At 38.5% G+C, this 1132424-nt stretch overlaps 12 protein-coding genes and 5 long non-coding RNA genes across 81 annotated transcripts; 12 read left to right on the forward strand and 5 right to left on the reverse strand.

Moving 5' to 3' along the window:
* Nucleotides 1–11188: 11188 nt before the first annotated feature.
* On the reverse strand, nucleotides 11189–596109 carry GRID1 (glutamate ionotropic receptor delta type subunit 1). Of its 11 annotated transcripts, XM_038181269.2 has the most exons (19): nucleotides 595485–596109; nucleotides 593486–593584; nucleotides 530587–530742; nucleotides 315335–315619; nucleotides 240936–241141; nucleotides 134106–134159; nucleotides 120705–120758; nucleotides 120290–120463; nucleotides 109336–109497; nucleotides 107921–108040; nucleotides 64676–64777; nucleotides 62982–63179; nucleotides 60590–60914; nucleotides 59708–59846; nucleotides 39181–39376; nucleotides 30612–30778; nucleotides 29038–29278; nucleotides 28690–28776; nucleotides 11189–11877 (listed from the first exon to the last, which is right to left on the reverse strand). In XM_038181269.2, exons 4-19 carry the CDS (start codon nucleotides 315606–315608, stop codon nucleotides 11449–11451), a joined length of 2928 nt encoding a protein of 975 aa, XP_038037197.1. In that variant the 5' UTR covers nucleotides 315609–315619; nucleotides 530587–530742; nucleotides 593486–593584; nucleotides 595485–596109; the 3' UTR covers nucleotides 11189–11448. The 11 variants fall into 11 exon arrangements, with proteins under 11 accessions (XP_038037197.1, XP_038037195.1, XP_038037196.1 ...); XM_038181267.2 differs by lacking the exons at nucleotides 593486–593584; nucleotides 595485–596109 and adding an exon at nucleotides 592898–593027; XM_038181268.2 differs by lacking the exons at nucleotides 593486–593584; nucleotides 595485–596109 and adding an exon at nucleotides 569545–569680.
* On the forward strand, nucleotides 464649–475582 carry LOC106019177 (uncharacterized). Its single transcript, XR_001193806.4, has 3 exons — nucleotides 464649–464682; nucleotides 464826–464928; nucleotides 474627–475582. It is a non-coding gene; the product is annotated as an uncharacterized lncRNA (long non-coding RNA).
* On the forward strand, nucleotides 533017–534100 carry LOC119717330 (uncharacterized). Its single transcript, XR_005266663.2, has 2 exons — nucleotides 533017–533225; nucleotides 533368–534100. It is a non-coding gene; the product is annotated as an uncharacterized lncRNA (long non-coding RNA).
* A 10345-nt stretch (nucleotides 596110–606454) lies between the features above and the next one.
* On the reverse strand, nucleotides 606455–755084 carry WAPL (WAPL cohesin release factor). Of its 4 annotated transcripts, XM_038181038.2 has the most exons (22): nucleotides 754930–755084; nucleotides 748106–748236; nucleotides 700845–701000; nucleotides 684343–684533; nucleotides 674248–674771; nucleotides 654841–655890; nucleotides 647703–647821; nucleotides 633600–633695; nucleotides 630798–630950; nucleotides 630409–630545; nucleotides 628310–628421; nucleotides 622879–623106; nucleotides 617923–618034; nucleotides 617299–617396; nucleotides 615728–615804; nucleotides 614371–614546; nucleotides 613930–614045; nucleotides 613093–613254; nucleotides 611672–611879; nucleotides 610494–610582; nucleotides 609357–609452; nucleotides 606455–608927 (listed from the first exon to the last, which is right to left on the reverse strand). In XM_038181038.2, the coding sequence occupies exons 5-22, from the start codon at nucleotides 674747–674749 to the stop codon at nucleotides 608862–608864; spliced, it is 3597 nt and encodes a 1198-aa protein (XP_038036966.1). In that variant the 5' UTR covers nucleotides 674750–674771; nucleotides 684343–684533; nucleotides 700845–701000; nucleotides 748106–748236; nucleotides 754930–755084; the 3' UTR covers nucleotides 606455–608861. The 4 variants fall into 4 exon arrangements, with proteins under 4 accessions (XP_038036966.1, XP_038036964.1, XP_071896172.1 ...); XM_038181036.2 differs by lacking the exons at nucleotides 684343–684533; nucleotides 700845–701000; nucleotides 748106–748236; nucleotides 754930–755084 and adding an exon at nucleotides 677747–678045; XM_072040071.1 differs by lacking the exons at nucleotides 684343–684533; nucleotides 700845–701000; nucleotides 748106–748236; nucleotides 754930–755084 and adding an exon at nucleotides 677418–677480.
* Nucleotides 693309–706235, forward strand: LOC106019176 (uncharacterized). Of its 12 annotated transcripts, none has more exons than XR_003497883.3 (11): nucleotides 693309–693824; nucleotides 695761–695821; nucleotides 696276–696298; nucleotides 697374–697465; nucleotides 697761–697894; nucleotides 698493–698953; nucleotides 699847–699894; nucleotides 699982–700148; nucleotides 703081–703184; nucleotides 703370–703599; nucleotides 705755–706235. It is a non-coding gene; the product is annotated as an uncharacterized lncRNA (long non-coding RNA). The 12 variants fall into 12 exon arrangements; XR_003497882.3 differs by lacking the exon at nucleotides 699847–699894 and adding an exon at nucleotides 705428–705565 and having other exon boundaries at nucleotides 693310–693824; XR_003497884.3 differs by lacking the exon at nucleotides 699847–699894 and having other exon boundaries at nucleotides 693311–693824; nucleotides 703370–703503.
* On the forward strand, nucleotides 717342–745471 carry OPN4 (opsin 4). 3 transcript variants are annotated; one of them, XM_072040102.1, is made up of 11 exons: nucleotides 717342–717729; nucleotides 725141–725280; nucleotides 727144–727277; nucleotides 729041–729244; nucleotides 731125–731296; nucleotides 732215–732379; nucleotides 735067–735174; nucleotides 736344–736524; nucleotides 737921–738073; nucleotides 738639–738707; nucleotides 740116–745471. In XM_072040102.1, the coding sequence occupies exons 1-11, from the start codon at nucleotides 717586–717588 to the stop codon at nucleotides 740305–740307; spliced, it is 1662 nt and encodes a 553-aa protein (XP_071896203.1). In that variant the 5' UTR covers nucleotides 717342–717585; the 3' UTR covers nucleotides 740308–745471. The 3 variants fall into 3 exon arrangements, with proteins under 3 accessions (XP_071896203.1, XP_071896205.1, XP_021132450.1); XM_021276775.4 differs by having other exon boundaries at nucleotides 717352–717729; nucleotides 725138–725280; nucleotides 740116–745073; XM_072040104.1 differs by lacking the exon at nucleotides 729041–729244 and having other exon boundaries at nucleotides 717346–717729; nucleotides 725138–725280.
* A 65-nt stretch (nucleotides 755085–755149) lies between the features above and the next one.
* On the forward strand, nucleotides 755150–876580 carry LDB3 (LIM domain binding 3). Of its 23 annotated transcripts, XM_038181049.2 has the most exons (20): nucleotides 761002–761142; nucleotides 761242–761364; nucleotides 771734–771837; nucleotides 790832–790983; nucleotides 804930–805005; nucleotides 817862–817884; nucleotides 821530–821733; nucleotides 827114–827283; nucleotides 828236–828272; nucleotides 843085–843120; nucleotides 844809–845015; nucleotides 848563–848733; nucleotides 850315–850422; nucleotides 855128–855175; nucleotides 857930–858057; nucleotides 864008–864308; nucleotides 865517–865697; nucleotides 868374–868494; nucleotides 869927–870042; nucleotides 872080–876580. In XM_038181049.2, the coding sequence occupies exons 2-20, from the start codon at nucleotides 761307–761309 to the stop codon at nucleotides 872167–872169; spliced, it is 2331 nt and encodes a 776-aa protein (XP_038036977.1). In that variant the 5' UTR covers nucleotides 761002–761142; nucleotides 761242–761306; the 3' UTR covers nucleotides 872170–876580. The 23 variants fall into 23 exon arrangements, 22 of the variants coding, with proteins under 22 accessions (XP_038036972.1, XP_038036968.1, XP_038036973.1 ...); XM_038181040.2 differs by lacking the exons at nucleotides 761002–761142; nucleotides 817862–817884; nucleotides 821530–821733 and adding exons at nucleotides 760000–760204; nucleotides 812839–813245; XM_038181039.2 differs by lacking the exons at nucleotides 817862–817884; nucleotides 821530–821733 and adding an exon at nucleotides 812839–813245.
* LOC106019172 (uncharacterized) lies at nucleotides 795157–885996 on the reverse strand. 2 transcript variants are annotated; one of them, XR_011810348.1, is made up of 4 exons: nucleotides 885496–885996; nucleotides 879801–879866; nucleotides 796835–796991; nucleotides 795157–796526 (listed from the first exon to the last, which is right to left on the reverse strand). It is a non-coding gene; the product is annotated as an uncharacterized lncRNA (long non-coding RNA). The 2 variants fall into 2 exon arrangements; XR_011810349.1 differs by having other exon boundaries at nucleotides 796886–796991; nucleotides 885496–885991.
* Nucleotides 885997–886077: 81 nt separating this feature from the next.
* On the forward strand, nucleotides 886078–967519 carry BMPR1A (bone morphogenetic protein receptor type 1A). 4 transcript variants are annotated; one of them, XM_038181670.2, is made up of 14 exons: nucleotides 886078–886245; nucleotides 923309–923435; nucleotides 924460–924548; nucleotides 943602–943808; nucleotides 952686–952848; nucleotides 954763–954865; nucleotides 955704–955803; nucleotides 957139–957238; nucleotides 958125–958269; nucleotides 958985–959177; nucleotides 959570–959867; nucleotides 960700–960875; nucleotides 961626–961756; nucleotides 962834–967519. In XM_038181670.2, the coding sequence occupies exons 4-14, from the start codon at nucleotides 943742–943744 to the stop codon at nucleotides 962957–962959; spliced, it is 1602 nt and encodes a 533-aa protein (XP_038037598.1). In that variant the 5' UTR covers nucleotides 886078–886245; nucleotides 923309–923435; nucleotides 924460–924548; nucleotides 943602–943741; the 3' UTR covers nucleotides 962960–967519. The 4 variants fall into 4 exon arrangements, with proteins under 4 accessions (XP_038037598.1, XP_038037597.1, XP_038037599.1 ...); XM_038181669.2 differs by lacking the exon at nucleotides 924460–924548; XM_005026248.6 differs by lacking the exons at nucleotides 886078–886245; nucleotides 924460–924548 and adding an exon at nucleotides 902134–902381.
* A 1647-nt stretch (nucleotides 967520–969166) lies between these two features.
* Nucleotides 969167–994002, reverse strand: MMRN2 (multimerin 2). 5 transcript variants are annotated; one of them, XM_072040074.1, is made up of 7 exons: nucleotides 993418–994001; nucleotides 981624–981746; nucleotides 980461–980567; nucleotides 979141–979188; nucleotides 977662–977835; nucleotides 974660–976567; nucleotides 969167–972921 (listed from the first exon to the last, which is right to left on the reverse strand). In XM_072040074.1, the coding sequence occupies exons 1-7, from the start codon at nucleotides 993699–993701 to the stop codon at nucleotides 972533–972535; spliced, it is 3033 nt and encodes a 1010-aa protein (XP_071896175.1). In that variant the 5' UTR covers nucleotides 993702–994001; the 3' UTR covers nucleotides 969167–972532. The 5 variants fall into 5 exon arrangements, with proteins under 5 accessions (XP_071896175.1, XP_005026303.1, XP_071896176.1 ...); XM_005026246.6 differs by having other exon boundaries at nucleotides 979141–979206; nucleotides 993418–994000; XM_072040075.1 differs by lacking the exon at nucleotides 977662–977835 and having other exon boundaries at nucleotides 993418–994002.
* A 6823-nt stretch (nucleotides 994003–1000825) lies between these two features.
* SNCG (synuclein gamma) lies at nucleotides 1000826–1013736 on the forward strand. The gene is made up of 5 exons (XM_027460012.3): nucleotides 1000826–1001196; nucleotides 1005296–1005337; nucleotides 1006252–1006379; nucleotides 1012640–1012717; nucleotides 1013320–1013736. Exons 1-5 carry the CDS (start codon nucleotides 1001076–1001078, stop codon nucleotides 1013338–1013340), a joined length of 390 nt encoding a protein of 129 aa, XP_027315813.1. The 5' UTR covers nucleotides 1000826–1001075; the 3' UTR covers nucleotides 1013341–1013736.
* A 2781-nt stretch (nucleotides 1013737–1016517) lies between these two features.
* Nucleotides 1016518–1020322, forward strand: LOC140002802 (uncharacterized). The gene is made up of 3 exons (XR_011810350.1): nucleotides 1016518–1016753; nucleotides 1016855–1016953; nucleotides 1019004–1020322. It is a non-coding gene; the product is annotated as an uncharacterized lncRNA (long non-coding RNA).
* A 519-nt stretch (nucleotides 1020323–1020841) lies between these two features.
* Nucleotides 1020842–1023999, forward strand: LOC101796188 (uncharacterized). The gene is made up of 3 exons (XM_038181675.2): nucleotides 1020842–1020943; nucleotides 1022702–1022764; nucleotides 1023418–1023999. Exons 1-3 carry the CDS (start codon nucleotides 1020883–1020885, stop codon nucleotides 1023522–1023524), a joined length of 231 nt encoding a protein of 76 aa, XP_038037603.2. The 5' UTR covers nucleotides 1020842–1020882; the 3' UTR covers nucleotides 1023525–1023999.
* Nucleotides 1024000–1030006: 6007 nt separating this feature from the next.
* Nucleotides 1030007–1033515, forward strand: LOC113843953 (uncharacterized). Its single transcript, XM_027460010.3, has 3 exons — nucleotides 1030007–1030556; nucleotides 1032844–1032906; nucleotides 1033337–1033515. Exons 1-3 carry the CDS (start codon nucleotides 1030487–1030489, stop codon nucleotides 1033432–1033434), a joined length of 231 nt encoding a protein of 76 aa, XP_027315811.1. The 5' UTR covers nucleotides 1030007–1030486; the 3' UTR covers nucleotides 1033435–1033515.
* Nucleotides 1033516–1036353: 2838 nt separating this feature from the next.
* On the reverse strand, nucleotides 1036354–1063249 carry GLUD1 (glutamate dehydrogenase 1). Its single transcript, XM_027460009.3, has 13 exons — nucleotides 1062791–1063249; nucleotides 1053101–1053181; nucleotides 1052205–1052260; nucleotides 1051263–1051326; nucleotides 1049972–1050066; nucleotides 1045398–1045577; nucleotides 1043608–1043745; nucleotides 1042886–1043023; nucleotides 1042699–1042779; nucleotides 1041744–1041867; nucleotides 1040662–1040753; nucleotides 1038317–1038379; nucleotides 1036354–1037747 (listed from the first exon to the last, which is right to left on the reverse strand). The coding sequence occupies exons 1-13, from the start codon at nucleotides 1063200–1063202 to the stop codon at nucleotides 1037628–1037630; spliced, it is 1644 nt and encodes a 547-aa protein (XP_027315810.1). The 5' UTR covers nucleotides 1063203–1063249; the 3' UTR covers nucleotides 1036354–1037627.
* Nucleotides 1062424–1107971, forward strand: SHLD2 (shieldin complex subunit 2). 8 transcript variants are annotated; one of them, XR_011810345.1, is made up of 14 exons: nucleotides 1063354–1063700; nucleotides 1065182–1065252; nucleotides 1081181–1081238; nucleotides 1082268–1084758; nucleotides 1086959–1087066; nucleotides 1087875–1088069; nucleotides 1090135–1090269; nucleotides 1092683–1092889; nucleotides 1094247–1094481; nucleotides 1096371–1096486; nucleotides 1096897–1097220; nucleotides 1099159–1099236; nucleotides 1099564–1099645; nucleotides 1107846–1107971. XR_011810345.1 is itself a non-coding variant. In XM_072040081.1 (12 exons), the coding sequence occupies exons 5-12, from the start codon at nucleotides 1083285–1083287 to the stop codon at nucleotides 1097067–1097069; spliced, it is 2643 nt and encodes an 880-aa protein (XP_071896182.1). In that variant the 5' UTR covers nucleotides 1063354–1063700; nucleotides 1064749–1064793; nucleotides 1065182–1065252; nucleotides 1081181–1081238; nucleotides 1082268–1083284; the 3' UTR covers nucleotides 1097070–1097333. The 8 variants fall into 8 exon arrangements, 7 of the variants coding, with proteins under 7 accessions (XP_071896184.1, XP_071896182.1, XP_027315802.2 ...); XM_072040081.1 differs by lacking the exons at nucleotides 1099159–1099236; nucleotides 1099564–1099645; nucleotides 1107846–1107971 and adding an exon at nucleotides 1064749–1064793 and having other exon boundaries at nucleotides 1096897–1097333; XM_072040083.1 differs by lacking the exons at nucleotides 1063354–1063700; nucleotides 1099159–1099236; nucleotides 1099564–1099645; nucleotides 1107846–1107971 and adding an exon at nucleotides 1062424–1062723 and having other exon boundaries at nucleotides 1096897–1097333.
* Nucleotides 1107972–1108865: 894 nt separating this feature from the next.
* GPRIN2 (G protein regulated inducer of neurite outgrowth 2) lies at nucleotides 1108866–1126291 on the forward strand. Of its 2 annotated transcripts, none has more exons than XM_021276788.4 (2): nucleotides 1108866–1109282; nucleotides 1123608–1126291. In XM_021276788.4, exon 2 carries the CDS (start codon nucleotides 1123624–1123626, stop codon nucleotides 1125442–1125444), a length of 1821 nt encoding a protein of 606 aa, XP_021132463.2. In that variant the 5' UTR covers nucleotides 1108866–1109282; nucleotides 1123608–1123623; the 3' UTR covers nucleotides 1125445–1126291. The 2 variants fall into 2 exon arrangements, with proteins under 2 accessions (XP_021132463.2, XP_021132464.2); XM_021276789.4 differs by lacking the exon at nucleotides 1108866–1109282 and adding an exon at nucleotides 1109291–1109429.
* Nucleotides 1126292–1132424: the final 6133 nt, after the last annotated feature.

Raw genomic sequence — 1132424 nt, forward strand, 5'->3', positions numbered from 1 at the left:
AGATTCATCTCAAATGAGCTTTTTTTTTTTTGAGAGGGAAATTTATATCAAATATACCATCAAGCCATTTGGTTTTGATCATTTTTTGTGAAAAGAAGAGAGTTAGGCTGCCATATAGGAGTAAACATTTCAATTAAACTCCACCAAGATGTGTCAGAACACTTTCAAATACATCTATATTTTAATAATGGTTCAGTGATAGATCAATTATTATGTACCAATAATCCAATTAAAAATACACTGTGGATAAACAATCTGGCCCAACTCCAAACCTGCATACTATTTAAACAAACTAATGGAAACATTAGGTGCCAGGCTGCATATTTTGTTTTCTAATGAAGGTAATATTTAGCTGACACAGAACCAATTTAAATGTAAAAGCCAAACAATTAAAAAGGTCGAAACTAAAACTCAAGCATTTCACACATGCCAATTGAGCTACCCAGTATGAAACAAATTGACTCATGCAAAAAAAGATGGCGTTTTACCACACATGTACTTGCTAACAGAGGCCTGTACCAGATTCGTGCCTTCATTCACATTTCATAACTGCATACAATGAGTTCTTAAAATAAATAACCAAAATTAGAGTAGTTAGGTTATGAATGGTAGATGAAGATTCACCTCATCCTTCTCTCCTCCTCAAAAGACGACGGAGGCACCACATCCATGAATGCTTCAGTACTCGGCCTGTTGCAGAAAACGCGCAGTTTCCGGTACCCCAGGACAATTGTCTCCTGTAATCTACAGGGACAAAGAGGGGTTCACAGTGCCTAAACCAGAGAGGTTGCTTAGCGTCAGGCTGTGAAAAACATGAGGTGTAGAGGCAGGAGATAGGAGTTAGACCACAAATACACCTCCGATGGGCGCAGGCCCAAGCTGAAACCAAGGAGGCCCAGGCCTCCGCTCAGGCACTCCCAAGGTTCCAGCCCCATGCTCAGTTTGCCAGTGCTGTTTTAAAATAAAGGGTACCACATGGTGGCTGAGAAGATGACTTCAAGACAGCAGCTGCTGCTTCATTTTCTTCTCCCCATCCCTATGGAGCCTGACAACTTAATTTACCACTTCATCCAGCCCCATCGCCACACAGTATACAAGGGCAAGCACATACCTTGCTGCTGGAGCGGGCTGTGGTGAGAGGCACGAGAGGGAAATACAGAAGAGTGGCCAGTGCAGCAACTAAGACCAACAGTCACAAGGATAAAATAAGTTGAGCTGAGAAATAGAGCCTTTATCTTCTTGCTGGTGATTATTTTAATGTGAAATTTAATACATTGCATCCAAGAGAGAAAGCTCCAAATTCTTACTAAATTCCCAGGCACAGTAATCTGGAATTTTATAGAGTTTTTACTTCTCATTGTCAGATGACTTTTTTCCTCAATTTCTCTCAACTTTGGCTGCATGAGCGTATATCAGCTAGCAAGCAAATAGCCTGAGTTAGCCCATAACATACAGACGAGTCCAGTGGAGGAAATATCCTTTAACATGAGCAACACCAAATACAGAGAGACATACTCCTTTAGGAAAAGCTTTCATGCACACAATCCCAAAAGAAGAAGCAAGGAGTAATTAAAAAATAGTGTTAAAACTCGTATCTGCAAGTGGGACTGTTTAAACATATAAGAAGGACAAGAGGAAAAAAATAAAAATCTCATATTTCTGAGATTAGCTGCAGTAATTTGCAGCTCCAGAAGTCTTCCACACAATAATGTCATTATCACCTGCAACCTCCGTAAGGCTTCCTACAAGTCAGAAGCAAACACAGTACATCACTACATTAGAATGAGTAAAATGCTTCTTCACTACTGCTTTTTTCCTTTAAAAAAAAAAAAAAAAAACAAACAAAAAAAAAAAAAACAAAAAAACAAAAAAACAAAAAAACCTTCTTTTTCAGAAACCTGATAAAATTACTACCTGTGATGCACATCAAAGATTAGTTGAGCCTTAGGATGACATAACTAGCTACCATGTGTTATATCGGATTTTGTGGAAGTTATCCTTATTTATGCCAGCCACAGAAATAGGACAGTTTTTAGTTCTCTGAGAAGCGCGTGGATAAATCATAGTCTATTCCAACTCATGGATGACACTAGGAAATAAAAGATTCTGCTATACAGCAAGAATTAAGGCTGGATATTAAGGCTGAGACCTCGGGACCACCTCTTTTGGAGCACTGTTACTATTCATCTTACCAAAAGCACATCCCCACCAAGAAAATAAAAGACTACCACAACAACAACAACAACAAAAAAAACACACAAGAACATACACACCCCAAACCCCACACACAGCATGTAGCATTGCAGCCTTAAAGATAAAGATGCAAAGATAAGGGAGAAACATTGCACATTTTTTCTTTCTTTCTAAGAAAATAGATGATTTGAAAATGTTACAGCAAAAATGAAAACCCAGCTGGAGAGAACCAAAAAATTTAATTTCAAGGTTTCCAGACACGAAGAAGGGCCATGTTTTGTGCTCAATTCCTCAAAAGTGCTTTCAGTTTCTCAGTCATTCACCTAGCCATGATAATTGTGTTTTTAAAATCATTGCACTTCGTATATCTGATAGTTGAATACTCCTTCCTACTCCCACTGCAAGAGTTAACATTGCTTTTGTGTTTACACGCTAAGAAATATAATCTCATTTAAAATGCATATTTATTCAGACAGTGAATACTGTATGAATTATTTAACCAAATTAACCAAAGAAAAAAATTCAAATATAATCAGCATTAATAGAATATAAGCAGTATTTGCTTGCAGTTTATTTAATGGTATCTACATTGATAGCCCTTGAAATGTTCTTTCTCTATATATTTATACACACAACATTAATAGTGAAGTAATATCTTATTTACAGTGCTGAACAACTTCCTTTTAGTTTTTTTTTTTTTTTGAACACTTGAACTTTTCGTAGGACTTAGAGTTTGAGCCCTATGAGAACAGGTGTCTAGTAAAAGGCCAGCATAAGTAAACATTAAGAATTTGAAGATTTTTTTCTTATGGGATCAAGTTAAACTTTCTTATACACGTCAAGACCTTGACCAGGTTACCAAGTATAGAATGGCCTTGCTCTAGCAGGCAATTACTTAAGGTATATTTTGATGGTATGCAATAGATGCTTCAATGAACATGGAAAGCCAAACATTTCACCCTTATGTGCCTTTGTAAACAGCACTTTTATTCCTTATGTAAGACAATAGCAGCCTAAGACAAAGTGGAAAGCCAAAACACCAGTTTCCAAACTGATCGAAGTTGTTTTTTGTTTTTTGTTTTTTTTTTTTGTTTTTTTTTTTTTTTAAAAAAAGCCTTCCACAAATATTAGGGTATGGACTTGAATTAATCATCCAAAATCCAGAAACAGCTTTGAAATCTCAATCCATACATCTGAAGCGACATGCACAAAATAACGGTGAGCTGACTTGACTTTAATCAGGGACTATTAAAGGGTTTCAGTGGAGTTAAGCCTATAAGACCCATTGAAACTGAAGAGCTGGGAGAATTCAAATGTTTCAGGCCCAATCATGGCATCAGTTTTACTTCTCTACCCTCCCACCCCTCCTTCTAGCCTGTCAGAATAGTTCAAGTATTTTTTTCCAGTCCTTGAAAAAACAAAGGGTGACATCTAAACATAATCAACATGTGCCATTGCTCACTCAGTAAAGACTTAATAAGCCTATCAAAAGTAAAGCCAGGTGAGTAATGGTAATTATTTCCAATTAATTACTTCAAATCAAAAGCAAAATTAAATTTTAATGTTTGTTTCTAAGTGTGAATACCTTCAATTTGCCACTCACCGACTAGTCATCTCAACTTCTACTAGGATAATAGTGACCATCCACATTAAACACAATCTTAAGCATTTCCCAACAAAATGAACTACTTATCCTCATTTCTAATGCAAGTTTTGATGAAAAATCAAGTAAAAAAAAAAATAAAAAAATAAATCAATCTGATCACTATATTTATATGGGTAGGAAGGAAAGGAAGAAGCCTCCAGAAACATCAGAAACTTTAGAGGAAGATTTTTTTCTCAATACATTGTTCTGCTACCTGTTCATCAAGTGCCACATATACAGAAGCTTCGTCTTTGAGAAAATAAACACTTTCTGTGAGAAAAAAAAAAAAGCTGTTTTTCCCCCTTTACAGTGATATAAAAGGGTTGTTTCTTTTGTCTAACTTCTACTCTTAACAACAGCTTAAGGTCATCAGAAAGCCCAAGCTGCCCCTGCTGTCCCAGTGGGTGCCAGGGCACAGCCTGCTGCTGTAACACTGCATCTTGCCACACACCTGGTACAACAAAAACCTGAGATCTTAGCTCAAAATTCAGCTGTGCAATTTTGGCCAGGGGAACCATGCCTTGGAGCTTGCTCTATGCACACCGGGTTTGCGAGCTAGGGTCAGCGCGCAACAGTCAAGGTTTGTATCCTCCATCGGGGCCACCTCCTTCCCCTTGCTGTTCATGCACTTGTCCTGCTGATGCTCAAGCCTGCCTCTTGCAAACAGAAGCTGGCTCCACCCAGGCCTGGCGGCTTTTGCTGCTCTCCCTGCCTTCAGGAGGAGAGCATTCTGCTTCCACAGTCCTCCCCAAATGGGGAGGAGGGTTTCCTCTGAAGAGCCACACAAGTAGAGGGATTAAGAGGTAAAGAATAATTCAATTGATAGCTTAATTTAACACTTTACATTTCACATGCTTTCACTATCTGCTGTTTGAGTCCTTGCTATAAGATTTAATATACTTTTTGTGGCACTTAATACTGTGGAACTAAGCAGGCTTTATAACCAAGGGCCTGGGACTTGCTGAGCTGTTTAACATCCAGGTTAGTGCTGGAGGATCTGTCTGTTTACAGCCTCGTAGTTATGTACCTACACCACTCCAGAGTACCATCTCCCCGTTTGAGATTTCTGTCCTGCCTTAGCACACCACCGCCACCACCATTTTCTGGCTGTGCCAGGATTAGCCTGACCCAAGCATCCCACCTAGTATCACGTGGATTTTAAGACACTTTTATGAGAATAAGGGTAACTGCATGCAGCAGCCTCCACGTAAAACCAGCTCCATACCATGCCGTGGCCTCATTTCAGCCCCTGCCCCACTTTATTTCCAGGCTCCCCAATCCTTGCTGAGGGGCACCTCCCACCCAGGGCCAAGCTCACTCCTCTGGGATCCTTGTTAAGAGTCCCAAGACAAAAAACAGGTCTGCAGGTGAGAACCGCCTGCAGCTAAAGAAAACTCCCAAACCAAACCTTGCCCCCATTTCCCCACATGGTCACTGATGTTCGGGGGGCACAACAGCAAGCTGGGGCACAAGACTGCAGCACTGGGTGCACTAGTTACATCCTTTGTATCCTCAACCTCATTAATTTTTATGGGTTTGGTCCAATATAAGTCATTAGTAATACATTAAGCAGAATTGTTTTCCTGCTGAAATACATATAAGCCTGTGATCTCTCTTCCTTGCAGATTCACCTACACATTTGTATGCTCTTTTGTTCTTATAGTTGCAATCCTTACCTGAAATTCTCCTGTAATCTAATGAGCCACTTGGAAAATAATTCCATCAGAAAACAAATGCCTTTTTTGAGGGGGAAAAAAAAAATAAAGAAAGAAAAGACAAAGTTGTAATACAGAAAATCTCGAAGTTACTTCCTTTTATGAAAAATCAGCACAGTGGACTTCAGAAGCAGACTGATAATCAGCTAAAACTGTTTTAAAATCCCTGGTTCCATAACTCTTCGCATACAGCTTCATCTACAGCACTATAATAAAAAAACAAAAAGAAAAGGCATATTCTTCACCTTGAGAACAACTGGGGACCTTGTTGTGCAAGAAGCTGTGGCTTCACACTTGGAAACTATTCAGATTATTTCTGCAAAATAGCCAGTTATAGTGTATTATTAATCAGAAACTACTGTCTATCCTAGCCAGGCATCCAAGCAGTTGAACCTTTGATAGAGTATACAAATATTTTTTTTGCTCTTTTTTGTTTGAATTTCTTCCCTGTCCTACAGATTCCCATATCTGTGCCTATCTATGATTGTGAGAACTTATTCCCCCCAACACACGAAATTACACAGAGACAAAAACAGTTAGAAATCTTGATAAACTCTTAAAACTACAGAGCTTTGTAACTGGAGCAACAACAAAACTGAACAGCTACCGAAATACTACAGATCTTCCAATAAGACTTAAAAGAAAAACAAAAAGAGACAAGACACCTTTTTTATGTTCGCACCCCTTTGCAACATCAGATGAAGTTATTACCATTAATTGAGCCCCAAACAAGCCAAGTGATAAGCTTTTAAAGAGAAGAGGAGACATTTAAGTCGTATGTTGTAACTGTACAGTTTAAAAAAGGAATTAAAAATCCATCCACGAACCTTGACATTCAACTTGGAAAAGAATAAGTAAAAAACAGAAAGAAAGAAGAGAACAAAGCCCCACAGATTACTTGCATCTGCATTAGTTACCTCATGAGCTTGGAGAGGCCACGTTGCTGCACTCGCTGCTCCCCTCCAACGCAAGACTTAGCAAAGCAGCCCCCTTCTGCCAAGGAGCACATACACCTGGCACACAACCCACACCCCAAACCCGGAGAACTAGAGCACTGTGGGTAGCCTGGCGGGGCTGATTTCCCCCAGCTGCAGCCAAAGCTGGGGCCAACCAGCAACCAGCCCACGCCTGGCTCAGGTGTGCACTGCTCATCAAAGCTGATCCTCCCCACCTGAGTAAAAGCCAAGCCGAAAAACCTGGTACCACCAAGCAAATAATTCCAGCTCTTAAATAATATAACAACTGTTTCTGGTAGAACAAATGCTGCTTTTATTCGTTTCCTAAAAGTTAAGAAAATAATAGTTATCTGAGGCAACTGCTTGTATGATGGAGTCTCTGCTTCTGATACAGCAATATAGCTTTGCTAGACATTTAAGATAAATGAGTTGTAACCACCTTTTCCTCCCTCCCCCTTCACCACATGGTTGTTGTTACCTTATATTTTCTTCTCTTCACAGTTTTCTTCTACCTTTCTCCTTGCATTTCCCAGGGTTGCAAAAGGACGTAGATTCTCTGGGAAATTTCCAACAGGGTCCCCCAAACGTGTTGCATTTAGGTCTATGTCATTATCTAGCTGTTCACAACATAAGTTCCAGTCAGCAAAGCAAAATAAAACAAAATATAAAGGTCTGAGCACTGTGGTTGTTGTAACCATCTTGGTAACCTGATTTCCTTTGAAAGGGAGGCTCTGTTTGCCACCAAGCCAACAATTTTTAACCTTTCTTAGAGGAGATGTATACCTCAACTTGAACAGGTTTTAAGAAAAAAAATGTTCTATAAGCTATTTTGGCTTACAATTCAAGTTCAAAATTAATTCCTCAAAGTCAAAATTAATTCCTCTTTTGGTTTCATTTTTGAGACTCAAAAAAAGGTCCCACAGCTGGCACTGAATACAAGATTATGGGAAGCAGTGCTTGCAAACCCAATATTAAGAGCCAAATCCTTGTCTATTGAGATCCAGCCTGGTTGGTCCTTTCACTGGTTCTTACACATGAAAGAACCCAGGTTTACATGCTTTATTCTATCAGCAGACTAAGAGAAAGCGAGTTGTTTTGCTGAGCCCTCATCGACAGCACAGCAGTGGCAGGTTACCAAAGCACGGCAGGTGTTGGGAGTTTCACTTTGCAAGACAAGTATCGCACACGTGTAGTTGTAACTCAGCATTAAAATGTTCTATCAGGCTTCAACTCTGAAATTAAAAAAGTACAGTTACTATTTTTCCATTGCAATAGAATAAACATGGTGTACTACTATGAAATAAAGCAATGCATCCTTCAGATTGCAAGCAGATTGCAAGCAAATAGAAGAAACCGAGTCACATTTTTGTATGAAAATAAAGTCATTTCTAAACTAATGGATAAATAGAACAAGACGCACTACAAGTGCTCTGCCACAGATGTCACTTTCACAGAAGTTCATCAGCAATAAAAGGAAGGTATAGGCACTCAATTTTCATTTCATATACAGCCACCTTTGCAATGTAAACATCCTTGAGGATCTGGGATATTTGGGATTAGGCATTATTCCTCTGTTTACGCGTGCACCCTCAGAAGGAAGTTCTGCTCAAAACTAAGGGCACAGCTTGGGCTTCAGAGTTTTCAGGAATTTCTGCAATTATTCTGCTTGCCAGCTATTAACAGTGAAGGGTCAGAACTGCAGGTGGTGTAAGCAAGCACAGCTCTGTGAGGGCTCTGAGCTTATGCTCATTTACATCACATGGAAATTATATTTCTCACTTCATCTGTGAATAACTGCGCATGTATATATATATGCGAGAGTGTGTGGTGAATACATATTATATAGAAAGTGAATGCTTTGATCTGTCAAAATAAAGATATAAATATAAAACAGGAGACAGAATATGGAAATCATACATTCTGCATTTACTTTGAAAACTGAAAATTATGGGAAAGAAACACTGTTTATGTTCAAGAAGAACCTGGTGATTTGCTTAAACAATCTAAAACCAAACCACCGTCACATGAAAGATTTAACAGCTTTCTGCCATGGTTGACAGGCCCAAGCTATGACTTGCTAACTTTTATATAAACAAATAATTGCTAGGCAGTGTCAGAGCCATCGTGAATTGTGACTTTTACAGTATAGAGCCTGGTGCAGCAAAGCACTTTAAACAGTTAACTTTAAGCAACTGAATAGTCCCAGGGAGATTGGTGAGCTCACTCATCTGCTTAAAATTAGCCATATATTTAGTATGAGACCTGCATTTAACTCCATCAGTAATCGGCAAAGCACTACAGCCTTCGCATAAAGCAGCCATGTTCTGTAGGGCTGGCTTACACTCATACTTAAATACTTTTCTAAGTGAGGACCACGTGGTTTGGTGGTGCAAGATTCTGATTGTCTTAGATGTAATCCTGCAGAGCATTTAAACAGGCGATTCATAGTCTATGCATAAAAAACAGTAGGATCCAGCATCATTTTAAAAAGTTAAACCACACTTCCAAACTTTACAGCACATGGTAAGACTGAGCTGGGAGGAGAATGAATATGGAGAATGTTAAAGTTAATCCCCCAAATATACTGTGTTCACAATTTATTCCACAAATGCAGTTCAGTTTTTCAGCTCTGTGGTTTAGACTATAACATGAAAAGGACCTAATGTATTTTGTGGAAGTGATGACTCCTCAGCAAAGCAGTTTCAGCCCCCGCTCTGTGCTTTGCGTGCTTTCCAGGGAAATCGTAAGGGATCAGCTTGGGCAGCCCCAGACGAGCTTGTTTCCTACAACATGGGCACAGAGGCAGCAGCACTGGCCACACTGCTGTGCACCAGCAACTCACCGTGGATCCTCACTGTCCAGAAGGGAGGATGTTTCTGGGTGGTCACTCTGGTGGCTGAGCAAGCTGCTCACCCCTCCGCACCCTGTGGCCAGAGGGTTATAAGGATAATAAGAGGGAAAAGTATGACAAAAGAGGAAGGAAAAAAATCCCAAGCTTGTGCAGGCCAAGTGTCTGAATAAGATAAACCTAGTCAGCTGACTAAAGCATTACTCATTTTTAATTAGTTTGAAGCAAATTGTGCAATTTGTGCCAGGCTGCAAAATCGTGCTGTCTTCACGAGGAACCGACTTGACAAATAAATCCCTGCAAGAGTCCTCTTTCTGGAAGCTCACCATCAATAGTCCTTATTTAAACAGTATGCTGAGTATGCTCTTCCATTAGGCTGCTTTTATATCCCACTTTGATTTTTCTTCCCTACTGCTTGAACTATAAATGTAAAAATTTGTGGACTTTTATCATCTCATAAATATACCTGTTGAGTAATTATGCAAATCAAATTAGGAGCAATCAATGGAATGTTTACTTATCCAAAAGCCTGACCTAGATTGCCTACTGACTTTCTGGGGATGTAAATGCATTTTTTACCTCTGTTCAAACACGATCTTTCACCTTAATGTAGGCAGTGATTTTGCTGCACCGAGATCTACAGCCTTTTCCAAATAGCAGTGTTCTAATAAAGTGGAGAAATCCAGCTACAGAGGGAAATTGCAACATAGCTATAGGGATATTTTTGAGAAGATACCGAATTATCCCAGTTCTGAATGAAAAGCAACTGATGGCCCATTAGCAACAGTGGGTGAGGAGGGGACACATTAGAACTACTATTCAGGAAGGAAACAATGTGTTTTGGTTTTGATTTTTTTTTTCATATGAAATTGCACTAGTAATATTTGCAGAATGAGACATTAAATTAGCTATATATGTTGCTTTATCTCTGTCCTTTGATTTGACAAAAAAAAAAAAAGCATTTTAGAGCCATTTCTACCAACATTATAGACATGGCCACTAGAATGTTTCTCTATATAAAATCAACAGAAAAAAAAAAAAACAAAAAACAAAAACAAAAAACAGAGCTGTGCTTGTAGTCATGAGGATAGCCTTATAATTCAGGGATATGACTTCAACAGTGAGCATCACATCCATTTTGCAGCAAATTCCTTAAAAATCTCAAAGAAAGGAACGGCACCAGAGGGCACAGTCGCTGCGGTGCCATTATCTCCTGCCTGTTCAAGCTCCCCCTTCTCTCAATCTTGTCAACCACTGGTTACTCCCCTTTTTCATTTGTGTATATAAGACACACACATACATGCACACAAAAAAAAATAAAAAAAAAATCAGCTTTTTCATTGCAGCTTTACCCATAACCTGAAACCTGCTATTTATCAAAGCATTTATATATATAATATACATATGCTATATGACATATATATTATATATATATATAAAACACAGAAGATCAAATAAAAACAGCCCCACAGCACAGTAAACATATAAATACACAACTCAATAATCTGTGCTTAAACTTAGGAACCATGTGGAAGTTTAAATCCTTGTTAGAAGGCAAAAGTTCATCTTTTGTTGGGTTTTAGTTATAATTCAGGTTTAAAATATTTGTTTCTGTTATGCTAGTACCAGCTGTTAAACTCTGCGAATGAATTGCCATCAAGAGGGTTTTGGGGAAAGGAGAGGCCTGAGCACAGTGAACTTTTCTGGCAAGAAATGGATTTTTTTTTTTTTTTCTCTGAAAACAAAAAGAACAGGAAGGATATGCTGAAATCCTCAGGGAAAAAAAAATATGGCCCTCAGTCCCAGTAACTGGTCTTCTTTGGCACTTGAGAACGATCACAAGTAGTTTGCCTTTTTATTCATATAGAACAAAATTTACAAAGTCATTCATACATTTTTGTTTGTTTTTTTTTTTTCTTTTGTTTTTTACTGACTTCGAAAATTGGGAATATTCAAAATACACTTTTACCCCACTTCATTCTTTCATTATTTACACGTATATACAAGAAAAATGTAAGAGTTTCTTTTTTGTTTGTTTGTTTTAAATTTTGTATTAAAAAGCTCTGCTGGTTGTGTTACTGTTTGTTTTCATCAAATGGATGTTCCATGAGAGGGCTCCATTGCTTCTGGAATGACTCCCCCTGGCACAGACTGAAATGACATTGGGATCGGGGTTTTCACGGGACTCTGACGAAATAGTCCTCCATTTGGCGACCTGTGTTTACACTGTATGGAGGGCATGGTGGCTGAGCTGCTCAGGGGCAGCGGCAGGTTGCTGCCAGAGGCAGCTGTGAGTGTCCTGCTGGCACCATGAGTTGTCTGTTCTGGTAAAAAGGTGGTGACAGAAAGTTGTGTGTTCTGGTATTCGCGTACCGGCTCCAGGGTCTGAGCTGGCTGCATGCCACCGATCTCCAGGGCTGAGATTTCAATGGACGCCGGAGAGATCTGCTTGTGGGCTATGTCCTCATCGATTAAACTGTTCATGCGTCTGTGGACCTGCTCCAGGTTCACTTCTTTATCCTAGTGAGGAAGAGACCAGAACAATCAGTTCAGACACAAGTACCTTTCACGTCCGCCCCCCTATCCACCCCGTGTGTGATAGGAGCTGCTGGTTACTCATTAGATCGCTTCGATTTCATCTGTGCCTGTGCAAAACCTCAAAGTCTGCCCAACGTCTCCAGCTGAGAAACACTTGCTGAAGAAAACACCAGCTCAATCTCAACCTGCAAAACCCACTGATGTTCTCAATGCCATCCTCCTTGGAGGTAAAACGACATCTCTGGTTCAGCCAACAGGAGCTGGCAGCAGGGACCAGCACATCCCACAAGCCCTTAGCTCACTTTGCACAAGCCCAGGATAAAAGCTTCTGGGAGGCAAATAAGCGAGCCAGAGAGCAGCCTGCTGCCTTGTAACCCCAGGGCAGCTCAACACTCCTCTAGATGCAGTGCACTTTGTAAGGATTACAGCAGTGTGACACCGTGCACAGCCTAGCTGGCTCCCGGGTATTTGCTTCTTGTGCCAAAATCTACTGACCAGGGGTTGTGGTGGTGGTGAAGTCCTCCCTTCCCAGCAGGGAGCCCTGTGTCACCTACCTGGCAAGGACCATGGACCTCCTGCAAGGGCACTGAGACGGAGACCTGCTCTGGGAGCCCTGAGGAGGGGAGTGCTTAGCTGTGTTTTGGACAGCTGTGTGACTGACAACAAGCTGTCAGTCTGACACCTCATCTGGTACAAGTTTAGGTCTATGGTCAGTGCTTGGGAAAGCAATGCTGGTCTTTAGGAAATGCATTGCTATCCTCAGAGAATGAGTCACCTGACGCTCCCAGAGAGGTCTCCTCAAGGACTTTCGGCACCATTTGCCAACATTTTAGCTTCCAGAAGGAAATATGGCCAAAGAAATTATCTTTAAAACTTGAAGCAACAAAGACCTACAGCTGCTGTTTATCTCTTCAGTGTGGTATGCAGGAAGCCCAGAATGGAAAGCAACAAAACTGGCAGGGTAAAGTCACCCACCTGGGATGCTGTTATGACTGAATTTTAATGGCTAGCAGTGCATTGCAAATAAAAAGGTATTATATCATTTCTCTATATTTCATAAAGCACAGCTGTGATCTGCAGTTGTAGTTATTTGATGCAACATACGGCAGAATAGCAGCAAAGCATCCATAAAAGCCCAACAGGCCTGGAACTGGAGGCATCCCTTGCTCTGACAAACTGCAGTGGGCAGCCAGCAAAATCCCAGGCTAGGAAATGGGACTACCCAAAACTTTTCTGTTCCAGTAATCCCCGATTGCCAACAGGTCTACACAGTCCTAGCTGCTTAAACCCAATACTAGTAGCCTTGAAGATGCTCCTGTTCATGCCAGAAGCTAGGCTCTGGGAACAAAGCAGTCTGCTGTATCAGTGCCAGCCACTCCTCGTGATCTTTTACTGCTACCTTTCAGGTGGGGCACAGCAAATTACACTGTTATTCCAGTGTCATCCACTGCTTTGCAACTTTGCCTTCACCCTTAAATTGACAATTGAATCAGGTCCAAAGCCCTTGATTCCAGCCAATAACAAATACAACAAATACAGATTTGATTCTCGCCTTGTGGTTTAAAACCACTTCTATGTTACTCAGGAACCATTGGATTTGTTGATCTCTGCACGGATTTAGAAATGAATTAGCATTACATGATGATGAACCCAAACCTCTGTCCTCAGCTTTGGCTAAATCCCCATTGATTTCAAGTGGAGTACAATTGTTCAACAATTACAAGGCTGAGCAGCAGTTTTCACTTCCCTTCTTAATCAGTGGAATGAGGGTTCCTGTTTCATTTCCATAAAAAAATCACTAAACTCCCTGTGTGGGTCCCCAGAACGTTGGCGATATTATCTGCCTCACCAGAGGAACACATACAGACTGTATTTTTTTAATGCCGCTTTTTCAGCAAAATCCTCTAATCACATAATTTTGAATTAGGGAAAATCAATGGCAAATAAATAAATAAATAACTTTTGTGGCAGAAAGGGCCTAGACAATACTTGATTGGAGAGATGGTATGGCTGTGTTAAGTCCTTTTTACCAACCTGGCATGTCAGGCTCCTTATTCGATAAGTTAGACAATGCACTAAGCTGACAGTAATGCAGAAGCTCCTTCATAAACTCCATAGCTAGGTAAATTAAGGGTTTGTGATATACTGGCCAGAGCATTACATGGATTTCATTATAGACTTGATGCATCTCTTCTTCTTGAAGTAAACCTGGACTGGGGGCAAGAGTAGGAAGTGTTCTTACATTATCCCCAGCTGGGACTAAGGGCTCGACCTCCGTGGCAGGTTCAGTTTTGTGCAGCATCTCGCCAGGTACTTCTGTGTTTTCTTTATCTGTCTGTCAACAAAAGCCTGCGGCAAAGTCCTGCCTATCTGCAAAGTTTGGCTGTCGCAGTGTCTGATGACATCTGTGTCTACGGAAGCTAACTCCCAGAAGCCCATCATATGGTGCTTCTTCAGGTCCTCTGTACTACACTTCCTTTTCTCAGAAATGCTGCTCGCTTTGATTTAGACTCCTAGGTTTGCACTCCAGTTATCTGGGACCCATTTTCTTGCCAATCTGCCACTACAAGAAAAGAAAAAGTAGAGAATTCAGGTTGGAACTGCACAAATACTAGAGGAACAAATTTTCCTAAATAAGACTTTGGAGAAATGTTCATGACTCATTTGCATTTTTATGAGCTTTTACCAAATACTAATGCTTTCTTCAGATCATTTTGAGTGAAAATATACATCAACATTTTATTGGTATTTGTATTTTTTGATGGGAAGGATATCCTCAGTGCATTCCATCCTGCTTTGCTATGGGAACAGAAGTAATGTGACTGGGATAACTCGCCAAGCCAGGGGGAATGGTGCAGCTCCAGTACTTGCAACACGCAGTTATCAACTGTTTGCCGAGGAAAAACACGTTAGTGAATGAAGTGCACTCCTCTTTTGGAGCATCTGTGCACAATATCTCATAAAATTCAAATAATTAATCCTTGTTATATATTTAGCTTAGCTCTTTTGAGATATAAACATAAAGAGCCACAGATGAGATCCTCTTTATTGACATCTCCTGCTTCAGACCAGAGGGGTTATTAATTTTCACACCATTTGGAAGTGTCCCTCTGTTAGCCTAACAGTGTAATCATCCCTTCCTCTCTACGCAGTCCAGCCCAGAAATGGAATTGCTCAGAAATGGTGCATTTGCATTTTTGCAGTTGCATAGCATTTCACAATATAAACATAAGTTTATACAAGTGAAACACAGACATCACTTTTGATCTACTACAGAACACTTCATAAATTAAGTAGAGAAGTAAATGCTGGAGCTTATTTTTTAGGAGGTAGGTAGGGGTAGAGATTTCATTTGCCTACTTCTAACTCTATTCAGCACGAAGGACAACTTTCTGGCCTTATTAAGATCAGTGAAAAAAAAAATACAAAGGCTTCCAAGAGCCCAGAAGTTCACATTATTCCTTCTTTCTGTTACTAAAATAAAATGTTTGTAAAGGTTAAGGAAAACAACTCTGTCTCTGAGGAATAATAAAAACACATTTTAAAGGTTCTTCCATTTTTCTTTGTCTTATTAGATGAAGAGCAGCTAAATAACAAAATGTCAAGCTTGGTATGAAACTGTCTTAATGTTGAGAGAATGATTTTTCAAAAAGTAAAGACTAGAAACACCTGAAAAGATTAGTTTGTCCTTGCATAATTGAAGACTGCCTTGAATCCTAGGATTTCCAGAATGGAACGTGTTCTGATAGCTTAATTTGACAAGTGAAGCTTGCAGAATTTTTAAATTCTGTAAATCTCATCTTTTTCCTTTATTGGTCTCCTGGAAAATTCAATAATAAAACATATGCTACAGAAAAGTAACAAGATAAACAAAAAAGGTTAAGAGTTAATAACGCCAAACAAATAAATCTAAAAAGTTATGACATTCTGCTCCCTTGTCAATTCAGTATTCCCCCTTACTTTTAGTTCTATAATTCTTATTAAAAATGAGCCATTTGTTATAACCTTAAAACCCTTAGTTAGCTGGCATTTTTCTTCCTGAAGCTTTGTCATCTTACTTGTGAAATGGTAATGTAGCATTGCAAAAGATCCCAAACTTTCTGATGCTGCAACTATTCTCATCAACTGTTGCATCTCTGTGGCAAAATTAAGGAATTGCAATTATTAAATCAGTATAAATTAGCACAATGAGGCTTCGAGCTAGGGAATGGCAGAGGTACCAGATCTGGCAGCTGGAAGGGAAAAGCTGGAGCCAACGAGGAGGTTTGTGTGCTGGTTTTCCAGCGCAGAGCCTTCCCTGTATCTGGGGCCCTTCACTTCAGTGTCTGGGGCAGGCACATTACTGAATGTTTCTTTTTTTTTTCTCTCTCTCTCTTTTTTATACTTAATATGCAAAACTTAGTTAATATTATAAATGTGTCACCTCTCTGATGTTTCATGCCAATTTATTGTCACTTTTCATATATAGTTATTGGATAAATGTATATGGTTCTGTTGCCAAAAGGAGATCAAATATTATTTCTTTGCTGCCTTCATAATTCTATTTTCAATATTAATGTTATGCTACAAATAGAACAGCTGAAGAAGTTAATCAGTGAAAGGAAGAAAAAAATATCACGTGTAAGGAAAATGAATTATAAACACAGGCTTATCCTTCTCCAGCTTAAGGAAAACAGCTACCCAAACATTGCTTCTGGTCAGGAAATTATCTTATTCATAAATACCAATTTAAATGTCATTCTTCCCCAATGAGTCTGAGTTCCGTAAGGGTAAATGAAGGGCATGTTTCTGATACATCCTAAGCACTTGATCCTGAGCGACAGGTTCAATGGTCTATGACTGACAGCAGGAGCATGCTGTGGCAAGTGTCTGCATGGATTTGAAGGATGCTTACCTGAATTATCTAAAAACGACTAGCTCTGCACAACAGTGACTGCAAGAAACTGTGACTCCCTATCAGAGCTAACTAAGTTTGGCTTTATCGTGCAGAGAGAAATTATGGTGAGATAAAAAAGCTGATAGGATGACTTAAAGTGTAATCACTGTATTTTCTGTTTTATTTTCTGTGACTTCTGACAGTGGGCTCCGAGAAAAGCGTGTGGGCAGTCACATTAAAAGAACGTGAAACTACTTGGGAGTTTTGGAGTCAGTTAACCTCAGATTCTAGAGATTACAAGCAGATGAAGTAGTTCTGGCAGGGCCAAATGCACAGAGTGGATAGCTGGAGAAACTCAATGCTAGAACTATTCCAAAACTGTAATGAACCATGTCTGCACCCCACACATGCAAATTAAACCACAGCACACTAGAGGATAAGTATAAGACCGATGATCCTGACTCTAAATATCAAGCACAGATGTACACACACAAAAATAAAAATAAAAAAAATTAGCCAATATGGGCAGGCAGGCACATACATGGAGGGACTACCATGAATGTGCAGATACCTCCCGGTCAGACGCACAAAACTGTGCCAAATATTAAAAAAGCCTGTTAATGCAGTTCTTAATAAGGCTCAGGAGATATGCTGAAAATAATGCTTGAGATCTTTCAGAGCAATATAGTCTTAATCACCAATTACAGAACATTTCTGTTTTGTTTGGTTGTTTCTGTCCTGGGTGACAATATGAAGGATAATCTTTCAGTGAGTGGATGAAACCAAAGCAAGAGAGAAATGTTAACAATGAGTTTCCATTCAGTGAAAGAACTATTTTAGAAAATTAGGCAATTTTGTAAGTAGGACTGGGGTTCAAAAGTTGAGTCAAGCCCCAGCCTCAGACAGACATCCCCTCTTGTGACCTTGGCCAGGTCAGAGGCCAGTCCCCTTCCCATCCATGTAGCAACACCTCTTAACCCATATGCATACGTGGAAGACACAAGCATCAGTGGTCATGAGAGACAGAATGATGGAAGGCACACATGTACCCAGCTACGCAGGAAGGAAGTTTCTGGGACACTTCCATGAACAGACAGGCAAACTGCATAACTGAAAAACAAAGCAGAGAAATAAAAGCAAAACAGGGAGGTTTCCCCTGTTCTCTCAGCTCAGAATGGAAACTGACAGCTCCACCCAGCTCCCAGCCTCTGTCTGGTGTGGTTCAGACATCATTGACTCAAACATTTAGCTTGTTAAAGAGAAATGAAGAGGCAGCAGATCCCCATTTGTTTAAGAAAAGACTTATTTTTAAATGCTGTATTCATAGAGGGTCATTATCACTGCTTTCAGCTGCAACTACTGCATATGTAGAACTGCAATTTTTTTTTTTTTCTGTGAGATTGCGACAAAGTGGCAAAACCAGACATAACTGGCTTGCTCAGGAAGAAAAAGCAGTGAAGATATAAGTAATAGATGTGCTGCAAAACAATGAAAACACAGTATGGTGTTATATAACACAAATAGCCCCTTTTTAATACAAATCTCTTTGCCATAGTCATTATTTTTCGAGATTCTGCAGTCGACAATGCAGTGAAACACAGACAGATGTGTAAACAGATGCAGCGATGATGTATGTTTGCTGTCATTAATTTAACACAGGCAACTGACCTAGTCAAACAGCACTTAATGTTACATAAAATTTGCAGAGTGGTTTCTGAGTGTACTCTGCTAGATGCTGGTTTGACCATAACAATATCTTACGAGAAATAAGTACAGATGCACCTCAAGAGCCTACTTGAAAGCCTACTTTTATAAATAGGCCCAATTCTGCAATCAAGCTTCTGGTGGAAACAATACCATGTATTTTAAATAAGCAATTAAGTAAGCTATCATCCATAAAACAGCTGTTAGAAGAATGTATTGAGACCAACATTGGTTAAGGTCCAGTAGACTGTTACCCAATTGAAAGAAGAAAATAAATGAGTTTTGCAAAATATTAATTTCAATTGATGTGTAATCATCTTCAATGAAATAAAACTTCATTAAAAACTATGTAGAAGAGGTGCTCCTCCACCAGAGAGCAGAAATTCTGTTATGAAGAGACAGCAATATTCATTCCCTGTGTGAAACCTGAAAAAAATAAATTAAGGAATACTACAAAGATGATGTAAATGTGATGGAAAAATCCTTCAGATACACCGCCAAATTTCACTCACACCTTCCCACAGCCAAAAAAATACCTATAATTGGTAAAATTAAGAATCTATTAACAAAAAGCCAAAGACCAACAAAGCGGCAGTGACTCGCTACAGAACTGCTGTTGCAGCAAGGAGTTTCATGAAGTAGCCCACATCTTCCCACACTCACCTTGTCCCCCTTGCTCAGGGCAGCTTCATTTAACCTGCAGCCACATCTAGCCAGGGAACTAATTCTGAAGATGGTTACGACTGTCCCATAGTCTGGGCCTGTAAGCTTTAGCCAGGAGGGCAGTAAGTTCCCCACCAAAGCACATGATGCACACCAATTTAAACTAGCTGAACATCTTTTTTTTTCTTTTCTTTTCCTTTTCTTCCCCTTCAACTGCAACCTCATTATACATCACAGTGTGAATAAATATGGAGGAAAGAGTAACAATGGCACATCTGTTACAAATTAGGTAGTGGCAGGTAGACCCCTAGTCTCTTTCAATGACCTGCTCCCACATTCGGTGTAATCCACGAGCTAAGTGCAATTACACAGAAATAGTGGCTAGTCCTCACAACCAGCAGTAGACTCAAACCCAGAAGGTAAGAGGCTGTGATATCATCCTCAATTGTTAATACAGAAGGGGACATTTAACATCATGCTGAAGTATTCAAGCTTTAAAGTCCTTACCAAACTTGGTTCACAAGCATTAGAAGCTGGTAACTACAAAGAAAATGAATGACTCGTTCACATTATACAGATGTTTCCACAGTTTTCATGAGGTTAAAAATAAATGGATATAAGAGAATGCACAGAAACATTTTTCAACACAAGCAGCAAAATGCAGTAGTGAATGAATGCTGTAAGCATGCCAATGTCTCTGCAAAGGAACTCTTTAGGAGAATGGACATGGGGAAACCTTTACTGTGTACACTCTGCATATATTATAGTTACAGGCATTTACAACAACACAAAGATCAGGTTCAAGGGGACTTCCAGGGACAGGTAATGATGAGGAGAAAACTAGCAAGGATTCATCTGTGCAAGCATTTTCAACAACAAACCAATTATCTGTATGTTTATTATAAATTCTCACCATACTTCTGAGGCCCAGCCTCACATCATTGGCCATCTCCAGATAGAAAGGGAAAGGAAGATGTGGGGAGAAAAAGAAGGATCAAAACAGTGAGGCTAACAGTATATTTAATATTTCACTCTTTTTAGCAAACATATACTTATTACTTGTTATACTTCTGGTTTGGAATAGCAAATTCTAGTCACTGCAACCAAACAGGATTGTCCTTGAAGATGGTGGTGGTTTCAGAATTCAACTATGACATCAGAAAATCACCTCACGAGATGACAAATTATTCTTTTACAAAGCAAAGATTAAGTTCACCAACATTCTGTTCCAAAACTCACTGAAAATAAGGCGATTCTTTACATTCTTTTACACAACTTTTAAATTACTATCTACTTCATAAAGGAAGTAATTTTTCACTCCACTGAGCCCAGAACAAAGCAGCGCTACCCTTTACCAGTCTAATTTATGCTACTGGAGCATCAGACATAACAGATTGGTCACCATCCTTCTTCACCATTCTAGCCTAGTCAAATCCAAATCTCAAAAATTCCCATTTTTCCTATCATGCCACAGTACCAGAGAGATGTGGCACAGGAGACACAAGAAGTTGCTTCTGCAACCCCATTGGTGCCCAGCAACAGTTGCCTTACAAAGCCTCTCCTCCTCCGCTTCAGCTACATAAAAGTCTTAGAAAACTATTACTCCTGACTATTGGTCATGTGTATTTTACTTTAAAACTATTTTTTTTAAAGGTTTCTGCATCCCCATGGAGGGCAACTGCCCAAGCTCCTATTTCAATATGAGAAAATAAATGGACAAATCATTAGATAGCTCAGCATATTGAAAATCTGTCCAACGGTGTTCCAAAAGAGAACCCTCAGATAATGAATACTTCTGAAAAAAAAAAAAATACCACTTGTTATGTCGAGCAAAAAGATCTATTCTCCACAATAGTAGCACTTGGGTTTCTTTAATATTTTTCTAATATTGAGAACAGGAAACAGGCTATTTCGGGTATTATAAGAATGATTAATTTCAATGGACAAATAGATTTATAAATTGCCTGTTATTACTGTACAGTAAGTTACTAGCACTAATATTTTTCTTCTTCAAGAAGAAGCCAATAGCTTTTAAAATAATCTGACCAAGTTTAAAATATGCTACCTGTCTGTCCTAAACAGATTTTGCTGCACAAAAACTATAGATATCTCCAAAAGATCACTTCAGAACACATGTAAATTCCAGTTTATGCTTTAGACATGCTGGTTCCAAAGAAACTTAAGTTTAATCTTAACATCTAAGGTGAATGGAAATTTAAGCTGGGTGAGATCTTATTTAATTTATGTACACATTTAAAACAATTAGTTGCATCAATATCCAGGTCCCTTTACAAACAAACAAACAAACAAATCTTGAGGAAGCAGTCATATTTTATGTTTATTATTATTATTATTTTGATCTTTAACTGACTTTATTATTATTGAACATTCAAACCTCCTCAAGAAGCCAACTCTCCAATACCACTTCAGGCTGAGATAAAATATCAAACATTAGCTCTGTAAACATTGTGTGAAGAATCTAAAAGAATCTGACACATTAAGGCTCTGATTCAGTAAAACACATAAGCTCATGAGTAACCACAGAAGTTCTCTGGGACAGGTCATATAAGTACTTGCTTAAGTTGCATTAAATTCATTACCAAACTGGGACTTTAAACAGGTTGTTTCTTTCTGAGTTCTCTGTATAGCAACATGCATTTTTTAAACTTATTTCTCTTCAGTTTTTCCTTTTATTTTTTTCCTTAGGGTTTATACTAAGTAAGTCTAGATCATATCCTTAAGAATCCAATTTTTCTTATATGACTGACAGAAAAATTAAACAAAACACAAAAATCCCTTCCTTGCGCCTAGGGACATATGCTGGAACCAAACAAATGCTTGAATACTGCTGTGGGTGTTGGGAACCTGGGCCCAATGTCCTTAGTCATGGGGTAGACACATCACTTTTAATCCACTATGACCTTCACATAGATCTATGGTGATCAATAGCAAGACTTTATCGATTGCGTTGGATTCTGGATGAACACACTGCTTGTGTATTACAGAATATCTGCATCACCATTAGGGACCTCTAAGGAGAAAATCTTGTTTCTTCATTCATGTAAAAAGACAACACTGAATTGGTTAAGGTACACTTGAGTTCTTGTACAAGGCAATATAAATATCCTCTTTTTTTGGACTCTAACTGATACTTTGAGCTTGTACTTTGTCATCAAATAACATTAAATTTTGCATTCTGGAATGACTGATTCCTAATGCTACTTTGCTGATTTTAAAATGCCAGCTGAAGCTTTTCATTTTATTATATTCAAAGTTAGTTTGAAACTGAATTTATAGATGGCATTAAAATGCATTATTTTGCCAGTGTTTGCATTATTTATTTCCCCAAAAACACTTTATTTTTTTTTCTTAGAAAAGTAGAATACAATACAGTGGTACAAACAAATGATCACTTATATGCAACTGAGCAAAAAATGTACAAAGATTTCAGACATGTCATAAAAATACAGAAAAAATAATTTAAAAAAAGATAAAATATAGAAGACATGCAATGAATGGAAAATAAAACATCAGCTTGATGATCTCATGTTTCCTTTCACTCACAAAAGGAACCATCCCAGGGGAAATCAAATTGTCAGATAAAAAGATAACAAAGGAGACAATGTAAATGATGTGACAAAGAGAAAGACGAGGGTAGTGAAAATAGTGGTGAAGGCATAAGACTTTAATAATCAAAACCAACATTGCTGACACCATGCTGAAGGTATGGAAGCCTCAATTGCCATGGAATAATAGTAGGAGAATATAGTGCAGATCACAATTCTATGCTGTGACAAATTTTGATCCACTGGACTCATATCTGTTAGCTCATATTTCCATTTCTGAGGTACACTGGGTTTCATATTCTTCTAATGCCAGAGGAAAGTCCTAGTGAGTAACATTCATGACTGCTAAAGCTGGAAGTATGGATTTTTGAGGTAGGCTGGAATTTGTGTATCATCAAACATGGGAGCAGGGGAATTTAAGGCAGACCATGTAAAGCTGCCATGGAAAGAGATAAAGTCTTTCTTTCATTCATCCTGAACACTGGCAGTATACTTGTGGTAATCTTCAGAGTAATTTTGCTACGCCTCCCGCTATACTACAGAGCTAGAAAATATTGTGGAGTCTAAGCTTTTTGAGATTCAAAAATATTTAAAATAAATAGTCTTGGGAGTAGCCAATGTAATAGTAATGATAAGATGCCGTTACTAGTACACAAGTTTGTTCCCACTCCAGACAGTATTTGAATTGCTGCTCCCTTTTAATAATGTGAAAATAAAAAGTGAGAACAAAAGCAAAAAGATTATGTCAAACAAAATGATTTTGCAGAAGCAACAGCAGGTTAGGAAACGAAGCTGCAAAGATCACGATTGTTAATGAATTATAAACAGGACACAAGATATGAGGCAGTGGCTAGTAGCAAATGAGTACATGGAAAATGTTGTTATTCCTTATTCACTAAAAAAATAATAGTCTTCATGCACTACAAAATCACAAACACACTGGGTACAGCTGATGAAACACTCGCATTGCTAGGAGTAGCACAGTCTGGAGAAAATACATTTCTGATTTATAATATATATTTTCAGAGCTGAGAAAGAATCAAACCAAGAATTTCTTGAGATCATTCTAACATCATCTTTCAAGATCTGTATTAACAATATGTAAATCAATCTCATCCTTTATGAAAGATGCAACAAGTATCAATTCCCAGCAAAGATATTATCTTGTATAATATCCTAAAGTGACTAATTTTCTTTGATATGAGGTTGTCTGTTAATTTGTTTTTAGTGAATACATCTTGTGAAAAGTGAAAAATTCAACTTTTATTTCCATGAATAATATGATATATAATCTTTGCTTCTAAGTCTTTATTGTTTTGGAGTACAGTATGTGGGTGAACAAGGAGTGATTTCTTAATAGTTCTGAAGAGATCTCAGAGGTAATAAACTTCAAGGGGAACTGTACATTGCAATAAGACATAGCTGATAAATCACAAAGGATGCTTCTGAGTCCATTGCTGTAAGCAGCTATACTGGATCAAAACAACAATGAACGTTTGAAAACCGTCCATCAAATGAAATAAAAGATAGGAACAACGTGATGATGTGGTGAAGGTTTTGGCAGTTAAATGATGCAAATTACATCAGAGTTTACTGAGATCATGAAATAAATGCATGGGACTAAAAGATATAGAAATACAGAGATAATTAAAGCTTGACATTTCTATGCTACTGGGTTTCAATAACTGTGTGATTGTTCAGCTATCCAGAAGGGGCGTAGAGCAGAGTGACTGAACAGATATTCCAATGTTAATTTTCAATTTTCATTTTACAATTCTCCAGATCTCTCAAGTCTATCAGAGTCTAAAGATTAGGTATTGCAGACTGTGAAAACTTGAGATTTTAACAATAAATATATGAGCTGACTAAATTTCACAGTGAGTATAGGATGGCTGAGCATTAACAGTAATTATGAAAAGGTGATAATAATTTCTATAAAATCTAATTTGAAAAAGATAACCAAATGTAGATCTTCCTGAATGAGAAAGTAATAAGGGCACTTAAATACTACCAAATATCTTTCCAAATTTAATAGATGACAAACTTGAACCTTAAAAGATGAACTTGGCATGGTCTTGCAGCCATACAATTTTCCTGATATTGTTGGAGCTAATCTTTCTGTTGTTAATCTGATTTGATAAGGAAGCATTAGAAAGGATCACATTATGATTTTCACATAAGAAATCATTAGAAGCGTTTTTACAAATCGACTTCAAATAGAATCAGAATATCCTGTATCTACATCCTGAAAGGAAAAACAAAAACAAACTAACAAAAATACCAACCCAGTCTTCACTCTTGAAGCAAGAAATTTCACTATTGATTGCATGACAGAATTGTGAACCAAATGCAATTGAGTGCTTTGGGAAAATAAAGTCCATCTTTTCTAGAAGTTCATCTTAATGAACAGACTTAATGGGTTGAAACTATACTTAACTTATTTAATTTTGAGGAGAGCTAAAAAAAAATATATATATATAACGCCAATACAATCTATATTTGTAAAGTCCAAGATAGGCTGTCAGGATTCAAAAGAAAACTCCCCCAGTTACATAGTTGACACTGCATTTTTTACACTCACTGTAATTAAGAGTTGAGATTTATACCACACAGACCTCTGAGTCCTTGAACATCTCAGTGTATTGGCTCAGGATCATCTCTACAAAAGCCATAGGAATACAAAGAGGAACAGAAAACCCTAGGAGCTGGCAAATATCATCACCTTAATGTCAGCTGAAAACATTTGTCCAATGATAACGAAAGTTTTGCACATTCTTTTGGCTACAGGCTTCATGCTGACCCTCAACAGACAAAATTATAGTCTCTAAAATGCTCTCTTTCACTCCAGCAAGCTGCATAGCCACGCAACCCTGCCATGAATCTGTCAGAGTGGTTGAATATTCATCTTCCCAATATCTCTGTTTTTTTGAATTGGCCCCAGCTGGCATGATAGAACCAACGTGTGGGTCAAGCCAAAAGCAGGAACTTATAAAATGGCTCTGCAAGTTATGATGACCCCTCATTCAAACCTGAATCCAATTTTCTACAGTTGATTTACAAAGCTCCTAACAGCATAAGGGTCACAGTAGTCTCTGACTGCTTCCTTTTCTTTATGATGGCTATTGCAGAGAATGCTATTCTTTTTCTGCATGAGGTGACTACCAAAGCCAAAGTACAATTTTGGTCTGCAAAAGTATTGGCCCCTTCTGTGACCTTCAGAGGCTCTGCTCTTCACAGAAGAAAATGGTCAGGAGAAATTCTAATTTCCACAATTTTTAGGTGATATAACAATACTTATTTTTTTTCCACAGCCTTACCAAAAGAAGCAGAAGAAAAATAAAGTCAGCAGCATGGCTTAAGTTGGCAGCTGTTACTGAACTAACGACTTGGATGGAGTATCAGATGCTGAAAACAGGCAGATTTTAATGATATGTATGTGCTATTCATGTTGTAGCTTTGTTCTTATGGCCACCACTGTAGAAATGTTGGATAATACATGTATGTAGTTAGAGAAAAGAGATATCCCTAAATACAGTACTCCTTGAAATAAAATCCTCTTTTTCCTTTTAGTCCCCACAGCTCAGTTACTGTTCCTGACTTGTAGCTTGAGCAGAGGAGTTCCTGGACCCATCCTTTCCAAAGTTTTGAAACTTATTTCCCTTAAATAAATTGAAAATCTTCATCCAATCTGCATATTGTCATCTCTTCTAAAACTTGGTTCCTATCTTGATTACAGTAGCTATCAGGAATCCCACTTCAGTCCCTCCTCATGACTAACTAAATATCTCTGCTAACTAATCTACTAAGAAATGTTTGCTACATCCTTTCACTAATTTATTAAAATGTATTTTAAGGTCACCATTCTCTCCAGCTAGTCTGACCTATTCCAGAGATGCTTTTAGCCTCCTGCATTTCTCTGCACCAGCCTGTCCTCTTTCAGGACCACTCATGATGTACAACCCTGTCTGCCCCTTAAGCCATCCTTATGCTTTCTCCTCCATCTGCTTGAACTTGTGAACCCTCATCCCTGGTGCCCTTTTGTCTGGAACGCTTACTTTCTCTTTCAGCTTTAACACCTACTTGTCCCGGGACTCCCACCGACTTTGTTCCCTCTCTCTCAGCAGCACCCACAAGACCAGCCTTTCCTGAGCCTGTTCACTTGTGTTGTGCCTGACTTCAACTTGTCCTGCTTAACCCTAGACCAGCTATGCTCTATGGGCAGGCTCATTCCCACACACATGATCTTCCTGAGTACAGCTTTACCATATGGGTAACTGTAGTACACTTTACAAGAGGGAAACTTGAAAATATTTTACCGTTCATCATGAAAACTGCAAAAGAGGATGTGAGGAGCAGCCTCCAGCACACTGTAGGGAAGGGGAAAGCGGAGGGGAGTGGGGAGGGGAGAAAAGACAGTATTTTAGGTGATAAGAGGGGTGGGGAAGGCATACAGGGATCTGTAATAATCTCTGTAACAGATTAAAAAAAAAAAAAAAAGAGAGAGAGAGAGAAAAAAAGAGAAATGAAGGAGATGGGAATAAAGAAAACATTTAAAGTCAGGAAGACAGATCCTTCCTTAGAGATGGAAATTAAGTATTTAAAACTCCTTACAATAAAAATGGCTGATTTTTTTTTTCACCCTACCTGTATGAAATCCTGCCTCTGGGGCATATCCTCATCTCACTCCACAAAAATGTGCAAAGGTGTGTCCCTGAGTGCTGAAAGGAGAATGCACTCCAGACTGTGGCAAGACAAATACTTGTGTACATGTAACGTTAGGACACTTTAGACAAGGTCCCTGCCCCTTTCCCTGCTGGGCTTTCGCAGTGGTAACTAAATAGTCTACTGCTAAGGTTTAGGCCTTAGTAATGCTAATGTGGAGTGAATTCTACAAAGCAGCAGGGCAAATGCTACAGTATTTAACCAAAGAACAATTAAATGTGCACTTACGTTCATTTGAAAGCTTGTTTACAAGCAAGACTGCCTACTTGTGCTCTCTCTGTGGCTGCTTTTGGAGAGCTACATTGTGCAACATGGTGACATGCTTCCTTTTAATCAAAATTTCTCTTTTGCTATTATACGCTGTGGAGCCACAGGCGAGTGACTTTGCAGCTTTGTCCCACAAACACGATATAGATGTTTATCACTGACACTTGATGGATGAATTCAAATGGGAGAAGCAGGAACTCGGAGGAATGAAATCTTACTGATAAATATTTCACAACATTACAGACTGCAACATATATCTTCAGATCCCATTTGGCAGAATTGCTTACAGGTGATAGGTACGTCAATTATTGTAATACTCCTGGCAATCTGAGAAACATAGATTGGAATTGATGGGCTATGTACTATTTTCCAGCTGTAGTGCAGCTCACTGCTATTATTAAGTTGTAACAAACATCTGTTCCAAGATGAAAGCACCTACAAATGCCTCTGTTTCAGAAATTACAAAAGGTTAGTTTGTTAAACATTTAATCTATGTAAACAAATACAGGCTTCATGCAAAACAGATCTGAGTATGGACTGATTATTCTATCATAGCATTGCTAACTATTACTTGCTACCATGGCAAAACATGTCAAAAACAAGAAATTCTCAGATGTATATTCCTACATAAAATGTCATATGAAAATCAGTTTACTCAGAGGCCCCTAGGTTTAGAAATAAAATTGATTTCAAAAGAAAGGAAGCATTTAAACTGTGTCATGGCAATATGGCTTATTCAGTAATAACTAGATGGTTTATTTTTAATTGCTTATGTACTTCTTCAAACTTAGCCTAGGTCAGCCATGAAGGAAAATGAATACCAGCTGCTGGCAGCTGTATAGCCTGTGCAAGCTGGACACAGTTCTCACAGCCAGTGGATGGGGTCTTAGATCAGAGAAAACATCACCACAGTTGGCACGACTGGGTGCCCATGACTGGCCTCCCTGTCACTCACAGCAGAGAGGCCGAGGGCATGTTTCTGAACTACTCTCTTACCCCTAAAGGTGGTCTCTCCAGGTCAGGGTTGAGGCACATTGGTGAGGCAATGTGGGGAAGTTTGCACTGCTGCTGCCCATGCTGTATCTGCTCTATAAATAAATAGAGGACTTTAGTCTCCAGGGCTGTCAGTTTGGCACCTTCCATGTGCACAAAAGACATGTTGTGGTTTCTTGTTTGTTTAGAAACAACCACCCAAAAAGTTATATGCAAAGCTTAGTATGGCGAATCAAAATAAATCAGATTTATTGTATGAGAGCACCTAAAATCCCATGCCTTCCACTTGCTCTCTCTTTTGTGTTTTCTACTTTTAATCTTTTAATTGTGGTAAGAATAAAAGTTATGGACCTCTTTCGGAGTTTCTTGATGACAACGGTTGCTGTTCCACCACAACTCCAATGCTGCCACCAAGCAGGCAAGAAGAAGGCCTATTGCTAAAATGCAGAAAACGCCTGCAAAACTGTGCAGCTTGAGTGCCTTCCCATCTGTCTGTGCATTGGTGTGGCTATTCAGATCACAACGCCCCATACGTGGCCACCATTTCTGTTTAAGAACATCCAAATCTCCACTTTCTTGCAACTCCAAGATCCTGCAGAAATTTGAAAACACAAGCATTAAATTCAATGACAATTTTTCTACATCTTTCCATTATTTTCCTCTTACATGTACTTCCCCACAGTTCAGAAGTTTCTTGCCATCCACCACCCCCACGTAGGATTCATCTGAAACTCTGCCATATAGAGTATCTTTCTAGTCACAGCAGCAGGTAAACTTTACTAGGTAACTAGAAAAGGGATTTTCAGAAATTCCATTGCAGTGCAAGAAGCATTCCCAAGGGAAACCACCATATTCCAGTTAGTCATGGCTGATCTGTTTACATTCAGCTGCAACAGCTGGTCCCACTAGTGAAATATGCAGCCCACTCCACTGCTGCTCTCCCACAATAATTTCAAAATCATATGAGACTAAACATGCTACTATTTGTGCACCACTTAATACAAATCTGTTTAAGCACCAACCAACTCATTTACTTCAGCAAATGTGGCTTATTCAAAAGGATTTTACTCCAATGCTGTTACTTCATGCTAGAATTACTGTGTTAACAGTTGCTAATTAATCATTGTTTTGCCTCTTGTGAAGTGTCCCTTCTCTCCATGAATGATTCATTTTGGATTTGGTTTGATAACTGTTTTTACTGTTTACTAACAACCATTTCTCTTGAGGCAGCTTTCTTTTTTGTTACACAGCTGGAGCTGTACTCCTTCTAAAGAATGAGCAAGATGGGGAAATCTTGTGCCAGTTTCCCACCTGGAGAAGTGCTCACCTTCTGCTAAGACCACGTGAAACTGCACAACGGCATGTCTTCCTTTCAGTGTACATGCTGACATGAAAAAGACACTCACAACTGATAGCTCAGAGATCACTGAAATGCCACAGGTATCGTAAGTCCTGGCAGTCCCATGCAATACTCAACAATTCTTGTTTTCCTGTACTATTGTGAGGCTGCAACCTGCCTCTCCACCCTGAAGGATAAACTGAGACATTATTACTTGCTTGCTGCATGAAATACATTGCTTCATAGCCTGAAAACATAGTAGGAATCCAAAATCTCTCTTTTATCTTTCCCCTAGATCATACAGAGCTCTAGGGACATCGGTCCTTTTTCTGCCAGGGCCAGTGCTGCCTGGAGGTGTGAGGTCACACACACCATCTCCAGTCCTTTCCTCTCTAAGCAGATTCACATGGAGCAGAAGTAGCAGCTTTGCTGAAGCCTGAATTCATAACCTTTCTGCTGTCACAGAAGGAAGAGAATTAGGTTTATTCAATAAATGGTCAATGCCAACACTGAAGTGAACCGCCAATGGGATTGCCACGCTGGCAGTAGAAAAGAATCATATAAAACAAGCTTTGTTTTGGTTTACCTCTGGGAAAAAAGATCTCTGTAGGGGCTTCCATGCTGGAGTGCAATTCCGTATCCTTTGCTGCTGATGCTGTTTCCAATGACCGTCACAGAGCATTCATCATCTGTCAGTGCAGCATATTCCACCACTGTAACATCCCACAGAAAAGCATAGTTTCCTTTCTTTGCCTGTAAACACATCATGAACACAACAAGATATAAACTAAACTACATTTCTAGGTATGAAAAAAAAAAAAAGGCAAATACATAAACCCTTAGCTTGTAATTACTCTGTGCAGTATTTCATTAAGATCACAGTTTATCTGTAGACCTCCAACATCTTATTATGTTTCTAACACTCTTCCATCCCAGCCTTACTTCACCTATGCTTTTCCCAGCAGTACCTCCTCTGCTTCAAAACTGCCTAATATGTCTTCCATTTTTAATAGAGAGAGCGCATGGGATGACGTAGGCAACTGTAAGTGTAGGAAAGGCTTACATAACAGATAATTAATTATAAATCAAAGCCATTGCTGTAACTGATGAGATCTGATGTATGTTTTGTAGGAAACATGGATTAGCAAGAGTGGGACCAGTTCCATACATTTATGTAACTAGACAGGTACAGGATGAGCATGAAGTGGTGTCTCCTAATCATCCCAGTCACCAAAACAAGAATTTTACAGATTCTCTCAAGTAAATGTGTAAGTAAAAGAAGTGCCCTCCAAGAGCTATGTCAGTCCTGGAACAAAAAAGCATGCTCTGAGCTTAAAAATAAAGTTCCCTCTTTTCTTCACAAGAAGAATCACCAGCATCTTCTATTAGCTCACTTTTGGGACAAATCTTGTTCTATTTTAGCACACACCCATGCAGATGTCCTTAAAGTTAGCCTTAATTGGGATTCATGCCAATGCCTGCACGTAGTGCATATAATGAATGTAAATCACCTTGCTTAACATAAGATGTAAGAAAAGTCTCTAGATAGGGATTCAGTAAGAGAAAAAAATCATCATTTTGTTTGGTTAAAGTAATCATTGGTTTCCTAATAAATTTAACTGTTATGTTTTTAAGTCTCTAGTGAACCTGTAGAGCACAACGGAGCAGATGGGCTGGAGTGTCTAATGCAAATACATGAATAATCACAAGTGCAGACTTCCAAGATATTAAAAAAAGCACTAACACGCACATATACACACACACACATACACGCAAAACACCTTTGGGTAATTTCAGATTTTTCTTTCTTTAGGTCAAATCAAAGCAAGATGGGAAGCTGTAAACCTTCCTATATTTTTTCATGGAAACTGAATCGCCAAGTTTCCCTAGCCAATGGCGGCAGTGCTGACATTCTTCCATGTATTTTCCATTTTGTGTAAGCTCAGTTTTGAATCATACCTGTAAGCCTATAAGACTCCCTTAGATCTTTTATTATGCCAAATTCCTCAGTTAAGCAATTAAGCTAATTTTATTTCACCATCCTTTAATATAAACCATAGCTTTCTCAAGTCCTTGACAGTTGTTTAAACATGACAATAAATCAGATGGGTGAATTATCCTCTAATAGATAGAATCCAGGGAAATAAAACTGAAAACTATGCTTTTGCCTGGATTTTCTGTAAGCTACTTGCCACAATCCACCTCCTTTCCCCCATTACATTCTGTCTGCATCCAGGCACTCAAAGATCCCCAAGTTCTTTGGTTCTGAGTTAAGCCAGAGAAAAAATATATTATAGCTTTCCTTTTTGGTGTGATTTAAATGATCCTGTACTGACCACTTTGAAAATACATTTTTTTAAGTGTATGTCAACAGTGTGGTTTGCTTTCTCCTCTGCTACCTACCTGGTCAGTTCAGAGTAACAGTAATTAATGTATATAGCTTGAGACAACAATTGCTACACTACTTCAAAACATCATTGAAGTCTAAAACACAGCATGGGGATTACACAATTAAAAAAAAAAAAAAAAAAAAAAAAGAGCTTACTTTTAAATTCATACATTTATTTAACTGACACAACTTACTAAAAAGCATGCTCAAAAAAATCTCTCTCACTTAAATGGTACTGTTTGAAACCAGACCAGAGTAAGACTTCCACACCAGTATCCCTGGCTGTCTACATGAACTAATAATGGTGGTGGAACTGAGGAAAGAACAAATACATCTCTGTTTACTGTATGTGACAGCCAGAAAAGTTTTCATAACCTATCAACACAAGGATGCGTAAAAAATAAAGGATGGCGAGGGAGGGATTCCTCAAGGCATTTAGCCTATATTCAGCTGGCAACGTATACTCTTGAAAGCCTAAAATGTGTTTTTCAAAGGTATTTTCTGAATGATCATGTACCCATAACTAACTGGGTTGTTATCAGCAAACCTCTGCATCTTGCCCTCTGCTCTTCCTGTGATGGGCTTTAACATTTCTCATTTCATGCTTTCAAATCTGTGATTGTGCTGATAGGCCTCCTACTTGGTCAGGGATGGGCGTTAATCCCACAGGCGTTCCTGGCAGGGAAGGACCATCACAAGCCCTGTTTGTGCACATCTCAGGTTGCGTTCTATGGTAAAGAGTACACAGGTTTTTATTACCTATGATAGAAAACAGTGTGCAAGCTCTGCTGCATTAAAAGGCACATAGTCACGGGACCAAAGACAATAGCATTTGTTACTCTGCACAGAATTTATTCAAAATCTGTGTTGCTAGAGAACAAAAAATAGCCTGATATATGTACAGAAAGAGAAAAAAAAAAGATTTTGTCTAAGTCACTGTGCTAAAATGTTTTGATTTTTTTAAAATGGCTGTCTTTTAGTTGTTTCAGAATTGTTCCATAAATCATATTTTCAAATTAACAGTTTACAAAAAAAGAACATTGACAACATGTCCTATATTCATCATCTTTTTCTTACTAATACTTGAGGAACACAGTCTTCCTCAAATATTCGATTTCAATTATAAGGCAATGTCTAGAGAAAAATCACATTATTGATTCTACCATTCAAGCCCCCAGTTTTCTGCACTTTATTTTATGCAGAAGAGCTTCGTACACTGACTTTCAAGGTTAGACAGATCTTTTAACAAGGTCTACTCCTCTTGCAATATTGCTATCCTATGACCTACCAATGTAAGTATTAATAAACAGTCTACCAGGTCTATCTTGTATCAATTTTATATTTTTATGACAAATAATCCTACACAGTGTCGTCACAACTGTAGAGCACTATTTCTCTGACATCTTGACCATTTTAAAATAAGTAGGAATCTGAGCTTTAAACTCTTAATTAGGTATACTTCTTATCTTCCAGCAATACTGAATGTGAGACTGCTTCCCCTCTCTGATTATCAAAAAATGACTCTCCAAAGATTCCTCTTCCCTCAGGGAAGATTTTTCCCTTCCAAAACTTCTTCCACTTGTGGCATTTTTTTCTCTGAAGAGTAGAGATCTCATACTATCAAGAGTGCTCATTGCATAGAAAGCTTCCTTATGACCAAACATTTAGTTGCTGTCTAAATTCAGCATGCTTCCCATTCCCCTAATAGCTGTTGTGACAGCTAGGAGGAGGTAGAAGGACTAAGAATTATAGGCCATACCAGGGGCTGACCTGGATGTATGGGCAGGAAACATAGCTATGCTATTTTCATATGACACTGTACTGAGGTGTACCTATCCATGGAACTCATCATGACCGCAGTGCAGCAAAGCTCCATATCCTTGTGCTCTTGCATTCACAGCTTAGCCATCTAAAGCCTGAATTATATGTTTTAGGGCCCAAAATAGAATCAAAATGTTCTAGTGATCAGACATCATTGCAAAGAAAATATAGAGAAAGAGAGGGTAAAAGGGAATGTGGCAAATATCAGCTGAGAATAGGTAAGATAACTTGAATAAAGAATGACTGAAATGAAACAGAATAATAAGATACAATTTATACTTCAGACTTCAAATTGGATTTGATATTCTCCTCCTTTTCTATGGCCTTTTTGTGACTCTCAGCATGCAGACATATTGCAGAACAAAACAGAAATAACTCAGAGTTAAACTTTCAAAAACATCTTTAACAGAAATTCAGCCAAAGAAGCACTCGTTTCTTCCACCCAGCTGGAACTACTGTAGTGGTTAACACCAAAGACACCAGATTTATCTTTGATTCAAGAGGTTTAAGAAAACAGATTTCAGAGAAAAAGAAACTTGCATTAAAAATTTTTCTTCACAATCATGAAAAATGAAAAGGCCAATAAAGATTGCCTTCTAGACAGAAGGACAAGAAAGAGAATAGTAATACTTCTGAAAAGCAGTAGCCAATCTCATAATGTTGTGCTTCAACATGGAGGGAGACAGAAGAATATTTTTCCAAGGACCCTGGTTTATTGACTGCAAAATTATGTTTTTTCAAGAAAACTTGGTAAGAAATAATAAAACTTGAAACAAGATGAACTTCAAATTCATCACTGATATGTCTGTGATTCATCTGAAACTTTACAGGAAGCTACCACACTGAAGAAAAAAGTGGAATAACGCTACATTCATCATTAATCTACAGCCAAAAATGAAGTGTCATGATAGCTGATCCCATTAAGTGGCACAGAAATATCAGAAAGTGACCTTTACATTGTTACTAGAGGAACGGTTCAAAACCAGGCTCAGATAACATTTATTTTGTGTTTAAAAATGATATAAGAAAAGCAACAGTTTTACTAAAGAGAGAACATGTCATTTAATCTTGTTGAAATTCTGTAAAAAATAATATAATTAGGAGCCACTACAGGATGTAATATAGTTGGGCTTTAAGATGTAATATATTTGGGCATTTGCTTTTACTCCAAAGGCTGGTGGGTCAAGAAATGAAGAAATTTACGAGGACCCATGAAAACACACTGATGAGCCACAACAATTCACAATGCAAAATTCAGCATGGACAATATTGGAAAAAAGACTTCAGAAAATCCTATTCATTGAACTTTTAAATTACTTGTACTCTCAAAATAAAAATGGAGAGGTGCTTGTTCAAGAAGAAAAGATCTCACAATGTTTATTGTTCATTAAAGAAGAGAAACTTTTTGAATGAAGCAAAAAGGGAAGGAATAAACTCTTACTGTGTTGTTGCATAAATCAATGATACATTCGCATTTTGTACTGTACTTGGTTTTGATCACTTCATCAAAAGCAATACACAGGAGGAAAAGAACGGATTCAGAGCAATTTTGGCACCAAATTGATTGGACAGGGGAACAAACCGTCTCCATCAAAGGAAAGCTTTTGAAAAACACAACAATAACAATTTAATTTTTTCATATATATATATATATATATATATATATATATATATATATATATATATAAAGATGTATGTGGGAGATGTGGGAGTATATAGGGACCATATCACTTCATTCTTTCAAAGCAAAAATGGCTGCTCACAATGGAAAGAGCTACAGGTTATTCGGAAAGTCATGATAGCAAATAATTATCCTAAAGAACCAATTGCCACGGGGTATTTCGCAAACACCTTATTCAGATTTGCAATTGGATTAGGAACGTATGCTGCTCCCAAACCAACATTGATAAGGCTGCGGGAGCTACCCACAGCACACATCTGGGGGATCCTGGCTATAGCTTGACCCAGAAAGAAACTTTCCACGCAACAGCATTAGTCAATCTCCTTCTGTAGTACCAGAAAATTCAAGTGGCAAAATAACATTTTGTGTGGACTTGTGATTTGTCTGGCAACCACCTCTTACTTTATGCAGAGACATTTATAAAAAGGAGGACATTTTACATGTACAATGACCACTTTCAATTGCCTTGGGAGTACAACAAAAGCAACTTGTGCCCTCAGCTCTGAAATGTATTTCTGTTGCTTACATGACTTTGCAGCACATTAATGCCCTCTCCGTGGCTGTATTTGTGTTGAAAAAGCTGTGTCTTGACAATAGGAGATGGCCACTGTGGCTACAGGGACTGTGCTATGTCTGAAAAAGCAACCTCTTCCATGGCAACCAAATGCCACAAAAGCTTTCAGGACTTTCTTCTACTATTGTTCTTTTGTTTTTAGACAGTCAAGGGGAGCAGGAACATCTCTGGGAAATGAAGAGAAGTAAATCGAACTGAGACAAACAACTGAAATACCTGCCTGTACCATAAATAAGCAATACTCTCCAATTTTGCATCAAAGCAGCATTCTTTTTGTAACTGCAGCTGCACTGTGTTGCTGTATGAAGAAAATGTAAAGGGGGAGGAGAGGAGAAAGGGTAATATAGTTGTGATTTTTTTTTTTCATTGTGTCAGGCAAGTCCTCATTCAGAGAAATGACTAAGGTATCTTTATATGCTAGAGGGATTTAGACTTCCCTTTTCCGATACAATACATTTTTTAAGGTACATTTACATCCCTTTCATGCAGCAGTATGTGTTTACGGATGGAAAGTCCAATTTCCCTTGCTGACATCATTTCTTCTTTAGAAAGACAGAATTTCTAACCATAATATTTGATACAGATAACTTGTCTCTTTATTCAAAAAGCTCAATGAGCTAGCAGGAGTGACATTTAAACTATAAACATGAGTGTTCAGCTGACAATGTTATTAAATATTAAGCCCAATTTATGTGTCTAATCAAATAGCAGCTTTGGTCAGCTTTGGGGACTGAAGTAAATTTGGTTGTCATTGACATTAATTGAATGAGCTGATCAAGCTATATAAAAATCACCCTACAACATTAAAATCAAACTTAATATAAAAAAGTTATTATCACTTACATGAGACAGAGAAGCCAGCTCCCTAAAGACAATGCAGTTGGTAGTCTAAACAGCTTGCTAGTCTACAGCTGCATTTAAGGCTTAGCCAAATCTAGCTATAATAAATGGCAGCATACAACTGGCTTACAGAATGAGAGTATTTATAGTCTCACTGGTAGAGACTATCCGCTGACATAAGAACAGTAACAAAATAAAATAAAATAAAATGAAACATAAAAAGAAGTAAAATAATGTACCTTTTCCTGAGGTAATTTGTTTTATTATTGTTTTTAATGCCATGTTAGCTAGGTAAGTACTTAATAGCACTATTTGCACTATTTCTACTTTCTTATAAATGTTTAGAAAGTCTCAAAATAGAAGCTTAATTTTCACAAAATGATGAACAGATTAAAAAAACAAAAACAAAAACAAAAAACACAGACTTGACTATAGCCAGGTTTCTGCCTTGTACAAAGGAAGAAAGGGTATTTAAGTCAAGTTCATAGAGCTTTAGGAAGCTCAGCTAGGAGGTGGGAGAACAGGGAGGGTGAACCAAAATTGTTAACTAAATATTCCTTTACTGGGAGAGGCAAGTCTTTCTCCCATAAAATAAGGATTTTATGCAGAAACCACACAAACAATTGGAAATTTTATGATAAAGGACTTTGATTTGCAAATGGAATGACCTGTGCCACTGTGTTCATCCCTGTAATTACATTGTAAAACCCAGTAAATAGGGGATGCTTTCCCTATGACTGTTGAGAAAAAATTCTAAAGAATAAAATAACTGAAGCCCTAAAACGTTCTTATTTCTCACTTACAAAAGCATGAGGAACTAATAAGATATTTGTTCCAAATCTGTGTTTCATTGACAACAGAATAAATCTGATCAAATAATCAAGACTTTAATAACAACTGTTTTCTTGTTTCATGAAAAAAGGTCAATTGACAAATAAAGGAGACACTTTTCTTTAAAGGAGAAGCACATTAAACTTTGACTACTTCTGTGTACCTTCTGCCATAAAGCACTCCCAGAAACATGTGGTTTGGTGTTATTTATTACCTGTATTTCCTGAGCTACAAGATGGAAAGCAGACAGGAAGAGTGGCAAACTAAGGGTGCCAGAAAAAGTGTGGACATTTGTATTTTCCTAATCTCACCCAGGGCTGTTCGTCACAGGACTAAGCACAAGCATATAGAATCCCAAGCTATTATGTGTATATCAGATCTTGATTCCAACATCAATGCTCAGTTTCACCAAAACAATTGCACAGTCATATATGAGAGAAGTTAAAGCTAGGTGAAAGCATGCTGACAGGTAAAAGAGTATATGCATATATATATATTTTTTTAATTATTATTATTATTATTATTTTAAGCCTGGAATAAACAACACTTTGCATGAAATTCCCGTTCTACGAAAAATTAGTACATTTTCAGTGAATCTCTTAATTTTTGCTCATGTTTCTAATACCTACTTTAATCCTCAGGTAAAAACAAAACAAAATTTACAAACACACACATAAAGTGAGCAAAGGACAAGTGTCAATACCTGGATAATACAAAGCATGATATTGAAGAGGAGTATTTCCAGAGAGCCCAAGAAAGCTAGAAACCTTATGGCCAGAGCCAAAGAACGACCTTAATAATGGAAATTTAGGCAGAGCTAAAGTACTTAAATTCAAATCCATGACTCCAGAATATGCTACTTATTTGCTATTAAGTTACTAAAAGAAACTTTAGATAAGGATATTTTTGTTTGAAGTTCCAGTGTAATTGCATTAATGGGACTTAACATTATTAACTTCATGCAAACAGCATTGATGCAGCACAAAAATTAAATAAAGAACCCTGTAATCCAGTCTTACCTTTCTGATGCCTTCAGAAGGGTTCGATACACAATTATCTGCCCCATTATTCTTACTGATTGTCCTCCACAGTTCAGCAAATGTGTTATCCTGCTCCAGAGGGTTTGTCCCTTTTGCTTTAAAGTATTCATACACTGCTGAATCCCTGACTGTACCATAAGAAATATCCATTTGTTTGGACAGATCCTGAAATGTTCTGAAATTCAAGCAATATTGAGATATTAGTGTTACATAACACGCGACTGAAATTTAATTCATTAAATGGTTTATATGTCTATCTTTAGTCAAAATGAACCATACCAAGTAGAATTTGCATATCTCTTGCCTTCATCATAAAGGAAAACCAAAGAGTAATTTAATTAAAATGAAATCATATGACATTAATCATACCTGACCTCTTTTTTACCTCAGTAAAGATTTATTTATTTATTTTTGGTTAAATAATATCCACACTAAACATTATTGTGCCAAGTTTGCACAAGAAGGGAATGTAATACAGACCTCCTCAAGCACAGGATGAAACTAAGAATGCAAATATAAACACCTAGCATCACTAGCAAAATGTCACAGAACTCAGTGGGACTGGTTTATAGTACCACCAATATTCTATCCAACTCCAAACCAATACCACCGTTTTAAACAAACAAATAAAAGTCTCGGTTCTGATTTCCAGTAAGTACTAGTCACCATCTCTTTCTCTCTTTTCACAGCCTCTGGTAAAACAGACATTTTTCATTCACACACAGGGCTAGCTTTCATTTACTCATCATCATACCACTCTGGAAGTGTAAATGGGCCTCAACCTGAGTGACTGTGAATGCATCATTTATTTTCAAATTGTACAGAATGTAATTCACTCCTGTTTTACAGCCTTTTCTGCACAGAAAGGTGTAAATCACTGCCTCTGTCACTGAAAAACAAACCAAGTTTCAAAACATTTAAAGGGGCATCACTACCATCAAAAGAAGCATCCGATCAGTTTTCCACGAGCCACTGATTTCCATTCGTGTGCCCCCCTCCTTTGTCCCCAAGTCTCACTTGCTGCAATGGTACAGTATTTTCCATCTGCGCATACACACACAAACGCACATGATGCTTCTCATATGAGCTACCAACTAAGTCTGGGTGAGACTAAACTAAAACAACCCCTCATGCCTCTGTCACCCAATTCCTTTTTCCCCAAACAACCTTTCATTAAAGAAAAAAAAATCCTCTTCAAAGCATCTGAAAGGCCCACTCATGCCACCTCCCACTCAATGCCAACTCTTGGAACTGTAAAAGCAAAGCATTTTGTCTGGCAGCTCCTGCAGAAGATCTCTTCAAAATGCTCCCAGGCAGTCTTCCTTTGGCCCATGATCTGAAGCTGTTTTCCACAGCTGAAGACTTGCCACAGACAATATTTTTCTGTCACCCTCTTCCTTTTTTCACTGGGGCTATCCCACTAGTTACACCTTACACCACTGCAACGTTCCACACAACACTGTTGAAAGCACAGCAATCTAGGCACATAGACATAAACCCACATAGAACCCACATAGAAATATTTAGAGAACTCTTCCATCTTCTCCACCATGTCACCTCCAGGCCTCCCAGGCTTGGTCCCGAAGTGCCCCTTTACCTGCATGCCCTGTGAGAGTCTGCCAGCTCCGTCGCCAAAGAAAAACCTTTCCAACTCACAAGCTGTTTCTAACATTTTAAGTGGTTTAAATTCTTAAATTGTGTTAAGGACTTTTTATCATTTTAAGCTGTTAAGCAGCTTTAAGTAAGACTGTGAACAGGTCTTCTCTCTGTATGCTGCACACTTGCAGATTTGGGCTAACTCTGGGAGCTGCATCAAAACCCAGACCTGTTATTTCTTTCACTCTGTATATACCCCTTTGGGAAAATACAAATGAAAGTCCTGGAAGTTGCTGGATATTAAAAATTCGAATGAAAATGAGAGAATTCATGCCGATCCTTTCTCTCTCTGTTTAACAGTACTGAAACATATTCTGATCTCCTAAACGTTTCCGGTACATTTCACTGAACAGGACCATTTTTCCTGCAGTCTTGATCTAAATGATGACATGCTACATTTAGTTCCTTTTTATTTTTTAAAATAAATTTCATCATATCACAGGGAATTGCTTATGTCCTGGGAATGGATGATCTGACTGTTAAAAGACACATTTCTGTCTATTTTATGTACAAATGACTAAGAAAGGTACTCGATACACACAGGCGGGTTTCTGTGGCAACCCTTTTCAGAGTTTGATGTACACATTTCAGTACCTGTAGAAGCACATATACAGAAGCACACTAGCAGAAGCATTTTTAATTAATGTTCTTTAACACAACTTTCAGCTGCTAACAACTTTACAAATGTCTACTATTCATGCTGCCATTCTGTTTGAAAATTTGCACATGAGAGTTTGAACGTTAAAAAAACAACTCTAGTTTTCATAATGTTTCGTAATGTGAATATCTAGACCACTTCTATTGCCTCTATTACAGCGGAAGCTTTTTGACAGAAATGTGCCTTTTGTTTTAGCTAAATTATACTTTATTGACAATCACTACTTTTGTTTTAGCTAAATTACATTTTATTGACAATCAGTGCTGTACAAAAGCACAGTACATCTTGCTTTTTGAACAGCACATTTTCTTCAATTCTCTAAACATTGCAGTGCACAGCGAGTAAATTCTGAGTGTAAATCAAGTGCTTTGCTGGCCCAGTAAGCAGGTAATCAGCGCAGGTGGCAGGGAGGGAAGCACAGACTTTGCTTGGGTGCTGTGGAGAAGACAACTACCATCCCTTCAGCTGGCAGAGTTTTCCTAGAAGAGATAATTTGGAATGCTGCACGTCTTAAGGATTGCATGCACCTTCCTTGCAGTGCCCCATTTGATGTATTATAAGAACAGCTCCTGACAGAGGAAATTCTCTGTACTATGGCCAACATTGGAAATGTCTTCTGAGAGACACAAGATCACTAAAGGACACGGCTAGGGTTGCAGCAGGTAACCAAGTTTGTGAGTTGTTCCTGTAGCATAAATTCAGAAGGATGGTGGCTGAGTGAGAAAATAACCTTATATCTTTACCAAATGGACCACTTAACCGAAATTATCTCAGAAATTATCCTGACAGGGAATGCTCTAGACAATGGCTCTTATTCTGCATAAAAGATTTCTTTGTCTCTATGTAAATTTTATTTCTGCACTGAAGTGGAAACAATGCTCAGCATCTCCAAAGCTGGAGAAGTGATCAAAAGATCTGGGTATGGTGGGTAAGGTCACATACATAAAAGACATGGAATGGATATTAGTATCTCCTGTCTTTTACAGGATTAATTAAGATAATCACAAGTGCAGGTTCTAAACATTGTTATTTTAACTTCCTCAGATCTTCCATCACTAGACAAAATCATTCACTGTCAGCTTTCAGAGTGGTTATATCTTAGCATTGCATCATTCTCTAAAGACAGCTGCTTTCTTTGTTCTTTGACTTCTTTCATTTATGTTACCAGCCATCAGCTGAAACCACCTTTGTTAGCAATTCAAATTCTTGGCTCACTTTCCTATGGCAAAGATTTCACGTATTTAATATATAAAATTATTTGCAACAAAAATATGTAGCATAACAAGATGCCCCATTAACCTTACCACCTCAATTATTGGATCTCAGAACCCATTAAGGACTCTCTGTAAGTGTGATTAAAGATAAAACTAGTAAAGCAGAAAAAGCCAATGTACCTCACTTACAGTTATAGGAGCTGACCTTCAATTTGTAGATAAATACATCCACTGCGCGATTACTATAATTGGCAAGTACATGTAAACCAATTGATTTAAGTAAATGTACCTGTGGTCTATCTAAACAAAAATGTTGTCCTTCAGAACTGTATTACCAGCTGAAATATTTAACCAGTGCAATAATGCCTGCAAGATAAATGCTACAATAGATAAATAATTTCTAGCAGAGTTGAAATTGCTTCACGTAGAGTCAACTGAAAACCATTTGTTTTATTTTTTAGAAACACATTGACATAAACCATATGCTGTGGAACAAACATTCAGGCTATAGTTGCACTAACATTTATAATTAGACCACTAGAAATAATTGCCACAATAAAAATACTGGCTAAGTTACACTTTTTGGAGATTCTTTCTTACTATTAAAAGAGTTGTGCAGCTGTAGATGCATAGCCTAAAAAGGTTTTGCTAGTATAGCTTTATATTACTCTAGAACTGCTATAAATAAAATAATTTCTGGATGAACAGTATGAACAAATCCTGTCTAAGTGACAGACTAAACCTGTCACCAGGTGCCTTTAAGTAACTGCTGATCAATTAACTCAATTTATAAAACTGCAGCCTAGTAGTAAGGCTGCAGGGCTGTTTCACCCAAAACTGTTACTCAGAATCATCAGATATGATCAAGGTATAAAAAAATAAACACACAAACAAACAAAACTGCAAAGAAACAAAACAAAAACAAAACAAAGAACAACAACAAAACAACACAGAAAGACAACCAAACAGGTGCCTTTCATTTCAAAACCTTTTTTTTTTAATATTTAAAAAACATATGTATTCATAGTAACGACGATTTTTATTTATTTACTTACTTTGAGTCAAGAAATACTTACCTATTGAATTTTCCCCCAACCTTACCATTCTCTTCTTAAAAAAAAAGTTTGGAGAATGTTGCACATCTGTAACCCTATGTGTAAAGTCCATTACTTTAAACAAGTTAATTAACTGGCAGAGTTATGTCATGATTTAATCCTCTTCTATACCACAGTAATAAATGTAATATTTTATCTTGACTACAGCCTTAAAGAAACCATAATGGGCAGAGTGGCAGCTCCTTGATTCTGAGGTAGTTTCTCATTAGCATTCACCACCACCAATGTTCTGACACTGTAACACCAGGGATTTTTCCAGTCTGATATTACTTAAGGAACGTTAGTATTTCAGCAGTTTCTGAATCCACAGTATTATTTTAAAATGATGCAATATTTTTCATGCTTAGCCTCTGTTTGTTCATCTACACATAGACCAGCAGAAATAACATAGCTTGAGGTTAGACATAAAAGTAGTAATCAGCACTCTGCCCTTGCTTTTCCAGGTTGTGAGAAGACTTTAGAATAACTGCTCCCTTCATATCACTACATACATTTTGAAAACAATGCAATATAAATAATTCCTCTCCACTAAACTAATTGTTTTTCTTCATCAATATTAATGCCTAAATCATACAGAAATGTTTAAAAAAAACGGTGCTTTGCCATATTTGGCAGGGAAAGCTATGTTCTTATTTTACCTAGGGAAGCCACTACTCTAAGATTATTGCTCAATATAGCATAATATTTTAGGTGATGGCTGCCATTAAGATAAAGCAACCCGGAGAAGATGAGTTTTAAGCTGCTTTACGTAAATGAAGCCTTAGAAATAGATACAAAAAATGTACACCACAAGTCCTAAATTTCTGCTTTTTAAATACCTTAAAATTATTTTTTTTTCAAACTTTTTTCAAAACTTGGAAATTGATGACATTTACAGAATTAAATACTCCTGCAGTTCCTAACTATAAGTTTTGTCAACAGCATGAATTGGAGGGAAATTTGTGTTTTGCACATTGGGGAAAAGTGTAAATCCACTACACTTTTAAGTATAAATGACAGTAGCTGAATTGATTTGACCACCTTATACTGACAGTGTAAACCCAAGAACTACCTATGAGCTGAAATCTAGCAAATAAAATCCTATCTGAAAATAGATTTATTTGATAAATTATCAATAGTGGAAAGCAAGGGCTTGAAAGAGAATGCTCTGTAAACTGCAGAAGTGTTCACATTTTGAGATACAAAACTGCTCAGCACTAGACCATCCAAGGGTATGTTTGCCAAGACAGTAAGAACAAATGAGAAAATGGTGTTTGTTGCTGATGACCACACAGCCTAACCACCAAGAGACAGACTCTGAAGCCAGGCAAGCTTTGCAGTATCAGCTGCTTCTTTGCACATGTCTCCAATGCGAAAACAGCTGACATTTGAGGCAAGCAAGAGCAATCTGCAAAACTGGAAAATCTTTGGAAGTAAAACTGAACCAAGGTTGTGGGCTGCAGTGTGCTGGCATGGCTAATTTATGGTTTTAAACACATACAAACAGAAGATCACTCAGTTCAGAACCTGAGACCTCTTTAATTTTAATATCCATTTATGGAGTACCAAGGAAAAGAACCTGGGCCCTAGTCCATTATGCACAGATAACCAAACATTGGTCTTTGGACTCTAGTTTTAAGGAAGATTTATGGGTGGAATGAAAATGTCTTAAGACATCTGAACCTGAGTTCAAACTTCCATGTAAAAACATTCCCTAGAGCTGGTCTACCCAAGTTGAAGTTTAGCTGGCTGAAGACAAAAAAAATATATATATAAATCTGTTACAGATAGAATTTCCCACTAGTTTATAATAATCTCAATTAATCAGAGGCTTGTGTGAAAACTTTTGTTGTCTTACTAAATCCAAGTTATAAAAGCACAAGCCCACTTAAAAATTAAAAAAAAAATAAAAAATAGCAGGTAATCCTCCTAAGCACCAGTGCAGCCAATAATCAGTAAGCCTTCAGTAACATTTCTATGAGTTTCAAGCATTTGTTGGCAGTGCATATAGGACTGTTACTAGCATCTGTTAAACTGGATGTAAAATACATAAATTAAAAATACAGGCCACTTTTAAGATTACCTCTAGGAGTGAGGCCAATAAGACTGTTCACAGTATTGCTGGAATGGCAGTAGCCTCAGGACAGAGAGCATTTAAAGGAAAGCAGGTTTAGTTCCATGTCTAATATCTTCAGACTTCAGAAGAATTTGGTCCATGGTTATAATTTGTGCATCTCTTTGACTTTCTTCAAAATTATGAAAAATCAAACTGAGCTCTTAAATCAATCACTGAATTGCCAACTTCTCTACAGTGACGTGACCAAATTCTGCATTGTTCCATTTCACTGCCACGCAAGTCACTTCAACCACCCTTAATTCTGCCTCAGCGTGGTGATGTGCACAGCAATGGCTTTCTTCAGAAAATGCACTAAGAAAAAATCTTAACTTCACTGCAAGAGACAGTCCAGTAGAAATCAGCAGCAGTACTTGCATGCTTAATAGACACTTTGCAGGATCAAGTCCTTCACCAGCAAATATATCACTCTAGATTTCACATAGAGCTCATTTCATCAGCTGTCCATGAAAAATACCATCCACTTTATTTTAAACAACAAAAGCTTTAGCAGAAAAAGCCTCGTGGGAGTTTCTGCGAGGGAAGCCATAAGCACTGGTAGATTAAACTACACTGAATCAATGGAGTTGCAGCCCTTCACACCAGGGCTAAACATTTCCTGATCACTAAAGGAGACAAACAATGCTGGCATTTATGGCTATATATGCACTTGTAATCATCAGCGGAGCAGAACAGCTGCTACATATGATTTCAAAGACGCAGGGACTTTCCTCCTGTGGAAAAACCAATCAATTGGCATGTGTCACAAACCACGTTGCCATGTCAACTACATACTTTTACTACAGTGAAAACAAATAGTGATTGAACCCCCAGCAGGTAACGGCACTGCAGCAGCTGCTTATTACAGCAGCTGTTTTCATGATGATAATGGTCATGGCTGCCAGTGTGGTGGCATCCATGAGCCCCTGTCTGGACTGGGACTCACTGCCCTGTACTAGACACAACCAAAAGCAAAGGATAATATTCAGTTGTGGATTTAGTGGGGGATGGAAACTACAGCCAGCTTTATTTCTGCCACAGGGGAAGGGGCTTATGTGTGTCCCTGTGCCACTTGTGATGGCAACAGTCCTATCACCCTTCCAGCATGGGGCTGAGACTGTTTCTCTCCTGCTGCCCTAAAGAAGTTTATTAGGGTTCCTAGCATAACTAACAGGGACCAGTACTGCTGAAGATCGGTGAAACCATTCATGTACACCAAAGCACATACTCAAGGGCTAGCAGAAAAAGTAGAAAAAAGAAAGGCAAATCAAAATTGGCAAATAGCATGTACACAATGTACTAAAGAACTTGTCCACAAGACACAGAACTTGTCCAGTGTCTCCAATTATTTAATGTCTTTGAAACAATTTCCATCAGCTGTAGTTCCTAAGTGCAAAGGGAAAGACAAGAAAACTAAACCAAGTTGTCTTCTAAAATCCCAACACAGCAAACAGAATCATTTCAATGCAGATTGAGGGTTTTCACTGGGACTGTGCTCCTGCACAGCTACTGCACGATTAATTCCTAAAAGAATGGAGCAAACAGCATGTATAACCAGTGATGAAATGCAAAGCCATAGTTAAAGCTATTAATAAATGATACACTGCCACATTTATGATTTTATTTGTAATTAATCATTGCCTACAAACACTGTATCGGCAAAACATTTGTAGGCTTTGATTACTTTCTAAGAGTCTGAGATGCAACAGAAATGTTCTATACCATCATATGAAACCTCACTTTTTCTTTACTGATCTCAGAATAATTTGCATTTTTGGTGAAGTCAAAGAAATATGGGAAATGTAGGAAAAAAATCCAGACGACTAATCCGTGTCCCATGGCTCATAGAACTTGTTAATACCTTCCAGCAGTTTATTTGGGAAGAGTGCCCATTCAAAATTAAATAATAAGAAGGAAAGACTTTATAATTTTTTCTGGCTATGAGACTCAACCCTGGATCCAAAAATCAAACTAGATTATCATCATCATCAGTAAAACAGTTTCTCCTCTAAACAAAATTAGACCTTTGTTTTTTCACACCTATTGCTATTTCTAAATTATTTCTTTGGGACCACCTTAGCAATTCCAGTCATCTGGAACGATCTGCGTAAGTCTGACTTGACTTGTTACCGGATCATAGAAGTTATTTGCTCAGAGCTGACATTCTGTCTCTGCTCGAGCAACACACATAAAGAAATCTGTCAAGGAGCTCAAAATAAGCTAAACATCTCTCAATTGCAAGTCCAACATGTCTAACTATACTTATAACTTGCCTTTTATCCAAAACTTCTCCAGGCACTAAGAACAAAAGTCACTTAGATTGCCGATTATTTCATTAACTATGTTTTGTTTTTTAGTTGCGAATCTGTATGTTCCCTACAGAAGAATTTATGTTTACTTTGCTTGAAAATGTTTTTAACAACTATCAAACAATAGCATCATGGGTAGGTTTCTTAAACGGTAGTACCCATGAAGTCTAATTTCTGAGGATTTGTATCTGAATCCACTGGTGCCCTACAGTTCATGATCTCTGAAGGAAGTTTCTGTCATGATCACAAATAAGTTTATCTGCTGTCTGATTGAGGGAGTGATTACAAGGGGAAGTCTTTCCTTTAAATTTACAGGGGACATTTACAGGATTTCTTGTCACCACCCTATTTTGCCATATTTCTAACAGATTAATACATTTGAGATATCACCCATCCAAGTCTGGCCTACATATTTGCAAGTTAACAATGGTAGGAAGTAGTCAGACAAAGAGATGTTAGGAATAATCACATTAGAATCTTCTGAAGATGCAAGCCCAGGCTTTCAAAAGCTTGGAGCTTTAGTTTGTATGCTTAGATCCACATTTAAACTACTAAATCACTGGGCAGATTTTCAAAACCGGTCAAGGAAAACTTGCACAACAGCACATCTATAAGACACTCATAGATCCATTTCAAAGACTGGAAGGGGACTCAGAGAAGCTATGAGCTGCTCATTCTGCAAATACAGAATAATTGATTCTGCTAAAAAAGCTGGGTTAGCTTGTATCCTTTAACTACACCCCATAATTCATTTAACAGTGAGGAGGAAATAAAAATGCATACAACACAGGAAAAAGGAAAGGTTGAAAACATCTCAAGAGCTCGTAGCATGTTTTGGAGAAATAAATATCATTTGGACTACCTTTGAATATTTTATTGTTTTCCTCTTAAACCACTTTGTCATTGTGACCTTTCTGAGTACCATGAAGGGTTAACATGTTAATTAAAGCAAGGTATTCTACTCCTCACAATATTAATTAAAATAAAAGCTGCAGCTGGTGTTTAACAGCAATTCAGTCCCAACAGCAGGTTTTAGTCACTTCACCTAAATCAAACATATCATAAAGTTGGCATGAAAATCATATTGTCTGAATCAAACACATCTGGCGACTGACACACGCTTTTACCTATAATGAAAACAACAAACTACCTCTATTATTTATTCAGATGCACTTTAAATTGTTCACTATGCTGATGTCTTCTATCACTCATTTTCGGAAGCTAAAAATCCTAATGAAGATTAATGATTAAGATCGAGAGGGAAGAAATTACTTTCTTCCTCCACAACTGATGTTATAAGTACCGATACTGCTGCCAGTCTGTTTTGCACTCAGACGACAAAGAGTAGCTTTTTAATTAAATAGAGTGGGGAACAGGTAAGCTTGGCAGCTTGGTGCTGGCTTGCAAAGCCCTTACTCAGGGTGAGTGGTACTTTATACCATGACTGTTAGAATATCATTATACTGTAAGTAGTTCCATTAAAGACCATGAAATCCCAGTGTAGGGTAAGGTCCTGCTCAGTTCTTTATTAATTTTTGATTTATCAGGAGTTGTCTCATCGTTTGGGATGAGGACTGCGGCACAGAAAGCTCTGGGCTGTTGCCTGCAGTCTCACAGCTGGGATGGAGGGGCCGGATAGATTCAAGCTGCTCAGATCTCTCGGAGGTACAAAGTGATGCTGGAAAACAGCTTCACACCCTTCCCTTACCACAGGGAATAAAGCAGAAGCTATCAATGTTGACAGAAAGAAGAGAAGAAAATAGAAAGGCTCTGAAGAGGCATCTTGATTGCTAGAACATGTGCTGGGTACTCTTGGGAAATCAAAACATAGGGCTCTTCATTAATACTGAAAGCACATATAGCATTCAGCAATTATTATTGATGTCTAAAGTGCATGCATTACATATGCATATTTAAAGGCTGGAGGCCCACTTGCCTGTTTCTCAGAGGACCCGAAAGGCAAGTGCTCGGTATGTGGCATACTTCCCACCTCAGCCTGACGTACACTGAAGTGAAGAGAAAGAGAGAACTTGCTGTTCTGCCTGCTCCTCCTCACCCCACACACAAGTCTCACCTGAATACCAAACCTCACACTAGAAACACTGACAGCACCACATCAAAATCAACTAGCTGTTCCTTATATTGAGATTAATTAGTTTATTGGGCAGCCTAATTTCACATCTTGAAATATTACCCTGGAAATTGCATTACTGCCATATAAAAGAAACATAGTAGTTAACATCCACCCCGTTCTGACTGATGGTTTTCTGTTCTTTTTCAGATAGATATGACTATTCATAAATCAATTGAATTAAATCAGTAGCTTATTCTCCTGTGCTGGTTTTAATGGTTTAGAAGGCAAACAACTTCAGCACACATGATTACATTTCTTTTAATGGAACCTTGGCAGCTGCATCAAAATAGTTTTTCCAAGGCAACACCATTCTCTTCCTCATCACCAGATGAGTTTGGAAACACGCTGCATTACATTATATGGGGGCACGTGTGCAGCAGAAGAGAACATTGCTCAGTAAGGCAATAAGCCCAGCAAGTGGAAAGAACATATGCAATACTTCTCTTAGCAACAGAGTATTATTTTCAGAAAACTTTTCTTACCTTCTAGAAAAACTTCTGCAACACAATAATTAGCAGGAAATAACTCATGCAAATGAACAGCAGCATTTCAGTTTCCAGGGAGAGTAAGAACCCCTAGCTCCTTTCCCCCCCAAAGAAGGGGGAAACTTGTGTCTATTAAAAGTGTTTTGTTGTTGCAGGGTTTTTTATTTGTTTTGCTTGTTTTTAGATATCATCGGGAATTGTTTCTAAATCTCCTTATGAGGATATTCATTTTTAAAAGCCTTTTCTTTAAATGGAAAGATTGGTTTTCCACGTCATGACAAGACAGAGCATTTTTATCTAACTAAAAAGGAGTAGTACAATCATTTGACTCAGCTGAATGCAACAGTTGTTTAAACACAGAGAAGAAAAATCAGACAGTCAAAACTAAATCTCCTTTACAACACTAATGAATCTAGCTTACATGAGTTAAGATGTTACTACACAAAGTTGTTTGCTTCATCCCTTGTCTGGTTTCTGTTTCCACAACAGAACGGGCAAAAAGACACGTCTATACCCCTGCCATCCCAAACAAAATTTTATCTCTTAGTTTATGGCTGACTTCCTCAGCAAAACATGCAATAAGAGATTGCACTGAGCTCACCAAAACCAAAGCTGTAATCCTGCAACCTTCAGCATAGGCAGAAAGCTGCCAGACAGAGTGATGTGTGAACAATGCTACTCAGTTCTTAATGCCAAAAGGTAGCTGTGAGGAAGATACTTTGTGCAAGAGAAGGGGTGCAACAGAATCATGGTACTGCTGTGCATGTTGGCTGTAGGGTGGATCATCTCTAGCAGGCCTTTTTGCCCCCACTGAGTTCCCACTGACATGCTCAATTTTTAATCGCTGAAGGAAAAGCTGCAGAGCCTTGCTTGAAGAAATCAGCTTTTGCAGTGACTGTACGAACTAAGCTTTTAGACTATAGGATTGTTACTTAACTTTAATTGCAGTCTATTCATTCAAACCTCACAACATGAAAGACAGATCATCTAATGGAGCACAGGACTGGCCATAGCACAGTGACACTGGTTGGTGTTACCACCCAACCCCTACTCTGGGAAGGTAGCTGCACAAGCGGTCTGCCAGTGCTCCTGCTGGAGACTCCTCCCTCCATCTAAAAAATAAATGGTTCGGTACAAGTCTTTATGCTCACAGTTATCTTGCTGACACAGAATATATGGTAGCAAATAGAAGGAGGGAAAACTACTTTTGCTGTAAGGTAGGCCAGGAATTCTGGTGCTGAATGCGCATGGTATGAAAATGGCAGCACCACTGCTCACATGGAAATGTCGCTGAAGAACTGTGCAAGAAGAGAAAACTTTTTTCTGGCACAAGCGAATGAAGCGTTTCCCAAAACATACAGCAGATTATCAGAGCTGGAAGCTCATGCATGTCCTGTCTGAGCTGAGAGCAAGTAAGAAACCAGGTACAACTTTCCCTTCTTACAAGTTAGGTAGAACTACTTTTTACCTTTATGTGCTTGTTTCACAGGGAGCAGGGTACAGGAAGTAACTTTACTGTGATATAGTGCTTACTAATTATTGGTCATTTTGCAAATGCAATTAACTTGGTTGTTCTGTCTGCAGAGATGCTTTCAGAGACATCACCTGACTCCAGAGGACTTTGAAGCCTATGCAAGAACATGCGCTATCTTACCACATAATAGAACAACCTGTGTGACTTTTATAATAGGACTCACTGTTACACTAATGACTCTGACCAGCACAGATAAAAGGTATAAAATACAAGTCACTGTACCATGAAGGTACCTTTTTTTTTTTTTTTTTTCCCCTCCCAGGATCTACCTGGCTTCCCACTTTGAGGGCCTTTAAATATTTAAAAAATGTTTAAATATTCTTCCGACAAAGACATATACTGTGGGGCCTTGTAACAATGTTTTTCTGTCCAAAATAAGAGCAAATATAGCCAACAGGCAAACACATTGAATTGTATATTCACATGAAAAAAGCAGCAAAGTAATTTTACTTTTTAAGAAAATGTGAAAAAATAAAATTATTTTTGCAATTTTAACGCTTGTTCCTCACCAAGACTGCATTTCCAAACCAGAATTCACTATGAAATTTTTCTTATTATTCCTGTTTTTATCCTTAAAAATAACGGCCTGAGGTAGTTTTACAACTAGGAGATATTTAGAGCTTTAAGGCTATCTCTGTCTGAATTGCTGTAGTAATCATTTTTTTTCCTTCTTAATATCCTGTTATATTAGATTTTATTATCAGTTCATAGAAGACATTATATCAACTTCTTTAGAGAAAAACAATAGAAATATAAATAACCTATTGGGCAAAATTCTGTTACTGTATTTTGTATTGTTTATCCCTTAGGTGTCAAATAGGGGGGAAAAAAAGCACACACAACAAAATAAGCCAAAGGTATTATCGTTGTAATAAAAAGAAGCCACACACTTTAACGAAGGCTGAAATCAGGGGCCAATTTAATGTATGCAGAAAGCATACACTCACTACTCTATGGACAGCCAGTGAATAATCAACATTAACATGAGAAAATCTGACATCAAAATCAATCTGAGCTGAGAAGAAGAGATTGCATATCAAATCTTGAGTTTGAAACAATCTATGCAAGTTTTGATGGGCTTTCGTGAAGGTTACTGCTCTTGCTAGATTTTCACCCCTCCAAAGCAAAAAAAAAAAACAAAAAAACAAAAAAACAAAAAAACAACAACCAACAAATCAACAAAATCAACAACAAATTTTAAAAATGATGTTATTACCTGTGCAGATGCTAGATTTTGCTAACGTCATATCCAAATAATTTATTTCCCTGAACTATATGTGCATCAAAAGTTAATGCCTCAATCCACATAAGACACAGAACTTCCCAGTAAAAAGAATAAATGAAGAGATGCTCTAATACAGGTGCTGTAAAGGCAGAGATGAAAAGGGTGTGGAATCTCAAGGCTCTTGGCTTTCCATCGATCTCCAATGTATGCCATCTTTTTATAATGGCAACTGGAGGGGTGGAATGCAAGTTTGATTTTCAGCTGTTTATTTTTCCCAGAAAAAAATATCCCTGGGAAATATTTACACTTCCATGCTTGCCTGCTTGCTCAGTTACAGGAATTATTAGGATCCATTTTAAACCACGGTTGAACAGCATATGCCAACATGCAGAGAGACTTTTAAGAAGCTCCAGACTTTGTGAAGCCCTGGACTTTCCAAAAGCATCCAATGGGACACACCATTTCTTCCCAGCAGAAGGGAAACGAAAAGATAAATGATGGAGATCCAGCACTGCCCACAACATGGTGTCTTGTTCTGAACTGTGCCTGGAGGCATGCTGCTGAGTGCTGCTGCCCTGCTGCACAGGTTGCAAAGCATTTCCCATGGCATTTCTTCCACATGCACTAAAAAGGGAATATTCTGGAAATTAAGAAATATTTTTAATTTTTGTCCTTGCTCACTTGCTTGCATCTTTTACTATATTCTACCCTTAATTTTTACGGATGAACTTTCTTAATCCAGTTATTTAATGATTGAAGCTTTTGCTCACAGGCCTTAAATAATAACCACGATAATTATTTTTTATCATGCCCATTCATACGTGCCTCCTGTCAATGTGCCCGAGGTGCTGCACAGACACTACAAACCACAGTACAAATTAAACATAGGAAAATTAAGAAAAAAGAAAATTCAATGAAATATGTAGAAAGCCATGTGTGGTATTAAGAACAGAAAGGCTGCTTTCAAACAAGGAATTTCAAGGCAAAATAACTGCAAATACAGGGAGATTTCTGTGAGCTCCTTGCTACTAGTCCTATATGAAATCCATTTAAATAAAGCAGATGAAGCCTTTGTTTATTTCCTTCTAGCTGGCATCTTCAAAATACTTTCCTCATTTTCTTTTAAAACATTTTGAGACTTTTTTTTTAATGCAACCCAGAACATTTATCTTTTTTGATACCTGCAGAGCTATAATAATATGGTCATTTCTGGCCAAGATTTTTAAAGTAGCTAAACTGACAACATGCCATATAAGATATGAAAAAATGTTACTCTGTTATACAGAAAGGGATCCGAAATAGAGAGGAGGCTAAGCTTGCCAAGATCAAACAAAGCCCGTGGTAGAAAAAGAAATTGCACCCAAGTCTTCCAACTGCCAGACTTATCACCCCTACTAGGCTGCAGTAAATTTTCCACTGTCACCAAAACACATGGAATTTGGGGATTAAAATCCAAATAAGGAAATGCTAGATCATGAAGCAACAACTGTGACTATAAAAGCATATATAACACTTTTCTATGCAAACCATGAAAGCATATATACAGATGCCTTTAAGAACCTCCACAGCAGCCCCAAATACTAAGTATCAATTTGATAAAATCTTAAATTTAAACTCTTCAGTTTGCAAATAGCTTACTTTTCATGTCCTATTTTTTCCTGCATGATTCATACCTCTTATCAGACAAGCTCTCCTAAACCTGAGTTTAAGAATATCTCCTTACTACTGAACTGTATGTAGTCTGCTTGTTAACAAGAAATGAAGCTGGAAGTTCAGTCACTGCTAATTAAACTCATAATTACAAATGGAAGGTCAGACAGCAGATCCAAGGGCTGTTTGAAAATGTAATATGACAAAAGAAAGAACAAACTAATATAGTAGTTTAGCCCTTATTTGTCAAACTGAGCCATTAGAAGGGTTCTCAGCTGCACACAGGTCTGATTGCAAATATAAGAATAAATATAAATCATTTCAGTTTAAGCAAGTTAGTCAAGGATTAGCACAGGCTACAAACACTGCCTAGATTTATACTTGAAAACAAAAATTAAGAATTGCTCGTTACCAAGTCAGAAAGTGGATCACAGACCTGCAGTCCGAGCTCCAAAGTGGTTGCACCAGCAATTTCTTTCACAGAAATGCAATCTCCTTTGGAGCAGAGTAGTATCTCACTCCTCTGCCCATACATAATCAGGAAATCTGCTAAAGCATACACTGCCCTGTCTGTGAATCTCCATGAATGCAAAAACCCTACTAGCAACTTGAGAATGGAGGGCAGTCTGGGAAGGTCCATGGTGTTTTCTCCTATCCCTGATCTCTGAAAGGACCTAAGGTTTTAAGGTGGGTCTCAGACTCTGCATTCTGACTGTCCTTACTGTCCTGTCACAGTGCAGCAAGTGGTGGCCACCCGGGACGTGCAAAGAGCAGGGCAGCACCTGCTGACATGCCAGGAGGAGGGCCAGCACCTCTCCTTGTTATCATACTATGAAGTCTCTGAGGTTTTTGGAAAAAACAAGGAGGAGGTCTTTGTTCTATCCAAGATAAGTAAATTTCTGACATGCGATCTGGGCACCCGGACAGCACAACACTTGGGAACCCCTTTGGGATGTAGGAAATCTCTCAGGAAATACAGAAATACAGGTAGCACATCAGAGCTGCTTTCCACCATGCCTCCTTAGCCAGGTATTTCACCTTTCTGTGAACCACAGACAGATTCTAAAATTCGTGGTAGGGTTGAAAAGCCTTGTGAGAATTTTTTTTTTTTTTTTTTTAATTTTAAAAGCCTTCTTTATCAGCAGGCTTTCATGACATGCTAATTTAAAAAATCTGCCTTCCAACAGTTCAACACTGCTTCAGTGAATGTCTCGCCAAGCCCTTTCTAATAAATACCATTTATGATTTCTATGACACACTTGTTTTGCAGTGAAATTGTGGAGGTAGGTATCACTGGGTTGATTGACACCTAGTTATTCAATAAAATGTACTTCTATTCTGCTAGTCACAGACTGCACATGCCAAAATTGATGCTGAAACACTTATTAGCTATTTTGGAGGGGGCTTGGGAACAAAATCAGTCTTGTAATGAAAATCTTAACTATGTTGCAGCTTCTGCAGCACCATAAAACTCTTTTCTCCCCTGCTGGCAATTTAACAGCAGCAATTCTGAACACCAGAGGACTTTCCTATGGAGGGACAGACAACAGTACACACTGAGCGGACAGGGGGTTGGTTTCTTAACCATGGGAATAATCTCAGATGTATTTGGTACTTCTCAGCTGGTGAGCAAATTTTCAACTATAATTCACTGCACTTCTTTGGGTGGGAGCAAATGCATTTCAAGAAACTATCCCTTTCTGAGTCCACAAAAGATAAAATATAGGCAAGCGCAAAGGCAAATTTACAAAGGTAAAAATACTCATTCCACATCATACCACACTGAAGCTATGTGCTACTGGATCTGAAAGACTGGGCCATGATGCATTCATGTAAGGGAATAATTTACTTTCTCGGGAAACATATTTGTTTTAAACCTGAGACTACAAAAATGAGCAAGATGTTTCTCCTAATGACTGATGACATGAAAATATTTTCATCATGGCTTAGAAACAGATAGAGTTTCCACATTTAGAGAACCTACTTCTTTAACGCATCGCCTGTCTCCTGGGGCACTAGCAGTTTTTGATGGGTGGGTTTAGACCAAATCTCTTAGAGTAGCAGGATCTCAGGAAGATTCTGCCAACTTTGTAAAAAAGCCATAAAGACACTAAGACAAGCAAATCTCTTAACTAGCTTAGTTATGCCAACTAATCATCAACCCAGAGTATTCTGACAGCTACCATTTCAGATTACCTGGGGAAGGATTTGGGTGCCTAAGCATCTGGGACCACTTTAAATATCCCAGACAGTATGAATAATCCATATTATGGCTGAAAATAAATAATAATAGAGACCCCTGCTCTTAGAGCCAAGTAACTGGACACACGGTGGGCCTTGCAGCAATTCAAATAACAAAAAACCTTTCTGGTTTGGCACATGAATTTATCTCTGGTGTTTGCAGACCACAGTAGTGTTTCCTACTTTCTGTATCCTCTCCTTGTAAAGTGGATGCGACACTGGGAACTTGGAAAGTGGCAGCCACCACTGGGTATAGAAAGGCACATAATCATAATTCTTCAGTTGTAATCTCTAATAGTAGAGGGCAAAATGGGCTCTGAAGTCCTGTGACAATGTCAAGCAGCCCCATTACCCAAATAACTTATCCTTATTAAAATTTTTAATAAGAAGAGGAATCAAAACCACCTGTAGATATTGTAATAGGTCAGCCTCTAAGGTCTGATTTACTCATCAAGCAGCTCAGTTCTTAAATCCAATTACTTTTTTTTTTCTTTTTTTTTTTTTTTTTCTCTTTTTTCTCCAGATTCCTCATTGCATTTCATCACACTTCTGTCCTCTAAAATCTGCTGAGTTCTGGGAGGTGCTCAGTAAACCTGACAATTTCTTCCACCATGAAGGAACAAGAACTTTCAGAAATCATTCAGAAGGTCATTATTCAAACCTTCCAGACAACTATTTCTGTCCTGGGTTTCAAGAACAATTTATTCATTGAGCTGAACCTTGGTGCTAAAATGTAGGATGAGATCTTACAGACGGGTTTCAGAGATACTGTGCACTAGTTTTATTCTCTTTAGTTTCTCATGTCATTTCCAGAAATTACTTGAAGTTCTTATTTCTATTACTGTTAAAATTTACTTATTTCAACCCAACTAATAGAAAATTAATTAAAAAACAGAACTTTTCATTATTTTGGGCTCTTTTTGTAATAATTTTAACAGTATATATATACAAAGCATTGTATTACCTGCATGAATGTAATGGCAATTATTTCTGTCGTTCTGTGCAGATAACATAGAGAAAGCAAAAGCATTTTTGTTGTTGTTGTTGTTTTCCTCTAAGAGACAGTCTCATGTAAGTGCCAACAGCTCTGTTTTAGGTGCTGTGCACAGATTCCAGTCCCAGTTTTCCAGTGAAACCCCAAATGAGATTGACAGAGTAACTGTGTCACTCAGCAGCACCTAAAATCTTTGCCTCAGCATTTTCTAGGAAAGCCTGTGTTGCACTGCCTGTCCTCTAGCCACCTCTCCACTCAATTGCTGTCAGATCAAACATGAGATACCAGACTAATTCTGTCAGCAGTGAATGAGGACAATAAATGGTCCTCTCAGTACTCCATGCCAGGGTGAAGCTGGAAATTTTGCCCATGTTTTGAGAGAAAAAGGGGAAATGTTTAACTGTTACATTTTCTAAAGAAAAACAAACAAACATTAAACATGCCAACAAACAACCAGCAGCCCTCAGGAGCTGCTCAGAGGCCTGGCTTATTGAAAATATTCTTGTAGGATATGGATTAGTAGGCAGGCAGTGGGGGAAAAAGTCAAAGGTGCAAGATAAATTGAGTTTGTTACAGAAGCTGTAATTTATCATCACAATATTGCCAACACAAATGTAGCAAATTATATATAAATTTAATCAAATGAATGCTATATTACATCTATTATCCTGGAGTCAGATTTGGTTATCTTTTCCTCTGTGAGAAGAAGTCTTTTCTGCAAATAACGCCACGGAATCAGGCCATCTATACTTTAAAAAGTCCATTTGTATCATCTTACATGCAAACAATAGCATAAGCAGCAATGCATATCAAAATATCAAGAGCATGAAATCACACATTAAAGGTGAGAAGTGAAAAAATATATAGTTCCCTAGAGTAGTAGTTCCCCTCTGATGTTCAACAAAGAGACACGGATAGCTGAAGTACTTAGATCTCTAGTTAAGCAAAATAAAAATAAACATGAAAGACAACTCTTCTTCAAAAACACACAATTAAAATACCATTGTCCTTTCCACACTTGAGGGTTGTAGGAGTGAAGGAGAAGGGGAGAGGAAGGGAAAAGAGAAAAGCAGTCACTGAAAATAAGAAGAGTATTTTATTAGAGAGTTATCTCCTTCTTGCAAGAATGAGTGCTCAAATGCGTAATACATTTCTGTGAAAGCCAGGTTTCCAGCTCCATGTTAAGAAAAGGCTCTTACCTTATAGGATTATCCATCCTTGATACTGTGAGAAATGCTGCTAAGTTTGCTGTGTAGGATGAGCACACGATAAGGGTGAAGAGCCACCAACTTCCCATTACAATGCGCATAGCCACAGAATTGACAGTAGATTCACCCCCTGCAAGTAAACAGGGAAAATGAGGACGTTTCAGGAACTTCTCCCCTGCATGCTCTGATATGTAGAACTGTGTTGGGGTAACCCTCTGTATTTGTGCATCCCTTTTGCTGTGAGCTAAGCACTACTTCCATTACAACATGTAGTCAACCTCTTGCCCTGGGTACTGTTCTAGAAAATAGTCTTTCAAAATGTTTCCCTCAGGCATTATTCAGGATCAGACATACAGAACATGAATAATATTCTAAATAAGGAAAGTTTAATGGTGAAGTACCACTAATATCCTGGAATTAAATCATTACACAGCGTTCAGAACATTTTCCTATTCGTTTCAAAGAACAGAAAGATAAACTGTATCATATTAGTTCAAAACTTTTTTTTTTTTTTTTTTAATCACATTTAAATGATTAGAAAAGGTGCCAGTTTCTCAGTTGGAGAAGTATTGTAATGTTGAGCCAAGCAGCTCTGCCATTTATTTACCAAGTGATCATTTTCACAGTGAAAAAGTCTGTCAGGAATGGTTTCACTACACTTTCTGAGGAACAGAACAGCGTAACGTAATCCCCCAAATTTACCTACTTCCCACTGTTCATTACCTGGGATAATAAAACATATTACCTCCTTGTACAAAACTTCTCTTTCATCTTTAGAAATACTCTGGCCAAGACTAACATGTCCTGAAATGCTCTAAACAAGATAGAACACTTCTGAACATCCATGAGTGTTGTCTGTAACAGACTATGTACCTTGCTGAACGAAGGCGCCGTACACAACCCAGATGGCACTGTGCAGGGTGGAGGAAGCAGAAGGGCTCGGCTGGGAAGCATTCTGTGCCCTGACTGCCTGGATCCGGTTCAAGACAAATATTAAGACACCAACTATAGGGATGGCTGCAGCAATACAAGCCCACACCGCAAAGTCAAAAGGAGCAAAGAGAGAGAAGATGTTGATTTTCTCTTCGGGCTTCTTGATCAGGATCCCCACCGAATAGTCCATGTACCGCTTGCTGAAATCCACTACACTCTCTCTTTCAGGTGTTATAGTGATGGCTGAGATTGCTAGATCTGCTCTCTGCAAGACAAAGGCAAAATGTCAGATCTCCTTCTTTCACCATGAATTCTGCTAGCATAAGTCTTCAAGAGAAGCTTTTTTAAAAAGCAAGTGGCTCTGTGCATATCTTTTTAAAATCTAATATTTAGACAAAGTAAAATAAATTGTCTAAAAGTAAAATCAGATTCAGTTTTATCAATCAAACATTAATTAATTGCATTGGTTTAAAGCATAACAGTGAAACGTAACCTGTCAAAGTATTACAGAACAAAAAGAGTCACCGTGACTCGTCTGGAATGAAATGCAGTTTATTTAATCTTTATGCCTCACTTCTTTTCCAAATGAAGCCTAAAACTCTAAACCATATTAACCCAATGCATTGCAAGCAGTAAGCAAGAAGCACCATCCATGCACATCTTGCAGTTCTATCAATGCTTCTTTTACTCTACTGTCATCACAAGATTACTGAGAAATAAAATCCTTACTTCTTCCCCATGCAAAATTTATTTAGTTTGTGTTTTTAGTATTTGTGTGTTGTGACGAGCTAGTGTTTGCTGTTCTACCTGCCAACTTCCCATATTAATAAATGGATTTCATATGACAACTGGGGAGAAGATTTTTGCTTTTACAACAAATAAAGTGCCTGCAAAAACTAATAACTGTAAGAATGCCCCAAAGGAAACTTACCTCCTGGAACTGCTTTGACCTCAACATTTAAAGTGAACAGGTCTTACATATACAAAGTCCTTTAAGAGTATGCAAACTCAATGAAAGATAAAAGTATTTAATAAATAAGATTCCCAAAGCTTTTAAGAGCTGCAATTGGTTTTTGATTATTTTCCCATCTTAATCAAAACAGTTCGCTACAAAAAATAAAATGTACTTTTTGTTTCTTATCTCTGTGTTTTGTTGTGAAAGTAGGCCAAATATTAGGTTAGGGAGATCTGCTTTGAAATTCTTTGGAGGCAGTGGAAAAGCTAGTAACAGAAATACTATTATAAATATTTTGTTACTTCAAAGAATTCAATTTCCAAAGAAATTTCACAGGATTTCTTACCAGATTTTTAAGTCAATTAAATTCAAATAGCTTATGTCAATGCAAAATAAGTAAAAAATCCTTTATATTTCCTAATACCAACCAAGTATATCCCATTATCATACACATGTTTTCTACTGCTTTAATTGCATCTATTTCTTCCTAAACATCTACTTCCCAGACACTGAGATGCCTACTTACTACATAATGAGAAAGCTTTCACTTTCAGTAATAACTGCACTGTAGAAGAGTAACCTTTTCTACAAAGGGCATAGACATGGAATATTAATTCCTTTGATTCTCTGTCTTGAATAGCATTTGTCCCGTGTCAGATAGCAAGACCATGAACAAAATACATTTTAATCTTTCTCCTGGAGATTCTAAACTACAGACTTTCCCCATTTACTTCAACAGAGTTGAATTAACTCACTCCTGATTTGCAAGACTTTAATTAACAACGAAATTTGGTCCTCTTTGTATTAACCGAATGAGTAATCCTGAGCTCAGTTTAAAATTCCGGTCCTCCAAAACACTTCTTTATGGCGTATGTTATTAGTGATACTTTTCCTATTTTGGAATTATCGGTTGATCCTTATGAAACATACTGCCACACAGTGATCCAGAGAAAGTCATACCTACAAGTCATGTATCAAATATATAATGACAAAAAAATAATAATTAATCGTTTAAGAAAACATACTTTCTGTACTCACTCACACATACGCCCTCTCTTTATATACTCATTTCTGACATCTATATAAACAGATTTACATTGACATAATATATGTTGATAACAGGTGGGAGTAAACAGACCAACACACTCTATAGTTCCGACCCTACATAAAAGGTCTTAAATAGCACGGTTTAGACTACACTCAAGCCACCCACAGTTCAGAAGAGTTCTGTACTGGCTCTTTGATTCTAATTCAATCTCCTGTAATTTCCAGTGGAGGAAGGGAAGAATTTCAAAAATGTCCTTAACTTAGCTTAAATATCCTACTCTGAAGAATCTTTATTGTTTGTTTTTCAAATGCAGCTTCTTCTCTGTGTACCTTGTTAATAAGTTCTCCAATCATGCCATTCCAGGAGCTGTTTTGGAGCTGATGTCCGTATTTGCCATCAGGAGCTTGATATATCTCATATTTGAAACCCAGATTCTTGGCAAGTGCATCCAGGACATCAATGGAGAATCCTTTATAACGTTTTGGTTGCCCAAGTATGTTCTCTGCCACCATCACAAAAGGTTCTTCCTGAGAACAAAACAATATCTTAGCTGATACTTGAAACAAGGTGTTTTTGTTTTTAAGCAAAATGGATGTTTCTTGAGTCAATTCTGGACAACTCAGCGCAGATTTCAAGACCCTCATAACCCTCTCAGCAAAAAGCCCAGATCAGGTGGAACACTCCAAGGCATCCCCACCAGGCACCAATGTTTCAGCAGCTGAGTTACATCCATGGTCCTGGGTTTTACACAGTTCATGAGAGGAAGCAGAGACTCCACAGAACAATTCAGCCCTCTCTGTCAGCTTCCTGGCATTTGCAGGATGAATACTCTCTGGAATACCCACCTCTTCTCACTGAATATAAAGAGGGCAATGACACCTACCTTAGTGTCATAACTAACTGTCTAGAATATAGATAATAAGTTAAGCAGATAAGCCTTAGATAGGAGCACTACTGCTTTCCAGCTCTGAGCATATCAGATTTAGAAAGCCATCTTTTACTGACAATGATTAATCTTTCAAAACAACTGCTAAAAACGTTGCATTTTTTGAATTTTTGAAATTTTGAAAATTCCAGCAATAAGTTTAACGTGTATTAGTTTCTAGAGTATTTTATAGTAAAGCATATATTGTGATAAAGGAATACAGCATTTTTTGTATGTTTTCAGTCAGACATAGGCATCATTCCCTGCTGTGTGTGTCAGCTGCACAGCCTCTGCAGTTGTCTGCATTTGTGCTGTGGTGCTGACATCCTTCTGGAAGGAATTTGCTCACCTCTCTCATGAACTATACCATAATCTCACACGATACCTGATCCTGATAGAGGAAAGAAAGCTGGTGAGACCGCTTTAATCATCTCGTGCATTACTTCCTATTTGTACCATGATTCAGAAAAAGAACAATAAACAACACAAAGACATCACGTTCTTCAGTCTGGGAACTACAATACCTTAGGCAGGAATGCATTCAAACCTTAATTTGCCCTTAATTTAGCACTTAGCTAACAGGAGCTCTGCTACCACTCAGAATAGTAACAAACTGCAGTCCCAAAAACACAGTCTATATCTTTCTAAAAGACGTAGTTTATCTCAACAGGAAGTTACGAACTCAATGGAAGAAACACTTGGTTACATTATACAGCCTGCAGTGTACAAGAGCCAATATTAGATTATCATAATTGGCCCATCTGATCTTAAAATCCATTAAATACTAGCAACTGCATGTCTGAGTTAGAGTACTGTATCTGAAATGTAGTCCTGTGCACACAGACTTTGTGCTGGTTCTATGCCCAGTATGAATTAAAATGCAGGAAAAAAAGCACAAGCAATGTTCTACATCTCTGACATTGCACAGATATACATAAAATAATATAAGGCCATCATCTATCTTCCTTGCTTATGTAACTGATCATCCAAAAATACAGAATTGAAAATGATAGGGAAAAATTCTGAAGGAAGCACCCAAAATAGTCAGATCCTTTCTATTTTGAGCATTTTGTTTCCTGAACTCAAATAGCATCATACCAAGACAGTCACCACTTTGAGTGTCAATCCTTGTAAGTCACTGCCCAGACGTCGTTCTTGCAGGCTACCGTTCAGTCCTTTCTCAGAGTCCCACGTGGCCAACTAGAACAGAAAGTACAGTAAGTCTGAAGGACTGGTAGGCAGAAACCCTTCAATACTTTCATGAACATTTTGCAGCAGATTGACTGAGTCCAGAGTTGATATAGAGAGGATAAGAGAAGTGTTTTTTTTGTTGTTGTTGTTGTTTTTGTTTTGTTTTGTTTTTTAAACACATAATCAGAATTAGCGAGATTCAGAGCACAGATAAACTAATATTTTGTGTGAATGCATTTTCTCAATGCCTGTAATATAACCGATCTGTTATTTGTATTATTTGCATTCTTACTTCATACAAATCACTATACGACCTTTCTCTCTAATAAGTTTATATTGCTTGACAGTCCTTGGGATTATCTGTAGTCTTACCATCCCATATTTTCCTCTTTGATCAAATTCCCTCCTACTTTCCAAGTCATTCTCTACTGCTTATCAAAGACCAACGATTTTGCCTGCTGCACAATGCTCTTGCTTGCTGGTGGTTATAAATTCTTGACACAGATTCTATGGTGTAAAACTGCCTCCTCTTCCATCTACGATCCTTCAGATCCTATATTAAGTCCTATTTTCTCTCTTCTTGCCCTACTTCTACCTCATCAGTAAAATAATGACAGCCGCTCAGCTTCCCCGGCTTCCATGATCAAATATCTCATAAATTCTAAGAGCGCTATAGGCATCTGCTAGATGCTAGATACATATTTTCATGATAACTCCACAAAACATTACATCTAAATATTTTATTTTTTAATTAAATTTAGCACTTCAAAATCAATTTTATTGCTTTTTCTGAAAAGAGGTTCAATACAAAAGTCAATCTTAAGTGACCTTTGGATTATTCAACCTGAATATGTTCTGCAGCAGCAGCAGACACTCCTTTTACTTTCAAACAGAACTCATGGTGTCATTTTGTTTGGAAGAGTCATAAATAGTATTGAGTAGAAACAGGGTTTTTTTTGTTTGTTTTTAGCTGTACTCTTAAACACCAATACTACGCTCACATATACGGAGGCAGTGTTGTTAGTTGAAGGCATGCCCCGCAGAAATTAAACTCAGTCCAAGATACGTGAAATGTGGCTTCCTCCTGCCAGAAGCTAAGCTTCATGTAGCAAGTCAAAATCTTCTTGGAAATAACTTATTCTACTGAAAATGCCTATGGCTAGATGTCCTACATGATTTATCTCTATGACTTTAGTTGTATCCTAAAGCCTCAAAAGTCAAACCAACAAATATATTGCGTGAGGGAGATCTGTATAGTTTTGTGTTTTGTTGCAGAAGAAAAACAGGGAACTAAAAAGAACAGGACATTTAGTGACTACTCAGCCATCATATCCATCACACAGGTACAACTGATGAAAATTATTCTATAATGACTAAATCTTCAACCTGAGAGATAGGTAAGAAAAGAATTAAGCTATACCTCCTTTAACCCAACTGACCTGAAGGATGAAAAAGGAGAATGACTGAGTAGTAGTATTAAGCTTTCTAACGACACTCCTGAAAGCTGAAGTATCAGGTTGAAAACTCTCCACCTGTAATGTCAGTTTGGAGTGACAAACTATGTTTTTTACATAAAAGCATCAATAGCAATATGGGTAGATACCTATAGCTATGATATCTTAAATTCAAATTCAGATGCTTGCTCTGAAATATGTTCAAATGTTAGCTTTTGCTATTGCTAAGCAAAATTAACCTATTTGTCAGCTGACATAAGTCAGTACGGTTCAACAGATTTCAAAGATGCGTATTAATACGTGGGGTATATATATATTCTCTTGAATCTGTAAATAATGTTGCTCTGACTAAGCTTCCTTCAGCTGTCCTATACAGTAAATTTATGGTAAAGGAACAGGGAAGTTTTCTGCCAGAATGGTTTACACAGTATACAGATGATAATCACTATTTATTCAAAAATAAGTAATGAAACACTCATTTGTTTCTCTACCACTGATGGGCTGACATTTCAATTCCTTCTCTTGCTCCTTTTCCCTTCAAAAACCCTATCTGATTTCACCTCAAGAGATCAAACTTTTTGAATACCCTCTATTTTGCATTCTGTATTAACAATAGGAATTCCTAAAATAGCTGGAAACATGCCAGTGCAAAACCAAAGCCTATTCCTTTTTTTCAAAAGGAGAGACAAAGATTTCTCTTTTATGCAGCAGGGCTAAGTGCAAGGAGGAGAAGCATATTTCACATCTGCACAGAACTCCATGGCATTCTGTATGGAGAGACAAATTTTCCAGTCTCTAAAAGGCAAATGATGCAGATAAAGTTCATAAATGGAACATGAGGAAAACCTTTTCCAAAAGGGATTTTTCCTTTACATTTCTGTGCTTCAGAGCATTTCACTTGTTCAGAAGTGTGCCAATTTTGGCTTCCACTTCTTGCAGACAGAATTTTGTTTATAGGACTGATACATTTACAGATACATACACCAATTTGTGACAGCTGACCTGTCAAGATCAGTGCCCGAGAAACTAATTTCCAGCACTGTTAAACACAATGAGTACTGCTGTTACTTGATAAGACTGTTAGAGTTTCATTCTTTGTAGAAATATGTACCATGATCCTACCAGAAGTCTTGAGTCAAAGGTTACAGAACAACCATCAACTGATGGAGATCTAGGGCTTTTAGATCCAATCATGACAAACAACTACTTGCAGAATCAGCACTTATTGGATGAAAAAATTCAAAATTACTAATCAAAAATCAGTGGTCTCTGGAAAATATATTTAATGACAATGTGTTTGTTATTGTTTGGTTTGCTTGTGTTTGATTCTTGAGTTTCTGGGTTATGGGAGTTAAGGTTTTGAAAACAGCTACTTTAATAAAGCTTTTTAGATTAAACCTTCTACCTAGCTTCTCTTTCTTAAACAGTCATATTGCTGGCTATTATCCTATAGTTCCAGACATACATCAGAAGCTCAATGACCCACTAAAGACAAACCAGAGGAAATAAATGCAAAATTCAGACAAAGAGGTAACTTCTCGCAAAATTGTGACTCAATAAACATTTCTGATATTTATCAATAATTACTGCATATTCAATCAGAACTGCAAGGAAAAGCTTGGAGAGAGAAATTCAAATTTTTAATATGGTTTTCAACCCCCACAAACAATATATAGCTCCAAACACACATACTCAACACACTATCAAAACAATTACACAACTAGACAGCCTGGGAATGTCAAATGAAATGGGAATGAAATGAAATGAGAATGTATGTTATCCGCAGTATGCCTCATGAACATGCTGGGATTTTTTCCTAAAAAGCACTGATACCCATCGTTACATCCAAAGAATATTTGACAACAATGTAACTCTGGGATTCCCGTGTTTCCATCAATAAATTAGAAGGCATACTCTAACAAAGGAGTTTCATGACTTTGTCAGTTACGCAGCTCATGGCTGCCCAAGGCTTACTTGAACTTAGTTCCTCAGGGGATATCGTACTGAAATGTCATGGCAACTGGACAATATCAGAAACAGCTCCACAGAAGTGTGAAGACCCTCATCAGCATAATGAGGTAGACGATCCACTTGCTCAAATAAATCAAGGCTGCATGCACTTAACATAGATTTGCAAGATTTACAGCCTCCTTTGAACTTGATCAATGAGATTGAGAGCCTGCGTGCCTCCTCATTTAGGAGCTGAAACTGATTATCAACTCAGTTGTTTGTAACACAGCTGTTTGTCTGCAAAGTCTATATTTTCATGCTGCTGTACTACACAATAATTACATACTCCTTGAATAAGGAACTTGAAATTAGTTTTCCTAACTCTGCTGTGAATGCTCAAACCACTGGACTATGGAAAATGTCTGTCTTGGGCCCAAACAAATGGAGATGAAAATGTCCCAAACTACTAGTAAATAACTGGCATTAGCATAAAAAGTGAGTATGTAATGTTTTTCTCACAATAGTGAATAAGACCATTTACATTATGTAAGTTTTTGATGCAGTAGTTACTGTCAACATAGTGCATGCCACTGCTATCTAACTCTATTTTAAATATGAAAACACCCTAAATATTATCCCTAATTTTCATTGAAAATGGGATTCCCTTAAGAAATATAAACCCATAATTTTTAGCAGATGCATAGTAGCATCTTAAAAGGCTACAATTAAGACAGAGCATGCTATTCTACCTTACCAAAACTGAAAACTTCTGTCTGGTAACAAATTTGGAGCCAGGGTTACACTATCCAAACCAATTAAATTCGGGAACCCCTGCCTTGAAACCTGTAGACTTCTAACAAAGAGGAAATAGGAGAGAGAGGCAGTCAGTTCTCATGCCCTGAGACAGTGACACCTGTATCAACCCACTTACTGAAATATTTAATGTTATAAAAGCAGGCTTTAAACAAACACAGTAATTAAAATAATACTAATTAAAAAAAAAGAAACAAGATAAATAAAGTTTACAGGAGGCAAATGTAAAATAAGGTAGTGGTCCATTAAGCAAATGGAGCAAACTGGACACTCCTATGTTGTAATCCTAAGCAATACAAAGGAATCAATTTAAATAGTAAGTAAAGCAAATATTTACATCGACTCCCAGGATTGTTTTTAAATGCAATGTATCAGTAATCTAGAGATTTGTTGTTCAATATTATTCACAGCATGGTATTAATAGGATTCACACATTGGACTTTGAGTTCTTCTTAAGGAACCAACAGGACTCCCTGAAACATCTGTTCCTTTTCTTATTACTGGAATTGTTTTGTGGGTACCAAAAGCTTTTCATGTAAAACATGGGATCATAATTAAAAAAAAAAAAAAAATCCTTTTGAACTGTGCATTCCTATAATCTGCAATTACGTAAAATAGGATTAACAAGATATAAAGGTATTAATTTTCATACGTGTATGCAAATCTGATACAATTATTTTCTGTAACCACTACAAAATTATTAGAAATATTCTAACATCTCTACTCTAAAGCACAAGCATTTTTAACGATAAGAACCTGGACAAGATCATCAACCAAACTGATTTAGGGTAGTACTCTGTGTTCCAGCATAACCCTACCTTGTTTGCAGCAGAACAACTGCAAGCCGTCTAGGTCTGATGTTTATTCTAATCTATTCTGATATTCTGCATTTTGTTTGTATTAAAGACATAGCCTGCTTCCAAACATTGACAGGGACAGAAACTTAGTCTTTCGGATGAAAATTTTATCACATCCTTTATAACACCAAAAACACTCAGTTTGTCATTACGAGGCCACCCAAGGATTGCAGCTGCATGGTAAAAGTTCAGAGCAGTGCAGGGAGGTGATGGAAAGCTGCTTTCTCCCATTCCCAATACTTCAAAAAACAGCACCATCCATCTAATGAGACAGTAAGCCCTTTAAAGGTAAAGCCTAGCCAATATAAAGCATGAAAAAATGCTGGATTAGGAAAAGGCCGACTCCTCTGGGGCTACCATCTCACTACTGTTCATCCAACAGGACCCTATGTGAGACAGTGAAGCACATTGATGTAACTTGATGCTTTAATGGGTTTTTAGGAATGTCATGTCTTTAGGGAGAAGTATACAGCTTATTCTAGTTTCACTGTTTGGTAAATATGTGGTGCTGTATAAATTGTAATAAAACATCTATAGAAAATAATAGGAAGATAAGCATTAGGCAGCAAGATGTTATGAAGAACAAGCCATTCTGGGCAAAATTTACCTTTTTTTTTTTTAATAACAAAATTAATAGGTAACAGAAATGAAGGTGATATAACTGAATTTCAATTTTGTTTCATACAGGTTATTGTGGAAACACATCTAGGACAATTTGAATTCATTTCCTGAATAAGGACAATATCACATAATTTATGAACTCCTTCTAAGCAACATCAAAGAATGATATATGAAGATGAAGAGAGAAGTTCTGAGGTAATTTAGGACAAGTCATTATTACTATCTTATTTACTTAATAGCTTTATTAATGATTTGGAACAGGAAATAGCAAATTACTTAAAACAAAATGTCTAAAATGCAAAGATATCTCAAGACTGGAAAGCACTGTAAATATGTCAGACTAGAACAGAGAGAAAAATAAATGGGAGTAGGGAGTAATAAAAAACAGACATGAAATAGTAATATGAATCTGGCATAACTAGAAATAAACATTAATGAAAAGGAAAGAAGTGAGAAGTATATATACATCAGTTGAAGAAAAAAATGGAAATTGATGTTAAAAAATTGTGCAGGGTGATAGTGTACTGCAAATGGATCACAAGCTTGTAATTCAGTATGGCTGCAGAAGTGACAGTGTGATTTTGGACTCCACACATCTCATGGCACAGGCTGCACCGAAAGCAGTCACAACACAGCTCGGAAGAGCACACAGTCTTAATAATGTGCTCAACATCTGTCTGAACGAGATTTAGGCAAGCTGGAAGAAAATCACAGGGAGAACAGAACAATACCACTGGGGTAGAGGAGTCAACACAAGAACAGTAAAAGAAGCAACTGTGATTATCTAATCTAATGATGACTAAGAAACTGGAAAATCAGACACAACACTGGATATAAGACAACAGAACTGCTGCTGAGTTCAAATAATCTACAGAGACCCTTTCACATGAAATCCAAACCATTTACTGAAAACATTCTTTCTTACTCAATGCATACTGTGAAAAGAGAAACATAAATATATATACACATATATACAGACAAGCTCTGCCCTTTTAACAAAACATTTTTTCATGGGAAGGGTTTAGCACATCCTGGATATGAGTAAGTGCATGCTTGAAAGAAATCAAAGAACAGCCTGACAGCTTGGTGACTGCTGAATTCACCAGAGATATCAGAACTGAACCCATGTTTCACAGAATTCTGAGCCTCTCAGATCCAAGCCATTAGTGATTAGGATACTTAAACGTGGAACAACTTGATTTGAGTCCTATATTGCAAAGTTTACTCTTGCATATCAGTTTATCTCAAATGACTGGACTGTTCATCATCCTAAAGGCTAGTACGGACATATAATTATTGACAAAGGTATTGGTTTAGTCTATTTGAGGAGTGGCATAATTCCTAAGCATTTGAAAATCTCAGCTTTCATCTCCAGTATAAATCCATTCACCATGGCTGAAATGAAATCATTCCTACAACTCAGAGAGGGAGCAACTATCAAAAAGTGCACAGGAGCAATTTCAGGTTCCATCCAACAATCACTCAGAGATGTGCTTTAGCTTAGCTAATGTACATAATACCATTGAAGCCTGAGAGTTACACTTACATAAAGTTAATTGGGCATAGACCTAGAAGAGAAAATAAAGAAACTTCAAGAACACTGAAGGAGGGATTTGAGTAGGAAATAGCAATTGACCTGAACTGACATGTGTAAGGAAAAAGACATACACCACTGCTCTTCTGAGAAGCACTGTGAGATAAATGGCAAATGTCTAGGATTAAGACGCCACATGAAGACTGCCCTTGCAGCAGCATAATGCCCTTCAAACCATGTAAAGGAACAGGTTCATGTTTAAGAGGGAAGAGTAGCATTAATTGAATCACTGTCACATGGACTGTCCCCATGGCAATCTTATTCAAGATTTGAGAGAAGACAAACCTCCAGTTGTGCAAACAAAAAGTACTTCAGCAAGAGGCTGCATAATGACAAGTTGAAAAGTTGTTGAAGTTGGAATGAAAATTTCAAAGAAATTCAAAGGGCTTAAACCCAATGAAAAGTGAAAAGATTACATTAAAAACAGAAACTTTTTTGTTTACATGCAAGAACAAATATAGTATTAAACCGCTATTACCCAGAGATTAGTCAGTCTTTAATACAGAGTCCATATCATTTACAATAATTGATGCATAACAGATAACAGATATGGAAAACCTAGAGGGAAAGACCACAACACCTAAGCCAGAACTGTGAGGGTAGTTCAGGAGGACAGAAAACTACAAATTTAGTCTTTGGTAGAGGTATTTCAGCATTAATACTCTACATTCTCTAGAAGCATATGTGAAAGTATTGATTCAGCTCTTACTCTACAAATTCAACTATCCATTTCAATCAACAATTTTGACTTTACCTAGCATAACTCAGAAGCACCTTGCTCAACTATTTTTTATGGTTCTTCATTGCAGAGAACATAAAATATTTTGAAGTGAGAGGAAGCGGTTCTCTTAATGTTTTTATTAGCCAAAGCTCAGTTCAATTAAATGCAATGGCCATATTATTAAAAGCCAACTATTTTCCATATAACAGCTCTGACATAAATGAAGATTAGACACATTATGCATTATACCAATACTATCAAAAAATCCAAGATATTCTTGTTCATGCATTTATGTATATAGTAGCTATTTGCAGTTCTGTGACTGAGGAGTTTTATGCAGAATTGAAATAACAGTTTTCTGTAATTCTAAAGCTTTTATCAACCCAGTATAAGACTTCTCATAATCCTTGGGAAGGGGTCAGATTCACATTCTTTATAGTTTATATTGCCTATACGTCATATTTAATGGTATGGTGAAAAATTATTATCTTTTTGTAAAAATAAGATCTTGCTCCATTAATAGGGAGAGTGAGACATTTTTGTGCCAGGAGGTCAGTGAAAGAGCAACATCACCAATTCAGGATTGTTCCTCTTTCCATAGCCATGTACTCCTGTGCCAAGCCTGAACAAAAGTGTATGGGATAGAAGATCTGCATGAAGTGGAGAAAAAGGAGCTGACAGAACATGACAAGATAAATGTAACCTGTTAGCATTCATTATATAAAAGTACAAATAGGCCATCTTCATCTCTGGTAGAGTAAATTGCTTCAATTAATACTAGTCTTTGAAAGAGCAGTGACAGCAACGTGCTGACTGTAAACAGAAAGAAATAGTGGAGGGACATTGTAGCAACACAGGTACTGGAAAAGATGTAGTAATATATGAAGCGATCATAAGAGTGATGAAAACAATATGAAAAAGAATATTATCCTCAGATAGCGTCTCTATAAAGTGCTGACAAGTATTGCTCTGTCCCCAGATTTTTGCATTTCATTTCCTGAACACAAAATCAAAATGCAGGGAAAGTGGTTCTGAAAATAAATTGGAACTATTTTCTTGTAGGATCTTGCAGGCTTTTCTTTTGTAAAGAAGGTAGATAACTTCCACCTCTGTCCACCTGCACTCTTCCCACTCCTCGAGGCTTTGAGATATAACACCACCATAACACAGCAATATTGTTGAATCAGATAGAAGCATTGCTATAGCGCAAGATATATGTGTAGCATCACAATTCTAAGGGTTGAATAAACTAATTGTGAGTGCCTGAGATACTGCTGAATCAGGCACTTCCCATGGGCACTGTAAATTACCAGTTGATATGAACAACCATGCCTCTAAGCATAAAATTAAAACTGGTAAGTAATCATAAAAGTTAGACTAATCCAGTAAAAAGTCCACAACCAATGCCGTAAGTGACAGGCTGAAAAACTGCAGCAGGAGCTTCTTGCTACTGGTTAGCTATTTGGAAGACAAACAACCGAGTCTCATCTTCCTTCTCCGTTTTAAAAACAAACAAAAAAATGCTGCCCAGTGAGAGCTGGTGGGTGCTGGACCCACAGATATGCCAAATACTGTCATTAAATGTTAAATACAGAAAGAAAAGGCAGGGTGTTGAAGAGTAGAGAGTTGCAGACAAAACTGAACAAATTCCATCTGCCATTACTAATTACATGTGGGTAAAAAGGAAACAAATTCACTTCACACAGACAGCAGATTCTTTTCAAAGCTTCCAAATGCTTTTTGGTGGGAGATTACTAGCTTCTGAGAGCAGAACCACCCTTGTTATATATGCAATAGTGAGCTCAGCAGACTGTTTCATAAACAAAAAGATCATTGAAAAGTTGAATCTAACAACAAATAAAAATTCCTGTTGATTTTATACATGTTCTGCTGCTGCTCTCTGCAGCATAATATCCAGCTGTAGCGATGTGTTGAAAATTTTACTGGGGAGTGAGAACAAGAGATTACAGAGTAGTTGGAGAACTGTCAGAGCCTGGTATCTTTTCCAGTCTTTCTACATGTATGTGATTAATTGACACACTACTATTGGCTACACCAAAACATCTGCTGGGTTTTTGTTGTTGTTGTTTGTTTTGGGGGGCGAGTTCACTCTTGGATTTCTTGAATATTACCTGAGCTGACTGCTTTTGAATTTGACTACACATTCAAGAAGCCCTATGTATCCGCAGTTCTCCAGTTAGAACAACTGAACTTTTCACAGTGTGCCCCTTTCTTTTGTGATATGACTAAGAGACCATGGTGTGATTCCACCAGCTGCAGACCTTCTGAAGTTCGGCCATCATGAGTTCACTTTCAGATCCTGGTTGATGGTACTGAGTCACCTAAGAATGAAAGCAAAGTTCAGCGCTTTCTTTGATATCACCTGTCGAGCTAGCTTGTCAATTCTGTATTGAAAAGTTCTCTTCTCTCAAACTCTGTGTGCTTTTGAAAAGCTCCACAACTTCAAGAATATTTTTGTAGAAAAATATTTCAAATTTTTTTTTTTTTACTAAAATTTACAGTTTGAGATTTGTTGTCTTTTTATGTTTTCCCTTAAATGTTCATATAAATGTGTATTTTTTTTTAATTTTGTTTCATTTTCTATCTTTGTTATCAACTAATTCCTTAATGATATTTTGGCAACAGCTTTGAAATAATAAGGACAGCATTCAAGAGGAAAGTATTTCTTATTCACATTTTCATCAAAAGTTGTGGATTCATAAATTTAATCTATAAAATAAATTGAAAACCTTGCCACACAGAGGTCAACAGCTTAGATGGATTTTCTTTCTTTTTTTTTTTTTTGTGTGTGTGTGTGTGTGTTTTTTTGTTTTGTAAATTAAAATTTTAAAAAGCAATATTTTATAAGAACTGTTAACCACGAGAAACTAGTCTTCTCTTGTGACTTAGGTAACCACCATAAATGCCAAAGTTTACCTGGCAAAGAGTTTAAGTGAATTTTGACCAGATCTTGTTATAGGCACTGGAATATAGACAATTATCTAGGGAACACTGACAATTCCTGTATTTAATTGAAAAGTTCAGTTTTTACTGAACTTGATATTGATCTTTTCAACATGACTGTTTTCCCTTGTTCCTCATAGAACATGGCACAGAATGGCTTCAATAATTCATAGACATTTTTGTCCTAAAACAACAAAGAAAATAACTGAGTAAAATGACATAGCTAGGTATTTGTTGACATAATTATCTTTCCAAGAAACAGAAGAAATGGAGATAGGATTAAGTAAAATATGAATTTCTCTCCGATAATGATGGTTAATGGTTTTCATTAAAATCAAGCTATATCGAGAAAGCTTTCAAATACACGTATTTATTCCACTGGCTTCATTACATATAATTTGCTTACAAAGTTTTTGCCCTTGTTTATTTTTCCCCACTTTAAATCAACACTGGGAAGTGTCTTTAGTTTTTAGAAAATGCTGGAAGTCCAGAATTTCTGAGCAATTTTATACTGACAGACAGCACACATAAGGTATATAAGAAAGATTATAGTAATATATACCTGTGCCCATCTGCACACGGTAACATGTACCAGCAAAACTCCATCTCTAGAAAGGATGTGGTGAATTCAACAAAATAATCAAAGGTAAGAAATGAAAGCATGTAAGAAGGACAGATTGTACTATCTGTCATACTAAAAGACTTGCCTTTCAGATTACTTATAATAGCTTTACAATCAAACACCTATATCCAAGAAGCTTTATAAGGAGAGCTCTACATTACTGTGCTTGGAAGGACTCACTGATTTTGTAAGTTTATGCAAGTATTCCAAAGCTCATTTAATATTACACCTGATGCTTTGACTTACGACCTCATTTAATATAACACCTGACACTTTGAGTTATGATGTTCCCAAAGTGCCAAGAAAAGCTCTTCAACAGGTGAAAAATGATCAAAACAAGAAATGATTTGCGCTTTGGCCTAACTTCTCAGTGGGAGCAGACAAATTCTGCAGCCTCGTGGTGGACCACAGATGAGTAGCGACAGCCCCAGCTCTGACTGCCCAGCTGGGCTCTGGCCTGGCCTTGCAGTCACAATGCCCAGCCCTGACCTTGCAGGACTAGACAGCAGGGCTCTTGGAGCTCCCAACAGGTTGGATCTCATTTGAAAACTACTGGCTGAACGTGTGAGAAGATTTTTTCCTGCAGTGTAAATGGCTCCTTGTCACTATGAGGTAAACATTTTTTCAGCAACGAACAGCAGAGTATTTGTACACAGCACTGGGGCTACAATGGGCAATGCCCTCTAAGAAATATGGATGCAGAAATATGGCAAAGAACTGCCGCAAACAGATCTGAGGGGGAAAAAAATACATGCATTACATTCGTTAAATCCCTTCCTTACTGAGTTAACCTGATATTCTTTTCGTTGCCATGGTGATTGTTATCCAGCCATTTATACATTTAAGGAAAAAATCAGTATTCCCTCTCATGAAATTCTAAGTGTGAGAAATCTTTCCTTAATGCAATATAAAGACTATTACCTCAATAGACCTATCAGGCATTCATTTTCTTAAGGTCTTCTGAGTCCATTTAAACTTCTCTCTTCCACACATTCTGTGGCAATGAATTCCAAAATATAAGCATACACTCTGTGAAAATGTACTTTCATTTATTAGTTGTAAGCTGGCTGCCTGTTCATTTTAATAAGTATCCTCTAGGTTTCTATTATGAGAAAAAATGAATAATTGTTCCCATTTCGTCTTTTCATCTCTTTGTTTCATAAACACCTAGCCACAGTCCCATTTTTTTGTCTGTTTCCTGAGCTAAAGAGTTACAGTTTCTATAGTCTGCTCATATAGAGGTAATCCGCTATCTCTGATCACTCTTCTTCCTCCTTTGCATCTCTCCTAGTTCTTCCAAATACATCTTAGTTGGGGATGTGAGAAGACACACACACACACAAACCCCTAACCAAACAATAAAGAGTGGCCAAGGTCAGCCCATAAAAAACTGGAAAACAGGTGTTAGAAATCCAACTTTCTGATACAGTAAATATTTACTTTAAAATAAGCTGAGAAGAGTTTTGACTCAAAAATCTGCTTTTTCTTCAAACAGCATTTCAGCTTTAAAATGCAGACACAGCTGAACAAGGCAAGTGGAAAGCAAATGTCACTTGCCAATATAAATTGAATATGTTTAGATAAGATATACTTAGGAATTGGAAAATAAATGCTTACCCACTGTATGCACAGTAAGATGCAGAATTACTTAATGCTTCTTGGAAAAATAAACTTTAGTTCAGCAGAAAAAAAGTGATAAATTCTTCCATTATATTAGCTGGGACTCTTCCTAAAACCCTTCCCTTGCATAAGCAAAAGGTGGCATACATGAAGTAGAAAGCTGCAAGCTAACAGTCTCCTTCCTTTCACAGAGTAAAATAAATTGTTTGTTGGTGTTTGGCTGCTGGCATCTCTTCATAAAACTGGGGAATTTGCAGCAGTTGCTGAACTTTCAGCATTTCTGTAGACTGTTTTTCTGTCTGCATAAAGCTCATCCAGCATCTACAAATGTTCTAGCCAACATGGATTTTTTTTGTAATTCACAGAGTTGCCTTGCAGAATTTCTGAAAGCTACAGGCTTTGCTCACAAATCAAATAAATCAAAGAAAACAAAATTAACAGCATGTTAATAATTATGGGTTGTTGTCCACATCTCCATGGTACAATATTCCCAGCTACTTTGGAACTAGTATCTCCTGATAGCTGAGTGAAAACTTGCCTGTTACTGAGCTAGAAGGGCCTGCATTAAACAGATGAGAAACTAACTCCCTGACAGATTTCAAACTGTAGCAACTATCAGCAGGAGATGAATGAATGTTTTATGATAAATACCAACATCATCCACCCAAATGATGCTAATAAAAAGCTGCTAAATAGTGCTCCTATAGCCACAGTTAGTCGACAACCTGTGCTCAGACGGACATACAAAATGGACAGTCAAGGATGGAGAAGAAACTCCGACAGCCAAGGTCCTTCCAGAACTGACAGCTCAGACCATGAAAGCTACGTCTGTTCACTGCCCAAAGGCAGAAGGAGGGCTCCCACGCTGCAGGCTGTCAGTCTGATACCTGCACAGGCACTCTCACTCTTGGAGTGCAGGAAGGGAAAATGATTTTAGTATTTTCCTTCCAAAACATAGTGAAAAACCTGGCTGCCCATCTAAATTGAATATGCAGGTCACAGGCCCTGCATCTCAAAAGTTACAAGATGCAGTTCTTCAGGTGGTCCTCCAAAAGGCAAATCCTGATTAGAGACAGTTCCTCCAGCAGAGGACTTTGTCTTCACCCTGCACAGTAACATAATCATCCAAGATCATAACTGAATGATCTACAATGCTCTCCTTCAAAAATAATTATTTTTACACACCTAGGATTGTCATGTATAACAACTTCTGTCCATCTCCTCTTTAGGGAGCAGGCAACTGGCATTATGGCTCTATGTATACACATGTAATACATGTAGGCATATGTATGTATTCATGTATGCATAACAGCCTGTGCAGTTTACACTAGTAAGAATGTGGCTAAGTTTAAATTCCTTTCCAGCACCAAATGTCATAGTCACTGTGGATGGAGAGCTACCATTAAATAAATAAAAAAGTAAACAAATAAAAAATCTGCATATTCTTAATTAGTGTTCATAGATTTTTAACCTAGTTAACTCCTTCTCCCTTGGAAAAATTCACTCTATTTTTACTTATACCAAATTCTCCAGGGCTTGAAGTTGTATTATGTCATCTAGGGGAAATAATATTGGACCTAGGGGAAATAATATCGGACCTCTCAACAAACAGGAGTTTGCTGTTAGTATGAATAAATCTGATGTAAATGACTTCCACCAGGACTTCAGTCTGCATTAGACTAGCAATATTACAGAAGCTACATGTATACACAGAAATTCTCAAAGAGAACTTGGTTTATTTGTATAATGGACTGCATATGAATATGTCACAAACTTTTGTGTAAAGAGATTCACAAAACTAAAAGACCAGCTGTCATATAAGACAATGCCAGTCACCAGCACATCATTCCTATCCTCACAAGCAGCCCACCACATCAACACAGATTTCTTCACAGACCTGAAAATTGCTGGCCTTACAATTCATGCCAGATTTCACATTCAATATTCTTCAATAAAACAAACTGATACTCTTCCCATCTATGACAGGTATGGCTTAGGATCTGAAAACATATCAATGATGATGCAACTTACTGCAGAAAGCTGGCTATTAACATGCTTCACATGAATATATCACACTGTGAAGCAAAATAAACAAATAACAGAGTCTTTGATATTTTTTAAACACCCTTTTTTCTACACTTTCCATGAAAATACCATACTTCTGCAAAGATGACCTGGAAAACAAAATGTTCTACACTGGAGAAAAACAGAGAAGACAGCTGTTTCTTGTTTGTTGTTTCAGTAGTTCCACTAGTCCTACTGAACAACTATTTTCAACTGTGGTATTTTGGGACAATGAAGAAAGGGAGAGGGAAAATGCAATGTATGTGCTGGCACCATCCCCTGCATACACTAGAACTTATGCAATGTAACTCAGGGTGTTGGTAGCCTCAGTGTTAGATACGTAGAAAGACTAACCAGACTTAAATTTTGACCAGATTTTCAATCTGGTCAAACACAGTGGATGCATACACAAAAAATACAAAATAAATAAGGTAAAAGAAGGAAAAAAAAGAAGGCATATTAGGTCAGACTAGCTTTCCTGGTCTTCACAGATACCTATTTTTAACTTTTCCCATTGAGATGTAAAGCCAAATTGAACCCTGCTACGAGTGCAAACCTGGTAACCTCAGCACAACTGCGTTCATTTCAGTAGTGCTGACCTATGATCCTAAACATCTTTATTGCTTTATAGTAAATACCCTGTGTTGCAATACAAACCAAAGGTGTGTATACTTCTCACTGCCACCGTTCCTACTTCATTACTCCTGACATCCATACTTTAGATCTTGTTAGCTTTCTCCCAAGATATTTGCCCTGGCATAACATAAGCACAAATGTGCCATAAACTTCAGCTCAGGCTCACTGCACTGTGTCATTCCAGCTATGGAACAATTTCCCCAACTTACATCACATTCTCATTATTGTATTCATTTTGCTTATATATGTCTCACACAAGTTTCGTTTTACCCAATAAAAGGTTCTGGCCAAACATCTTAATGTTAGCCTAAATTCAGAAAGGCTCTATTAAGGCTCTGATCCTGTTTGCTCCCTCCGTTCAGCGAGGAATAGAACTGTAAACAGGATCAGCGCTTGATTTTCTAATTAATAGTATTTCCATAATTAGTCCAAATCCAACATGGAGTTGGATGTAAAACTAAAGAGAGAATCCCAAAATGGTGAAGTAGGATCCTTAGTTTTGCATGGATAAAAATACTTCAAAGGTGGATGATACTGAAAGCTATGTGCAGATGATAGTGCAGTGCCTACAACTGAAGTACCTGAAAGAGGGACAGTAATTTTTCCATCCTTGTAAAAACTTGGGTACTCCTGGTTTTACCACCACAAAGATAATCCAGTTGATATAAACACATTAACGCTACTGGAAGTCTTAAAGGTTTTTGGCAGAAGCTATAAAATGGGGAAGCAAAAGTTCGTTTGTTCCATTATGCTGATGATATTGAAAAGCCAAGTGTGCCAGCCAGAATCCACACCACACAACCCCAAACCTTTAATTAACAAAGCCTGATATTAAGTTGTACTCAATTACAACACGCGTAATTTGCCACTGCGCTCCCAGAGCTAGTCCATATGCTTGTGAGGCACCTTTTCAAATTCTCTTTTGGGCATGCTATGACTATCACACAATGTGCTTGTATTATAATTAAATTTGGCATAATTACTTTACAGAGTGATCAGTGACAGTCTATTGTTGAGGAAGAATTAATCCTCTGAGCCTTCCAACATCATTTTAGTTCTTGGTTCTAAATGAAATTTCAAAGAATCTAATTTATAATAACCAAAATCCCAAATGCACACTTTAATACCACTTTCCTTTGTTATAGTCACTCACTAGTGAAATGCTCCTGAACTAGAACATTCCTGGCATAACAAGTTACCTGTGCTACATAGGACCACTTGAATGGGAACAGAAACCCAACAGGAATGCTTAACCAGATTCACTTTTGATGCCTTCTTCTGCATCCCTCTACAAACATGGATGCTGCAGAAACCTCCTAGAAATGATTCTACTATGTAAGTACTGTCCTTCCTTTAAGAAACCGTTTCTCTCTCAAGGAGCAACCCAAGAATTCCTCTCACACGAAATATCACACTAATTCAGGTACATATTTCAATTCATTATGATTAGGGTTGAGCAAAACACGGAACTACTATTGCAGGAGAAACCACGCATTTTGATTTCCCCCTGAAATGGGATGTGGAGCTGAGATTTTCTGCAGAGGAAAATCTGCAGCTGAGTGGCATCAAAACGCTTTGTTTAGACAGTTTCAATTCAAACAAAATGTCCTGACAGTGTAAACCTTAGAAAAACCCTTTGCAGATCTCATCCATTACAGTACTAAACCACATTTTCCTACTGTTTTCTATTCATTGCAATTCTAGTCTCAATTTCCTTCTACAGACAAGTAGCTAAACCATAGTATATAACCCATCGAATAAATTCCTACAACGTACTGCACTCCCTCAGGATCACCATATACAGGAAACGTGTCAGCAAACCTAACCCATGATGCAAGACAGAAGATATTAGAACTGTATAATAATGTTTTGTTTTGCTTTTTTGATGGTGATGATGATGATCTTGTCAAAGTTAAACCCTTCAGGTCAGTTAAATGATAATAAATTTAACTTTAATATTTTTTATTGAAATAAATGCTTTCCTATGCAAGTTTCTCCACCAGAAAACCATTCCAATGAAAAACTGCCAACCAGCTAGCACTACAGCTGATTTTATATTGGTATGATTTTTTCATATATTATGTGAAAAGCTTTAACTCAGTATCCATGATTAATTTGGTTCTCTGAACTATCAAATCTCAGTCCTTTTCAACATCAGCAAGGTTCATCTATGCAACTGAAAATGCTGGACACAGAGCTTCTGCAGGGGAGATTCCAAGGAAACTGTTAGGATGATCAGCGCTTAATGTATAACACTGAATTTGAATCAAAAGTCATGGCAGAACACATTTTCGACAGTCTGAGCTAATCTGCATAACACGTGCTTGCCATCTATTAGGTAAAGCCTGAATTTGTTCAGAAAGCATATCTTCTCTATTTTTTAATTGGTCGAACTAACGTAGCAAAATAAAGTGGAAGACAATAGATTTGGTGCCAAGCACTGGCTGTCATTCTGCTCATGTATCACGTATAAGGTTAGCTGGTTTATGAATTAGGTTGCTAACATTAACTTCAATGTTGCCAGCAAGTCTGATTAAAAGCTTTGAAGTCTCCAGATGCTGGAGTAATATAGGACTATTACATCTCTAATTTTAAAGAGGAAATCTCTAGCCTCTGTGGCTAAAGAAAAAAGCCTGACAGTGCTGAAATACTCACACCTGCACAGACTAAAACACACTTATAATTTTGCTTAAATAAAACAAGCAGATCAAAAATTATCTTCCCGTCTGTCTCTCTCTGGACAGAGCTTTTAAAGAGAAATATTTGCTGGAGAACATAAGTACGACATATTTTTTGCTGGAAGAAAAAGAATGTTTCAAGTAACAGCATGCAGAACAAGGTTTTTGTGCAGAGTTCAACTTACCTTTTTTTCTAATCTGAGGTATATGATAATGTAGAGAACAAAAAGATCTTTCTACCACTGCCCTTGTTTTTGAAACCCACAAAAACTGCAAGCCCGGTGATTGCAGATTCCTCAGGTCATTTTTCAGCTACTTTTATTTTCACGTTAACCAATGATTTAAGGTTAGGAACCATACATACCCTGTCATTCAGATCAGTAAGACTGGAGCTGGTCACCTATCTATTATTACAGCACAGAGCTTACTGTTTCTAACATATACAGCATAAGTCTTCTACAAAATGCATTGAATGTAAAGTCTACAAAGAGGCAATTTGATATCCTTACTATTTCTCACCTCACCATTTGATGAATAGGGAACCATTTGGAAAGGGTTTTTCCTATTTTATTTTGAGACAGAAAAAGACAGCTAGAGTTCCTTTCTGGCCTGCAGGATCACCTGTAGAGGATGCACGCCATACAGACCCTCACTTTCTTTTCAGACTTGATTCTTATCTCTATCACATTAATGTCAAACGGCAGGTTGCAAAGAAGAGAAAACCTCCTTTAGGAGGGAGTGCCTGAAAGTAGCTAACAGCCTCCTAAGAGCTAGAATAAATATCCCCTTATAAATTTGATAGAAAGAACTGGGGACAGAATGGAAAAACAAACAAACAAACAAAAAGTAAGTGTATGGAATGAACAAAGTGTCAGAGGAAGAAAGAGTGAAAGAGAAAGAAACTGCATGTTGATAAAAACAAAAGCTTCCGAACAGAAGAACAAGCAGTTGTGAGAAGGGAGTACTGAGGTGGGATGTCAGCTGCAAAATCTGTGGGGTCTTACCTGAATTCTGACTGAACTTAAACAATAATACTATCTGGCTGTCCAAAACTTTTTTTTTTTTTTTTTTCAACTTTTCTCTCAATAAAGATCTGGTTACAACAATATATGCTTCAGAAAACGGACTAATACACAAGGCTAACTGCTGAGAATGACAAGATAAGAAAACTTCAGGTGGTACAAAAGCTATCTAGTCTTCAGGTTAAATCTCAATTGCACACTATATACCACCTTCCTCCAGCAGGTCTCTGCCAATATTCCATGATAATTTGAAAGCCAGAGCCTTCATGTTCTAATCAATCGCTATGTAGAATTTTAACTGCATTTTGATCTATAAACCAAGCCAATTGAGGCATTCTTCTGAGAAGTAAAGTCACAAAACTTGGGCCACTTCTCAGGTGAGGAGTAAAATTAAAAATATGTATTTAGAAAGTAAGAAAAAAGTTTATTTGAAAAGGACACTAGCAATCTTAATACTACTTTACTAGAGAAACAACAATGGAAAATAACAATAATGGGAAAGAAAAGTGGTGAGGTCTTCAGGAACTGCATATGATAGTACATAGGTTGATGGACATAGAAGAGAATATGCATGTTTGCATGGACACAGTTTAAATCTCAAAAAGCAGTGGGACACAGAGTTGAGAGGAGGAGAACAGAATGCTGAGACAAAACACAAAAGGGAAGGACAGAAGGTGGGAGGCAAAGAGGGAGAGAAAAGGAAGGGCACTAAGGACTGAGGAGAGGGAATGCCACAGATCAGAAGAGATGGCAGCAAGCAGGGACATGCAGCTTTTCGTCTTGATTGCATTCACCAGAAACATCACTTAATGCTAATGCACCTGACAGACTGATCAGTGTGTTAGCCAAATAGCATACTTTAAAGAGATGAACATTTGTTTGTTTCTCCCAGAACACCCTCAAACGTCGTGGCAAAATATTATTGGATGTGTCTCTGATGAGCTATCTAATAAAAACCCCTTCAAGTCTTCTTCCACCGTTCTGCAGATATTATAATCTAACCAGTCTCAAATTACTTTATAGAAATGCTGTATTTTAATATAATTACTTCTCTATAGCATAGTAAGCAGAATTCTAAATGCTATGATACCAAACACTAACATCTGCAAGTATACTTATAATTTATGTTATGCAATCTCAGTTTATTATTGCAGAATAAATATATAAAAGAAAATGGCAGATACATTAGAGTTGTGCTAGTTCTGCTAATTTTCTGTCTTTCATAATTTCTTGGAATTTGGAAGTCTTAGTTTCAAATACATCCATCATATTAACTACAACATTAGTAGTGATGTTATAATTTAATCACGGTACAATAAACAAGTGCAGTAAATTCTTTCCTGTTCATACCCAAACAGCATTATCTTTTCATTTTGAGAGATGCCAATACATGATAAAGGGAGCTTCCAGGATAATTACAACGTTGTACAGTGACACAGTCACCACATTCAATCCAGATTTCTTCCATGGAATTTATGCATCACCAGCCAACCTGCCCTTGGATGCAAGTATGAAGCTCCCACTGCAGTCAGAAAAGACTGTATATTAGCAATGGGCAAAGTTTCAGCCTCAATTCAGAAAAGAACGTAAACATGCCAACAGTCACACTGAATTTTGGAATACACTCAGGTTAAAGGCATTTGTATCAGGAACCTTTCCTTGAAATTTAAAGCATCATAACAAATAAATATGATTATTAGCTTCTCCCATGAGCTGTCCAGATAATTCCTCTAGTGCTTAGAGAAATCTGTCAGGAACAAACAGCACAAAACAAAACTCCAGCAGGAGCACACTCTGTGGTACTCCACTGCTTTCTAATCATGATCTGTAAAATATGAACGTGAGATCTGGCAAAATAATGCCAGATCAGAATTCTCTGGTCTTCCAAGTGCCTGCAGCCTTGAATTTACCGTAAGAGATGAGCCAGATCCCACCGCTCCATGCTATTGTACCGGCTACATAGGTATGCAGATGCAGCTGCCCTGAAGCTGCCCTCACCTCCAGCAGGACCTCCCATCCACTCAAGATTCACTTTATTGTATGCAAATGCTAAGATAAAGTGAAACGAAACAGACACATTTCAAAAACATCCCTTTCAAGATAGTCTGTAAAATCATCCATTATTCAACAAGCCATTAATCATCTTTTACACCTGGACATGTGAGAGAAAGATTCTGATCCTGAAATCCATATGCAGGAACCCCAGAGGAACTAATTCAGCAGAGCCAGCCACTCATTTTAAGTAAAGGCTAGCAGACAAGTTTTCAGACTTGGTTGGGTTCTCATATGTTATAGGGTTAAGTCCTTTTTGAGAAAAGGAGCAGGACAGCAAACCAGTCTTTTTTACACCAAAGTAATTCCAATTTATTCTTGATTTCAGATGAAAATAACCTATCCAGAAGACACATACTGAGTAGAGGTGCTCTGTTCTAACACATCAAAAGACAATTGTAGGATAACAGCAGTGTTCCACCTTACATCAATGGACCCTTCAAGACAGTGTGGATCCAGATTTGAGAAATCCCTTGTTAAGAAACTATGACAAGTTTTTCAGAGGGAGCAAAATGTAATAAAAGGCAATGAATTATGTCAGTAGAACACTGATATTGCCCTGCTCTTCCCCATTTTTATTAGCATAATAGCAGAAGTAACATGTAATTCCATGAATATAAGGAGTTAATACAGTGTTCTGTTTACAGTAAGATTAGAAATTACATTCCAATCAAGATCCTTAACTGGCAAAATCTGGTCAAGATCTGCCTTTTCTGCATTTATACCACTGTATGCCAACTGAGGTTTCAGCTGACTCTACTAGTAATGTCTTTGTAAGTGCAATTTGTTGTCTGCATTTCAGGAACATACACTCCAGAACACTTTGCCTTAAATTGTTGTTTTCTATACTACACTGTTGTGGACACACACATCATAAACTATCTATATCACTGAACTATCATAGGGAAATCTCTAATGAAGCGATATCTTGGAGATAAATTATCTTATTTACAGCTTTATATTTTTGCCAACTTTTTATTGGCTTCATTTGGTCATTCTTAATTTATGATTGAAACAAATGAATGGCAAATCAGCCTTTTCACATCTCCTAAAATACAGCAGAAGCCTTAAACTGTTTTAATGTAATTAAGTGGTCCACATGCCATTCTGTTTACATGAAAACTACGCTTTGGAACTGTAGTGCAAAATAGAACTGTCTAACTTTACAAAACCAGAGTTTTTCCAATGATATACAAATAAAAGTACATAAATGTGAGAAGATTTTTTATATATATATAAATATGGTTTTACGTACAATATTCTTTTGCTCTGTATATTGCTCAAGACATGCAGTAGGGTCAGAAGAAAATAAGAACAGTTAGTGGTCTTCTTTCCCTTCCTTTCTATACTGATAGCCTTTCTCTTCTCAGTTAATTAAAACATGTTGAATTCAGAAAGAGCTTCAAAAACATCTGACAGCATTATCCACTATACCAGCAGAAATATGACAAGGTTAATCACCTGGTTTAAAAGGAATATAACTTCCCCTTGCAGGTGATTGCTGCTATCAGTTTCCTGTGGAAGGACAGTCAATAATGTCTCCTAATCTCTTATAGCAGACATGGGACAAACATTCTATTACAAACTAAATAAACAAGATTAACTTTAATTTTAAACCTGTCTATCAGAAAAATATTTCAGTAATTACAGCTGTGGCTGACATCGTTTTTTCTCTAGTTTTTTTTTTTTTTTTTTTTTTTTTTTAATCCACTGCTTCACTAAGCTACCATAATGGTTAAAAACAATAGCTTAATTTTGATATAAAAATACAATTATTTGCCACTTACCCATTCTTGTCTAACTTTTAGTATTCCCAATTCTGTTTGCCCCATCTCAGTCTCCTCTGTATCCTCCTCCACACTGTTCCCATTATTCCCCAAGTTAATTTAGCAGGCTATTTACTTCATATTTAATACAACTTCTTTTGTGCCCCTGGAGTCAATTAAGCTGACTTTTTCAAGTTACATGTAAACTGCATATTACTATGCATGTTACGACCCACCCTCTGTATCTATCCTCAGAAAGCAAAATAGTCAGAAGAGATACAGCCCAGAGAAAAACGACTGTGGCTCAAAACTGTGAAAAACAACGTGAAATTTTGAAGGAGGATATAAAACACCAAAGTTATTCACCAGATTTTCACTTCTTTGAGAACAGTGTATGAACACCAGCAGCTTACAACAAATGGGATACTCAAAAACTTGTGGGGTTTTTATTCATCACAATGCTGCATTAAGCTGGCACAGTTAGATGCCACCAGCAGGACATAGTTCAGCAAAAGAGCCAACAGGAGACGTTGGTAATTAGGACCAAGGTGCTTTGAAGGCTTATAGTGCTTCTGCACTCTAATTCAGGATTTATCAATCCTCTTTAAAAAAGTTAGTCATCTTCCCTTGTTTCAAGGAGCTGCCACAGCAGCTGAGAATGTATAAGGTACATCCAAGATTTCACTGGAATGGGAGGGAAGAGAGAACAGGATATTATTTCTCAGTATAGGTCTCTAAAAACCTAGCATAGTTGCCTAGCTACCAGATAATGGATATGTAATTTTATGTAGAAATTGGATTTTGAAATTACATATACATTCTAAAATGTAGAATTAGAAAGATGTATCAAGACTGACGGGTAAGAATTTCTCACAAACTTGTATTTTGTTTTCATTATTTATGTACCGATATTAGGCACTATCACTGTTTTGGTCTAGATTGCTCTGCCACAATGAAAAGAAAAATTGAAACGAATATGAATCCAAAGTTCTGAATAAAAAGCAAAAACAAACAAAATTTCTACTAAGCTGTAATTGTATTTCTAAGTAGCCCTCTTCAGAAATCCATCCATTGTGGGATTTCAGTCTCACATTAGTATAAACAATACCTATTTTTGAAAGAAGGATTTTTTTAGTAAAGTGAAAAGCATCAGATCAATAAGTGCACTCTTCTTTGCATTTGGATACTAATGGACATTTCCTTGTATGAAAAAAATTTGAACCTGACTCTTAGAGGAAAAATAAGAATCGCAAACAGAGGTAATCAAAATCCAACGCATTGATTTTTCCCCATGATGGAGACAAACTGTGAAAGCCAGTTCTATTATCAGATTTTGGAGCAATTAGACAGTCTTGATTTTAAGCCCAGAACGGACCACTACAAGCAGCCTAATTTGTATTACTGTACTAAAAGGACCAAACATAAACACTTAGACGTGTATTCATTTGAATTCATGTATATTAGACATCTTTGACCTGAAAAATGAACCAGAGGATATTCCACCTCTGTAAATAAGTTATTCAACTGTTAGTTATCCTCATAACGAAAAGCATACAAGGAGACTCATTGACTTTGTTCCTCTCTGAAAGTGGAAGAAAAACAAATGACAACTTAAAAAATAAAAATAGACAAAAGCCAGAAGAGGTTTCAGGCTTTAGTTAGAAACAATAGAAAACCCCATAAGAGACTCTTCAGATACCAAACAGGATTCTAACCAGATTAAACACTAACAGAACTATCACTTTTTTTATTGGTCTACAGAGTAAGTGAGATGAGAGTGTTCTGCAGGGTTTTCAAAACTTGTTTGAAAACATGACAAACATGTTGATTTCAGTATGTTTTGTCCCAAGATTCATATCCAAAAGGGATCTCCAAAGTACAGAAATAATTAAATAAAAGAAAGACATGAAGGTCATCTATCAAAGCTAGTTGAAAGCTTGATAGCGTGGATCAGACTTTCAGCTACCTCGATTCTCTTTCAGGTCATAGAGAAGACTAAAAATGCACTGACGCTCAAACCCACAGTAGTCACATGCAGTAGTAACTAACCACATAACTCATATGATCTTATCTTTCCAGATTTGGAAGTGCCACTGTTCTGGGCTCACACATAAATTCTAAAACATTGAATAATTAGCATGTCTGCAGATAATATTCATCAAATTACCTTACATTAACAAAAATGTAAAAAACCAGGAACATTAACAAAAATATATGCATTTACTGGTTATTAAACTGACCCCATGATACGTTTTCACTGTCATTAAAGTTAACAGGTGACGAGAACAATGATGAGAAAACATAGATCCTTTAATTTAACCATAAAACTTCCAACAGCATGAATGAGTTATTCTTGTGCAGTGAAAGAAAAACTCTTATTAATAAATTCAATCTTTTCATCTTCAACCTACTAATTTGCAACGCATTTCCTAAGAACATATTTCTCCTTTATTACAGTTCTTGATTAAACTCAAAGTTAGTGTCTTGTGTCAAAGATGTGGGACCATTCTACTTCATACCGGCAAAAAGCTTTTAAACAATCATCAATTCACTGTAACATCTACTGTGCTATTACCATAGAAAAGTGCTACTATTTGAGAATATTTCCTTTGGATCATAATTATAATAAGAATAGGTTCCTGAGGGCATAACATAACCAAGTCATGAAGTTGAAAGATTGTTTAAAACCTTACAAAGGTAGACGTCTGCTGTTATATTTAAAAAAAAAAAAAAAAGTCTGGAGTTTTTAACATGTCTGAATGCTTTAATGGTTTTTATTTTTTGTTGTTTAGAAGAAAAAAGAACCACATGCAGTTTAGAATTTTACCAGTCAAGATAATCATTGTGGTATAGCGATTTTCATCCTAAAGGGCCCTTCATCTTTTTTTCAGATATATGCAGTCATTTCTGGGGTGAACTTTAACAGCTGTTTCATAAAGTAAACAGTTTAAAACATGCTAGGTAAATAATTTCAAAGGACGTGACTGTAAGATTCAGAGAAGGGGAGAAGTCGAGGGAGTTGTCAGGGGGGTGGATTTCAGCAGCTTATATTCATCTCAATAGAAGTCAATTTACTTCATGCTTTAACTAACACAGCTAAGAATCTGCATCAAATACAGAGAAACAGCACAGTTAAAAATGAGCTTCAGGGAAAAACTAGCTAGGCACAAGTGGGCTAATTTGCACTGTAATACAAGCAGTAAGTTAAGCAAAAGATTACAGCCAAAAGTTTTATACATGTAGAGGAAACAAAGGTTATCTGATAGGAAAAGGACAGTGCAGAAAGGACAATGCCATGCACATGCACAGAGCACAGAAGTGAGCCCTAGCCTTGGAACAAGTTCAATACCTTAACAATTCAGCAACCTGGCACAGTCTGCAGGTGCCAACCACCAGGTTGGGCACATGAGAACCTCTCCCTGTCAGGTTGTGATCAGATGCAAATTCACCTGGACTTCATTTGTTTGACTTTGGTCACCTCAAAGGCATCTGATTTTCACATGAAGTCAGGCAGACACTCTTCTTCTATGTCCTATTCCTCCTTCCCCATCTGCAGATACAGCCCTTAAAACAATTATATAAAACCAATATGCACTGCTGACACCAGTTGGGTGCTTTTTGATAAATAAGGCAGTTTCTGTGCACTTGTATCCTGCTCCACCAAACTGAATTAATAATTTAGTTGAAGAAATACATAAGACACTTTTCTGAAGGCACATAGTAAGAAAAACTATCTATCTGGGAGCTTTTCAAGCAGACCACAATCTTCTGTAACTACAAATAACTGGATTCTTCTTAGCAAATTAATACAAAACAGTAAGAGATTATTATTATTTTTTTTTTAGAAGAGATAATTTGATACAGAAGGCAATTATACCAAACACAGATTGCCATTTTGAGATATTTGAAGTTTTTTGTGTTGAAGCACACTTGAAATCAGTGTGACTATGCACCTTGTTCTCCAGCTTGGTCTTCAGGCAGGATATTCACATTCACTCTGTATACAAGACGAGTTCAGAAAATGAACCTTCATATTATTAATGAATTTTGTTTGAACTATTTCACATAACTGTTTATTGCTTCTCTGCAGCCACCAGTCAATCACCGCTGTCCTCCCCAGTTATGTTAGCTAATAGTCACAGCTTTGTCACAGCCTGAGTAATTGTGTCTGTACCTTGAAGAACATCCTACCTCACTAACTTTAATGCCACTACTTGTGCAGCATCAGAGTACTGCACACAAACAATAACTTTATAAGTAAGACTACTCTCCCACAGTTCAGGATGTCTGTGATAAGAACCTTAAACATGTATCTTTTCAAAGTTGTGAATGGCTGTAAATAAATTGTAGAGTCGTATCGCATGCTGCAACTAACAGAACATAACAGTGTTGAAAAACCTTGTACAAACCTCTTACCATTATATATTCTTCATGTCATTGCAAATCAAGTGGTTTTCTTTGATCATAAGAGAATTAAAAAATCCAATCAAACCCATTTCAAAGACAGTCTAATTTCCTCCAGAAAATAAATAAATAAAGAACTGCAGATATACAAAGGTCTTCACATGAAGATAAAGTTAGGGAGACAGTATTCCTATAGTCAGACAGCCAAAGCTGAAGCAAGAAAAACAACAAAATACACCTAGCTAGCAATCAGCAGAGTTTGAGCATTCTGTTTCAGTTAATTAAAAGAAATCTCAAGCGAAAGTAAATAAAGTCAGTTTTATCAATTTAGACGTAGATACACATTCATGAAAAGAAAACGCATGCCTTCAATAACCTTTCAGCTCTGGCATTTATATGCTTCATAATGACACACAGCCAAATGAAAGGTGTTTAAAATAATAACAAAATGAGGCAGCTGGAAAAGAAAAACAAGAAGAGGACTATGATATGCTTCGCATGTTTAGCTAGATTACATGTGACCTTTTCTATATACAAAACTCTTGCTTGCACTGGTTGTACTCACTGCCTGCCAGTATCAGTGGAAGGAATAATTACTTATTATATCTGATACGAGTGTAATGTTTAGTTAGGTTTTCAAGACTGAATTCCTCATCTTTTACATGACAACAGCTAATGTATGTGTGTGAGTGTGTGCGTGTATATTTAAATCTCTGCATGGAATTAACTGAAAATCAAAACATTTAAAAAAATAGCAAAATTTTGTAGTAGTCCAGAGCACTAGAAAGGAGGTCACAGGGCTGTCTTAAAAATATTATGTAGAGCAAATAAGGAAAGACTCTTCCTTACAACAATATTAATGCATGACCTAACGTACAGTCTGGAAAGTATACCCGTATTTCCAGTTTGTAATCAGCTAAAAAAAAAAAAGCTGATTATTACCTGTCAGGTTTATTGAGGATTATTACCCATAAATTCTTTCTATTTTTCTCACATCCCTGCATTTCTACTGGGCACATTGTTTCTCCAAGTCTGTATTTTACACAGCATTAGCCACAGCACACGAAAGTAAAAGAACAAATCTTAATACTATGTTTTTTCAATCTTCATGTGTGTCCATACGGAGCTCTCAGAACGACTGTTTTTTGTTGACTTTTATTAAATGTATTTTTTAAGTGGCTGACAGGAAAAGCAGATTCTAATATGCCAGAAAGGAAATTAAGATACAGTGAAATCTATATATGCATGCATATATATGAGTTTGCATATCTTATAATCATTCCCACAATTTAAAGACTCAGCATTTCGATGTAAACGGTTTACAGCAACAAACAAAAGAAGAAAATCTGAATTGCAGTTCAGCATACAGAGACATAAGAAGTCTGAGGTACCCAAGACAAGGCACACTTTAGAATAAATATATTTCAGAAAGACAATAGAACCGGTCCTGATTTGGATTTCAGCAGAGTGGCTGTCAGTCAAACCAGTACTTAATTAAACAGACTTTGTCAGCTTGCTGAAGTTACAGATCAGCTGGAAGTCTCTTCCTCATTAATGATTGCATTCACTGGTCTCTGGGATCACTGAAATGAGCTGCCTGGGCTCCTGGTTCACTCCCCCCAAGAGGACTGTTCTGTTGCTTAGGTTTATGCCCCACTTATTTTGTCATTGGGCATCTTGAGATGCCTACAAGAATGAAAGAAACTGGAAATAAGACAGGTTAAACTAACAGACATCCTGATTTCTGTCCCAGAATCTGGCGTTAAGCCTAATTTTGGTGATAGGGAGGAAGCATGGAGAACCCTGTAGGATCTGAAGCAGTGAGTGTTTCCAGGATCATGTCTTTACACAGACACAAATGGCTTCATGTTTAAGCTGTGTTTATTTCTCAAGGATAAAGGAAAACAATCACCTCCTTTGCTCATTGATCTGGATCAGTATTAACCTATATGGACTGGACCATGAAATACTGACTGAATCAGGGCAGAACAAGAGAAGTGAAATGTCCTAGACATTTCAAAATCAGAATTATAACACCTCTCTTCAGCAGGAAAGTCTTCCTCCACAGAGCCTTGCTACTGTTCTGATTCTGAACACCCAAATCTTGGAAATACTCGTGGTTATTATGAATTCAGAACAGACAGGATTTCTGAAATAATTAAAACCAAAGAAGCAGTAGGTGCAACACTGTAACTCATTTTATGCCACCTACATCTAAGAAAGTTAATTCAACTACAGGAAAGGATATTTAATCATTGCTACAGCCTGATTAACTACCATGGAACAATAGAGCATTATTAATGTGGGCAGGATATATTGGGAGAGACAGGAGGGGAGAGGGCTGAGAAGATCCTTGCTGCTCCAATTCCTCCTGACCTTCCAGGAGTTCCAGCTGACTTTTTTACTTCCCTTCATCAAGTCCCTCCACTGGTGAGAAAATAGGTGACATCTTCAAAATCCACTATCAGTACTCAAAACACCTACCATAAATACTGTACAGAGACACCAGCAAAACGAGTATAGGCCATTAAATTGTATTTTGCTCAGTACCTGTGAGAACAGAAAATACAGAATGGCAGGCAACAGGAACAGCAAGACTTTCTTTCAAGTGTTGTAAATGCTCAATAAATAGGCTGTACTGTTCTCCTCAACTGAAGCCAGAGGATAATGTGTGTAAGGGCAAATGATGTATTTTAAGTAAGAAAATTTGTTTCACAGTTTTATTAGGATAAAATAAGGGCAGCTATAGCTTAGCCTATAAATGAGGTAAACTTCCTATGACATTTGATAATTAAGTGGCATTATAAAGAATATATAGAAGAAACAAAATTTGCAGACAACCCACTGGTTCTTGAACAAAATAAAGTAATTAGAGAACAACACAACAACATTAATGCAAATAAGAATGCTGCTTTATGCTAGGCAGTGCCAGCAGACTCCAATTTAATGTGTTTCACATATGTCAGAGAGAGAGTATAATGTCCACCTTTATTCCCTCTACTAGCAGATACCCTTTCCTACTAGAAAGCTTCTCTTAAGATGATAGTTATTAATTTTCCAAAGTGGAGTCTCCCTGTGGCGGAGACAAAGGTGTTAGTGGCAGCAGCTCTGACTCTTCACAGATGAGTCAGTTGTCAGATAATAATTATTCTCATATCCTCATCAGACTGTCCAATTTGAACTATGTTACACTTGACAAATCTACCTCAATGATCACAACCAGTCAGCAATGGGGAAACCACGTGATTTGCTGGGATGTTGAGCATCCCTGCCATCTTGGCTGGTTCAGTAATGTACCACCTTGTAGCACAAAGGACACTGCTATGGAGATGTTTTGCCTGCAGCATGCTTGCTAAAACACCAACTAGCACTAGGGTAAGCTCTCTCTTGTGAAACTGAAAAATCGGAGTAAATTACACAGAAAAAAAAATCTAATCACAGTAATTATTCTAAAGCCGATTCTATTTAATGCCCTACATGTTTAGTTAATTCTGAAAAATGCCTCTTCAGTCTAATCTGAACTCTTCTCCTTATGCAATCTGACTCTCACCAAAAGCTCAATATATTAACAAAAGGCAATACAATCCATACTTTCCATTTATCTTTCTTTACTGGCTATGATAAATGACTGCTTTGCACTGCGTCTTGGGAGTGGAAGAAATAGAGAAAGATCATGGTATATGGATGATTAAAAAGACTCAAACAGGAGTCATCTTGGATAAAGTGTTATGAAGGTGGTAAGTCATGGCTGACATAGTAGAACTGATAATGCACAGAAGTCTTGCAATACCACTCACGGGCAAAATCTACAGAAATACATCACATAAATAATGAAAACATATATGAAAACTTCTCACTTTATTCCTCTTAGATTTACCACTAGGCATTTCTTTACATTTTTTTCCTCACTTTTTCTTAAATCAAACTATAGTTAAAATAACACAGTTATAGATCTTGGAACAATTTATCAGTCTTTGCCCCAACCCTCTATCAAGATTCAAAATAGAAACAGAGAAGAAACCAATATTGATTTGAATTCTGTTCTGTCGTATCGATTTGTGGAATAGATGCAGCATCTATTTGATCTCTCAGTCCACTGTATGACTATATGTTATGTTCTATTAAAAGGTTGTGGTTAGGCAGTGCAGAGAAAGGCACCTGTTTTTCAGAGCCAGATTGCACATGGGGTTGCAAAAAATTGCCTGGTGAAATACAGGAGATTTTGGCTTCCCTGGGGACATCTGACTATCAACACAGAGGTGCTTCTAAGGTGCAGGAGGCAATATACAATTAAGGACCTTGTAGCAAGGAATGAAACTGGGTGATGCATGATAGGAAGAGAATCAAACCCAGAGAGACAAGACCCTGAGATAAGAGATTTGTCTTGGGATGCAGAGAAGATTGGACATAGTCTAACTAAGAAAGACAGTGAAATATCCTGTAATGAGTAGCAGGCTCTGGGCAGTACCCAAGCTTCAGATTCACACTTTAATTTTAAACTAGCTCATACAGAAAATCTGTTTTCTGCTTCATTGGTTACTGTGTTCCCTGTGTTCAAATAACAGAAGCTCTAGACTATCCTTTCAGTAAGTCTATAGACGAGGAGTCCTCCAAATCTAATCAGTTAATGAAAAATAGTAACAAAAGCTCAGTGCACTTCCTGCATGCTCATGAAGTAAACATTTTGTGCTCTCATTTGCCCTTACTTAGCCTAATAAAAACATAAAGTAGCAACACTTATTTCTCTCTAAAATTTCTAGTGAAATTACCTTGTGATATCATTGAACAAGTTCAGAAAACTTACCAAGAAATGCCTGACTCCCAATTATTTTAAAACGTAGGAGAGAAGAGAGGAGAAAAAAAAAGCAAACAGAACTTCAGATTCAGCTCCAGAAGTGAGCTGGTCCCTTCTCATTCTTCAAATTATTTTAATCACAAGTTTGAACAATGAACAGCAGTGCTTGTTATACTTAGCCTGGAAAAATTTGAAGCCCAAAAAACACATGTTGCACCTGACCCACAAAGCTATTCATCCCTATCTTAACAAACACCCTGTAGGAGTTCCAATACTGAATGTTCTCAAAATCTACTTTTTGATTGCATTTTTCTGCCAGTGCGGCAAAACGACAATAGCATTTTTCTGAATACATAACCACATGGTTTATGTATTACATAATAATAATATAGTTAACTATCTGTGTAGCTCTTTGTATAACAAAACCATAGCCCCCAGGTGCTGCTGAAATGTAAATAGCTCCACTGCCCTTGTAGATTGGTATTGAATGGGATCTTGAATGAGAGTACAGAGGGTGACAGAGAGTGCAGCTTAGATTCAATACAGCTCAGACACCAATCTTGCAAAGCATCTACTAACTTATGTCTTACTGTATTATTAATCTTACAGCAGAATAAATTGAACATAAAGCTTTAAGAAAATTATAGATGGTGTTGGAACTACTTGAACTGAAATGTTCTCCTAGTATTAAATATCACCCATGCTGCTAGTTGCTGGGTATTGGATTATTTTTTTCTCTTCCACATAAGCAATTGCCAATTCTTGTACTTGTTTAGGACTAGTTTCTGGTAAGGCTCCAGGGACTGAATGCTGCAGTCTCTTACTCACTTACGTGCCCAAGCACTGTACTTGGAAAGTTTTAGCCTGCTTTGTAAAAGAATATCTATTTTTGTACTCTATCAACTTCCTGTATTCCTTGAATGGTTATTACATGGTTATTAATGGTTATTATATTACAATATAATGCTTATTATATTACAATGGTTATTAATGGTTATTACGTTATCAGTCCTTACTTAGAAAAACAAAAACCAACCAACCAAACAAACAAAAAAAAAAAAAAAAAAAAAAAGAACTGGTATCAGCCTCATACCATTCCTAGATGCTATAATCTCAACTATCTACTTTATCAATTAATATAATTTCAAGAATTTAAGACTTTAAGACAAACAACATGGGGAGAAATTCTGGGTTGACCCACTGGCACCAAAGATTCAATTGACAGGTCAGTAAAATCACCAGACTCTTAGTTAACTACATAATGCAACAGCTGTCACTGCCAGACACATTACCCCAGAAAAAAAGCACACATGGGATACAGGATGTGCCTCACCAATTGTTTTCTCAAAGTTTTTTGACAGTGGAAGACTAGACAAAAGAGCACTGAAACTTCAGACAGAGCTGGAAAAAGTGTAAGCACCTGTCCTGAAGCAAAGCACTATGAAGGGACTGTTTGGTGGTATTCTGACTGAGCAGATTTCACTGATATAACTAAGCAAGCTCTTTCTTCTCATTAGTTATGATATTCAGTGAAACCGAGCTTGGCAACTCAATTTTAAGCAAATCACTTAAGTCAGATGTAACTGATTCTATACAGTTCCTTTTCCTAAGAGAAAGCCTCTATCTGGCTACCTGCTTGGCTCAATAATGATCAGCAGCATATTTCTCTTTGACTCCTTTGCTATAACAGAGACTCCCTGGATTTTTCTTTCCCATTACATCTGCTTTCCAACAAAGCCCAACACCTGAGTTCTTCAAACCTCATCAATGCACTCCATGGGACTTTGCAACTTATCTTTTCATAGAGAAGATATTGTTGCAAGTGAAGTAGATAGTGGCAGGCTGGGGCTGTCCTATTACACTAAAGAAGTACTGTTTCAAAGAGATTTCCTTCATTCATTTGAAGAAGAATTATATCAAGATAGACAGCATCCTTCATCCACTGGTTTCAAAGCATGATACAAAAGTTAATAATGAATAGGGAGAGTTGCACTCTGGTTCTTCAGGGAATCTTTAATTCATAGACAGAATACTCTCCCAGTATCCTCCATTCTCTGTGCAATTCTGTTTATAAATAAATAAAAAAAAATCAACAAACAACAACAAAACACAACCCATGGGCTTAAGGCATGCAATCAGATATTTTTACAACTTCCAACGTGATTTCAGGACAGGTGCATAATTGTTCATGAGAGAAATTTGACTGCAAAGTGATTTGGCCTTCGCAGATACAAGGCTTCAGCTCTTCTACATGACATTTCTGTCTGGTCCACGCTGTTCTAACAGGATGCTTTATGAGCATGTGCCCTGCCTTCATGAAATAACAGCTGTGTGCATGTGATCACTGCAAATGAAGCAACCCCCTTCTTTGTGATACTCTAGTCACCATTTCAGATCCAGGTGTCATTTCAGGTTTTAATGATCTTTTAAGTTCAGATTGAGCTGGAATCCAGCCACCTAAGAAAATCACCTTTATCCCATTTTCCATCCAGGCTAGTGGTAATTATATTTTTCACTTAAAATAGCTAGGGCACGGCTTCCTTCCTAGGATAAACTGCAGATTCATCTGGCAGATTCAGCCTCTTGTAATTGTTCCCAATAATCTCCACTAACAGTGTATTTTGGTGAGCTTTGTTAGTCAAGGGGTTTGTTCATTTTTGTTTGGTTTTGACCCTTGGAAGGGGTCTAATTATAAGTGGAATTCAAATGCGTTGTTCTATTTAATAGCCATTCCAGTCTGCAGCAAAATATTGAGAATTGACTTTTCAAGTACCGTCAATATTTTTAATTATTATTGTCTTCTGCCTATGTATCTACTTCATGCTGGAAAACAGCAAAAATACACACACACATTACTTAAATATATTTTGGTGCCAACATATAACTTCAAAATGTTTCCTGTTAGCAGTTATATGGTTGGAGAGCTCTATTTATATTTTTGTCCATTGCAGTCATTAACGTATTAAAAATACAGACATGCAATAATCTGATAGCATGCCACATAGACATCATGCTCACAAAGAATCTTCCATTGTAAGAGTTATTACCTATGTCTGATACTGTCTCCATTCCAGTAAAAGGACACTGTCCCCAAATGAAAAATAAGTTTTGTTTTGTATATATTTTACCCAAATACATCATTTCATTCACTCACACAGCAAAAGATATGGTACTGGAGCAGGTGTATTCAAGAATTCTTTCCTTGGCACCGGCTCGCACTGATTATAGACTGTACCTTATTTAAATACCCATTTAACTGTTTCCCATGTGGTCTAAAAACAAAGTCCTGAATTTAAAAGCATTTCTGCCAGGAACTGGAACACCAACAGGCAATTTCTGCCAGGTATTTTTATTTCAGTGAATTAGCGAGCTTGGACAAAGAGGTTTAATCAGAACTCTGATGCCCTTTTGCATGTATCTTTCCAAAAGAATAAGCTGAGGAATTAAGGTTATCTTTTTTTAATTTTTTTAAATTTTATTTTTTTTTTTTTTACTATTATTATGTATAATGAAGTTAAGGAACTAAGCCAAACCAAGTCAGATAGCTCATGGCACTGTGACCTACAAGTACTTCATGACCCACATTTGAGCTGACCACTAAGAAATCTTGCCATTAAATTTGCTTTTGATAATATGAAAGGCAAGTATTTATTGGTATATAGTAATATACTCTGGAATGAAATAGCAGAAGCAAAAGCAAAACCAGAGTTATTTAAAATTCTATTTCTATTTCCATTGTTTATTTTAATATGACTAAATAAAAGCCATGCCATTTTTCTTAAATCTACAGTTTTGTAGCATGACTAAATAGCTTAACTACCTACATTTAAATGTCCACCTTTCGACACACTGAATATAAGCAGAGCAAAACACAGATGAAGGCATCATAGTTACCCTGGATTTGAAAATTACTGCTCAAATAATAAATTCCTTCATGCACCCACATGCATTTGAAGTTTATCAAATGATATAAAGCAACACTAATGATTAGAGGAATTAAATGCATTTCAAACACTGCTGAAACTGCAGAGTTTCCATTAATGTACAGCCCTTGCAACTGTCCCTGATACTGAAATCAGACTAAAAATGAAGAGATACTAGATATCCTTTGTTCATATATTTATGAAAGCCAAGATGACATCTATTTGATTTATTAGTCAAAATAATTGAGCATGTATTTTGGCATTAATATTAGTATATTTCAATGGGATTTTGCTAAGCAGATATGGTGCTGAAATGCAAGTCTAACACCTTGCAACAAATTCTTCCCATTTTGCTCTGATTTTCAAACATCATGATTGAAAGATATTCCTTAGGGTGGGAAAGACAGTCAGACTGACGCTTTTTCTCTGGATTAGTGGGCTTACTGCCTTTGCTCCATATTGATGTTGTGCAAGAAGGAATAGCAAATTATCTCAATCTTTAGATTTCCAAAATAGTAAGAAAAATTTCAGAAGGTGCTTTTTTTGTTGTTGTTTTTGTTTGTTTGCTTGTTTTCAAGTACATCGCACTTGGTCTTAAGCTCAGAAAATCTTGACCTGCTTCAGTATAGAAATAACTTTTCTTCATAAAATGCACAGGAGCACAGAATTCTACATTCATCACTAAATTATAGGAGCTTTGATGAAAACTCCATAAATAAAGAACCACTGACAGTATTTACCCAAACATTAAACAAAACAAAGAAGTTAAAGAAAAATGTATCACACGTTTGCAACAACAACAAAAAAAAGCATTTCTAAGTTTGCTTACTTTTCAGTTATTGAGTAAAATAATTCAGTTATAGTTTTCCAATGGAAGCATACAGAACAAAATATTTCAATTCCCAAAGCAAAGAGCTAATTTGCAGAACTTGGGCAAACAGGGTTCCCACTTCATTTCAGAAAAAAACACCACTTGGGTTTGGTTCTTCATATTTCTTCTATTGTACTTCTCTATGGTTTAAGAATTGATTATAGCCATTTCCTATAAGTTCAGCTACGTTTTTCACCATTAATAATGCAGCTTGTAGAATTTGAAATAAATGCATTTATTTTCACTCTTGATATCCATCTTGGACTGAAAATTACAACTAAAAATGAAATAGATTTATTATTTTGAGGAAAATACCCAGATTTTTCTTCAGTTTGATGCAATGTATTTATAGGATGAATAATAATACTCTTTTCCAAATTATTCTACCATGACACTCAATCCAGTCAAGCAGCAAGAGAAAGTTAAACCAAATGTAAATACGCAAAAATTGCATTCTACCCAGAATAAGATAACTATTACCCCTTCACTTTGGCAGGTAACAAAAAATCTTTAGTGATCATCAGTCTTACATTTCAGCTGAAAGATACCTTGGCAACACAGATTATTCTGAGTTACTATACCCAAGTGCATGTTTATGAAGTACTCTGACAGGAGGCAGGCATCTGTTTTATGTCTAAACCAAGGCAATTTAGTTAGGTATTTTTCCATACGAGTAAAACTGATTCAATTACAGTAGTAACCACCTAAGATCATTCTCTTCAGTACATAACTTTTACTGGCATATCATACAACTTGGCAATATTCTTACAGGTAAAAGCAGTAAACACTGAAGACCTCTAAAATGCAGTTTCTTTTTGCAATGAACAAGAAGTATATGATTTCTCATCATGATAATGATGAGATTTCATCTAAAAGTAACAATCACAATTCAAGCATTTTATCCAACTTCAAAAAAGGGGTTTCAACAACTTTGAAACATATCACAAAACTACTTACAGTGACTTCTACAATCTGCTTCAGAAGTACTGGAAGAAACAAGTATGACTCTTTACGAAACAGATGATAATTCAAGAAAATCTAATTTTAAAAGAATGAAAACATAGCAACTGACATAAATGAATAACCAATGTTAAATGTTATCATTTTGAACAGAATGTTTCTTGTGAAATACAGCATGAGTGTAAACCATTAATTCTGCCTTCATTCCAGCTAGTTTGGAAAAGAATTGCATATTGCTCTAAAAAATATGATCCCTGTCATAACAGATGCTAAATAACAATATCATTCTACATTTACATAAGATCTTCCTGCCAGGGATGAAGATGAAGATAATCTCAAAGCTATTTCTAAGTATTATCTAAACTAAGCCTGATCACAGCCCTGCAAGGGCAGTTGTAGGGTTATTGTATTCTCTGTATTCATGAACAGACAAGAACAAGCAGGTTTATGTCCCAAGAGATCAACGTGAGTTAGTGAGTTGCCAGGAATACCACTCTAGAGCCCTAACTCTTATTTTTGCTCTCACAGCTGGATAATTAAACTATTATATTGTGGTGAATTCATCCAATTGCAGAAATACAAGAATTATGAACCAGCACAGATGTTCAGAAAGTTACAGAAAGGCTTTCATTAATAACAATTAATAATGTAGATGATGAGTAGAGAGGAAATTAATGTAGACCTGACCTCCTTTCCCACTTCATGTCCCTTCTACTGTGATAAGCATAGTTTGCCACTGACAATTACAAACTAGCTCTGAAGAGATGGTCTCTCCAATGCTTAGGAATATATGATTTTTAATACTAGGATTCATTCAATTTCTTGATGTTAGCAGCTAAATAATTTTGTTATGATCCTTTTCTATCAGAGTTCAAAACATTAAACAAAGCAGATAAGTACCCTCAGTTTCATGCTACACTTGGGGACAATGAGCCAATGAAGCAAAATGACTTGATCACTCCCAGCCACTGCTGGGAATGAACCAAAGGAAACTTAAGATGAAGACAAAAATGTGAACAAACTTTACTCATCCATGTCCCTTGTGGCACAAATGGCCTTCTCTAACCAAGATAATTCTATGATTCTATGTGGGTAAAAAAAAAAAAAAAAAAAAATGAATAAAGGAAAAATAAATAAAATTTAAATGAGAAAAGAGCCATGTTGGTAAGCTCTGCATTCAGAGGAAGAGCATTCACTGCAATTAACAGCAACCAGGGCTAGTGTTGGACTTGATGCACACACCCTTAGCACAGGGAGCAGGCGTGAGAGGTGAAATGAGAAGAAAGGATCTTGTATCACCTACTAATTACAACCTAAAAGAGCTTTGAATATAATAGGCTATTAGCCTCATTCCAGCTTTCACAGGCTGTACCTGCACATGTTATACCAATTTTTCTAGATAGTTCCACAACCCTCCACCCCTCTCCATGTTATGTTTGTGTTTCACTCATTCATTCTTTCAAATTTCATTCAATTTAAAACAATAGCATGGCATCAGCTATTAAATTTCCTTACTTTTTGTCTTTTCAGATAATTCTGTTCTATTTTATACTTTTTACAATTCCTTTATGTCTGTATCTCCAAGGCTTTTGGTATTTTTGTTTCCTTTTGTATTTATTTTTTTAAACATACAGATGCTCAGGTTGCTATTTTAGAAAGTGTTTATATGCACTAGGAACATAAATCACACAGCAATCATCAAGTACTAGGTATTTAAGCTTTTTTTTTTTTTTTTTTTTTTCTGACAATCTTACCCCTTCAACCTTCAAACACCCTGATTGGTCATCACACCAGTCTCTTTTTTTAAGTATGAATACATCATATTTTCTTAAATTCCACATGCACACAGTGAATAGAAGGCAATCACCTCAGCCTTTTTAAAACAAGTTGGTAGACCTTAAGTGACTTTCTCTGTTCTTTTATGTTTAAACCAAATAAATAAGAGCATTTTCTGATGTTTCCCTTTCATTAAAGTCTGTCCAAACAAAGGAAAAGAGAGCACATACAACAACAACAGCAAAATACATGAAAGCCACTATAAGGTTTTGCCACAAAAATATGATGTTGCAGTTGTGGAAGAAAGGAGAACGTGTACCAAGAGAGGAAATACAGATATTTACTTGCATGCATAACTCAGTCACACTCAGGGGAAATTAAAAACAATTGTGGCTGCAGAAAGACCAGATCTGAGGGCAACTGCGAAGAGTCAAGATGCCTCTGCAAAAAGGCCCTACAAAAGACCTTCTAATTAACGTTGAGTCTTAGGGTACATTACACCTTTTGACTGGATTCTCTTTAAGCCTCAACACTCATTGTTACATTCCTTTGCACTACCCTGTCACAGATTGTAAGTGCAAAGGCTTTTTGTAGGTTCAGGGCAGGAATGAACAGATACAGATGTTCTTCACACAGAGGAAATGAAAACCACGCAGAAAAGTACCTCCATTTTGCACCAAAACAGTGTCCCTCCACAGCTAATCTGAGGAAAGGCTGATATGGAAACAACTGGTAATAAATCAGAATTGATCTCTCACTCCAGTAACATAAAGACAAACATGACTTTTAGAGCTTTTAAAAGTACTTCTGAGCTGTAACATATTTTTGCTGCAATAATAAAAAGTCAGGCTGTCAAAATAATTGAATACCAGTAGTTCCATGGTAGTTTTGCTCTGAGAAATATTGTCATTTCTAAGTTCTTCTATGGACTGCTGGGCTCTTGCATATTGCAGACTTTTTGCTCTCCCTCTGTTAGGCTAAGAGGATCATTTTCAGAACTTCATTTTAACTCAGAGTAGTATTACACAGCCAGTAGCTTTTTATCCATTTAGAATTATGCTACTTTTCATTTTTGGAACTGTGTAATATTCTGCATTTAACATCCAAAGAAAGAGTTAAGCCTTCCTACATTAACCACCTAATCCCAAATTAGCAAATTAGGGATCAAAAGTGATCTGTACTATACCAATTTGGTCATTTTAGCCATCTTCTAATTTAGTCATTTTTCCCATTTCTTTGCCTTGTGGTGTCTTTTGCGTGATATGGTAGCTATCTCCACACATGTGGATTACACCCCAATTTGGTCAGTGTGCTGAACATATTGAAGTGAAAGCTTTTGCATATATATGAAATGTACATTTTAAAAGAAAAAAAAAAGTAGTAATGTATACTAACAATCATAATTTCCATGTAAGGTCTCAAACATGTTCTGAGTGATAATTATGCCGATTTTACTGAAAGGAAAATCAAGGCACAAAGCAGTTATATGATTTATTCAAAGTCACTTGGGAAATGTGTATCAAAATGGAACTGAACTTGAGTTGCCTGATGGCACCCAAGATATCTGCTGGCAATAACACAGCACTGACAGGAGACTCATGCTTTTCTGTAGTGGCAGGTGGAAACACAGCAGGATACTCCTAAGCATCTAACATGGCACTGGATACTTCCGTTTTGCATACTTGTACATAAACCTAAGTATGTACTTCTATTTATAAACCAAAATTGCTTTCTAGGCCTTCCATGCCAACTCTGATTTATTACATAGGAAACACTATTTCCAATATGATCTTAATTTTTCATCACTCGGCTAGTATTCAGAACTTAAGAGTTCCTCACTTGCAGTACAAAACTTCTAGAAATCAAGTAAAGTGGACTGAGAAACAACCTTTTCTGGTCATGTCAATATACGAGGGTGCCTAACAAATATGAAGTCTTCAGAGACATTTTCTGGCAACAGAGGTTTTTCAATTATATCTCCTGGAGTTCTATGCATTGCAAATGCTTCTCTTCCTTCTTTTGAATTTCTAACAGCACAAGCTTTTGGCTCCATTTCCAGAGTAGTCGTGCCAAATTACACTCTGAGAGAACCTCAGGTTAAGCTATTCAAGATGATAATGTAAACACAAGATCTTAACTCGTTTTTCCATTTAGGCTGGTATAATTCAGGTAAATCTAAATGAAACACATGAAACAGTAGCCAAACAAATTACAGAAAATAGCATAACAGTTAATTTTGCATGGAATTTGGCTTACTCAGCTCTGCTTAATATGGGAACCACTGACCCTATAGTATTAGTATCAGTATTTCAAACAGATGACCAGTATAGGGACATATTTTAGATTGGGTTCCAATCAAAACCTCACTGTTCAAGTCACAGTTTCACCTATTTTTGAAACATCCCCTCTGCAGGAACATGTTCTTGGTAGCCTTCTCCGCCCATGACAGTTCATGTCAGTGGCCTCATGGAACCACCCTACTCCCAGTCTGTCCTTGCTCCACCAGTCACAGCTGACAGGTAATACTTTACTTTGTACAATATAGCATCAGCCATTTCTCAAATTATCTTCTCTAGAGCTTTCTAATTTATTTATTTCAGATTCTTACAGCAGTTACACCTTACACCTTTTTCTATTTGGGTAACTTATAATCTCAGTTAGCTTTCTTAGTAAGACAAATGTCAAATAATTTTAGAAATAAAATACATGAGTAGAATTGTGCAGCCTTCACTATCATGTTCATAAGCACTGTCATGTCACCATATCATTACTGTACATTGGAAAACAAGTTGAAGGACTCCTCCACACCAGTATAAAATTAGCTTTCAACATTTAAGTATATGAGAAATTAGAAAATATTTCTTTTATAGTAAATATCTTCTGTAGCATAGCTCCTATTTATTCTTAGAAAATAACATTTTCTCCTGTGAAACAGAATGTATATTATTTAGAGAAAAACAAAAGAGAGAAATAAGCAGCATATCCTTACCCTCCGGACATCTTTGCCAAATGTTTCACTGTAGCTAGTGCCCAGTATTTCAAATTGAACATAGGGGTTGGCGCCATCTTCTCTAAACTCCATAACACCAGTAAGCCCGGTTATATGGCCCTAGGGAAACAATTTGCAAAAACTTTAGAATAGAACAAATTTGCCTTTATAAACACTCCTTTCTACTAAAGATATGCCAAATCTGCTTTGAAAAATTTTACAGTGAAATCTAAATGTAGCAATTACATGTTCTTCCATAGTTCCAACAGTGCCAGACAAACTTACACGTATTTTCTGAGGAAATATCTCTTCACTAACATATCCACTGTACATCTTGTCAAAAAGTCGTCAGGTCTTTTTCTCCAATAGTGACAGACACCAAAGAAAAGGAGGACCTTGGTGGAACATGAAACAATGGCCTTTCAGTGTAACTGATGGCGGTGGGTTGAGTCTGGTGTTGAATTTAAAGGCATGAAAATGCAAGCCCAGCAGAAAGAGTAATGCCTTCTGTGCTTCCAAAAGAGGCATGAGGAAAAGGTCAAATTTTAAGTACTATTTTGAGTACTCTCTGTAAAAGTATCACGAAGGGCTTTTGGGGGTTTGTAGCAGTAAAGCTTGAAATGACACTAAACTTTGAGTTAATTTATCAACAAAAGATGGTGTCATTAAGATTGGTCAGAGCATAACACAACACTTTAATGAAATTGCATCATTTTGTTAGAGCAAAAATATTTCATCGATATATATGAGTAAACAGGTTGTTTCTTTTCACAAATAATTGCTAAAGTTATCATAGGATAAAATTAGTACTTTTTTCCACTAGTATTTGTGATCAAATATCTTCTGTATAAGAGGCTACCATGCATATATAAAGCCATAGTACTGTCCGTATCTGAGTAATTCAACATGCTGCAAGACAGCGTAATTGCTAGTGACAACTTAGCTAAATCACATTGCATTTGCTCTGGGCTACAGCGCATAAATGGATAGTTACCAATGCTCAACTAACTTACGAAGCTAGTTGAGCTGCAGTAAATTGAACCTAAATCTTAAACCTTATCATTGGCTGGCCCCTCAAGCTCCTTAAGTTCTTTTGAGGAAATTATTCCGACAAATGCACACATCCATCTGTATGACTGCTTCTAATCACATTACCTCCACAGAAGGTAGCTATGATAGCAACAGAAGTAAAACACATATCACTGGAACAACACTGCAGTGTGTGTAATTTGTTTGTAATAAATCATTGGCTTGTTTAATAACAGTAGATCATTTCTAGTAGTTGTAAATCACTTGCTTCTAATAAATCAAAGAGAAGTTAAATAGAGGTCAAAAACCTCTTAAACAGTTAATCTCAAGTAGAACTGGAACAATTCTTTCAATTGCTCAAACAACTGTGGTTTGTCTATTCTCACCTTCTTAATAGTCTCTAGCATGGATCGTCCTCCATTCCAAGGTTTGGTGGATTTCCTCATGCAATTCAAACTTGCCATGCTGTGCCATTTCCTGTCCTCCAGTTTTCTGTGGAAAGCATTGGCTAGCATGAGCACACTGTCATACAGGTACAGGTTGGAAACCTGCAAACAATAATAAGAATGAGCCTCTCTGTTTATTTAAGCATTGTTTAAAAGAAACTGTAAAAACAAGCAAACAAACAAAAATAAAAGCAAAAAGACAAAAATTACTATCTAGGCATGTTTGAGATCTTCAACAGTTAAGACAATTCAGATAAACACCAGTGCTTACTCCCACCTTCTCTTTTCAGCTTGGCTCTTCTGGCCAAGGGACTCTGGTGTACTTGCTTTACCTGTGCATTACCTACCCTACTGCAATGCAGTGCTGTAAAGATGTAAAAGATTGAAGCTCAAACATAAACTGAAGCTCTAGAAGAAGTACAGCTATCTATCAATAAAAGACAAAGATTACTACTTTGTCAGTCATTTCAGCAAGGAGAAAATTATGGAACTGAATTAAGCTCTTAGTCTTTTTCTCATTTGTGCAATCTTGGTAATTTCTGGCACAGCAAAATATAATACTAATGCATCAGTTTTGTACGGAGGGAAGAGAAAGAGCAGCATTATTTTGGTATCATCATCTCTCCACCAAATCTAAAGGAGACTGGTCACTGTTCTACTTTCTCAGGAAGGATTTATTTCAGCCTCCCTATTCTCCTTATGTGAGAGATAACAGCAGCAATAATTGACAACAAAGTTTCTAGTAAGAACAACGTACTAGTAACATCCAAGCATTCCTTTTCCAGAATTTTCCAAACCAAGAAACAGCCATGGATACAAAATCAGATCTTTGACACGTGGCAGTATCCACTGTAGGTGGTAAAAATTTAGCAGTGGAAGTTGTCAAGGAGATGGTGTTTGAAAAAAAAAAAAAAATAAATGAATAGGTGCTCTCCACCTGTTTGCAGCATTTACAGACACTCTTCAAACCAATGCACAGATTCAGGGGTCTCGATTTACTCTTTACTAAACTCAAACTACCAGGTAGCATTATGTGCCAGACATGTTTTTTGTTCTTTGTTTTTTTTTGATATGCATCTAGCTTTAGCCCTGGCGATCCATGAATTTGCCACTAAGCATTTGGATTTCTCTAATTCACCACAGATGATGGTGCCTGTTGAACTTAATGCAGATGGATACTTCCTATAAAACATCACTCAGCTGTAAAGCTTAAACACATAATACTGTTGCATCAGTATCTAAAAGTAAACTTCTGATACTGTGTTAAGATCATAATGTTAAGACATAAAATGTTCCATGTAATCTGGAGATCAACATAAATTGAGAACTTTGGGAAGTTTTCTGGCATAAATTAATCTGACCTAAATATCTTAACAAATTTGTAAACAAAAATTCATTTTGGAACAATTGCAACAGGAAGAAAATACACACAAAAATATTGAGGATACCCACGTATTTAAGTGACTATACACAAACAGGGATCTTAATGCAAAACCCATGAAATACTATCACTGAGAATCTCACCCGCTTGGTATAGCTACTTTTAATGTCATCATCTTGCCTTCCTTTTCTCTCTAGACTTAATGGGAAAAAAAAAAAAGGAAAAAAAAAAAAAAAAGCCCACATTCCTTATATTCACCACTTGCTCTTGTTAGTCCTTTTCCTTTTCAAAGAGTTTCCAAAGCAGCTAATTTCCAGATCTCCTCTTTTTAAGAAAAGTATGTACTTAAAGAGTTAATATGAGCTCCAGCAAGTAAGCTGCTAGTTTTGTTAAGTCTCTTTTGCTCTACTGCATTTGTCTCCCTACTCCACAGATATTTTCCAAACAACTTTCAAATAAAGCAACCAAGCACATCCTTATTATTCAATAGGGCACTTTTCTAGTCTCCATTAAACAATCAAAAACAACAACAATAACAAAAAAAAAACTTGCTTAGAAGTACATTTTACATATAAGGAAAAATGAGGTTTCTTACATGCTATTAGAAACAGGATCCTCTTCACTCCCACTGAATTTGATTAAACCCACCCTTTTAACTGACAACTTATTGTCAATTTGCTGTGGAACAGCCACAAAGCAGAAATGCTTTGTATTTTCACAGTTTGACACTGTCCTTTTCCAGCTCTCGGAAAATGGAGCCTCATTCCTGAAAACAGTTTGCTAGTAGAGAGTTTTAAGGTAAAATACAAGATGAACTTGGGTGCAGTGCTTTCCTTTTCTTATCTACTTTTTATGATGCAATTATCCATGTATAATGTACTAAAAGCTTGAGAGATATTTTTGACATATTTTTGACTATTTTAGCGACCTTGCATGCAACTCAAATACTCCATGCTGTATAGCAAAACAAAACAATCACTTCACACAGAATCACACACAGAATTATAGGGGTTGGAAGGGACCTCAAGAGCTCATTGGGTCCAAGCCCCATCAGCCCTGAGATACTATACCACCTACCACAAGCAACACCACACTTGTGTGATCCCTATTGGTCTCTTGGTGGGGACTTTTGGGGTGAGTTTCCTGCTTTTGAGGAGGGGAACAAGGATGACATGGGTGCCAACCTACTTGTTTACCAACCTAGCCCGTATATTTTAGTTAGTCCCATAATGGATTTTGTTTCACTACTGTTTTCTTTTCTTCATCTGAACGAATGATATATAAGTGACAGCACGAAAGGGTCTGCACAAGAGGAGTTTCACACTACCTCCTTCCTTCTGTCATGAATCTATGCAGCAAGGAAGAAATAAATTTTGCAGGGGACACAGCAAGTTACTATTTTTTGTCATGGAAAGACTACTCTGCGCATCATGCTGTGCACACTGATCCACTGGTATTTTGCCACTCCAGTTCCACTGCAAAAATTAGTATACGGTACTATTTAGTATCAACAAAGTACTTTTTCTCATATAATCATACTCTAAGTATTAGTCAATACTGACATGCATGCATTTGTAAGTTTTAATTTTTATTTTACCCATTGCTCACTGATGGGTCAATGTCCAATGGAAAAGTTGAATTTTATTCACATAATTAAGAATTCTTTTTAGAATACAAACAGAATTATGGTTCCAGTTCTAATCTGATGCCTGAGTAGTTTTGTAAGAGCACAGCTGAACAGGAGCATCCTTCAAATCTACTTTCTGCCTGAATTCATTACTATGTATATATTTTTGTGTAGAAAAATGTTACTGAATTCAAGACACAGATTCTGGCCTGATCTCACATTAAATCCAGTGCTACAATAATTTCCTTTATTTTCTATGATATTCTATTTAATACAGCAACAATTCCACAGGCTTTCACTGCTTCTTCAAAGCAAGGTAGTCATAATAACCTTGCTCACAACATGCTCCTACTAAGTTGAACACTTAAATCTCTTTCAATAGCACCATCAGTCACTGTATTTTAGAACAGACTAGACTAAAATAGTTCAGTTGGAAGGGATTGTCAAAGATTACCAAGTCCAACTGCCTGACCACTTGGAGGCTCACCAAAAGTTACAGCATGTTACTGAGGCATTGTCCAAATACCTGTTAACATTTACAGGAACAGGGCACCATCCATCTTGCTGGGAAGCCTGTACCACTGTTTAACCACCTTCGTGGTAAAGAAATTTTTCCTAATGTTCAGTCTGAGCCTCCCTTGCTTCAGGTTTGCCATCGGTGACCAGGGAGTAGAGACCAGCACCTCCCTCTGTGCTTCCCTTCCTCAGGGAGTTGCAGAGAGCAGTGAGGTTGCCTCCCAGCCTTCTCTTCTCCAGACTAGAAGACTACTGTAGAAGAAAAATGTTTTCCACAAAGTCTCTCCACAATATCACAAGTTTGCTACAATTTCCTGAATACTCATTTTGCAAAATGAAAAAGGGTTGATTGGACAAAGCCTGTATGCACTTGTTACTGCCAGTGCACACATATTTCAATTTCCGGCTTTCAAACCCTACCTGCATATAAAAATGACCCATGAAGGAATTTGTGAAACAACCAAGGGATCAGCTATGCCCTGTTTCCACCAGTGCTGTCTCTGACATAAGAAAACAGTAAATTTGAAAATCAGTCTTCAAGCAGCTATTCAGAATTGATAGCAAAGCAAGGGAGAAGAAAAAATAAGTCCATGGATTTGACTCCTTTGGGTTTTCCAAGCTCTGTAGCATTTCTTATTTCCCTTACTTACATATTCTCAGGGGGAGCAGAGGAGGAACAGACATGTATCTGCCTGCAGGGATGCCCCTTGATATAACAAAAATTCCTAGAGTAGAACAAAGTGTTTCATTTCTGTCCTGTTTGGAGAAAGAAACTATAATTTTCAGTTCCTCCTTCACTTGATTGCTGAGAGTTGTAAGAGCTAGAAGTAATATTACTAAATGCTTTCTGACCTATCTGCTATAAGAATGATGTTGACTGCTTTACAAACATATGAAAGAGTTTGCTCTGTACGTGAGTAACTTTAGGTATGTTCTGCTATATATTCTAGAAATTACTTCAGGAACATTTTGGATCCTATTGGGAACCTTTATTTCACGATGAAGAAAAGAGCTGCCATGAACTAGTCAAACAGAGCAGAAATTTTCAGTATGAGAATGGAAATCTTTCCCTATTTACATTACTAAATGTGATTTTAAAGAGGTTTCCATGTGAGTTCTGCAAGATTTTCCAGAGTGAATTTAAAGTTAAATATGAAGATTGCTTTTAGCTCCTTCAAAAGCCCTAATCACAGGCAAGTGCTCTTCGGGGAAGAACAGCAAGCCACAAAGACTGACCCCAACTTCTGAGTTACCAGCAGAGACAGAAGTCCAGCCAGACAAGACCACTGAAGAAATCAGCTGGGAAGACAAGCAGGCACCCAGATGTCACTGCTTCAAAAACTTACTCCCAAACTCTGCATCTGTATCCTGCTGCTGCCAAAATCACCCTGTGAGTGGCCACAGCAGTCAGTTCCAAGGATGAAGCAGATGGAAGATGAGCTCAGACTGAGCACAGCCTGCCAGCAGCAGAAATGCTCACCGCCTGGGGAGTGATATCATTGTGTTTGCGTATGCACACATCAGCACGCACTAAAACTGTGTTTCAGCTTTCAGAGTTCAAGTACTGACAAACATAGTTAGGCACTCATGTCTCTAATGACAGGATGCATCTTGCTACGAGTAGTAAAGATCAACAGTTTGATTACTTATGGTATAACAGCACACTCACAAGGATATTGTTAGGACAGAGACACTAACAACTTGACCCATTTCGTTTTCTTAAATTAGTTTGCAGAGCCCATTGTAGACTTTGTGTGAATGCCTGTTTTAAATCCATGCTTTGCTGCTCATGGAGAACAAAATCACAGCCGGCAGTCTGGCATTCATGAGAAAACCAGAGTCAAAAAGCAAACTTTCATTAAAGACTCAAATGTCAGCTTTAAACTTCCAAAGGGCTATTTATTATCATTGAGGCAAACAGAAGCCTGAATAAAATTTTCATGAAACGACAGAAAAACAGACCACAGTAGTATATTTAGTCAAGCCCTCCAATGTTAAGGAAATTAACTGGCATACTATTTAGTGATTTGTCCAGTTTTGTTTAGTTTTAAGTGTCAAACAATGGGGCTTTTGAAGATTCCTTTGGAAGCCTACACTATTAGAATTTTTCTTTTCTTTTTTTTTTTTTTTTAAATAAATAATAAACATTCTTTACTTCTTTTTTAATTTTCTCCTTTTTACTGAGTTATCTATCTCACACCACTCTTCTCCTTACATACAGTTTCTGTTCTTGGAATGTTCACTGTCCTTCAGCTAGCTACTATGAGTATTTCTCTTAATCATATGTGTTTTCATACTCAATATGTTTTCTAACAACATGTTAGCACTAAGGCCTGGATTACAGTGTAAAACTCAAACTTGTCAGCTGAAGGACATTGGCTTTGTTCCCCAGACATCTCAAGAATTTGGCACAGCCAACACTCACTGTCCAGGGAGACATTTGATAAGGCATACTGAGAACAACAGAATAAGACAGCAGGACAGGAGGTAATACTAGAATTGGAAAAATAGAGTGTAAGATGATAATTTTACCCTCCATTATATATAAACAAATATGGGTTCCTTGTGTTGCTCAGGGGGAGGAGGTAGAAGAGAGTGGATGGGGGGGAAGGTGTTCCTAGTTTGCTTTTAATTTCTTACTGTTCTAGTCTGCCAGCAATAGTCAATAAATTAGATTAATCACCCTACATTGAGTTTGTTCTGCCCATGACAGTAATTGGTGAGTGATCTCCTTGTCCTTATCTCAACCCTTGAGCTTGGAAAACAGTAATTTCTTTCTTCCCCTCATCCTTTGAGGACAGAGAGTGAGGGAGTGGCTATGTGGAGTTTAGCTGCCCAGCAGGGCAAAACCACCACACCTTCAAACCTTCAGGCTGTCACAAAATTGCACTTGGTCAGAGGGAGGGTGTCCTTTTCTTTAAAAAATATTATTTTTTTAAGCCCATACTTCTGCTAACACACCTAAAGACATGCTATAGGGTTTGAGAGAAAGATATCCCATGCAATGGGTGCTGAAGTCAGTTCAAGACTAATTTTCATTCATGCAGTGCTAAGAAAACAGCTTCTACTGTGATTGAACATCTGGCCAATAGTCCAAACTAAGCTTTGCTAAAGAGACATGCAAATATATGTTTATAATGAAAAGAAAAATGTGGCTCATTAATCCTTTATGACAGAAAGTATATTTTTTAATAGGGCTCAATCAATATTTATTGCTCCCAGTAGCACTTAACAGTTGTGTGATAACAGCAGTATAAATAGGTCAAACGACAGTCAGGCTATTTTGTCGGATAAAATTGCAGGATCAGGCCCTTAAGTTTATGAAGCCAAACACTGGGAAACAAACAAACAAACACCTCCAATGCATAGTGGCTAAATTGCAGCAATTCCTGAAAGGAAAACAGTTCAAAAACAAAAATGTAGCTCTGAAGAAGCAACTGCTAAGAGATGCCTACAAAGTTGTCTGATGGTCTAGTCTTCAGCGGATGAAGTTTTTACATGGAAAGAAGAGCTGATGTTTCAAGGAATACCCTCTCACACTTCTTAACATCTTCTCTTTAAATACGTCAAAGCAATGCCTGGAATAGTTCTTCAGTAGAGAGGCGGGACTCTGAATCCTTTGAGGAATAACTTATTTTTGTGACACAGTTTGCTGGAGTTTTCTTCTTTTTGCTTTTCTAATCTTACTATATATATTCAGACCATGCTAAATAACTCCAGATATCCTGCATTCCTGTAATGTGTTTTACATCCTTACAACCTATGTGGCTCTCACATAGATTGAATTTATCAACTGTCTAAATAGTAAATAAGGGAAGAAGGAAACTGTAAAGGAAATCACTTTTCTAAAGAGAAATATTTCCTTAAAAACGTAACCATAAAACAAAACAAAACAAACAAACAACAACAACAACAAAAAACAACCATAAAAACGTAACCATAAAAAACACAAAACGTAAACGTATCTTTGTCAAAAATTAAGTCTGTAGACAAGCTCCAAAGCTAATGTTCAAAAAGAAAGAGTTTGAAAAGAAGATTCTGCATTCAAATTCTTAAAATTGAATGTATAAAAACTATGTCTGAAATCATCTTAACAGTTTAATAGTAGTTATCTTGCCAAACACATTCAAATGCCGCATAGGAATACATACATACAAGGCATAGAGGATTAACTGGATTAGTCTTTAAATCCCAACATGCCTCAGTATTCTTTCTCCAGACAAGGCAATACTGACAATGCTGATGGCCCAAACCACACGATACTCATCATCAGTGGAAGACAACAAGTGCTACACTTAATAAAAAGTAGAAGAGATGGACACAGAAAATCATTTATGAAGAATAAGACCAAGATTAATATAGTCCTGTGAATTCAAATAAAATGACCCAGACAGAAAACCTTATAAATACTTTTCTCCAGTTGAAGCAGAAACTCAGCTGGGCATATTATATGTGCAAGAAATAAGGGTATGAGCAAAATTTTGACAAGTGGGTTGATGGAGTAAGATTGGATTTCCACAAAACATTCAGAACAGATGAGTTTTTGGATGAGCTTGCAGAACAGGCTGATCTTTAAAAGCCTTGTCAGAATGCCAAACTGGGATGATCACCCACTGAAAAACAACTTTCCAGGATGTGGTAGTAAAGACACTGAGAACAAAACCATGCCAACAAGATTTTCATTAATTTAGCCAGAACAAAGTTAATAATCCATGATGTAAATGTTTCTTTCTTTACTAGCTTGTTAAAAAAAGCTGAATTCTCCCCTATAAAATGTTACAGCTAGAGGCTGACAGAGATCAGCTTATTCTTCTTCAAAGTCATTAAATAAATAATTAACCAACAATAGCTGGTAAGTAACCTTGACAACAAAGAATTATTAATATGAAATTGCCCAAGGGAGCATGAGCCAGGGATTTCCAAACTGTGGTGTTAATCAAACTACTTCAAAGCAATGCAAGGACTCAGTGCCAGCAGGCGGTCAGTGCCTCTGGTGGATTCATACAGCCCGACACAGAGCTAGGAGCTACTGCAGCCTCTGGTAACAGGGGTAATTTAGTGATGTACTTCTTTACAGTAAAAGGTCAAAACAATTTTTTAAGCAAGAAAAGGGAAACAGAAGATTGGAAGTACCTGAATTGCAGGACCATTAATAATAGGCCAGTCATACTTAGAAATGAATATGAGCTCTATACCCACAAGGTGTTACATAAGATGTTTTGGCAAAGTCTATGAAAAAATGCAGATATGCTTTAGATATAGCAGTATATGATAAAAACATCCTATATTCAACTTGTAGAAACTTAAAAATAACATAAGATTACTGAGTGTGGTTAATCTGAGAGACTGGTAATAGTGAATACTGTCCTTCATTTTTCTTAGTATTCCTTTTCAGTGTAGCTGGATGTGAAAGTTATGGAATCAAGTTCCACAATATTAACTATATACCTCTGCACCTTTCTTGTTTCTAAGTTCCTTGAGAAGGAACTAATGGGTAAAGAATAACATTACTGTTCCATTCTCTTAATAACTGTTTCTAAGGCAGTATAATATTTCCGAAGGACAGAAAATCTGAATGCTGAAGATGTTTTGCTTCTCAAAACGCACACTTGTGAAGCAGTAGGAAGAGTATTTAGATTCCTAAAGAGTCCTTTGTCAGTGAACTTCAGTAATAGGGCGTGAGGCTATTCATGCTAGCAAACCAATTACTGGTTTAGCAAATAACTTCCTCAGAGAGGTGTCTGCCAGCCCTTCAGATGAGTCTCTGAATTACATTATGCATAAACCAGCATAGACAGAAATACTCAGAATCCTGTCATAATGCAAGATTGTTCCCCAATGAGTGATTTGTTGGTGCAGGATAGATAATTTTTTCAACATGCTAGAAATTGCTTTGATCCTCTGAAACGAGTGGCCTTTGTTCTCATTACAGTATACCTCAAAGTTGCTAACAAAGATCAAACGTGTCTTTTTCTTTCAAATACCAAGATAAGCAGAGACTTTCCCTACACAGAAAGAGCAGACCAGTGCTCAGAGAGACAGTGCATGTTATGGGCATTTCCTAAAGTCTGCTCCCAAACCCACTCTGACCTGAGTCAGGCAGAGGTTCTCTTTAAGGAGGAAATGCCCTTCCTTAAAGGTTTCAGTTCCTACAGCTAAAACCTTTTTTAGTAGGGCCTAAACAAGTACAACATACATCTGCATCCATGTTACTTAAAAAAAAAAAAGAAAAAAAAAAAAAAAAAACACTTCTCCCTATGCATCTCTCTCCCTTCCTCTCCTGATTTCCTGTAAGCCTCACACCTTGCTCTGCAGAAGCTCTTCCAAACCAGAGAGTGAGTTAACCCCTGGGAAGAGCCCTTTTCCTGACCATGCTGCAGAAGCCCAGACTGCAGACAGCCTCTTCCCCACAGCCTAACCAAGCCCTAAATAGACTCACCCTCACACACAGTACCCATTCTTCCCAACTCACAAGTTTGACATTTGTGTACGCACACCATCTTGGGTTGAGATCAAACTTAAAATAAAAAGGCTGTCACCAAGCTTGTACGCTCAATCTTACTAAAGTTTTCAGTTATATCCAGCAGCTTAAAAAAGTACTACAGACAAAATTCTTAGCCATAACTAAAGTAAACTAGAAACACAGAGAGTCCTATCAAAAGCCTAAGACCCTATTAAAAATTCTTGCATTATCATTGGAAATAGCTACTAAAACTAGGCTAAAGCTGAAATTAATACGAGAAAAATTCTAATAACTGGGACAAATTACCAAGAAATCTTGACATAGTGCCTGCACCAAAGTCAAACCTATTACCAAAATCTGGAACTCAAACTAGCAGTGTCTGTTTCACATGCTCAAACAATCATCACCTGTGAGAGACTTCTGAGACTACTGAAACGGGACAGATTGAGCACATCAGGTGGATTCAGTCCATTTAACTAAATACGAAATGCTCCGCAGTCTAATACTGAACAAAGTTGTTATCCTCCCAGATTAACTCTTTCACATCAGATGTCTAATAGGCATAAATATGATTGTGATACCACAATACTATAATGGCACAGCACAACCTTTTCTTTCTTTCTTTTTTTTTTTTTTTTTCCACATATAAAGAGAATTGTTAAAGCATGACATATCCAAAACCACCTCTGAGTTAGTGCAGCTGCTTTCTAGTACTTAATGGATATAAGATCGTATCTAAGGCACTCATTTCTGGGAAATAAAGAATTAAGTCAGGAAAAGCTGATTAGAAGTTATATGCAGATTTGTCTGCATTAATTTTATTCTTCCTCTGAGGTAATTCAGTCATAGAAAACTATCTCATGTCAAACTCCTAAAACAGACTTCTCTGCTGGGCACAGCTACTGACCTGCAGCATTTGAAGATAGCCTTCTTGGGGATCGCACAGCAGTGAGGATATCCGGTGATTGTTCCTCATGCACCTCTGATTGTTGTCTCTTGAGAGCGGGAAAATTTGCCGGATAACTGTCATCCTCCCCAGAGCACTATGTACCAACTCTAATATTTCATTATCAGTGATTTCCTGTGAATGGAGAAAACAGTCTTTTAAAAATATATACCTGCCTAGACATTTTATATTTATCTTTTATTATTTGATAAATGTTTTTAAATGAACAGTGGAAGAAAAAAAAAGTTACAGATGTGTGTGTTTTGTTTAGGACAAATGTTCATATTTTTTGTTTAATAACAGCATTTTTTAAATGAATCATCTGAAACAAAAGAAAACAGCTTAACACAGTACCATCTATTTTGGCAATACTAACATATTGTGGAGGTAGTTCCTCACAGAGAAGCACCAAGATGGTCTCAATAGGTTTCTAAGTAAAAAACAAGAAAAGTCTTCAAACAAAATGTATACAGAAAGAATGTTGGTTTAACAAAATAGAACCTTACTACATACTCAGACCAAAACAACAAATAGAAAACATTACCATCTTTAGGAAATAGGGCCCCTACATCTGAGAATGTTGCAAGATAATACTTTTCCCATAAAAACAATAAATTATTCAGACTAATCCTTATAATAATGACTCAGGGAAGACTTCTGAGGTTATGAAATCAAAAATATGTGAAAGTTTACGGTAGGGATTGACACATACGAATGTGAATTTCTGCGTACAGAATAATATAGGATAAATAGAATCTTAGAATACCCTGAGTTGGAAGGGACCCAACAAGGACCATCAAGTCCAACTCCTGGTTCACACAGGACCACCCAAAATCAGACCATACATGTGCGAGCCTCGCCCAAATGCTTCTTGAACTCTGACAGGCTTGGTGCAGTGATGGCTTCCCTCGGGAGCCTGTTCCAGTGCCTGACCACCCTCTCTGTGAAGAACCTTTTCCTGACACCCAGCCTCCTCTCAGAGGGACCTTTTCCTGACACCCTCCCCTATCCCAGCTCCGTGCCATTCCCTCGGGTCCTGTCACTGTCCCCAGAGAGCAGAGCTCAGCGCCTGCCCCTCCGCTCCCCTTGTGAGGGAGCTGCAGGCCGCCATCAGGCCTCCCCTCAGCCTGCTCTGTTCCGGACTGAACAAACCAAGGGCCCTCAGCTGCTCCTCATACATCTTGCTCTCTAGACCTTTCACCATCTTCACAGCCCTCCTTTTGTATGATCTGTAGTATTTTTTGTCTGCAGAATCATAGAAAGATATAAGGAAACCTCAAGGTCATGGACAGAGCGTGCATCTACTTACTGCCCTTACATTGCAATTGAAGCCAACTCAACCACATGCTTTTATGTATTCTGTATCTAAACAAACCCTGTAATTTTACCCTAGGAACAAATAGTTTGAAAATCATGGTCTTAGCTGATCTTGAAATCATAACAGTGGTACAGCTTGTGATGGCTATTTCCTACCAGGAGCTCACCATGGGAAATGACAGGCGGTTGCACCAGACTGCATTTGTTCCCTCAGGTGCACCCTTCTTGAGGAACTGCTTGACATCCAAGCTCCATACCACTGCCACCAGCAGCTTTGCAAGTCACATCAGCCCATCTCAAGCACAGGTTGTCTGCAATCTGCAGATCTGGGCCACCCCACTGCCAAGGTCACACAGGGCCTCTCTCAGAAGGCTGCCAACAATTCGTATTACTGTACTTCTCCGTTTTGTCACCACAGCCCACACCTTGTGATGTGTCATCAGCAAAAGTGAACTTGACTCTGTACTTTTAACATTCAAGAAAAAATATTTTATTTTATTGCCATTTGCTCTGTCAAGCTGTGAGTGAAATGACCGTGGGGTTGTTATAATTACTTGTTACGGTTGACTAGTATTGTAACTTTGGCTCAATTTAGTTTTTCTTTGCTGATTTTCCCATCATTTTTTGGGAACATGAATTTTTAACTTCATAGAGGGTAACATTCGTTGTATTAATGATAGACCAACTGGTGCTGAAAAACAGAAATAAATATATTCCAAAAGAAGCCAAAGATTTTGAGTCTTAATAGAAAATTCAGGGCTTTGCCTGTTGCCTTGCAGGGGGTCACTGCAGGAGACCCCTGAGCTCTAGAAGAGTCCTTCAGAGAGCGGCCTTCGATTCTCCTTCTCTGGGGCTGAGGGTGTTAATGCCACAAAAGATGTCAAAGTTTCTGCCACCGCGGTCTGAGGGGGAAAGAGGTTTGCGGGATACCTTAAACTCATAACCCTCTAGGTTGCATCCCTTGACTGGCAAACTGAGACTGACTGGAATCAGAAGATAGCTTTTGAGAAAAAGTCCATGAATCATCCAAAACTTCAGTTCAACATGTGCCACATGTCTGGGAGAGCCTAGTCACTGTACAGTCAAAGAAGGAAACAGGTAGGCCTTTCTAGGCCTACCACAGGCTGACTCCAGCCAGGGTGGTGGTACAGCCACGTGGCTGTAGGGGCACCTACAAAGCAATTGTGGGGCACCTGGGGTGGCTTCATGAGTGGGACAGTGAGGCTGAGTGCCTGAAATGTGGAGGGGAGCAGGTGACTACCATCCTTCACCAGAGCGGCCCAGCTGTGCTTCCCTGGCCTAGTGGCATGGCTGCAGCCCTTCACCTTGCATGGTGTCAGTAGGCCCCAAGGAGTCATTTATAGGAAAACCATAGTTCTGGCTTAGCAGCACGTGAAATTTTAAATGTCACATGTAGAAAGGTCACCTGTGTGTTGACTGTGATAAATACAGAGAAAACAAACAAACAAGAAAACTGAAATCCAAGAAAGAAGAAATAAATATATGTGAAGTTGGTTCTTACATTTATATCCATTAGGGTAACAGCATGTATTTAATAAATAGTTTTAAGTCACAGAGGAAAAAACATTTCTCACTGATCTTATAATTAAACTCTACTCATCTAGTTATTTGTTTAAAAATTACATTTTTTTCTTTCTTGTGCATCATAGGAAAATTCTCTTCACAATGTGAAACAGAAAACTAAGAAAATCATTTAAAACCATCCTACCATCCTAGAGCTTTTTTTTTTTTTTTTTCCAAACAAATGTACCCCAATTTTCCAATCTTAGTCATGGATCGTTGCACATCACAAGACAGCACACTAATTACTTTCTGTACTAGGTGTGAACACTGCCTTCTAAATAGTACTTATGAATTGGTTTGGCCATGCAAGCTCTCCTCACCAAATTCCATACTAAATGCCCACTTTCAGACTTTAGCGAACCCATGATGTTATTACTTCAACAGGGGTAAATCCTTACTTAATAGTGTCGTTTGCTTGGTTCTGGGATGTTTTAAGGAAGAAAAATTGCCCTTCATCTCAAATAGCAATTTGCAGTCAGGCCTGTAAATACTGAATTTCTTGAATGAGGATGAAGAGAGAGCACTTTTCCCAGGAATAAAAGATGTTCTTATATGTGTGTCCTTATGCTGTATTTCCCCTTCATTAAGGGAAAGACTTTGGATAGACCAAATATTTTAGGGAACACTTCAATAGTTTGGTAGGCATACATAAGTGTAAATCTGACTATTAGTTCTCACCACCCAACTCAACATTGAAAAGGTATTCCTTTAAATATTATTTTCTGTTAACGTGACATATTAATGGCAAAGTTCACTCTTCAAGAATTTGTAGCATTAATTTATCTATTTGCTAACCTATATTGGTCACTTGGGGGAATTCATTTATCTATTTATTTATCTGCACAAAAAGAACTTCAGTTAGTTCTTAATACCTATCTATATTGCTCAGGGGAATATTTAAATCTGCCCTAGTTGTGCCCAACTATCATAACACAAATTGCAAAATGAGACAATTATGTTTCACATTACAATCTCTATTTTCTTAGAGGTAATGACAGAATAATATAAATTTTAATGGCATTAATAATTTAAAGAACAAAAAGAGAATTCCAGAAAGAATATCCCTGAGAAAGCTGGAGGATTAAACTGAATGGCAATGAGAACAAGCATGCTCATGGAGACAAAGCTGCAGATACATGCAGAATTTTTGCATTAGGATCAACACTATTTAATAGATTATTCTTGCTCCTCTCAATGCATTACATACATCTATAAATGGATGCTTGTTCAGTAGTTGAAAATTCAGAAAATATCCTTCACAATAAACAGTTTTCAAGACATTTGTGACAGCTCACTCTGTAGATAGATTTATTCAACCTTAACATTATTCTGCGTTCCCTGCATCCTGCATGAACAGACATACACACACACATATATATAGGTTAATCCTTTAAGTCGTGGACATTTTTCATATCACAGAAAACATTCTAATACAAACCTGCCCAACTGCCATCCTTGTCCTCCCACACATCTGACATTGGCTCACTTCTTTTCCTTTAACCCAATGCCCCTAAAAATCCCTACAGGATTATAATTTCATTGAATTAGCTTTATTTTTTGTTAGACTCTTCAGTGGGTGCCCAGAAGTCTGTCTCAAATCATAGTGAGTGCCTATACAGTAAAAGATCCTCTGATTTAAGAAAACATCATTCCATAATAAAAAGTAATTATCTCAGGGAAAAAAAAAAAAAAAAAGCATGCAAAATGACAGCTATTAAAAACTAGACAAAACATAAATTGCCATTGATTTTAATGTGTATTTCACTGACAAAAGAACTCATAACAACATGCTCATCTAACCTTGCTTCTGACTAAACTGTTTCAATGTAATTCAGTAGCAAGAGAATTAGGTAAATTCTGAACCCTACAAATTACTTTGAGCAGGATGCAGGTGCATATGCAGTCAAGTTTCGTACACACACATCTATATTTCAGGCATATAAGAAAATTATACATTTTTGGGGAAAAAAGTCTGTAGTACCATAGCATTCAAAAGATTTCTATGGGCAAGTAGTAAATATACATTACTGGAATAAAACTGGAATAAATTTAGACATGTAAATTATTAAGTCTTGCAAAGAAATGTGTAATTTGCTAGATCTTTAAAAAATCCAGTTTTCTAGTATTCTAATTCTTTTTTTTAAACTGTGCATTTTTGTATCATTTTAAAAGATTATGCGTATCTTAGAATGCTTGCCCTACTTTCATTTTGAAGTATTGTTAAAAATTCTGCCTTATTCAAACAAAGTAAGGCACAGGAATGCATAAAAGATTTATCTTCTTATTATCAGAATAAATACCAGAATCATCACATACAGAGATTCTCTAAAAGAATATGTGGAACTTCCTTCCATATAGACAGAAAGATTGAGTAGAATTTCAGACAGTCCTGGTTCTACCTAAGTAAAAGTGAAACCATAACTATTTTCAATTATGACTATAATTAGTTGTAGTTATAAAGTTAAAAAAATAAAAGTTATTATATAATTATATGCAGTATATTTGCAGTCAGACTGTGGGTCTGAATGTTGGTTACTCATAGGGCATGACATAGGCATTTCTAGCCAATTTAAAAAAAAAAAAAAAATCCAAAGAAAAGTGAAGAACACTGCATTCATAAGGGATTTTTCTTCTGAAGTCAAAAGTTTCCCCAAGATTACTCTACAAGCCCTGCACTAGGAAGGCACTCTTCATCACACACAACCTAACATCTTTCTACATGCTACCCTTGGGGAAAAAAGAGAGATAAAGTAGCTTGCTGAGACACACTTTATTTGATAATTGCTATGCTATTTTCTGCTTATTTTTCTCAATCTTTGAAAAATATTTTATAGAGATCTTGACATCATTATTTTCTTCTAGAAGTGCCCGGATGATGACCAAGAAGCCATTTGATTCTGAAAGAAAAGGGATGACTAACTGCAGAAATACTAGGTATGTCGTATGTGGTAAAAGGAGAGAGAACTATTGGCAGAAGCAATGGAGCTGCAGGGTAGAAATGGAAAGCAAGAAATACGTCACACCAGGACAGAGACAATGGAACACTTTCTCAACCCTCATATAACAAACTGCCTCTTACAGACAGGGTGGTGAAAACAGACCTATAAAACAGCAGACATGAGAAAATTGAGCAAAAGTCCAGTGAAGGATTAGAAGAAGCACATTTTGAGCAAATGCTCTGAAAGTGGAGGGGGAAAAGCATTAATAAAACAGAAACTTTATCTGTACTTCATTGTCTTATCACCTGGGTTGAGTTTGGGAAAGCTTTATTTAATTGTTGAAGCTCTAGAATACAGGTGCTAGCAGAACCACCACCATCATTCAGAATGTGTCAACGGCCCAGAAAGGAAGAATAAGGTGAACTGTTTTCTGAACTTTGACTCATGTTCAAGTGAATGTGGTTACCCAAACCTTTTGGATAACATTATCTTAACACAGGTTGGATTTCCTAAAGTCCTTTTAACACTCTAAGTTCCTACAATTTCTTGCCACAAATGAAACCTGTGATCTTATGTTTTCAAATCATTTTATTACTACTCCTGCAGAAATTACAAGGCATTTTCTTCCTATTTCTTTTCTCCCTTCTCATCCTCAACTCTGAGTACTTCTGACAAGTAGGAGTGCAGTTCTTCACCACAGTTGTGAAGAATTTATCCAAATAATTTACAGTTGCAATTGCTATAGTAGTTTGCCAGTGCTCACTGCCTCCAACTTTTCCATTCCAATGTTTTTCATGGATTGAAAAATAGAAAATATCCAGATGCATCTATTTTTTCTGGATGTTATTTAGACTTCAGTTTTATTTTGGAGTTGAAGCTTACATGAATTTAATTAATCTTCTAACTACTGAATACTTTGCTTTCCTATGATTTAGAATCTGTAGATTACTTTATTCCTTTAGTCTTATGCTATATATTTCAGATTTTCATCAACAACAAACTGGTCCCCAATGCTTAAATATCTGTATTTATGGTTAGCACTGTATATAAGCGGCAAAATAAAGATATAAAGAAAATAAAGACATTTGAAAAGCCCTAGTTATTACGCTCAGGTTAGCACAATAAGATGGGCTGGCTTAGAATATTCTTACTATAAAAAAGCGTCTTTGATTTTGCAAGAGCAATTACAAATACAACTTACCTTTCTGCTATCCATGTGCTGTAGCATAGGTTGTTGGGTTGGTTTTTGTTTGTTTTTAAATATGAAAAACAACAGAACATGTTTTTTCTTAGCGATAAAGAAATAAGCCTTACTGAGCCTTAATGTCAAGCTACCCTGCACAGCATTAAACTCTATCTTGAATTGTATTGAATCATCCACCCTGTAGTCCCCAGGAACACACACAAATGTTGCAAACCGTGTGCTAGTGCAGGGCAATCAGGGCTACCTGGGCAATCAAGACTATCATTCCTTTCTCCTTTACAAAGCTTAATTCTGGCAACTTTACAGTGGTTCACAGAAAAATGCAGTGAAAGAATGCACGATACAATTTTTGCAAAGTAACAAAGCTTTGCTTTATTAGAAAGAACTCCTCCCTTCTTTCTCTAAGTGTCTTGCCATGACAACTACCCACATGGGTAGTTAATTGATTATTAGGAGTATTTTTTCCACCCAGTACATACTTTTTCTATGGAGTTCCATGTAATAAGTTGATAATTTACACAGTAAGGAACTGATGTCATGAAATTTCCACCAGTTCTCCCCACAATCCCTGAAGTTCCAGATGAGAATTTAGAAGTGAATATTGTTTGAATTTCAGCATTTGCTATTCGATGTGATAGAGGATGTGCTAATTCTAACACTGAAAAATCAGCATGATAATAGGTTATTTTGTGTTAATAACAAAGGCCCCTTTGCATCTGATCTGATGAGGGCTAATCTGAACCAACAAGAATCAGTTCAATGGAAAAGCAACAAATGAAAACTGTAGTCAAGTAGAAGCTCAAGTAGAACCTTTGGTTTTCTGACTTATTTTTTACACCTTATAACTAAATTTATTTTTATGTAAATTACAGTGTCATTTATATTAATGACACTGACAGCATCAGCAATTCATTACTATGTATATTTCTATCAAAAGTATGTACAATCACAATATACATTTCAAATAACTGATATCTAGAAATACAATGGTACATTCATCCCTGGCTTAGTCAAATCTCTGGAGCTACCCCGGAGGTGGATTTGGCTAACAAAAAGTAATCAAACAATCGCTCTGGCTTGCTCAACAGCAGACTTGAGATAGAGTTTCATGCTGATTGAAAAATGAACATGAGACACAATTCCCATAAATTTCATGTCTGTCAGCAAAGTTATCAAATAAATTATTTGATCAGAAGCATATACGGCGACTATTTGTATAAACTGTCATTGTCATACACATACTGAAAAAAAAGGTACGTAAAATAACCTAGAACAGAAGGTGCAGATCTGAAAAGTAATACCAAGTGGTGTTCATAATACACTTGTCTTTGTCTTTCCAAACTGAGATCTGAAAATATTTAGCACGCTTAGATAATGTGAGTAGGATGCTGAAAAATGAAGAAGAACAACAACAAAAATAGAACATGTTATGAAGATAGAGATGATGAGATGGAAGAAGGTAATGGAGAAAGTTGCTCCTATTCATTACAACATTTAGATTATAAATCATTTCCCAATACCCTATCTAATTTTTACTGCTGAAGATTAAATTGCATTTCCCTTATCTTTGCAGAATGAACACGTGATCACATTCTTCTTTTAATTATATCTGTTCTGCTATACACTTGTTTCATCTTCTGAGTTTCATAGGAAAAAAAAATAATTATTTCAGCCTTTCCTCGTGGGTCATATTTTACCAAGCTTTCATCACGCTAGGTGCTCTCTCTGGATTTTCAAAATTGTTCTGCATCCTCTTGTTTTGTTTTAGTGTCTTGCCCAGAACTTGCAATATGGTTCCAACAAGTCCATGTTGATGTCAAGCAGAGCAAAATAATTGCCTTCCTTATCTTACAAAAGATTTTTCCAGTAATATATCTAAGAACTAGATTTGATTGTTTTGCAAGACCACAACAGTATTGATTCATATTCTGTTTATTAACCATGATGATTCCATGTTGCTCCTGCAGCAGATGCTTACTAGTTATTTTGTAGCCACAGCCAATGTACTCAGGACAATATTAGATTTCATCTGGTGGACTGCCTCAGATTTATCTAAATAAATTGGTACTACTAAAACATGTGTTTGTTTTTTGTTTGTTTGTTTGCTTTTTAGCAGACTGGTTACAATTAATACTTTCTATAAAGCCAGAATCAGGTATGTCAATAAAAACATTAAAGTCTCACTTGCTCTTTTCCCCAGTAATCGCATTACACTTTACCTCTACTACATACAACCTTTCCTTGTTGCTTTTTTGACCTCTGGTATGAGTCACTTTGCTTCTCAATCTGATTTTGTAATAATTTTCTTCATTATGCCTTTACATTCCTCCTCAGTTATCCACCTTTCTTCCCACTCTTTTTTGTAGAATACCTCTTGGATTTCAAGATCTGTAAAAATATCCTTACTGAACCAAAATATCTTATTATGTCTTCTCTTCACAGAACTCCACAGTTCTTCTGACATCCCATACTCATCATATTACCTTTCTAAAAGCCCTAGTACTTCCCTAAATTTGTCAAGTGGAAGAACCTCTTAACCGAAGTCCATTATTCCTATTCTCGATAGCCTTAATGAAATCTGAACTGACTATTGTCCTTAACTTTTTAAATATGAAGGGATAACACTGTCGATCACAAGAAATTGTGAAGTCTTGTCTGTGCCCCAACATTACTTTTTCAGCTACCTGGGAAATTAAAATCTACCATTACTACTATTTCTCATCCCTTGGGCATTTCTGTCAGAGATGCACAAAAGTCATCTCCAGTGCATCTGTTTGTATTTCCACACAGATATTCAACAAGTCTGACTCTCACCGCTCCTTAGCTTCAGAGCAAGTATATGTGGTTAGGACACGCAACACTACACATCCTCTCTTCACACCTACCTATCCTTCAGGAGAAATTCTCTCCAATCTCAACTAGTAATGTGCTCTGTCCTGTCATGTCTAATATGTTTCAAGTAAAATTTTGAATAGTGATGAAAAAGATGAAAGAAAGGATCTGATAATGGCAAAACAGCTCATCTGAGTGAACAGTTATATTCAGTAGCCACTTCATTTCCATGAAGAATGGTTGATTTTTTTGTGTATTTAACTGGTGTATACATAAAAAGAATGAATTCATATACATATATATATGAATGAACAAACCTGTTTAATTTATATATGTGTGTGTATATATATTTGTCCAAAGTTCAGTTTTGCAGAATGATTTCCTTTGTCTTCTCTCTCCCCCTTGCAACACAGAAAAGTTCTAAACCATGAAATGTATGACAGAATGGAATCATGGTTTCTAGTGATGTTTATACCTCCAGACCTACTACTGCTGCTAACAAAAAAAAAAAAAGGAGATGCAGACTCCTAGGGAATTGTTCCTTATACAACCACATACAAATTCAGTTTCAAGTATTGCTGCTGTGCTTCTCCCAGAGACATATGCCCTGGGCAGTGCACAGCATCTTCTCTGAACATGCGGGAAAAAAGAAAAAACAAAAAAGAGAAGAGAAGGGGAGAACAAGAAATGTCAGAAACAACAAAAACAGGAAAAAAAAAAAAAAAAAAAAAAGTAGTGGGGGAAGGTAGTGTTGTAGAGCACTTAGAAATATCCCGTGTCATGCCACAAGAAGAAACAACACGCATCTATGAAAGCCAATAGGTCACTTCAACCAACACATCAAGGCATAAACAGCACAGAGGTAAGCAGAACACTACATAGGTTCTAAAATATTTTCCTGAGAGTCAAAATTGCTGGCTATTGGCAACTCCCAATAAGCATGGACTAGCCATTGTTCTCAAGAGTTGTTTGCTTTTGTGAGAGTGTTTTAAAAATCACATGTATTTTGGCTTCTGAAAAGCTACTTGGCATGATTAACTCAGAATTCACATACAGACACTACCTAAATGAATGCAAGGAATCATTTGGTATTTCTAGTTAAATAAAAATGAAGAAGAAAAATCTAAAATAGGAAGGGTGATTAGAAGTACATTTCTTTTTTCCCCTTGTATCTTCACTACTTTCAACAGCTCTGCAAGTTTGAAATATAAAATGTTTGAAATGAGAAAAGTAGACATGCTTGCAAGTTTATTTTTAAAACAGTATGGTTGTTATGACATATTGGAAGATGAGGAGAAAGGCAAATAATGACTTCAAAGAGGACATAGGAGAGCATGATGTTCCCTGAAAAGGCCTGTCTCTATGTATTCTTTTATCCAGAAAAACTTGCCATGTAATGTTTCAGCCTTCCAACCCTTTTTCCAAAGATGACTGACTTGTTTTGCACCACCAGCAGCATCCAAACTGAATGGATACCTCAGCAGAGACTCAGGTTATTAAATACTAACAAATGCAGGGCTCTTGACAGCAAAGCATTGCAATTTGAATACAAGTCTAATAGCCCACATTTGTTCATTTGCACTGTAATAAGCTTACCAGACATACAGTTTTAAGTTAGCTTGGTAGTGTTGCTTATATAACAAAATTAAAGTGATAAAATAAGTTGAAACTCTGAAATTTAACTCCTGTTCTGGCATATGGGACAGAGACACAATTAAAAAAAATAATAAAAGTTTATTTGGTTATCAGTGCAGAGACACTAAAGTATGATTAACTCAAGTAAGATTTAATAATAAAATTCTTGTAGGAATAATACTGTACTAAAAAGCTGTTCTTACTATAGCCAACTAAGTTTGAAGTTATGGCCTTGATGAGAGGTGGGAGACAGAGCAGATAGTGAGAGGGTGTTCAAGATCAGCATTCATCACATGTATTTGGCATTATTTTACAGAATGCACTACACCTGGCAGGCTAGGTACGGAACTGCATCAGAAGAGCTGATTTGGCTGTTGGGAATTAAAGTCAATTCCATTCTGCAAATCACGCTGCCTAACCACACCCAGTCAAGGAATAGCATATTTTCCAACAAGTAACAATGCAGTCCTCATTGATACTAGCTGGAAACGTTTGTGGACAACATACTCAGTTTGACTTCTTGGTAGTATAGGGAAATGCACGCTATTAAATAAAAAGCAAGCCCTAAGGAATCTAACCTTCTACAGATACACCCCTGTGGATGTGTCAAGTGTTTTCTTTTCACAATAGCTCTAAGCATACAAAGACCTAAAACAAACAAACAAAAAACAACAGGGGGAAGGGTAATCTACATTTCCTTCTCTTTTAGTAAAGATTTATTTTCTGTAGTTTCAGGAAGCTGAAAAAGTTTATGCACCTATTTGAATTTAATTGCATGTTGACATACTTATAAGTATGTGTATTAATATTTGTCAATACATTTCATTTATATTGCACGTTGTGCCTGTAGTATTAAGTTCCCTATACTTTGTTGGCTTGCATGGAAATTGAGATCTTTTTCTTGTGAAAAATTAATTTGTACTTCAGATTTGAATTTTGCCTCCCTATCCAGTCTGTAGTCATAACAGAGAAAAATTGAAGTTCTCAAAATAAGAGCAGACACCTTTTGTGTCTGTGTGTGTATGTATGCATGCACATGTTTGTGCCTGAGTGCTGAAGGTTTTTATTTGTGATGTTACACGTTCAGGTTTCATGAAGTGAGTTTTAACATCAAAACAATAACAGCAGCAATAACAAATTCACAAGCACTCCCTCCCAATAAATGTTTAAGGAAATATGCACTATGTTATCTTTATGTGAATATAAACATTGACTCTCAGGGCATCTTGCTGACATTTTGTAATGGGCCATTACTGCAGCTGACAAATCAGGAGGTACATAAACGTAACAAGGCCTAAAAAAAAATTGTAAAGCCTTTACAAACAGATATTTTAGTCTCTCCCCACTCCACCCCCTTAATTATGGAGCTTTTCTAATGCCACACAGTACAATTTACCGTTACTATTAGAAGTAATCTATCCTAAATTATTAGCTAGGTGCAAAGAAAGGAATGAGAAATTAACAAAGGAATTGGTTATTAAATTGGAGATTATGCATTTAAATTATAAAACTAAAGCAGTGAATACTGCTCTTTTAAAATTAGATATCATGCTATCCTTTAATGAATCAATATTAAAAACAAAACTATATAAAATTGTGCCATTTATCTTTAACAATCGCTGATTTATAAATGATTATACATGGTACAACATTTCAAGCTTTCCACAGCTTTATAAATATGAGTTTGCACTGATTCCCATTAGGGCATCATGGTACTAAGGTAAAATAAATCACCATAGTAGCAGGACAGGATACCATTTGCTGCAAAGAGGAAATCTCGCATTTTACATCTATGCTATCCTGGATCTTAGCCAAAACACCAACACAGTTCTGCACTAGAGAAAACCCGCATATTTTGTAACTGCATATTCTTAACAAGCTAAACTTGCAACTCTTTTGTCTCATGGTATGTGAGTACAGGCTTTCATAGCAATGAAGAGTGAGATTCTGATAGATACATATATTTTTATTTGAGATTTGAGACATTCTCTGCTTAGAAAATAGACATCAGGGTGAGGTCAACATGAAGGAAAAAAAGTCTCCCAGATTCTACAATGTATATTGGAAGCTTTATTTTTACCTTCGGTATTCAACGTATACCAACTCAATTGAGACAGTCAAGCTACAGCACCACAGTTTGCCTTTTGTACCATTCAAAAAGCAAAAATGGTAAAAGGGTATGCTCAGTTTGGTGTATCAAAACACATGAAACAGAAGATGGTGACGAATGAATGTAACAAGCTATGTTGTCTCTTGACTTTCTTACCTCATTTACATAGACCCAGTGACTATCCTTTGATGCAAGGTTGGTTTCCACAGCCTACAAAAATAAAAAGAAATATAATAAAAATAAATAAAACATGTGAAACATATTCCAGAGAGAACTTACATTAAAGGTACTGTAACAGCTCATTTTGATTGCTTTCATTGCCATTGGCATTGTTTCAGTACAGTTTTTTCCATCTCTTTCACTGCTACTTGATCAAAAGGTACATTATGGGTGGCAGTCACATTTCTCTGACTTCTATATCTAAACCAAAGTACTGTGTATCACGAAGATATTCTGTAGATGTACCAGGAAAGCCTATTGCAGCAGTGTGGTACATCGATATGATAAGAGGTCCTGTGATGAACAACTGCATGCAGAGCGTATGTGGTACACGAGTTTTAGCTTCCTTACAACATTTATAATGGATCCTAGTAGGTTCTCTTTTCAACATGCCTCCCAAAATATATTACCTCTGCTTTATTACAATTCTGACGGATTAACTGCTAGTTTACCTAGTTAGTTATAAACACTACTCTGAGACACTCAAGAGAAGCTCATATGAGTCAGCCTCTCTTCAGGTTTACATAAGGCTCAAGAGAAAGTTATAATTTGCATGGATACTTTTTCTGGTTTCCTGGTATGGACTTGGATAATCGTTACATGTAAATTAAAACAGCCCATCTCATCAGACAACATCCTTATCAGTACACAGATAACCCTCATAGTTCACTAGGAAGGTAAAACTGGAAAAGACCCCTAGCACAATAAGCACTACTGGTAATGAGGACCTCAGTGGAAGGATTGGGCCATACACATGGAAGATTCTAATTTGTTTCTAATGTCTAACAGAGAAAATCTCACTTTGAGTTATTCTGCAGTCTAATAAAGCTATACCAACCATCAAGAGGTGTACACTACAGTGATAATGATACCACTAATGTCCTGCTTAACACATAGTTAAACAACTATTGTGGATTCATCTCACCTAATAAAACCGGACAGTCCCAGCGCAGGCATGTATTTCAGGAGGCAGTTCATTACACAAAGCCAGTTTTTCACGTCACTGCCTTCCTTGTTTTGTGACAATAGTACCCCATTTATCGGGCAGATATTCTTACAGCCATGTTATAAATGGCCCTATGAATCACTGAAATGAACCTAGTTAAAAACAAACACAAATGACCAAAATCCTTCCAGTTACCGTTTTTTAACCTGGATAATTTCCCTGTTCACTGTGTGTGGCCTCAAAAACAACTTCACTGATATAAAGAGGCTCCATAGACTGCGGCACTGGGCTGGGAAGGAACATCATCAACCACCATCCTCTCCAGAATACATTTGCATAATAAGACTCTCGGATACTTAGCATCAGATGGGATGAATCACCTTCTCTCATGACACTGACTACAGATGACTGGCTCAGAATAAACGCCCACAACTTACAAGGCTTAAGTGCAATGACAAGACACCCATCCTTAATACGGGCAAAGGGAGTACTGTTACCTGATCCTAGCAAGAAAACAAAACAAAAATTGGCTACATAGCCAACATCTACAGCTTTAACGTCACTCTTCATTTATACTCCATTAAAAAATAACTGTATATTACTTGCCTAAGTAATGGTGTTTTACAATTTTACTCATTTGTTCAGACTACACTAACCAGAGAGAAAATTGTGGGTGTTACACATGCCTCAATCTATTTCTCATCTCCACAGGGTGATATACTCCTTTAAAGAGACAAAAATCCCCAAAGACAAACCAAAAAGAAGTCAAAGGAGAAAAATCATCACAGACAGAATGCAGTATTTCTCATCATTATTGTAAACAGCATTATGGCAAGTGCAACTCTCCCTGGTGTCAGAGTAGATGAGAACCACTAAAGATGACACCTCTGACAAGATAATCCTCCTCTAAGCATGCAGTGAAAAATTGTCTCCCTTGGTTAAATGTCTACCTTGTGTTTCTTTTAAACTGTCTCCAAAATTAAACTGACCACCTAATTGAGGGACTGCAGCTCCTAGGAAAGTGAATAGTGATGAAAACTTGCAGATTTTTTCCCTGTTCCCTGTCTAACACATTCTTCAGACAAAGCCAAAATAGCCAGGTGCTGTAAACGTATAGAAGAAAAGCAAAGCGCTGCCAACATTAGCAAAGCAGAACGAAATAACACTCAGGTGCAGAGTTATTGCATTGGCTACATTTTGTGATTTATCTGCAACAGTGAGCAATTTGTATGAATAAACGTTATGTCTGGGGTGCTAAAATAGCCAAGGAATTTCAAATGAATTATTGCAACTCATTCTTCTGGGTTCACATATCTGGGTCAAGGTTTTTAAAACAAGGTGCCTATATTTAGGATGCTAAAAGTTTATCTCCAGTCATCAGAATGCTAAACCATTCAGCACCTCCTACAGAAGTCAATGGCTCTGCACTCAAGAAGCCTGAAATGGATTTAGAAACATAACTACAGGTAGGCAAGTTTAAATGTCTATAAATATCCTTTGTTTAGAACTGCAACACATAGCATGAAGCACTATTCCAAACCCAGGCGTTCTGAGAGGAGGAAGAAACTTGGGTTTGCATTTTGTGCTTCAGGCTTTCAACCATATTTACTGACTTGTTGCCCCAAAGAACCCTAAAATATCCTAAAAGGAACTGTTGAAAGAGATTTCTTGGAGACTTCAACCCTTCGATAACACCAGTGTATCAGAAGTGTATTGCCAGAGGCCCAAGGAAATTAAATAGTGTGAAGAGCAAGGTCCTGGAGACATGGGATATTGTAAACAAATTCCTTCAGAATTCTCAGAAAATAAATAAATGTTTGCAATTTATATAGTTTCTTGTTCATTAAAAAATAAAAAGTATCAGCACTTAGGAGATTATGGTCACCCTTTTTTTTTTTTTATTATTATTGTTTAATTATTCAAGCTGTTCAAGATATTAATGTTTTAAGCTTGTGACTCCAGCCATTCAAAAAAAAAAAAAAAAAAAAAGTCTACCAAACATCCTGAAAGATCTTTTACAGCCTGTTTCATAAATGCATCCTTTATTAAAAAAAGCAGGTTAGAAATCTCTGTGATCACCACAGCCAAGGAAAAGTTCTGCAATATATTTGAGCAGAATTCACACACTAAAATGAATTTTTGATGAAAAAAAATTATGTACAAAATATCCTATTTTTTAATATATTCTATATGCATAGAGAGTCTATCTGAGACTTTGAGAGTAATGTCTCACAACATTTCTATCAAATAGAAAATCTGCTGTTGAGATAAACAGCACACTGGAAATTAAAGAGAATCCATCTTTCCTTTCTTTTTACCTTAGCATAGCAAGTAGTTTCCACAAATTTGGAAAAAACAGGTGCTGTGCGACCGTATCCCCTTCTTCCTCTCCAATTACATTTCAACAACTGGACATTAAAATACAATGATAAAAGAAAAGAATGAAATACTTCACGAAAAGCAATCAGATATTTTCATGTAGATGGTTTTGTTTACTTTTATGTATAACTTACAATAATTTACTGCCAATAGTCCATGACAACAATATTTTATTGGAATCCCGTGGAGAACAAACATTTACGTCGCCGTTCTGAGTAACTAACTCTGCTCATTATTTTACCTAATGGCAGCTGCAGAATTAAAGGGAGAAGTCAGGAAGGTAAGCAACAAACACCACTATGTTCACAAACAAAGCAATTCTGCAGAAAACAAACAAGCCAACCAGAAGCAGTCCCTTCCTGCCCTTTTCCAAAAATCTGAAACTAAAAAAAAAATTCCAAGCACATAATGACTGGGTAATAGAGAGAAGGCTATTTTCTACACTACCTGGATGCTTTGCAAGGGACAGCACCTTAGCATTAACAGTAAAAAGCCGACTGCATAGAAGGGCATGTAGCAGCCAGACACAACTTAGAGGACGAGATGCTGATGAGTGTCCCAACAGAGACGGGCAAACGGTGTTCCAGGGACAGCAGCGTGTGCTGAGGAGTTTAGGTTCCCGTGCATCTGTGTTATAGTTAACCCTGCTGTCTCCTTACTGCATGTCGAGGGAAATAGGTAGTAGGAATATCTGGAAGCCCTGTAACCAGCCCCAGGATCTAAGAAAGAAGTGTCTTACAGATGGAAAACACAGATGGTCCTGTTGTGTCTACAGTTTTGGAAACAAGGGCTGCCACCCTGAAATACGTTATACAAAAGAAAAACCAGCGTGTTTTGCTAAAAGGGATATCAAAATAGTAAACGATGTTACTTGTGAATTTTTTCCACTTTAACGGAGGGGAGATATAGAGCATCATAGCTTTCCAGAAAAATAAAATAAATAAAATAAAATAAAAATAAAAATAAAAATAAAAATAAAAATAAAAATAAAAATAAAAATAAAAATAAAAATAAAATAAAAGGTGAACTGGTGAGTTCACAGTTACAAAATCATTCAGAAAGTGTCCTAAGAGATACTGAAAGAAAAAAGCGGAGTTTTTGCCAACCAATGACTAGTGACAGCTGGCAGCAGAGAGCAGATACACCTGCAACATGGCGAGTACTCCTGGGGGCACTGACAGCTACACCCGGCCACCTCAAGAAGGCAGCCCCAGGACCCAGACCCCACCCCACTGCTCCTCCTGTGCAGCTGTCTTCCAGCTTCCAACCCCACTGAGAAACAGCTTCATCGCTGGCAAATATCACAAAGTACTGGTTCATCTCAGGGCCTTTGTCAACTTTTCCTTATTCATGTTTCTAATACAGCCAGTATGTTAATGACAGAAACTTTTTTAATAACATATTTATTACTCACAATGAAAGGATAAGTAAAGAAGGGCTTGAGGAAATAATCACGTCTAATTCTCACCTCTTTGCAAATGTGATAAAAGATACTATCAACCCTTACAATTCATTACTTGCTTGCTCATTTTATATTTGCCACTGAACAGGTTTACAAAAAAAAAAAAATAAAAAAGTTGCTCTTGTCCAAAGCATTTTTTTTTTCCCCTTCACATCCTTTGGGAAAGGATTTAACCAAACTCTTTTTTTATTCTTTGTCTCATATTCCAAAAACAAAATAGATATTATATTTATGTAATTTTCCAAGTCTGACCCAAACATACCTCCAGCTTCAGACTTTCATTAGCAGGAGATGGATTTGTAGATTTAAAAATGGCTCTATATTTGGTTTGGATGTCCAGGAAAAAACAAACAAGCAAAAAACCAAACAAACAAACCATACAAAGAATCAGGGAACTGGTTTATATTCCCCAGAAAACACACAGACCAGGTTTGTAATGCAACACATCCGACAGTAATTAATTGCATACTATCAAAGAGCAACCTATATGTCTAAGAAGCTGTGTATACGTCCTGGATACAAATAAGTTAAGATAGAAGATATGGGAAAGTCCATTCTGATAGAGCAGGTGGGTTCAGTCTATATCACTATATCACCATATCACTTAGAGGCTTGATTTATATTTAGAAACTCCTTCGGATAAGACAGTGTGGTTCGTGTTCACTGACTTGCATGGGTAACAAAACTTCACAGAAAAACAATTTCTCTGAGAATTACTGAGATTCTCACAATTCTTTAGAACCTTTCTTTCTTTTCCATTTTAAATAAATAACTCTTGGTATTTCCAGTGAAGCATAATTCCTATAATGTTTAATAGATCAAAAATAAATAAATAAAATAAGCATTACTAGCTGTAATAAATAAAGTATTGCTAAAAATTCAAAGAGAAATGTCAGTGAAGTCTAACGTTACAACATTTATAATGTGAAGAATACTCCAAACTGATATTGTTTCTAAAGCTGAATTGGTAATGCTACCATTAGTATAGGGACTAAAATAAAGCTCCCCAGGTCACAATACCACATCCAAACTCTAAAGGAAATCTTGAAGAGAAAAGAACTCAGTTCTAGGAAGCTGAATCAGGAGTGTATATTTACTTTTCCCTTTTAATACAGCAAAATTAAAATTTCTAAATGTCATTTCAAAATAAAAAGAAATTCTCCCTTCTCTAAATGTTAAAATAGTAATTTAAAATGGTTCTATGATATACTTTTTCAAATAAGAAAATCCACTGAACCTGACCCTTTATTATGGAAATGCTTTATTAAGAACTTGTACTTTCAGTAAAACAAAGTTTTGCCAGAAATCCAATATTCTCCCTTTACTGAATATCTTCCTAGAAATGTGCATGCCCACGCTGACAAAAAAAAAACACTTAGCAGGCTGAGTACATATCTTCCAGTGATCATCACCTTGTGTCAATGGTGCAGTTATTTTCCCGACATTTACAACAGAAGCTGTCAGCTCACAACCTCAGTACATATTAGCTTCGTAGAAGTGATTAAAGAACCTACAAGCACAATGTGCTTTCAACATCCACATTTCTTGATCATTCACAGTGCATATTACTGCACTCTTGGTCTACACTCCAACTGAAGCAGTACCATTTTCAGTTACTAATAAGACATTTCATGCAAACAGGAGTAAATATGACCCAAACCTTCCTCACCTCTTTACATACGCTCCTACAGTTTTTGAATGCTAATTATTATCTTTGTACAATATGACTTGATAATGACACAAACTGAAAGGTAATAATAACATAATTTAAAATTGTACTGCATTAGTTTCCTGTTACTAACGCCATAAGTGATCAGCAAAAAATAAATATACTGAAGACAGCTACCAGTTTAACCTTACTCAAGAAAACCACTGAAGATGAAGAATATTATAAGAAAAAGAGGAAGAGGAACCATGCTCTGCAACAGTGGCCTGGCTTAAACATTTTCCAGAGTTTAAAATGCCCATTAGTCAAGTAGATCAGGTTCATTTGAAGCTTTTCATTTCTAGTTTCCTTAATTCTAAATTAGCATCTCTTCCAAAACAAAAAGGATTTTCTACTTCATCAAAAGGAACTGTGTTTAGCAATGACATAATATCCCACTCTTTTAATTTGGGTATTTTTCAAAAGAGAACTTTTTGTAAATGACTCAGTGGCTCTTTCCATAAGTAGCTTATCTTAACAATTTTTTTTTTATTTTTTTTTGAGAAATGTGTCTTTGCTATTCCTACACAATTTTCATTAAAAATTATGCTCCACAGGAATTGATATGCTATGGTTTGCCTTCTCAGTAATTTTTTAATGCTTTCAGCAAAGCAAAATGTGTGTTGAACCAGACATGCCTGGAGCATCCAGTGGCATGTGAAGGTTTCTGTGGTGTATACTCATAACTTCTATTTTATTGTTGTTGTTGTAGGCATTTCAGCATGCTTTGGCACTGTGCATTTCTGGACTGAAGGCCAAAAGATAGCTCGGTGTAACTTGAAATTCAGAAGGTTTGGGGATGTTTGTCTACCCGTCTTCCAAGGCAGGCCATTTTTGCCACCTAACCTTACCCATAAAAGTGGCCTAGGAGACAGCTGGAGAGGGCCTCTCTCAGGGAGTGTAGCCGTGGAACCAGGAATAACGGCTTTGAACAAATGGAGGGGAGACTTAGATGAGATGTGGCGTTAGGAATAGATTCTTCACTCGGAGCACAAAGCACACGTGGGAATTAGGGCTGGAGATGCACCTTGCTTCTGTTCTTTTCCGTAAAGAATAGAATGAAATTACCTAAAAACCAGTGTTAAAAATAAACCCAGGGCACAGGATGGGAGGTGCACCATGGACATCCCACAGGCTTGCCTGCAAGATGTTCCTCTTGCCGATTCTCAAAGGTTGTGTGAATGCTTTTTTTTTTTTTTTTTTTTTTTTTTTTTTTTTTTGTGGAGAATGGTCTAAAGTTGCCCCAGGGGAGGTTTAGGTTGGATATTAGGAGAAAGGTAAAAGGATATGGTTTAGTGGAGGATTTCTTAGTGTTAGGTCAGAGGTGGGACTAGGTGATCTTGGAGATCTCTTCCAACCTAGGTGATTCTGTGATCCTTACATGGCTCTAACACCGCTGATTACTACAGTGATACATATGACACTGCTTATTATTTTTACCTTAGTCATTTAAATCTACTACCTTGGGGGTTCTGTTCAATCTTATTCTCTCTTCTATAGGTAAGCTTATTATATTAGATCTCTGTTGCCATTCCATTTACAGTACATAAAAGCACAAGTACTGTACTGAGCAGTACATACAAGCAAAGTACTGTATATGGAGTTCCTCCAAAAACATTCACTAAGAATTTACTTTTCAAAGCTCAAGTGTCACATACTGTTTATAAACATGCTAACTGTTGACCATTTAACTACATGGTACAGTGGTGACACCAGATAATTGCACAGCTGTCAGGAAGCAACATTTCTGTAAAGACATAAATCTACTGTTAACTAAAGGACATAACTTCTCAGAAACCTTGTACTTCAAATTTCACCATCAGACACATACTGAGCTGACTTTGAAGACCCAATGGAGTCTTTGAAAAGACTAGCTAAATTTTGCTCACTTAGACGCTGAATTACATTTAAAGATAACAGGTTAGGTACATTTATATTCTATAAAAAAAAGCCTCACCTTTTTAGAGACAATTTTCAACGCTTTGTTAAGAAATGTACTCCCGAAGAGCCAGACTAAAGAGCACACACTAAAATTTGTTGGGACTAGGCAGCATTTGGCGGTTGTGTCTTTTTGTTTGTTTGTTTGCTTTGGTTCTCCCCTTCCCACATGAGCAGAAAAAAAAAAATAATCACCTAAAACATTTGAGCAGTTTAAGCTTTGTGCTTGTTCGGAATGCCTGCATGGGGTTGACTAGATGTAGGTATGAAGGTTGAAGACAGCTTGTCAGGCCATTTACCCTTTGTAAATCAACCTACTTTTAGCACAGATAATTGCTCACTACTCTGAAAACAAGCAGCCATTCCACAGCCAGGGGTGCTGCATTTCAGTGCATACAACCCATCCCATACACTGCGCCTCCTCAGCTCTGTTCAGAAATAGCTAAGCTCCAACTTCAGCTTACACGGGAAGTTCAGTACAGTTTTAGAGAGTTTGTGCAGACTTTCAGAGAGCATGATTATTTGTAGGTTCAAAAAGCAGCTGATAACCATATCATTAAAGGGAGATGCCAACTTTCTAACACAAACACAACACAAAACAGTGAAGAAAAAAAAAGTACATTGCTAATTTCCTCTTTTAAAAGAAGTGTACTTCATCTTGACAGCAAGGTAGCTGAAGCTCCCAGACCCATGTATCACGGAACAAGTTCTGAAACCTGAAGGACCAACTACAATGTCAAGAGACCTGTGATTTTCATGAATTTTCAGTTTTAATAATGATTCACAGTCTCTTGCACAAATTTGATGATCATAATGCAAGGCTGTTACTTTACATCCGTAACACTTTTTTTTAAACCCCATAAAACTGGAAAGATACATCCACATCAAAGGTTACCTACCTATTATACACCTTTTTATCTGTTCAGATACATGCCATCCTTTCTCTGCAAATTCCTTAAGAATGCTGCCTGGTTTTAAAGGAGAGAAGATGACACTAGTTTTGCCTCAGCTTCAAACATAATCACTTTCAAACCAGTCCTTTTTTGCCTGCAGCACTCCCACTTTAAATCACAAAATAAATACATGAATAAAGTAAAACCCTCACAGATCTGAGGGCCTTCTTGTCAGTCACAGTACATTTTACATGCATAAACTGTGCCACAGGCTGTGTGAGCACTAAAAACCAGAAAGATCACCTTAACCATCTCAAACCAGAAGACTCTTCCTGAGCAGGTCTGCCAGGAGGAAAGAATATTTGCCTTTCTTTATCCTGCATGAGGCTTCCATATACTGGGCAAGTGACAGCTCTTTCAGGCTGCCCTAGGAGGATAGAAACCCTTGGGGAGCAGCAATGGAAGGGACAACTCTCCCTTTACACAACCTTAATGACTTTTTGCAACGCTTTGCAAACAGGTAGGCAAAGACAGCAGTCTGCTAGCACTGTGTACATGTACAGCACATACCAATGAGAAGCAGGCACAGGTAAGCTCATATTTTGTTCACAAATTTTTCTTCCTAGTAGCTGTACAAATATTCACTATTTGAGTCAAAACCCTTTATATTTTGCATCCACACTTTCTCAAAGCTTGCAGAGATGCGTTGGAGCCCACGTGGTTGCTACCTCATTGTTGCCAGTCTTCATCAGCTGGCAAATGTCTGGCAGCAAGAATTACACATACATGTGTATATATACTTATATATATATATGTGTGTGTGTCACAGTAGCATGGCTTGAGCAGATTTGGCTGAAAAACATACTTTTCTTGAATGCTTGCATGCAGTTATTCAGGAGAGTATAGCAAAGTTATTAATTTAGGAATACATATTCCACTCTTAGAAGCAATTTCCATTTCATCTAACACAAGGTTGCCTACTGTTTGCAAAGTTATAGACAATTTTTTTTTTTGAGAATGAACTTTTCTACATTGTCTGGAGCAACAAGTTATCTTCCAGCTCCAGGGGAAACAGCATTCATAACAGATTATTCCTTGATTCTGTTACTGAAAATGAACAATTTTAGTGTGTTAACAATTGTAAGTTTCCTCCCATTGTTTCTGAGGTAAAGTTTAGAAAAAACACAGATTTGTGTTCAAATTTCCGTGTTGCTTAGCTTCTGTATAAATGCAGAGAAAGAAAAATGTGAAACTAATAGTTTCTCATTTTAAAATCTGAGCACATTTTACTTGTGATATAGCATCTTTAGCACTGATTTCTATTACCCCATCCATACACATCTGAAAGGACTCACAAGTGAACTTCCCTTATGGCTAATGAAAGCAGCCTACACCTCACTTACAAAACAATAAAGTACATTATACAGTTCAGTGTTTTCAAAGCCAGAGGAAAAAACATTCATAATCATTGATCATATTAGGTAGCGTGATCATGATTTAAACAAGGCTAAGCACAGCCAAGACTGACAGCTTCATAATGGAGAACCTTAAAGTAATTTAACATTTCCTCAACCATCCTCAGATTCTGAGCTTTATAGTTAGCCTATTTTCTCAGCAGTTACTCATTTTCAACCCAAGAACTTTAGTTGCTTATTTAACATTATCATTAATGACTCCGGAAAATACTAGTAAAGGAAACTTTTCCTAGGAAAACTGGGAATTATGATAAATAAAGAAGTATCTAGAGAATATTTAAAAAAATGATGAATTCTGAAACCAAATAACATAGTTACAGTGAAATTCAGTAGCATGAAAAATAAAGTCATGCACTCACAGAACAGAAAACAAAACAAAACAAAACAACCCACTTTGCTATTATTTGAGACTTCATCAGTTTGAAAAAATATCAGGGGCTTGTTAGAGGTACACTGTTGGTGATCTGCCCTTTTGTGCTCCCAAAGTTAGCCTGTAAGATGTATCAGATGAAATATCAATTGAGTAAGGAAGTATTAGCAACACCAGACAGACTCCTGTAGTAACTAGCAGGTGAGAGTAGAATTTAAGATTGTATAGTTTACTTAGCAACGAAACTGTAAAAAAATAAAAATAAAAATACACTTCCTGTATTTCAAGTACTATATTAAGTACCTCAGGAAGATAACCACCAAAGAATCCTCATTGCCAAACTTCATATGACAATGCTGGTACAAAGGCAAATGGGTACAAATAGGATCATAGATACATTTTGGCTGAAAATACAAAGGTTTCTGAGTATGGTGAGCTCCTGAATTCAATTCAAGAACAGCAGTGGCAGGACAAAATACATCCAGCGAAATTTCAATAGTACATGATCATAGATAAAAGCACTTATGGAATACGTATTTATGTATTATGGCGGCCTCTGTTCTCAAGGGACATAAGCAACTAAGCCAGGAGCTCACTTCTCATTCTACAGCTCTAAGGCAGTACAGAAACGAACCAGCAACATTCTGAGTTTTATGACAAAGACACAAAATCTACACTTTATCTATTACATGCTACACCAGAGCTAGAAGAGTTAATTTTGAGCTCATGTTCCTATTAGGAACTCAGACATTTGAGATTTAATATCTCACATGTTCCAAATTGCGTCTCCTGGCACTTGGCAAGCAGCTTGTCAGCTTCAATGCAATTTGTTTCTCCAAACCCAAATTGTTTTTAAAAGATTAAGGTGTTCTAAATTTTTAAAGCAGTAAGTACAAAAGCAGTAATCCTTTACCGTTCTGATAAGGTTTGTCTGCCATAATCTTTATTATTTACTAAAGCATGACTGTCAGAGAAAAGGAAGTATTTTTTTTTCAAAGCCTATTTAGATAGCTGAGTTGGTATTTTCTGAATTTAGGGCTGAGAAAAGACAACTGATTATTTCAGCTCTGAAGAACTCGGGAAAATAAAATAAACATAAAAAATAAAAATAAAAATAAAAATAAAAATAAAATTAAAATAAAATAAAATAAAATAAAATAAAATAAAATAAAATAAAATAAAATAAAATAAAATAAAATAAAAAAGATTTTCTTCCTTGTTAGGCAGACACATGCATCTATGCCCCCATTTTAGTGATGTCCCCTGCCTTTATGGATACGCACACAGCTGGCTGGGGAGGGGAGGAGCACACAAACAGGAAAAGGAAACTGCAGGGTAAGAAAGAGGTGGCCATATTCTGACAGAGAAGGCAAGGAGTGACAGGCTGCAACATGTCCAGCTCTGAGCATAAAGAAGATTTTAAACAGAACTGTGCTGTTACCATACTGGACAGCGACTCTGAAAAACAGACTGATGGATTTGCCATAGACTTGTTGGAAAACAGCTGGCAAATGTTCTCAGATTTGACATCCATTAACAACCACCTCTATACTATATGGGTGTGCTTATATACGTACATATACACAAACAGGTATAAGATAAGTGCATAAGATTATGTAGATATGAAATAGAGAAGTAGTACATACAAAGCAAATGCAAGGTGGAACATCCTAATACAGGCAAAATGTTCCAGGTGTTCATAGACATAAAATGAATGTGAGTACATGTGGAGGAAGATGTGTGGCTCCCCCTAGACCCCTCAGGGCTTTAACCCTGGCAGCTGCCGGTCATTCCCTGCAAGGAGACCTCTCCCAGGTTACAAATGCCAGTGGCACCGCAGCTGTGGCACTGGGCTCGATGGAGGATCTGGGCCCGGCCGTGCTCCCACAGCAGCCCTGTGGGGCTGTGGCCCAGCTACCTTTGTGCCATAAAACCCAGTAATTTGGCCTCATGTGTTGCTGGAAATACCTGTGAGGAGTGCTCTCATTTGGGCTGTCGGAAATACCTGTGGGGAGGGCACAGCAGGAGGGCCGGAGCAGGCCAGGGGAGTGGAGGCCTCGGCCTGTGTGCAGTGGTGGCCTGCAGGGCTGGGGCCTGGCTGTGCGCTGGCAGCCGCTGACACCGAGGGTGACTGGGTCTGAGGACCTTCCTTTTGAAGGAATTCTTCACAGGAAACAAACCCAAAGGAATTTAAAAAAAAAAAAAAAAAAAAAAGGAAAAACATCTGTGGACAACTCCCTGCTTAAGCCCCATTTCTCACAGGAGACAGGGGTCATACAACCACTGATGTAGAGTACACACGAAATAAGGGAGTGAAGTAAAGAGGAGGACATGCCCCAGCCCCAGTCAGTGTTTGTGGCAAAGTGATGGCTGGCCTGGCCATGCCGAATGCCATGTCACACAGACAGCCTGCTGCGCCCTGGCCCTGCAGAGGTGACAGAGCACCACAGGCTGCAGACACAGGGTGCTGCAGTGTAGCGCCCAGCTGCACTGCTCCTCCAGCCCAGACCATGAAGCAGCAGGTGTCTAATAAGAGCAGCTTACTTCATTGCTGTTCTATGACACTGCCAGTTTTCCCTCGTGCTCTCACCCAAACACGTGCGCAGAAGTTAAATCCTTCAGCACGTCCATCCGCTGAAGCAGTCACTAAATGGAAACAGGCACCAACAAGAGTGATGTTCAGGCAGCTACCTCTGACATAGCTGATGGAAGCTTGCATCAGGGAAGCTTTGAAATGCCTTTGGCTCTGCTGCTGAGCAGGTGACAAGACAAAAGACAAAAAGTTTACGAAGACATTTTTCAGAAACAAAATACCAAGCTGAAAAGCACTTTCTACACAATGAGTTGACACTGAGCACAAAAGCAGCAGTCAGAATTAGACGCATTCAGCTAATTGTATCTATCCTGTTTCTAAGCAAACAGCAAACTGCCATTATTCTCCTGTAGGCCCAGTCTTCCTTACACAGCAGACAGAATAGTCTGTGGGAATCACAGCCCAATGTGGGATCTCAAACAAGATTTTGCTTGAGAAGAACAAGACTAACACAGATAGGCAGGCCACTGTCGTAACTATTCAAGGACCCTTGTGATCTAGAACACCAGATCTGTGTTAAAAGCTATGCTAACAAGAAAAAAGTTTGCATTTATTTTGGACAGAGATTTTTAAGATGGACTCTAAGATGGACTCATTTGTGTGTGTGTGGGGGGGGGGGGGTTGTTTTTTTGTTTTTTTTTTTTGGTGGGGGGCAATGGGTCAAAATAGACATTTACTTGGTAAATAATAAAAAATGTTGGATCACACAGTTTGATTCTCTTCTTCCTGTATATCATGTAATCACTCCCTTCTGTGGCTTTAAGAACAAGAGAGCAGTCCTTTGAAGAGGTTTGAATATGTACATTTTACTGTAATTATCTGTCTGCTTCTGGGAGAACAATAACTTTCCCACTGAGGGCAACACTTCTGGGACAAGTGGCAAGAAGCCATTTCTCCCACTAGATTTACTCTTGCCTTTGAAAGCACATTTCACCACTTCAGTTAACTGTGTCAAATGAGATACCACATGACTGAGCTCTGTGCAAATTGCCTCTCACAGCAGTCTACGTACCATGCTCAAACATCACCTTCCCTAACCTCCAGTTGTTCTCTGTTTCTTTTCATTAAGTCTATACAGCTCTTCTCTCTAAAATCTGTCTTGGCTGACTATCAGCTGACTTCTTCCTGCCCCTCAACAAGCACAAGACATTACTTAACTACCTGTGCTGCACAACTGAAACAGAAAAACTGTCAGTCCAGTGAAAAGACCTGTGCTGTAGTTTTGCTTTCCCTTAGATACTCCAAGCTCCGTATTCCAGAGGAATATATATTTCCCAAATTAATTACAACTACGCGACCAGTCTTTACTCTCAAATCCTCACTAGCTTCTTCCTCCATTCTAAACCTGGAGACAGATGGAACCATTTGCCCCTAGCTGTAGATAAACTCGACAAACAAAAAACTTTTCCTCTCTCCATATACCATATAACGCTTATTTCTTCCTGACTCCCCAAACACATTGAAGAGTCTAAAGCAGCTGTACAAAAACCTACACCATTGATTTTCCTTCTCGTTCTACAATGAAAGACAAAGCTGGTATTTTGAGCCACATATGTTTCTGTTGTTTTCTGTGTTGGCTTACTAAGGTATATTAAAAAAGACTAATTTCCAACCCAAGCTTTTTTCCTCAGTTTCAGTTACTCCAAAGCCATTTTGTCTTTATAGTCTCTGAGCCTTCTTGCTCAGAGAGCTCTGCCTTTATGCTGGGGTTGGAGGCACAGGACTCACCAGCTCTCACCTTCCATATTGTCAAGGGTTGTGACCTTATGCCACCTGAAATTGTGTTGTGAGAAATGAGCATGCAAAATAAGTCTTCACCAACTTTCAAAAGCCAAGACAATCAGCCTGCAAAAATGATTTTCTACCCCATCTGTCCATATAGTTATAATATGAAGAGGATGCCTTTTCTTGGCATCAGTAAACAGGAGTGAATAGCCTTTGCAATCCTCAATTTTCATTTAGCATAACTGCTGATACATAGTCTTATTTAACTAAAAGTTATGCATATGTGCGTACATACCCTCCAAATAACCTCTAACACAAGGTACAGCTGCTGTATAAGCCAAGTGCTATAAAGTCATTAGAAAAATTATTCTTGCTTTAAAAAAAAAAAAAAAAAAAAAAAAAAAAAAAAACACAAAACCCTATCTGGCATTCTCACACTGTTCTCATTTGAAATTCCAGTACTACATCCCATGATGGATTAAAAGCAACTAAAAAAGCATAACCCCAGGATGGATTTTAAATAGTTTTATTCATGCAACTAAAAAACAACTAGGATGTCATACAGCTTTGTCAGGCTTCACAAAGGCCTGAATCTCTCTCCATGACTAGTAAGCATAATTTACACAACTTGAACTTTCATTTAATAACTGATGATTAATTGCTCAATATACTGACTGATTCGCAAGTCCTGCTCTGAGTTACATGCCCATGTAGCTTGGGAAACTGCTATAAAACTCCTAGGCTTTGTTATTCCATCCTGTTGCCATGAAAGTCTCAAAACCTGTCTCAGATGAATAATTGTGGTAATAACTGAAATAAACTGAGATGTCTTCTATTTATCATTGTTGAACTATTACCACAGAAAATGAAGGGCTTGAGGGAAAAAAAAAAAAAAAAAAAAAAAAAGTTAGAAACAGCCTTCTGACAAAAAACTCAAAGTTCCTTCCATGTTTTAAGTAAAGTGACAAAGACAGGGTTCAAATTTTCAGTACCATACTTTTTATATAAGTAGCACTTAAAATGTTTGAGTAATCGATCTCCTCAAAATCAGTCTTTGGAATTTACATATGCATTTGTATAATTACTTAGGTAAAGAATTCTGTCAGCCTAAGCTACATGACATGTATCATATATAGCAGGGATAAGTTTGAAAGAATGATAAATTACCGATTAATCTTCACAACAGGATTTTCACCTTGAGTAATCTCATGACAAGCATGGTTACAAGGAGAAATTAGGAACAACAAATCAACACGCCTTCCGTGTCAGGGTAGCAAAGGCTGATATCATGTTAGTGTTTGCTTTTGCAAAGCAAGCCCTGTCACCTTCTGCCCTGCCTTCACCCTCTAACAGAACTGAGGGTGTGTTGCCAGCACCAAAGGGCTTCCAGAAGCCCCCATTGTAGGCATACACCTTCCCTTTCTCTTTCAGCCAGGTCTGTGACTCTGAAACTCTGTGGGCCACATACACGTCAAAGCAGAGGAAGCAGAGTCAATACTAATTTTGCTCTCTTTGGTCGGGGGGAGGGGGGGTGGGGGTGGGAAAGAAATTTACTCTCTGTGCTAAACAAGAGAGGCACTGTGCCCTCTGCAATGTTTCAGAGCAAGCACTAGAGAAGTATCCACCACAATTCACAGAGCTCTGGGTGCTGGCTATTTTTTTTTTTTTTTTTTGCAGCTGCACTACTTTCTGTGCAGCTTCTCTCACCATGTAGTTTCCAATTTGTTCCTCAAAGGGTAGTTTTACAGCCTTCTGTGACACCTGAATTAAGGATGCTTTTGAGTGACTTTTATGCTACTTCATTCTTTCTACTCAGTATAAGGAGAGGTGGATCTTGGCTAAACGACTCCCTTCAGCTGCCTTCAGGGTTTACTGCTTTAGTTAGAAATCCACTGAAATTAGAAGAACACTTTTCTCTTGTTTTAAATAAGCAGTAGGCCAGGCCTAGAATAAAGAATATGAAATAAACACAAGTTATCAGTTCTCATTAAAACGTTTCAATTAGGTCTTATGATTTCTTTCCTCTGGGAGAAACGTACTACAACAGCTTTAATGAATATATTGGCAGAAGAAATAATAATTTACATGAGAGGACAAATTAATATTTAAATAATCAACTCTCCATTCTTTGGAGTCTTCTCCTCATAATTGAGCTCTATATGTGTAATGTACCACTGCTGAATGGATGACTTGGAATAATCACAAGTGACCTGCTACAACAGCAAAGTAATACAGAAAGCTGAATCTTTACTATCATGTCACAGTCTCCCATAGGGTCTAGAATCCATTGTTCCACACTGTAAAATATTGTTCGTGTTGATAATAATTTTATCTCGTCTAACTTAAAAGTTCACATTCGTAGGGTTTTTTTTGATTAATGAAATGGCTCTGACAGCCAGCAGCTTCTTTCCAATATTAGAGAGCAAGCGGGTGGGTGCCAATTTACCATTATTCAAACCAGTAATCTCCTGTGTCTCTGACTGCTATTATTCCTTTGCCTGTGACCCAACCACTTAATGAAGTGAAATTAATTTACAGTAATAGGAAATTCTCGGAACTACATGAAAGCACAAGCTTTAATATGGGAAGAACAAATGGCCTTTTCATGCAAGGCCGACCACAAGCATTGTAAAGAAATTCGAAAGGACTTTATACCTTTTTAAGTAGGTATGGTATTAGCTGAAACAATATAATGCAGTAAGTATGAAAAATCATCAAACACCTCTTTGAAGCAGAAAACACCAACACAATTTTCTCCTTTTATCACACAGCAGAATTTTCTCATTTGCATATAAATGTATGACACACATGTATTTTCTGAAGATAAAGGCAAGATCTCATCATCCTTCAAATCCCTTCTACCACTTCTATCACAATACCCATGACAAACTGCCAACAGAAAGCCAGGAACAGGGAGGTTCTGACATTTATTTTGCCTATTCGTCCTTTGTAAATGAATGCATCAGCACGCATTAGAATTGAAATGAATATTGTTATCTTAAATGGCAAAATATACCTCACATTTATTCTCCAAATATATTATCTAAAAAATCTGTAAAAGGTTGAAATTTTAACTCAAATACACCATATTCTAATATTTGTTTTCATGTAGAGAAAATACCACTTCCCAAACCTTGCTTTAGCATCCCTTCCCCACCTCTGCCGTACGATGCAAACAGCGAGGAAGGAGAGAGGAAGAGGAAGGCAAGAGTCACAATAGACACGGAATGATCTTTTTCAAAATAATTTGCTTTATTTGAAGCATTAAACAAGTATAATTATTTATTTCTAACTAGCACTAACATTTCCTTTATTGTACCTCATACATTCTGCATTTTCATCCTCATTTTTCAAACCGTCTTAGATCTCTTGGGGGAGAGAATGGTTATCAACATTGAACATAAAATAATGATACTCCAGCTAGCTTGGGTGCTGTATAAAGACAAAAGCTATCTCACAGGCATTTGTCACATACTCTTGTTGCACATACATGGTGGTGATATTCTAGCAACAAATCAAGAATATTCTGTGACATTCCTCATCACCATCTCCCCAAAACAACATTAAGATAATCTGAAGATTTCTGGTGCATTGGCACAAGCTGTAGCTTTTCCTCTTCCTGTATTGCTTTCCCCTCCTCCCAGACACTGATTGGGAGAAAAGATAAATCTTTTCACCACCAGAAAACCTCAGCTGGAAAACAGGAAGCTGGTGCAACACTTCTACTTCAAGTAGATCCTTTCCTGTCTCACCCAGAGTTGCACATTATCTCCAGCTAAGCTCAACTCATCACTACAAAAGTTTTGCCTTTGCAAATAATGATTTGTTAGAAAATAATTTGTTTTCCTTTGTTAGCAAAAACCTGGACCTACAGCTACACTGGACAGATATTTTTTCCCCCAAGAGACTGTTAACAGTTCTTTGAATTATCTCATACAAACCAGGTTTGCTTCCTAGCAGCCTTACAGATCCTTATGCAAGGTCTGGGCTACCACCCAAGGCATTAGCAAGCTGTAGCAGCTTTGAACATTACACATTGTTTCCTCTGTACTTGCACACCTTTGCTAAGGAATGTATACAGTCTGAATCTATAGAACAATCTTTCGCCTTTGTCACGTAAGATGACTATTCAAGACACGTGCAAATTATGTAGGACAACTGGTTTGGCAGCAAGGCCATCATGTACTCCTTGGGAAACACAATGCAAACTCAACCCTCTTTCAGGTCCTCAAGCAAAAGGACTGATTGACAAAGAGAAAGAGGGAGATACAGGAAGAAAAGTCTCTACAAGATACCAAATGATGCCTAGAGAAGTGTAATTCACAGAACTCCCTCTTCCCCCAGTATTCACTTGCTTCCTCGAATAAATTGAAAATCTCCTCAGTCTACTTGATACTACAAATTCATTCTTCCAAAAACTTTTCGGGACTACTGTTTTGTTTCTTTTCTGGCAGTACTTGCAAAACTTTAGTAACTCAAGTACAGTATAGACATACTACCTCAGAAAAGCTAAACAATATGCCTAATTTTGGCACTTTGTTCAAAGTAACTTTTCTCTGAAAAATGTATTTTCTCTGAATGCATTTTCTCTGAAAAATACTTCAGTATTATGAATAAATAACAAAAGCCAACAGAATCCCAAAGGACTTAATGACAGGTAGTTTAAACCAGTAAATTTAATTATTAACAAATCTCAAAAAGCCCAGGAAAATACAAAGTATTAATTGTTATAAAACATAACAAAAATAAAGGGGTGATGCATAGAATTACATACCTTGAATCCATATGCTCATCTCAGGTAATAAAATAAAACAATAAATCCATGACTGGTCAACCACTGGCCAACCAAGAATACAATGAATGATAGCTTTGATTCATTTGCAGAATATAGGGACAGTTTGGGCTTGTATTTCTTTAACAAGCTTACTGTTAAGATTCATCGAGACAAATTCTTGATACAAATTCTTCAAGTAGTTCTACTTAATAAGTAATTCCACGTAAAACTATACAACGTTTGATTTTTTTAATAAAAACTTTATATGTACTTGGGTGAAAAAAACTGAATAGATTAGTGAAAGTTTAACTCCCCTTGCCTTACCCTTACGCTAAATGTGATAAGAACTGTGAAATAAATTAAATGGCACATGTTAACCAAAAAGGCTAAATTATCTACTGGTGCCTTTTAGTAATACACACTGTGAAATTATAAAGTATTGAGGCAAGCTCAGAGGATAGTCAAAGATACTTTATCCCACACAACCTTTAGCATTAGCCTGTCCAACCTAAGGGTCTTACTGAATTCACACCAGTTGCAACAATCTCTTAAAGCAGCATTTGCTAAGATACTTCTCACTATTTGCACATTCAAATAAAATAAAATAAAATTGCTCACCAGAGCAATCTATATCTGTGACACCCTGTAAGACATGTGAAGGCTACAGTTTACAGGGGTGAAACATAAATCTGCACATTCAGAAATATGCTTAGAAATACCACTTCCAAACTGAAGTTCCTTTTCAAAGCACATTGCAGAAAATAAATAAATAATAATAATATTTAAAAAGAAAAAAAAATCAGTAGCTTGAAGTACTTCCACTGGGTGCATGTGTATTTAAGCAAAATATATGCTGAAATTAATACATACAATTTTAATCTCCTTGACCTTTCCATATTTCATTTTTAACCTTGAGCAGGTGATTCAATATCCAAATATTTGATTGCCCAAAATAAAAGATGTTATTAATGCTTCCTTAGATCATAAAGCTGCTGTGTGGATGAAATTTATTAATGTTTCTATGGCTCAGAAACTACCAAGGCAAAACCCAGAAAAGTACACAAGATGCAGGTACATTTTCACATTTTTAGGGGTACAAAATTCTCATTTAAAATATAAAGCTAGAAACCTTAAAAAAGACTTAACACACATACACACACACACACAAAAAAAAAAAAAAAAAAAAGATAAAAAGGATTAAAAAAGCTTTGTCTTTGGCAACTGAAACAGTCAGGAAATTTTTATGTATAAAAGTTAAGAGTGTATGACTCATGTTATGATTTGCCCAATAAATTCTCCATGAAATTGTACCTTTGTATAACGTGGGAACTATCCATCACTAACAGAAAATGATCACCTGGTAGCATCTGAAGGTTGTTCAGAAAGGGTCATGATACACAGAAGACTGGAAAGCCACAGCCACTTTTGCTACAAGAAAAAAGTAAGACCAGACAGAAGAAAGGAGGAACCTGAACCGTGAAAACAGCTGCATGAAGCTGAACTGCTTGTGGATAGAAATCATCTGAAGGGAGTTGCAACTCACTGCACATGATTTCTAATGGGTAAAGGATAATGCATTTAGAATACCTGAATACCAGTGAGTCTGGGCCTCAATTAAATTCAGAGGTATGACTTAGTTATACAGGGAAGCTGATGCTAACTTCAGATCCTGCATAGTGAAAGTGAGTGTCAGGGTATGAACAAGAGGCAAGTATAGATAAGGTCTGTCTCTGAAGCTTATATGTGTGGGGATGAAAATGTTGTGTTTAAATGTTGCCTAAACCAAACAAAAACATCTAGGTACAAATTAAGAATGAAAATCATCAAAATTGATGTCTGGATTGGTGCAGAACAGCTCCTACTAACAAAGGAAGATACGCCTCAAAATTTGTTTCATGTTGAAAATGAGAAATTAAACTTCTCTAACTTATTTGCATGGAGGATACATCCCCAGGACCTCAGAATAACCAACTCCAGAAAGACAACTCCACCTCTCCCCATGGGCCTGGAGCGACCAGCTCTGACTGGAAGGAAATGGCTGCTCTCACTTTCACAGATCACAACTTCCACCCGGGACCTGGAGCACATGGCTAATAATGGCTTTGTCAAAACTGGTACATTTCTCACAATATCTCACTTCTAACAAAACAACCAGCTCAACCTATCATCTTTCCAACAGCTAGTAACAACAGGTGAAAGCAACTGTTAAGGACTAGAAGTATTGTCTCTTTGTCCCCTTCTTCCTGCTTCCAAACGTCTCCTCAGCATTTACCCAACTGCAATACTTCATTTTGAAAGGACACCTTACGGAGCAGACTGTCAGAATGAACACTTGTGAGCTTCCTCAGCTATGAAGCTTGTATTCAGAAATGGGTTTGCAGTCTTTTTTTTTTTTTCAGTGGTATTTGGGATTCTGGATGTTCCATTAACAGCCATTCATTTAAAGCTATATGTGTGCAAAGAGATTTTTAGAAGGATGAAAGCTGAAAAATGTAATAAAGGATCTCTCAAAAATCCAGGAAATTCAAAATGTACATCCTCCAACACTGTGCTAAAATATTCGCATGAAAAGGTTGCTCATAAGGATTACCAAAAAAGAAAGTGTTCACAGAAAACTTAAGAACACTTGAAAAATCTTCTAGAGATGAACTGATACATATTGAACTAGAATCTGAACAAGTTGTTCTCTGACAATCGGAATGCGCAAATATCCTAAGAATTTATTCATGGCAGGAAATGAAAACAGATCTTTTGTATTCCCCTACAAACTTGGCAGCATGTATCCATAGCCAGTTCACACTTGACTGACTCCAGAGCCTATCCAAAGCTCAGATTCCTTGCAGCACTTGCTAATGTGCTTTAAAGAAAAATTTAATATCCCACAATTAAGCTTGTACACAGACGTAATGTCTGAGATCTGAAAATGACGTGACAAACAGATTTTTTTGAGATGTCATATAATGGCAGCTCATTAGGATCACTTACAGGTTAATTTTGAAAAAAAATAATAATCATCTGCAAACCACCTGGTTTGCATTAAAAGCATGTAGAGAACATACAGAGTCCTAGATTCAGGATGCCTCAGCATTCTGGCATCAAGCAAGCAAAAAAAAAATAAAAAAAATCTGTCAATCAAAAAAAAAATCTGTCAATCTCTAAAACTTACGTTTGGATGCATTATCTTGAAGTGGAGAAAAATTGTGTGACTTCAAAAAAAAAAAAAAAAAAAGGACTCAAACTCAGCACAGTGGCTGGTGGCTGAGCACTTTTTGAATAAGGCCTATGAGTATTTATACTGTATGAGAGTTTTAGTATTTGCTACCCTTCTGATTGCTACTCAGAAACAGATGCATTATTGCAATTGCAAGACCAGGGAAAACTTCATGCTTGATTGCTCAGATGTATAAATGAATACAGGTATTACCTGTTTATTTATGCATATATATCAATGTATTTCTCCACATACATACACTCTTGCGTTGTAAAAGCTTTGGTGGGGAACAACACAGAACTAATTACAGTGAATATTTTGCCTTCAAGAGAGAAACTACGCCCCAAATTACGTTCTAGTATTAAGTCATTTGTTTATTTGTTTATTTTTATTGTTTTCATTATTCTCTGAACTCTTTAGTTCTTCTTTATTTGAATATCCCTAATTTTGGCTTTTACTCCTTTACACCATTCTAACAAATTTCCAAGTAAATGCAAACACTCTAGGGTAATATTTGGAAATCTCTATTAATGGCAGGCATGAACATCAACACTGACATCACCATACTATAGCGTTCTATAGCAAGCGCCCTGTTCAACATTTTAGAGCTCTATTACTTTCTGTTAATTGGTGTTGCAGGAGACCTTCCTCTTTATTCGCTTTAAGTATGGAAAGAAAAATCAAAACTCAAACTGAAAAGCTGTTCCTTCAGCATAGACTTGTTCCAAACCATAGAGGAAGATAAAAAAGGTGCTAGCTACAGAGGGGTATAACAGTATCTCACTCACATTATCAGACGGAAGGGGAAAAAATTACCTTGATTTTGACATACAAAAATGAAAATTATCAGTATTACCCCCATAAACAACAAAAGCTGTTTTTTGTTGTTTTTGTTTTTTACTAGAGCAGAAAGTGTTTCTCCAGTATAACATTCGTAATTTTATACAAAAATCTTCCTCTAAGTGTGAGCTCTCACTCTTCTTCAAATCTACAACTTATTTGTGTTTATCATTAACAAAAGGAATAATCCAGCCAGATTTTTTGGCAGAAAATCCTTCCAAGAAATTAATGCATCTCACAGAGTACAAATTTTGAATTAAAAAAAAAAAAAAAAAAAAAAAAGGAAGAACAGATAAATTACATGGATATACATTATGCCTTTAATATTTTGACAAAATGTAACTTCATTTCACTCATGAAAATAGGCTTAGGGAAGTAGCATGATAAAATTCATGTAACATATGGACTTTCTCACATCTGACACCAGATCAAATTCAGTCTAGGTTTCTACTGATCACTTATTACACATCCAGTATGATGGGATTTTCATTGTCTGAAATTATACAAAGTCAGATTCTGAGGATAAATGTCCACAGTTTAACATATTCGTAAGTCATATACAAGGAGCAGCTGAATAGAGTCTGGGTATGAAGGCTCACTGCAAGACTAGATAGGAACTGCGGGTTGTTTTACAGGGAAAAAAAATGAAATCCAATCTATAACAATATTCGTACAGCATTTTCTGTGAACCTCCAGCACTGTATCTCAGTGCAGTGGTACTTGGGACCATTTCAGCTCACAAATACAGCTGGACCTAACTCACTGATTTCAATGGGCGCAATGTATGTTTTAATGGATTGAAGCAATACCTCTCCCAGTTACTCTTCTCTGTACAGTCAATGCTGAAGAAGTAAAAGGCAATGCCAAATCTGAATATGAATATCCTTCTAGTTCCACTGCCATGTGGTAGCCAGAGGTCCTCGCTCATTAACATCATCCTACCAGGATAACCAAACTCTGTTGGTGGCTGTGGAGCATTTTTAAAAATTGAATTCTTCGAGATGAAACAGAATTTTATGCTATTGGGTGACACAGCTTCCAAACTCTTGTGCTGTCTCATTATGAAGCAATATTGCCAGTTTTCTGATGGACACTGAGAGTTTTGTGGGCATCCTGGAAGGGCTCTGCATTTCTATGGACTTATGGAAATTCAGAATAGTAACAATAGAGCCAGGCAAAAATGCAAAGAGGGAAGAGATGGAATATGTTTCCAAGTTTGAATGCAGCCAGTGCTGGACACATGAAGAAGAGTAATATTTTCTAATTGAGAGTATTGGTGGTTTTGTTTGTTAAGTTTTGTTTGTTTTCACCACATCCTTCCTAAGGTCTTAAAAATAGTCACTTCAAAGTGCCAATTTCTGACCCATACAACATTTGTTTTAAAAAAGGAATAACATTCAGTTGGAATGGCAGTGTAAATGCCTTTTGGTCTTAACTGCCCAGTTCTTTATTGAGCAGAAAAGGATGTTCTTTCACTTAAACAGCAAGGGGGAACTTTTCAAAAGACTATTCAGGAAAATATCACTAATGACTCATGATATTAAACCTCTTGCAAAACCAAGGAGATTTTTGTGAAATGCAATTAGCTTTTTGATGCATTTCATGCAGTCCTATGATACTACGATTCCAATACTTTCTTTTTTTTTTTCTTTTTTTTAAGTAATTTTCATAAAATGGTCATTACTGTCGACCTGAACATCCCGTGTCATCAGGTGAATAAGGCACAGTCTCTTACAGATATTTCTACTGCACACAACACCACTTAATGACTCTTTGTTTAGGTAATAAAGCTAAATATGGTAATGAGCAACGTTTTATTTCCAACAACATTTTTTTCTATCTTTAGAAACATTTAAGTATTTCTTTCTTGTGCACTTCTGAGAGATTTATCTCAGCTAACTTTAGGTGTATAAAATTACGTGCCTAATCCAAGCAGCTCACTAGAATACCAAATCAGTAGAAATAGATACGCAGCTCCAGAGTAATACATCCTATTCAAGATAGGTTTAGTGAATCATACTTTGAAGGCATCTTTCGATTACAGAAGTAACCTAGATGATGAGCTTAGAGAAGTCCACCCTATTACAGATTGTTCCTTGTTTGTCCAGGCCTGTAGCTCTGAGATGCTCCAACCAAGAGCGGCAGGTTGGCATGCCGTGATGCTGTGACTGGCCCACCAATGAAGGGATGGGGTTGTGCTGGGAGTTCAGAGCCTCAGCCATGTCCGTCAGCACTGGCAATGAAAACATTAGGTTAGCCACAGCAGCAAAGCAGTAGTGATGCCAAAGCCTGCTTTATGCCAAATCCACCTTTCACAGTGCGTGTAGTCACAGAGGGGCAACAGAAGGGCATGAAGGGAATATGCTGCTCTCAGAAACAGCATCTGACATCACTCCCATTTTGCTTTTCTGATAGCAATAGAAGCAATAAGCATAGTTCTCCAAAACTCATTACATTTTGGCTCATTTCCCTTTTTCCACTTTTAATCGCAGGACCGCCTGGCTCCGTGTCCCAGCCCCTAGGTCACAGAATCAGTAAAAAAAACAAAAGAGCAGTGTTAACAGGAGGCAAGAATCCCAACACCAGGGACTTTCTAGACGGGCTCGCAATGTAGAGGCCAAATAGTCTCTTAAAAATAGCAACAAAATATGAAGACCATTTAGAAGAGTTATTTGTGTACTTCCATAAGACACAGTAGAAAAATCTGTGACTCATCTTCAAATACTGAGAATTAGTTATTGTTGAAGTGAAGATATGATTAAAAAATAATAATAAAAAAACCTGCCCATTTTGTGATTTCACAAAGTGGACAGCTTTTCATTACACAATGTTTTCCTGGGTGTGAATCACACTATCAAGAAACAACTGCGGTATGAGTCATACAATGGAGATCTCAGTGTAACTCATTTTTTTGTGACTGCACTATAAAACATACCATAAGAAATACAGGCCCGTCTGCCTGAACCATACAGAAGTGCCAGCCATGCCCCTGACCCAGCAAAGCTCTTAAGCACATGATTAATTCTGAGTTAGTTGTCTCTCACTCCTGTCTGGAAATGTCTCCCCTCTTCAGCTAAACACATACTCGAGTATTTTCCTGAACAAGAATCCACATTTTGATTTAAATTCCTGATTTTATATAATTGTGTGTTAATATAGCACCAAGTAAATATTTATATATAATCTGAAAAGATGATTTTTAAATCTTATAAACCATAAATGCTTATTAAACACTGACTTAAATTTAACACTACCGTATTGTATAATTCAAAGGCTCTATACTTACTGACATAAAATACATCCACTTATGAATATAAAATTAAACAGCTATTAAAACGAAACAGCCTAGGGAAAAATAAATAATATTGTAAATAAAGCAAAACATATTAATCAAAACTAGGGAACAAGGAATCTTAGAGGTATTTTAAAAAGTTCCAACATTAAAATGACACTAAATGCAACAAAGCAAGCAGTAGTTGGAAGGGTACTGTGAAAGTTCATTACTTCTTGTCCCTCAGGATCAACATATTCTTCAGTTTCCCTCATTTCCTCAACCATCTCTGCAAATTCAGAAGGGTCTCAAAATAGATGCTTCCAAAGTTTTATTTGGATGAGGTGTTATTTATTTATTTATTTATTTTCACTACAACGCAACAAATAAAAGTGAATCATATATGTAAGGTAATGTCGATATTAACATCAAAATTCGATGTGGTAATACAGTTTAGAGTCCCGAAAGAAAACGGTATCATCTTGCAAAACTGGATTAAAGCTGCTATATGACACTATAATTTCTCTCCATAAACAGCTCCTTACAGTATCTTTTTCTGCCAGCAAGAAAGTAGATAGTTTGGGATTTCATAACCTATATGCTACTGACTAAAAGGAAACTTCTGATATAAAAGAGAACAACTTTGACTGTGACTCGTGACATAGCTGTAATACAATGCTCCTTTTTTTTTTTCCTGCCATATAATATGCTCATAAAATAGAAAATATACCAGCTAGTATACCATTTAAATTTATTGACACTTCTCCTGCAGGACACCTCATTTAGGAAATTTTAATAAATAATAAATCTCCGAATTTATTTTTCCTTTTCCCACAATTCTCTCATATTTTGAGAAAAACTCTAGAAGGCAAAGGCTACCTGATTTACTCCTAGTATAATAGTGGTAGAACTCTTGCTTCACACAAGTTAAAAAACACCTTACTTTCCAGAAAAAAATTGCTGAAGATGACAGAAGATGGTTGTGTTATATATTATAACAAATATAAAATGTTTCCTTTATATACCACTTTAAAATGCTTAGCCATTTCTACAATGTCATACAGTACATGCTTTTTGTGACTGAGAAAGTCTGTTCTTTATACATGAACATATATATCTTTTACATCTACTGGCAAGGCAAATTATATACCACTATAATTTCCTGTGTTTAAATGCTTTTGGTTAGAGTTCAATGAATAATAGCTTTTTTGGTTTGGTAGAGAAGTTGAAAAATGCATAAAGCCTTTCAATTTTCAAGTTTCAATTGGATTTAAACAGACTTTTTTTTTTCCTCACAAAATTATTTCTTACAAAAATTAAAAATACAATTTGGTGTCAACCGAAAAAAAAAAAAAAAGTCATTCAAACCAAACTTTGTGTCCTAAAATATACCTTCATTTAACAAGGTGCTGGTTTGAAATCAGATAGAAGCCAAAATACTGCATTTAGAAAACGTCAAAACATTTCCTTTCCTCTGAAACAGTGTTTTATTCTGAAATGACCAATAATGCCTGTGTTATATGCAGGGGGGCAGACTGGGAAATGGCTGGAGCTAGTGCTTCAGTAGAGTTTTGTCTTTGGCTTAGCTACAGCTAACGCATAAATTAAAATCACCATAAGGGTTCGCCAAGCAGCTTACAACAGGGCTTTGGAAAGTGAGATAAATCCCTTCTGTTCCTTTCCCATCTCTGTTTGGGCTGAATGTAGTGCCAGAGCATAATATTGAGTATAGACTGCATTAGGAAAGAGTGAAGGCATCATTGTAAATGTATTTTATATTTCTTCATTATAGTAGACTTGGTCAACTTCTCATAACTCCTAAGTGATTTTTTTGTTCAAATTTGATCACTAAACAAGGGATTTCTGGCACAACATTTTAGCCCCCAGCAAAACTACAAGTTATGCCCACAGCCAAGGACCTCCTATAGTGGTGTCATTTTTCAGTGCACTGACCAAAATACCACTAAGTAGTAACTTTTCCAAGGGTAGAGCTTATTAGCATGCAGTTTTGCCTCTGAAGTTGCTTTTAATTGATGCCAATGTTACTGGGCTCAGCATCTTTATTCAGTAGTTGTATGCATTGTGTGTTTGTTGTCCAGTGGGTTTGGTCACATCTGGAACCACTCCACCAAAGCAAAGAGAGTTTCACCATGGCAAGCTCGGGGGTCTCTCTGAGTCAGATGGGACACCACAGCAGTGTGGAAATTTCAAGGCTTAATAACCTACATTTTATTAGATGGTATGAAAAAAAGCATTTGAAAAACACCTTGTATTAAGTTTCATATGCAGCATTCAGCTCTTGAAACTTTGGAGAAAATGAGAATTAATAGAAATTTTCTATGATTAATTTTTTGGAGTTCATACCTGTATAAATTCTCATCCGAGAGGCTGAAAACTAAAAATGTGATAACACAAGGCATAGGAATTAGATGTCAAGGCCCATACAGGCCACAGTAGGATAAAGAGGGACAAGAAACCTTGAATTGGGTGAGGATTTCACCGCTGTATCCCCCCCCCCTTCCCAATATTCCAGTTGTACATTTTGGTGCAAATTAGTTAATTGCTAAACAAGAAAATTTGCTAAAAGTAGCCAGAATGTAGCTATTTTTAATGGCCAGCTTTCATTTTCTCCTCATTGTTTATTTAGCATCTCTTACCAGTTTTTGAATTTCCAGTGCTGATACCTCATTAGACTAAGAACTTCAAGGAGAAAAAGCAAATTGCAGTACAAAAACATAAAAATGACCCATCTATTATTACAGTTTTCAGTCATAAACATCAATGATCTGGAAGAGAAGAAAACAGGTTCCACTACTGTTGGCTCTGCACTAGAAGTAATTGCTTCTTTTGGAGAAAAACTTACCAGGAACTTTCTCTTTATTACTGCCATAGATCTTCTCTCCTATACAACTCTTTAATGAAGGCATAATATAATGCACACTTCTAAAACTCCGCATAAGGGCTTCTCACCTGCTGGGTTTCATTTGAGAACCCTAGACTAACTGTTAATAAGCAATAGCAAGTAAATATTTGCTCTTGTGCACGTTTGCCTTATGTTCCACTTGCATTCGTGCAAAGCCTTTAATAATTGCCAGGGATCAAATGTCACTATTCAATCCCCAACTTACTTAAAACTGGCGGTCTTAGATATCTTCATTATCTTTCTTCAAGCAAAGCTTTAAAATGCTGTGAATCTTTTTCCTTCCCAAGAGTTGCTGTAACTCAACATTCTGCCTCAAGCATGAAAGAAAAGAAACCAAACCTTTAAAAATGTAGATCCTCTAAAGAAAGCATTTTGTCTAGGAACAAACAAACAAACAAAACTGTTCATCTGTGACAAAGAATAATTTTGTGGTATCATTGAACATATACAAATTAGAAATTAATATTTAGCACTTTTATTGCACCTGAAGTGTGAGACTCAAGAAGATTTACAAAATTTCATAACTAAAGCTGAAGCCATGACTTTTAAACTTATATTAAAAATATGATTTACTTTAATACCTTTTCCTCCCGGTAATGTATTCCTAGCATTATTTCTGTAGTAGATGAAACACTAACATTTCTGCAATGTTGGAAGCTTTCTTTTGCTGCCCAGAACAGACAGAGTTACAATTCCTGTCTATGTAAAAACAATGACTAGTAGTATTTAAGAGCTTCTGAATCTATTTGGATTTCTTTGCTCAAAGATATGATAGCTAAGGCAGTAGCTGTCAAAAGTAAAAGAAAGCAAGAAGAATAAATGAAGGTATAATAAAAGAGCAAGGCAATGATTCTTTCTACTCAGTTGTGTCTTGGGATGCTCTCTTATAAACATCAGGTATATTAAAAAAAGGAAAACTTGTTCTAAACAGGTCATGCAGGACACCAGCAGAAAGAAGAGATACGCTCTTTAACTTAAAGCTAAGTTCTACTCTGCTGTAAGTTTAAAAATTACTGCTTTTGCTGCTGGACACTCTACCAGTTGCCAAGATCCTTGCCAAATTCTTACAAGCAAAGATTCCCACTGATATATAACTGCTAGCAAAATTTTACTACCCATATTTTCAATGAGGAGTTCAAAAAGTTATATATATCTAAAATTATCCTTCACATAGCTGAGTGATATGTCTTAATGCTTTACTACTTTACTGCAGCAAATATAAAATTAAGTATTCATTGAGTAATTTTTAAGAGGCTATGTTAGTAGGACTTTGTCACTGTGCATCACACACAAATCAAACTACAGTCCTGAATTTGTGGGTTTTAGTTCTGCTTAAACACCAGATCAGAAAATGAAAAACAATTCTTTACTAGAAAAAATAATTGTGTAGTTACATTTTATATATATACTCAGTATGATTACAAAATACATGTTCCACACATTACTTTTAAATCACAAGGAACTAGCTATTTTCCAAATGCATATGGCCAAATAATTGAATAATTACATACTTTTGAGAGGCTACTGGAAGATGCAAAAAGTAAAAAAGTTCTAGACATTGGAGACAAAACTTTTGTTGGGACTACATTGTATTTCTACAATCCGATCACCTTAATTACCTCCCTTGATACAATGAGACTTGTTATATTACTTTCCTATCTGACATGGAAATTGAATTTAAACTTATTTTTCCCATTTCTTAAGTTTTGTGTATTTATAATTTTTCTAAAAAAATAACAACTAGTTTTAAGAGGGATTATTTAGCAAATGTTAAAACAAGTAGTTTGATTATTTTTCCAGCAAGACATTATTCAAGAAGAACAACCTAAGAGTTTCAGCTTTAATTTAATGACAGCTTGATGAAAAAAATTCACATCAGAATGTTGTCCTCCATCTCTAGCATTGCACTCAGTGCTGCTAATTCCCACTAGGTTGCTCTTGAAATTGTTTAATGCTTGAATTCTTTGAGATTCAAAGCCTTGAGATGTTTTGTTGAAAACCTCTGCATAAGTGCCAAGTTCATTATTTTGCACACAGTATGGGATGAATTACTTGTCTTAGCAGGTATGAGCAAATACAGGCACATAAAGGAAGATCAGCAAAGGCACACATCAAGAAATTTTTGTCCTAAGCAGAAGATTCATGCAGATTTGTAAGGTCCTATTTGTGATAAGAACAAATAGACACTCAAATTGTCTAGTTTCCTTCAAACCCTATGAAAAGTACTTCATGCCAGTTCTGAGCAGCCGTAGCCCGCTCCTCATGAAGGATGCTGAGCAACACCCTCTTGAAAGGAAAAGTCTAAGTTCCAGAATTTCCTTCATATTACTTTTCCAGGAGATCACTTTTAACTCCAGATGAATATTCATCTGGGTCACAGCCCAAATGAGACAATTCTTCAAGTTATAAAAGCAACCACCTTAAGAGGGACAAGAGTTATTTTGTAGTGCTTCTGCTCTCATCCAAATGGAGGTAATTCAATTTAACTACACAGGGAGGGTGTGACTTATGGTGGTGACAGATACGATAGCTACTGAGTCCCATGTGAACTGATCAAATAACAAAAATAAAGAACATATATTCTTTTTTCAATCTGGAGAGATTACAGCACTGCAGCATCAGTATCGATGAAGTTGCTGATAAAGAAGCATCTCCTCTCCTGTCAGAAGAGGTTCCTTTTTCTGTTCTGTTTGCTGTGAGAAACGTCATGTCACCAAATGAAAAATATGAAAGATTATCTCCTAAGCTTACCAAAATGACAGATCCGTCTGACAGTCAGGCAGTCCTGATTTATCTGATCAGGGGGAAAAAAAAAAAAAAGAAAAGAAAAAAAGGAAAAAAAAAGAGAGAGAGAGAAGAAAAAAGGAAGTTTTTTTGAAAGGGCATTATTTTATCTGCACATCACCTATATGCATCTATGAAGTTTGGGATGTTTCTAGTTACACATACCTTTCTGAACTGCAAAGAGAATGAGGTTAAAAAAAATCCTCTGTCTGAGAAAGATGTTTCTTTTACAGTTGACTCTAGACTCTAGAGAACAGCATTTGAAATGGAGATGCTGGGAAAGCCACGCTGTCAGGAACAGCATGATGCAACAAACTTGTGTGAATGGAATCTCTAGAGGATAAAAACAACCACCACCTACTAATTCCCTTCTCTCTGCCTCTCCTCCCCCTTCATACACACACTAATTTGAGATTCTTTTATGATAAAACAAGTCAGAGTAATTCCAAGATAGTGAAACATGACTCCAGACTGAACATCATCATGTTAAACACAAAAAACAAGCATAAGCATAACAAATTAGAAAATACACAGAGGAAGAAAAATGCCACTGCAGGGATCTAGCAGTTGTAATACTAAACTGAAGAACCTAGATTCCTGCTAGAAAGGGAATCACTCTTCAACATTATCTGCTAATTTTGCAGCTACAGATGAGAGATTATTAAAAAGCTGCCTGGCTGATGGCCTGACTAACACAGCATCCAAAACACAAGCAAATGTATCAGCCGCACCACAAACCATACATCTTCACATCTACCACTCTAAAAATGCCCTAATATAGTTAAATCACATTCAGCAAAGAAAACGTCTACAAACAGGCTGAAAATATGACTCTGGTAAATGGAAATATACTGGCCTTATATTGTGCAGAGGGTGTAGATTTTTTTTTTTTTAAGTTTATTAAAGTGAAATAGGACAGTCATTCACTCAAATTCTGCAGTGTCTAGCCTAGTGAAGAGCCCAATCTTGCAAGTGATTCTAAGTGCTTTTGCAAAGTAAATATTAAATAACATTTACTTTACTTTGGAGACTTATGACTCATACTCCACCTCCAACAATCCTTGGTTTCTGTTACAATTAGAAAATACTGTTTGTTTTCATGGTAGTGCCTAGAGACCCTATTCTCTGGCACAAGGCACCACAGGAGTACATAGATGACCTTTTTAGTGTAGGCTCAGTGAAAGTGCTCTAAAAATAGAAATAGCAATTTTTCTCTCTACCACTTCTCAGATGGAACATAAGTAGCACAATAAGAGTCTCTGAATGTATTAATAATTTTATAAATGCACTCAGTTCTCAAAATGCTGAGCACTTCAGTGCAAGAACAACACCATAACATATGGCAGTCCCGGTGAAAATCCTGTTTATAATGACCACAAGCCTCTTTGGGCTGGGAAGAGCTGCTGGTCCAGGACTGAAAAGGCAGCCCAAAGCCATAAACTGCAGATGTGCTCTATGCAATTCATTTCATCCAAGTCATTTACCGTCTCTCTTGCCTATTTCCTCATTAGCAAGGCTGGAATCTCTGTCAGGCAGTGAAGTTAGGAACATAAAAAGTTGTCAGGAACTTAGACCCCGTGGCAATGGGGTGCACAGAATTGCTTTAATGGACTGGTACTTTCAGTAGAGAATATAGAATTCTTCAGCAGTAATACCTGAGATGTTATTTCATACTAAGCCACTTCCAGTGTGCACCATCTCCTATTTTAAAGGCGTAAAAAGTATTTCCTCCTGGTGTCTAAGTAACCATTTTTGCAAAATATCACCCCAGGACTACTACTCAGCCACTCAGAGCAATGCGAAGTCAGTCCTCAGCAAGGCAGCTAGCAGTCTTCAACAAATCAGTGCAGTGGATGCTATCAGATCAGAGCAATGAGATAACCATAGCAACAGGTTATCTTAATTGGGACACCGTAATTAATTGTAATAGCCAACCTTACTTGTTAGGTAGCTAACACATCAAAGAGTAAAATATTTGGCTTCACCACTGGTTTATGTATACTGCATTACAAGAGTCTGGAAATCCTTAAGAACACTTTCAAACTCTTAAAATTAAGATTCACAAAAGTAGAATTGAAGAAGGGAAAAAGAAAGTAAAATACCAGGAGTAGTAAGTATAAATAACACTAGGCAACAATGCACTGCTTCAGTAAAATGTCCGTTATACACAGCTTTTTGGAAATCCACAGTTCAAACTGCATCTCGTTATTTTGGTGAACAAGAAAACACATCCCTTAACAATATTTAAGTCACTTATAAAACTCTCTGCTGGACCAAGGACTAATCAACTGCTAAAGACATGTAAATGTCATTTTTCTCTCAAGCCCTGACAACTATGTATTTTCTAAAACAACATGTAATGGCATTCTGAGGCTCTGTATGAAAAATTCTTCTCCACTGATTTCATAGCCATTATGTGGAAACTTGGTTTCAAGTTAACCAAGAGGGTATCTATCAACAAATCAAAACTGGTAGTGTTACGTTAGCATAAGAATTTTAATAAAATCATTTTGTTGGAAATGTCATACTGAACAAATAAAAATAAAGGTTAATGGCGTCTTTCTAATGTGATAATAACTATTTTCTAAACATTTTGTTTCCTCATAAACAGTGTTAATAAAGTAACAAAAAAACATTGTTGTGAAGACTCCTGAAAGAAACTGAAAACTTTCTAGATGTAAGGGTACAATATTTCACCCATGCAGACAATTTACAAAACTGTCTGACATATTTAGTTCCATTTTGAATGGAATCTTTTTTTCATAAAATTTCATCTTCTCCTGCTACTTATCCCCTTGACAATGCTCATTTATGCTCTCACCATAATGGGATTTAGTAGCACAAGTGGATAAATTCTTACAGAATAAAATCTCATTTCATGGAAATTTTCCTGGTAATCACAGCAAGAATAAGGGGGAACACAGAAAATACATTGTATGTGGCATACAAAGGGAACTGTGTCTGCCTGGAATGTTTTACAGTCTGAACAGCTCTAATGTAATTCAGAGAGTGAGGAACAGGGGGAACTGAGAGAATAAACAACCCATAAATTCTCATAGCTTAATGCAAAAATAATAATGAAAAAGTAAACTTGATTCTTTGCTTTCAACTGAATTTAAGAGAATAGTGACATTTAGAAGTCACACTGTAAAGAAATAAATGCCATTCTATGAACTATTGCTAGTTTACCTTGTATCTCTCTCTTGTATCTGACAAAGAAAATTAATTACATTAGGCATGTTTATGCTCTGTTTGGTTTTCTCTAATGTGCTGGATTGCAGAGAATTCAGTGATATTGATTTGTTTTAAAACAAACTGTTTCAATTTAAAATTAAGTAAAAACAGAATAGAACATTTCTATGCACCTTTGATTTTTCAAGAAGTTTGATCTACCCAAAATATACACCATTGGGCACATTTAAATTTACACGTTATTTGTTATGATGATTGTCTCCAGTTTTATTAGCCAAAAGACTATTCTGCACTTATGGAAACACGACTCTCTGGGGAATGATGTCACATTGAATGAGCTGAAGCCTACTTATGCTGTATCTCTGGAATGGTAGCAGTCCATGTCTTACTTCCATGTCATAAAAAAGAATGCAATCAAGTTCTTGAAATTTTGCTTAGCTGAATATTTTGTCTGAATGTTGCATTATTAAAGCCTATAACATCTGACTTAAACACTAAACACTTGACTGTCACTGCAGTATCAGAAGTATTCCAGCACAATACCATTCATGGTAGTGCTAGTTAGGAATGAAAAAGTCAATTTATATATGATGAGAAATGATCTTTCTTCTTCTACCAGTGAACTTTCTTCTACCAGTGTTCAGGGGAAAATAACTATAATGCCTGTGTAATCAGTCTGGACATGTGTTAGAAAGATTCAGTGTTCCAGTATGTACAAAAAAGCCTGAATTCCTCTGTGAAGCATTGTCATGGTGCATCTGTTATTTTGCAGGTGAGTTCTGTTCCATAAACAGGCTTAACAAAATAGTTACTTATGAAGGAATCAAAGTTAATGAATTCAAGAAACTCCCTTGTCCAAATTTTCTTATAATCTGACAGCAAAGCCAATTTATCAAAATAGGGAAAGAAAAAAAGAAAAGTAGGCTATATAAGCTTCTAAGTAGCATTTAGTGTAAGTGTCTCAAATACAGCTGGTCCTTTTGGTGCAAGGGTTCTGGCATCTTTATAAGCCATTATTAACCATGAGCATTTAATATCAGTAGAATTTCAGCTTCCAAAGGAACATGACTAACAGCCAGTCTGCACAGAAAGCCTATTTTACAAAACCCTTAGAAGCTTTGTGAAACCAGATCATAAAAATTATTAATCAGAAACCATGTTCACTTTAGTGTTTTTCCAATGAGCAATTTAAACTATATTATAGTTGGCCATATTCCGTACTGTAACAGAATTGCATTTATTTTAAGTGAAAAACAGTAGCAAAAGACAACTCACTCCTCTGTCTTTCATCTACAGAATATGCACTTTGGACCCTTTGTCTACTGTAGTTAATGTGGGTCTAAGGACCTTTTCCCATGTGGGATGTTGGGGAAATCCAGTCTCTACAGAAACAATTGTAAAAAAATAAAGAGAATTTCTTCTGCCATAGTGCTCAGCCCAACAGAAAACTATTTGAAATGGTATTTCACCTGTCTCATGCATGCACAAGAGAAATAAACTGTCAAGGTCGTAAAAACAGATACACCAAACAAAAAATGCATGTTATTGTGTTATTGTACTCAAAATCTTGCTACAAACACAAGGAAACAAGCACTGCAGTGATCGGCTCTAGGAGAGCATGTCAGAGACTTTGAGCCAGACCCAACAGGACTTCATCATAACAGAAAGAGAGCATAAAACCCCTTTGACTTCTTAGCTCAGGGAAAACAGTAAAGCTGGGTTTTCTTTTCCTCACAGCAATACTAGAAACCAATACAGGAAACCGGAGCAGCGGAGTTACCGGTTTTAAGTCACACAGAACTTCTCCCCAGTGTATACAGTAAAGGTACAGCAGAAATGAACCTATCTAAAAGGTCTTTGTCAAGAAGACTCATACAGTAAATCCCAAAGGTGCCTATAAACTCAGATATATGACGACTGTGTTGCAGCTCTCAAAGTTTGAACTAACAGTTATGAGGATTCTGGGTATCAAAAGAAAAAAATATATGTTAAGGGGCTTTTGTTTGTTTAAAGTCAAGAATTGAATTTAAATTATTCCTTTGGGCACTGATGTATGTAAATGCACTTAAAAGAAAACACAGACCACAGTAAATGTTAATTATCCAAGCAAACAAAAGAAGACAACAACATCACAATCATAAAATACAGCAAATTACTGTCAATGCATCAGTGCCATGAGAAAGCTAATCCAGCTTTGAAGTTCAGCAGTGACTTCAATGTCAGCCCTGCTCTGAGCACTGGACGAGATGACCTCGATATATCCCTCCCTGAAACACTATGTGATGTAAAGTAATTGATGTTTTAGTGGCCCTATTCTGGTAGATGATAGAATACATTAACTTTTCTTCAGCCATAAACAGTTTTCTTTATCATGAAACTGTGATGTCCTATTCTGCCTCAACCTGCAGAAACAAATTCTTCTAAATGCCAGTATGTGTTACATGAATTTATCCTGGAAGGAACGGACATCCTCACAGTGAATTACTAGGTGTAGGACTTCCTTTTGAATTAATGTACGTAGGCTACTCTGTGTTTGGTTGGTTGGTTGGTTTGTTGTTTTTTTTTGGAGGGGGTTGAGAGGGGCAACAGGGGCATTTCAAGATTTTAAAGTTTTTGCAACCTTTTTGGTAGTACAGTACAAGATTTTAAGTCTTTTCAAGTAAAACATGGCTCTTTATTAATTCCATAATGACCTGAAATGGTTCAACCACAAGGGCTCTTCTGTGAAGAAAATTGAAACAAGTTGGCCATGTCAGTCAAATGGCCCCTCCACATGAGAAGAGATGAAATAAACTACAGTTTTTCAGCTGGAAAAGGATATGACTGAGGAGAGAGAGAATAGCAGCTCTAAAATTTTAAATAGCCTGGAGAAGTTGAATAGAAAATGATTATTCACAGATTATTCAAGACCTAGACAGAGCCAAATGATATTACCAGATTGCAGTTTATAAAAAGCACTTCTCCACACAAAGAACATTAAAGTAACTCACCTCCAAAGAATGAGTACAAATCAAAAGAAGACCTTCCTTCAGGAGAGGAGTAGGCACATTCACAGAGGTTAAGTCCACTTCTCATGCAGCTCCTGGCGCTAGGACTGTTGAGACAGCAATGCTGGAAGCATCTCTTTTACATGCCCACTGCCTTTGCTGTTAAGCCCCTGTTACTGGCTGATTTCAGACAGAAGTCAAGATGAGCCACTGCTCTGACTCAAAATAGCAGCTGTTAAGTTTCTAAGGATGTGTCCACCTTTGTAAGGTTACTTGGGCCAGACAGAGAGGGGGAAACAGCCCAGTGTGCTCCAGCAGGGACAACCTGAGGGAGCACCTTCAGCTGACAGTTACAGGACTGAAGAACAGACAGGAATTTCAGGAATTTCGCTTATAGATATTTCTTTAGTCTATGGTAAAGTGGGACACTGAAGGGAAACCTGTTCTTCTGTTGTCTGAAATAAGCTCACTGTGAGGGTAAAGAAAGGGCATCTCATTCCATATCTCCGAATCATGTGAGTATTCTCATGGCAAAGCAAGTAAAGAAAGCACACCTAGCGCCAGCTTCACTCAGCTCAGAGCCCGGGGAGTTCGCAGCACTGATCAACAGATGGCATCCCTGATTTGCATGTCGTCAAGATTCACAGCCACGGTTTTTAATGATTAAACTATCAGAAAGATGTAACAAGCTCTTTAATTGGGAAAGAGAAAGGGGAGAAAAAGTGATCATGCTTGGCCTCCTTGTTTTTGACAGCCCAAATGACATGCTTGCACGACACTTGTTTAACAGGATCATTACTTCAGGATACAGCCGCTGCTGGCTGAATGCTTGGGGCCAGATGCAGGAACACCCAATGCATACAGAGTACAGCAGGGATGCGAGACAGACCCTGCAGTCTGAAGGCACAGTCCTGTCAGCCGCTGCCCTGACAGTCATACCACAGTCCTCCTTTTCCTCCAGACTTCCTGTGCTGAGTCTAACTAACCCTACTGAGTCAGCCCTTCCCTAGAGGTGGTGTGCACCAGCATGCAGTGCCCAGGCAGCAGGGTACCCCCGAGCCCCAGCCGAGGTGTGACTGGTGCTAAGCAGCACCGAGGGGATGCTTGCCATGTCTTACAAGAGATGCTGTTGCCTGTAATCCCCAGCATAACACCTGATGCTCTTGCAACTGCATGATACTTTGACTGCTTCAGCTTGTAACACAATATCAGCTTCAGATCCCTTCCTGCTGACTGTTATCTATCAAGCCTGTTGGTCTCTCTCTCTCTTTCTCTCTCTCTCTCTCTCTCTATATATATATATACATTTCCGCTTTGTAAATAACAGCATAGGCTGGTTGAGAGATCACAGCCCTACATACCCCAGTCCTATATACCCCAGCATCCTCCAAGATCAAAACAAAAACAAAAACACACAACAAATACACTGATGGTTGGGGCGTTCGTCAGCCTGAAATTAAGTGTCCAGGAGAAGTTTAAAGAGGCAGCTTTTGTAAATTTTCTGCGCTCTTCTTTTTCTTGGCAGAAAGTTATGTTTTGTCAATGGTTTCACTCGTGTCAGCCATCTGCTTACACTTGTTCATTTTATCAAGGACAAAAGGACTGAAATTCTTACTCAGCTAAGTTGTTTTTAGTTTCATTAACAAGTAGATGATAGATCACAAAACAGAGAAGTGTTATTAGCATAAAGGACTCACCACACTTAGGGATGAAAGTCTATATCTGAAGTGTATTTCTAATTCTATTCAAATTGCAGGCTTCATTTTGAGGGTTTTCCTCCCCCTGTTTTTAAGCATGAGCTTAAAGCAAAAGCAGAAAGGTAGTGAGAGCAGCTCAAAATAAATTGAAAGACTTTAATGTATGAGTCATGGGGGCATGTGAAGATGTGATATATTAGATTTGAAGAATGAGAAGAATTTTTAACTACACAACTACACAAATTAAAAAAAAAAGTTCATTAATAAAGTATCTCTGTAATTAAAAAAAAAAAGAATAATGTCCTATACATACATTTCATATACATGTTATACATTATGTATATTTAAAGTATACATAATGCATATACACTGTGTATGTAATGCCATATACATTATGTATATTATATAATAGCTGATTCTAAAAAATACTATCAATTGATTAGTTAATTCCCATTAACACAGAACTTATCCTTTTCAATATATAACATTTCATGCTATAAGCATTTCCAAACCAGTATGTATTTTACACCAAATAAGCAATCCTGGAGTATTGCATCTCACCAAACTTAGTCCAGCGTATCAAGGGAGGCCTACAGGCATACAGACTTGAATTTAAATCTTAATCTAGATTTCACCAGTTGTCTTTATCTCTGCTCATCTGCTCTGCTTCATCTCAGCTAACAATTCATTGCTTCAGTGAAGCTCCCTTGGAAATTAAGTTTAGTTACTCCAAATCTGATAAATGAGGAAGGAAAGGACTATCTTGATAGACATGGCAATTAACTGTTACTCAAGAGATTTTAACTTCAGTACCTCTAACTGAAAAATATTTTATTTTAGAAAAAATCCTTCATTTGCATTAGTACCTTACCTTCCTCACTGTAACATGAACATGTTACATGCAACATGTATTAACGATACGTTAAAAAAAATCACATTGTAAGTTCTTTGACCAGTCTTCTTAACTCACCCATCATGGTATCAACCTGTAGGGTAATTTGCATGATGTTGTATTATAAAGCGGTACTTCTACCTTTTCCTAATGCACATCCTGGATTACAACACAAGTTTAGATGAGTAAGTCTCCAGCTGCTCATTAACCTGATAGGTAAGAGACATAATTGCCTTTTCCTGTATTGCAAACAAAGCATACAAAAATAATATGTGCAAAGAGACTACTTTCATGGAATGTTTAAACCTATGCCATATTTACAGATGAGAAGAAAACGGCACTAACATTTTGCAAGACCAAAATTCACATAGTTCAACACCCTAAACAAGAAATGCCTACTTCTATCAGAAAAGTATTTGAACTCCTGACAGCACATCAGTTCTGGAGATTCAGCTCTGTGTGCATGGTCACCATTACCATCCCTCATTTTCAGCTTCTGAAAAAAAGCAGAGGCCACTAGACCAATTTTTCCCTTCCAATATTCTGATGCTGCCTTTGTCAGGAGAACTAAATGTTTATTGCAAAAGAGGATATAAACTGCCTGCCCTCCCTGACATTTATTGAACCAATACTCAACATTAAATTTCCTCTCTGGCATCCTAGAGTGAGATAAATAGGGATTTAAATGGCAGAAGAGCAGCAGAGGAACAGTGGATTTTTATTTATGCATTCATTCTCCTAGAGCTAAGAATAAAGATGTACCAGAAAACAACATGCACAATGAAAAGTTAACATTACCGTCAACTATAGGATTTCTAAAAGAAAGGGGGTAAATCAGTCTTTTCTCTTAAAAGCTGAACTCACTTGACAATCTGGAATACAAGTTGCCTAGTACAGAATTGCTAAATAACAGGATTTTATTGAACAAATTAAATCAAACAATGTTGTTTGAAGCAGAGAAATACAATGAAACAAATCAGAAGTCTTAATGTTATATAGAAATAATCCCAATTGTGTTCATCAGGGTCTTTCTCCCCCTCAATAATCAAGCCCATTTTTCTCAACTCCTGTCTTTTTATCAGCAAAGTCAGAGCTTTCATCCATAGAAACCTTTGCTGACAAAAGCATGTCTGACCAGGACTTATGACCTTCTCCTCTTGAAAACCACTCACAGAGAACAGGTTCCTCAGGAGTTTCTGCTTCCTATAGAGCTATACATCCAAGGTCCATGTCTTCCTCAGTCCCTTCATCACATTCCTCTTTTTTCTGCCATGTAATAATTAGATATTTTCACTGGAGTTGAGTTCAGCTTAGTTATTTTAAACAAATTCAAAACTTTATAAAGTACTCATGAAAATGACTTTAAATTGAAGTGTAAAGAGAATCAATCAACATGTTTATGCAATAATTGATTGACAATAAAGCATAGTGCACAATACGAAAACATATACATAAATAAAACATTTGTTGAAATGTATCATAGGATCTGAGTCTATCATTTACAGCAAGAAATAACTGAGCAACTAAATAAACAGTTCTTTCTGATGGGTACCTGAGTTCAAGATACGAATATTTTAATCTACCTGCCATACATACTGAAATGAAAAATTTACGCTTTGGTTTCACATCTCTGGAAAATAATCATTTTATACTTGTTTTCCATTTATAAGTTTGCCAAAAGATACTTCTCTTTCAGTTTCTGACACAAATATGTGATGATAGGCATTGCTCTCCAATCAGCAGGTTGATTGTAAAAAAAAAAAATAAATAAAAATGCAGCTCTGGGAAAAATAATGTTTTAGGAGTTGATGTTATACTAAGAATCTTGACTATCATCATAATGTGCTATTTTACAGAATGTTTCTAAGCCTTAAATCTTTAGAAAAGAACACCAGGGGAAGTTACAATTTCAGCTGTCTCAGTTACCCACAAACTACCCCAATTAGACCTCTCCCATGGACTGGCCACGAGGCAAACCCACTTCTACCACCAGCCACACTACAGATCCCACCGTTCTGTCACTGCATGCCACACCTCCTGCACTGCCTTGGAAAGCTGGGCACATCTGCCTTACTGTTTTCTTCTATGATTATGCTTAGTTAAAATGTAATGACACAAGCATTATCCAGATTATTTTCTATGAAACTGGCTTTTCCCAGTGCACAACAATAGTCAATGATCATTTCAGAACACTGCTTATTATATTTTTATTATATTTTTCTTGTATTATTTGTCATTTAAAGATGAAAGCTAATTTTAAAATGTTATTCTGAGAGCCCTGCGTTCCTGGATGGCCATTGGCTTGGAATTAGCATCCCTGCTGCAGTGGTATACTTTATCCCATGTAGAACAACATTTTGTTTGTTTGTTTCTTTGTTTAATGTATACATTCAGAACACAATAGGGTTACAGCCTAATTCCTTATCTTGGCATAATGGAACCGTTTTCAGTATTTCCTGCATATTCTGTACCTAACCTACATCTTGCTAAAGCTAACAGAAAAGTATTTTCTATTGACATTAATGATTTTTCATCAAATATTTTGAAAATATTGGCAGGTAAGGGCTCTTTAAAACATCACAGCTAAAGCCAATTAATAATGTTTCTCCAGTGAAATCAAATCTTGACAAAAATTTAAGAAATAAAAGTACTTAGCAAAACCCCAGCTAGTCTTATTTACCTATGCACATTTTATATTTTCAGCGTGCAGTGTGCTGGCATAATGAACACCAGCTAATTAGTGTATTGGAAAAAGCAAGTTTACCTAAGGAGAAATAGTTCTTCTCTTGCTACCATTTGTGTCAAGAAATAAATCAGGAAAAAACAGCATCTAGCTTTGTAAATATTAGGATGGGATTGAAAAAGCACAGATATTGTCATTCCACGCATGATGACGAATGAAGCTATTAACGATGATTTTGTCTAAATACAAGATGCTTTCTAATGGGCATTCCAATTTGTTGCTCATAATATAAGCAAACATGCTCTATTTTCCAACAGCCAAGTAATAACCAGAATCTACAAACTTGTACTTAAAACAATGAGTGTTATTTGTTTAAATGCCTACTGCCTAAAAGATTTGCCAGATGACTTCTGTGAAAAAACAACAGCACACACACCAAAAAAAAAAAACACAAAACAAAACAAAACCAAAAAAAAAAAAACAACCACAACCTGAGGTACTGTTCCTCAGTTAAAGAGTAGGTCTCTGAGTCAATCTGGAAAAGTGGAAATATTTTCTCCATAATGAAAAGGCAAAGACAAACCTAACGGTGTAGTATGTGTGCCTGTCAATATTTTTTACCAGAAAGTGCCCTGAGTTGGAACTAGGCTCAGACTGGAAGAAAAACGAAACAAAAAGCAACAACAACAACAAAAAACGCCCACAGATATGGGATCAAATTCAAAATTACAACGTGAAAGTAAAAAGCTTTCCATGTCACTCTTAGTCAGCGAAGTTAATAGTACCGGGTGCTTCTATTTTGAGATCAATTTCACATATTTATAATCTTCATAATGGAGTAATAAGAGGAGGCACAGGGTGAAAAAAAAGACAACCTATTGAAAAATGTGGTGCATGCGACAGAAATATGACAGCCAGTGCTCAAAGAGAAAAGTATGAGCAGATAGGGGAATCAGTCACATTTTCTGCAGTGTGTTAAAAATAGCCAGGTGGAACAAGCCAGATTTTTAATATATACTTTCTCATCTGATGCATGTTCCCTCAGCAGCAACTGCAAACCGCCCTCCGCTAGTTATTTACAGGTGTTGATTTTCTCCAGGACTTTTCTGTTATTAATATTCCCAATCCTCAGAAAAATCCTAAACCAAAAAAAAAAATGCTTTAAAAATTGAGAGAGGCAAGCCCAGCACTGCATTATGCTGCTCAGGCTCTCAGTGAAAAACCCAGAAGATTTACTGGCTTTCAAAACTGTTATTTCCAGGCTTCTCCTAGTCCTTTAAAAGCCTCATGTCATTATCCTGTAGTTCCTTTCAAAACTCTCTTTAAAATTTCCCTGATTTTTTTTATAGTGCAACATTTTCCCTGTGTGCCTTTGCTGGTCTATAAAATCCAACACATACAAACACCGTACCTATGGCCGTCTGCCATGCTTCAGGTCTTGTGCTGCACTTTAGGGTTACGCCAGGAGAGTCTATCTCTATGCACAAATGTATTTTAGACAACTGGCACTGAGCTGGAGAAAGAGGCACCTCCCTTACCTACACTGTACAATTATGCAACACCCATAAATATTGTCCTATAATAAAAGCAAGTTTTATGCATTTATTTTTAAGCTCTTGCATTTGTCTGTGATATAAATCTTAACTTGTAAGTCATATTTTCCTGCACGTGAATGATTCTGTAGAATTATAACAGAAACTCTGTAAATCCTTATCTCTTGGAAGACATTCCTAACAAATTTCTTATATTTTAACATAGCCTGCCATGCCCCTCTTCAGCTCTCAATCTGTTTATTTCTTCCCTAACCTACTATGAATTCCTTTAGCAATCAAATTTATGAAAAAAGAATCCATATTGGTCACAATATCCACATATATTTTGCCACAGGCAGGCTGTGTATGCATCATTTTCCAAAACATTTGCATCTAAATGAAATTTTTGAAGATACAGTCTTATATGCGGTTGTTGGAATTTAAAAGGTGTCTTGCCTCTGCTAAGTCACAGCGATCATACCCCGCCACTGCTGTAACCGTGCCGATCATTTAACAGTTTGTTAATTTTTAAAATCTTCATCTCCGAATGTTCTTTCATTAAAATGCAGGCAATTAAAATAGTTTATTGGAGAAATCTACTGTATATCCCAGTGGGAAGTTGCTGACTTTTTACATTTGTTTACTCTGCAAAAATTAAGTACTTAGCACTAAAATCTCACAGAAGACCTGGAGACCTAACCATACCTTCGGCTGCTAAGGTCTGCCACCTAGTAATGCCAGTGCCCACAAATCCCTGTCACCAGAAAACTCTGGAGTCTTTCCTGGATTACCAAAATTGGAAATATAAGCTGCTGGAGAAACTTTCAGCTAAGAACCACAACATGTATTTTATTGGCCTTATTTGTTATTATGGAGAAATTGTTTCTGTGTGCTTCCCAGCTGCACAGGTACCACAGCAACCTTACACTATCACAAGCAGAATGCTTTCAAAGTTGCTACCTGTGATGAGACATGAGGTCAAACAGGCAGTGATCACAACTGCTTTGAGTGATGCTGAAGGGAGAACACATCCCAGCAAGAAGTGCAGGAGGGAGGGACAAAAAATAGGAGGAGGAACACTAATTGAGCGGAGCCTCAGATCACTCAAAACAGAGGACAGACCACACGTTACTGTATTGATGCTGAAGGAGAGAAGACTCAAGAGGAGCTCACTGAGGTGCAGCAGAGCTGCCGTGGGCAGCCAGCCCCTCTGCCCCGGCCAGGCAGTGCTCTCCTCACCACCATGCAGTATTTCACCAGCCTCACAACCAACACCACAAGGCACAGGACTAGCAAGGCAGCTTGTACCTGCAGTTTGCTCCCAGTCAACATGAGTGTTATGTGAAGAAACGCCACATAATTTGACTCACAACATCTTGTACATGTCCTGATCCAGGTTAATAGATAATAGCGAGCATGCATTGACCCTCTTTTTATGCAGTTGGTGACTACAGATGGCACATTTAACTGCTGCTTTAAACAGCTGTAAATGGGTGCAAAATGCTGCCAGTGCAGTATTACCTCTTTTGTCCAAATTTACAAATACCCAAATTCTTATCAACGGGGTGCTTGTTCTCAAAAGGTACTTGATACCTGCCAGAAATTCACATAAGCAATTAAATAAATCCATTTTCAGCTTCCTCCAGTTTAATATCAACTACATTATACATCATTGTGCTTTACGACTAACAATGAAGACAATAAACCACGTAGGAATCCCAAAGATATCCTTTTGTTTCACTGCTTCAGTAAAGCCACATAAATTTCTTAACTTCAGAGGAACCATGCAAGCATCTTAACAGGAGAAAAAATTTCCAGCTTCAAAATCTCCTGCACAACCACTTCTGGAAAAACATTCTGGACATGACTGAAACAAGGGCAACGTTTGAACCATTTATACCTGACAGTCTAAATTTCAAGGCCATCAGTTCCATGTTATAACTGTAAGATTTAGAGTCTCTGATGGTGAAAAGATCAATATGAAATTACAAACTGTCACTACTTGTATGTACACACACGCGCCCCTACACGTAAACCCCTGTTCTGACAGCAGGAGAGCAGTCCTTTACAAATCACTTCCCATTAACCATGGTGCTCACAAGGCACCGTTACTTTAGCATGGCATTCAGAAAAAGAGACCATATTTTTATGCACAGTCTTTTATACCCAAATGCAGGTAATATTACATCCTACAATTAACCACGATGAAGTAATTCCCAATACCTTCTGAAAAACAGCACCTAAAATATTTGGCACTGACAGAGTGTTTTCCCTATGACAAGCACTCCTCAAGTAAAAAATACAGAGAAAAAGTTATTTCAACACACGTACATCCAATGTGCTAAAGAATTATGGGTATTTTTTTTTCTTTATATATTTATATATCACTTTCAATAGCAAATTAAATTCATGAAGAAAATAAGACATTGTTTTACTAAAAGTATATCCATCTGAATAATCCATGTGGATAAATGAATCAAGTAAAAAACAGTTCTCCCATTCTGGGAAAATGTTTAAATTTCACAATGTATCCAGTCCTGGATAAATTTAGATAAATAAATAAATTCAGACTCACAGACACAGATTCTTTCATTGGTATTGATTCTACATGTCAAATTAAAACTACTAAAAGGAAAACAGATTTAAATAAAATGTTTTTCTTCATTTGGGAAATTTTAAACTAGAGATGTTAACATGCCAAAGTGAGTTTGCTTCAAAATCTCTCTTGGTTAAAGACCACAAAAAGTCAAATGCAGCAAATTGAAGTTCTACTCAAGAAAAGTCCATAGAGATCAAAAGAATACATAAGTATAGCAAATAGTCAAATGAGCTCTTTTTAAAATTTTGTAACTTAAGGCAAAAATCCATGGCTTTTGTACTAAAATATCATCAGCACACAAATGTTCTAAATTAGATTTTTTTAATTAGATTTTCATTAAAGTGACCTTAAAGATTACAGCACAACAGTTTCTTCCAGGACTTTCCTTTTAAAGGCTTTTAAAGACAAATGACATTTATATTGCATGTCAAATTTGCTTTAAGTGCTTTAAGAGCATTTATATATCAAGCTTTAGCTTAAGAAAACTTCACAACTTTTGAAACTGTTTCCTAAAACTTTCCTAAACGTAAATTAAGGAGCAAAACTATAGAATTCATGCAGATAGTGATGAATTCTGGTCACCACAGCGGTGCCTCTTAAGAGAAATGAAATTGCAAGAGTTTCTGAACAATCAAAATTACTTCTTTTCAGGGGAAAAAATAATAATATATAAAAAAAGAGAAATAATATTAATATTAAAAATAATAATAAAAATCACTGCAAGATTAAGCATTCGTTATTATTATTATTAATTATTATTATTTTTAACTTATAGCCATGCTGTTTTGCCATGCTGTTTTGTTTTTCTAGGAATGAAATAACTTGGGAAATTCAGCTGATGAAAGGTTGTTAAGGAACAATCAAAACAATTTGATTGTTGTCAACAATCAAATGGGATAACACCAAGTTGTAAAGGAAATAAAACTCCAAAGCTCTGTACTTCATCAGGGTTGTGGCTTTCTAGCTACCAACAATTAATAGGTTTTTATATTTGGACACAAAAAACAGACAAAGAAAAAAAAAAAAAGAAGACAATAAAAGCCAAACTCTTTCTTTACTGGGATTGTTTTAAGGATACTTTTCACACGTCGTTCTTTAATGCACCATCCCATGAATGGTGCATTTCATGTGTTGTAAGTGGAGTAGGCTGCCATTACCCAAACAATATCTTTTAAGCTAGTTATCAAGGGAGAACAAGAAAAGCCAGTTGCATATTCATTGTCTAAATGGACCAATTTTTAGATATGTATTCATAACACAAGGAAGTCTTGTGAAGTATATATCACAGCAGTGATTTAGCTCAGTATCCCAAAATCATTGAATTTCAAGATTGAAAAGCTCTATTATCCTATTTCATCTAGCTCTGCATTGCACAACTTTTCCTCTACAGACCATTTTCTAGTGTTTTGTCAATTCTAGTTATAAAAGTCTCAAGTGAATGGGTTTCTAATATTTCCCTAAAACGACTATTTTACAACCTAATGTATCTCTGCCATAAAGTTTTCTTGCCATGCAGTTTAATTTCTCCCTTGCTTATTTTCGTCCTATGGGAATAGCTCTCTGACCTCAACATAGCTCTGCATGTGCTTACATTTAAACACTAGATTAAGATCCTGGCACAAAATACCTCTGTATATGCAACAAAATGAGGTAATGGAACAAAGCTAGCTGGGGGAAAAAAAAGATTGCACTGTAAAGGATCATTTCACCAGCACAGATATAGTTCCAGTATATAAAGAGAAAAAATACTTCTCCAATTAACCTGGGAGAGTAAACCCTGTTTTTTGTTTGTTTGTTTTTTAACATCTAAAAAGAGTAATGAATTTACTTAATTCCAGCAATACAGCAAAATCCATAAAAAATGCTGGTCAAATGACTTAATTTCTGATTTGGTTCCCCTCTCAAAAGGCATAACACTTCTTTAACCAGAGATTACTATTTGCTTAGGCTCACTAACTACATATAAAGATAAAAATAATATAATCTCTGCATCTCTTTGAGAAGTTGTATAGAATATTCATATTCACACTTATTCAGAAATACACCTAAATATGGATTTCAGTTTTGCAAATTTTAGTTGTTCATTTCTGCACTCATGCAGTGATAAATTGTGCTCACACAAAACGATGCCTTTATTTATTCCTTTTTGTAACAAAACTGTTTTTAACTTCTTTTAATTATTTTTTATTTCCTGTAGCAGGCCTTACAGAGTACCTTGATTACAGGAAAGAGAATGCTGCTATTTAATCAATATTGGAAGTTGAGCAGCAGATGGGAAGAAAGAGCAGAAGGCATTAGTAAAAGCCATAAAAATGCCCTGCAAGTGACAGACTTTCATATTCACATTGCACGGAGGGAGTCTGTAAAACACTCAGACTGCATTTACACAGGTGCTTGGATTGAAAGGCAACAGGCTGATTAATGAACTTTCTTTAAAATGGTTTAGATGCAAATAATCATAAACAAGTTTTTATGCAAAAGTCTACCTTCTTTACACAAGCTTCTTTTAGGATATTCAGAACTTTATTTTTTGTTTCTGGAAAAACAGCTCCAAGATTTGTGTGACAACAAATTAGCCACACTTAACCTTAGGCTGAGCGCTGGGGCTCAGAGCAGTGCTCTGGCTGCAGGACCAGCAGCAGCCACTCTCAGGAAAGCCTACAGTCACAACAACTTCAATTCCGAATCCAAATCCTTCCACATCAGAACAAAACTCTGCAGCTGCTTATTCTCAACGCCAACTCATCTTCGTGAAATACACAGGAACATTCTCCACTGGCCCAGAAACATGCCAAATTAATTTATCAAATAAAGAATTTTCCTGGATGCAGATAACCACAGTGAAATGCTTGAGAAGCTCTGGAAAATGCATAACTGCCATCACCGTACCTAGGCACGTTGTAATTAGCATATCTAAATCAGCACACGGATGCAATAATAAACAAACGTACAGGGGTAAACGAAGTGGAAGGTTCATATTCAGTGAGCTGAGCACAGATCATAAAAACACAAGATTGAAATCACTTACGCTGCATTATGATGATTAATTATTTTGGCCCTTTGCTACAGTATTGCAGCAGCCCTGAGAAACGGCGCAATTACTTCTTTTGAAGAATGAAGTTAAAAAGACTCGGTACTAAAGGACAGTGCACACAATTCGGAGATTAATTAAGACTCTTAGTGAACGGTTTCATTACATTTCTAAACACCATCCCTGTCAGCTGGAGGACTCATCAGTTTTCCAACATTCTTATTGTTACAAGGTAAATTACAATTAATAAATTGACTAACTCACGTTAATTAAAAGTTGTCATTGAAACAATTTTAGCCACCTCAAACCAACCCTCCCAATCTACAAACACTCAAGGAAATTATGAAAATTAAATAGAAAACAGGAAAAAGAAAAAAAAAATATAAAAAAAGGCAGGTCTTTCAGTTCTCCCTGTGTCAGTGACTACAGGCTTGTCTAGTTTCTCCGGCATGAATTCCATAATTTATTTTTTAGCCCTGTAGCCCTCACTGTTTATTTTATAGTCTGATAGCTCGCACTCTTCAAAAGGTTTCCCCATCATCTCTTCTAACTACCACTTCCAAATGCTGTTTTAAGTCTCAGGAAGGGGGAAATATCACTTTAAACTTTATTTGAAGTTCAAAAATCTGCAAATAAATCTGTAAGTGAATTACAATAATTCTACAAGCCCATTGGAAACACACAATGTAGCAAGAAAAAGGAACGTCTTCTGTATCAAAGTAAAATTACTTGAACATAGAAAATATTTGCTTTTTTAATAACCATTGATGCTCTGTGCAGACAGACCTATTAACCAGCAACTTGTTGCATTCTGACTTAGTCTTTGGCACCATAATTTTACTTTAGTAATATGCTAGAGATTACTTAGTGGCACCACTTAGGCTTACAAAAAGGAAGTTTGGATCAATTGTTATTAATGAAAGGCACCACTCCAGTCAACCACTGGCTCAGCGATTGTGCAGAACTGGATGACGGCACAACAGAGAAGTATGTCTTTGAAAGCATATAAACCCAGTATGGGAAAAGGCAGAGGAAGATATTCAAATATGAGAATATCTCAGAATCTGCTTACCCTTGTAATTTTTTTTTAACTGTCTTCATCAAGATACCAGCCCTCGTACAGTTTCTGACCAGTGTGAAGCGCACAAGATAAAGACATGAGTCCACATTATTAACAAGCTAAATGCTCCTTTATTTCTTGTAAGATAAAAATATACACACAAAATTTTAAAAGCAGTAATAAGCAAAAGGTTATTTAACCATGTGGGAAAAAAAAAAAAAAAAAAACAAAAAAAAACACTTAATTTTATTGAACTCCTAAAAGTTAATCGCAATATTATAACAACGGTTGGAAAATCATTTTCATCAGAGAAGCCTATATCTGGAAATGTATTATGGTATTTTATTCTCCAAATAGAATTTATGGTTCATATATTTTTGATTGGTTACTTAGGCTGCTTACATGTAAAATTTGTTTTAAAAGATTAAAGAAAATCCATTCAGTCACTTACAATCATCAAAAGCACAGACAAATTTGATTTTACTTCAGAGGAAAGGAGAAGAGGGAATGGAAGAGGATTTCATTCTCTTCTGTTCTCTTCTTGTCAGAATTATTTTAGATTATTTTAACAGTAATTGGAGAGTGAAAAAGGAGAATGCACCATATACCCAAATCCAGCAATTCCCAAAGGATATAAAACAGCGGGGAAAAAAACAAGCTCAGAGCCATTCATAACAGGAGAGGTTGCATCCCTCAACTGTCCAGTCCATTTGAAATCACTTTCATCGCACTAAACAAGTGCAATGGAACAGACACAACTTTTTGGGTGCCTGTTGTTTGGGCGCAGGTTGTGTCTTAGCTCTGACAAAATGCTGATGCTGCATGTCAGGTTTGGTGAGTTCATCAAGAGCTACTCAAAGCTAGTCTCCTCCAGCTATTGTGAGGAAATGTGCATACCTTTCCACAAGTGGAAGCCATTCCATCCCTAATAAATCCCCAAATAAGTTCTTCTGGCATATAAATAATGATTGAATTCATTTATTCTTTTGATTTATTCTTGTTCAGTCAAGCCCGTCAAATACCCCTGAAACCTTCTAGAAAGTGTTATTCAAACTACGTATATTGTCCTGCAGTTCTGATTAGTAAAATTCAATCTAAACAATTCAAGATAATTTAATTTCTTTAGCTTAAATTCCTCTAATGCTGGAGAAGTAATGTTGAATTATTATTTTATTTTTTTTATGAGCAATCATTTCAACTGACAAGCATTTTCTGATTGACAGAATATTTTAAAAAGATAGATTAAAAATAATATAAATTATGCAATTCCTTCTCCTAGCATGAGATAAAATTGAATAAAATTTAAGACTACAAGTATTAACACACAAAGGAATGGGGCACTGCCTCACGCAGCAGGCTCACTTGTCAGGAGAATCATATGGCCTGGATGAACAGACTGTTTGGTAGGCTGGAAGTGTCCTGAGCTACTGAATTCAACGGGCTGGGGGTCACCACCAGTTGTTGACAGTGGTGTGTAGTGGGCACAGTATCCCAGAGGTTGGTTGCAGGACCATTAACATTATCTTCATCAACTACCTGAATGGGGACACAGAGGCACCCTCAGCAGGTTTGCAGGAGGCACTAATAAAGGGCCAGCAATCACAAGAAAAAGGCACTTGTGGAATTACGGTTACCTACTTAGGAAGGATCCAAGTTCAGATGCAAGACAGCACCTCTGAAAAAGGATTAAATCTGTTGTATTTTATGAAGTAGACCAAGGTATCTGCTTCTGCTGTGTCTCCTCTATCACATGCTCTGCACAGCACTGAATGTGCTGCTGTGTCACCCAGCTCACCTGTAGCCACGCAGCTCTGCAAACCTAATGAAGCCAGACTATCTGCTCCTGCTGAAGTCAATGCAGTTTATTAAATTTAATATCAAATTTCACTTCACTATGGAAACGTGATTTTGGAAAACTATCATGCTTTAAAATTAAAAGCTACAAGACTGGAAGGCAGAGAGCAATTATGATTTGACTATCAATGATTGTAGTTAGTATCAATATTTCAGTATTTCAGACTTAATCCCTGCCCACTGGTTTGATAGTAGAAAGTCATTTGTACTGATATTCCTCTCTCAAGACTGGCTGCAGATGAGCTACGCTGTCAGCACTGCATTCAAATAAGGTAAATGTCTGTTCTTGCTTTCAGCTTTAATGCACAACTGAAGGCATTGTCAGGCCTCCCAAAATCACCGTGGCAGTTCTTACAGGACTTAGGTAATGTCATAGGGTAAAATCAGGATATTATGAGAAATGCAGGCCGAGCACCTGCCTTGGAGTGACGAGACAGAACCATGTTATAGCCACACAATCAGGAGTCACTCAGGGGTAAGAGCAAAGGGTAAATAAAAGGCTACATACCCTACTGATCAAACCAGACTTCCAGAGAAACATGCTACAGAGGCTAAAAAGGTAGCCTGGAAATACACACTAGAAGGTGGGTATATATATACTGAAAAGTATACAACCCATGTCTTCAACCAAAGCCTCAGGTTTTCTCTGATAGGAAGGAAAAGTTGACTACTGGGGAATAACACAAGAAAGGAAAAAACTTTACAGAAGGCAACAGGGATGCTGCAAGTCCTGGAGAAGCCAATTCTGAATCAATAGTGAAGAGTACAACTTAAAGTGAAGGGTTATAACTTAGAGCAGGCCTGAACATATTTAATGTAGTTACTACAGCTGCACAGGGCAGTTTCACAGTGTGAAAGACAAGAGCTGGATGACAAGATACAAGTTGGGTGTCTGCATTCATCAAAGACTGACAAAGCTCCAAACAAGACACCTGTGAATTGTGTAAGGACAGATGTGTAGACAGGGCAATATCTGAAGATGATACTCAAAAGTAGCACGGATGCAGCACTTGTTCTTCTGTGTGCACTTAGGGCATGGCAAAAGTAATACAAAGCACCTGAAGAATGGGTAATTGAGATTGATACATGGTACAAATCCATGGAGATCAAAGAGAAATTGCAGGTTGGTTTCTTTGGATTTGGGCAGCTACAGGGTGGGACAGCACTGGGAACTGGCTAACCATCGTACCCAGTGCAGACCCCACTGCCTTAAACAAAGAACCCTGTATGACAAAACCAGGACTGATCCTGGTTCCTGGGTGGCATTGACTGATCCGTCTTCCTGAGAAAGCAAAGTTTAGAAGCAGATTGCAAAGCAGTCGGCAATGGCTGAGGGGTGAGCAGGGGTCACCCTGCAGCACTAAAAGTTCTGGTAACTCTGGTCAGTTACTGCTTCCCTGCAGGCATGTGAAGGAACTATGAAAATACAGAACCCTTGTATTAGGGCAAATTGATATATATATATTTTTTTCAACAGATGAAAATCACTGGGATGTTTCTGTGATGTGTTTAATACTGTGTGTGAGTCCCAGATTCCAAGAAGGGAACCAAGGGCAATTCTGTGCTACACGTGGACAGCAGAGCAGGGAGCTCCGAGCTAATATAGCCACAGACCCCAGCTCAGTGACAGGAGGCTAATCCAACCTGAGAGCACAACTGCAATCCTTCCAGCACACAGCTGTCCCAGAAAGCCACTTAGGACCACCTGTGGTGCCTTTCACTATACAGTAGGCATGCACCAAGATAAGGTAGAGAGAATGACTAGATGCTATGTCCAAAATGATTTATATACAGAAATTTAGTTACCCAGAAATGCAATCAAGTCAGCATGTGAAAGTAGGCCCAGCCTGGCTTGAGAATCTAATCTGAAAACAAATAATTAAAACAGTTTAATTTTAAGAAATCCAAACCTAAATCCACTCTTCCCACTCACCCCAATTTCAAGCAGGTAAAAATTCATTGCCTGCGATACCCAAATGACACACTCAACCTCTGAAATGATGGTGTTTCCCTCAGAAACACACTCATTCTACCTGACATAGCCCAAGAAGGTAATGTAAGACTATCCTGCCTCACGGCATTAACTCATTTGTTCTTTCCTTTTTTTTTGTACGCACCAGAATTTTCTGTAGTCTTTTAAGAACCACAATTCAGACAGCGGCTAACAGATCATTCAGTCTCAATTACTGCCACAAAGCAATACATGGCATTTTGGTTTTTCATAGTTTGGATTCACCAGAAAAAAAAATAGCACTTCAACTCTGCACAGTCTTTGTCATTACCTAAGGATAATTCTGCAAACATAGTATGCCCCTGCAGCCACAACACACAACTCCATAATTAAAAACTAAATCTCAAATATAAATAACATTCATCAAGCTCTCTTTTTTTTTTTTTTTTTTTTTTTTTTTTTTTTAGCATTACATGTGGTTGATTTATCCAACCAATGCCCCTCTGTCAAAGCTCTGAGGATCTAATGAGCCATGGAGAACACCTTAGCTTAGGCTGTTTTCAAATTTCATGAAGTGAGATAATGCAAATGAAAAGTGCATATGTGCTGAGCCTTCCAAAGTCCTGATAAGGTGTTAATAAACCTTAGCAAATTCCGATTACGGCTGTCTCATTATGTACATTGTTGCATTTTCTACAGATAGCAGTGTTGGTAAATTAAACTCCAGAAGTGCAATGCTTGAATCTGCTCACCTGAGTGAACAATGATAAGTAATAAAGGGCAAAAGACAAAATCTCCCTATTTTTTCCAGAGTTCACTGGGCCAAAGCAAATCTGTAGTTGTTTAAGATCTCTGCTCTGTTTCTAATGCACGTATGTCATTTTTAGGAGGCAAAAGTACGCAAAACACAGTATTTTATTATCTAAATTCTTCAAACACTTTACCTGAAAGCCCAGGTGCCATCCCTAATCATAAAACAGCATACACTAAGCAATTTTTTTGCCAAAATCTCTTACATTCTTTATTATTATATCATATCGGAAAATTGCTGATTCAACAACAGCTATTTTGCTGCAGAAGGGATACATTCCTAAATAGGCACAGATGTGACAGGCAGAAAATATGAGAGAAATGCTTTCAGTGCTGATAAACTTGCAAAGACAGAAGTAAATGGGTTCCTATTAAATAGAGTCTTGTTCATCCCAGTGAACTTGAGCCATGTCACACATCAAGATACTTTTTTTTTTTTTTTTTTCCCCACAGGCAGGACTGCTTCTAGCATTTTATTCAACCCTTAACTTGGCCAAAGGGTCCTGGGAAGTCAGCCTGTGTCCTTAGTAATGACACTGTAAAGTGGAGATGCCAAGTGTTAAGCTACTGTAGATCTACACATAAAAAGGATTTATATTTAGCTCTTTCTGCACAGGAACTGAATATTGGGTGACAGCAGTGTGGCAGAGCCAAGGCAGTTGGTTCTCCACTGATGAGTGAGAAGTGGCAACCTGGTGATTGACAGCAGTATGTGGGAGATGTGAAAGCCATTGCAGAAGTTAACACAGGATGTCATGTAAAACAAACACTGTGGCCTGTAACAAAGCAAGGAAGAAAACAATGATGTATGGACTTATTGAAACTCAGCAAGGTTCTCATTAAAAATAAAGTATTACTACTAAAAGTATAAGCTAGACTATTTAGTTAGTCTCTAAACCAAACAGTTCTGGGAGCTGCATATTCACAAAGCAAAGGCAGGATTGCAGATCTTTGGAGCAGAATCTAAGAAAGAAGCAAAAATGGATTGGAGATTAAATCCATGAAGAAAAATAAGATTATTTGTCCAACATCGCACAGCAAGTAATAGAAATAGAGCCTAGACCTTTTGGATCCAGAACAGAAGGCTATTAGAGTAGCCTCATCCTTTCCCCAGAAGTTCATCAGGTTTGACAAAGATGCTGAATACAAATATTTTAAAGCAACAGAGATATACATATGTAAATAAAATTTCCCCTTTAAGAATTAAGAAGTGTTTTATGAACCACCAAGAACTAAGGTATAAGGAAAAAAAAAAAAAAAAAAAAGAGAAAGATGTCTCACATTTTTATGTGGTTTGTCTCTCAAAAAAATCTCAAAAACCTCACTGGTTTCTTCCACAAAGATGCAAACATTTTCCAGCAAGAGGGAAAAAGCCCTCAGATATGTCGGGTCTCTGTTGCTTCTGTTCTAGCACCTCCGACACTTATCTATAACACTTAGGTTTAATTAAAGTGTGAGGCTTAATGAATGTTCAGGGGAATGTAATACTTAGTGTCATTCAAGGACAACTGTGTTTTCCAAGGCAGCAATCAGTCTTACACCAATCAAACTAAAATCAATAAAGTGGAACTCAGCAAATCAGACACAACAATAAGTGCAACACTACTGATCCTGTCTTAATCATGAAAAACAGTTAGCAATTGTCACCTGTTTTTATGCAGATGAATCTGGAAAAAGCCCCCTTTCATGCCAGCCCTATATAGCAAATTATTACCTGCTACACTTTTGGAACACAGAGAGCACCACGGTCACTTATCCTTCATTCCAAAGAGCACAAGAACAGAAAGGTAAATGTTGTCACAGCCCACATCCCTCTGCTTCCACCTGTTCTTGATTTGCAATGAGAATTCCCAGCACAAGGGGCTGGAAACCTGCCAGGAATATTTATTTGTTGGGGAGATATTTTGGGGGATCATGAGCACTCTTTCTCAATTGTTTTGGCAAACAGCTGCCATCTCCCAAGTCAGTCATGGTGCTGCTCCATTCTGGTACTGCTTGCAGTCGCTCCTGCCTCTGCAGATAATGCGATGGCTGCAGAATGTGGCAGAGGAATGTGAACTGAATCCTAAGCAGGATGGGGCTGTTTCTAAAGCTTATGAACAATATGGATTATGGGCACTGAGAGGAATACAATTAGCACCAATATACCCTTGTCTTCCAGCTGTCCATACACCTCTTTCTTTTATGAGGTACTGATTTTTTTAAATTATCATTACTACTGTAGGAATACTGGAAGAATTACTCCACATGACACAAGTTTCATAGTATTAACTTTCTCCATTCAATAGCAACTTAATTCATGATCTAGTTAAATCTCTGACAGCATTTCTAGCAGAAACTTTTTTTTTTTTTTTTTTTAAGACTTCTAACAATCATAAAATGTGCTCTGGGCAGATCCTCAGCACATAAAGGCCCAGCTAAGAAACATTCACATCACTTAAGGTGAATTCAGTGTTTTTAAAAGGCAGCATGAACTAAAAAAAATCAGTAATTTTACAGTACAGGTAACACATACAAAATGTCTCCTCTTGCTTTTCCCTCACCTCATTCCCTTTTTACTTTCTTCTCAGTATCCCTCCACAATGATAAAGCACAGCCTCTTCCCAGAGGTGGAAGATAATGGTTCATCACCTGTTTTTTTTTGCTCAACCTCACACTGTGGAAGGAAGCTTCTCCACACCAAAGGGACTCGACCACAAGCAGCAAAGAGGTGTGCTGGCTGATTCGGTACCAGATATGTGAGACTCTTGAGGCCAGTCACATCACAGGAGAGGCAGCCTGGAATATTCTATTCCAAGGCTCTCTTCCTCTCAATTTTTTAAAAAAATCAATTCCATCTCTACACACAATCCAAAAAAAAAAACAACAAACCAAACCAAAAACAAAAAAAAATAAAAAAATTATAAAACCAATTTGTTATATACTTTCAAATTTCTTTCCTCCACAGAAAGATAAAAAGGACCAGTTTCCAGCTTGAAGTCAACTGGTTAGAACTATGTGCAAATAGACACACTGGAATTGACAAATATAAGAAGTAACATAATATAAGAAGTCAGAGATTCCTCATGCCATGAATTACACATGAATCTCCTTTGAATGTTGTACCAACAATTCGGTTAAACAGATTGTCCCATTTAAAGAATAAGGAGAAATTTAAAGATAGAAGAATAGTATTGAAAATATTTAGTATGTGCAAAACTAGACACAATTCCTAGGATCATGTATTTCTAACTAAATTGTGCAAATGCATTGGAAAAAATATGCTTGGATTGTAATGATTATATATCAATTTGAGACAGTTTCCTCTTTCAGTAGTCAAAGTTGGGACATTGTAATTTGCCAAGCAAATGGTCCATAGCACCTTGGTATCTATCAGGTTTGCATCAGAAAAAAAGGCAATGCGTGACATGAATTTATAATTATATAATACCCTGAGTTGGAAGAGACCATCAAAAGTCCAGCTCCTGGGTCTGCACAGGACCACCCAAAAATAAGCCCATACATCTGGGAGCATTGTCCGTACACTTCTTGAACATCAGTAGGCTCAGTGCCATGTCCAGTTCCCCACAGAGCCTGTCACAGTACCCAACCACTATCAGTGAAGAATCTTTACCTGATATCCAGCCTGACCCTCCTCTGTCTCAGCTCCATGCCGTTCCCTCGGGTCCTGTCGCTGTCCCCAGAGAGCAGAGCTCAGCGCCTGCCCCTCCGCTCCCCTCGTGAGGGAGCTGCAGGCCGCCATCAGGCCTCCCCTTGGCCTGCTCTGCTCGGGGCTGAACAAACCAAGGGACTTCAGCCGCTCCTCATATGTCTTGCTCTCTAGACTCTCCACCATCTTTGCAGCCCTCCTTTGAACGCTAATAGTTTTATTTCATTCTCATACTGTGGCACCTAAACCTGTACACAGCCCTCAAGGTGAGGCCGCAGCAGTGCAGAGCAGAGCGGGACAATCGCCCCCTCAACCCGCTGGCAGTGCCGTGCCTGATGCGCCCCGGGGTACGACTGGCCCTTGGGGCTGCCGGGGTAGTATGTCATGTAGTATTTCATGCAGAATAGTAGGAAATCTTTCTGTGACCTTAGATGTGAGCTTTCTTCCCCCTCCTCCATTTTTATCTTACTTTTTTAAGCTCATGTGAAGATTACAATGGTGTGACAGATGAAAATAAATTTGCCAGACCCCTATTACTTGTTCAGGCAGACCATAAAAACATGAAATAAAGGAAAATAACATTTAAAAAACAATTTCTTGAAAATAAGAAACATTTTTAGGTCAATGCTGAGCTGTCTTAAGTAGCTGTATACACAGAATAAATTAGTATGTTTCTTTACCAGCATGCCCCTGTGAATTAACATTACTGTCCCTTGACTGGTAGACTGGCAATCTGCCACCTTAGCCCCTTTGAAATAACTTCAGAAGTGAATGGAAAAACAAACAAACAAACAAAAGTTTGCTTAAAACCCAGAATTGAAATGTTTTGCTGAACATATGCTGTATATCAGCATATTTTTTTTAACTTCTTTACTGAAAGGGTTGTTAGGCACTGGAACAGGCTGCCCAGGGAGGTGGTGGAGTCACCATCCCTGGAAGTCTTTAAAAGACGTTTAGATGTAGAGCTTAGGGATATGGTTTAGTGGGGACTGTTAGCGTTAGGTCAGAGGTTGGACTCAATGATCTTGAGGTCTCTTCCAACCTAGAAATTCTGTGATTCTGTGAAATATAAAATATATTTTTAATTTTCATTTTTTACAAATTCAAAAACTTCCAGGAAAGTTGAACTCTCTTCAATTATTCAGCCCTGTTTAATAGCATTTAATAGTAATTGTAGAAACATATATTTGCCCAGTCATCTCCCAGAAGTGATGTGAGAAATAAGTGATTTAAAAAATGCTTAGAATATTAACATTATTAATTTATCACATAAGATGTACTATTAATGATTTCTTTCTGCAGAGGTCAGTATGGGCAAAACCCTGTATTTTACTGGAAAATATTAAATAAGTTAGGAGTATTGCAATCATTATGATTAGATGAAAAAAAAATAGGAGTTACAACCATTTGGGCTCAAAGAATTTATTGCATTAATTTCATCTGTTATATTTGTTGCAATGCATGAAAAATGTTGTCTTTGAAGAACTAAGTATTTGTGTTGTTTTGCATCACAACTTTGTTATCCTCTCATGGCCCTAAAAGAAGATAACTAGGATCAGACATCAGATTACATAGAAATAAAAAGTAAATAATGAATGGCTATAAATCAGACCATTAGGGTATAAATCAAGGGAGCAGTTCATAGTATAAACCTCAAATAAAAAACTACTTTACGCTTTCAAAGCATTCTATATATTTTCATTATATTTTACAGAGTGTTTTATAAAGAAACTGTTTGTTTGTTTTTATTTTATATATGTTTGTCAGCAAAATAACTAGAAGGACAGTAGGCCATACATCCATCACCCCTCACAGTTTTAAGTATGATGCTAAAGCACCTCATTTCTTTTTTCCTGCACTGTATCAGGCCCAGGAAGGGAATGAGTGAAATAATCAGATATGACCACTACAGACTCTCCAGGCTTGCAAAGCTCTTCAGACAACCCAAGACTTGTGTTTGGTTGCTCAGGGACTGGCATGGCACCTGCTCTTTAATTACACATCCCATTTGCTGCCAGAGACAGGCAGGCTGATCCCTGTAAGCCTCCGGTGTGATCTGGCACAACCATTTTCATGCTCTTGTGTGAGCCAGGACCCACGTTTTACTACTGCTCTGCTCTCCAGGTGCTGCTACAGGAGCACCTGACTGCCAAACAGCCACCTCCAGACGTTTTTACAGGAGTCAACAAATTCCACAGAACGAAGCAGAACACACACAAAAAAACTTTAATTTCACCCTAAAAGCATGTCAGAGGAAGTAAAAGAATGAGGAAAGTGAAAATTCAAAACCAGAGGGGGCAATGAAGACCTCCATGCTGCTTCAGATATATGTCATTTTGTTTCCTTCACAGCATCTTTCCACCAGCCTACAATCCTCAGCATAGCAGGTCACTACTGCACTAGCAATACTTCTAACAACTGCCCAGTGCCATGCACAGCTTCCCCTGCCAACCATGCCACCCCATACCAGACAGCCTTACAACCTGTTACAAGAGCAGCACTTGCTGCATGGACAGCAGTGCATGCAGGTGTTCCAACAGGCTCTGAAAACGTTAAGAGAAAGTCAACAGGAGAAGGATGAGACCACTTTGCAATCAGGAAGGGAAAAGAATTGTTATGCCACGTCATCTTTAGATCTTTATATAGAAAAAAAAAAAGCCACACAGATTCTTGAGGCAGCTAAGAGAAATCAAGGGATTGCCTGGGAGATCCAAGTAGATCCAGCTCCTGGCATATGACCTAGCAGCACGTTAGCATTATATGTCTTCGAGGCCAGAGCAGGCTGCTGGGCCCGTCCTCCAAAAGGGAAGATGCTGTGTAGGTGGGAAGAGCAGATGCCTATGGGAGAAGGGAGGAGTGGTGTGATAAACAGGCAGAGAGCATCATCTGATGAACGATTGTAAGCAACTTCCTCATTTTTCTCCCTGCAGAGTCCAACTCACAGCAGATACCATTAGTACAATAATGTTATACTTTTCATTTTCAAGTACATTCATTTTAACATATTTGAAGTTCTTCTGTTTCATACAAGAAAAGCACAATACATTGTGATCAACCACTACAGACAAGATAACGAAGTGACCAAATTTGCAGTGCTGGATATTTTGGTAAGTTTTTTTTTTTGTTTGTTTGTTTTTTTCTTGTCAGACCTCAACAAAGGTCTGCACAATCAATTTAATCACTGCCCTGTAACAGGACTGAACAAGGAAATACAGATGATGGGAAAAAACACTGCCAGAAGAACAACATAAATCTGTTAATGATGCAAGGAAGCCTTTTGGACTTCTAGTTATTTAGTACATATTTTTCCAAAGATACAACTTCCCACTTACAAAACATCCATTAAAACAACTGAAGTAGTCTCCTGGTTTCAGAGGATTCCTCCCTCTCCCCTCTTCACCAAGAATGCTTATTTTGTGAGATCTTCTGAAACATAGAAATACCTATGTGATGTTCCACAATTTACCAGAAAATACTCAAGTCTTTATTTTAATGTGTTGCTTCCATGCAGCTAAAAACCTGTGCTTTTATTGAAGGGCTGACAGACAATACTGGGTAACTTCATAATGCATATTCCTCTAGTTACTGCAGCACAAAATTGCACTTTATCTTCCAACAGGGTAAACAAATCAAAAAGAAGCAGATTAAAAGTATTTCTATCATAATAATGGCTATACAGGGGAGAGAGCTGATGTGGAAAAAAATGACAGTGCCCTAAAAGAGTCCACTCCCATTAGAAGCTGAAGGTTGGTAGCAATAGATGACCCAGAACAGCCAAGATTAGTTTTACGTGCACTTCAAATGTTCTTCACTGAGACAAGTTCTAACTTTCTGACTGCCAGGTTGAGTAAAATAGCTGGAATTTTAAGCAGTATATTATTTGTCCCTGTAATTAGATGGAAAAAGGCTTGCAATTGGACAGAGTTTTTCAATTGCCTGTAAGGTCCATCAGCGACAGGCACTGAGATAGATGAGGGGACCTGTGATTGAACAATCTCAAGCATATATGGAGGAAAAATATGCACGTAGCACCCACAGAGAGGAGACTTCACATCTTTAGGCAACGTCCTGTACAAAAGCAGCACTGTTCTGAAACCAAGCATTTTCTTTGGGGTTTCTGGGTTGAGCATCTATGCTGCTCAGTTTCTGGACCTCACACTGCATCAAGCCTAACACTTTAAGATGGCAAGATTTCCTGTGAGCTAAAAGCTGATGGGCACTAGTCTGCTATACTATGTTCCTTATATCTTCACACAGTACATTTTAAAGTTCAGCTTTGCCTTAAATCAGGAGACAGGTTTGCTTTTCTTTCAGTTCATGTGCAATGCTATCACGATGCAGAAGAAGAAGGAGGAATTACAGATGAGCCTGTTTTTTTGCAGAAGTGCAGAGCACAAGTGAATTATTGAGAATTGAAATTTCTCTTCATCTTTGAAGTTCAAGCTATAACTTTTGCTATCTCAGGCAGAGAGTATTAAGTTTATAAATACATCAGGAAAAGGCAAAAGGGAGGGTCAGTATGATTCAGTGACTGAATTACAAGATCACTGAAAAGGCCAGTTGTACGGTTCACTACACAAGGTGCTCAGTAATTAGATAGCAAGTGGCTGAGGCCAAATGGAAAGAAGAAAAAACACAGCTCCCTCACCCATTTGCAGCTTTGTCAGACAGACTGCTTAGTGCCATCCTTCCAGGCCAGTCTCTGCCGTGCTGCCCCGTGACGGGTGCACATGATTTACAAAGAGATACAAGAACAAGTTTTCCTCTAGAGACAGCAGAGGTCAGCAACAGTCAAACGCACAAGGTGAACCTTGTGGGACAGAATAAATATTGGGAAATATGGAAAGTGGCATGGAGTGAGACAAAGGCAGGGAAAACACAAAGGACAAATGAGGCCACGCTCTGTCTTGCAGAGCAGATCCGTCACGCGTCACACATCCCGTCCCACTGCAACCTCCAGTGCCCCACGGAGAGAGCACCCAGACCATCCATGTGCGATCTGTTTCTCCTTTCCCTGCTCCCTGTAACTGGGCCTGCGCTGACCCTTCATTTCTCACTGCTATCAGCCAGCCTTCCTTCAAAAAGGGATTTTTTTAAATGCCCCTTAACAGGGGCCACAGCTGCTTGCCTGTAGCAAGGCCTCAGTGTCTTCTTTCAATCCTCTCCATCTTCTCTTTGCCATTCCCCAACTATTTGTCTTTCAGTCTGGAAGTATGCGCAGAGAGAACAAACAATTGTTATGATGAAGGAGATTACCTTATTCCTCGAGAACCATCTTTGATCTACAGACAAATGCAAATGTACTCAAATTCTGCTATACGACAGGGTCCAATTTTCCCTAGGCTGATGTTCTGACACTTCCCCAAAGCAAAACAATTCTGGCCAGAGATGCCAAGAAAACACTGATATTTTAGAACTGATCAGTGTAACCTTCAAAGGTAGAAATTAAAGACAGATAAATAGGTGAGCACGCTCATGCATGAAATTAGGAGAGAGAAGAACTGGAAAAGAAAAAGCAGTTGCAGTGAACAAAATCCTATGTCTATAACTCCATACCCTTAACCTTGAGGCAAATGTATCTTAACCCTCAACTTTTCTAAGAGATGCTTTTCATTAAGTGAACAATAAAAGCTACAAGGCATAAACCTAACTGAAATCAAAGTTTAATGGAGAGCTTGGTAAGACATACTAGAAATATGCAAGTAATGTATTACAGTTCTTGAAGGATGGGTGATTCAAATGTTACTGAACTCCATGCAAAGTCTATCCCTCCAGTAATGGGAAGGCTCTTGAATCACACCACAAACATTTATCAATACTACTTGAAAACTCTTACTGAACTCCAAAATTTAAATACTTTGGGAGAACAACATAGCAAAGACAGGACAGAAATTTCAAAGCTCATTCCCACACTGTAGAAAACCCTTTACAGCCCCTTGATTATTTTCTAAGAGCAGAACACAAACGCTAGCAGTGATGCTAAATACTAGCACCCTCTAGCGTGCACCTCTGCTTACAAATGTCCTGCTCGAGTTCCTTTTACTGCTCAGGTCACACAAAACTGCAGCTCTCATATTCATTCACTGCAATACTTGCCCTCCTATAACTCACACAAAAAGAAATCCCTTTTATATCCCAGAGAGTTGATGCAAGTTCACATCAGTTAAAAACAATTCTTTTTCAGGAGAACTGACATTTCTGTTTTTCCTTTTTTTTGTTGTTGTTTTGTTTTCCAGTTGACATGATAATATTTCCAGGCAGCCAATTAGCAAAGAAAGTACTTGCCAAAGAGCAAGTACTTGCCTAAGCCTTCCCCAGAGCTAAAATTAAAACGTACATAATTACTCAGCTAAAGGTTTGCAATACTATTGTTTACATCTTAAATTATTCTTACTGAAATGATAGTCAATTAAAGAGTGGCTTAATTAAAATAAAAAACATAAAATAAACTGATATAAAAGTTTCATTTGGCTTTTCATTATGGAATACTTAACTTTCATCTGGAATGTTTTATATTTTTTATATTTTGTTCCAGGTATGTTTTTTAATCATGAAAATTAATTTATTCATTAACAAGGCTTGAAAGAACAGTATTTTGCATTTTTATAGAGCTTCCTTTTTTTTTTTTTTTTTTTTTTTTTTTTTAAGAGACTAACACTCTACAAAGAAGTCTTTTAAAACCTTTTATTAAATTAATCTTTTTTCCATTTATAAATACAGCAGTCACCACTTCGAGGTCAGCATTTTCTAATGCTTATGCAAAATGATCAGATTAAGAGGGGATCATCTAAGTAGAAGCTATATGTTATAGCTGTGAGGCAGTGACTGACAAAATTTGCTTTTTGAAATAAATATACATATATATACATATATTTAAATGGAGGAATCAGACATACAAAAAAGACATAGAATTGTTTTGTCAAAAAGTGTGCTTCTGCATGCAAAGAAAATGTACAGAAGAGAAGCCTGGAAATGCATCTTTAAAAGATAAGGCAAAACACTGTCAGGTTTGGAAGGAAATCCTCTTCGTGCTGTTATCCTTCTATTACTGCACTGCTTAAAATACAGGGCCTTGGAAGGAATGAAAATTTCTATGGCAGAAGGTAAGCATGGCCTAGCAGCACTGAATAAATGTTGTGATGATGCTGAAATACGTGATATAGAGTAAACAAATCCCAGCTTCCACACAGCTCTTGTATTGGCAGCACAGTCTGCCTCCAGATCACATCACAGGGACTTCATACCATTAGACGTGCGTTCTTGCACACTCAACTCTTTAACTCTTTCTATTGTTTGCCTCCTACCTGAAGCCACTGTTCTCAAGCACATCACAGTTAAAATTTTTGGGAATACCTCACAAATGAAAGTAAAATATAGGCAAATAATAATAAGAGAAGAAGATTTGAAAGATATTCTTTACCAAACAGGAGTTCTTAAAATAAATAACGAGTCAGGAAAAACAAAATATGTTCAGTTAGCTGAATTGTTTCTATATAGACTGCTCTAAAGCTCTCCATATGGGATAAACAGATGTTAGCGTGTACCGAGCAACAACAGATATCCCTTGCATGACATCATGCACATTATTCCATTGGATTGTATTTTTATCAAACAAAAATAGCACTTGCTAATATATTGTGGAGGAGGACGAGAGTCTATATGTATTAAGGAACCAGCTTCAGACTCTTTTAGAACTACTCAGAGCATCCCACCTCATGCTGGGCATTTCATATTGTCTGTGCCTACTTGCAGCCCAGGCATTCCCTCCTGCCTGTCTGGGTGAGCACAGCAGACCCACTCCTTTGTAGGCCCACCCACCAGCCCCTCTAACACTCAGAGCACCCAAACTGCTGGCTCATTTACTCTTGCATTTGAGTCACTTCTTGCAAACACTGTAAAAGGATACCCAGTGCTATGCGTCAGATACCTTTGCAATAAGCTGGTGATAAAATCAGACAGGAAGTCTGACCTGACAGCTGCTCTCACCCTCCCCAGCCAACAAGGAGAAAACCAGAAACTAAATCAAAATCTAATCGATATCCTCCATGAAGATCAATTCCTGAGCTGTCCTGAAGTCAGTAGAGGACAAAGTAAATATTAGATTTCTTTATTTTTGAACAGGGCAATGACTAGATTTCACTGCTGACCAGTAGCTTCATGCTCTCCTGGGAATACACAAACAAATGAGTCAGTTATTTTACCACCCTGCTGTTCATTTCTCTTTGCTCACTTTTGTGGTGTTCAACACACTGTCACAGTACTAGACTGAGATGTCTGAAACAGGCATTGCTTTGTGTCTTTGGTCTGTGTCTTTCTCTCCCTCAGACGAGGGGAGAGCAGAGCATGTCAAGATGCACTGGTCCTTTCCCCCAAATCCCCACATGATGGAGGACACGGCTTCACTGCAAGCTGCCAGCAGGCGCTGCAGGGCTCTGCCTCCGCAAGTCACCCACCTCTCTGAAGGCAGATTCTCAGTTTACATGAAACATTACTTCAGTAAATGACCCAGCCTCTCTCAGTGGTAAAATAAAGCAGAAAATGCAGTATGCATTATTTGCTGCCCCAAAGCAAATGGTAGTAAAATCTGTTTCACTGTACTGATGCTATAAAAAAAAAAAGGGGGGGGGGGGTTGAGGTATGGCAGTAATGGGGAAGGGTATTTAGTCTCTGTCACATTGTGGTAGAAACAATTAGCAATGTGGTTTCATAATGCACTGGAAAGTGTTTTGAGTGAACATCAAAAGAAAAGAAACTCATTTCAGTTTCAAAATATTTAGATCCCCAAGTGAGTTAAACCCAACTTTTTTCTTTTGAAACAGCTTTACCTGATTTTATTAAGAAAAAAAAAAAAAGAAAAAAAGAATTCTGTCCCCCTTTGCATCCTCGTTTTCTTAGAGCTCCAAGTTCTACTAGATAGCAGCACCATTGTGAAAACTTCTGTTCTCTTACGTTCTGATGCACATAACCGTGCATCATTTTGCTGCAGTTGCTATTTGTATAACACAACCATCTGATCTTAACAACTATATTCATTGAAGTTAAAAAAGATAAATTGGAATTACTGTTTCAGTAATGCTACTATATACAAAATAGCTTCCATTTTATTCATTTCCCACAATTACGTTTTTGAAAAATCTTTTATTCTTGGCAGTTTTTGAGAGGAGTGGTGCTGTATTCCTCCTCTGCACACTGCTCCTGCCCCCACCGCAGTCACACCTGCCACTCTCCTAAGACTTCCTTCAGTGACTTCTGAGATTTGGACAGTTTATATATATAAATACATATAAAAGAAGTGTGTATATATATATATATATATATATATCTTTTTTTTATTGCAAAATAGTTGGACCCCAGAAGAAAATACTCATTCCAGCCTCTCATATTTCAAATCCACATTTTTCTCCTCATGAACACACATGCATACACACATTCATTCTATTATTGGGGAAAACAGGGCAAATGTGATTGTTGTTTACAACATAGTAGCAAGTGTCTGCAATCAAGAACTCAACATGGACAAACTTTACTTTGAGAGAAACTGATTTTGAGATAAAACTGCTTGAGATTATACACTAAGAAGCCACAGCACAATGGTGTGAAAAAACTGCAAGGTCTTACAGGCAGCAACTCTTCTACAGCTGTTGCCAAAAACAGCATACAGACAACTCAAATGTTCAGACAGCTTCACCTGTTCAAGCTGGATCAACAAATATGGCTTGCACATGTGGACATTAACAACAGACTTTGTGGGTATATTAAGATAAGTTACGTAAGCAGAAGGTTAACATGTAAATAATAACTGGAAATCACATAAAACACAGATAAGTCTGTTTCTGAGCAGCATAACAGGAATATCGGTGTTATTCCCAGAGTCTGAATTCCTGGAAACTATGAGGTTACAACAACTGAACAATTTATATTTTTAAGGCAATATAATGTGATTCATCCTAGATGAAGTTTTTGATTAATTTTATTCCATGCTCTATGTAGAGGAAGTGCATTATGTTGCTATAGTCTCATCACTGTGTTGATCTGTTCACTTATTCTAAAAGATAAATATTTTATTATTATTATTATTATCATATATATATATATATATTTTTTTTAGGTACACATCCCTTCTGGCTTTAACATTGGAAGATAAGGGCCAGGTCTAGCAACATGGCTGTGCCCCCTAAGCCCTTAGAACTGAGTTGTGGCTTCCTGCTGGCTCCACAATCTCAGCTGATTCTGTATCTGACTTTTTCAAGCTCCAGATCAAGAATTCCCCTCCAATTTGTTCAACTGTTTGCAAGACCACACATATGAAAGGGTTCTGGCTGAACAGCAAAGCCCTATACGCACTGCTATAGAGGACTTTGAAAAGCAAGATGTATATCTCCTTAGCACTGTTGTCTTGGAAAGGTGCTTTATTGTCAAGAGTGTAATTGCAGGAGCATGTGTCTTTTACCAATTACATATATTCCTGCTTTTTCTCCTCAAAATAAAATTTAGTTTGGCATAACAGCTCTCACATGTAACCTGAAACAAAGCTTCAAACAAGTGTTTTTAGGTGAAGTGTGGCATTTTTTAAAATCTACTAATGACTAATTTCAGAGTAAAGAAAGAAGCAAGAAGCTTTGGCCATGATGTCCTCTTCAACAGTTGTCAGCAGTCTCTGCAATGCTATAAGGGTCTGAATTTCCTTCAGTACTTATTTCAGCAAGAGTTTTTCCAACATGTCACTTTGGATGTTTAGAGTTTTACCGTCTACTTTGAGAGCAGCATAGGGGAAAGCAAGGAAGAGAGAAAAAGAATAGAACAATGAAGCAGTTGTCCTCCCCAGTAGGTAACAGCTTTCTGACAAATAAGGTGTCAGCCCATGCTCATACAGATCATGTTGAGATTCATTTACCTGACAAATTACTCCCCCAAACTTCTAGCTTCATTATTTCCTTAGATAATTATGCCTGCATTTTTTTCTTCTGGTGTGATTTGTGATGGTAGCGAACATCTGGCACCATGTTATACACAAGTTTCTTTCCAATTAATATGAAGAAACAAATGTCATTTTAGGAACATTTTGTTTTGCAAAAAGGTTATGCCCTAGGTAAGCTTCAAATAAACATGTAAATACACATACTTTATCACACACTCAAATACAGTTCAAAAAAATCAGTTGTATAACAATACATATAACCTTTTTACCCCACATTATTGTAGTGAGTATGGTATGATCTGTTCAGAAAGAGCAATGGAAAAAGATTTATTGGAGATTGACCTTCAATAAAAGCCAATAGTTACTAGTCTCTGTACTTCTAACCACCTGGGGACATCCCAAACCCACCATGGTAGCACTGGAAGTATCTGTTGCCTTTAGTATCTGTTGCCTTTTCAATGCATAAATTCTGGTGCATCTAGGAGCATCTTCAAATCCTTGAGATTTTCAAACCCTTTGTGGAAATGTGAATATCAAGTCCACCTAACATCTGCACCTTGCACAAGGCTCAGACTAGATGGATTAAGCAGAGAGATCAGTCAAATTTCTCTAGGCAGGTGACAGTTGCAATGAGCCTCTTCTTTCTTGTCTCCTGGCACAGAATTCATTTTAGTGATGGTCTCACTTTCCTCTCAGTTTTTAATTGAATTTATTATTCATCTCCCTTTCAACTGCACTTTTTTTTTTGGGGGGGGGTGGGGGGGAGTTGTTTGTTTCAGTTCATTTTTCAGACTAAAACTGCTTCATGCCACTAGTCACATATTTCTACTGTTATTTCCCCAGGTAGAAGAAAAAAAAAGTCTTCTGTGTAGACCACATGCAATCTGCTACTCTATCAAAAATACAAACATTCCCATATCTGACAAGGGAGGACAAAAACAATTTCAGACAGTCTGAGAAAACAGTGTTACAGTTTTTCCTTGGGGGTCTTAACTACTCCCTAATGTGTGTGCTGTTTGTTCTGCAACCATCCCCCACACTACACAGAAAATAAATCCCTATGCCCTGAGCTCACTGAGTGGTGGGCCTGCAGACACTCCTGAGCAGGTATTTTTCCAGGGTCAGGATAAAAACCTACAAAAGTTGAGGACATAGCAGCAAAACACTTTGCATGGGATGTGAAACACTACATATGAGGACAGGACATATTGCCCTTTGGAGTGTCTCAGCTACACCACATCATACAATATTCACAGTGCCCTCACTGGCATCTGCACTGTTCTTCAGTCTTCGTTGGTGAGTGCATGGGCCTGCCAGGAGACCTTCAAAGAACTGAGCAGTGGCTGAAGAGAGAAACCTAAAAAACAGGAACCTGAATTAATGCTAGAAGGGATATTGCTAGGGCTGAAGTTCCTCCCTGGAACTTAGCCAACCTGTCTGTGTTTGAAGTCTAAACATTTGTAGGAAGTGCCACATGGAAAATCTCATTTAAACACCAACACGTCAGCACAGCAGGTCTCCTTTCAGTCCCATTGACATCCATTGAATACAGCTACTTGATGGTACCTCAGTTCTCTCTGGTGAAGTTCTATCCAAATAAAAATCAAAATTTGCTATCTGTAGGGCTGCAGACTAACTCCTTATTAAAGTACACCCTAAGCAATGGAGCCAGTCAGCTTCCACATCACTGCTTGTAACTGATGCAGCTGTGGCATCAAAACAATTTTACTGTCACCACAACCTCAACTCAACCTTGGAGGAAGAAAAGGATCTATAAAAACAGAACAAGTATTTCAAAAAAGATATGTAGTTTCAAGCCTGAGGCTAATAAATTGGCCATTAAAAAATATCTTCAGCTAAACTCTCCCATAATCCAACTTTTGCAGTGATGGGCACTGCACATAAAAGTCTGCAAATAACAGCAAACTCAACTGAACCAGGTGGAAAGAACTGAAAAGAGGTTTTAAATGAACTAGACAGCTGTTCTTCCAATGTCTTGCTCCTGACAGACTCAGTCAGGCACTGTCTGAGCTCCTAAAGATGTCCAGATGTTGAGTTATCAAGTTTATTTTCCATTTTCAACATTCCAAAGTGCAACATATGAATTTTGTGTGACAAGGCTGTCAACTTTTAAATAGCAAATGGGATTAATACCCCATTGTCCACTCACTAGTTTGTGCTTTTCCACTACAAACCTAAGATATAAATTAAATGCCATGAAACTGCTTATTATCTTTTTTCCATCCAGTTCCTCTGGATGTGCTATTTGCAGCTAATTTTATTTCCCTTACTATTGTCTGAAAGAATGGGAAGCAATTACATGTAAATTTACTAAACCTACATATCATGGAGAATTAAAGGATAGCACATTTTTTTTTCCACATTTAGCTTTGCAAGTTTGTATTCTGGTCTTTCTTATCACAAGAAACATATCTATATATATTTACAGTGACATACTGATAAAAAATTAGTATGGGGGGGGGTGGGTCACTCGCTGCCTGTGGCTACCTCATTACAAAGCTGAAATCGCATCTATTTGCAATACTGTTTTTGGACAACATATGGCACCAATGTCAGCATTCTTCAACGTGTGTCAACATAGATTTATTACCCAGAAAACTTTAATGGTGATAAATATTTAATTTATAGCTTCATGTAAAATTATTAATCTAATAGCAGGGCAGATAGACGGAAACTAGCTTCCATTTCCTCGTGTAGGGTTTTGTGCCACGTCCCAAATGTTACTGTCTTCTCTTAGGAATACTCATCTACTGAGGTCAAAGCAAAATGCAAATTTACCTCAAAGCTACAAAATCAATTCTTAAAATCTGTGAGGCCTCCAAACTTTTCAAGTTAGTTTATTAATATCTGTTGATGAAGCCTCATAATTCTGCTGCTGGGTAGCTAAATGTAAAGAGTAGACTAAACCAAGGTGAAAGAGTCAAGAGATCACAAAAGGAAGAAAGAAATGCAAATGCATTCAGCTTTCTTGTGGTGTTGTTCTTGTAAGACAAATGACCATATGCAGAGGGATAACAAAAATCAATAGAAACATAATGAACCTAAATGGGATTTTGTCCGTGTTTTCACAACTGATGTGGTCTGGCCATGAAGAAGCATCAAGGGTCACACTAGACAAAGCTACCACTGAACATCAAAGACAGTCTCTCGAAAGCCCATCAAACAAATAATTGATGTTAAAAGCAAGGATCCACACATTATATTTCACAGGAGGAAAGGACATTCAGCAGAATCCCCATGGCAATTTTACATTAAAAAGAAAAAAACACTATGTTACTATTTTACCTGTTTATTCATTTCAGTCTTTGATCCATCTACACGGAACTTTAAGCCTTGCATTAAAGTCAAAAATCTAATCTAAACAAGTGAGTTTCCTTAATGAAAAATATCCTCCCATATATTGCTTGGTAAGACAATGCCCTGTCACACTGAAGTACCATAAAAGTTCCCATACCTGTACACAGCCCGCAGGAAAGCACAGTATTTAACTACTGGAGTTTTCCCCAATGCATAAAACTCAATTTTACGTGAGCTGAAATGACTGAAGTATTTAATGTTTTCTAGGTTTCCATCTCTTTTACTCCTGCCTGTATGCTTTGTTTATTTTCCAGCAGAAAAATGCAGCACTCCATTGACAAGAGTCTCCAGGGAACAGGATGGTTTTTCAGAGGATAGTAGTAACAGAGATGATTATTCAGTTATCAACATCAACAACGGGACTTAAAAGAACACACATTGGTGCCTGCAGAATTGTGTCTTACTAGCAGCTTTCATGACCTGTCAGGGAAAGAAACAAACCCACTGAAAGCCATGGTAACCACTTCGAGGAAAGAGTCAACAGATCCTTGTTGTCAAATCCTTGAAGTCTGCCAAGAGCTCTAATATAATTAGCAAGGGTTTCTTTGACAAGGCAAGGCAATCTAGCAGTTACTGCACTAGGCTGAGATGAAACAGCTGAGAGCTGATTCTTTGACTCTGCCACTGATCAAGTGAACGGCCTTGGGCAACTCGCTGCATTCCCCTATAATTTCTCTGGAATAGAGGAAATGCAGCTAATGATGAGAGTTTGAGGAACAGGCCTGTGGCTGCCCATTAATTCATGTGGCTTTTGAACAGCATTTATCCTCACATCCTTTCAGACAGGCTAAAAGTTCCATTCTGGAGCAGAAATGTAACCCCAAGGAGAAAAGCCTTGTCCAGAAAACTAGAACACGCTCAACCTGAGGCTGCTGACTTCAAACAGTTCATTCAAAAGAAGATCAAATCGAGTAGGAAATTATCGTATCTGTATGGTGATGTAAACACACATACTACTTTGTAATTTTACTGCACACACCCCAAAACATGCACATGCTCAAAAGGTCAATGAGCATTCTGCAGGTCCATCTGAAGCAAATTGCTAACACAACTAGATGACCACCCGCACCCAAGACAGCCCACTTACAGCTAACTGAACAGAACCTATACCTCACAGAAACACAGCACCCATGTGTTGCAATCCAAGTTTGAAATACCATGACAAGACTATGCAAAGACTACACTGAGCAAAGAAGTTTCTAATTTTCCATGAGATTTGGGATGCAAAAATGCTCAAGTGTTCCTGTTAATAATGCTCAGTGGAGAGCCTGCAACTGAAATGTAGAAACAGCAATAAAAGGACATACGGCTTAAAATAATAATTGCCTTTTTATTTTATAGCTGCTGTAGATAAACTTCCAAACAATGCCCCCTTATTGATGAAGACCCCCATCCTTCTGCTTTATAAAAAAAAAATAAAATAATTCATCCCAGTATTTTAGTGAATTGTTAGCCCCTTTACAATTTATTCTACAAAAAGCAAAAATGATGAATCATTGTTAATCTGGAAGTAGGAAGAGCTCTAGACATTCTCTGCATTGGATGCCATCAACTTGATGTATTTCCAGAATAATTCTACAATTTTACACAGAAATAACAGGTGGAATAGAAGAAAGCACTTAATTCCATTTTAATTACTACAGCATACAATTTCACCTGTAAGTCATTTTTGCTACAGGACAGTACTTGAAATATCCCAGCAAAGTAAATCTTAGTCCATTACTTAAACAGAAGAAGATGGAAGTTTTTCTTTTCCATATAGCCAATCCTATTTAAGGTGTCTAAACAGACTTTACAGAACAATCAGTTAAATATCAGCAAACAGTTACAGCTGGAACAGCAGGGTCCCAATCCTGAAATGTGTTTATCTGTAAAACGTATGAAGGTTGTCAACCACTGTACACTTACTTGTTCGTATTTCACAATTGTGCTGGAGGGAACATGAATTTATAAAGACAATCTTGTATTGAAAAAAAAATAAATCCACATTTCCTAATTCTAGGCCTTGTGTATAAAAATGAATAGATCATCTAAATGCTTTACTAATGCAGGGAGATGCACTTGCATATAATGAAATTATTGCCTTTATTTCAGAAGATAAACCTATTCTTTATTGCTTCATATTAATTTGACCAAATACTATGCCCACTATAAAACTGAATTCAAAACATTTGATTTTTTTCCTCCAAAATACTTACATGAAAATGTTTTCCTCCAAGATTCTTAATAGCAAAGAAAATAGTCTCCATCTAAACTCCTGTTTTCCTTTTTCTTCATTGGGGTATTAGGTATCAGCCTAATTAGCTGGCATGCGTCATCCTATTTGACAAACACTGCATGCCTCAAAAGTGTCAACTATTAAGAAAATAACAACAAAGTATTAAACTACAGAGGAAGTACCACTGTAAAAAGGCTAGTAATCACAAATCAAGGATCAAAACAGGAATACCCTACAGTTTACTCATGACAGAAGGCTGAGCAGTACAAAAAGGATTATTTACTTGTATAACATGACAAAAGATGTACATGCTGCGAATCTCTCTTTCCTAAAGACTGCCTTTTAAACTAACAGACAAAGCTGATTGAAACAGACTAATTCTGGGCAATCTGCTTTCTTCCTATAAATCAATAATACAGTTGTTTGGAGATTGGTCATGTAATCAGTGATTTGGGGGGCACTATTTTCTCAAAGATGTATTTTGTTAATTATCTTAGATGGGAACGCATCTTTTAATCAAAAATGGCAACTCAAAATCTTCTTACAGAAAGCAAAATCCCAAAAGCCAACCCCTTCACATAGCTGTCAGTCCCTGTAGGTTTTATCATGTTGAGTAAGCTTTACTCAACAGCTTTACTCAGCTGTAGCTGAGCAGAGACAGGAGCATGAAACTTCATTTTCACAAAGCACACACTGAGTTTTATTCCAAAATACAGGCAAACTCATTTAATCTTTGCAGCTGAACATGCCATTATTCATTGTTCAGCAGTAAACTATTTTTTTGGCTAAAACCATTCTACCTTTGCATCACTATGTTATGCCAAGACTCTTCATTTTCTGAATCCACTTCCTCTGAAAACCCAAACGACTTTGTCCTTGTGAGATAACAGCCCCTTTAATATTACCGTTTCATTTGTGTCTAGAAAAAATGACAGGTTATTCTGCTAGGTATTATGCCACCACAACCAGACAGCTAAGATCACATATCCACGTATTTTTATCATATCCTTTCTTGCCCATAAAAGCTTTGCATCTTGGGTCATGAACTAGAATTTGTTGCCACGGGAGGCTGTGGAGTCTAGCATTTCCACTAAGTCCGAAATAATATATAACAGGTCAAAAACAGATACCAGAGGATACCTCTCTTTAATATTCTTAGTTCAACAGATGTGGCTGCTGGGGAGAGGATGGGCAGCAGAGGGTGGCCAGGCTTGCACACACTCCCTAACTAGCACCACCCGCTACCACCCTCAGAGGCAGATTGCTGGGAAGATTGGTCAGACCCAGCAGGGAGTTTAAGTTACTCTCATTGTCCTGAAAACCTGTTTTTGAGCTCAGTCATTTATTTTACCCTGATTTTATCACTATCTGCTGCTTTTCTTCTCAGCTATAGTAAAACTTTCCTTTCCAGTCTATAAAATACCTTTTTGCTTAATTACAAATACTTCAGATTCATTATGCTGTTCTATCTTATCTCAATGAGCCATTTCAGCTTTTCCATCTAAAGGTCATGTTCACAGTACAATAAAGCAGCACTTCTACCTGAGCTTACGGTGGTGTGACAAATTGTGTGCAGGAACACAGATAAAAGGAAACTGAAGTATGCAAAATTTAGGAATGGTCCTACTTCATCGCACATGAAATAAACACATACCATCATTACTCCTCAATTTCTACCCCTAGGCAAAATCTGGAAAAGAGATCCACATTAGCTCATATTTTACTTGTACATTTTACATGTTCCAGAACATAAGTAATTAGCGTGTTTCTGAACACACTGCAGCAGTCTCATTGCAAGGAGCAAATATTAAGCAAGGCATGATTCCATGGGTTTAAGAACAGTTGAATTATCTACATACCACAGGCAGCACTAGGTAGTCAAGGTCTGAACCATAGCTGAAGTAAGCAAGTCAACAGTTAATGCAGCAAAAAGTAGCCTAGCTCTTAGTTGGTCAAGAGATTAGTATCTTCAAAACAGACTGATTTGTATTCACCCTCACATGACAGACCAAGACACACAAACAAGATCAATGAACCAGTTAACAACGACAGAAAATGAAGACATCATCATATGTTCTATTTTACAATTTAGGAAGATCTTATGAATTGCTAGGAAGACGCCAGAATGAATTCCTGAATTCAAATTTGAAGATCTACTTAAGGCAAAGAAAATCTCTCTTCATCCTTAGTCAGAAGGTACACTTGTCTGATAAATACAGTGACTCAGGGATGCATCTGTGTCTTTTCATCATGTCTTAAGATCTCATTCTGTTAAATTATAGTCTATTTAAATACAAGGAAAAAAGATCTCAGAATAATTACCATGAATGTAATGCATAGGTATGTCTGCTAATCTTTACATATTTCTGTTATAAAACTCTGAAGTCTACATGATTAGTGAGCATCTTTAAGATTGTTTTAAAAATAATTCAATAAATATATAAACTAATACACATTATTTAGATACATTATATCCTACATAACGGGCACTATATGTATTTAATATGAAAACACATTTAAGTGTATTATACATTAAAAAGCATTTTTCAAATACATATATCAGTCTTCATGCATAAAAATATTATGTTCAGATATCCATAAGGAAGCATCTAAGATGATATCCAAATGTATAAAAACACATTTTTACTAAAGATAAATCATTCTGAAACTGTTCTGAATCCTATTCAATGTTGCCAAAAAGCATATTTACAATAATAAGATAAGTTTAAGACATGAAACTAAATGGAAATCATTAAGTGGAAATCCACACTTCTCACTCTGAAGCTATTGCACTGGAAGTATTAATGATGGATTGGAAGCATAACTGAGGGATGATTTTGAAACTTACTACTATACAGTGGCAAAAAATAAATAAAATATAATAAAATAAAATAAAATAAAATAAAATAAAATAAAATAAAATAAAATAAAATAAAATAAAATAAAATAAAATAAAATAAAATAAAATAAAATAAATAAAATAAAATAAAATGGAAAATGGTGTAAGAGAAGTTTGTTTAATCGTTAAGAAATATTTATATCCAATTACTTCTTTACAAATGAAAACCTGAATGAAGCCTCTCCAGATGTTGGTATACTAAGGACATTTAGGGTGTGAAGGTTGAAACACAGTATGAGTAAATTGTATAGCGCTCATCTCTTGTAAAGTATTTCTTTCCATAGATTCAAAAACACTATACAAAGGTGATGATTCCTATTTGACAGATGGGAATAGAAGAAACAGAAGCAAGACAAAGTAATTTCCTGAAGTTACACCTTCTGTCACAGACTGGAAAAGAAAGCACTGATTTCTGTATCAGTGACCAACCAGAAAACTTCTCATGTGAGGATGAATAGATTTATTCTCCTTTTAAACAGAGGTGAAAAGACCAACCATTGCTTATGCTTGTTCATAGCTATGTGTTGTTTGATTTTAAATACTTTTTAAAGAGGAGATCAGCATCATTAAGCTTATTCTCACACTGTGGAAACTAAGGCATAGCACAGTAACAGCCTGTCAAGGTCCAAGGTCAGCCAGCAAGTGCATGACAGGGCTGGAAGCTGAAACCAAGTCAGCTCAGTGTAGCCATGTGCCTATCGTCTAAGCCAGGAAACACTTACCAAGGACATGTAGTACTTAAATACAATTCCAGATCAGCTATGTGTACCATCTTCAACTTTTTTTTTTTTTATATATATATATTGTTTTTATTTTTCAGGTCTTATACTCAAGGAACAGTAGCATTTCTTCCCTCAAAACAATATAAGAAGGGGAAGATTTCTATTTAACAAGATACAGAATTCACAATGAAGTTTTAAACTGCAGATGAAGTACAAGTTTTAATTACCTGAAACCCATGTACTACCATTGTATTATATATAGCGTAATAGATTATTTGTTTTAATCATTTCCAATTTCCAATGTACTGCCAATCTTTTCATAAGCAAAAAATATCATTCCCTTAATAACCAGTTTTAAAATATATATTTTATTATGTTAACTAATGTCTACTCATCAATAACTCATTCAAATGTGCTGAATAACCTTGTTCTCTTCTACTTCTGCTTAGGTCTAACTGGCAGATAATATGAAAGGAAAGATCAATGATGGACAGAAGTAAACTGTTCCATACTACAGGTTGCCTGTATCTTTAATCATCAGTGCTGTCAACAGCAATGTAACTAAGAAAATCTTTAATCATTATTAGTAAACTTGATGAGTAAAAAAAAAAAACAAAAACAAAACAACAAAAAAAAAATGAATTGTAACAGGCAGAATTTGAATGATGGTAACTATCAGTCATTAATGTTTCAAACTGAAAGGCATTTTCAATGTATCATATATTACACAAAATTAAATAAGTGTCAGCCAGTCAAATAAAGGACATTGATTCATTGACAGATGCCCCAAAGACAAATAGTACATCTGAGTGAAGCCATCGGTCTTGCAGAGTTATTTAAAACAAAGCCACATTATTTATTAAAAGTTTAAATTTGTCTTTGGTCGGTTAATGAATTCTGCTCCCTGTTTAAATCTGACAACATCTTAAGAAAGTTGATCTGAGGTCATATCTGTGCTACATCATCTTCCATCTGAGCATTTGCATCCAATATTATTTTGTATTGTTGCCAATTTAGTTTTATCATGTAACAATTAGATAAACTGTATGCATACAATTACCTCCTTCATTCTGTTTTTTTGACCTATTTAAAAAATACCTTTTTCTGGAGCTCACTGATGGCATCAGTTTGCAAGACAACACACATGGAAACCCATGGTACTTCTATATTAGGGGAAAGAACTTGAACTCAAAGGGATAATGATGCTCAAAAGTCAAGGAGAATTAGTAGTAAGATGAATTTAAATGATCAACTTATTTTTAGCAAGGAGATGAAGAAGAGGGGATGTAATAAAAATACACCGAGCAACAAATGTTCTGGAGAAAGTAGCCTTTGAGCTGTTATTTCTTTTGTCTCATAGCACAGTAAAACAAAGTACATTTTTCTTACATTAAGTAAACTGAAATTTTATTACAGAAATCACCGAGATTAAGAATCCAGCAAGCTTTCAAAATGAGTTACTATAAAAAGGACATAATATATATGTAGAAAAAAGATGATTAATGATAAACATTTTGGAACTGATTTCAAGTCTTATGAGACCTCTCTCTGTCAAAGAGCATCCATCTCTCTAGTACGTGGGTTTACCTGCTCCAGAGGTCTGTTTTCCTTCAGCACACACGATGCTGGGATCAGTTATATATTAAAAAGCTCCAAGATCTAGTCCAGGCAGGATATTGCTACATCGTGACGACTTCAGAGCCCAAAGTGTCAATCTGCCCACTCCAGGATGTCTGAGGCCATCAGGAAGGGATGGCTGAGATCATAATGATTCATTTCTTGGGTCTTAGCAATTGTTGTATGCTCTCCAGGGAACATGAGGGTGATTTCAGACATATGAGCACAGCCTGCCACACTGAACATCTCTCAGGAGGTAATTATTTTTGGTCAATACCAACTTACTTGTAGCAGCTTGGTGAGTATTTGCCTAAAAGCAGTACAATGCTAAAAAATGATTACCTTCTTTGCTCATTGTTAGGGATGGGAAGCTGCTGCTGCCACAGTGCTGATAGGAATTTGCTTTCTGAGGGAACCAAGGCTGCCAAGAAGGAAGCCTGGGAGCAGTCACAAGAGGGGAAGAGTTAGAGAACTTCCACTGCCTCTAATGTGACCCACATTTCTTAGGAGGGAAGACGACTCTGGGAAACGAATGCAGTCTGACCTAGAAAAAAATGTGAATGTTGACTCAGATTTGAGCTGATATAGATAGGAAGACATGGACCTGATTTGGAGGAGCAGAATTAAATTACCTATGGCCTGATAGAGGCAGAACCCACTAAGTCTTGAGATGTCCAGGGACAGGAAGCCAAAGGGAATCTAACTTTTTATTACAGCTGAAGTACTATATCTTTTCTTCTTTTAAGCTCTACTGGTTGTAACAAAATCCAGGCTTTTAATATGTGAGCTCAGAGATGGTACAGCGTTCCCCTCAATCTACAGTCAACCTGAAACAGTAATTGAGAACAGGGAATTCCTCCAGCACCCTCTCTGGACACATTTTCAGAACTCACAATCCTGGATACATTGACATTGGCACAGGAAAATATTTTATCAAAGAAATTAGTAGCAGCACTCAAGCACATACACCAAAATAAGTGCTAGGAGTCCAACCATACACCCCCTCATAACCATTCTCTCTCTTCACAACAGCCTTCTTTTTGTCATGTGTAGATGTTACTCTGAGGCCAAGGGCCCAGTGCCATCCTAGGTCTGAATTCCACTCCCCTTTAAAATTTTCTTGAGTGTTATTCTCGTAGTGTTAATGCTGACAAACTGAATTGATTTCAAATTCCATGTGCTTAGCTCTCTAACCAATCTGCCAACTGATAGCCTAGGGCTGTGCTAGAATTATTATTTTTATTTTTTTTAAATTACACTTTAACATGAGAAGGTAGTGAAACTGAAATAGCTCAATTACATTTTTCTGTTTTAATAGAAGCGGGCCCTGTTTCACCTGATGTCACGTATAGGATAGCTACACGGCTTTGCATTACAAAACAAGATTTCTAGTTGCTAGTTCCAACAGGGATGCTGGTTGTAAACCAGTCAGTCTTCTTGACTTAAGTCAACAGTACAGCTCTGTGATTTCTCACAGTGCTAAACCTGAGACAGGCACTGACAAACAGATAAAATATCTGAATTTCACTTTATGGTTGAAAGAATATGAAATGATAGCTCTTCTACAAACCATGCAAGTGACAGAAAGGCCTCAGAGACCCCCATGTTCAAAATTGCATGTATGTGAGACAGCCGCATCTGTAAACAATTTTCTACTCATCTGCTTCTCCTGAGACCCAACAAGCTACCAAGAACAGGCAGGACAACTAATGAGTCATGGAGGAAGCTGAAGTAATGAGACATAATGTTAAATCAGAAATTAATTTAGTATAATCTAGCTATCGACTTTTTCATCAAGAAAAAAACAAAATAGTGCCATTACCAAGAGGACAGAAAACTGGCTGCATTTATTGAAAACTCAAAGATTTTTGTAAAACTACATGGTTGCATATAAAATCAAAATACACTTAAGAAAATGTAATCAGGGAGAGATGGGCTGAAGAGTCCCCAGATTGGATACTGCATAGAAAATAAAATAAAAATTAAAGAAAAAATCTATATCCCTAGGGGAAAAAAAAAAAAAAAGGGATCTGGAACCACTGCAGATTTGTAACAGACAACATTACCTTTTTCAGCCACTGGACTTAAATTTGATTGCAACATCTACTCCCTTCTTCCACCTGACCTTCTGCAGTCCTAGATTTTGGCAAAGAAATGAAGACAGACCGTATCTTTTCAACTTCACATGCAAGATGTCATTCACTGAGGACGTCTGGAAATGTGGCTTATTTGCTATTAGATTGCTTTTACCAAGCATGTGTTAACCAAAAGACAAACATACAGTCTTTCTTAGAAATTGCATTAAAAATCATATGTATGACTGTATAACTTTCTAGCAATGGTAACGAGCTGCCTAAAAGCACAGTAAAGTATTTGGGTATAAAGATGGTAGTTACATCTCCGACAACTGATTTGAGTCCATCTGTAATTATAAGTTCCAAACATATAATTATAGTCAATTATAGTCTATGCCTTTAAATTCATACTATATACCTATACTCATACTATTTAACTGAAGTCAATATATGTTATGTTCAGAATATCAAGATACACACATATATAAAAAGAGAAATTCAGTGCTATATCCACATCTATATAGAACTTGCCTATGTATTTGAAGAAACTCATTTACATCCTTAGCAATATAGCTAATGAATTAGATTTCTATTGGTGGTATTTCTAATAGCTTAGATCATACTTCACTTGGTAATCTTAAACACAATTTACTATTTGCTGGCAGAACTAGCAGCTATCTCAAAGCCATCTCCCTAAATTCCATTTAAAATTCATTATTTGTTCATAGATATTTAAATTAAATACAAACAGGATTCTTGCAAGGCAAGCCAAAAGACTCCCCCACAAAAACAAATACAAGTCCTTGTATGTTCTTCTGCAAACATATATTTCCCGTTCATCTTAAATGTGCCTCCTAGTGCTTTAGATTAAGAATAAATAAAGAGCAGACAATAGTGCAAGCAGCATTCAAATAAACGGGACAAGCAGAGGCAAGGAAAATTCATTGTTTATGTTGAAACCGCTCCCCCAACACACACACACACTCCATGACACGGCATTAATGCATGTCACCAAACATTCCTTTATTTGTGCTCCTGCTAATGTTGACTACATAAGAAAGGTATCACTCAACTGTCTCTCTCAACATTTTAGGACTTTTACTGCGTGTTAGGGTCTCGATGAAATTCATCCTTGTTTAGGCAGTTAGCCTCTCATTTTATCCTGTTGGCCTCCTGAACAGTCCTGAGATATAACATGGGTATTAGCCCTCATGAATTTTCACACTGTTACTTGATCCCAAAAGGCATTTCCCCTGATTCCAACAAAATTGCATGAGCATGCAGCCTTTCTCAATGCTCTTCAGACTGCTTTTGACTTCAAGAACCATCCAACACCCTTAGCAGAATCACAGTCTGAATTCTTATCTTCATTCTACACTTTCTATTTTGATAGCCTCCCAAGAGGTCTGATTTTCTTTGATGAACAATTTTTTTTCAACCATTTTTGGTTGCTCCCAAATGTTTAGGAATTGTATCAAGAGAGTAAAAGGAGAAGCAGTTCCTTTCTTGCTTTCAGAAGAAAAGCCGCACTTGTTTTAAAGGAAAATGAAATAAATTCAGAATCAAAAGGTTCTTTATAAGTGTGTCTAAAAGTTGCTTTTGCCTAGATTTTCTTCTAAATTAAGAAGGAAAAGATGAAGACAGATCTTACATCCAAGTCTATGGAAATCTTATGTTATTAAGTAACAGTGATGTACTCAGGAAGCAGTGATGGAGAGCACTTCAGAAGCCTAATACCAAACAGGTGGAAAAGCAACAAATTCTACTTTCCATAGATACTTTGATAAATTCACTGCCATTCTAAGACTTGCTTAGCTTACCCGGGGTACTTAACTCCAAGAGCCTGGTGACATGCTATACCTTGGAATGTTGTGTATTTCAAAGAGGCATGCCAGGTGGTGTTTTTTTTCTTTTCTAAATCGTTTTTATTATTATTATTATTGAATAGGTGCCTATATTCATTCAGCAATTATAAAATCACACCTTTAAAAGGGTTATCTGTAAAATGAAAAACTCACTTTCACTGGGACTAGGGAAATGGATTGCATACACTACATTATGAAACTGGGAGACAGTATTGTATCTTTGGGACAGGCACCTGTAGGCTCCTGTATGCATGCAAAGAATTCAAGCAGGAAGATCTGTAATCTAAGCGCTAAGACGGGAAGAGTTCAACAGAGCTCGGGCACCCCTAGAGACTTAAAACTCCCGTGGAGAAAATGGGTGGCAATTCAGGAAAAAAAAAAAAAAAAAAAGCAATTGTCCCTTGAATTGTCCCTTGTCTGGCCATGTCCAGGTCACTGTTTTCATTCAAAAGAATCAAATATTACTGGTTTAAAATAATGATTTGTTTTAAAACATATATATATATACATGTCATTACTGAGATAGAAAAGACAAAAAGCACTAGAGCAAGGCTCTCAGAATGCTGTTACAAACAGTCCACCTTACCACCAAAATTTACTTTTCAAAGGCATTTCTGCCAGTGTCAATGTCTGACACACCTGACCCTTGATTGTCAATAGCATGTTGCACCCAAGGATCAGGTAGGGAAGCAAATTATTTGAAGCTTCAAGCGAAAGCAAGAATTCATAAGAGCTTCTCAAATGGTGGCAAAGACTATTACATCACACAGGAGAAAGTATACTCAATGGTAATCTGGCTGACCCACGCTGACATGTAAAATCAAATTAATCTGAAAGCCATGATCACTCAGTACAAAGCAATCAAAAGGATTGTCTATATAGTAATATACGACAACATTTCATCATATATTGAACAATTACTATATGTGGGGAAAAACCGAACATTTCTCATTCTAAAAATCAATAAAGCTACCTTACAACAAAAGAGTAAGGATCATTATTTAAATTTGTGAATTCCAATAAATGAATTCATTTGGACTTATGCCATTATGACATGACTCAAAAATCAGACAAAGAACAACTGAAGCTCTTCCAGATTTTCACAGAAAATCTGCAAATAGTTTTGCCTGTTTGACAATTACTGTGAAATAGTAATAGTCTGTGTTACTCTGTTGCATATTCACAATAAATGGCTTTTGAGACTGATTAGTGAAAACAAAGTGGAACCATTTCATTTTTCTCATGAGCTATTCATTGCTTAACAATCAAGAAAGCATAAGAGATTATACTTTAAGTAATCTATAAACTCAATGTATTTGAAAATCAAAACTTAATTCCAGACTGAAGCACCACCTTTTCTAGAACCTTTCCCTCCACCAGGGAGGAAAAGAAATCATGTATTTCTCCTCTGGAATTATAAAAGCTCAGAACTGCACAAGTGACCAAGCTCTCTCACGAACTCAACTGAACCCAAGTTTCTCACCAGAAATATTGGTAGCACTGAAACAGAGGAGTTTTACAGAGGTACCATAAGCAGGGAGCACCATGAGGAAAAGCAAGGTCAGGCTCAAATAAGGGGACTGGCACCAAATCTTTGGCTACCTTCGCTGCCAGAATTCTAGATGAATAGATTACTTTAACATTTCCAGAAGTCATTCTGCCAATAAAAAGCAGCAGGAAATGCACAAAACCAACCGTTTTGATGCAGTTCTCTTGTACACAAGAGGACATGATGTACTCTTGTCAAAAGCAACAAAGAGCTAGAGGGAGTTTGCATGGGGTTTTCTTCAATAACATTTTGACATCCTTAGAAGATTCGGCTGATGAACGGAAATGTCACTGCTAGAATGAGGGCAAAAGAAATGCTGCACTCCACTACTCCATTCTTTCTTTCTTGTCTCAGATACAGATGATGCTAGCTTGCCCAGCTTTTTAAAAGACAAGACCTATTCCCTTGTTCTTGTGCAAGACCAAAGCAAAGCAGGACAAGTTTCAGGGAAAACAGACACAACAAGCAGGTAGCTTCAGGAAAATGACACTTCTTCAGAATTGTTAACTGTTCTGAAGTGAATATGATATATGAAAATTGGTCATTCTTGATAACCAAAGAATATGTTGATGAACATAAAAGTTTATCAAAACTTTCTCAAATATTCATTATATATATAGTTCAAATCCAAATCCAAGACACTGATGTGACAATCTTCCACCAAATATCTGTGTTGGCCCATTGTCTAGACTATCTCTATTCATTGACTTAGCTTGTTCTGCTCTGATTACTTTGCTGTCTGATGTCTTGAGACACATATAAAATCTGACTGGATTTTATCCTCAAAACAGTAATATCAAAGAGTTATCTCTGAAATATCCATATATTTGTATCTATTACAAACAGAGCCTACAACTCCTTAGTCTTGATCTAGAATATAACCATCCATTTTAAGAGTGCTTAGATTAACAAGTACATAATGAGCAAAAGTAGTGGTATACAAGCTATGGTTTCCCCATAGTACATCGTCTTTATTTTTATTTAAGCACAGCTGGAGCATTGCTGCATTCTTATTCTTTAAGCTTCATTTAGTTGCTTTATCAACTTCAGTACCAAAGTACTTTTGTAACTTTTTTATTATTATTATTTTTAAAGTTATTACAAGCACCCACTGCTAGTTTTCCTGATCTTTCCACAAGCAAGTGACAGTGATAAACAATGAAATCCAGGGCCCTTGGAAAGCTGCTGCATCTTGGCTGGAACACTTTGCTGAAGTAATGACGCGATTCCAATAAACAAACAGGCAGATTCATTTGCAAATCAATATCAATGAACTGAGTGGGAAACTGGGGGGAGTCATTATGCTCTAGAGCATCCCACTAGCCTCTTGATTTATCTGTTCGCCCACGGCCACTGACAGTGTTCATAACTCCAGTGATTCGGTAAAACAGATGGGACATAAGTGTTCACTTCTAATTACAGCAGTCAACATAGGAGCTTCAGTAGCTTGGGGAAAATTTTTTTTTTTTTTTTTTTTGGATAAATTTTTGGTTAAAGTGAAAAGAATTTATTTCAGCTTTATACATAAGCAAAGCGCTTTGATATGGCAATTCTTTAACTGGGTTATTACCTCCCTGAAAAGATTTATAGGTATTCTTAATTCTAATTTTAGGCTAGCAATTGCAACATTGCAAATGTATCTCATTAAGTGCTTATGTCACTCATTATAACATCATCACTATTATTTGCTGTTAAGATCTCTTAAACTCAGTCTATTTATTGAGTGAAGTTAGATGTGAGTTAACGCAAATTTATCACAAAGAGAAATGTTTGAAAGGAGAGTAAAATAAAGAGAACAAGGGAAATACACAAATCCTCTGGTTAGAAAAGCTGGATTTCATTTTTCAAAGTAGTGAAAACCAACACAGAGACAAAGATTATGTACAACTTGTTGTGGGAACATTAATGTGACAATTATGTCGTAAGGCAGCCACTATCAGCAATGCAGGCTGTCCAATAAACTTGGTGATGGCTTTTCTACTTTAAAGAATATAGAGCTTGTGACTAACTTTCACCTACTTATTAACTAGTTTATACAAGTTGCCAACTGGAGCTTTCTTGTGCTGATGCAAGAGGGTGAACAACAACATCAGCTAACAATAGTTTCATGCTAAGATATTAAGAACAGAGTTTAAAAAAAAACAAAGGAAACCCTGTGGTATATGCAGACTTGCACGCTGCTTTAAACAACGAAAGATTTGCTAATCAGATTCAGACAAGTGATTATAAGCATTTGATTTTTATAATGGTTTACAATTGCTTGATACTGTACTTCTGCCAGGTGGCATTTAATTTCTGTTCTTGAAAGCTTCTGACAAAAGTTTACAAACAGATGGAAATTACAAATTGTGCTTCTTTATCATACAGCTGACCTACAGTCCTCTTGTCCCCAGCCCTGCTGTGAGCAACGAACTGCTGGCTTTCTCTCAGTGGAGTTCTTCTGTTCAAGGAAGTTTTAGCAAAGTTGATCACTTGCATAGGTTTGATCTTGAAAGTGGCAATGGATACAGAAGTACTGTCAAGCTCGTACTCTCAAATACATCAGAAAGTGATCCTGAACATAAGATGGAGCATTGCAAGATCTGCTTTTAAAATAAGCGATGGGGAAATTACCACATGTGCAGTCTCTCCATCCTGCCTGTAGAGAGGAGGAGCACGATGGGGAAGACCCTGCTACCAAGATCTCTTGCTTGGGCAACCCTGGCAGCCCAGGTCCATAGCAGCAGACTGCTTAGCACTGGCTAATATGTACTCTATAGGCATTAAGGCATTTCATGCTTTCAAGAGCACTGTGGAGTTGAGTGAGGCCAAACATCCCCAAAAGTGATCTGCATGACCATGCTGCCTGAGAACATGCACATATACAATGCTTTTACTAAGGTACATGCAGGAAAACTGTGATGAGAAAACGTAGAATTTTCTTTTTTACATCAGCCCCTTCTTCCTAACGAGAGTTAGGAAAATAAAATAAATAAATAAATCTTTTTACATATCACATACTCTGCTATTTTGAAATTCTCTAGAAGTAAAAAGTTTATGCCTTTTCCCAAGCAATGCTGACCAGGAGTTAAACTTGCTCATTTTTCTGTTCAAGTTATGCTCCTCAAATGATTATTCAAAATATCATTTAGGTTCTTCCACTCTCCAGAAGCGTGGATCTGAGCTCTGAATGTTTTGGTCCCTAATTAACAGCCTCAAAATGTCAAAACTGACTCTTCAGCCTCAGTTTATTCACAAGTGTGTTGAGGTTTTGACACTTCCACTCAGAGGTTTCATTCAGGTTTGTTTTCCATTTCTATTGGGGTTTGCAGCATTCAACAAATGTTATTTAGAAATCACAAATAATGGCTTCCACACAAATTACCATTAAATTGTGGAGGGCTTGGGGTCCAGCTCCTGGATGACTTTGACTCACACTGAAGCACTCCTCGCACGTTCCCCAAGAGGCCTCAGTACTTTGAGTGACTGCCAGCACCACAGTGACTTTTCCCTCCTCACTCATATTCAGGCTTTGACCTTTTTTCATTTTACTCCTTGTGTCTTTACCATTCACAAAAAATTTGGTGGCAATGAGCCCGATTGAGGCAGGCTTTCTATATTCTATACTGTCTCTGATCAGCACAGCAAGTTCCCTGTGTGAAACAATAATTAACACCTACAGTCTTTTAAAGACACCATTTTCCACCTACTTAAACCTAGAGACTTCGACAGTATTTGAAAAAATCAGTAGAGCACATCAGAAATGCAAGCTGAAACAGAACAACTCTGAGGAGTTTGCACTCTCTGGGTTTCATTTGTGTTCCACTATCTTTATTTTCATTTCCCAGCTGCACTGAACACACACATCTACTCTCTGCTTTTCTGTATTTCTACACACTTAAATACCTCCTTAAGTGACTTGTAGTATGGTTTCTATGTAGGCTGTATACAAGCACCTACATTTTAGTCATACATGTATGCTGTTATGTATGCTTGGTATTATCATTATTAACAACTGATTATTTTAATGTACATATGTATATTATTTTAAAAAATACTTGGGTAAAAAGTTGAATGATCTTCAGATAAACATTTCTTTTTAAAAATCTGTATGGGTATTACTATTTTAAAGGCTTTTAATCCCTGTCCACAGACATTTAAAAAACAATTATAAACATGCTTAAATGCAAGACAGAAAAAGTTGAAGATGGAAACAAACTAAATGTATGAGTTTCCAAATCAGGAACCTAAACGTGAGTTACTTGGTTCTCTGATGGCTTGGGCTGTCTGAACCCTTCTGAAGAATTCTATACAAATTCTTTTATTTAATTCTTTAGGGAAACACCAAAAAATATGAAGCTCCATTCTATGCAAATTACATTACACACAACAATCCCAAAGGAAAGGTCCTGATGTGCAGGACCCTATGTGCCCTTACAAGTAACAGCCACCCAGGGCTGACTTGTGCTCACAGCAGTGCAAGCAGCACTTTGGGGTCTTAATGGAGGAAGCAAGCAGTGAGAATCCCATCCATACGTTTCCAAAGATTTAAGAAGGCTTGACATCAGGTCTCTTAGGTCAACTCTATCACAATTTTCTCTCTAATGTTTTTTTCAGTACTCACACGCCACACACTTTCTGATTTGGACACTTTGAATGCATTTTTAGCCTGGATACTGTAACCATGTTATTTACACAGAGACACTTCCAGCACTAGGGTTCCTCTTTATGCAAACTATCAGGTCTGACTTGAACTGCACAGGTTTATTAGCAATTCATAACTGCATCCTTGCTCAAGTGCTGTATTTGCTAGATTGTTCTGACTTTAAATCAAGACACATTCAGAACTGACATTGATTTTTAAAATATCTTGAATGCTAATACAGTTTAGAAAATGAACACTAAAAGGTAGGGATATTCATTTATTTATTTGTTATCTTTAGTTATTGCTGTTGTTTTTTTTAATGGGGCAATACACATCTCAAAAGATGCTCTATAATAATTTTACTGGAAAACATGTCAGGGAATTTGTTGTATTTTCAAATCAAGATTCTTGCATTAATCACATATAGTCATTGTCATACTTCAAGGTTTTGTTGTTGTTGTTTTCTGTTTTCAATATGATTTTAAAATATTTTTAACTAGTTTTTCTCCCCTCTGGAAAGTTGGAAGCAAATATTAATTGCATATCAATACCAATCACTCAAGGTGCTTTCCTAAAGACTGTCCTTGGAATCCAATCACTATTTGCACACACATTAATAAAAGTGCAACGCTTTTAAATCTGATTGCTTCAAGTTGAATGGATGGGTCAGTGCCAAACAAATTCATCTCATTCACTGAGCATGGTCTATAGCAAACTATAACTCCATTACAGTGAAAGGACTTGATATAATAAAATACAAATTTTAAAAGTTACCTGACCAGCTCTTAAAATGTTCTGAAGGAGTTTATGTGCAAGCTGCATTATTTATCTGAAACTAAAGCCAACCTGCTATTTGAAGAGAGCCATAATATTTGACACAGTGTGTATGGGTTAAAGGCTGCTTGTCTGACACAAGAATCACTGGAGTGACAGGACTATCAGTTCTATCAAATGAAACAATTGGAGGTCAATGGTAGCAAAGACATACCTGGTAGTATCAAATGAAAGGATGACCTTTTGGGCAAGTTCTTGGTTTGATATTTAGAAGTTCAATCCCCATTTCAACTGAACTCAGTAAATTGCCTTCTTTATCTGTACCCCATGCCCCAGATGGAAAAAGAAGGGGACTAACAATCCTTTACCTCCATGTTTGACGTGCTTTGGGATGAACAAGTAACTGTCTCAACAGAAAGAGATCAACCTTGTAAAGTGATCTTTGAAAAAAATTAATATGTTTTAATAAAACCCTAAAATGCAATGAACAAAAACAATGACAAAAAAAAAAAGCCACGTGCCAACAGTAAATCCATGTGCACAAATATGATTTTATTTCCTTCAATGAAAATTTCAGCATGAAGATTTTTTCAGTAAAAAGTACTTAAAAATAAAACGCTTGGAAATTACCCTTATGTGGTGTAAATGCCTGAAGTAACTAGGAAAATAAAACTAACACTCACACTTTTAAGGAAAAGGTACAGCATTGAAGAGGCTTTCAGGGTAGGGCATAACTGCATTACCTGAGCGTTCCCTAGGCTCCCAACCTTAGATACTATCGCGCTGGGGAAACTTGGTGTGCTAGCTCTAAGGAACACCACGGAGCGTAGAGTGGAGTGGAGACACCACGGCTAGGCTCTGTAATCAGGTGGGGCCTCGATTGTTCTTGTGCACAAAGCTGCACTTTTTGCCACCCTAAGCCAAAGACCTGTCATGTTTTGACAAATGCTGTACCCTAGTGTTCTTTTTGCTCATTATAATATCATTATAATACCAAAACACACCTCCATCCCAAAAGCTACCCGCCTCCAAGGTGCGACCACCCCTCACTGAGCATGCGCTCTGAATTTCTCGGAGCCTATTACTTTAAACGGAGACGGGAAAACTTTACAGCAGTCATAACTAAGATATGCTTGACTAGAGCCACTCAAGCTCCACCTAAAAGATAGAAAATAATATAAATTGGCCCAAGAGAGAGGGGATGTTAGGGAAGATACCATCGTCAGGGGAGATACCATCCCGAGGACATACAACATCCTTAGGACCTCCTGACTCCTGGGATCAGTCGACGGGCTGAGCCTCTCTTCCCCCCCATTGGGACGCCTTTGGGTGAGATCTGAATATTTGCTTATAAATCTCTATAGAGTCTTTGATCCTTTTAACGCGTTTATTTCTAGGCTGCGCACCTGTAACACCTGTAACACCTGTAACACCTGTAACACCTGTAACACCGAGAACACCTAGAACCCACACCTAGAACCCACACCTAGAACCCACACCTAGAACCCACACCTAGAACCCACACCTAGAACCCACACCTAGAACCCACACCTAGAACCCACACCTAGAACCCACACCTAGAACCCACACCTAGAACACCTGTAACACCTGTGTATTTCATGCATACTAGCTTGCTTTTGCAGATAGTCACTATCACCGGCAATCCAAAAGAACCTGATTATCTGTTGCTGTAATAAACCATACTTGATTGCATTGTGATAGCTCTCATTAATGCAACTAGGGTGAGGGTGGTTATCCGTGATAGTTCAGTGTTCTGAATCTAACCAGACCCCCAGACGGTTAATGCATTGTTGGTGAATGTCTGAACGGACCCCCAGGTGGTTAATACGTTTTTGGTGAATGTCTGAGCGGACCCCCAGGTGGTTACTGCGTTTTTGGTGAATGTCCGAACGGACCCCCAGTTTTGGTGAATGTCCGACTGGTTCAGTACTCTGAATCCAACCGGGCCCGTAACGGTTAATCAGCTACACCCCTTTAACGCGACACCTTACGACAGAGTTTATACACTGCCCCACAGAAGACACTGTCAGAGACAACATGGAAAATGCTCTCCTTTCCCAATAAGACTAAAATGAAGGAATTCTGTACACTGCTGTTCTGTTCATTGTGGAAAGAAAAGGGAGAAAAATCTCTACTACCTACTGTTTTTTAGCTTTCCAGTGGCTGAAGGAGAGCACACAAAGCAAACATCATTTCCAATAAGAACTATAGGGACAAACAGGGCCAACCCCTAATTTGTGACTCTGGAGAACACACACTGGCCTTCCAAAAAGATGATGCAAGCCTCAACCTACACCAAACTGCTGCCATCGCCAGCCTGTCTCTTTGTTCCACACATGCAATGCCTTCCAGCCCCAACTACCTCTGAGGACATCTTCCACACAGCTGCTATTATAGGCATCAGAGGATATACCCTTATATATATATATATATCTTGACAGTAAATTCTTATTGTATTTCTCTTCCCTGAGGCCAGAAAGCATTTAAGACATCCTCCTTCTTCACAGCCTTCCCCCATCCTCCTTTCTGCATTTCATGTGCAGCACGTTTAACACGCAGTTCATTGCCTTGAATCCCTCTCCTCTATCTCAGTCTAGAACTTCTTCTTTCTGGTTTGTGCCTTCTGCACTTAACTGAAACTGTTCCTACTGGCATAATTCATTCACTTTTCTTAGCCTAACTCTAAAATTGTTATCATTTGACTTGCCAGCTGTTTTTAATGCTGGTGATCACCTTTCTTCTTGATAAATCTCATCTTCCTAGCACTTCTCCCTTGTATTTCCTTCCACACCACTTCTTCAACACAGCCTCTTCAGGGGAAACTTTGTGACATTCAGCAAGCTCCTGAAGAAGGTCCCTTATCCGTCCACTCTGAAAACTCCTCTCTTTAACTCCATCTAGCAAGCAAGAAAGCAAAATGATCCACTGCTTTCCACATGCTGATGAGTCTTGATCTACTACCATGACACATCTTCCATGTTTTGCTCAGTCTAAATTGTTAGCCTGGTTTCTGGATACAGTCATAAGCTTTTTGGGGATAATGAGATTTCTCAATCCACTCCCTTCAGGGAGAAGTAAGTCCTTTTTCTCAGTCAAAATAGACGAGCAGAGAATAAGACCTGCCAATTTAGACTACAATCCAAGTACCATCTTTGACTCTCACTTTTTCAAAGCCTCTCATCCAGGATAAGCTCAAAATCTCACAGTTTCTTTAGACATAACCTTTCTAATAAACAATTCTTTTTACCCTTCTGTAATGCTAAAACTCCTTTCCCAGCTCTGATGACATTACATATTGATTACTACAAAGTTCATTTTTCTGACCTTAAGAACTGCAAGTTCCTCTCATATCTTACAGAAACTTCTGCTGCAAAGAGGATATCTAACCTCTTGCTTTGATCATTTCACCCATCCCTTCACATTGCTTCAAGAGCTCCCCTACTATCTGTTACATCAAAGATATGCTATCTATCTTATCTTCCAACACCATATACATTTTTATTCAATTTTTCAGGTTACTTCTATATCATCATCAAGATTTTGGCCTTGCTGTCAACCTTCTTCCCCTGCCACTATTTTTAAAAATTTTCCACAAATATTTTAAAACTCCATGCGTCTTTTCAAAATGCTAATTTGTAGGGTCCTGGTATACGGACACTATTTTTGTCATTGAATAACTTCCATAATAATTCCTCCCCTGATGTCTCTGTCTGTCACCTCTTGTATGCTACAAATTCTTTGGGAACACATGTTCATAGTGAAATAATATCCTAGCTCATAATTAGACACAAATAATATAAGCATAGCAGTTATTAATAGCACTAGTGGTACTAACAGCAGCAGTAGGAAAATAATTATTCATGGGACTATATTCCCATTAAAAAATCTTAAATCTTTGCTAATTTTTAATGTATTTGCCATCCTCCAAGGTACGAGATAAATGAAGTGACATGAAATGACATGGCACATCATGCTTTATGCTGATATACTGTTCTATTCATCTGACACAAAACACTCTTGGCCCGAGGAAAAGACAACCTTATTGCACTGTTACCAGACAGTCTCAAGTTATAAGCTTAATTTAATCAGTTCTAACTGCTTTTCCGTGATGCACAAGGATATCCTGGATATTTTTTCTCTTAGAAGAACATTTCTCCCTTACAAGCCTCTGTTTTGGATTCTTTAGGAGATCGGACACTGTGAACAAGCAGGCATAACAATTTGTGTTGTCTCCTACATGCCAGGCAGTGCTGCATCAGTGAAGGCTAACCCTTGCACCTATGCCACATGCTGTCTGCCCAACATGGCAAGAACTTTAAGAGAAACATACCCTCAGTCCTAGACCTTGCTTGGGATGCACATTATCAAACCAACGTAAATCTTGCCCGAGCTTTTATCTCACACACAAACAGTGCTATACAATTAGTGCAAGCAATTAGTGAAGGCTTAAATCATTTTTCAAATTAGTTTGAACCTAAAAGTAGGTCTTGGGTAAATATCGTATTATTTCACCTACTAAAGGTGCTTAAAAACTGCCTCTGAAAAAGATGCAAAGCAGGTGCAAATTACTGTTAACAATTATTACTCATCCTTTCTCAGGATAAATGGCCTTCCTCTATAACCTCTGAAACAAGTAATGAAATGAGTCAGTGATTTTCTTAATCAAGAACACCAGGTCTACAAGTGCATCTTAAGGGAGAGATGACTGACTGACTGACTGAAGATCTGTGCTCCAAGTCAGTCCTTGTGCTTAGAGACATTTGTAGGTGTGTCCATGGGAAAAGTCAACCTGTAACTACGGTGCGTATGCACTGGCATTGAAAGTTCAAAAATGGATTATATTATAATTGCAGTATGTATTTTGTAATCTTCAAAGTCAAACTACACTAACACTATAAACTGAACAATTCACCAGATGTACAGGAAAAGCTAAAACTGGAAAACAGCAAATAGCTTGTATCCATTACATTCGTCTGATTTTAATAGAGAAAACACATTTTCTCGTGTAGCTGTACTGCTTTTGCTAAAGTCTTATAATAGACAAACATTGGTATAGTGACAAAATGCAAATGCAGGAACATATTTTAAAATTAATCATCCATAATTAATTAGCAATCTCTGCTTTCTGGTAAATGATACCTAAATTGCAGAAAATTATCCTTGCTATGAATGATAAAGTCATCTACAGATTTACACTATTTTAGAGAAACGTTTTGCATATATTTATGTATTATAATAACCACAGGTATGTCAGAGTATTGAATTTAACTTTCCACTACATTAAAAATACATACACACAAACATACACTTGTGTGTATATATATATAAACACACACATACACAAAATCTATCTTTAAATTACCCTGTGTTCCAGGAGTCAGCTGGACAACCTGAAGTAAAATAATTTGATAAAGACAGCCTTTGGATACAAAGGATTTGGGGGGTGGGATAGTTTTTAGTAGCTTTGTTTTTTTAGTTCTCACTAGAGAGTTGTCCTGGGTCAGATCTTGCAAAAAGCTAATACTGGATGCCATTAAAACAGTTCTAAAGAAGGTGAATTGCGTGTGGCCCAACATGGCATTTCTGTGTTTCCAAGTCATTAACAGCTTCTCTTCTTTCAAAAGAAAACTATAAGTACAGTTCCTCCAGACAGCTAGAATCCCCCAGTCATTAGGTTAAATTTGTGCAGAGAGCTACTTCTGGAACTGACCATGTTAACTCAAGGAAGGAGAAATTCATTAACCCAGAATCAGTGCTTAGCTACCACCAGCTCCTTCTCCCTGGACATAAACAACAATCTCCACATCCACCAGCTGTAGGGCCATGTCAGCTTTTCCATGGCCCTCCCATATGAACAGGCTACCTTGCAGCATGCTACTCAGCTCCCATATTTAAGGGTGACATTCAAGAGAGATAAAAATATAATGGATGAGAAATTCAACAAAGAGAACAAAATTCTCTTGAATGAAAGTGTATGCCTTACACTATTATCTCACTACAGTAATCTAAGATGATTAGCTTTGGTAAACCTAAACTGCATTTCCATCATATGACCATACGACCTGTATTTTCACATACTTTCATCATGTTAATTATTGATTTTTTTAAATGCTAAAAAAAAAATTTTAGAATGTCCACTCCATCCCATAATCATATGATCCATTCTTTTCCAAATTCCTGAGCTTATTGTCCTCTTCTTCCACTCTTACAACCATGATTTCTATTCAATCGTCTTCCCTTTCACTAGCCAGCCTACCATTTACCCTGTGTTCTACACCAACAACCTTTCCACCACAGCAATACTTACTACAACTTTACCTGAAGTCTCTGCCTTGCTCCCTCTGCTTTGTGAGGAGACTATTCCAGTTGGACTTCTTAACTATTTCTCCCAAGGCAAATTTGAGCTAAACTTGCTTGTTCAGATCACATCTATTTTTATTTCCAAATGGGCTAAGTCATTATTGAATACATTTTCCTTGCGTTTCTTTCCAGAATGAGGTTTCAGGTAAACCAACAAGTTTATATAAGATGCTAGAGACATCTCAGCATTAGTATTACTGAAAAGGAAGGCTCAGACCTTCATGAAGTTTTGCTCCTCAGGTCCCAAACACCTTCTTGGAGTACACTGGAATGTGACAATGATGACCCTCCCAGGAAAGCAAGAACACCCAGTTCCTGTATATACAGATTTAATGACAAAAGCAAACAAACAAAAACGCAAAGCGATCCCCTAGGTATAAATGCCCAGTTATCAAAATAAAAACATGAGCTGAAATCTAGTTTCTTCAGAGCAGACATATTACACTGAGGGATTTAGTAAAACTGCTGGGAAAGCACTTTTTAGACTCGTAAAAACTTTCTGTAACTCTTGCCAATGTACTTGATTACCATAATTTTTTCTCCTGCAATGTTCCCCAGACCTCACAAAACTGTTGTCTTTTATTGTTAGAGATGTACAAAGTGGGATGCAAGCCTCATGTTTCTCACAAATGGAACAAGGTTCAAGATCTGATTCAACATTATTATTTGAGTCAAACAAAAAGAATTTCAAGTATAACCAATAAGCCTACCTGTACTACTAAAAGGAATGTCATTTACATGAAGCTGTGTAAGCAGTTTAAAAAGTCATTTATTCACCAAAGTCTGACTTTTTTTTCCTCTACACTGTGCCCACATTATCTATAATGTAAGTAAATGATTGCTCCAAACATGTTCTCACAGCAATCCCATACCTTGGATTACTCATTGCAATAAAATGTGGAGGTGTATTTTTGTTGCTGTTGTCTTTGTTGTTGCTGTTTGGCCAAATGAAAAGAAATCTGCTTCTAAGTCGATTTATTCCAAAATGGGAGGATTTGTTTTCAGTCAGGTTTTACCAGTTTAATGAGGTTTGTTTGGTTTTTAATTGTAATTATTATTCTCTTTAAGCAGAAAGCATCTTACTGTATTGCAGATGTCAACAATAGCAGACAATTTTAATTCTGAGGAAGAAACAGAAAATCAGAAGATTTAGGAAAAATCAGGCGGGTGTAATTTACCTCAAAATATTGAGAGAATTATTTCTGCAGTTCTGTTACCAGCACTCACAAATCACTACTCGCTCTTTAAGCAAAGAAATTACCTTCTAAAAACAGAAGAGGCATAATATTTTTCCCTGAAGTTATTCACCAATATTTCAAGATGTTTATATACTGTATATAAAACAGACATACAGACTAATACGCTGAACATTTGCAACATAAATAAAAAAGAGATGTATGCCAATATGAAATACCAAGTGCCAGAAAATCAGTATTAAACTTTTTTTTTCCTGTTAAATTCTGAGAAACAAAGGTCTTTGCTTCTTATGAAAAAAGATTTCTTACATTTACTTGTGGGTACAGTGTTCAAGATGCCATAAATAATTCCTACAGCTCTGGTGAAGTAAGAGCAAGTCACCGACTGCAGAAGGGAAAGAGAACTCTGGAGCATTGGTCGCAGACAAGTGCCAAGTGGGAGCACTCCAGGAGCAAGGTGCTCAGCAGCTTCAATGACCAGAGAAGAAGGAAGGCCACAAATCATTGTGAAATGATCCCAAAAGCCTAGAGAAAAAAACAATTTCTCTTTTTTTTTTTCTTCCCCTCTTTAAACCAGTCAGACATCTGACAAGTACCAGTGTAAAAAGAGAAATACAGCAATCCTTGCTTTCCAGTGATGACAGCAAGGTGACTACATAAACAGGGCAGAGAGAAATTATAATTATTTAACAAAATTCATATTGCTCTGAATGTTGATATCTTCAGCTGTTGTTGGAATTGCAGTGATTAAAGTAATCCTGCCTCAACAATACATAGTTTTGGCATTAATTTTTAATGCAATTAATCTGCTCTCCATTTTTTATATATATATTTTTTCTTGTTTACAGTACTAGGCATATGAGATATGCCTAGTACTGTAGATAGCTGAAAGTTTTCCTTTCAGCTGGCATGCTGCAGTGATATGCATATATACTAGCCACCTTATTGCAGTAAGCTTACTAGTTTACAGGCAAGACAGACTTGGAAGTAATAATATTCTCAAAGACATATCCAAACAGAAATATTTTGCACTTCAGTGAAGCTGCCAAAAAAACAAGTCATGCTGAGTTAAAGGTTTTGTAAAGCCAAGAATTCCTTCTCTTTTCCAATCAATAACCACATGCATCTCTGTTACAGCTTCCATTTTATTGGTTTACAAAAGTAAAAGTGATAATACTGGAAAGCAGGATGATTGAAATCTATAAAGCAACTGATATCACCTACAGTTTTAAGGGAAAATCTCATTAAAATACACATCCCAAACAAACCACGAGTTCTGTGAAGAAGAAAAAAAAAGGCAAAAAAAAGCTTCATCAACTGTTACTACAAATATGCAATAGGAAACTTAAGAAACACTAACATACAGCATCTCTTCCATAGCTTTCTCCTCTTCAAGCATGCTTTATACAAAACATACAAAGTCAGAATTTATTCACACAACAACTGTTTCCTGATAAGTCTTCAGAAAGACCCCTGGGTCATCTAGCACATCCTTCAAACTAGTTCAGGAATGATGGCTATGCTGAGTTACCCAAGTGTTTTATTTAGAGCACTCTTGAACACCTTGAAGGACAATGCCTCACTGACCTCTCTTGCCAAGCAGTCACATTGTCTAATTGACCTCTCCGGGGGAAAAATTTCCTTGTTTAGCTTCAGGTCAAAACTTCCTGCTAGACTACCCATCATCACCTCGAACAACTCCTCCTCCTGGTCTCCAGTTTATTCTCAAGTATGTCAGTAATATTCCCTTAGGCGGGCTGTTTAGTGCATTCCTGAGACCTGTCTTCACAGGTCATGCTCTCCTATCTTATCATTCTCAGCACTACTCCTGGAACTGTTTTCATGTCACCATGAAATACAGAGCGCTTAATGACAGAAACAATCCATAAAAATTTCCCTCTACTTGCAACCCCCCAAAATTATTCATTGGCAAGTGGAAGAGGCAGGTGAAATCCGGCTGCCTCTACAGGCAGGTCATACAAAAGGGAAGCCTTCTGAGTCTCCAATCCTGGTGTCTGAGCCAAAGAGTAACTGGAAGTAATATATCCCCCTTCCATTTCTCAGTTACTTACAGTGAGGTCACATACTCTGGCCTTAAAGAAATAAAATAATACTAAAAAAAACAACAACAACAACAAAAAAAAACAATCACTTTTGCTGTTACATACTTGTAACAAAGTGAGACTGGGCTTGCATATAAAATAAACAATGGCACTACGCCAAGAATATCAAGGATTTTTGCAGGTGTTGAAGAGAGCAATTTTCTCCAAATGATTAAGGAGGAACACACTCTCCATAGATTAGGTTTACTTTAATCCCAAAGTGACCTTTTAATGCAAAACCAGGGATAGCTAACATTTTATAAATGTATTTACCTTCCACTTTCCTAATAAAGGCCGATTCCATGTTTATACCTATACCGTTGAAATTATTAGTTGTTCTCTCTTACAGTTAAAGCAATTCTACAGCACAATAATAAACCTTGAAAACTTCTGGAAAAGTCGTTAATCTAAGACGCAGTGAGCCTGACGCATCACAGAACCTAGCATTGAGAATACAAAGTAAAAATGATGCCTAAACAAACAACAAAAAAACCACACACACACAAAAACAAACAAACAAAAAAAAAACAAAAACAAACAAACAAAAAAAGAAAACACAGACAAGCAAAAAACACCTAAAGTTGAATCCTTCTAGGCTTTATAAAGTTTTTCATATATTAGATTTTAGAGTCCCCTAACTGTGGGCATCCCAAATTCAAACAGGATCTCTTGCCCCCTCAAGAGATGAGGACTGAAATTTGGATCCATATTTCTAGAGGGAAAAATGTATCACTTCCACTATCAAAAAGGCAAATTAAATCTCATGCCAGCTTCAAATGGCTGATGGCTATGACTTATGGTTAGAAAAAATTGTTATAACCATTTACATCAGGGTTCATAATCCAGATACTGTCTAAGAAAGTCTTTTATTCTTCTCCTGCATTATACAGGAGGGTCTGTGTACAACACTTTTTTTTTTTTTTTTAATCAAGATATATTATTAGCCAACAGACTTTAATTAGAATCGTTTGAAGTTTTTCAGAGATTATCAGCACTGCATCCACAAGCTTTTGAAGATCTCCTAACTGAGCAATGTCACAGCCTCCATGGTGAACCTATTCTAGTGCTCTGTGACCTATACAGTAAAGAAGAGCTTATGGAAGCAAAACTTCTTATGGAAGTAAAAATTTGAAACCCAATTTATTTTTCTAAATTCTTATTTTATTTTGAGTTAAAACAGGAAAAAGTAAAGTACACCCAAAATTTAAAAATGAAGACTTTGTTTTTTCTGAAGTTGCTATTTACCTCTTTTAGAGATTTATTTTTTCCCCAAAATATGGAAAGAAGTGTCAAAAAAAAAAAAAAAGAAATAAAAACAACTTCCAAGCTGCATTATTGATAGTGAACCAGTTTTAGTCATTATTTGACCTATAGTATGAAATATTTACTAACTGTAGAAATACATAAATCTAAAGGAATTTTCCTTCTACTGCTGCATCTTGTGAGTGATGTATTCATGTAAATTATATAAAAATATGTATTTCACTTAAGCAGAAATTTGTTACTGCAGACCACATGAAACCACACTGTAGATCATCAGCTGCACTTACTGCCTGTGATACTGAGGAACCATAGTTATCATTAACCCTTCAAGAAATGTTCACCCAGTCTCCACTAGTGAAGAATTCTTCCCTACGTCGCACACCACATGTCTCAAGCCTTTTGAGAGCTCCTTTCAAAGATTTGAATTTTCCTTTATAAAGCTTTTCTGAATCAATCAAGATTCAATATAGGAAGATTGCCAAATAAATTACTTTTCATTTCTGCCCACAGTTAAACTCCTGCAGGGATCTGGAAATATATCAAGATCATTAGCCTTAATGCCTATAATACACACTTCACTTTAAGGTGAAGTGAGTACTAAAACAGTTTAATGCATTAGCCCCTACGCCCTGGAGACCTGGGGGTCTTGACCAGGCTTGTGTGTAATTCTTGCTAACATTTCTGGGAGTCTTGGACACTGAAAAGCAACAGACTTTCTAGCCTGTGTGGGTCATAATAAAACATACCTGACAGCTTCTGATCAATACCTGATTTGGAAACCTTGTTAGTACTCACTGGAAAACTAACTCATGCATTTTTGCTTGAGGTCCTCTATGAAGAAAATAACAATACTGACTGAGCTGCATAAACTGGTTATGCTTATAAGGCAAGTACTCCCTCATTCCTTGTTCATGCACAAACAGGAGTGAAGTATGTCACTATGCTTAGTCCTGCCCATACTAAATCTTTGCCTCATTTATCCGTGATAAAATTGACACTATTAATTTTTTCAAGGTCACCATTGAACATAAATGTGGAGGATTTCTTTATGCTGATAGAAAAAAAATCTTAATCAGATTAACTCTTTTTATTATTATTATTTTGGTAATATATTTAATTTAGCAAGATCTGGTGCAGCTGAACTGATGATTGGAAAGAGGTCTCATGCATATTTTAATTTCTTGGTTCAGCCTTATCCCTGGTTAGTTAAACAAACAAGACAATGATAAAAAAACAAACTATGTCAATGCTAAGTTATTAACTAATGAATATACGTGAGGTTATACAAGGGATACAACACATTCTCAACTCTGACATATAAAGCACTGTAAAATAATTCATTATTTAATATTTTAAAAGCTGGATAAAACAAATTAATGCCAAAAATTAGCCCTTAGCACAACTTTAATTACAAGTTTGCCCAACAGTCACATCTCTGTCCTAATTACCCTTGATGATTTCAAGAAATCATCATGAAAAAAAGACAAACGTATCATTCCTACTTCGTATTTGATAAAAACACAGATTCAGCTGCCAAACATCAGTAACACAACCTTTTATCATGAGTCTGGAGATTTCCACAGTAAAGACAACACTCCCAGACACATTGAGTTTAATTTCTAATAGAGCATAATAGACTTTCGTATCACTTGTAGACAAGACCTGGGTGGTTGTCAAGAGTAATGGTATGGAAAGACAACCAGAAAAAAAGACTTGCCCCCATAGAACTGTTTTGATATCGAAAGTGCCCATCTGGTCCATGCTGTCCACTTGCACTTACTGTTGTTTGCATTACATGAAGTATATGTTATTTTAATTTTCTGATATTAACACCTGGCAGAATATTTGATGTTTACCAACCAGCATTGTCAAAATCCACCACTTCTGAAAACTTGGAAAGGTATCACATAAGTCATCATATATGTTCCTGAAACATAGATAAAAACAACTGTTCACTGACCTCATTAATAAAAGTCTGGGCTCCCCGTGGGCTTAGGAGTAAGATAGCCCTTCGCAATGTGTCTCGATAGCGGTTCAGCTCTTCTGTTTTCATGGTAGTGAAAAGGTTGGCAAAGACTCTGCTGATGTTTCTGTCCACTTTTTGTAATGACACATCAAGTCCCAGTCTGGAGGCCTGATCGAGAAATCCCTGTAGTCCGCGTATATCTGTAACATAGGAGGGAGGAAAAAAAAAAAAAAAGAAAAAAAAAAGAAAAAACCACTGCATCAACCTTCGCCAATTAGGCAAGCATCACTAATTAGGTGGAAAAATACTTTTTTTTTTTTTTTTCTCCTGCAGTGCTGTCAGAAGAGTATTCCACAGAGCCTCACAGGTATAAGACAGTTGTTTTCCACAGCTATTTCATAGTCAAATGCCAACAGGGAAACTCCACTGATTACCTTTCCCTGAAGGTCTCCGTGCAACTCTTTGGAACAGAGGTACACGTATCTGTGTGGCTGTGGATAGCTCCCCCAGCAGCTCAAGCCCACAGGGCTGAACATGACACAAGACAGTCCCACCCCAACCAAATCACAGTTAAAATGCAGGAATCCAGCTGGAGATGGAGAAGCATGGGTGATAAATCACTCACACCTAAACTTTTCCTACTACAACCTGACTTATTTAAGATCAGTCCTACTTTTCCCATTAAAAACAAACAAACAAACAAAAAAGATATCCATAGCCCTCCTTTTGACCCCCTTGCTTTATTCTTCCCCTCCTACAAATCCCTACCTAGACAGAGGTTTGCTGTTCACTGGTAAACTTATGAAACAGTACCCAAACTCTTATGATATATTACTGTGTAAAAACATTGGTTTTCAATAGGGGAAAACATTTCAAAACCTGATCATTTGAGTTCTGCCCTTCAACTTCAAGCTGATTGAGCCAAATAGGTTTTTCTAACCCAATTTGTGAGGACATTAACATAAAGCAACACACATTTCATTACATTTTCTTGCTTGAACCTTCTGGTTCAAACTGTACTTTACCTTCATGACTATTATCATTTTTCTGTAATAAGTGTTGGAGTTTTTAGTATTTACTTTGTAGTGAAATTTAGAGCAACGAGAAGGTCAAAGTATATATTAAACTAGGTTGCTCTCAAAAATAACAGTGACCTGATCACCATATCATTAGGACCTGTACCATATCATTAGAAGCCCTTAATTTAATTTGAAATATGCATAACTTGTCTTGATAAGAATGTATTACTTAATCCTCTTTTCTCACATTCACTTCTTGTACTTGTATTATTAAATTTAAAGCTCCTCGATGAGGCAGAACGGTGTAAGTTAGAATAGCCATCTAAATAAACAGCCTTTCAAAACAACAACAAAAACCAAAGCCTTTGGGACAAAATGTTTTATGGGATGTAGCACATTGAATTCCCCCAATAAGTTCCTACATCTTCATAAGAAAAGTTGCTTGAATCTTTCTGGATCTTTTTTCTCTGCAGCGTAACACTGATTCTCAAACTCTTGTGAATAGTGACAGAAACTGAACAGCAGGTCTTACTGCGGAAAAGAATGAGAATATATCTGATAAATTGGGAATGATTTTCTCCTTCTCAGTCTGCATGGTGACCCAGCTATAGGACAACACGCATTACAGAGATGTAAATGTAAATGTAACTGCACTGAGATGTCTCTTCAGAAATGTTGTGTAAAATGGCACTATGCACTGAACATCCAAAGTCAATCACAGCTCATCATTGCTGCTTTGTTAAACTGCAGGGGTTGCCCACAGTAACTCTAACAATTTCTTATTTCAAATACATGAGGAAACTGGAAATGTGCTGGCTGATGAGGCTCACAGGACCTCTGGAACAATCTCAACCACAGCCTGTGTAGCCCAGTGACAGTGCTGCCTCCATCAGGACATCCTTGCCCCAAGTCCTTCATTCACAATGAAGAACCCTGTCCCCCATGACCAACCCTTGACAGCAGAGCCAAGGGGCTGCAAGGAGGTGCAGGAACTGCCTTTTTTCTTCATGCTCAGGCCCAGCCTTTCCACAGAGTAGAAATGGGAGACAGGCAGATTCTGTTCTTTCCTTCATGACAAATTCAAGCAGAGTTTCATTAGCCCATTACAACATCATCCTCAGCACATCAGAGAGATATTTATTGTTCCCTTAATAAAACAGGCTCTTCAGAAAACTTTCAGAAAAACTCGTTTTTTATTTTTATTTTTTTTTAAACCTGGAAAAAACTTCTACCTGATGGAATTTTAAGAATTGATACCACAAACATCACTGAAGTTCAGGGACCAAAAAACAACCTTATTCAATTCAGTAGCATTCCTTGCTACCCCATCTGGATAGGCTCTTAGATCACCACCAGTCTTGGTGTTACGTTGCCATAAAATATATATGTGAACATCTTTCACCTTGCCCAAGAAGTGTTGTATGAAACATGACAAGCAATATCTTGCAGGCTACACCAGCTGAAGTTCTTACTTCAAGTGCAGTACAACAGGGTCGATTAAGATAACTAGTAAGATAACATTAAAACTAAACCAAAAACACAAAGTCACCTTGAGTATATTCATACTTCTATCCAAACATGGAAATGGTTGTTAATATGATTAACTCAGGTTCAGAAAGCAGTTGTAATTACAGAGAAATATCAGAAAGGAATGAAAATGAAGCTAGTGCTGTGACAACCACAGCGGACTTTATTGCCTTCCTAACTCAGGCTTATTTGTTTAATTTGGCCTCCAGCCAAGTCCCCCATCAGGAAAGGTGCACTCATGGCTTTTTTGGTGGTGGTGAATGAGTCTACAGCAGTTCTAACACACTATCAAGTAACTGCCAGATGTGCTTTGTCTCCAAAATCCTGAGTCATCAAGGAAAATACAGGGTTTAGTGTCATGCCAGCATTTCTGGAATATGTTAGTAGAATTCAGCACTCACAGAAGTGCTAAATATTGCAGGTGTGCTGAAATAACGACAGTGACAAACAGCTACTGTCTACAGGTTAAAGAGCTTTATTAAAGTTGTCAAGGTAAGTTTGGATTTTGCTAATTTAAATTCAGTAAACTAGTATTCATTACTGTACTTATACTGATTTTATGGATCTGTGATACTAGAAAAAGGTTTTTCTTCTAATGCAGTTTTATCCTTCAAAATTACTGCATTGTTTGAAAAACAGTAAGAAAATAGCTTATATATGTAGTTTACTAACAACTTGTCTTTTGTGCAAGCATCTCAAGCTATCACTGCACAACGGAAAGCTGTTTACCGAAGATTAACCATGCTGATACTGCTCTAGGTTTTTTGCCTTATGTTTTCAGCTGACCTGGTGAACTACTGGTTAGAAATACTGCTATAGACCAGCATATAATATCTGATGCACATGGTAAGACTATTTGGACGGAGAAGAGCATTTTGTATTCCCTCACAAATTTTTCCCCCAAGGAAAACAGCTTATTTCCCAATTAAAAAATAAAAATAAATGGAAAGGACTCATACTTTTTCCAGCTTGACAAGAAAGCAAAATCTGAGATTGAAGAAACTGTCCAAGCTCAAGTGTACAAGCACAATCTGTCAGTTTTTAACAGATAAAAATGAATGTGAATTTATTCAGTGTTGGCAATTAGAAAGAACTGCATGGCTGTATCTTCCTGAACACTGACATGTCTGTTCCTACATAGCACTGGGGAGCAGGAGAAGGCTTGGTGGGAACTCAGAAGTGGAAGCAGGAACTGAAGAGCAGTGTTTTCAGTGACTAACCAATTTAGTTGCTTACTTAATGGGACCTTTTTACTCAAATAATTATTTGCCATTGTTACCAAGAGGGCAATCATTTCTTAAAATGTATGTGTACATAAACACATGCGCATATGCAGGAGCATCTGGTTATAAATAACAATGAATTAGGCTCAGTTTTATTTTATCTGACATGTCACATAAGAAAATAATTTGGTGCCCTTGTTTTCTCCTACATTTAGTAGATCACAAATCCAAGCAACATAAAAGAAAACCTGCTTTTTGTTCCATGCTAATTCAAAGAGATATTCCAAAAATTCAGTCATGATTTTCTATTTCTCATCATTTATGACTGTTAATCCTTCATTTTCTTCACAATTGAAATGATCCATATAAAATTCACATGGAATTTAATGCAAATAAAGGATTCCATAAATGCATTGTTAAAATATGTGTTGCCTTCTGTAGTCTTAACAGTGACTTTTTTCCTTTTTATTAATGTTCAGATTCTAACATAAGAGAGTTTTTTGAACATTTACTAATAAAATAATTCCTCATACCCATTTATTTCATACTTCATAGGAAAAGTATAACAATCCAAAGTCAAATACTTCTGTCTAGAGTATCTGACAAACGAAACAGCAGTTTGCTGTAACTGCACAACTTATAGCCAACTGTCCCCTTCAGCTTTGCAAATAGTTATTTTTGCTCAGGATGTAACCTACACTCAACCACAAAAATTATAGTAGTGTTTTAATTATCTAACTCCCCGCGTACACCCAATTTGTACATGTTTAACATACCAAGCAAGATTTCAGCAACAACATTGAACATTTTCTGTTTAGGGAACAGCGAAGTTCTTGATGATGCAACACCTGCACTCCAGAAAGAAAATGATGCTACACAAAATGCACTTGGGTGAATCTCTCTGTAAAATTGTACAGTAATTGGATTTGTAGACGATACTCTAGTCTTAACTACAATCATGTGAAATTGGCTAGTTGGGATTAGAATTATGTCATTAGAGATCCATAAGAGCAAAAAACATCTTATAAACTTTGCATCCTTCTTGTTAAATCTGGCTTGAGAAAGAATTTCTGTGGCTGAGAGCCCTCTTCCTAATTCTGACAGATATACCACACATTCAGGTCTGACAACAGAAGAATGAAATGATTTCAGGAATAACTGTTAACAAGGAAGTAAGGAAAGCCTTGATGCACTGCTAAGATAAGAATTTTTCCACTGTGACTGCAAAACAAATGCTTGCTATAAAAGTGGTTTTATTGGACTATAAGAAATAATGAAATGTATCATTTGCTGCTTGAGGTTATGTTGGTCACTGAGCTGGCTGACTAGAAAACAACTATAACGTTGTAATACTAAATGTGGCATTAGCTTCCTCTAGGTAAAGTTTGTTGTCATCTACAAAGCAATCCATTTTTATTATATTATCTATGATCTTATTTATATTTAAAAAATAACTTTGTAGAGTCTACAATAACATTTGTTGTTATAAAAGTATAGGTTGTGATTCTTGGCCCTGACATGAGCAGCTTAAAAGATAACATTTTTGTGTGAACCAGCTGTACAGTTGGGCACAGCTAGCCTTTAAGGAGGGCTTGTTGTAGAAGGGAATTTACAGAGGTAGAGAGCAGTATAGTGTCTTTTCAACACCAGTTCCTAACACCAGATGACAGAAATAGAAGCAGCACATGGCCTTTCTACTTTGTATATTAAACTGAAGTATCAAGCTGGGGCTGAAGGCGAGGCTAGAGAAACTCCAAGAAAAAAATTCACACCTCTCATTCTTATCCATCAACAAGAAAACTTTAGGAGGACTCAAGTATCATCACCAGGCTCTATTTTCAAATAACCCACATCTATATTTTCATTTGCACTTTTGTATAAGGAAAAAGTAAATAAGTGTGAAAAATAATGAGATCAGACAGGAAAAGCTGATCTTCTGAGTTTTTTTTCATTTGCTTGATTACAGGTGCTACACTTCACACTTTTTTTTGGTATTAGTTTTACTTGAGTATAATATTGGTGATATGTTTAAGCAGTGCCAAGTGTATCAAGAAGACTCAGATAGTTTAATTAATTTAGTATTTATACACTTCTAAAAATATATTCACCCTTTCCAATGTTTTAGGAACAATATCAAGGCATTTCTTCCTTACACTTAAGCTCCAAGAGAAGACAAAAAAGTGTTTTCATTTTCCTAACGGATATTTCTTACTTTTAATACAAGGATACTCTGCTTTAATGTAGGTTTGTCTCTTTTGACTGCAAATTGGGTAGAATACTTCCCACACACAATTTAATTTCTTAAAATGAACAAAGTACATATTTTAGGATTCAGTGATTTGGAAGCTAATCTATAAACACTCTGGAACAGGTCTCCTAAATCACATAGTTTTCATGTGTTTCATTCACTTGATTTTACAGCAGCTGTTGTTCCTTTTTCATAACTGCAAGATATTTACCTAAGAAATAAGGAAAAAGACCAATACGAGAAACAGATGCACATCCTGAAGATCAGACTTGTGCTGCATTTTAAGCTGTTGGAATGAATATAATGAATTTAATACCATCTTTGGGTCCTTGCTAGAGATATTAACCTTTCTTTAAACAACAGACTACTACTTACGCTTCCAGAAGGGAATTATTTTGTGCAGATCATCTAGAATAGTTTGACTTTAGAAAAGCACTGAAATTTTCAACCTAAAAGACTCACAATTCTAACTGCGCAAATAGAGTGATTAAACCAGAAAGTATAATAGCAAAGTGTGTACAAGAGATAAGACTATATTAATATTTGTATGTAAATGTTTATTAGAGCCCAGCAGAAATGTGAAGTGATACTGGTAAGGCATATTTTCTACTTTTATGAAGAGTTGATTCCCTTGTATTCTTACAATCTCTCTGTGCATGCAGCCTCTCCCTCCACCTATAACATTTCCACGTGTTTGACTGGGCATTTCAACAGTCAGTGATGAGATAATTGTTATCAGCCAGATAACTTTTGTACAGGGGAATTCTCAATTTCTAAACAGTCTGTGATTTAGTTTCCTCTTTCTTCAGTTTCTCTTCAGAATCCTTCTGCTAAAAAAAATAAAAAAATACACCGACTTTCTTGCATGGTTTTAGATATGTCAGAACTCAAAGCCAATTTTTACCTTTTCCACTTTTACCAATTCATCTTTTTTTTTTTTTCTTAAAGAAATGAAGGAACTCAGTAACTAATAGTCATGCAAGTACAATAAATCTAAGAAGCAATAGCTCTATTCCAACAGTTGTTCCAAAAAAAAAAATCTTAAAATAAAACCAAGCAAACAAATTAAATAGTTTTTACTAGTAGTTTTCAGCTTACATAAGAACAGCTGTACCAGAGGAGACCAGTTCTGTCTACCTGTCTCTGACAAAGTGTAAAACAGAAGCAATTGTGCAGTGATGCTTCCCTCTAACATTCTCCCAGCAATTCAGTTTCCAGCACAGGGAATTGTTCAGGCAGATCTGGTTTCTGTGTATTTCTATGTGCTCCACTAGTATATTTCTGCATTGTAACTGTCAATGCCTTTGTCCTCCATAGACCATCACAGTTTCCCCCTAAACCAATATAAATTATGAGCATCCAGATCAGTGCATCTTCAGCAGTTTTAACCTGGGAATTTTCAGGAACCTATGGGACTCTCCTTTCCCTTTTTTTCACCTTTCTTTCCTAGATAGTTCTACTAGCATCGATCGAACACAAAATGACAAAATGTGCCAGTGTCGGCTCTCCCAGACAAAAAAAAAAAAAAAAAAAAAAAAAAAATCTGGAAAGAAGAGAGAAGACTATCAGAAACGATGTAACGATGTAAGTTTTGAAAATTACATGGAACACTGATTTGCCATTTAAATCTACATCACAGGCTAACATGTGACCACCTCTCAGAAGAAACTGAAAATTTATCATGTTTAAATCAGAGCTAATCAAGTGCAAAGGTCTACTCAGAACCCCTTTGTGATATCAAATGCTGAAACCTGAGCAATGGACACAATTGTTTTTATTGAGCAGTTGTACTGCATGCATAGATTGTTATTACGTTTTTAAATAATGAAAGGGACTATGAATACAGACAAATCATAGATATTGGTAGTTTCCACTCCTGAACGAATGAGAAAGAGACAGAACACAATATAAAGCCAGATGTGTTGCATGTACAAGCAAATGTTTCCAGATTTGACTTTAATAGGAGGAAGACATAACTATTAAAAACATTCAAAATTACTCTGCAGAACTGATGCTTCATACCTGAAACAGCTGATCCAGTCTGAAGGTAACTAGAGCTTCCCAGGAGGCCTGGGAGCACAAAAGCCTTTTAAAGGCAACCATGGCCCTTTCACATTTAGCATGAAAGGTCAACCACAGGTCTCTCCTGCTGGATTTTAACACTTAACATTCAAAAGCAAAAGGGAAACCACCTCAGGAAATTCATTACCATTGGAAAAATTGTGGACATATGCTACAATTGTCATAAAAAGGGAATTCACTGGAGAACCAGTATTTCTGTTCAAATCATCCATTTAGTTCTTCCAAGTGCAATAATTGCCAACTGTTTGCCCAATGGTAAACCACTTGAATGAGCTGTAATAGCCTCTCATCTCATTACTGCTGTTAACGCTTTTAAGACTTTTTTTTTTAATACTTTTAAAGACACTATTTAGTGTTCCTGCCATATCTTCTTATGAGCCAAAAAATAGATATATTGACAGAAGCTATGTTTTTGCTGATATATATCCTAAGTTTAATCACAAGATTCTTTTTTTTTTCACCACTTAAATTATCCTAATGTAATGAAGATAAATTACTGAGCCTAATATTTGCTATGGCTGAGTATAAGTAATTCTAAGCCTCTATCTGCCAGTACATTGGGAAAATGCATTTTTTTTTTTATCTTTTGAAGGTCTGAGATGCACCTTCTTAAAGCCCTATGATTCTATAAGAAAATCTGAACAAAAAGCAAGTTTAGGTTTGTGCTATTATAAGCCCATTTGTCATTGATACTGTTAAATTGTTGTCATATTTTAAGTTTGGTTACATACTTTGACACATGAAGCATGTCTTTTCTAAATAAGATGAATTACCCTGAGCTAGGGACAAGCAAATGCAAAGAAGTGCATCCCAAAACAATTTGAATAGACAGACAAAATGCCTTAAATTGAGAAACAAGAGGAGGTATCTCTTCAACTTGACAGAAAACCTGAAGTCACCTGAGAATTTGAAGGGTTCATTCATTCTGTCTAGATACATGAAGACAAGTATGTGTAGCCAAATGTCCAGCAAAGAAAAGGAAGAATCATCCCTTTCACTAGATTGCAGAGAGTCTCCCTCTTGTTTAAATCAACTTTAAAAACTACACATTCCAATCTCAAGAGAGACTTCAATAAAATTACTACAGATAATTAAATTCCCCCTTGAGGAAAGCCTACTGGCAGGAAGACTTCACTCTTTTATATGTGCAACAGTAATTATTGCTTGCATTTATGTAACACCTTTCAGCTAAGGACCTCAATGTACTTTATAAATGCCTGTACTGTATAATAAAGTATACACTATAAATACACATTACAGGAGCTAGTTGCTGTTATACCTACTTAACCACATGTCAGCAAATAATAACTCAACTCTGTGTTGAGGAAGCTTTCTCCCACTGTAGTATTTCTATACGTTCTAGTAAAAGTCAGGTGCCCTGGGCACACAAGCAGCAGAAAGGCTGTCAGAACTGCAGGCTCTCAGCTTGGCAGGACCATCTGTGTGTTGAGTTGTCTCCACTGAGAAACCAGGAATTCTTTCTAAGAGTACTACTTCTCAACCAGCCTCAGATTTTGGAAAACCATGTCCTTCCTTATGTGAGTTTCATAATATCTCCAATTATTTATGCTAAGAAATCTAGATGCCACTTGGGTAGGTGCTACAGTTCTGCTCCATTCCTCACTTTTCAGAGCATTCAGTGCAAGGTGGTACAGTGGCATTGCATCCAAACCTCATCCTGAGCCTGACCACCACAAGCAGAGCGCTCTGTCTACCTAAGCACAGGCAGCACATTCCCGCAAGGCCCCACATCACCCTGCTGCACGACCACGCAGACACTAACTCGTGTGGATCAAGCCTGGGCAGGCCTGCCCTGAACTATTTGGCCAGCATTTGGTGACTTGCTGGCAAGCTGAGTGCAACAGTGAGCATATTTTAACTCAGAATCCAGGAATAAGGACCCTCGGCCACTATTTTACTCAAATGTTGTTCATCAGGCTGTAATTAGGATGGTGGTAACTGAATAAGTGTCATTCCTTTGGCTGGCCATTTGACCTGGAAAGTGTATTTTACTTTAGACATTATATATATATATATATATATACATATATATATATATATATATATATATAACCTTCTTTGCTTTCCTACTCTTTTAAAGCCTTTTTTTTTTTTTTTTTTTTTGCAATGCAGCCTGCAAAAAAACCATACACAGTACACAGAAACATAAAAGGATACAAAATTAGACTCTGTTCTGCAGTATTTTCTGTTAAAAACAAGATAAGAAGGATCCCTACTGAGATAACAAATCTCTTGTGCTGGTGGGAGGGAACTGAAAACAAAAACTAAGTTCAAATCACATATAATGACCATCAATTAGTCCATCTTCTAGCGACAACCAGTAACAAATAAACAAACAAACAAACAAAATCAATTGCTGATTATTCATTTGTGTTACAACTACTTTAATTATGATGGTAAATACACATACTTCATTCTCTAGCAACACATCTGATCCCAGAGGAAGAAAAACACGCTAGAGAATTAAAACATGAATCTGCTTATAGTTTGCCATCAGCTAAAATCTCCTCAGGCATCCCTCTGTTAGCTCCATGCTTTTAGAAAATAACGAGTAATGATTACTGAAAAGACAACTGGTAACACTGAGGTGGTACACTGTACCAAGTGCCAAAATATTCTCCACTCATCATATTGTAAACAAAAGTAACACATTTGAACAGACTGAAAAATGAGATGTTTTAGGCCTCAGTCCTACCAACATTCAGTGCTTATTTAGTTTTGTGTGAGGCATCTCTTTGCCAAGTCTCCTCCTACGTAGGATATCTCTCGACATACAAATAAGTGTTCACATAGCTACTGCATGCTGAGATTTATTCCTGTGGTAATAATCAAGATAAACACTTCAAACGTGTAGAATGCACTTCTATCTTTCAGGATGTAAAGCCCTTCTTTCTTAAATCAGCAGTGAAAAAACAGCAAAAAAAAAATGCACACCTTTCTAATCAGCTCCCCTCTACAAACAGGCCAGGTTTTTATCAGCTCATGGCTGTGATGGAGAACTCAGCTTTTGTGAAGGCACAGTTAACTTGCTCTTGAAAAGCATGCTTATGATTGGTTTCATACATGCCCAGACAACAGCGATTTCCCACATTTTGCTGAAGAACTCCATTTCAAAATTAACAGCCATCTTAAAAACACAGCTTTTCTTCTCTTCACTGTATAGAGCAGCAGCCAAGAAACATTTACAAGTTGGGAAAATACTGCCACCTCATAGAAAATAATAATAATAATAATAAAATAAAATTCAGCTGTAGGAAAGGATAAGAGAGAAAATGGGAGCATAACACTACCCAGACATGTCCTACCCAAGTTTAATTAGGATAACTTCATTTAAATAAGAGCAGTCAAGCACAACAGGAGAGCCCTTGGTTTACTAGTCAAAACCATCCCGGTTTGTCAACAGTATAAATCCCCAGAAAAATTTCAATTGCAAGGTACTATAAAGCTATTTGTAAACCTGCACACAGAGATACTTCAATGCTTATCCAGGAAAAACAGAACTGCCTAACTGCATTCAAAAGCAAGAAGTACTCAGGGTTCTCTCTCAGGTTACTTCGGTGACATTATGTTTTATTTGTGTACTTTAACTTCAGTATTACTACAGCATAGTCCATATGTATTTATGAACAAATGAAACAAGAGCTACACACCTCACTAAATTTAAGTAGAGATTCAACTGTAGGACTCATTAAGACAAAGTTTCAGTGCAACTCCTGCAAAATCTGACAAGCTTTTATCTCCTGATTGGAGACATTAATATGAAGGCCAGTTAGGAAGTTCAATATACCCTAAGGTTAACATGAAGAGATCTACTTTTTCTCTCCAATCAACTTAAGTCCTTCATTAATGTCCTGTAATTTACTGGAAAGGCATTAGCCAATTCTGAATGTCACTGGGAAAAAATTGACATTAGAAAAGGCTGTGAGGCACATTGCTGGCTGAGCAGCACTGCGTAGGTGCTGATATCTTTGGTGGGTGCTGGCAGACCTGCACACCTTGACATAGTTTGCCTAAGCAGACTGCTAATTTCAGTTACTTCAAATAAAGCAACAGCCTGGAAAAGGACAAGATGTCATGCCAGAAAGGACAGGATAGTGTGTTACTGCCAGGCATCTGAAAGTCCATAGATAAAGAAAGGACAAGATTTAATGTAATTACTGACTTCTCATTTTCCCTGTCTTGCAGGAGAGAGGAAAACAGAGCCATCTCCTTAAGAAACAATGCAGTGAAAGGAAATTATAAAAGATTACAAATATAACTAATAAATTCACATTACTTTTACATACTTCAATGCCGGGGGGAACAGACGCTAAATCTGCTGAGTTCATGAGAATAATTTAGCATGTGATGTTTTACTACAGAAGCACAGGAAGCCTGTTTGAACTCTAGATGAACCAGCTACAGTTTTTCACATTAATACCCAAGTTCTTATCTTTATGTTTTATTTTGCTCTTCACTCCAGGTGGAATCAATCCCAGCTTTTCTTCCTGAGACACAACACATCAAGCTCTGCCTCTTTATAGCTGCAAGATAATTTCCACTTACGGTGCGCAATCATAAATGCAATGATCAGATAAGGGCTCTAATGCACATTCTCTGAGCTCATTCGTGCTCTGAGCATAGCGGATGCCTTTCAGTTGTCTTCAGGTTTGACTATAAACATCGTGATAATCATAGTGCTTTGATGCTACATAATACACTCTAGCACTTCTGGTGTCTTTGAAGTGTGTTTGATTATTATGTTAAATTTCTGGGAGGTGTTGGACAAGAGACTTCTTGCCAGGAGAACATAACCCAGATCACTGAAAGACCGTTTCTTATTAAAGCCAGCTGGATCTCTTTGGAAAGCAAATTAACACTGAGCAATGTTCTCTCAGACATCTTTGTAATTTTATAGCCTTAATCTCTTCAAGTTTTTAGCAAAAATAATGTTCATTCCAGTTCAGGTATTTCTTCCAAATCTCTTCATTCATACAATCATTCATTCATACAATTATTCTTCACACTACCACGATGTTGCTCTTGGTCACTGGGTACTTTAATAGTTTTCATCTGTGGCTTCTTTCTTCTCACCCTCAATATTTATCTCAATGTGTCTCCTGACATAAAACTACAATGACTTATGCAGCAGTACCGACAATATAGCTGTAACTTCAGGGAACAAGACAGCCTTGCAAGCTGCTGGAAACACCCTTATTTCAAAACCTCCTGGCAAGAGGTTGCAGATACAGTTTCACACTTCATTTCTTTTGACATGTCCCCAGAACCACTGCTGTGCGTATCTAGTGACAGTATTTGAAGCCTCACATCCCAGGCACCTCCAAGGCTCTAGTACACTATCTACTGTTTGCATGAAAAAAAATCATTTTTTCCCCTGGAAACAAGCACTCAGTGTTTGTATGAACATAGTGCTTTTGCTCAGAAGAGTAGAATGAACAACCAGAAAAATGTGCTTTAACGCCAGAGAGAGGGCTGGAAGTTAAGCTCCTGAGAGTTACTGGGTCACTGATTAAATTCTTTATACAGTAGGATCTATTTTTCATCTGGAAAGTGTCTAACGCTAGGAAGCTCAGATGCTAGGTATACTATAATAGGATCCAATCTACACTTTCTTTCAACTGCCATTACCACATATTTCAAGTTCAATAAATAAATAAATAAATAAATAATAAATCCTGCCCTTTCTGCTCATGTATTTCTAATTTGTGCACGTGCATTTTTCTCCAATATGTTAACTCCCAACTCCTCTTTTCTCCTGTACTGGCTGCTGATACAGCTGGCACCCAAGGAACGAGGGGTGAGATGAGGCAGGCTTTCTCTTTGTGTAACTGGCCTCCAGCTGCTGTGGTAGCTCAAATTGTAGCAACAATCATAAAACAAATGAGCTGGGCTATTTTCTACAGAGCCTCTTCAGCACCCCACCTCATTCCATGACATACAACTTGGTGAAAACAATGTAATGAGTTAGAGGTAATTAAACTGAATTGTTCAGTGCAGAGAGAGTCACCCTTAGCTTTATTAGAAGAAGTTACCGTGGCGTGCTGACATTCAGAGAGGTTTAGCCATGTGTAAATAAGTACCCTTTTCCAGCCACTTCTAGAAAAAGTCCTACTGAAAACATGAACATCTGCTTAAATCTCTGCAGTGCAAGAGATGGGAACAGGGAATAGGACTCCATTGCTATATCAATAAATAACAAGTAATAAAGTATTTCCGTTGAGCAAACAGGGTACAATCTAAGTGCTGAAACCAAAGAAAGAATATTAGAATTAATATAGACTAGTTAATTGAAGATAAACACATCAGGAAAAAAAAAAAAAAGACCTCTAGAACTTTGCAGTTCACTGACAACAATTTGAAGAGACAGTGAGTAAAAAATCTACTTAAAGAGAAGAGAATGAATGATCTGAAATTTGCAGGGGATTTAGTGAAGTGCATAGTCCCATGGGCTAAAGAGATGTGAAGAGAGATAGCAATGTTGACTGTGAAAATGAAACAACTGGACACTGCAGAATGCCATAGGAATATTGAGGCAAATTATTTTAGCAACTACTGAAGAACAGAAAGTAAGAACACAACACAAACTGAGGTGTATTGTCAAGCCTCTTACTTCATTTACATTTTGACCTCATACTGGAAAAAAGTGACATTGGCAATAATTCAAATGAACAGCAAAACCATCACAGAATCTTTTTCAGGTCTGGATTCCAGAAAAGTTGAAATGATCTTTCCATTACCAAAGGCAGAAAAATAATAATAACAACAACAACGTCATTATCTAAGGGAGATAATGCCCCTCCATAACAATGTCAATTTTTCCTCAAACAGCTAGACTCCTTTTCTCAGAGGCAAAGATATTTATTGCTTTAAACTCTTATTCAGAAACCAAGCATCAGATTCACTGTGTAAGATTTCAGACAATGTGTAATTATGCAGGACAAGGATCCATCAACATGGAAGATCTTGTTCATAAAACCTGTTAAATTCCACTTCTAGAAAAACTCAGCTCTCTGTGCTGCCATCTTGGGTTGTTCCCACATGGATGCAGCTCCTCATCTTCCTCCTCCTCTCTCCCACCACAAAGCCAGAGGTCCCCTTCCCACTACACCCATCTGCTGTCTATAAGGGGAGAATTCCCCATACCCTCACCCTGCTCCTATCCCTCTTATGCCTAACTCCTTCCTGGAAATGCATTCAGAAACACTTGTTAATGGTGACCTAAAAAACAAAGACTTAGCAAGATTGCAACAGGCTGAATCAAATGATGTCAATGAGCAGAATACACAGAGTCATACCAGAAGTAATCTGTCCAGGCTTAATCTGGCTTCTAATTGTGGGAAGTTTGATAGAAATCTCCATGGTAGCAAATCTTCCTATATCTCCCTGGTGAAGTTGCCTTCAAGCTTCTAAGAGCCTCCAAGTGCTGCATGTGTGAATCAGTGCATTCACTCTTAAAGAGGAGCAAGTTCACTCTCAAACAAAACTGAGCGCAACTCACCCCCTGTGAATGTCACTGCTCTCTTATGCCCAGATATCCAGTTTTCTTAGTCTTCCAAAAGAAAAGACGACTTGTCTATAGAGGGTGTTTCCAGTAAATCATAACTTTGTTAAATACTTAGAAGTAAATAAATATTTCTGGATCACGCTTGAAAACTTCTACAGGCTTTAAGTGGCTAGTCATTTGGCCAGTCTTTACTGGATTATACAACTTCTGAATAAGAAAAAATCCTGCACTTCTGAGGAGTTAAATCCTTTATTGGGAGTATAAGCAGGAAATATCAAGCAGGACCACAGATACAGGGTCACTTCAGTCAGTGGCATAAGGAAAGCAGCTACTTCAACTCTGCTGTGCCTGTCCAGTGTCCACTCTTCAAGAGAGATGTTAAAAACCTAGAACAGATCTATTGAAGTTATTGAGAAGTTATTGAGCATGGGAAGTATGCTTTAGAGCAAGAGAGTGAAGAGCTTTAATTTACTTGGACTACTGAAGAGAAGTTTAAGTCTAATGAAAATTTAAACAAGGATAAAATTTCTGATAGACTACTTCCAATGAGCAGAAAAACAGTAGAGAAAAGTCTGCTAGCCAGAATCTAAAACAAACCAATCAAATAACATGTAAAACATTTTTTTTTAGACTAGCAAAAGCCATTGAGCTTATTAGAACAGCTTCCTTTGGGATGTGGTGGTTCAAATTAAGTGTTTACAAGTCCCCACTTGAGGCTTATAAAAAAACATATGCAATAGCTGGAAAAAAACATAAGCCTAATTTGAAAGTAAAATTATTATATTCTTGTGATACGTAATAAGTCAAAATTTTCTGGTATTAAATCTTTGAGATTATGAATTTAATGAACATTTTTGTTTGCTTGAAAAACTATTTGTGAAAGTAGCAAAGCAATAACATAAACTTGAAATAAAAAAAAAAAAGCACACACAAAAACCCAAGTACATTCTCAGTAGTGCTGCATCGTTACAAGGAAGTGACTGCATGAGGATGGGGATGTATACGGAAGAATTCATGGATATTTCCATCTAATCATCATGAGGGCTTCATACACCGTGACCTCAGAAGTCAAAAATGAAAAGGTATATGCTGAACAGCCAAAAGAGAGAAGAAAGCAAATGCAGCTATCTGTAGTTTCTGTATCACAACCTGGACAATTGGACAATGCCAAGATTCCAGAAAGGATCTATCCTAAGAAAAGAAAAACATGTAGAGTTACTATCTTAATATCTCTCACTCGAAAGTAGATAAATCTGCCTTTTCTAATATTTAAAACAGTGTATTTTATTTTTTATTTTTTTTTTTAGAAAAATAACCAGTAGAGAAACTCAGATACTCTGAAAATTTCAGGTTAAAAATATGTAAAATAAATATCTACATTAGTATCCAGACAATATCCCACAAATGATGTATTGTATCATTTGAACTGCATAAATCATACAAACATTTACATAATCATCAGAATTTGCATTTTACACATTATGACAAAAATAAGTTTGCAGAGTTACAGTTCAAAAACTTTTCCTTGTTTCTGATTTTGTAATTCACTACTGCAAATGAATTTGTGATGTTTATCTGACAGTCTTTGATGTTTCATGTCTTAGTTTCTTTTCTGCCTTTTTTATTTTTCATCCAACCTATCCCTTATTCCCATTGCAATAAATAGTCACTTTGATTTACAATTCCCTTCAGAAAACTGTACAGAATTTTACATATATATAATCAAAAATAAAGAAACCCTAAATGGTAAGTTCATATTTTGTAGACTTTTTGTAAGACAAGAGTTTGAACTTTCCATTTATTTTTTTTTATATATATATATATATATATAAACGTGTTTACATTTCATGTGACATTGGCAATGGAAAGATGAAAACAAGCTGCAAATATAGCCTTTAAAGATACAAGCATCTGTTAGTTGCAGCTTTCTACATAAATAATAGGATAGGAGAGTTAAGAAGAGAAGTTGTATTACAGAATGAGGCTCAGTCTTGTTTTTAAAATCTTTGTCTTTAGACAGATACTTCTTTCTCCTTCTGTAAAGACTTTCCAAAGGTCTATATACACACACTCAGACGTCTCATGTCTCAGATTCATCAGATATCCAGTGTCTATTTTTGTTGCAGCTTGCATTCAATTAGTCTCTAATTGACACTAATCAATCTCTAACTGATAGATTTCATATTAACTGATTTCTGTTACAAACAAAAGGGTCACAAGATCCCAATCCCAAAGTTGCCCAATTTCTTTTTAGCCTCTACTAACGGCACCTGAATATCATATTAGACTGAAAATTAGAGTATCCATAACCAGCAGGTTCATTACATTTATCTGATATCGTTTTTATGGATTACACTACATTAAGAATGATAAATGTGTAATTTTGCTTTTAATACATGCATATAACAAATGGAAGTTCAATAAAATTAAAATTTATCACTCTTCATAGCAGTGTTATCAAATCTTCAAAGTTGTTTCTTCCTTTGGAGCAATTCTATCTCCATCTACTCACACCTCTACACCAGAGCACCCTCACCTCTCAGTTCCTCCTCCCATGTAATCAACCACATATCACTTTCTCCCCTACCCCCAAATGACTGCACACCACATTAAATTGTCTCTAACGCAGAGTGCAGTCCCCACACTCAGAAAAATAAAATGTCAGGCAAAGCGCTCCCAGGCACTGCAAGTCAGCCAGAGTCGCCACTGCCCTGTAAGGGACATGGCCAGGTGGTGTGGTGGCACATCCCAAAAGTCCTTCCTAATTCTCATGTGCTCTTGTGGACCAGCTTACCCCAAATATTCCTTTGCTACAGATGACACTTTTCCACATCTCCCCATGATGCCTCCTGCAGTTCCCATCACCTCCACATGAACACTGCCTTTCCCACAGCTCCCAGAGCTGCTGCAGCAAGGGATGGCAGTTGTGGAGGAGAGGGCAAGAGGAGAGGAATCAGGGCTGGCTGAAGCATTTTGTTCTGCAGAGAAGCAGGAGACCACTGCGCTGCAAGGTAGGCTACTGCCTGGCTGTGGTTGAGAAGGTGAACAATCAGCCCCTGAAGAACCATTGCAGAAGAACCATATCAAACTCATGAAAAGGGTTAGGAACTTGTTATGATCAGGCCAGGATGAATTCCTACAAAAAGGAAGTAATTCTAAACATTTTTATTTATGTATCTATTTATTTATTTGGGGGGAAGGGGGGGGTTAACAGTGTGTTTTCTTTTAACATATTGCTGTAGAATTAGGAAGGTAACTAACAGCACACCCCCAGCTTTCCCCATCACACACAAGAGAAATGCCAGCTCTACATACAAGAGGTTTATTTTGTTTTTTTAATGGTTTCCTGCTGCCTTGATCCTGAATAATCTGTAGCCAACTGTGTTCAGCAGGCTGTGCTCGTCAGGCTGACATGCCCTTCTCTGCAGGTGGCCATTCCAGCAAACATCATCCAACTATTTTGGAAAGGCAATAATATTAAGAAAACACTGGCAAGGAGTTTTTTGGTACTCACAGATTTTGATCATGATAACGCTTATTAAATCTCATACACTGAATGAATACACACATTTTTATTACTCATCCAGGGAATTGCATCATCATTTATAATATTGAAGCTCTGATATTAACCTTTACCAAGTGTTTGAGCCATGGTGAAAAAGATAATACAATACTAGTTAAAAACTTTGAAAGGACACAAATGAATAGACCCCCGATTTCATTAGAGGAACACTGGGTTTGTTCATCACATCCAGGTAAGTTATAGGCATCTAGAGATTAATATTTCAGTCAGCCAGCTACAGCATGTCTGCTGATGCAACAATATAAACTGTATTAATATATAACGTATATCATTGGCAGTGATTAACTTTTAATCAGTTTTAATAACCGTAGCATTACAAAGTTAAATTCCATGTTACCAGTGTAAATGGGTGATTGTTACATTCTCTAAAATAAAATAAAATAAAAAAGCTCCTGAAGGACATGAGCAAGAAAACAGGAGTGAATACACCCAGACTATATTTAGACACTCCCCATTTACACCCTCAAAAAAGTCCTAAGAGGTGATGAATTTCAACATAGGACTATCTATGACTGCAGAAATGCAATTCCCAACTATCATTACAAGAAAAAATAATATTTTCAACAATATAGCATTTAGTTTTATCTAAAAAATATCCTAATACACAAGGCACGTTTGAATAAATACCTAGCCATTGTTCTTTATGCTCCTTTGTTATCAAGTCATCATGCACTTGTTTTGTTGCAAAATAACAGCATGTGGGAGGCCCAGCCTCCACATCAGCCACCCAGCGATAGGTGCTACCAGCACTTCATGAGAAGGTTCCTTCTCAGAGGAAATACAAGTCTGAACAGAGAAAAGACAGGTGAGGAAAGAAAATTAAGAGTAAAATTGTTTGCTCTTCAGAGTCACATTGGAAGCAAGCTGCAGGAGATCTTAGATCCTTCCAACAGTTCGGTTCTGTCCTACCTCTGGCTTTTGGCAAGTCACAGCAGGTCTGATGTCGTGCTGAGATGTCTTGGGGCAATTTCAGAACTTCCTAGTACAAACCCCAATAAAACTGTGAAGTCCATACATAAGGGGAAAACAAGAATAGTGTTCGAAAAGCTGTTTGACTTCTCATTTGGAAGTGAGAAAGAGTCATTTATGGACATTACCTGAACAGCTTGATTGAGAAGTAAGTTTTCCAGGCTACTGGACAGGAACTTGACACTTACTAGTCAAGCCTAGAAATACAAGACCTACCCAATGCCATTAAAGACATGAAGGGGATGTTACATGTATATCCACTTCTGGATATCAAAAGGAGCATCCACGGTCTATCTGTGCAAGTAGCTCTGGCAGGAGGACAGGCAGTTGCTCTCCTTTGGGATTCAGAACAGAGGAGGCACAAAAGAATAAAAATCTCAGTGGATGCTGCTGCAGTCTTCCACAACACAAGACAACCACATAAGGAGAAAAGTTTACGTAGCTTTGTCTTGTTTTGCCTTGTCCATCAACTATGTCTCCATGTAACCCATGTCAAAGATGGGTATGTTTCTTTTGTACGATGGTGCGCTTCTGAAAAATGTTTCAGCTCTGCCTATGTTGTTCTTGGGCTGGGCAAATGTGCTACAGATGGAGATGTTTTAAAAATGAGTATGAGAAGAAATATTTTCCTTTACAAAAAACTTCCTTACTCTGGATATAATTTGGAGCACCAGCAAGTGTTGCCTAAACTTTAAAAAAACAATACTAGATAATTTTACTTAAGTTAAACTCAAACAATATCAGAATCTTTAATATCCAGGGTCTGGATAGATGAAAACTATCTCCACCATGAGACAAAATCCATCCCCTTAGATTGCTTACTGCCAGCATGAAGGAATTTAGTCGGTGACTTTTAAAAATAATACCAGTGATTCATTCTAAAAATCAATTCTTACAGATAATTTAAAAAAGAAAAAAACAAACAAAGAAAAACTAATTAAAAGTTGTACTGGCAAAATAATGCCGGACTAATAGGATCTTTAGAGAACCAATCACTAGTCACCTGCTGCCATAAACACTACTGGAGGATTACAGATGTGTTGCTTCAAAGGAGGGAAAATTATTTTAAAATATAATTTGAACTTTACTTCTGAAATACCATGACCATCATGATCCATCACCCACAATCACTGCCCAGAGTTACAATAAATCAAAGCTGTGATCTAATGATTAGTCAATCATGTGAGAGCAGACTGTGAGAAGAGCACTGTCATGTTCACTACATGCATTTCAGATTATAAAATACACCATTTCTGTATTTGGTAAACAGAAAGCTGAGAATTAATGAATAGGACTAATAAAACCTTACACAGCAACTAATTAAAGCAAACAAACCAAAAAAGGTAGAAAACCACTACAGAGGTTCAATCGAAACAAAGCTACACAGCCTAAGGTGCATGAGAGATAGTGATTATTTACACATTGGAAATTAAAAGCTTACTCAGAGATGTTACATGCCACTCTATCAGAGGCGGTAAATGACCTTGGAAGAGGTTTAAGCTGTGAAGGATTTATCGACTAGAAAAATGACCAATTACCAGAACATAATCATGGGTGGTTTTGCAGGAGGCGCAAACAGAGAGGGTTACAGGCACAGAATTTAGTTCATTTTCCAACTTGTAAGATCTACTCCAGTCTACTTACACTTATAAACAAGAATTCAGTTAAAAATCAGTCCATGTCAGGTCTACAATACAGATACAGGTCTATTTGGAAAAAAAAAAAAAAAATAAAAATGAAAAAGCCTATCCAAGAAGCCTCACCATGGATGATGAAAAAATCCAGAAGTACAGGTAACAACATTTGATATTTTGTTAAGCTGTTCCACACAGAGGTTTAATTAAAATTCTTGTCTACGATCATGTATTTTGCTATTGGAAAGCGTTTTGACAGTCCTAGTTGCAGTAAGAAATCATAGGAAACCTTTCATTTTGTATTGGATAGCTACCACAGACAAGTTGCATAGACTTAAGTCAAATACTTTATGAGAAGACTTTACCAGGATGGATGATACTACACTTGCAGTTTAAAAAATAAATCCAGACTGAATAATTAGCCTAAATTTTCTTCAGTCTGTTCATATAGTTTATGCAATATATCTGAAATCTTATAATTTCATGCAATCAATTTAAGAAACAAATCATGCAGCGCCATTTTAGAACAAAGTGGTGTGTAGGCTAACCTTCATTCACCATACAGACTGAAATTTTAACACAGAAATTACTTTCATTTCCTGTGAGGAATTAGAATGGCTTTTCTCCAGTAAACTGTAGATGTCTATTAAACAAACTTATGATGAGAAACAGAAGATGAACATTTAAATTCACTGTCAAGAGTTTTCATTTTGATTATAGCAATTTCCAGTTTAAAAGGAAATGAATATCCAGGAAAGCATTTAAAATTAATCCTTCTCTTCTGAAGTAGCAATAAAATTCAGTTAGGAGTGAAATATGATTATTTCATTTCAAATCTTGTCATCTAGAATAAAAAAAGATTCAATTGTGTATTTATTTGGCAGTAGCTCACTAAGCAGAGTAAGGTGTCAAAGTCTTTAACTGAGTTCTAAAATTCCAATTTCAGCTTTGCTGCTTTCCTTCATAAACTACTGATCAGTGATAATTATCGTGCCAGCCAAGTAGTTCTACGTTTTCCTTCTTCAAATTCCAAGTATACATCTCAGTGAGGTGCACTAGTATATTTTAAGGTAGGAAGGAATTACAAATCCTCTGTCTGCATAAAGGTCATCCTACCTCTTCATTTTCTAATACAAAAGGAGACATTTGAACACACACACACAAAATAGTTGCAGAGTTAAACATAATTAGAAGGTTAAAATGTCATTTCAAGTCTGTCACCAATTACCGCACACAATAAACATTAATAATAAAATGAGTTTGGGGAATCTAACAAAACAAGGGCTTAAGCCTAGGCCTCCCATCATTTTGGTTGAGAAGGACTGACCTGGGGAAGTTGTGTTGTCATTTTGACTCGAATATGACTGTAGGAAGACAAGTTATCCAGATACAGAGTTTAAAAAAAAAAAAAAGTTTGCATGTTCTAATAAGACATTTTACTCAGACAAGCCCTAACATTTCTGACCTGCCCTAATGCTGATCTGTCCTCCAGCATCTTTCCCTTGTCTTTCCTTCCTTCATCCCATCTTCTCTGACTGACCTGCAAAGGCAAAGCCCCATTCCCAAATACTTTAATATCTACGTACTGGGTCAGTCAGAAGGTTGTTGCTCTTTTCTTCATAACATTATTAATTTCTTCTATTTCTTTTCTGTATTATTGACATTGTGATATGGGTCTATGTTATTTTTAACATCAAGTGTGCACTCTTTGGAGCTTTTCCAACAGCCCCAGCACCTTTTCCAGTTCACACAAAGTGCTAGTTATCTTCCTGCTCTATTGTTCAGACTATATCACCCTGTGAGAAAACTTCATGACTGATAGGCTGCTAGTTCAAGCCTTCCAAGAGCAGTGTTCTTCTTCTTGTTATTCCCTCCTTATTTCCCCTCTACTGTTGTACAGACTACATGTTACCCTGAGCATCCTTCACCAAAAGCTTCAGTTTTATCCACCAACTGCCAAGTTCCTAACATCTACCTACCTGTATCCTTTGCTGCATTTTCAGACACTTCAGCTGGATTTTTATCCTGTCAGACCACTCAAGTTGTCTGATATCAGCCTTGCTTAAGAAAAAGCCAGCCTCTCCTACACAGCCTATGACAAATGCTATCATTAATTAAACTAAGAGGCAGATGCACGTAAAAGGAGAATATGTTCTTGTATATTTCATTTATTTATATCTACACACAAGGCACATGCTGTCTGTCCCCACATTTTTATGTTACTTTATAAAGTTCAACTGAGACTACTCAAAACCAAGTGATAACAGTTGTAATAGTTAACAGCTATCAAATGTCTGGGATCTTGGCAGAAATTTGAGATAAACAGCTATTGTCATAGTGCATAGAGTCAGTTTTCAGGTGATATCAGAGGGTACCATTTCCCTTCCTAAAAGTAGCATTATTTAGAGATGGTGGTAGGACTAGATAATCTTAATGGTCTTTCCCAACTTAAATGATTCTATGAACCCATACCAGAACTATCCTGGGCCTTAGAAATAAACCCTCCTCCTCCCCCACTTTTTGTTGTTGTTGTTGTTATTATCATTCTTGGCAGTGTAAAGTTCCCACAGTTTGCATCTTGGTGTTTATGCCTCAGAAACTGTAAACTCAGTAATGATGCACCAAAGACTGCATCCTATTTTAAGACTCAGTAAAGTTTATGGGGAGATGGCAAAAAACTTATTTAACTAATCAAGGCTGCCCAAAAACCACAGGGTGAGGCAATTCTTTAAGATCCTAGCTTTGCTGAGCTTGTATATACCTTATATCTCCTTCAAAAATAGCACAGCAATATAAAAATTCAAGTTCGCATTTTTGAAAACTATAGTACACAGTATCAAAAACATTTCTCTTATAAGGAAAAAAAGTAAAGATATTTCATCTCCCCTTAGCCAACTGTCATGGTTCTTGTGCTCCATTTCCTATTTCAGAAGAAACAGGAAAAAATAAAGGGTAAACTAGAACACCTGGAAGACATAACTGTTGTCTGCTTTTCACCTTACTGACTTCAGTTCAGTGTAAAATTTCAAGTGAATTGGTCCTGGAAATGGCCCTATGTTGACACACTACTGGAAGGAAATCTTCCCCCTAACAGCAGTATAATCAGCATAGACACAGCACAAGCCCACTGGGCTGCTCTGTAGGCATCCACAGTACACCATGATACCAAACTCCAAGTAATGAACTCCCTTCCTGCGGGATCAGGTACAAGTCTGCTGGCAACCCTAGTCCATGCAGGTTGTTACTGACACGCTATTCCATATTTAATTTATATTTTTAATTATTTAAGAACAATTGTATGGAGTAACACTCAGAGCTCACTAGTAATGTAACTTTGTTTAAAGGCAACAGCAATCATAAAGATTAAAAGGTTTTTTAAATCTATCTAACTAAAAGTTTCTTAAAGCTATCCTTAAAAACATTATAATACAAAAAAGCTTTGCACAGTATGGATACTTAGCTAATGATTTGAATTGAAGCATTTATGCCATCCTTGTCACCATGGTATCTAGTGTAGACTATTTGATGATTCCTTCCCACTTCGCTTATTTCAAGCATGCTGGTCCAGCGTCCACAGAGCACGTTCCCCTTTGCTGGCTAAAATTTATAATCCTGAAGACTTCACACTGGCTTGCAAACTCAGCTCTACAGTTTCTGTTGATTTTAATTAAAGTTGTGCATTCAAAAATACAGAGAGAGGTTTGAAAATTTAGGGTTACCACACATCTGACCACACCAGCTCTTAATGCTGGCTGCAAAACAGCCCCTAACCACGCAACATCAACTCCATAGTTCTAGAGAGACCCACTCTAAAGTATGTCCATGGTCATAAAGATGACCATCCCGAAGGGTTCACTAAACAACAGGAACACAGATAAAACTATGTTAACCATTCAGTACAACGTGGTGCATGGGCTTCCTAAAGAAATTATTTCACAGCCTCCACCTATTCCTCACCCTCACTCTACCAGCTCAGGCACCACCATCCTCCAACCTCTGCTACTCCACAGAGGCAGACTAATGCTCCCTTCAGCACACTAAATTAATCTTCTTTCCCTTTCTCTAAAATCAGGCCAGACCTAACAGGAAAAAAGTCCAGGTTTGCACTACTGACAGCACTGGATTACTTTGCAATGCCTTTGGATGGGGTAATATCATTTCAAGAGAAGGGAAGCAGCGGTAGAAAGCCACATGTCCCAGCACACCTACACACACAACTGCACACTCAGGTTCCTGCCTCGGTGAGCTCTGTCTCCCTGTGCAGGACCAACATGCTACTGGTGTGCAGAGTAGCAGCTCAGAGGTATTTCTTCACCTCTAGTATTTTTATGCCCTGTCAAAGTAATGAGGGAAGGCAGAAACCTGTGAGGGGAAAAAAAAAAAAAAAAAAAAAAAAGAAAGGCTATACACACTTATGCCAGATTAATTTCTTTTTAGGCTAGTGGAGAGGTTAAAAAAAATTAAACAAGCATGATTCATTTCCTATTATTCACTGTGAGATCCATTCAATTACTGCTCTAGCAGTACTTTGGAGCAAGGATAGCTCTCAGACACAGAGAAAGGTCAGTCTGACCTGTGCTTCTAAGCTCTGCCTAAAAGTTGCCTCTAGATTGTTCCATTCTGAGTGTGACAGCAGAGAACAGAGATGCAAGCCCATGATGCCACCTCACACCTGAGGACCCAACCAGAGTAAGTGAGGAGATGTGAATCTCAAAAAATGAGAGCAGAAGGAATGCATTATATTTAATATTGAAAATTAACTTGAGCTGAGGAGCTCAGCTCCTAAAGGAAAACAAACTTTGCAATTTCCTAGCTTGCTTAAATACAATAATTTGTTCTGGTTCTGTATTGTTTACAGGCTAATTATGCCTATGGGTAAACACTAGCCTCCCTAACATGCAATGGGAGTTGCAGTGTGGAGAACAGAAGATAAACTAGAAAAATACACTATAAAAGAGCAAAAAAGCAACTTTATTTCCTAGTTCCCTCGATCCTAGAAGAAGCATGCCTTTGGTGGATCCTCACAGTCAAAAGACTAGCGTGTGTATGGCAGGGAGAAAGCCTCTTACAGGGGGGTCTTTCATATCAAACAGCTGAGGTCAGAGGCTCAGGTGTCTTAAAGAACCACAAAGACCATCTCTCACAGGGAACCAGAGGTCAGATGAATCAAAGCAGCAAAAAATGCACTTGCAATATTCTCATAAGTGCTCATCTTCCCTTCCAATAGGGATGTGCTACAAAAAGAAAGGTGAAGTTCTTCCTCAGCGATAAGCCAGCACAGAAATCTGTGGATAAGGACTACACCATTGAGACAATGCGAACTTCAAGCAGGAGGAAGAGAAGACAAGCATACACCATTTGACAGCTACAAATGATGTACGTAGTTTTTGTAAGCTTTGTCCTGATGTCTCATGCAAGTGTGCCGATTCTCCTTTGAAGTTAACAGACAGCCCCCTACAGAATACACTGCCAGTAATCAGAGCAAAAGCTCCCGTGTTTTGACAAGGTCACGTGTATGTGTTGTTTAAAAAGTCTTAAGCAAGTGTATGCAAAGTACCTTGTCTATAATGTTATGCAAGTCACCCACTTTGTAGAGCACAACACAGTGGCTTTTCAGTGTGTACTTGGACTAAAAAATTGAAAATCCTTTTCGTGCTGTACCAAATGGGAGTATCTGTTGCATGACGCAGCGCTCCAGCTCAGATGATGGCAGGTGGTGATTGACTGCGTATTTAACTGGAAGTGGCATTGACTGTCTGGTCCGAAGGGCTTCAGCATGAAGCAGACAAAACTGTTCCCTCAGAAGACAAAACCCATCAACTCCATTGCACAGCATTCTCCTCCAGCTCAAAGGTCCAAAGCCTAACTGAGTTTACAAAAGCAACTCATCTGCTTGCCAGGCTGGGACACAAACCACCACACGTATATTAGAGGCTACTGGCAGTTCAAGTGAAACATAAATAACAAACAATTCAACCTAAAATGATATTTAAGGGCTCTAGCATTCCCCAAGCATTTAACCACTCTTCGGTTCTTAAATTATTAATACTGCAAAGGACATTTGCACAACAATTTTACCTGATTTAAGAGGCAACCTGCAATCATCATCTGCTGCTGATTTCCTTCCCTGTCATTATACTCCTGTATTTTGCCACAGCCAGTATTTCAGCTCTAACCAAGGATGCCACAAAGTGAAGTCTAGGATTCCAGGTGATTATAGAAAAGCAGCCACTCATTACATCAGCACAGAACTTTGGAAAAGGGTTAGAGAAATTACTTTATTTCATATTTTAACTCACTTTAATGCTTCAACCCATTTAGTTTGATCTTGATCCTGAGTTTCTCATTAACCCCCTGTATCAAAGTGAAACTGTTACATCCTGCTCCTCCACAGCCCAAGATGAGAGGAAACAATTTCAAGTGAGGGTTTTAGAAGTCATGACTTCGATCAATGCTCCTCAAACCTCAGCTAGGAAACACCAAGGTTTTGCAGATTAAAGATTTCCATTTACCCCCTGAATAAATACAGCATAAAAATCCTCTAACATGAGCTGCTACTGTGCTGCCCTCCATGCCTCAAGTTTGACCCACAAGGATCATTTTGTAGGTAAGTACAGAGTTCACTTATTCAACTCAGTTAAGGGTCAAACATATACTTAGTTCCAGGTTAATTTCAGGTATAACCATTCCTACAGAAAGCCAAAGGAAAAATCACAGAAGAAAAATTAAGGCTGTCAAGCATTTCAAGTATTAGAGGTAATCACTGTCACAAGAGGAAACAAAACTCACCAACGCATAGTAGTATGCTTAGTGCTGCAAAGGAAAATTTTAAAAAATATATAAAAATATTTATAAAAATAAAAATTTATGATCTAAGAGTCTAAATCTTATTTCAAAAAATAATACAAGTATTCAGATCAGATACTTGATCATTTGTAGACAAGGGAGTTTTCTAATTCACATCAGCTGTTTGAAGAGTTAGAGCTAGCAGAGTCATCAATCCACTTCAGCTATATACAATGTTACAAACAGTGGTATAAACTGTTCTAAACTTGCCTAATTATCAGAAGATTCCTGTACACTGTTTGTATGAAGCCCAGATAAAACAAATGCTTAACTCAAGGATTTCATAAGACAGTAAAGCAATCAGTATGTATTAATAAGTTGAATGTAAACTGAAATCAGTGAAAACGAGAAAAGGAAAGAAAAGAAAAAAAAAAAAACAACAATGAACCACTTAGAGAGCATCAGTAAAAATTTAAACGCAACTATGTATTTACAGACCCTCAGGTATTTTCAATATTAAAACAAAACAGTGCTAAAAGTAAATTGAAAAGGGTTTTAACTTAGACACAAGCAAAATATAATAACATTTCATTGCATTACTTGCACAGTACTGCATCATGGACTAGATCTCTGTATGTTACTGACTTGTTTACTTTAATTACTTAAAAGACAAAGCAATCCTAAGAATTTGGGCCCAACTGTGAGATGTTGACAAGCAGCTCAACAAATAAATAAAATCACTGTGTTTGGAACAGTGTCATAATATGAAACAACGTATTTTGGTATACACATTTCACATTAGTAGATAACTCAACATAATCCTTATATTTACTATTACATGTTTTAGAAAAAGTATATAAAAATCTAGCAAGTTTGAACAGCACATGAAAGCTTAAACAATAGTGGTCAAAATTCATTTTTCTTTATTCAAGCTATTGCTTCCCTCCATATCCTACTACATATACATCAATTTGATTATCTGGTTTTGCACACATACACATTTCCATACTTGAATGCTGAATATAGCACAAGCTTCCATTTAAATGGTCTGTGATTTTCACAACAACTGCTTCTAATCACAGTTATTCCCAGTATTTGTTACTCAGATCATAGCTCAGGTGTGCACGGTGTCTTACAGGCAAGCACGAGAGATGTCAGAGCTAGGGAATTGACTGGATTGGACTTCACACAGCTGAGGAAATAGCAAACACTAGGACAGCAACTACTGACAGTGCAAAGATGTCCACGGTGTTCACAGAAATATGCATGTAAAATTGAGCAATTTAAACAAACTAGCCTTATCTCACAGTACACTTTCTTCCTTGTTTAGATATGACAAACACCTGCTATGTGCTAGGGCAATGGGTAGCAGTGGCTGGTTGAGGTAGGGCTTTTACCTTCCTCACTGCTATACCTACACTTCAGAATTCCTGCTTTCCTGTCACACACACACACACACACAAAAAAAGGTTTCTATCACATTAACTGCAATGGAACCATTCAAATTGCAGACAGACTCAAACAACTGAGGAGTACTACTGCTCTATTCTTCACAGGTGTCAGAACTGAATATCTGGTTTAACGGTTTCCATAAGATTTAAAAAAAAAAAAATTTCACCAATGAACAGGGCATGGCAGAAAGCAGTGCACTGTTTCCTTATGTGGTATCTGATTTTGGAAGCATCCATGGGTGGCCTGTAAAAGTAACTTCTATCTTCTTTTTATCTGATCTGTTCAGTCTCAAAGGTAGAGAAGAGGCACAGATCTCAGCAAACATAAAGCTCTCTTTCTGGAAAAACTACCACACCATCTGAAGACACCCCAGAGCCCTGGAAAACAGTGGGTGGGTTTTGGCTCATAGCTCTTCACCAAGTCAGCCAGTCTCTACAATCCGCTTGGAAAATTCTCAAGTGTAAAACATGAAGAGAAAAGAGATTTGAACAAAGACTGTTTCACTGTAAAAAACATACACAAAACTCACATGCTATCTTGCTTTAATGTGCTCTGCATAGCACTGAGTTTTCCTCTAATGCATGAGATAAAGAAACATCTCCAAAGGCCTTCACTTTTTATGTCTCTTCAGTTACGGGAATGTACATCTTCCGTCACATTGCAAGGAACAAAAATATTCCCAATCTTGCCACCCAGGCAAGCATATGCCAATTTTCAGTGCAGTTATTTATACTCATGTCCATTTTACACACAACGTTGCTGCAGATAAAGTGAAGACAACTTAAAGCTCTAACAGCCTGCTTCCACTGTGAAAAAGGATGCATGGAATAACACTGACTATAATGAAATTTCTGATTGAAAACAGAATAGAGAACATCTCACTCTCACTTTCACTTAACATGGGAAAACAAATTAGGATTATTTTTTTTTTATGCCTCTATTAGCGTATTTTTTCAGTACAAATTTCTCTCTTGTGATTATTGGAAAATCGGTACTTGGTTGTGTCATCTCCTCCTTCTTTGTTTCATACCCTCCATACCTTCATATCTTGTTTACAATAAGGATTCCAAATAAAAATAAAATTTTATTGGGATGTACTGTAAAAATTTTGCAATAAAATGTCCTTGCCCGGGGATAAGCATTTTGCCTGGCTTTTATTTCCCTCCAGATTTTTACAAGATACCTGTTCAGCCTATTCAAAATCGTGCCAGTGAATACAAAACAGTTGATGGTCAAGTTAAATTATTTTGTTTCTAGTAGAAGGACATCATTTTGATTTAAGCAAATTATGGTGTGCAACTGATCTATAAAATGACTCACTTTGTAGCCGTCTCTTTAAGGTGGAAAAGTTTCAAAAGCCAAGGTCCTATTTTCCATGCCTTTCTAGTTTGAAGTGTGTGATGCAGGACTTAGATCTTACAGGGGACACTGTCCTGCAATAGCTGAGAGAAAACCAAAGTATCAGAAGTTGTACACTTAAAATAACTCACTTATGACTGTGACCATTAGAACTTGATTTAATGAAAACAATTATTGCACGCTGTCAGGATTAGCCTTCTCCCCATGCCTTTCTTCAGTATTGCAGCAGGATAGCTAGCTTCCATTTACACAGCAGTCACCAGAAGACACAGAAAAACCCATGGCTTATCTCTGAAGAAAACACCACCAGTTTTCTCAGGAGTAAAGCCACAAAACCTGGGTTCACTTGGAGTATGGAATTTAAACTATGTTCTGAAGCAATTTAGACATTCATTCAAATGTTTTGGAAAAATGCAGAGCACCTCCAAGAGCAAAGAAATTATACCTCTCTAGTTCATTTAAGAACCAAATAGGATCATTACTCAGACCTTTTAACTTCTGCATTTAATTCAGTATTTTCTGTAGTCTTCAAAATGAATGTCCACACATATAAAAAAAACAAACAAACAAACAAAAAAAATCTACTAATTAAATATCCCCATCTGTTATGTATCTTTAACTGAAGCTTTTGTCATCAGACACATTGGGAACAATCCAAACATCTACAGACAGGCATCTCATGACATTTCTGATACCACTCCAGGCTGTCTCAAACCATTCAGGCTCATAAGTGACCCCTGCCTGTCCTACAGTGGCCTAATGTATGATAACATAGATGGCCTAATCTACACAACCCCAAGCATCTACAATGGCACCAACCAACTATTTTTAGGTACAGTCACTACCTCCATATTTTCATTATACAAAACCACATTATTATGTTATACAAAATCACATAATATTTCTTTCTGCCAAAGTACATGCACTACTTGCTATGTTAAATGGGTTTACACATGTGCAACAAGGGTAACGAGTGATACTATAGTCTTGCTCATGGCCAGAGGCAGTGACAGAACATGAAAGCCGGACAGTCATAAGACTTCTGACATCTTCAAAATATGGGAAAGAAATCACCTCGATGTGATGACATGAAAGCAGTTACTATGAATCGTCGCAAAACTAATTCATTATTCAGAGGCTAAACTTTACATATATGAATAAGTCATGGCAAAATCATGGCCACGCATTCAAACTTAGAAGCTGCTTTTGGTACAATCATGTCAGTGTTTCTCTTCATTTTACATGATAAAAACATTTGAAGAGTGAAATAATCAGAGAAAAATACTGTAAATATTTCATATATATTTTTAAATTAATATTATGACTGGATATTCAAAAATACTAGTAAGCTTAATAACCAACAGGAAGTAATCTTTAATTTGGGTGAGTAAAAGTACAAGCATCTTGAAGAAAGACTAGCTGTGAGCCCTCCAGAAAGGTGCAACGCATTTTTTAAAGTAGTATAAAAAATGTTGTTTTTGTTTTTCCCCACACTGGATAGATGGCGAGGAAGTTGTAATCAATAAAGTTGTTATTTCTTTGTCATGCTATAATGTTAGTAACAATGGGATGACAATATTAAGTGCATTGCCTTACCTAATATTTCACCAACAGGTTTCAGCAGCCGGTAGAAGATAGCACTTTGCAGTGCAGACATGGGACTATGCAATACTTGGACCTGGCGTACTAGATTCTAGTTCTGGAAGAGGAGATTTTTGTGAACTCATGTTCATATCATGAATACTTTTACTGTACTCTTATGTCAAAATCACTCTTCAGGAACTACAACCATTCTTGCTAAGGCTGACTGAGATACTTGGCAGTGACTTAATGAGAACTGAATTACAAGGAGCGCTTGCTGAAATGAAACCACATCCAAATTGCCACATATAGGTCATACCTTCAGTTCAAGATGTGCATTTTATGTCAAACGTCATAACAGATTAAGAATTCAAAGTTTAACAGAACCTCAGTTCCCAGAGGCACAAATTGCAAAATCTACTCTACACATTATAGGTTGATTAAACAGTAGTATTAATCATGCATTCAAAGTAATCACTAATTGAAGGGCAGGTAGAAATCAAGATTAAGACGGGGATGGGAAGACAAACTGCCAATTAAGAATTACTTCCAGAACAGCAGAATATTTCTAAAATACTCTCAGAAAATAAATTATTGGAAAAATATGAAATTACTTTTTGTCTCAAAATTACTGTGTGAAACTTCTAAATTCTGAAGAGCCCATTCCCAGTTGCTCCCTCATTGAAAAAGAACAAATTTCTCAAACATTCAAACTTTCAGGGTTTCATTAGATTCTATCTAAACCTGAAGGTATTTCTACCACGGTGCAGGGAAGCACAAGCATAGTTGCCATTCTAAGCTGTTCTTTAATGACTTGACTGGAAGTTGAAGAAAAAGAATTGGAAAACAAGTAGTAGTAGTATAACTGGTATGTATCATGCAGTTTCCACCTACACAGACTTGCCTTTTCTCTCATTTTTGTATTACATAACAGAGACCTAAAGACCTGTTTCTTCCCAAAGATGACCATGATCTTTTTATTGCTCAGGGAAGGAGATAAAAAGAGCATATTCTACATTGGACAATAACCAAACTAAAAGACAAACAAACAAACAAACAAAAAAAGTGTTAAATTTTCTTGAATCTTCTGAATTCCCGGTCTCTGAACAGTCAGAACTTAATCCATCACTACCTATAAAGACTTTAGCTAATCTTTTTATTTTTATTGAAAACTGCCTCTTGGAACAACAACAAAAAAGTTAGTCATGTTTCCCCCCTGCCTCCTAGCAGAGTAATTTCTCATTTGTACACTTGGATGACTCCTTTCTTAATGATTCAAAGCTGACCTGAAAAACACAACTGTTGTTCTGTTTACTTCCTTCTGTTACTACCTTTGTAAAACTAATTTTTGCCAGAAAGGTAACTGCTGCAATACCTTCATCTGCATATCTGAACACTATGAGGGCACTTAAGACATGAAAATAATAATGCACAGTCCTGATCTAGGTGTTTTAATCCTTCTAGTCAGAGACCAAAGAGGTCATAGAGACAAAAAAAAAAAAGTTCAAGTTTTTGATACTCTGAGCAGATAGTTGTATTTTAGAACAATTCAAACACACTAAACATTAGTCATTATTCCTTTGTGATTATTTTCAGCTGGGTCATTTTCCTAATCTAATAAACTAAACTTTGTCTCCTGAAATGGTTTTCAGAACCAGAAATACAAAATTCCCAGCATTCGTTCCACTAGACAAGTCATGTGTCAGCTCAGAAAGTCTATGGGTAACACAGGATGAATTGCAAATAGCCTCAGAGCTAGTGGCAATATATTGAAAAAAGGTCCCCCTACACAGTATTGCAAGGATAGATGCAAAATGTCAGATTGACAGCAATGTCAATTTTTACAAAAGACCTGTAGGGGACACTGGTAGGGCAATTGCAGCTGAAACAGCATGAAAACTCTCATTTTTTTCAGATAAGCTTATTTCTGGGACAAAAGATTAGTTTCCAGTAAAGCCACATACTGGTTTCTCTAAACTAGGATTTGGAAGGTATTAGCTGGTATGTAAATAGCCCAGCAGATTTTAACTCAATGTGTTAGTGGAAATGGAAGGCACTCTGCCCTACCTACATTCAAACAGCAATGTGCTAGTAATTCACATTAACTTCTATTTTCCAAATCCTAGACAACCAAAGTCCTTCTGACTTTTCATGCCTATGCCAGCAGACAGTTGTTCACCAGAAAACTTTTCAGGCAGCCATTTTGCACCTATGACAGCATCAATTTAATTATTACCACTGCATTTTAGTATGAAGTGAGTACATAAAGAAAAATCCATGACATTAGCAAATCCTCCCTAATTTGCAATTTAAAATGTATACATTCTGAATATATATACATACAGATCATCATAAATCAGATGATGAAATTAGATGCAGACTAAAACATGATTAATAATGGCAGCACCTCTTCTTGTGATGTTTAAAATTCAACATCCTGCTCAATCCATTTGTCTTCAAAGTCAATGTAACTGGATTTTCTCTCCATACACTTCAAGAGAGAAATTCCTTTCCTTCTAATGAAAAGAAAGCTACTCTAAAAACTGTTAAAAACTTCTCAGCAAATGCATTAATAGCAATACCTGCTTCTTAAAGCATGACTTTCAATTCAGTGGTCTGCATCTACCACTGATTTTGTCCTTTAAAATGCAGCAATTTTTTCTCCTTTTTTCTTTTACAGTGTAAATGTCGTCGTTAGATAAAATAATTGAACCCAGCAATCTAGTCAGACAGGAGAAAATCTTTCACTGATTTCACATATTTCACAGTCTAATAAGAATCTAACTACATTTCATTAGGAGACAAGTTTCTTTCCCTTAGTCTGATTCACCCGGTATACGAAACACAAAGCTTATATTGGGGAAATATTCCAGTCGTGAAACTGGTTGGTAGTTGCCATGGCAACGATAAATTATTAACTTGGTAAACGGTGCCCTCTCTTTGGCGACCAGGTAACTGCATGCAGCACTCCCATTCAGGAGGCAGGCTGTAGAGGAGGGCAGCAGCGCCTTGGCATGCACCACCCACCTCCCAGCACTCTGCAGCATCCACACACAGGTTGTATTTATGTCATTTTTACAGAGATGATTACTGAGAGAAATTGAAGTCCATCAGCCAGAATCAAAAATCTGTGTTATTTTTTGTACATGTCTCTATATATAATACCTGTCTAATGCCATTCCTATAACCCACCTCATTATCCCTCACAGAGGAAGCCACAAGCTCTTCCTCCTCCTTTGGCTGCCAAACAGCACAGGGCTGGATCACACTGCCAGCTGTGAAGTACTATCCATTGTATTTACCTTGAAACATCTTATTGCCCTCAACAGGTATTAGATTAGGCCCTTAAATCATGAGATTGTTGTACATAAGTCTTATTTCCTGTAAAGGACAGTGACCAATGCTATACGCTAGTAATAAATTTGTCTCCTTCACTGCATGTTCACTGAGACACCCACACATCTCAGCAGGGGAGCAAGCAACTAACAGTCTTCTCAGGCTCTGTTCAGAAGCTTCATTTTTTTCTGCTTTAGGTCAACCCTCCTCATCCCCTCTGCCAAAGCAGCAAGAAGGCAGCAAATGCAGTGATCTGAAGAGACAAAACACTAATATTACTTTTAACCCATTAGGAGGCTAAATTCTCTTTTGAGGAGACTCAAACAGCTACAATTACAAAAACAACAACAACAAAAACCTTCTATGTTTCTTCCTCCCCAGGGCAGGACACTAGCCACAAGACTGTTGCATGGCCCGTTTCTTTGGGTGATGGGGAACGCTGCAGTGCCTGAAGTCTACTTTTTGCTGGCTACAACAAGCAGGCCTGCAAGGTTCTGTCGGTCAGAAAGCCTTGGTTCAGGATCCCAAAATGTGCACAAGTGGATAAGGACCCAAGATGCCCTGTTCCGTGGAAGATGGGAGCACTTCTGGGCATACGGAAGTGAACACTGTGTGCCTGCAGAACCGGTGAAAACACTGGGAGCCTTTGGCTGTGCATTTCTGATGCAAAAACTATTATGCCATGTTGACTCTGTCCTCTCAAGAGGTTTCTACTCGGGCTTTAAAAATATTCAAAACCCACTGGAAGTTAAGGCTGGAACCTTATTTATCTGCTTCAGTAGCTCTGTTATGAGCTTAACTGGAGCTTTGTGAATGATGTCAGTCCTTCCTGGAGAAGACAGAGAGGTTGTACAGGGTGTTCAGTTGGAGCAGCTGCTTTTTCAATCAAGAGATACTTAATTAAGCAGAAAGGAAGAATACATAATGTACAGAAACAGGCTAGATAGAATTTTTAGCCAGGCAATAAAAAAGCGAGCTTGCAAGCAAAATATGCCTGCCTAACTCCTTTGTACTATGCTGGCTTTCTAAAGAAAACCTATGAGTGCTATGATGCATGTTAGAAACCCAACATTCAAGAAATGAGAAAAGAGACATCTGGGGAAAGCAGTCCATAGACCGCTATGACCAGGGATGTCTGCTCCCTGAAATTTCAGGGCAACAATTAGTGTTTGCTTCCAAAAATATATAGTTCTTTAAAGCAAATGAAGCATGAAGGAAACCCAATTACTGTAAGTACTGAGATGATCTGAACATAAAACAAAAATGTCAGTGGTCTTGCTGTGCAATAGTGTCATGCTCTGTGCCTTCTCCAAGATTATGGGATTGTTTAATTCTATTATCACATTTTAAACACTCCTCTCTAAATTTAATTTCACTGATACGTAAGAACTCTTCTTCCTCATTCTTAATGAATTCAGCAGTTTTACTACTACTTTGTGAAATATTGGCAGACTCTTAGAGTCCAGGCAACCAAGAAATGAAATAATTACAGTAGGCGTAGCAGGCTTTCATCTGCCTTTGGGGATTCACAAACCTGTTATCACCTGAAATGCCTCCTTGAGACTGCACCAGTGTATAGTTACAGATTGCATGTTCATCACAAACCCACCTAATCTGGTCTTGCATGTGCTACATGTTTCTTCCTTCATCCAGGTGGCTTAGGTGGGCTTTTTGGGATATATGCTAACTGCAAACACAGATGGAGATTTTGCCTTATACCCACAAACTGCTCACACTTGCTTATTTTGATGGGGAGCTCAGCTCCACTCAGATTTTACCACCTGGCCCATTGTAACCCGTGTTACAACTATTTCACAACAAGAAGAAAAGGAGCAATTTCTGTAGCTTTAGTCTGCCATGTAGCAAAACAGAATCACAATTAGGCAAAGAAAACAAAATGGTAGTGCCATAATTATATCAATGCAGAAAAACTTTAAAACCTGCAGCACACCATCCTTGCCATGACCTTTCCATATCTTCAACCTAACAGAACATATTATACTGGACTGTCATGCTCTTTACAGAGAGAAAATAAAAAGGCTGTCTGTGGCTTTCCATAACGTTTTTGTGCTTCATAGACTTGAATCACATTACATCAAATTTTCTACACATATTAACATCTGAGCTGTCTGTGCCTGTATAATAAATCTTCATTCAGTAGCACAGCTATTAAAATTTCTCTCTACTGTAAAAAAAAAAAAAAAAAAAAAAAAAAAGAGAAAAATCCCTAAGAAAATAGAAACAGCATTTGTTTAGTTTTTAATATCTGCTTTGAAGACCACCAGTGAGCTAGCCAGTTTAAACTGTTTTCACATTTTATCCTAAGTTTACCACAATAACATTGCCTACACACAATTATTTCATATTCATTCCTCTGAGCCGACTGCTACATGAATAATCTCATGTATTGCTATGTCTATTCCACATCTCCTGTTCAGATGACTCAGTTTCAGTGCCAATCAATGGCATCAATTGTGCAGATTATAAACAGAATTGTAAAATTAACACTAACAACTGAGCAACCGTGGAACTGATAAAATCATTTTGACGTAATGGTGAGTAATCACTGCTGAAGCTCTCCATAGGAACTTGGCAGGGAGGCATGGGTTAAGCACGAGAGTTTCCACTGGGTATTATGGATCAAATATGCATTGACCTTAGCAAGTAGCAGTTTCCAGTGCAGTTGGTTGTCTTGGAGAAATCTGCAGAGGCTCATAATGCAAGATGATCATAGGTGTTTGTTAACCCAAACAGTCAGCACCTCATCTCTACTGTGGACTGCAATGAGTCCTTGGTTAGCCAAGATGTGAAAACTCAGCTACAAGGTGCATCACTAGTATTATCTGCAGGCTGGCCTAGCAAAAGACCGGTGCCAGTACCTCCGAGTTAGGTACTGTTGTGGTTCATGAAGAAATTAGGAGCTAACAGTACTAGACCAAACCATGGTTAAGGGCCATGTGAGCAGGACTGGCATCTTCTCCTCCTCTTTCCTACACATCTCCTGTGAGTGCATTTTCAATGTGGCCAGCAAAACTACTCATGCTTCAGAGTTTGTCAAAATGAGGAGAATGAAGAGCTGTCCAGTAGGTTTTGCAGAACCTAAGGGGTACACTGGCTACTAACAAGGAAAAATATTGAGGTAAATATAAAAACTGAGGAGTGTTCAAAATCATACAGACTTACGGAATCCTTACAAAGCTATCCGAGATCCACTGGTTCTCTGACACAGCCCTGCCTGCTGCTTCTAAACGTGGGTACAGCAAGGTGTTTCCTGATTACTCCTCTCCTTCTCATTGAACAGCTGGAACTGAGATGTGCTTCCATTACCTCAGGCTATGTAGTCACACCACCTTGGGGTTACTGGCAGACATGGGAGATCCCTGAGGAGGAGGGTTCACATTTATTATGTTTCCTAGTATTAATATCCTTTACAGCTTTACTGACTTCAAAGTCAGTACTGCCAGTTTCAGGTATCCAGAATCAAGGGAGACTCCAAAACCAGTAATGCTTGCTAAAAAAAGTGCAGGTAGATCAGATGGAAATGCAAACAATTTTATTTATTTATTTATTTATTTATTTATTTTTAACTTTACCTTGCACCATAGCTGGATTTTCCAGGGTTAAATTTCTGCCTCCCTAAAATCAGGCACAGGAGAAACTCTTGTTAAATAAACAAATAAGCAAACAGGAGTTACAGTAATTACATTGTCATAGCTCCTGGAGCTAGGATGGGAATAGAAAAAAACAAATAGCACAATACTCCTGATGAATTCACAGAACTTGACAATACACTGCTGATAAGACGGGGAACTTTGAAAAGACCAAAACAATCCCTTTGATGATAACTACCTGAGTTTTACTGAGTCCTCAACACTCCATCCCAAATAACCACTTTTTAAAACGTGTTAGAAGTTTCAAGTTATTGCAATAACAATTTGCTGTCCATCCCTCTACTTAAAAAGCACAGAGCAGTCATTTAAATCTCCCATGATAACATGATAACTTTGTCAAGACAGGAACTTATCAGCAGACAAGAGAAGGAAAAAAAAAATCTATGGGTTGGGATTACACTTCTGATTATAAACTTCCTGAGAGAAAGATAAAGCAGTCTTTTGCACTAATATCTGTCAGGCTGTGTACAAGCAGTATCTGCAGCATTTCTCCTGTGTGTAAAAGGAAGACTTCCTCATTAGATACAACCCCTCAAAAGACAGACAGTAGTCAGTCAGGCTTTTTTTTTTTTTTTTTTAAATGAAGTCCTGTTTATTTTTATCTTTCCATTATCATCAGCTGTTATATACCCCTTTAAGGAAAATTAGAGATTAATAGCCCTGGTTTCAAAACATAGTTGAGTACCTACTGCATTACTCTGCCAAATGTACACCCCAACACAGGAAACAATGGAAGGCCTATTTCCTGACTTCCCAAAAAGATGACTGACAAAGACAATTTCATCAGGCTTCTCCTGTGTGCTTTCTTGAGAAATGTCAGCTCCACACTCACCATCCTCACCCCTGTTCTGCTCTCCTGTAGAGAGCGACACCCAAGATCACAGAGAGTGCACGTGACTCAGAGCAGGATGAAGCCCAGAGGCCCTGGAAGGAAGGGAACTGCGTGTTTCGATACCTCTCAGGACAAGGCCAGTAATGAAAAATGAATCCTTAACTCTCACTATCCCCCTTGACCTGATATATCACTTGCAGCACAACAGGTCACCCCTTTCTTTTTAGGCATTACTGCCATTTTTAGATCAGCCACCACTGAAACCAACAATTTTCCATATGGTATTGCATGGAACAATTTGCTAAAACCCCAGTGTGTAAGAACCACTACATTTATTATACCTCAGGAATTAGCAGGCTTAGCAAGGAAAGATATCACATTAGCTTTGCATATTTTGCCTTTAGAAACCTGATCTGCTTTTATCCCATTTTCATGTATGTATCTTCACCCATTTAAAAAATTAAAATAAACTTCTCTCCCTCTCCTAAATTCCTAGTCACTACTTGAAATAGACAAAGTCTGTTTAAATTACTATTTCTCTTCTCCTCTGTCCATCCACTACATGCAATTCTTAAGCATAATTCCTAAATATACCATTGTGGTTGCTATTCATCAGTCCCACAGTAATTGTATTCTACACTGAGTATAAAAACTGGAAATACATTTGTGTTACCTTAAGCCAGTCCTTTACAACTCCAGATGAGATGTTAGCAGACCTCTGCTGTAAAGCCATATCACACTCTTCAGATTGTATTTCAGCTTTACTTATGGCACTCTGCTCTCTTAACCTTGCTGTGATTAGCCATCCTACAATTGCCAGCGTTCAATGATTACTCTTAGTGAAATCAAAACACAAATGTATTTACAGAGCTTTGCAAGCCTATGTTATCTTTTTTCTTTATTGTATTTCTCATTGTGTTTTTTGTCGTTGTTGTTATTACAGAAATATCATTTGTTTCTAAGAATTAACTCCATTTGAATTTGCCATTTCCCATCCAACTCTAGAATACTTGGGCTCTAAGATGTAATATACCTCAGTCATAATCCTTTTCTTCTCTGCTTGTTCCCAAAGTTACTTTTTTTTGTTTAGATTTTTTTTATTTTTAATAAATACTACACTTCTTGTGTTCAAGTTCTTGAGTTCCTTGATTCAGCAGATTTGAATAATTTCCTTCACTTTCTCAGAATTTTACCTTTAGAAATCAGGAGGTTTAGAAAAAGATTAGGTTTGCTCAAACTCAATTAATTTATTTTCTTGTTATTCACGTTTCTTACTTTGTCCAGCTCCTTTGTAATATATTTACTGCTTCCCAGAAGAAAATCTCAGATATTGTTGGTCCAGTAAACCTGGATAATAATGTCACCCTTCTTGGAACAAAGTATCTCATGTACTTGGAACTACTGCATTCTCCCAGGTTGGATGAGCCTCAGAGATCTGAATGCTCTATCCTCTTGATCTTAGTACAGACAAAAGAAAAAAAAAAAAAAAAAGACAAATATGAACAAACAAGATGGAGAGACTGTGTCTTGCTTTAAAGCACGAAAATGTGAAGATTGGAGAACGTAGGAGGAGACTGGTGATTGTAATACATTGTGTAAGCTCTAGGCTCAGGGCTAATCGCCAGTTCAATCTGTGCCCTGAGCTTCAGCCGGCCTTGCCAGAAATAGGGATGCTATTCTAAGGAGGGTGCAGCTGGCTTCTCTTCTCTGACTGGCCACTAGCAGACTGCATAAAGGGGAGAACACAATTAGTGTGATAGGCCAGGCAGTGATGCTCAGCATAAGATACACCTCAATTTCTGTGCTTTACAGGGGACCTCGGACTCTCAATGTCCTTTCAGTAATCTTTAGACAGTGATGCTTTCAGAGTTACTTCAAACTAAAGCTTTGTGCTGAATCAAAACACAGTTAAAGCCAATTTTGTACTTCTTCCTTGGATACTTTGAGTATATGGAATCATATTAAAATGATTACATATGAGTATATGGAATCACATATCACTGCCATGAGGAATGAAATTACTCTGAATCAATTAACTGCAAAAGCATCCAAAGAAAGTCCTGGTACCTGTATAACTGTATGGTCTGTATTTGGGATAACAAGTGAAAGACAGTAATCTAGACCCAATTCACCCCTGTTTTGATAATGGAAGCATAGAAACACATTCTGAAAATCAGTATACAGCCCTGGCAGAAGAATGCTTAATATCCAACTAAGCGACTTTTGACTCATGCTTTACCTTCTGCAGACATAAATGATAAGATATTTAGGAAAAGGAAATAGCCATTCATCCTTTCAAAAGCATAGTTTCTTCATTCTGTACAGTTCAGTGCACAGCAACATAACTTATGAGTGCAACATGTCTTTTTCTCAGCTAAATCAGTACATCAGCAGTCTGGGAGATCAACATTGACAGTTATCAGGCGTCTACATGACAATCACATTTCATAGAGGTGCTCGAAATTTAGCCCACGCATTTTCAACTCCACTCATATTTTCCAGCATGCAGACTGGAACAATATCTTTTCTCTACTACTACACCTCTTAGCAAGCTAGGGAGGTTTGCAAAGTTGAAACTAAGCAATTTGCAGAAGGCATCAGGACATAAAATACCGTTTGCCAAATACTAGGAGCATTACTGCTGTAAAGTGGAATGCTCTCAGAGGAAAACTCTAATACAGCAGATCTCTGACGCAGCAGTCAGCTAGAATTAGAGACTATAGCTGTGGCACCGCAATGTGCATTTTACAGGTCTGTCTAAGAGCAAGACACCTTGGAACAAGAATACGCTCAGTGAACAAAGCAACTTCATTATCCCTGTTAAACTCAGAAACTCATACCCAGATTGGGCTTTTATTCTCAAGCAGCAAAGCTGCACTGGTTTTTCAAAAAAAAAAATTGCTGATGAGCAGCATATCCATCACACCTTTTTTCCCCACACACACTTATAGTCACTAGATCTCTATGAGCAGCCTTCCATGTAGTGTAGTGCTTTGGAACATCAGGAAGGGAAAACATCAGTGGAAGAATTATTGAGAGAAAGAAGCATTTCAAATAAAAAGCCAGCTGCAGAGTAGCTGGAGTAACCCCTACACTATAGCACTTGTGCACACAACAGACGTTTCTCTTGCAATTCTTTAGCATCTGCTACGTTTGACCTGGTGCAAGAGAAAAGTGAAATCAGGACAGGAAAAAGCAAAACAAAACAAATAAAAAACAGAAAGAGAGCAGACAGAAGGAAAAATAAAAGGGTTAAAGATGTGAGAAAAGATAGAAAGACAGTAGTAATATCTCACCAGAGTGATATAAAGTACTAAAGTCACCTAGTTTTGGGGTGCTAGGTCCTATGCCATCACAATATTTACATTTATATTTTATACTTGTTTTCCTCCTAGTGCAGCTATATTAGAAGATTTCCTGATACATTTTGTTTTTTTCTCTAAATTAAGCTTCATCTCTACAAATGTATGAAATCAGCTATAGACCCTGCTATTAAATCTTTGTGCATATGATCCTCTCTCAAAAAACTGTGCAACATGAGAGAAGATTTCAGGAGTTTCATTAAAAAAAAAAAAAGTATGTCATCATAAAAGCACCATGAAAGGAACAGTGCACAACAAGACAAGAATGGCTGCCCAGAGTGATTTATAATAGCACACAAATTCCAAATACCAAGATGAAGACAACTATTAAACACTGGATTTTCAGTAATAATGTCAGCCATGAGCATAAGAACCAAGAAAATTCTGGTGACCTTTGCATAATTCATTTGCTTTTACATGCGGTAAAAGAAGAACCATTAGTAGTTCTTGTAGAACGTTTCCAAGCTCATTTTTGAAGCCTGTCACATTGTGATGGGTTTTATGATGATGTTCCTGCCAATTCCACTTTCATTTCAGTTTAGCTACAAGCTTCTGCCATACACTAACCTGTTCCTGTTTGTGCAGTGCTCCTAGACTCAGATCAAAACAGATGATGAGAGAAATGATTGACTGAAAATAGTGTTTTCAACAATGCCTTCCTGGAAGCCTTAAAAGACATGCAGCTGCCCTGCATTGGCCAGCACACACAGATCCAAACTTCAAAGAACCAGAGGTGGCCAGGAAGGAGTGGTCAGAGAATAAGAACATCCATCAACTCTTCCTCCTTGTTGGATTGTTGGAACAGGGAAGCTAAAAGATGCATTGGTCATCAAATAAGGATGAAAAGATCTATGAAAAGATGGACAGATGAGAAGACTTTTTTTTTTTTCTTTTTTAATTAAAAGAGGACCAAATATAAAGAAGTATAAACCCAAGACAGAAAAAGGAAGCATGAGAACAGGACTACTGGCACCACGAGAACTATCTACTCCTGGCAAACAGCAAATTTGCCTCTTTGCCTCCATTTAAGATCCTTGTTCAAGGTGAACAGCTCTCCAGGCCACACACTATAACTCAATCAGTCTGCTGCATAAGTGATATTCAGGATAGATCAGATAAACCTCTCTGGCCTTAAAACACATGAATTTGTAAAAGGCTCAGATAAGGAAGGAAGCGAGCAGAGGTTACAGGATAGGAAGGGCACATGATGTAATCTTACCCTGCAGAGAGCAGAAACAACTCCAGTCTAGTATGGCTTCCTAAAAGATTCTGACTTTTGTGTTCTCCAAATTGGCAGGTATCACTATGATAGTAGATTCTTCCAGTCTAAATTTGCAATTACACAGCTGTTTTGCTCAGAATTTCATTGCATGTAATGTTACAGTTTTCATGACAGAAAAACTATATATAAGATGCAAAGAGAATTCAGTGGCCAAAACCCCAAACACACAAAATAGCAATAAAATAGTTATTACAAACATTGAGAGTTGTCCTAGAACATTTCACATTTTACAGTTTGAGTTTAAACTTATGCCTCAAAACACATATCTTGTGAAGTTGCATTACAGCTATCATGGGCATCATGTTAATTTTTCCTCCCTTTTTGACACTGGAATTCCTTCCATGATTGTTCCTTTAATAAAGCAAGGAGACAAAACAAAACTAGAAAAATAATGTACTGGCAGGAATACAGGCATTCTGATAAACACTGAATATGCAACTGAGATCCAAAGAAATGCATATTTACTTAAATGTTCACCACTCAAACATAAGACAAAGAATGAAGTCTTAGAACAAGTTAGTACACAATAATATTCTTACATTTTTCAGTATAAAGCTGCAAACACCGAGTTCACTTCAACATACAGAACTACCAAGACAGCCATGAATGATGATGATCCTCATCTTTTGGTTGTCATTTATATCTAGAGCTCCACAGCTGCACATTGCCACACTGAAAATTAGGCACTAACCATACTAACTAAATATCAGAGCTCAAGTCTTCTTATTCCCTACAGAAACTTTCTTCATTAAATATTATGGGCACAGTGTGATAGAAATTTCTAAATATTTTCTGTTGTTGAACAACTTAGCAAAAAGATCTACGGCAAATAGTGTCCGCAGTCCGGTAAAGTACATCCAGTAAGACAAAAACTCAATATAAATGCATTTTGTCTCAAAGCTATTATGCTACTACAGCTCAAATGATGGTGAGACAGTAGCACCAAACTGAAATATGCTCATTCTCTAAACAATTTACCATAATGATAAGAGTACTATATAAGGAAAAAAAAAAAAAAGTCAGCTCAATAAATAATACATTTGGAAAGTTATGCATGATAAAACAGATGTTTAGAAACTGTCTTGTCAGGAAATTTAAATTTTCTTGCAAAAGCTGTACCTGTTAAAAGCCAACTCCTGTTACTATCCAGGTCCTAACAGGAGCCTGAAACCTCTGACGGCCCACTCAGAAAGCTCCAAATAGCATTAACTACTGGCTGGCAAGTCAGAAGCCAGGCATTGCCGTGAGGATTAGTGAGGGCAGACTGAAATGGAAGGTGAAAATTGTACAAAGAACATTTAACATTTTCTAACTATCTTTTTGGAGTTCCACACAAATTAACTAATACACTGATTAGCATCTAATCCCCACATAACACCTCTTTATTGGAGAGACTGATTATAAAAGCACTAAATAGGGCCTTCATGGTAGCATGAAAAACTCACCAAATCTGTTACCATCCAAGCACGTTAAAAAATCAGCATATCAGACTTCACTGCAGCTACTCGCTTTGGCTTTGAGGCCAAAGATTCAAGCCTAAGGCACTTTGCGCTCTGCTTGGGATAGGTCTGCTCTGTTGCATTGACTGGGCTGAAGGAAGTTTCAAATTTCGTTTGCATCAGTGCAGTAAAGATACAAACAAATCCTATGCTGGTTCAATGCCTACATATTGTCTTTAAAGTCACTCCTGTGATCTTTGCAGTCATTTAACTAAGCCAGCACATGATTCATCTGGCTCCTCTTTTCACTAAGACACTTCTCTAAATCTATCATTATCTATCATCCTTCTAATAATGCTAGAGAAAAGCATTCACTTGAAGAGAGAGAAAAAAGATGTTAAGTAAATATATACAAAGAATTTGTAGGAAACAAAGCAGAGCAGACTCATAAAAATGAATACTGACAAAATGATTAAAGGTCCAACAAGTACTACTGGTAGCATGGTAACTCCACACAATGATTTTAGTATCAGACTTTGAAGGAGGTGTGCTGCTTTCACACACACACACACACAAAAAGAGAAAAACAGACTTACTAAGATTGTCTTCAAAACACAGTTCATGAGCCTATAAACAGTAGTATATTTGAAAGCCCATCCTATATGTGCAACAGACACTGAGGAAGAGTAAAAGGTCGAGTGTGCTTAGTGAACTGTAAGATGAGGTAGAAAATATTAAGAGCTAACATGATGCACCTAACACATGCAACACCTTTAAGAGTACGATGGAATATGTGGGGAGAATTGGGGGAAGGGTCATTGATCAAAATGAAGGTAGCAAATCTGGAATTCAAGCAGCTAGTGCTACTAAAGCTATCTAAATCACGTGCACTTTCAACAACAAAACAAAACTACAAAAACCCACAAAGCTATCATTTCCACACTTACACAAGACATACTGAAAAACTGATTCTTACAGATGATGAAGAATACAACAACAACACAAAAAGGAGGATCTTTGTACTGAAGCGCTTGAACTTCTTTCACATATCATATTCATTTTCTTCTCAAATAAAGAACATGGAAAAAAAACAGAGATATCAAACATGAAATGTAGATTAAGTTACACAAACATTTCTATTTCACAAATACTGACACCAAGGTCTTCCCTCAACAGATCTCAAAATACTTAACAAAAGAATGATGTCCCAGTCTGCTGGTAGAAAATCTGAAATATAAAAATCTGAAACATGAGAAGACAGAGAGGTCAGCAACAGGCCAATAGAGGGCCCACTAATAAAAGCCCAAATCATTGCTTTATCAAATCACTCCTACTTCCTGATCAGACAAATATTTTTAATCCAATGTCTTCATCAACATAGCTTCACAAATATATCAGTTTCTTTCTCACATTAGAGAAATTTCTTCTCTCATCTTACAAAGGAATAATAATTCTGACTTACAGGATTTTTCTTCAGTTGCAGTTAATGACAGCAATGGAGGAGAGGAATAAAACCCTACAAATATTTTCAGTCCCTGTTCTGGGAATCCATCCATGAAAGGATGTTATCTACTTGCACATGCCATCCTTCAAGGTTTGGCTCAGAAATTATACTTTAATACAGTCTCTGCTTGAAAGCAGTGTTCTAGATGGGGCTGCTTTAGGAGCTCAAGATTGCATTCATCTCCAGAGAAATTAGTGTAAATTCTAATCTAAATCAGAAGTGGAAAGGAACAGGATGGGTTTCATCTGCCCCATGTTTCTATGCAATGAAAGCTCTCAGCGTGGTTGTTTCCAAAGAATAGTAAGGATAAAATACAAGATGGACTGGTGCTAACACACATGAGAAAGGCTGCAAGTTCAAGCACTAGTTCCTACTAAGTATGAACACCGGATGTGCAGTTAACATATTTTGCAGATATTATGTGCAATATCCTCCAAATGAAATTATATTATATTCTAACACTAGTAACCTCTGCAGCTAAAAAAAATTACAAGCAAAAAAATAAATAAAAAATAGATAGCTACAACTCCTCGGCACTTTCCACAGATTTTGCATGTCTGTAATTCATCACTGTAATTGTATCACTGTTATGCCAATGACACTCAAGCCTACTTTTCTATTTGTGGCAATCTATCTTGCAAGACAGAATGCGAACTACTGCCTTTTGGCTGTGAAGCTGCAGTTGTCAGATAATTTTTAAAACCAGATACTGATAACCACAAATACCGCTTTCTGCTCCAATGATCTGATTTGATTCTTTCTGCTAGTTTTGCACCTTGACTACCATCCCATCACTTTAGAGTAATAATTAGATTACTACGCGTCTTTTGAAAATAATTTTAAAAAATCCATGAACTGTCTTTGGATGCCGTCAGAGAATCTCTTCTCCATCAAACCCATCATGTGAATTTGTAAAAACATAAAATTCAGCTAATCAAGCTATTACAAAAAGTACAAATAACAAACTTGCATAATAGTTTTACACACTAAAACAATATGTTAAATCTTATAAAAATAAAGGTAATTATTTGCTCTTTTCCATAACCATAACTTTAGGGACAATAGACATTTACCATTCATGTCCCTAAAAGTAGCATGCTTTAACTGTTGAAACAGCATTCTACATTCAAAATTCACTTCCAAGAAAACCAGCACAAATACTGAAGAAATGAATAGATTATATTCTGGTAAAACTGAATTTCTTCATCTTCTGCTAGAAGCAAAGCCCTGTTTTACGGAAATTAAATGTAAAGAATTCCATAGGTTAACTGCATTCCCATGAAAGCTGATCTTGGTTTGCAAACTTGTCTTTTTCCTTTTGGGCTCTGTGAGCTATGCACCAAAAACAGACCAAAGCCTTATTCACAGCACAGTCCTTTATTGACAAGACTCTTCTTTGCACAACACCTCTGCTGTGCTGCTTAATTTGTCATTCAATATTACCTCTTCAGTTTAGTCTTTATGTTTAGAACAGACGTTTCTATTTCTTGCACTACAATCATTTTAAACAATAGCAAAGTTTGTTTGTTTTATTTGTTTCCAAGTTTTACAGGACAAAGACTTTCTTTTTGGAATGCTTTATAGGATTTTGAGATGGTGGCTCTGTTCTCACTTGAAGACTAAGAGCTATAAAAGTAATATTTATAAATCTAGATTAAGGAAAACTTATTGTGATATGCTTTAATAATACATACCACTTACCTCTGCACCAGGCAATGCACAACACTGTTTTTGCATATGGGCTAAAATCTAGCAGAGCTAACTAGCCAGGTTAAAATCAAAAGTTACAAATTCAATTAAAATGAAATACCTTGAGACTATAATAGTCCATGGTGAACATTACCCAACCCTTTGTGACAAAATCCCCAGAAACAAAAAGAAATGGAGATGCTGATTTTATCAGTATTATATCAATTAAACACATTTATGGAAAAAAGTGAGGAGAGTGGGTTGTCATCAGCAAATAAGATATTTACTGTCCATCTGTCTGCTGTTTTTAAAGAAAAAATATAATAAAAGCAAGACTAAAGTTATTTTCCCTGGAAGAAAAATAGTGAAACTGTGTCCCAGGGACTTTGGGGACAAAGAAGGAAAGGAAAGCTATAAGGAAATGCTACCATGAGGTATTTCTGTGGTTTTGTTTCGTTTGTCTCCCCTCCTTAAATATAAGTCTGTGGGAGTTTTTCTTTCTGGCAGTAACAAAGTAGAATCAGTTTGTTAGCTGGTTGTCCTCGCACCAGGAGAGAACTTTCCTGACTCCTTGCTGGAGCTGTGCTTAGAAGAGAAGAGCAGCAATTTGTGGGAGAAAACAAATCACAGTGCAGGCAGCTGTCATAACTGTCCAGAAAAATCTTTTCTTGCTTTTTGTATGAGATTCTTTAGAAAGCAAAATCAGTGGAGGTTTTCATTTGCCCACAACTCCGATACTGCTCTTTCCCATAAAGTACCCCCTGTAGTGGGAGGCCAGAGATGTAGAACCCCTTTACAGTGTCAACACTTTATTCCCAGCTAGAATTTAAAACAACAGAATCCTGCAAAGGCCTCCAAATAGTTGCTCTGATAGTCCTGAGCAGCAAAACTGCACGTGAGCTTGTTCTGTTCAGCGAGTCACTGCACATGAACCTTTCCATCAGTTTTCTGAATACGAAGGAAACCACTGAAAAATCCTTATGATCTTAGGTATAATTTCAGCCAAATGCCTTATGCATTCTTTCCTGCTTCACGGGGTCTGCCCCCTGTCTGCCTGTGCTTGTCTCCTTGGGGGCATAAGCATGACAATAACGTGAAGACAACAGGCATGTGAGTCTAGCTGTGCAGGACGTTTTATTTTACAGCAATATAATTGGGATTTGATCTCCTACCTGCACTATCTCTTGTAAGCCTTCCTCGCAGGGATGGCTTCTCAACTCCATTAGTATCTAACGCATTTTTCTACAAACAGAGAAGAGAAACCAACCACAATTAAATGATGTGAACAAGCAAGGAAAGGAAGAGCTAATGTTGTAAAGCAGAGGTGAGAAAATGAACCCACTTTCAAAAGTTTACACATCTCCATCATACAAACAAAACACAAATTTAAGAAAAAAACAGGCAACAGATGAAACAAAGTATTCGATAAGGAGCAATATCTTTAGCAACTGACTCGTTACAACAACCTCTCTTAATTTCCACCTCATTACACAGGAGAGGTAGCAGAGAAGTTAGGCACATATTAATAGTCTGAAGTACATTTGAAATGTTTTGTATGCAATTATAAAGCATTCTACTTGAAGCTATTACATTAGCTCTTTGTTACATACATCTAAAAGCCCTCTCACTGTATATGAGTCCCTACATGCTACTCCCAGATAGTTACTGATCCAACAGGAATGGAAGGTTAATGTTCACAAGGACCTGTGATACTCACCAACTGTGTGATACTCACCAAAACTGTGTGTTTTCTGTTTCAGGCATGAAACAGAAAACACACAGTTTTTTCAGCTGCTTGTTAAACTGCTTCACAGACTTAGAGTTGTGCTGAAGGCAATAAAACATCCAGTCTGGCCAAAACAACAAGACTTCACCATGAAAGAACAAACTTTTGTTTCATCCATGTCTGGCTAAAATTAACTCTCATTATTCCATCATACAACACATGGAAGTTACTTTGAGAGTTTCCAGTCTCTTCACAGTTTGACTTGGTTATCGTGCTTTGATTAGATCAACATTGGCTTAAAATTCCATCAATAATTGTACTGGGAATTGCTGTCAGGGCATCCACTAATTTTAAAAAATGGACGAATAGGAATAGTTTTCCTTAGAGAGAATTAAAGGGATTGTCAGAAAGTATTCATCTTAAAAAGATTATAAGATAAGTTTTTGGGTTTGTTTGTTTGAGAGAGTAACAATTTCTCATCGGAGAGAAAGACTGAAAGATGAGCAAAAAAAATAAAAAATAGGTTCACCATGGGGAGCAAGTCCAAAAAACTGAACTTACGATTTAAAAAATAAAATAAAAAGCAGTGCAGGTCAGCAACAGTTGTTTCCACCCTCACAAAACTTAAGCTTCCACGTTCATCTGAGAAGCAGCTCTGTCTGATTAAAAACACAAAGGTGCTCCCATTGTTAGAGCAGCAGAATAGTCAACAGAAACAGCGGACTTGGTGGATGAGATAGTTACATATTGCAGATTCACATAGCATTCAAAACAATATGAGCAGCTAACACAGACTGTATCTAAACACACTTCAGAAACCAAAGAGGAGGAATTGCAAGGAAAGAGTAATGTGGTGAGGCAGATGACGTCCCAGGTTCCATTATTGCCTTGCTGTTTGCCCATGGCTCACACTTTCAGCAGTGAAAGTTGCAACCATATTAATTCATGCACATGAACATTTTTAAGTCCTTTGGCTGGAAGGATTCCTCTAAAGGCTAGAATTTTATGGATATCAGATTGCAATCCACTCCAGTTTATGGGAGTTGGACTTGCAAAGCTAAATCAGTGTCCCTATTTCTATGATGTGTGCTACAAAGAAAGTAGCTCTGAAATTGTCTGTACTCTCACCAGGAACAAGGAGGTGATGGTTAGAAAGTAGCAAATGCCTTTCTGGTAATGAATCTTTTCATGAGAAAGCTGTTCACAATACAAAGTCCTCAAGTGGACTATAAGAAGCCCTTCACAGAGCAACTAGAGCTGCTCATTAGCATTCTGTCCAAGTTTTCCAAACTGTAAATCTGGTACTTAATCTTTGAAGTTGAAAATACAAATCTGAGCCACTGTGGATAAAAGAGTTCCATAAACATGGCCAATAATCTTTTTAACGTGACAGTTAAAAGGCAAACAGAGTACAGGTGATGTAGAAAGTTTGGCTTTGAGTTCTTCATATTTGAAAACACTTCAGGCTTGTGTCATATTCAGGTTTGCTGAAAAGGGCATGGTTAAACCCATGTTTTATTCACAGTAAATTTTGCAGAACATCAGACTTAAAATTCTTCAGTGTTCAAGCATCTATTGATGCTTACAGACTCTCTCCATTCTCCAGACTGCAACACAGAACAATCCAGAATCATCATCTTTTTGGAAAGTCGGTTTTATATTTTTCATATATTTTTTAAATCCCTTTTTTCCTTTAAAGATCTTGGTAGAAATTGGCACAATAACATCTCCTCCATGGCAAGGAACAAAGGCATTCTGGTGCCTTCCTGTGAACCTTTTTCTCCTTAGTAAAGGATTGTAGATCTGCCAGCCCTAGGTCCTTGCCCCAATGCGAGGCCCATTGCCCTGCCATCCAAGAGCAGGTGGCCAGTTGCAGGCAGAGCACAAAGCATGCAGCTCGCTATCACGAGTGCCAACAAAGACGTAGGACCTCTTCAAGAAGGTAATGCTGGCACAAAAACTAGAGAGCTTTTCAAACCTGGATGTTAGCTTTTAATTGTTAGGAATACCATGGTTGGGCACAACAGTTAAGAAAATGTGAAAACCAAACAAACCAAAAGCTTAGGTCTGAGCTACTGTATTATCCCATCAGCTCTTTTTCCTAAATTAGGAGAACTATCTTGCAAAGATACAGTGAATAGTTGCAAGAAATGTCACAATTTCATACAAAACACCCAGATCAGAACTCCCCAGCTGCTGAGGTGATCTAAATTGGCAGAAAGCAATTCTAGCAAGTGGAAATTGGCTAGAAGAAACTTAACAGATATTCTTTCCCCTTGCAGGAATGCTATGTGATAGTTAATGACAAGCAGCTAGCTTTGTAGTGGCTGTATCTTAGGCTGCTTCCACTGCAGTCAATGGTGTGGGTGCAGGAAGCAAAAATGCATGCAAACCAGCTTCCAGGTAACAAGCTCAGTTACTGATAAAGTTGTGACCAAGACTGATCAGACTGATCGGTGTAAGGAGAAACTGCACTTAGGAGACAGGGCACTTACACCCAGTAGGCTTTTTGTTCTCGTTAGTATCTGAATTAACCACATAACAATTAGGTCCCTTCAAAAGCTGTGGTACAAAAAAAAAAAAAAATGCTAATCCAGATTTTATTTTCAGAAACATAGGGTGCTCCCCAGCCATGACAGAAACGATATTACAGCTATTACAATTACCAGATCAAAGTAGTACTTCCAGTGACTGCTCAGAGAAAAATAAATAAATAAATAAAGCAATGCAAGCATCAAACAATTTTAATTCTGACTTCTGAAGGGGTCTTGAGCTGATCCATGTGCTTAAGTTAGAGAGAGACAGACTGACTCCCTGCGAGTAGCTCCTCATGGCATGCTTTTATGCTGCCTTTCAGGCTGACAGTTCTTTGGCTTCTAACTTCTTGCCCTGCCATTTTATTCGTTACTGTGAAAATATTTTCTGGCAGTTGCATGAGTGGCTGGTAACATTTTTCTATTATTTTTTTTTTTTTTTTTTTCCAATTTATACATTTCTCCATGGACTTTCAAACTGCTTCTTCACAGTATGTTCAATCTCACCGAGTACGAGTAACCATCATGTTAAAAACATACATATTTTCCAGTGACTTTTTCAACTGCAGACTCCCCCCTCCACACCAAAAACAAACAAACAAACAAAAAAACTTAGGTTTTCTAAAACCCGAAGTTTATTTTATTTTCTCCTGCACCTTAACAAATAAGCATGAAAAAGGAGCATACCCTCCCACACACACTCCTCCTACCCCTCACTTTGGGCTCTTCTCTGAAAGGCCAAAATGTTTCAGTGATTCCACATGCCCTTGCTTTTACAGTATGAAAAAAAAAAAAAAAAAAACAACTAACCACACCTCTTGGAGAGGAAAGTCAGTTATCAAAAACATTCTTCAGCAAAAAATGACTGTCATTCATTTCATAACTAAGTTTTCTTGCAGGTCGTCTCTCAAAATCTATTGATATGTAGGGAAGAAAATCAAAGGATGCTATTAGTGTCATGTCACCCCAAAAGAATACCACTTCAGCACATCATCTCAGCAGTGCCCAGAGTCTCATTTGAAAATGAATACATAGATACAAACAGAGCAAAAACATGCAATTTCCTGTCTTCTCCCAGATAGTGTGGCTGATAAGGCACTTCACAACCTCAGCACAGGCATCACACACACTCCACAGAATCATTAAAACTATTTGTACTGCATTATTGCTAGAAAGCTCAACTTTGATTTGATTCAGCTATCACAGTACTGATGCCAATGTCAGCTAACACCAGTACTGAAAAGCATACAGGTGAGATAGCTAATTTGTAGATCACATGGCAGGTGGCGCAGTCAAGAAATAGTCTATTTACGTGGATTTTTATTATGTTCTACAGACCAAGTTAATTTTACATTTTATTCACTATGTTTCCCTCTGTTACCTAGTAATTACACGTAGAATTCAGCTTCAAGCACTTTTAAGGAAATACGGACTTTAAAGAATGCAACCCTATTGTTATGGCCATAATAATTCTATCTGGTAGCACAGGCAGCATCCACAAGTAGCTCTTTGAACCACTCTTTTCAAAAACCCCCCATGCTTAACTCTAGGTTGCTTTGTGGTTGTGTGTTTTGTATTCAAAGGATAAAACATTATTGAAGTTTAATATGCCATTACTGAGTTCTTGCTGAATGTACTTGATTAGTTTTGCAGAGGCGAGTGGAAACAGTTGGCAACCATTTTCAAATCCAACAGGTAACTCACATTAAAATAATTGTATTTTCATATCTTGGTAAATTATTGTATTGGATGCAACCAGAAAGAAGAGCACCTGTTTTCCAACCATACTTACAGGGTGCACTTTGTGAGCAAAGCAGTCTATGAAACCAATAACTTATTGGCCTATTGAATCTCCCCATAAATGCTGCAGCAGGCTCTAAGTTAATGTGAATTTCAGGTATGTCAGATCGTGTTAAGTCCCATAATGCTGCATCCTGTCAGCTTGAAGCGGAGTATGGCGCACATGATATGGTAAAAAACAACCCCACAAATCTGATCTAAAATGGTGCAGAGGATAATAGACTGAAACACTTGTTGGTTTCAAAACCAAATGCACTAACACACCGACACTCTAGAAGTGACCTTCTAAAGAGAAAATATTAGGTGATGTTCCATTCTCTCTGTGGCAATATGTTATGTCTCCTTACACTATAATTTAAGAACTGGCAAGTAATCCATTGCTCAATGACCTTATTGACAGCAGGTTAACTCTGAAGACTGATGGGAAGATGAGTACTAGCCTCAATAGTGTGCTTTATTATTGGCCTAAGCACACATGTCAAAAGACTCAGTCCAAAACTTTGGATACTGTTTTGTGGGTAGGGATAGATAAACACTGTACACTGTAGATGTTTTCTTATCCACCCTCACTTGTGCGAGATCAGTAACAGGAAGCAGAGAGCTGTCCCATCCGGAGACCAGAACCCAGGCCCTCCTGGCTCGTGCTGTGAAACTGGAAACAGACTGTATTCATCAGCTTGGTCAATTGGCTTCAAAGCTACATAACTCATAACGTCCTGTGTCAAGGGAGGGGTGAGCTGTAGAAACGATGCCTTTTCACCATGAAGGAGGCATTTGTCAATGATCTGTTCTCTAACACTGGGGTTAGCTGGCACCCTTTCTGGAGCTACACAAGACCAAGCACCTCCTAAAGCCAAACCTTCTTTCTCCCAAGTCACAACTCAAGGCAGAGTGCTGTCAGCAATAGCATGCTCTTAAGGGAACAACGTCAATGACACTTGGGATTACAAACAGCAAGTAATGACTCACATCCCCCACTGTCCAAGCATAATGCTGTTCAAAAGATTCTGATACACAAATTATCCCTCAAAGCATAATGAAATAATTCCTAGCTTGATACACTCATAATATATATATAAAAAAAAAATAAGAACCTCTGCTGTTCTGCTGTCCCTTCTTTCCCCCAGTTTTACTGCCATACATCTTCAGTTAAAAAAGCCATCAATAATGAGAAGAAAATAGAAACATTCTTCCATCTAAACAAGTTCCACTCTTGAAAGAAAACATGATCACTTCTATACAGGAAATCTGGGTAAACATATCAAACTTTCAATAACAAGCATACAAGGACATCAGAGAAAAAAAATAATATCTGAAGCTCAATTACCATCCAGTCATAATGTTTGTCACAGACGTGTCTGAGTACAATGAAACAGAGACCAATACAGTGTGAGCAGAAAATTAATACAGCATGATAGGACTGAGATTCCCTAATTACTGTCCTTTTAATGCATATTGGGTAGCAGGAACAAGTAGTCAATTATCAAAACGTCTTGGGGGCCAAGAGAAAAGTAGCTTTGCCATCTTTATTCTCCTGTATTACAGTTATTTCCCTGCTGGCCTGCATATCTTTTGTCAACTGCCTTAATATCAATATGAAACCCTCCACACACATACTACAGAAAGAAAATTTTAGGGTTTGTTACCATTCTTAAGCTTCCTGACAATAAACAAAATTGTTTAGAAGGGAAGACCGGCAAAACAAGGTACTGTTTCTTCATAGGTGGATTGCCTCCAAGCACTTGTTCTTCTGATATCTGGACATTCAGGTGGTAGTCCTTCAAAGTGTGATTAAATACACATTAAATTATTCTACTATGTGAACTTGCAAGTATCTTAACATCACATTCAATTTTTATCTTTCAATTTAACTTAGGACATACACTAATCTCTGAAAAGAAGCTGAATTTGACCTTGAGACAAGTTCTTTGGTTAATTTTACTTCAGTGTTGTTACTGAAGTAGGTTACAACATATTTTACCTTGACTATCATCAGGATTTACAGCCAACCATTTTCAATATTTATCAGCTTGTCTGACTTTAATTATAATAAGCATGGAGCTAACTTCAAAAACCACATCTATCAGATTACATCCTCAGAAGTCAGCAAAGCCTGAGCACGAATGTTAACTGCGGTAACACGGCCTTCCACACACTACCCGTAGTGTGTTGTGCATCGACAACAGCATACAAGCTGCACTAGACAAAGTCCAGGAGAAAAACTTGATACACTCTTCATATGGTGAAAGCAGCAACACCAGGGTTGATTTATCTTGGAAAGGCTTGGCATATGCTATGTTATATGATGGAAGTCAGAATTTCCATTTGATATATGAGGGGAGAGAAGAAAAATGCAAGAATAGAGGAAAAAAAACACCCTAGGGATGGTCAGCACACAGCACTTGAAATGTCTTCACAGTCCTCCAGCTTGCCAGATATGTTATCTTCAGCACAACAATATTACATTACCTGGATAGCCTGACCTTTCCAAAATAACTCACTCTCCATGACAGACCAAAGACAAGCAATTTTAATCCAGAAAGCAGAATGGAAAAGGAAACTTGCAGGGCTATATGGAAATAAAATTATAGCAAAAAGTTATAATGCTAATAAAAACTCATAGCCTCCGAGGTTTTTTTTTGTTTGTTTGTTTGGTGGTAGTAGGTTTTTTGTTGTTTTAAATTAATGTATACCTGCAAAGATTGTACGTGCAGCTAACAGACATGCTGTGTGCACACCAGATAAAGAGCACAGGGAGCTGTAAGCAGTTTCAAAGAAAATATGCCTATGATACCTACCCTTCAACTTCAGCAACTCTGGTTTATTTGGCATCTGAGCTTGGTGTTGATTGTCCAAAAATGTGTTTTCATTTTATCCCTTTCCTTAATGTGCCTAAATATTACCAAGCCAAACTTTTATTTCTGTAAGGTGTTTGTTTTTCTACAGTACCTACATATTTAAAGCTGAATTCCTAACAACAAACTCTAGGTAACTGAGGTTCCTCAATATAAACACAAACTGCCTTGGTCTGTTCACATGTACAAGGTTTTTGAGTACATATGGATTTATCCCATTTTTCTCCTATCCTTTACTGATCCTCAGATATTGCCAATTATTTTCAGCAACAGGCAGTTAGTTATAAGGACAGACAGACAATATAAATCCCACATTCCCAAAAAGCTGGCTTTGCTTTTTTAGTTGCTGTGTCAAAGATGCATGTCCCTAACTGTGAAGGCTGCAGGAAAACGAAGACGACCAGCCCCTGATTAGCCCCTTGGTTACCCAAATGACTCTGCAGCTTTTTGCATTGGAAGGGAAATTCACAAAACTCACAAGTGAAAGGAGGACAAGGATGTAATACAGTCCACTAGATTTACATTTGAGTGAAGTCTTTAAAGCAATGTGTGATCACAAAGGGCAAAAGGCAGAACATATTGAAGACTCTGACGTGCAGCCTCAGCAACTAAGGTGAGATATAAGCCTCTCTGCCTAGTGCGACACCAGTCATGGCTTCTCACCAATTATTTCTAATAGGAGCAGCTCCACATTCCCTTTGCTGCACAAAATGAGTAGAGGGACAGAGAAGACTGTACTTTTAATAGACACGCTAACTGCCAAGCACATTGCTGTCAGAGGAACCAGAAATGAACACAGAAGCCACTACTAACCTAATAAATACTGATATATCTTAAAACAAAGGGAACAAAACTGCCTGTAAGTACATCTGGGCCCCCCTCCAGAAGCTTGTGCTTTGGGAAAAACAACTGGTTCAATAATCTCTGGCCTTACTCAGCCATTTGGGTCAATGTGTCAAAAAGAGGAAGAGCCTTCTGAGTACAGGAATGCTAATGAATACAACTTCTATTACAAAGTGATGGCTACAGTTTCTTTTCAAAACTAGGGATGAAATAGGGTCATGCCACTCTCTAAGAGTGATTTTCTCTAAGAGTTCACAAGCGGTTTGTTGGACATGCATGAACATCCAGATTTTAGTAGGCTTCTCTTACTACAAGTTAAATAAGAAGCATTAGGGGCTGGACTTCAGTTGAATACTCACCATAGCCATCAACATCCTTTGTGATAAGTATCACAGAGTTTTAGATTTGTTTCTTCTTTCCCCCCGCCAGCCCTCAAACGGAATTGGTCATCTCCCTGCCACTGGACCTTCAAAAACTCCTTGGGAATGAAAAGTTCCAGGAGTAGAAACAAAGCATCTTATCTTCTGTGCACATTAAGATTCACTGTTCTAGCTTCATTTCATTTTAAACGTATGATATTTCATATCAACAGGTCACCTTCTGTAAAAAACACTCCACACTAAAACAGGTTGGAGGGAAATTCTTGTGTCTGACAAAATAGCTACATCCTACACAAGATTTTCTAATGAAAACCTTGCTTGCAGATGTATTTACATGTTTCAAATAAATAAACCAGGCATTAACATCACACATTGCCAGTTCTATACAATTACCACAGTAATTAACAATGGTAAACATTAAATGTTCTAAAACCCTCTTTCAGATCATTATCAGTGCCTTTCCTTAAAATAAAAAAAGTATCTTTTCTCCTAACAAAACATCTCTTTAGCAGATAAAGAATTAGCTAAAAAAGCAGCCATCCTCCTACCCATGACATATGGGAAAACAAAGCTATTTACATATATCCCCACAGGTCTCCTTCTGCTTGCCAATTTCCAGTCTTTAAATCATTAAAGAAAAAAACATTTAGTTGTTAATTTTTATTAGCTTGTTTTGCTAAAGAGAATGCTCAAATCAATATCAATTTCTCCTAGCAGCATTGCAACCAAGGTATTTTTTTCAGTTAGGTGGGTAACAAATAACATTCAGGAACACAGAGCTACACTTCTCCAAAATCACTCACATTTATGCACAGAAAGCATAGGTATTCTTATACCCTATTTTTTTTTTTTTAATAAATCCATGACAAATGAGTGTCCCTATAGATCATACTGGAGTAATATGTTAAAAAAAAAAAAAAAAAAAAAAAAAAAAAAAAACAATGACCAAAAATAAGAGGAAATTCGACTAGGCTGTTTGTTTTCTAAACAATCATTAAGAATCCCCAGATGTTCCTCCTGATGTTTTAACACTTAAGCATTCATCGTTATTAAGAAACAAAGATCTAATTAGCTACTGCTTTGCTAGATAACAAGAGTAATCTTTCTTCTACATTAATAATAAAGACTCACAACAAAACTGCACTCCTCTTGTGCAGAGGCAGAGCTTTTCAAACACCCCCCTGCCTCAGGGTCCTCATTACTTTTGTAAGGACTTTCCTCTCCCTCAGGTGGCACAGCCAACCCTTCTGCTGCAGAAGGGTCTCAAATTTGTCTGTTTTCACCAAGAAGTCATTTTTCACAGAAGAATACATTTCATCAAGTCCCAAGCAATGGAAAAGGCCAAAAAGTAGATGTTAGTGCCTAAAGCTTTATTATTATTATTTTTTATTTGTTTAACTTATTTTGCAGATCCTAGGCAGCACAGTGACTGCTATGGAGTGTTTTAGAAACATTTTAGACATGGTTCACTCTCTCTCAATCCATTATTTAATAAAACAACAATGAGTTTTCCTGACATCAGCTAGGGAAATGAAACAAAAGGTTAATTAACACAAGAGGGATTAAACACTGCAACATTAGAAACATATTGTTTTCTGAGCAATGGCAGTGGTGAGTCCTATGACTGTGTTTTGGGATTGGTTACATCACGTTCAGTAATATCTGACAAAAGCTTTTAATAACCTTGAGTCTTATAAAACACCCTTTTCTTTTGGGATTCCTCAAGTTCTTGCTGCTGCTGTGTTGATTCTTTGATTCTTGCCTGATGGTCTGCAGTTGAGCCCACACTGCAACCTTTTACACAGTAGGAATTCAGAGCTCTGCTATATTGACCAGCTAATTTGCAAAATGTATGGAAAAAGTTTGAGGCCTCTGCCATATCAAATTGGCTTGAAATTGGTTAACAAGATCAAAATTAAACAGGTCACACACAGACTGACAGATAATCTCACACATGCAGAATGTATTCACAGATTTATATTTTTTTTTTCAGGAACCAAATCAACACAAACTGAACAACTCACTACGCACATACATGTAGACAGTCCCACTTGGCAAACAGTTATATATATTTTAATCTGAAGTTATATTTAGCCCTTGCAGTTCCTCTAATCCAGTCTAAAATTAGATCAGTTAGCATATGCATATGTTTTGTAGGATAGGAGGTGACACCATTTTCATGGGCCTCCTGGCATGGTATCAGGCTCTGTTACTTAAAAATGTCTCATGCAGATGTTTCCCTATATTAAGCAGACTTTTCTGATGCAGGATTAAAATTCAGGAGTAAATCTGAGTATTTTAGATAGGTTATAAACTCTCCAATTCCCTTCCTGTGATTACTCATTTAAATCTGGATTTCAAGGAGACTACTCACTCATTTAAGGTTACACTGGTACATCTGTTCTTACATAATTAGATAACCATACACAAGTCCTTTCACTGAAAAAGAAGGTAAAGTTTTCATGCTTTATTCTTTAAACAAACCAATTTAGATTCTTTAATTTATAATTGGATACATGCAAGTAGATCTCAGTCCAGAAGCAAAACTTTCATTTTAAGGGGGAAGGATAGAAGAAAGGTTTTTTTTTTTTTTTTTTTTTTTTAGTTTTTAAACACACACACACTTTAAAAAAAAAAAACACAAAACTGCAAATTGCTGACTTCGTGAAATTAAGCCTTATGTTATCTTAACTACTTGTGCTAAGCAGGCAAATCTCACTGCTAACTTTGTAGTAGTTCTTTCTCACTTAATACTAAAGAGAATTTTTTTTCCAACCTCATATTATAAACCATCAAACAATTTTCTGATGCAACTGTTCTGAAGAGGCACTGAATGTCTTGTTCACTGACAATCAAAGACATTCCCTATTTCTATTATTGTTAATTAATTAGTTTTTGTTGTTGTTGTTGTTTTCTCCCAATGTTGCAGAGCAGCTATTACTGAAACAGATCCAAAGTAAACTGGTTAAATTATAGTAATCCACACTGGTACAGTATTGCTGGATGTAAGAGAAAATCCTACAAATACAAGGGCCACTTTCATTCTACATACAGAGTTGAACAGAGTGCACAGAATTGCTGAAGAAAGGGTGAGTGGTACCAGAAAAGGCACTGTGGTTCCAACCCCTCCTCCTGCTACTACATGTTGTATTATTCCCCCCTTTCTAATGGTGTAAGGAGAATTTGAGAAAGAAAACTTGAATACTTCCACCATCAGTGCTCACTCAACCCTGTTAATTAGCCAATAATCCAACATTTAAAGTGACCCTTTTTCCTTGCCTCCCACCCTTCCCACTGCAAGGCTGCTCTTGTTATTCCTCTTAATACCATAACAGATCATTTCACTTTATTACAGCTTGTCCAAATTTATGTGGCTGCACAAGCTGGGAGAGAAAAAAAAAAGCAGACCACCACAGACACTAGCTTGTCCAGTAGAGGCACAGGACAGGACCAGATACTACGTGATGAAGACAGAGTGGACCTTGGGCACTAGAACTGAAATTTGAAGTCAAATATCTGCAGTCCAAGCTGTTGTTTTATTTGTTAAGCTCCTACTTCCATACAAGGTAACCTAACAGTATCCTTAATGCAGAGCAGCGGGGAAGATCTTCACTCAAAATTAAAACACACCGCTGTTCCTTCAGCCAACAGGGTTTCTATTAGACCACAAGTGCCTGGTAGGATACCCAGGTAAATGTTGGTGCTCAGGCTGTGCCAACTTATGAATACAATGTCAGAATTTGGCCTTTAATTATTCTTCCACAGCAAGGGGGATTCATATCCTTACTTCCAAAAATAAATGGAAAAGGGACAGTTTCTTTCTGTAAAGATTCTATTATTTGAAGGATAAAGGTGATTACAAGGAAGCATTGGTTCTAGTTAATATATTATTCTTATCTTAAAGTTCTCGATATTATAATGTCTTTTGGAAGATAAGACATATCTTAGCTTCTGTTAACAGCAAGTATTAATATCAGTGGGCCAAAGCAAAATGACTTTCAAAATCAGTAAGGAATTGTGTCAGGACAAATGAGAACTTTGGGTTACAGTCCAGTATGCAAAGAAGGTGTGCTTTGTATTTCAGGAACTGAGTATCTCTGGGTCTTTTGGTGTAAATATAACTGTTCCTTCTAGGGCATAATTTCCCTATACCCCTCATGCTATAAATATATATATTGCCAGGAAGACATTTTGGTGATGATACAAGCAAATAGGCGCCAGAGGCAGACCAGAAACAATTGCTGTCACATTGGAAATCAAATTCAAGCTGGTCATAACATGCACCAGAGCTGAACTACCGTTCCAAGTTCCCTTGCAACTCTGCTACGCATCAACTGAAGAATTTACCCAGCCGAGAGTTCAATTCTTACTGATAGATGAGATAGGCGTCTGGGAAATGGGGACTGTCAATAGTTTCTGACCCTGTAGGTCTTCCAAATTGATAAACTAAACTGCAGGCTCCAAGTAGCATTACAGTAGCTGCTCTACTTCCATTCAGAGCTCTCCTGTAACAGGGAATTATCAATGAAATTGAGGGATATCCTTATTCAATTTTCCACTCTTTCTTAAAGCCCTCTGTGATTCTCCCATCTGTTTTTGTTAGAAACAGCTTATTTGGGGGTGTTGATTACCAAAGAGAGATACAAAAACAAAACATCCAGTATTAAAAGGATCTCTGTAGGACTCAATGTTCCCCAGTAATGAGACTAATCCTATTTACTCAATTTGTACACAAAAATAATGCATTATTTCCATTTAAACAAATGCTATAATAACATGATGAATATTAAATCACTCTCCAATGGAATTTAGACATTGAGATTACATTCCTAATGGGCTCTGACTCTGAATAATACAAATTGTGAAGCATTTTTTCCTCCACTTTTTGTTTAATTCTTCACAGTCTAATGATGCATTTGCTTCTACAATGATTGAAATAACTCTTAAAATAACTCCCAAAGCAACAGATCTAAGCATTAAATACACCAGAACAGAAACAAAGACTGTGCAAAAGGCCTGCACAGCACAATTAAAGGAACAGTAAGCCTCTGCCACCTTTGAACTGCTCTGGCCAAGAAGAAAAGCTTGCATATCTGTGGACAGCTAGCTAAACATTAACAACCACCTTCATAACCTTACTGAAATCAAGCGGAGTAAGATGCCTACTTTGTAGTCATACAAATCCAAGAGGTCCAACACTCCTCACATCTATGCAATTTTTATACAACTGAATAAGCACAGTTCTCTTGTCTTGCAGGATGATTCATTTAACTATAAATTGCTCAGATGCTATGATAAAAAGAACCTCACTGAATGGATAGTTTAATATAAAGCCATAAATGTAGAATATAACAAATTACTCCAATATTGACTAAGCGTACAACTTGGTGTTGTGCCCTGAGCCCAGGTAACTCCAAATGCGTTGAGACTCACATGGCTGAGGGAGTTACCACAGTTTCATAGATCACTTTCTGAAGTGACCATAGAGATGGAAATTTGTGCAGTTTGAATTGAGAATGTTTGACAAGAATTTACTTCTTTATTACATTAGCATGTTCTGTAATAATAACCTCATAGAAAGAGTAGCTTTTGTTTGCATTCACCTCCATCTGAAAAGCAATCAAGCTTTGCTTACTCTTCATCATCCCCTCAAATCCCTCCCCCTTTTTTTTTTTCCTCCTGCTAAGGAAAAGCATTCTCTCCTTCCTTGCTTCCTGACAAAATAAATCTTCAATTTCTTTGGGGGCTACGTGAATAGCCTTTGTGTTTATTTTAATTCACAATACTGACAACTCTTATGTCATGTTCTACAAAGATCACTGCAGTGCAGATTATTTACAATCCTAACTTATATTTTCAGAAGAGAAAATTAACTGTGGCTTTACTTTTAAATGCAGGCTTGGATTGCATGGATCAGATCTTTCCAGTTCCTGAACGTTGAACAAAAAGCTGGAGCTAATAATTTTGCTCTCATATATATATACAAATGCTGTAGCCTGTTTTAAAAGTATATGAACGTATCACAAGCATATGAGTGCAGTGTAGGCATGGTAACAGCACATACTTGTTGATAGCCACACTAAGCAGGAAAAACATTTTGACCCTCAGGGCTCAATCAAAATTACATTCCCTCCAATACTTATGTTCCACAAAGATTTCAGGAGCTTTATGTTCATTGGGGCACCCAAGATCTCCATTCTATGAAGACAATGACTAATAGTATTATCTGTTCTCTAACATACTCAGTCACCATGCTTTACTAACAGAGAAGAAACAAAAAGAATCCTTCAGAGTACATTTATTCACAGTTTATCATTGATCAGAAGAAAAAAAGGAATAGCCCTGGTCAAAGTGCTAGCTCCAACCTATCACAAAGGGTGCTGAAGAAACCCACATAAAGGTGTACAACAGGAAAAACAAATAAAAATCAGTATCTAAATACAGAAAATACGAGAAGGAGGACTAGAATTTCTGTCTCAGTAAAGACAGCACAGAGCAGTGATGAGAAGCCATACCAAATCTTAATTGGGTAAAATGAAAAAGAAACCTTTCCCATCTAGGAAGAATGCCAAAAAATCCTGTCCAGTGTGGCATCAGAAAGCTTACAGGAGGAAGTGGACAATGGCAGAAAGGGAGCAGAGGGAGCATTTCCTTCATTCCATATTTGAACCCCTGCACATATGTATATCTACATATGTGTATACTTACATACACACACACTTGCCATGAAAGACAATAGAGAGAGGAAAATTACTCACCAAAGTTAACTGTATGTTGAGATAATGTGCAGAAAAATATTTTCTCAGAATAACAGTATTCTTGCCTGAAGGCCTGCAAACATCCTCCAGGACAGACTTTATCCTTCTAATATTCAATTTTCAGCTATGCATTTATTGAACAGTTTCTAAATGGATGTTCTAAATGGATCTGGTAACAAATGTGGACTAAGCATACTCCCCTCCCGGAATTAGTTCCTCAGATTCCCTGCTCAAATACACCAAATCATCCTTAAATTTCTCCTTGTCGTTCACACATGCCTGAACAGTTTAGCCTTATGCCATGACTTGAAAAGTAAGGAGACTCAAACTACCATCAGTCAGGGAAAGAAAGTCTGAGAACTTAGGACCTTCTGCAAATGCCATCTACAATTTTCAAAGACCTCTGTGTTCAAAATGAATTAATTAGCACCCTCCAGTTCCAGGCTGCTGAACTTTGCTCTTTCTTTAGACGCTATGCTGTGTTATGAAACATCTTTCTGTTTCATAGCATAAAGGAAAAAAAATAAAAAAAATAAATGAAAGAAACAGAATCACCAACAGCCACTGGTTTTAGGAAAGCCAAGCCTGGAGACTGTTAGCTAAAATGTTACAAGGATTTGCAAAAAGTAAAGAATGCACAGTGATGCCTTCAGGACTAGACTAATAATTACTTTTGACTGGATGACTGAGCTGAAAAACCAATGAAAGACTGTTTCTAATAAAGCTTTCATTTAATTTTTCCATGAGCTTCCCCCCACACACACACTTTTGAAGTTTTTTTTTTTAAGGTACAAACAGATTTTAAATATAATTATTTTAAATTGAGGAGGCAAGCCTCCTGTTCTGAACATGCCGAACCACACAAAGCATATTGATTTTTCAGAACTTTCATCCACTCTTTACAAAGCATTTTTGAAACTCTTTGGAAGATGAAAATTATTTCCGTAACTTGCCTCAAATTTGAGTAGCACAATTTGCCTGAAACTGCCCAAACTGTTTGCCTGAAGATCTCTGAGTGGCGTCTGCTACTAGTGAGCTTCTGGCGAGGCTGTGATAGCATGCTCTCAGAATAAAGGCTGTGCAGTCATTTTAAGACCATCTGAGTATCATAACAGGCACTGCCCTGAAAGTATTTAGTGAATAGCTTTTATGGGAAGCAACCTCTGGCCACTGCTCACATACTCTGCTAGGAATTACGGGGGAAGAAGGGGGAGTCTTACTTTTGCTATTTGCTCCTGTTAGCACACTTACTCGTATACCTTAAAAATCAACGTACTAAAATTAATTTATAAGTAATAATTTCAAGTGATATTGACTTCCTTTAATTACATTTAGTGTTATATACAGTGATGCATTATTAAATAAAAAAATACTATCACAAATGACAAAAATCCATGTTCAATTTAAGTAGGCCAATTACTTTAAGTGCCGTTACAGTCAGAAAAGTGATTCAAGGATAAATATAGGAACACACAATACCATTTCTTCAAGAGCTTCCAGATCAAATTCAATGTAAAATCCAAAAGGTCAATTTTTTTTTTTCCTTTTACCCCACGACATCATAAACTTCCCATGGGACTCTCAGAACTTGGCTGGATTTTTTCTTTCATAGCATTCTCTGCAGCAGTAATTGTGATTATACATTATGTCTTTTTTTTTTTTCTTTTTTCTTTTTTTTTCCCCCCAGGAAAACCTTAATCCCATCCAGGTAAAAGTTGAAGATTTTTGTATTTGTCTGCAGTCCAGACATCCAGTAGTGCTGTTACACAAGAATAACCAGGCAGTACAGAATTTGCATGTAAAAATGTTCAGAGGATCCTGCTTCTTGTTGGAAGGAACAGAGCTACAGTCCAGTCTATACCTCCCTTTCTATTTTTATTCAGCACCAACAATGACAGAGGTGTCCAAGAACTCCCTCCCTGCATCACTGCTGTTGGGGATTGATGAGCATAATGAAGACTGTAGCTGGTTGCTTCAATTCAATATACAAAAACAAGAATCCCAACTCAAGCTTCTCTGCACCAGTTCCAGCTGGGATGCTCCAACTGACCAAAGCCAGGTGTTATTAATAACACATATAAACTCAACCATATAGCACATGCAGAAAAAGCCTAACACTTTCTGGTAGTGTCAGCTATGCTGAACTGGCACATACCAACACATGCGCAGTTGGTCCAGAACTCAAGTGCCATATTCCCTGTATTTGTGTTAAACAAATGGTCACAGCAAAAGCCTGCAGAGAAATATGGCAGCCTTAGTGATGTAGAAATGGCTGTCCAACAACTGAGCTAATGATACAAGAAGCAGAAGACAACTAATGTTATACGGACAAGAATAAAGTATATTTTTATGATAAAGCACATAAGATGGAGGTAACATATGCAAATGTCCTACTTTGCTTTTGATGCGACAGCCAATGCTGATTCGCAGCATTACATACAGGAATTGTGTAAAAATAAGTATATCTCAAATTTCATTGCTAGTTTCCTTAGCAGATCAAATAATTGCATGTAGTACTTTTTGTGTAATTGAGTAATGACCTACACAAAAGCCCTTGTAGACCATCTCATGATCAATTGCTAGTTGTAAAACTACTGATAGAATAATGTTTGCAACTTTAAATCAAGGGCCCTTGACAGTTAGGACTTGGAAATAAAACTACCATGTAACTACTGTAGGGAAAATTAACAAACAAACAAAAAAACAGGAAAGCACACTGTAAACCAAGTACTTTCTACATAACAGGATTCATCCAGAAGCATTCAAATGGAAGTGGCCTCCATGAGTATAATGAAAAAAATCTTTACTCTCAAAAAAATGAAATTAAATTAAAAAAATCTTTTTTTTTTTTTTAGTAGTAGCAGCAGCAGGGTTTTTTCCCTCCCTGTAGGAACAGAGCTCCATAGAGTCTTGAAAGGTACAAAGTTCTTCAAAAGTTTCTTTTGTAAAGCTTCTGTACAACACTTTTCTTAACTAAACAACACTGTGAGTTATCAATAACAAAAATTAAAAATAAAATACTGCGGCTCCCTTTCACAGTTCTATTATCATTTCTCTGTGTCATTTCTGTAGTGTCATAAAAAATGCTGTTTTGTCTTACATTGTAAAATATGCACGTGCAGGGAAGCAGAGAGACATGATATAACCACAGAGACAAAGCGCTTCCAACAGTAAAATTAATCTGGTGAAAACATAGCTATTACTCACATTCTCTTCAAAACTATGACTTGATATTCCTCATTGCTTTTGTTTTCACATCCAGGTCTCATAATCCTTCTCAAATCCTTCCTCTAACCATAGAGCTATTTGCTTACCCCAAAAGTATATTTTCAACTGTTTATTACCCAATCTTGTCTTACTGTGGGCAGCACCCACTGCTTTTAACCTATAGTCAGTTTAGAGCTTGGTAAAAATATATGTGAAACTTGCCACACTACCAATTTTTGTGTCAGAAAATTTCATTACTGATGTTTCTACATTCAGGAGGTCAGTACACTTCTCATAGGCCTTTGCACACCACTGATGCAATCTATGCTGCTGCACAAAACATACTCCTGCCCATGAAAAAGCAATTCAAAGCATGAGCACACCTGAAGCTTTTTAGGATGACAACCTATCTGGCTGATATTTCAGGGTCTTTGACAGGTAGATAGACCTAATGCCACAGAGCACTGTATGACAGCCATTGCCAACCTTGGGTCAATTCATTTTTTCCCCAGAAAATCAACATCTAATACCCTGATTTAGCATGGGATTTTCATACAGACGTTTAAAGTAAAACAATGCATTTAACATGACCCTGATTACCTTTGAGTTCTTACTGGAATTGCTTTGTTCCTGAACATAACCACTTAATTCTGTTACTTAAAGAATTCTTAAGGAAATTCTGAACACCAATTCAGTCACACGGGGAGGAAGGTTTTTCTTTCCTTTTCACACATGGGAAAGCAAAGAATTGGAGAGCCTTGAGAGCATTCTCAAAATGATATGGCAGAGAATAGCATGTCAAAGATAGGTTTCAGTCTCCTTCATTCCGGCCTTGAGCTCCAACAGCCCTACAGCACAACAGCAAGAAAGGAGATTTGTCTCATCTTATCTTAGCTGTGGCTTACATGGATTACTGTATAGTTCCTCACCATCATTTTCCCATCAGGCAGCAGTCTCATCAGGAGAAAACTCCCATATTGATCAACAGGAAGTAGATTTCTGTACCTCGCCTGAAATTATGCATGAACCATCAAAGAGAGAAGTGAAAAAACAAGGGTTGAGTCATAAAGATGCATTATTTATATGAAATCTCTCTGTAATTGTACAAAAGCTCATTTTTCCTTATACAAATACAAGAGACCTGTATGGGTATGTATTAACTGACCTTTCTTCCACTCAGTAGATCTTGTGTCATTGAGAAGAGTTCGAATGCTACAGCTTTCAAGTCTGAGGTCTTTGGAAGGTCGCTTTTCCAGAACCAAGCTATTATACAATTCTTCAGCACAAAAGTGACAAAACCTAAAAGCTGGTTTCAGGTAAGGTGCAATGACACAGTCTGAACCCTTCTGCATTATGCAATTCTCTTTAAAATGCCTGCATCTTTCCTGTGACCTCCCTCCATTTCTTGTTACAGGTTCAGAAACAGAATTTTAGGCATGTTACTGTGAAGGACCACATTCTTTCAATGAAGTTATGCATACAGATTTGTATCTGTAGCTTCAGTGAAAAAATGTCAAATAAAGCATATCTTATCACAACTACAAATCTATTAAGGTATTTTTTCTTCAGGCTGTTCAGTGATTCAGTGACTACTCTGTATTTCTGTCTGCGAAGTCTGTTACTTTCCCTTAATTTAGCAAGTGCAGAAATTATAATACAAAACGTATGTCTGTTAAGGGACAAGTAATTCATGAGGTAAATATTTTTCAGCTCTGGTATAGTGCAGAATTACTGTAAACACGGGAGTTCTTTAAATTGGGCAATGTTATTTTGTCTTTAGAAAACCTGACAGTTTCCACAAGGAGGACACCAAGGGATTGGCTCGTTTTTAGAGATCAGCAGATGGACAAATTAAAACATTACTCCAGGGAATAGTATAACTTCCACGGAGTAGGTAGAGAAGGACTATTTGTTAAACTACAAGCGCCCAATGCTGGAAACCCTCCATAATGACAAAAGCATGTTCTTCAAGTGACCTCCCTCCTCAGAGCCAGCAGTCAACTCCTGCATTTTGAGCGGGCAAGTGTCGCTGAACATGCATAAGCACAGCTCTGCTAAAGCAAACTAATGAGGGCAATGGGCATGCCCTGAGAGCCAGGTGCTGTTCTTGAGCTCAGCATGCTATTTCCTGGGCACTAGGTTATTTATCCTGTATTCACCAATGCCCACCCTGAGCTGGCAAGGTTCAATTTCCAAGTGCTTCTTTACAGAAACTCCTCCAACCAAACTCTTATGAAAACATCCTTCTGATGGAATTCTTGTGTCCCTTTCACAACAAAGAGGAAATAGTGCATGGGCAGCTGCAGTATGCAATATGTTCTCAACTGGAAGGAGCATAATACCTGCAGCAATCCTCCATTCCCTTTTAGTGTTTTTTTGTTTTGTTTTGTTTTTTTGTTGTTGTTTTTTTTTTTTGTTTTTTTTTAATGGGTGACAGGTGAAGGACAGTCTGCTATAAATGGAAAAGATTAATTTGATATCTAAATTTAAGACCATGTAAATTAAAGGCTTCAGGATTTGACATAGAGATGTTAACCCTTTGCAGAGAAGGGCAAAGAAACCTATATTAGTAGAAAAAGGGACAGGATAATATATAAAACCAGGTTTGCTACAGGGGAATATGGGTGACAACAGTTTCTACATAAGGCATCTGCAATGTTACCAAGGCCAGGAATCTCAGGGGTTTAAACTGTTCCCTTTGAAATTACTTTCTTGAAAGTAACTGTTTGAATAATTTAATCTTTTTAAGTCCAACCCTAATGTTATATAGCAACATTACCATCACCACAGGAAGGCTACACCAAAAGAGCACCTACCATGTACATTGCGTTTTTTGCTTTCAAAGCATTCAGTAGTGGAGCATGATATAGGACAGTAATAATTGACAGCTTATTTGCTAGGTTGCTACATTTTTGAGCCTACAGTTTACTTCTAATGCAAGTTATCATGGCAACTTCTCATGCTTAAAATAATTTTATATAATTAAAAGCATGTTAGAGACTCAATTGATTTCCCACTTAAAATCATCCTCCTCATCTTCTGCCTGGTCATTTGCTCTTCTTCAATAGCATATCTAACAAGTCAACCCTTTGCACAGCCCATTTTTCAAATAAATAAATAAATAAATGAGTGGCCCAAATTCAAAACCAAAGATGTTATCTCTGATTCACCAATGAAAATCCTCCATAATATAGTAAGAATACAAATAAAGAGCTACATTGTAATTGGTGAAGTCTGTATAAAATCTAAACTATATACAGAAATACACGAGATTATCTTTCCAACTACAATCTAACCTCAATTTCCTTTCCCTATATTCTGTTCATACTAAGTCACCACACCAAAAACATGCACATCACATCTTAAACCCAAAGTGTTTACATGGTTTTAAAACATTCCATAGGAAATTTATTTCCCCCATTACAGATGCTATATACTAAGATGAGAGTACTGAAAATACTGTAAGTTAATCATATGGAACAATGTTCCTATCCTTTGAGCAGATTAACAAAAAATATGCACTCACTTCCCTTCACTCAGATCTTGGCACAATGCAAGGTTTATTTTTTATTGCTTCTTTACACCCATTACAGGGCAGTAAATTTCTTTGGACATAGACTTCTTTTCCCTAAGTTTCAGATCAAAGGAAAAAAATTGCTGAAGGAGATGCATCAGATGTAGTAAAAAAGCTAACTCTACCTCTTGGTTTAATGCCAAGAAGTATAACACTGAAAGTTACTCCTAATGGAGAATAGTGAGAGGAAGCATGTGCAAAAAGATATGGTAATAGTTATTTTGAAAATTAATTTTTAAAGAGAACAGTACTCAGCTTTGATAGAAAGTGTTTTCAGGGAATGGGTAGAGGCCATGTTGAACTTCCTTGCACAGCTACATGACCTCTGCCAATCAATGTCAACACTTTATTAATATTTTACTGAAAAAGTGTGAGATGATTCAAACTTCGGCTGTCTTGGTAGATGTTGCTAAGCAACTTTCCTGCTTGTCTGAGAATTAGTTTTCACTGCAACCTTTCCTTCAAATCAAAGACCTGTGTCACTTAAAACACTTCGCCTTTTGCCGAGGAAGAGCCCAGAAAGTTCTACCCCCTCCCCTTTTATATTTTCCTCTCCTTTCCCTAGTTGAAAGAAATCAATTTCATAACATCTGAAATCCTCTGCTTTACTCACCGTAATCACTGTCATAAAAGACTATGAATTTCTGCCATCGCAACTCAGTGACCAGTTTCAGCATAACGTCGTTGAGGCGGACTGGTGGTCGGGCAGCCAGTGTGTACTCCTCTTCCTCCAGGCTTGGGTTCAGGTGGCAGGCCGTGCGCGGGGAGCCTCCCGTGTTACGCTGCACAAAGAGGTGTGGGATGTGCATGGCATCCGTCAAGGACTGCAGGGCGTTGGCCGAGGCACAGCCAGTGGACGTCACTAAGGCTAAGATCCCTAGGGTCATCAGGTCACAGGCTGGAGAAGAAAAGAAAGAAAGTAGAGTTGAAGCAGGCTCAAAAACTCCTTGACTGATCTGCATGCTATGAACGGTACAAGACAGGCTTTACCCTTGCCATTTACACAGAGCTGAAGAGATTTCTGTTACAGTATCAGCTGAAGCTTTTCAGAGATAGGTCCTGTACCTTTACAGTAGGAGACAGTATCTGCAATCTGTACAGATAAGACCAAGTTGAGAACAGATACCATTACTGTCCTCATTTCTTCAGACTGAAGCCAATGCAAATGGAGATTACAGCCCTCACTGCGAGGGCTGTAAGTGCACCACCCACCTCTAACGTGGTCATGCACATTGGATGTGGGCTTTGGACAACGAAGAGTGATTTCAGTTTCAAGGAAGTTTCTTATACAACAAAGTTTTGAAGGATTTTTAAATTGATGAAGAAACATTCACTGCTTGCCTCTCAGAGCAACAAGGAAACAACACAAGTGCTCATTAGAATGAAGGCAAGTCATGAATGACTAAACACTTATTAATAACACTGTAGTTGTCTGTAAAAAGATCTGGGAAAGCACGTACCACTTAAAAACACAGCATACACATTTGAACCCACCTGCTTCAAAGAATGAAGCGTTACCAAGCTGGAAGCGCAGGGAGGGCAGTGATGGTGGCAGAGGCCTGTGTGGCCTGGATGTTGGCTGCCGCCCTCACAGCTCACTCCTTCTGGTCAGTCACCCTGATGTCCAGCTGGCGCTGGAAAGGGTTTCCACTCAAAGCCCCTAGCTACACCTCAGCAGCTATTTAGTCAGTAGTTGTGGTACAGTTTTTCCCCGGGAGCTCCTCAGACAGCACAGTGAACTCTCACCTGCCTTGCAGCTCGCTCCCCGGGGCAGCCCGTGAGGAGGGCTAGGGGATCGCTCAGGGTTTCACACACACAGAATTTCTAGGTTGGAAGAGACCTCAAGATCATTGAGTCCAACCTCTGACCTAACGCTAACAGTCCCCACTAAACCATATCCCTAAGCTCTACAAGTTACAAGTTTCAGCAGCGTTGGTCCCCGTGTGACCACCTGCACAAGCACAGCCTGCCCGAAGGAAACCACCCCGTTTCCCTGGGTGCTGCTTTGGCACAGAAGAGCAGGCTGCCCACGCATGGCACATGCTATGGGGCTGCCAGGGCGTGTGCCGGGCAGGGGGGCATATGCGTCCCCCCAGTCATGGAGCAGCTCCGCCGGTCTCTGGTGGAAACAGACTGAGCAGAGTGGTAGGAAAATGAACACAGTGTGCTAGAAGGATTTCTTTGTCTTCCTGTGAACACTTCCTTTTTTATCTCCACATTCAGAGGCCAAAGAGCCAAAGGAGTGGGACAGGTTATGAATAATTATTAATAATTAACTGTTAATTATCAAATAATTATATAAAGCCAATATAATTAAATACATAAAGCTGTGCCTAATGCAACCAATGAATCATTTCACCAAAGATCTTCTTAGAACAGACAGAAAATAAATACTTTTCACTTTTATATGAATAACAAAAAATGTTTGATCCTCTCTCCATACAGAGCATTCAACATGTATCCTAATGCAAAAGAGAAAAATGAAGTGCTTCTTGATGGTCTTTACAATAAACATATGTCAGCTGTGTTATCTAAATTTACTCTGTGTTAATTATAGTTATATGAAATTGTTCTTTGTTTTTCTTGAGAGCTGACCTGATTTAGCAGTGGGGAGTCATTACATTTGCCAAATGGGAGACCCAGGTTCAGGAACAGATTTGATTTCCCAGGCTTTTTGCCAGAGAAAACGGAACATGCCATACAGGTAATTTATTTAGTCACAGTAGGGGAGGGAACAGGAAACAGAGAAGTGGGAACAGAGGGAGAGAACAGCAGAGCTGAGCTATAGACCCCTGCAGAGAGCACCAGCCAGCGAGCTTTGCCACCACCAAGGGCGAGAGAAGCAAAGCCACACAGATCCACAGAAGGAACAATTTACTTGCACAAGCAGACGGGAGAGAAGAAACAAAGCCCTTTCTGACAGGAGGCTGCATTCAGACACTTATTCATGGAATATAGAACTGATCGTCAGTTGCGTGACAAGAGATAACTTCATTCAGCAGTTGACACTAATAAAAAGCTGCTCACATACTAGCCGCAAAGAGACCAGAGACATGACAGACCACAAACAGCCCGCATTTCTCCCCACACAGCCCAAAGAACACAAGCTGAAATACCTCAGCAATGTCTGTTTTGGTTGAGGGACTTTCACTGTTTCACAGTTTGTACCAATGGGTTAAAATGAAGAATTAGTCAATCAGCTTCTACATTCTGATATTTTGTCAATTGACTGTGTTCTGCCTGAAAGTATATGCTACAAAGTGTTTTCTTCTCTTGCCTTTGTTTTGCGATAGTACAACAGGAAATATAAACTGGAATGACTAAGGAAAAAGGTTTCGTATATTCTGAATCACGTTTAGTCAAATCACGGAATGTGAAACAGTGCATGTTATTTTCAATAGAAGACTTTCGCTGAATAAAATGTGACTGATTCCAAGAAGTTCAACCTCTCCACCCTTATTGTTCTGAATGCTGAGAAGCTTTTAGCACATTAAGAAAAGTTTTTTTTTCTACATGAGTAACACAATAAGGAACACAATTACAAAGTACATCAGACTCCAATTCATTAAAAAAAAAAAAAATCTCAAACTCTTAAGACATCTTGAAATTACTTACCAAGATAATGTTGAAAGGATTACAGAATCCCAGAATAACACTGGTGAGAATGTTTAGGATTTTCTCTTTGTTGTCATCCCCCCCTATTCCCCATGTCCCCAATGTATTCTTATGCTTTATTGAACACAATTTTTTGTGGCATGAGAAAATATTTGTAATTTTGTTTTACTTTATACTAGCTATGGATTTTGAGCATCCCTGACCACATGACTGAATAAATAAGTAATTCTATACCTCAGCTATAGTTTCATAGGCACTCAAAAGAACCTGAACTTTTTGTACACTAATTTCATAATCCCCATCCTTATTTCCTTAAAACTGAAATACAGAAATTTGAAGCACTGTGGTTCATATAAACTTAGTAACAAGGGAGAGATGAATCCAAACACATTGACCTTAAGCAATCTTTCTTATTTACTAGAGATGTACCACACTTTCATCTAGTGAAGATGTTTTCCTATTTATTTACCCTGAAGGTAATAATCTCAAATTTCAAGAAATAATGCTTTTAAGTCTGAGTCCTACCGATAAAAGACACAACGTTCTAGCAATCTTACCTCCAGATTATTGCTATTCATATAGCAGTGAAATTATTAATTTACTGTATCAAATGTCTTCATTGTCAGGATACATTTTAAGAGGATACCAACATCCCACAAGCCATACTGCAAGAAATGTGCACGTTAACCTGGTGAAAACAAGATCACCATACTTAGAGAATAAATTGGCATTCAAACTATTTTAGCAGATAAAGTTATTTCATGGTAGGTTTTGGTCAATATTTTCTTCTAACAGCAGACCATCTCTCAAGTTTATCCTTGACTGTTTCCTAAATTATCAATTAATCTAATTTATAATCATCTCAGTGAAGCATCTCTCCTAACCTATTCTGAAAATGACTTTCAGCAACTCCCTTTTTCAAATCTGCTTGACATGTTGTCTTAAACTGTTATTTCGATGACAGAAGAATTGATGAATTCCCCATCTATTGCATGATTTTCTAACATTTACCTCCTCTGTAGGCAGTATCTTTTTCTAGGTTTTGTGTTGGATGTTATCTCTGTCATGATATTGGCAGAAGTAACACAGGTTTACATTTTTGGGTAATCTTCTAACACCCATTTTTCTAACTTGACTCTAACATCATAACTATACATAGTGAACTTTTTCACATTCTTGGACCACACCTTGATCTCCTTTAACACCACAAGCATGCCTCAAAGACCGCTTATGATTTTTTCATACTGCACCTTATCTCTACTGCCTTTATTAACATATGGGACTCTGTGGCATATAACACTAGAATTCTGCTTTTCTAGAATCACATTTAAGATCTTGCTGTTATACAGTTGCTTCCTGTGTTGCCATCCTGTTGCTCAAGACGTGTGGACAACAAAGTTTGTCACCATGTTCATAAGGATATTTGTATTAAGGGCTTTAGCTCAGATCCCCCTATAATTAAATCCCTCTCTCCAAACTACATATAATCAAAATACTCCAAAATAAACTGTTATCTTGCTTCTGGCAACATTACAATATGACTATCTTTCAGCCTCCCCTTTCAGTGGTTTCCTATTATTCAATATAGGATATGAACTTGTTCCTTTGTTTCCACAGTTATCAATAGACCAGCTGCCACTAATTTCTGATCTAGTAATATATCCACCTACTGGCATTCACACAGCCTCTTCAAACTTCAAAGCCTTGATGTCTCTCACTTCTGTGTATCGTTACAGCTGGTCCTACCCACTTTGAACCCCATCAGATAAATCCTCTCTCTTTTCCTCGACATTTTTTCTTCCTTTTCCAGTTTGACTACCCCTTAAGAGCTCTTCACTGCACAGCAAATGGAAGATCATCCTAATAAAACAACTTGTGCTTTAAAAAATTTCTACTGTTTGAAAATTGAGAGGTTGCTGCCTTTTTGCTTAGAAAGATTTTCAAATGAAGAGAACATCAGATGCAGCAAGGGAATAGAAACACAGTCACACTGCACATACCTGGTGTTTCTGATGTAGTAGCCTGCAATGAAATGATTAACAAAGTTGGCACTTAAGTGTTTGTAATTAGGTTTCAAAGCTACCATCCCGCTGAGATGAGGGACTTCACATTTGCCTTAGTATTATCGTCTCAGTCAATTTGGCTGATAAGTTATTTTTCACAAAGCTTATCTTTGAAAAACAGAAGGAAAAAGAGTATTATCAGAACATCAATTTCAAGAAAACATAGAAAATTCTGGGAAGAATATCTTTTGGGAAACTAGATCACCGTATTTCCTGAAATTATCAAGGCCTCTAATTTATTCTGCTGAAGGTGCACAGTTGGCAACTCTACCAAATAGCCTAGCAAGCAGATGCAAAATATGTGCTATACACAAACAATAAATTAGCTATTGTATTATTCCTCTATACAAAACTTAACCAGCAATTTGATTCATTTGTCAATTTGTAAGTGAGCAGATGCACCTAAAGGTTTTGAGTAAAACATTGGAATAGACAAGAATTAGGAGATAAAAACATACCCATTCAGAAAGCTGATAAACTATAACTTTAATCAAGACATAAGGTCTTCATGAAACTCATCCATGAAGGTATTTTTAAAGTTAAATGAAAAAAGTCCTTCTGGGAGATTGTCTGGAGCACTAAGATGAGATAAAAAGGATGATGGCAGAAGAAAAAAGACAGCAGCCCTCCCAGCAGTAGTTCAAAACAAGAGGGATGATGATACAGTCCCTTCAGGAGAAAGAAAAAAAAAAAAAAAGCATTCTCATGCACATCTAAACAAAAAAAACAAATGTCTCTAAAGTAGTACAAGAAACTTCTATGAAGTCAGGGGCATAAACTTACAACAAATACAATCATGTAGAAAAGTGGCAAGACTTTTAGCTACCTACATTTGCATTCTGTTTAGGTCTTTAAAAGATCTTTAAAATTAAAATGCTTTTGTGCAAAACCACTCCCATCAGGCATACAAAATTAAAGTAATCTTAATGTCATTGAAAATATTTCTATTAAAAATATTGATCTATAGAAAGATTCGTTCCTACTATTGATGAATTGAGGGCAATATCAAAATCAGGATCATTTAAACACTCTCTCAACTTTATGATTCACTAAGTGGGGTTTCCAAAATAATGTTTTCTTCCTTACTTTACATTTGGATTATGTTTGCTTACTCTTTGATTCCTTTCATTAACTGAGAAGGGCAATTTATTATAAATGTGTATTATTAGTACCTAGTGTCAAGTTTTGCAGTTTCCCTTTCTTTGAATGCTCTGCAATAAGAATCTTTTTTCTTTGTCCCATTTCTATAAGCTTTTACTTACTTTACATTCTGCATTTACAACCTCCTCTTTTCAGGTAACTAAGGAATTATTGTATTGTTAGAAATACACAAACTTCTCACAACAGAATAACTGTTAATAGAGAAAAAGATAACAGATGTCAACCACATAGATATTATATGTAGCACTTTTATTGCTGCATCACCTTTATGCAGTGAAGATGATTATTTCTCATTCTACTACACAGACCTTCAATCAAAACAAAATGAATTTTAAAAGAATGAAGCAAATTTGAAATTAATCATGGTTTGTTGTAAAAATCAAACCAAACAAACCTCCTAACTATCCCAACTTGGATCGTTTTTTAGATACAGCATTTAAGAACAGTAAGTATTCCCTCCTGTTTATTTAAGCATCTGTTATTCTGTATTTGGGACCAGAAACCAGGCATTCTTAGATCCCACAGTCCTTGATGTGATTATCTTGGAAGCTACAGGAAAGTCTGACATAGCCTCACCAATAGCTCCCGGTGTCCTGTGTTCCCCTGCTTGCTAGCATTCAGAACCCCAATGTGATACCAAGTCTTTCACTTTATGATTTCAAATGATGGAAGTATTCCACATGTACAACAGTGTGTTGTGAGAAGGGCCTTGGAGAGCATCAGTGACTAGCCTATCATTCAAAAGGGCAATACAAACCCTAACAAATACTATGGACTCTCTTGCAATTAGAGCAAACAGCGAGACCCAAAGAGAACAGAGCATAGCTGGTGTTTGTCAGATGGGTAAATCTTATCCAGACTTCCCCAAAACTTGGTATTTATTTACCAGCAGTGAAATGGCCATTTTGACCCTCCACAGGATATTTTTTGCTACTTATTTTTGTAATAACTTCCAACTAACAACACAACACAAGATAACACATTGGAAAAAAAAGAACTATTGCTTAAACTGTTTCTGATTTTTTTCCCCTCCATACTTAATTATCTCCTTGGTCTTAGAATCCATAAGATATTTAGAAATTTAGGTGGTTTTCTTAGCAACTGCAACAAAACTTCTAAGTCAGTTGAAAATATTTTTTTCCTTTTTTTTTTTTTGAAAAATCTACCCTAAATTGTATGCGTATATGCAGTCCTATAGCCAGATGTTTTAGTCTCCACTTCAAGTAAAATTCTTAGTAGTCCAGCTCAAAGCACTAATTGATCCAAAACCCAGCTATGCATCATTGCTTATATTTTCTAAGATAATGCTGATTATTTCAGTAGGCCATCAGTTAAAATGAAAAGATTCAAGAAAATTAGTATATGCATATACATGTATTGGAGTGCATGCTTAAGTGTACACGTAGTCAGCATGTCAGAATATCCCTGACAAAGCAGTGTCTAAAAATAGCATCTTGAAAGCTAAGGAAAGCATGAGAATTTGAAATGTTTACAAGAAATAAGTTTCAAAAATAATATTAAAGAACTGTCCCATTTTTGAGTGGCTCTTTTTATTACATTTCTTTTATTACATTTCAATCATTCAATAGCCTAACCTGAACAGAAAGGGAGAGAGTGGAAGAAAAGGGACTTACATATACATAGATACATATATATATATTCCTCCCCCACACCCCTCAAAAAAGATATTGCTAGCCATTACTCACAAAACAGACACACACAATGGCAACATTACCTTCCTTGTGCTGCTTCGCCCAGAGGGGAAGCAGTATTTAGAAAAAACGTGTTTTCTACTATATGCCTTACTACCCAATACCTTGTGGGCCCACTGTCAGCATATACAAACTGTCAGAGCTCTCCTGACATTACCAGAACTGTCCTTTACCTCTACATAACAGGGACTATACCTTGCTGCCTCCTTTACAACCATGTCTCATAATTTTCAGTAAATTTTTATTGTTGGTTTATACACAAATGGAAATACAACCTAGTTTTAGCATGAAGGCTACAAAACGCTTTTGGTTTATATCAACTATTTACCATTAGTGAAATCACAGAATTGCATAGCACCTTTCCCTAGAATACATATTGACTGCTGCAAATGGAGGTTAAAAGTAATTTCCCAGGAAAAGCAAATTAAAAAGAAATATAAAAAATGATGCTATACATTTATATCACTATCAACCTGATAAAACACCAGCTCCCATCCTTGAAAAGTTATCAAAGAGGGCAGGAAGAAGAGATATCTAGACCAGCCTTCTGTTGACTTTTATGCAGATAAAGGAAAGATTCAAAATGGTAAGTAACACACCACAGAGAAGGAATACAGTTATCAAAACTAGAGTTGTAGCTTTCATTTAACGTCCTGAAGCATATTAATAGCTCTCTTCAGTCTTTAATAGGCTAAAATAAAACAAAGTCCTTTAACACCAAGCAGCGTGGCGAGGCTGCTCTACTGGCAAAGCATTTCAGTTTCCATACAACTGAGTGATGCCACCAAGTGGTCAACAAATGCACCAGTTGCTTTCCAAGTAAAAATTCTGGATTAATCTTCATTGAACACAGTACTTCCTGTATAGTAAAGCTATCAGCATGAAATCAGGGCCTATGCCCCTGAAAAAAAAAAAAAAAAAAAAGTGCATTAATTGAGAGCAATAGTGAAAGATAAAGAGGCGACCTTATTTTACACAGGACGGATCAGATACTGCCCTCTAGCTCCTCCAAAGAGGGGAAGAATCTCAGAGCAAATGCAGCCTTATAGCCAATACTCCACTCTCTAGCTGAGTATTGCTTGGCTTTGCAATTGGGTGGATTGGGAAGACTGACCCAGTAAAGACTGCATAATTGATTTTAAAAAGTTGTTACTTGTTTGTTTTGAGCTTTTTGTTTTTAAGACAGTAATTTAGAAATTCAAGTAAGGATGTGAAACATCACAAAATTTTAACATTTTCTAGTTTTTTGTTTGTTTTTAATACTAAAAAATCAATTAAGTAATACCTGACAGTAATCCACCAGAATAACTGTACTTTTGATAACAAAATGTAATTCAATTAGTAATGTTTTTCCTCGAAGAATCAGAGCTTGGCATGATGTTTAAAACTGAATAAGCATTTCTGGTAGTTTTGAATTGCACCTGGTTGTACAGAACTACACATTACTCACAGTGGCATCAATACTATTTTAAGGCACTAGGTAGAAGTGAACCCCTTCCACCCCAATATCTGAGGTAGAATTAACCACAAATCATCTCAATTATTTGAGGGGCATAACAACTATGTTCTTTATTGAATACTGCATATTTGACTTCCACTCCTAGCAAGTTCTTCAATAACTGTTTTCTTTTGAAGACTAAACTCCATTTTCTCACCCTCTGCTTCTTTCACCTGCCTTTCATTACAAATCATAATGATATAAAAATATTTTTTCCACACCTTCATTAGCATTCAGCAGGGATGCCCAACTTTGCCGCCTCCTTTGGGACTGTTTTGCATGTACATGCTGAGTATTACTTTAACGTCAGCGTGGTTCAGCCTCAGTTCCGGCATGCACAAAAGAGAAACACTCTCCCGCCATTTACAAAAAGCAGTCAAACATAGCAGCTCCAGACAAGCTGATAAAACCTCCCAGTTCTTCGGTACTGAGAAACTCATTTGGATTCCAAGCAGTATTGACAAGCAAGGAACATGCTAGCCCTGCTTGCCTGTCTAATTAACAGCAATGATACATATGCACAAAAAGCACCATGAGAAAGCTGATTTAAAATAAGACTTTTTTTTCAGTTCCCCCTTTAAATGGTTCTCCCTTGTATCCCACCTTATGCTGAAAGCAGGAGGAAGGAACATCCATCTAAGCATCACAACTCTGTTTCTGAACCAGCAGCAAAATATTTCCATTCCCTTGTTTCCCCAGCATGCTGGAAACACATGCCATTCGTGGCACATCCTTAGAACTTATCATTCCCGTTCGTGATTCCCCCCCCCAACAGGTATTAGTTCTACCAGCAAAACAGACAGCAACAGCACGTAAGCCATTCAAGACACCAGGAAGCAATTTGTGTGGCTGGGGAAGGGCGCTCACGGTGAGGCAGGCAGCTTTGCCAAACAACATGCATCTATTTATGCCAACTGCTGCCAAAAGACTTGCAGTGTTTGTAGGTCTAGCTGTGACTCAGTATATATTTATAGCATATATTTATTGACAGGGTTTAGTGGTTGATCTATTGAAAGATCTCTGCAGCGTATCGCATCCTTACAACTGCATTCAAGGATTATGCAAATATTCCAAGCCTAGCAACAGTCTAAAGCTGCTATTCCATTTTTCTGAACTCAGCTTTAAAAGGAACACTTCCTTCTTTCCTCATACATGAAACACAATGAATGCCAAAATTATTTTTGCTCAATACTCAGGAAAAGAACAGCTCCTCACTCAGCACCACTATTACAAAACAAAACAAAAATCTCTGCTTACAGTGCTACAAAATCAGTGCCATTAAAATAATCCAAATTTATGTTCTCCATGCTAAAAGTTTGCCTTTTAGCAGTTGCCCTAGAATAACTTCAGAAACCACCCATGAATTTTTAACATCTAATAAAACTATGCTAAATTATTAGAGCATCAGTCTGAATTTCTGTCCATCTTTGCTGTAAGGAATCAGCAGAATCAGCAGTCAAATCAGGGAAAAACATCAAAACGTATACATTTTCAAGAGTTCTCATTTAAATACATGAAGCGAGCCAGTTGTTCAAACAAGTTTCGCACCTAATAGCTCTCAATATGAAGCTTAGGACAGATTTTCAAAACATCTCAACATTTATGCACCTTTTACCCAGAAGCTGCTTAAAGAACAGGCCACTTCTTTTGATACTTAAATGAGATATGACCTCTCGAATGTTGCATTTGGGACTGCCTTTTTTTTTTTTTGTAATTAAAAACAAAAACAAAAAAAAGTCTCAACCTGTGGATAAACAGATTTATGTTATACTGTGATGCAACAGAACAGGCTTACCTCATGTCTGCACAGAAGCAGTTATTTCTTTTATCTCATATTATTCAAAATTGTTTAAAATTGGCCTAATTATATCTTACACTAACATTTCTCTAGATATGAAAAATCACTATATGGAAAACACCACTTTGAAAAACTAATAAAGGAACCTGGAGTGGTGCACAGGTTTGGCAGAGGTGAGTGTCAGTCCAAGACACATCTACCGCAAAAGTATAAAGTTCAAAGAAAAGCCACACTGAAAGGCAAATCAAGAATCATCCAGAAGCGGTCAAACCTCACTCTTTATGGAACAGTAAGGACGCTGATGTACACAAGAGACAATGAAAACAGCAAAACAGGGCAAAAAGGGGCACACCCCAAGTATGACCTTCACTTCAAACTTTCTTTGTAATAAAGTTGAAGTAGAAAGAACTAGAGACAATTGTATACACACACTATAACTTATTATACAGGTTTCTATGGCTAAAATGTCATACTAACAACATTTTAATAACAGTAAGACAAGTGATGCCCATACCACATTATTCTAAAGCATCCTAAGAATTTTCAAAAACCCGTGATTAATTACAACGCTCACACATTTTATTGAATACTTTGAGGCAAATGAAATATGATGTTGTGTTTATCAAGCTAATCATTTAAATATATATATTAAAAAAAAGAAAAAAAGAAAAAAAAAACACTACAAGATGCACAGTAGAAAACAGACCCAGAAAAAAACAGTATTTCCCTTGTATTCAAGCCTGAACTGACTAATCCAGAAGGAACCATATACAGAGGATCCACTATTAAAAGACCTCAACTTCCACTGAAAGAGCCTGTTTCATGTATAGGCTCTGCCATTAGCTGGTATGCAATTCCTTCAACCTAATCTAATTTTGATAACTGTATAACATGAAGTTATTCAATTAGATAATAGAGGATAACTTGAGCCTCACGATATCTATCCATAGATGTTACTACACTTCTGATTATGTGCTACTTAGAGTATATTTTACTAATAAAGCTTAACTGGCTGTTATGTTTGCGTTCATAAAATCTCATTATAAAAACCTCCAGGTAACTTTTAGTCACACACCAGAAGCAAAATAATTCTGTCCCCGTTCTCCTACCACATGCTTAGGATAAATCCTACATGAAACCAAGGGAACTATCAGTGCTCTGCAGCGAGAGGAACACATCCTAAGGAGCAAGCACACAGTCACTAAAACATCTCATGTGGTGGGACAAGTAATGATTGGTAAGAAATTCTGATCACACCATCTTCAGTCTGTTTCTATAGGGCGCTGCAACAACCTTAACCATTGTTTGCATGAAGAACTGAATTCTTCAACACAATTAAAAATAAAATGCTTAAACTCTCAAGATAGGTCTCATGCCAGAAAAGCCAATGCCAAATATCAACTCCTTCCCTGGGCATACAGAGATTGGTTTAAGAAAAAGAAAAGGTACATTTCATATACAGAAAATGAAAGAGCAGGTCAGAGAGGGATCCTGCTTTTAAATATAAAATTTCTTTTTGCCAGTTACAACATAAGAAATAATTTATTAAAAAAGGGAATTTGTAAACAGAAATACCACTACAAACAAGGATTATTTATTTATTCATGTTACCAGCTTCTCACACAAGGCTTTTATTATATCTCTTAATATGCCTTAATTATTGGTTTATACAGATTTTCTGAGACTATGTCTTAGATCCTATATTAGATCTACATGTTCAGTACACAGGCCAAGGGGGAAAAAAGTAAGAAACCAAATGTTAAAAAGCTATAGCACCTACAGAAGCTATAGCACCTAAAGTTGTAACGTTTCTTATAGTTCTCACACTGTCTGAAGCATTAGGGGCATCTACTGTGCAAGAAGCACCCAAATTCTAAGATCACTACAAATCAAGTTAGAGTGAAATGCCATAGATGAATAAACACCACTTCTAGAGCCTAGATGTGCTGACCATAACTATGATATATTTCCTGTGTTGGTTACCCTCTCCACTCCCAGTTATCACTGTATAATTGCTATGCTTGCTCTGATTTATTTATTTTCTTATCTTTATAAAAGTCATTGTCCTATTCATGAGAATTTAAAAAAGCCACATGCTATATATACCATCTAAACTGCCACATTCTCCCCTCCCTCCCCCCATTTTTCAGTAATTACTGAATGGCTTTCATAAAAATAACTTGACTGCAAGAGAAAAAAAAATATCAGTACTCAGGCTTGGAGGTGTTTTCCCCTCTAGGATCTTATCTGATTTCTAGTAGCCTACAGAACTGGCACTGTGGGCTTCTAAACTTTCCCTAGTCTCTCCAGAAGTGAGGAATTGTCTCTCTAAGGTTACTTCTTCAGACACACCATCAAGGTATAGATCCTGAGAGCTCAGACATAGCAGCCTGGTTCTGCAGGCTCGGTGGTTACTACTAGCTCTCCAAGCTTCCCAATTTACTTAAAATAACCCTTTCCCTGAAATCCAATTTCGTAAGCTCTAGACTACTGTATAATTTTTCATTCAAGGATCTCTAACAGTTGAAGTATGTACTAGAGATTCTGAAGTAGTTCCTGACAGTCCTTGAGTTAGGACAGAAAAAAAAAAATTATAAAAAATACTAATATATTTCCCAGTTGTCAGTCTCCTCAGCAGCTTCATTTGGATGGTTCTTCCATGTTTATATATCTTCAGACTGAAGATTCACCTTTCCCGCTTTTCTTCCCCTCTTTCTTGTCTGCACCATAGAGTCTCTTCCCACATGTAACCTTTTCTCTCTCCTTCTTTAAAATGAGTGGTGAGAGACCATTGGGAAGAGCTCTGGTCATCAGCTGACTGAAGACTCCTCTAAGAACAGAGTTTCCTGCTTTAATTTCAATTTGGTCTTTAAAAACTGTGTTGCGTTTTTTTACTAAACGATAATCATCACTTCCACCAAGGGCCTTCCACATTCACAGGAGTTTTGTGGATCTTTCCATTGCTACTCTACTATCACTAAAAAGCTTGTTAAAAATAAAAGACAAAAGGAAGGGAGAATACCCATTTTTAATGGACTTTTCCAGCAGCTGCAGGCATATCTTTGTATAGAGTCCACAATCTTGGAAAGAAATCATGCATTGTAAATAAGCCAATTCTGAAGAAAGTTTCAAAATAAAATGACTCACAAATTACTAAGCCTTTTTCATAGGAACTTCACAGCAGAGCAGATGCGTTTTCCCCTTAAGGTAAATCATTTACTACTGCAGAGTTCCTACACCTTCAGGAGAGAGAGACATTTTGTTTTGCCCCTTTCTTTTCTCTTATCAAGTACATGTTTGAGTACATCTCTCTTGGTTTTTGGAGGAAAAAATAAAGGTTTACACTGGTCTATGCAACCGGAAGTCTCTTTCTCATACCAGAAATGATACTTTCAGATTCTTCTCGTTACAAATTCAAATCAACAAGATAGGCCACTAATGTGCAAGCCTATATAAAAGCCTTTTATTATTATTGTCTCTTTCAACCTTAGTCACAGCTCATTTATCTTAAAACACATTTTAAAGCTAGGACTATGACAACAGAAATTTTCCTGAGGTCTGTCCAGCACCTTGGCTTAGAAAGTTGTTGAAGTCAACAGGCAGGCTCTTCAACAACACAGCTGCACTCTTGCACTGAAATGCACTTTAGAATGCACATACTTAGACACACCCCACACATGCTCTAAAATAAGTTTCATAGTTCTGATCTTGAGCATTTTCTATGTTATTATTAATATATTATTATAAAACTGTACTTTGAACCACTTGCATTTTGGACCTGATTCATCTGAATAAGCAACTTCTTTGAAATCAATTGCTATTTATTCCCTCACCAGGCTGAAACTATTTTATGCAACCAGGAAAAACTACCTCCTGGATGAGCCATGTCAGCTGATTTCTCAGAGGGGCCTTTTGTCAGAATGGCTGTCCCTTTTTACATGATAAGAATATTTTTATATAGTTCAAATCTGTATCTTGAGACTGCCTGTCTGGCGATGACCTTGTACATTTATTGCCTTCTGATATTCCACAGGGATCAGTCTTATTTTACACATATATTTAGACTGACATGTATTTCTCAGTTTTACAAGAGAAAAGTGTTTTTTTTTCCACTGATAACATGGTTCCTTAGCTGTACAGCCCAAGGCATAATACATTATCCTCAACCACAGTACCAATGGAGGGTGGTGGTAATGCCCCAGCTTGAAGCAAGCTTTAAGTTTTGGGGAAAATCTAGCCTGTTCTTGAGTGCTTTACTCCTTAGGTCTAGACATGCCAGACGCAGCCCAAACTCTCTGGAGACCAAGGCCAACACTTACTGTAAAGACACATTATATTATCTGTGCAATGTAATGAAATGCATTTCTTTTTCCTCCTTACTTTAGATTTTCCCAACCTGTTGGACTTCTATGCATGCAGGAGAGCAGGAAGTGATGTACTTCTTTAACAGAGTTAAAAAATGATTCCATGCTGGATGTTAGGAGTACTCATCTTTTTTTCCAAATTAAATATTGTCCTGGTTTCAGTTAGAACAGAGTTAATTTTCTTCCTAGTAGCTGGTAGAATGCTATGTTTTGGCTTAGGATGAGAAGAGTGCTGATAACACCCCGATGTTTTAATTGTTGCAGAGCAGTGCTTATACCAAGCCAAGGACATCTCAGCCTTTTGCTCTGTCCTGCCAACGGGCAGGCTGGGGGTGCAGCAAGAGCTGGGAGGGGACAGACCCAGGACAGGTGACCCAAACTAGCCAAAGGGGTATTCCATACCATCTGACATCATGCTAAACAATATATAGGGGTGGCTAGCCAGGGGAGGGGGCCGGACTGCTCGGTGTTAGGCTGGGCATCGGTCAGCGGGTGGTGAGCAATTGCATTGTGCATCACTTGTTTTTACGTATTATTAGTAGTAGTACTATTATCATCATTGTATTATTATTATTATTTTCCTGTCTTAATAAACTGTCTTTATCTCAACTCACGGGCTTCACTTTCCATTTCTCTCCCCCGTCCCAGAAAGGGAGGGGGGAGGGTGAGCGAACGGCTGTGTGGTGTTTAGCTGCCAGCCGGGTTAAACCACGACAAATATATGCTTAAGAAGCTGCAAGTGATCACAACTTCACAGGTAACTCTTCGGAATTGAGCTTCTTTGAACATCAAAATGAGATGGAAAAGTTTTTGTGAGCAATGACCAAGTGTATCAGCTAAACAGTCAGACTGCAAAAGAAAGATTACATGAATTAGATAAAAGGATGTGTGGAGTTGTAATATGAGTATCTTCATTAGATCTCTCGAGAAAGAAAATTACATAATAGGCAAAACATTTCTCAACATCTGTTGGTCATTTATTTGTGCTTGGTTTGGCAGGGGAGCAGGGAGTTGACAGTAGTTGAATTAAGCTCTCAAAAAAACTTTGTGTCCAACAAGTTTGAAGATTAAAATCTCACTAGCCAGGTCACTGGTAATTCAGAAAAACACTTTTTTTTTTTCTTTTTTTTAAAACCTTACAACACTGTTTATATGGAGTGGGAGATACTATCACAATCTCATTCTTGATATCTCTATCATGCAAGATTGTCAGCCAAATTTGGATCTCCTAAACAGAAAGCCTATCCAGCCATCAATTTGCCATTCCCAATGTCATTAAAATTATCTAACGCAAAATACAACATATCACATACAACCAGCATCATAAGCATCTTTTCTGTGAGAAGTTGCACTCTGAATAAAGATGACTTGTTAACCTAACACTATAACAACATTTCAGGTACACGGACAGTTGATAAGCTATGTATATAGGTAACATTCAGTCTATAAACTGATTTTATAATGCACAGAAATGCATAACAAAAAGAACAGTGGTGTTTTCTATCAACACTCCCAGCTAGCTTTGTCTCTGTGTTAATTAGAAGAAAACTTCCATGCTGTGTGGATAACCCCTTTTTAATATTCAGGACAAGGTGTTCAGAGACCAAGCAACTGGATTACACCAAGCCCCAGAAGCCAGCCATCCAATGCAGCCTCCTGGCAGCTGCAGGCATCACAAGAGCACGCAGAGCCCCACGGAGATAAGCGAGCAACCCCAAGAGGCATTAGTGCACTGGAAAGCAGACACAATCCCAAGAGAATAATCGTTTTGAAATGGCACTTTCTTGTCTGCTGACCCTTGCTGAAGGTGTTTAAATATAAAGCTCTGCAAAACAAAGATCACCCATGGGGAGTTTCATATGAAAACCACATCAAGCTTTTAAAACAACATCTAAATTTATTTTGAATCTAACCTTGAAACCTAAATACTTCCACAAAAAAAAAAAAAAAAAAAAAAAGAAAGAAAAAAAAGGCTAAATTTATTTCTGAATCTTAAAACTAGAGGGGTTTGGCTGACCTATACCATGCTAGCTAGTACTTCCATTCTCAGCTGACAGCAGTCCTTTCCTGTGGATCATCGCTGAGCAGCACAAACAAACAAGAAGACAAAACACAGAAGGGTACCAGTGCTTTGGGGGCTTATGTTCTGCTAGAAGCCCTCAAGGAAAGGAGTTCACGCAAATGTGATGTTGATTTGCAGTGATGCCTGTGTATGGATCCATCCACAATGCACTTCACAGAATCACAGAATTTCTAGGTTGGAAGAGACCTCAAGATCATCGAGTCCAACCTCTGACCTAACGCTAACAGTCCCCACTAAACCATATCCCTAAGCTCTACATCTAAACGTCTTTTGAAGACTTCCAGGGATGGTGACTCCACCACCACCCTTGGCAGCCTGTTCCAGTGCCTAACAAACCTTTCAGTAAAGAAGTTCTTCCTAACATCTAACCTAAAACTCCCAGAAACTCCACTTCTGTCTTCCCTAAGCAAATCAGTATTGCCAAATGCCTCTCTAAAACTCACCTACAAGCTTCTTCTTTCTCTTACATGTACTTGGGCAACACTTCATCTCACAAGTGCAGACTTGTTTTCTAACATATGCATTTAGCATCTGTTGATGCAATAAAGAGGTAAATGCCTTATGTACCAGGTTTTAGCATACCCATAAAGTAGACTCAACTCTACCGTAAATCCCAGAAGAGGCACACATCTCACACAACTTTTTGTATTCCTCGGGGGCTGATGTTCAGGTTGACTGCATCTCTGGGGGTGTCTTGGACAGGGATGCAGATGCTCAGAGCATCAGTCAGGGGCCATCACAGGCTCCAACAACACTCGCAACAATCGCTAGATGAGTTGACCAGGCCAGAAGACTTTGGTCCCTTCTCCAATCACCACTGAGCTTTTCCATTCCTTCGTGACCTGAGCAGAACTCAGGTTGAGCCCTCAGGTTACCAACCACACTGGGCATCACTCCTGAGCCTCAGGGTAGCCTGGAGATCCTGTGGGTCTCCCAGATAAATAACAGTCCCCACATCCAACGCTTCATGCAGTCTGTGCACTACTTGAACACACAGTCACTTTTCTCAAGGGTCTGCAAGCTAAAGAAATGTTGGCAACTGAACAGCTTCTATAAACTCAGTTTGGGGTGAGCATCAGCTGGCAACCACTTGCTTCAGTTCTTCGCTATGAAGAGCCTGAGATCTCAAGGGCAAGTTACACAAAGCCTCCAGCATAAAGCATTGCTTGGCCTCCTTCTATGCTTTGGGTATGTGCCAGCTAAAATGGTGAGTGAATCTGTCAAACAGTTCCCAGTCTCTGTAGTTCAGAAACAGTACCCAAAAATGACAGGCTTTCTACTGCACCAAGAATGCCAATGTTTGTTCAGTGTGCAGTAAATGCCACAATAAGCACAATACTTTAAGCCAGTTACGCAAATCAGGAAATTTGCGTAATCTAACAATCAGGAAAAATATATATATATATATATTTATAAATTATATATATAAATATATATATATATTTTTTTTTCAATTTTATTTTATTTTTATTTTATTCCTCTTTCCAGAAATAGTTTCTTAGTTAAATCCAATTGACCCTGGAGGTAACAAAAGTTTTGTCTGTCCTGATTTGCGTAACTGGCTTAAAGTATTGTGCTTATTGTGGCATTTACTGCACACTGAACAAACATTGGCATTGGAAAAAAAAAATATATATATATATTTATAAATTATATATATATAAATATATATATATATTTTTTTTTTTAAAGGGAAAAATAAAGGAGTCACACAGATAATTTATGCAGGCTAACATTAGCAATGCCTAATTTCATATGAGTAGTCATTCCTGTTTCTTTCTTTTCTTTGTATTTTCCTGGAGTACTTGCATGAAACGCGCAATAATGTTCTGTTCAAATGGTTAATATAGCATGAAGAGAAATCTGTACTTGTCATGATATTTCAGGCCCTGCACAACAGAATCACATGTAATATTATTTTGGGATACTGAAAGCAGAACAGTGCAGATACTATAAAAAGCAAGTGACCAGAAATCTGAATTCCTATAAACTGTTTTTCATGTAAATAAATGTCCTTGTATTTCTTCTGCAGTCCAGGATCAAATCTATTTTAAAATATGATGCATTTTTGCAGTCAGTCACTGTTATACTGAACAACAGCTTAAGAATACAGTTTCTTTTGGTGCAAAACTTGAGGAGCTTTTGGCAACTTCTGTTATTCTGATTGTTCCTCTGTCAGCATTTGATTTGGCACCCTGTGTAAGCAACACCTTCACTGAAGGTAAATATGTTGAATATAACACTGGATAGGTTTGTATAGGTCAGTTTCTTTTCCATATCAGTTGCCAATACCACATGAGTCTCCATAAAGCTTATGAAACCTTACTCTAGCATATACAAAAACCATATTCCCTTAAGAGAATGTTCTTAGATATATTGCCATGGTTTTTGTGCTGAAGCATAAGTATTTAAATTATTTATAATGTCTTTATCCTATCAAATACAGTTGTGGATTTTCTAGTTATCTGTACAGGAGACTCATCCTTAAAAAAATACAAAAAATAAAAGTCCTACTAAGCTCCTGAGCATTCAACATGTTAATTTGGGGAATTTAAAAAATATAAATTCTTCCTGGTTTTAAGTCTTGACTCTGCATCCTGTGAAGTTGCAGTGACAAGATCTCAACTGCTTTCTCAGTCACCATTATTCCTTCTCTGATTATAAATCCTTTTTCATACAACAGTTCCAAGATTCTGCTCTTATTCACATGATTAATCAGCATTTACTTCTGTCTGAACACAGAAGTCTGTTTCACGTATATATTCACAAAATACGGTCATGAGAAAGGAACGAGGAAAAACATGACAGTCTGAATGAGTTTGCATTGACCTTTCTCCAGTGACACTTGGGCTGTTTTTCATAAACCGCAATACAGTTGTGTAACTCATTATTTCTCCATGGGCACAGCTTTGGAAGTCTCAGCGCTGCATTTCACCTGCCATTATGCTACCCACCCACCTGCTTTTGCTGGGAGTCACTAAATTGGTGTCACCCATAAGTTTTTGCCACCTAATTGCATTTCCCTATTCCAGATTAGAGATGAGACTATTAAACACTGTTTATAGTACAGAACTTCTGGGGATCTCAGCATTAGGTTTTTGCTGTGCTGATCATTCCATGCTTTGCATACCTTTGCAGACAGCTCCCTAATTACAACCTCTGCTCACCTCCGTTCCCCCTTTCTCCAGGACTGCTTAGATTTTGCTCCTGGCTTCTGAGAGAATTTAACAGAGAATGGTTTCTTCCCATTTACCTACAGTAGCACTGTAGGAAGACTGTGAAAAATATCTGTACCTTAGAGCCAATGTTTCTCCAGGTGAAGTTCACATTGTTTTGTAAAGCCATGTGTTTAATCGGGTATTGCATTGGAAAATTATATTGTGATTTCAATAAAAGCCACAAGCTCTCTAGTAAGATTTAAGAGGCACCGCAGCACTCTTGCTTTAATGCAATTTCATTCTCAGTATTACAGCAAGATATCTCATAGCAGTTCCTTGAAAAGGTAACCAACAAAAGAATAGTGAGATGGTTATAAAGCTAATTCTGCATCTTTAAACATTTAGTAGCACCAATTCTTGCTACCTCTAGAAAGAGGGGAAAAAGCAGAACAAATGTATACCTGTCTATGGACTTCACATTTCATCCATACAGAGCAGCTTACAGCTGCATCAGCTCCTGGAATGTAAGCTAGGTCATTCTGAAGTCACTTGGGTCTTCCTGTACTACACCACACTAAGCAATGCAGGCAAGCTCATAAGCAGCACGTATTTCATGACTGTGAGGCAGAGCAGGAGGTCTGATGTTCTGGTTAAGTCTCATGTGTTTCTGATGCAGAGTCAATGCAGTAGTTATGCCTGCATAAGGTCTTCCCTTTATAGACAAATGTGATGGAATTCAAGATTCACCAGAGCCACAGAATTCATCCTACAAGCCCGTCTCATTTCCTAGAAAAATGATATCACACACACATACACAAAAAAAAAAAAAAAAAAACAGTATTGAACTGAATCAAGTTTGCCATTTCCCAGGCTATGGAACTCATGGGTTAAAAATGCCCTAGGAATATTTCATAATTCCGTACAAAACCCTGTACAGAACCTTTCAACAGGATTTTCAACCCCATTATTCACCTGAGAAACAAGGAGATGCAACTTCCCCCGGCAGTATGTCTCCACCTTTATGTATGCCACATCAGGATTTAACACCTAAAACTGTAAATGAAGGCCCTTTCCCATGACTGAAGCAAGAGCATACCATGCACTGCTTAGTGCTGCAATCAGAAGCCTTGTGACTCATTTCTTATACCCTCATAAGAGGCTTTAAATGGAAACAAGAGTTCAGGACATGCAGATAACCTTTTTAAATGGTGAGCGATTTATTAAACCATAATGAATTTTTACAGTGCTGCTACTGGTTTCAGAGGAAGTTTTATATTTCAGTTGGATCATGATAGTACTGATTATTTTTATTTTTTTTTTATTTGAAGTATTTGTCGTGGTTCAGGAAAGCATAAGGCAATATATGCATGTCACAGACCTCAGTATTTTATCCCAACACATTAAGGAAGAGCATTAACTACTTAAATCATACTTTTATGAATTAATTTTGAAGAGATTGAAAACAAAAACCAAACTTGGTTTTCTGATCCAAAGAGCAGAACCATAGTCCTTATTTTTCTGAGTTCTTATTTTACCACCTAAGTATCCGTATGAAATAAAACCACTGGGTTTACATACACCACCAGATAAAACAACCTGCAAATAGTGAAAACTAAGCCTTGCCACAGCATCAGGTTCCTACCTTTGAAGGAAGCACCTCGGAGTTTGTGCTTTTGATTTTGCTGTTTGATATACCAATTATAGCTTGCACGAAAGTATTCACTTACCCCCTCACAAAGCACTGTCCTGTTTGCATTATATACATAATATTTTTATACTACATACTTGAAAATACACGTGTGTATATGTATTTCCAAGTCAACTGACTTGCATAATTCTGTCCTGTGAATATTAGTAATTCACTATTTGCGGCCTGTGCACTCAGTCATAATCCAGCTACAAAAATCCACACGTTTTTCTATCTTTGTTCAGGACAGACAACTCTCAAGACACCCTTGGAAAATAGGAATTGTATTCTTCAGTGAGCTACAGCTTGTATTACATTTAGTTTGTTGTGAGGATGCCAAAACCAGAAACAAAAAAAAAAAACAAAAAACACAACAAACCCACTGTGTTGCTGACTACTGCTATAGATTCTTGTGATCAGTAAGACCCCTTACTTCAAAAATTCAGAACACTAAACCTGAATTTCAAAGGCTCCAAAAATCACTGAAAATTATGGTGTTTGACTTAGGAAGAAGACACCGAATATTTCAAATATTTTATCTGCTACACAGATAAATTCAGATGATCTGAATTTATCGACTCTTAAAAAAAAAAAAAAAAAAAAAGATAAAACCAAGCTCTCGTTCCCCAAAAATTATTTGCTACCTTCTTCCTCCCTCAGCTTCCCATGACTATTTCAGCATAGTTTAAAATTTGTCTTCAGCAAAATGGATCAAGTCCTGGGTTTAAACACATCAGCAAAAGAAGGAAGAGCTAATGGAAAGTATGCATTCTTTATGGCTTAACATTTTGAACTAGCTCAGATGGTGTTAGATACCTGAGTGTAAAGTACTTTCTTCTCATTACGTGCTTTTGAAGCTGGATGAAAATACAGGTTGTAGAATTTTACGCAGCATTTGAGAAAAAAAAAATTAGAATTACACCTAGCTGCAGGATAACATTCATCCCCCATTCAACCTTCAAAATTTTACTTATATACAAAAAATTCAATTCAATTTTATTTTCAATTTAGATTAAAACCAGAAAAAAAAACACTATCCTGAGATGCTTATTTGAAACAGGAACAACACTTGTCTACCAATAGACAGTAGATATGTATAAAATATCTGGCTATAACAGAGAAATGAGGAATCTGACCTAATATGCCAGTCACAGCAACTATATCTCATATACATTGCTTTACTTATACCATAAACCAGAAAACAGACTACCTGGCAATGTTTTGTCCCTCCCCCTCACCTCCCCAAAGCTGAGGGTTGCTTTGCTGTTTATTAGGTGCCCTGCCATCACTTTGAAAACTGTTTCTCAGCGTTAGTACCAGAACAGTTAATTCATATCAAAGGAAGCCTTCTGTTCTCTTAGCCTGAAACTCTACACCAAGGATTTGCAAAAAAAAAAAAAAAAAAAAAAAAAACACAACACATATTGGATGGTAGCAGTTTAGAAAGTGACATCTAAATGGTGCAACTTTTACAGCCTTTTTTAAACCTAGAAATTCATACTAAATAAAAATACATACACAGAAAGTTCAGATTCTACCTTATGTCAGATGGGTGAACAGCTTCCTGCAGCTAAGATATGGAATTACCAAAAAGGAAAAAAAAAAAAGCTTCTCTTAGATCTTATGACAACTGAAGACAAAGCTGAGCACCACAAAAAAGCCCCACTTGGAACATTGAAAAGACTCTGCTGAAAGGGATTGAGGAGTTACCTAGACCAGTACTAATATCCTCCCAACCCATTTTCTTTTTAAATAAACAGTGAGCAGCAGCTGGCACTTAAAGATAGGCTCTCTGAAGCAGAGCATACGTCTTGTGATCCTCCTATATGTACACTCAGAGGTTCCAGTGGTTTTATGCAATTAATCTGAGTTACAACTGGCTTCTGAGGCATCTTATTTAGTAGCCTACTAAAGAAATTTTTCATAACAATTAGTGAATTTTAAGTCCTTAATATTTCTTACTTTAAGTCTGTAGTAATATGGATCATCTTTTCCAAAGTGGATTTTGTGGTAACGAACTCTGCAATTTTAAAGTGCTTTCCATGGAAAACTACTTTTGCTCATTGTAAATCCTGTCCTGCTTCTATTGGACACCTTAGTCCCCATGCTACAAAAACAGGTAACTCATTCCCTATTCATATTTCTGCTCCATCCATGATTTTATATACCATTATCATATCTTTTGATGCAGCAGTCCTAATCTATTGTGTTTCTGCTCCCTTACAGGATGCTCCACACCTTTAACCATTCTTCTTGTACTTCGCTGAGATTTTATCAGTTTTACTGTGACCTTTGCAAGACAGGGTCACCAAATCTGCATACAGAATTTGAAATGCAGATGTACACTTGAAAAATTAGGTTTTCTATTTTGTTCTCCATTCCCTTTCCTAACAATCCCTAAAATTTATTTGCTATTTCTTACTGCCACTAAGCATTCAACTGGTGTTTCCAGAGAAATGCCCACAACAGATCCCTGCTCTCTTTCCTGAGCAGTAATAGCAGTTCTGGAATTTATTACCATGTACATGAATGCATATGTATTCTGTGCAGGAACACATACACAGTATATTGCAGCAGGAAATGTTTCTTGACAGCCTTGCAATGCTATGAAAATAAAACGCCCAGAAAAGCACAATCTGTCATTCCAGATCAAAATAGCAACTGAACTGCATGCATCTACCCATCCCTACGTCCAATCCCCCAAATGATGATTATCCATAAAAGCACACATAGGGAACTCCTTTCTGTTTTTAACAGCCCCAAATCAGGAGGACAGGCATTTGCAGATTGGCTAGCATTCAAAAAGCCACCATCAAACATAACAGAGGTATGTCCTCAACAGCTAATAGGCGAGTCACCATCAAACGCCCTTCCTACTGCATAGAGCTTGTTGTGGGTTCTCATTTGCAGAGCCAGGCATCTCACACTGAGCTCAGCTCAAACAGAAACTGCATCTGAGCTCAAAGAGAGAAATAATGTGCTGTCATCTATATGAAGGCTACAGTGTGGGGGTATTACAAGGCTAATTTCCAGCCTTATCCAGAGTATGCTAAAAATCACTAGAAGCCTCCACACATAGCACAAGAATTTGAGCTTCAGTCACTTCCAGGGTATCTTAAGAAAAAGCTGTGTGAAGGTTATCACACAGATGTTCTCTTGGCCTGCACAGGGTGTGGGAATAGCACACCCAAGCTCTGACAAGACACTTCTGCATCCATGCTTCAGGAATACTTTTCTGTTTCCTTCACGTACATCTTTATTAAATACCTCAAAACCCAGGAGGACACTACTGACACGTGACAATGGGCACAACTATGCCTGGTAACAAACACTTGATGCTTACACCAGAAAGAGCAGACATGAATATATTTCTTAGGAACACAGGAAGATATAATATATTCTGGAGAAATGCAAGACCATGAAATTCTTTTAAACCCTAATAACTACAAACACACACAAGTGTGTTCCTTTAGACAAAAATAAAAAATAAAAATCTGAGCTACATTTAAATTCATCTTCTTCAGAAAACATGGTGAACATCTTTACCTCAGTGAAATCAAACAGCATATTATGAAGCACCAGAAGTTATTTCCTTGCCGGGTTTTTCTATTTGTGTTTTCTGATTGTCTAGGTGCTTTTTCATTTGCACCCAATTGAGCACTGCTACATCACCAGTTCCTTTGCACTGACCTGCTCATCTGCTGCAATAACTTTTTTGTTTTCCAGTCGGTGATTCCATCTCAAAGCATCTTTCATCCTGTTTTGCTTCTTTATTCAATTTTACAAACTTGCCACTGCAAATTATTTGCACAAATAGAGAGTGATTTCTCTTTACATTAGCTCTCCTCTCCATCACTGACTTGCTCCAACAAGGCGCTCAGCGATGCTGGGGCAAACAGTGGAAAGCAACGGCATAGCTGCAAACGGGAAGTAATGAACTTGAGAGCTCAAAGAGAACTGCATGCTGACAAAAGTAATACTCATTTTACAAGCCATAGACATTAGGACTACAGTAAGCTTTCTTGGTCTATCTCAGAAAAATCTTTCTTTAACATATTTTATAATCTGTACTTACAGCATAAATCCCCTGTTCTTCACAGATAATTTAAAGAAGAGAAAAGAATCAAGTGGGACATTTTGTGTTATTTGAAATGAATGAAAAATACCACTGCAGTGGGAAAGAACTACAGAATTTGTTCTAAACATTAGAAAGATGTACAACCCTAGCAGGATCTAAAGAATAGGCTATACGTAATCTTGTTGTCTTCAGCTTCTGTTTATCTGTTGAAGCATCCCTATTTAATGGCCACTATATACTCTCTAATTCAGAAAATGCCAGGAAGTTAAATTAATCCTTAAATTGATACTATCAGAAAAAATGTCCTATGCTGTAAACAGCTAATGGAAAAATGTTTTAGGTTCAAGGACATAAGATTTCAGACTTGCTCCATAGCGTTAATTTCTTGCACCTCCCTACATCTGTTTTGTGCATCCTGTGCACTTCCCAAGCAGTAAAAAAAAAAATAATTCATACTCTAGCAAACCAAACTGGAGGCCTAGCAGATACTTTCTATCATCTCCAACCAGTCTTCTAATCCTAACTGTGCGTTGCCCTTCTTTCCAGGAGCTTAAAATACTGTACTTTTTGAAACACTTCATTTGTTTATGTCAACCTGAGTTGCTCCATATTCAAAATTCAGGAAGGCCAAATTATGTCTCTGTGCAACGCGGTATTTGTGTGTTTTTCCTTATTGAAATAGCATCTGGAGAGCACTTGGTTTAACTTGTATTACCCATCAGGGTCAGCTAGGTTCATATCAGAATCACCAATAATGTCCTCTACTTAGCTTGGCACTACTTCAAAATTAAAAGATGGCAAACAAAAGGAGCACATGCTTTGTCTTTCAGGAGCTTCATTTGTTAAAGACATCAACAGGCTGAACGTTTATTAAGGTTGTATAATTATGTTGCTCATAGCGGACACATGCTGCACATACAGCTTACGGGGTTGCAGACAGCTGTATAAGCAGCACTATGTGGAAGAGCTGGAGTGAGACAGACAAACAACAACTCCCACCCAGTGAAGGACAAAGGCTGTCTAGGTGATGTCCCAAGGGCATGGGGTTTATGCAGGTACCAGATGCTGTGAAATAAACTCATCCGTAGCTGTGTGATGCATCGTTAAAAGAAAACTGACACAGCTACATTTTTAACTAATAGTGTGTGTCTTTGGACACTTGTAGCCATCTGTTTCACATCAACATTATAAGGCTTATTCATAAAAATCATTCATTTTTGAAGTCTTCATCATGGTAACACATTCCAGTATGGGGCTAGGACATTGGAAATTCCTCATGCTGTCGCATAGCAAACATCAATTTTGTCCTTGTATCTGCCTTTCCTGAAAGGCTCAGAGTCACCCAGAGGCCCCCAAAATGCTGTGGACAGTCAACTGAAAATTATGGCTGTAAGTTTATCTAGTTTAGGGAAATGATAGGGAAATAGCAGCTACAACTGTAAGATGGATGTACTGTTCAGCCTCCAGTAATCAGGAGAAAAACAAGGTAGATAGGAATTACAAGAACTACTCTGAAAAATCAGATTTAGTTTATTTAGCTTAGGAGAATCTTGTATTTTAGCATCAAAAAAGGCTGCAATATTTGGATTAAGAGCTGTATGAACAAGATTAAGTATGTATTTTTGAATAGGCTTCATTATTACACATCATAAGTGGTTTAATAACAGTATTAAATATTTAAAATTACTGCTTTAAAATATTTAAGATAAAAGGCTTTCTGTATTATTTTTTTTTTCTTTTTTAGGGGGGTAGTTCCTCCACTGTCCATAACAGAGCAGACAGCACCTAATTATCAAAGCAAAAGCAGCAAAACCCACAAATGCATACCTATGTAAATATAAATTTAGGGCAACAATTCCAGAACTCAAACTTTCAGAAACTTGTGGCTTTAGGAGTGCAATCAGAGACACCATACAAAGCAGCTAATATTCAGGCAGGAGGTGATCTACAGTTCTAAAATGAGATTTTACATAAATGTCTGGAAACATCTGTCAAGGATTTCTGGTGACCAGCCCTTATCTCACCACAGCTTGCAGTGGTGCTGGAGGATTTTGGAGGGCAGCAGCAGCTACCCAGGCCCACCACACAGCACCAAGGACCAGGTGGGCTTTTATCAGTGCAAATGCAGCACAATCATGTTCTTGCTTCCTGCAGTGATAGCACAGCTGTGTTCTGCCCAACTCTTTTCTAAGCAGAAATTCAACTTTTATTCTCTTCTGGCCTTTGCAATAGGCATCTGGAACTCAGTAACACTTAGATACTCCACAATAACCTACGTAAGGTTTACAATCCTTTGCACATAAGCTGTCAATGACCGCTTGGTAAAATCTAATAGAAAGATATTTAAAAACAACAATAATTCCTTCTGTAAAAACCTCATGCCTTCATTTCACTTTTTGGAAAAAGAGTACAATAAGTTTAAATATTAATATTCTTAAGGTTAGAAGTATATAATTATAGTCACCTTGTTTATTTGCTACATCACATTGCTATGAAATGTTATCAAATGTCTCTTGCATAAAGTTTAGGTTTCTAGGATTCACCCTGTGCTCAATTGCACAGATCCAATGTTTTGTCCCTTTTTCTGTTTCAGAAAGTCTCTTCTGTTTTAGTCTCATTTTTTTCCTAATTTCAGTTTCCATTTTGTGGAGGTTTTTTCCTGCAAGAGCTCTTCGCTACTAGAAATATTTTCTTAACATCATTACAGAAAAACTATGATAAACTTTTTTTTTTTCCTGAATCAAGTGAGTCTTTTTAGTTTCTTAGAAAAAGAGAAACAGATGTCAAAGTTATCCTTGTAGTTTTTGATTGAACACTGAGACTTGCCCACATCCTTTATGAAGCCCACACAACCGAGCAGCACGTTGTATTTCAAGGCGATTTACAGTAACACCCTGGGACTAGTACTGATTCTCAATGCACTTATCATAGAATCATAGAATCACTTCTCTCATAGAATCACTTCTCTCATAGCTGCTGTGAATCTCTAGGAGCTTATATTTAGAAGTCATAGAAGATAATGACCCATATTGTTTACTAAATTACAACTCCTTAAAAATACTCTCGTCGTGCTAGTACGATACACAACCTAGTTTCCTAGAAACATGAGCTCACATCACTTAATACAAATGCTGAACAGAAATTTTTTTTTGCAACATCAGTAAGGTACAGCTAACTATCATCCTGAGCTCCCAAACTTGAGTTTGTATATCTGTAGAAATTTCCCATGGGATTTAGCTTCTCTGTAGATGAAGTTCCAGATATAATATAGAACAGCCAGTAATAGGAAACATATAAGTTAACTACTTCTTAGTAAAGGTTAAAGTTAGTAAATTTCTGTTTTCAGATCCTGTTTACTCCTTTTATCTTATCATCCATGCCAAGCTAAGCAGAACTTATTACCAGGCACACACGTAGTCACCCTGACATCAGACACAGCTCCATTTAGGTGAGCACAGAAAATAAGACCATAGCCAACCCAGCCATTTCTAACCAATTGGTTATTATTTTTCTCAATGATTCCCTCCCTTCTTTGCTGCTGTATTACAATTATTCATGTTCAATGAAGCTGTGGGCTGTCTGTACTCTCCCAGATTAAGAATGCCAAGCAGGGCGTAATGTACAGGAAACCATCTCAATTCCTGAAGTCAGTATTTTCCCACTGTTCATCAGGATCTATGCACATCTGAACTCCAAATACCAATTAGCTTTGTCTTTCAATAATACCAGCATCCATCAGTCAGAGAAAAACTATGTGAGAGAAATGCCAAACTCATTTTGTCCATAATTAATGTGAATAGCAAGTCTTGTCTATCAGATGACCAAAGAAATCCAAAACCTGAGAAAAAAAGTTGCACGTTCCCAGAATGGATAGTCACAGCTCTGCAGGTCTGCATACACTAATTAGGATGCAGCACAGGAAAAGGTCAACTTCAGAAATTATAAAGAGAATTAATACACAGTGACCTTGCCATTTCTTTTGATTTGATTACATGCACACTGCCAGGGGAAGATTTAACGTACTGCATTTCATTCATATTTGTCAAAACATCTATTACAGAAGAAACATTAATCCTAGGATGCATTTATTCAGAGAGAAAACTTAAGAACTCATTTGTATGTTAAAGGCAAGGATGGAGGTTTTTGCCCTTTTTTGTTTTATTAATTCTTTTTGTTACTGACTATATTTATCAATGCTGTTCAACCATGATATAACAAAAAAAAATAATCCATGGAAACAGCAGTCTTCGTGCTTTTATTCCTCACGACTGTACAGCCTACTAAGTGCTGTTTGAAACTTCTCTGCACTGCTTGAGCTCCTGGTGCCATGGGGCTGGGACAGCAAAAAACCTGCTCATCTGCCCCAGTGGGCAGATCCCTGGGGTACCAAAGGGAGGTCCGAGGGGGGATAATTATTGGTAGAGGGAATGAGAAGACAGGTTTGTGGGATTTCTTGTCTTGGGGTTTGTTTTTGTTTGGGGGTTAAGAGGATGTCTGATTTTGAGATTTTCTTTTTTCTTTTTTTTTTTGTGAATCTATCACAAAAGCCCCAAAGCAAGCCTTTTTCAATTTTCAATTAATCTGAGTTAATTAGAAGAGGAAAAAAATCTATTTCCTAAGTTTCACTATAAGCATCCGAATTTTCTGTTATTTATTATTGTTCCCTCCAGCCAGGATTCAGATTATGTTTTTCAACATCCATTTTCTGATCCTATTTTTTATCCACATTTCTAATAATTTTCAATACTCCTTTGTGTTATTTAACTATTTTCCTCTGTATTGGAGTTATCATGGTTCGCTACCTCCACATATTTCAGTTTATATTCTTCATTTTCTATGTTATTAAACATCATAACATATATAGCATTATTCCCTGTTTAGACATTTCCCAGAGCTACAGCCATACCCACTTAGCATTATTCTTTATTTACCGTTGCTCTGCCAACTCTTAGATCATATGGCAGCATCTCCATCACAGTCAATTTGAATCAATTTTTTGAGTAAGATTTTATGAAACAGCATCAAATGCTTTACTAAAACCCAAATATATGACATTTACTCCATTCCTTTCATTCACCAAATCTGCAATTCTATCAGAAAGGTAATCAAGTCTGATATGCTTTTCATGCCATACTTTAAACTTCCACGTTCTCTAGCCAAAACATATTCATCACACTGTCCTTGCAAAATGCAGAATCACCGTGCTACATGCAAACCTAATGACAAACAGGTTTTGGTCCCAAAAGTAGAGCAAACTTAGCTGCGTGAGCACAGACAGGACTTGTTCAGTTCTCATCTCCCACATAAGACAGCTGACATCTCACTGTGATCTAGCATATATACAAACAAACACAGGGTAATTAAGCTGCCATTGATACAATTTGTACAACATTATATAGTTCCAAAATCCAAAGCACAGAGCTGTATGCAGTCAGCTTCAATACCCACTTGGCTCTGCACTCTGTTAATTCTATACAGCAACTGGGTCCTTTAATGAGCAAACACCAACTACATTTTTTCCTCCCAAAGCCAGACACCATGGCTGCTTCTGAGGTCAGGCTGTGAAAACAGTGGAAGCAAGACGAATTATGGATGTCTGTTCTCATCTGCTGGCCTCTCTCATTCTTGGCTCTGAAACACATGTTATGATGGCTAGGGAATCACCCTCACTCAGCTTGCACCTGGAGGCTCCTTATTTGATTCAAATTTCAAATATAATTAGAGATGCACGCTTATTTTCCAGCATGTATTTGGCACTGCAAAAATGACAGGCTACAACCACTGGACAACAGGCACAGATTGGCTGCTGCCATGCAGGGCTTTAATCCATACTTCCCCGCTCCCCAGTTACACCAGTATAAACCATCTTATTTGAAAAGAATAAAGGGCTTCCAAGAAGGAACCACCTTTCTGCATAAGCAGAATAAATCAGGCCTCAAGTCCCGTTAACTGAGGCAGATCCTCAGGGGGATGGATGGGTAGATTGTTAGGCATAGAGTACTGGCTTTTCATACCATAGGTTTAAATAAAAATAAATAAGCAAAATGAGTTCTCAAAAATGAGAACAGAGTTCCATCCATTCCTCTAGAGCTCTCTGGCTCCTCTGTCTCACTCTGCTCTGGCAGCTTTCTTTGTGATCACTATATTCAAGGGTGTTATGGAGACAACCACCCCAGCCCACCCTAGGACACACCTCCCTTGTGAGAACTACAAGCTCATGTTAAGATGTGTGAAATCATGGTGTGCTACCTGCAGCAGAACTAGAATTGTATGTAAAGAACAAAAACAGCATAAAAGCACTCACCGGGCTTGAGTTTAATAAAGATTCCTCCCCTAAACCCTAGAAAATAAGCCTTGCTCAACCACAGTGCAACCAGGATGCAAAGACACCCAGGTAATAACTTTCTACAGTAATTTTCTTTTGCTTGTTGTACTGTGAATTTTTCAGTGACAATTTTCCCTGCCTCACTGCTAGGCTGTAATCTCTCTGAAGAGAGAACCGCACCGGTGTTACTATGCAGACACAGAAGAGACAGTCCCCTCTTAACAACACACCCCTCTAGATCAGCTGTGGCCAGAGCATGGCATGGTGACAATCTCATGCAGCAAGTGCTGGTGCTCCTCATTGCTCCTGTTGCTTCTCCCTAGACAGCATGCTTCAGTTGACACCAGTGTTCATGCAGAGAATCTTCCACATGCACACAGGTGGCAGATCCGAACCACGATGTCAGACTCCTTTGCTCTGAGGCAATGGGCTGAATTTGGCATCACTGCTAGAGATTTTCTGAGAGCCCACACAGCACACGTTGCCTTCTGTGCCACTCGCAAGCCACGGTGCAGCACCAGGCGGCCTGTGCCTGCCATTCCAAGGGGCTTTAACCGGCTGCTGCTAAACAAACACACACAGGCTTCCTAAACCAGAAACATTCCCATCTGTCTGAAGGTTGTAATTGTTTCTTCTGCTTTTAAAACACTCACTGATGATACCTTTAAGTTGTTTACATACAAAAGATTAAGAAAGGAAACAAAATGGATTTCATAGTGTTTGGCATTGGTATCAGGGTTGAATAGAGATAGATCTAGGAGCAGAAAATCTTTGTAAACATACTGCCAGTCACGGAAAAACACTTTCACAAGCAATACCCTGGCTGTGTTCAGCAGGATTAGTAATATTACAATTAAGGGACTTATATTGAATACTGTTTAAATCAGAATGAGAATCCCTATTAAACATAAACTGAAAGCAATTATTTTTAAAAGGCTTTAGCTCTCAATTGCCAAAAAAAAATAAAGTCTTTTTGCTACTCTCATTTTTGAGATACCTCCTTTAATCCTCAGATAGTAGGAAATGAACTACAGAAAAAGCATTTCAGGTTTTACGTCTGTTGTTCACACAAAGCACACAAGACATAGCAAGCAGGATCAGCACGGGAATAAAGCATCCTGACAAAGTCAGACTAGACAGTAAATACAGATTAATGACTTTTGTGCAGTCCAAGAGTACACAACTACACAGTCTGTGCATTAACCCTTTGCTTACACATTTGTCTTATGTATTCATAAGCTAGAAGTTTGCAATGCACCAGCATCAGGTGTAATTTGGGTCAGTGCTCCATGGATACTCCTGTATTATCTGCCAACATCCCCCAGAGCCCTTAGCTGCCCAGCCCTTGCACCCTGTAGTGTCTCATACTGAACTGCTTCCCAGCCTTCACTTCTGCACATCTCATCCCATTTTAGTTCTGGATATTGGAACACAGATTTCACTCAGTTATTCACTGGGTTAGACTATTAAAACATTGTTACTCCTCACACTAATCCTAACCCGGACTTCACAGGAGTAAGTCGTAAGGAGTAAAGCCTCTTCCAAAAACTAAGGATGGCACTAAAACTACTGAACTGCTGCTAGAGGGATTAAAAAAAATAATAATAAAAAAAAAAAATCCATACAACTCTTCCCCCCAGTTTCATCAGTACCAAAGTCTTGGAAGACAGACTACAGGAAAATCCTCCCCTTTGTTCTAGAAGCTCCCCAGCTTCATACAGCACAATAGCTCCCAATTATTCACCACTGTGCACTGCAGTGGGCTCTGTACTTATTCATTGCATTGCAGACATCACTTGTATTCTCCTTTGTCATCTCAGCTCTCATTTCAGTATCAGGGGTTATCCTAATGCCAACACTTCTGAACTTAACACTTTTATTACTTTTCCTGTTCTGATCTGCAACACCCCTTTACAGCACAACATTTGTTTTATGCGTATGGCATCTGAAGTGATGGAGCTAACAAAAAACTGTTATCCACAGAAATAACTTTAAAATGTACTGTGCAAATGCAAACAAAGTCCTCACATGTAGGTGGGCCACACAACAGCATCTAATATGGTGCATGGGAACTGAAGTAACGATATGAACATGAAGAGACAGAAGGAACAAAACACATGCGCCGCTGATGGCAAAAAGCAGAAGCATGTCCTGACCAAAACACAGAAGGAGAAGGAGGGCAGCACCATGCCAGGACTCAGTGGATGGATTTATGTTCCTTCTGTGCCTGTTCTCCCACAAACACATGCTCATTTGCCCCTTGTGCAGTGCCACAGTTATCACTGCGAGCACAGCCAGAAACATCACAGGAAGTAACACCTTGCAGATGACAAAAGCGAGAAGTGAGAGGAGTCTATAGCATAACATGAACCCAGACAAATGCAAGGTTTAGGAACTGTTTCAATTAGAGATATGATTGCGTGTGTGTTTTTTTCCTCATTTGTTTTAAACAATGCTCTACATGGGGTACCCTCACACTGCTGTCCAAGATGGAAGTGACATATGGCCACAGAGTAGCGCCTTATGATAATGTGGCAGTTTCCAAACCTTGGTTCTAATGTGGAAAAAATGCAAGTTGTTTTCCTAAGCAGTAGCAGCACTTGGGATCCTAACTAATATTGAAGGGTTCTTCTGTCTTTCATGTCTGTCTCCTTAGACATGTGTAAGGTACAGCATCTCTGTCATCAGTTACCACCATGTGGGAAGCCAAATATTCTTGTTTTCATTTCTCCCACTGAACAAATCAGCAGAGGATGACCACTGATGTTTAATTACTGTAGCTCTATGATCAATTCTAAATGCACTCATCTTAGGATAAGTCTTACTTTCTACCATACTCATTTGCTGTCATCCTGTTAAATTAAGGATAATGGGGTCTAGCTAAAATATCTTTAATTCCGTATATCCCTGAAAAATACTGGAGGTTAAGCCAATTAAAAGTGGCCTATGATTGAAACCTCTTTCTTCTCCTAGTAATATGTGGGATATTCCTCCTACAGTACAGCAAAACACTCACTGCTGTTCTTATTTCTTGCATAGACACCGTCTTAAAATATTTCTACAGTAAGGACAAAATAGCAGCTAAGCCTCATTTTTACCCATATGCTTTTATTCTTTAGATAATGCTGTTTTTCCTGGTACCATACTGATATGTTTACCCTAGATTCAGTAGAAGCCACATTTCTTCATAGATGCCCTGCTTATTTGCGATTGTATCCTTTCATCCTCTGCTTCTAAAAGGAATACTTTTGAGCTCACCACCTTTTCATCTGGACATATTTATTGGTTCGTGCAAATTCATGTTACACACTGCAATTTTTCCTCCTTCTCCAAATGCCAGGCTGACACTTGACTGGAATTTCAGCTACAAATGCCTCTCTACTTTAAGTATTTACAATTTTCTATTCTATCCCCAGGATCAGAACACTGCCCATCCTTCATTCTGGACTGGGCACGTGTCTCTGCTTGGCTAAGTTTTAGCATTATCAAACAGTAATTGTGGGTTTTCCACAAACCCGGTACTATGTTGTTGCATATATCAACTTCAATTCATTTTCTTCTCAAAGATGCATTGTTAGAGAATCTCAGGGTTTTTTTTTTATTTTTTATTTTATTTTTTAATTTTATTAGTTTTTGCCTTGAATTCTCACATCTTACTTTTGAACCTTTTGTAATAGAACAGTCCAGTGGGAAGGTACCTTCAAAGGTCATCGAGTCCAGCTGTCTGACTACTTCAGGGTCAACAAAAGTTACCAAGGGCAGTGTCCTTGAACACTGGCAGGCACGGGGCACCAGCCACCTCTCCAGGCAGACAGCTCCAGTTTTTAAGTCATCTCATGGGAAAGCAATACCCGCACCTGACCAGCCTGAGCTCCCCCAGCGCAGCTCAGTGCCATTGGTACCCATGGAACAGAGCCTGGCACTTGTTTCTACTCTCCCCTCCTCGGGGAATCACAATGAGAAATGGGATTACCTCTAAACATCCTTTTGTTCTTTTCTCCCAACTAGTTTTCTTTGCTCAAGTTAGCCTAAAATAACTAAAAATATTCATATTTTCAAAAGCTGTTCCTATTCACATTAAAGCTTGTCTTCTACTGTCTTGCTGTGCACCTGTTGCTTCAGATAGAACAAAATTCCTTCTAACACTTTTCCAGTTGTTTTATACATTCCCAAAGAGTTTCAATTGCAATAAGACAGTTCCTCACACACACACACACCCCATCATCAGAAAGACTCATGAATCAGAAAGATTTGTTTAGCCTCACGTCACAGTTTCTAACAGATCAGTATAACCAGCATCAGGGCAATCCATGCTAGCTGGCTATTGCCAAGCAATTTTGAAAGGTTCAGTACTCAACAGGGGATGAGCTGAACATAGTTTAAGCCAGAATCACCAGGAGCTAGAGATATTGAGGAAGTTTCCAAAACAAAGTTTTCTAGCTTGCTTATATACAGAAGTTGCATTTAAAAAATAAAAAATAAGCAAATAAAAAACCTTATCCATTGAATGACTTATTTTTCCTGCAGACATATGGCACAAAAAGTTAAAAGACAAGAGCAATGGGAATTAAATCAATTCTGTAGCCCCCGAACAGTGCAATTACAAAGAAGTACAAGCCTCCTTCAACTCCGTCTTGATGAGAGTATAGTAGAAGCTGGACTGAACCACCTGACAACTCCAACAGCTCTATTCACAGGAGTGTCAAGGTGATCTCATTACAATTTCTAGTAAATGATAGACACGTCAGTAGTTATCAGCACTACCATGGAACTTGGAAAGGAAGTTTTGAGCTGGAAAGCTTGGCCTCCAATCAGCCCCTTCTCCCACTGAAGAGTTCCCGTCACATCAAAGCTGGCAAATAGTGCTGGACATGGCAACAGCAACACAGACACTGACAGATTCAATTCTGTTTTGATGGCAATCCAAAATCTCTATCAGGAAATTAAATCATGCTAAAGAAATAGATCTACTCTTTTAAGAAGTCACTTTATAATTAATTATACTCCAGCTTTCAAACCATTTTGCACAGTTAAGCTCTCTAATATAATTACCTCACAGGCTGCATTTAATGGCAAACATATATTGAGAAGTCACATCTGGAATGCCAACAGTGAGCATACTTTTAATATGAAGCTTCAGTAGGTAGGTATAGTAAGCATTAGGAAAAATAGGTAATATAATACTATACTCCTTTAATGTTTGCTCCCTGATTCAGTTGGCCAGATCTTTACTTTTTTCTTCCCCTCAAAAAAGATGATTCTACTCCCTTTTTCCTCAGAAAATGCAGTTCAAACTACTAGCTGTAGCCCAGAACTTCAATAAGAGATCAAATTAAACCTTTAAAAAATTCTAGTCTTCCACAGGAATTCTGTCCTTCCTCCACCTTATGCCAAGAGATGCTTCCCCTATTTTGCAGTAACAAGCAAATTTGAAATAATGAGACTGAAAATAGATTTTTAGTTCTACAGGAAATTCTGACATTTCAGATTATTTTTTCTAAATCAGAACAAAAGACTAGGACTCTAAGACTACTAAATCATATTCATTTCATATCATTACACAATGGTAAGGTAAAATAGTATATCAAGATCTCAGCGATGAAGTATTAACTAAATTAGTTTAGAAAAAAAGCATGTTGTGGTGAAAATAAAACTGCATTACATTGATCAAAAAGTATTAGATATGATCAGGACAAAAATTAAGATTTTTTTCTCACCACAATACAAAGATTCCTCACAATGGATTCTTAACATTGTATCATAAAACTGCATTTATCTTCTACCACTGTTTTCAGGCAGAGAGGCACCATACAGTTTTTAAAACCTCATGGTAATACCCAGATTTCATGGTACTTTAAGTCCACATAACTTAGGGTAGTCTCCACTCATTCAGCTTGGCCTAATTCAATCTTAACATGATACACAAAACCATTTAAACTAGAACTCTGCACATGCAAACACTGATTTTCACTTCCAGTGTATACGTCTTACTCCTCCCCATTTAAAGCATTGAGCCCAATATTTATAAGTATTCCATAATTATTGCAACTTGTAATCCACAATTCTCCATTTGTGTCCCATATTTCCTGTCTGCTGATTTAAGCAACGAGTTACACAGGAAATTTGTAGACACAACTTTCTCCACAACTAAAACCAAAATAAAATACTTCCCAGACATTTATTTTATGTGAAAACTCTTGAATTTTACTACTTAATTACAGAAGTCAACTTTTAATACTGCTTCTACCGACATCAAACACTGCATTTCTGAGAAAACCATCAGTAAAAAACAACATTTAAGGCTCTCTTTAGAGATATTATTTGTTCATGACTATCATCTACATTTGAGCGAGAGATACATCAGAATTAATTCCCATACTTAAAATGACCAGGCAGCCATGAACATCTTCAAATTCCCTAAACATTCTCAGGCATGAAGATACTCTCTCCATATGCTGCAATATGTACCTATACACAGAGAAGTTTGCAGTTTGGACAACAAATGACCCTTGAGTTAGAGTCAGAAAAACGTATCAGGCAACACAATATGCTTCATGACTCACTGAAGCCTCATGACTTCCTTCACACAGACTACAGATTTCTCACAATCTTCAAGCCTAACAAACTAAAGGTGAAAATGACCTAACTCATCTCTAAGCTCTGGTAACAACAAAAGAACCACATGGATTTCCAGTTAACGGAGAAAGCCTGGAAGATTTTGGAAACTCGTCTGTTTCATGGTACATTAATTAGATTGTTCTGAACTTGAGGTCATGCAAGAAGTCTCTGGAACAAGATGGTATACAGTTATAATCTTTTTGGTCATTTTGGTCCTAATAATATACCTCATCATCTCTTGCAGATGTGATTGAGTTGTTAGCCGGAATATTGATTTATTAAAAGGCTTTTTTAAAAAAAGTTGTGAAGTTATTCACAATGAAGACGAAAAATTTATCATTAAAGGTTGTAGCAACCTATGCAAACATCTTATTCATGGCAAACCTGCAAGGCACATACATACATTTTTTTTAATACTACAATTAATACACAGTGCTTTCCGTTCAGTATTAATTCACACCAAACTACCGTCATCTGAATGGCCCAATAAAACAGCTAGCATATAGCCTGTAAACACAAACAGCAGTCTTTTGGGATGGCCAACTGTCCTTGGCCAGGTCAAAGCTCCAATTCCATCAATCTGCATTAAGGCAGTAATGCTTATTCAGTGAAGATGCAGAGTGCACATGCTGGCAGTTAACATCTAAAGGATCAGACCCCAGAATTATTTCTGTGAGAAGTACTGGGCACATATGTATCTAATCATAGGAATAAAAATGGCACTCAGATTTTAAATGATGAACCAGAAGTACAAGGCAACAGCAGTTAAAAAAAGCATTTTAGAATAACTGGGATTATCATGTAAATTCCACTGATTCTGAATAAAACTGTAGTACTGCTGTAGTATGTTTTCAAAATGCAATTTCAGAAAAATACTACCTAAAATCTAATTTTATTTTCTATATTCAGATTTGCTTGAATACCTACTGTCACTATTGTTTATTAAAAAGCACATACAACAATTTTCTAAATATCTCATTTGCAAATTTGCTCTGACATTGAAAAATTCTAGTACTGCAGCTGCAAAGGCTGCTAAAATCTGCCTGGTTTTCTGATCATTTTCAGTTGCACAAAAAATATTTGAGTTGCTGAATTCTTTCAGCCATATTTCTGTTAGATTAAAGACACTTCCTGCTCACTCCCCCACCCCCTTTCTCATTGTTGGGGCTTTAGGTTATGTAATAGGCTGTGATATAACACAGTAATATGTAATATAAGCAAATGCAACATGAATAAGGTCTTATCATAGGTATACAGCACTGCAAAGGATATTCGCTGGATGCTCTCTGTTCTGTCATCATACGTCCACAGATTACACTAGCCATTTGATAAAGATGCATAGAATTTAAAATAAAGAATGCTTCACTAACAACAGCTATAATCTCTCCTGCTCTGCTTCTTTAATCCCCCAAGATCTTTTTAATAAGCCTCTCCCACAGAAACCGATTAAAATCCACATCTTTCATATCTTTTGATTACAAGAAATAGCACAAAGTACTCCATATAAAAGTTGATTATGCATTTTAACAAAGAGTTTCCTTTGATTTATTTATTTGTAGATGTCCATGAAAGAAGACCAGTAGGCCGATATATTACAAAATTTCAGTCTCAACAGGAAATTACAGTCCATTATGATTTACTGTATGACAATTCTAGTATAGGAACTAAACAAGAAAACAACTATATCAATGTTATTAATTACAAACAAGTGAAATTACCTTGGAACAACCTGAAATTCACTTAAGAGCACCAATATTTATTTCCTATGATAGGTAAAGCCATAATTCTTCCCATTTCAGGGCTTCGGTTAAAAAAAAAAAAAAAAAAAAAAAAAAAAAAACACACAACTCAAAGAATTCTACTTGTCTGTATTTAGGAGTAGAATAAACCACTCCATGATAGGACATGTCAGCCTTCTCTTAAATAATCTACTACACACCACTGCATCTATTTTGTTATACAAGTTAATTTTTTACTACATGCTTTTGCATTCCCTGCTTCACTTTACAGGGGTAGTAAAAGCAACTCAGAAAGCAAACAGTCCTCTAGGTGAAAATTCCACCTGTGAGTCAATCCCACTGCTCTACAAAATCTCCCTACCTTTGGGCTGAGCAGCAGCAAGCCCATTTCTTCAGAGCAGCAGTTTCTTCATAGAGATGCCTGCACGTGCCCTTCCATCCCAAAGGAAATTCCATTTCGGGGAAACATGGTGTAAGAGATTAGAAAAGGTGGGCAAACACTCAGTCACCACGCAGTCCCTGCTGCACCCAGCTCCTGCAGTCACACTGGCTGCGGAACAGAAGCTGCCAGGCAGCAGCACAGCCAGAGGGAATGGAGCAAGGGCTTCACACTGGTGCTCTCCTGAGTTTTGGTAAGAGACTGTTTGTAAATTAAAAGGATGAGTCCACGCTACAGGGTCCAACAACAAAGAAAAACCTAGCCCTTTGCTACATCTATTATTTCTCAAGGCCTTCTGAAATCAATCTCCAAATACAAGCTACACATATAGAGGAAAGTTATTGAAGTCCATACTTGTGTTTCTTTTGCAGTGCAAAACCACTGCCCTCTTCCAGAGAAAGATGTATACCACAGCAGACACTTCACCCTGAATGGATGTGCTACTGAAATATCAGGGAGGCATGTCAGAACTAAAAACATCCACTCATAATCAATCCATTGTGCAAAAACAGTTCTTCTGTGTAAACAACTACGGAAACAGTACAAGGAAAGCAAGTTAACATCAGCAGCCTTCCCCTCTATGGCCTTCTCCTTTATTCCTTAAGCAGATCCAATCTAGCTACTCCTAGTACTCCAGAAAAATGTTGCCTGGATGTGAAACATGCTGCAGCAAAACAAACTTCAAACAGGGTCAACTTGGTATTAAGCAGAGGAAAAACTGAAAGCTGTAAGCTGTAAATACATAGAAATTAAAGCAATATCATAAAACAAACCTAGGACTGTTAACTTTTAAACTTCCTTGGTTCAACAACTCAAGAATCAATCTCATAATGGAACCTGCTGCTAATTAGCTGAAACAAATCAGAAGCTTAACATGGTCCAGGCTGCTTAAGCTTGTATTGCCTAGGACTGCATGTACCCCACCATAAATTAGTCTAATCCAGTCTGCAGAGTGGGGACTTGTTTCCATTCTCTGGTTCCAATATAAACCCTTCAGCATCATTAGGTAGGCAGTAGAGAGCAGTATTAACATAATTATACATACACAGGGTTATCTGGAAAAAAAAAAAAAAAAAAAAAAAAGAAGAAAAACATCCCTTGCAAATGAAACCAGGTTTTAGATTATGTAGTGGCTCTACACACATAAAAGGCATCACAAGAAGAGTCCATCTCATGGTTACTTCACTAACAGTTTCCCAGCCTCCCCCTTTGCCAGCCTTCCCACTGTCAGGGAAAAAAAATCTGTTGCCTTCTGATTCTGTGCAGGTTATCTGACAATATCAAAAAAAGGACTTTTAGAAAGATGTTCAACTCATGCACATGAAACTGTCACTTCTTACCGTGGTTTACAACTCCATTTTTGATGAAAGAACAGGATTGTGAATAATTCTATCAGCTCTGAATCCACACATTAATAACTCATGTACGTGGCTGACTGACCAACCATGTCTGTCTGCAAAAAGAAGCTCTGCAGCACACAGCACAAGTGTGATTAGACATTTCTTAAAACACAAGTAAAATGGGCAAAGTGACCCTCTGTCTTCTTGACTTCACCTCAAAATTAAGAGGAGGGTAAACTCCATCAGACTTCTTGTAAGCCCTTGGACAAAAAAAAAAAAAAAAAACAAAAACAAAAAAAAAAAAAACACATTCAAGTGGTCTGACATTAGATAATTGTAAAAAATGTGGGTTTTTTTATGCATAATCAAAACTTGCATATACAAAGTGAATTCATTTGCTAATCATTGATTTAAATGTGAATGAGCTCTCAAATTTAGCACAAGTGATGGGAGGCATATTTGTGTTTTGTTCCAAATTGCTGACCCAGTTTACGAAGTGTTCATGAAGAGTTATCCACGTGACTGTTCCTACCTATGTAATTCTTGACTTCTCTTCTAAGACTACCAACAAAGTTGTCAGAGTGGCAAGGTTTGTTCAGCTGTCCTGTAAAAAGCTACCAAGCAGTACAAAACACTTAGTGTATTTCTTACAGGCCAATGATCTTATCAAGTGGATAAAATTTGACTGATTTGATCAAATGAAAACCAATGACCTACTGTGGCAAAGGTTCTCTACCTCATTAGCTGTCCCCTGAAGCAGCTTCTAAGTAGACAAACAGTTTGTTTAGTGCCCTGTTCCTCAAATATTTTGTCACCAACCAGGGTATTTCCATCAGCATTATGAGAAGCTGAAATAACTCAGCAAAAAAGAAATCCAAAAGAGAACAAGATGTGCCCTGCAAAACAGGCTGCACACTTACTATGAATAAAATTGAGTAGTAATGAGTTTCAAAATCTCTATAAAATTCTAATATTTGGCAAACAGTGTTCCATTTCACATTTTAACATCCTCTGGCATGAACTGTCATGCTTTAATTAAACACAGAGTGCAAATCAAAGCCCCAGGAGATGATGCCTCTAGCTGCTTCTCCTTCAGTAAGGCAGCATGGAAATCAACCACCACAGTGACGTAGAGGAGACCAGAGCAATCACTCCTCATGGGGCTGAGCTTCTCAACCACCACTTCGAGGGCAACTCCTGAATAGTTTTTGGAGAAGTCATTGCTTATGGCTGTGCTCCCTGTTGGCAGACAGGAAGCCATCCATCTCTGCTGAGATGTCTTCCGGATCGATAGGCTGCATTGACCAGCAAGCACAAGACAGCTTGATTAGCTAGGCTATCCATACATATATTTCATTGCCATCAGCTCCTAGGGGGAAAACATCCTTACTTGGAGGCCTTATCCATACTGCAGTTTTCCATGGGACAGCTCCACCAGCCTTGGGAATCTACAGAAGCTAACCTGCATAGTGCAAACGGCAACATTTCACTCATGTGCTGCTTAAAGCTACCCTTAGTAGACAACACCATACAAAAATGGCAATTCCATGAAAAAATTTTTTGTCCAGCAACCAACTGCCTCTCTACTGGGACAAGAATGAAACAGGCACAATAAGAAAGCCAAAATCATGCTGGTAGAGAAAGATGATGTACTTCGAAGTACTCTAGTAAGATATTCAATCTTCACACTATCGTTCCTCAAATCTACCAGTTCAGGAGAGTCAGACATGTTTTCACAATAAATGATACCCAAGGATGGAAATGGAACCAAAATGTGATGTTTAGGTCAATACATTAACAGAGTGATTCTCAAGTTTTGACTGTGTCCCCTTAAATTCCAAAGGTGATGCAAGATCATATAATTCTAAAAAAAGAAAAAAAAAATCCAAAGCTTGCCTTCAACAGACAGACTCCAAGCTGAAAACAGCACTATTATTTTCATCACATTTAGTTTATTGGACATAAAACCAACAAGAATTCTACCAAGGCTGCTTCAAAAAGAAAAAAAAAATCTTACCAAAACCTTACTAAGATGTACAAATCTTGGCTGTTTAGTATCTGTATCTCTTCTGACAACAGTTAGTTCAAATATCAGAGCATAAGCACATAATACACGACCCACAGTACTGGGAAAGCAGTGCTGCAGAGTCCCTTTTGACTTCACAAGCAATTTCTAGGACCCAGGAGCTCTGTACAAAAGAAGAAGTCCTCAGGAGTCTTTCATATGAAGAGTTTCTCCGAGAAGCCTGACAGAGGTGTGAGAGGTACAGGTCATCCTACAGCCTGCACCCATGGGAAATGGAGAGGCAAACAGAGAACATGCAGACATTTTTAAATACCTGAAGCACTGTATTCTAGTGTGTGTTTACTCTTCTATGCAACATACCTCTACACCTCTCAGGGTAGTCAGCATCACAAGGTAATTCCATGTGACTCCCTGCAGCCATACTTCAGACCTAGCTATAGCTGCTGTACAACTTGATCTTGCAGTGAAACATTTCAATGATGCTAGTAGCACCTCCTTAGTTAAGAGAGACATGCAGTACTGCAGCTGGTAAACAGAGAGAAAGGGAAAGACAAGCTCTGTAGGAAGTATCAATTTCATAGGAAAAACTAATTCCTCTAACCAAAATAAATAGCCATGAAATATTAGATGCCTTTCAACTTGGGTAGCACAAACAAATTTTCAATTAGATATTGCACAGGGTTCAAAAGTTGAAGAAACCAGATATCACACGCTTAGTCTTTAATAAAAAAATCATAAACATTAATTATTAATGATCCTTAGTAATAAATATCTTCATCTAAAATTCTTAATTGATAGGGACTTATTCACAGAGTAACAGGAGGAATATTTCACTTGGGCATCTGTGGCTGTGTGCGCCTTCTCACTGGGGAAAAGATTATACTGTTTAAGGAAAATACAGAAGATACAGAAGAAAGACTCTATGTTTAGACAGGCACGTCTTTGAATACTAAATAAGGGGGGATGTTCTGAGGCTGGTGAAGTCCTTGCAATTTCCACACTAGCCATACAGCATACATAACATCAGACCAATATTAATGAGCCAGAATAACGAGACTGGAGTGCCTACGTATCAGAGCTTTCTTTAATGACTAGGCAATAGAACTATTCTTCAGGTCACATGCTGGTTTGTTTCTTTGTTTTAGGACAAAAATGCAGTAAAAGTTGAATCCAGTTAGCAATGCTGGAAAATACGCAAAGTAACTTCCCTGATTTGCAGCCTTGCTGCTGATGTGATTTTGGGCTATGGTGAGCCTAAAGCTCTTGAGGATTTTAGTAAACTGCAGATACTTTGCTCCTCAGTGCAGTGGGTTGGAGGAAGATCAAACAAGACAAAGAAATCAGTATTATCATGAGAGAGTAAATTTTGGGTCCTTGCTGTGAATCCTTTGGCTTCATATAATAATAATTAAAAACTCTTTATGTCCCTTCTAGGTGTCTATTCTCTTTCACCTTCATTGTTTATGGTTTTATTTCCCTTGAAAGCAAAAGAACTCTAAGTTACCTGCAAACAAAAATATTTGCTAATGTTAATGTTCAGGCACTCCACTAGTGGAAACAAACATGTATCTCCTCCAAGCATACCAAAAATCCCTTCTGGGTGATTATCAACACAGCTCTGCTCCAGTGAGTCATCAGGAGGGACCAGTTTCATTTGCAAAACACAAATGCTGATTCCAAACAACACAGCCATACTGACATTAGCAAACATGCACTAATTAGGGCAAATAATTGCTACTTCTATATCTAACCAGAAGATTACACACTTGGTCTTACAGGTCCTGCCTTAGAGTTTTCCTAACCAAACCGAAGGGTGTCCAATACATGCACATGAAATTTTTACACTAATTTCTTCAGACTATTTTTTCAATTGATGATCATTTTACTGAAATTAAATATCCCACTTTCTTCCATTTAGATACTCAGCACTACATTGCAAGAAAGCTAGAAAATTGCTAGAAAATGCATTAACATGAAGTCAGTTCTTGGGGTTTTCTTTTATGGAATCCTTAGCTAGAATCCAAAAGAAAGAAGGCCTGCTTCTAATTAAAGCCACTTAAAGTTCAGACTGTTTTCTATGTGTGATGTATGTATACATTCACATTGTGCTGTGGAGGTCTCTCCTTATGGAGACCTCTTTGGAGAATTACCTGAATTTATCTTTGAACAACAAGCAGCTTTACTCTGGTTTTCAAAATTTTACACACTTGTCCCAAGGAAACAAAAAGACATTCTGAAGATCAAAAAAATATGATAAAAAATGATTTCTTTGGCTTTTTTTCTACCTGCTCGCTATTGCAAAACACCTAGTTTCTAATCAAAATAATGAAGGCAGAGCTTCCGTGCTCAGAGGTTTCTATTTCAATAAGCAAGACAATTTCCATTCAAAATATATGTTGTGTCATGCTTCCACATAACAGAAGAAAGCCACTTTTCATTTAATACAAATGCCAGGTTATCCAGGTTCTTATATCCTTCCAGAAAACAGGAAAATATTCTCAGCTTGCTCACTGCTCAGCACAGTGAGCTTCCTTATCCAGCCTAAGGTTTGACTGCAAAGTTTAAATGCAAAGTCTGCCCATCTCCTGGTTTCTATTCCTAATTATGACCTGGCATATCAGTTTTATGAGGTTGCTGCATCATAATCTCTCTTCACATTACTTTCCTCACACAAGGTATTTATGACCCTTAAGCGTGTAAAAGCCTGATATATTCAGACAAAAGATGTGGAACACTGTTCTTATGAAATCAAGCTATGCAACAGCCAGCTTTGTCAGTTGTGCAATGCCTTTCCCACCCACTCCTCTTGGAAGAAATAATGCAGATATTGAAGCAAAGATTAAAATTTCACGCTGAAATTCATAAAAAAGTATCTTCTTAGAAAATCTCTTCTTTAAACAGCATACACAACTTGGCCAACTTGGTGATTGATAAGTCAGTTTGTTTCATGGTGTAAATCTTTAATTTCATTTGCTGCCCTTGTTACTCTGACCCTAGCAATATTCCATAAATATTTAGGTAGCTTTCCACCAGCATGCTTTCAGCTTTTGAATACTAATGCCAGCTGTAGTGAAGAAGAAAAGGAATTGCTGTAACGGACCACGGAACTAGCTGTGAATATGTAACCTGCTGTTTGTCAGGGATCCTGTTTGCTGGAATTAAAGCAGTCATTACTAGCACATGGGAACCCATCACATTCTTAATGAATTGTGAAGCTGTGTTGGGAAAATAACAAATATCTTTACCTGAATAAGCATTAATGTTGTAACAACTTGAAAAAAAAAAATCAATAGCTGTATAAAGCCTAAGGGCTAAGAACAGGAAGACAAGACTGGCATGCATACAGATAACCTTACCAGTGAAGAAATCAAAGAGTTTCTGGTTTACTCTGCATCTCATCATGGTGCCTGACAGATTATCAACAACTTTAAAAGTATCCTTTGATATAAGCACAGTCAAGGCCCAGGGACATGACCTTCTACTACCTGTATTCCTTCATTCTGCAACACCCCAAGCTCATTAGAGTTCAAAGAAAGGACTTTATGAGACCATTCTTGGCAAAGCAGCAGTGTGCAATTGCATGGTGGGCCTTCCCGCTGCTCCAGCCAGAAGGAACACATGCTGTGGAGGAGAGTTACAGAACATCCCTTGTTTCCTTGGTCAGCGGATGCAGCATCCACTTTCAGTCTCCAAGGGGACAGAGTCATTCAGTCCATGAAGAGGTGCTTCCCTGCCAGATCCCTCAGACACACCGGATGCAGAAGCAATTCTTTGCCATTCCCACTGAAGAGAAGTGTTGAGCATAAGAAACCATTACCAGCAGAAAAGAGATCAGCAGTAGAAAAAATGCCAAAATTCATCTCAACCTTGTTCCCCACTTCCACTATAGCCTTGTCTAGACTTTAGTCACTTCTCATCTATGCTACTGAAACTGCTTGTAAAATTACCTTATTGTACTGCTGTGCTTTCAGAACTGTAGCAAGGAGTTGTGAACTGCAACGCAACTCCCCTCACTGCAGAAAGCTCATATGACCATCTGTAAAGTCACAACTAACCTCCTAATTTTAGAGGCCATCTTTTAATTTTTCCCATAAATCCAAACCTCTCTCTTTATGTCTTTCTATCAAGGACCATCCAGACTGGAGAATCAAGTACCAGAAAGAGTTACCTTTGATACCCACCACAATTTGGTAAAAATGTCCACTCTTCCCACACAAACACACATCCCCCATTTCTTTTCAGGTAACACTCTTGAAAATATATTATAAGGTTGAATAAGGCAGACTAATTTCTTGATTTTAGGGAAAAAAGAAAAAAAACATGAACAAGGACACAAAACTAGAAGGGTACTGAAGTCCAAAATTTGCTTTAGGATTCACCAGAGTGAACTGCATCAGTGCATGTCCTCCCATCTCTCCTCTTTCATTTTCTCCTGGGCCTAAGCTGAAAAGAGAAGCCTTTGGCTGCTAACTGTATGAGCAATGACAAAGCAACCCTACCATTGTATTAAAACCAACAAGTAAAATGAAGCCACTTTCTTCACATTGCATCAAGAAGCTTTTGCACGTGCAGAAGTCGCCTTCTTTGCAAGGAACAATGACAGCTTGTAGTCTGGCCTCTGCTACAGGGTTCAAACCCATCTTGGCTTGTCTAACCTACACAGACACCCTTTTCTTTTCTCAAAAGGAGAATGTGTATGTTTGCAGGGGGAGGGAAAAAAAATATAAAAAAAATGTAAAAAAGCTGTTTCACCAACTTCTCTACCACAATTGAGTTAATAGGTTTCCTTAATCCTGGACTGGAGTTACCAGTAAGAAGGTGGTTCCCCTAAATCCTAAACAGACAACTGTTTCCTCTTTACACTGCTTTGTAAGCAGCTCTGAAGTCCACTACAAGACCATCTGCCAAGCACATCGCAGTGGCTACCATTTTATTCTTGGAGTCCTGCTGCATGAGTAAGAGCGAAGCACACAGCAGAGCTCACAATAAGGACAAGTAGGCTATCTTTACCTTAAATTTCAGTCACAACTGAGATAAGCATCCATTGAGCATTAGTAGGTTGGAAACTATTTTCTTATCCAAGTAAAGGAGCTCCTTTGTTGCTGCCACTGGATTGCAAGTTCTGTGTAGATAGCTCAGCAGTAAGTTTGAACAGCTGTTATTTGCTTTATAGTTGTTACTAAGAGGATTTTCATTAGAAGATTTTTTCTTGTAAAATGAAAAAGCACTTAGACACTATTTCTCAGAATACACTGACCCAGACAAAAAGCACAGCTCCTAAATAGACCAGAGCTTCAGAATCCTAACATGTATTTTCAGAATATAAGCCTCTAATACTTGAGCACAAAATCACCTTACAGTGATACACCTTACTTCCAGTATTTACACCTAAAGCCAGGGTCTAACACCTACTGCTGTACGAAGAAAAATTCTTTTCAATCTTCACACCGACTGAGGGTTTGAGGGTCTCTTTCAACTGCAAATTATCTACTCAAGGTAACGTGCTTACATACACAACTATTAAAAACTTGGTGAAACAATCAGTAATAACTGAGCCAAAAGCCATTTTCTACAAATACTGCCTGTTTAACCAGTTTTCAAAGAGATTTAGTGACACATTGGGAAGAGTTAATAGCAAGATTTTTTTCACTTTGAAGAGTTTAAGAAAATAGTAGATGCTAATAATAATGTCAAACCACGGCAGTTTCTTAATGACGTATCATTGAAAAGCACTTTGCCCATCTGTTTTTTGTTTGTTTTTCCTCCCCAGTCATTGCTTTCACAAGTAACCCAACCATTATTACACTCATGCAAAGTTCCTAGCAAGGTCTCTTTTATAGACAACATACCTCCATTCAAGGCAATGCAACTTGACTGATTTACATGCCTCAGCGTTCTCCCCCAAAACCATAACTGTCCTAAAACCCCCAAATAAGTATACATACACATCCCATCAAACAACATTTTCCAAAAGTACAATCTGCCCATTCAGCTGGTATTCAGCCCACTGTATTGCGAACACACATAGCATTTCCACATTAAGCTTTCTTTGTGCAAAAACAAGAGTTTAAAAACAAAATACAAAATGCTATCCTTCCTCTTCCATCAGGATTTTAGCAGATCTACTGTTGCTGATGCAAACTAAAAATCCTTTTAGTATCATGCTCTGAGTTCTGAATTGGCAGAATGAACTGTAAGTGAAACCTGTAAGCACAGTTATTTAAAAAAAAAAAAAAAAAAGAGTACTGTACATAAGCTACAAAGAAGTTTGACAGAGAAAGAACATCTTTCAAGCCAGGGTCCTTTTACTCATACTTCTTCAAGATTAGGAATCCAGCAGCACTGGCAGTGCAGATACAGAATACATTAAGCGCTTCATCAACAACACCAGCTCAGAAGCATCAGCAGCCTGGTTGAACAAGAAGGGCATCATATGTTGAAATCCTCACAAAAACTGTACTTAAAGTACTCCTGCTGGTGCCCTACGCAGCATGGGGAAGTTGCACAGCTTCTGCCATGCTGACAGAAGTACCGGCTTTCAGGTAAGTACTTAAAACCAGGTTTCTTTTTGCTTATCTCTAGTGACTTTTAAAGATAAATTAAGGACCCCATGATTCTTTTCAAAATGCCTAGAGGGAATTAATCTGTATGCACTGGCCAACACAGCCTCTCTCAATAAAATGATAGTGCTAGCCACAGCTTTAGGTATTGCTAAACACTTAATAGCTGCTGGGATTTGCTATGGACAGTGTGCTGCTATTACTTAGATTTTCATTTTGAGAGCACTTCAGGATTCTCTGGGGATCAAAATCTCACAACCAACCCCACCAATGTCCTGTGCAGCACGCAGCAGGTTAGCACCTGTAAATTGGAAAGAGAAAATGCTGAGCCTGGCAGCTACTGCCACGTGACTGCCCAACAGACAACCGAACGTGTCTGCCCTTTGTGCTGCGACCCTTGGCATAGCTCAATTTGCACTGCTTCCCAGCACACAGTAGCATCAGCACCTTCAGGGTTCCCACCTTGAAAGGAATAAACTCACTGTGTGGGGACTGACACTTTTTCAGAGACGTTCTGAGCAAGTCCTGGTAAGGGAAAACACAATGAATACCTGTGACAGACACAAGCCTGCATCATCTGCTCTGCCAGACTGAGCTGGACTTCAGTGATTCACCAAAGAGGTATCCCACTCCATGCAACTCAAAATTAATAACACGGCACTCACCTTCTTTGCACCAGCCTGATCAGATGATCACATCTTATAGGACAAACTTTAGGGGTAATATCTGTGATAGCTTGGAAAGGAAGATGTTTCAATCTTTTTCACTTGCCACTGTGAACTCTTAATGAAACTCAATCAAATTCTCTCAGCTCTTTAAGTATCTGAGCTGCCAACAATGGTCTAAAAAGATTTGACTCCTCCTCAGGTTTTCTCAAAGAGGAACGCTTTAACTGCTTGCCATTCCTGTTCTATACCACACTGCAAAATTGCCCTGGAAGAACCAGGTTTACTTGATATTCAGCTGCATCTCCAAGCTCTCCTTAGCTACTCTGTTAGCCTCGTTCAGTTGCAGACTGCAGTGTTTTCTTTCCTTACTAGCAGCAGCCCGTACTCCTTGTCTGCTCAGGGATTTCATCACTGGGCTGCAGCCAGCTACAAGACTTCGAGGCCAAGAAGTTTCAGAATTTTTAAGACTCTGTGTATCAGTAGTTGAAACCATCAGGCAGATTTTATATGAAATGAATCAGTTTAAAAGATTTTATATGATATAAATATTATATAAAATATGTACATGTATGTATAAATTTATATATCAAACTATTATATATATACATTTTTATATATTTATATATTATATATCTTATGTATAAATATATATTATAATGTATAATATAATACATAATATATATTATAAATAACAATACATAAACATATGACATATATAATGACTTACCCAGCAGTTTTGTCTCTTGCTTAGTTAAGGTAAGGCAGACTACACATTGATTGCATTAACCTCCAGTGTGAGATTAGTCACAACCAATTCTGTGAAACAGTCTTCTAAATTCAGACTCATATTCTCCCCACTATACAATTCTTTTCCCAGATCCCCAAATCCTTGTCAAGATGGAAAACTACTATAAAAGCACACCTCTAGTGGCAGTAAAGTGACACAGCAGTACTCAAGTCAATCAGGTACTTGCTCGAATGTTTTCAGACTTTTTTTTTTACACCAGAATCTGCTAGAATCTACATGGAAAATAGTACAACAATCAAATCAAACACATACACAATATTCATGAGATAAAGGCATCTTGCAGCTAATTTATGTTAGTCATTAATATTCTATTCCTGAAATGGTGTTGTATTTGGTCTTCCCAGTTAACTTCTGCATCTGATTTCGCTCATGATTGTGTACAGTGATGGTGTTCTGGCCCCTCAAAGTTGTTTTTTGTTTGGTTGTTTTTTTCCCCCCCCTACTGTTTTTCTCCTTTGTGGTTTTGTACAGGTAAATCATATTGAATACATACCATGATCTGTATCCACTTTCTGCCAGATATGAGGCAACAGGAGCCAAGATTCTATTAAAGTTATCTTTTATCTACAAGTTTCAAATTATGTGATGCTAGACAACCACATTTAAATTCAGCACTTAAATTCCTTAAGTCAGCATTTGAATTCTTTGAGGTGTGAACGAGGTGTTAAGTCTATTGCAGAATTACCGCATGTTATAGGAATATATTTTTACTCAAGTAATTGAGTTGCATAATGGTCTAATTCTTGAGCAGTAAGAATTCATTTAGCCTCAAATATGTTTGAATCACCAGACTACAAAGCAGCTGCACCTAAAAACCAAACAAGGTCAAGCCAGTTGTCGTAATTCTATTAGATATTAAGTTTTAGACATGACACACGGCATAAGAAAATAATATTATCCAAGTATTTTACTGAATAAAAGCTATAAGTAACAACCTTGAGGCCCTACCAAAGCAAATAATGCAACCAAAACTTGAACCCAGATTTTAAAAATAAAAGATGATTTTTTAGAACTGAAAAATAAATTAAAACCGAAGGATAACTATTTTTTTTGTTTTAAATATTTGTATTATAGCAGACATGATTTGTGTCGACTTCAAAGCTTTTATTGTTTTTTCCTCTTAGAAGATTATTCCTATTAATATTTCTCCATTGTTTTTGTTTGATTTGTTCTGTTACGGATTGAATTCAATGCTGGAAAAACAAATTTAATTATTTTGTGCTTACTTTAATCAGGCCTGAATCTGACTTCATAAATTTAACATAATATATACACACCCCATCACATGCCTCAACAGACTGCACATGCAGAAAAAGTGTCCAGCTCTACAGGCATCCACAGCTGGCACAGCACCAGAAAGCAAGCCATAATCTGCTCTCATTTACACAGGCATAAATCAGTAGCAAAGTAGCAAGAATTACATTCATTTAAAACAAATATGTTATGTATGTATATAAACACACAAAAACATACTGTTACAGTAGAATTGGAGCTTTATGTCCTCGTGATTCATCACAGGCTGGGGCAATGAGTGCTGCTGGCCTCCCGCCAACAGATCAGGACTCCAGTGCTTTACAGGTCTTGCTGCTGTAGCAATGACATCCCTCTCTACCAGATGGACACCTGCCCACACGCATTGCTACATAATGGGAAGGGAGAGCATGGCCAGGGAAGGAGCCAAGCATCTGCATATTTCATCGTGAAGCCATCGTACACATGAAGCCATCCTGAGGCTCTGATGCAGGCTGCCTGTTCATCTGGTTTATGCAACAGCATAGCAAAAGCTAACAATTCAAACTGTTCTTGCTTTACATCTGCCTTTTACTAATGCAGAAGTTGTAAAAGGGTCGAGATTAGCCTTGAATGAAAAGCATGTCACGTGGCATGCCTTTACGTCATGCTTGAGGTCTTCTGATGAAAATTTCGAATAGTAAAATGAAAAATGGAAAAGTGACTTTCCCCCTTTTGGGTGTTCATTCTAGGCTTTGTAGCCTCTTCTACACTGTCTTTAATTCTGACCTATCTGTATGAGCACAGCTTTCTTGCAATTCCTGCATAAGAATTTCAGAATTCCAAGAAGCAATCAGTGATGTTCTCAGATTGTGTAAATATTCAGATTAATATTCAGCTACATTTTTCAAAGATACCTACAGCTGTACCAATGGAAATCACTCTGTACTCAGTTGGTCTATTATCATATTCATACAAAGTTATTTGTTTTATAGACTTGAAATCCCTTTGTGGTGGATTTTATTATTTGTTCTTTGTTACATTAGCACTGTTGTGCCCTTGGAAATACCCATGGCACTAGTTTGTGATTTTTTTCCATGTGATCTGTTTCAACAAGAGAAAATGCTTTCTTCTAGCTCTTAATAATAAGGACACAGCTTTTGGTGTACACAGAATTTATACCAAGCAGGTGAAGAGGAAGAAGAAATAACTGAACACTGAGCAAGAGGTTCAGATAAATTACTCAAATTTATGGCTTTAACAAGGGTGTAAAGGAAGTCAGTAACTTGTATTTAGAATCAGCTTCAAATGGCAACAAAGGTAGTGCTGTGCCCTGCCATGACATTTACCTCTGCCATAATTTAAACCAAGATAAGTTCTAGTATTTTTGCACTGAATAGCTGGTAGAGAACAGGCACATAGATCACAGTGATAAAGAGACAGGTATTTTCATTAGGAGATAAGTAATAAATTTTAGGAGATAATGAATGTTATGATTTCCACATGAAATTTAAAATCCACTGTAAACTCAAAAACACAGGCTTTTTTCTTTAATGTGGATCGATTATTTTTGATAATAAAGTCTTGTAATAAAGGGCTGTTAATCTGAAAACAATTAAAGGTCCCCTATAGCACTCACTGTTCAATGGCAACTCAATTTTGAAAACATCATAATTAAGAAAAAAATATTTTTGCATGTTTTCCTAGCTATACCACTGCAATCTTCCCTTCAAAACCCTACTGGAAATCTTCACATTGTGCCAACTTGGATTTAACCACCGCAGATCATTTTCTAGAAACCTTAAAGCCCGCAAACAGATTACTGAATTCAACTGTACAACTACATCAGTTATGCATTTTATGTGTATTTTTATTCTCTAAGCCTAAGGAAAACTGGCATTAAGGAAGTGTTAGAAGTTGCTTCATTCAATTCAGGGTTTCCTGGTACCTGCTCACAAGGAGCAAGGACTCCTGTAATTGTAATTCAGAGCACAGGAACAACTGATGTTTTCCTCTGCTCAATTTACACCATGAAAAATGGTAAATTTGACTCCACAAAACTCCAAAACCACTGTAAACAAAGGGCAGCAGATTTTGCCTCTCTGAACTGTAAATAGAAGACACTAGGAAAAAAAAAATCCTGCCAGGTTAGTTCTTAAGACAAAATGCCATTAATTTCCCAAATAAACAAAGTGGCTGAGGCTGGAAGGTGGGATCACCACATCCATCCCTTAGTCAAGCAGGCTCAGCTGCAGCAGGCTGGCCAGGATCATAACAACTTCTCCGTAGAATTCAGCAGTTGCTATGAAAACGTCCCTTCATGATAAAGACCCTCAATTTCTGAAGAAAAAAAAAAAAAAAAAAAAACAAAACACTTGATTTAATTATATGAACTCTTTAGAGAGAATTCAGTTTTATGCTGTTGCTTTTATCCTCACTAAATTCTTAGTCTTCCCTTGTTAGATATTATGCAAACACTGTATTTTTTATTATTATTAAAAAGCATGTTTCTCCATAGCTGTTCACTTACACTCATTGTTACGGAATTTGCTGCCAAAATCCAGATAGACTAGTTTTTCTTAATCAGTTATGTTCCCCAGTACAACCTGTCATTTAGCATATATGGTATATTCAAAATAATTCAGACCTAGCTAACCCCTAGGTATATTTCATTGTTTTACACTGCAGAGTCTTAGATTCAGAGATGAAACTGAAAGAAAACTAGATTTTGCACAAGTTTTCTATTCATGTTCCATCAAAAGAGAAATGACATTGAAAGCTGAAAGTGGGTTTACATGGGTAAATTTAAAATCACTCTCATTGTAGTCATAACACACATACAAGATTACATCTAATAATTTTATGCAAGCTCCTGAGTATCTAAATGATGCTACACAGAATCAAGGGACCAATTTTTCCTATACTAAACAAATCATGTAAAATGAAGCAGAAGAAACACTTTTGCCAAACTACTTGTAGGTGGAAAGTGACTGCTTCTAGTTGAGCTATTGTTAAGTAAGAATCAATGGTCAGAAGCAGCTCTGTATTTCTCAATACATAATAGCAAATTGGTTCATTTTCATATCCCCAAAGCAATTAGGGTCAGTAATAAGTTTTAAAAGTTAAATCCATTTGTGGTTTTGACAGTCACAGATGAACATTAAAAGGAAAGAAATTAGAATATGCAAGCCAAAATAATAAGAGGTATTGATAAAGTCAGATGCATAAATACAAGGTACAACTGAACCACCACACCCTTTGACATGTGGCTTCAAACAAGAGGTGGCTATTTAACAGTCTAGAAGTGGCTTAAAGAGTAACTAACGGTTTGTTAAAGGACATGAATCAGTAGAAGAGCAATTGCCTGTTAAGAGTAATAATCATTAAAGATGCTATATCCATGACTTTCCTGATACAGATTAAATGGGATAGAATGGGATAGATACTATGAACAAGAAATTGTACTTTCTGTAGCTTTAAATTCACTTAGACACTTTGCTGTTATACTAACCAAGACAATATTGCCATGGTCTAGTCTAACCTTGCTCGTAAATCTTCGTCTCCAGCAGAACTTAAAACTACAGATAAAAATTAATACATATGCCCTTGGCTAGAGCACAAGGAGTTATTTTCAAGGGCATTTCCGAAAATGAATCATCTGTAGAGGCAGAAAAGTTCTTTTCGCTTTCTGCACCAATCGGGATGTTTGGAATTTGAACCCACTACCCTGAAAAACATTATTGTTCAGTAACTCAATTAGATCAGTACTTATCAAAGCTGTGAACTACATGGGTTGGGTTAATGAGACCTGTGTGTGCACATTTTATGCTCTGGTGAACAGAAGCTTAACAACTTTCATAGTGTATCCAGAGGATATACCTTCTTGTTTGCAGAGATGTTCCATGTCCATTTCAGGAACATGCTTAGGTTTATACATTTAAAAGGAATAGTTGTGCTGAAAATTGCAAGTTTGTTCCTTGCAAAACAATTTGAGTTTAATTCATTCTATCTCTTCGATTATCATTTAATTTTAAAACTGCATATCTGTAAATTCTCCTTGTTTGATATTAACAGAACTGTTCTCAACCATATTTCCCATAGAATGGTTTGGGTTGGAAGGGACCTTGAAGCTTATCTAGTTCCAACCCACTGCAATTGGCAGGGACACCTCCCACTAGAACAGGTTGCCGAAAGCCCCATCCAGCCTGGCATTGAACACTTCCAGGGAAGGGGCATCCACAGCTTCTCTGGGCAGCCTGTACCAGTGCCTCACCACTATCTTAACAAATAATTACTTCCTCATGTCTAATCTAAATCTTTCTTTTAATTTAAAGAAATTGCAACCCCTTTTCTTGTCACTGCCCTCCCTGACAAAAGTCCCTCCCCAGCTTTTCTGTAGGTGTCCTGTAGGTACAAGGCTGCTATAAAGTCTCTCTGGAGCCTTCTTTTCTCCAGGCTGAATAAATTCCACTCTGAAGAAATTCTCACTCTGTCTTCATAGAAGAGATGCTCCAGACCACTGATCATATTTCACGATCCTCCTCTGGACTCTTTTCTAATACATCATCTTCTAACACATTCCATAGATATATTTGAACAACTATACAAATATGATAGAGCACACTTTGAAAAATGTTTTAAATACATACTTTTTTCTGCAACAAATGGCTTTTGAAATGGTGTAAGGGGTTTATAACACAGCTCCAAAGTAACCGCTGTTACCTATGGTAATTTCAAAATACCATGACATGGTCCTCTGTGATGCTGGTCTTGCTACTATTGCTGTTTCTAGGGTAACCCATATTCAGCTAGAGACCATATAGTGCAGCTAGCATCTTTAGAGACCTCAGGCCTGTACCTCAAACAGATGAATATTTAATGTGCTACGGGCTAGCTTCAACCCATGCAGCAGCATTAAAAAAACCTCTACAGCAACATTCTCTAATCTCAGAGCCTCTTATGAGCTGTAGAAGAATTTCACAAGAAAAAGTCAAGAACAAGAGCAAACTCTCCCCCCCCCTTTAAAAAAAAAAAAAGCGAACATTTCCTCAGATGGATATGGAGGCTATTTCTCATCAGGAGAAAGAGATAAGTTTAAATGGCAAATAACTGAGGCTGAACAATCAAATTCCGCCAGCATAGGTTTTCATAGATTCATAGAATATCCTGAGTTTTACCTTTGTCTCACCTCAAATAATTATTGTATGGGGTACACTAATGATTTACTGGCTTCAAAAGTCTGGTTCTATTTATATTCATACACTGGTTAACATAAGCAGCAACTGCCTGACAGAAAACCCCTTGAAGTCAGAAATCACCCCGTTGACAGCTCTTTGAAGCCCCAAGCTGCATGATCTGCAAGAGTAAATGAATCCAATTGCCTCTCCAAAAAGATGAAACAAGTCAACAAGAAGCATGAAGACCTCACCATGTCATTGTTCAACTAAAATGCAATGTTTTGCAAGACCATGTTGGAGGTATGGTCACTTAACTAAAATAGTTCAGACTGATCACACTGAGCACCTTTTAAGAACTGAGAATTTGTTATGCAGTGGAAACCCTGTAAAGTTGTTTATCTTATTGCTAAGAGTAAAGGCCAGCAGATCCCTCTGAAGACAACAGGATTAAAAAAACTCTAGTCCCACAGAACAGTATTTCTGGACTGAAATAAAGTAGATGCAGGCAACGCCCCCAGTAAGAGTCCAGATTTTGTAAGTTATTCCAGAATTCCCTAGAACAGTCCTGAAAGCAAAGTGGTTGTAACTGCACAAACAGTTCAGAGAAATGGTCACAGTAACTGAAAGTGAATGAAGATGATTAAACCTATTGGTTTGCAGCTGGTTTCTCTGCCCATTGTTTACACAGATTGTAGCTTGCAGGACTGTAAATCCTGTTTATCTTCCAAATACAGTGTGCAAACATTTATATACACAATTCCTACATTTACAGCTGTAGTCAAGCTATACATATTATACAAGATAGAAGAAGAGAATAAAAGAAGGAATCTATTGGTAATTATTTAGCAGAGACTTTGTTACTATGGTGATAGGTTTCCTATAAGTACCTTAGTCAGAGACACAGCAACACACATTTTGGCAACATATCTTTATTTTTCAATTATGTTCAGAACTGTACTCTTGTCATGAACTACAGAACTATCTTTATCCCCCTCTAATGCTTCCAAAACAGACCAGAATACCAATAGCATTCCAATAGATTCAATAGATTTGACAGGTAGAAAGCAGAAAGATAGAAAGATTATGATTTTTCCTTATGCTTTAAAACACAAATATTAGGCAAACACACTGTTGAAAGAAACATCAACACTGATCTTTGTACTTGAAGTATATATTAAATTAAACAAAGGCACAAGACAGTAAGTTTTAATACTGACTAAAACAAGCCCTCATTCTTTGCAATTGCATGCTGTTTTATTACAATACGCACTGTGACACAGGTACAATATTGTTTTTAAGAGCAACCCTCCAGTTAGAGTTCAATACATGGACCAGTAACAAAGGTGAGTTTTGGATTTATAGCAGTGCTCCAGATCTCTAGAGGTTGGTGGAAATCTCCAATTACAGTTGATACTTGTAGTTTGGAGGGCGTATATTACCCCAAATGAAGAGGATTTCCACCCAACCTAAAGGTGGCAGCAACCAGCTGAACAGTCACCTCCTATCAGAGTTACCCAGTTTGCTGTTGGAGCCAGGACAGTGCTCAGAGACAGGGCTTTTCCCAAGGGATTAACTGGGTTACAGACACATAGCTGCTATTTGTGCTTCTGAGAAACTCCCTCCATAAAAATTAAGCAAGCTAGAATGGGAGAGGTAACACTTCTCACATACCTACCCACTCATCTCCCATCCTCATCACTCCCATCCTCATCAGTCCCTACCCACTTCTGCTTACAGTACCATTTTCAGTTCTCAACCTTCACATTCAAATCCAGACAGGTCCGTAGGTTTTATTTATTTTTTAATGGCAGTACCTTTTGACACTTGAAAACTCAGTTTCTAGGTAGGATAACAACGAAGGTCATCCCACAATCTAGAAGTTAACTGCAATAAAGAAAGATACAAGGCAGTATTTTGCAATTTCCATTAGACTATGATTCCAACTCTGTGTATATTTTGTTAGGAGATTAGCTGACCTTCATTCATTTCTTCGAAAAAAGAAAATCATGGGAAGTGGTGAAAGCCGTTCACAGGAAGCATCAAGGCCCTGAGTACCTTTGGCTGCAGTTGCAATCTCTGGGCTGCCAGGGCAGACTAGCTCTCAGTATCCGACCCTACATTCTAATATTAGACAGGATTAGACTCATGGCATCTACACTCTGCTTTTACTCATCTCATTGAAAGAGACATTTGGCATCAAAAGCAACATACTAGCTGAAGCATGTGCACATCACTATAACAAACTGGCATATGGCTATTTTCAGATAATCTACATTTGGCATGAGGTGAATAATTTTTCTGAATTCTAGAATCTGACCTTTCTGACACCAAAATGACTGAACTTTGTGCCTGAGTCCTGTAGCAACAGCTTTTCAGGGGAGTGATTATAACCACTGGGGAACAGTTAAAGGTTTTAAATACTGCAACAAATGAAGTTGATCCTCTCCCACAGTCCCCCGATATTTTGCTAGATTCAAAAGTGATGGATATAAATGCATAGTCCTGTTCTCACTGCTTATAATAAGCTATTCATTTCGTCTTCCTTAGTAAAGAAAGCGGTCCTTACAAATGTGTATGTTTTTTAACCCAAGATGAAAAATAATGTTATTAATTGTTCATGAGTATGCATGCTAATACCTTGTTGATTTGAGATTATTCCATAATACTGTAAAAGTCAAAACCACACATAGATAGCAGTGAAAGTGGATTAACTGGAAGGAAGGATGGGGACTAGTAGAAACAGCAACCTCAGGGCTTCTACATCACTCCCCAGCAGGGAGGGGTGGGACCCACTGGAAGTGCTGAGGATCACTCACAGCAACAGGTAGAACATCACACCTAGACTCACTCCAGGTACCTTCTAGCTCTGAAACTTTTCCTTAATTACCAATCTTGCATTTAAATGCTGGTAATCACTACAGATACATTCGAATGACAAGGCTAACACCTTCCACAGACATAAATGTCATACCTTAATTAGAGATAACTATGGCCACAGCAAGAACAGTTTTGCTTTCTCTCCCCAGCTCCCAGCTACATGGTGTGGAAGGCACCAAATGCAGCTGACCTATTTAATATCGTCTTCTCACAACTGTCTCTGAATCTTGATCTTTATTGACAAGATTTGTGCAAAGGTTATTACCTTGCATCACCACTGGTGTTTTACTGAAGACTCAAATCTAGGCCTACTGAAATTGTAGTAATTAGTACTGTTTTCACACCATTTTAGAGAAGCCAATAATTCAGCTGATACAGCTCAGCTCCTGTTAGAGCTGGCTTTTCGAAACAAGCTTGGTGTCACTGGTATTGGAACATTTGAAACTTTCTGGCTGCTTGGTACATAGAGGATTGTATTTTCTAGGATTCATTTTACTATTAGAGAAGATTTATTTACTTTACATATCGACATAACTCCTATTATGAAAGGAAGATTTTTAAATCAAAACTATGAAGATGCTCAATGTGACAAAGGCATTCGGATCTTCCCACTTTCTCTTTCCTCCAAACTACATCCACAATGGATTTCATATTAACAGAGGAGCGATTTTAATTGGAATTTATTCTTTTCCCAGCTTGAGAAAGGAATGCAGATCCTCTCACTGAAAGCAGACTCTCAGACAAGCAGCCAGGTCAATGAGCTGTGCTAGTGAACACTGGAAACAGGACCCTCCAGTTACGAGCCTGAAGGAAGAGAGAGGAACATCTCATCCTTTTTCTCATCTAATTAAGCAGGGGAAGTGCAGCTCACAGGAGAAGGGCCAGCAATAGCAGGGAGCACAGCTTGGTGGAAGCATTATTGAGCAGCCAACTCAGGAAACAGCTATGATTTGGAAGCCAGTTTCTCTCAGCTGGACCAAACCGCCTCCACAATCCAGCCCAACTCTCATTCCAGTCAAAGAAATGCATAAACTACTTTGACATCAAGATGCATTTTTTCTTTTATCATTTTTCATAGATAGTTTGCAACAAGCCATGCTCATTTTTCCCAGTGATGCTCTGGCCAACAGATTTGACCTTTCCTATACTTTGCATCTCAGATTAATTCTCAACAGTAGACGGGTTATTGGTCACAGAAAATGCTGTCATCCCTTCTGAAACCATATCCTCAGTACGGTGGCATTTTCTAAAATATATTTCTTGCTTATTAAATGCCTCTCTAATAACTCTAAAAAAGCACTTCCTAATCACTGGCTGTCATCTGTCATTCCTGCAACACAAAAATGACACGCTCCTATAGAACAGTCTTTTGCCTGTCTCAGAAATCTGAAAAAAACTTGGCCACGACTGGTTTGCCCAGGATTTAATCCTTTATTTGATCAAGTCAAAAGCATTATGTTAAGAGTTGTTTGCCAGTCAAAAGGTTACTTTCCAGAAGTTAAACCTGATACTGTAATTGCAATCTAGATATGGTGCACTGCTCTGAGCAGTCTTACAGCTCTGATTCAAATTCAAAAACACATTAAAAATAAATAAAAAAAATAAAAACAAGCTCTACCAGGCTGCAAAATATTTGTCCATTTTGAAAAATCAGAAAGGAAAAAAATTCCACTGTAGCCAGCCAATTCATGGCTGCTATAACAACACCAATATACTGTGATACCAGGGCTTGATAACAGCCATTATTTGTTGGCTGCAGCCAGGGTAGATCACTTTGGGAGATCTCTATCAAGACAGCTTGCAGAGGAGTACTAATTAATGGCAGTAAGTGGGAGAAAGAGAGGAAAGAAAACAGGAAGATAAGAAGTACGGGGAAGACCTAGTATACAGGAAGAGTGTGGGTAGTAGCAAAGGAAAAATAGGAACAAAAGTGTAGAGGGAACAAGAATGAACAAATATGTCTGGTCTAACCTTGTTGAAACAGAATTCCAACTGTAATATGGAACTATTCATCCATGGAAGTAGGGCCCAGGAAGAGTTTGTCTTCTTCCCTACTGCTGATAAAACCTCCAGTTTACCATACTTTTTATAATGCAAAAGTGATATGAGCACAACATTGGTCCTCAATGGAAAAGCTCTAGATCTTTGTAGAATTGTCATTTCATCCTTCAAACCATCCTTTATATTTTCCTTCATTAGCGTTGCCAAGGAGTAATGTGAGTTGAGAAAAAGACAACCGAAGATGTTCAATTTGATTCATTTGAAATCACTGAAGCTGTCAGGAAATATTGAAATATCTTTCCTGTCTTTCAGTTAGTCTACAATTCATATAACAGAAAAGGATGACTATGCAGCAAAACCAGCTAAGTTTAAAACAGAACAGATGATGCACAGATCTTTTACAACTAGCTATGTAGTAAGACTGTGGCCCTGTTAAGAAAACTAGACCTTAAAACAAGCTTTAAAAAAATTTTCCCCCAATTACAACCCTAATACTGTACTAACTTGTCTTCCTGTATTACATTTTAATATCAAACTTGAAAGCTTGGAACAGAGTGTTTGCCTTTGTCAGGATTTGTCACAAAAAAATAAAAACTACTTAAGCAACCATAAGATTAACTAAATATAGAATAATAATCTCTTTTCATATTTTATTTCATTTAAAAGTAGTCATTAAAATAATATGAAAGACTGAATTAATACAGTCTAGCAATTCAATAAAACAGATTTTTCTCAACGTGTAAGTGCATTACTGAGAGTCCTTTTAAATGAAACAGCTTGCAAAGAATCTTTCCTGCATATAATATTGAAACATTTTTAGCTCACTGTGCTGCATTTAAGTTTTTCTAAACTATCTGCATTACAACCAACAATAAAACCTCACTATTGCAGCTGTTGCATCATGCGTAATGTAAACAACATGTACACACTTATCAATATTGCTACATACGTGTAAAATAATTGCGTATACAGTTTAGTGAGCCATAGTAAGCCACTTTGTTACTTAGCACAAGCCCTTAGTCCTCCCTCAACTTTGTTTTTCTTTTGCTTACCCCACATACTCCTCCAGACACCAAGTAACTCAAGTAAGAAGCAGTAATTGTTAGTCCTGAAGAAAGTTAACCTTCCCTTTCATCCCTTGGGTTCCGTGTCCCAAGCCACCACATCAGCTACACCCACAGCCCTGCTCAGCCCAGCAGTGAACACAAGCTGGCCCACAATACAGGGCAGCTGGGAAATACAGCATGGGGCAATGATTCCACCTCACCCAGCCAAGGGACTGAAAAAAGTAACATGCTTGCACCATGCATTCATACAGAACACATGAATTTCTGTGTATGCATGCACACATGCAAGCAAGTCTGTTTTCCTGTCAAATCATTTTTTAAATTGTGCACTCACTAAGCAAACCTGTGTAAACAATCAAATCCCTGAGTGCCAGAAGAGGAAACACCACCCATGTACCAAATGGAGGGAGCTGGGATCCTGCCTGGAATATGCTCAAACCTCCTCCTTACTTCGCTATTTTTATGAGTGCTAATGTGTACAAAAGGAATGAACAATCTGTCACCTTGGTTCTATGCCTTTTAATGCCCAAAACAACACACACAGCAATGCAAGCAACCCTTGCCTACTGAATGCTTCAACCCTGTCATTCCCTTGTTTTTCCTTACTGAGCAAGGTAAGAGATGAGCAAGAACTCTTGCTTGTGCTAGGACAGAATCACAGAATTAGCATCAGGACTTCCTGGCATAGTGGCTTTTGTGTCAGCCAGCTGCCAGCTATGGAAAGAAGCAAGCTGGCAGGGAGCAGCTAAACCACTTGCACTCATAACTCCCTCCTGAAAACCTGAAGGAACTGCTATAAGGTTCACTGCAGGAAGCTCTCCTGGAATAGCCCTGTCTTCTGGCTTTCCAGGATCTTGTGACTGTCCATCACAACAAGATTTAGAACATGTCTAGGAAAGCTGGCCACACAACTCATTGTCACTCCACCTTTTTTAATAGCTTAAACTATACTCCCACATCAGATCAATTAGGGTCAATAGTTTCATGCATATTTTCCGTATCTATCAAATGATTTATACAACAAAATAGCAAATACCAGGCAAACATCACCATGAAAAAGATGGTATTGGAATAAAATTTCACCTATCAGGCCAGTAGACTCGTGTCCTGTGAGCAGTTAATTTTTCTAATTGAAAGGCTGTTAACTGACTCACTGAAAAATCAAGAGCAATTAAGTCCATTCAAGATAGACAACAAAGATAAGTTTACTAGATTAATAACTTGATAATTTTCTTCTAACTTGATGTATGTGTGCTAAATACATACACATCACCAAATGTGTATATACATAGTTTTACACAAATATAAACTTTATATGGAACTATAACACTTGCAGGTATATTTCAGACAAGCTAGGAAAACAGCAAAATTACCTGGTTCTTCCCTTTGGAGGGACAAACTGGCAGGCTGTGCAAACTTGACCCTCTCTGTTTTTGGTATCCCAGAGAACCTTATGGACTACCAATATCATTTTACTAGTTTTTGTATACATTTTTTCTAAATTCAAGATGCCACACTGTGAGAAATAAAGAAAATCAAGAAGTTTAGGGATGTTCCTTCTAGTTAAACGGGTTAATTTTGCTACTAATGTTTCAGTCCAGCAAACTGAAATCTTGATTTAACCATTACTTTGAACGTCTCTAACCTGGTGATGGTTAGACTTCACATCTAGTCATGATGAAATGAGAGAAAAGAACTCCTAGACTGAAATCAGTCTACTTCTCAGGCAAGTTCTCACATTGCTAACATGCATATTTTTCCCTGCTGCGTCCTTCATGGGTTCAAACTGCCCTCATACATGCATCCACTGAAGTGCTTTAAATTCTACAATTTAAATATTTGTTCAGCTTGAATTGTGTTTCACTGAATTTACCATTTTTCATCAAGAACCTTCCTAAAAAAAAAAAATAGTTTCCTTCTTTCTACAGAATAATTAGGAAGCAGTTAGCTGAAAAAAAAAAAAAAAAAAAAAGCTGGTTCTTGAGGACAAAGTAAAAATCAAACATTTTTAACGGCTTTCTTTTTTTTGTTGTTGTTAAGAAAATTATACAGTCTATCATAACCTTGTGTCACAAGTCTGTATTTACATGGTTTGTATTCCCAGAGATAATGTTATGGTCTCCCAGGTGCCTCTGGTTCAACGCAAGATGTTGGAGAATATTATGAATTACCTCTGCAGTGATTTCACGCTGAATTTGCAGTGGTATGTAGCAAACAGTAAAAATGGAAAAGAGATGTTTCTCTGGAAACACATGATCCTTTATCTCCAATACAGAATAGTACTTGTAATATGCTTACAGACAGAACCTTAGGGTTTGTAGAGATAAGTCTGTTAACAAAGTAGTTAATTAAGATGGAAAACGGCATTATTTGTGTTAAATTCAAAATGAGCAATTTTGCCTAGGGGAAAAAAGAAAAAATCATTAGCAACCTGAAGTTACAATGGAATTTGCAAAAGATGCTATTTAGTAGTTGTATTTACTGTAGCTATAGAAAAATTCTTTTTATGTGATGGTTCTGTATAGGTACAAAATCCTATTCTGTTTGGTCAATATAGGAAATAGAGCGATATTCACTGTTTTTGAAGCCTGTACATCGTATTTACAACCACCACCTTTTCTGAAATAAAGAAAAATATGAATCAGCTTTTTTCTTCCTTTCCTGTTCTTGTCATATTACTCTTTCCTTTTATTCTTTACACAGGATCTTTGATTCTTGAGATAGAAAAGATTATAATGGAAAGATGCAGTTACAATGCAAAGATTTGTTGCATTGTTTCCAGTTTTTTCATGTCTAAACATTAGCACTCAAGCTCAGAAGTTATTTTCAAGATAACTCATATTAGCATTGACAACTCCCTAAGCAGAAACACAAGACAAAATGTTACCTAATTCATCTTCAAAAATTAAAGTTTGTTTGAGACCATTAACATAGTAATACCATAATCAAAAGCTTGTCACATAATTCCAGGAAGAACCAGAACTGTATAGATAACCTTAACTGAGCGTGTCCTCAAGTTTTAAAGGTTAGTTTTCCTTGAAGCATCGTCTTACCCCTCAACTTTCTGTTTACAAGGTTTAAACACTAGTAATCCAAAATCAGGTTTAGGTTCCATTCCAATCTTATTTGTTTACTACAATAAAGTACTAGTTAACCGATGCATCCTGCTGTTGTGTGCATAACGTACAGGAGAACCACTAAGTACTTAGTAACAATTTTTCATTATTGCTAGATATTAACACAGGTTCAGATTAAGGCCTAGTTAAAAATGCAAAATTAATCAACCTTCTTTAGACATGCTCATTTACAGCCTTAAGTAGTCATGAGTAAGTACAGTTGCCCAGTAGAGTAGATTTAAAACAACCAATTGTTTAAGGCCCAATGTTTTCTTTCTGTTCCTCTTTCAACATTTCACATCACTTTCCAACTAAGAAACATTGTACAAACAAACAGGAGCAGCTCAGACAAGTTTTGTTTGTTTGTTTGTTTTTTTACTTAATTCACTTTGCATTTCTTAGAAGGTCACCAAAAACTAACTGATAGGAACGTTGAATCAAAACTCTTAATTTTTTTTCACTATAATCTGATTCACCCATGGCATAGAGATGGTCTCATGAGACTAACAGGATTGCTCAGTTAAAGCAAACAAACATTACAGCTGAATGGTTTATTAAAAGTTACTGTCTTTGCTATCTGGCTAGTCCCTTGATCAATGCAGTAGTAGGCATTTAGTTCTGACTGTGTTTTCTAGCCAGTGACATCCACCAGAATTGGGCTAATTCAGGAAGATGCAGGATGAACTAGATAGTCATTTATGGAAGGAGAAGCCAGAAGATGACACAATACAAGAAAGAAAAAATAAATATGTTCCCCTTTAGGCTTCCCAAATCAGTGAAGCAGAAGGAAAGCAGAAGGGGTAATCCACAATAGCAATCCACAAACACAAGCTAAGGAAAACAGTGTTTGCTACAAGTGTGAAGAAAAAAAAAAAAAAAAAAACACAAAAAAAAAACATGAAATAGCAAGAATGCTTTGGGTATTCTGAAAAATAAGTACTTCACAATAACACATCACTGTGATTGAAAACCATAATAAAACGCCCCTCTGATACTAATAATACGTTCTGGGCTGAGGTTTTGTGCTGGGTCTGTGCAGCAGTGGGTTTAAACCACCACAGGTATAAACAGAGTGGAGGTCAGTACCTTAGCCTTCCACAGCCAAGTATGTGTCCTACTCTACTGTTTCTCCTTCCAGGGAAAAATTTTCAAATGCTTGTACTTCTACAAGTAGTGGACTTGGATAGTTGAGAACCCCTTTTTAAACTTTTTAACATTTCTCTTGTATATAAGAAACTGAGGTACCTGTAGCTTAAGCTACCCAAGATCTTATACGAAACTCAGGAAGAGATGATCACTCAGCTTTCAGCCCATCACGTTAGACATAAGTTCAGATTTTACTCTATGCATATGATCAAAGAACAAATATAAAACCTACTTGATGCTGACCAAAAAGGCAATCCACAGCAAGCAGACTCCTATTATCAGCCTACACTGGGAACAAATCTATTTTGAACTGGACACTGCTGTCCATTTGGCTTATTTTTATATGGCTTTAGTCAGACTGGGATTTGTGAAGTGAAATCTAGCTTCCCATTGATGGAACAAGGCTCAGAAATTCTAGCAAGTGATAAACCAAGTTCTGTAAAGCTCAGATCCATATATATACACACACACTACATATATATATATATATGTATATATATATATAAATGAAGAACACAAGAGTTTGGAGAATGGTGCTATCAGAAAACCAACACAATATTACATTGCTTTGTGTTTTGTTGGGTACTTCCTCCCTCTAATGAGATTAAATTTTGATGGCTGAAAACAGAAGCAAATCAAGGCAGAAAACTGAATGTCTTCCATTCAGCTTTTAAGGGTAATGAAAGCCCTCAGGAGCCTGAATTTTCCTTGTTACTGAAGTACAAGCAATTCACAGAAGCCTACACTGACAATAAAAATACATGTAACCTGGAAATGTAACTTGGAATATCATTTGGGAAAATTACAAACAAAAGTTTAAAGAAAGAAAACTTCACCTACCTGCAGCATAAAATGTCACAGGAAAAAAGGGGGGAAATAAATATTATTGAAAAGGCTGATTATTAAAAATATTCTGAGGCCTTTCCTGATGGTTACATAAGTACTGTAAAAGCAAGATGTTCTTGGCAATCAGCGTAGCTTCACTGTGCTTGCTACACTGGTTTCATTAACTATTACATCATGCTTAATTTCCATAATTGGCTTCAACTTCACTTTATAAGCCAGTCTAATTTAGTTTTTATGCATATTTCAATTTAATACAGTGTGTTCTCCACTGCAAACCCTTCATGGGCCACATATTCATCCTGCACTACCTCATTTAGAGCTTTCCCTAAGAGCAAAACTAAAAGGACAAAGACCACAGTGTCTAGGAAGTGACCTTTTATTTCAGCTCTGACAGCAAAAACTCTCATCCAGGCCCTCACCACGCAGATCCGACTAGCAAATCCTTCTCTTCTTGTGCACCCGAGACACAGGGACACACTCCCAACAAAACACAGCTACTAAGAGCTGGGTTTTATTGACATGATTCTTTCACTTGTATAAGTTCCTCTACTAATCCCCTTTTCTTTGCACAGAAGAAAGTTTTTTAGCCTTAACCTTCTTGGCTTCTCTATTTTAAAGCACATTTTTTTCTTTTATCCAGATCCACAGTTCAGGATTATCAATAAAACTTCAGGGGAATTAGGATTTGGCACCTGCTACACTGCAGTAACATCAGACTCCATAGCTCAGGCAGCCATTTCTCCCATGACAAATCCTGCTTTGCACCCCCCAGTTCTGCTTATTTGGCTGCAGTGTACCCTTCACGTTCCCATCTGCTCCATTTTCCTGACTCACATCTCCTCCAGATCTTGTTTTATGCTGACAACTGTGAGGATTGGCTAACAAAGGTCATTCTTTCTTCTATGTACCTTTCTTTCTACATGTTCCACTTTTAGTGAGTAAATTCAGAGTGTTTACTGATGTAATATATCCACTTCCCACCTTTTTTCTCATCTTTACTTGTTATATCCTGTTTCCAAATGTCTAAAATTAGAGTGATATCTCCTGAGGGAAGAGCGTACTTTGTTATTTGAAGCCCGACAACTTTTGTAGCACAGCTTTTACAGATACAATATCAAATATAACACTAACATATACAATACGTGAAAACCTAACACCAACGTAATAGAGCTCAGCACACCGTTTGCACTGATTGCCTTTCAGAGCAGAAGTGCACTTTAAAGGAAGGCAGTGACCTAGAAAGGGAGGCATTATTTGGATAGCTTTGTTATCCACTCAGCTTTAAACCTTACTCACTTTAAAGACACAGATGCCATCTATGCTGGGGAAATGTTTACATTGCTAACACGATTAAGCTCAGTAGTTACTCAGTGTAACTGGGCCTCCAGCTGCTGCTCAATAACATAATGGGTACCTGGCCACTGCTCCAGGGCCCTGCAGAACAAGTGCCGGAAGGAGCTGGGGGACCTTAAGGAACAGTTCCCACACACCCCTCCTCATCCAAGTGGTCCAGGATCTGACTATATTAACCAAATACAGAACAAACATCTGTCTTTAGAAATTAGATTCATCGTGATCTCTTGGATCTTTTATGACTTTTTTTTAAGCTGAAAAAAAAATCAGTAGTTTATTGGCTTTTGCAAAGTATTCAAATATATATATATATATATAAAAGGAAGCCTGTAATGACTAAAATTACATTATGTATCAACTTCCACAAAAAAAGATCATAGATTCTTAGACTGAATACAATCCAGCCACAACAATTTAATGTTCTCCAGTAATCCTCTAAATCTTAGATTTGTACATCATGCGACCCACAGCACTTCCCAAATGGTTCTGAAAATAAATAGGTCAGCAGTCATCTATCTGTTAATATGATATTATAGGGCTCAGATTAGGGCAGGGACCTTGGGATACTGGCCACAGAGTCACTCTCAGCCCTAAGCCAATAACCCACTGGCAGCACTGCACGCACCTGCCTGAGCTGGCACCAGAAGCCCAGCCACAGAGCTGGGGCTGGCCTCAGAGCACCCTGGGATCATCCTGCTCTGTCACCAGAATCCCATACCTGACAAAAACACGGGGACATTTCATCATGTTGTCCTGTGGTCTGGTCACTTGTGGAAATAACAGAAAGAAGTTTAAAATTTGGTGACTGAACCCCTCTCCTGGGATTTCTACTTCACCAGTTTTTGTTTCAATACTACTATTTGTGAAATAGTTCTAAGGGATGTTTTGAACAAGCAAGGGACACAGTATGGATACAGAACTCCCGTCTCCCCTGTACTAATCACGGTAAATATCACTCACTTGCATTAATGGCTTTAGGCTCAGGACCTACAAATGGTCCAGAGAACTACAAACAGTTATTGAGCTGCCACTGTGGTCTACACTTTCAGCTTTGAATGGTTTCCCATGCCAAGATATTTTCTTTCCTCTTGTGAAATACCAACTAAACAAAGTTTTGAAAATGAAGATCTACCACGCAAGAGAGACTCATAGCACTTTTGTCATCTTTTTGTTATTTTTTGTTCTTTTCCAGTCATGCCTTCATAATGCCTAAAGCCCTTCAGTCAGTACATGCTCTGTTGTGCTCATCTCAGAGGTAAGGGTGCCTAGAGGGAATGGCAGACAATGTCGGAGCCAAAAAGGTTTTAAATCAAGAAAACTTATGTGTTAGATTAATTATATAGGAGTCATTTGAAGCTTCCAAAGAATCCTATTCCCAGTAGCAGCCACCACACCAAAGGGGTTTAAATTTCTCTGAGAAATTAAGTGCTTAAGTAATTTATAGGTACAAACATTTTGGTCCAGATCCAGTTCAGCAGAGCAGCAATTCCTCAATCTGAGCTAAGTGGGTTCCCACTCAGCTTTCTCATCACTAGCAGACTTTGCTCATTGTGGCTTTAGCACAGCAGGAGCCTCCTGTCCTAGATCTTACTAAAGCAAGCTTTATTCTGACAATATTTATGCCACTTTTGCAGGAGTTGACATTCAGCCATTCCAGCACATCAGATACCAAACAGATCCCTTCAACAAGGAACTTAAAGGCTTGAAAGTCTCTTTTGTGCACTGAGGTACTATAGGTTAGTTTATTTTATATTTCTTCCACACTGTAGTTATCTTCTTGGCAATAGCAGACACCTTCTTCCTGTTCAGTTTTTTGTTGATACATGGATGGACTTCACGAGTCAATTATTTCTTGGTCATATTATACAACTTGTTAAACCTTGCAGTACTATAGTTCAGTATCTATAGGAATTTTTGCTTGTCTTAGGAGGAGTTAAGTGAGTTCTAAAACACAATCAGGTAGCAAGGTGTTCTCTGTCAAGCTCACAGACAAGCTCAGAGCTGTCTTTCCCACAGAGCCCTACATGTACTGCAGGAAGCCCCAAACTGATTATCCTTCTGCTATCTCACTCTCAGCTTCTCTAAAGCTAAGGCAACAAATGAGCCAAGCAGTGGATAAAGCTGCTAAGTGGGGTTAGGAGCAATCTGAAAATACTTCCATTTTCAAGCAGTAAAATTGAGTACAAGCCTCTAAAGGTTGGTGTGCACACTTAGGTAGTGTATCAACCTTTAGACAATTTTAACAAAAGGCTAAGGTATATTCTCCAAAGGTTGGAAGGCACAAAAGAGCAGTTTACCTTACAGCACCTGCTTACTTCAAAAGGATGCGAGATGAGGCTGGGTGAAGACTTTCAGTTCAGGTTTTTCTCTCAAATCAGAAAACCAAAAGAGCATAGAAAGAACAGCAGAATTTGGTAATGTGGTGACAAATAAAGTTTTAACAGATTTGTTTCCATACTGTCAAATTGCCTGCATGTTTTTAAAGACAAAAAGCTCTTAGCATTTTCTAAGAAAGCATTTCAGTTTTTCATTGTTTTTGTCCCCTTTATTTGAAACTACATCACACTGATTTTAAAGCAATAAAAGCTCCATCTAAAATTCATTAGATCTGTCAATACATCAATATTATGGAATTATCATTTGCATCAAATAAAATGCTCCATTCAATGCCAAACAGTTTTTCTACTGTCTCAACTGTCTAAATGCGTATTTTGAGTTCTGTCAGCCCAAAGAGATATCTTTGCCCATTTTCAGTATTGTGTAAGTTAAATAATAATTTTTTAAAACTGTGCTACAATCATTTGATTTCTATCAATATTTTTTGTAAAGAAGAGACTTCTACACAAATTTTTCATTTTTCTAAACACCCAGCATAGATCTGACACGCTATGGTTTAAAAAATGTAAATACCTGCCTTAGCCTTAGTATTGATAGAAGTAAGAATCCAGCATGACAAAACCCATGAGCTGGTAGATGGACTGACTCACTTGTGCTGGGGTACTTTTATAGTGCTATGGTTATACCATCCTCTTCTTCATCGATGATGTCAAAACCACAGAACTGAAGAGTTTTAAAACTTGTTTTATAAACTAAAATTGCTCAGAACTATGCAATTATATGAAGTTTGAAGTTATACAAGTTATTGTGCTACAGTTTAAGGAACAGTTTAAATATATTTCAATACATTTTATAACATATAGAAGTACATGATACATACATGATATATGATAAATAAAGCTATAACATGCTGCTCAAAACCCATTACCTAGAAAGTACAGAGAAACTTAATGAGATGTCCCTACTTAAAATAAGAGGACTAGTTAGCTATTACTTAGAAAATTACTATTTAGAATTACTGTCTCAGTTCCTGCTTTGGGTCAAGAAGCAAGGAAAGTTCTCCATCTGATGACTGACGTTGCGTCACTGAATACATTTTGGAAAAAAATGTGTAACAGAATTTCCCAGCTATTGAGAAATAATCACCTATAGACACGCTGCATGGCTTAATTAATGTTTTATGAACTACCCACTGTTACTCACTTTGCACACACCTCCATGAACACCCCTACAATAAAAAGTTACACAGCAGAGATTGCCTAAAAATCAGTTCAGCCTTGCTTGCATTGTTATACAATCTTTATTATATGATCTTACTCCCCCCCACCCAGAAGTCTTCTTATGCTACCCAATGCACTGAAAAGAAGGAACTCACCTAATAAGTGGTATGAATAACAGGGAAAAATAGTGTCTGTGACTACCCCTTATTTTTCCACACGTTAAACTTTAAACACAAATGCTCATTTCCTACCAGAGTTTTTCTATGGTATGCATTTATTAATCAGGCAAGTACTAGGAAAACAAGTTTCATTCACCACACCCATTCTACACATGGAATAGTGAGTGACCCACATTAGAAATGTTGGCTATCCAGTTCAAAAAATGGTAAAACCCAGGAAGAAATAGCAACCTATAGAAAGACTGATTTGGTGCGATATGCTTAGCATCACACTGGAGTTTTGTAACAAAAGCAGTCAACTGGCTTTACATTCCAAAACTTCTATGCAGAAGATTCTAACATCAAGTAATTTTGCCAACATCCCCACATCCAAATTCAAAAAGACTTTCAAGAGACTTGTGGCCTTCCCTCCCCATCTCACCCACCCTCCTCCATTCTGAGACAGCAAAGAGCTACATTAAATTCAGAAATAGCAACCTCTTATCCCAGATCCAAGTCAAGAAGCTTGCAGACATCAGGTGGGACAGTGTCTGAAGCTATTGGCCAAAGCAGACATGCCTTGGCAGGTGACGTATATGCACTGAACCCACTGAATCTAGCCACTACCTGGTCATTATATATTTGAGTAACTCATTTTGGTTGCTGGCATTCTATGGTCACCAGAAGGTGAATCCTGCTCTCATCCTCTTCCACTCCACAGGTTTGCAATCCACATACAGCATGCTATCACTTTCAATTAGCTGCCAGCACACAGATGATGTTCTTTTTGAAAAATGGTCCAAATCCTACAACACATTCCTCCTCACACATGCCTCAAAGAAGGAGATAAAGATACATGAGTGGAAGCAAATTATTTCAGATATGTGTATGTGTGCGTATATACATATATAAAGGAAAAATAACAGAAGAATAAACAGTAATTAGATGCAAAAAGTCAGTGAGAACTTGGCACCTAATTCCCATTTGGCATATGAAAGATCTCCCTGTCAGAGTTCAATCATTTGCCAAGGTTCTGAAAAAAAATCTGTAATCTGATGCTAGCATTCCTACTAACAGTGCCCACACTTACAGCTAGGAAAAGGTTATAAGACCAAACGTTCTTACAAAAGAATTTTTCACAGAAAAATAAGATCTTTCTGCACAGGTTTACCAATACCATTGGTATTCACCAGATATGTTGTTTATGGTACAAGATTTTGTTCAAAAGATGGAATTACTTTTCATCTGAGGAGAAAAGGCTAACCACATAAATACATTTTCATTGGTTTCTAGTTAATGATTGTTTCTGAAATGTACAACACTTGATATGCCCAAACTTTTGTAATGAATTATATTTTGTAAGTCATTTCTTGGCATTCATTCAAACGTAGTTAATGCTACAGACACACATTAAGTGATTACACTTTACAGTACTCTAGTCTTGGAGGACTATTAATGGGGATATAAAATTTTTCACTCTATTTGGGTAATTAAAGCCTTGTTGTCCTATGTCCAGACAGCGTCAATGTTCAGACTATCAGCTTCATGGCTAATGCTCAATGAGCAGCACATGAGGAAGAATTGTGTAGAGTAAAAATGACTTCTTCCCCTTTTAAGCGAAAGCATGCAGCAAGGTCATTTCCCATGGATAAGTTGGAAATCACCACCCTTTCAGACTAAGCTATTTTTTCTTGACATGTGAATAAAAATTCTAGACTTGGATGTCTTTAACTTGGCATTGCATATTTTTTAAAACAAAGCTGACATAGAACTAGAGTTTCACATTAGTTAGTCTGTTGAACATCAGTTTTCTTTTTGCTTCAGAAAAATCTTATAAGCTACATCATCATCTCTCTCTCATTAAAAGTCATATATATCGCTCCAATCCCTATGGATAATTCAAAACACAAGCGACCTTCCATTCTGCTTACTCATTCGGATCTCTGGCCAGCTATAGTAAAAGACTTTAGACTTTTATTTATATATACATACATATATAAACTTCATATAAAAAGCCTCAGTACTTTAATCTGTACTAGAAATGGGCCAGAGTCATGAAGCCTTGCTAAAGAACACTTTCTTAGAAACTACCATAAGAAAAAGATCATGCCTTCCTGAGTACCTGCTAGAGCAGAATGAGAAAAGGAAACACTTCGCTATTTCAAGGAGAAAGAAAGTCCCTCAGTAAGACATTTCTGTTCGTTTACACCAACTCATTAGCTGCCAAAATTGACCTCTGCCTTTAAACCACATTTCTCCCTTCCAAGTGGCATTTTCATTAAGATGAAGCGCTGCTCAAAGATTTCAGAGAATTTGCATTTGGTAGACGCAGCACATTGTCATCAAATTGTACACAATTAACCTGAAATTAAAACGAGCTACAGAAAGGCAATAAAAACAAACTATCAAAGAAAAAAAAAATGGTATCTCTTCAGTGAACACTTTTTGGAACAAGTACTGGTGGCTTGCAACAGGTCTATTACACAATACAGCATAAACTTCCTGTCATTCTAGAAGCTTTCCAGGCAAGCAGCTGTCTTACCATGCCAAATTTTGCTCATGTTTTTCTGACATCCTTTTCAGCATCCATCATCGACATTGGAACTTGATGAAACTGAATTTGCTCTTTATTAAAGCTTACCGGGCTGCAAAAATATGGACATAACCAGCAAATATATTATCTGTTTGCGGGTTTGGTTTATTTGGGGAATGTAGGGGAGAGCGGGATACTTAAAAACAAAACAAAAAAACAAAACAATGCTGAGAGTAACTGTGGAGCCAGGACAATTCCTCAAGCACCATCTCATGAAGGACCATCAGAAAAGCTGTATGCTCCTCAACTCAACAGCTTGATGCAAAGTTCTAACAAGTCATTAGGGTCTTTGCATTTCCTTCACAAGGCTTTGTTTTAACTCCTTCTGGGCATTAAAATTCATAATCTACACATGCATCATTATGGATTTCATGGAAAACAGCTTCCTATTCTGTGCCCACAAAGCAGTCAATGTTCTCAGTGAGTCACAGCCCTAAAGCAGCTCATGCCCAGATGCAAATTATCATTCTCTATACCAAACCACAAATGTATTCGGTCCTTTTCATGCAAACAAATATTTCCCAGAGCTGAGCTTGAAATTGCCTTTAGTTAAGGCACTAGCATGATACTAGTTGTTAAACAGGATAACAGGGGAGAAAACATAGACTATGCTAAGACTTTTGTTTGTATTATGATAACTCTACCCTGTCCTGGTTGCAAAAGCCAAATAAGCCTCCATACTGCAGTCACTCACATTTCAACACAAAGTTATTAGTACTTTCTGTGCATTTGCATTTCTTTACATATTGTCATAGTTGCACTTCACCTTCTTTCTTTTGCCTCAGCTCAGAGTTCTCAGGGAAAGACACATCCCTGAGAATAACATAGAGCATGTAGAGTGGGAGAGTTCAGAAGGGAAAAAGCAAAGCTGCATCTCTAAACAATTGGCTTGCTGCTGTATTCTGCAGAGGTAAAGGAGGAAGGGAACCAGACCTTTTGCTTTCTAAGAGCAACACTCCAGCCATAAGCTGCACGTGCTTCAGGATACATAAACTGCAGCCCAATGTACTCATTGCTATGGTAACTAAGCTGCTTTTATTCCTTCTTTTACAAAATAAATAAATAAATAAATAAATAAATAAAATAAGCATTTTAAAATATAGATGCTGAAAAAGCAGTTCTGCTTTCTTGTTCTGGAAATGTGGAGAGAAATAAAGCTTGACTTGGCATTACTTAAAGAAAATGTTCACACTACACATCACCATGTCCCTGCCCACCCTCCAAAAACAGCCCCACCATCAAATGTCAACAGTCAGACAATCTGTGCACCTAACCTCAAGCCATATTTTAAGGCACTCCTAGGGAAAATATTATACTGAGTTTTGACTAATTGTCCCATTTTCATAAGTAATCCTAAGGTTCAGTCCTTAAAGGAACACTGGCTATTATATTCGCGCTGCTAATTAATGTGAGAATTTTTTTTTCTCCCTAACCTTTAGATAGCTTTAGAAAACAAAAATGAAATAATAGCAGAAATTTTAACAGTAGCAGGTAGCATTTGCAAGCTGCCATTATCATAAACAAATGTAAATGCATTCATGAGTCCAGAAATAGTACCACAGTTTGAGAAAACATCTAGTAAACCAAACTTTGTCACTACATTGCCTTCCTGCAGATCATTTCTGTGCAGCAGCTGTACCCCTTTGAAAAGGACGTGACCTTATGGAAATTGGGCATTAGACTACTGCACTGGTACCTAGCCTCCTTTTCATATTTTGATTGTTTCTACAGTCTTACCATGGATTTTGTACTCCGCCCTGCCAAGTTCATTACTAGTTTCCCGAACACCTTCTTTCATTATTTTAAGTTGTAGTTTTTGTTTATCTTTTATATGTTATTTCAGATCTAAAACTGCAAATGCAAGAACAAGTTCAGCATTCTTCCCTCGATCAGTTGCAAGATACTTTCTTCCAAGATGGAAATAAGGAAAGCTTTGCAATGTCCGTTGGCCAGCCCAGCACCAGTGGCACACTCTGGAAGCCCAATGGTCTTTATAAGGAAGCACAGGAAAACTGTTCTGGCTCAGCATAGGAAAACCAACTGGCCCAGTCACCTTGCTGTGCTAGGAGTAACACCAAGAAAGTCCCTGAATTCTCTGAAGCAGCACTTGATCAAATATATTTATCAGTAACACTATCCTGTACTGCTCCCCACTATGGAAAAATAGAATTTCAGTTAAGATAAACTACAGATGCCCCTATATAATCTCGGCCAAAGTTTCTATTTAAGCCTATACGTTTTTAAATTGCTTGGAGATCTTCTCATTTCTGCTATTTATCATGCTAGAAACTAAGTCTACTTAGCTTAAGCAAGCCTAATCTTGCAGAAAACAATTTTCCTTTCCAGGATCCTTTTTATATCAGTTGCACCTCATGACCAGAAGGACTGAGGGTAGTGTGTATACCTACCACATCTGGATTTTCATATAAAATCTGACCTTAACAGCTTGAAAGATTTAGCTATTCACACCACCTGGTTAATAAACCATAACTATCTTCTCTATCACAGAGGTGCAGACTGCTTAATGATCATACAACTGATCATGAGGTGCTACTGATCTAAACCTACAAGCAGCCTAGGATTTCTAGCTGTTGACCCCTCAGCATCTTAAGAAAAAAACTCTAATAGAATTTATTGCAATAAGAGATGTAGAACAAGCAATTTTCAAAAGGTTTGTCAAGCTAATTACAACACTGGATGACAACCATGGCACAGCACTTTTATTTGATTTCTTTTCAAATACCTTTAAGTAGCTATTTCCAGATTAAAGGATTCAACCTGTTCCGAAACTGGGGCTGTTTCACATGACCTCCATAGCCAGTTGGGAGTTAAATTCCTCCAACTCAGACCTGAGTGGGGCTGGCTTGAGTTTTAGACCATGGAAGGAAGAGGGGTGGTTGATTTGCTTTTCCATGTTACACAGACTAATTGCTTCTAGTCAGGTGGGCAAGGCAGTCGTGTTAAATCTTGTTTCTGCTATTTGACTGAAGGTGTAGCAGAGTATAGCAATAGTAATGGAAAAACACCAGGGGAGCTATAGAGACAGATCACAGAAAGCCACACAGTTTGAAACAGGACGCAGTCTGCCTGTATTGTTATCCATGCATTCAGCACAGTTGTTCCAGCAGCGCCCTGCCTCCTAGAGCACAGGATAGAACCAAAAAAATCTCTTATACACTGAGCTCCACTACAACGTTTCAGTTTGAAACTAAAAGGGAAAAAATAAACGACCATACAAAGCGTTCAAGGGGTTTGAGCCAATGCATTCTCCCTCTCCCACAGCCAATGAAACCAGAAGCTGGAGGTTCAAACAATAAACAAGACATTCAAAACCACCCCTTCTCATGCAAAACAGTTTTTAAGGACTTGGCTTACTACCTCAACAGCTTCTCCCACAATACTTTTATTTAATTCTGGCTGGCTTATCTTGTCAGACAGTTGGTAAACTAATACTAACATTTATGTTGTTGGCTGGTATCACCTCATTGTTTTCTCAGATATATAGGTCTGTAACTAGGTATTAATTTTTATACTTTGATTATAAATCCATGATAGAAGGGGAAGATCTGACTACTGCAATTCACAACACCAATAATAAACCAGTGAATTAACACATGTAAACACTGACTTTCTGCCAACAGCTCTCAACCTCTCAAATTAAGTGTGAATTACAGAAACAAACAGATGAGGCAGGAAGGAAACCATTTTAATAATTACTGAATTATGTATATTGAGATAAGATTTAGAATCTTGATTAAGACTTTGGCCTTTCCTTAAGCACTGTATCGACAAGGATGCAGAGCCATTAGCCAGCAGAGACAAAAGCGAAACAGATGAGCATCAATCACTGTAGGCAAATTTTAAGCAGAATTCTTCAAAGAACTATTAATAAACCTTATAAGTTAATTGAAGAGTTCTATATGAATGATAGCAGAAGTTGCATGCTTATTTTAAAAAATGCTTGTACTTTGATCCAATAAAAAACAGCGTTATATAGATTCAAAGTTCTCATCTTTTTTATAATTATTCTCTAATATTTGTTTATTTGCAATATTTTGCTTGAGGTGACATATGGGTCTAACAAGGAAGACTTTTATATAACTATCCTGAATTCTTTCTCAGTAAAAGCATATCGTTTCCTTCCCAACATGCTTTCTATGCCATGTTTTTTTCTGCGTACAAAGCCACACATGCCCTTGGTGCATCACAAACAGCAGAAACAGTCCATAAAGCACAGACATTGCGGAGTAACTGCTGCCTTGTTCCTGACATCTGGAAAAGCACCTGCATGTCTGATTTCTATGATCTATAAAGAATGAACACTGCAAGATTTACTTCTTCCTAGGAAGTGTCTCAAAAGCATGAATGCTCATCTCCAAAAGCAACACACAAATTTGTGCCAAAGTTACACAGTGAAAACAGTCACCTGATACTGGCAGGTCAAATGTAAAAACAAAAGCTATTTTACAGCATACTGCTATCACCACTGAGGAGAAAACCTTCACTTTTCCTGACTCCATCTGTGAGGATATGAACTGTTGCCACACCTAGCTAGCAGTGAAGGAAATGTTCACAGCTGAGTCACTCAACATTCTACTACTGCTGATCAGGTGAAGCTTCCAGCTTCTTGCGCTTCCACTATAGGCATAAAGGAAACAGTAAGACAAACTTTCTGGTGACAGATGTTACTTCTTAATCACGCATCTTCCATTTCAATTAGAACTTTGAAAAATATATATAACTTATATTGCTCTTAGAAGATTTCTTTTAAGTTAATGTTCAGTGCGTCACAAAAGCCAGAGACAGAAATGCATCAAGTAGAATAAGTCTGCTAACCGGATCAAACCTCAGGGTCCCCAGATATAAATCACACAGAGAACAAAGCACTAGCCAAGCTTCACTAACAGATTTGCAAACACGTCTGATGGTCTTCATTTCATTTGGTCCCCACTGGTGTGAGGCCAGAGTTCAGGGGACGAAGGCAAGCAGAAGGAAGGAGAGCAGGGGAAGCAGGAGATAGGGGCAGAGCAAATATTTACACTTCCCTTTCTAGTCTACTTCTAAATTTGAAGCAGCAGCTACAAAAGTACAACTCCCTGAACTATGTCTTGGTTAGCTCTTCCCTAAGGGAGGCCAAAACCACAGGACAAACATGGATGTGATGAAGATGTAAAAACACATCTCCAGCACAGGCTCACAGGCTGACCCAGTAACTGAAAGGTTGAACTGAGGAAACGTTACCCCTTTCCCAATGGTACAGTAAGACCTGACAGCGGCCCAGTGTTCCTGCACAAAACAGGATGACAACACAGAGCAACAGTACTTGGTCTCTGTTTTTTTTTTTGTTGTTTTTTTTTTTTTACTTCCACATACATATATCTCAGCAGACTCTTTCAGAAAGACAAATCTTTGAGTACTACTGCACCCTACGTACAAGAACTTGATTATACATCCCTACTGGGAAACTACGTCCATCTCAACAGTAATGAGGATGTTTCATTCTGTCACCTGCTGCTCCTACAGTGTGCTTCTCTCCTCCTTCCAGAGGCAGAAAAGATGAAAATTCTCAAGAATTTTTATTTGGTACCAGGTGAAAGTAGAACTTAACTCCAGCCTCTGGCTTACAGACTCCTACATTATAGCATACAGGTTTCAAGCAACATATAAGCATTAGGGTCTGTTCTAACAAATCCACTCACCCAACAGGTGGTCCTACGCTACCGGGACAGGGCTGATTTTCAGAGGGCATCATAAATCTACTAAAACTCAAGGGGCCTGGGAAAAAAAACAAGAGTTATGGTCTTACAGTGACATTTCATGGTCACTAGCAGTACTTTGCTACCAACAGAGGGGTTTTTCCTTCATGACAAAGACCTTGGCTTGAGAAATGGTGGGTTTCTGTTTTAAATGGAAGCTATCTACCTTGTGGAAAGGAATACGCAAACGGTAAGCTATCTGTGTGTACTAGAAAATAGGGCAGTTAGAGCAGGTTTCCTCCCATGAAAACTTCTCTTTCAGATCACTAAGCCAACTGCCACTTGACAGAGTAACTGGTAGTCCTAAACTAGATGCACAGCTGGAGGAGCACAAATCCCCTATTTTAAATTGGACTTATCCCTTCACTAGTCAGACAGTAATTCCAATTTTGTAATTCCATTGCCCAAGCACTGCATGGGCTGGAAATCCGCTCTCTCAAAAAGGTGAATTCTCTTCCACAAGTACTGTTACGAAATAAACACACTGCTCTCTGTGCCCTTGCAATACAGGAGAGATGTTCCAGGAAAGGAAACTAATTGACATGAAATAAATTATCAAATAGCCAGGCAAGTACTACCATAGCTGCTGTAAGCAGGCAGAAGAACACATTGAAGAGTTAGAGAAAGAGCAGCAGTACCAATCTGGACTGCCTCTAGCTGAAGAAAAGAACTTCACAGCTACATCTACTTCAGCACAACAGCAAACAGCTGTACCTGAAGATCATGGATTTCACATATAGAATGTGCATGTAAAATGTGTATTTTCCTTCGGATGACAATTCTTAATGAGCCTTCTGTTTTCAGATCATGAACTGAAAAGCAATTGTTAGAGATATGTCTGCAGAAAAGAGCCACCATTATTTCCTGTTTTTTTCCTCCATTTTCTTTTAATGGATTACAAAAAGAAAACACGGTATTCATTACAAGGTGATTTATGTTCTCATTGTTCTTTTTCCATATAAAAATCAAAGATTTTTATTTAGAAGATTGCTATATCTTCACTACCAGGGTGAAAGGTAGAGCATGACTTCACATGGAGAAATAAGCACAAGCAACATCTGAAAAGCTTAAAAAAAAAAAAAGCAAAAAGAAAGGTGAGAGGGAAGGAAACTTAAATGAGGGAATAAAAATTAAAAGCATTTCAAATAGACTTGTTCCATATACAACATTGTTAATTAAATAGTGCAATAAGTCTGTAAGTTAGAAAGAGTAAGCATTTGTATGTGTTTGATGCATAATAAAACCAGTTTTCTTCCTGGATGACTTACAGGAAGGAAGTACATATCAACAGATGATCCAAACATGGAGCAGTCTGCATGTTAAATAAGATCTGTTGGGCCTAATGAAAGAAACTAAGTTATTTGGCACGTGGATTCCTAAACCAAGTTGCTCTTAACTCACATCGTCTTTGTGCCAAACAAGAGAGTCTTGCTAACAAGGCATTTGCAGGCTACTAAAATGGAATGCTGATTCAATGTGTTTTATTCTGCCTCAGAAAAATTCCAAAGGGTGCACTGCACTGGAAAAAAAAAAATGGTGACATGCCATCTGGAAGTTCACAATAGCATAGATGTAAATAATTAGAGTTTTGATGAGAGTCTCCCTTCTTTCCCTCTGGGGGTCTCCACAGTTTTGTTTCTTGTAATTCAATTGGACACCTGAAAAGCTTTTGAATAAATGCAAGAAGTAAGGCCAACCCTGGTGAAAAGCAGCCTGAGGCTCATAGAGAATCTTTACTCCTAGAGCTCCCAGCCCAGCCCTCCTGCTGCCCCATTAGCATGTGATCCACCAGAAGCACAGAACTTACATCTCATATAAATGCACAGAACAGCTTCTGCTCTGTGCATCCAGACAGCGACAGAGCATACAGACCATCAGAAGGCACAAGAGTGAGCTCTCCTTCCACAGCACCCAGGTACCAATCTGTGCTCTTCCAGGTGAGAACACAGACTCAGCTCTTGGAAAGTGAAGCACACAGTAGGTAAGCAGGTTAGGAGCGCACAGGGCTGGAGTCATGCTTTGTAGAGTAAAGGAGACATGGTAAGATGGCTTCCAAGTGGCATGGTGTTGCTTCCTCACTGCACAGTACATTTCAACACATATAGTGCTGTTAAAGTGTTCCACAACAACATCAATACTTAAACATTTCCCTTCTGACTCCACTAAGAAAGAATTTGGTAAAAACTAATGTTGCATCACGGTAATCCAATTGTGCACAGATTCTACAATTTAAGACCTTCAGCATACACAGCTAGTGATTTGCATCATCCCAGGGGCTGTACACATACTTGAGAAGCCTGTTTGATTCACAGTTCCTTAGTGATAGTGCCCATGTCTCTGCCTTAACAGTTACACAATTGTTCCCTCTGGCCTGTGACCTGATGGCAAACCAAGATGATGCAAATGAACGTGGCACAGTCCATCCTCTTTTTTCTTAATTCTCCTGGGATTATTGAATACATGCTGGCAGGGTTTCAAAGCAGAAGAACTTGATATTTCAATCTTTGTTTTTTTTCAGACTTACAAATCCTACTATATAGTAGAGTAGAGAGAAGGGAGTGATGGGTCAAGAAAGCAAGACTACAGCCAAATTTATAGAAATAAAAACAATTATACTGAATCTTACTTTCATAAGTAAGATTTGAAACATGCAGAAAAATCACTTTGGAATCATTACTCTGAAAAATTTGTAAATCATGTTTCCAATATGCATGACTTCACATTTAATTAAAACTGAATAAGGTAATTACTATGTGTTAAAAAGCAACTTAAAAGCTAGTTGAGTTGAACAGCTATACAGTTACTATGTGCTGACTCTTCTGCACAATTGCAATAGACTTACTATGGAAATTCATACGTTTTTAGTCTCAGGAGACTTTACTAAACAATCAGTCCTCTTTTCATAAAATCTACTTACAAGATTTGATGCAATTCCCACTCTTCATTTGTTTGGTCAGTGAAGCTGACCGTACACATGACACTGCTATTCTGTACAGAACCTTTCACCACTCACCATCAACTTCATTACATCTGATCTAAATCTTGTCCAGTAAAGACCAGTTCTGTACTTCAAGAACCAGATGTCTGCAAGATGAAAGCATGAGAAGTTTTGTTTTTCAAATCTTTATCTCTACTGCAGAATAACAGCAAGCAGAAAAATACCTAGAGAATTATTATTAAGTATACTATTTCTGAATCCATGTAAGGCAGAGTATTCATCACAACTTGATAATAAGAGAAATCATTAATTCTTAGCATTGCTTATCCAAGATTCCTCTAGGTCATGGATAAACCTCAGGCCCAGGGAAGGGACCTCGCTGGAAAGTGAAAGCAATCAAAGTTGATGAAACAACTCCAGTCTTTAAAAAACAAACAAACTCATTGTATAAGACTATACAAACAAATCTGTTTCTCTCTGTTCTTCTGAAGAGGGAGAAACTGAGGAGCAAAGCAAACTGGACACATCCTGGAGAGCAAAAATGGCAGGAACAAATATGAAGAGCTCTCCTGACTCCATGTGTGGTATTGTACTTGCTAAACCACCCACACTGTTTCTCACTACTCTAATACTGCAACTCCGATAAACAACATTTATGAATGGAAGGCTTAAACAGATTCAACTATCAGAGTGCAGTAAGAGAGAAGAAATACATATCAGACCAAATATTGTAATAACTAGAGACAGTTTCTTTGTCAACTCTCAAATGCTATTCAAAATCAAGGCAAGAGGCAAAGCCTAGAGAAATTGTGTTTGGAAATATCTAGCCACTTCTGCAGGTCATATTATGCATGAATATTATTTTTTTAGGCCATACATGTTTCAATAAAACTTTTCCTGAGTCCCTCAACTACTAGCACACTGCTTACTACACACACTACAGTAAACCACCTGTGCCCAAGAGAGTCACACTACAACCATTTTCTTCCCCAAGGCTAAACAGAAAACAGCCACAAAGCCATCCTACATCATGCCAGGTAGGTGGACATACATTATGTTTCACAATTTGGAGTGATAGCCTTCCAACTTATTCACACAGAAGAAAATTAAACTATTTCCCAGACACTTCTGTGTTGGCAATCCAGCATTCCCTTAGCTAAAACCACTCTTCCCAGTAAGAAGGTAAATAAGGCAATGCCAACAGACAGATTTAGGACTAGGTCTGGGCATCCAAGGAGGCTTTAATAGAATCACTCAAAGCTTTACAAAACATCTGTGCTATACAAAAACATTAAGGAACAATCTGGATAAGTATAAGTCAGAGAACCTGGGCCTGAACTGATGCTGACTGGTAATAAGCTCCTGCCTCCATGGCACAGTGTAACTTTCCAAAGTTTCCCTACTCTTTTACTTTTGTGTCTTACACACAGAATTATTTGCAAAATGAAGTCTCAGGTGGATCCATATGATGCATACATCTGCTGGATCCAGATCAGGCCTGCACAAATAACTGTACATCTCATCCTCAAAAAAGCATCCAATTCCTTTACATTAATAAATAAATTTTCATTGCTGAGTTCAAACCCATTCCATCCCTCCACAACCTCTTGCATGGAGAACAGTGGTAATGCTGTAACAGAAGTTAACACAAAAAGTGGCATACATAGTGTCTTTACCTGGCTCTTTTAAATTGTCCTATCTAATACACAGATAGAAGACTGAAACAGAAGACAGGGATCCAGGACCTGCTAAGTCATACATAACATCCTAAAAGACTTAAGCAGCTCAGCATGACCCTTGATGGGTCTGTTAGCCCACCAATATACTTAAGACAACAGCCACTGTACCCATGGCCTGAAAAATAAAACCAGTAATCATTTTGCAATTCGTGCATGGCTCAGTAGCACCTTCAGCTCCCAGACCTCAGTGTGCATCTTTGCTGATTCTGACTTGGGACAGCACCTAAGTGTTCACAGTTCTTGTTTTCCAAGCAGAGAAGAAATGCAACAAATCTGACAGGTCCCTCTAGTGACTAGGAAACCAGGACCATGGGACATACTTTTTGATTTCTCTTAAAGATCCGGTTAACTAACAAACTTTACAATAGTTTAATTTGTAAGGCTCATAAATTAACTAGAAGTACTTTTTCCTGAATTTCATTTGTAATTGTGGGCCAAATATGCTTTCTATCATTAACCAGCTAGTTGTGAAGTTCCCTTCAATGTATTTACAATAAGGGACTTTACATTAAATATAGATATTTAAAAGTCTGGTTAGATGACCTGTTAAAGGCAATGCAGATGCAAAGCTCATTTTAGTATTTTGTCTTGGTTTATTTTGTTTGCTTTTAATACCACATCACTGCCAAAGTTTACACAGCACTAAAGTATGTTTGCAGATATGCCTTTTAGCCCTTATGTCTTTTAGGGCATGGAAATTTATTTAATGAAAAATCATTACTGGCTCTGAATAATAATACTTAATCATGAAAGAAGATATAGAATAAGAGAAGGAAAGGTGTCCTGTTTAAAAAAAAAAAAAAAGATAATTTAAAATATTTTTAAACCTTTTTCTATGGTGAAGATCAGAGATTGCTTTGCATGAGTCTGTAGGTCCATCTCTGAAGTACTTCGCCTTTTTCTGCCAGGTACCATTTCTGATAATTAAGCTTACTGGACCTCTGATTCAACTTCCTACATGGTGACCTCATGCTGACATCCTTTCAAAATAAATTTCCTTATAAATTACTGATTTTATGCCAGCCAAGAGGCAACCATCAGACTGTTAAACTGACTAGTGAGTAACTCTAACACTACCCTGTGGGAGGAACATTGTAAGTATAGATATAAACAAAGAGGAATTTTTAAAGAAAGAATAAAAGATTCTTAAATTTGATTTAATAAGTTTTTTGCTTTTGATGTAGTAGACATGAAATAACAGTTAACTGAATGCAGAAGGCAGGGAGAATTGCTGTTAGACATTTTGTATCCCCACAGCTTCTGAAGAAAACACTTTGAAATGCCAGAAAACACAAGAGATGGTAATAAGGATAAACAGAAAGATGTGCCTTGCTATAGATTTAAGGACACCACTAGAGAACTTCACACTGATTCATCCTGTTTTTATGGAGCTATGAAAATAAATAGCGCAATAGCAGGCAGAACTCCATCACCTCTTCGACACAGCCAGAGAACCGTCAGAGAGCGCTGTGACAAATCCACTACAATACAAGTCATTTAACAGTGGAGAAGCTGGGAAGCATAGACACTGTACTAAGGGAGATGGCCTGTCTCCCTGGTAGTGGGTTTCTATTTGAAAGCCTTACCTCTGCTGAATACAGCTTGCAGGGAAATGAAACAACTCTACTTTAAAGCATGTAGAGACAACAGTCCTCTCCAAGTATAACCCACCATCCTTCTGATGGAAGAGCTTTCATACCAAGTGCACTAGAAGTTTTAGCTTTATATGGCCTCTCAAAAAGGCCTCTGAAAGCAAAATGGTTTTCTATTCTTGTTAGCATTCTTCCTCAGTACAGAACTTTCCACACTTTTATAAATAATGGTGAGACATCACAACTGTTCGTTTGGTAGAAACAGAAGTATGTAAGATTAATTGGCCTCCTTCAGGCACAGAAAGAGATGAGCATTTGAAACAAGCATAATAGTAAAAGAAGGATAAGTAATTAACCTTTTTGACTTGTCTGTCTCCCTCTGCTTGCAGCTGGGCATACAACTTTTTCCCATTAATGCAAAAATAACTGATACAGGTACTAGTGCTTTCATCAGTTAGGTATTCTTCAGTGTTCTCTGTGAGATCAAAATAAAGCATATTCCTGTTCTGAACCAGCATGGATATGAGAATAGACAGCATATTTCCAAATGCAAAATCCATCCAAAAGTGAGTTCTTTATTACAGGAAGAGGTTTCATGTCACAGTTCAGCAACTAGTACAGATGAGTATCAATGGAAAACGTGTTGCAATAACCATTTCTGAAACAATGTTCTGTATAGGAGGTAACCACATACCTGGAGATGGGGAGCTCAGCTTTTATCCAACCAATCCCCTGATTATTATTATTTTTAAGATCTAAATCAGCCCTAACTGGCTGATTCATTGGAATAGGTTAGATCACCAAAATCCAAAAGGCACTCTGTGCAGAAATCTGATGAAGCTTATCATTCAGCAATAGGCTTGCAATGAAAACCAAGAGATCAGTGTTGTTGAAATCATAACAGAAAGAGAAAAGAAACTGAGCATAATATTGAGTTATAATCCTATCATATTGTAGTATGTTACTACTCTCCTTTCACTTCATTTTCCCATTAAGACAACAGAAGACTCCTTTCAACAGAAATCACTCTTCTAGTATACGCTACCTCTTGCTTTAATTGAAAAAGGAAAAAAAAAAAGAAAAAGGAAAAGCAATAAAATTGCCTTGTGTCACAGTGATACGCTGGAAGTATAGCCCATAGCACTATCCCAGTTCTGGGTGGAAAGACCAGCTCCATAAACAGCCGAAATACTTCTCTGCTTGCTTGTTGAGCACCAGCACCATCTCCAGTGCCCAGAGTGGGGAGGCCTGCCCACAGCTGGACAAATGATCCCTGAGTAGGGAAAGTAACTAAAACTTCCTATAGTTATACTTCCAAGTGTAAAAGAGAAAACTCCTTTTTAATTCAGTAACCTTATCATTGATAACAATGACGGTAAGTGCATCCAGTGATAATGATCAGATCTCAGACTCCTTCCTCTCTTCTTCCCACCTATTTCCTTCCTGTCATCCACACCAAGCGACAATATCTTGCAGTTTGTTTTATGACAGCCTTCCAGAAAGAAAATTTATTAGCTAGCAGTTTGCACAGATCCAGACTTGCGGAAAAAAAATCTTTTGCAAACCACAACTTGACTGGTTTTGAATTGCACATAATCTCCAGTCATCTCAAGATTTAGTTCCCTGGTCCAAGAAAGAGAGTGATCTTGATGTTGTTTTGGAGAGCACAGCCGCTAATCCCGCAGGCCTTATTCCCTTCCTGCATCACATACAAGGGGAAGACTGATGTTGTGCCTGCAGCACAAAACATAGCGACAGCAGGATTGCCAAGCTTTAAAGAGAAAACCTTGGCAGCGCAAAGTCTACAAGACTTTTTTTTTCCCTGCAGGTCATTCATTTGACTTTTGTCCAAGTCAATAGCACACAAAGGTTGTTACCATCTAGTGCCTGATCTTGCAAAGTGCTAAGCCATCTGAGGCTCTGATGGTTAGAAGAATTTCACTGACTTTAATCCCTAAAGGCTACTCTGACATATCTGGAAAGGCAGGGGAGATTGTATTTAACTGCTGAGCATGAACCCACAGAAAAACACCCTCATTATATCTGCCACCTTTATTTTCAGCTCTCAAGCTTCTTCAGCTTGAGAGTGAGTGTCTCCTGAGAACAAGCGACCTCAACTGTACAGCAGCGATTCCCAAAGGATAAGGCAGCTCATTGACAAAACAGAGATTATACCTATATCTGCTTCACAGGTTATGATTTTCCCTTTGATTAGTCAAGGGCTTTCTACAGAAGGCAAATGCTAATGCAATAAAAACTAATAATGCAAAAAATTAACAAGTAACACCTTATAACTGAAAGGTAATAAGGCTAACAGACCTAATAATTGCAAAGAAAACATCAAAAAAAAACTCTACTAGTGCAAGTGAGAGGAAGAGTTTGTATTAAACCAGAGGAGAGTAGAAGACAAGCATCCTAAAACTTGTAGAGTTGAAACATTTAATCTTCTGTCAACATTAATATTACTTATTTCTACATATGGATGCAATCCAACGGAAGTAATATTTGTAATGAATGCCAATTTGTTACACCACTTCACACTATAATCTCTAACTTTTAAACCCTGAAAGGATCCAGACTTTTAAGTTATTTTAATATTTCATTTTTGTCCATTGCTCCAGACCTAGATTTGAAAATAAAACTGTTCTAAGCTCCAAAAAGATCCTATTCAGTCCTTCTCTGCATCCAGGTTACAGTTTTAGCATCATAAAACCCCACACAATTACAAGTGGGAATTTCCAAATCATCCTTACACCCCTTACATCCAGGTCTGGAAGGTGCACAGACACAAGACCTACAATCTGTAATTTTTTCATATATCATGAGACTATTTTAGGTTGCTTTTATGAGATGCATAAAATTTATAACTTCATTTTCCCTTTCCTTTGGAGTCCACATGTTAAGGAAGAGGCCTCGTAGGTAGCAGGGACCAAAAAAAAGACAAGATGAAAAACAAAAGAAGCCCTGTAAATTATAGGGAGTACATCACAGCATGGTATGACACAGGTTGCTCTTTATCATTCAAGATACCTTTGGCAATTTCTAAATACGTGTGAAGTCTGTGTTATAATATAAATGATATCATAAGTATCTAATTCAAATGACTTCCAAACATTTAAATGTTTTAATTGGTCATCAAATATTTCTGAGGAATTAGATCTTTAAAATAATGATAAAAACTTAAATCCCTAATATTATACAGGCATTAAGCTCTTCAGATCCATAAAGTATTTTACATTATTCCTATCACACAAAAGAAAATTCATATTCATTAGTTAAAAAAACACAAAGCCCAAATATATTTCTCTGAATATTTAGAATGGTTTAGATCTTGCTTTTCATATTTAAAATACTTGAATTAAGTGGCTAAGGTTATTTAGTGGGGAGGCAGGACAACTACCAGTGAAGAACTACTTTGTTTCAAATTTACAGTCTGCAGTTCCCTAAGAATAAAGTAGCACTACTGAGTTTCACATTTGATCAAATTATCTCTAAGCTACATCAGTAGATTAGGATCTTTCACTTAGTCATTTTTCTCATAGGGCTTTGCAATTTTTTTAAACCAATATTTTACTATTAATAACATGTAGTCTACAGATCAGTGTAAGACACTTTATGTTGGTATGAATCTCTGTAGTTGAAAATTATGATTTTATTAGTTTTAAAATCTTCATTGGTTTTAATGTCTTCTCTATATTTTACTCTACACATTTATCTAAAGATGCGTGTACCGCATCGTGTCCATTGTTCTAAAGAATATTTTAAAGCATAAATAGATGCAAGAAGTGTTTTTAAGTAGGGGAAATTGCACTTACTGCACATGCTGCCTTAAAAAATGTGAAGTACAAACTTACCATTATATTTATCTTCCAAACAAAGAACAGAAGAACCATTTTTCAGTAAGTTGTGAACAACTCTCAGAAGCTGTATGTTCAGCTTAAATTGAATAACTTAGCCCATATACACCATTAATTAGGCACAGTATTTTTAAAAGATAGATTTTCCCAACAAAAGAAAATAGACTCAGCATTTGAGAAAGACTGCACAATGCATACATGCAATTACATTCTTTATATCAAATGCAGACCACTAATATTCACACAGATGGAGTTGTATGACCAGTGCAAGAGCAGAAAGATGAATCCACTATCCTGCAAGCAAACATACTACCAGAAGAGCTGTGCCTTACTACAACACAAGCTATCAAAGAAAATGTTTCCAATCTAGAGACATTCTTAAAAAAAAAAAAAAGGCACATTAAAATAGAAATAATGGCAATCAAGTCTCTAATAACATAACATAACGTAGCCACTGTTTAAAAACAAACAAAACCAGAAAACATACAGACGTCTTGGTGTAACCAGATAACAATTATCTTTAGAGAAATCTCTGAATAATCAGCAAAGCCAAGCCAAGCCCTGCTTTCCACTCACATAGAAATTTGGTGGTGAAAAGCTGATATAGAACAGTGACAATTATATTTAGACATTTAAGATTTTCTTCCATACACCAAGTCTTCTGCCTCAGCTTCATGAATCCATAGATAAACCAAGGTGACCCATTAGCCTAACAAAGCTACCTTAAGCCAGTTCCCACAGCTACAGGCTAAAGAAAAGGGTACAGCTTTTTCCTCCTTGGTTCATATGACCAGCAGAATCAAGGGAGGAAAAGGAGAGATGGTTAACTTTCAGGAAAAAAAAAAAAAAAATTGGAGCAAAGCTCAAAATTACAGTTTTGGATGAAAAATTCCAACAGTACTTGCTCATTTCCCCATCCTTCTTTATCTTCCTTCTGCTCGTGGCTCACATAAGATTCAGTTTGAAAGGATAGTTAGGCAAACATTAAGCTCGAAGAGATGAGGTTCCTGTTGACTTCAGAAGTCTACTTGTATGCCTGCTCAGCAACTGACAAATACCACGCTGAGTATCTTTCAGGGCAATGTTTATCAGGTCTTCATTTTACCAAAACACAACTCCTTCAATTTAAAGAACTAAACAAGGTTTTAAGCACATAAGCCTGTAAACTCATTTCCCAAAATGCCCAATGAAACTGCCATTAATTATATTCCTTGATCAAAGAGGAGAATCACAGATTGCAGGTTACTCACCACCTTATTGAAAGACAGCAATGTAACAGTGTATAATGACAGTCAGCTATCAGTGCTCAGTCTCAAGCATGATGAGCACTTATCGTAACCAGAGGCTTAATGCCTTGCAAAGGCAGCATCTTCCATGGGGGCTGCTGAGTGACTACATAACACATGCAGCTCCAGTAGCACCCGAAAAAAACTCTCAGTGCCTTCTGACCAGGCTGCACAGCAAATATTAGTATTTGGTTGACTGCTTTCTGCAATTGTTGTCATAGAACTATCAGAGTTGAAAAACTGAAATTATCTGTTTCTTAGCACTCACTCCCCACAGGAGTTGTGCAGTTGGGCAATGCATCCTTGAATGAAGCCATAAAAGCAAGTGTGCCAAATGTTTCTGTACTTAAAATTTTTGTACGATATTCCAAGGTCATATAGTGTTGATATCAAGTTCATACAGCTATTGTGTGTTTGAACTGTACAAGAGTTTGTCATAGAACTGTGGAGGTAACAGAAGCCTGTTGCGGTACTTGGTGTTGAATGACACCAGTGAAACTATAAACAAAATAGTTTTGTGCTTTGCAAGGAAAATATAGCTGGAGTAATAGTCTGTATTGATAATAAAGATGATTTACTACTGTTTTGTATTGGATTTGATTGAAGAGAATGATGTTTCTAATGGTTTGGAAACCACTTAAAGAATGAGCATTTCTAATAAATATTTCTACAATACTGATGTATTATTCAGGCCAGAGAAAGGCTAACCTTTTCATAAAGCAGTGGGGGAGATACTGAGCTTCTTACCATGTCATGGAACAATGTACGAAGCGGATTACAAATGTTTCAGAGTGCTAGAGAGTCTTGGATGCTGAATTGCTTGACAAGGTACTCATGAGTTTAATAGAGCCTTGAATGTAAAACATCCAACTGTTATATGCTGTGAACTGGCATGTCCTAAGTACCTGCAAGCCACATTTAGAATTAGCTTTTTATTCACAACACATTAATTCTTGGATACCACATTGGAAGCCGGGTTATCATGTTCTGCATAACTCCTGTGTTTGTGGGGAATGAGTGCTGAGACAGATTGACAGTATTTTCATCAGTTAGCTTCATCACAGGTTTCATGTTGCTTTGTTAAGAAATGAAAGCTCACACACAAAAAAAAAATGGTAGTAGCATGGATATATGTAATTTCTCCAGTATGCTGGATTCTTGTTTCTCCTAGGGAAAAAATTTGTTTTCAGCAATGTAGAAAGCATAGTCCGGCCTCAAAGGACACCAGTCATGTCAAGCCATCAAAATATTTGACATTCTCAAAATAAAAACACAAAAATCAGAACTCATCCTTGTGGATAAATAGTGGGACACTATTCCTGACAGCCACAATGACCAACAAGCTCTCAGGAGAAAAAAAAAAAAAATAAAAGAAAAAAGGAATTTTCACCCAGGATGCAGATCAAGAAGAAAATGTGTAAGATGTGAAGGAAAACTAGCAGAAAATGATGAAAGTAACACATTTGCACAGCCTTAATTACTTAGATCGGGCCTTTGTTCCTCTCACCCCAGTCTGCATTTGCTTAATCTTGTGGAATTTAAACTATCTTTTTCTTTTAATATTTTTACTAACACAGTCCTGAAACTAGAACTCAATCTTCATTAAAAACATGACATACACCGTGCACATTGATGAAGCTGTCCCATTTTGAACCATATGACTGGATCAGGGACTGATTCCTTCTCCCTCGCTTTGCATACAGTATGCATTTACTCAACTAACAAAGTGGAACTCCTTCATGGAAGATGCTGAAAGCAAATAAACCATCCTATAATCGCTTACAAAGCTGGCCTCTCCTACACTACCATAAGAAAGCCGTGTTTAACTCTCCAAGGAGACGATAAAAGATGATTCTTCCATATCTCAAGAAAGCATAATCATCCCTTGTCCTTTGTGAACAGTATAAAAAGTGAGATTTTCATTTATCCCCAAACTAAAAAAAAAATTTAAAAAAATCCAAGTTTAAATAGTAAGTTTTGTTGTTGTTATTGTTTGTTGTTGTGTTTTTGTTTTTTTGTTTTGTTTTTCCAAATGAGGAGGACTTCGATTCTGATGCTTTCCGTTCACCTCAACAGGGATTTCACATTTCCCCCTTCATCACTCAACTTCAGTCCCAAATGACCCACTCTATTTGAACTGCAAGCATGCACACACACACACACTGAACACTTCATCTATATTAGCAACTAACTTAAAACAACATGAGCAGATGTCCCAAGCAGCGGATCAGCTGGTAAGGTTTAACTTGGGACTACCATTGATTCAATGCCACAGGCTGTGTCCTTCAGAAGCTTTATGTGCACTCCTGGAGAGCATTTTCCTGTTTAACTTTATCTGAAAAGGCACAGTTTGTGAGAAATTGGTTAATGACACAAACCAAAAGTCAGTAACTAGGGAAGAGACTGGCTAATGATTAGCCTGCTGATTCAAGTTTGCACATCCATATACAACCGAGTCCCAGTTGCAATTTCAAATTTACTTTATATGGACATCAACTATGAAAACATGCCCAGTATCTTCATTCACACATGAAAAAAATTCTTCTCATAGCTCTCATTTCTACTGGAAGTGATGAAGAGGCTCAGTCCGAGATCAGTGCAAGAGTAGGCAAACCAGAGGTGCTGTTTTACAGTCCACAGAGATCCTACACCTGGCTCCTCACTGCACAATCCATTCCTCAACAACGAAAGCATAAAATCACTCCAAGATTAACTTGCAAAAGCCATTATGTCAAGAGCTTAAACTTCCCATGAAATAAATTGCTATGAATCTTTGTCTCTTAAACATCAGCTTCCACATGCAAGCTTCTGCTTCTAAATTCTCTGAAGAAGAATCAGCCTACATGAACCAGGTTAAAAAAAAAAAAAAAAAAAAAACTTGTGAGCTAAAACAAGCTGCAAGATATGCACATACTAAGTCTAAAATTCCCAATTATAGTGAGACTTACATACGAGTTTAAAAAAGTAAACGATTTGGAGTTGACTGTTGGTTTTGTTATTTTTCCAGAAGCAGGCTCTTCATTATTTTTCCCCCTGTATAATACTGCAACAAAAAAGTCTTGAGAAATTAGAGCTTCATGGTTAGAATTAATCACATTTTATAGCTGTCAGTTCAGAATAGAGATCCTCACTGAATATAAATCCAGACAAAAGTTCAAATAAATGACAGAAGAAAGTGTCTGATGAACTTAAATTTAAAATAATATTTAATTTTGAATTTTAAATCTAAAAAAAAAAAGTATTTTTTAAATGATTTTGACACAGAACATAGGTCTGGAAGAACCAAAGTATTTAAAAAAGCAAACTAACATGTCATGATGCAACTTCTGGACAGGACAGAGCTTCTGGAAGCTCTAATCACTTGTGCTGGAGCATATCCAATAATCCCAAATTAATACACTGCCCTATTTGGACTGTGGTAGGTCTCAGCAACAGCTGACACTTAGCCTTCAAATTTTGCATATATCTGACAGCAAAGAGATAAGACAATTCAAGAGTGAAGAGAAACAAATCTCTAACATACCTTACAAAGTTTGAGTAAATACATCCTATGTTCTTACTTGAGAGGGTTGGAAGAAATCCCTTGTACAGAGTGGTTATCAAATAAATTAATTCATTATATTAAAGCAGAGGAGCTACCTCAACTTCAGATCTGGGCCCGAATGGAATAGGTTCCATTTAGCAGAAGCTGAAGGTCTAAAGATGTACACTGCTTGGCTGGAGCTCCCAAAGACAGTCTGCAGACACTGCTGTTTCATTAAATTAGTTTTCCTTTTTCCCTTTCCAGAGCTACTTGGACCTGGGCTTCACTGCCAGTAAGCTTTCCTGGTGGGAAACTTGTAGCAGGCTACTAAAGGAGCCATCCCTGACAACGGCAATTATTCTTCCCACCTCTCAGGAAAGACATGTTTTTGAGAAGTAAAGCAACCCATCCTGCCACACCACAAACAGTTAACAACCGTGTAAGTTTTATCATTATTAGCAGCACACCAGATAAGAGCTTTCAGTGATGACAGTTTATGGTTGATAGAGCAATGTTAAAGCAGTGCTATGAACAGTAGAAAAAAGTAATCAATGAACTGGGTTATGCATGTACACCATGACACAAGTCAGTCATTCAAAGTGTGAACTAAAATAAAAGCCTCTCTCTAGATGAGCTAGTGGAATCAACAGTAATCCTTCACAGCTGGAAGCCTACATGCTCCAGCACTCCACAGAGCTCACTGAATATCATTGAGGAGCTCATTTACACACTGGTAGTTTAAGAACACAGAACTCCCTCCTCACTGATAGATGCCTCACAGTTTTTGCTGCCTTTGAAATAAGTCCTTGTAATTCATGACGTGCCATTAACATTCACAAAAGGTGAAAAAGTCCATCTAAATAGAAGCAAAAATTACCACAGAGCAGTTGTTCACCAGCTTTTGCAACAAGCCAGTACAAAAAAACTTGTGTTTACTAACAGCTAGTAATTAATGTACACCATAGGGTACACCTTGTTTAATTTCATAGTCCTGTATTTTATGTGAATGAGGCATCTAGTAGAAGAAGAAAAACGAACCATCTGTTAAAACGCAACAGAAACATCCTTGATTATAAACCACAGTAGGATTCAATTGGTCCTTGAAGAAATTTGGTTGTACTTCCCTAATACCCAAGCTTAGCTATTGCATTGCCAAGTTTTTCCAATCCCATTCTTAACTGTACTTCCTCTAGTTTTATAAAGGGGATATAGTTACAGAAAGAGAACCACGACCACCAATGTATTATCTTGCAACTTGTATAGTTTCTTACATCCACAACACCATTAAGAGCAAGACTTTTCTGTGTCTTTTGCACCCACTTTGCATAGGTGAAAAGGATTTCATAAAACAAGTATCAGGAGAGAATCAGTCCACAGCATACCGAACACAGTGGTTGCTACCCAGCATAAAATAGATAAGCAAGTACAAAGTATTTCCTGGTACACCTCTTTTTTCACAATTTGTACTGCTCGTTTGAACCCCATAACATATCAAAGTCATCATCATCAGCTTATTCTGGTTTTCTAACAATGAAGGGACAATGCAGAAGTCAAACTGCACTAAAACAAACAGTATGCAAGTCTACTGAAATATACTTTATAATATTTTAAACATGCATATATATATACATATTATAATTACTGAACATGCAATAGAGTTGTCTCTGCAGGCACAACAGTTACCTGCCCGTGACTTCCAGGCATCCAACATATCTCAATACCAGGTAAGTAGCAATCCAATAACTCCCTACCCAAAGGAGCTGTTAGGGCTACAAAGTGGATAGATTTTTCCTCAGTCTTGTGGTTGATATTTGACTTCTTGCGCCCCAAATACTTTCCATACATCGATCTCACAATAAGGTAGCCCTAGAAAAAATTTATGCCTTACCTAGCTCACAAAAATAAAACATTTCTCCCAAACAAATGAAAACCATATCCTCAAAATGGGTAAAAGCAACCCCCCAAAAAAGTTATAAATAAATCTTATTTGTTACCTGCACAGGCAATTAATATCATCTCCTTCTAAAACAGAAAAATACTACAACTGTGCTCAAAGGCAGATGTCCAAAAGACCACAACACCTTCCCCCCAGGAGCACCACGGCCATCTTTCTGCACCCAGCAAGGTAACACTCCAGCCAGGCCTTGCAAATTCCCTTTTAAAAGTTCCCCACAGCTGCCTTCCCCTGCTGCACATCAAGCCCACATGCTGCTCTCCAATCTGCCCGTCACCTGGAGTCATCTGCTGGCCCTTAATTGAACCCTTTAACTACCCTGTATATCTATGGCATGTATAAAACTGTTAGAAATCATACAACAAAACAGAGGTGAATTCAAGGTACCTGCTAAAAGGATTGTGTAAATCTAGGCTTGTCCCTTTTTCTGTTGAAGTCGGTTGTAACTATCCCCATTGATTTCAATGCAACAAGGTCAGCTTTCCTGCAGGGGAGCTGCTATATTCCATGGTGTTCAAGGAGAGAGCGCATCAGGAGAAAGATGCAGGCTTCTGTCCCTCAGTGATGGGAGCAATCAGTCTTTTCACTGACAGACAGAGAGTTCAACTGGAAGAACTGCTGCAGATGCAAAATTTGTCCTCAACAGAATAAAAAAAAATATTTCTCGAGCCCAAAAAGATGCATATCCATATCTCCGAGAGGCAGAAGTTTTGCTATTGACCTTGCTAGAAGCAGGATCAGGAATACTTCTTTCTTCAAGAAACCACGTTCTCCACTGAATCAAAGTAATGAACAGGAAGTCAATAACACCTCATTTATTCTATAGCATTCCTATAAAATTCATAATAAATATTTCTGGTGGTTTTCCTAAATATCACTTAATCCTCAATACTCGTGTTAAGATAATGGAACTTTTCAAGAAGAGACTGAAACACAAACTACAATCATCTGCACAAGACGAAAGTCTTGATAAATTGATGATGCCAAACAAATGCGGGCAGTTGTTTCCCTCTGCATCTGAAAGCTCAGTTTCTTGAGTTTGTCATATTTAATAAACACTATCCATTAGATGATGGAGAAAATGAATCCTGCTGCATGCAAGTAATATAAAAAATTCATTTGAATTGCTGGATTTCATCTAAAAAACATGGCCCGTTTCCAAAGGGAAGTAGTAAAAAGTAACATCATTTGTTTTAGCATAATACATACTTCATATGGGTTTGTTGTTCTTTATATGTTGCTAGATTTTACTTAACTCTTAAAATTAAAATCTATATTGTGCTACATTTATTTCTGCACAAAGTAACATATTTGTAAGCATAATGCACACAGCAATAATTATGTCAAAAGATTCTGAAAATAATATCAAGTAAAACAATAAATATTTAATTTAATAAATAATTAATATATGGGTAGATTGTGGCTTCATGCAGCACAAGCTTGAGAAAGACACAGTGCATTGGCTGCAGCCATCAGTCGTCCAGGGAAACATTAGAAGTCCCAGGTGTGAAGAGGGTATTAATCTGAGCTTCTTCTTCCGTGAGCAAATATATAAGCAAAGTCCCAGTTGCCTGTCTCAAGAAGTTCTGAAAGTTTCAACCAGCCAGTGCTACTAAATCCCTTGAAGGCTGTATAAGCACTTCTATCTCCATTTCATAAAATAAAAATAAATGCATTAAAATAATAATTTTTAAAAAGTGTTAAGACAAAATGACAACCACTGCCACGACACACCCTTCATAGGAGTTCAACTCCGAGGCAAAGGGATACAGCAGAACAAAGTTGGATAAAATGAGGGAAGGTTTCTCAGAGGGCAAAGAAGAATGAAATCCGGTTCCTAGCCATGACTCCACAATAAACCTGTTAACTCCTTTAATAATCTCTATCATGAGTTTCTTATCTACAGAAAAAAATTAGCTGTTCTCTGAAGGTATGAGGAGATCATTTACATTTGTTAAATAAGCAGGCCACTTGGATTGCAGTGCCATAAAGTGAAAAGCTTTATTATAAACTTAGATGCAGTCATGATAATTATGCCATTTTATTAGTAATAGCCAGCATTTATCCAAGGCAGGATACAAATCCCTTAGGGAATAATTTTAAAACTCTCCATAATCTTAAGGAGTCCACAATCTAAAAAATCTAAAATCTAAAACACGCATTTAGAAGATGCATTCTAGAACCTTTGTCAACAACCCCAAAAAGAGAATGAAAATATCTCACATTTCTCCTTTCACTGACCTCTCTTTACTTCACCTGAACTGCAGTAGAATCAATATCTTACCAAATCATACCTAATTCTCACAATCACAAAATTCATTTGCTCAGAAAGCAATAAAATCTTAACATAAATCACTCTAATTGTTCACCATAATAAAAGACTTAAGAGTGACTCTTCATCCATGCTATTACTTTTTAATATCAATTTAAGTAAAACATATAGAATACAGAGAAAAAAAAATATATGGCTTGAAGTTATACTGCTTGCACATCAGGCACCTGGACTCTAGCAACTGGATTATTGTCTATTCTCTCTGACATCCATTTCTACATGCTCCACAAAGATCCAGTATTGTGAATATTTACCCTAAATCTGAGGCAGTAAGGTGAAAGAGGGAAATAGAAAGAAGACAAAAATGTTACTTGATATTTGTTGGGCCATACTGCAAAATGAAATGCCCTTTATCCATCCCAGGCTCTTCCCTCCATGCCTGAACAACCTTTTCCCTTTCTGCCAAAGCCTGTATGCAGGAAAACTTTCCTAGTTCCTATCACCATCATCCCTCAGAAACATGGGGAGTGAGTCCCCCGTCATTATCCATCTGCAAAACACTATAAAAGTACCTTATTTAATTTCCCTGGTGATGAAACATCCTTAAAAGGAAGGTTTCTATATCAAAAAAAATTGTCTTCTAATAAGCAGGAAAAATTACCCAGGTTTTCACCATTTAGGTACTTCAAGATTAGTTTGGTACTCACCACTTTGATGGTGTATTTGACTTAAGGGTCCGAGGACCAAGAATGCAACATAAAATAAAATAAAATAAAATAAAATAAAATAAAATAAAATAAAATAAAATAAAATAAAATAAAATAAAATAAAATAAAATAAAATAAAATGCAAACCATAAACCTCGATTACCATCAACACCTTCAAAACCTCTAAATTCCCGGTCTATTTGAAAATGCACCCTCCATTCTAGCTACAAATAGTGAACTCCTGATGTGGTTGCCAAGAAACCAGTACTTGCAATTCAGAGAGTTCATGTTTGAGAGATATTTGCACTTAAAAACAGTTATGAAAGCAAAACTGAAGTAAACCTGAAAATGTGCTATAATTCCTCTTAAACTTTGTCAGCATCATGCTAAAACAAAGCACATATCCCATACCTCCCATTCTCACATTATTATGTTATCTAAGAAGTATCTGTGGACTGTCATTCTAAATTTTATTCTGAAACACTGATTACCCAGGTACTTTGTCACACCTGCACTTTCCGGGTTTTGCTGACATCTCTTCATGAATTGTCACACTGTCACTAGGGTCCTCACCAACACCACGCTCTTCTAACTCATTGTCCCACTTTGTAGATTGCTGCACTAGTTCCCTGATTAAATCCAGAGTTAATCACGATTTACGTGCTGTAAAGCACCTTGGGAGACATGGCATGAAAAGTACTAAAAAAAATGCATTTGAATTTGATTACTCTGTATCTTCTCAAACCTATTTATATGTTAAAGACTTTCTTTTATTACATTCAATATTATGTTTCATACAAACTCCGGTCTCAATCCAATTTTTCTGTGCCATTTTTAATTATTAGCATTACTATTTGCAACTAGAGACTTTGACAAGGTTGGGTCCTCTTTGTGCTAGACCCTGTACAGACATAAAATGAATGACAGTTCCTGACAAAGAGAATCTGCTAGGTGTAACAGCCAGTAAAAGACATGAAGGATGAGATACAACTGTCTGAGACAAGCCAAAAGAAAGTGGAAGGAAAACAGCAAGGGAACAATAGAAAGTTGTCTTGTAACTCATTTAAACAAAATCAGTTCCTGCTCTTTAACTTCTTCAAAATATATCTATTTTCACTAGCTTTCAGTTAAGCAATTTTGAAAAAAAAAAAAAAAAAAAAAAAAAAAAAAAACTCACTTTTATGGGATTGAGAATAAATAAAACATGTAGACAAGAAAGTTACAGTTCATCCTGAAAATCTAAATCTAAAGATTGAACTTCTATGAGATTCACCAGCACATTCCTGTGTTTACCTCATAGCATCTCATTACAACAGAGTACGTCATATTATGACCTACAACAGATTTCTGTTATTGGGATTCCATAGATACACATTAGAAGACGTGATAAGATGTGCCTTGACACTTCCATTGCTCTGGAGACAGTCTGTTTTGCAGCTTTTTATCTGATCCTTGCTCCACTAACTTACTCAAACAGACACTTTTACTTTTTTTTTTCCTTTTTCACTTCTTCTTTTTCTTCAAATTTTGTCCAGTCAGGGTGTCATGGTAGAGGTATGAAAATGATGGGAGTGGTCCCTGAGTTAGACAGAAGAGTAAATGTGTGTGAAGTGGGAATGGTAAAACTCTGTGAGGTGTTCTGCAAATCTTTCAGGAATAAGCAGCAATTCAGAAAGGGTAGAAGGCCTCAAAATGGTATGATATAACAAAAGTTTCTAAAGGAGCTTCCCAGCATATTCTCTGAGATCAGTTGACCTTCCACTCTTCAAATGGATAGCTTTTCCAAAAGGAACAGATATCACTGAAGATTGTTTGTGGCATATCCAATATTATTTTGGATTATTAGTATATTATATTAGTATTATATGACATCTGATTTCCAATGCCAATTTTCAAGGAAAGCAAGACAAAATGCACAGTATAGCAGACCAAATAATCTAGCCACAGATTTAGAAATCTACAAGGATACATTTACATTTTCCCTTTGAGGAACGTTTATTTCGTTTAATAAAGAAGAACAAAAGAATTAGGAAAAAGTCAGGGTCATGGCTGTACTTTGGCTTAGTTCAATTAATGCATTCTACCAGTTCTTGTATCCTGAACTCTATCATAACACCTAATTTTTGTTTTTAAAAAATATCTTTTTTTTTCTTTTTTTAATATGAAAAAAATGTCTTTCCTCTGTTTAACTTTGCCATCCATAACAGGATTTCCTTTACCACAATGTGTGATAAGCTATAACTAAACCACTTTAATTTGATAACAGCATAGGGTTCTGCAGTATCAAATAAAATAATAAACCCACCACCTTGCAGACTTGCAGGCAAACAAGTGGAAATTGTAAATTCACAAAAAGAAATTCACAAAAAGAACATTCTTACTTATCTGATCAGTCCTGTCAATCTTCATGTATTAAGGTTATACATTTACAGCATTATCCTATTTACCATCTTAAAATATACAGAGCTTTAAGTCTAACCTCTCTAAATATCAGTGACAAGCAAAATTCTGTTCTGATAAGGAACAATTATCTTTCTGTTTAAGAAAGCAAGTGAAGGAAAGAAATAAAATCAATTAACACCATCTGTCTCTAGCAGCCACTGCAATGCCCCTTATTTTAATTTCTGTTTTTATTAAGGCCTTCATCTAAGCAGAGATATCAGAATAGAAATCTAAAATGGTGCCAGAACAGGTTTATACTTGTGATGACTGATGACTCGGAATCATAATTTTTTAGTCACTAGACAAAGAAAGGAGGAGGAACAGGGGGTGGGATTGCATTGTGGTAATTATTAGTCTATGTTTATTAGGAAAAGATGTTTTTAAGCAGTCTAAAATAACACAGTATACAACATAAAGAAAATATGCACACATGCAAAACAAGTGAGGAATTTCTCCTTAACTTTTTATACAAATACAGATAGTACAATAGCAAAGCTGAGCAAGCTGATTTTATTCCTGATTTCCCTTTTCAGCATCTATGTCAAGAATGAACTCCGTTTATGAAGTGTATTCTCATAACAAAACAGCAACCAAGTTTTATTTTTATATCACAGGATGTACTCTTTTAAATGATCAAGGTCACTCTTATACAAACTTGTTCTCACTCTAGTTGTGCCTGTATCAGCCTTTAAAGAATTCAAAACAAACAGTAACGATATTCTAGGGGTTCTTTGATTACTGTCACATTCATCACCATTGTCCAAAACCCAGACATTTGCCAAAGTGACTCAGCAGTTGGCCCTGTGCTGGCTGGAGAAAGCTGAGTCACTGCTTCTGATCTGACAAAAATGTCCTGCATCAGATTCAGTATACACATCAGTATGTTGTTTACCAGCCTAGGAGGAAAATAAATTATTTCTATGAGTCACAGAGGGAAGGGAAAAAACACAGAAATGAAAATGAATGATAGGAACACAGAACAACCGGAAACAATAAACCAAACTCTGACATGCACAGAAAGCAGGAACCGAGTGCCAGGAAAAGACAAATACTGCTATAGTTTCAGATGTCTTCTTTTTTGATAACAACCACAAAGATTAGTGTTTGCTGCCAGCTAAATCACGAAGAAAAATCTTCTACTGTCCTGTACATTAGGCTGTATATTAGATTGTATTGAACTGTGTAATTAGGCCATCACTAAATTAAGTACAGCAAAAGTTCAAATTCACTTTATATAAATATTAATATGCTAAATTAAAGGTTTTGCTTGGTGAAAATCAATAGTGATATATTCGTGCATCATCTTAACGTCTAAGATGACATGTTTCCGTTCCATTATAGAGCTTCAGATTCGCCGTGATTAAAGAATCAAAGCGATGAGGATGAACCTTTCAGAACCAGGCAGGAGGGATCAGCTCAGCCCTAGTTCTGGCAGAAAGAAACTCATCACCAATAAAATGAACTAAGGAAGGAGGGTGTTTTCAGTGTATCAACTGAAAAGTATAATCAAGAAGAAGATTACAAGCATGCTTGTTCTGAATGATTCATGAAGCATAATTTCTGCTCTTGCCCGGGTAATTAGAAGGCTTTCAATTCCAGTGCAGATATCTGTTTGGGGGCATTTCTCATTCTCAAACCTATTAAGCTAATAGAGTCTTTTCTTGCTTTCAAACATTGACATCAAGGCAAGAGGTGTAGAAATGTAAAACATGCTTTCATCAGTCTGTAAGAGTCCAAGATTTAAAGTTCCCCAGTAACAGTCAAGGAGGAAAGAAAAACCTGCTGCAGGGTGAATTTCTGAGTACCTCTGTGGTACCCTTGGTCAGAAAGGAAACTTATGGAAAAGGCACACAGTGGGGAATTTCAAAGGATATCTGTAGGGCAAAACATATCACATCTACTCACAAGACCTTTTGACTCTGATCTTAGTAATTAAGGAAGAAAACCAAAAAATAAAAACAACCCATGATCAAAAAACTACTGCTGACTCTGCTTGGAAACTTAGGAGAACTCTCAGCGTAGAAGACTGATCTGAGTGCCTACACCTGCAGACTTTACAAAGATTAGGTTTACAAAACAGAGATGTGTTATTTTATGCTGTGTGATGAGCTAGTTTATTAGATCATTTTAATTTGCTTCTTGCATTATGTCTTAATGAATGTCTTACATTGGATAATGTAGAAAACTTGTAGTGAAAGATGAGCTTTTAGATGTAACATTCTCCTCCTCAGTCCAGCTCAGGAAAACATAAAGTTCCTAATAAAGGAGTGTCGAAGATCTGTTGATGAAGCATGAAAAATTTTCCTGAATAAACTAACAGCCTCTTGGGAGAGTGAAAAACACTTCCTCAAACAACATCAGAATGCCTGTCCTATTTTTAGCCCTTCCCAAATGTTTTTATTTTATTGTCTTTGTTGTTATTTTCTAAGTAGTTTCTTTTTATAAGGTATGTTAGTGGTTTCTTTCCACCTTCAGAATAATATTTTTTAATTCTCACTCTGGCCTTAAGAATTCCCCTCACATACTCTATCGGCATTACTGTAAACATTTGTAACACTAAGTAGCTCTAAAATGTAATCTAAACTTTTGACACAGGTTTTAGATTTTGTAGAAAGACAGCTCAACAACTGTCATAGCACAGCACTTTTGCCTGCTCTGGATTAAAAAATGACAGAAACATGAAATATCCTACGTTCTCATCAATCACCTCAGCCATCCAGTTACAGACCTTTTTTTCCATTATTTTTACAGTGTCTTTTTATTCCAGAAAGATTATCCATAACAGAGTTTAAGGGGAAGAAGCTCCATCCATTCTCTAGTCCTTTAAATGATTGTTTACTTTGTTCTAAAGCAAGATGGTCTGAAAAGCCTGTTTGCTGTAGCTTTTAGCTACCTGAGATAGGGAGCCAAGCTTTACAAAATTGTTTCAATTTTAAGTTACTACAGGGCAGAGAGTGACTAAATTTCATGCAATCCTAGCTCCTGGCTTCACAGTATTCCTTGATTAAAATTCTCTGTTCGCTGGACACTTGCATATCTATGTGAGTGCACATACACAGCCTTCTGGCAGCCTGCGTTCAGGTGATTATATTAGGATGGAATTATACTCATTCCAAACTTTTGTGGTCACTTTTACCATAGCAGAAGAAACAAAGAACTTTAGACAACAAGGTATAATGATATGCTAAGGAGATAAAAGGGAGAAAACTTGTCAATAAGTTTATTGACAACACTACCCAACCTCTGCAAGATCAAATCAGTAATAGGGATAGAGCAGGCTGCAACCTTACTCTAGGAGTCAGTAACTGAGATTACATCTACAACAATAATACACATTTTATTTTTCTGTTTCAAAACAATAAATGAGAGAAATATTGAACATTCATCCTTCTCCACTCTCCCCTACACTTGAATTTCTAGACTTTTACAGGATGCAGAGATTTTATGATATTCATTTTCTATTTTACAGCAATAAACAGTTTGGGTTGTTACAAAGCAGCAAAGCATCAATGGTCTAAGGGATTAAGATGTGTAATTTTATGACTGTCTTCCCCCCTGGCTCCTGGCATTTTACAGACACAACTGTAGTCTTGTGGAAATGTCCAGAGGCAAGAAAACATTGATTCCAGTTCACAGAAGCAGGCCTGCAGGGCGCAGTGAATAAGTATCCCAAGCAACATTACACATCCATTATCCGTGGCAGAACCAGGATATTCTAGGTGAACAGAGATCTTCTGGAACTCTGGAAGAAAAAAAGATCTGCCTGAGGGCTGGAAGGTTCTGCAGAGGGATCTGGATAGGCTGGATTGATGGGCCACATGCAGCTGTGTGGCACTCAACAAAGCTAGATGCTGGTGCTGCACTTGGGTCCTAACAACCTCATGCAGTGGGACAGTCTTGTGGAAGTGTTGCTGGAAAGCTGCATGGCAGAAAAGGGCCCAGGAGTGCTGGCTGACAGCTGGCTGAACATGAGCTGGCCCAGGGACCAGGAAGGCCGACGGCAGCAGGAAAACTGTGGTCAGCTGGACTAGAGAAGTGACTGTCCCTCTGTACTTCGCACTGGTGAGCCCGCACCTCAAGTACTGTGCCCAGTTTGGGGCCCTTCACTACAAGAAGGACATCAAGTTGCTGGAATGCATTCAGAGAATAGCAGCCAGGCTGGTGAAGGCAGTAGAAAACAAGACACATGAGGAGTGGCTGAGGGAAGTGGGGTTGTTTTGTTTGGAGAAAAGGAGGTTCACGGGAGACTTCATCTCTCTCTATAACTACCTGAATGCAAGAAGGGCATCAGTCTGTTTTCACAAGTGACAACTGATAGGACACAAGGAAATGGCTTCAAGTTGTTCCAGAAGAGGTTTAGACTGGATATCAGGAAGAATTTCTTCACAGAAATGGTGGTTAGACATCAGAACAGGCTGCCCAGGGAGGTGGTGGAGTCAACATCTCTCGAGCTGTTTAAGAGGCATGTGGATGTGGTACTTAGGGACATCTTTTAGTGGTGGACTTGGTAGTTAGGTGGATGGTTGCACTTGATCTTTAAGGTCTTTTCCAACCTAAATAATTCTATGACTCTGGTTGAATTATATAGTTCCTGGGCTTGACTTAAGAAGTTAAGGAGACTTAACCTATGAAAGCATGCTTTCCCATTCCACAGAACAGGGTGAATTTATACAACAAAGTAAGTATGGTTATACAAAACCCTTCAGTATAGTGGATAGAGCCTAAAATTGTCTTTCCACTAGCTAGACTAGGAATATGAAACCAAGCTTTCATAAAGCTCAGTAGTCTTGCATATAACCTATAAAGATGAAAGGCAAAGTAATCTGAATTGCACTGAAATTCATTCCGCAATAATAATTGTTACCAATGTCTAAGCCAGCTTGTTTAAAACAAACCAACAGATTCTACTACAATCTAAAATGCAGACACATTTGTGAGTTGGGGTTCTAGCCTGGGACGTGACAAAACAAGTTACCACTTTCAGTTCTGCCTTACACATCTTCTTTCACATTAGGAAAGCCACAGTCCAACCTGTGGTTCAGTTACCCAGTTTTAAAATAAGGATAGCAATTTTCTGCTAAGAATATCACTTTTCTGACTCAGAATTTTGTTCAGGAGCAAACTGTAACAAAAAATCATAAAACACCAGGAAGCATTGTGGTCACCTCAAAGAAATACCCAAGAAACATACTGGTAAACTTTCTTTTTCCAGGAATCTCTCTAGCCCATTATTCTCACTGGAAGACTGTTTATCACTAGCCATTAAATTCTTATATTTGCAGTTATTAATTTCTCATATCCTAAATGCAAAGAAATTTAATTAAACTTATGTTAGATCCCTCTTTACAAATAATCTCTCATTTATTTTTCATATAAGCAACCGTAAAATCCTTTCTTCCCCCAAGTTACATATTTGTAGTTTACATTGCCATATGCTAATGCTTCAGAGTTACAAAAGCTAACAAGCTGCTGAAATTGCAAGCTCTACTCTATGTAAAACAAGCCTAAAAAGCAAAATAAAATAACTTGTAGCATGTATTACAGAAATATATATATATAAAATAGAACTGTCCTATAATAACTATAATAACTCTAATTCATAGTTGGACCAAAGTAATATCCTTGAAAAAGAGCTGTGACCTTCCTGAAGGAGGGCCCTGTCATTTACTCATCCCCTCTGATAGGGCAGAGTAATTATGCTCTTCTAGCTTCCTATGAACTACAAGGGAATGTGCCACCCTTCTTTTCCAAAGACGTCCTTTGATTTACTCTCTGGAGACTCATTTCTCTCCCCTAGTACTAACAGGCATCTCTACACTATTTCTTTTTGCTCCAAAATAATGATAACTTCACTTATCTGTCTCCTCCACTGTGTCACTGCATTCATTACTCTGAACCTCTCCAGCTTCTGAAACAATAGGATTCTGATCCAGACAACTCCTGGAAAACAGAATGCATCTTTCTTCCATTAAAACAAAGCCATCAAGGAAGACAAAGAGAGAGCGATTGGAAAACAAATGCTGAAGGAAATCTCTGAGAGTCACAGCCAATGAAATATCCATAGGATAAAACAAACAAATAAATATGTAAAATAAACTATTCAGACACTCAGGACAGCAGACAAGAACCAAGGAATGTCCTTTTAAAACCTACTCCCCTTGGATTTTACCAGATTCCAATGGGACAAAATGTTTAATATTACATTTATAAAGCCTTTATTGTCCATCTTTAGAAATTCTCTGTATTTAAGCATTTATTGACACTGAGAGGAAGAAGTTTATTCTGGCAGTTTTAAATGAATACAAGATTAACAATTGTATAAAAATTAAGGACTGAAGTTCCTTTAATTTATTGTTTTGAGGTGAATATTTCACTTTCTGCAACAAATCCTTACCCCTGGGATTATATACTTGCACAATAAATAAAGGATTATCTTCACCTACAGGAAATAAAGAGATCCCCTTTGTGTTGTATACACCATAAATGTTCCTTTTATTGTTAATATAGTGATTTTTTTTTCCATTGAGCCAAGGACAAAATTACAGTGATTATTCTCCTTTCTGAACTATTTTTCCTACTTTATGGACATGGTCAACTTTTTCAAAGGGAAGCTGCAGTCTAACCTAGTAGAAAGATCTTTGCATCCAGAACTCTAGGTCTGCATGCTTGTACTAGACAAGCTTTAAACTCTCTACCAGTAATTGCTTTTGAAGTTGATGAGCCAAATAACCTGGTCTGATTTGTTGGTTGAGTGCAATACTGACTACTAGTATTCACTTTATATTGAACCTACATAAACTCATTTGGGGAATTCCTAATCCTGAGAGAAGACAAATAGCTTGGTGGGCCATCTGAACAATGGCCAAAGAATACTGATTCAAACAATGAACATCTGCTATTTGAACATCTCAGAAAACAACTTCTTTCTTCTAGAGACAGATCAACATTATTTATTAACTGGAAAATAAATAAATAAATAAAAATGCACTCCTGTCATAAGAAACTGTGGTGAAGACCCCCTTAACAAGTGTGAGAAATGTGTATTTCGCCCTCTGATACTCATATGGATTGTGGAATCTACATCCTTGGAAACACTCAGAATTCAACTGGACAAGGTCTTCAGCAACCTCGTCTCCACTGGCCCTGCTCTAAGCAAGGGGACAAGAGGACCTTCAAAAATTTCCTCAACACTGCATTATCCTATGATCCCCCTTCTTTTGAAATTAACTCTACTCTAGGGTGTCTTCACTGAACCAAAACATTTCAGTTTAAGTTACCACTTTGATATATAACCATTGGTACTATTACTCAAGGTTTCTGTCCTTACATCTCTATTTCCATTTCTTCTAAAATAACAGTGACCAGGGCTGAAGTGTTTCAAATTATCAGTAGTCACTAATACAAGGAGAAAGCAATTTCTTTGGTCTAATTTAATGCACTTCTGAATCCTGTAATTTATTTTGATTCTGTGTTCTCTCTTCCTTTCCAGGCACTCTGCCAAAGAAGTTAAAGAGGGTTTTTCTAGCTAGATTTCCAATATTCTTCCCAGTTTGGTTTGTTGAAGTCTACAGACATAGGTGGATTCACGGCACAGAGCCAAGCTGAAGTCATTAGTAAGCATTAAGCCATATGAAGCTGGTATTAGAGTAGAGAAAGAGAACACCTCTTACTGTGGCAAAGTATACCTTGAGAAAAAGGAAGTAGACATCTTTTCTTCTAGAGCACATATAGATAGAAATGTTTCCCAAGAAAGAAATTTTTGTTTGTTCAAGAGTGATCTTACACAGAGAGCTCTTCAAGACTTTAGGAAGAGGCCTGAAGAGTTTTACCTTTGTGCCTGCATCTTGTACTTGACGAGGTACACAGGGACAGAAATTTTAGTCAATTTGTACAGTGGGCAGAATAGGATCTCCAAGAGGTATTATGCCATAAAGTAACTTACACAATAGTAATAATAATAATATGTGGAGCAATATGCATCAAATTTAATTATGGACTCTGTACTCCTTTATAGCCATTTACATGGTAAATGGACCACCCTGACACTTCACTGACTGCTTTTTAATAGCTCCTTTTCCTGGTAAAGAACAAAACGCAGTATGAAGTGTAATCAAACAGAAAAAACAGGAGGAGAGCTTCCACTTCTCTTTCTCCTGACCCCTTCCCTTTCTACAAAAGAGTAATCAGGCACATTAAAGACACTACTGCATGTTTTCTTGAACCAGCTGGCATCTTCACCAATCAAACATGGGACCCTGCCTCAACTCCCATCCACAAACGTGAAGATGCAGCTCCAGCTTGGACCTGAGGCACTGCTGAGGACACATGGGCTCTCAGGCCATGGATGCACATCCCCAGAGGGAGCAGGACAGAAGATCATGGGCTAGAGCATCAACAGCTGCCTGCACACTCCAGTGAGTGGAAAGCAGGCATGGACACACAAACCTTTCAAGGGCACTGTTCAAACCTTTCTTCCCTTTGTTAAAGTTTTCCTGGAGTATAAAGAGCTTCTACAGCTGAGCAATGATCCATAAAGGAACATCAAGGCCAAACACCACAGCCACCCCCTGATGGTTATGACAGGTGTACCAGCAGGGAAGGAATTTAAACCTCCATGCAAAAACACAGTTGCTTCAATTCCAAGCATCAGGACAATTTCTAATATTAAGTGTCTATAGCAGCATGGCTTTTACTCTGCCTGCCTGTTAGCTACAGAAACTATTTAGAGATGGTCACTGTCTATTACACAAAAATACTAACCTAGGAAATTAAATTACATATCATTGCCCCACAGAAAATGTACAGGTGCTCCATATAACAGCTATATGATACGAGGCTGCAGAAACAATGTGATGAGAATTTTCAAAATTGGCTTCACGTCTTCTTTCCCAATATTGGGTAAAGAATGGAATTTTTCACTTAAATAATAATAATATTAATAAAAGTGCCATGGAATATTTCCCCGTTAATTACCTGACCTCATTTGTCACAGTATGAGATGCTGAGCAATCAGCTCTCTGAAAACATCGCTTCTCAGTAACGTGCCAAAAAGGGGAAAGTAAAAATCCCATGTCCTTGTGTACAGAAAACAAGAGACTAAATTTATAATTAGAACACATCTAATAAGGGGGACTGTCCCCTGCTTTCATTTTCTTGTCCAACTAAGGCTGCTCCTACTATACACCTTGCTGAAGAAAACAGAAAAGAAACAAATTCAAAACATGGAGCTCACATTTAGTTCACAACATATTAAAAAAGAGTGAGGTGGTATGGCGTTACTTTATTCTAGACCTGAAGATTTCTACTGATTGTAGGCCAGTGTGAGAGCAAATGTTCTTCAGAAGGTAAAAATTATCTAAAGCAGAAAATATTCCCAATGATACCTGCGCATCTTTTATTTTTGAAGTTGCTTAATCTCTCCTATGTAACTTGTTTTAATACTACTGCATTCTCTGTATGTCATGTACTAATGTAATACTGAATACAAATGTATAAAAAAACTTTGTCCAGAAAGGAAAAATATAGTATAAAGACGAGCCTTAATAATAGAATTTATTATGATCATTCTCTAAGTGAAGAGATTAAATGAGGAAGGCTTTTTTGCACTACCAGATCCTGAAACACAATTTAACACATTTGTATTGTGTTAAAATAAAAATGGGGGGGGGGGGGGGGAGGGGGGGTAAATGGTAAAAGGACAGTTCAGTGTTGTTTCCTTTTCAAGGCTATAAGTGGTGACACAGTGCTCTTCAAGACTTCACCATTTAAAAAGGTTAACAGCAACTTGCTATCAGAAAGGACTTGCTATCTAAAAAGACTGATCACTTCAAAACATGAACTGTCGGTAGCATCCTGTATTTGTCAAATGCTGTTCTCTTAGTCCTTGATATTGATTAGCATTCCACTTGGATGAGGAGATAATGAAGTAGATTATTTTTTTCTGCAGTGCACCTGACACAATCAGAAAAGCTGACAAAGAATATTTTTCTACTTCCCAATTAGTCTGCCCCACCTATTTTCTTTTCTTTGAAGGCCACAGGGGAGAATGGATGGGAATTAAATTAAGACATTCTAGAAAATAACTGAGAACAGTAATGAGGTGCATTTAAATTCCACATGAGACACAGGAGGAATGAATTTTGTAAAGCAAATATCGTGTGTTGCCTCCTTTGCTAACTATGAAAATATAGAGTTAAAGTAGTTAAATATTTCTCTAAGGTTTTACATTCGTTATGTCTGCTACTATAGAAAGAAAAATCTTTCACCAAAATAATGTCTCTAACTTTAGAGCTGTTTTTCTTCTGGCTATATACAGAGACACACAGAGAAAATCTCACCCTGCATGTTCATGTACTGAAGGTGTCAGGGTAAGTATGGAAGTAATTGTGATTGCTAATTCAGTCACAAAACCAAAAGCAGACAATGACAATATGGATTTCTTCAACCAACAAGACACTGGGGCTGAATGTTAAGGACAACCCCAGGAGCATATAGCCTCTAAGAGGCTCACGCTATGAAACCTTCTTTCATGTTACTATTTATGTACTGGCTGTCCAGCCAAGTCTATTACATGGCTGTGCGATCCCAGCTTCCCGAAATGCTTGTGAGTTCAGCCAACTGCAGAGTAAAACAACCTGCTCTGGCACCTGTAGCAGGAACCCATCCTATTTAGGGCCCCATCCTCCCCTGCAGCAGGCAAATCTGTGTGAGGGAAGCACAGCAGGACCCTAGCATGGACAGAGCTCCACCCAGAGAAGTGAACAAAAGATGAAGATACTAGTATTTACTGTATAAAAGAGGAATGTGGTGTATAGATACTGCAAAGGTTTAAAAGGCACCATATTCAGCAAAAGACCCAGGGGAGCGGTTCATTTAGCTGTATCGCTAAGCCTTAATAACTTCAGCTAAACTCTGGGCTTTGCTGACTTACGGCCTGCAGCAGAGGAGAAATTTGTTTGCAAATGACTGTAGCTGCTTGACTGCCAAACAGAAACAAGTCTCATCCATGTTTCACATCATATACAACGCCGCCTCTGAGTATGATGCAGAAGCATAGAATATGCAGTCTGACCAGGATTTCTGTTAGTTCCAGGAACTGTACACAATCCTTTTCCCCAGCCTCTCCTCACCCCTTTCCTCCTGGGCTTCTTTTACCTTCATCTTTGGGGAAGTTGAAATTCATAGGATTTTTTTTAAAGTTTGGGATTTTTTAAGGCAAAAGTCCAATTGTGCTACTGTTGAGAATTGTTATTATCCCTTTTACAAGACTGAGCACAATTAAGAATATAAAGTTAAATTAACAAGACACTATGTTCTGAAGACAGGCTCATTCCTTTTTCCATGATCTAACTCTGATGTCAAGGTTTGATTTTGTTTGTTTGTGTTTTTCAAGACAGTTTTCAACATTGTCTGTCAAATCCCAATGACTGCATAAAAGCAAAAATGATTTTCTATTTACCTGACATCTCACCATACTTACCTAATCTACCATATTTACCATAATATGTAAGTACCATATTTACCTAAATCTCACCATACTGGAGATGCTTAGCTATAAATAACCAACAAATTCCAGAAAAAAAAAAAAAAAAAAAAAAAAACTTATTTTCTTTTCCTATGTTCAAGCAATGTCCAATTGTTTTCTACAAACTAAATAAATCTTTTTTTTTTTTTAATTGTTCTTTTTTTTTTTTTTTCCAGTTTTTCTATCAATTCCTCAGGCACATTTATCCACAACTCCAACAGCACAGTCTGCAAGCAAGTGAGATGTACGTTACCAAGTCTTGAACAGCTATTGTTTGCTCCACTGAGTAACAGTTAAATGATTTCCCTTTCAGGTTATTTTACTTGTTAATTATCTTTGAGAATTGCACTCATGTTTTTGTTTCTTATATAAAGCATTCACATTGTGAAGTATTACATTAATTACACTGTGTAGTATTAGTCATGTTACCTGGCACCACATTTGTGTTGTGTTATAATGTTTCAAAAGCCATCGTGCTGTGATAAGCTGTACTTTAAAAGAATATGACACTTAGAAATGCAAGATAATTTTTAATAAAATGCGTTTCTTAGAAATCAGAATGTATGTTCTAGATTAACATTCAGACACATTAGAAAGCCTACGGGAAAAGCATGGAAAATAAAAGGGTATGGCTTTGAAATATTACTCTTTTTTATTAGTTCTGTAAGCCAACAGAGTATTTCACAGAGTTCACATTTTAAATGCCTACTAAAATATTATGTTACGGATATAGTGTTGCTTCTTCAAATACAGCCTTTAAATGGTCTCTTAAAATTCTGCTAAAAAAGCAAAACAAAACAAACAAACAAACAACTTCAAATTCTTCTCAATTAACAATCAAGTCTTGGGCTTAACTAAAAAGGGCCGCACATAGGTCAGGCAGAAATCTTCACAATACTCCCTTTCCCAAGACGCTGCCTTTGGGAGTGTCATTGAAAGACTATAATGTGAGAGATGTGAGATTATCATGAAGAAATATAAAGAGGTCTTCAGCCTTTCACACGTAAATAAGATAGGATAAGAAACTTACACCCTATATTCAAAGTACTTTTGGAAATTTGCACTTTTTGGGGAAAAAATCCCAAAACTGCAAGGTAGAGAAGGGCATGCAGAGATCAGCCAGTAGTCTGATGACCACAGTATTCAAATGATATCTACTAACTAGCTTTATTCTGACTTATTCACAAATTAGCTTTATTCTGACCAATTTAGAACACCGGGGTCTCGTATCCCAGCAAGTGCCACGCCCAGGGGATGCCAAGACTTTGTGTAACTGCAACACCATACGTTTACATATTCAATCAGAAATAGCCTGATTTCACATCCCTCAATGTTTAAACTTAACTAGCAGGCTATTCATTATCTGAAATTAGATTCAGCCCCCTTCTCAGGAAAGTCTTTTATGGACCTGAGTGGCTATTCCTGCTGGTGCTTTCTCAACCAATTGGTATTTTCTGATTAAAACCAAGTTTTAATCATGTTTTTAAGGGGCAGTAGAAACAGCTTCATCTGCTTAAGCATATGACATATAGGGCTCAAAGGATGGTCTCTTTCCCTGCTTTCCAGCAAGGTGTGAAGTGCTATATGAAACTACCTCTTTTGCTTCTTCATAAAAATAAGAGCAACAAGTATTTCTTACAGAAGAATGAAGCATCTTTAGAAACAGAATTATATGTAAGCATTTAACAGTATTTGACAGCTAAGAAAACAGAAGGTCAAACTCTCCTCTTTGTAACCTAGCATCCGTGTTAATGGGCATGAATGACATGTTTTCACAGTAGTAAATATTTAAAAATTGAGCTTGATACTATTATTCTTTCCTGATTTGGTTTGGGTTACTACCACCCTTAAATAAAGGCATAAAAGCTGTCATAAAGGACATTAATGCATTGTTATGATTATTAATAAACATTTTCAGAACACTGAAAGTGTTTTGCTGACTGAACCCAGCAGTCAGTCCAAAACATAGAGCCCAGAACCACAGTTACTTATCTCCCACGTGACAACTTCTTCATCCCTTCGCTTTTGGCAAAATGATTTGGGAATGGGAGCCTAGGTGGTGTCGCCTACACTAACTTTTTTCTCTCCAGAGAAAAGTAGAAGTTTCACAACTTCTATATTTCTCTTGAGGCCTTTCATAGCTTGAAAGGGAAGCTTGCAGTGGTGGAGTTCTTCCTTGGCAGTCACCCTCACCTAAATTAAAGGTAGTAAAGTGCCTTTCAATCAGAAAGACATTTAGTACACAGTTTTTAAATCAGATGTTATGTTGTACTAAGTGTTAAACAAGCCTTCCTATTAAAATGAAAACCTCTCCCTGGACATAGCCATCACAGTATCAAACTTGTCCCTTCAACAACCCTGCAATCAGCACCCAGACTCCTCAGACTGAGCAAGGGGAGCTTGTTTATTCACAACTGCAAATCACAAAGCTATGGTGCTGACAGAGACTACAGATATGAACAAAATCTGTGGAGTATCTCAGCTAGATCAGATGAAAAAGAAGAAAGGAGGTCAGGCATGATCCGCTCTAACTCAAAGGATCGGTGATCACAACAGCCCTAGGGAGCAGGAAACCCGAGTTCAGCAGTCCAAGCAGAGGAGCTAGCACATAAGCTGAAGTTTCTCACCCTCCAAGACAACATTGTGTGCATCATCAGTGGTAGAACTATGGACTGGGAGGAACTCTGCATGCCAAAACTTCAGCCCCCACGGGGTTAGAAACTACTTCGGCAAAGGTCAGGAGAATCTTTGTGTTACCTAAATATTTAATTCATTTTCTATGTTTGGCACTCAAAACGCTCATGCTAGCAAAGCAGTTTCCTTCAATCCAAGTTTTTAGATGAAGCTTTGATATGCATTTGAATAGTTTTCATCAGACTGTGCCTTGTACAACAGTCACAATCACCTCTTATTTGCTAATTTACATTAATTTAGCTTTGCTGAAAGAGAAAACTTGCAAAGGGACTTGATAATATTTAATTTGCAAAAGATTAACATGATTCATTTTGAGGAGTATCTCATACCCAGGTATTTATTGTTAGGCATTGGATTGTTTTTTGGCTTTTATTATTATTATTTTTTTTTATTTTGGTGTGAGAGCAGAAAGGAAAAGAGGAAAAAGAGCAAGAGAATTAAAACAATAAAAAGGATTTTCAAGATCATATTTATATCAAGTAATTCCCATGAAATAAAAATATTTAGGGAGCTCCAACTGGAAAATAATTGTGATGTTTGTTCTCTGAAGACATTCCCTGAGTTTAAGTTTCATTTAAGAATTAAATAAGAGAGAGTTATTTTACACTGTTTCCTTAAAAATAAAACTAGTAGTAAAAACAACTGGCAAGAAAAAGAAAATTCTTTTCATTTTTTTTCACAGAAGCAAGCACAATATGTAGATTACTTAATTGGAGAATTCTTTTCACATGGGTTAGCTCTACAGGACATTCCTGTCTGAAATAACAAATGTTCAAGTACCTAATTACAAATGTTGCTATAAATAAGGTACTTTGTGCAACTATTTTAGTCATTATGCTAAATAACTACTGTAATCATTATATTTAAAATATGCTGAAATGTTGCAAGTATTCAGATTTGGTATCCTTGTCTTTTTATTCTGCATGTGAAATATAATGTTAACAAATATTTAACTTTGTAAATCACATTCAGTTATTAATTTTTTTCATCCCATTGACACATTCATCTCCAATTCCAGATTCCTTTCAGCTCACATTTATTGCACACCAAGCGCCCCACAATAATATCATTATCCTCACAGTGCCTATCAATTATTTCCTTTTAGAGCTGTTAATTTTGATATTGTAAACATCATGAATAATCAGATGAAAGAAAATAAAAAAAAACTGATAACCATCATCAATCCATTCTCTCATCTTCTCTCCTTGACAATTGCTACACAGACAGATTCAGACCAGTGTACCAGCAACACCTAAAGTGAAGCAGATCTGCTGTCCCTGCAATATGTTTAAATTTTTGTAGTTTTTTCACTCTTCCCCATGCTTGGCATTTCTCCTTTCTGTGCCAAATGCCACATCTACTGCTTGCTTTGCTGTCTTCTAGGTAAGGATATTAAGAAAATAGTAACAAAAACAAGAAAAGCAATTGGATCATTTGTAAAAAGAGTAATCAGTAAAACAACTACTCATTGACAGCCATATTCCATAGAGCTTCCATGATATGCCTCTGTGGAACAGCTGACTGGGAAACAGACTGCTCTGCCACCGTGAGCCCATATTACACAATATGCAGACATGTATGCACATGATATGCATGCATTTAATGGAATGTCTGTTTCTAAGTCAAATTGAAAAGGAGAGAATGGCGAAAAGAGAGTGGTTTTGCTTTTTTAGTGAAGAGCAGACAGGGGAGAGGACCAGGTGCTGCAACAGCAAGTGTAACACCAGTTGTAGAGCAAATGCAAGCCAAGTGCTGCCTGAACACCAAGACTGACATGTCAGTGTCAAAGGAGCCCTGCACATTCCTCTTCTGCAGAATGTCTTGGAATAGCTGTCTGCATGAAAGCAAGCAAATAAATAAAGAAAGGTCTGCTGGGACAAGTACAGCAAGACAATGTCAGAATACAAGTAATGAGACTAGCTGTTTCACAACAGTATCAAATTTGAGTACAAGATACCATGAATATCTGAAGTGAAACATTGCTATAAAAGTACTATATTTGGGGAAAATGAAGAAAAAGTTGTTTGAGGTGTTTTCTGTAACAGCTAAGACAAAAGACAAGAGACACAATGGTTTCAAAAATAAGATACTGAATTTTGAAGGCTATCTTTAGATTGCTTTACTACACATTCAGTGTTTCCCTCGGGCATTGCTTCATCTTGCTGCTTCACCCAAAACAAGTCAAAAAATAATGCTTTCCTTTTTAATCTTCTTGACTTTCAGTAAGAGCTGCTTTCCACTAGTATCTTATGGGACTCTGGAGCATAGGGAGGTTCAGCCCATTTGAGACTCACATAAAACCAAACAGTCCTTGAAAATGTAGATTCAGAATATGAAAAAAGCATTCAGATATTACCCCTTTGATATTATCTCTCCTATGTGAGAATTACTATGTTGTTTGGTTCATGTCTGAAGTTTTACATTAGACTACCAAAGTCAGGCTATTTTAATATGAATGTACGCAAACCAGTCATCTTAAAAAATATCTATAATAATCCTAGAAGCCCCACAAGCAGCAATTCTGTGTTCCTCATCCTTCCTAGCTACAGGAGCCTGTCTGTCATTACAAGAAAAAAAAAAAAAAAAAAAAAAAAAAAAAAAAGTCTGTCTGGCATTAAAAGAAAAGGTAACAATTTCACAAAATCTTCACAATATCTACATTAATTCTGAGAGTTACCACAAATAGTTTTAGTGTATCATTACCCCATGTTATTTGTTTGTCCATGCATTTAAAAGCATCATAACTTATGTTTTACTTAGCTTGTTTAGCTTGTCTTTGAATGAAGCTAGAGAGACGTAGTGAAGCAGTAATAATATTTGCTATCAAAACCAAGAACATTCTTCAAAAGAAGAATAAGAATAATCACCTCCAGAAGCTTACTTTGCTGTCCAGATCGCCTATCTGCCTTGTAGTTTTTGATATATCTACTATCACAGTCAATTTTAGGCAGCACTTTTACATGGTGTTTGTGTATCAGAGACTATTTAGAACATATAAAAGCAGCAATGGTTCCAGCTTGTTATTTTTGGTTTGGATATGCAGCACTCAGTCTCCACTGACTAAGGTGATAAAACTATAAAGCACTGTGACAAATTGACTGAATTTTACAAGCTTTCCCAAAGTGCTTTTTCATATTGTTTAAAGCTTTCCAGGGAAAACATGTTGGCAGTATTAGCTGGGCAGGGTACTGACATGCACAGAATTAAAAGGGAACTAATACAGTGCTCTGTGTGCTAAAATGTGTTATGATACCAGCCTGTAAGCAATCTGCTTCTCTTTATGCATCTTGTATGGCTTGAAGAGAAAGTAGCTGCAAGCATCTCTAAATAGGACTGAGCAAAAGCATGTGTGATAAACAGCTACTCTTCAAAGCTTTCTTCCCTCTGGTATTTGAATTCTTTCACATCCTTACAGTAGACAAGCACTTTGACAGGGTCCTACTCAGGGCATGTTTGTTTTGTACTACTTCTTCAGGCTCTGTGCAGCACTTTGTGGTGTTCAACTACTTTCTGCACCAGCAATTTAATTTCTTGCAGCAAGGTGCTTCCTCATTCTTTCTTGAGCATGGAAAACACCTCCAGATGTCCCTTGAGATTCCTTAAATTACAAAAGGATGGATAAAATAAAGTAAGTAAAGTAAAGTAAAGTAAAGTAAAGTAAAGTAAAGTAAAGTAAAGTAAAGATGATAATGCATTTCTGCAAATTAAGCAGCAACATAAGCAGAACTAGCTGTATTGTGTGGCAGGCTCAGTGTGGACAACATTCAGAGAGGTTTGTGAGTTCTACAATGGAATCTCAAATTTTTTTTACTGCAATTGGAAGAAACATGAGTTTAAATTTTCTGTATTTGTGTTTTTCTTCACATTGAAATGCAGACTTTATCTCAAAACAACAGATGAAACCAAGATATGAAACAAAAATAGACAGTACCAAATTTTTTACTACACTTCTCCTGAAGAGCTGTGAATTTCAGCTATTGAAATAGAGGCTCATAATACCAAAGGATTAGTCAAATACACACTCTAATTCATACTCTGACACTCCATTCTAAATCTCTGTTCTGAAACACTCGGACATTCATCATCTCACCAACCACTAAACCCCACTACAACAAAATCGTCTTCCAGTCTGGCAATGCATTGGCCTAAATACTCTAGAACACGACTTGCTTTCTGGCATTTTTCAGTTAATTCAATCTCCTATTGATTTTTCTAACAGAAACAGATATAGAAGATATAGATAGCAAAGTATTCATTTACTGGCTGTCAAAAGCACGCTTTGTATCTTGTGTTTTTCTTGATAAATGAATTAATGCAGAGATAGGTATAGTATGCCTAAGAACTGCAGAACAGGAAAACAGATTACAGGCTACAAACAATTCTTGTGGTTAATTGTTTCTTTGTCAGTTTTGTTTTTCTTTTGACTTCACTGTTATCTCAGAAATGTTTTTAAATCTTGACTCATAAATATCTTAATCTCATAAATATCTTCCAAATCATATATTATACCTAATATGGCAAACATAGTCAATAAATATTTTCATCACTAGTTTGGCCATGGACAAACTTGTCATTCTTCCAGGTAAAAATTATACTTTTTCTTCTACCCATATGTTTATATTCTTAAATATCAGTGCTTTCTATACGCCATGTTCATGAAAGGATTCCTACAGAAGAGAAAATGGACAAGATAAACTTGTTATCTTCAAAATAATACTCATGGCTCAGGAATCCAACCATTTTCAGACTAGGGTTTCCTGACATGGATATAGTTTGTCTGTATTTTTTCGGTACATTTATCTACTACGAACTTTACTAGTCTTCCCTCTGTTGATGTCAAATTTTACCTCCACAGCAATCTGTTGCAAGAAAAAACACATTCTTTCATTTCAAATTTTCCACCCCCTCCTTTCACCTGATAAACCCTAGTGCTTGCATTAGAATAGGCAAGTTGATCCCTCTCTATGTTGATCAAGATTTTATAGACTCTTATCATTTTCTGCTGCAGCCATCTCCTTGATAGAGTTAAAACACTTCTTTCAGTTCATGTATATTGATTCACAAAGTACTTCTAGCATGGAGAGAAGACAAGATGTTACCTTATTTCACCAATTTACAAAACAAAGTTAATCATAAATTAAATGCTTCTAGATAACATAAGCACAACTGTCCACTAGAAACACAGATAAATTGGCAGACTGGGATGGGAAAAATGAATTTTGTTTACCTCCTAGATAGCTGATTATAACCCAGCTTGTATTAGACATGTTATCTCGATACATGCTAGCTGACCTACTTGAAATGAGTTTATAGTCCCCATAAAGTTGCTGTCATGACCACCCACTTTTGCAAGAAGATTCCCAAACAGGAATTACAAATGACAAAGAAAGAATAAAGGTCTAATCCAGCGATCAGGTAGCGATATGCAGAGATAATATTTGGCTAGGTTAACATGATGGTATAGAGCATTTGGAAATTTCTGGGCAAAAAAAGAAAACAAACAAACAAACAAACAAACAAGTTAGCTCTTAATAGCTGGTGTATACATTTTTTTATGCTTCCTAGTATAAATGAGGTGTAAATGTGTGCATATACATGCCTACACAAACCCAAATATATCTTCCAGCAGAAAGTAATTTCTTTAAGTGTCTCACTTCTGATTTGAATTTGCTATTTAAATCTTTAAACTGACTTCACCACAGGACTAGAGGTTCTTCGCTTCCTCCCACCACCGTTAAAACAGAAAAATATTTGCAAGAATGGGAATGCCTTTAGAAAATGTAAATATGCTCATTGTAGGTGGAATCACCTACTAGTGTGGCAATTAATATGACTGAGAAGAAAAAAGCACCCAATGCAAAATGTAATAAATGCTTAAGTCTACAAGAAGTCTATTAGATGTCTGACACTATTCTTTTTAAAATTATCCCCAACATAATACATCCTTGGGCATGCTAAAGGTTCTCTGATTTTTTTTTTAAGCCGCTTTTATATCTTCTCATTGCAAGTCTGTCTGGAGAGAGAGATCTGCAATGTCTCTTTGGTCACTGCTAAAGTACAAAAGAGAAATGTATTGCTGAAAGCAGTGTTGTAAATAACACTGAACGGAAGGATTCAACCAATATAAATCTCAAGCTCCTTCTTATGGATAAAGCTAAAGCTAACCTGGTCTACACTCCCATAGACTTCCATTTTTGATTCTCTAATGATTTTTTTTTTTCCAGCAAAATACATTTAAGTATAATAACTCCAAACAGACAAGATTATGAGCCTATCATAATTATACTGAGTACTTGAGACGTACACAAATCTTAGTGGACATTTTTATTTGAAATGTGTTAATTCCCAGTCCCAAGTCATTCCTAATACCTTTCAGAAATTAGTGTGCTCTTTTTAAGCAATGAGAACATACGCACACAAAACTCAGAAGGTATGGCCAAGTTAAGGAAAGAACTGCTTAAGTGACCTTGTTTTAAGCCTCATCTCTATCACAAATTGTGTGCTGCAAGTTTGCATCTGCAGGAGGACACTTCATTTTTTCCCATAGATCCCACTGTAGTAATTCTAAGCTCTGAAGAGCCTACGTTACTATACACTGATTTCTCTTAAGACTTCTCACTGTCTTTAAACACATTAAAATAATAAGTAAGTAAATTAAAATCAAAAAATCCCTCTGTACTTTCTGATCAGTTCAAAAAAAAAAAAAAAAAAAAAAAAAAAGGATGAATATTATTCTTCAACTACAACCTAAGGGTGCAAATTCATCTGCTGTAAGTGCATTTAAGTGAATGGAGTGACTCCAAGAAAAAAGATTTCCTGCTGTCCAGAAAGGTGGACATTTGAATGTCCAGAAATTCCTTTATTAAGTTAATTGTATTGAGTGCACCCATCCTGTCCACAGATCCATTGCTTAGTAGTTATGACAGGTCAAAAGCAAAATCTATTATTAGCCAATTTACTGAAATGGAGTTTTTCATTTTCAGAATCACTAGCCACTGTCTTGAGGGTACCAGATCCTAATTAAAACACAAAGACCTAATCTTAATTTAAACTTCAAAATAGTGATACACATGAAGGGTTAAAGAGGAGAATCTTGGAATATGCTATAATTAAAGAAAATCTCACTAAAAAGGTTTATTTCTTCAAAGCTGTTTCCTTATTTCAAGATAATATAAAGCAGAAGCTTCCCTGCTGGATCTATGTAAAATTCTCTGTGCCACGGTGCCAACTGGTGGCCAAGCACTAAAGCAGAATTAACCAATTAGTAAAGTTTCCCATCTGGAACAGCCTGGACTTACTGCGTATCCCCACATTGCATTACCATGATGGAAACTTCTAACTGACATCTTTAACAAGAAAACATCCCTCACTCTGAAACATCTTTCTTTTCATCTTTTCTACACACAAAACCAAACATGGTCACTTCAGAGAGAGACAGAGCATTCAGAGTTGGCCCATTCTCACCATGAAAGGTGTTTTTTTTTTTTGTTTTTTTTTTTTGTTGTTGTTGTTGTTGTTTTTTATTTTTTTATGCAGACTTCCCTAGGTCAGTTCACAGATTCTTCAGCTATGAGCAGAGATAAAATACAGACATGTATCCCTTTAAGAAGCACAGTGGGTCTGGGCAAATAATTTTAAATTACTGAAGAAAAACAAACAAACAAACATAAATACATCTGATGTCATATAGCCAAGATTTCTCTTATTATTTATAGAAAGAAACTAGAAGATTCTAGTCTAACAACTCTGGACAATAAACTTTTCTTCTTGGAAGACAAGAAGCCCAAGCTTCCTGTAATGCAAAGTTTGCACTGCCGTGAACTTGGAAAGGTACCTGTATGTTCAAAAAATTTGATTCTGTATTTACACTGTCTTTCGTGATTGATCAAATGGTTAATCAGGATGTCAGCTATTAGAGAGATAGCAGTAAGAGGGATAACACACTGGAAACCGGTGTGAAACTGGCAAAGCAGCATTCTGGTAGCAAGGTTTCACAATGATTCTGATCCTTGCAGAATCTGAAGTGGTGACCTGGAGGTGAAAAACTTCAATATCTAGTGTCTGAAGCCACCTATCACCCTCACAACTTGCATAATTTGAAACAGAAGTCAAATGAAGCATTCACATCTCTCTATGGAAAAAAATAACAGGCCTTTAAAGCCAAGTCTCTTCACCATGTCTGCAATTTGCAACATTTCAGTAGTCTCTTCCATCTCTAAGGATGTGATATTTAAGCCTTGCACAGTTTGGTCTGTGGTGCTAGACAAGATTACTGCAATGCAGCTGATATGAAGTCATGGGAATGTATTTAGTCTGAAGGAGCCATGCATAAAAGGAAGCACATCACTCCTTGCACTGCACATGTACTCATGCAAACTGGAAGAAGTAATTCTCCGTTCTTTAGAGCCAAAAAATAAAGCAGGCTAATTTGCCATACTGATAGGTATTTCTTTTCTTATTATCTTCACCATACAGTCTAATTTTCAGCAACAGATAAGTAGTGACTAAGTGTACCAAAGCTTCTGCTACAAGCCTCTTCTAACAGTCAATACTTGCAACTTGCTCAATGGTGCTAAGATTCTGAATTATTTCCATTAACGCTTATTAAAATAAATAACAAAACTTGATTTACGATCATAAAATTCAAGTTTTCATGTAAGGTCTTCAGATATAAGTGAATTTGATATTTGAATCAAATAAATATACAAACAGAGATGTTCTGCAGTTTCTTTCTACACCAGAAAAGCATTTCTACCATGTTAAGTTTGGAAATCTTGTTCATAAAACCAATAACAAATATAACAATGACAAAACCTTCCCTACTCAAACAGGAAATACTACCAGAAACAGTAGGAAATAACACTTATTTGCAATTTAGTGGCTATACAGTGTTCAAGAGTGTATTTATTTTCTGAAATTACATATTTTTGTATATATACATCAGTGAATGACACATTAAATTTAGGAGGTTGGAAGAGTCATTTCCTAGTTTAGATTTTTTGGGTTTTATTTTTTTTTAGAATAACTTTTTGGGGCAAAAAGTTGTTTGTTATTCCAAAAATATTTGTGAAACTGGGAAACATTTAATACCTTCAACTTGAAAAATCCTTCTGTGGCTTAGAAAGTTAATGAGACTAGAAACAGAGATGTCTTTTCACCCCAAAATATAATGTTTATAGCACTTTATTAGATCAGATGAAGCTCAATATCCTCCTCCTCAGAGAATTTGTGTCCGTTTTCTTAGGACATTAAAAAGTAATAAATTTTAAGTCAACTTGTGATTAGAATCTTCAGTTTTCTAGGCTTGTATCCCAACACTGAGGCCCAGTGCATTTGGGGGTGGGCTTCTCTCTCAAAAAAATCTGAGGAAAAGGTAATAAATGATTGGGCAGTCATCTAGGAAATGGAATATTAAGTTTCCTGCAGAGCCTCACATTTTCTCCAAACTTATTTTATAATCTTAGTGGGTTCCAGAAAAAAAAAAAAAAAGAAAAGAAAAGCAAGGGTGTCATTTCAGAGGATATAGGCAAGAGATCAAAGCTATGAAGTTCAATTATACTTACTCTTTGTAAAAAGCTTTAATGTTTTCAGATACATTTTATGACTTTTAGTTCTTTTCTTTTTTTTGTTTGTTTTTTTTTTTTTTCTCTATCAATAATTCTGCAGAAGCAAGGAAAGCAAAAAATACAACTGAAAATAAAGCTTAGACTTTAGTGCAGCTTACCAGATTCAGTACAGCACAGATTAAATCCAAAGAAAAAAAGAGATGAGACTACATCTGTAGTGATAGCCAGATGAACTTATACAAACTATTGGTAAAAGAAAAAGAGTTATTGAGGAAAGGAAAAGATTAAAATCAAAGCCAAAAAGTAGGTCAGCTAGTACTTCAGGTATGAAAGTATGTAAAATGACAACACATCCACTGCTGTGTTCAGAGAGCAGGCTCTCTCTGTCTGAAAGTAGGACTCTCTCTGGAAACGCACTGCTGGTCACTTTGCCTCTAGGGACGAGATCTGTGTTCGAAGTCCTAGCACAAAAGTAGTCCTACCACCATCACTCTAGTAAAAGCTCACCTCGTTTCTGGGGAAACCACGTATACAACAGAGCAGATGCCTGTTCCAATCAGAAGAGATATACCATATACACCAAACCACAATACAACCCATTTATTAAATTAAATTTGCAACATTTATTTCTTTAAAAAAAAAAAAAAAAAAAAAAAAGATGCAATGGGATGAGAGAGATGAAGAATAAAGACCCATGCTGCTGATAGCTGACACGCACAGAAAGATCTTCATTGCCATGTAAAAAAAAAAAGTCTTCATTGGTAAGATTTTACCTTTCTGCTAGCAAATACGATTTTTTTGCTTTGAACATAGGAAAACAGCACCCTTGACCAATCCTGAAGGAATGGGGAATTCTCTCTATTGAGGAAAATCTATTGGTAGCATTATTTTTCAAAGCAGTGTGACTCTGCATAAATTTGCATTTTTCTAGTGTGCATACAGTGCTCCGTTTTATAAGATTTCAATGACATAGTTGAGGGAAGGAAAAAGAAGGCATAGGATTGTTATGAAACAATTAAATACCAGTAAAAAAGCAAGGAAAAAAAATCCCAGAGGATTTTTCCCCATCAAGACACACTAAACCCATTCCGAGGATGCCTGGAAAAAAAATTATATTTATAGATTTTTATTTATGTTGAAACCGTATCAGTATACAGCTACCATTCAATAGGCAAATTCTTTGTAAACACACAGACTCTGCAGCACTGCAAATTGGATTTGGCAGGGTTGCCCCAAGGTTTGTTCACCAACACTGCTATGCTTCTGCATGTGCCTTGACATAACCCTGAAGTTTCAGCTATACTAACAAGTATTAAAATGAAAAATGAATGCATAAGCCAATTGTGAAAAGCTGCTTTGAAAACACACTTGCCTAATACACTGGTGCTCAGAAAACAAACCAGGCAAATGAAGACAGGAGAGAGAACTGAACATTCAAAAGCTTTTTATAAAAAAAAAAAAAAAAAAAAAAAAAAAAAAAAAAAAAGCTAATTTAAGTGTGTCAGAATCTTTGACAAGAAAATAGCGATTCTACTGAAACTTTCAATGGAGGTTCATTGATCAGTCTCCATCTATTACAACTGGCAATCTAGTGTGCTGAAACATCTAAACCACCTCTGCAAAATTTGAGAACATGCTCCAAAAACTTGACATCTGATAAAAATTCTTCCAAAAATCAATAAGAAAGTGTAAGGAAGGAAATACTGATGTGATGGTATGTCCTATTTTCTGCACCTTGCATGCCCATGTTTCAGTTTTGCAGCAACAAAATTCAAAAAGGAAGAGAGCAAAAAACAGGTCTAATTTTCTCCTCTCAACAACACACAACACTCCAACTTTTCTAACTGTTTGGATGAATATAGTTTCTTTTTTTTCAGGCTAGGACATCTAAATAAGGAATACATTGTTAGAAATAGTAGTATTTATGGCTGCATAGACAAACTAGGCTTTGAAAAAGACCAGAAAGATTGCTGGACACATGCTTCACTCTTCTGTAATTCCCAAAACACACAATAAGGTCTCATGAAATTGACGTTCTTCTCAGTACGTTTGCAAATCAACACAGAACCAACTTCTCAAGTGGTCCAAGACAACAACTCACTTGGAAGGTGTTTACTGGCACTTTTGTCATGTAATGAATCTACAAGGTTCTCAATCTAAGACTGCCTTCCGTTTATAAAAAGCAGGCTTGGAACATTGTGACTCATTTTCGAAGAGAAGTTTTAATTGCACTTCATTTTGAGGTCCATAAACAATATAGGGTTCTGTTTACTGGCCAAACACTAAATTTCCTTTTTTTGATGAAATAAAAAATAATAAATTTGAAAATATAAATAATAATTTGAAAATAAATTAAGGTTCTGAAAGTCCCAAAGCTTGTACTGAATCCATTCACGTGCACAGCCACAGCTCTTAGGAGAATCAACTTCAAATTTCCACTTTTCTGATTTTATTATTATATTATGTTTCTACTTTTTCTTATTTGGTTCTTACAAACAAAAATAAAAGAAACAATGTAGCACAACAACCTCAAGGAAAAAAAAAAAATCTGAATGGATATAAATCCAGGCATCAAGTTAATTTCTACAGCTATATTTCATTAAACTTACAAGTATTAAAAATTGTTTTCATGACAAACTTCTCTGTTAGCTAGGAAGACTCAAGTGGCAGGGGGCACAAGGGACACATTGTTTATTTGCTTTTTTCCATCATTCTAAGCTGCTTGTTATGATGTTGTTCATATATATTTTTAATTTACTGAAGTTCTTTGGCAAAGACAGTTTGAAATGTTCAGTTGCTTTTGGAATAGTCTGTTTGCAAGTAGTATTTGAACTATGATAGCATACATACGACAGCCTTCGACAGGTAGCCAGAACTAACCTTGCAGTGCTTTATAATCAAAGTATAGACTTAAACCCAACAACCTCCCTTTTCCCTTATGAATGAATCTCTAGTTTAAGTCACTGAAGTCTGCACTCATCTAAATAGCTCAAGCTAGCAATACCAACTTTACAGATCTGCAAAGAAAATTATCTTGTTTCTCTGTGAACGAGGATAAATATTATACATCCAAACCTTACCACAGAGCTGTGGAGCCCATTAGTTGCTAAATTTCTTTTTACAAACCTACAAGCAACCCTGAATTATCAAATCAATCTCTGCCTTCACAAATGAAGTGCACAACAATACCTTAAAAATAAAGATTTAAACATGAAAAAGTATCTTTTGACAAGATGTAACATGAAAATATGCCTGGATATATAAAAATGTAGCATCTGCATTTTAAAAGATTTAGTGCATTGTCAAAAAGTTGCAGGCTCTCATAAAACTCCAATTACCAAAATCCTCACACGAAAGAAACCCTGATATGTGGAAGCCTTATTTAAAAATCTCAACTTTACTATAACAGCCACCAAGAAAAATAAGTAACAGACAACTAAGTGTTAGAGTCATGCAATTACACTTTTAAGACCTATTAAAGGTGTTGCTGTGTCAGATAGCTGCCCCCATTTGCAGGGAGGAAAAGGTCACATTCTTGTCTTCTAGTTTATTAACACTACACAAATAAATATTTGAAAAGAGCATGAATAATTGATTGCCTATGCAACACTGGTGCCTTGGGCTTCTTACTACCGAATATATTAGGTCTGAATTTTCAAAATCATAGGAAAGAAGGAGGTGAAATCACAAATGGCTTGGGAATATATACAGAAGACAAGAGAGGAGAGAGAACTAGGCAGCATGGGACCTTAAAGCAAGAGAAAATCCTTCATTTTTGGCTTTCGTTGGATATTATATGTATTAGTATGCAACAGCATCCAGAAACATTAGCTGAGGTTACAGTCACCTCATTTTAAGTACTGTTTATAGTAGGAGACAGTCCTAGCTCAGACAACTTAGTGCCTCAATAGGCAAAACAAATTATCTCCATTTATAGAACTTCATGTCAACCAGACTCAGGAATAGTACTGCATTAGCACAGATCTCACAAAGCATGGGGAGAGTCACTGCCTGTGTTAAACACATGGTACATGTTAGATGGCTTACAGTAATTAATGGTTAGGATTTCTTTTAAATAAATAAAATAAAAATCCACTAAATAATGAAACACCTCTTCAATCAAGCAAACATGCCAGAGAATCTGGCCATCTCTACAGCACTTTCTACACGTTAACAGTGTATCTGCATATTGGATTGGATATAAGACAGTTCAGTGGGAAGGGGCATTCAGAGGTCACCGAGTCCAACTGCCTGCCCATGCTGGGGCTCACCAGAAGTTAATGAGGGCAGTGTCCAAATGCCCCTTGTGCACTGGCAGGCATGAGGCACCATCCACCTCGCTGGACAGTCTGCTCCAGCCTTTGGCCACCCTCACAAGAAAGCAATGTCCCCTCCTGCCCAGCCTGAGCTCCCCCGGTGCAGCTTGGTGCCACTGGTGCCCAGGGAGCAGAGCCCAGCACCCACCTCTGTGTGAGGTCACCTCCTGGCCTCCTGTCAGCCTCCTCTCCTCCAGGCTGGGCAGCCAGAGCCTCCTCAGCCTCTCCTCACAGCACGTGTCCTCCTGCCCTAGGCCAGCTTTGTTGCCCTACTCTGGGTGCCTTCAAGGACCTTACCATCCTTTTTGTATTGTGGATTTATATTGGTAAGTGGCTTTTAGTGTTAGCACATTGTTATTATTCATAATGCAACAACAAAAAAAAATAATAGCATGGAAAAATATCTCTCTCAGACTTTGAAAGGAATCTCTTTCTGTTTCTATGACAGGTGAAGTCACTTCTCCGCTTCCAAGGAAAGGCTGTGGTTTCTATTGTTTGATTTTGAAGCAGAAGAAGGGGACAAGAAGAGAAGATCAGAAAAGAAGATGAAGTTATTTTAGTACAGGAATTGGGCTTCTTAAGCCCTTAGTCTATTGTGGCTTATCTGTATCCCCTGCTACATTTTAAGAACTAAATTATGAAACATTAGTATTCAAACACAGCATGGCATTTATTGCAAGCTAAACTATTTCTTTAAAACAAGATAATTAAAATGAGTTGTGGTAGGCATGAAATGCCTATGAAATCTTTCTATTAATGTTCACAGTGCTTGCCCTTGGACACAAGCTCATGACTGACAATGAAAGCACCCTGCCTATGCAAAGAACGAATACACTTTTGTAATTTTCTGACAGCAGAGGCTATTGAATTAAGTGACTCATTATTAGCGTTTACCCTTTTGAAGTTATTTCTAATTTGTTTTGATATGGTGCAAAAGAAAGAATGGTAGATTAGCCAGAACCGAGGCTTACAATAAACTACATAAAACAGACTATTAGAGTTTGACTGTACAATTACATGGACTCCTTTAGTGTCTCACTTGGTGCAGAGAGATCCTTTTGACTTCCTGGGGAACAAATTGTCACTGGAATGAAGGGACGGCATTTCACAATACCATCACCTGATGCAACACCATTCACAGTTAAATGTTGAAGGCTCGGTCTCATGCAGTACAGCTGCCAGCATTGCAGACAAGCCTGAGACATACGAGCAAAATTTTGTGGGGAATCTTGCACAGTGTATCATCTGAAGCTTGTCTGTACAGTGGCTGACTTGAGCCAGGGCATCTGGTCCCTAAGCAACACATTCACTGATGGATTTTTGAAGAAAAGCAAGCAGTTATCAAACCACCCAATGGTAGAGGGTTGTAACCTTTCCTTTAGGGATGCATCATCGTAAAGGAGTGTTACAAGAATCACATCAGGGGAGAAATCTAATAACCCTGGAGATTTTCAGAAATCACAGAACGAACATTTATAGCCCCAACGTTGCAAAAATATTTTGTGTTCTCTGTCAGTAACTGTTATCACCTATGCCCCAAGTGGCCCAATTTGAACCATAGGGAATTCAGATGCCATTGCATTAAAGAAAATGAACTTTGAGATTTACTTTTTTGGGGAAAAAAAAAAAAGTCACTTTCCTGTAACACTGGTCTCCTTAACTAAATAGAAAAATTGTGTTCTACTGCAATTGGTAATTGATGAACACCACCAAAGCACAGATCCTGGGAGAAGGAGCTTTATTTCCAAATACTGAAGTTAGCAACACAGTGTTTAGAGATAATGTTTTGATCATGAAATATCTCATCTTAAATTATTTTTACACAGCTGAGTTCTAAAAAAATGTTAAGTAAAATACAAAATGTGCTAGTCCATTGTCCTAGAAACAACACTACAGGAAACAAACTTTTAACAGTACACAGAATCAATTACATTTATTTCTTCACTGTTAAACTCTGGATGAATAGCTAAAAGACTCTTTCAAGCCTCATGACACAGTGAGAAAGAGGAGAAGCACACAATCTACTTCCTTATGGCAATGCAATCCAAAGTATTTTGTTGCTGCATGTAGCGATCTCAAACACAAACAGATATGATCATGAGGGGTGATGGCAAATGCATGTGTCACTTGGGACCACAAAGCTTCCAGTACATAAGAAATCTGCCTAAAACCATACCCGGGAACTCTTCCTAGGTTAAAAATAATAATAATAACAATGTAATGGAGCTACTCAAGCATGAGCACAAGTACCGGCATGAGGTTCTAAAAACATTGAAATATACCTGAATGGTCAATAATATTGCAGATTACTAGCAGGTTTAAATAGACACCTGACATTAGTCCATTAACCAGAAAAAAACAATAACAAGATGAGAACTTGTACAGCATTTAACATACATACAGAGGCCCAAATCATACTGAAAAGGATAAAGTAAATCTGAGGACTACAGGTGACATTAGATGAGAGTTGCCTTAGAATAATCCAAAAAATTAAGATGCTAGGAAAACATTTGGTTTAGTATATGTTTTACTGTATCAAGAGATTTTTGAGCTTTCATTTATCACTCACATGAAGGTAACTTTCACCTTCTTCTCTTGGATTAATCTTTTGACCAACTTTGTTCTGATTTGCTGTCTTCCAAAATTTTGAATATCACATGAGAAATATGAGCAAAATACAACCCCACATTCTCTAGAGCTCAGCAACTCACTTTTATTTATTACATTAGTCAAGATATTCCAAAAGAAAGTAGACATACGATTAATAACTAATTTAGAAGAGATCATTTTTTAGTACACATCACTTATGTGAGAACCAAAATCTTTGTTAGTGCATTGCCCTCTGTCTCACACGATAATATTGTAAAGCATCAAGTCTGCCTACCAGCCACCAGAGATGTATTTACTAGATTAGATTTATTAAGCGTTTATCATTTTAAGTGAGTCACATCTTTATATAAAGCCACATTAAAAATTGCGGCAGATTGAAAACATGTTTCAGAATAGGCAATGTATTGCTAAGTCAACGTGAAACAGTTCTTATGGCAAACTTGGCAGCTATGTCCTCTCCAAATTCATGAGGGAAGCCACGGGGATCTGATCACCGTTGGGAGCCTACTCCACTATTCCAAACTCTCATGCTCTCTGTTTTTGTTTTGAGTCTTCCTTAGCTCATTTCTTTCTTCAAATGGCTTTTATATTTTCAAATGCTAACATTAAACAAGGTCTCAGTCTGTACACAGCAACCTTTTCCACAATACTTTCTTTTTCCCCTAAACTTTCTTAAGTCATTCCAGATTCTCAGAGTATTTTCTTCCATACACTTAAAGAAATTCTTATTATTTATTAGGAAAACATAGGATAATGAAAAAATGGAAACCACTTGAGAAACCATTAGTAGCACTTAACCAAATCAATCTTGCTTGCTACCTCATCTTAGATTAAAAACGAACATGCCTCAGTCAATACAAAATTTGCAGCCCAACCTCATAGCCTTCTGGACAACATTAGAAAAACTTCTTATGTAGAGAAGACAGACTTGGACAGCATGCCCTAGCAGCATCATGAAGACCAGACTCAGACAAACTATATCAAAATATGAAGTTGATTGCTGATATGTCCTTTAAGGTCCTTCTGTTTTCAACATTGGTCCTATTGATTTCAACATTGCAAAATCACTTTCTGAGGGGAAAAAAAAAAAAAAAAAAAAAAAGACAATATTGCATGTAAATCTAATCTAAAATGCAAGGAAGTGGGAAAGCAAAAATTCATGGATACTATTTTTTCTCATTATGAATACTGAATTACAGTAATCATCAGCTATGAACTCAGTCAAATATTCTGCAAGATCATTTTTCATTCCTTAAGTTCATGAGAGCTTAATCATTCTAAGTGCTTAATCATTCTAAGTCATGTGAGCTTCACAGTAAAAAACTACACATATAATTTTATATCCTTCCATTATCTGATATAAACATTAAAAATAAAAATAAAAAACAATTCAGCTGTATGACAAACAGTCTAGGAATAGTCATTGACAAAGAGCTGATAAAAAGTTCTTGGGAAAGCTTAGTATTTATAAATTGAATGGATATACATGATCAGGTTTTACAGAATGAAGAAAAGAAATTTCACGTCTCTGTTATTATTTTAAGAAATGAAAAATTATTCTATAACCAGGAAATGCAGAAAAAAATATTGAGTAAATGTTCAGAAAATGAAATAAAGGTTATCATCACAGACAAAATAACAGACCAGGTAATAAGAAAACGTTTCAGCAGAGAGCATAACAAAAAAGAGATTGATGAATAACCTGTGGCCATGAAGACAGCATCTTGCAATACCTGATAACATGCTACAATGGAAATAATACAAAATATCTGACAGCAATAACTTAATAAATTTTCTCCCAGAGTTTTGGTTTTTATGTAAGAACTTCCTTCAGGAATCATTTTGACTCTGAGCATAGTTATTCTTTCACATAAATGCCTTACTAGAGAGGGGTACTTTTCTTACATGGCTTCAAAATTCATTTAAAACCTTGATGAATAACATTATTTAAATACATAAAAATTTTAAGTGGTTGCAATGAGAAAAGCATGGGGGATAATAAAATGACTTGTTTTAGGTCTTGTCACTTAACAGCTGATAGAAGACTGGGTGAAGAATAAGGTTAATGAAATTCATTCGTAAATAGGAATGTGCAAAAACAAGAGTGAGAAAGAAAGGAAATGTTAAAAAAAATCAAAACAAAAGAAAACAACAACAACACCAAAAACAAACAAACAAACAAACAAAAAAAAAAACCAGGGAGCCGTGATTTAAGTGCATTAAAATGACAGCTGAGAAAAGGAAACAATCAACGAATCAGGAAAACAATTCACAACATGAATAACACTGGAAAAATTAGTTGTGATAAGAGAATTTATGGACAAGCTTTTCAAGCACTACAAGAGCAGAAAATGCCAATGTAGTTTGGACTAGGTTGTCAGATAGGGAATAGGAAATGACCCTGATGGTCAGAAGGATGAGCATTGGCTGTGTTGAAGATTCTTAAGTTGGGAATCCTAACATAATACTGTGGGAAGAGCTGTAATGACATTTTGCAGTCCAGAGCAAGGCAGAAATCTTTCTGTTCCAGCTATCCTCTTGCCAAGCCTACTACAGTTGCATTAGCACCCTTCTAATACTTAGGCCCTGTGCAAGAGATATTTTTGTCTCTTTGTGCACAGCTGTGAACAGCTCCTACTTTTTTATGTAGGTATTTCAGTAATATATTTGCCTAAGCAGATACTGAAAAAAATGAGACTTTCTTCCAGGAAGACATTGTAAAAGATAGTATACTTCAACTACACAAGTAAACATAATTCATCCTGATTGTCACTATAATACCTTTCATGGGTGCAAAAAGGGCTTTGATTTTTGTACAGTATTGCTACAACGTTTTTTAAAAAGTTCTGTGTTTTCTCTTAATGCAGGAAAGGTATTTGCAAGGTTTTCTTCCCTCTACACTCTGCTTTTTCTTCCCTGATAATGTCAAGGACTACTCCTTCATATGAAGACGTGTCAGCACACTGGCTGATACTTCTTACAGTGTGTAAGCTTTGAAATATAAGACAGCAAAGATCATAGTGTAATAGAGATCGCGCTGAAGAGTGTAGGCAATAAAATCCCTTGCTAAGAAAGAGAACTAGAAATTCAGCTCCATGCAATTTGATTGGAAGGAGAAGCACTTTATCTTTCTGTGCAAATTAATGGCTTAACTGAACTGTGTTTAGTTCAAATGTTAAGAGCATTGCATTAATCCTCTGAACAATTTAAAAGCCCTAAACCCACCAAAACAGACTTCTAAGAAAGCTATCAACAATACTGATAAAACAACATGAAGAACAGCGACTACATTATTGTCCTAAAATTCTGTCTTACAACTTTCAGATTCTTTAACATTAGTCTTATGCATATAGAAGTAATTTTTATTTCATTCCAATGAGTAAAGTTTGTTTTCTTCAGGATGGGAACAAAACACAATCTATGACTCCCTGAGCCCTGCAACAGCTCTTAAGGAACAAAACACAATCTATGACTCCCTGAGCCCTGCAACAGATCTAAAGGGATTCATCCAGGTCATCATTTTTTAACAGTTTGCCAGGAAACTTTAGACTATGCCAGACCTGAGAAGCTATGTTGGGAGGGAACAAATGGCAGGGAATACTTTGCCTCAAGATCAGGTTCTCAGTGACTTGTCTTGAGGAGTAACACACTATAATAGTATTTTCCAAGCAGAATGTCTTTCCCCACAAAACAGGAAAAGGATTTCCTTGAAAATTTGTATGAGTAATTATAAAGATGCTTCCAAGTAATGTTAACTCAGCTACCTATTTCATCACTATTACCACATTCTAAAAATAGTTCTCAACATTTTCTCTGCAAAGCACTGGTCCTGAGAAGGAAGCAGTTCTCTTTCTCGCCTTCAAAATGTTGAACCTTAATTTTTTTAAAAAACTATTGTTATTTTAAAATGTTTAAACACCAAAATTTGAAAAAAAAGACTTTGTTTCTATAAGGGAAAAATGATTTATTATCTGAGCTCCTCAAAGATAATAATAATAATAATAAAAAAAAAAAAAAAACATAGCAAAATAAAACAAACTATCTTACAACATATAAATTAAAGAAGAAACAACTCCATCAAATTGGTAGTGTTTCTAAACTCACAGCATGGCGTTAAATGAAGTCAGTGACATTTAAATAAGTGCACCTGTATGCATACAAAAATAATTTCCTAATTAATTATCTCTGCAGCTCTTGATGCCCTATCAGGTCAAAAGTACGTTAATTATATCTAAATGAACAAAAATCTTTTACAGGTGGCCACAAAACAAGTGAATATATGAATATATCCTAATAGTTCTGGTTCCTGCGCTAGTGCATAAGGTCAAATATTCACTTACCAAATACTTCAGCGATAGGAAATATCATTGGAGGGAAGATGTTATATTATTACTGAGTGTAATTACACAGGTTGAGCTCAACCTTATGTACACAGACACATAAGACAGCACTGTCCTGGTCAGAGTGAGCTGCACGCTACTGGAGACAGGTATAGCTATGTGTTTTGAATAGTGGCATATTGAGACAGGAAGAGTGCGTGTCAAGAAAGGAAATAGACCAGCACTAGAATAGTATGGGTAAGGGAGGGAATAGAACTGAGACATGGTGATAAAAACCCTCAATTATGGGGGGAAGCACTTACCAGAAAGGATGCTAAATGTTTATCAAACATCTGCACAGCCATGCACTGTCATTCTGCTAGAGTCTCTGCAGAGCATGCGCATCTGTTTGCCTAAAATATGTTCACTGTGTTCTGTATTTACAAAATAGATGATCAAGTTTAAAATTACTGGATGATCCAAACCTGTTTTAAAGAATCAAATTCAATTTTTGTTTGCATTTAAAGGAGGAAATTCACACTCAAGTAAAACATCAATTCAATCATACAGCTGTCTTTCAACAAAAACTTCTTTCTTCAACTTTTATTGCAGTCTTCAACTGAAGAGGCAATCAGCTGGAATTAGAACTTCTCCTGTAAGTCCCTGTGAAAAGTCCTGTATCCTGTACCTTTCTTTATATATTTATTTTTATATTTATATATTAGAAAGTACACATACCAACAAAAATTTCTAGAATCAGAGCAATGCACCTAAATTCCATGACTCTATGAAATTAAGATTTATAAATTAAAGAAACTTATATCCTGAAAACTTGTGTACTTCCATGAGGATTAGAAACAAATGTGGCCAGGATAGATAATTCTTAAATATGAATACAATTTAAAGAAATATCATGCTTGTGTTGCTAAATCTTTCTATCACTTCAAAAAAAATAATTAAAAAAAAAAAATCAGTAATCTCTATGGAAAAGATGACCTAAAATGAAGCTGCAAAGGCTGCACACTTCATCTTCAGGAGGGCAGTGAAAAGGAGTGAAGAACGCAAGACCTGAAGAACTGATGAGTACCTCTCAATAGCAATAACTATGCAAGAAACAGATCTAAGTGCACTTATTTTTACATTCAGATTTTGGGGTTTAGTTCATTAGGTAGTTAAAGCATGTTTAAAATCAGGTGTGTTATCAAGTCACATTCATAAAATACACTTTTTGCGACTGGCTTCTTTTAGGCCTATTAGACGTTTGTTGTTATATCAAACTGAGACCATTATTTGCAGGAATGGTGAGGGATTTCAGAAGAGCAGGAGATAGTATTCCCAAAGGTAATCAAGCAATTTGATTGCCATTCAAATAACAATAAAGGCACTGGCTAGATTATATACAGTGGTGCTACTCATTTAAACATGTACTGCTTAGTTTTGTTAGGTGAGCTAAAATTTCAAGAAAAGTAACACTATGATTTTACTAGAATTTTACTGTACTTTACTATAATTGCTTTGCTATCCCAGGCACAGAGTGAATGGTTCTAAAGGAAGAGTGAGCCAGCGTTACATATAGAATGTGGCAAGTCTCAGTACTGACTTTGTGAACATCACCCACTGCTATATGGATTTCCCAAGTAGGGCAGGAAGCTGGAAAGTGATCTACATATTCGTTTAAAAATAAAATAAAATAAAATAAAATAAAATAAAATAAAATAAAATAAAATAAAATAAAATAAAATAAAATAAAATAAAATAAAATAAAATCACAAGTTCTTTTCAATTTAAGCTAGTTCTATTGTACAGATTTTTCCTCCATGAGGACACAAAGGTCTCGAGAACTTAACCCACAAACAATACATATAAATTCAAAGTGGTAGAAAATTAGAAAATTCATGGACAGGTTCTGATAAGTGAATTGTGTCTGAACACTTCCAGATGCTATCTACAGAAAGTAAAGTCTGCTCTGTTATCATTTCCAAAAAAAAAGACTAGGTTAATCCACCATCCTTAAGTTGGCTGTTTACTGTGTACGTGTACAACTCTGTGACTGTTTAACTACTGCAAGCTGTGTTCTACAGTATTCTTGAAATAAATAAATTTGGTCAGAATTTGACATTCTTGTGGTTCCTTCCACTCTGTAAAACTCATTTGCTTGTACTGCTTCATTAAGATGTTCTCTTTTGGACTTTCCAGATACCTCCATATCAAGGAGGGTCAAGAGTGATGGAAGTGATCAGATGAATGCTAAAAAAGATTAGCTTGGTTGGGACGAAAGTAATATGGATTTCATTTTGTATTATATTGTCTCAAGACTGACTGCGTGGTTTCTTCTTTCAGAATAAACAAATCAAAATTGGAGCAACAAGGCATTGCAAAATTCTTACCAACAAACCCCATATTAATCACACCACATAAAAAATGTAACTAACTGATCAACCTAAAAGAGTGATTTCGAGACAATCCATTGAATTGAAATCTCTGCAAACTATTTGACTTTACATTGAAAAAAAATACCATTAGTAAGTAAGAATATGGGGAAATAGACAGACTGCCATGTGATTTTCTATGAAAAGATGAAATGACAGAATCAATAAAAGATTTGTATAACACATTATTGATAATCTGATTTCCAACAATCTTTTAAAAAAACTGAAAAATACCCACTAAACAGATTAGATTTTAATGAAGATTATTAGCCTTGACAGAACAATTACTTTATTATTTTCCTTTCTCTGTGCATTTTTAATGAAAAGTGACACTGAAATACGACCGGCTAAATATAAACCCATGCTGCAAGATAACTGAAGAATAGGTTTGTGACCTTCAAAACTCTTGTCTCTCAGGCCAGTGGGGAAATTAAAACAGCAGAGAATTTAACAAGTTCAATTTTCTTAGCTGAATATAAGGTTTTTCTCCATAGCAGAAGAACTAGTCAGCATCTATACTTATCTGTGGACAATACAAAGGCACCAGAACCTCAAAGTGTTGTCACAATACCAACATGTAAAGACTGACAACCTCATCTCTAGTCTCTGATCTTCACTCATTTCTGAGGGGCAGGTCAGCTACTTAATTACAGCAATTTCAGGACAGGAAGTGAGGACTATCACAATCATTAAATCAAAACTCATATAACTGTATTTTAGCTTGTTGCTCATAATGATGATGCAGAAGGACAATAAAGTAAATTTGTAGATGAGAGAAATCTACTAAAAGTGGTAAATGCAACAGCTCTCCCTATGTGTTATGAGATTTTTTACACCATAAAGTAGCTGTAGTATGTGTTTTGAAAAAGTTAATCCACCTAATGTTTAGAAAAGTTGAAGAACTGGGACAATACAAGTCCAAGTAATGGTGCATTATCATCAGACTACCCCACAACACACTGGTATGCCCTTGCAAAGGTCTTTCACACACAAACAGAACTGGCCCAGCACAGCATTATTATGAAAACAAACAAACAAAAAACCCAACACTGTGCTTAAAAACTAGAACAGAGAGCATAAGAAAGAGAAACTCTAACCTAGCACCTGTTACAGTTGCCTGAGCATCTATTGATTCACTGAAAACTACTCATTTTTGGAAAAACTCAGTGATTCTGCAGTTGTGGAAGATACCATCCAATACAGTTACACCAGAATCAACTTCTGGTAATGCTTCCTGCAGTCACAAGCTGCAGAGTTAGCAGTTCTGTCATCCTTCACAACTGTCATCCCCACACCAGTATTTTCTAAGTTATGTAAATGCACAGTACATCAAAACGCAATCAGCCAACATAAAAAAATTCATGTCATGCCCTGGAGAGCTTTCATGTTAACAGAAAAGATATGCACTATATTACGGGGCAAAATGTCTTTGTTACATTTTTCCACTGCCACAGTGCAAACTGAAAGCTCCTCAACATGGCAGGAAACATAAAGAGAATGAAAACTGGAAGGAGTGCATTTTGCACAGTCATTTTGGTTACAGGACTCCCATTTCCCTGCAAATACAACTTCATGGATACTGTTAAAGTAAACCCTAGAAGGTAAGTCAAAAACAAGCAGTGAGAAAGGGGGAAAGAGGTGCACTCTCTTAGGTATTGTTTAGCTGCTCAGGTATTATGGAGAAAAATACTGCTATTCTCTCAGGAGACAAGTACTGCCAAGCAAGATTTCAAGTGCAGAACGGGATTAAAGGAAGAAGTCTTGCTTCAGTCCAAATGCTTCTCAAATTAGTAGTCGTAAACACGTTTATTCAAGATTCTACTTTCACTTCTGATGTTTTAGGTCCTAGATACATGTACATTTCTCAGAGCTTCTAGCCATACACAACTACAAGGAAATTTAACAGAAGATGGAAGCAGTAATCCTCTCTGAAAACAGATTTCAAAGGAGACCATGAAGTATGCTGCCAACCAACCCCTGCATCTCCTATAAACACTAAGTTACTTTTCAGAGCATGTCTCCTGACTTTTCCATAAGAAACACATCAGAATGTAACTTACCCAGCTGTAACATACCAGTACTACTGAATTTTCCTTCTTAATCAGTAAGGCAGCAAACAAGCACTTCTGCTGTTTACACTGTAAACTCACCTCCCATACACTATTGCTACCCACAGGAGCTGCAACTAAGAGGTCTACAACATCATTAGGCTGCTAATAATTTGGATCTATCAGCAAATACAGAAAAGTTATTTACTTTTTCTTCTATCTACGGTCAAAAAAAAAAAAAAAAAAAAAAAAAAAGAGAGAGAGAGAAGCCCCTTTGCCTTTTGTCAGAAGGTAAGCCCCTTTGATTGCTGTGTAGTTATCAAGCTGTTAGAAGCCACTCAGCATCATGAGAAACCAGCAGATTGAGCATCACTGTAACCTTGCTGGTCTTACTAAATTCCCACTTTCACTTATGAGCTTGCAGGTGCTTTGCCACTGTAAAATCACTTGAACTCTCCCTAGAGAGCATAGGAAGCATACTGCATTTTGCTGGAAAATGCTTAAAATATTTGGGTTTGTGTCAAACCTCCCAACTTCTCCTTTGATTCTTTAGGCTCACAGCACAAATTAGAAGATTTTTTTCACTGCTACACAGCTGTTACAACAGAGCTGATGAGTGTGTTGGCACTTCAGCATAAAGGTGGCACACAGCTTTGCTGCCCACACTGGATGAGCTGGATTGTAATCACTGCAATCTGTAACCACCCTGACCGAGGGGATAGGAAAGAGAAAGCTTTTACAAAAGCAAGTGCCCTCCTTTCTCTAAGATGTAGGAGACAGGTGGTTCTCTTACATTTGACTAGCAGTTTGATGGGGTGGGAAAGGCTAAACCTGTGTAAGAACCTTTAGCATTTTGGTACGATATAAAACTTACTTTTATATTTCCAATTGTGCTTCAGTAAAACTCTTCTCAATAAAGCAGAGAGTTAGTCTCTCTTATCCTCTCCACTTACGCTTAGAAACGAGGAGACTTGCTCTGATGGCTTAAGGACAGGGTTTGTTCTTCCTTTGATACTTGAGTGTAATTCTCATTAATGGGAGAGGGAGTTTTGTGTGTGCACAAAGGGGAAAATTAGACCCATATAGCCATCATAGTCCAGTTTCTTAAGGGACTAACCACTAATCACTACATTTCAGCAACATCCACTCCTTCCTATTAATTTGTTTTCAGCTTGTAAATTTCCAAAGGAAAACAGTGGTAAACAGAACTCTCCTTTGCGTATCAGCAGTGCTTTGACCTCTTTAGGAACATAAACCTCTGCAGCTAGTCCTTGAGTGCTTGCCCTGGAAGAGTCTTAGCTCCTCTAGAGCACCTTGTTACATTCACTTGGAATTAAGTACTACAGAGCAAATTACAGAAAAGCATACAGAAACTGAGAACCCAACTGTCATATTTTTCTAGGAACATCTGCTACTGAAAGTACAACCAAGTTAAAATAAATTAAAAAAAAATAGTGAAACTTCTCAATGCTGAAGTAGTAATAAGGATCATCGCATTTGGAAGTTGTTTTAGGTACCTGAAACATGACAAAAAGCAGTATAGGTGTGGGATGAAAATGTAATCAGTATATTGTTTTAAATGCAAATTTGTGAGCTCAAGTCAGTCCTGAGACAATTAGACTGTTTCATTCGATTTAGTTTTTAGATTAATCATTAAATAAGTAAAAATGGCAAAGTCTGGAAGATTTTTTCCACATGAATAAATCAGAGCAAAATCCATGTAAAAATTATAAAAAGTTTAATTACAGAAAAAGAACACAGATGCTTACAGAACTTCTAAATATATAAAAATAAAAAATAAAACCAACACAAAGTAAACTCAGAGAGCATATTTTAAGTTTTTAATTTTCTCAATTGCAAATCTAACTTGAAAATAAAACAGCATACAAAGTTTGTGAAGCATAAAAGTCAATATGGTCTCCGCATGGCCAAACCATCAAAAAATGCTCCTGAGAAAAAACGCATGCCATATGCAAACAATGATCTTGTCCCAGAAAACTATCCCAGTACAAGGACAAATACAAAGATTTGAACAGATTTCCAAAAAATACCCAACCAAAAATAATAAAATACAAATATGGACAAATCACACAAAGAAAAAACAGGATCATCAATGCAGCCAACCTTAACAAAGGAGAAATTGATACCACAGAACACTTTATGACAGAGAGCAACACAAGAGAATTATTTTTTTTTTCCCTCAGACAGCCGTAATTTATTCAAGAAAATTAAAAAAAAAAAAAAGACAGAATAGGAACTGCAGCCCACTTTATAGGGACCTGGTACTACTTCTGTTATATACCAAGTGTCTTTGCTCATTTTCTGTAATGAAACTTTAAAGATTTACTTTCTAATTTTGATATAGATTTTGCACTACTTTATTCATGCAGAAAAAATCAACATCCCTTAGTGCTATGAAGGACGTATCTCTTTCTTCTATGCTTTGGCACTATTGTTATAATCTAGCATGGCAATGCAGCCTGATGGAAGTGACAAGGAGAATGGTAGTTCGCATACTACAGATTCTGCAGTATTTTTTCATATGAGATTGCTGAGTCATTAAAATCTGAAAGTTTCATGGCAGTGTTAATTTTTAATATCTAATTCCTAAATGGGAAGGATAATCTAAATTTTTCTAAGAATTTTCATTATTTCATTCCTTTTCAAAATTGATCTTAATTGATTTTATTGAACTAGAATTTCACCAAGATGGAAACTATTATTCTGTGTATTTTTTTTTTTTTTTTTGGTTGGTTGGTTGGTTTGGTTTGGTTTTTCCTGGGCCAACTGTATTTTATTTTTTTTTTTATATTTCATGTTCAGAAACCACAGTAACAAAGTATAATAAAGTGGACATGAAACTGTCATAAGAGAAATAGCCTACAGGAAAAAAAAAAAAGTAAAAAAAATGTAAGGATAGAGAAGGGATTGGAAGTGACAGGAGAAAGGCCTAATAATGAGTATAAAAAAAGGGGAGAGTGCTTTGTCACATTTTAACACATGAGTAGTAGATATCATATTTACTCCCAACTTGTTTGACTAAATTATTTCATGACCTTGGGCAAAGACTGTCTTAATCTTATGTGGCATATTTATTCCAGCATCTATAAAACAGATGTCATTCCTTTGCCTCTGTCAATATTTTTCCCACCTATCTACTACGGAATAACATAAGATTCTGGCAAGAAGGTGTCCTGGTTTCAGTTAGAATTTTCTTCCTAGTAGCTGGTGGAATGCTGTGTTTTGGCTTGGGATGAGAAGTATGCTGATAACACCCCGATGTTTTAATTGTTGCAGAGCAGTGCTTATACCAAGCCAAGGACATCTCAGCCTTTTGCTCTGTCCTGCCAACGGGCAGGCTGGGGGTGCAGCAAGAGCTGGGAGGGGACAGACCCAGGACAGGTGACCCAAACTAGCCAAAGGGGTATTCCATACCATCTGACGTCATGCTAAACAATATATAGGGGTGGCTAGCCAGGGGAGGGGGCCGGACTGCTCGGGGTTAGGCTGGGCATCGGTCAGCGGGTGGTAAGCAATTGCATTGTGCATCACTTGTTTGTACATATTAGTAGTAGTAGTACTATTATCACCATTGTATTATTATTATTATTATTATTATTATTGTTATTATTATTTTCCTGTCTTATTAAACTGTCTTTATCTCAACTCAGGGGCTTCACTTTCCATCTCTCTGCCCCATCCCAGAGAGGGAGGGGGAGGGGGAGCGAACGGCTGCATGGTGTTTAGCTGCTGGCCGGGTAACCACGACAGAAGGTAAGTCAGATTTGAGTCAACTTTATTTGTTACGCTGTATGCCATTTCTTTTTGCAGATCTTCTGTTATTGCTTTACTATAATACCTGTAATATACTACAAGAAATGATGAAGCTCTACCTTTATATCTATAGAAGAAATGAAAAGTAAGTTCCACACCTTAGCCACATTAATTCTGCCTGTGATGATAAACCAGCATGTACAAATTTCTCATTGTAAAAGACAAAGAAAACATTCACTCCTATAAATCAAAAGATGTCCTAGGATAAGACAAACTGTCATCCAACAATTTCAAAAATGAAAAACACAAGAGCAAAGCCAATCCTATGCTGATCTAATAGAAGCCTGTTTGTGCAGTTTATTCTTCCTATTAGTGCCCTGTTTTAAAAGAACATAAAAACTCTGTTGTTATATTAAATTAAACTGAAAAATAAGGCACTTGATATTCCTTTAGCTATACCATACCTTACATATAGCTACCATTTCAAAATAGTTTCACCCCAGAACAGTCATGTTTGTGTTTTTATCAGTTTCTAAAAATGTATGTTATCACTATTTCTTCAATTAGACAAAAGAGATTAGAAAGATAACCTTAACTAAAAACAAAACAAAATAAAATAACCTGCCAAATGGATAATAAGAAGTCATATACCTATTGTATCTTTTATGCTGTAGCATTGAAAATTAGAATTACTTTTTCTTCCACCCTCTAGAATAGCCATTTTTGAGTGCCTCATAAAATAGGATAGATGTACTTGTACATGGCAAAAAAAAAATAAAAGAATTACCTTAGTTTTACTGGTACAGCAGTGGGCCAGAAGCTGTCTTGTCTTGGCAAAGAAATTGAATGAATTTTGTCTTTTCTCTTCAGCAGAAGAACCTGCTTCTTTTCTCTTTATTCCCCTCTGTGTGGAATTCAGACACATTGAAAATATCCCCTCAAACCTCCTCTTCTCCAAGCTAGGAAGTCCCAGCTCTCACCAGATTGAGTTCCAGATGCCATTTGGCTCTTTTTAACCCCAACCTCGCACACTGAGGCACTATCTCTGTATTCCTCATGGGTGACCTGATCCTGCTTCCACATCTCATAAGCTTCCTTTTTGTGTTTGAGTTTTGTCAGAAGCTCTTTGTTTATCCATGCAGACTTCTGGCCACCAAGTCCCAAATGGGGATGCACTGGCCCATAACAGCATCTGTCCCTGAGACACAGTGACAGAACAGCCAGGGGCACCTGGGGTGCCTGGGAGGAAGCTCTCACCAACTGCTTCCTCACTCTCCCATTTCCTTCTTCCCAATACCTGGAAACTTCATCTCTGCACTTGTGCTCAGCTCCCAGTTTGCCATCTGGAGCAGGCAATTTCTTCAGGACCCAGCCATCACTGTCCTCCCATCCTCCCAGTCACATCTTGCTCATCTTGGGGGCTGACTACAAATGTCTTCAGAGCAAGGCAGCCAGGCAGGTCGGGGGAAGGCTCTCACTACTGCATCTGACGACGTGTGTTTTCACTTACGTGAGAACAACCTAACCCAGCCACTTCCACAGCCTTGTAAGTCGTGCAGTGCCCTGCAGGCAGCTAGGATGCTGCCCACGAGCAAAGCATATGGCCTGCTCCTCAGGGCTGCTGCGACTGTCAGTGCTGCCCCAGTCACCTGCCACTGCCACTTCCAGGGGATTGGCAGGAAGCACTACAGAGTAGAGACCCCGTGCTGACCTGGAAGCGTCAGAGGAGACATAATCAGCACGTCTTCTGTTCTACCTGTCACTTCAGCAGGGTCACAGTGCTCATAGAGCTGTGCCTCCATCTGAAAGAGACTGTTGAGAGTCACTTCAGGCTCCAGCCTCCCTTGAGCTCCTGAGTCCATGGGGACTGGATATGTCACCTTTTGCTCCAGTAAAATAAAGCCAGTTAGCTTCTGTCAGCAGGCCCTTACCTCTTGGAGAGTAAAAAGATTCTGAAGTCCTGTTAATCTCAGAAATACAGTCTTATTAGTTAATCTCCAATTTTCTTACTTCTTTTATTAGTTAATCTCCAATTTTCTTACTTCTTTTTATTCTCTACTGTACTTCCATCTACTAACTCTCAAAAGGGATATATTCCAATTACCAGTCCTGCCCCAACCTGTGAATTCAGGAGCTCCAGTTTACTGGAAAGTTCAATATAAAACTGTGAATGTACGATGCATACATTTAGTGATCAGTCAGCAGGTATGAGTTTGTACATGCACACAGCACCTAACAGGCATTTGCAAAACCATTTTTTGCAGCCTAAGCATGTATATGGAGTACAGGGCAAGGCCACGTGAGGGGGAACAGTGCAGAGATATTACATAAGCACAAAAGGTTAGCAATATTTAAGGCATAATTAATGAGTGCTAACTAATTACAGGGTAGGACTGCAGTAATAAAGGAGGAAAAGGGGAGTGCAGCTTAACCAACTTATTTGGTTATCTGTTAGGATTTAGCAGTATGTTAATCACAGTATGCTGACAACGTATAAATATTAGACACATTAAACAGCTATAAGACATTTACTTCTCATGCAATGTCTAATACATATCTATATGTTCCCAACTGATTTATTTCCCAAATGATAAATATACTATTAAACTCAAATTAAATACCTAGTTCTATGCACTTATGTAGTGGATAACTCTATTGCACGTATTATTATTACTTTTTTAGTAATGACAACTAAGAAGTAATTAGTAATAATAAGTAATAAAATTTATATTACTAATTAGTAATATTGCTAATAAGTAATTAGTAATAAAAAGTAATAGAAAAAAGTAAAAATAACTAAAAAGGATTGACCAGCAGTCAGTGTAATGTTTAAAATACTTGTACTTTATTTTTCTGTTTCTTAAAACAGAAGTAACTAAGACCAAACACTGCTATAAACAGACCTTCTTCATATGCTGCTGTGGATTTTTTTCTCATGGAAAAATAAATACGCAAACATGATTTAAAAGTTTAACAAAGTAACCTGGCCCAAACATCTAAATTAGTATCACCAAACCACAGATGCCAATGCTTTAGTTCTGGCTTCTGGATCTTACAGAAATTCACATTCAAAATAAAATGTAAAAAATATAGCCGGTTTTATTCTGTACAGCTGTTTCCTCATTTTTGCAAGAAAGAACTGTGATCGGGACTTCTATGACCTGAAATGCATTCTCACTGCATCAGCTGGGAGGAGCTGTTACAGGCTAGACTCTAGAGGATGGGCTTTAGAGGCTGGACTAGTCACTAGCAGCCTCAGTTGGGTTTAAGTATATTTGAGGCTATAATCACTTATGTTGTATTTGCTGCTTGTAAAGGGGAAAGGAATGTCTTCCCCATCCCATATCCTCATTCAAGCATCCTGGATGTCTCTCTTGTTTTGGCCCAGTGCTTAGCATGTGGCAGTAAAGTTGCCGACATTGTGACAAAATTGCCTTTTTAGCCTCAAAAGGAGAAATACCTGTATTTTGGCCATAAAAAGCATGTGATGCTTCTACACCACAAGGCACCACGAGACCTTAGGAAATGGAGCAGAGAAGAGACTTTCTGAACAATTCTGTCCTTCAGTCCCCTTCTCAGAGTAATTATAAGCAATCCTGAAGAAAGGAAAAGAGGTACAGACTATGTAAATCTTTCCATGGTCTTGCAGGTCAAGCATCCTGTCGAGAACATTCATGCTCATGACATCTTGTATCTTCTAAGCAACAGAAGCCTGACTATGAGCTAGGTTTATAATGCAATTAAAATATCATTAAACAGGAAGACAAAAGGAAACTTTTCTCCTTTATAAGCTTTTTCTCTCTGAATCTCCTAAACTGCTGATGTAGAGATGGCTGATAGAGAACTGGAGTTCATTGCAGAATTTTGCTTTGTGTTTTTTAAAATAATGTTGCCCATAGAATGTATATATGGGATGTCACACCTAATAGCTGGTACTATCAGCCAGCAAACATTACCTGTCAATTACAATTGTTATATCCAGTCTGAAAAATTCACTAGTGTTCTTTGTTATCCACATACAAAGCATAGACACAACATAGATTTACACTCATTTCACTAAAATGTAACTTCTAAATTCTTCAAGATTATTTCTCTATATTTTCATTGGAAGGTGGAGAGCAGAAAGAAAACAAAAACATTATAAATCAATCAGTCACTAGTATTTTACTCCAACAAGTTCTCATTCATCATCAGATTTTGCAAAGGGCTCTATTTCTTGCTGCATTACTCTTGATAACTTCTTGAAGTAAAACAGTGACCTTTACTTCGGAGTCAGTAGTCCTCTTGATTCTGTCAAATCAATACTTTCTTTAGATTGTTAAAAGAAAACTGACCTCTATTTTAAGGACTCTAAGTTAAAGTGTTGTTTTGTTTTTGTTTTTAAAGTTTTTTTGTTTTGTTTTGTTTTTTAACCTGTTCTACCGTGCAGAAGGTAAGAAATTACTCAAGGCTGTTGACTTTTTTTTTCCCCAAAAATCCTTTGTTATATGGTAAGCGCATTGGCATAAACATAACAAAAGGCTTTCTGGGACCTCTTTGTAAACAGGTTTGTTTGTTGCTTTCTTGCTGTCAACTATTTCAATCATCAGATCAAAAGATAAAGACTGAGAAGTGATATAAAAGATAAAGTTGCTTACAGATTTTTTTTTTTTTTTTTAGGGATGAGTACCATAATGAATGGTGAATGATTCCCATTAAGATACGAAACCACTGAAGAAAAAAAAAAAAAAAAAAAAAAAAAACAAAGTTACGTGTTTGCTTCAGTAAGCCAGAATTAGAAACTAGACAAGAACTGCTAAACAGGACTCCTGACAAAGTGACAGAGGGGGAGAAGGGATGACAAAATGCGAGAAAAAGACTGTAGCACCCTTCTAATCATAAAAAAAAAAAAAAAAAAAAAAAAAAAACACTTCCTGTGATGTGTTGAAGACATAGTATTTTTGTACTGCTATCACAAGACATGAAGGTTAAGTTAGTGAGTTATCCAAGTGCAAAATAACCTTAAAAAAAAAAAAAAAAAAAAGAATTTAGTATTGAAAGATGAAAGTTATATATGTATGTATCTAATGATCTAATGTACATACAAATACTGAATAAGGTACTCTACCAAGGATGTAACATTCCATTGTGCAAAGGGTTTTTTTTTCTTTTAATTCTGATTTGAAATAAGTCTGTTTATTTCTAAAGGTTAGCAGATTGTTTACAAATTTTCCCAAAATAATTTATTTTAAAGTGTTATTTGAAAACATATATATTTTCCATTATTTCACATAATGGGTTAGTACCGACATCATTACGTGATGCAACGATAAAAAAAAAAAAAAAAAAAAAAAAAGTTAAAAACAAACAATTGATTTTAAAAATTCTTTTCTTAAAAAGAAGATAGTTTTTATCACTGATTTTCTCAGAAAGATTGTTCAGAAGCATATGGATGAGAAACATCCAATTAATCACAATTTTTTAGAACTAAAAAAAAAAAAAGGTGAAATACTGAACAAATATATACATTAACTGTAACACAAAAATGGTAGCTTAGAGTGATTTTAATGCAAGTGACAATAAATATGACAAGTCAAAATTCAGAGATGCAAAAAGTTAACCTTGAAGTTACTGATGAAGTTCACATTTCTAAATATCCATACAGCGTCATAGATCTGCTTGGGCATGCCTTGAATAGATTTACTTTAGAAAACCACTCTTTTACTCATGGTGGACCAGTAACTTGTAATCAGAAGCAGTGTGCTCATGACACATTATAACCTTATGACCCCAAGGATGTTCTATGTTCTTTTCAATTTCTAAAATCACAAAGATGAAAAGATGAAAGAACAGGATGGGAAAAAAAAAAAAAAAAAAAAAAAAAAGCAATAAGCAATGTTATCACAAATGTATATATATATTGACATATATCTCATATATGTCATATATATCTCATTGACATATATCTCATATATATATATATATATTTGTGTTGGGTTGGTTTCCTCCTTCAGGAAAAATACAGATGTTGAAGGCATGACAAATTAAACAATATGTACACATTGCATTTATTGATTAATTCTTCATCTTAATTTTCTGATCTTTGCAATTACCCCTTAGGAGCTCTACCAAGACTATTTCTGTAGCTTGCAAGAGAAATTTAAGACTCTTGCAAAAGTTGTAATAAAACCAAGATACAGAGCATCCACTCTTTCAACCCTGCAGACAAGGTCTTCTCTTCCTAGCACAGAAGAAAATCAGATTTGCTTGACCTGATTGGCAGCGACTTATCTTCTCCTCAAACTGCAGGTGGTTACAAACAGCTTGTGTGTTTCAGAAATGTATTTAGGAACTGAATTGCCCAAATTAATAAACTCTTTCTCCTTCTCCTTCTTAGCCTCTTTTAAATATGGCTAAATTTCTGTCTTTCAGCTTTATCCACCCTCCAAAGGCTACCAAACGAGAGCCACTGCTGATCTGAAGTTCATTCCAGCAGCTTTTGAATATTGTATCACAAAGTCATACTGAGCTAATATGAAAACATTTTAACAACCGAAGTGTTAAGTGCAAAGTGCAACAGTCTTTCCCAAGCTGGGAGATACCTCACCCTTTTGTTATTTCTATTAACTTTGATACCCTCTTGCTTATACTAGATTGTTTTGATGAAGACTTTTCTCTTTCAAAAGGCATTAAGAATATTGGCTTCTTAACACCATCTGCTGAAAAGTCTCACATCTATTGATAAGGAGGACCACAGTTTTTCTTGGTCTTCCTTTTCTGCTAATGCAATTAAAGAAGTATTTCTTGTTATCCTTACAGTTTCTTGCTAGACACATCTAATTTTCAGCCCTGGTTTTCTAAGTACTTCTCTATAAATCAGTGCTCCTCTTATGGCAGTTCTTAGTAAACTAACTCATTTCCCTTTCCACTTAAAACCAGTGGGGAGCTCATGATTTAGCCAAGTTGGTGTTTTAAAAATCTTCCTCTACTATCCTTCTTCCACACAAGAATAATTTTGAGTTATGCTGTTAATGTCATCTATTTGAAAGCAGGTTACCTTCCTTACTGTTTTCCTTACTGTCCCCCAAGAGATTTTGAAGTTGTATGTCTATCTTCTTAAAACCTTTTTTCCTCTTTCTTTTCCTTTCTAACTATCATGACCTCTGTCCCTCTAGCAGTTCTCACCTAAACAATCTTCCTCAGCATCAGATTTTTCTAGAGAAGATTGGAGGTTGTCTCAGCGATTTCCCTCTTTTCATACTGCCCCTACCAACTATACCTCAATTAAAAATTGCTTACCAGTTAACAAATCTGAAAAATTCCAAGACTTTTTTGAATATCCGCCACTTTTTTTTTTTTAACTCCCATAATGACTCCTTATTTAAATTTCATGGTATGCCAAATCTTGTATTCTCTATTATTACAAAATCATTCATTAAAAACCATCACACCAGACTGCTGATATCATCACCTTTTCTAAATTACTGAAATCATTTGGTCCCCATGCTGCACGATAATGACTTTCAGCTTTATACACTTGTCCATGTTGCTGGTATTTAGCTCATGTGATCCTTTGATCTTTGTTTAAAGTCATCTCGTTAAACCAGTCAGCCAACAAAGATCCCACATTACTATTGCCCAGTGCTTAATCACATCTGTTTTAAAAGGCAAAGTTTTCCTAGTTATATATATATACCTCAAATACTTCTGGTCAGATAATCATGCATTGACTACTTTTTCACACTCACAAAAAAGGGTATATTAAACTGAAATCTCTTTATCCAAATGCACGGTATCATACGCGCTATTCATTCACATCCACAGACCTAAGCACTCTACTAGGCCAGTAATTTTACAGAAAATATATATTTTTTTTAACATAAACTAAGATAGATTTCCATCAACTATATCTAACCTTCAGGTGCTTCATAGTTGAAAAACTGTGCACGTACGTGATCAGATATTATAGTCTGAGATTATATTTGATCTTTTGTTTTCTTAATGCATATGTTTAATATAAAAGGGGAAAAAAACAATATATGTCATGCCGTTAATGGTGACACCATAGGCAGTTTTAAGATCTGCCCTATTGCTTAGTGTTTTGTGCATCACTATGTTGTACCACACAGAACAGTTTTACCAGATCAGTGTCACCTACTGGTAATAAAAGAACCAAGAAAATATTTTGCTGTACTTTTTTAAACCTGTTCAAATCTTATTGTATGTTTTCCAGAAACAATCTAGATAGTTTACTTTTAATTAGAATGACATGGGGAAGAGAGCAAATTGTTAGGATATATAATACATTAAAACAGTAATTCCGCTAGAGATATTATCTCATTAACAGAAAGTATCTTTAAATGAAAATAATCATGAAGGCACAAAATTCAGAATACAAAAAGAACAAAACAACATTCATCAGGAACTTTACATGATTACTCAAATAATGAAGGATCCTCAAATAATTGAGGATCTTTCTAGATTGATACTATCTGGAAACAGAAACTAAAGTGAAATTAATCTACCAGACAGTCCCAAAAGATGTCCTCACAAGATGTGGATGCTTTCATCCATGCACAAATTGTTCCAGAGCACTCTGCAAAGTTTAAAGACTAAGGATATGAAAGGTGTTCTCATTTTTACTGACCTATATGGCCAAATAATAAGCCTGTTTAACAGTATTATCTATTTCATCTAGGTCTGCTTGTTGATTATGCGAAAGAACTGTAGAAATCAGGCATATAGCTTGAAAAGCATTGCAAATGCCCTTAGCAGCATGTCAAATGAACACCTTCCTGAACCCCACAATGTTTCCTTCAGAAGTAAAGTGGTAGTAGCAACCTATCTATCACCAGGGAGAGCAAAGCACAGGAATGACAGAGAGGAGTTGGGACAAACCCCTTCCTAATATGTTCAGAACTTTTGAGTTTTGTGTTTCAGCTGGATATTGGAATGGAATTATCTGAACTTCCTTTTTAAATCAACATTTTCTATGCCAACATTTTTATTTGGATCAATGAAAAATTCCCCTTGTTAACATTTAGTTTCTCTTCTAAAACAGAAGCCAACAGGTGACTGCAGATCTACCACCTTATTTATTTTTTTTTTTTTAACTCTTTGGTGAAAATTTAAAATACCATACTGAAATGAAAATACTGAAATACCATACTCACATTTTAATCTGAGGTCTAAATTGTAATTAAGGACTACATACAAGAAATCTCAAGATCAATGTTTCATCATAAAATCCCATTAAAACAACAACAACAACAACAACAAGAAAAGAACAAAAAATAAATAAATCATATTACATTTCTCTATGAAGAATAGGAGAGGATTGATAAATATGTTATGCAAGAAGAGGAGTGCAGATTTATTTTCATGGTAAATCCATTGGGTTCAGTCAAAACATTGAACATAGCAAGGACATAGGAAAAAACTCCTCCGAAACTAACTTTGAAACAATGCTGTTTTTCAAAACCATCTGATACTCCTTTACACAAATCTCCTTCAAAGTCAATGGCTAGTGACGGGTGAAGTCAGAGGGAAGGTGAAAAGCATCAGTTTCAGTGCTTTTAGAAAACTTGTTCTCTTAGTCAAAGTCTCCTGACATTAAAATGTTTCTCTAACATATATATATGTATGTATATATGATACACATATTTATTCATATATATAATAATTAACTCTATTAGGGATTTTTTTCCATCTCTGTCCAGGCAAAGAACACCCTTTGGAAATAGTTTTGAGAAGAGAAGCCCCTCCCTAAAGCAGTAACAGAGAAGAGTAAATAGGGAGAAGTGGAAGGAAAGAAGAGGCAACTGAATTTTTCAACAATTTTACATCAACTTTGTGCATTGCTCTCATGAGACACTTTTGAAGTATGTCAAGTGAAACCAGGCTGAAATTCCCAAACCTATTCTCTTTCCTTGGGTACAGTATTGGATGTGGAACTTAGCTCTAGATCCATTCTCAGTTTGAATGGAGTCATTCTGGTTCCTTATATTCTCCAGGACAGCTGAACTATGAAGAGAAGGGCTACTGTTCAATGTGGAACTGACAAAGGCAAGAGAAGGAAAACAAAACTGCTCCAGATGGCCTGTCAGAGCTGCAGACAAAATACATGGAGATGCTTATAAAATTAAATTAAGAAAGAACTGACTGCATCTACAATAATAGGAAAAACAACTTTGCCTATTGCAGTACAGCAGCCTTACAATAAGAAGCTTCAATACGCAAATTGCAACTCAAGAGCCAGGTGTGTGTTTATGAGCTCTGGGCCCTTGAAAGATGATAAATTCGCCATGGGAAATAAAGATAACTAGCTTTGGAGAAAGTTTGCTTTTATCTTCTAGCACTCAGACACAAGTAGCACCAAACATTCACTTCTCCCTCCCTCCTCCTCTCAGCTCCCCTGGCAATTCATCAGCCATTATGGACCATTTCAACACTTTACTGGGTTGGGTCTTGGCTTGTGCTCGAGTGAGTGTCCCTGCACACACGGGCGCTCTGCAGGAGCACCTGCCCTAGCAGCCATTTCCAGTACTCTACAAGTTGGCAAAGATCTTCCAGCAGATAACAAGCACTGATGAAAATATTTCTCCTGTTCCCTCAGTGAAAGAAAGATGGTCTCCCACTCCGTGTATGACATGAATAAAGGTTTGGGGAAAATGAAGTATCTGTTACTTTTTGTTACCATGGTGACCATCCTATTTGGAAGGCCAAGAGATTGCAGTTTGTCGACAGAATGATTTGTAACTGAGTTTTAGGAAAGTGTGCTGTTCATCATGTTTTGACTGAAACAACTCTTTTTTAGCTTTGTCTTTTACCTTGTCTTTGGTTTGCAGAACAATATGGCTAAAACATGAGAAAAACTGTTGATGTTATTTACTGTTCTGAAGCCCCTGGCACTAGCAAACGAAGAGGAATGCTGTTCAGCACCAAAAAATGTCTTCAGCACTTAACATGAAATGCCTTATCTCTCAGCCCCATAGGACCAAGGAGGAGACAACTTATTCTAGATGCAGTGTGCATTTCAGTCTGTCTAGAGTAAAAGATTCTGCATCTTAGCTTCAAATCTGTAACCAAAACATGGACTTCCTGGAAGTTTGACTGTACAAGTGCAGCTACAACAATTTCTGGAAGCTGTACACCTGGGACATTGCCCCATACAAGAAAGTCAGGACATGCTAAAAATCATATTTATTCAGATCAATACCATCTGAGACTCATAACTGCCCATTTAACAGAGTAACACCTGGCACAATGGGGCCAGCACACTGCAGGTCCTCTCAACATGCAGGGCACAGGGGAGGGCTCCCAGCAGGGACCCCAATGACCTTGGCACCAAGTCTGGCACTCAAGGGACTCCAGGTACAGCAGGAATTTAAGCATCTAAAAGCAGAAAAAAAGGACTATTGCTGTTACCAAGAAAAGTCCTGCTTCCCTCTGGTCCCAGATGCTGCACTTTGTCCATGACACTCCCAACTCTCAGCCTTTGTGCCAGCATGGCTCCTTTTGTAGCTGCAGGGTCATCTGGATCCAAGGCTGAAATAAAGCCTATAAGAAGGCCCGCCACACAGTTAGGGAGGCATGAAAAGGGGGCAGGAAAGTGGGCAGGAAGCTACAGCTTGCTTTCAGTGACAGTGCTAAGCAAAAGCCCTCTGAACTCCCCCAAAATTTGTTCTCAGGTTTGAAGCAATAGTTCAACATTCAACATGGAAGTTTTTATGGCATTAGAATTAAAACAAAAAAAAAAAAAAAAAAGTTACCAGTGTATATATGTGTATATACTTTAGAATGTTTTCCATAATATTAATTATTTTTTCAAATTTTTCTATTTATGCTACAGTTTCATAAAACTTTTTCTTTGACATTCATTAACAGGAACATATTAAAGCAAAGCAATCATCCAGCACTCTTAAGTCTGTGAAGAGAAATTGCTGATCCCTCAAGCTGGTCATCTGTTTCTCTTTCAGAAACTGCAGTCAACATTCTGGAAGGAATTACTGTGCCAAGAAGATTCATTCTGGTGCAGAATTTCTTAGCAAGAGATATTACCTAAAAGACTTAACAGGTGCTTGGCCACCATCAAGCCAGCTTTACCTAAAATACCTTGTAACTGTCAAAATAAAATGTCCCAAGCAAACTCTGCTAAGAATACTCTGATCCAGGTTTCTTGAATTTATTGTTTTAGGTGTTGATTGGTTTTGGTTGGAAGCCAGACTTCTCAGGAGACTTTACAAGGTTCAGGAAGTCTCTCATTGGGAAAGGATTTTTGGACCCAGAATCAAAACCAGAAAAGCTGTACACCAAAGAACATTTATTAGCCCAGTGTCTTGGGAATATGAAAAAACAACACAAACATTCCTGTTTCGTCACTCCAAAATTCAAGGCAATTGCCTTCATTTCTTGCTTACAGAGTACTTCTCTCTTGGTTTCCTTTTGAATCAAAAAGCTCACACACTCATCTTGACATAAAAGGGAAGTTTTCAAAATCAGACACATGGCATCCAGAGAAGGGCACTAAAATCCATCATATGAAGTAAGGTCTGCTTCCACATATTCCCAAGCATGTCAGTGACCTAGCATCATTGCACTTGAAAGTAAACTCTCCAAAAGAGTTAATTAGAACAGTAGCTTGATATTTATCAGGGAGATGCCATTCCCTAGCATGTGAGTTGCATTTACTCTACACTAATACTGAGTATAAATTTCATCTTTTATTGATTTATAAATACTTCACACTATGTAAAATATTGTCAGATTATAATTCTCTCTCCATAAAATGGCAAACAAACGTCCAGCCATCTGTTCAGCTAATGAGAACAATCACCCAGGCTACTTTTCAAGCATAACGCATCCCAGTTTGAAAATGCTTTCATTGTAAGCACCTGTTCATACATATCAATTAAAATGATAATTACTCTGTTAGTGAATATAATCAAAATAAAATAGTTACAGCTCTATTGTTTACTAATTAACACTGCTGAATTCACTGATAATATATTTCTGTACTCATTTGTTGTGTTTTTTTTTGTTTTGTTTTTTGTTTTTTTTTCCTGACCCATTCTAAGACCAGATCAATTTCACACTAATTCAAGGCAATACATGTTTCAACATCTAAGAGTGTAGATTTATAAAATGGGAAAACCACAGAAATCCCTCTGGAAGCAAACACTCCCCTGGATCATGTCTCTCTTCATGATAGGTCACATTGGCATAGCTTCCCATCAAAAAGAGAGGTGACTTCTATAAAAAAAAAAAAAAAAAGGACCATGCTTTCTAGGATGAACAACAAGAATGAAATGAATAATGGAACTCAGCAAGAACTGGAATTCTGTTCTTTGTACAGAGTTCTTACTAAAGGGTAATTATCAGATTTTTTTTTTTATTATTAACAATTACTAGTAATCAGCAATTAACTCATTATACAAATTGGATTATGATGGCTTTTATAGCAGAAGTGTTAAAACATTAGACAACTCAAAAATGCATTATCAAAAGATATATTAAAACATCACCTAAAAAGAAAATGGGTATCTTATAATAATTTTAGAATTAATACATTTTAAATTCTAATTCTGCTCTTTCTAAGTAACAAAATACCTTTCTAAAAGTAGATAATCAGATCTCAAATCAGCAAACTAATCCATGTGCACATCTTAGAGAGAAACAAATCTCTGCACGTATTTCTTTTTAGTAAAAAATACAATTTATCTTCCTCATCCTAGCAAAAGAAGGGTCATGAATATAACCAAAGAAAAGTATGTCAGAAAGCCACTTTTCTAGGCAACAACAGTTCTTTCTGCAGAGGAAATGCAGCAACCCGGGCAGTGAGGAGCCCAACCCCTCCAATGCTCTCACTCCTGCCAGCCACAAGAAGCTGAAATGTTGTGAAGACATGAAGACTCATGTTATATTTCAAACATGGAAGCTGGAAAGAGCCTAGAAACATTAAGAAACTGAATCTTTGAAACTGAACAAAATTATCATGAAAACAAAATTGTTGCAGGAGATTACATAGGTTTACAAGCATCTAGATAGGTCTCTCAAACATTTGTTGGGGTAAGATTGCTTTCAGTAGGCTTTTACAACATTCTTATTCTTTCCTCCAAGAAGAAAAATAAAAAAAGAGAGGAAGAAAGGAAGTAAACATTTCTATAAAAATAGAAGGGAATAAACCCTCCCCTGTTAGTATCCTTTTGAACAAAGATGCAGCTTCTGCACCTAAAAAGACTAGGACTGGACTACTGGAGATGTGCTAGGAAAAAAAGTACAAAAGTACTCATGTAGTACTTGAATTCATGTCCCCCACTTACACAGACATTTTTCTTCAGCAGAGAAAGTAGTCTCAGAAACCTTACACATCCTTTCCATGAAACACAGTTGTTTAAAATCAGTGCACTGTGCCATTCCCAGCCCTGGAAGATGCTGAGTTCCAAAGATTCCTATCTGCTAAAAACCAAGCAGTTTAGTATCCAGGAGCCACAAGAAGCCATCTAGTACACAAGTACTAGAGCCTGTACATCTAGTACATGCCTTCCACCAGTGCTGTATGGGGCCCTCTATAAAGTCAGTAGAGGGGAATGAAGTGAAGCCTTTTCAGAACAAAATCATGTTCCTGCTGCATTAACATTTCTTGAGTTACCTCCTATGCTAAAGTTCAAACAAAGCTGGCAAATGCAACATCCTACTCCCATATACATTTTCTAATAGGGGCTTCAGGTATTATTGGAATTATGTTTCTTCTGAAATTGAACCTGATGTGGTGTTGATGAAGACAATTGATGTGAAGAATGTAATTGCTGTGAATCTGGATTCTAACTTTTATATGACTTTAATTCATTTTAATGTAAACAAGAAAAGGCAGCTCTCCACAATGATATAATACATATAATAATATAAATAAGCTTCTTCCTTGCTGGTATTTTATAGATCTAGCCATTTGATGTGAGAATTATATAAAGGAAGAAAGTAAATCCAGGTATTACACATAATCATATTGATGCATGGGCTATGGGACTAGTACTTGTGTGTTTGTATGATATACTTACAGTCAAACTGCTTTTTCTTGCACAATGGAAAGTGAAACTTCTTCATTTTCTTTAACAAGCTGAGAAACAGCTTCCAAATGAAAATGTTTTCATTTTCTAGACTAAACTGGTCTCTGGCAGCCAATGAAACAAAGCTCTGATACTTGTTCTGCACCTTGCAAACTTCCTTGGAGCATATGTTTTTCCCCACTTTCTCTGACTCTTACCCTCATCAGTTTCCAAGTCAGTACTGGAACTGAATTCAGGGACCCTCATTGCATATAGGTTAAATGAAGTGACACGTGAGGTGACATCTCTGACAGCTGTGGCTACATCGGATTTATGCTAGAACATGCATGGAACAGGAAAGTTTGTGATTCATATCCAGCTTCATCTTTGTTACCAGATAGAACTTGACACATCTATCAAATAAGAAAACTATTTTCTGGTTCATGACTATATATATATGTATATATTATTTATTTATTTATTTATTTATTTTTTACTCCAGGGAATCTCACTGCAAGTATTACTGTACCAAAAAAAAAAAAAAAAAAAAAAAAAAAGCATTTGTATTTCACATACATTGCTGTGACTAGCAACACTTTAAGAGATAACACACTTTACCCATAGGTACTTTTTCATTTCACTGAAATGTGGATGTCTGTTATAACAGATATTAAATATTTTTCATCCTCTGTTTACACACACAGTCCATCACACCTTGACATCAGTAAACATGACTATGTTAACCAAACGCAACAGTTTCCAGTATAGTAGAAGTGCCTGGAAATTGACAGTGATTTTAATATTAGCTTTGACCAAGATAAATTCTGACATGACTTCCACCATATATAAAACTCCCTAAAGACCCTGATAGACAGAACCCATTTTATGTTCGCAGAGCAGCAAGTGCACCCTGTCATTTTGAAAGATTTGTTAGCCTTAAGTCACCCAAGCCACCATGGAAAAAAAAAAAAAAAAAAAAAATCTATTGTCTAGAGTACAGGAAACCCTGAATGAAAGAAATTTGATTTTTAAAATGGATCATACCTACTTAGTGATTTCTACTTTAAAAATTAAAAATTCCCCCTGGTTTATTTCCACATAAATAATTACTCTTTGACAAAATACCCCAAGGAAACGAGCAACCCTTATTTCAGAAAATTGCCAATAAAAATGGAACAGGTAGCTGTGGTTATATGGTAGGCAAGTATGAAGAAAATATTCCCTTGCTCTACACCTAACATTTAAATTGTCAATTTTTGTTCAACTGGTGGAGAAATCATAAGATTATGTTCTAAAAAGGCATTCACACCTAATTTAAATTCTCAGAGATACAAAAAAAAAATTCTGCATCGTCTCACCAATTTTCTCTCTGTTCCTCCCATTCCAACTTGTATTTTCAATTTAATGTCTTTCCATGGATTTTTTAATTGCCTTTTGATCAACCACATGAAATTTGTACTGGAAATTTGATTTTTATTAGTTCCTGGTCTTTATGCAATTTTACTCTTACCTTTGAGTGAAAGTTGATGTGAAATCTGGTAACAGGTAACACCAAATTGCATTAATGACATTATTTAATTACTTCTGAAAGTTAGTCAAAGGAAACAATCCATCAATGCCCTAACCAGCCAGTGAGCATATTGAAAACACTACCATCAACTTCAGTGTTCTTTGGATTTTCTCCTAGATAGTCCCAGCACCACATTGAGTTTGACATGTCAAATATTTTAGTAGCCTTCTGAAAAAAAAAAAAATTATTTACAGAAAGACCTTGTTTTGTTACAAATTAAAAAGTGTTATATAGCAAATTCAATGTTAATAATAAGAAGCAATTAAAAAATGAACTTTACTAACAATACTTGGGAGTTTATAACAGAACTGATGATACAAGTTCATAAACTTCTTTTTTTTCCCCCCTCTTCATTTGGAGACTAAGGCTGTGACAGTGTCCCAAGACAGGCAATATGCTGAAATTCGAACACTGGCAGTGGTGCCATCCAATTATCAACAGCTTAGCTATTCATATTTTTTTCTACCGTCTAGCTGAGCATTACTAACCAGAACACACCTGAGGTATTTAAGTGGTTAAAGGAACCCTTTCCCTCTGGAGCCATGGCTCCACTTGTTTTACCTGCAGCCTGGCTGCTAGGATACAGTGCATTACAGGAAGAGAAGTGGAGAAAAGAAGAGAGGAGAAAATCAGCCTTAGCATTTTCCTCCTCTGCCTCTTCCTTCCTCAGATAGGTCTGGAAACAAAAGAGCAGAAAACATTGTTTCTATTCCTACAGACATCACTAATCCTACCTAGTGAGTTTCTGGAGCCACAGTTCCCACTCCTACTGAGACAGGGAAGCAAAAGGTCCACACTGCATCATCTTGGGGAGCCCAGGGTTCAGTGAGAATGACAGCGTAGTGTTTTACAGTTGCCCTAAGGCTTTTCTTTTACTGTAAAATCTCATACAGTTCTTTTTGGGTCTACTTGTTTCTCAGTGTCTCTCAACCACAGCTTGAGTTTTTCGTTCAGCTAGATTCAAAAAGGAACACATCCAGATGCAACCTCATCCTTTTTTCTCTTCTTCCAAAGGGACTTCCCTTCTTCCCTTTGTAGTATTCACAGAAGCAGTGGTGTTTGCTTTCCCATCTGCTTTTTCCTATAGCTAACTTTAGCTTGTTTCTGCCAACAACTTCACCATGTTGGACTTACTCTTTCTCAATTAACAGCCCACCTTGATTCAAGCAACCCACATCAAAAGATAGCCTGGTGCCCACACACTCCTCGCTGAATATAAACAAGGTAGCTTTATACCATCACCTAACACCTGACTAAACAAATGCCATCTGCAATGAAATGGTACAACAGCTAGTTAATTCACCACAGATACTCAGGTCTGTGAAATAGCATATTGTCACAGAGTATAGAAACTAACAGCTAGCAAGAGATCACAAACATCCCTGAGGAGAGAGATGTCATTCTGAAGGAGAGACTGACCAACTGAATGACAGGCGTTTATTCCATTTTCCTTCACAGAAATGTTGATTATCTTCCACCCCTGACCACCTTGCTCCAAAAGAACCTGGGCAGACAAAACTGCTCTGCATTCTTAGGCTCAGGGTAGCTGCGTGGGTCACAGCACCACAAATAACAAACTGCTGTCCTGCTACTTTGTCTTTCCTGTTATATTCCCACTGAGTGTTTTGAAACAGAGGTAAAGAAACTGATTCCAAATTCCTTGATTGTACAGAAATACTCCTAAACAGCAGCCTAAGATTGTTTTATCTGCGCTCATCCGTACTCAGTAGCTGATCCCCACCTGTCCTGGGTAACACTCCAGTAGATCACAGAGTCATTTACAGCAAACTATGATCTATTTTCCACTTCTTGCATTAATATTTTGTTCTGCCTTATGAACTAACTTTTTGGTAGATGACACACATGATCATATTTTATATATATATTAAAAACAACAACAACACTTTATAAGTGGAAACCTAAGAGCCACTGTCTAGTATCTAAGGGCTGCTCAGAAAGTGTCTTCTGAAAGCATCAAGAGACAAATGCTCTTTCAACAAATGTGGTTTCAGAGAGATGCTAAAGACAAAGAACCCAGATACACCAAATACCATTTTGTGTGATTTCTGTTTATGAATAATAAATAAACCAATTTATTTCTCTGAAAACAAAACTTTCAGCTGCAACTCTTATGCATATGTTCTAGCAGTGTGTTTTATTTAATTCCACAGATGTAATTAAATGTGTCATTCATTTGTTCTCCATTGTGATATTTCAGTCAAACAGAAACTGCTTTCAGACTTCATTTGCAAGAAAGCTACTTTCAGACAAGAATCTGCTAACTTCATAGCAAGAGCTTGAGAGGTCTTCACAGGCATTTAGCTTTTCTCCCATCTATTTACAATGAAATTGAGACTAAACTTACACATGTGCATGCATATAGCTGTAAGTACCAATTTATCAGTTTAACACACTTAGCATAGAATGACTTGACAGATTCCTTCCCCCCACATACGTTGTGATAGATGATGCCTTTATGGCATGTTCCTCCTATTCTTGCTAGCTTATAATATATTTAATCATGCCTGTGGTTCAATGATGCTCTGTGGTTTCATTTCATTTGTACGGTTGGAAAATGAGTGCTGCTGGCAGTTATGTAATGGAGGCTGCTACTCTGCCTGAAATGGAAAAGAGGAGAAGGGCATATAGAAACTGTGAGGGGAAGGGCATAAAGAAATTGTGAGAGGAAGTGGAGTCTAGCGTTTAAGTCTTGTGTTTTAATAAACAAGTCCAGAAATCCAGCCTATCGAGGAATGTCCTGTCGTGTTACAAGTGATGTGGTTTGACTGTGCTTGAATTCAGCTCAGCCATCATCTGCCAGAAAAAGCCCATTTATAAATGGGGTGGTGATTGCAAAATGAATCCCGGGAAGCATTTTTTCAAAGAGAAGGCTATTGACAAGGCTGTCCTGCAAAAAGAATGCACTGTGAACAGAATTATCTGTCACAAGATAACTCACTGCAAGGTCAAACGTTGACCTTGCACTGATGAGGCAAAAGAGGCTCTCAGGAGGCAATAGAAGAGGAGTTGTTTGAAGGTGGAATTGGGCCAGATCAGCTTCCTTTAGAAGACTGCAAGCAACTGTCATTGCTTTCTAAAAGGATTAGCTACCAACACAGGATAGTTAGAACCTTTGGGGCTTTTCACCCTGATGTGCCAAAAATCAGGATTTTCCCATCTCTCGTCTACTGCACTTTGTTTTCAAGACCTCAGGAAAGCCTGCACTTTTCTGTTATAAAAAGGTCTGTCCCCCTCCTCACTCATACCAAGCATAAACCAGCTAGAGCAATATAAATATGAGGCACCAGAATAATTAAGTGATCATCCATTAGTATTCAGTGTGTGCCCAAGATGAACTGGAATTTCTCATCATAGAATATTAACCAGAATTTCCAGAGTCCCCTTACTTAAATTCTTTAACATTCTGCAACATCATCTGCAGCAGCGTATGCTCCAGACTCTCCTTCCGTGCAATTCTACAGACCAACGGGTGGAAAGTTGTTATGGTGGCCCTTCCAAATGCCTGTACTACTGCACAAATACTTCAATACCCCACGTGCTGCCTGGGAGTCTATGACTCTACTAAGAGATGCTCATTTCTGTTAGACATTCAGCCTCCAACACAAAGCAACTCAGTGAGTCACTTGGTCTTGTCTTCCACCTTCTTGAGATCAAAATCACACTGTCCCTGGAAACAGAGCAGTATATTCAAGCATCCCTGTCAAGGCCTACTGGTGCTACACGTCTATGTATCTAGCTGCTACCCCATCTATAGCAGGACTAGAAAAATTTTAATCTTTCAGTTGAATCTCAGTTATAAAATTAATTGTTCACAGCAGTAAAATCAACTTCTAAAATCGCTGTCTGTGCCTTCGATTAAAGCTTTCTTCTAATTAGATAATGAAGGTTGCAGTTTCTGTTTTTTTTAAGAGAAGTTTGGGCTCTTGGTTAAATATTTACTACTGCTAAAGCCCTACTTTTCCTTAAAAAAAAAAAAAAAAAAAAAGTAGATTTTAAGATACAAAAGATCTTCTCCTTTAATCTGTTTCTATTTCTGTACTTCTTACACAGCTTGCAGCTTTTTAATTCTCTGGTTTAACCTAATTGTAAATCATAAATTAAATACTTAGACAAAATGTTGCACATCTACTGGTCAGTGAAAAAGTGAAAGATCCTAAAATTCATTCTCTGAATCTAATAAAGTAAAATATCATCTTAAAAAGAAACTGAACAAAATTTTCCCGAGAGGAGGGAGGGGGAAGGGGGAGCTGGAAGAGCAAACACTATTGAAATAAGAACCTGTCCAAGCAGTACAAATTCAGCTGTTTTTTGTTTTGTTTTTAATTATTATTATTATTATTATTTCAATATACTTTCATTTTTAAATGTATTTGCCATGGTCTTCTACATTTTCCCCCACTAAATTTACATGGATGTCATTATACCTCATAATTCTGTAATTACAAGTTTCAGTGGGGAGATGACTTATAATTAGATGTAATTACAGTCATTATGTAAATCCAACACTATAAATTAAAATTTACAGAAAAACATCCAAAAAAAATCACAACAAAAAAATTAAACAGACCCATGGGGTAATAAACTCAACAAAAGGAAAAACACGGATAAACAAAGTTAAGAAACTGTCCTCTAATATCCTCTCTCTCTTCCCACCCCTCTTTGAAATTTTGTTATTTAGCATAGGTTTTTATTTTACTTTTAAACACATTTGCAAGAATAGGACCAGCTCACACTACTTACAATCCATATATTAAAAGTATTTGGAATATGAATCCCTCTCTTTCCCCAAACAGAAGCACTCTTGCTAACCAGGCAACAAAAGTTCCTGGGTTCATTCATAACCAATGGCTGAAGAGCTAACACATTTCTCTTCTAACCATTACCCTTTAACCTCCTTTACTGCACTACAGATTGTACAGCCAAACTCCTGTCTTTGCTATAATTGTTTAAGTCCTGGATAACTCTGGAAGAAAACGCAATTGTGTGGCTTCACACAATAGCCACTGACAGCTTAAAGCTACTCCCCCTGTACATTGGCAAGAATACCTAAAAAAATAAAAATAAAAATAAAAATAAAAATAAAAATAAAAATAAAAATAAAAATAAAAATAAAAATAAAAATAAAAATAAAAATAAAAATAAAAATAAAAATAAAAATAAAAATAAAAATAAAAAAAGGAGGAGGATATTAGGAGTCATCCCGTTTTATTCAGATGGAGCTAGGTCAGGCTCAGACACAAGAATCTAGTCTAGAAGTTATTGATAGGCATTGGCTTAGCACTGTATCGTTTAAAACTTTGCCACTGTGACCATAAACTTGCCAAAGAAATTTGGGGTTGTTTGTAATGTCTCTTCAGAACTGATGGGAAATCTGAATAGTTTTTGTCTCTTTTTTCCATTGCTGACATTGTCAGTTATGACAGGATGATGTGCAGAACACAGTGCTTCACTGGGCAAACAAAGGGGAGAATAGATTTTGATATGTTCCCTGTTTAAACTATGGGGTATATATCAATTCCTAAACATAAGGCTCTATTCTGCTCCTAATCTACAGATCTTAAAAACTGAAAGCTGATTTTTTAAAAGCTTAGCCACTCATGTCTTATGTAGGCTTAGCTAACTGTGAAAGTACCATTTGATTTGATGACTGAGATTTTGCAAGGTGAGATGAAGATTTTTTTTCCTGCCTGTGTCTACCAGAGATGCCAACCACTTTCCAGCTCTCTTGAACCACAAGTGGCCAGATGTTCAGTCTTTGTGCGAGTACTTTCAGCAGCAGCAGGAGCTGCTCACTATATTTCTGCAAGTGACAGTCTTTTCTGTAAGATTCAGCCTGTAATACTTGTCAATTCTCCATTGCTACTATTGGTAGGAGTTTTAGACACCTGGATATTATTGCATTTGGTATCATTTAAACAAACAAAAGCTGTATTCCATAAAAAAAATAATTATGTAGACATTTTATAACCATCCTTGGGACTTGAGGTAGAAGTCAAGGCCTATACAAAACATTTGCTTCCAAGACCAAAATGTGCAAGTTATGATTTTGTAGCAGCATGTGGGCGGCTGTTGGTAAAGTAGCAGATGCATGTTAAAAATCCAATATGGGCTTTAGGAAAACATTTGTTATTTCCCATAGAATAATTCATCATATGCTCATAGTCAGACTATCCACAGGGCTCTGCCGAACAAGAAAATGGGAGCCATTTTTGTACCACAAGGCTGTACTACCCGCATTACACAAGGCAGAGCCTGGAATGGCTGTTGTTCAAGTGTATTCTGACATCTCTGAAAACCTGTAGACTTTGATCCTTCAGGACAAACAAAAAAGTAATCACTCGTGTCTTTTGTTCTTATTACACTACACATGAAAAGCAGCTTTACCAGCTCTCCATATTGTTCAAGCATATTTCCTCAGGTCCTCTTTTGTACAATACATTGTTGAATTTGGGTCTCTGAAAACTGTATATACTAAAAAGAGACAGTGTATTTGCCCTGTAGATGAATTTATCATTCCCTTTATGCATGCACAAAGCCAGAACAAAAAACAAACAAACAAACAAACAAAGCCTTATCCACAAAAATGTAAAAATGTTAGAAGATCAAAACCTAACCACATATTCTAAAGGCCAGGTGTTTAGGCCTGGTCTGAATTCAGGTTTAAAAGAAATAAGAATAGATGACCACTTAGTAATACAGAAAATGTGTATGAAAACTCTCAATTCAAATTAAACCCTGCATGATAGTTCATGCTAAAAACCACAGCTTACTCCAGCATAGCCAGATACAGCTTTCATCATGCTACAAGTTTCATGAAACCTATACTCATTCAAATTTGAAAAAGGTTTGAATAGTAAACTTGTGGCTGTCAACCAGTTAAGCAAAAATCACCAATATCATTTTAATGCTGTTATATGCTGGAGCTGAAAAGGCTATTAGGTTGCTGAGTAAACAGTTCCCTAGTCTCTCCTACCTGCACATTTGTTTCCTGTACTTATTCTCAGTTTTATTTCTTCGTTCATACCAGCACCCACACTTCAATCAACCCACCCACTTTTCATCTGCCAAGTAATCACTCTTTGCTCCTTAAAACATAAAGCTACTTGGCAAGGACTCCCAACACTATTCTCCAAGGATACTCTCATCTGTCCCTATTTTAACAGTGAACCAGCATCATGGATGTATTTACAAATGCTGTAGTAGAAAGATTAGAGAAGCAGCTCCAAATGGGATTAAACTGTGTCCATGCAAGGATGAAAAATATAAGTGAACATTCAGTGTTGCCTAAAGACTGCTACCATTTTTTTTCCCACCTATATTCCTTTCCTAAGAGCCAGGTTTAGACGGAGATTTGTCATGCACATAACACAGAGCATGAAAGACGGGGGAATAAAATTAGATTTGGAAGAGGATGGAGATCTGGAACCCAGAACAGATGAGCTCTCCACCTGATGCTGCGCTGCACATTGGTATCTGTCTTTTGTGGGGATCAGTTTAGCTTGACGTCAGCTTCCTAGGATACACTCACTTCATCAAAAGATTTCTGAGAAGGAAGAAGAAAATCCCCAGACTGCGAATCCTCAAAATATTTAATCAAGTTAAGACTCAAAAGGAAAGGTGTACGCTGAGAGAAGGAAAAGCAGAGAATTACATCCAGAGAGAAAAGAGTTCTGCAGCAGCAGGTACATTTCTCTACCAATATTTCTGAGAAATGGGAGAATTTGAGGTCCTCATCTGAAGGATGGGGGAATCAAAGACAAAACTGAAACTATTGGTCTCCAGTGGGACAGTAAACGGATGGTACACTAGGTATTCTTCACAAAAATAAAGGTGAACATTTGCAATATGGCCCCAATTTCAATAATCAAAGCCTTAATAAAAATCAACTCATTACCTCCTGTATATTATTAAACTCGAAGAAAACTACTCAGTATAATATTTTCCTCCATATTTTCTTCAAGAAAAATGGACAAAGAAACAAAAACTGCTTTCAAAATAAACAAAACACTTTTTTCCTCTTGCTACAGATTTCATTCTGAAACTAATACATATATATATATATATATATATATATATATATATATATGTATGTATAAATCATGATATAACCTCATAGTAGGTCATTCAAAAGGGTTTTCATTCGAAGAACTTTCAAGAGTCAACCTCATTTCAGTCTTTGATTTTCCATGATGGAAATCTATGTGGACCATATCAATCTGTTGGTTCATTTTCTCATGAGCAGTTTAGCTGACACTTAACTTTCTGCAAAAAGCCATGAGAAAGTGAAATATGAAACTGATAAGTGTTCTTTATCAGTCACTTCATCACGTTGTTAATTTAATCTAAGCTAAGGAAGACTGAGATGCTGTTGGTACTCTTGGATGGCATAGCACAAAGACATGCCGCAGCAGTCCCAGGCTTGTTCTGGCCATGGTGGATCCACTTCCATCCATTCCTCCACATGTTGTGGATCCAGGTCCATGGGCTCCACAGTGTTGGGCAGAAGGCTAAGCCAGTCCTTGCCCGGGACTGCCCAAACGGGATGCCTTCCATCCCAAGTGTTTTCAGGCCAGGGTGCTGAACCAGGGAGTCATCCAGTCCCATGCCCCAGTCCCACACCACCATCAGCTTGGTTTTCATGCATGGGTCCAATGCTGCCCTCTGGCTTATGGCCATTGCTGGGTCCCACACTGTGTCCTGGACTATTGGCATGCCTCTGCTCCCTCCGCCCACGACACCTCTCCTGCTCAGGTACATTCCTTCTCGGTGCTTCACCGGACTGCATTGCTGTCCTCGCACACCAAGAGGCCTGCTGCTCACCTTGCTCTCCTGGTCTCCTTCCTGCTGCCCCAGCTGGCAGTCACAGGGCCCAGATGCTCAGCGAGTGCTAGGCCAGCTGCAGGGAGCCTGCTTTATAGGGTCTGCAGCACAGGCAAGGCAGTGGTGGGCACTGTGACCTCAGCAAGCCTCTGGGATGGAGTGGCCAAAGGCAGCTGTGCTGGGAGCGGCCTAGAGGATGCCCTCACGTGGACAAGGAGGAGGGTTGGGGGGGCTGAGGGACCCTTTTATGGGGCTGGCTCCCCTGCACCATATGGCTTGCCAGAGAGAAAGGCTGCCCCTCAGTCACGGGGACTGCCCTGCACCTCCCATCCTGTGCCCTGGGTTTATTTTTAACACCGTTTTTTAGGTAATTTCATTCTATTCTTTACAGAAAAGAATGGAAGCAAGGTGCATCTTCAGCCCTAATTCCCACATGCACTTTGTGCTCCAAGTGAAGAATTTCCTCCTCACGTCACATCTCCTCTAAATCTCCCCTCCATTTGTTCAAAGCCGTTATTCCTGGTTCCATGGCTACACTCCCTGATAGAGTCCCTCTCCAGCTTTCTTCTAGGCCACTTTTATGGGTAAGGTTAGGTGGCAAAAATCAGGACCTAGCAAATTGCAGCCTTATCTACCTTGTTCCACACGTTCCACATGATGTTTTCCAGCCCAGGCTCTAGCCACTCATCAGTGTAATGTAGAATTATGAAGGTTGGAAAAGACCTTCAGGATCATCTGGTCCGATGATCACCCTGCTACCAATGTCAGCCTCTAAACCATGTCCCTATGTACCAGGTCCAACCTTTCCTTGAACACCCCCAGGGACAGTGACGCCACCACTTCCCTGGGCAACCCATTCCAATGCCTGACTGATCTTTCTGAGAAGAAATCACACACAAATAGTGTATGAAAAGCAAAAGTTCAACAACAAGCCTGAAGATTTTGATAAGTACCAGATCAATAAATCTTGAAGTCTTTGATGGTTAAGGAATTCATGAGTCTACTGCAAAAAAACTGCAACACAAAACATGCTACCTCTACTCACAGTCATCTTCCGCAGGTGTGTGAATGAACTCACCAGCACAGTCACAAATGACTCCACATACTGAAATTACTTCCTACAAGTGTTCATCTTACAAAGAGTCATTCTTTAATAGGACTCAGTCCTTTGGATCTCGAGGAACTGAAAGCCAGTGCTGTAGCTGACCTTCAGCAAAAGTCACTGAGAAAGAAACAAGTGCAATTATAGGCAATGATACCTCCATAAATTCCCCTGACAAAATAGAAGGTATCCTTGAACAAATCTCTATGTCCGGAGAAGTTCCTTTATACAGCAAATCAGGAACTAGCTGATGGCATGTCCCATTCACACTGTACAAGACACTCAGGGCTATTCTCTCCTGCTTGTGTTGTTCAATTTAAGTTAATGATTTAAAAGTAATTAAATTCAATAAACCATGACAAATTAAATAAAAACTAATCAAAGTAAATGAATTACTAGCTTCATACATGTCTATTGTTTTGGGCTACAGAACAAAAGGAACTAGATGATGAGAGTAAACAAAAGCGAATAAAGCAAGAGGAAAAAGCCTTTAGCAGTTGAGACACATTACCACTGACTAAGATTAACTTTTCTGTCTGTTCCTCAGTAAAAAAAGACTCTGTATCAGCTAACAAGACAATCTAATGAGACCTATCAGGGGACTGTTATAACAAGATTAGGAGAAGAACCAGTAGCAAGGCTGTTTCTGCACAATCGAGAAAAGGATTTGTATTTAATTAACAGCATTTATCTCAACAGTCCATTCCTAAGGAATAGTCTGAAAAAGGCAACCAGACTATTGAACCAATTGGTCATTTAGCCACAGAAATAGTTTTGAAAGAATAAACCTGGGATAACTGTTTGTTGATTACTGTGAGGATATATTTGAACTAGCAATTTGGTTGACACTAAATTTTAAATAAATATGATTTAGCCCCGTGCATTCTCCTTCTAAATAATCCTTACCCAGGACAAAACATATGTATACAGTTAAAATTACTGTGAGCGGGTGTATAGCTCAAGTCACAAACACAACAAACCAAAGATTTTAGAGCTGTTCCCAAATCTGAGCCATAATGACAGCAGCAAGTTAATGGTAGAATACAGAAAAGTATCATACTCATCTGTATAATGGGTCTACTGAGACATGGGAATTAACTGCTAGAGCCTGAAAATGGATGCCTGGCAGTTAGTAATAAAAATACTTTTGTACTAATAAGATTAGGAGAAACCTAGGAGAAATAAATGCCACAGAAGGATTAGTTTTAGTACTGGGATTAAATGTTACAAGTTTCCACCTCCCAGATCTACATTTAAATAATTCTTCTAATAACTCTTCACCATTATTTTTCTTATTGCAGCCTGAAAGACCTTGGCAAGTTCTTTAGAATATACTTCACATTTAAGTACAAAATAAGAAGTCTTGAAATATTTAGACAGCAAGTACATACACACTTCTGAAGAGTCCCTAAACTTGAACAGTTTAAAACAAGCACCATTTTGCACTGTTGACCCTAAAAGTTAAAGAGTCTTTTGTAGTCTAAAAGTAAGAGAGACTATTGTACAAGAACAATAGAAGTACAGTGATGATAGCTCTTTAATTCACATTTGTTCAGAACAGTGGAACCAGCATGCCCAGGTGCAATTTTGGGCTCTTTGTGAACCAGTACAGTCATCACTGGGAAAAGAGAAAAAAAAAACAATCATAGGATATCCTGAGTTAGAAGAGATCCACAAGGATTGTCAAATACAAATACTGGTTTCACACAGGACCACCAAAAAATCAAATCATGGGTATGAGACTGTTGTCCAAATGCTTCTTGAATTCCAGCAGGCTCAGTGTCATGACCACTTCCCTGGGGAGCCTGTTTCAGTGCCCAATCACCCGCCGGGTGAAGAACCTTTTCCTTATATCCGACCTGAACCTCCCCTGTTGCAGCTTCACACCATTCCCTCAGGTCAATCTCATTCCCTCTCCCACCTACCTTGGACAAAAATAGCCAACAGCCCACCAGTTGCTCTAACAGAAACATGACAAATATAAAAGCCTCCTGATACTTAACTCTACCTGCTATTGTCAGTTTCCTTGCCATCTTATTCTGTTAATTTATACGAAACCATTATCACCAAGCAGCTAATTGGTATATAAAGCTTTCTGATGATACTTAAGCCTCAAAGCCTGTTCAGTACATAGGCAATAAAAGACTACGTAACTACTGCTGTCTCAAACTATTAACATTGTTCTTTCTAACTTTAGACTTTTCTAACATGGCTGATGGGTTTGCTGCAAGGCTCATAGCCATGCCAGATCTTTTTCAGACAAGAACTTCTTACAAGATCATTTCCTTGGTTTACTCCACACCACTTTGGAGGGTACTGACTCATTTCATAATGGGTATATTTCTTTCACAATAGTAACTGCAAAGGCTTCAGAGCAGTAGCATCATTGCATGAATCAGTTTAATAATCAGATTCTGTTGCACTATATGAAAATAGCAGAAAGTCTCCACCTACAGAATTCAAATGGCATACATAACTTCCTATTGCACACAGACTAACAGCATTTAGATAGTCTTAGATTAAGCACTCAAGAAAAATTTTTAAGTATATTATCCTGAAAGCTTTTACAAATTAGATGTAAAACAACACAAGACCGGGAATAAGTCCTGGTTCCTTGCAAGCTTTATTTGCATTTCCAGTAACAATCTGTGACAAGCCCCTTCATGGACAATCTTTCTGTCAATAAGTCAGTACAATTGTATTTTTAACACAAAGCAAAAATTAATTTACCATTAACACAAATCTTTCCTGAAGATAATGAAGTTTCTCTTTCTCAGAGTAATATAAAAATTAACTCACGTTTCCCAAGATTTAAGTTTTCTGTGAGCACTTCAACACAAAGCTCTTGCAAGCTGTTTTTTAGCCCATGAGGAACCAATGCTCGCAGCTTTTGCACACAATAGTGCAACAGTTTATAAGGATGTACTATCTTCACACTTTACTTTAGAAACTAAACTTATGTTCACTCATGTCAATTCCTTCAAAGCAAAAGGAGGTAGAAGTAGTTCAAACCTTCTGAGTGCTACGTCAAACAAGGTCAGGTGTAAAGAGCTGCTGCAGAGGGCTGGGAGCAAGCCCTGTTGTTGCTGAGACATCCCTCCACTCCAGCATAGCCACTACCCAAAATCTTCAATCCTAAGAGCAGCAAGTCACTCTTCAAAGCTCTGAAACTGAGAAGAAGGCATCAAGACTAAGGCTGCCCTTTCACAGGGATGACAGCAATAGCTGACCGCTCAAGGCAGTTGCACCTTACATAGAACTGAAGCCATACAGACAAAATTCTCCAAGTCTCAGTTACACAAAATGTGAACTCAGAACTGACTACTTCTTTCTTATCATCACCCTTGTGCTATTCCCTGCACACAGTTTTAGTACTAGGCAAGAGTGGCTAGTCACATTGGCTCTGCGTCAGGTGGTGCACAGAGAACAGGAGGAAGCATGGAACAGCTCTCCAGCTCCCAGTTGTTGCTTCTAGCATCCACATGGCATTAGCATTCTGAACAGATCCTTCCCCTTTACTTCATAGCATGCTATATTGATCAGTGGATGCTTGTACTCACCAGAGGCCTGATTTCGCTGCCTTTAATGAATTTAATTCTCTCAGCTCCAGCTAAGCAACTTGACACCTTTCTATTATAAGCCAATCTTTTGCTGGCTTAATAATCTTCTATAGTTTTGATCATTAACAACGTGCTGTTTCAGAGAACTCTGAGTTCATTTAGAGAGACTCCCTCCACCCCCATGTCAGTGAACACCAGAAACCCTACCAGATTTTTTTCTTGTTTTCCAATTCTCCAGAGCATAAAGAAAGTCATTAGTCTTGAACAAACTGAACATTTCATTTAATGGAATCCAGCCTTACAGAGCTCAGATTCTAAGTATTTATTTAGTCTATCAAAAAGCCACTTTCAATGCAGATCTTCTACAAGACTTGGTACTGTACTGCAAAAGACATGAAAGCTATTATTGTAACTGAATAATCAGACACCAGTAAAACCCTGTCTGCTTTTCATTATGGCACCTAATATTATGACAGACAGCTTTTTCTCCTTTTTATAACAGTGCTTGATAATTCTTCTGTAATTCACATTCCCCCCGTTTCCTAAGAAAATTGGAAGTGTTGATGGAAAACTACTGGAATTTAGCAGAAATTAAAAATTTATCAGTCACTTAAATGCACCTAATAATGACTTTGTAGCTGTAAAGGCTAAAACAAGCCCTTGAATTCTTTTTTAGATGATTCCCAAACAAAAATTTGAAAAGGGAAGGGGAATAAATGTTTTTATTGTTCACAGTAAGTATATCAGAAAAAAAAATGCTTTGCGTATATGCAACGCCAATTTCAGGAAGTCTTACACTGCATAATGCATCCAGTTCACAAATGAACATAGAGTACTTGGCTGTCCTGGAGTTTTACTGCAATCAAAACCAATATGATGCATATATATATAAAATACAACAAAAACATAAGTGTTCATATTTTAGTATTGCTAGATGCATGAATACATTTAGAGATTTGAGATCTGATAGTAATAAAATAAGGTAAACTTTTTGTTACATAATTCTGAGCACTCAAAATGTGCTGCACCAGTCACATGTTAACTAGAAGAGTAAAAAAATATTTTACACGTTTCTTGAACATATCACACTATTTGGATTCCTCCAACATACTACATCTCTTGGAAGGTGATCAAACTAATCCTACAGTTTCATATTTTCACTGCCTGACTAAATTGTGTTGTAAATCCTATCTTGCAAAATACTATTTTACTCTTTTTCATTTATAAGAAATAGAAAGATTTTCTTATAATAATCTCATAGGTCTTACCTAATGAAAGCATTCCCACCTAAATTCGCACATGAACAGGTTTGAGTCTCCCTAATCTTCAGCGTCAACAGATTGAAGCAAGAAGCTGGCATTTTAGATTTCCAGAAGAAAAATCACACCTGATAAGATATGTATCCTTTACTTTGCAAGAGATTTTTGTTTTCTTGGGCGATCACCAACCGCATGAAGTTCAATAAGAGCAAGTGCCGGGTCCTGCACCTGGGACGGGGAAACCCTGGCTGCACGTACAGACTGGGTGATGAGACGCTGGAGAGCAGCCTAGAAGAGAGGGATCTGGGGGTCGTGGTAGACAGCAAGTTGAATATGAGCCGGCAGTGTGCCCTGGCAGCCAGGAGGGCCAACCGTGTCCTGGGGTGCATCAAGCACGGCATCGCTAGTAGGTCGAGGGAGGTGATTGTCCCGCTCTACTCTGCGCTGGTGCGGCCTCACCTCGAGTACTGTGTGCAGTTCTGGGCACCACAGTATAAAAAGGACATGAAACTGTTGGAGAGTGTCCAGAGGAGGGCTACGAAGATGGTGAAAGGCCTGGAGGGGAAGACGTACGAGGAACGGCTGAGGGCACTGGGCCTGTTCAGCCTGGAGAAGAGGAGGCTGAGGGGAGACCTCATCGCAGTCTACAACTTCCTCGTAAGGGGGTGTCAAGAGGCAGGAGACCTTTTCTCCATTAACACCAGTGACAGGACCCGCGGGAACGGGGTTAAGCTGAGGCAGGGGAAGTTTAGGCTGGGCATCAGGAAGGGGTTCTTCACAGAGAGAGTGGTTGCACACTGGAACAGGCTCCCCAGGGAAGTGGTCACTGCACCGAGCCTGACTGAATTTAAGAAGAGATTGGACTGTGCACTTAGTCACATGGTCTGAACTTGGGTAGACCTGTGCGGTGTCAAGAGTTGGACTTGATGATCCTTAAGGGTCCCTTCCAACTCAGGATATTCTATGATTCTATGATTCTTCAAATTGCTTGGCACAATTTACCTAAGTCAATAGTTTCTCATGTATAGTAGGATTTGTGGCTTTTTACTAATGTGGCTACACATACTGTGAATACTTCAGAAAACTTTAATTTCCTATAATTTATCAATAACAAAAAGAAAAAGAGAAACTCATTCAAAAAGGAAAATCCACCTCCTAACACAGGTTTGGATATCCAAGGCTCCATGTGAAACATTTCTCCCACTGTGGCAACAGCAGCTCAGAGAAAGAGAGAGACTGCAGGATCAGTAAATAGCATCAGCAGAAACATTTGCTTTCCTCTGAGAAATCTACATAGCACCACAAGTATCCCTAGGCTTGTGACTCACATGAACACTTCATCATCCTCTTCGATGCAAATTTGATTTACTGGACATTTACCTAACTTTCTTCATAGTAGTTGAGAAAGCTGACCATCATACTACTTAAAACAAAATAGGAGCACAAACATAATGACAATACAGGTACACAATGCACAAGAACACATCATCAGCAAAACAGGGAATCCCATCTGGAATCACTATGTCCTCACAATAACATTGACCATGCAGCAATTCGCAGTATACAAGAAGGACATCTAGATCACCAGTTTATTTAGCTATGATGATTTTATGCACTTTTAAATGTTTATTCCAATTCAGAGGTCATGCAGCATCAGCGGATTTTTTTTTAAAGAGGCAAAACTGTTCTCATAGATAAATTCTGCACGAGCCAGAATAGATTATGCTTTTCACAAGTAAAGCCTGAATAAGTCATCAGTACATAGCATTTACAAGTCCTTCGTGTTTATGAGATGCAATCACTGTTCAGAATAGAGAAGACCAAAAAAAAAAAATTTTTTTTTGAAACATGGTCATGTCTCTCACTGTGGCAAGGACGCCTGCTGCAGCCGCTTTATTTAGTACTCTGTTGGGCAGGATATGGTTTTGTAAAATGACTGGGAAAGAGATGAAAAGAAGTTTGTGATCTAAGTCTCCATGACCTTTTTGAGGCAGCCCAGGTGCAGTTATCACCTTTTAAGCTTAGCAATGAAGCAATTCTCAATTTGTATTATGGAAATTCAGAAAATATCAGTCTGAATAGCTAGATTCACACCAGGAGAAAAAGAATCAATTATTCCTTTTGACTAAAGTAGATGGCAGAGGCAGTAGTAATTGCTCTTTAAATAAAGTACACCATTCCCCACACAGGATTTAATCTTCTAGACTGAAAAAAGATTACAAGCCCTGGAATATCCCACGCATATTTATCATACTATGCTGCTGCAGAAGGAAGGGAAAATATCTCATTTTGTCTAGACAGACAAGTCAGAAAATAGTTTTTGATTTTTTTTTTCTAGACCCCACTGACCAGAAGAATCTGAAGAGCTCGTGACTAAATATAGTTCCAGTGCACAGCTGCACTTTGCCAGCTCATAGAATCGTTCAGGCTGGAAAAGACCTCCAACATCATTTTGTCCAACCTTTCCCCTAGCAACTAACTTCCTCAGTGATACCTTTGATTTGTGAATGTTTGTTTATTTTCCCTTAATTTCAAAATGAAATGGAGTTCCCTCCAAAATAATACTAAAATCAACAGAAGAAGAAAAAAAAAGAGAGAGAAAGGAAAAAATAAAACACATTCAAATGAAGTAAGTTTTTATAGTGATAGTCTCTTAAACAGTATAAAACAATTACTAAAACAGAATGAATTTGAATTATTCTTACTATGCTCTGTTCCTTCCTTACTTTTTAATCCAACCATGTAGAATTGTTTTGACTTTCCAATGCAAACATATGCAATCTGTGTAAGTTTCTAGCACTTATAAATGATACAGACAAACACTTCTCAAAACATGTGGTTTAACCCAGCAGGCAGCTAAGCACCACACAAACACTCCCTCCCTCCCTGCCCAGTAGGATAGGGAGAAGAACTGGAAATAGCTGAAACTCATGGGTTGAGATAAAGACAATTTAAAAGGACAGAAAATGAAATTAAAATTATTATTGTTGTTGTTGTTACTGTTGTTGTTGTTTTCATATGTACACAAAATAAGTGATGCACAATACAATTGCTCACCACCCACCGGCCAATGCCCAGCCAGACCCCAGGCAGTGGCAGGTCCAAAGCCAACTCCCCCAGCCGTTATTGCTGACAGGATGCCATATGGTGTGGGATATCCGCCCCTTTGGCCACTTTGTTCAGCTGTCCTGGTTCCAGCTCCTTGTACACTCCAATACCAGCAGGGCAGCATGAGAAGATGGAAAGTCCTTGGCTTTGTGGGGGCACTTCTCGAAGACAACTAAAACATTGGTGTGTTAGCACCGTTTTTCTCCTAACTCCAGAAGTAGCACCATACCAGCCACTAGAAGAAAATTAACTGTAACTCAGTCAAAACCAGTACAAAACATCGTTGTGGTTTTTGCATCATTCTTACAGTCTCCTGTTTCATTAATCAATATCTACTACAGATCCCATTGAATGAATAGGGGTGCACAAACTTATAGCAAATGCAAATCTCAAAGAAACCAAATTTACCTATACAACTAAGCTACAGGATGAAACACAACGTACAAGAAAAGCAGGCAGACAGAGCATTCAGGGAAGCATTTTACCATGGTAACATACTCACATGCTTTATGCTTCTATGAAGTTTGAAGGAACAGTAAAACTTGTCTGTTTTCTAATTTATCCAGTTAACTTATTTTTCTTTGTTCCGCTCTTCCAATTCAATAATCTTAGTTTTCTTAATACTGACTGACTTTGATTGATAAAGTACCTAGTATATTTTACAATGCACAGAGATTTAAAAAACATGTTCATTAGCAGTATAACAGCCACCAAGCAGATAGTCATCATTTGAGCTAAGCAATTGATTTGCAGTTAAAAGATTATTCCTAGCAATTTCACCTTCAATACTATAAGCTACAAGGTGCTGAGCCACAAACCCTTGTTCTCTATTCTCCCTATTCTCCCTTTGCCACAAGTCCACTAGGAAGAATTACTGTCCAAGACTTAACCTCTCCTGGCCAACAGTAACAAATGAAACATGTTAGATCCAGTCAGGGTCTTTATTGTGCAATGTCCGAGAAAAACTACCAGTTTCTACCAGTTTCTACCAGTTTCCTGGTAGAAACTCAGCAACGTATCCAGCCACATGCCTCTTTTAAGACTGATGTCAACAGGACCATCTGTGCTCTGTTATCTTTCTGTAGCCCAACACCAGTATGAGGCGAGGGGTGAAGCACTCAAGGGGACTGACTCTCTATCTCAAAGTTAGACCAGTGCACGACACATTTTGATCCTGCAGCTAAGTGCTGTAGATATAAGAAACAAACAGTGCATAAACTCTATTCTGGTTATGATGTGACTAATGTTCTGTTTCATCCAACTTTACCAGCGATCTCCTGAAAATCTGTGTTTGCTGTTCTTTATGTGTCCATGCTATACTGAATAAACTAAGAAACCAGCAATAAGTATTTACATAAAAACAGAATTCAAAGCAGAAGGTAGTAACAGACTCTGAGAATGCAGAATTGCCTACTGTCTTAGCATCTAAAATTTGGAATAGCAGTACAAAACTCAGAGAGTGAGTAATTAATCCTGCAAGTTGCCCTACAGTATAACCAGCCTCCAGCAGAAGGAATCACTGAAGTGGTCTTTGCATGTATAGGAGCACATGCTGTGTTACAGAGCCACTGCAAATGAAGCTTTGTTAAATGACATGACCATGGGGGAAAGGCATAAGGGGTTAATTATAGTCAAGTGCACGTGAAATATTTTGCTCTCCAGGATTTTAACCTGAAACTAATAGTGCAACTGAAACTGTTACCCTCCTGTTAACGGCATACTACGATATCATTTATATTAGTTTTCCCTTAGGTATAATAAGCATTGTATTATACGGGGGCTGTTAACAAGGGAATTCAGTAGAACTCAGTAGTTTATAACTCCTCTTTTATAAAGGTAATCACAGCAGAGCTACAGTCATAAAGACGGTACATTCATGTGAGATCTTGCGGCAGATTTACTCCTGTGAATACTATGAAAGAACAAAGGTTAAATATTTTGCAGATACTGAATTCTAAAGAGTGATTTGGACATATATAAACAGTGTCAGCAAAACAGTTTGGCCTATGACAAGCCTAAAAAGAGCAACCTACAGACCTTCAAGAATCAGAATATTGACAACAAATCTCACTGTCACTCCTTATCTGACTGCATCCTTCAGTAGTGACACAGATTTTTCAACTACACAAATAATTCAAGGAAGATGTCACGTATTTCACACAAAGATTGCAAAACAAGAAAGATCCTGGGATTTTTATTTTTATTTTTCCATTTTGAAAAACACTACGCACATATAATTATGGAGAAAAGGCAAACTTTTCTTTGGATATCACTTACCTTCAACAGGAATATGCAGTGTGAATGCAGCACAAACAACAGTCAACTTGGCCTCAGTGTGGAGGAAACACTGTTTGCAAAACAATGGCTTTGGATTTACATGTACCGCATGTACTCACAGAAGTAAACGTGAGCATTGTTTCACCAGTCTTATAACATCTGAGCAACACTAAACCTAATAGTAAACAGTGAGTTTTTAATGAATCTCATTATCAAATCTACATTGCATCTCCCAGTAATATGCTAGATAAGATTAAAAAAAATAAATAACTTTCTAGAATAAGAAAATCAGTATCAAGTCAAACAATGGGGAAAAAAAAAAAAAAAAAAAAAAAAAAAAAAAAAAAACATTACTACATCAATTTTAAGTGTTAGGTTACACACAACTGTGAGGATCCTGTTAAATGTTCATTAGGACCTCTGTAGACTTAATTGGTATGTCAGTTACACAACAAAGATAGGTGAGCTAGCAAGACTACAGAGACTGTTTTCCTTCAACATTAAGTATAATAAAATGATCAAATTATGACTTTCTACAGAATTTTAAAATCTGGTTAAAAGCCAGCACATATTGAATTTCATCTGTTCTCTCTGAGACTCATCTTCCAAGTGACAAAGTAACACGGTTTCATGCATCACACTGAACCATAACCCAAATAGACATACATTATTTCTGCTTTTTCTTCTGCCATGAAACAATTTTGTTTTCTTACAGCACTACAGCACTACACTTGCAAGCTATTCTTTGAATAGGCCATTACCATTAATGATAAGTAAGACCATTATATGGCAAGAAGCTTCTTTTTCCTCACCAATCATGTCTACAAGTGAATTACAGACATAGAATGTGGGGAAATAAAATAACATTCTACTCATTTTATGTGCCATTGAAACAAAAACTAGATCTTTTCCACATTAGCACGCTACAACATGTCTCTCTGCATAAGAGTTGGACAGAATTACATATACAACCAGACAAAGCAGCCACACAATTATATTTCCCCAGTAGAAGAAATTTTCATTTTTACCTCTCTTTCTTCTTTAATGCTGACCTACAGCAGTAAAACACAGTGGTACAGATGCAAACTGAGAGCCGCAAACTCATATGCACAAAATTGTCCTATAAAATATCCATACAGTTGGATAACACATCAGAGACTGGGTTCACCTCTCCGGTTTCCAAGTGTCTATCAGTATTTGCAAAAAATGTAATAACATAACAAGTTCCTCAGAAAGCAAGATGGTAAATATAACCATACAACACCCATGCCTTACCACCAAAACCGTTTTAGATGCCTATCATAATGCTAAAAAATGTACCTATTTGGAATTCCAATATCCTGTCTATTCAGAGCAACAGATGTACAATGATTTTATACATAGAATTAGGACTGCAACTTAACTAAAAAAACTCTTTTATAAGAATGGAGAAAAGCTCAAGGATTAACCACTAAACTACATTTTAATACCCATTTTATATTACTGAAGCCAAGAGTTAATTGACAATTTAAAAGGCTCTGAGTGATATATATATATATGCAAGTTTGGTCATATTCACTTCTTCGGTCAAAAAGAAAAACTACTACATTATCTAATGTAGGCATAATTTTGTTCCATTAAGCAATCTGTGCTGAAAGTAATTCTGGGATTATAAATCTAATGAGAACAAAATAGGTCTTATTGTATCTGAACTAAAAGGTGCAGTAGAATGGTTCAGAATCTGACAAGTAGATTCAATCTGGCATTAAGGCACTCCAATGTCCCTTCCTCTGAATTCCTTGTAGATAATGGAAAAAAATGAGGGCTGAGTTTTGGGGTTTGGTTACTTTTATTTAATGTAACTATTAAAATATATATTTTTATATATTCTTTACCAAATAAACGTTTTCACTTCTGATTTTTGAAAATCACAGAGACATTATGCAGAAATAAGACTGGTTTTAGATTGGTTTCATACCCACACAGACAGACTGACAGGGTTCAGTTCCAATGAAGACCATTCATGCCATATTCACTCAGAAACTTGTCTTAGGAAATCTAGCCGCAAGAGTGAACCGACCCTACATCGTTCTACATAAAATCTCTTATGAAAAAAATGACTACACCACTCTGAGATATCATGAAATGAAACAAACAAACAAAATAAACATCTGTGAGCAGGAAAGAATGAGAACAAAATTGTTATAACACAAACAAAACACTTACATCCAGTTCTATTGGATATTGGACTGAGAGTTGATCACTCTATTATCAAAAAAGAGCCTAGAAAGAGGACATCACACATATATTAAGGTTGTAGCCTAAGTCTTACAGTAAAAACCAATCCCTGCTGCTCACAGAAGTAATCCATTTGAAGAGAATGGGCCAATTTAGAAAAATACAGAATTGCCTGCTGTATTTCATGACAAGGAAAAGTAGGTTTTATCAGTGCTTTGCATCAGAACAAAGATACCTTTTTTTTTTTTTTTACATAACTAGAAGAAATGCAACATGAAGAGACAGTTCTTCTTCTATTTATTTTTATCCCTATACAGTCATAGTAGAAAATAACTCCAGTATCCTTTAAACTAAATATGAGAGCTTTACAAATACTACTGCACTGCTACCAATGACATAAAATCAACCTTCTGATGATGATGATCATAGCTGATAATTTTCTAGCCACTTATCTAGAAGGCCTCACATTTACTTCAGACTATTAGCAGTTACCAAAACAAAATGAGTAAGCCACTGCCTTTATGAAGTATCACTGTCACAGACAACTGGTATCCTTTAATTCTTCGCTTGTAAGTAGGATATAGTCTGAAGGAATATAAATGCAGTTGATTTCATTAATACACTCCACATCCCTTGCCTCCCTGCTTTCACCCTGAACTATCTCTAAAGATCTCAGTCAATACAGAAAATAAATAATTAATAATAATTTTTAAAAATGGCAATTTTCCATTGCCCTGCAGGTTGCCTCTGAAAAGATCAGTCAATACATAAAATCTGCAGAGAACCAAGCAACACAGAAATTTCTGTAGGCAACCAGGAAATGCTGTTAATGTAATTCTGGAGTTCTTATTCCCTCTTGATTTCTCTAAGTTTCATTTATTTAGTGTCTTTAATAACACCTCAAAGATTCTTCAAGCATATGGACTTTAAGTGGGATACAAACCTGAATTACAACTCAGTGAGTTAAAAGCTTTGGAGCTCTTTGCTACAGCTGGAAGCCTGCAATTTGCTCAAAGTCCAACCAACCTGCTTCCTAATTAGAAAGTGACCTGAATGAGACAGTGTTTCCCTCTTAACTGCAGTAGTCTAAGATTAAATGGTAACTTCTTTCTTTTTTCTTTTAAACCAATATACCTGACAGTTTTAAGATCTGTATTTGTAACTCAGTTGAAGTACTGCTGCACAAATTACAAGATATCAACCAGTTCTGCTCTATCTCTTCCAAAACAAAAATAATTAGAAACAACCTGTAAGAAACACAAACCATCAAACTTTACAATATATTTTCAAGATATTGATGATGATGCAAAAGTTATGAAACTAGTATGAGCACATTAATATTGCAAAATGGGTAAATAAAATGCTTTTCTCAAGAAACAAAATATGACTGTTGTGTTTTTGACAAATTTATGCTACCATATCAGAGAAAAACAGAATTAGAATTAAGAAAACAATCAGTGCTTAATAAATCTCTGTTTAAAACACATCAGTTTATGAACAAACAGGGGGTTCATGAAAAGCCAACAGTCATGGAAATGCTCATTCAGAGAAAGGATGTGAGATGTTCTCAGGGAGTGGAAGTAAAAGATCCTGAACCATGTTGTTTCCAAAGGTCAACTACAATAGAAAATCAAAAATATATATTTGGAATATACGGTAAACAAATAAATATGCACAGGCAAATCTTCCTCTGCTGCTGAGATGATAACCTCTTCAAGCCACAAGATTGCTACTCATACCATTTATATTGGACACATCAGCAACTGCATAACAAATAAGTCTTCTGTATGGGTTTTAACAGCATTCCAAGAAATCTCGAGAACTAACATACCAGAAATGTATAAAAGAATGTCTGCCTGCAGAAATACTCTGAAATAAGAGAGAATTAACTGCTTTTCATAAATAACATTAAAATATGGCCAAAGTTTTTAATAAGGCTAATTCCTGTATGGAGAGATTGCTAGGTAGTAACTGGAAACAAATGAAGCTTCAGAGAGTACTGACATTTCCCAGCCAACGCTGCATATAAACAGCAATCGTGGCTAGTCCATCTGGTATACTCCATTGAGTTGGGTCAATAGAACTGATCCTGGGATATAAGACTTATTGAAGAAGTATAAAAAAAATCACAATCTTCTAGTTCTTAAAATTGATAAAACAAAAAATATTCAATTCTCTACCAAAATAGTTGTCCTGGAACAGACATGTGTAATGGGAGCTCCCTTGTGATTCATGGGGAGATAAATTTGTTCAGAGAACAAAGGAAGAGATTCTTATGACTTGTCCTCTTACAATTTCTCTTTTGTATTCATCGGGGCATTAGTCGATACTGCATCGCTTTTCTGTCCTTATTTTCTTTGCCATGTTTGTAACAAAGAGTACTAGATGAAAAAATAATTGGAGGAAGGAAAATCCCATAACATTACCTTCACACTATCTGTGCAGTCCTGAAAGTTGCATATTGGCATGCAGAGGAGGAAGCAAGCACTAATCTTCCCAATCACAATTTTGAACACTGCTAATAGGTGTTATTTTGATCATGACAAGTAAAAGGTTCCAAGAAAACTAATATCATCCAAACAGTTAGAGAATGAAGAAAGGCAGCCTCCCATTAATAAATGCAGTCAACTCTTAGAAGCAGTGAAATAAAGGAGCATTTTTGCTCTCCTTGGCCCTCCTACTGCAATTAATCTGGACTACCAGAGTTCCAGTGAAACTAATTAATAGTTATTAAGGAACATGGTTAATGGCACAGTGAGCATGCATCAACACAGGCAACCCATTTGTAGCTTTGCCAGAAATAATGCATTTTTACTGCAGATAATTTGCAGACTTGATTTCTCACAACGTACTCTCTCCCTGTAGGGAATAATAGAACACAGGGCTGTCTGCACGCGCAGAAATATGCTGAGATATTTCATTTACCTATAATTATTTACCAGTTATAGCTTTTAGAATTATAGCTGGAACAAGTGTTTTTTAAGGGAGGAGGAGGAAGGAGGAGAAAGGAAAAAAAAATCTGCTACAGGACCAAAACACTGGAAAAATATTTCTTTTAATGTTTAATGCATATCATATTTATTTTTCAACAATAATTCCTTTTAATTTGTGGAATGTTTAGGGACAAAAATTGGGATAGATTGGTTAGTAATACCTAGAGATATAAGAAAGCTGGCAAAGGGTACAGAAATTTCCCAGCCATTGCTTTATGTGAACAGCTATTAGGGTTCATCCCTGGGCTACTTGATTTCTAAAAGCAAAAAGTCACAATATTTTATTTGAAGACACTGCAAGAAATGTTGCAATACCTTTTTAATTTAAATTTTCTGAGAAAAATTACTTGCATTTCACCCTAAAATTGTCAATTTTATCCTTCCCCCTCCCAAAACTGCATGTTTGACAAATACTAAATCTACCAGGATCTAAATAGAAGTTCATATGAATAGCACAAGCTGTTTTTTAAAGCCATACATGTATACCCATCACACTACACTGACTTTTATGCATTTCCATATTTCCAACTATATCAATGAAGGGAAATTAAATCGAAAAGACAGGTTCAGTACTTTGGATCTTCAATAAACCCTGTTAAAATGCAGTGACTTAAAGCCCTTATTTCCAAAAGCCATAATGTCAGAAAGTGTCACTCTATTCTGTCTCCCTGATTCCCAAATATTAAGTCTCTAATGGAAATCCAAAGGACGTACCTCATAGAATGGCAAGGGTTAAAGGAGATGCCTCTTTCATTATCCTTACTAATAGTGCCGTAGAAGATTTTTAATATTATTTCAGATATTTTAAATTTTAGTTAAAGTATAAAAAAGGATGGGGGTCAATGTCTACTAAAAAGTATTTGAAAAAAATTTTTCATTATGTCCATCCTATTTCTGTCTTCATAAAAAAAAAAGTGAAAGAATAAATTCCTTTTGCTAGAAAGAAAGACTAACAAGACACTGAAAATTTAAAGAGAAAATGAATAAAGACACTCAAACAAGCATACACAGGGAGAGGATGATATAGATAATAATCCTCCTGGTCTAACACTAAACTTATCAGAATGCAGCTATATTATGATGATGACTGCATGGCTCTGGACTTGTTATTTTCCAGACCTCACAAAGAACCCTCTCATTTAATAAAATGAACCTTGACTCCGGATCCTCAGCCAAACTCAGAACGTAAGTCTGCAGATGCACAATTCCTTTAAACAATCATTTTGACTATCAGAGGTGCCAAATTAGCTGTTTTGAAGCTTCTGGAATAGGTAAATCTGTAAACTTGTCTTACACATGCAGAGAACCTAAATTTCAGCCTTTGATTTAGGTAAGATGAAGCACAGCCAACTGTGCACATCCAATTTTTATAGCAGGCTGCTGTTAATTTATCAACAAGCAACACCAAGCACACAACAATGAGAGAGCATGTATGCCTCCTCTGGTCTCCCTTCTAAGGAAATTTGTTCCTCGTAAGAAACATGCACAGTCACCTGAAGGGAACAAGAAGTGAAACCAAGGCCTTCCTCCTTTTCCTATCAACGTACATAGAAGTCTCCTGTCACTTAACTGTTGTTGTGCCCAAAACGTTCTTTCTACTGTGCGCAAAATCCCAATGCTTGCTAAGGGAAGAGAACTCACCTGAGGAAGATCAGAATCCCATGCCTCCCTGTCACACACCAAAGACGTTTTCATGAGCAAACTGGAGACTGTCAGCTTTTGAACCTACAGCTCTGTCCTGGTTTCATACTCAGCACTATAAACCCCATATGAAAGCAAAAGTTCATTGTCTTCCTGGTTCAACAAATTGGTTTCATGTTACCTCAAGTCATGAGAATAACTGAGTAATTTCATGTTTACTTATAAAATCCACAAAAACAGGTTAACATGAAGTACTTTCCTTACTCTTTTGGAAAATGGGACATTGCCTTACCTTACTTCTCCAAAGCAAAGTTAATTTGACAAATCGCTATTTTCCCACAGAAGGACGGATTCCAAAGCACCAGCCACCTCATGCTGAATAGTATGCAGAATGTCTTATTATTACATACATTTCTGAAGAGCTCGTCTCTCCATTGTGTCTGCAGATAACATATGCTGTTTAAAGATGAATAGTAGAAATGAAAGGGGAAACCATGGTGCTGGTGGGAAGCGAGAGCCAAGGCAGAGACTACAATGGAAGTCTTTTTGTGACTGCAGTGTTTGTTGCTGCAAACAATATAAGAATTCAGTGCTCATTTGAAGTGTATCCTTTTGAGTTCCAGCTGTGCTAATGCACAGAGGGGGTGGGGGGGTTGGGAACTTAAGGGATGAGATGTTTCAGTTCTTACACTGTAAATAGGAAATAGAGCATAGATAGAGAGGAAGAAAGTACACATTCCAGGATACATAAAATCTGAAAGCATGACTGATGTAGAAAATGTGTGCATGCAATGTGCTTGAGACCTGGATGGTTCAGGTCAGTTTAAATGGATCGTGCTCTGACTTTACACATAACCACATTTACCTACATCCAGTCTAAGATAAAAAACATGGGCAAAACAGAAAGGTGTGGTGAAAGGGTTTCCACTCTGGGTGAGGTCCTCAGGTTTCTGGTGAGTGAAGAACACAAGGATTTTCTTCTGGCACAAAGACACTTTGCACTTTGGCTTCCGTCACCATTAGAAATGTGTACTTTTGCTTCCTTTTTCTTTTCACATAAGTTTTCTGAAAGTACTAAGGAAAAGGACACTCTACATCACAAATATTTGACAACTCTGTGGCTTCCCTAGTAGAAGAGAGAAGAGAAGGGATGTACACAACTAAAGGCAGACTAGGAAAATGAAAGGGACAGATGAGAAAAAAATAGTAAAGTCTGGTGTAGTAGTAATAAACCAAAAGCAATGGGTGGGAGGAAGGAAACAGATGAGCCTGAAGAGAATCCTTTATGGCACAGGAATGTGAAATGACAAGGGAGGAAACAAGACTGAGAGGGGCCAGAGAGCCATCAATACATCTGGAAAGGGAACTTGTTTGGGGTGCAGTGATTTACAGAATACAAAGCAAGAGTTTTGAAAAAAAAGTTGTTCACACATTCGGAAAAGGAATAAAGTAGAAGAGATGATGTTCTAAAGGAAAAAAAAAAAATGATAACATGATGAAAAATAAATACATTTGCTTCCCAGGGCAGTAAAGTTGCAGAACATAATTAGATCTGAAGGGAGATAAACTCAACCTTCAAGGAAGCTGGAAATGCATTCTGGCAGCTATCAAAGGTATGTAGCAAATGAAGATGAGTCTAAAAGGTAAACACAAACGGTGCTGTCTTTATTTATTTTCTTTTAGAAAATCACAGGCAGATATGAAGGGCCAAACCATGCCTTCAAGTAGCTCACTGAGGACACATGTAAAACAAGAGGAGCACAGGAAGAATTGGGAAAGATGACAGAAAATAATTTCAAGGCTTGAGGGACTTGGGCAGGGATTTTTCATCAAGTTACAGTATGTTGCCACTCTCTAGATTACAAAATAACAGTCCTTTTTTCAATATCATAAAAATATCTTCCATGTAAGATCCTGCCTCCTCCAAAGAAAAAAGTTCTTCTGAAAACATTGCAGCTGATCACGGGGAACTGAAGAAACGTCAGGAAAAAGAAGGTAAGGACCAAGGGTATTTAATTAGAAAGCTAAGAGTTATTTTAAGCAAAAGTGATCCTCATTCAGTGAAGTCCTGCTTTTTTTTTGTGTGTGTGTGATTAATCAACTAATTAAGTATTACTGATTGCCTCGTTTAAAACCTCAGACAACGTTGCAAACATTCTCAAAATAGTTACTACTATACAGCCTAGTGGTTGCAACTTCAACAGAACCTTTTGCATTTCCTATTCAGTTTGGCCACTCACAAGATCTGCTGTCAAATTCTCTTTCAGATGGAAAATCAGACACCAGTGAGGAAGAGACACATAGGAACAGAAAGCTTTTGGTGCAAAGCCATCAAAAGGCAATAAGAACATCCATTTCTGATACTATTGCATGTAACTGGGTCCACCCACCGAGACCCCAACATCTGAAAACATATCTCTCAGGTCAAAATGGTGCAAGGCTTCGTCCTGACCTTTTATTCTAATGCAAATAGAGAAAAGAAAAGCACTTCAAGTTCTTGTCATGAAGGCAAGATATCTCTGAATAAAATACTTAAGAGCATGCCAAATATTCTTATCGGAACTTGTTAATTAATTCTCACAATGCTCCTCGCAAGTAGGTAGAGCAGATAGATTATATTATTACAGAGCAACCGTATCAGTATCTATGCAGTGATAGATGGTAAAATGGTCTAGAATGCTAAAATATTTCCATGTAAGAAAATACAGATTTAGCAGAAAGTGACTCCCTTTTTTCCTACTTCGAATAAAAACTAGGATTTTTAAACTCTGCTTGACAAGTCTGAAACTTGTAACCAAGCTGAACAATCAATGCGTTTGCATGTATCTATCTGCCTCTTTGAAACATTCACACTTCAAGAAACTTTGACATCGCTAAAATGACAAAGACTACATGTGAAACAAGATGGTAATAGTATCACCTTGCCTTGCTGTGTTCATCTAAATCCCCCTTGACAAAAGCCCTTTTAGAGTCTTTCACACAGAACTGACACACAGCTATTATACAAAACACAAAGGTTTACATCAAGCTAAAACTTTTGTCTAAGCCAAGTTCTCCTTCTTTGCTATGTGATAGGCTATAGGTTTGGGGATTTTTTAACCAATTTCAGTCTTTAGGGGGTAAGTGAAGAAAAAAAAATCCTCTACGTTGCCATGCTTTTCCTTTTTATGAGATCTGACAGCCCCGTGCAAGCAGCGATCTGTTCTTTTCAAGTATCTTTATGGAAACTCCTGGGAAGATTTCCCCTGGATAAGATGGCTTTGGGGGGCTGTAAATCAGACACACACTCCTGAGCCTTTCATGTCTCCAGGGATCTGGGTGAAGCAGCATTATCTCTCAAGACTATTTTGAAAGGAAATCCACAGCGCCATCTCAAGAGCAGTTAACAGCTCCATCACTGAGACATCCCATTAGAAGTAAGAAGGATGACAGCCTCTCTGTTTCCCATGCTTTAAAAAGTATTCCCTAATCAAACATACAAAACAGGTACACAGCAGCCTTCAATATTCCTTTCTGACACCTCCTAATTTTATTCTGAGCCTCCAGCTAATCAGCTATTTATGAATTGGAATTGTTCAGTATCAAAAAACTTGGGCTTGGAAAGGTAAATCCCAGCACCATAGCTACTTCTGTCAGGAAAACTATTTTCAAGAGAAATATGCCTTCTTTCTGTTGCAACAAATCAAACAGGACTGGCTTTATAGGAAGTTACAAAACACGCATTGTTATACAACAAAGCGATTCTTAATGGGATCCAACTCATGTTAAAGCTTGCACAGAGTTGCTCCTCATGAAAGGTCATATTGAACGGGGAGGCACTATTCTGTGAGAAATAATGACACTGGGATGGCCTCTGAAGTACCTGATAGAAGACTTCCAGTGCAAATGCAAACACAAGGTGATGCAGCAGCAAGTGCTGCAGGGGCCACATTTCTCCAGAGCCGGAGCACAACCTGGAGCACAAACCCAGGCTGGAAGAGGCCTGGCCTGGAAGGGAGACACCAGAACAGCCACAAAGCCACTGCCCAGTGCAGTGTTGCAATCAGCCTGCCCTGACTGCAAGGATTTTGTGAAGAAATTCCTCTGCAAGATGGTCTTAGCATAAAACAAGACATATATATTAGGAATTTTTTTTTTTTTTTTAATAAGGAAACAACTACAACAGACAAACTGTACTTTCTTCAACTTAAAAAAAAAAAAAAGTGAAATGAGGATTTTTTTTAACTGATTTTTCAAATCTCATTGAATGGGGTTTTAAAACAGTTTTATTTTATCTGCATTTCCTGTTTCGCATTTTCTCAGTAGGATGATAAGAGAGCAAAGATGCCTACATGCCTTTTCAAAGCTCTGTTCTCATTTAGCTGCTGAGAGTGCTTAAAAACTAATGATGGATCTCTAATCTATTACAGAAAACATTCTGTGCTACATGTAGCCATTTTTGTGTATAAAAAAATTATAGGCTCGGAACTCTTATCTCCTGTATTTATGGTACTACCCAGTTACCGCAGCTACAGCTCTGCCATCTCTCTTGCCAGATTTGTTTCTAGATTCACTGTCTAAAGCCATAGTAAATTAGTAAATGCAGTGTGCATTTTGGAATAAGCAGATCCTTTCTCTTTAAGGATATTCCTAAGAATGGATATCAAGACCCAGTTGTAAGGCTGGCATTACAGCCCGGAAGACCCTTGTAGGGAATTGTCTGTTTTCATTCTCCTAACATTCATACTTGGCTAGCTTCGCTTACTTCTCTACAATAGTCAGCTATCAGCTTATGAAAACATCTGACACTGATCATAAATCTGCAAACAGGCTCTCCTTGAAAGAGCTAGACACTCCCAAACCCTAATCAAGACTCCAGGAACTGTGAACTCCACTGATCAAACCCCTTAAATACCTCATTTCAGGAATTATTTGCCAATCACTAGTAAAACAGGCAATGAATTTTAAAGCTATGTTTTCTATAATTTTTACAGTCAGATTTAATACCTACTTTGGGTTCCATAACAAGTGTTGCAATAGATGCTTTTGGGATTAATGAAGACAGTCAAGCAAATTTATTGCCTATTTCTTCTACAGGATATTGAATAATTTTCAACAAATAACTTCCTCCAATATAGTCCTTACTTTAGTGCCTGTGTTGAATAGCCTATATCAGACTGTAGTTCTTTCTCTTAGAAATTAATCACTCCAAGTCTTTGCAAACCAGTCAAGTCCACTGCAACTCATCACTTAGCTGGAGGCAGTCACTCCAGTTACACTGTACTGTTTGTCTTTCCCTAGTTTCCCTCTTTTCTCATCTGGTCAGCTGAGCGTGCCATAACCTGTAAGATGATCACCTGTATCTGAATTAAAGGGGTGTAACTTTGAGAACACTCACCATTTCTTCAACTCTGTTCATCACACTAGTCCATTTTTACAATTATTTTCCTACTGGTCTTTTGGAAATTTGGACTCAGTTCCCACACAGGCAAAGCGGAGTATTTATCATAAGGACTGTTGAGCTAAGACAGCTCTCATCTCAGCAGTTTAGGCAGAATTGAATATTGATGACACAAGGATAAGAGGTTGTTTCTGGCTAAGTCCAGGCTGCTTTTGCCATAGGAAAGAAATATGAAAGGGCAAACCACAGGTGAAGTCTCCATGGTTCACTCAGGTGAGTGGAGGCTATCATTCCTGATGCCAGGTGTAGGAGAAGGGAAAACATGAGGAAGGGTACTCCTTTGCTACTGCCAGCAACAGCTGCCATTTCACTTCTCAACCCTTCCTCTGGGGCAGCAGCAATAGCAGCAAGCCTTGCAGCACAGTCAAATTCATCACCAGAGCTAAAGCTGATGCTACTCTTTCAACCCTAGAAATGTCTGCTTTGCACATGCCTTGAGCTATCCTGCCTTGAGGCCCATGACGGGAGAAGTTCCTCCCATGTGCAGGTCTGCCTGTGAAAGGACTAAGTATCATGTCTCAGAAATACCTGCAAAAGATTTCAAGTTACTTCAATACGTATATGCAATACACTGGTTTAATTGCTCTGTGGTGTAAGATGTCCACTCATTGAGGCTGAAGAGCCAAGCTAACTTAGAAGGAAAGAAAAAATGCATCAAAAAGCAGATTTTCATGTGTATGCCAAGCTCTCCTGTGCATGGCAGGGTAGAGTAGGTAACACTTGCAACCTGTACCTGTGGGTCTCCTTGGGACTGGATCTGGTTTATTTTCACAGTACTTACACTGTATTGGTCACAGGTCAGCTCTAAATGCGTGTGAGACTGGAAAGCTTTTCTATAAACCAATTCTCAGCCTGCTCACAGAATTTAACCGTAATTTGGACTATTTAAAATCAAAGAGTGGCCATGAGGTTATGTGTATTCTAGAACCTCAACTTTAACAAGCTTGAGGATCAAACTAGGCAAAAGTTCAGAAGGTTAGCAATGGTTATAAGGTTACTCGTTCAGATCTCTCTGAACAGAATAAGAGCAGGTTGTGTTTCTTGTAATAAAATTCTATGAATTGAACAGTGCTACAGAAACATTTAATTAATGTAATAAATTAGAGAGAACAGTAAAACAGCATTGCATACAGTAGTTTCTTGGAAAGATTTATTCATATTCCCGAAAAAAAGTTCTTCAAAATCCTCACAGACATAATCCTTTCTAGTTTTTACTTTAAGTAAATGGCCTGAGTTATTTACAAAATCATCAAATAGCTACTGTGTGATATTAATGGCAGCAAGCATAATCAAAAGTTTACACAGGATACACAGAAGGAAGAACTGCCTAGGAATTTGCTGCAATCAGTTCAAATGAGGTAGATAGGTAGGAAGATGCTATTCTTCTGATACAGTGAGTTAGTGCCAATATAGACTATGAATTTGGAGTAGTCAACAACATTGTTGAACAAGAAAGGTCCCGTTGTAGCATACTGCAATAACAGCAGCAAAACCCTTGAGAATTTTTCAAGTCTTCTTAGCCCTGAATGCTTTGATGAATGGTATAAACAGAGGATGAAATAATCACTCACTAGTTTACAAGCAGTGAAGTATAGCTGTTAAAGATTTCTAGTCCGCATTATGACAGTGGCACAGCCAGCTTGGCAAGCAGGCCAATATCTGATCTTATGGTTGTTAGATGCCCCAAATTCCCATCTTCATTTTATTTCTCTGGGGTTCATATGTCCAAGAACCTAGAGTTCTCCTCCTTCACGTAGTAATTCCCTACAGAAAACAACCTAGACTAGCAGGACCAAGGAACATTTTCTAAATCCTATACCACTGGTTTCAGCCTGTGGTTCATAGACCAATCTGGACATTAAGGGGAAAAAAAAAAAAAAAAAAAAAAAAAAAAAAAAAAAAAAAAAAAAGTCTGTTGTAAATTGGACTTAAATTATTACCCCCTTTCACAAACTTTTCCAGAGGTATGGAAATTGAAAAAGCTTGAAAACAACTGGCATACAGCCATCCCAGCCTTCAGTAAAAGACCAAAGACCAGAACTACTATGTGACTCAAGAGGTGAACAAAGGAAATTCAGGCCACCATGCTGGCCCCAACAATATCAAGATATGTTATGTCAAATAGTTCAGACACTCCTAAGAAATGGATCACAATCCACACAACACACAGTACAAATGAAATAAGTACGAGGTTCCTATTTCTATGGCCAAGGTCTAAAAATTCTTCACAAGTCCAAATCTAGTTTAAGCCATTTCTGATTTAACCACACAAAGTTTAGCAATAACTGAATTAGCCAATCGATGTACTAAGACACCAAACACATCATCACATCCTTTGGCTAGACTGGTGGTACTCAGTGTGATCAAAGTGTGTGAGTAAAGAGAAGGGAGGGAAGGAAATTAGATGAAACAGAAGACCATGTGCCTTAGATAATGTTTCAAGAGAAAGACGCCTTCTTGGGCCCTAAAGACAGGTCAGAAAGAGACATGAAGCGTGTGATAACCCAGCATGAGCACTGGGAAGAGGAACTCCAATCCCAAGGATGACTACAGAGCTCAAGAACTTGTTTTACAATGTGAAGTTTTACATTCATTATCCTTGCTGAGCAGAACTCAGCAAGCACATTGGAAACTACACTGAGAACACCATTTCTTTTAGCTAGCAATTCTCATTCCCCAGCAACCAGAGTTAGAGTCAAACTTGCACGGTTTAAAACCTCATGAGTATCCAGAATCATCCATCCACCATCCAGATCAGCTGACCTTCCTCTGTGTCAAGATAACTAATACCCTCAACTACGTTACTTAATTTTTTCTGTAGAAAATAAACAAACAAACAAACAAATAAATAAATAAATAGGTTTTTCTGTAAAATCTCATCAAAAAGAGAATATAATTACAGGAAGAATGGAATAATCCTTTTTTTAAGTTAATATATCCATCCTGAAACAACCTTCCATACATTACAGAATATTTCAAGCAATTTTATCAGCATTTAGGAATGAAAAAGAATGCCTTGAGGCCAGCCCTGTCAGCAAATATTTTCCATCTTCAGCTTAAATCTCAACATTATTCCAGATGAATGCACTGCAGACTTTTTTTAAGGGCAGTGAACAGTCTGTTATGTTGATGGCCACACTTTTCCCATGTGAGCCATTATTTGCAAACACCAGTACCCTGGAAAAAAGGTAACTAGCAATCTTCTGGAAAGAACACAGATACACTTCGTACTAAAAACCCCTTCATAAGAAATTCAAAGGATGTTTTTAAAGTTAGATTTATGTAACCAAGACCAAAGTGCATCTGCATTTATAGCTTTCTATGTTCACATATCTTAGAAGACTTTCTGCCCAAAATCTGAAATAACTTGACATAATTTTTAACATCAATATAGCCTCAAAATAAATATTAAAAAATAGCAGTTGCATAGTTCTCATATAAATAGACTTTTGTTAAGAAGTTGTTTCATTTCCTCTCGTGAATTTGAGCTTTAGAACAGCTTCCTCAGCTAATTTACATTTTATCAACTGCATCATAAGCTTTTCTATCAATTTCCAAGTAGTTTAATGACACTGTAATAACTCACTAACCTTGAAGATCCTAGTTAAAATTCTAAGTTTCAAAGCGGACCCTAGGACCCATGACTATTTCCCAGTTAATCTGATAATCTGTCCAGCTATTTGCAAATTTTATATTCAAAGTAACCCTAAAGAGATGGAGATAGATTTTTAGGAGGCAGAACTCTCTAAATCCTTGTATTTGTTTGTATTTTCTAAGTACAATACAACTCACTAACAAAATAGATGCAAACAAATTTCCAAAAACAAACATCTTTATTTAAATGGCAAATTGACACAAGCTTTTATTTTGCCTTAGGGCACTTTCCAGGGACACCAAACCCAACAGGGCTTTTCCAGCTGTCACTATGCTGTTTTCCATTCAAAGAAACTCTTCCTATTTCTTCAAGCTCAGAGAGATCCATCTTACCTTGTCAGTTCACCAAATTGTCCCAGGAAGTGAACTGAGCAATGCAAGCCTATGCCTTTTTTCTGCCTGTCTCTTGACCATGTTGTGAGTGAGTTTAACTTGAATATGACTAGGTAAAGTGTTGTGCATATGATACATACTTTTCTCCAGGGCCTTGTACTTTGTTCTTTGGTCTCATGTTCACATGTTTTTTGGTCTCATGCACTGCATTTTATAGTGTACGAATTTTACAGTTAACTTACATTCTGTGCACAGGTTTTGTGCAAAGGTAAACTACACCCTTGGGCAACTGGCAGTGCTATTTCTGAAATAAAATAAAATAAAATAAAATAAACCCAACTTTATACATTATTGATCTGTCACAAGTTACAGACTATAACCTTTACTCCTTTGAAAACCCAAAAGAACAACATTTTAAAGTACATTTTCTCTTTTTACATACAAAGAGAGATCCAAAATAATCTTTCTCCACTAATTACCCTAAGTAACAGTTAATTCTTGTTTTTCTGAGAAAATAAATTTCAAAGAGAGCCAAAACATCATGATCAACACATCTTGTTCCAAGCCTTACTCATACAGCTTCCTATCAAACATGCAGCACTTCCACTGACTCTGCACAACTGTCCGTAACTTCTTAGGCAAGAGACAAGACTCTGGTTTACAAATAATGTCCCTGCAGGCTGGTGGCAATAAAAAATTGATTAGCAAGATTAGCAAAATATAGTTTGGAGCCCCATTGCCACCATGAGTGCAGGACATGAACTCCTGTCTTCAAACGCCAAACTTTATTTTTTAACTACCTGCAAGGGACTTTTCTGCTTGTTTAACTGCCTAAAGGACAACCTCTCATTGAAGAAAATCAGCACAAGAAAGAAAACAAAAAGGCACAAAACTATGACAATATACAATCTGCCTTCTAGTTCGCTAATATTTTATGAAGAATTTTTGACCAAACTGTCATTTTAACCTGAACGCAGTTAACTGCCAGCACTGTCAGAATGCCCTGCAGCAAATATGATGGACCACTGTTGTAATTTCTTTTTTGCATTCTTGATATTTTGTAATTTTTTTGAATTACTGTGATGTTCTCAAGGAACACCCCTGGCTTCTCTTTTATGTGTGTTCTCCGTTTCCTTATGATGTTAGAGAAGCACACCTTTGAGGGTTAAAATCAAAAATTAAATTAAAAAGAGAAGAAGATTACATGTCATACCAGTGAAAGCAGGTTGAGAGACATAATTCTGTAATACAGACCCTCGGCTCCCTGCAGCAGGTAACATAGAGGAAGCTGCGTGGAACTTAAAGGTTTCCCCTGGCACTCACTGAAAGGCAGCAAGTCTCCCATAGACACACATTTCATTTCCATAATGCAGTTCTGCTTCTTTTAATGTAAATGGAAAAGATAAAACCTTAGTTTCCTCATGTAGACATAGTAACTATTTACAAACCTTAGAATATGCCCTGAAAAACATCTGTGTACTGCTGCCAACAGATGTTGTCATCAAGATGATTAAAATGCAATGGAAATAGAATAATCCAGCAAATCATAAAAGGCATGTTGATAAAATCTATTGCATTGAGCAGTGGCAGGGAAGAGGGAAGTATGGGGGAGCAATGTGCTACCATACAAGAGAAGGCAGGTACAGAAAAGACATCAAAATTCAGAGAAAGTTTACGTTTACAAACCTCACTAGGAACTAGAATGATGAATTTGCTGCTGTCCATACAAAACAGGGCACGGCACTATTGGCTGAAAGTGAGAAGGCAGCTCTGAAAAGGACAAACACAGAGAGGAAAGTATATGCCTCACCAGCTAGGTGACTTTGAGAAACTGGTGTTTGGGTGAAGAACCCAGACTATAAAAACACCAGCAATACCTATACAGTACATAACTTGGCAATAAGGCACACACACACCAAAATAAAACAAAACAAAACAAACCTGAAGCAGATGACAGAAGGAAGAGCTTTTCCTGAGATAAATATTAGCTTATTGTAAAAATAAATAAATAAATAAATAAATAAATAAATAAATAAATAAAAATAATAATAATAAAATGGAAGACAGAAATAAAAATCTAATGAAAATTTGAGAACTAGGGTTGAAGATCTGATTCCAGAAGAATCAGGCTTCACTAGTCATTGCATTGCCTAGTTGACTCTGAGGTGGAACTGACATAATGTTTTATTTTTAATCAACATTGTAAAAGCAAAGAGGGCACACCACGGTCACAAAAATGTAAGCTGTCCTCAGCACATGACAAGGCGTTAAGCCTTTAGAAACCCATTTGTGAACCAATCTTGCCACAACAGCGGCACTGCCACGGGCAGAGAAGGGAAGATGACTGCAGCCACCTGCTTTGAGAAGGCTGGCTCTAATCACGGTTGACAACAGCGCTTCTGCTTGCCTGCACAACTGACTTTGTGAGCGCCTGTCCAGAGGCGAGGCAAGACCCCACCGGCTGCCAAAGCACCGAAACACATTTAATGGGTATGCCAACTTGTTGCTGAGGATACTGCTTTTCTAAAAGTTTTGCTGCAAGATGTTCCTCCCAAGTGCTCCCCTGGAATTACCATACACAGTCCCTTACATTTATTTATTTATTTATTTATTTTTAAGAAAAAAACATCGAGGTATAGCTGAAATGTGAAATTACTTTTCACGTGGGTTGCACAACACTTTAATCTACTTACAGGCAGTGTCACTTCAAGCAGCCCTCAGCAGGTGACTTTCTACAAGTAGAGATTCAGCTGACCTCAGCTTCTTCTGGACAAGATCCTTCCTCATTTTGCCCTGTGAACACACTTTGGAAACACCTTTTCTTCTCTCAGAAAGGGAAATGCCTGCCTCTGGAGGCTGATTACTGGCTAACAGGGTGGCACCCCTGCCCTTCTGCAGCTTCTCTAAAAATCCAGATCCATACTTGTGCAAGCATCTTGCTAAGACCAGAGGGAGAGCAAACTTTTTCCTTGGGTTATGGCACTAAACCCAACCTATATCAAAATCACTGTTACTTCCACTGTGACTAAAGTATTTCAGACAGACAGAAGCAAGATGAGAGAAAAGAAAAATAAAGTTTCAGTAAAAAAGAAATAAACTTTAAGCTGGTAATTGCATTTTTCCTATATATTTTTCTTGTACACTTCAACATCCTAGTCCTCTGTATTTTGACCCTTGCACACACTGCATCCTAAGTTCTTTTCCTCTGTCTCTCAGATAAGTGATCTCATTCCTCAAGAACATAGAAAATGGGGAAAACATTGGTCTTTGGATTAAAATACTGCTAATATTCCATACAAAACAAAGTTTATTTTGTAACACAGCTTCCCTTAGAGTTCTAAAGCATTTTTTAAATAAAAAATAAACTGAATATTTGCTAAAACCAAAAAAGACACCAAGAGTCTCTGTCTCCCATAAACCAACTCCACTTTCCCCCAAATCAAGTTTTACTTTTATCCAGGAGCTGAGAGGTTAGGAAAACAAAGAGCAACAGAAATGCTTCTCTATATCAATACACAATTTCTGTTATGAAAGTATAGCCATGCAACAAGTAACTAGTTAGTATTTCCTAACTATCAAGTAATGGTATAGAGGAGAGTCATTTACCTGCTGACAAAAGCAATTCTCATTAACTTTAAAACATTCACTCACATGGAAAATCCTTTTATTCACATTCTAAATAAGAACAAGACAGACTGTCAATGAGATTTTGAGGATACTGAAAGTATTCTATCAGCACTGCTACTAGTTAAAATCTCAAAGACTCATGTAAGTAAGTTAAAAAGCAGAGGACGAAATGGTTGAACTGAGAAACAGGATACATTATGGAAGCTTGGACCAACTGAAAGTTTTTTTGGTGTAAGTTTGTTTTATTTTTAAGTGATCAAGTCATTGCTTAGATATTATTCTGTTGAACATAAGGGAAAAAAATGTTTTCTTACTGTCCTTATACTTCCTTTATGAAAGGTTGCTAGGGGAATGGTTCTTAGTAAGGACAAGCAGTAGAAACCCTGCTGTGTATTTTAATGTAGCCAAACACCACTTGAAATTAATGCCTCTTGGTTCTCCTTACCTTTAAATGTGAGCTATTAATGCTTTCCAATAATTCTTACTGCATATCTGAATATATAATAAAACAGGCAAAAAAAAAAAAAAAAATGGACAGGCACCAAGATGCCACAAGGGGGTCAAAAGAAAGGAACTTAAGGTCGGCAGGGCTTGTACAGACAGACTTTTTCTGATAATACAAACCTTTCAGGCTATAAAAAGCACTTCAAGCCCACCAGCCTGAACACAGTTTCAAGCACAGCTAGCAGGTCTCCAAATTAAAACTAAATGCAAGCTATTAGGAAAAACATAAAAGAAACCTTTTCAAAATATTTCTCATTTTAGATATTTATTGCCTTAATGGTATGTAAATGAAAGACATCTTGGCATATTAGCATATCATTATGATCTGCATCTGAAAGGACTACAGATCTATATATGATATAAAATGAAGATCTCAAAATGTTGTACGCTATTTAACAGTCTGACTGCAAATTTGTCATGGAGTAGAACCCTTACAATTCAAGAGCTACACCAAGGATCAGTGGTAGCTGGACCCATCCTCAGCACAGAGTGAGATAGAAAGGCTTTTCAGGTTGGCACCTAGATTTTAACATCAGAATTGACACATCTTTGCATACAGTAGCCTGCACGTCTTAGACGTGCCTTGTGCGTAAAACGTTTAATTCCTCAGTTTCAAATCTGGCTTTTCTCAGCAGGTTTACAAATGGAAAGAACTACATGTACATGTACTTCATGTAAGAAGAATCACTGCAAACTCTAGTATATCAAAAAAAAAAAAAAAAAGCCAAAATGCATAATTGAACATGTAACTGAACATGTGAGCCATTTTTCAAGCCAGGCCAAAGCATGAACTCAAATATCTGTAAATAATGGAAAAATTTCTTTCCGGAAAAGCAACAGCTGTGTGGGCCATTTCCTCTCTGGAAAGACACTTCCAGATAAAGACAGCTGTTAAAAAAAAAAAAAAAAAAAAAAAGCGTAATGTCATATAATTGTAAGACCTACACAGCAGTATGATTCCAAAAATGCATTTTAATTAATTTTTTTCAGAGGGGCAAATTGAAAAAACACCTCTAAGCAACAGATGACAGCAACAAATAAAGACACAGCAGGAATTCCCCTCTGAGGGAACTTATGAATAGAGGTAGGAAAAACATTCTGATCTTTGCCTAAAAAACAAGGAAGAGTTTGACTGTGGTTCCTTTGAGATGGCAAAAAGTTCAATCGGAAGAAACTATTTCAGCCACAGGCTTGCTGTGCTAAAGTCTTATATTCAGGCACTATTGTAGTTGTATAACTACGCTTTGTTTTCCTTCCAGTAAATAACTATGGTACACCACAAACATTTTTAATAAACACGATAATACCCCCTCTGTTCAAACAATTTGTAATTTTAACTCTTTTCATTGTATGGTTCAACCACACCATGATAAATCACGTCAAAATAACATATTGATTTAATTCTGCTAGGATTAAGACACCATTCAAAATGTAATAATTTGTCAGTCCTCTAATTGTCTGTATCTGGAAGACTCTGAACCTAGAAAAAAATCAAGGTTTATTCCCTGCTGGACACTTTACAGTTAAGTCTAGCAATTAAATTATTTGCACTTGGTATATATGCACGCATATATACTGCTTATATTTCACAGTTTAGGACAATTTTCTTTATCCATTATTTTAAATAGATCAGGCTGAAGCAGTTTTGTATACTCATTTCACATTTCCAGATCCTCCTCCACAGTAATAACTGAGAAAATCTGCTTCAGACAAACAAAAGCACTCCAAAAATTATTTTCTTTAAAAAAAAAAAAAAAAAAATCCTTAACCCTGAAATACATGTGCTAATATTTTTATGAACACTGCTTATTTCTGAGCTTTTGGGATAATTTCTAGCATGCAAGTTAATGATGTAGCATATTTTCTATAATGAAATCCTAGAATAAGAGACCCAACTGCAGCTCCCTGATAAATGAGCAGGATTGGCAGCAGGATCAGTGGGGAAAACCATTAGGTACTGAGAAAGAATTGCCACCTAACCTGCAGCTGCTCTTTTGCACAAAACCCTTGAAATAGATGGGTGGCCCACACCTGTTGTGGAAATAAAGGTGTTAGCTAGTCTGCATATTAGAAAAAAGAGAAGAAATGAGCTTAGACAGCTATGCAGATGGAGGTAGTAAAATGATATTTCAGACAAAATTAAACCCCTTCAATTGCAAAGCACACAGCCACCCAAGGGCTTCCTGCCATCCCACAGCAGGAAGCGTCTGGGACCTGAGCCCTGCACCCCTCCATCACCTCTTGGGCAGGACCCTGGGCTCAGAACAGGTCCCACCCACACTGCCACTGTTTCCACAACACCCGTTCCCCTTTCTACCTTGAGATGCTAAGATGGGAAACACAGCTCCTCCTTCATCCCCTGGCCCCTCGCTGCCTGCTGCACTTCAGTGTAGTGTGCTGTCTGGAGCTCGCTCGCCAGGCAGCTCAGACCCAGCCCAAAATAATGTGAACCTCTCCAAAAGCAGCAAGTACAGCTGCAATGGAATTAATCTCCTTACATCCCAGTGAAGGGAGGAGAAAAAGAAAAAAAAAAAGAAAGAAAGAAAAAAAAAAAGCAATAGCAAGGATGCATTTCAGAGGCAATGCCTCCCAAAATACAAAATATTTTGCACCTGCAGTTTAGCTCTGACCAGAACCTGAGTAACACACAGAAAGAAACAACAAAACAAATGCGTATTTGGATGTTTGCCAACAGCTTGCCTACATCCTCAGCACCAAATGGACTCCTTTATGGGCTATTGGCTTCTTTCCTTCCTACTGAAGTTATCTGCAGGTTCTTGCTTTTAGCAAAACAAAACCACAAGAATCGCAAGAGACAGACATTTTAATTTGCTGGGATTTTAACTCTCTGAAACACCCTGGTTCATAATACACTGAGCCATGCAACTACAGAGCATAAAAACACAAGCACAATGATATAACAGTGTCACAGATGTCTTCACTGTGGCAGTCCTTAACAAGTCTTGGTTTGGTCTCAAAGGGCACAAGGAGGTAAAACTGTTAAGCTCATTCACCCCTCTGAGCAACAGCTTTTAACTGCAGCAGACTAGTAGAAAAAATGTGTAGTTACACAGCAAAGCCTCCCTGACCAGGAGAGGAATCCCCTACATGAACTCTTCCTGGGTGGCTTTCAAAAAGTGTTGAAAGCTCAGATTAAAACTAGAAAAAAAATGTATGTAACAATATGTTCTTTCTGGAGAGATCAGAGTTCAACTGTCAAAAACTTCTAAACAAGACACCATGTCCTGATGAAAACAGTGTGAAATCTGTGTTCAAGCAAGCTGTGGAAGAAGAGCAGATAAAGGTAATATTATGTGACAGTGAAGGACTTGAGAGAAATCACAGGAGGAAAAACTAATAGACAGTATATTGATATAAACCAATCCTTTGTTATTCTGGTCAAAAGAGAACTTACTTTTATGTTTTATGCTTAAAATGTAGGTCCAACCTATGATACTTCTTTTAGCTAGGTAACAAATTCCCCAATTCATTGCAGTCAATCAATAAATCAATAAATCATGGATTAAAATAAAATAATAATGAGTAGTAATAATTCTATATGTAATATTTTATTAATTTTTACCAGATGATTTCTGTTTGTATTTGTCATGTTTTCCTTTTTCTCTCTACTCGTCCATTCTGGTATTAAAACATCCTGACTCTAAAAACTACAGCCTTCACTGCTGGGTCATGTGAAACCCTAGCTCAGCCAAACAACATGCCTTGCCCTGCATTTACACAAACACCTACTTGACACAGCTTTAAAAAGGGCTGGATCTGGGCTCACCCAAGGGCAAGGGGAGTGTTATCACCATGACTGATGGCTACCTTCTCACAGCGGCTGTGAAAAGAGGTCTTCCTCTTCTATATTTAATAGCCACTCAAGTTTAAATTCTCCCAGCAGAGAAAACAGTCCTTTAATTGAAGCCTGAACTCTATATTTCACTAAAATCAGGACACAACTTCTGACCTGCCTGTGGGTTCTAGTCAGGGTCACCTGCTCTACATCTGCATTAAGTCTCGTATTTGCAAAATGAGCTATGTGCAAAAATCCCAATATACGTTCACACACGTAAGTATACAGTTACTCTGCTCCTCCATGGTTCCCTATTACCAGGCAACACACATATGACAAGTACAGCTCTGCTTGGGATTTTAGCCAGGCAAATAAATGCAAGAATAGCAATGGAGCCAACAAGCCCCATTCTCCAGTTGTCTTGTTCACCTTACTTATCCCCACTCTGATCGGCTTATGCCTTCTCAACAAATAGAACTGTAAGAAAGCAACCATGGTAGTAACTTGAAATATATGTGCTGAGCCAAGACAGTTCAAGAACTCTGCCAAGCACATATCATTCCTGAGTCCTATACACTATAAGAGATCAGATTCACTCAATGGCGTACAAGAGACATCCAAAAAATCTGCAACTCTGAGTCGCTCTGAAACCACAGCAGCATACATGGGATTGACAATAAACCCATTTATGGAACACCATTCTTGCTCTCAAATCACATTCTGATTTTCCAAATTTGTTCTGGTTTCCAGAGCTGACAGCTTTTTAACATCAACAAGCATACATACAAGGCTGCTCAAATTAGAAACAATTCATTTGAAATTGCTATGCAGAGAGAACAGCAAGTTTCAGCTCCAGGAAAGCTCCATAGATGTGTAAGCATCATTCACTGAGAAACAGGGTTTTAAACAGTTTCTGAATTACTATTTCCCTTGGATCTCCTTCTCCAAAGAGCACTAAGAAAGTTAAGTATTAGCTTTCCTGTGCCCCAGTTTTGACCTACTGCTGACTATTCCCCCTTCAAAAGTGACATCTTAAAAGCTTACACATTAGATTTGTTTGGTTTTTAGTTTAAACATACCATCACGTTTTCAAGCCCAGCTGGAAACTTGTTTGCCACCCATATGTCACACGCAAAGTGACTTTTCAACACCAATGGCAGGCTCAAAATTCCCAATTTGAACCAAAAGCTCTGAAGTGTTTCTTGTACTTTTGAGCTCACTTGAATGCTTGAATCACAAAAAGGTTACCACACTACTAGGTTAAATACACACCACACACAAACAAGCACTTACTATTTCCCTTCCCATCATCGGAAACTGAGCACATAGCTCCTTCAGAAGCTAGTATATAATTTAACATCATGTTTGTGATTTCAGCTGATTTCCTTAAAATTGTATGAAAAGAACAATGATTCCCCACGTATATTTTCTCCTGTGACAGCCAGTGAAAAAAACAATTTATCCCTTCAGTAATTGCCACATGCATAAAAGCAATATAAGACAAAATGCAACGACTGCTCATAAGCACAAACAGACAACAAAGTCCAATTTTATGAATACACCAGGGTCTGTTTGTTCTTTACTGTCACATCCCTTGCCTCTGAAATTCCTTCCATACACTTGCCACACTCTGCTATAAAACATGAGTTTGATGGAGCCAAAATAATCTTTTTACCTATCAGCACAACTGGATATTTTTTGCAATGTGTGGTGAAATAAAAGACAAAGATGGAACACAATTACAGTGTTTGATAATTACTATTCTCTGGTACCCTACACAACCATTATTATTATCACGAGCATCCAACAAGTCTTTGAAGAAAAAGGCCTCTGATTTTATTTCCCTACTGCAGTCACCAGAAACTATCAGAATAGCGCCCTCTTCTCTCTAAAGCGAAGTCCCTAGAGCCCTTATATTCAAAATCCTATTTCATTTCACCATACCTTCCATCACCAAAAACTACTCCATTTACAAAAGGCAAATTAGTTTCTTTAGTTCCACAAATGCACAGCTCCTGTTGAGAAAACCCAACAGGCACTGCTTTTCCATGCTTCCTACCCATGCAGAAGTTCTCCAATGGCACAAGGAAGGTCAGGTCAAACACATGCTAATAACCATCACCATCCATAACTAAAGCCTTATTACTGTGTAATAGACCTTGTTACACAGAGAAATGACTTCCCATAATTTCACCAGCACGGTATCATTGTAACAAAGGTCCTTTGCTTGCAGCGCTCTTTAAAAAAGGTCTTAAGGAATAATTCGCAATGTCCTTTCATAAAATTGTATAAAAGATGATTCAAATAAAAACAATATTTGTGGTTTGATTTACTGTGTGTACTATTCTGGCAGTAGTGTCACAGCAGTCTATTTTTATTTCTAGATTGTGTTTTACTATAAGAAGTTCCATCGCTATGAAACTAATGCTTGCAACATTGATTTCCATGGCACTGCTTAGAAAGACTGCAGAAGAATAATGTGGATGTCAGGGCATTTTATGTAGCAGCAGCAACATTCTGCAAGCAGTGTGGGCAGAGGATTTGCTCCAGGATATTTCGACTGCTATCTGCAATATTCTACCAAAATGAGCAGGGCACCGGTACAGTGAGATACAATGAGATTCTGAATAGTCAGAATGACACCAAGTAACACTCGGCAGAGCAACTTTGCACGGTAAGAATAGCCCAGCAACTCCTGTGTCCCATGTATCATTCTGTCAGCATGTTGTAAAACGGTTTCAAAAGTAGGAAATTAAATCTTAAAGAGAGAGAGAGAGAGAGAGAGAGAGAGAGAGAGAGAGAGAGAGAGAGACCAGACCTGAACTGACAAAGCAAGCCAGGAAATTGAGCAAAGGCTGACACTCTTCTCTTAGCTCTTCCACAGCCCACAGTGGTAAGGTTTTTACTCGCAGATAGGATCATTACGTAGCTCTCCCAAAAGAAGACACCTTGATATGCCTTAATTAAGCAGTGACAGAGGACAACTTCTCTTTGGAACTGTGAGCATTCATCGATCACTTCCTTAATTCTCCAGCATGTGATCACACCATCAAAGAGCAATTTTAAATGCAATGGACACGTGAGCCCTGAAAGAGCATCTTGGAAAGGGTAGGAAGAAACATCTTTATTTACGTATATTCAGGTAGCACAAATAGTCTGTATCAAATAGATCAAAAAGCTGACCAGAATCATTTCTGTGGCTTCAGTATGGATTTTCAAGGTACCTTTGAAGATAGTCTTCTTAAATGCAATATGAATCTTCAAGAATAGTACAAGAGAGCAACAGCAACAACAAAATCCTACTAGATCAAGAAGAATCCTCCAGTTGGTTGTTCCCTTCTGCTCAACAAAACTGAGCAAAGGGACTCTGTCCACAAGAATGTCAGCTCAGATCCCAGGGCGCTCAGAATAGTTTTATAAAGTTTTACTTCTGAGAAGAGACATTGTTGAAAGCAATTGTTCAGCCAGCCAACTGCTGTCACTTCCATGAATTTGAATAAGCTCCAATACAGGACACTGAGCTTTTGCACATGTAGGAAGATGCAATTGTTCTGAGTTAATCTTTGCCAATAAATCAACACCACCATTATTTAGAGATTTTTATTTTCCTCTGGTGTGTGACTGTGTGGGTGGGGTTTTGTCTTAAAGTCCCCTTCTTCCACTTTCATAAAGCTTATTTTTCATACCTCCTTGCAAAGCTTTCAGAGCAGTAGGAGGAATCCCATTTATAATGGAATCAGACCCATGAAAAGGTAAATATTGTTGTTTCTCTTGAATGTGCGTATTAACTAGCACCTAATCGGGGGAAAGAATATAGCAAAAGAATTTGTTTGGAGTTCATGAAAATTAACATTTGATGTAATTTTGTATCCATAATTTGCATGTACACAACTTACATATAAATACATATGGATTAATGCAAATTTTCATAAGGGAAAGATTCACTCTGTGCTCTGCAAAAGTAAGGGCAAGGCTGGCGATGAATCATTTTTTTTTTAAATATTCTAGTCTGGGTATATAAATAGCTCTCTGTTTCTAGAATAATTACTACTGAAAAACACAGCTTCTGAAATAACATAGGCCATAATTAACCTTGGCTTCATTAAATCACAAATAATATATTTTTCAAGTCTTATTTGTAAAGGCAAGCTGATTAATTTAAACGTTTCCCTTTGGAGGAGGAGAAAAAAAAAATCTAATTGAAATGATTTACCTACGTTGCTACTTGTCAGATCTTGTAAACTCTGGCAGGTTTTCAGCCGGCGACTTGGCTACCCCGGTCTCCCCTCGCCCCCCGGCGGGGAGCTCCTGCCTCGGGAAGCGCCGTCCTCTGCTTCCCAGGGGAGGGAGACCCCGCCGCCGTCCCCCCGGCCCCTCGGGAGCCCCCCACCGGGCTGAGCCGTTCGTCTGCCCGGCCCTGCCCGGCTTTTCTCCCTCGGCCACGGAGAGCAGGGAGTCTTGCGGACTCGGAAGCGACACGGAGCCCCCGGCCCCGCCGGGTCCCTCGCGGCTGCCCCCCCCAGCCCGGCTGCCCCGGCACGGCACGGCACGGCACGGCGCCGCAGCAGCGCGCCATCCCTCCCGTTTCCTTGTAAGACAGCGCCGACCCCCGACGGAAGAAAAGTTTCCAGGCGAGCGCCAGGAGCGGGCCGGGGCTGCCGGCGGGGCCGAGACTCGCTCCCCGCGCACGGGTGGGTGCCGCCCGGGACTCACCTTCCTGCACCGCATGGAAGGGGTTGTTGGCCTCGATGAGCTTGATGGAGTAGGTGATCTTCTCGCTCTGGAGGATGTCGTCATTGAGGTTCAGATCCGACACCGCCTGCTTGAACACCTCGTCGTCCTTGGCAGCATTGCCTTCAAAAATGGCACCTGCGGGGAGGAAGGAGGCAGAGGCGGTGAGGGCGCTGCCCGCCGCCCCGGAGTCCCCCGTCGGGCCGGGCAGGGGGTTCGGGACCCGCACCGCCGGCAGGGGGGCGGCCCTGGGATTTAGACCAACTTTCTGCCCCCCGCCTGCTGCCTGCGGGCAGCGCTGCTATTCGGAGGGTCGCGCCCACGCGAAGGCGAAGCCGGGCTTTGCGTCCCGTAACCTGCCAGCTGCCATTTGGCCCTCCTGCCTATGCCGTTAGCGCGGAAGCAGCTGGCGATGGGCGTTATGTAAGATGCCCCGTCTGCCCGGCGGCTGTGTGCGCGCACCGGCCCTGCCGCCCTGCCCTGCGGAGCGGTGGCAGACCTGCGGGGCTGGCATGGGAGCAAAGCGCTGCTGATTCACGCCCCGCGTGCCCGGGCCGCTGAAGTTTGCGCGGGGGGAAGCTGCGGTGACACCGTGCCCCGCGGGAGAAGCGGGGCCGAGGGGCAGAGCCGCGAGGACCCCCTCTGCCCAGCCTCGGCGCTTCCCCGGGGCTCTTCCCAACCCCGGGGGGGCGCCCCGGGGCCGGATTCCCCCCGCTGCGGCCGGGGCTGCCCCTGGCTGCCTAATGGCTCCGCAATGCCGTCTGCCTGGGCTGCGCCCCCGGGCTCCCGAGGCGAGAGGCGCAGACCGGAGCCTCCTCCGCCGGCCCCGGGGCCGCTGCCCGCCCGTAACAGCATTACGGGGCCGCTCCTGATCGCCCCTTCCCCGCCCCGGGACTCTCCGCCCGTCCCCGCGGAGCATCCCTCGCCAGGACCGCTCACGGCCCGGCCGCCTCCTTTCTTCCTTCCTTATTTTTATTTTTTTTTTAATTTCTTTTTTTTTTTTTAATTCTGCCACCCTCCCTAAAGGGCTGGTGGAATGACGGCTTTTCCTTCCCCGGCCGTTCTCGCGTCTCCTCCTCTACCACAGTCTTCCACAAGTGATGCTCTCCCCCCTCTCCGCCCCTAACCAGCCTCATCTCCTTCCTGCCGGTACCTTTCAACGCCAGCCAAAAGGTGACTGCAGAGCCTCGCCTCTGCTTGCCAGGCTTCCCGCGGACATTACCGTGCCTCGCTCCCAGAAGCCATAAAAGTTCACGGCAGCCTTTCCTTTGCCTCTTCTTCACCCCTCTCTCTTCCTCCCACGGCCGATCCAGCCTTCCTGCTGCCCGAGGGTTTTAAGGAGCTCTTCTTCAGACCCCAACAGTTGTGCGCACAGACACAGACACGCACACGCACGGAGCCGCTGCAAACCTCGCCTCTCTAACCCTTTCCCAGCCAAGTTCTCCCCCCGCATTCCGGCTCGGCTGACACCTGCTATGACAGGGGATGCGAGCCGAGGGCTCATCTCCCCGAAAGTTTTCCCTACGAGCACGTTCAGACGATGCCTCTCTCCTGCCCGCTTTGGGGGCCGGCTGGCTGTTTTCGGCGGCGGGGATGCGGCGGGGGAGCAGAAAGCCTTCCCCACGCAAACAGGTCCGGGCACGGGGCTCTCCGGCCACATGGGAGACCGCAGCGGCGGCCCCGGCGGTCCCCGCCCCGCAGCCCGGCCCGGCCCGGCCCGGCACAGCCCGCATTTCGCCCCTAACTTTGCAATCGGGGGGATTCGGCTGTCTTTGCCCCCTCCCTCCTCCGGTCTCTCCGCGGAGTTGGGCTCAGACGCTGCCCGTCGCGTTCCGGCGGTGAACGAGGCGATGCCTCCGTTTATTTATCTGCCGCGTTCCTCTTCCCCCCCCGCCTGCGCTCCCTTTCTTACCGATGTGGATGATGGAGTCCGCCCGCACCGAAACGCACTGAAATATCCAGGGGAAAAGCCAGAGCATCAACACTTCCATTTCCAGCCTCTCGCACAGCACATCAGCCCGGGTTTGGTGGAGAGGCAGACGGGGTAAAAGAAGAGAAAACGAGCAAGGGCAGGTGGAGCGAGGCGGCGGGGAAAGATGCCCTGACACCCCCTGAGAAAAAAAAAAAAAAAAAAATCCCAAATTCCCACGGAGGATTTTCCAAGACTGAGGAAAACGGGTGATGGGGAGAGAGGAGGGAAGACAGGAAAAAGAAAAAAAAAAAAAAAAACGGGGACCAAAAAAAACGCACGGCGGTAGATCCGGGGTTGGCAGGCGGCGCGCCGGAGCCTCCAGCGCTCGGTGTGTGTGTGCCGGGGCGCCGGCAGCCCGCGAACTGCGGAGCGCCCCCCCCGCCGCCGCCGCCCGCCCCCCGCGCCACGTGACTGCGGAGCTCGGGGCCGCCGGGGCACGGCAAGGCGGCGGCGGGCAGCGGGCACCGGGCGGCTCCGGGGGGAGCCGGGGCCGGGGCCGGGGAAGGGCCGCGCTGCGCCTGCCCCGGTGGCGGGGCTCCCGGCGCACGGAGGAGAGGAGGGGGCGAGGCGGTCCCGCGGGGCCGCCGCCCGGAGGATGCCCAGCGCGCTGCCCCGCTGCCGGTCCCGGTGCCGGTGTGACACCCCGCAGGTAAGGGCACGGGGCCGCGCCCGCTGCCGCTCGCCCGACTTGGGCACCTGCAGCCAGGTGGGAGCGGGGGGCTGCCCCCTGCGCTGGGGGCCGGGGGTGTGGGGGGCGCAGCAAACCCGCTTCGTGTTTTGTTTTGTTCCAGCTTTCAGTGAAATCTAATTCAGAAATTGGACATGCTCGGGCTCAGAAGACTAATTCATCCCCTAAAACAAACGCATCAGTGATTGCAGGCACCCAAACGTGACGAGCGTCTCAATACGCCGCGGAGCCAGAAAAAACAAATTCATTCAGGAGCCCGAAACGTAATTAAAACTACTGCCAAGAAAACGCGGCGAGGGCAGGATGGCACCGAGATCAGCGAGCGGCGGCACGGCGCGCTGGAGCGGCGCGGACACCCGGCAAGCGGCAGCGCGGGGACGCCGCCAGGCAGAGCGGGCCCCGCAGGACCCCGCAGCCCCGAGCCCGCTGCTAAGGCGCTGCCCCCGATCCCACATCCCCGATCCCCCCGCATCTGCAGCGCACTCCTGCCGCCAGCAGCCGGCTCCGCGCTCCTTCCCGGGGTGAGTTCCCTGCGGGCAGGATCGCCGCGCTGAGCCCTGCCTAACCCAGGCGCGGTGCGGCAAAAGCGCTTCGTGCTCAGGGGCAGCGGCTTCGGAGGAGCTGCACCGCCGCCGGGGGGGCGTGCAGGGGGAGCGGGGTGCGAGGAGGAAGCTGCAGCGGCGGTGATGCCAACACGGATCCCTGTTGATCCTCATGCGTCAACAGGCGCCCGTTCGGGGGTAGTCACCGGCACGGCTTTTGAACAGGGAGAAGTGGGGGGTAAATGTACAAGGAGACGCACTTTGTAAAAATAAATCACTTGTTAACTACTCTTACTTACAGTCCTTGTCTTAAATATGCAATTGCACACCGATCAATGCAGCATGATTAAATACCGTATGCCATATTTCATGTAATAAAAACACTTAATCCAGATAATTGGCTTCTGAGACAAAGATCAATAGAAATGTTCCTTATTTGACTACGTTAGCAAGTCAAAATTAATTCTAATTTACATTTGCTTCAAATCAATACGCACTTAGTGACTTACACAGGCTCTTTAAAAAGTTAAACACCTGTATTGACCACTGTCATATATATGTCAGTAACAAGTACATGTGTGGGAATTACGTGGGCCAGAGGGGATGTGTTGCCACACAGACAATCTCTGATTTCCACAGAGGAAAGGAGGCTAAATTTATGTGCGTTTGAAAAGTGCATTGGGATCCTAGCCAAGAACCTGCAGAAGCACAGCTATTAACCCTGCAATTTATACAGGCATCCAAATCCCAGCCAGTTATACTCCAAGCACTTGGGAGCAGGCTTGCCTCTTCAGTTTGCACAGTGAGGCTTTGACCTCAGCTGGAAGTCCTCTGGCTGCTATTTTAATAATAAAACATAATATAAAATATTAAAAGTCCAAAAATGCAGTGAATTAGACAAGTTAAAGAATTTCCTGACAAATCCATGAGCAAATACCCTGCATACCGACAAGGACCCAGGCCCAGGAGGCCTTCCTTCGGGAGGAGGAAAAAGGTCGGAAGCCCAAACAACTATAAAATAGATCAGTAGAAAAAGGCTCCCCCAAATGGTCAGGGGGCTAGTTGTCACAGCCAAAGGACAAGAAACAAGGAAAATGCCCAGAGGAAACCTCAAATGCCATAAAACCTCATTTGTAACATGCAAAGCACAATGAGATTTATCTGCACTAGAGCGGAAGCAGAACTGGAGCTCACCTTGACCCCAAACAGAGCTGTGCAGAGCTATCCCCACTCCACCTGTGCTTTTCTTTGCTCAGTTTAGTTGAATGAAAAGAAGTGCCAAAGTAGGAAAGCAAACAAGCCATGATCCACAGTCATATCTTTCAGCATTGATCAAGTCCTTAGTGGCTGCAGCTGTCCATTAGAGGGCTGGATCAAGGCCTCCAAACCTTCAGGAGCCACATGCAAAGCTAGCCATCAAAAAGAGAGCAGGAATCTGTAAGAACTGAGCCACTGGGCCCAGCAGCAGAACAGCAATTTCAGCAGCATCTCTGCAAGATGGAGAGCTGTAGCATCAACACCGATGCATCTTGCTTCAAGCCTGATTTAAGTCAGGCCTTTGAAACTATTGCCACACAGATTTATTTTATTTTTTTAATTGGCTTAGATTAGATTTTTCATAATACTTATTCCTCCCTCTTTAGATTCCCTCCTTATAAAAAAGGGATCCAGGTTGAACTTCTAAGCCTGGTAAAAATGGGAGTGTTCATTTCAGTTCTGCCATCCACCACTCGCAGTGGGCAGAGCACCGACATTTTGCAGTGGGTGCACATTGTTCAGACAGCAGTCAGCGCTAACAGACTAACCCATTTGCCATCATTTTGCATATTAAGAACATTACAAGTTGCCACGATATTCCATCATTGTGTAGGGGACAACTCCATGCACATTACTACATAAAGTACCACTGGATTTACAGCAACCATGGAAGAAAGGGCCTCTCATTAGAAATATGCAAGGTAAATAGCCAACTCAAGTAACAGTCACTATTCAAAGTTCAACTCCTTGGCAACAGATGCAATTCTATGCACATCTCTAACAGCTCTATTACCTTTGCAAACCACTGTGGTGATTTTAAGCTAACCTATCATGAGATATCTCTGTGCTTATTTCTGTTGTCAGAATGAGCATGGAATGAAAACTGCACCGACTGGTTTTTGCTACCAGGAGAGAACGGCTTGAACACAGCTCTGAAAACTACACTGCAATTAGAAACGTAGAATACCCCAGGCAGGTGAACTGAAAGGCTTGTGCAATGCCACGCTCCAAGCCCGGCATTTGGGCTCTGTCCCTCTCTGCTGCCACAGCAAGCACAAGGTATATTGTGAACATCACCAGAACGACGGCTGCAGGGAACGCCTGGATCTGGAAAGCCCCTGATGTTTACTGAGCACATACAACAGCACGCACAAAGCTGCTTCCTAAGCAAGAGCTCTGCAAGACCAGAACATTGAGACTTTCACTGCACTATAGCCTATGATCAGAATAAACGGAGTGCCTTTGAGATTCAGCATTTCTCCTGCCTTTTTCTAACTTCCTTCCACTTGCTGTAGGCATTTGCTGAGGCTTCCCAATGTAAAAAATCAGAACAATGTTAAGTGCTTAAAACAGAGTGAGAAGCATTAGAGGGAAATTATGGATGTTGCCTGGGAAGGGGAAGAACAGAAAAAAGACTGACAGCGTGGGTAACCTAGACAGGAGAAATAACGTGCTCCAAAGCTACACCCAGAGTTTTCTCAAGAATCTTTTAACTCTAGCAGGGGGAGGGAAAGGTACTGGCTGGAAGGAAGGCATAGATTCTCCAGTCCCCCTGACAGCACAGATCCATAATGGTCTGTGCATTTACACCTAGCTAAGGTAAAAGCTGGATACGTAGCCATATTTAAAGGGCTATGCAGGTGCATGTGGCAATGATTATTATTCCCTCTGAAAGTGAATGGAACTCCTCTATCAGTCATACATGCATGAAGATGCAGTAAATTTCTCCAGGTGTTAGCTGCTCAGTCTACAGGGTTGTAAGCATTAAAACAAACAAACAAAAAAAAAATTCGATACATAGCATTGCAACAGTCTCCCTCTTTTCCCGATACCCAAGAGAAGGTCTATAGTAACAGAAAATATATATATTTATTGTACCTTTTAAAAGGAAATTCAATAGCTCTCCTTCTCTTTGGAAACAATAATGAAAAAAAAAAAAAATCTCTATGAATTCTGGAATTCTTGTATTTAAATCACATTGTCATTCTCCTGTGGTGACAGCCCAAGATTTCAGTTGTTTTACTGAAAATTCTTCTAGCTTATTGAATTCTTCTAGCTAATTCTCTTCCCCCATATTGGTTGGGGAAAGTGAGCAAGGCACTGGGTGGTGCATAGCTTCTCACTGGGGTTAAACCACAACAGCAGGACAATTGCTGTTCTTGATTAATTTGTTGTGTGTCTACAAACGATCTGAAACTGTGCAACAGTCAACACTTTATTTGGATTGGTGAGCCTTTTAAGATACCATAAAGAAGGCAAAGCACTATTCCTCTCAAATCTTTACCTGATTTAGTTCAGCAGAGTACACACAGCCTATATTTGATTTAATTCATACTTATGTTTGCTTAATTTCATTATTCAATATCTGATGCATCATGTTAAGATTCATATTTACTTCCCCACTCCTCTCTTCCATTTGGGCCTTTTCATGCCTCATTTTTCCTTAGCAGGCTTTTCTTCACAATAGACATGGACCTATACAGGCTTTTGCAACCTCCCACATTTTCCTAGTTGTATAAATACACTCTTATTTTAGTCCAAGGCAGGCTGTACCAGTGTTGGTAAGTTTAAACTCTGTCTCGGCATTTCTGTTTAATAAACACTGATTTGGAAGACACTCAAAAGGAATCTGTTTATTTACAACATCTTACTACCACCACAAGGTGTTTTGTAGAGAGCTCTAAAACACAGGCAGCCAAAGGATTCTTTGTCTCTGTCGTGACCACTGGGGATGCGAGTGTAACTCAGTTACAGGAAAAATCTTTTTTCCTTCATTGCTAAGCAACCCCCTTGTCATTATATCCACTGGACACTGACTGGAAAGGGCTAAACTCTGTAAGCTGCTTTTCTGAGTACAGAACCTTTTTTCCAAAAAATGGGAGTTTTGGAATAAAAAAAAGTATGATTGCCATCTCTGTGTTACCATACAAGTCCATAAGGATGCCAGCTCCTCGAGTAAAAAAAGTATTAATTACTCATAATTTAATAGCAGCCATACCAAAATAAATCTCTGAATTAACTTCATCAGCACCTATCTCAGAGGGAAATACATTACAAATTTCTCCACCAAATAGATCCAACCATCTTTCTGCTCTTAGATATTAGGGCAGACAGGAGAAATGATACAGCACCCATTCTCCAAGTTGTTAAAAGTTATTCAAAACCATCTTGGGTGGGTGCCTCATGTTGAATTATACACAGTGAACATAGCGTCCAGTCTCACGAGTTGTTCAGGAAGCTGCCTTTCACAAATACCAAGGCCTTGCTAAAATGGCTGTCATTCTGCCATCAGCCCAAAAAGACAGGAAAGTCCAAAAAAGAAAGCCAAACATATTCTTGCCACTTCTCACTTTACTCACCTAGGCAGTAACAAAACCAGTAAAATAGGTGCTGCTGCACAGTGAGGCAGATGGCCAGAAAAGACTGAACAGATCTGAAAATTTGGGCCCTCCAGCCAAGACACGGTAGCTGATCTTGTGTTTATTCCTACTTCATTGTAAACGCCACTGAGAAGTGTGTAAGCAGAAAGATTTTGCTACAAGCCAGGAACTTGAACACTACCCTTTGCTGCATCTCAGCCAAAGTCGAAGGATATGTTCTGTTGCACTAACTCAGTCCTTTGCCATCACTTAATACTGATGCAGTTTATATGTGCAGAGTCCTTTAAAAGCTCCACAATGAAAAGTACTCTAAGTGGAAAGTAATTTTACCTTTAAGAAAACCTGATCTTTCTCAACAGTCCAATCTAAAACATATTATATTTAATGACTGACTCACAATGGACCACTTCTTCCAGCTACTAAGGTCTCTCTTTTGACTTGTAGCGCTGTGTCATGGAGTGTTGGCAGGTTTTTTTTGTTGTTGTTGTTTTATTTTGTTTTTTTTCCCAGCATGGTTTTGCAACATCTATTTTGCAGCTGATTGTGCAAACAAGGGCATATTTGCCTTTTCAGTGACTCCATTAGCATTAATGGCAGCCACACACACAGAGAGGGGGAGAATAAATTCTCCTAGGGATGTGTTCTCTTCAGGAAAAGGTTGCCAGTCATGGAGTTCGTAATTCATACTCACGTTTCCAGGAATGAATGGATGAAATGAAGGTTTTATAACAGAAACATCAGCTTGATTCTCACTGTATGCCTGACTTTAAAATTAATCTTAGCAAAGCATTCAATTACTGTACATCTCTCACTTGGAGTGACGGGGGTGGAATTCAAACCAACCAGTATGCTAAACTGTGACCATATTTCTTGAACAGCGTTTCTTACACTTCCTGCTCAAATTTATTTATTTATTTTTTAAAAGGCAGTACAATCCAGCAGTTGGAGCAGAAGGGCCATGATTCCTGGGCTCCATTCCCACCAGAGTCACCGATTCATTTCATGACTAATTGAGTGGACTGTTGCATGAACATTGTATTCAGTTCTCAATTTAGGGGGGAACAAGAACATCAAGTTCCTTTCCTCAGTTACTGCACTTGGTCAGCTGTCCTACTTCTCTAGGAGGTGTAGAGGAGACACGGTAGGTTTATTTTTTGGCAGGTCAAATGGTTAATTTCAAGTAATTTCAAGTTTGTGAATCATCCACTAAAGTACAAATATTTCTCATGCTTAAAATAATTTCAAACAGAAAATGCTTCATGTGGTCCTCAGGTCCAGACCATTCCACATAGCTGAGTCTGGATGCAAATGTCCAATAACCAAACTTCATTGCTGATCTGAATGACAGGATTTCAGCTCTCCAATTCTTTTTATTTGTTTTAATCCAGTATGAGACAGGGAAAAACAAACAAACAAAAACTTATATTGAGGGAGATAGGAAAAGCTCTGGAGAAAAGCCCGACCTGCACTACAACAGCACCCAGTGCTTTTACTGGCTTTTTTTCATTTATTCCAATTAGAAATGAACTTCGAATTATTACTCCACACATTTCTCACCTGACTCACCAGTTCTGAGAGACTGCATATAAAGACCCCAAAGTTTGTTTTTTTTTCTGGTCTTCTGACCCATCAAAGATATTGTGATAAAGAGTTTATGCAAAGGGCAAGGATGATGCAAAGTAGGCAGCACTTTGAGCATCCAGCACTCCACAAGCCACAGTTCCTGCCATGGCACCCTTGGGAAACATCACTGACCAGTGTAAAAAAAAGCTCCTAAATTCATTGATATTTTCATAATATCATTAAATACACTCTATCTTATTTCTGAGCTAAACAGTGCTGCATTACACAACAATATATTATACTGCAGCTGTGTACTATCCAGTTGAATGCAAGTCTGCAACTGAAATAGCTTTGTTTGCTGCAGTGCTGTATTATCATACATGACTATACCATGCAGCATTGATTTCTAAGCAATGGTATTGATTAGGAGTCTTATTTTAAAAATGCTGGCAGGATACAGCCTTTGGACCAAATTTGAATTACATTCCCCAGCAACAACAACCCTTTCTTTACAGGGACTGTATAATACTAGTAACAAGTAATGCTGCAGACTTCAACAAGTATTGAGGATTTATACCCGTATAACTTCAGTAGTATGAGTTTTTAGCATTTTGCACTTAGAAAATATGCTTTAGAATTATTATTTTTAAATGCAACCTTTTTTTTTTTTTTTCCCTACTCACTAGCTAAAAATAATGCTTTTATTTCCTAAGAGATAAGTTTATTAAATTGAATTTGACCTTTCAGAGCATACCTAGGTAGGGATTTCTGCTCCCTGGAAACACAGGCATGTTCTTCACATACTGCTCTGAGTCATGCAAGGCTCTACAAGCAAGTAAGCAAACCAATCATGGAAGAGCACTTTGCATTAAACAAATTATACACAGGAGAACAAGAAATATATATATATATTCTAGGACCTAAATTTTAAATACCATACTTTGGGTAGAAAATGTTTACAACAGAGTTGTTATGTTCTCAAGAAGTCCTCCAGATTTATCATCAACATATCATTTCTTGACCAGTTTCCCTGCAGTGCTGCTTACTCCTTTCCAAAAATAACTTTTAAATACTTCCCTAGTACATCTGTGCTGCTTCTCATACCCCCAGTGGCTCCCAGGTTGGTAGAAATCTCCTAGTTATCTTACTGCTTTGCCGGCTGAATCCTAGTTTGCAAAGCAGGTTTGTTACAGTAACACAGGAGGACCATACATGTACTTTCTTAGTTCTGGTTTCTTCCTGCTGGGAAGGCTGAGTGCACCAGTGCCTTCATCTGTGCTGATCTATTTGCAGATCCACAAAGCCTGTTACCCACATAGCTAAACACACTCCTTTTTACACAGCAGGTGAAGAAAAAATCAAGAATAGTCAGTCCTTACCTTTCTTACTACAAACTCCTTCTTTCACTCCTGGTACTTAACAAGAACCAGGAATATATATCCTCAAGTACAATGCGACCTTTACATCACATGCTACAATAAAACGAGATTCTGTATCTAAGCCTCACCTCTTTACCTCTGGAGCATTACCTCTAAATTGTAATTAGTTGCTTATGCTTTTGATGGACTTACTGTTACAGACAAAGCATATTTTACTTTCACCAGTGGTTTGTTCAGAGAGCTTGGAGTCCACCACCTGACTCAGACATATTAAGAAAGGCAGGTTCCTCTGTCAAGGGGCAGATTTACAGTCAGGGTCCAAAGCAATCCAGCACAAACACTAATTGAAGATGCACCTACTATTCAATCACTCCTCATAGTTCCTATGTTTTACCAAGTAAAATGCGTTTAGGAGAGATAGGAGACATAGCAGCATTTGCCACGCCACCCTTAAGTCCTGTTGCTTCATCTAAGCTTCTCTATTCAACCTGCACTTGTGGATTTCTTCTTAGTTAAGGGCCAACCAGGCCTAAGAAATGAGTCAAAGCCAATGGCTGTTTCTTTTGAAAGCTCAGAAGTTTTTTTATGCTGCAAACTAGCTTCCAAACACCTCCGCATTATACACATAAAACAAGTCTCTTAATAAATATGTTATAGACACCTCTTAGTGAACCTTCACCTGCCTCTAAATTCCACATTGAATAAAATTGCTACTATAGTAAAGAGCAGTTTGAACAAAACACATCCCTGCAAAGCCATGCTTGTTGGTACATTATATCAATTCAGTTACATCCTCTCATCCATTTAAGAAAACAAACCTGACAAGCATACATAATTATTAACTGCAGTACTTGATGTAACAGAGTCTATTTTTCCCCTGCAACTGTTTTTCTTTTCAACCCAACATGCCCAAGACACCCAGTTTAACAAATTTTTAGTTATGTCTGATATGTTTGTAACACAGAACTTCCCTCTTCATAATAAAACTGAACATGTACACATGGACCTTGTGTAATCTTCTGGGACTGGTAGCTTTGCATTATAACCTGAGCTCATTACTGTTTTCAGCAGAGGCTTTTCTGGCCCTAGAAGTGGAAGCCCTCCAACAGTGACATCTTTCTGTCTCTTTCCCCACCCACACACATTCTCCACAGGATGAGAAACAAATCTATTCAGTCCTTCAGTGTCACAGATCATCATGATGATCCAGGGATGTACTCATATTTTATACATCTAGATCACTACTAATAAAAATCACAAGATCACAAGCTTCCATTATGTGGATACATACCCTAGCTCTGCAGGCCAACTGCAGGGCCAGCTGCCACTAGCTGGAGAATAACTCTGGAAATTTGCCTAGCCGTGTTAAAGAGCCTGTATGTGCCAGCCAGCACCGCTCCCTGCCCTGAGGTCAAGCTGTGCGTATCTGGCTCCTGCACGACCCCTGCCAACCAGGTGCATGGGGACAAATCCACAGCTTCTCTCATGTTCAGTGGCTGTAGCTTGTCTGCTCAATTCCATCAGTAGTTGCCATCGTATTTTATTGTGCTTTGGCCAACACAGTCCAAGAGGATGTGTGTTAAAATGCAGTGAATGATTTCTTATATTTAGACTTGTAAATGTTGGGGCAGAAGTTCTTTCTATCTGCAGTTAGAAGGGAATCACAATTTTCCTTGCACAGGATGAGAACACCTCTCTATTGATGAAGGTGGCACCACACCAGCTCAAACGATTTTCCATTAACACAAAAATCAAATTTTCTATTGCTTATAGAGGGAAAAGCAATCCAGGACACTGTCTGAGACTACAGGGGACTCTTGAACACCGATGAAGGAACAAATCCATGAGGCAAGTGAATTTCTCATGTGTTGGTTCCAGTAACCTTGAGCTCATGACTCTTGTTTCAGTGTAGTGGAATAAATCTGTTCTGAATATGTATGGATTTCATCTCAAGGCTGAACAAGAAAAAAAAAAAAAAAAAAAAAAAAAAAAAAAAAAAAAAAAAAACAGTGGTGCTAAGATACTTCACTATACAGCTTTACTAAACTAATTAAAAATGGAATAATGCAATGAACAAAATTGAGTGAACAGTTACAATTAAATCAATAGGTTCAAAGGATCAGATCACTAAATTAATACAGCTAAGGATAACCAAAAAAGCTCACAAAAAGAACAAATTTTCTTCTTCACAGGAAAAAGAATGTATTGCTTCCGATTAATGCTTCACAAAGAGTACACAAAGAAGGTTTAAAGGAAGTACCAGTTCCCTTCCCCAGTAAGGCACCAGGCAGCAGTTGCTTGTATGTAGTACATAAACCACACTAGTATACTGTTTCAGACTTCATGGGACAATAAAATACAGGTGAAGAAGCCAAGCCAAGCAGCCAGCAGCCAGCTTGACCTCAGACGCAAGCCAAGAGAAGGATCCTAATGCCAGGGGTGGAATTCCTTGGTTTTCAACTAATAAACTGGACTTACTGAGCTCCACAGCAACGTCATTTTACTTCCCATTTAAAGCTTCATTGTTATCACATACTACTGCATTGTGTTAATTTTTTTTAAATGACCAAAGGATGACTTAACAGCATCTTTTCAGCTTTGCTACCTAGTTCTCAAAATCTACTAATTTGCTCAAGCGTTTATGTTTACTATTGCAGATTTTTTGAGGTGGCCTGTCCATCCACCCATTAATGCAACACGTAGTTATACAAAACAGAATTTGTTTACAACTGTAGCAAGACTGTTTTATAAACTTACACTGTAGCCTTCCCTCAGCAGGATTATTCATTTTGGCCTCTTTTCTCTACCTGCATGTCTATCAACATGGAACTTTTTTTTTTTTTTTTTTTTTTGAAGGATAGGAAAATTACTGAAACACACACATGTGTTTCTCAGCTTTCTATGCCTTATCTCTAGCTCACACAGCAGCCAGAAAGTCTTGGATAGTTTGAAATGCATGAGGCCTTTTTCCAAGCTGACTTTTTAGGACCTCTCCAGTCCTTTTTCATTTCCCTACCAGTGAAAAGTTTATTGGGAATACTCTCATAAACAAGCACAGCAGAATCTACTACCGACAGTAACATATATGTTAGAACAGAATCCATCCTCTGACATCTTGCTTCTCTAACACAAACAACAGGAATATAAAACTAATCCCTTGCTTATGATTTAATGATCATCCTCATAGACAAGGGCAACAGACTGCTATTCCAGGAAGCACACAATGATTGTGCAGGTATGGAGTTTGTGGGTTTGTCCCATCCCTCCCAAGGATAGCTCAAAGCCCAGGTTTTGGACTTCCTTTCCTCCCAGCAGCACTCTGGCTGGGTAACAGTTGAATTAATGCAGCCCTCCTCCACAGCCACAGCCAACCCCAGCCCCAAGGAAGGATCCAGAAAAGCCAACGCAGCTCTCAGGGCCAGCATATTGCAGCAGAGGGGCTGCACCAAGAAAACTATGTTGGAAGCTCAAGTTCTACCCTAAATATCCTTTCACAGCTACAGGTCCAAATCCCAGTTCTGTAATCATTCTGTATGCATTTTGACTAATAGACAAATAGCTATTAATGAGACTATTAGTATAGTGGTTTCGTTACTCGTTAAGACAAAGAGGCAGTTTTATTCCTTTCATGACATTATCTGCTGACAAACAGTGCAAAACAATTCACAAAAGAACAAAGCTTCTCTTTGTGTGTTTGCAAGAATTTTTCCTTGTAAAAATGAGTATTTTCTTAAATAAAAGTATAGCAACGTCTATAATAAAGTGTCTACTTCCCATATGTAAAACTGGGCATATAAACCCTGGAATGCCGCAAGCCAAACTAAGTGCTGGTAGGCACCATCTTCTTTCTTGAGAGCTGAGCAAGTCTCAAATGAACTGTTACCTTTGGAAAGAAGAATCTTTGCCAAGGAATCACTGGAACTGCTGATGCAAATCCAAAATTACTACATGGATATAGCCTCAACAAGGCCTTAATCAAGCTAACAGGAGATGTGCCAAATAATAGGGGTCCTTTTCTCTTTGATACCTTCTCTGTTCCAAAGCACAATTTTGATTTGTCGACCTATTTTCTTCTAACAGGATGGTCTAGCTCATTACTTCTTACATGACTGCAAGCAGCTCATTGCTTTTCTTGCACAAACAAAAACAAACAAACAAACAAATAAATAAATAATAACCTTAAGGGAGTTATGTGAGAAAAGGTAGAGTAACTTTACAACAGAAAGACTCTCATAATGACAGCACACAGAATAATAGTCTTAAGGAAGAATAATAAAAGGTAAGGTGTTTATATATATATATATATATATATCTCCTTCATATATATAAACATCCTTTTAGATTGATTTTTCTACATTCCAAATGCTCCCATAACCATCTTTTGACATTTCTCCTGCACAGCTGGTTACACCATCCATAAGCAATCTCTGTCTACCTGGCATTATTATTATTTTAAAAGCTATTTCTTTCACCTCCTTTCAGCTCAGACTTATGTTATACCTAATTGCCAGTTACCACCCTCCCTTCTAGAAAAAGAAAATCTGATTTCCAACCGTTTGAAATCCATCCTTATTGTTAACTACGACATAATCATAATGCCCATATATGCACATTATAAGAATACAATTAGCAGAAGACCAAAAAAAGTGGGTGCCATTTGCATTCTTGGCATTACATTCAAATGTTAACTCACAGATGAACACAACTTTACAATAATAACACCGTGTATATTACAAAGAGTTTATCAGCAAGAGAAAAAAAAAATGGTATTAGTTGCTTGCTTATGATTAATAAATGTAGTTAACAGAGAAGGAATATTATTCTTGCTGGGTGCTCATTATGCATTTGATAATCTCTATTTATAGGACAATGAAACATGGGGTTTATAAAACGCCATCTGTTGGTTTCTTTTTAATGCATGGAATTTCTGACAGTTCAGGAGCTGCAGTTCAGCAGTGTTGATAATGCTACAGCATGTAATACTAAAGGCTTTGGTATGAGAACTTGAGCCATTAAACATCAAGAAACAGATTGGATAGATATGCTGAGGAGTGTATCTTCTGTCTTATGATTTTAATCTATTTAAAAAGCAATTTACACTTTCATGTAATTGATTTCAATCAGTCATTCAAATAGCATAACACACACAAACTCATATATTGCAATGATCCACAAATGTGATAGAAGTGATTTTGTTCTTTCATCTCTGCTGGAGAAGGTGTCTCATGAGAGAAGCTCACAGAGATCTAAAACTACTATAGGCAAAATGGTAACTACTCTTTTTTTTTTTTCTTGAAAAATAAAAAAAAAAAAAAAAAAAGAAAAAACAGGCATCAAAAAGTTATCTTAAAGCACAGAATTAGAATCAGATCTATTCGCATTAAATTTGTCAATACCTAAAGGTTGCATTGTTCTTGCATATTAGCCACGAAATTAAAGCACTCATAATGGAGGTTAATATTGGAGTATATCAACAGTAATAAGTTTGACTATCATCAACTTCAACATCTAATTAAGTCACCAAATGGCCCAATATTCAGAGCTTAGTTTCCCTTTGAGCATAAGCTGCTGCTTTTAATGCAATTAATAAAATTGTGATTGATTTTTTTGTGAAATGGGTCACTCTGTATTCATATCAGCATAAAGTTGAAGGGGGTTATATCGTTGGATAAAGGTCTAATTAGGACTATCGATCCTAACAGGAGCCACAGATACGGAGCTGTTCATAGGTCAAGCAAATACAGGAAGAAATAACTAAGCTCCATAAGGGACAATTTATAATTTGGCAGTTTCTTAGGGTTATCAGCATATGATTTCTGTTTCCACATTCAGTTGTTTCCACCTTGAATAGTCTCTGCTGTTACCTCAAGTCTTCATTGTGCTCCTCTGTCACAGCCTGTCAGATAACTGGAAGTGTCAGCTCCCTGGGACAGGAACTGTCGTCTTTGCTATTTGTCTACAGCACAACAAAAAGCAGCCTGTCTTAACCAACAGGATTATAATGCTTCCCATCCCAAAACATGAGATTCATATTTATCTAACCTCTAAGAGAGAAATAAGATATCGTTGCATTTCTACCAAAAAATGAAGTAGCTCTTTGACTGTTCACAGGTATCAGTGTTAAAACACCTTGACTTAAGTACTTCAGGTAAATTGTTAACTCTTGACAATAACTTTGCATTTGCGTGTTTTTTTTATACACAAAGAGCAGCTTGTGCTACTTAAAGCCTGGCCTCAGTCAGTCAAAGGAAGACCATCAAGCATCAAAAAAATATAGCAGTTTCACGAAAGGGCACCCAACCAACCTCCAACATCAATCTTTTGAGTGATGTACCCATAAAGCAACCATGTGTTCTCTTAAAGACAGACCTTACAGGAAAAACTGGAATTTAGACAGAAGATTAAGAATAAGTGCAAATGGATTGGGGCTTTTGGGGTAGATATGGAGAAGTTTCTATTTGTTCCTATAAATATTTGTCAAACACTGTTTTTCTAGCAAGCCACTGTCAGTGAGCTATTCTTACAAAACTCAGGGAGCTGTACGCTAAGGGAAGCTAAGTTTAGCAGATCAGGCAATTCAGTAAACCATGTTGGAACAAACCACGGCAACCTCACTTAGCTTATGAAATGTGATGCAGTAACAAGAAGTGAATAACAGCAAGAAAAGCTGAGATCGGGAACTAAAATGCTTTCAGGTGGCACAAATAATTCTAAAATGAAAATTGAAAAACATTGCCTGTAATTTACTTAAATGTCACTACTTAAAGTTTGTTCAAACTCATTTAAATGAATGGTGGTTGTCTCTAGATGCAGCAAATAAATAATCAATGTACCCTCGTGTTGAAATCTGCCTTAAGTGCAAACACAAATAAATGTTGTTTCCACCTCTTTGGAGAATATATATAGTCATGATTCAGCTTATGCTTGCTAATAATATCTCGTCCTTGTTAGACTAAAGGCTGCTCTTACATGGGTACCACAGAGTGTTTCGGTATTAACTGTGGTATGTTTGTTAAAGAAATGTTATAGGTTGTGCAACATTTATCATTCCTGTATTTTGCTTTGCGCTTTTGTGGTAGCCTACAATTCCCACATGCTTCATCTTTAAAAAGACACAGAATTCCCTAAATTGAGCCCTTGAGTGCGATACTATCCATGCTTAGCCTAGAGAGCCAAGTCTCTAGAGGTATTTTGGATCATTTTAATTAAATTAAAGGTCACCAAAGAGCACACAGATTTCAGTGAGCCAAATACTGGGTGGTTTCCACTGTCTGGAACTTCTTATCAATAGGAGCACTATAATCAAAGAGTTATAAAGATTGGATTTGTTTCATTGATCTGAAAGGAAAGGTAAATACAATCTTATACATGTCCAGAAATAAAAAAGAACCCCATTAGCACAATGCAGATTGTCCAACTCAACAAGAGCATGCTTGGAAACAAGAAAAGTGAAGTACAATGGAGTTTATTTACAGGGTGTGCTCAAACCTTGTCCAGTTGAACCACTGAGCTGAAGAACACAACACAGATCTCCCTTTAACTGAAACTCCTCTCAGGCAGAGACCTGCTACCTTGATCTTTCCCTCACTTCCTTTAAGGAGTCCCAAAAGCTGTAAGGTGGAGCCATCTGGTTAACACACTTCCATCCCACACATCCTTTTCCCTCAGTCCCTGCACATTGCGCTTTGGAACGTGACATCCCTCAGACCTCTCAGCTTGAAAAAAAACGTGACTGGGCTGTAAACTCTCCCTTTGATTACTTGCTCTAAACAGAAAGGATGCAGGGATGTAGCAGCCCAAACAGCTCTTACAGCCACTATTGCTTTACATCTTTAATCATTCCCAAAGACAGTTTCATTATGGGTCTCTATAACTCAATGACCTTTTATACACAAGTCCTTCTTTCAGAGTAAGCAATATTAACTGTGGATCAAATGAACTAAGGTGAAAAGATAAAGTACTTCCTATCCTAAGAAATGAAAAATAGATCTTCTTTTCAAAATAGGAGTGATCATTATACTATGACGTGATACTATGATCATTATACTATGATCACTCCCATAAGACTTTATTTGCAAGTCTGTAAAATATATTTATGGTTGTTATTATTATTATTATTATTATTATTAACCAGGAACCTCCTAGTTAAAGGAATAATTTAAAAGAATTTACTTCGAGAGGAAGGAAAATATTAAGATTTCAAGGATGTAGCTTAAATGGATGAAGCAACACTAACACAACCATGTTGGAAGGAAGATGAATGCTTATCCATAAATCCACGACATAATTGTGTTGGTGCAAATACTCCCTCTGTAAACAAACAAGTCAGATAATGACTGTGTTACAATAGTAACCTTAAAAGGTCTACATCCAAAACTCTTATCCAAACAGAAATGTGCAACAGTTCACATCTTGAAGTCCAACCCAGGATGCTTCTTAAAGGAATATTCTACTTAATGTTTTTAATATGTATCCAGATAATGGCATATTTGTTAATTTTATAGCAATACAGAACCAGATTTAGGTTTAGATGTTGAGCAGCTAGATCAGTATTTGGAGTATCTGGCTACTCCAAATGCGAGTTCAGATTCATCTCTAGCTGTGGCAGATACACAATCAGGACATTTTGTAACTGCCTTTCAAAACCTTATTACAACTACACAGTTCAATACTCTTAAAATAAATAGTGCATCATCAGCTAAGTATTGAAATAAACATTTCACCACTCTACGCATCATCAGCCTCATTTCAGTGCCTGGTAGGTCATCAACATTTTGACTCACAGCCCAATTTCAGCTGTGCTAAGTGTATAAGTGCTACATATCTTCGATTTGTTTCACACAGACATTTCTCATCATGAACGGCAGGCAGAAGTGCAAGAGGAACACCATAGTCAAGTACTTTGGCTTGGTGACAGCACTTAATGCAGAACACTGAGTTTTGCATGATGTTCCACCAAATATTTTCTAACAGGTATGGTCAGTTTGAATTTCTAGGCTAAGATAATAATAATCAGTAATAAATGAGGAAATTTAGCTCTTTTCTTTTTAAACCCCTGAGGTAATGTCATGTTCTAAAATTCTTAAGTGAAATAATTTTCCAACAGTACTTCACTAATAGGTTCACTTTTCCCATTTCTACTTCTCACGAAGAAGTCACCACATTACCACACAAATGTGCATAGCACAATCAGGTAAAACTTAAAAGTGAAAAATGCACTTTGCTCAATCAGGTAAAACTTAAAAGTGAAAAATGCACTTTGCTAATGAAAAGTAGAGTGTACAAAACAGCACTTGAAATAATGCTACCTTTACTATGCAAGCCCCCAAAGGAAACAAAAGCTGGGACATTTTTAGTGTATTTCTATTCATGATATTTCCAGGCTACCTCACAAATGTGACTGTGATGGTACTGCAATGGCCAGAAGGAAGACGAGCAATCTTCTGAGACAGCTCCCAGCTCCTGGTTACTCCACTGGCTCTTAGCCTGTTCCAGCTAAGTGTTGGTGGTTCACTAAAATTTGGAGAATGCTGGGGGAAAAAAATGGTTCAGCATCTTTTCCACTAGATCCTTGTAATCTCTTTCTACAGGTGTTCTAAGGATAATAATCAATCTACTGCCTAGCAACGATCATTAGCAACTCAGCAAAGACAGGTTGAATATAGTTTTGAAAGAGGCATACTCCTGAAGTCATCACCAGAGTATCATAAAATAGCTGACCAACATTTCAACTTTCTAACACAGACTGTAAAACTGCTTTCCATGTACATGTAACAGTACATGTTTTCCATGCACTTGACCCTTGGGATCTAGGTATGGGCTTAGAATAAGCCAAAGGACTTCTTAGTTAATTATCTCTTTCTAGTGATGGATGAGAATCAGATGCCTTGTAATAATGCTGCTATTATTAGCTTGATTGGCTGCCTTTGATACTGTCACAGAAGCATACAGGTTATCTCTAATCTGATTTATCTTGTCCAGAAAATAAATTGACTTCCTTAGAGTAGGAAGGCCTCAGAGTTGAGTCACCTACACACCTCAGCAAGCAGCAATAGGGCCTGTCCTTCAAGTGAGAAATCGAGCTCCAGTAGTAAAGCTGTTCATTCTTTCAGTTCTTCCCACAGATGGCAGGAAGGATGGAGGTGGGGAGAGGTGAGTTCAAGTTGAGTTTAAAAAAAAAAAATTGTCCCAGAACTAAGCATAGTACATATTTTATATTTTCTTTGAATACTAAATGTCACGCTGAAACCTTTTTTTAAGCACCAAGTAAAGTGGCCTGAAAAGTTATCTGTATTTTCTTCCTCTCCCCTTTAAAAAAAAAAAATAATAAAGTACATGGAGTCACACCAAGAAACACAAATTGTTTCAGTTGACTCAGTCATACCTTTTCAGAGGACAGGAAAATTTTCAAAGACATACTTGGCACTTAACATTACTTCTTATTTATTTATATATTTAGAGTAGTTTCATTCTTTTCACTTCAGATGTTTCTGCTGGTCGTCACAGACATGGTCCTTTCTTCCACAAGAGGTTTCACAGTACCAGTGAAAGTGGCTGGTTTGTGATGAGGCTTCAGCAGGACACATGAATGCCAATGGTTTTTGCATCCTGACTCACCTCATCAGACTTGCACAGTGCAGCTCAGGACAACTGTCCATGCCTTACTGAAATACAGATGCAGGTGAAAATGAGACATCCACCATTCAAGTAAAACTAAAGAAGTCACAGTGGACTGGTGGAAAACAGCCAGAAGTAGCTGTACGCCTCCAAGAAAAGGGACTGAATCAGTGAGTTAATTTTAGCCTTCGTATTACAGCGACAGCCTGGTCAGCTTTTCTTACCATCTGTATTTTGAACACAGACCTTCTCATCATTACCTATGCTTTCATCACCTCAAGACTGAGGTGATTAACATCACATCTCAGATGGGACTCCATCTGAGAATCATCAAATGATTGAATCAGTTAGATACTGCACTGCCGTGTACTGATGCCGGTGCTCAAAATACAGGCTCAGACTACACTCAAGCACCAGCTCAAGTTGAAGGCATTGATCAAGATCTATTCTGTCGTACACACCAAAGCTCATCTTTCAAATGAAATCATTTTGGTCTATCTGCCACTATTCAATGACTGTGGTCAGACAAGACAAGCAAGTCAAATGTTGCTTTCATACATACACCTGTGCCTGCCCACGTGGACTAGGCATCCTTTAGAACTGTCCTCTTTCCCTGAGGAATTCATGGCTAATTTGAAGAAGACAACAACATTTTAAGGCTTTGGAGAAAGGAAGTTTGCAGTTTCCAGAATTTAAAGAAAAAAAAAAAAAAAAAAAAAAAAAAAGTAGAAGGGGGTTTCTCTAAGTGCTTGCTGGTTGAATTCTCATCCAAATGATTACAGCCACGGTGCTGAGAGTTTATTGTATTATTAATGATTTCTCAGAGCTTCACATAGGTGTTTCATTTCAAATCCAAAATAAATAGAGTTGCCTTAACCTAAGTCTACTGTTAACATGCAATTTAGAGTGCATGCTATCACATTATCTTTGGGGTTTTTAATCAAAATATAAAATTCACAGTAACCCAGATCTGATATTGTAGCAGAACTATTTCAAGAAAATCTTGCAATAATGCATCTGGTTCATCGGCTCCCTTCCTCGTAAATACCAAGACCTTTTTTATAAATAGAGACATTTTGGTTGGAAGGCTGAAGAGCTGCAGTGCAACAGTGCCATCCCCTGTCTGGAAAAATCATTGTCTCTCTTTCAGAAAACCCAAGGATTAAAATTCTCCACCAATGCCTGCTGTATCTAGGTGGAAGGTTACATGACAACAGCAATATGAGAGCAATGTGTGCTGCATCACAGTAATACTGCTGGCAAATTGCACTGTACAACCTAAATTCTGAAATTCCTTTCTAGTTAGCACCATCAACTTGACATCGAAGAAAATTGCATGAGATTCCACGGATTTTACATTTAAACTCAGTTGTCAGAATTTCACCCAGCATACAATCTGGGGGAGGGGAAGCAATTTGCATCCTTTTGTGGAAAGCAGAAAGGAGGAGATTCCCACACACTTCAAGATATGCCTGAAGAAAATTTGTTCCTCTATCCTACTGCTTTGCATGTTCACTCTTGTTTCTACTGTAAGCAAGGAGCACTTATCATCAAAAGTCTGTAAAAGTACTGTAGCAGCAATAACACCTCCCAGATCAACATACTTAGTTCAAAAACTGATACGGAATTTTACATGGAATTCCATATTACATTTACCTATTACATGGAATTACGTATTACATGGAGTACTATAACACAAACCGGGATTCCAAATAAATTTAATTGGAAGCAAAATGATGCCCAAGGGTGTTTCTCCCCAGAATTTCTGGATTCTTTTTGCATACTTAACCAGTACTTTTCATTTACAGGACTCTTAGAGGGACAGGCATGTCCCCCTGTGCCCATGTTAAGGGCACAGCCATGACACATTTACTCTTTTTTTTTTTTTTTTTGCCTATTTTAGATGCTAACTTTCATCCTTTCCACAATAATAGGACAAGATCAATAAGAAAGCAAAACTAAGCACAAAGCTGGCCATAAAATTGGTCATGCACAGTTAACAATTCCCTGTACTTGGTAGCAGAAATTCAAGCTGATCATTTTTTGTGAAAGTTAGGAAGTAGTTTGCAAGATTTAGCAACAACTTTAGTGCCATCTACAACTGCCTTCTCCTCTGGATGATAAAAAAGATCCTATCTTGATATTCATGTTTGCAAGGGAGTGGGGAGAAAAATGCCCCACATAATTAGTATATTGCATTATTAATGTTGATTTCCTAAACATCTCAAATTAAGTGCAAGTACAGACAGAGCTGTTTATTTAACCTCTTCCAATCTTCTCTTCTTCCAGTATAACTCTCAGTCCTGTAAACCTTCCTCACAGCAAGCCTTCCTTCCAAAGAGAGAGAAGCTTTCTCTCTTACATACTATCAATCCTCTACTGCAGGCTACCATATGATTATCTTAAGGGAACATTAAACTTCACATCTCAGAGGTTGTTTATCCTGATTACCCTGTTTCCATCAACAGAGCTCAAAACCATCCTTAAAACAGCCACCAGTCTGTTCTGTCACGTTTTTCATATCATTGTTATGATGGTTGCTTCCACCAAACAAGTACAGGAAACTACAGCCTTTTAAATCACTGGAGTTTGAAGTATTGCTTCTTTCAGTTAGGCTCTTGGGAAACTGCTGCTGCAACATACCTACAGGTTTTGCAGTTCTTATGCAGCTCCCTGCAATTCCTTTGCTTGATTAGGAATAAATGAAACATCCATGACCTGTCTTCTCCTGGGCTTATTTACACTCACAGAGACCCTCCTCGAGGCAACCAGTGATGGGACTCCACTGGGGCCCGGCCATCCCTGCCAAATCAGGTCACACATGTCCTTTTCATGTTTACAGCAGAAGAAGAGAAGCATACCAGGAAGAATAGAAAAGAAATCCCAGTCTTAATTCGCTGCTGTCCCTATACCATTTTGATGAAACCTCAGCTTTCTCCTTTGTGTCTATTGACCTTTGCAGTAAAATACTCTACATACCTAGCCAGCATGCCAGGTTCACCTTGCTTAATGCTCCAGCTGCAGTCTTTGAGCTGCAGCTCAAAGCTCATAAAGTCACTCCATGCAGGAGATGATTTAAAAAAAAAAAAAAAAAAAAAAAAGCCTGAAATAATTTATTTCTTATTTAAGAAAATAAGAAATGAAGTATTGAAAAAATAAACTATTTTATGAACCTGAAATACTTCATTTGAACCTTACCTATACTAGAAGCAGCATCTGATGGCAGCCTAACGTTGGAGCATGCACAAAGCAAGTCAGCTTCCACTTTATTGTGAACAGTTTATTATAATTAAAACTAACAGGTAGAGCCTGATCCACAAGTGAAGTCATGGTGAAGAAAAAAAAATCTAACCTCTGGAGTTAATAAATTGCCATTTAGCTCACTTTTTACGTAAACTAATTAACATTACCTTAGAGTTGACAAGTTATCTCTGCCTTTGGGGAAGGTTGAGGTGATGTCTCCAACTTCAAACCATTTGTAATTACCTTGAGTTAAGTATTTTTAGCTAAATGTTGTTTTTAATTGCCGTAAAAGCTCACAGTAGCAAGTATCTTTGTCTAGCAAGAATTTAAGATAATCTTACCCAAACAAGCATGAATCAATGATCTGTCTTACACAAGAAAGAAAACTACAGACAAATTGAAATAACCAGGAATTAGCTATGCTACCTATCTCAAAGAAACAGGTTCAGAGTATTATAATTAAATGAGGAAACATTGCTACAAGAGTCACCAGGGGGTGCTGTTAAAAAATGCTCATTTTACTAGAGGAATAACATTCTTTGAAGAGATCTTGTCTTGTCAATGGATGCAAGAAAGCTCCCTGTCTTACAAATAATCTCAGCAAGACTTTGCTGGGAGGAGGAATACTTAGTACTCTACCAAATTTACTGAAAGAGGTTTCCTTATGGTGTGCTTCTGAGCACTCTTGCTCCTAAACTGAATTTATAGGAAGCTCCGCTTACCTTACACTAAGAAAATACACAGATTTTGTCTCTAATATACAGAAAAATGACTTAGGAAACACAAGCTACAGGCTAAAACTGAGTAACATGTAGCAGCTACTACAAGAAGCCCAAGCTGTGTCCTGGACCCAAGAAATCTCAAACTATTTCCATCAGTTTAACTGAATTACCTGGTTAGTTCTGAGGCTGACTTCTTCATGTAGTGTTCCTTGGTAGAATATACATGCTTAGTAGCTATTACTCAGAAGAGAGATCATTTTCTAAGATACAGGATAAGACTTCTTTTCCCTTAAAGAGGTCTTTATTTTCACAGTTCTAACCACAAGTTACCAAACAATATTTCACTGAAGAAAACACTGAACTGGAGCCTACACAGAAGTGCAGCTTTTCTTAGTTGAATATTGTGAGTCATGCTGTGCCTAAAAAATTGCCCTAGAAGCTGGCAAAGGCATGAAAGACCTTTATCTCTGTCTGATTAGGATACTTTGAAAGACCTTTTTCCAAAGCAACTGATTTTCCTTCTGCTCCCTAGGAATAGCACTTGAACCAAATGGAGTGGTAAAAAAAAAATATATATATATATATATATATATATATATATATATTTTGATCCATGATCATAGCAGGTCTTCTTTGGCATCTTCCGTGGTAACTTTAATGTACATGACGCAACTAGCAAATAAATCCTAAAGAATTCCATCACCTGAACAAAATGAAGAAATGCTTTCGCAGGGAGAGGTAAAATGCAGGACCTGTTCCAGCAGATCTCCTGTTATATATTCATTGTTGCTATTTGCAAAATGAAGAAAAGTACTTCCTAAAGAAACATCCATATAAATTTTATATGGGCAATTAATTTCAATACTCAGATGATTCTGGGTAGATTCTTGTTATTTTTGCACTGTGTACTTAAAGTTAGTTCTCTAATAGTATGGTTTTCTTCAAAGCTCAAGGAATCTTGCTGGCAGAGCTTAGCCTTCAAAAGATGCTGAGATAAAGCCAGCAAGAAAGATGAGTAAAATATTACAAATATAGTATGTGCCTCTCTATGTTCCATCTTTAAAATACCAATATCATGCTGTCAGCCACAGATTCTGCTGCAGAAAACATAAAGTAAGAGTTCCTACCTAGAATGTGCTAGCACTATACAAAAAGAAAAGTACAACAAACTGGCTGTTCTCTGCTACCAGAAAGTTTGTAAAAGTATTTTTAAGAGTGCACCAGATAGAATAAGCCAATCCAGATTCAGGTGGCAGGCACCACCTCCACACACTGAGCAGTCATGCTACACCTATGTACAGTGCCACAGGGTCTTTTAAGGTTTCATAAGAAAGGTCAAGGATTTCACTTTTTGTGTTGTACTGTGTGACAAAATAAAGAGAAGTGCAGCCGTTCCAAGACTGTGTACAAAGCCCCTTGTTAACCCTTAACATCACAGCAATTTGAAGTCTGATATCTTTTGGCCCTGGCTGGAAATACTTACTTCTCCGGAACATCAAGTTTGCAAGAACCCGATGTAGTATCATTAAAGATACAAGCACACTTTTATGCTGTTTCAGCCAGACTTACATGAATGACCTTTTTGCCTTGGCCACTGGCACTGTCAGTCTTCATACTATGCCATCAGGAGTCTGGAGCTGCTTCACATTTAGGGAACTCCAGATCATCCTAAAAGCACACTGGATTGAATGGAAAGACTTTCTTAACAAACAAATAAGAAAAAAAAATCAGTTGTTTCAAAGATTTTTTTTAAACACACCCTACATAACTCCCTGTCTTGTTACATGTGTCTCTCCCACCTGCTCACTGCTAGCATTTAATTAACAATCTTCACAGTTTGCTGCTCACACTTCTCAGCAAGTCATGGTTTTACTTTAAGCCTCTGCTGACTCACCTCTCTGCAACCTCTCTTTCATGCTGACAACAGCTCTCTTCTTTCCAGTTAACCTCATTTAGGCCAGTTTCAACACAGCTCCATGCTCAGACATTAAGACAGACTGCTAAGCAGATCCAAACAACAGGTATAGTTAAAGCCATACTGAATTAAAAGCCTCCAGCATTAACTGTTTTAGAAATTGTGGGTCATTATCATTTTTATCTTATGCCAAAGCCAACTTTCATCCCATTGCTTCATCGTTTTTAAAAATAAAGACACACCTGTAGACTACAAGTGCAACACTAAATCACAGGAATTAATATCTAAATGATCTGTGGGAAGTTAGAGCAACAGTTTCCATAGAGAGAAGTGCTTGGGAACAAATGTTCTTTACAAAATATTTTCTAGATGGTCAATTTTAAGAGCAAAGTCTACTGAGAGTCCTCTTGCAGGAACAACTGTTGTGCTGCCTCCTGCCTGACAATAAATAACTTTGGATGGCAGTAAATGAGCCTGTGGGTCCAATATTGAAGATCCTCAAATCCTTAAAATGAGAAAGAAGGTTGCTCTCTTCTTGGCTGAAAACATCCAAACCACAAATGGAAGAAAATAGCCTAGCCCCTAACTGGGGGCTGTTCCTAACTGGGGAGCTATAAGTCTTTTTCAACAGTTATATTCTGCAAGAAAACAAGAATGGCCCTTTATGGCAAAGTACTGAAACAGCACATATCTCTCCTTTTACTCTTTATAATCCCAGTATATGGACAAACCAGTTTCTCAGGATTGCAAACAGCCTATGTTTCTGACTACACTGGAATAATAGAGGTAAGAATAATAGGGGTAATTAAGTACGTTGGTACCATCCTATGCCTTCAGACCCCTATACCGGTCCACAGAAGAAAGTCAAAGCACAGAGGTGTGATGTGGAAATACAGATCAGCTGCTGATGCTTGCTAGTGCACGCCCAGCCTTTAAAGGAAGACTACGCCCCAAATGTAGGATTCCTACATTTCTGTTATACTTAATAGATGTTTATTCAGTCCAGATACATATAATTGCATATGAAAATTCCCCCACAGATGGAAAGAAAAAAGTATGCAAGTATTAGCCAAACTGCAAAGGCTACTATCCCACCCTATCCTAATGGAAAAAAGCTCTGTACCCTAGTACAGAGATTTTAATACTACTCTTGAGGATGATGAATACCAAGAAAGCACTTAAATAACCTTTGAAGCCTTCACTCGTAACACTTACTATAAAGCCTAGCACATAGAGTTGTATAGATACTGTTTTCCTTCCATTTTAAATAAAACGAATCCCCAAGCTACTCTTCAGAGATTCTCAATGCAATTTTCAATCATGCTCACATGCACATCAGTTTCAAAGCTGTCATTACACACACTAATTTCAAGTATTGATCTAACACTTCACATAGCCAACATTGCATTTAGCTCAGTTTTCAGTCCTTGTGATACATCCTGGAAACTGAGTGAAAATAACTCTTTGCTATGGCTTTTGAGCACAAAACACAGGATCCAATGTTTAAACTCAGATGACAATAAGTACAAAAGCCCTTTTAAGCTTTGTGTGCTGGTAGAGTCACCCTTCACATGCTGGGATTTCTGAGCATAACTGCAGCTGGCAACTGCAGCTCTTATTTTTCTCTCAAAGCACATCATGATCAAATGTCGTTAGCAAAGACAGTTGCTCCATGTTCTCCATACAATCTTCTCTGTACTTCTCCAAAACACATTAGGAGGGGGAAAAAAAAAAAAAAAAAAAAAAAAAAGACAGTCACCATTTCACAATCTCTCCTTCAAACCAAACCCTTAAGATGAATATTCCAAAAGAAACCAAACTCAGCAAACATTCCATCAAGCTCCTTGCTAAGCTGTGAACATCTATTCATAATATGCTCCTCAAGTAAGCTCCTGAAGGACAGGGGTGAGTGGAGAAATTAGGACCCTGTAGATAGAACGTATTCAAACAAGATAGAAATGAATTTGACCAAGAGTGTTATAAAGCAATTCAGAATCTCTCCTCTACCTGAATCCCAAAAGTATAAGAGCAAAGGTCAGAGTAACCAACTTTAAAACAGGTGGGTGGGTGTCAGGCTTCTTGATTTTAAGACTGCTTCCTAAACTTTCCTCGAATCAAATCCTCCTTGGTCTATAGGAGTCCTTTAGGATGAACTCAGCTGGATACTTACACACTCCTTTAAATTAATATATACCGGAGATAAAAAGCAGTTGTCAGCATTAAACATACTATTTGTGAATCTATCATAGAGCAGGCCTCCTGACATCAGATTTTTTTTTATTTAGGAATAAGAATCTTAAGGAATAGGAGGGATTGTTTGTTTCTTAAGCAGTCTGAAACAAGACTTTAGATACCATGAGCCACACTTGCTCATTTCTTTCAGAGAAACTTAACTCTAAATAGTCTTTCTGTACCAAAATGAAGTCAAATTTGTGTTCACTTCTAACACCAAAGAAACATGTTGAGACTACATTTTTACCACAAGTTAATGGGTATTGAAGTTTGTCTTCTCCAGAAGACGCAAAATAGATTGGCAGGATACTCTGCAAAACTAAAACTTAAACAGAAAATTAAGAAAACAAACACACACACACAAAATAAATAAATAAATAAATAAATAAATAAATAAAACAACCAAATTTACCCACAGTTGGATGAAGGCAACCTGAACACTCATAGGTGGTTTTCTACTCCAGGGAACAGAGGGAAGCAGAAATAGTACATCAATAGTAGTGCATATACAATATGATCATTTTAACGCAACTTATTTTTTGCCTTGATTATGATACCAACAAATGTTCACATCAGAACAGCTCCAGCCTTGATGAAACACAGTTTATCATGCAGTATATCCACAGAATTTACCCTGTCACTTCAGAAATGGCCTTAGTTAAGAAGTATTAGATCTACACAAAAGTCGTGATAATCAAGCTACAGAAATTGAGCACCCTTTTCCACCCATAAATACAAAAAGACAATGAAGTTTCCAAGCAACAATTCTGCTACTGAGACCTGCAAATGCTAGAGCAAGAGAGAAGAGAAATTGCAAAATTCAACAGATGGTAACAGAAAGCCCCACTTAACCATCTACAAACTGTTTGCCTCTGGAAAGGTAAAGCAGAGCTGGAGCTCCATTTTATATATCTTCCAAAAAATCTGTTTTACGGGTATGCCCTAGTGCACTGCATAGGTATTATAGACTGATGCCCCCAACCCTTTCTGTTCGTGACAACCTTCATCTGAATAGAAGTAACCCTATCTCCCTGACATAGTCTGCCATACCAAAGGAATACAGCTAAAAGGGATGCAGTACTCCAGCATGCAAACCTAGCTAGGGTACTCACGGGCTGCATGATGTCTCTGAGATGCAGCTCTCCACAAGGTCTTTTAAATTATTCTGTTCCACTAGACCTGCAGATATTGCATGTCCTGACTCCACTGCTCAGTACAGCCTCTATGGCTGCTTCATCCTCCTGCTTCTGTGAGGCTGCCATGGAAGAAGCTATTCTCCCCAGTCACACTCACAATTTGGTTATAAATAAAAGGCTTTTGTCCCTAATTTAGAAGTATGCCTTCTCTCAAAACTCTGGCCCATCTCTAGTGATAAAAAATTCATAATAACTTTGAGTACTCTTAACCTGTTAAGCTAGAGGCAGAGATCAACAATAGGTTGTTGACTACGTGGGCCAAAATACCAAGAGAATACTCAATCTAGTTTAATGTCCTCTCAGCCATCTGGAGTGAACATTTCTACACAGAGCTTTGTTGTGAGAAGACAATACCAAAAGGCAGTTTTCTCATTTTGAAACAACATTGTAGAGTTTAGTTTATTCCTATTGATAACATTAGAGCAACCACTGCAGATATGGATGATCTCCCAAACATGGGGCTTTTTCAGTAGGGTAAATGTAGCATGTATTCTGTTTCTACAGATCTGGTACTGAGAAAAAAAAAATAAAAAAATTAAAAAATTAAAAATCAGCCTCAATCCTTTGAAATAAGGGAACGCAATGTGAGTTACAAGAGAGATGCCAGTATCCCTTAAAATCTCTTTCTCCTTTCCTAATTTACACTTTCTCTAGAATTTTTGAAGGAACCAGAACTGGAATCTGAAATAGAGAGGAAGGAGTAATGCAAAGGAGCCTAAGTCAGACCTTCCAGCAAGAACTACACCAACACAAATACCCAGTCTTCACCTCTGCAGATTACAGCTCTGGACCTCAGTTATATAAGGACACACAGGCAATTTTGACTCACACCTATATATAAATATTTCCTCCTCAAAAATCAACAGGAGGACACAATGCAGGAACTAAATCAAGAAGCCCAGAAAAATATTCACAGTAAATAAGATTGAACTGGGGTTAATTTTCCCTTATTTTCCCTCTTCCCTTCCCTCCCCCCACTGTTACTTTTTCCTATTTTAGAGAGGAAAATGACCTTGACAGGATCAAACAATTGTTAATCCCCTCCAGATTTTAGCTTTTCTCTTTTGGATTAGAAGCAGCACTGTTACTTTAAAACCAGACTAAAAGGTGGTTCAAAAGACAACAGATATTGTAGCTCTGCCCACAGCACAGCAAACTAAACAGGATTTGAATTCTCCGCCTTCAAAATATGAAGTAACTGTAAATCCCAGTAGGAGAAGGCCATTTGCTGACAGAGACTAGATAGCAGGTGTTAAATTACCGTTCATTGCCTCATGAATACAAATGTATTGAGAATTACCTTCCAAAAATAATAATAATCCAATAAAGGAATGGAGTTCAAACTGATTCACTGGGGAATTATGTAAACTAGCCAAGATAACATCTCACAGATCATAGCTGAGTTTCCATATAGACTACCTAGAGGATATTTGCTAGAGAATCTTTAATATTCATCACATTAATACACATGTAATACAAGACTGATTTGCACAAACACCACATTTAGATAAGTGTATTAACACACATACACCAGGATCCCTACAAACAAACAAGCAATTCCTGTTTGTTACGCAACATATATGCTCTTACAGAGGAAATTGCTTCCCCATGTCTGTTACTGTGTGCACACATGTACAAATCCTGAAAAACCAACATTTTTAAATTCACTTCTCCAGACAGGAAGAAGAGAATGTATATTAAATAAGTCTACAACGTACTTTTCACCACATGGCAACAGTTTTTTTCTAAATGGGTAACACTGTAAGAATCCCTCTTGCAGGTTTTCTCTCATCCTGATAAAATAATCCTCAGTAGTGTACTAATCAAAACAATATATATGATACCTAAACCAGACAGTCATATAGATAAGCTTGCAATCCCCTCTTGTGGATAAAAGTGCTGCAGCTAGGCAAACATCATTTGTAATGTGCAGGTATAACTCATTGCAATGGTGGTTACATCTGAAGAGTGACAATAAAAAGGCATCCTTCAAGAGCTGGGGTTGTCTGTTTTCAAAAGGGGTGCAGAGAGAAGAAAAGGCAATTAGAGAAAGCAGCTGTTTATAAAAACACTTGCAGGTTATTCCTGCAATGCCTTTCAGTAAGAGATAGCAAAAAAAAAAAAAAAAAAAAGCAGTCCTTTTCTATGAAGAAGACTGTGCCTGATGTCTCCCTGGTTACATTGAGCAGTACCTCACATTATTGTTTCAGCATTTCTTAGCTTTTGCCCCTGCAGAGGTCTAGGAATACTTCACTGAAACTACTTGCACATTTCTGCAATACCATGTTTTAATCATGCATCCAATACATATTTGTTTTTGTTAGTGCCACTGACCAAGTGATATTTGATAAATAATGAATACTGCAGCATAGTTTTCTCATCAATCAAGCCATATAAAAGTCCAATCCAGCAATTTAATCTCCTTTTGCTGTGAGCTGTCTAAACACAGTGCTTTTTAACAAGACAGTTTTGTTCTAAAAGTACACACTCAATCCAAGTCTTGTCATTAATTTGAAAAATTACATGCATGATTCCCAGTCCCTGGGAAACATGAAGCTATCTTACAACTATTCTTTAGAACAGAATTTCTTTTAAACAGAGTTGGAATGATCACTGACACAATAGCTGTCAAAGCAGAAAAATAAAATTTAAGATTCATCAAACAGTTTCTTGATTGGATTCCATTTTTTAAAAGCTTTTTTTAGTTGCTTTTTTTTTTTTTTTTGACATGTCCAGATTCTAATTTTTAAACATAGGTCAAACAACTCAAAACTAATTACTTGGTCACACTTTTCGTAGGCAGAGGTACCACTGCATTTAAATTAAAAAAAAAAAAAAAAAAAAAAAAGTGTTTCTTTTTTCCCACCTTTCCTAAAGTAAAAGAACCCCACATATTTGAAACCACGTGTAAATTATCTTTATATACACAGGGTGAATTGTCAGTGACCACAGAATTTGCTACAGACTCTGGACTTCTCTGTTCAAGCACAACATAGCTAACTGCCCTGCATGCATCCCAGGTCTGCCATGCTCCACGTTGACATCCATGATGCTCAGGGAAAATCCCTCAGGACAAGGTGCTGCTATGTCTAGAACAGGAAAGTCGACCCAGGGCAGTCTGGAGAGGCAGAGGCCATTGCAGAAACCTGGGGCAACCTTCCAGCAGCAGCAGAGGGGGTAAAGACCCACCTAACTTGTTCTAAAATAGAGCCTGTTTATTGCAGGGATTGTGTTACACACCTGCTGAAATTCAACAGCCTCTTCAAACCCATGACCCTGCAAGAGATTTCTCTCCACAGATTACATAATTAACTCACTAGGTCCTCAGATCAAGAAGCTTTATAACACTGACTTCTGTCTCAAAAGCTCAGGTTAATGTTGGCTGCAGTGTCATCAGCCTCTTGGTAAAGAGGGCTAGCAATCAGCAAAAGACCCCTAACAGCTGGTCGGTGGTAATGAATTCTGCTGGATTCAAGACGATGATCTACTATGGAAGTGAAAGTCTCTGTACTATTTCACTAATCCCTCAAGCAACCCACTGTGCCCGTTCCCTCATCTCCAACCCCCTCCAGTAGAGAAGTTAGGCAAGGACAGACTCAATCTTTGCCCCAGGAAGTTCCCTTTGAAGTTATATACCATTAATGCATTATGTAATAATCCCTTTTATTTGGGCTTGCAAAAGTCAAACTCTCTCCTGACCTGAAAATGTGAGCAGAAGACCTTTTGAATATTTCATCACAGAAACTCATTGTAACAAATTAACATTTAAATTCATTTACCTTCCCAACCAAATTTTAAAATGTCAAGTATTTCACACAAGATGTACCACCACGCAGAACCTTTCTATCCAACAATGTCGGAGTGCTTTTCAGAACTATTCAAAACAAACAATCCATTAATGAGAATGGCATCATTTCCTAAGGTCTTAGCTAACCAGACAGTGAGTGCAAAAACTGAATTGTCATTCAGCAAAACAGAAAAGTTTAATTATAAACTTTCATTTTATCCTTGTTTGGGGCAAAAAGGAATCCCACGCACACACATGAAAAATTATCCAGACACTTCTGTGCTCATACCAGCAAAAGATCAAGGGGCTACTTTAACTTTCATTTTTTCAGGGTATGCTTTCAAGAAGAGTTTAGGAATGTAAGGAGGTGGGAAAAAAAAAGCAAAAACAAAGCAATGATACCAAGCAAACTCTTCATTCTCAACCCTCTGCAAACCCAAAAGTGGAGAATGAAGGTGAAGATGTCTAGAAGCTCACAGGAGATGCAGAATTACTTCATGCTAACTGGGACACAGTTGCTCATCTATCTAGGAATTTTCTGCATGGTGACAGACCATTTAACTCTACTTGACCTCTGCAAAAATACTTAAGTTCTCTCATCTGTCTTTTGGTTTTGCACTGAAACATCCCAGATGAAAGTAGAAATTGGAATTACTGTGGTAGGAGATCAGATCTCAAAATCTGGTATGCCCTCCTGCACAGTGGACAATTAGTCTTAATTAAAGGGAACTCACCAGCAATTGCCAGTGCTTCAGTAATCCCTGAGAGAGTGATCATACAGTGATGAACCTGAGCTGAAGACCTGAGCAATACTGTGGGAGCACTACTGTGATCACAAACCACCAAAAGCCTCCATCCTTCATGCAGTGGTGGAGAAACCTCCTTACAGCCATCATATTCACTTGCTCTCTGGTCAGTCTCACAACCAGGGAAACTATGCTGCTTATAACAGGCAAGGAGCTAACCTGAACTGAGGTACAGGATACATTAGGCTATAGAGGAAAGAAAACAAATTTCAGAGCAAAGACTTCTGAACTTGCAATGAAACCATACCGAAGATCCAGAATTATTTAAACAATAAAAAAAAAAAAAAAAAAAAAAAAAAAAAAAAAAAAAGCTGAGTTTAATTTACAGTGAATGTAAATTTTTGTTTTAATTTTGAAAACTCATGTCCCAACTAAAAGAGGAATCCAGAAGAGAATTGTTCCAGCTTGGGGGGGGGGAGGGAAGGGGGGCAATAACAACAGAGAATTTCAAATGTGACAGCCTAGGTACCTCCAGATCCTCTAATGTAAATATGCAGAACTCTGATGGGCTTTTGCTGTGCTACCAGTTATCTCATCAGACTTCTCTTCAGAGTCAGGAGATGAAATACTTAATCTTCACATTATAAGCAAAAATGCAGTTGATTTTTCTTTTGATCCTGTCCCATACCTCAATCCCACATAATTCAAACAGAAAAACATTCAAATAATCTAGTGCGATTCTCATTCTCTGATCCAGAAAAACATCAAACTCAGGTAATTCTGGGGCCTCTTTAGCTATCTTAAATGGTGTTTCGCCTGTGTATAACACTAGTTTCTGGACAGTGCATCTCTTGTCAGACTTTTCCATCAGTGCTTTGGGCCTCAGAATTGAGAATATCTACACAAAGCACTTCATAACATCTGTCCAATCTGTTCTCTGTTTCAGCCTGTGCTCAGGAGCTGAGAAAATGACTCTCAACTGGCTATTTAGAGAATGAAAATTTAGTAATTCCTATGTAATTCCCAGAGTCTGCAGGCACAAATCCTGAATGAGTGTTTTTAGTAGCTTCTGAAATAAGGAAAAGTTCTTTCCTCCCTCAAGGATACAGGAGGGGGTTAGAAAGAAAATCTAGTTAGCTTTTCCATTATTGCACACTTTAAAGTCTGATTAGAAATTATCCCAAACTCATTAAAAAATAAAAGAAAATTAAGGCATTTATTCAATTAACCTCCAGAGAGTAGGTCTGTACCAGCACTCAGGACACTATCCTTCTGGCTATCCCTTGCACACTGTAAGTTTAAAGAGCTATTTTCCAGGCACTACTTTATGTTCACTGATACCCAGGATCAAAAGACTATTACTAAATAACAGATCTTTTTAAGGATGGGAACAGGAATGAAGGGGGAAGAATTAATGAAAATATGAATTTTTCTAATTTGTCCCAAGTTTTTTATTTCAGTGATGCACTTTTTAAGTGAGACTTTGACAAGAAAAAGAAAAAGTCAACAGAATATTTAGATATTTGTGGCTTCCTTGGGTTTCATTTGAAAACTTAAGTCAGCAGGGTCTCATCATCATCATCACCATCCACATTCAGGAACAGAGGCAAAAAATAATATGGACATAAGTGTCCACATGAAGAGCAACTGCTGAGTATATCCCTATACTATACATGGAGACTGAAGAAGCTTTATACTCTTAGGAGCTATTTTATTAATTTCAGAGATTTCAGTATATTATTATTCACCTAGGATACAAATTCAACCATCCTGTGGCAGGAAAATGAGGCTCAGAATGAGCTGCATTCTGTTGGCACCTGTTTTTCAACAGTCTGTCACGTTACCACTCTGACAAAATTGATCTGTGACAAAACTATACCAGAGTTAACTTTAATAAATTCCACTGCTTAAGTAAAAACAGCTTTGACTACTGCTTTTGAACACCTGGAGGTCAATTTATGTTCTTGTTTCTGCAGTCTTATACAATTGCCTCATCTGATAGCTCTGGGAATTTTTATTTTTTTTTTAATCTTATTCTCTCAATTTTCGCAGCATCCCTCAGAGACAAATAAATGTCAAAAGCAAACACAAAGTGGTGTTCTGTTCCAAAAAGTGACTCACTAAAACATTGCAAGATTACACATTTACTCTGTCTCTCTGTTTTACCAACCAAGTTTGTGTTATTTATAAGAAATGTCTTTGTTTTTTTATTTAGCTGTTGCTCTGCAAATTCAACCTCAAAAATTAAGCTTTATTCCTTCATTGTAACTGATTATTAGTAGATGTGGCTCTCTGCAGTTCATTACTGTCCATACCCTTCTCCAGACACTCCTTTAGCAATGGGGCCTCACTGATAACAGACCCCTTGATCATGCAAAGAGCCAGGGGGAATCTTACTTGCTCTACAGCAGACGTTTGCTCCTGATACTCACACTGCAAAACTAACGTCTGTATTTATCATTTCTCACAAAAGCAGATCTGCCAGCTATGAAGGTGATACATTTTTGCTTTCCTCAGGGTCCTCATGCACTCTATTTCTGAAGTTCAAAACTAGACCTCTTGCTTCTGAGGTAAAGAAATACACATTGCTAAAGAATTTAGAACTGAACTTGTATTCCAGGTCTCTTCCACCTACCACATTCAGATTCCTTATCAACTATGCTCATGATGCGACAACACAACTTGGGAATTATTCTAATCATATTCAAATTTGCTGAAATAGTTATTCACACCAGGAAGAGATATTCAGGGTTTGTCTGTATAATTCCAGAGAATCTAGCATGTGGCTACCTAAAGCAGTATTTTCAAGGTGTGTGCTCCCCTCCTCCTGAGATTTAAACTAGAGGTTACTGTCATGAGCCTTATTTCATAGCAAATACAAAAAACTAGGTTAAAGCATTATTAAGCTTGTACAGATAGGCACACAAATACACCATGAGAGAACTGAATATGATAAAAAGATTGTACTTTTCTCATTATTTGTTCTGTTGCCACACTCTGAACGTGAAAGAGTAATTCTTTTAAACAAAAAATATACAATTAATGTAACATAATTAAGAACTGAAGACTGTCATAAAGAACATTCAAAAGGGCTGAATCTGACAACACGTTCATTCTTTTGCATTTTGTAATCCATTCAGTGAAAAGGTCATTTCAGACTGATATAGCACACTGCTTTTTTATTGTAGCACACACAACAAACAGACTGAGAAAGAAAATGAATGCTGCGATATTGTAGATACCATTTGGCCAGCTATTACCTCAAAACATCCTTATTAAGCTAAATTAGCTTCTTAAGCATTTAACCAAATACACACAAAGTTCCTACATGTACTGGATCCCATTCCAAGATGGGGAACCATTACAGATTTTCCCAGAACAATTTAAGAAATCCTGCTTTGGATTTTCAGCCTGGGACAGCAATCCCAGTTCTCCGTGTTCTGTCCATCCCCCTGCATTATGATTAACAGAACTGAAACTGAAAGCCACTTAAAGTTTTGCACAATTCTGGACTTTCTTTAAAGGATAAAGCCTTCCTCAAAAGAACAAGGGTATTCTATTGCAGAAGTCAGCATACGTTAAAGCTAAACATGAAATAGGCCTACTAAATTTCAAGCTTAGCAAACTATATCTTTTCTTAAAGAAACAGGTCAAGAGTCCCTTTCTCCTCAAAGAGAGGCAATAAAATGAAAGTGTATTACCTATTAACTCCTGCAGCAAGAGTTGTTCACACTGCTGTCTCAACTTGGCAAACAATCAGGCTCAGCCCACGTTAATTAACAGCAGCAGAAGCCACTCACAACAAAGACAACACTGAGATATTTCAAAAAGAGTTGGAAGGCTTTGGGCCACTCCTACGTGGCTCAGATATAGCAGCTCTGCTGTAAGAGATTGCCCATGGAACACATCCTAGCATCAAACGCTATCTCAAGCAATGGCGAAGCAAGCCTAGGATACAATCTATGCTACCGAGGCTACTGCCCTTGTCAGAAAAGTTGGTATTTTATTAAAGAGGAGGAACTAGGTTTAATGTTATATTTGCCCTTAGCTTTTTCACACAAACAAGCAGCAAATCAAGAAAGAAACCTTGCTTCAGGGAGGAGCTGTAGAAATGCTTCAGGAAGCAAGGCAACAGGTAGATTTGGGTTCTTACACAGGGATGCAATTTGTTGATAAGGTGTTGATAGCTAAGATAACAACTCATGCTCCTGAAGTGATGAATGTGAATGCAATTAGCACTCTTTCCCCTCCCTCATATGGAGTATCTCTGCCTTTTTCCAGATTCACAGAGATATTTTTAAGCTCTGGATATGCAACATATGTCCAATCATTTATACATCTGATCCTTGCTTGGTCTGCATGATAAGCAGCTTCATAATGTGAAATCAAGAAGACACTGTGCAGGCCTGAACTACCATCTTTGATGGAGTTACCAATTGCAAGTCCCCAAGGGAGGGGCAGCTCTATTAGAAGACAGTTGTGATCTCCTTTCTCTGTCACCTGTCACTGAGCAGGATATTTAACCCTGTGTCAGTAAGAAATTGAAACCTTATCAGCTAATTAGCTTATGAACTTCCAACATACCAGGCAGGGGTTATTTGCTTCTCTGTGTTGGTTTGCTGTCACCCTACTCTTTTTTTTTTTTTTTTTTTTTTTTTTTTCCCCTCATAGGTTAAAGACCAAGGGTATTCTCAGTGATAAGCAAAACAAACACACAAACAAAAATTCTTAGATAACCTTGCATATCAATTCATGGGTTGGCACACGACCCTAGTGTGACCACACAGGAGGTGGGCATCAATTCAGACCATTTGGAGTTTTTAGGATGTTGACCTCTAGGGAATAGTGAAAAGAAGTTAGATTTTTCACCTCCATTCTGTATCAGACCCCGAATTAAGATATTTCCTTTGTTTACCTGAAACCCAGATTTGCTGCATCCTAAAACTCTGCTTTGCCATGGGCTGACAGATGCTCTCAATTTCTTATACACAAGTCAGTCCACCCCATAACAGTATTAAATAATTCTTATACACAAGTCAGTCCACCCCATAACAGTATTAAATAATAGTAAATAGTATTGCCTGTCAGATCAGCCACCAGGCAAGCTAGAGAAGTAGAGAATGCTGATTTTTAAATTCTAGTGCACTACAGGTGTGGTGCAGCTCAAAGTTGCAAATGACTCTGAAACACAAGCAGGAACAGGATTGAACAGCAGCTGAGCACAGATTGCGTGGTGGAGGGAGATGTCCGGTTGGTTAAACGTGAAGCTAGAAGCAGAATTGCACAGGAGTGAATTTGCACTTGAGATAATTAGCTCTTTGGAGAGCACAAACAATGTCTGTACAAGCTAAAAAATGGTATAGTCATAAGTACAAGAAACGCCTAATATCACAGCTCTGCCAGTATGCCTCAGATCTGATCATCAATATTAGATATTCTCTAAGGCTATAGAAACTATGAATAAAAAAGTCAAGAAGCAACGGATAGGCCAACCTCATTATAAAGCACGGTAACTTGCACTCAGACACTCAGGTTTTAGCATCTGGGACCTACTAAGCAGACAAAAACAACTGGAAGAGAGCAACATGATAAGCTCATCATGCAGTATCATTTAGAATTCCTGACCATCCCAGTCTCATCAAATTGAAAGCATTTCTGCCCAGTAGGTAAAAATATCCATACTAATATAAGATGAAAATGAAAAGTACCTCTACTTTTTGTTTGGCAATTTGAAAATGTATTTAAATGCAACAACTTGATTGAGAGGTAACGTCCTCAAAGATATACAAGTCAGATCTATTAAGTACTGCTTCTTTATCAAGTACAGATACTTTTCTTCCCACCTCTGTTGCAACCTCTCATCTGGAATAGGCACTACCCACCAGCACTCATCTCCCTATCAAAATCTGCAGCAGCAGCAGCCAAGTGATAAGTCTTCATGTTTACCTTTAAGAATGTCAGTTGTTTGTGCTGTCAGTGCTCAGGTTTTATCACCATTTCAGTAACACTGAAATTGAGTCCTGGGAGGAGGGAGCCTGAATTATGTGAGAATAGTTAGATGCAAGGACAGCGGTATTTTTGTGACTGAGAAGTCAGCTGCAATGCTAGCATTTACTATACATTTGAGCCAGCCATGACCATAAAAGAAAACCTGATGGCATGATGATAACCAATTTGATTGCAGATTTTGTGTGCACAGAGAGCTATGAATACATTCAGCATTTCTCAGATTTCCCCTATATCCCACACATGGCCTGCAGAGTAGAAATAGTGAAGTACATGTAATTTTTCAAGCCACATTCCTCTCTGGAAGAAAGCAAAGCACTCCAAGACCTTTGATGGGCTCTCTAAATTTTTGTTTGTTTGTTTACATCTACTTGAAAGTAGGAATTCTTAACTGTACCTTGTTTGTCTTTCTTGAGCAGAGTCAGCTTAGTGATTGATCTCATCACTGGAGGGGTAAAGCAAATGGATAAAGACCTGACTGTAAAGAGATTTTGAGAAATTAGAACACCAGTGAGTACAGAGGAAAGGAGAAGGAGAAGGAGAAGGGAAAAAGGAAAAGGTGCAAATAAATGAACAGGCCCAAACCCTCTAGGAAGGAAAAGTCACGGATATATACAGAAGGGTAATACTCCAACAGATTTATTTTTATTTATTTATTTATTTATTTATTTACAGATGACTTGTAGAAGCCAGAAATACAAAGCAGGAACTCTTTCCTGAAATCTGAAAATACAAAATATTTTTTTTAAATTCTTCCTACTTTTTCAAATGCGTGAATTGAATTAGAGAACAAGAATAAACACAAATCAAAGAATTCCTGTATTTCAAATGCAGTAAACCAATAAGTTTGGAGAGAGCTGAGCCTACCTGAGCTCATTCTACTTCACCTTCTACTTATTAAGGAATAAAATAGTTATGGTACAGCTTTTCTTGTCCCCAAAACCCAGAATATCTTAACATTTCTATGTTAACATTTGTATTCAGCAAGCAATATTAGAAAGAAAATCATGAAAAGATAAATTTACACACAGATGAAATATTAACAACACTCTTGTCTTAACTGCAAGAAACTTCTGATACTGACCATCATGTTGGGTGTTAAAACTGGATACTGCTCTGAGTTGCCAATGAGCAGGTTAAGACTAACAAAAGGAAATACTAGGAGAGGGTATTTGTAACTGGCACATGCAATTTCTCTAGAATAGTGTATGGAAAGATGAAAGATTTATCAGAAGATTCATATGTAGTAAAAGGGTCAGTGGATTGACACAGAAATGAGGTCAGTAATTCACAACATTCAGAAGTCCATTTTCCTTGCAAGCTTAACTCTTCCCCTTGCAAGCTTAACTCTTCCCAGAAGACGAAGGAAATAAAAGAAGGAGGCTTCAGTGAATGCTGTTCCTATCTGCTGAACTATGTATTACCACTGCACTCCCCATGTTATGGGCAGATTTATTCCACCCTCATTTTACAGAGAGAAAACTGAAACACAGAGCAGAGTACACATATCCCTCAAGAGGACAGAGGCCCTTCATGGCTGTTAGGAACCAGGTTACATGAACATAACCTGCAAATGAAGGCTCCCAGCTGGACCCCATCATGGCTACATACCCACACTCAGGCTAAGAAAACACCTCAAGAACTCAACGGGGGAAACACAATGTCTGTGAAAGGTTCCCAAGCAGCAATTCAGTTCAGGCAATTAGAGGAGATCGATACAAGCACTAAGATAATCAGGTGGGCAAAAATCTGCAGCACCAAGCCCTCAGGTAAAGAGCAGTTGGAGAAGAGTTCGATTAAACCTTTCTTGTTAGCATTTCCATATATTAATTCCCAATAGGAAATTAATACTGTTCAAGAAGAAGTTAGTATGTTGTGACTAGTTGTTGTGTATGTTGTCACAACTAGTTGTTAGTATATGTTGTGACTATGGTCAAATTAATTCTTAAAAACAACGATGCAGAATATTTGTTTACTGGATAGGAAGAATCTGGGCTAAATGAGGCCTCACAGTACTACTTCCATTGTTCTTGAAATGGATAAGAAGGAAAGGAGGGTGTGTTTGACAGAAAAACATGTTCTGTTCAAGCATACTTCCATGTGTGCAAGGACAGCACAAGGCTTCCTCCTGATGTGTCAAACTCAACAGAAGTTCTGCAGAACATTTTGACAGCATCTTACACTGTCCCCCCATATGAAAGCCATTGTTTGATTTCCCTGTAACTGAAGCTTCCACAGCTGGTATTTTGCTATCATTTGGCTTTCCTTCTTTTCTGTAAGGCACCAAGGTATCCTGCTAAAAGAAAGCATTAAATTATTATTACAGCTGTGCCCACAGGTATCTAGAGCACTGTTCTCAGGGTAACAGATTTTGTTATAAATTATTAGATTACTGTGGGCATCTGTTACTATGTTGAAAGAAAAAAAATCTACCTCTCTCCTGTATGTAACATAATAAAAAAGCTAACTAAAACCCATGATACACACTACTAAACCAAATCTTTTATTGTCTACCAGTTGGTAATCTGATTTGCAAATTAACAAAATCCAAAGGAGCACCTGACATGATAGGCAAAACTTTTCAGCTATCCTCAGTTTAGAAACAATTTTGCCTCACTACTGTGATTAGGAGGTGTGATATTTTGGTTTTATTACTACAGTAGCTAGTGTGGAATCTGTATAATTACTTTACATTTCTTCTACTCCTTGTTCTTATTGTCCCCACCTGAAACCACATTCTTATGACATAACCACCTCCACAGCAGCCATCTGTGATGCCACAATTTGATTATGACTACAGTCAGGAAAGCAGCAGCAGGAGTAGATGAATTCTCAAATACTGAGTTCCTTTTCTTGCAAAAGTATTTGGACATAAAAGAAAAACATGAAATGAGAGAAGGACAAACAATGTAAAAACGTCAGCAGAATGGCAGCTAAACAATATGCTTTTCAAAGTTTACCACCAGGAGTTAGTAATTCTGTCAGGAAGTTCACAGTTGTGTGATGAAATAGGACTACTCCCAAGAAAAAAAAAAAAAAAAGTTTTTGACAAGCCACCTACTGGTAAAAGTAATATACTTGGGAATTTAATGGATTCTTTTACACTAAAAGATTATATGATCTCTTGCTAGGAATACTTTATTTATTATAATTATTATCATTATTATTATTATTATTTTGCCAATGCTTTTCTGGGAATATTCACACTTAATTTCCACACAACTACTAAGAGGCACAGACACTTCAGTACTGTAATAAATTCTAAAACATCTATGAAATCTTCATTCTTGAAAATTATGATACCTGACCCTACTGGAGAAGCATGCTGTGTAGTTAGGATACAGGCTAAGGAAAAAAAGAAAAAAAAAAACACTTTCCCAGTGTGTGCCTGTGGGTAACAGAATACAGACCAGAAGAGGCTGAAGGAGAGCAACTAGGTCAGGGAAGAACAGCAGCAGAAAGAGGATGATCTAGAAATTAAGTGATGTCACCATCACGGACCTACCCATTTGCATCTTCAGCTAGTGATTTCACTGAACCTACAAAGCCACTGTTTGCACAGCCTGAGACCAACATAGTAGCAGTGGCTTGCTACTCTATCCTTTGGACATCTCTGCCGGCCTACAGCTGAAAGCAACACCATTCTGTTACTTGTGGTTACTTTTTTATCTCCATCTTTCCTGGAAATGAGGCAATGAAGAGGTTAAAGAGGAAGGTGAAACATAACAAATGATCTGTGCGTCTATCAGATGCAATGTAAAAATCTCTGTTGCATAAAGGAAATTGAATGAATCTGAAGTCAACACATCTCTCCTCCCCCTTATTGTTGTACTAAGAGCAATGTAGGGAGTATGAGTCACAGCTGCTCTGAAGTATAGTGCTTTTAGATGTAATAGCTGGGAACCAGTTCCCTCCCGATGAGCAAATGCCTTCCTAAGACTTGATCTAGCCCTCTGGCTGCTAAAGGAAAAAGGCCAAAACCCTGTAGCTGCCTTAAAAGCCTAAAGCAAAAGTCTAGATCAGTGCATTTTAAAGACAACAGGTGAGGAGTTAGGCTTGTAGGGTTTTGAAACAATGAGTGCTAACTTGCAATGCTGTGAAGCTAGAACTGCACAGTCCCCAGGCTGGTAGAATATAAACAAACCAACAGAGCTAAGGCTGTGAGTGTGCATTAGCTCATTCCACCTCGGTAATTTTAACTGCTGGAAAATCCTGGCTCAGGAGAGCAACAAAACAATAGAATGCATCAAAAGTAAGTACAGTCTCTCATAATGAGGCTGTATTACTTAGCCTTTACCCAACTCTCCTCCACAATTAAAGTGCATTATTAACCAATACACAACAGCAACTTGGTGATGTAAGTACCATAGTACCTATTCTTAGAGATGAGTAATTCAAGGCAGAGAAATTAAAGCACAGAAACTAGGAATAACTGAGCAGCTACCGCTCGCACTGCTGAGGGCACAGGGGTATTAAACTCACCCCTCAATTATCTGAATACAAAGACTTCAGAGAGAAGACTGAGTCTGAGGTTTGTGTCCCATGGTACTGGGGTAGATGTGAAAAGAAACCTTACCAGTCCAAACAAATGTGGTTCAACATCAAAGCAGTTATCAAAAAAGACCTCTGTTTCCGTGATTAATTTAATGCTATATTTAAAAATCCAGTTCTTTCATAGCTGCCTTCCATTTCCACAGCATCCAAGCAGCTGATAAACCTCTCCCCATATCTCTCCAAGGTAGGAAGGGACTCTTTCTTTCAGTTAAAATGAATGGAGGAGTAACTGACAATAGGAATGTTCTCTGTGCATTCCCTGTCTGTTTTAGTGCAGAACAAAAATAGACCAGCCCAAGCCAGCCTGCGCATGCTGCTCTACTCCCAGTCAGAAGAGACTAACCAGGACAGCTCATCACCTCAGTAGGAGGTGGAAATTTCTGGCTGCAAGGCAGTAATTTTTTAAGCTCTGAAGCTCTTGGCAGCTGCTCCTGTAACTAGAGTCCATGTGACCAGGCCAAGGTCACATGGAGAGTCTGATGAGGGTCTTAGGGTCTGCAGTAGCACTCTACCACTGGCTGGTTCAAAACAGATTGTAACATCTCTTTTCTTATACTGAACAAAGCCAAGACTTCCTGAACCACATAGCGAACTGCCAAAGCCCCCTTCTTGTCCCAAAGCTTTGACATTTGAAGTTGCAGCTTCCCATGGCATTGTTAAATTGCCATTATACCATGACAAGGCAACAACTGCTCTGGGAGTCTTTCCACTTCTCCTCCACCAGGTATTTTCTTTGTCTAATAGCCTTGTCACCCAAATCAAACCAGTGACTGTCATTGCATTACGCATACTGTGGAAAAAGTTTCAAATGGGTATCTGGCAAGCAAGTCATAATTAATGCTTGGATTGGATAAACTGGTAAATGTGTACTTAAGGGACAAACATAGTTTTGCAACTATGTTCCCAAATGGAACAGAATACTCTCCTCCCTCTCCTGCATAACAACAGCAAGAAGAACCTGTATGAACCCAAGCTTCGTTTTCTATTGTTACAGCAGCTGCAAGAGCAGTCTGTGAGCTCTTCTGATAGCTGTAAAGTGCTTCCATATTGGTAAGTGCCTTATATTTCTCTAAGTACAAATAACATCAATTTTATAACAGAAATGAAAGAATAACGAGTATCATCATAACTTCCACCAGAGTAAGTTTGTCAGCTACAGTGGAGAGAGGAATTAACTGACAGCATAGCTACAGATAAACATTTCCCAAAGTGTACATAATGCCATTAAAGTACATGAGGAATACTGTACTCTGAGAAAGACAGGAAAGAAAAATCTCCACCAAGCCCATTACATATTACAGCCATTGCAATAATTTACTGATATTTGGGACATGCAGCTTTGTTATCCCTGTCACAGAGTGAGACTGATTTCTCTCACAGAACTTAAGCAATCAAACTTGTCAAACTGACAACACTCAGAAAAGTTAAAAAAAAAGAAAAAAGAAAAAAGAAAAAGGAAAAAAAAAGGTGTTTTTAGCACCAAGCTCCACCTCTCCACTTGATGAAGAAACAGTAAGGTTGCTTTTGGCTGGCCATAGGCTGGCCATAATGACCTTCAGTCTTTGGACCTGATTTTCCACCACTGCCTTTTATACTAGTTTACCAAGTTTTGGCATATGGACCATCCTCAGTGTTAATAAAGACTCCCTTCCGTTGCTCCTCCCCTGCCCTTGTTAATTACAATCCAGAACAGAAGAATAAATGGGATACAGGGACTTGTATTGACCCTTAGAATTGGATGAAGTTCAGTGGTTCCTAAGGCAAGAACAAAATCACTGAGCTACAGTGTCCTAAAGAGCAGCAAATTGCTATGGCTGAAGTCACTGATGCTCTCCTAAGCATGTGGAAGAGCAGACAATTGCAGCTGCATCATGGAAGAAGGTATACAATCCATGCAAAGATCAGCCTGCATCTGCAATTTGAAAGAAACTCATAGGTGGTGCTATAAGCCAGAGAATAGCAATGGAAAAATAAATAGTTTACTTTGTGCAAAGAGATGTAACTTCCAAGGATGGGTTTTGAGAGGCAACAATGCATTTTCTCTAACGTGAATCTTCTGCTGCACAAGTTCTAGAAGCCTTTGTCCTAGATACCAGGACAATAAATATCTGATTGTAACACTAGAACAAAAAAATAATTGTATAGACTTTGCTCAAGGCAAGGAATGATAAATGGCCCAGCAAAGCATTTCATTGTTGCAGAATACTACACACACTCCAACCAAAGAAAAAAAATACTACAGAGATTAAAATTCTGAAAGAAACACAGATCTTGCAAAAACAAATCTTAATGAGCTACCTTGCTGCAGGCAGCCTTTGTGTCTATGATTAATTCGATGTTTCCTCTCACATATATTTTAGGAAGGCGAAAAATGACTGTAACTAACTTTCTAAAAGGTGAACATCAAAGCTTTCAACTGGTATCATTTCAGATCCCAAATTTGTAACACTACACATATATGCACAGGTGAGCGATTAGCAGCAGGTTTTAAAGAAAAGACTGATGTTTTAAAAAAATCATTAGTGATTAAGTATTTTGATTTTTTAATGACCAACTTTTAACATCCTCACCTAGATCTGTTTTCTGAGGGTTAGCAATTCCTTCTGGGGGGGGCCCTGGCAGCAAGTCCATCTGAAATCCTGAGTGAGTTACAACTTTCAGAAACCCCAACCAAAATCCTAGGAAAAGCAATAGTCCTGATTTTCTGCTCTGTATTGTGCTATTCTAAATGGAGCTTGTAAAGCACAATGTTATAAACAAAAATACTAGTCTCAACTGCATTTCATGTGCTGTTGCAAAGACATCAGCTCCTACAGGGAAAAAAGGGAAGCAGACCTGAGGATATGGCAGGCAAGTGAAGAATGAATTAAATTTACTGTGAAGAATTGGGTCTCTTGTGATAAAAACATCATCTCAGTTTAAAATGAGGCATGTATCACAAGCTCTCTCTTGTGACCCAAGTAAGACTTTCATACAGTTGTGCTATCTCCAGGTTTTCAGAGTTTAGGGTCCCGATGTGCCTTGCAATTTACAAACACAGTGGCTGATAACTATGACTTTATGTATCCTAGTGCTCCTACCATTGCACCTACAAGTATACATAAGGCAGTCACAGCAATTACAAAAGCCTGAAGTAGGTGGGGTGAAGGGATGCAAGACACGGACTCCTGATGGCTCTTGAACAGGAGACATTTATTGCCCTTTTTCACTACTACATATACTTTCCCCATAGCCCCATGTGCTGTCCATGTGCCTGAATCTGTTACACAATTGGTTAGAGACCCTCAGACATACACCTTGAGCCAGCCAGCAATTGGCCACTGCCCCAAAGCTCATCTTTAACACTGCAGCCAATTTACTTTATCTCAACCTTGCTCAAGTTTTCGTTTCTACCACTTGTTTCCTCATTATCTCTAATTCATGGACGTGTGAAACAGTGTGGAGCTACCTGCAAAATCCTTTCCCATGGTGGAGGAGGAAAGAAATGCTGGGCCAGATACAACCACAGACATCTGTACCATATGGCTGTTTCCAACTCTGCTGTTAGCAGCTAAGCTGTAGAGCAAGAGCCACACGTCACACAGAGAAGAGAGGACAGCAAACTCAGCAAAAGCCTGTACTGAATTATGTTCCACAACAAATACAGTAATACCTGGCTCTTTATATCTTTTCTCTCTATTCAGTCTGGACTTACAAAACTATTCTTTTGGCCTTTCATTTAGCTATTTGGAGAAGATTCCAATAGCATCAGAATTTGTCACTTCTTCTCACACTTGCCCTTCAGACTTGCGGTGGAGTTCAGCACTCTGTTCCACTCTAGGCTGCAGTGTACTAGGATGGGAGCTGAAATTCAAGATCTGTTGGGAGAATTTAAGTATGTCTCAACATATCTCAATTTTCTCATCAAAAACTGACATATTTTAAAAGCACTCGATGCCTTCAGATAACCTGAGCTTACATGACTTCATTCAAATGGCCTTTCTTACTGCTTTATGTTCATGCCATTGCCCTTTTACCAGTTTATAGAGTTGGTGCAAACCATCTACAGTGAACATCTTAAGGAGAAGTATTACTACTGCAGAGCTCCACAGATGATGTTATTAGAGATCTGATTCCCCTAGCAAGTACATTGCAACCTTAATAAACCATGTATTTGCATCAGGGGATTATTTCTATGACTGCAGGGGAATGGACTCAATTAATAGGCTTTTTCCATCCCTGACTGTTGTAATCACTGGAGCAATTCTGTACTGCAAAAAAAGTAGCTCCAGAGTAACATATTGATGTGTTTTTTTGTCTTTTAAAACAAGTCACTTATTTTATGGCTACAGCAGATGCACTTTCCTTGCTCAGATTTAAGAACAGGCTGGTTATATTTCTCTTTATTTTTGCTAGAAGCTTTGTATTTTGTGTTCAATGGCTCAGGACAGGGCTGATTTAATTCCATAAACTATGGTTGATCTGTTTTGTTTTTGTTGAGCAATAGCTCACAAAAATAATCTCTATGACTGCAGCAGTTGGGCAGGATTAGAAAGTTAAAGGTTTGATGTACATGTACAAAGGCATGTACCTTTATCGTTAGTTCTATGTGCCTCCATTATCAGAGGGTAATTCAGATAATCTTCTCTTTGAATGTTACATAAACAATTCCTTGCACCTTTTTTCCTTGGTATAAGTAATGGAATTTTATCCCCTCTGCATGAATGGAAATATATTGAGAACTCCTACTGAGAAAATTAAGCAGTCCCTTACTTTGGCTGTAGGGTGCCTGATCTGAACAGCTACTCAGGAATCCTCCCGTACCAGCCAGCACCAGTTGGCACCATTCTGGCTGTGTCAAACAAGCTGCCAGCAGCAGAGTGAACTGAAGGATCTGCTCTCACACCTCCTGGGAGGTTCTCGTTTTCTACGGCAATGTAAGGGCATACTGGAAGACTCAGGCAGGGTGGTTTGTACTACTAATGCCTCTAAACAGCTTATTTCAAGATACAGTGCTATCAGACTCTTGATAGCCCTTCCCTCTCACAAATTCAAACTCATCTACCTCCTCAGTGAAAAGCTGTATTTAAAATTTGGACAACTGTGAAGCTAGGTAGCCAACACGCATAAGCAGAATTTTGCTCTTCAGCCATATTTGTTCCTGGTGCAGGTGTACTGTTAAAATGAGTCAGTTCCCTTGGTCTCTTTGCTCTTCATAAGTGTCTCGGCGTAGGAAAGTGAGACCTTACTCAGCCAGAGTTCTGAAGGTCCTGAAGAAACTTTTCTTGAATAGTGAAATTTCAAAGAATAAAAATTGTAGAGCATATACAAAGGTACTTCTGCGACAGTCAAACGGTTCAGACCTACAGCTTTATTTGCTGACTAGTTTTTGCTTTTCCCCACAACTGCAAATTCTATCTCTCCTGAGTTACCACAGAAATACTAATATATCATTTCTCCCAGTCACAAGGGAAGCTAATAGACCTCAAAATAGAAGCTATCTTTTCCCAATTGAAAAATTCTGTTCCTGTTGTCTCTTCATTTCCATAAGCTTATAATCAATCTCCCAAAGCAGAATATCATGCCCTTCCTTCTGGTTCTTCATTCACTCAGAGTGAATTAAGCCCTCTGAGCTAAAGAGGCTGAAAAGTCCTTCCCCAATCCTAGACTATCTTTCTTTCTCTTTCAAAATAGTCATCTTTATGCAGTTTTCCCCCTCACACAGGTGATGTGATGCATTTACATTTCTGTTTTATTTCTTTTTTGTTGTTTTTCTTGTTGCTTGTGGTTTCTACAGGCCTTCTACAAACTCCAGGCCTCAGGACATTCCACTTCCCAGCTGACAGAAATACAGCTTGCTTTAAAAAATAAATATATAAATAAAAATAATCAAATGCCTTGTTCCAACCTCCCCATTTCAATAGTTAATAGAGCCTTCCCCTTCTCCTTTTATCATTTTTTCTCAAAATTTTCTTTCTTCCCTTTATTCCTGGGCTCTGATGGCAGCTGCTGTGTTTTATTTCATATTTTACAGCCAGGTATCCTGTCTTACAATTCAGATGAGAGGGGTGGATAGCTTTCTTAGCAGTAAATACCTAGGAAGGTGCCAAGGTAAACCTGTTCCATCTCTGTCGCCCTTTTTATTCTTCAGTATAGAAGGGCAGTGTCAGAGATTTCCATTCAGAACACTGCTAGATTCACTGATTTTAGAATCAATTCTATTGATTTGTTGATTTTGGAGGTAAAAAATAGGATATGTTTAATTTACAAAAAATATTTTTTAATTTAAAAGAAGTGGTCTGCTCCATGCATTATATCCACTAGCTTATTGAGTAGAAGGTTAGAAGAACCTGTTCATCAGTTCAGCAGAACTTTCTGTTTCACAGTGTTTCTTTAACCTGCTTTGTAAATATTTAGGATTCAGAGACTGCTGGGGTGTAATTTAAATTACAGGGGGTATTCATTTGTCTGTTGAGTGATTTAAGCAATTGTGAATGCATCAGGGCACTAGAAAATATAATTCATTTTATTAGAAAAAGATACCAGAAATACATGTAATTCAAACACCATTAAAGAAGAAGGATATCTGTGAATGAGAAGCACAAAATCTTTGTGAATAGTTGACTGTCAGTAATCACTTTTTTAAATCTCCGATGCTGCCCCATCATGTCCCATGCAAAAACAGTTCCCTGAGGATCTAGAAATTCTGACTGAACTTGCTTCCAACAAAACAAAATAAGAGCTGGTTAGCTATCACAACAGCTACAAGGGCAATATAAAAAGGCTGAACATTTCCTTTCATCAGTCTGAGCAGGCAGAATTAGAGGTTTTTCATGATTTCTCATATTTTTTACTATTTTTTTTCCTCTTACACCCTCATCCATTAGAAATATTAAAAATAAGGTAAAACCCTTGCACTTGAGACAAATTAATATATGAAGTAATCCCATTGGACAGGTTCAGAAAGCATGGAAAAAGAAGCTAAGATACATATTCAAATTTCAGGCTTTCTTCAGACCTTTCTTGAAATACAAACAATAAAAATGGCTGTTTTGCTTTAAAAAGAACACAAGTATGTTTACAATATTCTTCCAGTGGCTTACCCATTTGAACTAGGGACGAATTACCAGCACTTCAGTTACAACTCCTAAAGGATGGATGTCCCTACCTACTCTGCCATCAGCATTTGAACTCAAAGTGATAAGCATAACACTTCTTCAGCACTGAACTGTGTAACAGAAACCTAATCTCAAAGGAAAGCACTTTTGAGAAATATACCTGGTGCACACTGCAAACTGTCATTTGATTGGACTTCTGCTGGACTTTTGGGCTCCCTCCAATATGCTTGGATTTAATGTAGATATGTATTAAGCTAAAGCAGAGCTGAGTTAGACTCCACTTGACTGACTGCAGGCAAACACCAGCCTATGCAAAAAATCACCTTCCCAAGTAACTGATTGTTATGGTTGGGCTGGATATAACATGGTATTGTATAGTCTTTAAATGAAATGCAGCAGTGAAGCAGACAATATCCACTGCAGGATAATGGAGATTTATATACTCCAGACAGCCCCAAATCTATTTCCTGAAAATACCAGGAGTGAAAATTGAATCTGAAGTCACAAGAGTCACACTTCTTTTAACCATCAGTTAGGATAGCTATTATTTATTTATATATATATATTTATATATATATATAAGTGTTAAAGGAGAAAAAAAAAAAAAAAGACCTCTGGAGTCTTTTTTTCTTCCTTCTGCCTTTTTTTTAACTTTTCAGGTTTCTCTACCTATTGTCATGTGAAGTCTATTTATTTTCTGAATTTGTTTTCTTACTTTTGGAGTGGATACACAGGTTTGTTGTCACAGGATTGCTTTAGGAGCTCTTTTATCAAAAGTTCATTCAGAACTGTCTAGCTGCAGAAACACTGCTGTGCTATAGGAACCTTGTTCAAAACTAGAAGAGAGTGAATGTACAGTTTCCCTATATTTATTCATTTACAATAGTTTTTTTCTAAAACAACTGGAGGACTTAACCATACAAATCCCTTTGACTCTCAATGGGATTTGTTCTAAATTCTCTAGATGCTTTTGACATTCTAAAGCCCAGTCCTATAATAACTCTGCTTTATGTTCTACAGTGTTTTTATTTCACAATCGTTCTACTGAACTGACTTACAGGCATGCATATTTGCTGATCAGCACATTTTAAGGAACTCAGAGAATATGCATTAAATTCATTGTGTCACATAAGGTAATCATAAGTATTCACAACAGAATGTTTATGCATCTTCCACTTCCCCGGAGCACAACCTAAGGACATTAGAATTCAGGAAACTGACTGACGGATCAGCACAAGTCAAGACTGACTACGAGAAACATTTCATTGGATAGTTTCAAATCTCCACTCTTAAGTCGGAGGAAACTGTGGACTATTTGGAATAGAATATTAGCCACATTCAGTTTATTACCTTACACTCAGTAGGACAGTGTTTCTGATCAAATTTACCCCATTGAACACACTGAACTCCTCACCTCTGCTGAGCATTCCAGAACAGCAATACAGAAGCAGTAGGAAAGGTAAAACATAAAAGATCAGAAAAAGCAAAATCATTATACCTACCTTTCAGCTTTCCTACATTACAGTGCTCACCAAGTAAAGCTAAATGGCAACCAGTTGTGGTGGGGTTAAAACCTCAAAGATCTCAGGTGGAATTATCTGTACAGGATGCCTAGTGTGGAACATGAAGAAGCCTTTCATTTCTTTGTATTTCATGTCTAAAAATTAAACTGAGTTCGGCCCAGACTCACTGCAATCGATTAGACTGCTACATCCTGCCTCATGACTAGGTCTAAAAGGAATAATGTTTATACCCCAAATGAGACATAGCTATGTTTTTGTCCAACAAAGCAGCATTCTCTAGCACAGTCTGTACAGTTTTGAAGGTTTTAAAGCATCTTAAAAGAAAAACATTGAATAAATTGTCAAAATTATCAATTTAACTCAGTGGGATTAAAACAAAAAAGATGTTAGAGAAAATATACCCACTGATAAAACAATCACTTGAGCCTAGGAGATTGCAACCCAGCAAGCTATTCAGCTATTGCAAATAACACCCACTGACCTCTTCCCATAATATTTTAGTCAACGGAAAAATATGCAAAACTAAAGTAAGCAAGTTTTTAAATATATATTTGAATCAAGAGAATGTTTTAAGTCCTTTTTGTTTGTTTGTTTTTATTCAAGAATTATTATGTTCTATGTCAGTTAAGCTTGTACGCAGTGTAAGTGAAGAAAGCAAAGGTAACAAAAGGTTGCAGGTAAAAAGTATTCCAGTACTTCAGCCTAGAAAGCCTATAATTATAAAGCAAGACACTATCAATACACACTAAATACCTACATCATTACCTACCTTTTGGGGTAATTAATCAGATGGTAGGATTATTACCTTTCTCTTAAAGTCTAAATTTACTGTAGGCTATACGAAGCTAATTCAAAATCTCTGAGCAGTCTGGCAACACATTCATCTGGCTGTGTCATAAATAATATAAAACCTAAAAAGGCTTCAGCAACTTGTGTTGGTAAGCTTTTTAGAAATAAAATCATTTCTTACATTAGGGTCACAGTCAGTACTTTGTCTTTTACAGCTCATATGAGCTCATCTTGAGGCTTTCTCTTCCCCCCCCAATTACTGGTATAGATTTGACATTCAACTTTTTTTCTAATCTCCTAACTTAAAACAAATCCATTGAAATTAGTAACAATGAGTCTACGGAAATTGTCAGCAACTTAAACCAACAGGCAGGTGACCGCAATGGAACTCTGACCTCTCCCTGGTCAGCTAACTATGATCAAAGAGAAAATAGATCAATTTTAAGGTCATTAAAGGACAAGGGAAACACAATGGATATTGATTTAAGTGAAAACAAGCTTAGAGAAGCCTATTTGTTAATACAGTCATTTTAATGGAAGAGCTATTCAAGTGAGACAAGGCCCACCATATGCCCTTGGTTACAGAGGTCTCCTATTATTAGTGTACACGCTCGATTAACTACTTACTCAGCCACTCATCTGCAAATGACCAGAACTTTGTAACTGATCCTGGTGGGACCACCACGATTTCCCAGTTGCATGTAATTATTGAGTGTTTCATTATGGCATTCAGTTGTCACCTGCATGCCAAGGAAACCCATTTCATAACACAAATTGCTTTGCGATACTTCCTTTAAAATGTATTCATGTGAAGAGATGTTTTGTGAAGCAGAATTCTTAAAAATAACTATAATAGATAAGCAATTGGAGTGAATTAATTTTACCTGATTCAATTGGTAGCCATTATGATTACAAAACCAGCTCAGCTTGCCACAGAATTCTCTATTGATCCACTCTCATCTTGCAAGAAGGGTAGAGAAAGAAAAACGTTTAAGGATACCTTATTATCTTCCAGATTACAGATGAGGGCAGGAGCAGAGTGCAGTTTTCACTATATGCTAGCTTCAGTAATTAGTGTGTCAATAAAAGGAACAAAATGTAACAGAACTTGGAGAGTCACTTATTCCATATAAATAATGGTTTAGCAGCTATAGACAATTCCACTATTTAAAGTCTGAAAAAGACAAAATGGGGGTACTTTCAGGAATTCAGGCTACTTGTTAACTTTTCACAGAATACTCAAAGTAATTCTCAAGAGCCTGATATCAAAGCCAACATGTAAGATTTGAACTTCAGCAGTAAAGGCTACTTGGATTTAAATGTAACTCCAGTGTCACTCGCAATACAGTTTTGACATGGAAATGAGTATTTGTGTCACAGATTTACTTACTACAGTACAAGGAAAAGGTACATAATGATCCTGTCTTCCAAAACACAATTGCAAACTTAATTGCTCTTCTGAAATCACCCTGAGTTACACACTTGAACATTCTAAACTTGTACATTTTGAAGATATTAATACAGTTAAAATAAAGTCATTATCACAGTTTCAGAAAGACCGTGATGGAAAAATAAATCCTATAATGAATATCTGGCAGGAACAGATATAATGAAGCCAATACACTTAGTAGCCTAAGGATCGAAGGTGACCAGGGAATAAATAGCAATAGACTGGTTCACATTTCCCCTGTCTGTGGTCTACGTGACAGTAAATCTTTCTTGAAAGAGAAATTGCACCTGCCCATTTTCCTAAAAGAAGGTTGGGTCACCAAAAGTGATAAAAGGTCAACATCAATTTTTCTATATAACTGTCTGCTGCTAGAATGACACATTCATCAGCCTATTCTCTTAATGATGCAACATGATAGATATGGTTATTTCAATGAGTGCTATTCCTTCTTGGCTTTATGCCAAGAAACAGCTTTTGTCAAAACACAAAAAATATTACAAAGTTGCTCAGAGAGATTTAAAATAAGCACACACAAATTTCATTAGCCACCTACAAGAGAAAGGAAAACATTATCTTAAGAAAACCACCAACCAAATAATCCTCATAAAATGGCCAGATACTATTCAAGTCCAAAACATAAAAGAACATGTACAAAAAACATTGGGTAGGAATTAGATCTGATTTCAATGTTGATTTTCAATTGTTTCCTAATGCTATAGCAATATCTAGCAATAAAACGTCCTGTGACAACAGACATAACATATTTCATAAAACTGTTTAGAGATTCCCACTTCTTTATTTTTTCTAATACATCTTGATTTTCTGACCTCTCTTCTCATAAGCAGCATGATTTACAACAGATCTAGGGCTTGATTACACAGGATACAAGGACAAAATGAGGTGGGGTATGAATTCATGGTTCACTAGCTAATTCACTGTCTAAGCCTTTGTATGGGTAGAAATTTTGGCTGTTAAGCTCTCACCAGTCTTTGCAGAACGTATATAAACTCTAGCATTTAAATAGTGTGAAATTTATTCAAAGTTGGGTACAGAGTAGAAGAGTTTTCCCTGACATGAAGCATCATTGCTACTGCATACTAAGTATCTGCTCCAAAATAAGGGATTAACATTATATATACACACGCACATACACACATATTCCCCCATGATTGTATTCTGGGGAAAAATATATATATATCACTAAAATGAAAATTTTCTATTTTGTTTGTGCTTTTTTATGCTGTGATTTATTTTTATAAAGCTGTGTATGCTTTATTTGTGCTATAAGCCACTAAACTGGTATTTTTGTAACAGAAACTGGTTCGAGTACTACCAGCCCTGGCTATACTGGGAAAAAGATCCAGCCTATAACACTGAGTATAAGAATGCTGAGGCAGAGCTGAGTCATGCCCCATCAATACAATGGCCCAGAAGAGGCATACTGAACCTTACACAGCTGTGAACACACAAGAAGTTGCCTGAAACCTTTTGCTCAAAGAGACAGCAAATAATGGTCAGACTCAAGATCTCCAGAAGTCAACTGGAAAAGTCTCCCACTGATTTTGGCAGGGACTGCCATTCAGGGCATGATATTTGTTTTCATGTAACCGAACTATTCCATAGATTCCTAGACTGAATTATCATCTAAGCATGAGTTACAATGTAAATTGGAATGCTTTCAAATATTATTGGCTCTTCAGAAGTGGAGTTAAATTCACACTAAAAAGCACTGTTTTACAAGCAGGAATATGCTAATTTCACAAAAAATTTGGTAAGTTCAAATGGTAAGGCTATGAAAGCCAGAACTCTGTTTACGGGCTTGGGGGCGGGGGTGTTAGCAACCCAAGCCTGCTTCACCCTCACACAATGCAGAATAGGACTGGGATTGCAACACATTCAGTGATGACAGAAAGTAGCAAGGATCATGGTAGAGTTTTGTGGTTATTTAAAGCTGTTTTAATCAAAAAATTACTCATATATGCAGTTTTCCAGCTTAGCCATACAAAGGCAGCAGTGCACTGTTCAGAGATAAATAATGCTTATTAACATCTTTTCAGCTTTTTTCCTTACAGTGTGCAAATTGCTGTTATTTCATGTTTAATAAAATGCATTTCCTTATTTTTAATCTGGTGTTTTAATTCTGAGACCCTGCAGAAAGCAATAGGAAACAAAAACACTGCCTTTTCCCAAGCCCTACCTTTCTGAGACTGTAATGGGAGTGGAGCTAATGAGGATTGACTGAAATCTAGCAGAGCCACATGCTTCTTATCACTTCTGCTGAAGACATAAAGAATTATCATTCTTCTACTGCTCAAAGAACTGGATTAAAGTGCTAGAGCATAAAATAATCCATCTCTTCTTTCTTTCTCCTTCTCAGAAATTAATCAAGTTTCAGACACTACAGTTATTAATTTTTTTTAATGTCAGATACAGCATGGCCTGAGATCCTTTTCCTTAACATGACATCGTTTCTTCTCACTTTGCTGCAGGTGTGAAGTTTGTCTTTAAGCTTTCTACAATTCTACCTTAAAAATTCTATTTTCCGTTGAAAAATGTGCTGTGTGAATCTCACTGCTAATACTCAGTGCAATAACACTAAAGCAAAACTTCCCCTCCTAACCTGATCATTGTCTTTTCACTCTTTAGTATTTTCTTGTGTTGCAAGGCTTTCTCTAATTTAGGAGCATGTTTCAATGGCAGTTTGCTTTATTTTTGCACTTATGCTATTCTCTCTTTTTTTTTTTTTAATTGAAAACACTAAAGATTTGTATTATACAATAGCCATGCAAAAAAAAAAAAAAAAAAAAAAAAAAAAAAAAAAAAACACTAAAATTTCCAAAGATTCTGAGAGTTGGAGAAATTGACAGTGAAAACATAAAAGTTATTAGAAAGACTGATTCAAAGGTACATTGAGTTCTCAAATGAAGTAGTTCAGAATATGTTATTGCCCTCTTAAGAACAACCAGAAAAATGAAATCTCCCCTTTATTCAGCCATCCATTTCCACTGAATTTACAGAAACATGGTCTTTGAGATGATTCAGCTCAATGCTTAATGGGTTCATATGGTATTAGAGAGGACTCGAGACAGACTGTATAACAGCACACACCTCATTTTGTCAAGCTAAGATCATTAGTGCCAGGGAGCTCTGTAAGAAAAGCTCTGCCCCTTCTCAGCCCATTGACTAACACAAAGTTTTTCATTTCAACCTTTGCTTTCATGTTTTAATGCGGAGAAGAAAAGGAAATCAACGCAAGGCTGGTGTCCATCCTTAAGAGTAGCAATAACATATCTGTACCCAAGAAGAGATGCTCATGAATACACACCTACTTCAGGTAGGGCCTGAGGAAGAGGAGGACAGGCCTGGACAAACTGTGGCCGGGGTGTTTCGGTTATGGAAAAGGGTCTGCCCTCTACACAGGAACAAACACTGTTCTTGTGAAAATCAGAAACCCACCAGGGGACAGTGAGAACAGTAACAGCTCCTTTTGATCTTTTGTAACTTCTTCATTCCTTGGATGGTCTCTATTAATTGAATAAGCAAAGCAAGTCGAGCTGTCACAGCCCCTTCCTATCTACCTAGGTTTCAAAACCAGTTGAAGATCCTGACAGCCTTGTGCTAATTTATATTCAAGAGCATGTGGAAAGGCAAGGTATAATGGGAGGGGTTGGCTTTACAGCTGATTCACATTGGATTAATCAAAGTGGAAAATGGTGTGCCTCTTGTGTTGTTGTTTTTTGTTGTTGTTGTTGTTTGTTTTGCTTTGTTTTGTTTGTTTGTTTTGTTTTGTTTGTGGAATAGTGTCAAATGGGATTAATTTCAAGGCTGTGAATGCAGGTTACCATGTTTTCTCGCAAACAAGAAAGAAAGGTCCATGGGGCAGGACATCACAGGGCTCCCCGCCAGCTGGTTCTGCTTCACACTCCTTTGCCAATTAGTCTTGCAATGTCTGCTCCAAACAAACAGGTTACCAATGAGCTTGTTTGTTAGGCATTGTTTCTGTGGCTTGTTTTGTCTGTTACAACAACCACTTGTTTTTATACTCTGGAGCTGGCAATTCAGGGGCATGAAGTGAAAGGTAAGAGAGGGAGAGACATAGACAAATGCCTCTGCACCATCCTCATTCTTGTTCTGATAGATTTCCCTAGTGAACATGCACCTGACTTCCCCAGGAGCAGTGCTGCATGGGGAAGGTGAAAAGCACAGTGCAGCAGCAAGGAGCTGTCCAGCCCCGCAGGCACAGCGCACTCCCCGACCCCTGACCCACGGGGCTGTGTTCCCTGACCTGTAGGCCACGCTGTATTTATCTCAAAAGAAATGTGAATTTTCAGATATTTCTCTGTGACTTTGCTGTGAAAAAGGAAATTGTCATTCATTTTAATCAGAAAAGCTGGATAGGGCATTTTTGGGTTGGCATATGTTTGGAAAGATTGAAGCTTTTATTTTCAACAGAATAACTGTATTCAGAGGTGAAGTTGATGGTTACATACTAATGCAAGTAAAAATCACTAATGTTCCTCAGCTAAGCTGTGATAAAGATCTAAACCAAGGATTTAGGAAAAAAAAAATGCACTGAAAATTTAGAGGGGCTTAGGAAATGAGAAGTCTGCTGTGGAACTTAACACTAACAGACACCAGCAATCTTGAGTCACTTAACATAAAGCTTTTACAGATTTTTGAAATAAGCAGAAATGAATCAAAACCAATGCTCCCTACTCCAGCATTCTGATGTTGCAGAACATCAGTCCAGGTCATCAAAGTGAAAAATTATTTGAGCTACATCCTTCCTAAACAACACCCATGCGTGGTACCACTTCATTTATGAAGACATAACACTGAAAGACTTAAAAACTTTCTACAGTGGCTAGATATTCCCATCTTTTACTGGCTGAGTTTTCCTACCTGCTGTTTCTCATTTCAGAATCTGTGGTTATCACAGAAAAACGTCTGGTTCCTCTTTCTGCTGTGCACTACATGTCACAAAAGAAATTGTAAAGCTTGTCTGGGCAAGAATTTACCTCTTCCCTCCCACTCCTACAGAACCACTTTGATGACTGCTACAAGCGTGATGAAGTGTTTGTCTCATGTATTGTAGTGCATCAAATTTTCTGAAATGCTGAAACACAGATTTTGGAACGTCATCATTAATATAGTCTGCTGTAGAGGCCATGTTAGTTTTTGGGGGGGATCTTTGTAGCTAGGTAAGAAAGCAGAAAATTAACTGTACTGCTTCCATTAAAAAGGTCCACATAGTACCAATTCTTCCACCAGCCACAGTCTGCCCTGCCACCACACTCCTCCCAGCCACACACACCTCCACCCAGGCTGAGAGGCTGTAGGGCCTCTGCCCTAACAAGGCTCTTCATGTTCTTCTGCCACAAGGAGAGCCTCTGAGACAGCTCTGGAGCTGGTGGCAGGTGGAGTCATGCCCTTTAGTTCCAAGGACAGAAGCAAATCTCACCTTATTAAGCCTCTTCAGCTGAAATAATTACAATACGCAATTTGTAATTAGAAGGAAGTGTTAGAACAGCCAAGTTCACACTAGTGAAGCAAAAACACACTGCAGCTTGGTTTACACATTTTGACAGCATAAATACATCAGTTAAAAACAAGGAGATGAGTGTACCTTCAGTACCTTAGCTATGGTAGGTAGAGCTGGGAAAATCATTAGTTCAACTTGTTGAAGCCGCAGAGAATCTGACATCTGACTGAAGTAGAACTAGGGTTGTGCAGGTACTGCTCAGTTGGCTGTCAACAGGTAACAAGACCTGATGGCAAGAAATTATACCCAGGGGGCAACTACGAGCAGCTGCAAGCAGTACCAGCACACATGGATCTGCAAGAGGATAACTTCCTCCTTTTATTTTTTACTTTTGTATTTTCACTAGGAGAGAAAATCCTATTGAATTCAAGAGGCTGATGAAGTTCTGTCACTATGCAATGTCTAACTACAGTTCACATTAACTTGGATGGGCCCATGATCATAATGATTAAATATAATCATTAGGAACTTGGCTCAGCTGCAAGTGAATTTCTCAAATGTAGAATGCACACAAACCTCCCTATACTTCTAAGTACATAGAAAATGTTAGTAATAAGCTATGTATTACCTAGAAACATATGGGATAAGAAGTGACTCAGCAGAAGGAAAAAAAAAAAAACAAAACAAAACAAACAAACAAAAAACTCAGCTTCTAATAACTGCTATCAAGCTAACATTTACCTCATGCTACTTAGAGCAGTCAGGTTTTGCTTGAAGATTTCATACTGCAAAATCAATGAAGACACCAAGTTCTTTATAGAAAATGAAGACATCGAATCCCTGTTTTAGATGGGAAAAAGAAAAAAAAGAAAAAAAAAACATTGAATTTTCAAGAACAGTACAATTTGTACTTCTATAATAAGATGTGACCAGCATGAATTATGACTATGATACTATTAAATAGTTCTGGTTCATCTACTATTCTCCCTCAAGAGCAACTTCAAGTTTCATCTCCATAGAGGTTTAAAAATACTGAATTAGAAGCATGTTTCTTTTTCAATTCACTTTTCTTTAAAACAGAACAGTGCAGTTAAAAACAGCTTGGACTGAGGGAAAAGAACTATGTATAACTAGAGACAAGTCAGCAGTATTGTAGTATTAAAAAAAATCCCATCCACTTGAGTTTTAAAATAGAAACTGCATGCCTAGGTTTTAACAAGGAACCACTTCCAGTCTTTTTCATTCTCTGTAATGGACAGGGTCAGGAACAAAAAGCAAAACAAGCTATGTAATCCATCTTAGTATTTATCTAACCATAGAAATTATAAAATGCTTTTGGCAGTGAAACTCCTTAAGAAGTCAAAAACCTTCTAAGCTTCCAGAACTGAGGAAGGAGTACTGCAGCAAGGGCAATCCTAGTAAAGGGTATAAATAGACAATGAATACAAAAACCACAGATCATAACCACAGAAAATAAATATTTTTAATCCTGAAGTGTGATGGCAACACTTTGTGACAACATGCCACAGTTGAAGGCAGTCAAACTCTCTTCTGGCTGCAAAGGAAGGTAAGCAGCCACACAGTGCTCTCTGCTACTTGCCTGGGACAAATTAAGATGTCTGTTCTTGCAAAAAAACAACACCATCACCCCACACCGCAGAGCTTCTTTTCTAATCTTCACAGAAATATCAGTCTTTACATTGGTTACTCAAAATCAAATCTGTTTGTCATCAGCACCATCTAGATTACGTCAGTTTCCAACATACAGCAAATCATTGCTGTTCACGCGTAACTTTCCACATCTACCTTTTCCCGTGTCACGCTGATCCTCCCACAGGCTGCCCCTCAACACCTGTAACCCTCAGCCACCATTTGGACTCCTGAATGCACATTGAGTATACGGCACTGTACAAAAGTCCGGTTCTTTTTTGTTGTTGTTGTTTTGTTTTGTTTTTTTTCAAATTTATTTTTCAAATTAAAATACGCTCCTGAAATATTTTGCTTGTGGAAATACCCATTGCACAGAATGAAAGCAGGTCATGAGCAGGCATACAAGACAGCGATAGGGGTGAAAAAACTGTGTGGTGCAGGGCGGGGAGAAGGAAATGTGTGGCACCAAACCCTGCTGACACGGTCTATTTCCCACAGTTTCCATTTTAACAAGCCACTCTGCCATGGGAGAAAAACTTTTCCACATGAAATTCATACTGGCTGCAGCCAGCATGCCCCAAACACTGACCTAGCCAGCAGGAAGCCCCTCTATAGCTTGCAAGACTTTGACAAAGCGTTTTATCTGAGGAATTTTACCAGAGCTGACGTTCCAAAAGAAAAAAAAAAAAACAATGTTACTGCTGCTCTCTGTTGTTACAAAGCAAAACTTTCGGCGTGCCGCCCCCTTGTGGCAAACAGCCGCCGCGGAGCGGCTGGGCTGCCGAAGCCTTCAGGGGACCGCCTCAGGGGACGCCCCGGGAGCCGGCAGGGAGCCGGTGAAGCGGGGCCGGGGAGCCCCTCCCTCGCCGTGTGCCTTCGGGGACCCGTCCCCTGTGCCCAAACGCGGCGCCTCAGCCCCGGCCTGGCAGCGGGCATTGGCAGGCGCCAGGCAGCGCCGCGTTCAGCCGCCTCGGCCCCGGCAGGGCTGAGCGTCAGCGGTCGGGGCCGGCAGCCGCGTGGGGGCGCCGGTGGCACCTCCCACCGACAACAACCCCCCGAGTCCCGGCGTGGCAGCGGCGACAAAACTAACCCAGCCGGCACGAACGCGGCCGCCGCGCTGCCTCGCAGCCCTCCGTGAGGAGCGGGGCGGGAGGATTCCTCTCAGCCCCTTCCCGCCTCAGCCGCCGCGCGCCGCCCAACGGCCGCCGCGCGCCGCCCGCTGAGGCGAGGCCGCCCCTGGCACGGAGCCGCCGAGGCTGCTTTGCCCCGAGGCAGCCGGGACCCCCCCGGCCGAGCCCAAAGCGCCGCCCGCCCCTCCGGCTCCGAGCAGGAGGCTCGGCAGCCCTGGCTGCTGCCCACCCCCCCGCAGAGAACGCGTTTGTTGTCAGCTGCGCTGCAGGACGCCGAGCCCCGTCGGGCTTCCAGCAAAAGCCAGCCCCTGCTCCTGAAAATAGGGAAGGCGGCATCTAAATTCTCAGGCTGAAACCGGGGCTGGTTCGGCAGCCTTTTTATACAAACAAAGTGTGCTCGCCGCGTAGTATTAAGTTTTAAGCTTGGCGCTCAATACTTGTGAACGCAGCATTCCCGCTGCCAACAATTTTTACTCTGGTAGGACAGAGGTAACCCAGCCTGACAAAGCACGCAGCGTGAAGCCTGAGAAGCTTTACCCCGTTCCTTGACAGGCAGAGGAATTGCCTCATTTCACCTGCTATTTTTATAATGAGCTGCTCTTCTCACTTCCCTGGGTTGCACAGGCTGATCTCACCACTGAGCTATTTTTCCATTCGAGCACCTGCCCAGCCAACGCGGAGCAAAGCCTTAGCGGCAGGCCGGCTGCTCTCCCTGCCTGGGCAGCAGAGCCCCCACACTCGGTGCCGGGCGCCTGCTGAGCCTTACCCTGGGACTGCTGGGGCTGCAGGCAGTGCCACAGCACCTGCAGCATGCTGCTGCTGCTGCGGTTACAACGTAGCAGGCCAGGGACAATGGCAGAGGCCTTGACAAGCAGAGACAGGACGCAGTGTGGAGGAGTACAGGCACAAAGGTGGGGCAGAGGCTGGCCACAGGAGACCCACAGCTATCAAGAAATCACCTTTTTTTTTCCATTTGATCTGAAGGTAGCCAAAGCCAATTTTTATGCATAACAAAGAAGAAATAAAGAAAAAACCCTCCGAATATGTATGTAAATATGTAAAATATATACAGTAAAGTTGTTTACCACATGCCTTTGCAAACCAATGATGAAAGAGCAAGGTGTAAAAGCATGCTGGTAAACATAAAAAGGACCAAGTGAATTGCAGAGTGATAAAGAAGCAGCTGTCACCACCCTATTAATCCCAGCAAAAGACCCCAGGTGCTGGTGAGTGGCCTGAACACACCTAGCACCAGACTGAAGCCCCTAGCCTGAGGACCCATAGAAGCAGTGAAAGGGTGAGCACAGCACCAAGAAAAAGGGAAGGTGCCAGGAATTGTGAGTATAATATTTTTAACTGTATTATCATTGAGACATTTCTATGTAGAAGTTTTTGTTTGTTTGTTTTTACTGTATTATTATTGAGACATTAGTAAGGTTTTTTTTCTTGGTTTTCCTTTCTGTAATAATTAGATCAGGACTAATAATGATTCTTAGATTATGCTGTCAAGATTTCAGTTATACTAACAATAATTTCTTGGCTTTACATATGTTTCCTCTTTGCTCATAAACAAAGTTTTGAGAGTAACATGCTTTAAGCCTCTTACTATGTTACGTTATCACAGTTGTACTCAAAGTGCACTCAGAGTTGCAGAATGAAGGTCCTTGCCTTTGGAGGGGATTCCAAGCTACAGATTACTTTTCTTGAAGGAAGTACTGGAAAAAAAAATAGTAGTATGAAGAGAATTTAGCAAGATATAAAAGTTGTCATGGTAATGTGGTCTTACATGTAAATTAGTCTATGGATTTAGGCAAGTGATACTAAGAGCTGCCGACTATTTAAGGATTATCTTTTTTGTATGAAAGGGTTTTTGCAGGTGTTGCAATTAAAAGCTAATTTACTTATTTTAAAAAATATACGTCCTTGCAGATTATTTGTTGTAATTAAGATATTTATACAGTTCTTTGGAAGAAGCTCCATATTCTTGTAAATCAGCCTCTTCTCCCTCTCCCCTTCTATGGATTTATGTTTATATCCTGGTCAAACTTGGCTCTCTATAATGTTAGAAAGCATAACTAAAACTCATACAATTGTCTAGCCTTCCCAGCAGGGAAGGAGCAGCAGAGAAATCAAACATTCCTCAAACAGAACATCTCTATTGTTTGCAATAGCACCTTAAAAATAAAGGTTATCATTAATTAAATACTCGACATAGCAAAGAGTTGCAGACGTGGAATCTATTTCAAGTGCAAACTAAAAATACAGCTCCTTAATAATTAACACAGAGCAGGACTGATGCCAGTGCAGTATACATTCCTGCTAGATGCTCCCTAAATTAGTGTCACTTCCATATGCAATTAAGTCTGAGGAGTCCTGTTTAAAGGCTGACATTCCTAGCTATGCTAAAACCCTCCCACCACCTCGGATGGACCCAGAACGAGTGGTGTGTGACAGAGGTTGGCCTCAGCATTGCCACTTTATGGGTGCCTAGGAGATGCAGCTCTCAGCACACAAGCTGTCCTCAGACCAGCGTGCCTGCAGCTTCAGCTGCCCCTGCAGGGATCGCTGTAGCTGGGCACCCATTTCACAGCCTCTTCCCTGTCATGCTCCGGAAGCCATAGCAAGAACAGCGTTAAAGAAAGAGCTGAGCTCCCCCAAAAGGCATGTGTGATGTACCAGGCAATGACCAGCAGAAAGGCTGGATAAGGAGGTTTCTTGCCAGCCTGGTTTCATGTGACCTGAACAGCTCAAGGGGATATGTCTGACAAATGAACTGAATCCATCTTCAGCCCTCAGAAGCTGGAAACCAATCTAGGGTTGAAATGTGAGTGAGATCTGCTGGCATAGCTGTCTGGCCATGGTATTTTAGTATTTTTGGAAATGAAATTTGAGTGCAACAGATTATTCAGATGGGACTCAGTTTTTGAAAAGAATAGAGATTATTTATAAGAAGCTTGATAGGCATATGTGGGCTGGAAGATAGCAGGGAGGTGAAGGGAAATTAGTGGTAGAAGATATGCAAGAAGGGGATAAATGTGAGCTCTGTAACAGTGAGCCCTGGAAAACAAATACCGAGGGCATGGGAAACAGAAATGGGAACAGACCTCTGCCACCTTCCAAGCATGTGCGAGGAAATCCTTCCCTGGCAGTAGGGGTGGAAACCCCCTCCCTGCCCCCTGAGGAAGCTGGTTCCAGGGTCGGGCCGGTTTGTCGCTCTAGGATTGTCATCCAGGGACATGACTCTTTAAGCCCAGCTAATCCTAAAACATAGCAGCATCTGGGCCACTGCTGGGTAACCAAGGAATTAGGCTCCAAATAAAGCTGCTCCGTCTGCATGCACACGCTGGAGAGCATATGCGCTACCACAGACTAGAGGCACAGTAAGGTGGGGGGGACTGCTGCAGATTTGAAAGGAGTTCAACTGCTGTAGATACCAGGGAGACCTGCCACTACTGCTGCCACAATTCAGTGACTTAGCTGCCTTACATACAAAAGCTAATGCTAAGTAGCAAAAAGTTCAGAGTGAACAGCTCCCAGTATTGCAGGGCAGGTAGCAAGTTGCACAGTTTAATTCTGTGCTGTCTTATAATATACTTCCTTATGCTTATTTTATGCTTAGTGATTGCACTGGACTTGCTCTTGGGAGGAAGAGCAAAGGAGAGCTCTTGGGAGAAACAGTCATTTCTGAGTTACATTTTCCACAGCATATTTGCATTTGTTGTTCCCTGACAGATACCTCTGCTCATTGTTTCTGCTTTGAGCTGAAGAATTCTGGACTGAACCTCTTCTGCCTGTTGCAAAAGGCTAACTGTTCAGGTCATAAAGCAAAAGAACAGAAAATAAAGAGGCTGCTTTTTGTTTCTGCCTTGCTTGCTCTCTCCCCAAATTTATGCTGTATTCAAAGCAAGGCAACATCATAGATATATTCTGTGAGATGAAGATGGCTCCTTTTTCTTTTCTTCAATTCGTTTCCTAATAATGCCTAATGTTTTACTTGTCTTTTTGCCATATGCTGAAATTGAATGGTCTGAGACTTTTTGTCCTGCTGGCAACAGCTAATTTACCATCTAACTTTCTGTAAATATGGAGCTATTTTTCCTTATGTGTATTGCTTTGCATTTATCACTAGTGAGTTCATTGCTCAGTAAACAGCCTCCCATTTTCTACTACTTCTCCCTGGTACTCTGCAGACTGCTCTCTGCTGGTCCTTACTGTGCTGTGCAAATTCAGGATTGATCAATTTCAGTATGCTCAGTATTTCTGTGAAACTGGCACTGGAAATCCAGGCCATAAACCAAGAAGCAATTGGGGCTTTAGACTGATGGAAGTCAGCATCCATATCCTGAAACAGAAGCCATTTTAGAAGAATCTTGAGGATTGGATCATGAGATTTTTTTTCTTTCCCTGAAACAAGAACAGAAGAGAATAAAAGTTCATTCCTCACAGCGAAGGGCAAGTCTTAGGCACGTCTGCAAGCAAGGACTTATTTCTTGTAAAATCTTTAAGTGGTGATGTCAAAAAGCGATGGTGGAAGAGGTATAGAGGGTGATGTAAAGAGATCTCAACTGTGTATCATGATTTCCAACTGCAGTCAATGGAAGACAGCAAAGCTGTTTCCCCAGAAAGCACCTGGCAACCTATTCCCAGTCTGGTTCTGGAACCTGCCATCATGTTTGCAGATGTACACGTACCACCAAATTAAGGCAGAATTTTGACTTCTGCTGTATCTTGTTAAATCCTCAGCATTGCAGCGAAGTTGTTAGTGGTGCAGTAGTGCATGCAGTCTTCAATGCAAGTGTTTGTAGGTGACATGTTTTGCAACATGCTGGGAGATAGCAACCAGTTCTGGACAGCATGAGCTACTACTGGAAACTCATTCAGGAAGCGAAGGCTACTCGCCAGCTGATTGCTAGCCCATGTGGAGCTCGAGAGCTCTCAGTGCTATCTTGTTCTTACAAGAAATACTTGACACTTCAGAACAGAAGCGCTGTGCAACCATATGCCAGGCCCAGATGTTGATCGAACTTCTGATAGAGTTTACATAGCCAGTCTTCTACTCAATTCTCTAGCTCTAATTTCATCTCTGTGGAAAGCTTGTTAGTTAAAAGTCTTCTGTCCCCACTATCTGTCTCTGTTTAAGGATGGCCAACAAGCCTTAGCAGTAGCATGCTAACATTATTTCCTTTCATAAATCTGAGTCTCTAGAATTCTCACTTCATCTTCAGGACATTGAAAATTTAACGTACTCCTGAAATAAGTGAGTGGATTTTGGTTTTAAGGAAACATCATCAACCAAGCCAGTGACTAAGGCTGTGCAGAACAGTCCTGCTCTTCCTGATAGCCTAATCATATATATATTCCTAAAATCCCATTTGAAAGGAAGATGATCTCCACCTCTCTAAAAGCACAAGTTCTGTTTGGAAAGTCAAGCCATATACAATGTTTAAGTGGAATCTCATGTATGAAAGTAGTTAAGTAAAATCTGGGCTTGGAACTTCTTCGGCTCTCCCAGCTGCAACATTTCCAACAGGCAACTTATTATTTTGCTAGACCTGGGACAAAGTATATTCCAGTGGTGCTGAGTGCTCCACTCCCTGGAAGGATGCTAGCGATGACTCCACTAACACCGAGGGGGTTGCATTCAGGCCTAGGAAGCACAGAGGGATTCCAGTACCAGCAGAAGACAGTGTTCAGCAGAAGCAGCCTGATCAAGAACCTTCTCTCACTCCATCTTTTCCTTTGTGAACAGCTTGAGCTCCTAGGCCAGAGTCCAAGCTGGCCACTTCTACTGACCTCAGCAAAGCTGTGTAAACATGCTGATTTCTTCCAATGTATTTGGCATCACGCCCCTGCTGCTCAGTGGTTCTTCAAGCGCATAGGCTTGGCCACGTGGACCTCTCCCAGCCACCCTCCCCTGGGTCTGACCTCATGCTCACACTACACTGATTCAGGAGGTTTTTCAGTCTTGCTGAGAACTACACATATACAGAGCATTTGACAAGCGTTTCTCACAGGAAAAGGTGTAGACTGAGCTTAGCTTAAGAGAACATTCAGACATTTAATTCTGCATTTTGAAAGTCATATCTATTGAAAATCCTCACAGAGAAGGGAGAATTACATAGGTAGCTGTACTTCAGGAATGACTTTGGTCCCAGCTAGTGCAAAATTTAAAAACTGTGGCACATTAAGTGATTTTCATAAGATTTTAAAAAGCTGAAACTACATTTTGTGCAGCATGAACCAATTCTCCTTGCTGAGAATCTGAAGGCTAACCACAGGTGTTTAAGCAAAACTACAGTTGCAGTATGTTTAATCTTTGTATAAGCATCTTAACATGTGATGACAACAATAGGATAGCTGTATATTTATATCCTCTTCTGAGGAACATAAATGGATTTAGTCCTCTCTAAAGAGAAGTTATTTACAGTCTTAAATTGGATATATAATAGACTAGCAAATCAGTCTAGAGTACCTTTTTGTCCCAACAGTTTTAAGTGATGTTCTGCAGGAATACATGACATGTGAAGTCTTGCGTAATACTGTTTTGTCTCGTTTGAAATCATTTTTCAAGAACCAGTATAACCTACACCTAAAGAAGAAAGAAGAAATTTTTATGATTGCTTGGTATAAAATAGCTATTCCTCCCCATCCCCCAAGATCCTCAATAAGAATCTCATTGTAATCTAAAGGATTGAAGGAAAAAAAAAAAAAAGTGAGATAAGGCTCCAATTTCAAATCAGATGTATATGACGACTATATGCAGCACACAAATTCCAATCTGATTTTTCCATTGGGAACATTAGATTTTTAATAATAAAACTAAATATACTGCCAGGTTATAAAAATAGCTAGGACAAAGGAGACTACAAACAACATTTGCATCACTTCTATTTAGCGTACAATTCTATTTAGTTACGAAGCTCCGTTTCTGCTGCTAGTCTTCCATTTTAGCACTTGAAACTGGAAAAGCAAGATGACCTTAATTGGATAAGCAAGCTTTGCCCTAAAACTCCTTAAGACAAAACTTTGATATAAGCCAGCAAAATGACACCAACGCTACACAATTTTATGTAATACATTCATCAACTACTTGTTAAGTTTGAGGCTCAGTAACCTGAAGATCAACATCTTGAACCTAAATTCATGCCTAAGAGTAAAGCTGTGACACAAAGTAATCTCATTGCAAGTTTTTCCTTATGGTTTGTACTTAAATTCCATTCAGATCCTAACTATAAATTAAACAGCTGACTGGAAAACAATGCAGGCTGGATATTTTAAAAACTTTGCCCCAGAAATGTTACCAAGAGCCAAATTTGTGGGACAACAGGCCAACACCACATCTGTAAAACAGAAGTTGTAGAACTTGGGGATAATTCCCAGAAAATATGTGCGTGTATAGCTTTTGAATGGACTCATTTGATACCAAAGCAACTTCTTTCTTTTCTTTTCTCACTCATATTTCTGCAGAAACACCCTTCACTTTGATTTTTATGCATTGGTTCTGCAGTAACAGAAAAATACATAGGGGTAGGGAGAAACGGGTGGATGGGTTTATCTACAAACATACATACATTCCCATGTATTTTTCAGCAGGGCTTGCTTGACTTCTGAATTTAGACTACTTTAACTATGTTGTAGGCTTCCTACCAGATACAATACTGTAATGGAGAAGGAACCCAAACAGCAGGAACTGTCGCTAGGGCATTTATCATAGCAAAATTAACACTTTCATGTCTATCACTGGCTGGAAAGAGCCAAACTATTTCTAGTTTATGCATTTGTGGTTTGTTTCTTTTTTTCCTTAAAATCATAACCCTTGTAAATTTTCTCATTTTAGTTTCTATTGGATTCATTAAACTTCAGTGAAACTAAAGGAAAAGAAAATGCAAGATAAGAACCTGCTGAAGTGTGCTTCAAATCCTTAACAAATACTTCTTCAGGTGACAAATAACCATCTCCACACTTAAACATGAAGTCTTCAGTGCACCTTTGACTCCAGCCTTTTTCCCAGTAGAGCATTCTCTTTTCAGTGTCTTTATTATTTACTTTCAATGGAAAGAACACATTTAATCCCCTTAAGGAGGTCAAGTGACAGAGCTAGAAAGTTTTGCCAAAAGAGTAAAAAACCATCACACCAACTCACTCACCTGACCAACACTGAACTGTCATACTAGGATGCAATCACAGGGTCATCTTTACAGGTGGAATGAGAACCATTTAATCTGTTCTGTGTTCTAGGTTAACACTTTCTCCCCCACTTTTGAAAAAATAAATGCAGACACAACTAAATCTTCTGTTATAAAACAGGAAACTGATTAAGAATTCCTATACTGGACAGCAAATCTAAATAAAATCCCTGCTGCTCTTCCATTTACTCCAAAATGCATCAGTCATCTACTCTGTATCACCAAGTTTTACACTGCAAGAGTTTACCCTACTATTAATGTTTATCCAGCAACGAATCTTCTAGATAACTTTGGACTACCTAAGCAAGGTTAGAATTTTAAGGTCTGTACTGGATATAAAAGGAATTAGGTACTAACATTTTCACAACTCTTTTTATTACTTAGTAATGTAGCTTTCAAGAACACATTTCAAGAAATTCTTTGGCCTTTACTTGCAAGCTGATGAAACAGAGGTTCAATGCATAGTATCAGAAGATAGGGTTTAGGAGACTTGCAGGTACAGTTTGGATAAAAAGAGGTAAAAGATACAAATGCGTCTTTCATATTTAAGGCACTCTCCCTAGTGTAGTTCTTTCCTCCCAGTGAGTCTGCCTTCACCAGGACACCTTACAACATCTCCGGGCAGGGCCTGTTGTCACTAACAGCTATCATACCAAGCGTGGCAACCTGAGACTTCACTATAGTTGCAGATCGAGGTCAGTTTTCACAGCTGGAATGAAGATCCTTGTGGCATTAGTAAATCAATCTACCTTTTGAAAAACAACTTCAGGCAGTTCCATTATTTATAATGGTTTCACTTTTATTTACAGTAACACTATCTGCACCTATTGGTGCTGCTTATGTCTTAATAAACTCAAGTCCCTTAGACAGGGGATCTGTAGCGCAGGTAAAAAAGAGCACGTACGAATGGCTTCTGTTCCACATAGCTAAAAGAATCTAGCAGTGTCCTTTATCCAGAGGCAAATTAAAGTATTACATGTAGGATGAGAAACAGTAGCAGCAAGAATTACATTGACCTGATTTTGAAAACATTTTGCAAGGAGATTCAGGACAAATTCCAATCTCAAAAAAAAATTATATATATATATATATATATATATATATATAAAGAAGTGCTTAATAGAGAAGAATGACAAGAACTTAAGTTCCTTTATCTTTTGAATTCAAGTACACTTTTTTTTTTTTTTTTTTTTTTTTTTTTTTTTTTTTTTTTGCTGCTTGAACGTTCAAGGAAGCACATTAAGGAAGAAAAAGAACTCTACTGAAAAGGCCACATAGGCTGGGTCTGGTAACAGCCCCAGCTACCTAAATATGCTGTGACTTCCACATACCCAAAGAAGAAATTACTGATGTCCAGAAAGGGAAGATGAGGGAAAACAGAATGCTTGCTAGTGCATCTGACAGCAAAAACATCTCCATTAGTTCAGTGAGTCACTTGAGCCTACAAACACGGTCAACACCAAGAATGCCTGTTAGAATGCCCTGTTAAAGAAAATTTAGAACTAAATCCAGTAATTCCCACCAGCATCTTTGTCCACCCAGAAGTGGCTGTACAGCAGTGACAGTTCCCTAGAACTGCACTATTCCAGCTGCACACTTGGCACAGATGCTCCACTCCAGGGCAAGAAGAAAGCTTTTATACCTTTGTGATCACTGTCCTGTCTTCCCACTCAGAGACTCAATCTGCTGACAGCAGAAAACAAAGTCCATTAGGCCAGCTTGAGAAATGATCTCCAACGCTATCACCTGCTTTTACATTAAGCTTCTAATAAATCAGTGCTATACAGATCATGCCAGACTACTTTGTCATTATCCAGAAACCCTGTTTTTCAGAACAGTCTGAAAATGAAATAATCTATGTGAAAGACTGACTCCCAAATCTATAGAGGCTTCACAATTGTCTTGTTTATCTGAAGATGCTGGTGTCATCTCAAAGCACCCACAAATAATGCTTCCATTACATAGCTACTGACAAAATAGCCTAGAGGAAATACTTTTTCCTGGATGTTATGAATTTCATGGGAAACACCTGCCTACATAAAGCTGTATCTGTCTTTAACAGTGCCACATACTAATAACATACCGTTCCATGTTTCCGACTGCAGAAGGACCCCTTCACAGCACAGAAATAAAATTCCATTATGCTGATGCTTGTTAGAGTGGCAATTAGATGACACAGCACAGTTTCATTTGCCCTTATTATAGCTGATGACTTTCTGCATATTGTACCTGTATTGTAGTTGGATCAATTAAGAAAATTACATGGAAAAAATTCATCCTGAATCAATTAAAGCATCATTCCTATTAACAAAAAGAACAACACAATTTTCTAATTTTTCTGCTGAAGAAAGCAGCTATTAACGTTCTTCATAATGTGAAAAGGATCACCGTAAAACAAACTGCCCCATTTCCCTTATACTCTTACACATTTTGTTACTTCAACTACAGCTCTTCAGATTTGTCACATGCCCCTTCAGCTTTAAGATCAATAGCAACTTGTGTGGAGAACTCCAAAAATGTATTAAGAGATTCAGTAACTCTCCAGAAAATGTCAAACCCTAGTTGGTTCGATTACCTTGGGGTCCAGGCACTTAATTCTGTTGTCCCAAAACACCAATGCAAAATACAGCACTACCTTTAGGCCTCTTTTTATATTACGTTTTTCTTTTGAAAATTTACCTGACACTGCCTTCTTTCTGCAGTCACTCAGGGGAGTGCTTTATTACATGTTAAAAGACAAGATATGTATTGAAAGTAGCAATTTTATTTGAGTTAAAATTATTTACAAAAACCCAAAGACATACTTCATGAAACTGGTACAAACTATTTTTCCTGCCGTTGGCTTTTGCTCCAAAGATCACAGCTGAGAAATACTGTATAAAATAAAAATAGGATTGGATTCAGAAAAGTACTCTACTTGTTCTAATTTCCAATTGAGAGTATTTACACAAATATTTACAATGGAAAAAAAAGTTACTTTAAAACTTTAATTTGCAAGTTGGCCTCAAGTACCCTTTAATGCAGAGTTATTTGAGGGTCTAACACACAAAAATGCACTGCAGTTCACAGGGTGATTTCTCCCCCCACCCTCAAAAAAAAAAATCTGCGTTTGTCAGTGCTTGACAATTAGTTACATTTAAAAAAACTGTTAAACACTGAGGTAAATCAATTCCCAAACAATTACCAGTGTAACAAAGAAAGGTAGTTGTCCCTGCTTTCCCCCCCAACATCACATCTGTATTGTCTCTTGCCATCACTCCACAGTAACTATATAATCATTCTGAAATCCAACTGCGATTGAAAATCTCTGAAATCAGAAGACTAGATGGACAAAATACTCGTTTTTCCTCCTGGTAGAGATGATTGAAATACAGCTTTTGTTTCTCAATACTGAGCTGTTTCTGTTTAGTTTTTAAACAAAGGGGAATACAACCTCAAAAACTTTTCTAAGTTACACTGATACACTAAGTTTTAGAAGGTGATGAGAGAAAACGCAAAAAAGTATGACCAACATTGGATTTTTGCCACTAATCAGTTACTTCCTTACAGAATTCCCAACAATCTGCATTATCAAAAATAGGAAGACATAGAAGGCAGCCACTGTATGTAAAAAATTTACAGCTGGCACTGATACAAAAGCACGAGTTTGTAACTTTATACATGGAGATAACACAAGATCTAAAAGCAGGTTAGATTTCCTGTTATTTCCCCCTCATTATACATAGAACTAATATTTTTATGGCTTCAAGTTTTACAAATTCAATGGAATAACATGATGTAACTACCCATACAGGTATTTAAAAATGTCGATGAAGCAGATCTCAGAACAGTCTGCAAATATTCAAGACCAGCTTAATAAAAATAATTACCAATTCTTTTGGTCTGAATAATGAGTGCAAGAAGGTTTTTTTATTTTCTTTTTAAAAACAAAGTCATGTAATTTCTGGGATTTTTTGTTCCATTTAAGTGTTCAAACACAATGCTTTGCTATGAACTAGACCTCAGACTGAACAAAATCTTAGCTATATCAGCAATTTAAGGCTTTGTGTTGTATGCATTTAAACTTTGTCATACTACAGAAGAATGAAATAGAAAGATTATGTCAGCTGGAACCATTAATCCCCATTGGTGTTTTAGCTTCTTTAAAATTCTTCCCCCTATAACATCCAAATTCTTTGTATTGAACATTATAAAATACATCTTGAGCGGTTCCTTGAAACAATTAAAACAGCATTTCAAAGGTTTTGCTCATTAGAAGTGTAAAACTAACCTGGGATTTAATCTTTTTTTCTTCTTTTTTTTTTTTTTTTTTAAACAGGGTACAATTTTTTGTTTTTTTTTTTTTTTACAATTGCTATTTATTTTACGGATAACACACCCTCTCTCAAATGGCTTTATGTGTCTATGGGTTTGCATGCTTCTTGGATCTACAAAGTGTTATGGTCTATCAGTTTACAGTACATGGGCCATGACAGTTTTAGAACTGAGAAATAGTTCAACAACCTAATTTCAATCAAAACAGTATAAAAAATAAACTATCCAATCCTCGCCTCTTTGGATTCCAACAAATTTTAAATATAGACAGTAGTTAAAATCACAAAAGTATTTAAAAATTTATATTTTATGATTTTGGAATAATCTAGTAATAAAAAAGCAAGAGCAAATTAAACTCAAATAGGAGCGGTGCTGCTGTCCAGAACTTCTTTATTAGGACATTTGATACCTCAGTAGCTAAGCTGCCTTTGCACCTGGCTGGCATGAAACAGTGGCTCAACAGTAAACAGCAGTTGCACTATCAGCAGCAAGTTTTCCCCTTGAAACTTGTCACGAACAAAGCAAGAAAAAAAGATAGGGAGGGTAAACCCTGCCAAAAATATTTAAATACTGCACTGCATCATAAACAGCATGGTTTCTTTATTTACTTTCCTCAGAACCTTTTTCCCCTCATTTTTGATAGTTGCAGATTGATGTAGTAACTGTCTTTTAGAAAATGCTGAATGCATGGTTAAGAGACCAGGTAGCCTTAAAAATCCGAACACGAATGACACAGATGAATGCTCTTGGTATATCCTTCAAGGACTTCTTTCATGACTTCTTCTTTTGTCTAAGGGTAGCTCCAGCATTAGAGTGCCTGCAGCGGAAGTTAAGTATCTAGCAGTGTTCCAAGTATTCAATCACCCTAGAGATAGATTTCTGGCCTGTTGTTCCAACAGCACACTGAAAAATATAAGAGAAAGAAGTAACAAATAAGCATGTGCCACATTACCTCTAAAATACTGAGAGCTATGCTCATGTCAGAATTTTAGGGTTTAGAGTTACTTATCAGTAAAAATAATTAGGATCAGGAAGAAGATTCACAATATTTTCCTGAACAATAGCATTGAAATGGAATCAGAGTAGCTTCCTTTTATTTACTACAATAGTATCATATAAACAGGCCTTCAGTACTTAAAAACAGAGATAATCCCCCTAAAGCTCTTCTGAAGACATATGAAAATGGTAAAAACTTCTAAAAATGTATGGGTTATTAGCAGATAACACAATTACACAAATATCTATACCCATCAAATTAAGTATATATATATATATATATATATATATATATATATGTATATGTATATGTATATGTATGTATGTATTACTTACAGTAAGATTCATAAAACTGAGAAATTTTTTAAGCATTTCAGTCATTATTGAGAAGTCCCCTTCAGGTAAGTATTCCCTCACAGTAGTCACGTTGATCTAAGAAATTAAAAAAAAAAGTTTTAATTTGTGACATTTTTTTCCAACACCAAGAACTATGTTACTCTTCACATGAGATGGAGCAAGACAAATATATTCATAGCATGATTAAGATAGCTTTTTGCTGTCATCTCTATGATTCAAGTCCCTCAAAACTCATATATTTAAGGTGTTTATTTCTAGGAAACAGCAACTCCTGCAACTTGTTTTCCCTGTTAAAGATCATTACCACCATCAGACCTCCCCAGGACCTCCAAGGTTATCAAGAACTCAAAGAAATGACGCGGTTATTCTTCTGACGTGGAAACAATCTCCCTTCATAACTGTCAGGGGTTGAAAGTATTTGAATTTACTACCAGTACCTGTCCAAACACTAAAATTATACACAGGTAATCGAAAGTTAAAGTGTAAAGTACAGACCAGAACGCTCAAGAACATTTTTGCCATCATGGTAAATTTAAAGTAGCCTGAAGGCAGGCTGAACCTCATCTTCATTTGAGCATGCATTTGACAGGAAAGTTTATGAAGTTTTGAAATGCCAGAGTTCCACATTTTTAACTTCAACTTTCCATTATGTATTTCCAACCCGAGGCAATCATCTTCAACTAATGTGGACATACACAATTTCATACAAACTTCACTGGAAATAAAATAGCAGACTAGGATGAAAAACAGGTTGGCTGTTAACTTGCTTATTGAAACTGCTGAAAAATGAAGCAAGCTTTTATCATTATAGAACAGGTTAGCCAACCTTCCTTCACCTTTCCAGTGTTCATTTGTGAGCTAAGACTAACAACAAACACTAGAAAGGCAGAAGAGGTTAAATGTTCAATTCCTGTTTTTCTTTGATAAACATATTGATGTTCAAAAGATTTGTTTTGGATGGAATGCTTCTGGCAATTTTCCATAGAACTATATACATTAAGTTAGCTTCATCAGTGTACCAGCTCACATTGAACCCTGATTTAATAAACCCATTTCAACACTGCAAATTATTACTTCACTAAATATTTTACTGGAGTTATTGACTTATTCCCTTACTGGACTCTCTTGGCAGAGACAGCCTAGAAGCAATGCTGTGTATGAGGCCACAATGCAGTCTTCCATGTGCTTCCCAGCATGCTGAAGAGCTGTGAAAAGAGACAACAGTGTATTGTATCCTCTAAGCAGCTGGTATCTTTTACTGCTTCAAATACAATCTTTCATTATCACTTTCCAGAATTCTGTTTTCTCAAACAAAATGTCTTTTTGCACTGAGATTTTAGAGGCAAGAATCAAACTCCTTACTTAACTCGCTAGCAGACATTCTTGAACGGAAAAATGGTGTTCATTCTCTTTCAATTCATTATATTTTATAGCACTTTTATCGTCGTACCATTTAAATGGGCAAATTGTATGTTTAACACAACAAAATACAAATATGTTTCCTGTGATGCTATAAGCCAATGAGATTTGCACAAAAGAGAAGATTTTCATATTATAAATAATGGATATAGCACTTTTTGCTATTGGCTCAGCATTTTGGGGGACAAGCCACAAATAGCTACAGACAATGGCTGATGGAATTAAAAAAAAAGGAGGAAGAATATAGAGCAAGGCTCAAAAAAGCAAGATAGCATATCTGCTATCAGAAGATTAACATGAGCCACTCGACTGAGAATGACTAATGTTTTTGACCAGCTGTATTTTCCAGAAACAAACCATGTAATTCAGCTTAAAGATGTTCAAATTCCTGAAATAAATTCCTAAAGATGAGGCACATCAAGGCATCACACAGGTACCTAAGATACCACTGATGGAGCAAGAAGAACTCAGAAAAAGAAACTGGGGATAGAAGGCAGAAGCAGCATACATGCAAGTAAATCAGGGAAAAGAGAAAAGAACTGAATGGAGTATGGAACAAGAAGGGTCAAAACACAGTGGAATATGAAATTAAAGCAGATATTGTTCTTCTGCAAAAGGCCTTGAAAACTATAAAGGCCTAAAAGTTCCATTTCAGAATTTCTTACACAGAACATACCTAATTTTTTATTTTTTATTTTTAAAGGGACAGACAGAGAGAAGGCACTATTAAGTAAGTAGTAGTACTGTGGGGAATACACTGAGGAAATCTCAGCCTAGTGGACTGCAGATAGACAGGAAGTAGGGGACAAGTTAAGAGTTTACGCCATCGCAGAGTTCTTGCCTTTTTCTGAGCTCATCAAAACCCTCCAACATACCTTTATTAAGATCAAGTTCTTCATCATCTTCTTCCTTCTTAACTTTCTCTTCAGTACTATCTGACTTTTCTGTGGAGACCCACTGTATCTCCCCACTTGTTTCTTGCCATTCCCCACTCTTATCATGCTGAGCAGTGGGAGCTTCTTTAATCAATTCATCTGTCTGGCTCTCAGCCAGCTGCGCCGCTCGCTCACGCTCAAGAAATAGCTGATAAGGAAAATTTCAGAAAGATTTCAATTATAAATTAAACCCTACATACACGGAATTAATACTTGAAAGTATATTTCCCCTTCACAATTCACCCATTAATAAGGTAGCTTTCAATACTATTCTTTACAATAGCCTTTTCTTCTTCAAAGGGTAACATGATTTATCACAACACTAATGCTGTGCTCTACAGAAAAGGCTTGACTCCTTCCCTCCCCAATGTTCAAGCAACTGGCAGATTCCTCTTAGGTATCAAAAATGCTTAGTTGCTTTTTTGAGACAGCTTCAAGAGTAAAAGTTGCCAGATTTTCTTGTCAATTTCTGTTCTTTACCAATCCTCTTTTTTCTTTTCATGCGAACTATCCTCTCATTGCTCTGTTAACTTTTCCCTTGATATGTAAATAGTAAAAATTTGAAAATTTAGAGTAATTTAAGATGACTTAGCAAGTCATTTTAAGGTGAGTGTGACTTAACCAATCTTGTACTACACACATCTTGTGAATTACTTCCCAAATCATATAACCACCAGTTTTAAATATTGCTTTGCACAGCTGTGTACATTGAAATACTTAATATTATTAATATCCTGATTGTTGACATTTTTGTCTGCTGCTGGACAGTCATTTCACATAATGAAATGTAACAACTGCTAAAAATCCATAAGCTTATCTCCATTAAAATTAAAAGGTTGTAAATGATCCTGTTACTTACTTTTATCTTCGTTTGCATGTTGGAGCTTACTCACCAAAATTATTAGTGGATTTCTTTTAAGAAGTTAGTCAATTCAACATTTAAGAATGGTGTTTCAAACCCATATGCATCATATTCACATTAAAAACCTGATACAGCGTAGTTTAAAAAAAATGGTCTTAAACTCCCATAAAAACAGTACTTAAAAATCTATGAAAGCAAAGTAGATGAGAAAAGTAGCTTACAATTTTTACAGCTGCTTAAAAATGGCATGAGGAATAAACTATACAGGAACAAGAAAGCTCTACAGAGCACAAGAGCAGCTTTCAGATGTCTGTAATAATGCTGCCAAGTTGTGAGTAGCACCCCTCTTCCCTCACTGTGCTGTATTACATTCTCAAAATGTGTAACAAAAAACTTTGACAAGCATCTTTGCTGCTGAGTTCTTTCTTCTTCCTTGAAAGTCTGATAATGAAAAATGGTGACTATTACAGGAAAAACACATTTTTGGCTCATTTCTTACCTGCACTAAAGCCTGAACAGCATCAATCTGTCCAGTTATCTTTAGGCTATCATCTCCTTCTCCCGCACAGAATGAGTCAAAAGAACATGATGTTTCCATATTGACAAGACAGTGCCTGTTCCGAGCACTATATTCTACCAGATTGATCAACAGACCCAATCCCTGCAAGAATTGGAAAATCAAAGAATATTACACACATTAAAAAAAATTATCAAAACGTCTTTAGGCTGTATATTTCTCAGGATACATACATACTAACACCTTTATAAAACAGTTTGATAAACAGAAGGATCAGGATTTAAAGAAATATGAAGCAAAACTGAGAATTTGCATACAAGTTCAAGATTTTTCAATTCTGAATAAAACCATTTCAAATGTTTTTAAAGGTGAGATCTGATTTATTGATTAGGGATTCAGGGGTCTAACCTTCAGCTTCCGTTTTTAAAAGACCATTCACACATACAGTTTTAGTGTTTCTTAGGCCACAGACACATTTTATGTACGCTGAAGTAAATTTGACACTGCCTTTATCTCAATAACATCCACTATAATTCTAAAATTGAAAAGACATTTGAAAATGAGGTGATTCAGACTTATTTACCTAAGTCTCTCACAATTCATCTACTTATTCCCATCACGCGCAAAGAAAAGAAGAGCTCAAAGTCGTCAAATCTTTGAGTTATCCCTGGACCTTACAGAAACCTCCTTTAAGCACTTCACTTACGACACAGCCAATTAAGTTTGTAGAGGCTGCTCCTTAATTTGGAGCTGGAGCGGTTAAACACACAAGCAGGCAGCAAATCATTTAATATTCACGCAACAAACACAAGAACTTACCAGCACCCGAATATCAAATCTCTGTTCTTGAGGTAGGAACTTTGGAACCTGAAGCACACAATTCATAGCTGTGCCTATCAGACCATCTTGTTCACCTGTTTTCGTACTACCCCATTCTGTAAACAAAAAGTTTAAAAGGCTCAATTTTTAGAAGATGGATTTTTCATTATTTTAAACAGATGGATAAAACCTTTTGGCCCTCAGGATAAACTGGGCCTTCTTGGCCCAAGCATGCATCTTGTTTACACTTCATACTTGCAGTTACCCACCCAATTCCCAGAAAACAATTACTGATTGCTACAAAGCAAGCACCTACCATACTTTACCATACTGTTTTACTGCACTGTACATGGAAAAAAACCATCAGTATAAGGGTTTACATTAACATACTATCTCTGATGCTGTAACACTGAATAGGTGTATTTTTTTGTTTGTTTTTACCATTATCATTCGTTAGGTTGAGCAAGACACCAATGATGGCCCTCATGCAGTCTTCCACTGCTTTACCCACATGGTTGGTTACATTCTGGTGAGGCAGAGGCTTATTGTCTGGTAAACAGATACTATCTTCAGCACGATTATATCGCTGGATTAACTCCTCACAATGCTGCAATGCTCTGCAAAGAGAAGACGCAGAACAAAATTACCTGGACAACATACAGGATATTTCACTTTATACCTATTTAATCGGGAAAACAGCAAATATGGAATTTATGCAGCATTTTCCTGATAAAAGTGTAAGGTGCCTAATCTGTATGGATAGATGATAAGCCTGTCACCTATAAAATCTTTTATGAGTTCAACTGAATTTGTGAAAATAAAACAAAAACAGGAAAGCTTTGTTGCCTAGAGCTTTAACAGCTTGAGATTTCAAGTGCAAAAGTTCATATTTTTCTTTCCAGCTTCATCATAATGTCTTAAGACATCTCCTCTCCCTAAAAACAGCCTCTCGTATCCTCTGACCATCAAGGCACAACATTATTCTGATAGTATTTTCTAACTGTTCACCTGTCTTGTCCCCAGAGCTATGCCTATTCTGTGATAAATAAGTGACACGTGATTTTCCAGCAGAAGCAGCCTTCATCTCGTAACACTACCAGACCAGACATAATTCTACTGCGTTACATTAGTTTGACAAAGTGAGAGTGCTGATTTCAATTATAAACACAACTAAGATGTCAAAAGGACAGATTGGACTAACTAGCACAGTAAGTAGATTTTTTTTTCTTTAATTTAAAGAACCACTCAAAATATTTAGCCTACAACCATGACATTCTTTTTCCAACGAGGTCTGCACAGTCAAATTTTCAGCCTAATTTGCTTTCTTATGAACCATTTGGGCAGTGCAAGAGGGATTCAATCTCTGCCAGTCAACTAAGACCTCATCCTGATTGATAAGTGGGGCTGGGAGAACAGTTCAGAACAAAATTTTCTTTATTCTTAGTTACATTAACTGTCAACTCACTATTATGCTCCATTCCAAAGAACACTTAAGATAATAAAACACTATCAACAGAAGTAGCTTCCCAAAAGTAGCTTCTCTTCTGTGCTCACCTTATTTTGGTACTAAAATCTTAATCCACAGTTTGCAACTTCAACAGAACCAACAATAACTACATGTTCTTAGTACTCAGGCAGTTACCAATACCCTCATCTAAAATAACTTGAATATTACTTAATGAAAAGCAACACAGAAATGAAGTTTTTTCCCCTGGAATTTTCTTGTATAGCAAATTCCAAATTCCTTGCCATTATCACATGCAGAGCTGTGCAAAAATGTCTTTTTGTTACAACTTACTTAGCTGAGGAGACTATGAGTTGCGAGTCTTTGTATGCTATCAGATAGCTCTGATTTTCTGGATTATGCACAGTAACCTAAAAAGGGGAGGAGAAAGTAATATTAAAAAAAAGAAATGACCTTTTCCTTGAAAGAACTATTCCCTTCCACTACCACGCCACTTTATTTAGATCCATTTTTCTTGATTATTATCCAGAATAAGTTTTCACTTATTGTACCAGTATTTCCTTGGAGTTTCCAACTTTTAAGTAATCCCACAAGATTGTGGCACTGCATATAAAGCCATCTTCCCTGATACGCTGCACACAGGAACTCTGTAAGACGATATTCTGCCACAGCAGAACCTGAACCTGTATCCTGGGACACTGTAGTCCCAATACATGTGTATGCGCTTATACATACAAGTAAGTATTTTGCTATTTAAGACTTGATGTCAACTCCACTTCTAAGAGCTTATTAAACATTTAACTATAAACTTTTTCCTCAATTCTCTTGATTGGAATACAGAATCGATTTACAGAAACGGTAAAAGCTCTTCTTAAATTTTTGTTATATGGTACACTGATTTGTCCTCTCTCCCAAATTCCTAAGGATTTTACTAAATCACAAGCCATCCTCAAATTCAAATTTGAATATTCTGCCACTAAACAAGTCTCTTGTGCTGTTGCTTGGCAATTCCATCCATAGAATATAATAGCAGAAGCCAGATCTGAAAATTTTTCTCTCGCTATTCTGAAGTAAAGGGATAGGTACTGCAACTTTGAAGTAGCCACACCTGCATTTGTTCATTGTACTCATTTTTTAGCTTACTTTTATAGTATCCTTGAGTTTATCTTGCTATTTTAGTCAGGAAGTATCACTGCAGCTACTTGCCCTCTGACTCAGGCTTAATATCTTAAGACTCATTGACCTGTACTTTGAACCTGAACACCCCTTTCTGACGTGCAGAGCAGTATTTCAAAAACATCACATTTTTCTATTTGCTTACAATGTCACAAGCAAAAAGAGTAACAACAAATATGAAACTTAACAAAATGAGGCTCTGTAGGGAAGCACATGCACAAGGTTTCTCTCAGTTAAGCTCTACAAAAATTACCACACATTTTAATTCTGCTCAAACTTCTCACTGAAAAACATTTACCATCTCAATATACATGATCAACTGACTACAGATCTACTGTGACCTTCAAAGCAGTTTGCTCTTTCAGCACTTAGCTAGCTGATGTCTGAATGCAGTAATTCGTATAATATACACATCAATTTATAGTTTTAAGAAAACACATTATGCTGTGTTATACTAGACTCACACTAAAGTCCATCTCATGACAAAAGAAAACAAACAGCAGTTTTTCAGAGGAACGTAAAAAAAGCATCAGGTTATACAGAGTTATTCTCAACAACAGTGAGTGATATTCTAAAGTAATGAACAAAACTTCCAACGTTCCAGGAACACTGATAAACCTCACAATGTTAATAGCTTTGATTAAAATGTTTATTGTTACTTATATAACTATATATTTACCGAACACGTTAGAGAAAGCATTTTTCAGAAATGTAATGTTCATACTTACACTTTCTAGGACCCGTAAACACCTTTCTGCACCCCATAACGAGGCAACCAGTTTCTCTTCATTTTCATCACTGCTTAGGTGATCCACACATTCTTTAACTAAACAAAAAAAAAAATTACACTGTCAATAAGATGCCTTCAAAAGCCAAGCATTCCGATTTAACTAGCTATTCAGAGAGTTGCTATCAACCTTGTTTTACACCTTAATAACCCTGTAATACTAGGAAATAATCTCAAAGACATGATTAGCATTCCAAAATTGTTACATTTCCAGGTAAATTAAAAGAAGGCTGTGATTGTTGCCACACTAATTACCTATCTGTATATTTTATTTTCTACTAAGAGATTGTACAGTACATAATTATGTTTCTTAACTGCAAATAAGTCCACATATCTTACAGATGCATTGTTTTGTGGTACTTTGAAGTACTTTAATGTACTTTCAATCCCACACGAAGAGATTTGTCAGTAATATTTCCCAATAACTTGTCATAATATTGTGCATTAAAAAAAAGAGAATATATCATTTTTTCTATTATTGAGCAAAGAAAACTAATATTAGGAAAATCAAACATCTTGGATTTAGTAATTTTTGCATACTTTAAAAACAGGATCTCTAATATACCTTTATCTACAATATGATCAAGACCACCTAGGAGTCGCAGTTCTTCTTTAAACCAGTCCCCAGCTCGTTTTGAGGTGAGAGACAGTAATGTCTCCATTGCCAAATGCCCGGTCTGAAAGAGTTTGATTCCAGAATTAGTGAAGTCAGCATATGCAGCTGCAGCCAACACATCGGATCATACAAATACACCTCATACAAAACAAAGTTACAGTTTGAGTAGAAAAACCACCAGAGGGAGCAAGAATAGAGAAATGCGTGCATCTAAAAAAAAATACAAAACCTTGGTACTGATTAAAAAGATACGTTAGCATTCTCAACTTTTTCTTGACATTTTTAATATTTTAGAAAGTCTAAACAGCCTGTTTTCATCTGCTTCTCCTGCTACCAAAAGAGACTAGTGGTAGAAGGAACGGAACAAAACAGCCAGGTAGGAAAAAACCTGCAGTGAACACTGCTCTGTCCTCAGATACATTAACTTTGCTGCTTTGTAAAATACATGTTTCTAACCAAGTTTTTTGTGACTTTACTTTAAATGCACTAAAGAAAAAAATTCAACTATGATGCTGATAAAAAATCTTACTATATTTAGTGGATTCTTTTTTCTTAAGAGGAATACATACTGAAATTCTACAGCACTGAAGATAAGCTTACTCTCTGTAAATTGAAGTTGAACAGATTTTAGGTGATTATCTTAGTTAATCTCCTGCAATGTTTTTAAGCAGAACAAACCGCATCTATAAAAGACTGTTTATCTTGTTTATAAGAGCTTCTAAAAAAGCCAAATGTTAATAATAAAACATTTTATATATATATATATATACACATGTCTAATATGCATAAGACTTATATCTACACAGAATATTGAATTCTGTAATGTCTGAAAAACACACAATTAAATATGGACTACTATAAGCCTAATAATTTATCATGCCACAAATACAACAACGAGCAGACAGAGAAAAAGCCTTAAGATCACAATAAAGTCAACCAAATTCAACCACTTTAAAGTTATCTTCCCTCCGTGACACATTTGATTTCTAACACTTCAAGGAGTGCTGTGCTTTTTCTGAGATGTGTAGCCTATTCCAGGATACAAGCGCAAACCTCAGCACCTCCTGGGAATAACAGTACTCACCAGGCTTGAATAAACACCCTGTTGTCTTTGAAAACCAAGTTATTATTTGCATGATTCCTCCCCACCAACCTTGACAGCTTCAGCTGCTTTCCTTTTTTTTCAGATTATTGATCTCCAAGGAGAAGAAAGTTCAAGATCAATGCTGATAAAGAAGAATTACTATCCAAAAGTAATTCTTTATTTATTTTTTTCAGAAGCAACCTCTGCAGCAGAGTCACTGATGAGCGTACAGGTTAATAACTGCATTTCTCCAATGTAAGTGGAAGTGTCCTTGGGTCATGAAAGCATTGTGGGGGTAAGAGAACATGAGCAGCAGCAAATCTACTACAGGTCATTGCTCACTGAGTCATCAGCATCTCAATTCCCCATCACAGAGGAAACAAACACAGAGCTGCAATTACTCCTGCCACTGTTTCACCACCCTGGTAACAGGTAACCACCTTTAATTGCCAGCAGCTACTCACTCAGTCCTCCCACAGGAGGGAAGTTAGGCCCACTTGGTTTCAAACTTCTCGTATCACTGGGAGATAAAAGGTCCAAAACCTCACTTTTACAAATTAAGTTAAAAATGTAATAGCAGACAACATTTTAAGCAATGGATGTAGAACTGCCCTTCTGATGCCAACCAAATGAGCAAGTGTTTTGAGGGAGGAAGGGAAAGAACCTGCAGACAGCAGTTTGACAGATGCCTAGTTCTCCACAGCTTTCCCATCTTCAGAAAATTTTTCACGCTTTCAGACTGAGCTTGAAAACTCTTGTAAGGTAGGTATCTGAAGCCAGGCATAACCTAAATCAGATTGGTAGAAGCTGAACAGAGACTCTCCTTAGAGATCTTAAGGGCTAAACAGATTTAACTAATCTTCTGTATGTGTTTCCACAAAATCTCAAAGTCCACATAGTACTTCAAATACAGTACTTGGTCTTCCTACAAAGGGTGGTGAGACTTCAAAAACTCCAAAGGAATATTATTTGATATTCATACAACTGGTCAAGAGAACATTTAAAAACATGCATATACTAAAAATTGTCATTCAAGATTTAATTCTTGCTTGTGAGTAAAGTCTTGATGGTATTTTCCAACCTTAATAATTCCATGATTCTGATGAATATTATGTCAATTACTATAAAATTTTAAGACCAAAGTTTCAAAATGTGTTTTCTCTAAGTTTTCAGCCTTATGCTGAGACTGAAAAACAAAATAACCCTGAAAAGACAAGTCACTTCTGAACATTTTCATCATGATGCAACGGATAAGAGCTAGCTTGCAAGCATCAGCTACACTGGGCTATGCTGACTGGCAGCCAAGTGCAATTTGCTTTCAGGAAGATTAAGTTCTTCAGGTTTGATCTCCTCCTAAACCAGAAAATGCTTGGAAGAAATTGAACACACAGAGAAGTCCTTCTCAATTTCTGGCTTTACATTTTCAATGTTGTTCACAGCAGTCTAGAAAACAGAATCCTTTGAACACCTTTATGAATACTCAAGAATTAGCCCAAACTAGTTTCCAGATATAGTAACACAAACAACATTGTCTGTTAAAGATATGGGCAGCTTTGGTCATCTTCATTGAAGCTCAGATTCAAAAACCTAACGTGTAACTGGTTAAGCACAAACCAGAGCTATCAAAATAGCTCTTGCAATCCTTCTGTTTCTCAATGTTTATGTCTGAGTTTGAAAAAGTACAGATATTTTCTTTAACCCTCCCCCTTCCACCCGATTTGCATTTTTTGTTAAAATTTTCTGCCTGTTTGTCATCTGGTACAAAACAGATTACGTATTATACCTCATGACAGAGACCACTGTGAACGCAACTTTATGCTCCACACATGAAGTTCATTATTGTCTCAACTTACCATTGCAACTATCATAAACTGGCAGAGAAACTATTTGTATCATTTGGTTTGCAAATATTCTCAGAACACTGGAATAGTCTACTTCTAGATGGCACAGCTGGGAGGGAACCAGTTTCCATCTGTGAGGTACTACAGTATTTAACACATTTGCAACAACAGCTCAATATAACTTTAAGAAATCAAGATGCCTCAGGAAAAGAAAACAACACCTGTGATGATAATATTCTTTTCTCATGGATGTATCTCTTGCAGGACAGAGTCCCTTTAATATATCCTCTCCCTTCTAAAACTCATGCTTAAGAAAACAAAAACGGAATTACAGTTCATGAAAAACATTAGACCAGCTGAGATCATGAATATAAGAAAAGCTGTAATAGGAGACAGTGGTCAGCGTGGCTGGATGCTTTAGCAATCAGGAACCTATGCCAGCTGTTCCACACTTAATAAACAGAGCTGTCTTACATTTTGTAGTGCAAAAGATATCTTGGCACTGAGATAGTGAGCTATGTGAGTCTTCAGAATTAAGACAGTAATTACACCAATTCCTTGCTAATTGTCACCTAAAAAGCAAAATTTGTTCTGCGTTGATATCTTAAGATTGTATCACATGACTTTACAGACTAAAGTGAAGGCAGAGAACATCAACTCAAATTTATTCTGCTTTTGCAGATTCTAAAGGCCAGAAAAGTAACTGATTTCTTTACCTACAGATTCCACACACTTACGGGAAACATGCCTAAAACTGAAACACTGAAATAATTCTCCTTTGTCACCCTAAATTGCTTATCAAGGTTAAAAATTATGCCATCAAGACTACCTTCCTCCCCCAAAACTCTTCCTAATGCTATGTAATACTGACTTTTCATGCCAATTCAGCTATCTGTTCCACATCTGAAATTTGGGCTGGGGTTGAGGTGTCAAAAGGACAAAAAGAAGTCACTGGAACTACAGAAGAAGTTGCTGGTTCATCAAGGCATATCATCTTTTAGACTACTCGAAGACTGAACACAATCTTATCTTCAGGTTACTGATGAGTTGAAACATCTCTTGCAGAGATAAAACTCTAAAAAGCTCACTTCATAAGCAATAGATCAGATCTCCTGTCACTGTGAAGAACTGGATTAAAAATAGCAAAAACCTTATAACAATCCCGAAACTTTAAAGAAAGTATTAAAAGATGTTAAAAAAAAATTAGCATCTTAACATGTTATACTGAAATATGATGAAAGCAAAAGCACTAAGTTGTGCCATCTATGACCAGTCATCTAGTCAATCTGTCATCAAGTCTTTAAAAATAATCTTTTTAGAAGACTTGCAACTTACCCTTTGATTTTTCAAGCTAGCTCAATAACTAGCATCAAACCATGGCCAAATTTATTTTTAAACAACATGTGTTCACTCTGTTGCATATGAAGATACATTCAAAAAAACAAGTATGCTTGAGAAACAAAGTATAAAAGCCAACCCTTATCCACACATAAGATTATGGATAGATCTGCTACTACACTCCCTGCAGAGAAAAATTGGTTTCTGGAAGACAGACAATATTGTTATTATTAAATATAAGTACCTGTACCACAACTCCACTTTAACACACAGCACTCATATTCCCACATAACCACCACTACTCTTTGTGAAGGAATATACATAGATGAAAATGTAGGCAGAGAAACAAAAGTCAAACCGAATGTGATCCTTTAACACACGGTTCTTACTTTTTTTTTTAATAGCTACCTTTAACGAACTTATCCGTCAGTGAACCAGAGAGCTGAAGAACATAACTTCATCTGGCTTTTATAAAGGAAATTTTAAGTTCAAAAAAAGAAAACACTTGCAACACTTTCACAATCGCAGACAGCATCATGAATTCTGAGTTGTGATATAGGAAATTAAAGCTGATATTATCAATTCCATTTTATTAAACATTCCACTACTGTCAAGTATTTCAAACAAAAGCACAATACCCACCGTGATGTTTTCGAGATCAAGATGTTTGTTGTGAACAGTTTCACAGAGTCTCCGAATTTTTTCCTTAATTTTATTCATGTCTTTTTCATTCAGGAGCTTGGCAGAAGAAGCATCTTGTTCCAATTCCAAAAGCCGTATCATCAGATCTAAACTAGCTCTGTCTAAATCCATGTTCAAACGATCCCTACTCAAGATGTACATTAGAGCTGCTGTACAAAGGGACAAGTTCTTGGGTTGGGAGAGGAAAGAAAAAAAATATATTTTTAGTAATCATGTTTGGTAGAAGTTTTAAAAAAATTTAATAAACAAGATAAAAATTTACAGAAGAAAAAGCCTGACAAGTCCCAGTCTCCACTAGCACTTGCATGAGTATTACCTCAGTACATAAGTGGACTCATTCTAGCAATTTACTAACATATTTCCCTCACCCATACAAATAAGTCATAAATCATTTAATACATTTACAAAACCCTGGAAGATAAGTAGGTTTTTCTACTTTTAAGGGACTCTGTTGCAGACAGAATAAGAAGCAGTAACTCCAATAATATGCAATTACAGAAGAGACAGGTGGCAGGGGAACAAAGTAAAAGGTATAGGACATGTGGCAAGGTAGGTGAAAATTCTAGTTATCTGAGTTAAGCTGGTGACAGAGAACACCAAAAAGATAGAGATCATAAAGACAGCATTCACCTGTGAAAGGAAAAAGTGCCCAGTGACATACATTCCGATTCTGCCAAGCAGGTCTGTCTGTCAGTAGTTGATCCAAACCTTCCCCACACACACACCTTCAATTTCCAGTAGAATTCTGCTTTTTCAAAGTAGCCAAAGCACAAATCAAACCAGCCCTCCTCCCCATCAGTTCTTAACAAGCTAATCCTATTAGTTGACCACCTGTACCTTATGGAGAGTTGACAGAAACGGTATATATGAACCTCTTACTGGCTAAAGAATACTTAAACTTTCTTCAAGTTCAAGAAGTAATTAAAAATCATCTTCTTGAATACCCAGAAAAGCAAAGGCAGAAGGTGGCTGTCAGAAAGAGACAAACCACAGTAGCACTGAAGAGGTCAGACCTTGGCTACCTGTCCCTAGTGCCAGCAAGTACACATCTCTTGGTGCAAGCGATATCTATCCAGGTGAGGTCCAAGTGATAATAAAGAATAAAAAAATCAAGTTATGCTAGGCACAACACTTTCAGAACCCTTTCTAGACATCCAGAGGAAATAAAAAAAAAGCTGTGCATGTGTGTTTTACTACAAATAATTGTTAATTACTGAGTTCAACCCTGAAAGAACAGTCAAATTTATTTTATTTTTTTTTTGCATATAGGGTAATTTCAAAGCTTTTGCAGAAAAGTTTTATTCTGTGATGTGAATTTAATTTAAGTCTGGGATGTGAATGTTTCACAGGTCAACAGGAAGGAGCAGAATTTCTAGGTCACAACAGATTAACATTTTGTTAAGGGTTCAGCTAACCATCAAAGCAATCATTTGCTGCCTCTGTTTATTTTAGAAGTGATAATCATACCTGGTCATACCAAGCAGTACCAGAATTTCCAAAGCAGGATTAGGCAGCTGACAGTCTATCAAAAGGTATGTTAAAACTCCCTTCTGAGTCAAGGAAACCCTTAAGGGCAGAGGTGAATAAAACACATTTGGAATACTGAAGGAAGCAATTTTCCAAATCTACATCTCCTTTCATGAGTACAACCTCAAGACAGAGTTGTTCAGAAAAAAAAATGAAAAAAAATCCATCTTAGCTATGAATGTCACTATTCCAGATTTGTCAGCTGGATCATTTAAAGCAGGAAGCAGTCTTTGCAGCTTGCCTAGACAGTGAAAAGAAATTACAGGAAAACGCGTGTCCTGTCTTTCTCAAATAAACCTTGCAATTTTATCATTTACATTCAATAAAGTGTTTCTAGTTTAAACTGTAAAAAATTGCAGATTACTGGGAAGTGACTGCACTCCGTTCCTTTAGACTAGCAGTTCTTAGAACAGGATCTAGGAAAAACACATTCCATATAAAACAAAGGTAACATAGCACTCCTCGCTGTAATTCATCAAATGGGGGAACTGCTCTAGTAACATCGATGAAAAGCTATCTTCCAGTGACCAGCATTATCCAGGTGACCTTCCTGGTAGAAAAATGCTCAAGCCTTCAAAAGACTTTCTGAAACACAAACTACACAGCAGTCAAGAGTGAAACTGTAGAATTTATAATCTGGACTACCAATTCTTAGGCATTTCAAGAAGCCAGAGACTGCTCTTCAGTCGCTACACAGAACACTAACTCACAGACACTGCAGTCTGGTAATAGCAATCAGACTCATTTCATAAACCTCTGCACCAAGCCCTTGACTTCACCCAGGCTTGCTTCCTTTCCAACTGACTTTCTATTACGCAGCGAGTAATGGCTTTCCCTCACACAAGCACCTGTCATCACTTCCCTTCGGACCTTCCAACCCAGATTTTAAAATGCTTAAGTCAGAAAGGAACCAAGGTGGGGACTAAGACATTATACCAAAATTTTCAGGCTGCAGGAGCACTGCCAGCCAGCAAAAAGGAGGGGAGTTAAGTACTTTTAAGAAGAACGATTCCTGCAACAAGGAAAACCTGTAAGCAACCAGGCCAGTAAGCTTCCAAATGCTCAAGAGCAACTGGAAAATAATGTTGCAAAATAAGCAAGGACTTCAAATATTAACAGTGCTTATACCACAGGATGAGCCTGCTTCAACTACATGCCACCAATAAGGTTTGCTAAAGCTCATTTTTCTTACTCCTTATAAACAAGTTGGTTTCATCCTAAAAAAGAGCAACTCTTGAATAGAATACATTTTGCTCTGGTCTTTTGTATATGTTAAAAACAATTAACCATATAGCTTTCAGACAAACTCATACTCTATCATACACAGAATTTGATGTTGAAAAGGCAGAAATCTGTACAACTCATTTTTGATCCTCAAAAATTAAAACCACAAAAAAAAACACCCATACAGACTGGAATAGTGAACCTGCTCCATCTCATCTCTCCCATTTTATTCCTGAAGACACTTAAAGTACATCCTGCTTCCTAACAACTATTGTGGTGGGGAGAAAAGAGTAAAATAAATAGTATTTGCTCTGGACAGAAACTTTATGGCATACTTAACTATGGAGTTGCAAACCATACTTGTACAGCATTTGGGAAGACATCCCAGTTGAACATTTACTCCAGAAACTGCAGGCCAGTCATACCCACGCTCATCCTTGCCTTCCCCTGCTCATTCTATTTATACTCCAACTTGTGGGAACAGATGGTTATTTTCTAGGGTTCAGCACTACATTCAATGTGCTCTATTTTTTTATTTTTTTATTTTTTTTACTTCCTCACATGCCGAAGACATTACAAAACCACATTTCTGTGCTTAACTAATGACAACTATAATGAAAATATAGATTTTAGTTTAGAAATTAATAACAATACTCCAAAGCCTTTAGCGTACAGCTAAAGAGACAAAGTCAGCTTAAAAGACAAATCTACAAGAAATTTATGTGCTGCAAGCACTTTTCATGGAAATATTTTGGGGGCACATCTCTGTAACGTAACCGGTTATCTTGTGTGTTTTTTTGTTTGTTTGTTGTTTTTTGTTTTTTTCTGCTGAGTGAACTACAGCTCTGCAACCACTATTTTATATGTTTATGGAAATAAGCAAGTCTTCTGTTTTCTCTGTCTATTCACTGTACAGCACAACTGAATGCAGGATACACTCGTATTTGTTTCCATTAGCACTATCATTGTGAGAGTTATCTCCCATCTCCAAAATACTTGACAGAAAATAGCAACAAAACAGATGTACATTTCTTTTTTTCCCCAGTCTATTCATCTTAAATGGATTTGAGACATGCAAGTCGAGCCTAGTGTGATTTATTGTTCTAGAGTTGCCTTGCACTAATACTCAGAAATTTCTATCCATCTTAAAAAGTTTAGTGAAACAGTCAGTGAAACAACCTCAAAACAAGAAGACAGTGAGGTTATACAGAAAAGATCACTGTTGACACATATTATGTCAGTAGTTAAAGCATGTATTTTAGTATTTATTAGTAGTTTGATAAATCAGTGATTTTGTAACACCATAACATACACCAAGAAATACATATTAAAACATTAACTTCCATTTTTTCTTGACAGAAGGAAGCATTTCAACAGATACAATGAAAATAGTGAATATAATCAATGCTTTTTGCTACTGCAGACTAATAATAGCATGCAATTTGCTTTTGAACTGTATGAGCAAGTTCTTTTGAAAAATGAAGGAATAATGGTAACTGTTAAACGACAGCCTAAAATACACTGAGAAAGCTTGTACGTTTTCCAAGTGACTATAGCTGTCCTCTGCAGATCTCTTACAACTCAGTGGTGGTATCTGTCCTGAATAGCATGACTATACTTTATTTATGCTAGTATCACTCAGCACTGTTTTGATAGCTCACAAAATAATGAACACATTGAACTTGGTTCATGTTTCACAGTTAGCCATTGCTAGTTTGTGAGGAATAGGGGAAGAAAGCTTTTATTCTAAAATTAGTGAGTTAGAACTCGATAGCTTTTTCACCCCAATCACTGTAAGATGCCAAATGCAATCTTTTGAATGTTTATTTCTGTGGGTACAAATTTTTCTTGAGCTATTTAAAAATAATAATAAACCTGACTGGATACACATAACTATCACCTGATTCGAGTAACATTTCCCATGTTCAGCTTTTGTAACAATACTTCAAGGGGTACCCCATATATGCACAGTTTTCAACTGGTGGGAAAAAAAACAAAAAACTGTCACCCACAAGAAGCATTTTCTTTTACAGCTGAATTAAGCCTGTAAAACTGGTAAGAAAAAAAGGACAAAATGCTTTGGGTTTTCAAGTCTCAGGTCCTATCAGCATAAAAACTGAAAATTTGCCTTTCTGAGATTTATCACAGAACACTGCACACATTCAAGACATCCCACAAATGCAATTACTGCACTGCTCAAGGAAACAAGCCCCAAACATGCAAGAAACCCCACAAAAAACAGAGAAAAAGAAACAATTCACATTCAAGCAAGTCTGAAGATAAGCACTTAGAGCCATCTTTAAATACAAAGAAGATTCCTTTTAAATTTCAAATATTTTTATTTGAAAGAAAAACATAGTTTTCCTTCAAACCTATTTTGAAGGAAAAATAGAATGATAAAACTATTTATAAAAAGCTTTTTTAAGAAAAGCGCCCAAGCCCAGAAACATGTAAACAGTGGAAGGGGAATTTGTCATTGGGACACAAATAACTTATTTCTTGTTTCTCTTCAGGTTTCTCAAATGACACTATTGATTCCAGATACACACTGCACTAGATGTTTGACCTTGGAGTAGACAGGTACATCTAAACTATAATAAAATACACTATCTATTCATACCTGGTGGTGTTGGGAATCATCCAGTGTTTTGAAAACCATGGCTACCATCCCATGTGCTCTCAGATGCATTCGGAAGCTGGGCATGGCGCACTTTGTCGCCAAGCTGATTACACTAGAAAAAAATAATTCTGAATTAGAACAACTAGTATCACCATATGTACAAAAACTGTAGCTAAACAAGTCTAAGAAATTACACAACTGACCGTATACCTCAGTCCCCAACAAGCTTTGTCGGGATGTTTCTTCTAAAACTTATGTAAGCCACCTTTGTAATTGGTAAAGAGACCAGCATTTTATTCAGAAGTTGCTTACCAAACATCTGCCAAGAACAGGATTTGAAAGCATTCCCTAAACTTGCTTCTTTCAAACAAAACGTGAAATAATTTGAAATAGTTATATTAAAAATGAAATACTAATGGATCAAACATGAAACCAATTTAGAGGCACAGGAGACCTCTGTACAGATAGAGACATGATTAGAAATTACTAACATGAGCTTCCATCACAATCTATTAGTGATCTATTTAATTGACTGATTAGCCGTGCTCATGTCTGACACTACCTTTGCAAGTAAAATACTTAATATTTCTGCATTTATAGTTGATGAAAACACCACCGATGAGGAAAAATCTGAAGTTAATGCAGTGGTCTTATCAACGACAACAGTTCTATTTTTCAAAACAGACATTTCTCCCCTATCTTTGTTAGAATTTTGTCTTGTTGTTCCCAGCACAGCCCAGCACATGGGCTGTGCTGGGAACAACAATACATTAGCAATACATTGCTTTTAAAATGTAGAGTAATGTGAGAGTTATACTGGAATCAAGTCGTCTATGACTACCAAGGAAACAATATGAGATTCATATAGTATAGTGTTTTAAAAACAACTAGGCCTTTTTGCCACCCATCACAGCAGCACCAGTTAGATCTCATCTACCAGCTTCCGATTCTTTTACATCAATTGCTATCCTTACACAGGGATTTCATTTACAAACATGACTTCCTTTCCATTTGTTAACTGAAATAAAAAAATATTGTAGTGTTTATGTAAATTACACCAATAATAAAATTTTGGGAAGTTAGAAGTTGGTTTAAGGTCTTAGGAAGCTTGCCATATGAGGAAGTATAATGTGAAAAATATTCGTGACTTGTCATGACATTATTAATTTATTTTCAGAACGTAAATGCAAATAGGGTAACAGATTTCTTGAGTTTATACTAAAGCAACATAACTATTTTTTTGAGGAATGCCAAGAATAAGTTGTTTTTATAATAACTCTCCTGAAATCATTAAGCTTTTTCTTATCCACAGCCAAATCACTAAGCATCCTCAACACCTGTGTCTTAGGTTCCAAGTTTTTCCTTTCTCTAGCATTTTATCTGTGGTAAACAGAGAGGCAATTCACAAGTGTCAGAACAGAAGATAATAAATTATGTGGGTACAGAACATCACTAATTAATTTTATGTCCAGAGAATGGAACCCAGTATTAAAAATGAATAAACTTTTTCTAGGCCCAACTGTAACATTTTTTACACCAATTTCATAATAATGTGCAACTGGAACATTAAAAGTGCAGTGAGTACTCCAGACAACTTAGGAAAGCTACCAACTAATACTGAGGCCGCAGTGGTTCTAGTGGATGATAGCTATGTTACTTATCAACAAAGAATGAAGACAAGACAGTTGGAGACTTTAGCATATCACCACAGATTAGTTCTAGATTACAGTCAGCACACTTTATAATCTTACAGATTTTATTTTATAACTGAGTTTTTCTTTAAACATAGTATACAACTCAAAAATCACACTGAACAATTTTTTTATTTTTTTATTTTTAATTTAGAGTAAGGCAAACAGGTTTTGAAGATGAATCTTACTGTGCAGTTTTCTATTTCATCTGTTCATCTCCTTCATACTACTTCTGATTAATCACAGCCTGTCATCTTCAAGATTATTTTCAAATGTTACACTTCACAGTGGAAGTGCTGGGTAACTAACTACCAAATGACATTTATAAATTTGTCCAGTTCTTTAATGGATATTTAATTCATTTTTTCTTTAAAAATAAGTTCAGTGTTTTATATTAAGATATCTTACCTAAGGCAACGTGTGTTTAGGGGCTGATTGCTCTTCAATCCACTTAGCAAGTACTCAATATCATCTGTGAACTCTTGATTTTCACCAAATTCCACTACATCATTGAAGTGCTTTACATGCTGAACAACAGTGTATAACTGGAAAAGACAAATATTTTGACCTAGGTAAGTTGCTCTTGGGATTGATTATAACCTTAACAAGTACAGTTTTAAATCTATTCAGTTTCAAGGGCAAGGAAACATTAAGAAGTCAAGGAAGGCCATTCAACTGTTTAGATAAAAAAAAATATTATCTTTAATAGAAAAGCCAAATTTCATTTTGACACTGTTCCTTCAGTACTTAGAATTACCAAAAATTCTTTATCTTAAAAATTTGTTAAGAATACTTACTTCTTTGTCTTCTTTCCTACATTTCAATGCAGTTACTATCTCTTGATAGGGCTGAGTAGGTATTGTCACAGTTTTAATCACTTTGGGAGGTGGTGCAGGAGCCTTAAAAACTCCATCATCTTTATGAATTGCCTCCTTTGAAGATAGCCTTACCTATTAATAAGAAAGTGCTAAAATGGGCAGATGTTTTGAGCATGTAAACATACACTAAATACATCAGGAAACAGTACAGGTGTGCAATTGTCAAAGTCACATTTTGGGACTATTTAGTCCTTGCCTTACGCTGCCAAGATTTGCGTAAGCTGTGTGATAATGTACCTACTCTTAAAAAAAATTAACAGTGTCAGAAAGTACATGCATTTTTAAGTACAAAAAACAGTTCTAAGTAGTCAGAAATACTCCAGTGAATTCTGAAACTGAAAAAAAAAAGGATCCTTTACAGTGGTTCTTTAAGGGTAAGTGAAGCAACAAATCTGACGGTTGCAAAACAATTATTTGTTGATAGTTACAGGTATCTTACCCCCTCAAACTGGAGCTTCCAGGATTGAATTGGTGGCTATACTGAACCGCCATTAAGCCCAATGGTCTGCATACGATCACAGCACTGAGGAATCATTGTCTCAACAAATCTTGAACTGAAAAACTATGACTACTGCTCTTATTTTTAACTACTGGAGGCTACCACACAGTTGTACTCTGGGTATAGCTATCAGAAACTAACCTCACCAACCTGACACTCCGAAGTGTATTTTGTCTGCAGGTAGAAGACTACCAACATCATTTTTGTAGTATCATAATTCTCATACAAGTAAGAAAAGCATGGTGAAAGCCTCAAATAGGTGTTTTCCATACACTGGCCTTGTACATATTTGTGTTACTAGTATTTTTTTTATTTTTTTTTTTTTAGAAAAAACATACTACGGCAAAACCTATTTAGAACATGCAACAGGTAGGAAAGAACTGAACACAGGCACAGAATACACAGCAACTGTTACACACTCCAGAGGAAATTAGAGAAGAAAACCTTCTTGCTGTACACTGTACATTAGCAGTCAAAATTAAGATAGAAGCCAAAACAATCTGGTATATTAACAAAGTATTCATTCAACACTGTCTCTATCAGTGTGCAGCACTTCAGTATTTGCTCTGGCAGCAAAAAAGTAATAAACCACCCTGAAAAGCTGGCTTAGAGCACTTAATGGAGGACTCTGGTCTTAGTTTATGAAAGCAGTAGATCCACTGAAGGGTAATGATCTCACCCAAGTCTTGGTTAAAGGCTTCCCCTTCAAAACAAATTCTAAGGGAGTTTGGAGAGGCCATAAGGAAGAATATTTGGCATACGCAGTTTGCATGTTATAGTTTCTCACCCTAAACTGAGAACAAATTTATCCGTATCTTCATAGCTAACAAGTATGCACAGAAATTGAAGAGGCAGGATGATCGATGCAGTAATTCCTGCTGAACATTTGGAACAAGGCTCATTCCTCATTACTCTTAAGTCTTGATCAGACACACACAAATCAATGTTAAAAGAATGTGACTGAAGTAACTTCAGGTATACTTCATCCCATCGGGAACACCTACAAACAGGTTCCCTAACTAGTTTGTTCAGTCAAACCTCTGCCATATTAATTAATATATTGATGGTTCCAAATTGGAAGTTTGACAAAAGATAAAATGTCTTGTTTGAATACGGATGATCCAGACATTCTACTAATCTGAAGAGGATATATTCAACGACTTTCTGAGAAGACTTGTACAAAATCTGCCTTAAAGTTGTCTATCAGAGTAGTTCATAAAAGTCAGAAAGTCAGTATCAATACAAAGGTTCAGTGAGCAAATAAAGGTTCAGTTCAAATGCACACACTTCAAACTGGGTTTATTTATTTATTTTTTTGTTTTGTTTTGTTTTTTAAAGGAAAAAGCCAGGGCTGAAAATTCTGCTCTTCTCAAATATTACTGCTAATAGTTACTTCAATATGAATCGTGTGTTTTTCAGGCAGTGCAGTCAACATCGAAGGAAGGCCATTCTGAATAAAGTGAGGACAGCAAAAAAAACAAAAAAACAAAAAAACAAAAAAACACACAAAACGTAAAGAGCTATCAGAACAAAGGTAGAAATTAAAAAAAAAAACGAAACCCAAACCGGTGACAACAAAAGCTGAAGACACATCAGTGCTAGAATAACTGCATTCTGATTTCTGTTCTCATGCAAGTAACACGGCAAATTAAGTGACGTTTACTGACAATATACAATGTCCTCCTAGCGTAACCCGTAACAGCTTTTACATGTACTTAAGTCCAAGACCCTGGATTCTCAGAGTCTAAAAACAATCCAAAAATCATTACCTTAAAGCTCTGAACAAACACTGTTTTTTGAAGAATATTTTTTTTAAGAATTGTTTTCATCTGTTGTTAACATCTTGTATGCATCTCTCTACAGATTTTTTCTTTTTGACCTACAAATTGCTGATTTTTTATGGGTATTAGTAAGTTAATTCTCACAGGAGATGAAATGGAGTCCATTGTTAGAAAGCTTTATTTCAGCAGTCTAGGGAACACAATTCTGAGTATTTTTTAGGTATCTACAACTTAAAATAATATGGAAAATACCATTGTAGCGTATTTCCACTAAAATTTCCTTTTCTTTCAAATACCCAGTGGCTCACATCACAAAGTGGACTTCATTCTGAATCACTGTGACATTACCAACTAACAGTAACTTCCATTGGTTCCAAAGAATACCAGGGAATCTTAAATGGAGATTTGCTAAACTTGAGAAAAAATAAACAGTCTACTTACTGGGACACTGGGAGTTTTCAAAACTGGTGGTGCTGGCAGAGCCTCTGATTCCGGCTGGTTCCAGTGTCTAGCATTATATACAGCTTTTGTGGGAGACTACAAGATAAAAAATCAAAATGTTTTTATGCAAATTTCTCTGTAAGCACTATATACTTCAAAAATGGCTACACCAAGAAAAGAGACAAAGTAAAAAGTAAAATGAGCTTCATTCTTTCCTTTCTCTCATCTTAGCAATACAAGTTTTCATTCAAATTCTCAATATAGTACATATCAGAAAATCTGAAAGGCTTTGAAGCATCTTACGGGTTTACAGACATGTGGACCTTTACAAATGGCAAAAAACAAACGGCTAAAATATTTCAGAGTTTTTTTCCCTTCTAAAATTTGTTCAAATACAAAAGGTCTGCAACATTCCTAAAGACAAAAACAGCTACTGAGAAAAAAAAAATTGACAGTAAACACCACATCAGTAGGAATTATGAATAGTTTGGAATCAACATGCAAAATCAACCTAGTTTTTGATGCTTGGAAGAACCAAAAATACTGAAATAAAATGCCTTTATCCATATTGATAAATTAAGCTTACTTTTCCTGCCCAAAGATGTGTCAACACAAATCAAAGATGTAGCAAAATTTACTGTCTTTCAATTTGGGGGAAATACAATTTAAGTCTTCGAGGAAGCTACAGCAGCATTGTAGTTCTAGCACTTGAGTTTAACAATCTAATTGCATAACATATTTCAGACTAATGCCATTATAATTTTCCACTATTTTTCAATACTGTGTAAATTATTTAATTACATAAACTTCTCACATGCTCCTATATAGTATTTTACATGTGGAAAAATATTTTTAGCAGTTGGGCACTAAAAATCATTTTCTGTCAAAACGTGAGCCATGTGTAGCAAACCCAGCAGAATCATCTGCTGATCCCACACTACTCTGAAGTGTAACAAAGCTTTAGCATTTCAAGAGCTGGTAAGCAGATTTTGTAACTCGGGAGTTTCTACATTACTGTTAAAACCCTGTTGTGCTACATCCTTCCATTCTTTACAAGAAGAGAAAGGCCTGACTAACAAAACCTGGAAGAACACTAACAGAACGAAAATCTCAGCTGAGTTTCTCAGAGCCTAAAAGATCTGTCAAGCCCTAAATCATTTCAGTCTCCAATCAACAGAAAAGCCTCTTTTCCTCCTACACTGTGCTTTGTCCTGGTCCTAAGAAACTTACCTTAGTTGATTTTTTATTTTTATTTTTTTAAAAGCAGAGCTCACGTACCAAACAGTAGCAAGCATCCAATTGTTTTAGCGGTTCTACCTATTTTCCAAAGTAGCTCTTTTAAACCAGACACTTTCAGGTGACAGATATAAAAAGTCTTTCAGCAGCCACACATTGCCACAACAGTCACAGACAGCCATAACAAAATAAAGTTTTTGCAACAGTTTCAAAGTTTGAACTTTCCCATGTAGCAGAAGCAGTAATTGACACCATTTCCTGACAATTGCACCAGACTCAAAGAGTTAAACTGAGAAACTTAAAACAGTTCATGCTGCTACAGTTATGAACAAAACTGTACAAAAATCAGGAAAATGGTGCTGTATAGAAAATAGGGGACTGTTGACACAGTGGTTAAGATGTGTTATCCCCCATGCACTTCTGATTAACAAGTGCTTGCCATGAACTTGAATAAGGGTTTGTGGTGAACAAATGAGAGAACTTCGTAATAAAAGATGCCTTCCTAAATCAAGAAAAATACAATGCTTCAGAAATGTCTGTAATGACAATGAATCACTGGATGATTTCTACACATTCACTTTATTATTTAATCTGTGGAAGAGCTGTGAAGGATATCGCAGTGCATGCTTTATATTGGGGCAGAGAGGGTGCAAGTTTCTGGGCACCTTATCCTGATCAAGCTGCTACAGGGCTGGTTCAGGCTGGATATCAGGCAGATGTTTTTCACCCAAAGGGCAGTCCCGCACTGGAACGGGCTCCCCAGGGACACAGTCACAGCACCAAGCCTGTCAGAATTTAAGAAACGTTTGGACTGTGCTCTCAGTCCCATGGTCTGAATTCTGATTTTTGGGTAGACCTGCATGGAGCCAGGAGTTGGACTTGACGATCCTTGTGGGTCCCTTCCAACTCGGGATATTCTCTGATTCTATGATGTAAGGGGTAATTCAAAGAAATAACATACTGTCAAATAACCAGCAAGGAAGTACAAAGTATATTTAGTGCCAGGTTCAGCTTAGTGTGACTGCTGGTGAAAAGATCACGCAGAATTCTTATTAACTTTGCAGGGAAGCTTAACTACTGCAATTCTGACAACAGCGTACTGCGTTACGGCTGCCAAGGTCCTGTTAGCACAGGATGCTCCTTATTACTCGTCTCAAATCTCAGATACAACCTCAAACAGTATTCTAGCCCTGCTTAAAGGATACAAACACAGCAGTATTCCTCAGTTTGTTGTCCGGTATGGATGTGGCAGGGAGATGCAGCCCATGGCAGAAGGCTGGGCAGAAGAGCCTCCTGGACTCGTGCCCACCTTGTAGCGTGACATACAAATGACAGCGGCACGGGCTGAGGCAGGCTCCACTGCTGCTGCACGACTCTTGATTTTATGAAGCTCAGGGAAGAGCACAGCATTTGTGCTTAGCCAGTGCATCTGGCCTTAGCTTGCACCACACCTGCCTGCACTTCTGGTTTCCTCAGGCCCTGAGCACTGTGACAAACCCAGCATGGCCCTCGGCAGGCACAGGGGCAGCACAGCCACACGAGGCCCAGCACAAGAGGATCTCCATCGCCTCACCTCAGGAGGCTCACCTCGCCACAGGCACTTGGGCAGCAGGTGGGCCGGCCCTCGCCCACTGCCAGTCCGAAGTGTTGGCAGCCTTGGGGTTGAAATGAGCTTTACTTGCATGATTTTCTTTAACCCCTTTCTCAGATAAAAAGCTGGGATATCCCAGAGTGTTTTGTGACATGGCATTTTGCAGCTTGCTTCGGCACTTGCAACACTATATACAGGAAATATGAATTTTATGTGAGAAATCAAGTAATGCCAGCAATAAACATCTGCTTCAAGAAATGATGGTCTTCATTTAAAAGTTACCTTTTAACAGAGCCCAAACTGTAACTGAAAGTGGTAATTACTTAAAAATCACAACTCAATGGAAGATGAATTTTTGACTCCTCTCCCTAGTCCTACCTTGCCCTTCTAAATCCAAGTGATTTCACCTGTGATCCCAGGACTCCCCAGTCAGCTACATCCTGGCTCACACTAACAGCTCAGCCACCTCAGCCACCACAAACACTTGCAAAAAAAAACAAACAAACAAACAAAAAACAAACAAACAAACAAAAAACACATATTGTTTCCAAATAAATATTTTCTACAACAGAATTTTCTAGAAATATTTTCTAATCAATTATGCAGATGCCTCACACTCATACAGATGTGGACATAAACATATCCTTCCTTTGCAACCACATCTTAGAGCAACCTTCACATTTTCATTTTCAACACACACAGATAAATTTTCAAAACAATTGCAAAGAAACAGCACCGATACCGACCAATCTGTAAGCACTGCGACGGCTTGCTTTAGATTACTGTAGCCAGGAAAAGTAACACAAAAAAGATCAAATGAAGGCTGGTGAACAGTTTTCAGAGGCTTGATCACATGCACAACAAAATAGCAGCTCAAATGCTTGTGATAACAAGCTTCTCTGAAGATGCAACATCGGTATGTAAGGAGAAGTAACTTTATAAACTGTCTCTCTTAAAGACAAGACAACCTTGCAATTATTCAAATAATGCAGACTTGTCTTCCAGAATTCCTCCTCTCAAGATTAACTTCGAAGAGATGCAAGTGGATGTACATCACTCCTTTGAATTCTGTGTTCTTAAGGCAAATAAGCTCTGCAATATTAATCAGCTGTAAGAGCTTCTGCTGATTAGCTGAGTTTCCCTTTTCATATGTAGAGCACTGACAGCTGTTTACACACAAATAGATATCTGAAAGAGTGCAAATATTCCTGTGATGGTGTAAAGAGCATTATACTATGGGACTCGGCATGTGGCTCTGAGGGGTGAGCTGGGATGAAAAACCATAACTAATGCCGGGGATTTTTACAAAATGCATGGGGTTGTCAATTTTATAAATATCATCTCCAAAGAGCATAAACTGTGGGTCATGCTTAACCTCTCATCCCTGAAAGCTTCAAAGCCGAAATTTCAAGAGTTGGCACTCTTCACATATTGATGCGGCACTGCCTGCCATTCACAGATGTAAGAATAGCAGAAAATAGGAGCCAGGGACATGAGTCATTCTGAAAATACTAGCAAAACAAGAAAGACAGCAGCTATTTGCAGGCAAGAATGCTTTCCAAGGTAGAACACAGTGGGAAAAAACACACATTTTTAATAGATATCCTGATAAATGCATTATTTATATTTGAAGGGCATTTAAGACAACCACATACCAGATGCTTGTCAAAACTACAAGAAAAAACTCCAAATAAATCCAAGTATTTTAGTATTTATCACTAAGGATTCGTAGTCATTAAGAGCAATGCTCTCCCCTGAATGTCTTGCTTTGAGGAAGAAAAAAATATAACAAATATGTTATGCAAGAAAACTATTCATAAGGGACTGTTTCTTTTGAAAAAGGAAAGGAATGAACATACATTCAGAGCAAAGAAAAACAAATTACACTTCAAAACAGGAAGATGGGATATCAGTTCAGCACAGCCTCAGCCATGTGTCTGTAAGACAGAAAAGTTAATCTAGACTTCAGATAAGACAGCAGGTTCAAACAGTAGTTAAAAACAAGAAGTAAAACAGAACCCAGCCATTTGTTCAGTCCTTAATGTGAATCGCATCTCCATTATTTGGATCAGAGCAGCAGATTAGTGCCAACAAATCACCTCTGGGCACCACGGACCACTTAATCATGAGCTGCTATACCATTCAGAACAACAAACAAAATTAAGTTTGCTTTAACACTATCTGCAGAAACATCCATACAGCTAGAATCGGTATCTTAGCTTTTGTTGTGTCCTTTCAGGAAAGAAAGTAAGCTCTTTTGTTCGCAGGGACAGAACAGCTGTTGTTTTTCAACATATGAATGCAAAATTCCCAAGTTACTGGGAACACCTCTTAGTAAAGACCAGTGTCATGAGAGAGTCCCATCATTTTCAATCCCTCTTGCAAAGCATACATTTATCTTCAGATTGTCTCATATAAAATCTGTTTTGAGCCGGGCTGTAAAAACATTTTCAACATCTAGACACAGTGTTCCCTTACAGGATTCCAAAGCACTGATACGACAGACTACAATACTGCCATATCAAATTCTTCTACTTGTGCTACATTATTGAAAATCATTTTTCATGTTTACATAAAAAACTGCACTACAATGGGAAAAAACTCATTTATTGTTATTAAATATTGATCTCCTTTAATATTTTAAATACTGATGTTTTAATAATAACAATGTCCTTTAATGTTTTCCTCAATACGTCTCTATAAAAAATAAACGTGTCCATTAGTTACTTCGGTATTATGTGCTAATTATATTTGGAAAGGTGATCTGATGATTCTGAAGTGAAGCAAATTCTGAATGTTTTTACTTACTTCAAGTGGAGTAACACTTAAAACAGATCCCACTAATTTGAATGGCTCTGGGGACTCGCCACACATATTGCTTCACAATCACTGATAACAGTTTTCTAGAGAAACAGTCTATGTGATCCATACGTATGCCTTTGAACTGAACACAAAACAGTGGGCACTTGGACTGTGGGCACTTTGTGGTTCTGTAGAGGCTGAAAGAAATGGAAGAAATGGAAGAAAAAAGATCCCAAGGAACAAGTGCAAGAGCCGGACAGTCTACTACAGGCTACCCAAAGCGTTTCTTCCCTTTTCTCCATCTTCTCTGTATCCCTCCTCTTTGTTAATCGCTACTCTCCCTACAAACATGCTGTACACAAACGTGTGGGTACATGGCTGAACAGCTACAAGCTGGTCATCAGACAAGGTTTCAGAGTACCGGCAGCAGAAATAAATAGCACTGAAGCTTTCTTTGCGTCAGATTTCTGAAGAACTGCAAGATGTTTTCTCTTCCTCATAGCCGAAAAGGAAGCCTACAGGACACAACGAGATGGGTCAAACATCAAAGTGGAACATGATAATTAACTATTAAAAACAGGGTAACTTGATCAACATGAGACACATCCTTTAACAGAATGAAATAAGGGTGTTCTGTATGCTGCTTACACCCAGTGTCATCAATGCTGGTCAGCTCAGAAGAAGAAGCCATATGGTTATTGTTACCAACGTGGCCTGAAACCTACATTAATTCTAATTAAAAGGGACAGGGTACAACAGGTTAGACATCACCTCAAATGAAGAGAAGAGAAAAGCTACCAGCCAGCAAGTATCCGTACTGCCATATTTACTGACAAACACATCCTTGCAAACACTGTTAGACAAAATTTCTGCCCACTTTATTGCTACGTACAGACAGATACACGCGATGCTGGGCCCTCAGCACGAAGTGTTTTACACTCAAGATTTGCTCGTGTCGTGTTGCACTGTTACCTGATGTAAATAAAGGCTCAAGAGAGCTGAGGGAACCAGCCATGGTCATACAGCGTATAGGAGCTGCGAGAACAATTTTGCATATTCATCCACATACCAGTTAAGCTCCCATTGGCAAATGGTACTGCTATGATGTTTTGCTCTCTTAGTGTTTTTGGCGTTTTAGAACTCTATAGGACTGAAGCCTTGTGTAGCAAAGCATTTAATTTATCCCACAGTTATCCTGTAATGCCTGATTTACTAAAACACAGTTAATTACAGCTGGGGGAAAGGGGGGAGGGTGGGACACACACAATGTAAAGATGCAAGAGACAATCTGGTTTCAAAACAAATGATCTGTGGTTCTTGACTAAGAGGAGTTAGTAACAGTAGGAGCTGGAAGGATAAAATACAGCTTCCACTCAAGCTGATATTCCTGAAAAGTGGAAAGTACACACAAGGGGAAAAGGATTCCCATACCTACTACTCCCACATTTCCTCCTCATCCCTGTATGAGGATTTGGCCTATTACCTTCACGCTGCATTTGGCACCCCCAAGAGCCAAAGCCATGCCTCAGCTGGTAACCCCTTCCTTGACACCACACGGGAGAAATGGGACGGCTGGGCAGAAGTCTTGGTCTACTTACAGTAATAATATAAGAATAAATGTTAATAATAAGCAGTAGGACAGTAGGAAGTCAGTACGAAACACATGCTTAGCACAGAACCTGTTTTTACAAAGGTTTACTGAAATAACCATATCGATATATAACTGGTTTTAATGAATTGTTTTAGAAGCACTTTTTTTTTTTTTTTGTCTTTTACTTTACTAAATTCGTTTTTGTTTCAGCAATATAGAAGTTGCTTGAAGTACACAAACTGTTTATCATTGGTTAGCACTTAGAACAGCTCATCAGTCATTCATCATTGCAACTAATAGTTTTTGGACAAAACACAAGCCCCACAAAAACAGTTGAGGCTCAGGACTGGGCAGACCATCTGCCAGAAGCACCAGCCAGTAAATGAAAGGAATTTACTGCAGAAGCAGCAACATGCTGTCACAGGTTGTCAGATCCGACCACTGCTGTTTGTCAAACTGCTGATGAAACAGACTGCTGGCTTAACACGGCTCTGATCGAAGCCAGGCGTTCTACAGAATATTTTGATTGTCAAAATTCAGTTCAACTCCTCAACACAGTCAAAATAGCAAATATCAATTAATAATCTTTCCTGTTAAAAAAATGTTATTTTGACATTCTAAATTAGGATGCAGAAAAACAGTTCAATGTGTTTAGCATCAGCTATTTAAAAATCACGCAAAAGTGCCCTGCTATAACTCTTCATCCTTTTGGTGGGATACTTTTTCCTAATGGTTACGCAAATTAAGCATAAGCTTAAGCGTAAGGTTTTAGAATTAGTTCTGAGCAGTCTACTCTGACCCTATGGTTAAAAAGGGTTACGACTGATGTAGCACAACTTTAGAATTGTATTTCCACTGCTGTTTTTCCAAAGACTATTCACTTACATTAAGCTATGGAAAAATAATTAACCAAAACCAGCTGAGGTTATAGCATTTAATCTTCACATATATTAAATATCAAATCTAAAAGAGATCTTTAAAACATTCGGTTTGAATTGGGGTTTGAAATGCAGATTCATTTGCAAGCAAGCAAAAATAAATGTTTCTTGCAGGATATCTTCAATAAACATCTACCGTAAAGTATCACACGAGCTCAGTGGAAAACTACAGCTCACCACAGAGTTTCTTTGCCCTCCCACACACACGTCATTGCCTTGTGAGCCGTAAGATTAATTAGTCAAACCCAGAGACAAGCATGGTTTTTTACTTATTCAATTTCAAAATTCTTATAAAGATCAGGCAGAAGCATTTCATGCCGGACTGCAAGTAAACCTAGACACAGCATTTCTTTCAAGCTGATATTTATAGCTTCTAGTCAGCATGAAGCACCAGGGGAAAAAGCTCACATCCGCCTGTAAAATATCTCATGGTTATATGCTGTAACTTGCATTACCACAACTCCTATCAGGAACAACAGGATCACATATAAGTTTTATTTTCAAGGACTGACAATTTCTCATAGTGCCTAAAATTTATAACAGAAATACGGAAGAACTCGATAAAAACCTACTCAGAAAAAAATTGCTCACAGCACAAGAATGATGCGATCAAATAACAAGCTATCTGCTATTTGCAAATCACACTGAAGTCATGCAAGGAGAAAAAATATTTTTTCGCTGGCTCAGTACTAAGATAGCCAATTTACCTGGAAGTTTGTGCTCTTGAAACAGCAGAGATTTGACACACCCTTCCAATTGATCGATCCAAAAAACATGCTTTGAAAATTCATACAAGTTTCTGTATCCTGCTGTAGCAAAACACAGCACTTACTCCTAAAACTCAAATAAAACATGAAGCATGTCTAGAGGGTTATGACTAAACCAGGTCTATCTTGGCCACAGAGTTCAGAAGCAGTCTTTGGGCTAAGCCATGTCTGAATTCAGCAGTGATTTCATTCATGTATTCAACATTACTGTCAAGCCTGAATCTATTAATGCCACTTGATCAAAGTAATGCATGTAATCCTCCTAACGCCGGCTGTGTTTAGTGAGCATTTCTCAGTTGCAATGTTGACTTAACCAGGTTAAGACGACTTAATTCTTCTTCTTTGGTTCCCTTAACTGAGCAGATACAATTGTCCACAGTCTCCTTGTGAACCAGACTGTGATTTGTGTTAAATGCTTCCTTTTACTGGGTTATTTTCTAAACACACGTCAGTTCCTCAGGTAAGTTCAATGTGTACCTTACGGTCAGTTCAGTACCTTATGAAACTGCAGGAAGAAGGGGAAAGGAGTGAGCAGGTACGGCAAAAGCACAGCCAAGTCAGCTTTATCAAATACTCCCGTCAAGTTTCTTTTTTTTTTTCTTCCCTCCTTTTTCAGCCAAAACATTCCTAGAATTTTCTTTTAGTTTTTAATGCACAAGATCAACTTTTCCTAGCTAATGCATTCTATGCTAGTGGAATAATTTAAGCAATATGCTATATATTAAAATCAATGGAACAGCTTTGCAAGGGGAATTTCATGGTCCAGCACTTGAGTGGCATAAATGAAACACTGTGAGAGTGTCAGTGGTGAAGAGGTTTTTCCATACCTTTTCCCACACAATCCAATGACTGTGTAACAAGAATAAGAAACAAATAGCTGTTTTTTCTTCATCCCATTCACTGTGTACATCAGGCAGATGTATTTTACAGTCACAAAACAGATTTTCTAGGGGTAAAATCTCAGCACAAGTTTAAAAAACTTCCTTCTTAAAGTAAGTTTATCAGGAAAAGAGAAGGAGATACTTAAGGCAGTTTAAATTTGTTTTTAAACATCCAGTTGCCATTTCAAGAGTAGTTAAGAGAAATGTACAAATTTTAACTGACATCACAAGTCCTTAATAAGTCACATTAGTTTTTAATTTGAACACTTGCCCATGAATCCCTGATGCAGAGCATCCACGTTGCAAGTACTCACTTCCTCATGTTTCCAATCGTAACAAGTAGAAATTTTGTTCTCTCAGGAAAGCGACAGTTCAGTACTTTTGTACTGAAGTGAATTTTGTCAATACTAGCACAGAAGCTTTATGAAATATACTCCAAAGTTTTACAGTATATTTTGAAATAGTGCAAAAAAAATCCACATCTAAGAAGTTAATTCCAAAAGGCTAATTTCCAAAGTTACCTTATTCTAGAGCACAGAACCACTGAAATCCTCACACAGCGCTGATCTAGTACCTTGAAATTTCACACTACTTGTCCCCCATTTGAGAAAACGCAACAGAAGCTGTTCAGGTGCGTGGCTACTTGAAGGAGAGCTCTTGTTTTCTGTTATACTTGCTTTGTCCTACTTCATGTGACACAGTAAGTTCCCTTACGTCTTAGTAGCAACGGAGAGCACCAACAGGATTAGAGTCTTTCCCCTGGCCCCTTAAGCTGAAAGACGTCCATATCTTTTATTTAAGGTAAGTAATTCTATTTACAATCTTATGCTAGAATATGGCAAAGGTAATCCATATTCACCTTGCCTAGGCTGGCCTCCCATAGGCACAGGCTATGGACCAGCACAGTGTTACAGGGCATTCTGATCACACATTTAAGGTTTAACAGCAGAGGACAATCCCAAAACCCATTCAGAGGACCTAGTGGTCCTAAATGGCATGCTGGACAAGAGAAACACTGAGCTGATAATGTAGCCCTGGCACAGAATACCAGACATACTCATCAACTTGTTAAGGATAATCAAAAGATGAAGTGTGAGGATAGACTACTTCTCTCTTCTCCATTTCTAAGGCTTTATTCCAGCTTCCTATTTAATGGCATGGCATAAGACCCCTGAGAACTGTACTAAGTACTCCCACAGAACTGACTTTTTGTTATTTGCTGGCTCCAGCCCAAATTTGTGGTGAGACAGGCAGAAGCAAGAAATCTCAGGAAGAAAAAAAAAAAAAAAAAAAAAAAAAAAAAGGTCCCTATTTTCAAGTCTTTAGTCTTGCGTAGATTTGGAGCACCACAACCAAAAAGCTCTTGCACACTTGAGAATTAGTTTCATCTGTGGAAGGCAAACCAAGCCCTGCAGGACCGGTAGGTAAGCATACCACAGGCACACAGAGCTCCCAGACTTAGTACTACCTGGACAGTGAGTTACTGAACAAGTTGAACTAAATTCGTAGACAGCTGCAAACAAACTTCTGCAGATGTTACTCATGCAGGCTTCACACCCATAATTTGCAAGTCAAGTAATGCTAATATTTATATGCTGTAAGTACATAATTACGTTGCTACAGTACATAATATCCCCCTTGTAACTCAGGCTCAGGATAAAGAGAATTTAGTCACTTAAAAGCAGAATTCAGGTTAAGGTTCTACATACGTAAAGTACACACTCTTGCAACTTTTAAGCTCATTATGTGTATGAATAGTCAGTGATTTTAGTGAGGTTGCTTATATTAAAAGCAGTTTTTGAAACATGTATTTGCTATTGACATCAGAAGCAATCATTAATGTCTGTAATCGTTCATTACACATGCCCCAGATTTCAAGAACTGGACTTGAACATTGGAGTGTGACAGCTGGATTTCAAAAAGCATGGATGTTAGCAAGAGCCCTACTGATTACAGACTAGAAAAAAATTCTTCAGCTTTCTGGATCTACTGAAGTTTAACAATACCACCTGTTGCTTCCTGAGTAATAGCGCTGTTTACTTTTCAGCTCAGCATGACACAAAGTGCCATACCTCTAACATCACCACCTAGCAGAAAATAATTAATACTTTAACTGCTAGTTCCTGCAAGAAAGAAAAAAAGAGAAGGTACAAGAATTTTATTTTACTGTATTTTTAATAAGATCAGGTAGTTAAGGTCAGACTAGTACTTTTAGTTCATTTCTTTCCCTTCCCAGAAAGAAAATTCCATTAAAATAGAATTGAGATTAAGAGTTTATATCTATAATTTAGGACGATAATTATAGCACCTCTAATTACCACCAGAAGCTTTACAAGCTTTTTTTTTTTTTATTATTATTAACTCCATGTAACAGCTGTATGATTAGAGAACATTAAAGTTTAAAATCTGAATTGCAATTACAGCTATTTCTACTTCTATGTCCATTATACCACTGCAGGGTCAAAAAGGTTGCTTAATTCTCACATCTCACACTTAAATTAAGTGTATTCCCAACTGAGAATCTTCCAGAGTTGAATCAATTTTTCCCCATATAATACAATACTGCTGTAAGGTTTTCCCCACATATACATTCAAAATTAAAACAGTTCTCATACAATCCCTCAAGTATTTCCAGTACAGATATTCAAAAACAAAATAAAAAGTTATCATAGACTAGAATGTGAGGTATATTAGTACTTAAACACACACAAAATCCATATTCAGCAGAACACCCAGAGCTGTTACACGCTGCTGAAAATACAGCAGAACAGGTTCAGTCAAATTTACATTCTCGGTACTTCAGTTTCTCAGTCTGCTCTAACACGTTGCCTGAGAAGAAGCTGATCTTTTGTAAAAAAGACTATCAGCTGAAGCAGAGGAACTCCCATTTTAAAGAAATATTTCTGTTCTTTAAAGGAAACCTTCCTCACTTATCGACAGCCTGACTTGAAACTCCAGAAGCAAGAGTTGGCAGCTGAGGGCTCCTCGTTCTGCCCAAAGTCACCAGGCACCAAGAAGCCGTACTTCTGTTCAAAAGGGCATTACAACTGAAAATACTTAGTGGTCACACAGCCCCTGAAATCAAATTATTCCCTTGTGTGTTTTGAAAAATATTACAGATTTGCCCTTCTTCTTCTACCCATGAATCCACATTTGATGCGAAAAATAATTATATATCAACACAGCTGGGGGGATAAAAGAGATGACAGTTCTCAGAACGAACCAAAAAAATGTAAAATACTTGAAGTGAAGATACTTTACAAGAAATTAACTAGTTTTATGAGATCTTTTAGCATTACACATCAAAGGAAAAAATAAATATATTTTTAAAAATCTCTTAGAATTGTTAGACTACTGAACAAACTCCTCTGCATACAGAAGTTTATATTCAAGCATACAACTGCTGGGTCTTGTAAAACTTAAGGAAATCAAAGTCAAAGACAAAATATACAGGCTTTTCCCTCTCCAGTTCCCTCTCTCTCTTATTACCCCAGTTCTGGATTGCAACAACTGTGAGACAACTACACTCTAGTCCAGACAATGGGAATGTGCAATGCAAAAAGCATGTTAAAAGGCCTCAGGTGCTAAAAATAGGTGTCCTAGACAATCGTCATAAAAACTTCATTTAATGGAAATCACATGCATCCTGGTACTGTAAACTTTCAGCTGAACAGCTGAACATAATTTTCGCTGTACGCACTTCAAAAGCCTCAAAATACTGAGTGACCTATAATAACAGGTAAGATAAAACACACCTAGCATTAGCAAAATAAGCAAGCTCTGTACACAATATGAAATGGCAAATTCATACTGAATGCTACACAGTTGGGGTATACAGTAGCATGGGATCTGGGGTTGCTTTTCTTTTTTACTTTCTTACTTTCCATGTGTCAAAAGCACTTGTCCTTATAAAGATAACACCAATGCCAAATTGAAAGGTTTGAGGTTCAATCCTACAATGTGATATATATGGCTTAGTAGAGAGAAGAAATAAGTCTACACAGCATCTAACGGTGCTTTTCCTTAAGCACCATCTAGAATGGAATGTATCAAGGTTGTGAGTTACCATTGCACAACCCATGAGTTCAGACTTGCACCTGATACTCCCAGTAACTGACGCAAGAACATTCTCACTGGAAGAAAGGTTTCCTTTTCCACATTTAAGGTGTAATCTTACAAAACAACGATTATCCAAGCACAGATATAAAGTGGGACAAAAGGCCTGTTTAAATATAGAAGAACATTAACACTGAAGAGCTGATTAAAATAAGAACTTGGTCTAAGTATTACTACTCACCCGCTTTGGCCCACTAAATATCTTCCTGGTGTTTTCCTTAGATTTATCACCTTGTTTATTTGTGGATTTTTTATTGCCTTCAGGCACACCGGATGCATCCTCTGAGAATTCCAGAAGCTCTGCAAAAGGAAACAAGTACAAAACCTTACTGAAAGTTGTTGAACTGTTAAAGCATTTCTTGCATCTAACATTTCAATGTGTAACTTCTGAAGTCATGTAACTATCAAACACTCTTCACCATAAACTCAGTTTTCAGCTCAATCATAGCTCTTGGCAGAGCTCAGGTTTACTGACTGGAGAAGTCATAGCATGCAGGTGATGCATTACAAGGTACACTGCCTAAATCACTATAGCACCTCTAGCCCATCGTATAATCTTCAAGTTATTATTTCCCCATACATACATGCACTCCTCTGAGTCCCAGGTCACAGCTTACATGTGCTTGTTCACAGCTTACAGCCACAGCCAAGCAGCACATAAATTAAACTGCAGCTGAGGGTCTTCAGAAGTACAAGACTGAGAGATTTACATTTCCTACTGCAAGTACAGGAATGAAGAATTGACCTTACTTTGTGTCTCATGAAGGCAACCTGCTTATATTTGCTTGTGCTGTTGCAACAGTAATAAAGAAATGCAGCCATCAGTTTGGCAAGGAGTCAGCCTGAAGGCCCCCAAAATGGCCTTCCACTGTAATACTTACTTCCTTTATCTGTATTTCTATTCACCAGTTTTGCACTATAAACCTGCAATTCACTGATCTAATTAAACCCTTGTCTTATTTTTTTTCTCTAAACTTGTGTTGTTTCGAAGCATTATCCCTTGGAGAGCAGCTTATGCTCTTTGACTTGGCACAAACCAGAAGTTACCACAAAATTTCAAACCAGAAATGAAGACAGGCACAGAGAAGCACTGTTTCATCTGATAAACCGTGTAGAAAACAGATCTATTCCAAAGGAGCTGCTATTTGAAAGCTGCACTGCAAAAATGCAAGCAGGTTGGATCAGTTACTTTAATCCTCAGCGCACTCACTGAATAAACAGGACCAACCAAATTCCTAGATGAGGCAATCCAATGCAAACCAAGCAAGTGAATTTCAAACTGCACTTGGAAGCACACAAAATTGAGCTAGTACCAGGGACATAAGTATTCCTAAAGTGCTTGGGGGCCTTATTTTAAATCGCTGAGTTTGACAGCTCTGGCAACACCGTGAGGCAGTGCACCCACCCCAGGAGACCCAGAGGCCCAGCCTCGTGCCCCCACTGGCTGGATTTCCCTTCAGCCCCACGTCAACACAGGAGCGTGACTGATCCCTCTGAAAGTAAGTGGGGCTTTTTAAAGGATGTTTGGATAAAGTAAGTCTGACAGGGAAAAAATTACAGGCCAGTTCCCCTTACCTTTAATTAAATAAAGCAAAACTACTTCCAAGTCTACATAAAAGTCAACTTAGCCCTTCACTGGCACTTCCCAATTAAAGGAGTCCAATCCAATTGCTCGGATGCACATTCTTCCAGATTCTGAAATACTTAAGAGAAGACAGGCCCTGGCTGCAATTCCAACAGGGGGTCAAACAAACCCACAGTCACAGAGCCTCCTCTTCCAGATAAAGAGCTAAAAAGTAACTCACTTGTCCACAGGAACTACAAACATGCCAGGCACTAGAAACTCAGAAGTGGTTTTCACCAGCCCCATCAGCCCAACTTGTGCCTTGCAGCAGAGACCTGGAGCTGGTATTGTGATAGACAATGACTGGTAGGGCTCCAAACCAACTAGGCCACCACTTTTAAATCACTTAAGTTTCTTTGTTTGAATTCTCTACTCTTGTGTGATATTAACTATCCCATTTAAGTCAGATAATTTTGAATTTGATTTTTAAAAATTAACTTCTATTTATTATAGCCATTTTTCATCTTTTGATGATGTTAGCACATCAAATGCTTTTATAATTAATTTCATAAAATAATCTGGATTATTCTCATTTAAGCAATGCCCTTCGTGGCCTTCTGGGTATCCTAAAATCAGTCTGCATTTGTGTCCAACTACACTTTCAAATCTCAGTTAAATGATGCGGGGAGAGCCTTTTACTAACATAAATTTAGCCAGGCAAAGGCATGAGTAGATGTGCAAGCAGTGATACTAACGAAGTTTGCTTTCTAACAGCTCTCTTACATAGATTTACTTTTTTTTAATTTAGAAAAAAAGGTAAGGATATTGGCCTTCCTCTCAATATAGAAGCATGTAAATCCTTTGCTCCTCGATCCAACCATCTTCAAGGCATTTATAATTTTTGAGATCATTTGTCTGGCTTACCTAAATCAGAAAGATGTTCAAATATCAACGAGAAGGCAAAACCAGAGGAAAAGCAAACCAACTTTTGTTTTAGAGCCTGACAGTAATTCTGCAGATTTCTGAAGTCCAAACAGGACTCCGCTTTGAGGACTTCGATGTACTAGTAACTGGCTAGAAATATTTAACCTGTTAAGCTGATTTAGTTTGGAATGAGATGTAAATAAAGAAAAAAATTAAGCTCACTGAGTGCTAGATGCTTATATGAAAAAGCTACATGACTTTCCAGAAGGAATATAAGAAATTCATCTTGATCATTGAAAGGAAAATGAACACGACAGGCATTTAGTGGTATATCAGAACTGATTTACAAAGCAAAAGGCTAAGCTGTGATGCTTATACTACCGTAACAACATACCTGCTAGCGTAATTTAAGTCAATAATACTGTAGCCCTTAATTACTGTGCTGCTTATGAGAAATATAGTGAAGAAGGACATGAAGGAAATAAAAATAAGCACATAAAAGAATATAGATGTTATTATCTTCATTTAATGCAATGTTTTGGGCAACTGAGCTATCCTGTTTGTGTCAATCTATATTAAGGTAATGAAACACAATTTTATTCAGTTTTAAATTTAAATTCCTGTCACTTTCTGTAATAATTTCATTGTCATTGGCTAAAGGGAAATGTAATAAAGCAAGTAGTAACAAAGTCCTGGCTGTTCCAGTTGAACAAGTGGGAAATGAAGCCCTCCGGGGCTGCAAGTTCAGGAGTGATGCATGTCAGGTATCTTAGAGATCTCTCGAACCACTGACAGCCAAGACAGGACAAGACCTTTGGGGGCAAGGAAGAAACAAACCGATGGCGTAGTTATTTCCAGAAGTTTAACACTGCCCCAAAGATACAGGCATGCTATTCAAAACTGCAGCTTATTTTTAAATACCTAGTTAAATATAAAATGCATATATACTTATAAAGTTACCTTCTCTTCTTTGCAGTTACTGCAGACTGCTCTTGGATGCAACTCCCCACTAATACAGTCAAATAGTTAAGTCACTTCGGTACTAAAGGCTTCTCTTTCCTAGAGCCATCCTGTGTTCTGGCTACAGAAATGATACCGGCACCATTTCTGCTCTAGTCCAGCTGAATTGGTATTTTTAGCCCCTGGCAGGATGCAGCTCCTAACAGAAGGCAGCCTGTGCTGCGACCAGGGTGAGAGAATCCCGGACCACAAGTAGCGAAGAGGAATGGCAACTTGGACTGGAACTGAGAGCTGCACTACAGGTCTAAGGTTCAAAGTGATGAAGTGCCTCCATTAAAACAGAAGAGTCTGTGAGAAGGGCCTAAGAATTTAAAAGGCAGAGCATCTCAGGTGAGCTTACTGGACAAGTGAAGAACAGAACAGACACGGTTACGTGAGAGACTGTCTCAAACTCAAAATGAAATTACCTACTTTGTTTTTTTCCTGCACTAACAGTGTTACCCATCTGGTCTTTGGTGCTTCCTTGCACTCGACTTGCAGGAACAGTTGCATTTGTGTTACTAAATTTACTTTCCACCCAGCCTGGGAGGAATAGCCCATTTCCATAGTTAGAAAATCTCTGCATAATGCTTCAGAGTAACTTTCTAAAATGTGTTTCATAAAAATAGGTCTGGATTATTTTAAGTAACCAAATTAGTATTAAGGCAAAAATAGGGTGAGACTGCAACAGAAAGCACCAGATCTCTTTCAAAAAGCTGACTATATCTTATAACTCTACTTATTCACAGAACTTCAAAAGTCAGTTTTAGGAGTTTTGTGCAAAAACTGAAACCTTCATGCATTTTGAAACCAATTCCCCCAGAACAACTCACTGAAAGAAAACAGGAAACAAACAAGAAAATCTCTCATGTCCTATCACTTCACGTCCCCTTTCGATCCTTTCAGCCTTGTTCCCTGTAAACAACCCCCTCCAGCTCCCTCTGAAGGGCTTCTCCTCATCCCCTTCCCTGCTGAAACGGTGAGCGACGAGGCCAGCACACAAACACGAAAAGCCATCCCTAGGATTCAGCATTCGTGCCTGCTGATATAGGGAGCTGACAGGGCAGTTGCCCCTTCTGTGAACCATGACAGATCTCAAAGCTCCTAGGAGTCTTGTATTTACAGTAGATGGGAAACATTTCTCTCATACTGATAAATAACGTAGGAGATTGTCTCACTTAAGCTTCAAGGGGAAAAAGCCTTGTGTGCTCTGGGAAGTGTATGCCTTTGAACAACCTTTCCTAGACACAGCTCAATGCTTCAGTCTGTCAGACAGCTCTTAACAGAGCACCACAGATTTTCTTACGTTCTTTGGGTGATGTTACCTTTTCAAAATTACCTCTCCAAACCATCTGATTGCTTGTGCTCATCTTCTTCCTGAGTTCCTTCCACCACAGAGACATCATGACTTTATTCTTTGAGCTACCAGCAGCAGTCAGCCACCAACCTTTACTTGTTCTACAATCTCTGCAAAGACTGGTGGCTCCTCAGGGGAGACCAATGGTAATTCTGTGAAAATGCTTGAAATGTAGACTACTACACTGGGAGTAAGCCCACATGGTCAGTGTTTCTGTAAAATAAAATGGAGTCTACATCAAATAGGAGAAAAATAACAACTTCGTCTAATGATTTCCAGAGCTGGAATTCAGCGAGAAGAGCTGGCATCTCACTTGTCATCTTGGAACTGGCACACTGAATTTTGATCTGTAGGTCTATTCATCAGTATGAGAAAGAAGAGCAGACAACTCAGGTAGCAAGCACTACAATCTTTCAACATTGCAACTTGTGAAGAAGGTTTTTATGTGCAACATATTCTAAAAGCTTCTGAATTTGGATTCAAAACCTGTGTTTCCCATGAATGTTGAAGTAGCTTTTTTTCCGTAACTCACCGAAGTTATTTTACCTCAACATAAGGTTTAGATCCAGAAGTCCTTGATAAATTTTCAAACTCAGTAACACTATATTTAAGGATCATCAAACGACTGTCCAAAGTGATCCTAACAGTCAACCTTTTGAAAGGTCTGAGAGAACACAACCAGAAATAGCAAAAAGGATTACAAATCTCAGGGCAACATTCAACTCCCTATCTTTACAATCTGTACTACAGGACTGAGCTAGGGAACATGCCGGGACTTAGGAAAAAGCTTCAAGTTTTGCTTTTCAAAAGTCAAATCTCACCTGCTTACCAGTGACCCAAACCAGGAATCGACTGAGTAAAGCAGACAAATACAGGGGAAGCATGCACCAGTGGACATACTGAGAGGCAGCTCTTACCTCAACACTGCAGAAGTGCATTTAAGAAACTGAGAACCCACAAAAATTTACATCTGTCTGTGCCAAGGCCATCTCTGCAGAACATGTCAGAGAAATAATCAGTGATATGTCGGAGTATAACAGCCTCCTCTGTGAACACAGTGCTGAATGTAAACAGGAGATATTTTGAGGCTCCAGAGAACAGTAGCTGAAAGGATGATTCGATGGATCAGCATCTCTGCTGCCTTAACTGTGTAAGGAATTTTTTTTCCTTGGACTAAACAGCTGACCAAAGACTAGTCAGAGAAAGGAACCCAAATGGAGTACTTCATAAGCAGCCCTGTAAGTTAAACCCATTTTCCAAAGATGCTGGAATGCAAGTCTCTCACCATAGTGAAATTGAGATTTCAAGTATTTTTGTTTGAAAACACAATATCCCCACATAATACCAGTATTAACTCGGTCCTTTAAAAATTTACAATGTCTCCAGTCTTCTTCTAATCTTTAATTAGAAGGTCTTAAAGACAATTCTGTTCCTAAAGAACGCTATAATTAGAAGACAAAAATGAAGATCTTTTCCTACAAGATGTTATTTTTGGATTATATTAGCAGAAATTATTTGCACAAGGGAAAAAAGCAGATTCTCCAGCATCTGCAAAGCTAGACTCAAGTTCTCCCCTCTCCCCACTGCCATAAAACACATTTTGCTGAAAGTCTTAACCATCAATGAATGGATAAAAACTTCTTTGCAGATTCATGCTTCAAAGTGCAGGGCCAAGAAGTTCTCTAGAGTATTAGCAGTGTTTTGAAACACTTAATCCAACACGCATGAGGCTTTGGTATTACACGTTTTCAGAAAAGCTTTCAGTAAGAAAAAGCTGAAGGAAACCTTTCCCCATGGTTATTCCTCCTCTTCTTCACCAACACACCTTCAGCCTTGATCAAAGTCACCACAAGGACCACCAAGCAATACTCCAATTATTCAAAGGCACCACATGGTGCTTAGCAAATTCTGCCTTAATACTTTTATTCATGTGTGTACACACACGTACAAACGCACATATACCAACATACCGCCTATGTAAAAGAGATAGCAACTTGGAAACCAAAAAATCTGCAATATGCAGGGGCACAACCAAAGCCAGGTAGCTGACTGGCACTCCACCAGCCCCCAGAGCCTCTCTCGCTTGAGAAAGGTGCAAACTGTTCACAAATGTGTTCGAAAAGCACAAGTTTCTGCCTCAGCTCAGTAATCTGGGGTTGCCAATAGGGCTTCTGTAGGAAGGTATCGGCCTACTAGGCATAGGCACTGTATACAAAACACATTAAAACAGGTAAGAAACAGAAAAGAAACAGAAAAGAAACAGAAAAAAGAAAACCTTCTACCTCTGGCATATTTCAAGGTTGCTACAAAACACTAAATAAACAAAACTGTAGCAAACCATAAGCAAATGTAACTTCCAGATATCCAACCCAAGAGTATTGTTCGATGAATCCTTCAGTACACTGAAAAAAAGAACCAAATAAAGGCCAACTGAATTAAAATATTTACCATGTATTCTAGAAGAGTTCTGTTTACCTGCATTAGTATTGAGCTGGCTATCCTGGGAGCAGTTTTCATTACTCTCAGAGGTTGACTGAAGTGAGGAAGATGGTGCAGTTCTACTTCGTTTTTTGTTAGCTTTCCTTTCCGCTACCTGCCATTCTTCTTCTTCATCCTCGCTTTCACTCAGGTCATCAAACCCAAAGTACTTAATTTTGTAATTGGAACTCCCAGAACTTCTAGAGGCACCTTCATCTCCCCCTCCCTCATCTTGATCGTCAAACCCAAAAAACTCTAATTTGACATCCTTTTTGGATTTGGTATTGCTTGGTCGGAACCTGGTTGTAGTTTTTGTAGTAGCAATGTCTGCTTTTTTTCTTAAACGTCCAGCTTCTCCCAAGTCAGTAGGGGTTGCTGTGGTAAATTCATCAATTCTTTCCATGGTATCCTGTATAGTAACATTACAAACTGACAAGCAAGATGGATGTAGAACAGTGTAGTCTCTAGTCCGTCCAACCGTCCCTCTAAAACTGGTCCCACTACTTAGAGAAGCTTTTCTTGCTGTGTTCAGACCATCGTTATTTGACTCATTGTTTGCTTTGGATAAAGACTGGCTAGTGCCATCCATTAGCTTGTCAAAATTTGTTGCCCCCTGTAGTTTTGCTTTGTTAGATCTACAATATGTCCTACAGTTGCTTGGCCTAGGAATAGTTTGCACAAGTTCTTCACTAATGGCTTCCTTTGGATTTTCAGTATCTTCTTTATCGCCCTCCTCATCCTTGCTCTTCACCTCTGAGAGTTGTTCACTGTCAAAATCTAATACATACTCTCCAGTTCTGCTATCTTCAGTTTCATCCTCCCATTCATACAAATGAGTTCTTAATGGCCCCTTCGTCTGAGATGCTTCTGATGGAGAGTCTGACGTTTTTCCAACGTGGGAGTCCCAAGAATCAGGCAAGTCCTTGGCTTCAGCATTGAATCCAGAAGCATCTGTAGTTTCAGCATTGGTTTTGTTACTGTCTTCAGCATTCTCACAGGTGAAATGACTGTTCTTATCATTATCTTCATTCAAATTCTGCATTTTATCTAAAAGAAAACAAAAATAAATTTATGAGCAAAAAGCTCTGCTAAGAAAATAATCACCCTTGCAGACAAATTTGAAAAAAAATCACAACATAACAGTAAATATTCAGTACTTAATTTAAAAAATCATTAAAGGAGTCTCAATCCTCCTAATTAATACTGATATACGTTAAGTCTTCCAGCTTACAATCTTTGTTATAAAGTCCCTTCATCATCCCTAGCAAAAATACACACCAGCTTGAATAAAGTGTCACTTTGAAAACAAATGCATTGTGAAAAAAATATCCCCCAAATAGAAGCACTTACTGATGTACACAACCTCAACAAAAAAGGAGAAGTCTGCAACAAAATATTCTATGAAGTCAAAACACCATTCAATCTGTTTCAGTGTCTCACAATGAATAATTAGGGATAAAGGATGATTATAATTCACTTTCTAATTACATTAGAAAAAAAGTCTTATTTTCCTTCCTTTACATAGGAACAGTGATGTCCCTCGCAAATCCTTGTTTTTAATCAACTTTTGTGATACACATTTTAGTGCCTGATCTGCTTCAGTTGCCCTAGTTTAAGAGTTTTCCTGCTTTTGCATAGCACTTGAAAATAACAGGCAACATAACATAATGGTAACATGAAACACGTGAATCAATGGCATGGTTAAGTTGGCACATGCTCATTTCTAATACTACAAGATGCATTATGGTAGCCTACTGTATAGGAAAGGGGATGCAGGAGCAGGCTACAGCCACTCATTTGTATGCTCCTGGTCTAACTAAGGCCTAGATAGCAGCAAGGCAATGTAACAGTAGACATGGAAATCAGCATGAGCTACACAACCTATCAATTAAGTAAATTTCCAATTAAGAAAATTTCCTGAAAATTACCTTATAGTCCAATGTCTATGATAGTAACTGAAACAAGTAAAAGTCATCCAGTAAAATCTGTACTAAATATGCTACAGACCCTTGCAAACTATCTTAGAGGTCTCGATCATGTGCCCTGATCATAATGGCACACACATCAGCAACTATCTCGTTTTGCTGCATCAAATGAAAATACTTAAACTTCCCGAAGAAATATAAAAAAAATAATTCTCATCACAATTTTAATTTGAATTACTTCTCAAGAGCAGTTTTTACAACATACTTCCACAGATCTGAGGAAAAGCTACTGCCAAAGTTAGTCTTGTACTTCTCCAGCCCACAGCCACACTTGCATCTTCTGCTGTCAAGGAGCACAGCTGTGGCTGTGAGCACTGTTTGTCGCGTCTGTTCTCAGCTGACCACAATAGCAATGCCAGCTGAGACAGCAGAGAACTGCGATGGAAACCATTGCCTTTGTTTTCCCTGAATACCAACCAAAGGTTGGTGGATTTGGTACACGAGTTTCATGAAGATTTTATCTGCATTTGCCATACTCTGCTGCTGCACCACACATACCCAAAAAAACACACGAGTGTTGGCCCTGCCCATCCTTTTTCCAAGAAACCTCATTAGGACTTGTGTCAGCCAGCGCCAGCACACATGGACCCAGGTGCCTACTGCACTATCAGCACTCACTGTAGGGGCAGCATGGCCCAGGAGAAGCAAGATAAGGAGTCTGACTGGGATGCAGAAGGCCCTGATGCACCGAGGACTAGCACATGATGAGATAAACCACAGAAACAGAAGCAACTGTGACAGGGACAAGCAGACAAAAGGCGAGAAGAGAACATGCTGTCAAGAGACAGGCACAGAAGGCCACAGTAATGGAAGATGCTCCACAGGCAGAACACAACTGCTAAGCTTTGGCTTTGTCATGTAGCAAATGCTTCCTAAACTAAAATGGAGGCTTTGGCATCCTTCAGTTCTGGTCCTGACTGCATTCATCAGGTACCACTTACCCAAGTGGCACAGAAGTTTCATTGCACTGACCAAAAGGTTTCAACCTTCCTGGTGAAGGAAGTGAGCATCAATACTGTTCCAGGGATTTCTGTTCGTCTGCTTTCAGATTAAAACTGCATCATCTAAATGCCTATCCCTGCTTATAGCAACTGTAAAAGAATTTTAAGGCTCAGAAGAAAAACTCTACTAAAAGCAATGACTACCAAGTCAAGTTTTGCAGGTAAATGGTCTAATCCTAGCTGAAATTCCTCAGGGAGACAGGACAAGTAATATTTCACATTGCATTCAAGTTTTCTGGGAGTCTACCTGAGGTCTGTTGTAGCAGTTTAAATACTCAGCTAGAAATAAAAAAGCTCTTCAGAGAATATATGAGATGCAATACTAAATTCTCTCAAGAGCATGAGTCCTAGGCATCTCAGCAACGGAATCTCAATTAGTCTTTGTCTTGAGCGATCAATACATAACACAAGGAATCTTATTAATCCCATTTCAATCTGATACTAGTGATAATCCAGGATGTCCACCCAATATTAGTTTTTCCAGAATTAAAAAGGGAGCCCAATAGCATACACCGTGTTCCCTTCTCCTGCCATATGTTTATTACTGTGTAACTGAAAGCCACGGTAGTACATAGGCATGAAAACCAGCAAATTAAACCTACAATATTTGATTTCCAGGCTTTCTCACTGAAGTTTAGCCTTCCCACTACTATTCCATATCTGAGTGCACATTTACTTGAATTAATAAAACCTAAGCAACATTTAAAATACACACATTTAACATATGTCTGCCTTTGCCTAATAAACAACACTTTGAACTGTTACGAAGAAGTTTCAGCACGTGTGTCTGGAAAGGGAAAGGTTTTTCTATCCCTAAGGATGCCTGGGATTTTGAAGACCTGCATGGCATATCAGGAACAAACCTAATCTGCTCTTCCCAGGGAAGGAATGCAATACAAATGTGCATATGCACATTATAACCCAACAGTCAAATAATTCAAGAATTTGTTTTGAGAAGAGTACTGCAAAAATGTAGTGTTATATTATCATAGTTTGAAGCATTACTGTTACACCTATAGATGGTTTTCTAAAGCACAAAAGATAATGTACATACTCAGCCTGCAAAACAGACTGAAGATGTCAAACAAATATATGTATCTGTATCTACAGATATACACAAGCCACCACTGTCAAAAGAACTACTGGAAGAAATACCAAGGAATCTTCAACCAACAACCACCCTGTAACACACACTTTCATCTCTGTTCTCAAAATTGCAGATTTTAAAAAACAGTGGACTATTTAAAAGTAAAAAATATTTTTTAAAAAAGCATTAAATATTTAAAAGGAAAGATATTCAGGGACTATTTATTTAGGTTTTTCACACAAAATCACTATCTACAACACAACTCTTGTGGTCATTCCTTAGTTCAGAGGCAGTGGTTGGCTGCTGAAGCCATTTTCGTGTTTCAGTTCTTTACAAGGAAGTTACTCAAAGTAGGAGCTAAAGCTCTCTTCTGCTACGTCCCTGTAAGAAAGATGATCCTTGACCTTCTATCAATCCCAGTGCTGCTTTTATTAAAATTAAGTTTTTCTAACATGCATTAGATATTACATTGAGTAATAATAAATCCACATGACAAATAACTAAAATTCCTTCTTAATGAAAACATTGATTTTGATTATGTAGTTACATACACTGAAGAACTATTCTACACATTGTTCTAGAATATCTCAGAATGGGCTAAAATTAGCCCAGTATTTGTACAGCTCCAAGCAGGCAACACAGTCCCAGCCAGTCATCTGTAACCTACTATGTGAGGAAAAAGTTTTGTTCCCTCACTGCAGCAACCACATTTGGGCAAACTGAGCCATCAGCTGAGAGGTGCCTCGTGACCAGAGCCATCCATTGCATCTATTTCCCCCGTTTCCATTTTCCTGGACTTGCCACGATGGCACTGTTTAATCCTCTGTGCTGATGTGGCTCCTATTCTCATTGCCAGTTCCACACATGGCCAAGCCGCTTGCTGCTCTCCTTGCGCTGCTGTCCCAGCAGAGCCGATAACCCAACTCATGTTCTGGGTTCCCTTATCGGCCCCTCAGCACCAGTCTCTGCTGCCTCTAAGACAACCACCAAACACACACAAGGCATTTGTGTGCCTGCGCCACTGAATGATTCAATCCGACGGAGCTGAGGCAGCAGCAGCATACACCAGTCCTCCCAGCCCTGAATTCCTCGTTTCTCTTCATCTGTCAGTCAATAAAGTCACTTTCTCCAGTCAGCCCGGCTGACTAATAAATAACAAACCCATTCAATCCCCATCAGACAGTTTTACCAGTGCTTCTTTTTGAAGAGAGACTTCCAAAAAATGATCGTTAAATGCAAGTATGCTCCATTTACAGCTCTTTCTGTACCACAGCAGGACTTCCACTGCCTTTGCACTGTGTCTCTTTGAATATGTGCATAAGTAATTCCGAATTTTGAGTCCTCTCTGAAAAGACTTAACTAGCAGCAGAGCATTGCATCTTATTTTTTGCGCTCATAGAGCCAGTAATTCAATACAGCACAAAAAGTTACTGGCAAACAGCGACCAAGTGGCAGTGAGCCAGCCTGCTCCCCACTCGTTTTGTGCCTATCAGCAGCAGTTGAGAACCACCTCGTACTTGGGACCCTCTGCTAACTGCCATGAGATATTTTTTTCCCCCTCTTCATAAGCAAGGTTGATGAAAAACTTAACTAGTAAGCTATTTGCTGTACACAGGATAGAAAGTTTGACTTGAAGACTGGATCATCATAACACGCTGGTGGAAAACTAAGCAGTGATATTTAGCTAAGTACTTCCTCAACGAATACTTTATCAAGACATCGTCTTCTTTTCCTCAATGTGTCAAAAGCAGCCAGGCTGAAGCTTCTAGAACAACAATTACTGAAAATCCTTCATTGCCAAAGGTGTACGGTACCAGTGATCCCAGAAACCTACCCTTGATTTTAATAATTACTATAGCTGTCTGCAGTAACTGTTATAGCTGAAGCTAGCAGGACTGTAACAAACGTGTAACATGTCAACTTATTTACAGATGCAAAAGGCACAGAGAAATTACTTTCGAAGTACTAACCGTGAATGACTAGATATTCTGTAGTTCCAAAGAGTCATGTAATTTCCCCTCCTAATTTTACCTGCAATTAGGCTCTTTTGGGGCCCAAATAGCAGAAGAAATCTCCCAAGAAATCTCAGATCAGCAATATCACACAGCTATATAAACCACGGGAGAGTCTTTTTTCAGGTGTTAGCACAATATTGCGAAGAACCATAACAATCTCCTATACTAATCATGATTTGTTTGCTCTGCTTGAATCTCTAGAATTTAATTACCAGAGTATGAGAGAACCAATCTCAATGACTGGCAGGCAAATTAAATGTAAATGAATATAAAACCACCCACACATACATACCCCTTGCTTATTTTATGCTCTAGTTTCTAGTGGAAAGATAGGGATGTCTGAAGAATTGCTGATGAATACAGAAGATACGAAACTTCGACTCTTTCTCACTAAACACATAGGATGTTTTCACAGACTGATAAACATGACCAAACTTCACAAAGCTGTGAGTGACTAAAATGATTATTCTCATCAGCTTTGTAAGATGACCACCAGAGATAAAAACTTCATATGCTGCAAGACACTCAATTTTTCTTCCTCTAGATAAAAGGAAATGCTTAAACTGTGTGAGCGTAACTGAGTTCCCCAAATCCCACCACTTTTCCAATAATAAACATTTTTCTAATAATAACCTTTAAACATTACACAAGAGCCCACCTAGACCTGCATAATTTATACTAGATGGATATAGAGTGAATTTTCTGTTTGTATTTTTTTCAACTACATGCTTAACATAAGCAGTCACTTAGTGGGCAGATGGAAGAAACGCTCTTCCATACATTTGACAAAACACAAAGTGCCTTGTGACTATCACGAGTAGCTACAGGAGAACTACCACTTGGCTTTTCATTTCTAAGGTCACATACAAAGGGAGAATGCTATTCTAGACTTCATTTATTTGTGTGTGTGTATATATATATATATATATTTTTTTTTTTTTTTAATAAGAAAAAGAAAAGCATTTCCTTTAGAGATATTATACCTACATTCTTCAGCTGGGTATCACTCATAATTTTGACTTTAAATGTCTCAGATTTCAACTTCATTTTTTCATTAAACACCCATAATACATCTCACCCTATTTTAAAAGGTTTTTCCTCTGAAAAAAAAACTACCTTGAAGTGTGTTCCCAAATAACCCTTAGAAGCATCACTAATTCTTTCTTTTTCACATAGTACAATGAAGAAAATCTCACCCGCAAAACATTTGGTTCAATCATGCTAATAACAAAAAAAAAAAAACATACAGACCTGTTGAGATGGTGAAAGGTCTTAAAAAAAATAGTAATAGCAAGGCTTCCAGAAACTGCTCTCAGAGTAAGAAGAATCACTTCCTTTTTAATTCTATGTCACCCACAAGAATAATTGTAGTTGAACTAAGACAGACAACTTCCAGTATACTTCTTACCATCTACCTTCAGTTATATATTCTCTTAAAGAACAACAAAAAAAATAAATCCAGTAGCTTTTCCACAGCAGAAACCATGCTGGAACAGTTAAGCAGGACACAGTAACACAAATCTTTCTCTATAGCAGAGGCAGAAGAGCACTCTCACGGATTGCTCTATTCACATGGCTCAAAACCTTCACTTCTGGACTGCTGATGGAGTAAGAAAAACAGATTCCTAAAAACCAATACAAGGGACATCTAGCAAATTGCCTTCAGCATTGACTAAGCGACTCCAGTCAGTTTGTATTGTATGTTGTATTCAAACCAGCAAAGAAACAGAGACCAAAGTCTATGTTTTTTAAAAATGCAGATGCCTGAGTATTTCTAAACCGGACTTTTGTCTGTCCCCCCACTGTTTTGCACGCAATGGAGCACATTCAGTACTTCTCTCCTCTGATAACACGAAGTAAACGTAAGGGGAAGTTAATTGCATAAGCAACAGAACCGCAACAGCCACTGACCAACACCTGCAAGCATAAGGCAGCGTTCAAAGACACGTGAATATGGCACCTACAATGAGCAGCAAATACCACAAGGAACAGACCAGGCAAAACTCAGCTGCAATACTGAGAGCTGCAACAGGCCAGCACAGCCCAGAGTAGCCAGGCAAAGATGCCTTGTAGCAGTGAGTAATTAAGGCAGAGTTTTCTGTCTGGTGGTTGTCAAAGGTGATATAGCTAGAGAATAGCAGAAAGCCTCTAAAAGTAAGTGGGGGGAAGAGGGAGAGGATGGAAGCACCAGCGGGTGCACAAGTGCTCCAGGAGCTGGGAGCTTCTCCAGGATTCTTCCATCTTGCCACAGTCATTCTGCTTTGTCAAACTAGAGCCACTTATCTTGTTGCCTGGGCACCTTCACAGATTTTTATCAGAATTCTTTAGACAACTCAAACTGGTATTTTCTCATATCATCACTGATGACACACGAGTATTTACAGCAATGAAACTCCATTGAAACGACTGACTAAATACCTAGTGCTGCACATTTAGCATTTGGGTATGCATTACAAGCAGCCATCCTCATTCCTGCTCATGGCTCACCATCATGGTGTTTACAGTTGCATTAATACAAACTTGGCCCAAATTTGCGCCAGGCAGGGCCTAAAAGCAGCAAGCATGCCAATGCAGAAATGGGAAATCACAAAAGTGGCTCCTTCCACTTCCCACAGCAGGTTCAGAGTGTGACACAGCATTCTTACTTGGAGAGGAAAACACTGGAATTTGTCTTTTCTGATAACCCTCTTGCCATCATGGAAGAATCTGCAGTTAACCATGTCATACCCTGATCCTTAGGGTACAGCATAAACCAAGATGGAATCCTAAACGAAGTCAATGGAAAAAAAATCCTTTAGGAAACCAAGTACTTTTGTTGACACAAATACCACAATCCAAACCAACCGCTAGCAAATGTACACCCCACCTCAGGCCCTCTTTCAGTTTAATCTAATTTCCATTTAACTTACAAGACTAAGTTGCTTGGCTCTGAGTCTGAAAACATCGATTTCACCTTCACAAAATCAAATCAACATTTCCAGCCTGACACTCACTGCCTGGAGTCAAACACTGTACACGTATTCTGTTAACAATCCAGCAGCAGAGCCTTAGTGCCTTACTTGCCACTGAGAAGTCACGGCGAGCACAGACCAGTTCCTCCGCCTGCGAGAGCACCATCTCTGGAGGGTTGTTTCTGCTCAGCAGTGCCCAAGGGCACAACAACCACACCAAGCACCATGACCCACACGGCTGTCCCTGCAGCCCCCCAGCACTGGCCCACTTGATGGGGCAGGAGGCAGCACAGGCTGCAGGTCCCACCTTTCAAGATTTGACTCATACTGGCTAACTGGAACAAAAGTTACTAGGGAAGTGAAGAGAACAAAACAACAGTCAATGGTAGTCTTGCAATGCTACGAAACCAGGCTAAGATATCAAAATATTATCACGTATGCAAAACGAATGATTATTTCTCTTACTCTAGAAAGAGTTGGAAGAATTAAACATTAGCCCCACTAACTCCAGCTCCAGGTTAGTTTTCTCTCACTTGTTCCATTCTTGATGGCTGCTAAGCGAAGCATGCTGAAGCTACGTACGGGATCTGTGCTGCCCTCCACAGCTGGTGCACAATGAGATGTTACACACCTTCGCTGCCGTGGAACAAGCTGGGGAAGCCTTTGTTTTAAAACTGAATCACAGAATTATAGAATTTCCAGGTTGGAAGAGACCTCAAGATCATCGAGTCCAACCTCTGACCTAACACTAACAAGTCCTCCACTAAACCATATCCCTAAGCTCTACATCTAAACGCCTTTTAAAGACCTCCAGGGATGGTGACTCCACCACTTCCCTGGGCAGCCCATTCCAATGTCTAACAACCCTTTCGGTAAAGAAGTTAAAAGTGAAAAGAACATGATTGACTTGCTACACAGAGGAAACAGATCTACAGACTTGAACTAGGTTTCCTTTACTCTAAACCACAGAAATGCACAGAATTTATTGCCTATGTATAGATATTAAAGTTAGTCAGAGGCAATGACATCTCTAGAAGGGCAGGCAGGTGGCACAATGCCAACCTCACATTCCTCTATGTCTTTTCAAATGAGACCTCACTACCCAGACAGATGCATCACCAAGAAAAAAAGAAACATCAAGAAGGCAGCAGCAATAAGATTAAACAAACAAAAAAATGGTATCCAAGACCTTCTGATATCACCAGCTATTGAGGGCACACACATAAGCAGGCCACAGCACATGAACAGACCACTGACAGAGGAGACAAGAACCAGTTCGTAAGCTCATTATGAGCTATAGCTCTGCCTGATGTTCCCAAACACTCATTTATTGTAGCTTCACTTTACTATCACCGATTTTTCAGGGCATAAAGCTACATCGCTTTACAACTCAAAGCTGGCCAAGCTAAAGGAAAAGACAAATCTTTACCAAGTGCTTGTATCATCATCTTCATTTCTGGGAAGAGAGCCCAACCAAGACGTACAGTGTCTTCTTTGGTTTGGACAGAAAACTAGCAGACTTACTAACCACAGAAAAGCCATGTTTCCCTCCAAATATGAAAATGAGTTTCATTAGTTTCTCTCCTCTACTCCCTATTGGAAATCAAATGTTTTGGTTGGTAAGGAGAAAAGGTTACAGACTAGACTCCTTTGCTATGTTTTCTGCCTATGACTGAACAGCTGGGGAACAGAAAAAAAAAAAGCTTATGGATATAAAATACAGAGTTGTAAGAGATGGGCAAAAATTTACCACTTAGATAACATCATTACCCACTGATGCCCGCAAGATCTGGAAAAGCATTGCCTGTTAGAGAGCATAAACAGAAGATAAGAAGCATAAGAGCCTCAAAAGATTAGACTCTCAAGACCAGTTTCATGGTTGACAATCACCGAAAGAGCTAAAATTATAGAACCACCACATCCAAAGCTATGATTACAGATTCTTATGTAATTCTTGTTCTTCACTCTTTGAAACAAAATGAGTTCCCGTTAAGTTCACGTGCAGGTTGGATAGACACTGCTTTGCTTCTTGGCAGATGCTTTATGTTGTATCCCTATTTTGCAGAATTACACTGAAAACCCTGAATTGATGAGATTTAGTTTACTGCTATCACGGAACTATTTTCCTTAAGAATAGTTTGCTTTTTTTGTTACACCCTGAAAGTGAAAATTCTGAAGTACTTTATATGAAAAGTCCAAATTTACTATTTAACAAGCTTGTGTAGATGAACCAAGTTCTGAATTACACTACACCTCTTCATGTCAGTTAGTTATTCTAAGCATATAGCTCGTGAGATAGAAAACATCTTTAACTTTTCCTTATCACCTAATAGCAGCCTTTTGGTTTGGTAACGTGGGATCTCTGAACAGTCACTCTGTTCACTCCACACTCCCAGCAGATTCGTTTGTAGACCTGAACGCAGCCTGTGCTGGTGTCTGTGGGTCCGTTAGTCACAATACAGCCCCCAGCTCTTCCTCCCATGTAATGAAGCATAACCGCACAGCAGCACTATGTGACGTGCCAGACAATTAAAAGAACTACAGATTTTCAATGAACAAGGAAATTCTCAAGTGAACAACACGTTATTACAGGGCTGTAAGAAAAACCTGGGCCAAGCTCTCCAGTGGCTTTCTGAAGGTGAAGTGCTGTTAGCCCAACGCCCTTCCCGTGTGGTGGGCTGCACAGGACCAAAACACCCAAAGCACCACGCGACTGTTTCTCACCTTGGACCTCTGCTGAGCCACCCGAAGCTACTCCTCACAGACTTTTTCCCCACTGGGAGAACATACCAGCAACAGCCGTTCTGAGAGGCTGTCTTATGCTGATGCAAAAATGATAGCTGCTGCCAGAGTAACACTTGCTTCTAAAACCTGTATATTTCAATGGAAATGGAGGCCTGCCTGCAGGCGGCAGGGGCAGGCTGACACAAGTACTGCTCCTCTCACACAGAAAAATATTCATTCTTCTCATCACCTGCCTTTATCCCAGGCTTAATTTTCAAATACATAGGAAGTTTGTTTTTAAGTAACAACCTAATTGCTTTTCCTCTCACCTATCACTTCTTCAGCCAGCAATCAGCAGATTTTCTGCCTGGTCACTGGTGTTTCACTACATCCTCAGTCACTGCACAGGTCACCACCATCTTCATACCAGTCTACGTGTACTTACCCAGCCAAACTGCACACAGCGCGGTGCTTAGCACGACTGCCTTCCCAGCAAACGTTTCTGGGGGAGGAGGGAAACAAAGCTACCATGACTAATTTACTCCTTCACTACTGAAGGCACTTCCTCCTCCATTTAAAATGTAAGTAAGAATTAGCCTAGGTTGCTTGTCATCAGCTATACCCTACCTCTCAATTTCTACCAAATTTAAGCCCTACAAGTTTCCTTAAATGACCCCTTGCACTTCAGTCCTTTCCGTTTTCCCAGATAGGTATTCTCATCCAAGTTATATACATTAGTCTTTCAGCTTGTCTTTCACAGGTGGAAAAAATGACATTTCTCCTCCACTCTTCTTCCTAATCTTGCTTTAAAATCTTCTACAACATTCTGTAAACCTCATTTAAAGTCTGTTTTTCTTCCACAAGTATATACCCACAAGAGAAACACGACTGTTTCTTAACCTTATTGCCTTGCATTTCTATCTATCCACACTGATAACAATCTAAGTTACAATGTGACTCCCTAGACACTGAATTATTATGTAAAAACCAAAAATACCATGGAGCATGTTATCAATGCTCACACCCAATTTGTTACCAAAGTCCACAGCTCTCTGAAGCACAGGATAAATCACAGTTGTAAAAAGCAATGTTAAAATTCCTTCCTTTTTCGTCTAACAATGAAGAATTCAGCAATGAAGAACTCTACAACAGTGCAAGCAAGACTGTTTGGTCAGAAACCTTAAACTAAAACAGTCTTGAAGCAATGAGACACTGTCCAACATTGAATCCAACTGTCAGAAGAGCTGCTATACTCCGTACAGCAGGAGTTTCCAGAGCTGTACCATGCCTTCACCTCTGATGGGAAGTCCAGTGAACAGCCACAGTCGTCTTCCTTCGTAGCTTGGAGGACATCGCTTGCTGAGAGCAGCAGGAGAAAGCTGATCCAGGAAGCAAACCACTTCGCCCTTGCAGGGAACGCCAGACAGTGCCATGGGCAACACAAATAGCTGGCACCAACTTTTTTCAGAAGGGCTTACCGCATAGAAGTAACACAGCAGCACTAATAACCATTAGAACAAATGCATCCTGGGACTCCTAGGTCAGTCTGGGTTCAGACACCACTCATGTTGAAACCCTTTACTGAATACAACAGCAGTTTCCTGTATGAACATACAAACTAACAGTTGGAATTTGAAGACCAATTTCCATACAGTTAATTGTAAGGTAGCAATACTAATACAGATCTCAGCAGTTTGAACATGAAATGGCTGCCTTACCAACTGTTTTCTGCTTTCCTGCATACTTTGGTCAGCTTCAGCAGCATGTCTGTTAACAGGCTTTCTTCTAGAAGCACTGAACAACTGTTCTGAATGCTAACTTATTTCAACTCGTTAAACATGAGGGAAGCTCTTGGAAAGAGACCTGACAGTGAAAAACTTGATCTTTTAAAAAATTAAGTGTATGAATGAAGTCTATAAATAAAGAATGATTTTTAAAGCATAGATTCCAAAAGTGGGGTTAAGAAGCTCACTGTAATTTGGGAAAGCGTAGCTACAGATTTGGGAAAAAAAAAAATCATGTGCTCTGTATGTAGACATTGAGAGTCGTTTCCCTCTCCTTAGGAAATCTGGGTTGCAGAAACCACAAGATCACTTCCCAAACGCTGTTTCCTCCAGTATTGCTATTTTAGTAAATCAGTATAAATAATGAAATTTATGAAGAACTTTAGTCCTTTTACACTGAACATTGATGGGGAAGGGGGAAAGGAAGGAATCTTCAAAGTATCTGAGTTATAGAAAAAAAAAAATTGAGCACCCTCATCACAGTAGTTTAAACGTTGTCTACCATCACAGCAAGGAAACTCGGCGTGCATGGGGAGAAGGGACAACTTCCCCCTTCAAAAAAGGGGAAACATGAAAACTACCAAAGGAAGAAAAGAGTCGAGCAGATAAACTGCAGCTACCTGTACACCCAACTTCACTGCAGCCATCTAGACAAGCTTCACAACACTCAAATTCTACGGGTACATAATTTCTTTCAAACCTTTCCCCTTCCTTGCTATCAGTTTCCTAATGCTTTGATTAAGTCCGAGGACAGCTGCTGTTCTTTTTAATCATGGTTGCTACCAGCTGTCTCCTAAGACAGCCAAATGCACAGACCTCATTCAGTTTCCCCCAACTTTTTGCTCCATTTTTGGACAGAAGATGACTTAACTGAAATTCTTCCCTAAGAGGTAAATAAATTGCACTAAACAGCCCTGCAAAGGAAGATAAGGTAAGATTACTCAAGTCTAAGTATTATCTTATATGTCCAAGCCACTGTTAAAACACAAAATAGAAGCTTCAAAAGAATTTGAAGATACAACTCTGGCAAATCTTGCTAGCAAATGTAATTATGAAGCGATACCAAACTCAGAGCTGAGAAGCTGAAACTTTGCTCTGAAGACAGAGCTCCCCCACCCACATCATCAGGCTGCAGAAGCTTTGCAGACACATCCATCAGGGTTCTAGCAAGACAGCCTGCAGGGAACAGACACGGTGACTTGAACCATCTTCCTTTCAGAGCAACCATTTTCTGCAAGTTGCACTACTCCCTCAGTACTCCTTTTGAGTAGCTAAATACAGGCTGGCTCTGAATGCTGAGTCCTGAAGTGGTTAAGCACAGTTGTATCATTCCCTTCTGCACTGCATAAGCCCAAGTTATTAAGCAGGATTGCATTTGTCATTTTGATTTGCTACTGATATGTACATGAGCCCCAAGCAAGAAACAAGGGCATTACAAACCTGCCTGGAAACATAAGAACTACACAGCACACAGTACACAGCCAATTTTTTCCTTATGGTCCCATGAGTGAAAGAACTTGGGGAACAAAGATTTGAGTACTACTACATAACAAATGACAATATATGGCAGAGCATTTTTCATAAATATTCTAAATGTTGGGCAAGAAACGAAAGTTTCACAAATACTTGATATGCAATCATTTGCCCTTTTATTCTTAAATAAAAAAGCACAAACTCAAATTGCACTGCCTAGACAGTAACCCCAAACACATATACATATATTTAACACCCCAACACAGCAGAAAGGGATACTACTCCTACACTGCTCTTTATTCTGAAAAGATATTTTAAACCATCCTGTTTTCTGTTTCTCCACACCAAATAAAATATATTTTTAAGAACTCATAGGCTTTAAAATACAGAAGACTTAAAGCAATCCATGCCCATTTAAAACACCCAGAATTATTTTAACTTAGAATTAATCTAAGCAGTATTATCACACAGCCCAGGAACAGGAACGAGGCACACACAGATGAGACACACCCAAGCACTCAAAACATCTCTCGACACGAATGCCCTTTCTACAGAAGTACATCAACACCGTGGAACAGAGCCTCCAGAAGCCTGAGTTAAAGAAGGACACCACAAAGGCTGGCAGCAAACTCACCACGTAAGAATGGCAGAAGTGCATAAGCAGCATTTCCCTAAACTGAAGTGGCTGGAGCAGGGAAACGAGAGTTATCCATTTTGAAACATATTCATACGCTAACACAGTTACAAAATGCCATACCATTTCTTAAATTGCATCACGCTTTGACTTGACATTTCACCTGAAAAAAATATACAATGTTGATTTTGACAGACAAGCTACCATATTCTAATAGAAGAGTTATTAGAGAATTTTTTGAAACTTGCACCTCACAATTTGCTCTGCAGGGCTTTAAGCGTTTTTATATTAAAACTTGTGTGAACATGAATCTAGTGTCAAATACTGTTTTTAGTTTGTGCCTCAAAGAATAAGTCTAACATTTAAAAAAAAGTCACCAGGGTATTTCAGAAATCCAAATAAGTATGGATCTATAAGCTTTCATGTTATTCCACTGCAAGTCTCTCAAAAGGTTTACCTGACTACTAAATTGTTGCATTTTTGCTCAATATGAATTACCAGCTTGATAATTTTCAAATGACTCAACTTACTTGCTAGCTACCAAGTTCTACCTTAACAAAGGTGACCTAGCAGCAACTATTAATGCAGAACACTCTTCTGCTATTTCTAAGTTACCTAAACTCCTACTCTCTGTAAATTACCTGTTACATACAGGATTACTCATGAACGTTCTTCAGCCAGCATTAGGTCTCGATCAAGCAACATAAGGGTAAGATTATGAGAAGCTTTCCACATTAAGAGCTTCTCAAAGCCTTTAAAATGAGATTGTTACAAGTACTAGCTGAAGGCTATTAAAAACACAGTAAGGCACACCATTTTAAATAAACGACACAGATCCCCAACTGCATTACAACAAGGTTGCACAACCATTTAAACAATCAAAAAAAGAGGGACTGCTTTTTAATACCAAACAGTAGTTAAAATTAACTCATGTTGCATCACCACCATTTTAACAACCAAAGAAATGAGCATTGATGCAAGGAGCCTCATCTGGAGCAAAGTCAGATCAAACCGTAGTTCTCAGCTTGCCCACAGCCATGTAGTCTCAGTTTTCACCTTATTCTGGGGTAAGGATTAAGATCCAGCGATGGCATGTGCTATCAGGGAGCCCTGAGACCTTGTGTCATGCACTGTCCATTCAGTATCACCGCTAGGACTTGTAAATTGTACTTACAACAAGTTCACAAACACAACACGAACATCAGTACGGACTTAGCCTAGTTTCCTGTACTAGACATACTCTGCTGTATGTGGGTTAAGGTTGAGCTCACATTGCAGTCTCTCTCACTCTGGGAATATTAATACTGTTCTACCTGCTTGCCTTTTTTTTCCCCTCCTTCCTTCTCTTCAGCTATGGCAAAACTTGCTCCCACAAGAATCTGTAAGCCCTTCGAACAAGTCTGGTTGAACCCAGCAGAGTTCAAGAGTCACCAGGAAGGAGGGAACCAGGGAAGGGAAAACGTGGAAGCAGTGCAAGTACATGAGCTGTATGTTAGGAGACCACACACCAAGAAACAACCTTTTGATTATTACTCCGTTTTTCTCCCCCAATTTCCCTCTTGCCCCATCACAAATCAAGCTAACTACATTTCTGCAGGTCTGAAAGACAGCCCAATATCATCAAACTTTACTCACTAGTCAATGTAACAAGGAAGCCTTTGAAGAAGCTACATCCATGGTGGCTGACTACACCACTCTCTCGAATTGCTCAATGCTCTCAGTGACATTTTCAGGGACCATTTTTATTTATTTTGGTTAAGTCCACGCACAAGTATAATATCTGCTTAAACCATCCAAGTTTCATTTACACTTCCTGTCCAAAATAAACACTACTGCCAGTCCCGGTCTCCTTACACTTATTTAATAGGATGTTACGCAAAGATTCACTATCAGTTGAATTTGATTTCTGAAGCAGGGAGTTATGAGATGGGTTTATGTCTTCATATGATGGGGTGTAAACTGTCCGTAAGAATACATTCTGAAACAACCGTGTTGTCAGGCCAAGATCCACCCTGTCCTTCACTTGCTGGCTGGTTTGCAGCCAGTGCCAGATACTTCAGCAGAGCACATGAGGCAAGCATTTGTTCCTTCAATGAGCTGTCGAGGTAACCTCCCCCCTGGCATCCAGACCACCACCACCAATGGCCTCATCCACTGAGACTCATCAGTTTCTTTTCAGAGCCATATATACTCACGGCATACGTGGCACTGTCTAACAGGGAGTCCTGGAATTTACACATGCAAATTACAAAAAGGTTTTCTGTTTTAAATATTCTGTGTTGTTATTTTCCACACTACCAGAACAACGAAGCACCAATAAAACTGCGAAGGTCTGTTCCTCCCAGCCTTTTATGCAACACAAATTTTCTCCCCACAGCTCATGTATTTTCCTACCTGAAAAATACTGCTCTAACAAGGCTCTTCTACGTGGAAGCCATTTCATTCTAAAACCTGCTCTGCTACGTTCTCTCATTAACAATCAGGAAAACTCATTACTATTTCATTCCTTGTAAATACTGGGGGATGAATCTTTCCAATCTCTTAAGAAAACTTAATTCAAACTTAGCAAAGCATAAAGTGTATTTCCAGACTGAAGGTGTTCCGTGCTTACAGATAAATAAACTGCAGAAAACCATATGAAAAACAGGAAGATTTTAGCAGCAAAAATAAGAGTAAAATTGAAAGAACGCTACATATCCCACCAATCCTTCTGTCAATCTAAAACCCCATCAACATTCCGCACTTTTTCTTGAGTAAGATTATTTCACAAATTACCGAGCTATGCGTTTCTTGCGCTATTCAGCATGGTTCCTGTCTGTTGCAAAAAAGACCACTCAAAGTTCTGATCCCAGGGATAAGTTAACTGTATCTGAGAATTCAAAGTTACATAACTTCTTCTCATTAAAGTTGATTATGATAATCCAGAGCAAGTCAGTAGGTGTCAGCTTCATCAAGGTTCATCTAATGTGATCTTCAGCCCAATTTTAGAAGCTACGGTTTAATCAGCCCATTATATGAAAACTTCTAATGAGATATGACATGTGATCTTGTCTAAGAATGACTTGAACAAGATTACAGCAGCGTTGAGCACCATGGGGTCTGCAAATTCCCTTTCTAAAGTATGAAGATCTCTTACAAACTGTTTGGGTCTGAAAAGAGCTCCTAAAAGTTTAACAGAATTCTGTTTGATAGATCTGAAGCTTTTTACATACACACTGATAAAAATGTGCTAATTAAAAAAAAATACAGACCTCTAGGCAGCTGAAGTTCAGAAGACTACTTTTTCCATACAAATCACTGAACAGGCAGATCACAAGCTATACCTGCACAGAAGTACCCATGTACGTGCATTAAATTAGAGCCAATTGCTCAAGAGTCAGGCATTCTACTACTACGCACCCACCACTCTGTAATACCACTTTTAAAAAAGACAAAAGCATTGAGGTCAGAACAAATTTTAAGAAGGAAGGTTATTAGTCCATTCTACTCAAGGTAGACTAAAATACTATGTGGAACCTAAAGCACTGTATTTGAATTTGCAGCTATAAGGACTTGTGTACCAAGGATCTCAAGCCAAAATGCAAAATACAGAATGTTTTTTGGCACTTTTAACTAAAAGTATTTAGTAGAAATACCCTCTACATGAAGAATGAGTTCTGCTACAGTTTGATTAGAACAGTTAGCCAACCCCAGAAAGCACCAAGTCTAAATGTAGAATAGCAAAAAACAAATAAAACTGAGTAAACATACCTGCAGCTACAAGTTTAGCACTGCTGCCTTTGCTTTCTCCATCTTCCACATTTTTGCTTGCGCTCTTTTCTTTTAAGAGAGGAACAGTATTGTCAAAAGGTATCTGCTTGCTGGATGCAATGTTTTCTCCGCTGTCTGGCTGATTAATTCTGCTGTTAGCTTCAAGGAGAGAAGCAAAGTCCTCAGACTGAGCAGCTTCACTGGGGTCCAGCTGAGAGGAGCTTTTAGCCTGTGACAAATTCTTCGAAGACACAGGAAGAGATTCTTCATCACTGTCAAATCCAAACGGATCCTCTGTTACCTCGTCTTCAACTTTGGGTTTTTTAGGAACTTCAGAAATATCTGGTTTGACACTGGGCCTCTTCTGTCCTAACTTGGCCATGAAGGTGGTTTCTCCCCATTTTGTGCTAAGGGTGGTCCGTTTGTTGGAAAACACTTCGTCAAACTTTGAACTGCCGTTTCCCCCTTTCCGGCTATAGGTCTTTCCAAATCGGGATGTCATTTTGGCTCCTGTTTCATATTCTCTGTTGGAAAAGAAAGAGAGAAGCAAATTCACAAACTTTTCAGTACAACTGATTGCACCTCTGCTGTTTATTGGGTCTACAAGCACAAGCAAGTGTCGCATTTTGCATAAGCAATAGACAGACACATCATCTGCTACTTTATAGAGACTAACTCATCTACCTGTGAACGTCACTACATTCAAAGTTTCTGCAATCAGCAGCTCATCTACCAACGTAATGCAAAGTTTAGTTCCTTGCACACTTACAAAACAAGACATAGCACAACAACGCTACAAATCTGCTACAAATATATTACTTTTGGTATTGCTTTGATCTGTTTGTATTTTGAAGTATAGAAGGTACTCCTCTCACAAAGCATCAGCAGAAAACTAAACAGTGTTTTCACCCCATCCAAAGGTGCAGCTGTCTGCTAGAGTCCAATACTACTGGATGGTTTTAGATTTTCAGTAGAAAAACGTAAGGATTTTCAAAGTATTTCAGTTGCTACAGACACTTTAAATACTAATTCACCATGAATAATGACAACACCATGTTCTTCTCTGCACACCGTCCGACCTACTTAGCAAGCACGTTTATCTGCACAGTCACGGTAAAGACTGGTACACAGGACGCCTCCACCAGCACATGATTCGATCAAGGGACAGGAGCGAGGAGACACTTCTCAGTCCCTGGCTAGGAACATGGAGGACATGTTATGCAGACAAGCACAAACCCTGACTGTCCACTGGCTGTTACAACTGCAGCCTGATTCACAGCTTGCTCTGCCAGAAGAATCAAGTTTAAATATAAACAAATTAAACTGGAACACACTTAAACTGCTCCTTGCACCCCTTCTATTCCTACTTTTGTTTGATTCCAGAAGGATGACAGACCAGGTTGTTGGTTTGCCCACCAAAAAAACAAATAGTCCAACTACAGGACAAATGACAACATAAAAACAAGTGTAACTCTTTTGTACACCAGCGTGTCTCCTTCTTTATTTTGGCCCAAATAGGAAATTGTAATTCTTTATAGTCTGTCTGAATCTAATCAAGTCCATCTTCCTGTCTTAAGCTGCTCTCCATAGTGGAGAAAAGTCTGCTAAGGGATAGAAGGGGAGCATTTCAGAGAAATCCAACTTTTTAAGGGTCAACTGCCCTCATTTACAGGAAAGTATATCAAAAACAGGGCTTACAACCATCACTATTAAAGTTCCCATAGGAACCATCTGTGAGACAATACTCTTTATTATTATTTCACTTAATAAATGATGTATCGTCTTTCTGCCCATTTTAATCTTGACACGCACAGTTCATCAACCTGGAGCACTAGCATAGCTTCCGCCAAAAGAGCCAGACTTTTCCAGAGATGTCGTTCCAGCACTTTGTTCTAGCAAGATGGCCCCACTCACAGTAGCCTCACTTTATCAGACCAGGCCAACTTTCACTTATACCAAATGAGCAATTTCTAGGCCCAGCTTTAAGCCCTGGTGAATTCAGAGTATCAGATGTGAGCTCTGGAAGTTTACCAGCCAGGCGGTGCTGCGATGCCAAAGATAAGGGAACAACCACTTGGGGAAACGCTCCTCTCCCCAGCAGTTTAGCAGCTGGGCGGTAAAGGCACGTGGTTCCCTACTGACCAGAATTCTGCCGAGAAATGCTGCTCCCTAGACTGCTTCTGATCGCTGCTGAGAATTAAACAGACCATCAGCGCTGCTGGTGGCTGTTACTCTTCAACCCCATCTCCGATCCCTTCTCTCACAGTGCCGTGAGCCTCCTGTGTGCTGCTCCAAGCACGACACTGCCAAACCAGTACTTTCTGCTCCCCTGCTCATCTCCTATCTTCCATCCAAGAGCAAAACTATGATCTCCCCCAAGCCAGAGTAACTAGCTCTACTTTAAGCCATTTGAAAATACTTAGAGCTGCAACGCCTGAACATTTTATACAGGAAAGGCCAGTTTTTACAATGACTGAAACTAAATTGAAATATTTATTAACATCTGAAGCTCTATGTAACTCTTGTGAGAAACAGACTCGCAACAAGCGAACTTTCCCCTCCTGAAAGCGAACTTTCCCCTCAAATATTTCCAACACTTTACGTTTTTAGCACCTGTGAAAATAATGACATATTTAAAGAGAATTGGTTTGCAGCTCTAAAGAGGAGGTGTTTGCTGTCGAGAGGACTTCATTTTCAGAAAGCAGAGTTCCAAAATATAGATTAACCTATTTAGAGGATTAAAAATCAAGATTGTTTCATAAGGAGATCTGAATCCAACGACCAATGCTCTGATGTACGTACTATAGGATGTAAACAGGCTGAGTATGGAGGGGAGGTAAGTAGCGCACTGTAGGACCGCACAGTTTAGCCTAGAATTGAAGAGAAGGAAGTACAGCTGCGCTTCCTGACCTCGGAGCACGCACGGGGCTGGATCTTTACTCTCTACTTACAATTCCGCCCCGATTTTTGCTTAGAGTGAAACAAAAACCTGGACCAGCCTCACCCTGCCCCGCCGCCTGCCCCCTCTCCCCTCACAAGGCGCTGCGCTCCCCGGAGCGAGGCCGAGGCCGGGAAATAACCCACCCGCCTGGCTGGGGGGGGGGGGGCTCGGCGGGCCGGGCAGCGCCTGGGGCGGCCCCGGTGGTGGCTGCCGCCCCCCGCCGCCTTACATAAGCGAGGGCCGGAGCGCGGCCGAGGCCCGGCGGTGACAGTTCCTCCTCCGCCGCCCTCCCCCGCGGGGCCGCGGGCGGAACCGGGCCAGGCCGTGCCCGCCCGCCGCCGCCTGATGTCATTTCCCTTCCGGCCGCCCCCTCCCCCCGGACGGGACGCAGGGGCAGTCCCGCACCGCACCGCACCACACCGCGCGGCCCCGGCCCCGGCCCCCCCTCCCCTCCCCTCCGCCTCCCCTCCCCCGCGGCCTGCAGGCAGCGGCCGGGCCCCGCCGCGCTCCCCGCCCCCCGCGCCTGGCTCCCGGTGGCGGTCCCGGTCCCGGCCCCACCTGGGTGCGGGCGGTGGCAGCGGGGCCGGGCCCGCTCCTTGCGGGCCGGGGCCGAGGCTGTGTGCGCCGCTGGCTGCCGCCGCCTGGCCGAGGCCGAGGCGCTGCCCGTCGGTGGCGCGGCCGTTAGAGCCGTTAGGGCCGTTAGAGCCGTCAGGGCCCACGGCGCCGCCTCCTCCGGCGCCGCTTCCTCCGCGCCGGGCTTAGCGCCGCGCGGGGGCCGGGGCCCGGGACCATCGCGCCGCCATTTGCCCCGCTCCTTCCGTCACTGCGCGGCCCACGCCCGGCCGCGCCCGCAGCCAATCGCACCCCGCCTTGCTCAACGCAGCGCCACGCCGCCGCGCCTGCGCCACGCCGGCACCGCCCCCCGCGGGGCACGCCGGGGGTTGTAGTTCGCGGGGGCCGAGGCCCGAGGGGCGGCCTAGGCCCGGCCCGCCCGCAGCCCCCCGCGGGAGGCGGCCAGGCCGGGGGCTGGGGCCGGCCTGCCCCGTGCTGCCGCCGCCCACGCCCCCACCCCCGTCCAGGGGCTTCGTGCGCACCTCTTAGCCTCTAGGGGGGGCTCGTGGAGAGTGAAAAAACAGCCCAAAAGCGAAAAATAAACTCTAAAAGTCCCCGTCTGGGCAGCGGCAGTGGTTTCACAGCACTACTGCTCACACCAGCCCGCGGAGAAACGGTTTTAAAACACGCGTGCCAACCACAATTTGTTTATTTTTAAGCAGTAATAAAAATAAGAGGCCCATTTTGTTGCACACACGAGGGTAGGGTTGTCTCCATACTTCTGGAGAAGAAACCTGGCTTTTTCCTTAATCTTTATCCAGTGCAAATTAACGGCTTTCCATAAAGAGATGTAAGATTAATGTTTTGTGTCATGATCCCCCAAGTAAACCAACTGCCTGCCTTTACCTGCCACCTATTGACACACTACAAGCTTGTAGGTATAACTTCTGAGGAAAAACACACTGAACGTGCTCTGGAAAAAACACTGCAGTTGGTGCTCAAGAAAGTGAAGATAAAACCAACTGGGTCTTGTGAGAAATACAAGGCGATTTGAAATATCATAGAAGTGCCTGTTATGTTTCAAAGAAGGTTTACAGGTTTATTTATACCTTAAACACCTGACTCAGTTATAGAAGAGCCATTGAAAATTGATTACAAATTTTAAAGTACATATTTTGAATATAAAAGGTGAGAAGATTTTTTTTCCTGTGAGTATTCTTGTATCAGAGCTACTAATTAGCTTGTTTAAACTTCAAGAGTAAAACAGTATGCAAAACTCAAACTGGTTTAGCTATCCATGGCATATGAGTTAAAGTCTTATTTGGTGACTGATCTGTTAGACAAAGAGGGAAGCACAGCACTGTGAGAGCCCAGAATACCTCAAGGCTCTCTGGAGTTCTTTACAATGTTAGAAGTATTATCCCAAAAATCAGGAGTGAAGAATATGGAATTAAAACCAATAAACTATTTGGAAATAGTTTCTAAATCTATTTGGATATAAAGTTATGTTAAAAATTGAAATTAAATAAGTTTCTGACTTAAAGCCTGAGCTACTTACATCATTTAAACAGTAATCTAGAGAATTTTATGGTATAGTGATAATAACTGGGTACAATTTGAAAGCTCTCATATACCCTAGAAGCCATGGGTTATCTTTGTATTTTAAACAGTACTTTTAGTCTTCATATAATCTCCACACAGAGTAGTCTAACACGTTGCAGATTCGTGGTCATGGTGGCATTCCACATGACTAGCAGACGACGCTCACCTAATTTATGTGCTGACTGTCCTATCTTAGGTATCAGCAGAAGCCTGTAAGTCCAGTAAGACCTTTTACTTAAATGATCATGGGAACCAAACATTGTTATGATAAAAAGCAGCTGGAATGAGGGACAATTTTCCTACACCTGCTTTCCTTTAGATATGTTTGAAAATTTTACTCCCAGTAACTCAGTACTTTTGGCAATTAACGTGTTAAACATTGCTATTTCCATTTTATCTGGCTTACCTCAAATATGCAGGCAACAAGACAGAGCAAATAAAAGCCAAACCCCATCTACTTTTGGCAGTAGGTAAGTTCAGTTCTCATAAAGGGTGGAATTCAACAGGCATCTTGTTCCTTGTGTGGAATTCTATTATTGATAGTTGCCATCTCCCTTCATCAAAAAAAAAAAAAAAACTACCACAAACTTCACAAGAAACAAACCACACAAAACACTTCAGTTTGGCATTTGCCTCCATGAAGAAAGCAGTGGGAGGTAAGCAGCCATCTTATTACATCTCCAGCTTTTCCCATCTTAAAAACTTACTCTGGAAAGCCAGAGTGTGTCATACAGCTTTACTATTGCATTCTCTAATTACCCCCCTCAAAAGAAACTAACCTTTTTACTACGTATAATGAAGTCAGAAAGCACTGAAAGATGCTGCACAAAGGCATCAAAGCTGGAGATGAGAGAGAGAAGTGGAACAGAAGGAGGAATGCATAAGAAGGACAGAACGGTTATTTGGATACATCTCATCTTAATACACCCTATGGCCTTCCCAGTTCTCTTTTTGAGGTTCTGTGCTGAGATCTCAGGGCAGGGGATGGGAAGTTACAAGCCAGATTTTTCAAAAGAAGCTGTAGCCTAGTGCAGAGCCTTTCACATAATTCAGTCTTACAGCAGACATTAAAACATTTTAAATTGTTTCAGATTAGATTTTCTTCCAAAAGAAAATGGAGGCAACACCACAGGTAAATGGAAGGTTTCCCATGCAGCAGATACTCTGGGGGAAGATAAAGACAGCGGTGTCCTTCCAAAAACTGTCAGCAAGGCTTCGCACTGTTGCCTTATAGTCAAAGTGAGCATCCGACAGCTTAACATGAGGCTACAAGCAGACTTTCAGAGGGGCGTGGCAGTAAGTATCCTTTATAGCAAGTATACAAATTCACAGCATAATGCATCCTTGCTTCGCTCCCTTTCCCACCAAGGGAGAATAAATTCAGTAACCCACTGCCCTGCTTCCCTCCTAAGCATTACCCAACACGTAACTCACAGGCAGGATCTCCCCATTTTCCTAATGTCCAGAACTTTCCCCCAGAACTATAAAACCCAGTGGCAACTCAGTCCACTCAGCATCTTCTTCTACTCCTCCTCTTCCCCCTTCTTCTGTGTCTCACCTAGTCACTGTTTGCCTCCCACGTTCTCGCCAGCTTCCTACAGTACTTCCTTCCTCGCCTCTTCTGCAGGTGGGAAGGGATGGGGAAGAAGAGGATGTCCTGCTGTTCCTCCTGCACTCACAGCTGCTGCAGGGCTTTCATGTCTCAATTAGTGCCACTTAATGTTAAACGTTTCAATGTGTTTTGCTTTTTCTTGGTGAAATGTCTGTCTCCTCCTGTTCCTGTCCTTCAAGTGTCACCCCGCACACCTGGGTGAGAGCACTCGGGGCTTTGCCATTTCACTCCACTGGGGCTAGAATTTCCCTCTTCCTATTTGCATAGCAAAGAAGGGAGGGTAAAGAGACACATTAAGTAACTAATTACCATGCTTTAGTCAACCTCTCTGAAGCAGCTCTGAAAATAGTTATTTATACATTAGTATCACTGCTAACACTTGCTGGAGGAAGTTCAGCAAAACCACCAGAGGCAGCATGGGTGAAAACAGCTGTGTCGAGAGCTGCAGCGCTCAGATCAGACAGAGCTCACAGGGCTGGGGAGGGGAGAAGGGGATACCTGCAGCCCCCTTTGCATCCCAGGGTGATTTCTGCCAAGAACAGCTTTTCTTAGCATGGTATTCCTGATGGGCAGCATGTTACCTCTCTGACACTGATCCCTGAGAAGACTGAAAGGCATTCAAGTAGGGGATCTTGATGCAGTCTGGGATCATGTTTTTCTGTATTTATCCTGCAGCTTTCTCATCATACAAGATGGCCAGGACGAGGCATTAAGCTTCATAACTGAAAGGTTAAAAGAAGCACTACTGAGCAAAACAAAGGAATGCTTTATGGGAGTGCAGCAAGGAGCTAGTTTTGGGGGGGGGGGGGGGGGGGGGGGAATAAAAAGAGTTCTCTGGATCCTGGCACTAATGAATCAGACCCAGGCAGCTAGCAGAAAAAAAAAAAAAAAAGTTGTGCTACTCCACCTTCTCTCCAGCCTGCACACCCATCTTTTGCAATCATGTGAGAGGCGGCATCATCTCTACAACATAAAAGCCTCTGGAAATACTAGTTTTACTCGACGAACCAACAGTCATTCACCTACGGCTAAATTCTCAGTGTTTGTTCTGAGCAATTTTTTTTCCCTAGGTGATCAGCCTGCAAGTCTACTGGAAAAACCCATGGTGAAGTACTAGTGGGAAAAGCACAAAGTAGCTTTCACCTTGTTATAATAGCCAAGGTCAACTTTCTTCTGCTGTGCAGTTTATCTCAGCAAGCTCTGCTGAGAGTAACTGCCTGTGCCTTTTTCCATGAAGACTTAGCAACATAACAGCATGTTCCAGGTTAAAAAAAAAAAAAAAAAAAAGCACACTCATTTAAAGTTAGGCTGCATTGTCACTGCAAGAGAGGCAGGAAAGCTTAGGTTCTTTGGTCAGATAAAGTTTACATTGCTCTGTTACAAAACTAAGTGGGGCTGACTCTCAAATGCCTGCGATCTTCTGCAACCTTACAAGAGGAGCAGATAAAATTCCTCCCTGAAGTTTTCTAAGAATTCTTTTAAGAACTTGTTTCTCATTGTTGTTGAATTTATCTCTGTCTTCAAGCTGGCAGTCCTTAATGAAAGCTATCAAAATGTACCAACATAGCATTTCGTGGGGAGAGAAAGACACGACAATGCAAAAAGCAATTTGTGTTTTAAATCTTCTTTCTTACAAAGAGTTTGATTGAACTGACTGCCCTGCTCTGTTCCTAGGGTAGCAGCCATTACCTTTGCTTATTTCATTAATGTGCTTCCTTCACCTGCTTGTACATGACCTCCACTTATACATTTACATTCCTTTCTCCTCCCTATTAGGTTTCTGTGTGGCTCTTCACACACAGATGCTATAATCACTCTGTCCCTTTTGAGTTGATTCATAAGATTTTAGTTTTCACCTTTGTATTTCGCAAATACTTGTTTCTGTTCTTCAAAAAGAGTAGAACTCAGCCAGAAACCAAGTGCTTCTATAGCAGTCACAAAACATGAAGCCATAGCAATGTCAGGTCAAACAACTAAGTAGTTGCACTGAGACCTGTACGTGTGGTGTGGCCTTCGGAAGTTGTGGATGATAATACAAAGAACAAACAACTGGAAAAGCAAATCGACAAACTACTGAAACCTTGCAGGACTAAGGAGAACTGATGAATGCATCCCCGAAACTCATGGAAGAGGTAATTACCTAGCAAATTAAACTGATGAAATGAAAATTAAAAAATAATTACATGCAGACTTCCTCCTGAAGGAGGAGGCAACAAAAGTATCAGTTAGTGGCTACTGTTGTTTCCTGCCACAGTACAGCTCTGAACCAACTACTTTCCCCTTTATTCCAATTACAGAGCAGTACCATAAAGAGCTGCAATGTCTTCTGCCTGTTGCACAAGAACTTTGTACACCCAACACCACACATGGTGCCTGTTCTGCAATCCTTTCTGCATTTGACAAGGTTTACTACATACACCGTTACCATGCTTTGTGAAATGGTCAAAGACCACGTACAGAAGTGCCTGCTAAGGAGTGATAAAGTATTTCAGAATTGTATTTAAATTTAGCACAAGGCTAAAAAAGAACCTGCATTTCAATTGGTTCTTTAGACATATCAAAACTCGTTACTGGATTTTGCTACATTTCAAGACAGCAGAACAGGCCCTGTGTGTTCACTGTCCACAAGCACATTATTACCCTAATAATACTGGCCTGTAACAGCCTCCTTATACTATAGTTTTCCACTGGATGTGTGATCTTGAGTTTGAGATGAATGTTTACTGTGTATCACCTCGTTCCTTGGTAAATATTTGAAAGACTGGAGAAACGCATTTATGCAAGAGTTTAGGCTTAAGCTATGACTCCTACAAATAACTCTCATAATGGCTCCCTGCTGGTTTTCATGAAGAATGCTTTTACCGTATCTTTGTAATAACTGAGGGAAAACAAAACCAAACTTCCCTTTCTTTTCATCTTCTGATGTGTTATCTCAAACAGCTAGAACATTTGGTAACCACAGGTGTCTACTTGATGTTTTTTTTGAGCTTAACAGATAGCAAATACATGAGTACCTGAAAGTACACTTTAACCCAAATACCATTGCTGATCACCTACCCAGCAGAGGCATGGCAAAAAAGGACGAGAGCTCATTAAAACAAGAAATATCATTTCACAGCCTACTTCAGCTCACTCCTAAGCAGGCTTGATCAGTGCTGTGCTCCATGTCTCCTAATGGAAGTTATAAGATGCAACATCTAAATCTTCAAAGAAATATCCCACTAATGAAGTACTAGTGCACAAAGCTATTGAGAGGTGGTTATACAGATAACCTCTGAGGTTTCCTTTTATTTGTATTCTTTGGAAGTAATTTACCTTTAAGACTGGAGAAAAATAGACATCAGTAAGAGCATAGTGCTTATTTCCAGAGGTAGGTACCTACACATACCAGAAGTGGAGCTTCCACTAGATTTCCTCCCTAAATGCTTTATCTCAGACTTGCAGAAAGCTGCTCCATGGCTGACAGTGCAGATCTTTCCTGTCCCATTGAGTTCCCAGGCTTTGTAATTTTCAGTGTAGGTGCCAAAGAAATTGAAGATCCGAGTCTTCTGGCTTGATTTTCCATCATCTTCTTCCCCCCTGCCAATGGAATATTGAGTAAAGGCTGAGTAATCATACAGACATTGCTTACTGGCTTCACCTTTGCACTGAATAATCACTTTAGTCATTTTCAGTTTGGATCAAATTCAGGCATGCTGCAGAGGAAAAAAAAAAATCAAAATTCTTTCCCAAGCCATTGAATTATCCATCAACAGTTACCAGTCGCTGAGAGTGGAAAAAAAAAACAACATATTTGAAAGGGCATTGATTCTATTTCTTCACTGTTATTGGTTATAAGTCAACATGTACAAATACTAAACGTTTATGAAATGAAGGTCCGATCAAGTAGAAAAGACGTTTTTAAAGTAATAGCTCTCTGCTGGACTCCAGTGACACCTACTGGTAAATAAAGAAGTTACCAAACATTTACTGAATGCTGAAGCATTACTTTATGCACCTGCCCTCAGGATCACTAAGTATATTCATTTTGACAGGTCAGGCTGAGAATCATGTTACAATTCAGAGTTAGAGTCGAAGGAAAGATTTTTGCTTATTTTTGAAAACAGGATTTTGACGCCATCTGATTGTAAACTTATTGGAACTGCATTTTTATCACTAAGGATATTGTCAAATCGTATCTTACTATTGACAGTAGTACAGTAGCATAGTCCAGCGGATTTTTGGCTTGGAGTACACTGATATGTTTCCAAATATTTCTTTAACCATTTCATCAACTACAGTTGAGAAACTAAACTTAATACATCTTCACTTGCTCTCAACTGAATGTGTTTTTGCATGGAGTCCAATAAATTAAAATTGCGTCACCATTATCACAACCAGCTGAGATTATGTTTTTGCTTCTAAGAAATCCTTCCTATTTGTAGTGCTGAACTGGTTTGTCACAGCTGTATTAGTCTTGTAGGTCATGCAGGTATTTCTCAACATTTCTGTCACTGCTTGTAAAAGAATAAACACCAACAAATTCACTAAGAGATAGTGGGGAGTCATTTTTAAGGCTTCTGTTAAGTAGTTTGTGCATTCTTTTCCTGTTAGGTGATAGAAAACTGACCTTTCTCACCCTGTTAAGGAGATTTCATGATGAGTCCTATAAAGCTCCTGGAACACTATTTCAATAGCAAGACAATAGGAAGATTAGCCTACCTCTCCTGTCTCCAGAATCACAATTCAAAGAAGCTATTTCCAGTTCAGCAAGGACTGGAATGGACTTTTTATAGTGGAAATACAGCTGTCACATTTCTACATACCCTTCTGATCACGTAATGCAACCAAGCTAACTGATTTCCATTTCAGATATTTGAGATATTTTGTTTAGGAAAGGAGAATCCTCTGTGCATCTTTCAGGTTATTCCCTACAACTCCAACGCTTGATGCAAGGCTTTATACATTTCTTACAGGTCTGCTTCAGAGAACAGATGCATTATGCGTGATGTACATCCAGAGACACGGCAGCTACCAGCTGGAGTACGCAGGACCAACACAATAAGCAGAAGCAGTACTTTTAGTATCTCCAGCTACAATGTAGGCCCCGCTATGAGAGCTAACTCAGTGTATTGGCATGTATATTTAAGAAACTTTGTGGCTGAGGGTTTTGTTCTGAGCATGAAGGGGAAATAGCATATGAAAGGTTTTTAACCAGTCTTGTCATCCAATTGGCAATAATCACATTAATAAGGGTCAATTCTATTCATAAGTCAATTGAAAACTTTGTCCTTACTGCCTCTGGCAGGCTCAGAGTTGCCTCATTTTCACCTTTTCTAACATTAAGGCACTGAACTAAACCAAATATGCCAAATAAACACACTACAAGTCATTCAAGGAACTGAAGCTTCCAGTCCAAAGGCCTATTTTGGTAAAGTGTCCCAGTGTCTGGTACTCAAAAGATCTTTGCACTCTCCCAGGAGACCAAAAATAATATGTGGAGGGGTGAAGATACATGGCAATGAGCAGCCACTACCCAGCAGCACAGATCAACACAGCTCCCAAAGACACCAGCATGGGCATCCCACATCAAGGAATGCACAGAGATTTTGAGTACCACAATTTAAGTTCAAAAATTACTCCTGACTTAAAGAAAACAAATCAGGCGAGTTTGCAGAGGCAGGAATATTTTTCTAAGTTACTGGAAAGGGCAGAGGCAGGTGTGAGGCAGTTCAGTTCCAGGGTAGAAAAATGGCACATTAAATGATGATCCCAGTACTCAAAAAAAAATAAAAAAATCTAGAAGTCATTCTTCTTAGAGTCTAGTTTAAAGGAAATATGGATACCTTTATATGTCAGGCTATTAGTATTTTAAGTGATAATTTAATATTGATTTTACAAACATGTCAGTAGTGTGCATATATAATTAGAATGAAAAGGTATTGGAGAAATAGCAATACGTTGCAGCTTGAATCCAGTGAAGTAAATGTTAAATCTTTGTTCTAAAACTTGCATACATGGATGCATCAGACTCCAGAGCAGAACTATGCATGAGGTCATGGAAATTGGATGCTCAAATGTTATTCCCTGGCACCCTGTTCAGGCCCAGGGTTAACTGTAACTTTGCTGAAGTGCACAGTGTCAGACCAACTCATGGGAAGTTGTCATGGTGACAAATGCACACAGAAAGAGAGGGATATAGGAAGAACAAGCCCATAAAAATTAAAGAGACTTTGTATTCACACCTTGAATAAACAGATTCACACAACAGAATACAATTATTATACCAGGATTTAAGCTTCTTGTAAAATAGATGTTAATCTCCCCACATGTGGAGCAAAAATGTTTAAGTTGAGGATAATCCATTCATTCCTTTGTGAACAATAAGTGGGAAGCTTCTCCTGGCAAGTGAGGAAAGCCTAAGTCACCTGTTTCTAAGTTTCCATTTAAACCCAATAGTTTAAATTTATTATTATTATAAAAAAAAAAAAAAAAAAAAGAGAGACAAGCCAAAAGCTATCTTTTCTGTAAACAGATACTGTGCTGTCTTCTTGAAGCTGCAGGCTTAGAGGCAGATTTGTCATGCAGCTGCAGAATGAAGTCAACAAGCGTACTCTGTTCCAGGACTGCTATTCAGCCCCTTTCGGGCAGCAGTGAAAGAAAATCACATCGATTTCATGCTGTTTTTGCAGCTCTACAAAGATATGAGCAGCATCAGATACAGACAAATCATGCCTAGATTGCAGGGGAGGAAGATAAAGCTTGTTGGTAAAACAAAGTATGGAAGACCAATTCAGTGGTTATATATCACTTAGTTTCACACACCTTTGACTTTTGGGTACATAGGGTGTCATGGCACTTTTTCTGTAACAACCTCTACCCTGGCTGAGTTACAGACAGAGCTCCAAGTGCAATTAATTGCAGCATGAGTAGGGCTCCTACATCCCTCCTGGAGCACAGATTTTACAGACATCCTCTGTCCCCATCACCAGCACTTCACCTAAGGCCAACACAGGTCTCAGCACTGTGTTCTGCATCTGACATCACTCCTAATTAAAACAGCTAAACTGTGGATTTAACTGTAATATCAAGAGAAATTCCAACTGCAGATACAGGGGAAAAAAAAATTCTCAGGAAAGCCAAGGAACAAGTTACCCAGAGAGACTGTGTAGTTTCCATTTCTGAAGGTTTTCAAGACCCAACTGGATAAAACCCTGAGCAACCTGACCTTACACCTGACAATGGTTTGAGCAGGAGGTTCGATGAGTGACCTCCTGAAGTCCCTTCTCACCAGGATTACCATGATAAACTACATATACAGGTTAGTGCCAAGGGACCCACACACTTTTTGAAGATGGTATCATATATATACACTAATAGCTACCCTAGAATATATTAACTTCATCTGTCTATACTATTAGCACCTAAATTAGAGCCCCCAGGATACCGCATTTTCTGTAAAACCAACACTATAGGTTAGGGCAACTACAGCACATGAATAGAAATAACAGGTCTCAGCACACCGCTGGTTATTCAGATGAATAGAAAAAGTGTGTTATGGGATATGTTTTTGCAGCACTCCCAGGGAGAGGAAATAAAGAACTGGTAACAATTTGGAGGTACATGGATTGCCTTTGTGCTGTTAATAGCAAGCCCTAGTCTTTGTTTTTAATGGTCTTGGAAACTACACTTGGTAAAAAGCAGCTCATTTAACAGATATCAGGATGATCATAATCACGGCTAACCACGCTGAGATATGAATATATGGTATTTGATAAAGGCAAAAGTACAACATGGCTAGAAAAGCAGGCTGGTGCAATGGAGCTTGTCACAATCCATTGACTGTGCTTTGCCATATTCTTGTTTTAAAGGATACTCAGCCAAGTACAATCATGCTGTATCAAACTTATGTCCTGTTTATTTGTACTGATTGCTCATCTTCCACGCTCAATTCCAAAATCTTTTTTTTTTTTTTTTGAAACAATGCAAGTTAGCATTGAGCTTGCCTGCTAGTAGTTTTGATTGAGCTGTAGTACCTTCAATTTGATAATTTGGACATAAAAGAACAAGACTCGGAAATTCAACTGAATGAACTGCCTATCGGTGAGTCAGTTCAAGCATTAATCTCTTATTGCCTTCAGGCCATACTTGCTGTGTTTCCTTGATTTCAAATGAAGTTTATAAACACAGCAAAGCTTTTTTCTCCTCTCCAAAGTACCAGCTCCACTGATTAAGCTGAGGGCTGCACCTGTACTTCAGGCAGGATGTCTCTGGTCTGAGTCAGCATACTGAAGCTGGCTCTTCAGGGACAGGACTGCAAGAGCCAGACCTGCCATGGTGTCCCCCCTGTTGGGACCAAGTGTGGGCAGAACAGAGCAAACTGGTACAACTCCAATTAGAGTGCTCTCATATTCTTCCTGCAGGAGACAACTGAGAAGGATCTGTCTCAAGCACACATCTCCTTCCTCTCGGCTCATGTTGCATTGTCTTCAGACACATTACAATCCAAATACAACATTCTGCTTGTTGCTAAGGTATGAGTCAGGAGACCCCAGCGTGTCCCTTCCTAGAGAACAGGAAGCAAACTATCAGACAAAGGACAAGGTAAACAGCCAGTCTCTCAGGAAACAATTCTACTCCATGAGGTGTTAGAGAATGCTGCTTTGTACCTCAGATCACAGCTACCTGCTTTTATGAATACAGCCTTATATGCTGACAGCTAATAAGGAAGCACTAGTCTACAAAAGTATGCTACGCTTTAAATCTGCTCAATCTGAGGCAGTTCATTCAGATGAATTTTGGAGTCCTGCTATTGCATGGTCAGATTAAGATTTTAAAACCAGAAAGTTTTATTAACGCATTACCTTAACAATGGCTGTACCACATCAGACTGTAGACCCATTTAACCTGAATTCCTACCTCCTGTCTGGGAAACAGCTCAGGAACAGAGTCATTTACAACTGCTATGGCAGTGCTCCAGCAGGTTCCGCCACCCCACTCTGGCTGCCTGTGCTCATGGCCAGCTCAGACATGATGCAGACAAACACATTGTGTGCAAGAGCTGTGAGAAGCCTCACCAAGGTTTTCTCTGCCTTACTTCATGCTGCATTTAACTTGAGGCCCTCATACTTGGTCTGGCTCAACAGGTTTGAAGTGCAACCTCTAATCCATAGCTATGCTGGCTCTTCTTGCCACACAGGTCTCATGGAATTGCAACCCTCGTTGGCAAGGTCACCGTCCTGCCTACCTTCCCGTCAGCCTTCCCTTGTGGAGCAGCCCATTCTTGAGGTTACCTGATGGCAATTTCTTCAGATACAATTCTTTGGAGACAAACGAGAAGTTGGATTCTACATTAGGTTAGAATCTTACACCAATTTGGTAACAACGAAGGTGCACTGCAAGAGTTCTTGATGAATGTAAGTCCTCCTTCACCGTCTACGCTCTTCTCAAAGCTCCACTAATAAAGCTTAGAAATACAAGCTCCCACATATTCTAGGTACAAAAAAAAAAAATATTGGACAACTGACTCAAAAAATAGTCAAAAACTTAAAAATAAAAGCTTCTTTACTTTCTTAACACATCTATTTGCTAGAAAGCCTGACGCATGCTTCTAGCACCTTATAGTATAAGACAGAGTCAGTAATCAGTAGGAATAAGAATTAGCACTGAAGGCAATGATATTCATGCAGTGCAATTTACCACAAAGCATCTGTCTGTACATTAATTAGTAGTTTCCTTAATTAACTGTAATAGGAAATACCAAGATTCTCGGCTAGCCCTGTCAGTTAATATTAACTACAGACTTAGAAAATCATATAAAAATAGAAAGGAAATTGAATCCTGCAGAGGCAGCAGTAGCACTTCATGAGGAATGCAAATTTAGCTTGACTGGGAACTGCTGTATTGGCATCATCGATCCCACTCCACTATAGAGTTTGCCAACACACCCCACCACACACCAGAATTCAATATATGTTGTTCAGTTAACTCACAGCTCTCACACAGAACAAAAGGACTACCATAGACAGAAGAGTTGATAACTCACATTCACAAATACAGATTCTGCTACCATACAGCCAGTATCTTCTCTAGTAATAACCATCAGGCAGAATTAATCTGTTTTCTTTCCAGGAGAATGCCTTCTCCTGTGCAAGCAAAGACACAGATAGGTCTTCTAGATGAGGCTGGGACTCAGGCAGCCTGTGTTTCTGAGTAGCCTTGCACAACTCTTACTTCACATACAATTTCTGAAGTACACAATGAAAATACTGCTCTTGCCTTGCTAACATTTTTTTTGTCTTCCATCGGTATGGCTTTGGACAGAGGAAATTCCTCTTTTTGACACTCTGAATGCAAAGCTGCCATCTTTTACAGATACTCATTAAAAAGAAGTCATTCAGTGGTAAAAAACACTGCTCTGGAGAGAAGGGAATGTTCCCCAGCAGGCTACTTTTCTGAGAACAGTATCTGGCCTGGCAGGCCTCCCTTGTAAAGTACGGTAGGACCTGACTGATACTACAGGAGTGGTCACATTTGAGTTGCAGTTTGGCCCATTGTAATTCATAACAAACATTTTAGCAACATTTTTTAAGATAAGACAAGAAAAGACTAAAACAACTACATGTTGTAATCCATGGATTGTCCTGTCACTATTTTACCACTGTGATTTGACAGCAGGGGCTGTCTCAAGCACTAAATAAAGTTTTCACTCAAATAATTTCCCTGTAATCGCTTTCAGAAGTGGTAGAAGAACAACCAAAGCCAGCTTGTGACTTTTGCATAAATAGAAGCAAAGCTACAAGAAGTTTGATACCTAATCTCTTTTGCTTAGGTAAGCCTGTCTCACCCCTTATGCTCAGCCTCCGTCAGCTTTCTATCCTTGGCTTTCAATTCTCTATACTGCCTTACTGCATGCTTGCTCATATTGGCACCTAGAACAGGCACCTCAGGGTAGGGAAAAAAGAACCATACCTTTAAGAGGCAGTTTAAACATGGGTTACAGAAGTGACAAACTCCAAGAATGACCTGAAGGACAGTTGAAGAAGACAAGCATAGGGATTTCCATGAGCTGTAAAGCACTGGTAACAAGAGCATTGAGATTTTCTATTGAATATAAATACAGTCATTCCAGATGTCTGAAAGTCATACAAACTAGTTCTATTGCTACTAAACTTCATTTTGTCAGGAGACAGCAAGAACTAGCTTTTGTTTAATAAACAAGGAGCTAAATACATTAACAAGGTTAGCAGCATTTAGCCCTCCGTTACCTGAGCAAGGTTGACTCAAGAATAGTAGCCAAATTTGATTAAACATCTGGATTATACAGCAAATTTTGGTGATGATGGAGGTCCAAGGTCAAGCTAGGCAATCAACCTTCAGGCCAGAACTAATCTAGCAGAAATAACCACAGTCAAACAAAACTTGGTGGGCACTCAGTAGATGCATGACAACAAGGATGAACCTAAAACCAAGATAGAAAGCCAGCCTGTAAATTAGGACTGGAACCAACAACCAAGAAGGCCACAGCTGAGTTACAGAATAGCACTTCTACAACCAAATTCAAACAGATATTGAACTGAGCTTAAGTAGAGCTCCTTGGTCCACAGTCAGAGAGTAAGTATGTGTGTGGGTGTGGGTCCCACCTGAGGTTGGTTACTGCTATTAAGGCCTAGTCCCTCCTGGCCCTGGTACATATAATTGATTTATCTTAAATAAAAGGTAAAAAAGCAACGTAGTTCTTCAGAGAATCCACAGCTTCTCAAGCACTGTATACCGAGGATATTTTGGAAGAATTGTACTGCTTCAAACAGATACCACAGGACTACATAGGCCCCATTGCTTCCACACTTTAATTTTCAAGCAGTTACTGGCACAGCTGGCTCTGCACATCACTCGCGCCTGCTCAGCATGTGATCACATTTCTGTCAGCCTTGTGACAGCTCAGAACATTTTGTCCTGCCTGTGCTCATTTGCAGCCATACAGCTACTGTTTGGAAAATGGCAGGAGCGCCACAGTATGATCCTTCCATCAGTATGGCCAGTTCTCCTTCGCTCCTGATTCTTCTGTTTTCTTCTCCTGATGCCTTCTGTTTTCCTGATTCAGAATATTCTTGCTCTGTTGATAAAAGGAGTGGAAACATGGAACAGCCTCATGGCTGTTTCACCTGGTGGTTTGTTAAAGTCCAATTTAGAATAAAAGAGGAGTTGAAAATCACTTAAATATCATTCACATCATGAGCTTGAAGAGAGTTTGTGGTGGTTTTAAATATCACATGAGGAATGTTTGGGAACAAACATTTCAAGTTTGCTCTACTAGAGTGCAACTTTGAAAGAGAGGCTTCTTCTTTTGTTTAAACTTTATCACATCTGACAAGAAATAGCAATAGAATAGCTGCACAGATAGCAGTAAATAAACCACTCTCATGGGAGCAATAAACACCTTCAATATGTCGGTGCCTTGAGTGAACTAACAGGCCTTAACTGCCCTCGTCAGCTCCAGCTGGTACTTCCACCCACGCCTTCTGCCCACAGGCCCAGAAGCTCTATTTAAGCTCAGCCTTAAAAGCTTACCCTTTGTTTGAGTTGGTGTGTGAGTTTTAGTACTGCCATATTTTGTTAAGCTAGACTTAAACTTTTTTTAGGGTGATTTCAGGTGTATTCTTTAAGTTATATCTGACCTTGAATATCCCTTAGACCTAATTCTGATGTGGTTCCTTAACTTGATTTTAGATCATATAATCCTCTATTGCTCTTAAGAGTACATATGAAGACTAACACTGCTAGTTGCTTTCCTTGGGCTGGTTTTTCTCCTGCTTGTTTTTCTGAGGTTCAGGGGACTGGCTGGGCCTTGGCTGATGGAAGTTCTGGTTCTCCTGACTGCTACCATATTTGGTTTGTAGCTTTTTAGGGAGCTGCTGCTCCTCTGTGTTTCCTGGCACAAAGCTTTCTGCATTGGTTTCACTTGTTGAAAGTAGTATCTTGAGTTAAGTACTCCTATTCTTATATTCTTAAATGAATGCTAGTAATTCAATATGGGCTACAGGAACAGAATTAATTGAATAATATTTCCATAGGTGAATCATGCTTAAAACCCTTCTATCGTGAGAAAGTAAGAGTTTCATGCTGTTGCATTGCATATTGTTTCTGCTATTGTTTGAAGAGTCTTTACGCACTAATTCAGATTGTTACGCTCAGTTTTACTGTAAATGATAATTATATGTTAATTTAAGCCTTATATACAATTATCCTACTTCATTAGGAAAATATTTCCTTCTGTCTGTAACTGCGATGCTCTTATTCACATTTTTTTTTATCACAGTATTGTTTAAATTGAACTTGCTTCTTCTATGAAACTCAAATTGGTGTTAATGCTTTTCCTACATACATGTTTGAAGTACTAGTTCAGTAATAACTCAAAGTAAGAGTTTCCACTATTAAGTGATAAGCCCATAAACAATTTTATCCAATCTGTTACTTGTAAGATGATAATATCCCTGTTATCATTGTGATTCTTAGGCACTTAAAAAGCTGAAAGACAAGGACTCTGCTTGAGCTCATTCCTGGTTGTACTGGGTCTGTCTGGAATGTTAACTTTCCTGGCAGCATCCCATACAGTGCTGTGCTCTGCACTTGTAGCTGAACAGCAGTGTTATCACACCAGTGTTGTGTCTACTGCTGAGCAGTGCTAGCACAGCATTGGGCCTTTCTCCAGTCCTCCTAGGGGGTGGGCAAAAAGTGAGAAGAGAAACATCACCAGGGCAGCTGACCTAAACCAACCAAAGGGATATTCCATACCATATGATGTCACACTCAGCAATAAAAGGTGGAAACAGGAAGAAGAGGGGAGGGGTGGGCTCTTGTGAAAACATCAGTCCTCCTCCCGAACACCAGCTATGTGTTGATGCCCTGCTTCAAGGATGTGGTCAATCATCACTCATTTGTGGGAAGTAGAGAGTAATTTCTTTCCTCTGCACTTCCACATAGCCTTCATTTGTTTTATTTGTTTGTTTTCCTTTTTCTTCCCCTTTCCCTTTTTATTTCCCTTTAGTTAAATTGTTTAGTTCATAATAATCTTTCTTTAATTATTATATTTCCCTTTAATTAAATTATCTTTATTGCAACCCATGAGTTGTCCTTTGCTTTACTTCTTCCCCTCCTCATCTAAGGAGGGAGAGTGAGAGAGCAGCTGTGGTGTTTAGCTGCCCAGCATGGTAAAACCAGCACGCTGGTCAAGAGTTTCAAGGCTTGCTCCTCTTAGACCAGAAGGAGGTAATAGAGTTAAGTATGTACAGGTCCTCTCAACTCACAATTTTAGGTGATGGATGTTGAGTGAGTACCACCAGTGTGTGTTAGGATGCGTTGATTTATCATACCTAAACATTGCTTCTAGAAAATGCAACTGAGAGCTACTACTATTGTTTGAACTCAAGTCAGAGTCCTTGCAATAAAGCTCTGCTTAGGAAAGGCTACTTATGTTCAAGCATGTTCAAGCTTAACTCTGCATGGATTGGTCTCTCTTGTTGTAACTCTAGTTTTGTGACAGAGCCATAGGATTCCTGAGAAACAGCCTAACTGGTGTTTTCTTTGCTAATCACAATTTACAGTCTGAATTGGACAGTGCTGTAGTACATTATGAAAAGGGATAGAAACAAATGTTGATGTTTACTGTGGATTACTGTAATGGTTTCCTTTCTTTGTTGAACCAAGTTGGCCATAAAGATATCAAAAAACCTTAGTGCAACTTCCAACTGAGGACCTTTCTTAAGTGGTGAATGATCATGAGGCGGTGTTCCTCACTGGTGATTTGTTCTTTGTTTTTTTTTCCTAGTCTTTCTAACAATTAAGAAATGCTTTTGCTGCTGTTTTTCCCTCTTGCTATAATCAAATTGGTAAGTGGGCTAGCAAAAAAATCTGATCATGTGGTACTGTTTCATAGCAGCTGAATAATTTCCAACCTTACTACAGCAGGTGGCTTTAAGTAACAAGCAGTATGTGCCTCACTTAAAATCAAATTTCCTAGAGATCTTAGTGATTAATCATAATCTAATAGATAATATAATCTAATCATGTTAATGAATGGTGTGTTATGGAGGAACTTGCTTTTCAAGCACTGAGAATTACTCAAACCAAATGATGTGTTTTGTTTTTTTGCCAAATGATGGCGGGGGGAATTAAGGGAGATACTACTGAGATTGAAGCAAGTGTTGTTTTCAAAGTAGAACCAAGGGAGAAAGAAGTATGAGAAACCTGGTCCTCCATGGGCTCTCTGATGAGAGGATAGGCTCAGTGGTAGAACACTATTTTCCTATAGATTCAGAAAGTTGTTGTATGTTTTTATTGCAGATGAGAACAAAGAAAGGAAAGAGGTGAGTACAGAATATGTATTACAAAAGAACTGTGAATGGGCAAGAGGTCTTTCTAAGGACTTGAACTCTTTGCTACAACACTTATCGCTGTACTGTTTCAGAAAGCCTTCAGTTGATAGTTGAGGCTATCATTTCACTAAAGAAAGGTATTTCCTATAAAGTAACAAATATATACTGGATATCTTGCTGCAGAAAAGATGAAGTCAAGGCACTGTAGTATTGTCATGTGATAAAGTAGGTAGTAAGTAAGGGGATTGTTCCCTTTCAAATGCTTTCAATGTAAAAATGTCAAATGAAACCATATTCAGAGAAATCAGCTTGCCCTTGTTACATGTAAAACAAGCTACCCCCTGTTCATGTCAGATAGTTCTGACTTAAACAGGTAATTGCATGTAAAACAGATACCAAACTAACAACTGCCTCTGGCTGAGCCCTGTGTCTTATATCAGAGACAAGTTAATCTTGCTGTGATTGCATTTGCTTGAACAATATAATCAAATGAAGGAACAACACACAACCCAGTTACATTGTTTAGTTTTCAATAGATTGTATTAGACTATAAAAAAAAAGTTTACTAAGTACCTCCAAAACTTCCTTTAGTTTAATGCTATTTGTTGAGCTTCTAAAAACAATGATATTGTTTTAAAACTGAAGTGGGAATAAAATGTCAAAATGTATTTAGCAAGGGTCTTATATCTAGTTACATTTTTCTAGCACTGGGCATGAACCTTCTTAAAAATTGTTAATTTCAGAGTAAATGCAGGCTGTTCCAAATGACTGTAATTCAACTGGTGCGCTGCATGCAGAAACATGTAGTAATGTGTGTTTGTGAGGGAAATCCATGCTTCCTTGTTCTCGTTTTGTCATTAATATCTCTACAATGTATTCTTTGTTAATTAGCTGATAAGTTCTTAAATTTGTGCTAAATGTTGCAGTGATAGTGTCTCAAAGGTCTTGTTACAAAGTTAGTGTGCTTCTTAGTTTTCTGAGCACACAAAGAGTTCCTGAATGCACAATCAGTGGGACTGGCAGATGAACTCTGAATAATTCCCTTCAAGGACTGTTATGTTTCCAGAAATTAGGCTGCTGCAGACATGGTTCACCACTTCTCTGTTATCCTGTTATGAAAAATAGCTTGCTTTTGTGCTTTTCCAGTTTCCTACAAAGGTAAATATTTATTTTTTCCCAGACTGAAATATAACAAAATGAAGAAAGGATTAAGTAAGAATGAGGAGAATGAATGAAAGATGCTGTTTGGAATAGAAGAAGAAATGAAGGATGGGAAGAAAATGAAAGAACGATGCGGGGGGGGAGGGGGGGTGGTGTCTGTCCAGAAAAAGAGAGTAAGGGGAATGGTGAGAGTAGAAGTTACTTCAGCATTAAGGAAAAACTTACAGTGCAACAAGAACAGAAAAGTGTATTTTAAATAAATGAACTGATGCTTGAACTCTGTCTTTCACAGAATGCTAGTTAAGTAATTCTGAGCACAATTTCTTTGAGGGCCCATCCCACTGCTAGTTTCTTCTACTAGTGTATATCTAGTGTTTTCAACTGGCTTCAAACCCCTAGGATGACATGCTCTGAACTGGTAGATTGGTATGTACTACATCATATAAAGTGGTTCTATCTTATTATACTAACTCTTCAAAGAACTCAACCCTCTTTCCAGTCCTTATCACTGTGGGGTTTAATGGCAGTTTTTGCTTTTACCCAGAGTATACTTTAGTTTACTTCATTACAGCCATACCTCCAGACTTTGTGTACTGTAAATTATTCACTTCTTTAGCAAGGATCTGTTAGTGAAACAGGTATATCAATATTTACTTTTCTAACAAGAAGAGGGATTGATAAAGTAACTGTTTAATCTGCAACACACAGATACCATTAACATTAATGCAATTTAACACATACTTTAGTATTATTTACTATAAACTTTATGTCCTTTTAGCTTGGGACTACGTTATCAGTTTTTATAGATAATAAGCGATACCAATTAAGTTAAGCTATGTTACACGGGTTCTTACAGGTTTTCTATAATGTTTTAAAATATATTTTTATCTATAAATGCTTCTGGAACTTGCCAGGTGTTCAGAAATTAGTTTTGTTAGAATTTGCTTTATTTATAGATGTATTCAACCGAATTTGTTATTTCCAGTTAGATCTCACACTTGGTTCTTTTAATACACTTTTCTAGAAAACAGCAACTTTGAGGCATAAAGAAGGAAGAAAAGAAATGGACTGAAAGAATAAAATACAAGCAAATTAATAGCAGTGCTTGAAGTTACTAAATCTCCCATAGGGTGAGGAGAAATGTAACAATCAGCATTTGTGCTACGTTCTGAAGGTCTTGTATATCTGCAGGTTACTTTTAAAAATAATTCATACAGAATTTCAGAGCATTTTTTTTCCAGAACAGAGTTGTCTTCTGTAGGGTCATAAGTGATAGGAATGAGCACAGAAACAGGATAGCAACAAGTATCGGCTTTTAATAGCAGCATCTGTCTTCCATGAGCAAATCCTGGGAGTGACCTTTTTCATCTGCTTTGGATGCAAAGGACATTCTTGATGAAGTACAGCTGCTCTTTCAGAGGAGTCCCTTCTTTGAACAGATAATTTCAGTGACAAACTTTCATTACGAAGTTGTAATCCTCTCATGTAAGTATTATGTCAAAACTATTAGCAAGATCAACATGCTCAGTGTCAGTAGATATTCCTTATAAAAATACATTTGATTTTCTTTATTAGAAGAAAGGTTCCAAGGGTTATGGTAAGACTAAAGAATAATGAAGTCTGCAACAATGTTCCTGTAATGCCGCAGCCTTTCAATTTCCTGATAAAACAGAAATTTATTTGGCTTTATCTAGCTAAAAGCAAAGGAATCAAGATGGTGTAGTCACTGTACTTGATTATTTCCCATATCATTAACTTTTGCTGCTAGATAGAGCTTTACTAAAATAAATTTCTACATATTGCCCATCAGTAAAAAGACAGTTGAGCTAGATATTTTCTAAGAATTTTACTGATGTAATCCTGAAAAAGTTAAATCTGTTTTCTTCCTCAATATTTCTGAGAAAAATGTTTTACTTCAGAAGCTTTACCCCCAAAATTTTGAGGGACCTACTAAAAGGAATTTTAGGATTTTTATAGGAATAATTTGCTTTTCAAATTAATTGGGAAGATTTAATATCAGGTTTTGCACAGGCAAGATTATATATTCTCTGACTAGCTCTAATGTTAATGTTCATGCAGATTACTTTTAGGAAGTAAGCTTCCTACATGCCACTAATGACTTTTCAGATCCATTAGTCTGTTACAATATTGATTTCAGGCATTACCGATTAATGCTGTGAGTAGATTAATTTCTGCTCTTAAAATATAAAGAACTGGCACCTCTTGTTACTGTTATTAGATGAATGGTATGTTACTGCTTGATTTGGTTCCTTGCTAGGCTCCTTCCCTTCCTCTGCTCGTCTGTCCTATTCCACTGTCTGGTTTTCCCCTTAACTACTGTTTTTGTAATACTCAACTAAATGTTATGCGCTTTCCAGCTACTTTCTGTGGAAGAGGAATTTGCGCTAAACTTTAGAAAACTCAAGGTAGGGCAAAAATGTAATGCTGTGCATGCTTGAGTTTTCCTTTCATCTAAGGTAATGGTGGTGTTTCATATTCGTTGTTCCTTCTAGAGCCTGATTCTGCCACTGGCCATGAGCTGCTCTGGCCCTGGCTGTTACTGCTGTCAAGGGACTGCAAGCTGCTGCTGATGCTGGAGCTGCCTCCTCCTCATCCACTGCAACAGCCATTTGCTCCTCATGCCACCCCTTTGAGGGACAGAGCTGTCTGCAGTGCCCAGGTACATAATGGCTCCATACTAGATTTGTGTTCCATTCAGGGCCTTACAGTAGGGTGCTATCCAGGCTGTGACCAATCCCCACACAACCAGATCTAGCTCCTCAGTCCCTTGAATCTAAAGGTTATAAAGCTACTTTTAACTAGTAATTTGTACAATGTGCATGTTGCTCTAGCTATCATCTCTTATTCTGCGTTTTCCAATTACTTTATGTATTGAACAAATATACCTCAGACATTAGCACCTCCATATTCAGTACAGATCAAATACATCTTTTTTTGCATGCTATTCTACAGGTGTCTTATAGGTTATGTCTTCGGTTAGACCACAGACACTTTGTTGACTAACCTAATTATCACCTATGTTTTTAAGTCCCTCATTATTTTTGTTCTATAGTTCTAATTGGATGTCATTCAGGCCATTAGCATTGATAATCTATACCATTTGTCAAGGCCAGATTTCTTGAAGCGCTAAATAGTATTTTTGAGAAATGTTACTCAATACTAGGTTATCTATTAAATTTCTCTAAGATCTAGCTACCTGCGTTAATTGTTAGAAACGTGTGCCACCTCCATCGGTTGTGGGACAGGATAGTATGAATGTCACATGCCTATGTAAACCAAGGCCTGTGCATGTTCTAAATCATCAAGTGCAGGTGACTGTGCAAGAGGAGTTACAAAACAACAGTTTTAAACATACCTGGTTCCACATGTCCTGGTTATGCCTTTCTGCATTAGACCTTGTCACCTCTTTAGCCATTATTTTTCTGCAAGGAGACCTAGAGTTAAGCAGTCACTTTGAAGTGCAGCAGAAACTTCTTTGGGTGGATGCAGGTAGTTGGAAGGCGTATCTTATCTGTAAAGGAAAAAGATTTAATTTCAATTAACTCAGTAGTATTTATTTACTGGAAAATAAATCAGTGTGAAGTTGTATGCTGAATTTAAGCAACTAAACCTCCTGCTAATTCAGTGTTAATCTCCTGCCTCATACAATGCTAACTCATTGCACTAAATGCTAAATTTCTTCTGAAATTCAGTAAAGGGAAAATGAAAAATTCATGTTATAGCTGGCAATGTTCTTCATCATGATTTGTTGTAAAAGGGCAGGTATGTCAGCTTTCCTGTACTTTTTGTGCTAACAGTTGATGCTTAGGAAAAGCTGCCAACTGTTCAAGCCTCTGGCAAAACATGATAAACATCTGTTATAAACAAATATTTGGTAGAATTCTAGAAATTGCAGACTAGCCTGAAGAAAGCTTTCTTCCTTAAATGCAGAAAAGTTTCAAAGCAGTTGGACTGTTGTCCACTGAATAACTGTCTTTTCTTTAGAAAAAGAAACAGTCAAAGAGGGGGGTTGTTTCTATATCTTGTTCAATCAAGACAAGGATGTCAGATACTGAAGAGAAATAGTTCAGAGAAGGGTGAAAGACCTGGCAAGCCAATCACTATGGTCTTTAACAGCCAGGGCTGTGTGGAGCTGATGCAGGGAAGCCCAAGCTGCCAGACTGACATACTCCTTACCTGCAGGAACCCTGGTGCTGCAGAAGGACCACTGGCCTGAAACTCAGATTCAGTTTAACAATGAACACTGTTTAAGTGCTCGTCTGCACAGAAGTTGTCAGAGTAATTACATGTGTGGAAGTGGATGCTCTTGCTTTTTATTGTCTGAAAATACTCTTAAATTGATATTGTGCTATAATTGTCTTGTATTCAGCTGGAGAGGGGCACCTGTGCTACCAAGAACATCTGTGCATTGTGTCCACTAGCAAAACATATCAATTACAGCAGGCACGGCTATTCTGATAAAGGACATGGGCCCTGTCTCATGGGGGTTTCCTTAGCATCTTAGAAGCTTCCTTTGGCAGACAACCATGTTCTTGTATCAGAATGGCACTAAATCTACTTTTTCTAATGTGAAACAAATACATTTCTAGTAGAACTTCTTAGCAATAAAGGGAGAGGTTGCTGTAGACTACTGGACAGCAATAAAGGAGCTAACTCAACATACTACATTTTCTTATTACAAAGTGTTTTATCTAGTAAAATCTTCTGTTAGACAAAATTGAGTGTAAAATGTATGCTAACAGTTAAATATATTAATAGATACTAAATGACAATAGGTGCTTCCATTGTGACTTCTCAAGTGACAGAACAGGAAAACAACTGGTAGATGGTTGGACAAAACTTCTCTGACTTGTCCATTAGCATACTTTATTTCAAGGAAGGAGCTATTAGTATATGGCAATGTGCTGGGAAAAATAAGTGGGAAAGGAATTTGCAGGTGGCTCCATGCTGTTTCACGTGTCCCTGAATTAGAGATAATGAGGGAACAAGTGGTAGAAATGAAAACTTGAGTGACATTGAGATAAAGTAAATTGGCTGCTGTGTTAAAGATGAGCTTTGGGGCAGTGGGCAATTGCTGGCTGGCTTGAGGCACATGTCTGAGGGTCTCTATGCAATTGTATAACAGATGTGGGTGTGTGGACAGCATGTGGGGCTATGGGGAAAGTATATGTAGTGAAAAAGGGTAATAAATGTCTTCTGTTCAAGAGCCATCAGGAGTCCATGTCTTGCATCCCTTCAAAAATATACTTGGGCTACTATTTGTTCATGTCTATGAATTGAGAAAGTTATAACTAAATGCTATCAAGTTCTGAATTACATTATTCTGAAAGCATGAATGGAATTAGCAGCCTGAATAAGTATCCAGTGTTTAACTCTTCATGTCAGCATTCACTCTGTGGTAGGAGAAAGATTTCTCAGATTTTCTCTTCCATATTTTTTTTGTGTGTGCCTGAAGCTGAGTTCTGAGCTTGTTAGCATGCAGGACTATTGTTTTAATATTATCTACATTAGACTTGTTGATCTGTTATGTTCCTCCTGCTGTTCTGGCTAGTAGATGTCTGGTAAATAAGAAATTAGTTTTCTTTGTACAGTCAGAAAGAAACTGAGAATGGACAGTACCTCTTGTGATCTAGTCCACTCCCTTCACGAGCAAGGTCAGCTACAGCTGGTTCCCTGCAGGCTTCTCAGGATTACGGTGAGTTGAGTTTTGAATATTCTTAAAGATCAAAACTCCCCTAACTCTCTGGACAACCTGTCCCAGTGGTTGACCACCCTCTAGTGTTCTGAGGGAACTTGTTTTTGTTTTGCTTGTTTTTTGTTTTTATTGGACTTGAAATCACTGAGAAGAGTCTGTCTCTCCTTTTCATTCCCTCCTACCAGATACCACATTGAGATCGAACCTTGCCCTCAAAGCCGCTTTTTCTGCAGGCTGAAGAGTCTCATAGCCGTCTCCACATATAAAATATGATCCAGTTCCTTAACCAGCCATGTGGCCCTGTGCTGGACTTGTTCCAGTAAGTCTGCATCTTTCTTGTACTGGGGAACCCAGAACTGGACACTGTCCCAGGGAAGCAGATGATCTTGTTTATCAAACAAGATAATCATACCAGGTAAAATCACTGGAAAAATGTGCTTTTACTGCTACACTGTTTGTAATACTAATCAATGGCCCCAGTCAACCCAGAATGACACTGTTCTTATTAAAGCTTGCAAGATTCTCATTGTATTATATGTTCCAATAATGACTTTCAGTAACAGCTGCACTTAATGATCAAATACCTCCACACAAGTTCAATCTACATCTTCACAAACATTGGGTCAGTATAGTTTTATAATCAATTGACTCTCAGGCATGTTCAGGCAAAATCTGGTGGGGAAAGAGCACATGTTGGTCAGACATGGTAAATAAAGGTGTCTGTTCCTTTCACTTCTGAGGCAGCTAGAAATAAGAGTTACAGGCTTTTGTTGGTCCTCATTGCTGCCCAGTCTGTAGCATGTCATTACATCTACACCATGTTTTTCAAACACTTATTGTTAAGGGGGGGGGGAAGGAACCAAACCTCTGTTGAAAGAGCTTTTTCATACCACAGTCATCACTCCATTTTTCTAATATAAATTGCTAACAGGAGTACTGATATTTGAATTCCTTTCAACAGTACAGAGAGAAATGATCAAGGCAAACTGCTGAGTTTCATCTTGGCTCATACGTCATAAAAATTGCTAGCTACATGTGACTGAAAACTGCTGCTCCTACAGAAATGACAGAACTTAAATAATCCAGCTCAGTTGCTGGATTCTACACACAATTTGTAAGATTCAACTGAAACAACACACGTATTTGTAAAACCCAAAACTGAAGAGAGCAAGATGTACCATCAGTGGGATATGGAGTATCTGATATTCTATAATAAAGCTGAAATGTTTCTTTTCAAATTTTTTGCCCAACCATCTTATAGTCTGATGGAAGTGCATCAAGTGATCACAAGTACAGAGGAGAAATTCAGGAACCAGTGCACCAGAAGGCAGTAGCACAGGTGATCATTAAAGGACTAAATGCCCAACAACCTATGGGGCAGTGTGTAAAACCCCTGTTCTGAAATGCTCAGCTAGCCATTCCAAGTGCTTCAGTTGCAAGTACTTCTCTGTAATACGAGTCCCAGAGTTCATATCTTCAAATCCTAAAAATCAGAGCTTCTAATAAGACTATTTATAATCTACACAAAAGAAGCCTCACTAAAACATGAGTGACATCTTGAGAGGAAAGATTTCTCTTCCAGTTACTAGGAAAAAGGAGGTAAAGAGCCTGTGTCTCAGCAGGTTTATTCTGGCAGCAATCTCACCATATTCTTGCACTCTTTCCTAGCATGCTGCTTTGAGCCTGATATTGGAGGTTGCGGCTGGGGACTGACTCAGAATGGTCATTCTGGTATTCTTCTGTTCTTAGGCATATTAAACCCCACTATCTTCCTTTAAAGTAATGAAACAGATGATTTGAAGTAAAAATATCCCTTGAGATCTCTTGCTCCAAATTTCCAAAATGTTGGAAGATTCTAAAATTAAGACCCTAAATAAATGGCCAGATGTTAGATGGGTATTAAGGAGCAGTTAAGTGCAAGGCAGTAAGCACTCTGTACCTGAGAAATGTGCTCATTTATTAAGACTTCATTTTAGCAGGAAGAAGTTAGTAAGACTTTCTCAAGAACTTGAGAAGCAGCATCTGTCAGGACCCTGACACTGTTAATAGGTCTTAATGGCCCTGGCTGGCCTTGCCTGGGGGCCCATCCACTCCTCTGCTTATAGGGCTCCATTTTAAGTGTAGGTCTGGCCCTTCACTGTTTCTGGCACAGCTCTGCTTGTGCCTGGCTCTGGACCTCACTGGTCTGGCTCTGGGTACTCTCACTGCCCCGACTTGCTGTTTTTGTTTTTTTTTCTCCACAGTTTTACCTCAGACCTGCCCTGAGGTCATGGGCTTGTCAGATAGCTGAGAGTCTCGGCTGATCCTGGCTGCCATCCCTGGGTTGATCTATGTTACCTGAAGAGTTCATCCACAATGAAAGTGCAAAACAGCTTACTTCTGTAAGGGCAGAATGACCCAGAAACTTTCCATACCTTCTGTGGAATATCTGTTCTGGTGAACTGTGAAGTCAAGTCCTAAAAGACACACTATGCCTTATGTGTGAAATATGCTTAGAAAACAGGTTTGAATCTCTTTGGTACATAACTTCAGAATGCTGCTCTGAGATTATTTTTCTATTCTTTTTACAGAGTAGCCAATGTGATCATTGTTGACTTGCTGTCTGCAAGACTCCGGAGCACATCAAGACCATTGCAGCTGTCTGATGACAGTAACTAGTTCTGATTGCTGAACAAGGATGTTTCCCTGTGAAATGTAAAATCAAGAGTTCAGTTTTCTCACTTGAAAAGAAATGCAAGAAAGTAATTCCGCCACAAGTCAATGAATTTGAAAACAAAATACCAGATAGATCAAGTATGTTCATAGTCAGGAATGCAAGAGCAATCAATAGGTTGTACTGATTGCATGGTGAGGGTTTTTTGAACTTGCCATTTTCAGTTGAATGTGTAAGCGAGACATGACTATTTCTCACTACTTGTTCCCTCTGACAATTGGTTACTACAAATGAACAATGATAAAATCAAGCACCTTTGTTTCTTGTGTATGAGGCAGCAACAATGCTTTTATTTAATAAAAAAGCCTTCAGGTAAGGAGGGCAGAGTCTTAACTTTCTGACTGAGTAATGTTTTTTGGGGGGAGCAAAGAAGGTGATGAGAATTTTGCTCTGAAAAAACTACGCTTTGTTACTAAATGCTGCAAAATGTTCCTGTAATCAGAAACAACAAAAAAAGATGTTTCTGTAATCAGCAAGAAATGCCTCTGTGTCCATTCTTTATTGGTGTGTTCTGCAGTCTTATGCAGAGAAAGAGAAAACATTCCTTTTCTTACCAGGATAAGAAGATGCTCAATCCTTCATTCATAAGTGAGATAAGGCTTGTCTAAATGTGATGTCTTTCAGCATGGGATCCAGGTTTTCATTAGACAGGGAGATGTCAGTCATTTCCTGCTGGTGACATTCTGAAATATCAGTTGGCACAAGAAGGAAGGGGTATGGTGCTGTGTGAAATAGCTCAACTGCTTTAGGTAATCAGGCCCAGAAACTCACTCTGTATTTAAAGATGCATGGTTTCAGTGTGGCTTGTTGTTTCAAGTAAAGTGGTAGTCATCTACAAAGAGCAGAGAGAATACAGTGCAAAGTCTTCCCAATCACATGTGAATTTCACATAAACTTTCAGTGAAAAACATGTAAGTTTAATAAAGATGGCATGTTTGTTTACATTTGTCTGCTGTGCTGTGAAATTACTGTCCAACTGTGATTTCATGATTTGAAGCATCATCTGCAAGTAGTGGACAGGAATGCCGCCGCTTTTGTACAAAGCAGGCACAACTACAAAATTAGAGTGAAAAGTAAGTTTGGCTTTCTGAGGATAAGTGCTAGTGTTTCCCATCATTTTAGTTCATATAGGTTTAGTTTTTAGATATTTGTTGATTTAGAACAGAAGGTTCTCTGTATTCTTTTTAAAAAAAATCTTAAAAAAAATAATCTACGTACATATCAAAAAAAAAAAAACAAGCTTCAGTTGACTTTGTATTGTGGCCATACTGAACTACTAATTCATCAGCAAAAAAGTAAGTATATACGAGGAAATTTATGATGTTACCAGAGAGCACAAGTCCACCATTTTATTGTTTGCATTACTCTCATGCCTAGAAATGCATTATACCAGCACGGAGCGAAAAGTCTCTGTTCCAGAGGACTTACCAAAGTATATGGAGAGAAGAAGTGAAGGCATACTGGCAGGAAAGTAGCAGGTAAGAATAAGACAATGTAGGTCAGCACAGACAATACAGCCAGCAGGCTCTGTATGCCTGCAGCCTAGTTAGTGTCAGTGTCTTCTGTTGCTACTGCCACCAGCATGAGGAACTGCACGAAGACAAGTAAATCATGCGTGTTGGTAGCTGTGTTAAGTGAACGATGGAAATGAGCATCACTGGCTGACAGAGTATGAGAGCTGGAAAGCCAGCACTGTCTGAAAGATGACAGGTAAGCTAGAGATAGACATCCCATCGAGGCCCTTGGATGTGAAGACTGGCAATATATATATGATTTAATAGAAAACAGGGAGCTAAGATGATGCCCAGCAATAGCCATCAAAGCAATGATCTGGGAGAGGGCAGGATCCAGCTGAAAAGGGCTCAGACTGGGTGGGACGTAGTCACGGTGTTAACTGCTTGCACAGCCACATCAACCCACTTGCATCCTGTCTGCATCCTTGTGATAATTGCCTGTTACATTCCATTAATCAAGGTCAGAGAGAAAGGATGTCATAGCAACTGAAACCAAAGTCCATGAGGATCCAGACGAGGCATTTAGCAGAGTAGGTATTAATACAGTCCTTACTGCAGAGAGCTAGACAAAGAAGCAGCTCTGTTTCTGTACAGGCCTCACACGAACATTTGGGGAATCAAAGTCCAAGGTGATGACAGGCTGGATGATAGCCCTAGCAGAGCAGTTTATAAAGAAATATATGGCTTTACACCTCTGTACACAGAGACACTGATTACAGAGCTGCAGTGGATTCTCTTCTAGTTTAAGCATTAGGTCTGTTTGATTTTGGACTCTGTGTTAGAGGTCTCAAGTTGCAGCAGTGAGAAACGCCTCAGAACATCTCGGTTCTCAACGGTCCTGCCCAAACCCTGTCCAAATCCTGCCCACTGCTGTAGTCTGAGCCACCTCCTGCTTCAGCTGCCATTGGCCATTTTGTCTCTGGCAGGGCGCTTGTCACTGAAATCTATGACAGATTCAGCTAAAACATCCACTGGTGTTTTTCACCTGCACTCACTCTTTCAGGCTGTCTTCGGAAACAATTCCAACAGAAGATTTTGAAATTTTGGTGATTTTACTGAGTGGTTTGTTTCTTCCTACTCATCCTGTCCAGATTCCTGTAAGCACTGGGCACAGTGCAGGACAGAACAGCAAAGCAAGGACACGTGCAATATATGTGAGCTGCTGAGACTTAAGCTGCAGTCAATGATAAAGCTGTCTGCTTATTAGTGCAGTAACATAATTTTCTCCCACGAATGGATTGACAATCTTGTCTTACCTTTTTTTTTTTTCCTCTAACAGAATCACTGATGATACTTCTAGAAAGGACAGGATTTCTTGCACAGGAATGTTGTAAGACAAGACAGTATGTGCCAGGAAAAATAGCTGCAAAGCCATTAGGGCAGTATACATATTCTCTGGGGATAGTTTGAAAACAATAGTCCTACTATTTGTGGATAAGGATGATAATTCTTTAATATCAGATGAGACCACATTTTTTTACCTTCTGGTTATCATGAGCTATTATTTCTCAAACCCCAGGGTTTTCATTTTGATTGCTGTGTGTAGGTACAAATTGCTTCTCATTGTTCCTCTTCACTTAGTCTTTCCATCAAAGAGTTAGCTGTCTCCACTTTTGCCCTGTATCTTATCCATCAAGACACTTGTGCAGCTCCCCCCCACACATCCTGCCATGATAGGCTCTAGTCACTGACTTCATTGCATTTCAGAAGTAACTGCTGCGTATGCAGATAAAATTAAAAAAAAAAAAAAAAAAGGGCTACCAATTCAACATTTTATCATTTTTAAAATACCATCTTTCCACTGCCTACAGTAGGCACTGAACTGCACCAGTACAATTTGCTTTTTATCTCACATGCTAGAAGGGCTGAAAGGTGGGAACTCTTATTTGGGAACTGGAACTAGGGAAGCTACCAACTGAAACTATCTGAGACAAGTTTGGTTAACCACAGTTCCCTGGCGAGGGGTAGGCTTTGTGCAGAGGTTGAGCCACAGCAGACAGGGAAGGCTGAACCTGAAAGCTCAGCCCAGGGAGCAAGTTAATGAGCTGTTCTGGGGGCACTGCAGATTGGACTTGGCTGTGCTGGGGAGTGCTGTGTGTGACTACCTCGTCTTCAGGCTTTTACTCTGTGAGGGCAGACCAGAGGGATGGGGTGGGTTGGCCTTTTCAAGCCACCTTGAAGCCATAAACCACTAGAGTAAACTGGGAATACTACCAGGGAAACTAAGGCAGAGGAGAGGCTGGAGGGTGTCCTGCCATAGTGTGGCAGTCTAATGCCATGTCACAGACCTAAATTTGTACCATTGCAGAGAAGACTGACATAATCTTTTCATCTCTGGGGAAGAGACTTTTTTACTGTTTCTCCTGTCCGGCCCATCTGTACTCGGTTCACTCCAGATTCTCACTCTGCTGCTGTGGGGCTGAACTGCTCCATGGTCCCTGTTCTCACTGTTCACCACAGATCTTGGCTACCCTCTAAAACCAGAACTACCTATGAGGTAAATTATTCACTTCTACAGCTGAGCAGAAACTCTATTGATTTGATTTACTGTTTTCTATTTTGTCTATTGATTTTTGGGGAGTCCCAAGAGCATGCTCCCATAAAGGGCCATACAAAACTTTGTATTCTGTTTAACAATTTTATTTACAAAGGGTGTTCTTGCCTCAGCCTCCCTTGCCAAGTTACTCCAGGCACGAACAACTAAATTTAATTTCTGCAATTAATACAGAACAAAGGAGATGCGCACAGAAGACAACCCCCTCCCTGCTTTGTTACTTGGGATGCCAAAATGGCAGCACGCTGTCTGGGAACAGTTAGGAAGGGGGAGAATTTCCACCTGATAAATCTTAGGTGTTAAAAGGCAAAAAGAATACAGGGAGTAGAAAATGGATATCTGTGTAAAATGAACAACACATTTTCACCCACCTATTTAAGCAAATCAGTTTGTTGTAGGCACTGGTACAAAAGCAGGCATCCAAAAATGTTTCTGAGAAGCATGTTTTCAGGTGTTACTGACATTCATTAGCACAGCAGATACCTCGGGCTAACAAATCCTGTACAGCAGGGATTGTAGAAGGAAGGCTGTGATGAACTCAAACTCTTATAGTGTGGCAGTGCCTTTCGAAAAGCTGTTAGTGAAACTGGGTAGGTTCTCAAGTGACAAATGAATAATGCCTTCCTCTATCCCATCACTTTCAGGAGGAGGTAGCATGTTTGGAGGGCATGCAGAGCATATTTAAACCTCCTAGCCAGCTGCTGAGGAGGAGGTGGGCCTTTTAATCAAAAATGAAAAAATAGTACTTGGTACATTAGAAAGCAGCTGTTTGTTGTTGTTTTTTGTTTTTGAAATTGAGCAAGAAGAAATGAAGACTGAAGTGATGAAAAGACTGAAGAAATCTTTTTTCAGTCAGACTGAAGATTGAAGAAATGAAGACTGTCAGTCCACAAAGCAAGAAGAATTTGATGCTCCTCTAACAAAAACATCTACATTTGTCACTAGTGCAATGAAATTGACGTTACCATTGTTATTCCCAGAATGTTTTACCAGGGTTATCACTCTTATTCTCCCCATTGTAACTGGGGAAAAATGACCTGGCTCACTAGTAAGCCTTGTAAACACCCAGCTTCCATGCTCTGTGCATTCCTTGTTTGTGGTAACTCAAATTCCAGAACTGTATCGGTATTCACAGAAGAGTAAGAGTTTACTTTGCCCCTTACTGAGTGGTCTATTCCTGTTTCTTCATCCTGGCTTTGGATGAGGACAGTTGAAGGAAGCCCAGGAGATTTTGCGTAAATATATCTCAGGGACGTTCACGCCTGGCTGACCATAGGCCTTTTCTTCCAACTCTCCTGGCCCTTCCAAATAGCAGTCTGTTTATCTTCTAAGCATCAGGTTCCCCTTTCTTTCAGTCCACTCTGTATTCCTGCAGACAAGCCAAAACCTAATTCACAGAATCACACAGAATCACAGAATTTCTAGGTTGGAAGAGACCTCAAGATCATCGAGTCCAACCTCTGACCTAACACTAACAAGTCCTCCACTAAACCATATCCCTAAGCTCTACATCTAAACGTCTTTTAAAGACCTCCAGGGATGGTGACTCCACCACTTCCCTGGGCAGCCTGTTCCAATGTCTAACAACCCTTTCAGTAAAGAAGTTCTTCCTAACATCCAACCTATAACTCCCCTGGCACAACTTTAGCCCATTCCCCCTCGTCCTGTCACCAGGCACGTGGGAGAACAGACCAACCCCCACCTCGCTACAGCCTCCTTTAAGGTATCTGTAGAGAGCAATAAGGTCGCCCCTGAGCCTCCTTTTCTCCAGGCTGAACAAGCCCAGCTCCCTCAGCCGCTCCTCGTAGGACTTGTTCTCCAGACCCCTCACCAGGCTCGTTGCCCTTCTCTGGACTCACTCGAGCACCTCCATGTCCTTCTTGCAGTGAGGGGCCCAAAACCAAACACAGTACTCGAGGTACGGCCTCACCAGAGTCGAGTACAGGGGGACGATCACCTCCCTAGCCCTGCTGGCCACACTGTTTCTGATACAAGCCAGGATGCCATTGGCCTTCTTGGCCACCTGGGCACACTGCTGGCTCATATTCAGCCGACTGTCCACCATCACTCCCAGGTCCTTCTCTGCCTGGCAGCTCTCCAACCACTCATCTCCCAGCCTGTAGCTCTGCTTGGGGTTATTGCGCCCCAGGTGGAGGACCCAGCACTTGGCCTTGTTGAACTTCATGCAGTTGACCTCAGCCCATTGGTGCAGCCTATCCAGATCCTCCTGCAGAGCCTTCCTGCCCTCGAGCAGATCGACACACGCACCTAGCTTGGTGTCATCTGCAAACTTACTGAGGGTGCACTCAATGCCCTCGTCCAGATCATCGATGAAGATATTAAAGAGGACCAGCCCCAGCACCGAGCCCTGGGGAACGCCACTGGTGACCGGCCTCCAACTGGACTTGACTCCATTCACCACAACTCTTTGGGCCCAGCTATCCAGCCAGTTTCTAACCCAACGAAGCGTACACCAGTCCAAGCCAAGAGCAGCCGGTTTCTTGAGGAGAATGCTGTGGGAAACAGTGTCAAAAGCCTTGCTGAAGTCAAGGCAGACCACATCCACAGCCTTTCCCTCATACACCCAGCGTGTCACTTTGTCATAGAAGGAGATCAGGTTCGTCAAGCAGGACCTGCCTTTCATAAACCCATGCTGACTGGGCCTGATCGCCTGCTTGCCCTGCAAGTGCTGCATGATGACTCTCAAGATAATCTGCTCCATGAGCTTCCCTGGCACTGAAATCAAACTGACAGGCCTATAGTTCCCCAGGTCTGCCCTCCGGCCCTTCTTGTAGATGGGCATCACGTTTGCTAGCCGCCAGTCAACTGGGACCTCCCTCAATAGTCAGGACTGCTGATAAATGATGATAAGCAGCTTGGCCAGCTCCTCTGCTCTCAGTATCCTCGGGTGGATCCCATCCGGCCCCATCAACTTGCGCACATCCAAGTGCCGTAGCAAGTTGCCAACCATTTCCTCATGGATAGTGAGGGCCACATCCTGCTCCCCATCCCCTTCCACCAGCTCAGGGTACTGGGTATCCAGAGAACAACCAGTATTGCCGCTAAAGGCTGAGGCAAAGAAGGCACTAAGCACCTCCGCCTTTTCCTCATCTTTTGTAACTAGGTTTCCCCCTGCATCCAGTAAAGGATGGAGATTCTCCTTAGTCCTCCATTTTGCGTTGATATATTTGTAAAAAGGTTTTTTGTTGTCTTTAACAGCAGTAGCCAGATTGAGCTCCAGATGAGCTTTGGCCTTCCTAATTTTGTCCCTGCACAGCCTCACAACATCCTTATAGTCCTCCTCAGTGGCCCGCCCTTTTTTCCAAAATTATAAACCCTCTTTTTTCTCCTATGCTCAAGCTGCAACTCTGTTGAGCCAGGCCGGTCTTCTTCCACGCCGGCTTGTCTTTGGGCACGTGGGGACAGACTGCTCCTGCACCATTAAGATTTCCCTCTTGAAGAGCGCCCAGCCTTCCAGGATTCCTCTGCCCTTCAGAACCGCCTCCCAAGGGACTCTACCAACCAGTGTCCTGAGCAGCTCAAAGTCAGCCCTCCAGAAGTCCAATACAGCGGTTTTACTGGTCCCCTTCCTGGCCTCGCCAAGAATAGTGAACTCCACCATTTCGTGGTCACTCTGCCCAAGACAGCTCCCAACCACCACGTCTCCCACCAGTCCTTCTCTGTTTGTGAAGAGAAGGTCTAGCAGGGTGCCTCCCTAGGGGCAGCTTATGAATGGCCGGGGAGGGGGCACTGCTGGCTCCGCCTGCACCTCGTCAGCCTCCCTCACGAGGGCTGCCGGGTCCTGGCGGCTCTCTCAAGTAGACTTGATGCCGGAAAAATTAGCCCTGCCTGTCCGATCCCCGCTTCGCTGCAGAACACGTCCGCCCAGGAGCCGATCGCCTTGGCTCTACACAGAGCTCCCAGGCAAAGAGAAGGAAACTGTTCCCGTTCACTGATTGTGAAAGAAATCCTGTGCTCATCTGCTTTTAATTAAGCTTTGCCCATGGATTATCTTCCCTTTGTTCTGCTAGGCAGTTTTCTCAGTTTCATGGTAGGACCCCAGAGTCCCCAGCCTTTGTGCTGTTTATGTCTGTGTTTTATAAAAAGCTATGAACAAGAGTTAATTACCAGTACCAAGAGGTGCAGTTGCAAGTCAGGGCTCTAAAGCTGGGAAGGATGTTCTCACCATACCTCAATGTGACAGAATTCATAGAGAGGAGTTCTGGCAGGTTTTATTTTCTCCAGAACTGACTCTGCATGGCAATTCAGATCTGGGCCGTAAGCCAAATGGACTTCTGCTGTGTTTCACACACAAGACTGTGGAGGAAGTGTTTGAAAAATTTAAGATGAGCAAAGAGGCTTTAGAAAGTACCAGAGGTCATTAACTGATACGTTTTCTCCATCACGCTTTGCAGGGATAGAAGAGATATAAGTTTTTGGTCAAGAGAAAATGGGAAAGACAGAGGGCAAAGTTCCTTCCAGATCCTTAAGTCTGTAAGTCTGATGACTGAAGTGAAATAGCCTTACCTATAAAGAGAAACAATTATTGCTCAGTAAATTATTTTTGAATTGTTCACTCTGGCTTAATACTGCATATAAAACAGATGAAAATCCAAAAGAAAACATTTTGTGAATTATTTAGTATGTATCTTTGCCTTACTTCCCAAACATTATGTACAGAGAATGAGATTTCTCATGCTTCACACCTTGTGCAGCTCTACAACATGACTCCTCTTCTTCCAAGGAAGCTGAGGCATCACACACGAAATAGGTCACCTGAATTGCTTCTAGCAATTAGCTACAACACAGGATCACAAAGCTGTACCCGTATGAGGACATTTCCACTGAACCTGAATCTTAGCGTTAGGGTATAATTTTCAAAAATGATTTCACCCAGCTTGCTACTGCTTAACATTCTCAAAAGCAGTCCCCGGAGGCTAAGGAAGGACACCAAATCAACAGCCCACTTTGGAGTAGCATCCACTTCTTTCTGGTGGAAACTTCCTTTCCTTTCTACTGCATATTTTGTCATAATACATTCTCAGCAGCTAATGAACTAATCAAATTGATTTGTCTGGAAGGGCATGTACAACACAGCTAAATCTAATGAAGCAAGAAGACAGTTTCTATAATGTCTGGTTTACTTTTAAAAGCACCAAATTTACTTTATGACTTGATTACTCTGCCAAACATATTATGGGCTCCTCTAGGATGCCGTCCAAAGAGATGGATGTTTCCAGGCTAACTGCGAATGAAACATTTTCAGTGCATTGATTTGTCATAAAGAGGGAATAGGAAGGAAGAAAAATGTAATCTGTGACCCAGTGAAAAGGAAAATGTAATGTACAAGCTGTATGTAAACAGACTGAATGTTGTCATCGCCCAAAACTGAGATATAAAGGAGAAAACTAAGAGGATTTGAGCAAAAAAATTAGAACACAGAGTCAAAGAACAGCTATGATCTAGTATTTATGCCTGTCCCTGAAGATGTTATGTATTGAACACTGCTATATCAGTTTGGTAAGAGCAGGATATAGCTGTATACAACTTTTTTGAACGTGAAGTTCACAAAAATGGGAGATCTCGCATTCCTTCCTTTCTCTCCACTTCAATCATTAAATGTATTTTCTGTGTACTCCCTGAGTGTGCCTTAGTGGAAGACAGTACAAGTTCTTGCCAATTTCATACTGTGACTTTCTGTCATCTCCTACCTTTATAGTAGTAAAATGCAAGATTATATTCCAGAAAGGTCCTGTCCATTAAGATGTCAAACATCATAATTTGCAGCCTTATACCTACGGTATGCTATATGCTTGCTGTAGCAGCCAAACCACATATTTAAGAAAACACAGTGATGGATTCTGACTTCATGACAACTTCTTTTGAAGTTCACACCATTAACACCACATCCAACTCTGGTATTTATGTGTATGATGCTAGATGTGGATAAGAGGGAAAGAGCATACCGTAGAAAATGACTACAGAATCTCAGTCAACAAAGATAAAAACTGTCAGGCGATTAGCCATCTCTGAGTGCAGCTCTGCCTCAAGCCACAGCTAGTTTAAACCAAGTTTGGGTGTGCCTACCTAACTCTGCAGGGCAGGGATTATTCGATGAAATCTCTCTGCCTGCCTCTCACAACTGGTCTGCTAATAATTATTTTTAAAGTCTCACAGTTTGACAGCCTGTAGAACCTAAAAAGTCTCTCATCTCGTTGCTGCTCAGTGGCCCGGTGATACAAGATAAATGCTACCTTCCTTAAATGACTGGCAATGAAAGGGAATCTGCAGCACTATAGGTGAGCGCCTTTGATATGGAGGCACAGATCACATACAGCCATGGTACTGACACGCCTCCTGGTCATACAAAGAAATGCAAACTCTTTTCCCTCAGTTTAAGGTCAGGTAGTGCAGGTATGAATTTAAGGAAGGGTACATGAGAAGGGGAGTCTGTGCAGAGTGGAGGGAACACAGTTCTCCCTGCTAGAATCACAAACTTCTCACAAAGGCTTTCCAGAAACAGTTCACACCATCTGTTTTTATTACCAACTGCAATGAAGCTTATACCTCGCAGTAGGGTCATTCTGACGTTGGCTGGAAGGCCTGAACCCTGTCACACTCATACTCAGGCTGCAGTATGTGCTAGAACAGCTTTTCCACACTCTGTACCAAATACTTCATTGCAATTAAATTGCAGTTTACCATTATAGTGGGCCTTCAGCTGGGAATAGAGTAACTCATAACTCTGTACAGTGCAACCAATGTTAAGGCAGATGTGGGTGAACGAGAATCTGCTCATGTATGACCCAACAAAACACAACCAAAAAAGAAAGCAGACAACTCTTGGAACAAATGTTTTTTTGCTGTTCTCTGCCTAAGGCATTTGCGTGTGTTTGTTTTTTTTTTTTAAGCTGAAGAGCAGAAAAGGATGATGTCAGTGGGTTTTATCCCTGTTTTCTCTTGCTTATTTTTAGAAGTGGACCAACAAATAACCATGACCTAAATTCTACAAGACAGAAGTGCGCACAAGCACTTTGTTAAATATCAGAATCTATTTGAGTTCAGACAATTTCAGCAGAACTGTACACATACATTTTCTTTAATCACTGAGTACAAAAAACTAATTCACCAATACAGTGACAATGAGCAGTAAAGTCTAACATTTTAAAGAGTTAGCAAGGTCAACCTTTTACCTTCTTTGTCTTCATACAGTGGTAGTATGGACATAGCATTACAATTCAGACATAACTTTGTCAAAGACAACAAAAAAAACAAACACCAAAAAAAACAATACTTTTAAGTGAGCATCAGTTTTATACTGTCATTAAAGTGAAGCCTCAGTCTGGATGTAACGAGCACCAAACTGGGCATGTGCAGACGCTGCAGGCTCCTGTATTTAAATGGAAGCTGCTGCTGTTGTCCTTTCCTAAGCTGAAAATGGGGCAAAGCAATCTGAAGCTTTAGGGAGAAGCTCTGCACTAGCTCTCTTAGAGGATTTGACAATCTGCTTTACACACACACACAAAAATAAAAGTAATGATAAAAAAAATAAAAAAAATTGGCTGACTTAAAGTCAGGGGAGAGCTTTGCTTTCTTTGCTACTGCTTAGATTTTGTTCACATGAATAGTCAGCCCATTCAAAGGGGGATCTCTTGTCCCTCTGAGGACCCCAACAGCACCAAAACTGTGGAGTCACTTGATGCGTGGAATGACTCGGAAGCGGTTGCCTACACACTGATGGACCTGCCTCTTAGAGCCCCAACAGTAAGTGCTTTCTGTCACTAAAAGCTGTAGCAGGTAGTTCTGCTGGTAAAGCTGGCATTTATAGAACTGTAAATGGATATTTAAGGTACATGTGCATATTTAATGTTGTAATGCAATAGTGAACAACCTAATGGAAACTTAAAAACCTTCTTTTATTTCTGTTTTTACCTACTGCAGAAAGGGCTGTAGAAACAGTAGTTTTTGGCACTTTTACATGGGCAGAAGACAGGGAAGGGTGTCTAAAGGCAAAGTACACTGAATGTGTTGCAAACTATAAAAAGAGCATGTTTTTGTAAGTTAAAAAGTTGTTCAGCAGTTCAAACATAATGCTTGCTGGTGGTATTATTCAAAATGGAAATCCCCATAATTTCTGTAATAGTCTGTAAATATAAGGAAGTGCTTATGTAAATGTTGTAGAGTTGTTACTTACAGTTACTCAAGAAAGCTTTTCAGAAAGGTTTTCCAGGTAAGTTCTACCAAAGCTTTTTTCAGTTGTTAAATGCTAACAGAAAAATTCCTTTAAAGTATGATGGTGTGAATCTGTGGTAATGACAGTTCAGGATGGAGTCCCTTTTGGGTTTTCTAAAAATATTCTGCGTTACACCCCACAAACCAAACCAAAAGGGTTCAGAAATCTCTTCTTGGTTATGTATCTCTATATACTATTAGATCTGCGAAGTGTTTATTTGGCTGCTGTTCATACAAAATGTTGCTAAAAAGAAAATAACAACAACAGAAAAAAAAGAGCCACGCTAGTTTTTGGAGTTTCTGAAATCTGAAATTTAACTTAAAGCATTGATGTGGTCACCCCAGGTATTTTGGCATGAGCCACATAATCCAGTGACTACTTAAAAAAACACATGAAAGTTTCAAACACTTCTGAAGTTTTTATGCATAAAGCACGTTGGACCAGGTGCTACAGTTTGATCCTAACTTATAATGAAGCAGCAGTAAATATTTTATTATTTACATAGTAATAATGCATCCTGTTTATTTTTTTAATAAAATCTGGAAGTACACAGTGTATTACAGGAAACTAAACAGAAGTATCCTGAGCCAAGGCGCTTACAAACTAAATTAGATGGATAACATAATGAAAGAGGATAGCAGAACATAGCAGGGAGGGAGAAATGGGACTGAAGAGCACAAAACAAAACGGAAAAGGATTCTGGGGACAGAATGATTCACACTGGAAAACTCAAAATGATTTTTGTCTTTATTCTGCTAAAAGATGAAATTATCTGTCCACTTCTCCCTAGGTCAAGTATTTTCAAAATTTTGTATTTTAATTTGATACCAAGATTGGTTTAGGAGAGTTTCAGGACTGAAAGCAGTATGTGCTGCTTGTGGCTGAGATTAAATCTGAAAGACAGGAAACAAAATCTGCCATCCAAATTGCTCAATAGGACAAACATCCATGGAAAGCCCTGCTGCCTACTGGAATGAGGGCTTAGCAGTTGGCATCACCCTGCTGAAACCATAATTGAGGTGGAATTGATTACACTCCTCTTTGTGCTGTGTGTCATCACAGGAAAAGTGCCAATAGAGGCAAGCTCAGAAATCAGAGCAAGGAATTGTGAAGACAAGTAAGTACTATCAGTTGTTGGAAGACTCTGGCAGGTAGGCAGAACTAAAACTGCACCTAGAAACTCCAGTAAATGGCAGTATTTTGGTTCTGATCATTTTTCCAAGCTATATAATTTCTTAAAATGCAAAAGACTTAACGCTACTATTGATATTATAAGCCGAACTGTATAAATAAGCAACTTCATTACCAATGTTTGTAGGAAAATTAAGAACAAAGAGACCCAATACATTGCTGAAGTCAAAATGAGACTGCCAAACTTGCCATGTTTAGGAACTGGGCTCTATTCCATTAAACCAGTCATTCTGCAAAACCAGGGACTACAGTTGGAAAGCTAGATGAATGCCTAAGAACAACAACATAGCAGTCCCCATTCCCTTTTCTTGTCTTGTTAGGTATAATCCATCTGGTGTTCAGGCAGGACTAGCTGAAAAATGTCCCTGTCCTAGTCTTTTCTGTTCCCAACTTCTGAAACAATGTCAGAGGAATAAATCAATCAATCAGAATGAAATATGTTCAAATTCTATCCTATGTGGATTTCTTGTTTTCCTATAAACTAAACACTCTTGCCATAGGAAGAATGAGGAATGGGCTACATCAAATGTGATTTATATTCAGTACAAATATTTACATCAGTGGCCTTGCTTCTATCATCATCACTCCTAGCTTTAGTTGGATTTCAATAACCGAGGTCTCTCAGAAGAGCAATTAAACAATGTGTTTTTTTCTTACTCTGAACAAGAACATTTTTTTCACCAGTAGTAGTTATACCGTATTGTTTGCATGATGCCCTTTTTTCACTTAGACAAAAGTATTTTTTTAATGCCATGGAAGTGAGGGGGCATGAGAACTCAACAATGTTATGTCTTCTACTAGAAATTATTCAGAGGTGAGCTGGTATTGCTGTTTGCTTTCTTAACAATTTTAAAATAGCTACCTAGATAACTTTCTTTTTATAAAAATGTGTATAATAAATACATTTCCAAGATAGAATAGATGAAGGCATCAAATATTCCTGGTCTAGATTTCATTTTAACTTAGGCAAAACACTTTGCCCTTAACTGCAGAATTCCTTTATCCTTACAACTTCCTTCAGACCAGCCCCTTGCAGGTTCTTGGCAAATTACACACAGAAATGAGTTCTGTTGTACACTGATGCTTTCTGCAACTGGTTGATGTTTACCCCTTCTCTATTTGCACCAGGCCTTATCAGAAGGGCCTGCCCACTGCTCTATTCCCAAAGAAATAGGTAGGGTATCTCCCCTTGTTGGCTTTCCAGGAAAGATTCTGCCTCTCCTGCAACCAGCTTTTGCAGCAGGCAGTAAATATAAAGAGGTTCCATGTTGTGCTGCTTACATGCACAAGGCCAGAACAGCAAGGATTTAAACAGATTTCACCAACTATCAAATGCTTCCTTTTCTCCAAACTCCCTAAAAGCAGCTCATGATTCTAAGACTCCGTCAATGATAGCGAATGATAGCTGAAAACATGGCCAGTTCTGCTTTAGCAAGTTAGTTACAGGTAGCAGACAAGCATTCCTTTAGGGATAACAATGAACACTTTAAGAAGGCAGACTGTTAAATGGAGTTGTTTGCCTCTTTTTCTAGCGCTTCTCCAAGAACACACTTAAACCTGCTGGAAGAAAATACACTGATATGGAGCAGCCTTCATAACTTGTTGCCACAGACTCTTAAGGCAATGACAGAGCAGGATTTAGAAAAGGATTACACCTCTCTACGAAGGATAAAAATACCCTCCATTAAGATTATCCTTTCAAAGGGATAACACTGTTTTTAGGGTACGGACCAACTGCTAAGACTCTGGTGGAAAAGGAATTCCAACATCACTGTTCATTATGCATGTTATGCAGCTCTGCAAGACACCCAGTCCTAGCTATGGGCAGGCTGATATTCTGCCATGTCTGCTGGTATGAATCAGTGACCACTTCCCAGCTTCCTTAACAACCCTAATTATCCATCTGATTCTGCAAAACCACAGTGTAAATAATAAATGGATTGCCTATTACACTTAGAAATTATTTTACAGTTCTAGCAAAAGGCCAGTTTTCATACACACCCAAGCAATACTATAAAGCCTGCTTTTAAGGATGCCTAAAATGCCATCCTTGGCTAGAAGATGCATTCTCAAAAAAACCCTCGGTACTTGCAGTGAAGAGATCGTGTTACATTTCAGTTACTACCTGTATGTCCTCCACAACTTCTCAAGCACCCGTTCTGTTTGCTTCTTTGAGAAATGTGCAATGCTTACATTGATTGTCAGGAAGTTGATGCTTCCCAATGAACTGTTTCCCATAGAATTAGTACTAGTCTAAGCTACCCACAGCACAGTAACCCTGTGGGTATACTGGCACCCAGTGGTCCAGGGCCTCAGATGCAAGTGCCTCTATTTGTTGTCTCAGGAAAGTTGTAGTGCATTGTTCACCCACAGGAAGATGTCCAACCTCTTGGTTTACAGTTCTGCTGCTTTGCTCGTTTGGTGATGTTTTGAACCGCATTACATAAAACAAGCTGTTTTGTCATATTACTTAGAAGAGAAATAATAAGTGTTGGTTTTGCCTGTTGATTTTTTTTTAACTTCATTATGAAGTGTATATAGAAAGAAGGCTGAACAGAAGAACATGCAGAGCAATTATGTTCTGTGTTAACAATGCAATTGAAATAGTTTGCTCAGGCCGAGCATTCACAAAGGACAATTGCTATGGTGGGGATTGCCAACAGTGGGATTTTTTTTCTCTCATGCCACCCAAGTCCTAATACTGGGGGGTGACAAAAGAAGATAGTCTATACAAAGCTTATCTGCTGCAGAAAATGAATAGAGAAAAGCTTTGGGAATTGTCTGATTTCTCAATTATCCTGCTGTCCTGATTTTCTCAAACACCATCTTTTCCCCTTGTAAGATGATCTTGAGATAGGCATGTGTTTTCATCTCCTAGCGAGGAAGTCGCATGCATGCAACTCAGGGATGAATCTGAAGTGGTTAGGCCTGATCTAATGCCTTTTGGGTTGGTTAGCAAATTTCTCTGACTTAAAGACATTTTGAATCAGACCAGTATTTCCAACAAAAAGATTGAAATGACTTTTTTTTTTTTTTAAATAATCAAACGTATTTCTTGGAGAACAGACATAATTGGATCCTGTGCTGAAAATAACAGGCCTCCAGGAAGTCCACACTAAAATGTGAATTTATTTCTCTTTGCCAGACCTCTTCTTTATCTATTTAATATTTTTTATGTCTTATCACTCCTCCATTATAAATACTATTCTTTTCTTTTTCACACTTGACATTTTGATTCATTCTGAACTTGTTTCATCCCCGAGTAAGAAGTCTGGAAGTCTTCTGCTGTCCCTTAAATAATCTTTTCCTCTATTGATATTTCTCTGTGTATTTATATTTCTTTCAAATTTTTCCTTGTCCTTAGTCCCCCACAAATTTCATTTAAATCAAAGCCATTTTAAATCTGTTCTTTGTAGCCAAAACAAGCTCCTTTAGTTGCTTCATTTCTGTTACCTTGATCCAGTTCTGATTAAATGGATAGCTACAGGGGAAAACGTCAGAAATCTCCATTCCATTAATAATCATGATTAACTCTCTGCAGAGCAGCAGTTTAAAAAATGTTTTAACCATAACGGTAAGGGGAAAGAAAATAAGCCCAAACCAAAGAAGACCTGATCCCATTTAAGTTTTATCTCAGACTCTCCCACTTGCTATTTGTATGGGATTTTGTGTTATTCTACTGACAGTGCGTTAAGTGTAGCAATTTCTACATGGGTAAGATGCCCGCTGGTGTTTATGATGTGAAGCCAACTTAGACTTGCTGAAGGCACCTGAGCAATAAACATCATGCTACTGTCATTCAGTCAGCATATCTGCCTTAATGCAATAATAACATTTTGCTCCAATTATAACAACAGCCAGAGCTACATTTTCACTCTCTGAGATGAGACTATTTGTCCAGCATTTCATCCCTGCTAATGATGAAACCCAGGGAGTACACTCTTCCTGTTGAGGATTGCTGCAGGCAGATCCTCAGCACATAAGCAGAGACAATCTCCTGTACAATTTCAGATGGTCCTGGGGTTTGACTCTTGCTACTGGCACATTGGTTTTAAATGTAAATTGTCTCTCTAACTTGAATACAATCTCAGAGATCAATTCAGAGCTAATGTCTGCCCCTATTGTCTGGAAACACTCTTGTCCTTTGATAACTGGGGTGTTGTCAAAGGCAATCATGAGTTCTGCTCTAACTGTGAATGCCAGTGGCTGACACAGCTGTAGGAAGAATGTGAGAACTCCATACCCGCATACTTCTACGTGCTTTCCTCCTTTCCAGACAGCAACCTGCCTTTCCTGGGAAAGAAGGACAGCATATGACAGCTGTACTAGTACCTGTGATGGGAAAGAACATATCCAGCCTCAAAGCATTATTTACACTTGGTACAGGCACAAACCTTGATACAAGCAATTCCCTTGCCCTGGATCCTAGGCCACAGCCAGACTGATGGTATTTATAGGAGGCAAGATATAAACTATTCAAGACACCTCCTGGGCTTTTCTCAACCCTGGCATGATTCTTGTAGCCCAGTAGCTGAGGAATGCCATGGCTGCAGCTTGCAGACTTGAATTATGAGCAGTGGTCATGGCATGCCATTCCCGAGTGCCACCCCTGATGAGAAAAACCTGGCTATGAAAAAGAGACAGGATACGTCTGTGCGGATGAATGAGTACAGGGCTTGGTATTTATCATGACTACATTAGCTGGTTCTGAGCTGATGCCAAGGCGTGTTTAGGACAGTAGCACATGCACAGAGGTGAGTGTTTAAATCTCCTTGCCTGACCTTATATCAAAAAGGCAGCAGAACAGTGACCGTTTGGCTGTCCTCTTCAATTTCTGTTAGGTCATCCTGCTTCCTGGCTGCAGACTTACTGTTTACTTCATTACTTAGCTGGGGTCACTTGGTCTAAACACTGTGTGGTTCCTGACACTAAGAAAATGTTTTAAACTATTATTTAAAATGCTGCAGTCTTCATACTTGTGAATTGTGCCATGAGTTATCAGTAGGTAAAACACGTTTTCGCCATATGCTTTATCACAAACTTCACAGGGAGCAAAATAACCTTTCAGTCCAGGGTGAAAATAGGCAGGTATGCAAACAAGACACATGCTATAAAGTTTTGGTGGTTTAGTTTTTCTAATCCTTAACTTACTTTCCAAAAGACTGTTGTTCAATACTGCCATGCTTTTGGTAACTAAGTCTTCAGGGTAGTTATTCAGTGGGAGAAATGAAATAGCCATGGTGCTAAAGGATTAAATGCATGTTTATCGATAGAAGGTCATTTCTACTTATTTAGAGAATTCTAAAACAGTGATGTTAGAGGACAACAGAAATCACACTTCACAGGTACAGAAACTTTCATTAAATGAAAACTGCAGACAATTTACTTGTTAAGCTCTGCATTACTTAATGTCAGATGCAATACAAATGGTCCCTTCCTGTCTCTCTTTTCTCTTCCATAACCTTCTCTCTCATTTGGGAGAGAACAGATTGCTTTTCTTCACCAGAAGTCTCAATCAACAATAAACACATAAAACAATGTTGACCTTTGTGCTGCTGATGGCATACATAGTCCCTGAAGATGATCAACTGTAAATGTAATTTGAAATCAATTAGCTTATTCTGACTTTTTTTTGCTTGCTGGCTTTTCACATTCTTGACTGTTTCCCCTTCTACAGAAGCATGTGCCAGTTTATTCAGTAAAATCTGACCATATACCTACGTGTATGACTTCTTCTTTACTTCATAGAAGATGACAGCGAAAGGTGTTCCTGGTGCCTTTCCTACAGTGGATGTCCCTGACCATGCCCACTACACAATTGGAGCAGTCATTCTTATCGTGGGGATCACAGGAACTCTGGGTAATTTCCTGGTCATCTATGTTTTCTGCAGGTATCTTGGTTTAGATTTTTTTTTTAAATACTGAAATGGATGAACTTAACAGCACCAGGACTGCTCTCTGCATGCCGTGCAGACATACTGCCACTGTAAATGCATTGAGACATTGCTGTAGGAAACAAACTGGCAACCTGCCATTCCCCTCTGGATTCCCAATAACCATGGTCTGGTAGCAAAATGGCAAACAATCACCCAGATATACTAAGTGATATAAATGCAGCCAGTGCAGAAAACTTTCAGTGAATTTTTTTTTGCTACTGGCTGAACAGTTTCTGTAGTGCACTGATGGGATGTTTTGTACCTGCCTCTCTCACATATCTTCAGTATTTTAGATGTTTCCTTCATCCTGCGGCTTACTTCTCAGTTGCTCTGTTCCCTGTTCCTTACTGCCAATGTCTCTCATTTTTACTTTTTCTAACAGTTGGCTTATTTCCTTTCAACAAAGCCACATCCAGGCTTTTGTATCTGAAAGATATTTGATCTCTGACAACAATGATATCTTCACCATTCCTATTTATTGACCCTGCTTCTGCTTTGTCACACTCAGCACTGTGTGGCAGAGCATTGGAATGATGTCAAGCCAGTGAGCTCCTGCTTTATGATTGATCTTTACGCACTTCTGTAAACCTAAACAATAACAAATATATGACAATTTGATGGTGTTAACTTGAATCGCTGGAATACGGACCAAATTAATTTGGGTCTTGAGCCTGTAGTATCATTTACTACACTTATCTAGTAAATGTAAACTACACTTATCTAGTAAACTACACTTATCTAGTGTAGTAAATGATAGGTTAAAAAGGTAAAATGGCAGCACATTTTCCTAGGCAATCTCATATTTTCTGTTTCAGCGTGTGCATTCAGAGTAGGTACCAACACTTCAGTGTGAATGACAAGGCCTTAAGAACAGATATGATGCTGGCACACAGACCAGATATGTGAGACAAGGATGAACTAAGTGACCTAGCGTAGCTCTTTGGCTGGTCCCACTCAGGAAGTCCAACCGTGGCAGTTGTGGTTCCAGTGGAGGACACAGCTTGTCTTTATTGGAAGATGCTATGAAGACAAAAAGGGACACTGATAGCAAAGTAACAAATGTATCAGAAGTTCAGAGAACACATTGGATGCCTACAAAGCAGTCTCAAGAAATCGAGACCCATCATTTATTCTGATAGTTTTCTTTTCTGTGTAAGACCAAAAGTTTGAAAAAGGAGCTAAAACAGTTACAATGAACCCCTAATGGAGGTGCTCTCAGTTGAGCTTTTATGTGTACCCTTTAAGGCATTGTACTATAATATTATCTGACCTGCATATGCTATTGATATGCTCTAGGCTAGCTAGACCTCTTCAGAATCAGTGTCTGGGCTAGTGGAATGCATGTCATAGAGCAGCACTGATGTAAAACATAATGCTTGGTGTGGTACATAGTGAGTTTGCCTAATCCCTATATTTGGAAGTCACTGCTCATAAGATCAGTATCAGGGAGATATGCACTCCCTTCCCGCAGCTCAACACGACCCAGATCCAGCAAATCCATAGAGTACATCAGCTTTAATTTCCTGTTAATCATGGACATGCAGTGCACTGGGTCAGAGTATTTAAAGACAAACATGGTTTATCCCCATCACTGAGCTGGTTATCAAAACAACCCTCTAACATGCACAGGAGTGTAAGGGTGTAAAAGTGAGCCTTGCTTACATTCTCTCACAGCAGAAATGAGAAGGACTCTGCCTTAGCTTACTCTGTGGTGTGCCTTGGTGTCAGTGAAGCTGCCAAGGCTCACAGGAAAGAATAACAACGTAATTAACACTGCAGTAGTGTTTAGCAATATTCCTTCTGATCTCTTCTTTGTAGGAGTAGGACCCTTCAGAAGCCAGCCAACATATTCATCATCAATCTAGCTGTCAGTGACTTCCTTATGTCCATTACGCAATCTCCAGTTTTTTTCACCAACAGTCTCCACAAACGCTGGATTTTTGGTGAGAAAGGTTTGTATATTTATTTATTAATTATAAGAAATCCCAAATATGTTATCATAGTGCCAGTTAACTTAAAATTCCCTGGGGTACACTTGCAATTCATAGGATGACAGAAAGGTTTGGGTTGGAAGGACCTTAGAGCTCATCCAGTTCCAAGCCCCTGCCATGGACACCTGCCACCAGACCAGGTTGCTCAAAGCCCCATCCAGCCTGGCCTTGAACACTTCCAGGAAAATTACACACATGAGATATGACAGAGACATGGGGAACATAAGATACAGGGGCAGCTTCCTTGCCAGCATTCTTCCCCAATCATCTCAAGTAGTTACTGGCAGAGGCCTGCAACAAAGAACCACCAACTCAACACACAACAGCTTAATAATTGTTCTAGATAAACTGCTCAGGGACTTGCACTGGCAAGCTTAGCAAAAGCAAGTTTTCACATCAAAAATGCTAACTGAACATTTCCTGTAAAAGAAAAAAAAATGTTCTTGAGGAAGTCAGTGTTAATGTATGATTTACAGAAAATATCTGGTCATGGTTGCATGAGAACAATTGACTGGACTGCACAAAAAGCTGCAATGGTACTTAAGAAAAATATCAACTCTGATTTGTGTACAAACCAGGTTACAATCTAAATAGCAAATATAAAAGGAAAGATGATATTAAAGGATTCAACCACAAGGGATAGTACAGATTCTGTCAGCTGCCTCTTACAAAAAAAAAAAAATTAAAAAGGTCTATCATATTCAAAGCTGCTCTTTCTTATTTTTATTCACTACCTTTCTCACGATTTAGACTTTATAATAATCATAATGCACAGCCTTCAGTCTTTGCTGAATCATTCTTCTCTTAACTCTGACCTTTCAGAACCTCTGATCTGGCAGGTAGAAGGCAATGCACCTGCAATAGAGTCTGAAACCCCAGGTGAAACATGCACCACTGGAGTCAACAGCAAATCTGCTGCAGACTTCAATAGTGGGATTTTCACCTTTGGTATAACAGGTGCACAAATCAGTCCTAAGGAGCCCACAATCAATAATGTATAAAAAAGCCTGTTTGAGGAATGTGATTTCATTCTTCCTCTATAACTACAGTATGAGGAAGATAAGTCTTTGCCTCTTTAATAGGTATTGACAGACAGGAATATGAGACATGGGGTTGCTCTTTCTGATGGTCTTTTTTTTTCTTTTTAAAGCAAACAACACTTCCATGAAGTGTTCAATTGCACATGTTAAGAAATAATTTTAAAAAACAACAACAACAACAAAAACACAACTGGCTTCTAATTGTGAAGTTGTTTGAATAATTCAAATCACTCATGAATATATTCATAGGCTGAATATTTACTCCAGTTACACTGACTTTGAGATGTAAATGACTCCATGATACCACAGTGGCTAGAACACACTGTAGAACAAACTAGCTGTTTCTATGGGGGCTGCAGTAAAACTAGAGTTACACAAGACATGGGACTGCTGAAAGGTTCCCACTAGGAACATCATAAGTCAATGAGTGAAAATAGATTAGGTATTGCTGTCTCCAGCAATCGAAGCAAATGAAATCTTTGAAGTTTATCTCCATGGATAATACAATTAGCAAGATAAACAGTTGCTTTGAAATAGCATTACAACTGCTGCAAAACTGAAGTTCCATTGCTTTATGAATTCCAGAAGACATTAGTTGATAGGAAACATAGACTTGAACCTCCCAGAAATAAATTAGCATGGGTAGATTAATTTCACTGCTACTTCTGTCATCTTCATTGAAAGGCTGTGAGCTGTATGCCTTCTGCGGAGCTCTTTTTGGCATTACATCTATGATCACTTTGATGGTGATTGCCTTGGACAGATACTTTGTCATCACAAAACCTCTGGCTTCTGTTCGAGTGATGTCAAAGAAGAAGGCCCTGATAATCCTAGTAGGAGTCTGGCTATACTCTTTGGCGTGGAGCCTCCCACCCTTCTTTGGATGGAGTAAGTGAAATGGAATACAAGTTTTTTCCCTCATATCATTGGATTAAGATTGGTCTGCTACAGGTATAGGAGGGGGTGAATAAATGGCTTGCATATTAGGCATCAACAAATCAATTTGAGAAAAACTGATAAAAAGCATTTGGAAACTGAAGATCTCAATCAGAAGAAAAAACACCCAGTGCATATGAGCAAATTACATGACACTGGCACTTCTCCTTGAGCTCATTATTTATTGTAAAAAGAGTAGGAGATAACATAAAGGTCAAAATTATGAATGGTGTGCTTGTCTATTATCCTCTACCTACTTTTGTTGAGTTAAACTGAACTATATAAAAGCGAAATAGATACATTTGTATTTTTCCAGATGGCTTTTTTCCTTCCCAGAGGTGCTGTGTAAGCGAGTGGTGGCAAACTGAATTTCGTTCTTCATATAAAAGAGGAATACAGTCTGAATATTTTGTGCAAGTATATCATGAAAAAGTCTTGACTATATTATAGATGAGCAAACAGCACTAGGTGTCGGTCACATTGCCCAATCAGCCAATGGTATCTTCATTAAAGCTTCCTGTAGGGGTGGCGTTTAGTAATAATTAACCAATTTGCTTTTGTAAATGTTAATTTTATGCATGCAAATTGGAACACATATACAGTATCTTGATCATTGCCACTTGTAACAAAGACAGTTTCTGTTATTCTTCCTCATCAGATCCATCTCGGCACCATTTATTTGTTTCCTATGAGTCACCAGTTTCAGTCAGTAAGTCAGAATGAACTCATCGTTCAAAAACTCCAGCCCATTATTGTGTTCCCTAATTCCAGAATAGAATGTGTCAGCTCAGCTGAGGTAAGAATATAGTGATGTTTTTTCTTCCCAAAGGATGCTGCAACAAGCTCAGTTACTGAGTTGAGTTTTAGTAGATTTTTGTTATTGTCAGTCTGGTCCCCCTTAAACATGAGGCATGTTTAAGCTGGCAAACCTCAATACTGGGAGAAGCATCCTTTGGTTGAATTGAGGCAGTATTAGAAGAACAAAATGACAATACAGTCTTAGATTCTGGAATCTTAATGGGAGAAGGCAGAATAATTACTTGAAGGGTGTTGTTATCTTATAATTAGATTCTAATAGTATCCACAGTACTAACTCTCACGCAATAACTGGATGCATCTGAGCACATCTGGTGCAGTATTTTCGAAAGTTCAACAGAAAATACCACTGAAAACAGTGAAAATTACAATACAAAGGAAAAATAAGTTGCTGCTGACAATGTCTTTACCTGTTTGACATAGTTGCTCTAAGAAGATTGTTTTATTTCAGGCAGAATATTATGCATGCATGACATTTTTTAACCATGTATTCAACTTTATTTCATGACAAAATTCATTTGACCTGCACACTAAATCACTCTCCTTTGCACAGTAAATTTCTCTAATATGCAGAAGTTTAAAGAAGTGGTAGCTATAGCTTCATTTTCAGTTTAATTTCACTCCTTCTTTCTTCTTTAGGAAGAAAGCAATTTGAGTGGAATTGGGCAGATCTGAAAACAGCATGGGTCTGATCCAAGACCAACTGAAGCATTTGGAGAAATGCCCTTGGACTGGGTTCAGCTTTAAATTATAACAAAGAATGGAAACGAAATGGTTCAGTTTTCAGATCTACTGAAGCCTTAGACTGCTAAACTTAAAAACAATAGGGCAACAGAATAAATGAAAATAAAAAGAGGTAGTTTAAACAAAGAATTGTGTATCTTTTTAAACTCTCCCCTAAAAGAGAACGGGTCTAAATCCCATGTTATTCTGAGTATCTTTCTCTAACTTTTGCATTGAGAATGCTCAATAAGAATCACTTCATGGTACATGCCTTCTCCTGCCATTCTTTCTAGGTGCATATGTTCCCGAAGGTCTGCTGACTTCCTGCTCCTGGGACTACATGACTTTCACACCATCAGTCCGCGCCTACACAATGCTGCTTTTCTGCTTCGTCTTTTTCATTCCTTTAATTGCTATCATATACAGCTATGTCTTTATATTTGAGGCTATCAAGAAGGCAAACAAGTAAGTAGCCAACAGTCTTAAGTTTTTATTTCTTTGTTTAAAATGACTGCTTATTTTCTTAAAACAAAGATTAACAAAAGAAAAATTGATTATTTTTTTTTTACTTTTTGTTCATATGCGTGACTGAGACAGGAAACAAGAGTTCTGTCAACATGGTAAGAAATATGGTACTTAGAAGGGTCATTCAGGGTTCTGAATTTACACCAGAGCTGTTAAGGATTCTTGCTAATGATACAGAAAAGGGTATGAGTAGCAGCCTCAGAAATCAGAAGGATGAGAAAGGACTATAGAAATTAACGAACTCTAACAGAGATTAACCAACTCAAACAACAACAACAAAATACTAAAGGGACATCAGAGACACCTAATAACTGAGTATAAAAACTATTCCACAGAAAAATGGAATTAAACTGCAAATTCCATGTTTGACAAAGAGTGAAAAAGAGATAAAAATTAATTACAGGTCTCTAAAACAAAACCTACTGCAAAAATAAAGGCCAGTGTCTGCCATGACATTGGTAATCTGCAGCTATCTGTCCTGTAGATATCAACACATCTAGTCGCATAGCCAGGAAGGGCAGAGTGATGGTATGGTAACACACTCTGACTTACAGAAGCAAAGATTTCTCTAACTATATTTAATAAATTGGGTATTAAGTTAATTGGACAATGCTATGTGTGGAAATTCTTCTGGTACAAGACTTTTTTTTTTTTCTCACAGATTTTTGCCATTGATTAGTCCAACAGAAGTACATTGAATTGCAAGGGACTGGTCACATACATATAGAAATATACAATAAAAGTACAAGACTTATATTATAAAATAGCGTGAGAGTAATTGTTGCCACATTTTATGAAGTAGTTTGTTTAATTCCCTATTTCTGTTTTTTTTTCTGTTTTATGTTTGTTTTCCCCTAGGTCTATACAGACATTTGGATGCAAACACGGAAATAAAGAGTTCCAGAAACAGTACCAGAGGATGAAAAATGAGTGGAAGCTGGCCAAGATTGCGCTGATTGTCATCTTGCTTTATGTCATTTCCTGGTCACCATACTCTGTTGTTGCTCTGGTAGCTTTTGCTGGGTAACTATGAATTTATCAGCAAAGAAATATTCAGTGAAAGCAAATATTGTGAAATTGTGAAAGACAGATGAAAGTCAAAGATACCTGTCAAGTCTAATGCCTGAAGTGCATTAAAACAACATATTCAGGAGTGACATTTAACAAATGAGACACACAGTGACTGTGATTTTTTCTTAGTTCAACTTTTCAAGAAGAAAAAAAAAAACACAACAGGAATAGGAAGGTTATTACTAGCAAAATAAGAAACTGCCAGTGATTTCTGCATGTAGAATCTCTATGTCTGCACATCTGAACTTTGTTAATTTTATTTAGCACCAAAATGCTAACTAGGGGAGGCAAAAAGATTCACCCAATGGAGATTCTTTCTCCACTTCTTCTATTTACAAAAGTCCATTCATTTGCTTGTGTTACATCAAACTGCTGAAATTCCTTACATGCATAAGCAAACTCAGAATTAGACAAGTACATACTTTCTTTGGGGAGCTTTCTGGTGCTCAATATAAAATAGAGTAAATATAAATCACATAAGCATGTTTATCTAATTACCAGTGTTTTATACAGTGATTTCAACAGAAGTGTGATACTATTAATGCAGAATTTGTACACAGCATTGTTTTCTGGTATTGCTGGGGGTCACTGGGGATGTGAGACCACTAGAGATGGATGAAAAGAAAGAAGACACAGAAATGCATCACAGCTACCTTGCAGCACTACTTGCTCTCAGACACATAAAAAAAAAATAAAAATAAAAATGCTTTAAACTAAGCATTTTAGCCATATAGAACTGTCAGGCTGTTCTGTAAGATTCAGCATCTACTTCAGGATGATCAAGTACCTGCTGAACTTGACTTTTGGCCCACGTCTCATACTGACAAAAATCTGAACAAATGGCCAATTTTATAACTGTGCAGTATCTGACAAATGAGCATTTGCAAATTTTGCTCATAAAGACAGCTGGTGAGCAACACATCGCACTCAGCTTTTTTCTTCTATTTCTGAACTATGCATTTGGGGCAATACTTCCGGGATTTTTCAGAGATTATTAGACCGAGCCTGGAGGCCTTCTGTTGCCTTTTATTACAATGAACTTACACAAAAATCACTGCGTGCCAAAATATGGAAGTCTGTGGCTACTGTCCTGGATTAAAGACAGAGCAATATCTGACAGAGCAACAACATACCCCAAAAAAGAAGGAAGAATCTTAACTCCTTCAAAAAATTCCTTTATAAAATTCTCCCTGTGGAAGGGGACTATTGAGCTAGAACACAGTCACGATCACTAATACTGTTGATCTCCGGGTTACATTAAAGTTGTACTTTCTGCAAGTGGTTAAGCAAAATCTTTCGTTGCTATTTGTTTCTGTCAGCTGAATGCTCTGCCAGTCTCACCAAAGCACCATGCCTCTCATCTCAGGGTCTAAAACTCCATTCCATAAAGGTCATACTGTTTTGTGGTCTCCAGATCCTGTGAAGAATTACTCCTCTAACCAATGCTTTGAAAGAATGATTGGGATCAACCATGTTAATTATTGTATTAGGAAGAACATGTTACTTGGACAATTCTTATCAGAGAAAAACTATAAATTAGTGGTAAAATGGCATCTCACCGTTTGGGCAGATGACAAAATGGTTCCTGTATTACCACTGGCAAACTATTTCCTCATCACAGAGCATAAACATAGCCATAATACGATGAAAAATGTCTTTACCAGGATGATGAGCTGCCACCTACTTCTGCAATCCTCTTCATTGTTTGTTTGCAGCACTCATATGAGAGACCTTCTGAGACAGGATAATCTGAGCATTTCAGGAATACAAGTGGGAATGCAAGGCTAAGCGAAAGGCAGAGCTTAGACTGCCTTCTCAGGAAGAAGAGCTGTGACAAAGAAAGAATGATATTCATGGAAGCAAAGACTGACTTAATGGGCCATTTCACTTAGAGCATTTTCTACCAGTGCAGGAAGAGGTCTTCATAGCCCCTAAGCAGGTCCACGGAGAAACTGCCTGCTAGAAACCACCAGTGAAATGTTATTGTTATTTTGGTCTGAGCTGTTCTATTGACTTTCTTCCGACCCAGACTCTGTGGGCTACTTCAGGCCATCTTCAAATGAATTGCCTGACAGGAGCGTGGCAGATGGACATCAGTCATAATTTCTGTATACTTTAGAGGCTCATAACCTGTATACATGTGTGGCCACAGTAACATAAGCCAAACGTATGACACCATAAGACACATTCCCCTCCTCTATTTTAGATCAGATCAGGCAAAAAGCAAAGTTTGAAAAGGAAAAATGATTTATTAATTATCCTTCCTTATAATGCCTCATTCTGCACACCCATTAGGTTATCCTAATTTAGCAAGTACATCTGCTGAGTTTTGAACAGATAGATACTCTGATTAGATACGCACATTCACTCACTGCAGGAAGACTTTGTCCCTAGGGTAAGCAATACAGGGGTTACCTCTGAGTCATAAAACTGAAGTGCTGCAAGAGAAGCACCAAGAAAGTCGCCTTTCTGACATGCAATTAGGCTGGTGCTGATCCTTGCAGGAAAAAGATGTAAAATTTTGCTCTCTCACTGTTTGGAGGAGCAGTAATTAGGGGTTCTCATCAGTGTGTAACTGCATATATATTTAACTATATGGAGCTCAATACTAAATATATAATCCATTTGCATTCCTCTAGGTATTCCCATGTTCTAACACCCTTCATGAATTCAATACCAGCTGTGATTGCCAAAGCTTCTGCCATCCATAACCCCATCATTTATGCCATCACTCACCCCAAATACAGGTAAGTTCACTTTGTAAGCTATGTTTAATATATAGCAGAAAATATCAGACAGTAGCTTTGTCACTTAAGGGACTAGTATTTGAATTCTGCTTCACCTGTTCAGTCTACCTCTGCAAGACTGCCTTCCCCTCCCCAAGAAAACTTCTCAATGCCATATAAATGTCAGTGGAATCTGTACTTGGAACAATTTACTGTGCAGATGGGAGCTAGAGATGTTTATGGAATGCTGATCTGTACTTACAGATCACGTGATAAAAGATAGAGACTTTCCTAGCTCAGAGAAAATCATTGTAAATTTTTGTTAACTATCTTCATGAGAGATCCGGACATCTGTCAGTGTTACAAATAGCAGTTTGTTAAACTAACCAGGCCATGGAGGGATGCAATTTAGTAAGTCAAGCCACTCCCTCCCTATTCTGTGTGTCTTCCCCACCTTTCTTCAAGCTTCCATATTTCAGATAGTATTTCCTCTAGCTTGTAACATCTAGGGTCATTACCACATTGAGTTCAGATAAAGGCTGCGGGATCTGATGGATGGCAGTAAAGCCATACGTACTCTTTTGTTTCACCCTTTACACAGACCAATGAGGGAAGTGGATGGAGAAGAGGCAGACACGGACTTCTAGGTGGAAAGACTGACTGGGAGGGAGAAAAAGCTGTACAAAAGATTTTCCTGCAAAAAGATTTGCTGCATATGAGAAAAAGAATACTGTAATATAACTACACATTTTGTACTACTCTACAGATACCAGGCAGACAGATGTGCAAGAGGAAGCTAGAATAGCTGCTTAGGGGAAGATTAAAATAATTCATTATGTGGTACTTCTGCAAGGCTCAATTTAAAGGGACAGAATTTTATTTTTGCCCTGATTAAGCTGAAAGCAGATAAAACATCATTTTAATAGCTCCCTTCGGTTCAAAGAATTGTACTTTAATGCCCTTGTCCCTGCCAAGCAATAAATTTGAATTCCACAGAACACTGTGAATAAGTGATCTTGCAGGGTGATTGTTTATGAGACACTGGATATCTGGAAAACTCTTTATTGTGCCCAGTAATTTTCCAGTCCATGCGGCATAAGTCCATCTCTCTGAATAAATGCATTGTTTATGATGACTGAATTTTTGTGCTAACAGAAAAAATCTGACTGGTTCTACCTCTCATCTATTAGAGCAGCCATTGCAACATATGTTCCCTGCCTTGGATCCCTGCTGAGAGTTTCTCCAAAAGACTCACGATCTTTCAGCAGCTATCCCTCCTCCAGACGAGCCACTGTAACCAGCCAGTCTTCTGAGACAAGTGGGCTGCAGAAAGAAAGAAGGCGACTATCTTCTGTCTCTGAAAGTGAATCAGTAAGGAAGATGCTTCCCATACACACATTGCTAATTGCAGAGTAATTAATCTTCATAGTCCTTCAAAATGGTAGCTGCCCTAGGTTTTTTATGAAGCATTAAGCATGTAAGCATTATGGTGCCCATTACAAGTGCTCCAGAAAAAGTCAAGGGTCAAAGTGAAACTAAAGACAGTAAGCTGACATGTAAGAGTAAAATGTAGCTCTTTGATTCCTTCCCATTTGTGACACTGAAGGAAGGGTGGAAAGATGGAACAAGAGGAATTTTAGAAAGTGAAGGAAGCTCAAGAGTCAGAGCACCCTTGAAAGCCTGACCATCCTAGAGGGTACTTATCTGACCACAGATTTGGAGTCCGGACACACAAAACCCCAAACTTCTTGTCACTAAACAATTCTCTAGCGAAAACAGAGTTTTAAGGATACAGGCAATGCTTTCTGAAGGTGAAGTGGGAGGTATTTGGAAATATTAATCATCAGACATAGATAAAAATCAATAAATGCATTGAAGAATTGTTTTCACAGATGACCTCAACACCTTGCTGCTGCCAGTGTAAGCAAAGCCAGATGTCTTGCACAGCAGCTGGAAACAAGGCGAATATTTGGCATCCCAAGTTCTCTCTTGCTACCCAAAGTTACATTAATAACTCTGTAATTGTTTTAAATACAATTCTGAAATATATGAAAAGGCCATTATTTTCTCTGTGATTATTTTTCACAGTCAAGGTAATCATTGTATCTAAGCAGTCAAGCTCTTCATTCTGACAGTTGTTTTTAACAGTGACATTTCAATTTCTTTAGACACTATGTTCTTTTGACTTAGTTCAATCAAAACGTAGTGAAAAGGCAGACAGAGTGAGGAAAAGAAGGTAGTTCAGAGAAGAATGTTTGACTCCTAAGAAATTCTTGAGGTTTTTATTTGCTTTGTTTTTGGTTTTGTGTGTGTGTGTTGTTGTTTGTTTTTGTTTTTGTTTTTTTTTCCCTGTATGTTCTCCCATTAACTGAAACACGGTTTATAAATTAGAACTACTTCATGGAACAAAGTGTTTCTAAAGTGACTGACCAGGTATATTAGAAAAGTTTCAACACTAGTCTATAACTGAATGCTTTTTTTTTTTTTTTTTTTAAGTTTTGCAGTGAATCCTGTAGAGGAAGAAAAAAAAAAAGTTAAAAAAAAAAAAAAGCCAAACTTGATTTAATAGACTTGGTGATTTTGTTTGTACCTCTTTTTAAGCAAAACATTTTATGAAATCACATGTGGCATCGTTTCTGTAAAAATAATATTTATGCACAGTCTGTCTCTCTTACAGTTTCTGTTTAGGCAAAACTGATTCTTATGATACTATCTGGCCAGAAATCTAAGAAAGCTAAAGTGATTGTTTTTGCTGTATTCATTTTAGGGCTGTACTGATATGGAAACGGATATCACCAGTATGATCTTCAGTCCTGCTATCAGACAGGTCTCCTATGGAACAGGCAAAGACACTACCGAAACTAGTAACTTAAGAACCAAACCTAAACTTCAAAGCCATCATTCTGGGATTTTTGAGAAGGTAACAGATTGTATAGTATCTACATTCTCAGACAACCGATAGGCTAACAAATCTGCACATTTTATTGTAATTAATCATGAAGGTTCCTGCCTAGAAGATGGGACTAACCTATGAGTTAACACAGTAAGTAATGTCTTTGAGGCTGTAAAAGGTCATCAGATTTTTATTTCCCTGGTTCATTATTCAGCTTCCTTGTTGCATTTCTGACAAGCAAAGGAGCTGCCATATTGAACTACTGAACTTAGCATCTGAACGGTATGTTGTCTTGTGTTTGCTTTTAATTGTATATTCAGTAATATTTTTATTTCCTTGTATTTCCCAAATTACTCGATCCATCTTTCTGTTGTCTCACCATTTGCTATGAAATGAACACACAGTGAGAGGTAAAAAACAAGACTATATTCAGGACATTCCTATATTTGGTAGTACAAGGTTACGTGTAGTATATTACTACATTCCTCTTCTGTTCCCTTTCTTTTCCCCACCCTCTGTATTTCACATTTGTAGGATATGGTGACATACCTATACATCATTTATGTCTTTCTTGTCTGTGTTAATTTTTCAGGCAGCTGTAGATGCTGATGACATACCAATGGTGGAATTGAATGTTGCAGAGTATTCCACTACACCTACTGTAAGAATTGTTATTTAAATATTTGGCATGGGTCTAACTAAGGGAGAGAACAAAAACTATTGACACTACCAATCTCTGAGCCAATTAAGTTACTCATTGACATGTAAAAATCACACAAAACTCCCACCAGAATACAGAAAATAAGACCACAGGGAATAGATCACTGCTGAAACTAAGCAGAGACTGATATAGAACACATGCACTACAGGGTTCTCCTGAAGACCAACTTAAAAAGAATTTGAGTATTTTTTTTTTAATTCAGTAGGTTTCCTGATGATGTCTGTGATTTCTTTAGTGGAGTGTGGAAACATTATTTTAGGATACCTTTTTTGAATAATATACAAAGCAAGCTGAGATAGCCTTTCAGATAGCCATCCCTTTGAGACAGCTCTAATCTGTGGCAAGTACCACTGTGCAAAGTCACACTGGTAACTATTTAATGTTCTCTGTTTTGGTTAGTGCAAAACAGCACAAAAACGCAACATGGAGGAAATACAGGTAAGTTTTTGAAATGCGCCATACCATTTCTTCAGTAAGCTCTTGTCCTATTGTCTCTCTCTTCTTCCATGTAGCATTTAAAGCTTCTGTGTAAAGCTATGGCATACTGATATACATGTATATACATATATATATACATCACAAGTGAATCAACTTGCCCTAATTCTTGACAGACAGGGAAATAAGAGAAAGAGAGTTGATAGGTGAAGAAAAGCCAGTTTTACCTTTGCAGTAATAATCAGAATGTAATATAAACATTTTAACCGTTTATTGTTAGTAGTAATTCTTATAAGATAATAAGCTAATGCTAGCCTGGTCCTAACACTCATTTTTTGGTCCTGTGCTACTGAAAGCTAAGCACTGCTACTGAATATAAATTAATCTTTCCCTCGATTCCTGTTTTCAGGAATCCTGTTTTCTATTCTCTAATTGGCTTTACCCTTCAAAATATCCATGCTGTTTTTCCTGAGTTCTACATCATTTCTTGCCCCAGTGAACCTAAACTGGTGCCTTGTCATCTATCTAGGTTTCTTTATGGAGGGACTCCTTACATCACTGAATTCACAGACCACCGGAGCACATTGTCAGCACTTTTTTCCACAGTTGAATGTGCTGTCATTAGCCTGGTGTTTCATCAAAGTAAACCAGATTAAGTAGCAAATGCAAAGTCTGTGCCTCATTATATTATCTTATTTAACTTTTTTTTTTTTCTCCTCATGAGTTCCTCCTGAGGCATTGCAAAAAGTGTTCAGATCTACTTCTTTCTCCATCCTTTCAGTTTGGCACTGAGATGGTAGTAGGGATTGGCAAAGCGCTGATCTGAATATGTGCCATATTTTCATAGATGATGCCATCTGATCTCCATGTAGCTATTTGTTTTCCATTTCTTTTAAATCCTTGCATCTTTTAGAGAGGTGAGTGCCTGAACGGTATTGGACCAAGAAAAGGAGAGCCTCGCCATAGACCATCTGCAGCCCAGATACCCAGCATTATAGTAACATACAGCAACGCGCAAGGTGTAGAGCTTCCTTCTGGATACAGCTCTGGTTTCCTAAGCCCTAAGATCAAAAGTCACAGGCAGAACAACAACTCCAATAGCTGAATGGTGCAAGACAGAATACCACCTTAGCTACTACCTCTGCAAGAACCATGGACCAGCTGAATCCAGAAGACCTTCCTACATTGTTCTGAAACACTCCTACAAACAACCAACACAAGACAAGCATGGATAAAATCAAGGGGAGTAACCTGTTCAGCATCAGAACTGTCTCCAGTGGTTCACTTCTTCATCTGAATCACATTGCAATTTTATTATTTCTTCTTTATGCAGCTCATAAAGTTATTTCTTTCACTTGGATTTTACTCTTAGGTATATTCTACCACATCATGGATCCTACCTATAAGCCTACTATGATTAACTTGAGAGGAAAGGGAAGTATGAGATCTAAAACTGGCCTTTGTTCACTTACTGTGGTTTAACTTCAAAGCTATTTGGGGAAAAACTTACTTTACTTTCTGGAGATGGTTTCTTCGTTAGTGAAGTTCCTCAAGCAAATGAAAACTTAATCACACAGTCAGTGCTCCCTTCTCTCATTAATAACACATTTTCCTTCATTTTCTTGTACAATGCGATTGAAAGGTAATGCACTTGAGCAGTAATTTGAAGTCTCAGATGTTTATTTTAATTTCTGAGATACTGGGGGAAGAGAAAGGAATCTGACAACGAGTCTACACTTCTTTCCATACTGAGCTTCTTTATCCAACAGTTACTTAAAAGACCAACTTAACCCACAATTAGCCAACGTTCCAGAGTTATAGGAAGGTTTCTGGAAGCCCCCTCCAACTTCCCTGAAGTATGTTTCACGAGAAGGATGCAGAGTTTTTATCTTTTATCTTTTTTTATCTTTAGATGTGCTTTTCCAAACTAAGCCTTGGGAGGAGCAGGTGTAGTTCTCAAAAAAAAAACATTGTTCTACAGGTGTGTAGAATCTGCAGCATCCCCAATTTAGCACTTCAATTTTTGCCTTCTCTAAACAGAAGCATCCTTCTAGCCGAGGATTTCTCCACAGTGACTAAATCCATGAGATTGTACTTATTTCCCCAGAAAGGAAAGGAAAACAGTGCTATAAAATAATAGTAATTTTCTGCTTTTCCATGGTGCTCCTTCTAAAGCATGAGTATAAATGGACAGAATTATTTTGTGATCTACAGAGATATGTATCACAAGAATGATGAGGTATAGTCAGTCCACAGAGGGAATATATATCTTCTAAACCTAAAAGCAAATGGCACAAAGAGCTATCGAAACACTTATTCACAAGGGAGCCCCAATAGTTCTGCCTTTGGTTGAATGAATGGAGGGAACCCCACAAGCCATTTTATCCTAAGTAAATCAGTTCTTCCTTAATGTCAAATCAGAGAAAGCCATAAGACCCTAAAAATTTAACAAGCTTATTTATTCCTTTGAGATGAAAATAACTTCACTGGGTTCCAGAAGATGCAGGGCACTGATTTGAAGCAAATTTTTGGAAACTTACTTGAATTGAGGTTTACTAAGAGAATAGTTATTAAAATTAGAAATTGAGGTGATAATGACTTCTGAAGCAGCCAAATATCAGATCATAAATAACTGGCCAGTTCAGACAGGTAAAAAAAACAAAAACACCGAAAGAAACAAAGTGTTCAAAATCTAGGCTGTTTTTATGGAAACAAAATCATAGGCATTAGAAGTGGAAAAGAAGTAGTACAGTTCCTCCCTCCACCTCCCACTACCGGATATTGTCTCCAGGCAGAAAACAATATTAAACTGATAATATATACAGCTAGCAACAAAGAGAAGGAAGGCGGGAAACATATCACCTTCAAACAGGAAGTAAATTCAAAGATATTCATCAAGCCTAAGGAATTTTGTTATGACTTATTCTCCTAGCTTTTAAAATTATATGAAAACATGAAGCATGTAATTCTGCCCATCCTTTGTCATGAAGGCCATGGGAAAATAGAGAAGAAATGCTAGCAAATGCTGCCTGTTTTATGTGGGTTGCAAAAGGTGGAACCTATCAAGAAAATAGGTCAAAGCTCACACATGCTGTTTCTCGTGTTAGTAAGATGCGTTTGTGTATGGTATGTCATTAAGAGCTAGACCCTTCACTCCTGATATGATTTTACTCCCAAGAAGTATTCTTGAAGACTATACACTCTTATGTATTCTTTTCCACTTTTAGAGGGTATAAAAAAGAATATGTCCATGGCTAGAAAAGCCCCACGAATCTGCAGCATGTTGTTCTGTCTATCCTTCAGCTCCAACATGTACTAGAGATTAGTTTGTATCTATAAAAAGAACTGCAGCTGCTAGTGCTTGTCTACTTACAAGAGGCTTGAAAGGCATATATTAATTAGGGAGAATCTGTTTGGGAGCACTTCAAAACTCTTGTGTGTACTCCCTATGTAAATAACAGCTCTGACTTTGCTTCACCTCTACCGAGATGAGAAAAATCATTCTGGGGAAAGCCTTCAAAACTCATTTCACCTGAATCTGTCTCCAAGTCATCCGCATAGTAACCCCAGTGGCATTTGGAATAAATCATTATTAGTTCATATTCCATCTCATCTTAGCAGCTTTATTTGTGTCCTGTATCCTCTATTTGGCAGCCATTCTTTCCGATTTGCTGTCTCTTTACACCCTTTAACAGAGATATGACTGATTGGATTAAAATAATTTAGGACTGAGATGATTCATGTTGCAGTTAAAGTCAGCTGTACAGCCTGTTCTGCACTGGCGAGACTGCCTGCAGTTTACCATGCACTAGGTATGTTCCAGTGACTTGGAGGTGTGAAAGGACTTGGGCAAAACTGAGGCACTTCCCTTTGGCCTTTTGTGCTGCAGCAGCTGTTGACAGAGCAGCCTGCTGGCAAAGGCAACAGCAAGCACTGTTGTGAGTTCACAGACATGCTTTTTACCTCCATGGGCTCCAGCTCAGATTCAAACTTGGATCAGAAGTGAAAATGTTTAGTCTAATCCTCCAAGCAATTCTGCAAAACTGCTGAGCGCTCTACTGGTGGTCCTACAGCGAAGGTATCATGATCCCATGTAACAGAAGGCTGTTGGAAGTTAGGACTGAAGTACTGCCTAAGAAGGCAGCTGCAAGCTGCCTGTCTTTCCAATTTCACATACTGTCAAGGATCTTAGTTCCTGTGGTTTGCAAGTTACAGCCTCATCTTCCATACTTTTGGGAAACAATTTTATACCCAGCACTAGGCTAGAAAGTGACATCACATGAGAATGAGTAAATTTGCACACATTCTCGCGCAAGACAGATACAGACTGCTATCAAAGAGCCTGCAGAACAGAGGTGTAAACAGAGTTTTACTAGAATCATTGTAACCAACAGAAAGAAAAGCTCTCTCTCCACTCTGCTGGCAAAGAGTGTTTTTGTTTGTTTGTTTGTTTGTTTGAAGTCCTATGTAAAAAAAAAATCCTATGTAAAAAAAGTTTGACATTCAGAAAAAAAATAAATAAAGGCACCTCCAGTGCTTTTTGGCGTCTCTACACCTCTTAAGGCATAACGTGAAAAAATTGTATGTGCCCCTGTTTCTCTCAGTGTGACTGGTGCCAGGTATTACTCAGGCCATTGCAGTAAGTGTTGCAGTGTAATCCTCATCCTTCTCTGATCCCTCAAGGAAAGATATTAGCATCTCAGTAACTCTGGCAGGGCAGCTGCATGTCTCTGATTCTGAAACAACTATTTCCACAGGACTCTAAAGAGAGAGGGTCTTTATCTGCAAAGCAACATTAGTATCGGTCTATGGTATTTCAGTTGTTGAGCAACAGGTATCTCAGTTTAAACACTTGTGCTTGTAGCTTTGCAGTTGTTAATGTCATAGGAATGTGAAAAGACCCACGTTATAAATAGGTTTATATAAAAGCAATCTTATAACAGAGAAATAACTGATGAGTAGTGTCATGCCTAGCAACCTTAGACATAGGCTACAGTCCCATGCACTAAGCATTTTATATAGAACAAAAAGGAAGATTACTGTATCTTCCTCGCCCCATCAAATTTGCAGCCTAAATGCTCATTTTCAAACTTGTAAATAGGACAACTTACAAATCCTGACAACTGTGAACTTCACACATCCCTTAACAGGACAGTAGACTGAGTAGATGATCAGCGCAGTGTAAGCCTAATAAAGCCAGCAGTTTTTCAAGAGCAAATCTAGCCTTATTAGTCTAATATAAAGTGCAAACACTAGGAAAATAAAAAAAAAAAAAAAAAGCTCTTTTCTTTTTTTGAGAAAAGTACTCCTTCATTAGCTTGGTTACAGCAGTCCTGCCAGCAGCTGGTTTCTGCTGGAGAGACAGCACGGGAATTCTATGTACCTGGCTCACAGAGCAAAGCAAATGCTGGAAGAGTCACGTCAGCATAGGAAAATGCTGGTACGTTTTCCAAACACTGATATCACCTCACTGGGTACAGAGGTGTCAGGATCTCATGGCCACATCGCTTGTCTCACGGTGGTTGGTTGGCATACTGCCTATAAACACTTTCTGGCCATGACATTGACTCTTACGATTCACCTGAAACTGGGGGTAAACAGTAGGACCAATGGCTGGGAAAAATGGAAATGGTTTTATCCCTCTTGACAGCAACCTTTTTCTTACTCCTTAATTTTTAAGCTTACACAAACAGCAGTATTGAGAGTCAGTACCAAAAACATTTCTGACTGCTTTCAGGGAGGTTGTAACCAACTCTTGCCAACGAGATGTTACGTGGGAGAACATTTTTAATATCCACTTTCATTTGAGCTACTAGAATACACACACAGTCATGAAGCACAGAAATTCACATTAAAAAAAAAAAAAAAAAAGCCTAATTAGGCCTTCTGATGCTATCTGTGACTTGAAGAATAAGCAGAATTAGTGGAAATGCTTTTTAACTTTATCAAGCTTAAGTCAACCCTCAGATATGCTGTAGAGCAGAGAGAGCTGCAGCTCAGGTTAAAATGTCTCAGCAAGCAATCTAACGCAGGCATGACCTGAAAAAAAGCTCATGGTGTGCCTCTTAGTCCATTGCTGTCTCGTGCTTACATTTATGGAGTTGTATGTGATTTTCTTATATTACAGTTTATTCTGGAGATAGTTACCTCCTACATTAGTAATGGGAAACATTATGATAGTGCAGTTACAATGCACATTACATTACAATAGTTTACATCTGTTTCTTCCTCCCCCCAAAGAAGAACCTGTTCTCAGTAACACCATAGAGCTTCAGCATTTTATTTTGTTAGGAATAATTAGGTTCAGCCACTAAGAATGTGACTATGACATATATGTTAAAAAAAAAAAAAAAGTTGCTCAAGGGAACTTGCACAAAGCATGCCTTAACCACAAAGTAAATACAAAGCCATTATTCATTTTCCTCACTATTTAGCGTTCACTCTAACTACCACACATGTACAAGACAGTTCAGAGACAGCCACAAAAATCTGACACTACATGATTGGATAGCAAAAGTGCTCCAATGTAAAGTTTCATGGAAGACATTTCCTGAATAGGCTGTGGGACACTTACAGGCATAGTTACAATTACCGTATGTTTTCCATTGACTAGAAAGATAGAACAGAACACCTGTACCCTGCCACAAAGTGCCATGCCTGAAGGTTCACAAAGAAAGTGACCAAACACCTAATGTAAAAGCCCTTCCTTCAAAAGCCCTAGTACTTTAAAATGTACTATCCATGCTCAAATGTGCACTTTGGACTGGTATAATTGATTTTTAACAAATTTTTTCATATGCCTGAATTAATCGCATGCATAGACATTTACACAACCCCTCAGGATACATAACTGAGAGACTTAAAAGTACATTAGGTCCATACCAAAAGTTTCTGGATTTTGTTGATATTTTTCCAGTTTACTATTTGCTGCTAACTCCATGCAACTGTATATTAATAAGTCTCCTAAGTTTGACACTTTGTAAAGCCAAGGTTAATACTGACAGATAACTTGTGCCGCAAACTGTGATTTGATGTAGCAAGAAGTAAGCACTTTGATAAAACCAACTCTTACAAAGAGGAGAAAGGACAGTCCTACAACAATGCAAAGCTAGAATCAGACGTTGAAGATTTTATTTTTTGTGTTTTTTCCCCATCTTTTATGGGTGACCTTGGGCAAATCACTTAATCATCTCATATGCCAGTATTTCTAGCTGTAAAATAGGGATAATATCCTCTTCATCATCATGAGGCTACTCTCTAGCTTTTGCCGTTCATTCCAAGATTCACAACTAGAAATAATACTTCTTTCTTCAACTGTTCACGTTTTCATCTTTCACTACATGGTTATCAAAAAGTCTAAAGAATTAATTGTGAAATAATTACAGATGAAAGCCATAGATTGTACTGAAGTGTATACGGGTTGCATAGAAATTCATTTTCTCAGCAGGAGGTACTCAACAGAAATAATTTATAGACACTCACCAAGTTGACTTCAGTTACCACTTCCAGGTATATTTTACTTTGTTACAAGAGTAAAGTAGAATCAGCACTTTAATGGTAAAATATAACTAATAAAAATCTGTATTATGCAATTGAGTACATTCTTTGAAGAGCCCAATGTATAATAATGTATTCCCTTGAGGAAACTGTGTTACAAATCACTGAATCAAGTTTTTCCTCTACTGTACATAAGTTGAAAGAAAAACTATCTGTGGAGAAGGCACTGAAACAGACCTATGGGGAGAAGCGCCTAATTTACAGGGGACAATTTTAAGTGAGAGATCCTTGAAAGAGGACTGATGCCTCATGGTTAAGGTTTCTTCTCTATTAATGGGCAAAAATTATCAGTGGGAAAAGGAAGTTATTGAAGGAAAAAATAGGATTATATTACTAAGAACTCTAAGCAGTAATTCCAGTGTCTGGAGAGCGTGGCTGTCATTACAAAGCTCTGGATTCTAATGCATCTGCCCAGTGCTGGGCTGTGATTTTGAGAAAATCAGATCTCCATCAGACTTTGAGTAGTATTAATATATATTAGACTGGTCATAGTTGTAAACACACAACTGAAGAACAGGTAAAGAATACAATATAACACAACATCTCAGGTTATACCTCTCCCTGTATTTGTTTATATTAGACATACTACGAAAGTCCATTTAAAAATGAGGAAAAATAAGAAGCAGGTTTAAATACAAACCAGAATATTTTTCTCTTTTTAAACCATAGGTTTCAGATCTGAATCTAGAAACTCCTTCTCAACACCACTACTCACCATCATCCTGTTGCACCGGTTGCAGAGAGTCTGCTCAGCTCAGTCCTCATCTAGAGATTCTTTTCATTTTTCCCTGTCGCAGCAGAGACCAGTCATCTCCTTGCTAGCTACTCCAGAGGGTAGGCCTTCACTTACCCTCTTCAAGGGCCTGACATGAAATAGTTGTTTCTCACCTCACCTCTCTTTGTAACCCTGACCTCTGGAGACCCTGTAAGCCCAGATCTCCGCTCCTTTTACCAGGCAGATCCAATGGCCAAGATCCTCATCCATCACCCCAAGGACAGTCCTGGAGCAGTCTTGCCTCCCAGAAGTGTCACCATCTTCTAGTTCTCCCTAGTTCACACTTACAGTACGCCTTTCCAAGCAGTTCCCAATGTCCTCAGACACCAATACCATCATTAATTAAATATAGCCCCCTCCTGGCTTTTAAAGGAAACATGGATGCTTCTACCTTAGCATGTAACCAGATGGAATCCAGATTTATAATAATCCCTCAACTGTTATTTAAAAATATGAATCCTTTTGATGCTGCTTGAAGTCTCTGAGTAACAGAAGCACGTCAGAACCCTTTTAGTGTATTGATACATCTTATTTGAAGTGCTGTTTTCCAGATGCACTAATTAAAACTCACTTTCTGCTGCTGTTCAGCGAAGTAAGAAGAGTGATTAATCTTATGAAGGACGAAGTTGAGGTAGTAGCATTAGTCAGCTCTGTGGTAGGTCACAATCACTGGATAGATTACTTCTGAAAATCATTTCTCATCTGAAAAAGAAAAAAAAAAAGAAAAAAACCCTAACACACCAATTTTTCAGGTCCTGGATCATTATGTTCAATCAGATAAGAAATGGATCATGCAGTTTTGACAGTAAAAGCTGTTCACTTTGCACACTGCAGGGGTCATTTATTTCATCCGAAGGAATTAAAAACATGAAAGCTCCATGAAACATCCTCTGAAACTCCATTTCAATAAATCACACCCATTTTAATTCCTGATTTACCCCAAATTGTTACTTAAGAAGATGGCCAAGAACAAAGGAAGCAAAAAAAAGAAAACATAATTCACAATTTATCAAAATAAAGTGGCTGTAAAGTAGACAGAGAATCCTGAAGCATCATGAAGCACAATACCTTTGTATAAAACATGTTTCTCCTCTTTCCTATTGTTGGCCACTATCACCAAAAGGAACACGACAGTTACCATCTGGTGTCAGATTTCCCCTTGCTTCTTTCACTGAGTCAAACCTCCTCAAGTTTTCTCATGTGTAGGACCCAGACCATAGCAATTTCAGAGAAAGGGCTAAGGAGGCCACAGCATGGGTTAGAGAGCTGTATCTCCCAGCTTCCTTTCATTATGCTGCCTCCTGAAATGGAAAGAATCCCCATCACAGCCAAACATACTCCGTTTTTGCTGGGTCACAGCACAAAGGCAATTGCTTATTAGATCAGGTCATGAACATGGCAATAGCTTGAGCTGCCTGAATTCCAGATTTTAAAAATGAAATTACCGCAGGAGTTTTCAGAACAATACAGCTGACTGTCCAGCATCATTGGAAACTATTTCTGGGAAACATAGGATTTGGGCTTTAGGTAACACCAGTGCATTTCTTTTGCTAAAAGCTGGCCAGGTCCACATGGCCTTACCACAGGGTAACACCAGTAAGGACTTACTATATAATACTTCATTCTCATGAGGTAGATCCTGATAGAAGCTGGGTTCCAGAGAAATGTAATTTCTCACCCACTTTTTAAGGAGGATTCTCTGAGAGTTGAAGCACTTCACAGAGATCTCAAATGAGCTCTAAATTTGCCAATTAACAATGTTAAAATAAAAGAAAACAAAAAGTCCCATGGCAGTAAAGCAACATCCCCTACTGAGCACTTTGTGTCTTAATGATTAGTTTCCTACTTAAGATTTTCACAATAGTAGTATTTCATCCCCAGTTTTAGACCTCTTAGGAGTGAAGAGATATCTGAAAAAGGATCCTGCTTGTGCAAGGAATATTTAGTGGAACTTCAGCAACTGAAATACTTTGCATAAGTATTAATGCAACAGTCTCAGCTATTACATATTCAGTGCAAATTACACTCAAAGTATCGGTTGATTTGACAAGTCAAGAGGACACCATGAGGTTTCTGTTTCAACATAAAACTAACTCATAGGCACTTGTCTTCCCTTGCTTCCTCCCTCCAAGAGCTAGCGGCTTGGTTCTACCTAAGAAACACTGGCTCCAGCAGAATCACTTGACTTCAGTTATAATTTGACTGTTATTATTTTACTTAATCTCAATTTGCAAGATCTCTTAAAAAAAAAAAAAATCACAGCACATATTTCATTGCAACATTCACTCTGCAATGGAAACTGGAATAGGGTTTTCTGGCAAGTTGTACAATAGGATTTTCTGGCAAGTTGTACAATAACCTAACCTTTGAATTGCCTTTCTTAGAAAACTTTATGGTATGTCATTGTCATTTTAAACTGTTCTGAATTAATTCAGTTTGATTTGTCTTACTACTTAAAATCCAGCACGCAGCACATTCATTAGGGATCACATTGGCCTGTGGCAGCCAGCACACTCTCTCACCCTGCCCTTCTAATCTAGCCATAAGCCTCTGTAACTCTTCCGAAAGTATTACACCACATCTTGGCCATCCATAAATTGTGTGAGCAGCTCTACCTCTCATTGTTGGATAAGCCAAAGGGTTTAATACATCAAGTGCCTGCGCTTCTTACAACCAGAGATCATGAATCCATACATACAGTAACAATGTGAACCACAGGAGTTAGAAGCTAGTGCTACTATAGCCCTATGCCACAGACGTAGCTGGAAATTAGGAAAAAATGCAAGAATGGTTAAGAAGATTGGCAACACGGAATCTGGGGACCAGTCATTCCAGGTCCTTAGGAATCTGTGAATCCACATTTACTGCAGCAGTGATGTGTTTAGGCCTATTATCCCCGAGTGCTTTGAGTTCAGTTCCTCCGTTACTCCCAGTATGACTGAAAGGAGTAAGAAAGGAATGGGCGAATGTGCAAATGAAAACTGAGATGACTTTGGTTACATCATTACTAAACAGCTAAGTCCTCCTGTGAAGCTGTTCTGTCACTGTATTCTGTTGGGGAATTTGAGTACAGACTCCTATGGACACTGAGTAGCAAATATTTAGTTTTGCAGAGAAATCTCTTGTGTAGGTTTATGTAGCGGGCAAAGCAGATTGCTAGCATAAACGTACATGTACTAAAGGAAAACTTGTGTTCAGGTTTAAATCCAGTTTGTTCTATTTCATTTTTAATATGCACACTACTCCAACAATAGTTTACTCTGGTGTACCTGCTGAGGCACTGGTGTTAAACAAATATACTTTATGCTTCAAGGGCCAGGAAAATTTCTCTGGGATGTTGAAAGGTGGGGCACTGGGATGCTACCCTTTGAAACGCCCATATACCTGCAGTCATTCCCCAGTGGCTGCCAAGATTATTATAAAATCTTTAAAATGATCTTCACCCACAACTACGAAGTGGCCAATGAATTATTTGTAAATAATTACCTCCAAATTCTTTAGTTTTCAAGGAAAAGTGGTGCTTGAGTTAAGCCATTATTTGGAAGAGCCAACGGGCTCAACTTTCTCAGCTAAGTTTACCCTAGTCTTCAGAGGCCACAATTCGAATTGTTTCAATAAACCGTTAGGATGAGCTGAACAAATCATCAGATCAAGGCGCCAGGTAACCACACTGAACAAGGCTGATACTCAGCTGGCACTACTTTGTGGTAAGCTCCGATGATAATCAGCACTGAGTGAGAGTATGGCATGAAGTCTCTCTGCAACCCTGACAATGCAATTTACCATGGTACCCAAGTTTATCTTTCAATAGGCAAAGCATTTACTCTGGGAGTGCTGCAAAATTTTTAAGGTTTTGTGTGAAGGGTCCAAACTGTGAGCTTTTTTCCATAGCAAAACAGAGGACTGAAGTTTCTGTTTTAAGAAAATTGCAGTGATGGATTAATCAGCCCGCAACTGAAAGTTGCAGAGAGGTATCAAGTGAAACAGACAGCAAGACATTCACAATACCTTGTCCTTCAGGGAGCGTGCATTTACACCTGAGTATTTACAGATGACCAGTGAGCTAGAATTAAGAGGCCAACATTTACTTAGATAAACTGAAAACAGACCGAATTTAAACTTGAAGAGAATTCAAGCTCTTCTTCTGTCTAAAATTGGACCACCAGATTTGCAGATACTGTGTAGGCATTTTGAGGCTGGACTGGCCCCAAGCATGATAACAGCCTGGGTTATGAGTCAGGCTGCACTGCTGGAGTCGTTCCCGCTGATGGCCCATCTTGAATTACCTCCTGCCCTAACTCTGCTTTGACCCTGTGCTGGGCACGTTATGCTACTAATGCAGCTCAAAGAAATGACAGGAACAGTCCAAGAAGGTTACCATATTGACAGCCTTATTTTTTAGTTTTGGGCAAAATTCAAAAAACCCACCTCATTTGGAGCAAAGATGAGTTGCAATGAGTTTGCCCTTCTATGTTGGCAGCACAAGGAACTTTGCAAAAGACTGAAAATGGGAACAACAGATCTCTGTCTTACAAGGTAGAGCCACACTAAAAAGATTATTCTTATCTGAGCTATGCTTGGTACATTCCCCTAAGATCTTCTGTAAAATTTCTGCTAAGTAAAATAACTGTGAAGACCCAAAATACTAGATTCCTTTGGCAGCTTTTTTGCCAACGCCAATATCTAAGCTATAATCCCACATCAATTGGACTGTTACTGGACGTTCCTATAGTGTTTGCTTTAACGGAGTTCCTCCAGGCTTTTATTAGAGGGGAAGTGAAAATGGGGGGTTTTGCCAATTGATTTTATTCACTATTCACAGAAGGAACAGACCACTGAATCTCCAGCCCCCTTACACAGCGTGTAGAAAGGACAGTGCTAAGCAACAAACACAGTCACAAATGTAAAGGCTTCATTTACTGGAGTTGATGGAGTGCAAATGCACCCCAGATCTGTGCTCTTCTGAAAGTGAGCTCTTCTGTTTCAACAGCCACATCAAAGTCACCACAGAGAAATAACACCTACACAGTGCAAATCAGACTAAAGGTAATATTTTGTTATTGGTTGCAATCAAAGTAACAAAAGCTCTCAGAAAGCCACACTCATCACTGGCTCACCACTACTTCTGCACTCAGAACTGTAACCCCTTCAGTGGCTGAGGGAAAGAGATCAGATGTCAAAAGCATTATCCCAGGAGAAAGCACACCCATACTTTGTGCTGCAATGTATTACTTTACTCGCTAATTTCCCTAACAGCATCACTGGCAAGGAACCCCTCAGTAGTGGAGGAGGCCAGCCTTGCTGAGGGAAATCATTCTTTTACTTCTCCATCTGCAGTGGTTGTGCCTTCAGTTCACACTTAGTGCAACTAAATTGGGCAAACCATAATCAGGTATGAAATCATATTACAGGAATTTATGAAATATGTGAGGTGTGGATTTTTTTTATTGTTTATTTTAAGAGGAAAACAATCCTTCTGTGACTGATCTGAGGCCGAACAGCCAATGAAGCAGCTGGGGAGACCAGACTGCAATTAGAAGGATGGACAAAAGACTTGGAGAAAGATTTGGAGAAAAACCATAATTAACCCTTGGCAGAATTACCAGGATTTTCCAAGAAAGGAAATAGCCCAGGCTGGGCTAAAACTCATGGGTCAAAAGCAAATCACACTGAGTGTCGGAGAAGACTGGACAGTTAAATCTTCAGTCAGTCACTTTCCAGAGCGTAGCTAGGCTTGTCTGCACAGGATGGCCTGCCAGCAGTCTCTAGTTTTCAACTGGTGATCCTGGAGGTGTTTCACAGAACTATTCCAAGACCACTGGTAGATCAGCAACATTTTTGTAAAACATTGTTTAAAATTAAAGTTTAATACTGTGACCAGTGCCTGCTAGAAAAAAGAGGATAGGGGATTCTGTCCCTCCGAAAGACCAGCACAAGCTGTCGGGAAACAAACAGTTTGTAGGCTCCCTTAGAGACTGCTGAAGAGGTTGAGCTCCCATAGTTTCAATTTCTCTGGCCTCGAGTGATTTAACTATCAATGCACAAGCTAGCAGATTCAACCTTGTTTCAAACAAAACCAAATTCTGAAGCAGAACCCATCAGCCTCTTGTCAGCACAGGACAACAGGCCAACCTGCAGTCTTCCTTGCCAATGTTCTCCAGGGAGCAGATTCCAAGTTGTTAATGGTCTTGTACAGCTTCAGATATGTGTCCTAGATGATCTAACAGATCATCACTTTATTTATCATCAAATAAGGATAATGTCCCCCCTGTACATACCACGTTTTCCAGCTAAGTCACCATTTCCGCTACTTTAACAGGTTTGCTCAACTGCAGGAGAACTACCTGTGATTTTGCAGCTTTTGTTGTTTAAAGAGGGCTTCTACAAGCCAGCAGACTTAATGAGGACTTCAACGGATGGCAGAGAGCAAAGGCTAACTCCAAGGAGAGCAAAGTGTGTATTTTCATCCTGATACTTGTTAACACAGATCCACTGCAAAACTCCTCTGACAATTACAATTCCTACCCCTTAAACATGCTACTGAGGGGCTGTGGAGGGTTTTAAATGCACACAGCATGTGATGAAACTAGCACAGAGTGCACAGAAGTGCCACAGAAGGTCAGATCAGGTTCTGCCCTCATTTATTTCCACTGAATCCTCCCAAAGGGAATCAAAGCCCCTCGGTGCAATGGTAGCAACGTGCACAAGATGGAGGCTTGCAGCATGGTAAAAGCGCTGTTCAACGCTGAAAAATGAAACAGCTCATCAAGTTCTGAAGCTCTTGCGGCAGAAGGGGAAAAGATCCCGAGCTCTTTCTGACGCGCTGCCTGCGGGATCCCACAGCGACCCGCCGGGCCTGTCCCTGGTGCTGAAGGGGCCGTTACGCCGCGGGCACGCGCCCCTAACGGCCCGGCCTCGAGGCAGCGCCAGCCTGTCGGATTTGGGGAGGGTATTTTATTTTATTTTATTTTATTTTATTTTACTTTATTTTACTTTATTTTATTTATTTTTTAACTCGGAAAAGGGCGGCTGTCGGCCAGGCGCAGCCTCCCGCGCGTTCAGCCGGGCGGGACAGGCGGGCGGGCTGACACGAGGAGGGAGCCGCTGACGAGGCCGAGGGTGAACGCGGCCCCGGGGCTCTCTGACAGGGGCTGCGGGACACGGAAAGCGGGCAAGTAAAAAATAATAATAATAGTGATAATAAATAAATACATAAAACTCCGGCACAGCGGAGAAGGCAGCGATTTGCCACGTGATCCGGCGGGGAGGAGGCCGGCGGGTGGAGGCTGCGGCTGAGCCCCGCCGGGGGCGCCCCCGCTCCCCCCCTCCCCCCCGGCCGCCATTTCGTGCCTCGCCGCCTCCCTGCGGGCAGCGGCGCCCCCCGGCCGCGAGTACCTGCTGCCCCGGCGCTCGGCTCCCCACAGCCCGCTGCCGCTTCTCCCGCTCTGCCACCACGCCCAGAGGCGAGCTCAGTTCACAGCCGGCCGCTAGGAAGCGGCACGGCAAGTAACGGTCCCCGCACCCACGGCGGCTCCCCTCACGCTCCTCCCAGCCCGGCCGGGGGGCGCCGGGCACGCTCCGGGGGGCGGCCGCCGCTTGCGGGGCCCTCGGGGGCGGGCGGTGCCGCCGCCCTTCCCCGCTCCCCTCAGCCCCGCTGGCCGCAGGCGCCGCCCGCTGAGGGCCCGCGGCTCCCGGCCGGCCCCTGGAGTTACCGGTTGCGCCCCGCCGGCTCGGCTCCGACGGCCGGGACAGGTGGGTGGCGCTGAGGGAAGGAGAGGGGCCCGCCGCAGCCGCGGCGTGGAAAACGGGAGGGCTTGTGCTGGCCCAAGGGGAAAAGCGCCTTTGGCGAGCGGAGGGTACAGGGCGGCAGCGCCTTGCCGCTGTTCAAACTCTCCCCGTGGAGGGAAAGTTTCTGTAGTGGGAGGTGTTGCCCAGGGGAGGCTGTGCTGAGGAGGCGGAAAGGAGGTGAGACATTGGGGGCAAACCTAGCTTTGGGGCGCCTTCTTCGCTGAAGAGGAAATCCTGCCTCGCTGCACCTGTGGGCGGGCACGGAGGGGGGCCCTGCCCCACCGGGGCGGTGCCGGGAGCCGTGAGGAGGGGGCTCTGGGGTGGCGACCCCAGAGGGGCAGCGCGGGGTGCCGCCTCTGAGCCGTGCCGCCCCCCCAGCCTGCCGTGCCCAGTCTCCGGCTCATGGAAACCCTGTGACATAGATGTCAGCTCTGGCTATGGCCCTGTGGAGCTGACAGCGACCTGCACGAAGCCTCTCTTCAGCCCTTTTTCTTTTTCTTTCCTTTTTTTTTTTTTTTTTTTTTTTTTTTTTTTTTTTTTTCTTCTTGGGTCTTTTCTCTCGGTAAGCCCAAACTGTTGATTAGGATTCCCTGCAGCAAGGCACAAATTAGAGTCGTTGCAGGGTTGCTTTTCTGGTTTCAGCCCGGAGTCAGGCGAGAAGAATAAAAACAAAACAGCAAAGCGCGTTGCAGCCTTCTTTCTGGTTCAAGTACCTGCTTTGAAACTGAGTTGCATTTTAATCCAGTTGCTGCTCTTGGTTCAATTAGTGACCTAAAGCTGGTAACCTCAGCACTCTGGCTCCATAGGTAAAAAGGAGTTGGTAACGTTTACCTAAACAACAGGTGTTTGGGTATTCTTTCTCTTTAAAACAAACAAACAAACAAAATCCTTTATATCTTGGTGAAGTCGGTGCCACAGAAGCATTAAGTATTACATGCTGTAGTGGGTGCGTTTGAAAACCATAACTGAAATGCTGATAAGGCGAGAAGTTTGTAACACACACTGAAGTCTTTTTGCAATATGGGGGTGAAAGTGGCAGTAAATAGTCTGGACAGGTGAGACTTACTCCCTTCCCAAAGCAGCTTCTTAGTCTCTCTCCCCCTCTCCACAGGTGTGGTTTGCAGTTTAACATAGTTTCAAAAGTCATAAAATCTTCTAAAGATGAAGGTTGGCTACTCTGTGGTGTATATTCACTCTTTTTTCATAGTAAAAGGAGGCTGTAGCAGAGTAAAAAAGAGTATTTAACATCAAAAATACTGTGTTTTTTTTTTTTTTTTTCCTCTGTAATGGTGAAAGTGTTAATGGCAAATGATCTGGAAGTGAGAGTAAACTGCAAATTCAATGAGCTGATAAGATGATATGGGCAGCAGCAAAGGGCCAAACAGAAAGTGGTTTGAGCTGCATTTCTGAAGGCTTTGTGTTACAGAGAAGGGAGATAATGTTCCATTATGCTGCTCTAGCTGTCTCCCTAAGAATACTATATTCTGTTGGGACCTGAAACCGGCATGTGAAAAAGATATCAACAAAGCAGAATTTGCTGAAGCCAAGGGTAGAAAATTTAGTTTCTGAAGAAAGTACAAACTACAAGACTTAACAACTTGACAGAGGAACTCTGAAAGAAGTTCTGTCAGAGCAGAAGGATTTTGACTGAATGGGTGAACAACACTGTACGTGGAAGTAGAAGGAGGAGTAATGGAACTTAATTCAGGCTGTAGCAGTGAAGGAAGGGAGATGGCAATGAGCTCATTGGCATTGTAGAATAGTTTTGCTTTGGAAGCAATAATGATCTTGTGCTGAAAAAAAATCATTGATCCCAGGAGTTACTTCTATATTCAATTTGACATTGGCAGGGTAGGAATTAAGAGTTAAAAATGTTTTCCATTGATGACGTGTAGAATTTGTATATATTTGTATCGAACTCTTTCGTACTGATTAGCCAATATACAGTAAAAACATGCTATTTTGTCCTTTTTTCTGGTCCTTCTTGGTGAAGGTCTTTTTATCAGCAAAGAAGTGATAGCATTTCTCTGCAGTTCAAGTATTTCGCTTGCCCAAAGAAAACGATAAAGGGTTATAGCAACCATGACCTCGCAGGTGTCTTTCTGTGCGCCAAAGCACACATTCTGTTGCAGATCAGAAGTCAAATAAACTTTCAAGCAATCTACTTCTGAAATGACACGAATGACACAACCTTGCTGCTGCAGTAGCAGTAATTCAAGGCTCTCCCAGGAGCACATCTACCATTGCAACTAAAATACATGATGAGTAATGCGGCCAGCCTAACAAAGTGGTAGCAACTTGAACAATTGGAATTTCCATGACTTGTTTCCTTTCATCTTAATTTAGCATTGACTCTAGTGGTTTTTATTTCATTCACTTGATGGCTTTGCACTCCCGAGCGCGCAGTTGTAGCTTTCCTAAAGTCTTTTCGCTGTAATACCACATGGTCTCCTAGCATATGTGAATTGTTTCCGCTAGTGTAACGCCTCTGACGTTTTGGAGGGATGGCTTTGCCCAGGCTCTGCGGCATTTGCTGGAGGTTGCAGTATGTTTCTGCGCACAGAGCTTGCTGGCACCGTGGGCCTGTGGTGCCTGGTACCCATCCAGCTTCCTCACAGCTGCTCCTATCAGTCACCTGGGGACAACTCTGGGGGGGCTTTGTGAGCTCTGGACGAATCTTTGTTTTGCTATCTGAAGAGAAAATGTCACCTGGCTCCTGGAATATGTTGTGTTGTGTGTTGTTGTTTTTTACCTTTAAATGTCATTCCTCACACCAGTGGCCTCATTTGACTCAGCATAGCTCCTGTCTGAAGGAAGGGAACTGTACGCACGTCACAGGTTTTGACATAGCTGGAGAATGTAGGAAAGAAGGCACCCCAAGAGAAACAAAATGCTGTTATTTGAGCAAACAAAAAGTGATTTTTGGAACAGTCTAATAGGTGGTTATGTAAAGCAACTAAAACCTAATCCAAACACCACAGGCTTCTGAAAGCAGGAGGGTTGTCTACTATGTATACGCAGTTCATTTCATCCTCAGGTTTCCCAGAAGGTTTTGTGGAGGTTTGTGATGGTAGCTTTGATGGCACGGTACCTGCTGCAACAGTCCAGTTCCCTGTGTTTGCTCTGGATACTTGACATGGTGAGTGCACCTGTGTGTCTCACCTCTGAAAAGAAGGCAGGATTGAAATAATCACCTGGGTGGATCACTGGCTTTCTGATCTGCCCGTAGCAGGATAAAAGGCAGACAAGACCAATGCTGAACATCCCCTCAGGTGAAGCTGTGACTGCAGCTCAAGCTTCTTTGCTGTTTGCAGTTCTCCATAATTAAATGTGGAGCTTTCTGAGGGCTGGCAGAGGGGAAACAAAAACAGGAGGAAAGGACTTAAGCCTGGAAAAAGAAAACTGTGTACCTGACAGTGGTTGCATGGACACATGAAAGAGGTCCTGCTGTGTCGAAAGGCAACGTGGGCCAGGATGCAGGCACATTCCCTGCACTTTCTTTGTAAAAGTGCCAAGCTACGCTGAATGTTTCTGTGGACACAGACAGAAACCAAGGCAGTAGAAACAAGTGTCCTCAGCTGAACATGTCATTCAAATGTGAGTGCCCCTAATGAGATTACCACTTTAGTTTCATAGCACCCAACCCAGCCTGAAGGATCTCACAAACCCTTTCACATGTCCTAAACTGATAAGCACATGGCATGTTGCGGATGTCAAAGTAGGATAGAAGCACATAGTGTTTGATTAAGCAGCATTTCTGTTTCTTAATGCTTAGGTCTGTTCAGCTTGCTGTCTGTGCAGTTTTATTCTGTTACAGTTCTTGCCATTTTTTAGTTGGTTTTTGGTTTTGTTTTTCAAATGACTGAAGATTTAAGTACAGGAAGGTAGAATGCATGGAGTTCATCATACATATAAATGTAACCTCTCTTCTAATATTTATTTTTTCTATAACACTTTCTTTACTAGTGAAACGATGGCTTGTCATCTTTGTTTTACTCATGTTTTTCTTATATTTTTCTGAACCTTTGAAATGGAGCCAAAAAGGGGCACTAGAAAAACACAGTGAATTCCTAGAAAAAGGACAGGAATAGTGCAGTGGAAATTTCTCTTGTGTTTGCCTGTGATCTTTTCAAAAATAATAATAATGAAAAAAAAAAAAGCAGTATCTGAATTAAGAGGCCTACAGGATAAATGAAAAGGCTGAAAGTGGCATGGTTCAAAGTGCAAAAAGTCCCTTTTCTCCCCCCTCTAAGTCATCGTTCAAACATCACTGTTTCTGGCCTCATACAGAGATAGCTTACAGACGTAGTTCATTTAAACATGTTCCATAAGTATTTGTGAGACTTTAACCTTTTTTCTTTGAAACTGTGCCTTGCTATAGTTTTGGTTTGCACCGGTTCTACTGTCTGAGTCAAACCCATGTGAATTTCTGTGGTTTGATTTGGACCTTGGACTGAAAAATGTGGTTATGTGGTATAGCCTACAGTCTGTGGAGCATAATTATTTCCTTGTACAAATGGCTTTTCTGCCACTCTGCATGCTAAACAAACTAAGACGTATGTGGTTTTGAAAAATTATTGATCAGCTCCACAGATAAAGGCTGAGGCCATGATTATGTTTGCTCTCTGTAGTTTCACCATCAGTTTTCTGTGACATTTTAAGATGGGTGCATGGGCAGACTGGCACACTACCAAATGGAGCTCCCTCACTAGTGCATTGTGTGGTTTTGGTTGTCTTTTTCATTATCAGAGGAGAGCCCGTGCTTGTTTTTCACCTTAACGTAATGGGAATTTCTTTGTAATGTGAGGGTGAAAGCAAGGGTGCTGCAGAGATACACTTGAGTGCTTCTGGAGCTCCTGCACATGTTAATGACTTGAAAGTGGTGAGTGTTATTTAATGTTTATAGCTTTATCCTAAGAGCAGAAGCTGTTTATCTTTTTAGTTCTGCCAGCAGCTTCTCCCCTTCCCTCTTGTTCTCTGTGCTTTAGTTATTCCCAGTCTAAGGCAGAAATGTATCCCGTGTTACCAAATAAGGGTTAAAACGTTTTTTTTATGGAACACTGAACACAAATTCTATATAAACCATGAAAACTTATGGAGTGAATTGAGGAAGCAGCTAGTTAATTGTATTCTTAATTGTCATGCCTTTAGAAGACTTGTATCAAAACAGTATGACAAGTCTGTGATGAAACTATGCTTATTCCATTTAAATTAAATGCTGCTTAGAAATAGCTCATATTTCTATATGCATTCCAAGAGAATACATTTTAATTGTCCCTTGAGAAAGTGTAGGCTATGGAAGCAAGAGCCAAAAATGAAGTTATGAAGTTTTTTTTTTGTCATGTGCATAGTAGGTACTTATTTCAGTTTAGTAGATCAGTGTCAGAGAAGGTAAACACACAGTTTTGGTGTTTTATTTTTGCTGTGTGTATATATATATGTAAGGACTTGTTTGTAGTATGTTATGTATCACTGTACAATACACATGTTCTGAAGCAGAAATTACAACTGGTTATGTAAGTGTTTAATAGATTAGAAATGAGATTTGTATGTTTGGGATTTTAGCATGGGATTCTATTTGCATGTTTTATTCCAAATGTGTTTTGCCCATGAAGTAACTGAACATGAAGAGGGTCTTGAGAAGCCTAGAAAGATCTGTCCCCCCCTCCCTGGGGGCTATATTAGACCTCTGAGTCATGAAGTCTTTGCATAGTAGGTGTCTGGTTACAAACCTTTTATGGGCCCTACTCAGCTGGGATATCAGCATCTGCATTATAGCTCCCATCTATTCTTAGGTGATATCCCAGCACGACTGAACAGGCAAGGCAGAAAGAAAATTGCTGTCATTATATAAAACTCTGCCCTCTTCTTACTGTGTCTTTTCACCCCATCACTCTACCCCATCCTTCTGTTCTGCAGTGTCCTGGTGCCTTGTGAAGGAGGTACAGGATGGCTTACAACGTGACTCTGAATGGACCTGGACCATGGGGCTTCCGACTGCAGGGGGGCAAGGACTTCAACATGCCCTTGACAATCTCCAGAGTAAGTGAACAAAAAGCCTTGTTGGGCTTGTTTAGGTTGGAAAGTAGCAGTAAACTAATTGTATGTACGCTCCGACCTGGCCAAGTAAAATAGAGGATCTTTGCAGCTAGGTCTGAACAAAGAATCGGAGAATATAATGTGGACTCCAAATACACAAATTCACAGCACAGCCTGGCATTGATGCTGTCTCAGACATTTCTTGTTTGTATATTTTTAAGAATGATGATGCTGTCTCCTTTTACATGAGCTTCCAGTTCTATTTTGTATGGTGTTTTCTCTTTTTCTACTGACAGGGGCCTCGCTGGTGCTGTTTTGGGGGAAGAGAGTAGAACAACTATGAATGGGAATACAAAATAGTACTTCTAGAAAGTAATTATGTAACTGCTTGTCAATATGTAAAGTCTAGGTCTGTTCAAAGTGGGCAAAGATAAGGATATATGTCCATCTCTTGGATGAAAATTAGGCATGTCAAGCAGAAGATAGTGCTTAAAATGCAGACTTAAATTATGCAGAAGCCTTCCACTTGTAGCTGATAAACAGCATGTGACTTAATAATTAATTACCTCATGTTGATTATAGATAAGTCCATTTATTTTCTAGCCATCTCTTCCTCCACCCCCAAGAAATTGTTTTCTTAAATTTATTTATTTTTTAAACCACGGGTCACTGTAAAGAAATTCAAAATCATTCCCTTTACTATTTTCTGACCAAGCTAGATAGTTCTTTGTAACTTCTGGTTTGGGAGATATCTGCTTTATGCTGCTTCCTACAGCTTCCTCCTTTTTTGTCAGTCTCAAATCTATTCCAGAATGTTGAGATCTTTTAGAGATGTCTTTGTTCCTCCGCAGACCACCTGCAGAAGGCTTATTTTGCAGAGCAATGACAAGAGAGGTTACTTACATAACAGTGTTTAAAAGGAATACCAGAATGATTTAATCAGATAAACAAATAGAATGCAAACAAATGGTCTGCTCCAGTGGGGGGGAGCCACCTACACTGCTTTGAAAAGTTCTTTTTTCATAATGAAACAACTAGTCTGTTGAGTTGTAGGTACCAAACTGAGATCCCTGCAGCAATTGTGATTCAGAGTCATCTGTGAGCTTCTGCAACCTTAACTATCCTATTTCATATTTAAACTGTAAAGCTCTGTCTTATTTGATCTCCCTTACTCTAATATACAATATTCCTTTTTCCATAGAGACATATTTACCTTAACACTAAGTCCTATAATGAGATGACCATTTCATAAACGCTTTTGCAAAAGCAGTCTTTGTTCTTCAGTAATTGCAAAGGAAGCTGTTCTGTCTGTGTTGTAATGCCACACAAAAAAAAAAAAAAAGAAAAAAAAGCGTACAAAAAAATAAATCTACTTCGTACACTTGTATTAATTTCACTAAGATTTTTGGTATTTGGTAAATAGTTTTGGTATTTCTTTATTGCACCCAAATTAAGTACAGAGAGGTACCAACATACTTCTGTAGGCATTTTCATGACATTTTGCAGCCTGCACTGTAAGGTGTTGATATTTTTTTGTAAGTAATTCAATCACAGAGTCTGCTATTCAACATCTGGGGCTATGGCACTTACACTTGCAGAAATGAAAAGACACTTCTTTCAAAGCGAGTCCATTGTCACAGGTTATGATCTCATAAGGTACGCTCCTTGTGCCTGAAGGCGATGTGATTCTGCTGGGGCCTTTGAGAATCGTGTGATGAGCAGGAGTGGAACTGCAATGGTTGGATTCACAGAGGTGGGGCGGAATTACCTTTTCACACAGCTGGATGAATTTCTAGCAATAGAAGTATCAGAAAGCACTGTTAAAATCTTTTGAAATTGTTAATGTTAAAATGTTGTGAAATCTTCCTCGGTGAGGCCCAGTTCTTAGCTGAGAGGATTGCTTTTGGCTCAGATTGGGTTTTGTAGCCTGCCTTAGGGAAAAAGCAGGCATTCAGGAATGAACATAGCTTCTTTTAGGGAGGGCTGGAGTAGGAGAGAGTTGTGATATTTTTAATTGGAACACAGTGTTAGACATGGCTTTTGCCAAAGAAAAAATAGACGTTTTAAGGACATTATCATCTTTTAGATGAGTATATCTTCAAATAGATCAGATATTCCCATTAGCAGCAATTTACAGTCATAAGTGAGGTGAGCTTTGTACTCAATCATAATTGCTGTCTTATGGGGAGAGAAAAACTGCTTAAATTTCCAAGGTATTCATGAGGAGAGAGGAGTCAAAAACAAGTGGAGAAGAGTTAAGGTCACTCTGCAGTTTTCACACTCCTTTAACAATGGAATTAGAAAATAATCTGGGAAGACTTCAAAGATATTTTTCTAGTCTCCACCCCAGAAGCCATCCTACCCTCTAGAACAGATTATTTCATGAGATGTAATGGGCAGGTACCAGAGGTAGGAGAATAGCACCGGCTGACTCTTAGTGAAGCTGAGCATCTGTCACTCCTACTGAAGTGAATGGGACTTGCAGGTTGTTGGCACCGCTAAGAGCTGACACAGGTGGCCTGGTCATATGTGCAAATCTGGTCTTCCAAAATTAATGTGGGCAGCAAAGCAGTTTATTTTCTCCTACTGCTGGCATGAACTGTCTGAAGCGAGCAGAATTAATTAATTTTATAGACCTAATCCTGCCTAAGAAGGCTTTTAAGTATAGTTCAAGTGCTGTATTGCAGTGTTACCTAAGGTGGTGTGATTGTACATGGATAGATATGACAGCAGAATCTCTTTGTGTATTTGTGAATAACAGCAAACTTTTCTAGTAAGACAGACTGGCTTGCAGGTGATGCAATGAGCTGAAAGGTATGCAGAAATATCGCCCAAAACAATGCAGTAGCTTATGATTGGTACATTTACTGTGATTGTCCAGTCAGTTTTTTGTTTCCTAATAGAGAGATAGATAAAATAGATTTTTTTAATGTTGCCTGGGTTCCAAATGAAAAGTCAGAACCTGATGCCAAAGGAGACAATGTTTAAACAAAATGTAAGAGAACTATTTTGGCTTTATTCTGTTAAGTAAAGAAGTAGTTGGAATCTGGCCATGATGTAAGTGCAATGAGGAGAAATGGGAAACACAAATAGGAAAAGATGCCTTCTTAAAAAGATGCTTTTACTAGCACCTTTTCCTGATTATGGCCTGTCTTTCCTCCATTCCCTAGAATACGTATGTCATCCTTTCACTGTGACTGCTTTTCCGTCAAGGAACTATGTGATAATATTTATTCTGTACTCCCATTTGCTTTATTACATATCAGGTATCAGTGCCTTACAACAGGCAAGTGATGGGCAAAAGGATTCCTTCTTGGCTTTTTTACTCTGTGCTTGAAGGCAGGGAAACCTCAGGTGCAAGCAAGAAGCATTCTGCTGCTGTCATTTGGATAGCCATGTGGTGAATATATATTGCAATCAGAAGAGTGAGCTGTACCTGCATTGATTGAACTAAGGACATTTAACAAGCTCATTTCAAACACTGAGTCCGTGTCACATGTTAAGCAGCCATGTGTGGTGAATCTAATCACTGAGCAGTTATTGTTCTAGAGCCAGAACTCCAAGTTTTTGTTTCATCTCCAAATGTGAAGTCCTTCACAATCCCCAAAGCCACTGATTAGTATTTTGAATCGTTGATATTCTGTAAAGCTAACAGGTAAGTCTTGTCTTCTAAAAGCCTTCCTTTCTAACTCCTGATGAATAGAGATGTTCCCCTTTTTTCCCAAAAAATCTCAAATGACTTTGAATCAACTTCTGAGAGTAGGACTAAGTCATTGGACTTGAATATAAAGACTGTCTTATGGCTCGATAAACTGTGGTAACTTCTTAGCACAGGTGGTTTCACATTCTTCCTGTCTTCTACAGTTGAACTTCAAATAGTTCCTTGTGACAGGGAAATGAAGTGCTTCCAGCGCAGCTTTGAAGACCACTCCAAAATTTTCTTATCTGTAACACAATACCTATTTTGTGGGCATCAATATTTCTTTGAGATGATCTGTAACTTTTAGATCACTTCCTGAATGATCCAGTCATCCCATGCAAAGTCATACAATTCTGACTTTTATTATGCGTAGTCATTTGTTGGATGTACAGATGTGTTGGTAACATGAGAGAGCACTAGTTACTTGATGCTCTCCAACTATTCCAATCCAATTATGGTGTGTTTACAGCCACAGTTATCGGAAATGATTGCATTTCGGTGAGCCTTAACTCTACAAGTAACTCCTAAAACCCCTGGTTTGGTACTGTTTATCTGAGGTATTGCAGTAGTCAGCATCCACGCTGTGAGTGACAATACGATATAAAGGGCAGTTGTTTGATATGGTTGCATCTCTCATCAAGCATAAGTGGCAAATCTGTATTGTACTAGGAGGGAAAGAGCTAATGCTATAGCTGTATTCTATTTCTCTGGCCCAATAAATACCATGGGTTCAGGGGCCTGGGGATCAGAACATTCCTGGGTACTGGGGTCTCCATTCAAGGCTCCGCTCTGAATAAAGCAGAGCAGAGATTTAAAGCTGGCTGTTCTGGTCCTCTGGGAGGTAGGGCGGTAGATATTCTGAGGTACACAACTTTCCTTATCCTGACCACAAATACCCTGCAAGGTCTGAGGAGTAATCACAATGGATGTTTCATGTAAGCTGCCAGCTAACTTATGCGATGGTTTGTTTTTTAACCAACATGATTTTTTGGGGAGGACACAAAGCAGTTTCATCATAAGATGTCCTCTTTTCCCCTCTGGGTAAGCAATCACGATGTAAGTAAGAAGATTTTGTTATCTTCCTTTCAGAAAACACTCTGAAAAATCCACATGGCTTATTGTTGCATCCTTAAACTCAGGATTTCCAGTGGAAGAGTCTTTACTGAAATCTCAGCATCATAATGCAATGTGATTTGAATGTGTATTATATTCACCAAGTAACTTTCAGGAAGGGTATGGAACTAACGGCAGCTCTTGGTCTAATTTTTCCTTTAAAGCAGGGATGTGTACGGAACAAAAGGCAGCCTCTCTTACCTGTTTTTGTGCAATTAAAGTAATACTAAATACTTAGTTTGTTGCTGAAGGCCAGGAGTATATAAATAGTATTATGTACTCCACACAGCATCTCTGCAGACATTATGCATAGCTCTATTTAAGGTTCTGTTTCTCAATTCTGTCTGTTCTGAATTTCAGGGGACACATTTAGCCCTGTTAGAATGTAGGCCAGATAAATACGAATAATGGCCTGTAATAGCTGAAGTACTAGCTTAAAGGATGTTACATAATAAAACCTGCTGCTCTCATTGTTCTGACATAATATATAACCAGTGGGTTTGAAGCCCTTTCTTTTTGACCTGCCAAATGCAGCTGTTCTCTTTGTGTTGCGGCTGTGTCTGAATCACCAGTGCTGGTGTGGCATTATCTGTAGGAAAGTTCAGTGTATGAAATAACTAGACTGAATAGAATCTATGCAATTACTAACTTGGTCATAAATACAGTCACTATTTCTTGATGGAGAGGAAAAAAATAAATAAATTCCATAGTGGCTTTTTCCTGTAAGAAAGGAAAACATAACCTTTCCCTGGAATAGGAAGCATAATGTTAAGTGTGTTTATAAACTTGGGCCCCAAAATGGTAAGAAACTGAGAAGCTCAAGAGTGGGGATAACGACAGTTATTTTATTTCCTCTTTATGGAAGAGGAGGAGTTTTCTTAACCTAATGAACCTAACAAACAATGAGTTTTGTTGCTTTTTATCTTGTTTTAATATTTAAGTGTTCCCTGGCAACTGGGTATTCTGGTGTGACAAATTCTTCCGCTTTTGGGTTAGAGTTAATTTAGTTGTGAATATCATTGATGTAGTATTTCAAGAAATTGTCAAATTCACTTAACTAATAATGAACATAATTTTGCAGATCCTTTAGAACCAGAAAATGCAACAGGAGGTAACCATTAAATTATGTATTTAAAGCTGCTGAACGCTTTTTTTTCAGGTGATACTTTTTGTTAGTGTGCGATATTTGAACCCAGCAAATGGCAGTTTTCCATAACACAGCAGATAGCACCGTCATTAGCTCCATTCTGAATCATTATTGCCAAGTGTTCTCCAGCCAGTGTGACACAGAGTGAAATTTGTTCTGCCAATATGTTAGCATTAACTTTCTATACTAGCAACAGCAGTTCTCATCTGGTCACTCTTGTTGTCTAATTAGGAGTGTGAAGAGTACCTTATTTTTTTAAATCCAGTTTTTATATAACTGTAAAAAGCCTTCAGTAGCCTTTGAAGTACTAAAGCAGTGTGTTAAATGGAAAGGTCTTCATTATAATTTAGCATTGATTGTATCCTCAGCTAGCTCCAGCCCACTATTTGATACAGATGATTTATTTTGTGTATAACTAGAAGTTTCTGTACATAACTACCTCAGATGGCACCGTTTTATAAAGTAACATTAAATGATGTCCAGTGTAATATGAGACAGTGCTCTTCTTTGTTCACTGGGTTTTGTTGCAGAAAGAAGTGGCTGCTCAGTGTGCTGGTAAGTTATTAATCCCCATTGAAAGATCATGAGAAAGAGAGAAGGAGGGAAACTTTTGCTGAGCGTGACAAAAATCAATACTTCTAAGTCTTACGGAAATAATTAATTTTAAACTGTGTCTGACAATGTCAGCTATGCATGCTTTAAAATGAATAATGCTAATTGAAAAGAATGGCTTATACTGCATGTGAAAAGGCTGTTTTTTTCTAGTACTACTCTAATTAAAGTCTTAATAAAAAAGTTACATGAGAATGAAATTTCAGAATAGGCTTCTTGTTAAAATTGTCAAATTTCTTAAATCCTTAAAAAAAAAAAACTTTATAAAGGTATGCTATAATATTTAACTAAATAGGAGTTCATAAAGAATTGAATTCTTGCCAGTACAGAGTGAGGACAAGGATGTCAACAAATGTGCTGTTCAGTCACATTGTGTTGACCCATGATTTACATAATATGGTATATTAAAAAACAAGCAAGTATACTCCATCAAAATGTGCTGTATAGATGATGAGGAAAGAATTATGAATGTTAATTAGGCCCTTAAGTTACAATAGCAGCTCAGCAAAATAAAAGCTTGATCAAATGAGTTGCCAGCCTGAGGATGGCCCGGAAGCTTAGTCCAGCTCTCCTGTTACGTGTCCTTTGGGAACAGTCCTAAATAGTCTCCTTTCTGGGTCCACGAAAAGTATAATTTTCCCTCAAATGTGAAGCTGTTTCTATATTCTTCTGAGAGACTTTGGGGAACAAGAGCAATCAGCTCTTAATTATAGGGGGAAGAAATACATGTAACATAATTTTTCGAGTCGCTTTGACTGTAAGCACTCTGTTTCTGGAAGTAGGCAACCTGAAAATAATCAGTTTCCAGCTTACAAATGTCTCCAGATGACATCTTGAACGTGTTTACTACAAGATGAGTCTTCTTTTTGCTCACAGTGGCTAACAGCCATTTTTCCAGAAAGTCAGTGAGTTCTTGCTCTTCTTTTAGGAAGATATAATGGGTCAAATGTCTTCAAGGCATGCAAATCCCCTGGATAGGGTAGAGTTACTTTCTGCACCTCCCACGTGCGTAGCTGGAGTTGTGATTATCTATGCCACAGGTGTCTAGTGCCTGGACTCTGAATAAATAGGTTTTAACCTTTCCCAAAAATCCTTCTAAATACACTTGATTGGTAGCAATGGCAGCTGAGGATTAGGGGGAACTCAGCCTTTCATGTGCTGGCACCATACCTCCTCCTTTCCCTTGCTTAGAGTCCAAATTCCAGCTGCTGGGCTATTTTGGCTCCCTCACTTGCTGCTCTTGGTTAGCCATACTTGCTACTAAAGGCACAAACCCTTATTCTCACTAGAGGTAACTAGTTCAAGGACACACACTTTAAACAATTTACGGCTATTCAATTTAAAGCCAGTGTTGCTGGCAATTCATCTTTGTGGCATGAAAAAAAAAAAAAAAAAAAAAACCTGTAAGGCATCGTAGTACTTACTATACCTGGTTAGGGTGGCATACATGCTTTTCAGAAGCCTCTGTGGGACTCTCATTCTATATTTAAAGCATCCTGTAACTTAGGAAGCTATTTTGATTTGGAACGATTGCTACATTTACCTCAAGCTTCTGGAATGGGACATGGTATCCAAAATTCCAAAAATACTACATGTAACCCCAGATTCTGGTACATAGTGCCAAATCAGAATGCTCTGGTATTAGGGTGAATTTGGGCTGCCTTTTCTTGATCCTGAGGGTCACTGGGACTGTCCTGCTCTATTTGAGAATGTCAGCATTCTCTCCTTACCTAGTCATAGCTAGTTCAAAAATGGCCAAGGGCAGTTGGTACTATGGCAGGTGTTTAAAAAAGAAATAGACAGCCAAAACAAGATGTTCTCTTTTATCGGAGTTGGCTAAAATTACCTACTCTAGGAAATAAATGGACAGTCTTCCTGATGTTTTTTTTTGTCAGGAGTTGCAAAGTACAAATACGCTCCTGCCCTACTGTCAAAATTACTTTTCTGTCTAGAAGATTCTTGTTTCACTTGTTTACTTAACTGATCTAAAAAATTATTTAAGATCAAGTCCTTTGGCCAGCTACATGAGATGGGGCAAATGAAATTTCACTTTTACTTGTTTGCTTTCTTGATGACAAGAAGTGGTCAAAAGTCTTCAAGTGTTGCTGTTTTCTTGAGCAACAACAAACCAAACATCTGAACAGCAATCTCTTCTCAGAAGCCTCAGATGACTGCAAGGACAAATACTGATATTGCTGTGGCCTGTGGTCCTGTGGGAGAGCCCTAACATTGCCTCTTGGCACTCATCCTTGCTCCATGTGGGATGGCACTGTGCTGTCTCCTGCTTCTGTACGCCTAGAAGGCTGCAGTGGGCTGCCTCCTGTGCCTGCCTTTCGTTGCTCTGCCCCATACATTCTTCCTCATCGGGGTCTGCCATCTTTTCTTTGCTTCCAGCTTTCAGTGATGTTTAAATTTAGTGCACACTGAGTGGAGGAGCAAGGAAATGAAGACTGCATTTGGAAACTGAAAATCACAGATCCTTCCACAAGGTGTTATAACTTCTCATGGAAGACTGAAGGGGAAGATGGAAAGAATATTCTGGTTGAAACAATACAGGAAGAAGTTAGTTAAAAAGGGTACCTTATGGAGGCTAACAAGTGCTGTTTGTGTAGCTGTTGGGTTTCCTGTTTCTCTGATTACACACGTTGCTGTGTTAAATAGTCTGTTACCCTGCGCTGGGGAACCCAAGCTGTAGCTAATCTCAGTATCATTTCTGTGTTTAGAGTGAAATGTATTGCCATGGAAAATTTTTGGAAGACCCTTTCCTCTTTTTACAACTGTGCATCCTATGGACCACAGTCTAATGTTTTTGTCCTGCTCATCAGCAATTCCTTTCTTTTGCTACATTTCTGCAGAGCTTCAGTTCCTGACCCTATAAGACACAGCTTTAGATTGCTATCTACAACCTTTTCTCTGAAGAAAATCTGCTGAATGTGGGTAGTAGGACATGTTTCTTTTCCTGAAAAATACTAACGGGTGGCCATTGTGAACATTTCCACCTTTTCTTAGCAGTAAACACAGTTAAGTTTCACAATATGGGAACATGCTTCTTTTTTCTCAACCTGTGTTGTGTCTTCTGAGGCTAACATAATCCACTTGATTGTGTTTCTAGAAATTTTTCTTTAGGAGACCTAAAGAAATATGCAAGCAAGCAAAATAGATTTTTTTTTTTTTAAATCTGCCCTGAAGAGTAACAGCAAGCTTTTGTGGAAAATGTGCCCTGTGAAGATGTACATCTGTGTCCCCAGTGTCAATGGAAAGACCCCAATGACTCATATAAAAAAGGCCTGGATCTTCAACACATAAAGATCTAGCATATTTCTTCTTTTACACAGTATAATATTATGCTTCAAGCTTTGGAAATCAGACATAAATAAGGGGAGGGGGGGAGGAGAGGGAGGGCAGGGGGCAACAGAATAAACTTTTCGTAAGCTCCAAAGAATTTGAATTAATTCAGTTTTATTTGTGGTTTCATATAGACCTAATTCTAATCCCTTTCCCAGTAAAAATAGGATGAAGTTGCAGGATTAATAATTTATGTGAACAGGGTTATTGTCTGGAAGAGCATTGAGCAAAGAGCCTTAAGTTTTTCCCTATGTGTACGTGACTTGTCAGAGAGCTTATCCAAGCTTGTGGGAACATTCTGGGGAGAAAATTCATCACTTCCACAATATTGAATACATATTTGCCAAATGATTGACAAGATGAGGAGGTGGTATATCATTTCTTTCCGCATCAAGGGACTGTCAGCGAATGAAACCAAAACTAGAACTTAGCTGCTTTATTTATCCCTTGAACAGGTGCAGTACAAGCAGCTGCAATAAGATCTTTCATACACTCCACCCACAATTCCCTGGAGTTCATGTGTCCTAAAGACAACCTGGAAAGGAGGCAGGACACTCTGGTACAGTATTATAGTATTATATTTTATAAGTACAGTGCGAGATGCTGATCCTTCCCATGGGGAAGTTCTGGAACTCAGAACTGGATCTGAGTTTCTTGCTGTGATATGTCTCTTTCTCTTGCCACAATGAACATTTACCTCAATTATTAATTTGTTCTGAAACTTTTTTTTTTTGTTTTAATAAAACTCAGTGTTGCCAGGAAACAGGACAAAGGAGCAATTGTAAAATAATTTACCACTTAAAATGATTTGCCTCATGTTAACTGGACTTTCAGTTAATTATTTCTGAGGAAAGCTTTGCTAAGAGGACTTGCAAATAACATTACCCTTTTGGACTAAATTTAGTCTTGATCCTCCTCCACTGGTCTTGGAAAATATTATATTGGATCCCAACATTAAATGTGTTTCCAGTGTTAGGAGGCCAAGGAAGGTCTCATGTCAGGTAGCTGATTGGTAAGCATCCTTGTTCAATGTGTAGAAAAACAGGTTAGGAAAAAACTTTATTTTTTTTTGGCATTTAATTCTAGAACATTTACAATGAATGTGCTGGCTTGAAGGTCAGCGGTCCTTAGTTTTAATAGTCTCCTACACTGCCTGTTCTTAGCTGCATCTGAGAGTAATGGCTGGTCCATATATCCTCCCTGATACGACAGTGTCTTAGTGCCTATTAATTCTGCAAAAAGAGGTAGTATAGGAAGAACTCTTTAAAGGATTATCTTTTTCTGCTGCAGTTCAACTATTTTTATAATAATGAAATACGGATCAAGGATTATCAAGAAAACAAACAAACAAACAAGAAAAATAAATTCCCAAAACCTCTCTGAAAAAAAGAGGAGTGTGTATGCCATATTCTGTTCATATCCTCCCACTGATGCTATGGTTACATTAATGTGATACTCATTAAAAAATAGTTTACTCAGCGTGTCATAAACTAAAACCATTTTTCTGCCTGAATTCTGACTCGCCAACCAAGAGCTGGTGGTGACCACCTTGAGGTAAAGTTGAAACATCAAATAATTTCCCAATATTTATTTGAATATTTTCATGTATTTTTGTGATTCCATAATATTAAACACTCCACATCCCTATTTTCATTTGTTTTGTTTTAATAAAAGGAGATCAAATAATAGCATGTTAGTTCACAAAGATATCATCACATCATGAGAATAGATGAAGATGGTGATTTTCAATGGTGTATTTTTAGTTGAGTTTAATTCTATATTTTGGGCTGGTACACAAGAAATATTCTCTCTATGTCTTCTTCTGAATATATACTGCATATGATTTGTGTATATGTCTTTGGATACAAGTGGCCTATAGAAAAATCTCTCATGCTTTATTCTTAAATGTCTGTGTTGAACAGACCCCCCCCATGATTTATATATATATATGTATGTACATATACATACACACATACCCTTCCCTCTATCAGTTGTCACTTACCATCACTTACATTTTGTCCTATTTATTTTGCTGTGCTACCAGAATCAGTAAAAATCTAGGCTGTGCTGATGGTGTCTTTTTACTTTGTCCAGTTTAATTCATTTAACATTCAGTGACACCTGAGACTTGGATTTGTCTCCTAGCTCTAGTGCTTTGTTTCTTTTTCTAGTCTTTTTGTCTGCTTTGCCTAGTTAGACAATAGTTTTTTTGGCCATCAGATGGATTTACAAAGCCTGTCCAACAGGCTCTGAACTTGTCAGAGTGGGGCACTGCTGTGACACCACAAGCAAAGAGCCATTGGTTTGGTTGTGTCTCTTGATAGTATTTCTCTAGTGATTTGCCTCACTTTGTGTTGCAAATAGGTTGCACTGTTAAAATTCTCAGTTAGTTAACGGGAGAGGGCCACATCACCTTTAAGGAGAGCTGTCTGTAAGCTGTTCTTAAAAATTGATAATATGATTCTTAATCACTATTTAGCCTTGAACTATTCTGTTCACTTTCTGTGAGCCCTGACATTGTCTTGACATTGTCTTTTTCCTTTCTGTTCTTACCTCTGACACTTCCATTTTATATTTTCATGGCTAATTTTCATTGCAGAGACTAGTGAGAGAGAGACTAGGACAGGTCTGTGGTTTTGGATTAAAATATACAGTGTCAGTTTTGTGATACGAGCACACGACGTTAAGGATGACATGGTAACCTTTTTGCTGGCTTCCCTCCAACCCACTCCCATCTATAAGCATGGTTATGTCCTGTTAGTGCAGACCTAAGTAAGAAGTAACTGTAAGGCTGGACGAAGATTGGAACTGTAAACTTATTCCAAGGTAGTAAGGTTGTAAACAAGATATGTGTGTACTAACAGATACCTAGAAAACATGGAAATTACTCTGGTGACTTGTATTTTACAAACCTTTCACTTTCAAAGCATTCTGTAATATCCTGCTAGGTGTGGGACAGTATGTTGAGGTTTAAGTTTGGATTGAGTGGTGTCAAGAGAAATGAGAGGGTCAGGTCTGAAAAAGGAGAGAAGGCTTTAAGCCTATATGCTGGCATAGGGCCACAAGGAAGAAAGTTCAAGCTGTACCTGGCACCTACCCTGCTGTAAGAAAGCCTCGTATTCTAATAAACACAAGAGTCATCTATTTTAATTTAAACAAGGATGCCTGGAGAACAAAGAGTCCTGTTTTCCACTTCAGTGCTTGCTCACTTTTTTTATGCTGGGGCTTAGAACAAAGTTTTTGTGTTGATCTGTATGTTATTTTATAGTAGTTCTTGGGTTGGCAGTGAGAAGAGCAGTTCTCCATATGGTCTAATAAGTGATATTTCACTTTGAATATTTTGAATGGGGAGGGGGGGAAAAACACTTCTGAGAATTGTGAGAAATGATTGGACCCTTAGAGAACCAAAGCTATTCAAGTCACAAGTTTAAGTAGTGTGTAGAATATAATTAAAGAATCCTTTTGGATTCACATACTTAGGAATGCTACTGTCTCTGCCCAATTCCAAATGTCAGATCCCCTCTTTTTTTCTTACTTTGATAAGAGTATGGAAGTATGGACTGAGTGAGATGCTATTGTTGGCAAGCTTTTGATAGACACTCCTGGAATTTCATTGCAGGAGCCATGACTTCTGTTTTATCTGAAATCTCACTGGCTCTTGATGACAGACAAACTCTGTTTTTAGCATTGCACTGAAGGTCAGGCAAATGACTGGTTTCCAAACAGAGTAACTGAAGATACTGGAACGTATTTATTCCTGGTATAATTCCACTAGTTCTATGAAGTTACAGGGGAAATATATTTGTAAAGACCCTTCAGAGTTGAAGGACAATACTCCTTAGTCACTTGTGTTAAAAGGAGGTTGGGGAAAAAAATATGATTTAATGTAAAAATAAAATTATTTCTGCAAGAGAAATGCTACATTCCCTAAAATAAGAATAATATATATATATTTTTAACCTGGTTTAAGCCAACACCACTCCATTAAGGATACTGAGCATCATGGAATATGCTTTTTTTTTTTTTTTTCTAATATCTGAAAATCTAGCTTGAAAAGTTTTAATCTAAGAGCTAGGCTCGAGGTTTTCTGTCTATATATATATATATATTTACCTTAAGGTTAATCTAGGAAATACGTACACTGCGTAGGCTGCTTTCCTTGTGGCATTTGGGATGTTTCCATTATTTTTCACACATCTTTAATTTTAGCTACAGTTTTGGTGTACCTCATGTCTATAAGCTGGCTATCAAGTAGACTGGTTAAATATTTCATTTCAGTTTTTGCAGGTTATCCTTGACCTTAATTCATAGGTAAGGCAATAAACTTGTTTTGCAGATGGGCCAAGAAAAGTCAGTAGTAATTTGTGAAAATGAAAACGAGATGGTTTTACCAGGAACGGAATCATCAACATCTTTGTAGAGTGCCATTACAAAGGCCAATATTGTTAGAAGCTAGAAAGAAATTTTTATAAAGCTTTGTTGCACAGATCACAATATTATTGAAAGTTTCCAAATGATGATGAAAAGTGGAGGAGCATATGTGTGTTTGTGATTGTAGGAAGTGTATGTGTCAGCAGGGAGGTATAACTATGGCTAACAAGGAGGTGCTCCTCATCTACTTTGTCAGAGGGAATTGATCAGTCTAGGTTATGGACACACGAAGTCGTAGATACAGAGAGATCTCTTTGTTGGTAAAAGATGTCATGTTTTATGCCACTTCATAACTGAATGACTAGGACTATCATTGATGACCAGTGTCCCATGACACTGGGAGTTGGTGCAAAAATTAAAGATGAATTTTTTATCAAGACATCATTATCAAAAATGTGAAATGCTAATGTTTTTACTTTTTGTGTAATAAACGTACATTTAATTTTTGCAATTCTGTGGCAGAAATGTATCCTTTAAAGCTCCAACAGTGTTTTTAATACTTGGGTCTTAGTTCAGCAAGCTTTTGCTTTAGAGGGCAAAATGTTTCTTTAATAGCAGATACCCTAGTAGTCATAAAGTACAAACAGCTCTTACCATAATGAGGCAAGATTTCTTCGATTTAGCTTAGCTTTGACTCTAATGCTGTACCCCAAAGGCTCAGCTTTTCCAAACCTTTCATGACATATGCTTTTTAAACCCATAAAACAATTCTGCACTCACTGTATACCCTGTGTTCTAATGTCAAAGCAAATCTGTGTTCTACTTGTGGCACCTGCTGTGGCACATACTTCAGCTACTTCAAGGTAGTACTGAGCATACCACCATACTGAAAGTCCTGTCAACATAGCTGTGATAAAGCCCCTTTGGAAAATGTATAGCTTTACCCTGAAATCATTTATCATAACTCATAAGGGAGAATTAATTAGCATTTAGTCCTTGTAATAATTTGGATTGCTGCCCTTCATGAAATAGGGGCATGTATGTGTAAGTGCAAGCCTCATACAGAATGGGAATGCTTTCATTTTTAACAAGGCAAAACAAGTTCTGATACAAAGAAACTGAATTTTTTAAAACAACTAAGTGGTTGGATGTATTAATGAATGCTGTTGCACTGAATGTTCCTAAGTCAAGTCTCAGAAATGCAAGGTTGTATTTCTAAGTACAGAAAATACTACTGTAGGTTAGATAACAAGCTTGCAGCAAATGGATTAGTATTTTTTCCTTTACTACTGTCAGCACAGTTCCAATGACTGTCTGCTATGGAAGTAGCTGTGTTATGGATTGACTAATACTTTGTCTAGAGCTATGTAAAATCTCACAGACTCCTCAATCTCTTTGACATTATTATATTTCATGATTGGATTTGAGTTTGTGTACTTTCTATACATGGATGTTTCCCAGTTGAATTGTTATATCTATTACACAAAGCTATAAATGAAAACAAAATATTTTTTTCAGGAAAAAGAAAAAGTGACTTTCTTAATATTAACTCATACTTACTTCAGAAGTTTTTGTAAACATCTTTATCTTCCACTGAGCTAAGCGTACAACTCTGAAATCTGAAATTCAGTCTCTCTTAGATCTGTTGTGTATATCTTTTTATTTTCATTACTTCATGTTTCATAGGTTTGTTCTGACAAGGAGTTGCTTAATGGAACTGCAAATTGATGTAGTTGGGTCCTGTTGATGGACTGTTCTCCTGTCTTTCTGCTACTAACATGAATAGTTTTCTGCATTCTGCCAACATAGGGATCTTCAAACATTAGTTTCTGTGATTTAAGCTTGCATGTCATTTATTCAAAAGATTGCAAAAACTGTGTACTTCGTGTTCAGCTCACATACTGGAGGAGATGTGGACTGTCTGTCACAAAGTGAAAGGTGTGCTTTTTGCAGGAGGGCCAGCCTGCTCTCTTGTGGAGTTTGCAGTGGCTCCAGCCATACTCTCTAGAGACGGTTTCTTTAATGTAAAGGTAAAATGGACTTTCAAGCTCTTACTATTGGTAAGAGCAGGAAGGGTGCTCTTCAAACAGAAGCAAAGTAAGGGACAGAAAAGGCACGCAAGCCCCAGGCTGTCCACCATCCTTAGTTTTATTTCCATATTCATAAAACCAGCAAACATTATCCTAAAACAACAGAGGTACAGAAGAGCTTCCAGAATCCTATTGTAAATTAAAGGTATGTTTTCCAAATGTTATTTGAGAAGAAATCGTTGATATTTTGTCTGAGGTGAAAATGTAAACTGCTTTACCATCTCCAGGCAGCTATGCAGTCATGTGTAGGGCTACAGAGAAACTGAAATGCTTGCATTTGCACTCAAGAGAATAACTTCGGTCTAAGTAATAGCAAATTGGGACCATAATATTTTTTCAGTGCTTTTGCTTTACTTGTAATGGGATTTTATTTTCTTGTTGCCTGTCAGCATGAGAGACAGAAGTTGTCTGGTCTTCCAAACAAACAGGCAGTGGTCACAGGAGGAGCATGCACAAAGGAATTAATTTCCTGCGTGAGACTCCTTGACTCACTAACTTCCACACCAGCTTGATTCACACCTCACCTGGGGAAGGTACTTGTAGTCATGCTGTTTCAAAAGCTGTTTATCTTTGAACAGTGCTGTTCTTTCCCCTTACTTCTGTAGAAGGATTTAACTGCTTTTGATATTTGGACTTTCAGTTCTCCATTCTTTTTTTTTTCTTTTTTTTTTTTTTAAAGGGCTGATTATCAGTGTACCTACTAATGCAAGCACAAGACTTTCTAATTACACACTGATATAGTATAAACAGCACACTGCCTTCTTATCAGTCTTTACATAAGATGGGCATGACTTTGTGTCATATCTGAATTGCAGCCAGCAAAAGCCCAGCTTGTCAGCCTGTTGCTTTTTCTCTGAACTATCACATTGCACATTCTTACAGGGTCATGCATGATAAAAAAAAGGATAAGGGGCCTTCCAAGAGATATGACCAATACCTTATTGTCTGCAGAGCTTTTAGGTCTGCACTCATTGCACATCTCTTCAGAGGGCTGCAGCAGATGCTAGAACCACTGCCTGGACTGCAGGGCAGAGGAGAACAGAGCTTGAAATCTGTGAATTTATGTCAGTTCTGTTTGTCTGTGGTATTCTCACAGAGCAGCAGAGTTAGGCAAGGAATAATAATGTTTTGAAGTGGAGAGTGAAGACAGTTTTGCTCTTTTCTGATGCATCCAGAATCTTAAAAAAAAAAAAAAAAAAAAAAAAAAAAAAAAAAAAAGTCTTGGTTTCTCCTTTTTTTTTCTTTTTGTATTTTGTTAAGAATTCCTTTTAATACCCAGGTGACAACTTTATACTAGTCTTCTGTATCCTTGTCCCAAAATAGTGTTTGATGCCTTACTTTTCACTCTCAAATACATTTATTGCTTGTAATACTTGCATTGCCCTAAGGAACAGTGTCAGGAGTGGTGTGGGTCCCATTACACTGAGCACTGTGCATATGTGAAAGAGAGCAGTCAGTGCCTCACTGTTTAAAAACAGAATTTCCTCACATTTCTGGTGTCTTACCAGCAGACTAATAGGTTAATCTAAGTTTGCATTTACATCATCTTCATGTGACTGATGCATGTAGCTTTAATATCAGCTATCACTTCAATTTAATATTTCTTTCCAAATTGATAAGAAAATTCTGCTGGTAAAATGCTATTGCTAGTAGTGAGTAAGGACTAAAGACCTGGTAATGTTGTCTTTTCCAAGCTCTGACTTTGGATAGCTGTTGAAGAATAACATCAATATGAAACATGAATTGTTGCTTTCTAGCTATATAATAAGAGGCTCATGTCACTGTGTGGGATGGGAATGATTTTTATTTGCACGTATCCTGGACTGGGTATGACCCAAAAGATTCATTGGTATTATCTGGAATTGTGTAGAAGGTGCACTGGAAGTGGAAGCAGCAGGTAGAGGCCAAAATTCTTTCAGTCTTGGAAATGGTACAAAAAGGCAGAGGGAGAGGGAAAGGCCAGTCAGAAGAAAATGCCTGTCAACAGCTGAGAACACCAGATGGACATAATCTGTGGTCCTATTTTAAAAATGTCTAGTAAAAGTGAGAGGATTTTCAGACTTCGTTAGGCAGTTACATGTAAAATGTATGTGTTGCTCGCATATCATATGTGTATGTAATTTTACAGTCTCTTGAAGAGCTTTATAATTCTATAAATAGAAGACATATCTTTGGCTAAAGAGAGATTATGAATACAGGTCTGTTCGGCACTTTTGTGTGCCACAGAAATCTCCCCAGCTGCCCAATTACCATCCAAGCAGTCTTAATTTTAATTTATTTCCACTTCTTGGTATCTGAAGTAAAAGCCTCCCATTGTTAAATAGGTGCATATTCACTCTGAGAAATGTTTTCTGCTGCGGTTGCAGTTGGCACGTTCTTGATGTGGAGCACATCAAAGCTCTGTTGCTGACAGCTATTAAATATTTTCTCTGCAAACATGATTCACAAGAGTGAGCAATCTTGCTGAGTGTGATGCAGCCAGAGAAAGAAGGATATTAAAAAAAAAAAAAAAAGTGAAAAAGAAAGACTCAGAGAGGTGGGAGCCAGTCATTCACTAAGCAATTTCCTGATTAAAGAGGGTTTAGAGAAACTTGGCTAAGATCAAACTGACAACATAGTAAAACTCCAAAATGCCTACAGATTGTTTGTGCATGGGTGTACAGCTCTGAAAAACATTACTGTAAATATAACTCTGCCTAGAACAGAACTTTCATAATACCATCAGTTATAATTCTGGCTGGATCTGAGATTTGCATGTTGATATTGGGGAATGCATCAATCTTTTGTCTCCTTTAGAGACATTTTTGCTTTATGCAATCCAAATCAGCACTTTAATTTAGCGATTCAGAGGCTTGTTTTCTGACAAAACAAGATGATGAAGCTCGTTGTTCTACAGTTTAGCTAAGTCTTCATTTGAGATCAAAGTGGAGGGTTGGCTTGTTTTTCCACATGTTCCTTTCATTCCTTATTTGTATCAGACAAGCAACAGTTTTATTAGCAGCAGGAATCCTTATTAAAGTAACTTCTATTTTGTCATCTACACAATTCATTGTTTAGCAATTAATTTAGTGCTAGATGAAGATAAAAAGACAAACTGGGCACAGAGCGGCAGCCCACTTTAAACTTTATGAAATTTTCTTGATCAAACAAACTTCTCTGCTGCCTCCTCCAAGCCAGTTGCTTTTGACATGCTCCACTGCAGAAATTCGGATCTTGCTTGGCCAAGGAAAACATTGTTAAGCCAAATTTTTAACTTGAATGCATTCCTTCCATGGACCTAAATAGATGTCCTGTGAACATCTATTCCAACACAAAATATGCAAACAGATTATCATAATCAGCATATTTGCCCTGGAGCAGGAGAGGAAAATTCCTAACTTGGGCATGCTGAATTTTGAAACTTACTGTGGCTAGGTATGTAGCTCAATACAACCTCTGACTCCAGCACTTCTGAAAAAAAATGTCTGCAGTTTCCAAGGAAGGAATAAAAGATAAAAAATACAGTTTTGGAATGGAAGTGAAGCACCTTGCAGAACAATTCTCAGGTGTAAGTTATACAGCTTCATTATCCATAGTGGCCCATGCTCTGATTCAAGCATAAGTGAGTATTTTAAACTAAAAACCATGTTCACATTCACTTAGATAAAGTTTAGCTAAATATACCAAGGAGGATAAGGATGATTTTCACATAAAACTCACACATCTAAACTTTGTTACTTAAGAATGTTTATTAGATAAATGCCTAATCCATTTTCAAACATATGTCCTAGCTTCTGTACCACTGAGCATGCTATGAAACTTGTAGACATCATCTGTCATTACTGTCACTTTTCTTCGAAGTGCAATTAGTTACCAAAGAGAAGTGCGAATGTAGAGAGGAGTGAGAGTTGAAGTAGACATAGAGGGTGTGCTTCAAGGCCCTACCTGGAGCACTCTACTAAAACCTGAGTGCATTGGAAGAATAATCCTGCCTTAACTTGGTGTTGCTTACACCGTTAAATAGTGAACACCATATGTAGCTGAGGTAAAACAGGAGAGAAGCAAAACATCCAAGAAGGATTGAGCAAAACATTGCTCCAGACTAGCTTGTCCACAAGAGAGTGCTTCTCTGGGCTCCCAAAAGACTGGCAGAGGAATGTTGAAAAATACGTAAGACCCCTGGTATTACTGCTGCAAGGGATCCAAATTTCTTCATTGTCAGAACAATAATTTTTACTGTGAAAGTCAAAGTTTGTGCTTTTCCTATTGTTGAAGTAGATATACTTTCCTAACAAGGTTGGGAATATGCTGCTGAATGGGATAGTAAAGTAAAAATGCTGTGCCATTTTAGAAAACTGTTAGAGGGACTGGGAGTTTGAGTATAAAAAAAAAAACACAACTCTGCAAATTAAAAACTCAGTCACTTATCCAAAGCTAGTTGAGGCTGCTTGAACTATGCACTCTGCTGAATTAGGAATCATGAGATCACAGATTCTTTCCTTTATCTGGGATGGAAATTCCCCAAGAATATCTTTCTTTGTAGTGCTTGGGAATTTTTGAGTCATGTTTCAACCCGAAACTTGGGCATAAAAATAGAAGACATAGTGATGAAGGTGAGTGGCATTGTTTGGATCTTCAAACATAGGTCAGTTCAACTGAAGAGCCACTCACCATAGGCAAAGTGCTGTTAACTAGCTGAGGCTATTCATTTCTTAAAGCTCTTCCTAAATTATCTGCCTCTGCGTCAGCTTATGGCTTTTCAAATTTATGGGATATCCTTGTTAGAACTTTATTTCACTGCATCGTTCTTGATGTTACAAGTTCTTACTTTACCTGTAATTTCAGTTGTACCTTTCAGGATATGTTGGCTTATAAACAGCATTCATGCTAGTTTAATGAAGACTTTCTGTACCTTTTCAGAACATATTATCTCTGTCTTGTGCATAGTGTTTTGTAAAAGATTTTTTCTTCAGATTCTCCCTACGAAATGGTGCAGGTAGAGAAGGGGGCTGATGAAGAAATACTTGCTGGGGAAAAAAGGCTATCGGTCCAGGTTACCTTTGTGTGTAGCGCATCCAGCTGATCCAACTTCTTTCTGACATGATATGAAACAAGCTTGTGAGACCTATATTATATAGGATCCATGCTGTCAGGATTTACTTGGCCTCCTGTTTCATCACAAGCTTGATTGTGAGGAGGGGAGAGAAGGCAAGCAGGTGAACTTACGGTCACTGAATATACCCTTTTTGAATTAGTGTTTGAACAAAAATCAATGTTTTTCTCAGTAATTGATACTATTTTTCCATCTTACTCCTTTGTCTTTTTTATTTTGAGTCTGAAATAGCCTTTAGCTACATACAGTACCAGTATGTTAAAACACCTCATTTCTATTATTTCATTTTGTCTGTGAACAGGAAGCCATTCTGGAGTCACATAAAAATTGGTTATTGTAGAGTATATGTTCATGGAACAAAAAGGACCAAAAATACATTCTGAAAACTGTTGAGCTTAATTCTGCTACATGCCCTGAAGTCACTGTGTGATGTGTGGGAAGGTACTTCGCTACATTTATGCAACAGAGGATTACAAACCTGGTGAATGTAAAATTCACCTAGAGGGAAGGCTTTTGCCTCGAGAAAGCCATGTATGTCATTGGCTGGTACTTTGTCAAATAAGATCTGCTTTTTCATTATTCTCTTCAAGTTTTAGGTGGGAAATTTTTGCAGATTGCTGTACCCACCACTGTAATGGGTTAAAACACCCACAACCAGCAACAGCATCATCATTCAATAAAAGTCAAAGCCTTGTCCTCTGCGACAGCCACTTCTCTCATTAGTTAAGATAAAGGACCAGTAAAATAAGCTTCTTCATTTTTATTTAAGAGGAAGATTATTAAAAGATTATTAAACGATTATTAAAAGATTATTTAAAAATTAAAAGATTGTCATCTTATAATTTTGTTTTATGTCTTTTCATAATCTTCATCATCGCAAGTTTTGCCTTTCAGAGATTATAGTGAGATTATACACAAACATCAAGAATATATACATGTGTTCAAATCAATCCCCTTTAAACAAATGTGGTTTCTTTCGCTTCACAAGGGAATTGGCATTTCTGATACAAAAGCTTGAACAAAGCTTAAGCTGTTAAATTTTAACAGGTAAAAGAAACATCCTCTGTCTTTAGAACTTCGCTTGCTTCCTGATATATCCAGCAAAATGCTGGAAAATTCAAAGATGCTGCTGGGATACCTGGCAGGATGTTATATTGTCCAGTAAACATGGCACAGCATATTACAAAAGAACTCTGAATTGCACTTCCTCAGGGGATCTTGGCTTCTTTTCATTTCTTTTCCTAATTCACTTGAATTTATGGAGTTTTTCATGCTGACATTTGAAGCTCGTGCTTTTGTTTATTCTCTCACAAGGCATGGATGAATGCGATAGGAGTAAAACATTTATTCTTGGAGATAAGAAGAGTGTTTGATAGGTAACTGACGTTGTATAGTAGATGGATAATGTTGGGCTGTCCAACTGAAACAGGTTCACACTGGGAAATACAGCCTCTAAAACCTTAGAGACAAAATAGTGACATGCTATTGGGTGTAGTTCCTGCAGATTTAGTTCTGATTCAACATCCTTGTCACTGTGGACATGTGCTACATTTCATCTTCTCTTATACATATGTCTTTCTATGTGTACAATGCTACTGTAGCATCTGCAGGAAAAGCATGGAGTTGAATGCTACATATTTCTCATTTAGAGACAGGACTGCTATTTGCTGTGCCAAACCAGGAGCTACTGTTTCAGAGGAAGAATTATTCCTCTGGCAGCCAGAAACAAAAAGAACTCAATAAACATGCATATCTGAAGAAGAGTTAAGTCTAAGCCTGCATCAAAGCATCCTAACTTACAAACACCCAGGAGCAGAAGAGTCACTTATAGATCAGACATATCTGTGCCTCATCCTTAGGACAGACTCAAAGTCAAAGCTATTATTCTGAGCTGCTTAATGTTGAAATGGCTGCGGGCCACTAAATGCCAGACTAAAACAGTATTGTCTCAAATGCACTTTCAGAGAGGCCTTATTGTTGCTGAATGGATCTAAACCCTGTCAGATCATAAAGCATTGTGGTCTGAGCTATATACAATGAAATGCCTTAAGAAGAACGAACTTAAAGAAAATCTTACCATAGTGGCCAATAGTAAAAGACATAAACTCAGTTTATTGCTAATGCTTGTAGTGGGAGATGAGACAAATTGTATCAGGAAGTCAAAAAAAAAAAAACAGAATAGATTTCAAGAAGCTGAGAGCTGTGACAATCTGAAAGGCTATATTGATAGGTAAGATTTGTCTACTAGAACATTATCAATTTATTACCTTATCAATTGCCTTAAAATGAATTCAAAGTGAATAAAAGAGAGGTAAGGAAGGGGGAAACTTTTGAAGAAATTTGGCAATTGTAATCCTTCAAGCACTTACATGTTCTGTGTAATTTTGCTTCAGTGAGTTGTCGTGTGGAAGTTGACAGAAATACATGTACAGGGTTGCCAGAACATGAAGCATCAGTACCTCAGCTATATTCTCAAACTTTATTTGCATTAAGGACATTAAACTCAGATACCAAAGAAGAACTTGCTCACTTGTTCCTTAAAACAATCAAAGTCTATTGTATGACTCAACTCTGCTTCCATTTCATTTCTGCAAGATACATAGCATACGCTGTCATGGCACAGTACGTGATGCTGAGTAGACTGAAGAGATGTAACAGCTATTTTTCAGTGCAGAAAAAGAGAGAAGAGATTATTAACAGTAATGTCATACAAGATTTAGAGAGCTGAATAGTCTTCTGGCTATGCCAACACATCCTTTTCAAGAGCCCCATCCATGTTTGACTATCTCATCTGTAGATTATCCTTTATTTCAAACAAGGATAAGGTGGAGAGGGAACAGGGGAGGGAATGATTGGAATGCCTCCTAACCAGGGACAAGAGCATCTGCATTCATTCAAAATATTCCTCACAGCCTTTTCTCCCTAAATATTGCCCATGTGCTTCCTTCCATTTCCCAGCTGAAAATCTTTTAGTTTTGGCTTATTTTGATCACCTGGGTCTATTTAGCTCAGCAAGAAGAGCTGCTTCCTAGTCATTTCCCTTGAAAAGTCTATATATTGTGGATGAAGAGGGGCCTTGGGGAGGCATTAAAAAGAAAGTAAGTATTTGTTGGTTATGGAGGTAGCATTTCACTGTGCCACCGTGGTTTGGCATACCTAAGGTTGCACAGCTCAAGTGCTAATTGCAGTTCTGCTGTTGCAGTACAGATCTCAGCACAGAGTGTCCTGTATTGTAAGCCTTTGGCTGTCCCACAAAATCCCTGTGTTTCTGTGGCATTGTGGCTCCTAGTACGCAAGAGAAGTAGATTAAAGCTATTTTGGGTGTTCTCACATGTATTGTAATTTTCCTTCCTAACTACAGATGAAGCGCAGGCTGAGAGGCCACTTCAGAATGCCTCTGCAGCTTGCCAGCTCGGCTCTGGTTAGTATAAATGGAAACTCTTCAAGGTGTCAGTGGCATATTTTGCAGATCCCTTGAGCTTTTATTTAAGGTCAGGTTTGTTTTCCTATTAAAACCCAAGCAAAATATTTGTTTTTATTAAGGAGCCTTGTAGTAAACTGAAAAACAGTCAGGCATTGTCTTTGGGAAAATGGTCGCTGCTTTTTCCAGCTTACTTTCTCTAAGAGTGGTTAATGATACGTACAAGGACTTTTATTCGCAGTATTCTGCAGCCCCATGCCTTTACAGTTAATCAGGGTTGCTCAGTTCTTCCATCTGGACCTGGAAGGTATAAAAGCCATCATCAAAGATAGTGGGATGCTTGCTGTATGAGGAAGGCTGTCTAGGTTGTTTCTTCCTTTGTTCCTGTTTCATGCCTTCTGGCAATGTGCAGGGTGAAGTGGTGAATTTCTGTCGGATGGATTACCCCAGTGAGTTTTACTCCTTTTCTTTGCTGTCATTTCTTGTCCAGAATGATCTAAGAAAACCAATGAATTTCCCTCTGGAATTGTTACACATTAATTATGGAGACAGGGATGGGAAGGGAAACATTTAAGAAACAATAATATAAATTTCCCCAGTGAACTTTTTCACAATGTAAATAGGAGAGGAGCTGATGCCTTCAGTCCAGAGATAAGTAGTTGGTTCATATGGGCGTTCAGTATTAACCGGTCTGCAGAGGGGTTTTAATGTCTCCTTCAGTGGGTCATGCCCCTCTGGGAAGTTTTCCTGCTGCTCCCAGCCACTGTGAGCCTCGGTGCTTAGAAAGCCTCTGAAGGTTTGTTGGAAGCTTCTATATAAAAATGTAGTGGCAAAAAGTTAAGAGGGAGATTAAATACTGCTTTCTCTGCAGGGTAATAGATTTTATGTTCTAATGATCCTTAGCATCTGTCCATTCCTTTTCTTGCAGTAATATGTTTTCTGGTAACTGATAGCTTATGTCCTGTCTCAGAGTTTTAGCCTTTCTGACTATGGAAAGGAGCATTTCCTTTCAATATTGTCTTGTGTCCTAGACATCCTGAGTAGAAGAGGTTATTCATTCACAATGCTTTAGCTTATTTCTAGAGCTAGTGAGATGCTGTTCTTAAATGAGAAAAGTTTAACTTGTTGATCTGGGGGCTTGGGTCAGGAAGGGGGCAGGCATAGCTCAAGTCCTAGGAAAAGAAGATGCCCTGGCTAATGCTGCAAGCTGCTGTATTAGCACCTTCTCACTTGCGTAGGCCTCTGTATGTATTTTTGTCTGTCTGTAAATTAGGAATTCCTTGGGGGCAGGGAAGCTGTGTCCATCCATCTGTTTATACAAGCATTCTCATTAGTATTTTAACACTCAGCCACTCAAATGCTGCCTGATCCCTGTCCCTCTCCCTTCGGAGTGGAGCTGAGGGGGCTTGCACGAGAACACATGCTGCTCTCAAGGTGGTGCAGCAGCTGCACTTTGTACACTGCCTCCCAGGACTCCTGCTAAGTAGCACTTACTCTGAACCCGGTGCAGACTTATTTTTTAGGGCACAGCTGTCACTGGTGTGCTATATATTCACCCAGTATACAGCTCTCCTCACAAAAGAGTGTAGTAAGAATTCTCTGTGGTGCATTCAAAGCAACATGTGATACTTCCAGCTAGCCCACTTGCCTTAAGCTGGGGATATTGGAAGTCAGATGTCTCCCTTGTAGGAAATTTTTGAGAGCTAAAAATCCACATCTCTGAAGCAGCGAGTGCTTCTGTGCTCTTCTGAGAGAGGTGAAATACGCTTTGCTTTTCAAGATGAAGTCTGTGCTTGGCGTGCTAAGGAAATGCTGTTAAAATTAGATCTTACTGTCAGCAGTATTCTGGCTTGTTTTTCTTGTTTTGTTTTAAATCAATTGGCAGATATTACAGCTATGCCGTAAATCTCTGGCAGACGTCTCACTGTAGCCCTAAAAGTCACTCGCAACACCTAGCATCCAAAGGCTGTGCTGTAACCTAGAGCAAGTGAGTAAGACCATTACAAAGGTTTTCTGAAATAGCTCTGTCTAGATTTAGTGATGTTTTAAGATAAAAGCATTAGTGGACAAAATGAAACTATATTTTACATTGGCAGTATTATATTTCTATATTCAGTATCGCTTTTTTAATTTTGTATTTAAAGGGAAGCTGGGTTACAAGCAAACTAGAATTGACTTTGTGACAATTGCGCCTGGATTTTCAGTCTAATTTTGAGGTAGAATTAACAATTCACGCTTCATTTTCTAAATATTTTTTTACAACTTTTTACATAGAAAATAATTTCTGAAGTTTTCACAAAGACAGATCTTCTCTGTCTGTGATTATTTAGTAAGTAAATAGTAGATGAGAGCTGAATTTTCAGGGTAAGGAGCATGCCAATAGATAAACACTTTGCATTCCATTCCTTTCTGCTGGATCTTTAAAAATGGGAACAAGATAGTCTTGAAAGTGCCTTGACACTTCAGATTTGGCTCTCCTGTATCTCCATATGTACACTGGTATTTTGTCCCCAGCAATTGCTGACTGTTCTCAATGGCCATTGTAACTGCACACTCTGGGTTCCCTTGAAAGTTTCTCAGATGGGCCTGTTAGCTTCTGTCTAAAATAGATTTATTTCTTGATTTTGATTGGGATACTTCATACAAATTAGAATTCTGGATTTTAACAGTGCTTCCTATGTAAAGCTGTAGGGAACCAGGTAATCTACACAACATATCTATTAGCCAGTGAGAAGACTGGGGAAAGAAGTAATCCTTTCCTGATGTTTTTACAATTGTGAATTATGGATAGAATAAATTGGATCCATCTTTAAAATTTGAAAGTCTTACATAGTACTGTTTATGCAGCTCTAATAAACTGAATTTTAGAGGGAAATTGACATCAGTGCTGCACTGGCTCTTGAAATGAGAATTGGAACAGTAGAGCTGTATGAAGAAATACAGTGCAGAATTTGTTACTGTCGTTATATGTAGCTGAAGAGATGACTATAAATCCCCTTCCTTTCATTTTCAGATAAAGGAATGCTGGCTGGTAAGCCATGATTCATGACCGTTTCCTTATTTTTCACAATTTTTCTGTAGCACTTCTGTAGCTCTTAGCCTCAGATAGGCCAATGCAATGGCCATAGTTCAAGTTCCAAATTTGCTTGGGAATATGTGCTTTATAGGTTCTTCTGATAAATACACGTTTCATTTTGGTAGTGTTTTCTAAAAGTATTAGGCAGAAAATATCCCACTAGGGTAAGTGAAACCAAGTCATTAGTATGACCATCTCCTCGCTCTTAATTTGACTCTAATTCTGTGTCAGTAGTAGTTACCCACTGTGTCTTTATTTTTAGATATAACATCTAAATTTTGGACTGGAAGAAGCAGAAATCAGAGAAACTGAGAGAGAAGTCAATGTATTTCACCCCGCCACACAACAATTCTGGCTTACAATCAGACACATCTCACTTTTATGCTCAGTGTACAGAAGGCACGAGAATTGTGGACTGCAGTCTTTGTTGTAGCATTTTAGATTATCCTTGTGTTGTTTATTGTTGTTGTTGTGCTTTTTTTGGTGTTTTTTTGTTTGTTTTAAGTGAGGAATGTAAGGAAGTGTGTACCAAAAAAATAAGACTACAGCTTATGTCTGTACCCTCTATATACTGAGTGCAGAGAACAGAGGACAAATCTGATGTACTCACTAAGATGTGGCTGAAGGTATGTGGGGACTCTTCTCTTTCAGTTGGTGTTCCCTAATGGAGCGAAGTTGCAGAGATGGCTGTAGTGAATCAGTGTCATACAGCTGCAGGCTGAGGGGGCTACATAAAATGAAGGTCAGGATACTGTCCTCTTGAAGAAGATGCATGCCACAAGGCATCTGGAGCTGACACGGAGCAATGCCATACTGAGCAACCAGAGTTTCTAAACTGTTGTCACAATAGTTGGGTTTGTAGTCAGAGCTTTGGGGCTTCTTATTTCTAAATGTGCTGGTGGTTTTTCTGGAGTGTCAAGTGCAACAGACTGATGAGATTATCTTGGGTATGTAGTGGTGTGTCTTGGTAATGGAGCTGTAAATGCATGTGGGTAAGGTTAAGAAGGATTACATGTATTTCCTATAAAGCTCACTACAAAAGAAGGAAAGCATGCCCAAGGCCCCTCACACACAACCATTTTCTGTCAGCTCAGGATAATGAATTAATTAGGGAAAAATGACTTTTAGGAGGAAAAAAAAAAAAAAAATCATGCTGCAGATAGTGACTTCTTAGTTTTCCAATTCTAGTGTCTCTATATACTACTCCAATATAAGTAATGATAATTATCCCCTTGAGGAGGAGAAAATATGTGGTAAGAGAACCACTACACTCGATTTAACTTCTTGACATGTAAATAATGACAAGCAGACATTGTCCTGGACCTTTTCAGAAATGTGAGTTAAGTGAGTTTGTTTAATTTTCATACAATAATAGCTGCAGCAATAGCAGTAGTTGGGGGAAATCTCCCATTATAATTCAGGACAGGTTCTGTAGAAGTGCTTTGCGTGCAGAATGACTTACACTGATGAGAACTTTTCTTTTTCTTCTCTTCTCCCACATAGATCACCCCTGGCAGCAAGGCAGCACAGTCACAGATGAACCAAGGGGACCTTGTGGTAGCCATTGATGGAGTCAACACTGACAGCATGACCCACTTAGAGGCTCAGAACAAGATCAAGTCTGCCAACTATAACCTGAGCCTCACTCTTCAGAAGTAAGTTGATTTAAGTTAAAATTCTTGCTTTCTGAAGGGCTTTCTGTGAAACTCATGACTAAAGGATATGTGCTTCGTCTTTGCTTGTTAGATTTATTTGAAGCAGGCACAGTTAAAATCTGCTGTGATTCTTGTAGAAGTTGGTGTGGCTTTTTATAGGTATCGATATGGTTGATACGCTATGTGAATGTTTCTGTATTGAATTTAGCCCATTGAATGCAGGTGTATTTCCTGTGAATTCAGGCTCTTGTTAAAAAGTAAGTCCAACAGTGATGTTTCTTTTTCAAATTCCCATGTGGGCAACATGCAATTTTGTTTGGTCATTTATGAGTGACTGTTCTAGAAACAGCCATCATATCACAAGTGTTCTGATCCAATGGGGGGAACCTGTCACCCCCAGAGTGCATGCTCACAGCAGGCTGAGAATCTTTGTTCATGGTTTAGCACCTGTGAGATTGGAAGTCACAGAATCCCTTCACATAACAGATCTCTTAACTTTTCCAGGTTAATATTGCTTCTGTTTTAGAAAACTTGCTCTCAAGTCAGATAAGCTTGCACTGAGATGTTCTGTAATAGTTGCATTAACATTTACAGCTCCGTTACAGTACGAAGCAAAGTAACTGCCATTTTTATTGCCTTGTTGAGGAGGTAATTTTTACATAGGCTGGGCAAAGACTGACATAGAAAGTGGTAATTAAAAAAATTGTAATGGGGAAATAAAATTCCTGAGAACATACCAGAAAATCTTATATCGATACAGAGTTGAGCTACGTAGCATCAAGAACAGGCTAACACCTAAGGGACACAGAGCTTTAGCTCTTAGGTTTCCAAGACACAGAATCACAGAATTTCTAGGTTGGAAGAGACCTCAAGATTGAGTCCAACCTCTGACCTAATGCTAACAGTCCCCACTTAGCAGGATACTCTAAAGAAAGATGTATGGCTGAATTTCCCACATGGTTTTGTAATTTTCAAGTTTGTCTTTAAGTGGATGCTCCAGGTAATAAGTACATAAAGTGAAAAGATGCTAACAAATTAGCAACATATTTGTTAACTTTTGTGAGAACACTGGGAAGATCTATATATTCCCCAGAAAAGAGCTTAAAATAGAGCTTTCCACTTTTCAAATGTTTCAGACTTTCTCAGAGTTTTCTTTGAGGTTGTGGTCTAGCTATTTCAAGAAATGCCAGGAAGATAGAGAGATGCCTAGACTGATTTCTACCACCTCATATGATGTGCAAGTGTCTCTCTAAGGTGCTTAGGCAAGATTTTCTGCTAAAATAAAACGATCAGGAGCCTGATCCTAAACTTACTGAAATGGGCTTTATATCACAAGCCAGTTTAAAAATGCTCTCTTAAAATTATTGTGGCATGGAAATACTTGAGGATGATGGGGCACTATCTTGGAAGCATGTAGTTGAATCGTCATCGTGTGGCCAACTCCAGCATTTTTATACTCTAATGTATACTTTATTTTATACTCTAATTTTTATATTCTAATGAATGTTAATGATAAAGAGATATGTATGACATCTTTTTTTAAGAAATGATTTAAATTGTTTTTAGTTATTTGGAAGTTAAGGAAAACCCTTTGTGATATCTAGAACATCTGTTTGATTTCTATTGGATCATTGTGTTTTATATTGAGACAAAATTTTTCAACACAAAATTTTATGAAAATTGCATTCGTGAGCAGAAGAATAGTTAACACAAAAAATATTGGATAGGTCGCAAGTGACTGTAATTTTCAACCACAGAAAGATCAAAAGGACAAAATCAAAACCTTCTGTGACCTGGTTACCAGGAAAAAAGTTTTTTTCTAATTTTTGAAATAGCTTGCAGCAATGGAGCTGGAGTGGATTGTACTACTACTATGGAAAACAAAAGCTAGTTTCTGTACATGCTATAGAGATGGGGACACTAAATTATCTAATATGCGTAGAAGTTTGGAAATGGAAATCCTTTCAAATGGAAAGTCATATATGCAAATTAGGAATTGATTGCTGTGATAGGAAAATTTAAGCCCTACTTTCTGATGATCTTGGGCATTAATGTGAAGTAGTCTTATTGCTCTACAAAACACTTTTCAAGATCATGGAATGCCTTACCAGGCCATCTGTGGCTTGTTTCCGCTGTTGCAGCACTAAAGTCACAGGGAACTCGCTTGTTTAGTCTATAATGCCAAGAGGAAGCAGTGGAACAGGAAATCTAGATGTAAGCACTCTGAGACCAAAAGCTTTTTATTTTTCTAATAGCTATTGGCTCTCAAGAGTGATGGCCTTTTCCTTTATTGATCCTGACCAAGAAGGTTTCATGAGCGTTGTTTATAACCTGACAGTTCAGACACCGTTTGCTGCTACTCACTTTTATTATCACACTTAAATTCCCTGTGGAGTTTCTTTTTCAGGGTGGGGGACTGGTTATTTTTTATTTGGTTGTCAAGAAAAGCGTACGCGGTGTCAGCACTTGTGCAGGACATAGAACTGCAAGACATCAAATATAGCAGAGGGGAAGCAATAAGACTGCCCATCCATACTTTTCTGCACAAACAATGAGAATCTGCACTTCTCTGAGTACACAAACAGTGTTTCTTCAAGTACTGTCAATCTGCACTGTTCAGTGTAGCTAACATAGCTCTTCAATGAGTGCTTGGTGTGCAGTGCTGGCCAGCGCTCAATTGTCCATGTTTGTCATATAGATATCCCATTATGGGATATCTATAGGAAGTTATGGGTGTCAAGTGTTTTCTGACCACTTCCTTCCTTAAACTCACTGTTAAATTTACCTTTCATCACCTCATCCTTGCTATGGTTTCACATGAACCTTCACAAAACATGACAACAAAACATGAATGGAGGTCTTGCCAACTCTGCCAGAGGTTTGATCAGGCAGTCAGAACTTGACTTGTTACTGGCCTTTGAGTGAAATGCTGCCTTTTCCTGACTGCTTGTTTTCGATTTCTGGATACCTAGTTCTCAAACTTGCAGTGTCCTTCCCTGTGCTGCTATTGGGAAGTTAAAAGACACAGAGAGGCAAGTGGTGTGGTAAGGAATTGAAGTATTTGGACTGTTCTTAGAGGAAGAGAGGCCAGGCCAGCTCTGCTTCCTCAGTTTAGAAAACAAAAGGATATATCTAGCAAGTGAATTCTCTTTCTCTGCAGGACAGAGAGCAGCAGTGAGGGAAAGTTCCTTGACACTGAGCACTGTTACACAGTAGAGCTCCATGAGGTACAATAATATTCAGGCAAACAATAATGTTGGTGTTCTAAAACATTACGTACTTACACAGCTGCAGTGAATTCATTCTTCAGTGGCAGGGGGTTTGGAAGGAGATGATCTCTAAGTTCCCTTCCAACCCAGACTGTTGTGTGATTCCTTCGATACCCATATTACTCAGGACATACTGAATGCGATAGTGCTAGCTCTGCAAGACAATGCTGTGGAAGGCTATGATCATACTCTGTGATGAACTCTGGTGGAAAAAGAGATTGGTTTTAATCCTTTTGTGCCTTACTGGAGTTTAGTTCTCAGTCATTTTTCAGTATCAGTTTCTAATCGGTTACTTGAGCTACACAGCTGCCCTGAGGCATTTTTGTTCTGGGCCAGTCAAAGTTCATCTTTAACAAGATGTCTGTTCCACAGAGACTAGACCATCTGCTTATTGTCCTCCAGCATTCATTTCACAGGTGAAAAATGAGATGCATGCAAAATCTATTTTTATTTGCTACAAATAGGTTTCTTTTTTAAATTCACAGTAAATGCAATGCATGAGTGCAGTATTATTTGTCAACACATTTCACTGGAGCATCCACAACATTCATTTGATCTTAACTCAAGGAATCTGATCAGCCTCCTTGGAAAAGATTCACCAAATGTACTGACTTAGTTTTGGAAAGTGCTGTAATATGAGTGTGTCTCATTCTGCTGGCACAAGCATTCCTGTGACACTCGAAGACGCCTGCTTTGGCGTCACCATGTGCTGCTGCAGGGGAGCAGGGAAGGTGCAGGCCTTCTGTGCCTGGCGGGCATTGACACAATCTCCCGCTCCAAAGGCATGCCAGTGATGGAGCACCATTTACTTCCAGGCAGCCACAATTGACTGCCTTTTGCTGGAAAATCAGGAGCTAAATAATCCTTTTTTCTAGCAAAAGGGAAAGAATCAGAGGCAAAGCTATGAGAGATTTATGGTAAATATTTAATAGCTTTCCTTTTTTCGCACAGCACCAATAGATGGCTGATTCTGCAGTATTTATTTCAGGCCTACTATAAATAAAGCCTGTGGTGACAGTAAACTGCAAGCAAAGGAAATTCAGTGGTTATTGTAAACTGCTTTCTTTTGTTTGAAGCTGTAAATAGTAAACAATTCTGTGCATGTTTTATGTCTGCTGATAGGCACATTTTAAAATCAGAACCAGATCTAGGGTGGGTTTATGCTTGAAAAATTAGAAGAGGGTGTATATACCACTTCAAGGGTAAACAATTTTCTGTAGGCAATTGCCATGAAAGCACAGTTTAAAATAGTGGTACTCCAACTATTCTGTAGAAACATTGCCAAACAGGAAATTATCAGTAAAACCCAACTGAAAATAAAAGTATGGCTTTGAAATTTTTTTCGTTCTTTGAATGATTTTATTACATTCATCAAATTAGTGATGCTTCCATTCAGGCACTACTTAATTATAAAAGGAGAATCTGAGCCTATGTGAACGTGACTTTTTTTTTCTGTTTTTGAAGAGAACACTGATGCTAGTGATAATTCGTTAGTGCTTGTGTTCAACATTCGGAATGCATTTCCTGAAGTCCATTCTGGGGGTAACTAGGTTTTTCCTCATTGTTATTGCCTTTCAACTGCTGTCTTAAAACCATGGAAGCTGAATTCCCAGTGCCAAACAACTGCTTCTTGGATGAGACTGCAGCAACACTTTTACAGCTCAGGATTTCCACCTGGGATTCAATGGCTAGCACAGCAGCACTGAAAAGTTCCTGGGACAAGGACCCAATTGAGACTCCAGTAAGGACTTCTGAAATACTGGATGCAGAAGCAAGTCCATTGCTACCATGTCAGACTGGACTAAGGATATGAATGCCTGTCCCCTATCAGAACACAGTATTTAACAACTCAGCCTTAAGTGTTCAAAACACACTACTCATGTTTCAACTTGCTTCGATAACATTTCACTAGAAATGATAGGCTCTTACCGTATTTTCAAGTACAAATATGTTCATATTGCCATAGAAATATAGTCTGAAATTAGATGACACTTAAGAGAAAAGAGTATCAGAGTATAAAAAGAAAAAAAGAATTAAGCACTGCCCTTTAATTTGTTCCTTTCCTGAGTTCTATAAAAATTGTTTAAATATGCTATTATGATTATCAGCAGAATTTACAAGTTAAATCAAGAAAATACTGGCTAAATATCAGGAAAAAAAATTCAAAGCTGGTGTAATGCTAGATGTTCCATGTCATGTTCACTGGAGTAATTCTGATCCAGACTGGGCCGAGTACTGAGATCTGCAACCACGTGGACAGTGTGTTTCAGAGACCTGCAAAAATCAGAATAAACAGGAGTAGTTCAGTGGGAAGGGACCTTCAGAGATCATTGAGTCCACCTGCCTGACCACTTCAGGGATAACCAAAAACTAAAGCATGTTATTAGGGGTATTATCCAAATGCCCCTTGAACACCAGTAGGCATGGGGCATCAGCCACCTCTCTAGGAAGCATGTGCATGTGTTTGACCACCTTTACAGTAAATATTTTTTTCCCAATATCCAGTCTCAGCCTCCCCTGGCACAGCTTGGTGCCATTTCCTTGCATCCTGCCATCAGTGACTAGGGAGAAGAAATCAGCACCTTCCTCTGCTCTTCCCCTGCTCAGGAAGCTGTAGAGAGCAATGAGGTCACCTCTTGGCCTCCTCTTCTCCAGGCTGGGCAGCGTAAGGGTCTTCAGCCTCTCTTCATAGGACAGTTACTCAGTTGGATGCTTCAGCCTGTAGGTAATTGCATGTACCTGTATTCAAGAGAGGTATTACAAAAGCTACTGTTGGAAAGATGATAACAGCATAGTCAGATGTTTACATGCCCTACTTAATCAAATTATGTATGAATTTGAAATTTTAATCAGGTTAGTAGAAAAAAGAGTAACAATAATGGTGAATGTGATGTGAGACTTTATTTTGCCTAGACATTTGACTCTAGAGCTTCTGACAACCATTTACCTTCAATATCCATGGTTTCTTCCCCAAATTTCTGATGACGCTGAGTGCTCAGAGCACTGAAAAAGACATACTCTTCTAGTGGATTAAGGAAGTTAACCTGTATTACTATGAGCTGACGAGTAGTACTCCCTCAGTCCTTGTTGAAACAGAGGTGAATCCCATTGCCTACCCAATCCTCTCTGTACACAGGTATGAGAGGACAGTAGGATTTGTTACTAGATGCTAGGCTGGCATTTCGACAAGGCTGTTAGTTACCATCTTTGAGTAGTAACATTTAATGCTTTAAAAATTGATGAGTAGCTTTTTCCATGGAAAATAAAATATAAATGTCAGTAACTGCAATGAATATAAATATATTCCTTACACGAGCAGCTTGAGTGGACTGCTATTTACACTCGCTGCATTAAGTGTCCTTGTTAGTTTTAGAAAAGAGCCTGGAAACTGTGGATATATGCCAAGGCTTTAAAGGACAGTGAAGTTTTCATTACAGCAAGATTCTGCTTGGGGATTAGAATGGTTCTCAGCATGCACATCACTTCCTCCCTGTCCCCCAAATACCAGCTCTGAAGTGAGGGTAAAATCATCCTTTTATTCATCTGAGAAATTTTCTATGGATGAGCTAAAGATAATCTCCTTGTGAATTCTTGTATGTATTACGTTGCACTCACCATGGAAAGGTCACGATGAGTATCACTGGCGCATCTCATCAGAGTCAATGGGCTTACACAACTCAATCCACATGACAGTTACATTCTTTCTAACGCATAGTTAGTTATTGGTTGCATTCTGCAACCAGGAAGCTGATATGTTACCCCAAATGTTACAGCTGACAAGAAGGTCACAATGTGTTAGCGCTGGGACCTTTTCTTATTGATTGATGTTGATTGGCCTAAGCATGGATGTGTCAAAATGTAAATTATTTGCTTCCATCTGATTGGAAAGGCTGAGACAGTGTTTTTAAGAAGTGGTATGAGGAATCATTCAATCAGGCTAAATGCTAAGGCTTTGCAGGATCAATCCTGTGATGCATTATTGTGGATGTGAGGATACTGGTTTCCTTTGGATCCTTTTTATTGTGGAGTTGCATGCCCATCAGCCACTAAAAAAGCTGCAAGGCCTCATTCTTTTTTCAACAAATCTCAATTAATGGTGAAGAAAGAACATTTGACCCATCTAGTAGCTGTGGTATATGTATTTTTTTCAATTTGTGTTTCTTGAGAGCCTTTGCTAATTTGTCTGTTTTGCCTAGTAACCAAGATGTAAATATATAGGTATTGGCACACTACCAAGTAGGACGTGCATCTCTGCAGGTATCTCTGGGTAGCGCTTGCAAACATGTCAGTTGCTTGTGGCAACAGCTGAAGATTTTCCTGTCTTTCACAAGCTCTAAAGCTTTGGCCAGACAGTAGTTACTGAATGTTATTGTGGTGGGACAGTGCCAAGGGGTGTTTGGCTCCGTGTACACCACAACCGTTCATGTCCTCTAAACAATCAGAAAAGGTGGTGAAAAAAGTTATTTATGGAAAGCTTATTGATGTATTTTAGCTTGAAAATAGAAAGAGTGAATGCATAAATGAGTTGAACTGTAGTTAAGATCTCATTATCCCAGTTCTCTAAATTTTCTTTCCATATATGCTGTGTATGTCAATTAGAAACACTCTAAAAGCCATGTGGCACATTGTAATGTCCACGTTCCAAGTAAGAGGAATTACAGGAAAACCAGCCAGTGAATGTGCGTCAGTAACGGCTTCAGGAAATAAATTTAAGTTAATTAAAATAACCCAAAGTTATTTGTGGTCAGGATGCTCACAGTATCCAGAGTTTGGCTTTCGCTTTTAGTCGAGAAGCAAGGGGAAAAAATAGACTTCATTTGCATAACATGAGAAGCCTATTTGGATTTGGACAACACCTGAACTCGTGTGTTTCTACAGAAGGCAGTTACTAAGCTTTTTATTCTTTTGTGAACTGTATTTTTTTAAAAGGAGATAGATTCATCATCATACCTTTGAGGCTTGGCTGTGATTCCCTGATTTTTGTTGCTGGTTCTTCAGGGTGATGCTCTACAGCAACCCCAAGAGCTGCTCTGTAATCTTTAGCTGAATGCCTTTCACCCTTTAGAAAGCTGTTGAGAAGCCAAGAGTTGCAGGACTGCCCTAGAGTCTGATGTTACTTCAATGGTGTAGTGTAAAAATGAGAGGTACGCTATCTGCGTGGCAGAGGAAATGGCTATGTTGCACATCAGATGCTTTCCAGCTGAAGAACTTACGGAAATATTTTTGATGTCCAAGTCTTCAGAATTACTACCTATTTTGTTTACTGGGGAGAGTGATTCACGTCTCTAGACCAGGTTATGATAGGCTACATACAAGCATTGAATAAAGACAGCGCCTCTCCTGCTTTTTATAACTCTCTGCTCTCCGTTATTAGATCTTTCCATAACCCAAACGCCTTGTCCTTCTCTTCTAACAAATCATTTTATTATTTTCTTGTTTACCTTAATTAGATCTTTTAGCATCTGGCAGTAATTAGAAACAATAAATACAACCGTGTAATCATGAATAATAAAAACTATGCTGAACTCAGGGATTTCAAGTGAGGTTATAGACAATTAAGCTCTGAACTCTCTGATTATTTTGATTCTATTTCAGTCTCTCAGTTTTGATTCTGTAAAACCCTTCTCTGTAGCTTGGCAATCTAAATTCTGCCCACAGTTGCTGCTGGGGTGGAGGAATCCGAGGGGTGATGCCAAGTCAACTAAGAGGCAATGGAGGCATTAGTAGCCAGGCACACCACTCGGAGGGAACAGGCTCGAGGGCAGATTGTGCAGGAGTTGGAGTGAAGAGATACTGTCTAGCGGGAATGAGGGGGAGGGTAAAAAAGATGGAGCAGGCACTATGCAGTGTGACAGGAGGAGAAAAGATAAAAGAAGGGGATAGAATTTGATTGCTTCTCCAACATTTTGAGATACATACTCCTTTTCTAAAATCACAGCTTCTCCTGTTCTCTTCCATTCCTCCCTTCCACAAAACTCTCCAAGGTTCCTCTCCCTCCTGTTCCCACAACATTCACATCTAGCCTTTGCTCAGATCCCTTCTACGGGAGTCAGGTATTACATACTTGCAAACAAATTCTCTTTCACGAACGTTTGGATAGCTGCTTCCCTTCAGGCTGGTCGCATTTATGAATAAGGCTTTTTTAATTTTTTTCATATATTCCGATGGGTATGAGCATTAGACTCAGAAAGCATAATTGCCAGTACTACAATCCATCCAAGTGCAATGCAATGAAGGGAAATAATTAACAAATCAGTCATCCATCCAAATACTAATATTTGTGTTCACCATTGAAACAGAGAGAGCAAAACTGCTGATGGAAGTATTTATCAATTTTATTGCAGGCACAGATAATATCCTGATAAGGGAAAACTATGCCTCTTCCTAGCCCCACAGTGATCACAGTGATATTTGAAGTATTGTGAAATGCTCAGGGTTTGTTGGTTTTTTTTGTGTGTGTGTGTGTGATTCTCTTTGAAGTTTCTGAGGCTGTTTTACTGATGTCCCAAGCAGGGCTTAACAAACTTAAAAACAAGACTCAATATTCTCTTTGTAAGGCTTAGAAACAAGAAGAAGCTTCTGTGTTTGGCAATATAATTCACTGTTTGGCAAAAGATGGACATGTCAAACTGATGACCATGAAGAAGATTTAGTCTTTTTACTTTTTCTTTTCAAATTTTCATTAATATAAATATTATTGCATTAACACAAATATATGTCAGAACCCCAACTCTGTAAACTATATTCTGCATCCCACTGTGTGCTGACCCACTCCATAATTACTCAATTTCATTAAAAGTAAAGTAGGTAAAATGTTTTCTAAGTATTTCTAACCCTAATTTAATGTTTTATTACCTTTCTGTGGACTTGATGTTTTTTCCATTTTTCAGTGCCTGAGACATTCCGATACAATTGTTAAGATGCTCAAAGAGCGTGTGCTCACATGCAACAAAATGAAAGCAACAGATTACTCTAAGAAAAGAAATGTTGGTTTTAGCTGTCCTGAGAATTCAAGAAGTAAAGAAGAGACACTGACTGGTAAAATTGTAAAATATAAAAGAAGTCGTGCAAATGAAAAAGTGCTACTATCTCTTAGATCATGTCACCTCTCTGCAAGTATAGTACTGTGCTCCCCTGAGGAAGGGTTAAAGTGTTCCTGCGTTACAGAACTCTCTCGCAGCTCCTCTTAATGCAGTTGACCCCTAATGAACCTTTGCTGCAAGTGCAAAAATATCAGGCTTGAAGTCAAGTGCTCTTCAATTAAAGTTATATTTGCGTAGGTGGGAACAAGCAGAAATTTTGACAGTTTTATCAGCAGTGATATCAAAATGGAACTGCTTTGCAAAACTAGATCCATCTTGCTTTTGAATTTTGTTAAGGAAGAGGACCAGTACTGTGGGAGAAGGAATTCAGAAAATGCCAGAATGATTCATTTGTTCATCTTTTAAGGCTGGGGGGGGGGAGGGTTTATTTCCATTTTAAACTTTGAAAATATAGAACAGAATGTATGAAAGTTGAAGTTAAACTAATTGCTTTGACTGGAATAAAACTCTCTTTATTGAACATTTCAACATCAGATCTGTAACTATCACAATCATTTGTGAAATTTGGACTTTCATCCTCCTCACAGCCCTGCTAAGCAAGTACATTCCCTGAGTGTTTGGAATAAAATAATTTTGCAATCAGTGGATTAAAATGTAAACCTAGGTTTGCTTTTGTACAGCAGTACCTTCATGACCTGGAAAGCAAAACTGTAAGTTAGAATTGTTGCTGCAGGATTAGATTCATCTAGCAAAAGGGGGAAGAAAAAAATGTCCTGAATTTGCAGATGCTTCTCTCAGGAATAATAGCTCTTATGTAAACAATCACTTTACAAGTTCATATGTCTCTCATTCCACAAATTGATTTCACCTCTTCTGCCCTTTTCTCTGGTGAAAACCTGTGGTTAAATCCAGCAAGCCTCATCATTCTGTTTTTAAATATCACAGCTACAAACATCCAGGGCGAAGAGATGTAGGAACCTCCTTGATTTCAAGTAAAGTCTTGAAATCTCCAAGTCAGTGTGAAATGTAAATCCTAGGCAGATAGCACTGTGAATGATAGAGGTACATTATCAGTAATATCTGAAAGACATACAACTTTTTAACATCTTCTGTGGTCAGGCAATGACTGAGAAAAATAGACAATAAACCACAGAAGTGATGGAGTAGTCTGGTAAATAAATCCCTTTGCTGCAATACAAATATTTGTCAGTTAGGCATCAAACATGCAGTATATGTTTGCTATGTCACTCTAAGTGACAAAAAATTTTTAAATTGCTGAGCAACTTTAGCACTGAAATTCATAATCACTGGACAAAGCAAAAAGGACACTTAGTGTCTGCTCTGCCCGGCTCTGGTTTTGATTATGCCCGGGTCCCCGTCAACAACTTCATAGAAATACCTGGTTTTACTGAGAAATGACAGCAATGGAAGTAGGATCAGAATCTCCCCCTAAATCTTTGCCTATCCATAAATTGTTGCTGTCAGTTTTCAGCAACTCTTTGTTCTGGGCCGCAGCTGATAGATACATGTATATTTTTTTCCATTCTCTGATTCGGCTACCTTTCATGGTAAGTGTGCATGTCACATAAATATGATTTATTTTTTCTATTTTTAAGCTGAAATGGTTGGAGGAAGGGTGGAGCATCACTCCTGAAGGAAAAATAGTTAGTAACATGCCTGAGGAAAGTTTGTTCTAGGCAGTTAGTGGTTAGCTGTTCTTGGAACTTGAAGGTATATATTTCTCATATAATTAATTTTTTAGGAAGTATACAATGATGTAGTCCAACTGTGAATACCGTGAATATCAGCGTTAGTGCCTTTTCTAGCCTCTTGTTTCAGGAATACAGCATGCCAGTGAATTTCGTAGGTTAATTGCCTTTTGGTTACCAAAATACCAGTTTTCATTATCTCCTCAGATTGTTCATTTTCAGATTAGGATATTGTCTTTGACTTCAACTCTCAAAACTAGCATAATTTCCATGTCTTGTATAAAGAAATTTTCCAGTTTCTGAATGGATTATTAGCTCATTTTTCCTAGCGTTGATTGGTTGGTTTGTTTGTTTCTGCTTATATGGGTATTTTATGTATGTCAGCTAAAGCCATATACACAGCTCAACATGAAGATAGGTATTAATGCGGGAATTGCCACACTAGATAAGCCCAGCTTTTATCTAGCTCATTTCTCTTTCTCTGATAGGTGCCACTGCTAGGTATTTCAGAGCAAAGTGCAATACAGCCCTCTGTAAAGCAGGAGTGAACCTAGCATGGAATGTCTCCCGCTGTTGGTCTGTTACTAACAGACCAACTACTGGATGGCTACTAATTTTTACTGAACCTAAAGCATCTTCTGCAGTTTTTGTTAAGTTTATCTGACTAACCCATTGTGACATCCTACTATTCTCATTGTCTCAATGTTGTCTTGTAACAATGAGTTTCACCTCAGGTTAGTCAAGTACTTTAGGAAGCAATGTTTGCCTTTATCAATTGTACATGTGTTGTCTTTTCAATTTCACTTAATGTCCAGGAGCACAGCTTTATTCCCCTTTTTCTATCATTCACTATTTTCTACACCCCTGTAATGTCTTCTCTTACTCATTTCCTCTCTAAAGTGAGCAGTTCCAATTGTCTTAATCACTTCTGCCCGAGTAACAGTTTTGTGTGCTTTTAAGTATATTAATTTCATTTTTGTTCCTCTATCCTAATTTGGAAATGTAACTTTATCGACAAGAATTCCAGGCATACTGATCTGTTGGTTGGCAATAGGGTAGCAGTTGTGTAATTCCAATTCCTTTGATTATTTGTATGTTTTTCATTTCTTTTTCTCTTGTGATCCCGTGTTTTCTGGGAGGATTTCAGAGGTTTATTCAGTACTACACAGGTTCTCACAAAAGCTCCACAAATAGGTCTTCACTTAGCTGAGCATCCCGAAGTACTTCAGTTAACATTTGTCACTGTGCTTTATTGTCTGTCTTTGTAATGTTTCAATGGAAGGGTGAATAGTGTGTTTTGCAATCATTTTAATAAGGATTATCTGTTTTCTTAAATGATCGTGTATGTATATTTATCATACACGGGGGAAAGGTGGACATTTGGAGTGCAAACTAGCTAGTGATCTACTCCTGTTGAAACTATGTGCTCTCCAATATGAAGCTCATCTTTCTCCCTGCACAGGAGTTTAAAGTATGCTAATTGCTACATAGCTTGAGGTATTAAATAATAATCTCTTGAGGACTTGATCTTGAGATGCCTTAGAATCAAAGTTTAGTTTTTGCATTGTAAGACTCCTCCAAGTCCCATTTTGCAGAGCATTGTCCAAACCTGAATTTATGTCTTGTGGCTGATTGGCATCTATAAAAATTCAGTTTGTCACAAGGTAGTGGAAAACGGATGATCTTCCAAGTCAGAGGCTGCTTCTGTAACTGCTTGCTTTTTGTCATTCAGAGAAAATATATCAAACTTTATTTCTCACATCCAAGACTTTTGCAAATGAGAATGTAGAAAAAGCAGTGTGATCTGTAGAAAAAATCTAAGCTTTGCCTAGCTTTCACTCCAGATGAAGCAACGTTTTTGCATGAAATGTAAAATTTTATCCAAAAATTAGGAGTCATGATTAATTTTTTTTTTTGATCCCCAGATCTAAACGTCCAGTGCCAGTTTCAACCACAGCACCCAAAATTGACTCTCCCAGAGCTGTAATTCCCCACCAGAAGGTATGTGACACATTTCTACTCATCCAAAGTTAACATTTTTATCTACCATAGTAAAGGTAAATGGGTAAAGGTAAACCTACTACAGAAAATAGATTTTGCCCCTCCCAGATAAGTAAACATGGAGTGAATGCACAGGTAGCAAAACTGCCTATAATGCAGTGTACTTGTGAATTTGTACTTTGATATTTTCTGATTAGCAGAACCAAAGCATCTAGCTATCCTCTGATGAAATCTGGTCTAGTCGAGCAGCTGGAATCTGTTGTCTTCTTGATTTTGCTTTCATCTAGGCTGCTAGAAACTACCAAAAGTTCTCAAAATATACATTTATTTTTATTTATTCTTCAGGAAAAGCCCATTAGACTGTGCCTCAGTGTAACTAAATCCTGACTACAACTGAAAAGTCAGTGATTTCAGAAGGGGACCTGTTAGGGCATTTGAGGACTTACATATTGTATTCTTGTTGTATTATTAAATAAACATTGAGATAAAAGAGAAGGTAGGTCAATTTAATGAATAACAGCAAGTGGCAGAGGAAATGGATGGCTTGGTTTCTGTTGTCAAAGTTTGTTATCTTCCATAATTTAAATTTTCATATTAGAACAAACATCATTCATTGACTGTACCTGGCAACTCATCATCTATGTTTTGGAGGCACTGAGAAGTAAGGGTGCCTGAAAGATCCTTAGGCTAAAGCTCTGGGGAGGATGTTTGTATTGCTGATACATTTAATTAGATAAATGGAGAGGAGGTAAAATCTCCATTGCTGTAATTTTACCCATTCTGTAAGTAGCAGTTTCATCCCAACCTTATAACATAACTAAGAAACACTTAAAATTAAAATACATGGGGTATTAGGTGATCTTCAGTTCTTAGCAGTTCTGATTTCCATAGATAATTTTTATTTTATTTTATTTTTTTTTAATAAATGCCATGCTTTCCAAATTCAGAGCTCCTAAGGTAAACATCATCCATGTTAACTGCTGCAGACACATTCAAACTAGCAGAGAATGAACTTGGGGAGAATAATTTGATTCAACTTTGTTTTGCCAAGTTTGAAATGAACCTGAATGGCTATTTGTTAGTTGAGACAGAAGTAATGTTATTTCACTCTGGATCTTGTAAACTTTTTGGGAAGGGAAAAATAAATCAACGATTTATCTTCCTCAGAGTTGTTTCTGCTTAAGTCGTGATTTTGTAAATACACTCTGGGAGAAAGTTATTGTAAGTCACCAACCATAAATTCCTAGAAGAAAAAGGATCATTCTTTTAGTTAGACTGGTGTTGTACTGCACCAGCAAAGTAATAAGTGCAGGAAGAGGGAGAGAGTACTTATTTTCCTTAAGAACTACACAGAATGCTGTTCGTATTCAAGGCAGCAAGTACACATCTCTCTTCAGAAACATTCACCAACACAAGACTGACAACTATCATTTGAGACCCTAAATCACACCTGTGCAGGTATGGCAGATCCGACTACTTCCATCCACCACAGGTACATAAAAGCCTGTAGAACTATGCATCATATTTTTATTGGCTCTATACTAGGTGCGCTTCTTCCCTGGCAGATGTTAATTTTCAAATTACTGCTATAGACATTCAAAGCTGTTTACCACACAAAACTATTTTCTCCTGTAACTAACTACCCTGTAGAGGAGTTAACTTCACACACTGTAGTTTTTTAAAAGTCCTAAAAATGCTTTTGACATAAAAGGTATAAAGTAAAAGGTCACTTCACATTTTCTATTTTAATCCTTCAGAGCGATACGAGAATCAAAGGGCTTGGTCCTTTTGAAAAAGTGTGTTGTCTTGCACTTGAGCATTCTGTGTCGGTGCTTAGGAAAGGTTTATAGGGCATGTTGAAGGTAGCCTATTCTGAATGGGCTACAGAAAGTAGTTGCAGCTGGAAAAAAGATTTACAGGGACCTGTCTGTGGGAGAAGGTAGCATGTAAATGGAGGTATGGTGAGGAACAGGTTTCTTAACAGTATTCAGACATTTTTTTAGGGGTAGGGTCTTTGGCCTAGGGGAACAGGCAGCAGTGGAGTGCTGCAGTGGGGCACTAGTAGCAGGCCAGGAGGAATGACATTTGTTTTGGAGTACAGAAACTCCTGACCAGATATAAAAACAGGAATTGTGAAAGCCAGATTTACGTCTTCTTGGGCTAAGGCATGTATCTGAGTAACAGAAAAACGGAGGTAGACAACAGTAATTTTAACTGTTAGAAAGTAATCAAGGTAATATTCAGTGCAGAAAGTGAAAGACTTCTCTGAGGGTGGTTTGGAAGGGAATGAACCATTGGAAAAGAGGTCTCAAAATCCAGAATAAAAAGTCTTCAGTCCTGCAAAGAGCTATATGGGGATGTTGAAATAAGGTATGTTAAAGTAAATATACTTGAAAATCAAGGTTCCCTGCTTGTCCCTTTATTATTTCTATTAGCGGTTATCACTGTAGAAATGAAGAATTCTTTGACACGTAGGCAAGAAGCTGTCTCCTCCACATCACTGCCTGACAGTGTTTAGACCGATGGTTCACATGAAATGAGTTCAATTGCATTTCCAAAATAGCAAAAAAAACTGCCTTAAAAAGGTTCATGATAGGGCTGTCCTTGAACATCAAGGGAAGTTTTTCTTACCTCTCTCTGGGTCAAGGTTAAGGCATGGCACTGTTAGCTAAAGAATCTGCATGTGCAAGTTCAGTGTCTTAGTATAAGCCATGAATTCCTTTGCACATTATTGCTGATCTGACTCTAGCTTCCACTAATTTTCAAGCATGTATTTCTTCTTTTAAAAAGATGTGAGGAAGGTTTAAGAAAATCCTGAGTTCTGCAGCATGATAGAAATTTGTCTATGTTCCACAGGTAACATTCATTTTCTCCTTACTATCTTGAGCTGATCCATGTTATGGATGATACAGGTTCTGCAACCATAAGTATGGCATCAGCTGTGCTGTAGAACTCTTATTAGAAATAAGAGGTTGACTGATTTGCATTTTCACCCATTTCCTTCTCTAACATCAAACTCGCAACAATTTTGATTTAGGATGAGTTGAGGTCAGATATTTTGCACAGATGAGGCATAGCTGGGAGGAGGGCATAACTAAGGCTGGAAGTATTCAAATAGCAAGAATATGCGTGAATCCACAGACTTGAGACTAAGTCATCAACAGTCAGTGAGTTCTTGCAGCTGTTCAGGGGGACATAATACAGGTGAGGATTCACCTCAGTGCAGTTCAACATGTTTGAGCTGAAGCTTGAAGGCTAAACACGTATCTTTAATGCTTGCCCCTTTGTGTAAAGGCATTGACACAGCCTCTTTAATTTTAATAATATTACTACAATACCAAACACACTTAATTCAAAGTCCCATTAAGGATCTCATAATGCTTAGGACTTGTTTCATGACAAAATTGGAAACCTGTGTGGCTAAGAGAAAACAGATGAAGAGATGATTGACTTCTTCAGCAAAGCATGAAGTGGAAGAAGAGGCTGAGCCAAAAGCTGTTTGTTGGGTGTCTTTGAGAGGAGTCAATGTCATTGTGCCTCTATTTTCTTTCCTGTGGAAAGCTTAAGGTAACACTTAGCTTCTTCTTGGGCATGCTGGGAGGTCAAGTTCATTACTATCACCAGAGAGTTTTAAAATTGTTCTCCCAGAAGTGCAAAAAGGTGGAGTAGTTTATGAAAGGCCGTATGGTCATAGGAACAGACAAATAGAACTTGGTCTGTCAAATGAAGACCCCCCCAAAAAAGGTAAAGTATCTGTCTATATAGATTTGTTTCTCATTTTTCCCATATGTAACAAGGAGCATTTACCTTTCTTAGCAATTAAATATTTATAAGGAAAAGAATAAAATACTGCACAGTGGAAATTGAGCTGATTCATAGCTTCTTTGTAATCCCACAAGTTTGAGACTCCTCTGCATTTGCCAGTTTTAAGCTTAGTCACTGACATTACACTGGGAAATCAACACCCAGTTATCCCCACGTAGTGTAAGGGTTTGCTGCAAGATCACAGCATCCTGCTTCAGGGAAAGAAGCCCATCGCTCAATGTCAGAGCCTCCTCTTCTGGTCGGCTGAAGAGTAGCATCAGACTGACACAAGTGGAAATGTTAGCTTGCTTTTCCAGACACAGAGGCTGAGACAGAATGGGACCAGAGAGCTGGGCAGCAAGAGAGAGTGGTTGTTACTGTTGCTGAGTTTCATGAGGCGTCCTGCCACTGGCTACACTGCTGCTCAGTATTAGAAATGTGACCTTCACTTTTCAGAAACCCTTTTGCTGCACTGATCCGTTTTGCAACTGAACTGAAAGGGGAAAAAACAAAACAAAAAATCATCCCAGGAATAAACTAAATAAACTGAATGAGAGATACTTTGTAAATCACCACAGGAAAGAGCTAAATGAGCTGATTATTGGGCAGTAATTCTTCTGCAGAAACTAAGCAGCAGCTTTCTGTTACACTCCTTTCTCCCCAGATAAAGGGAAAACACCTATGTTGAAACAGCCATGAGTATTAATGCAAAATGGAGAGTGCTGACCTGACACTGCTGGGCTCCTAGGAGTTCTATTATTGGGCTACTAGTGTGCTAGTACTCCAGCTGGAAGTTGTTTTAGGACTAAAACCAAAGATCGTCCACATCAAAAAGCCTGGCAAAATCATCAACCATCATTACTTATGGCTGACCTATAATTTTCCCTTTGCTTACTGTTAATGTCCAGTAACACAAAATTACAAAAATTCATTTTGATTGAGGAAATATCGGCATTAGCAGTTGACACTGATACAGTATAATTAGAACTCTTTGCATATCCCTTTATTACATGGTTTAGAAAGGAAACCCACAGTAAATTTAGATAAAAGAGTTTTCAAGGTTACCAACTAATATAGCTCTGTTATATACTTTTCCATCTTCATTGCCTCCATATTGTTTTGTTTTGCTTTTAATGTTTATTTTTTCCCCTTTGTTAGCAAGTAAAATTAAGTTGCACAAGTGGTGACTTAATTTATGAACACATCCTTGTGCATGTGCCCCTTTTTAAAAACATTTTTAGAGAGAATCTGTGCTTTCTGCTTATTTATTGATACTTGGAAACTTGCTGTAGGCCACTTAAGGTTGGTTGGTTGACCTTTTCAACATCAGGGTATAATGGCTGAAGTACGTAATTCAATTTTATTTATTTATTTAAAGCACAATAGTCTGAAAAAACACTTCTATGATTATTTATTTCAAAAGCCTTGGGCAGCTATTATTGCCAGCTAAAATCTCTTCCTGTTTATTACCGTGAAAAAATGTTCTCAGTTCATTTTATCTGACTTACGTGTTTGATGCAAAATGTCTTAAATGTATTAATGCTATGATTAATTTTATTGTCCTTTAATTTTGTTGGGCGGGCTTGGGTTTTCTGTTTGTTTGTTTGCTTTTTGCAATGAATTATAATTAGTCAAGTCATATTATCTTGATTTTTCCCCTAAACTCCCTAAACCCCTAATCTTAAATATATAATATAAAAAAAAATCCCAAGGAGAATATAAAATATTTATCTTTGTAGTGATCCTTAAAATTAAAATCAGTAAATGATGTTAATGGTAACCAATAGTAGCAGAAGCAGAAAATCAGAGTCCAAATTATTCTCAGGCCTGTGATTCTTATAAGGCTGGGGGAAGTGCATGTAGGATATTAAATATGGCAGTCAAAGCAGTGCCAGGCACAGTGTCCCTGCACGCCCACACCTGCTGGTGTTCTGGCTTTCACTGAAAGCAGGTTGTGAGCTCCATCCCTTCTGCAGAGCAGTGTCCCCTGTTCCTGTCCCCCAGACTGGACTGCAGCCTACTGGCAGCATTACTGGTGGGCCTCTTAACTGGGAGTGGGCAGGTATCTGGGTACCAGCTGCAGCTGCAGTGTGTCTAGGTCCAGAGGGAGAGGGGAAAGTGATCCTCCTTCTTTTACACATGTAGCCTGAATCAGGCTGAAGCCAGGATGTTAAGCTTCTGAGAAAAACTATAAATCAATATTGTGGGCTCCAGTGAGATCTATAAGTTGCCAGGCATTCAAATAGTTTGTTGGGTACTTCAGCTGTAGATTGATTTTTTTTTCTCTTATTTAAACATGTAAAATTTTTACACCATACCGTAGTTATTAGGCAGTTTCATAATTGATTATGCTAATTATTCACATTGTGTGAAGCAACCTCCCAAAAAAACAATTGCCAAAATATTTTCAAAGACATTGCATGTAGAAAGCCCGAAGTGCTGAACAGACATGCTTAAAGATTAATATAGTGCGTGTATGGAAACAACTTTGCTCAAATAAAAAAAAAAAAAAAAAAAGACCACGGAGTTAGGTATTATCAGGACAAAGACAGGCTGACAAGCAGAATAGTTTAAAAAACAAAAAAGTGAGTTTGTTTTTTTCCATATCCAACCATAACGAATGTTCTCAGATTCTGATTTATCTTGGATTTTAAATAAATAAATAAATAAAAATAACAAAATCAATAGGAAAGGTGTAAAATGACTACCTGAAAGAGAAGTTTGTATCTTCTTTGATGAAATTGTCCATACTGCAGGTAGGCAGCCTTCTAAAAAGTACAGAACTGCAGTCACACACTGCCAGTAGATGGAAGGAAAAAAGGTGATTTAACCGAAAGGGTACTCAGTGCTTCCTGTGAAGTGCTGAGTGCTCTCCAGTCCCACTGACTTAGATAGTGCTACTCCAGAACAAGCTTGAACTGAAGGGCAGAAGCAGAGAGAGGATGTTTTAGTCAACATGAGCACAGAATTTTTACATGTAACTTCCTCAAAACTGAGAGAATGAGCTGTATTTATTAACTGATGCTTTTGTTTGTTTGCTTGTTTTTTTGACAATTGCTCTTTCCTATATTGTGTTGCTAGAAAAGCAGTATTTTTCTTTTTTGATAGTACCTTTTACTTTAGTTTCACTAAGTTGCATTAATAGCAAATCATTTATGAAAATGAAGCATGGTATTGCCTTTTTCCAGGGTGAGTTCTTGTAAGTATGGCTTTAATTTGAGCCCCAGCACAGTACAGCACCATACTTCTGTGGGTATAGTTATTGTCAGGAGAGCTGTGACTTTGACTAAAACAATGCATCCTGCTGCCCTAGTTAGAAATACTATCTGGGACATAGCTGTGGGATCATACAACCTTCATTTATATACTCATGCACGCATTCCTTCAAGTGGGAATTATGCAGAAATTATCAGAATAGACTATTTCTGTCCATTGAGCAGATACCTGTTCTTGAGTCCAGTTGGTCTATTTGCTAACCGTGCTGCATGGCCTAATTAGCATGAATGAGAGCCTGTGAAAGCAATGCAATGTGTGGGCTTCAATAACTTTAAGTGTACTTATGAAAAATAGAATAATTGTATTTTTATAATAACGAGATGTATTTTTATAATAACGATAATAACTATTCTTGTGTCTGTATATTATTTCAAATAATTCTGACCTCAAGACATGTTCTAAGATTCCTTAATTATCCTAGAACTTAATGGACAGTGTTGTCTGTGTATGCAGTTATTGCTATGAGGTTGACTAGTAGTAAATGCTTTTTTAATTATAAGCTTTCATTTGTTGATTTGAACTAAAAACCAAAAATGCCTGAGTATGTTTTGCTACCTTTATTTTGAAACAGTGAGCTTCTTCATTTAAAATCTTTCCTGAAAGGTTGAATGCTTTGGCCCTTAATCTATTTATTGTGAGTTTATTGATATGTTTAAAAAGCAATAATTGCAGATGTGTTTTTTTTTTTTGCATGTGTTCTATGATAGCTCTTTTCTTTTTTTCTCTTCTTGGCCTGCATGTTTGCTACTACAGGAACCTGCTTGGGAAATCAATGACAACAGAACAACCTTCAGTCCTCTAACTAACACGGCGACTGGGCCTATGGGTAGTGTTTTAGCAACCAATGGAACGTTTTCAGGCTACCTCAACAAGCAAGAGATCAGCTTTTCAAATAGCTCTTCCTACTTAAAGACTACCACAGTTAGATCTTCCATGTCCTCTCAGTCTGTGACTCCTGACATTTCACCTGCAAAGAGTAATCTAGGTTCAAAACTAAGCCCTGCCTTGGCTGATGGCAATAGTCCCGTACACCAGCTGAGCCCTGCAAGGCAGTATAACAACCCTATTGGCCTTTACTCAGCAGAGACTCTAAGGGAAATGGCTGAGATGCATAAATTAAGTCTCAGACGAAGGGCTTCAGAAGGTGGACTTCCTAGAGGGTAGGTAACATGGTAAAATATTTAATATTTAAATAAGTTCATAATAATATTCAAGTATGATTTTGCTAAAAAATGAATGTACTAGTACCTACCCTATTGCACATTTGTCTTGTATTTGTCGTTAAGATCTGGAACAATCTTTAAATTGCACAGTACCCCCCACAATATATACGCAGTACAGTTGCAGAATAACTCTTGGTCTTTGGTATCTGAATTGTAATATGGATTGGCAATAATCACCAGAGCATGAGGAAGAACACTATGACTGAAGTAACTGTAATCACCTCAGAGTTTTGGCATTTTCTATTTTAAACTAATGCATGCAGTCTTATAGAGCCTAGTATCCATACCAGCCGTTATAGAAGCTGGTATAAAAGAGAAATTGCTTTGACCAGTATCTGACATCCTACTGTACTGCAGTGTCTATTAATTTCTTAATGTATTGCCTTTCCTATGCAAAATGAGTCAAAATCACAATTCGCTGAATCCTCTGGTTTGAACATCATCTGTCTCACATTTTATTGGTAAGTGTGTAAAGTAAGCAACTTGGGCTACAGTACATGAGAAAGAGCAATGTTAAACAAGTTTTCCCACTTTTTCTGCCTTGATATATTAATGTGCAAACAAATCTCAAATTTGTTTATTTGTGTTTGTTTAAAAATGGAGAGACATTTCTTCTTGAGAATATGGGGAAAAGTGTCATTTCAACACTAGGGACTTGTGTTTCCTCATGGTTACATGAGGAAAAAAATTAGTCCATTCAAGGTGTGATAATAAATGCACATTTTCAAGTACTTTATATCTGATTGCAGAAGCTCTTTCTAAGAGTAAAATTAAAGGTTTTAAATTGTTGCAAAGGATATTTAATTCCTATAAAAAATCATATACACATGCTTTAGATGATTCATACAGTTTAGATAATTCATCACAACTCTCTTGAGCAGTCAGCATTTCCAATCTTAATTAACTTATCTGAAGAAATCCTATACTCTTTTCTCATACTGGATAATTAAGAAAGGCCTTTCACGTTTAAAGGAAAATAACTTAAAGTAATAAGCAAGATCAGCAAAATAAACCTCAAAATGCTCCTTTCCTCATTTAAGTTTTTTTTTCAGGACAACTAATTCTTGTCTTACTTCAATATACAAAGTTTCCTGGGAGTATATCTCTCTGTCTTTCTCCCACTATCTTCACATACGTTCTTAACATCTGCAAGGGTGAGTGTGAAGGGGCTGTATTTTGGATGGCTCAGCATTCTGAGTATTTCTCTATTACTAAAATTACAACATAGCTGCATTTACCACTCACTGGAGTCAATGTGAACCACATTTTTGATGCCAGAGAGCGTTGCAATGGTGCTACATAATATAATGGCTGTGACTATCGGGGTAGAAAAGTGTAGCTGCAGAAAACATTTCACTTTTTTTACTTTGCTGCTTTTCCACACTTTGTCTTCTTTTTATGTGTGCATTCACAGCCAAATATAATTAAAGTTCTCTGTCAGTGCCCACCCGTGGAGATACACTGAATAACAAAGGAAGGTTCTACCTTGGAACAACCATCTGAGATTTTTTTCTGAGTTTGCTGACTAACTGCCTGTAATGTCCGTAGCAGCGATAAACAGTCCGTATTTTAAACAGGAATAATGAACAAAGAAGAAAATATATGAAAAATTATCTAAATGTTCTGTTAAATCAGCCTTTATCCTGCAGCTCAGGAGCAAACTGAAAAGATGGAAGAGCCAAGAGCTACTAAATACCTGTGTCTTCTCAAGTAATTCCTCTGAGCTTTAGAGCACTCTTGATTCTCTGTTTACATAAAAAAAAAAAAAAGTTAATTAAATTTTTCATTCCCACTCCCACTGGAGTGTTGTCCATGAAGTGAGAGGCATCTTTCTTACTGCTTTGCAGATGGTAACATGGAATGTGCGGCTATCTTGGAACTTTGTATCATCCATGATAGTCTTGATCTCATATATGAAGAAGCACACAGGGAAAGCATTGTAAGACCTGCAAAATCAGCTCTGGACTTTGTTGTTTTGGATGAGATAAAGATTATTAAATTATGGAGCTTCAAAACTTGAAGTTATTAAGCATTTGTGAACATCCACTTACCAGTATAGTAAGATCTCCAAGGAAATTCAGGTTTGGGGGTAGATCTAAATATGTATTTTGTATTTCAGTTTGGTGTTGTTTTCACCAAATTGTTTAAGCTTAATTGTGTGAATTGCTGTCAGAGGCTTAGCTAAACCCTTTGGAAAATCTCATCATTAAACTAAAATTAATTTTGAGACTATTTCCTTGACCTTTGAAGAATAACAAAGCATGTGTTTCTCTGATACACTCTTACATGCAGATTTTATCATCCTGGGCCAGGGTGGAAAAGACAGAGGTGGCTTGTTAAAAGTGTGGAACTTTATGTGCTGAAAGCTCTGGAAAGGGGAGCATTAATAAATATGAAGAGTGACTCATAGCTTCTAACATGTGGTTCTTTTTCATTCCAGCGTAAGTTATTTTTCACGTTGTAGGTCAAGGGCAGTAAATACCTGCCCCGCGTGTACGTGCCAGGTGGCTTGGGTTACTGGCTTCTTACTGTGTGACCTCTGTGAGCAACAAGTTGGGTGTTTCATACGTGTCCGTATTTAGACTTAAGCCAAAATAGTGTGTGGCTCTGAACTGGAGAGGTTTTTCTCATTGCACACTGAACATAAAGAGAAGGAAAGCTGTGCTCATTTTGAAGGAAATGAGTAACGACTTCATGTCTAAAAAAATCTTTCCTGAGATATGTGGCTGTTGAGCTGTTCCTAGTGTGTGGACGTAATGATTTTTTTATCTATAGACATATTTTTACGTGCAAATAAGTGGTTCCTGTCATTATGGCCTGTCTTAAGGACCCTACAGTTCTGCCTTTGAAGTGTAACTGTACATGCAAGGCAGAGACCTGGATTAGAGGATTAAAGCAGCCATCAGAGTCCACTTCAGAAAATGATACTGTTACACCATGTTTCATTGTAAATGAGTGTCCAGCTGTCCTGTAGGTACCTAAAATGGATATAGGATCATTGAGGTGCTTACAGGCTGCAGTTTGTTCCTAATATAGCTCTGCTGGTTCCTGTAACAGACTGATATATTTGGCTTAACATAGGGTTTATAAAGTTAGAAGAATATTCCTGAATCTGAGAGGCTGTAGAACAGTAATTGTAGAGGGTGATCTGTGATTGCTTTTCCATCGAAATGCAGAAGTGCAAATCCTTTACTGCAGCTTTGTCTCTTTAGAGTATTTTTCGCTCATGAAAAATGCAGCAGGATGAGCCAATTGCAAAAGGACTGTGTGTGTGTGTGTATGTATAAATATATATAAAGGCAGTATATCAAAGGTTTCCCAAGACAAAAGCAGAAAGAGACAAATCCAGTTTGAATGCCACTCTAATATTGCTGTACAGTGGTTTGTATCAATCCCAGATCCACTCCAGATCCAGCAATGTTACTGCAGCAAGTTGGAAGGTTCAGTGCCCGGTTCTGTCAACAGCATTCTGTGCAGCTAAATAGGAAGAAATGTTTATTAACTGATGCTGGACTCTCTTCCTTTTTTATTTTGTTCAACCTATGATAAATTACTCTTCATCCAAGAATAAGAGCAAAAAATTAGTTATCTAAGTTTTGAAGAAACTAAGGGAAAAAATATTGCAGCCTCTTAAAGCTATTTTTCCATCCAAAAGAAAGAGTTACTTGCCAATAATATATTAGAGTCTGAGCTTGCTATCTTCATTCCTTCAAGCTTTGGCCTGCGTAAGGTCTACATTTTGAGCCTGGTATTGTGTTCCTTAGGAATGACCATGCAAATCAGAGTCTCTTCTTATTTATGGAGTGAAGCAGAATAGAGGATGACCAGATTTTTTCTTCATACTTTGTATGTAACACATGGAATAAAACGTTCAGATTTGGATAGCCAAATTAGAATACCGGAATCCATGGAATCTGTCTTCATTTCATGTGCAGAAAATTAGGAATGACTATGCAGAAATTAATTGGCTTACACCACTGTTGGCATAATGTAGGTGCAGTCAAATTTAAGCCAAGAAGTTGTTAAATATAAAGGCATATTCTTTAGGTTTAGACTTAAAACATTCTTTGGGTATTTTCCAGCAAGTAAAAGACAAAAAAAGTCAATCTTGCAATAGCAGTTCTGAGGATGGCAGGAGAACAAACTTCACCCTGAATATTTAGTATCTGAAGGAAAAGGATAATCTCTGCAACTCATTTGGTATTGTCAGATGAGAATATACTCTGCCAATATTTTTTTTCTTTTTTTTTCTACCATAGACTTTGACAATAGCACATTCAGGGATGCAGAGCAATAAAATCATGTTCAAGGGTCAGCCAAAATGCCATGGTACCTTGCTAAGTCCTGGTGGATAAACTACAATCCCTGCATTTTTTCCTTTTTTAATCATGTTGGGGTTCTCAGGCATGCATTTGCTTTTTGCTCTTTATTTGTAGATGGTCTGAAAATAAAGCTTTAGTAAGCTTCTGTAAATACCTTTTGCACTCTAAAAACTATTGCTATTTTCCGTTTAGTTGTTTTTGATGTTGTTTGTTCTTTTTCTCTTCTTTTAGGTTATAACCAACACCACTTCCAAGTTAGTATCACTTCTATACAGTGCCAAGTATTCGTGTGAATACGGTCTATGTGTGAAGATTTGCTTTCTGGGGTAGCATGATCCCTTGTGTTCCTGCTGTGTTTTGCTTAAAAGTATTGCTTTTTTTTTTTTTTTTAATAATCTTGTTGTTATGGCAAGTGTCATACGCTGCCACTGCTGTCCAGTGGTGCTATGTTCTAAGCACATGACGTGTTTGGCATTCGTGGTGATGTTCTAATACAGCAAATGGAGTTAGCATCTGTGTTTGCTCAGTTCTTATAAATACTTTCAGATTTTTTCATCTCTACAGTCAGGATTGGATTCCTCCTAACTTTTTAAAGAATCTTCATGCCTTCAGGATTTGGGGAGCCTTATCAAAGCCTTTTTTGATATGTTATTAGTGATGTATATTTGTGCGTAAGTATTAAGTTAATTTCTGAAGGCCCACTCCACTGAAATTCACATTTAAGTTTGTACTTGATACTGATATTGAAAAGATCTAAAAAGTAATTGACTTGAGTAACAGTGTTCCCCAAATAAGAAGACACCACTGATTTGAAGTTGTGATTTATCTGCTTTATTTAGGGAAGTTCACGGAGTCCTCAGCTCTGATCTTTGGTTTCCTAGGGCAAGGGCAGAGGATTCTCTCTACATTCCTGCCTCTGTCTCTGAACTGAGTGTTGGTAAGAAATTGCTGAAGAGACTGGGCTAAATTCAGCTTAAAATAAATAATGGTCTTAGTTAAATGTCTGTCAAATTTAAACTGAAAAGAGAAGGTTAGAAGCAGTAGAAGACATACAGTTGAAATAATATTTAATGCATATAATTTACACTGGTCTGGCATTCTCAGTTGATTTTATGAGGTGTGAGAGTGATGTCCTGCATATGATGTAGCTCCTTTGGACAAATGAAGTTCTTGCCTATTTACATTGATAAGTATTGTTACACTTGTATTGGAAAGCAGAAGTCATATTACAGAGGTGTTACTATCTTACTTTCTTTGGCATTCATTTTTCTGCATCATCAGTAGTCCTTTTCCAGCTTAGCAGAAAAATCCCGGTCACTTCGGACATTTGCTCCAGTAGGATCTTACTTCTGCCACTTTGTCCTGGAGCACAGCATCCCTTACAAGTATTCATGCCTTCTGTTTACTTCCAGGGTTATAATGAAAGCTCTGCAGCTGAAAATCTGTAGCTTTTTCTATTGGTTTTATGGGAATCTTGTTGACTTCAGTGAAAGTTTTGCCTTGGTACATGTAATATGACTAAAACTATTGGAAGGCATCACTGAAACTGTTTAAATACCATGAGTCAAAGGCTAAATCACTATGACTATTGTTGTTAGGAAAGCTTAGGCTGTTCTAAGATTAGTAGCTTTTATTTATGTAATTGATTGTGGAAGCCAATTGTTTTGAACATTATTCTTTAGAAGTGGCAAATTCAACCTCTGTCTTTTCATTCATAGTCTTATCCGATCTTGGGTTTAGAATCTCTTTGATATGTCTAATAGTATGTGGAAAAGAGAACACTGAATTCCAGATCTCAAGGACCTTTGTGTTCCTAAAGATCAGGTGATTGTGGAGGGTATTACAAAGAAAAGAGATACCATTGTTAGCGTAAGGCATGTGCATGCTGGAAGGTCAGGAGTATAACAGATTGCACATCTTTGCACATCACGTTTCAACAGATGATTTTTTTTATATAATAATAATATTGTCATAGTTGAAAATAGCTAATGAAGGGACATTTTAAATGTGAAAATGTCTCTGTAAAAAGCTGATTTTCACTTTGCCCTGCAAACATAATGCAGCTTCTTGTTTCCCTCCCTTACAGTGGTGTGTGTAATTGAAAGCTCTGGCTGTAATACAGCATGTGTGTATCTCGGTTTCTGTTTCTTGAGCATGTTGCTGTAATGTTCTATCAAGTCGTTTTGAGTCATGTAATATCTCTCCTATCTCTCCTACTGCCCATCTTCAATCAGGGCATCCCACCACTAAAAAAGCTGAAAGCATAACGGAGTCCTCTGGCTGGATTCAGGGGTGGCACAGCACCTTTCATAATCACCAGAAAACTAAGCCAGATGGCTGCCAGCCCGACTTGATTTTCCATTTTCCTACATGCAGAGTTGATGGTTTGGATTTAATACTCAAACACCCCCTGTGGCTAACCCATGACAGACAGGAACATGCTTGTTCCACGACCAGAGCTGATGTTGTTCAGTCGCAGGAAGAAATTCAGCAAGACGTAATACTGGCTGAAAAACTTATGATCTAGTGGTTTTAAACTGAAAATGAAACTTGATTTAAAAATAAATAATCTTAAAAATATAGTAATATTAACATATAAATATATAAATTATAAATATAAATAAATATGTATGCTTATATAAAATAATAAATATTTACATTTATAATTTATAAATTTATATATATATATAAATAATTTTAAAATAAGTAATCATAAAAATAAGATTTGGGGGGGGATGAGATGGGAGGGGCTGGAATATATCCACTTCTAGCTTTTGGCTCAGTTCAAAATGAAACCTTTGTGACATACCTGTGTTTCTCAAAGGACAGACTCTGTTTTGCTCAGTTCTGGTGAGCATCCAGAATCTATACTGCTGACATCGTCCTGCTGTTGGCAAGATAAGAACAGCAGACTGGATATTAATCTTATCTCCCACGGTTTAGAGAAGAGCAGTTACTTCAGTGACTGACAGCTGAGATCTAGATGATCTGTTAAAACTCCAGACAATCCTCAGTCCTCACTCTAGGACTGTGACAATATACAGCTAGGCGGTACAAGGAACCCAGGTGCAATTTGGTGGAAGTCTGACATTAAACTGGCTCTTCCTATTGCTATGCGAACTCCAGTTATCTTGCTCACGGTTCAGTTTCTCAAATAAATGCCCTTCCTTGTAAATGAAGCCCCTGGAAAAAAGATGGCTACACCCTCCAACTGGAATTATTCCATTGATTGCAGTGTGAGGTAGTTTGATTTGAGACTGAGCATTTGTCACATTACAGCAATGCCTTGGCCATCTGCAGATTTTGTGCAGATTAATTTAGAGTCCACAAAAAGAGCTTTGAACATTAAAAGCTTTGAGTACTAAATTTCACTATGATTAATCATGTTGAGAAAAAACACTGTAACCTTCCAAATAATAGTGAAGCTGACATCTGTTCACCCCATTGTACTTCCTAGCATTTTGTAAGACCCTTCACTGGGAATTCTCTCAAGTACATACATGCATCCGTGGGTATGGATATATGCAGGTGTGCATGTATATGTGTGTATACACTTACATGTATATATTCATGTAAGAATATAATTTTAATATCTGTAAATAATACAAACAGGGATTGTTCATGCTTTTTTTTTTTTTTTTGGAAAGTGACAACTCTCACCTTTTTTTCTGTTAGCACATTTGTGAGCCAACACAAAAATGCCATCCGTGAGCACAGCCAGCTTTGAGCTGTTACTTGTTATTATGTTGTCTCTTATTCTCTGAACAGAAGCTTTTGTGGTGAGATGCCGTGAGTACGCATGCACACTCCTCTCTTGGTGCTTTTTCTCCCACTTAACTATCACACCTTTTTCCTTTCTTCCCTCCCTTCCCTTTGAACCTCACTCTTGCATAACCCAGTACGGAGTTCACGGAGCGTTTCAACCCCAATGTCCTGAAGGACTCTGCCCTGTCTACACACAAACCCATTGAGGTGAAAGGCCTAGGCGGCAAGGCTACTATAATTCATGCCCAGTATAACACTCCGATCAGCATGTATTCCCAAGATGCTATCATGGATGCAATTGCAGGCCAGGCACAAGCCCAAGGTGGAGAATTTGCTGGGTAAGATTATTTCTTTGTGTAAAATGTTCTTCCTCTGCATGATACACTTAATAACCCCTATGTGCATGCCAACAGCTCTTCCTTGACTCTTTTTTCTGGAGTATCTTATCCGTGAAAAATACAAATCAATTCTAGATAGTGCTTGAAATCATTTTATTATTTTGAAGTTAAAAGGGTGGATAATTAGAAAATGTAACAATTATTTTTAGTATTCTTCCTAGAAATGGTAAACCCCACCAAAATATATTCAGTGCACTATATATGAAGTTAGATGACTTTACACTTATCATGACCATGCTTTGTAATAACCACTGTATTAATGTGCACAGATAAAAAAAAAAAAAAAAAAAGGAGATGGGGTTTTGATTGATACATAAAGAATGCAACATATTTATTTAGTACTGTCCAATGTTTTATTCTTCAGAACAGAATGTTCTGTATTATCCCTATCCCTAGATTACATATTGTACATATGCATATGTCTTATGCATATGCTTTGGTATCCTTTGGACTATGGCAAAATCCATTGATCTTTAATAATTTTGCTTTTCTAGTGCATATTGTGGCTATTCTTATCTGATAAACTTATCCACATTTCTTATGGCTTAACTGAAATTATATGTGGCATGAATGTAGTGCTGTTTCTTTCTTACCAAGTTTCTTTCTACCTAAAACAGAACTTAACTGCTTATCACATGACACCAAAATATAGGTACAGCAACACACACAAACATAATTTCTTTTAAATGCTAGCTGCAGCCTTATTCAAAATGCAGATACTTCATGTATTTGCTTGTGTTCCCCTCTACTGGCCATTTCTTTTCTATTTTTTAGACTTTTTATTTCACTAATTCTTCTGCACTGATATTATTTCATTGTGTTTATCATGACCCTCCCTAATTGAGAGGAGGACTCTTTCCTCTCAACCTTTTGTTCATGTTGACCATAGCTCAGTGAATCTCCACAGGTGTAAGTAGACCCATATTTCCGATTTGCGAAGTACAAGGAAAGAAATTCATTGTGACTGTGGTTTTTGTAATGGTTCACATGCTTCATAGGCATGGATTGATATATTGGTATTTTCTGTTAAATGCTATGGCATTATATAACGCAAATAGTACTTTAATGCTTAAAAACTTGTCTCCCAAGCCTAACATTCACTTGACTCCAGAGGAAACCGGTGTTTCTATATCTACATTCAGTCAGGTGCAGGAAACTCTTTAAATCTGCTGTGCTGTGTGTTACAGCCTGTTTTGTAACTTTTTTTTTTGCTCTTCTCAGTAGATTAGATTTAGAATGCTGTGTTAATAATACAAAGGCAGGGTTCTTGTTGATGTAACAACAGCCTACCCATTAACTGACCTGCAATCATTTGATCAAACACACAACTCATTTCTTTAAGGTGTTGCTTCGACATTTGTGTTATTCTGAACTTGAATTTGCAGTGGAAACTGAGGATACTCTTTATTTTGCTAGTTGATCAAGTCTGAGATAAGAGCTTGCTTAATGCAGAAATAATTGTATGAGAAGCTTCTCATATAAAAGCAGACCAAATTACGTACTGATTCATTTGGTCTCAATTCTCTGCCTATAATGTGGTCTTGGCACTTACTCTTCTTTGGGCTTTTAGCATTACATTATTGGTAAGTCCTGAAGCCACGAGGCAGTATGTAAGACAGTAAGTGTACTTGCACTGAAGATCCAAAGAATTTTGGTTCTTTTTGGCGGGCAAAAACTGTTTACTTTTGTTATCAGTGTCATTAGAATTAGGATAAGGATTCATTCTGCATCTTGACCATTTGAAATCAGTGATGCTTCCTGTCAGTGAGATCAGCATCGTGTGCATGTTGCTTAGAGAATAACCCACATATACTGGGCCACCAAGGAGAACTTAAAGAAAAGCTTATAAACTACACTGCACTTAACTCAGACCTCATGCTGGAGCTTGAAGGTAGCACTGTTTAACTGTCCTGACTTCATGTCTTTCCTTATTCTATGCTGCTTTGTTACAGTTGATTTTGATATACCAAGAACCAAGAGTTGGTTGCAATAAAACATTGTGATTAGGTATTTCAAGTACATCTCTGTCAAACCTCTTTTGAATTCCATTAGGCAGTTTCAGCCAAATTCACGATTTCTGTAAGCAGATGTAAATCCAACAATTTTATGAGGATTAAGATCTAACAGTTCCAGTAGCAGAATCAATAATGTGATAGTACAAACTAGGTAAAGTCTAGTGTTTTTCACAATAAGTCAACTTGGCTGCGTGATTTACCAACTTGCAGGAATTGTTTGGTTTACTGTTTTTACCTCTCGGAACTTTCATTATTAGGTATAATCGGTCTAATATATTATGTCACAGTATTTTGTTGAATGCTTATGTTAGCTATAGAACTCTATAGTCCTTCCTGTGTTTTTACTTACCAATTATCGACATGGCCAAATTAAAACTGAGTAATGATTCCAGGAAGCGATTCACATGGTAAGCCACGGTTTATACTCAAGTGCAAGATAAAATCACATTAGTACTTATGCAAAGAGGTTTGACTGTCTTTAAAGATCATTTTAGTATTAATAATACCTGACCTGTATGATGATGTGGAAAAGGGAGAGTTTTTTTGTCAAATCCTACTGTAGTATCTTAGGAGATTGTATGAAAAACCTTCAAAAGATCTAACTCCTTAGGGCAGATTTTTTTTTTCAGTAACATCAGTTTGAGGTAATGTGCTTAAAGATGCATGATATTTCTGCACATGCACACCCAGATGGAAAAAAAAACAAAAACAACAAGAGGTATAAGAGCTACTTATTAACATTGTTATGTATATCATCCGGCTATTTCTAAGAGTCAACTGTCACATTTAGCTTTATGAAGTGCTTATAATTAGCGATTCTCTGTGTTTTGCACTTCCATGCTGAGTGGCTCAAATGTCCTGGTTATTCATCTGCAATATAATTACAATTTTAGACAAAGAAAGAGGCCTGCTGCATTAAAGATAGAGTTGGAAATATTCCAATGTATTGCATTAATCCAATTCAATTTATAAGAGCATATTTCACTTTGCTAGGGAAGGTTAATTCACCAAGCTCCATTTCCTGCCTTAATCATCTACCACAAAGATATTAATATGTCATATTAATGCCACATGTTACTACTGTAAAATTTGTGATCTAGGCTCTAGAGGTGTTTTTTTGTTTTGTTTTGTTTTAACTACATTTATGCAAATGGCATATCTATACATACACTTTTAAACAGCTTCTTTGTATACTGGTCATAATATAAGAATAAAGCATTTTAGCTAGAGCATTTAAAGAAAGGAATTTGAACTGTCCATGGTTTGCATACCATTGTTGCCACAGTAGTCCATGGTTGAAATCAGCACTATTATTTATGTAGTTGTTTATTATCCAGTCTGCAGCAGTCTGCAGTTGTGAAATTTGTTATCATATCCAGCAGTTTTTTAAACTTCAGCAGCATTAAATTGCAAGTGTAAGATTATATTAACTGTTGGCCAGATAAAAGCAGTCACCTAGGACAGTAAGAAGACAAAAGATACTGCATGCTTAGTCAATACTAAGACAAATGCCTGAAGAAAGGGAAAGTTGAAAACCTGGGACTGCTTTGGGGGAGCTTTTTTTTCAGATCTTGAACTGAAGATTCCTATTTAGGTTTTTGTTTTGTGGTTGTTTTTTTTTTTTTTGTTTCCCGTAAGCTACACTCTACCATGTAGGTAACCGTACTGAAACACAAAAGGAAAGGAACTGTTGATTGTGCCCAGCGGGCCCTCAAGAAAGTGAGAAGTTGGTATATTCAGGAGTTATAAGGAATATAAATACTCCTTTTATTAAAAAAAAAAAAAAATAGTCCTAAGGAGTTGGGGCATGATACAACCCTGTATTGCCTGTGCTGCAAGTCCATATGTAAGTAAGCACACATCATGTTTTTGAACCCCCCTGCAGTCTTACCTGAAGAATGCATCTATGCTATTGTCAGGTGCAAATCCATTAAAGCAGCTGATGTTATGCAATGTGAAGTAGAGATATGTGTCAGCTGGGAAGTACAGATATTTAAGGCATTGCCTGGTGATATGTTTTTATTAGTGTAACTTTTTGTTGTTTGTAGAATACCAGACATACTTTGGGGCTTTTTCTTGATTTTTCTCATACTTTCAAAGCACAAAAACTAGTTCCCTGTAGATTTTCTCTGCAAAATGGCATCAAAGAATTCCAAGTTTGAGCCTGAAGTACAGAAGCAACTTTTACAGCAGGTGACCGCTCCCTGAACTTTATAGCACTGACTTAGTTGGACCATATGGCCCTTCACGTTTTAGAGTCATTGCTCAGTTTTTGTGAAGTTGAGCATGCTTCTTGCAAAGCTCTACATGGAATAGCACATTAAACCAGTTACAATAAATCACTTGCTGCAGAAATAGACCTTGTATTTACAGAAGGCATGGAGTCAAATTACTATATGACTGCATATATCATTCCCTCACTGTATATTTCTGCAGTTTGTCACTATTTAAACTGCTATGCAGAAATTATTTTTGCAGAAATAAAAAAGCTTTTAATAAGTCTATTTCTCACTTGCATTATTAATCAAAGGGAGCTTACCTCATTTGTGCTACAGAGTTTTGTAGCTTTTGGTTTAGGTGTGCAAAACTGGAAGTTTCTGGATATGTCACTGTTCAAGGCAATTAGGGGCATTGTAAGAGCCTGAGGTATGTTCTGCTGCTGAAGATTTTAGATATAAAATATATGTGTGGAAATCTTGAGTACAAGTCAAGATTTCTTATGTTTCACAAGCTTAGTAAATGATGAATCCAGAGTTGTGGCAGCTGGATGTTTAATTCAGAATTTTGGCTAAGAATAATGATCTCTGGAAAAAAAATGCAAAAGCCTATTATATTACTTTTATAATGAAATATGTTTTCTATTTCTAAATGCAACCTTAAAGTACTCTGTCTCAAAACTATAACAAAACATAATATCAACATGAAGCTGTTTTTGTAAGAAATGATATTGGACAAGAATGCTCAGAGAAATAAATATTTTTGACTGGCATAGTCTCCTTTACCATCACACATTGTTATAACCACCATAAGCTTGTGGCTGCATTGGCTGAGGAATCATGAACAGACATTTCCATGTATTTTCACATAGTTTTGAATATACAGTTTGAGTGATAGCAGGTCATTTCAAAGTTATAATCTCTGTTAATTCACCTAATATTGATCTATGTATTTTTCATTAAAAGTGATATTTTCAAAGCTTTGCTTTAGATTGCTGTTATTTTGGACAAGAAGCTGTAAGACCAGAGTGAGGTTGAGATGAAAGTTACCATGTGCTGTTTCACAACGTTTCACTTTCTGAATTGCAGTACCCTTCCTATTAAAGATCCTCACGTAGACAGTGCCTCTCCAGTGTATCAGGCTGTGCTTAAAACTCAGAACAAGCCTGAAGATGAAACTGAAGACTGGGGCCGCCGTTCTGCCAATCTGCAGTCTAAGTCTTTCCGCATCCTTGCCCAGATGACTGGAACGGAGTACAGTAAGTCAAATATCAAAACACCCCCATCATTCTAATTTTAGATTATGCTTTTATTTTCTTGCACCAGTATTAGTGACCGATAGTCCAGGACAATTCACGTCCTGCTTGTAGTTACTTTCAGTGAGAGCTAAGATCTGAGAGCCCTGTATGTAACTAAAGGGAACTATGAAATCGAAGTGTTACATCTCACCTTTGCTTTAAGAAGCAAATTATTTGATCTGCCAAGGCTCTCAGCAGAAGAACATCTGTGACCCTGAAATTCTTCATATTTACAAATCAAATCTGTGCAGAGTAATCTTTCACTTTTCAGCATTTTAGACAAACAAAGCAGTCAGTTCATTAGAAAAAAGATAACTTAGTTCTCCTGTCACAGTCTTTTATAGAAGTTACTTCCTGAGGTCAAAAAAACCATGGATCATCGTTTGCATCGTACAAATGGTTCTGTGTCAGCTTTTTATGTAAACCTGGATCTGCTGTGAATGTAATGGGAGCTTGAACTTTGCTGCTTATTGACTATGGAAATGTTTTTCTGATCACCTGGTAACTAACCTCAGATCTTGTTTCTGATCTAGAGAGAAGGCAGTTCAGGGCCCTTTCCCATAACGCAGGGAAATACTTATTTTCTCTTTGTATAAATGTGCTGCTGTCTCTGATGCTTTTTGACAAAACAGCAGACCCTCTCTGTAGGATCATTGCCTACAGCTGTGCAACATCGCTAATAAATGAATGAGAAAGTACTTGTAATAGCCACTTTCCCCCTAACATCCTGCTTCTTAGCTCTAGGGAACTACTCCTCTTCCCACTGTTATAAAACCTACTGCTGCAAAGAGCATGAGTGTACCTTTAGACAGGCTTTTGATACTCTTCTAAAGAATTTGTAATTTTATCATAAAGTCAATTCTTTCTTTCTTTTTTGCATTCTTTTTCTAACTGCAACCCTTTTTATCTGCAGTGCAAGATCCAGATGAGGAAGCCCTGAGGAGATCAAGGTAAGACACTCCCTGTGAAAAATATGGCGTTCTCTTTATTGATAACAAAATAATGTTTTAAAACAGCTTTAATACAAGCATATACAACTATTTTGTTGTCTTAAAATACTTTAACACTTTTGCTTAAATGTCACTAAAATTAAAATGCTATCAATGAGAATAATTTGAATGAAAAGGGTAACAAACTGGCATGTATTTAGGAAAGATGGTACAAACAGTGTGATTTCAGATCTGAAAGCTCTCTGCACATGCAACTTCCGTGTACTTTACTGCGTGTGTGAATGCAATGAGATCCTAAGACCAAGCCCTGTGTAACTGCTTGATGGTGTAACTGTATGAAAATACATAATGTTGTGATAGCATTGAAACTTATGTGCAATTTATTTGGATGATCCTGACTGCTATCCGATTCATCTGGAATGATACAGTAAAGGAGTTGTTTCCATCCATATCCATAACCATTCGCTTATGTTTTGTCTGAAATTAGTGCAACCCAAACCTGTAGAATATAGAGGCACAAGACTGCTTTTGCTAGTGGAGAAATGTATTTGTCTTTTAGGACCTAACAATAATGCTGATAAAATGGTTATGCTCAGAGAGATAACAAGGAATTAAAGACCAGAGATCACCTTATGTTGTCCTACATGGCCAAGAAATAGACTTATTAGTGATTCTTTTGCACAGCTTAAAAATTGAAGTTTAATTGGAGCGTCCTACATGCAGCCTAATTTTCTGTTTGCATACTTGAAATCCCTATATCATGGTAGCTTCTCTAATACGCTGGCTGGCTTGTGATGTGTTTTTGATACTCACATTTTTGTTTGTTTGTTTTTTCCTACTACTACTTTTCCTTTTCTTCTTTTTACTGCTGTGTGTCTTTCATAAAGGCTTTGAGCTTTTGATCACAGAGCAAGTTACAAACATTGAGTCAGTGAGAAAGATGTCTGTCATCATCCCGGTGAAAATACAATACGTTTACTTTCAGTTTATGTCTGCTATAAACCTTCCACTGCAGTTCACTGAAGTTCATGGCTGGGTGTCTGAGTATCAGGCTTGACATTACATCCCTTGTGGATTCATTTCTTCCCTCAAATGTGCAAGCCTAATTCGTAGTGAACGTGTTGTGCATTACGTGCTTTGATGTAATAGCACACATCCAAATCCTTACTATGGTGGGATTTAAGATGTTGTACTGAACCTAACAGTTCCCCTGCATGCATCTGACAGGAACATATTCTCATAAAGAAGCAATCTTTCTAGCTGTTGTCTGTGGGTTTGTAAGATACTAGGTATTGGGAATTAACATGGTATTGGATATGTTTAAGACAGTGAAGTAATTTACAGTACATGACTATATCTGCTGTACAGTGCATGTCTTGCAGTGTTGAGGTATCAGTGTGTGTTATCCTTTTTTTTTTTTTTTTCTTCCTCTCGCGAGGACAGTAATGATTTTGAATGTATGTAGGCACAGCTGCATTACCTAGAGAAATTGAAGGATACTCATTGGTAGCAGAGGCAGAAGGGAATATATTGGGTAGTTATGCAGTGGCACAGTGCCATGGGTATGAGCTCTGCAGGGGCCTCCTACCTAGCACACTGATAGCTTAGCAGACTGATAGCCTGATCTTGGTGGTGCGGTGCTTGCCTCAAGCATTGTACCTACTCCACCTCTGGACTTTGTTTAGCAATAGTCCTGGCTATGCATGGGTCCATCGTATGTTTTCTTGGGTTTATTGATCCCTATCTGCTCCATCTTTTGGGAGGGTCCTCTGCCACTGTTGGTTTTGTAAAGGATGGAAGGACCTGTGTCAGATGCACAAAATTCATGCTTGAACTCTCCTCTCCCACCACAGTAATGGAGTAGGAACTCCTTGTTAGTGTCTTCTCCAGACACCCCATAACATGTACAACCACACCTTGCACCATGCCTGCCATTTGGAATCAACTGTAAGGCTTCTGGACTCCCAAAAGCAAAAGGCTTATTTGGAATTGTGGAAACAGTCTTGCATAATTCAATGTTGCATTGATCCTGAACTGTTTTGACATTTGTGGGGGGCAACACTTTATTTTCCAAAACTTACACAGCTAGAATGGAGAACTTTGACCCTAGAGCAGACTGTGAGCAATCCTTCTCTGGTGCTTTCTTCTCTCTCCCTGTGTCAGTTCTTCAGTGTAGTCAGCATATAATGCCAAAGATTTCTTACAAATGCTTGAAAAAAGAACATACAGCTTACTTTGGGCAGGGTATTGTCACTTCTGGATTGCTCCTTCCAACTTCTTGACGCACTCTCTGAACAGAACCTAAAAAGCTTAGGAATCTTCAGGTGGCAGAGTATTCCTTTCTGTTAATGCTAAAGAGTGTAGTACATGACAGCCTTTTGTTTGTGTTACAGCTATTTTGAAGGCATGCATACAGTTATATGCTATAAAAACATAGCAACATATATATAAACATATATATAACATATATATATATATATAAAAACATATAAAAACAGTTTGCTGTTGTGATGATTGTTAGGAAATGCTTTCCAGAAAGATGATATCCATTTCAAGTCAGGCAGATATTTCTTAATACTGCTTTCTTGAATGGAGAGATTTATCTTTGAAGCAGTAAGGGAATTCTTAAGTTTAATGTAAGACCCACTGTAACTAGTGTGTTCCAATGTAACTTGAAAAAACGCCACCATGAAGTTTCAGCATTTCAGCGAGAAATACTTTTTTAATTACTTCAAAATATAAAAGATAATTCAAAAAGCCATACACCATGATTCCCTTAGATTTAGAAAGACAAATTAGAAATATCAGTGAATTTGTTGACATTTACTCTGTTTATTGTCTTGTGCTATATTCAGACTGAGGATTAAAACCAGCCTGGTCTGTTCCTTTCTGTCTGGCTGATTTTGCTCTCGAGTTCTGCTGCATTAACATGGTTGCCTTGCACTTGGGGTTTAAATAATGAAGGGAAAATTACTTGTTTGCAATGAATCAAATACATTTGCAAATAACATTTTCCATTCTGTTTGATATACATCTCCTTGACTGTGCTCTCATCCCATGTCATCTTCCTCCAGCTTTTTATTTGCAAAACCTGAATTCAAACTCTAGAACATCTAGAAAAGTTTAAGCTCTGAGAGGTGCTGAACATTGCTTACAACTTGCTCAAGTGCCTCAGTCTGTAGTCAAAGGTATTCACAAGAGGTGGTTGACACTTCACAGGACTGTGCTTCTTAAAATCCCACTTCATTCTGCTCTTTCACACAAATGGCCAGAAATATTTATGCTACTGTCAATGCTTATATTCACTCCTATTGAGAGAACCTATAGAAAGTACTGCTGAAACCTGTGGCTGATTACAGGACAGCAGGAGGTAAATGTATCAATGTATCTGTCTATACTTACATTCACATTGACGTAGATACTACAGAATGGAAAATATTGCATTGATTTTGCTCTTGTACTGAATTAACTTTCACTGACTGCTTGGGTTGGGGAGGGAAGAGCCGAGAGAACCCACTGGCAGGAAAACACCGGGATTACACTGCATTTCTAGCAAAAGCAGCCCTGTAATACGAAGCAAAAGGCACAGAATATGAAGTTATATCAAGTTACTTCTCAGAAATGAACAACTGCAAAACACTTCATATGCAGTCTAAAAAGGATCGCCCAGCCTTCTTTGCGCTGATTTGAAAGCTGTGAAAAAATCCAAATAAATTGCCATTGCCCTAGTTGTAAGGCAGGGGAGTAGTAGTCATGTTCCCTAACCCCTTTCTTTCTCCCTCCTTTCTTCTCTGTCTTTCTCTCTCTCTGTCTCTGTCTTTCTCTCTCTCTCTTTCTTCATGCCACAGGGAAAGGTTTGAAACGGAACGTAACAGCCCACGCTTTGCCAAATTGCGCAACTGGCATCACGGCCTGTCGGCGCAAATCCTTAATGTTAAAAGTTAAAAGCCCACATTTAGCGGGCAAATATGTGAAACAGAGAATTACAGTAAAGAATTAACTGCTGTCCTGAGTTAGAGCCTAAGAGTGTCACACACATACAGGAAAGACTTATTGCTAGGGGTTTTCTCTGAGTGCCTGTCTTTGGTAGATTTCTGTTGTTAGCCTGGAATCCACTCACTGTCACCGAAAGTAAAAATAACCATACAACCCTGTTCATGTTCTTTGATACAAAATAGATTAGCTTTTGTCCTTTGTGATGTTCAGTGTAACTTCAATATACAGATAGAAGGAAAAGATTACTATTGTACTTTCTTGACTTAGATTATAGGAGAAAATGAGAGGAAAGCAGATTTACTTTAGGGTGAGGAATTAAGTTTTTAATGATTTTTTCTGAGGCTGTAAAGATAATTAAATAGGAGAAAGCAAGAGGAAAAGGAAAGCTGACTGAGCCTAGCCTAGAGTTTGCTAAACATACAGCGTGCTTAATTTGCGTAGTTGAATGATGCTGTTTGAAATAAGACATTAGCAATGTTATTTTTCTTCAATATGTTATGCTAGCAAAAGTTATTTGCCAAAACCATTGCTGTAAGATTTGTTTGAAACCTGAATTTGTCATTAGATGAAAGATAGGGATAGAATGTGGTTGTTCAGGACTTCTTCCTAGATATGTTTAGGAGTGAGAAGAATATACATTACTGTTGGTGCACTGACGCTTTTAAAAGCATCTTGTAAGTTTTAAGAAATGTGTTGCCCATTCTGTATTGTTCTTGCTTTGACCCACATTTTTCTGTATATAGCACCATGCTTTATCTGAAATAAAAGGATTTAAAACTAAAATAATTATGTGCCTGTTTTACACAGTACTTTATTCTGCTTTGAAAAAATAACTGAAAAAAACTCGTCTTTCCACAATAGAAAATTTGGTCAAAAAGCTTTTGCCTATTACCCGTAGTTCTTACTGACCTTTTAAATTATCTGAATTAGAATAAACCTGACAAAGTAGTTGGAAAAACAGCAACAGAAATGAACAAATACATTCTTAGCTGTGAATGAGAGCATGGCATCATTGGGAGACGCTAGGTGACAACCTGTTGATGATGCCATCGCAGGCACCATTTGAATGCTATGTGTTCTTTGGCAATAATGCATTAACATGTGCACACAGCAAAGGTACCACGTTAATATGTGGTGCTGGGAGTGGGATCTTTGTTTCAGCATTACACCAACGCTTCAGTTTTAAACTGTGTCAGTCAAAATGCAGCAAGTCTATCCAAAAGGCCCCCACGTTTCTGTATGAAGTACACCAAGTGAAGTATCACTTCCCTTTCTAGTTCATATTCTGATCATTAAATGCAACTCAATTAAACTGCATTTACAGTTTCCATAGAAACAGTTGATGTTAACCCTTACAGAAATCTGCATTAGGAATCCTTAGCAGTGATTGAAGCAGAAGTTGCTTGGTGATAAAGCACAGGTCTCCAGCAACGGAGGGTTAGTTATGTTGCAGCCCTGCCTACAGCCCAGTTAAGGAATTATTTTTTTTATAAAATTCTTTAAACTGCAGATTAGGTGCCTTTATCCGGTAGCAGTAATTCTGATCAAAGGGATTAATGTATGCAATTGAAAATCTTACACTTTTCACTGATTTCAAGCATCTGCAATTTATATCAACAGGCAGTACAAAAACAAGGCACACTTAAACTCTCATTTTGTGGGCAGGAAAAGCTCCTAATCACAGAGGATTTTGCATGAATCAACCAAATACATGAGTGTTTAAAGAATAATAATAATAAAAAAAAAGCACAACTAGCTGACATTTAAAAAACAAACAAACAAAAAAAAACACAGATGTTCGAGTATTACTTAAGACCATGGGCACTATTTCATTATAAAATGCACTTTTTTCTATGTAAGTACCATAGCAATTCAGTAAACATGCTATTTAATGTACAACATTCATTTATATTTTCCTTATGGGAATGCAAACAAATTCTGATCTTATCTCACTAGCATCTGTGGAAAATCAGCATAATAGAACTGCATAAAATAAGAGCAACATTTTAACTTTTTCTGAGTGTTGCTTAGATCAGACATCAACTCAGGAGTTGGTAAATTTTATTTCTGTGTGGAAAATTGTGGTGAAATTTAAAATATCAACATAGTTCACTTTTTTCTTAAACAACAGATGTACTTGAGTAGAAAATCATCCAGTTGTATCTTTCAACCAAATTAAATGGTTTTCTGAATAAGTACATGAGAGAGTTTTCACTTAGAGTTGTGTATCCTTAATGTTTTATGAACAGAACATGGATACTATTTATTTCAAATCCACCTACTGCATGTAATATAATTAAAAACAAAGTGTCTATGTTATGTATGAGTGTTTGTTTAATGCTACTTTTAAAGATACCTTTTAATGATCAGAAAAGCATAGTTTGGTTAGGTATGAAATTAATGCAAATGCAGTTAAGGGACATCTTACCTTTGCTTCTGTAGATTTAATAATAAGCAGTGCATATATACCATGTACTCACTCATAAAGAGATACAGGTACTACCTGTTTCCCTGGAGGCTAGAAAATAGAATCTAAATGCTCTACAAGCTTGTAGAATTTCAGTTCTTTATGTAAGCACAGGGGAAAAAAAAGTAATAGAAAAAATCGTCAGTAGTTGGTAAGTTTTAAACCTTTTTAAATGCAAGACCAGAAGACCTTTTTGTGAAGGTGTTGTTATTAATCCCTAATGCAAGATTGTTTACCATGGTGTATTTCTACTGCTTAGTCCAATCCCCTTCAAAAAAACAATCTCCCAGCTGTTGAATTTCATTAATTAAACTCAGTCAGTCAATTTTTTTCTCTCCAGCTTCTTGTTTATATTTTGCTTTGTAGTTGCTTAACTCATACACCTCAAAAATCTGCTCTTACATTGTCATGGTGATCTTAGGGCCCCAGAAATGAATGTTACATTTATTTCCTTGTGTAATTATTAACAGGCCTTGTTTTTCCTTCCTGGGGAGGAGGCAGGCTTTTCTGTATGGTGGAGAAACTGGGCTGCATTTGTCATTCTACTACATCGCATTGCTGGAGGCTGTGACAGGCTTAGATCTGGTGAGAACTCATCAGTTGCTTTGACAAGCCACTAGCTTTGCTATGGCTAAAGGTCAGGGCTGGCCTGGTTATGTCCCATTTCTAATCTGTCCAGGCTTATCTCATTGTATGTCACTCCTGATCAACCAACCCCATCTTCCAGTGCTTCTTGACCATTTGTGGGAGTCTGCTGTTTCGCCTAGGAGAACTAGTCTTAGTGAATGTAAGGCTCAGACTAGGTTCCCCACTGAAGAGTAATGAGTCAAGTAACACCTCAAATTACCTTTGATGAGGGGCAGGCATACCTCTCCCAGGTTGAAGGTATTCTGAACCATGACTATTTTGCTGAGCAAATGACACTGGGTTGGTGACAATAGTGTCTTCTAAATAATCTTCATGTCAATAAGTATAGTATAATGTAGTACGTGGATAGTGATATTAGTACCCGGCCCTTCGCAATATTGCCAGTAAAGCTTAGTGTTAGAAGCATTTAATGAAGATACAGCAAAGCTGATGCCACTAGGAAATCAAAACCGAAAGGCCTTCCAGGTAAATCTGCTTGTCTGGTTATGACACAGGGAAATGCTCATCTTCTGCTGTGGTATAAGACCGTTTGATCTAAACTAACCCTTTTCCTGAATACTGCTGCCTTGTCCTCTACCCAAATGGCCTCCTCCTCACCTCTTACAGCGCTTAGTTTGCAGCAGGAGTACTGACTGCATGCAGTGCATGCTGATGGACGTGGCAAGAGTGTGCCTTTAAGTAAGCAGGCATGAGAACTTGACCTCTCTTCCTTCTGTGCATGAAAAAATTGCAAGAGAAGGAAGGTTCTGTGGCTCCCTTCCTTGCCTCCCTCTTTTCAGGCCTGCCTGCATGGGTAGGAGAAGAAATTTTTTTGCTATGTTAAAATAGAGGTCATTTTCTCTCCATTGCAGTTTCTCTCTCATTATGTACAATTGTGGAGTATATCTTCAGTAGTAGTAAGGTACAGATATTTTAGGGAATACTTTATCACTTCTGAGAAGTCAAACATGTTTCACAGAGATGTCTGAAGCCTTCATGGACAGGAAGGGGTGACCGACTTCGCACTTGCACACTCAGGTTCCCGCAAGGAATAAATGATTCTGTGGCTTCTTTAGCAGTGGCTACCATGGGCTTCAGTGACCATTATACCTTCAGAAAACAAAGGGACATTTGAACAAATTCCACTTTGCAAATGTAAAAAGTTAGACTTTTGGCACAGTACATGACAGTAGTAGATAGTACCACACGATGGCTTCCTTTAATCAGCTGCTTTCTGCAGTATTCATAAAAAAAATTGGCAAAAATTTACTTCCAAGCACAGTAATGTGCTTTGTTCTGCTTAACAAAGCCATCTGATACCACTGAGATAAGCTAAGGTGCCTTCACCTCCTTTCCTTCATTTGCCAGGATTTGCAATGGTTCGCCTTGCTGACTTACTAGCAGTCAAAAACTTCCTATCTTTATGCTAGGCAGATTAGCAAAAGTCCTTCTGAAGGATGTAACTTATTTTTCTACAACAGCACACAAAAATAAAGCAGGCTTCTGTGGTTAGCTTTTGTGTGTTTTTTGGTGTTGTTTTTTTTTCATGTTTAAGGATCATTACTAAAAGGTGAGTGAGGATCAGAGTAAAACAGGGTATTTACTTAGTGCAGTTATCACAGAATCATAGAGCCATTCCATGATCACTACGCTAAATAAATACATCATTTTATTCAGATTTGCACTCACCTTTTAGTGCCTGAAGAGTGACAAAAATGTAGAAATAGTGAATAAACTCAATTGTTTCTATGGAATGTTGGAGTGAAACCAGAAGGGAAAATTGATCAATTGTCTTCCCAAAACATTGCAAATACTCCTTGAAGTTCTGTGGGAGAAGTGAATTTAGGGACCACAAATTCCTTGTTTCCAAGCCAGTTCTCTGCAGAATCCATCGATCAAAGATAGGAGCCATTAGGTCTGCTGTATCCAGTTGAATGCACTTGCTTAAAGGTGAAAGAGTGAGGCCTCCAGCTGAAACAAGCAAATACAATGGAATCTTTCTCAAAATATAGAAAGTAAGGCATAAGCTAACAGATCTTGTCAAAGCTCAAGATTCACTTTTGTGTGTGGGTGTAGTGAACTATATTTTAAAATCTTTTCTTTACCATCTCACTCTTCTGCATGTTCCTGTCTGCATTTCAGCATGGGCAGAAATTCACATCACTTTCGTTCCTTCTGTGCAACTTCAGAGATGCCTGTATGCATCTTTCCACTGATGCCGATGGCTAATCAAAATATCAGTGCACAGCACCGCCTTCTTCTCTTACTGTACTCTGTTTTCTGCCATCGTCTGCAGTCCAAAAAGGAAAAAGCAGTTCTTGCATGTAGCAACTTTCCAATAGGCATGGGTAAGCCCAAGGTCCCGAGCTGCAGTCTGTGGATTCTGACTAGTCCACAGAGCGTTGTTTAGGACAAGCTGGAGAACTGGCTGATGGGACAGCACTGGCACTGCTTCCTCTTATTCTGCTTTTCTAAATTGCATTCATGTCAGCAGAATTATGCTAAATACTAACTGCTTCCTAATAGTTCATTACCATGTAAGCAATTGTTGTTGTTGACCAAAATGTTATATGATTACAAATAAGAGAGAGGGAAGGTAAGAAAACCCTTAAGGGAATCTGTGAAATAAAATGTACTCCACATTCTAGAGAGGAGGGAGAAAAAAAAAAAGACAACTGCTGTAACTCACACCACTTAGTTACTTGGTTCAGGAACCAAGCAGATAAGATGCACTAATGCACCTTCAAATGGATGAAAATGCTGTGTAGAGAAAGTATGAAGTTTCTCACCATCAATGTGCACAAATTAAAAATTGGCTCTAAAAACTGCTAGCGGACAGTGAGATCAATGAGTTCTTGTTTTGCTCTCAGCTGCCCTGGAGCAATATGAAATCGTGATGAGAGAGAATGCTTCAGTGATTGGGGAATCGCTTCCAGTGTACAATAGCTGAACCTGTGAGCACTCTAGACAAAGAAGTGCACAAACACAAACTGAAAGTTCTGATCCTGTGTTCAGGTGCCTGCTGGCAGATGTTTGTGCTTTACCAGCAGGGTTCTAAAAAGTTAGAGGGAACTGTTCAGATAGATCTGATTACAGAATTAAGGCCGAGATACGGGAAAACTATCTGCCATAGCTTTTGAGCTCAAAAATACACAAGCTTAAATTGTTCCATACATTCAGGATTTTACAGTCTTTGTTCTTATTAAAGCGCTGAGTTTTCCAATAAGATAAATTGGAGTACATACTTGCATGCCAAATGTCCATACATAAATCTTGGACAAGTTATCTTCCCTTTCACAAACACAGATGCTGCTGTATTTCTACATGTATTTATTATTTGAATGCTTAATGTAACAGCATACATAGATGCCACTAAAATGCATCCATAGGAGATACTTACTGTGATGTAGTGAGCTGCTTTGACTGAGTTTCATACTACCTGTTGAGAATGAGTTGGCTGGTTTTTTTCACTGAATATATGGCAATGCTTTTCCTATTCTGTGGCACTGTCTGCACAAACCAGGATACCTTCTGGGAGAAATGTATTTCCCTGTTTTGAAAAGCAGACGTACTAGCAGGATATATTGTGATTGTTTTGGCGTGGGCTGCTCACATTCTTAACTACAGTGGCTGAAAAAGAGAGACTAGCTCTTCTTCTACTCCTTTTTTTCTGATCCCAAGCTAAAGTTTTAACTAAACCAGCATGATAGTCATCTTCTGTCCTCTCCAGTTAACTGCTTATGTTTTTTTTGTGTGTGTGTCTTGTGGTGTCTTTGTTAAGATAATAGTTTGTTACAGTTAAAAAGATATAGCTTGGGGGGAAGCCATCTCAATGATTTTGTATTCATGTGTTTATAGAAAAATTCCTAGCTGCAAACACAGAAAGCTAGAAAATGCCTTCTGGATCAGAACAGCAGTTAATGTAGCTCAGTGTACAGTTGCCAAGAGTATCAGTATCTCATGCCTTCAAGGCAAAAAATGTTTGGAAGACAATTAGGAAATAACTTTCATACAAGTTTTTCCCTAGATAACCTATAAGAATTTTTTTTAATTATTTTGTGACTTTAATTTCTTAAAAGGAAATTTTATCCATAGGTAAATATGCATATGTAAATATAAGCATCTGTTAGGATGAAAGCTATTATTAGTCTAATAAGGAAAAGTCCTGTGAATTCACAACATGCTGGTAGAAAAACAGAATTTTTAATTTCAGGAGACCCTATAGACCCTAATCATCTGTAAGTCTTAGTAACTATTTACTTTTTGACAGCAGATCTGTCAGGCATCTTCTTTGTTAGAAGACTGTTGGATGATCAATACAGGAAAATACTAATAAAGTGAATTTATAAATTTGTAAATTCATATTTATAATTCAATTAGTATTTATAAAAATAGTTCCTTTATTTCTTACTAAAGACAGTGAGAGTTGGTATTTTAAATAGTTAGTTGAGTTTGGGGGATTGACTAATTTCAATTCTCCGCCCTGCCACAGACCTTCTATCTGGCCATGGGCAATTCTATTTAGTTCCTCATCTGTAAAATGAGAACAACTTGCTGCATGGCAATGCTGAGAATAAATAATTATGGTGTTCATTTATTACTTCAGTACTGAAAGAAAAGTTGAAAGACCATGTGGTCTCTCAGGACGCCAATCTTTCCCAATGCCTTCGGATCTTCATTACAGATTAAATGATTCTGTCTCTACATTTTAGTGGAACAACAAGCAGCTGTTCAAGAGTGTCTAGATGCTCTAAGGGGAAGGTAGATGGAACATAGATGCACATTCTCAGAATCTCGATTAGCTTGTTACATGTATGTGACTGTTTGGAAATCTTTTTCCATTTGGTTTCCAAATATAAAATGATAAAGTGTTCTGCTGTTCAGCACATACAGTTCAGATTCATCAGAATCAGTTATTAGAAGCTCTCTGAAGTTTCTCCCTATCTTAGTGTCCACTAGAACGCACAAGCTGAATGAACACAATGCAAATGAACTTTGCATTTTGTTACCCCAACTGATACAGCTCTTGCTATTGTGGGGGAGGGAAGGATGCTATCCAAGTCGTTCCATTCACTCTGTCTTTATGACTGTATCATGTAGCATAGTTTTGTGAGAAAGAAACATTTCTTAGCTTCCATTGTATAACATACCGAGTTATTGGGATACAGTCTGCTGCGTACAGAAGTCTTGTTTGAGACATGTCCAATATTTAATGAAAGCTGTGGGAGTTGGAGTGTTCTCTCAAATAATCATTGACTAAGGCCTTTCTATCAAAAGATATTTTAGCTAGGGACCTAAAGGGACTGTAGAAGAAACAAAACAAAACCATTAATATTAAATCTTGCCCAGGTAGCTCAACACTAGTGTCGTTTATTTGAGCAGCATGTGTAACCACAAAGATACAAACTGCTCCTAATATTCTGAGCCAAATTCTTTCATGTAAAGGTATCGAGTTTACCAAGCCTGTCCCGGCGATGTGTTTGACTCAAAAGTAAAATGAATTCTGCATTTAGATTGCAAAAACAGTTTGAATGTAAAGGCTGGAAATTCAATAGCCTGTTCCTCGAAATATGAGTATCACCAATAAAAGTCAGATCTGATTTTGACCTTTCTCACCGTTAGCGGAACAAGAATTATGCCTATTGACTGGGAAGAGAAATAGTTCCTAAAAGTAAACTGTCAAGGAACTATTGTGTGCCTTTGAGCTTGTCTTTCCTTTACTCTCTGCCGTTTCCTTTGCTTTATTCTGTGGAAGTATGTTTACTATACATCTCTCTCTATCTGTAACCTTCAAAACTCCCCCTGCCATTGTCATTCAACATTATCCTATACTGATACGCTCAGGGAAAAAGCTTTTGTAAAATCCCAACCAGTCAAGTGATTCTGCAATTCAAGTGATTCTGGGATTCTGCGTTTTTAGTATAGCCACAGCTAGGAGACTGGAAGAGTTCTGATCAAATTAATAGTAACACCAGAGGCTTAATGCTGCTTCTGCCCTACCCCTAACTGCCTGCCTTTTCCTCTTGCCTATATTTTTTTCATGAATATTTGGTAACACTGGAAATAAACAATGCCTTATTCTCTTTTGGCTGCAACTGTGTTTTTTAAGTCTGGTGCATGATTATGGCTCTGTGTATGCTAACACTCTCCTGTCCTACCTGTACCCCCACCAGTTTCTAATGCATCCTCCCCCACTTTGTTTCAGCCTGGCTTTCCAACACAGGACATTCCAGTGAACTTGCGGCTTGGTTACCATACAGATAGCGTTTGGTTTCTCATTGCTTTAGAGTGGTGAACAATTCATCTTATTAGGTGGTATTTATGTTCTAGTCAGATTCTTCCATTCTGATGAGTGTAATATTCTTAGACACATCTGAGGCTCATTTCAAATCTACTTCTGTGTTTGAAAGTCTGGCTTCAATTCATTTATTTTGGGGTTACGTTTTAGTCAAGAACTTTTAAAAATTGGAAGGGTATCTATTGAAAGAGTATCTATGCCCAAATCTTTGCTGATGGACTGGTGTTTATAACTTTACTGGTGCTAAACTAAGGGAAATGTGTGTATGTATGCATGTGTACATAAATAAACACAGACCAATATATAAACTACTACTAATAATGCAGAAAATACTAAGAACAGTCTTTGAAACGTAATTTAAGGCAATGGTTGGCACTCAACAAAACAAGTTAAATAAATTCTTGTATTTCTTCTACTGAAGAACTTTTCAGAAAGGAGGTTCAGTTGGTTAAATGAGGTTAAATTCGCTTTGTGTCTTGTAATTTTAGATCCCAGTTATGGATCTAATTTGGCATATTTTAACTTTAAGCATGCTGAAATTTCAGCACAATGTATTGACTAAGAAAAGATGTAACCCACCGTATTGCTAAATATTGAGACTTATCTCAGTTATTTAACTCAACTGGATTTCAAACAGGAGTCTAGAGTTTAAGGATTATAGTGTTCACAAAAATACCCATTTGTTATCTTCTTCCATAACTATGCAGTTGCTTGCACTTAAAGTGATCATTTATTTCTGTAGGCATGTGTGAGTGTTTACAGGATAACAGCTCAATGTTCTGTCGCTGAAATTGAGGTGGACTTACTTCTCACTTCTGAAGGGATGACTTTTCTTGTTTCTAATCAAACTTAGAACTGAGAAAACTAGTACTTAGTTGGGCAGGACAGAGAACTTTTAAGTGAAGCCAGACATATACAGTCCATCAGATGCGAGTCTTTGTTAACTATTTAATTCCTTATCACTTCATAGTGTTGGATCTTGAGGACTGCCCAAGTCCGATTTTTACCACTTGGAGTTAGCATCAGATTATGTTTTGCTGGAATACAATTGTATTTTTCTTTTAAAAGAGAACTTTAAACAAAAGTCAAAATTACGCCTAAAATTATATATGTAGATAATGCCAGATTTGTAACTGTTAATTTCTCTTCATTTTTCTTTAATATTGAACAAGAGAAAAAGTTCACAGGAAGCTTGCAAATTCAATGGGTTTCACTTGGAGAGCTGAAAGTGTTTCTCTCAGCTTTATTTACAAGCAACCACTCTAGGATGCTTTTGGCAACCAAACATTTCTCCTCAATTCATCTTCCTTTGTCCTGTGTGGTTGGTTTTCTTTGTTGTTGTTTTTGTGTTTTGTTTTTGTTTTCCTCCCACACCACTTAGAGTTGCATTTGTTTTATTCATATGGTATCCCCTCCTTTCACAGAGACAAGGAAAATGTTGCTGCAGCATCAGAAAACAGGTAATGTCTGCTCTGCGTGTTCTGTTTATTCCTTTTCAATTTGTCTCAATTTTACTCATTGTTCTTACCTCAAAGCCATATGAAATTTGTACAATTTGAGTGGGCAATTACGGATAGAGGTTGCAACTAAGCAGGTTTTGGGGCATTTCTTTTTAACGTAGAGTTCAAATTTCTATGAGATGGTAGCAAACTATGAAACAGGGCAGGGTGGATTGAGTAGCTCAACTTATAAGCCTGAAAAATTAGAAGGTTTTATCAGGTCTTGTTGAAATGGAATGTTGCGTGTTTGATAGGGTTTTAAGAACAATTTCCATTTTAAACTTTGTCTAGGTTGTTCAAGATGCTTTTAAGATCTAAGAAAGAATCTTTTGGGTATTATGAGAACATTTATATATCTGATTCTTGCATATGTTGTTTTATCCTTGCTGGACTTTGAGGTTCAAAACACACCACTGTAAGTAACTTTCTTCAATTCAAAAGTGGTTTTCTACCAAAGAATCCCAGCACACTTTGCAGTTACATATAGAAACATATCTATAAAGGTACACACAAGTACTGGAACAAAGTAAATTAGTCTGATCGGATATTTAATGGAGCAAAGAAATGCCTCTTATTAGTTCATGCCATGAAACAAATTTTACCTCACTGCTTTTCTGTCTTGTTCATCCCTCCATAAACAGTGCACAACTACTTTGTTTTTAAGACTTCTCGCATTTGAACAAAGGTCACCCAGAACTAAAATCCAAGTGTAAGCATTATCCTCACTAATGACATGAGCAATGGTAACTGGCACTTGGAATGCTAGGTAAAATAAGAATTCCGTCAGAAGAATTAAATAAACCCCTTGATTACTGCGTAACAAATGTATATAAATTAAATTGAAAACTGAAGTAACACGTTAGCATTTCAGTAGCTGTTTGACTTTTGCAAAACCATCTACAGGACTGTGCAGCTGCTCCACTGAAATCTCTTCTTTTGGATTTTACCAGGAACAGTTTCTGATGTATGACTGGTGTTAGTGTCACACTACATTGCCTTAATCTTGCATGGTTTGTCACACCATAGCTTTTCTCTACATCCATTATCATCACAGCTTTGCTATGTGTCTTATTTTGGTATGCCTAGCAATATGGTTTCCAGATTTAACGCAAGGTACTTTTTTGGATTCTTAAATCCTTTCCTGGTCTTAAGCTGTAATGAACTATCAAGCTTTGTCACAATTTCAAATGCAGTACCATGATGATCTCCTATGGTGTAAGGAATTTAGGGATACAAAAAGAGGACACTGCTGGGTACTTACAGATTTAAATCTTCCAGGAAAAAGAGAAGACAGAAAAATGAAGCCTTCATTATTAAACCCAGACTTGACTTTTCAGTTAAGAGGTTCAGCACCTTTGTTAGTCTTCTTGTGTGGCCCTCCTGCCCCAGCTTTGCCTGCTGCATACAAATAATAACTGCTGTCTTAAAGGGGCAGGTATTAGTGTTCTAAGGTGCTACTTTATTTAGCATGGGTAGAGAACACCAAGTATCTCTGAAAACAACAAAAAACAAACAACCCTTTTTCTGTTAAAGCAACCAGCTTCTTCTATGGCTGGAATTCTCCCTCTCCCTCAAAAACGTGCTGTTCTCTAGGTGACATGATAACAAATATCTCATTTACAAATTCCCTTGTAATCTTTGTTACCCAGGCCTTCAGCTACTACACATGCGCCACAGTATGTGACCTCAAGTATTTGGCATCCTCCTCAGTCATGCACCAAGGATGCCAGCACTGACAATGCTAAGCCAGTGGCCTCCAAGGGGTCTGTGAGGCTTGGAGCGGGTACAAGTCAGAGGGAAGCCAGTTTCATCACTACTGGCCAGAAAGTCCCTCTAACTTCATCCAGTAATCGAAGGTACACTGTGACGTGTAACTGCATAACTGACCTGGTTTGGAGCTTTGGAATGGTTTGGTAATAACAATCTCTAACTCCTCCAGACAGAAATGCCCATGGCCTAAAAGGCAGATGTGTAAGTTCCATAAATTCCAGCAACCCCAAGTTCCCATGGATTTTACATGTTAAAGTGACACTCTTAAGGATTTCGTCTAGAATGTACAGGCTAGAGCCATTAAGCACCTTGTGCAGAAAAGCAGCAGCTGATACTATTCACTGTATTTCTACAAGCATTCACATATTCAAATGCAAAATTCTTCCACAGTCTTTCTCTAAATATCTTCTCCAGCACTTTTCTTCTAAAAATGCTAATGTAAAACAGATAAGTTTTGCCTATTCATTTTGATTTTGACCCTTATATTTTCAATTTTATACAAGACATCTGTTGGATGACTTGAAACAAAAAGGACTTCATGCATTATATAAAGGAGACTAAGTGCAGCTGTAATAATCTATTCAATTGTTATTTGGACAGAAAGTCACATAATTTAGGACTCAACTGAGATCACGAAGAGTCATCTGCAATTTATTTTTAATGTTTGAGTGCATTTGTTCCTCTGTTTCCTCATTATGGTTGTTAACCATTATTATCCTCTTAACCTCTACTGATCTGTGTTACTTTTCATGAGTGAAAATCGGTCAAGTAGAGTATGTGTTTGTGTTCATCCACTTAACTTACTCACATCATGCATTTTATGTTTGTTAGAAATACAGAGATGTTTCAGAAAATACATTTCCTTTGATTTTCCCTAAAATGCAAAATACTGTAAAGATTAAAAGCGTACAGAATACCTGTTTAAAATAGAAAACAAACTTAATAATGAAGCTGTTAAAATAGGTGACTTTTTTATAAAATGGCATTCATGTTTACAAACTACCAAAATTCTTCCATGCCTGAATAACTTAAAAAAATAATAAATTGAAATTCTAGAAAGGTGATTTGGGGAAAAAATATTTAATATCTACATAAAATATCTAATTAGAATTCATAGTTGGTCAATTAAAAACAGTCAAGTTAGTCTGAATTCTTTCCATAAAAGAGAATTAGTTACCAAATGTACACTTTATGTGTAGTAAGATCACCCTGAGTTTTAAGGTTTTTATATATTTCATTTATATCTATTCTACTTCCTTTTTCTGTTAAACAGTTAATGTGTTCTGCCCTGCAGGAATGTGATCAAGCCTCTAACATTTTACTCACATTAAAAATCTATTACAGCATGTAAGATAAATTTTCTTTCTATTTCCCTTATTTTTTTAAGGTATTTCAGTATATTTGCATTTAATTCATATGTGTTTGTCCAGTTGACATCTGTCTCCACACAGATCCATGTCTACATACATTCTCCTCTTTCCCTCTTTCCTCTTTTTTTTTTTTCTTTCTTTCTTCTTTAATGTGTATCAATGAGTATGTGTTTTGGTTAACATTTTGGAGATTGTTACGACATATAAGTATCCTCACTATTTTCTTCTATTTAAGGTATGAAGTTTTGATTCTTCTGATACCTGTAACAATTTTCATTTCAGTGAAAATAGACAAAATAGGTGAAATCACTGTTTTTTTTAAAGACATGCATGAAATTCCATTATAAAATGGAATATAATATTGTACAGTTTGTCCTTTCATGTTTGCTCAATCAAAGATGTGTAAGTACAAAATTCAGAGTCAACATCATGTAATGTGAAAATTCCAGTGCCTGTTGTTGCTGGTGGGGGGAATTGTGAGAGTATTCCTTTACCTTAAAACTCAGGAATAGACTAGCCCATGACCCATGGCTGTGATGTGTAAGATACAGTTACTTTGCTACATAGCTATCTAACTGATGCAGTATGAATGAAGTGGAAAAATTTACAACATAATGCAAATGCATCAAGAGGGAGAGTTAATCTCTAATTTAAATGCAGATTATGATGAACAAACTTTTGCAAAAGTGAGGCAAAAGTTTTTCACATAATGACTTGAAATCCAGAATTTCAAACAAGGTTAGCTGAAATAAGAGACACCATACTTAGCTGAAATAAGAGACACCATCACTTAGACTACCAAACCCACAGAACAAGGTGTCATATGAGAGGAGGACAGGGGAAATGGGACAGTCCCTTGAAGAGCAAGAGGTGTCCTGAATTCTGAAGTACTAAATGCTCATTCTAGCTCCTGAGGAGTGCAACTTGTAAGATCAGTGTTTCTGAAAGAAGCAAAAGAAAATATTAGACAGAATTGCTGAAAGACAGAACTCCCCGCTCCCCCACCGAGAACTTTTAAATGACATAGTAATTTTTATTTGTTTTATTGACAACTAAATAATGAATATACATATTACTCTCCTTTTGTTAATATCTAATTCATTGACACAATCAGCAAAGACCTAGAATCTTGTAAATCCGTCAAAATATATTTTTTTTTTCATTGGATGTTAAGAAGAGCTAGTGGGAGACGAACTGAACCTCACAAAAGATTGTTTCAATTTTTAACTCTGTTATCTTTCAAGGTTGTTTAATGGATCAACTTTACCCAATTTGTCTGTCTGTAACAGATGAATAATACTTTCCAATCTGAGTGACAGTGTAAGGCTAAAATATGTTAACGAGCACTGCACACTCACATAGCAAGCAGTGCAAGACATTAGCAAAATGGCCACAGGATACAAGACTAGACTTTGTTTATTTAAATCTATTTTGCAATCAAAGATAACATGATAACAGAGAAGTATAAATGTTTATTTTATCTGTGCCACAAGAGGACCCCAAGGATAACTCATGCTCATCACCCAAGTGGTTTTAAACCTAAGATAGTAAAATGTTATGCTACTTTTTTTTCCTTACATACTCTTCTTATGTGTAAAAAGGTGAGGTGTCTCATCATTTGATAGGTTGGCCAGTGTAACGTGGGGTGAATTTAGGGCAGAGATGAGCTAACAATCAGTGGACTCTTAAACACATCTTTCCAGTACCTATAGGGCAGAAAACTGACTGAAGTCAGCACAGAAGTGTGCTGACTATATCTCTAGACTTTCAGAACCTGCAGGAAACCTGCTGCTACAAAACTGTAATAATATTCCTTAAACTGCTTTTCTTTATCTAATTAGGAGGTTTACTCTTTAATGTAAACTTCAGCTCCTGGAGTAAATACTGCATGAAATTTATCCTAACTCAAAGAGTTTGTGACAGGGTCTATACAACTGTCGAAGTACTGCACGCCACGCTCCCTGTCACTGGCTTCAGTGGGAAGAGGACTTCAGTGTTGTATAAGATCTGGGATAAATTTCAGTCAGGACCAAAAACTGCATTACAGTCTTAACTGCTCATATGAAAAGGCCTAACAAATGTCTTTTTTATTCCCCCCCCATCCCCTCCCCATCCCCCCTCCCCAATAATTGTGCTTTTCTCTCAGTAACACAGCCTGCTACTATGTTTGCAGATTCAGCTGCAAACATAGGTTTCATGCTCTACATTTAAATATGCACCTTTTTAAGATGCTTCCTGTTTTATTTAATTCAACTCTAATTAGTATCCCTGTTGAGCATGCTCCGGTGTCTACCAGCTCTGCCTCTGCTCCTGCACCACATGCTTCAGCACATCAGCCTGCTACTGCTGCTCAAAATACAGCCAGTCTGATGACACCGCCAGCAACCACTCCCACCTCAGTAGTGCAAGAGTCTTTCTCATCCTCCTTCCAAAGGTAACGCTTTGTTGCTTTTTCCTTTTGCAGATGTACCCCTGTATGGCTCTGGAAATGCTGCATACACATTCTAAACTTATGAATGTTGTATGTACATGCTGTAGCCTTTTTATATGCTTTTAGTTTTTTGTTTTGTTTTGCTTTCTTATTTTAAAGTACATTCATGTTTGCGAAGAACTTGCAAAATAAAACTGGCCTAAATCTTTTTTTTTTTTTTTAAATAGCATTGTCTGGTATATACCTTACATTTTCAAAAAAAAAAAAGTTTGGGGTTAAAACCAAGTGTTTTTTTCACTGCTTGTAATAAAACCAAAACAACATCTCACAGTTTCTTTTAGTAGTGTTTCTAAAGTAGGACATGAAATGGAAAATTCAAAAAAAATAAGTAATTTACTCATGTGATTGAGCTTATCATATTGTAGCAGATGTCAGTAGAACAGGGTGCACAGTGACCAGTAAAACCACACATCTTATGATTGAGTGCAATTCATCTCTAATAGTTTGATCTACTTTCTTTTTTTTTCTAATGCAATTCAGTTATAGAGCTAATACGAGTTTCTAGGAGTTATAGTGGTATATCAGAAGCAATAAGGCTCAGTCTGTGAAGAAATAGATGGGAATTATGCTGCCGTCACATTACAGCAGTTTTGGGGATAGTACGAGTGAATTTTTGCTGTATATTATTCGTTCATCTTTGGGTTTTGCTACATTAATATTCCTAAAATGTTTATATTTTATCCTGCTTTAAAAAATCCTAGGAAAAACACACAATCAGTAATACAAACTACTTTAAATAAGTGAGATCTAAGATGTAGTCTGCCATATCTTAGAATTCTGTAAATAGATTTGGAAGTGTTCTTAGCTCTATTTCTTGTTTAATTTTTTCTATTTCACTTAAATTATATACGAATACCAACTACTTAGTTTTTCACTTTAGTCATTTTTTTCCAAATCACCACCTACTGGATTCCAGAGTTTTTATTCCAGTGCAAGAAAACCAATCGTCCAGCCAGCAAAGGAGGTTTGAATAACGTATTATACTGTAATTCAGAACTGTGCTGAAAGGCATGTCACCTGAAAAAATGATATGGCTAAAGCAATTTTATCCTGTTGTTGAAACTGTAACATGAAATAAAAAGAATTATCTAATACATGCCTCGAAAACAAATGCCTCTATTCAACTAATCATGCCATAAGTTTTAAGGAGAATCTTTTATCTGGTATTGCTTTCATATTAAAATGTTTAGCTTGAATTCAGACTCAAACATCCTCAGGTCTTGCAGGTAAAAATATGTATTGTTGGCAAAAGTCCTGTCCTGAAATATTGTCTGTCTTAGTTTACATTCTGTTTTTAAGATCTTTTACATTATGTGTGCATTTTGTCTTGTGTTTGTAGGGTTGTTGCTTGGTTGTGCTATTCTGTAAGTCTGCAGATGTACACTACAGAAAACCGGTTCCTGGTAACTATGCAGCAGTCCTCTTGTACCTGAACTCCGACAAAGCCTGGTTCTGATATCATGATTTTTGTCCCTGTGAAATTATTTTGTACATACTTTCATGCTTTTACTGTGTCTTCTGCAGAGTGCTTGCAGCCCCCAGCTCTCTTTCACAACCTAAGCCTTTCCTTGGGTCCAAGAACATGTCATTAGCAGCTTCCACTATTTCATCTGCTATCTCATCTCAGTCTAGGTATATCTACAAAGCTCTTTTCTGTTTCTTTTTAATACATTTGTTTTGATTCTGTATTACTCAATTTTAAGGTTTTCTGCTTCTTAAGAGATTGGTTTTGTGAAGAATATTGAAAAGTCTGATGTGCTTAATGGAATAGTCTTCTTGCTTGATCATTCACATTAAACCCCAGCCAGTAAACACCTAAGGTTTAGTCTTAGGATATGTAACCACAACATCTTTTTAGATCAAAGGTATTTCAGTTGATAAATTTGTCCTGTTTTTGCCATCTTAAAATGAAAAGATGTGTCAGGCCTCAGTAAGGCCAGGCAGGAATGACAAACTTTTTTTTTCTCCTCATGGTCAAGACACAGGATCATAGTTTAAGCATCTGATGCACTCTCAAAGGACCACAGATCTCCATTTATTACGGTCTTAGTTGTGGCTAATGAAAGACTACTGATAGGCAAAGATAGGATCTATCACAAGAAAGAATGCTGCTGTACTGTCCCACTGCTAAACTTTTTCTTAGCTTTCATTAACACTTTGTCAAGACTAACAGAGGAAAAATCAGTAGATTTTAAGGTTCATTATTTGAACAGTCTTCACAAATAATGAAAAAGTGAGTCAGCGATACATTTGAAGTGGTCATTATCCCAAGTCTTTTTTACCTTAAAACAAAATGTAGTTAGGAATCACCCAGAAGTGTTGCTTGAAATGAACAAAGCATATAAGTTTGAAGGCTACGCATTAGAGGTAAAATAATCTTATTCAAGAGTATCATAAAAACAGCAGTTAAGCACTATGCACTATTACATCCTTGAAAGCATTTTGGTTGGCTTCACATCACTGAAACCAATGCAAAAATGAAATGCTACAGAACAGAAGATCAGGAGAATTGTGAGTTTTAGGATGTAAGCATGGCTTTTGTTTCTATAATTCTCTGTATGAAGCTGCTAAAAGGTAAGAAGAAAAACTAACTGTTGATGCAATTCCATATATTCGGGTGGAAGTACAATACTTATGTCTTCAGTTTCGATTACGTCATGAATTTGGTGAATGTCACAAAGAGTGTTACCCAGAATGGAAGGACAGAATGGAACAGAAGATTTTGCAAGGGTTTTTACTGCCAGTGACATCTAGTTTAATGTATGAGCTTGCAAAATTCCCAAGAGATTAGTTATGTAGGTAATTCATTATTTGTGGGTATCCATCTTAAAATACTGTAAGAGGACCTAATTTTCAAATTATGAGTGCTCAGTGCATTTCAGAAGTAATTCTTACACTGTCTTTTTGCTCAGTTCTGTGCTCAGATTAGGCTCTTATATGTCATTGGGTTTTATTTTATCTGATGTTTGTTTAACTACCAAATCTCTTCCAGTCAGTTGGAATGATCACATAGCTTTATGATAATAGGGTCCTACGTACTACATAGCTCTTCTAGGAGTCTGTTAAAAGCCTTTAATAAGAAAAAAAAAAAGACCCATGCTTATTGATCAACAATAGTAACTGTGTGTATTTGAGCTTGTTTATAACACTGGTGTGCAAAATCCATTTATTTTTTTCTGAGCTCCAGAAGAGACTCAGTTTTAGTATTTCTCCAAGCTAAGGACTGAAATGTATCCATCAGTGAGAACATGAAATCAAATTCAAGTTGACTATTTTGGCTAGTCAGTGGATATCTATTTACTTCATCACTCTATATCATAGGCCCCATATAAATCTTGATATGATAGGTGTATTTTTACATATCTGCATAAGAGATTTCCTTTGTGCTTTACTAACTTAAGTGAGAATTACACAAAAGAGCTAGTAATAGGTCTTACATAGTAGCCTGCATGTAGTAATACAGCATGTAGCACTTCTTATTTCTGCAGTAATTTCATTGAGATAACTTCATAACAGGCTCTAGCTCTTTTAAGAATAATTATTAGATAATGAAAAACTTCTACTTAGTAAACAACTTTGTAGCAATCCAGAAAGATAAAATCACAGATGCGTTCACTGCATGTATCACTTTCAGGGATCCATCAGTAAACTGCAATAAAGTTTATTTTATTGCATACCCTAGATTAGAAAGTTTTTTACGCTTCAGTGGAAAAAAAAAGAAGTCTTATTCATTGATAATTTGTGCGTCTAAGTATCTTGTAAGTATCTAAGTATCTTGAATGAGAGAATATATTTCTAACTATAACAACTAATAAATTAGAGCAAGTATAACACTATTTCTTCATTCAGAATTATCCATTCCACTTTAATTACACATGCCTTTCATTCAGCAAAGGGAAGCAATATGAGGCCTTGAAGCTATAAAATCATTTGTAATTATTAATTCATTTCTAGTTACGTATCAGTATTAAGAGGACAGAGCCAGGCCCTTTGCAGTGGTTTCTTGTGGGAGGATAGGAGGCAATGATTGCAAACTGAAAAGAGAGATTCTGACTAGCTAAGGAAAAAACCTTAAGCCACCCTTCGAGTCAAGCAGGGCAACAGGTTGTACAGAGAGGCAGAGCAGTCTCCATTTTTGAAAGTTTTTGATACTACACTGGATAAAACCTTGAGCAGCCTGGTCTGACCTCAGAGCTGGCATTGCTTTGAGCAAGAGCTTGGATGAGAGACCTCCTGAGGTCCTTCCCAACCTGAAAGCCCCTGAGAATCTATGAAAAACAGGTGTCCAATGTTTTTCATCAGACTACTAAAAGCTACTGCTCATAGCCAGCAATTATCTAAGTAAGAGATATAAAATCTACAGCAATCAGCTTTGTATTCCAGTGCCCTAAAATCTTACTTGCTAATGGATGACAGAGGTATCATGCTGACATATACTTTGTTATACAACGACGTTGTGATCAGCAGGCATGTATTATTCTCTTAGGTAATATCTTTCCGGGTAATTCAGTAATGCAACAAGCCTTAGGACATAAAGGCAAATCAGAAACTTGTAAGACTTGTTAAAAATTGCTTCCCTGACAATCAGGTACATGATGCAAATTTACATTCTGTTGGAAAGTTATGTTGCAGCTGAAATTTGTTCTTTATCTTTGTGCACTAGTTTCATGTTTGTTTATTTTAAAATCTGCCACATATTATAGCTAGTGTGGTCTATCTGAGGGCCTAAAAGGTGTTTCTAAATTCATTTAAAACTTAAATTGTTGAGCATCTGATAGTTTTCATTTAGAAATCAAGCAATGCATTAGCATGAAAAAATACAGATTTAAAAGGTTCGATTTCACCTTGACATATACCATTGCAGCATTAGTGTAGTTCATATTTTATTTTGAACTAGGATTATATGGATAATCTTATTTACAACAGTATACCTGTCCTGTAAAATATGTTCAGGTAGAATGAGTCTAAGGATGTCCCAGCACTGATCCCATAGTTTGTTTTTTCTTCCTTCAGATACCTTAGAAAATGTCTATCAAGAAAATGCAGGAGGATTTCTTGATCAATGTCCTTAGCTATTTTAATCTTTTTTAAAGCTTGTTAGGTCAGTTTTATCTACTTTTATTTTTTACTTTTGCTTTTTTGAGCAAGGCTGTATGTATACATAATGACTAACATGGGTAAAATCTTCATAGTAGTCATTAATTTTTAACTGATCACATTTCCCTTACTTTTAAACCCGCAATGTTTATCTTTTCCACTTATAATCTTGCTTACAAAGAAGAAAGCACAGCAGGAGTCTTTTAAATAAGCCACAAAGCTCTTTATGTGATTGGTGATTCCATTGGGAGGGTAAAAGCAGGGCAACCAGTGAGACCAGCACTCTGGGAATATAAAAACAGGAGAAGCAATGGAGAGTCGGGATTACAGTTGGAAGAAAAAAAAAAAAAAGTGGGGGGTAGCTCTTGTGATTCTAGGGTCTGAATCCAAGCACTGTGTCTGGGGTAAAGGGAAGAAAAAACAATTCTCCAAAGCATAGAAAATAACTGGTACCTGATGGGGTCCTACTGTTATTTTTGGCAAATGGGGCCTGTGTTCCTGTGTGATGTGATTGCTGCCACACAACTGTGCATTTAGACAGGACTTGTTCATTCTGATCCCTCTTGTTTCTCAGATCATATGTTGTACAAAATCTTCAGTACTTGTATTTACATGAATGAATCATTTGTTCTGTAATGATACGGTTTCCCCAAGGAAAAAAATCTACCTGTTCACCCAGAGCTATGATCAACACACAAACAGTAGAAGGGTACTGCAATGGAGAAATGGATCGTGATAGCTTAAAGCTGCCATTTCAACTATTTTCTGCTTGTCCTTTCTGCGGGGTTATCCTCATTGACTCATAACTCCCTAGGAAACTTAGCTGAACATTGAACATTCATTCATTCAAGTTTTGCTGATACATGAATTAAGCTTTTGATACTGACAAAAAGAAACTTAATTTTCTGTGATAATACAAATTGATAGTGAATGTCAAAGACTCAGTGGTTGAATCAGAATTCCACAACTAAAAAGTAAGCAAAACTGGGTGACAGCAGCTTATGGAGCAATATACTCAGCTCATTTACTTGTTACCCTTATTGAGGTTTCAGTATGATTCCCTGGTTAAGTTAAGCAAAATGTAATGTAATCCGATCTTGTATCATTATAAATATGTACATGTTGCTTACTATAGCATTTACTAAGAGTAGCTCCTATTCATGAAGAAATTCACTGTAGGACAAGGTATCCCAGTTTTCTTGGTATATTTTTTTCAAATACAACTTTTGTCTCATTTTAGTTTCAACCGGCATTCTTCTACCTCCATCAGCTACCAGTCAAAGAAGAGGTATAAAAACGTTTTGTGCAGCTACTCTACCTTGAAAGCACTTAACAGTTTATTGCTGCTAATAGGCATCTAGCGAAGTATTAACATGAAAATCTGCTTAGAAATGTTTACTTTCTTACAACTAATAGTTTTCAGAGCCAGTACTTAATTCATTGCCTGTCACATGCCATGGGCTGCTACAGATAAATTCAGTAAAGGTGCTTTCACCGCTTTTTATACGCTTTCTATATGCCATTGCTTCCTGTTACATGAGAGCATCTTCAACACTTAGGACATCTTTTTTCTTTCTTTCTTCTTTCATTCTTTTTCTCTTTTTTTTTCCCTCTTCTTTTTTTTTTTTATAATGATATGCTATTTCCTATTCTTCAGCAAAATTTTGATAAATATTTTAACTTCACTAAAACTCTTGATGATGTAGTATAACACTTTATTTCTCTGACAACCCTTTTTATCTTCCTTATTGTATTTAATATGCATCATATATTTGTAAAATATTTCAGTAGTTGGCTTCTAATTTTGTCATGAATTTGATACTAAGAATACAATTCTTTTTGGTATTGTTTTTGTCTTTTTAACTTATTTTCCCTACACATACAAGGAAATCTGGTAGCATGGTTTTATCATGCTATTAGCTTTATAAACAAAAAACAAAACATTTTTCTTCATGGCAGTCTAAGTATCACTAATCTGGCTCAGAACTTCTTGTGTTTTGTGCGTTAAGAGATGTTGAAATGAGTCTTTACACCAATGGACCTGCACCCCTGGCAGTAGGCTTTCCTGATTGTGTGCCATTTTCATATTAAGGCTGTATGACACACATGACTTAAATCTTTTAATCCACATAGTAAATATCGATCACTGATCCTGTAAAGGTAAGTATGTGTGTTTGTTTTTTTTGTTTGTTTTTGTTTTGTTTTTTTACTGGTTTTCTGTCTAGTTTACCTTGAACAACAGATTTTTAAACAAGGGAAAGTCTTTAGATACTGCATATTTAGCTAAAGGCATTATAATAGATATGTGTGATGTGAGCGTACGTGAAGTATCATTCTTCCTCTCTGTGCTATAGTGGGAGGAATGATTCTCTGTCCAGTGACCCCAAGTACAGTCTGTTCTTATGCGTTATAGATATGGAGGGATCAATAGGAAGTAGATGTTATGAATGGAAAGTAAAAAGTCTTACTGTACTTTGGTTGTTACAAAATCTTGGTACAGTGCACAACAGAATTTACATTAAATCCAAAATCAGTGAAATAGTTCATCTTGGAGAGCCTGTTGGGCCCAAACGGTCCCAAATCTAGCCCTAAGTCCTAGACTAGGTATTGAAATAAAGAGCTATCATCATTATAGCAATAGCAGTCTTTCCAGGTTTAAATAAATAAGCAAAATAAATTGGCTTGAGGCAGCAATGCTCAGCATACTAGATCTGTAGTATTAGCAGTCAGAGCAGAAAAAAATGGTGTTTTCAGGATAGTTTTGTTATTTAAAAAAATTAAAAATCAAATCAAAATAATATGTTTGTAAGATTTTTTAACCATTACTGGAAGGAATTTGCTGGTTTTGTCACAGTTAAAAAAATATAACATGCTCTCCAGACTGTTTGTTTCCATTGTCAGAGAAAGTACAAGCAAAGATTAATCATTGATCTTGCAAAGCAGAACATTTCTTCTATTCTTATGCTTGCGAACTGTCTGTTACAGCCAAAGATAGTATAAAAATAAATCCTAAAATCTCAGCACAAATAGATAGGTATCTAGCTTATTGAGACAGTGAAACGGAAAGGAAAAACAGTAAAGATATGTTACCAGGGTAAGTATAAAAGATGTTAAACACTGAATGGTTTCTTTTACTGCAGGGATCTCAGTATCTATCTGTTGCCTCTTCCGTGTTCTTCCTTATTGCATTCTCTCTTGCTTGCTTTGTTTGTTATGCTCTTTTAGCAGTCAATGAATCAAAATTATTACAAATAGAATCATCAAATAGAGCCATCCTAAGTAACAAGCAAATAGAAGAGGCATATACTTCTATGTGCTAATATAATCAAACTCAGAATGATTATATGATCCATAAAATGAAGAAAAATGATTCCTTATTAATATTTGGAACCCCGAGCAAAGGTTTTTAGTCAAGGAATGCAGAAATCACATCACAGTATTGCGTATCATGTGCTTTTCAGTTAGCTGAATCCAAGCATTAGAAAAATTAACATAAATTAATCTCAGTCCAAATATGGAAAAGTTTCAGGAATCTTTTTTTTAAAGAGCACTCTAATCTTTTTGAAATGAGTACTATGTTTATATAACCAGTAGTTAGTAATTAAATTCCATAAATTGTGCTTCTGAGCCAGTATCTTTTTAAGTCAATGAGGAATCCCCCATTGATTTATCTTGGACAAGAACAGGCTTGTTGGTTTGTAAGGGGCCAGAAAACCAAAACTTTTTGTGCACGTTCCTGATGTCCTATCCATTCTTAAACTGAGAATGTCTTTAATAAATTTGTCTTATTCCTTCAGTAAGCTGTCTTCTCTGACAAGAGCAACTTGGCATTATTTAAAACCCTTATCCAGTTAATTTTTCTTTCCGAAGAACTGTCCAAGCCTTTCTTAGCAATGATTAATGAATCTCAAAGTATTCTCTCTGTAGCTCTCAAGGACAATACCTTTGGCATACTATGGAAGCTTCCAGATCTCTTGATTTCCCAATCAGTAACTCCTGCTGTTTATATATAAAGTTGCTCATACCTTCATTTTGCTTTTAGAAACACAACCCAGTCATATACACCAATGCCTGTTTCTGCAAGCTATGGTGAAAGTCCTGCTGCTTCTGCTGCTTCGAAACCAAGAGTTATCACTACTGCCAGCATAAAGCCCTCTGTCTACCAGCCAGGTAAGGAGACTTCTGAGTAATGAAATACATGTGCATTTCTTTTAGAAAAAGAATATGTGCATTTTTGCAATAGTACACACACACATCTAAAAAGATTTATATAGATGGAACCAAATGCTGCTGGATTGCTAGTTTTGCTTCAGATCAAGGATTACATTGTATTATGCTTTAGAGTGGAAAATGTGAAACGAAGGCGGAAGAAAAAGAAAAGCAAGGGAAAAGTTTCTAAGAACAATGTGTGACCCAACTTTTCCAAATAAATGCGTTTGTAAAATAGCCTAGTGCACCCTTTTAGGAATCCCAGGGCACTTCGGAATTGATAAACCATCTGGAAAATGTATATGTCAGGAAGGAGATGAAATAAGTAAAGTAGCCTATTTGCAAAATAGATAAGGCCGTATATTGAACCTCTAAAATTCAGGCTTATATTTGGAATAAAGAGTGACCTGTTAAAATACTTATGCTATGCTTCCGTTTCCCACAGATTCAATTACTGGAAGAATATATTTGATTATTCATTTGTGCGGAAAATATGCTCCTTGATGTTATTTAAATCCCAGTTGAATTAATGTGTTACAAATGGAGTGAACTTCCAAAACCATTGATGACCAAAATGTGAACCTTCCAAATGAACAAATTACATGAGGCAACAATATAAGTCTAAATGCAGTTGTTTCAAATTAAATTTGTTCTGACCTTAGCAAGAGAACTAAAAAGTTGATTCGTATTTTGACAGTCAAGTAAATATGAAAAGGCCAACAATTCTAACAATCTTAAACTGTTTTTTTTCTGTAATGCTTTGTATTTGGACCTACTGAAATTAAACTGTTAAATTTTAAAAATTAAATGTTAAAATTTTACTTAAATATAAAACAGATTGATTTATCTTTGTATTTATTTGTATAAAAAGGTGGGAAAAAGCCACTTCAGAGCTCTAACAAGCTATTTAGGGGTCTCAGAGTCAGTAAGTTTCACTTTCTCCTCATTTGATTTTGGTGTGCCAGCATATACTGTTCTCACTGAAGTCAAATGTTGTTATTTCTGTGGTGCAAAAGAAGGAAAGATGAGAGGATTTACTTCAGTATGGCTCAGAGCAAACTGGCATGTCTCCTAAAGTATCTCCTAAATAAACTGATTAATATCAAATCACACACTTATTTGGGGGGAAGTGTAAACTGGTTTACACAAACCTGCCACAGAAATAAACTAGAAGGTATATCTATTAAGGAAGAAGCTGACTGTTGAATTTGACTTGGAATAAGAGGCAATGTTTTTACGCTCCACTGTGATGGGCATCTTCTTTGCAATACCTTATATCACTGGTTTTGGGCCCCATTGCCTCACAATGATGGCTTTAAATGCACAGTATGGGAACTATGTTCTGTGTTGCTATGTATACAGTGAACTCATTTCAGATGCATGTATTGTCTGCCTGCATGTGGGAAATTCTTATTTTGAAGGCACAATGAAGATATAATGTATTCTAGAAGACAAGAGAAAATTCAGAGTAATACATAATATGATAAATTACAAATGCAAATAACAGTAAAGAGTTGGCAGAGAAAGAAACAGTAAGTGTCTCTGTGTTTTTTAGAAGTATAGAATAGAATAGAACAGAATAGCTCAGTTGGAAGGTACCCACAAAAATCATCAAGTCCAATTGCTTGACCATCTCAGGACTAACCAAAAGTTAAATTACTGAGGGTATTGTCCAAGTGCTTCTTGAACACTGGCAGGCACAGGGCATCAGACACCTTGCTGGGAAGCCTTTTACAGTGTTTGACTATGCTCACGGTAAAGAATTTTTCCTCATGCCCAGCCTGAGCCTTCCCTGGTGCAGCTTGGTTCCCTCCCTGTGTCCTGCCATCAGTGATCAGGGAGCAGAGACCAGCACCTCCCTCTGTGCTGCCCCCAAAGGAAGTTGTAATGAGAAATTTGAGATGTACGGTAAGGGATTGTAAAATACCTTTATAATTAAACCCCAAAGTGACAAACACATGAGGTAACAGGGATTTTATAGGATATTGATTTTTTGTTTGGTACCTTTTTCAAGTATTATACATTTAGCATAGTAGCACTTCAAACTGGTTTCAGAATGTGAGCTGTTTCTAAAAGACCGCTGCAGTTCTGAGCAACCGCAAACTTGCTGCTTGGGAAGAAATAGAGTAAAAAGTGTTTCCTATGTTTCCTGTCACTGACAGATTAGATCCACAAAGGCTGTTAAAAATTTCCTCATCCAATGTTGTCAATGCATATAAATTCTCCTGCAGTGTAAAATGCAACCTTGTTCTGAGAAGGCCAGTTATTCTCAAAGGATGACATATGAGACCACAAAATCCATCTTTTTTCTTCTAATCTCAGGCCTTTGTCTAACTGCACTCTCACTTTAGCAAATTTTCTTTTAGATTTTTATTTGTTTAAAACCACCGTGAGAAAAGGCTGAAATAACGGATATAACTATAAGGATTTGCAGAGGAAAATTTAGCAAAGGGATGCCTTTATGGTATCCCTCAGTGTTAATGGGAATGAAATGCCTTATTTCCCTTAATACTCCAGGCCAGCAATTTGCAGATTAAAACACCTATCAACAGCCCCATGTGTACAATATCCAGAAACTCAAATCAGTCACTAAGAAGGTCTACAATACTACTTTAATATGGCTCAGATTGAGATATAAGTGGACTAAATCTTGTTTACACTGAAAATTATTCAAAATGAAACTGAATTGCTGAGTTTCTTGCTCAGATAGGAGTATATCATTAAGTTTACAGTATGAAGTGAGGAGAGAGTAACACTTTGACTAAGCTAATTCTGCTGGAAAATTTCTGCTGCTAAAAATCTATTTTTGTTCGTATAGGGAGATCTTTACCCTTCTCTGTCCTACAGATTTCATAACATGTTATTAACAGGCACACAGATTTATTTTCTGAACATGGGCCACTAGATGGCAGAAAGTACTTGCATCTTCCAGCTTGTACTCTCCCCCTCCCCTCCCCCCCGACAACAATAGTGCTTTTATATATTCTAAGCAGTGTAGTATGTGAAACTAAAGCATTTGAGACTATTCAAATCTTTACGTTACTATATGAATCTTTAGACTTTTTTATTCTGGTAGGAAAATATCCATTGACAGTAAATTAAGAGCTGATGAGAAGAATTCCAAATTCCTCAGTAGCAAGGAATCAGTTTTTTTCTGTGGCTGTTAAGAGACCTCTTCTACAACTTTTCCAGGATAACAATAGTCCTATTGTTTCTCTCCTACTATGAGAGAATCTGAGGGCTCATAGAAACCAGGTGATAGAGTTCGAGTTACTGAATTATTTAAAGTATTCACTCTTGAACAGTTCAGCATCAGCAGATAGAATACTGATATTCTGAGAAGCTGTTCTCTGACATACTGAATGTTAGTGCTTGCTAGCAGCAAAGAGCATCTCTTATCTGCTGCATATACATGTATGTTGGAAGACTTCAGAAGTACATAAACATGAAAAGTGAATTTATATGGCAGTAGCTGCTAAGAAAAAAACTGTTTATAACAGATTAGAGATATAAGATAGATAATAATTCTCTTTTAATAACAATAGCTAAAATCTCATAGTTAGTGAAACAGGTCTAATGTATGGCAATGAAACTATTTTAAAATTATTCCAGCCTGCTCACATGGAGAAAATGTGGTAATAAATCCACCCTTTAAAATGAAATGATAATGGCTGAAAAGTTAGTTAACTATGGAGAGATCAGAGCAGTTGCAAATGCCCAATATTTGCCATTTTTCAATAATTCCCTTGGCATCTTCTTTTAGCAACTGGGAGAAGAAAACAAACAAACAAACAAACAAACTGTTGCTTTCCTTTTATAGTGACAAGTGGAAAAAGTAGTGAAAAAGAAATAGATGAAGGTAGAGAGAAAGACAAAGACCCATCCTTCAAAGGAGTCTAGATTAACCTGAATCTAGATAAGTCATATGCTGTCTACAGTGTAGAATAAACAAACGGGGAAAAGTCAAACAGAACATTGATATTATGAGATGTAGGGTGAAAAAGTGGAAAACTTACTAAAGACGATCATTAAACAAAACAAACAAAAAAGACGTAAAAATGGCAGCAGGCCTGCATTCACTTTTGGATCTCTTTATTTGAATACCTGACCATTTTGTTAGGCCCTCTGTGGTATACAGTGTCTTACTTTGCATGAACAAGAATTGGCTCTTGGGGGAGGGAGAATCCTTTCACAAAACTGAGTGAGCTAGAAGTCACCTTATTTAATTACAGAGCCTCATAGGTAGGAGCCTTTTGAACTCACCAATTAGAGATGAAATATTGCCTTCTAATTTTGCCTAGCTTAATACCATAGTACATAAATAGCAACAGCCCCAGGGTTAAAAGAGATTGGATATAAACTCTCTGTTCTGAAATCTTTAAATACTGTTTACCATTCCCAAGTGAAAAAAGAAGCCTCAGGCTAAGGTGGGATACAGTTTTATGAAACAGAAAAATTGTTGATGCTGTTGTATAATAAAGTTTTATCGAGAAAGTGCATTAGATTCAACTCTGAACTCAATAAAAAAAATAAAATGAGAGATCACGAGGGCGATCCCAATAGATTCATCTATATCTACTTCAAGCATGCCAATAATCAGCGCATGTTATTCTATGCGGTAGAGTGTGAACTAACGGAGGAGTGTTAAGTAGAACATAATCTTATCATCACTTTATTGTCTAGAGAGATCTGTCTGCATTCTAAAACCTTTTCTTGCTCAGAAAAGCTTTCTACCTGCAAGCCCCTTAAAATTATAAGTCTTGTATCTGCTCATCACTTTATTGGCACTGTGATTTACTGTGCAGGAGACCAGGCTTCTGTTCCCAAATCCCCCCCACTCTCAGATTTAGACAAAACACTTCAACTCTCCAAGCTTCTGTTCCTCCTCAGACTGACAATCCTTCACTTGTTTTCTTTGCAAAGGAAAAACTGCTTTTAGTGCTCGTGTACTTGGCAAAGTGAGGCAGTTTCCCAGGCAGTAACTTCAGTCCTACACAATGCTAGATCTGATGTTTTGAAAAGAGCAAGGGCAAAGGGAAAACTCAGTATGTACAGGCTCTAGCTTCTGCTTATTTTTATGCGATAAAGCTCCACCCAAGATTAAAGCCTGGTACATACAAACACAGAGGAGAGGCAGTCTCTGCGCTGAAGATTTTATCTGATTGTCAAAGGGTGGAAGAAAGGAAGTATAATATTTCTATTTTATACACGGGAACTGAGGCACAGAGATACTACACTTCGCTCAAAGATATACAGGAAATCTGTGGCAGAGCCAAGAACAGAGCTGAGATCAGTTATAACCACAAGCCTGGCCTTCTTCTAAGTGCCGCTGCCTTTGTCTTGCTGGTCATGTGAGCTGAATTCGCTCCCTCACTGTTGCTTCCAGTGCTCTCTATCTCTGTGCTCCGTGTGAGCCTATTTTTCTTCAGAAAATAGGAGTATAACTTTCTACAAATGGTAAATAATAGTGACATCTGTGGAAAACACTGCATTTTAATGAATATAATGAGATCAAAATTTCAGCATAACTTCTTATTGAAATTATGGGGAATTCTGTCCAAAACTTCATTACATGATCTGCTCTTTCAATTTTAAACCTGTCTTAAACAGACTACACAGCAGCCTTCTGAATTATCACAAAATTCTCATAGCCATTCCTATTAAAAAATGAAGAGAGATCTTTGAAAATGATTTCCATAAAATCTGTAAAAGCCAGAAGGCAAACATTTCTATAACGCCCATGGATTAAAAGCCAGTGATTGGGCTGAAATCCTTGGCTTCAGTCCAGAATTATTGAATGATAATGGGACAGACCATAATTAATTGTCATCTGAAGCTTTGGTTATTGTTTTGCTATTGGAAGAGAAGGCTTTAAAATACTTTTTGGTTTCTTTTGGCATGCTTAAAACAGCACCAGCACCAGTTCATTCCTACACCCCTGCCAACACTGAGCCTGCAAGCCGTCCTCCCTGGGTAACGGATGACTCCTTTTCCCAGAAATTTGCACCTGGAAAAACCACCACCACTGTCACAAAGAACATCCTACCGAGGGGTGCTCCAGTACCATCTCCTGCCTCAACTCCTGCTTACCCATCTCCAGTTTCAGCTTCTTCCCAGGCTCCTGCAATAGCCCGGGGAACAATTCAGAGGGCTGAGCGTTTTCCAGCCAGCAGCCGAACTCCTCTTTGTGGGCATTGTAACAGCATAATTCGGTAAGGTCATGAGGTTTTGGAGAGGGATGAAGCAGAAAAGAAAATATCACAGGGAGACTGGTTATTGTATGTTAATATATAGTACCAGAGCCTAAGACTCGGTTAAATTACCCAGCAGGGATGTCTGTTGTCTGCTTCATTAATTTAACATTTCCAGAACTCATTTAGCTATTGCGTGGTTCACTTTTTATCACTGCAAAGTTATACGTGCTAATTGTTTGTTTCACGGATGCTGTGGCAAATCACTGTTTTTTAAACAAATTTCTGGTCCCTACAGTACTTCTTGAAGGAGGTACATACCACTATGTTGGGAGAGTTGGGGGGCAAGGAGAGCATGGTAGAGAGAAAAGGAATGAGACATCATTTTGGAACAGCAGCCAAATGTAATTGTTGCTTTTGTGTCTGGAGAAAGATAATGCCTACACTTTATTACCAGTGATTCATAGCATGCTTCTCCCTTCTCTCCCAATTCATTCTGCTGGACCAGTGCCCAGTGTTACCCTGTGGACTGCTAAGCAACTTGAAGTAAACCATGTTTAATGCAGTCTTACCCACTTAAAGGAGCTAGTTTTGTGATGTGGAACTGATGCTTGTCATCTTTTATATATTCTGAAATAAAAAGTCTCCAGTAATAAAAGAATGAAATCCTGATAGCTACACCTAATTACAATCGAGAGTAAATCACCAAAACCAACTTGTGTTCCATACAATAAAACAGCAAGTTGTCATCTGATAGTCTGACACTTCTAGTACATGCAGGATGCAGCAGTCTCTAAAATGAAAAGAAGGCAGTAGGCAGGAGCTCTTGTGAAATGTAGGTGGGTAGGTTTGGAGATTTGCCTGCCTTTTCATACTTACAAATAGTATCTTAATCTTCTGTCTTTACATACTTTGGTCTTTTCCTGTTGTCTTTGCAGCTGGTCACAAAGATCACTTACAGCTTTGCAGATACAAAAACAGTTGACTACTTTTCCAACACTTGTTTATAAATGTAATATATGTGTCTAAACAATAACGAAAAATTTTAACCAGTTGGCAAAGTGTTTTAGTAATAATCTTGAAAAGTACCATTTCTGGTCAGGTTTTCCTTTAATATGTACCTGCATAGTTTTTTATTGTTTGTTACACATGGATGCAGTATCTAGCAAAATGGGTTTGTAATCAGTATCACTCAATACCTTTGCAATACACATTATTTTTTTTTACAGGGGTCCTTTCTTGGTCGCCATGGGTCGCTCTTGGCACCCAGAAGAATTCAACTGTGCTTACTGCAAGACTTCCTTGGCTGATGTGTGCTTTGTGGAAGAGCAGAATAGTGTGTACTGTGAGCGCTGTTATGAGCAGTTCTTTGCACCTACTTGTGCCAGGTGCCACACCAAGATCATGGGGGTAAGCAAGAGAACCATTTCTCCAGCTACATGGTTCACTGAAAACAGAAATAATTCGGACTGTAGACAATGAATGCAGATATTATTTTCTTTTGTGTAATAATTTCCTAGGCTGTTGATAATTTCAGAATGAAAAACATATTTTGTAACAAATTTTATGTATCCAAAATCAGGGATATTTCTGTACTTTATTCAACTCTTAGAATGTGTAATCCAAATACCATCTCTCAGGTGTAAATACATATCACTTTCTGGATTGTTCTTTGCTAATGAACATACAGCATATTTCTCTTACCTATCTCTTCCTTATTTTTATGTAAGAGGGACTTGAATAGGGATGTTTTTATACAAGACTTAGTCTAAAGCTCCATGGAGAAGTCAGGAATCTTGAAGGGGCCGATTGCTCTTGCTGCACCTCACTGTTAGCTAACAACACGGATGCTGAGAGAGATTCTGCTGACCTCTTCTAATTAAGAAAATAGAGTAAATAAAAAGATCTGAATTCTAGTAAGGCAAAAATAGATGCCTCTTTTTTTTTCTGAGTATACTCATGCCTAGATGCAACTACATATGCTCTACACATACCGCAGATGGCAGTGAGGCTGGACTACTGCAAGATACTTTTAACATTGTGTTTATGCATGAAGTTATAGTGAAAATATGATAAGATTCTCTTAAATGAGGAAGCAAGAAGTACCACGCTGGTTTTTACTGCTTTGCTGTAATCTTTTGATATCTGTCTAAATAGTGGTATTGACAGAGTAGATGCTTTTGCTTTTCTCTGCAACTGCCAATTAGGGATGGCAGTCTTAGACATTTATGGTGAAGCTCTGGCTCCAACCAAGTCCTGTTTGCTGCAGCAGTAGGAGTAATTTTGCAGCAGAGTACTGACTTAACTTATCTAATTAATGCTGGCGCAAATCAGTTCCCCATTATGGATTTTCATCAGGAAAATAGCAAAGATGCCAGCTGCCTGTATTTATATTAATAAGATTTCTCAATCTGTTTTTTGCTTCTTAGCTCAGTGAGGTTCATAAATGGATCCAAACCTATTTATCAGTGATAACTGTTTTGCAAACAGTAACAGAGGTTAATGAATCTCAATGGTGATTCTCTAATGATCTATATGGTAAACATAAATTAGACAATTTTGTCTATTCACTGGATTGAAAGCATGGAAATAGATTTCAGTCCCTTTTGTCTTAGTCAATGGAGATTTAAAATTGCTCAAAAGAGAATCAGAATCTAGGTATTTAATCAGAAGCAACATAAAATTAGATGTAGATTCTCAGCTGCTTTAAATCAATGTTTCACTGAAGTTAACAAAGCTAAATAAAATTACTCCAGTTGAGCATCTGGTCCTTTGACATCTGGACAGAGATGCACTGTCAAGTATACTCTTGGGCACAAGTACAACTGACAAATTAGCAGGTAACTATGCATCAGAGCTCAGTACAACAGCTTTTGGACTTGCAGGACTTCTGTATGACAACATAAAAATGAGTAGAGATTGCTCTGTACTGGATGGAAAAAAGAAACTGATAAAATCTGTTTTTTCTGCTTAAGGTGCATATTATATAGATAGGACTAAAAAGGGGGTTAGTCAGAGTCTGGCTGATGACTCTCTCCATTAGTTCAGGTGAACATACACATTCATGAGTACTGTAAGCTGATACTCATGCCTGAAGTTGTTAAACACTTGCATTGCTTCCAATCATTTATTCCTATCCCATGTTATCCATTTCTTGTTGTTGGATAAACTTTTGTGTGGCTATGCACACGACTAAAGAACTGCTAAGGGTTAAGGTAGCCTGACAAAGAAAGGTCTGTTCCCTGGTTTAGTCACACAAATAGTTGTTCATGAGCGTGGTATCTGTGTAGGGGAGGAAGAAGCAATTGAGCATGGTGGGAGTCTAAGGACATCCCATTTTGGTGACAGAGACTTACAGTTGCTTTACAGTGTTTGCAATTACACAGAGCATGGCTCATAACAAGCATGTGTAAAAGTGTTTAAAAACTGTGACCTGTACACAATCAAGCTTTTTTTTTTCTTTTCTGTAGAGTATCAGTTGTGGGGATTTTGCTTTTTTTGTGTGATGAACACGTGGCCTAGGAACACACATGCAGACTCTTTTAGACTAATCACATAAATTAAAATCTAAGAACTTTTTTTTTTTCATTTTCACATTAGTTTCTAAAGAGTTCTTGTGAGAGTCTTGAAGAAATGAGTACATAATCTAAGTTGCTTTGAAAACATCAGACTTAAATCACCTATCACTTGCATGCATTTCTTGGTCTTAGAGATAAAATTGTCCTTTACAACTTAATTAACAAATCACACTCTTGCATCGAAGAGTTCATAATGTTAAAACAATGGAGAAAAAAAATCAAATCTTTGTGCAAAATATTTCCTGCAACAGCAGCTAGGCATGTTGATACAAACAGCTGGCTGAACTATGTTGTTTCTTTTTGGCAAATATATTGCTCTAGAAAGTTTGCAGACCAATTTCCTCTCTCTTCCCAAAAGAACTCAGTTTACATCACAGTAATTTCTTTTGAGGAAAGAAACTGGCTGATACAGAAGTTAAACGTTTAGAACATCTCTGCCTTGTATTTGTTCCTCAGTAGGTAGTTGCAGTGCATGCTAGTCTGCTGGAGATTTTTGTTTGTTTTACAGGAAGTGATGCATGCCCTAAGACAGACTTGGCATACGAGTTGCTTTGTCTGTGCCGCTTGTAAGAAGCCTTTTGGGAATAGCCTCTTTCACATGGAAGATGGAGAGCCATACTGTGAGAAAGGTATGGCAAACGGGACACTTCTGCTTAGTAATCATGTACTTTATGTTGTATGGAAGCAACATACGAATAAAGCAATTGCTGAATAAAATAAAACTGGCTACCCATCCAGAATGGATCTTGCTTCCACTGCCTGCATATACAAATGATTCCTTCTTGGTATTTTTCTCCACTTTGTGATAGACTGGCAGAGTGCTGGTGTTTTTGCCTCTAAGTTCCAGAGCACCTTACCTTTCATTTCTCTCCCTCCACTTTTGCTCCTGTCCCCCATGCCTTGCCTGGTAGATTCTATTCACCAGAAAGCTACCTATTACAGGGGCAAGAAACTCTTCTGGTAGTGCTTCAATACAGTATGTGTGGTTTGCTGCCCCTATTTTCTCTACTACGCTGTTTAATACTTCTACTCACCCCTACAATTGATCAACATGTGAAAAGAGCTCTGCCCAGATGTGCAACACATGGTAGTACAGATTCTGCTTTTTGAGTGCTGGAACAAATGAACTGCTTCTTGCCAACTAAGATCAGAAAAGGTCAGGATTTCCAAAAGTATAGAAAGAGTAATATGGTTTAATAACTGGAGCTTGCCATGCAAGTGAGTTGCCTGACAGGGTCAGGAAGCAGGCAAAGGTTAAACTGGTATTCCCACTGTAAGCTCAGCCTTATCCATTTAACATGCTTCTGGCCTAGTTCTCTCTGGAGATGCAGTCTTTATGTTGTGCAAATCAAGTTTTACATAACAGAGTAACTCCTAGTGAAGAATGAAAATCCTACAACATGACTGACTTGGTACCTACCCTTTAAAGTTGGAGGTTTTCCCATAGCCTCTAATTACTCTCAAAAATTCCATATATCTTTTGAGTTTTTGCTATTCTTTTCCAAGGCAAGGTAATTCCATATTGGACATGATATTCAAAATAAAAACGTATTAAGCAGCCAGTACGGGGTTTCTATAACGTTCTTTCTTAATGCAGAAAAAGCATAGCATTTCAACATTAAATAGATGACATAAATCTACTCATGGAAACTTAAACTATGCTTCTACACCACCCTTAAAGTTAACGCTTACTGGGCATTAGGTTGTACTTTGTATGACCATATTTGCCCATATAAATAGCTTTCACATACATTAAAGCTAATGTAAGACTAATGTGAGAAACATAACTTTGAATTTCATGCACTTTTTATGCTTGTTCTCTGTGTTTGTGGTGACAGCTTGTAGTTCTGTACTGACATAGGGTGTTGCACTGAATTTGTATTTAAATAATGAAAAAAGCAGCTTAGAATTTCATTTGGGGAGGGGTTCGCTGAATGTAGTAAGAAACTCTGGGCAAAAATAATAAAAATTATTCACTGGAAACTTTATTTCTCTTGGGTGTAATAAGATTATGTTAAAGAATTTGTTCTAAATTAATTGTTTCTGTTTGTTTGTTTCTAGATTATATCGCTTTGTTCAGCACAAAATGCCATGGCTGTGATTTTCCTGTTGAAGCTGGAGATAAATTCATTGAAGCCCTTGGACACACTTGGCATGACACCTGCTTCATTTGTGCTGTAGGTTCTATACCAAATACTATCTCATTTCTTTATACTTACGATAAAAGTTGTTAAGTAATATTAGAAGATCTGGAAGCAGAAATGACTAACATATGCCTGAGGATGCAGAGGGATTAAATTTGATTTTTTACTTGCAGATGGAGTGGAATGGGAGTCATTTCTCTTCTCCTCTGTAAACTTTTATTAGAATTATTAAATTTGACCATCACAAGTGAGTGCTTTTTAATAAAGCATACAATTTTAGAGAGTCTGTATGTACCGTTACATATAGCACTATTTGCTATTATTCTTTCCAGTATTTACCAAATAAATATAAATCAGGATATAGAATAAATTAAAACCATACTGAAAAGGATAGCCATAATTTTACAAAGCAGCACAGTTTACAATTCCATTCAGAATGCTGGATGAAACTTGCAACAAGGAGTCTGTTTAGAGAGTGAACAGAATGAACAGTAACGAACAGAGAAGTTGGTCACGCTCTTCAGTCTGTGGTGTGCGTACAGCTATATAGCGTGGCTGTATTCCCACAACGCGCACAAAGCAGTAAAAGCCATATGATAAATGGTACTTTTCATATAGATCTAATGCAGCTGTGCTGCTCCCCAGTGTATTGTTCCTAAGGTAGTAGTAGTTCGAACATCTAATTAGCTAAAAATAGTATGTTGGCCACACCACAAGTGAGAATTTCTAATGTTTGTTAGACTTTAAAATTCAGGTTGAAGAGTAGGAAGTATAAAAATGTCCATAAATATCTTAGGCTAAGCTGGCTACTGGTCTTTCAAGGGTACATGAAGTGAGTAGCAGCACAATGGTGTTCTGTGAATACGGAAATATCTTTGAAATTCTAACATGGAAAGCAATACCAAGACAGCCATTTTCCTTCACAAAATAAGAGCTATTAGTCACTTATAGAAGACATTTTACCTGAACGCTTCCTGTTCTATTTTGCTTGTTCATTTAACTGGATCCTTATGTATTTATTTAATTAGTAACCCAGTTTTTAGTAGAGGTGAAATCTGTTTCATTAATGCAGTTCTCACAGCTGTTTTTGCAGGAGCTAATTTTAGTTTCAGTCAGCTAAAAGTCATATGCAAATAAACAAGTGAACTTTTCTGATGTGCTTTTCCTTATATCCATTCACATGGTTTTCCTTTCACATGATGTGGCACATCACTAAGGTCTTAAGCCTGCCATAAGCATTTGGGACAATATTATTATTCTTGCTCCTAGATTCTGATGTACTGGCTTCCTTAAGTGGTTCTGGTTAACTCTGACCTTGCAAGTGGTGTTGCAGTGCCCTGTGTGGGTATCCATACAATTCCAGGGCAGGTAAAACTGATGTAAATATGGGCTGCCCTGCCCTCAGCCATGCATTTTCACATGCTTTATGTCAACACTGGCACTTATGCAGCCAGGCAGTGAATTCTATTGGTTGAAAAAGAACCTGGTAAGAAGTAATTTGTTTTCAGTGCTATCATCTGTCTGAATGACTCATTCCTTGGTCACATAAACACCAATATTAGAATGAAGTACTGAGGGGAACGAGTATCTGTTGGTACCCTGGCAGGGTGGTACCACTGGGACCATAGTAGCTAACCAGAGCTGTTAAAATTGTAAGATTGAACATTACAGGGATCAGAATCCAGGTCTTAAAGTCTGAGCCAGCTGCATGTGCTTGAGTGTGCCACTATTCGTTGAGGTCTGCATAGGCACTATGGACATGTCATGCTGAAGACGGTTAAGTGTCCAGACTTCGTCTTAATAGAAACTAGTGAACTTAGTGGATAGTGGTGGCAGGAAAATACAAAGTGACAGCTGATGCAAACCAAGACCTAACTTCAGCATGGAGCAGGAAACCTGCCAGGGGAAATCAAATGTACTTCTGTATTGTGTTGTCTAGACATAGTCAAAGAAACATGTGGGCAGAAAAAAAAAAAAAAAAAAAAACAGTTCAAATTGATAATCACATTTCTTTCTTTTTCTCGCTTTTTTTCCTGTGTGATTTCTGATTGTGTTTATTATTAATTCTAGGTATGCCATGTGAATTTGGAAGGTCATCCATTCTATTCCAAGAAGGATAAGCCACTGTGCAAGAAACATGCCCATGCAATCAATGTTTAAAAAAAGATTTGGAAGTCAGTAATGTTGGGAAAAAGTGATGACTAACTAGGCAATTACAAAGTTAATATCCATAACTAGCATTTCTCTTGGTAAAAGCTAGGAAGTTGACACTTCCGAAGTTTAATTTTAATCTCTTTCTTATAAGCAGAACATGCATTTGCATGTTTCATACAAAAACCTACTGAATGAATAATCAAAAACAAAAGAACTAGTCAATTTGAAAATAGATTATTAGCTCAGCAGTTTGGAGAAATACTGACTAAAACCTGTAACATAAAATGTAATATAGAAATACAGTTTCAAATGAACTACCCACTGCGGTTTTACTGCTTAGACCACACACTAGTGTTTAAGAATAACAGGAAAAGTCCTTTTTTGTAATAACTCATTTTCTTTCCTGCAAAGAATGAGTAAGTGCTACATGAACAATAATATGTAGAACCAAAGGCCATAGCTTTCAAAGGGAAATAAATAGGCTAGGGTTTTCTCTATGAAAAGTGTGTGCTATTCCATTATGTTGTGGTGCTACCTCATAGCATCAAATACTTTAGATTCTTTCCAAATAAGAAGTTTGCCTTGAATGCATATGTAGCTGGGAGTCTAGGAGACAATGACTAACTTAGTTTGAGAACAAAGTGGAAACAGAATTAATTAACTCCTTCCACACCCCCGTAAGATTGAGAAAAGCAAGTTGGGTCAACCTTGCTAGTGCACTGGGTTTTTACACGGGTGGTAGATACCTCACTTTTAAATCACAATGGAAAAGGGCATCTGGCTTTTCCAGCTTGCTCTTAAATTGAATGGAATAGGGCTGGCTGGAAAGGAACTATGGCTGTTAATTCAAAACCAGATTGCCTTTCCTCTTGTGGAAAAAAAAAATATGGAAAGTTGCTTTGGTTTCTAATTCCCAGTGATATCAGTGGGAAATTGGAATCTACATCTGGATCTTCACATTGATAAACAATGATGACTCACTTCCATCTACTACAACTAGGAAGTGGTAAATAGCTTGCAAAAGTTCCCTACTCTATCCTACAACTTTCAAGTTGCTCAAACATTTATCAAACTTTTTTTTTTTTTTTTTTCCAAAAGAGCAATACTTGTAGTACTGGTAATGATTTTGAATTTTTAATTTTAAATATCAATGACTTTCGCATTGGAGACAACAGTCTAATAGAAAGTGGAATTAAAATGGAAAGCCTGATGACTATTCAAGTTTTATTAATTTGTTTAAATGAGAATTGTGATTGTGTGTTGCCAGCTTGTAGTACTGACAGTTTTGAATTAGTATTGCTGAGGCTGAGTTCTGTGGGCCACATTCTGGTACCACCTGCACCCTCTTGTACCTTCTGTTTTGAGTAACCAGGAATGACTTGGCATTGTCTGCCTTTTGCCTCCTATAGGTAATGCCCATTCTAAGAAAATAGGTCTTTTTAGTGATGAAAAATTATCCAAAGCTTTAGGGAGAAGTGGGGGAAGGAGGAAATAGAAGAAAATTGGGGTTCTAAAATATGAATTAAGTTAGCTTGGAGGCAGTCCACGTCTTGGAAAAAAAAAAAAAAAAACAACCTAAACTGCCTGTGGCAATTCTGAGATGTATGACCTGAGTTTATTCAGTAGGTATCATAGTTCTCACTGATCTTAGCAGTGATCTGATCTGGAGTGCTACTGGGTCAGATTTTTTACGCATGAATTATTCTAAAATTACTACATTATATGCAAAGCCTTTTGTTTTTCTATAGCAAACACATTTTCTGTTTTCAGTCAGTGCTGGGCTGCTGTAAATCTGATCAATGTAATTCCATTGATCACGAAATCCAAAGCTCTGGGCTTATAATGTTCTTCAGAAGAATTAACTGTAATCGTGGAAATTAAATAACTCTCAATCATATTTAACTTCATTACATACCTTTTTAAAACTGTGAGACAATTCTATATTTCCTTTTAATTTTTGAATGCCGTCAACAAAATTGTATGAATTATTCTCTATTATTTAAGAGAATTTGTATCAGCATATTATATACTAAGACTACATTGAAGATGCTCAGTAGGCACATTTCTGTGTTACCCACTGACTGAGACTAGTCTCTTACTATGATCAGACTCTCAAAACAGGGAGTCAGACTCCTTGGCAGGACACAAAATACTAGGGCATGTGATGCCTCAGGAGTTTCATGATCTAATCTACGTGCGTGTCTCTCTCCCTCTCCACCCTCAATGTCCCTAAAAGCTCCCTTTTTGCTGTCACTGTGAAGGAGTTGTAAACTGTGAAGGTTGTAACTACGGTTCTATCATAACATTTTGGAGATGGTCAGAGAGGAACAGCTGCAGCTTTGGTAGGGGTACAGTCTGTGCAGAGATGGTGGTAGGCTGCAAGGCTGAGACTGCTCCTTTCTTCTCCCTGTTTACAAGGAGATTGACAGGTGAAGTGGCCCAGGTCAGCCTGTGAGGAGCTCAGGTGCACAGTGGTGTGGGACTTCCATCAGGGAGAAGTGAGGCTTGGATCAGAGAGGGCAGAGCACCCTCAGCAGCCAGAATGTGGGGGCTTGGGAGGCCTCCAGTTGGGTGTGGAAAGGTGAGGCATTGGGGAGGTGGGGAAAGTCCTTACTGATGCTGGGGCTGGAGGAAGGGAAGAGCTAGATAAGGCCAGTTGCACGAAGCTGACATATTAGATACTCAGGGTGGGGCAGAGGGTGAAAGGAGGAATAGCTAGGCTGACTTGCTACAGTCAAGGAAAGGTCTTGTAGCAAGAAATTAGGGTACAAGAAGCTCACATATGAATTTATACAGAACGGGTTAGCAAGGAAGTTCCAGGATCCCACCTAGTAATTTTGAAGTCAGCAATGCAGAAGGGTGACTGCAATATGTGCAAGTATAGCTGAGCTAGCTTGCGAGTCGCAACAGAGAAAACGCCGCAGCACAGACAGTGGGAGCTGTACTAACTTGACAGAGCCCTGAAAATTTCCTTGGACAGCTAATCTGCACTGTAACGCATGCCCTGACTCCAGCTGGTGTCTGAGCAAGTGAGATTAAAGCTAGTTTACATATCACTGTATGAGATACAGTGATATCTCTGAGTGAAGAACAGAGATACCCTGAGGATTATCGTGTAATAAATTTCCTGTTTTGACTTGTGCTGCTTCATAATATGGTCCAAAAGTAGGGAATCCACTTACCTGCCCTTGATATCTGTAATAAGATATATTTTTTGCACATATGCGAACCAGAAATTTGTGAATAGTAGTATAGTATTTTAACTTTCACAGGGGTAGAATCCCACCTAACTGCTGATACTCTTCTGCCACATCTCACCTTTGTGATATAGGGGGGAAGACGCATAGATAGATCTACAATTCAGAATAGGGCCCTGCAACTATCACTGAATACAAATGCTGTACAAAAATAGTGTTTGCAAGATGAATAATATGTACTTGTTTATGTTTTATGTCTTGTAACTGATGCCTGGGATAAGTCATAAGTTCCTCTAAATATTTATATTCATTCTAATTAACATGGGACTTTACATAATAAAATAAAGATCCTGGACCTCTGAATGATCAAATAAGAAGACCCATCTTTTATCTAATTAAAAAGTGTTCAGTTTCTTTTCAGTCAGAGGCTTCAAAAGTGATCTTAATGCTTTTTCTTTTTCTGCTGCTTTTGCAGAAAAGAGTAAATTAAACATTTCCAAAGAAGACTTTGCTTTTATTATCTGAAAAAAGCAGAACACTGACCTGACTTCTTTTTCATGTTAGTTTTTAGTGTATTGGATTCACACACGGTGCATTTCTAAAATTAATTTAAAACAAGGAAAAGTATTTTACTTTGGTCCTTCAGTGGTCAGCACTTTGAGTGAAATGTTTTGTTAAAGACTATTCATATTTATGTTTAATAATGTGAATGTCCACAGCACTGAACACACTTATTAGTGTCTAATGCTGGGCACACTAATATTTATTGGCAATACTTGTCTCCAGGTAGCAGATGTTAATTTGTTTAGTATTTATAAACATTGGAATTTGAAACGGAGTGATTTCTTGCCTGCAGTGATCATACTAGAAGTCTAGGTTTTATAAAATATTTACATGTTAACTTGATGCCACAAGTGCCCTTGCTTTTTAGATACATATTTTTCTTAAGTTCCTAGTTATTTCAGAAACAGAATATAGCATGGTTTATGAGGTGTGAGTAACTGTACTCTGCATGAATTATCTGTGCCAACATGAATAAAACAGTCTAGTAATAAAAGAAATGTACAAATACATTTAAAACTTTATGATTTGGGTATATTTATTAATATGGCATGTGAACAACTTGACAGCTTTCAGTCATGTAGTACTGATAAGAAAGCATATACGAGGTTGTATTCTCTACTTCAGATTTGAAAATAAAAGCATTGGTTTCAACTGTATTGTATGTCAGTCTTGAATGTTTTATTAACCAAATTATGCTGTTTTAAACAAATGTTAGTGTGCTTAAAAGATGCAGTGTACTAACAGTACATGTTGTAACTTAGCATGACTTGTATATTCACAGACCTTATTGTGTCAACAACTACTGTTTATAGTAACTTTACGAGGAATGGGTAACTTCTGTCTTGAGTTACATGGATGCATCTGAGAACAAAGTTTAGTTGCCTAAATTCAGGTGGGTGTTCTTCCGTTTCTTAGCAGAAGTGACTTTAAATAATATACAAAATGCTTTAAATGTTCTCATTGAACTCCAGTGCCAAAAAGTACTTTGAAATGAAAGGATATCTTCGTATAGCAGCATGGCTTATTAGAACAGCCATTTTGTGCATTCCTAATCCACACCCCTTAGGCATGCGGTATTTTTAAAGGTACAACTAATTATATTAAAGCTAATTAAAAACTTAGATAATAAATGGACAGACTTGGCTTTAGATGGCATTTCAAAGTACAGCATAAGGAATTGCAACTTTGCACACTCTGATTTTATTTTATACCATAATTTCTGTTTACAATGTGCCTAAGGTAAAACACAATTCATAAGAATGACTAGAACGTACCCAGTTTGCTGTCAGTTCTGAACTGCTGTTTTTCCAGATTGTCTGTTCTGACCTTTAACCTTGGCATTAGCCATTTGTGCCTAAACAGTGCACCACGATCCCGGGAGAGTTCAGCTGTAGGAAGTGGAAGCAATAGAGGCACAGTACTGTGCCAGCTAATAGGGTGCAAAAAAAGTGAACAGAGCAAAGTTCATTAGAGAAGGACGTGGTTCAAAATAGCTTGACAAGTGTTGCATTAAGAGCTTCTTAATAGAAGAGAGGTTATACTTTGCTCTGAAGAAAATGGTGATTTCAAAACTATAGGCTTTGGCATTGTTTTTCCCCCTAAATAATGAATCTTAAATTCTGCCAGTTTCTGTTGATTAAGAAAGAAAGGAATGTGTGAATGAGACTGCTGAAACCATTATTGAATACACAATGAAATGCTTTGTTCTCTCGGCCAAATCAGAGAGTTATGGATGAGATTCAGATTATATTCAGACACAAATTCTTTGCCGTATGCATATAAAACATGCCCTTAGATATATGTTAAAAGTACAGTTCCTCCTCTCTCAGGAAGATTGGATCAAAAGAAAACAGAAACAAATGTATTAATAAGGACCGTTAGACTGAGTCACACAATTTTTCTGTGTAATAAGCACAACCTGATTTTTTTTTAGAAACTAACCCTTTGAACATATTTTTCCTTTAAAATTTTCCAGATTTTAACTGTGAGGGAATAATCAATAAATATACATAAAGTGTCATTAATACATCTTCCTTTACTGTAAAATATTTTATAATCTTGCTACTTTAGAATTCAGATTATTTTAATTAATGACAAAGATGTTATGGGAATTCTTCTGCTTACTACGTGCAGTGTTACTGAAAAAGAGTTGAGGTCTTTCTGAAACTGAAGTTATTATTTATTTTTCCTTTAATTACGAGATGTACATTAAAAAGAAAAATATAACTTTCAGTTTAATAAAAGAGATGGTCCTTGTGGAAGGAATACAACTTGCTACCAGAAAGCTATGAAAGTTGCTGTTCTTTTGGAATGTTTTATTCGTATGGTGCATTATAGGGGTTGTTCTGGATTTCTAGGAAGCTTTATAAATATCTATATCCATAATTTCAAAGGCTCTCATTTCAGAAGAAAAGAAACGTTTACAGTATTTTATTAATTTTAAGATCTAATCAAAGATCTTTTATTAGATTTTAAGATTAATCAAAATTAATTTTAAGATCTAATCATAGACTGGAAAATAGTGTTGGGATCAAGGTTTAGCTTGGTTTAAAGACATCTTAATGCTGATGAATGCAACCATGCATAAATGTATGTATGGAACACATGCATGAATTGAAACAAGACTCTACTCAGAATTGCGTCTCTGGTTCCCTTTAACTGGATGCATTTTGTACTTGCAGTATTTCAGCCTAAATTGTTGGAGTCATATAGTCCATTTACTATACTCAGCAAAATAATAAAGCATTAAACTGTATGCACTCAGAGACCTAGCTTTTGTTGTCAGGTATTTGTGCTTTATGAGAGAGCTCCTCTAGACTTGGCATGGCATGGGAGATGTGGGAGCAGAAAGAAGGGCACACTTTCAAGAATCCGGCTTCATATAAAAACACACCACTTCAGATGACAAATAAGAACTTTATTTATGTATTATAAACAAACAAAAAAACCCAACAAATACATTTCATAACCAGATGTTGTTCTGCAGTACCTAATTCCAGTGGTAGGCCTGCATCTTCCATGACCATTTTTCTTTTTCTTCCTGGAAATTCTACCCTGTGCTGACTCTGAGGACGTAATAAATTTGTCTATGTTTTCTGCACATGTGGAAACCTGAACTGAGTTACTGTTACACATGCTTGCAAGCTGTGTAATAATTTGGGGTAGGAAGCAATGTAATGTGCTGTGAAGCTAGTGGAAATGTACTCAGCCTAATGCATCCTGGAAATACCAGATTTACTGAAATTTATTGTGGATACACAATATATATGACAGTTACCGAAAGTTTCTGCTTTACTGGATGTACATTACATAGCATCTATGCTACACTGAACATACTTTTGGCCAAAAAATCATTGCAAGAAATGTGGTAGTCCTAGCCAGAGGGGTTCAGGTTCTAGCTATCATATCAAATATAGCGTACCTGAATCTAAACTCTTGTTATGGAATAATGACAGAGCACAGTTAGCTTTTCAGACACTATTTCCAGTACCAGCTGCTGCAGCAAAAGAAGGAGAATACAACTGTATTTTATTATGTGGATGATGATTTTCTGCCATCTGTATTATGTAGACCGGTTTCTGCAATGGCAGCTTTTCTGAGTTGGCATTCTGTGGTTACTTTTCTATGACCCTGACTAGACTGAATTCAAATTTGCAAAGATTTCGGTTCATTTGGCAGAATTTATCTGTGCTCCTCCTGAAGGATTCCACTATTCCCCCACATCACTTATTTTGTGATTTTACACATCTTATGGATTTTAAACAGGCTGGTGGTGTTAATTACACCTATGCATGCCTATGGTTAGGAGGAACATCCTGAGGGATTAAATTCTTAGTAGCAAATACAAAACACGTTATCCCCCTTGTATAGACTTACATGGCTGTTGGAGACTTCACTGATTTTCTAAGCCATCACAGAAGCTGCTCTCTGTTTGGAAGCACCCTAAGAAGAAAAGTTCAGTGTTACTAAAAAGTAGACAGTAAAGTTTGGGGTCAGCATATATCACTAGGGACCAGATTTGCACTATTTTGTACAACCTCAAACAGTCTTTGCTCTCACATAGTTCTCACCAGAGAAGAAGGAAAAAAAAAAAAAAAAAAGCGCGTAACAGAAATGCTGGGCTGTTACTACTGCTTCCTAACTCTGGTAAGACTCTCCATCCCATCCCCCTCCAGCTTCAGGAACTTTATTGGCACAGAAGGATATAAATTACATCTCTGTGTGCCAGCTTCAGAGAATCTGACCACAAAAACTTAAGCTGAGAAGATTTTTACTCATCCTGCTAACGAACAGTGACAAAGTCTTGTTTCTTCTGATCTAGTAACATTATAAGAAAAAGGAACAATCTTCAAGCCAAATGTTTGGTCCTTTGATTATTAAGTTCCACTACTTAAAAATGAACCATTGCTATTAAAGAGGGCACATGTGAAAAGAGTAAAATTAGATACAAATGTAAGAGTGTGAAAACGTAAAGAGAAAGTGCCGTTAACACTACAATTAACCACCCAATTTACTCTTCCTTTATTCATCACAGGATAATTCATTGTAACTGAATTAATGGTGAAAGGTTCAGTAATAGGCCTTCCTAAGGAAACAGGAGCAGTGTATCAGGATATCCTTCTTCCGCCCCAGAGTACCAATACTTTCAATTTTATATACAACGGAAGCAATTAATTGTAACACAAAGAAGCACAGCTGCGTTTCCTGATGGTCACACGTGCAATAGCTACTATTGTTTAGCGTTTTGAATGTGTACACTGAGAGCTGTTTGATTGCTTTGAACATTTTATATTTTGGGTAGTAGCTTTTGAATTTATAATGGCATTTTAATATGCTACTATCTTAGATCCAATCCTGCATTCCTAATCAGGTAATGTTTTGCTGATGTCAGAGGGAGTTTGAACTGAATTAGGTATAGCTGCCAAATCCAGAGACTTGCAGACACAGGCCATTTCTTACTGGAAGCAAAGGAGGTTACAGATTGTTTGTCAGGAGTTGTTTTTAGTTGCACGTGATGTTTTTTTAAACTTGTTCAAGTTCCCGTGCATATTCAAGTATCTTCAAGACTGAGGGAGAAAAGCCTAATTTCTGTGCTTTTAATTTCATTACACAGTTTTAGATTTATTAGGTGGCTGCTGTGACTGAAATACAAGCATATCCTCTTCTTTTCGATTTAGTAGACCTGTATTATATTATTTGTGCGAGAGTATGGAAAAAAAAGGTGAGATTATTTTGCTGCATTTCTTCTTATTTACTGGTAATGCATTCATGGTTAATTATAATTACTTGGTTCATTTGTTTTGTATAGGATTCAGATCTCTTTCATTCTGACAACCTTGGAACACAACATTTTCAGTTCTGTAAATGTCCCTCTTTGTAAATCCCAACACTACCCACCATAGCTGCCAGCAACAATGCTGCTTGAATCAATACCTCTTGAGGACAAAGTTATATCAAGACAGACTTTTTTTCTGTACTATAAAGAGTTCTCCTTGTTTAACAGCAGGCTAAAAAAACATTTTCTATTTTAGCATTCAGTTTCTGTAGCTGAAAAGGACAGTGGTCAAGAACTGAATTATTTGTTAAAAAGGCTTGAAGAGATGAAGCTTCAGCATCAACAGGAGAAAGTTAATATGATATGGTTTTGGATCTAAGGATTACCCAAACTTGTAAAGGAGACTAACAAACGCCTCCTACAATAAAAGGTAGAGAAACACAGATATATATTAACGTATTATAAATATTCTCAGAGAGAAGCTAATAATTAAAGCTTCCTTGCAGATCATTTGGCACTGCAGAGTGGCAGTTAATTCTGAATGTCATGTTAAAAATCAGCACTGGACTCTAACCCTAAACATTTAATCTTGTTAGAGCAAATGAAGACTTTCTAGATTTTATTTGCCTGCATGTAGGGGAAAACATATTCCTAGCTCTCAAAAAACAACACAAGAAAAAACAGAAACGCGAAGCTCAACAAGGCATAGAAAGGAAAGGGAAAAAAAAAGAAAAAGCAACAGGAAATTTGGTTCTTGACTGCAAAATGTCTCCTAGAGCACTTGTAAAATAAGGCAAAACACTCCCATTACTACAGCCCTTGGCAAGATGCAGTTGTGGTCCCTAATATACAGCTCATTAAGGAATCCGTTTGCATCCCAGAGCAGCTGCCTAAGGCACGTCACAGGTACAGACAGCTCTTATGTCCTCCTTCCTTGCTGTCTGCATGCACAAGGCTAAAGAAGAATCTGGTCAGCAGAGACCAAGAGGGAACCCCGGAGTACACCAAGTGCTTCACTGTGGGAAGAGTTTCCTCCCGCCTGTGCTCTGCACATTGAGCTGGCACTCTGGAGTCTCTCCCAGCGCTCTCCAGTCCTGCCACGTGCTTGGTTCCACATCACGCCTTTTGGGCTGAAGGTTGCACAGGGCTTGCAATGCTGGTGAATACTTCCTCCTTTTTAATATCAGTGCTTCATGAGCAGAAAGTTTTGCAAAACATCTTCCCCCACAGATAGATTGATTGTGCCTTATCAAATTAATTATGCTTACATTTAAAATACTTAATACAACCCAAGACATGTCTAACTAATAGACAGCTCAATTAATCTATAATCAAAGGAATGTGTTTTCAAGTAAAACAGTTCTGGAAAAAGGCAAAGCCAAATTCACATCATTTAAAGTGAAAAAAATTGTGTCCCTGTCTGAAGGGTAATATTCTCTTAATATGTAACATGGAATATTTATTTTGGTAACAGTAACAGAGAAGCACTCATCTAATTGCAAACAGTTTTCAAAATTGCAGTTGGCTCAGATTTTAGACATATGAATTCCAGAGACTGAAGTGAAGAAGGATCTACAAAGATAACGTCCTATCACATGGATGACCTTCTACCTATACATATGCCTTTGTTCTTAAAGATCTTTTGATATTTAAGATTTGCAGTTCCCAAGTGATTCCAAGAACTAATAAGAAATTTCTGGAGAGGAAATGACAAAGAAAGCAGCTGGAAGGCTATCCAAAAATCATGATTTTATTTCTGTAATACAGCTCTTTTCATCCTGACAATCTTGAACTGCTCTTTCTGTATTTCATGCTAGGCTTCCACAGCCCATCCTGGCCAAGTGTAGAATGAATACATGTTTATTTTCAGATTTTCAGACTGCAGTGTCTATGAGTGTTGCTCCATTAACAAAATAAATACCTCATGTTACCAAAACCTGACGTGTCCAAGTTTTTGCAGATTCCTAAATCCTGACCAGGTGAGATGTCTGTTACTGATAACTAGCTGACTGGAACCCTGCATCTTTCTGAGTGTCTATCACCTGAAGTATTCGTCTTTGATTTAAACAGGTATCTCTACCTATCCCACAAGGTAAACAGGGCAAAACAGATCAAGACAGGTTTGATTCTTCGTGTTATCCTTGACAAAAATCTGAGGTTAAATTTTCACAGTTACTCTCATTAGGAGAAATACAACTAGGCTCTTGCATCACCAGGTTGAATGTCTCACACATCAGCATTGGCCAGCAATCCCCTCTTCTCACACAGTTGTATGACTGTCAGTGCGGAATTTTACTTTAAACACATTGTTTTCATAGTTTTGTTGTTAATCCATACATTTCAAAAAATCAGTTTATACCTACACAAAATTGGAACCATACTGTAAGTTCTGCACTGTTTTGAAAGATGCCAGTACTTTCCACACGATGTTTCATCAGACATCCCTCACAATCCTGCGATCCAAATACCTTTTAAGGTTGTTATGATTCATCATTTTACATCAAGATTCAGCTCTGTCTCCTACAGCCCATATATTATGATAACGTAGTTTACTTTTACTGAATTTATTTTGTGATTAAGACTAGTATTTACACAGCCCGATACTCCTTACCAATGCAAAAAAAGATATACTGGTATGGCAATGAAAACCTCATTCTCAGCAACATTATTTCTGACCTAACGGGCTATCACTTGAGTGATACCACTTCAGTGCCTGAGTGACTTAAAAAGTAGCAGCTGAGAGAGTAATTTCTGTGATTTGCAAATTTACTTATTAGAGATTGGTTGAAAACAATCTATTTTGTACAAGGTTCAAAATAGATTTGTTTCGATCAAACAAATTTCAAGGCTAGTGGCTTTTGCCGAATCCAGGCACACTGGATTCAAATCACTATCTAGCATCTGAAAAGCCCAGCACTGTATTACCACGCAGATCATTATTTAAAGAGATGCTAGCTCTAACAGCTTTGGTTCTGCTTGGGAGCACACACACGCATGTTGCATTCTTCTTCCATATTGAGTGTCTATTCTGTTGCTATAATCTGATAGTAGACAGAGTGGAGGAACAGCAGACTCATATTTTCCTTTGAAATTATAAACATAAGCATAAAGGTTCTGTATTGCTTGGCATGAACACCGTGATCTTTTCTTTCTTGCAGGCTGTCTTTGTTTTGGACACTGACGGATTTTTCTGGATCATCAGAATATTTTTTTCCAAAAGTCTAGTAAGGCAAGACTTGTATTTTTAAATGCTGCTCACTGTAGTATCTGGCCACCTACAGTTACTGGGTGTGCCTTTAATTGCCTGCTTTTTAAAGGCGATAGGTTTGAAATTACATTTCCTCTTTTGTTTTGCTATATGGGACGGTGTGCAGGCTAAGCACTTGCCTAACAATCTGTGTGTATGATGCATGTGAACTGTAACGAATGTGAGAGCGCTGAGGTGCCATCTCTAGAGTGGAGCACACAATACAGATCCTATCTGAAACGAACACGCAAACTAGAGCTGGGCTGCAGAGAGGCCGTCACAGTGGGCAAACCAGTGTTTCCCACAATATACGCACATGTGGCTGTTTGGCATCCCTGAGTGAATTGGTTCTCAATTGGTTACTCTCTAGAAACAGTTTATCTGGGCAGGCATCTTGACACTAGCAATTGCTGACGATTAAAGGGTGTTTGGGGCTACAGCAGAGGAAAAGTCAGTAGGTTTTTGTTATCCGTATGCCCCCATAGCTGGCTTCGCGTACAAAGTTCTTGATGCAGAAGAACCACACAATGGGGCAACTGAAAATCAAGACCATGTCAACAACACAACCGCTGCCACTCTGCTGAGTGAAGGATTAAAAACAGCAGGCAGGGTGGGAACTGTGCAGCCTCCTTGTCATATAGCATACTGTCATTAAGGCTCCTTTTGCACTGCTCTTGGGAGACATCCCTTGAAGACAGACAGACGAATTGTTACTTTGGTAATTCGCCCTAATGACGAGGAGTTTGGAAATGCAATGCAAATCATGGCCTTTAGCAAACTTATCAGCGAGCAAAGAAGCTCGTTGCAGGAGTTACAATGTATTCCGATCTAACTAACCGGGCTTATTCCTTTAGAGACACAGGAAATGGAGGAAAGCGAACAATTCTGGTCTTTGCACGGCACTCTCATCCCTCGCAGCGCCACTGGAGCGCCAGCTTTCCCAGCGCCATTTTCCCACAGCGCCACAAGGCCCGTTCGAGGCGCTCGCTTCTCCACACGCAGCTGCTCGCCGCCCGCCCGCCCTCGCACGCAGGCCCCCCTCAACTCGCCTCAAGCACCAGCTGCCGTGCTCGTCCCCCGCACCGCCTCCTGCGCGGCTCCGGCCGGGAGCTCCCTCCTGCAGCCGCTCCTAGCGCTGAGGGGGCGGCGGGGCCCGTGGCGCAGCGCCCAGCCGGCTGAGGCGGCGTTGGGCCGCGGCCCGCGCTGCCGCCCGAGGAGGGGCTCCGGGGGAGGAAAAGCAGGCCCGGCCGGTTCCTCCCGGCCAGCGTTATCCCGGGGAGCCCGTGGGGAGGGACGGGGCGGAGGAGGAGGAGGAGCGGGGCGGCCGCCGCTCTGAGGAGCCCCCAACGGCCGCCGCCCCCCAACGGCCGCCCCGCGCGCTGAGGCGGGAGGTGGGGGGGCGGAGGGGGGCGAGGCTCGCGCCCGGCGCCCGTCAGCCGCCGCCTGAGGGCGGGGGCGGCGCGAGGCGGCCGTTGGCCGTGGGGCTGCGCGCGCCCCCGCCGCCCCTCGCCCTCCCTCGCGCCGTGCACGCGGCCGGCCCCGGCCCCGCCCCGCGCCGGGAGCGCCCGCCCGGCACCGAGCCTGCGCCGAGCCCGCCCCGCCCCGCCCCGCCCCGCCCCGCTGCCCCCTCCCGGCCCCTCCCCTCCCCTCCGGCCCGGCCCGGCCCGTCCCGACGCGCGGCCGCCGCTGCGCACCCGTCTCGGCGGAGCCGCGGGGCCCCGGCGCGGCCTGCGGGGCAGCGCCAGCCTCCGCCCGCAGCCCGCAGCCCGCCCGCGGAGGATGAGGAGCCCGCAGCGACGGTGAGTGCGGGGCCGCGGCTGCCGCCGGAGCGCCCCGACCCGTCCCGTCCCGACCCGTCCCGTCCCGTCCCGTCCCCGTCCCGGTGCTTCGGCGCCGCCGCTCGGCCGCCCCCGCCCCGCCGCGGCGCTGGGGGCGCTGCCCGTGGCCCGGGACGGCTCCTGCGGGGGCGCGGGGTCCGCCCGAGGGCCTCCATCGGCCTCACCCCGTCCCCCCGTGCCGCCGGGCCCTGCCCGCCCGCCGAGCCCCGAGCCCGATGCGGGGCCGGGCCCCGCGCCTCGGGAGGCTGAGGCGCTGCCATGGCGCCTCCCTCCCTCCCTGCTTTCCTCCCTCCTTCCCTCCTTCCCTCGCCGTTTCGCCTGGGCTCGGCAGCGCCGGGGGTCGCGGCGGGCCCAGGCCGCGGTCGCTGTGGGTCCGTGGGGCCCTCCGGGCTCCCCGCGCCCCCCGACGAGCCCGGGTTGCTGGCAGCCCGGCCCCGGCCGCGCTCCGTGGCTCTCGGGGCCTGCTGCCCCTAGGAAGGGAAGGGCTCGTTGGGTGGCTCGTGGCGGAGCCTCGTCCTCAAATACAAACCTGCGTGGAGCCATCGCACGTTGGAAGGCTTCATTTTCGTCTCTATCCGCCGAAACCCCCGTGTCGTGGTATTTGTAGCAGCCTGATCGAGTTCTCGCTGACAGCAGGTGTTGGCGGGAGGCAGGGTGTTGTTGCTGTCCGTCTGGTGCTTCCTTAGGGGTGGCTGGCTCGTGGTGTCGCTGCCCCTGGGTTTTGTGGGTGCCAAGGGACGCGCGTGCCCCGGTGGGCTTTGGATGGGAGGTTTTGTGGAGGACCTTCTCGTGCAGCCATGAGTTTCAGCTGCCAGGTTTTCACGTGTCCCATTGGCAGCTCTCTTCCAGGGACAGTGAGTTTATGTGGCCGGACCTGAGTCTTAACCTCTGAAATCGTGAAGTTGTTTAGTTTGGAAGGGACCCTTGGTTGTTACTGGGTGCAGCCCCTGCGCGAAGCCGAGGGGGCAGCTGTTGGTAAATGGCTAGCAGGGAACACCCCACAGCTTGGAATTCACTCATCAAGTAGAGCTTCCTAAAGCCAACGTGTGGGATCCATCTCCCAGTGGGTTTGATGGTGCGGTGCTCATCGAGACCCTTGCAGTGAGAACTTAATGCTTTGTTATGAGAATTACAAATACATAATGTTGTACCGTAAGCAATAAATATACTTTTTCTGGGTGCCAGCATTCAGGAATGAAGGGTCTAAAGCTGATGTAACCAAAGTCAATAACCGTATTCTGTGTAGTAGTTGGCATGCTTATTGAACTACTACAAGTTAGGGCCAGCCAAATTTTGATCCCATTTGGGATCGACTGTGGTGCTTTCTCAGAAGTGCAGTGCACCAAATCTGTTAACTTCTTTTAAAATGGACATTTGCTGTAGATGAGCATTGCTGTGGTGTGAAATGCCATGGAGGGTTGCACTGCAAAGGGAAAAGCGCTCTGAAGAACCAGTGCAAGGTTCTGTCTGCTTCCTGCAGTCCTGAAATGTATGCAGTTGATGGATGGCTTGATGTTTTTTTTCTTGGTTTAAAATTAGGAATGATGGTCATGTTGTATTTGTTCTCTAAGAAGAAGTATAGAGATCACATGGCTGTGTGATGTATTAAAAAAAAAAAAAGCAGGAAAGGACTTGCTTGAATACTCCCTAACTTAAAATTTTATGAGAAACCAATGCAGAATATATTTATATTTTAAAAGAATAAATTGCATTGAAAATAATGGTATTAACTCTGAATTAATGGAATCTCTCTTGAATTGTGCATCAGTCAATATAACTAAGAAATTCTACAGCTTTCCAGAGCAGTGTCAGGCACAAATGTGTCACGGGTACAGTTAAGGGTTTGAATACATCCCCTTCATTGAAGGGATCAAAGAACGGATGATCCTGGTGCTTGCACTGGTTTTGGTATAGCCAGACTTTCAAAAGGACCAAACTCATCTTCTCCAAAGTCCTTAAAAACGAAAAAGGAGAAAAACAAGCTCTTTCTTTCATTGTGGCTGGTAACTTCTCTCATGAGGGCAGCGCCTCGTTCCAATGGCAGGTAAATGTCTGACATGTGGAGCTCTGTAACTTCTTCAGTCAACTGGGTGGATAAACGAGACGAGGCAGGATGTGACAGGGTGTGTTAACACATGGGGACCTTTCTCCTGTGTTTGGCAAGCATCAGCTCAAGTCTTGTCTGTCTGGGTGTTTGGGAAAGCTTCTGGTATTTCTTGGTTCCCCAGTTTGTTTGTGTGTTGTGTACAACAGCATGTCTTCAGTGCCTGGGTTTTGCTTCATGTACCTTAATAGTTTCTGCCAATAAATCATGGAAGGGTCGTGGTAATTTGAAGATGGATCACTTCAGAGCTGTTACATGGACTCTAAGCATTGATGGAGTGCTTAGAGCCTTGTTTCACTCATTAACATTCCCGAAATTCAGGGTTTGGGGGTGGGGAGACAGTGTGTGTGCTTAACTTGGACAGCAAGCTTGCCTCTAGCTGATGATTTAGTGTTTTTTTCTTTCTTGAACAAGATCTGCAAAATCTTCTGCAGTTGCTTTACCAAACTCTTGCTGATTATCCCTAGTCATGGTGATGTCATGGAGTTTCTGTGCCTTCTAAAACAGTTAGCACTTTAAAGGGAAAGCAGGGAATTTCTTCTCTCTTTCTTGTAACACTTAAAAATCGCAGCAAGGTCTGTAGAGTGGTTGATTTTCTCAGATGGCTTTATTTATTCAAAAACTGTTTAAAAACAAACGCAAAATTTAGCCTGCTATATTGTATCCTAAAAAAATAATATGGAAATTGAAGTAGGTGATCCTTGAAATAGGGCAAAAAGTTGAAGTAGTCACCTCATTTATCTTAATTGGAGAGCAAACATCATGTTTGCATTCTTAATATTCTTATTAATGATATGCACCCAGTAGCCATTTTGTGAGGGGCTCAGTGCAGAAATGTATGCTCAGTCCTTTGCACTCTGCGTATTTATTTTATGCCACCACCCCCCACAAGCGATTTTCACCCTGGTCTTCAATATTGAGAATTTAGTTCTTCTGTAGGGAGGGTGAATTTCAGGTTCCTTTGGTTTCTCTGAGAGACGGTGTCCCGATGCGTGAGGCAGTGGGGTGCAACCTCTGGAGGGTCTGACGGCAGGGGAGCAACGACTGTTGTAGTAGTTGGGGTGGATTGAGAGGATGGAAGACTTCATTCGTGTTACGGTAGACATAAGATGTGTTAGTTTCTGTTTGTGACACCGTTGTTTCAGCTGTATGAGGATGCTGTGGACGATCTGATCATTATCTGTTAGATTTATATATTATCTGTCAGATTACTCCTTGCCTTTTTCTGTCATGTAGTGTCATGTAGTTGCCCTCCTATTTCATTTGAGTCGCGTGCGTTTCACTCAGCTGGGCTGTTACATGATGGTCTGTTAAGTAAAAACAAGTATTAAAGCAGGAAAATCAGTTCTAGTTTGTGATTGTGTTAAAATGCATAGGTTGTGTAAGTAAAAGCAGAAGCAACACCCAAGCCTTAGTTAAGGTCCAGTGTGTTCTGCCTCGGAGTTTCTCCTGCTGGGATGTGTTGCAGTGAAATGGGCTGGCTTGATGGAGCGCTTCCTGTGAGCTCAGCGCTGGGGTTGCATGCACTGAACTTATCAGTCTTTGTGTTCGCTGGGGGAAACGGCGTTCTGAATAGCATGAGGGGTATGTGCATTATTTAAATACTTTAAAAGGTTCTGATACGATAAAATCTGTGAAGTAATAGTTGGTGGGGTGTGGTACCTGCAGCGTGCAGCTCAGTGCTCTGATACTTCTTTCTCCTCCAAACAGAATTTCCCAAAATAGAGATGAAAATGTGGTAGCTTTAAATGTGAGTTTTATTACGTGGTAGGTTGGCTGTACATTAAAGGGGGGAAAAGTCAGTAGTATTAATGCAGATCAACAGTATCGTGGCTTAATTTCTACGATACCTTGTAACAGCAGCAACTTTTTTTTTTACAGAAGTTTGAAATCACATTTTCTCCATGTTTCTTCAGATAATTGTTTTTCATGGTGGCTTCAGTCAACTTCCTTTGCATAAAATGTGGAAGCAGCTAGAAATTCTTTGGCCATATTCCCTCAGTTCACCATGGTACAGGAGAGAAAAGAAGGGTCCATCTTCCTGGGTTTTGGCTGATACAAATACAAGCAGATGTAGCAGGGATAAGTTGGGAAGATATCAAAGGAAGTCTCAGAAGTCCAGAATACAGACCTGGTTTGTGGAAACTATTTCCTTTTCACTGTTGCAGCTGTTAAAATTTTCTGTATTTGCTTTTCCTGAAGTCTCTTGCCTTTACAGTGTTAATTATTAACCACTTTTTCTTGATCTGAGGGGGAAAAAAAACACGTTCATGCGCCTTCACACCTCCCATTTAAGAGCCTGATCCCAAACTTGACTGGAAATCAGTGGCAAATCGTTCTTGTGAACTTAAAATCACAATGAAAATTGATAGGTTTTGGGACCATGTCTGTCACATTTTCCAAGCTGAACCAGTGATCCTATTAGTGATAATTTATCTTCAAAACTCTTATTGTGTACCCAAATTTAAGCATGACTGTATCAAGGTATCATTGATACCTTGGTCTTCTGCTTTGGTTAGCTGAATGAAGTTGTTTTTTGAACCATGTTGACTCCATTTCCATATCTTGGTACAACTTTTGCATGAATCAGATCTTCACTGAAGTAATTGAAGTTGACAGCCACTGGTATTGGTTTATGCGGATCTTAATGTTTTGTAGCACTGTTTTGGTACGTGGTGAGTTATTTTTTTTTTTTTAATTACAATTATAGTTTGTTTAATACTGTTTTTAGAAAGAATGAGGAATTGGAATGCTTTCCTACCGAAAAGTTAGGGCAGAGGGCTATGGCGAAGTGCAGGAACATTCCCATATAGCTGATATTCTTTAGTTTCCTGCTCTTAAAATTTCATGGAAGGAATGCAGTGAGAGAGACTTGCCAATTTGGGTTGAACCAGGAACTGTGAAATAAAAGCCGACCCAGACAGGACAGTTTTTATTCAAACCCGAGCCTCCGTTGAACTGTCTGTTTTTGTTCCGCCCCTGGCCCTGCTTCACTCCCCCACCTCTCTTCAAATTCACAAGTTTTTAAATGCAGAGATGTTTCTAATTTAGAAAATTATTTTGGCGTAATGAACTAAAACAGAAAGGAGGGGAGTAAACTGAGGGAGGTCAAAAAACAGATGGAAATAGAAAATCTGAAAACATCTAGTAAAAAAAAAAAAAATCACCCTTGAAATAATGTAATCTAAATGCTGAAATTATACATCTGCTCGGCAGCTGTGCATTCCTCAACCAGGGGTTCTGCTGCAGAAATGGCATTGGTAAACTTTTTCTCAGAGTTTCAGATGCCGTTGTATAATATTTATGCCGCTTCGGAATAGTTCAGGTGATGGTCTTAGAAATCTGTGGAGGGGAACAGAGGTGGAGGGACGAGGTGGTGAAGCAGTGTGAGAACGCCCTTTGTCAGCAAGCATCTGTAGCGTTCAGCCTGTCCGCTGCACCAAGGTCTGTGACTTCCTTTCTCAGTGGTTCTTTGTGGGTATCTTTTAATCTCTGCTGGCTTGTAATTTCAAAGGTGAGTTGGTCACAGAAAAAATAACCAAATAAAAACACACGGAATGACAGTGCACTAGCAAAAGAAGAATGGTACAGATAAAGAAACCAGTCTCAAGTGTTTTGCTCCCAGCAATGGCCAGCATTAGCACTCCGGAGGAAAGCATGAGACAGTCTGCAGCAGGCAGCTGTGGAATTACACCACTCTGTGGCAGCTTCTCCCTAAATCCCAATAACCCGAAGCTACTGGAGACATTAAATATGTTTATGTATCCACAGCATGTTTCTATACACTATCTTAGTATTCTGAAGAGTTCTGGTTTTAATTGAAAATGTCTTCACGAGCTATTAAGATATAAAAGTGTGTAATTTTACATCTTCCTTGGCGCTGCTTTTTTCTTCCTACTGTTCTGATAGCATTGGTTTTAATCAGTTGCTCGTTGATACTGAAATTTACTTTTATGAGAATAGGCCTATGAGCACAGGTTGTAGAAACAGCGATTTACTCAGCGTAAGAGCCTGTGATTGCCTTTTGTTCTGTAAAAAAGGTTACAACCAAGATAATTTTGCTTCAAAGAATTTGGGCCCAAATTTTAAATATTGAGTTCATGTAGCGTACTACTAAAGGTGGTTTTTTTTTTCAGAAATTGAGAAAAGAAGCTCTGAGTGAACTGCAAATACAGGTGACAGTCTCCAGAGGATCTGAAAGAGCAGAAACAGGGCTTGGGGCAGGAGGGCTCGGGCAGAAGGAGACAAGACAGTGGGACAGAGAGGAAGGCTGGATGGATTCGAACTCTGCAACACAGGAGGGGGTGAGGTGGGCACTGGGTGCTTCCTTCCCCCTGAGACAGAACTGCTCGTGGTTCTCCATTTAGTACTGCATCGCACCTCTTTCCTTCTGTCTGTGCTTTTCCTCCCAGGAAGTAGTTTGCTTTCCACTGTTGTCATTTTTTGTTTCTCACTCCAGCATCTCTGACCTCAGCACAGTGTGATAGGAGGTTTCCACTGCTGAAGTTTTGTCAGGATGCCGGTTCCCTCCACGCATTTTACTGCTTGTATTTGCGTATTTTGATTTGACTCCACGTGCCACGTACTGTGGGACGTACTGGGAACAAACAGGAGAAATCAGAGGCCACTGTCCCACTGAGATCCTGCGGTGGTACAGGCTGGGGGCTGGCCTCGCAGAAGGGCTCTGGGGTCCCTGTGGACAAGTGGACCATACACCAGCAAGGTGTGCGTGCTGCAACGCAGGTGAGTGGTGTACTGGGCTGCGCTGGGAAGCATTGCCAGCAGGTTGAGGAGCGTGGTTGTTCCTTTGGCTCGGCACCAGTACACGACAGATGGTGGCTAGTGAAGGGCCCTGGTGGTGCTAAGGGACTGGAGGACCTGTGTGTGAGGCGGGGCTGAGAGAGCTGGGATAGCTCAGCCTGGAGAAGAGTGCTCAGGGGTGTCCTACCAGCCTGTGTCAATACCTGAGGGGAGCGTAAAGGAGACTGCCCCGGAGTCTTCTCGGTGGTGGTCAGTGGCAGGGCACAAAGTACAATAAAGGAAATTCCATTTAAGCATCAAAAACACTTCTGTGCTTATTCTTTAAAGCCTATGAGGTTGCTCAAACAATGGCTCAGGTTGCCTGGGGGGCTGAGGAGTTTTCCATCTTAGGGATACCCAGAACGTGACCGAACGTGCCTCTGGGCAGTGTGGGGCAGCTCACACCACTGTGAGCACTGGGCAATCTCCAGGGGTTGCTTTCCACCATTCTGTGTCTCTGTAAATCTGGCTTCAGTTGGTAGAAACCTCTTTTTTGCTGCAACCTCTTTTAGCCTAGACAAATCTGGGTATTCCCTAGGTATTCATTCCTTCTTAAACCCTTGGCTTTTCATTACCTCTCCTTCTGCATTTCTCAGAATATTATCTTTCAGTTTAGCCTTTCATTCTTAATTTTTTCAGGCCTGCTGCCATGTCAGTTGCAATTTCTGTTGGTTAGTTTCAAGTTGGATGAGTAAGGGAGCTGTGTCTCTCAAATATTTCGGCTGTTGTGTGGAGTGAACGGATCCTCTGCCTCCTCCATCTACCGTGCCATTAACCTGGGCTAGCATTCGTCGTACCCCTCTAAGTTAATTCAGGCCGCTAGTACAGCAGACGACTAACCCAGCCAGAGGGAGAATCAGCGTGTTACTTCTGGATTAGCAAGTTAAAATGACTTGTGGAAAGACGTGATGAACCAGAGCTGGTGCAAAAGGAGGCAGGGTGGGTCTGCGCTGTTGCGAGAGGGAAGGAAGGGAGAGAAGGGAGCTCTTAAATCTACCTGGTTGTTTGCAGAGCTGTGCCTGAATGTATTCAAGAGAATTCATCTAACAAGCGTTACGCGATCTTCCTGAGGGAAGGAAGCTTCCAAGTTTTAAGCAACTCTACCAACTGCATTTCAGACAGGACTTGAGGGGAAGGCACTGTTCTTGCTCGGTTACTCGTCTGAACTAACTGGAAACTCGCTGTCCTCCATACTGGCTTTGCCACTTGCTCTGGCTTTGAAAATAGTTGAGCTGCTAGCATAACTTTTTTCTTTTTTTCCCCCCTCTGTCTGCAGAGTCACCAGGATTCAGAATTTTTGCTCGGTCTTTAGTATTCTGGCTAATGATAAATAATTTTCACCCCTGTCTGTTTTTGTTGGTTTGTTTGGTCAGTTTTTTTTCTTGTTTTTATAAGTCTGCTAACGAACTTCTGTCTGCTGCAAAGCATTAACCAAGTGTTGGAATGCGTAATTTGTCACACAAATTACCAGGGTCAAGAGTTTTAAGGGGAATCACGATGAATTTGCTTTCTGCTCATATTACTATTTTAAATCTGTGTTCTCTGAGAGAGAGAAAGTGAAGGTGGCAGACATGATGGTAATACTGAGTATTATAGGCATGAGATATTCAGAACTAGGCCAACTGGTATAATGAACTATGATGTGTGTATGCAAGTATTTGCACACATATATGCACAGACTGGGGAACAGGCATGCAACTTGTATAAGCAGAGGTCATACCTTTCTTATTAGACTTTCAAGGAACAACAGGTATTTGGTTAGCAGTATCCAGTTCATGAAGTCGTCTTGAAGTTAGGAAATATTTATGTCCACTGAAAAGAACAAAAGGCCAAAAAGCCCCCCCACCCAAAAAAGGAAAAAAGGTAGGGGGATAATTCTATCGTGTGTCAATAATGGATACAAAAGAAACGAGGGGAAAAAGTAAGAAATTTGCAGTTATTTGTACAGCGGAAAGGTACTAACAGCTTCTTGGGAAGCAAGTGGCAGGGCCTGTTCCATTTTGTGTGTTCAGGAATGATTTGGAAAGGGGAGTGGACAGTGATGAAACTTGTAGAGGATACAGGGCTCGTAGACTTGCTGTAGCACTACTGAATGTCTGGAAGACAAAATACTACACTAAGTGCAATGGGATTTAATTCTGATTGGGGGAAACAGACTCAAAAGTAGGTATTAACATTCTGGGAGATCTTGGGTTGGGTAGTTTTCTGAACAGCTCTTCATTGTGAAGATCTAACTTTAGATTGTAACTACCTGCTTACAGTTATTAAAAAGTCTTAAAAGTCTTCATTATTATTATTATTATTCTCTTCCATCCTCTTCTTTGTCTTTGTTTCTGCTGTCAGTTTTGCATCAGAGCTAGTAATTGTGGTCAGGTGGAAGGTCAGATTTGCTTGCTGATCTGACTGAAAACTAACCCCTACAAAAAAGGCCTGGATTTTCAGCCCCTCCAGCTCGCCATGAGACCAGATGTGAAGTAATGCGAGAGGAGGGGCAGCACTTCCCTTCTTGCAATCAGCACAGTCTCAAATAAGCTTAAGCCAATTTTGAAGCAGCATTCTATGGAGTCATTATACGTTTTTTTTTTTAAATGTGATTATGCAGCTGTGCACATTGATTATACATAAACATGCGTATTATATAATTCTGGTAACACAATTTCAACAATCCCATTAAAAGTAGAAGGTTGGGGTTTTTGTTACTCTTTTTTTCCCTTCTCCCAGTAGTACTAATGGGATGCAATACTAAATAGACATGGGCTTCTTGAGTCGGGGAAAGGAAAAACAACTGAGAGGGAAATGTGAAGGTAATCTATCAAACCTTAAATGATGTTAAGAAATTGATAGGGAATAATTTTCACCACTTTTTTTTCTTTTCCACAACATAAGGAGAGACATGCTACAAGCACAACAAAAGGTGGAGTTCCTTGCCCCTCTCACAGGGATACTGTTGTTGAAGAGTGAATGGAGAAATGTGTGGCTTGGGCCAAAAGCATTGCAGGAGTTCAGGATGACACAGATGTGTTGAAGGAGGTGCCCATTAATGGCAATAGCGTGGTGACTTGTAACGTGGGTTAGGGACTGCGTGGGCTTCTGGGGGGGGCAAGGGAAGGTGCTGTTCCTCCCTTCTTTCCCGACAGGTCTGGTTACAGGCAGTGTCCCAAGCAGAGGACTCAGCCAGACATCTGGTACAATCACTATGCTAATCCTTAGGCCTTTTATCACGCTCACACACACACCCAGGCACATCAGCTTCTCTGCTGTGTATTCAGAAGTGTCTTTAACACCTCCTTTTTGTTACATTGCGCTGGCGCTGGCGCTGGCGTCTAGCTGCCTTCATTGACACATTCATTGGGTTTGGTTTAATGATATTGCCATCAAACATGAAGTAACATGTTTTTGCTGTCTAACTTGTCTTGAAGATTTTCTGTTCAGGTATTTTATTTTGCTTAGTGTGGAAAGACTGATGATATAGTTTCCTGAGGACTGCAGCTTTACAGCCAGATAGGCTTGCATTGATGTCTGCCATGAAAATCTGCTAGACGAATAACTAACTAGCAGACTGAGGGCGGGTTTATGTTACAGATAAGCAAGCCCAGCAGCGAGGTGCTCTAGAAAGGCCAGTTCTGCGCTCATTACCACCACCCATGCGGCTCCTCACCTTTCCCTTTTCAGTAGCACTGTCATGCCGCAGGAAGTCTAACTACTGCCTGAAAGCTTTTTTCTTCTCCTTCTATTTTTTTTATTTCTTTCCCCATTGGCTTCGCTTTTTGCCAGTCCAGCATGGTAAAGCTGAGGGCGGACCGAGCACCGTGTTGGCCTAGGGAATGCCCCTTGCAGCTGCAGCGTGCCGGCAGCATTGGGTGCTCGTGGGCACAGCTCAGTGGGAGCGTTAGCCATTTGGGAACGCTGCTTTTCATTGCCTGGAACAATAGTCTGCCCGTGTAACTTCTTAGTGTACAGTGAGCACGTTCTCCCCTCACCCCCTTGGCAAAAATGAGATGAGTAGAAACTTTGTCTTCCTGTCCCCACATTCATCTTAGTTCTTTTCCTTCTGCAGTGCTGTTCTTTGCTTCGGTTTTGTTAAGTGTTTCTGTATCTGATGTAGTATGTAAGATTTTGGATTTTGGCAAATCTCTGGTCCTGAAACTTTAAAAGACAGGCTGCATGTATCAGCAAGCTTGAAGGTTAGGTGTTCAGTAATATTATGGAGTGGATGTGCCACTGTTTTGATTTCAAAGGACTCAAGCTGTGTTCGTGTCCCCAGAGATGAAGGATATTACCATCAGAAGTGTTTGGTAAGCTTGTCATGCCTGATGAGGGGAAGCACATGCAGTCCAGCCAGCGAGACATTGTTTGGCACCAGGAGATGTGGGAAGGAGACTGGTAGAGAGCTGTGGTTAGAGGAATATGCATGTCGGTAGAAAAGTGGCTGCACTGCAAAGGATGGTGAGAGTGAAATCCTACAGGATATGGGGGGACAGCTGGAGCAATTGCATTGGGAAAATATGCATACCAAAAGAAAGCATACATCTGTAGGAAACCAGGCCTTCCTAGGTCTGTTGCCTGCTGTGCAATTTGTTTGATGGGTGGTGACTTTTTTTTTCTTCCTGAATGGAGAGAAAACTTGAAATGAAAAAAGTAGGAGAGATGTAAGAACCAAGAAATACCATGGTAATTGGCTTCGTGGCCAGGGCAGGAGTCGTCACTTTAAATAAGTTCTTTTGTTCTGTTTTCTTCGGGTAACCCAAGCTTCAGAAGAACAGAGAAAACAATAGAATCTTTATGGAGCAGCGTATATTCTGTTCCCAGATCCAAGCAATTTTACATAGTCAAAAGGAGCTTGAAAGGGCATAAATCTAGTAAGTGAAATGCGGATGGTCTTTTCTGTGTATTATACAGAGCTGGCTCATAGCTACGAACGGGGAAATGTAGTTGAGAGCTAAATACAGTATACTTAAATGTATTTTCCAAAGAACTGCTGCACTTGAAGCAGAAGACTCGCTTTTTGACAGTGGACATGATGGAAATAAATGCCATCTTCCCAGTGCAGTTGCTGTGAGAGAATAATCTAAAAATAGCGTTGAAATGTGCAACAAGGTCCAAGGAGTACCCATGTTTATACATTAGTATGTATGCAGTCCGCACTCCTCCGCCTACCAAACCCATTATATTATCCTAGAAAACAGGTTTTGTATAAACTGCCTGTTACAGGGTCACTTATTCCTAAATATGTTGGATTTGCTGAATGCTTTTGCACTGCATTTTCTTGCCAGTGGGAAGCATTAATTATTGTCCAGAACATGCAGCTTTGGGAGGTATACCAGGAAATAGTTTATCCTCGTGAAAACTAATTTCCCAATTGCTATTGTTTTTGTTTATTTTAATTTGCAGAGTACAAGTTTCTAAAAGCATATTTTAATTATAACTTTTTTTAATATATTTAGTTGCATGTTGCAGAAGACTTTCTTCGTTTTTGAAAGCAGTAACATAGGCATAACTTCATTTGGTTAGACTCACTTCAGTTATAACACACTAGGACTACTTGGGCACAGTTATATTACAGATTGGTGTCTAAAGTGGCGCTTATTAAAGCTGTGAATGAAGTTCACAATTGCATTTCTCTCATGAAGTGCATTTGGAAGGATGGTTGGTTTAGAAGGGCTTTTGTCAGGCTCCATATACACCTAACCTTAGCACAATGAAAAGAAGTTAGAGGATGTTTTCCATTTCAGTACTGCTTTTTAACAGTAATTATTGTGCAACCATTTAACTGTAATTTATGTTGTCTCTTTTCTGCTGATAATCACCATTCCGCTATGTATTTTTCTTTGATACGTGGTCTGTAGCTTTCAGAGAAGGTTGTGATTGTGAAACCACAAAATTTGTTACAAGTTGGTATGTTTCCTGACATTACTTGTCATTTATTACAATAATTTCCATGCGACTGTTTTGACAAAAAAAAAAAAGGGGGAACTGTGTGAGATACACAGATCAAATAACAACCTAAAATAGTGGATTCATTTTAGACCTAAAAGTCTGGGGAAGAAAGCAGAACTCTAATCCTTCATAATTGTTCTCCCTTTTCGATATGTTCTGGGAGCTTAGCGTTTTGGGGATTTTTTTTGGTTATCTGTTCAGTTTTGTTTTTTTCCACTCCAGTGACTGGTTGTAATCTTTGCTGGAATGAAATCTGTGTTGAAGTGAAGTACTGAAGGCATTTGTGAGTGTCCTTATAAAACTTCAGAGTCATATTTTCCAACTGCTCTCTTGGAAAGCAGTGCACCAGCAGAGAATATCTTCAATAAAATATGTGGACATGTTTTATTTTAGGGTAGTGGGTTGTGTTGAAGACTTCAGGATGACTGTATTTTCAGTGCCCTCTTTATATATAGTGCCCCCCCCCCTCTCTCTCTATATATATAGTGCTTGTGTGCAGTATACCATTAAAAGGTCCTGGGGACCAGAACGCAATCTGTGGGAGAGAAGAGTTGACATGTAAAGAAAAGGAGAGAGGGAGGCACAACTGCAGAGAAGATGCTGAGGATGGAACTGTTATGTCAGCCGTCTGGAAAAGACTCAACACTCCTAACATTGTGCAAGCATTTAATATCTGTAGGGTAATCATGTTATGGTGGTTTGAACTTCAATTTTAATGTGTAAACATACTTGCTTTTCCACTCCTGACCACCAATTTGAATACATTTTATTCCAAACGAGTAAGCATTATTAAATATATTTTAAAAGAAAAATAACTGATTGTTTACTTTAGAATATTTGGGGAATTTCCTGTTACCTTGAGGTTAATACAGCTACATGATGTAAAACAGAAAATACAGTTAGAAATCGTGATCTTGCTTTGAACTTTGGATATCAGATCCCAAGTTGTAGATCAGAAGTAACTGTTTCTGAAATAAATTCAATAGATGAGTAACAGATAAGAGCTGTAATACCCTTTTGTTTGGGGGTTGGGGGGGGGTGGGGCGTGGGGAGTAAAGATTTAGAGTTTTGCATAATGGGAAAAATAGAAGGTGTTGCATGTAATGCATACAGGAAAACAAATGTTTTGCTTTCTGTAAAATAAGGTCTTGCAAATTTAAGTCAGCATTTGCAGTAAATGAAGATACTGTGTACTGTGTAGAAAGTGGTTATATTTTGTAAGTATCAAAGGCATCTGTGTAAGATTTTTATTCTGATACATCACCAAAAAAAACAAAACAACAAAAAAAAAACACTCTGAATTTATTTTGCCTAGATTGTAAGGGTAAAATAGTTTGTTCTCGGTGCCTCTGATACTTACAGTGGTTATTGGTTAAGGTCAAAAAATATCCATAGCATTTTGTTGTGTGTTGTTTTGTTTTCTTTGGGGGGGGGGTGGAAGGTGTTAAATGTATTAGAATATAGATAAGGGTGATATTTATAAACATCCAGTCTACTGTAATTTCTTTTCCATGTCTTAGGCCTTCTGGAAGCCCCCATCATAGTGGTATTTGACCTCCCTTACTGCATTCTGGGGTTTTATCATTAAAGCACTGCTCCAGTTCAACATCTCCCTATTAGAAATTGTTTCCATTTTGTAGTTGGAACCAGAACCAGAAACTGAGAGTTAAGGATCGTGTATCTAAAGATCCTTCAACTCTGAATTTCCATTGCTGACTTCTTACATATGTTCTAAAATCTAGGCCCAGAACTTGATGACAGTTACGAGTTTCTGGCAGCCTTTGTTTCTAGTGAGATGTGTTTTTACACGAACAAAGCGATTCTGCAGACACAGAATACACTGTCTAAAGGTCTTTTCCTGGTAGAGGAGCAGAAGAGTTGCCACCCTTACCAGCGTTTTACAGTCCTGTTTAGTTAAGCCAACAAAAGCACAAACCACCTCCTATGAAAGTCGTGTAAGAAGAAAGTCAGTGTGAGCTCCTTGTCGTACTGATGCCCTAAAGACTTGCAACCCTCCCAAGGTGCCTTGAGGGCTTTTTTTTTTTTTTTTCCTGTTCACTGTTCCTGATAGAATAACATTTGGTAATGTGTTGAGTAAGTAAAATTACTACTGCTGGAAAATGTTTTTCAGCGTGTTTTTTTCTTCTCTCCTTACACTTGTGCTGTTACTAGAATGATTGATTACTTACTTTCTGCAAGTCTTTGTCTCTTATCTAGTAGGATAATGGCATCTTACTAATTTCAGTATGTTCAGAATGGTAAAAATCTTGGCTATTTTGTTTACAGGAAAATACTCTGAATTGCAGCTGCCTTTTTCATGCTACAGAAACGCTGTCTTAAGAGAGAAAAGAGGGAAAGGGTTTGTCTGTAAGATCAGCTTTTGTGTTTTCTTGAGGCATAGCTTCGTTGTGGTTATTTCTGTGCATGTGGGAAGGTGACAACTTAGACTTTGTGGTGTAGTTGCATTGTGGACTGTATGGATACAGTTTGAAAACGAAATGAGTTGATAACGAAGTCCCTTTCATTTGGGGTTATGAAGCAGCATTGTTCTGGGGGGGGGGGGGGGGGGGTCCCGGTTCTGGTACACGAGGCTTTGCTAAGGCACAGCACTGCTCCTGTTCTGGGTGCAGTTTATGTTCCCCAGGTCACCGACAGCAAGGGGCTTGGAGCCCAGCTGGGGCCGGAGGCAGCCTTAGGGAAGCAGCCCCCAGGAGCAGGCCGGCCTTGAGGGACAATCACAGAATCACAGAATCTCTAGGTTGGAAGAGACCTCAAGATCATCGAGTCCCGGCTCCTCCATTTTACTTCAGGAGAGGCACGTTTATTTTATTTATTTTATTTTTTTTTAAAAAAAGCTCTTTCCCGTGGCGGCAGAGCAGGCCCGGCCACGGGGCCATTTTGTGCGGGCGGCTGAGGCGCTCCCGCCGGGCCGGGCACGATCGCGTTACGGCCCCGCGCAGCGCCCGGCCCCCGCCCACGGCCCCCGCCCGGCGGCTGCGGCTGGGGCCCAGCCGGGGGAGGCCCGGCAGGAGGCAGGGAGGGAGCGAGGGAGGCAGCGCCTCGGCCCCGGCCCTCCTTGGCTCTGCTCTGCCCCGAGGAAGCCTGCTGGCTCTGGGAGCGGGGTGCTGGATGGGTTTTCAGCCGGGGCAGGGCTCGGAGCTGGCGCTGCGATGCCGGGTGCTGCGGCCGTGTCGCGCTGCTGCCCGCATCTGCAGCGTAACGCACCTACCGAATCGGTGTTCGCAGAGGGATGGAGGTTGGTGTGTTTCGCTCGTTTTCCCCCTCTCATGAATACGAAATAGCAATTTGAAGTAGTGTGTTTTAAGGATTATGTAATTTCCATTTAATGTCTGCCTTGCAGCAGTGCTGTTCCTCGGAGGCTGTGTACTTAGCACGCACTTTTTAAAGGTTTCACCACTTAAAAAAAAAAAAACAAAAAAAAAAACCTTCAGTAGAATATTATTATGGCTTTTTTTTTAATATAATTATGTTTGTATTTAAAGTTTCAAGTTGACTTTGGAACAAAATGCTCTGTGCAGTGTTTATTGCAGTTGTTATGGTCTAAAGATACAGCAATATCAGCTTTATATCTGCTTCGCCTCTAGGTCATTAACACATCTCCTGTGTGCTTCTCTGAGGCTGCATAAGTATTTTCAGGTAACAGAAAGTAAGGGTGAAATAAAAAATTGGAATTCTGACATGTGCTTTTGTGTTTTTTGTTGTTGTTGTTACCTCCACCCCCCACACACATTTTTTGCCTCTACCTTCTTTGTGAGAGCACAAAAATGAAATATATAATGACTTCAGACTTGCTTCAAGAGCTCAGTGGAGCTCTGTTCATGGGTTGTCTCATCAAGGTTACAAAATAGCACGTCTATTGGAGCCTGGATGGTGAACACTGTCTATATATCAAGTGCTGTGAAATGTACAGAACAAATCATCTGCAAAAATATAACTTGTTGGGGTTGCATTATTTGTAAAAGAATAAGAAGCTGTTAGATCATGGAATTTTTCGTCATGGCATGTAACCTCTTTGTAGCAATAGAGGTAAAATGATCCTGGTTGTGGTTAGCAATGCAGCTCTCATCAAAGGAATTCCTTTTATTCTCCTCCCTCCTCCCAAAAATAAAAGCAATCGCCCACTGAAATTGGGAGTCCTATGTCAAAATTCCCCAGTTGTTTTAGTTAGCTGGCACAAAGCACTCACAGAGTATCTTGTTCTGATGAAAATTCTTTCTAGAAGCTGCTGCTGCTTTATCCCTGTACTCTCCCAGACCAAGGATCAAAATGTTTCTTTCTGTTTCACTGCAGTGAGTCTTTTCTGTCTCTCCCCTCTCCTACCAGAAGTGTCTTTCTTCTCTGCCTGAACATCAGAAATCTGTTCTTCACAAATTACTGTCTGCTGCACACGTTTAAAATGTGAACATAAACTCTGCAGGAAGGTTGGATTTACCCCTAAGAGTGAAAATGAAAAGAGACTTTCCATCTCATTTCCGTAGTGAGACTGGATATAGTAAAAATAAATGACTTGATCATCTATTCTTTGGCCAAATTTCTCTTGGTGTTTGCTCAGCTCATTGTGACCTATAACTGTCCTTGAAAATGTGTGTAGTGTTGGCTGAAAATCTTTTTATTCCAGAAAAGCAGCATGCAGTGGATGCAGCTGCAGAAAATGCCACAGAAAACGACTCCAAACGCACTCGTATTGTATTTTACTTAGGTACTTGTGCCAGGTCAGAAACTTCAAGCGGCCTAGTCCTGATGGTGAACTCACTGTGCTGAGATTCAGGGCGGACCAGTGGATGCAGAGTGCTCTGTAAAACTACATCACCAGCACCCAACTTCTGCCTTAGTTGAAATAGCTGCTGCAGTTGGGCTGAAAGCTAGCAACAGGCATATCGGAATTATGTAGCTTCTGCCCACACACGCTTACCTTGCAAAATGTTTGCATAGATCTTCATAAAAACACTTCCCTTAATGTGCCGTGGCAAGCAACAAAATTATTTTGGCACTAAAATAAATTGGTGTTTCAGCTAACAACCGTGCAGATGGATGTTTCCAGTGTTGCTTTCTCTGTAAAATTCTCAGGTGTTTGTTCATTTGATAGTGCAGTGAGATAATGGCCAGAGAGGTGGATCTGCACCTTTCACTGCTTTTGTTATATTCCATCCAGCAACTGTGACGACTGGGTTAAGTCATTTCCTTTGTACTGAGCTGAGAGAGAAGTAAGCTGTCAAAAAACAAACAAACAAACAAACAAACAAAAACCCTACCCCAAAACCATCACATCAATTACTTGAGGAGCTTCATCCTTTGGTGAAGTGAGTACTGTCTCTGGTCTTTAATCGGGGGGTGGCGGAAAGGGCACTGTGGGACCCAAGCTAAACCTCATGGTTTTGGCTCATGGTTTTGGCAGATGGGATCAGAAGCCCTAGCCAGGTGCTGTGTTTGCTCGGCCTGCGAGCTGTGGGCCCCTAGGAGGGGAGAGCCGGCCACAGCGGGATGACCTGTGGCTGAGGGAGGACGGGCCGCCAGGCCGAGGTGCTCAGTGCCTGCAGAGCGATGGAGAGTGGTGGCCTGTTGAGTGTCCTCAGCCACCTGGCATGTGTTCTGGGGAAGGTGGAGCTCGACTCTTCCTGGAAGTGTATTTTGGAAGGGTGAGAAATCAGTGGTTACGCGTTACAGCAGAGTAACTTCTTACGGGATTTAAAAAATAATAATAAAGCCCAATTAGAATGGTGAAGTACTGGGGGACCTTCCTGAGAAGTTGCAGCATTGCTGTTCTTGGAAGCGTTCAAGGTACTACTGGGCTAAGTCCTGAGTAACTCAACTTCACTTTGACTCTTTGGCTTTGTGTTGGGCAGGAGGTTGGAGTAAGCAGCTTCTAGAGGTCCCTTCCGACCTCAGTGGGGTGGCGGTGCCACTAGCAGCAAATCAGGCACGTGGGGTTGCTGGTTTGTGGTAAGTGGTTACCTTGTCTGCCTCCAGAGCCCCGTCTGACAGCTCGCTTGGTGGATCCTTCCTATTTGGCATCGTTTCACTTGACTTAGTCAGCGGAGGACAGGAGCAGGAATCTCTTGACATTGTCAGGCACCAGCCATGTATGTTTACCTGTCTGCCGTGGTTAAATTTGATTTGTGTGGCTTATCAGGAAATTAAAATGCAAAGTGGAACTTCAGTGTTTAATTTCCAAGTGTACCAGGATCTTCTGTTTGTTTCACAGTTAAGAGAAGAACTCAGCTAGTAGACATGGCATTGAGTGATGGCTTGTGCTTAGGGTCAGATGGGTGAGCTTTTCTAGTAGGTCTTTCTTTAGAAGGCAACCAAACAGAATTTATTGTTTTTCATATCATTTCTAAAATTAGGTACTTGTCGCTGGAGCTTGTTTATTTCAGATGGCCTGAATTCGAGCTTTCTGAAGGTTTAGGTTGCGGCATGAAGAAATATGTAGACTATTTATTCTGTTTATCCCTCACTTGTGGTAGTCTTATTCCCTGATTTAAGCCTGTCTGTACACAGAGAACTGAGGCAGGAGAGCTGCCAAATGGTTTAGTGCTACAGGCTATCTGAAAATCTCAATCTGAATATTTTGTCAGTGGGAGCTGTTGGGTGGATGCCTAGCATTTTTTTCTTTTTTTTTTTTTTTTTTTTGTCTGACCACTTAATTGTCTAGATAGATCTGGGCTCCTCTTTTATTCTACATCTCAGCATCTGAATTAACAAAAGTAGCTGTACGTAGTCTTGTGCTACAACAATTTCTTCTATTTTTTAAAAAATATCAATGTTTGTGACCTGGGAAAGGGAACATAATACGATGGATGGTAATTGTTGTTTGTTTCTAAGAGCATATTTGAAACAATGGAAAGACTTTAAAAAATGCTGAAGTTCTGAAGTGTTTCTTCTGTCAGTGTTAGATTTGGCAGTGGTTCACAAACACAAGAAATAGTATGCCAGGAAAGGAGTAACTCTTCATGTACTTCTTGTGAGACCCATGATTTTTCTGCAAACATTAAAATCATACTGTAGGACTTAGAAATAAACTCCCTGCCCCCTCCGCTGTTAGGTGAGCTAATCGTAGATTTCTTTCCTCCTTTTGTGAGGTAGGATTTGAAATGGCTGTATGTGAAATTGTTGACCTGTAAGTAATTATTTGTATATATGTAACCAAAAACTTGCAGCAAATTTGTTCAGCAAACGTCTATGCACATAGGGTTTTCTAACTCAAACGACAGTGATATTTCTGCAATAATCACTAATAAACTCTGGCAGGTTTTGAATTGGTGTTCTGACTATCTGCAAGTCTCACACGAGTAAATCGTTGTGTTTTTTTTTGTTTTTTTTTTCAGTTGGATTTTCTTGGCTATGTTAGCAGATGTCAATGTTATCATCCAACTCCCCAGAATCCTTTTTAGTTTAAATGCTTAAATTAAATTGTTAAAGAAACCATGTTGGAACTTGATGGAAGACCAGAAACCTTGAGGCAGATTACAGAAGTAGAGAAAATTCCCCATATACTGAAGGCATGAATCTTCTTAACCTGCTGTTCTTTGTCTTTTTTCCAGGTATAAACTGTATACTGGCATTACGTAAGACCTGTTAGTCTATTGTGCTGTGACTTCATCTTTCACTTCTGACAGATGAAAAACGACAATTTCTGTAGCACACATACCTAAATGTATGGTGATAACTTCAAACGGCCAGCGTTAGCTTGCAAATCATGTTTATGTGTAAGGTGATGCATATGTGTTAAGCCAGAAAACAAAATATTCCTTTATTTATGTTCTACATTGGTAGCATTTCTGCAACTGTTACTTCTTTTATATAGCCTGTTTGTTTGTTTTTTTTTTTCCCTAAACATCATTATAAGGTGGAAATGTAAACATTTAATATCTTTCTCGGCTTTTATGTAAAACTGTGTATTTGATGTTTTTCTTATTGTTAATTAAAATTTACTGCAGCATCAACAAGAAATAGAATGAATCCGAACTGGAAAGCTTTCTAAAGTGTGGCTGTATTTTTATCAAAGAAAAGTTAAGAAAATGTCAGGCCGATACAGTTAGTTGTCCTGTAGCAGAGGGGGTTGCTTATTTTGTTTTGTTTTTCCACTTGGATTAAGCACAGACTTTAATAAACAGTCCCTTTCCTTGGAATTCCTTGGGATTTGAGGTTTGCTTCCTTGTCTTTTTTTTGTTGTTGTTGTTGTTGTTTATCATTTACTTTTAAATATCATTGCTTTCAAAGTAGAGGTGCTTTTGCAGAGGATTAGATAATGAAATTCCTTCCCCTGATATTCTTTGTAACAGCTATATTGGAAAAACTTCACATATAAAAAATGGCCTTTTTCATTATTTTATAGTAGCACATAAACTGAATAGCATCAGAGCAAGCCCTTTTTACAGTGGAAAAAATAAAGATAATAAGATGTATGTAATAAAGATAAGACCGGCATCTTCCCATTATAGATGTGCACTGTTTCTCAGTGCCACAGTAGCAGGAGTCATGATTTCCAATAGTTCCTAGATTCTCCATAAACTATTCTGGTTTCACTGTTGTTGACAGTGGCTTGGAAGGCTCTTTATCTGCTTTTCAGTGGCAGCTGTGTATCCCAGGGGTGTTGTATAATTGGTGTTTGTCACAATTATTTATCCTAAAAACATAACATCGGAACATTGTAAAGTATTAAATGGGCTTTTCTGTTTGTTCAGCACCGTATCCCATCTTGCTTTTAAGTGAAAAGAAGCCCTTGTAGCTCATCAAAATACCTCCCGCTTTAGGTAGCACATAACCTATTAGAACTTTTAACAGTCGTGACCAAATGAAAGAAAGAGCAGCTGCCTAAAGGGTGAGTTTAGTGGAGTAATTGGGAGTCCAAAAATACCGTTTTAAAAATGTATATTTTTATTTTGTTTTAAATCACCTAGGCACTGAAAGACCGGTAGAAAAATAATAGAGTATCCCTGCAATAATGCAACAACGGTTTGTCATTACTCTGTGGACAGTGGGCGATTTGCTCATGGGCTGTAGCTCTGTGTAGGGTCAGATCAGCACACCTGAAGCAGCGCGTCAGGGCGGTGGAGCCCTGGGGTGGGCGCTGCCTGGGCTGTGTGGCCAGCTGGAGGGCTGGAGCTGCTGCATCAGTTCCTGGAGGAGCGGTGGCTGAAACAAAGCCTTTCCCTCTCCGCATCCTTCCCTTACCTCTGCCATGCTGCTACACAGCCTTCTTCCTATTCATCCCATTCAAAGTATAAATATTTCCAGTTACTCAGTTGTTTGAAAGTCCCTCCTGTACGCATTGCTGAATGGACGAGCTTTGTTTTGTGACCTTTGAAGGTGACGGAGAATGAAATCTTGTTCTTCCTTCCTCAGCTGGTACAGAAAGGTACAGCTTCCTTCTGCTGGTAGTTTTTTGGCTTAACCCACTTGGTACGTTTAAGAGCATCTCGATCATCATGTTTTTGAATGATCAGGTGTCTTTTTTTTTTCTTCTTTCTTTTCCTCCCCCCAGCAGAGGCAGGTAATAGGGCTCCAAGGCTGGTTTTGAGTTTGTCAGTTCCAGGATCAAGTTACAATAGTGCGATAAGGATTATGAATCTAAACCACTGCTATTTTTCAGTATCTGAGAATGTTCCTCTCAAGAACTTAAAAATGTTTTTGCTACTTATAACAAGTAGGGAGGAACTACAGGCAGGTCTCAGCTTATTTAACAAAGCACACACGCATACCTCCCCACCCCAGCCAGCCAAGGAAACCCCACCTCCCCCAGACCAGTTTGCCGAACTCTGCATTTAAGAACTGGTATCACCATTGAACAAATTGCAGCGTATTAGGTTCTGTTGACAAAGAGATAAACCTTACCCCTGAGTGAGCACGCAGGCAAGGAAAGCCCACAAGCTCTTCATTCATCACAAAATAACCTGAAGCCATTCTGTGTTTTTGCAAGCCTTGGCAAGACTTAGCAGGGATGCTGTCAGGAGTTCTTTGCTTTGGATCATGTGAATCTGTGTCCCTTGTTGTCGCTGCCCCCATGTGTTCCCCAGTCCCTTCTCTGCTTTTAAGAAAGACCAAGACCCATGTAGTCCAAACTAGTTGGACGTTTTGTTGGCTTGACAGTCTAAAACTCATTTAATCAGATCACTGAATTACCATAAAACACTCTTGTTTATTAGAGACAGACATTCTGTATATCAAAGAACTTGAGTATTTCTGGGTCTCACCTGACTTCCAGACATACATGCGCAAGCAAAATATATTACAGCATCTTGAAATCACTCGTTCCTGGGTTTCCTGTAACTTCAAGGTCATTTGTTTTGTGTTGTTTTTGTTCTTATCCCAGATATTCTTTCTAACTAAGGATGAGTTAGATTATGGAGATACTTATACTAAACTAATGGCAGGCATCTGCTCCAGCAACTGCCAGAATATGATTGCATGCTTCTTTGATCAAGATTTAGTTGCATTGCTTAGATCTTTCAAGTTCTGTTTTCTTCTTAAATATGAAGAGCTGTAAGCTTGTTACTGACTTGTGTGGTTCTGTTTAAATTACTCAAATACTTGTTCCATTCCAGTTTTGAGAATATATTAATGTGAGAAGGAATGTGCAAGAGCACTGCTTTCATGCAGCACAACTTCTATTTAAATATTCATTTGTTTCTGCTTGCTTTGATAACTTTCCTTGTTTTATCTCACGACTCTTTAGAGCTGGCACAACCAAGTCATCTGTTCTAATCTTCCTCGTATGCTTGCAAGCTGTTTCCTGACTTGAAGTCGTGTATACTTGAACAAATCACTTGAAGTAAATGCAGTGGCGTATCTGGGTGCATGCTTTCTCATGCAGAATCTCCTTCTGTTAGAGGAAAGCCGAGGAAGTCACCCATTTTTGACCCTGTGTTGAGCTGGTAGGGCCAACGGTTTGAAAGGCTGTGTACTTCTGTGGGGCAGAGTGAGAGGTGTTCAGAGGGAGCCTGCTGATGCCTGACAGTGTAATTCTGTGTCAATTTCTTCTTTTTTGCAAAACTACTCTTAAAGAAAAGGATGGTTGTTTCAACCTTCCTTATACTATGTGGCTTACTGGGAAGGGGCTATGTTCTTTTTCTGTTTTAAATGCAGCATCTTACAAATTCAGATTACTTGAATCTACAGCTCCTACATTTTTCCCCAGTTGTTCCCACAGTTGCATTTGGGGTTTAAACAAACAGAAGTGGTCATGACTGTGTGTATGGATCATGTTCTTTTGTAATCCTGTGTAATTGTGTGGTATTGGTGTTGGAGTTTGAAATTGATATGTATTTGTGTAAAAACAGGCAAAATATTAATTACCAATCTTTTATAAAACGCTTGAGGGGAAAAATGACTTCATCTGTCATTTCCTTTCATTTTGCTCTTGTGCAGCATCTTACCTTTCTTCACCTGAACCAGGAGGTTGCTACCCCGAATCTGGATTCTTTTTTGTTTCCCACAAATACCTTAGAAACTATCCGTTAAAATCTATCAGTACTCCCGAGTGTCACATACTCATCACGTGGAGAATGCTGAAGTGCCAGGAAATCATCAGCGAGCTGAAATTCCTTTCTGCAAGGAGGATGGAAATTAATTGGCCTTTGGGTTCAGTGGGAACGATGTTACGCTGAGAAGGCCAACCTGAAAGCTGATGCTTCAGTCGTATATCTATTTAAAGTATGAAACTATTCTGAGGAATGCTCCCTTTGGTGAGGCTTATAAGTCATATGCAAGCTTGTCACTTAATTGTAAACCTAGATGAGGCTGAACTTCTTCAGAGCCCCGGAGCTGTTTGTTTGGAGTTAGGCCCTTTTCTTGCTGAATCTTTGGGTACTGAAATGCATGAACTCTGTTCTGTATAATCTGCATTGTGTTATACTACAACATTAAAGCACAGGACTATATGAGGTAAGATAATCTAACAACCTTAAATGGGAGGCTTTACTGGTTTCCCCTGAATTTCACAACGCTGACGGCTATTTTACAGTTTCCTAAGTTGCTTGGGCAGCTGCTCCGTAGAGTAGGGTAATACGAAAAGTCTTTAGCTGCAGCTCTGCTTAGGAGTCACAGGGAAGGGAGAGTGAAAGTGGTCTGTGTAATTTTATAAAATAGATGTCATGCATTTGAAGTGTTAATCAGCTGAGGTTCATATGGAGATTTAGAGTAGCCTATAAAGAAGCTACCAATGTTAAACATTTCAGTGGTTCTCTTATTTCTCTTTGTATTAATCCTGGTACTTGCTTGACAATTTAATAGAATCCAGATGGTTCTCAGTGTAGAGAGGGGCAGAGGTCAGCTCTATATTTGAACTCCTTTTGCATTTTTCCTTTCTTAAAACAAGAATTTTATTCACTTATTTGGATAGAAGCTGAAATACCTAGGTTAAGGAAGCATGGAAAGATGCTCTGTTTTTTTTAGCTCTTGAATATCCCAGAATGTAATAATGAAGCAGCAGTTCCTTAAGGTAATTAATCACTTAGTGTGTCTGTACAATTTATTACTTCAGCTTTTTTGTTAAAAGACTCGAGTTACAGGGTGTAATAGTGCATACATCTGAAATAGCTCTACTTTAAGCTTTTTTCCAAGATGATTTTTGTAAAAGCCTAAATATTAATTAGGAACAAATAGGACAGTGCTGGAGGAGAAGAGATCTTCCTGTGATAGTCCTTGGTCTGTGCAATGGGATTTTGTCTCCAAGGAATCCAGAGTGGTCCTGTACATGGTTGTGCTTTGCTTGGGCACAGTTTTCAGGTGTGAGGAGTTTTATTTTAGATTGTTTAAGGCAAGAAGAAATCTAGGTAAATGTCTGCCCAAGTGTGCCCTAAGTGCGCATAACTGCACTGTATCTAGTGTGTCTTCTGGCAATGGAGAATTCACTGCAGTCATGAGTGAATCAGTCTGTAATTGATAACTCCTATGAGTGTATTTCCTGTTTGAATTTAGATGAAATTCAAATGTCAGCTGTTGGCTCTCGTGCCTCTGCTAAGTAGAAAAAGCTGCTAGCATCAGAGTTTTTCTTCCTTTGTTAAGGAGAAGGCACATTAAAGCAACACCATCAGGTATCTTAAGTTTCTTGCAAGGAGGCAAGCCTTCCAGAACTAAAAGAAACATGGAAGTTAAAGCAACCAAACTTATTATATACAACTGCTATATATAACTACAAACACTATAGTTTACAAATTACGTATTTTCCTGATGGAGCATCTCAATGTTGATGGGAAACTTTTATATTATTTTATTACACTGTAGACTTCACTGTTAACACTACCAAGAACTATGTTATTGTTTTATCCTTTCCTTGAGTACGAGTCCACACGGTTATACCTCCTTGCAGATGACGTGCTTTCTGCAACAGGAAATCCGAGGAGTCGTGCTTCATTAGATGAGGAGGATTCTCTCCCCCTTCTCTGTGTCCCAAGAATAAGTGACCTACAGTTCGGAGTATGTTTTGCTCTAAAGCAAATATTAAAATTTGTGGCTGTATTTCAGCATTCCTTTTCCACCCCACATATGCTTAATTGTTTGGCTGTAAAACAGTTCCTCCCTCTGGCACCTTCTTCCATGGGCCTTGTGCTGCTCTCTGTGAAGAGGTGTCTCTTCTGTAGGCGCAGTGGAGAGATTGCCTGCGTTCTCTGGGTCTGTCTGTGTCTGTCATCCAAAGTCTGTAGGACAGTGATGCAACCTCTAGATTATTGAATTAAAAGTCTGTTTGAAGAGAAGTGTCTGACAGTTACAGTTCACATGAACATGCCCCCCCCATTGTTGGAGTGGTTAAAGATGCATGCAGAACACCGAGCAGGTTAGACTTCTCAGCAGGCTTAAGCAGATGAGCTCTTTGCAGCTTGAGCAGTAGCAAACCTCTGGCTGTAGAGCTTTGTTGAAAAAAACCTCTTCATGGCTGAAGAAGCTGAGCATCAGGTAAATCCTGCTTGCGGTGCCTAAGTCCTTTCATGGATTACATTTAAAAATTCTTTGTCAAGTTACTTGGTCCAGGTTATAGCCAGTTTTTTACAGTATGTGTTCACAGATGGGTGGTCGTGCTACATAAAGTGGACCTGTTTCCAAGCAGTTAATTGTTCTCTGTGAGCGGCCTGTCACCAGTATTAAATACAATTTAATGAAAAAAAAAAAGATTGTTTTTCTTCAGTTCCTTGATGAAGGCACCAGTAGTCCTGTGCATTTGGAGAAGAGAATTTGAGAGTGATAGAAATTATTTACAGTTATTTACTTTTACTTATTATATAAATCTTTTGAACATGTAAGTCAGTAGGACATGCAAGAGGCCAGATTTGAAATTTAGATAATTATTCAGTGTCCCAGAACTCTGTCTTGAGTTTTCCTACCTTTTATTTGTCTAAGCCCTTAAGGTCTATTCTGTACGTGTTTTTTGTTGTTGTTGTTTTGGTTTGTTTTGTTGTTTTTTTTCCCCACAAATGTGTCTTTAGGTCAAGTTGAAAGGGTCCATGATTTGGTGGCCAAAGAACTACAGGCATACAGTGTTTCAGCACTCTGAACTTAAAATTGTTAGACTTAATAGTTAAAATGGCTGAGGATTTGGGGGCAGCTTTGTCCCTATGCTGAGTTACCTGTGGGTATTGCTTCCTGCATGATGCATTACCTTTCTCTAACCTGTTGAGCTCTGTTTGAGAAGTTGAGGCCACGGCGGCCTGATAGTTCAGACTTTCAAATCACGTTCCATATCATCATGCAAATGGTAAGGGGGGCAACTTCTTGTTGTGGTCATTTTTTCCAAGATTCTAATGAGTAAAATGATGCTTTAGCAGGATCCATTTTATTTTATTATGTAGGATTTTTCTTCTAATTTTCTTAATTCATTTTGTTCTGAAATAATTTTTGAGGAATTTTCAGGGACCAAGATTACAAGGATAAGTCCCTAGTGCAAACTTTTAAATCAAATACTTCTGATTCAATAATTATTGCTTTTTTTTTTTTTTTTTTTTTTTTTTTTAGCGGTGATGTATATACTTACTTTAATGTATAATCTTTTTTTCAAAAAAAAAAAAATATTGTTTTCTGGGGATGGGACTAATCATTGTCTGAATAACATATCAATCTTTCCATACCGGGAAAGGTTATCTGAAGGTATGACCCCATTTTTTAAACAGATGAAGGAAAGTCCAGTCCACTTGAGATCAGATGTAATCAAATGCTACCAAGATAATTTCATATAGTTTTCTGGTATAGTTTTCTGTGTTATAAAGCACACCTTCACTTTGCCTTACCAACAGAAGTTGAAGGGTTTTGTACCATTGATTTACGAAAAAATGGCAAAATTTTAAGTTTTGTGTCTTCTCTGCTGAAGATGTATAGTATTTTTCTGTAATATCAGTTATTTGCATAAAACCAGACCATCCTTTAAGATAACCTTGTAGAACATTTTGTGCTGGAGGAATATCAAATCCTGAATTCCTGAAATTTTATGCAAGAGAATCTGCTGTATAGGCTGTGGAAATAGTTAAGTTTCAGATAAAGCACTTAGAATAAATTCTGAAGTAGTCTAGAATAATTAGCAGTATTTTTATATGCCTTTCTTTTCTGAATTTGTTATGCCACTATAATGTGTCTTAATGCCTCTAAAGAGAGCAGGGGGCTGGATGGAATCTCGTATTCTTAGCATAAAGCTATTGTGTGCAAAAGGCTCCTGTCTTTGGTTGTCTGCTCTATAGATTTTTGGAGGTGAGTCTAGTGGTTCTCCACATGGCCTATCACCATTTCACATGAATGCGTTTGTATTCTGGGAAATACGGGTGGGTCTACTGGGAACCAAACTTACATATAATATTCTTACTTCAGCTGTTGAGTCATCTATATCACCAAATCATGCACGGGTCTCTTGCAGCTTTGAGCCTCCTTACCTGACCATCCTTATTATAGTCAGTTTTTTCCAAAGCAGTATCGATAAATCATAACTAGTCTGAAGGGAAACACTTTGCAGTACATTTTAATAAATTTCTAGTGTTGATTAAAGTATGACTAACCAGTTACACAAAATAAAGTAGTCATTGTGTTACTAGGGATTACATCAGTAGGAGCCTAAATTTATGGTTTAGTATATAAATACAGTCTCCTCCATGCTGTTGGTGTAACGTGCACGGCATGAACTTAATTCATACTTGCCTTGATTTAATAGTCACTGCCAATTTTAAGAGTTAATGATAATTGACAGATTCTTTTATTTTACAATGGTGGAAAGAAATGCAAATTCTAAGGTTTATATGTTTAGCAGAACAAATTTTTATTGGGCAAGGCAAGAACTCTGTGTTTTTGTGCCTCCAATGCCAATAGGATTTTGGTTTCAGTAAAGGCCATTTAATGGAGGATGTGTATTTTTGTAGCCCCAGGGGTGGAGGATTAAACTCTGTCTCTGTGCCAGTTGCTAACTTCTGGACCGTAACGTTTCCATATTCTTTTTAAATTGTTATCATCACTGACAAAAAAAAAAAAAAAAGCATTACGTCTGACCTTCAATTGCTTTCTGTGTGTCAGATTTAAAAGTAGAAAGGATTCATACCATAAGTCTCTTGTAGAAGACCAAGTTAAAGCTAAGACTTGTAAGCAGGTGCTTACATTGCTTGTGAAGAGGAACACTTTTTGGGGTATTAAAAAAGTCTTTTTTTGATTTTAGAATGAAGTTAATTTTAAGGGCTCTTACACTACATAAAGTCTGTTTAAGCTGCTGATAATTACTTTGTATATTCTTGTATCTCAAAGAAAAATTAGTATTTTTTTGAGTTTTAGCATGTCTAAATATTTTCTGTTGGGGAAAACTTCCGTACCTGATGGGTTTGCTCATGGTGGAAGCCTTTAACCATTCTGTGTGTGTGTTTGTGTGAGAGACTGATGGTTTCTGTGTAGGTTCAGTCACCGTTTCCATGTGCTCAGGACTGTTGTGGTCATGGCTTTATGTTTTTGGTGTGAAAGGACCTGAAAAAGCGATGGGCAGTTTTCATGTACCAGGTTTTGGTTTTTGTGTTCAGCTAATTCAGAAAGTGTGTAAACTAAGAGGAATGTTTTGTAGGTTTAAAGGCAGTGTTTTGGTAGTGTCCAAGACTATGCGACTTTGAAGTTATAACGTATGTATATAAATGTAAGATACAAATATCTAATAAATAAATAAGTAAAATCAAGGCATTCCTGAAAATCTTTATCACATTTGAATCACTCCATGAAAAGGCAGATTGAAGAAACACTTGACCTTTTTGCAGGAATCGTAGCAGGAGGAGGAAAAGGATCACCTAGCAAAATGTGGCCTAGAGGGCCTGCAGCACAGGCAGAAGGTAGATTTCACTGGTGCTTTTGTCAGAGAGAAATTGAAGCCTGGGCAGCATTCCCAGGATCAGTATTATGATAAGAATGCGCGCCTCTAGGTCTGTGTGCCAAGTGATCACATATTATTGTTACTTTCATCTGCATGAGGCAAACTACTAGCCAAGTGATAGGGCCCAGGCAGGTTTTGAAGCACATCGAGAAGCTGACTATGAAATTTGATTGATGACTGAACAGCGTAGAGCTTAAGTGTTTTTGATGACTTTCCAAAATTTAGGAAGACTTATTAAGTACATGGTATCGCAGCTAGCCATGTTTTCAGGGACATCAAATGCAGCTGAAGACGGTTAATTGTGAGGCCAGTCAGTCTTCACAATTCTGAGAGCAAGCTTAGGCTGTGGATGAGGGGGCTAGCTTTCTGTTGGGTATCTCCAAAGTTGAGGTAAAACAGTTTGAGTTTTAGATCTCTTAAAAACAGAGGCACTTTTCAGGACTGTTTTGGGTACTTGGAAAGCTGTGAATGAAAGAAGTACTTGCAAAGAAAAGTCTCTTGTCCAGTTGTTTTAGTTACAAAGCTTGGTGAGTCGTATTCTGGCTTGACTTCTCCATGGTGATGCATCAGAGCAGGATTGTTCATCAAGCAAGTGCTGCAGGCTGATGGGGTTGCCTTTGGGGATGGCAAACTACATAATTGCTTTTGATTCAACACCAGGCTGTTGTCAGATAGCTTTTAGCCCCAAAGTGTAGAGAGTCAGCTGATATTTTTTCAGTCTGACTCATTGGACCTGTGGATGAAGAACATTTGAGACAAGTGAAAGAAATACTGAGGCTTCTTTGTGAGTGTAGAGCCTGCTTGCACAGTGGCTAAAGAAGATCAGCCTTGTGGAGTCATTCGAGTGACGTCAGGTGATGTAGCTAGCTATGCCAGAAAGAAATATTCAAGATATCCTGCTAAGGAATGAGAAGGCTTAAACTTTCTGCTATAGGAAATTGTGTCTGTCAATATGAGGTAAAAGCCTGGTGGAATTTTCTGGCCCTACTGCCAAAGCAGACTTTTGTTACAGGTCTAAGTCAACATCGCAGGAGGTTCATGTCTGGATTTTCATCATGGCCCCAGTAATAAATTCCTTGTGTCACAAGGCCTTCTGGAGGGTGCAGTGCATTGCAATTTATATAGATTCGTGTCACTATGTGAAATGCATCCTCTTTTTCTGTCTGTCTCATACTGCATGCGACGGTTTCACTCAGGAGTTTCTGTTCTGATCTTTCCAGATAGGCCCTGGGGCAATGATTTTTCAGAAGTTTGAGCATGTAGAACACTTTGTCTTGTGTCTCAGCATGGAGCTCAGATGATGACAACAGAAATGCATAAGAAGCTCAGAGTAGAGTACCAAGCTGTGAAGCAGGGTGGGTCCCTCAAATACTACCTACTTAGGGTGTCTTCTGCCTTTCAGTAAGTTTGCCCAGTTGTAAGGCCTCGCAAGTAAAGCCTGAGGTTGTTCAGGGACCCTCTCCCCTATTTACAGGGCGGAGAACTGGTGGGCAGCACTCATTGTCCTACCTGCCTGCACAGGCCATCAGCCAGGTTAGATAAGTACTTCAGTTGACCCATTGGTGTTTAGGTCTGTATTATCTATACGCAATATCTTGTTTTCATCAAACTGTTTCAAGGTAAGTTCAGCAAATGTGCCAACAAATGATAAAAAGTTGTGGGTTTTTTTTATTGTTTTTTTTTTTTTTTTTTGCCATAAGGGATCCATACAGTAATCAGTGAAGATGATGAAATCCGCACTTTATGAGAATAACTTAAAGGTGCTAAAAGATCAGTGATATCGTGAGCTATTTTGAGAGTCACGGCCAGATGTGAAACATGACGTAGTGCTGCAATATCTTATTGTTCCTTGCATTTTAAATACCTCGCAAGAATAAATTGGTGATTCTTTATTGAAATTCAAGGGAATACAGCCAGGCTTAAAATTAAAATTTAAAATCAGTTTTCATGCAGATATATTCTTAATGAAGTAGGAGATCAGTCAAAACTGGCTTGCCTCAAGGGTTGGATAAATGTGCTTGTACCATTTTTCAGGCTCTTCTTTCACAACTTGCTACCTGGTGCTTATAGGCTGCATACATGTAAGCTTGTTCAACCTAAGCATCAGTTTATTTCATGAAATGGTCCCATATATTTTGGAAGGACTGTTTGCTCCAAGATCCTCGTATACCTTCAGTGTTTCACTGACAAAGCCATCAAGCCTAGCGTGTGCTGCAGGCAATAAGGCAGTATTGTATTTGCTTTACCAGTGTAGTGTGGGGTTTTACTCACATGTAAATTTATTGAAAAAGTTTTCCTTAAGAAATTCATATCCTTGGATGTGAACTTTGAAGTAGGATTTGGAAATTTGCTATGGCAGCTTTCCCTTTAGAATTCCACTCAAATTTCACGGCTACAGTAGGCTTCTCATAGCAGTGTAATCACCATTTTTGAACTGTTTCTAGCTTATAGGAGCTCTGGCTAAATTTGCTAGTGGCAGTCATGAGACTGTTGACTAAAGCATATTCCACAGGCACAGTCTGGGCTTGTGTTATATTTTATGCATACCGAGAGATATAAAAAAAAAGCCCCCCCCCCCCCTGTTTTTTTTTGACTATAGTTTACCCTAGAATGGCTAGCTCTGCTTCTGAGACCTCTCCTGTCTGTTAGCAGAACCATCAGCTGGCTGTGAACCCATCGGCACTGCTTACAGAGACGTGTTGCCAGCACCACCTGATTTCCTCATTCTCCCTTTGCTCCAACCCCAAGTATCGAGTGATGAAGGTTATTGCCCCTGTTGTTTTCTATCTGTTATCACCCAAGCCTGTGATCTGAATTCACAGGAACATTAAAACAAAGTTCTGTTTCATAAACTGTGATAAAGGTATGACTGAACTGGTGAAACCTGCAGAAGGGAAGCAGTGGTGGCTGGATTACTTAGGAGTGAGGAAGATGTAACTGGAAGCTGGAATGAATTGACAGGTCTTTAACCCATCATCTGTACCCATGAATTCTTCTGTGATCATGTACTTGATTCCAATTACTTCAACTGCTATGTTACTTCAAAATTGCTTTCTAAACTTGTGTTCCTTAAATACGCATAATTTTGCATTTAAAATGCACACCTGAGTTACAAGAGCTTAACAGAAACTTCTGTGCAAATAGTTGCACTTTTACCCTTCTGTTCCTAAGATCCATGATAAGTCAGTTTCCATGTAAAGGCAGAGCCCTCCTGAGTCTCCTGTCCTTCACTCACAGGCTTCCACTGTGCTGACCTTTCCTGTCTGTTTCTGGACTAACAGCTGTGGTGGTTATTCAGCTATAGATTTGTCAGCTATTAGATGTTTACAGCCACATAGGAATAGCCCCTCGTCCACCTCTGTTTTGTTCTGCTCTAAAATTTCTAACTCATTGAAGGTTCCTTTTTTTGATTCTTTTCAAAATGCAGGATAATTCTCAATTTTCCCCAACTGCAAGATAAAAAAAGGTGTGTTCATGTGGAATAGATCATCTAAGAGAAATAAAGTTAACTGAGATGAAAACTGGTGAGGCAGTTGGGGATGCAGGAGGAATGACTTGGAGAAACAAAGCCAGGGAGAGTCAAGCACCAGGCAACTTCCTTCTAATTGAGAGTAGTGTGGACAGGTAAGGGGAGTGAGTTGGATGTGGCCCTGGAGCTGGAGGAACGGGAGCTGCTGTGAAGGGAAGCTGATCCTAGAGATAAGCGAGACGACAAGAAGGAGGAATCTACAGCCGGAGTCTGGTTTCTGCTCCGAGCTTTGCCACTACAAGTCCCTCCGTTCTGCCTGTCCTGCTCAGGGCTGTTCATTCCTGCCCCACATTAGCAGGAAAGCCCTTCGTCCTGCCGAATGAGGCTAAATCAGCTCATGCTGGGTGTTTGGACTGTTCCCTGTGGCCTGCTGGTGACTGCAAAGTTACAGCTCTTTGGGTTAGCTAGTATATTATAGTCAGTATATTAATGTCATTCAGGTTTTTTCTTTTCTTCAGATTGCAGGGCAATATTCCAGACTTAATAGTGTATGAAGATCCTAAGCTTAATCTTAATGATGCAAAAGTTTTCAGATAAATCTGGATTCAATATGTTAACTAGTGGCAAGTGCTGTGAGCCTGTGTACTCTTGAATTTGTTAGTGCTTCTTGCAGCCATTGTAGTAGATGAAGTTCTAATAAAATGAAGATGGAATTGTGTGAATAACTTACTAAATAGTTTTATTGGTTATCAACAGCGTTTCTTCTGGGAAAATGCCATCAAGAATGACATTAAATATTTTGAAAAACTAATCCATTAATAGCTGAGCATTTCGGATAACTATAAATATTTAAGTCAATTGCTTTTTATAAAATTCAGTTTGTTCTTAAGTAGCATTGCATGCTGATAAAGAAATTGAAGAAATAGAATACTGAGGTTACTCTCATAAATGAGTAATTAGCATTAACTTCACTCATCTCTTAGCTTTTGTAGTTGTCCTTTTTTAAAAGGCAGACGTGAATTTGGAACTGATGCAGAAATTGAGAGAGTCATGAAAGAGTCTGTGTCCACATTACCCAGCAGTGTGGCTAAGAGAATGGGATCTGTCAGGTGCTGAGAACCTGACAGCCATGCTCTACAGGTTGTGGGGGTTTTGTTTCAAAGCAGTCCTCTGAGTCTGTGGCTGAATTCCTGTGAGTGGTTGGAGCATCTACGATGTGCTTTCTGAAGCTTGTTTTCTCATCTACATATACTCAAAATAAATCTTCATGTGCACAGAGGCTGCCTTACTGTGTAAAGTAAAGCAAGGAAAATCGGGGTGTTTAGGGAGATTGGTTTCTGAAGAGCACCACTGACTTGAATTCAAGTATGAACATACACAGTCATGCGAATCAGGAAGTTCACTAAAATCATTTTGTTTGTTGAGGGAACTTGGGTATCTGATACATGGGAGTAAGATCAAGAAATTCAATGGATACTTTATAGAAATTAACATTTACTAAGAATTTTCATCAGTTTGGGAGTCTGGAAAGAGGACATCATTTAAAAAAAAAAAAAGGACTAGCAGTGTTCAGAAATGCCTTTACAAAGCAGGCTTTTTAAATAATACAAAGTGGTCTTTGTATAATCAGATATTAGATACAGGGGATTTGGCCATGTTGTAAAAACAGAAAGCACACTGACCTTTTTCTGTTTATAGTCCTGTCTTCTGGAGTCCAACAGAAGGTGAACTGGAGTCTTGATGAGAGAGAGAGTGAGATGGATTTATTTTGCAGATTTTTTACAAACTTGCTTTAAAAAAAGCAAAAACATTCTCCACAAACACCTTTGCATGGTGAGAATGTTTTTCCAATTCTACCGTGGAAGAAATAGCAATCAAGTGTCAGCCTGTCTGCTCCGTGGAGACAATTGTCTTTAAGAACTGCTGCTATCTGATATTCAGGATGGTTTCGGGTTGCCATTTTAAACAGATTTATTATTTATTACCAAGACTATTAAACCTCAGTGTGTTAGAAACAGTGCTTATAAATGGACATGGAGACAGGAGTATCCTGACCTTGTAATGGTAAAGGTCCTTATAGAGCTTAGAAAGGAAAAGAGCGGAGAGGTAGACATTGAAACTTTTCCTTTGCTAAAAATCATGTTAGGCTCATGATTCATGCAGTACTGTTGGTTTCCACGTTCAGAAATAAGGCATTAAATCACTAGATTATAAGATTGGTTGCATATTTTTTAACAGCACGTCTGGGTTGCTGATGCTGGAGCATTTGTTACTTTCAGGGTTATCTTTGCAGTTTTAAGACTAGAAGTTCTTAGTGATAAAATTCTCGTATATTTCTGAAAGGTTTGGATGATGGAAGCATTCACAAATTGTGACATTGTGATGAAGTGGGAAGAACTGGCAATATGTGCCATATGCTCGAGTTGGAATCTAAATAGTAAAGCTGATAAACCCAAATTAGCTTTCCACAAAAATGTTTAAAATCCATGGGACTTGACAGAAATCAGGCTTACTACGACTGTTAGAATGCACGGTAAGAGCTTGCTCCTTGCTTTCCTCTGATGCTTGGATGTAGGACAGTTCAAAAACATGAACAAAAATGAAACCCACCCTATTGCCAGTATTTTTACTTTTTTTTTTCCCAAACTTCTTGACTTACTTTTTCTTCCCAGGAACAGTCATACCTTTGCGTAGCTATGATAAACCTACTGCTTATTTCTCTGTATATTTTATTATTATATTTTATTTACTATATTATTATTTTATTATTATATTTTTCTCTGTATATGGCTCATTGTGTACTAGAACTAATGGGGTGACACCAGTGGAATTTTGTTGTGAGGCTTCAGTCTTGGATTCTTCTGTGTTTAATAAAGATTGACTTGGGCATCATTTTTGTTGTTGTTTTTTCCATTGGTATCACCACACAATGTGTCCTTCCTCTAATCTGTTGCATAGTTTTAAAAACAAATAAAATTGGAGAAACCTAGTGGCTTGCTAATCAGGTTGGTGCAGGCCAGGTGAATCAGAGTGTTATTGGGAAAGATTAGAAAGGCATATTTTCAAAAGAAAACAATTAACAGGGGTTTTTAACACCTCTCCTCCCAAGCATCACCCTTCATCTAGGACAAATGTGTATGTAGTAGAAATAAAATTAAATTTAAATGCTTTTTAGTATCGGTGTTTTACAAATATGCTTCAGCTGTACAACTACTACAAATGCAAGTGTCTAAGAAGTTTTTTTCTTGAGGCAGTTCATAATAGCAAAGGGCTTGTGTACCTCTGGCTATCAGTTTCTGCAGTTTGCATTATGTACTATAAACTGACAATACAATTTCTTTGGATAACGCTTAAATCAAATTCTCTTACTGTTTTACAGATTGATAGAAATATGCATTTCCATAGTATCACCTTTGAACTAATGAAGTGGAAGTACAGATGAAAACAGTCTGGAGGAAGCTTGAAGTACAATACAGTTTCATTCAGTTTCCTAATTCTGAGATAAGGTAAATGCATGCAAAGTTGTATTTTGAATGTTTCAGGAGTAAATATGCATATAATAAATAGCCACCTTATCTTGCCTTTAAATTTTTTGAGCCTTTTATGCTGATAACAGAGCTTTTAATACCATTCTGAAACAGCTGTTTGAACTATTTTCTGTTCAATGTTTCAGTTATGAAAAGAGACAAAACAGTATCAGCTACAGATCAGATACCTCTTTTATGGAGACATATTGGAAAAAAGTTACCGTACCATATCAGTCAAATTCTGTTCACTGCAACCTGTTCAGTCACAACTATTAGTAATAGTGTAGTTGACGTAAATGACTGTGCTGCCAACTGATGTGCTAGTTGGGCATGTCTTCTGGCATAGTGCTTGATGGGTACAAAATTTTATTATGCTGTCCTTTTTATTATTACTGCTATTAATAACATGTTTTTTCATGATAAATTCCACTGCCTTGATAACTCAGTCATTCCTGTAATTGTGAGTGATGGGTATGGAGATGTGTTGTTTCAAATTTACTGCCTTGTGGTGTCTAAAGCTTTTTTCCTATATGTAATTAAGATGTACAAACATCCTGAAACATCCGATTTCTGACACATTTCAGAACTCTCTCCTGCAGCACTAACTCTGTTTCAAGATAGTGATCACTGGCCCTCCTACATCTAGCTTCTCATTGTTCTAGCTTTGCTTAACTAGAACTTAGGCAATGCCCACATGCAGTGTTGAAGATGTGATAGTGTTGGCCCTTCCTCTCACTTTTTCCCATTTGGGTAGAAAAAGGGTTTTATAACAGGTGAGACAGCTTCAGAGACTTATGCTGCCAAGATTGATCAGTTATCCTCTGTTCTTTCTTAGAAGAAGTTTGTGTCTCAAATTATTGTAGTCCTGTAGATTGTGGCCCCTGTTACAAACTGAAATTAATCCCCTTTCCAAGAAAATAAAGTTCACTTAAAGCAGGATGATACCTCTTCCACTTACAGAGATTAACCAAGGAAGGTTAACCAGAATTCATATATTTGACAGGTATAACCTATCCATATAGGAATTTATCCTCTTGTGGAAGTGTAATTTTAGAGAAAAAGCTCCAAGGGAAAGATCAGCATTAAATTCAGGTAACCTGTATTTTTCTTCTGCTGACTCATTACTCAAGAGTAGTAACTTCCTGTACACTATAAACACATTAACAAAGGTATAAAGTTAAACTTCTGTTGGCAAGTGTAAGAGTTGTAGTCAATCTACAGTACTTCAGGTGAGGAAGATCTTAATCTGGTCTACATTGAATATGTCTTGATGTATGTTAGCTTCTTCCATATTTCTGTTTTACTCAGGTTATTCTATGCTTGACAGTGCAAGAAGACGGGCATATCCACATATTGAAGTAAGGGTAATTACAAAGCCAGTTCTACTGTGCATCTTGCAGCTAATATGACAGATGTAGCACACTTACGTACTGCTAAAAAGTAAAGGGTAGTGCTGAAAATTAAAGGCTTTGTACTGTGACATGACCAAAAACTAATTTCTTCCCTTTTTCTCCCTGTGGGAGGGAGCAGATCATTTCTCATCCAATGACAGAGACAGTTGAACAACGCGTAAGTTCTCTTCTCTCTCTCTCTTACCAATAAGGAGGACTCTACAGATGTGGCAGTCTTGTAAGGTCACTCTTTCACCTACCAGGAATAACAGTTTCTGTTTTCAGCCATGTAATTACAAGAATTTCAGAACTGAGGTTGTGGGGAACATGTGCATACTAATAGGAAGCTGTAAACATTAGGGGCTATTTGTAGCAGTAAATAGCTTCATTAACCTAGACAGTCTGCTCTGAACACCAGAACCACATCTGCTGTTGAGAAGAGTGATTAATGTGCTGTGTTTGCTTAAATCTCAAGGTTTTATAAGAATAGAGAATTGTAAGTGGTCGGGTTATCATAAAACAGTTTTTTATTGCCCACTGTTCTCAGTGATCCCACTCTCAAAGCATTTAGAATTGATAACAATATTTATGCAGGTAGTCTTTTAAATTTTAATGAAAAAAATCTCATTCCTTTCATATAAGAGATTTGAAGAAAGGTAAGTGTTTGAAGATACCAAGTATAGGTGAGCTCTCTATGGAAAGAATATCAGTAAATTTCATTTTGTGTGTCTTTGAGATACTATCTGTATTTCCCTTTTAAGTATTCTTTGAAAATTAAATTGAAAAAAAAAAAAAAGAAACATCATAACTCCACAGATTGCCCTCACTCCTTCCCCTTTGTCCATTATATTTTTTAATAGTATTAGCAATAGATGGGGGGAAGGTGTTTTATGGTTTCCCCGTAAGTAAATAGGTGATCTGACAAAAAGTAAAATAGCACCACTGCTCCACCACAAGATTTCACTATCTTGACACAGCTTGTCCTGTTTTTACTAAAGATTATGGACTTGTAAGTCAACGAGCATGCAAATAACAAGAAGGAGTGTGTTAGAACCAAATAAAAACAGGTTATTTTGCCAGTCGTTTGTATTCCTACATGCTTTATCTCCTCTTTTCATACCTTGTAATTTAATTTCAATAGCCAAGTGACAAAGACAAAAGATGAAAAAAATAAGGTTATGAAAGCCAAAAGAGGGAAAGAATATGAATACTGGATATGGACAGAGTATATCTGCCCAGATGTTGATCAGCCACTTTATATACTTCGAGTGAGATCAGCAGTGTTGTATTTCACAGCATGACCTGCTTTCAGTTGAATTTTTCTAGCCCATTTGTTATTTTGACACCCATAAAGCTCTGTGAAAGCGAATGCTTTAATCTTAAATATATATCATATAAAAGAAGACGTTAGCATCTAAAATTGGAACATCGTTTGTTAGTTCCTAGATGGTGTACAGAGAAAAGTTGCAATTAACATGGAGGAGATAGAGAGATTTAAGTTTCAGTGAAGCATATCATACATGTCTGACAGTTTTTAAGATCTCAAGACGAGGAATAATCCTAGTTTATTTTAATCTTTAATACAGAATCTGATGGTAATACGGCACTTCTTGTAGTTTAGCTAATTGTACTTTATTTTTGAGAATGCAAAATTCTCTTAACGTCTTAGCAGGATACACATCTTTTTTAATTGTAGCTGTGAATCTGTGCAAGTCTTCAACATTTGCATGATGTAATTGGAGAAATACAGTTTAGTATTTTCCACCTAAGCAGTATGGCTGTGTATGCTTAATTACCTTCTGCAGCTAGTCTCCTGTATCATGTTGTGTCTTTATTTAACATAAAGATTTTGGTTGTGTGATTACATTGTTTTCTTTAGAGTGCTGAAAACTGAACTTGGATTGCTTCTATGTATTTTTTCCATTAAACTGTGATATAGTCCCTTAGTTTGTCTTTCTTCTAGCAAGGCAATAATTAAAAGAAGATTAAAGGCCTGTGATACAGAGCTGCTTGGCCAGTAACTTCAGTTGATGGTTTTGGAATAGCTTCCTAGTTTTCAGCTTCTAGTGCCTGTAGAATCCCAAAGTGGTGTTGGTAGAGCCATCTCAGCTCGTGGAACGGAGCTTGTTTGTTTAGTAGCCAGGCACACACGTGAGTGTCTCAGAACAAAATTTTCAAGTGATGAGATGTTCTTGTGATGATTTTCTTATTAACCATCAAGACTATGCAAGATCTCCATTCACTTAGGAAGCTGTTATTCTGTAAGGTCGGGGTAGCTGTCACTGAATTTCCTTGGCAGCAAACTATTTGCTCGGAGTTAATTCCATAACAAACAGGCTCAGCCACTTCGGGCTCGAACCACGAATGGGAAATGCAGGTCAGTGTGCTGAAAGCATTTTCCAGGAGTGGAGTAACTAGAAATGTGTCCTCTTTTTAATCTGCTGATCAAAACAGGAAGTGCCAGTGATTCAGCTGCAGATCTGCTTCTAAAGCATGTTGTCACACACTTTACTGGTCCTTTGGAAAGTAAAGTATGCCTCGTCTGTGGTCAGCATCCTCCTGGCACTACTTAAACCCACTTGTCCTGGTTTAGCCCAGGTTGTGTGAGTAGCATGACCATCTCAATCTCAGACATCTTAAATTAAGAACCTTCCCTGCTGGACCTGGACTGCCAGGTTCAGGAAGATCACGTTATACTGTCCTACAGTCCCTTTATTTATTTATTTATTTATTTTTAAACATTGAACCTGTCAGGCTCAGAAGCTACTGTCAGAAGTGTAGCATATCTCAAAGAAATCTGGGCAAGTTCCTATGTAGTAAGGGGAGACTAAATTTTGTCTTATTTCTGTATCTGAGTATGGGAATTTATGGTAGGATGGCAAATTAATTCAAGAATTTCAGGTGAGAGAAGTACATAGGAAATGCATTTACCATACAATCTGAAGATATTTGTATTAATGTATTAATATTTTACAATGAGATAGTAACACGAATGTGCAATTAGAAACCTACACAGCTTTCTGTTTTGTTTATTTGTTGACTTGCTGTTTAGATTAAGAATGGTAAGATGTGGTTATCTCCTAAACAGTAACACAGCTTGTTTTTTTTCATTTGAAGAATAGGTTTTGTCTCGCTACTCCCCCAAGGCAAAACCAAGCAGATAAACATTTATGATGGTACTGTTTTGAAACATTAAAATATTAGATATGGACTAGGATCCCCTGAGCTAGGATTAAAAGTTAAGGATGTCCTTCTCCGGAGATTCCAAGTTGCTAACATTATGGTAAGCTTCATGAAATGTTAGGTGAAATGTTTCTAAAGTGTTAGAGTTGATAAACAGAATTACATGGAAATAAATCTAAGAGTCCAGTTAAAATGCATTTTAAAGTAATAAACAGTTACCTGTTACAATAGCAAAATCTAAGGTTAGTTTAGATAAGGGTCCTTGTATAACATCCTTAATGTCCAAAAGAGGAAAAAAAAAAAAAAGTGTGATAGGAAATAAGTAGTTTCCTCATTTCTAATGTAAACATGTGATACCCTTTAAAATATTAAATGTGAACTGTAGCCAAGTCTTGGTAAAGGTGACGTATTTTTATCATGTCCTTAAAATATATTTTTTGCTTACAACGCAGTACAGATTTTAAGGATCTTGAGTAATTGCATTATTTTCAAACCTAAATATTATGTTTTGAAATTCCTCTTTGTTAAAATACTGACAGTGGAATATAATCTGAATAATCAGGCAGTAAATATTCATGGCTTGGTTAGTCATATGCCATTTAGTTTAAATATACTGCTATTTTTTAGAAACAGGATAATCTGATGATACGTAGAATGGAGAATTGTCTGTTGATGGTGCAAGTTACTCTTAAAACAATTTACTCCATGTACATTTTGTTCAAGTGACTTGTGATTATGGCAGTAGTTACTTCTAATAGCATGAACCAAGTATTAGGATGGTAATGTGTGTGCATAGGGAAAAACAGATGTAAAACACGCTGGCTCAACTGTTGCATGAGCAGCTGTGGCTGCCAGTCTGCATGGCAGCTCTAGATTCTAAGCCACTTCTGCTTGTTTGTAACTGAGTAAAAAAAAAAAAAAAAGGAATAAAAATACTCAATTTTCATAATGGAATAGTTTGAAAAAGGAGGAAAAAAAAAAAGGCCAATGAGGTGGCTGTCTGCCAAAAGGTAACATTAATTTAGCTGTATTTTTAATAATTCTGAGAGCAAGCTAACAGGAAAAATGCAAGATTATATAACTTGGGAAAAAATAAAGGAAGTACACAACTGTAGAATGACTGGTGATGAAGGAAAAGGTTACTTGATCTATTTAGTGTGAACTTAAGGAAGGAAAACGTAACTATTCAGGTAGAATGAGCAAACAAATATTTGCTTTAGTGGAAATGAGGCAAGCCTTGCTGCTGCCTACACTAGAACGAGTTCAGTGTTGTCACAGTAGGCATTTATTTATTTAATCAAAGTAGTAAGGCAGGTGGTTGTAAAATATTAAAACATTACAATAGATAAGAAATAGAGACGTAGACATCGAAGTCCTTACTGCCAAGTTTTAGAAACGTGATGGGAGAGCTGTGGGAGCCTGTGTCACCTTGATGAAGAGTGAGTGACCTGCCAGAACTGGCCTGGTACCTGTCCCTTCCTGGGAGCCTGGCTACTGCCACCTCCAGTGCGTGCAGAAAGCTGACCTAGTGATGGCCTTATCTTCTGCGACATCGTGAGTACACAAGTCCGACTGCTGATTTAGAACCAAGGACTTGGTTTTACGCAATCCTCAGAGGTTTTGCCTCTGTGAAAAGTTGTCAGGAAGATCATTTAATATGTGTATTAGGAGAATAGTCATGTGGGGGGAGGCAGGGACAGGGCATAAGCTTTTGCCTACATTTGTGTATTTTGTGTACAGGCTTCTGAAAAAAACAGAAGCTTCAATGCTCGTGACTTTTTTTAGTTTAAGTTTCCTGGAAGCTGCGGCTTGCTTACAGTAATGAGGAAGTTATGCATGGATTATTCCATGTTCTGATAGATACAAGGCATCGTACACCCAGGTTTTAAAGGTCTGCAATTGGTCACACTAATAGAAAATGCAAATCTGTTGGAAACAGAGTAATGTTAGAGGGGTCATGAGATGATCAGTTTCAACAGTGAAGTTGTACAGAATGTCCTCCAAGTTGTTCAAATGCTTGTACTTATTCAGACATGTAGCTTCGAAGTGCTAGTTTTTGAAAAAGGATGGGTTGCTTCAGTTGTCAGATAAAGCATATGAAAAGCTTTCACATTAACAGTTGCTGAAGCCTTCTGTGGGCATAAAGTCTCACAAAAATAAAGCATACTGTTTCAGTGATTGGAAACTTAATAAAAAAAGGCATCTGAAAAGATTTTTTTTTTAATTTTGAACTTGTAATTCTGCTTATGTACAAATGCTTGAATGTCAGATCTAAGGGGAGCAGTTACAATGTGGCATGTGGTGCATTTATACGTCTGTTGTCTGGGAGGCATGTCTTCGATATGCTGTGCTGCTTCTCTGTGCTAAAATATTAAGAATATTGAAACTGTGCTTCTGATAGAGTGGATAAACAAAAATAGCTTGCTCTATGTCCTACACTGTCCTGGAGGAGGTGAGTAGTAGAATGATTCTACGCATTAGGGAAGAAGTTGTACAGTTCTCTTGTCAAACTGGAGTTTGGATAAGGCGTGTTCATGTACTTTGTGGCAGCCAATTGATTGCTTATCAAGAACATTTGTGAAGGTGTTAATATTAATGATCAGTTTCTAGGTTTGTGAGTTTTTGTTTTTAAATGTAGGGCAGAGCTACGCAGTGGTATTCAGTTATTGCAAACTGTTGTAGAGACTAAAATTTTGAATGGATTTAAAGGGGTAGATGGGTAAAGTCATGATGAGTAGTGCCTCTGTGGATATTGGTGTTATGGGTACGTATTGCAGCAGAAGAAATGAAAGAAGTGGGACATCTGGACAAAGAGCGTTTTAACTGTTCTCTGGGTTTTATACTCTTGCCCAAAACACTGCTTCTTGACCTCCTAAGGACACGGTAAGGTAATAGGACTAATCTGCCTCTTCAGCAGAGGTGTGTAAAAATACTGCAGCAGAGCTGTGCAATAATACCACCGTGTTTCATTTACTGGTTTTGTTTTCTATACTCTTCTAAATGTTTAAAAACTGTCACAGAAAAAAGAAGGGAATGGAAAAATACTGGGGAAGTGACAAAGGATTGGTCATTACAAGATACTGTGCTGCATTTGCTAGAGATGGTTTAGTAATGATGACTTCTTCTGTCTGCCAAAAATAATTGCTTACACTCTTCACAATAAAAACTATTTCCATTCATTGAGGTTTTCCTGTAACCCTTTCTTTTCCCTTCACAGATTTAAATTGACTTATCAGTCATAATTCTCTTTACATTATTGTATGGCTACGTTAAGTCACAGTAACCAGCCCTGAAACATAAGTTTTTACCCAGTTTTATCCTTTCCCTTGTCACCTCTTTGTGGACCACATCCAAAACAATTTACAAACACTGATGCAATTTTATAATCTAGAAAGTTCAAAGAGCACTGCTAATGAACCTGCTCCATTCGAGAGGCAGAAATAATCAGCACTATTTTGTTCTATTAGCAAGTGATACACTTGTGCCGTTTTTTGAATTTTCCTACCCTCAGAAAGTTACTACTGAAGTTACTTCACTTACAAAATTACGAACAGGAAAGAGGAATCTGCTGACAACTTCTTAAAGCAGTTAAAGTAATTTTGTTTTGCATGGGAATTGTCTTTTTTAGTTTCTATCTTGAGAATGTGAATAAATTCAGAAATCAGGGATGACCTTTGTTAGACTTCTTGATACAAAAAAACTTTTAGAGCTTGCAGTAACTTTTAAGCACTTGCAGGATTTCAAGTGGTAGAGATGAGTGGAAATATATATTGAAAGAATAGGATTTCGGGCTATTTCATGATGCAGAAGCAAGCTGTGTTTTAATTGAAAGTCAGTATGAATTGCTTGACAAGCATCATGTGCTTGAGCATTCTTCTATCCAGCAGTTCTGTGGAGTGCTTGCATGCAACTGTTGTGTCACAGACGCTCGATGCAAACGCAGGTTTCGGATTGGGTTCGTACATGGTTCTTTCCAGCAGCAAGTTGAGTTCTGCCAGTAATACTTAATTTTTTCATTGCATCTGCCATACTTGCTCTAGTCAGCTGTAGTGGAAGAAGTACCTGTTACCAGGCAGACCTGCCCCAGTGGCGCAGCCTGGTGTTTGAGATGTGAAGAATGTCTTTTAAGTTTTGCAGGTGAGAGGGATGGGGGCCGGTGACCCTCAACCCTTAGACAATTATACTGAAGATCACTGGTACAGCTAAGCCACGGTGAAGGTAAAGTGGGGGGTTGCTCTCTGCTTCACCTTAGCAGGTGATGCCAATACTTGATCTTGCTGTAAAGAAAGAAAACCAAGAATGAAAACAAAGAAGAAAGAATTAGGAGATTGGATATTAAATATTTCCAGTATGTGTATCTAGATCTGTCAACAAGATGTTTCTTTGCTGGGAATGCTCTGAGGGGTTGGGTTTTTTTGTTTGTTGTTTTTTTTATATGTTTACATCGAGTGTTGAAAGTAGTAGTTTGACAATCAATATTATTATCATCGCAATGATTCCACTCTTCTTTTCCTTTATGCCTTATTAAGGCTTTTTTTTTCCTTCCCATTTGTAGATTCGGTTTATATTCTCATCATCAAGGCCTCTATGGAGTTCTTCACCTTGACAGTAGTTCCTCCATAACCTATAGCTGCAGTTTTGGGGAAGTTAAACACATCGTGCGTAGGACAATATGAATTTCTCTCACTTTCACAGGAGTTGGTAAAAACAGAAAGTTCAGATGTTTATGGCACAGCTGGTGTGTGAGATTGTCTGTAATGACCAGTAATAAAACTGGTGCTGTGTCTTGTGTTCTGTTTGTTCCTAAAGGACTGTGGCAGTCTCTGAGCAGACTATAAATCTTACTTCCTGCTCTTTGGCTTATAGAGAAAAATAAATTATTAATAGGGTGTTACATATTGAGAGTGTTATCTGAAAAAAGCTTATTTACTTACAACTAAAGCCAGGGGTGGAGGGGAGCTTAGGTTAAACCTTGACTTCAGCTTTATAAGACAGGTGTCTAGTTATTTTACTGCAGCATAAAATGGTAGTAAAAAGTCAGGTACGCTTATGGACTGTTTCTGTGGTGCAAATGCACTGGACCGTTGAAGTGTGTGTAAGGATGGGGAGGTTCATCCTTGAAACATGAAGTAACTTGTGCACTAACTAGGAGGTGATCAGTGAAAGATAAAGGATCATGAAAGAAAGAAGGTTTTGATAGTGGAGATGTGGAAGTATTATGTGACTTAAATGTGCTCATTGCCTTAACAGAAGTAACGTGGAAAAAGGCAGGATGTGGTGGTTACATGAAAGTGATCTTGAATGAGTGGGGAATAACTCCTTTCCTGGTATATTTAAAATAACCTGTTTGCACTAAGAAAAAGAAGTGATGTAATCTCATGAGTACTAATGGGAAATATACTAATAATAAAACTATTAAACTGTAAGTTTAAATATTTTAATCTTACTGTGCTTTCCAGTCGTGCTCCTTGTGTGTCTGTTTTAAGTGAATTTTGTATGAAAAAAAGCTAACAGTGTTGCTTTAGCACTTCACTGAAAGGAAATAGGGGACTATAACTGTTGAAGTATAAACATTACCTTTGAACTCTGTCATTGTCTACTTATTGAAAGATTACAGTGTTTGGATTTAGAAATGTCTTTGAAGCCATATTCGATGAAAGTACATTGTTCAAACTTATGAGGAGTAGTTTGTGTGACACGTTGTTACTCTACTTACTTAACCAAGCGAATCTACAATGCACTTAGAGTTTAAGCAAATCGAGGTTAAACTCTCATTTTCATCTCAGCAAGCCTTGCAGAATACCTTGTTAGAATACTAACAGGGCCAGAGAGGCTCAGCTGCATTCATCCAGTCCTGGAAAATTCTCCCAAAGCCGTCATGCTTTCCATGCATACTTCACAATTAAAAGCTAAGCACAGGGGATAAAAGTAGAAAGTGAATGTAGCACGGAATTAATTCTAGATTTGTACTGTGGAAGCACTTTCTTAGTATAGACATCTAATTTAATACCTCCAGTATTGTGAAATAACTCTGTATGTGAGCATGGCATGCTTTGTGTATGAGCTTTTATCACTCTGCTATTGAGAACTGCATAGAACTTGGAAAGTATGAGGTTAGATAATGAATGTTGTAATTACAGAACGCTTGTTCTCAGGAGGATTTTGGTGTTTAACCCCCTGCCCTCCTTTCTGCTTGCGCCTGCTGAAGCTTTGTTAACCTTCTTGTATGTGTCAGGGCTGTCCTCGCAAGCCCCAGGAGTTGCTGGTGTGAGGGCTTGGGAGGTTGCTACCCCCGGCCACCGTGCTCTTTTGCTGGAGGTCAGTGCCTCTGAGGCAGTATTGAGCATGTGCCAGCTCATCGCTGCAGCTGTTCAGAGCCCAGCATATTAATTTAAACTGCCAGTGATTCTGGTTTAGGCTATGCTAGACTTGCCACCAACAATGCTTGCTCACTTCTTGTGCCCTCGCTGTGGAGGTGGTCACCTCCTCATGTTTTGTGGCTGGAACTTGTAACCTCTTAAAAATACCCTAATGTGAGTTTCCAGACTGAGTGTCGAGACTCAGGGCTGACAGAAGGGCTGCTAGCTGACTGTTCGTGTAACTCAAGAGAATTATGAGAAGAGGTTAAAAGGGCGTGTTTCAGCAATTTAAAGTTAGAAGGGCAATGTAACTAACAGGGATAGCAGACTTGAGAGTTACATGTCACTTGTGAAGTGCATACCTAAAATCTTGTTTCTGTAGTAAGTACACTTTAAAAAAAAAAAACAAAAAAACTTTTCCCCTGCCCCATCTGTGTTAGAGGAGTTTGAAGGACCAGCAGCTACCACTTCTTTATTCAGCCTGTGCAGTTATTGAAAGGCCTCTTTGGAAGATTGACAGAGACTGCGCTTTTGAGAATAACTGTGCTTTGTTTCTACAGTGATTTGTGAGAGCAGCTATCCTGAAAATTTTTCCTATCAGCAGGCTATGGTGCTTCCATGGGCATGGCAAGCATGTGAGGAAAATGAGGAGTAAGGCTTACCTTGCCAAGACACATTTTGTATTAGCAAGTTGTGATGATGTTGAACTTGTCAGCCTCGTCTTTTTGTGTTTGTATTAAGTAAATATTAGTAAAGAAAAATTTTTCTCTTTCCCATAGCAATGAGGAGTGAGTTTGATGATTTAAAAAATGATGTGGCTTATTTATGAAGTAGCGTTTGCTATGTTTATCTTGTTCACAAAATGATGTGTGAGTTAATTTGGACATCAATTACCTCTAAGGGTAGCTTAACAAAAAAGTATTTGTGTTGACAGTTTATGCAGTTTGAGGCAAGCAGTCTGCTTCTCCTGAAATACTCTTTTGTTGACCTTTTTCTAATGTTGGTCACATGTCATTGGCATTACAAGGGACACTATGGTGTCTCGGTCAGATACCAGAGGAGAAGTATTTGCAGTTTCAGGTAGGCAGCAGAGATTCCTGTGTTGAAGATGTCGCTACCAGCAGCTGGGGGGTTTGGTCAGTAATGCTTTCTGCCTGCTCCCTCCTGATCTCAACTTGAAACTCCATCTTGAGGAATAACTAAAAGGAAAGGGGCTTTCTTAAGGTCTCCATTCTGCTGCTTCCTACCAGAAATTATTTGCTACTCGCTCTGTTTGGGAAGCATGTCCTTTAAAATAAGAAGTAAAATTATAGCAGTTGATTTCACACACTTCAGTGTGAAGAGCAAAGGCGCTGTGAGCAGCATTGCCAAGTTGACTCCTGTGACCTTGCTAATTACTGCTCTATGCAGCCGGGTATTTCTGAGCCTTGTCAGCAATGTTTATTGAGCACTTTATTTCATGCTTAGTTCTGGGAAGTCTTGACTAGGAAAAGACGATTGATGGAGAGAATCTGAGAAGGGAGGGGAAAAGAAAAAAAGAAGTAGAAACCCCAAACCGTGTTGTTGGGAAGGTCTTCTGGAGGGGAGCAGGCCGGCGGCTGAGGGGAAGCCGGTGCCGCCATGCTAATCCCTGCTGCGGAGGGGCAGGGGGCAGCCATGCGGACAATGGTGCTGGAGCCAGCAAGTCTGTGCACAGCCTTGCTGGGCGCCCGCGGCTGCACAGGGAGGGCCGGCTGGGGGCTGCGGCGCTCACTGCAGCTGGCAGCCTGCCGCAGGCCCACAGAAAGCCCACCGCCTGCGGAAGGCATCAGGGGAGGGGATGGGGGCAGCGGAGAGGGCTCCCAGTCAGTTCTTTAATGGAGGTTGGGGGGAGGATCGGCCCGTCGCGGATGCGTTGCTCTCATTTTCTTCTCGGCACCAAATCTGACATCAGAGCGGTGCTTTTCGTGTGGTAACTGTGCTGCGGCCAGGCCACATTGCGTGTCGCGGCTCTGCTCCGCTGCGGACAGTTACAGGCCTGGCCGGGGGCTGGCTGCAGTCACTAGGAAAAAGCGCCACAAAACAAAGAATGGGTGCCAGAACTTCCAACCAGAGTCCAGGTGCTGGAGAACTCACCCCGCACCGGGGGATTTGCGTGGTTGTCCTCACTGGGACACCCAAGGTGGCCACGAGGCCCCTTATCTGCCTTGGGCAAAGGCCAGCAGTGTAACAGCAGCAGGTTAACACCACGAGACCGAGTGTAATAAAGTTTGCCCTGTCACTTCTCTGTTTTTTTTTTTTTTTTTTTTTTGACATAGATTAATGAGCAATTGTTCTTAAATTAAGAAAAAGAAAAAAAAACAACACTATAAGGCTGTTAAAACATTCATTAATCATCTTTGTAATGCTGAAAGGGATGTTACGTGTCGAAAACCTTCTGATAAAAGCATTTGTATTTCTGAAGGTACTGGCCCTGACTTTAGGTCCATGCCTGCATTTTTAAATGGAAGTAAATGTAGTGTAAGGATGTTCCCATCCCCAGCTTAGGTGTCTTGTTTGTATTAAATACTCACATCTCAGAACCGAAGAACGTTCTAGGTCTCATGGGCAGTGTAGTATGACCACACAATATTTTCAATAGTGACATGTGAAATTTGTAACAATTTTAATGGCTTTTTTCTCCAACTTGCATTGACTGGCGTGACAGTAAGGAACTAGCAAAATCGATAACCAGATACTAAAAACCAGTTAGGGGCGATGGCTCCTAGTAGAATAGCAGAAATCAATGCTTTCTGTGGTAGGAAGGAGCCTGGGTGTCCACTTGCCGCTTCTCTGAAGTGCAGAAGCTCCCAGCCAGCTAATCACAAAAGTGCTGCAGTTGAAAGAGGGAAACTGGGTCAAGATGAATAAAAACTGTGTAGTGAGATCCTGTTTGAATATGTTCAAATAACAGAATGCGTCATGTTTATAACACACAAGGATATGTGTGAATACCTGATGGCACTGGGAAAGTAAGTTTAGTGAATTTCATTACTGTTAATTTAATGGCAGAAACTTTGTAGCAGTTAATTGGAATTCCAGAATAACAGTAAGATGGGCATTCAGGAGTCCATTGAGTGGCGTCCCCAATTACCTAATTGTGCTGGGCATGGTAAAAAGCAGCTATGCTTTAATTTCTTCATGGTTAACAACTTTGTTTGTGAAATGGACAGATATATCATAATTTAGTAGTTTGTTTTCTAAAGTCTGCAGTAATACACGCATTTGTTTCTTGCGAGCAGTGTGAAATCTTCCTTTTGTAGGATTTCTGTTAGTGTCCAGGGTGGATTTTGGTGACTTCTCTTCCAGCTGCTCACAAATAAGTCCTTTCTTAAGAATGTTAACACTGCTGCAGAAGGTAATTGTTAGGGTTTATAGTTTTTGGATGAACAAATTCACCATTGCAGTAGGTGCATTATAAACACGTTTATAAATATTCTCTGCATAGAACTGAGATATGTTCTTCATTTCAGTCTCAAGGAGTGTATAATGCACACACACTTCATTTAATATTTCAAATTTTGTAGCAGATTGTGAAGGGAAAAAGAACATGGAAATAATTTAAACCATCTTTTTAGTTTTTAAATTTTGCAGTCACTAATAGTTTTAGATTAATATAATCTGCAGTTCAGTGGAATTATTTTTGTGGACTTGCACAAATTAGCACCTAAACAAAAACGTCCTTCTTTGGAATGTTTTTTGTTGCTGCTATGCAGACAACTGGCTTTCAATATTTTTTTTCTCCATTGACTCTATGATTTCTTAATAGATTTTAGCAGTTTTACCTTCATTTTTTAAGGTATCATATTTGAAAAACATTTTAACTAGTTCTGTACTACCTGTGTTTAACTTCTACACTTCTAAATAGTTTGTGAAGTCATGCCTTGCAATAAAATAATAGAGAGTTGTTTTAAAAGTCTGAGGAAAATAGGCCTGTACGAGTATTTGACAAAATCATGCCAGTACAGAACCTGAAACTTACATTTAAACTTCCTGTTGTTGTGGAATTGACTGAAGTTAACTACAGCCCTTTCTGTGAACATGGAGTTGGAAGGGCTCTCAGATCAGTTTGTTCATTTCCCATCGCCTGCACCTAGATCAGATGGTGGCCTTTATAAGCTACAGAGAAATTAAGTTTTTGGACTCTATTTAACAGTCTTCCTTAAAACCTAACCAGGGTTCAGAAATTGTCTTCCAATTTCTGATCTAAACAGACTTTAATAGCTAATCCATACCTTATCGTTGTTGAGCCAGTAGTTTTCTTCAGATTGAATGCTTGCCCATCTTTCCATGTGTTTATTCATATTTTGTGTTTCCAAAGTGTAATCATTTCCTTGCCAACTTTCACTTTATTAATCTTTTTTTTTTGTCTCCATTCATAGTGTTTTCCTGTTCTCCAGATTATATTATCAGTCCTTCTAGGCATATGCTGAATTTATCAGTTGTATTGTCTCTTGTACAGTGCTGTTCATGCTTTACTGTTTCCTCTGGAAAATTTTCCTTCATGGTCTTAGAGTCATGTTTGCCTGTTTCCTAGCCACATCTCACCAGTGTCTCTGACATGAGGTATTCAGTTAGTGTACTCAAGTCCTTGGTTATAGCTGTCTCCTGTGTATGAATTCCTAGGCTACACAGAGAAGAAATTCTTCCTTATATGTTTAACTTTGCCACTGTCATGCCACTGTATTTTATTCCAGTCCCAATGCTTCGATTCTTCATGTGATCCAAGTCCTGCATAGAAACAACACTCATCTGAATTGACAACTCATATTAGCCAGTGTGGCTTATCAACATTCTACTCCTTGTGCTTAGTTCTCTAATGAAAGTTGATAAATACTCTTGAATCCAGGTCTTTGAATGTTGTTTGAACTGTGGTTGTAATCTCTTTTCTCAGAACTACTTATTGTCTGCTCTGTAGTGAATTCTTTACTGTTATTTTTTTCATGCAAATCAATAATTATAGCACCATATCAGGTTTTCTAAAGCTCTAATAGTTGTAATAGAAAAGTTGCTGTTGCATGCTGGCTTAGACTGACAATCCAGTTTCTCCAGCATTCTGTGCAACCTCAAAGTTGTATGTATGATTGAGGCAGCATGCTTATAATTACCTCAACCACGTCTTGCACCCATTACACATAGGGGCTACATCTAATATTTTCCAGTTTTGCTTTGCCAAACGGATTTACTTGGTACTGTACGTACTGCTGCAAATGTTTTGAAACATAGCCTGTGTGTTGAAATGGACTTGATGTTTTAATTCTTGGGAAGTTAGAGATTGATGTTTCTTTTGATACATTCCCTTTTTACAAGATAAATTCCCTTTTTACAATACTGTCTTTGTTGCTATGTTCAGCACTATCATTCTTTATTAAAATCTGGGATAGTGCGGCTCATTTGGTTTGGGGATCATGCTGTTAAAACTATTACAGAGCCACATCTAAAGAACAATTACAACTAGATTCCCTACTTCTAAAATCATTTCAGACCATACAACAAATCTTGTGCACTTTTGCTTCGTAATTTTGGAGTCATACAGAGCGTAGGGCTAGATGCCCATGCTGGTTCATAAATTCACAGCTGAGTTCCAATTTAAAAAAAAAAAGTTATAATAACAAAAGCATTATAGTCAATAAAATATTTCTAAGAAAGATAATAAATTCCACTGTAGACAAATCAGGCTTTACGATTTAGGAATAAATTGCTTTCTGAAAGATTATAGTTGAATACTTCTTCATGGTTATAACAGAAAAAATAGACATTGAGGAGTTTGAAATCAACTGATTGGGTTGTGGTTTTGAAGTTCTTCAGCATTACTGTGTTGGCAGACCGATGTTCCAGCAGTTAATTGGTGCTTTAACACATTTGAAGTGCTCATTTATTTGTGTCATTCTAGACTATTAATACCAGGCAGTTTTGGGAGAAATTCCAGCTATTACTTACCTCAGTGTGCTGCAGCATGGCTGCAGACTTTCTGGATTCCCATCAACAAGGAACAACTTTGAAGAGGTGCAGCTGTGGCCCCTTCAGTTCTGTCAAATGGACTTTTTGTTGTTTTGTCTTGTTTTAATTAAAGATATTCTCAGACGAAGGTCATAACAACCACTCTTTGGGGTATGTATGGTGTTTGCTAGAACAACTAGTCCGTTTTAAAACAGTCTGTTTTTTTCAATCTGTCGAACTATATAGCTGTATCAGAGTGCCAGTTCATGTTAAGAACTAAATATTTTCAGTTTCCTTTCCTGAGAAGGAACAGCATAGGCTGTTGAACTAATTTTCATAGCTTAGCTCAGAAGCTGAAATCATAAAAAGGAAGAGCAGCTCAAAAGATGAATAAGAAACACCTCAAATCGTGTATGATAGCTGTGGCAGAGAAGCTTTGTTGAATGTTAGTGTGGTGACTGAAAAGAACTGCCTCAGCCTGCCCACATCAGGTTTTTGACATTCATTGGTTGCTATTGAAGTGCGGGCAATAGAACAGGACATGTTCTCGTAGTTTGTGTTGTGGCACTTTATTCTAAATCTGTTGGGTTTTGTTTGGTTTTTAAATTTGTGGCTTAAGTTTCCCTGCCGCACCATAAGACATCGTCACTGCAACTGTGAGTACAGCAGTATTTGTAGCTCCCATCTACCAAGGCCTTAAACCTGCCGCAGGGCTTTCCTGGCTAACAGCAAACCTGATGCTTCAGTGTTTGACACTACAGGAAGATAATTCAAGTAACAACGTGAAGTCATATTATGTATGCATTTCAGGGGAACAGAAGGGAATTGCAGTCCTGCTGGGTTTTAGTTTCCATTTTTTGATGTATTCTTTTACGTGGTGATAAGCATTCTAAAACTAGAGTGATTTAAAAATAGGGAATTAAAATTTGTTCCTGTTGTCATTTTATTATATACACTTTCATGTATGTATTTATACGTATTTGTCTTCTGAAAAGTGAAATATTAGTGAAAGGAGGACCCAGATACAAAATACAGGTTCTAAGCTGAGAGCATTATATCCTACAGGGTTGGACAAATTTTTTTGAAAACTCTTAGATTGTCTCTCAGAAACTAAAATCACCATGAAATTGGAAGTGAATTGCCTTAAAATGGTCTTTTTTTCCATTTTTTCCTGATGCTATGGTAGCGTACTGTGTTGCGCAGTACGTAAACTTTTCTGAAAGTTTCAAACACTCCTCCTCTTGAAATGTGAAAGACAGTGAGAATAGGTGGCACTTAAAGAAATTTGCATGAAGTGCAGATATTATTTTTAAATGCACTTTAATCAGATTATTAGAGGGTTTTTTCCTTGATGGACTGCTACAGTGGTGTTGTAAATTAAACCTTTGCTTAACTACGTACAAGGTGTTGGCCGCTCATATCATCTATGTGTTTTATTGAGGATTGAAGTTCATCACAACTGAAACAGGAACTGCAGTAATAATATATAGTTTTATGTCGCTGTCCTGACATTTTTGTAATTAGAAGGACATCCCCTTCAGCTGTCGGAATCAGTTATATTTCTTTTGATTGTGAAATGCTAAAGAGAGAATAGTTTTGTTACCACATTGCTTTCATTTGTGCCTGGAGAGGAAGTTTATTTTGCAGCTAGGAATGTTCGAGGATGTTTGCAAGGCGTCTTGTTGTAAATACGGCCTGACCATAGGACAACCTGCCTTCCCTCATGGCAAACACCATTGCTGTGGTCGCGTCCAGGCTCAGCGTGGCAGCTCGGAGGCGGCCTGTCCGAAGCGGACCCCGTGGCTGCCAGCGCCCGAGCGCTTTGTTGCTTCATTAGGGAGAAGTCAGAGATGTGTGAAAAGTAGGGCACGGGTCGGAGGCTGCGTGCCCCTTCCCCGCCGCAATTGAAGTGACAGACACCTCCCGGCTCTGCCGCTAATTTCCCTCCATGGCAAATGCCTCTGAAGCACTAATTAAAATGAAAAGTTCTCGGGTCTCACCAGCAGACAGATTGAGTTATTTATGGTGGAAGCGGCCACCAGCAGTAATTGCAGCACATCCTTGCACAAATGCAAGTGTTTGCATTCATGAGCAGCGCCAGGCTGACAGGGGTCAGGGGGTCAGGCCCACCGAAACAAGAGGCCGGAGAGAGGCAGAATCGGGGTTCTCCTCCTCCTCCTCCTGCAAAACTGCTCTTGTTTCTCTTAACTGTTTAGGTGCGTGAGCTGCTTTGTAGTCCTTTGAGGCCTAATTACGCTTCCTTTGTTAATCACTGTAAAAAGTTTATTAAGCAGAACGTGACCACGAATGAGTAGTATTTGACCACTGTGGTTCAAAGAAGTAATTTTTTTTTTCAATTTGACTGTCTTATCTGTGTGCTTGTCCGCTGAATGAGAACAACTCCGTTTAATTTCAGAGCAAATTATGTGCACACATGATAGTGTAATATTTTGGGAATTGGGGTTATATACATGAAACTGGAAAGATACCAGGACTTTGAATTGCAGTTAACATTATTAACAAATTTTTGTTGATGCTGTGGATTGGACTAACTTTGTCTTCTCCAGCAAACACTATATAACATGCTAGTTTCCAAGAAGAGGGATTAGAATACAATTGATACTAAATAAAATTTATTCTTTATTGTTCGATGTTAAATGTTACTCAGTTTGTTTGTTTTTTTTTTGTCTTCTGAAATAGTACAAAATCTTTAAAGTAAAATTGTAAGTAAATTACTTAACTAAGTATTTTAGTACAAATTTGGTTTTCATCCAGCTGAGAGGCTGGGTTTTTGTTGCTATGATCTTTGCAAGCATTTTTCAGCTGGAAGCAAAATGTGTTGTTCTTTTAGAAAATAACCCTGCTGAATTCTTCCTTATGAAAAATAATGAGTATGAACTTTAATTCATGTAAAGGAAATGGGTTTTAAACATTAACTTTTGCACATTAATCTATTAAATGTTACCTATGTTAGCTGTATAAAAGTCTAAAATACATGGCTGTACCTAGTGAGTTAACAAATCTAACAATTTCGATCTGAATATTAAAAAAAATGCTGTGGATCTGGTTGTTACCAAGTATATTTCAGGGTAAAAACAACTAATGTTTTCAATTATTAATCTTAATAAATATATGCCTTTTTAATTACTTGAGCAACCTAGTAATGCTCAATGCAGTGAAGTATCATGAGTTTTTTTCCCTATTTTCAGAAATGCAAGTAATGACTTAACATTTTGCTTTACTGTGTCTTTCAGGAAACAGACTTCGAAAAGTTGCAAAATCATCTTTGCAGTCAAGCACCAAATCTGGTATTAGGCTTCACCGAACAGACTAAGCTCAACGTTTGTCAAGCAGAAGGGCCACTGCCTTGCACAGGAAGGATTAGAAGTGAACAATGACTCGACTAAGAGTTTGTGAGCGATTGCTTGGAGCCTACCTGCTTATCATTTTACATGTTCAAGGTAAATATCTGCTAGCTGCAATAAATGCATTTCTATAACTGAAGAATATGTGTATTCCAGTGGCTTTTTTGTTTGTTTGTTTGTTTTTTGTTTGGTTGGTTGTTTTAGTAATGAACTGTTTAAACACCAGGACCAGTTTTTTCCAGTCAGGTGGCTTATCTGCCTGACATGCCATGCAGAAGCTTGACAAAAAAAAGGAGCATTATAGTATGGTGGTCATATGTTATTCTAGGGTAGATCATGGAGTAAGTCTAGTTTAGCAAATGCTTGAGTAGTTACCAGAAATATGTAGTACTCTCTAGAGCAACTTATGTGAGCATCAGATCTGAGGAAATTCTGTGGTGCATAATTCCTTCTGAATTGCAATTTCCTGTAACTGTCTGACCCTTTTATACTTGACCCACTGAAGAAATTGCAGCGTGGAAGTCTCTATGCCTTCTAACATTCCCAGCACCTTGGATGGTGTGGCATTAAGTAATCTAAATGAATTGCTTCTCCTTATTAATTGGATGAAGTGGGACTACATAGTGGTCATTAAGAGCCTGGTTTTAGTTTGTGAAAATACTCGTTTGTGAGTCTGTTGATCACTGCTTATCAAAAAAAAAAAAAAAAATCTGGACATACAGTTGTCATTAGGTCTCCTGGTCCTTTCTCAAACTGGGTTAAATTAAAATGTATTTGGAGTAGACAGACCAAAGTAGCTGTCACCTTGTTCTGACTCTATATGGAATTGAAGCTTAAGTATAAAGGCTATAAGTAGTTCTGTGTGGAGAAAAAAATAAACTGCCTGTACTGTACTGTTCTGATGGGTGCGAAGAGAATACCACTAGTGGTTGTTAGGATGGTGTCAGTGAATCCATTTTATTAACATGTATCTGGGAATTGCCGCAGCTGCTAACTTAGGTGAGGAGAAGCACTTACACAGATTACCAGACTTTATCAAGCAGTAAATATAAATGAAATTTCAAATTAACAATGGAAATCTCTTATTCTACCCATGTTGAGCCTAGCTTTTGGTGAGGGTGCAGTTGGACTAGACTGACATGAAAGATTGTTACCTGGAATTGACTGAGAGAGCTGGTCAGCTATACAAAGAATAAATGATGAGCACTTCTGTGCAAGGCAGATTATCTGTCAGCTTGTTCTGGTATCATCCCACTCACATTCACAGCTAAATTTCTATGGAACACAAGTCCTCTCTCTGGATCTGTGCAGAATTGCAGTTTGTTAAAGATATTTAAAGCTGCATTTCTTTTTGGCTGTGTTTGCACACATTTCAAGACTGGGGAAGAGCATGGGTATTGATTTGAAGCTTTGTGATTGTAGCAAAGATTTCAAGGTTGAAGGCAGCAGTACAAATAAACATGAATCTGAGTCGTGGCTACATTAAGTTGGGAGAGGGAAATCCTCAATACTAGTCCCTCATCCCATTGTGAACGTGCAATCTTTAGTTAGCAAGAAATAGCTCAGTCTATTTAGACAGAAATAGCATAGTTTAAGTATAGTTGAAAATAGGATTTACAGATATTCAGAGATAGCTCTGTGGTAATTTTAGTGGTAACGAGAACAAATCACAATAAATGAAATTTGGGTAAGAAATTGGAGGGTGGGAGCAAACGCACAGTGAATGTGAACAAGCATAGAACAGGCTGCCTGAGAACTTGTCACACGTGTCCTTAGAGCTGTCCAGAACTTGATTGGAATGACTGAGCAACCTGGTCTAACTTCCAGGATGGTCCTTCTTTGACCGGGGGTGTGGTACCAGGTGCCTTCTGGAGGTCTCTTCCATGCTAGGTTGTTTTCAGACTTAGCAATTTGCAGTAGAGCTTGTTTCATCAGTCACTTTTGCTACTTCTTGCAGGAGATACCAGCTTCTCCCAGTGAAGAAGCTGGAAATTTGTTTTGTGCTTAATACTGAAATTGTTTCCTGTTAGCATAGTCAATACTTGGTATTTTACTCCAGGTGGGAGCAACTGAAGGAGCAAAATTGTTTCTCTCTTATCTCTGAAATAGAAGTAAGATAAATATGTAGGTCTTACAGTGACTTACAATTAAACTAGATTAATTCTTTGTTTTAACAACGCTTCAATGTGTACCTTCTAATGTATATTACAATAATAAATTTCACTAAATTAAGTTGAAATACACTGGGAAACATAAATAAAATTTCAGCTTCTAAAGAAGGAATTACTCTTAAGAATATCCCTGACTTTCAAATCAATACTGAGCAAGTTCTGAAAGCCCTGGGAAAGTTGAGCTAGCTGAAATGTTGTTTCTTTGATGCAACTTGCCTAAGGGCTTGTCTTCAAACACATGAAATATGTTTGGTTTCTAGGGGTGGCAAGAAAAAGTCGTCTCTCCGCTTTTTGTTGCATTCTTGGAGGAGTTGTGTTTGGGGGTGTGTGTGAAAGTTGATAGTTATCAAGTATTTGAAATTTTCATAGGAAAGGAAATCTAATGTGAAAAGAACAGTGTCGACAGGGAAGGTATTTGCAAGATGTTGCAAACATGCATCAGCGTACATATAGAAACCAGCAGAGGTAGAGAACACACAATAGGAGGAATCAAAGAGAATCTGTGTAACTTACAGAAAGAGGAGAGAAGAAGGGAGACAAGGAAACATGGAGAACATGTGCTTTCAGGGAGTGGTACCAAGGTTTGCTCGCTCAGTTGTGTTGGAGGCTGCTTCAGAACTGTGGGGGCTTCAGGGCTTACTGAGACGATAGATAACAAATGTCTGTATACGTGCAAGTATATGTACACACATTCCTTAATAGGTAACTTCTAAAAAAACAAGTGGTTGCATGTGTTGATTGATGTGAAAATATTCTTCCGGCAAGAGCAGAAAGCAGGCAAGTCCATGAAATTACTGGGGAGCAGCTGCTGCTTGGCTGTTGGTACTAAGGAGCAGGGGAACACAGCGGTCACCTTTTGGACTGGGTCCTCTTTTCAGCTTATGGGACACTGCCCTGGTTTCTGTCAGTAGAGAAATGAACAAAAATGAATCTGGATGGCAGATAACTAAGTTGAGTAACAGCTGTTAAAAAACAAAATGCAAAAAAACATTGTTGTATTTCCTTTCTCATTGTGGAAGGCTTTTGCAATATCTTCAGGCTTGTGATTTGTTCTGCACTCACTACTGCTTTACATAGTCACCCACCTACCTCTGCTCATCTAAGGCTAGAGCTCGTCAGCTTCAACGGCAATTAAGTACTGTGGTAAATACACTTTTGTCTTACCACTAGTGCAGGTTTTCAGTTCAGAGAACCAGTTATACTTCAGAGCAGCATTCTTTGTTTTTACAGTGCACTGATGAGCAGAGCTAATCAATATGTGTAATGGAGTGGTCAAGTAGCTTCAAATATAATTAAACGTGTTTTATGTTTTGCACTTTGATACAGTATCCTGACAGTACGAGGTAATATTACATATGTAGATCATCATGTTGTTGTGTGTCCTTTAGACATGCTGCAGGAGACCAGTATTTTAATCCTTTTAAATGAGTTACAAAGAAGTATTAATCGCATTCAATATGCATGAAGAAGTTTATTAGAAGTTAAATTTTCAAGTAGTATTAATATTAAATATTAAAAGACTTGTTAAAGTTGGTATTGTCCATTAGTGAGCTGAAAATAAATCTGTTGAGGCTTGTTTCAGTATTGTACCTCTTTTTAGGTAAAGATTTGATACAAAAAATCAGTTAAATTTTATGCACTTCTTGAATTTCAGGTGGAATAGTTTAAGTTCAGTAATTAATCTGGGAAAAAAAAAATCCAAAATCTGCAAAAGGTATTTAGAGTTTTCAGAAGCTGATATTTTGTTGAAAAGTATTGTACTTCTGTTTACCAATGGTTTCCCCAATTAATGGCCACATCTATCTTTAAAGCATTGGCAACAAACTTGTTAAATTATTATAAATGAAAATTTGTAAATTATTGTTAAATATTTGGCTTATTAAGTTACTTTAATGAATTACCAAGAGATTATATATTTCTATATTGTAATCTGAATGATAGTTTTGAGTAACTTTATTCTTTAAAAATACATTTAATGTAAATTAAAATGCAGTATATATATTTTTTAAAGTAAATTATAAAGAAAATCTTGTTTATGTCTCTTGTATTTAAAGCACAAGAGCAGCAAACATTCTTTAGAAATGACATTTCAGGGAAGTAAGACCAGAGGCCAGGGTTTGCTGGGCTACCTCTCAGTGATGAGCACCACGATGTAACTCCTGGGGTAGCTGGAGGGTGGCAGTGAAAAGGTTTTAAACAAGTAGGCTGGGAACTTGCTGGAACTTTTGGTCCTTTTTTTTTTTATTTTTTTTTTTTTCCCTAGGAACCAGTTCTGCTAGATGGAGCTAACTCTAACGTGCCTGGTCTTTAGAGATCATAGGCTTGATATATTTAAAAGAAAAAAAAAAAAAAAAAAGCACTATGTGAACAATTAGGGTAAAAATGCCAGACGCAGAGCTAATAGAAGTACTGAAGATGTTTCCTTTGTACCCATAAACCTCATTTTTGTGTTGTTTTTCTTTACTAGTGTTTTTAATGGAAAGCACTGATATTTTCTTCAAGCTGTGTCAGTTATGCTAAGGTTTAATTCATATAGCAGTAAATGGTAAATCATTGTGAAAGCTGTTATAGGCAGAAAGGTGACAAGTCCTTGTTGTAGTAGATGATATGCAGCATCTGCATTGTGAAGCAAGGAAGAAGTAATTTAAAACTGCCACCAGTCCTTCCTAACATAAAAAAGGTTTAGATTAGTGGAGTTCTTCAAGGATAAATGCCATTTAAGGATAATTTATTTTGCAATCAAAATGTTTTTATATATGTCTATATTAATTTTGTTAAACAAATCAGGGGAAAACTTATGAATTCAGAAAGCTGTTGAAGAACTTGACTGCTGTAGGCTACTGGTTTTAGCCTTACAACTTTATTTGTGGAGATAGAGGTGATATAGTTGAATAAGAAATTATAGGCATAATTTTGGCTTTGTATTGCTGTCTTCCGCTTTTTGCCCTCTATGTTTCTTAACTGTTTTTTGTGTTAAACCTTGTCTTAGATCAGAAGACTTGGTCAAATGACTTATGCATCCTGGCATTGAATAGCAGCTCAGTTCACAGTGGCTAATAGCAATTCACTGTCTTGTTCAATACCTTTTTAGGATTATCCATATTCATATTAGTAGTTGAAGATTTGAAATACATTTCCAGCCTAGTGTGGTTTTTCGTATATACTGTATTTTCTTAACATATGTTTGCAGTCTAACATTGTTCTAAGATTGGAATAAGAAGTGTTGTGGATAATTGATGTTTTTGATCAACGGCTGAGTATGATACATTGGTAGGTTTTATTTAAAAACAAACTGGTTATATTTAAAGAAGTTTAGTGGAAGTTTAGTGCTGAAGTCATTTTAACATCTTCCTGTCTGCAGCAGTTGCTCACATTTTTCTTCTAGAAATCTGTTAGAAGCAGTGCACGTGAGACACTGTCGTGATGGTCTGGAGCAAGTGACACTGAAGTTCCATCAGCTTCTCTTTCTCTGGCACTGTGGTTGCACAAAAAGAGAATGCTCCAACTCACACTGATATTTGAGTGTTGTAAGTTTTAGCAATGGGATAAAACATCTACTGTATGGGAATTCCTATTTTAAAAGATAAATGATGGAAGTATTCTCAAGGGTGGACAAACAGGCTGAAATTGGTCCTCAGTCATGATCAAGTTCTCCAACGCATGACTTTTAATGTGCTACTAATGTATATTGCTTAGCTCCACCAGGCTTTTGCAATTTATGGGCAAAGGGTAGGAAATAATGCGGAAAGGAGCTTTGCTATGCCTGAAGTCTCTGGTTACTTTTTTTTTGAAGTGTTGTGTATTAACTTGTAACTTAGAGCCTCTTAGTTTTGTAAGGTTTGTGTGTTTCTTAGCTCATCCATAGGACTGACAGCTGCACGTGTAGTAGAAAAGAAGCCATTAACTATATTGTCAAGGTGCTTCACAAGACATCTAAAATGTAATTGTCCATCTCTGTCTTCTGCTACCCAGAGGAAGATAAAGCAGAGTGAATGTTTGACAGACAGAGCTTTAAAGTGTGGCAATAACAAGAGCACTGGCACAACACTGCCACATGATTCCTGAAGCAAAATGTTATTTATTATATCCTTCATTCACACTTGCTTGTTTACTCAGTATCTGTTAACCAGGAAAAAAAGGCAATGAAACACCTTTGTGCCCCCATTTGGGTCGTGGTCTGCCCCTTTCACGTTTCAGTTGAATGGGAGCCAAATGATTATCCCCATTCATCTCCTCAGACCTACCATCTTGAAGATGGGCACTAATCACACTTGAAATGGGGTATTGATTTTTCATAAAACTTGCAATGCAAGTCATCCTATAGAATTAAGAGGAAAAATTAATTTCATCTTAACATGTACTGTTAAAGGGTGGTATATATGTAGTCATGCTGCAGTGTTAGTTTAAGAATAATATTGCTTGAAAAATGCCAGGCTGGTCATAAAATAAAAATGTTAGATGGTACCTTTGCACTGGCAGTGAATAATAAAAGTTGTGCTTTACAGATTTTTCTGTCACCAATCCTGGAGAATGATTTAGGCTATGTTAGCCTGGATCTATTGCAAACTGCAGTTCAGTATTTTATTTTTTCTCCCCTGAGCTAGGAGAAGCCATGCAATAAGGGTTCCTTGATAGTTTCTTCTAACAAATTGAGAAAATGCATTTCATGTTCAGGTTAGGAAGATGAATGAGCGACTTTGAGATGTAGATCATAAAGTATGCGGGCCTTTAACATCTGGAATGTCCCTGAAGTTAAAGTGTTGGGTTTTTTTGTTTGTTTATTTGTTTGTTTTTTACAATATTAACTATTTAGTTCCTAAATCAAGGAAAGATACTTTAGTAGTTCAACAGAATTAGAAGGCAAGATAATATTTGTACATAGGCAGTGGCTTTTCCTTTAAGTAAATATTAAGTGGAATTACCTGTTCTCTGAGCAAGTAAGGAGCTCTTAAATGTGAAAACAATGTTGTATAATGTCTGCAGCACAGTATTAAAATGAGCTTTTCAGTTTTTGCTGGGAAGAAAACTAGGCAGACATTGGAGAAGTTGCCATTTCATACACGAAAATTTTCTTTTTATTAAATTGGAAATACCTATCACATGGGTAAACTTGATGTGAAGTTAACAAGAAGGTCTAGTGTGAAAAACAACTTGCGCATATTAGAGATATTTAACTCGGATAATGCTGAAATACTGTTTGAAAACTACATTTCAAATAAAACACGGCTTAGTGGTTTGAGCGTTTAGGTAAATTAGGATGTACTCTTAATTATATCTGAAGGAGACACAATGTACTTTCAGGGAAACGGCTGAATCAGGACAGTGCACTGGGTGTGCTGTATTAGAAAATTAGAAAAAAGAAAAATGATCGAATTTCACAAATATTGAATTGCACATTTGGCTGCATGACAGAGCAGATGTTAGAACAGACTCATGCAGAAGGTGATAGCTGTACAAGTTTTTCATCTTTTCTGCAAGTCTTCCAGACAAGGTGCAGCATTAGGGTAATATTTTTATTACAGCTAGTGTTCAGTGGGTTTGACAAGAAGATGCAAAAATCTGTTAAAAGAGACTATGAAAGTACTCCAAAATACCTTCTATTCTTAGATAAATTGAAAGTTGTCATTGTAGCAAATCTTTTTGAGAGGTATTGAGGTACCTGTACTTGCTGAATTAATAACTGAATTCTTGAAAGCTTCCACAGTCCCAAGTGGCTGTTCTTTCCTCTTGCATGCTACGCATCCCACAGAGACTGACTATAAATTTTGTCAGTGCAGGTGACAGGCTGTTCCACTACTCTTCTGACTTTATTTGGCTCACACTTTGGGGACTTCAAGTACTAAGAATACTGTTAGGAAATGAATAGAAAGAGTTTTTTTGTCAGAGGTTTTTTGTCATTTTGTCAATGACATTATGTGCGATAAAACTGGAAGAAATGGGTGAAGATAATCTCATCTCTCATAGTGGTCACAAAGCATCTTCCAAAGGAGGCAGTTAATGTTCTTTTTTTTTTTTTCTGGATGTTCTTGCCTCAGAAGAAGACAGATGGTATTTTTCTTATGAATGCCTACATTCAGAAAAGCACTTTAATAATATGAACTAGAATATATGATGCTCAAGTCTACTAATGTTGAGAAATTGAAGGCTACGTGGAACATTATTTAGCCCTATTTTTATTCTCTGAAAGCTCATTTGTGTGGATGTTCATGTCATTTACTGAAATTTAATTTGCAAACAAGATTTACTTTAGCTCTGTTTTGAAGTACTAATGCATACAGAGATCAAAAAACCCAAGAGATTTTGGAGTTATTACTACTCTTCTGTGAGACTGTGAATCCATAAAAAATGACTTCAGTTTAGAGAATTACAAAATTGCATATTAAGTATGTTCGGTCATGCATAAAATTAAACTGTTGTGGTTAACCAGCGGCCAGCATTTTGGTTTTCTGAGCAGAGGAACGAGAAGGGCTTTCTTCAGAAAATTGGTACCAGTCTTGTATCACTACTTTTTTTGCCCCATCTCAAAAAAAGGAAAAATATCCTTTCTGTTTATATTGATTATGGCTGGAAGATCTACTACTAACATAGAAAATATGATCTAGATAGTTCTAGAGTAACGTTATTAACGTGAATTTCTACTGTAATCTCAGGGAAGTTCTGATACCTTGCATAATTACTTGATAATAAAATTATTCCTTTGTTGTGGTGGTTTTTTTTCCTCTGAAGTTCCTAAGTAATTATCAGAGATGCAGAAATGAATTTAAAAAAATAATAAAATATTTCTATTTTTTTAAATGTCCAGGACAAAATCTAGACAGCATGCTGCATGGCACAGGAATGAAGACAAATCCTGACCAGAAGAAACAAGCAAATGGGGTAACACTTGCTCCAGAAGACACCTTACCATTTCTTAAGTGCTACTGCTCAGGACATTGTCCAGATGATGCTATTAATAACACGTGCATGTAAGTACTGAATACAGGAGAGAATGAGCTCTTGGAAGAAGCTTTTTGCTCATGAGAGCACAAAGTATCTCTGGTGTGCTGACTTAGGTTCTCTTGGGTGATTTGATTGTACTTGATCAGAAACTGACTAGTTCTGTGGAAAGCTGAGAGTTAAAATCCGCAATCATCTGTATGTAAACAATAACCGGATCTTAGCATCATTTGCAACCAGCCATTTTGCCCCCAGCAGCTGCTTTGAAGGACTAAGGTTTTAGTGACCCATATGTAGCATTTTGTAACTGGGTGAGTATTAAATGACCCAAATCTACACCTTCTGATACAACCACATGCTTGTTTATATTTCTAATATATCTTCACATAGAATTCAGAAGATAATACTATTTTTTTACATAGCCATTTGCTGAGAATTGTTATGTGTATGTTATTTGTAGAGGTGAGTGAGGGAAAGGCAGGGAGGGAGTCTCTGAACATAGGATATCTGGGTAGCTTTTAACTTGGATAGGCATAGGTATCTTATGAATCTTTTGTACTGATTATCTGTCTCTATAAGGTGTTTTTACTTTTATGTCCTGAAATGTCCCTTTTTCCCTTTCATTTTTTCTTCATTCACCATGTTCCATTTTTAAGGCCCCTCTCTTTTCTTCCTTAAGAATTAACCCAAAGGTATGTAACAGAAAGCGTATCGCTTTCTGATGTCACTTCTAATCGCTTTCTAACTACTTGAAACCATATTAACTATCTAAAACTGTCATTTGGCATATAGTTTTTGTGGAACCTAAGGAGCTGGAACAAACACTGACAACATGTTTTGAAATGCAAATACAGGCAGTATTTTCCAAACATAACTCTACACCTAGAAAATTGTCAGATATTACCCAGTATTTTGTCTTAAAATTTCCTTTTGATAATTATTTTTTGCTTTTTATCGCCCTCTAGTGTGTAAAGTTGGGGTAACCCTTATTTTTTTTTGCCTCAGAAGTGGCTAATGGCAATATGAATGATTATTCTGAAATAAAGCTGTTAAAGAATTAGTAATGCATATGCAGTGAATATATGCAGGATACTTTATGGAATTATATTTCTCAAATCAGAGTGTCTTTAATTAAACAATCTTTTTGGGAAACAAAAGTATTTGGGGTTTTGTTTCCTTTAATGTCTGTGGTGAGGTAGTGAATGAATTTTGACCTTATAAAATCTTAAATTTATAAGTGTGTTAAGCACGGGCTTTGGGAATTGCTTTGGTATTACTTAAAAATATCATTGAGGTTTTCATATGCTGTTGAAATCAAAAACATGCCTTTTTTTTGTTAATAAATTTTATTCATGGCTGTCAGCTTCAGAAAGTGACTGTGGGTGTTCTGTTCAGAGTTGTTTGTTGTTTGCTTTCTAGTGTTTTTTGTTTTGTTTTGTTTTTTAATGTAGGTTGTTGCACCTTTTAAATAAAGATAACCAATTTTCACATATTGGGACTTTCTTTTCCATCATTGCAGCTTATCGTTATCATTGCAGCTTCAAGAACAGACTCAAGGGAAATGTTGGGCTCCTTCATTTGTTTTATCCTATGCTATCGTAAATCAATAAGCCGATTTGGTCCCATCTCCACTCACGCACCCACCTCAGTTGTTTCTGAACTAACTCTTTGTGTGGTTGGTTACCGGCAATCTGGAAGTGATGGGGGTAGGGAGGGAGAGTAGTAAAGGCAGAAACTTGGTAGAAAACATCCCTGCAGTGTTTGATTTGAAAATAAGTGTTGGAGTATGTGTTTGATCTCAAACTGTATGGCAACCACTGTGTTACAAAACGTTTTTTTAGATACCACAGTTTCAGTATTTTTAATAAGTTCATAGTAATTTCTAATGCTGCATGTAAAACACCAAACAGAATGGTAAAGCACAGTTGATCTGTTTATTCCAGAACTAATGGGCATTGCTTTGCTATTGTTGAGGAAGATGAACATGGGGAACCAACGCTTGCTTCTGGTTGCATGAAGTATGAAGGTTCAGACTTCCAGTGCAAGGTAAATGGGTAAAATGGGACGTCATTAAGATCCAAGATCTCCTTGAAGATAATGCAGGGAAACTGCATAAGCAACATATAAATCTCCATAGCTTGACTGCCAGCATAGAGTTTTGCATTTTGCTCTTTGCTATTGAGGAGAATATTACTGGAGTGAATAGTCATGGGTGAGCAGTGATAGAAAGGGCTCTTGATGGTGCTTGAGCAAAGATTGGAGTAGAATCCTGACTTGATGGAGTTCTCTGGAAACATTTGCAAGTCACTGACAAAATGAAGAGAGGACAGCAACCTTTTATTTCTGTCAGCTGTTGAAGAGACAACTTCACAATAAATCTAATTGATCCAAGGAGCTTAAGTTTTGATTTGTGGTTCATCAATTGTTTTAATTAGTAATCTTTTATATATTGTTTTATCAAGATGTTTTCGAAGCAAACAGTGCTGCTGTGATGAATGCAAGATAAAAACTTGTAAAAGAGTTGTTTTTTCTGTGTTAAAAGCAGTATTTATTTAATGTACAATTAACTGCTTTTAGCCAACCTTAAAAATTCTGCTGTGTATGAATTAGCCAGTTAAACCACAAGTGTCTTTTTGTGCACTAACATGAAAAATAAAAAAATGCAAACACAGAACTTATGCAACCAAAAAGGTTGGATGGTGCGTGTCTGCCAGTGTGAAGACACCACATACCATATATTAAATGGTGAGGTGGAACTTTTTTTTTTTTTTTGAAATAGAATGACCTAAACCTTTGTATCTGATGTTATATCTGTAGCATCTCCAGTGTCTGTCCTAGTAAATCACTTCAGAATCTGAATGTTTATTCAATTCTCCTTCAACAGGATTCACCAAAAGCACAGTTACGTCGGACAATTGAGTGCTGTAGGACTGACTTCTGCAATCAGGATTTACAACCAACTTTACCACCACTTGATAGCACAGGTAAACAGCTCCTAAGCATTCATACTGCTGCTTATGCTATTTAGGTTGTCTTCCTGATCAACAGATTAAAAATAAGGAGAAAATGTAATGTAATTACATGTATTGTAGTAATGTTTTTTCCTTACTAAGTCATTTTGATGTGAAGCTCAGAACTATGCTGCATACTCTTTCTCAGTTTTCTGCCACTTGAAATGAGGTTTTCCTCCACAGTCACTTACAGTACATTTACTCCATTCACTCATTCACTCTTGATCTGCATGTGATCTTCTGATCTGCTTATTTACACTGATGAATTTCTTCTGAGCCTTCTCTGAGCTGAGCTGAACGGTCCCAGCTCTCTCAGCCTTTCCTTTAGGAGAGGTGCTCCAGTCCCCTTCATCAACTTCATGACACTGTGCTGGACTGTCACCAGTATGTCCATGTCTCTCTTGTGGTTGGGAGCCTGAAACCAGGCACAGTGCTCGAGGTATGACAAGTGCTGGACAGAGGGCAAGGGTCACCTCCCTTGACCTGCTGGCAGTGCAGCCTATGATACAGTGCCTTTTTTGTGGCAAAGGCACATAGCAAGCTAATGTATGTTTATGAAGTTTGGAGTAATTCATCACTCACTGTTTTCTAAGCTCTTTGTGTGTTTGTTTTCTTTCATTACCTTATAACGATCAGTGACAGTGATACAGCCATTCTTTGTGGCTTTTGTGATCTGTTTTCCCAAAGAAAATTTTGCAGTCACTGATGACAAGCTACTAAGCTTATATATTAAATGGAAGTATAACATAATGAATCATGATTTAATCTTAAAATACTTGGTCAGTATATGGACTGTGATTCCTGTGTTTAAAAAATGAATAAATTAATGTGACAAGTGGATAGATGAACTTCATGTTCTTGAGGTAGATTTGTCATCTCCCTTTTTTTCTATCACACAACTGCTTTTAATAACATTTAAAAGTCTGGGGAAGCAGATGAATTTTAGAGAATCCGGAACACTGTGAAACTTGCAATATATGAATTCTGTAATATCTCATGTGTGAGCTGGGACACCAGATTCTACTTAACTGTTCTTCCGTTTAAATGAATTCCTGTTATATATTGTTGTCTCTAATAAGCGTTTCCATTGGGATGACAGTATGGATTCCTAGAACATGTCTAATAGCAAATGAGTAGTTCTTAGAGACTAGCAAGCTCTACTTAATAATTTGCCAGTATAAACGTCTTGAACGTTGGCAGTTAAGAGTTTACATAGGGGACCCTAGGTGCATGTTTTAGATAAGCTATGTTTACACCACATGTTTAATTGATAGACTGCATTGGAAACTTTTTTTTTTTTTTCAACAGATGGACTCTTTGATGGCAGCATTCGTTGGATGGCAGTGTTGATTTCTATGGCAGTCTGCATAATTGTCATGATCATCTTATTTAGCTGTTTTTGTTACAAGTAAGGAAAGCTCTTCCTTTATTAGTGACATTTTTCATTTCCTAAGTGATGGTAAACAAAATAGGTTGGAGGTAAAACTATTGCAATTAAATTTCATGTCTATGTGGATACAAGTTTGCATTTTTAGGTTAAAATTAAACATTCAGAGCATAGAATTTAGATGGATGTGGTCCTTTACACTAGATAACAAGGTCATTGCAGTTTTCTAAGCTATGTATAACTTTACTGTAGTATCTACAGCATCCACTTAACAGGAGTATGTCGAATAATATTTGTATATTTGGATCTTTTTCAGTGATTTATCAAAATCACTTTTGATACCAAAACTTGATCTACTTCTGAGATTTACCTGTATATTCTGTTTTTGCAAACGTTAAACAGCAAGGATGTATTTTCTAACTTCTGCTGTGTTTATAAAATTGACTGCCTGCTCTGTATGGTATCTATGGTAGTTCATACAAGTGCAGTTTAATAGACTGTGCCTGCTTCTGTCTGCTCCACCCCTGTGCTGGAGCTTAGCATTATTCTGGCAGCTTCAGCAGCAATGTCCATGTGTCAGCCTCGTTTGCTGTGGTTCAAGGTTCAGTCCTTTCATGTAATCCAAAACCAGTGGCGGGTTACATTAGTAACACTGGCTGTGAGCTGCATGTTAAAAATGCTACTTTTCTACATGACTCACAATAAATTGATGTGCTCTCCATGAATTGCAACAATTTTTTTTATATTAAAAAGAACCTCTCTAGCTCATTTTTGGATAAAATTGTACAGCAAAATCTGCTTTTCTTAAGAAAAGTTGTGCATTTGAATGGGGAAAAAAGCTATTTAATATACTGCATACTTCAAGTGTTTTGGAGCTCAACTTTACTTCTACCATTAATATTTGCAGGCATTATTGTAAGTCAATGGCAAAGAGGCACTGTTATAATCGTGACCTGGAACAAGATGAAGCATTTATTCCAGCTGGGGAGTCATTAAAAGACCTTATTGACCAGTCACAGAGTTCTGGCAGTGGATCAGGACTACCGTTGCTGGTAAATTATAAACTAAGATTTTCTTCACTGAATTTCTCTCCATTAAATAAAAAGTTTGGGTCTGTACCTAATGCCTAGAGTAAAGCAGTTCATCCTTTAATTATTTTTAATATTCAATTACTGTGGAACATACAGTACAAACTGAATAAGTTTGGGAACCTGTCTTCACTTAGTTAACTAAAGCAAAGTACAAAATTAGATTATTTGTGGGATCTCTCGACATCAGCAAAGCACAAAGAAAAATTAGAGCCTTAAAAACATTAAGATGTAAATGTATTGAATGGTTAACACAAGTATGTAATTCAGGGAACTCAAAAGATTTTTTTTAAATGTTTACCTTTTCATAAAATATACATGCATTTTATTGGTTTGTGGTTGTTCGTATTTTCTGATTCAGTGTCACGTTTAATACTTCTATGAAGATTTAGCAAGTGACATGGATGATAAATTTATAATCTAGAAATAGAATGCAAGAGAATGCATCTTATTTAAATAGGAAATTGAATTCATATCTTTGTAGTTTGTTATACAATTCTTCCCTAGATACAGTAATTTTGGAATGAGAATATTGGAAAATAGTACAGAACAATTTTTCCAGCAGAATCAAAATTCAAAGCAATTGGGGCTTGACAAGCAGCTTGCCCGTATCTGTTTGTTTAGCTGCTTGATATTCTTCTTCTCCCTGCCACTTCCGTTCCTTTTTTTTTTTTTGTAGGTTCAGCGCACCATTGCCAAACAAATCCAGATGGTGAGGCAAGTTGGAAAAGGACGATACGGTGAGGTGTGGATGGGCAAATGGAGGGGTGAAAAAGTTGCAGTCAAAGTCTTTTTCACCACAGAAGAAGCCAGTTGGTTCCGAGAAACAGAGATTTACCAAACCGTTCTAATGCGTCATGAAAACATCCTTGGTAAGGAAGCAATGTGTTGTTTGTTTGGCAGGCTTGTGTTAGGGTGAAGGAGGAAGAGCTTTTAATGAATGGGATGAGGAGCATATGGCTTCTGCTGTGGAATAATCAGTAAAATGTTATAGAAATAGTGAAAATATAGAACTAATAACCAGTAATATGTTATAGAAATAATAGATTCTTGCTGCTCTTGGTTGGAAACATGCGTCTGCTATCTCTGTGCTGGTGACCTCGTTTAGGTGAAATCTTAACTCTTTGTGTCACTAGTTTTCATAAGGGGAATGGGTACCTTTTGGTACAGTCCTAGACAATACATTTTTAAGAATTCTTACCAAATCTGTTGAATAAAGAACTCACATGCAAATAAATTGTAACCTTATTTATATATTTGATAGGTTTTATAGCTGCAGATATTAAAGGAACCGGATCCTGGACACAGCTTTACTTGATTACAGATTATCATGAAAATGGATCACTCTATGATTTTCTGAAATGCACTACACTAGATAACAGGGCTCTCCTCAAACTGGCATATTCTGCTGCGTGTGGTCTGTGCCATCTACACACAGAAATATATGGGACACAAGGCAAGCCTGCTATTGCACACAGGGACCTAAAGAGTAAAAACATCTTGATAAAGAAAAATGGAACCTGCTGTATTGCTGACTTGGGTCTTGCAGTCAAGTTTAACAGGTAAATAGGCAAATCCTGTATAAATGGGAAAAAAATTATTTTATACATTATTTTTAATACACCAGATATCCAGTTTAAAATTGAGACTGAGTCATTCGGTTTCATGGTTTCAGGGTTTTGTTGTTGTTTTGAGATTAATCTCTTGAATGCTGGTAAGCATCAAGATGAAAATAGGTTGTTAAGAAGAGAACAATGAAAAAACCCTCTCCTTGTGGAAAGGAGTAGTTTTGTAGAGGAAAGGAAGAGAAGACTAATTTATGCGTTACTCAAAACTGACCTTTTATAGTAATTGCTATGTAGTTTCACTATAAATTATCTCATAGAAAATGTGAACAGTATAAAAGGAGTTGAAATTGATGAAATTAATGGTGAAAATGGTGAAAGTAATATGGTAATAGTACTCTTGATTATATATATATATAAAATAATATATATATTATTATATTTTAAATCTCAAGAAAGACAGAAATGTCTCTTTTTACACTAGTGCCGGAAAGAAAGAATAAGCATTTGCAAGTAATTTTTGTCTAAGTTGCTGCCAAATATGTGCATCTTTATAGTGGTTTTTAATTCTTTTTTTTTTGTTGTTTTTAACATATTGCAAAGCAGGATGTGAGCTGCCATCTTCCATACTCATAATTATTTTCATGTATAATCTTTTTCAGGGGGGTACAATATATTGTAATTGTAGCATTGAGAGGGAAATGCCAAAAAACAAACAAACAAACAAACTTCTAAATGGGAACTTTACATTGTAGTGATTGTATCACATAGGATTTCATACCACATCTTGTAGCATTCCACAATTCACTAACTTCTCATTTTCACGCAGTGACACAAATGAAGTTGATGTTCCCTTGAATACTAGAGTGGGAACAAAACGTTACATGGCTCCAGAGGTCCTAGATGAAAGCCTGAATAAAAACCATTTTCAACCATATATCATGGCTGACATCTACAGTTTTGGGCTAATCATTTGGGAAATGGCTCGGCGTTGTGTCACAGGAGGTAAACTTCTAAATATTATATATAAAATCTACAAGGCCTTTGTCTTGCTTTAACAATACTCCTCCAGGAAATAATGTAACAAGCCTGCTATCAAAAGGCTTGTCTTATTTTGAAGCAGTCAAAACAACCTATCTAGCATATAGCTTGAAAAGCAGTGAACTAAACCTTTCTAATTGTTAGTTAAGCAGCTCAGGGTTTCTTTCCTTACTAAAATACCAAAGTACCTGGTCTTGAAGAAGTAGTGGGATTTAGTTGTATTTCAACTACTGTGCTGTCAATGCAAATTCTAAAATGTAATTGTTGGGATATTTTGCTATAATTTATTGTGCTTCTGTTCTAATTCAGTGTTCTACACATTTTTGTGACTCATCCTTGCTTTTCTCTTTACCGTTCCTTTGTGGTCCTCTGGCTTGTATTCTGTTCTTCCATCGTACACTTTCTCCCTTTTTCTTTATAGCATAGAATGGGTTAGAAGATGCCAAATTCTACGTTATGTGTAAAAAGTCAAAGGAACTGCAAGGGATTACATTTAAACTTGCTTTTCATAGTTGCTGGAGCTTTTCTGTTAAATGATTGTTATAATGATGTTTTTGAGTTTTTATTACAGTATAACAGTGTGTTGCATTTGATTTGGCACAAAATTGTTATTTTTGCTCCTGCTTAAGGAAATTTGATGGTAGAAACATTCTTTTTAAATTATTTTATTACTTTTTTCTTAAATGATGCTTGTTCTTTCACAATCATCTCCAGGTATTGTTGAAGAGTATCAGTTGCCATACTATGACATGGTGCCAAATGACCCATCCTATGAGGACATGAGAGAAGTGGTGTGTGTCAAACGTCTACGCCCAGTAGTATCTAACAGATGGAATAGTGATGAAGTGAGTATGCTGAAAGGAAGAATGAGTTCAGTTTGTTTATTACTACAGAAGGGTATTTTAGTTTAGAAATGTTAGTGTTGTAAACCACATTCAGTTATTCTGATATTTTGGAACCACACAGCAACAGTAGGTTAAAGATCTGTTTGAAATCAACACAAAATACCGTATTTTTACATATCTTTTCAGTGATCTAAGAGGAAGACATCCTTAAGCAGTGCCCAACTGTATGAATGCTGCTTTAAGTGCGATCCCCTATTTAGACAGTGGAGTGTTTTTTCAGTGTTCTGACCAATGCTAAAACTAAATTTTTGTTTGTTTTTTACTAGTTTTAATGTATATAGCATATGTATTTGTTACATTAGGAATTTTGTGGAAAATAGAGCAATTTCATTACGCTTATTTTGGACAGTATATCCTGAGTTCAGAATATCTGACCCTGGAATAGGGTCAGATAATAGTGTTATGTCGTGTGATTATTGTGATAGGAATTTTTCTGGTACATTCCAGATCAGTCCTTCATTTTCAAAAGACATTGTATTTATGCTATGATATTACTAAAATATTAAATATGAATGTGCTTTTAAAGGGCCACAGCTTGAACCCAATTAATAAGAATTAACTGTTTCACAGAAAGCTGCATATGCAGCTTTTCTTCTCCAAATACTTGATTTCTTTTATAGGAATTCCCACTTTTCCCCATAGTATTTTTGGATGGCTAAGAATTTTTGTCAATTCTTCATTTTCAGTGAGAAAGTTGTCTACAGTTTGTTTTGCTGTACAGATGGAGTGTTTTCTGCTTATTGCTATCATTGTTACACTGACTTTCTTGAGTTGTAGCAATAAATCATGGCAATTCATCTCTGTTAAACTAAAGAGATACTTCAGTTAATTCCAACTATTATAATACTAGGTAGTGGAAGGGAAGAGAAAGTTCTCTATGAACAAATTTGCTGAAAATGTGGATGTTGCAGATTTGGACTTGAGTTCTCTAATTTGGGTTTGACAGTGAAGCAAAATTATACACCTCTCAGGTCTGTCAGTTGTTAAAATACTCTTCCTTTGTTTCTTATTTAACAGTGTTTAAGAGCAATATTGAAATTAATGTCTGAATGCTGGGCTCATAATCCTGCCTCAAGACTCACTGCCTTGAGGATCAAGAAGACGCTTGCCAAGATGGTGGAATCACAAGATGTCAAGATTTGACTTAGTAAATTGACATTGGAGAGCAAAGCTGGACTCCTAGAACTTTTTCACCTAAACATGGGTGAGACCTATGTGGAAAGAGGAAATAACTGAGATTCAGTATATTTTCTCACCACACTTCTACAGGCTGCTAATCCAATCTTTCAGTACTTCATAGACTGTGATACTGAGAGCCTCTGTACACTACATGCTACATATATGGACAGCCTTGGTAAAATACACATTTTGTTTTTGTTTGAGCTGCATTGAGACTTCAGTCACATTTAGTGAGTCTCCAGTAAAACTCTGGGTACTGAATTGAATGTTCAGATTACAGTGCTTTCTGTGAAAGCCTAACAAGCTATATGGATTCAACAGAGATGGAGAATATAAGCTTTTTATTTGCCTCTACCTGATAAAAACCTAGTCAATCCATACCAAGTTTTTGTGAAACAGCTTGTATGTTATGAATCTGTTTGTGATACTACTCAGTTTAACAGTTCTTTATGCCTTTATGTGTGTGCCAGGATTGTTTTGCTGCCATTTGGAATAGATAAGAAAACATTTAAATGAACCAAGTTTTATTATCGGGGCTCTATTGTGTGGCTCCACAATTAGAGTTTTGCTACAGAACTTACTCCTTGCCATTAAGTTATCCTTCAAAAATATCAGTTTTATTTGAACTCTTGTTTTGGTCACAAGGAGAACTGCTAAAATGTGAACAATTAGTAAATTAAGAAATGCCTACCTGGTCTGTAGAGCACTTGAAACAATCTTCTCTAGAGGTACAGACTGCCTTGGTCATCTTGCTTACAGAATAGTGGGCTCCATAATTGGACGACTCTGAAATTTGGTATATTCTTCACAATGCCACATGCAGCCAGTATTCTTGCTGTAGGGTACTTTATATCTGAACAGAAAGGCCACTGATGTTGTGGTTTTGCCTTTACGCTTTAGTGGAACTCACTGGTAGGTGCCTGTCATAGTCTGAATTTTTCCGTACAGGAGGAAATTAGTCAGCTGTAGAAGTGTGCTTTCTCACTGTTTGACAAAACTAGGCAGAAGATAAGTTTTTAAAGGCTTGAGAACCAGTATCATTTTAAGACACAAAAGGAGGAAAGATTAGAAGATTAGAGAATACAATAAAGGTCAAGACCTGCAGAACAGAATACGTGAACTGTTGAAGGTAAGATCCACAATATGCAGAAGATTTTGGGCTAGGTTGCTATGATGTAAACGCAGGAGGGTCATGTCTGTGGGACACTTAGTGGACAGTTGTAAAATTAAAGAATTGAGAAAAAGTAAATCAGTGGGTGTTTTACGTTCTAGTTAGCCACATTTTTGAGGAATGGCATTGAAAGATACATTATGAAGATACAATAAATTAGTATAATTGCAAAATTTGGTCCTATTGTGCCAACAGTTTGGCATGCACAAGAAATTGTAGTTCCTTCCTTTTCTCCTCTGATCCAGACAAGTTGGTTGAAAACCAGAACCCCTCCATGAGGTTACTATAAGGCAGAAGTAATGATTTATAATTTCTTTGGCACTTCTACTTTGAAGTCAGAAAATAGTACGATAAAGTTGAAGCTTCAACTGCATGAATCATCAGAAGAATGAAAACACAGTATTGGAATCATTGAACCTATTTGATAATTTAAGTGCCTATAACTTTGTACTGTAAATCTTGTTCTAGATAACTTTAAAAAGGGAAGTTATTTATACAGTGTGTTTTGTGCTTTATTAAAAAAAAAAAATCTAGTCCTATGTACATGTGTATAATTAGATACATGCGTGCACACACACATGTATGCCATACCTGAGATTTGAAGAAAAAAGGAATAATATGAAAATTTAATAAAAAATGGTAAAACTTCAGATTGCTTTATACCAGATTATCTTTTGTCTTAAAGTATGTACATGGAGATTGTTTTGTTATGTTTAAATTTCCCTTGAAAATACATCTGATAAAAAAGTGTAATGCAGAACTGATGTGATTTGTGAACAACTACAGCCTTCTAACATGCTTTTTTCTTTTTAATTCTGTAGTACACATAATGTAAATGGTCAGGCAAAAGATAGCAGTATTTTTATTTTCTATTGTGATGTACAGACTTTATTTAACAGTGCTACATATTTTATAGATAACTAGCTATTTCAAGGGACGTTTCTTTTTTTAAATAAAGTCATTACTTTTGTTCAGTAATGCCTTTAAGTATTAATATGTATTCTGGCTGAAAAGTTCATAGGTGCATCAATTATAATTTTAATTTATTTGAAAATGGTAAAAATACACAATATTGTGCCACAATTCTCATGTTAAAGGGATTTTTAAAAGAAGGTTTCTCCATCCATTGCCAAAAATACATGACACGTTTTAAATGGTTAATCATATCTTTGCGCATAATTTTTGCACAGGTAGTTGAAAAATAATTGGTATAAGCCAAAAAAGTAAGGGATAAGCTTTTTTTTGTTCTCATCTCTAGAATTTTTATCAATAAGAAGGAGAAATGTTTATGTAGATACCCTGCTAGCTTAAACTTTCAGAGCATGGAGATGTTTAAATTAACCCACTCCTATTTTTGTTTCTTTCAGAAGTTGCTACAGCATTATAAGCGGTAAACTTTTTTAAAATTAGTTGATCTCAAATCTTCAAGAAGCCATTGGTGGTAGTATAAGCGAAAGAAGGAAGTGTGACTTTCTATAGCTTTTAATTATTCATCTGTTTTCTCCTCTATTGTTTAGGCATTTGCAAGGCAATAGGATGGTGATCTTTGGTAGACATCTTAAGACTTGAATTGATTTATCCATCCATTTTAACACAGAAGAAGTAAGCTGACTGCTGCAAAGATGATCTATGATACTTGTGAGGAAAAAAAAATCCTTAATCTGTAAGGTTAAGCTTAATTTTTTCAGCACTTCAGTTAGTAGGTTCATATGCAAACATATGTTGCACGTGCAGTTTTCATTGTCAAGAAGAGCTGCTAGATGTTTAGGTATTTTTTGATTCCTTAATATTAAGAAAAAAAAAAAGCTAACTGCTAAAGGACCTGGTTGCATAAAGCACTTGGCACATCTACATTCTATGCAAAGTAATCCACTGATTGGAGCTTAAGTGTGACTATACTGATATTTTAACTATTTAAGCAGATCTTAGCTCTAAGCCAGCCTGTTAATTATAACATAATTAAACATACTCTTAATCTAAGCCGTTGCTTTATGCAATACCATAGAATTCGGAAGCCTTTAAGGTTAGGGTGTGCGTAATTGGATTTGTCTGTCATGTATTTACCTCTCTTTGGATGAAATTTTAAGGATTTGTCATCTTAAAATAAGTCTCCTAAACCTAATGGATGGTTTATATATGCGCATAAATATATAAATAACAATCAGAAATGTGGAATAAATGTTGAGAGTATTAAGACTGCCTTAGAATTTCTTACACTCATGTACAGAAGGTTTATTTTAAATTCAACTTACTCCATGTGACTTTAGTTAGCTGGAAAATAATTTGAGTAACTTACACAATTATTGCTCTTACAGTAGTGGAAATATTTTGTGTTCCTGTCTAACCTGCAAATTCCACGATATTCCCACAATAAAATGTAGGTTTTCCTTTTGAGTTTTTTGAGTTTTAGTCAAAATGTTATTTTTCCTGAGTTTTACTCAGGAAACAGTTTTCCCAAAATGCATCACTTATTTTAATCATCCTGATTATTTTCTTGATTAATCTATCTTGAAATATTCAAGATACGAAGTGTAAAATGAATGTTTTAAGTTACCTCCATTAGATCTTGATCTAAGTGACCAATTGAATGTGTTTGTAAAGTGCATCATTGGGACACACTTCATCTACTCTATTTTTTATAGACTGTATTTCCGCAGTCTAAAATGTTTGAAAAGCAAATACAGTAATTTATTATTTTTTTTAATTGGCTATAGCAGACATTTCTAAAGGGAAGTTACGCTCATCTTCAGTCAAATATTAGAATGGTTTAGCACATGCTCATTCTTCTGGAGTGCCTCTGAAATCAATAGATTTTATCTGGTGCCCACAATCTTTGTTCCAAATAGGGAGTGATGTCTGAAATCAGCTGGCAGTGTTGCATGATACAGTGCTTTATGGAGCCATGGTGTATTAGCCTTGTTTGGTATAGCAGAAGTGGAGTGCACATTACTTTTAGTTTTTGAAAAAAAAATATGTAATTGTTGCTTTGTAATATTTTATCTTTGAATGCAGTTACAAACACCCACATCATGTAGTAGTGACGTTTGTGCTCTGACATGCCGTGCCCAAAATAAAATGTACTATATTGTATACAAGAAGAATAAATAACATTGTAGTTAACGTATAGAAGATGTAAATAAAGTATGAAAGAAGAGTGGAACAAGGTAAATGGTCACACTCTCGTGTGTTATATGCCAGAAGTGTAGAATACTCCTTTAAAAATGTAACACGCTAATGTATTTTGTACAGCATCTGCTTTAAAAGGTGCCTTACTGAGTTTACCATGAATTGCTTGTTCTGTACACAGATTATGTCCAATGTATCATTTTTAAGTAAATAACCTTATTTTAGTACACATTAGTAATGTGTTTTGTTACTATAACATTTTGCCTTAAAAATATCATGGCTTGGAAGTCATAATACCCTAACTATATACTCCCAACTTCTTAATACTTCGTATGTGTGTTTTTCCCACAGTTCTTGGTAACTTTGACTATGCAGTGGGGTTCAGAATTGCTTAGTGCTTTAAGTCTGTATTCCTTGGCCTAAAGTTGAGCACAGTGGTAAAACCGAAGCTTCCCTAGTCTGATTTTTATACTTGGCTTATAGCAAAGCCAGAAACAAGTGTAAGTTGAATATTTCTCTTTTTGAACATGTGCAAGTTGACTACATGCTGCTTTTATCTATAAAAATTCACCTCAGCCAGTCGAGCTCACCAAGTAAAAAGGGAAAAATAAAGGGATGAGGGGATGTTTTTCACAGAGGGAAAACACATTCTTTTTGTGTAGTTTTATCCAGATAATGAGATTTGAGCTAATATGTGCTGTTGGTTACGCAGTTATGTAGTTGTTTCTGTATACCTTAGGTTCATTCTGCTTTATGGTTCAACTAAATGAAGACCAATGAAGGGGATAACTTGTCTGTGAGTACACAGTTCTATAAAATCTGTGAATGTGTTTTCTCATTGCAGTAATGCACCAGCTACTAAACTGCATATAGAGTTCAGGTCTAGTTTGCAAGGAGGAAAAATAAAATCAATTTCTTCCCGTTTTCGTCTGTGTACAGGTATGTTGGTATCAGGCATAATCTTTTCTTTAGACTTAGCTTTTTACAGTAGCTGGAAATGTTTCATCTCTGAACGCCACATAAACAGCTACCAGTATATTATAAAAATGTTAACATTTTTCCGTAACTTCAAGTAATATATTTGTCCATTAGTGTTCTAGAAAGTATTGTATTTAGTTTTTATGGTTTTTTTTCCCCTCAACATACTATTGCAGAAATTTACAGAGCACAAAGATTTGCCCTCTTTACAGTTAGTATCTTGAAAGAGGAAACTTTCTCTCACCACTGCGGCTATAGTTTGTAGAGTATCTTCACAGATAGCACGGATTGTGGTTGGGATGAAAATCTGGTTTTTAAATCATATTATAGGAGGACATAATTTAGGAATGTGGGTAACTAAAACTTTTGCACTAGTCTTTGTTTTGACCAGGCAATCTAATGTAGCTCCTTGAAACGGCCACAGGATGGTGCCATATCCTAAAGATGTGAAAATCTTTCTGAAAAAAAAAACGTGCTTAGGTAACTGAAAATGACAAACTTCAAATTGCAGAAGCATCTGCAATTTGCAACTGTTTACATTAAGAATTGGGTTCAATTCCGTAAATTTCATTAATCCTTTCTCTAGCTTTATCATCACAGCACCCCAAAACACCATTTCAGTCCATCTCACTGATGTTAATGTTGTCTTTCAATACCAGGTGTGACTTGGATTCATGAGAGGACTGTTAATTATAGGTGGATCACCTTATGAAACTGGCTCATGAGGGGTGACCAATGTGGATTTCAGAGGCTGGCATGATGCGGATATGTGAAATGGGTTCAGGTGAATCTGACCAGAGAATACAGGCATTGATAGGTATATAGAAAGTAAACTTTTTGATACACAGCGGATACTTGAATTGTGAGTGAAGTAAGGAGATCATCTTAGTAATGCAGAAGGAAAAAAAAAAACACATGAAGAGACTTTAATTTTAAAATGCAAAGCACTATAAGATACTGACATTCATAAAGCAGTAAAAGTTTCACTGACAAAAGTTCCACAAAGACATTGAAATATGTAAGGCACTTTCTTAAAATATATTTTTATAAAGCTTAGTGGTTTCATTTGGAAATCGAGAATCTGGAACTAACAGCAAGGTTTTCTGGCAATTAGAGGATTTGGGGGAAGTACTCCAAGAAGTTGGAAAATATTTTTAAATACGAGTCTCAGGTTGATGATAGTGGCGGGTGGGTATATTAAAAAATCAAAAAGAAAAACTTCCTGGTTTATGCAGTGGATAGAATGTTTTAAACCATTATATTCCTTAAATTTTTGATTCATAATGCAAATACAAGAGTTTTCCAGTCAAGTATCTCTTCTTTGTGTATTCAGGTGGTTAACTTAAGCATGTATTTGAAGAATACAAACATGAAATCATCTTTATATTAAAGTTGTGTTCACACGAGTTGGTGATCTCTGAACTTGTCTGGCTTATTCTTCAACAAAAATAAACTCTGGTAAGCACGAAGATAACAAACCTTTAAAAGTCCTGCCTGGATAACTGCTAGGATCAGAGATGACATATAGACCTTTCTCTGTTCCTGCTATAACTACTACCTACCTTGTCCCTTTCCAAGCAGCTGTGTGGTTTTCATTCCACTTGAAGTTTTCTGTCAAAGCTTTAAAAACCAAGCATGTTTATTTAAATACATACATACATACATATATATATATATATATGTATATATCCCTTCAGTGTGTTTAATTTTGGCATTTGACCAGTAGCTGCAGAGTTAATGTGCCAGAAATGAGGTGCAGAGTTAGTGCACCAGAAATGAAGTGTTCGTTATTCTCTCCTGACCTGGGCAGTACACTTAACACTGCAGGATGCTGCCAGCAAAGAAGTCCGTAGTTGGAGGACTGCTGGTCAAAATGGCTGGGTCACCTCAGTACAATGACTTTTTACTAAAAGAACCCAGGCTTATAGGTTGATCGTTTTCTTCCTTTTTGACATTTCACCTCTTCACATTTTTCTTCTCTTCTTTCCCTCAGATACTTGAGCCATGTGAGGGGCAGAAGATGACGCTGAGCTTGTGGGCGCTCTGTGTTGCCTACTGCAGAGCAGTGCAGGCCTGGCTCCATGCCGGGTAGATGGAGAGACTTGTCCAGTTAGTCTCACACGAAGGGGAGCACTGGCTAGGAGTATGTGGGGCTGCTAATCAGGTCAGAAATGGCATTTTCTCTTTCCAGAGTTATGAACATCTTCATTTGTGGTCCTCTGTTTTTGGATCTCTGGAAGGGATTTAATCATACCAATTTTCAGATCCATAACATGAAGCAGTACCTTTTTACTTGTTTGTTGCCTTTTTCTGGAAGGAGAGTAACAATCTACCTAGCAAGTTGTAGCTAAGTTGTAATTTTAATTCAAAAGATGCTTGTCAAACTTTTGTCTTAGATGCAGTGTTTATTGGTATCAGTGTTTTTAATTAATTATCCTGTAGTTTAATGTTGCTCAGAATGCAGATCGGTGGGGAGAGAAACTCAAGAGCATTTTTCTAGTAATTGTTAGAAAATGCTATCTTAAAAAGTCCTAAAGTACACGATTGGAATTTATCTATTTCATCAAAACTATTGGGAATTTTTAGATATATTTCATTTTGGCAAATCTAACATTTTTAATATATTGTTTTGTAAGGTAAAAAATATGGTAAACCAGGAATAATATAACTTTAAAATGAAAGCCTTGGGAGATATTTCCTTTGACAGAAGAAAAATTTAGGACATGACAAGACATACTCATTTTGAGGTTTTTGGAAACTTTAACATCGACAGTTCAGAAATTCTGCTCTTTGGTTTACTCTAACTATAAATTTATTTTATATTCAACAGTGGCAGTAGACCAGTGAGCATGTCTATTTGCTGTTGCTTGCTTGCTTGGTTTTAAACTACTAATTACATTTTGGACTGTCTGTGCTATATTCCCAACATTCTTCAGGAATAACTGTAGAAATAAGGAGCAGTTTCAACAATATTTTTGAATATTATCGACGTTTTCCTGATGTTAGGATATATTAGAGAAACATCTGGACAATATTATATTACTATTAAATTTTACAGTGTAGTTGAAATACAGCACAGACCTACAAGGAAAAAAACTAGGCTGCTTCTAAGATCCTTACTTAGCAATAGGTGTTACAGGGTGCACCTTACTGGGTTTGATAGATCTGTACGAGTGTTCATGGTATGTATGGACAGAAATGTTGAATTTTAGTGAACTGCAGAAGTTTGTAATAAAACAGTGTGTGACTGCCTATGGACCACACAGAACGGAAAGGTAAAATTGTCCTGGTTTCTTGGTTTTGAGCAGCTACATTTAAGTGTTAAAGTATCATTCTTCTTCATTTCTCTTATTTGTTTTTCCTTGACGATGAGGATATTTGCCATAAGGAGGGTGCTGTTTTTGCAGAGTCATAGAATGCCTGGGGTTGGAAGGGACCTTAAAGCTCATCTACTTCCAGCCCCCTGCTGTGGGCAGGGACACCTCCACCAGACAACGTTGCTCAAAGCCCCATTCAGCCTGGTCTTAAACAGTTACAGGGATAGGGAATCTACAGCTTCTCTGGGCAGGCTGTGCCAATGCCTCACCACCCTCTGAATAAATAATCTTTTTTCCAATGTCTAATCTAAATTTTTCCTCTTTTAGCTTAAAGCCATTACCCCTTGTCTTATCACCTCACTCCCTGACAAACATCCCTCCCCAGCTTTGCTGTAGGCCCTCTTTAGGTACTGGAAGGGTGCTATAAGGTCTCTCTGGATTCTTCTGTTCTCTAGACTAAACATCCTCATCTCAGCTTGTCTTCATAGGAGAGGTTCTCCAGCTCTCTGACCCTCCTCGCTGCCCTCCTCTGGAGTCATTCCAACAGATCCACATTCATAGTTGGAGGCCCCAGAGCTGACTGCAGTACTCTAGGTGCTTGTGAGAAAGGGGGAAAGAGAAACAAGTTGTGATGTAAATTAAGAAAGTCCCACAAAGCATTTTTTTCTAATTAGGTATAATTCTCACGGTGGAAGGATTTGGGAATGTGTGTCCTGATAACGTTTGGAGTCCAAACCATTGGGTTATCACTTGAAAGGAAATCCATTGCTGCTTATAAGCAACTAATCAAAGCCAAACACTTCCAGAAAAGAAGCTTGAAGACAAATCTAGAGTAGTGCTATGTTTAAACACATGCAGTAGGATTGAATACATCACAGATGAAGCAATAGTGAATTGATCCATTGCATCTATGGAAAAGATACCAGTAAAACAAAATGTCACTGTTCAAGTTTTAAATAGTAGGAATCCACCCATTGTTGTCCCGGGTGGACTCCGTTTTACCACAGAGCCCTGCAGCAATTCAAACCATACTTTCTCCCCTTTCTCCATTTCTGCCATAGCAAAAGTAGTCATAGTATTTCCAGTTGGTGTTTTCCTTTGACTACTTGAGAGAGTTCTTTTGTACCCACGGCTAAAAGAGAGTTGTCCTAGTGCCGGTCCTGAGCTAAACTCCACAGAGATGACAAAGAAGTAGACACCTTTGTGTGGTGCTTTAAAGTAGCCGTGTTCAGGGAAATAGCTCTGTCCGTAATTGAGGTATGTTTCATTAAGTCTCAGAGTTCTTTCTTTATCCTTCTGGTCTGAGAATCCTACATGGAATGCCACCGATGAGTCTGAAAAAGAACAGAATTTTAGCAATGAGAGACTAGAATTTTTAGCAATGAGCAATCTCTCTCCAGCTATTACTTACTATTTTATCTATACAGGAGCCCAAGCCATGAAACAGCTTTTTTTCATCAATAATTCTAGATCTAGTCCTTTAGAAACATTGTCTGTGATCCAAAACACATTTCCTCTTTTTAAACGTAGCAGTGGTACTTGTTCTTGCAGCTATTATAAGATTAACATTATAAAAAGTGAGAGGTCAGGAAGAGGTAAAACTAGACCAGTTCACATCGTTGGAAAAAAAGAACTGAAAATATCTGAAAAGCGTTTGGACATGAAAGCTCTTCTTTAAGTCATGCCTGAGACTGTTAGCAGAAGTAGAGAGCTTGTAAAGACATGCACCTGTGAGCCACACAGGGCTATAAAATGCCATGGTTTACTCTACACTGAAAGATAACAGGTTGCTTTCCAGGCTTGCTTTGAGACTGGGGGCATTGCTTCCTGTGAGAAAATACTGCACTGCAGCCCTCCAGGAGCCTGCCCTCCTCAGCTGCAAGGACAGGGGTGCAAAAGGCAGGAGCATTCCCATCGCTTCAGCCTCCTGGTTGTTATCTAAATGGAAACAGTTTAATAATTATTTATTCCCAACACTATTTTTATTGTAAAGAAATGCTACATACAATTGAACTTCTAGGACTGAAAATTTGGTCGGGAGATCTGTCTGCACATATTTTCAGGAGTAGTTTGTATGTTGCAGTATGTTTTCAAATTTGTGGAATGTCTTCTTGCAATTATCCTTTTTGGAGAAGCAATCAAGCACAAAGGAAAATTCCTTAATCAAAGAAAAGCCTCTTTCATTGAGATCCTGTGACATGAGTAGACTCTTAGTTTTCTATTAAAAGAATGTTCCCTTCTTCTTTTCAAGTAAAATCATTAAATTAGGGTTCTCAAGAGAAAGATAAACATGTTTTAGAAAATACTTCTGTTTTGCTGGCACATGAGACATCTTATTCTTGGGAAAGAAGCAAAGTCAATAGAAGCTTAACTACAGTTTAAAAAAAAAAAGTTCAGAAATAGCTGAGGAAACAAATGTAGGTTGATGTAGCTGAAGAAACAACTAGTTGTAGTGACTTAGGCAGATGTCACAGCAAAAACAGGCCTCAGTGATGTCTCCATTAAAGTTACTGTTACATATAAGCTGGAAAACTTGTCTCTGAAGCTTAGCGCTGAGAGAGAGTTTCTCTGGTCAATCCTCCATGTTCTACTTGCACAAGTTATTATAGTGAATTTAATGCATCAGTCCAGATGAGCTAGGATTTGTTGCTTTGAGTACATTCCTTCCAGGTTCAAATAACAGAGGAACAAGAAGCAAAAGAAGGAAGCCCAGCACTCCCTATCAGCTTTGAAAGAGAAAACTGTTACTGCATCAGCATGAGCACCTAAAGACAGAATTTGTGTTCTAAATATCTGAAGTTCAATTAATTCAAGGCCAATTCCCTAGCAGCTGTAATGGGTGTCATTTTATCAGCTTTGAACAAAGTGCACCAGTGCATCGACTTGGTTCTCACTCAAAGTGTTGAGATGGAGGGGCATGATGTAAATTGTGTCAAAACGTCTCCTTCAACATTCCATAAGATATCTGGCAGGTCACAATTCATATGCTTTGAGAGGGAGGAGCAGGACCTGTAGCAGGGCCCAAAATGAAGCTAGACCTGCACGTGAGCAAGTAAAACAAAAAGAACCTACCTTTTTCCAGAAGTTCTGTCTGCACTGTATTTCTTCCACTTATTATCTGTGTATTTTCTCTGTGCTTCTCAGGCTTCTTTTTGTCTCTTTGCTTGTCTTGACCTTTCTGTTGCCTTCTCACTTTTTTGGTCAGCATTGACTGAATCTTTGCAACATCCAGGCTTATATTGGAGGCAACTAATTCTTCATTGCTTCCAAATAGCTTTTTGAAAATCAGCAGATGTTCCTCCAGCTTCTCTTTGATGGTTGCTAAATCTCCTGAGAGAACTTCCACAGAAAAGTTCAGTGGCTCCACTACATTTGTTATTGTATGATTGCAGCAGATATTCATGTCATTTCTGGCTTCATGCCTCTTGATTGCGAGGCTCAGATGTTTGATGTCATTCTTCAGAGTCATGATGTCACTATATGCTGAGCTATCCAAGGAGTCATCTTTGGAAGCCTCATAATTAGGTTCCATGTGCTCTACATTGCTGCGCTGACTAACGTCATCCAGTGCAGAGGGTGTCTGAGTTTCCTGTTTGGAATGCTTTGAAGATACACGAGCATCATGAGTACTCCGTTGACCTCTCTCCAAGAGATGAAATCTCTTTACAAGAGATTCTAAGGTCATGTTTTGTTCTTGGAGTTTATCTGAGATCTCTCTGAGAGATTCTTGCAGCTGAAGCACTGATGTTATTGGGGTAGTAGGATCCTCTTCAAACAAGAATTCCATAAACTCTTCTCCCAGTAAAGCCTCCAGGGCTATTTTGTGCCGCATGGCATCTTCTAAAAGAGAACCAAAAGAACTGTTGAGATACCTGATGTGTCTATGAATTTCTTCATCTTTCTTCTTCAAGAGGCCTATGTCTCCTGACAAAGATGTAACTTGTGACTGAAGCTGTCTGTTTTCTTCTTGATGGAAGCTAAGGGACTGATGGATAGATGGAAAAGTTGAGGAGAGCTTTTCAATTTCGTTCCTCAAGAGATCTTTGAAAACAGATTCTATCTGCTTCATATCCTTTAGGTTTGATTGCGTGCCTTCAATTGAGTAAGTGATATTCTTGAAATCTTCCTCGAGTATATCAGTGTCTGAAGATATCTTCTGGCAATTACATTCCTCCATGTACCTCAACAGATCTGAATAGTTTTCCCGAAGATTTGAGAGAGTATAGTTTAGTTCTGATATCTGCCTTTCCACTGCTGCTTTGTTTTCTTCAATAAGAAGTGATTTCTCCATTAAAGTTATTGTTAAATCTTCAGGCCTATACTTTGAGATATTTTTTTTTAACTCCTTAAACCATCTCTCTAAAACTGCTATATTCTGAAAGGCCACATCTGACTCCATGTAAAGTTCTTTAAGCTGTTTTCCATGCCCTGACAGCATGTCATTTATTTGTCTGATGGCTAACTGGGTGGTTTCATCTTTGGGACCATGATGTGAGGAGAGTTCTGATAAATTTTTTTTCAAAGTCTCAAATTTATTTTCAAGTTTGTTTTGCTCGTGTTTCATGTTTGTTAAGCTGTTGTTCAAAGCTAAGAAATGCGATTGCTGGATCTTGTGGTACTTCTTGAGCTTTGTGTCAGTATCAGCCTTGATCATGGTGAGGTTATAGTGAATACTAGCCTGCTGCATTTGCAATTGATTTTCTATATCCCTTCTCATGTGATCAGCTTTCACCACATTTTCCTGGACTTTAGATTCAAACTTAGTTCCTAGCTCTTGGAATTCCCTCTTAGGTACAGTGCTCTCTTGAAATCTTTCTATGCTTTTCTTGTTGACTTCCACATCGTGGGACAGGTTTCTCACTATGTTGGAGAGGTTCTGTAAGCTTCTGTTGAAGCTTGCCCACATTGGGTTAAAATGTTTCCTAAGAAAATTCTCCACATGGGGAAACAAAACTTGCTGCAGAAGCCTTTCCTGTAAATCTGTTAACACAGAAAGATTAAAAAGTAATTAATTAAATTTAAATTCTGCTTTAAGAAAGCATCTTAATCTGGCCAGGATAACTTGAGTATCTATTTTTCCACAGTAACTGACATCTTACTCCCCAAAATCTGAGCACATGCAATAGTTTTTACAATTGCAAAAATAATCTACTTTTAAATCCAAGTTAGTGCAAAGCATGCTGTATCTTTAAGTCTGCAGACAGTAACTTAGATATATATTGTCTGCCCCATTTAAGTCAGAAAAATACTGCATTTTTAAACCCTTAGAGAACAGTTTTGTTAGTGGTCATAACTGCCCATTTTCACAATAATTCTCATTTGGTGTGCTTATTTGACTTTTTCGTGCTGTTCTTTTTCTGATGCTTTCTACAATGTACCTTCTACTTCACAAAGTTAGGCAGCATCCTAGCATCTGAATATTCCAGGCCAGGACTCAATAACTTGAAAATTCTGTGAGTTATCTATACTACGTGTGCATTATACTAAGGCTTGATTTTTAACTTTAGGGTTCAAACCAAGTGACTTGAAGTTCAGTGAAGACAATAGTCTGTACATTAGAAAATGTTTCTGTAAGCCAGTGGCTCACATTAGTAGGTCAAATGTTGTTGTTTTTTCACTGCAATATACAGCAGGAATAATGTTTTAAAGGGGCAAATTTTTTTTTTTACATACACCAGTCTGAGATTCAGCACATCATACTATCTAGCATGAGTATGAAAAAAGAACAAAAACCAAACCTAACACTGCATCCCCGCAGGAAAGAAGCAGCCAGAGAAGCAGAATAGTAAGCTAACAAATTAGTACAAGCAACCTCTTTATTATGTGTTTAAGGCAGATTCTGAAATTTCAGGAAAGTACAAAGCGATGAGATGCCTTTCATCTCATCTCCCATTTCAAGTTTTGCTTGGATTTGGTTTGTTAATTTGTACTGGAATTTCACCCACTTTCTGCTCTCTTTGGAAGCTACCTGCAGACCAAGGGATATCAGCGTATTCTTGTTTCCAGCTTTTCCTTCTGATCTGCATGGTTTTATAGGGCCTGCTGGCAGGCTGATAATTCGTCAGACCTCTCACCTGCATTGCTCTGGTTCACTTCTAACACCATGCTTGTACCGTTGTTTTCAAATATTCTCTGTAAATCACCTAAGTTGCTGACTGCTTGATGAATATCACTTTGAAGATCATCCAGTAATGCCTCCTGATTTTGAATGACTTCCAACAGTTCTGTTGAATCCACTGATGTTGACACTAATCACAAGATTCAAAAAGAAAGTGTCATGCAATGGAGTACAGCACGTATTCCTACAAGACCTGCAAGCTCTGAGAACACCACTGTACTTCTTGCTCTGGAAATCTTGAACTGACATTTAGGGGGTTATTGATTTATAGCAGCTTAAGTCAGTTTCTTTGCAAAGGGTTTTGTTGTTTGTTTGGTTGGTTTTTTTTTTCCCCAGCAGTGATGGAAACTTAATATGTATTTAAATATTAACAAAAGACCTTCAGCCATGTTTGCCATCATGGCAGTAAAATATTCATGTAAAACCTCCCCGTGCGATAAAAATATTATGGAATAATGACTGCTTTCAATCCAATTGAATGAAAGGATTGCAAAGTTTAACAAACCAGAATAAAAGGACAGGATGAAAGAAAAATAAAGGTGTTTCAAGAAGGATTCAGGAGCATAGGGTTTACGTGTCACAGCTGACTCTCGCTGAGTGGCCCTTTAACTGATGTTACTCTAAATAAATACCTGCTAATTTGAGCTGTAGAATTCAAAGTGTATGCAGAAACTGGTATCCGCTAACTGCGCCATCCTCGGGGCCTCTTGCCCTCCAGGGTTACCTTTGACTTTTCAATCTAATGTTTTAGAATCTTGAATCCTCTAGAGCAACTGCTTGCTTATTCACTCAGTGCTGAGAGCATAAATTGAAGAAGACTCTCTCTTTCAGGGCTGTAATGCTACCCTAAACCCAGTTGCTAGAAGTTATTTAATAGCACTACAGGCCCCACCTTTTCCCAGAGGGTAAGGAAAGGTCCTTCCTGAATATTAGACTGGCAGGGTAGAGTGCCTGAGGTACGGTTCTGTGGTATTTCATAACAGTATTCTCAAAGCTACTGGGTAGTTGCTCTGAAGTGGCATTTTGAATAGATATTTTTTCTGGTAAATCTTCTGAGCATGGTGTGCTTTCCTGTGAATCCACTGAGCAGAACAAGGAGTTAAACATCCGTACTAATGAAAGGTTTAACTCTACCAGTAGGTAGTGTTAAGGTTTAACACACCACCACTCACTAGGTGTCAGTAATGACTGACCAGCCAGCAGCTAATTTTTAAACTTTTGGCTGTTTTGTCAAAAGCATTCATGCAATGTTATAGCAAAAGCCCTCATTAGTGCCACTAATGAAATGTCATTGAGTAAAAGCGTTCCCAAATAATGGTTTCACTACAGATAGCATTTATAGCTTATCATGTTAAAATAGCAGCTAAAAATGTGTCTTTTGGGGCAGTGACTGAGAGGTAAGGGAAAGGCAAGTAAAATAAGTTCAAGAACATACTATGGTTTGAGAACTCCTCTTCCCATCCTTCAGTTTCATTTCCTGGCACTGGAATGAAATTGGGATCTGCAATTGACATGTGATACATCTGTGAAAACATTTCAGATACAGAAACCAATACAGCTCAGCAAGGCAAGACAGGGCAATTTCATGTGTAATGTGACAGATGTGGAGACAGGCTTCTGCACTGCAGGTTTCCTAGGGCAAGCAATATCATGTCAGGAGAACCTCGCCTGTGGCACTGCACTGACGTGCAGCATGTGTAAATGCTAATGCTGTGTGGTAGGGGGGGGTGTTTTTTAAATTCATGCTGTGTTACTGGTAAGAAATGCGTCTGTTCCAAATAGATGCTTGTTTTCTGGAGAGTCCTATCAAAAGCTCCGCAGATTCTGCTTTGCTACGCCAGTTACCTGAATGTTCTGGTGGTGCACCAGCTACAGCAGGTGATGCTCTACAAATGAGGAGATAAGGAAGCAGCTGGTTTTGGTCAGTGAATGTAAGAGAGGGAGGGGCTGGACAAGATGCACTGCATTTGGTAACATCCTGCTAACATTACAAATGAAAGCCAGGCACATGCATCACCTTAGAGATAAATCTATGAAGAAAAGGTATCTGCAGAGAAAAGCTAAACCCACAGAGATGTAAACAGAAACTCCAATTTTATCAGCAGAGTCTGTTTGGGTAGGTGAATTGGACAAAGATTTTCACCTTAATGTTTGACTCTTGATTGTCTTAATTACTATGGGGAATTACCTTTTTTCAGCTTTTATTCTTCCACTTTCAAATGAAGTATTATCTGCTAAATCTTGCTAGTTTCATGAAGCAGTCCAGTCTTAAAACCACACTGTCCTCCCTTCTCTTTTACTTAGCAGCTGCAGGCATCATTATGTAGTGTTGGGAGCTGTGGTACTTCACGGTTTGTCTGAAACTAGATACAAGGCCATTTCCCTACCAAATTACTTTTTCCTGTAAGCTAACTTTCAGACAGGCCGTAAGCTTGTGTTGCTACCTAATTTCATCAGTTTCTACTGGGAATTAGATGTTCCTAGGTGGAGCTGTACATCTGGCCGCCCCCCTCCTGCCCTGGCTAAATGAATACCTCTCTCAATCCGTGAAAATTAGAGAAAAGTAGCTGATGCTATATTAGCCTTATTTGCAGCTAATTACACCTATTGCTTGCCCCAAATCACTGCATAGCAGACCAAAGAATATAAGGCATCAATCCTCAAACAGGAAAAACAAATAGGCAAACTGCTATTTCTTGCCACAGTGAATATCATTTAGTCTGAATTCTCATGCTTGCTCTCTGGCTTTCCTTACCGCGTTGTTCACAGTCCTTGCCAGTAAATCCAGGGCAGCACTTCCACTGCAAAGATTTCAAAACCTTCTGTTTGACTTGATAGATGGGCTTCAGGGCTGTCCTGTACCTAAAGAATAAGGGTCCAGGCGTTAGAGTCCAAGCTGCTGTCATCTGATGGAAATTCACTGACTAACTGTAGTCTGGTGCCAAGTGTGTCCTAGATGACTAATACAGAAAGTGGTTAAGAAGTTTGTCATAAATTCTATCATTATTGCTCAGGAACATTTAAGCAGTAATTGACAGCATTTTTTTCCCCCACATAAGATTGCTTTTCAGGACCGCTGCTTCCAGCAGGAGGTGTATGGAGATTCATACATGCTGGTGGAATATAAATAGTATTCAGTTAGCAGGGCTGCAGCAGTCTACTTCACACCCCTGCTGTTGTCCAGCAGAGACTTTTTCCAAAATATTGGCACTAGTATGACAGGAGTCTTAGAGAGGGGTGTTACAGCTGGCAAATTTCTGTAACTATCAGAAATGCAACTTGAATATTTATTGTTTTAGTCCTTTGCACTTGAGCTTGGACTGAGCTTTAACATTTGCCATGTGCTGATGAGTTGTAGAGAAAGCTCTGTTTTTAAGCAACCATTGCAGGATGGCATTGGCACCAAGAAAGACATAAATTTGTTAAAATTGCCACTAGAAGTGATCGTAAAACTGTTTTTGTTTCAGAGAAAAATGAATTGTAGTAACAAATAGCAACAGCACTTCTATTTCACAAATCAATGAACAACATAAATGTGAAAATATTTATTAAATGGGTATTAAATATTGCTTCATTTAAGAAGTGAATTTAGAATCAATGTCTTACAACTATAAAAATGCATCAAGAATGGTGCCTTCAGGGACATTGCTGGCTTCCACCAGTGCCCTTTGGGCAGCCAGTCTTGAAGAGTGAGCACTTGGGCAATTGCATGTCTGTAACTGTGAACAGTCTCACTGATGGCCACAGGCAGCAGTTGTTTTTATTTTATTTTTTCTTTTTGTTTTTGAAGTTACTTGTGTGTGTGTGGTTGGTACTTTAGTTCTTTTTTAAACATGCTATTAAATAATTTTGAAAGTATCATTTAGATACTTCACAGAAGATTCTGTTGCCTCCAGTGGCTTTGTATGGGGTACTTACATGATCTTCTGGCAGTCTGGAGCTCCGTTCGCACAGGGCTGCTGGGAGTTGACAATGTACTTCTCTTTCATGCAGGCTTCTATGTATGTTACTAGGCGGGACTGCGTGAAGGAACACCAGTTCCTGATGGGGGGAAAAAAAAAAGTCAGGAAAAGAATTTGAAAAAGGTCTTTTAAAGTCTATTTGTAACAGTGTGAGATGCAGAGGGACCACCTTTTTTTTTTTTCCTCCAGCTGGAGAGATTTTCCTCATCATGATGGAAGTGGAAAATGCTTGCTAGCTTCTCCCTCAACTCCCAGTTCCTTTGTTTTCATTCAGGATGCTTATCAGAGTTTGTTTCAGAAGGGTTGATTGTCTGAACTTTGATGCATTAGTTCCATTTCCAGGCCTTTCATTTAGCAGGAGGCACTTCCAGCCCACGATAACCTGCAGGTTAATGTCACTTTAAATGTCAAATTGCCTGGGTCGGCGTGTTGCCAGTTCAGATGCTTCGTGTCTGACTCATCGTGTCTGGGCTGACTACTTCTGGAAACTTAATCCTACAGAAATTCCATTAATAATCGGTGTCTTCCGAAGCATTGCTTCTTCAAGACGATCTAGTAACTGATCAGATTTTATTAATTAGGCTAACTTTGAAATAACCTCTTGCCATGCCCTACAGAAAAATAATATTGGGGAAATGAAGGTTATTTTCTTGGCTTTTGTGCTTTTGTCAAGGACAAGTGAGTTTCACTAATAACTACCTCAGTTAGTGTTCCAAAACAGAGCTGTGCAGATATCTGTTGATTTCAGAGTGCAGATGAGCATCTTTATTTTCAGGAGTTAGAAGTCAAGATGAAGTGTATTGTTGGTTGAAATTTGATGGTTAAAAACCAAGTTCACTAATGACAGGATGTGAGAAGTAATAACTCTAGGGGGAAATGGAAAAAAATACGATGAATAGCATCTGATTAATTCGTAATTGCAGCTATTGTTGGAAGTCTGTACATGTATTGAATGCCTTATTTCAGATGACGTGTTTACAGAAGTTCACCAGTTAAACACCAAGGTGCCCTGGTGCGCTCCATGGGTAGCGATGCGTAGCAGAGGGCCGTGACAGCTTTGTTGGGACCAAGAAGCTGTACAGAGACCAGCTGTCCCTGCTGCCTCACTGTTTATCTCTGCTTATAAAATCTTGAGAGAGGGTCACTGAACCAGCAGCTGCATTTTACACACTACCCACCTTAAGGACAGGCATGGGCCTGGTGTCCCACAGGGGTTTCTGGTGGTGTGGTTCCGCGGTCCTGGCCGCTGCAGGGGAGCATGGGGATCTCTGGAGCTGTATGTACAGGGCCATAAGGAAGTCGCAGCATAACATTCAGCAGCATGATGTTAAAATGTGCTAATCCTCTTCCTTTAGGAAGAGGTGAGCTTGAGCAGTGGGGAGAAATAAGTGAAAATTATATACCGCCGTCATGGCTGAAGATAATTCAGCTTAACTTTCCAGAGCCTCTCAATAGAGGCAGGTGGAAGCAGGCTGCTGTGGGGCTGGGCAGCCTGTTACCACAGAGAGCTGATGCGCTTACTGCGGGGCACCAGCTCTGCCAGCTCGGCCTCTGCCTGAGGCTGTGCGGCTGCGGCTTCACACAGCCCATGTGGGCTGCAGGAACACAGCTCCCCCTCTGCGGCAGGACCTGCAGTCCCTCGGGGCTGCCAGGAGTCTGAACTGAGACACACAGCTCCACTTTGTATATTCCAGAAGGAAAGTCTGGCATGAGATAGGCTGCAAAAGCTGTCTGAGGTCTTCATAACTCCTTATGGTAAGGCACCCGCAGAAGAACCACCCTTCTGATGGCCATGAAATTAGCTGTCCTGGTTGAAGACCACTGAAATCTGAAAAACTGAGCTGCTCTGCTGTTGGATGCCCAAGTGACAGGTGTATGGCAAGATTTGTTCATTATGGTTGTCTCTTTTGTTTGGTTGGGTTTTGTAACCTTGTTTTTCCTGATGCTGCCGCTGGCAATCTCATAGTCAGAAATTTGTTGCTGGAAAGTTTGAATGCACAGGACTAAATCTGGTGTTTAAACAGGTGCTATTTTCACATTATGATTTTTTTTCCTTTGTCTGCCATCTCTAACAGTCTGCTGTTCTACCTTTCCCTGCCTGCAAGCACCCCCTATAGCCGTAGCCATTGCTGTGAACTTACGGCTTGCAGGTGTCAGTACATGCAGTGTATCTGCTTAGATGAAGCCTGAAGGGAAATTACAAATCATATTATATGCCATTGTGCATGCTGTTAAACTATTTTCCCATAAGAAATAATCTCTAGATTCTCAAAATAAAAGCAGATTCAGGCCTTTTATAATACTGGTCATATCCCTTGGGATATTTGGAAAGATTGGGAGGTTTTTGTACTCCATGGGTTTGTGTTAAAACGGAGCAGAGCATTGTGTGGGGGAGAGCTGTGCCTCATAAACAACAACTGAACTTTAGGCAGTATATTTTTAAATGGGAACACAGGAACCAAATCTCTGATAATCAGCATATATGGAAAAAGTTTGCCTCTCCAACTGAGTTGCAGAAACAATGGGGAACCAGGTCGAGCGCGAAAGCAGAAGCTGTGGCCACAGCAGTCGAGGGAGAAGCAGGGCAGCCTGGAGAAGGGGAGGAAGCTGGAAGCATGCAGGGGGAAAGCAGAAAGCCTGGGCAAAGTGGGCACATTTTTCTCCCAGGCCTTCTCTGCTCCCTAGCTCCTCAGGGGGCAGTGTGACTGAGACATCAGTGAGCACCCTGCAGATAAAACTGTTCCTTTCTGAGAGGCAGGTGTGAAAGCTGAGCATGGAAGCAATGTGCTTTTCTTCTGATTCCAAGCCGAAAGAGCTGTTTTGGTGAGCTGAAGTTTTAAGTGAATGGCTGGATGAGTTTTTGTGTCTATTTTCTGTGGGAGCTCTGCCCCTAGGGAGCTTCTGCTCCCTAGGACTGAACCAGAGGTCAAATCCTCAAGTTTTTATTAAATTATTACTCTTGAATAATCCAGTGCTCTGCCTGTGTGACCAGGCAGCACAGTTAATGTCAGGAGGCCAATGTACATGCTTTGGCTGTCACTTGGCTCCAAGGTGCGTGCAAGTCCACCAGGTTTTAGAAGGCTGCATTGCTTTTCAGTGGCAGCATACAGTTAATAACCCAGAAACAGAGACCTGATTTGTGCTTGTATTTATGCAGTCCTCTGTCACGTGCCTGGCAAGCCATCGCTGGGAGTGACTTTTCCAGCTCAAATCCCCTCTGCCCTTTTTTCTCTGGGGAAATAACTTGACCTGGCCATGCTGTTAGACCAAGCTGGCACTGGTGCGAGGTGCAGTACCTCGGACCTGCCTGGTGGGATACCTGCCAGATCCCGGCAGGACCTGTGTTCAATGTGGAAACCTCCTTTTCAGATAGGATTCTTTTGCTTTCATGTTTTGCTTTTCCTTGATGAAAACAATGCACGCCCCATGAATCATAATCTGTGCTGATTTGCTTTTCCCACCATACGCAGCTCCCAAACAAGTCCTTTGAGTCATGTAAGCCGTACAAATCTAAACCAAATGTTTACATGCATGAGCACGCGTGTGACGCAAGAATGAGTGTTTTGCTATGTTGCACATCTAAATTTAATAGAAAATATTAGGATTCTCTTCTAAGCCCACTGATGTGCCGCATGTGTCTTGTGTGTGTACTTCTAGTTTCCCACCAACAGAAAGGCGTTGTGAGCTATCAGGAGTTGAATCAATGGTTGATCCCAACCTGATGCTTGCTTTGGACACTTATGCATTATGCAGGACTAGTATGAACAACAGAGAATTTGACAGACTTTCAGTAAAAACTGTTTTTAATGATGGTCATGTTTCTTTATTTCTGTTTGTTGTTGGTGGTGGTGTTTTTTTTTTTTTTTTTTATCCTCTCACTAGTTCTCCTTAATATTAAAAGCTTACTCATGGAGCTGAGTAGCTGTATAATATCAAGTTTGTGTTTTAACCACAAAAAGTTCTGGTGGTTTTGAGTTTGAAGTTTACAAACATTTATTCTTCCATCAAGTACATAAAGCATATTTTTCCCATCTGTAGTGAGCTGCAATATAGATATGTGTGCCAAAAGGTGAAATTTCTATTGCAGTATTTTTTGCACATCTTGTCAAATGCTTCCTTTAAGGGAACTTCGCTATCTACTACTAAAAATACTTCTTGACTCTATTAAACTTGAGGGAAATGTGTCATTCTTTATTGTTAGTGGAACAATTTAAAGACTTGAAAAGGCTTGATTTAAAGTTCAGTGAGGCGAGCGGGAATTCTGCTGCTGACACCAGTGGGCTATGAAGTCTCAAAGAACTGCCCTTTCACACATAGGACTTTCTTTATTCAGCTTGTTTCTGGGACACAGAAGCTTTGTGTTCTGCTCCTGCATTTTTTCATCTTTGTGATTGTGTAGCTTCACTCGCTGAATATATAACCAACTTAACACCCTCTGCTTTTGTTCCCTTTAATAGGGTTTCCTTTTGATTTAAGCCTCTGCTACCAAGGAGAGGGGAGTAGAATGAAGCTGCTGGGTGAGGAGAGCAGAAGAGCTTTCTCCCCAGGGTAGGGATTGGTAAAAGTTTATAACAGAACTGCAAGTTGGAGCAATGCCTTAGTGAACCCTAGCAAACCAGGGCTACACATTTGTTCAGTTGCTTTTCCTGTTTTACAATCCAAGTAAATTGATCTTCTTTTAAACCCGGAAAAAAGCATCTGAATAGTTTTCTTTACTAGACTAGGTGTTTGTTTGTTTTTTTTTAGTCTTTCTTCTAATCTCCGTATTGAATAGAGTCTTAACATGCATCTATTTCTGCTTTATTTTGAGTGAAGTGTATTGTTTTCTGTGAGGTTAAATAAATTTGGCTACAAGACAACCTATATTTAAATAAGATTCAGCAGATTTAGGTTAGTTTAAGCTCCTTTTATTTTAACCTTTGAAGTCTTAAAACTAAAAATTGAACTTAGAATTATTGTTTTGTTTTTTTTTTTCTTATATGGGATCCTATCCCTGCTTCTACTGAAACATAGCAAAATACAGGCAGTTCTGTCTCTGCTTTTAGGATTTGGTCAGACATCCTGCTATTATAGCAAATAGAACAACTCTTCAAAAGGTAGGAGATAAAGCAAGGTGCCTAGTCTGCTATCAGTAACATCATGCTAAAATTAATGTAAGGTTGGCTCTTTTTTCATACAGCACTACACTGCCAATAGCAGTGTGATGGTGGATGTGAATAATGCCCTCCTAGCTCAGTTATGCACTTACATGTTTTATTTTTCTTGTTCTCCTGATTGGCACTGTAATGTGTTGCTGTAGACACTTGCTAAGTCAGTGGAATTTTTGCCTCAAAAGCTTCAGGACATTGTTTTTCCATAAGTTTTATTATTCCTTTGTCTGTACTCGTACAATTGAGTTGTCCTTCACATCAGTTTCCTCATGTTTCTATCTCAAGGAAGCCAGTTGCTGTAATTACTTTGTAAACTCCTGCCCAGCCATTTGTGTCTATCACTGACAGTGCAAAACTTTTCAGGCCCCTGGCACTTTCGTTTGCTGTGCAGTGCAAAGATATGCAATTATTGCTGCTAAAATGTGCTACTAGATGACAATAGAGGACTGCTCTGTTCAAATTTCTAGTGATTTTCCACTAAGTTATGTGAACTCCTGACATTTTATCAATTTTATCAATTGAAGTGGAAAAAAAGATTGAGGTTTTAGCTGCAGAACAACCTGTGTGCTATTTTCATTGCAGTGCAAAATTCTCACCAAGAAAAAGCATTCAATAAAACAGAGATCGAGCATTACATTTAATTTAGTGTAAGCCAGGGCCATGTGTGTCAGTTTTGAGGAGGACGTATCTTTATTCATTGTGGAATGCCAAAGGGATTAAGTACTTGAAAAAGGTACTGGCTCTCAGAGAGAACAAGGTGTGGCCCTGCTTTTAATTAGCAGCTGGCATGTGATTACTGCTTGCTTGTCAGCACATCAGTGAATTCTGCTCTGAGCAGCCAGCAGCATGTATTATGGTCAGGCAGCAGAAACTACTGCATCTCCTGCATCTCTGTCTTTCCTTGCTAATGGGTAGAGCTCCCTCTTGGGCAGGAATCTGGGATTTTCCTGTACCTCATCCCATGGACTACTCCAGTTTTCCTTTAGGGTTAATTAAGGTAGACTGACTTATTAGCAGTTTACCTAAAGCTAGGCTGAAAGAGTGGCAGTGGTAGTGTCAAGTATTTGCATTTCCCTGCAGTGCTGCAAGTCTTCCAGTGCCCAAAGCTGGTTAAATGACACTTTTATTCCAGCACTAGTGCCTGTTAGTATGTTGTTAGTTGTCACTTGGCTTGCAGAATGTCCTAAAAACTTAGTGCAATTAAGGCTTTCTGAGTAAATCCTGTCCTCAGCTTGGAGCCTCGCTGTAAGCAGGTGTTCAAGAGAAAGCAGACTTGGCTGCAACTGCTTTTGAGGCAAGCCCAACTGCTGTACAAGCTACTTCAGAGAAATAAATGCAGGAGGCTTTTCTCTCTTCACAAAATGTCCGCAGCCATTACCTCATGTATATTATCCTTGCAACAATACAAGTTCTGTGGCCTGCTCTGAGGGCAGCCTACACTTGGATTTCATCTTTTGATTTCTGCAGATGAAAGTTCACCGCTAATATAGCACTCTTACTTCTTTGTCAGACTTTGCCTTGAGCTAGTGTCACAGCCAGTGGCCACTTCCCAGCATGGCTGTGCTGGTGCCAGGGAGTCAAAATGCAGAGGAAGGCAAGCTTGCCAAACTGCGTGCACTCAGGGTGAGGACAGTGTGCACCAAGGTTTGTCCTGGTCGTCTTTTGGCTGGCCTTGGCGAAAGCTTCAGTTTGTTCAGGGCTGGCCACTGGCGACTTGTTTCAGGGGTATTGGCCCCAGAAGTAGGGCAGCATGGGATCCACCTGCTGGCAGTGCTGATGGGGAGTCTGTCACTGTACTAACAGGAGACCCCTTGCTGTCTGCTGAATTGCTCGAAGCTTGTGCTAATGAGCTGTGTAACAAAGGAAGTAAGACAATCCTTTGGACGACAAGGGTCTGGTAACTACTGTGTCACATGCAATGAAGCAGTGTTTCTTCAGGAACTGGTCATTCGCATCAAGTGCACTAGTGGGGAGCCACTCCACGTGCTGCTCAGGAGAGCTGGAGTCAAATAGGAAGCGGTGTTCTTGGCCAGCAGTCACGGTCTGAGGCAGAAGCTTTATCAGAGAATTTCCAAAAGTCCTGAAAGGAGCCAAGTGCCTAATTTTGATAGGAAATCCATTGCTCCTGTTAATGAACTTGGCACTGCACAAGCTATTGTTGAGCACTCAATGCCCATTCAACTCGTGTGCAGGAAGTCAGGGGCTGAGGATCACATTTAGCTGCATTTCTTCCAAGGCCTGTTTTATTTTAAGCATATGTTCTATTCCACTTTGGTGGGAAATTTCAGTATCCCATCAGCTTCCTAAGAAAGCCCCTGTCTAATTTGGAAGAAATACATGAGTCAGTATTAAACTGGTCTTAATTAAATTAATGGATGTTTTCCTGTAAAAGCAGACAAAGAAAACAAGCTATTAAGGATGAGCATTCTAGACTTTCTCTAGAATAAGAGAGATTTTGGTTTTCTCTGCTTCTTTACGCTTCAGAGGATAGTTGTTCCATATTTTGACACCCTGGCTAATCACAAGAAGACACCTGCTTTGCGGCTGTCTCAGAGCAGAGCTGAAGGGAGAGGCGTGTGTTTCACTGAGATAACAATGCTCCTGCCTGACATCAGGAAGCCGCACTCTAATCAAAGGGTGACTTGACAGAACTGCATATACAAACCTTGACATATGTTAATACAGTCAAGGATTTACTTATTCTGCAGATTTCTGCCTTTTCTAGTTATAAATAGGGATTTATTTTTTTTGGTAAATATTTTAGTTGTAAGAAAAATTGCAATAGATGGGAGACAGAGCATGTGTTTGTGAAATAAAGGGAAAGGAGAACTAAACGACCTGCCCAACTTGGAGATACAGTAAATCTGGGCAGGGGCTACTTCGCAGTGACTCCACTTGAGGAAAGAGAGAAGAAGTTCTGAGAGACTCGGTTATAGACAGGGAATCCAGCTTTAGTTCCTCTGCTCATTCCCATCTCATCACCACAGTCCATTTCTTCCTTACAGCGTGAGCCATCCATCTGGGACCAACTCTGTCAGCGTGGTTACTGAGGGGGAAGGTTAAAAAAAGCTTCTGCTTTTTCCTAAGTTTATTTTTAACCTGGAACACTTAAGTGGTCTCATTTACAGTGTTACTTGACAGACAGATCAGGCCACCTGAGGACACAGAGGACTTCAGGCTGTGCTGTCCAAGCTAGCATGTGATGGAATTGCACCTTTTAGATGCTTCATTTATGTTTTTAAATGAAATATGAACACTAAGTGCATGAAATCCGAGTTGTCAACCTGACTGTTCTTGGGGCTGCGGGCACACGGATTGGATTAAAGCCAGCCAGCTGTAATTCTTCTCAATGCTGAGAAAATATAAGAGCCTTCCGCTACGGTGCTTTGGTAATGGAGCTGTGCTGCATTGTTTGGTTCAAGAAACAACCTGTTTGGAGGAAGGGGAAAGAAACCCTTCTGAATGTAATTACAGTATAGGTTCTTCCGTGGATCTTAGACAAATAGAGGTGGGTTGATGGCAAGGGTACAGATAAAATGTGTTCTTCCCTTGGCCAGGGACCTTTTTGTTTCAAAGGCTGGTTCATCACATTCATCAGCTCAGGCTCTGGCTACCTGTCATCAGCTATCTGATGGAAGTGGTTCTGAAGAGACAAAAATCTCCAAGGTGGCTTGTCAGTTTATGATGAGCTTTCACAAGCTATCAGGTGTCATTTACATAGCAATTTTCAGGAATAACAACTGTGATGTATTATCTCCTTGATGTATTATGCCTTTCAATATGACTTGATCAGACAGTAGTTGAACTGGTTACACCTAGTGGTAAGTATTACAGTAGGTGATGAAGTGAGGCAAACTTGTAAGCTCTTGTTTCATATTTTCTGGATCACTTTTAAAACATCCACATGTCCCCAGAATGTTTTCAAGGCTCAGTTTAGCTGTCCATACCCACACAAAGGAAAGTCACTGGAGATGACAGAGCATTCCTATGAAGTTCAGCATTAAGCATCTGTTTCACATGGGAGATGAGGAGTGCACATGTATTATGGGTATTATGCATTGAGTATTTATGAAATCCAGAACTTGGTTTTATTGTTCTTACTCTTCATCTTCCGTAGCTAAAACAGATGCTAATATGCTCCATATTTCCCCATATACTTGTGCTTTCACTTCCCTTTTTAATTCTGATGGAAGTGTGTGTACACATGGATCCATTTACCTCTTCCATGAGGAAGTAAGTAATGTCAAACTGATCAGATCATATGAGGCACAGCTGAGGGGAAAAATGAGAGAAAAAAAAGAAAAAGATGGTTTCCTGCGGAAAACTGTCTGGTTTTGATTTTGTAAATAACACATATAAATACTTGCCCACTTTGAACATGCAAAGCTTCTCTGGTGCACTCAGATACAAGCAATAGCTGAGATACTAAACTCTTGCCTAGTTCTTCCTCTAAAGAACAGGCGAAACAAAAAGATTATTGTTCACACATTTCTCATTAAAACAGTCACCTGAGGCCAGTGACTTCTAACCAATTTTCTGATTTTAAAGCCCTTATTATTATTATTCTGAGAAGAATTCATTAGTGAAGTCACATATCCAAGCATTTGAATGAGATCTAATGAGTCATTTCACCTTACATGCTGAAACAGAAAACAGGGTATTCTCTCTAATTACTGTGGACACATTAGTCATTATGATCTCCAATTATTCAAATAGCCACAATAAGAAAAATCATACTCTAACATTTATTTTAAAAAGATGTAAAGATATTTTGTAACAACCGCTATTTTTGATACACTGGGGAAACAGCAAGAGTTTGGGCAAAAAATATCATTTTTGTGAGAAAGGTTAGAAGTCACAGGCAAAGTTAAATAGCCATAGCCTGCTGGTTTGTTTCCCCCACCCCAGCCTGTTCTATGGAGTGTGCTTGTCTCCCTGTGTCTCTTAGTTCCTCATTAACTCCTGGTGCTTTTTTTCCTAGTTCTCTCTGGCTTCTCAATGGTTTTTCCAGGACACATGTCACATTTGCAGGGAGGAAATACCAAACTCATGATAACTTCTTGTGCATGCATAGCAGGCTGCTCCGGCCACAACTACCTGATATGGACTTGAGGGCTTCAGGAGCCTGAAGGTACATTGTTTCAGCCATTTGCAGTGACTTGAAGAATTTGGAGCGCAGGCACAGGTAGAGCAGTGCCATCCCTTATTATCGCCACTCTTTCCACTCAATTTTGGCCACAGTTCCTCTCAAAGTCTTGCATTTCTTTACTTGTGCACTATAAATGTGATTTCTTCAGCAAAAGAACAAATACCTTAGAGTTACTGCCAGATTAGATTTTGATTGCCTGTAGTCATCAACGTTACTTTATAATTGAGGGAACATTGTGATTTGACTCATTATGCAACTATCTCCATAAAAGGAGGAAGTATTTCTCTTCTTGGGAGGAAATTAGGATGAGTAATAGCTTGTGCTGAACAGCATTACACAAGTTGCTGCTCAACAAAGTTACATAGCAAAAGAAGAAATCCCTATTAGCATATTATATTACAGTGTCTTGCTGACCTATGCGTACACCTTTTTACACCTTTGAGTTTTTGTATTATTTCTAGTTTTTAGAATGCCCTCAGTGCTTCAACCAGTAATCAAATGACTGCCACCTTGCAGCACAGCATGCACGGAGGGCCAGGGCGCTGGTTCTGCTTTGCTTTCCTTGCTCTGACAGAGCATTAGTCAGGAGTTAGTGAATTAACAGTATGTATCGTTATTGAACACTATCCATCAGAAAACTGCAAGTCAACACTTGCAGGATTTGGAAAATGACTTAATGGTTTGAGCTACAGATTTGTGGGAGGATGTACTATGAAGGGAAACACTATGCATGACGGAGGCCTTAATTTTACATGTAGATATGATTTAGAAACATGACTGCATACTTTCATTTTCACAAAAGTGAAACATGCCATGAACAAGGTTTTATAGTCTCTTACCAGCTCCCTTTTTTCCTTGCCTCAAGAGCATTTGAAGAAAAATATCGGAGCACCCTGAAGCAGTGAGCTGTGAACAGCACTCGCTGTGCTGCTCTTTCAGCTCTCCCAAACAAGGCTCTGCAGTAGCCTTCCATCAGTGCTATAAAAGATTCATACACTGTCCTGCTTGGTTTTCATCTATTTTAAACATTCAGAGACCTACTTACATGCTCTGTAAAACTCAAACATCGCAGCGTTTGGAAATCTTTCTAGTGCAGTGCATGCTCTTTCTACTCAGACTGGCTGTGCTTCTGCTAAAGATGACCATGATGACAGTGAGAAGCATTTCACTATTGTTAAAATATGGTGTTTGTTTGTTTGTTTTTCAGGAGGAGGAATGCTTGAATCTGTAGTCATTTTCATGCTTATTTGTTATTCCTTTCATATTTATTCCTCACTATTTTTACTTAGCTAACATCCTGCCATTCTCTTTCCCACCTTTTTAGTTCCCTAAAATCTAGTGTGTTCTAAAGAAAAACTTTAACCAAAAAAATGTCTTTCATCAGCAGGATATCTTTATTGAACACAGTTCCACTATCATTACGTGTATAACATGCATATTTGGGTACTTACCCATTTTGGGACTGTGAGCTTGCAGCTTCAAAATCCTCTCTTTCTTCTTGATGTGAGGAGATGATGCTTGAAGGGTAGTCTCGTGCATCCTCCCTGCGCCTGTCTGCCTCCCAGTAACCTTCTTCCTCACGTGAGAGAGGAGTCCTCTGAAGGTACACAGAGGTCTCGTACTTTGGTGGCTTTGAGCTGTGCATGGGTCCCTCGTGATGCCCACGATGGTCGGAGTGCCTGGCCAGCTTTGCCAGTCCTACTGCATGATAGATGAGCAAAAGCTTCAGTAGCATCGCGGGCTTTTTTCCTACCTGGTTACACCTGTCTCTTGTTCTCGTCTCTGAAGCGCAGCCTGAATTAGTTCTGGAATGCCCCGGCAATATTCTTTAACTGAAAAGTTGGAAGAAGGAAGGAAAAAAAAAAGATTTGTAACAAAGAGCGGAAAAAGCTTTCGACCCTCCCAGCTACTGTGGAAATGTCTGTGGCCATCGAACAATGTGAGCCTGGTTCCTGTGTGGGGCTCAAATGCCTCTGACAGAGGAAAGGAGAAAAAAAAAAAAAAAGGTGGTAGGAATATAACTTATTCAAGGAACTTCTGAGTTTGGCTGCCTTCTAAACTTATCTGTGAACAGGAACTCAGCTTTTATCAACTTGCCTTCTCCCTCAGGCACAGGAAAAGGATGTTAGCTTTAAAGGAAAGGAAGAGAAAAGAAAGGAAAGAAAATATTGAGTGGTGTAACAGGCTCCTGTTACTGTGCCAGAAAATATCACAGACCTGCTTACTCTAATATCTGCATTTTTTCCCCAAATGTAAAGGCTGAAATACCCTGGCTTTAACGACAGAATGCTTACAGTAGGTGCAAAAAACTTAGACATCCATTTTTGTGTGACTTTTCAAAATAACTCTGTGGATCTTTTTCTATTCCCACCAAATTTTAAGATTTTCAAGTAGACCTTCAGAGGGGTCAAGATTATTGAATATTTTTAGGAATTTTTGGGGAGTTGTCATCTCTAAATCTTAAGCCTAATTTTTTTCTTTGTTCATTTTTAATCGATATCACAAGAAAGTATTTGCCAAGAGCTCCTATATGGAGCTACTTCTGCAACCTCATCCTAATAGTAATAATTTTTAAAAGGCTGTGGAAGATTGATGTAGTTTTTTAACTGGTTTTGCTTCACTTTATGGTGCTGCTTTTAGGTTTGGTTGCTGTCATAAAGCAGAGTATATTTCTTTCCTCCCTGTCTTGCAGCGTGATGCACTCAGTCATTTTTTAAGAATAAAATTAAAACAGGGTTATGCTCCCTGACAAAGTAGGTGGGGATTCTGGTGCAGGACTGCTGGATCATGTCTTGGTTTGAATGATGAGATGCGCATCCCAAAGTTCAGGCTGTCCTGTGAGTATTAACTGTAAAGGGGTTTTGGAGTCATTCCAATGTCAGCTGAAAAAGTGAGGGTAAAATCTCTCTCTTTTTAGAAAATCTTGTTATTAAAGACTGGGATTGTATCTCCTTATCACGGGTTAGATCTGGAGCCCTCTATTCCTGCTTGCACCTCTTGTATGTGTAATGGAAGAACCTAGAAACATGGAGATGCCCTCTCTGACTGGTGGCTGTGACACCGCAGGGCAAGGGCACAGCAGTGTCACAGGGGAAGGCAGGGAAAGATTTTGGTCTTTCTAAGGACAAAACCTGCTCTTGCTATTGCAGTCACTCCTCCAGGGAGATGAAATCACAGATTCTGGACTTAAGACTGAAAGAAGCAACTTCCCTCTGTTCCTTCCTGCTGCTTTTATTACATAATTGTGCACATCCTGCTAATACAAGTTAATGTTGATGTGTGACTGTTTTATGTGCTGTGTTTCACATGCAAATGTGACTTTCTTATAAGGAACTGGACCTGAGCATTGTGTTTGTTTATTTAAGGTGACCCTTTATAGGGAAGGAACTGAAACAAGCATGAGGCAAAATAAACAACAGGCTTAAAACCTGAATGGCTGTATGATCATGGCTTGCGGAAAAGTGATTTTGTGCTGGAGATAATGAAGTTATCCCGTTTGCGACCTACTTTCTAACCCTTTAGTCTTGTCTTTCAGCATACACCGTTCCACTTAGTCATCCATTAAATCTTTATTCTTCCCAGGTGTGGTATCTCACAAGTAGTGGGGCAGAGTTGCTCTGCCATCCTCCCAGCTCAAACATCTGCTCCTCCTGCAGGTGCAGGAACTCACTCTCTGTCTTTGCAGCGGTGCTGCCCACAGCGCAGCAGTTGGGAGGCACAGATTGCTCAGCCATTTGCAAGTTAATAATTTAACGTGACTTTTGGGTAGCGGTTATGAAAGACGTTAAAATATTGAGCATGCCAGGGACTGACGTCTCTTTCCTCGTGACGGGCATAGCACAGGATGCTGATATGAATACAGAAGGCGAGAATTATTCAAAGTACTCTCATTACCAAACAACACGAGTTAAGATTTCTGTCTAATTATTAACTGTCCTGGTTTAGGGTCCCTGAATAACATACTCAGTATATACTGTTGGTTCATAACAGTTAATATATTAGTGGACTGAGATGGAAGTTCTCATGTTTAACATCTGCAGAGGAGAAAGGTGTGAGGAGTACCTGTTCAGGAGCATGACACATCACTACATCACTTTATTTCTTGAGCTGTTGCTTCAGCAAGGAACCAGGGGAAAATAGACACACAAGGTCATTTTCTATGACAGTTTGCTCTTTGCCTTCTGAGGTCAGTCTCCTCCAGGAGACACCTACTAGATGAGAAAGACAAGCGTGCACCAACTAATATGAGTAGATGTCTATTCACTATTCCATTACTTACCTTATTGGAAACTTGGTGCATTTTACAGAGCTGTATGCCACTGCTGGAATGGAAGAAATGGGTGAGATAAATCAAATTTCAAATTTAATTTGGAAAATGATTTGGCAGTAGATGTTACTCCAAGAGTATACTTGAAAGCCTGTCAGTAAGTGACATAGTAATAGTGGTGCAGAGACATTTGGAGCTGCCCTGATACTTCTCAGAAGTTTCTAGCAGCTCTCAGAACGGCTAGAGAAAAACAAATTTGCTCTCTATGTTAGCAAATAATTTGACAGGAGAGATGCTGTTTCTTCCTTCTTGGTTCCCAGTCATTAGTGGCTTTTTTCCCATGCCCTTATTCATGAAAATACTTCTCTCCCCAGTATTTCTGAGAACTATTTCAAACGGTCTTCAGTCTTTAAGGAGTTGATAACAATATTAACACCAGGCGCATCCATGTGCCCTGTGACCTTGCCAATTAACTGCCATGACTGCTCTTGCCTTCTGTTAATTACAGCTGTTTATGCTAAGCATAGCTCTTTACCCCCTTCCATGTTGCCTGCCCTGAGAACTCAATATGTGTTTTGTAGCTCCATAACCAAGGTGCCAAATAACAGTGCTGACTTCTGGGTGCTTTGTGGAAGACGTGAGATCCAGTTTCTCATCTTGGCCCCCATCTGCTTGCTTGGAGTCCAAGCCCATGTCGGAGCTGGACAGGAGGTGGAGAGCACAAGGTAAGCAGCGCCAAGCAGCGTGCTTGAGAAATGGCTTGTGTGCACTTGGAAAGCAAATGCACTGGTCATGCCAGACAGCTTCTCTGGAAAAAAGAGCCCTTAGAATCGAAATTTTTCAATTAATACATTCAGACTATTTTTTGTTTCTTTTGTATCTTCCCAGATTCACTGCTATAATATATTAGAACAATTCTGTAATGCTCTTAAATTAATACTATGGCCTTAAATTCAGAATCTAAGAGTTTAAAAAGAAAAAAAAGATCTTTGGGAAAAATGTTTAAAAAAACAAGAGAAGCTGGATTTATTTTTAACAAGAATGAGTTGCTCCAGATTTGTTTATCCCAGCTTCAAATCTCTGAAGCAGGCTGAATAATTGAATGCATTTGATGTCTGTGAAGAGGAATAGGACAATTTTGTTGATATCTGCACAGCAAGGGGGCAGCTACTCGTTTGCCGTTGGCTTTTAGGTCTGGAAAATGCTGTCTCATCCTCTGCCCGCTGCTGCAGGCCCACGTGCATGCACCCGGCCGGGCTCCTGCATGTGCAGGGCAGCAGCAGGAGCGCGACCTCCTCCTCAGGCAGGTAGCCGGGCTGGAAAAACAGTTTTTCAGTGATCTGCCCTTCAGGGGAGGAAGGTGAATTCTTGTTGAGTGTGTATGTATCATTCTGCTCCAAATCCACCGATGGTGTTCAGCAGCAGAGCTCAGCCCCTAAAGCCTGCCGTGTGCTGTACGGGCAGCGCCCTGCACGTGTGCCTCGCAAAAGGCTCCTCTGTCAGCCACCCGCTGTTCTGGTCGCTCCCTGGCAGAGGAAATTACTCATTAGCTATGCAAACCTACGTACCCTACCAGCTTGGAGTCGTCAGCTGTGTGCCGGGAGGATGTCGAGCAGAACGGGTTGTTTACTTGGGAGCACGAAAATGAATGATCTGAGACAGTTCTTTCTGCATTTTGAAGTGTTCATAGATGGGGAGAGAGAGAGAGGATTTCTGTTTGTTTAGAGCGAGGTTTGATCCTGTTACTGTTAGTATTGTTCTCCATACAAAAGCATCCTGAACAAAGGATATGTACCAGCCACAAAGCAGCCTGTCCTTCCTTTCCGTACCTGTATTCCAGACATCATAACCTCTCAAAATACTTCAGTAGAGTATGACCAAATCCCAATCCTGTCGCCCAGCGAGATGCCTTCATCAGCTGACAGTCTGCAGAGTAAGTTCCTTCTTAAAGGACAAGGTTAAGGTGTTGTGTGCAGAGTAACTGACGATTTGGAAACGTAACAAGGGAAGAGAGACAAATTAATTAAAATTATATTTCAATCCATCGTAGTCACAAACAAAATGGCTCTAGAGGACAGGAGTCTTTTTTTTCTTTCTTTCTTTCCTTTGCATTCCTGGATTTCCTTTTGCATCTGTGCTTTTGGGAATAGGTAGGCTTGAGGCAGACCTGTCTTGCACAAATTGCAGAGTCACTGAGAGAACCTGTGCATTGCACAGGCCTACAGGAACTAGCCGTTACCCCCAGGGAGAGCTGCGGTGTGGGGGATGTGGGATCAGCACCTTTCGGAGACTGTCAAGAAAGAGCGGTGGTGTGACATAGCAAGAGCCCCCAGTGGGCAAGCCTGACCCAGCAAAATTCAGACTTTAAACGAATATCAGCTTGATGGTTTGTCATTACAGAGATGAAACAGGGCTTTCTTTGGTATTCTGCAGATCCACTGAGTTTTGTGAGGTACAACTTCACAAAGTGGTATGCGTTAAGCAAAGTAGAAACAACTGGGAGCTGACTGCAGCCCAGGTACCTCAGAAATGCCTGTCTTAGCTGGCTTCTGCACTATGTCCCCGGTAGGTAACAGGGAGAAACAGGCTGCCACCAGACAGGGTGCAATGTAGGAGCTTGGGTTCTCTGAACTGCCCTTTGGAGGAACTCCTAACTCCTCTCTAGCTGCTGATTAAGTTGTTCTATCTACTACAAGGGAAGAACAATTTTTCAGGCACAAAATTAACCTGCTGTTATGTTCACCTGAGGCAGGACTGGCAACAAATGAAGATTAAATCCTTGGCTTAGAGTAGAAGTGGAGTACAAATGCCATGGGGTGGCCAGTGTTCAGGAACTGCTATAGATGCTTGCCCTATATAGGTCACCTACAATGTTGTCTTGTGTCCAGAGCTTTCCTAAAAGTGTTTCAAGGTAAAACAATGCCTGTGCAAGCTGCCTGCTGTCTTGGGAGTGATCCAGAGAGTTTTAAATACTTCTTGTGAGTTCTGTCTGAAGGTCATCAGGAGAGGAGAAGGCAGGAAAGGAGTATCCCACTCAAATGTGGGTTGATGCAGTCTGGTGATGACTCATGTTGGATAGTGCAGGATGGGTTGATATTTCATGTATTTGTTAACTTCTATAACAATGCCAAATATGTAGCATTTAATTGTACGAGTTCCAGTGACAGAACAATAGCTTAGCAAAATCAAAATATACTTCTCACAGCCTTATCAGGCTAGATGTCCCCATGGAATACCCTGGGAGGTTGAGCACTTTGAGTTGTGGTCCATTCCGCTGAATCTGGCATGGGATTTTTTTGTTTGTTTGTTTGAATTAACAGTTGGCAAGTTTATTAGTCTATTTAGTTTGTCAGAGACTTAGCTCCTCTATATTTGAATTGGGATTTGTGCTTTATCAGCAAGGAAAACCAGTGGTAAGGAAAAGACTAAGAAATCTGTATCTTATTTTCCAGACCAACAGTCTAGTCTTTCAGTTGTTTCAGTACAGAGTAAGACAGCACTCCCAAAACCTAAAGAAATGTGCTGACTTCAGCAGCCTGAGCTCTGTCCGCGTGCTGCCCCCATCCCACTGCTGGGCCTTGGTTGTTCCTTCTCCATTTGCCTGGGGAAGGAAAGCAGCCAGAGCTGGCCAGGGTCTGTGTGTGCAGAGGGGGGCTTCACAGCTACAGGTATGGCACCAGGAGCAAAATGCCACCTCATTGTACTGGTATTTGATTTCACACTCGCTTCTGTTCAATTTCAGTTTGCTAGTGAGAGGAAAGCTGATTTGGGCCAGTTAGGGGCAATTTCAGAAACAAACAAGCAAAAAATAAGTTAAATTATTAAGCACGTTAGGATATCCAGCTGTGATTAACGATCATGTGCTTTGATATTTTTGCTGTTTTTTTTTTAATTATTATTATTTTTGTTATTTTTGATATTTTGAGGCCTTGAGGAGGGGAGCATTTTTGGGGGTGCAAGCTGCAAGGTTTCCTCCACCAATCCTTCCATTGAGGCTGCTTCTGCAGCGGCTCGGCCAAGCTCTGCCTACAGCCACTCCAAGAAACAAAGAGGAAACAGGATTTCCCCCAACAGCCACTGGGTTTTTCAGAAGAAAACCATTGTAACGGGACATGCAGATTAGCAAAAACCATCATTTGTACTCCATGCCTTGGGGACCAGCATCAGGCATTAAGGCTCATGGGACTTCCAGCCCCCTTCCCTCTGGCACCAACCTTTAGCTGGTTCCCCTTTCCTATCTGTGCTTACTAGAAGCAATGTTCTTGTTACTGTTTTGTGCAGGATGGGTTCTGGTAATGGCTAGACCAAGAGACCTGACCCTGTTGGGTTTGTTGCAAACACTTTACATGTTTTCTACCTCCTGGGAACCCATGAGAGCTTGTGCTTGCAGCCCCTGGCAGAGGCACTTTCGGGATCTCAGCTCTTTAGCTAAAACCTCTCCCTCTTTGCTTGAGAGCATCCTTGAGTGAGAGCACTGCAGCGTATTTTAAAAGCTTTAGCTATCTGGAAAATTTCCAGTAAGTCCCTTATGTACCTCTGTCCTCCTCTCCCCCTCCCTTCTTAAATCTTACCAAGCAGATCCATATCATTAATATTTCAGTATCAGCTGTTCACAGGCATTGGCTACTCTGCAGTGCACTTCATCAATAAGAGCCAGCAAAGGCTGCGAGGTTTGACACACCGTCCTCATCCAGCAGAGGAATAAGAGCAAAGACAGAGACTGGCAGGGAAAGCGAGCATCCAGCAAGGGCAGGGTTGCAGACTGCAGTCTCCCTCTCGAGGTGCTGCTTGCTGCTGCCCCTCACTCAGATCGTCCAGGTAGTACCCGAACAAGCAAAAAGGATGGATGTCTTTAAGAAAGGTTTCTCCATTGCTAAAGAAGGTGTGGTGGCTGCTGCAGAAAAGACCAAGCAGGGAGTGACAGAGGCTGCAGAGAAGACTAAAGAAGGTGTGATGTATGTAGGTAAGAGAGAGCTGCTTTTTATCCGCATTTGAGCATGAACTGCCATGTAGATTGTCTCTGAGAAAGTCTGGGGAAATTATTCTGTGGCTGGAGCTTAGGAGTGAACATTAGGAGGTCTGGGTGATGTCCACAGCCCTGTCACAGAGCTGTATAACCCTAGGATACCATGTCCACCCCGTGCCTCAGTTTCCCCAGCTGCCAATTAGGCATAGGAACTGCTGCTGCCTGGGGAAGGCAGCACTGGCATGGTGCTGAGCAGCGTGCACCTGGGTGGCGGGTCTGTGCTGGGGCTGCTGGCGGGGACTTGCAGGGCATTGCTCGATCCCTGCTGCACCTCCTGCTGCATTCTGACCGGTCCCTGAGGGCCACCAGCAGTGTCAGTGTCAGGGCAAGCGCACCTTTCTGTCCTGAAATCCTTCCCTTGTTTGCCGGCCTGCTTCGTTCCCTGTGCACACATTCATCTCACTTTACGAGAGACACCCTAACTCACTGTGCACAACGGGAAGGCTCTGCGTCCTCTGCCCTGCCCAGAAATCTCTCGATTAAACCTCCCAGCTCAAGGTCACCCCTGGGACCCAGTACCTGCACTAGCTAGTGCATGCAATTTCATGGCTGGGTGGCCAGATACCACAGGTGCTATAAAAGCTGCAAAGGCCTCAGTTCCCAAGACTGATTACCCTGCTGCTTATTGCTGCCCCTTGTACAGCTTTTATATCTGCTGGATGAGGGAGATGGTTTTTTTAGAAGGAAAGTTTATGTGCAGACTCTTTCTGCTGTCATGCTTCAATATCCACAGCTGTATCTAGCTACTGTATTTAAAACAGCTATATTGACAGTAGCTGTACGTATATATGTACACATATAAATTAGAAATGAAATATTCATTTTTTGTGCAGCAGATCTGATAATGTCTTTATCCCTAATTTCTAAACACTCAGCTATTGGTATGCTGTAAATGAACATGCATAATGGTTCGCATTTCGGTTTGAATCTGACTTGCAAGAAGAAAAGTAAACAGCATCCCTGTAAATAATTAAACCAACCACAGTAATTGAAACACCAGCCTGTGAAATGTCATGTCTAGGTGTCAAACTGTGGCATCCCTATTGCTTCTGCTGCTCCCTGGTCTGAGCAATGTCAGAAAGGATTCTTCTGAATTATTATACCTAATTCCTCGCATCTGCTTTTGGTAGTGTTTTATGTCTCCATATTCCGACCTGTTTTCCATTTTCACACAGCCATGGGGCAAAGTATGAAGTTTGCTTGTGTGATTGCAGCCTCTTCAGTATTATTTTCTAAAAGCCTTAAATGACTGAATGAGGATCAAGTAAGGATCAAGGTAGAGATTAGGAGGTTTGTTTTTCTTTTGTATACCACCAATTCTGCCCTGTCATGCACTGAACAACACTTGGTCCTTCACGGACATGAGAAGCAAAGGCCAGATGCTGATTAGCTCACAGATCTGCTTTATAAATGAGCAGAGAAGGCAGAGGCCAGGTATAGCCATTAAAACTAGTGATGAGCACACAGTGCACGATGCCTTGTCTCTCCGTGTGCCACATGAAGGGTGAATCAGAGACCTGCGCTGCTCTTCCCGGGCACAGCTGTGTCCCAGCAGGTTGTGATGGAGCCACCAGAACAAAACACTCGCCATGGGGTACCCACGGGTGCCGTGCTGCCACCTCTTCTGTCCCCGAGCCACACGGCCTCATCCTCAGCCTGTGCACCCCTGAGTGAGATGCAGTGGGAGAAATCAGGCAGCAGCCTCTGCCCAAACTCTGTCCTCCCCCAGGTGGTGGCTGCCCAGGCATCGATGGGGGTCTCACATGGACAATGCAGGTGGGCAGTTCGGGCAGCCACTGCCTGGGGTGGGTTACATGGGGGATAAGTGATGCTAAGGTTAATTCATGAAGACAATGCGACGTTGCATCAGAGGAATGAGTACACAGTCATTAATGTAATTTAACATTGGCATTCAGAAGCACTTCTGCTTTGCCAGAGCCCCTCTCAGTCACGCACGTGGCAGAACCCCAGGCCTGGCCCCGCGCCTGCAGCACAGAGCACCCAAGGATGACTCGTAGCACTCCTGCAGAAGGGGCAGGATGCATGAACGCTTAATTCCGTGTACACCAGCCGCAGGTGAGGACTAAGGAGTGAAATGAGCTTGAACATCAGGTGATCGCTTTCTGATTCAGCAGCTGTGGGTGCTGGCAGAGGCGCTTGGCAGAAGGTCGGCCCGCGTGTGGAGCTGGCGGCTGAGTCACGGGGCGCGGCCGGCTCCCCCCGGGCTGCAGGCAGCAGCACCTCCTGCTGCTCTTGCTCCTGCCCGAAATGTGTTCGGGTGCTTTTCCTCTGCCTGTGTCTATCACAAACAGTGCCACCTGCCTTTAAACCAAGAGCCGTGTAAATAAATGTACAGAAGTACAGCTCTTGTCTTGCTATGTTTAATGCAAAGCTGAGGCCAGGACAGCAAATTAAGTACTTGGTTTACCTCAGGCCTCCATCTGAACTGATTTTGGTGCACCCGGCCCATCCAGGAGCTCATGTTCATGGCATAAATGCAGTGTGCAGCTGCTCTGCTCACTGCTGTGCATCTGCGCACACTTGTCTCTCATGCACATCATTTTAAAATCCAGTTCACAGCAGTGCACACATAGCATCTGCATCATTAGTAGATGCAGTCTGCAGCCGTAACAAGCACAAAGTGAGCGTTTCATCCCTTCAGTTTTATCACAGTTTGGGAGGGTAGAGGGAAATGTTCAGGGCACATTGTAGCAGGACAGCTTTGTTCTGCCCTAGGCAACCACTGCAGCCACTAAAATAAATTAACAATTGAGAATTACGTTCAATAATACATACCATTATATCAGACAGGCAGGAGAGAACTGGGCTCAGGCTGTTGTTATCAGGGCCCTGCACCTGTTTTGGTTTTCAGGCTGTTAATGGGAACGAGGTGTGGCTGACTTCTCCCACCACACCCGGGGATGCTCCAGTACCACTGGAGTTAAAGGTCTGACTCACTCTGTATTTCTATCGCTTTGAAACCTGGCCATAAAAACCATTTTGTTTTGTTAGTATGGAAAACTTGAAAGGAGTCTGCATAGGTACAGATGACGTACAAAAGGCAGCACAAAGGAGCCAGTGGAACATTTTGGTGTGTGTGTACTCAACTTCGAACAGAGAGATTTGGTCCTTTTTTTGTTTTTGGAGTGTTTTTTCCCTACTGTGAAATGACATCTAGTTATTGGGGGTGGGGGCTGCCCATCCCCTGCGTGATTCCACATAACATACGTGCTGCGGCGCGCAAGCAGAAGGGACGTACAGCAGGTCATTTCATGCCTGGAGGAAAGCCGTGGGGATTAATTATTCCTCAAGGGCTACTTCTGTTGTAAACTGAATGCCTCACATCCTGTTAGCTTTTCTGCCTTGAGAACAGCAAGATAAGTTACAACGTAAGCATATACATGGTGTGTATTTATAATTGTATATACAAACATCTGCATTCTGGTTATTGCTACCAGCAGGCACTTACCGCCTGGTCCAAGGCACTGAAGTGGGAATCCAGGCAGTAGGTACATAGTAGGTGGGTGGCTTTGTTGTAGTCAGCCTCGAGTTTCTCCAGACTGTCTATTAAAAGTATGGGGCGAACCCTTAAATGACCACTGCAGCCCAATACCCTGCTGAAAGGCAAGAGAGAGTCCTAGGTGTAATTCCATTTGAAAGGGTGAAATAAGTGAGATTTTACCAGTACGTGTTTGTTTTGACTCTTAGCCTAACATTGACTTACCTCCACTCAACTGTTCTGTTCATTTGGAAGCACGCCAGGGACAGGTTTTTCATACTTAATCTTGTTAGAATCAAGATTTTTCAAGTCTGGGCATCTCCAGCCCACGGGTGGTTGGAGTTACCCAACTGCCTGCACTAAGGTACCCCCTGGCTTCTCTGGGGAAGGAAGCCAACCCTTTCTGCAGGCTGTGTGAGCTGCCAGCAGTACCACGGCTCCCCCCCCATGCCTCAGAAGGCCAAAAAGCCACCCACGTCCAGACACCAGAGGTTCTTTGCTAGATAACACTGACGGACCACTTGTTTCCTTTCACAGGTACCAAAACCAAGGAAGGCGTAGTGCAAAGTGTAACCTCAGGTAAGTGCACAGCCCTGGGGGAGATGTGGAAATCTGTAATGGGTTGTTGTAGCCCTTGATAAGGCCAAATGCAAGGTCTCTGGGGAGCACCACTGATCTGTGTGACCTTCCATTTGATGAATGGATAGCGCTTGCCAGGAGCAAGGGTTCAGGGTCTGGCATTTGCAGTGCACATGGGTGGGAGAAAATATTTAATCAGCAGAGCAGGTCAAAAAAACAAACAAACAAAAAAACACACCACATCTAACAAATGTTACTTGGCCGACTGGGCTGATTGACAGCAGTTTCAGCGCTTCACAAAGGCATAGGTGCTGCGTGGCCTGCAGGGGGCTGTGCCTGCTTCAACTCCTGCTGGGGCACGGCCATGCTCTGTGGGACTCATGCCAGGTACAGTGGCCTGCCAGTGGCCCGCAGGGACCTTTCTGGGAGCCACAAGCTCTGAGGCAGTGAATGGTCTGGACTGCCTTGAAGAGAGGTGAATGGATCCCTTCTGCGGAGAATTTCCTGACTGACTTTCCTGACTTTCTACCCAGCTGTATTACATTAAACAGAACAGACAAATAGAAGATACCTGGAGAGAGGTCATACACAGTCTGAAATCCAAAATACTTTATTTGCTCAATTATCTCTTATCATTTTACAATGAATTTTTCACTCCCCATTTACCCATGATGGCTTCAGCACCTGCAGCACCCTGAGCAGCATTTTGGTTGAGACAAAGCCCTCACACATATGCTCTAAATTCTGATGTGCTCTCCTATTAAAAATAAGTAAATAAATAAAATCCAAATAAAGTCTGTAACAGAGCTGATTCCTTCCCTTACCTTGATGCAACCGTTTTATTGTCCTAGCTAATTTGGCAGCCTTTTAACAGTGCCTCACTCACTGACTTTCTGCTGCTGTTGAAATCTCAGTTGCTGAGAAGACCAAGGAGCAGGCCAACGTGGTGGGAGAAGCTGTAGTAGCCAGCGTGAACACAGTGGCGAACAAGACGGTAGAAGGAGCAGAGACCATCGTGGCTACTACAGGAGTTGTAAAAAAGGTATCTTGGTGTCTTCTTTGGATTTTGCTTAAATTATCTGCAAATGTTTGCAGTTTATGGTTTCACTTATTTAAGGTTTTCAACAATATCTGTTATTAAATAATGCTTTATATTATTACAAAATACTTAATATACAATCACAGAATCATGTAGTCTGAGGCCCATAACGTCAGTGACAGCAGGATAAGAGCAAGTAGTCCAGGACTGTGTCCTGTCAGGTGTCAATTATCTCTACAGATGGAGACTCCACAACCTCTGTGGGACACTTATACCATCGCTATGGTATAAAGAGCCTCAGGAGCCACAAGGCTGGCAGCTCTTTGGTAAGCCTGGTTGTTTTTGCCCTCTTTTCAGAGCTGCATTCAATAGTGCTGATAGTGACGTGAGCCAGATTAGTCACAAAACACCCAAACCCAGAATCAAAGCAAAGCAAAGCTGGCCAAATTTGGTTTAATTGTTCAGACAGTTGGCTGATGAATTTCCTGACCTGAAAGTAAACACATTGTGATGTGAAATGGGGCTTTTACACACCACGTAAATCCTGAGAGAATAGCCTAACAAAAGAGGAGAACAGCAGCTACAAGTGATGCAAAATGTCCTGTGAACATGCAGAAAGGGCAGATAGAGAAGATCTGCTAAGCCCTTGGTATAAGGTTAATCTCTACTGCTCCAGGAACCAGCAGCTAGGCTGCAGGACTGCAAATATATCCCCCATATGCAGGAGTGGGCAACTTCTTGTACCTTTTGAGTGACCAAGCACGAGGCTGGTTGGCCCTGGAGAGGTAAGAATTTGCTGATGGCATAGGTCTGTCATTCAGACCTGAGCTGCCTGCACGTCTGGCTAGGGCTGAGCAGCAATAGGCAAGTTTTCCACAGCATTAGGCTTCTGAACTGTCATTTTGGCACCTTCTGTCGATACCCGCCTGCTTAGAGTTAAAATGGGGGCTGATCAAGAGGAAAAAAATGTAGGATGTGTCATGCCAAAGGGCAGCGTACAGGAGGGAGCCAGGAAACTGCTTCTGATACAATATCACGGTGTCATGCCAAATAGCAGAGGTGGGCAGCAGAATGAAACTTGGGGGGGGGGGGGGAGCAAAGCAAACAAGTCACAGGAGAAATAAATGGAAGGAAAAAAAAAAGTTATTTTTTGTGAAAGAGAGGGGTTCATCTACTCTGGTGCTGTAGTTCAGTTTGGATTAGGAGTGCCAGTCATCCTCACTCACCATACTTCAGCTGTGCCAGCGAGGGACCCGTGCTCTGAACGCACCCTGAGCGTGTCCTGGCTGCAAGTGGGCTGATGGCCATGGGGCCAGAGCTGCTCAGAGGGGAGGCCTGGAAGCTGGGCTCTTGCACCAGTTGCTTTATTTCTCTCCAGGCCTGTGCCTACCTTGCTGCTCAGTTTGCTAATGGAAATGCAGCCAGAGGCTGCCAATAGCAGCTCGGGGCACTGTAATGCATTTGAGACCCATTAGAGATGCAGTAAAACAGAAAAGGGATAGCAGTTAGATGTTTAAAAATGGAATACGTACCGTGAAAATCTTGCAATCCTGAGATTATAGGCAAGTGTTCCAGCCCTGAAGTTTGGGATAGCTGTTGTGTCCCGTCCTGAGACTTGTCCATGTCCAGCTGGTCCTTCTTTTCTGCTGCACAGAGCAGCTGCTGAAGTCTTGCTTTTGTCTTCAGCTGCCCCCAGCATAGCTCCCTGCTGGCTGTATGGCGAGGCTGCTCTGTGCGAGGGTCTGTGTGGGTAGGTGGGGGCAGTGAGCAGTGCTGCAGGAGCCGGGTGGCCAAGGAGGCACGTTCCCAGTATTCGTATCGATTACGGGTGGCTTGTGGACATTTAATCTGCACGTTTGACAGCTGGTGCCAGTGACAGACACCCACGAGCAAGGAGGAGAGATTCATCGTTACATTTTGCTCTGGGCTGCCGCCATGGGGCCTTTGAGCAGCACGGGTGCAGTAAATGGTGACTTTGGCTTACGGGAGCGCGTAGGCTTGGAAGAACCCAGCTCTTCCTGGTGGCATTGGCACAGCACGGTAGGGCTTTGTTGCTGCCCTGGTCACTGCTAACTGAGTACGTGAAAGGACCAACAGTTTGTGAGGAGTTTTTAAAATATATTTAAGTTAAAAGATTATAAACACTCCACGTATTTTTCTGATTTGCAAAGGAATAAGACCCATCAATAATGGGTTTTGTCTGTGGCTGTGTACCCATCTCAGTCCCTGCAGTAGACAGTTGAGGGATTTCGGTGAGATAACCACCCATTAAATATCCCTGTCTGAGAAGAGGATTAATTGTTTGTCTGCATGACACAGCACAAAGTTTGCTGCATTGCAGACACCGTGTGGCTGGGAGCGAGCACGTGTGCCTAAGCACACAGGCTCACACACGCACACCAAAAATCCCTGGGGATGGGGGAATTTCCCCAGCAGCTAATGCTTCCCCGCAGTTCTCCCTCCACCTCAGTCTTCCCTTTACATCTATTTGTCCTGTCAGTTTTCATATGGTTTAGTTGTCACCTCGTAGCTCTGCCATGCTAAATTGGTTTTGATCATTTTCCCTCTTGCTCCATGGACGATTTTGGCAGGTGTCAGTTCTGTGCAAGCACTGGGTGTGTTTGTGGCTCCCGTTCTTCCTCCTTGGGCTGGGTCTGGTGCACATGTGCCGTGCCCGAGCCTGCAGCTTTCATAACCGCTGCGTTTTGGATAGGAGCAGTTCGTGTACATGTACTTAATTCTGCTCATGTGAAGACGGTTGCACCAGAGGAATTACAAGGAGAAGCTGACAGGGCCGCTCAGCATGCAGCCTGGGCTCTTTTCTCACTTGTGCACCCAGGCGTTGCACGCCTGCCCGTGCAGAACAGGAGGTCAGTAGCACCCGTGAGGCTTTGAACTCCACAAGGCTTGGCCAGCATGTTCCTGCCTGAGGGCTGTGCCCTGACCATCCTGCCAGATAATGTTTGAAATACAATAAAAAAATGTCTTATTTGTATAAGAGCCCCAGGAAACCCTTCAACAGCCTGGCTGTGAGGAAGATGAAAACCCCACCACCCAGAGGGTTCTCCTGGGCCTGCGTACCCACAGTGCCAGGGGGAGGCTGCGCTTGCTTTGGTGTCTGGGAGACCCTCAGCCAGAGCTGTCGGCATTGTACCACTGTGCTCAGCCCCAGGCAGCCCCCCACAGTCCCTTCACAGGCTTCTGGGGGCTCGGTAAGGCTACCCAACAGCATTACTTGTGCTCTAGCACGAGGTGCTCTGCTGCTACAGGGCTGAGCCCTTCTCTGCCTCATGCCATTGATGTCCCGTGGCTGGCTGTTAGATTTGTGGCAGGGTAGGTTGCCAGTGCACCTCTGTGGTTCTACACCTTTAAAATAATAATTATTTATATCAAATAATCTTGCTTGCCAGTGAATTTGTGTGTTTGGTACCTCATATTTCAGCATCCAGCATTTAGAGTCTGCCTCCTTAACTTTATCAGGATTATCTCCCTATTTATCTCATAATTTGCGGGACTGTTAAAAAAAATGCCTAAAGCATAATATGGATAAACATATGAATTCAATTTAATGTACAAACAGAGAAGCATACAGCTCCAAGTGTGAGCTGAAGAAAGGAATTTCACAGAACCTGTAAAACAGAAATCAATATAGATGAACAGAAATCTATTCTATAGAGAAATGTAGAAACAGAGAATCAAATTGTAAATAATTGATTTGCAAAACCTGTGAATTTTTAAAATCTGTTTTTACAGAACATATTAAAATATCCAAACCCAGAGGCCTATGGATAGTATGCTCTATGCAACTCTGCAGGAGCTTTTAGAAATGGCAGGTCCTATTTTTTTGTTTTTCATGAGTGATATCTGAACAGATAACCATGGTTCATACCTTTGAGAGAGATTATTTACAAAAATCTACTATAGTGTATATATTCTATATGCATCTATATATAAAATCTATGTAGTATTCTTGTAATGAATCCTAAGGTTTTGTTTCATTCAACTATTATGTTAAATCATTGTCTCTCTACTCTAGCCAAAACAATTCAACACCTGCCCCCCAGAAAGTAGAAAACAGCCCATACCAATCGTAATGAGTTTTTTTTTTTTCCCCATTTTAAATAATTTTTCTAAGACAATATATTTCTGAGGAAAAAAATAATTATCTGGTTGTCGTTTAAGAACAGGAGAAACATTTAACAGGTTACGTCATGGTTGCAACATGCCTTTCCCTTAGAACATTTTATTCCTTTTAATTAGAGGATGAACACTGGCAGCAATGTCAAAGCTCTTGCTGTCCTTCATGAGAAGCTGGATTTTCACCCCTGCCTTCGTGCCCAGCAGCACACTGCGTATTGCTGTTACAGCTGGGGTTGGTACCTGTGAATCTCTGGCTCCTCATCCATCACGAAGCCCCTTACAGCACGTGGCCCCCTGTATGTATTGTTTTACTGGCTAGTCACCAAAAGCCCGGCCAGCTAACACCCAGCTGAAGAATGCAGCCGGTCCTCCTCTAGTGCTGGCTATTCTGGGCAGGGTGGGGAGCGTGTGAGAAAAAGGCTGCAAGGAGAAATCCTTAACACAGACTGACACCTCTTCATCCTGCAATTGTGCTGGTTCCTGCCGCCACTGCTTAGGAAAGCTCTCAGAAAGCATGGTTGCTTCCCTTTCTATAAATAGAGGGGTGAGTCACTCCTACCCTTTGTAACTCAGTCTTGACAGAGAGCACAACGTAAGGGATGCACCAGGCAGCACAGGGGCTCAACGGGGCATCGGCAGCGCGCCCCTCGCTCAGGTGCAGCTTCCTGAACAGGGTCCTGAGGGAGGGATCTCCTCAGCTCCCTGCTATGCTGGAATATAGATCTCCATCACATGCACGATTTAATATTTTTGGAGTGCCTGGGCTCATTTGGCGCAGGCCTGACCAATGCTGGCAATAATCACCTCAGCCAGCAATGCAATACAAACTAAGCACACATTTCTTAGGGAAAAAATCCCTCTGCGCTCATCATATGGAGCCACCCCCGGTGCAAGGCTCTATTTACAAACAAACAAGTCAGATCTCAGGAGCTGGGTGAAATGAATTCCCAAAGCTGCAGTGGGAATGATTTCTGGGCTGCCACTGGTACTTTGGCGATTGTCTTTCCAGGTGGCTCCATCTCTTACAAAGAACGTGAAGCTCAATTTCCTGCTTAAATTTTCAAGGGATCTGCCTAATACTCATAACTGTGAAATACATGCTTTTTTTTTTTTTTTTTTTTCTTTTAATTTCACATCACGTCTTCTTTCCTAATTCAGTACTAAAAGCAGCAGTGTTGGTTTCCCACTGCTGAGAGCGGTTGTGATGGGACAGGACGGACACATGTAGAAGTGAAGGGTACCTAATAGCATTTTCATCCAGATGCAGTCCTAAAAAGCAGGAAAGCACTCACAGATGTAGAGACAGACTCCAGGGAAGCTTTTTAATTTGTTCCCCAGGGATGTGGGGCTGTTCCATAGAGGCCCTGTTATTTCTGCTTCCTCCTGCTCTTGCCGATGACCTATGCCAATTGCATAAAAGTGCATCTCTGCTCTCTGTGCATCTGCTGTGCACATCCACCATGTTCAGGATTTGTGTCGTTTCTTCTCATGTGGTAAAAATCACTTTTAAAGTAATTTCCGGTAATATATTTTTTTTCTTTTTCTTTGAATGGGAAGGTAGCTGAAAGATGTGGGGAAGTAGCTAAAAAAAAAAAAAGTGCTTACAAAAATGCTTGGATTTCAAACATAAAGAAAAGCTTGTCTTTTGATCATAAAATTTTATCTGAGTAATGTTAATGCTACCACAACGCTTCTATGTAAAATTAGTTTAGTCTGTGCAACCAGTGCTTAGGGTAAATGGGATAACGTGGGGTTAACGTGGGGCTGAGCATGATCGTACTCCGTGTAAGTTTGTTTCTCCCAAGTTTCTTCAAACAGAAAGGGTCAAAATCATCTTTGATCTCAGTGACACAAAATAAAACCTCAGGAAAAGAACTGATATTGCATATGGTAGACCCTAAGGCAGGCTGCAGGAAATCAAATTGCTTTTTCTTAGGCCTCCTCTCTAATAAGCTACACAAAAAATGGATTCAGAGCAACACGTACCCCCCGCTGTAGCGTTTTACTCGCACATGTACCCTTCAGACCCAGTTTGCGCAGCCCCCTCAGGCAGCCAGCCCGAGCTGAGGGTGATGTCTGTGCTCATGCTGCTGAGACCAAACTTCTCCTCTGTGGCTTGACAGGAGGAGCTGGCCCCACCGCAGCAGCCGGGGGCCGCGGAAGAGGCGGCCGCAGCTGGGAGCGCAGAAGGCAGCGGAGAGGTAAGGAGACGGACGCCCCAGCCCAGCTTCCCTGCAGCCCCCCAGCTCGAGGCTGCACCTGGTTGTCCTCCGTGGTGGTGTTTTTCCCCAGGAGGGTTCTGCTCTCTGTACGGTGGTGATTGTGAATCTGATGCACATTAAGCCCATTGGTGTTTCCCTATTAATGAATTATTGGATGAGAGCTGAGCTCAGAGGTTGTTTTGCCGCTTCCTTTTTAAGGACCAAGAGGTTGCCACGAGTGACAGATTGTCAACTACTGCTTGATTTTGGCTTATTTTGGAATGTAAACACACATATAATAGCTAATGTTTTCCTATGGTTTTATCATCACACAGAATAGCTTTTCCCTGGTCTCAACCAGACTTTATTTTTTTTTTTCCCCTACTCTAGCTGCAATGCCCTTTTAAAGCCAAACATCAGTTTTGGGGTCGGTTCCAGCTCTTGAATGAGGGCAGTAGAGCTCTTGTTGCACAAGATGGACAAACACTGCCCAAGTGGCATTGCCCTGCCAACTTCAGTCCAAAGACCCCTGGCTGTCCCACAGTTTATATATGTTTTCCATGTGAAAATATGTAACTGTTCTCCTCTTACTTCTCTCACAGGGTGAAAATGAAGGCAATTAATCAACTTAATGACTTCTAGCTCAAAAAAGGGAATCCCAAGAGCATACATGGAAATACTAGCTGACACTGCAACAAGGAAGTCCTGCTGTCCACAGACTAACTGCATTCAGCACTGTTGTCTTTCATTTGCCTCATAAACCAACCTTACTGTACAATGTAAGTCAGGCTCCCGATTGTAAGGAAAGTGTAACATTGACCAGGGGTGATCCCCCTCCCCTCCATTTCCTTTGTGGCTTCCTGACCCCCAGCTTTGCGTGTTCTGGTGCTCTGGTTTGTTTTGGTGGGGCTCACTGATCCATGGCCCATGTCCACCTGCACTGGCACTTGGGATCTCTAGGTATTGTGGATTATTATTTTTTTTAAAACTAATAAAAAAGTGTTTGAAAAAAAAATGTTGATTTTATTTGCACAGCTTACGTGTCAGTACTTCCAAACTGAGGATCTCTTCCTGTGCAAGTGTGCCACCAAAATACAAGCATCTCCAGACCGTGAGGGCCTTAGATCATGACGTAAATGATGGGGAATAGTGACAACTTGTATTTCTGAAGTCAGCAGCGTAGGTAGGCCAGCTTTCAGTCTCTCAGGGTTGAAAAATAAAGACTTTCACTTTTTAGGTAAATAAAGTTAAATACAGGCTTCACGCTTCTTAAGAATACCCTTGTGTTTAAGAGAGTGTACATGAGGGAAATTGGGGAAAAAGGGTGCTTTATAAAGGAATGTGAAAGTCACCTTGAGCTTAGATGGCATTTGTTCATTGCTGTTTACCCTATGCACACCAGAGCTTGAAAACCCTATCCTGCAGCCTTCTGGGTGCAATGAACAGCCAGTGTGTGATTAAAGAAACGTGACGGACATGAGCCTGTGAGATCTAAAGTGTGTTACTGCTGGTACGGGCAGGTGGGATTACTGTGAAATGAGTGTGGTAGCAGATGTCAGAGAATTATTATTGTGATGAGAACATGTGGGCTGCTATCAGTTACCACAGCCAGGCAGTCTGCAGGTAAGCTGCTGGGTGAGGCAGTAGAGACCTTCTGCATTCACAAGTGTGGAGAACTGAAAAATGTTACAAATTTATTTCTGTAAATATTGAAGAATAATTTTAAAACACATCAATATGTATGGATCTAAAAGTGTTATCTTTTATCCACCAATAGGCAGAGCATCCCTGGATTCAAGAGAAAGCAGTGTAACCTGTAGAGATTTAGGCTGCTTCAAAATCAGGCTGTTGACCTTCATTAAGGGGCATAATGATAACTACTGAAGGCGCTGCAGGAGAGGCTAGCTGTAGCGTGGAAGGAAGTAGCAAGTGAAATACCAGCCTCTCTCACTTATTAATGCTATCTATAAAGCTCTGCCTTGCAGAGCGTGACAGATTTCCATCCTCGCAGATGTTTGATCTCTACAAGGGCAGGGAACAAAAAAGCACTAGCAGAGATAACAACGTCCCTCAAAGGGCTTTATATCCAACATGTGCACTCTTCTGATGCCTTGCAAAACATCTACAGAATTCACCCATAAAATAACAAAAGCTCAGGACAAGATAAGAGGGTGTAAGGGGTCGTGATGCTCATGCTTAGCAGTGGGAGGCTAGCGGCTATTCTTAGTGCTCACTGGAGAGAGGCAGGAAAACAGACCCCCTGCTCCGAAGCTTTGCTTAACAGTGATGCAAAAAAAATGTTCTGCCAGGCAGAAGGAAGGTGGAGTTGAGCGCCCTTGTTAGCTCCAGCACATGGGGAAGGTAGGGGCACGCATCAGCCTAGCCAAATTGTAAATCAAAGCAAGGAGGAAGCCACTCCCCAGACGCCTGTTGTCTCTTGCAGGCTTTGCCCTGGTTCAGAACAGCTTAAGAGGGAGAATTGGAATTGCAAAGCGAGGGGTGCAGAGGCACTGCGCTGCAGCAGCGAGGTCTGTAACTGCCTGTGGGAGTGGCCTGCAGCACTTGTGGACGCTGCAGCATTGCTTTTCCTGTGGGAAGGAAATGATTTAACTGATGTTTACACACCTGTATCTTGATTTTAAAACACTAAAAACACTGCCCAGCTACTGCATAAATACCTGAAGCTCTGCTTCTGCTGCCACCAGTGGGCAGTTTCCTGGGCAGGCTGGGTGGGTTCGGCCCCTGCACACTCCTGCTCTATCCCAGCCGTGCTCGGAGCTGCCAAGGCCGTTCGTGGGCCTCGGGCAGGAGGTCAGGCCGTGCCCTTTCCTCCTGCCGCAGCACCTGCCTCACCCTGCCCACGCGTGGGCTTGGCAGCCTCCTTTTCCTCCCCGCCGCTGCCTCGGGCTGGCCTCAGCCTGGGTGAGGAGAGCGGAGGGCACAGCCCCAGTGGCCCTGACAGAGGTGAGGGAGCTGGAAACGTGCCTCCCCTGAGGGAGAAGGGTCTGCGTGAAAGAGCTGAGGGCTTGTCTCCTAATTACTTCATTAAGCTTTGTTGCATGCACCTATTTGGTTCGCCGTGTAGGAAGGACACCTGTGCTTTTAATGGGTGTTCACACAGACATAACTACAGGCAATGGAAAGAAACTGAAAAGCATGAGCGTGGAGGAGATGTCAGACAACATCCCATGGTGGGGCCTGAGGGAAACGCTGGCCACCTCACTGCCCCAGGTGAGCGCTCATGGAGATGAACAGGCCAAAAGAAGTCTTCTGCTGATGGGCCGTGAGCTGGGAGACCAAGAGGTTCTTCTGCACATCTCATGCTGTGAGTTATTTAGGTGGACCTTGTCAGCGTGGCACTGCTCTCATAAAAAATGTTAATTCAGTCCTGCTGTGGGGTGACAAGGCCAGCTTCCATCCCCGCTGCTTTTGGCTGGAGCTCGGTGGTCCCATGAGGCAGGAATGGCCGCTGCTCCATGGAGGTTCAGCTTTACTGTACGAATGACCAAAAAAAGACTGATTTATTTATTTGTTTGTTTGTTTCTTTGTTTCCCTCCATATAACAGCAGAACTTACTTTCAGTGTAAAACCAGAGTTAGGCTCGATCAAGTGGTTTGTTCTGACGCAAGTCCTGGTCCTTGTGGGGGTTGTCCCCCCACAACCAGGCTTTAGCCAAGGGCTGAGGAACACGCAGGCCAGGGTTTCCGAAGGGGTTTGCCTGGTGTGCAGGTAAGGAAGCAGCAGGTCTCTCATGAATGCCTTAACCTGTGCTTGCTAATTTAAATGCAAATCAAGTAATAATAGGCTTCTTAAAGCCCCACTTCACCACAAAGTCCAGTTTTCATGTCTAGATAATGCATGCCCTAAATAAAATTCAACTCAAAGACCTGCGGCTCTTCTTCCTTTCCATGTATCTAGAAAATATCCACGGCCATCCCATGGTCCTCGCCTCAGCTTTGAGCCCTGCTCAGCACCTCACCAGTCCTGGGAGAGCAGGACCAGGTCTCTCTTCCACAACCTTGTGCCAGACCTCAAGGTGGTAGTCCAGGCTTTCTTATCTTTTTAACTCTTATAATCTAAGGACCAGGCTTATTTTTTTTTACTTTTTTTTTTTTTTTTTATTGCCTGACAATCCAGGAGTTACAGGAGAAGTCCATACATACTGGCCTTATTTGAATCTCAAGTCTGAAGCAGACCTGACTGTGGATTTCTGGGGGACATTACTACCCCTGCAAGGTAAGACTCAGTCAGACCTACTTTTCTCCCAGTTGAATTTCTACATTTGAACTGGAAGGTTAATTTAGTTTAATTAGAACAGCTTTAGCTTGATCTTTTAAATGAGTAACACTTGACTTAGCATAATTACATCTTTTTTGTCAGCAAACAGTTCTGTTTCTTAAGGTAATCATCACATCCTGGCCACTCTAGTGCCAGGCTCTTATAGCAAATGGAGATGTTGGATGTCACATACTTTGTTAGCTTCAGGAGTGACTTGTGCAAAACTTTTCAGCCCTGACGCATCATTGTATTTACCTAACTGCTGGAAACATCTCAGCTCTGGCCAAGCAATGTAAGTGATGCACCCACACAGAGTAACTTTTAGAATAGCCTGAAATGTTAGGGGAATCTCAGCATGTAGCTCTGCCTGCACAACCTGGTGCCACAGCTGGTGTTAAGCGGAGTGTCTGCAGTCTCAGTAAATACTAGGGACTGAATGGGGCAAAAGTCCAAACCAACTTTCCACCTGTGGGTGTTTCAATTTGACCTTAGGACACACTGAATGGTGCAACCCAAGACCAGGAAACCCATTGAGAAAGAGGTAGTCCTTGGGAGGAAGAGGAGTAAAAAGCTGTAGGTGTACTTAGAGGCTGGAGCAGTGGGTCAATATCATGGAGAACTGAAGAGACTGAGAGCACAGAGGCCACAGGGTGTTGGCATACAACTTTCAAAATACTTTATAGTACCCTGCCCCACCCCTAGATTTTCTTTTCCTGAGAGAGCACAGTTGAGAGCTGACAATAGCAAAATGAACAATCCCACAGTACTTGCAGGTCAGGTCCATCAGGAGAGGGATGGATCATCTCTGACAATGGTGGCAGACTATCAAAAAGCATACAATAGAGTCAAAGCAAAGACTGGGATTAATGAGGACGCCAAGTTATTGAAAAAGCTCACCCAGATGTTCAGGATAGCTTAACTCCTACCGAAGCAGAGACAGCACTTGGAGTGCTCCCCAGGGCACCACGAGTGCACTGAAGTGCAGCTGCAGGCACAGGCTGGTGCTGGGGGGCTGGTGGTGGCCACCCACACCTCGTGGGCTCGTTACTTCCAGGGCACTCATGAGAGATCCACGGCAAGCCCAGCATGAACATGCATAGGGAGATGCTCGGTGAAACGTCTGTCAGGTGACCTGTATCCTGCAGGAATTAACGTAAAGCCATATGGTTAGTTTGCACAGTTCATGCATCTAAAATTAGAAATAAGTTACCTTTTTACTTTTGCTATTCCTTAAATAGTCTGTCTGTTTCTCTTGTGATATTACTCCCTTTGGAGGCCAAGACAAGGCTAAATACTTTAGAGAAATACTTATTCGGTAAAAGCAGAAATAGATTTGATCTACATTAGCCGTCTCAATATTCCTAACAAAATGAAAACACGGGAACAAACTGCTGCAAATTCCTGAGCAAATTAAATTCAGGTCATCATATTTGCTCATGTCAATCATCCTTTTTATTTCTGAGCACTCTGATGTATGCCTAACATCAGTCCTAAATGCTTCATGTGAGCTTTAAAAGTAACATTAACTCACAAAGTAAATAAAGATGATGTAAGACGTTTCAGGAATTTTCTGAGGTGGCTTCATAACTCTGCAAGCCACCTGATGCACAGACCTTTTGGTCCCATCATGTGGGGCTAATTCGTACCCTACCATGGAGATATGGTGGAGCACGTATTACCTGGAATTTCTGCATGGTAGGGTACGCACTAGCCCAATATGATTATTTCTTCTATTCTGGATTGTATTATAATGATTTACCATGTCATTTTGTTGGGGACATGTAATTGTCTTAACATGGTTTTGGATTTGTGTATTCATTTATTTGTTTACTGTAGTTGGGACAATTATATTAACGATAAGGGTTATATTAATGATAAGGATTACATCAGGGTAGGAGCCACTGCTGTGCTGCCTCTAAAATACTTTTACAATACAGGGCTTGTTTAATATTCAGTACAAGCATGTTTCAGTTGCAAATGTTATCCAAATTCCTTTTCTCCCTTCCAGGCAGACTCCCTCAGCCAGAGCCAGTGGGGCCCTTGAGCACAGAAGAGATGGGAGGACATCTCTCTGGAGCTGTGACAACCTGCCTGGAGGACGCTGGAAAGCCTCTTTCTTGCTTTTGCTAGCACGACTCCACACACAGTTAATCGAGGCGGCAGCAAGCTGGCTGAGGGTGCTGAGAACTGGTGAAATCTGCCTGTTTGTTGTGGTTTTGTTGTTGCTAGTTTCTCGGGTTTGAGCAAGAAAGATAAGTAGGTCTGTGGTGGTGTTTTTGTCAAAGAACTGCCACGAACCCCAAAATATTGGTGTCTTTTATCAGAGTTTTTGCAAAGCCAATTAAGAAAATTGATCAGAAAAAATAAATCAGCGAGGAATCAAGAAAGATATGTGATGGGAATGCGTAACTAAATGCTAATTGACCTGTCTTGGAGGAAAGAGGATTGCTGTCTGAAATAATAAGTGAGCGGTGCCAGCAGTGCAGAAGTTGAAAAGAGCTCTGTGCAGTGCCAGCCCGAATAAAGCCGCCGAGGGAAGCGGTCTGTGTTTGGGCTTGTTTTCTGCTGCTCTTGCTCACTTGGGTACTAATGAAGTACTGAACTTACAAGAGCTGTCACTTCCCACCCTAGTTTATCCACGGTATCTTGTTCTTGTGCCCATTTCCCAACAAAAAGGCTTTACTCAGGAAGATGAATGTGGCCATGAGCGTGAACGTCTGAACCAGGGCACTTTGTGCACTGGAGGCTGGTAATGAGGAGCCTCGAAGCTGGCAAACCCACTGCCCCTCAGCTCTGCCCAGGCACAGCGGTTTATTTGTACCGAGTTTCTTTGTGCACAGGATTGGTGGCAGAAAACATAAATTTCAAAGGCTGGCAGGAACCTGTGAAATGCCAGAGGTTAAAGCCAGAAACTGTTATTTAAGTAGTGATGTTAGGTGAGGAAATGATTTTAAACAACATTGCTGTACCAACAAAATCTGTAATACGAAGTCATACTAGGAAATAGTGTTTTTTCTTGTCTTTCTTGCTTCATGTGAGCTTTAAAAGTAACGTTAACTCACAAAGTAAATAAAGATGATGTAAGACGTTTCAGGAATTTTCTGAGATGGCTTCATAACTCTGCAAGCCCTGCATTTTTATAGAGTAAACGTTTTCACACTTCCCCTTCCCATTATAAATATTAAACCATGGTGCATTCTTTTCAAGCTTTTTTTTTTCTTTTTTTCCCAGTTGTCACCCAGCCTAGGCAAGGCCTTCACAATGTTGGCTTTTTGCAATCCAACATAAACATGCAACTGGGAGGATGCCAGATTTGCATTTTCATATGAAAACACAGGTAAAATTACAGCCCTCACAATCAGAAAGTATTGCAGAAAAGTGCATTGTGATTAAAACTGCTAAAATCTAAATGAAGTTTGGGCTGCAGCTTGTCATCAGGAGGTTCATCTCTGCCATAACACTTGGGGAAGGAAGGAAGGAGGAAGCCAGCTTGGCTAGGGTGAACTCTGTAGTAGTTTTCCAGACCTCTTTATGGAGCTTAGCTCAGTGGTTTTCTCTGTCTGTTATGGTGGAACAGGATTTTTTTTCTGGTTTTGAATTTAAAAAAAAAAAAAAAGCACTTATAAACAAAGACAAAGCGATGAAGCAGAAATCTCCACCTGGGCACACCCTCTCATTGGGAAGGGTAAATAAACGTCTTTTCTGTTTAGATTTTCAGTTCTCATTCCTCAAATTCAAACTCCACCCATCGCACCAATCATCCCCAAAAGCATCGGCAGGTCTCCTTGCACATGTATAAAAGCAGACGGGGCAGGACACCCCTCACAGTGTGCTGTACGTTGCCAGGTGTTGAACCAGAGGGCTGCAAAGAGGCATCAGGCGCCACCATGTCGAGTAAAAGCTTCCAGGGACTGAAGGAGCAGGCAGAAGGTGCAGCAAAAGATGCTGGTAAGAAAAATGGAATATCATTGTCTTTTTGCAGGGGGGTTAGTATCTGCTTTCACTTACCCAAACCAAAATCTGAAGCTACAATTCTAGCTTCATTGTAGCTGATTAGACTTCCTGTTAACAGATAACATTTGAGACTGGACAGTAAAGGTCCTGACAAAGAGATGCTGCCCTGCTTGCAGGCAGGCCCACACTGAGAGCAGGGCATGGCTTTTCCTTTCCTCTCCATCCCTGGGGCTATGTTTTGGCCATCACCTGGAGCAGGCTCCAGCCCTGGCTCTCAGCACAGCCCAGGGACCACCACTGCCTCTGCAGAGATCGTGCAGGCACTGCTGAGCACGGTTCTCCTTCAGCTCTCCCCAAACAGATCTTAAACCTGGTGGGTTTGAAGCATTGGAGCCTTTTTTTTTTTTTTTTTTTAACGCTAATGACCTTTTGTATTTAGCATTTACTTTGCTCAGTGTGGTCTTTTTCCATTCTCTGTGGTGGTTTTTAAGCTGCTCTCTGTTCAAGAGTTGGAGTTGGCCTTGAATGTTTGCTACTTGGCCTGAATACCAATGCCTTCTAGTAATACCTACATTGATCAAAATGGGCTGTTTGTAAGAAATAATACAAGTGTGTTTCTATTGTAGTCTTATCCATCAGTGACCACCAGATTTTACATGGTTTAAAATGCCTGTGTATATGTCATAAATATTCCCGTGTTGTAGGACCAAGAACTCTATTGTTATTAGCACTGTGCATTGGAAGCCAACCTTGCAATGCAAAGTATAATAGCTTCACCTTTAAATGAATTAAAAAAAAAATGTGTATAGCTTACTATAGCGTTTTATAGTATGATCTTTAGAGTTTGTGTGCAGACCATTCCTAGGAGGGTATAACTTGTATTCAATACAGTGCTGCATTTAGATCCTGCAAGCACTTTGCAGTATAGCTGAAACTTGTGAGTGACTCCACTGACTTCTTTAGACTTGGAATAAGGTAGAGTAGAGTACTGCACATCTGGGAGCAAATGTAGAGTAGGCCCAGAGACCTGGTGGTACTCCTTTCTGAAAAACTGAAATAACCCTTGCTGCTTCCTGAATGTATTCCTGGCATTGAGGGACCATTTTACCTTCTAGCAGAGGCGGTAAGGTAGCTGCCACTTTGATAAGCTGTCACACAGGTTGGCTACAATAGCACAAGACTACACTGTGTCTTGTGCTTTTAGTGCTTTATATTCTGGAGCCGATCCATTATTGCTTTAGCTTCTACTTCTCTTCATGCTCATTGAGATTGTTGTAAAATCTCCCTTTTCCTGTCCTGCTCTGTTCAATGTGTTTTCTTCCTTCTTGAAGAAAGGCACTACAACCCAGCAGCCGGCAGGGACAGTGCACGTGAGATGGTCAAAGATCTCCAAGCATAATGACCTGTACAAAATAATAAAAGCCAGTGTAGTGCAAAATAAGCAACTTGAAGCCCCATGCCTTATTCAAGCTCCCTGCTAACCTTTGCTTCTTTATCTCCTCCTCATATTTTTATCTTCTGATCCGTCATCTGTGTGCCCGGCTATCAGTAAGTGCTGATGACAATCTCACAGCAGCCTGCTCTGGCAGCACCCATACTTCATAGGGTGCTCATGAGCAAACCCCACAGCCCCAGCGTGTCTGTGGCAGGGACATAACCTGCCACCAACAGGGAAAGCCTACTGACACCTGAAACTCCTATGAGCATAAGTGTGAACAGATGGAAATGTATGTTTTGTGTCCTTAATTACAGCAAATTCACTGGGACAGGCTACGCAGGATGCAGTCAACCAGATTACAGATGCCAGCCAGAAAGGTATGAGAAATTAGGTTCAAGTCAACAGGAGATGGAGCAGCTGAACACACATGCAGCAGGCAGCTCCCATTGCCCCCTGTCCCATGGGCACGCTCAGGATGACAGTCCTCTGCTGTCAGTGACAATTTTGGCCTTTCACAAAACCCCTGGGAAAGAAAGGATCTCTGGATCTGCCCCTTGGTAGCACCATGTGCTCACCAGCAGATGTCCCACAACCAATGACCTGCCCCCGGTCACCATGTCTGGTGCATGGCACTCAGCCTCGTGCTCAGACTTTGCCTTCCTTTAGAGAAAACTTGTGGCAACAGAGCAGATAAAACTTTGTTCTCCCTCCCTGAGGATGCAGCAGGCTGGTGATGCATCCCGCCTCCTCCAGCCCCGAGGGCAGGAGTCCACCCAGGGGTAAGCCCAGGCCAGCCCCAAGTGCCTGCTGAGGCAGCAGCCGGGGTCAATCATTAATGATCCAAGCTGGAAGGGCGCCGAGCACAGAGCTTTGGCAGCTCATTTCTTATCACTTGACGCTGGCAAGATATATCCCTGTATTCTTATAGAGTAAACATTTTCACACTTCCCCTTCCCATCATAACTATTAAACCATGGTGCATTCTTTCAAGCTTTTTGCTTATCTGTTAATTTTTGTCCCTCTCTTTCAGTTATCGATAAGGCTTCCAAGACAGCACAGGATGGTGTAGAAAAAGCAACTGGACAAGCTGCAGAAGCCATGTCTGGCTTTGGGAAAAAATGTGGACTTAAGAAATAATGTTAATTTAAGCAAACAGTATTGCATGTCAAATCCATCTTAGTTCTGCAACTCCCTACTCCTGCGTGTGGAAAACTGAAAGCTGTTTGAGATCTGGATGACTACTCTCTCTCCAAGTACAAAATCGTAAGGCAGAATGCTCTCCTTATCCTTCCTATAGGAAAATTACATCTCTTAGCACATCTTGTAACATCTGTTCACAATGTTCTGTTCAAAATGGACCGTAAGGCTTCAGCAATGTTATTGCCCTGCTCTTACAACAGTGCAATAATTGTTGCCACATTTGTTGAGTGTACTTACAAAAATAGCAAAACTGTTAATTTTCTGGGGCACCAGAATATTCACATGATGAAATTAAGTTTCCTCTCAGTAATCAAAAGTTAAGCTGGTGTTATATTTCATGGCGGTTGTTCACTCATTCTATTTTGCTGTATTTTCAGATTGAGATAAATAAAAAGTACTATTAAGATTTCCACCCCTCCGCCTCCCCGAAATATATCACCTTGTAAAGTACTCTTGCTGCGTCATTGGGCTTTCAGTAAAGGATCGCACCATGTCCTGCCAGTCTCTTTTGCTTTTGATTTGAAGCCCAAAGAGGCCAGTGACCGTCCCATAAGGTAGGTGCAATGAGCAGCAGTCCCTGAGCACTGGTCACAGGTACAGCACACACGGCACAGCGGGTACCCGCTCTCGAGGCGTTGGTGCTTAGAGCTGGCTGTGCTGGAGAGCAGAGTGGGCAATCTGCTGGCCTGGGAGATGGAAATATTTATTTTAAATTGCTGATTGCTGAGCAATCAGAGCCTGGCTGCAGCCTGACAGGATGCCCACTTAGGCTTTCCTTTGTCAACAGAAGGCACTATTACCCACTTATTCACAGTAAGTGCTCTTACCTTTGCCTTTGGATGTTTCTCATTGCTAAGCAATTTTGGCAATATTTGCCTTTCTTTTTTTTTTTTTTTTTTTTTTTTTTGACTGTATTGAAGCCTCACCAGTCTGTTTTGGGTAAAAAGCTAATTTGGGCCTTACAAAAGAAAACCAAAGACTAAAGGCATCTGGATCTAAAGAAACAGGGCAGCCCAGGCCAGGTTTAAACACCATTGTCTCACACCTGCTGGCCAAGAGCTGAGGGTGACAAGGGATTTGTGTAAGCTCTGATGTTTGCTGGTGCAGTCCTGGGACAGAGCAGCCCACTGTTGAACAGGAAGAGCACTGAGAATTGGCTGCAATCTGCTTAGGACTGCACAGACTGAAAAACCTTTAGAGGAACCTATACGTGATGCATCACCTGTGAGCAAACATAGTCCAGGGCTTTGCACTGAGTGTCCCAATGCAATGTCCACTGTCATTTAAAGCTCTAAAAGCCTAAATATTTACCCAAGTGCAAGCTCACAGAAAAAGAGCAACACTATTGCACTGTCAGTTACCAGGTGACACTCAATAGTACTTAATTATTTAGTACTTTCCATGGTTACTTCCCTCATGGTGAAATCTTCCGAAAATGAGCACTTAGGCTGGAATTTCACAGCTTGGTGTTGCGTTTGTGGGTAACAGTAGGCCACGCACTGGTCTTCACTACACTTTATTTTCTGCAAAGCATTTCTTAGTTCATATTACCAAAAAGATCGGCAGTTATGGTGTGTGTTTGTTCTGGTTTTCCCAGTAAAACCACTTATTGTCTTAAACAACTGATACTGTTCGTGGTGCTCTGTGCTCCTGGTACAGGCCAGACACTCAGCATGCAGGTTGCACGTTGCCTCGCTGCAGCCACAGAGGGGACTGCCAGGCGGGGGGCACGCTGGAGGCCAGCCCCCTCCTCCACTGGGCAGAAATGCCAGTGTCCGTCTGGCTAAGGAGCACCAGGAGGCAACTCCCAGCACTCAGTGCCAGGAGCAGGGACGTGACACGAAGCCCTTGCTGCTTCAGCACTGATCCCAGGAGCCTGAGCAGAGTTTGTCACAGCTCCTTTGTCCTGAGGGCAGATGCTGTTGCACAGGCACCCATGAGGCTGAGTCACTTACTGGCAAGTATTTCTAGGGCTAAACTTTAGAGCTTTGCTCCACAAATTAGATCACCACCTTGTTCACAGTGCTCTTTGGCCTGAAGTATTTGGGGCTCATCCTTCCCTTGTGCACCACACAGGCAGCCAGCTCCCAACCGAGTGCTGTGTATTCCTGTCTAAACCAAAAGGCTCTGGATAGTGCATCAAAGCAAAACGAGAGCCTTACAGCTCCTACCGGCTCATGTGCCACGAGCCACAGGGACACGTGTTGTTATCTAACACCTGAGCTTCCACCAGCTGTGTTCTCAGATTCCCTAAAATTTGTTCCTGGGTGTGCCCCTAGCTGGCTGAGCCTTGAGGTCTGATCAAAGCAGATTCAGTCCCAGCCTGGACCCACCTGCACAGGTAAATGCTGCCAGCAAATAAATACCTTTGGGCTATCAAGGAATGGAGTTTTATGAACTCCTTGTACCCATTTCAGCTTTGGCTGCAGCAGTCCATTCACTAGGGCTGTTTCCCTGATTGTCATCGGTGGTAGCAGTAGGGACAACTCAGCCTGTAATCCTAAAGGATGAGATCTGAACTGAGTCTACCGTCTCAGCTGCTCCTAATAACTTTTCCCAAACTCATTTTTATTTAGTAAAGATGTACAAAATCCAGAGAGTCTTCTCTGCAACAGAAACACACGTATATTTTCAGTTTTCCAGACGTTTTTCCGTTCTCTTGTCAAGCAGCTCGCGTGTCCCCCAGGCACTGGTCTGTCCTCTTTCCCTGCTGTTTCCCTCTCCGGCCACGGTGTGGGGCAGGAGCCCACGGCTGCCACCCGGGGCCACGCAGTCGGTTTCACGCTCGACCCCACTCCCCGGGCGGTTTGCAGCCTGCCCCGAGCCCTGTGGCTGCAGCACCTTGTCCTGCTGCTGGCTGGGGAAAGCCCCTCAGCCTTTGGGCATGCAGGGGCCACAGAGGCCATGCCTCTAGCTTCCCTTTTGATAGGAAATGTCAAAATATTCAGATAGCAAATTGCCAGGAATTTCAGGCAAGCAATTCCTGTTCATAAGTAGCTACTTCTTCCCATTTAAAAGTAGTTTGAACATATACCTTTTCCCTTTTTGAATAACTTGCAGACCTGCCCCAGCAAGAACCACCTCCCTTTAGCATTTCTAGCGCTCAGGGTTACTTCTAGGAGCTGTGCCAGCAGAGTGTGTGTTAAACCTAGGTGGCAGAGAACAAAAACACTCTGTGCAGCATGGGCTTGCATGCCCAGGGAGGCATGCAGTGTTAAACATTAACTGAGCCCTGGCTAGGGGAAGCCATGGCTGCCTCTCCTGCTGGGCTCAGCATAGCCAGCCCCATAGCTGGCCACCAGAATGGCACCCTGCCTCAGTTTCCCCCGGTTCCTGCTCTCATGCCTGCTTGCTTTAGCTTCTGCCTCTGTCACGTGCCCAACCCAGGGCACATGGGTTTATGGAATACAGCCTCTGTCCTGCAGGACGCACCCTCCCAAATCAGTATCTGTGCTGTCAGCATGGCACCTGCTGCACCCCTGGCCCCGCAGCCCTCCTGGCCCTCCACAGGCAGCCGCTCCCCCAGGCCCTGGGGCTGAGTGGTGGGACAGGGACAGGGACAGGATGGGGATGGATGGGGTACAGGTGGCTGCTGGTGAAGCTGCCGTGGAGGCTGCTTTGCACTGTGCTGTTGTGTCGTGACCTCAAGAAGTGCCAGTGCAAACAACAGGAGCAGTACCAAGCCGTGGCAATAGCAATGGAGATTTGGGGGATTCTGGCAAGCTTGGACGTTCTGCAGCCTGTTCTTTCTTGTTGTCCAAGTAACCATAAGAGCTGGACTGCAGATGTTAGAGGGGCCATCCTGGCCTGCTCCCTGTCCGTGTATGGACAGATCTGCCTATGAACTTGTCAAACCTCCCTTGGCATTGCCAACGCTGTCTGCTCCCAGAATCCCAGGTAGCAGCAGGTTCACTGGCAGTTGCCGCTTGTGGAGGATGATCTTCCCTTCAGAGCTATCTCTTACCACTTGCAACAATTACCCCCTCACCCTGGCCAGGTTTGGCAAATAATGGCCCTGCTGTGGCGGGGCAGGGCACAGAACCTTCCTGAAACTGCCTCCCCCTGCCCCAGCTGAGGCCTGGCTGGGCAGGCCACAAAATGGCTGCCGGGGGGCCTGGGGCTCTGGCTGGGGAGGCCACAAAATGGCTGCCGGGGGGCCTGGGGCCCTGGCTGGGGAGGCCACAAAATGGCTGCCAGGAGGCCTGGCTGCGGGTGTGAGGGGAAGACAGCAGAAAGGTAGGAGTGCGAGGGGATTCCATGATCTGGGGGAGAACGGGGTGGTGTGTGGTGGCAGTGGCTACCTGTCACAGAGGGTGTAGATGTCCTACAGCTTAGGCTGGTGATGAAAGGTACTGGATTTTTTTTCTTGCACATTCTGCCAGTGTTTGCCTATGGTGGTTGACTGAGCTTGGCCCGGGTACCTGCTTGTGCCTTGGTGTCTTCAGACTGTGCCCTTGGTGCTGAAGAGAGGTGTTTTTGGTGCCTCTGACTAAGGCAAACCGTTGTTTTGTGAAATGTGCAAGCCTGTGGCTGATTTGTAAGGCTTGTTGCCCTCATGAATCTCGTACTGTGAATAACTGGAGCAGTAGCAGTACAGGACTAGGAAGTTGCTGTTTCCTGAAAATGGATCTAGGTGTGGATAACTGAGGATGTTGTAGAGAACAATAGGTGAATTTTTTACTGCTCTGGCATTGTGCAATGGTTTTCCACAGGTCAAATGCTGTTCTGGGTTGTCAGAAATATTTCAGGGTTTTGCTACGTTGTATGTTTGTTCTGATTCAAAGATCGAAGCTGAAATTCCTTTAAGTGGTATATTCTTTATTGGAGCGCTGGATGCACGGGGAATCTCTCCACCTATCGCGCCTACCCAAAGCGGAAAGCAGTCTTGAATTTATACAATCAATCTATCAATATTCTACAAGCGCCTATACATATTCATTACCTATCCCCGCCTTCCCTCGCTTCTCATGCTAATTAGCCTTTTGGCACCTTGCGCCTGCGTAGAGCCTCCCAAGAATTGTGGGCAGGGGTCTTTGGGAGGAAGACCCCGAGTCTTCCTCACAGTGTACTTTTCACCTTTGGTCAGGAATCTGCTGAGTTGGCATGTTTCTTAACTGCAAGCGCTGGTTGTTGCTAATTCTTCCATTTGTTGTATCTTTATAATGAATTCCAATGTCCAGTTTTGAGATTTATAGTCCTTGCATTTGTTTCTCTGTCCAGTTTGAGATTTATAGTCCTTGCATTTGTTTCTCTGTCCGTCTGCCGCTTCCTTATTATGAGTTCCAGTGTCTTGTTTCGAGATATACAGTCCTTGTCTGGGGATTGTCCTTGCCTCCCCAATGCCTCCTTAATCAGTTCCTATATTCTGTCAAGTTCTCTTAACTTCAGGGAAAACTTTAAATGTTTGTCATGCTATTGTTGTTTTTTTAAGTACATTTTGGTAAAAATTGTTTTCATATATGCTGTCAGAAGATAATATGTAGATATGTCCCTCTCCATGGTCAGAAATCCCTCTGTGTCCTGTACAATTGAGTGCAATGGCCTACTCTATGTCAGTGAGGAACTGCAATGGTAAAATGTCTCTTTACTACGTAAACTGCAATGGTAAAACTGGAACTGCAATGGTAAAATGTCTTCACAATTCGTACACAGGTGGGCAAATTGTAGAGGAGCTGTTCATGAAGCTTAATGTTTGGGGTAGAGACAGGTACTCATAGAGCCTGCTGTGAGCAGACCAGGCTGCCTAGTCAGCATCTTGTTTTACGGTACATTACATTTCTATCTACTTTTGCAACAATTGTTTGATGAACAGAGTGAGAGATGCTTGTACGTAGTGTGGAAGGGTGCAAAAAGCAACTCTACTAGAAAGCAGGTGATCTCAGCAAAATACAGGCCTGGTCACCATGGGTATGAATAGCTGGGTAGCGTACAGGAGCTCTCTTGGAGAAAATGGAGTGGGGATGAATTGCCCTGATGCTTTCTGCCTCTTCCTTTCCCTGTCACAACTATACTCCCTAGCACAGGGATATCCAGAGGCAGGGCCGCATCCTGCTCCTCTGGTACAGCGTGAGCAGGACATACTTGGCAGCCTCCAGCACAGCGATGGCCTGCTGCCACATCCTGTCCTACCCAGCAGGGTGGGAGCACCATGGGCTTGCAGTGTTTTGCTATTGGAAAAACCCGTCTGTAACTGTTCCTTGAGCCAGACCCTGCAAGCGTGCACTGGGCACCAGCCTTCCATTTTCAGCTTCCCCAGACGGGTATTGGAAATGGAGAGTTAAAATGTTATGACACACCATGAAATTATTAGGCTTGTCTAACACAACAAAGATTTCATCACATACTTTTTTAAAAAAGCAATGTTAGCTCTGCGTGTTTCTTTTTTTAACTCGGCGTTTTAAGTCTTGACTGAAGGGGGAAAAAGTCGGCAAGAATCCTCTGAAACTGGATACTTTTCTATGTAAGGCTTTGAAATATCAGAGCTGGTTTAGGCAATTCTTCAGCTGAGGATTTTGGATGTTTTTCTGTCCCCAGCAGCCTCCTGGGAAGGTTTCATAAGGACAGCTGTGGAATGCGCTCTGTTTACCAACTTCTTGCCATGGAAAAACAAAGCTTTTATTCCTGGGCTATGGAAAACTTCTGCTGATTAATCCACACCCCCTCTCTGGGGAGGAAAGCACAACAAACAGCAATGTCTGTTCACCCTTTTATGCATCGTATATTAATCACCTAACAAGGGCTCACAGCTATCCCGTGCTCCAGCCTGCATTTGCCCTCTAACTACTGGGAGGAGTTCTGCTTTGTCTATAAAAAGCTGCACTTTGCTGAACACTGTAACAGAACCAAACTTAGGGACCTGATCACTCATCCTCTGTGGAGAGAGCAGACTGAAAACAGCCATGTTTGGGATTGGGAAGAAGCTCGCTGAGGAAGCAACACAACAAGCTGAAAGTGCTGCACAGGGGGCAGGTAAATGCAAACCACTATTTCCCTCTGCTTGTACCTCTTTTTAGGTGTTCAAGTATGTGCCCTCCTTGCACTCCAGTGGGCTTTCTGTCCTGTAGCATGGAGCAAATGTCTCATGTGTGAACTTGGCTTTATAGATGCTCTCCTCAGGGCTGTGGTTGGTATGTCTCCAAAACCCTGTGGTACTACAGTAAGTGAGGGACCAGTATGAACTACTGATTTCTACATACTTCTGCTCACTTTTAACAAGTGGGTATCTAGATGATGTCCTGAAGAGATGAGAGGATGGTAGAAAGCTGATAGAGGAGGTGAGATGACTTAGGCTTTTTTTTTTTTTTAACTATGAACAGCCATGATAAATACGAGTTTTGAAGTAGTGTAATGGATTAGCTTCCTGAGGCGCTGAGCTCTTTGATCTGTTCCAGCCCAGCTGATGTTGTAGCTACTCATGCCACTAAAAGCTTTGTTGTAATCACTGGGGCTTGGGCACCTGAGGCTTGCTGCTGTGACACACTTCCAGCATTTGCCCAGAATTAAGTAGTGTGCCACTGAGGTGAGCCACTGCTGGTGAAGCCAAGCAGGCACTGTAGTGATGCAATTCCTGAGGTGTTAGTGCTTCATATAAAGTGAATGGTTGAGATTACCTAACATCATGGAAAGTGAGTCTTGAAACTGGATACTGTGACCTCAAATGCAGTCGAAATAGGAAATAATATTAAAAAAGAATCTCTTAATGAGCAGATCGCCAGGCAGTGCTCAGTGAGGCAAGTGTTAAACCTGCTACTAATTTACCATCTATTCCTGGGTCAGCTTGCTAGGAGATGAGAGCCCTAACCTCACACCCACTACCCCCTTTTCCTAAGAATTTGAGTTGATTCTTAAACCAACTATGTTTATGCTGAACCACGAAATAAAAACACCAGGAATTGAGCAGAGGGTAACCACCACTTTTTGTTTTTGAATGAAGATTCCCTCTTGCTTTTTTGCTTTTACTATACAGTGGCCCTAGGTATGTGTGTGTGTGTTTTTTTTTGTTTTTTTTTTTGTGGAGGGCTTTTAATATTAATGCTCTGTTCCTTAATATTAGAAGAACATTACTGTTTTTTTGTTTTTTTTTTTTGTTTGTTTGTTTGTTTTTTTTTTCTGCTAGAAGACTAACACGGAAGTTTTAAACGTGGCATTTGTCCATTTTAGCATGTCACTTTCCCCTTTTGCCCAAAGTGCTTGATGCTGAACCAGCTCTTTGGATACCAGCAGACACCTTGGCCTGAACCCCACGCGCATCTTTCCAGCGTGCCCCATGTTGCAGTCCAGCTTCTCTTCCAGATGGAGCTGGAGCAACAACAGGAGCTTCCAGGCACTGGCCTGACTCTGGCCACTTCCATGCGCTGCCGCATGCCTTGCTGAGAGGCAGTAAATAAACAGCACGTGGTGCTCAACTTGTGCTGTGTCGCTGCCAGTGCTGCACCCAGTCTTGGAAGTATTATCAGTGGAGGTATCCTCCGAATCCCCATTAAATGAAAACAAAAGGGGGAAGGAGGTTGTTGTGCCATTTCTTTCAAAGCACAACAAGACTGTCCAACTGGTGGTTCTGCAGCTATTAATTAAATTATCTTTGAAATATTTGAGTGGTGCCTGCGTGTACCCTGAGGGCTTAGTCCCCTGAGCCATTGCTAAGTTTAGAGTGGAACAACTGCTCTTTGCAAGCATCTAAAATTGGCACCTGCTCCAGAGCTCCTACAGGGAGCCATGAACTTGGATGTGACCTGGGATTGGTACAGAAAGCATTTTCCTTAGCCTTGATCAGCCTGCATCATCCACCAGTTAGTAAGCTGCATCAAAAGATGATGCATGGTGATAATTAGCATAACTTTTAAGCAGTAAAAGCTCATAGAAACTGAGGTTGAAATAGGCTGCTGGTTTATGAGACAGTGTTAATGCAACAGGTACTGCTGGAAAGCCATTCAGTCCAAGCCTGGAGGAGTTCTTAGGGGGGTGGGGGGTGTCTAAAGCTTCGTTGCTGTCCTCTCACCCAAGCAATAGCCCCTCACAGCGTGCTTGCATGCTCTTCTCTTTCTGGCTCACTCAGCCTGTCCTGCAGTGGCTGCTGGGCAGAGCAGATCAATGCCTTTAGAAGGCAGCATTTGGAGCCAACGTCAATAAAACATACAGGCTGAACTGAAGGCTGTTTACACCCCCCCTTTTTTTAGGCAACCCTTCAAAGTTGTCATTACTGAATTTTGGAGAAAGATAGACTGCTTAATTTATGCTTATGTTTTCTTAATTCCAGTTAACACAGTGGGTCAGACTGTGCAGCAAGCAGTGGATCAGGCTAAGGATGCTGGTCAGAAAGGTACAATACTGTTTCTACTTCTTTAAATGCCATTCCAGTGAAATCCCAGATAGATCCCTCACCCCTGCCCCAGCACCCCTCATCTTGTGAGAGGCTCCTGGATGCGTTGGTGCCCTCAATAACTGCAGCAGCAGGGAGGAGCCCTGCTTTCCCAGTACTCTCCACCCAGACTACAGCACTTCAGTGCTGATGTGGGGGCTCTGGGGATGCAGCTGTCTCCTAGTAGGGCTGTGTTGTGGTCCCAGGGCTGACCAGCCAAAAGCAACAAGGCCACATCAGCCACTTTGCCTGCCTGGGCAGAACTGTACCACAACCAGACTCCTTCAGTGCCTCCTATTATCCCATCCAGACCTCTCCCACCCACACCTGGTGAGAAAGAGCAACTATTGCAGGAATTCTACAGTTTATCTTTGTTTTTCTGTTTTAAAAGCTCTTGATGAAGTCTACAAAGTTGCTGAAACTGGAGAAAAAGCTGTAAAAAACGTAGCAAATCAAGCAACTTCCTGGGGCAAAAGCTTTGGACAATGAGGATAATAATGTAACACCACTGAACTTTTTGTAAAATTTCTACTGCATGTACTCTTAAATAAATAAAATCCCTATAATCTACATGGTTTGTGTGCATTCTTTGGGATTACTTTGATTACACACATTGAATCATAGTCATTGATGTAGAAAGACTGGATTACTGCACAGAGCAGACTGCTGAAGTGGTACTATGTTGTTAATCCAGCCAAGCACCATATCTTTGTGTGAGCTACGGGATAGTTGTGAGTGGACACAACACAAGCCAAGGACTTGCAATTTGGGGTCCTCTCCTGTTTAGTCACTGAGCTAAAGTTAGGGCCCCATCAGAGCAAGTCTCAGAAGCTGAGCACATGAACACCCATTTCAAGAAAAGGTATGTACCTATTCTGTGACTGCTCTCACTTGTGATCTTATCTGTAAAATGGTGATTAGGAATTGTGCAAATAAAGGCTGAAGCATGTTTAAGGTGTACAGAACAACCATAAAACAGTGCCACGACACTGGAACCAATGCTAACAGCAAAAACTGCTGGCCAAGCACTTAACTCACTGCTGAACTGCTTAATGCTGCCTGGGCTGGATTGTCAGTGCAACTTCAACAGCTCTCCACAGCAAAGTGTTGATCTGTAATGCAGTGCACAGTACATCAAAGGAGGCATCATTTGCATGGTTCCCATCAAATGCAGACAGACAGTAATGAAACATGAGCCAGAAGAACCAAGAACAAGTGGGCTGAAACAAAGTTGCCACCCTGCATGTGTATGAACTTCAAGAGCAATGAGAGAAGAACTGATCTGCTACTTCGATGAGGAAATGGATACTACAAACTTGCTACTTTTTAACAGTATAATTTAGAAATAATTTAGCATCACAGTGAGAATTATCATCGTTACAGCACTTTCTCCTGATGGTAACAGGAGCCTTCAGTGAAAACTGATGTAGTACTCATTTCTCTGCTGGGATGAGAAACGATTGGCATACAAAATAGCCAGTAAAACGGATTTTTTCATATTTTGTAGCTTGCAGGATGCAGGTAACTGAAAACTGTAGTTGTCTTTATTGGGATTCAGCTACAACTACCCCCGTAGTACTTGCTCTAGCTAGTAGGCATGGTTCAAAACCATTTCAAATCTGCTCAAATCAGACTTGAAGCATTGACTGGCTCCCTACCAAGCATCCTGGCAAATTTATTGGTGAAGCGTGTAGTGGCGTGTCAGTGAATGCAAGCAGTGACAGTGATGCTAGCTGGAGGCAAAATGTGTGTGGCAAGTGCAAGGAGGGGAGTTCTTCATAAAGTTTGATCTCAGACTGAATTCCTGTTATAGTTATTGCAATAAAACCTTATGGTTATATTTATAATCTATGTCCTAGGGCATGACTGCTTTTTTCAGCTGTGGCTACAAAAAGGCTAGGGTTGCTCACAGCAAATATGTGAAGTTTTACTACTTCTTTTGTGTGTTGCTGTTGCCTGGTTGAGAGAGAGGGAGGTGCTAAAAATGTGATAAGGAACATTTTTTTTTTTTTTTTTTCCTTAACTATGTAATGACAATGGAACTGAGCTCCATGTTGCACTTACACTCAGTACTAGTGCACCTTTTAATGTAGGACATCAGTGCAGGGCATCAATCACCAGAAGTCTGGATTCACCAATACAACTTGGTTCTTGCATTTAGCTACAGGCAAAGGGCAAATCTTCAGATCTGCTGTAATCTGAAGTCAAACCCCAAAGGTCAGTCTTATCAAGAATCCAGTCTCTGTCAGAAAGTACCCCAAGTTCTCCTTATGCTGAAAGTTGTGCCTCACAGGTCTCCACAGTGACACCGTTAACAAAAGGTCAGTGCAGCCAAATGGGCTGAGGGAGAAATTCAGTCAGTTGTAAAGGCTTCTCTCTGGTAAAGGCTCATCTCTAGGTTTGGTGAAATCATGGCTGGTGGTAGGTCTGATTTCTTTGAGGATACCTTACAGAAGCTCCTGGGAAATCACATACAAATGGGTGGGTATTATAAGACTGTAAGATGCTAATGAACTGGGGGATTTAAAGCTAGGCACTGCACAGCTATTACCTTTTTTTCTCTTCAGCCAGGACAGGAGGTAGAAAATTCCCCAGTTAGCTACCTGTGCTGGCCTCCTATGTGCTCCAGTACTGAAAGGGTCCCACTCTTCCTGTTTGCACAGCCAGATAGAAGTAGTGAGATAATAGTTTACTAGAGAGAAGGATGGGGGGGAGAAAACAGACAATTAGCCAAGTTTCTTTACTGCTACTGCACTCTGCTTTCACTAACCATGTCATCAGATAGTGTATATCAGCTTTTAAGATTAATTTTCAATAATACAATTTGTGAATTTTTGTTCTACGAGTTTTAACCGAAGTAGACTGCAAGTTGCCAGAGACATGCAGTCTTAGTTTTGTGTAATTATCTAGCATCTGCACCTGAAAATATGATCCAAGATACAGATCTTGTGTTTAGAGATCTATGCCTTGATCACAGTACTTACGTCGTGCTCACAGCTTTCTTTTTTTTAATAAATGTCAAGGTATTTATGCTGCATTTAGGTGATTGAAAGCACTTTTATAACCCTAGCTATTAGTATTTGTGATGGAGCAAGCTATTGGATAAATGTATCCTATAGCTCCAAGATAACTACGAGAGTAGTTCCCACTGCTAGAGCAGTTCTCCATACAAATTTACAGGAACATGTTAAAGACCTGAAACTATTTAGGCCATATATAACTCCAGCCATCTTGTTGACTGGCAAGTTTGATATATAGAGATCTGTATTAGTGAGCCCCTTTCAATAACTAAAAGACAGTCTCTTACCAGTAGCCAGGTAGGGAATATACAAATGTGTTGTGACAATTCAGTTTGAAAAAACCTGAAGGCTATTTCATGAAATAGAAGACAGTAATACACCAACATAGTAGGTTTGGAAAGGTCAACTTTTTTTTTAATAACTGCTCTTCTCTCCATGTTATGTCATGCAGTTACAAAGTAGATAGAAAAAAGCATGAGTTTCTGGGAGGGACTAGTTGTCTTTCTTAAAAAAAACATTCATTACATAAATAACATCTGGCACTTCAAGGGGACTCCACTGGACAAAAGCCTTGAACTTTAAGAACTGTGCTTGATACAATATTGTGTTGAGGTCCATTTTGTCATATTCAGATATGGTCAAAACAAAACTTTTGAGATCTTCTGATGACCCAAAAGAAAAAAGGCTATGTGTTAAGACAGTGGATCAAGCTTATAGCAGCATTTTAGCTCCTCTGTAGTTTGGCCAATAACTTCTGGGTTCAATTTCACTGTAGTTGTTCACTGAGGCAGCATCTAATTTTCAAAAAGCCTCTGAAAGGAAAAGACTGAAAAAGAATGCTAAAAACCTAGGTATGATTGCTTACCAAAATTCAAACTATCCCTTTAAAAAAAAAAAAAAAAAAAGAAAACCTGTAGTCAGAATAATTACATAGAAGCTTGATTTTAAAAATGTAACTAGAGTTGCTTGATAGTTTCAGCTTATAAAAATATTAGTTTGTCGACTCTACATATACTTCATGGTGATGGTCAAGCTAACTTGAACAAGCAATAAAATGCAGTCCTATAACAGCAGCACAGTAAAGAAAAAACATTGCTTAAAGAGAACCAGGCCTGAAGCTTTACTACAAATAAAAATTAGACTCCTATCAAAGTTAATCCCTGCTAGAGGCCCATTCTTTCTCTGACAATGCAATAGCATTGATCATACAAGGCCTTATTGAAAGTGCCAAAGCCAAAATTACATCATTAAACAAAAGTGCAAGAAGTAATAATGAGCTTAGTGCTCATCTAGTACAGTATCTGATCTGAAGTTTGAGAAGTGGCTCAGGTGGCAAGACCACTCGTTCACACACAAAATGTACCATTTTGCTTTGCAGGTGAAATACCCAGAATGGCCCCCACAAGTGCAGATGAACTGTTATCTTCAGATACGTGCCTGTATACAAGTTTCTAATCCATGGGTTTTTATTGTAAAAAAAAAAAAAAAAAAAAAAAAAAAAAGACTAGTTTGGACTGAAACTAATTGAGAATAGAATCCACTATAATGTCAGAAGAAAATAAATTTTTGTGGTTACATGTAAACTTGTGATAAGCTTTTCCAAGAAGAGGGTACATTTACGGCAAGAGGGATGGGATACAACAAGAAGCAGTGACAGCCTGCTTATGTAAAGGTCAGGCCAGCCTCATTGTAGACTTTGAAGACTTTCTCAATTGCATTGACATAGGCAGCTGTTCTCAGGTCCAGACCCAAGTTGTACTTCATGGCAGTCCGCATGATTTGCTGAAACAGGAAAACTTACATAAGATTGTTGCAAGTTTCTCTATAGGAACTGTGCGAGATTCTGCTCATAGGATAGAAGTAGGATTTGAAGAACTCCTATACTGGTATCAGGGCTCAGATTCTTTAAGGATCATGTCTAGAATCTCTCAGTTAATCTCTGAGATCTAAAAGGGAACCAAATCTTTTGCAGATTTCTGTTGCTTTTTATCAGGTCTTGGATCCATGTGTACTCAGACACAGGAAGCAACCAAGTTTCACATAGTGGAGCAAAAACTAATTAAAAGTACTGCATAAAGAGAGAAATCTAAAACTGCCGACGGCAAAGTAAAGCACTCTAAAGTATTTCTCAGGTACAAGAAGACAATTAATATGCTTCCAGTCAGTATAGCTTCTTCCAGAAAATACCTCCTGATATATGTTAGTCTGTCTTCTGTGCCTACTGAAACTTGGCCACCCTTGCACAGAACAAGTATTTCAGAATCAGTGACATCCACTACCACCAACTGTGTGTATGTCGCTAAGCCACGTTAAGTTCTTCCTGTAAGTATGGTTATTAAAGCAACACTTACCCGAGCAGAACGCTCCATTGTATAAGCCAGCCCAGAGTGGACAATGTCCTTCTCAGATGCACCCTGCAACAACACAGAATGAAATTAGGATTTAATCTAACGAATAGAAAGGTATTAGTCATATATTGAAACAATGGATAGGAGTCCCATAATTACTTGAAGCTTGCTCTCATTTTCTTCTAATGACTAGTGTAAGACAAACTGAATTGCCTACTCTGTGTTACTTAAGTGCTAATTACAGTCAATTCAATCCTAAAACCTTAGATGTAAATCACTGAAGTCTAGCTTCTAGACGCGTGATGCTAGCATTTCTAGGGATGTTGTAACTACTGCTTTCAGCCTTCCAAACACACGGTAAATGTTAAACAAAAAAAGCTCTCAGAAGTCAATAACCTGTAGAAGTTATTTGTAATTATTCTGAAGACAGGTTTTAGGAAGGGTGTGGATCCTCAATTCATATATGCAGTGTCAGCCCTGTGCAACTCCAGAACCACTTGGTTCCCATTAGAATTTAAATACACTGAACAATAAATAATTGAAGATAGCCTGAATTGGGATGACTGAGCATCATCTTCCATGGTCCATCATCCTGACTGTTGTCACTTATAAGGATGGGGGACTTGGATTCATGAAGTACATGCTTTCCTTCAAATACCAATTTGGTCTAGGTGAACAAATTCCTATACTGGTTTCTTGGGCTTCTCTTGAAGAGATCACAGCAATCACTTTAAGCCACTGAACCTATTTACCATGCTACTCATTCACTCTAATGTTTTTGAAAATGCTAGCACCCTACTGGATCAGGCTAAAGATCTAGTTCTATCATCTGACAGCAGACCAAGTTTACATGTGCTTCCCTTGATTTCTGTCATTTACTGATTTTTTTTTCCCTAGTTATTTGTCTTATCTACTGAACTTGTGTTTAAAAAACAAAAACAAACAAACAAAAAACACCCCCCGAAAAACAAACTGGCCTGTACACCCCTCAGCAAGGTATTCCACAACTAAACTGCCTGTTGTGCTAAGAATCGTCCCTTTTCTTCATCCTGAATCTCCCTCCACTGGTTTTGTTTAACAGCACCTTATTTTTGTTCGCTCTTCCTTTCCAGTGATGGCTATTTTTATCCATCCATTTTTACACCTTTCATTTTACAGATTAATCTCCATCCCCAGACTATTTCAGGCTAATAGGGCCTAGGTTAGATTGTTGTTCCATGTATGAGGCGCTTTTGTATCTTTGATTATGTTTTTCTGACCTCTTTCCCCATTAGAGTGTTTTAAGATAGAGAACAAACATGCATGCATGATTGAGAAGGCACACGTGCTCTGGATTTATATTGTGGCATCATCATAGTAAGTCTTATTCTTTTCCTTTCAGAACAGTCCCTAACACTGGATTTGCTTTTTGATTGCTATGGATTTCTAAACCTGCAGATCTTCCTTCTGAATGCAAACGCATACAAATGAGCTTACAACCTATCATTTTGTATAAAAATTTTCCCACTGTATGCTATTACCCATTAGATAACACTGAATTTCACCTTGGCTTTTATTTTTTTGCCCATTAATCCAAGTCTTAGAGGAACACTCTACAATTTTCAATCAGCTCTTTTCTGTATTACTTCGGAGTTACAGAAACAGCATATGAAGCTGTGTGCGGTATGGGATCTTATTGAAAGCTGTTTGGATATCCAGGCAACCTCTACCAATAAGATTTCTGAAACAAATTCTGGTAGTGTTTGAAGCAGAATTTCCAACTACAAAAGCTTGATAATCTTTGATAGCCAGGCATCAAAGACATTAAAAAACATCAAAAACATCCAAATTTCTAGTGTTACTGCACAAAAAGAGGCTATATTTGATACTTTTATAATAGGAGATTGGTGTAAGCATTGCTCAGTAACAACTACAAACCCATAGTGTTATCAGTATTATACTTATCTTACATCTAAAACACAGCACCATGCCTCAGCACCTAGCTACCAAGAAGAAAATTAACTATATTGCAGCCAAAACTAGGACAGCATTTTAAATACCAATCTGACACTACAAAGCAGTTACAAATACAAAATGGGTCTGTACTAAAACTGCAGCTTTTCAACAATAGTGGAGATACACTGCAAGGGCTTACGAAAAAGAAAATCGAAATAGCTTACGTCCTGTATTCCTTAGTTCAGATCACTTGCTTCCTTTAATTGTTTGGCCATCTAGCTAACTATGCACTAATGCCTTGGGGCAAAAGCCTCTGTGATAGCTAGAAAGGTGAAATTTTGATTACTGTTAGGTAGCTGTATCCTGGTATTATAACTATAAAAACAAAAGGCACACCCACAGCATCTACTTACTGATATCCTATCCTGAAATTCTGCTGTAGGCACAACTGGTATAGTTCCACCATGTTTCCCAAATTTTCTCTCCAAGCTTTCCTGGACAGACACTAGAAAGGAAGAAAGCAGAGGAAATGTAATGGACAAGAAAAGGTCACCTGCTAACAGAATTAGCTGTTCCCAAGATTACTAGCATTCCCTGGCATGAAATGCAGATTGTAGTGGCTAGGGTGACAGAAGGGTCATCTTGATTTTGTTTCCTGTGAAACAGGGAAGGTGTTGATTCCAATTTTTATATAGAGGGGAATTCCTCCAGTATTAGTAGTAAAATTCTTATAGGACTATTTCATGAGGCAAGCAACTGGGCTTTACTTCTCCCACCTCACTAAATTCATAAAGCTGACAAAAGCAATCAATATCAACATTCGTAATTTGACCAGTAGCCTTAGACCAAATATTTCTTGAGTTTGAAGCAATCAATTATCCCCTATCAGTAAAAAGAAGTGTAGTTTTAGCATTTTTTTTCCCTTAGGACATCAGAAATGCTCTAATATTTTTAATCGATTGTTTCATCTTAATTATTGAAATATAACTAATAAGGTCTCATAAACCAACAGAGGATTTCAGAAAAGAACGTTAACAGTAAGAAAGGGACTTCAGCTGGAATTACCAGAGTCCTCAACCACTTCAGAAACACCTTCATGGGTGTCACTTACAAGAAAAGGCTGTATTTAAAAATACTCAGATGTCAACTTACTCAAACTTTGAATATTCTTCAAATACCACGTGTACAGGTGAAAGACATTTGTTAAGTAATAAATAATAGACCTAAGTTCATAAAGTGACTTCAGTACTTTCACAAAACTGAGCAAAGCCATCACTTCATGAATTACAAGATAACTGAAGTAAGCATTTATCCTCATTTGAGTTGTAATTCGGTTACCCTATCAAATCTTTTCTTCCCTTCAGCATGCAGCAATAATAGACTTAGGGGAAACTAAGGTGAATTTAAAATAGGCTCTATACTCATTTCTCCCACATTTGGTGTTTACTATTTCAATCTATCAATTAGGGAGTAAAAGCAGAAGGGTAGCACTTACTGAGCAAGTGGTAGTTTGAATCCCTTTCATATTTAAAAGTCAGGCGACCATAGCTGACATGGTTCAAGTTTTTCAGCCACTCAAAATAGGATACTGTTACCCCACCTGCATTCAGGTAAAGATCCTGCAAAGAAATAGTATGTGTCTTGAAGTGTTACCATGTGATAGACAACACTGTTGTATTACGGAAAAGAAAGCAGTATTATCTACAAATTTAAACCACAATACAGAAGACAATCCAGATAGCATTCCTATATATGATATAATATTTATCTTCTTCTGGCGTCTACCAATTACTTCTACTGATTTAAAAGAGAACTTGACTTTAGAAGATCTAAAGTTCAGGTGTGCTTGACTATTTTATTTTAGCACAAATTTCTAATAAAGAAAATAAGGGCATTCTTGGTCTATGTCAATGAGTTAGAAGATCAGCTACTCTTTCTAGCTCTTCTCTCTGGATCAGGACATCCTTTCTCTGGGTAAAGGATATTGTTACACCTTTAGATCTTCAAAATAATCTCTATGTGCAAACGCTTACTCTATACGATCTGCAATAAACAATTCTGTCAGAGCACCGCTTGTAGACCCTGAGGTCTACAAACTGCCCAGTATATTTGCTCTGCCTTCATTCTTAGTTTAGTAGGCTGTTTAGTTGACCAAATATCAGTTAATAGTTCAACAGGCAAAACTACAGATTTGAGAAGTAACTGAATTTGCTCTCTTCCAAATATGTAGCCTTTGTGTACTAGCTATATCTTTGGGCATTTACAGTTGCAGTTGGGATCTCTGAGTAATTACTACCAATCTTGAGCAACACTAATACCCATTTCCAAGATACCAGTTGTTAAATGCTACCCTGAGAGAATGAATAAAAATTTTCAATAAACGATGTCTTTCTGTAGTTTACAGAAATACTACCCTGTAATGAAAATCAAAGGTCATAATAGAATCTTACAGGAATAACCATGATATTCCTCTCCAAGAAGATTTTGTCAGCTTCAGGAGTCGTAGGCCCATTGGCACCCTCAGCAATAATCTGAAAAAAAGAAGAGAAATATGTTTCTGTTCATACTAATCATTGAATGCCAGTATTTAAACTGGCCTTTTCTACTTCTTATTTGTATTTGAGCTCTCCAACTTACTTTTGCTTTGACCTTGTGAGCATTGGCCTTAGTCAACTGCTTTTCGCTGGCAGCAGGGATGAGAATGTCACAGTCTGTTTCCAGAATACTGCCCTCCAGTATCTGTGCTTTAGGGAAGCCCATGATTGTCCCATGTTGCTGTTGGAAGGAAGCAAAACAGAGGGATTTTAGTGTGTACTCATTTCACTCCCAATTCCTTCTTCCAACTTTTCAAACAAGAAAAAGAGAGAGAAAGGAGAAGCATCTGTACAGAAACATCTGACAGAAGCAGAAAGAGTGCACTTCTAAGTGTCCATGTGCCTGATTCTCAAGACAGCAATCTTTCAGAAACCTCCCTGCCCTGTTTTCCTGAGACATGCCTCCATGTTTAGTCATAAGAAAGGCAAAATAATCACGAACTCCAGTTCTGAAACCAAAATAATTAACCCACATGCATGCAATCCCTTGCCATTTCTTTGAGAGTCGGGTCAAAGGGTAAAAAATGTACATTATAAACCAAACAGACAGCTAAAGCCATAAAATCAGTTAGCATTAATCACCTACATTCATATTGGGGATGAGGAGAAAGTCAGAAGAATCAATGTTCCTGTACCATTTTATAAAGTACTAACTGCAGCATGATTTAACTATTACATACAGAACCTGTCTGTAGTCACGCTGTGTGCTTGCAGAGCTGGCAAAAAATGAAACCATGTCTGCTAATCACTAGGTAAAATTCTTACCAATTTGTAATCTTCTAGTTCCTTTGGGTCAATCCCATCAGGATTCCAGATGGAACCATTAAATTCTCCAACAGCAACACATTTTGCTCCAAACCGATGCAGGTATCTCATAGAATGCAAGCCCACGTTACCAAATCCCTGCATGTGAAAAGAGAAAGGGAAAAGTAGTTAACCTTTCAGCTAAAATGATGATTGTTGCTAGGGCTTATATAGCTTTAAATAGCTCTCTGTTGGTATGTCCTAGCATTAAATGATGCGTATGGGAAAGATGGAAAACATCTACATGTGTTACTGGCCTGAACAGTATTGTAGAAATTATGCGTCGTAGCTGGCAACACAGTTTTGCTAATTTTTTTGTACTGGAAAGACAAGTGCCAACATTACTATGAAAATAAAAAAGGATGTTTATCCACAGAGGAACATTACCAATACGTATTCTGTAACTGCTATGGTCTTAAAGGGATTCATGGATTTTTCTATAATGACTCTGAGTTTTGACTAACATATGCAAGCTAACAAATATAAAACAATGCAAGTTGTCACGTTAAAACATATGAACTAGTAGGAAGGCGTGTTATTTCTTATAAATTTCTGAAACTGTCCAATTCAAAACTAAATTTAGATAACCTTGTATTTCATTAGCATTTCCTGCATCCCTCCCAGTAAAAAAACAAACAAACCCACTAGTTCTAAGCCCTTATTCGACCTTCTGGAAGCAAAAGCCAAAGACCAAAAGGTCACACAATCCATGTAAAAATCTGTAGAAAGATTCCACACTGGTAGAAAGTTGAATATGAAATTCCAGTAAAACATACTTCAATTATGTTTATGATTTTTATATATACATTAGAAGAAAACTTTGATGCGGTTCATCACGCACTAGGTCTGGTTGTAATGCTGTGTCCTCGTTTTCCCAGATGAATTTTCAGTTATTTTTTTGGCCAAGGTTTCAGTCTGAGTTATGTTTAAGTGCCTGTCAGTCAGCCCTCTGCCAAGCGTGAGCATGCTTAAGTGCAGGGAGAGCGCGTCCTGCTGCGTCAGTGCAGGGCAGAGATGTTTGTCCGAGTCCACTGGTTAACTAGAGGACAACTTGGAGGTTACAATTACTGTATTTCTAAGAACCACTGCGTTGGTACTAAAGACAACTCAAAGCAATCCCTTAAATCCTCAATTTAACTTTCTTTTCTGAGCTGGTGAATAGAATGAGTTATTTCTTTGAAATTTTAAGAATTACATGTGTTACTGCATACCAAATCCTTTAAAAATTCAACTACATAAATTAGAGACTTGGGAAGTTTTATGGACATCAACACCAGGAGGTACATTCAACCCTACAATTTTAGGATGAGGTGTTGGCTTCTGCTTTTCCAACTACTTATTCCTTAGTGGAACAAGAACATCATTCTCTTCCTAATTTTTTTATTTCAAGAAGGGTGTAAAAACTTCTGAGTAGGCAGAATCAGTGTCATACCTCACTGAAAAGTGTGCAATGCCTTAGTTTATGGAACCCCTGTTCCATATTTCACTTTGCTCTTTGCAGTCTGTGTTTATAACTCCTGGAGATTTGGCATTGTACCCATAGAGTGCAATTGAAAGTTCAGTTTCTATAAAACAGTCCAAAATAAAGGGCACCTATGTTGCTTGAAAAGCATTTCTAAACTTAAGGAGTAAAGGTTAACTTGGAAGTCATAAAACCCTAACAGAGTTTATTGCTACAGCCCTTTTTCAAAGTAGCTCTCCTGGAACTTTCTTTACCACTTTTTCCATGCAGTTGAAGGAAAAAAAGTTACCTGAACAGCAAATGTTTTATCCCCAAATCCCGGAGTCATTCCTAATATACTCATATACGATGCCTCATTGATGAAATTTTCAATCCCGTGGAAGAGACCACGACCGGTTGCAGATATACGCCCGTGGATCCCACCCTGGCTGATGGGTTTGCCAGTTACACATGCATGTGCGTTAATATCCTGTAAAACAGGGAAGGACTTGTGAGTTATGGGAGTCATCAAAGAACAGCTGGAACAGGAAATTTTGTATGCTTCAGGGACAGGACAACAGGTATTGTGGGAGTTGGTACATGATACAGTTCACATACATTTAGTTTGTAAAGGCAGTTTCCTTCCTGAGCTTGTATGGCCAGCATCTCAGAAGTACTCTTGCAGATGTCAGAAAAGCTACCTAATGCAACGCTGGGTATGTGCTGCAACTTTTCTGTCGTATTAAAGTGTTTGTTAACTTGAATCTGCAGCTAATTATGGTGACATCTTCAGTGCACAGTTAGCACAGAGCAGACCTTTGGTAAATCAAAGAGCTCTGAGGGATGTGTTTCTCAATATTTGCTCCTATTCTAGCCATATACTTTCCATCATTACTCTTGACATTTCAGTCTTTTGAAGGGCTCAGACATACCCTTTGGCTGGTCACAGCTAAAGCTGTTTCATCATCTATAAACATTGTTTAGTGTTCCTTAATAACGAAATCAGTTTTTTAGAAGCTACAACACAGGCCTAACACCTTCCTGTCGTTAGAATACACGGGTATTTGATCTCAGAGGAAAATCTACAGCATAAGGGTCACACAGAAGTCAGATAACCATTTACTGCTTTTATTTCAGAAAAGCAGTATATGCATTGACTGCTTGTATCAGAAATGCAGTATATACAGTCAAGACTACTGCTTTATGCATGCTAGACAGCTACCCAAGAAAAAACAGACTATGTAAAATCAGACTAACTTTTCAGTTGAAATTAGTAATTTGAAAAAAACTTCTCCCAGACTAGACGCTGCTCGGGCCTCGCTCTTCTGTCACCACCAGTTCCCATGTTCCCACACCCTCGGAGCACAGTCAGACAGTGCCTTGGCACCCGATGCAAAGGAAAGAGTGGGGATGAAAGGGAATCCACTGAAATGAGTCTGCCAGCAGCCGGATGGGTTTCTGTTCCACCAGCAGCGTAGTCACTGGGAGGCTCCCTTCTCTCCATTACTTGTGCCAAATATCTTTGCATGCCAGTGGTCTGAGTGCAAGATGCTTGGTGAGAGGAAGGAAAGGAACAGGCAAAAATAAGTAGAGGCGGAATGGCAGGAGACAGCCAGAGCCATAATGGAAAGTAGAGCTACTTATTGTTTGAAAATAAGAGTGAGGTACGCATAATCTCTAACTGCCCCTCTTTAAAAGCAATAAAAGGAATGGTAGGCTTGACACACAGTTCCTAATTCCCAAAACATAGCTGCATTTCTCTGACTAAGCTGTATGTATGCTCCCTCTGGTGGCATATCCAACACAAGATCCGTGGTGGTGGTTTGCTGGGAACAACTTGGGTGCGGTGTTCCGAGTATTACCATGTTTTTATTCTGTTCTTAGGACTGAACACACATTTTTAGCCTTTGTGCATTCACGGAGGAGAAAGTATTCTTTATAAATCATAGAATCACATGATAAAGACTAGAAGAAATATAGCTTTCTATCACATACAATACTGTATTTATTAAAGTCCCTTCAAATGTCATGTCAAACTGACTAGTAAGACAGGAAGTACAGAAGAGGGGCGAGGATGAATTTAATCCAAAACTTTAGCCATATTCCATTCAGCAACCCAGTAACTCAGGATGGATTTTCTGGAACAGTTAACATGGTAGTTATTAAAGACTTGCATGGTTTGACAAGAAAACAGAGCATGAGCTGAGGGCAGGTCCCAGTTTTCTTAAAGTCACATAACACAAACCACATTTGATGTTGGAGTCCTGAAAACTTTGCTTTTATGTTGATTAAAAAAAAAAAAGGTGTATCTCAGGACAAAAGACCATGGTTTTTAATAAGGAGCTGGTAAAATGGCTTATGGCTATCATTAAAGAGTTCTGCGTTAGTCTTTGAACTTCGCTGGTGAAGTTCAGCCACTCTGAACTTCTGCTTGTTTCTTAACCCTTTTCCATGCTGCAGTAATGCTCTGCTTGTTTCTCCAGCTTCGAGCCTTTGTATGGTAGGTTTCAAGCAGACTTTCCCAATCTGTTCATCTCTTATATGACTTTTCCTTTCCACATCAAGTTCTCTAAAACATCTGTGTGCAACCACACTGATTCATTGGGTCTGTAGATTTTTCAGATAGCTCCCTCTCACCAAAGAGTTATGCTTCTACCCAAGAGAACGTAGTCTCGTGCATAGCTTCCGCCTTTGCTCTCAGTTATGGTTAGCTTCTGTTTTATTCTATAGTCCTTTTTTTTCCTCTTAGCTTGCTTTTCCCTCCTTACTCCATATATATCGTGTAGTTCCTTAGTCACCTTCACTTTTGTTCTTTGTGTCTCGGCCAGATACTTACCTGAAATATGCTCCTCTACAGACTATTTCTGACAGATTATTCCACTGTTTAGCAGCCATGCCAGAGGTCTCACCTTCCTTCTCTACACTTGCTCGTTTTCCACAATAGCTTACAAGTCCCACTATGCTGCTGTTCTTTCATGCAGTCAACAAAATTAAGTAACCGTGATTTAATTTTTCCTTATTATTTCAATTCTAATTCACTTTTCTGAAAAAAAAATAAATAAATCTAAATTCTTTCAATTGGTTTTGTTCAAAATTAAGACACTGCCATGCAGGGAGAAGCTAGGAACAAAAGAAGTTGTAGCATAATTGAGATGTGATTTTATCTTCACAGTAAAGACAAACCACATCTTCAGTAGTTGCTTTCTTCAGTGACATATACATGTGTAGGATTACATAAGCTGAGATGACAAGGTGGAAAGTATAAGAAATTCAGCCATTTAAACATCTTCTCCTGGATGAACATTTAGTTTTCAACCACATTTAAAATGAATACACAACTCTATGTGAACTGCCTATTTAGAAATACAGCAAAAATTTAACCACGATGTGTGCTGCAAGCCTTCCGTGTCACTTTTAATACAGCAACACTATTGAATCACAGTGAAATATGCAGTTTAGTGCAAGGAGTTAAATATTAAAACTTAGAGTGCCTTGAGGCAGTAGTTTTCTCAAGTGTTGCAATGTTAAGTTGTGGCTGGGGAGCAAGTTGCTGCTTTGCACCTTTATGTCTTTCTGAAGTTATATTTTTGGCTTTTTATCAGGCTTATAATTTTAAATAAGATTTACATATGTGAATAACAAAAGGGAGGTAGATGTCGCTGACTAATTTCCCTGACAGCTCTGTGCATGTGCCATTTAACTTGAGTAATCAACAAGCTAACAGCCTATTCCTCAATCATTCACACACACACACCCCCTGCAACATACTTCAGATTGTATTTCAGACCTAGAATAAAGCATGCCATCCCCTCCTCCTCTCGTTTAAGGCAACTGACAGCACAAGACTAATATTCTGCCAAGAGACTGCTCCCTCAGGAGAGGCAGACTCATCTGGTACAGGCATGCCACAGAGAAATACGTGTCTGGGGGCTCTAATGCCTTGTTACTGGGAGTATATGCCCTGCTGTACTTCTGAGAAACTTTCGGAAGTAACTGCAGAATGTGAAAAGAAAGCATCTTAACAATTCAGAAGGACCTGGGTTAGGCAACCAAGCAATAGCTTAGCATATTTACACCCTACAATGAAACTACGGTAAGATTCTTAGGAAAGTATGACCTGCTGAAGTAGCAAAAAATGTCTGAAAGACAAGCTAGAAGGATTAGATAGCATGACAGGAGTGTTAAGTTGTCCAAAATACGTTTTTCTTCTGTTCAATCTGTCAGAAGTATATAATGTATTTGCTTGGTCAACAGTCATGGTTTTGGTACAGTCAACGCAGGTACAAATAACCTACTAAGCAATATAAGGACAAAGGTTGAATAATGGGCTATAATTAAAAAATCATTTTCGCAGACTCAAAAACATTTTTTTTGTGTTATACCAGTAAGTGAGAACTTCCATGGTCTCGAGTGCACAAAATCAAAGCATTTATTTAATGAAACTTGAAATTCAATAGCCTGAAAGTGAGAGATGTCAGTACTTTTAGATTATACCAACTATTATTAAATGATCATCTAGAAAACACAAAACTGTAATTATAGTACTAATGAAAAAACAGGGCAAAATGGTAGAAAAAGAAAAAAAAATCTTAGCCTCAGACTTTTAAAAAAGGTACAATCCTTTTGCTGCATGGTTGCTATCAGTATGGGACCGGACAAACTTAATTTAAGCAAATATAAAAAAGATTAACCTCTAGGTTGTTTCTTCTTTAACTGTACTCTAAAAACTCATATCAATCGTTACAGTTGTTGAGAATGTATTTAGATCCACATAATCAAATACAATTACGTGATAAAGCAGCATAGTAATAAATTTACAGATAAAAGGACTTCGGCAAAGGTTGAAAAAGCTTTTCTACTTCCAAGCCTCTGCTCAAAACTTACATAGTGTCCTATTGTACTGGCATAGGTGTCAGCAATCCAGGACATCTCCCTTTCCCCTGTGCTCATGTCAGGAGCAGGCACATCAACTCCAGGACCTGTTGGCAACAGCAAAAATACCTTTTAGGGATCCAACATGAACAGTTATCTTCAAACATGATTCCCTTGGGAACTAAGCAGGGCTTGGCAGAGGGGAACTGTTTTCGTGTTTAATCCTCAGTTCATTATTCAAGGAATTGCTTCTTCTGGGTTCAGTTCAGTTTTAAATGTTACACCGTAACACTGTCAAAACCTCCAACTTTTCACACATGGCATTCAGTAAACTGAAAGTCAGTTTGTCAGGGAGACAGACTAAGACAATGCATCAAAACCATAATTTTACTTCTTCAACGATCACTGCTGCAGCACGAAGGGCAACATCTAGGTATGACTTCTATATACCATGCCATATATTTTTAATTAGAATTTCTGTATTGTTTCTGGCTGAGTAATTTTTTTGTTTAAAAACTTAAGATAGGCTCTCTCTAACCATTGCACTGTAGCACATACTTGATTTTACCCCTCTGTTCAAGAAAGAGTTTCATCTTCACAAACTAAGCCTTTGAAATAACTGGCACACATCTGTTGCAATAAAAGCAAATTCAGTTTTCCTACATAACTAAATAGAGCATTTACCCAACCTAGATGAGATCAGAGGACCTTGATCAGCATGATCTTAAATGCAATTCTGACTCTACGAATTTGTTTTCTAAGTATTTAGAAAAGGCCTTTAAAAAGGACATAGCACCAGCCACAGGTTCTGTTACGACAGGCACCTATAGTTCTTGCCTATGCTTCCCTTGCAGCCTATGGTTGCCATGGGTGAAGCCAGCAACTTTCTCTGGGGTGGATCTTCCTTCCTGTTTCCTCAGATACCTGCCAAAAGCCTCAACTGAGACTACAGGAAACAGTTACAGTGAGCAGCTTGATATTAGAGATTAAAATTGCAACAGACTTGGTCACAACTTTATAATCTGTCTCTAAGAAAAACGTGATTCTTTTTGGATCCTACAAGCTCAGCTCTTGTGGCTTTTCGCAGCACAACAGCCCACAGAAAAAGGTTAGGATATAGTTCCTTTTATGAGGTACTAAGAAGCAATGACTCAGTTTGCAGCTTCTTGCTGAAACTATTACACCCAAATTATTTATGGTTCTCAAATGCAATTCTTTTAAGGACAGTATCTAGTTGATGCTGCCAATGTACAATAGATCAGACAAATTTTAGCAGTAAAACTTATGTGCGTAAGCAACATACCAATGAAACCCTTTTTTGCCAGCTCCATGGTAAACCTTCTTGTGATTTTTTCCAACTCATTGTCCTATAAAGAAAATGCCATAAATATTACAAGAAATCATTAGTGTTTAGGCATACTTGCTAAAACTTACACCCAAGTAGAAGACGACGCCCTTTTCTTTTAGAAGGAAGGGTGATTCACATGTTTATGTAGTTGATGTGCCATTTCCTAACAGCCCCTTGGTATATAGACAGCACAAGGAAATGTTCGACTTTCTTTCTGTACATTCTGATCCGTGACAAGTCAGGAGTGCAGTGCAGTAAGAACCACCTGTGCAGACATTTCCAGTACACAAATCTGATATCCTATGTGAGAGATTTATACCCAGCGACAGCAGTAGCCAGCCTGTGGGTTATGTAATCAACACAGTTGAATTACTTTGCACAAATCCTTACAGAGTGTTGAGTTCAGAATATCTGGTACGTATTCTATCTAGTATTCCCTTCTGTACAAGCTATTTTAATTGGGGAAGGAAGGAAATTCTGCAGTAAGCTTTTTATAAGCCAAGTTAGTTATTATTTACACTGGAACACTGCATTAAAAGGTTTAATGGAGCATAAAACTATGTCAAAAATAAACTAAAACATTAGCTTTCTGCTTGGAACAATTAAAGTTAAGCCTTTAGTAACAATGTCAACTTAAAAATATTCAAGATCCGAATTATTTGTAGTCTTTTGAATTCCAAGATAACTAAGTTAAAGAATTCAACCTTTGAAACACATTTTAAAATTGTTTTGTTTTGTTTTTTACCTATTGCATGCACAAGCTAAATTCCACCTCTACAGAAGCAGAAGTGGGAGGAAGTTTCAATAGGTCAGTAACACCCTTAGAAGAGCTTTTTAAACTGGCTGGCTTCAGTACTACAGTTAACAGGATATTTGTCTATGATTAATTAAGCTTACTGTGTAGTTCTTGGGATTGATCTTGACACCAGCCTTTGCCCCACCAAATGGCACATCTACAAGAATGCAAAGGAAAATAATTTTACTTTTTCAACAATACAGGCAGAATACATCAATAATATGTGTGAGTAAATAGCTTTTATCTTTGATTTTTGCACTGAATTTGCTTCTTTTTTTGCTGCATTTAGGTCTTCACAGTGTAAGCTATAACCCAATCTAGGTACTTCTACTAAAATGATTAATCTTTCAGGGGCAGCTTGAAAATGGCCTTTGAAATGCAAAAGTTTATGATTTAAACTTGCTACGCTTCCAGCTTTTGTACTTAGCACCTGTAGAAGCAGCAACTTCTACAGCATATATTTTACTGTTTTATTTCAGAAAATTGTTTTACAAGTCCTAAGTGAAGTGGCTCTATAATCAAGAAAGTATTTTGTTTTCCATCAATTGATGTGAAGATTCTGTCTAACCAGTCCTAGAGTTTAGCAGCCTGTACTTCATTATGTCTGTAAAGGAAATTTATCCCTCCTCTCTCTCCACACCTCCAGTCTGAATCCTTCACAGGCTCTATCTGCTCCCTTAAAATTAGCCCCCTCTTAATCAAAGTTTGTCACACATTTGAGTTAAGGGAGCAGTACTTTTATAGGGGAGTAACTAGCAGAGTTTGAACTTTCCAAACGAAAATGCAACTTTACCCAGGTTCAAGTGTCTACAGTAAGAGAAGAAGGAATGTATGTGATTGTTTTGGTCTCTATGCTCTTGTTTCCTGACTTGCTACATATTTCAATCAGAGATTTGTGTCTAACACTTAATTTTATCCTTAAGATGCTTTTCTGTATAATACTTCAGTACTGATAGCAATTAAAGATCGTATCCTTACTTGAAAAACCATCACTTACCAACAACAGCACATTTATATGTCATTAGAGATGCTAAGGCTTTCACTTCATCCACACTGACATCCAAACTATAACGAATACCTACAGAAGACACAAGAGATAAAAAAGAATTCACTGAACAACTTCACAGGCATTTACATATTGGGAAGGTTAATTCTAGACCAGGATGCAATTCATCAACTTTCTTGCTTTAGGACTTTGAGAACAGTCACCCATTTTTCTACTTAAATATCTATTCTTTATCAAGAATTCAAGACTCAAGCAATTCTGTATGAAGTAGTTTAAAAGCAGCAACCAACCTTGGAGCAAAAGTGAATGTTCCTTCAGAGGAAGACAAGCCGATAGGTAACTCAGAGCAGTTTTTAGGAGGCTTATAATACTCATCAGCAACCTGTACGATCTTTAGCTTTGAACTTCATTCATTGTTTAGACAAGATGAACCATGTTCCTGGATGTAACTTACCTGTGCATGTTAAAATCAACATCTCCTTACTAGAGTAACGCAAGCTGCTGTTAAGTTATGAGCCTTGCAACACACTGGCTGCGGTCCAACAAAACTATATGCTGCTTCAGGGCTCTGACTGCTAGGCACTGCCACGTAACAGAGAGCTGTAAGCCGCTCCTTTAATTCAACTTTGCTTTAAACATTTTGATGGAATAACTCTACCCCAGAAGCTCGTGTGCGAGCAGGCCACCCGCCCTATACCATGTGGAAGCCAGCCCACACCTTCATCCGCTCTTAGTCACCAGCAGAACTGCAACCATGTGCTGGCAAATGGTCTGGCTGCAGATTGAAATCGTTGTGGTCTGATAGCAGCTAGGTTGCAAAATGGGCGATCACTGCCTTCAAGGCAGCTCAGCACTCAGCAGACAATGATTACACAGGGGTAGAGATCTGTCACCTGCCGGACTCTTGACACGTCTTCTAAAACTGGGTTACAGCTGCCCAATAAATAGACTGGATTCAGTGCTAAAATTCACGTATGCTGGAGGTAGCTGCAGAACAGAAAATATTTGTTGCCAAACTGACAGTGCACATGAGCCTAAACAGGAAGTTTAAAATCAATGTCATGCCCAAAGTGATGGAGCAACAGCAGAAAAGAAAAACGCACTCTACAGCTGTACTTGCTTCTACCCAAGCTTCTCCTGCACCACTAACCATAAAACAGAGCCCTGATGGATTTATTATTTCCCCCCTCTACTTCCCAAATCCTTGGCCGTAGGTTGTGCCAAGTGGCACAGTGGATTGTAGCAGGCACAGAGTGTCCTTTGGATGCTAGGATACGGCACCGCGAATTTCCTATTATGTAAAGAGAAGACCATATTCAGGCCCTCAGGACTGAAAAAAGGCCAGCATACATTACCCAAACTAAAGCACTGTGCCACTCTGAAAGCCAGTCCTGAATGCTCTGGAAACCATCCCAGTTTCAGAGGAACTGAGTGCTGCTCAAATAAAGCTGAGGGCCCAGCTCTGCTTTCTTATGTGATTTCAATCAGCAAAAGAAAGGACCGTGCCTCCATGGAACAGAATTTAAATTGTGTGTGTACATGGGGGAAGGGTGGCCTCCAAAGGCGAATTCCCTGGTTTCTGACTTAGGTAGCCTAAAGGTGGTAACAGCTGGGCTTTCAAGAACCTTCTCGCAGGAAGTAATGTGTGAAATCTACATGCTACCTATTAAAGCCCAACCCAACAGTAAGTTACAACATATGCTTTTACAGGTCTTACTGATCTTTCAGAGAAGCAGCTAGCTTTTTGTTGAGCCTTGAGCAAGAGCAAACACCACTGGTGGCACTGACCGACCTGCCTGGGGCCAGCGGTCCCTCTTGGCTGAGCAGGTACGCTCAGAACAGGGCTCCTCTGAAGGCCTTGCTCGAGCCAGCCAGCTCCAAAGCCCCGTCTATGCTGAGCAGAAATGAACTCTGCCCCTCCAACCCCATCTGAACTAGGTCACAGTGTATTGATTCAACCCATATATTTATTCAGACTTCAGCAAGTTGTGTACACAAAGTGGTTTTGCCAAAACTATGACAGAACTACTCCTGCAGGCACACAAAATGTTGTTCATGGATATACGGAAAGCACTGGGGGGGTGAAATAGTTTAGGATAGTTATTCTGTATATCAACAGGGAAACAAAATACAAAAGGAGAGAGCAGTCTGTTTGCACCTCATATGGAAGACAGGGCATGAAAAGGTGAAAAAGCAGCAGGTTAACAAGACGCGTGCAAAACAGCTCCATCTCCTTGTATTATAGTCACAGGTTGCTATAAACTTTCTTGTAATAAACTTTCAAACTAAATGAACTGGGGAAAAAGACTATCAGGAGTATCGAAATGCTTTCAGCTGAGGCACATCCTTGTCACCCAAATACGCACACCGGAATAGGGACAGCTTTTAGACTTGAGGCTGAAATTATACTTTTCTGGGCAACTTTGCATTTTTAAGCAACTTTGCTTCTTTCATAGTCTTTTAACCAGTTTTAATTGAAATGGCTTGTTGGGTAGCTTATCCTAAGTAGGTGATGAGACAATTCAGAGTCATATTGACTTTGCTAGGCACTTTAATCCAGTTTATCCAGTAAAACATTTATTACAATGTCAGATGCAGTTCTGGGTGTGGATTTCAGGTTCCCTGAGAGGTGACAGGAAGTTCCTGCCTCCTGTGGCACGGATGGATAGCATTTAAGATGTGCTAACAGTTCGTTCCTTTTCACTGCTCAGCCAGTTACTGTTTTCCAGGAACCGTAATCCTTCCACAGGAGGCCCACCTCTGACAGGGAAGTTATTTGTGCTGCACTGCTAGGACTGATGAGAACCAGGCATCTGAGAATGCTGCACATTCCAGCAGCGAGAGGATGCACACAGACAAAAGACTTAATTTCTGTTCTATTTGGACATGAGTGAAATTTAGTTTGACAGCTTCCTAATTTGGCAGGAGGAGAGCATTGCCATGCATTAGTATGGCTCTTTTGGCAGTGTTACTCTGCATTCAATAACCCGATTCTAAAAATGGACCACAGATAAAGTGCTGCTTTATTCGTTGTTTTGTTTGATTCTTAATATATAAGCAATTAAAGCCACCGCTGCACAGCAGTATAGTTTTTTAAACCCTGGCAAGTTCCACATAGTGAAGTCTCTGGAAACTTGTGACTTTTACAGCCAGCTAGCTAGACAAAATAGTTTGAAGAAAGCCTCAAGTTACAGTGTGACTCACTGCCATGGAAAATACTTTTCACTGAAAAACATACAGATTCTTGTTCTGCTTGAGAATTCTTTTTCCTTGCCACACCCCATGAAGTTAAACAGCATGTGAAGCTGGAGTTTGTTTTTCTAAGCAGAAGACAGTCAGTCTAGCTGAAGAATTATTTTCATCTTAGTGTTGTTCATTATTGGTCAGTATATAGTTTGGGCTTTGCTACCACACTGCACTGTCGTGGCTTTTAAAGCTTCCATTTTACAACCTCAATTTGGGAGCTAAACTTTACCCAATTAACTCCTGCGCTGAGCCCAAGGCTTGTTTTGCTCAAAGTAAAATTTGCTTATGATCTAAGCTTAGATTCTTAGCTGTTACGGACTAGTTTTCCCTTTTGCAAAAGGAGGTAGCAAAGCACTTGAGGCACAGCATTTTTGAAATACACGTCAAAGCAGCAATTAGCAGCCTGACTGTATTTTGGGTTCTGTGCTCACACAGTGAGTTACCATGCTAATCAGCTGGTTTCTATTAAGCATTGTACTAACAGGCACGTAGCGGGGCTCTGGATTTAAAAACAAAAACTGGCTAGGTTTAATGTTGTGCAGATGCCAGTATGTTTGTCATGCTGCCTCAGAAAAGCAGCACACAGAACCAACGACTGCTGGAGGGTGATTGCTGGCTGCCTCCATGTGATACCACACACTTAAAGTAAGTTAGTGTCCTTATGGCCCCATCCTGTAGTGAAGCGATGACAAACAGCGCCTACCTACGCTAAGAAGGAGCCCAGGCCAGGCCCCAAAACCAAACCGTTACCACAGCAACACGGAGGCAAAACACGGCGAGCCGCGGCCCCTCATGTCTCGCGGGCCTCAGAGGGAAACTTCCCCACACCACCCAGCAAACGCCTGGCAGACCTCTAACAAAAGCCAGATGAGTAATTCGGTGCTGGAAAATAAGAACATCGTACAATAATCGGCAACAAGAATTACTCATTCCTAAATTCAATTCACTGACTGCCAAGGGAGGAGATAAAACTATTTGTTTCTGCACATACAGCGTCAGCTACGACCTGGGACACAAAAGAGGCTCCCCTAGGGACAGGTCCCACCATCCTGACAACCAGGTTTCTCCCTGCAGTGACCAAGTGACCACTAAGGTACCAAGCCAGATAAAACACTTCACACCCTGCTGCTTCTTGTGCGCCTTCAGTAAGCTGCTGTTATTTGAAATGTATCTGTAAACACACATGTATGGTTTGTCCAGTTCATGCAGAGGACACTGGAAACAGTTTGTGGGGCATTAGTGAGGTCTTGCACTTTTAAATGTGAACACGGCAAGTTTTGTATACTGCCAGGGAGGCACGTAGTACCTGAACCTACAATACAGCTAGGAGGTAGGGTCTCACCTACAGAACTACCTTAACCCTACCTAAAGGACAAGGATGTTCATTCAGCTAAACTCAGCACAATGTAGTGCTAAGGACTGATACAAAGGGATACGGCAACACTGCTTCCATGCAGATATTAATACCATGTGCATGGGTGTGCGCAGAGGGCAGAAATAACAGTTTGGCCATGGCTAGTTCAAATGCCATTGGAGCCACAAAACAATAAGCCACCACAGTGCAGACATGAAAGAGGCGAACTTTTATGCTGTGCCTGAGAGTTTATTCCCTAATAAGACGGAGCTGATGCAATGCATGCAAATCAGATGCAAAAAACACCTGCTCAGATGACCCAGAGAACACGAGGGAGACAATCACGCAAGAGGTTCCCTCCTCGCCCCCCCAGCACGTGTTTATCCAGAAAGCCCAATGCTGAGAGGTATGATCTCTCTATAAATAGACAAGGAGCCAACAGTAGCAAGGGAAAACAACTATTTAAGATCAAGGACAAAGCTGGCTACTGCACAAACAGTATGAGCTGATTACATGAGAAAGCTGAGGCTGAAACAGTTCATAGCCAGAAGAGAATGGCATACATACCCTCCTGCAAGAGGATCAGAGGCAAAAACCCAAACTGATACAACTCGTTGAGAATTGCAGCTATAAAAAGACAGCAATAGCATAGGCTACCCATTTCTTATCCTTTTTTTTTTTTTTTTTCCATTTTATTTATATATCCAGTATTAAAGGTTTGGTAAGCTACAATAAGAAAGCAGAAACCTGTGAAAATGAGGTGTTCGTGTAAGCTTTAGGTATAATGGTGAAAGTGTTATCACAGGCTAATTACCTTTTTTTTTTTTTTTCTGTTCAGCTCTCAGATTCCTTCAAAGTTAGATCAGCTTCCATGGTTTATTTCAGGTTGTTGATGGTCTAGGTTACCCTTCTGTCGGTTATATGGCCCCTAAGATAAATTTCCATATATTACCTTCTAAGCCCCTGAGTCAAAGACATGACCCTCAGAACTTTAGTGCATGGCTTGAAAAAATAATATAAAAAAAAGCCATAATAACAATCCAAGATAAAAACAGCCTTGTGGAAGTGAAGGTACCTTACATTTTCAATCCTTAAACAAAGTTAAGAGGTAAAAAACCCACCTCCAAAGGGGCCCCAACAGGGAATAAACTATGTCACAGTAGCCAAGCCAACACAAGGGGCTGTGCTGCTCTGTTGCAAACAAGGTTAGCATCATGTATGCATGCTGTTTTAAACAAGGTCATGTGCACAACTGCAGCTATTTGGTGACTGGACACTCTGATTAGCATCAGCCATAGATCTCTGCAACTGGAAAACTGTGGCAAGGGTAAGATGAATAAATGTCACCTTGTACAGTAAGAAGCTCATTAACATGTACTTAGGTCAAGGGGCAAGGAAAAATTCTGATAGGCAGAACAGCCAAAACCAGAAAATTGTAAAGTTTTGTCATACTGAAAAAAGCTCCTTCCACTAACCAGCTGAAAACCACAAAGAAAATCAGATCCATTCACCTCCAGCTCAACCGAGAAAATGAAATGTTATCTGTATTTTAATACCAATGGTAAACATGATTTTTGAAGTAACATATGACAAAGTTTTTCAAAATCCCCATTAAAATTTAAGTCAGACTAAATCTGCTCTGGAATGAAAGATCATTTTTGGTCTTTGTGAACTGAGCAAGCAGTTGAAACTCTGTTAGGGCAATCTGGGTGAGCGTAAACAACAGGTTAGCCTGTTTGCCAATTCTGATTGATTTGCGTTCATTGATAACAGACCTACTGGGCAGTCAGTTAACATGAGAAGGCTTTAAAAAGTTTTAAAACCATTTAATAGCTTTAGCCCTGCAGTAAGTGCTGCCTAGCAAACATGGAATCAGTTCCATACTACTGAGCAGGTAGGAACTCAATGAGCTTATTCGTATTTGCACAATGGTTATTTTCACTAATCTAGTCTCTCACACGGACCTATGAATGGAAACAGTTGTCAGCAGCTGCATGAGAAAGCAGCTTAACCAGTTTTATACCTTTTACAGAACCCAATAAAATTATTTACAAAGACCCATTATTTTAAATAGGAACTGCATGGGTACTTTTCAACAGAGTCATCTGTATTCAGCCATCTCATTTCCTGTACCCTGTTTGGTTTGTTTTAGTTCTTCAGGCAGCTGTCACTGCAATGAACAAGAGCAGCTGTGGTTTCCTGTTAGTGCTGGCCACTAGCACGCAAGTCACCACACAAGCAAGGGAAAGAATAATCTGACCCGCAGCATTACTTCAGTTACCACTGAGCATCAGCCCAGTCTCAAATACTCCGCTTGGACCGTAAGTAACTGGAGTTCCACCATGCAAGAAAACTGTTCGTGTCCAACTTCTCAAAGGGGTGAGGAGGCATCTAATTTGCTTCCTGTCCTGCAAACAGCTAATTGCACAAAACAGTCTTTAAAACCTGGATTTGTGTGCTGCAAGATCTACTACTTTAGTGGGTGTATTCAGGACCATCCTGTAAAGATACCTACAGCACAGAAGAGAAGCACACCGAAAGAAAAAGAACCACCGCCTTCTTGAGTTGCAAAAGTTTGCAGTCTTGAAAACAGAATTAAGGATTATTTTCTCTAAAAATGAAATAGGTAAGTGCCACAAGAAGCAGAAAGAAATGTTATTTCCAGGTTCCCTCGGTGATGTGAAAGAGACATTTAAGTTATAATCTAAAAACAAAACACATTTCAGTACATAGCGCTCATTTTTCCTGAAAAGCATTTCTCTGGACCCATTGAAGATTCACATGCATTACTGTGTAGCAACAACTGTGTCTGACACAAATTGACTTGTGTTTCCATACCCACTTGGTGGGAGAGAAGGGTAGGATAAGTAAGCCATGAAATAAAATCCTATTTATGTTAGCTGTGTATCAGAATGTTAGATCTGGGGCATTAAGGGCATCATCCCTATACAGAAATAAGTCAACTTTCCCATCAAATTACAGAAGGTTTGCTATGCAAAAATTTATGCTTGATCTTGAATTTGCCTTCATCCAGCCCAGCCCATGTGGTCTGCCATTCCATGTCTGTATCAGGCCATAGTTTTCCACTCATGACCCTTATTTTCAAAACATGCCTCTTCTGGCGCTTGCTCTGCTGACTGAGTTCTATCTACTTGCAGGCAACAAAAGTGACTGCAGAAAAGAAGGTACAGAAGGACCAGTAGTCAAGGAATGAATGGCTCAATTTCTACCGGCAGGTATAATTTGCATGCAGTTGTGTGTTTTAAACTTGCTTTAGAAAGATCAACTTTCCAGATTGGGGCTGGACTACTAGGCAGGGATTGAGGTTTTACCCTAGGGGAGAATGAGCAGGCAAAAAAATTGAGGATGACATCGGTAACTGCAGGAGACAGATTAACTGCTACGATTAAGCTGACACTTTGTAGAAAAACTAAGACACTGCATAAACTGCAGAATTATTAAAATATTTATGTCGTTTGTTTCCCCAAGTAATCAAGCTGTCTCCAGGTTTAGAGCATTTCAATCAAAAATTTATTCGATTTACAGTACAAATTCTTGGTTAATTCATGGTTAAATCTGTAAATTATCTCACACAAAAAGGTATGAAGATGTAACATACAGTCACTTATGAAGTATTTTGGTATGGACATATCTAGAAATAAGAAGCAATTGAAGTAGGACAATCTTTAAAAGACTAAACCCAACCCATTGCTTTTTTGCATCCCATACATGAATCTAGAGTGCTCTTTCATCTTCTAAGCTGCATACAGAAGAATGTATTTCACATTCTTCAACCAGCACCTCTTATTCTTCAGCTTATTAATAAAAAGCATACCCTGTACATTTTCTGTAAATGCACTTCAAGATGCAAAGCCAAATTCGATCACAATTGATAGAACATGTAAGGCTCAAGGAACACACAGGAGATGAGAGTTTAAAGTACAATGCTCCTTAAAAGAGTGACAGAGATGACAAAGCATACCTACTTGCTAGCAATTACCTAGCAGTAACTGAAGGCTCTTAGTACACATCCATAAATGCATTTGGTACAGGAAATCTTATTTTTATCAAACTTGGTTTTTCAGGCAGTACAAAGCCGAAGTTCACAAGTCTGCATCTAAAGAGACGTAGGAGCTGTGTTCCTCCTACTGCTCTGAAAGCCTTCCAGATGCCAACTCACCCCCTTCTTTTAAAAGGTGACCTTCTGTCCCTTGCTGTTTCTTGCTGGTGTGAATTACTTGCATCATACTCTGGACTCCACAGCATGTAGGACACTTACTTCAGCAAGTTTTTCCATTTCATACTACGATAAGAGTTTGAGTTGCATTTCCCTGGGCTTAGGATTTTTTTCCCCCGTGGAATCTATTAAGATCCTAGTTTAAAAGTCATTTACACAAAAGCTTAAGTTCTTGGTGTATTCCAGAAGGATGCAGAAATATCTTTAGCAGCCCTTCTCTCTGCAGTTTAAGAAGAAATGTTCCCGTTCCCCCCACCTTTTTTACAGCAGGTTGCAAGCAGTCTATCTACACATGTATCTCACGTCCCATTTAAATTTACTACAAAGCCAGACCTGTCATCTGATAGGGAGCAGATTCCTAGAGAGCATTAGAAGGTGAAATCCATTTACGATCACGGTACTGAATAGAGTGGAAAGGAAATATCATTTGCAATTCCTTCCCTCAGCCCGTGGAGGGGAGTGGCACAGGAAGAACGGCACAAACTGCTGAGAGCGGCTGTTTTACCCAGCTGTCATTTCCAGCTGCCTGGGCATTTTCTGTGCGAGACTACATCTCATGAGCCGCGTTATTTACTTTTCACATCCTCATTTCAGACCCCGGGTACGGACGCCTACAGAGCCAAGGAGCGAAGCCCGGGGCGCGTCAGCCTGAGGAAGCTGCGTGGGGCCGGCCCGGCGGGCAGAGCCCTGCCCTGCGGGACGCGCTGCGCTGCCTGCTGCCGCGTCAGGGCGGCGGGGCGCAGGGAACGCTCCTGCACCAGGGGCCGCTACCGAGGGGTGAGAAACGCAGGGAGCGGGGCAGGAGGCACCCGACCCCCCGAGCCGCGCCCCGCCCGCGTCTCACCTCCCTTGCAGGGGGTGCGGTGCTGGCTGTGCTGCGCCCGGTAGCCCTCGATCACCTCCCACTCGCCGTTGTCGCGCTTGATGGGGAAGGAGACGCTGAGCACGTGGTTGCAGGGCTTGATGATGCGCAGGATGCCGCGGACGCGGTGCCGCCGCTCCTCCATGCTCTCGCGGGTGCGCAGCCCCTCCACCAGCTTGTCCTCCACGATGCTGGCGCCGCGGTCGAAGAAGCCCTCCACCATCTTGAAGAAGTTGGGGTCGTCCTCCTGCCGCGGGGACGCCGCCTCGCAGTAGCGCCGCCTCGGGCAGCGGCCGCGGCCCCACGCCGCCACCACCACGGCGCCGGCCGGCTCCGAGCCGGTGGTGGCGGCGGCGAGGCGCGAGGCCAGCTGCTCGCCCAGGCAGCGGTACATGGCGCTGACGGGGCTGCCCCGGGACGCGGGGGGCGCCGCCGCCGCCGCCGCCTTTAAACGGCCGCGGGGAGGGAGGAGGGAGGGGAGGGGGCGCGGGGGGGGCCGGGGCGCCGCCAGCCCCGCACTGCGCCTGCGCGCCCCGCCCCGCCCCCGGCGCCATTGGCGGAGCGGCCGAACGGGGCGCGGCGCGCGGGAGCCTGGCGGCGGGGGGGGCGGAGGGGGGTGGAGGCGCGTGCGGTGAGCATGCGCGGGGCGGGAGGGGCGCGGCCCCGCTCCTCGGGCGCTGATAGGGCGGCGGCGGGAAGGGGCGGGGCTTCGCCTGCCCCCGCCGCTTCCTTTGGCACCGGCCGCGCGCGCCCTGACCGTTAGGCGGCCGTTAACGGCCCGCAGCGCCGTGAGGCGAGGGGGGGCTGAGGCGGGCCTCCGCGGGGCAGCCCCCAGTAAGGCAGCGGGGCTGTGCGGGAACGGGCCGCCTCTGCCCCGCAGCACCCTCGCCAGGTCGGTGCCCGAGGAGGTCGGGCTGCCCTGGGGCCAGACGCTGACGGGGAGGCTGCGGCTGGGCGCAGGGAGGCCGCAGGGTAGCGGCAGCCGGGAGCGCTCAGCCCTCAGGGGCTGTCTCCAGCCCAGGCTGGGGGAAAGCAGCGTGCCTTCTGCGTCGTTTTGTCAGCTAAAAGCATGGGTTTCTGCAGTGCAGCTCCTCGCCTGAGGCACTTGATGTTCCAAGTGGTGTTTTTTAACCCTGAGCATCATAATAAGGCTTGTGGCTGCTAAAAGGATAAGGGTTGCCTCTTCATAGCGAGGGTGGGTGTCAGTTGTTGCATGGGGAACAAAAATGCTTGATAGGAAGCGATAGGGAAACAACAAGCTCCTTTATTATTGTTAGCCCAGTTTGTTATTTGGGCGTTCTCACCACGTCAGAGACAAACTTACATTCTCACATCTCTTTTGCTGCTAGCATACGTAGATTTTAGATAATTTCCACTATGGTATTTGTTTTCATTTTGAAGCTTTGTGGTGTTCTTGGTGCTTGTATCAGTTTTGAGCTGTGATTTGATGCCCCTCATCTGCAGGTTCTTACTAGCTAAAGCTGAATTTCTGTAAAGCTCTTAAATTTTGTGAAACTGCAGGAAAAAAGGTGGTAATAGTTGGTAAATTAAGTGGTAAGTAGTCCCTGTGAGCTAGGGATGTTCACCTTATGCTGTAGGTTATCTAGAATGCCACTTCATACAGGAAGGTTGAATGAAAAAAAAAAAACAACATTAAGCCAGTTTGTTCAAGTGCATTGGCTTGGATCAGAGGGAGAAGGTAGACATCCTTAGCTGCTACACCACCTTCAGCTGTGGCATCTCTAATCTATATAGACTTTACTCAATTATCAGTTGCTTGCAGCATCAGGACATCTTTACAATGCATACCTGTGAATGCACTTTGCTGGGAATGGGACCCTCAAAAGTGGGTCTCTCCATAGACTTGGTCATACAATTATATTTGGTGTAGTGGCAGTACCACAGTTGTACTATTTTCTAAACAAGTTTTTTTTTTTTAGCAAAAGGATCAAGCTGCCTGAATACTTAATAACTAAATCAGCATGGTAAATTTCTTATTATTTAAGTATAATAAGTGAAAAGATAAGTAGACATTTTTTGCATGTTTTTGTGAATGAATGAACTTGCATGTACAATTTACAGGCTCTTCATGGAAACCAGTAGTTCCCTACAGTATATATATAGATATATATATATTTTGCTTCACATCCCACATGGAGGTGAGAGTAACCAAGCTGCCAAGAATCGTATATACAATACCAAGCTTCTTATATGGCTGGTGGTGACTAGTCAAAGCCAAGTTTCCGTAAACAGGAATCTATAATCTATAAAGAAATCTAAAAAATCAAAAAATGCTTTGAAAGGAATGCTATCAGGCTTGAAAATGATAACTGCAATGATGAAAAATTAACAGCATCTTCTTTGTTCTTGCAGTACCTGGGGTGCTGTCAGAAGATCCGTCTTTGAGCAGCATCAGTAGAAAAAAATCCTGTATGGATTCAGAGGTAATTTATTTGTTCTTACAACCAAGAGTTGCACTGCCTTTTAGTTTAGTATTGAATATTGGTTGAATACATGTACCTCCCTTCAGATGCAAGCATGTATGTGTGTGTGTATATATATATTTTTTTTTCAGTAGTGCCTGTGTGGTTAGGAGCTGTCTGTATTACTCATGGTCTTTGTGATGTGGTCATCTTTAACTGTGCGTGTGGTAGGTTGATATAAGTTGTTACTGAAAATGTGTGAAGTGTAGGTGAGGAAGATAAACAAGTTGGTGTAACTTTTTTCCTAAGCTTTTGAAACATCTTTATATACACTGTGAACTGATTACTTTTTAGATACATAAATAATAAATAGCATCATACTTTCCTCACAGAAATCAGTTTTTTGATATTATCAAGTTCAAAGCAAATGGAGTAAAATGAAATGTGTCAAGTCTTAAAGATCAGTTGAATAAAATGAGAACTAATCGGAAATCAGTAATGTCTGCTTTAATAGGAGAATTTTACTTGAAGTATTAGCTGTTTGATGGTATCCAGGTGACCAGGGTAATCTCTTTCCTGCGTTTAACATCATTAACAGCAATGTCATAAATGGAGAAAAAATATTGCTATAAGGTCAGGTTCGGCATAGTGTTCTCTATTGGTGTTGGTTAAAATGTGCCTAAGATGTCCTGATGCTAAATTCTCTCAGAAGCTAGGATAGCTGTCGCCTGTTCACATCCTGGTCTCTGTATTAGCTCACCAAAGCAGGTGAGAGATCCAAGAAGCTGCAAGTGAAGCTCTTAACAGCTCTGCTTCTTGGCTGGCTGAGCCCCATTGAACCCAGGGTTAACCCCAGGGTTGCCCCCAGTTCAGCGTTTTCAGTTGGAGCATCTGTTAGGCAATGTTCGGGAGTAAAGCTGATCAGTATAGCAGGCAGAGAACTAATTCCTTTGTGAACTTGGTAAACTGTGTAAATTCCTTGGTAAACTGAGGAAACATTCCTCTGGGAACAGGAATGGATTTTGAAATACACTGCAGATGGAATTACAGTTGTTTCAGCAAGCTTCATTTTGAGCTATCAACCATATATTGGTAATTAACACATGTAAGACATGTTATTTCTGGAATAAATTGAGGAAAAAAAATGTGGAGAGTTGTAAAATAAAGGTTCTAGCCCAGTGGGACAGCTAAGAATCCCTTCAATGAGTTGAAGCAAAGTCATGTTCCCCATTGAATTCCTTGTGAGTAGATGTCCCTTCCTAATTTCACTAGAAATGACAAAAACATTTTTCTTGGACTTAAGTGTTATGCAGTGTTGCTTCGTGCCTTGGGTTTAATGTGACTGTCATAAATCTAAGGAGTGATTAGAATGACCTAGTCCTAGCTTTCATTCCAAATTAGTTAGTAATACTCTCTCATTTAGATCTGAACCTAAGTGCCGCTTTCCTTGTTGCGTACTTTCTTTTTTATGCAAAGTTGGTGCTTGGTATAACAGGGGTGAAATGAGAAGTGTGGCATGGTCATCTGGCTTCACAGTCAGCATTGCTAGAGGGCTGGTTCTAAAAGTTGCTGTTAAAGGCAACATATGAATTAGTTACATCCCAGAAGATGATTTATTTTGGCTTGTCTATATAAGCACTCCAATAGAATGGACTTGACTAGAAATCTGAATTTATTTCAGTCACTTCGTTACAACCAATTAGAGACCGAAGCTGATGAAAAGGGTTTTCACTGGTAGTGTAAGGTATCAATGCCTAAAAATACCTGCATAGAGACTAACAGGGCACCAGGTTAACTTAAATTTCTGGTAAACCTCTATGAGTCCCTTAACTGTCTAAAGTCTGAGAGGTGACTTTTCTTCTAAATAGCTTCATCTGTGTTCAGCCGTACCAATGTTAGGAAACAGACTGGCAGGTTTTCTTTATTGGCGCCGTTTGCCATGCTGTGAAGACTTGGCTTCAGTGGCTCTCCAGGCAGGCTGCAGAAATGAGATATGCCCATGCTGGAGATTTGGGATGTGTGTTCTGTAATGCAGCAGAGCTGGAGAAATGGGTATGTTGGTGACTTTGAAGTAAGACTTTAAAACTTCGAGTATATACTGTTGTTAGTGAGATGCTTAGATACCATTGTTTGTTTTTTTTTTACATTTTTTTGTTTTGTAATTAATGTGTTTTCATGATTACTAAACTATAAACTGCTAACATCTTGCTCATATATACATATATATATATATATAATGTTTTGTCTGTCTATAGCACTATAACAGTGGGGAATGCAACTTGTAACTGTACAAGGAAATGAGTAGCCTGTCAGATTCAGGCATAGATTCAAGCATAGATTGTTTTTCTGTGCTTGAAGCATTGCTGCAAAAGCAATCAGCAGCAAAATCATGATTAAGTTATAATTTAAACAATTGGAAGGTTTACTTGTTCTGAACATTAGAAACAGGGTACCCTTTCTTATTTTACAGTTACGGCAATAGAATTAGTAGGTTGTTTTGCAGAATGTCAGCTTGAGACAGTTTTCCTAATTATCTGAGTGAAAGGTACTTGAAAAGCCCTCAGTAAGTGGAACAGATCCTCTACCAGCATTTCAGAGCAAGTGTCAGAGGGCAGCATTCTGAGCTTTTTAAATGTTAATAATTCTGCTGCAGAGTCAGAAAATATTGAATCGATTCTGATAACTGCCTCGTGAGTAAATACACTTTTGATTGCTGTGAAAAGTGGTGGTGCTTGTGTTTGTCAGCTTTGAAAGACCTTCTGTCTCCATCTGTTTATATTGTTGCTGTGCATGATGACTGAGGTTGCCAACTGCTTACTTCAGCTCTGTGACAGAACAGATATAAAAAGCTCTTCAAGTACACAGGAGATAATGTCCTCATCTCTTGTTTAGACAGTCTATAGATATGCAAAAATTTTCAGTGACATGTTTTGGTACTGTGTTACTGTCAATATGTTAACTAATAGCTGTTGTCAGATAGTACACTTGAAATATAAAATGTCTTTTTTAATAGCAGTTATTTATGGTAATTTCATCTCTGGCTTTCAGATAGGTAGGACAAAATAATTTTATCTGGAGGCTGCAGACCTGATCTGAAGCTCACTGAAGTCGGTATCAAATTTGATTTTGGTGACCTTTCAGTGAGCATGGCCGTTCATTATGCTATAGAGGTTTTTAGGGGTCAGTTTGAAGACTTCTCTTAGTTTCTGTATTAGTGAGAATCTGTTAAAGCAGTTGTTTTGAGTCTTTGTGGAATAATAGCTGGATTTTTCTTGGTGATTTCTCACTTTGACTTTCAAAGACAAACGAGGGGATGATAGAGTTAGAAAAAGCCGATATATTTGAGATTCTCACCCGACTGTTAAACACGTTTGAAAAAGCTATCAATGGGAAAGCTGATAGGTGTACAGGCATAAAAACATTCAGAGATGCACTGAGCTTGAAGCTTTGGTCCCTTAAATAGAGTGAGGAGGGAAGATATTTTAGTCAATTTATTTCCCAGAAGTTACTCTTTTTTCTTTTTTAGAATTGCTGTTTATTTCAGTCAGCATAATAAAGAATAGAAAGTATGGTTTGCTAGGGCAAACAAAGCATTGTTAGAGAGCAACATTTACAGATGAAAATTCTATTTTGCGTCATTTGCGGGCCTTGGTTGTCTGGCTGAAAATTACAGCAGAGATTCTGTCAGCCTGGAATGTCAGCATCGGAGATAGCAAACCAGTTTTTTCTTGCTTTAGTACTGAACTGGCAATCAGAAGTTCTTGTTGCCATAAATGAAGTGTCTGTTGTTTAAATAATAAACAAAGCTATTAAGGACTAGAGGATACTAGTCTACTGTAGTGCTTTTGTATTTCTTACAACAAAATCAGCTTTATCCTCTTTCATTTTGTAAGACATTGGATATGGAAGTCTTAAAATACTCAAATGCTTAATTCAAAAAAGATGATAGCATTAGTGCCCTTTGGAAAATGTTGTTATCTCAGCCATAGATTGAAGGAGTTAAGCTTGTTGGTACAGTTGAAACAGTTGTTCATCAGAAAAGTCGAGATATGTGCTGGCTGGTAGTTTTCAACACTAGAGACTTCCAGAAATTTTTCACTGGTTATGCTAAATGCTAAAAAATCATGTGATACCTTTTCTTTCACAGACCTAAACATCCTTCACAGTATCTGGAGATCCAAAGCAGAAAGTTACCGTGTTACATAACTCATCCGCGGGGAATCTCAGAATGAGAAATCGGGTCAGAAGAAGAGATACTTCTGTTTTAATTGAAAACAAACAAAAGAGCTAGACATTTTCCAGTCCTTTTAGTCTGTCTTCTAGTTAAATGACTTGGTTTGTGAGTCATGCCTTCCTGTAAAATATTAGAGTTCTTTAAAATGACCTGTTTTGTATGATGTTTAAGTGCCAACATGCCAATAATGTTAAATAAATAACCATTATGGAGTTGTGGCAAAACCTGCACAGACAAAATCTGGTTTTCTCCTCCTTATCCTGGAATCTCTTCTGGACTACTTGTTGCTACTATTGTAGCTTGGTGCCAGTGTGGGAGCAGTAGAGCAAGGCTGGGATGAGTCTAGTGGTCTCTGGAGGCGTGAAGAGCATCTGAGAAGTATTCCCAGTTGATGTGAGAACACTTTGTTATTACCGCCATAAACCTTCATCCCAGCCATAGAAACTGATTTAGATAAGCGTTTCCTTTTAAATGCCAAATTGAAGACTGTTGTATTTCAATATTTCTTGATTATTCTTTGTTGTCTAAGCTTGTCAATGTTGGCAAGATAATGTCTTACTTATTATCTGTTTTATTTTGTCTCCTCTGATTTTTTTCATTGAAAATCAGGAGGTTGAGATAAGCTTATTTTGAAATACTTGTAAGGCAGAATGTCTGCATCAGTGCTGGTAGCTGATTTTTTTTTCCTTTTGGAAGGAATATTATATTGCTGTCATCTGACTGCCAGTTTAAAATGGTCATGGAATTTGTAAAAGCATTTATCTTGATTTCTTTTGTTTTGCCTTATCAGTTTTTTAGATAAACTGGCGTTTGTCTTCAGTAAGGGAAATCTAACTGGCTGTCTAAACATACGCTTTTACATTGATTTCTCTAATGATAACTGTGAACAACTTTCTTGAACACATGTTCACCTCAAGTTTATAGGATATACTGCTATTATGGCAGTTACTTAAATGTAACACTGGGCTGTATAAAAACTGTAGGCTATATAAGCAGAAATGGAGCTGCTGCTTCCATGTGACAAATGCGTCATGAAGGTAATAGAGGGGAAGGAGGGAGAAAGCCAGTCTCCTTCACTGTTTCTTTTCCCTCTGTACACTTCATGCATCACTTAGCAGTGAACCAATACTTGTAGTGCAAGTCCATTAGTGTTATTTAGTACTAGGTTTAATTTATTCTTGTTTATTACGTGGCTAATTCAGTGGAGGTTATTTTAAGTCAAGGAAATTAATGGGCCTGTTAACGAAAAGAAAAAGATTTTTAGCAAAATGTTGTACCCTCATAACCCTTTTTTCTCCCAGAACATGCAAGTCTTAAAGCCACATCAGAATATAGCACAGTGCCTGAGGAAATAAATCAAAAAGTAGTGTGCAACATTTTGAAAATCTTAACTTTTGTGTGGGTTGGTTCTGCACAGTACATAAAGAAGCTGTTAGTTTATAAAGAGAGAACCTGTTTGTTTCAAATGGCATGAGGTTCAAGAACTGAACAAAAAAAACACCAAGCACACCATGTTAATACCAAATTTGAATTAATTGGCTATTTATGCTTGTATAAATTAGTACCTCAGACCTGGAATAAGGAATAAAAGTGCTTGAGGACAGTGTCTTACACTACAGGTAGAGAGGAAATTAGATACAGTAATGGGCTAAACAGAGGTGGTAAATATTAAAATCTCAACAGGTAAGCCGAAAAGTTGAATTGAAAAGGATAGTTCTGTGATAGTTACCTTAAAAGTCAAAGAACTACATGTTGGGCTATGATTGCGCAATGTTTGAAGGATAAGCATTAAATGTTTGCACAAAGTGAGTTCTCTGCTAGCTTCAGCTGACTCTGTGAGCTGAAGTAAATCACTTAATCTTTCTTGGCCTCAGTTTCTATAAGAAAGGGGTGATAATTTCTTCCCTACTTAAAGACATGGGGAGGACAAACACACTAAGTATCGTTCAGAACTTGATCTGGTTTTGCGATCTTCCAGTTGGTAATGAATGTAGGACAAATTATGCGAATATACAGTATTTATTCTCTGAGAAATTAGGAACTCAGAACTTGCATTTTCTAACCAGCTAATAGAGTTTTTCCTCTCCAAAGTAAGGTTTTCTCAAGAGAGAAGTCTTAAGATTGTCTAAAGTGATAACTGAAATTTATTGTCTTGAATATTTATCCTTTATATCAGAGCATAATAATTTTACTCAGCTATTTTTCTTCCTAGGAACAGAATCCATGAGCTCTTAATGGAACTACAGTTCACTTTTTTGTAGAGTATTAAAGAAAACTAATGAAAAATTAGTGTAGATTTTTCCAGGTTCTGTTGAATTAAGATAATCTGTGGAAATTAAAGAAATAAGCAGAAGTTCTCCCCGTGGGAATAACAAACACCTACTGTAGCTGCCTCTGTAAGGTATTTCAATACGTCAGTTTGGATGAAAGGAATGATTATCAAATATCAGGTAAGTCGGTTTTTCCAGTAGATTTTATTTCAGTTCTTTCCATCTACTTAACATGTATGAAATCAGACTCTTAAAGGAAGTCTGAGGTGAGAAACGAAGAGAAGGTAATATAACTTGATCTGTGACTGTGTTTGGTTATAAAGCTTTCTAATATACTCAGTGAGGTGAAATTACTTAAATGAAATAGATGTTGGAATTGGCATGAGCTGCTTGGGAATGTGCTAGTGTAGACAGGACTGCCTTTGGGTAAGCTGAGAAGACATGTCAGATCAACCTAAACTAGTGTAATTTCTTGGGCTGCATCTGCACTCATTTTTCCATTTTGTTTTTCCATCCAAGATAAATCATAAGAGAATATAAATTAATAAGAATATAAATAAAATAAGAAGAATATAAATTCTGGAGGTGAGAGGGACCAAAATGACTTTCCCCATCAGATCATAATTGCATGCACTGCCAATTCTGAATTGATCTGTTGGAGGACAAATGTCACGGTTCAGCTACTCCCTGGTCTTCCAGTGAATAGCAAATGGGACCCCAGTGGACAGAGCTTTGACTCCTCAGCTGGGAGGTGGCTTGATTCCTACGCTAAAGAGGAATGTTTTTCATCAGTGCTTGTAAAGCTCTTCTAATCTTAAAGACCAATGACAAGCCTTCCACCAATAGTGCTGCTCTTGAAATTTAGTTCTTGGCCTGAGAAGTCAGTAGTGCCTTCTAAAGGTAAAGGTATTAGACCAGTCTTTGAATTAGAGCAAGCACTGTTAACTAGTACAAAGCATGGTGGCAAACTTCTGTCACGGAGCCTGGAATTAGACCTGAAATATGAAGTAATATGGAAAAAATGTAGGTAACTTTTAAAAGGGAGCTGTTCAGTCCCTGCAAAATTGTGTTTTGCCTCATAAAAGATTTGTTGTTGAGTAGGTACTTTACAGTTCCTTCTAAGTCTCACATGATATCTCCCCACCCCTTTGATAAATACTAATGTTGTCTTAGAACAAGATTGTTTTTTTGAAAGATAAATGTGAATCAAGGCCTTTCTTCATGGTCTTTCATTTTAACATTTATAGTCTTAAATAGCTGAGTTGTGACCGGGGAATAAAAATAAGGTAAACTTGGTATAACACAACTGTTTTATACAGCAGTACAAATGGCTTTGCATTTCTTAGCAGTGAAGGATACTACTTAAGGACAATCTCTACTTTTACTTGCCAAGCAAAAATCTTCAAGTTGCCTACTAAACAATGTCATTTCTTTTAGTTTAAAACCATTATTCCTTGTCCTGTGACTATCTGTCTGTGTAAGAAGTTGCTCTCCATCTTCTGATAAGCTTCTTTAAGTACCGAAAGCCTCTGGTGAGGTCTACCTGGATCCTTCTCTTCTGCAGGCTGAACATCCCCAGCTCTCTCAGCCTTTGTTCATAGGAGAGGTGCTCCAGCCATCTCATCTTTATGGCCCTCCTCGGGATCCACTCAATCAGTTCCATGCCCTACTGCTGGGGGCCCCAGACTTGGATGCAACACTCCAAGTGGAGCCTTGTAAGGGCAGAACCAAGGGGGACAGTTGTCTCCCATGACCTGCTGGCCATGCCTCTGTTGATGCAGCCCAGGACACAGTTGGCCTTTGCAATCTGCAGATTTCAAGTCTCATCAATTAAATTCTTTTGAATAAATGGTCTAAGTGTATTTTTGCCTTGAAGTCAGTGAGGTGGAGGAGGCGGTGAGAGGTTACCTGTCTTTGAAATGGGGAAATTTACATCTAAAAGGCACCTTTGGTTCAGTCAGCTGTGTTGATAGTTACTCAGTGTCACCTGTGCTCTGTTAAAGCTTAACTCACTTGCTAAACTAACATCTATCTAAACCATTGAAATGTAAAGGCTTATCTATTAAAAAAGCTGATGGTAATTTCCTTTATGTAGCATATCTTAATTTCTTGCTAGGCAAATGCTAAGGAACTCTTAAACTTTGAGTTCAGATATATTGCTTCAGTTTTCACGAATTTAAAATACTGTGAAATTTTATCTTGATTTTTTTTTTCTGGTAGTGCTCTAGTAAATTAACAACCTTGCTTCTTATCCTTAATGGCTGTGAAAGTTTTTGCTTGGCTGATATTTGTACAGTCCTATAAAGAAAGGGGTGGGTATGCTGCTTCTGTAGCCACAATAAGAAGCAAGCATGTGCAGTGAACCATCTGTGATCTTTGTAGTGCCATTCACTATTGTACAGAACCAGCTTGGCCTGAGTCTGAAGGTTATAATTACTAGAAGGAGCTTTATCTCTGAAAAAATTTACTTTCTAACTTGTAGACAGAAAAGCATATATTTTTCAGTAGCTAAGATCCCCAAACAACCTGGTAATTTTGCTGCATTTTCAAGAAGAGAAACTGACTTGTATTCAAGTCTCCAGTGTTGTTATCATGTAGTTTAAAAAAAATAAAAAAAGGTGATTTTTGTTTAAAATACAATGCTTACATCAAAAGCATATTGCATGCTATCCTTTGGAGGTTTCAGTTTTATAGAGAAATTGTATGGAGACAGCTTCTTCCTAAGCTATAAAAGTATCAGCAGAGATTACCTGTTCAATATATCCTATCACCACTTAGGTTGCACCTCACAAAAGCAAACTGACACCACGTGAAGGATGTAGTTGTGTAATGAAGAAATAGTTGGAATGTGTGGGACATATCTCGGGGTGTGGGGGGGGAATGGAAGAAGTCTGGTGCCATAGGCTCAGTCATACCAGAAAATACTTGTTTGTGTTTATAGGAAGGTTAAATATCTGTTACTCTGGAGGAATTCTATGTAAACAGTGAGGGGGAGAATGAACTTTTGAGCTGTTGGTGTAAAGAGGTCTTGGGGGTTCTGTGCTCTTTGGCTTCTGAAACTGTTCGGGTGGCTTCTAGTTCTGCACAGCCTTCAAGTGTGTGACTTCAAGGGGTGACTTGCATATCTCTGGTATGACTCCTTTGGGTGGCTGGCTGGCTTTTTCAGTTAAGCATGTAACTTGAGTTGCTTAATGATGCTGACAAATGAAAAATACCTCACTAGACCTCAAAATGCAAGAGGAAGTGTGACTCTTGAACTCTAGTGCTAATGTCCACTTGTGGAGAATGAAATGTATGTAAGTAACACCTACAACTGATTTGCATAAAATTGTGTTCATTTTGTGAATGATACCTTCTCAATGCCCTGTCTCCCACAATACCAAGGCAAAAGCACTGCACTCTTATCTCCCACTGTTGTTCCGAACACCAGTGATATCCCATTTTGTGTCTAGGAATGTGCAGTCAGCATCCACATGTTTATAATTTTCATTTTTGAGTCACCTTTTTGTAAAAGTAAGAAAATAATGGTCCTTTGGAATTGTAAATGATTTTTGTCTGCCATAGAATTTACTCATCCATATTGTATTTCCCAAACCTCTAAAGCAACTGCAGTTGTGAGAGCAGCCTTTCATTATGGCTGTGTGCTACAGCCAGCTAAAGCAAGTAATAGAAAATTCTTGCAGAAGATGGATTCTAGTAACTTTGGTAAAATGTGAAATACCAGCTTGTGTTTTGATCCTGAATAAGGATCTTGGAGTTTTGGAAAAATAACTATTTGTGCAAGATGTACTTGGTTAATATTATGCCTGTTGCACAACATTAGTGATGTTCTGATATGAATAATTGAAAGGCATTTACTAGTCTAGAAATAGATTTTACAGAAAATCATTAAATCAAAGGCCAGTGAATTGTTGCTCAGTTTGGAAACCAACTCTGTTCTACTGCTCAAAAAGCTATTTCAGAAAAACAAGATATGAGGCTTGCATCAGTTTTTATTTTCTTCTTGGAAAAGTCTTTGATTTTTATCTTAATCCTAATAAATCTACATGCAATTAATCTGATGTAAATAGGTCTGTTGTTGTCACGTTTCTTGAGAATGACTAGCTGCCTCATTTTTGTCTTAGGTTCTCCCTGTACTTCTTTATCAACCTCAGTTTATCAAAAGATTAAAGTCCTAAAATAGGTTTTCATTGGTAATGATACCTTTGGATAATTTTCTGCAGACTTGGCTTTTCCTTCTGAAAACAAGCCATAATTATGTCTTTTTAGTATTGTGAGGTTTTGGAGTATACTGAAATACCTGAAAGAATATCTTTTTTGACAGATAATATAGCAGTTCAGTTGACTAACATAGTTCTCAAAGTAGAGAATGCATGTACTTCAACAAAGCGTGCACGTAACTTCTGTGTATCTTTAACCTTTTACCTTTATCTCGCCTTCCTACTCAAAAGGTCACTGTTCTGAAGAACTTTTAACTTCTTTTGTTTGTGACAGCCACTGTGTTCATCTCTATTTGTGTTTTTGAAGTATTGCAAAACAAAAATCAATAAACAATGTTTATTATTTAAAAGGAGATCTTGCAAGGCACAAAAAGAGTGAGGAATGAATTATTAATTAAAAAACACAACTACTTCCTTTACTCTTTTTTTTAAATGCAAGGAAGATTATCTCAGTGACTGAACTGAAAATGAGTTGTCTGAGCGTCCATATTTTCTCATCATTTAGTTTCAAAAAATAATCCTTTTAAAGTGATGTCTGATGCAACTGGTAAGTAGATACCTACATACAGTCCAAACATAGAAGAAATGTCTCTAATTCAGTTCAAAGAAAATACTCCTTGCAGCATAACTTTAGAAACCATAGGCCTTGATCCCGCAGGCATTTAGGCGTACATTAAACCTAGCAATGCCATTTGATTCGTTGCCTTATCTGTTACTGAACTATTATAATAACTACGAAGAACAACAGTGTGTTTCTGGCCTTTTATTCTGTATTTTGATTAGTTTTGTATTTTGAAAAGTGTCAACCTATAGAACTGTTTAAAACACTGTCTAGTTTTAGGCTTAAATTATTTATCTCACTGCTTAAGCTTGCAGGAGTGCTTAGGAAGGTTTTTCATGAAATGCCCAAACCATAGGTGTTTCATATTTAAAAAAATGTTTGATTGCTTACAACTCCATGGATGGGAAAAAAGTTTATAAATCTTTTATGGCAATACACACACACATCTATTTGTAAACCAGTTGTGTATGTCTTGAGGCCAAGTGATACAGTAGTCCTCAGGTAATAGCAAGTAACAAATTCAGTACTAATAGATTAAAATATCTGCCATTTAATATAAATAAGTATTAAAAGAAATGTATACTGAAAGAAATAAACTATTCATGTTATATTTAGAGGTAACTTTATCCTAATTATTACAGCAACAGTATTCCTACTAGCAAGTGAAGGCTGGTGACTTTCATAAATTCAGACACTGACTAGCACAGTTATGGCTCTACAACAGTATCTACCCATGGATGGCTGCCCTGTGCACAGTATTTTGGAGAATGGGAGCTAAATAACCATCTTGAGTGAAATTAACAAGTTTGGTTATAGATAGGCTTTCAGGTCAATACTGTAGGTCTGTATTAAGACTTAAACAGTATATGGTGATAGTAACTATCACCAATGGATATAAGGAAGGAGATGAAAATGTTGAAGTAAGGGATGACAAAAATGAGATCTGTTATGGCCTGTCCTATTCATTTTCCCTGTTACCCCTGTGCATATGTACTCCTATTCTCCCAAATATGTGTTCTCTTGATTTCTTGGTAGGTTCACTGGCTTAGTCTAAAGCAATCTATTCAAGTCTCCTTGCGCTGCCAGTGCACCAGCAGAAATATAATCTTAGGTCCATACGGTACATCCCTTACTCAGATGTAGAGTATTAGCTCCTGTTATGAATTGCTTCACTTAATTTCTTCTGACAGTCTGTTTTCCATAGGGCTGTCCTTAATACATGCAAATCTGTATATTGGGACCAAGCACCTTATTGGTTGGGTGGGTAGGTGCTGCTGCTGCTGATTCACATGTAGTGTGAGCAAGAGCTGTTGGTATTGCTAAGGTCATTTTTCTCGTTTCTCGCACAAGTTGCAATCAAATGTGTAATATTTGGGATTAATCTCTTAATCCCAGAATTGTTTCAGACTCTAAAAGTATATGAAACTGTCACTACGTTGCTTGCAGTTGGTTCAGTTTTTCTTTTTTCTTTTTTTTTTTTTTTTTTAAAGCCAGGTACTGCTACTGTACAGAGAAAACTTAAGTACTGAGGGAAAACTTGAGCAGCATGGTAAAGGTGTCAGAAGATTTTTCAGTGATATATCCTGTATGCAGTGGTTTATTTCATCTTTTCCTTTGACACATATCTTAAGGGATTTTCTATTCAACCGTCATAGGGGACAACTTTATTCAAAAAGGATACTATAGTTTGAATTTATTTGAAAGTGGATACCCTGAAGATGTCTGTTAAGAACTCTGTTCTCTGTTCTGAGGTCAGTGAAACTGTCTTCATGCTACAGATAGAAATATAGAATTAACCATACAAACAAGAGGGAGGTAAAAAGCTTACAGTAAAATTTAAGATTTAGAAGTTAAAGAATATCCTACTTAGAGGCATTTGTTATCTAAAGGGCTGGCATTTGAGCAGGTGATGGCCAGTGTTTCTTTGCATGTTACAGGAATCGCGTTATGAACTACTTAAAGGTTAAGAAGTTCAACATCAAATCAAAGCTGCAAGTTAAATGCACATGCTTTTTAGTTTTACCTCAAAGCTTTGGGGTTTGTAGGTGGTAAGAATTTCAGAGGGGAAAAGAAGCTACATGTTTGTGTTACATTTCTTTAACCCTATGTCTTCTGATATGTTAGTGTCTGTATTTGTGTATATTTAATGTATAAAGCCATGTTGTGTAACAGACATATGAAGAAATTGTTAGTGAGAGGTGGAACTCCTGCAGTTTGCTTTCCATATATAGAGCAATGAAACGTTTATTAAAATTATATTGTATATAATTTTTGAAAATGGGTTTAGGCATTTGGCTATTGATATTTAAGACTGATAGGCAGCTGAAACTGACATACATGCTTTTAAATTACCTTGGCTGAATGCTTAAGTTATGCATGGTGAGTTGATACCGTTAATGAGAACTGAAATAAGGAATAGAAGTTATCTTTTAAGGTAATCTTTTAAGGGCATTAATTTAGCTTCACACAAGGTTGCTGGGGTATTTCGCTGCTGGAAGAAAAATTTTCAAGCTGCTTTGAAAACTATGTCTTATACATAGCAAATGACTAGAGATTAATAAACTGTTATTGACAGTTGTATTATTAAATACTGTTAATTTAAAAATTCCCATACTACTGTGTAGGTTGGAGGACATATGTGCCATAATGTATTTCTTGACATAGGTGTATTACTCCTTAGTTGCAGTGTCTTGCAAATGTAAAACTTGCTGATGTAGTTAGTGTTTTTAAAAGATCATTGACCCGTCAATCAGACTCTGACCATTTCAGAGATAAAAAGCGAGGCTTTCATTGGCTCTATGAATAGAGCACCTTTTCACAAATTAAGAAATGGTGTAATAATTAACAGGCATAATGGATATGTGCATTCAGGTTTTGGTTATATCTTTATGAGCTTTAGCTCCTGTTATCTTAGTAGCTAACCCTCTGTCCGCCCACGGATCCTTTAAATAAGTGATAAAAATGAATCATTTTGTGGCAGTGATATCTGGTAATATGATTAGACTGATAGTTTTCTTTATTTTAGATTTATAATAGTCTGGAAGAAGAACGAAAGCAAGACAAGTTTAACGACAAATTTAATTAAGTACTAACTCTGCTCTAAAGATTGCTTAAACAATCATTGTTATGCTATTTTACATATGGAAAACTTATCCACACTTAAAAGCATTTTTTTTTAATTTACAGATGTAAATGGTTATAAGTACAGATGATTACTGATACTGCAGTTGGTGTTTTTCATATAACAAACCATTCAAATTGCCAAAGCAAGTCTCTCGCTAGTGGACCTATTAGGCGAGTCAGGAAGTAGGTACTAATCATTCCTAAGATCTTAAGAATCAAAATTGAAGGCTTTGGAAACATAAATGCTTCAGTTTCAAAAAGTCATTAAGTAATAGAAAGATTCAATTGCTTTGATGTAATACCCTTATACTGCTTAAAGATAGGAATCAGGAAAAGACACCTAAGTTTAGAGAATTTTTGGAATTGGAAAGCTAAGGAAAACTTTCTGAAATTACTTATAACATCATTAAAGAGAACCAAAAAAAAAAAAATACCCCAAAGAGATGGTTAAAGGAGATGAGAGGTTTAGCCACAAGAATCTTATTTTTATGTAAGAAGAATTCATCTAGTTGAATCTCAAGGATAAAAAATAGATTTTATTAAGACCTTATGGCAAGAAGATAGTAGCTTTGTCTAATTGAGACTGCATAAGGAGTTTGTTTTCCATATACGGTGTGTGTGTAGTGGGGCTTTTGAGATGCATTTAAGTTCACATTTATTGCTTTTGTAGGTTGATAAAATTATTCTTTTTTTTTTCTTGAGAATTAAAAAATGAAGCTGGTTTCCATGGTTTTAGTCATATAGGGATTTTACAGAATTACAAATAAAAAAACAAAAAACAAAAAAAAAAACACTGTAATATTGTTCTTCACTGATTTTTTTTTCCTTGAAGTGTTAAACTGAGTAATTTATTATTCAACATGATTTATAGGAAGAATTAATTTGAAATATAGTACAGGATACCTCTGCTGGAAGTCAGGTGAAGTGCAAGTATGTTTCTAGGATCTTTAAATTTATTTTCCTACTGAACTTAAAGTATTGAAAAGACATGCTTACCCATGAAATACGTAGTTACATAAAAACCTTCCTTTAGTACCGTTTTCTTCTCCTTAGCTACAAGGTGCAAGAACTTGCTTTAGTATACTACAAGAAACCTGCAATTATATTCACAAGAAGCAATCTAAGATGTGACAGTTCTTAATTTTGAGTACTTTATGCTATGTATGCTATTGTATCTATTGGTATAAGCACTAGCTTATAGCCTCTAACTGTATTATTCTAATTCTCACTTATTCAGCAACCAAAGTGCCCTTCCATTTTCCTCATAACTCATCAAAAACTAAGTGGATTCACTGCCGGTGCAGTTGAATCTGTTTTTCCTTACAAGAAAACTTAGAGCTCTGTTTCTTATAGGCTTAATCTGAAGGTAGAGAAAATAGGTATGCAAATTATTTTGACCTGATCACATTATAATGAATTATTAACTTAATAAACTTATAATTAAATTAATAATCACATTATAATGAATATTTCTGCAATATGATATACAAATGCTTGAGAGTTTTGCAGAATTTAGATAAGCCTCTGAAATCTCTTCTAGGTTAAAAAGACATGTGACAGACAGACTGGGACAAGACTGAATCTTACACCTGTGGCAGGTCAGTATTCTGTCCTTGTAGAAGCTAGGATGTTGAAATGAAAGAACTGTTTGTAATTCTACAAAGCCCAGTTTGGCATTATTTCACCGATCTCTTAAGTTCTTTAGGAATAGCATAGATCTGTCAGATTTTAAGCGCTTTTGTATTATACATGGAGAATAAAATTGTTTCCTATTTCATTTGAGCCTTTTATTCACTTGAGCCTCCTTATTAGTAGACGTATTGTTCCATTGTAGGGTATCTAAGGTTATCCATATGTAACCAAGGCAACTGAACTAAAAAAAAAAAAAGCTGCTATTAGACAATACATTTTGAAATGGAAGAAATCATTTATTCTTCTCAGTTGGGTTGCAGCTCTAAAGTTCACATTAAATAAGGATAAGAAATTCTGTTCGTTGTAGTGGATCTATCTGTTCCTGAAATTGTTTTAACTCTTGTATTGGGGAGACTTTTGCCTCTTACCTACAAAAATTGTTAACATCACTTAACTTTTTCAATCTTACTGGATTCAATCTTACTATCGCTGTTTTTTCGTTCTTACCTGTTATGTTATTGTGTTGAACTGTTCATTCTGTCTTTTTTTTTTTTTGTTGTTGAGTTGTGTATTATTATTCTATAATTATGTAATATAAGGCTTTCAAAAGTATAATTGTCCTTTAAAAGCTGTTTTATGAGCATAAATTTAAATGTATAACTGGAGAAATTTGGATACTCTTCGCCAATTTAAGTGTTACTCATTTTGGAAAAATGCAACACTAGTTCCTCTGTTTTGTAGCTTCTTTATATTATGTTGACATATTTAGTTTCAGCAGTTGTACACTGTTTTTCTAGTTACATCTCTAATACACCTGAGTTTGGTGTTCCAGGATGTTTGCAGTTTTTCTGTTACTATGAGCTTTGTGAATGTGCAGATTTGTTGACCCCTAGTGGATTGTGAACAAAAGGTCTCTTAATTTAATAAGTGTTAAATGAAAAATGCAAATATTTTTGATTTGTTTCATCTTTTAATGTTCTTTCTTCTGCTTGCAGATGGATTAGTTCCTGAATTTATCTGCTGGTGTTCTGTTTTCTACCTCGGCAGAATTCCTTACTGCAGTAACTTATTAACAACACTGCCAAAACTTACAAACACGTAGTTAGGTGTCTGCATTTTAATGCATAAAATGCTTGTAGCTGTAGCTGAGTACTTTAAAATGACAATATAGCAAGTAACTTTAAAAAAATCTAGGATTTCTCTTTTGTGGTGTGTAAGTTAGGTAACTTTTTAATAAGCTTAGAAGGTTTTGAACTTGAACAGTATGATAAATATGTGGATTAAAGCAACTTCTAAATTGTCTGCTCAAGCTTCACTGTGACCTTTTAATGCTTATTAAATACTTATAAATTTATTGATAATATCCTAAAAATCTGCCTTTAAAATATTCTCTTACTAAATACGGTATTTTTATGCTAAAACAGTGATGTTAAATTAATAGCTATGTAAATTATGAATTTCTACTGTTTTTTTTCTGAAACTTTAAGAGACTCTACTCTATTTAATTTAGTTAAAATTGATATTTTTTCCAGGGGATGAAATTGTCCCAACTGCTGTAAAAGTTTAAGGCACTTACTTCACATCAGTTAAAATGTAAATTCACATGTTTATTAGTGTAATAAGTGAACTTAAGTCTGCTCAGGTGATAGAAGACTAATAAAAGTTAAGTTCCTGGAAACTTTGTTAGGGTCTTCTCAGTACATACTGAACTTCACTACAGGTCTGCATCTGCTACATGTTTCCAAGTATCGGAATCATAAATTAAGCCCTACTGTAGATTATTTACTGGGTCAGGCTTATATAGCATACTAAATTACTTCCTTTTTTATCATGCATTTAATTTTATAAGCATTAACTAGTATTTTTACTAGTAAAATTATAGAGTATTCCTTTGAAATTTAGGTATTTTAAACTAAGAAAAATCTGAAATCATTTTTGTTGTGCTAGTGTTTAGTGTTGTAGTTACTGCATAAACCATACTGTTCAAAGTCAAACTTACCCAACAATCAAAAATGTCAAAAAGATCTCAAATTCATATTTTTGTTGGAGCACCCACTATTCCAAGCCAAATGGACATGTCTGAAGAAAGTAGTTTGTCACCTGCTGTTGAAAAATGGAGAGAACTACACTGTTCATTTGATATACACAGTCTTTTTTCTGAAAAAGTCAAAGGGACAGACTGCTTAATGTTTAAGGCAGGAAGCTCCCCAGTCACAGCAGTTTCTGCAAATGATGACAGCTCATCTTTTGTGCCTATGGTGGGAACATGTGCCAGTACCCCCCAAAAGACCCAAAGTTTAATTCATTCTGATTGTCAAATATCCAGAGATGGACAGGAACCTGCAAACATAAATCCGGCTGCGAATCAACACCTTCCTCAAAAACCTGTGAAATCCAGTAGACAATGTAAGCAATCACAAGACTGTTCAAACATCACTGAAGTAAAAGGCAGTCATTTAGAAGATAAGGGTTCTGACATTTCTCATTTGGTGGCTAGTACAAAGGAGATTAGCATACACCTAAGGTCTGTGGAACAAGGTGTTCAATCAGATGATAGAAATGATCACCATGAACATCTAAGTCAATATCTGGATATGTTTTTCCCCCAAAATCAAGAGTCAAAACCAAGAGGAAAAACAAGTGCTTGTGTAGACCTTGCAGTGTCAACTGATACTGAATTTCGTAGTATAATTACTTCAAGTCAGGTGGCTGTTTTTGCACAGAATCACTTTAAGAACCAGAATGAGATGCAGAGAACTCTACAGCTGTTAGAAACAGAAACAGGGAATAAATGTGAAAGACCGTGTGATCACTTTAAATTTGAATCTGATGCTGGAACATGTCTTAGCGTGGTTGAAAATGGCTGTGGGCAGGAGTATGCAAGTTCTCTTGAACTTTTCAGTTCGCAGTGTGATGAGAAAAACACTTGCTTCGAAGCTACAAGAGAAGTGAGTGCTCATGAAAATTCAGTGAAGTCTCATGAATCTTGTGTTCCTGCTGTGCAATTTGAAAATGAAATCCATATTGAACCATTGAGCTCAGGAATACTGTGCTCTCAGGTAGAAAGTTCTCATAAGAGCTCTTCTAAAAGAGCCCACAAGTCTGAAGATTTTCTTCATATTTTCCCATCAACATGTAAAAGGCAGCTGAAATCCAAGAGAGCAAAACTGAATTCTCCTCCAGCTGGTCCTGGAATGAGAGTAGATCAAGAAGGGACAGATTTCAAGCAGTCTCAAAGGAAACTACTGTCGCCACTTAAGAACTGCTGCTGCAAGAATCAAAAGTACAATGTGTTGGTTACAATAGTACATCCATGTCTTATCAAAGAAATACAGATTAAGGCTAGACCAAAATCTTCATGTAAAGTGCCAGTAGCAACAATTGTAGTTATTGACCAGTCAGAGATTGAGAGGAAGGTGGTGCTATGGCGTGGTGCTGCGTTTTGGTCACTCACTGTGTTTCCTGGGGATATTGTATTACTTACAGGTGAGAATTCTCTTTTTTTTTCTTTTTTTTTTTAAATGTGGATCTTTAATAATGTGGATCATTAAAATGCCTGTTACAGCTAGACCGATTCCAAATTAGTAATTTGGAATTGCCTAAGCATCTGTTGGTATCTTTATTACATCACTTATATCGTTCATATCGCTTAGTATTGGTTTGAATTCCTGTAGTCATACTGCTGTTGGAACATTGAATATCCCATAGAAGTTGTCAATCTTTCATGTAGTCTCTGATCAGAGGCACAGCAGTGCATAGACACTGGAGCTGTGCTGTGGGTAGTCAGGCATATCCTGAAACCTACCAGTGTTTTAAAACAGTTGTTTCTGAAAATGTATATGTGCTGCTACAAACCAGATGTGCTAGTATGCATTGATTTCCGTAATTCTCTGTTGGACCAGCATACAGACCGGAAAATTGTGATGTTCATATGGTCTCAGGATGTGAAATACTCTTTTCCTCATGTGAAAGATTTGTATCTTAGCATTAGCATCTTAAACTGAATTATGTTGTGAATTACTGATATAGACTGCATAAACATATTGTCTTCAGTTTCTTTTTCTTATCAAGTCAGCTGGTAATAAAGATTCCTCCCAATGAATCCTTTGTATTTGTTAATACCTAACAGGAGAAAAAAAATCTGTGATTAATAGGATACATGTCATGTAAGAGAATGCAGTACTATCAAGGACTTTATTATACTAGAGCTGGAGTTGACTAGAACTTGATAGTCATCTGGCCATTTAGTTATTGCAATTTTGAAACAAAAATCAAACAAACAAAACAAAAAAAAACGTTTGAATACTTCTGTGGTTTAAGATGCACGTGTCTCTTTGTTAAGAGTTATTAAAGGGCTTACTGTGCAGTGGTAGTTATGTTAAAATGATTTAAGATAAGCTGGGCTTTCTTTGCTGTTTAGACTTTCTTATCCCAAAAGACATCAAGTGTTTCTAGGTAAGCCTAGTACTTTACTTACCTGAAATGTGGCATAATAAATTATCCCGTACTGTTAGCAATTTTGTTTATACGTTGCTTCATATTGGGTTACTAAATATCTTATAAGAATAATTAAACTACTGAGCAAATGTGATTAAGTCTTTGTAAGTGGTTTTGGTAGGTCCTAAAAATCAGTTTGTTTCCAAGTGGTCTCTTTCAAACTCAAATCTGTTTATATAACTCTGGAAAATGTGTGGGAGTTACTGTAGTTCTGACACCTTCTGGCATCCTGCCATCAATTAAATTTAGCAACTTGCTCTATTGTCAGCTGTGTATATCTGCTCTCGTAGCCCCTTTGATGGCTTCTTGTCAGTCTCCTGCTTGCACTGGGTACCAGCATTCAGCACTAGCAGGCACAACGCTTAGATAGGTGTGATGACAGTGGGTCTGCCGGGAAAGTAGTTGGTACAGACAGTTTTGTCTGTTTAGGTTGGCACGTAGATTGTTCTGCACCCAGAATGTAACAAGTTTTTCCTGTGGAGCCACTGATAGCATACACAGCCATGTTTTTTGGGTTCTGCGATTTTTTTCCCTTAAGTGGCTTTAAAGAGTCTAACTAGTATTTTTGAAGGAAGTCCTTCAGTATTTCGTTTTACTCTGAAATATTTTAAGATTTTTGCTCATTTTTTTCTCTTACTGTGCAAATTGTTCATTAGTAGCAGTTCAAGAAATTAAAGCAGATGTACAGCTCCCAGTGATCTTATGCAGAGCACTGTATTGTTACGCTAGTTTCAGTGTGCCTTTCATACAGCTTTTCTGTCAATTGTCCATTGGAAATGGTAGTAGATGTGCATGCTACATATGTCTGAATTGTGGAAGTTCCTTCAGTTTACTGTCTATGTCAAAGAACATATCATAACAGTTGGAATGACTTGCTCATGTGCATTGCCAACATTGTCTGCAAGACCCTTGTAATTATAAATGTCAGCCATAGTTGGCATACCATGAGATGCAACAAGTCTTCAGTAATGAAGGAAATCCTTTGGGGGGGAGGTAGCCATTTGAGAATGAAGTATACAGTAGATAATGAGGTTCTGAAAGAATAGCAAGGTGAATGGAGAGGATTCAAAATTAAAGTTCTGATCTGAAGCCAACTTCAAGATTTTTGATTCTATAGCCAATAATATGATACACTTCAATATTTTGGATGCATTAATTGATGTTTGTTTTTTTTTTTTTTTTCCTCCAGATATCATGATGTATGAGAATCTTTGGTATGGAGAAATCATGCTGCAATCTACATTTACTAGTCAGTTACTGAATCTGGGGAATTGCTCAGCTCTCAATCCAGAAGAATGTAAGATTGTGCATAAATTTTCCCCCAAAATCACAGTAAAATACCTATTCAAAGTAGTCCATTTTATTTGGAATGCCTCAAAATACACAGGGTGAAATAAAAATGTGAACGACTGAGAGTTACAAAACACTGCAGTAACGTTTTACAGAAACAGCTATTAGAAAATGTGGCCACAATGCCATCAGATAGGCATGTGAAGTTTATGGCAAAGTTGAGTGGTTAACATTCAAAACTCTGAATCTTTTGATCTTAGTTTAAGAAACAGTAGTTATTGCAGGACTCAACTGCAAGAGGTTTGAGATTTCATGAGGATGAAATTGTTTGCAAAAACTTTAGAGACTTAATTGAATGGATAACATTCAGGGAAAATAATTAATTGGTTATTTAAACATAAAGACTTCAAAGAGACACGAGCTATGGAGCAACAGAGGCTAAGGGAAAATACAGTGGAAGTATCATTGAACTTGCATTGTTCTTAGTCTTCCTGATAGCTGTTGCTGTCAGCGATTTAAGAGAGGTTCAGGGGTAAATGATCAAAAGGCTGTCCTTACAAACTTACAAAACCAGGTCTCTTTCCTGGTTTTGGTGTAACTTAAAATACCATAACTGCACGTAATGTTGGAATGTTATCAAGAGGAGGCAAATAAAATACAGTTTAATTTTGGATCAAATATTTCAAATCTCAATAATTTCTTGCCTTAGAATTTCATAAGTTTTGGGTTTGCTGTTTTAAATATGTACCAATTAATTTTATACTGCTATGCTGAAAAAAAAGTGGTCCATCTAATTTTCGTTGTTTTTATACAAGTTTATCATATAGTGGATGGTGATGTTCTCCATGGCTTACTGGCATACGTAGCATCAGAATTTCCTCACTTTGGACACATTCCACGAAGGCAAGTTCAGAGACTGAATAGTGTTCAGTATGCTCAACTAGACCAGCTTCAGCCAAATACATTGGTTCACTTGATCTTAAAAATCGTCAGCATTGCCATATTAACAGGTAAGTTCATGCACTGGACTTCAACTTTCAGAACTTCAGAACTGCCTTGCAAAATGGCTGTTTAATTTTTACCTGTTGCTGGTTGTTTCTCATTCCATACTCCAGTGTTTGATAGGAGTCACAAATAAAACCTTTGTGAAGATCCACTTAGATATCATAGCAGGTGAAATGGAACTAATCAGGAAGGAAATAATGACCGAAGTCAGCTGCTGAGGGAAGTTACTGCACACTCTGATCAATAGCGTACACATCTGTTCAAAAAGCACGCAGTCAGAGCACTGATACTCAGTGTTCTTACTTGCTGAAGGATTGTTATTTTCACTAAGGAATGTATAGTAAGAGCCCTAAGAAGAGGTAGATACTGAATGTACAGTGAAGGAACAAACTTGTTTTTAATGGCTCTTGAAACTCACAGGTGTGTTGTTGTGATAGCCTGCTGCTTGGAAAAGGTGGCTGGTTTATAAAAATGTCACATGGGACAGTGAAGTTTCACTAATTCAAACCTTGCTTTCCAGATACCTTCCATGTAAGCCTCCTGTTATTAAAGGAATGTTTGTGGTTAGACTCTAAATCATGTGGTTTTCAAAATGAAATGAGGAAATTATTATTTTAATGTACTGTTCTAGGATTTGCTCTTTTCTTCGTAATGGAACTGTTCTCTTTCCTGATGCTTTATTCAGAACACTTTAATTATTTCTTTCTGGTTTTTTCCTAGTTAAAATAGATTTTTAAAGCTAAGCATTTCTGGTGTCTTACATATCTGCATTTGTGTTATTTCTTTATTGTGTTTACTTGTATGCCTATTCATGTAAATTTTCAACGCTGAATTCCCAGTGTGAAATTAGTGTATTACTGCAATACTTATATTTCCTTTGCATAAGCAGAACAGAAAGCTACCTCGTTAATATATAACTTATTCACAAAATTTGTGTTTCCTTTGTATTTCTCTGTATATTTGCAAAGACTGCTTTCTCAAAGAGTCTTTGTCAGCAATTCATGTGTTTAACGTGACGGGTTTTGTTCTTTCACACTACTTAAAATAATGAAGGTGGTTATTTTGGGATTCCTTTTACTGAAGTTGTTTTCCACGTTAAAATTTGTAATTTGTTTCCATTACTTCACAATCAGGCCTTACAGCTGCTGCTTAATATCATTTCCACATTCTGAAACAAACAAAACCAAACTGGCCTGGGGCCTTTTCAGTACTTTATGCACTGTCCTGCCATATTTTTTTAACCCCTGGGAAAGGAGTTGTCGTCTTCTCCCTGATTAACTGTACTGATGGTCTTCCTTTCTTTACAGTACCACTGTTTCTAAGTGCTTGACATAATGCTTTTCACTTTGCTCATGCTCCACTGGCATCTTGTATTAGTGCTTTAATCAGTCAGAAATTCAAATGACTTTATCACTGTCAATGTCACCTTAACTCATTAGAAACTGAGATTTATTTGAAGATAGAAATCTCCATAATTTATTATTGTACGTAGATCTCAGAATGATTAGGACATTTAAAGCAAGAGTTTTTAATGGTAGGATTTGGTTGATGAAAAGTGTTTAGGAACTGAAACGTACAGGTATTACCTGTAGATATCTTAATCATTTCAGTTTATATATACAGTTACCTTTGTGCTGTCCATGACTGTAACTTTATGAAAATTTGTTGAGAAATATTTCTTTCAATATATTCCATAGGAACTTTAGTTTCCCATTATGGCAAACTATTGCTGAGAGATTGAGTACATTTTTTTTCCACTTCTATCAATTAGGATGAGTAAGGGGTACTCAAAGATATTCAGATACCTGCTATTTTAAAGGGAGATGCCTAGTTGCCAAGTAGTTAGGTGGATAAGGGTAAATTAATACTCTTTATGCATTCCTTTGAATTAGATTGATCTTACTGAAGAAATCATTGTTTTCATTCTGTCCTGAAGAAATTGTAGGTGTTTTCTTGTTTGTTTAGAATTAACTCAAAATGTTACAGTAGCATGATTTTATTTTAATGTTGAGGTATGTTTTATATGCTTTCTACTATATAACAAACATGTCATAAATTCAAACTTTCCAGAATCTGTGTATAGCTACAGAGGCGGCAGCCAGAGAAAAGTTATTCTAACAGTAGAACAGAGCAGAGACCAACACTACAGAATGGTGCTGTGGGGAGCAGGAGCTGCCTGGTGCCCTCAACTTCAAAGGAGAAAAGGTAAAGTCTTTACCTATAAGTAGGTTTTTGTAATAGTATTTCTTTGATTCTATTAGTAGCTTTAACATACCTAACTGGTGGTATTTCCCATTCAACCTTTATATACTCCCCTTGAAAGGGCAGTATATGTTTTTTTTAAACTTTAACACTATTTGGAAATAGTGTCATCAGCAACAGAACTTCAATGTATTCTTTTTACAATGTGGTAGAAGCACGTATATTCAAAAATTTAAACCTAGATACAAACCTAGTCATTAACTGACTAAAAGCATCTCTTGTAAGAACTACATAGCCTGTGTCTTACCAGTGCCTACTACTGTTCTTTTAAAGTATCTGAAACTAGGTTTTTTAATTGGAAACTAGGTGTTTAAATTGATTACTCCAGAATTTGCCTTTCTGATCAGTGGGTACATTTAGGAAGTAGATACAGATTACTGGAAGTGTTGAGCATGTCTGCTTAAAGTCAGTTTCAAAATAAAACCCAGAAAGGTTAAACAACCTCAGTGAATATTGACTTGAGTTCTGACTTTAAATGTAGAAATTCTGAATTCTGCCAGTTCCACTTCAGTTTAGTAATAATTCACACTCCTAAAAAAAAAAAATAATAAAAAAAAAAATTGCATAACTGCAAGATCTGCATCTTGGACTACCTGAAGAAGACAGTCCAATTTAAGTATTAACCAATTAACTTTACTTCATAAAACCTACATGGTTTTTACTTTTGTGCATACTTCAGTGTAGGCAGGTATATGCTATTTATTAGATAAATGCTTAATTTTTCTATAAAATTTAGTATGCTAGAATATTAGTTTTTAAATATAGAATTCTGAAGTATTTGATATTATGTATTGGAGCTGCAAAAAAATTAAGTAGATTCCACAGGTAATTTCTAAGACAAAAATATGTAATTACCTGATGTTTAAAGTAGAAAAGCAGAAAAGATGGTGCAACTCTGAAGTGTAAGTGTTTATTGTGGTAAAGCTTATGTCTTATTCTCCAGCTAGAGTTCTGTGTTTTAATGATTAAAAGATTATATCTGCAATTCAAGATAAGAGTGATTTCTCAACTGTTCAAATATGCATCATAGACAAAGTGTGAACATTTGATTCTTGTAAGATAGCAAAAAGATATCTCACATGATACAAAACAAACATATACAACACAGCAGCTAATAGTGTGAGTGGGTTACAGGAGGAAAGCACGTGATATTATTCTTGCTTCTAGACACAGACGAACAGCTGGGACATGTGTTACTGTTTATACTGGCAGATTAGGTAACTCAGTTTTGTAGAGGAAGGGATGGAGACTAGTAAATTTTGAATGGTGTATATATTTGAAGTACAGAAGATTATACAGCTTTGAAGCATCTAAAAATCATTGCCAATAAACGTTAAAATTTTCATCTATTTCTAAAAATTGGTCGAAGCTTTCAGTATACAATCATCAGACATTCAGTAAATATGTTTTACTCTCATCTGCCATGTGCTACCAACCACATCAAATACATTTCTGTAAACCAGCATTCTTGGAGGATGAGGATAGCTGTTACTAACATAGGGTGAAATTCTGAACCCACTGAAGATTGATGGGGAAAACACAGAATAAGCTTTTAAGATGAAGTAAATATTAACAAGTGGCATTTCCTTTTGTTATATGAATGCCTTCATAATTTAATGAGAGACAACTTGTAGAAAAAAAGTTGTTTTAAAAGCAATAGGTAGCTTTCTTAACATTTTAGCTGTACCCCCAGAGGGGTTAAACAGTATAATAGTGTACATGCTCACATGATTTATGAAAAATCAACCACTGCAAGAACCTGAACTGGTCTCTTAACGTACCATGCAAGCTCATTGGTTCTTCAAGGATACTTCTGTCTCACTGCGATGTCAATTCTTCTCCAAATAATCCTTTCTCATAACAGTTATTTCTGCAAATGTCTGTCTTTTTCCCTCAGAACTTCAACAGAAAAAATTTGAAAGATTTTTAAAATTTTCTTGCTGAAACCTAAGAAGCAGCAATATGCGTAGTAGAGATTCTTAAAGAGAAGTACAAGAAATTATGGTGTAAAATGTTCCCATTTGAGCAAACACTGCATCAGTATCACCTACCTGAACCATTCCAAAAACATGAAAGTGTTCCTTATCTTTTTTATGCTTAGATTTTTTTTTTTGAGCCTTCTCTGAAACCTTGAAAATGTTTTTCTGGTATTCTTAAGGATCCATGCAATTCTAATGCAAAGTTCATAGAGAAAGGGAAAAAACATATATTTCATGAGGCTTGACCTAAACTTGATGGAACCAAAAGTATTAGAATGTTTTGCTGATTTGTTAGTCAATCTTGTAAATGACTTCAGTTTTCTGTAAAGTAACCAAGATACAGAAATTAATCTCTTGCTTTGTTTTCTGCTCTGTAGGTCATCTATGGGACTTTAAATACCTTCTGGTCCAATGTAGTTCTGTCTCAGGTGACTTGGAGCTGCACACAACTCCATGGTCATCCTGTGAGTGTTTGTTTGATGATGACAAAAGGGCCATTGAATTTAAAGAAAAGTTTCAGAAAAGCAAAACCCCTGTCATGAAAATGACAAATCTATCAGCACATTTGGATGAAAAACGCTCAGGTAAAGTTGTTATTCTTAGTACTGTGGTATCTGTATAGTGCGGTGCATATCTAAGCAAAATAGATGCTTCTTATTTAAATTAAATGTTTTTTTTTTCGAGTTAACATAGTTCTGCTGAGAGTCCAAACTGTGAATGCAGCCTTCATTCAGGGAGCACACAACTGAGATAGGTGTGGTATGTGGTGTCATACAAAGATAGCTTTGAAAAAAATGGGGCAGTGCTGCCTTTTGTTGCCTATGTGAACTATTATAATAATGCAATTAACCACTGAAAGAGTTTGTGGAAAACTACTTTGGATATTGTGGAATACTCTTGAATTCCCTGAAGCTGGAGTAATACAGCTACTGCTATTAGAAACTTCTTACAGAAGATCAAAAAAATCTGTTGGACAGTCATCCCCTCATAAATAGGCCTAGAGGATTGCTAAGGTTGGTGTTAAACTTTAATAAATCAGTAAAATTGATTTTTGCAATGCTTAACTTCTTATTTATGAGTATAGCAGCAAACAGCTTGTTAAAGCTCTGTTTTTTAGTGTCTATCTCTGAATCAGAGTGGAGGCAAAGCAATTAGTTTCTGTTTCTGATCTAATCATGGCTTATATTCCACTTCTATAGACACACCTCCTTTTCAGAACAAAGTTTTTAGAACAGGTAGGTTATTTTACCAGTATACTGTGTGAATGCATCTAATACATCAGATCATGGACTTGACTTGCAGGAAATCCACGTGACAAACTTCATAGTATTTTTCCGTATCTATAACCTGTATCCAAAACTTGTATAATATGAAATTTACTTTGCTTGCATACATTGAGATCCATAGGTGTTTATGAAATCATTTTCCATTTGTTTTGAATGTCCATATTTCATTCTGTGCATTTAAACTCAGTCTTCACCATTGTGTTCATGTGATATAAAGGCAACTTAAGCTTCTATTGATAATTTTTCGTAAGAAAGATATTTTGATTACCACAGAATAATGTTTGGTCTGCCACATTAGAAAAGTTGTCTTTCAAGATTAACAAAGTCATTTTGATTGTTTTCTGGTACTGCTGGATTTCAAATTTTTTTTTTGCAAAATTCTGTGATTTGATCCTTTATTCAGGCTCTTCTATATTGGGATCTACCACAACAGTAACAAAGTACTACAGAGTTATGTGTATTTTATAGATGTAGTATTAAAGTACGATGAATTTTCACTGTTGAAATTATCTCTTATATTTGAGAATGTGCTTCTAAAGAAAAAAAAAATGCTTAAGGTTATATTGATGACTTTGCTTTTGAATCAACTGTACCTCTTACTTTGCTTTATCTACAAAACTGAACAAAAGTTTGATTGAAATTGTTGTTTCTGTAGGAGTGATTCAAGTGAAAGCCCACATCATAGAGCTGAAGTTTACTGTTTTAACTGACCAGTACAGGCAACTCATCTTCCATGCTGACACTTCCCTGGAGTGTGTGTTGGCTTCTCTGCCTATGATTACGTATTCAGGCTGTGCTAAATGTGGCTTGGAACTACAGGCAGATGAGAACATGATCTACAAGCAATGTTTTAGATGTTTGCCATACAACAAAGTAAAAACATTCTACAGGTAAATAAGATAAAGCTGGAGTATATACTATTAAAGAAATAAACTACAACTTTTCTGTTTTAAGTCTCACTTATATCAAATTGTGTATTTAAGGTGTGGTTAGTACTTTATGGTGTTCTAATGAATTTTCAACAATCTGTTCATAAATTGCTGTACTAGATTTAAACAAAGAATGTCACCTGGAAGTAATGTAACTTTTTACTATCTTTGAATACTGTGTTCGGTAACAAGGTTTATCCAGTACTGTTTCAGTGAGTTAGGATGAAGTAGAATGTTCAGGACAAAAGTAAAACTCCTTGAGCCTCATATTTCAGCCTAAGTTTGAAATCGTGTGAACACACAACCATATTTCTAAACTGGTAAATCTATTTTAGCCTTTTGGGAATAGAACTAACAAATGTTTTCATTAAATATTCTGAGGGAGCAGGGATGCAAAATTATCAGTAGATGGCACTGTGACTCAAGATGAGTATGGATATTTACTAAAGAATATGAAATTCCAGCTTATTTGGATTTGGTTGATGTAGAAATACCTTGAACAATAAGTAGTTACATTTCAAAAGCTCAAAGTAAATTTAAGAATCATAGTAACTTGAAAGACTAGTAGGTACAGTGAATTCTGAGACAATCATAGAATGAATAGAATTTTAGGATATATAAGTCTTCAATCAGTTTTCTTCCTATAAAATTATTCCTAAATTACTTCATAGTGAGTTACATTAGTGAATCATTGCATACTCAATAGTATTTTACTTGACTTTGATTTAAATAATATAAGCCTATTTGTGTAACTTTTGATCATTCTCTGCTCTTTAAAATAGTCCTGCATCTTAAGAAAGCATTACAGCAACCGAAGTCTTCAAGAAAAGGCATAGTAGATATGAGTAAACAGAACAATTTTTTTTTTTTAGTATCTAGTTAAAAATATCTATATTAGTTTGTCTTCATGATAGAACCAGTTTTGCCTGTCAACTAACAAAAGAAAACATATGTAAATCACTAGAAATGGAGTAGCCCTAAAACTCATAGGATAAAATTGGTAATTAATAGAGAAAACATCTAGATGCATGGTTTTTCGCGTATATTTATTTTGCTTATACAAGACATCAGATAACTGAGCAACTTGACTGGAGCAAGACAGCTTTTTATTTATTTATAAAAGTGTTCAGAAGACCTGGACTTTTATCACTTCATGTGCAGACAACTCTTTTATTCAGATCAGGACAAGTGTTACTTGTTAGGTGAATTTCTTCCAGATCTGGTACAGGTTATGTTTGCATGTTTAGGTTTTTGCCCTGAATATTACCAGAAAAAAGTATTGGAATACAAGGCTGTTGAGCGTTTCCCAAGTTGACTGATAAGGTTCAGCTTTCCATTGCTATTACAGTTCCTTTTTACATTTATCTGACCTGAGAAATTTGTTTCTTAAATGAAGGAAGATTTTTTTAATTTTAGCAATTAAAAAGCTCTATCTTCAATCCACTTTAATCTCAAGAAGTGAAATTCAGGCTTTAGCAGAAACATCAAATGTTCAGCTTCATGACATCTTGACATGTTTATGCTTTCAGGAATTAAAAACATCATTTGGTGCAGTTTGCATTGTCTTTCAGGAAAAAAGCTGATGTTGCTTAAAGGATTGTTTTTTGCAGTTGTCTCAAAGTAAGGCTTGCTTAATAGCTTTAAAGTTATTTTAACACTGTGTAGTGAAGTTCAGTATATATCAAGCTCATTACAGCTTTACAGATTTGACTGGTAAGAGCATACAGATTTTCTAGTTCCTGATATGTCCGAGGGTAGTATTACATCGTATTACTTTAATTTAGAAATGTTACTTAAACCAGAAAAAATATTGCAGCTAACTTTTATGAGTCTTGTGTTTTCTTACCTAGGCCTGCTTTGATGACAGCAGAAGATAGAGGATGTGAAATTAATATTCATGTGGTGTCTGAGTTGATGGAAAAAATCTTCCTCAATATTCCTGCCGACTGGCTGAACAGATCAGTAGGTACTGTTTCATGAATTGTGGTAGAAATACTATGGGCAGCAAAGTTTTCTAAATATTCAGCTACTGAATGGATTTCTCATCTAGAAAATAAAATCCCTTAGAAGTTTTTAGAAATAGATGCCATACGTTAATTATGTAAATAACTATAATGGTGTTGTATCAGACAGGCTTCCACTGATGATACTTCAGTTTGGATTATTGAGGTGGTGCATATGATTCACAAGCATAGTTTAATGAGAAGCACTCTGCACATTGCTGTCTTAAAAAGTGATGAAAACTGAAATCTAATATCCTATTTGGATGTTAGATTACATTTCCAGTAATTCAGTGTAGCTTTCATGGATGTTGAACTTAAATGTTAGATGCTATTATGAGAGTATGAAGTAAGTAAATTGTTCTGTCTTTTGCAGTGCCTTCCTCAGATATAATGTACAGCACAATAGTAGCAGATCTGTGTCATTCACTGGTAGCGGATTCAGAAGCATCGTACTTCTTGGAAATTAAGAGCCATTTTGTGCTAGACGAAAACAGCTATCCTTTGCAAAAGGATTTCCATCTGCTAAATTTTCATCCTGATCTTTGAAGCATTGACCTCTGCCACAACTGAATAACACTGTAAAAACAAGATTGCAAGCAGAAGAAAGGTTAATTAGCTCAAGGAAGCAAATATTTTTTAAACTACAAGAAGGATTTTTGCATTTAACTTATTTCCCCTCAAAAAAACAAAAGGACTGGTATGGAATATCTGCTAATTATGTATACTACTGCTGTAATACTGATGAATTGTCATAAAATGTATTTTTATATATATATTTTTATTTTAATAAACTCCTGGTGGTATCTGTTTTCTACTCTCCAGAAAAGTTTTCTGGTATTAAGAGACTGAATTTTTCAGATATGGCATATTGGAGGAAGATGGTCACAATTTAGTAGCATCATTGTAGCTAAAAAGACTTTCATCCTGTCTGTTACGTCTTTGTGCTTACTATTCTATTGTGGTTCCTTTCTGTCTCTTAACAGAAAGATTTCTGCTGCTCTGCGCCAGGATTTTTGCTGTTTGTTTTCTCTTAAAATAGCTCTCTGAGAATCTAATCTTGCGTAGCTAGAAGTTATTGCATCAGTTTAAGTGGTCTTGAACAGTTTCAAATGTATACATTTTATTTGCCAATGTTGTTTTGACATTCGTAGTGGGCTTCTCACCTTTTTGGTGAGGCTACTCTGCATGGTGATGCAATGCACTGTAGTCAGGCCTGATAACATCATTGTCAATTCTTAGGTCGTTTTGGGTTACATCCAAATATTGGGTTATCATTTGTGTGCAGAATTCAAAACCAAGAATTGAAATTTACTAGTCAAAATAACTAATCCTGGTGATCATATATGTCTTCCTGTTTGCTCTGCTGTATGTTAACTAAATAGGAAAAAACACTTAGTCACTTGTGCACTTAGTCACATGGTCTGAACTTTTGGGTAGACCTTTGCGGTGTCAAGAGTTGGACTTGATGATCCTTAAGGGTCCCTTCTAACTCAGGATATTCTATGATTCTATGATTCTATGATTTTTAAGAGGGGGTAAATGGAGTTTCAGCCCACCAGGAACAAGGTCTTCTGTTTGTGTTTGGGGAAGGAAAAAATACAGTTACTTTTTTCTACCTTTGTCTCCTTTGTGTTAAATGATCAAAGGTTTTCTGCCCTTTTGGGCACAAAAATAGCCTTTTCCATAATGTCCATACACTAATGAAAGGTTTTCATGAGGTTATGAAGGGCAGTGGAAGCTTCTCTATTTTAAAGGTGTTTTTTGGCTGTTTAAAAAGCCCATTTCTAAGTTCAAATATAAGACCAAGCTGATTTGCCTGTGTTCACATTATGTAACTTTATTATTGTATCAGAGAGAATTCTGGAAGTGTCTTAAGAGACTTCCTGCCTAAGTTGTGGCACTTTAATAACTGTCCATTTCAAGTGTATAGTGTCACTTTAACAAATATGCATTCTGCACGTTCCAGCCTTGGCCAGGATCAATTCGTTTTCTCTGCTTCTCAGCTGATGCTGTGATTATTCATGCTTCTCAACTGCTTCATATGAAAAAATAGTTTTGATTTCTAAGAGAAAGTTTATCTCTAGAACAGCTTAGATGAAGCTGAGAGTGTAATGTTTTGTGGAGCTAGATGTTGTACTATAGTCTAACTTTCTGGTTCATTTTCTATAATGTAACACATGTATCTTGTGGTGTGCATGTCTAGGTCTTGGTTCTTACCTTGGCCTTTAGAAGTGAAATTTTTACAGAGTCTTTTATCTGTGAAGTTGTATTTACTATACTTCAGGGTTATCACCAAGATGTCTTAGTTTAGAATAGAGGATAAAGGTACTCATTTTCCCATCTTTATGATTTTTGTAGTATTAGCAACAAAAGCAAGGAGTCAGGCCTCCAACTAGGAATATATATTTCTTAAATATTTGTCTTTTTTGTTGTTGTTGAACTTTGACGTGTCTGCCTTCTGGTTTTGAAAATATACATAGCTTGTTATCTGGGAAGAAACCAAATACTGATTCTTGCTGCATTTGATGGCTCTTTGCATATGGGTGATTTCCTTAATACAGTGGTGGTTGTTTAGCCCTCTTGTACACCGAAATGATAATACTGTTGTTTTTTTTTTGTGGCTGCTTGGGTGGAGGCTTTCTTCTAGCTTCATTGAAGTTGAAACTGACATGGAAAAGGCAGGCATAAGCACTGGAAGAGAGATGTAGAAAAGGTAAGCGTGATCAGCTGCCATAATGTTGCCCTTAAGCCTTCTGAAAAATAGGAAGAAAAGTCAGAAATGAATTCAGATTGTTTTTAAATGTCAGAACACTCAGTCTAAACAATATTCTCTCACAAAACATTTTTCTAAAATGTATTGATTTAAAAATATGTTCACTGTGCTTCTGAGACACCAAATTAAATATGTTTGCATCTTTTATCTTAAGATGGATTTTATTTCTTAAACTGGATATCTTCGTGAAATATTTGCTCAATGTATTTCACACCATTGTGTTTACAGTGAGGTTGACTGCATGTAATTACTAAATGCTGTTTGCAGGAACACCACATGGCAGAGGATAGAGAAGTACTTAAAGATGATAGAGTGGTAGAATCAGAAGCACCAGTAGATCCTTCTAACAGTAAGTAGTTTTAGCTTAGTTCATTTGGCAGTTTCCCTCTGAAGTCTAATCCCTACTGGAATTAATACTTTTGAAGTTACAACAGATTGCTTTCAGTGAAAGGATTTTTTAATTTAATGTTAAATTATTTAAATATTAATTCCATTTGGCAGTTCTAGGTGTTTTATGTGAAATATGTGGGAGTTCTACTGCCTTTTCCACCACTTCCTTTTATTTGTGAATTTTAACTTTCACAGTGGTGGTACCCTTCAGCTAGAATGGCTTCTATAAGGAAGGATATATTATTTTTTTTCCCAATTACAATGTGACTAACTTTGAGGCTAGTGTATCAGTCAGGGACACAATAGACATGGAGCTGTAGGGAGCACTGATGGGCACCCTAACTACAACAAACGGTTTACATGTACATCAAGAAGCATAATTGTGAAAGGCAGAAATAATAAGAATACTTAGAATTTCCATAGGGCCTTTAGTTCCCAGGTTCTTGAATTGTGCACCAGCTTTAATTACTGGTAGTTAACCATCATGAAAGCTTTTTGAAGTAATAGTTATCGTTATCCTTATTTTATAGGTTGCTTAATATTTGGAATTCCTCCAGATTCACACTTACTGAGATAAGAATTTCTTCCCACAACCTACTATTGGCTTTGAACTGGTATTTAGTTCTTAGCTTTAGCTTGCTTTGGAGATGTAACTGTTTCATAAGAGAAAATGTACTCTGTCATGAAGTATCCTTTGGTGGATTTATTCTGGGAGCTATTTGTCAGTTTCCTTTCAAAAGAAAAGCTGGGAATGGAAGAGTAAGGGCATCCAGAAGGGAATGGGTCTCCAAGAAATGTTCTGTCGTGGTTTTCCTGATGGCTGTTGCTGAATGCTTTATGCACTCTGAGTGGCCAAGGTCACAATCCAGAACTGGTCAGCCAGTAATACTGCAGGTATAAAACAGTTGGGGTTAGAGACAGGGCCAAAACAGAAGAGGAAAAAAAAAATCTTTGAAAGCTGCTATATTTGGTGCCTTTAGAAGGACCTAGGGAGAAAGACAGCTGAATAAATAAATAAAAGACAGCTGTAACCTAATTAAGGAACCCTAGTTCTGGGTTTCTACTTAGTCCAGGAAAACCCCTGACACTGTAGCTAACCTTGATATTCTTCATGGAGAGTCAAGCCAAATGCTGTGTGCTTGTGCAAAGCTTCCAACTAAGTGTATCTGTTCCACCAGTCTCTTTCTGAAGCAGTGAAGCCTGTGAGCTTATGAAGTACTGCTACAGCTTGTGCAGAGCATGCTGTGCAAGATAGACTTCTCCAAACTTTGCTCTTCTTTTGCTGGGTATTTAACTCCTTGACAGACGGACACAATGCATTTGCTTCCTCTTCAGGGTCTTCTTACAGGTCTTCTCTCAGCAGTGTCATAGTATGCCTACTGATATGACAGTGCACATAGGTCTGCGTATCACCAATTCTGCAGAACTCAGTGTTTCTTTTTCTACCTTACATTTTTACTTCTGCTCACAGTATGCTGTACCATTGGTTTTCCCTAATCATAATATTTATGCAGGCTGTAGCGCCATCTCCTGTCCAGTGTTGGGCTTTGGTGTGCATCGATACAGTGACACAAAGTTCTCTTAAAGGTGACTTTTTTTGATATGGAACTGAATGCAGAAGATGTGAACTCCTATGGCTTTCAGATGACCTTTCCTGTTTCACAATAAGAATTTCAGAGATACTAAGTCTGCTTTTACTGTAACATGTTTGCATAGTTTATTTTTGCTAACGTAAATTGCATTGAAAAAGTTAACAGCTATTGCTGTTCTAAGAAAAAAAACAGTACAAATGTTCCTTTAGCTAGACTTCTGTTAGTAAGGACCAAATTCACAGATGTGTGCAAGGCCTACAGAGACTGTTGTTTTTTTTGTTTTTTTTTGCAGAGACGATGACTTGTGAAGCTCTGGGTCACACGGCTTTAGAGCTTTCTGGGGGTAACGTCTGGCTTGTAGTTTTGTATACCACCTACCCTTGGTAGTAATAATCTAAACTCTAGCTTTGACAAGGCCTTGTGAGTTTACTTGTGTACACATGCAAAACGAACTGTTCACACAGTTGTAGCGATGAAGAACAAATGTTGCTCAAAGGCAAAACTAGTTTTTATTAATTTTTAATAGGTGTTTTTTCCTAACTTTCAGTCCCTCTGGAATAGAGAACAGATTTAGACCAAGCACAATGTAAACCAAGTATAAGAAGTATAAAGCAAAGGGAGGGATTGCTAACCATAGATCTCTGTAGGCAGAAATGCATCACGAAATTTGGATGAAGTGCAGGAAAGCCCAAAATCATATATAAGATAATATAAAATATAAATATATAAAATAAAATATAAAAATCACAAATATGTATATGATTATGTGCTTTTCTGCATAATGGCATAGGTATATATAATGGCATAGGAATTATATTTAACGTAGCTCTAATTGATACAGCCTTATGGGATTATAAATTTATGTCAGAATTGGATCTTTGTTTGGGGAGCAAATACAATCTGTTTATTTTAACTTGTGATTGTTTCTGCAGGTACATAGATCTAAAACTTTTGTGTATAGTAATGACAGATTTACAGATGCCATCCCATGCATTTATGTTAAAACAAACAAGCAACAACAACAAAAGTAATTAAGCAATGGTGCCTAAAAATCTCAGTCTGTTTAGTGAGACTAATGAGATTTCGAGGATCAGGGATGTCCCAAGAATATCCTGACGGTAGGTGAAAAAGAATAAACTTTTCAGCTAATTAAGTCCTTATCCATGTAAGTGATCCCCTTTTTGCACAGCTGCTGGGGGCTGCAGGCAGCTCGCAGTTCTTTGGCTCCCTCTGCTGGATTGCAATGTACAAACCACTGCACAAGTCAGAGCTAAGTGACTGACCCAGCTTCTGTCAAACTGAATGAATCAATATGACCACAGAATCCACTGGGAAGCCATCATAATGCATAAGGGGACTTTGTATAAAAAGGCACCGTGCCTATTCTTGCACTGCTTTTGCAACAAACAGTGAGATTGTTGCAAATTGTCCTGCAAATAAATCAGTGTCTTGTGTGCATCAAAAATAAATTATGTCTCCTCAATACACATAATACAATTGGATTTGGCCCTAAATGCACCTAATTCCAAATGATATCAATGGACGTTGTCCTGTCCATAAATCCTCAATGCTAAGGATTATTTTGTTAGAAAAGAAATCAGGAACAGTGTTGGTATCAAGAAGCAAGAAGTGCCACATGGGCAGTATCATAGCAGCTATGTGAACTATTCAATTGACAGATATATATGGTTTTTAATATTTTTTAATTCAAATACTAAAAAAACAAAAAACAAAAACAAACAAACAAACAAAAAAAACACCCTAGGTTAGTGCTTAGCCAGATGAACAAGCCAACAGAGGTAAGTGCTCACAGGAAGGGCTGAAATAAGCAGATGTGGGCAGGCTAGCAATTACTGAAGCTGTCTGCTGCGGCCAGAGTGCTGCACACTGTACATTCCTGTTGCTTGCTTAAGGTATATGTTCTAAAAAAATTCAAGAAATACGGGAAGGGTACAAGTCAGTCTTACAAGCTAGCAAGAATCAGTGTCGTTCCTACAGGCACTGTTTACTCACTTTACTGAGAAGGGTGGTGTCTGAATGGTCGAAAGCAATTTTTTTTTCCCTTTTTCCCCCCCCTAGGAGCCAAGAAAACCATTTCTATTCCTGTCCTAGCCCAAGGTTCAAGTGGTACATTGTGCATTGGAAATGCTAACCTGAAGCATTCCTGCCTACTGTTATCCAATTTACTATGTACTTTTGGTTGTATATAAGTTGCTTTTTAGGACTTGAGTGGATACCTTTTTTGCCATACCAACCTAACTTTTCCTCAGAGAATGAATGAGATCTCTGTGACAACCTGCTTGTGTACTTGGCAACCAGGGGCTAAAGGATGTGAGAGAGTTAAACATTTTCTTAGGATTTCTGAGACCTATGAGTCAGTATGTCCATGAGCAAAGGTTACGTAAACTAATAGATTAGAACAAGATTTAGTTGCATAAACACTGTTACTGCATTTCAATCTGTCACAGAGTCAACCCTGCAGATTATTGCAGGCAGAGCTAGCCTGGGGTTTACAGTCCATCCTGTTGGACTCCCTCTGGCACTGGTCACATGTGAAATAGCATTACTCCCTTCCTGTGGGGCTGTTCTGAAATCTGTGTACTTTACAGGTCTTACCGGTGCATGCCGTATCTAATACACAGTACTGTTGCTCCCTGTGTCTAATTTGGAACATCACCCTGGTGTATTGCTTGCATAACAATTTTGTCTTTCATTTAACCAAGGACCATGCCTCTTGTGAAGGTAGACCAATAAAGGCAGCCAGAGATTATGTCTAAAACCCCTTCAAATTCCCCCAACTTCCCTGAAGTATGTCCTCTGTCTCTCTTCCTTCAGTCATACTCTCCCCCAGCATATCCTGAATACAAGAGGTGTCAGGAAGACCAGTATAGGAAGGCATGGGGCAGAGATGGGGGTGGGTAAACTGGCCAAGCATGTTACCAAGGAAAGGGAGGCTAGATTAGCAGTGTTGAATGGGCTGGAATTGGTCTGTAGGCCATCTGACAACTGCGTTATGATGACCATAGACTAAATCGGTTGGGAATATTCTAGGTCATGAGAAAACAAAGCCTTTCTTGGAGCTGCAGAGCTGTTTCTTCAAAGTGGGTCAGAGTCAGAAATTATTTTCCCAAGCTGCTTTCTTCTTGTACAGTGTTTTCCTTGGTGCTTTCCCCAGTTTCTTGCTGATGCTATTTCCACATTTTACATCTGGTTACTGAGGCATCCAAGTTCAAATCCTTATTTAGATGTTTAACTTGGTCTAAGACGGTTAGTAGAGCTAACTGTCTATACAGCAGGCTTTGTTCATAGCACTCAGCTCTGGGTACGAGCTAAAACTCAGAGAAGGCTGCAATACCTTTGTTTGTTGTCCAAAGACCAAATAATTCTTTGAATTATATTTGTGAAAGAAAACTAAGGAGGATCACTATATGAATGAACGTGCTTTTGAAAAGACTTCAGACCCAAGTTTGCAAGGCATAAAACCGAATGATTGGGCTGTTCAAAGTGTAATGTTTTGTCCTGTGGTGTGTTTTCTTTTTTTTTTTTTGTGGGAGCCTGAGAGCAACAGAACAGATGGAAGACAAGCAGCAAGATAGAGAGTGAAGCTAAACGTGATTAAAACTCTCAAAAAGAACAAAGCCCTTATTCTATGAAAGGCAGCTTAAAGCTACCCTGAAACTGGCTTGAAGGGGTTTTGCTTGTTTTTTTTTGTTTTGTTTTGTTTTTTCTTGCGTGTATACAATTATTTACTGCTTGTTCCTCCTGGATATTGAGCGGTTGCAGAGAACAGGGGAGATATTCTGGTGGTTGTGCATTGGGGCAAAGGAGAAGTGAGAGCAGAGTGCCCATGTGACTGTCCCTTGTTTTTAGATGAGATTTTAGGTTTCACGTCATGAAATAATTTGTTTACAGCAAAACATGCTTTAAGGAGGGATCAGCATTCTTTGTAATCAGCTGTTGTTCTATTCATTGGATAAAACAAACAAAAAAGCAGTGCTGGGTAGAGATTTGCAAAGTCTTTGAAATATGAGATTGCTTATATCAGCAGGGTGCCTTGCAAACTGCCAAGGTAAAAGAACTGGGCTGCTTTGTTGAGAAAGCTGCTCTCAAATCCAACATGAAAGAGAAAGGAGATGACATGGCTCAAAAACACCAATTTTCACAGCACTAAAAAGCCTGACAGCTTTCAAAAAGATTAATCCCCCAAAGAAGAGTACCACATCTATGCTGCTCCTTGAACAAAGTCACGTCAGGAGCATTAGAGCATTATTCCCAAGAAAGATGAATGTAGATGACCTGCCAGATTTCATAATGACTTTATGAAACCAACAGATGAGATAAACCCACACAAATCATCTTCCTTTTTACAGAAAAATAAAGTTAGAGAATATAGGCTTATTCAGGGACCATGCTGGCTACAGCTGGGCTGTCTTTGCAAAGAGCTCAGCTTCTTAGAGAAACCCTGCACATGAAAAGAATGCCTGTAGTTTCAGGTGTTTTTAATAAGGGAAGCATTTCTATATAAAAGGCATTGCTTTCTTGTGTTCAGATGGATTAATTTGGTAAATTATCATTGAATTACAGCTGTTGGATGTGTGTAATTTTACTTTAATTTGAAGTTTTTGTGATATTGTTCGTCTGACAGTTGCTTTCTCTGAAATTCTATTTTTAAAATATTGTGCTGCCTATGTCAAATAGTAGCTGATGGTCAGTTCCATGCTTTCAAACAGTCCCACTTATATTTTACTTGCCTAGAGTGCATGTGAAAACAGACACTCTTCTAGCTCTGGTACTGGACTGGCTGGTACTCGTTCGGGTTGGCATGAGCACTCTCCTGGATAAACACTGGCAAAAAGTGAAAATCTGGCACTGCATACGGGATGCCAAGTTCAGTAAGAGGTTAGCAGTATCTAGAGTGGAGAGCTGCCAGCAGGTTTCGTGCATAGTGGAAGTTAATTTTGGCTATGGTGCATTAGCTATGATTTTGAAGGCTCACTCAGACTGTACTAAAGCGCTGTTACTCTTCAGAAACCCTCAACAATATTTTACAATGGCAATGTCTGAGACCTGATCCAAATTGACTGTGGCAGATGACATTCAGGCAATTGAGCAGTGTTGCCCACAAGACAGCATACTGTTCCCGGAGGGCTACATTATTGTCATAAGCTAGTACATATACCAGAAATGCATTAAGCTAAAATTGGCCTGGTTGCAGGTGCAGCTTCACTGGCTTAAGTGGCTTTGAATCATCAGACAGCAAATATCAGCCTTCCAGGGGTTGCGTACAGAGTCCGCAGACAGAGATAGGAACAAACTGCAAGCAGCATTTTGTGAGTCAGCTCAGAAGGGCGCTTCTTCCTTTCTTCCCAGGAGAAATCCACAAACATTGTCTGGATTTATTCTAATGTATCTAAAGATACAGTAGGCTATTGACTTCTCAATTTCCTTTAACTGTGAGCTTGGTTAAAGAAAGAATAAATTGTGCAAACATGGGTTTGAGACATCTTTGTGCCTTTTCTTATTAAATGGAAAGTTAAAGCTATATACCCCTCACAATGTTATGGGTGTTATATGTAACCCTTTAAGGTACAAGTTCATCACCACTATCTTTCAGTAAGCACGTTTTATGCTTTCAATAAAAATAGTCAGCCTTGCTGGACATACCAATTCCAGGATGAGAAAGTTATGAAACTTCATCCTGTGGAGGGTTTAAAGAAAATGTGATGGCATCATCACATTTTATTGTGTACGTTCTTGAAATATTGGACAATTTGCAACGAATTTTGAAAATGTATTTTGACTGGAAGGGTTGTGTGCTGAATCACTTCACAGCTGGCATCTATGGAACAGTGCTGGAATATCTGCAAGTGCCAGAGTGTTTCTCATCACCTCAGCCAAAACTTTCTGTTGGAATAGAAAGGAAGTAAAATGCTGTGAAGTTGTACTTTCCCCACAGCACTCACAAAGTCCTATACCACTGTGGGGAGATCTGTCTGGATGTGATCCCAGGCTACCAGGAACACCAGTAAGAGTACTCAGGAACAGAAGAGTTCAAGGAACTTCTGTTTTTTCAGCCTTGTCGGATGCATAAGGTCAGCACAAGCTGCTGACTTGAACTGCCTACTCTGCTTCATTGCTGTAATAAACATGGCAAGTAAAATGAAGTGGCCGGAAAGCTGCTGCTGACCTAGGCATGGCTGTTAACTCCTGAAATGCTTTCTGACCTGCAGCCTAAAGGAGTAATTGTACATTGTGTGTGCGGAGAGGTCTTTTAGGTGCAAAACCTGGCTTCACATGGACATTGACTTTGTTTTTGTAGCCTGTTTTGAAGACTAGAGAAGCACTCTTGTGTTCACAAAAGCATTAGGTGGGGGGTCGTGGTCCCCCTTTCCCAGCAGAGTGAGGTGTGATGGGAGGGTACTAGGTGAAGACCCAGGAACAGACTGAGAATGTGCTGTAGGTGCTGCATAGGAAAGGTATTAAATTCTTTATGATCAGGAAAAAAAAAAAAAAAAAGAACTTAAGTTTTTTTCTGATATTTTGGCATCCTTCTCCTTGCCCCCTCAGAGATCCAACTGGCCTGCCTCGTGTGAAGCTTGAAATGGAGGGAAGTAGGCCAGAAAGAAATGAGGCTCACAAGGTGGAGACAAGGAGAGGTGCTTGGGAAAGGACTAAGTGCAGCGGCTGATGAAGGTGAGTGAGAAAGGAGAAACTTTACAAAGACAGGCTGCTGCGAATGGCAAGATCCCTCTGCCCGTGACATACCGCTGCAGGTGGCATCTGGCAGCCTCAGAGCTGGTTCTGGTCCTTGAGGGGGGTTGCCCTGCTGGAGGTGGGCAGGACGGGAAGCTCCACAGCAGCATCCTGGGGACCCTGTCAGTGTCAGGCCAAGTGTAAGGGCACGGTGTTGCCTTCACAGCTGGGGGCAGCACGGGCTAGGCTGACTGCAGCCTCCTGCAGGCACAGAGCACAGCGGTGCAGGTGGCCAGGTGTAAGTGGGCAACCGTGGGCATGGGAGGGAGGCCGTGACTGGGAGGCAGCTGCCAGGCCATGGGACTCTTGGGAGGGCAAGGTGCACGCACACAGCTGAGGCCAGAGTTGCAAGCACCATGGCGTGCATGCTGATATGTACTTTTTTAAAAAGTCACGTTGGTTCAAGTCAGATTTGTTTTAGTAAGGGGAAACAGCTTCTGGAAAAAGACTTGCAACAGAAAATTTGTTCTGGATTCTGTCCTGTCCACAACAAGCAAGACAACTACCTGTCTGTAGCATGCTGCATTTTCCATCTTCCCTATTCAGCTCACTCAATCTGTCTTTTGAATCCACTAGGATAGACTTGTTCCTAGTCCATATCCATACAACTGATGCATTCTGGCTTTGGCTTTTTTGTGTGCGTGGCTGTGGTTGACTTACTTTTTTAATGTTCTGGATTACTAGAAGCAGCGGGTATATCCTACTGGTATTTTCACATTTCCGTGAGGGTTGAAATTGAACACGTCCAGGATAGCTTGGTCCAGGTGCTGGCTTCTTTGTATAGCTTTTATCGTTTTTCTCCCTATCATTTGTATTCCTTTCCCTCTGCTCCTCCTCTTCCTGCCTCTTTGCCTCCCCTCCCTGTGCTTCCCTGTCGGCATTGCGGGCTCTGCACAGGCCCAGTTTCTCTAATCAGATGAAGCTGCAGGATTATCTCTCTCCCTCCCTCCTAGGCTCCATTTTATTTCCTTTCCAGCCAAGGGGGGAGGCAGGAAGGGGCGTCACCTCTAGGCGTAGGAAACCCCATCTACCAGTCTCCTGCCTTTGATGCTCTCTAACAATCTCCCCTCCTTCTCCTTAAATGCTTACCTTAGTGTCAACAGCATCAGGCAGATCAAGGAGCCCAGTTTCTAAAGGAAATCTGAACTCTATTGGCTTTCATTCTCATTACATTTCTGAGCATCAATTTCAAATCCCCTCCAAGTAACTTGGGCAGGGAAGCTGGATGCGCAGTCTCTGAGTAGCGGGAAGGTAAGGACCACAGGAGTCAGGCACTGCCCGGTCTCTCGCCTCCTGTAAGGACACCGAATCCTCTCTGTTTTGCCAGCAGGTCTTTGAGAGTAACAAAGCAGATGAGGGGAAGGGAGAGGAGCTGCAGAGAGACAGACCCAGGCTTCTGTAAGTGCTGTGTTGGCAGCAGGGGACTGAAATAGCTGGACTTGAAAAGCAAAGGAAATCGTAGTTTTTAGTTCTACTAAAAAGAGGGACCTAGGCTCTGAGCTTTGATCAAATTTAACGTCGTTGTGCAGAAGGTGTTTTTCTGTGCTTGTGTCTTTAACTTAGGTGTGTATGTGTACGCCTTTTAGCATGTGTTTGTAGAATATACTTGTTACTGTATTTCTAGATTTTGTATAGCTTTAAATTGTTAGTTTGTACTAATCTGGTTTCTTTTATTTTCCAACTATAAACAATGATAACACGTCTTTTTTAAAAATTCCTAAGATGTTAATATCTGATACTGAAAGAAAAACTGAGAAATATTTCAGTGTCTTCTGAATATCAGCTCTGTTTTTATGCTTTACTAAATAGATGATCAATCACTATTTAGGATGACCAATGAAATTTTCTCTCAAATTTTCATTTTATTTTTTTTAAAGTTGAAGGTTTGATTTGGTTTGGCTTTTAGTTGTCGTTACAGTCAACATTTTAAATCAGAAACCGTAGCAGAAGACTGTTTCTTCTGTATGTTGTGGATTACAACCTGTGATTAAATGTAACAGTTTGTGCTGGTGCTCTTCTGGATTTTGGGGAAGAGGTTTAAAAAGGAGAGGGAAAACAAGCAGTTACTTCTACTTAGAGAACTCTAAGCATGACAGGTGATGGAAGGTGCCAACTGGATAAATATGTAATATGTTGAGCTTGTGCCTAAATAAGATGGACCATATAAAGATCAAAATCTATCTCTTTTCCAGTGACTCTTATTTCAAAGTAATCAGCCAATACAAAAATATCAGTGATATCCTCACCGATATGTTGATTAAAGCCTGCCCATAGTTTTTTTTGCATGTTTAAGGTTAAGCAAGTGTCTGAATGGTTGCAGGACCAAGATTGCAGTAAGGTCCGAGCTCAAAGACCTGTGCATGGGGTCTATGTGTAAAAGAATTAGGTCTGGGGAAGGTTTCCTTTATGATGGTGGCTTTGTTGAGGGCTTCATGTTTTCCATGTCATGGCTCAGTCACTCCATAAATACAGTTCTCTGGTTTTGTTGATTTTTGTCACCCATGTGTTTTATCTTAGCTGTACTTGTACTCTATCTAGAAAGTTGTAGTTGGAGTCTAGATGTTGGTACTTACCTAGGATTGCATAAACAACAAGAGCAGTAAATTCTGTACAGTGTAGTGGTATTTGGGCTGGTTTACATTACCAAATCTGATAACTCCCCTTTAGTTAACCGCTCCAAATCTGCATTTTTCCTTCCATGATAAACTACATGTTCTCAAAATCAACTTTGGAAAAAAGAATGTATGAGGGAGAGTGCAACAGACATAAATTGTTCTTTATGATCACTATAGTTCTAAAGTTTAGTATTCTTTCTGTTTAGAGCAATGGCAAAATTATGTAAATCAGAGGTAGCTTTAAAACATTCCAGGTGAGCAGAAGTATTCGCTGCATCAGTGAGATAATGCTATACCTGTCGGCAGGCTAGCTAGTTCTGTGCAGAACAGCAGCAGAATCCTCTTCCCTCTTCAGCAACTCTTCTGGAGATTACAGGCTGAATTTTACATTCCTTTCCCCTATACTTAATGTTTTTAAAATGAAAATGGAGTGTGTTTGATGGGTCCCTTGCATTTGTGTTTGCAAGCTGTTTTACACCTTGTAGGAGAATGCAGTCTAGGAAAGAAGCTTTCCATGGGTTTTATGAGCACTAGCCTTTTGGTGAATCCTTGCAGTTTCATTGTACAGGAATAAGAAAAATATGGAGGAAGAGAACGGGAATAAAAAAATTAGCCTTTGCAAAAGAGGATTTATATTCTAAGTTACTCTGCACATGGGCATGTAGAAAGTAGTGTTTATGATAACACCTGATGCTGCTTGTATTTCCCTAGTAGGAGTTCATGTTGATTTCCTTTCCTAAGAAAACATCACTGGTGCTTACTTGAAAGTACATGTAGAGTAGTCAGGTACATTTCCCAGGGAATGCTGATGTTTTTGGTTTTTTTTCTGTAAAAGCAAAAAGAGCAGGGGGAATGAAAAAAGCAGTACAGAGGTTAGGAATATCTGCAGGAGGCATGCAATGAGAACACAATGAGGGATACTGAGAGATTTTCAATGAGGCATTCTTTGGTTAAGATCTTTGCAAGATTTCTTATGGATGCATTAAAACTATTGAATTACTCTGAAGCTACACAGCTGATAGTTCATATATGTGTGAAGAACTGTCCTGCAGCAAGACCCTTCATTTCTTTAGTAGGTTGTTGGAAAAGTGGTCTCCTTCCTCTACTAAAGCTCTTAAAGATTTTCAGAATGAAGTCCCACTCAGGGCAATTACATTCAGCAATAGGAACCTCCAAAAAACCACTTGGGGACTGCTTAGGAATATGTATTTGCTTAGAACATGGGAATAGGTACAGGCTAGCTAAATGAAATCCACATCAGCCAGGTCTTTGCCAGCACGGTGTTCAGTGTGAGCATGAACACGTGAGTTATTTCCAAGTGTCATTCTGCACCTACAAAGCATCATAAGAAAGATCACCTTTGAAATTGTCTGTCCCTCTTTGTGCATCTTTAAGCTGTGTGTCTTCACAAGTTATCACTTAACTCTTAAGCACCATGGATTTGATATGAAACAGAGAAAGGAGTGGGAGTCTTTCTGTATCTGCAGAATATTTGCTAATTAAGCTTCAGCAAGGGCATACCTCAGTGTGCAAATGAAGGTTAATGGGATTGAGCAGATGTAAGACCTACATTTGGCTTGCAGAAGCTTTACTCCAGTCAACAGTGCATAAGACTGATGGAACTCAATTCATCTAAGCTGAATTGGACATCTCAGCTTCCTTTTTGACTCAAACTATGCGAACCTGAAGTGGAAATTGGAGAAACAATGTCCAAAACCATCCTAACTCTTCTGAACTGTATTGTTTCTAGGCTTTTAAAAATATTTTATTGCTTCTTGCCAAGGATCTGCTAGGATGTTCAGAGTTTGTGACTGAGTGAATGTACAGGGTGGCTAAGTGCCTTAACATATTGTTAAGGGAAAAGATGTATTTCATTTCAGCAGCTTTATTTGGTTCTGAATGGTCTCTAAACTATGGAAAGAGTTAAGTGCTTTTGTTGATTTTGCAAGAAGAAAAGTATTAACACACTGGAAAATAAATTTTTGGAGTTCATTGCCTCTTGCATATGTATCACCTTGGCCATATAATACAGGGATCCCTTTTGGGGTTCCCTTCAAAACTCATTTTTGTTTTACCTTGTTTCAGTAAAAGCTGCAGATTCCACCCAACTGTTAAACAAATGGTTTAATATTGCAGAATGGTCGCACATTCCAGCTTGAGACACAAGATGAGAAGCTTCGCATTGGCAATGACAGATGGAAACACAAAAGAATGGAAACAAAAATAATTGAATCATTCAGTTTTGAAGAGTCCTTGGGACCTCATCTACTTCAACTCCTGCTCAAAGCAGAGATGGCTGTAAGGCTAGATCAGCTTTCTTAGGCTTTTGTTTACTGGGGTCTTGAATATGTTCAAACAAATGTTTGAAAAGCAAGTAATTTCTTTAACAGATGTCACAGCTCTTCATAATTGGTATCTTGTTGCTAGCAGATAACAGGAGATGCTTAACTGTCTAGGTGGTACAGGTGGGATCTTCCTCTACCCTGGTAATCACCAGAACCTGCATTGTCTTGCAATTCCTGGGTCGCTCTCTTTATACCTCAATGTTTTGTGTTCCTGACATTGCTAAATGTTAATAAGTGGAGACTTCCACAGCTCATTTTGTGGTTGAGATTAGGGAAGAGGAGGGGACACTTGCTTTTTTTACACAGAGAAGGGTGTAAGTATACGTTCTTGAGGAAGTTCTTTACATGCTTGGATTTAGAAAATATTTGCAAGCTTTAGTCTGCTTCTTTTCTGTGTCTTTTTTTCCCCTGTAGTGTTTGGTGTCAAACAAGCTTTGGATAGCATTTTGTGAGCACAAACCCCTCCTCTACCCAAGCTCCAGTGCTTTTTTTTTTTTTTTCTTCCCCTCTCTTGGTCCTGAGAGAGTAGAGAGATGTTCCCTGTTTAGACGTTTGCCCGCCTAAGTCTGATTAGACCACAGAGTAACTGGGACAGTTACTTTTTTTTTTTTTTTTTTGAGACATCACAGAATGGCATAATAACTACTAGTTGTGATGAAATACCAATTTTGAAAAGGAAACTTATTCTTCAGTTCCTGCTCTACTCTTTGCTTGTATGGTTTCAAAGCTAGCATATGCTAGCTTATGCTACAGTAGGAAAAAAGGAACTTTTAGCAATGTTAAAAGTATAAATTAATAGACTTCTTTTTAGTCCTTTTCCTTTGTGAACATGTGTATTACCACTTCTCTGTCTGGAAAGAGATTGTCAAGTCTTGTCCAGCTTAAGTATATGGAAAAGACAACTTGCAGTGTGAATCAAAGCCTTAAATTTGTCACAGAATCTTCCGTAGCTCCTGCCGGAGATTTTCATGAGAATAATCATCACAGTAAATGAAAGCATGCAAGTGAATGAAGCTCTGCAGGACAACATGATCTCCAGTTGTCAGTTCTGCTTATAAAGGTATAATGAATTTACTTACAGTAAATCATTGCTGCATGATGTAGCTGATACTAGCATGCATATCATATATCTTATATGATATTTAACATATACGTGATCCTATTTGAGAAATTACATAGGTTTTAGTGACATAAAACTGCTGTTAATAGTGGCTTTATGTATTTGGAATCCTTAAGATTACTTGTCCTGGCCTGATGCTGGGAAGAGGAGGTGCTATGAGCAGATGCTTCACAGACACATAGTAGCTGAACTGGACCAGTTAGATGAGTTTTCTGCAAGTGCAACAAGAATTTCATGTAAAGAGATGCTCTGTTTATTTGTTTCAAACCAAATATTCTGAAAGAACCCACAGAATATCTTCTCAATGTCTTATATTTAGTATCTTTCATCCTGGGATTTCAGAGTGCTCTGCAATCATGAATTAAGCCTTAGATTCTTACATCAGGGGCTTCTGTATCTAATCCCTGAGTCACGGATGAATAAACTGAGTCACAAAGTGAGTGACTTGCTCAAGGTCATACAATTATGTCAGTAGACAGAAGCAGAAGGCAATTGTTTCCTCTTTCTAATCATATAAATTGTTATTTTTATGATCTAGAAGTCAGTTGTCTTGCTCTTTTAGGAGGCTGGGCATATCAGATAAAGGCTCAGCTGTGTGCTTGGGCCACCACCTTCCAGGCAGCACAGAGCACACACGTAACTGTCCATCAACTCACACAGGTTGTGACAGAGCTTTAAGTGTCAGATGCATGTTAATTTGTCAGGGTGGAGTGTCTTAGTATCTTCGTGCTCTTCTTAATCAGAAGTAACTAACCACAGTGCTGAATCCTGAAGTTAAAGCTTGGATATCCATATGGCAGGGAAGCTAAGCCAAGCTGATTTCATCTCTTTCCTCTATCTGTTCCTATTAGGCTTTCAAGCAAACAGCAGAGATGATTTGAGTATTGTCTACTCTGACACACGAATTTACAAGGAGATAGTTTAATCACTTAGCCAGTATGGGTGATTTTTTGTTCACTGTGATGTGTGAACTGCTGGCTTCGTAAGCAGGTTGCATTAATATGCAGCTGTATTCCCTTGCTGTGAGACTGGAAGTAGACTGTAGCTGGACTTTTGATTGTCTGTATGATTATGATGTTCGTGATGCTTCACAAGCAACCGTGATCCATGCAGTTTGCAGGGTTGGGCCTCTGGTGGGTAGAGGCTTGCTGAACAAGCCATAGCCATGTGTTTTTACACAGTTGCAGATCAGTGGGATTGCTGTGGAGGCATGCTGTTTGCAGCTGAAGAGTGGACCCAAAAAGGGAGCTCTGAGGAGGATGAGTCATTTGATACCAGCCTGACCCTGACCCCTCCAAATTCATACATGTGATGAAATAGGTTTTGATCCTCTGCAATGAAGAGGAAAAAGTTCGCTCACGTCTGTCTCTTTGAAATAAAACCAAATGTAGATAGGTCATTGCAAATTCTGTTCATTAAAGATTAATTCCTAAAGAAATAATGAAATATTTTTCTCATATGACTTCTGCAATAGCAGCAGATATCAGTAGCTAGCAGTTCTTACTAGCATAGGTTTGGCAGTTGAATTAACAGTTTCATTTTGCATAATTCTGTTCTGCTTCAACCAACAAGGCAATTTTATTAATGTACCACTTCTGTAGGCACAGTGTTCACTGTAAGTATGATTCTAGGTCACTGTTGCCTGATCTCATCATACTTGATGTTTTTTTTAAAGCCCCAGCTGCTGAAACCATCTGATTCCATGAGCATATCAGCATATTCCATTCGTAATTTAAGTTCTAACTCTTTTGACTGAAAAGGTGAGCTTTGAAAAATTGAACTGGCACTATATTAACAGTAAGCATCAAGCACAACTGTACAGTGTCTCATGGTGTTTTAGCTCTGTCAGGTTGTACAGTGGAATAGGTCTGTGTGTACAAGGAGATACAGTGGCAGTAATGTTTTGCATGTAAGTTTATTCTAAAAAATACCAAAATCCTAAGCAGATCTTTAACATTGTTTCTGGGACAGATGATGAAACAAAGAAAGGTGGTGAAGAGGACGCAGGCTTGCGCACTGCATTGTGTGGTGGTGGCGGGGCTGCATCCCAACATGTGCCTCCCTTGTGATACCCCTCTCTGGTTTCCCAATAAGTTGTTTACAGCCCAGTGTGAATTCTCCTCGGGAATTCCACTGTAATTATCATAAATATAGCCTCCTTTTGGTTCATACTTCTCAGCCTTATCTCCCATGGCAATCTTGTTTTAGAATTTAGACTTCCCAGCTCTTTTTTCCTGGCTCAGACTTTGCCAAGGCCATTTCAGCCTTTTATTTTTCTTGGGCTTGGTTCTGAATGTTGATTTACTGCCTCTAAGTGCTTAAATTCTTTCAAGTGTGCAGTGATGTAAACAACTTTGTAGCCTGCTGGTATCTAGGGTTCAGCCTCAGGCTACTGAATTTCTCTTTCCTGATCCCATCTAACAGCTGAGTTTTACCCACTTCAGAGGATAAGTACATTAATAAGAACTAAGACCGATTCCCAAAATAACATGCAGCTCGCTTTTACAACTGTTTGTGGCAGAACTCCCCAGAAGGGCTACGGGCTGTGCCTGATGTTTTTAAAAGGGAATGCTCATCCTCTTATGTGACATTTTTGTAGGTAATTGTGGACACACTGGTCTTGTTATGTTGCCTGGAGGCATACGTATGAACAAATGTTTGAACCTGCTTATTTCTGACATGGTAATTAATTTATCCTCTGGTGAGGTCACTGGTGACAAGGCTACCCGTGGTAACTTTAGTGTTTGGGAGAAGAGGTCTCTGCTTGGGTCTTACATAAGGAAATAGCTACAGTTCAGCAATTCCAGTAAAAGGGTACTTCTTCTTGTTGCCACACACAGAGGTGTCTGTCCAGACTGCTTAGCTTCAGCTGGTGGAAAGACAAAGTCAGGGCTGAGAATTTTAAGCAGAGTCTGACAAGCAAAATGATAACTAACAGAAATGAAAGAGAAGCTGTGAATAGTCAGTTTATATGAATATAAAATATATGCGATTTATGCTTTAGATGTGATGAGTACCGAGTGTCATAACTCTTCTGCTCTTGTGTTTTCTAGCCTGTCAAATGTACTCTGCCTCCTACAAGGGAGCTCTGGTGATCATCGCTGTCACCAGTGCTCCTTGTGGTGCAGGGAAAGCAGCAATGTACTGTCAGAACTGAAAAATAATCCCATTCATATACGCAGTATGCACTTGTTTGTTATGTGCATATGATGGTATTTGTAGATACCCAGATCAGTCTGTTTTCTAGAACTGACTAATACTTGGAAGAATTACAAGATGACACAAAATACTAAGAAGAAGGTATTAGCAGATTTAACTGAGCAAGACATAGTCAACATACAATGCCATTCCAAAATGGAAAGCCTAAGGGAAGATGATGGATTACAGGTTAAGTAATTGGGGTCTCAACCTGATTCTGTATTAATCTAGGTGCATTGATTTAGTTGTATTTACAGAATTTAGATAAAATCCTCAAAGTTCCTTGATGAGGAAGATCTTTTCCCCTTTTCCAACTCCTCTGTTTCTTCCTTTCCCTTATAGCTTACCAAAATAAAATAACAATTAAAAGGACAAAAACTAATCCCAGACACTTGAATCTTTAAGCTTTTTAACATGGCTAATCCTGTTTTGCCAATGCCTTTTGAGTGGTTTGACTCTCCCCCACCCAACAAGCGATGCTAATGATTACTGTTAATGGACTGTTTCTTCAAGGGGGGTAAAGGAAGGAAGACTCCTAGGTTTTATGAAGTATTATCAAATAGCACGCCAATCTTCATGTAAATGCAGAACAGGTAGATCTTTCTTACCTTGTGCAAGTTATCACTAATTTGCAGTGTGGGCAGGCAGGACCAAATTTTTAGATATGACCATACTAAAACTTATAATTTTATTGGTATGAGTCTCTTTAAAATGAGTATAGTTCTACAGGAAATTAATGTTTTATTAGAAAACATTTCTTTTTACATAATTTGCCTATGGTAAACTCTATCTCAGAAGTTCAGTTATAGACACTAACGATGAGGATGCATTGCTTAAAATGCCAGGCCTGAAGAGAACACAGTGTGAACATGCTGCATTGCTTCTGGTACACAAGGTAACTTGACTATTTAAGCAGAAGTTGAGTTTTCTGTGTGTGCTGAATTGTGTCTCAGGCAATGTTTATGGCTAACTGACAGCTGTCACTTAGGTTGGAATGAAAGTCGCATTATTTTAAAGGCTAGTCTTGCCTTTTCGAATTTATAACCATGGTGTCTGTAATAAGATTAAACAGAGTTAAGAACCTAGATACAGCAGCCTTCTATTCGAGTAAATCTTGTAAGTTAATTAAAATCACACTATTCCTCTGGTATAAAACATGCATGTGTTTGTCTTGTAGAATGGTGCTATTGCAGAAATTCTGTGTTTATCTTATACAGCAGATTATTGTACAGGTTAGCAAGTGCCAGTGCATAGTGGGGCCCTGGAATGATACAAAGGAAGTAGTGAATTTCTTGCAAAGACCTAGCAACCTCTTAATGTTTTGTGTTTTCTTAGAAAGTGCTGCTGCTTACCATGGAAGGGTCTTGTCTAGTACCTGCAATTAACAATTGTCATCCTAAACTTTTGGTATGGATCAAATCACCCAGCTCTTCCAAATTCCACACGTACTTATTAATGCTCTCAGCTCTGTAGCAGACCCTGTTTTTGTCACTTATTTTGTAGTTAGATGCTAGTTTTAAAAACAGAACATTAGATGACAAAAGAATTTTCTTCTGATGCTTCTAAAAAAAAATAGCTTTTTTTTTCCTGACTGTAGGACCAGGAAGGCCAATGCAGGGAAGAAAGCAGTCACTAGCAAATACATGATGCAGGAGCTAAATATGATCATACTGAAATATCGTGTGATATTACATATTACATAAAAGCTTGGTCTGTATATTGACATGATCATAAAGAACTACTCCTCTTTTTATATCCAATTGTTTGTTGTCAAAATTTTACTTAAAAGTATGTGCATGCGATATAAAAATGCTGAAGAATTTGAAAATGGTATTTAACCTATCATGGAATATTTCAATTGGTGACATACATAGTATTTAATATTCTGAGACTGAATTTCCTAGTGCAGTAAATAGGTCGCAACTTTAATCATAAGTCATAGCAAAATACACATTTGTTGCTTTAAAGTAGTTCAGTGGAATTAGTGAAAGCAGACTAGATCCCCTCATAAGCTATCTGAAGCTAAGCCAAAAATAGTGGATGTTAATTCCATTTCTATCCTAATCCTTTCTCTGCTTGTCTAACAATTTTCTATATATTCATAGCAGGGTGTTTGCCTCAAAGTTCATGCTTTCTTGTTTGCATATTCAGGTGCAGATTTCCTTTGAATTTTCAAATGAAAATCTCAGCTCATCTCAGAATATACTATAGGTATTTTTGAATATGATTACTGTCCTAGAAATGAAGAATTTCCTTAAAACAAACAATAAAACAACAAAGTTAAGCAAAGCAGTCTTCACCCAATGTGTGTGAAGTTCCAGGTCTGTAAGTACCCAAGTCAGCTGTGTTTGTGTTCATGTTTCACACGGGTAATCCATTTCCTGGTTAGCTGGAAATACACAAAAGACACAAAATGCAGTGGCACTGCATGACTATAAAATTGTTGCAGAGAGTGTTCCTCATTTTGATTTTTATTTTGCTTGCTTTTTAAACAAGCATTGCACCATTCTCAGCATCTGTCTCCAGCTCCTCCCTGATAGGCAATAACTGACTGTTGGTGTACACACCCAGACATGTCTGCTCCTTCCACTTCTCAGAAGCCATCAGCTGGATGCTGTCTGCCTGTACTCATGTAGGAAGGATGGTATCTCCAGTGTGTGTGCATGCATTGTTGTGCCACCTCTTCTAGGGAGGCTTATGTACATGTGAGTTTTTGCATGCTCTGGGGAATCAGCTCCAGCATTGTGCATGTGAAATGAAGATGTTTGGGAAGGCAGGTACAGAATTGCATGTAATTGCCAGAGTCTTAGGAAGAAAAACACCACTTGTGTGGGTTTGCTCTTGTTGCAGTGGTAAGTGTTTCTTCAGAGGGGATGGTCTTTGTTTCCTTCCTCTGCTGCCATCAGTGATAAGTGCGGCTGGATGTTCAGCTGGATTGATGATCTGATGTAGTGAGTGCTGAGCCAGTTTAAAAAAAAAAAAAAATCTGGGTCAAGAAGTAGATGCAGTTTGTGACACAGTTGTGTGTGCACTCACGCTAATGTGAAATGTATTGGGAACACTTGGCTGCAGCAGAGGTGAGCAAAGGCCAGGTCTACCAGACGTTTGTTCTGTATTGCCTTTTCCAGAGCTCCATGTGGGCACGTCTATCTCACAGCCCTGCCTGTGCCAGGTGGGCAAAATGTACTGGTTGTGTAAGGGCTTGTAGGTCTCTCAAGAGTAGGAAGGGAACAGGCAGTAGAGGGGGGAAAGCAATAGGTGGCCTATAAATGGGGAAATGTTCAGGCTGTGTGTGAAAATGTGAGTTTGGATTTCAACATGACAGAGAAGTGCATTATTGTGAAGGAAGCTGATTCATCTTGTTTCAATGGGGCTTTTTCTTTTTCACTTTTTTTTTCCCCATCCTTAGCTATGTCCTAAAGTACCTGCTGAGGTGCTGTTCTGCTGAACTAGTGTGTGCTCATTGGTTTTTAAGGTCCAAAAGTCATAGGGTAATAGTTACATTTGTGCTAGCATGGAGGAACGTTTGTGTATCTGAGCAAAGATGACATTCAAATGGCATTGATACCTGTTGATTATGCTGTTATATATGTATTGGTACATGTGTAAGATATGTAGCATTGGCCCATGTTTAGTTATAATTTCAGCTGCAGTAGGAGTCTATATGGGTGCAATGAAAACTGGACTGTGTCATTCAGGAGAATGTTTCTGCTTCTCATTCAGATGATGAATCAAACTGAAATTTGCATCAGCTCTAGTTACACAGGTGTCTGCAGAAATGCTATGTAAAGCACAGATCTTGTTACCTACGTATGCATACACATTTAAATCTTGTCAACTTTCTGAGAGAGCTCTTTAAAGCTTCCATAGCCTTATAGCATTTACAGCAGGTTATGTTTGAAGTTTTCTTTCGCTTGAGACTCAATATTTGTTACAGGATATTCATTAGTAAATGTCATTTCATCCAAGTGTGTGAGAGCCTTTGCAGGTGTTATCTTGTAAAGAGATTAAATATAAGGTCTTCACCTTGCAGACAGCTATGCTCTGGTGTTTAATCCTATTGACTCCTTTGAACTCTATGTGGCAGACTATACCCGTAAGTGTAAGTGGCTGCAGGATAGATAACATTCTGGAGGAGGGGATGATTGAAGTATTTTAAAACTGTCCCTTTCCCAGCTTGTGCTTCTCTTCTAAGTGTAGGGGGAAATTTTGTGGAGGCTTTTGAAAAACTCATAGAAATATAGCAATAGCCAGCCTGGCAAGAAGTGATTGCTCTTGACTGCAGCTGCACTCAGCAGCGCCTTTCACCCGGGAATCTGACATTTCATACCTAGAAGAAAATATACTTTTGTTGTTGGCGTTTGTGGGGGTGTTTTTAATGTTGGCATCCCTGGACGCCACCAGTTGGTGGAGTCCCACAGGCCAGAGAGGCTGCGTGACAAATAGAGCAGGCTTGCTGTGGTTGCAGTCCATAATGAGTTTAACTTCTAACTGAACAAATATGAATGAAGGAGGGGAAATTGCCTTTTTTGGCATACAGCTTTGTCCAAATTTGAGCAAAGCCTAATGCTAAAGGATATTGCTGCCAATCGCAAGTCCCTGCTACAAAGTGCACGTCAAGACTCTACTCAGAGAAGTGATTCCACCCACTGTTACTTGAAATGTTGTCTTGCTCACAGCAATTTCATTATGAAAAATAGCCAGCCCAGGTGGATCTCAAGTAATGAGAAATTTTCAAGATGAACTGCTAGCTTGCTAAAGTTAGCAATGAAAACACAATCACAAGTGTAAGCGCTGATGGCTGTTTGGATCAGCAGAAGAGCACTTGGTTCGTAGATGGAGCAAAAGGTGTGCTCTTTATCAGTTACGTTGGCAGTTGACTCTCTGATCCTGTAAATATCATATTAAAAGGATCATGTTAAAAGCTCCTCACTGAGAGGTTTGAATGTGCTCCCTTGCTGGTCTCTTGGTGTTATGAGTGAACTTGCCTGTTATGTTTACAGAGTGCTTTTGTCCTCCATGTGTACATAGCTGTCTTGTTCCATACACTTGTTTCCTCAGTGAATATGGTTCACAAGAAATTGTGAGCTTTTTCTATAGGAGTTCTGCTAGGGATGCAGAATGTATAGAGCAGCTCATCTGGTGGAAAGCTTCTGAAAATGGTAACTTATGGCTCCCACCATACTTTGACACAGCAAATTACCCAGTAGTACTTGACCTGGAAGCTTTATCTGAAGCAAAGAATTAATGCTCAAGATTTTTCTCCTCAACAGAATGAGCTTGATATGTATGTGTCTGTGTATAGATAGATACAGGTATACTTCCAGTATTTGTATAGCAAGTTATTTTAATATGCAAGACATCTGATGCCAAAGGAATGTGAGTTGACTACTCACAGTGGAAAACCTGATTCAACTGGAGAAAAAAACAAAAAGGGGACTACTAAATCTGGGTAGATTGGGTGTGTTAACACACACGCTAACAATTTGGAAGGGTAACAAAAGGATAGTATGCTAATCAGTAGAAGCAAGTGTTTTCCAACACCAGCAGTGGCTGCATGTGCTACAAATAGGACAGAACTGATTTTCCATCCAGCTCAGTGGGTCCTGGGGGAGTTTCACCTCTGGCCTTTCACTGGATGATCCCTCTTTGCTGCCACCTCCTATCATGTCAGTGGTAAGCTAGAAGGCATGAGAACCATGCTGTGGGCCAGGTGGGTATCTTCGACCTATGCTCCCCAGCTTTATCGGTTCTGGGAACACTGGCACTGACTCCACACCAACTTGGCAGGACTCATCTCCTTTTGGTGGTCAAAATGGTTTTGCCCACATCTTCTGTATGGGAACTACTTGATAAAACAGTTGACTAATGTAGTGGTGGTCTTGCGAAATGGAATTGAAAGAAGCTTGCTAGGAAGGGTAAGGAAAAAGGGAGAACTTGTTCATTTGTTTAGATTCTCAAGGTCCTTTTTATTTGAAAAATCCAGTGGTGACTGAATAATTTTTGAAATGATAACATCAAGAGACTAAAAACTGAGTATTTTGCTTTGTTTTGACAGTACAGTTAGTGTTGCTGGCTGATGACCATCATGGCAAAAGCTGTCTTGTTTAAAAACATACCTGCCTTTGCTTAACTTGCACGATATCTCTGTATGTCCCCAAAAATGGCTCCAGTAAATTCAAAGGAGATGGTACTTGGCACAGTTTGGATGACTATTTTTAGAAGGTAGAAACCAAGGAGAACTTTTTTGTATTGCCTTCTTAAACTGCTTCTTTTTCTCCTCCACTATTTCTTGCAGATTCTTCCTTTTTGCCATGTCAGCTGACAGCCACCAGCTCCACACTCATTCCCACAGGGACACACTGAGTCCTACTTGTCATGGTCTCTTGAATGTCAACAGTCACCCCCTGTCAAAGAGCTCCTCGAGTCTGATCTGTTCTGGGCAGTCAAGCTTAGAGGAAACGCAAAGCAACAAACAGGAGCTTAGGAAAAGCCATAGTAGCACTGTCTGCCAAACCCTGGGAAACGAGAGTGATGCCAGGAGTGTGCCAAGTCCAAGATGGTCCTTCTCACAGTCTGGGTTGATGGTACCGGATGGATCAGTAGTCCAAACCATGAGCAATCTGTCACCTGATAACAATTCACAGAGCAGAACTAAGCCTGCAAACCATTTCCTTATCGTTGAACAGTCCCCAGCATCCTGGGAAGTGGGTGATGCTAAGATGTGTGTGAAGAGCAGCACTGTTGAGAATATTTCTTCAGCCTGCACTGTACACCAGCATAGCACACGCCAAATTGAAGAACCAGGAACTGCTCTTCAGAGAAGCCACTCAGACTTAACTTGCAGTTGCAAACAGCAGAATTACATTGCTCATGTAGAAACCAGCGCTACTCACTCCAGCCTAAGTTCTTCCAGCAGCAAGCATGGTCCATCAGTGGCGAGGATGTCTTTCCAGTCAGAGAGAGATGCGTCAGAAACAAATGAAAACACATCTCACTTTCAAAACCTTGGGACTCACCTTCCAGCAATACCTACAGACCAAAAAGTACCCACAAATAGCTTTGACAGCGGTGGTATTCCACGTAACACTACCGTTTACACAGATCCTGGAACATTTCACAGTGCTGTTCTTGGACCCCACATGCCTGGCAATGGTTTCCCCAACAGAACAATGTTCAGTCAAGCCACTGGGATTATTCACGGTGGTCTGATTTATGGTAATGTTCCAAACTCTGCATACTCACCGATGGTGGTGCCAGTTCATAACTCTGCAGCACCCTGTAATATAAGGCAGGACTCCTGTCTGAAAGTAGATGCTACCGTCCCTGCCTATTGCCATTCTTTGCCCATACCATCTATACAACTTGTTCCGCGGTTGGTGTGCTCGGTTAGCGAGTCAGGAAAAGAGCAGGCAGCCCCTGGCTATTTTCATTCCTTTTCTACTTCAGACATTCTGACATACCCTAAGCTTGTGTCTTCGGTAAGTGAATCAGGCCTGGATGCCAAGAGAGTCCTGAAGTGCTGTAGCATTCCTGGAGAACAACTGCAGCATGCTCAGCACTGCACTCAGCAGGAAAGATCTCCAGAAGCACAGGCTGCCTGTGCTGCCTTTAGCAACCATCAAGGCACAGATGTGGTAATGAAAACCAAGGATATGTGGACTATGACCTCTGTGAATGATCTAACCAAAGGACTAAAAGCAGCTCTTGAGCGTAGAGATGCCGAGGTACAAACTCTTCCCACCATGGAATGCAAATCTGTGGCAACAAGCCCAGCAGCTGCAGCAGAAGGCCACTCACACGTGTTCCCAGAGGTGAACCTGGAGCAGCAAGACCTGGAGGCCCCCAAATCTCCTGTACGTGAAGTGAGATGGGATGATGAAGGAATGACGTGGGAAGTGTACGGGGCATCTGTGGATCCAGAGGTCCTTGGCCTAGCCATTCAAAAACATCTTGAGATTCAAATAGAACAATTCCAGACAGAGCCCCTTCAGCTGGCTGGGAAAAGAAAGGAGGATTCTTTCAATAAGGAGACGACATCTGATAAAATGGGGAAGAAAAGACCCTTCAGAACAATGATACATTCCCTGAGATACCCCAGCTGTTGCACTCGTTCCAGTACCGCAGTGGAGTGAGCATAGCTGTAGGACAGCCATGCTTTTTTTTTTTTTTTTTCAATTATAAATAATGCTGGCTCTTAAGTGTGAACACAAGTACATGTGGACAATCCACTTGGGGGTAAGTGGGAAAAGTTCAGTGGCCATCAGCTACACAGCAAAGCAAGGAAAAACTCACGGTTGGGCAATACAACAGAGGACGTAGGGTTGTCTCTGTCATGTCATCTGACTGCTTTGACTGTATTTAATGTAGCCCTTACTCTTCTATGTTGGTTTTACATAATATTGTAAGGAATAAGACCTTTTATAAATGATGCATCTTTTTAAAATAATGTTGACTTTTTTTCCGTATTTTAATAATTTAGGGTTAAGCAGAGTTAGGAAATGATGCTTTAATCAAAATTCTTAGCTTTCCATCCTGCTCGCTAAGTTTCGGTAGCTACTTTGCTGTTAATTTATGCTCATACTGACTGTAAACCCACTTGAGCTGTAGACAAAATGACAAAGTGGTGAATGCTGTATTACAAATAACTAACTTTTGCTACACAATTCTGTGATGTGACTGTTATTACTAGCCTGAACTCATCCCTTTGCAAGCTGATGTGTAGTTGGAGGATGCTCCTGCAACTTTCAAAATAGTCTGTAGTTATGATGAATTACACCCTCAATGTGCAGAACTGATGTTTACCAACTGATGCAAATATGAAGTATTACCAAAGATGACTCATGTAATGCGAATTACGTATCGAATGCTTATTTATTGAAGACACGAAACAAAAGCTGTTCATAATAGCCTGTCACACTATCATACCCTACAACTCAAAAGCAGTCTTGTTTTTCTTATATTAAAAGTAATTTCCAGAGAGTTCCTTTTATGTGTGTCTGTCCTGAAGCGGTTACTTTGTTGTGGCATAAGCCACAGAGGACAATTTGCATGTGGTGTTCACCAGTCCTATGCTCCATATCTGATCTGATGTCAAGTGTCTGATTTTGTCTTCATCAAAGTACAGCTCAAAATAAGATTATTTGTTCTGAGTGCCTTAGTCATTCAGGCAGCTTAAGGATTTCTTTTCTCTCCAAAACAATTTTGTAAAGCAAACAAAAAATTCCCATTGAGAAACCTTTTATTATACTGTAATACAGATATAGCGCAGAGCCTGTTTGAAGTGAAAGAATTGTCAAGAAACCTGTTGGTAACAAAAATAGTGTTTGTATCTATGGATTTCCTATGATTTGGGAAAGGTTTAAAATACAAGACATGTTAGTGCACATTTGGAAAAAATCCCTACTCATCTGAATGTTAACTACGTGGGTAAAATAAGTTGGTTTATTTGTATGGTGAATGCATGTTTAAAAAAAAAAAAAAGATTCACTGCATTTGGATTCTTTTTTAATTGAAATACAATCAGGTTGTACTTACATATTCTTCATGTTAGATCTCTGTTCAAATGTTAACTGTTGTAAATGTGAGAACTACCTCTGTTTTTGAATGCTTTCTAACTTAGGAAAATCAAAATCCATTTCATTCTACTTATATATAAAGTATAAGGAAAACGTTCTAGATTTATAGTTGAGTGGATCTATGCTAAATCTAGATGTTTGTCAAGCAAGGGTGAAATCGGAGTGTGTTGTTTTCTTGAGCCCGTTTGAAAAACAGTTAAATTGGGCCTGCGTTTGGTACAAATCCTCAGTTTCCAGAACTGGCAACTTTAACACTTCGGCTATGGTGCTCTTTCTTTCCTTTGAAACATGGGAACAGCCACCTGCAAATGCAATGTTCCAGATACGGTAAGTCATCCCTGCACGGTAACTGGTGTCTCTAGAAGGACTGAACTGTAAATGCTGCTTGATGGCTATGGGACTGATAATGGGCTGAGGTGCTTAGGTCAGTGGTCTAGCACAGACTGATGATATCAGTATGCTGATAAAATAGCTCTGAAGAAGTTATAATAATTAATTTCACTCAATTATTATAGTAACAAAGGAGGTATGTCACCATATTTACTGTTACTGTTCCCAGAGGAGAGGCCAATACCTGTCAGACATTTGTCACTGACCGAGTTCATTATCGTTGCACACGTGTAATTTGAGGTCATCTTTGGCTATAGGGTTAATAGCTGAAGTAGAGACTGCATTTCTTAATGCTTTAAATAAAAACCTTTCATAGTTAATTCATTCAAAAAAACAAAACAAAAAAAACAAACAAAAAAAAACAAACAAACAACAAAAAAAAAACTACCCTGAAGAGTTGCTTAGTCAGTGTAACACCAGTTCTAAAACCATTGCTTTTATTTATTCAGTCTTCTCTGGCAAGTTTAATTTGCTTTTGGCCTCGTGTTGCTGGAAGCGATCTTTCAGTTGCTAGCTGTTACAGCCTGGATCCTGAGCTGGTTCTTTTAAGAATGGCCACAAATCTCACCCTTTTTTAAATCTCACCCTTTTTTTTCTCTTTTGCTTTAGGAACATCTGTGCTAGAATAAGCTTCACTTCTGGATGTAGCTTGAGAAATTGTGTCCTGTGCAGCTGAGCCAAAAGGCCCCACAGAGCAATGCTACTTCTGGTCCGCTCAGACTGGAGTGAGTGGGGAGGAAAATGCAATCAGCTGTCCTGTGCCCAGCTGTAACCACAGATGTTTCAGAGGAAAAAAAGCATCTCTGCTGTATGGCCTGAGGAATGTATTTCTTCCTGATCGCTTCTCTGCTTATAGACAGTAAGAAATAATGGCAAGCTGGACTAATTGCATTATTGGATAGACATTTAGTCTTTTAAATCCAAAGCAGTAATGACCTGTCTGGAGACATGCTGAGGTAAGAGGCCTTCTGGAAGGATGTTATTCCTCGTTAAAGATGGAATGATACAAACTGTGCAGCTTTGCTCAGGAGAAGCAATGTGTGGTGCAGTTAGAATAAAGCAGAGTCTCTGGGCAGAAACAAGACCAGGGGTCCTGGCTCCAAGCGTGGAGCAGGGCCGGGTGCCCTCCAGACACTGCTAGCCCCCTCTTTTGGGAGCTTTTCCAACTGTGAAATTGCAATGTTAATACTTCGTTGCCATCTGTTCCCTTCAGACATGTTGAGGTGATTAATTCGTCTTCCTAAGCCCCTTGAAAATGAAAGCAGTCTATTAGTGCTAAGTAATACTGTTAATTGGCAAAAGAGAGGGAGGCAGCATGTGGGTTTATGAGGTGGAAATAAATCATTCTAATCAACTCCTGCCATACCAGTTAAATAACCTGGCTGCATCAGTCACTTGTGCCTTTCCCTTTTAGGACTCTTAGTGAGAAGGGGGAGTTTTGGTTTCTAAGCTGTCTTTCGTTTCCTGCTATTCACAACTATAGATCTGACATGATGAAAACAACATGCCTATCGAGATTCTTTCCAAAGCCTTGTTATTTAAATAGGTCACAAGATCCAGCTGGCTCTCTGCAAATAAGGAGACTAATGCCTGTGAGCCTCTGGGTAGAGCCCTGGGCAGCTCGCGCCGTGGCTGAGAGATGGGGCAGTCAGTGGTGCTTTCTGGTGATCTCGCAGTCAGTGGCAGCCCGCTCACCTGCCCTGCAAGGGGGCTAGCTCTAGAGAGCACCACATGGTTTGTGAAGGGGAAGAGATGGGTAAGTTGTATGGGTTAATGGGATTTTGTTCCTTTTCTCACTCGTAAAGAAGCTTGCAGCCAAAAATTCTGCCCTGTATAAAAATGGGTGTGCTCCTTTTTCACCTATGTAAGCTAAAACAAGCATACCCATTTTGTGGGGCAACACCTCTACACCCCAAAAAAATGGTGATGCTGAGTTATTTCTTCTTCCAGAAGATGCTTTGCAGAGAGGTCCTTGGAGAGGGGCTGAACTGTGAAGTCCTGGTGCAGGACTAAGTACCCCATCTCTTGTGCTGACTGGCATCAGAGAAGGAAATGGGTGTTCAGCTGTTGGCACAGTCACTTGGGTGTCCAGCTCCCATCTTTCTGGGTCGCTGCAAATGCTGGGCCTTGAGTTGGCAGCCATCACGTGTCCAAGGGCCAATGTGTTCAGATAGCAGAGTACTAAGCTGTAGCTTGTAAGTCTTTAGAAGCATTAATCCTATCAAATATGTGACCTAAACAGATGTCATCTATCTTATTATCAGCCTTTCAATACACTATAGCTACGCCACTCAGACAGCATGTGAAGGAAGCTTAGAAAACGCAGAGGAAAGCCTGAGCGAGGAAATGACGCTGCAAACCTCCATCCTGTTCCAACCACCTCCAGCTCACTTCCTGGAAAAAAAAAAAAAAAAAAAAGGCAACTCCAACAACAATGCTGTTCGTGTGGCTGTGGCTCAGCAATGTAGTAAAGGAGAAATTTCATCCCCCCTGCAGTTAAAGGTAGCATTATTTCACAAATCTGGGTCAGGAGCCTTCCATGAAGTATTGTGCAGTGATGCTGCTGGCCAGAACGCATCTCCTAGCTCCACCTGGTGCTCAGCAGCTGGCACGCCGCCTGGCAGTACAGATCCACTCCTCCCCCTCTTACGGTCCCTGCTTCTATCCTGCAACTTTAACTGTAGAGCAGAGATGGGTTCACAGCTCCCTGTGCAGTGAACCTTGCAGAAACACCCTTTTGTTTGTGCCTTCTAGTGCAAAACTGCTGACGAGCAGCTCTCTGCTGCGTGCTAAGCAGGCAGAACCATCGGGGCTTGGGTGGTGTGATCTGACCTGCGCTATACTGCCCTGACAGCAGGAGCTGGTATTTCGGGTCCTTCACAGACACTTCACCATCAGTAATGATACATGCACAAAAAGTCAGTCCTTTCTCTCTTTGCAATAGCTGCAGATAATTTAGTTGCCCTGCTGCTAGCACTGGCTGTACTGCAAGTTTCTTCACCCCACATTGGGACTGAGCTGAAATCCCTGCATGCTCATCAGCTTAATGCTGCCCTGTGGTCGTGTTGTCTGGAAAACCCTACAAATGCTATTGCCTCTGAGAATCCAATTTCAGGGCAGCCTGTACATTAATTTGAATTTATGGTGTTATGGTTTATGTTGCTCATTTCTTCCTTGTTTTCAGCGATCTGTATTTGCTAAGTGTTATGACTTTTCAGCATCAACCTCACTCTAACAGAATTATGGGTTAATTTAGTGCCATGCTGCTGTAGTGGTGTTCTTTAAAAGGATCTTGGAAAAAGATAAGTGTTTCTGAAAAAGCAGAAGAGACCTGTTTTGACTGCATAATGTCTGTTGTTCAGCAAACCACTTCTGCCAAATAACAGCAAACCCTAGAACCATAACATAGCAAAGCTGTCAGATAAAGCAGCCCTTGTGCCTTAAGCCTACGTTGGGATGCCTTTCCTGTTCCAGTTCTGGCTGGAGTGTGTGTGTAAATGTGTGTGTGTGTATTTATATATGCATATGAGGAAAACCTCACACGGCTGTGTCATTACAGTCTGAATCTGTGATAGATCTGAAGTAGGCTGAAGCTTTGTAAAAACCAGTTTTAGGTGAGTTAGATTTGTTTGACATTGCACGCTGTTCATATGCCTCCCTCCCTGCCTTTGTGAGCCTGTGGGCGCTGTGCGTGAGTGCTGACAGAGCCCCTGCCCCCCAGGGCTGCAGAAAGCAGGCCCCCGGCTCTCCGCTGCCATCACCTCCCCGGCAGCCCCACTCCTGCCTTCCAGTACAGGCGCTGCTGTGGTGGGGGAACCCACCTGGGTCAGCTCCACGCCTTCCACACACCCAGGAGCTGGATCCAGCCTTTGTGCTGCAGGCACCACGGCAGCAGTGTTGAGGGTGCTTTGTGTCTTCTCCTCCTCAGGTTCTCATTCAAGATTGTTGTTGTTTCTCTCACAGAAACATGGACTATCTGGGTATTTTATGGCTCTGTGTGACATAACGTATTTCTTTCAAGTGGGGACATGAAAATTGGAGACTCCTACCCAGTACCAGATGCTCTTCCCCACATCATTTTCCTGGCTTTCTAGCTTTGCAGAAGCCAAATGTCTTTTGCCAAGACAATTAATAATAACCTAGTCAAGTTCATCCCTCCCAACCCTGCCGTAACAAGCAGGAGGTAATGGATGATTGGAGAAATACACTGTGCAGGAGTACTTTTTTCTTTCTTTTTTTTTTTTTTTTTTTTTTAATGCTTTTTATATTTCTAATCTAGATGCAAAGTGAGTCTCTGGGAACAGTGTTTCAGAGATGATGTCCTGAGGCCACTGGAAACTTTGTGTTCGATAACTGGGCACCAAACTGATTGCTCACCCTTAGCCTGCCTCTGAGCCATCCTCAAAGCAGCCAAACGGAAAGCAGCTGTCCTGCCCTGTCCCCCAAACCAGGTAACTGCAGGGTGAAAAACACAGGGGCTTGCAACCCAAAATGCAGCTCTTCAGGAAACTAGGTTCCTGAAATGTGAGCAGTGAGCTCTACACGCACATGGTAAGCTTCTCCATTGATGTTCTGACTTCTTGACTTCCCAGCCTTTTTAACATCCCATGTGTGCTGTGTAGTTATTAAAAAATGACTGTGTAGCATATACAGGACATTACGAAGGACTTGTTTACTCAACTCCTTCCTTGCTATTTTAAGTTGTTGGAGCCACTGAGTCTGGGATCAGTGAACCACTGTTGGGGTATGACTTTGCTTATTGAATGTATTTCTCTGTATTCTAGACTGGCCAGCACACTGTGGCAGAGAGTATTTTCAGCCAAATGCCACAGGGAGAATTCTGTCAGGCGCTGAAGCAAAGCAGTAGTCCTGGCCTTGGAAGTCTAGCTACAGATATGCACTGCCTTTATGCCGATTTTTCAGTGACACAAATAGCGTGTGTTTGAAGTGGCTGCTGTTGAAGCAGTTACTGATAAATAATAGATCATGTGAGCAAAGTTTTGTCTGGTTTTGGACCATGCCTGCTTACACTAGAGATGTGCTCAAACCTATTCTAGTCCTACAAAACACGTACAGGAATTCCTCTCATTTGTAAAGCATGGTGAGTAGCACTCTGTATACATCATATCTGAACTGAGGGTGCTTTC

Source organism: Anas platyrhynchos, chromosome 6 (assembly GCF_047663525.1).
Source record: "Anas platyrhynchos isolate ZD024472 breed Pekin duck chromosome 6, IASCAAS_PekinDuck_T2T, whole genome shotgun sequence".
NCBI lineage: Eukaryota > Metazoa > Chordata > Aves > Anseriformes > Anatidae > Anas > Anas platyrhynchos.

Bases quoted from the DNA above. Each gene is read 5' to 3' on its own strand.
- GRID1 (XM_038181262.2), bottom strand. From the start codon at position 532,595: ATGGAAGTGTTGATGCTCTGGCTTTTCCCCTGGATATTTCAGTGCGTT. The intron at 60,915-62,981 runs GTACACAGAGAA...TTTGTCTTGCAG, and splicing joins TTGGAGAACTTATTAACAAG to AGAGCAGATCTAGCAATCTC. The intron at 59,847-60,589 runs GTACATAGTCTG...GTTTACTTGCAG, and splicing joins CGGCGCCTTCGTTCAGCAAG to GGGGTGAATCTACTGTCAAT.
- WAPL (XM_038181038.2), bottom strand. From the start codon at position 674,749: ATGACATCCCGATTTGGAAAGACCTATAGCCGGAAAGGGGGAAACGGC. The intron at 630,951-633,599 runs GTAAGTAGACTG...TCTTATTAATAG, and splicing joins TGAAAACTCCCAGTGTCCCA to GTAAGGCTATCTTCAAAGGA. The intron at 617,397-617,922 runs GTATATTAGAGA...TTTTTTGTTTAG, and splicing joins TGATCATATTGTAGATAAAG to TTAAAGAATGTGTGGATCAC.
- OPN4 (XM_021276775.4), top strand. From the start codon at position 717,586: ATGAATAGTCAGCCCATTCAAAGGGGGATCTCTTGTCCCTCTGAGGAC. The intron at 717,730-725,137 runs GTAAGTGCTTTC...TTTACTTCATAG, and splicing joins TGCCTCTTAGAGCCCCAACA to AAGATGACAGCGAAAGGTGT. The intron at 736,525-737,920 runs GTAAGGAAGATG...TATTCATTTTAG, and splicing joins CTGTCTCTGAAAGTGAATCA to GGCTGTACTGATATGGAAAC.
- LDB3 (XM_038181040.2), top strand. From the start codon at position 761,307: ATGGGGCTTCCGACTGCAGGGGGGCAAGGACTTCAACATGCCCTTGAC. The intron at 761,365-771,733 runs GTAAGTGAACAA...TCCCTTGAACAG, and splicing joins TGCCCTTGACAATCTCCAGA to GTGCAGTACAAGCAGCTGCA. The intron at 864,309-865,516 runs GTAAGGTCATGA...TTTTTTTTACAG, and splicing joins CATTGTAACAGCATAATTCG to GGGTCCTTTCTTGGTCGCCA.
- BMPR1A (XM_038181670.2), top strand. From the start codon at position 943,742: ATGACTCGACTAAGAGTTTGTGAGCGATTGCTTGGAGCCTACCTGCTT. The intron at 952,849-954,762 runs GTAAGTACTGAA...TGTTTATTCCAG, and splicing joins GCTATTAATAACACGTGCAT to AACTAATGGGCATTGCTTTG. The intron at 954,866-955,703 runs GTAAATGGGTAA...CTCCTTCAACAG, and splicing joins GTTCAGACTTCCAGTGCAAG to GATTCACCAAAAGCACAGTT.
- MMRN2 (XM_005026246.6), bottom strand. From the start codon at position 993,701: ATGCTACTGAAGCTTTTGCTCATCTATCATGCAGTAGGACTGGCAAAG. The intron at 981,747-993,417 runs GTAAGTACCCAA...TCCCCCCATCAG, and splicing joins AGCTCACAGTCCCAAAATGG to GAACTGGTGTTCCTTCACGC. The intron at 977,836-979,140 runs GTATGTTCTTGA...TCTTGTGATTAG, and splicing joins AGAGGAGTTCTCAAACCATA to TGTCAACATCAGTGGATTCA.
- SNCG (XM_027460012.3), top strand. From the start codon at position 1,001,076: ATGGATGTCTTTAAGAAAGGTTTCTCCATTGCTAAAGAAGGTGTGGTG. The intron at 1,001,197-1,005,295 runs GTAAGAGAGAGC...TTCCTTTCACAG, and splicing joins AGAAGGTGTGATGTATGTAG to GTACCAAAACCAAGGAAGGC. The intron at 1,006,380-1,012,639 runs GTATCTTGGTGT...GTGGCTTGACAG, and splicing joins CTACAGGAGTTGTAAAAAAG to GAGGAGCTGGCCCCACCGCA.
- LOC101796188 (XM_038181675.2), top strand. From the start codon at position 1,020,883: ATGTCGAGTAAAAGCTTCCAGGGACTGAAGGAGCAGGCAGAAGGTGCA. The intron at 1,020,944-1,022,701 runs GTAAGAAAAATG...CCTTAATTACAG, and splicing joins AGGTGCAGCAAAAGATGCTG to CAAATTCACTGGGACAGGCT. The intron at 1,022,765-1,023,417 runs GTATGAGAAATT...CCTCTCTTTCAG, and splicing joins TACAGATGCCAGCCAGAAAG to TTATCGATAAGGCTTCCAAG.
- LOC113843953 (XM_027460010.3), top strand. From the start codon at position 1,030,487: ATGTTTGGGATTGGGAAGAAGCTCGCTGAGGAAGCAACACAACAAGCT. The intron at 1,030,557-1,032,843 runs GTAAATGCAAAC...TCTTAATTCCAG, and splicing joins AAGTGCTGCACAGGGGGCAG to TTAACACAGTGGGTCAGACT. The intron at 1,032,907-1,033,336 runs GTACAATACTGT...CTGTTTTAAAAG, and splicing joins TAAGGATGCTGGTCAGAAAG to CTCTTGATGAAGTCTACAAA.
- GLUD1 (XM_027460009.3), bottom strand. From the start codon at position 1,063,202: ATGTACCGCTGCCTGGGCGAGCAGCTGGCCTCGCGCCTCGCCGCCGCC. The intron at 1,041,868-1,042,698 runs GTAAGATTCTAT...ATTTCTTTGCAG, and splicing joins GGAATATCATGGTTATTCCT to GATCTTTACCTGAATGCAGG. The intron at 1,040,754-1,041,743 runs GTAAGTGCTACC...CTTCCTTTCTAG, and splicing joins TTCAAACTACCACTTGCTCA to TGTCTGTCCAGGAAAGCTTG.
- SHLD2 (XM_072040083.1), top strand. From the start codon at position 1,083,285: ATGTCAAAAAGATCTCAAATTCATATTTTTGTTGGAGCACCCACTATT. The intron at 1,084,759-1,086,958 runs GTGAGAATTCTC...TTTTTCCTCCAG, and splicing joins GGATATTGTATTACTTACAG to ATATCATGATGTATGAGAAT. The intron at 1,087,067-1,087,874 runs GTAAGATTGTGC...TTTTTATACAAG, and splicing joins AGCTCTCAATCCAGAAGAAT to TTTATCATATAGTGGATGGT.
- GPRIN2 (XM_021276788.4), top strand. From the start codon at position 1,123,624: ATGTCAGCTGACAGCCACCAGCTCCACACTCATTCCCACAGGGACACA.